The 1,065,327-nt window shown below is 40.2% G+C and overlaps 5 protein-coding genes, 1 long non-coding RNA gene, 4 other non-coding genes and 3 pseudogenes across 22 annotated transcripts; 9 read left to right on the top strand and 4 right to left on the bottom strand.

Moving 5' to 3' along the window:
• Window positions 1-4,315: 4,315 nt before the first annotated feature.
• On the bottom strand, window positions 4,316-19,397 carry LOC105723338 (uncharacterized). The gene is made up of 5 exons (XR_001108805.2): window positions 15,649-19,397; window positions 14,022-14,171; window positions 9,384-10,286; window positions 8,177-8,263; window positions 4,316-6,288 (listed from the first exon to the last, which is right to left on the bottom strand). It is a non-coding gene; the product is annotated as an uncharacterized LOC105723338 (long non-coding RNA).
• Window positions 19,398-90,337: 70,940 nt separating this feature from the next.
• Window positions 90,338-90,930, top strand: LOC135276501 (nucleophosmin-like; annotated as a pseudogene).
• Window positions 90,931-122,698: 31,768 nt separating this feature from the next.
• ELMO1 (engulfment and cell motility 1) lies at window positions 122,699-693,766 on the bottom strand. Of its 6 annotated transcripts, none has more exons than XM_021669357.2 (23): window positions 693,304-693,481; window positions 583,367-583,517; window positions 557,321-557,361; window positions 556,199-556,271; window positions 517,202-517,252; window positions 505,028-505,197; window positions 491,063-491,098; window positions 480,031-480,130; window positions 471,834-471,985; window positions 468,944-469,022; window positions 464,122-464,166; window positions 462,765-462,815; window positions 459,498-459,620; window positions 457,601-457,732; window positions 396,547-396,651; window positions 367,833-367,941; window positions 285,568-285,704; window positions 162,882-163,045; window positions 155,431-155,543; window positions 145,916-146,023; window positions 138,391-138,473; window positions 129,993-130,070; window positions 122,699-124,067 (listed from the first exon to the last, which is right to left on the bottom strand). In XM_021669357.2, the coding sequence occupies exons 2-23, from the start codon at window positions 583,442-583,444 to the stop codon at window positions 123,867-123,869; spliced, it is 2,229 nt and encodes a 742-aa protein (XP_021525032.1). In that variant the 5' UTR covers window positions 583,445-583,517; window positions 693,304-693,481; the 3' UTR covers window positions 122,699-123,866. The 6 variants fall into 6 exon arrangements, with proteins under 6 accessions (XP_021525032.1, XP_064236518.1, XP_021525033.1 ...); XM_064380448.1 differs by lacking the exon at window positions 693,304-693,481 and adding an exon at window positions 693,120-693,213; XM_021669358.2 differs by lacking the exon at window positions 464,122-464,166 and having other exon boundaries at window positions 693,304-693,766.
• Window positions 419,021-419,121, bottom strand: LOC135276538 (small nucleolar RNA U13). The gene has a single exon (XR_010344105.1). It is a non-coding gene; the product is annotated as a small nucleolar RNA U13 (small nucleolar RNA).
• Window positions 517,467-517,923, top strand: LOC110567968 (cytochrome c oxidase subunit 7C, mitochondrial-like; annotated as a pseudogene).
• Window positions 592,014-592,116, top strand: LOC135276575 (U6 spliceosomal RNA). The gene has a single exon (XR_010344135.1). It is a non-coding gene; the product is annotated as a U6 spliceosomal RNA (small nuclear RNA).
• LOC135276508 (small ribosomal subunit protein eS10-like) lies at window positions 616,337-616,887 on the top strand (annotated as a pseudogene).
• On the top strand, window positions 652,489-652,619 carry LOC135276583 (small nucleolar RNA SNORA70). Its single transcript, XR_010344141.1, has one exon. It is a non-coding gene; the product is annotated as a small nucleolar RNA SNORA70 (small nucleolar RNA).
• Window positions 665,836-665,973, top strand: LOC135276586 (small nucleolar RNA SNORA51). Its single transcript, XR_010344144.1, has one exon. It is a non-coding gene; the product is annotated as a small nucleolar RNA SNORA51 (small nucleolar RNA).
• Window positions 693,767-858,136: 164,370 nt separating the features above from the next.
• On the top strand, window positions 858,137-908,511 carry GPR141 (G protein-coupled receptor 141). 8 transcript variants are annotated; one of them, XM_064380445.1, is made up of 5 exons: window positions 858,137-858,251; window positions 859,747-859,848; window positions 896,525-896,617; window positions 906,002-906,126; window positions 906,793-908,511. In XM_064380445.1, the coding sequence occupies exon 5, from the start codon at window positions 906,807-906,809 to the stop codon at window positions 907,722-907,724; it is 918 nt and encodes a 305-aa protein (XP_064236515.1). In that variant the 5' UTR covers window positions 858,137-858,251; window positions 859,747-859,848; window positions 896,525-896,617; window positions 906,002-906,126; window positions 906,793-906,806; the 3' UTR covers window positions 907,725-908,511. The 8 variants fall into 8 exon arrangements, with proteins under 8 accessions (XP_064236515.1, XP_064236516.1, XP_064236513.1 ...); XM_064380446.1 differs by lacking the exon at window positions 906,002-906,126 and adding an exon at window positions 900,753-900,956; XM_064380443.1 differs by lacking the exon at window positions 906,002-906,126.
• A 56,339-nt stretch (window positions 908,512-964,850) lies between these two features.
• NME8 (NME/NM23 family member 8) lies at window positions 964,851-1,012,805 on the top strand. Its single transcript, XM_012461264.2, has 18 exons — window positions 964,851-965,438; window positions 965,533-965,764; window positions 966,694-966,733; window positions 966,811-966,868; window positions 967,068-967,174; window positions 972,172-972,243; window positions 976,445-976,561; window positions 977,568-977,634; window positions 978,534-978,607; window positions 979,733-979,825; window positions 981,898-982,094; window positions 990,800-990,975; window positions 998,350-998,494; window positions 999,182-999,289; window positions 999,594-999,745; window positions 1,005,928-1,006,072; window positions 1,008,308-1,008,560; window positions 1,012,647-1,012,805. Exons 3-17 carry the CDS (start codon window positions 966,701-966,703, stop codon window positions 1,008,543-1,008,545), a joined length of 1,782 nt encoding a protein of 593 aa, XP_012316687.2. The 5' UTR covers window positions 964,851-965,438; window positions 965,533-965,764; window positions 966,694-966,700; the 3' UTR covers window positions 1,008,546-1,008,560; window positions 1,012,647-1,012,805.
• A 7,601-nt stretch (window positions 1,012,806-1,020,406) lies between these two features.
• Window positions 1,020,407-1,030,302, bottom strand: SFRP4 (secreted frizzled related protein 4). Its single transcript, XM_012461263.2, has 6 exons — window positions 1,029,577-1,030,302; window positions 1,028,184-1,028,264; window positions 1,028,021-1,028,086; window positions 1,025,695-1,025,893; window positions 1,023,221-1,023,284; window positions 1,020,407-1,021,280 (listed from the first exon to the last, which is right to left on the bottom strand). The coding sequence occupies exons 1-6, from the start codon at window positions 1,030,019-1,030,021 to the stop codon at window positions 1,021,095-1,021,097; spliced, it is 1,041 nt and encodes a 346-aa protein (XP_012316686.1). The 5' UTR covers window positions 1,030,022-1,030,302; the 3' UTR covers window positions 1,020,407-1,021,094.
• Window positions 1,030,303-1,033,545: 3,243 nt separating this feature from the next.
• On the top strand, window positions 1,033,546-1,064,095 carry EPDR1 (ependymin related 1). Its single transcript, XM_012461261.2, is given in 5 exon segments — window positions 1,033,546-1,033,875; window positions 1,033,877-1,034,113; window positions 1,034,115-1,034,399; window positions 1,061,125-1,061,333; window positions 1,062,483-1,064,095. Coding segments are annotated over 5 exon segments (1,005 nt in total). The 5' UTR covers window positions 1,033,546-1,033,798; the 3' UTR covers window positions 1,062,680-1,064,095.
• The last annotated feature ends 1,232 nt before the right edge of the window (window positions 1,064,096-1,065,327 follow it).

Genomic DNA, 1,065,327 nt, shown 5'->3' with positions numbered 1-1,065,327 from the left:
GAACACTGTCTTTCTGAGGGGAAAAAAAAATTGGAACCAGATAATAGGTAAAAGACACATAACCTAAATGCTTCGCTCTAAAATAGGATACAACAAAGTCATATGCCATTCTCAGACAAGATAAGAGGACAGGGCCAAAGTACCACAGTCTAGATAAGTGTGGGAGGTCACGTGATTCTGTTTCTCTCTGCTTCGGCTCTGAGGGAGCTTATTTACAAATTTTGAAACATTATGGAAGATATCTAAATTGTTAGCAATTAAAAAAAATAGCATTTGGAGTAGCAGGTAAAGTTTTAGAGTAGCATCCTTTCCAGGATGTAGGAAATACCAATTTTTATGGTTTGAAGATTTCTTGTGCAGGCATTAGTCTTACAAGTACTGATGGGGATCCAATTCTCAGACCTGCAGCAGAGATAGCACAAGTCACAGTGTTTCCCCAGTTACGCCCCTAGCCCGATACTGAGGATATCGTTGGGTATCTTGGGTCACCCATCAATCTGTGACTTCTTCTGAGTCTAAAGTGCTGCTGCCTCAGTCCCTCAGGTCACTAGGATCACCTGAGGGGTGTGGCCTAGAGAAGTTCCAGAGACATCCAAGGGAGGCTAACTAAAGGACTGCTTAGGAACCCAGATTGTGAAGACTGAAAGGCTCTTGTTTACATCACATATCTACTGTTTATTTCTGAGTAATGTATTATTAGACCAATGATGTAACTTTCCCCCCTTCAGTGTCTTTTTTTTTTTTTTTTTTGAGACACGGTCTCGCTTTTTCATCCAGGCTGGAGTGCAGTGATGTGATCAAAGCTCACTGCAGTGTCGACCTCCTGGGTTCAAGTGATCTTCCCACCTCAGCCTCCCAAGTAGCTCCTTTCTATTGGGGTAATGGTGATATCTACTCCACAGCACTGCTAGAAGCACTCAAATAGAGGGCGTATCCAAACTACAAAGCAGCATGGCTGGTGAGAAGTAAGTGCTTAGTGCATCTGGCTATGACCCTAGTGGGAGTGCAATGAAATCTGCACCCCAGGCCAGCTTCAAGAGAATTCCAAGACACCTATGGTAGTTATAGGCCAACATGTCATACATGGGAAATGGCAAGGATAGGAAAAAGGCAGCATTTATTAAATACCTTCCAGGTATGCTTGAGCACTCCAGGAGTGCGTGGTCTAGTCTGTCTAATCCATAGATGTGTGAGGACTCTTCGGGGGCTTCTGGAAGAGCATGCGACACAGGCTTTGGGCCTCTTGAGGCTCTCCTGGTCTCCCTGTATACCTGTGAGCAGGTCTGGAAACACTCAGAGGGAGAGAAATTTCTTGGCATGCCGAAGTACAAGTTTTATGCCCTTCTTTGCATGTATGTGGGCCAGGCAGTGCCATTCACAACCATCCCAGGGATATGGAGCCCTGAAACTCTGTTATGCTCAGGCTTTGGGGCTGGTCACAGTGGGCATCACTGACTTACCTGTGCAGTATTGGAGCAAGTCCCAACCTGTTTCCAGAGGTGAGAGTTCTCAGCTGGAAAAGAGAGTGAGACTATCTACTTTGTAGGGGTATGCCATAGTAGTACCTGGCACATAGGTTTTCAGTAAATGGAAGAAATTTTCATGCTTGGAGGGCGAGTTCTTACTGTGCAAGATCAAAGGAAGAATGCAGAAACCAGAAAGTGATTTTGCCAACAGAAGCTGCAACAAAGTACATGCATGCACAGACCACCAAACAGAACATCCCTTTCCATCACCAGGATGGGGTGGACCCTCCCATTTGCACAGGTGTCCTTCACACTGGCTGATATCATTGCCTCTGACAGGGCTGCCTTTGCTCATCAAGTACTGAGTGCAAATGACTCGGGATCTTTGCACAGCTTCCCCAAAAGCCCTGGACCTACCTGTGGTTTACAACAACTAGTCAGGCCCTGGAGAATGTTCCCCTGTAGGCCCCCACTGTCAGATATTCCAATTTTGAATCATCACAAAATCTGCTCTTGAAAATGAGATTTCTCCTGAGAAGCACTTTGTTACTGATTTCGCTCAATGAGCTCCTATTCAAACCACTGCTCTCCCCTGTGCCACAGGAGGCTGTTTTGTGATCCCCAAGTGCTGCATCTGCGGTCTAGCTTGTTCAGTGTTTTTTTGACCTGCATTGGCCTCAACCGTCTCATCTACAGCAAGTTCCTTAATCAGAAAAAAAAAAAAAAAAGAGGTGGGTGATGGGAGATCCTGTAAAAGCTGGCGCTGTCACCAACACACCTCTTGTCTTGGGCTTTATCCTTTCTCTAAGGCCCAGGTCCACACTGCCCTGTTACTCCTGGCTGCCCAGGACTGTGTATAGTAGTCCTCAGTTCCCATCTACCAAACTCAGGCTCTCTGCTGCTCCTCTCCTCCTGGGTCAGAGCTTATTAATACTAGCCCCATTCTACTCTGCTTCTGCTCTCTGCTAAGGATAGGGTAAATTAACCCATGCTGAGGATGCATGGGGGCTCATTAAAAGAGTTCTGGGCTCAGTATAGGGGTCCTATATAGTGGCTTCCCCTCCTAGTAGCTGTGTGCCCTGGGCAAGCTGCTCCACCTTTCAGAACACCAATTCTTTAACTGTAAAATAGGGCATATAATGCCAATATTAAAGAAAACTGTGAGAATTAGAGAGACAAGATGAATTTAAAAACACAATATTAACGGTTAGATGAATGTGAAGCAGACAATGAATTCACATTATTCTTTTCAGGCAGCATTGAAATTTTGGGGGAATGTCTTTAAATCAATATTTTAAAAATTGCTACATAATAACTGTACATATTTCTGGTGTACATGTGACGTTTCGATATGTGCATCCGACGTGTAATAATCAAATTATGGTAATTAGGATATCCGTCATCTCAAAGACGTATCATTTCTTTGTGTTGGAAATATTTAAAATTCTAGCTATTTGGAAATATATCCTAAATTGTTGTTAACTGGAGTCATCCTACTGTGCTATTCAAAACCAGAACTTATTCCATCTAACTGTATTTTTGTACCCATTAACCAATGTCTCTTTATTCACCCTTTTCCACCCTTCCAAGTCTCTGGTATCTATCACTCTATTCTCTACCTCCATGAAATCAACTTCTTTAGCTCCCACAAATTGGTGAGAACATGCAAAGTTTGTCTTCCTGTGCCTGGCATATTTCACTTAACATAATAACCTCCAGTTTCATCCATGTTGATGCAATTGACAGGGGTTTCTTCTTTTTAGTGGCCAGATAGTATTCCATTGTTTATATGTAACACATTTTCTTTATCCATTCATCTGTTGATGGACACTTAAGTTGACTTCATATCTTGACTACTGTGACTAGTGCTTCAATAAACATGAGTTTATGCTACAAAGTATGTCAATATACCTTTCCAATATACTGATTTTCTTTCTTTTGAATACATATCCAGTAGTATGTATTCAAAAGAAAGATTATATGTTAGATCTATTTTTAGTTGTTTGAGGAAACTCCATACTGTTTCCTATAGTGGGCTGTACCATTTCTAATCCCACTAACGGTGTTTTAGTGGTGCCCTTTCAAAGCATCCTTACCACCATCAGTTATTTTTGTCTTTTTGATGATAGCCATTTTAGAGATATATTCACACCCATTAAGAAAGGGGTTTTTGTGACACTTTCATTCAATATTTAGAAACATTACATATATTGGGAAAAGTATGCCATATATAATCACAATTTTCTTCTAAAGACAATGAATTATATTAAATGGAAGTTCTTTTGCCTGTTGGGCACCTGGTAGAAAGTTTGGGGAAAGGAGCCATGGCGAGTGAATTGCTTTTTTATGTAATGTGGAAGAATTTGGACACATGGAGGCGATAAGAGTAGAGAATGGATAGAGAGAAGGGAGAAGCAGAAACTGATGAGATACCAGATTCTTCTTGGCTAAAGAGCCACGAGAGAAGTGTTGGGAGGTGGAGTGGGGGCAACAAGACCAGAGCTAATAGGAAGGTCTTATATAAATTTGTAAGTTTGCTGTGCTATGCATGGGAGAAATGATGCTTTGCCCAGAATGTGAATGGCTTTTTGTGGAAACCAATGAGGAAGCTGAGATGTTTGAATCAGAGGAAGACAGAGCTAAGGAGACACAAGTAGAAACAAGTGCAAAGGTGGAACGGCCATGCAAACATATACCTCAGGCATTAGCAAGTATAATATCTTGGGGAGGGCTTTAGATGTACATATGCTACAAATTGGGGGCAGGGTGGGATTAAGCTACCTTTACCTAACCCTCCAAAGCATAGAGTTAATTTTCAATGCACATAACAGAATAAAACAAAATAAATATAGCATAAACAAGCTTGACGTTTATTTATTCATTCATTTACGTCCAGAGGTGGGCAATTCAGAGCTGGTATGGCAATCCCATGATGTCTTCAGTGATCTAAACTCCTAATTTCTTGTCCCACTCTTTTAGGGCTGACTTGGATCCTTAAGACGAGCTAAAGGTCTAAAAGGACTGCTAGAGCTCTAGTCATCATGTCTGTGTTCCAGGAGCTTACACCTTCACTTATAGGAGCTTCTCCCAAAAGTCTCCCCTGACACTTTGCTAACATCTCATTGGCCATGCCTAGTTGCAAGGGATGCTGAGAAATAGCACCATATGGCCACTCTTAATTCCAAGGGAAGATGTTGGCAAAGTGTTTAGCAAAAAATAAAAAAGAAACATAGGATGCTGGGAATTAACTGTCCACCATGTACATCATATATAAAATATGTAAATGTTTTGTCTAAATTAGATATGTTTGATTACTGTGTATTATGAGTTTTTGGAAGGTGAGAGGAAGCACACGGTCCTACCTGTTTTCCCCAGTGGGGTTTTCTTTGAATGCTGGGCAGATAGATGTTCCCACTTTTACCTCCAATCTTCGTCCTTGGGAGCTCATGAAAATAAGAGCTGACAAAAATCTTCATGAAAATCTCGCCTGAGACTCAGATGAGTCAGGCTAACCTGTGATTGGAGGGCTATTGTGAATAATACATAGGCTCCTGCCTTAATGGCGGTTTGACACTACCTTAAAAAAATATATTAGTTAAATCTCTGGGGATAGGTTCATGGATGAAGCCCAAGTAAAATCCAGTAAGCTTCAAATTAAACATGAACAAAGTGTTAAAAATAGCTTTATGGTTCAGATGTAGAATGCAGAACACTGCACTTGTATGGAATTCTTAAATGATATGGCCAAAGTAGGCTAGTTGTGGTTGAATGATCTGAGAGGTGAAGTGGCTAAACAAATGGCAATGCTGAGAACTGACCTGCACTGCAGTGAACAGTGACTATTTTACTGCATGGGCAGGAGGGATCAACCCCTCAGCTGCCCCAAATGCACAGTGTAAGCTCAGACCAGTTTATTGCTGGCTTCTTTGAAGTTCCTGCAGGAGGGCTAAAGGTCTCTCTTTCTGATATTTCCAAGTCATTGTACCAGGACTTAGGGAACAAATAGGATGAGAGGAAAGGAGAGAAGATCATTAAATTGCTTTACATGGTGCTTAGCCCAGAGCAAGAGCTCAAAATGTTGAATTCACATCCAAACACCTGCCAAGTGCTTTAATGGAAGAGTTGGGTGATGGGAGGAAATCGCAGTGGGGATGAATATCCTTTTATAGATTTTGGAAAATAGGCACTATAAATATATCCCTAAATGACCTTTTGTTAAGATAATGTAGGCTTTTAGAGAAAAAGAAAGATGCAGGAGCACAATTAAAATATAAAATTAAAGAAAAGCGCTATTCTGAATCTAAAACACAATAGGTCATGTCACCCTATTGCTGGTGATATCATATATTGCTGGTCATATCACCCTATTGCTGTCAGAGCTCCCCCTTGCCCTCCAGATAGAGAGCAAATACCTCAGAAGGATTCACAGAACTCTTCAACATCTGGAACCCGCTCGTCTCTCTGGGCACATTCCTAATTATTCACACGTGCCCTGTGTACGGTCACACGGAGTTACCTAGGATGCTCCAAAACACTCCCAGCTCTTCATGCCTCAGTGCCTTTGCATGAGCTTTCACCTGCCTGGACCTCCTTCTCCTTATCTCCCAGGACAACGCCTCCTTTTCCTTCAAGTCTTCTTCTTAGAAACCTTCCCTATCCCTTGCCAAGCACAAGTGTTTGCCTTGTCAGTGCCACGCCCAGGCACTTGATCATTAAGGTGCTTATCTGATTATTCTATTGGCTTTGCGTTCCTGGAGAGCAGGTTATTGAGCATCATCACCGTAGACTATGTAGCTGACTCGTGGCAGATACTCAAATGTTCCTGGGGGGAAACGTGAGCAAAACAGAGAAAATGAGGCAATGTTAGATATTATACCAATACAGTAAAATAGATGGGGATTTTAAAAAAGTGTTCTCAGGAGCATTATGTAAAGGAAGTGCATTAAAGACAGCAAATTTGTGTCTCAGAACTAAACCCTGATGCGAATGTTGAGGAATCAGATCAGCAAAGGATACAGTGAGGGCAGAGCATCAAGTTAGTATTTGAGAGGTGTCCCGAGACCGGGCAGAGAGAAAACAGGAAGTGAGAGTGTTCTGTTGTCAGGCTGTAAAGTCTGAAGTAGTGCAATTTCCTCCTCTTCTGCTACAATTTTTGTAAAAAGATGACAAAGTTCATTTCCCTAAAGACTTCAGGCTTGACCCTGGCCGGAGGAATGGAGAAGCGCAGCACTAGTGTTACCTAACTGAGCTCAGACTCTCAAGCAGAGCTGCTCTGAGGAGCGGGGGGGAAGGGGGCAGCCAGACGGATGTTCACCTGCCAGAGAGAGAAGACACAGAGGGTCCTTGACCTCTGCACCTGCCGCACCAGGTCCTCTTTCAGCAGCTCAGAGATACCCAAACTGCTTTTAGCTGGGACGAATTACTTTTTAACAGTCTTGAGATTCCTTTCAGGTGGGAGGAGAACGCTGCCCTAAGTGGAGATTGCAGAGTTGGCCAAGTGAAGTGAGACCATAGGACGGGGACCTGGTACCTGATGTCTTAAGGGACTGAAGCCTGGAGGGTCAGTTTGAATTGGCCTGCAGTTTTCCTTTCCACCCAAACCCCAAAGAGTGCTTTTAAAAGTGACTCTACTGCTGGGCGCGGCGGCTCACGCCTGTAATCCCAGCACTTTGGGAGGCCGGGGCGGGTGGATCACGAGGTCAAGAAATCGAGACCATCCCGGTCAACATGGTGAAACCCCGTCTCTACTAAAAATACAAAAAATTAGCTGGGCACGGTGGCGCGTGCCTGTAATCCCAGCTACTCAGGAGGCTGAGGCAGGAGAATTGCCTGAACCCAGGAGGTGGAAGTTGCGGTGATCCGAGGTCGCGCCATTGCACTCCAGCCTGGGTAACAAGAGAGAAACTCCGTCTCAAAAAAAAAAAAAAAAAAAAAAAAAGGGACTCTACCATGGCACACATTTAACTATGTAACAAACTTGCACGTCCTGCACTTGCATCCTGGAACCTATTAAATAAAATAAAATAAATTTTTAATAAAAGAAATTAGAAAATATCACTATTTTAAAGAGATGTTACTGGTCCAAATAATAGAAATATAAATATGAAGTCAATTGCTAATTACGCAGATGCAAACTTGTTTTCTTTTCTTTTTTGAGACAGAGTTTCACTCTTGTCACCCAGGCTGGAGTCCAGTGGCACGAGGTCAGCTCACTGCAACCTCTACCTCCCAGGTTCAAGCGATTCTCCTGCCTCAGCCTCCCAAGTATCTGGGATTACAGGGGCCTGCCACCATGCCTGGCTAAGTTTTGTATTTTCAGTACAGATGGGGTTTCATCATATTGACCAGGCTGGTCTCAAACTCCTGACCGCAGGTGATCCGCCTGCATCGCCCTCCCAAAGTGCTGGGATTACAGACGTGAGCCACCACATACGGTCCCAAACTTGTTTTCATTATTTGTCCATAGGCTCTGAGAAAGACTTGAAGTAAGGCAGTTTTCCATGGAAGTTGTTTAAGTGTGTCACCAATCGATATTTCTAAAATGCATCGTTTTTTCAAGTAATTACATTAGTGAATTTCATGGGACCAAAAGTTCTATCTTGTTCGTAACATTCAAGAGAAGAAATGAACTCCATATCTTAAATGGAAGCAAAAATAAATCTGTTCCCTTAATAAAAGGAAATAAAAGTGACTCTATCATTTTGCATTACCTTTTATTATATAAAGTTTCAAGTATTTTTTTGTGTCCACGTCTCCCAGTTGACACGACTTGAAGCAGAAGAATCGCCCAGTTGAGCCTGTCAATAAAAAAGAGAATAAAATGGTCGTTGTTGTAAGCCGCTAAATGTTGGGGTCATTTGTACGTAAAAGTAGATCATCAGAACAGGGTATGAGATTGGAGGTTGGAGTCAGCCAGTCGGTCTCATGCAGATTGTTAAGGGCATTGGCAGACCTGCGTTATTTCTTAGGTGCTTCTGCTTTGGGGAGCGTTAGAGTTCTTCAATCTGGATCAAATCATTCCAAAAGCACTGGACTTTTCTAGTGATCAGAGTAATTGCTGCATGTCCCAAAAGAACATTAACCCAGAATCAGAAAAGAAGAACAGGAAACCTTCAATGACAAGGATCTTCACATTGGGGCAAAGGTTACATTTTTTGGCTCACACTTTTCAAGTCTCCTAATAATACGGACATTGCTTGTTTTGGGCTGTGTGTTGTTACTGTGATGGGGCAGGGGAAGGAAAGTGAGGCAGGGAGGTGAAGTTATCGATCTGGGGCTTGTTGAACATGTCACAACAGGAGTGGGGACTGAGGTTGTAGAATTCTTTGTCAACATTTCCTCCCTGGAGCAGGGTTTGGGATGACCTATTATCCACCCTCAACCATAAGGTTGATAGAGTCTCCCCAGAGCTGGCAAGGGAGACATCTGTCTTGTTTTCACTCATACCCCCAGAAGTCAAGGAAGGGGCCAGGACTCCTGAATCAGGTTAGAAGCAGGTAACACAGGCAGAACAGTACAGAAAACGAGGACCAAGGACTTGAGATGACGTGGCCAGGCCATAATGAAAGCCTGGTTACTAATTTCAAAACCAGAAGCCTTTCTGTTGTTTCTTTCCACATTCCTTCAAATGCCTTGATTTCCCATATCCCACTTTCAAGGAACCATTACGATATTAGTCATTCACATTTTAATTGAATAAATGTTTTGGAGGAGGGTAAATTTTTCAAAAAAGATTGTTGTTTAATAGGATGCACAGGTCAAAATACAATCCAGATAAAATAACTTTGCTCTAGTGTATCTACATAATTATTTAATTCCATAGTAAAAATCATTTATGTTATATGTTTGTCTAAAACAATGTCTACTCTCTTCTACTTCCATATATGCAGGCAGCAACTCATAGGGCAAGGATGTTACCACGAGGCAAAGATCCAGGTGAAGTTGGTTTCAGCTTCCACATTCCTTAGATAGGTCTGGATTTGGCTGAGACTTTTAGGCCAACTCAGACATTCCCAGGTGTGTTGCTCCAGGTTGATGAGAATGTGAGCTCCCTTTAAGTATATTAAATCTTGTATTCCAGGGCTTCTCCCAGAAAATGCGGTCCTCCCAGGTCCTCATCTAATTTATCCCAGAGAAAGAAAATATGTCAGCTATCCACAGCTAGAGGTCTGAAATTAGGGACTAGTCCATCTCAGGGCTTTGTGCTTGGGATGAGCCGTGGTGTCACGGGCCCTCTGTGCTGCCTGCTGGCTCAGTGTCTAGGCCTGACCCTCAGCCCCCTGCCAATCTCTCCTGGTCCTCGCCTGATCTGATTCCCACCCAATACTCTTACACACCAGGCCCCTGCATCCAGCGAGCTCTTGCCCCTTCCTAAGGAGCTAGAATGGCCTCAGTCCCCCATCCCACAGATGGTAGTGGAAATCTCACTGAGGGGGTGTCACTAATTTCTCAAACCATATCCCATTGTGCATCTGACTTTGCATGTTACCTGCTGCCTGCATCTCAGGTATGCCCTGCCAGCTGGACTGGACCTTCAGGGTTATTGTTATCTGCCTGAAACAAATCCTCACTCTCTCTACCCTTTAGACTCTGAATACTGGACCAAATATTCTCCCCGACAGGGGCCAGTCTTAGTAGCAGGCTTGAGGCCATTTCAACATTGTCCATCTTGGTCTTGCAAGCATTATCATCCTCACTGGTCTGCAACTGGAGTCCAGTTGGTTCTGCAGCTGAGGCCCTCTGAGTTAGAATGTCTTCAGCTTGAAGTCACTCTAGGGCAGAACCAGAGTTTTGAATCATTCCGATGCCTCTTCCCGACTCCTGGAAAAAAATGCAAATGCTCATGATGTCTGTATTAATGCCTAAAAAATTAGCTGGTGTCTTGGGTATGACCTAGAGTCACTAGCACCTGTTCCACCTGCCCAGTTTGCTCTGATCCAGAGCGACTCTGTCTTCAGATCTCATCCCTCGATCTTCTCCTGGAACCAGACTCTTGCAGGACATTGGCTAGACCATCCATTCCCCTGGCATTCACTGCTTTGCTGGAATACACTCAGGAGTGGTGTAGCTCCTCCAGAACCACCACCTCCTCACTGCCCTGTCCAGTGCCTCTTCTTTCCCAGAGTTCAAGCCACAAGACAATGGGATCATCTAACCAGGTGTTTCCTGTCACAAGGCTCATATGAAGTTGTCTCTCTGCAAACCTAGCAGGTAAAGCAACCAGCCAGCACCTTGCTTCAAAAACCCTGATAAGAGTTCTCTTCTGGAGGGGTCAGAAAACCTCATGGCTACAGGTCATGATATAAGAAATCTTAATTTCAGATTTAGAAGCTTTCCTTCTGCTCTTTGATTGAGAAATTGCTCAGACTTTAAAACAGACCTATTTAAAGGCTATTTTTGGTGGGCTGCCTCAAGGTGCGCATGCAGAAGTGACTCACGCAGGTTTATAACGGTCACAACAAGGACAAGTAGGTAAGTGCATGGCATCCACAAATAATGTGCTTATGTTATGGAGAGAAATAGTTCATTCTCAATCAACAAAAACAGAAACCTTTCATGCTGTCACTGCTAGCCTAAAACTTAGGTCTTTTATGTTCATGGAGTCATAGATCTTAAATTATATGATATGGATGGAAATAATCAGGTAGTAGCCTTTCCTCTCCGTTTTCTTTCAGATGTGAATTTTTAATACAAATATAAGGAAATAGTGCATTGATGAAAGTCAGAATGTTTCAGTGACCAATTACGACAATTACAAATGAAATTGTTAGAATTTTCTGTTCAATGCCAACATGTGGCTTTTGCAGAAAATCATACATATTTCTTTCTTTTTTCTTTTTTCTAAGACAGAGTCTTGCCTGTCGCCTAGGCTGGAGTGCAGTGGCACAATCTTGGCTCACTGCAACCTCCACCTCCCAGGTTCAAACAATTCTCCTGCCTCAGCCTCCCTAGTAGCTGGGACTATGGGCACACACCACCATGCCTGGCTATTTTTTGTATTTTTAGTAGACATGGGGTTTTGCCATGTTGGCCACACTGGTAAGCATCCACCTGTTCTTCTCCGAATGGCCAAGATGTGGTAGTCAGCAGATTTTGCAAAAGACAAAAAGAGGAACGCAAACTTAAACAAAAGAGCATATTGGAACATGTAAAGTGAATGTACAAAGGAACTTTGGTTTTATTCCCACAAACTGGAAAGAAGAAATGAAAGCCAGTACATGGTATCTGGCTTGAAGAAGGAAACCAGGCCTGGGCTGGGGTTTCCCACATATCTCGTGCCAACAGCACAGCCCAGGGACTGAGGTTCACTCCAGTGACCTTGCTCAGGAGGAAGAGCTTGTATAATGATGCTAATACAAAAACAGGTGTCCCCAAGGTTTTCACGCAATATCTCAATCTAAGTGGCTAAAATTAAAGAGGAAAACTTTGTTTTGCAGAAATTGCACATATATGGAATTCAGAATTAGAGCTTGAGAAAAGTAAGAGCTTCCGGCCAGAGGTTCTTGGCCTGGGATCCATGAAAATAAACAAGTTAATTTCAGGGGTCTATGATTTTTTAAATTCATGTGTATATTTCAGTGTGCTTGTATTAGGTGCTTTTTTTCTGGAAAGGGGATCCATAGCTTTCATCAGATTCTCAAAGGGGTCTGTGACACCGTAAAACATAAGATTTTTTGTTTTTGGATTAGTTTTGAGACAGGGTCTCACTGTCACCTAGGCTGGAGTACAATGGTGTTATTATGGCTCCTGGAGCCTTGACCTCTCAGGCTCAAGCCATCCTTCCACTTCAGCCTCCTGAGTAGCTGAGACTTACAGGCACATGCCACCATACCTGGCTAATTTTAACATTTTTTGCAGTGATGTGTCTCCCTATGTTGCCCAGACTGATTTCAAACTGCTGGGCTCAAGCGATCCTCCCACCTCTGCCTCCCAGTGTTGGGATGACAGGCATGAGCCACTGCACCCAGCCTAAGATTCTTTACATAAGGTGATCAATTAGGAACAGATAAAAAGGCCTCATGTCATTAATTTCCTGATACAAGAAGTTGTAGTGGGGGCAGCTGGTGTGGTCAGGTGAACACTAGTGGCCCAGCCCCGCAGACTCACGAGCCCTACTCGTGCTGGGGGTGCTTTCCGAGGTATTTCACCTCTTGAGAGGGAATATTCCGCAAGCCCAGCACAAGCTGCCAGGTCTGAGCTACTTGAAGGGGGCCATCTAGGTCTCCAACACGTGGATTTTGCCTCCATTTTCAGCTCCCTTTTTTCTCCTATTTTCTCTCTGGCTTTCTTCAGCCATGACTCAAAATTAAAAACACTGGAGATTGGTGGAGGCCCCTCTCCAAGCAGGGAGTCTCCAAGCAGGGAGCCTAGGATGGGCAGGGAGTGATGGCCAGTGACTCCAAAGAGTAGAGTGGTGACATTAGCTATGAAATTCTTTGTTTATGGAATTCATTTGCTAATGTGGTAGCCTGTTTAATCACCCCCAAGAGATGTTTATGTTCTAATCCTGGAATCTGTGAATATACTATTTTCCATAGCAAAAGAGATTGTGCAGGTGTTTAGAATGGTACAGATATTGAAGTAGGGAGATTATCCTGGACTGTCTGGATAGGTACTGTATAATCATAAGCATCTATATAATTATAAGGCAGAAAGCTTGAAGTAAGAATGGGAGGCCTGATCATGAAAACAGGGGTTGGAGCAATGAGAGGAAGCGATTATGTGCCAGGAATGAAGGCAGCCTCTGAAAGCTGGAAAGGCAAGGAGATGGATTCGCTCACAGAGCCTCCAAAAGGAGTACAGCTCTGCCCATGCTTTGATTTTAGCCTGTAAGTCCCATTTTGTGTTTCTCGCCTCCAGAACTATAAGATAATAAATTTGTGTTACTTGAAAATATTAAGTTTATTGTAATTTATTACAGCAGCAACTGGAAACTGATACAGTTATTAACCATTTGATTCAAAAAGAACAAAGGGTTAAAGTAGAAGCAAGATCAGACTTCCCAGTCTACTTTGCTCTGTCCTCTGCAATATCTACAAGGGAAGACAGGCTGGAGTTCATTTAGGTCTGAGTGGTTGTTTCTCCTCACTGACTGGCTCTAGATTGTTACGCTTTCTTAGCTCTGGTGCACGTTTTTTATGTTCTGCCTGTCTCCTCCCTCACTATCTTCTTGTAGATAACATGCATGCCTCCCTGCTCCCATTTGCTTTCTTTAATCTGCTATAGGCTAAAAACCAAACAAATTATAATTGGCTTTAAAAAAAGAGAAAATAGGCTTTGAATGAAAGCTCAAGGGAATCTTCTATCAAGGAACCACATAACCTCTCAGGGTTTTACTGTGGCATCTATTTTAACCCTAAAGACACTCGATTTATTTCTTTTCACCTACATTCCCTTTCTCATCTGTGTTCAGCATAGCTGGGCATCTGGGTAAGCATTACCCACATAAACGGGGTTGTCACTGTGTTATTAGACCTAAATCTTACAAGTTTTTTGGTATCAGTCAGTGCCATGTCATACGTAGGTGGAAAGAGATGCAATTAGAAGACTGCTTACCAGTCATATTGCTGTGTGCCTCTTGATGCGTTCTGGGCCTCAGTTTCTTCCACTGTAAAATGAGCTTCATAACATCTGCCCTCTCCTCTCCCTCACTTGATCCTTACAATGGCCAGATGAGATATTACACAAAAGTGCTTCAATTGTTAGCTGCAAAGCATAATAGAATAAAACATTACTTAAAAATCACAGTGAAATTTTTATTTATCTCTCCCGTCCTTTGGATATACCAAGATGTCTTTGGGTTTGTGGTGGAAATTCCTTCACTCATTCTTTTGTCATCTGATTGATCAGTTAACAGGAGGAGAGCATGTTCCATATGGCAACTAGGGCTGGATGAAGGTACCAGACGCCCAGAAGACGGTGTGCTGTGATGAAGAAAGCTTGGGAATTATACATATCTAAGTCTGAATCCTGCCTCCACACACTTGCAATTTAACCTATCTGGTCATTTCCTTATCTACGAAATGATGCTAACGATACCTGCTAGGTAAGCCAGCTATAAAATGTAACATATAAAATATATAATATGATGCAAAATATAATATTCATTAACTAAAATGTATATAAAACTCCAGAGACGTACTAGGCATTCAATATAGGTTTAATAGGTATAATATTTGGGGACTGTGAAATCAACATATTTTTACTTTTGGTCCCCCCTTTTTCTTCTTTTGACAGAGTTTTTCTCTTGTTGCCCAGGCTGGAGTGCAGTGGCACAATCTCACTGCAACCTCTGCCTCCTGGGTACAAGAGATTCTCCTGTCTCAGCCTCCTGAGCAGCTGGCATTACAAGTGCGCACCACCATACCCGGCTAATTTTTGTATTTTCAGTAGAGATGGGGTTTTACTATGTTGGCCAGGCTGTCCTCGAACTCCTGACCTCAGGTGATCTGCCTGCCTTGGCCTCCAAAAGTGCTGAGATTACAGGCATAAGCCACTCACTGTGCCTGGCCGATCCCTACTCTTAATTGTTCTGCAGCTTTCATATTGATTGAAACTGGAGGATTCAGCATGTAACTCCTTCCGTAGACGCTTTGCCTTGGGCACCTAGGCCTGGAGATGCACTGGCCTAGGTAAGGGAAATAAAATTACCTAAGAGGGTTTCAGGTCAGACAAAATGGGGGGTGAGGAGAAGCATGTCCCTTTTGGAGGCAGCAAAGTGGAAGAAGAGGGTCAGAGACAGGTGAGCACAAAGTCAGAGATATATGACTCCTCCTCTCAGACCAAAACCAAGGTTCCCAGGTATTAGAAGGACTGAGAGGATAGCCAGGAGCAGAGGGGTTTCCTGTTTGGGATCCTAAGAGTGGTGGCTGTAGCAGAGTGGAAAGTGTGGTGTTTGGGACCCTGGGCATGGTGCCTGCAGTGAGTGGACAGTGTGGTGCAGCAGATGTGGCAGGGAGCCTGGGTCAGCATTCACAAGGCTTACATACAGCCTGTAGAAGAAGCAGAAGTTATTGCGGATGTGGCTGGTGAGGTCTGCTATTCCAGGGGCAAAGAGATCCTGTACCTATGGGGGCAGGGCAGAGTACCCAGGTCAGGGCGGCAGCAAGGACCAGGTTGAGGCCAAAGCTGTGTGGAGGGCTATGGGGTTGAGATGGAGCCCAGAGATCAACTGCAAACTCACCAGCTACAGATTTCAGTCCCAGAGGTCAGCATGGTGTAGGGGCCATCCACGTGTGGTCCTTTTCAGGATGCCGAAGGACTACAGGAACCAAATAAGTAGAGTCAGGGTCCATTCCTCCTCACTGCCCTGAACTCCCCAGTTTCCCCAAACCCAGAGGTCATCTTGAAAAGGAAGGGGTGGGAAGATCTGGACGATCAAGCATTGATGCACAAGCAGCCTGGCCACCCCAAAAAGAAGACACCAAACCACAGAGAGAGAGATATTACTAACTGGCAAGTTTAAAGTGTAACCGCCTTGCATATTATGCACGGGATGAACGGAAAATTCCTAACATTAGTAGAAAATAAGGAAGCAACCTCTTGTTAACCTAAGCAAGCTGGCAGCGTGTGCACCCCAGTACATGTGGCAACAATGATGAGGAAGGAGGGGCCTGGAGTGGGATGATCCAGCCCTTACCTGCCAGTGGGATCTCTTAGAAAGGCTTGCGAGGGATCTCAGGCTGAAGGGCTAAGGGCCATGGCAGAAGCCTGACAGGAGAGGGAGGGAGCTCAGAGCCAAGAAAGGCTGGTTAGATCAGGGAGCAGGGATGGCTTCCCAAGGCGGTTGGTGCAGTTACTGAGGCCAGGGAACATGCTCACCTTTTATAGGGAGTGAAGCTCTCCTGGGCTATGAAACTGAGCTTTAGAAGCTAGGCACTTTTCTCAGGCTTTTCTGGTTGTAAGTTACAGAAAGCCACAGGAACTGACTTGAGCAAATGCAATGGAAGGGCACTGCAGAGGCTCATAGATTCCGAGAACACAGACTGCAGGATCCAGGGAAGGCACAGGGCTGGACTGGGGACACAGTAAAGAGCCCAGGAAGAGTGTCCTTTCTATTTTCCTCTGAGCCTCTACTTCATTCTTCCCTTTGGCTTTGGACTGTCCTTGCCCTGATTTTTGTTGGGAAAGCCACTAACAGCTCCTGAGCTTACATGTTTCAGGGCCAAGTTCCTCTCTGTCTCAGTTGAAATTTGCCATGGAGGGACTGGTTTACCTCCTCCATACCCATCAATTCCGCCAGGAGCAAGGAAGGATAAGGGAACAAAACTGTGTTCAAAACAACATTGTGGATGAGAGAGAAGCAGGGAGGTACGAATAAGGGGTCTAGGCTCTACCCCAGGCAGCCAGGAAGGATCAGTCACTCTCCCCAGTAAATTAAGCCAAGTCCAGAAAGAAGGGAGAGTGATTTGGGGAAGGAGTAGGAGTGAGCAGAAGGGGTACCCACCTCCCCTTGGACTTGGGAAAACAGAGCTGGCAGTTTCCTGGCCAGGAGTCAGAAAGTGGAGCTGAAGAGGGTGGCTGCAGGACCATAGGGTACATTTTCTTTTCACTCTTTCATTATGTCACTTTAAAGAGATTAAGTGAAACTGCCAGTAAAGAAAAAAGAAAGCTAATGGTGGGGATATTGCTCGAAGGCAGAAAATTAGTTAAACATTACACTGGGATTCCACAACAGGTTGTTGTACTGATTTTCTCACAGCTCCTTAATGAGTCTTGGGAAAAAAAGATATAATTTTAATGTGGTCTTGATTGCTTTATTCCCAGGTCAGCCTGAGAATTTTCTTATGATGTTAATTATTCATTTTTGTAAGAAGCCTCCATAAATAAAAGTATAAGTACCAGGTATCCAGTGTGGCATTTCAGGAGCTTGGAGGAAGACAATGGAGAAAGTAAGAGCTGGGGAGGGGAAATCGAGAGGTGGCCAGAAAGAGAGGCTTTGATCATTTCCAGAGCCATAGAGTTGCAGAGAACTTGCTTTAGGCATTGTGTGTAATTTAATGCTCTTCAATGTCCTATAGCCTAAGACCACCTGGGACACATCTGTAGACAACAAAGTTAGGCAGATAGCAAGAGAAACTGCACACTGTGGGGAAATTTGAGGCATCTCAAAAGGGAGGATTAAAGGAAGGGCACCCAATAAAGCTTAGGGGGCTGGAGTTAGTCACAGGATGGTGTTGGCAGGATTTCATCATATTCTGTAAACTGGGGAGTTTCTAGGAAAGTAGGTGGTCTTACTTATCTTTGGGATGCATAAGTCTGTGGGGAGTTACTGACAGGTCAATTTCTCTATGGTCTTATCTGAGAACAAAATGGGCCTACAAGAGCTGGTGTTTCAAAGTTTGAACTTAGTCTGTCTGTGACGCCCACCATGGTGTGGTCGGGAGAAACTGGCCTGCTTTGTAAGTGAGGCTTATGTTTTGGAAATTGTGGTTTCTGTTTTATTTCAGCCCCTGTCATCTCCCCACCAACATGAACCCCAGTCTGCCAGTCTGCCTTTTTCATTTACTCCCTATTTTTCTATCCTGTCATTATAGTTATTCTACTGTCATGCTACATATAACATAAAGAGCCCTACAGCTGCATAACCTCCTGAGAGAGGACTTCTCTAGTTTGCAATGGAGAATTGGAGATGGTGCTCATTCACAGAAATCTAACACTTGGTAAGTCATCATCTTTTTGATCACTCCCTTCTCACAGGTCTGTATCTTAACTGTGCACATCAAATATTATATATCTTAGATTTATAAACAATTTGGCTCAACAAATGGACAGTATCAGGTAGCTATTATGAGTGCTAAGAACTATTGTCCTCCTGCTATGTTCAGTCTCTTTCTCGAGGTCCAGCCAAGACTTTAGCATGGCAGGCTGCTTCCTGGGGCTGGGTAGTCAAGAAGGGCAGATACTGGGTGACCTAGTCAAGAAGCTCAGCAGAATGACAGTGAAATGCCACCTCACACTTACTAGGATGGCTACTATTAAGAAAACACACACACAGAAAATAACAGATGTGGGCAAGCAAGCGGAGAGATTGGAACCATTGTGCACTGTTGATGGGAATGTAAAATGGTGCAGCTATTATGGAAAACAATATGGTAGAACTTCTAAAAATTAAAAATAGAATTACCATATGATCCAGTAACTCTACTCTGGGATATACCAGAATTGAAAGAATTGAAAATAAGATCTTGAAGAGATATGTGTATACTGATATTCATAGCAGCATTATTTGCTTTAGCCAAAAGGTACAAGCAAATCAAGTTTTCACTGATGCATGAATGAAAAAGCAAAATGTGGCATATCCATATGTTGGAAACGGGTTTATAATGTTGGGAAGAATCCACACTGAGACCATGGATCCCTCAGCAAGCCTAGTTTACTTCCTGCAGGAAGGGTGCAACTTGCCGTCAGTCTTGCCACAAGGGGACCCCTGAACAAAGGAACAGGGACATTGATAACTTTCATAACCTGACTCAATCACCCTATGCTGTGTCCAGTTTCCACTGGCCAAAACGGAACCTCACATTCTATGCTTGACCCAATTGGCTAAAAACTTGGAAATTTTCTGAATAGAAAAGGGGGAAAGAAGACAAGGAAGAAGAGGAAGCTACTCAGAAGAAGGCCAGGAAGCTTTCCAAATGAGGAATGGCATGTACCAGGGTTTGGAGCTTGCCCAGTTCCATTCAGACATGCTGAGTGAGTCAAGATATCTCATTTAAGAGTAGCTGATTTAGAGAATATATGTATGTATATATATATGGATGTATGTTTATGCTAATAGCAAATAATGGCCATAGAGCAATAGATTGTAACTCCTTATAATGTAGTTAAGATATAAACTTTGAAGAAGAGCTTTCTCATCTCTCACACATACAATGGAATGTAATTCAGCTTTAAGAAGGAATGAAATGCTGACATCTGTTATAACATGGCTGGACCTTGACGACATTATGCCAGGTGAAAGTAGCCGGACATAAAAGGCTACATCGTGTATGATTCCACTAGCATGAAGTACTTAGAGCATTCAAATTCATAGAGACACAAAGTAGAATGGTGGTTTCCAGGTGCTTGGGGGCAAAGGGGAACAGAGAGTTACTGTTTAATGGTTACGCAGAGTTTTGGGAAGACGAAAATGTTTTAGAGCTATGTTGGTGATGGTTGCACAACAATGTGAGTGTACTTAATGCTACTAAACTCTACACTTAAAATGTTATATTTTCTGTTGTGTGTATTTTATCACAATTAGAAAAATGTTTTTAAAGCTAAAAAAAAAGTCTGCAGGGGAAGAACCCACAAGTAGCACAAACCCAAGTCCTTGGAGGATGCTAGACACTGTGACTGAGAAAGTCACATTCACATACCAGGTCAGGGAGCATGGGACGGGGCCCAGTGCTGAGGTCAGGATAGAACAGATGATTCAAGGGATGAGCTAAAGGACACTCTTTGTTCACTGACTTTAGTGTAGTGCAGGGGTGGGTCAGACTCGAGGATACTAAATCAGAGCAGATAAGGGTTTCCCTTCTTTTTCTCCTTCTCTTCAAGAATATTCAGTGGAGATTTTAAACAGCCTAGAATTCTCCAGTAAAGTGGTCTAGGAAATAGGGCTATAGATTCCACCCTCTAAGCCCATTGAATTCATCCCCATCATAAGCAGAGCCAGATACAAGTGAGCATATAACTCCTCATGTTAGAGAGAAACTATTGCTGATGGCTGGGACATTTGGCAAAACCAGCATTTCTCGCTCTGTAATACCAGTGTTGGGAGCTTTCAAAACTAGAAGACCCAGCTGTTGTATATAGACATCAGAAGAGGTGGGATTAAGGCAGGAGCCCCAGTAGCAAGTAAAAGTTATACATCTAAGCAGGAAGTCAGAGTCGGGGATGTTCCCAGGAGCATTATTAGATCTCCAGCAAGGAGCCACAGATCATGGGTCCAAGGAAGAGCCAAAGGGAGTGGTGTTTTAAAGAAGCCTGACTTTAGGTGCCAGTGTGTTTCATGCTCTGTATCTTTTCTCTCCTGTACCTTACCTTGGTTCTTTGAAGGCCTTCTGGGTTTATGGGAATGTCTCAGTTTGAAGAAATGCTGTCCCCACTTTTCACACTCATTCTTGGGAGAGAAGAAAGAGAAGCAACCCAATAAAGAGAGAATGACCTAAGAAATATCTCAAAAAACCAGGGACCAAAAGAGGAGATTCCTCATAAAAACATTCTGAGAAAGCAGAAATATTCAACACCTCTGCCCTTCCATGGAAAGTTCCACTCTCTGAACATGTTGGTCACTGGTTTGCTTTCTTCTCAGGGGTGACACAAGGTGTGCAGAAATCCTTGAGGTCTCCTGGAGGGCGAAATGAACCATCAACAACAGGTAGTCAGAGCCCAGGCTTATGGTCTGGAATTATGCATCTAGAAAGATGAGGATGACAGCGGGAGGGAAAGAACAGATAGGACCTCACTTACAGAGTACCTATAAAAACATGGAGAAATGGAAGCAAGCCAAGGACTGGGGCACGAGGGAAGACAGGTTAGAGGCCCATTTGCTAGAACCAATTTATCACATTAATATGGATCAGCCAAGACGTTGATAATGCTGTGTCCTTTCAGAGCAATTAAAGAAATTCCTGACTGACTAACTCAGAAGCATCTAAAAATGGCCTGGGAAGGGCATTATTAACAACTAAAAAATATCTACCATAGATTGAATGCCATTCATGGGCTAGGCAGTTTTCATTTACTATCCTACTTACTCTGCACAGTAAGGAAGGTGTGACTAGTCTCATCTTACAGATGAGGAAAGTGAGTTTCAGAGAAATAAAATCACTTATTAGCAAACAGTGGAAGCAGAGTGCAGGGAATTGCATCATGATTGTCCATGCTTTCCCTTATGCTTGTAAATGTTTATGTTCTGAACCTTATTGCCTCAAGTTAGGTCCTCTTCATCAACACCAGCTATCCATGGGAAAAGTTAAAATCCTACATTGCACAGGTGCTTTGGGAGCCATATAAATGTGTCCAGGTTCTTATTGCAGCTGCCTTTCCCTCCTCTTCTCTGTGAGACTGTGGAGGTGTTTATGAATGACAGATGCCACGCTCTGAACTGTCAAGTTGACTACGGATGTCTTTTGATTCTCCTCTCTGGAAGAAAAAAAAAGGTTGTTTCCTAATACAGCAACCACTTATCACTTGGAACCTTTGAGAAACAAAATTGTGGTCTTCAGTTGGATCTACAAGTTCCATTCACTCCCAAAGGACCTGTAAACGTAGATGTCACAAGATTATAGTCAAAAATGTATCTTTCTGACAAAATTAGTGAGAAAAGTCTTTTGTAAGAATGACAACTAAACAATTGAGTTTAAAAGTCTGATTCTTGTGTCTTAATACTGGGTGTGAGAGGCATACACTTTCCTAAATTTGTTGAGACAGTATTTGACAAAGGTTTACAATAATATTCAAGTAGTGACCTTCACGGGCAGGAAAAGGGGCTGGAAGTATCCTCTCTAGAAATAGTCATGAGTGGGCTGGACAATCATTGGATGGAGACTGGGAGAGGTGGGCTGGACCTGGTGTCAACACCTACCTGCACACAACAATTGCCTGTGATAATTCACAAACTGAGACCCTCAGAGTGAAGCCCAAGGATCTCTATTTTTAAATAAGCACCTCAAGTTATATTCATGTTGCTATGCAAGCTCCAGTTCTCTGAGAATCACTGCCCTAGATCATTGTACTCCAAACTTCCCTGAAAATAATAATCATCTGGTAGCGCTTGTTAAATGTACACTACACCAGGCCTCTCTCATGGACTTTGTGATGACTTGTGCAGGGTCCACGAATCCGCAGAGTTTCGGAATAACTGAACTAAAAGATTAGCAGAATCCTTTATATCACTAAGACTTTGTAGCTTAGATGAAAGTTTCCATTTAATTTTAGTTCTGCTCATATACCCTGAGAGTAAAAACAGATAACTTTGAAACACTATGGATGTCGTAGTCTGTTTTCTGCTGCTATAGCAGAATACATCAGACTGGGTAATGTATAAAGAAAAGAGATTATTTGTCTCACTGTTCTGGAGGATAGGAAGTGCAAAAGCACAGTGCTGGCAACCAGTGAGGATCTCTGTGTGTTATCCCATGCTGGAAGGGTGAAAGGACAAGCAAGCATAAGATACAGAGAAGAAAAAGGGGCAGAACTCCTGATAACTCACCCACTTCTACAATAATGACATTAGGCATTAATCAATTCACAAGGGAGGAGCCTTATGACCTAATCACCTTTTTAAAAAAAAATTTTTGTTTTTATTTTTATTTTTTTGAGACAGTCTCACTCTGTTGCCCAGGCTTGAGTGCAGTGATGCGATGTTAGCTCGCTGCAACCACGGCATCCCAGGTTCAAGTGATTCTCCTGCCTCAGCCTCTGGAGTAGCTGAGATTACAGGCATGCACCACCACACCTGGCTAATTTTTGTATTTTTAGTAGAGACAGGGTTTCACTATGTTGGCCAGGCACGTCTTGAACTTCTGACCTCAGGTGATCTGCCTAACTTGGACTCCTAAAGTACTGAGATTACAGGTGTGAGCCACTGTGCCTGGCCCCTAATCACCTCTTAAAGGTCCCATTTTTTACTACTGTCACAATGGCAATTAAATTTCAACATGAGCTTTGGAGGGAACATTCAAACCATAACAATGAGGAATTCTATGAAGCATGGTAAGAATCCTATGCTGTTTCTTTGCGTGTCCTCAACTCATTTATTTTTCTCTGTAGTACTTCACAAAATCAAAGTTCCTGCCTAGATTCAACCTTCTCAGCAGCTGCTTTCTTCTTTCTCTCTCATTATATAGTCCCATGCCAGCACAACTTAGGGGCAGAAAATGCATCGAGAGGTGTTTGTACACCGAATGTCTGGCTCACCTTCATGTGTTTTTTCTTTTCTGTAGGATCTTCCCTTTCTCTTTGAAACTCCAGTTTCTCAGAGAAATTTGGCTTCCTTGGTACCTTGCTGATGGGTTCAAGTGGTTGTGCTTATTCTTGTTTTGTTTTTATATCCAGCTTTTATAGTTACTTTCAGTGGAAGGTCTGTCTGATACCAACTACTCCATAATGGTCAGAAGTGTAAGTCTGCCTGTTTTTGTTTTTTAATTGATTCAGTATAGTAGCCTTAGAGATTCCCATTAGAAATTTAAGATAAAACGTAAGAATTTTAAATGTTTTTGTCTGCCTTCACATTTTTGAGATATGATTACACACAGCAAAATGCACAGATCTTAAATGTGCAGTTAGATGAGTTTTGACAGATGTGTATATGCCTGTAACTGTGTCATTTTATTTTTAATTGTATTTTATTTATATTACCTAACAATCAACACCAAAATAGCTCTGGCATAATAGTCAAAATTCATAAATCAAGCCATGTTTTCATAAATTGAAATTCCACAGGATTTACTTAAGCAACCATGTGAATTACCATTTAAGTACAGCTTATCTCAGCACACAACCATGCCTGGCTCTTAGAAAGTGAATGAATATCTTCTGGCTTAAACGGTTGGCTTTATTTTAAAAATTAAGTTGCCCAAGTCTTTGCATTGAATAATAGCTCTAAGATTGGCAATTTTGTTTGAGTCACTTTTTTAAACCAATTTTTATTATAAACATAAATCATTTTATTGTTCAAAGATAGAAAAATGTAGATAGGATTCCCCAAAATTTCCTTATGGGTAAGTTTGTTCTAGATATAACCATTACTTACAGTTTGATATATACTCTTCCTGACATTTTATGGATATAAAAATTGTTTTAATAAAATATTGTACATAAATTTGTATAAACTGTTTTCTCTTAAAACTTACCACTAATCACCTGTCTCATGTCAGTAATCATGCTTCCACATTCCCCTTTTAAATAGCTGTAGAGTTTATTGTATAAAATTTACTTTAAATACTCTATGTTGGAACTTTGACGTCTCCAAGTTGAAAAATTTTCCCAATTCACCACTTGTTTTCTTAGGATAAGTTTATATCAGTGGAACTACTTCGACAATGTTATGGAGATTTTCTAAAGACTTTTCTTTTCATACAGCAAGGTTTCTCATGAGAAATTACTTGCCAATTTGTACTTCATAGCTTACAGGTGATCTCTTAATTCCTCCCTTATTTCACTAACACAAGCAGAAAATGTCATGCCCTTGTTTTGATTTGTATTTCTTTTGTTACTATTGAAGTTGAGCATTTTTTCTTTTTCTTTTGTTTCTTTTTTCTTTTTGAACCGCAGTTTTGCTCTTGTTGCCCAGACTGGAGTACAATGGCACGATCTTGGCTCATTGCAACCTCTATGTCTTGGGTCCAAGCGATTCTCCTGCTTCAGCCTCCCTAGTAGCTGGGATTACAGGCGCCTGCCACCACACCCAGCTATTTTTTTTCTATTTTTAGTATAGACAGGGTTTCACTATGTTGGCCAGGCTGGTATCGAACTCCCAACCTCAGGCAATCCACCTGCCTCAGCCTTCCAAAGTGCTGGGATTATAGGGATGAGTCACCACACCTGGCTTGCCTTTTTTCTTATATTATTTATTTGCTTCCTATGTCTTATATTTATTTGCCTCCTATGTCTTATATTTTTCTTTTTTAAATGCCTATTTATAGCTTTCATCCTTTTTGAACTGCTTATATTTTATTGATCTGTAGTAGCTTGTTATATATTAACTGTTGAAATTTCATATGTGCTCCAGATACTGTCCCCAGCTTGTCATTTGCCTCCTGGTTATGCTTGCTGATCCAGTGCAGAACCCCAAGCATGGGGTGCAGAGTAGGAGGGCATGAGGGAGTCAAGGCTGGAGACTTAGGCCCAGGCTAGGTCACCTAAGGGATGGCTGCTCATGCAAAGGAGCGAGGAGGTGCTACTGATGAGGGCAGGACTTAAAAATATCTAGGGGGTGAAGTCTTCAGGTTTTGCTGACTGGATAAGGGATATGGGATCCCAGAAGGTGACAGTGAGGTGGACAGTAGCGTCTTTAATTATTAGTAAATGGTCATCAGGTAGAAGCATGTTTTGGAAGGAAAATGATGAGCATTAGAGTTACGGTCTTCGTAGTTCCTGCAACTAGTATTTAGCTGAAGCCTCACAGCTGAGTACAGTTCCTGGCACAGTGGCTTGCCTAGTAAAATAATTGAAATGAATTCATTGTCAGTGTCCATCAAGGAAGATGATGATCTTCTCTTTGGTGCCTTTTTGACCTCCATGCCTAGTACTGGCAGCCTCACAATTATTTTATTTTATTTATTTATTTTTTTGAAATGGAGTCTTACTCTGCCGCCCAGGCTGGAGTGCAATGGTTTGATCTCAGCTCACTGAAACCTCCACCTCTAGGGTTCAAGTGATTCTTCTGCCTCAGCCTCCTCGAGTAGCTGGGACTACAGGCACCCACCACCATGCCTGGCTAATTTTTGTATTTTTAGTAGAGACAGGTTTTGCCATGTTGGCCAGGCTGGTCTTGAACTCCTGACTTCAGGCGATCCATCTGCCTCAGCCTCCCAAAGTGCTGGGATTACAGGCATGAGCCATGGTGCCCGGCCCACAGTTAATTTTAATAATCTCACTTCTGCTTTCTAGGAACCCGAAGACAGTAAAGGTCACAAATGATGTACTTTTTATATCTGGCAGAGGGCCAGAACATTTCTGGGGTTTGTTATTTCTTTTTCTTCTCTCCTCTGAGGTTTATACGGCATCCCTAAGGTAAGTGTTTCTATAGTTCTCATGGACTTCCTGGTAGAATCCAACAAGTTGCTTTTACCCCTTTTCGATCTTCAGCATCTTCTTTGTGGCTGGGCTGAAGAAGCTCACTGTGGACTCTGGTTCAGCCTTGGGTGCATTGGCCAACCTCTGGGAAAGGCATTGCTCTGATGAACAAGGGAATGAACTGCCACTGCCACACAGGCGGGTTGGGAAGCTGCAGGCCATCCTGTTCGGTGCTGGTGTTCTAGCTCTGGGGGGTAAACAAAGGCAAAGAGGTTCTCAGGTGGGGGTGGTGGGTGGATAGAGGGGGAGTGTGAAAGAGAGAGATCTAAACAGAAAAGCTTGCTGGAAATTCAGAACAAAAACGACCTCTTACTCCTGTAGTTCCCAATGGTCACAGCTGTTATAAAGCTCACATTTGGGCTAATTCCACAAGTTATTAATCATCCACCGCTTGCTGTATTGGACTTGTGGATCACATTAGCGCTCCACAGCAATTAAAAATCCTCCCTTGCACGTGGAATGGCCTAACTAGAAATCTCAGGAGGGTCAGCCCAGTTCTCCACCTGAGACACCTGGAACTCATGCTGACCTCTACTCATCCATCCCACGAACAGGTCAAAGGATTCTGCAACATGCTGAACAAGCTTTGTCCTGGGTGCTCGGGAGGGGCTGGAAGTGGGGTGAAGCAGTAAGATGGATGATCTCCTCCGTAAGCAAAGCTTTGCACTAATATTTTATACTATCTCTTCTCTTTCATTCACACTTAAAATACCATGGGGAACCTACTTCGTGCCCTGCCATGCCAGGCATGGATGATTCTGAGATAAATAAAACACAGTCCTTGCCCTGGGGAAGCCAATGGGCAGGCATAAGAAATAGGCATGTCAAAGCTTACAATTTAGTGTCATCATTGCTGTACAGATGCAGGCACCAAATCCTGCATGGTTATGAAAAAGGATGCAAGTAACTTTGTGTGTTGGGCCATAAGAAAAGGCTTTGTAGAGAGAAGGTCTGTGCAACTCAGGCTTTTACCAGTACAAGGGATTTCAGCAGGAGAAAAGTCTGAAGGGAGAAACTATGAAGCAGAGGGAACCACAGTGCACACAGAGGCATGGAAGATTCCAGAAGATGGTGGCTGCAGCAGAGGGTGTCTGGCAAGAGAGGATGGAGTTAAAGCTGGAAAGCTGCAGCTTAGAAAGAGGTTGCCGCCATGTGTGGGTATTTTCTGCAGAAGAAAAGACAAGCACTGCTCCTGGAGTCCTATCTGGTTGTATGTAGAGAAAACTCAGGGACACCATGCAGAAGTGGGATGTGGGATAGAAAACTTAGGCTGGAGAACTTCTGCTATTAACTGTAAATTCCATTTCATTATCAGCATCAAATATTTATGCAGCCTCCGGAGGGAAGAGAGTCCCACAAACGGTGACGAGTGAAAGATACAGAAGTCAATCAAAAGGCACAATCCTTGAGTCCCTGTGTTTGCAATTTAAGAGGCACACACTGGGATGAAACACGAGAGAATGAATTGCGAGACAGTCATAACACTTTTGATATACAACTCTTGTCTACAAAGCTTTGCTGTGCTTTTGTATTTTGCTGGCATCTTAGCACATTGGCTTTCAAATGTTTTTGACCATGACCAAAAGTAAGAAATATATTTTCATGCTATGATTTAGCACCAATACAAACATTTCACTAAGTACTACTGAGATACACTCTGATATTTTATAGGCTTTTACAGTTTCCTTTTTTTTTTTTTAATGCTGCTGTCTGACCCTCTAAATTGATTCTGTGACCCAGTGTTGGGTTATAACTGGTGGCTTGAAAATTTCTGTCTTCCCATGTCTTGGAGGGGGAAGTGTTGGGGAAATGGAATAGATGGGGGAGTGAATGAGTGAGTGTGCCTGCAGTGAGGGAAGGGTCTGCATGACCAACTGCCACATCAAATTCCCATGACCAAAGAGGGCACTAAATGAACGGGGGTCAGCTTGGGCTGCATAGTGAGACTCCACCTCTACAAAAAACAAAAGTTAGCTGGGTATGGTGGTATATACCTGTAGTCCCAGCTATTTGGGAGGCTGAGGCAGGAGGATCCCTCAGTCCCAGGCTTTTGAGGCTGCAGTAAGCCATGATGGTGCCAATGCACTCCAACCTGGGTGACAGAGTGAGCCAAGGGGCTTCACTAAGAAGGAGGATTTATTGGGGCCGGGCGCGGTGGCTCACGCCTGTAATCCCAGCACTTTGGGAGGCCGAGGCGGGTGGATCACGAGGTCAAGAGATCGAGACCATCCTGGTCAACATGGTGAAACCCAGTCTCTACTAAAAATACAAAAAATTAGCTGGGCACGGTGGCGTGTGCTGTAATCCCAGCTACTCAGGAGGCTGAGGCAGGAGAATTGCCTGAACCCAGGAGGCGGAGGTTGCGGTTAGCCGAGATCGTGCCATTGCACTCCAGCCTGGGTAACAAGAGAGAAACTCCGTCTCAAAAAAAGAGAAAAAAAAAAAAAAAAGAAGGAAGATTTATTTTCCTCACATTAGGAGACAATTTCCTGATAGATATCTGGTAAAGCTCTAGAATAGCATTGATAAACTGTGTTGCACGGCAGATTTGGAGATAATAATAAGTATTTCTTTAAAAATTGTTGAGTGGTAAAATAAGTTTGGCAGATGCCAAAATGTGTACCCCCGATGTGGATGGTCACAGTGCATAAACAGCTGGAAACATCTGCAGTAATAAAATCATTTTACCCTTAAAAAAACCCCAAAAACCCAGGACTTAATTTATTTGACTATAGAGACTTTTCTGTTCTCTTTTCTAACCGCACGTCTTGGAGCACAGGTTGGGAAATGCAGATGTAGATGGCATCATTGTAGAAGGTGAGCTGAGGGTGAGGCTTACTGGCAGAGAGTTAGTGTCCCTGGGGACTCCCCCCAGCAAATCCCCACGGGGTTTAACCAGTCCAACTTTTTTCTACAAGGGGCCAGATAGTAAATGTTTTAGGCTTTTCTGTTGCAGCAGCTCAACTCTGCCATTGTAGTGTGTAAGCAGCTACAGACAATACATAAGGGAGTGAGCAGGCTGGGTTCCAATTTGAGTTTATATAGGGACACTGGAATTTGAATTTCATATGATTTTCCTCTGTCAAAAAATCTTATTCTTCTTTTGATTTTTTTTCAGCAGTATAAAAATGTAAAAACCATTCTTAGTCCTAGGCTGTACAAAAACAGGCAGTGGGCTGGATGTGGCCCGTGGGCCATAGTTTGCCAACTGCTGGTCTAAATATTGAGATACTTGCCTCTTTGAAACACAAAGGAGAGTGCAAGATAGGTAGAATGTCCCTCTTCCCTCCACAGCTACGAGACACTTTGGAAATAGCCTTGATCCTGGGGGGAAAATTCCCACAGGTCTTCTTTATGCCCTAAGATTTCTGCTGTCCATTTAAAACTTGTCTCTCCTTCTCATACTGGTAAGGGACCACTTGGCTTAGCCTAGGAACCCTTTGGAAGCCTTCCTTGGCCCCACAGCTGGCTGAGGGCTCATGTGTCCCCCTTCCACATCCTGTGTCTCTGGCTGCCCTTGCCCCGTACCCCTTATCTGACAGCTGTTCTGACCAGCCACTACTCAGGGGTCTTCCTGCTCAAAAATTTCCACTAGAGCCAGAGAAAATCATTTGAAGTCTCAAATTTTATCTTAAGAGAAATAAGTTTTAATTCTGCATTCTACTCTATGATACTTACTCTAATATAAAAATTAATATGTTTTCCTCAGAAAAGTATCATAGTAAAATCAATGCTCCATGAAGAGCTATGCTTACTTGGTTCAAATATCAACCACTGGCACAATGCCACTGAGCCTATTTCTAGAAGCACAGGCCTATGTGATAAATTTGAAAATCCTGGCACTTAACGCCCAACAAATCCAGTCCCAGCTTATCTTTCCAGACTTTCTTCCCACCATTTTTCTCCTGCCTACAAATACCAGGTCAGGTGGCCCCCCTCCTGAAAGCTTCCATGATCTTTTAAGCTGATGTGATCTTTGTTGCCCATGGGATCATAACATTTCCTTCCTTCCTTCCTTCCTTCCTTCCTTCCTTCCTTGCTTCCCTCCCTCCCTCCTTTTTCTTTCTCTTTCTTTCCCTTCTTTCTTTCTTTCTTTCTTTCTTTCTTTCTTTCTTTCTTTCTTTCTTTCTTTCTTTCTTTCTTTCTTTCTTTCTTCTTTCTTTGTCTCTCTCTCTCTCTCTCTCTCTCTCTCTCTCTCTCTCTCTCTTTCTTCTTGACAGGTTCTCACTGTGTAGCCCAGGCTGGAGTGCAGTGGTAGCAGCCTCGACCTCCTGGGTTTAGGTGATCCTCCCACCTCAGCCTCTCAAGTAGCTGGGGCTACAGATGCATGCCACCACACCCAACTAATTTTTGTACTTTTTGTAGAGATGGGATTTTGCCATGTTGCCTAGCATTATCCATGATCTGTGACTCCTGCTGTATACTCCTTGATGTAATCCCTTTCCCTCAAGTGTGGATAAGACCTGGGACTTCCTTCTGTCCCACAGAAAATGGCAAAGGTGGATATGTCACTTCTAAGATTAAGACATCCTCACACTGTTAAACCCATCCTAGAGGCACTCCTGGCCAGCTCAATGAAGTAAGCAGCCACACTGGGGGGCCCATGTGGCAAAGACTGTGGGTGGCCCCTAGTTGCTAAGGGCAGCCTGTAGCTGACAGCACAAAGCCCAGAACTCAGTCCCGCATCTTCCCAGCGATGAACTCTGTGGATAACCTGAGTGAACCTGGAAGGGGATCTCCTCCAGAGCCTGAGGAATGCAGCCCAGCTGACACCTCCATCACAGCCTTGTGAGACCTGAGGCAGGAAATCCTGCTAAGAGGTGCTTGGATTCCAGACTTGTGGAAACTGTGAGACAATAAATGTGAGTTGTAAGCTGCTACATTTCTGGTAATTTGTTATGTTGTAGTAGAAAACTAAGGCCCTCCCTTCCCCCAGTGGACTGTGCCCTGACAACTGTGCTGTGTGTGAAGGGCATGCTCATTAAAACTCATCCCAGGAATTCTTCATGAATTTGCTTATAACTCTCCACACCACATCACATACAATTCACGATAAAGTTGGAGAACTTCAGCATGAGCAAAGTATCTGTGGTTTATTTTGTTTCTTTTCCTGCCTCTCCATCCTCATCTCCAGGGAAATATAAACAATATGGTTACAGAAATAAAAATAGGAAAGCGAAATAGAAGAAAAATACAACATCTGTTTGCTAACCCCCGCTAGCCTAGTTGATTAACCAAGTGACTTAAACCTGAGCTTCCCGGCAGCCTGGTGAGGAAGGAGAAACTTGATGAATTCCATGGTTCCTGACTGTGGGATTAAGAAGTCCAGAGCGGGTCTTTAGGAGACACAATTATTTTGCACTGGATCTGATTTTTTCTTTTTTTTTTTTTTTTTTTTTTTTTGGCTACTGCCCTTTGGGGCTTAGAACATGGTCTATAAAAGTGAGCTTTCTCTAGGCAGAGCTGACTTATGCCTGTGGAATGAGAATCTCTGGAAGTTGATTGCAAAAGATTATGTATATATTGAGAACTGCAGACTCTTGTCACACGACTCAGTACAAACCTCTGCACTAAGAGATGACCCAACTTTAGCCTGGCTTCTAGCATGCCTGTCCATAGGATGACCCCAGCTCCTACTTAAATGCCTGCCTGAGGAAGCTAAAAGCTGCCAGGAGAATTTACTATTTGCTCAAGCCGACACCTGATGTTAGGTTCTTGACCCTCTTCCCTTAGAGCATTTACAAGAAAGGACTTAGACTCGCTCATTCTACACGTGCAACATGAAAAATATAGTTAATAACTGTGTATTATATTCAGAATTTTTGCTGAATGATAGATTATAACTGCTCTGGGGTGGGCACTGACGAGCAACTGGTGAGGTGATCAAATGTTATTTCTTTTCACTGTAGTAACCATGTTACCATAAAGGATCTCATAACATCATGTTGTATACCTTAAATATACACAATAACATTTATTTAAAAATCAAAACAAAAAGAGCTTGCATTGTGAATGTGCCTCTCCTGTGACTCTGAACTATCCTTCTCAAGGACCCGAAAGCCATTTCTGTGAAATGTCATCATCAGGAAGGCTGGGGCCCCTGTCCCCCATCTCAGTGAACGGGTAGAATCCTAACTTACATAATTGTCAGCTCACAAACACAGCTGGCCTAAAGGCATAGACACTGGCCAACCTTCACAGTTTTTCACTTGTCTGACTCTGCTGAGTCCCTGCATACTCTCTCCCTACTCCCTCACTCTCTTTGGAATCGCAGTCACCTCTGTACAAATCATAACGGAGTTCAGCTCTTTCTCCTCCCGTCAGTAATTACTGAATAAAATCTGTTTTCACTGCTTTAATTAACATCCTGCTGGGTCTGTCTTTGACAGTGTGTATATGTCTGAGCATTTGTATGTGAGATACACATGTGATTTTAAAGGAGACCCAAGAAAGAGCCCCCAAACCCACCTGAGGGCTGGGAAGGGCGTTCTGAGGGTCCTAAGCCAAGTTAAGGTTTGTTACCAGATGATCCAGGAGAAAAAAACCTGTAAATGCTGCCAGTCAAATTCCTTAAGGAAATAAACCCAGCTTTTTGTTTGTGTATTGGTTTTGTTTTTGTTTTGTTAAGCGGATCACCTTATGGGACAATGTGGCATATCTAGGCAGGATCAACCAGAGGGAATTCCAGGAGAAAATAAATTGTTGCAAATAGAATAAGAAATATTTTGCATTTCCAAAGCAGTGCAAGAGAGAATGACAAATGGAGGTGGGAACAGGCCCAGTCCAAGAAGAGATGAGAAGAGCTGGGGTGGACAGAGAATCCGAAGAGGGCAGGAGGCAGTGTGTATCCTGTACACCAATGCCGCAGCTTCTAGCTATGATTTTGTCCTACACCAGGCCTGAAGCATGACTCAGCACTTAATTACATTCCCAGAGGAAAATCCACCTCACAAGCATCACTGGCAATTTCAGTGGAAGAGTCAGAAGAAGCTTTTACATCTCGGACAGTCCTCATTAGTCCCTTCCTGATCTGTCCTTTTATCCCAGACCTCACTCAGAGGCTCTGCCTGCTGGAGAGAGGAGTGGGAGGGAAGTGTCCTTCACGGCCAGATTCACAGGCCCATGGCCTGTGAGGTTCCACAGGGCCCCAGGCTCAAATAGCCCCACGTAAGATTTAATGCTACACTCGCCCTCTTAAAATTATTACTGAGCTCTGTTGCGTAAGTGATGTCCATGGGGCAGCAGCGCATGTGCAGGAGCACGGAGGAGGCGTGATATGCATGTCGGCTTCTCCTTGCTGCCCATTCCCATAGAGCATTTGCAATGCCCCGGCAGCATAGGATGCTCCTGGATCCACGGAGTATGGAGGTTCAGCAAGACTCAAAGTGAGTATGTCACTGACAAACCGAGTTCTTTCCCCAGTTGATGTTAGTCTCAGAGAAAGAATATCCAATTGGAAAAGGCAGTCAGCTTTTATTCACTGGCCAGAGAATAAAGAAGGCGAGCTCTGGCTCTAAATGCACCTTCTCGCCGAACAATAGAAGGTGTTTTTGAAGGACTGGGGACACGGAGGGAGAGGCATGTTAGCATGTGGAGGGTGGGACTCCAGACACACAAGCTCAATCCATAAACATAAGTCTTCTTACATCACATGGACACAAAATGGTGGAGATTTTCTTTTAGGGGAGAGAATTTTGACATTATTATGATATGTTAATGACCTCAAGGCAGCTAAGGGTCATCTATTCCTGTTTGTGCCAGTTTGGGGGCGTTAGCTCCCTCTGGTATCTGGTCGGGGTCCAGAGGCTCTGGAGCCATCTCAGGCCATTCACTTCCTTTAAGCAGCTGTGCTTGTAAATAAAGGGACTAAGGAAAAACCGAATGAAAAAAAAAACTTTCCCAGTTATTTCATCAGGGCTGCCCTGGTAACAACGACAAAGAGAACATATCGGGTCTACCAGTGAAAAGCAAGGCACTGACAGCCCCAAGAAGTCGCACTTTCTATTCAAACCAGGACTTGCTTCCAACACAGAAAAAAGGCAATGTTGTTCTCAGAACGACCAGGATTCCTATCATATCCCTTCTAACTTATGTGATATCAGAGCAAGATGAGACTAGGACAAGTGTCTTTCAGAAACCCCAGGGGGGTGGGCCGGGTGCAGTGGCTCATGCCTGTAATCCCAGCACTTTGGGAAGCTGAGATGGGTGAATCACGTGGTCAGGAGTTTGAGACAAGCCTGACCAACATGGTGAAACCTTGTTTCTACCAAAAATGCAAAAATTAGCCGGGTGTGGTGGCTCGTGACTGTAATTCTAGCTACTCAGGAGGCTGAGGCAGGAGAATCACTTGAATCCAGGAGGTGGAGGTTGCAGTGAGCAGAGATCACACCACTGTACTCCAGCCTGGGCGACGAAAGAAAGAGGAGAGAGAGAGAGAGAGAGAGAAAGAAAGAAAGAAAGAAGGAAAGAAGGAAAGAAAGAAAGAAAGAAGCCTCAGGGGATGTTAGTGGGGTTGAAGGTGGGGGAGAAGGAGAGCTCTGAAAGGTCCCCTGAGTATAAGAGAATTTCAGCCTTTAAAATTAAATATCAAGGAACAGGGAGCCCCCAGCTGGCTAGAGGACTCTGAGTAGTAAACACATGGGTTACCATTGTGTCATGATCCTTAGAAAGAGGGGAAATAGTATCAAAAGTCAGTCCTGTTAGTTATGGGAACACTGGCTGCTAAAACAGATAACTCCTACACATAATAAAAGTTTATTTTTCACTGGGTAGAGTCCCAAATAGGTGGTTCTGATCATCGGCAGGTGTTGCTCTTCCAAGTGGTGATTAAAAAACCTGGACCTCGGCCTTCCTATGGCCCCACCACCCTTATTCCATGGCTCTCTGAATTGCTGTGGTCCTCTGCTGTAGTCTGTAGAAGGTGAAGAGCCTGGAAGAGTTGTGTGGGAAGTTCTTATAGGTCAGGCCTGGAAGTGGCCTGGTTCACCTCTGCTCACATCCTATGGGCTAGAACTCAGTCACGTGGCTACACCAATAGCAACTGAGGCTGAGAAATGTAGTCTTTCCTGTGTAGCCCAGAAGAAGAGGAAATGGGGTCCATGAACAGCACCCAGTGAAGAAGTAGGGAAGGCATCCCGGCAGAGGGAACAGCATCCATAAAGGGATGAAGGAAGAATGCTATGGTGTCAGCAGGGAATTAAAATACTTTAGGGTTGTCAGAATGTTCCCAAAACAGAGAAGTTACCAATGGAATGACTTTAGTCTGGCACTCGGGCCATCTCCCTTGCATAGGACGAGCCACGGTTGGAGCATTTTTATGTGAAGAGTGCAATGAATATTTGTATGCTGGCCAGGGGAGTGGTGGGGGGCAACTGTCTTTCCTCTTCCCTTCCCTGCCTTCAAAGTATTAAGATAAGGTAATAGGGTGGGTGCAGGGAAGAAGAGGCATGGAGTAGGGTGATCAGGCTGTAGCAGGTTAAGTTCTTAAGCTGCAGTGCTTGGTATCATCTTGTGCTTCGGACAGCTTGCCATCGCAGTCAATCAGACAGAAACTTGGAGCTGACACTCCAGGTATCAAGAATTAGCATTTGGTTGGCGAGTTCTTTGTCTTCCTTTCCCCCAGGAGCTTCATGTGCATTGGTGGTGACTGGACACAGAAAATGGAGGCAGGACTGGTTTTAACATGACTACCAGCAGGCACGTTACTAACCTCACTGTTCTCCCAGGTACACCCACCTCCTGCTAATGGCTTCCTCAGGCTCTTGCTGTGCTGTTTTATTTCTTCTTTCAAAATGCCTAAAGAAAGAGCCTAGAGCCTTCCAGGAAAATAGTGCCATCCTCCTGGGAACATGATCCATGGCCAGTGTGAGGTGTATTAAAAGGTAAAGGAACCAGCCATCTGCATTAACTAAGTCTAGCCAAGGAAATTGTTTCTGTCTGCCTGTGCTTGACAAATCAATTGATCTATTACACTGTTCCCTGGGTTTTCTAAGAGCAAGCTCTCAGCTTTTCTGCACAAATATATCCCAGAATTGAACTCAAGTAATAGACAGAAGGTTACCAGTGGTCATAAGAGAAAAGAGCCTTTCTATAACATCACTTCTCAGCTCGAAATTGCTCTTATCCAAGCAGTTTAAAGGGAGGAACCTGCCTCTTTACACAAAGCATCCCTTGTTTAGGGAATGCCGTCTCTGCTGTTCCCTCCAGGCTGCATAAAGTACGCTGCTAAAGAACACTAGCTTCCACCACCACCTTTCTTCCAGACTGGTTTTTATTTCCCTGTGTTTCACTTCATGATGTTCATGCAAGTCCATCTCAGTGTCCACTTCTGCCCTTGTCATACTGCAGCCAAAATGTCCCAAAGCCACATGAAGTGATGCTTCATGCACTTGTGAGAAGGGCTGGCTCCATAATTTGCAGGGCTTAGTGCCAGATGAAAATGTGGGAGCCCTTGTTTAAGTAACAGGAAAAAATGCCACCCAGTATACTAACTAAAATACAGAGCTCATTTCCCTTTCTTCTGCAGTTTCTCTCTTGCCTTATCATGGTGTTTGTTATCTGTTTAATACTATTCTAAGAAAAGAAAAATTAAACTCTTAAAATATTAGTTTGAATATTCTCAGTCATATTAGTATTGTGCAATATAACTTAAAATGCAATTATAAAGTTTAAATGCAAATATAAGAGCACCTAACTCTTATATGGAATCAACAAAGCCACAGAATTCCTATTTCATATTTCATACATTCATATATATTTATTCTCTCCAAAAGAGTGAGAATGTCGCACAAAAACAAAAACAAAACCCTCACTGTTTTATTTCACTTCTTTACGTGCACACCTTCTACCAATACTCTCTGCCTTTGACTTACTGATGAGGAAGGAAGGGCTGAAAGGAAAGAGAACAATGAAATGGCCTATCTGTCCCTTTTCTTCTATGTCACCATTTTCAGGACATGGTTGGCGACTACAGGGAGCTAACGAGTAAGAAAGGGTATCGCAGGATTCCTTGGTCATTCATATTTTTCAGGATACCACTGCCTCCTTTCTGCATGTAAAGAAGGCTCCGGGTGAAACAGAAAGCACAGCTTTCATGATTGCTCACACCCCCCACTCGCTCAGTTGTACACATAACACACTTACCTTGAACTCCCTTTGAGTCCTGCTGAACTCCAATGCATGTAGGCCAACCAATGCTATACTCATGGTGCAACTTAAAGGCAATGGAGCTGTCAGGACCAGGGCCATGCACATGACGCAGGTCTCTTGTGCTCATTGCCCAGGCTCTATTGCCTCATTGGACTTCACCTACAAAACACAAGTAAAAGAAACAAAAAAGAGAGACCACATCCTTAGGGTCTCTTCCTTTTCCTACACGGACACTCATCGTGTTGGATTAGGGGTCCAGCCTTATGCCCTCATTTTACCCTAACTACTTCGTTAAAGGCTCTATCTCCAAATACAGTCACATTGAGGATTAGGGTGTCAACATATAAATTGTATGTATGATACAGTGCATAACATCCCCCAGGTAAAGTGTAGTGTTTGTTACCGAATTAAGGAGAAAGGCCTGCCAGGCAGGCAAGAGCAGCAGGAATTTCACGATGGCTATAGCAGAGCACTAGACAAAGTGTGGGGCCCTTCTGAGGCTGGCCCTGGGTGACTGCATAGGTCACTTGCCTGTGAAGTCAGCCCCAACGATAGACCACTCCGAGACAGAAAGGAACTACATTTGGATAGCCAATCCTGTGGGTCTGATGTTCTCCACCAGAATTTTGACACCAGTAGTCAGATAGGGTGCACACAGATCTTACATTATCTGTGTGGATTTTGAATTATTGGATCATAACCAGGAATGAAAATCATAACCAGTTACGACACTGCTAACTTAGATGCCATTGTATTCAGCATTCCCTAAGACCACCCATGGGGTGTTGACAATAATCTATCAAAGAACTAGTGAAAGCTTCAGTCTGTATTACCTGGAATATGATCTTGTCTGTCCCAAACTATAGTTTGGTTTCTAAAGCCCTACCCCGTCTTGTTCCACAGCAGTTACTGGCAGCTTAACCAGAAGGTTAATTCAGATCAATGTGTTTCCCTCCTCTATTCCTTTTTCCATATTGGCTCATCTTCCAAGATCCATCACTCAAACAATGCTCTATCTATGGAAACTGAGTTTGAATGAAAGCATAAAATGGAATTAATTCCTGGAGAGAAGTTAGATTCTGGCAGGAATGCTTTTCCATTTTTAGGTTGCTTGAGAATCACGTGTAAATTATTATTGGTATCTAAATGACTGTGATTCACTTTAACAAAGGAAGAAAGAAAGCATTGCCACATGAGTCAGGTAGTTCACTGAATTGGAGGAAAAGCTACCAACCAGACTTTTTAAAGTGCAGGAGCAGAACAGCTCCTGTGGATTTAAGAGGAAGAACTTGAGGATGGTCAGTTTTGACTGTGCCATTGCAATGCCTGCTATACCATCTCTCCTGGAATTAAAATTCCCTGGACAGAGAGAGAGAGAGAATTGGTCTAGCTGGGTAGAGTGGTGGGCTTGGCTTGGAGATATCTCAGCTGGAGAGTGGTATATTTGATTTTCTCATGCTATGACTAATGGGGAAAGTTTAATCTCCACTGCTGGACTGCTATCACAAAATACACTGACAGCACATAGTCTAGGTGGCTTAAACAACAGACATTTGTTTTATTGATAGGTATGTATTTTCTCAATAGGCATATATTTTCTCAACAGACATTTGCTTTCTCATAGCTTTAGAGGCGGAAAGTCCAAGAACAAAGTGTTGGGAGGTTGGATTTCTCTTGAGGCCTCTCTTTTTGATTTGCAGACAACCGCCTTCTTGCTGGCCTCACATGGTCTTTCCTTGCTGTGTGCACATCCTTAGGGTCTCTTCCTTTTCCTACATGGACACTCATCATGTCGGATTAGGAATCTAGCCTTATGACCTCATTTTATCCTAATTGCTGCTTTAAAGGCTCTATCTCCAAATACAGTCACATTGAGGATTAGGGCTTCAACATATAAATTGTATGTATGATTCAGTGCATAACACTCCCCAGGTAAAGTGTAGTGTTGTCACTGAATCGAGGAGAAAGGCCTGCCAGGCAGGCAAGAGTAGCAGGTGCTCTTGACCTTGCTCCAAGCTGCTCAACCCACCTGTGCTATTTTTTTTAACTGATGTTATTTTTTTAATGGCATAAATATCTTAGGGTAGGGAAAGGAGATCTAGGAAGATAAAGAAGTGAAAGTTCTTTCCAGTTAACCTGAGATCCATTCATTTCCCCATGCTTCCCCTGCAATACTATGAGCTGAGTGAAGGAGAAGGGGATGCTGAGCAAAGTGAGTAGGGAAAGGATGTGGGGGTGAGGGTGTTCAGGACAGCTTGACTAGACTGGGCCACTTCAAGTGTTGGTCAGATTTCCTTAGAGAATCCTTAGGTTAAATAATACATTAATACTCCTTTGAGATTCACTAGATATAAAAACCAGACAAAAACCAAAACAAAACATTGTCTTTCTCTCCTTTGCTGACATAAATTAAATCCCTCCTGATGCCTCCCTCTTCCTCTACTCCTTCTATATCTGGACTTTGTTTTAACTCTTAAGGCATCTAGAAAATTTGAGATTTGTCACTAGCATATCAGCAATTAGGTTTGCATTATTCTCTATGTCTCTCTTGTTATCCACAATTCATTATTTTCATCTATCAATGTATATTTACTGAACACCTCCTTTGTATCAGGCACTGTTTTGGGTAATTTGGATGTGTCTGAAAACAAAACAAGTGAAGATGCCTGTACCAGGAGGGTTTACTCTCTAGCAGAGAGAGAATATATCATAACATAAATATAGGTAAATTACATATGGCGGGTGATGAGCACCATGGCAGAAAAGTAGAACAGGGTGAGGAGTATGGGGATCTCTGGGGCCTGGAAACATGTTATATTAGAATGCTCAGGGTGGGTGGATCTCCTGGTGAAGATGATGGACTGGATCACCTCCACTAGCCCCTCCAGGTCCATTCTCCTGGAAGGATGGTCTATACCGGCTGCACCATGAGCCTTCTTGTTCTGGGCCTCTGGCTTCCCATTGGGCCAATGGATGACATTGGTAGAAGTTTTAGTAGCACATTGAGGTCAGAGTATTAATTCTAGCAAAAGAGAGCTTCTGCCATCAAGCTCCTTTCTTGTTAGGCCACAGGTTAGCAGTGGTTATAATCCTCACTGAAGGTTACAGCTCTTTCTGGGTTCCAATACTGTTCGCTCCCCTTGGGTTCAAATTAATACTCCCCACTATTGCTAATACCATGTGCTTCCCTGCCTCTTCTTGGTTTCCAGTAAGTCTTTCCATACCTTTGTAAAAAGGCCCTTTATTGCACTCTCTAATTATCTCATTTGGATATACTATCTGTTTCTTTCTGGAATCTCAACTTACATAGTAATTAATACAGAAAGGAGTGGCCCCAGGGTACAGCCTCTCAAAATGAGATTCTGTGACTGGGTTGCCCATATTTAAGAAGTGCACAGATAACCTTGGGAGGAGAGGGAAAGGAATAAGACACTGGTAATCCATTGCATGCAGAAGTGTCTCTTTTTACCTAGTTCTTATTCTCTGTTTTTTTTTCTCCCCCAAACTATAGTGAGAACCAACATACTCAACTGGCAGACTCACATTAGCTCCCTACCCTGTAGAATGAGGATTATATCGATAGGAAGAGCCAAGTGGAAACTCCAAAATAATAAACCCAAAGCAAGATGCCACCATGAGAGACTTGGGAGATGCAGAGGTGATTATTCCTATCACATCTCCATTTAACTAGTCTCTTTGGCAGTACAAAAGCCAGATGGGTCTTAGAGAATAATTATGGATTGTCCTAGACTTAATCAGGTGGTTATGGCAATCACAGCTGAGGTTCGGGATTTGGTATCTTTATGGGAGCTAATTCATAACCACTCTTGGCACCTGGTTCTCAGCTACTGATTGGTAAAACTTCTCAATAAACAGGTGGGAAAGGCGGATGTCAGCCAGCCTCCTTCCTTGGCTACACTGGTGCTTGTCCAATAAGCCAACATACAGAGTGGCCACAGAGACAAATCAGTAGACTGATTCAGCTATGGCCACTGACTGCCCAGTGTTCTAACAGCAGAGGCCAACTTTGAGTCCCTAATAAAGCCCCATTCCATGAAATGGGCAGTGATTCATCCTCACAGGAATAGATGCATATCCTAGATACACATTTGCCTTTCTTTCTCAGAATTCTTCTGCCAGCATTCTCATTTGTGGACCTACAAATTCTTTGTCCACTGATATTGTATCTCACAAAATGTTACCACCATCTAAGGTTCTTATTTGCTGGCAAAGATGTGGTAATGGGCTCTTGCCTTTGACATTCACTACTCTCTCTGGTCACCCAGAAGCAGATGGGTGATTGGTAGATCAATGGAATGGCCTGATGACAATCCCTTACAAGCATGTGTCTTAAACCAGCAGCCAACGTTTGGTGCCATCTTCTCTGTAACCAGAATGCATGGGCCTAAAAACCAAGGAAAATGAGAGTGGATTTGGTAATGTTTGATGTTATCCCAAAAATCTCAAGATTTCTGAACTAGGAAGGAATGTTCTACCAGTAAACAAAGTCAGTATTGAATTAAACTGGGAGCTGAGCCTACTTCCAGGTCATTTTGGGGCTCTTCTTGGCATCAAACTAATAAAGAACAGGATGGTGGTTACTCTACTGGCTGGGGTAACTGATACAGTGAACTTGTCAAACCAACTTTTAAAAATACTGTAATAAGTTCATAACTAAATAAATGTTCAAACAAACTGAAGCCATCAATGTAACATAAAGGAGATAATTAAATGTAAATTTACCATCAAGGATTTTTTCTCCTTCTTCAGAGAAGCAGAGGACGAAAGTCTCAATAGTTAGTAGGTAATTATCCTATTCCTGCTCTTCCAAGAGAAGCATCAGCCAAGATGTTCTCCCATCATGGCACATTTCTTTTGGAATCAAGGCTTTTATAGCTTTTATCTGTAATTTGTTCTTTATTTCTATATAATTTTTATTCATAGCCACATCAGGGTTTGATGATTGGCCCATAAAATAAACACCATGCCAAGAACCTACAGGCTTTAGCCAAGACAAAACAGTTGCCAAAAAATCTTGTTTGGGAAGAAGGTAATTTTTTCCCTCTATTTGTAACAATATTTTACTGCTCTCTATTGTGGGATGTTTTAAGCACCGTGATTCTGCACTGACTTGACATTAGCAGAAATGATCACCAAATCCCCTGGCCTATTCAATGTGCCAGACATGTGCCTGCCAGACATAGCGTGATTAGCTTCAATAGTGTCAAGGTCATGGGGTCAGAAGTGATGAAACAGTATCAGCTAAGCAACAGGAGGGTTTGGTAGCGGAGCTGTTGTTCATCATTGGAGGCAAACAGCCTGCAAGGCAAAGACACGGCTGTCCTTTTTCTGAGGGTACAGAATGGCATCCAGGAATTCTGCAAAGCTGCATTAGGAACCAAGGGCAAGGAAAACTTGTGATCATACCAGCTAGGATAGACCTATGACCTAGGTGACCTAGTCACCTGAGGGCTACTGTTAACCTTTAAGCTGCAGCTACCTGTTCGGCTCTGCCTTGCTTGGTTAGATTCTGTGAATTTAAATGGTCTTCACTGATTGTGTTCTTACTGCCCATGTCTTCTGACAAAAGCAATGTAGCCATTTGGTTGGAGCTTGCGTTAAGTGTATACATCCTAACTTTGGCATCTACTGGCTGTGGAACCTAAGGCAAGTTAGATAGTCTTTCCACAGTTCTGTTTTCTCATAGGAAAAATGGGAATCATACTGTCTACTTCATAAGGATGTTACAAGGATTAAAGGAGACAATGTTTGTAAAGCACCTTAAATAGTATGTAGTGCCTATCAAGGATCAATAAATGGTGATGATGATGATGATGCTGATGACGATGAAGGCAGTTTCTCCTGGGTACAGAGGAACAGAAGATTCAAACAGCCTTGGGACTTGTATCAATTTTGATGCATTTTTAGTAAATGGGCTGGGAAAGAGCTACACTAAGAGACTCTAAGATGGTAAAAATGAAAAGTATAGACTAGGAGGATTGCAAAGCATTTGTATGAGAGGAGAAAGAGATATAATACACAGCAAGAATACTCTTAGGGAAATAACCAAAATTAAAGAAACAGAAGAAGAAGCATAAAAGAAGAGAGAGACAGAGAGGGAGGGAGGGAGGAGTGGCTAGGAAGATAGTCTAAAGGGTACTTCCAGTTCCAAGGGAAAGGTGCTATGAAGAGAAGATGTTACTAGAGAGGTCATGCAAAATGAAGACTGAGAATATTGTTGGATTGGCAGGAAGGCCTCAGTCTCATCAAGTGAACAGTTTCCATGAAGTCTCAGCATGAATTGTTCAGGATTCGATCAAAGAAGCAAATCTAATAGGGTATGTATTTTGCTTATACATATTCATTATAAACATTAAATTGGCTTGCACATTGTAGGAATGGGTTTGGCAAGCCCAAAGTCCATAGGGCAGGTAGACAGGAAGGATTGACCAGGGACAGGCTGGAATACCATAGGCATAGAGTGGAACTGCTATCCCCAGGCAGTCAGTCAAGATGGAAGATCCAAGGGGAATGGAGGGCACCTGCAGGGCCAGAAGCTGGGTGCAGCCTCCAGCCCAGGAAAGCCCTAAGCCCTCTTTAAAGGGTTTCCAATTGATTGAGACAGGCCTGCTTTGGATAATCTCCTTTCTGATCAACTTAAAGTCAACTGATTAGGTACTTTCCATCTGTAAAATCCCTTTACAGTAGCATCTAGATTAGTGTTTGATGCGGAACTGGGAGAATATGCAGAAACTACTGCTTCCTTTCTTCTCTCTTCCTAGTCCATGAAAGAATATGCCTTGTAGCTTGCCCTGACTGAAAATGTACTAGAAAGGGAATTCTGGGGCTGTAGTACAGCCCAGCCAAGTTAATACATCACAAAGGTATCATGCAGGGGCAGGGTGGGGAGGGGGCATGAAGAAAGTGTTTCTAAGAACTCTGGGAATAAAGTGAGAGATAGCTGCAGCTATAAAGAGAAACAGCTATAAGAAATCTGTGTAAGGATGGTTCCAGTAAGGAGCGAAGGAATGAAATTGTAGTTGAAGAGGACAAGAAGGCATCAAGACCTCAGTGTTGCCAAAGGAAGGACGTGGTGCTGGAAGAGGCAATCACCATGGCCAAGCCTCCCTATGCACTCCTACTGGGCATGCTAATAATGCAAGGGCCTGGCCACTGTTTACCTGGGCCACTTCTCAGAGTTGTGCTTACAGCAGGAAACCTTGAGAAATGAGATAGCATCTGCTATAGTTTGGATGTTTACCCCTTCAAACGTCATGTTGAAATTTGATTCCCAATACTGGAGGTGGGGCCTAGTGGGAGGTAGAGGGGGCATGGGGGCAGATATTCTCATAGTAATGAGTGTAGTCTTGCTCTGGTTCCTGTAAAATTTCCCCCAAAAGCTAGTTGTTAAAAAGAGCATGGTACCCCCCTCCCCACTTGCTTCCTCTCTGGCCATGTGATCTCTGTACAAGCTGCCTCCCCTTCACCTTCTGCTATGAATGGAAGCTTCCTGAGGCCCTCCCCAGAAGCAGATGCTGCTGCAGCCTTCTTGTACAGTCTGCAGAACTGTAAGCCAGGTAAACCTATTTTTCAAAATAAATTACCCAACCTCAGGTATTTCTTTATAGCAATACAAATGGACTAAGACAACATCTTACCCCAGACAAAGAACAGGCTGGCTTCCGCTTGCTATAAAAGCAGTGAATCCTCTAATTTCAGTGTTCCCCTACTGCAATGCAACCCATGGCATATTCAGGCACCCCCAAGGGCTCTCTCTGTCACTCTCAAGGGACTTTGGGGAGTGGATATGGGGAACCAACAGATACAAACCAACATGAAACTGTGGCTACTTCTTTTGCCATGAGTAATAAGTCCTTTGTCTCTGATTGACTTGTCTTATGTCTTCTGCTAACATTGGTAAAATAGTAACAGTCTAACTTATTAGCTTCCAAGTAGGGTAAATTCCTAGACCCTTCACAATTCTTGACACTGAGGTAAAGAGAAACACATTTTTAGGGATTATTAAAAGCACTAGACTTTTAATCCAGCAGAAAACCATTCATAACCAAATTTTTTTAATCTAAATAAACTCTAGCCTTCTTTAAAATATCGATTGATTGGCTCTTATAATCTGGAAAGCAAACTAAGCATATATCCATCTAACCCCTAAACTCTAATTTCAAATGTATTATCTGGGCATTAGTATAGTCTAGTGATTCGGTTATAGAATCATAAGACCTGAGCTTGAATGTAAGCTCTGAGACTTCTTTTCCTCAAACGTAAGATAAGGATAGTAATGCCTGACTCTTGTAGTGCTGCTTCATGGATGAAGTGAGATAGTATACGTGATACCTGGGGCCTCAGATATAGCAGACACCTTGCAAATGTTGGTTTCCCTCTCTTCTCTCTTCCCATTCCTATCACATACACAGCCTTAGAATTGTTTTCTAGTTTTTCCTTGTTTTATTTTGCATGTATTTTTCACTCAAGTCAGTGACATTCAGCAGAAAGTCTGCCCTTTAGATACTTTAAAGATCTAATCATCAACTAATTTCCATATTCCTCTCTCAAGATTTCAGCTACTTAAATCCTACCTTTTCATTTCTAGTCTGTGTTTCCATCACAGTCTTTTAAAATGTGCTGATTTCTGTGTAATAAGTGCCAACTGTGGGCACTTAACATTCTTAATACAAAGAGTGCTCACATTTACTATCCTAGGTGAGCCTCCCACAGCTCCCGGTGTTTGGTATGACAGCAGGAGTACAGTCTTCCCTTCTGAAGACCATCAAACTGAAATGCTGCAGCATCCCTCATGGTCCTGCTGTTGGTAAGGGCAGAGCTGGAACATTAACCCTGGGGTCCTGACTCTGAGCCTCATTCCCTTCCCACTGTATCTCACTGCCTGCTCTGTCCACTCTTCCCTCTTCCTGTGCCTGTTTTTCTCACCTCCGGACTTGTTTTTCCCAAGGTCTCCTTTTGACAATGTTTGCAATGACCCTGTGTATTAGCCAGGGCTCTTTCCATTTCAAGTGACAGAAATCCCACTCAAAAAAGATTTATCAGCTCATGTGCAGAGCAGGATGAGGCAGTGAGTGACGCCAGGTGAAGCTGGGATTGAGGGCTCAAAGGTGTCATTAGGGTTTTTTTTCTCCTCTCCATTTCTCAGCCCTGCTTCCTTCTGGTTTTTGGCCTCCTTCACTTCCTGCAGATGCATTTCCTTTTTGTGGTAGCAAGCGTGGCAGGCAACAGGTTCTACATACATCTCTTGCTATTTAAGAGGAGAGAAAGTCATATCCTTCATTTGCTCCATTTGGATTGTGTGCCATTCATAGGACCAATCGCTGGCCGAACTCAGCATCGCATGCTTGTTTCTTCCATGGGAAGGTGGGGTTCTGATTCAAATGGAGAAAGCATGCCTCAGAGGAAAAGAGTTGAAGAAGGAGCCACCTGACCAGAGAAATGCAAAGCAAAGCAAAGTAGAAACCCACAGTTGCATCAATCAAATCTTGCATTCCAGATCATAGCAAGTAATTCAAATTTAAATATTATAAAAACTGATATATTAATCCCAGCATTTTGGGAGTCTGAGGAGGGCGGATTGCCAGAGCTCAGGTGTTCACGATCAGCCTGGGCAACACGGTGAAACTCTGTCTCTACTAAAATACAAAAAATGAGCTGGGCGTGGCTGCATGCCCCTGTAGTCCCAGCTACTTGGGAGGTGGAGGCTGAGGCAGGAGAATTGCTTGAACCTGGAAGGGGTAGGTTGCATTGAGCCAAGATTGCACCACTGCATTCCAGTCTGGGCAACAGAGCAAGACATCATCTCAAAATAAAATAAAATAAAATAAAAATTGATATATATATTTTTCTGAATTTTTGCATGAGTTTTATTCTTCACAGTAAAGCTTATTCACTAAATTTCATGTGATTTAATTTAATGTCTGTGACAGACTTTCCATAAAAACAAATTAAAATACAGGAGAAAAAATGTTTGTCAGACCACACATCCTCATTTGGAGCTCAGAAAATGTAGTCCTCATAGGTAAAGACAGCAGAGTCTACCCACAGGTGTGGTGTCTGTCGTGCCTCACCTGCCCACCTCCAGGGCTCCATTTCTTGGCGAGGAAGCCAGCCTGCTTGAGAGCTCATTGAATATATATTTAATGGTGCGACATTTATGCAGTGCCAAGGAGACTTTGAAATGACTAAATTTAAAATAGATCTTTCTACCTAAACCAAGAGAGAGAAAGCAAAAGGAAATGAAAGACACTCTGTGAGTTGAGAAGACACATTGCAAAAGAGCTAAAACCAAATATGCCTGCAGGTTTCCAAAGCAGATTTTATTATTTTTCTTTCTATCTCTTTTTCTCTCTCTCTTTCTCCTCTCTACCCCAGATATACCAGGCAAGTTAGTGAACAATAATAGTAATGATTATTGTTGATGATTCTAATGATGATATTATTATTAAGGATAACAACCTTTTATGGAGCACTCATTACGTGTCACTTTGCCAACCTTTTTATATCAATGATCTAATTTAATCCTCACCACCAGGGAGTTAATTTTATTTGTATATTACAAGAAGAGACTGAGGTTTAGGGACATTCACTAACTTATCCAAGTTTATTCAATTGATAATACTTCTAGTGGCTTCCTATTGCTGCTGCACTAAATTATCATGAATCTCATGGCTTAAAAAACACACATTTATTATCTTATGTTCAGAGGTCAGAAGTCCAAAATGGGTTTCACTGGGCTAACATTAAGAGGTTGGCTATGTCCATTTCTGGAGGTGCTGGGAAGCATTCAGTTCCTTACGTTTTCTGGCTTCAAGAAGATGCCTACATTTCTTGGCTTGTGGCCTCCTTTCACTCTTTCCAGCATCAAAACCAGCAATGTCAGGCTGAGTCCTTTTCACACTGCCTTCTCTCTGTTTCTCCGTTTTCTGTCTCCATCTTCTGCCCGAGCTTATTTCTCTACCTTCTGCTTCTATCACAGTGCAATTCTTGTGATTCCATTGGATCTATTGGGATAACCCAGCATAATCTCTTTATTTTAAGGTCAGCTGATTAGCAACCTTAATTCCATCTGCACCACTGATGTTCTTTGCCTTGTAGCCTAATGTATTCGAAGGTTCCCAGGATTAGGACATGGACATTTGTACTAGGCTATTATTCTGCCTACCACAAGACTGTCCAGGTTACCCTAACCCTGCCCTTTCTAGTTTCTGCCTAGTTCCTGATCCTTGGACTTTGCATTCAAACCCCTAACCCCAGCTTAGCCACTTAGCACTCTATAAAGATTCTGGCTACACATGCAGCTTTGGCTCTTTAGGCTCCTGGTGCTTCAGTTAAGAGGGCTCAACCCCAGACACTCATACATATATTCACAGATACACACAGACTTCCTCTAGGGAAACTTGGAACATCATGAGCTTCTCTGAGTCTTCACTTGTTAGACATTTCTTGAGCCCCAACTGTATGCCACAGATTTAACGGATAGTCCCTGCCATCAAGATGCTCATAAAGAGAAGACACATAGGTAAACCAGTGATCACAGGACTTTGTGAGGATGCTGTGGGAGCAAAGAGGAGTGTATGTGTAAGTTGTTGGTGAAGGGGTATGTTAGAGAAGGATTCAAATAGAAGTTGATGCCTCAGCAGAGTCCTAAGGCATGAATAGGAGTTATTCAGGCAGAGAAAAGTGGGAACACACTCTAGGCAGAGGGAACAGCACATGCATAACATGAAGGGCGAGAGGGTGCATGGCATTTGGAGAATGCAAAGCATTTGGAGAATGCAACTTGCTTGATATGGATGGGACATAGGATCCAAATAGAGAAGAGAACAACAAAGGCATAATGAAAAAACAGGTTTACTATTTAGGGCACAGGCTGGAGCAGAGTAATAAAAGACCCCAAAATACAGTGGCCCAAATAAGATAGCTTTTTATTTCCCTCTCATACAACCATCCAGCAGGTCTAGGTTGGCAGGTAGCTTTGCTGTATGACGATGTTTGAGAGCCATCTTGTTCCTCTACCTTTGCAGGTAGGGATGGGCCATGACCATTTGTGTTCCAGCTTAAGGGCATAGAAAGTGAAGAAGTCTGGGGCAAGCAATTTTCTTCTAAGCAAGTAAGGTGCAGACTTCATCATGTAAGGCCACACTTTACCTTACGGGAAACGCAGTTGTTAGCTGGACAATGCCAACAGAGAATCAAGAGTGGACTAGATATGGGGGCTAACAGTCTGCCCAGCGTGAGAGGAAGGCAGGGCTGGATCAGGAGGACAATCAATGGCCATGTGGCAGAATCTAAACTTTTTCCTGAATCTGTCTCTTAATGGGACATTATTATTAAGTGGTGACAGACTTAATTTCAAACATACACATTCTAGCGAGGACAGTATACTGGACAAAGGGCAAGACTAAGAATCAGGAAATCCACTTAAGCATTTTGCAGTCATTCAGGCTCTGGAAAAAGTGATAGAAAGGAGTAGATAAGATTGAGAACTATTTGGGGAATCTACAGGACTTGATGATTTGCTTACTGTGGGGATTAGGGTAGACAGAAGAAATATGGGTGATTCTAAAACTTCTGACCAAAAGAGTGAATGGAGGTGGCATTCACCAAGATATCAAATATAAGAGGAGAAATAAGTTTGGGCAGAGGAGAAATATAATGAGGCAATTAGATTTATTCTTTGGAGCTCAAGAGAATCGTCTGCCCTGAGGATATAGATGTGACAGTGCCCAGCATGTGAGTGGTCATTGGAAAGATAAGAGCAAATGAGATTTCCTGAGGAGAGAGGACCAAGTGAGCAAAGGCCCAGAGATGGAACTCTGTGGAACAGACATATGGAAGGCAGCAATGTAGAGGGAAAGTACTTCATGCAAAAAAACTAGGAATATGCTTTAGTGCAAGAGGAGGAAAACCAGGAGATAGCAGCTTGTGGAAGCAAGTGTAAGAGAGTGTTTTAAAAAGGAGGATATGCTCAATTGTTAAATGCTGAAGTCAAGCAAAATAAGAACCAAAAACCCATCCATCACTTGGCAATAGGAGCTCATTGGTTGGCTTGGCATGAGGAGTGTTGGGCAGAATGGAGAGAACTGAAGATTAGAATGGGAGAAGTGTGGAGGGAAGGGTTGAAGAAAAAGGAGAGCAGGGAGTAATTACTGAAGAAAAGTACTCTGGAAGAGAGAGAGAATAAGAGTCTAAGCCCAAGGGAGGAAATCAATTCAATGACAGGACACAGATCAAGAGCCATAAACAGAGCACTCTGCCTTTAGTTGAGAGACTTAGAGAAAATGCCAAGAAGGGGTCAAACACCAGCATAAAGGTGGAAGACAGTAAAGCAAAGGTAGCAATGCCCATTGATGATCTTAGGGTTTACTTTCCTTGGAGAAGTCAGGACTAGATGCAGGTCATAAAGCAAACCTAAAGGGTTAGCATATTTTCTGGGATTAACAAATTTAACTCCAAGTGAAGATTACAATATGAGTTGAGTCGGAGTATTAATCAATGTAATGAATTCCCTGCAGGTACGGCCAGAATTAACAGCCAGAAAAAGATACATTGGAATGATGCCAATTTGCTTCCTTTCATTCCTCCTTTTTTCCCCCCAAGTGTTTTCCCCCAAAGTAGATTCTGCACTAAATCATCTTAATGATGGGCCCTCTCTGACTTGCATTTGTTCCTCTGCTGGTGGCCTTCTTAGCTGATTTTTTAACTCACTGAGTTCCATGTAGTAGTTTATAGCATTTCCCTGGAGAGCCTGTAAGCATCTACATTCTGATTTCATTTTAGCAACTTCACTGTGTCTTTTGTATTACATCAATAGCCTGTTCATTTCAGGCTTTGTCTTTTGATATTAAGTTGGTTAACATGATTTTGAAAATGAAAATACCCTTACCTTCAATAAAGAGCATCAGTGTTGAAAGAAGAAAGAAGAAGGTTATGTTTGCCTAAAGGCTACAGAACAAAGCAATATACCAGGCAGTGAATCTGACTTAGTTCCTGAACAAATCAGACTTGTTTGCTGCATGCTCAAATGATGTACATACAGTATGAGAATTTCCGAGTGCAGTGCTTGCTTCATCACAGATACTCAAATGCTGATTTTCTCTCTTCCTTCACATCCCCTTACAGAGTTCACTATCAAGTAAGGGAGACTTGGATAATTAAATATGTATACAAGAAAAGGGGACTTTAGAGATAATGGAACTTCATTTGTGGAGGAAGAGAGACATGAAAAAGCAAGATAGCATGTGAGAGAGAATGAATAGAAACAAGTTCACACTAAAATATTCTTCAAGATCTTAGTAATAACTACATTGAGATTTTGGTAAATCACTTTTACAAAAGTTGCTTTGTCTTGAGACAGAACTGAGGCTGACAAATTTCACAACGTGGGCTATATTTTTCTGCACACTGGTTCTAACCTTCGTACCGATCATTTGACTGTTAATTCTTCCAGTGAAGTTTTTATTTCAGACATCATATTTTTCAGTTCTAGAATTTTTATTTGATTCTTTTGACCTTTTCTATTTCTCTGCCTAGACTTTCTATCTTGTCATTCATTGCTAACATACTTTGTTTTACCACTGAGCATAATTATAAATAGCTGCTTCAAAACATTTGTCTGCTAATTACAATATATGAATAATTTCAGGGTTGGTCTCAGTGAATATTTCTTCTCCTCTGAGAATGTGTTTCATCTTTTTGTTCACTTGTAACTTGGATAATTTTGCATTGTATCCTGGACATTATGAATATAATTATGGAGATTATACATTCCATTATTTAGCTTCAATTAGGAAAAAAATTAACTGCAAACTCTGTTTATTTTGGGTGGTTGCTTTTGACTCTACTAAGGTCTTTTGTTATCATTTGAGCTTTTAGTCTACACTCTGCATGTGTGGATGTGTAGCTTAGGGGTCAGCCAGAGCTGAGAGCAGACAGAAGTTGGGAATCCTCCCTTGGACTCTTTCCCTTCCTGCATTCTCTTTCTCTTCCCGGCAGCCATGGTGACCCTGGATTCAGCTTTCCCTTCCACGGGCCAGAGAGATTGTGATTTTTTTTTCCACCAATGCCCTGCCACCCTGCAGGCCACTCTGACTACACTTGGGCGTAAATGAAAAGCTGTCCCTATAACGACTCTCCTCTGAGCATGGACCATCCCACTCCCAAGTCTGCCTCCTCTTTTCACTCTCAAATGTCTTCAAGAAGCTGCTTGTATTATGCCCAAAGCTTACAATTGGTATGTCCAGGAGGCTCAGTCTGGTAGGATCTTACTCTGTCCTTACCAGAAGCAGAAGTAATCTGTCTTTGTTGCTCAAAGATGGATTTGAGCTCTGGATCTAAACCAAGAAATACACGGTGACCTATGAATTTTTTCTACAGGAACATTGAAGATGGCATGAGGCATCCAGTAGAGACACACATCCATATGCATATGTATTTTTATATATTTTTATGAAATGCATTACATGTCTTAAAAAGCCATTTATGTAGTGTGTAGGTGTGAGTATATGAAAGAATTAGAAAATAATGTATGCCTCCTTTCTTTCTGTTGTTTAGTATTCCTTAGGAAGAAGCAATATTGAATAAAATGTTAACTAATTATCTAAGATCATCAGGCTGATATTGCAGTATGTGGGGACAGGGTTTGGGTAGAAGGAGAACTTGGGTTCCAGCAGGGCCTCTGGATTGAATATGCAGGCCCTATTCCTTAAGACTCAGTAGATACTATGACCACTGTATTTTTCTATAATCACAGCCATACCCTCAGAGGTAAGCAGAATGAGCAAAGCTCTTTGTCAATGTGCTTAAAAAAACCCAGGTAATTACAATAACCCTGCCATTGAAAAAGCAAGCAATTATAAAGACATCTTTTACTGCATCATTTAAATTGCAGAATATTGGACAGAATCTAAATTTCCAACGATGCAACAATAGGAAATTGGTTAATAAATGATAACGAAGTCATACAATAAAATATGTTTTAGTAATAAAGATGATACTATAGAAGGGCAGGCAATAACCTGCAGAGAGATTAAAGCATATTGTTAAGTGAAACAGCAAGTTATAAAAGATGCACACTTGGTTAAGTTCCTGCTGGGAAAACCACTTATCATCTCTTCGCCTAGCCTGCCACTAATCGTTTGCCTATTGAAGGACAGACACCAAACTGCCAGGACTGGTTATCACATATGGGAAGCTTATGGGTTGTTTTAGGTTTTGGTTTTCTTTTGCTTATTTTTAACTCTGTAGTATTTTTCTATGTTGGATATTTCTTACTTTTAACATAAGAAAGATGTTACGTATTATCATGAGGGAAAGCGAGGGTAAAAACTAGCATGTGCTGGCATGCTAGGGAGAGTGTGTCTGTGAGACGGCAGAGAGAGCATTCATTCAGCGCTGGGCTAGTGGCTCAGGTCTCTGTCACCCAAATTCTGGTGAGAACTCTAGTTTTCAACACTCTTCTAAACTCCAGTAATTCAAGTCTTGGTTCCTGATTGAGGACTGGTTCTTTTGATTATGAGGTGTCTCCAAATGGCTTTTACCTGTAACTTGAAAGCAGAACATACCTATGTTGACCCCCACCTTGGGCTCCACCTTCCTAAAACTGCATATAGTGTAAAAAGATTTTTGCCTTTTGGCCAGGCACAGTGGCTTATGCTTGTAATCCCAGCACTTTGGGAGGCTAAGGTGGGTGGATCATGAGGTCAGGAGTTCAAGACCAGCCTGGTCGATATGGTGACACCCTATCTCTACTAAAAATACAAAAATTAGCTGGGTGTGGTGGCACACACCTGCAGTCCCAGCTACTCAGGAGGCTGAGGCACAAGAATCTCTTAAACCCAAGAGGCAGAGGTTGCATGAGCTGATATCACACCAATGCACTCCAGCCTGGGCAACAGAGTGAGACTCCATCTCGAAAAATTTTTTTTTTGCTTTTTGTGAGAAGTTGGACCCCAGATGATATACCAGGCAGTATCTATCACTTTTATGATTGATCAAGACTGTTTTGCAAAATATATACACACAGGCATGCAGCAAACTTCTACTCTAGAATGCAGACACAAGCTAATTGCCAGACATCATCATGTATTAGTGTGCATAGTAGTGTTTTTTTTTCTTGACACTTAGAACAATTTTCCAAATTACATTACCTGCCTCTGGCCCCTGGTATATATAAGATAAAAATAAATGTATACTTTTGCATACGATAACTTTTATTTAGGTAAAACTAATAATTGAGATTTTATTATTTTGAGAAATAATTTTTATGTTTATGGCTTTATTCCTTAATGTTAAAAACAATATATTCAAAATTACTCTAAGTCGATTTTCAAGTCTTTTCATTTATATGTCTATTTCATTTATTCACTATATCAGTCAGGACACTGGCAAAAACCAAAATTTAACTAATCTAGTTCAATGAAAGAGTTTAATGAATGATGATTTATTCAGATGCAGGTGGGGTTGAAGAAACCAAAAGGATGTGAAGACATCCGGGAACAAGCAACGTAGGAAGCTTGTTACCAGGCTTACACCTTGTAGTGGGGGCATACATGGCTTTCCTCTACCTTCCTAGGTTCTTTGGCTAGGCTATGAATTAAATTGATATAAGGCTGATTAACAGGAGGAACAAAACCATTTTAATTACATATATATGCCTGAAGTTTCACAAAATATGAGACTGAAGGATGGGTCAGGTGATTGAAGTTTGTGTAGCATCCTGAGCTCTAGAAGGAATAGGGACATGGGGCTTCTGGGGCTTGGCAGCACACAGGGCAGGGGAGTGCGGGGAAGGAAATGTATGGTGCATAGAGGCTGTCTTGTTCTGCAAATGAATCCTCTCTCAGGTAATAACAGCTGTCTCTGAGCAGCCCTCAGAAGAAGCGATGACACTGTCTGGGCATGGTGTCCACCTCAAGTCTCTCCTGTGTTCCACAGGGAGGGAGGTCATGACAACTGGACTCCTTTTGAGGGAAGTTCAGAGAAATCCCTTTCCTGCACTTGCTGTCCCCCAAGTGCCCCCAGTTAGAACAACCAGCATACAAAGCAGCACATATCAGGGTGATATTTCCTGAACTCCTTCAACTTAAAGGAAAAAGAGGAAGAAATAATATTCCTGGAATTCAGTGAGAGGTAGGGCCATGGAAGTGGGGCCACCTATGGAAGCTGTAGCTATGGAGGGCACAGCCATGTCAGAGCCACACACAGGAGAGGAAATGGGAAGAGAAACCTCATGCATCTCTCCTTCCACCTTCCAACCTCCAATGGCCTGTAGCCAGTGGGAAGCCACCAGCAGGAGAGCTGGATGAGGAACCCCAAGGGTTGGGACAGAAGCGGGCAGAGGAAGGTGGAGAGCAAAGAATGAATGGTGAGAGGAATAATGAAAATAATAGGCTTACTCACTCAACAAATATTTTAAAAAGGATTGCTATGTTCCAGACACTGGGCTAAGTATACTTGACTCCACAGGCTTTTTTTGGGGTTTGTAAGTAGATATGCTGGGCACAGCCCTGGAGGCAAATGTTTTCTCCTTGAATATTATTTCTATTTACAGCATTTCAATAGGAATAGCTCTGTGCAGATTAGACTGCCAGTGAGGTTCACTACCTTTGGCTTCTGCTTACTGTTCTACATAATGGCACATTTTGAAAAGCCGTAAGTACAGAGCAGGCACGACTTCTCATGATTAAGCCTACGGGTAAAAACACAGTTGAATTTGCAATTTTGTATAAGGGAGTTTTCTAGGCTTTTTGTTGGCTTTAAAGAAAAAGCACAAATAAGGAGGCAAAATACAGGAGAGGAGACAGGAGTCAGGAACAAAAGCAAATAACTTAATGAGCTATTCAAAGGCAAATTCACAAACTGTGCTTCTCAAAGCCTTAATAAGAAGGATGGAGGCCTTCAAATCAGGTGAAGAGTTCATATTACCGAGAATGTGCTGTCTGGAGAAAGGCAATGGAGTATCATTAAGGAAGCAGCATTCTGGTAAAAATAAATAAATTCTAGATCAGAAACACACTTCTTAGTTCAGAGCTTCATCACCCAGTCTGTGGTGTGGACAATGAGTGTGTAGTTCCCCGTTCTACCCTCTGGAATCTTGGAAGGTCATTCCTTTTCTTTTTAGGTGCAGTCCCATCCTCTCCCTTCACAGAAACCAAGCAGAAGAATTTTAGACAGTACAAGTGTATCTTATCTCACACAGTAGATTGGTTCCTTTGCTACTTTATATAACCTATATTTCTTAGTGAATAGATAAGGCTTGAGAATTGGAATATCTGCCTCTGCTTGAGGTCCTGCTACTGTGTAAACTGTGGACAAGTCACTTAACTCCTCATTTCTCTTGACTCATTCAGTCACTCAATTACCTCTTCTGAGAAGTGAGAGTAGTGGGTAGGGATCAACTGGAATGCAGAGGGGGCTTTAGGAAGCCACAAATCACATGAACTTACGTAGAAAATGGTCTGTGTAGGCCAAGCGCTGTGGCTCACGCCTGTAATCCTAGCACTTTGGGAGGCTGAGGCAGGTGGATCACCTGAGGTCAGGAGTTCAAGACCAGCCTGGCCAACATGGTGAAACCATGTCTCTACTAAAAATACAAAAATTAGTCAGGTGTGGTGGCGGGCACCTGTAATCCCAGCTACTCGGGAGACTGAGACAGGAGAATTGCTTGAAACTGGTGGGCAGTTTGCAGTGAGCTAAGATTGTGCCACTTCACTTCAGCCTGGGTGACAGAGTGAAACTCCGTCTTTTAAAAAAAAAGAAAATGGTCTCTGTGTGTATAGCTGTACGTTGATGTGGATCAGCACGTTTCACTAGATTCTCCAAGATTTCTGTGGCCCCTAAAAAGAATTATACAACTCAAAACCAAAATAGATTAGGCAAATGCTATTTTAAACTAAAAATTTCTACAACTTTTGGTTTAGATTATAATTTTAGAACTGCTTCCCTCAAGTCCTTTTCTTGAACATCAATTGATAGTGCCTTTGCCAGCTCTAGGTTTCAGTTCCCATCCTCTTCCCAGCTTTAATGATCTATCAACAGATAAAGCACTGTCTTAATAAGGAGATGTCATCAACTATATTCAAAGCATTCTAATTTAGAAGACCATTTTTATGGTGTAATAAACATGCCATATTTTATCATAGTTGAATATTTGGTTTTTAATAACATGCAGGGAATTACACACAGCTTGAGATAGTTAATACAGTTTCAGAGCCGGAGAAGATCTTGCAGTAACATTGGCCAAAAGACCTTTCTGAGATGATGGAAATGTTCTATGACTTTCTGCTGTCCAATTTGGTAGCCATCAGCCATAGCTGGCCATTGGGCACTTAAAATGTGGCTAGTGCAACTGAGGAATTACATTTCTAAATTTATTTAATTTTAATTCACTTAAAATTAAATAGTCACAGGTGGCAAGTGACTATCACAATGGACAACACAGCCTTAGAGAATGTCCCAGGAAATCCCGTAACACCTTCTAAAGCAGGCTTTCTCAACAGTGATGCTATTGACATTTTAGGCCAGACAATTCTTTGTTGAGGGGGGAGGACTGTCCTGTGCATTGTAGGCTATTTGGGGCCATGCAAACCTTTACCTACTAGATGTCAGTAGCACCTTGGCCCCCTATGCGCACCCCACCAGTTGTGACAATGTTTGCAGACATTTCTAAATGTCTCCTGCGGGCCATAGGTGTCCCAAGTTGAGAGTAAGTTGTCCTTGAGCTTTTTCTTGAAATTACTCAAGGACTAGACATCCTGCCAGATAGGCCAATTTTATGTCAGGTGCTTGAAATTATTAGGAGGTTATTTCATATATCTTGCTGCTCATAATTTCTTCTCCTTGCTAGTCTTTACACTTGGCAATTCTGGTAAGCTGCTGAGGAGGAAGGTGAAAATAAATAAGCTAGTTGAAATGTGTCAGTAGCAACAGGAAACACACACATAGTAGTTGAGAGTGTGAGCTCTGAAACTACAGAGAATGGGTTCAGTTTCTGGATCTGCCAAAAATTAGCTGTGTGATCATTTGCAAGTTAATTCAGTTCTCTGTTTCTGTTTTCCTATCTGTAAAATAGAAATGGCATAACCAGAGTTGTTTTAGGATTAAATGCAATAATGCCTATAAAATGCTTGGCTCTTATTATTAGCAACAATAATAACAACAGCACCCTACTTTCTTGTTGACCTAATTGTTGTTAAATATAGTATGTCATGTGACCTTCACAATGATTTTTTGTTTTGTTTTTATTTTTTTGAGACAGGGTCTCACCTTGTTCCTGGGGCTGGAGTGCAGTGGCTTGATCACAACTCACTGCAGTCTTGACCTCCCGGGCTCAGGTGATCTTCCCACCTCAGCCTCCCGAGTAGTTGGGACTACAAGTGCATGTCTCCATGCCCGGCTAATTTTTTGTACTCTTTATTGTAGAGATAGGATTTCACCATGTTGCCCAGGCCAATTTCAAGCTTCTGGGCTTGAGTGATCCGCCTGCCTTGATGTCCCAAATTGCTGGGATTTACAGGAGTGAATCACTGTTTCCAGCCCCATAATAGATACTGTTATTCTCATCTGACGAATGAAAAATGTTGATATTCATACTGCTTAAGTGATATGGTCAAGGGCCAGCTTGGTGAGTGAGAACGTCAGTTCACCCAGTTCCAATTTGAGGGTTCTTTTTGCCAGACAGAAAGACCTCTACACTATCTCATGATCTTACCTTCTGTGTCTGTGAGATCCAGTCTGAGTGGTTCAGGTAGGGGGAGTTTAACATCATAATCAGAGGGTTATGTAACCATAGGAAGAGCCCACGGTGCAAAGGGCTGAGAAGCTGCCTACCAAGATCTCAGCCAGAAACCCTAAAGCAAGGGATTCTCAAGAGCCTGTGGAAAGCTGCTGCAAAGCCCATCTGTGCAGGGGGCTGGATAAACCCACCAATGCAGGATAAAGGCCTCTGCCAGCTGCCTCACTGGGGCTGGCACGTGGGTCCTCCTGGAAATGGCATTCTGGGAAATGTAGTTCCTGCTTTGCTTCTGAGGTGTAGAGGAGACCTAGACAGGGCTGGTAGTGATGCTGAGTCTGCCCCTGAAAACCCAGCACACATCTAAGAGAGTCATTCCGTCACAAGCAGATTAGAGGAGGCAGAGTGGTGTGTGGGAAAGGCCCTGGGTCCAAGTACCTCCTGTGGTACCTACATGCTCATTGGGCAAGTCACTTCACCCTTCAGGCACTTTGCCTGTCAGGATCAAATAAAATAAGACGCTGACTGATTCTCACAGCATCTGTAACACAGCGAGCACTCAGTTAAGGTTGTTCTTGCACCTCCAGACAAGTGTATTCTAAGGGCTATTTGTCCTGAGAGCTCTTGAATATTTTGATTCTGATGCTCTTTGAGCAGAGATTGCCAGTTGCCCCCATCCCACTCTTCGTTCCTCCATAGCAATAGAGGCCCCATGGTGGTTCAGAGAAAGATCACATTCTGGCCTCTTTTGAGGCTTGGTGCAGCCACATCCTCACCTGTGTTTGTAGCCAGAGGTGAGGCATGCAATGTCCAGGCTTGCCTTTGAAAGGATATGAATCTGTGCTGCCTCCCGTCTCCCTCTTTCTGCTGGCTGGTATGGGCTGTACTGATGAAAGCAGGGCAGCCAAGCATCAAGACAGAAGAAATGGAACTCCTTGTCCCTCTGGGATTGCCGTGTCAGCCAGGACAGCATGAGTTCAGACTACCAGGTAAATGGAAAACAGACTTATCTTGTCACAGCCCCTGAGGTATCTTTGTGATAACAGCTTGGCCTGTATTCTAACCATGTATCATTGGATTCAAAAACTCCTACATAATTTCTCAATTATGATACTAAGGCAGCTTTCTGTAGAGGTATGAAAGCTTGCTTGAGACAGATTTCAAGCCAGAATGGCCAATATCTCACTTAGCCAGCTAATTTTATTTTGAAAGACAGAGCCTGAAAATACTGGGTGAGCAAAACCAGTGTCAAAGGTAGGGAGAAGCATAAACGTCAGTCATGGACTCTGAAGGAAGCTGAGATACCCCTCGGGGGGAAGCAGGCAGCCCTCTAAAGCTGCAAGGTATGCTGCTCACGGTGACAGGAGGGGTGATGAGAAATGCTTCTGATGTTTAAGTGACATCTGAAGCCAGTGACATTTCCTGGCTTCCATGAGCACTGATACTATTAAAAACAAACACATCTGACGGATGGAGCAATGCTTCCCGCAGCTGATGCCTGGGCGATCGTCTGTATTTATCAGAGCTGCACACATGCTTCTACAAATAATCATAATTTAAAGATTCAAAGTGATAAAAGCATCACAGTGAAATATCTGCCTGCCTTCACTGCAAGGCTGGCTTCACAGACACAAAGAAATGGAAGGTATCGCCACAGTTGTGGGGATCTCGGTATACGCGTTTATGGTGGCATTTACTACGTCGTAACCTCTCAGCAGTATTGATGTCCTTTCTCTAGACTGAGTCCTCTGTGAATTACTTCCCTTTGCATCTTCTGCTCCTAGAATAATCAATCAATATCTAAATGAATGAGTCTAGTTCAGCCTTCTCACTTTGCAGTGACTTGTTCAAAGTCAAAATTAATTAATAGAGAAAAAATCTGACACTTTTTTTCTGGTAAGCTGAGAATGACATTTTTCCCCAGGCCTAGATGACTTGGGCAAATCGCTTATTAGGATTCCTATAACCCAGATCCACATAAACACACAGATGCAGAAAACCATATACCTATATACAAGCAAACACCCAAGCACATGAGCAAAAACAAAATCATACAGGCTTTTACACAAAACACACACACATAATCACATGGGTTATACATGTGAATTTCAGATAAAAAATGAGTAATTTTTGTAGTATAAATAAGCCCCTAAAGGTGCATGTATAAATATACACAGACATACTTACACTAAAAGAATGATTTGCTGAAATAATTTACCTGAAATTCATATTAAATGGTGTATTTTTATTTGCCAAATCTGGCAACTGTAACACAAACACACATCTAGATTCACATGCACAGACCCATGTGAAAACACACAAGCACATACACCCAACTATACACACAAACACATATGCACCCAAGACTTAGTTATTTCTAACAGGTCCTGCTAAGACCAAACTGCCCATTCGAATAGTAGTTGTAGCTTTCCCCTGGAGAGCTGGGGAGATGCCAAGGAGGGAGGGAGTGATGAAGGGAATGATGTGGCTTGGGAAGGAGGCAGGAGGATGAATCTCTGCTCACAGTAGTCCTGTGTGGTAGGGCAAAGGGGAGCCCTGTTCTGCAGGCAGGGATGTGAGAATCTGCTTTAGAGAAAGGACACCTCCCTCAAGACACACACACACACACACACACACACACACACACACACACAATCTTAACTTCAGCATTTGCAATCACATCAGTTGCTGTACACAATTTCTTCTGCATAATTTTGTAAATAGGTTCAAGCTCCAGAGAGAAGCTTTTCCCTCTAGAAATCTGTGATGCTGAGTTTACAAGTATCCTTGGCAATGAACGATGGTGTGGGCTTGGATGAAATTCTGCCTTAGTTTAGGGAGCTACCATATAGCCCTGACTTAGAGAGCCAGTTGGGAATTCCTAACTCTACTTCCCTTGCTGCCCCTTACCCCATGACTTTTTCCATGACACACCCAGAAATGTTGACTGAGTTCACCTCAAAATAGTCTCAATCTGCATTTTGCTCTTCATTCCCATGGTCATGACTCTCCTTAGACCCCTGTGATCTTTCACCTGGATGTTGACCTCAGCCCCTTCCTCCTTGCTTCCAACTTGCTGACAAACTCATCTTCTGAGGTGTTACCAGAATGAGGTGTCCAGTGTACAGGTTTGACCATGGTCCTCTCTTTCTTAAATCCTTTGATGGAGGTCAGTTTTCTCCACAGTGAACATGAGCATAACCTACAAGAGCCTTCACTATCAGAACCCATTCCAACCTCAGTTCCCATCTTTTCACCTCAGACATTCCTCTGGGCCCAACAAAATGAATTCATTTTCCCACAAACATCCAGCCAATTCCATGGCTTAGCCTCTCTCAGTGTTCTCTATGCATGGAGCATCCTTCACCTCCTCCCCTGCCTAGTGAATTAATTATCCTTCAGATCTACTTCAAATATCCTCTCCAACCCCATCCCACACTGCCTCCCCATCCTGTGGAATTAATCACTCCCTGCTCTGTGCACCCACAGTGTTTGCATATACTTCTTTCTCACCTACCATTATAGTTATTTGTTGACATTTGCAAGCCTCTCTTCCCCACAAGCTTGTGAGCCCGTCTGGGGCTGTGGTTAATTCTCAATCATATATGAACCACCAGTGTCCAAGATCGTGCCTGCCACAGAAGAGGGTCTTAGGAGGGGATTTTATTGGTAGAATTTTACTGATAGTAGTATGCATTGGAGTTAATGGAAGAGGCTTTGGAATCAAAGAGATCAAGATTCAAATTCAGCAAACTCCATTTATTAGCTCCAAATTACATATTATCTATATAGCAAGGCAAATAGTGCCCTGCCCCATCAAAGATGTCCATGTTCTAATTCTTGGAACCTATGAATATGTTGCATACATATCAGAGAGAAATTTTGATTGCAGATCAAATTAAGGTTGCTAATTGGCTGACCTTAAGGTAGGGAGAGTATCCCAGGTTATCTAGGTGGGCTCAAAGTCATCATAAGTTTCCTTATTAGTGAGAGATGGAAACAGAAGAGAGGATTAGAATGATGTGATGTGAGCACTCAACCCACCATTTCTGGTTTGAAAATGGAAGGGGTTACAAGCCAAGCAATGTGGGCCGCCTATAGAAAGCTGGAAGTAATACAGAGTTTCCCCATAGAGCCTCCAGAAAGGGATGCAGCCCTGTCAACACCTTGATTTTAGTCTGGTGAGTTCCATTGCAGACTTTTGACCTCCAGAATTATAAATGAATGAATTTGTGTCTTAAGACATTACATCAGAGGTGATTTGTTATAACAGTGATAGGAAATGTATACAAGCATTAAACCTGTCCCTTCTTTGGCAAAGGAAGCCAATAATGGTCCCAGTTACCCAGGGTGGTGGTGAGAACCAGGTAAGCTAAGCATGTGGTGCCTTGGCACAGTGCTTTGCACAGGATAAAGACAGTCATTAAAGCAGCAGCTGCAGTAGTAGTAGTTCTAGGAATAATAATATTATTGCCCTTCAAGGTAGTCAGGGAGGTCAGTTGGGAGTTCAAAGAAATACCCGAGAAGAAGCAATCTGATTGAGTCTTGCAGGAGAGGGCAGTGGGTCTCAGGGAAGGCACAAAGGTGACCATACCGAAAAAGAGGATTCAGGAAAAGGAAGTGGGCATCAACCGATGAAGACTCCCACCTCTGTCACAGAGAAGCTGCACAAGCTCAGCTGAGTTGGGGAGCTTGGTCCCATCCCTGTCCTCCCCTTTAAAACTTCCTGGCCAATCCTGTACTGTTTGATAATGTTGGCTGAGACAAGTGGCCAGGGACAGAATGGAGATAGTTCAGCATTCTGAGGGTCCTGAGGACAAAGCCTCTATGCCCTTTTCCTTCCATTCTGGATGTCTTCCAGATATTCCGGAGAAGCCCATCTTTACCAGTGCAGCTGAGACGTTTGGCTAAGCAAGAACTGGTTTTGAGGTTGGGAACCTGGGTTTAGACCAGGTGAGGCTCTTTACTAGCAGACGCCCCTGGACAAGGCAGCTACTCACAGCCTGGAAGACGATGGGACCAGATCTATCATTTTCAATCTATGTTTCTCTGGGGATTCCTCAGGGGCTGTCACTGGGGGGCCAGGCCCAAATAGAGCCCTCTGGCTTCTGCTGGCCAATGTCACCCCAGCACCTCTGCTTTTGCATTTTGTGGAGATCAGAATTTCACACAGGCTTTGGTTTGGCCATTGGGGGACATTTAAAACCATCAGAGAGATCATCATTTCCGGCTTAAAGTTCAACAGTATTTGGCCCAATGAATATAGGTTATATGACAGGAGAGTCAGGAAGAATCTTTTGAGGGGTTGATAACACTGCATCATGTCAGAGAACAGAGGGTCTACAATCAGGAGAAAATGGGCTTTCTTTTCAACTGGCTTCTGCTGGAGGTCCCGCCATCTGGTGGAGAATCCTCCCTAGAGTGTGGACAGCTGTGTGTAGACCCACCTGCTGTGGGAGTAACGATAGCTCAGTCCAGTCCTCCTTCCCCACATGGGGAGAGCTAGCAGGTCACCGACACCTGTCCTCCTGCATCCCACGTCTCCAGGCCTGGATCCTGCCCAGGTGTGTTCCCCATTTAGAAAGTGAGATCTGGAGCCCTGATTCTCAGCCCTGACCGTACATTTGATCACCCAGAGAATTTAAAAAGCTCTGATGCTGAGGTGTTCAGGCTTCAGACCTATAAAATCATTATCTCTGGGGGTGGGACAGTAGGGCAGGCCCAACCAGCAAGAGACCGCTGACTCCCTGAGGGGCCAACCTGCAGCCCTGGAGATGCCCTGAGACCCTCTCTGCAATGGCAAAACATGAACTATATCACCACTCCCCTTCTCACTCCAAATTCTAGAATGACTTTGGCTGTGATTTTGCAGGGTGTGATCAGCTATGCAACTCATCATAGCAGCCTGCAGCTCATCAGGTGAAAAGTCTCTCTTCGTTTCTCAATGATTTTTCTCCTATGATCATTTTACTGGAGAAATTGTTCAGCTTGGTCTTTTGAGGTAGCTCAGGATCTAGCATATGATATGTTTCAGGGTTGTCATAAAGGTGAATGCCCTTGAAACCTGCCTTTATTTGAGTGAGAGGTGCTGGGTACGTTGAATAACAATAAACCACATTACATATTGTTATTATTGCTCAGAAGGAAAAGAACTATCTGGGAAATAAGCCAAGTTTCATCAGCCAGCTCACCTATCATGCATTTGAAATCAACCTAGTGTGTACTGTTCTTAATATGACATCTGAGACTAGAAGTTGGTGTCAAAGTCAAACACCAGGAGAAAATAAAGACAAACACAGCTCTCTGGAAGGCTCCATTCTCATTAGTTCACCCAAACATTTAGATGACTTGATTATTTTTTAGCTTGTGGCTCTACAGACGTGCTAACTTTTAACTAGACAAAAGCACATCATGTGTCAACCTTTGAATGTGATTCTACAGATGGGCAGGGGTGTTTATGTACAGGTATCTCTGCAGACACTCCTTAGCTGAGTTTTTAGTAGGCTGTTCAGCACCCAGTGTCACAGTACTTTAGTCTTCTTAGCCGCAGACAGCTTTGTTAATTTTGACTTACTGTCTTTTCCCATCTTCTGTTTTGGCTTATTTGGAGGAGCTAATGAACAATAGGGTGGATGAAAAGAGCAAGAAAAGGAGGCAGTGAGGGAGGTGGAGGTGGGGGTTAGAAAGAAAGAACAATTGACAAGCCCCTGCCGTAGTTCACATTCATGCTTTGCAGATGTTAACCCCATTTGACATCTCATAACGGCCCTGCAAGGTAGTCCCATTCTCATAAGCGGGATCTCGCTAAACCCTAAGCTCCAGGATCAAATCCAGTTTTGCTCATCAGTGTACAAGGGGTCCTCAGATAAAATTGTTTTGTTCAATGTTATTTTGTTGTAACATTGATGAGAACAAAATTTGATTCTTGGCCAGAGCCACTGTCTATGTGGAGTTTGCACATTCTCCCCATGCCTGCACGGATTTTTCTCCAGGTCCTTAGGTTTCCTCCCACATCCTAAAGATGTGCATGTCAGCTACTTTGACGTGTCTAGGTTGCCCCAGTCTGATTGAGTGTGGGTATGTGTGAGTGCACCCTGCAATGGGATGGTGCCCTGTCTAGGGCGGTTCCTGTCTGATGCCCTGAGCTGCCAGGAGAGGCTTCAGCCACATGACACCCTGAACTGGAATATGTGGGTAAATAATTATCTTAACTTGTTTTTACGAATCTTTCTTAGATGTACATATCATTCACATTCATTTCAATGTTCAATACTGGAAGCATTTTGAGTCCTTAACAAGAAGTTTGGGGATATTTTTGTGACCAGAAATATGCTATAAGAACTTAACTCCTGTTTATATCACTTAGGCTGTACTAAAATTGGTTTCGTTACATGTTGTTTCACTTAAAATCACAGTTTTCAAGAACCCATTGATGATATTAAATGAGGACCTAGTTTATCTCTAGGCTTTGGCACATGCATACCTGTCGGGGAGGTCGAATTACTTGCTGAGGGCAGCAGAGCCAGCGATGGAGCCAAGCCTATAATTTGCCGGTGATGCTCAAAGCCTGTCTGATGCTCAAAGCACTTTGCACATTGGTCCACAGTGACTGTGATCTGAACATCTGTGCCTCCCAGCCAGGACTTTGCACAAGACAGTCATGAGCACCTGTTTTGAGTTGTGGGGAATTAGGGCACAGGTGCCCCTTCCGAGCAGCAAGCCTTCACTCAGCTGAGCGTATCTGTGTGCATCTTCAAGAGCCTGTCTTATTGTGGGTGAGAATGGAAATAAGGGCAGTGGAATCCCCTCCTTCTGCTTGCCTTGCCCCTTCACCAAATACGCTTCTGTACTATAGTGATATTTCCTTCATTGTAAGAGCATATGACATCTCAATACAAGTTGAATTGAGTCTTGACTCCCAGTTTTTTGAGGCATTCCCAGCTGCTACCAAGTGGTGCAAGATGAAGGTGAGGCAGGCTCCGCAGATGGGAAGATACTGCCAGAGAGGCTACCCTATTGCTTAGCCCATGTTTGTATGTTTCATTACCTTTATTATCTCACAGGTAATCAGTGCAGATCAAGGCAAAGTTAGGCAATATAACTGAATTCAGAAACCATAAACAGACAATTATGTAATACATAGCCAAAGAAAGATTAAAAATGCAGCGAAGAAAGTCAATGCCTGCTCTTTACCTGGAGCTCTAGGCTACATTGAGTTAATTTTTAATGAAAAAAGGAAATACAGAATAATTTAATAATTCTCAGCTTTTTCCTCCATGATGTATGTATCTTTTTTTCATTAGTAAACTAAGATCCTGCCCTGAAACCCTAAAATAAAAACATAGTGAAGAATTTTTAAAAATAAATAGATACATTGCCATTGCCAACGTCACAATTTAGAGCAATCACACTTGAGATTTAGAGGAATATAATTTCAGGTGTATGTGTATCTACTCTTACAAGCATGGCATAAAAGGACATATAAATATGTTTTTAATTTAAATATTACTTTGTTGGATAAATACAATTATGCAATATTTACAAGTTTCCCTCTTTAAGAACATAACATGGGCAGCCTTGCAATTTATTTTTCTTCTTTTATGCCTCTCAAGAAAGAAATTAGTTTCTTCAGAAAGGTCTAACACATTTCTGATTAAATTTAATCTTCACAATTCTGTTTGTGTGGTTATTGTGTAGCTTTTCCATTATATTGTCTAACAGGTTAATGATGGTGTAGTTGATTTGTTGGGAGGCTATATATCTTTTTCATTTTTTATAACTATCTTACTGAACTCTTTTATGAGTTCTAATATTTTTTCAGGTGATTTTCATATGTTTTCCAGAGAGGAAATTATATTTTCTGAAAATAGTGGTAAATTTGCCTCTAATATACTTCTTATTTAATTTTCTATTCAATTGCATTTCTTAGCACTCTCAGAACAAGATTGCCTGATAGATGGAGGGCACGTGATGGTGGGCACGTGTGTTTCACGCCTAACTGATTACTTGTCTTTACTGTTTCAGTGTTAAGCATAATGCCAAGTATTTGATCTAGGTATTTGTTTATTGTATTAAGAAATAAATCTCCATGATCTTTGAAAAGACTTTTTTATTTTAAAACTCAAGAATGAAAGCTGAATTTTATCAAATGCCTTTGGGTATCTAATAGGGTGATTTTATGATTTTACCTCCTTCTTTATTCTGTTAATGTGATAATTACATTAATGTTTCCTGATGAGAACATATTTTTAAGATAAATTCCAGAATGATAAGGGGGATGAGTATGTTGGAAGGAATCAGAGGAAAAGTGGGAGCTGGAATCAGGACTACATTTTCCAGATGAAGGAAGGGTCATCTCTGGAGAGTATGGGCCATAGAAGGTGATGAAGTTGGAGGAAGACTATCACCATGGTGTCAGAAAACTCTCAATAAGATTTCTCATTTGTGATATGTTTATATTTTTACTAAGGTAACCATGTAAAATAAATTTCAGCACATCATTCAAAAAATAAATAAGGAAACTGAATTTCTTGTGGAAAATAGAAAAGAGGAAAAGACTTACAGTTTGTTATGTGACTGACCCTAGATGGCTGGTGAGAGGCAGTGAGGAGGCAGAAGCCCAGAGAAATAAGGCCTGGAATTTACAAGAACTGCTTTATATTGCTCCATAACTCAGGACTGGAGTCCAGATTCTTGAGAAACAGGGAAGCTCTAATTGACGGCGGGTTACAGAGAGATTTTCTAATGTTGAACCATCCTTGCATTTCACAGCTCATGTGTAAAATTCTATTATGACCCTTCTGGGTTCATCTGCTAATATTGTATTAATAATATTTATGCCTATAATCCTAAGATTGATCTTAAGTTTTTATTTTTTGGTATTACTTTTCTCAGGTTTTGGTATAGAGATTATATATTCCTTATAAAAAGAATTAAGAGAGTTTAATTCTTTCTATTTTTCAAAATGATTTAAATAAAATTGGACTATCTATATTTTGAAGATTTGACAGAAAATTCCTATAAAATTATCTGGACTTTGGGATAAGTGTAGTTCAATGATTTTTTGTATTTTTTTTCAGTTTCTCTTTTGGTTACTGTTCAATGCAAGTTTTCTATCTTTTCTTGGAATCTATATTTTTCTAGAAAACCTATTTAATTCATATTTCAATATTTACTGGCATATCACTTCAAATTCTTCTGCCATGTTTTTAAGCACATGTCATGTCTGCAGTTAATGGTTTGTTTCTCATTTCTAATGTATTTGTTTATTTCTTTTTTGAGGGAATGGAGATAGGAGGTAAAATTTCTAGATTTGTCCCCTTTAGAATCAGGGTATGGGAAGGGGAGGGATTAAGAAAAATGAGTTGTGGTTTTATTCATACAGTAGAAGCTCTCTTAACCCGATATCCACTGATTCACTGCATTTATCAAATCTTTTCACTCACTGTAAAATGTACCACTTGACTTGATGTATCTAGAATGTTCACAATCATGACTTAAGTTTTTCATAGGTACCTCTCCCTCTCTCCCCAGCTGAGTGGTGGATTATCTGAAATCTGTTTATACCAGTTGTGAATGTTATTGCAACTACATCATCTACTTACATATTATAGTAACCAATGAATATGAATGTAAAAAAAAGTTTTTTCCTAGAAAACCAGGTTGAATATTTTGGAAAGTATTCATTTTTTAAAAATTGCTTAAATATTGCTGTTGAGTTAGATGCAGAAGGGATAATGGTCAAAATCTGGAAAGTAGTCAGGTGCATGCCTGTAATCCCAGCTATTCATGAGGCTAAGGCTGGAAGATCACTTGAGCCCAGGAGCTTGAGACCAGACTGGGCAATATAGTGAGAACCCATCTCAAAATAAATAAATGAATAAATGAGTAAAATCTGGGGAAAAACTTCAAAACACTAGGATTCAGTTTTCATATTACTTCTCAAGGGGTTTTTTATTTTTCTTCCCACTTTAAAGAAATTGAAAATAACAATTATAGAAGATGCATTATGGGAATGGTTTATGTGAAAAAGATAATGGCACATTCCAATCAGTGGGCCCCACACAAAAAAGACTCTGCCACAAAAGACTGAGGAATGACTACATGTTTATGTTTTTGGTTCAAATAAAGTTATGTTTTATTTCTGGCTTTCTTCGAATTTTTCAGTTAACTGCTCCTGGTTTTGGTAGGAAGAGTTTCTACTGGACATTAACTATGTTCATTTGTTAATTCTTGGTGTTTACCGTCCTGTGGTTTAATTCATCGTGCTTTTCTAGTGCCTGGAATTGAATGATTAGTGCCATGGACATTTCTAATTTTTTTCTGCCTAGCGTCCTCTTCTTTAGGAAACTGTTCTTTCCTCCACCACCTGTGATTCCACTGGGCCCCCCATAATGGGATCCTGCCTCACCTTGGATAGATCACCTAAGATAACTCAATCAGACATTCTCTCCTGGGAAGCTGAATCTGGTGTGGAGACATTCAGGAATGGATGGCAATTGTAACTGAGTCATCCTGATTTCAGCATCTTGAAGGAAAGGTCCATGAGTTCTTAATGTTTAGCTCTGACTTCCCTTTCTTCCTTTGATTCTGTAACATATTCCAATAGAAAAATTTGAGTCTCCCAATGGACAACTCATGGAGGACTGGAGAATCCTTTTAATACACTCCAGGATCATCTTTTTAGTTTTTTTTTTTTTTTTTTTTTTTTTTTTGAGACGGAGTTTCGCTCTTGATACCCAGGCTGGAGTGCAATGGCGCGATCTCGGCTCACCGCAACCTCCGCCTCCTGGGTTCAGGCAATTCTCCTGCCTCAGCCTCCTGAGTAGCTGGGATTACAGACACGCGCCACCATGCCCAGCTAATTTTTTGTATTAGTAGAGACGGGGTTTCACCATGTCGACCAGGATTTAGTTTTTGTTTGTTTGTTTTTCAGCTAAAGAAACTTAACAAAAGCACTATATTTATTTTAAATCTTGCTTCTTTAATAATATAAGTATTAAATGCTATGAATTTCCCCCAAGCACAATTTTCACTAGAATGTAGTATAATTATCATTAATATTGTCTAAGTAGCTTATAACTGCACTTTTGATTTAATCTTTGATTCCAGAGTTATTTAGGGAGAAATAGTTTTGTTTTTTTTTTTTTTTTTTTTTTTTTTAAAGAGAGAGAGAGAATAGGAAGGAGAAAAAAGGAAGAGAAAGAGAGAGAGAGAGAATGGGGAGGAGGGAGAAGGAAAAGAAAGAGGGAGAGAGAATGGGAGTATTGCTTTCTTGCCCAGGCTAGAATGCAATTTAGTAATGGGTATTGAAAACCTCTTTTATACTGATAATTATACTTAATGATGTAGTCAGGAAGGAGTAAGGGAAGAAGATAACAAACAAACAGCCAACCAATATTTAATTTAAACCTATGAAATGCTATGCGATTACTGAGGAGTGATTTACTTCCAATTATATAGTCACCTTTGGAATAGGTGTGAGGTGGTAATGTATGTTTTGTGTATTTGAAGTGGAGAGTACTATAAATATTTATTAAGTTTACTTGTTCCGGGTCTGTGTTCAAGTTTTGAATATCCTTGTTAATTTTCTATCTCGTTGATCTATAGAATCATTAGCTCTTCTTGTTGCATTGATCCTTTTGCCATTATGTAATGTCATTCCTCGCCTCTTTTGATCTTTGTTGCTTTAAAGTCTACTTTATCAGAGGTGAGAATTGCATCTCCTGCTTTTTGTTTATTAGTTTATTTTTACTCTCTGTTCAATTGGTAAATCTTCCTCCTTCTCTCTGAGTCTTTGTGTATTGTTTCATGTAAGATGGGCCCGGATGCAGCATACCGATGGGTTTTGGCTTTTTATCCAATTAAAATATATATAAGTTTAATACCAGCATTTGATGCTAGCTGGCTGTTTTGCCCATTAGTTGATGTGAATTTTTTATTGTGTTAAAGTTCTTTGCTTTTTGATATATTTTTGGAAAGGCTAATATTGGTTGTTCCTTTATATGTATAGTGCTTCTTTCAGAAGCTCTTGTAAAGCAGGCCTGGTGGTGGTGAACTCTCTAAGTACTTGTTTGTTCGCAAAAGATTTAATTTTTCCTTCGCACATAAAGCTTAGTTTGGCTGGATAGGAAATTCTGGGTTGAAAGTTCTTTTCTTTAAGGATGTTAAATATTGGTCCCCACTCTTTTCTGGCTTGTAGGGTTTCTGCTGAGAGATCTGCTGTAAGTCTGATAGGTTTCCCTTTATGGGTAACCTGAACTTTCTCTCTAGCTGCCCTTAGTATTTTCTCCTTCATTTCAACCCTAATAAATCTGGCAATTATGTGCCTTGGGGTTGGTCTTCTTGAAGAATATCTTTGTGGTGTTCTCTGTATTACCTGGAGTTGAATATTACCCTGCCTTGCCAGGTTGGGAAAATTTTCCTGAATGATATCCTGAAGAGTATTTTCCAACTTGGATTCATTCTCTTCATCACATTCAGGTACACCTATCAAACGTAAATTAGGTCTTTTCACATAGTCCCATATTTCCTGGAGACTTTGCTCATTCCTTTTCATCCTTTTTTCTGCATTCTTGTCTTCTCGTTTCATTTCACTGAGCTGGTCCTCGACTTCTGATATCCTTCCTTCTGCTTGATCAATTCGACTGTTTAAACTTGTGCATGCTTCGCGAAGTTCTCGTGTTGTGTTTTTCAGCTCCATCAATTCACTTATATTCTTCTCTAAATTGTCCATTCTCATTAACATTTCGTCAAACCTTTTTTCAAGGTTCTTAGTTTCTTTGCATTGGGTTAGAATAAGTTCTTTTAATTCACAGAAGTTTCTTATCACCCACGTTTGGAAACCTGCTTCTGTTATTGGAACACCCGTGTAATCTATTAAGCCTTGTTCCGTTACTGATGAGGAATTGCAATCCCCTGTAGAGGGAGAGGCATTCTGATTTTGAGTATTCTCTACCTTTTTACGCTGGTTTCTTCCCTTCATTATATATTTGTCCGTCTGTCGTCTTTATAATTACCGACTTTCTAACTGGGTCTCTGACGTCCAACTTGTTGATTCCCTGCGCCGAAATCTGAGCAATCCACTGAGCCGGCCAAAACAGCGGTGTTAAGATTGATGGTGCTTTTCTGCCCGGGAATCTCCGGACTCTGCACCAAGAACTGGCGTGCTAAGGCACCAGCAAAACCGCCACGCCGGCCACAAGAGTCGCCCTGGCGACCCGTGGAGCTCCTCCACTGGGAATCTCGTGGTCCGTGAGCAACTAATATTCGTCTGAAAGTGTGGCGTCCTCTCGTTCTTTGCGCTTTCACTGGGAGGTACGTGCCCGAGCTGCTAATCATCAGCCATCTTGGATCTCCAGGGAGAAATAGTTTTTGAATTCCCCCCAAACTCAAAAACATAAGGTTTGTTTTCTATTTTCTATAATTTTTTTTAAAATTTTAAAATATTCTGACTGTATCATCAGCACCTAGCATATTGCTTGGCAAATGACAGGCTCTCATTAAATATTGAAGGAAGAAGTGAAGGAAGGAAGGAAGGAAGGCTGTAATGAATGAATCAGAGGATGAGAGCTATAGAATTTCTACTCTTGAATTTGTTTATGTCTTTTTTAGTCAATTTTGACAAAGTTTTATAAGTATCTCAGGGATAATTTTTTTTTAATGTATTTTTTTTTTGGTAGGGTAAACAGCTCTATCTATTTATTAAAGCATCTTAAGTATATGTTTCAGAGCCTCTAAATTTTTATGTTTGTTTGAATTCTTGATTCATAAGAAAACTACATGAACCTTCCATCAGGTTTTAAACATTGCCAAAAGTAGAGATGATTATTTCTCTGAGCTAGACTTTGAATCTTTTAAAAGTCATGAGATAGAGCCTTGATGGCCTGAAAAAACATAGCCCAACCAACACAAAACAAGATAAACCACCTTTAGATGTTATCCAAATTGCTTTCATTCCTCTGCTAGAGAAGAAAAATAATATTTTTTCCTGCACCTGTGCAATCTCAAACTCCCATGTCAGTCTAGTTTCCTTGAATAAAAGGGAAACACAAGAAGTTTGCCTTATCACAGGAGTCAAGGTTGATGGGCTCTACTGGGTGGCTGGCCCCCCGTGGGTTGTGTTACCTCCTCTCTTATTACTTCCGCTGGAGTGTAATTAGAGTGCCCAAGGATTATATCAAATCACAATGCTATTAGATTTGAAATTCGAAGGGACCATCTTTATTTGTTTGTTTTTCTTTTTCCCTAATAGAAACATTAAACAGCAAGCAAGCATCATTTCCAGACACAGAGAAAGTCCTCAAAGGAATCTTGCAAACATTACATGGTCTCTCTGGTAAGGAAAATGGAGCTTGGAAAAACTGCTAGTTTATTAATTCCATTTGTTTCCAATGAGAATGATGGCGTTTCACATGGCAATACCAAAGAGCCCCAGACCATTAAAAGAGGTTTTCCAGGGGTTTTTCTACCGCATATCACCACTGTGGTCTTTGCTTTTCTTGTTTTTCTGTTTTTATTTCTGAGCTAAGGCTGGAAGATCACTTGAACCCAGGGGTATGTTATTTGACATGTAAAGGTGTATGACTACTGTATTTTCACTGTGAATCACATTCCAAGCCACCAAAAATAAGCTTCTTTGTTCTTTTTAGTGCTCTTGCCTTAAATTCTACCTTGTCAGACAATATTGCCACCCTAAACTTTTTGTGTATTTATGTTCACTTGTAGACTTCTGCCTTCCTCTTTCATTTAGAACTTTCTGATTGTTTGCTATTAGATGTATCTCTTGTTTAAAAAAAACTTCTTTTATTTGAGGTCCTTTTTCTTATAATACAAGAATGTAGCCTACTTATATTCATTTTTTTGTTGGTGTTTGAGACGGAATCTTGCTCTGTTGCCAGGCTGGAGTGCAGTGGCGTGATCTCGGCTCACTGCAACCTCCTCCTCTCGGGTTCAAGTGATTATCCTGCCTCAGCCTCCTAAGTAGCTGGGACTACAGTGCACACCACCACACCCAATTTTTTTTGTGTGTATATATATATATTTTGTTTGTTTGTTCATTTGTTTGTTTGTTTGTTTTAGTAGAGACAGGATTTCACCATGTTGGCCAGGATGGTCTTGATCTCTTGACCTCGTGATCCACCTGCCGCAGCCTCCCAAAGTGCTGGGATTACAGGTGGGAGCCACTGCGCCCAGCCTTATATTCATTTTTATTTCATTTGTGTCCTCCTTAATAATGTAATATTTTTCCTTTTCTACAGTAACATACGCTTTGCTACTCTTAATGTTGTATATTTGTGTTCTATCTCCTTTGTTTTATTAGTTAATTTTGTCAAAATTAAATCTCCTTATTTTGGCTATTAACTGTTCTGTTTCGAATTTATGAATACTGTATACACTTACTCATTTTCTTAGGTCAATCAATATTGGTAAAAGCATGGGTCATGTGTTTTCATTCTTTTTTTAAAAAATATATTTTTATTGCATTTTAGGTTTTGGGGTACATGTGAAGAACATGCAGGATTGTTGCATAGGTATACACATGGCAGTGTGGTTTGCTGCCTTCCTCCCCATCACTTATATCTGGCATTTCTCCCCATGTTATCCCTCCCCACCTCCCCACCCCCCACTGTCCCTCCCCTAGTTACCCCCCACAGACCCCAGTGTGTGATGCTCCCCTCCCTGTGTCCATGTGTTCTCATTGTCTGAGTTTTGGTAGACATAATATCATCTTCTTATCGACTCACATAAGTGTATCTGTAGTATCCCATCTGCTGAATGTTGCTTTCATTGCATGTTTAAAAAGAAAAAAAAAATTGACTTACTTTGAAAAACATAAATAACAGATTAATTCATCTTTTTGATAAAAGTCAAAGCAATTCAAATACAATGAAAGCTGCCCTTAACATCTTCCCAACTAATTCCCTTTCCCAAAGTAAAAAGATATATGTATCTTCATTTTTTTTCTGTGTATTTATACCCATACAGAAATGCATGCTTTTGTGGATTCCTTTTTTTTTTTCCCCCCATTATTTATGTGGAAACGTTTTATTCATACTGGTTTGCAACCTGCTTTTTTCATTCAACAGTAGGTAGTTGAGATTTTTCCACACTAGCTTAGGTTAGGGTTTCCTGGGAAACAGAAGCTGAGATAGAGATTTGTGTGTAGGACGTTCATTGGTCACTGCTGTAAAGAGTAACGCCCCTGGGGGGAGTAATGGGAGCAGGCTTGATTAGAAGGACAAGTTCAACGGCAAAGCAACCACAACAAAGGGCTCAGCCATCTTATGGGAGCCTTTGGAGCCCTTCAGTGCTGTTCCATATTGAGGCAAAGCGGCCTTTATTTCTATATAGATATGAAAATGGATGTGAACTGCCCCTGGGGAGAGGCAGCTCCCCTTGGCCAAGAACAGTTCCTTGGAAGGGGTTCAGCTTTGAGACATCAGTAGGTAACCCTCTGGGCTGGTAGGAAAATAGTTTCTCCATCCTGAAGAGGGGATACAGACAGAGCATCCCGGCATTCACTACATGCACTAATGCCTGTAGATCTAAAGGTGCAAAGTTGGTGTGTGATGATTTTTAGACTAAGTGGAAGATTCAGAAAAAGGAAATTCTGTTCCAATAGCTGCCTGTCATGAGTAATGAATTAGATAAACATGATGCCCATTTGACTGTCACTTATGTAATTTTAAAAAAAATGAACATTTTCAAAAACATCAAAAGATAGAAGAGTACAATAAGCCCCTGAAGTGAATTCCCATAAATTGATGTTGCCTCAGCATCCATTTGTGAAAAGAAGTTGGACTTTATTATACCAGAAGCAGGGCTTAGTCACCCTCGACACAGAGCCCAGTTCTGCTCCTCTTCCTAGTTTTTCAATGTGATTGATCTAGATATCTGCCTTATACAACTGCCTCCTGGTGACCACTTCCCTGCAGGACATATAGATGCCTGCTTGACTCACCCCAATGACTCCCACACCCCACAGAGACTGCACAGATATGCCACAGTGACACTCTAAGTCACAGCATGCCTCCACAGAGCTGGGGCCGGCTAGCTCTAACCCCACCAATTAGGACTTCCTGCAGGAAACCCACCTTGGTAAGGCGTGTTACCAGCTCTTCGTTGGCCCTGTGAGGAGGGCTGCCCTTTTTTCTGGGATCTGTAAGTAATGCACTGCTTCTGTTACTTCCTGTGGTTTGTTGAGTGGCATTCCCTGTGTCTCATGTCTCCCCTGACTGACATACCTGAACGTAACTTCTTTCCCCATCAATGCTTTCTTAGAGAATGGATTATCTTGGAAGGAATAAGCCAGACAGAGGTCAGACAAGAGCCACAAAAGTATCTGCCAGTATAAACAAGTTTCCCATGAGTCATGGGTTGGACACTGAGTCATTAGGCCATCCACGGGTAACCCACCAGAGGCACACTGTAAGCACTCACAACTCTCAGGGCAGGGCTAGTGCTTACAGCCATCTTCAGAGGGAGACCTCAAGACCAGATGAAGAAAACTGTAACACTTCCATATCACCAGCAGCCAGACTCAGCAATAATCAAGATTTTGCAACATTTTCTTTATGTATTTCCTTTTTTCTCTTTTGTGAAGATATTTTAAAACAATACCAGACATTATGCCGTGTGTGTGTGTGTGTGTGTGTGTGTGTGTGTGTGTGTGTGTTTTGAGATGTGGTCTCACTCTGTCACCCAGGCTAGAGTGCAGTGGTGCAATCTCTGCCCACTGCAACCTCTACCTCCTGGCTCAAGTGATCCTCCCACTTTGGCCTCCTAAGTAGCTGGGACTATAGGCACGTGCCACCACACCTGACTTTTTTATTTTTGTAGAGATGGGGTCTCACTATATGTCCCAGGCTGGTGTCAAGCTCCTGGAATCAAGTGATCCTCCCACCTCAGCCTCCCAAAGTGCTGGTATTACAGGCATGAGCCACCATGCCTGGCCCACATTATGCATTTTATCCCTGGACTTTGATGTATGCATGTCTAAAATTAGATGGACATTTTCTTGAATACACTATCACACCTAATAAAATTGACAAAAATTCCTTGGTATCACACAGAATTCAATTGTGTAATCAAGATTCTCTGAACATTTCTAAAAATGTCATTTTGCCTTGGTTTGTTTGAACCAGGCTTTAAACAAGTTCTTCACTTCCCATTTGGTAATCTTTTCTCTTAAGTCCCTTCTAATCTAGGGCAGTCCCTTTCCCTCCTTGCTTTTTGTTTCATGCTAGTCAGTTGTCTAATAAAATGTCCTGTACCCAGTATTTGCATCCTAGTGGTGTCAATTGACTGGTCCTTCCTTCTCTCTTCACCTAGGTTTTCTATAAATGGTTAGCTTTAAAGACTTGACTAGATTCTGTTTCACCTGTTTTGGCAAGGCTCAATCAGAGGCGGACCATGGGGTTCCTGATGCATCACACCTGGAGACAGGCAATGCCTGGATGAACTGCCTTAAAGCCACTTTCCTGATGCTAAGATCATCACCACTAAAATAGTAATCACTTCAGTCTGAGCTCTCCCTTTACAAAGTACTGGGATGCCTTTGACCATCATTGTCTGAATCAGCTCATGCATTTAGTAATCCATGAAACTCATGCCTGTAATCCCAGCACTTTGGGAGGCCAAGGCAGGTGAATTCTGAGGTCAGGAGTTCAAGAACAGCCTGGCCAAGATTGTGACATCCCATCTCTACTAAAAACACACAAAAAATAGCTAGGTGTGGTGGTGGGCGCCTGTAATACCAGCTACTTAGGAGACTGAGGCAGGAAAATTGCTTGAACCTGGGATGTGGAAGTTGCAGTGAGCCGAGATAGAGCCACTGCACTCCAACCTGGCTGACAGGGTGAGACTCCATCTCAAAAAAAACCCCAAAAAAAAAAAAACAAAAATAATTCACGAACCACGGTTTTCATATTCAAGTCATGTTTTCTTTCATCATTTTGATTGCCTTTCAAAGGTATAACGTTTTCTCTCAAATTCTGTTAAGATGTGGAAAACATATTTTTCAGAAATATTGTTTGCATTTGGTTGTTAGTCTGTTGTGTAGGGAGATGTTTTCTTTGATTTCTCATATAAAGTTCTGTCTTTTGAAGTACTGAATCTTGTAAATGTCTAGCCATTTTCCTTCATTTGCTTCCTCTTAGAGAGAGAAGTCTTTCTTTCTCAAGTACGAATAGTAATAGTGATTTCAGTCCAACATAAGGGCCATGCATTCCAAAGGCAGCAGGGGTTACAGAACTGAACTGGGGTCTGCCTGCCTGGCCCAGCAAAGCCAAACACTGACATCAGGATTGCAGCTTGAGAAAGTGAGGCGTTAATTGCAGGGCAGCTCATGCTCAAGACCCAACCTCTTCAATGGCTGACAAAGAAGGGTTTTTAAAGGCAGGGAGACAGAGGTTGCAGGCAAAGCCATAAATCAATATATAGAGGCTATGTGTTGGTTTGAACTGAAAAAGCAGGACGTCTTGTGGTGGGTAGGGGTACAGGTTATAGGTGGATTCACAGATTTCCTGATTTGGTTTAGGAGTTGAAGTTTTGTCTGAGAATTTGGGATCAGCAGAAAAGAATATCAGCTTTGACTTGTGGGCGTGACCTCCTCCAGGCCCCTCAGGAAGAAATTTCAAAGGGCAAACAGCAAACAGAGTTCAGTCCCAGTTACTCCTTATCAGAGGTCTATGTGCCAGCAAATTCATTTGGTGGGGGGTCTGGGTTTCTGAAAAACAACTCAGAGACAGATGTTGAGATCCTAGCCTTAGTTTTTATAGGGAGCAAAACATCTCCTGAGTCTAACTTCTTTGGCTATTGTTTTTTATCGTTTGTTTGTTTGTTTGAGAGAGAGTTTCGCCCTATCACCTAGGCTCTGTGCAGTGGTGAGATCTCGGCTCACTGCAACACTGAACCCAGGTTCAGGCAATTCTCCTGCCTCAGCCTCCCAAGTAGCTGGGATTATAGGTGTGAGCCACCACACCTGACTAATTTTTCTATTTTTAGTAAAGACAGGATTTCACCATGTTGGCCAGGCTGGTCTTAAACTCCTGACCTCAAGTGATCCACCCACCTGAGCCTCCCAAAGTGCTTGGGATTACAGATATGAGCCACTGTGCCCAGCCCCTAGGCTATTGTTTAAAACTATTATTACCTTCTTGCTTATCAAGTTGTTCATTTACATCTCAGGATTAGGTAGGTGCCTAGAATTTCCCTTGAAGGAACTCAAGATTTTTCTTTATTTTCATGCTTGGCAGTGCCCACAGGCCCCCAAGAAGGGTTCCTGCTCCAATTGACAGGGATGAGAGCTACAGTTGGGGGGTGAATGAACTGCACTCTTTATACTTCCAAATGTTCGTAGGCTGAAAGTTGCCTCTTTCTCTGTGCCCCAGTGACTGCTCTCACTTTTGGCTCTTCTGAGCTAAGATAGTGGATGCAGGGAGCTAGGGAATGGGGTGTAGCTGGGCTTGTCCTCTCCACCTTCTGGACTGTTTCTTAATTTTTTAAATTTTTTTTCTTGGAAATTAGAGAGGGAAAGGAGTTAAATACTGAACAACATTGCCTAGGATAGGCCACAGGAGGCCTCAACTACGTATCTGCTCCAATTCCCACACCATAGTAGTTCTTAAACTTTTTCATATGCAAATCATGTGTTGAAGCCTGCCTTTCTACTGTGAAATTGACTTTTTAAATATTATAACTATCTTTGTGAGCATTTAATGTGTCAAATTCTGTTTTAAGCACTTTACCAGCATTACTAACTACATCGTGACAACCCTATGAGGTTGGTTATTATCCCTGTGGAAATAAACTAAGACAGTTCAAAGGAGAGCAAATGGAGGCTCTTTGGGGCTTACTACAGAAGGGAGTCAGCCCCCACCCTTGTGTTTGGCGGTGACTCAAAGGCAGGCAGGGAAGAGGGAAAGCTTTAGAAAGAGAGGCTTCAAATATGCTCTGTTGGCATGGCAAAGCAGAGGTTGCTAACTGGAAGTGGGGCTGGGATTTGTTGAGGGAGCATATGTGGCTCTGGCTTTTTCTGGTTGGTCCTGGGTTGGAAGGAAGGGCAAAAAACTAGGGAAGCTGGCAATTGCTGCAGAGATTGAGGATTGCAGTTCCATTGTCTTATATGGTCTGGCTATTGTCCATTTGTATAACATCCCTAAATTATAACTAGGAAGTTGAGGCACAAAGAGTTTAAGTGACTCACCCAAGGCATTGTAGCCAGCAAGGGCAGAGTTGGCAGAGTTTGGAGTCAGGCTCCGAACTGCCAGGCAACATCATAGCTTCTCCTGTCTGATCTGGTCCACTCCCAGTGCCTCCCCTGGCCAGATGTGGTCTCTATTTCTTCATCACGAAGAAGGTCATTAGACACACACACACACACACACACACACACACACACAAGCCAACTCCCTCACTGGGTTTTTATGAGAATTCAATAAGATTACAGCTGTAAAGTGTCTGGCATAGACTAGACCCCCTGAATATGTGATATTGCTTTTGAGAGAATAGGATTGTCCTTTGTAAATACAGATTGCTTTTGAAAGTCCAATCGATAATGGTTTACATCCCCAAATCCTTTGTTTGTTTGTTTGCTTTTGATAAGGAGACAGGGACATTTTATTGGAAACATATCTTAGGCAGCTTTTCTCCAATAAGAATAAGGTGTTATGGCTATACACACCTCCTACTAATTATAATAAGATGTTTAAAAACTTATACATCATTTCTTCAAGTCCTTTTCATTAAACTTGTTACAGCTTGAAGCCATTTCTGCTATTTTCCTTATTTGGGCAGCCTTCACGGTGGCATCTGCTTTCTATTTACAGAGCCAAACCCACAGACTCTGCACTGGTCTGATTAATTAGAAATCACCATAGCAGGATGGACTCTCTTCCTACCCTCCCCAAACAGTGAATCTTTTTTTATTTAGCTCATGTTCCAAAATTAAAGCATTTGGCCCTTACAGTCAGCTTATTTTAGGCCCAATCAGAGGCTGATATTTTGCCTGACCATATTTCTGGTTACTAGAGGGTCTGCCTGAGCTACTTTGGGGAGTGAGGGGGCCCAAACAAAATATAGCACAACCACAGGCCAGTGGGAGAGCTGAAATGCAGGTAACCTTGATTGACATTTACAAGGAGCTAGCACTGAGCTCGTAGAGAGAGAAAGCATAGGAGAATGAAGGTTGGATGTGGCCTAGGGAGGTATCTGAGCAGAGACCTAGTTCTGACTCTGCACACACCTGCTGTGCAACCTGTGGGTGAGTCACACCTCATAGAAACCAGTACCCACCTTCCAGGGTTGCTATGAGGTTTAAATGGAATAACAGATATAAGGTGCCTTGATAAGCTCCACCCACCCCAAGAACGGCATGCTATTTTCCCAACGACCATCTTAGCAAATGGTACAAAGATTCTACAGTTGTAATTCACCAGTATAGAACACAGGCAAAGGCATACATTTAGCTAAAGTTATTATCAAAGGACTGATTTTATAAAAAAAAAAAAAAAAGGAAAATGAGATCAGGTTTGATGTTCAACTGCTTTCCACCAAGCCTAATCATCTCCATCACTGAGCTGGACAGGCCAGATCCCAATGGAAGCAGGGAAGAGGATAAGATGAGGGGACCTTGTGACTGACTACATTCCTGACTTTAGACCACTTTCTGACACTGTCTCACTTAATACAGAGAGTTTTAAGTGAGCCCAATGAGTTTTAAAACCTATACATTACAGAAGAACAAACAGAGATTTGTAAAGGTCGAGTGAATTGCATTAAGTTTCAACTTCAACTCACAGCTAATTCCTCAAGCCCACGGGCTATGACATACTGGCTTAGAGGGAAATGGTCTGACTGACTAGCCCAAGCATCAGGGTTGATAAGAGCAATCTTTTATGTTATATCATCTGTGTTCCCAGGCTCTTCTGTACCTTTTCTCTAATCCTCACCAAACCCTACAAGAAAAGTGGTATTCATTCTGGTTTTACAGGAGCAAGAACTTTAGCCAGGAGGGGTTAATTGACTTTCCCAATATCATGCAGCAATTAAATGCAAGAGACGGAATTTGGAGCCAGTTCTGTGTGCTTCCAAAGTAACTGCGTCTTTTTTCTACATCACATGAAACAAGAATGTCTGGAAAGTGATATTCACTCTGTTCAAAGCCAAAGGAATTGAACTCTTGGCTATAGCAGCTCTGTGTCCTAAGGAGAGGTGCGGGTAAAGGAGAGGGGCTGGGAGAAAGTTTTGTCTATACACCTTCATTTGGCCCTTGGATATATTACCATGTGCCATTTCTGCTTTGTCATTCTTTCTTGTTACTAATGTGTCACATATCATTGCCCCTGGTGAACCTGTGAACATTTGAGCCCATGAATGTTCTTTTACTTCCTTATAAACCCTAAATTCATGACAAAGTGTCTGCCCATTAAAAGGTCTTGGGATAGCAATTCAGACAGCGATGAAGAGGGCTACTCCTGGAGGAGGTCGGGAAGGCTGTCTCCTGGCAGGGGGAATATCAAGGAGTGGGGGCTTTTTTCCAGCTCTCAGCATTAAGGACCCAGAAACTTGATCTAATCAACGCAGACAATGAGTGTGGCTTCATTTCTCAGAAGCTGAGTCTCATTAACCGTATTAATATTTTGGATCAATAATGTATTGATCCAACAACATCAATTTATGGACTTAAATGAGAACTCACTGCTAAAGGTACAAGAATACTTGATGCTTACTAAGAGTCTCTGTTCCCCAGATACAACCAACATTAACTGGAGAAGTCCTTTCTACACTTCCTCGTCAACTCATTCTCATCCAAGTAGACTTAGTCTTACCTTAGATCTGTTGTACATTCTGCCAAGTTATTATCAAACCTTGCTGACCAGGGAGTCATTTTTTTTCTTATATCTTAGCTTTGTATATCTTAACTTTGTCTATCTCCCATGAATCAATTAGGTGTTGATTTTATAGCTTAAATCTAAGACTGATATCCTTTACATTTACAAGTCATAGGAAAGAAGGGCATCAAACTGTAGGTTTTAGATACTGATAGCACTAAGTATTTGTCACGTGAATAAATGAATTAGGTTCTGTATAGGTGTTCACCTCCACCATTCCAATGCAACCCTTCTTGTAAGACAGCCAGGGACCACCATACTGCTACAACTGTTGGTTAGCTATGAGTCCTAATCTTACTTAACAGCATTTGACAGGTGATTCTTTTTTCTTGTCCTTAATATAGTTTCTTTGTTTTGTTTCTATTTCAATTGTTAGGCCTCCTTGGCTTTTCTGCTGGTTCCTCCTCTTTTTTTCAAACGACTTAACACTGATTACCCCATAGTTAAGTCTTTGGTTATGTTTTCCTCTCCATCTGGTAGGACCTCATAGTCTCATGGCTTTTAATCTACATGCAGATGCTTCCAGATTTGTATCTCCAGCCAGAGCCTTTTCGCTAAATACTAGGCTTATATTTCCATCTGATTATTTGTTATTTCTACTTGGGTGTCTAACGGACCTCTCAAACCTACCATATTCACAACTAAACTCTTTATCTTGCTTTGCCCCAATCTATTCCTTTCACATTTTTAATACTCTCAACTGATGACAACTCTCTTCTGCTTGTGTCGCCCACAAATTTTGGAGCCATCTTTGACTACTATCTTCTCTCACACTTCTCATTCAATCCATCAGAAATTTTCCTGGCTGTACCTACAAAATACATCCAGATTCTGCTGGTACCACCTTGGTCTAAGCCACTATCATCTCTCACCTAGATTATTCCCAAAGCCTCCTAACTCTTCTCTTACTTCTGACCTTCCCATCTATTCTTATTATTCTACTTGTAACATTGCAAAAATGTCACTTAAAAGCAATAGCCAAATGCTGTTATCCCCCTGGTCAAGACCCCAGTGTATCTCCCAGTGAAAAAGACAAAGTTCTAACAATGGTCCTATGTAACCTGCCCACAACCCCTATCCCTTTACCTCTTTGGAGTATTTCCTACTACCCTCCTCTCACCCTGCTCCAAACACATTGGTTTCCTTGCTTGACCCTAAACATGCCAGGCACAACTTACCAAAAAGATTTTGCTGTGTTCATTCCCTCAACCTGGAATACTCTTCCTCCACAGATCTGCATGTCTAACTGTTTTACTTCCTTCAAGTTTTTGCTTAAAGGTCACCTTCTCAAAGAGGTCTCCCATGACCCCACTATTCTAAATTGCACCTCTTCTACACTACACTCTTGATTGCTCATAGATTGCTCTATTTTTTCTGCAGTTCATATCACCTTGTAATGTACAAAGTAAATATGTATTTATTATGTTTGTAGTTCATTATATCTCTGTTTCATTAACTAGAAACCCAGAAAGGTGTGATCTTGTTCTCTTTGTTTGGTTTTGCATTCCAAGTACTTGGAACAATGACTGGCACATAGTGGATACGCAAAGAATGTTGAATCAATTAAATGAATAAATGAAGGAGTGAGTACTTTGCCTGCAGGATTCCTCTCAAGTGATAACATCTCTATTCTAACATAACATACAAATCAATAGATATGAGACAATAGATAAGGTGAGATCATGTTCATGTATATATAGAGGGTGAGTAATTTAAAAACGTGAAAGGCAATGCATGAATTTAGTTCAGTGTTTAAAATGAATCATTTTATTTCAAAAAGCATAGAAAATGTATCCTTTGGAGCCAATATGAAATGATGGAAAGAATAAGACTTTGAATCAAGCCTGGATTTGCAGTCCAGCAGTGCCGTTTACTAGCTGCATGTTATGATGCCAGTTTCTAAACCTCAGTTGCTCCATGTCTCTATCTTGGCAGTTACCAAACTGTGTTCAATGAACACTGTACTTTGATAGGCATTCCCTGGAAAATAGGGTCCACAGATACCCATATTTAGGAAAAGTTGGATGAAATGAAAAATTAAACAGGTTTCTTTTCTGCAGGATTTCTCAGAGCCTTTCATATGTTAATATACATCATAAATATTAAATTTAGTAATAGTGTGCAGTATTTCTAATACTTATATAACCATTACATATTTCTTTTCATGGAATATCTTTTAACATTTCTTGGGGCAGCATTTGAAAGACCCTTATCTCACAAGATTGTTACAAAAATTAAATGTGTTAATATGTGTGCAGTTAAGCATTGACTTAGTTGACGCAGGTTGTTTGCATCCTGCACATTCCAAAGGTCTTCAGGACTGGTGTTTGACCAGCTGTTGGAAGATAATTTCTCAGCCCTTGGAATATACTGCCCGATAAGAGTCTTTGCATATCTAGGGCCTTGAACCATGTTGTATCAGTTTATCTCTGGAAGGGCCAAAGACTGAGAAGTTAGTTAGGGTCAGCTACATGGGTACTGCTTGCCTATGTGACTGACTTCCAACTAAAAACATTTGACACCAAGGCTCAGGTAAATTTTGATGGCAGCCCACACTTTATATTCAGCAAATTTATCCTTTAGAAATAGGAAACATTCAGACATTTCTACATAAACAAAAATTGAGAGAGTTTGTTGCCAGAAGACCTTCCTTACAAGAAATGCAGAATGTAGTCCTTCAGGTTGAAATGAAAGAACTCTAGGTAGAACAGTAAACAATAACTGGAATCATATGAAGAAATAATAAACACTGGTAAGATAGCTGCATAGGTAAATATATAAGTCAGTATTCATATATTTTTTATTTCTTAGTGCCTTTTTCCTATTTCATTTAAAACACAATAATTATGAATCTATATTTACTAGAGTACCTGTTTTTCTTCCTCCAAAATTTGTATGTTAAAGTCCTAATCTCCAAAATGATGGTGATTGAAAGTGGGGCCTTTGGGAGGTAATTGGGTTTTGATGATGTCAGGAGTGTAAGCCTCAGGATAGCATTAGTGTTCTCATAAGAAGAGCTCTCTTTTCTACCATGTGAGGATACAGGAATAAGGCAACTGTCCGCAAACAAGGAAGAGGCCCTCACCAGGAACCAAATCTGCTGGCAAGTTGATCTGGGCCTCCCAAACTCCAGAAGAGTGAGAAATGAATTTTTGTTGTTTAAGGCACTCAGTCTATGCCATTTTATTATAGCAGCCTTAATTGACTGAGACACTATATTTATGGGCACTCAACCGATGAGGATATAATTTGTGACAGCAAAAACACAAAGAGAGAGGAGCTATATAGAAGTAAACTTACCAACTTAACAAAATAGATTATTATAAATTAAGATATTAATTATAATCACTAGGGCAACCATTAAGAAAATAACTAAAACATATATAGTAAAATAAATAACAAAAGAATTAAAACAGTACACTAAAAATGTCTATTCAACACACAATGAAGGTAATGGAAGCAGTAATGGAGGAATTAAGAAATGGAAAGACATAAGATACCTAGGTAACAAATAGCAAAATGGCAGATGTAAGTCCTTTCTTATCAGTAACTACATTAAATGTAAATGAGTTCAACTTTTCAACCAAAACACAGAGATTAGGAGAATTGATTAAAAAAAAACCAACATGACCCAACTATATATTAGGTCTAGAAGAGACTCACTTTAGATTCAAAGATACAAAGTATGTTTTTAAAAGTAAAAAGATGAAAAAAAGATATTCCATGCAAACAGTACCTCAAAATGAACTGAAGTGGCTAATATACTACCAGACTCGATGAATTGTTATGAAAGACAAACAGGGACATTATGTAATAATGAAAGACCAACCCATCAAGAAGATAGAACAATTACAAATGTGTATACACCTAACAATAGAGCTTCAAAATGTATGAAACAAAACTGACAGAATTGAAGGAAGAAATAGTTCAAAAATAATTGTTGGAAAACTTAACACCCCACTTTCGATAGTGTATAGAACAACTAGATAGATGATCAGCAAGAAAATAGAAAACTTAAACAACACTGTAAACCAGCTAGACCTAACACACATTACAGAAAACTACAAAAAACAACAGCAAAGTAGGCACTCTTCTCAAGTGCATATGGAGTATTTTCCAGAATAGACCATATGTTAGGCCACAAAGCAAGATTCAATAAATTTTAAAAGATTGAGGTATGTTCTCTGACCACAATAAAGTGACATTAGAAATTAGTAACAAAAGAAAATTTGAAAAACACACAAGGATGTAGAAAATGCAAAAGCACACACTTGAATAAACAATAGGTCAAAAAAGAACTTACAATAGAACTTAGAAAATACTCTGAGATGGAAAACAAAATAAAACAAATCATAACTTACAAGATGCAGTAAAACAGTGCTCAGATGGAAATCCTATGAACAACTTTCTTAAGAAAGATCTCAAACCAATAACCTAACTTTATTCTCCTTAAAGAGGAGAAAAAGGAAAGCAAGCAGAAGGAAGAAAATAATAAAGATTTGAGTGCAAATTAATGAAATCAGCAATAGAAAAGAATAGAGAAAAACAATGAAACAAAAAAATTGGTTCTTTGGAAAGAGTAAGAAAATCAACTAACTTTTATCTAGATTTACCAAGAAAAAGGAGAGAAAACTGTAATTACTAAAATCAGGAAAGAAAGTAGGGACAGTACTACCAACCTACAACAATAAAAAAGATTTCAAGAGAATACTCTAAACAATTGTATGCCAACAAATTAGACAACATAGATGAAACTGACAAATACTTAGAAGGACACAAACTACCAAAGCTGACTCGAGAATAAATATAAAATCTGAACAGACTTATAACGAGGAAGCAATTGAATCAGCAATTAAAAAAAAAAAAGAAAAATTCCAACAAAAATGTTCAAGATTAGATGGCCTCACTGGTGAATTCTACCAAATGTTTAAAGAATAATTAACACCAAAAAATAGAAGAGAAAGGAACATTTCCTTGTTCATTATAAGGGGCCAGTATTACAATACCAAAAAACAAAGGCATTGCAAGAAAAAGTAAAATTACAGACCAATATTCTTTATGAATATAAGTGCAAAAATTCCTAACAAAATACTAGAAACAAAATCTGGAAGTGTATATAAAGGATCATAAACCATGACAGTGGGAATTGTCCCAGATATTCAAGGGTGGTTGCGCATAGGAAAATCAATCAATGTAGTACACTATATTAACAGAATGAAGGGAAAAAACCGCACATGATCATTCCAATACATGCAGAAAAAGCATCCGACAAAACCCTTGCATAATAAAAATACTCAACATACCAAAAAATAGAAAACTACTCAACCTGATAAAGGTCATCTATGAAGAACCCACAGGTAAGATTATTCAGCATGATGCAAAAGTGAAAGCTTTCCTCCAAGATCAGAAACAAGACAAGGATGTCCACTTTTGCCACCTTTATTCAATTTTATGTTAGAAGTTCTAGACAGGGCAATTAGCAAGTAAAAGAAATAAAAGGCAACTAGACTGGAAAGAAAGAAGTAAAATTATTTCTGTTCACAGATGACGTGGTCTTATATATAAAAAAAAAAAACCCAAAGAATTCATTAAATCCCACAACATTGGTGCTAACAAAGAGTTCATCAAGGCTACAGGATACGGCCAGGCATGGTGGCTCATGCCTGAAATCCCAGCACTTTGGAAGGCCGAGGCACTAATATCACCTGAGGTCAGGAGTTCACGACCACCCTGGCCAACATAGTGAAACTCCGTCTTTACAAAAAATAGAAAAATTACAAAAATTATCCAGACGTGGTGGCAGGCGCCTGTAATCCCAGCTACTCAGGAGGCTGAGGGAGAAGAATCGCTTGAACCCAGGAGGCAGAGGCTGCAGTGAGCTGAGATCTCACCATTGCACTCCAGCCTGGGCAACAAGAGCAAAACTCTATCTCAAAAAAAAAAGAAAAAGGTTTACAGGATACAAGATCAACATAGAAAAATCAATTGTATTTCTATTATACTGTAGCAATGAACAATCTAAAGATGACATTAAGAAAACAATTCTGTGTACAATATCATCAGAAAGAATACCTGGGAACAAATTTAACCAAAGAAATACAAGACTTGTACACTAAAACTGCAAAGCATTGTTGAAAGAAATGAAAAAAAAAAAAGCCTAAATATACTGGAAAAACATCCATATTTATGGATTGGAAGACTCAATATTGTTAAAAGGGCAATATCCCAAGCAATTTACAAATTCATGCATCCTGACTTCAAAACTTCATCCTGACTTCAAAATGGTCAGTTTAGGGTCTGGTACAAAGCATGAATTACACATTGTTGAAGCAGAGGCAATGAATTACGAAGGCAGTCCAAATAGATTAACACTGGCAACTTTGAAGATGACTGTACAGCTAATGGTTTCCCTTGGGGGCTCTGAAATAACACCACCAGTGGCCTTACAGTTGAAGTGTGGTTCAGGGTCAGTGTATATTAATGGACAGCACTTAGTAGCTGTGCAGGAAGATGCAGTCAGAAGATGAAGAGGAGGAGGATGTGAAACTCTTAAGTGTAACTGGAAAGCTATCTGCCCCTGGAGGTGATAGCAAGTTTCCACAGAAAAAAGCAAAACTTGCTGCTGCTGAAGAAGAAGAAGATGATGATGATTTTGATGAGGAAACTGAAGAAAAAGTGCCTATGAATAAATCTATATGAGATATTCCAGCCAAAAATGCACAACAGTCAAATCAGAATGGAAGACTCAAAACCATCAACACCAAAATCAAAAGGACAAGACTCCTTCAAAAAACAGGAAAAAAACTCCTAAACAACAAAAGGACCTAGTTCTATAGAAGACATTAAAGCAAAAATGCAAACAAGTATAGAAAAAGAGCATTGAAAAGTCCTGGACACTACTGGTAAATTAAGCCCAAAGATGGGGAGAAAGGAAAAGGAGAGACAAATATAGCCCACACTGAGTGTCATCAACAATCCAGACTGAAGTTTTCTAATTTAATCTCAATCCCCTTTTCTGATTTGCCACCCATGCCTCTTCAGGCTGGAAATAATCTCACTCTTGGTTCCCTAAAGCACTTTCTTCTGCCTGCTGTGATTCAATGAACCTTGCCCTTTGCTTCCTATTACTTGTGCATTTGCCTCACCTCTGACCATGTTTTAAATCACCTTTGTATCTCCTTAGCTGCTCGATAAACATTTGAATGAAAAAAAATTAACTTTAAATTGATCGAAGCCTTAATGTAAGAGCTAAAACTATACAACTCTTAGAAGAAAATGTAGGTACAATTCTTTGTGATCTTGGATAGGTAACTGTTTCCTTAAATCTAAGATCAAAAGCACAAAAAAATTAAAAAATAGGTAAATTGAACTTCATCAAAATTTTAAAAATTGCATCACCAAAGAATACTATCAATAATGTTAACAGACAATTCATAGATTAGAAAAAATATTTGCAAGTCATATACTTGACAAAGGGTCTAATAATAGACTATGTAAATAAGTTTTGCAACTCAAAAACAAAAGACAGCAACTCACTTAAAAATGGGTGAAGAACTTGAACAGATTTTCTCCAAAGAAGATATACAAATGGCACACGAGCACACGAAAAGATGCCCAGCATCATTAATCATTAGGGAAATGAAAATCAAAATTATAATGAGTTACCACTTCACTTTCACTAGGATGGCTATAATAAAGACAAAACAAGAAAAATAAATTTTTGTGAGGATGTATACATTGAACCTTTGTGTATTGCTAGTAGAAATGCAAAATGCTGCAGCTGCTGTGGAAAAGTCTGGCAGTTCCTCAAAAGGGTAAATGTAGAGTTACCATATGACCTAGCAATTCAATTCCACTCCTAGGTATCAAAAGATGTACACTAATGCTACCTTTATTGTAGGATTACTCATCATAGCCAAAAGTAGAAACAACCCAATGCCCATCAACTGATGAATGGATTAAAAAAAAGTTAGTACATTCATACAATGGAATATGAGTCAGTCATAAAAAGAATAAAGCAATGTACATGTTACAACAGGCCTGAAGCTTGAAAGTATTATGTTAAAAAAGCCAGTCATAAAGGACATATATCATATAACTCCATTTATATGAAATATCCTAAATAGGCAAATCCATAGAAACGGAAAGTAAGTAGTGATTGCCCAAGGCTGGAGAAAGAGTGGAATGTAGAGTGATTGCTTAATTGGTAAGGAGTTTCTTTGTGGGGGTGACGAAACATTCTGGAATTAGATGGTGGTGTTGGTTGCACAGCATTGTGAATATACTAAAAATCACTTGTACACTTTAAAATTGTTAAAGTGGTGAGTTTTATGTTTTGTGATCTTTATCTCAAGAAAAAAAATGAGGATAAAAACCAAGAAGGCAGAAGTCATGGGATCCAAGAAACAAGAGCTACATTGGAAACAGGATGATAGTGAAGGAGGTTCCTAGGTGCCCACTGTGCGTGGAAGACAAAGAGCAATCAGTTCAGTGGGTTCTGGGAGAATATCTGCGAGAAGATGAAATTGATATTGCTCCTGATGTGTTCAAAACTATTGAGATTCCCAATTTTAAAGATTGGGAAGAATCTGAGCAAATATAAAGGAAACTAAGTATATTCATTTGGGTGTTCCAGAAAAACGGAACCAATAAGAGAGATGATAGATAGAAAAATAGTCAAACAGATGATTGATAGATGATAGATAGATAGATAGATAGATAGATAGATAGATAAGAGAGGAAAGAAGGAAAGAAGGAAGGAGGAAAAGAGGAAGGAAAGGAAAAAGGAAGGGAAAAAAGGAGAAAAGGAGAAAGAGATGAAAAGATAAAGAGATTTATTATAAGGAATTGGCTCACACAGTTACAAAGGCTAAGAAGTCTCAAAATCTGCATTCATCAAGAGACCCAGGAGAGCTGGGTCCAGACTGAGTCCAGAGGTCTGAGAAGCAGTAGAGCTGATGACGTAAGTTGCAGTCCAAGCTCAAGCCTGAAAGGAAGAGAAGACCAGTGTTCCAGCTCCAAGATAGGCAGAAATTTTCCCTTTCTCAGCCTCTTTGTTTTATTCACTTCCTCAGTGTATTGGATGAGACCCACCCCCATCAGCAAGGGCATTCTGCTTTACTCAGTCTACAAATTCAAATGTTAATCTCATTCAGAAAACTCACAGATATGCCTAGAATAATGTTTAACCACATAACTGGGCACCCTATGGCCTAGTCAACATGATACATAAAATCAACCATTAAACTAAGTCAATTTAAGAAAATAGTCCAGTTATTAATTTCACAGAAAACAAATAGTTGTGCATATCCATGTGGCTCAACTGAGAATAGCATTTATATTTGTATAGTTATTATATCAATATTAAATATTGAATTAATAAAAAATTTGACATAAGTATAACTGGAGTTTAAGGGGAAGAGAAATTGTGTGTGAGAGCGAGAGAGCAAGAGAGGGAGAGAGAGAGAGAGAGAGAGAGAGAGGAGAGATGATAATGGTGGGACAAAGAGTGAAAAAGAGATAAATCCTTATCTTCCATAGTGGGAAGTCATTTTATGCTGCCTAATGCTGAGAATCACAAGTAGTGCTAAAAGTCATATGTGATTTATTGATATGCAGGTGAAAAATAAGAGCAATAGTTAAAAAAGCTGCAATGGTGGCCTCTTAGGAATGGAAATGAGATTGTAGGTGGGGAGCAGGGCATTGTTTTGGCTCAGCTTGATTTTGGTAATAATTCTGGTAAAACGATTTGACTCTATAAGTATGCATGTATAACTTTGATTAAAATAAAAACTAAATTTAAAAAATGTATGATATCTGGAGTTCGAGAAAACCAAATAACAATAGCCTACTTTTCTCTGCTAATTTATTGTTCTGTATGGAGTCCAAGTGTGATTAGAGGAGACAAATTCTTTCTGCATGTGATTACATAAGCATGTCATGTGTGTCTGAGTACATGTGTCTGCACATGTGCATGTGTTGATGGGCATATTTAGATATGCTTATTCTTATGTGTACCAAAATGAAGAGAGATATATTCATACATATTGATGTAGACTGATTTATGAGCAGCAAGAGAGTAAATAATGTGATGCTTACAAGCAAAGAGACAACTGAAAGTAATAGAATTCATTAAGGAAACCATAAGCAGACATTAAGTTTTAAAAAGTCGAACTAAACGCTCTTCTTTAGAATGTGAAGGCATTGCTAGATGAAATAATTGAGGATATGGAAATAACTCCTTTTTTTTGCTTTGCAGTCATTTTCTATAAATAGAGAAATACGATAATTATCATTGCCAAAAACAATGTATTATTCATTATGAAACTTATAAACACAACAACAAGTTCTTGTCAGTTTCTGGAACAAATCAATGAAAGAAACACTGCAGGAAATAAATATTTAAATGCCATCTGATATTTTTAAAAAGAAAATTTGTATTTAAAATATATAAATTTAGTTGATTAAAAATTAACAACTGTTTTAGAAGGATTTGTGTGGTAGCATAGCGTTGGAGATTGTTGCATCTTCCCAGAAAGAAGTGAGATTTGTTGAGACAGAGTTCTGGAAGGGAAAGTATACAGCTGATTTTAACCCTGGAATCTTAACTCTCCCTTTCTACTAAGAACCACCTGGCACAATTCTCAGAGGAATAATTTGGTTCAGACTGGATAGAGATGACCAAAGGACTCACTGAGAAAATCTAGACCCAAATGATTAATGAAAATATATATGTATACATTTATACAATAAATGAGAAAGAAACAGATCATAAACTCTGCTGTTAATCCCTGGCTTATTCTCTCTGAGAGTGTATTACAGCAGCAGTCCCTGACCTTTTTGGCACAAGGGACCCCTTTTGTGAAAGACATTGTTTTCCACGGATGTAGGGTGGGGGCATAAAACTGTTCCACCTTAGATCATCAGGCATTAGTTAGATTCTCATAAGGAGCACGCAACCTAGATCCCTTGCATGCGCAGTTCACAATAGGGTTGGTGCTCCTAAGAGAATCTAGCTAATGTCTCTGCTGATCTGAAAGGAGGCAGAGTTCAGGTTTTCACGCTCGCTCTCCCACCACTCACCTCCTGCTGTGTGGCCAGGGTCCTAACAGGCCATGAACCAGTACCAGTCCATGGCCCAGGGGTTGGGGACTCCTGTATTTATAGCCATCCTTGGCCTGTTCTTTTCCTGGGTGTTAAACATTTCTCTTGACTTATAAAGGAGACGACCAATTGTTCACCCTTGTTAAAACTTTGTTAAAAAGTCTTAGTACTTGATTGTGTTTTCTACAAATACCGTGTTTATTCTGAGTGTTTACCACTGATTTCTAGAATAGGCATTGTTTGCCTCTACTGTCCCTGGCCAGCACTGGCTGTGGGTGTAGGTTCTGTGAGTCTCTGTTTTGGCTGTTCTGCCATGTACTCTCAGCTCTGATGACTGTGTGCTTAGCATACTGTAGGCAAATTTAAAATTCTTTTTGGAGGGAAAAATCATTTCTGACTTAGCTAGAGCTAAAATCATCCATCACTGTACTCAAACACAGGCACCAAGATGTTTTCTCTGCAGCACCATTAGACATCCCTCCAGGAGCAGGAACTAGGTGTGACACTGTTCAATATTTTTAAATGTGGCATCATCTTCCTCTCAGAAGAAACTTGAAGAGGTAGTTTAACCTGTTGTCTTTTCCTCTTTCTAAGCTGGACTACATTACTAAAAGCCACAAACTGAACAGATACATGAATACATGCCAGCAGTTGGCAATTTCTCCACGGTGGCATGCTCAGGTGTCCATCTGCATTTGTTTATCCTGTTCTCTCTTCCCATTTCTTCTGGTAACAAAACTCCCTTTATAGTTGAAGAATCCATTCCGTGAGATTTGGAAGGGCCGGATTTTCCCATTTCCCTACCCACTGAGAAAGAGAAAACATGTACATTAAGAGTTTGGGGGCTAAAAAAGTGGGGAAAGCCAGTATGGTCGGGGAATTCATTCTGAGGACTTTGCCCAAGCAAGTTACAGAAATAGACAGAATCTCATTTGCTTTCAGGACATGTGTTAGCACATATGAAATGTTGATATGTCTTTATTTTAATGCCTCTTTCCTGCTTCCTATGTTTATGTTAGCCTACCCTAAGTGTTTCCAAACTTCTCTGATCATCAAAATCACCAAAGGAGCTTGAAAGTGAAGATTGACAAAACGAACCCAAATATTTTGTAATCATGTCAGGAAATGGGCTTTTTTTCAGAAGCTGCCCAGGGAGTTCTTCAGATAAACCAACCTTGAAATTTACTGTTCTGCATACAATGTGGTGTCCGTCCATGAAATCATTAGTTAAATAATTATATCTCTGGCTGCTGCAGAAAGGCAGACGTTTAACTGGCTACATGTGATATTTCACAGCACCACATGTTTCTGCTGAAAGGCCTGCCACTTTCAGCCCAGACCAAAGAGGACAGAAGGAACTCCACTCCCCACTCCACAGGGCAGGCTGAACCCAGGACCAACACTGAGGTTACAGAATAAAGAGGCTCCAATTAGAGCGTAGACGCAACATGCTGCCAAAAATAATTAATTTAATAAAACCCACTTGAGTATAAAAGTAATCAGTGGCCAATGTTTTGCAGGCTATATTTGAGGGAAGTAAAATCTCTGTATCACTGAAAATGTGTATAATTAAATTGAACAGTGAGTTCATTCATAAACAGAGAATGAGGGACCCTGCTTCAAAACAGACATCTCAAGGCAGATGAACCTGGAGCAAGAATAGAACAGGATGTACCCTAATGAGCAGCAGATCTTAGACTAGTCAGAGAGATGAGGGAATCAGACTAGACCAGAATGGAGAGCCCTCGCTTGGCCACATGGGGTGGCCAGCCTCCCAGATGGTACCCAATGATCTTCCCCCTATAATATGCACCCTGGTATAGCCCCCTTCAATGTTGTACCTGGTGCTTTGTGTGACCAATAGCAGATGGCCTAAATAATGACATGTCACTTCTGAGACTAGGTTGTAGAAGGCTGCAGCCTCTGTCTGGGGGTACTTTCTCATTTGCCTGTGTTCTCTCTGTCTCGGACCACCTGGCTCAGGGGAAGCCATACTGTGAACCGTCCTATGGAGAGGCCAGCTTGGGGAGGAACTGATGTCTTCCATCAGGAGCCATGAGAGTGAGCTTAGAGGTGGATCCTGCACCCTCAGTGAATTCTTCAGAGACTGTGGCTCCAAGTAACAACTTGACTGCAATGTCATCTGAGACCCTAAGCAGGAGCCACCTTGCTTGTCAGTCCTGGATCCCTGAACCCTCAGAAACTGTAAGATAATAAATAATTATCATTTTCACCTGCTAAGTTTTAGTGTCATTTACCACGAAGCAATAGATAACTAATACACCACGCCAACTTTACCATGAGAAAGTCTATATATTTATTATCAGAAATGACTCTCTATCTTCAGAACTTATAATATATTGATGCTTTAGCCAATTTAAAGTGTGTCATTTATATTCCGGGATGTTGGTCAGTAATTCTCAACCCATTTTTTGTCATCATCAATCTTTTATTCCTCAAACATTTGATCATCTGCAGTATCAACTCCAGCTTTAGGCTCCATAAATATATCAGTGAGCAAAAGTGGCAAAGTTCCTACTTCATGCAAGCTTCATAAAAAGTAAACGAATACTTTAAAAGGCAATTGCATGTTATGATAACACGCACAGAAAAAATAAACAGGTGACCTGAATGAGGGTAACTAGCTACAGGGCTGAGTGAGAGATAATTTCTCTTGATAGGGTGGTTGGGAAGGTTTTCTGCATTTGCTGAGACTGAAGGGTGAAAACAGCAGGCCATGGGAAGGGGCTAGGAAGGGAAGCCCAGGCAGAAAAAATCAAGAACAAGACCCTAAGCATGCAAAGGGGACCAGAGAGGACCTCCTTCCTTAAAAAGCCCATCCGAACTCTGTGGCTCCCAAGATGTTGGTGCCCAGATAAGTGCCCTTCCCTTCAGCAGGTAGCTAATTTTAGTTTCCTCTTCCCCCCAACACCCCTGGCCCTTTCTGGAGAGCAATAGGAAACACTCTCATAGATTATGTTATTGAAATATGGTTGTATGAGCTAGAAAAGAAATATGATTACTACTGGATAGTATTTGGGAATCCTTGACTTTCACACCTGGCAGTTTTTAACAAGCAACTCTTACACTCTTAGCTTTTTCTTTACAGGTTTCTCTCAAACCTTGAGAGAATTGGATATTTTAGAGACAAGATCAAATGTATTTTGTCATATTTCCTCAATCCACACTCTTGCCCAGCCTCTGAGGAAGCAATCCCACAGTCTTCAGTCCTAGTCAATATCCCACATCTGCTGTGTGAATGAATTAAAGAATTCACCAGGGTGGATACATGCCATTTTGGCTGTCTTTCATTCCCTTGCTGTTCTAATTCTCCTAGAAGCCCCATTTTGTGAGTCTTGTTATGCTTCTTAAGGAAACTCACTTAAACAGAGTCTCCCATCCCTATGAGATGCAGGTGCTAAGATCTGAAGGGCATGAGACACCCCTGATGCACTGGCTAGCTGTTCTGAGCACCCAGTGAATCATTCCTTCTTACACAATCTGATTGTGTGACTCTGCTCATGTTTAGTAGTGATTAATTTGGAGGAAGATAATGTTTTGCATTTTTCAGTGTGACACTGTGTCAGAATCAATCATCACTGTTAGCTTGACACCAATATTGTGCATATTGAGTGAGCTGGGGAAGGCACTGTGACCCTTCAAGAAGAGCTGGCCTGTGTACAGTCCTTCTGTTTCATGTGACAGTGCAATGTCATTGAAAATCTGGTTAATTTCTCTCCCTGCCCCCTAGACTCTCTCCAACATAAATTATAATGATGCTCAAAGTGTCACCAGATTGGTAATTGAAAGAACACTTGGCATCTTCAAGAAGGGTTCAGATGGGGAGATAAATCTATCTGAACATTGCTGAGCAGATCTTACCAGGAAGTTCCTTATTCCTGTCTGGACCAGTTACAAACTGACCTAATAGAGTCATGAAGTATGGTTTACACTCAGATGAAAAGACAGATATTAATGAGTCAAACTAATTGCTGCTACAAATGAGGATGATATACAAGTTGGAAGAGAAACGGCAAGGAACACCAGTTGGGATAACCCTGGATTGGATTCCTTTAAAGGCTAACAGAGGACTGCAGTTTTCTGCTAGGCGTTGGTAAATTGTATGCTATGATTTGTTCCTTTCTTCTTATTTCCATTCAGAACATCTCTAATACATTGAGCATCCCTCTTGATGAGGCCATAACAGAAATGCATTTACCATTTAGTAAGAATCTGAGAAGTAATAAGCATTTCAATATCAAAACACAATCTCAAGAGCTGGGGAAGAAAAAAGGTTTTTTAAACACAATATATTTTTTAAAATTAGCCAAGCATGGTGGCAAGTGACTGTAATCCCAGCACTTTGGGAGGCTGAGGCTGGAGGTTCACTTGAGCCTAGGCATTTAAGTACAGCCTGGGCAACATAGCAAGACCCTACCTCTTAAAAAATTCACTAGCCCTAAAGGAAAACTGGACTACATTAACATTAAGAACTATTTCATAAGACATCATCAAGAGAAGAAAAGGCAGGTCACAGAATAGAACATATTTATAAAACCTATATCAAATAAAATATTCAAATTCAGCATATAAAGAATTTCTATGAGTTATTTAGAAACAGGTAGATAATCCAATAAAAATATGGGGGAAGCATTGAATGAGCCCTCAACAAACTTCCAAATGGTCACTAGCTATATTAAAAGGTTCTGAAATTCAATAGTCAGCAGAGAAATAATTTCAAACTGCAATGGTGATACCAGTATACATTCACCAGAATGGTGAAAATGACAAAGACAGACAATTCTCTGTGTTGGCAAGGACATGAAGCAATTGGAACACATATTACTGGTGAGGGTGTAACCTGATATAATTATTTTGGAAAACTATTCTGCAGTACCTGTTAACACTGAATATTGGCACACACTAGGAGCCAGCAATTCCACTCCTAGATATATAGTCAACAGAAATGTGTACCTATATTCACCAAGAAAATGTGCAAGAATTCAGAGCAGCACTATTAGCAATAACCAAAAATAAAAACCCAAATATCCATTAATAGTAGGATGGATGATTAAATTGTGGTATGTGTTCACACAATGGAAACCCATCCAGCACTGAGAAAGTATCAACTACAACCATATGCAGCAACATGAATAAATCTCAAAAATATAAAGTTGAGTGAAAGAAACCAAAGACAAAAGAACACATACTACATGATTTCATTTGTAAAAATTTCAAAAATGCACAAAATTAACCTAAGGAGTTAGAACAGGCAAGACTAATTTATAGAGTTAAAAGGTTATGCTTGGAGGGTGATTAGGGACTGAAAAAGGACCCGAAGGGCTCTTGGGGTGCTGGTAATGCTTGGTTTCTGGATCTGGGTAGTGATTACTCACTTGGTGAGAATTTGTCAAGTGTATCTTTTCTCCATGAATTTTATGCCTAAAAGTTTACATTGAAAGCTCTCCACTGATGAATGAATGGCTACAATGTGGCATATCTATACAATTAAATGTTACTTCATGTTAAAAAGGAGTGAAGTACTGAAATCTATTACCACATGAATGAACCTTAAATACACTGTGCTAAGTGAAAGAAGCCAGTCACAAAAGGCCACATATTGTGTGGTTCCATTTATATGAAATGCCCAGAATAGGCAAAACAATTCAGAAAGCAGACATGGTTGCCAGGGGCTGGAGGGAGGGAGAAATGGGAAGTGACCACTATGAATATAGGGTTTCTGTTTGGAGTGATGAAAATATTCTAGAATTAGATAGTGGTGTTGGTTGGACAAGACTATGAATATGCTAAAATCCACTGAAATGTACTTTCAAAGGATGAATCTTACAGTGGGGGAATTATAGTTCAATTAAAAAAAAACTTTCCTTAGTGTTAGTTTATTGTATGCAAAGGCCTACATTTCCACAATCATCAAGATGCATTGACTTTTTAAATTTATTTGTCAGCTGACCCAGGCTTCCTGGATCATCTGAACTACACATTCCACATTGGTTTGGGTATCCTGGATCAGGAATCCTCAAATTTTATATACAGCATGACATTCTCCTTGAAAGCCTTGGGGACTACCAGTGAGCAAACAATTATAAATATTTCAACCAATATCGGTGGACTGGAGGAAGTAAAATTTCATGTACATTAATGAGTTTAAAGCCCTGCTATTTCTAATAATTTATTATTCATGTGCCCATAAATACATGTCTGTTACAGAACACTTGCTTACATAGGCCATCAATGGAGAAAAAGCTAACACTTCCCTAATGAATGGGCAAGAATCAAGGTCTCAAAATCATTCATACTCTTTGATTTAGTATTTCAACTTCTAGGATTCTATCCTAAAGAGATAATTAGCGATGCCATCCAGATTAATTTAAAAGGGTGTTGACCACAGCGTTCTCCTAGTGAAGCAAAAATGCCCAAACGATAAACACAAAGAGAGCTGGAGGCAGAGGCTTGAAGAACACAAGAGTGATTCTAGGCACAGAGGCCCCGCCCCTATCCGTACTTTTGGAAGAACTGAGATGTGTCCCTAATGGATATTAGAATACCAAGCCAGATAGGCCCAAGGTCCTAATCCAAGTGCTCCACCAGATATGTGAGTTGCAGATTTCCTCTGTCTCATTCCTTTCCTCCTCTCCCCTTCATTCTTCTCTCTATATTTACCCCAATTCCTCAGGGCCTGACCTTGACTAAAATCCCTGGAGAGAAGACTGATTAGCTTTTAGTCTTGACCAATTAAAATCAGCTGGGGAGCTTTGATCTGGAAGCCTCTCTAGAAGGGGCATGGGGCTGAGTAATAAATATTAAAAAGTAGGACAATGAAAATAGTTGGAGTGTTAAAACAAGGACATCCTCATTCACTCGCACCAATGAACTCTGCCAAAATGTTTATCTCTGCCAAAATGTTTGATATCTATCCTGTAGATGTGCATAGAAGCTAAGTGAGAGGCGGGGAAGGGAAGAGAAACTGGGCCACCTTGCCTCTCCTTGATTAGCTTCCAATTTGTTGAAGAGGAACACAGCAGTGCTAAAACAGGTGAGCTTCCTTTAGTGGTACTCCATGGAATTCTAACTTCTGTCTTAATGTAGCAGGAGATAGTCTCAGTATTTAGAGGCTATGTTTTTGTAACTTGTTTTACTTTCTATCTTAAAGTCAAATAGACTCAAACATCACAAGAAAATAATCCAAAGGGATTGTGTAATAACATTTTTTAAATCACTTAATTAAATCCCAGCACTTTGGGAGGCCGAGACAGGTGGGTCACGAGGTCAAGAGATCGAGACCATCCTGGTCAACATGGTGAAACCCCGTCTCTACTAAAAATACAAAAAATTAGCTGGGCATGGTGGCATGTGCCTGTAATCCCAGCTACTCAGGAGGCTGAGGCAGGAGAATTGCCTGAACCCAGGAGGCGGAGGTTGCGGTGAGCCGAGATCGCGCCATTGCACTCCAGCCTGGGTAATGAGAACGAAACTCCATCTTAAAAAAAAAAAAAAAAAAAAAGTAGCACATACTTATTATTTTTAAAGTGATATTTGCCCCAACACTTTAACTCACTCTCCAAAACAAACAGTCATAACTTCAGTGTTTTTGTTGTATGTGAAAGTATATATGTAGATATGTCTAAGCACAATAAAGCAATTGTTCTCAAACTTTAGGGTAGATCATGCAGTCATCCAAGAGCCTTGTTAAAAATGCAGATGGGGCCCAGGAACTTAAGTTTTTAACAAAGATAACGATGCAGGTGGTCTGCGCCAAGATGAGCCCCAATAATCACCACCACCTAGGATTCATTCCCTGTGCTTCTCTTCCTGTATCAAATAGGACTGACTTTAATAACCAACAGAATTCTGCAGACACAATGAAGTATTACTTCTGCAGCTAGATCATCAACATTGTTCAAGCTTTCACCTTGGGTGCTCTTGGATCACCACCTCTGGCGGAAGCCAGCTGCCGTGTCCTGAGGACACTTAAAGAGCCCTACAGAGAGGTCATCATGGCAAGGAACTGAGGCCTCCCACCAAGAACCAGTGTCAGCATGTCAGCCATGTGATGAGCCACACAGGAAGCAGGTTCTCCATCCCCAGTCCAGCCTTCAGATGACTGTAGCCCCAGCTGACACCCTGAATGAGATCTCATGAGGGATCCTCATACTGAACTACCTAGCTCAGCCTCTCCTGAATTCTTTGCTCACTCATAGAAACTGTGTGAAATGATAAATGTTTATTATTTTAGGCCACTAATTTTGTGGTAATTTGTGGCTGAACAATAGGTAACTAATCAGGAACAATGCTGCAAAGTATAGTATTGATTCCATTAACTATATTTAAAAATAGTTACATATTTTACATCATATATTTTATGTCATAGGTGAGGTTTGGTGACAAGTTAATGCCTAACATTATCAAAGGCTAACATTTCTATAGATGTAACTTACTTCAATTCCAAATGTCAACAGTACTAAAGAGTAACACCTTAAGAAGGGACTCTTCCCTTTTTTTATTTAATAATACTGTAGTCCTCTGGCTGAAATTAGACATAAATCTCCTCATAACCCCTAAGAAAAACCCTAAGAGGTTTTTCTCTTTTTTTTTTTTTCTTTTTTAAGTATCAGTGACAGGGCCAAGTACATACATATATATAAATAATTCAGTATTTATTGCCAACCACCATGCTACAAAGTTTACTTATCTACAATCTTTACTGTTCCATCACTAGATAAGAATTATCATTCCCATCTTATAGACGAGAGGACTGAGGTTCAGGAAGAAGGATTAAACTTCTGCACACCTTTCACCTGGCAAGAGGAGGAGCCAGAGCTTATTATTTCCAAAATGTCAGACCAAGTTTTAGTTATTGGCATTGGATTTGCTACTGGGGCCACAGGCCTGAGTGGGAGTTGGGGTAGGTTATCCTGCTTTGGAATGTTCCTTACACAGACACCAATCAGAGAATCAACAACTAATTGTGAGTGCTCCCTGTGTGCCAGACACTATGCCATGTTCTAAGAAGTTAGTGGTTAAAAAAAAAATGAACATGAGTTCTACCTCTACACAGTATATAAACTGGTAGGCTGTTCACCCTGCATTTCTTCTTATTTTTTGGTAGAAGTCACTGAGGTTAAGAAGCCATTCAATAGCAGATGTCTAATACTTCCAAATAATGAATGTGATAAAGTGATATAAAGTGTTTTTTAATAGCACCAATGGTACTCAGATCACATCTAGTCCAACTGTTTCATTTTACAGAAGAATCGGAAGTTCAGAAAGGGTAAATGACTAATGAAAAGGGAGTTGAATTTAAACCTGTGTGTAAGACCAAGTCCAGAGCTCCTCACATGCTAATCCAATAGCTTCCCTAATTTAAGGGGCTATGAGATAAAACCACCCAACTATCTGACTCATTATGAACTGGAGCCTGGCTGACTTCTCAACTCCATCAGCTTCCATGCAGTGCTTCTCAATCCTGGCTACACATTTGAATCATCTGAGAAGCTTTAGAAAACTCCAAAGCCCTGGTTGCACTGCCACCAATCAAATCAGAATCTCTAGAGGTGGGCCCAGGCAGCAGGATTGGTTAAAACAGTCCAGCCGATTCCATAATGCAGCCACATTTGAGCACTCTAGGTCGAGATTCTGGTGACAGAGTCTTTCAGGCTCTTCCAGGTTTTGATACTTTGCTTTTTACCTTGCACTGGGTTGGCTAGTACTCCCCAAAATTCATGTTCTTCCTGAAACTCAGAATGTGACTTTATCTGGAAATAAGGTTGTTGTCAATGTAATTTGTTAATTTAAGAGAAGGTAATAATGGAGTAGGGTATAGCGCTAATCTGACTAGTGTCCTTATAAAAAGAGGAGAAGAGACACAGAGAGATGCAGCGGAGAGGTGAATGCCACGGGAAGACACAGAAGGGAGGGTAGCCATGTGATGATGGAGGCAGAGATGGAGTCATGCAGCTGCAAGCTGCGAAACACCAAGGAATACCTGTCATGACCAAGAGCTGGGAAGTAGACCATGGCCGTGCTGACACCTTGAGTTTGGACTTCCAAGGTCCACAACTGTGAGAGAATATTGAGTTGAGCCATACAGTTTGTGGCAGTTTGTTACTACAGCCCGAGGAAACTGCACACCTCTCCACCAGCCTGGGGCTTCCCTGTGTACCACCTCCCACTTGAATGGGAATGCTTTTACACTGTTTGTGGAAATGTAAAATAGTTCAACCATTGTGGAAGATAGTGTAGCAGTTCCTCAAGGATCTAGAACCAGAAATACCATTTGACCCAGTAGAATGATTATAAATCATTCTACTATAAAGACAGATACACATATGTTTATTGCGGCGCTATTTACAATAACAAAGACTTGGCACCAACCCAGATGCCCATTAATGATAGACTGGATAAAGAAAATGTGGCACATATACACCATGGAATACTGTGCAGCCATTAAAAAGAATGAGTTTATGTCCTTTGTGGGGACATGGATGAAGCTGGAAGCCATCATTCTCAGCAAACTAACACAGGAACAGAAAACCAAGCACCGCATGTTCTCACTCATAAGCAGGAGTTGAACAATGAGAACACATGGTCACAGGGAGGGGAACATTATACACCAGGGCCTGTGGAGGGTGGGAGGCAAGAGGAGGGAAAGCATTAGGACAAATACCTAATGCATGTGGGGCTTAAAACCTAGATGAGGGTTGATGGGTGCAGCAAACCACTATGGCACATGTATACCTATGTAACAAATCTGCACGTTCTGCACATGTATCCCAGAACTTAAAGTAAAAAAAAAAGTTCTTTTAAATGAATCAGTAAAATGATTACAATAAAAGTTCAAATAGATAAAAGATTTAAAGATAAAAACTTAAACAATTAAAAATAAAACCTGAACCTCAAACGCTAAAATGAAACAAAAACAAACCTAAATTTATACACTATGACACAAGATAGAATGTTAAAGATGAAGGCATAAAAATAATAAAAAAGGAAGCCCTGGCTCTAAACCCCAAAAGGCTGACGTTTGAATGGGCAAGCAGTTAAATAGTCTCTAAAGTTTCTAGGCACTTTAGAAAGGGGAAAAAATATTGCAAGAAATGAAAATCAAAAAGGAGGAGGAGGAACACTAAAATGACCTAACAAAGAGGCATGTTGAAGTTGAGATATTGTCTTAGTCTGTTTGTGATGCTATAACAAGATGCTTCAGACTGAGCAATTTATAAAGACCAGAAATTTATTGCTTATAGTTCTGAAGACCGGGAAGTCCAAGGCAAGATCAAGGCACCAGCATTAGGTGTAAGCACCTTCTTGCTGCTTCCTCGTGTGGCCAAATGTTTGCTGAAGCCTCTTTTATAAAAAGGCCTTAATCCCACTCATGAAGGAGGAGTCTTCATGGCCTCATCACCTCCTAAAGACCCCATCTCTTAATAGTATTACATTGGAGATTAAGTTTCAACATGAATTTTGGAGGGACACAAACGTTCAAACCATAGTGGTCATTAAAAATAATAATATCAACAAAGAAAAGCACATGAAAATAATTAAGTTGCTGTTTGTGGAGCAATGGATACTTCTATACCCAGGGGTCCTTCAGGGTTAAGAACTGAGGTTCTTGTAACTGAGCTTGGAGGTCAAAGTTGCAGCCTAGCCGCTCATCCAGAATTTGAAGGGTTGGTCTCAAATGCAAAGAAAAATCCAGTAACTTCTTTCTTATCCCTCCATTTCCCAGCCCCATAAAAATCTTATTGTAAGACCCTGCCTTGCTATTTCCCTACAGGTCCCCATTTCACTTAGAAGTCTCAGTAGATAAGGGAGCAGGGACCTGGTGGGTTCAAGTGAATGGGGAGAATGAAATGTCAGTGTGGGTTGTGGCAGAGAAAGCTCGCCTTCTCCCATGGCATATTTCCTGGAATGTCCCACAGGTGCTCAAACTCCCATGTCCTAAATGAAAGTAACCATCTTCCTCCAGATCTGTTTCTTCCACCCGATCCCTGCCCACCCCGTGCTCATTCAGCCATTTAATGTCTCCACCATCAACTTTCAATCAAGCAGGCAACCTCAGAGTCACTTGGGACTGTTGAGTCAGAAAAAAGATGGTTATTACTGGGTCCAGGTCGATGTCCAGAGGTAATTCTAGAATTAATTCCATAGCACTGGGCCTGCTCCATGCTGCCTCAGCTGGCATGACTCAGCAGACTTTTCTGGGCATGGTGTCATTTTAAGCAATGAAAGTGGACTGGCTGGCTCCTCCATTGGTTGAAGAAAGTCTGGAGAGATCAGCTTTTACAGTTCTTGTCTTGCTTAGTATATGCCTTCTTTCTTTCTTTCCTTTCTTTCTTCTTTCTTTCCGTTTCCTTCTTTCTTTCTCTCCCTCCCTCCCTCCCTCCCCTCCCCTCCTTTCCTTTCTTTACTTTCTCTCTTTCGAGATGGAGTCTTACTCTGTTGCCCAGGCTGGAATGCAGTTGCATGATCTCAACTCACTGCAACCTCCACCTCCCAGGTTCAAGTGATTCAGCCTCCTGAGTAGCTGGGACTACAGGTGCACACCACCAAGCCTGGCTAAATTTTTTTTGCATTTTAATAGAGATGGGGTTTCACCATGTTGGCCAGGCTGGTCTTGAACTCCTGGCCTCAAGTGATCTGCCCGTCTTGGCCTCCCAAAGTGCTGGGATTTGAGGTGTGAGCTACTGGGCCTGGCACATATGTTTTATTCAAAGGAAGACCAGAAGAGATCTGAGAGACCATGGAAGAGTTTGGGCCCAAGAGGCTTTTTAATAATCTGTGTCAATCTCTCTCTGCCTTTATCCCTCCACAATGAAGCAGGGGCTGCACAAGGCACCTATGACTGCTCTTAATACAAGAGAATTCAAGTCAAGGGACTGCAGGCCATGGCCCAAAATCCTTTCCTCTCACTAATCTGATTAGACACTCAATCTTCTATTCCTATGTGATTCAGACCAACGCTTAGATACATGGCATGTCTGCGCTCTTGAGAGATGCACTGGGGTTCTCCCTGTATGAAGACACTTTGAGCTTAACATGCTGTGAACAGACAGTGTCTGGAGAGGGTGACAGGAGTGGGAGAGGAAGATGCGGCTGCAGAGACTTCTGGAAACGAACTCTGACACTGACATCCCTGGGCAAATTGCTGCCACTTGTTTGAAAAACAGCTTCAAGTGGATGTCATGCTGACGTTAATAAGATTTAAAATTAGTCTTAACGTGCCTTCATCAAAGGAGGCTTAATTGCAGGGTCCAATCAGTACACAAAATACTCTATCGACAGTTTTGCTGACAGAGTAATTCTAAACAAACCAGAGGATTTAGAAATGGGTAAAATCTTTGTGGAATTACTCAGTTTTTGGTGTCACTAAAGTCTGCCTCCATTCAAGCCATCTCCTCATGCTCTAGGTTTTCTGATTTAGAATGTATACATTTAGAATTTCTAAGATTTCCTTGCCTGAGATCCAGGAAATATTATTTTTCTGGCCAGATACACTATTGCAGAGGAAAGAGCTCTGCTGTTTAGAAGTCTGAGTAGATAAGGGAGCAGGGACCCGGCGGGGTTCAAGTGAATGGGGAGAATGAAATGTCAGTGTGGGGTTGTGGCAGAGTGTGTAGCTGTGTGATCTTGGGAAAGTTAGTTATCTTCTCTGAGACTCAGTTTTCTCACCTGCAAAATGAGGGCAATAATGCCTACTTTGAAAGTTTGTTGAGAGGATTTAAATAAATGAGCTACGTGGATCCATTTCTATGGTGTTTCTCCCCACAAGCCCAGAAAGCTATGATGCTCTCAGCCCTAGTGACCCTAGGGATGCCGTTACCAAATGTTTTGTGTGTGTTGCAAATAGGATTATTGCATATCTGGTTCAATGGTTCTTAACTCGGGATGATTTTGCCCCCAAGGGACATTTGGCAATGTCTAGAGCCATTTTTGGTTGTCACAACTAGGGGGAGACGGAGAGGCTCTACTGGTATCTAGTCAGGAAAGGCCAGGGTTGCTGCTAAACATCTCACAACACACAGGACAGCCCCACAAGCAAAGACTTATTTGGCCCTAAATGGCACTGATGCCCTGGCCCTAGAGGATGATATATATTAGCATTCATGGGTTCCTGGAAGGTAAGGAGTACGACTTGTATATCTCCCTTTTATGTAGAGGTTTTAACGAGGGCTGAGGGAAAGTACTCCAGTGGAATCGCAGTGAGCTCCAACTACTGAGCATAAGGGAAGCAGATCTAAATCCAGCCTGACTTGGCCAGCATTTCTCTGCTCTTTGTTCTTCAAGTGGAGGTCTGTGAACAGTCTGCTGGCATCCTGCATCTTCTCATTTTCTTCTGATTCAAAGTATTTCCTGCAACTTTCCTCCAGGCGATATATGGAATTTACTTAATTTTGCTGTCCTTCTCACTCATGAATGCTGAACATTGCCAAACATACTTACAGAGATATCTTGGGTAGCAGGAGGCTGCCGGGAGGCTTTTCCAGAGGTCACAGGAAATGGTCACAGGAGACAAGATGCTGAGCTTCAGAAGAAGATGGATGGGATCACTGGAGGAGACCCTAAGGAAACCTGGTTACTTTGAGGGCAGGTGTATGATAGATTCATTCTCCCCAGCTGATTCCATTCAACTGGCGATACAAATACATATAAATACATGGTATATTCTCAGTTTTATTTGCCCTGAAGGGAAATATATTAAATATTAATGATAGTTATTTTCTTGATAGATATATTTTTCCCAGTACAGCTGTTTTCGAACTTTCTAAATTTTCTCTGAGTATTTTATATGTTAAAAAACAATGCATATCTTTAAAGAAGAATTAAAGAGTTGTTTCTGATATGTCTGCCTGAACTTTATATTCTGAGGATTTCTTCTCCTCTGTATATTGCAGGTTAGATGTTGGAAAGCTGCTGCTAAGAGATAAATTGCTCTCCCACAACCCCAGCTGAGAGTCATGTCTGGGTAACAGCTGCTTCGATAATGACTTTATTTGGTGATGGATGAATTCTTGCTTTACAGATGCTAAGATGACTTGAGCCAAACGAAATTGCATGTATGACTGTTCATTTCTCCTCACTCCACTCACAGTAGGTGCCAGAGACAGAGGGCCTCCAGCCAGGGCAGGAGGATGTGACATTGCCTTTCTCTTCATAGAGGCCATGTCACCCTTGGGCACTTGCTCCTAGAGAGCTGCATGCAGCTGGCAACTGCACCAGCTCATCCAATGTTGCCCACAGCAGGCTCCACCGAGGCCAAGCCCCACACCGCCCAGGCTCCTACTCTCCCTTCTGCTTTGCATTTTGTGATGATGGCATATCACTCTTTTCCAAATGAAAACACAAAAATTCAAGATCCAGTCTTGAGAAGGAATGTTCTCACTTCTCCAACAGCTACTGGTCTATAATGTGGGAAAGCTGGAAAGCTGTTTATTAGAACTGTGGATGTTTCTTGTCGCAAAGGTGTGACCCGATGGCAGCTGAAAGGCATATATTTCAGAATCAGCATTTCTGGTATATATTTTGGAATGTAACCCTCTCAAAGAACTACCTTGCAGCTTTCAGGGACCACAGTGATCTCAGAGAGATGTTAACTAAGAGCAAATATAGAAGAGAGAGAAAGACCAGGAAGAGGCAAGTTGGGTGAACCCAGGATAAATCCAAGTTTGGGGGGTTATATTGAGAACAGTGAGGAAGTTCTCTTACAACTTAGGACCAGGAAATCCACTAGCAAAACATAGCGGCCTGTTTCCTCCATGCAAGAGAGAAACGGAAAGCCCCAAACTTGGTATCAAAAAAGTGAGTAACATAATTGTCAAAGGGTAAAGGTCTAACACAAACTATCCTTTTGAGGACAGCAGAGCCCATGGAGTCAGAAAAAGCCTAACAGCCCCTGACTTAACCCCTTTCTTACTGTGTGATCTTGGGGAGTGACCTAAATGCTCTGGGCTTTTGACTTTTTATACGTAAAGTAGATAATAATACCAACCTCCTGGGAGTATTCAGAGAGAGAAATGATATAATGCAAGGATAATATTTAGCACAATGCCTTGCACCAGGTTGTTAGTCAATAGTAGCTAACTCAGTATCCATGGCAGCCAAAACCACACGAGCACCACATACCTGATGTCCAATAAAGGCACGTTGCAGGGATTTTGCCATTATTTCTAGTGCCATACAGAATGCCCCTTAGCTCCTGACCCTGGTACCATTTTCTGCTGTTTCTGTCTGACTCCTGCATGTTGACTCAGTTTCCATTTTTAGCTCTACTCCTGCAGGCTGGATCACAGATGTTGGTTTTCTAGGTAATATCTATCAGAAATGGGGCCTATTTAACACCTAGCACTACTACACAGGAAGGTGAGGGTGAGATTTGAAAAATAAGACACTGTCAATTAGAGAAAGAAATACGAGGGTTTTAGTTAATTGTCAAATCCACATGGTCAGCAACAAATTTGGGAGGAGGGGTGAGTATAAACTGATTCCCAAACTCAAAGGGGGGCCTCCAAGTGGCCATGTGCTTGATTCTGGGCAGTAGAAAGGTCTGGCAATAAGTATTTACTAGGTACTGCTTATCGAGTATTCACTATATACTAGACAGTATTCACTGAAATTTATAAAGATGAGTTAATGAAATCATTCAACAATTGTTAGAAAAGATTGTACAGAGTTTTACAAACCAGGAAATAACTTACCTGAAGTCACACAGCAAGCAAGTGTTGAATCTGGAATTTGACACAGGCCTTCGAAGCTAATATGTATTATTTTTTAATAACCGAGTAACTCTAACACTGTCCCCAAATTAGGCCTTTCCTCAACAATTAGTAATTATCACACAGACAAACTTTGTCTCTCCCTCCCTTTCAAACACACAGGACAGTTAGCTAGAAAAGCACTCATTGATGATTAATTTTTAGTGTCTCATTTCGTGCCTCTCTTCTGAAAAACTACATTTGGTATCAACAGAGCTTGCTCAATGTCTTAGAGTTTTGAGGCAATATTGTTACCTGATTCCAAAAACAAAATAAAATGGAATAAAATTAAAAGTGATTGTGTTCTTCAGCTTTAAATGTGCCAATCCACTCTGCAAGTTAAGTAAAGCCTTTTGCTTGCTGGATTGTCAAAACATATTTAGAAAACTGATGGGTTTCAAGTGATCTATTTTAACAGGCACATCATCAAACTAAAATTTATCTGTTGAAGCTGAGTTGCAAACCATGTCATATGGGAAGGGTCGAAAAGGAATAGGAAAACAGAAGACTAAAAGGGGCGTAATGGTTGTTTTCAAATATTGAAAGGTTGTGAAGAAGTCACATGTGGTCTTAAGGAGTGCCTAGGGGACTGTTAGATGGACGTCACTAAATGTAATGACTGTTCTTATATTTTTGTGTATATTCAGATTATTCTGTGTTCAAAGGGGGCATTTTGGCAGCTAGTTGGTTCTTTGGCCCTACAGTTTTCCAGCAGAGGCTGGCTTGAGGATGGACTTCTTGTACTTGGAGAGTGGGTCAGATTAGTGACTACTAAGAGTCTATGATTTTACCCATTAAATTGCATAATCCAAATAGGCAGGTGTACTCATTGCTGTTGGGAGTTTTTGCAAGAATCTGGGACAGACAGACTAGAAGTGAGGATGGGGGTGCCCATGAGACTATAGGAGGGCCTGGTGAGAGAAGGAGTGAGATGAGAGAAGAAATGGGAGAGCTGAGGTCAGAGGTCAAGGGAAGTGAATTGAGAGTCAACGACAGGTGGTAGATAAATAGAAGCATGGTGCATTGGTAGAGGCTGGAACGAAGCAGGAAGTGAGAGTGCAGTGGGCAAAAAGGCAATGTGGGAATCTAGTGGATAAAGTTACTCCAGGTCCTTAATCTACTGACACTGGATTTTAAAATGCAAAATAATTTTTTCTTATTTCAAGTGCAAGACATGCTTATTATAAAAATCTGAAATATAGACTTTTATTACACCAACAGGAAAATTTAAATTCCCAGAGTTCCATTCAATCAGAGAAAACTATTAAAAACAAACACTTTGGTAGGGCCAAGTGCAATGGTTGATGCCTGTAATCCCATTACTTTGAGAGGCCGAGACAGGAAGATCATCTGAGGTCAGGAGTTCGAGACCAGCCTGGCAAAAATGGTGAAACCCCATCTCTACTAAAAATACAAAAATTAGCTGGGCATGGTGGTGGGTGCCTGTAATCCCAGCTACTCAGAAGCCTGGCAGAAGAATCACTTAAACCCTGGAGGCAGAGGCAGAGGTTGCAGTGAGCTGAGATTGCCCCACTCCACTCCAGCCTGGGTGACACAGCGAGACTCTGTCTCAAACAAACAAACAAACAAACAAAATCACGTTGTTGTATATCCTTCCGAATGCTTTTCTAGGCATATATACAACACACACACTGACATTCTAAAATAAAATCCATGTGCATTTTCATACAGTTCTATGAGCTATTTTTTTCAGTTAACATCTTATTAACATCTTTTCTTTTAATGGGCCACTTCACATGGTTGTGAATGTTAGTCATGTATGTCATAGTATAAATGGATGTCTCATAGTTTATTTTAGCCTGAGGTTTTTCAATTTTATTTTAAACACTGGAATCCTTTCATGAAACAAAATCATACATAGGAGCGTAGCATATAAACAGATAAAACAAACAGCAGCTCCATTTGATGAGTAAAATTGCAAGGTCAAGAGTCAGTCCTATTTTGAAAACTTTGGCTATATATTAGCAAATTTTTTTTCCAGAGAGACTGTGAAAGCCTGTTTTGTTACCCTTTTGCCATCACTGAATATTTAAAAAATTTTCTCAAATTTTGTCTTGTGATGTTAATCTGCCTTTTAATATTATTTTTGACCTTAAACATTTTGTTTGTTGATTTCTTTGCTTATTCGTAGAGAATTCACTTACTATTTTAAATCCACATTTATTTTAGATTATACTGTGCTGAATTATTTTTTTGTTGTTGATTTTTAAATACCATTTATACATTAAAAGAAATAATCTTTAATCAAAAGACTTAAACATAAGACGTAACACCATAAAAACACTAGAAGGAAACCTAGGCAAAACCATTCAGGACATAGGCGTAGGCAAGGACTTTATGACCAAAACACCAAAAGCATTGGCAACAAAAGCCAAAATAGACAAATGGGACCTAATCAAACTCCACAGCTTTTGCACGGCAAAAGAAACAGTCAATAGAGTGAATCGGCAACCAACACAATGGGAAAAAATCTTTGCAGCCTACCCGTCTGACAAAGGGCTGATATCCAGAATTTACAATGAACTAAAAAAGATTTACAAGAAAAAAACAAACAAGCCCATTCAAAAATGGGCGAAGGATATGAACAGATACTTTACAAAAGAAGACATACATGAGGCCAACAAACATATGAAAAAATGCTCATCATCACTGGTCATTAGAGAAATGCAAATCAAAACTACATTGAGATACCATCTCACGCCAGTTAGAATGGCGATCATTAAAAAATCTGGAGAAAACAGATGCTGGAGAGGATGTGGAGAAATAGGAACACTTTTACACTGTTGGTGGGAGTGTAAATTAGTTCAACCACTGTGGAAAACAGTGTGGCGATTCCTCAAGGACCTAGAAATAGAAATTCCATTTGACCCAGCAATCCCATTACTGGGCATATATCCAAAGGATTATAAATCGTTCTACTATAAGGACACATGCACACGAATGTTCATTGCAGCACAGTTTACAATAGCAAAGACCTGGAACCAGCCCAAATGCCCATCGATGATGGACTGGACAGGAAAAATGTGGCACATATACACCATGGAATATTATGCACCCATTAAAAACGAGGAGTTCACATCCTTCGTAGGGACATGGATGAACCTGGAAAACATCATTCTCAGCAAACTGACACAAGAACACAAAATCAAACACCACATGTTCTCACTCATAGGTGGGTGTTGAACAATGAGAACACATGGACACAGGGAGGGGAGCACTATACACGGGGGTCTGTTGGGGGGAGGGGGGAATAGCGGGGGGGTGGGGAGTTGGGGAGGGATAGCATGGGGAGAAATGCCAGATGTAGGTGAAGGGGAGGGAGGCAGCAAATCATACTGCCACGTGTGCACCTATGCAACAACCTTGCATGTTTTTCACATGTACCCCAAAACCTAAAATGCAATAAAAATAAATAAATAAATAAATAAATGAAATAATCTTTAATCATACAAAAATTTTTGAAGTTGATAAGCCAAAACTGTGTGTCATTTAAATGTACATTTCTTCAAGTTTTTTTATGGGATTTTTAAAATTATTCCCTAATCATTTATACTTATATTTTGTTAATTGCCTGTTTATTTCCTTTTCACATTTTTCATCGGAGCATTCTTTTTTTATTCTTTATGAATTTATTATTGAATTAATTTAATTTTGTTTATCTTTTTCCCCTTCCATTGATAGGCAAGTCACACATTTTGTTTCTTATATTTTCAGTAGTTATTCCCCAATTTTTAACATGTAGAGTTGATTTAAAGTCTAAAGATTATCAGTATCTTTAAGCTTCTGAAAAATAAAGGAGGTTAAAGTACTTTTCTACTTAAAATTATACAATTTTGGTAAAAAATTATACAATTCTACTTAAAATTATCTTCTCTCAATGCTATGAAAACATATCATCAGACCTCTATTCTAGAGCCTCTCCATGGGTGCCGCAGTGCATATCTCTGTCCTCATTGCAGTGCAGTGCGGACTGCTGACTGGTATGCAGAAGAATTGATGGCCTTGTTGTCAAGGTGTTAGGGCAGGGCTTGGGCTGTGTCTCCCCCTGGCGAGCAGCCTCATCTGCTCACCCTAGTGTGTTGTACAGGCATCATAACTTTCAATGTACACTGTGACATAAAAATACTTAGAGCCCTCCTCCATTGTTGCTACTGAAGTAGCACCTGTTAAGTCTAACTGTTCCTGTGAAGGTGATTCTCTTTCTCTCTAGCTATTTCACATTTTCTCTGTCTTTGGTGTTTTTTGGTGTCACGGTAATTTTTATCGATGCATATTTACTTATCTTGCTTGGGACTTTTTGTATTTCCAAATCTAAGAATTTATGTTTTACTGGAAAATTTTCAGCCATAATTTCTTGAAATATTGCATTTCCATCATTTGCTTTGCTCTTCTTTCCTTTTGGAACTTCTGTTAGAGTTTTCACTTTCAAGCTGCTTAACAGTCAGATTTTTTCCCCTCATTTCTCTGTACTGTCTTTTGGATAATTTTCTTCAGATCTATCTTTCAGCTTATTAATTCTCTCTTCAGTGTGTCTAACCTATATTTAACATGACACTGAGTTCATTTTTCCAATGACTATATTTTTCATGTTTTATTGCTTTTGACATCTCTTCGTTGTTCTGGGGATTTCAATTCAATTTAAAATACGTTTACTTTAGGCTGGGTGCAGTGGCTCCCGCCTGTAATCCTAGCACTTTGGGAGGCCAAGGAGGGCACTTTATTTTATTTTCATGTTTTTATTCTACTATGTCAAGTTTTGGGGTATCTAATTGTACTCATTATAGATTATTTCCATGTGTTGTGTTATTTTTAGTTGTAAGCACAATTTTTAAATGATGCTTGGATTTTCTGTGGAAATCCCTTGTAGTTTGACTTCTGGGGTTTATAGTTAGAATAGTTTTTAACTTACTTCAACCAGGAGTTCCAGTTCTGTGCAGCCAGGGTCATGTTTTATGTTAGGTTTTTAAGTGGGCATTCTACAACATAGGGGAGTGGCATAAATTTGAACTCTAAAACCACATGAATCACAGGGTTAAACGTTCAAACATCTAAGTGAGTCTTTTTCTCCCACAGCCTAGTCAGAGAAGATTTCATGTTAGCTTCCTGCGTCAATGGTTAGGTTTTTCTCCTCCACATCTAACTCGCAACTGAGAGTTAAAATTTTTTTATTGTTTTAATTTTTTTGCCACATTTGAAATAATTTTTGGGGGGAGGATGCTTTAGGTATTGCCGTGAAATCAGAAGTTCTTTATACTTACTTTCTGTCTTGTGGTGTAAAGATTTTCTTTGTGTCTAGCTGACTATATGAGGAACATTTTCCGAAGATATATTATGTATATTTTTTGAAGATTATGTATATCCAAACATCTTTATTTTTGATTTTTTCTCATTTTTTTTTAAACACAAGGTCTCACTCTGTTGCCCAGGCTGGAGTGCAGTCACTTGATCATGGTTCACTGAAGCTTTGAACTGCTGGGCTCAAGCAATTCCCCGCCTCAGCTAAGTAGCTAAGAGTAGCTAAGACCACAGGCATGCACCACTATATCTGACTAATTTTTAAATTTTTGGTAGAGGATCCAAAAAATCATTGGAATTCAGTTAATCATATTAGTTAAAACCAATATGCCATTATTTGAAGTCTCTACCTAAGGAATGGTGTCATCACTTCTCTTTTTATATAATAGTTTTGGTTTACATATTTCAGGGCAATTTTATTTAGCTCATAGATATTCTTGATAAAATATTCTATTTTATTTAGCACACAGACAGCAACACGAAAAAAATATATCAACATAAAAGGGTACAGACAGTCTGTGACTTACAATGCGGTTCAGCTAGGTTTTTTGACTTTGTGATAGTGTGAAACTGTTGCAATTTTGATGTACTTGAGATTTTGAATTTTGATCTTTTCCTGGGCTAGCTATATGCAGTATATGAGATATTCAACACTTTCTTATAAAATAGGCTTTGTGTTAGCTTATTTTGCCCACTAGTAGATCAATGTAAGTGTTTTCAGCACATTTAAGGTAGGCTAGGCTAAGCTCTGATATTCAGTAGGTAGGTGTATTAAATGCATTTTCCACTTAAGATATTTTCCACTTACAAAAGGTTTATTGGGATGTAACTTGGTTGTGAGTTGAGGACCATCCGTATTATAAAATAACTTTATCATATCTTTGTATTTTCAATTTTACTTTGCCTGATGTTTATTTGCTCCTTCCTCGCCACCTCCTCTCCTCACCCATTGCACTGGGACTTCGCATTTGCTGATTATCTCTTGCTCAACTCTGTATTTGCAATTATTCTGTGTCATTTTGTCTTAGGCACATACCTTATAACCAGTATTTGTCCAGATTTTGCTTTTTCAGCCAGTCTGAGAAAGATTTGGCCTTATTTCTATTTTTGTATTTATATATTGAACTTTGAAAATACGGTTGACCCTTGAACAACACAGATTTGAACTGTGCAAGTCCATTTTTACATGGATATTTTTCCGCCTCTATCAACCGTGAGACCGCAAAACCAACCCCTCCTCTTCAGCCTACTTAATGTGAAGATGATGAGGATGAAGACCTTATTAATGATGCACTTCAACTTAATAAATAGCAAATATATTTTCTCTTATGATTTTAATAGCATTTTTCTTTTCTCTAGCTTACTTTAAGAATACAGTATATGATACATATAATATACAAAATATGTATTAATTGACTGTTTATATTATCGGTAAAGCTTCCAATCAAAGGTAGGCTATTAGTAGTTAAGGTTTTGGGGAGTCAAAAGCTATACTTGCATTCTTTGACTGTGTAGGCGGTTGATACCCCTAACCCTCATGTTGTTCAAGGGCTAACTGTATAGACTTTTATTTTGCTGTCTTTTGCAATGCTGGTCAAGTTTCATCTCTTCTACAGTACTCTGTATATAATGTCTGTCGGATTCCATTTGCTTCCAGTAATTTGATTGCTTGAATGATTGATACATTCAGCCTTCTTTTAAAGTGAAGTGCCTTTAACACATATGCAGCCTCCAATCCCACCCTTCCCCAACTCCTCTTTTGTGCTGCTGCCAGTGTGACAGTCATGGTCTTAAAAATGCAAATCTGGTCATGCCATTTGCTCAGGTAAAATATGTCAGTGGCTCTTGGTCACATAAAGAATATATTTCCAACTTCTTGGCAAGACAGTCAAGATTGTTTACCTTTATTTCCCATCTTATCTTCTACCATTCTCTCTCCTATATTCCTCTGTTTTCCAGCCACGAAAGTTTCCTCTTTCTAATGCCTCAAGTGGTTAGGGTATAATTATATCTTTATATGGGATTATAGCATACACACTTCACTCCCCACCAGAATTTATTTTAAATTGTGGTTTTATTGCATTACCTCCAATCCTTAATTCAAGAAGTATACCGAAATTCTTAAATTTTCCACTCTTCCTTTCTCTTTCTTATTTTTCTTTACCATAAAACAGACTGAATTGGTTGGAAAACATTCAGTCTTTCATATATACAGATTCTGCAGCCTCAGATTTAACCAAATGAGACTGAAAATATTTGGAGAAATAAAAGATAAAAACATAATGCAAATGATGAATTTTGAAAATGATAGAATCTAAGCTATTTGCATAGCATTGACATTGTATTAGGTATTATAAACAACCTACAGATGATATAAGATATGCAGGAGGATGTGCATAGTTTATATGCACATACAATGCCATTTTATATAAGGGACTTGATCATCCTAGATTTTGGTATCCATAAGCTTCTGGAACCAATCCCCCATGGATCTTGAGGGATTGATTGCATATCATTTAGTTAAGCTGTGCTAAAAATCCCACCCTCAAACCACCATGGATAACAGAGGAAGGGAAGGAAAGTGAAGGGATAGGGAAGGGGATTTCCTTTTTGAGCATTGACAGTTTTCAGCCATCTCATGTATCCTCACAAGTAGTAACATTTCCATTATATAAATGAGCAACAAGCACACAGTGGTTAAATGACTTGCCTCAAATTATCTTTGTTTGGAGAAGTCCACCAAATGCACATTATCTCATTGTTTCATCTCATTATCATTTCGTAAACTCTTCTGTTCCTCCTCTCTTCCTGATTTTTGCTCACAGCCCTCTTACCTATTCCAGGAGCTCAGGAGTCCTCTGCTTTCTCTCTCTCTCTCACCCCCATGCTAATGAGGTCTCTGCTTCCAGCTCATTCTGCCTCTTTAATAACTTTACCCTCCTCCCCATTTCTATTGCTACTACCAAAGTCTGGGCTCAAATAATGCTGGCTTGGGAATATTTCAAAAATCTCCTTTCTAGTATTTCTCCTTCCAATTTTCTCCCACTTCAAGCTTGCCCCCACATGGCTGTTTTGTATCTGTGATATTTCTGAATGGCAAATCTGACAACCTCACACACTTCATGCACTCTCTTTTGCCCTCAAGTAAGCATCCTTGCCAACTCTGTCAGGATTTTCATTATTTGTGATTTTCTTCCTCTGCTGTGTTATCACCCTTTGCTCTCCCATAAGCAACCTGCACAGCAGCCACACGGAATGACCTACAGATACTTGAGCTGTCCCAGATCAGCCTGCCTCCATGCTTTGTTCACACTCACTGCTCTACTTAGAAGGTTTCTCTCTTACATGGTGAGCATCCCTCTTTCAAGATCTTACTGAAATTTCTACTCCTCTCTTCTTTTCCTTACACGATTTTTGAAAGTGTGGTCACAGCCTCCTTTCTACTATTCTACCTTGTACATATTTATATAATGCTACTCACCACACTGTGCTGCAACTTTTCAGTTTTTTATTTGACTAAGTTTGCTTGTCATTCCCCTGATTTGATGAATTTTGTTCTCATTTTTACAAATGTTAACTTTACATATTTTGTTCTTGTTGGGTTCCTAGGGTTTATCTCTAAGCACACTTTTGATTATTAAATGAATATTTCATTTATCCTTAAAATGAAAGGTTAGTGTTAACTGTATTTTCATAACTAAAACAAAATGGATGAAAGGTATACATGTCACTGGGGACACCCATTGCTTTGCTCATTGTAAAAGTAGGTGGACAGGACATGCTGTAGTTGATAACTGAAGGATGGCTTAAATAGACTTGCAAATATACTCAAGAAACATTCAGCCTTGCACTTTTTCTTTTGCAATTACTATTAGCTTTCCCTGCCCTTAAATGTTGTCACAGAGGTTTGAGAGACCAATTAATTCTCCTTCCTCCTATGTGTTCTGAACAAGATAGAAATTTAAATATCAGCAGATTCAAATAAAGTAATCCGTTTTATTTTGAGTAAGGTGAATGGGAGAATGCAACTTGGACTTCATGACAACATCAGAGTCTTCCTACTTTACTTCTGCCTTGCATTTGGCTGAGTTGCCCAGGCTTAGGAAACTGCAGGCAACAGGAGATGAGTTGGAGGCGGTAGGCTCGGTGCATGGGAACAAAGCCTTGGGAAGCCTAGAGAGAACGTGAGGTGGCCAAATATGGGCAACAATCCTTCCCCACATGGTCACAAATGAAGGGAAACAGATGGTATGCTCTACAGATCTCACAGGTTCAAGGAAGGAGGATCTAGGGAGGAGCAGAAGAATGCTCTCTTTCATAGTACTGAAACGGTTTTTTGTTTTTTTTCTATTAAATGCACTAGAGCAGGAGTGCCAGAAGAGGAGAGTTGCTGATCTTCCCAGCCAAGGTCACAGGACAGATACATTTCTTAAACCCAGAGACTCAGGACCTCAGAGATCCTGGTCCAGAAAGTTCTCTTTTTCATGGATTGGATCTTGCAACCCATAAGTAAAATATAATATGACTTTGTTTGCTTTCTTTGACCTAACTCTTACGGTTTTATGATGATGATGGGTAGATTAATAACTGCTCCTGACAGCAAGTACATGTTAATAACATCAAAGCTTAATGATAAAGGAATTGACAGCCTGACATGCATGTGTGAGCACTGTGATGGGAAGCAGGAGCCCCTGTGAATGGCTTTGGATTGCAAAGGACTTTTTTCCTGAAATGCATGCAGTGCTCTGGACCATGCCATCTCAACCCAGGTCAATCTGTAATTGCGTATCCTGATGACAGTAAAGAGCAATGACCTGGATGCTTCCACAGCTTATGCTGTGAGACCAGAGTGACTTGTGCTGCACCACGCTTAATACTGCATGCTTGGACTCTTCTGATATCACTCCCAGTGCTGGGAGTTCACAATCCTGATAATGCCTCCAGTGGAAATGACCTAAGAAACGTCCTTTGCTGGGCTCTGACCCATAATTTATTAATTCAAAGTTGGATTTATTTAGTTCTGGCTTAATTTATTTCAGATCTGTGAGTCTGCATTCTTTTCATTGCTAAATGTGCTCCCTCAAAGTTGTGATGTGTTTACTTTGACTCGTTCTATAAAGTATATTATGGTAAGAAAGAAAAAAGAAAAGAGAAAGTCACGGTCAAGAGGCAACAATGTAAAAGGAATAGCTATTTTCATATAGTGGATCTGATTTTCTCAGTGAGTCAAGATGGTCTTCTTAGAAGTAACATTCTCCACTGATGTTCAGAGCCTATGGTGACCTAGCAATGGTGGAGGGTTTCCAAAAGCAGTGTTTTTCAAACCAATGTATACATACATCACCCAATTTAGCAGATCTGGGGTGGAGCTGAAGAGCTGGCAGCTCCAACAAGCTCCCAGGTGACGCTGATGACTGATTACCAATAACCTAAGTTACTAAATCAAAACACCAGCTCCCCAAATCATCACAATCCATTTTATTCCACAGCATGTTTAAGGGAATGTTATTTTCAGGAAGATGTTTGGGATTAAAATAATTAAAAAAAACTGGAAATACACACATTTATGTATCTCTTCTTTTCATTAAATATATATCTGCTTGGCAAAAAATGTTAGACTCTTTTGTACAAAAACAAAGCAAAAAAAAAAAAAAAAAGAACCCAAAATTCTTGCAAATTGTAAATACTGATAATAATTACAATGATGTAAACTTGGATGTCTGATAGCTTGACCATCCTGTGGAACTCATTTTGCAGCAGGACCTCCCAGGAGAAGGTAACACCAAAATCCTTGGATAGCAACAGCCCGTCCTAGAGGCATTTAGGTTTAGTCTATTAGAGATGGAGCGAGACTACTGATTTCACCATTTGTGCTTTCAGCTAAGAGGCTGGGAGCATGAGTGGAAATGAAGAAGGCAGTTCTGGCCTGGGGTAGGGAGAGGAAACCCCAGACTAGCTGGTGAGGAGGGAAGATCTGTTACGGTCACAGTGCAGACGCAAAGTGGGCATGGGACCTGTGAACTGTTTGGGAAACTGATGCTAGGGAGGATCACGAGGAGGCTGCAGCTGAGGCTCTTCAGACCAAAGAGGAACAGAGCAAGGCAAAAGCAGGGAGGGAGGTGGGAGGAGATTTGAGTGCAGATCTCCATTCAAGTGGAACTGGTGGTGTGAGATGATTCTAGAGAAGGGAAAGGAGGATGTGGGGTTTGGTCTTCTCATCAAGTAGCTAGGCCATTGGGGCACTCCCCTTGATCTGGTGGGCAAGTTTTGGGGCAGTCTGGGGCTGCTAGCTTTACTGTCCCGAGGAAGGAAGGGCATGCCTGCGGGGGGCTAGGATGGAAGGGCCCTTTGGCCTTCTTACTAGCAGTGGGCTTTGCTCTTGTCCCACCAGTGGACTGCAGCCATAGGAAGTGACCTGAAGCAGTGGAGCCGAGGAACAGAATCAGGGCGGTGAGCAGGATGCCAGCTAGGGGCTGAAAGTTGCTGGGGCTAGAGGTGAGGCTCAAGGGAGTGTGGACCCACAGCTTCCCTTTACCAATGGAGGGTTCCAAGGCGTGGGCGTGTTTTCATTCCTCTCTCCTGTTAGCTAGGTGTTCCAGTTTTGGAAGGGGCACGTCTGGGCCCAGCCACTTCAGTTACAGTCATAGACGAAGTCATAGTTGCTGGGCTCCTTGGGAATCGGTGGAGGCGCGTCAGGGATCTGGATGTTTTCCAGGTCCAGGAGGCGGAGCTTGATTTCCATGCTGAGCAGGGTGTCCAGGTCATTCCGTGTCAGGTCGCTCATCATGTCCTTCCCGAGTAGCGCGTTCAGTCCATCTGTCCAGATACAGTACTGGCAGGAAGGGAGGCAACAGCCATCATTACTGGTGACAATTACAGAAGTACTAATAGTAAAAACAGCTAACAGTGAATACTCATCACACAGTAGGCTCTGTGCTAAGTGCTTTGCCTACTTCGTCATTTCATATTCACAACATCACAATGTAAAGTCGATATGTCTGTTATCATCTCTGTTTTACAGGTGAAGGAATTGAAGTACAGAGAAGTTAAGTGACTTGGTCTTATGGAGACTGGGTGGGATGTGAATCCAAGCAATCTGACTCCAGTGCCTGTGCTCTTCTCTGTGAAGAATGCCTCTCTGTAATGGCTGAGGATTGGAGTTCTCCATGACTTGCAATGTAACGTCTCTAACATCCCACCTATGTGGGAGTCTATGACTTTGAGTTATTGGTGGAATCTACCCAACAGCCCTGGACTCAACATCAGGTGAAGCTTCCTTGCTGAATCCAGTCATAGTTCCGAGTCTAGTAGCTCATCTCTGCCTGTCCTGACTGATTCCTAGCATGCACAATGACAGCCCTGTCCCACCCTGGGGCCAATGGTAGTCCCTCCTTAGTATTTCTCAGCTAAAGAGCTAGGAAATAGCTTTCTGCTGCCTAATGTCAGGCAGCCAAAATGGTTAAAATTATTGGGCAATCTCAATGGAAGGAGGGTTGGCTGCCTGTCTGGGGACCCTTTTAGCCTTATCTCCAGTTCCTAAGGTTTCTTTCCACCAGATCACTGAGGCCTGATCCCTGGGGACATTATCTGTTTTGGAAAGCCCTTCAGAGTACCCCATTGAGTCTGATTCTTCTCCTCTCACAGCCTTTTGTCTCCCCAGGAGACTATGATCTCTATGGGGGAGGGAGGAGAAGGAGGAACTGTGGCTTGTTTGTCTGAGGATCTGCTTTGCTCTTGTTCCCTCCCAGAGGCTGGAGTTCTGTACTGACGTGGAAAGAGAACCGTGACACCTGGTGAAAGAGGCACCCCAGCTGCCAGCATCTCAGAAAACTGCTTATGTTCTGGATGCTGGGCTCCATGCATCCACTGGAGTTAGGTTTCTAATAGTCCTATATGGGATTCTATAACAGCAATTGTCCTCCTTTTGTTGAACCGGTCTTCCTTCTACCATGTACTCTAGATTCCCTCCTCTTTTGTCTCACTAGGTCCAGTGGCAATTCCAGACACTCCTTAACCTACTTTGGCACTGTGGTTTTCTGGGCTGTATTCCATAGTAGCAGATCTCAAGATAAAAGTACCCAAAGTATACTGCAAGCACTACATAAATGTGATGAAAATCTTCCATGATACACATCAGTGGTACCACTTTTTGAAGAGGTGAATGATGGGTTCATGTGAGATCTGTGTTTGAGGAGGGCAGCACTGAATTGGAGGACTTTGGTCTTACCTTGGCTATGTGATCTCAGCCAAAGCATTTAACTCATCGAAATATCAATTTAGCGCTAAAGGATTTCTGGAAGAATTAGTGTCCTCATGATCTGATTCAGAACATGTCTAACCATCCATTTCCTCATAAATAACATTGACAGAAGTGGACACCTAGCTCCGGCCTTGGAGATCCTGATCATGTAGATCTGGGGTGAGAAGACTTTGCTTCCTAGAAAACTGATGAGCATGCAGGTATGCGTGCCACTGAACTCTCCATTCTCAAGGGCCCCTTCCAGCTTTCATGCTGTTTCATGGTAAATCCAACAGTCCTGGGGATTAGTGCTCTTGTACACAGCCTTCTCAGGCCTGGCTAGCTTCCTAGTACAGATTAAACCTCAGGAACATTTTTGCAGTGCTTTTCTTTTGAGAAACAACAGGCACAGAAAACTTTATTTGAAAGTACATCAACCAATAAATAAAAGTACTGATACTGTAGTACTGATATTGAATTGGAGTTGAAACTATCAGTATCAATTCATTATGTATTATATCTTAAAAAAAAAAAACAAAAACTCCTAGCTGCTCCCCAAAAAGGCCTAAAAAATAATGACCAACCAAGTTCTGTTGCAGCATGGTGTGCAATGACCATCAGCATACCTTATGCTAGATTCTGGTCACTACATATTATTTCCCACTACAAGTAATCAAGGCTCCACAAAGAAAAGGCAGGAAACATAAAGATAAACCTGGAGCACCCCACCATACCAGAATGCCAGAAAGCTGTCGAAGACATAAGGGGTCTTTTCAATAGGACTCAGATGCCAACCCAGTGGTGTTCCCACTTGTTCCAGACAGGATAACCTAGACACTAATAATGACAATAACTGCAACATATTGAGACGCAATTATGTTTAAATGCATGACTTCCTAATGATACTCAACCTCCCAAATACCTCAGTGTTCTTCTTTGAAAGATGCTTACTATTTTGAAAACTGGTAAAGAGAATCTAGTATTTATTCTGCCTACCATATGTACATTGTATAACTTTGGGTAACCAAATAGTTGATGAGACCAGCTTCTTTTTATATATCCCGTTAATAAATAAAGAAGGAATATTAGAATTAAGATACCAACCATTTGTAACCTCGAATGGATCCAAGGATCCAGGCAATGATTATCAGTGGCTGCTAATATCCAAGAAAGAGGAGCAAGAAGTCACTATGAAAGTACAAACACACTGCTGCTGCTTAGAAAGGGAGCCTGAATTTGATTAATCCTTTAACTACAGTTTATAGGACATACAGGGAACAGATGAATATATGAAATTATATTGTAGGTTGTGGTGGGCAAAATAATACCCATCTTCCAAAGATATCCACATCTTACTCTCTGGATCCTGTAAATACATCAGGTTCCATGGAAGAGGGACTTAAGATTGCTATCAGCTGACCTTCAAATAGAGAAGTTATCTTGGATTATCCAGGCAGGCCCAATGTAAAAGTGAGAGAAGGAAGCAGAAGAAGAGTCAGAGTCAGAGAAGTGAGAGATAGAGGGAGATCCGACTACGAAAGAGGAGGCTGGAGTGATGCGATGAAAAGGCTCAACCAGCCATTGCTATGGATGGATGGAGGCCAAGGAGAGCAGGTGGACTCTTGAGTGAAAAAGTCAAGGGAAAATTCTTCCCTAGTGCCTCCAGAAAGGAACACAGACAGCCCTGCTGACACCTTGATTTTAGCCCAGGATATTTGCATTTGACTTTCGAAGTCCAGAATTGGAAGAAAATAAATTTGTGCTATTTAAAACTAAGTTCATGGCAGTTTGTTACAGTAGCAACAGTAAGCTAATACATAGAGTTATAATCAGCACAATCTAGACTATCAACAACACTATAGGTCTAATGGCCTGTTTTTCCCAAAAAATAAACTTCAAGGAAAAAAGTTACACAATTTACAATCACATGCTCATGATTGTGTGAGACAGAGAAAGACAGAAACCTATAGATTCAGAGAAACCTAAGAAGCATGTCAATCAATTGCAATGCATGGATCTTATTTGCATTCTGACTTGAACAAAGTATAAAAGAAAACAACACACAAATGAGACAGAGAAATCTGAAAACTGACTGCACATGGTTTAATAAATAAATACAACATTATTAATTTATTTAAGTGTGATCAGGGTATTGCAGTTATGTTTTTCTAAATTGAGTATTATTGGGAGATGCATACAGGAATATTTATAAATAAAATGATACCCAGATTTGCTTCATAATAATCAAGGGTGGCAGCTGGGTGATTGGTGGAAGAGTGAATGGGAACACAGGTGAACCAGATTGGCCATGAGTTGGTGATTGCAGAAGCTAAGCGATGAGCCTGCCAGGAATGTGTGAGCTCAGTGCCTTCTTGTTCTCCACCTAACTCTACAGTGCAGGGGTTAAGTGAGGGGCTTCTGGAGCAAGAATTCCAGTGTTTAAATCCCAGCTCCGTCTCTTACTACATGTGTGACCTTGGACACGTTTCTCAGCCTCTCCTGCCTCATTTCCCTCTTTTATTAAATAGGGATAATATGAGTTTGTTTTTTTTAGAGTTATATGAGGGTTAACTGGGGTGAAATATACATATAAAGCATTAATGGTGCCTGGCAGAGAGTAAGCCAGGGTCGTTATACTTATAGTTGACCCTTGAACAACATGGGTTTTAACTGTGTGGGTCACTTATACATGGAATTGTTTTCAATAAAACTTATACCAAGTGTGCCTGTCTCTCCTGCTTGCCCTTTCACCTCTTCCACCTCTCTAGCCTCTGCCACGCCTGACACCTCAAGACCAACCCCTCCTCTTCCTTCTCTTCCTCATCCTACTCACTGTGAAGACAATGAGGATGAAGACCTTTATGATGATGCTCCTCCACTTAATGAACAGTAAACATATTTTCTCTTCCTTAGGATTTTCTTAACATCTCTTTTCCCTATCTTACTTTATTGTAAGAATACAGTATATAATACACATAAAAAGCAAAGTGTGTGTGAATCAACTGCTATGCTATTGGTAAGGCTTCTTTCTGGTCAACAGTAGGTTATTGACAGTTAAGTTTTTGGGGAGTCAAAAGTTACAGGCAGATTTTCAACTGTGTGGGGGGTCAGTCCCCATAACCCCCAGGCTGTTTAAGGGCCAACTGTATTAACCTTTTTATTGTTGATGTATTCAGTTTGGAGAGGTCGCTCCCTGCTCATTTGATAAATGACAATGTCTGTAATGGAACTTTTTATTGTATGGAGTAATTATGGAAATAAAATGAGGTAATAGAGAGGAAAATAGTCTGAAGTAATTAAAAGTGTTCACAAGCATATGGCATTTTTCTCTTCATTGTATCTACAAGAAGTGGTAGATATGAATAAAAATCTGGCAGTCCCAGAGCATTTATCCTGATCTGGAATTAATGTACACTGGGGAAAACAGCGTCCCATAGATTTAAATAACATCCAAAGTTCTACTATTTTAAGTAGTTTCCTATACAGCTCTATACATCTTGAATATGGTGGCCTATGTAGAACCACAATTTTATTTAAAAACAGAAACAATAGGACACAGTATCTATTTTCAGAAAGATGAAGACAAAGTCTTACCCTTCAGCAAACTAAATGTCAAGTGACACAGAATTATATTTAAGCACCATTCTAAATGCAGGATTTGTGTCTAATCTTTCCTCTCTCTTTGGGATATACAATTTTATTCAGAAGCTTCAAACCAGTGAAAACCAGATACTGAATAACTTCTAAATGAGCTAAATGTCCTAGGGGAAATGGGGAACAAAAGTCAGATTCTATTAAAATGTTCTCTTCCTTTCTAAAAGCTGTTTATGCAACCACACGCAAAACAAAAATTTGAATGGTATCATCTAAAAATAAAAGTTTCAAGCATGATGTTGGGTTCCAGTTTATAAAAGAAAGTTAAATCAGCCATAACTGCTACTTTATCTTACAAATGCATTTTCCTAGATTTATGCTAAATATTTTAAATATAGCTGACAGCGTGCTGCAAGAAGAGAAACAAATTATACATATAACAAGATGTCAGAAAGGAATAAAAGCATCTTGAAAATAAAATCCCAACAGCAGAGACAGCCCTAAACCTCTTAAAATAGCTTAAAGAAATTTGGTAGAAAACCTACTTCCTCAGATGTTTTAAAGAAGAGAGACCAGTTTATCTTGGGAAAATCCAGACCAAAAATGAAAAATTCAATGAAAACCAAAGCTGTAACCAGGGCGCTTCTTTCTCTGGATTAACAACTGTGCCTTTGCTGCATTTGAGGCCTTTGTACATCCTTTTTCTTTACCATAAACTATCAATCAGGCTACTAAGAAGCTGAATCTGTTGTAACGGGCAGTATTTCAAGAGGTTTCTATTCTACTCCAAGTCAGCAAGATGCCCCTTGGTTCATCATTTTTTCAGGCAGGTCTATTTTTCTTAAGTGAAATTTCTTTCTTTCTAATATTTTTCTTGAGGAAAGGTTACATTCTCTCATAAATTATCCCCCCAGAGATCCTTACCTCATGCTTGTCAGGAGCAATGAAGTTCAGTTGGCAGTTCGAGTCATACAAGATGGAGAAAGCGAGTTCAAGCACCTCCTACAAGAGATGAGAGAAAACAGCACATTAAGGAAAATTGGCACCTTTCATTTTGCAGTTGCAAATGGCTGCACGTGGACCATGCGATAGGGCCAGCTTGTCTGGGCAAGTGTAGCTGTAATGAGGCTGATGGAAGGAGGAACCATGCTCTTCAAGGTTCCTTCTCTATTCAGGGTGGTCTGTGAACTATCTCATTTAATTTGCATGTAGCAAATGTTTTCATCCTTTTTATGGGGCAGGGCTTAGAGAGGTTCAGTGAGTGTCCAAGGTGACAGCCCCCTCCAAAACTGTGTTATTCTCCTTCCTTCAGCATTTCCCTTCCAGAGTGGCCACAAAAAACAGTAAACTCCCAATCAACAGCATTAATAGCTGCCCTTCCTTCTATCATCCTAAGATGGACAGAAACCAAAGAGGTACGATCAAAGAAAGGCCACGGAGGTATGATTTCCCTAAAATGTAGACGCTACACCAGCTGTAAGGAGGCTTCTAGGTGAATCCATAATCTTTACATCTGTCCTTTGATCTTTGAGCTACTGTACACCAAAGGCTACAGAAAGCATAGGTTTTATCCAGCAGAGACTGTAAGGTATAAATGAGAAGCATAGGCTCACTCATTGGTGATAACCTGCAGAATGCATGCAACAAGCCAGGCCCTAAGGTCCAGTGACCAAGTGACATTTTTATTTAATTGCAGGTGAATGACCAATGGCCAAGGCACTCAGTGTCATGTCTAATATGCACATTAAACTGCACTTCTCAAACTGTACATGCTGTACCAGTAGTGGGTAGGACAATCATTCTAGTGGTCTGAGCAGTCAGCAGAAGATGAGAGTCATCAGCTCATCTCAGCATCCTGAGGACTCCTAGTCTGGAGGGGAAGGGCCAAGTGTATCCAAACCAATGCTCTGTACTCTTCCAGTACGGAGGTTCTAGTGTGCCTTCCTTCTCTGTGCTTATAGTAGGCACCAGTGATGACCATCTCTCTCCCCTGCTGTGATCTGCAAGCCACACTGCTCAGTAATTGCCCACAAAACATTCTTTCTTAGGGAGCCAGATCTCTTCACATTATTCTCTACCTTAATATCTGTTAGAGGATTTGTCTTTGGCCTGTGACTCACAGCAAAAATGCCCCAGAAAGAAGATAAAAGGCAAAAAGATGAGGTCAATGCCTACAGATTTCAGAATTTCAGACGGATTAAAGAATTATTCCAAAGTGGCTGCATGCCCCTCCCGACATAGTCCATCACCCAGCTATTTCTGACTTTTGTGGAGTTCTCTGTGTCTTATTCACCTCCAGCTGTCCCTCATTGAGAGGGGGCAGGTCTTGTTCTGAGGATAGACCTACCAGCATCTCACATTCAAAAGGTCTCTTCACCTTGACAGAAATAGAAACAAGCAAAGGAAAAAATGCTGAGTCGTGGAATGGGAGCTATTCTGCAAAAATACTCTCCTCATTTTTCTATTCTTCTTCTTCTTTAGGCCCTGACTCAGGCCTACCCAGTAAAGACAATAATGTAAAAAGGAAGTTTGCCAAAACAAGCAAACAAACAAAAACAAATTGTCATGAAGTATAGCACCTGTTTCCATAACCATCTCTCTTGGGTCTTTTAATTTATAATTAAAACAGTCACAGCCTTACTATTAGTACTATAAATTCATATCGTCCTTTTTAAAAAAAAATCAATATGAAAATACATATCAAGAACCAGAGATGCTATGCCTGAAATAATTCCAAAAGAAAAATTAAAAACAAAGCAAAAGCTAAATATTATTATCTGAAAGAATATTACAAGAAACTAACCTCTCCCTCTTTTGGGTAATAAAGAAATCATAAATTAGCCACCAAGAGAAATATATTTGGCCAATCATTCAGTGAGATAATGATGGATATCTGAAATTAAGTGGAGAAAAGCAGGAGACATGAACACCATGTATACACCGATCACAATTAAACAATGCCTACCTGTGGACAGAGACTGGAATGAAGTATGTGAAATGAAAATAATTGTGGTAAAGTGTTAGGTCATAATAGGTCATTATTCCTTCTTAAAACTTTTTTTCAACAAAATGCTATGCTATAATTTCAGAAATTCATAAAAGTTATTCTCAGATTAGGCACATTCATCAAAACGACAATTTCTTCACTAATCTTAGAGTCATTTATTAGGAAAACTCTCTGACTCATACTTGAGCGACTGGTGAGAAAGGAGGGAGTAAGCTTTGCTTTTGAACAACCAGTCAAGATATTACAGTGGCGTGAGGGGCCTCAGAGGTAAACAGGAAAAGGAAAAATTCATCCAGGCCACTTTGGGCTGACTCTGGGTGGCAAGTGCCCGACTGCTCAGGGAAATCACATGGCTGATCACTCCTTGCTGACAAGAGCTGGTGTGAACAGCACTGCAGCCCAGATGTGCTCCCGACAGGGTGCTGAAGTGACTTGAGACCAGAGTGTCAACATGGTTATTGCTGTGATACTTTCTCCTCTGCAGGGGGATGGAGAAGAAGGAAAAGGAGAGAGCATGCAAACTTTGGGCTTTGCCCTTCTATGGCATATACTGCTCACGACGTGAATGATCGGAACTGTCATGACCTAGATTCCTGATGAACACAGGCAGGAAATGGGAAATTCGTGAGAATGTCAATTCCCACTTTAATTTCACCAAAGCTGCCTGGGAGGGGGTGGGAGGAATTAATTCTCTAAGCTGCATGTCTGTGTTAAAGGGTGCTATCGCTTATAATGGGTTTTATTGATGTCTCTGGCTTGCTATTGTTGAGTCATTGGTGAAGGTCAGCTCTTCAGCACTTGAAGTAGGAGACTGCAGAGCCAGGAGCGATGGCACCTCTCGGGCTAACACTCCAGAAGCTGCCACCTGTCCACACTGTCCATGAGGGATAAGGCGCCAGGTGGTGGTAGAGTAGACTGTCACTGATCTGTGTCCCCCTCGGGGCCTTCTTGCCTCCACACACCACAACACTCACTTAGACATTGGAAGCTCCAGGGCTTTCTTGCTCATGACTGAAGCTCTTTTATTCCTCTGGATTTAATGCAGTGAAAAATGACATCCAGAAGCAGCTTCTCTCTGTTCTCTGCTGCGCTGATGCCTCCTTATCCCCTTGTCATGTGGAGGAAGCCTGATTTCTAGGGAGAGTGGAGGCAGAGGACACTGAGCATCCTTCCATGCCCTGAGGCTCCTGACCCTGTACTCAACACTCTGGCCCTGGGATAGAAGACAAGGCATGCTGAATCAGTGGATGCCCAGAAAAATGGTTTCTGGGTTTGGGGACTGCCATCTTCCATGGGTCAAATGAGGAACTGACTGATCACAAGAATCGAGTTTTATGCAACATGATTTCAGCGTACAGTGTTGGCTGCCAATCCTTACGTTGTTTGAGGGTAACTCACCACATTTGGCCATTTTGCTAGCATTCACTTAACTATATTGGTTCTCTATCTATCCAGGTCATCACAAGAGCTAAGCATTTTGATAAAAGACACAGGATATAGCTTGGCATGTGTGTGGGTGTTAAATATGGTCATAGACATAGCAGTAGATTTGAGAACTATAGCGCATTGCTGCTCAGATATCTACGAATTTGGGTTTCCATTTTAGAAGGCAAAAACCACTCATTCATGTAGTACATAACAGAGGAGATTACATCTTTAGGCAGCTATAACTCTCTGGCCCCAATCTATCTTAGCAGCAAAATTGGCCAATAGTTCTCCAATCCATACTCTTCTCCCCATTCCCATCCATCCTATAGTCTAAATTCAATGTTTCCCAATCAAAGGATGCTTTTCACATGAGCAAAGGCCCCTGTCCCTTTTCAGATCATTTCCTCCTCTTGGAAAGTCTTCTCCTCACTTCTCTGCCAGGCCAATTCCTTTTCAAAAGCTAGATCAGATGCCATTTCCTGCATCGGCCTTTCTCAGCTCTCTCAGGCTCCCTCTGTGTTTAATTTTTTTGAGCAGAGACATATATAAATCTTATCTATTGGATACCTAGGGCCAGGGGCCAGGTCGTATTTATCTTTGGATTCCTGGCACCTAGCATAAAGGAGATGTGCAATACATTGCCGAATGAATGAATGAATGAATGAATGATGAATAAAGTAAATGTGAATAAAGGGCTTTTTGGCTAAGACCAGCATTTTCAAACTGATGCTAGGACATCAGCTTCAGTAGAATATGCTTCTTATTTCAGGTTTAAGCATCACAATGGAAAAACAAATGCTTAATTCTGGCAAACAGGAAGATAGAAACTTCTTTTAAACCAAATATACACTTATCTGAATCAATGGATCTGGTGAGACCTTCACTCTGGTGATTTCATGTTGACTATTGAACTAAAAGCCCGAAATCCAGTGGGACAAGTACCGAGAATGCCCACCTTAAAGCACACAGCCATAACCAGCTTATTTTTATACATTATAGAGTTTGAATTTAGAATCCTTAATCCTTGTAAATCAAAACCTTCCAACTGAATTTCCATCTACTCATGACAATTCTTTTCAAGTCTCAATCAGACATTTTCTGGTACCTCTGTGAAGAACCCAGCATTTCTTGTCTCCATAAAAATGTGCCTGCTGCACTGACCTCTGTTAAACATAGTAGACTCTAAGCTCCAGAAAGGCCCCCCACTACCCCATTTACATCCTATGCTCAGAGCTCATCCTATTTTAGGCACTCCCATGCTGACTGAGTAGATGACTGACTATGTGAACAAATGCCTCTGCAGTAGACACTTCAAGGGAAAAGACCAATTTTCTTCTTTAGGTTCCCAGGGCCCTGCTGGGAACATCAGCAGAGATTGAGTGGGTGAGAGAATGATCAGTTACTAACACTCTACCATTAACAAAGTATCTCCTTTATGGATGCCAATGGCTCAGTTTGCCTTTCTCAATGATTAAGTTAACCATGGGTCTCCTGGCACAAAATGTCAAAACTGCTCCACAGCTGGAAAAACTGTCCAAAGAGCCAGTAATTTGCCTTGGTTGTTGCCCACCCACTGTGCACTGACAGACCTCTAATGAACACATTTTGATCGATTCTCCTTTTAGGCAGTAGGTCCCCCCTTTCCTAACCAGAAGTCCCAGAGGTAGAGAGGAGGGCACCTCTGGAGTACTGGGAAAAGGGGTGTGTTTTGGGGGGTTGAGCAGGTGAAACTGTGGCTTTCCTTCTCCCTTTTGATGCTTTGCTTGATAACATGGTATATATGAACACTATTAACATTGCAAGACAAGTAAATTCCATGTATATGCTAATTAAAGGGCCAGGCTGCTTGAATTCTGCTACTCTCATCCCTCATGGCAGACTGGAAGAGCCCAGAGTAGCTAGAACATATGGGCCAGAGAGTCTCAGGAAGCAGCCTCTATTTGCAGTCTTATTTATATCTGTTTACAGCAATGTACCCTATCCATCCATCATCCTTCAGCTGTCCATCCATCATCCATCTATCCATCATCATCCATCCTATATTTATGAGTGTTATGACAATATGTGAAAAATAAAGGAAGGCCAAATATACTACCTTATACGTTCAAATGAAATCAACTCCACACCTGATACACTGGTGACTCTCATTTTTTTCTTGGTTAGCCAGGCTAGAAGTTTATCAATTTTATTCATCTTTTCAAAGTACCAGCTTTTGGTTCTGTTGATTTTCTAATGTTTTCAGTATTATTGTTTTCTACTCTAAATTTTGTTATTTCTTTTCTTCTGCTTGCTTTAAGCTTACATTGCTCTCCTTTCTTAGTGTCCTAAGGTGGAAACTTCATTGATTTTAGTTCTTTCTTCTTTTCTAATGTAGTCATTCAAAGCTATAAATTTCCCTCTAAGCACTGCCTTCACTGCATCCCACACATTTTGGTAAGCTGGATTTTCATTTTATTTAGTTTGAAACATTTTGTAATTTCTCTTGAGAATTCTTCCTGGAACTGTGAGTTATTTAGAAGTGTATTGTTAAACTTCCAAATACTTGGGGAATTTTCCAGCTATCTTTCTGCTATTGATTTCTAGTTTAATTCCACTGTGATCTGAGAATATACTTTGTATAACTGCTATTCTTTAAATTTTTTAAGACATGTTTTATGGTCCAAAATGTGGTCTCCTTTGAACTTACGAAGGATGTGTATCCTGCTGCTGCTGAGTGGATTATTCTATTAATGTTAATGAGATCAAGGTGATTTATGGTGCTGTTCAGGTCATCAATATTCTTCTTGATTTTCTGCCTGCTTGATCTATGGATTACTGACCAAGGGATGTTGAAGTCTCCAATATATGAATAATAATGAACTTGTCTATTTCTCCTTTCTGTTCTATCAGTTTCATAACTCATGTATTTTGATATCTTCATGTTAAGTTTAGACATGTTAAGATGATTATTTACGTATTTTGATATCTGTATGTAAAGTTTATACATGTTAAGGATTATTATGTCTTCTTGGATATCTGACTTTCCACATTCCATGGTGATGGTTTGCTTGCAACCTCAGTTCTAGGATAGGTCCAAGAAAAGTTGTTGATATCCACTTTGCTCCCCTTCTTCTTATTCTAAAGATGGGAGCACAACTCTCAAGCTCTTTACATATGGGGGCTGAAACAGGAAGTCTCTCCATACCTATTTTACATAATTCCCCTTGTCTTTATTCAGCACACTTGAATTCTGGCAGTTGCTATTTTTCCAGGTGCACCCTTTCTGGTCTTCTCTGGGTTGCAGACCCCTGTTACTGCCAATTTCTCCACACTGTTTCCAGCTCAGCCCCAAGTGTTATGTAACTGTGGGGATCTCTTTAGCTGAAGCTGAGCAGAACCAGTGCTCTCCGAGATTGTGGAGAGAATACCTGACATGTGAAGCATATGGTAATCCCGGCTGGTGTTGAAGAAAGTCTGCCCCACAAGAGGCAAACCATGAAAACTGGAGATTCGCTGCTATAGCTAAGAATGCTTCTCTGATGTGCTGAGCTGTAGAATCTCTGTCTCCCCACAGCATGGAGAAGCGATAAATGGGAACCCCCGTTGGTGCTGTGTAACAGATAGCCCACAGACCCTGGCCTCTTGGCCATGCCCTGCCATCAGTATTCTTGCCAATCAAATGCATCACATGACAGTGCTGTGATGGGCTTAACAAAGTGGGCATTACCATGGACTTGAGGTGAGTTATACTTATAGAACTTAAGAAGGAAAGGTCTTGCAATCAGCCTCTTCAGCTGCATCCCCTGCCCTCTGCCTTTCTGAACAGGATTTTCATAGTACTTTTATTTTTCTTAACCATAGATAGAACCATCCTCCAAAGAACTGGATTCCCTTTTGTCTTATAAGATTAGAAATTACAGAGTGGAAACTATTGATTTTAACCCTGATTGGTAATTAGGTTGTGTATCATTTTGGTGTCCCTCTTAGATACTAACACTGGAAATAAAGATGCAACCTATTGATCTATGTGACATTTCTTGGTACCAGATTATCTGTGTGCCCCAGATAATCTGGATACTTTTGTTCAGGAATGGTATAAATCACAAGATTCCAAGAGGCATGAACAAAGAACTGGCTTCCTGATGGCCTCTCCAAGGACAAATACTTCCAGCGGGCAAAAGAAACTCATTTATCTTTTCAAATAATGCCCCCTCGGGTGCCCTCTGTAATGAAATGATAATGGAATGGTTGGTAAACCAGGAGGAGTTGGTGAAAGGAGTATTGCAGTGTGAAGTGGGCTTAAGTAATATACACCTCTGGGGAAATTTTGTCCTTTAATCTGAGTTGGAGATATTTCACAGCCTACTCTCCACGATGCTGAAGGGCATCATGGCTTTAAAGCTTTCTAAGATTCTTTGTCAGCTGCTCTCTGCCTGTCCCAGGCTTCACTGAGATCCCAGAGAGGATATTAAGGGCATGATTACAGCAGGAGAAAATGAAAGATATTGGGGTGGAAATTGGAGAAGAGAGAAATAAACATAAATGGTGGAGGTTAGGAGAGGCCCAGGGAATGGATGGATGAACAAAGGAGGCTTAAGAGAGGACAAGGTGGCAATAGTGAGGGCAATTCTTAGGGCTGGAAGTAGACAGGAAGTGAGAGACTGGAAGAGATGGTAGGCATCAGAAAAGGGGTCAGAAAGAGAAAGAATAAGCGTAAGAGATGTAAAAGTAATCAGGACAGGAAACAGGAGAGCTGAATAAGAGATGTGTGACTGAACACACACACACACACACACACACACACACACACACACACACACCCCACTGCTATAAAGGAGGGCTGGGCTGGCTGCAGTTGCTGACTGCATCAGGCAAATAGAGCTATTTGCAATAATTTGGAAATCATACCTTGTTTTGTTTAAGGGCACCTTTCTCTTTCATATGAGGGCAGTCCTTTCCCGTCACCACGGCTTTGATATCTGCCACCGGCACTGCAATTCATAAAAGAAAATGCAAGTAACTACACCATGTGAAAGCTTCAATGTCAATAAAGAAGCAAGGTTAAGCCCTGGGTCCGCTACTGTGGTTGCCATTCCCAGGAAAAGAGAAAAGAAGAGTGTTGAAAAGAGGAAGAGAAGCCAGGTAGTGTCCCAGGACTAGAAACTAAAATATATCTTATATTTGGGTAAAAAGCATCCCTGGGGAGAAAGAGCGTGCTTGTAAGCAGAATTTGGTTCATTGAAACAAAAACCTAAAAAAAGCACGCATCACAGTACCATTTGAAGTGATGGCATTAGAAACAGCAGTAGAAATAACAGTGGCTGTAGTAACAACAGTGATACTAACACTGATATTAACGAGGGCTTCTGCGTGACAAGAGCAATGCCAAGTGCTTTACATACATCAGTGTCTCTTGCTACAACATTGCATCTATTTAGTTTCTGAGTTTTTGGATAATGAGAGAAAGCAGCCTTATCTCAAAAAGTTTACCCAATATAAACAGTACTGAACTTTCCCTCTCCAAAATCTCTTTCTCTGCCATCTCATTAATTCAGTAAAACAGGTTTATTATCCTTATCCTTGTTATTATCCTTTTGTTGTCTGTTTTACAGACAACAAAACTAAACTCAATTAAATAAAGGGAGAATTCCTTTCTGATACAGGATTCTGGAAATAATGCAGATAGACAAAATGATGTTATTTCATGTCTTACTCTGGAGTTAGAGGAAGGTAAGAAAAGATATGGAAGGGTTTGTACACTTAAAACTTTTGTTAAGATCAGCTGAAACAGGCTGGGAACAGCGAGTGGCTCGTTCCTGTAATCCTAGCATTTCGAGAGGCTGAGGCAGGAGGGCTGCTTCAGCCAGAACTTTCGGAAGAGCCTGGGCAACATAGGGAGACCCTGTCTCTATAAAAAATAACATGAAAATAAAAAAAAAATAGATCAACTGAAAGAAAGAAGGTAGCAGGATGGTTTGGAACCTCAATTTAAAATAATGCAAAGTCACCTGTCCCTCTTCAATCCCTAATTCTCCAGCCCCATATGGGTTTATGAATCAGGGTATGCATACTGACTAGTGTGGCTTTACCAAGAATTTGGGATGTGCAGGAATGCCAAGTAATCAATTCCTTAGACTATCTTAATGATGAAGATGATGAGAGATTTCAGAGTAAAAGCTCACATCCTTTTATTGGGAAACTGGGTTTTGAAAGTGAGAGAAAAGGATAAAATTACAGAATACCTAGAATATTAAAACAATAACAAGAAGAACTCAAATGCTAACATTTTCCAGGTACCCTCAAATTACTAAGAACTTGGTCCATATCTGTTGACACTCCTAGTCCTCTCTGTAACCCTAAGAAGAGTGGGGTTGGGATGAGTCCTCCAGGAATCTCTGTAGGTTCCCCTGCCATATCTCACCACATCTTGCAACCTGATTCTGGACCCTTTTGGTTGACATACTCATGTTTATGAATAGCTGTCTCTCCTTTCCTTCTGGCCACATAAAAAACTACATTTCCCAGCAACCTTTGCAGTTGGGTTATGTGACTAATTTCAGCCAATGAAATGTGAAAGGAAATCCTTCTTTTCTAGGTTGAGGCCCTCCATTCTGCCTTCCCCAGCTGCAGAAACTGAAGGAGCAACCTGTTCCATCCAGATGGCACAGAAGAGGCCCAGGGAATGGATGGATGAGCAGAGGAGTCTCAAGGGAGGACAAGGTGACGATAGTCACAGGGTAATTCCTAGGGTTGGAAATAGGAAGTGAGAGAATGGAAGACATGGTGGGCACCGATCTGTGTTCCTGAGTGACTGTATGGAGCAGTCCTTTGCCAACCTGTGTATGTTGTGTAATGTGAGTGAGAAATAAGCTTTTGTTGTGCAAGCCATGGAGATTTTGGGGTTGTTCTTGCAGCATAAGGTAGCAATACAGCCCCTTCTGACTGACCTCAGACCTCTTTTCTGCCTCTTTGCCTGACCCCGTTAGGACTGGCATCTTCCTGTGGGTGGTCCCTATGATTCCTGAACTTACCTTTGATCATGAACACTGACTTCAATTCTTTTCAAATCCATTTTTATAACCAAGAACTGGCCTTGTTTCCCTCAGTAGCTGATCTGACTGCCTAATCCCTACCCTAGGAAGGGACATTTGGATACTCTGGGAAGTTGGTTAACTTTTCAATGGAAAACCCACCATTGAAGTGAATGTGATATAGTCAGCAAACTCATTCTAAAACACATTCTCAAGATTCAAATAGAGTTTGAGTCACAAGTGCCTTGTAGAAAGGTTTTTTTGTTACAATAAACAACATGGTCTGTGAACTAGAGAGAATGTCTACAATCTACAATTGGTAAATTACCCTTAGCTTTGAAAACCCATTGTATGGAATGGGACAAGAGTAATACCATCGCCTGTCCTGGGGCCGGTCTTCAGAATCTCTAACAGAAATGTTTCCAAGGAGAAGAGGCACTTTTTCACTAGGTTTTGTGGAAGCACATTTTTAAAAATATATATGCGTTGTCCCTTGTCCTAGAGACCAGCTGCTGTATCATTCATAGGATTATGACTAAAAAGAAAACACAGAGTTCTAAAAATACAGTGTAGCTTTTAAAGGTTGCTTTTTGCATAGTTTGTCTCTAGATGTACCAGAAGATTAGGCATTGGAAAGTCTCAAATACTGACCTCTCTATTCTCATGAACAGAAAAAGAGGGATTAGACTCCTATCTCCTGAATCTATACTCTAAGGAGGCCACAGGGGACTCCTGATGACTTCAAAGCCAGGCTAGCATTTTGATGAGGCCTTTTGTGTGGAAGCAAGATAAAGAAGTGGGGCCCAGATATACGAGAATTAGGAGGGTCACCAGTAAAGAATGCACCCTCCTGCCACACTTACCCCCTGGGCATGGCCTATTTCTTTCAATGCTTTTTAAAGTTTGAGCTAGGTTGAGATCATCTTGATTCAACAGTCCTATTTTACAGCTGGGAAGACTAAGCCTAAAGTGAGGAAATCAACTGTGCAATGACACACAGCTATGCTAGTAGGAAAAAAGAGCTAGGTTTAGTTCTCTTTCTTCCATCCCATGCTCCCTTGTTAGGCCCATGATATCTCCCTATGTTTGTAAGGTGCCAGTCCCCCAAATCATGCTGAGCACAGCCCCAAACATGATTATCACTTCAGACATTTAGGAAGCTCTTTGATTGCTAATACCTGTGGAAGGAAGTTTAATTGTGATTTAAAACAAAAATATGACTGAAAAAGTAAATGTGGCCACCCATGATGAAAATAGTTTCAGCTTTCATCACTGGGATCCAAGTTCAGGCAGAAACCATTCAGAGGAAGTAGCTAGTAAGCCTTGAGCACTTGCTGTGTGGACAGCTCCACAGTAGAAGCTCCTGTGGGTAGAGATATGGAGGAGGTACAGGCTGATCTCAGGATAGTTGCATGAAGAATCTGATCTCTTTGGCCTAGCTGATCAGCCACATGGCATGGAATGGTGAGGAGAGATGTGCCTTTGAAATCAGAGTGCCAGAGTTTGAATTCTACATCCACCAACTGCCTCTACTACTTTGGTCTTAAATTCTCAGAGCCTCAGCTTCCTTGTCTGCAATGTGTAACTCTAACATTATCTATCCCATATGGTTGCTCTGAGAGTTAAATCCTGTTGCTGGAGCTGAGATCATTGTTGGCTTTTAATCTAGGCAGTACACAGTAGTGGGTGAAAATCTGGGCCATGCAGTTAGATGGTTACATTCAGATCTTTGCTCTACTATTTACTAATCTTATGACTTTGGACAAGTTACTTAATCTTTCTGTATCTAAGTTTCCTTTCTGTAAAATAAGGACAATATTATCTACCGCTTTAGGTTGTTGAGAATAATTTATGTAAAGCCCTTAGCACAGGGCCTGTAATATAGTAAGCACTCAATAAATGCCACTTGCCATTATTCCTATTATCAATAATCAGAGTGATTTCTTTCTGTAGATGGAGGGACCTAAATTATTTGCTGTGCTTTGGTGACCCAAATTGCCCGTGATGCCTCCCTGTGTGGCTGCTCTCCTCATGCACTGGATCAGGCTTAATCTCAGCATGGGAAGGGGTGAGCCAGTGCTTTCTTCCCTGCCCCCTCTGATGTGGAAGTGAGGAATGCTGGCCTAGATTCTTTCAAAGGGAAGCAGTGAGGAAACCAGGGCATGGCTGGAAAGCAATGGAGTCCTGTGTTTTTTGGGGGCAATGACAACCTGTAAGTCAGCTTGGGAGGGATATGGGGAGAGAGGGGATGTAGGGAGATAAAGATTTTCAAAGGTCAAATTTCCTGGCAAAGTAAAAGAATACAAGAAGAAAGATTTCCTAAAGCTTTGGAGAAGAAGATAACCAAGAAGAGGCCCTCAATCCTCAAATGCACTATTTGTATTAAGAAAACTCCATTGTACTATTTGATTTATCAAGAGCTCAGTATTCAGCACTGATTAACTCAAGGGGCACAAGACCACTCTGCCTTGGTCTCAAGAGAGGGCAATGGTATGTGGCAAGAGCAATGACACTGAACATTAATTAAAGGCACATCTCATTTTTCCAATGGAATGAGGTTTCTGACTTTTAAGGGTTCCAAAAGGGTGACTATTTTGCTCCAGGCAGAATGCAGAATTGGAATTAAATGCAAACCAACGTGGCAGGCCTGCAGCAGCAAACTTCAGCTTCCTAGGCTGGGCTTTTTTGTCTCAGGCACATTATTGCTTCATTTCAATTCATTAAATTAGTATGAATTGAAATTCATTTCAATTCATTAAATTAGTATTTCTCTAGCATGTATGTGCAGAAGGATACAATCTTACCGATACACACACACACACATTCTCTCTCTCACACACACACACACACACCCCTTCCACAAGGTGTGAATAAATACTTGTACGGATAAATAGATCCGCAAAAGATGCATTCTTAGTTCATCTTGCAATGGATAAACTGTTTTTGGAGCAGCTCTTTGGAACTCCATTTCAGAGGAAAGGGGTTGCTAAGAGTTTTGGAGGCATGGTCAGGAGGGGCTGTCATAACCCCCTCAAGAATCAGCCTCGCTCAGTGGTCACTGCGAAAAGCTGTATGGAGATTTGCAGCTCTGGCCTTGTTCTCCTGCACTCACCCTGGCAAGCCATCTCTCCCTGGCATCAGCACCTCTGGTTCAAAGTTAGTTATTTTCACCCTGGAGTCTTCGGGGTGAGGGTCTTAGCAGAGCTGGGGGGCATCAGCCCAGTAACTGCCCCTATACCAGGCTCTGCTGCTGTGGCTGCCAATTTCCTAGGTAGCTGGCCAGTTAACATGGGGTGCTGTGCTAACAACTGGCAAACCTGTCAGTCAAGTGCTTATCTTTGGATTGAGAAGTGATTATATCCCTATAAACATGGGGCTAAACACTATGTCCAGTTAGTGGGAGAGCAGATTCACTGGACCATATGGGGAATCAAGCTGTGTTTGCTCTGTCCTGACCACTTTTCCCCTTGTGACATGTTAAGAATGGGGCTGTGGGGAACCTCCTAGGGAGCTGCTGTTTACTTCAACTAATAATAATCTCTAACTTTCTGTTTAACCACTGCAGAGCAGTGATGTGGACATTGCTGACCTCTGATCAGTTCCTAGCTCTCAAGGGAGTTTATACCAGTGAGCTAATAGCAAATGCAGAAAAATGAGGACACTGGTGTGAGTTTTTCAGAGAGCTAATCAGTTTAGCAGAAGGGACTGTCTTTTTTCCAAGATTAGGTCCTTCTTACTTTTTTTTTTTTATAATCAAGGGTCCTTTCTTTTATGAAAGGGTTGTGACATTAAACTTTAGTTAGATTTTATTTTTTAATATTCTTTTTTTTTGGCCCAAGTTAAAAGTTAGCAACACACTATTAATTTACTTAAACTTTTTTTTTTTTTAATTATTAGTGAAAGGCACGTTTGGGGAATCACAGTTCTCAAACTTGTGCATGTCAGAACTGCCTGGAACATCTGTTAAAAGAGGGATGGCCAGTCCCCACCCCCTGAGTTTCTGATTCAGCAGGACTGGGAGTGGGGTCAGAATGTGCATTGTTAAGAAGTTCCTAGGTGATACTGCTGCTGATGTTCTGGGGACCACGTTTAGAGAATCACTGGTCTAGCTTGCCCAAGGTGGGGTGGGGAAGGCTTGAACTGTGAAGGGAGGGTCCACATTTACAAGTGGAAGCCCAGGACATCCCTAACTCCTGCCCCAGGGTAAGGAGGCACAGACAGTGTCCCAGACTCTCTGAAGCAGTGGATTTCAGATTTCTTTCTCTAACTCCTGACTAAGGGAGCCAATAATGTAGGCTGGGAAGAAAGTTCTCCTATGAAAGAAAACAAGATTGCTTTCTGAACTAAATGACACTACAAAGACCACACTCTCCCATTTTTAAGCTGGAGAAAGAGAATGTTCCAGGCTGTCTGCCTGAGATGTCAGCACAGAGTCTGAATGTGTCAGGAAATTTCCCACTCATGGGTTATTTTCGCCTTCAATGGCCATGAGCTGTAAGGAAGGCAATCCAGATTTGACTTTCATGGGCCCGAGGGTGACAGGACAGAAGGTGTGAGACTCTGGGTAAGGAGTCTGTCAGGGACACGCTTATCTGCAAGGTCAGGGTGACTTTTAAAGGTCATTTAAAAGTGCTCTGAATGTTTTCTCCCTCTTGGATTTTTCTACATGGGATATCCTCTGAGGCTACATTCATTTTATCTCATTTCTCCTCTAAATTAATTTATTACCTTTGTGTATTTCAATGTTTCTATAATACTTGTTTAATTTGTATGGTGAACACTGTTAAAATAACCAGCACCTGGTTCCGTGTGGGGCTAAAAGAATCCTGCACATTACTGTCTCTTCAAAAGCAGACATGTTAAAACAGACAACATGCAGAAAAAGCCAAGAAACATACAAAAGAAATACTTAGCAAACAGTAGAGGTAACTGATCATCAATTTTCAAAGTGTCCAAGTTACTTCTTGGGGGTAAACTAGCTATATTCAGATCTGCTATTAACTCTGTGTCATAACTATGGGATACACTAAATCGTAATGAATAAATGTTATAGGGGTCAGGCATATAAGTGATTAAAATAAGAAATTATTTTGGGTTTTCAGAAAAGGACAACTGACAGAGTCAGGTTTGTACTGTTTTTGCTCCTTGACACAGCACCTGGATAAATAATGTAAAAAGTGGATGTTTGAACCCCAAGTTTACATCTTTCAGTTAAGATACCTTTGCATCCATTTCACATGCTCCCCTGTTCAGTTCCAAATCCCAAGTCCATCCAGGTCTTGTACTTGATGAGATGTGTTCAAAGGGCTTACTTAGGCTGATGGTTTTGCTGCATGGTATACTGCGACTAGGAAACAACCAACTGACTGAAACTCAGGCCTCTGCCAAGGGGAGCTACTTACGTTTGTCCTGCAAGGAATCGTGGGGCACTTCTCCCTGAGGACTCTCTTCTAAATCTCCGTAATGCAGGACTTTGTGGTTTGGCGAAAGCCGACAATACCAAAACTTGTCTGAGAGAAAAAACACAAGTTTACAAGGTAAGTGATTCTGGTTTCTAAAAATACTAGCCTGGTTATTTCTTAATACTCTTCCCTGGAAGAACAAGCAGTTCGTTTGATTTTAAGTCTTGAGGAAGAATAAATTCTAGGGCCCTGGGCAGTAAGTTCCCTTCTGATTTCGATAGTTATCACCAGTCCTGCTTGGTATGCATTTGGTAACCATTAGTAAAGTCATCCAACCCTTCAAGCTCAACAGCAATAGATTTTATGAGGTGGCAGTTTCCAGAGGGTATTTTATCACTAATGATAACCACCGTAGGAACTGCTCCATATTCATTCAGACCTGACAGAAGAGGGAGGGGGATATAGACAAAACCAGATTTCTCAGAATGTTTCTGCTTCCACTTTCCTCTCTGAAAATTTTAGACTGTTGAGATAGTTGTAGCCAAGGCCATATTTTAGTTGATACAACAAAACCCTACCCTAGGCTACCATACACACATTAACCATGAACAAATCGTTAGGATATTGGTGATACACATGGTGGGTGTGATTCATGAGGAAATCATCTAAATAATTCAGGGATTTAGCCAAAGAATGGGGACATGCACAATCATTCTCCTCTCTAATTCCCAGAATTTACTTCTCTGAATAGGCATGACCAGGGGATGAGGGTCACTGTCACGAACAACTTCCTCAGCTTTACCGCCTCAGTCTCTCAAAAGTAAGAAGAAATTTTGAGTAAGTCTAGGAGGCAGGAAGAAAGAGGCAAAGAGCACTTTTTATAGATTAGGGACTTGAACTGTGACAGCAATGCTTGCACATCTCTCAAAGCTCTGTTTAGATGCTGTCACCTCCAGGAAGCCCTCTTTGATCCCTGCAGCCAAAGGGCCTCTCCCCATCCTCTGAGCTTCTCTAAAATCTTTGTACCACCCATTTGGCTTGGACTGGCACTATTGGAGCCTACATGTTAACACCTTAGTATTTCCCTTTATCTGTCACAGACCCTAGGTAAGCAACTTGCCCTTGAGGGTGTATTGTGAACAATTAATACTGACAGGAGAAGGAGACTCCAGCCCCAACAGTGTGGAAGAGTGACAGTCTCTCTGATGACAGTCAACTGTCTTCATAATTGCAATGGCCCAATCTCTTAGCACAGCGCCTGACACATAAAAGTTGCACAGTTGGCATCAGCTAAGCTGATAAATGAAGACCCAAGGGGACCTGATCAAAATGCCTAAGGCATGAAGTATGTATTACCTACAAGCCCCTTTGCGCCACTGTGTGCTTGATACCCTCTGTGGTCTTGGTCGAGTTACCTCATTACTTACTGTGCCTGAAATATAATTTGTTTTGAAGCCACATTGACTAAAAAGCTCTTCATTATATTTTAAGAAAAGTGGTTTTCTATCTAAAATTGCTGTTAGTGCAAACCCATGCTTTAATTATGATTCTTTTAATAGAAAGTGAAGTTTTAAGAATGGAAGTAAAAGCCACACAATGAACAAAGAAAATGCCAAAATTTGATCCACAAAAGGAGAGTGTCTCTGTGATTCTTATCTTCCTCGTCTTTATTAAATAGACTTCGAGAATTCTGAAGTGTAGTCAGAATATGGCAATCCAAGATTTAAAGAAATCTGAACTCTGGTGGAAAAAATTGAGTGGGAAAAAGGCCACTTAATAACTAGGAAAACATCTGAAATTGCTAAATTTCAAAATTATGCTATGTATATACCAAACATGGGTCATTGTTCTGGGAGAGCATTTCAAAAGGAGAAAACAGTTATACTCTGAGTAATTCACAGACATTTAAATTAGGCAAATGTGTACTTATGCATTTTTCATGAGGAGAACAATTTTGGGAATTTGACTTGTAACTCACAATAGGAATTGTGAATTGCAGAGTAGGAGGCAATGCTTTCAGAACATCAACAGTGCTCTTGGGGGCCTGTGGGGGCTGCCTCTCTCCACGGGTCCTTTCCTTTGCCCTACGTGGTTGTGATGACCAGAAAGCCAGCTGGAAAAATCTGCTGTAAAGCTCTCCTTTCCCTGCTGCATCTAGGTTATATGTTTGGCTAAGTGAGCTACTAAAGGGTGACAGAGGCTGGGAAGGAAGACAGTCAGAAGTGGCACTTGGACATGCTGGGCTTATTGTGAGTTAGGTCTTAGCCTGTGCTTTATAGGAATCCCTTGCTTCTCAAGCTGGGACAAGTAAACTCTAGGGCTCAGCAGTGGGTCTTGAAGCCAAGCCAATGTGTCACAATCAAACAAGATCAAAGATACGCAATTGATTTTGAGGGGAGGAATTAAGAAATCTAACTGGTGCACAGTATAATACAAACATATATTATCGTAGAGTAAATTACACAACTTAATATTCATGTGTAAGATATATTGGTTTGTAAGACTTCAAAAATTTTGCTGCTTCTACTTTCAGCATAAATTTGTTTATCCAACGAATACTTGCTGAGTGGTTGAGTGTCTACAATGCACACAGCATTCTACTAGGTGTAGCAAAACATCATTAGAATGGAAGGCAGACATGAAAGACAAAGGCAAGGAGCTCAAGGAAAAGGAGCTCCCTCAGTTCTTCATGGCAGCCACAGAAAGATGTTGTTTCCCAGGTCTGGGAAGTAGGAACCGGGACAAATCAGCAAGTCTGGCTATACTATAGGGAAAAACAGGAATGCAGAAATCTCTTGTGCAACATATTCTTACATTCAGAAGCGATTAGAGAACAGTGGCTATTTATCAGAGTTCCGAGAGGCAAAACAGTCATCTTCCTTGCAAAGTTACAGTCGATGTTTGTTTAAAGAAAACCCAAGGGTCTGCAGCAGACAGATTTTCCTCCTTTCCAAAGCTTACATTCCCTTGACTTGCATGACACCATTTTGCCCTGGTTTTCCTCCTACCTCTGGCTAATTATCTTATCCTATACATGTTCATCTTCCTCTGTCTACTACTAAAACGATAAAAAGCAAAAGATTGGTACATCACAGATATAAGTGATGTGTTCCACTCCCCCTCATCAATTAGAAAGTCTTGAATGGATGACAAAATATTGCAAAAAGGGCTTCAAAAGGCTGAGAAACTTGTCTTGTCTCATAATCACATGGGAGGCTACTCAGCCAGTATCTTCCTCAGGGTAAAACTGGAGTCCTTAGCTTTGGAAAGCTTAGACATTGCATACTTCTGTCTTGAAAGGAGAGCTGCTATAAGGACAGGACCAGCACAGTGAGTCAACATGTTGGGTGAGACAAGTTTCAGTGTCAGCCACCAGCGGCAGCTTGATTTGCAGCTTCTATTATGGCAAGAAAAATGTGTATTTTCCTTTCAAAACCCAGCATGATGTTACTTGTTCCTCTATCCCTCTGGGCGATGAAAGAGTGAATTGCGTCACTAAAAGCAATTAGCAGGAAGCAGTGAGAACATTATCAAAGATTGTTTACTAGCATTTAAGGAGAAAATAAGAGTTAATATGGAGGTCTTCCAGTCAATTACTAATGAGAATACATTAACAGCCACTGCTTCATCTCCAAACCCAAAACAAAATATGGGGACAATTTCGTATTTCAATCTTTTTTTTTGAGTGTGTGCACGTATGTGTGTGTGTGTGTGTGTGTGTGTGTGAAGGATAAGAGGTAAAAGCTGGTTTCAGAGCTCACAAGCCTGGTAAGAAGGGCTGATTAAAGCTATTCCCAATATCACATAGATTATTATGGAGCTAATAACCACTGTCAACAGTAATTTTTGCAATGCCATCCAACAGAACTTCCTGCAATGATGGAAATTCTCTATATTTGTTTTATCCAATACTAAGAAAAACAATTTAAATTTTCATTAATTTTAAATAGCTTAAACAGCCACAGATAGTTCTGTCAGACAGTGTGGCCCACTGTCTGTCTTCATCATCCAGGCTGAAGATAAGCTTGGGGCTGGTCCCCAGGTGGAGAGCCCAGCAAGCAAGCAATAGCTACCACTGGTGAGTGTGAAATGCCGGCCAATTCAGTGAGACACAGGGTAGAGCAAGAACCAGCCCTGAGACTCAACCGTGGATTCAGGACACATCTTTGTCTTGAGCATACAGCCCGCCGTCAGCAGCTGGGGGCTGACCCGGGGAGCCCAGAGAGTCCTGTGTTAGGGAGGACAGACTTTTCTAAAAGATGTCTTTAGAACACTTCCATTAGGATTCTGAATTTTCCTAAGGATAACCTAAAATGTGCCAAGTCAGATTAAGGTCGGCTTTCTGCCTAAGGTCCAACCTTTCCAAGTCATATAACAAGAGGGACCCAGCAATGTGTTTAAAGGGAAATGCCATCTTTCAGGTGATGAGATCCAAGTTTTTTTTGTTGGTTCAGAAAAGGGAAACAACTATCGATACAGACGAAGGGCATTCTGCTTTTCAAATCTTCCTCACTTAACTGAGCTTACTTTAAAAGGACAGATTGGTGTTTTGATTCTGAATTCTGCCTCCCTGGACACGGCTACAAACAGCAAATGACACAGGAGTCCCCAGACAGTTTCCAGGATGATTTGGTCTAACAGGTGTCTTGAAGTCACACACACCTGGGTTACACACCTGGCCCTATGGGGCCTTGGCCTAATTATAAAAACCTCAGCAATCCCTGTTCTTCATATGTCTAATATGGTCAGAATTATATGAGGAAAACACACATAAAGTATGCATCCTACATCTTCCAGAATCGCTTCTCAATACAGATTTGTCCTTTCCTGCTCTTCCAGTCAATGGTAGTCCCTCTCATCCACACTACTGCCCCTCCATCTTTTGGGAATAATGATTATGTATTATTCTAATCTATTGAGAAGTGTCTTTTTTTTCTGAAAATGAACTGGCTTTTCTTCATTTGAAAATACATATTTATTTATACCTGCCTTTTTGTAACAAACTATTAAAATAAAATTTCAACCAGGGATAGAAGAAGGAATGACCCGCTCCCCAAAACAGGCAAAATGGTTACCATGCCTGAACACACCACTTGGCCCTAGATCTTCTGACAGGGACTCCAGAGCAATGTAAGATATACCAGCCTTGCTGGCAGGAGTGGTAGGCACACATTTTGCCCAGCAACGAGTTCCAAGACAAGCCTGTCATGTCAGCACTTAAGGAATGCTGGTCAATGAAACAGACACTGTCCTCCACAAGAGGTTTCATGTTATCACTTCTTCAAATGATTTCCAGTGTTAGCCCTGGGCTCTTACCAAGGCCGTTCAATGCAAGTGATTCTGAAAGACCTTCATCTATGAAATACAAGAGAAGTAGGGGGCAGTTCTTAAGCCTATAGATTCTCATGAAGCAAACAGTGGCTGATGTCATTTGGATCTGTGTCCTCACCAAATCTCATGTGGAATTGTAGTCCTCAGTGTTGGAAGTGGGTCCTGGTGGGAAGTGACTGGATCATGGGCAGAGTGCTCATGAATGGTTTAGCACCATCCTCCCCTTGGTACTGTGTAGTGATAAGAGTCCTCATGAGATCTGGTTGTTTAAAAGTGTGTGGCACCTCCCCTCTCCCTCTCTTCCTCCTACTGTGGCCATGTGAAGCTCCTCGCTCTCCCTTTGCCTTCTACCATGATTGGAAGTTTTCTGAGGCCTCCCCAGAAGCAGAAGCTGTGATGCTTCCTGTACAGCCTGCAGAACTGTGAACCAATTAAACCTCTTTTCTTTATAAATTAGCCAGTCTTAGGTATTTCTTTATAGCAATGCAAGAATGGACTAATACAGTGTCCCTAATACAGACAGCTTCTGGGGTTTTATCTGAAATTTCTCCTATAGAAGTACAGGCAACACAGAAGCTAGGTAATTTCCATGCCAAGGATTCTGTGACCAGAGCTTATACTTCGTGGTCGATAAGTATAAGCTCAGGGAGAGAGTGGAGTGATGCAGGTGTGTGGCCTCCAATGCCATTCTACCTCCTGTGTTTAGAAATACATATTCTGGCCAGGCGCGGTGGCTCACGTCTTTAATACCAGCACTTTGGGAGGCGAGGCAGGTGGATCACCTGAGGTCAGGAGTTCGAGACCACCCTGGCCAACATGGTGAAACCCCGTCTCTACTAAAAACACAAAAAATTAGCCAGGCAGGGTGGCAGGTGCCTGTAATCTCAGCTACTTGGGAGGCTGAGGCAGGAGAATTGCTGGAATCTGGGAGGCAGAGGCTGCAGGGAGCTGAGATCATGCCATTGCACTCCAGCCTGGGCAACAGTGAGACTCTGTCTCAAAAAAATAACCCCCAACATCTATATTCTGAGGCATTGCAATCTAAAATTCATAGATTTTAGATCTATTAATCTAAAATCACAACATCATTAATGAATGTTGATAATCTGCCAAGCATCAAAGTGCTATAGATGTATAATTTTATTTAACCCTTACGGCTGTTTGATAGAGGAACTAACATCATCCCCATTTGAAAGAAGAAGAAAGAGAAACACAAAGACATTGAGCAGATTGCCCAAGGCTACCCAGCTACGCAGTAGGGAACAGGGACTTCAACTCAGCTTATTATGTCTTTGGAGATATTTTACCTCCCAATTCTAATGTGGTTAGAAGTCTCAGAAACCCAGAACTGTGAATGTCTACATCTGACTATTCCAGTAGCAGCAGAGTTGCACATGAGACAGGTAGAAGGATCGGCAAGCATCAACTCGGGGACCTTCTAGCCAAATGCGGCACAGTTGAGCGCTCTCTATTTGTTCCTTCACTTTTCAGTTCTGTGGAACTGTAAGTTCTTTCATATTTTCCCTTAAAAAGTTAACTACTTAAATTCACATTCACTCATCTGTGTCCTCCTCATTGTCAGACAAGTTTAAAGTGAGTATGGCCCTGGCTCCTGCGTTGGGAGTGCCTGCTCCTTAACCTACGATGGCATCAGGCAGGCGGTTGTCCAGCCCAGTCTGAGATCTCACGTAGAAGCACATCTTTCTCGAAGGGATTAAAACTGTCATGTTCTCATTAATCTGTGTAAATCTAAATGGAATGCTTTGATGGGGTGATAGGAAACCAATTTCAGCACAGTCTGCTTTGAATCCCTATTTTTAAGCACAGAGCCACTCACCAGATTTCAAATCCATTTACCAAATACCAAAAAGCCTTCCTTTCTGCACTCGGAAGGATGATTTTGTATTAAACACAGATGGTCATGCTCCCTAGGGATCTCAACTCATAAATGTATAATCTAGATGCTAATAATTTTTTATTCAGGAGGTGGTTCATTTTCAGAAAATTGGAAAAATTTACAGATACGGGACTAACATTTTTTAAACAACAATAAATAGCCTGTAATTATTCCATCTAGAAACAGGATTATTCTGATAGAACCTACCCATTTCAACCCAGTCAGGGAAGTCTCATAACGCAGTAGAGCAGAGGTTAAATTGGTGCTAGGAGCTAGGTTGTGAAGGCTTCTAGCAGGGCAGCAGTAGAGACACTGGGTATCTATCTGCCATTTCCCATCCCCAAACTTCTGTGCCCTTTGCCCAATGTCAAGTAAGTAAAAATCTTATAAATCATCTTTATGGGGACAATATATCCCGAACACTGATTTTTCCAAAGGCAATAAAGACATCAGGGCATACAATCGACTCTGACTAAATGAGCTCCTGGATCCCCTAATCCTGTCCTCCCACTTTACAGATGAGAACCTGGGGCCTTGAGAGGTCACATGTCCTTCCTAAAGACACCTAGGTGGTGAATTAAAGAATAGAGAAGTCTGGCACCAAGTCCACTCACTCTGGCTCACTGCTTTTTTCCTGCACAATCTTGCAGAATAGTAGCTCCCTTTGTTTGTTGTTTCTTGTTGCTACATTCATAATTGTCTCTCTTCCTCATGATAACCTTAGGAGACAGGCATTGCTATTCCCATTTAGAAGGGGAAGGTGCCCAAGGTCACACCGCTGGTAGGTGTAGAGGCAAGATCACACCTTCATTGTCCGGCTCCAGGGCTCTGTCCTTGCCACTGAGCCCTGCGGTCTTCTTGGAACACCGTTTACTCTGACATGATGCCTGATGCAAGGAATGCGATGAGAGGAGGACATAAACTCATCCTTCAGTGGCTGAATGGGAGGGAGGAGTTCCCTCTTCCACTGCCCTCACTAATAGGAGGCTTTCTCTGTAACTCAGCCCTTATTATTCTGCCCATTGTCCTCTCCCAAGGCTCAGCTTGAAATTCGCTCTAAAAGCTTCTCATCCTCTGCGAAGAACCTACATTTTCATTCCTCCCGGAAGTTCCGTCTTTGGAAGTTCCTCAGTGTGATATTTAATGGTGACATGTGAAATACTTTCAATTTACTGAATATTCAGCACAGGGCAGTTAAAGTAAATGGCTGGGGGATGCGTTCAACTGACAAACACAAATGATTTTTGTCATTAGTGGATGAGCTCTGTGGCTGAGCGGGGCATCCAGCAGGTTTCAAAATATCTGCCAAAGTTTCTCCTGGGCCATAACTCGTGTCCTTAGTATAGTTGCTAATGCCTGTAGCTTGCTCCTGCCTCTTATTCAATCTCCTTGCCTCTTCCCAATCTTATTTTTCAGTTTTATGTTCTGGCTGTTTGCTTCTAGGAGAGTGTGGTATGAAGACTGGCTGTGCAATCAGCAGCATGTCAAGAGAGCAAGCAAACAGTCAAGGATGCTTTACTTGTCCAGGAAAGAAACAGCTAGACATGTTTCCCACCTGTTAGGTCTAATCTTTTGACATCCACTTGGATTTGACATTTTGAAGTTAGAATTTATAGAGACAATTCAGAAATCTGCCTTGAGAAATTATGTAAGTGATTCTACCCTATCTTAGTTCACTGTTACCTATATCCCCATATAAAATAATTCTGTCCTAGAAGAGAAGCAGTGTGGGGGATTTGACCATAAGGGTCATCCAAGTTGAAAACTCAAACCCAACAGTGAGTGCCAGCTCTCCTGCAGCAAGGAGAGTCATTAAAAGGAAGAGCCCTGGAGCTGTGGGGTTTGAATCCTTGTTCTTCTGTGACTTTGGGCCAGTTTCTCAGCCCTTCAGTCCTTCCATCTCCTAATCTGTAAACTGGGCATAATCCTAGTAGCTACTTCCTAAGGTTATGGTGAGGATAAAATGCATTATAAAGTAATGTTTTTGAGAAGCACCTGGCACATGGTAGGCTCATATACATGTCCACCCTTGTTGATACCACCACTAGCAGATTTGTGGCACTAAATGGCAAAGAATGGCTCTCCATTTCTGTGGCTCTTCTGGTAATTGTAGACTTTGATTCTCTCTGGGTGTGCATGAAAACCAGAAACAACCTCAACTGCTATTCCTGTCCTGAGTACAATGCTGCATGGCCTACCCTTAAACCAACACCATGCCCTTGTGATTCTCCAGGGAGCAGGCCACTGTTTACCCCACCCACCTTTGGAGTGTCCCCAGCAACAATACCTTGCCTCCGCCGGGCGTTGAGTTTCCTAAAGCAGGTCCCTTCCACAAGGCGGTTCAGGCGTTGCTGTTTGATCAGCTCTAAGATTTCTGGCTGAATCTTCTCCTTTAGTTCTCTGTGAGAGGAAAAACACATATATTCCATAGCATGCCTTGAGAAGCAGAGCTTGGCTTGGTGAGCATCATGGGAAGATGGGTAGGGGAGAACAAGTGCATCTTTTCATGAGCTTCCAATACCTCCAACTTGGCGCTTTAGAGGTGTTTAAGAGTCGGTGGCCAGGGACATATGTACAACACAATAGATTCTGTGACACTTACAGAATGCCACAAAAGCACCAGCCACTTCAGTGATGTTTTTCCAGAAGAAAGTGTTCTGAAAATTTTCTTCTTTTATTTTACAAAGCCACAGATACAAATTTATGCAAAAATCCACTCAGTGCTACTAAGGCAATAAACACTTGGCTAATTCTTCTTCCCCCTACACCAGGTAAACTCTGAGTGTATTTGTGTTCTGATTAATAAACAGGGCTATTAGGCAACCATATGATTACTATTCCACATCAAACACTGTATAGTGAGCAAACCACAGGACCACCTTTGCTTCCAATTCCATCATTCACAAATGGGGACAACAGTGTCCCAGATTCTAGCCCACAGAGACTGAGATAATGATGGGATAAATGAAAGATTATTTGCATCTTGTCTCTGGCTAATGTGATATAATTTAGTTTGAGATGCACTATGCTGCAAAGATATCATGATAGAGTGGAATGGTTTTCAAATCTGTTTTTTTAGAGCAGAGCTTTTCATCATAGGAAATTTTATGTAGTGCCCTAGCATTTGAGTCTAGTAAAGCCAGAACTGTTTTAGTTGAAGCTGGACAGGGAGACCCAGAGCCCATTCCTTATAACAGTGTAACAGGTATTGGCCAGAACATAGATCTAGAAGTCAGAAGACTAGAGTTTCAGTCTAGGCTCTGCCCATGACTAGTATTTCATGTAGCTCATCTAAGTATCAGTTTCTTCATTTATAGAATGAGAATAAGAATCTTTCCTGCTGTGACTCCCACATGAGACAGAGAACAAGTCTCTATTAAGCACTGAGCACGAATATAAGGCACGACTGAATTTGCTTTGGTGACATTCTCTCCTTTCCTCAAGCCAAACAGTCCACAGGCCCATATTACCCTGTAGTCAAGCCTCACACACTCATCAGCTGCCACCTGAACTCTGGACTTGCGCTGACACTGAACTGCAGGCAGCTTGTTCTCACACGGTGCTCCACTCTGAGGAGAGAAAGGTACTCCTGCTTGGTAAGCACTTGCTATGAGCTGGGTAGTACAATATGCAATTTTAATTCATTTAATTTTCCTTCCCTCCTTGCTCAAAATAACAGCTTTGGGGGTAGGTATTAATATCATCATTCCTATCTTACAGAAGGGGAAACAACTCATGGAGGTTACATGTAGAATATGGGCAATGACTCAGGCCTTCCTTGCGCAAGCTGCTTTGATTTACTCATGAGAAAAAAGAAAAGAGTTACGTAAAAGGATCAGGTCCTTCAACTAACAGGTTATTCTAGTACTCCATTAATACATTTTTTTTTTCGAGGCTTAAGTGCCCTCAAACATTCTATCATTTGATACTGTTCCAACTGAACATCTATAAAGCATAATATGGAAATTCAGCCCTAACATTAATTTGGGACATTTGTGAAGCCTTCCCTGTGCAGGTCTCTTAGGGTCTCATCTCAGGCTTTCAGATCACTAAAACTATCTATTATCAGCTCTCACTCTTCTAAAATGGACTCAGTAAATTGCAGCTTTGATGAAACCTGCATTGAGTGAAAAAGAAAGTGGGTAACTGCTAGGGAGTTGCACACAGCAATAAATCACTGCTCCCACCTTCCAAGTCCAGGTAACCAGGCAGAGACAAAGGCATGGTACCAGAGGATGGAGAAAATTCTTAGGATACATACACACACACACACACACACACACACACACACACACACAATAGTTTTTCTAGGCCAGGGTTGAGTTATTAAAATGGAGAGATGGAGAGGAGGATGCAGTGATGAAGACCAAGAGAAGGAAACAATTGAAGGAATTCCGAGTAATCTTAATTGATGCTTTATGACTTTCTCGTATAAGACCCAGAGGTGCCTGCCACAACACATTTCATCATGGAACCATATTCTGAGGGTGTACTATCAGAATAAGAGAATTTGCTGCTATAAGCATTACCTCCTTTTTTTCTTATAAGCCCGAAGGACTCCAAAACGTGTTTAGGCAATGAGGGAAACAAGATGAAGCAATTGCCCTCTGAGGTAAGCCAGGTAATAACCCCATGGGCTATAACTGGGTTTTGAAATTCTGAGCTTGGGGTCAATCAGGCCAGGGTCATGGGTTTAGTAGCTTTGCTTTGATAAATATCTTTCTCATTCTATCCAAAGGCCTTGCCAATAAATAAAAGGAAGAAGATTAAAGGAGAGAGGATTTAAAGAGTGTGTGAAGAGCAATTCAAAGTCTAGCACTGTTTCTGGAAAACAATTTCAAGATCAGGACCAGTGAGGCCACTGCCATACACAGAAGGCAGACAGCACCGTTACACTGGTGAGATTCCTTCTTTGATTTGGGGTCTGCTCTACTGAGCAACTACCTACTGTCCATCTCTCTGCCAAACTCCAGGCTCATCTGTCTGTCTAGTTGGATGTCTTGTAGCTTCACATATCCAAAGCCAAACTCCCGATCCCCTGCTCTACTCGCTCTGTCCTTTAGTTGTTAAGGCCCAAAACCTTAAGTTCATCCTTGACTTTTCCCTTTCTCTTACACCCCTAGGTATTTTCTAATCAATCAGGAAATACCATTGTCCTTTCTTCAAAATGGATGTCATTTTCAGTGCACTATAATCATTTCTCATCACCTCTTACTTGGGTTATTGAAATAGCTTTCCCATTCATTTCCCTGCTTCCAAAAACTTGCTTTCTTAGAGACTATTTCTAATACAGCATCCAGAGGGATTATTTAAACACCTAAATTACATCACATTAGTCTTTTGCTCAAAACCCTCCAATGACTCCCCAACAAGGCCGTGTGAAATGAGGCTCCCTGCATCTTTCTGGTCTAACCTCCTATTGCTCTCTCCCACTTGGTTATTCTGCTCCAGCCATATTGGCCTCTTGTACATTCAGTAAACACCCAGACCTGCTCCAACCTCAGGGTCTTTGCACTGGTGGTTCTCTCTGCCTGGAATACCCTTCTCCAAAATACCCACATGGTCTGCTCCCTTAGTCCCATACAAGTCTGTATCAAATGGCACCATCCTAATTAAAGAGAGCAACTCTAACCAACCTATTTAGAACTGCACTCTATTTCCCTTATCGTGATTTGTGACTTCACTGCATGCATCCCCTCTTAACAAGCTATCATCTTGTTCACCATATGTATTGCCTCTCTTCTCCTTACTAAAATATAATCACTGTGGGGGAGAGAAATATTTCTGTTCTCTTCACTGCTGAATTACCAATGCATAGAATAGTGTCTGGCATGTGGCAGGCACTCATTAGATATTTGCCAGCTGTCTGAACACTGAACATTGTATAACTGACCAGACTGTCCTCCTTGCATTGGTTATGAGAAAGCTTTGAGTGAAGCATGTGTCTGATCTTTAGCAAAGATGCAGATTTGCAGGGTAGGTGTCCCTGCTTTATCCCTGGCTCTGTTTGATTTTGCTTTTCTTTCTCACTGATTGTACTTTCTAAGACAAGGGAGAGACATATATTAATACAAATACATGCACAGTGTCAGTTTTATCATTTACATATCAACAGTATCAAACTTGTTAAATTCTGGTTACAGGCTAATGAGAGAGAACATTTCTTCAAGTGGATATTAGTCCCAGGCATATGCTAAGTGCTTTTCATGCATCACTTTGTCAAATCCTTGTGACAATCCAATGATGCAGACATGTTTGATATCTTCATTTTTAGAGAAGAGAAAAAGCAGGCTTAGAATGGATTACATAACTTGCTTACAGAGCCACATTTGTAAATGACCCCAGGTTAGTCTGATAGCCAATTGGGTCCAAGTTTTACACATTTTGCTTCTCTGCTTCACTGATGTTTGTACTTGTATCTCCCCGTCTTCTACAACATAGTGTTAGATGACTGATTTTTGGACTATTCGAGCTGTTTATATCCATTAACTCTGATTAATTGTGTGGATGGACTTACCTTCCCTGGTAAGTTACACTAGGACATAAAAAATACCTCCTCTTTGAAATAATTAGTCAAGGGATAAGAAATTAAAGAGAGCTTCTTCAACCCACTGAATATATATTTCCCCAAAATATTTATTCACATGGAGTTTACATTTTTCTTCTCAGGAAACATAATCATTTTATAACAACAGGGTGTGTGGCTCAAGGGGTCTTCATGGAGCTGAGGTTTGCCACCATGCTGTGTGTGGCATACACAGAGGCAGGAGGGTGGCCTGATGGCTAGTGGGATTCCCCACTGGTGGTCAGGTCCCAGCCAAGTTGCTGTCCCTGTCTGAAAAATTAAAGCTTAAACTAGATGGCCTTAATGGTGATTTCTCAGCTTCAAATATCCTAACCCTCCAGCTTGGGTTAGATTCATCTCCTCTGTGCTCTTTCTTCCCGTAACCAAGCACTGAGCCCAGTCTATGGTAAATACCCCACCCTAATCCCAGCCTATAACAGAGGGACACTGCATATCTCTGGGTCTTTGCTTTCCCCCAGCACCTTGGGCAGAAACTCGCATGTAGAAGTTTTTCAGTATATGTTTGTAAAATGAACAAATGAACGAAAACAAGCATACATGGTCAAATGAATGAAAATAGGCATACAGGGTGCACTCCTTTCTCTTAGGTGACTTGGGTTTACTGTGTGAGTCATTTTGGCAGAAGTTAGACTTCAGGTAACCCCATAACGAATTCCTGTCTAGTAGTACATCACTGTAATAGGCAAAACATATCGCAGCTACCCTCTGCTGGTTTCAGAAGCTGGAGTAATTATCAAACTGGTTCCTGGCCCTTCTGCTTAAAGGCTATGGCTCCTAACCACTCTGTGACTTTGCTGCAGCTACAGATATAAAGAACTCCCATGGGCCATGGTACTTCTTGGTCCACGGCCAAGGGATGATGCAAAATCTCTTACATCCATGCAGGAGATTTCCTTTATATTTGCATTGTTTCTCCTTGCTTAGAAAATGCACAGATAAGAGCTTCTTATAATAAAGGGGAAAGAAACTTCAGAACATCACAGGCAAAGCCTTAGGAAGTAAAGATACAAAGCCAAAGCAGGAGTAAAATGTTCATACTTGCTATGAGGTTAACATTCTTACTTGGAACAAAGTCAAGGTCAAATATTAATTCCGAGTCACTTGGCTTTAACGGAAATGATTCCTCAAGTATCCCTTTAGGTTGTAAGACTTATTATCAAAAGCATAATAAAGTGTCCTATGTTTACATCTGCTGAAACATGTTATTAAATTCAGTGTACTGTAGGCCCTGGGATGCGGCAAGAAGCCATCATCCTTCTTTGCAGGTGAGAAACTGCATCTCTGAGGAGCCAGTCACTTATCCAGAGTGCATCCTGCTTGGTGTTTCTGGCTGTTACCGTCTTCTGGCTGAGGACCAATGCAAAACCCCAGCAGTGCCTCTTGTCAAGGCTTGCTGGTGCTCATGCAGGTATGACTTAGGTTTTGCAATGATGAAGCCAAAGCACCTTGGAAGCATTTTCCCTCCCCTGCTGACTAACTTCATGCCAACTAGTCTACAGGGTTCTACTCCACAGTTTCTAACAGTGCTTCTTGAGATTGGAAAACAAGTGCACAGTAGATGTTACAGCTTGGCTATTGCCCTTTTAGACTTGTGCACTTTTTTTGTTGTTGTTGTTTTGGAGATGAAGTTTCACTCCCGTTGCCCAGGATGGAGTGCAATGGCACTATCTTGGCTCACTGCAACTTCTGCCTCCCGGGTTCAAGTGATTCTCCTGTTTCAGTCTCCTGAGTAGCTGGGATTACAGGCATGTGCCACCACACCCAGCTAATTTTGTATTTTTAGTAGAGACAGGGTTTCTCCATGTTGGTCAGGTTGGTCTTGAACTCCTGACCTCAGGTGATTGCCTACTTCAGCCTTCCAAAGTTCTGGGATTACTGGCATGAGCCACTGCACCCAGCCCTGTGCAGTTTTTTAACCTCATTTCAGTCTCTCACATGCCAAAGGAGCTCAGGCAGGGCAAACAACTATTAGCTGAGGGTTACTAGACTTGAGGCTAGTCCAGGCTCCTCCACTTGTCAGCAAGGTCCTCACCCCTCCAGACTAGCCTTTGCATAGGAATAAGCCCTGCCTATCCTAGCCTTTGCATGGGAATGAGACCTGCCCATCTCATAGGGATGTGAAGAAATAAAATATCATGAAGGGTGCTTTACAAATTGCCAAGCATTATAAGTGTCAAATACTGAAGAACCATAAACAAAAAGAGAAAGAATCAGAAACAGAGAGAGTACTTGTGTGTGTGGTGGGGGAGCTTATTAAGGATAGACTTCAGAATTACAACTATGTTGCAAGTTGGCTTCATGCAAAAGCTCAGAAGAAGCTGCATCCAGTCTTCTGAGGACAAAATGAGAATAAATATCTAACACCTATGCCTTTCCCTATTTTTTTCTCTTTAAAATATAAGGGTAATGAAATTGACCTAGCTCTTAGAAATGGACAAGGGAAAAGAAACAGGGCAGTTCTAAGAAAAGATGAAGCAAGCAAAATACCCCTCATGTGTGAGTTCAGAACATTTTAAAGATGGGAATACATGAAATTTTGCAATGGTTGCAAGTGGCATTTCTTGCAAAGCCCTGTAAAGGGGGGCCTGCTGCCTCCCCATGGTAGGCCTGTAGGTTCATAGTCATGAGGCCATATAGCATGCTCCGATGCCAACTCGTGCCAACAGGGCAAGAGGAGGTAAATCACTCTCTTCCTCTCAAGCTCTCACTCCAACTCATTTGGACTCATGTCACTTCCACTTTCATATTGCTTTAATTATGGATGGACCTCACTCTGGCTGGCTCAGAAGGTCTTACTATTCAAAGAGGACCCACATGAAATATAGTTTTATGGGCCAAAAGGAAAAAAAAAATGTTCCAAGTGTTGGAAAAGATCCAAACTTTGTAGTTACAAATCCCTGGAGGACTTGTCACTAACTGGGTCAACTCCTGGTTTAGATCCATTCTTGCAGCCCCTCACCCTCTCCACTCAGCCCAGCCCTTCCTCAAGGAGCTGCTGAGACTCCCCTAACTAAATGGAGATCCCTTGGAATGTCTTCTGCTGACCTTTCCTAAGGAGCTCACAACACAGCCCAGCTTTGTGATAGGTGATCATTCTAGAAATAGTAGGTTAGAGTCTTTTGGGAGATAGAGGTCAATACTGGGTAACTTACAAAATTGGGCGGGACTGGAAGTCTTCCTGGTTCATCCTCTCAGACTGGCGGATTTTCAGGATCTCGGTGTAGCTCAGGTTCTGCAGTTTGCTCTTGAACTGGTCCAGGGAGCTAGGCTTGGTTGTAAGTGCTCTCATAACCTGCTCCTTCACCACCTGCATTACCTGCGATGAAAGGAAGACCATCATTTTCCTGGGGGCTGACCTTTCCCATTCAGAAAAGTCTCCAAGTTAAGGGCTCCCTGTTTCCCTGTTCCCCTCTGCATGCACGCTCAGCATGAACCTCGAGCGTGCTTTTCCAAAGGGTAAACTTCCATTATGCCCATCTTCCATTTTCTCTTGTAATGCTGGAACACAAGGAAGGAAATGGATTGACTAATGGGGAACTGGTGGGGTGGGAAAGCTCTGGGTGGGAGGTGCACTCCACTCGCTTGACATATTATGTGACTGCTGCTGACTCAACACTGTAAACAATGCCAACTCAAGAGTCAGGAATGAACGAAGGCCAAGCAGCAGCTACAGCCCTGCATAGTAATTATTTTTTTCCAGGAGAAAATCGCTGAGATACAATTAACTGTGGAAGTTTGGTTGGCGCTGGTTCAAATGAATGTGAACAGATACTCATATCCTCCTCTCCCAGACTGCCTTCCCCATGTAGTTAGGGCCTGAGTGTTCATACTAATTATGCATTTGGAAATGTACATGTGGTATTGCCTCTTTGAGCCAGGCACTAAAAAAAGAGGTTTATTAAATTAGAACAGACATATCCCACTGGAATCCTCAAGAAAAAAGAAGAATATGGTAATTTTATGCCTCAGGACAGGGCTAGCCCACGAGAATGCAATTAACCACTGCCTCTATTAATGTGGGTTCATCTTCATCAGGATGCATAAAGCAGGACAAGACCAGAAAATACACAGAAGCATCCCAGAGACTTGGGATCTTGCTGGTTCTTTTTTCACCCTCCATCACTGATGATAGCAACAAGTGTTACCATTTATAGGTATCTGTGTGTCAGATGCTATGGTAGGTGCTTTATCTATGTTTTCTTTCTTTATCCACTCAAACCTATGAGGTTACTATTACTATCATCTCTACTTTACATATGAAGAAACTGAGGCTTTGAAACTTTAAGAAACTTCAAAATCGTACAATTGGTTGTTAAGTGGCTGAGTTGGGATTGGATATCAGGATTGTAAACACTGTACTATGCTGCCACCCATGCCACCATTCTTGGTGTCATTTGGGAACTTAAAATAAGACAAATCACAGATGCACCCCTGCTATATGCTGAATTCTGTACTAGGCAGTTTGCTGTTTACCACCTTATTTAATCCTCCCTACAACACAGTGGAGGAGGTGCTATCGCCACTATTTAAAAGATTAGAAAACAGACTGAGAAAGGATTGATGACTTGGCCAAAATCACACATATGTAGTTGAATCCTAGGATCCCAAGCAACCCAGGAGGATGGATTTGGCATAGACTTGATGTTGAACAAACACGCATATATTTCTTGCTTTCTGTGAACTAGTGGTCTCATAAGAAAGGTGAACATGGCCAAGGGTCATTACACTAGAAGTACAGAAATGATAGACATGACACACTGATGGACTTTGTTGGCAGGTAGACAGGCTTTTCATTGAAGACATTTCATGGGGACGGAAACAGATGAATAACCTGGAACACCACTGCATATCAATCACTTTGAATCTGGGTTGCATCTGAATTGGAACCAATTGCATAAGCATTATTTCCTACCCCCAGCATAATATCATACAGGCAAATTTCCAGTTGACCTTTCACCAGATCTGCTTTTTTTTTTTTTAACTCAGGCGAAATGCCAAATTTGGGATGCTTGAAAATTTTTGAAATCGTGACCATCTTACATCATGTGGAATAAATGATGATTAAATTTGGTCCAGGTTGAACTGGTCATATAAGGGGTCCCGTAGAGAGTGCTCCTTTGCCCACTTAGAGACCCTCAGAGGTGAGCCCAGGAGATCATTACTGTTTTTCAATGATACCTGGCTTTCTAGTGGGAGGCTGGACGTGAGGAGAGACAAAGATACAGTGATAAGGGTACCAAAAATGAAGATATGATTTTTAAATAGGATCAGGTCAAAGCTAAGAGTTTTAGAGCGATCTCCACTCCCCTCATTTTACAGATGAAGAAGATGATTCCCTCATGTCATGTGTTTCTTAAGGGGCTATCACAGAGATGACAGTATTTATACCACATCTGCCTAGACACAGGGATGGGTCTGATAAGTGGGCAGGTGACCTCAACTGACCAATCAGCATCCTTTCCCAAACTTTTCTGATGTGTCTTGAGGCAGACCTGAAGCATGCTCTCTCTCCCTCAAGTTGAGAATTGTAACACTATGTCCCTTCATATATAGGAAAGGGCAAGATACCAATGCCAGTAGAAGCAAACAGAAGAAACCAGAAATGTGTGTGTGTGAGAGTGTTAATGGTCAAGCCTTGTTCAACTGTAAAGGTGATTCAAGCCCTGCATTTGGTAGTTTGGTTACATGAAACTTTTTTTTTTTCTGTAAGATGGTTTGGATGATGGTTTGACTGGTTCTTGTCACTTGCAACCAAAGAGTCCCAACAAATACATATGGTGAAGTCCAAAAGGAGGACCACCTGTGGGGCTGAGGTCATCCAGGGAGTGGGAGGAGTAGGAGAGGGAAGCTGGATGGAAATAGCAAAGTTAATTCAATAAATGACTTTGAAAAATCACTTGCATTTACAGGCTCATGGGTGCACCTCAGCATGGAAATCATGATGATCCCTTATGGAACATGGGGAACTCTTTAACTCCTACTTATAGATTATGCTTAAAATCCACTCTTAGTGCCCTATTCCTCTAGCCTAAGACTTTGATCCCTGCTAGATGCAAGAACGCATAAGTAGAACAATCCTTTAAATTATCCCCAAATCACTTATACTTCAGTTTGAAGAAAGTATAGAATTTTTTCCTAAGACTAGGTTGATAGGAAGAAGGAAAAAGCAGGCACCTGGCCCCAGAGGAAGGGATATAAGCAGTGGGTATAAAGCACAGGACAGAGGTTGGTGGAGTGAAACACCAGCTTCACCTACTTCACAGTTTTGTTGGCACCAGCCTTGAGAAGTTCTGTGGTCACTCTGCATGTCAAGGAAAATAACCTCAGTCAAAGGTATCATTAATTGTTTTAAGAAAACAAAATAGTTGTATGAGTCAAGCATTCCTCTGTACCTTTGCAATTTAGCTACAAGGTTTACAACTAATAGCTTTAGGTCTCTGTTAATGTTTCACATGTGCAATTTAAATCAAGATATTCACAACCACCATCCTTAACTCTGTCTTCTTTAGAAAACATCACACCTTTTACCATTTGTTTGAAAAACCCACAGACGGTGTTGCAGAGGCATCGGAAAATCAATGGAATTAAACTTTTTAGTTACAGTACGTGCTTTGCCACAGACATCAAAGAAAGCATGCTCTTAGAATCTGCCTTTGTGGTTGGTGTTGCCCCATCATCCAAGTGTCAGTGTTGTGTTTCTGGAGTCTTCTTAGTCCCTGTTCTCTGTAATAATGTTACACATTACAAAAAAGTGAGAGTCCTATAAGACATTTGTACTTCAAATGGAGAAATCAGTTTGGCTCCTTGGAAGACCAGGTTAAAGGTGTGAGCACAGGGGGTTCCTAAATGGAATCAAGCATTCTGGCAAAGTTCACCTATGCCCCTGCTCCCATTGTTGGTCATGTAAATGCACTCCTGTATTTTATTGCAAGATCTACTAAGCCTCCATGTGCTCCTAGTCTAATCACTTCTCTCATCCTGCCTTTAATCCACAACCTTCATCCATCATCATTTATTCATTTCTTTAATAAATGTTTCGTGAGTACCCACTCAGTGCAAAGCATGGAGAGACACTGGAGGCCTTGTGCCGGATGAGCTCTCAGCCTGGGATAGTGGAGACACATACTTGCCTCAGTCAAGGGAAGACATGATGGCACAGGGGAGCAAGGGGTCAGGTGTTCACTCCACAAACGCTTATGGAGGCCCTCCCAAAGGGCTGAGGGCACAGCACCAGGACTTCAGCTGGGGCTGGTAGAGAGGCCACATGCAGATAGGCTGAGGTGCAGGGGAGGGGCCATTCTTGGTGACAGCAGCAGCCTGAGTGAAGGCTTGGAGGGAGAAGGAGAACACAGCCATGTGCAGCAGTCTTGTTTAGTTAGAGAAATGAGGGGGAAGCATGTGCAGCTGTCTTGTTTAGTTGGAGAAATGAGGTGGAGCTGCAAGGTGTGGTTGAAAGGCAAGTTGGGTCAGATAGGGGATGGCTTTGATGGCTAAATGAAAAATTTGGATTTTTTTTTTTTTGTTTCTGTAACTAAGGATATGTTGCCAGAGGACTTTGGGGTCTGTGAAGAAATTTGATAATATAAAGTTTGTTGGAACACTTATAAAGTAGTCATTATTCCTGCACTAGTTGGTATAAGGAGGGGATGTTACAGTAGTCTGCATGGCTGAGACAATATTTTTGCTGAGACTTGGAAGATGAATGGGAGTTACTCAGGTAAAGAAGAGGAGAAGGGGATTCTAGTCAGAAGGACCAGCATGAGCAAAGGCAAAGAGGTAGAAAGTACATGCTTCAAGCACGAAAGAAAATATGCTTTTGGAGTCTATGCTAGTAGCTTTTGGCAAACGGACAGGTACTAGCTGCAGTATGGCTTCTTAGCCTTTAGAACTCAACATGGGATTTTGAATCCAGGCTGCATGTTTCTTGGGGCTGTGACCTTCCTCAAGATACTCAATCTCTCCGAGACTCATTTTTACCATCTTTACTCATTTTTACCACTCCTAAACTAGGAGTGCTAATCATTCAGAATTCAAAAAAGTTGTAAATTGGATAATGCCCGATAATGCCTGACATCCTTTATAGTACACAGTGGATATCTAGCAAACGTAAGTTCCTCTTCCTAAACCTTAGTTTGCTCATTGTAGAGTGCTAGTAATAATATGAAATTCACAGGGTTGTGAAATCTAAACAAGATATAATAGCCAAAGTACCTAATATACTGAATAGAACATATGAGACACCCAACAAATGTCAGTTCCCTTACTCTCCCAGAAGAAAATTACATATGCAAGAAGCTTCTCCTATAAAAATATTTTGCATAGGGTATTCTTGGGCCACACGTGAATCAGATGGCAACTTGAAAGAAATGCAAATTCTTGGGCCCATCCCAGATCTACTGAATCAGAAATGCTAAGAGTGGCACCCAGCAATCTGTGTTAACAGCTCTCTAGGTGATTCTAATGCATGCTCAAGTGTGAGAACTACCAATTTCAGCAAACATCCAGCACCCCTGCTGAGTCTTCCATATAGCATCTACTTTTCCAGTGAGTCTTGTTGTATCACCAGCAAGCAGTGAAGCTAGTTATTGATTATAAGTCCCTGGAGGGCAGGAACTATTTCTTACTTGTACAACAGCCCATAGTACATAATCCAATATATCCCAGAGTATAATATGGTTGGCATGAACTATGTCAAAGGCTTTTAGGCTCTCACCTTTTTTCTGTAGATAGAAACAACAAGTAAGTCCTTAACAGGCTGCCGACAAGGTTTATAAAGCACATTTTCACAAGGCCAAAGTACAAAGCCTGTGACTGTGGGATGGTGTCTTGGGGCTCCAGAGGTCATTTAGGGTTTCCTTCCAAGGCAGAGCTGGAAGGGGACAGATGTACAGCCAAGAGGGGGGTTTCTGGAAAAGGTATAATGGTGTATGCTACTGGGCACTGCCACTAACGGGTCATCAGTACTTACAAAAAAAAGTACAATTTACCCCCAACCGGTGGTGTCCATTAAATTGATTTGTCTTCACAGCGACAAGAAAAGCCTGTCTTAGGAAAAACAGATGCCAACACAGTCTAGCTAAAAATGACTCATGTGGGGAAGACTTCATTGCTGGACTATTTTTCTTCCCAGAAATGTTCCTTACACAAAACAAAAGGACTGAAGGCTCACAACAACCTAAGCTTTGGAAAGATTCCGCCTGCAGAGGGGTCTGGGGGAAGGAAAACTCTAAGTGCTTATGTGTGGGAAGAGTAATTTTCTCAGAGGCCAGGGATAGCTTTGGGGCTACACTCTAAAGGTACAATGTGGAGAAATGGTCTTGCCCAGAAAAAGTGTGAAAGTGAGAGTAAAAACTGATGCTTACCTGGCAGGGACAATTATTGATCCCTCCCTGTCCTATCTCCCTACAGAGGTCTTTAAAATTGGGTAAGCTTCAGGAAACTCATGATAGTTTTACTTTATGTTTTTGCCAGATCAGGTGGTGGAGTACCTAGGCCAGGACATCCACGTAGGACATTGTGCTGAGTGGTGTCATGCATACTAAAATGAAGGACAGAGAAAATAAAGGTGCTCTCTGGGCTCAAGGAGGAGCAGTTGAGTTTTCAGAATTTATTTTAGGACAGTAAGCCTTAGACAGGTCTTGGCAAACTTCTGTTAAAAGCAGATAGTAGATATTTTAGCCTTTGGGAGCCATATAGCGTCTGCTGCAATTATTCAACCCTGCCATGGCAACTTATATAATGACAGACAATATATAAGTGAATGGGCCTGGCTGTGTTCTAATAAAACTTTATTTACAAAAAACAGGTGGTAGGCTGGATTTGGCCTGCAGCAGTAGCTTGCCAATGCCTAGTGTGGAAGAAAAACAACACTGGGCTTTATATATAGTTAGGCAGAAGTCATTTCAAAATCTGGTTCTGTCACTTACAAGCTGGGTAAATCACTCAACTTCTCTGAACCTTGGTTTTCTTATCTATAAAGTAGGGGTAATAATCTTTAATTAGGATTAAGAGATGTAGAGCATTGCACCAAATATGTTATGAGGTTCCTTCTGAATCACAGTCCTGGACATCTTAGCCAAAAAAAAATAATAATAATAATCTCCTTGCAGCCTGCAAACAACTATACATATCCTCGGAAGATGATTCTGGGTGTTTTATAATACATGCAGGGTGGTTCAAGATTATATTCAGGACAAATTAAACAGAATTGGTTCCAACAGATTAAAGAGAGGTGTTTTCATCAAACAGTATTCTCAACTCTCGCCTGAATGGTTTCAGTGCTTGGAAGATGCTCTTGCCTGTCTTTGCTCTTTTCTGCCTCACCTCTCACTGTGGTTCGACCACTGCAGTCCCCTGGTGAAGGGGCTGCTGGTCCAGGAACTGTGGGGTCAGCCTTAACGTAAACGAAGAGAAACTGCTTTGAAATCACAGCTCAGCTGGTGTGCAACCTCTGGCTCCTCTCAATTTCATCATGTGTCCTCAATTATACCAGATGAATTCGAAACACTTTGTTCATTAATAAATGCAGAAAAGCTCCTCTGCATTTCACAAACGATGTGTGGTCTAATCTTGGCATCCAGTAGTAAGAGAACTCAGCAAGTCATTAACTTCTCCTGCCTCTGTTTCTTCATTGTGTCCCTAACGGCCCTCTGAGCTTTCTAAGCTCCTGTGAGCATCTGTCTGAAGGGGTGATAAGACCTAATTTAGAGCCAAAGCCAGTGTTGTGCTTGATGTGGGCAGTGAGGTCCTTGTAAGTCCTCCTTTGTAGGACGGCATTTCACAATGCAACCAATAAGAGCTTACTATGCACCACATCAAAAGTGAAGTTAAGTGCCATGAACTGTGAAAAATAATGGTACACTGCAGACTGAAACTTTCTCCACTGATTTTACTCCTCCTGAGTTATTCTTGAATGCAAACCACTGACAACCCAAGGCTTGTTCTCTGGGTGCCATATATCTGGATTTGTGACCATAGGTAACTCTGAGGGTGTCTTTGGTAAGTGATGGCAAATGATGTAGCAATGATCAAAATAATGGAACTTCCTGAGCTTGGGAACCCGCACGTTCATGAAAGTCAGGAATTTTGTTCTGAGGATCAGAGTTTTCAGGCACGGAGGGATGTTGATTTCGCCTCTTGAATATCTGTTCTTTCTGTCTACTTCATGTTATTCTCACTGACCTCTCCCTAGGTCAAGTGATTCTCCTGCCTCAGCCTCCCAAATAGCTGGGACTACAGGCACCCGGCCCTATGCCTGGCTAATTTTTTGTATTTTTTTTTTTAGTAGAGATGGGGTTTCACTATGTTGGCCAGGCTAGTCTTGAATGCCTAACCTCATGATCCACCTGACTAACCCTAACCCAAAGTGCTGGGATTACAGGCATGAGCCACCATCTTTTATTACTATTTTATCTCCAGAGCCTGCACAGTTCAGTCACAGAGTAATGACTGAGAAAGTATCTGTTTAATTTATAAATAATGGGCTCACCAAATGACTATCAGAAAGAAATATCCTCTAAAATCAGTAGTTCTCAACAATCACAGTATAACAAAATCTACAAGATGTCTCTGCCTGGCCTCATTTCTTCAGATTCCGACTCTGGAATGGGTTCTGGACATGGGTCATGTTTTGCAAAGCTCTCTAGGGGAGGTGCATGTGCAGCTAGGGTTGAGAAACACTGGTCTGAATTAGGCGGCACAAGAAGGTAGGAAGGAGGAATGACTGCAGTTTCAGGGAAAAGGGAGAAAGGGCCTGCACCCTTCCCTCCAGGCTGCCCAACGTGACTTACAGATGACACCCAAGGAGCCCAGTCCTCAGCCTGTTACTGCCCACAGTTCTCCTAAAGCTTGGTCTTCAAGTCCTCCCGACAGCATGGATAGGATTGGTACTCTCACTCGGGACAGTCAGATTGGTGATCAGGGGACTGTACCTGCTCTCAGCCTGCTTGGGTGGGTCCCTCAGACACCACCTGCTACTCGAGGCCAGACCACTCTCCCTGGGCTGCCTCAGTGAGAAGCACATGGAGGGCATCAGGCTACCTGGATCAGGCACTGTGTAGGGACCTGCTTTAGCGAGGGCAGCCAACATCTTCCAAAGCAGCCCATACCTCCTTGGGCAGCAGTGATGATCAGTGTTCCCAGATGCTCCATCAGAACTGGGCAGCAGTGTGTGCCCATCCTGAGTAGGCAGGCTTGTGGCTGGCAGTGTCCAGGCAGTGCCCAGGGAACCTGAGGACAAGCTGTGATGAAAGTAGAAAAGGTGACTTTTCAAATGTGCCTCGAGAGCCAAACAGATGGCACTGAGCAGTTGGGAAGGGAGCTGCTCCCAGCACTGCCACTGCCTTGCTTAGGTTTGTAGCTTCTAATGAAACAGAAATGGTTGGCAGGGGGATAGCGGTGCTCAGGCCACTTCACACATCCTGAGAATCTGATCATAATTCAAAATGGGAGTGTTGAGGGCCTTGGTGTTAGCCCCTAAATAACTGCTTATGCAATGCCTTATCCTGTAGTTCAGCACAGGTGCTCACTGTGCAATGTCCCATTCCCAAGACTCAGACACAGGCCACAAATAAAGGCCCTGCACCTCATGAGAAATCACTTTAATTTAAGGCTCAAGGCATCTTTATAGCTGGTAAAAAGAAGTAAACCCATTAACCAGCAATTCATCTTAAACTCAATTAGTGCTCAGTTGAAGAGCAATGTTTATGCACGCAACATCCTTCTCACTTTCTTTATCATCTGCAGGGAGCTGATCCCAAAGAGGAGACAGAAGAGGTAAGGTTTGGGTCACCCTTTCTCTTTGCAGCCAGCTCTTGAGATGAGAGAGATCAAGAGGAAAACAGCCGTGTGACAAAGCTCCTTTTCCCCAATGAAATAGAGAGTCAAACTGAAATACAGCAATTGGGTTAAATTTGCTGGTTAGCTAATCGAAGGACCTGGTTGGACAACAGGAAGCTATTTTCACCAGTGTCTGATGGAGCCTGCCTCAGGCAAAGTCCAAGCAAATCACATTAGTGGGTGCCATTTAATCCACAGTTTTAAATAAACAACATGTCAAGCAAGTCAGTTCAAAACGTGTGACCTTGAAGAGACAGGGTGGGGGAAAAGCAGAAATAAATAGAGTTGGTTTCTTGTAAAGAAGGCTGGAAAACTCTTTCACCAATAGGATTGGGAGAAAATGGCTATAAATTTTTAATAATCATCCTACTGTTGGTTTTTCAAATGACTGCTCAAATTTATCCATACTTTGCCAAGTATGGGGCAAAAACAAAGCCTTTTACAAATCCTTCTGAAGTTACAAGGAATGACCCTCCCATATGGAAGGTCTCCTAAACTACATGGAGTAACTCCTGGGGTGCTGCTCTCTTGCACCTAAGTTCTGCCTGACCTTGATGGGGAAAGAGGTGGTGGATTCACTTTGCTGGGAGCTCCCCAAAATCAGGAGAGGAACTCCATTGAAGAAGTAACTGAGACTGGATGGATTTTTATTTTCCAAGTTACACAATCATGACACCAAAACACAAGATGCTACGAATGGTTAGCAAATCCTAATTGTCTTTGTTAATGAATAAATGATATCCAAAGGCATCCCTTTCAATATTCGGGGTGTTTACCAATAAGTCTGATCCTCAATCACTGCCCCTTCTTCACTCAACTCATGGGTAAGGCCTGAAAAAAAAAGAGTCAGTGGTCACTGTGGTGATCTCTCCTTAATGTCTATGAATATTGGGTTTTACCCAATTCACCTCTGTTTCTGGTATTTCATAACAATTTTATAAACATCTGTGGAATGAATGAATGAATGAATGAGCTAAAAGGAAGATGGAGAAGAGGAATATAAGTGAATGCGGATAACTTAGCCTTGAACTCCTCCAAGATTAGTAACTACAAAGAAATAAATGAGAAGCCCATTGTCCCATATCAAGGGTAGAATCCAAAGCCTCACATATTTAGATCTGCCAGCACGTTTTGCATAAGCTGTTAAATAGTGACAAATGAAATGGGACAACTGCCCCTCTGGAAAAGAGATTTGATAAACTTTTCTTAAGCCGACTGCTCAGGCAAGACCACAGGGGAAATGAGGTAGGAAAAGCAAGGTCTGGTTCCCATAAAACAGCTCTGCCATCAGGCAAGGCTGCTGAACTCAGAGGAAATCGTAGACCACTCCAGCAAGTCACCTGGGAGGAGAGCACAACCAACCAAAATGAAACTGCTCATGCACTTGCCTCAGCAGACAGACCGGGCAGTGGAGGTGGCTACAAAGTTGAACTTAAGACCCTACTCGTCAAGACTCTGTGATATATACAAGAAAATATTATGCTTTTGCCCTTTTAGCACAGATCAAAATAACAGTGCTATATTTTAAGTGGTCCATTCTTGTTGAGAAATTGAAAATACACTATCGCTTCTTGGCCTTTTGGCTAAGATCAAGTGTGAGAAATTGAAAACACTATGGCATGCATTTTAGTTTTCAAATAAATTCAGCTGAATTATTAATGAAATATTGTAATAATAAATATGTTTTGACTGCCTACATTTTATCTAATAAGTTGTTGATGCCTGGTATTGTGTTAGAAGCATTAGAAGTATACTCAGGACTATATTCGCTCAGCTAACATTTACCAAGATTAATATGTGCTAATTGCTGGGTGAGCAGGTGCTGGCAGCAGAGAAGAACCAGACCAGTGCCCACCCCTGAGAAACTCAAAAGCACTTAGGTGAGGCCGGGTGCAGTGACAAATGCCTGTAGTCCTCACTACTCAGGAGGCTGTGGTAGGAGGATTGCTTGAATCCATGAGTTGGAGGCTGCAATGAACTATGATGGTATAATGGTACCAGTGCACTCCAGCCTGGGTGACAGTGCAAGACCTCAAAAAAAAAAAAAAAAGGCACTTAGGAGAAAGTTGGCATGCAAACAAATGATAAGAGTAGACCTTAGTAAATGCTATTATCAATACAATTTAGGGACAGGAAAACAAAGTGATTATTATGTACACTACTGTTTTTTGCTCTTAGAAATATATGTCCATTCTTACCCTATTGCTTTAACAACCACACTTCTCAGAGTGCAGTGAAATTATTTATTCACTACTCATCTTCCCAGTAGGACCTTGAGCCCTTTAAAGGAAGTGACCATACTTCATTTGTCTTTTTATGACTACTGAATTTTAAAATCCCTCATATCTGGAAAATCTCCCCTTCAGCCTAGAAAACTGAAGGTCAACTCGACTGTATTTCTAGAGTTATGTGCAAAAAAAAAAAAAAAAAATTCCGGCAAGTCTTCATGAAGGCCAGAGACATATCCTTGTGATAGTTTTAAGCAGAGGGAAAGAGGGTTGAGAGAGGAGCAATGATAGACTAACTCTGGTTAACACACTGCTGTACCAATGTCCTACTGTATTTTTTTCCCAGATGGTTGAAAACTGGGATACCCTCATAAATCCCGAGGCCTTTTCTCTTCTATGGCCAGTTATTACAGTGTCCCATGGCAGAAGAATGCTTTCCAAAGTAAAGTAATTGTGATCCATTCATTATCTTTAAAGGGGAGCCTGTCACCCACCACAGCTACAAACTCAGACAACTAAAACAGCCCAGAGTGCCCTGACTGCAAAACCTGGACAGTTCCTCAGTTTTGTGAAGTCAATGAGCCCAAGCGAGATCTGAAAAGGTACTTGGGTTTCTCTACTCTATCTCTATTCCCTTCTGCTCCTCTGTTTTACCTCTCACAGCTGTGAAACCAGCTATTGCTATGGATTTCCAGAAATCTGCTGGGTCTGCCATACTTTCACCTGAATGCAGTCCTTTTCCTTACTGGCGAGTCCTTCGGAGGACACAGCATAGATGACAATTATGTGGCACATATCCCACCACTGCTCTTTCCCATGCCAGTGGCAGACATCAACAATATATCACGGGACTTCTTTTTTGGCTGAACCAGGGCTCTGTCTGCAAGTAGTCACCACTAATCCACTGAGTTTGGCATTCACAATGGCACCATCCTCCATCTCTTACGTTGGTGGGCACTAGTTAATCTTACCTAACACATAGGATTGGTCAATAACTTTGGATGAGGTGTTCTTAAAAGTCCCAATAAGCACTAACTAGAATTTCCTTGAGAACTAATCTAAGTTTTTTTTCAGGGCCTGAACTTGTGTTCAGTTTTATGTTCCTGTGAAAGTTATTTGATCCAGTAGCTAAACAGTATTTCTATGTCACTTCCTATCTTGGCCGCTGAAGTCAATACTAATACCTCTGAAAATAATGGGCTGGTTGTGGTAAGGACATAGTTATGGGTCCTAGAACAGTGCCAAACACTCAGCTTAGAAGGAGTTTGTTGAATGTTTGTTGAATAACTGAAATAGTGAACAAATTCTAGACCTAATGATGTTGAGCACAACCACTTCTTTCCTTCTTTTCAAATTTCAGTGATTTTGGAACTAGAAAAAGATTTCTGACTATAATCAATGTCTAAGGAACTTTCTTAGAATTATAATTTGTATGAAATTACTGAGGATTTTTTAGAAGTAATGTTTATTTATAAATAAAAAATGTTCTTGCTACTTGTTTATTAAAAACAAACAAAATGATTTCCAAAAGGATATAATTTGTATCAGAGTTTTGTTATATAGCAGAGCCAATGCCATGTTAACTTTTGTCATTTTTTTTAAAAGATAGTGTGAAAGAAGGGAAAAAACGTCATGCATCATGTAAAGTGACAATCAAAACAAGCTTCAAAAATAAATAAATTTTAAATTACATAGTGTAATGGCAGTTTTCAACTTCTTATTTCAGAAGAGCATATATCTTATGTTGGACCTCACCATGCATTCTAATTCTTGAATTAGAAAATTCAAGAATGAGATGTTTAAAAACTGAAAACAAATTCAATACCCATCCTCTCTTCCACCTAATTAGGCTGAGTATCAAGTGAGTTGGGTGCATATAAAGCACCTCCTATCTGCCAGAGGCAACAGAATGCTGACTATTAGCATTTCCTGGGTGTTTACTAAGCATGGGCACAGTGCTCTAAGCTTGGAATCTTTAAACTCATTATATCGTCACAAGAATCCTACCAAATAGGGAGTATCCCTTTCTTTCAGTTGCAGAAACCAAGTCTCGGGGCATTTATACTGGTAAATGACAAAAGAGGGACTTAAATCCAAGTTCTGTAATTAGAAAGCATATGCTTTAAACTATTACAATGGAAACATGGTGCTGAAGTTGACTTCAGAATGTGAGAGTTGAATGAAAAATGTTTTTGACTTTAACCTATGATTAATGAATGCTACTGCACTAAGTTGGGGAAAAGATGAGTGAGTAATGCATAGCTCCTCGTGAGAAGTAAGCACTCAAGTAGTAAGTAAACAAGAAAGGTGTTTATTATAAATGAAATCCATCCACCATGAGAATTTTACTTCTGTTATAATTGTGATAAAGTAATCTTGGAATTAGCATGAACACCTGACAGGTGAAAACTGGGAGCCAGGGAATTTGCTGGGGGTAGAAGGGACAAAGATGATTTCTGCTTTGCAAAATGATGTCTGCTGATGGGGTAGGCAGAACTGCCATCTCCTACAATGAATGCCTGAGGACCTGGAGAAGCCAAAGAGTGATCAAAGATTTTAGGAGCAAAAGAGGACATGTACCATTGAACATGGCATGAACTTGATTATTTAAATGAATTGGTTCTTTTTTCGTATGTGCGGGTTGGTAACTATGGGCTTGAATATACAGGTACACAAGGATTGATTAAATGCTGGAAAAACTGTAATGCTGAAAATGTTACAAAGTGTTTATGGGTTATTTGCCTAAGTTTTGTTTTCTGAGATCTCACATTGTAAGAGTGAGTTTTCCTTATCTGCTTTAGTTATATTAAGAAAATGGAAAGTCCTTTTCTCCAAGGATTTAATTCCAAACCAATGACTATATTGTCCCAAAGTACCGGTGAGGCCTCCAGAAGATCTCAGAAAGAATCTTGGGAAGTAACAGAAAAGTTAAATGCCAGCAATAAATAAATGAATAAATGAGCAAATGAATAAACAAACAAACAAATGGGAGTGAGTTATAACTGAAGACCAAAAAGTGTCTCTCATCAATACTCCATTGCCCCTTCTGAATAAGTCACTGCATTGACAGCAGGAAACGAGGGGTGAGGTGGGCGTAGATAGCAGGAAAGTAGGGGTGAGGGAGGCACAGATTGGTACAGGACTCAACTCACACTCACTATATTGTTAGTAATAATATAGTATCTTTAGAATCCTGGAATTTTTTGGCTAAGCTGGACTTTAGAGGTCAGGTTGATGCATCTGCCAAGATAGAATTAAGTGGCTTATTCAAAATCACACCCCAGATAGTGGCAGAGCAGGGATTTTAACCTAAAGCTCCCTACTTCTACCTGCTCCAGGCTGTCTGCTTTGCAGGCACTAGTGCCAAATGAACAGGCTCTAGTGCCATGTGATTCAAAGAAGGAAAGACCACTTCCGTTTCAGGGTGGTTGGGAAACACTAAATGAACAAAGCAGGCTCTGATGGGTCCTGCAGGATGGGTATAACCTCAGTCTAAAAAGTAGAGTAAGGGGAGTGGTTAGAACTTTGCAGGTCAATGGAAAGGCAACTGCTGAAGATCAGTTTGGCTTTAGTGAAAGGTGGAAGGAAAGCAGCGGGCACTGGAATCAGGCAGAACTGATTCCAAATTCTTGGCTTGCTCACTTGCCATCTGTGTGTCCTTGGGCAAGTTCCTAAACCTCTCTAAGTCTCAGATTCCCAGTAAATGTAGTATACAGTGCAGACCTCACAGAGTGGGGCAAGAATTAAAAGTGAGAATGTTGGTCAAGGAGGTTTGATGGGAACAGACATAAATGATGGCTGGAAATGCAAGATCTTGGAGCAGAGGAACAAAGTGATACAGACAAAGATGAATAGATAAGGAGGACACCAGGCGCCTCCCTAGCTTTGTGCCTTTCTTTTCCTACTGCTCCTGTGTAACCTTCAGTACATCCTTTTACTTCTGTTTTCCCCCAAAATGGGTTTGGATATCCTTAGAACTTCTGGCTTGAGTATTCTGAATAAGCTTGTGAGAAAATGCCCTTTAAAAGAGGGGTTATTTATCTTTAGGAAATCTATGTTGCTACTGTCTCTGGTCAGGAGTTGCCAAAGGAACTTACAGTCTGAGAGAGAAAGGTGTTTTCTTCCAGGAACAACCACCCACATGGTGCTGGGTTGACAAAGACATCTATTCTGGAAAGGCCAATAAAAAATATTTTATGCTTGGTTTTGCCATGCCACTGAAAGGATAGCACCCCAAGCAGGGCTGAGACATTATCTCTACTACTTCAAGATCAGTGTGTCCTTTCCTCATTTCCCCACCTAAAGAAGACAGTACAAAGGATACAATTTGAGAAAAGAAGTGTATGCCAAACCAACATAACACAATAGGTGAACGAAATGAGAAAGAAAAACGGACATAGGAAGGACATAAGGCAAAATAAATACTATATGGGGCCATATTAAAACCTTTTCCAGTGTAAAATCCACTTGCTAATAAAAAGCAAGACTGTAAATGCTTGCTTTTTTGGCATAAGATCTTCCAAACGAACATCTCATGATACTTTACTGGTATAAGTGCATTTTGTCTATAAGAGGGTTTATAAATGGTGAAACTCTAAGCACAGAGAAACAATGCTGCTATGTGAATACATGAGTAACATGCCTTAGACCTGATCCTGTGAAAGGGGTGCCTACCAAGAAGCCAGACCAAAAGCATCATCTATTGCAGAATCTGTCCCTCCCCTAGTTAGGATCACCAAAAGCCATGCTGATATCTCTCAAAATGACTCTTCTTTCTCAAGAGCCCACCTCCCTCGCTCCCACCAGCCAACTCTCAGCTATTTGTCTTTAGCTAACTGGGTTTCTAAGGTGGCTCTGCAAACTGCCTGCTCCCCACACATCATTAATCAGTGCCAAACTAAGCAAGCTCCAGGCCCAGCTGAGAATACAGCAGCTCAGCTCGTCACCCCAACACCTCATGAGCAAACATGAGTGATGACTATTGGGTAAACACCATGCAGAGAGCGTACATCAGCTAAATGAGTATTGCTTTATATGTTACAGTGAGGAAGGCTGCATGACAAATATTGATATCCAAGTTGTTTCAGACATATAGTAACTTTCCAATGCGGTGAAGCTTGCTGGCATTTATTTAAAATGTTAAATTGTGAGAAAGATGAAATCTGGGTCATTTAGTGAGTACATCCAGCAACCTCTGAGATGCTGAATAGATGTACTAGAGCTGTAATAATTCCCACCTAAGAAAGGACACGATAGAGGGTTTGTCAGTGGTTGTGTTAAAAAGGATATGGAGGCTCTGATTACAAGAAAAGGTGCTGCCACACCCAAGTCTCCTTAAGGAATGCCCATGCTTAGGATGGCATACCTATGGAAAGTCAGCCTAGGAAGGCATCACGGTTAATTATCTCCAACACGAGCACTAACAGAGACTGTATAAATCACCAGAGAAAGACAGGAGGGAGTTGCTGGGCTGCATCCAAATGGATTTATTTTTGAAATTACCAGAATATCCATAATAGTTAAAGCTGCTAAGGGCCAACCACTTAGTATGTTCCAGGTATCTACTTACCTATAGTGGGCAGGAGGAAAGAGATCAATGAAGCTGAGAAAGAAGTGAAACTAAGTGGGTCATATTCTTTCTCACTTTGTTATTTTGATATCTTTTGTAAGGCATTTTAGCGATAGAGAGTGAAAATAGCATGAGTATTAGGAACAAAGATTTCTTCAGCAGGTTATTTATCACCTCTGAGCCTTAATTTTCTTCTCTGAAAATTGAAGATAATACCTGCCTCAAGCACAGTTAGGAATATTAAATTAGATAATGTAAGTGAAAGTGCTGAAAATAGTTTTTGGTGCACAGTATGTGCTCAATAAGCATTAGTTTTCTCTTTGTTTTTCTGTATACGTATGGCATGTATCGCTTCTACCTCCCGCTATAAAGCTTATTCTGTGTATCTTTGTGAAGCTGTGAAAGTATCTCAAGGTCAAGATTTATCTGAGGATCCATCTCCAAGGCACTTAGTATACCGCTCAGGAGGGGTAGTGCCCTGAGAAGGGAGTGACTCACCCCTTCAGATAAGGAACGGCGGAGCACGCACAACATGACATTCTGGGTCTGTTGCTATGTTAATTATACTATGTGTAATTTATAAACTCACATTTGCCACATTCATTAGACTGGATTCCTTGAGGGAAACCTAGTACGCAGCAAGTACCCAATACATATTAAATGACAGAAAAGTTTAATATAGTTCTGTATCTGTTTGGGGACCCTGTTGATCTGAAAGCCTATTGTATTAGGGGAGACGAATGTCAACAAGCTTAGATGAGGGAATCGAATGTATTTAATAAGTTTGTTTCATGGGAAATTCCTTGTAGAAAGAGTCAAAATTTAAAGGTGAAAATTATAGAACTTATATTTTTATGTTATAGCAAAAGTGAGTTGAATTCTGCATACAAAGTTTGACCCACTGAAGCCGAGGATACAGTGGGATCAAGTGTGTGTTCCCCATTGTTACTGTCCTTATGGTAGAATCTTTGCCTTATGTATTGAATTGAGACAAGAAAGGCCACATATAAGTCAATAAATAGTAACAGAGCCTGAACATGTGTTCTACTAGCCGCATCTTGGAGGAAAGTTTGGAGAGGAGTTTCTGAAAGAGGCAAAGCAGAAGGTCATGAGGAAAAGGTTTTGAGTGATGTATCCAAGAGTTAAAATGGGTCCCTATGCTATAGTTTCTGGGTACTGCAATTGTTTGCTAATCTTCTGACTTGTGCTGATAACAAAGCATGTGGTCCTAGCTAGAATCTTCCAATCATACAGCACTGGGATAGGATCCTTGACAGTCTCTCAGTATAGGACTTGGCAGCACAGAGATTTGTTTGGAGTTTTAAAACTCCATGTCCCATTTAAAGCAAGGATTATTACTTGGAAGTTCTACAAACAAACTGAAATTGTGCCATACTTTGTGAACATGCACACGTGTGTTTTTCTACCTCTGGAAAGTTTCTAGGGCTTTGACTGAAACTGGCCAGTGAGAGCTAGTTATATGAAATTGTCTTGAAAGGAAAGGGTAAGGAAAACAGTTCACAATAAGAGCCCAAGCTTCATGTGGATAATATGAAGCTCTGCTTAATTCCATGAATCTAAACCTCCTTGATGTTGAGCTGAGTGCCAGCTGAATGACAATTCACATAAATCAACTGTCCCAAAGTATAATATTATTTCTTCATCAACTTAGTATTGTTTGTGGCTAAAGAAATACATTACTTGTATGTGTTAGGCGTAGGCGACTGCAAAATGTCCTTTGTTTTTTAAACTGGTGCCATATCAGAAAGTTTAAGGCTTTTTGCATCTTAGTTTGTGTGTATGAAATAGAGATGATAAAATTTCCCCTATAGAGTAATTAAGGTAAAACAGATCATGCATATGGAAGCACTTTGCAAAATGTAAGGTACTATATGAAATGAATGTACATTCTTAACTTTCTATTGGTTTAGAATGATCAGACACTTATGAGGAAACTGCCTTCTGGTATAAAATGCAAGATTCCAGAAATTCAGAGATTCATATTGTGAAATCCATACAGCTTTCATTTAGCAAGGCAGTTTTTTGTTTGTTTGTTTGTTTGAAGAGATGGAGTCTCCCTCTGTTGCCCAGACTGGAGTGCAGTGGTACAATCATAGCTGACTACAGCCTTGAACTCCTGGGCTCAAGCAATCCAGGTGTGCACAACCACATCCTGCTAATTAAAAAAATAAAAATAAAAAATTAAGAGATGGGGGGGTGGTCTTGCTATGCTGCCCAGGCTGGTCTTGAACTCGTGGCTTCAAGAGAGCCAATCTTTCTGCCCAGCCCCCTGAGTAGCTCAGATTACAGGCTCAAGCCACTGTGCCTGGTGCTAACAAAGTGGTTTCTTAAACAATTGGCCCTATTAGTAAAAGGCTAAACTTACATGCATTTATTTTTAGTAACTTTTCTGTCTTGCTCAGAACACTACTCATAATATATGCATGTTTGAAACAAAATTTCTCAGCCACGTTATTCTATATGTTTATTCTTTTATCTAAGATAGGAGGGGGAAAAAGTGATTTCATACTATAAAGGATTCTAGTCGGAAGACAGAAAGCAAAGATCCTCAAAACTGCGATCACATTCAGCCCCCATCCAGGCCTCAGAGATGGATCTACCACAAAGAGCTTTCCAGCCATACACATCTCTTCAGCTTGAAGTACAGAAAGAATTCATGAATGAATGGAGAAAGCCAAGAAGAATCAACAACTTGGTAAACCAGAAGGCTGGACTGCTGTCTTCCAATCTTCCTTTCTGAGGCAAAGTAAGAATAGCATGGGTTTATGTCGGCAATCCAAGATACCAAAGCAGGAGAGATGCTAACAGCTGAGTCACAGCGAGTGACCTGATCACACAGGATGAATGCAAGAAGCCAGAGATGATGTGGCTTGACCCCCAAGCAGGAAGTCAGCATTGAAAAAGATGCAGACATCAACATGATGCCCAATGTAAGACAGAAGTACTTATAAAGAACTTCCTTCCCCAAACAGCCACTGCCTAAATAAGGCTCTAGGCAGCCAACTGATGTGGTGTTTATTTGGGGTCATCCTCTTGAGTGGAAAGAATACACAGTGGTTTGGGAGCTGGCGAGCTCAGGGAGCAAATCTAAGCTTTTCCCTTTACTTTTATGAGGTTCAGTTTTGTCACCTTTAAAATGGATTCAGCAATACCTCCCTCCCAGGGTTGCTGTAAGGATTCAGTAGAAGGAGGCCCCTGGATGACTATCCCAGAACACGTGTTCAATAAACATGGGACATCCATCCTCCCTACCTCCCACAGGCAGGAGGCTTAGTTTAGTTCATTCTTTTGGTGTTGCTTTTCTTTCTTGTCATTTCCAGTCATAACATCTTTGCATGAGCAGGGAGATTAGGGACCATCTAGGTCCAGCTTCTACCCAAGCCAGTGATAATCCCTGCCACACTCCCGAGATGCAGCCCTTTGGCCACCTACTGGGACAGTCTGTGATATGAAGCTTTAATTGTGAGGAACTGTGCCATAGTGGTATAGATATGCCTATCTTATCAGGTTTTATAAACTCAAATAATGTAACAGTGTTTTTCCAAATATAAAGCACTATACAAATGTAACATGAGCAGAGAGATGAAAATACATTAGTTTATATTAAGTAGTCTAGTTTTTTAAGACAGTGCTTCTAAACTCTTCTCCTGCTCCCAACATTCCCTTTAGCAGTAGAATCCCTTTTCTAATATATTTTACTTACATAGTGCCTGAAGTATAAAACCAATAAGGCAACACTTGTGTGTGTTAAATTGAGGAGGGGGCCTGTGCCCAGCCTTCCCTCTGGTTCCTCAGTTTCCACCCTCATTCTTCTTACACTGCCTATCAGACACCTGAGCTGCATCCCAGCACCTCAGAGAAACAGCTGGAAACCTCCTGCTCTAAGGAGATAGAAAATTCTGACATCAGCTTCATACTTTCCTAGGCAAGGCAGAGACATCACAGAGGAAGGACTGGTTTACAGTGTTATTGGAGCAAAATGGCTCAATTTGGGTAGAAGTGGTAATTAGCTTAATGAAGGCCAAAGCTGTAATTTCAACCAGCCTGGTTGTAATGCAATTTGAGACACTTTGCAAGAATTTAGGGATAGAAAGGAAAATTCAGTGGAATCTGACTGATAGAAGCTGCATTTATTGTCTGTATTTATTCAAAGATTTCCTGAGTTTTACTCAGGAATCTCAATTTTTCTGAGATCTCTGAGTAAAAGGAAATCTTTTTAGTGGAAATAATATTTGATTGCTTTTAAAGTGAGAATAACCTGCTTTAATTTATTAACAGGTAATTATTAGTAGTTTCAAATCCTGCTGCTAAGTAATAGTGTGACCTTGGGCAATAGTACTGAATAAGAAATAACTTCCTTATTCACAAAAACCGGAATAATATCCTTCTGGGTTGAAAATTATTTCATAAAAAAGATACTTAAATCACTAACCATAGACAAAAATTGTTGGATTTATCTACATTAAATTGTAAGGATTTTTGTTAAAAAAGAAATTATTAATAAATTATCAAATTATAGATGCAGTGAATTATTTTAACATCTGAAGCTGACAAGGGCTTAACACCTAGAATATGAGAAAAATAGAGAATTGGATAAAGGATCTAAAAATGCAATTTGCAGAAGGAAAAATCCAAATGGGTAGAAATTATGTGAAAAGATGCTCAAACTCACTAGTAATCCAAGGTATAAGAATTAAAACAATTAAATGTCACTCTCAGCCATCAGAATGATGAACATTCAAAAGGTGGTTCATACCAAATGGGGATGTAAAGAGATGGGAACTCTCATTTGTTTCTCTTAGCAAAATCTTAAATTAAAGAGGCGTATATCATATCTGGACCCCAGGATCCAACTCCTGGACACATATCCCAGATGTAACTCTCACACAGGTCCCCAAGGGTCACAAATGAGGCTGTTAGCTGCAGAATTCTCTGTGGCAGCAGGGAGCTGAATGTCTATCACCTGGGGAAGATATGAACAAAATGGAATAAATGCAGACAATGGAATGCTATGCAAATGTGGGAAGTTTATACAACAACATAGATATATCTGGAAACATGTTGAGTGAAAAAATAAGAAGCATTCCTACTTTCTATATAGTCTATTTATATTATAGACATTTATCATGTATGTCAATTAAAACAAACACACAAAAAATAATATGTATTTTGTAAAGACACACATTCATTTTAGTTCTAGCATATTAGGTAGTTCTCTGTGGAGGGAAGGAAATGGGTGTGGGGAATAGGGGGTGAAGAGAAAAGATAACAAAATAAGAGGAGGGTCTTGCCAGGCCTTAGGATGACAATAAGCTATGAACTAAGCAGTATGCATAACTCAACTCCATATCTGAGGGCCAATTAATTGTTTAAACATTCTTGAGTTCTTGTACAGATTAAACTAGATCTATAAGTTAAACTTCTGGCAATATAGGAGGTGCTCAACACCTCTTTGCTCCCCCTATGGCTCTTAGGAAATGTAAAAAGGATGGGGTTTCCTTTTCTTTGTTTCTCTAATAATTTTACAAGTGAAAATATGAGTCTCAAGAGAATGAGATATTAAGAGTAGCACTGAGATATGAGTGTAGAAGGTTGATTCACCATCCTGGATGCATATCACAGTCATCCAGGGGATTTACAAAGCATCCAATAATCAGGCTCAATCCACTCCCTCCCTCTCCCAGTGACAATGTATATCATCATCTCTAGAGGCAGGAGGAATAGGGCCCAGGGCCAGGGTCCCCGGCACATTTTAAAAAGCATTAGCCTTGTGCCGGAGGGTCTGTCTGTCTACTGTGCTCTCAGCCACTCATGTTCTTTGGATTGTTGCTTTTGAAACTTTCAAGGGCTTTTGCTAAATAAAGCATCACCAAATTGCTCAAAAAGAAATACATTTCAAAATATATGATTAGTGTATACAGTATGGTACCCCATCTGCTCTTCCAAAATACTTGAGATTTAGAAAATAATGTGTAGACAGGTCTATAAATTGCTACCTCCCACAAAACAAAGTAGACTCACTTTAAGGGGTAAGAAAAAATATTTTTTTCTTTGAGTTTACCCGCAGCAAAAGAGCTCATCTATAAGAGCAAGCAAGCATGCCTTCATTCATTCACTCAGTCAGTCAGTTGGCACCTGGGCTAAAATAAAGTACTTTATTCTAGGGATGGTTGAGGTAATTTATAGGAATTTAGCATCCATAATAAAAACAACTTGCACAAACGTAGCAACTTTTCTTCTCACAGTTCAATATTCAAGCAAGTAAATATGCACCTTGGGTTGGAAGATCCTAGAAGGCAGAGAATGTAACTCTGTTGAATGTCACTATGTGCTCCATGTTATCCAGCATTTGGTTAATAGTGCCTAGGACAATCATTCAATCATTCATGTCTATTACATTTAGCATCATGTGAGTCTCAGCCTTTTCCATCTGAGCTGCTCAGATACTTGCTGAAGACTTTGAGACTTCAGGCTATCCCTGACAAATTCCTGAATCAATCTCTCTGGCAAGTGATTGAGGCTCAGACTGGTTCAGGAGAAGTAGCATAGTAAACTAGGAAGAATGTGGGCTTTGGGGTCAGATAACTCTGGGTTTGAAACCTGGTTCTCTCACTGGCTAAGTCTCTTCATCTGTAAAATGGGATAATGGCATCAACCTTGCTGGGTTGCTATGATAATTCGATAATGTACATTCAGTGCCTAGAACAGAGTGGGCCTGACAACTATGGAAGGGAGGTTGCTGCCAATCTAAGTGTGTTGCTGCAAACCCAGTATCAAGTATCCTATTAAGAAGCTCTGATTCCCCATTGCTCATGAAACTCCAGTTCATATTTCCAAGCTCTGTGATGGATGCCGGGCTCAGGGGGAAGAGTTTCTGCAATCCAAAGCTCCCATCAGAATGGGAGCCATTCCTGAACCCCGTTGCTAATGTGACTGCAACTGAAACAACCTGTCTAATCATTTCCATCTCCCTCCCCCGATTCATTTAGAATTAATCAATGCCTTAATTATGTGGATCATTCAGAGCGACTGGGAACTCCCTGTGAGATGCCAAAAGCCCCACCCCTTCTGACATCAACAGTGGCCTGGATCAGGGATGCTTTGGTACTTTCCTTTGGGCATTCTAGTCTAGACTGATGTCCAATCACTTTCTTCTGTAATGGCCAACCTTATACTTCATCCCTTCAGCCTGGCCACCAAGACTCAGCTCTTGCCTCTTCTACTCTGGCTAACATGCCTCTTAGCCAGGCCAACCCACAGCCAACTACAGGGCTTAGGAACTACTCAAAAAATATTTGTTGAATAAAAGAGTCAATGAGTCTGTGAAAATGAATGAATAAGTGAATGAAATGAGTCGCTTCTCATCTCTGAATGAGATTTGGATTAATTGTTTCGTTGGACTGCTGCCCTGTACAAGCAACCATCATCCGGCATTGCCGCTGGAGGAAGAGGCTGACCTCGTACAGCTCTAAATAGGAAGTACAAACATATAGTTTATGCTTCCTAATTCAGCTGATTTGTAGATATTAAAAACAACTGCCACAATGTCCAAAACTAGATTGTTCTTTAAAGTTAATCATAACATGCTTTTTTGCTTATATTCTAAAACATAATCCCTCACCCAATACATTAATTTACATATCCACATAATGAAATTCATGCATATATATGTGCACATATTTTAAAGAATCTAAATAGATCACTATAGTTTTATGCATGAAAGTCTTTTAAAAAAATCTGGCATAAAACATAGCCATATTAAATCACTCTCCAACACAGTAATTTAAAAACAGAATTTTCCATGTTGTTTTCTACTGTGGATTTCATTTTCTACTGTTAGACTGACCACCTTCTGTCTCCTGAAATGTCATCTTGCTTGAGAACTCCTTCTTGACTCTTCCACGAGTCACTCTCTTCTCTATGCACCCCAAATCCTTTTTATAGGTCTTCGTGAGCAGTGTCAAGGTCTTCATCTACTATGGTCTGAATGTTTGTGTCTCCCTCCAAATTCATATGCTGAAATATAATCCCCAATACAATAAAATATTAAGAGGTGGAGCCCTTGAAGTAAGAGGATTAGGTCATGAGGGTTCTGCTGTCATGAATAGGATTACTGAAGTTATAAAAGAGGTCCAAGGGAGCTTATTAGTCCCTTCCACCATGGGAGGATGCAAGAAGGCATCATCTATGGAGCAGGAAGTGAGTCTCTGCCAGATACCGCATTTGCTGGTGCCTTGATTTTGGACTTCCCAGCATCCAGAATTGTAAGCAACAAATTTTTGTTGTTTATAAATTACCCAGTCTAGGGTATGCTGAGACAGTAGCCTGAATGGACCAACACAATGTCCTTGAGAAGCAGTGTGGTCTTGTGGTCAAGAGGAGGCAGGCCACTAGACCAAATCTTCTGCCTTTGAACTTGGCTCTGCCACTTACTGGCAAGCTAGTATAGGCAAGTTCCTAAACCTCTTTTTGCCTCAGTTGCTTTAACTGTAAGATGGGGACAAAAACAGTATCTAAAGACTTGTGAAAATTATAATATGACACCCAGGACATTTATATCCTGGCACCAGAAACACAGCAAGCAGCAAGTATGATGACAACTATTATTGTTGTTGATGTTATTATATTGTTATTATTATGACTACTACTTCTTTCTCACCTAGTTTGTGATTTCCTTGACAGCTGGAAGAGGTTCTCTTTCTTGCACCTGGCTCCAGACTCAACTAAAATTGTTGTTATACTTGTAGGCATTCAATAACTATAATGCATTCTCTAGAACTCCTCATTTTCCACAGAGAAAAGCTCCCAAAATACTTGTCAGTGAAGAAAGTGCTAGGATAGGATTCATTATAGACACCTCTCAATTATGGCAGTCTTTTATTTTTCAAGGCTGTGTATCTCCTGCAACAGTTATCTAGGGAAGGATCTCATCTGGGGCATTTGCTGGACCTCAGAAATTGGACAGTGCCCAGGTAAAGTCAAATAATACCTAAGAGTGGAAAGACCCCTCTGCATATGCCTGCGTGGCATTCTCCAGATCTCTTTTCTTTTCTTCTGAAACTTTCCCATTTCCCATCAAACTCTTGAAATTATAAATATTTGCTCCTTGCAAATTTTGTTTTTTCTAGTCCCTTATGGAAATGAGGCAAATCTGGGGGAAATGAAGTATGGTACCTGTTTACAGTAAACCAGTTCAGGTTCTAATAAAATTAATAGGTGGTCAGGTATCTAGTTGTGCAACTGAAGCAATTTAACATCGAGGAGAGGAAGTGGATTGAACGATGCTATTTTTGAAAGCAAGTCCCACAGATTCATTAGATTTTTACTAAGACTATATTTTCTCTCAAACCTCCAAATTCACAAAAGCTCATGAAATTCTATTTTATTTTATACCCTTAAATATTTTATCACTTTTTCCCCTTTTAAAGTCAGATATTACAGACTTAAAAAAAAAAAAAAACCCAACAGATAATTGAGTTCTTTTATCAGCCTCCTCCACCAGGCACTTTAAAAGACATTTTATTTATTCTTGGCTTTGGGAAAATTTCAGCCCACAGATTGTCATTTTGTTTTCATTTTGGCCAATATGTCATTATAATTAATTTTATTCTTGGATTGCAGGATTTTTTTTTTTCTGAAAATTAAGAAACCTTCCCAAAGATGACTTGACAGAGAAAGGAAAGGAAGGAAAACAAGACAAAGAAAAAAAATGACAAGCTCCGTCTTATAAATGAATACGACTTAATAATTAACTTGCTGCTGCCAGGAGGGCATCACAGGGGCATGGTGGCTGAGTTCCAGGCAATAGTAAGTGTTTCCATGTGGATGCTACACTCTGCTGCCAGCACCAATCAAGGCCTAAGAACCTCCCTTTCTATCTGTCTTTCACAATAGTTTTTCAAATAATGGCTGAGTGTTAGCCTAAAACTTCATTCTAATGGCATGTTTCACATGGAAAGTGCAAGGCTACAGTCATCAAAACAGCATAGTACTGTACCAACACAGAGATATAGACCAGTGGAACAGAACAGAGGCCTTGGAAGTAACCCCGCACATCTACAACCATCCGATCTTCGACAAACCTGACAAAAACAAGCAATGGGGAAAGGATTCCCTGTTTAATAAATGGTGTTGGAAAAACTGGCTAGCCATATGCAGGAAGCTGAAACTGGACCCCTTCCTTACACCTTATACAAAAATTAACTCCAGATGGATTAAAGATTTAAACATAAGACCTAACACCATAAAAACCCTGGAAGAAAACCTAGACAATACCATTCAGGACATAGGCATAGGCAAGGACTTCATGACTAAACACCAAAAGCAATGGCAGCAAAAGCCAAAATAGACCAATATGGGATATAATTAAACTTAAGACCTTCCGTACAGCAAAAGAAACAATCATTAGTGTGAACCGGCAACCAACAGAATGGGAAAAAATTTTTGCAAGCTACCCATCTAACAAAAGGTTAATATCCAGAATCTAAAAATAACTAAAACAAACATACAAGAAAAAAACAAACAACCCCATCGAAAAGTGGGTGAAAGATACGAACACTTTTCAAAAGAAGACATTTATGTGGCCAAGAAACATATGAAAAAATGCTCATCACTGGTAAGTAGAGAAATGCAAATCAAAACCTCTTCAAGATACCAACTCACACCAGTTAGAATGGCGATCATTAAAAAACCTGCAGACAACAGATGCTGAGGTTGTGGAGAAATAGGAACGCTTTTACACTGTTGGTGGGAGTGTAAATTAGTTCAACCATTGTAGAAGACAGTGTGGCAATTCCTCAAGGATCTAGAAATAGAAATACCATTTGACCCAGCAATCTCATTACTGGGTATATACCCAAAGGATTAGAAATTGTTCTATTATAAAGACACATGCACATGTATGTCCATTGTGACACTCTTTACTATAGCAAAGACCTGGAACCAACCCAAATGCCCATCAATGATAGACTGGACAAGGAAAATGTGGCACATATACACCACAGAATACTATGCAGTCCTAAAAAAGGATGAGTTCATGTCCTTTGCAGGGACATGGATGAATCTGGAAACCATAATTCTCAGCAAACTGACACAAGAACAGAAAACCAAACACTGCATGTTCTCACTCCTAAGTGGGTGTTGAACAATGAGAACACATGGACACAGGGAGAGGAACATCACACACTGGGGTCTGTTGGGGAGTAGGGGACTAGGGGAGGGATAGCAGGGGGTGGAGAGATTGGGGAGGTATAACATTAGGAGAAATACCTAATGTAGGTGACGGGGGGATGGAGGCAGCAAACCACCATGGCATATACCTATGTAACAATCCTGCAAGATCTGCACGTGTACCCCAGAACTTAAAGTAAAATTTTAAAAAAAGAAAGTGCTCACAGAGTCTCTCATTGTACTTCCTGTCTTTCTTAAAGGTGATGATGAGTAGAAATTACCACCAGCAAAGTGGTCATGGAAGATGGGCATACCACTGGTCTCTAGGGACCTCACTGTCACAGCCCAGTCCCTCGTCTGGGAGGCTGTGTCTAGACTTTCCCATAAGCTGTCACTCCCTCCAATAGGCTCTCTCTCAAGACTCAGCGCCTGTCTCCATGGAAGCCCCTTCTGTAGGTGGTGGAACTATTAGATGGGTGAGCTATCTCACTGGACTGTGAGGTCCTTGGTAGTGGAACTCTATTTTTTCTTTTCTAGCATCCCTCAGATACCAATTAATTAATTAAAGAAAAGGAAGAATAAGACCAGTCAAATTCATAGAATACAACAGAACAATGAGTAAAATTTTTTCTGAAAGTGGACTCACATCTTGCAGTCAGTGTGTGTCAATGTTATATCTTCAGGTAGGAGAGTAAAGGTCAAAAGGAAATTCAACTTCAGTTTAAGTAAACAGTTCCAAGGAAGCTAAGACCATTGAAAACCTACAAGGAGGAAAATCATGATAAAAAAAACCCTTGTATTGGTTGGATCCACAGGATCAGAGGGCCTGGTGTGTGGGCTTAAGATTGGCTAAGCCTTCCCCAGAGGAAGAGGCTGGGTGAGGACTGTATAATTTTCTAGGCACTTTCTGGAATTTAGAACTTCAGTAAATGTTCATAAGCTCTAAACTTTTTAATCTTGAGGCTCAGACTGGTTCAGGAGAAGTAGCATAGTAAACTAGGAAGAATGTGGGCTTTGGGGTCAGATAACTCTGGGTTTGAAACCTGGTTCTCTCACTGGCTAAGTCTCTTCATCTGTAAAATGGGATAATGGCATCAACCTTGCTGGGTTGCTATGATAATTCGATAATGTACATTCAGTGCCTAGAACAGAGTGGGCCTGACAACTATGGAAGGGAGGTTGCTGCCAATCTAAGTGTGTTGCTGCAAACCCAGTATCAAGTATCCTATTAAGAAGCTCTGATTCCCCATTGCTCATGAAACTCCAGTTCATATTTCCAAGCTCTGTGATGGATGATTTTTAAAAAATCTTCTCAAGAAGGGCACATCCTAAATTATCTCTATGGGATAAGGATCATGCCTTAATCCATTCAATTATATTCAGAGAATTTCTGTTTTGTGCCATGTATTGGAAATTCAGAAAGGAACATAAATAATTCCATTATATCATAAGAACTATAATATACTATAGGTATTAGGCAGAAAAGTAGCACCAAAGAGATGTTTGTGTTAGGTCACAAATAATGAGTAGGAATTTTCCAGGCAGAAGGGATGAAGGGAGGAATATTCCAGGCAAAGCGGTGGAATAGCCTGGCACATCAAGAAAACTGGAAGTAGTTCTGCATGTGTGGAGCACAGACAGTGAAGAAGCTTGGCTGGAGAAAGATTGGTGATGAGGCAATTATGGGCAATTATAGGAGACTTGCACTCCAGGCCAAGGAGGCCAAACTCATTCTGCAGGAGCCACTAAAGGGTTGTGAACAAGGAGCGTTGAGGTCATAAGAATTGTGTATTAGAACAACTGCTCTTCTAAATACTACTTGTGTCAGCCACACTCCACTTCCAAAGTCTAAATTTAGATCTTATAAAACATGTAGCTCTCAGATTGTTGCCCAATAGCGTTGGGCAAGTAATTTATGCTTTAGCTCACCTTTCCTCGGAGAAACACCTCTAGTTCTTCCTTGGTGGTGCACTGAAACTGGGTGCAGGAGGCTTGCAAGTCCATGGGTGGGAGGCTTTGCCCCCTCTATGCATCACCACCAGTCTACATGATATGTAGCTGCTTCCCAGCAAAGGCCCGCCTACTGGCAGAGCATGTCTCCTTGCTCTGATTCTGGAGCCCCATATATTGGAACGATATAAAGAAAACCAATGCTGTACAAAAACACAGAACCCCAGAGACCTCAGGATGAGTACGTCCTCTTGGTGCTGCCTTTAAAAGAGACACATAAACAAAGCCAAATGGAAACACTGAGTAAAAATGTGTTTTCTTCTGCTGAAGTAGCATATTTGGCAAACTTTTACTTAAAGGAAATATATTTGGGAAATATAATGCAAATATTTCATGACAAGAACAGTGTGCACTAAATATGTTATGGGGAGGGGGGAGAGGAGTGTACAATCACTTCATCTGATGGAAGCCATCAGAGAACGGAGGGAACAGCACCCCATGGTTGTGGTACCAGCCAACTGGAAGGCAGGTGGTCACAATGGAGCTTGGTGGTCTGGGGTATTAACTGAAAACTGAAGAAAAACAATGTAACAGCTGTAGAAAAGGTTGTATCTTCTGCCCTCACTTTGCATTCTATGGAGGAAAAAAAGCTGATGACTTTAAGGACAGAGAAGTGATTTCAACTTGGAACAGTTTTGCCTCCTTTAGGGACATATGGCAATGTCTGATCACCTCCAGTGGAGGTGGGGGTGCCACCGATATCTAGTGGGCAGAGGCCAGGGATGCTGCTACATGTACAATGCGCAGGACAGACCCTGCAGCCAGGGATTATCCAGCCCAGAATGCCCACAGTGCTGTGGCTGAGAAACCTTTTGACTCCTTCTGCCTGCACCCACCCTTGGCTGCACCCACCCTTGCCTGCACCATTCCACTTGCCATGGCGGCATCTGAAGACAACTGCCAGTAGATTTTTAAAAACACTATAATGTCTAAAAATAAAACCATTTTTATACTTCAAGGAACAAACAGAGCGATCATTTTTTCGTGACTCTCTGAGTGCTTGAACGCTTCCAGAGTCTGGGGAGAGCAGCCCAGCAATCTATACATAGCTCCCAGCCCCTTAGATCCTCCCTGTGCCGTGTCTGGCCTTGGCCTTTCTGGGCTGGCTGCTGCACAAAAGATAAGACCTTAATTTATGAAACGATGCTATTCTTGGTAGGTAATGACCAGACACTTCCAGGAAAGCCTCCCTTCCTTATGAGCAGAGCCTTTCCTTGGGTCCCTTTATTCCCTGGGTCCCTATATTGCCCCCCTACCCATTTCCATTTTCCTGGGCCCCAGTGTGGAGTCTGAAAGCCCAGCAACTGTTTGCTCCTTTTCTTTTCACTTTGCCCCGACCCCTCTAATTTTGATTGCAAAGACAGGCTGGAAAATGAATTTTTTAACAAGCAATTTTTAAAAAGGCAAAAGGTCCAAATGCCATTAAGGATCCGGAGCCCAGCCTGGCTATTACCTCTGACAAATCACCTACTCGTAATTTTCTTCCAACAAATGTCTGTAAGGGCTGCCAGGCTGCAGCAGAAATTTGTTTAATGACAATCTCTGGAAGTTTAAACACTCTGAGCAATGGTGATGGATGTTTCTACCCCCCAGAACCACCCCCTCGGCCTCTTTTCCAGTCGCAGACCCAGCAGCAACACCGAGGACTGACTGTAGATGAATGCCCAGGGCCAGAGGAATCAATCCCGATTTTACATGTGCTCTGTTCCTTCCCATTTGCCTCCAAGTCCTTTTCATCTTCATTCTTCCATCCCCAGAACCCAGTGCGGTACCAGCTTGGCTGCAACTGCGGGGTAATATTTTTACCTTCCTGCCCTCCTTTTCCTGAATGTGTTACATAAGGAAGATCCCAGCTGCCCAAGGCAAAGAGGTGGAGAAAGGGAAGAACTCCAAGTTCCAGACTGAGAGTCCATCCTCATCTCTACTCTGCTTTGTAGGTCTCAGGACAATTGCAGACAGTCCCTTTGTTTTACAGGTGAAGAACCAGGCTTGGGCCTGAAGTGACTCACTCAAGGTCACACATATAGTTAGTGACAAGGTTAGGACCCAGGCCTCACTAAACTCCCATCCCTCTGAAGAATTTGGCTTTGAATTTTTAAACCTGTTGGGCATTTTTTTCTTTGTTCTTCTGTATGTCAACTTTAGGGCATATTAGTTCTTTGTGTGACCCCCCCAGAGTCCCGGGGAGAGTGGACCCCTCCAACGGAGGTTGGAGTCTCAGGTTTTACTTTTTCCAGCTTTAGGATCCACTCAGAATTGTACTTAAACCTCACATAACTAAACCTTCCCCTCTCCTCCTTTTCCCCTTAGTGTGAGGAGGAACAGGATAGACAGAAAATCTAGCTACTTAGTGTCTTACAGCAGCCCTAAGGGAGAATGCACTCACCTGTGCTCTTAATGTATGGAGTTGCAAATAACAAGATCTGATACCCTGGTGTTTCTGTTCAGCCACTCGTTGTTGAAGCTCAGAGGCCTCTTTCAATGTTCTCAGACTGTTACGGTCAAATTCCTATTTGATACCCATGATTTATATTTTTCTGTATTTCTAATGCGACACAATCCCATAATTTAGTACGTGTTCTGCTTTTAGCATTAATTTTTTTCCTAATTCCATACATGTTAGAGACAAATTAAAACCTCCATAACTTATTTTTAAAGCATACAATAATTAGCCCAATAAGATTGGTTCCTATGGGAATTGTCTCTTGGTGATTAACACCATTTAAAAAGATACCCAGCCTTTTGGTTTCAAAAAGTATAACAACAAGACTGACACTTCTAGAGAACTTACCAAGTATTAGGAACATTTTTAAATGTATTAATTGAATTGTCTCAACAACCCTAGGAGTAGATACTATTATTCCCATTTTATAAATGAGAAAACTGAGGCAACGTGCCTGGGGCCACACCAAGAACCTAGACTGTCTGGCTCCAGATTCCTTAATCATTATGCTATCCTTGCCTCAAGAGATACTCCTTAGCAAATGGGTTTAATAAACAAGGAAGAACACAAAAGACATATAGTACTGGAGATTTAGAAATAACTAGTGAAATCAAGATGGTTTCTTTGACCTAATGCTTCTCAAACTTTTTGGGTGACAGAACACTTTTATGTGTTATGCCTATTAACAATACCTTGTACACTTATTTCATGGGATATAATTTACAATCTGCTGATCAGCAGCAAGCCCACATATAGAAATCCTTGTTTAAACTAGTGCTAGTACGGTTCTAGAGTTTACCTAGGCTGATTTTCACACTAACACCAAGGAATAAGCTACAACCTTCCCTTGAGAAGAGTCAGAGTAGCAGAATTGAAGGCTTACAGTATACAAGGAAGTCCAGAACTGGGAACCACACAGTGGTTCCACATCCAGCCCGACTTCTGGAAGACAGTCCCAAACAATTTTGTTTTCGGCAAAACACATACCCCTCTTTGTCATACATTTAACATCACTTTAGGGCTCAAACTTGAAGGAACTAGTTCATACCAGAGTATGAATGACTGACAGGGACCCAAGTGTTATTTATGTATTTAAATACATTGGTTACGTCCAAAGACTGTCATTTTAACTACAATAATGGGCTCAAGGGGAAGAGATTTGGGGGTTCAAATATCAGTAAATAGGTGATTGATCTCTCAACAGTTCTGGGAAGCTAGGCTTTGATTTAATCTTCATAACTCATGCCAGTCAACCTCTGTTTGTTCAGAAATCCACAATTTATCACTTTGTGTTTTATCATTGTCTTTGGGTGATAGTAAAAATCTGAAAATCCTAAAAGGCAAATGAGAGAAAGAAGATTTAAAAGCATTATTTATGTATTTATTTTTTGCCACTTGTTAATCAGGGAAGTGAGGCTTCAGGATTAACTCCAGGATTTCTAAGTGCGTCTTCCCTCTGCATGAGAAAACGGAAAGCTGGCTCTCTTGCCACCTGCACTTCGATCCTAGAATAGGATTATTTTAAGACATTCTAAATCTCCTTCTACCTCCTTTCCTGCCTACTCAACAGGGCCTTGACAGCAATGCTTACCCTTCCCCATCCAATCAATAAGACTTTAAGCAAATCATTTAGTGTGACCAGTCAAAAAGAACCATCTGTAAATCAGGTGCAGAAGGCAATTACAACAGCCTCAGTGGCACACAAACGGCATTCTGTATTTGAAAAGTGAAGTCTCTGATAAGAACAGTATATTACACCATCGTATTTTTTCCTTCTATCCAAGAAGCACTGACAAGAGATGCATCAGGGGCAGTGACACCCTGCAACAGAAAGATAACACCGACCTCTATTTCAGGCCCTGTTTGGTTCCCACTGCCTGGTTAATAATGCTTGCTTTGAAGGAGCAGGCCAAGTAGACTCTCAGCCCCATTCCAGGCCAGACTGTAACTATTACCTATGGTCTAAAGTGCAGTCAGTTATCCCACCCACCAGGGCTGTTGGAGGGGCCCCAGGGAATTAGACAGTTCTGCTAAGGAGCGAGGGGTCTTCTTCCACTAGATTAAGTGTGAAAGGGAGCTTTTCTGAATGGCAAGAATGTACTAAAGTGTGACATGTGACACACAAAGAGCTGCACAGCACGTGGACCATGATGAGGGACCAGAAGGACAGGAGGGACTGGTAGCAGCATGACCTCACTTCTTATGGGTAACCATCACCTATGGAAGTTTACTCTGGCCAGTCACTGAGCTATGTGCTGCACCTGCCCTAACAGTGGAGATTACTAAGAAAGAGCAATTGAGAGAGGTTAAGAGTTTTACCCGGGGCCAAGCATGGTGACTCATGCCATTAGCCCAGCACTTTGGGAGACTGAGTAGGGCAGATTATGAGGTCAAGAGATCAAGACCATCCTGGTCGACACAGTGAAAACTTATCTCTACTAAAAATACAAAAATTAGCTGGACGTGGTGATGTGCTCCTGTAGTCCCAGCTACTTGGGAGGCTGAGGCAGGAGAATCGCTTGAATCTGGGAGGCAGAGGTTGCAGTGAAGCTGAGATCATGCCACTGCACTCCAGCCTGGTGACAGAGTAAGACGCAGTCTCAAAAAAATAAAGTTTTACTCGGGCATCTGGCTAGCAAGTAGCAGACTCTTCTAGAACCAAAGTCCATACTCTCTAGTATTGTCTCTAACGGGATAACCTTGGTCTAGGCAGCTACAGATTGGGGTATGGACCCCTGCAAGGCTTACTTCCTGATAGCCAGAGGCTGGCTGCACTACCAGCACGGCACTGACTCTTTCATCCACATATAAGTGGGGTCAAGTTCCACACGAAAGTGCAAGTGCTGCCACCTCCTCTTAGTTCTGTAGGGTCAATCCGTCCCCCGTTAAGTCTCCTGCCTCTCAAATCTGAGTTTTCTGATGGAGTGCACGTCAAGGCATAGGTAAATAAATACACATCAAAGCATTAGATGTGATGGGATGCACATCAAGGCACAGGTAAACACACATCAAGGCATCAGATTGAAAATTTCTCTATTTAACTTGAGATTAAAGTGATCATATAAATATTTCTTAATGGGACAATATGCCACCCTCCAAACCTTTATTAAGCACGCTTTATTGTCCTCCATCTCTGTGTTTAGTGTGGCCCAGCTCAAAATGGTCAGCACTCCGAAAATACTTGTTGAAAAAATAAACAACGAATGGGTCAAGCAGCTGATGACTTTTATAGAGGGTATGTCTTAGAGTCGCTGTAATAGAACAATGTGAAAGTAGCTGGTGATGTATACTGAAATACTACATATTCAAGTCTGTGATGGTCAAATCTATTGTATTGGCTTTCAAATGCACTTGAAAACCATCACTCCCAAGTGAGTCCCCTGGAAACAAGCCAGAGTTTGTCCAGTCAATGAGTTACTCCCAAAGTATAAGTAAGGAGGTTCATCAGCTTTGCATATCCCTTTGGGAGCAATTGAGAAAATGAATAGTCTGCTGCTCCATGAGATCCAAGTGGCCTAATGAAATAATGCATCTCCACAAGGCCCTACATTATGTTGAGAGATTACGTCGCTCATTAGGTAGCATCCCTACTGTGAGGAGCACTGGTTGACCCAAATTAAAGAGAGTTGGGAAACACATCCAGTCACTGAGCAGTCCCAAGCTCATTGCCTATATAAAATGCAACTGAACTGGCTACGTGGTATGTGGGTCTCCCCACCCCACAGGAAAGCTGTTATTGGCCTGGGAATACTTACGCCCTCTGGACGTGTCTAGAAATGCTTAGATGGCTTTTTAGGTCCAATGTAGTTATGTTAATAAAATCAATAGGAAGCCAATGTTAGGCTAACTCAAAAGCTATATCTTGCTTCCAAATGGCAGATTCTGTGAATTTTATTCCATGTTCATCTATTGTAATATTTTTGGATGTGCCTTTTTAAGATAAAAAGAGTAGAAAGTCTAGCTCCATGCAATTCCCTCAAATGAAAACTACAATTTCCTAACCTTTGAAGGTTCATTTCTCTTAGGCTGTCATTAAAATTACTTATGCCTTTAATTTGCTGAGTTGCATTTAGTGGAAAGCCTCCCAAGCCACATGCTGTGCTCTGTTACTCACTCCTGTATTCCAGGGGCATTGCTCCTCACAAGAGTAGTCATAATTAAAATAACCCCTAAGATAGGATAAAATCATTTTCTACAGAGCATGCTCAGGCACATCATTTTTTAATGCTGTGTTTTTAGAAATATCTCACTGATTTTTAAAAAATAAACTTGACTCTGCTTTCCTCCCTTAGTGAGAAAGTCTATCATGCCAACCATGTCATATTCACAATTTCAGCTGTTTTCCAATAAGGCAAGTGCCAAAAAGGTCAAACCATATTTTCTAGGGTGAGAAAGACATTCTGCACAAAGGGGGCATGCAGAAAAATTCAGAGGGACCTTTTCAGACTCACCTTTGAAGTGAGAATATGAGCACCTTCACTCTCTTTCTATCTCTTCCTCCTTCAGTTCTCAAAAGAGCTCAAAATGGATAACAGTTTCTGCCTTTTCTATTGCACTTCATCCATTTTTGTCAATTTGATAGTTAAGAAATGTAGTCTAAAATAATGCAGAATTTAATAAGATGAAAACTTTGGTCACTATCATGCTTATAGGCACCATGCTATAATGAAAAGGATGGACACAAATGTGGAATGAAAAGTGCTTCCTTTAGAACATTTAAGGCAGCTTTTCAGGATTTATCTTAGAGAGTCAATCTCCCAGGACCAGTACTAGCTGCTGAAGCTGTAATGGATGCTACTGGAATAGGGTCGTGTTGTGTAAGAACTTGTGGCCTTAATAAAACTCTTCTTAAGACCTCAGTTTTAGGCTAGGCATGGTGGCTCATGCCTGTAATCCCAGCACTTTGGGAGGCTGAGGCAGGTAGATCACCTGAGGTCAGGAGTTCAAGACCAGTCTGGCCAACATGGTGAAACTCCATCTCTACTAAAAATATAAAAATTAGCTGAGTGTGATGATGGGCGCCTATAATCCCAGCTACTCAGGAGTCCGAGGTAGGAGAATCGCTTGAACCTGGGAGGCGGAGGTTGTAGTGAGCCCAGATTGCACCACTGCACTCCAGCCTGGGTGACAGAGTGAGACTCCATTTAAAAAAAAAAAGACCTCAGTTTCATCATCTCCCCAATCACTACACTAATATAGACTCTGCAGAGTTGTTGTAGGGTTAAATTATAAGCACATGGACAACTCCCAGTGGCACACCCAGCACATGGTGGGTCTTCAATACATGCAACCTGAACACAAATTCAATGCCTGAGCTGTGTTACCCTTGGGCATACATGGAGTTACTTCCATGAAAAGCAGAATGGTATTCCCTAGCTACAGACTTCTCTTAATAATCATCTATGTGTATTAAACGCTAATTGGGCAAATTTTATGTGTTAGGAACTTTTGTGTATGTCTTTCTCTCTTTAAGGATATGTAAGAAAATCATAAAGCTCTGCATAATATATTGTTTCAGGTACCCAAATACTATACACAAGACTTTAAATATTCAAGGTACTAAAACACATGCTGAGATGTAAGCTGCTCTGTGGAGGGTAAACCTCATTCATTCCCATACTTATTGTAGCTGTGGGAAGAGGCGCCCAGGGCACTACTAGACACCGTTGAGTAAGACATGGCTCCTGTCCACACACAGAGAAGGGTTCCCGCACAGTACCTGGCTCAGTTTCCTTCATAAGAAGTATTAGTTTTCTCTTTTTTCTCTCTCAAGGAGTTCCCTGATTAACTGGGAGACAAATGAAAATCAATTCAGGATTGGGTGATAAGTGATACAAGAAAGCAATGTGCTAAATACCCTTCTGTCACTTCCAGTTTCATGAATGGAGAAAAAAAGTGTGTTAGATTCAGGAGTCTATCTACTTCTAATTAAGAATCTTGAAATGCATGAATTAAAAAAAAAAAAAGTACTGAATTCAGACCCTGCTAAATGAAAGTCTTTGTACTTCAGAAAAGGGCTGACAGTGGCTTACTTTTGTGGGGGCAGGGTCAGCAGGGGAATACAGTGAAACAAACTAGGTGAACTAAGTGAAACAAAGCTGGAAGGTTTTATGGAGCCTTATGCTTCTGTAACTGAAAAAAAAAGCAGACCGAGATCAGAAAGGAGACTGACACAGAGCAAAGAGGAGATCTGATTTCATTCTTCTCTTTGTGCTTCTAAAATCCATTAGACTCTTGGATGTTTCCAAGATGTGGGCTCCCTGTACCTCTTCAGTCTGCTCTGTAAGGCTGGCAGCACCCTCTGTGTGCTCCACTCATCACTGAGTGCCAAAGCTTGGTGCCCAGGACAACAAGAGCTCCCTAGATGTTTGTTCAAGCAACAGATGAGTGGGAAATGCTTGCTCTCCATGTCTGAGACCCTCTGGGGTGCTGCAGAGACAGTGGGTGGAAGTCCTCCCAGGGTTGGTGTTCCAGCCAGGGCTCAGAGATTGTGTAGAGACTGGCTTTGAAAAGATGTGATGTTATCACTTCTGTCCCATTCTCAATCACAATCCCGCACTGCCATGACAGAGGGACAATGAAGTGTCCTTTTGGCCCAGTTAACTTCTGCTCCAAGCAACTCAGAGCCTGTGGGGCTAGACAGTACCTTTATGCCACTCACCCGTGCTTTGAGAAGACTATGAGACTCCGGGCTGCAGGCGAGGAATCACTGTACCCCAAGCTTGCTCAGATAGGACTCCTCACAATGTCACTGACTTCTACAGCTAAAATGATACAGGAACAGGATGTACAATGGCATTTTTAAGGATACTAATCCATCTGGTCCAAGATGCCTCAGGTAGGAAGAACTAGTCACTGTCTCTAAAAAGTCCAGGTCATTTTCTAGTTGAAGATACACGAGGGCTTACATCTCCACTCTTATCTTGGAACTTGGTGTGGGAAGATGAATCATAGTTCCTGCTAAGCCTCTAAGGTGAGAAGTGAGCTGTGAAATCACAATTGCATGAGAAGCACTTTAAATGCTCTGTGTGAAATACTCTCTGCACTTGGATGCCCTAGAGTCAGAGGTGTGGGGAGCTGGGAAGACAGAAGTCTAGGACCAGGGCAATAGGATGTGCACAACACTCTCCTGCTAAGAGGCTCCATCTCTGTGGAATGAAGGGCAACCCAGTGGGATTCTGCCAGACACATGACAACTCAGGGAGGGAATCTGGCAGAGCAGGCAGAAGTTGGAAAGGAGAATGCAGAGGCAGGTAGCAGTGAGGCACCTGCCAGACCGGCAGCTGTGGTTTCATGGCTACAGGCTTGTGACTTCAGGTCTGTGATCTTCAGTGTTCAAAAAAGGCAGGGCTCACCTCGGAATGCCGAGGGGCATGACTTCAAGTTGCCCACCCCATCTGAATGCCAACAGCTCTGCTGTACAGCAATTATTTACTTTGTTTCCTCTAAGCCTTCTTTGTTTTGTTTTGTTTTGAAGAAAGGGTTTGATATGGAAAGGTCTGAACTATGCTGATATAGGCTCTCCCAGCAGGATCGCAGCAGCTTTGGGTGGCTTCTGAGGTTGGAGGGAATTCTGAGGGAATGTAGCCAAGAGGGCTAGGTTGAGGGCAAGTCACAGTTTTAGAGGAAATTTGAGAGGGAGAATAAGTTCTTGCAGAGTTTGGGTCATCATGGCAAGAAGCAGACTGTGGAGAACTAGAGCAACGCAGATGACAAGTCACATGCCTGGCCAATTTTACACAGCCATTCCCCCAACCAAGACAGCAAGAGAGGCTGCTGCAACACTTTCCTAAAAGGCTCAGGAAAGAGAGTGGTCTGGGGAGTGGCTCCAGGAAAGTGAGGCAAGCATCTGCTTTTGCTCTGGCAGCTCTGCAGGGAGGGAAGGGCTCTTGGCTTAGCAGCATCCACACTCTAGTCCCCTCTCCCTGCACACACCTAGGAGACCAAACCTGCTAGAGTGCCTTCCCAGGGAAACGGGAACCCTCAGGAGCACTAGGTAGGGCTCACAGCTGTGTACTTTTGGGCATTATAAAAGTTAATGACATTGGGATTACTTCTGCTTTGGATGCAAATAATTGAAATGATTGAAATGGAAATGAAAACATGCGCTTTTGATGATTAGGAGATGAAAAAAGAAACAATTAGCATGAAGGTTAATAATGGGCAAAATAGTTTTTTTTCTCCTTGAGAAGAAGTCAGATGCTCACCAAAGAAAATGTCCTTGAAAAACTCATGAATTTTGTAATCCTCCTCTGGTGACACTAGAGAAAGCTTTAAATAGCCAAGGGCCAGAGAAATTCTAAAGACAAATGCACAGAAGGAGTTCAACTCCAGGTTAGAGCCAAAGACCCAGGTTGTCCCCAAGGCCTAAGCTGAGGAAGCTTGGTCTTCATTTCTTGTCGCTTGAGAGAGATGCCAGGCACACAGGAAAATTTTTTTCCATCTGGGAGATTTGACGTTACTGTGCAACAATATTATCAGACCACCATGGTCTCTACCACTGCAAGTTTTTCCTGAGAGGCTCTTTGGGTATTGCCTTTGATATGGTTTGGCTGTGTCCTCACTCAAATTCCATCTCAAATTGTAGCTCCCATAATTCCCTTGTGTTGTGGGAGGTACCCAGTGAGAGATAACTGAATCATGGGGGTGGTTCACCTTATACTGTTCTCATGGTAGTGAATAAGTCTCACGAGATCTGACGGTTTTATAAGGGGAAACTTCTTTTGCTTGACTCTTACTCTTCTCGTCTGCTGCTACGTGAGATGTGCCTTACACCTTCTGCCATGATGGTGAGGCCTCCCCAGCTGCGTGGAACTGTGAGTCCATTAAACCTCTTCCTTTTGTATATTGCCCTGTCTTGCGTATGTCTTTATCGGCCGCATGAAAAGGACTAATACAGACTTGTCCCTTCTGAAAAAGTACTAGTACTCTACTGGTCTAATTGCAAAGTTGAGGAGAGTGGATCTGTTTTTTGTTGACATCCTTATCTGATGACATAACCTATCTGATATGTTGACCAAATTGTATTAAGGCACAAAAGGAGGCAAACAATTTAGTGAGTGGTTCTAGTGAGGCTGTTGATTCAGGTGGGTCATTCTCCTGGCACAGGCACCTCCAGAACTCTCTCTCAACACTCAATGACACCACAACAGCATTTTTCATTTAAAGGGGCACATACATTTTGTGAGTCTTGATGCTGAGGGTTTTGAAGACCATTTCTAATAAGCTAAGACTACACTACTACTCCAAAAATCCTAGGAAAATGGCTGGCCCCTCCAGTAAGAGAATAGGTGGTGGTGTGCTAGACAAGAAAAAGTCAAAGCCATTTGGTCTTGAATGTTCATCTAACACTTACAAGCTGTGTGATTTTGGAAAGAAGTGAGCAACTCTCTAAATCTGAGTGATTTCATTTGTACCCTGGGCTTGCTGCAGTGGATACTGCTGGTTGCTTAATGATTGCCCCTCCTCTTTCCTAAGAGGACCCTGTTTTATTCAGGTGTCCACCCACCCTCCATGCAGCCCTAACACCTGAGTGAATGGTGACTGCCCCACCCACCTCCAGAGGTAGCCCTCATTGGTCTGACTGCAATCCCTTTTACTGTTTCAGTATTTGGTTCAGAAATAGGAGTGAGCACAAATTCAAGCCAGGGACCACCAAGCAGAGGGTGGACTCAGTGTTTCTACAAGAATTTTCCTCCTTTTGGGATCACATCCTGAAGAGAGCCCTGTCTCTTCCATGGGATGAGATGTGGTGTGCAAATGTCCCTCACTGCTGCCATCCCCTTACTAGCCACTGAGCAACAAAGCTGCCATACAGAGGAGGGAAGAGTCCAGGGAATCATGGGGAAATGGGCGGCAGCCCCTGGATTAGGCTGGCCCTGAATTCTACCATCATCTGTCTTCTAGTTAAAGAGTCAATACATTTTCTTCTCTTATTTTTTTTTTTTTTTAATTTTTAGAGATGGGGCTCTTGCTCTGTCGCCCAGAATGGAGTGCCATGATGCAATCATGGCTCATTGCAGCCTGCACCTTCTAGACTGAAGTGATCCTCCTGCCTCAGCCTTCCAAGTAGCTGTGACTACAGATGTGTACCATCATGACTGGCTAATTTCTGTATTTTTTGTGGAGATGGAGTCTGTGATACCTGAGGTGGTCTCACACTCCTGGCCTCAAGCCATTTTCCCTTCTTGGCCTCCAAAAGTGCTGGGATTACATGTGTGAGCCACTGTGCCTGGCCCATTTTCTTCTTAAAGATCATTAATGTTTGGTTTTCTGTTGCTTACAAATGAAAGCATATGAAATGCTAAAGATATCTGTTAGGATTTTGGGGAAGATACATTAAAAACAGAATGTGTTTAACACAGAATTAAGTATAGAGTAAGTACTGAAAATATGGTAGCTCCTTTTATTGTGGTTTCTTTTTTGGGCCACACTGCCTCACCTCAGTTAGGGGGTTCTCCCAGGGATCTACTTCAATTTTATTTGGGCACAGGGACATCACTGGCATTTTAAATGTTGGGAGGTTTTGTTTTATTTTTGGCAGTTTCTAGGGGAAGGAAAAAGAACTATGTTCAAAAAATCTTTATTAGCAGTTATGGATTTAATTTTGTTCCACCAAAAAGATATACTGAAATCCCAAACCAGGACCTCAGAGTGTGACATTATTTGTAAATAGTGCCATTGCAGATGTAGTTAGTTAAGATGCAGTCACAATGGAGCAGAGCTGGCCCCTTTTCCAGTATAACTGGTATCCTTATAAGAAGATGACAATATGAAGACAGTCACACAGAGAGAAGGCCATGTGACAACAAAGGCAGAGACTGAAGTGATGCAGCTGCAAGCGAGGGCATGCCAAGGAGGGCCAGAAATTCACCAGAAACCGTGAGAGGCAGGGAAAGATTCCCCTGCAGGTTTCAGACAGAGCATGGCCCTGTGAGCCATGCTGCAAAACTAGGAGACCATAACTTTCTCATAGCCTCCAAAACTATGAGACCATAACTTCATGTTGTCTGAAGGCTCCTCGTTGGTAGTACTTGGCTACAGCAGCCCTAGGCAATGAACACAGTGCCTATTCAGAAATGCTTAATGGAAGAAAATTAAGTTTAAGCCAGACATTTAAAATCACTTGTCTCTTTAAAAGATTTCAGACTGTCATCAGATGTCCTCTATTGATAATAGCGTATGCCACTGCTAAAAGTCTAAGATTTCCTTTCTAAAAGCACCAAAATATCCATTGTTTAAAGATAATGATGGTTTTCTCAGTCTTTTTATTTTAATAAAATTAAATGCAGCAGTGAGAGGTATATAAAAAAAAGTGGAGCTCCTACAGCTGAAGCAAGCTGGGGAAATTTGGACTTGCTACCAACTCTCTCTAGTGGCCTCTGAGGCTGCCCATGGAACTGCCAGGTGCCATAAAACTCAGGCTAAGAAAAACTGTTCTAGGAGCTGCAGATAATGTCTGCTTATGGTCACATCCACAAGTACAGTAGGAGTTCTCTTAAAAGATGGCTACAGGCTGGGCGCGGTGGCTCAAGCCTGTAATCCTAGCACTTTGGGAGGCCGAGGCGGGTGGATCACGTTGTCAAGAGATCGAGACCATCCTGGTCAACATGGTGAAACCCCGTCTCTACTAAAAATACAAAAAATTAGCTGGGCATGGTGGCGCGTGCCTGTAATCCCAGCTACTTAGGAGGCTGAGGCAGGAGAATTGCCTGAATCCGGGAGGCGGAGGTTGCGGTGAGCCGAGATCGCGCCATTGCACTCCAGCCTGGGTAACGAGCGAAACTCTGTCTCAAAAAAAAAAAAAAAAAAAAAAAAAAAAAAAAGATGGCTACAATACCAGACTTGCCAGATTAAGAAACATCCTCCATCATTTCTGTAAAATATACTGACTAGTGCCCAAGCTGACAGTCCAAGCTCACGTCAAGATGCTGGAATGCCCCTGGGTTTCTGCTCCCACCAGCTGAGATGTGAGAATTAGGGCTCTTTGTCTCCAAATGTGTTTCTTCCAGTTATACTTGTCATTGTAATTAGATAATTTGATTGCATATTATGTACACTGATGAAATATGAGTAGAAAAAGCTCCTAGTTGAATGCTTGGAAAGACTGGATAAAAACAAGTTGCTGAAATCAAGCCAAACCTGCTGTCGAACCACATGTGGGCGGGTCAACCACAAAAAACTGGAAAATACAGTACTTAGATTATTTTGAAAGTGTCTTCAGAGCTCGTTCCACTTTAAGAAAACTGAAACTGGAAATCACAGATGATGTCTTTTTGGCATGGTTTATCTAAGAATGGTAATTAGAAACTCCAATCTGCAAATGTAAGAAAAAGCTTTGGTCTCACATTAAAAAGTTGGTGATTTAACATGCATTTGTATGTTTTAAGTTAAAATAAAATATTTAAGGTGTGCATATATCATATTATGATTAACCACAACCATTGTCAACAACTTTTTAACTAATCAGCTGCCACCTCCTGACACATGAGCTACGAGAGCCTTTACTGCAGTTTCTTCATTTTAGATATTGTGTTCTTGGATGGGAAAATCCTATTTCTCTATTTTAGTTGTCATCAATAGCTACCTAGAATGTAAGTTCCATGAGAGAGATTTTTTGTCTATTTTGCTCAGTGACGCCAATTTAAAAAAAAATTCATTGATTCAAACATCAAAGATTAGCTGGGCATGGTGATGTATGCCTTGCAGTCCTAAGTACTTGGGAGGCTTAGGTGGGAGGATTGCTTGAGCCAAGGAGCTCCAGGCTGCAGTGAGCTATGATCATACAACTACACTCTAGCTTGGGTGACAGAGCAAGACTCTTCACTTAAAAAGAAAGTTATTCTCAGCAAACTGACACAAGAACAGAAAACCAAACACTGCATGTTCTCACTCATAAGTGGGTGTTGAACAATGGGAACACATGGAGACAGGGAGGGGAACATCACACACTGGGGCCTGTTGTGGAGTAGGGGGACTAGGGGAGGGATAGCAGGGGATGAGAGGATTGGGGAGGGATAACATTAGGAGAAATACCTAATGTAGATGATGGGGCGATGGATGTAGCAAACCACCAAGGCATTAGTATACCTATGTAACAATCCTGCACCATCTGCACAAGTACCCCAAACTTAAAGTATAATAAAAATAAATAAATAAATGAAAGAAAAAAAAAGTTATACACATTGCTAATCTTAAAAAATATGAACATTTATCTGTATAATTGTTTAAGCTATTAAAAATGGAGAATGACCCATAAAGTACTTTCTTATGGACATTACTCTATTTTGACACATCTAAGAAAGAGTTTTTTTGATCTTCTAGCCACAGCATACAAAGGCCAAAGACTTGGCCACTTACTGAAGATGAAGTCCAAGATTTGCTCCAAGACTTAGTCAGGCTGGGGGCTCAAGGACTGATAGAACAACTCTTCCTGCAGGCTCCGCATGTTTTACTTTCTGCAAGAAAAAGTCTACAGAGTAGATCCTATTCCAACTGGGATATCTGTTTTGCTTCAGCTTACTTAACCAAGAACTGCATTTTTTTTTGTCTTTTTGTTTTTTTCCTTTTTGTGGAGAACAGGGTCTCACTCCTGGGCTCAAGCTATCCTCCTGCCTCCGCCTCCCTAAGAGCTGGGGTTAGAGGTGTGAGCCACAGCGCCCGGCAGAACTGCATTTTTAAAATATTCTCAGAGAGGAAGCGGTGAACAGAACGCATGAGAAGCATTGCTGTGGCTCTGGACCATGCCACACATAGACAATGGTCACCACGTCCAGACTGCAGATTAACCCTTTCTCTGGGGAAGGGGGTCTCCACTCTCAGAAAGCCACTGAGAAGGAGAGAGCAAGAAGTTCAAAAGCCCCCTCCTGCTTTTATTGCAGAGGGATCTGGGAGGCAGAGGGGCCAAGTGGCTGGCCTGAGGCATACATGAAGTGGCATCTGACTTACGATGAGAAAACAAATCTCCTGTTGTATTCTTCACCACACTGCATGTTCCTAGCAAAAGCAAACCAGTATGAATGAATTCATAAAACCCACCCTATCCTTACATGTGGCGTGTGCCCACTAAATACTGGTTGATTTTACTGCCTGACTCCACAGGTGGCAATCGACAGGATTTTGGGTGTGGAAATGATCAAGACTTTGTAAATGACAAGAATGTGGAGTGACATGTTGTTGGCACCCTTCTAACCCCATTAGCTTCTGGGTGAGTGAAGAGTAAATAGACATCCATCTCCTAGTTTTGAGGCTGCTTTCCCTGAAGGGTCTTTCTAAATGAGAACATTGCCTAAATTGGCAATTAACCCAAGCTTAACAAGGGCTTACAGTCACACTGGGACAAATCTGGTGAGAGCAACCTTTGATAGAATAGGCCAAGGAGAGCCTTTCATACTCACACTGTATGTGAGAAAGCAATTGCCGAGTAGCTTTCAAGTTTTTCATTTCTAGGGGTGATTATCTCCACAGTGGGACTAAAGGAGAATAGAGAACTATAAAGTCTCCTCTGAGGCTGCCCTTTTGGGTTGTAGGTATTTGTATATTCTTTAGCCCTTAAGAGGGTAATTTAGTGATTTAAAGCACGGGCTTGGGCAAGATATAACTGTAGTTTAGAATATTAGTTCCGATACTGGGTAAGATATTTGTAAGTTCTTAAAGCCTCAGTTTCTTTTTGGGCAGGGGAATATATCTACTTCAGAGTTTTGTTGTGAATATTAAGTATAGTAATCAATGCAAATTGCCTAGCACATAGATGCTCAAAAATTATTAGTTAATTGACAACTAATTATTAGCAACAATAATAATGACAAATTAATAATCTTAGGGAAATACAAGAAATTCTCACCAAGTCAAACATTTGAGTGTCTAGTATGTGCAGGTTCTCTGCTAGGCATCGTGGGACTCTACAACAAGAGTTTTTAATCAGCAAGGGAGACAAGCCATGAACACAATTAGCTCTTGCATTAAGAGTGACAGTTATAAAGGAAGATTTATATAGTTAGGAAAGTTATGAATGCACAAGAGAGGCACAGATAAAGTGTGATAAGTGGTTCGGAGAATGAAAAGATAACTTCTAGCTGGGAAATCTAGAGAAGCTTCATGGAGGAGATGGTATTGGCTCTCAGCTCTGCATTTTATGAAATACGCCTAAAAAATGTAAACAAAATTCCAAGTTGGTTTCCAATTATGTAGTACATTCTTTGGATAAATTCCATTACTTCTTATCCATATTGGCTCTAAAAGAATAAATTAATGACTGAAATTTCAGCTAAATAAAAAACATGTAGAATAGAAGCCTAGTGCTCCAATCAATCACCTTCACTTACTATAAGGTATATTCAGAAGTCACATATTTGGTTTTTATATAGTGTTTGGTATTTGGCATTGTCTATAACAGTGTGCCTTTCTGCTAGCACAGATGTAAAGAGCTGAGAACACTCACTTTGGAATTCCTTAGATCAGTGTTTTTCAGAGTAAGCTCCAGGTTACACAGGTTCCATGATATGTTGGGTGAGGTGGCAGAAAGAAACTCCATGTCTTATACCATCTTTCTGGGGGATTACTACACACATATAAACATCTACTAGTTGAATCTGCTCAACTTCTTAAACCTAGCTTATCACAAACATATTTGGTCATGTGAGGCCTTTTAGCTCCTAGCCTAACTCCTGAGAAATTAATATTTCTCAGTTCCCTTTAGAAAGTGTTGCTTTGAGCAATTGTCATGGCATTGCCAAAGGGCCGTTAGAATAGAATGCCAAACCTAACCATCTTGATCTCTAGGAGGAAGTTCCATGGCTTTGGTCTTGTGACTAGTCCTGGGTAAATGGCCAAACATGTACTTCCAAAAGATTAAACTCATCTTCTCCATTTAGAAGACACTGCATTCACTCTATAAAACATCCCAGTGGGTGGGGGGAGCTCATTCCTCTCATTTCACAGATAAGCACGCTGATGCTCACAGATGTAAATCAACTTGCCTCAGATCACACAGCTGGGAAGTGGCAGGACTTGAATTCTGTTTCCTAAGCCTTGCTGCTCACTCCACCCCAGGTGCCTTGGATTTGCAATAGTGTTAAGGAAGCTAGCATTGCCTTAGCTTAGTGCTGGATAATTTCCAGGGAACAAGAGTTTTAGAGGTAGAGGTTAACATTAATTTGTAATTTACATAAAACCAATGGACTATATAGTTGTCATTTCACCAATGGCTATACACAGACAATTTTCTTTTTAAGGTGCAATAGTCCAAAGCACTCCCCTTTCAGCCTAGACCTCCAGGTAGCTGGTTCACAACCTGGTGGACATGGATCAAAGAATAGTAAAGGTCACTGAGCGGCACCCGACCCTGACTCACTAAGGAGCATCCCCCTCTCTGCCATATCTAGCACATCTTTCCTCTTCTACCAGGAAGTGAGGCTGCACATTGCTTACTTCTAAGACCCCTCAGCTATATCTAGAGAAACAAAATGATTTACCAGAGCATGTCAACAATGCTTAAAATAGAAATATAAAGTAATTACAAGTGACAACCTTAAAATCGTAGTGAGGCTTAAAAGCAACGTTTTCTTTGTCTCAGAAGACAGGTGAGTGCTGCCACCCTCTGAGGAGGCTTATGACATGGATGGGGATTTCAGGAGGGAAATGAAGAGGATGTTTTCTTTGGTGTAGACAACAGATTAGTCACATAAAAACCATAGATTTGCATGGTGAGGGAATACATCTGGACAAATGGCATGGTTTGCTTCTCTTTCAGAAAGTACTTGCTTTGATGGTGAGTTCACTGTGTTTTGGCTTGAAGGAATGATAGCATGAGATCATACGCAGCTTTGCATACTAATTAGATTTAGTGTCCCAGCCAGGAAAATTTTTAGGTTCTGTGAAAAAAATCTACACTTATAATGAACACTTCCCAAGAAAAGGAATACACGGTACAGGAAGGTCTTTTTCAGAAAGATGCTCCCAGGAAAGAGAAGAAAAGATGTCCACATATCTGGAAGGAAAAAGGCAGTCCTGATAACATGCCACTGAGAACTTCCAGAATTCTCACGCAGCAAAAATCACCATGACCAGCCACCTTCAGATCTTGGTTGTGGTAGGGTGGCATGGGGAACAGTGCAGTGTGACACAGACTATCTGTGGAACCTGGATCCTACCTCAGAGGTGCTTATGGTGAGGGCTACTGCCTCATCCCCTTTGAGCTCCAGTTCCTGCATCTGTACACTGGGGACAACACTGACCACTGCACTGAGTTGAGGCAGATGAGCATGCAAATGAGCAGGTGACACATTCATTAAAGTCCTTCCACTGCGAATGTTCAGTATCACTCATCTACTCCAGTTACACAGTTCCATGGCTGTCAACAGTACCTTTTCTTTTATGCTTAAAAAAGTTCAGAGTAACATGGTGTTTCTATAAATCCAGTCTTCCTTCTGCCCCATCTTCTGTAAGCTCTGCCTCAGCTAAGGTGCTACACTCGTCCTAACACAAGAGCCACCAGCCTCCCCTTGTCTCTGTGCTCTCTGTTGGCATTTTAGATCTTCAGTCATGAGTGGATCTTTGTTCAACGGCTTGTATCACCAATTTCATTCATAGACAATTTGATTGGAGTTTTGGGGGATAAGGACAGTCCTGTTCCTATTTCTATCCCCAGAATCTGGCATAGAACCATGTAAACTGCTACATAAGAAACTCTGAATGAATGAATAACTGGAATATTTATCTAATGCCTCAAATAAGTAAAGTCTATTATATGTCTCCAAATAGCTCATTCACTCCTTACTCAAGAAACATGTACATTACTTTTAGTTTTCAGAACACTTTATACTTGTTTTTTTCAATTGCAGAACATATTTCAATAACAAGAAAAAAGAAATGAAACTTAATCCCAGTTCTGAGTAACAACACTCATCCTTTTCCTCAAGAGCTCCCTTCCTGGCTTTGCATGAAAGTTGTGCCAACTTCTGCTCTTAGGGGGGCATATATGCTAGACAGGGTCTGCACAATCCTTTAGGAAAATCACAACCATGGGGCTGGTTTCACATTTAAAAATGATCAAGAAACATAAAAATGATCAAGAAAAGTATACAGAGAGTAAGAGAGTGAGACAGAGGTGGGCAGTACCACGGGGAGGGGCATCTCTGCTCAGTGCCACCTGGTGTTGTCACAAGCACACATGCAGCTCTTATGTGCTTCACAGTGATCTTAGAACATTACACAGATTAACTATTCCTTATGGCAACTTTCCTTATTTTAAACATAAGGACATGAACATAGAAAGGCTAAGTAGTTTGCTCCAGATGATGCAGCTAGTAAATGTCGGAGGAGCAGGAATCTGAACTCCTCAATGTGGCTCCAGAATCCCGGCTTGCCACCTGACATTAGGTTGCTTCCTGTACATGACAATCCTGAGAGTCCAATTATTATCATCTGTATTTTTAAAATGGAGAAGCTGAGATTCAAAGAGACTCAAACTTGACCAAAGTCCACAGGCTCTCAAGAAGGGGTGCATGATTCAAACTAAAGTCTGCTTGGTTTCAAAGCCCACATGATTTTCACTCTACTCCTGGGACCTCCCATATAATATTTTATATCCTTCTCACAGGCTTAGCAAAAGATGATTCATTATTTTCTCTGCTGAGCATCTTGCTCAGCTCTACTAGTGAGTATCAAGCTGTAATTTTACTCATAAAACATGTCTCTGGTCTCTTCCCCAATATGGAGATCAGATTCTCTGATGACCAGAGCTCCTTGAAGTCAACAGGACTTCACAAACATTGATTTGTTACCTTCCAGATGTCAGGTAGTGTAGAAAGTACTTGGGAGGCATGATGGACTGGATATAGCCCAGCCTGGGAAGTGTTCACAGCCCTTACTGAAAACATAGGCCCTCAAACATGGAGACAAGATTTGCGAGAAAAGGCCCAAAGCCCTGAAACACTAGTACACCTTCTTAGAGTAGAATTAGAGCTAGAAGGGTCTGCCCTACCAGAAAAGCAAAGGAGCCTATACTAGCAGTGGCTGGTTGTCTTGAAGTGGGAATAAAAGGTCCTGAATTCACTCTGTGAACACAAAGCAACAGGAGTGTATTTGCTGTCCTTTCCAGCACCTGCTGACTCACGGCAGCTTTGCTCTCCTCTCTGGGATTAAGGCTAAAGAAAACAGCACAACCACTCTGCTCTGGGTGTGGTGACATCGTGATTTAATTATTCACATGTTATTTCCTATTTCAGTTCTCAACACTTTTTTCTTCCTAATTTTCAATTATGATGATTTAATTGCACAAGGTCCATTATTATCATAGGTTTTCTCAAAGCTTTTGTAGGATACAAACTAATTTTTTAAGTTACTATTGCCTGTCTTAGGTACCATCTAGAATCCTCTGACTCATTTTTACATGGTTTATTCCTTTTCTACTTCCAAAAGGGTTTTGAAGGGGCTTACAATACAAATGCACTAAATCAACGAGCCCAAAGCAAGAAATTGGAGAAGAAAAAGAACATTAGGGAGGGAAGGAGGGAGGTACAGTCATACCCCAAGCGAGCCCAGCCTCAGAGATGGGCATTTAACTTAGCACAAAGCTTTCTGGGCATCCCTAGAATGATCATTTAGAATGTCATCGCTTCAATCAGCTTTATTAGAGTTATGGGCTCTTAGTCACATAGGCGAAAAATAAGAATGCCTCTGTTTTTCCAATGGTGGCTCACTATGTTTCCCTTAGCTCCCTGGATGGGGTTAAATCAAGCAGATTTCCCCAGCAAGATGACTCGCTGAAGCTCCATACCCCTCACATTATCCTTAGGTCAGAGTCCACGCCTGCTAACATAGTAGCCTGACATGCTGCCCAGAGCTCTTGAAGGTACTATTTTTAGCAACATGGCCATGTGGCACAGTCTTGAATGACTGCATCTCACTCCATCCAACTTTCTTTCCAACTGGACCAACTTTAATTAAAAGGGGCAAACACATCCCCAGATCAGACAAATTCCCACTTTGGACTGTAGAACCCGAGAAGTGACATTTTTAAGAAACCCCTTAGGAATCCTGGAATGAAAGGCATCAGAGGTAGGTTATTGAAATGACTGATCTCCACCTGTCCCTCCCTCTCCCTGCCAAAGGAGGATGGGATGTGGACAGTCAGCAGGCACAGCAGAGGTAGCCTGAGCTGGGAACAGGAACAGCAAAGCTGACAGCTGTGCTTTTCTGCACTGAGCATCCTGGGAAAAATCAACACTTGGGCAGCCCTGCTGCCATCTGTGGAGTTTCTACAGCAGATGGGTTATTTATAGAAACTTGTTTGTGCAAAGCCAATATTTACCTGTCGGGGCTGTCAAAATTTACAATTCATCTGTGCCATTAGCCTGCTTTTTCTCTGTCAATAATGGAAATTTCCATCAGTAAGAAGGGAGACTGGGGGCAGCTATGAGGACTACAGTCCCCTCCCAGTAAATAAGAGAATGAGTGGTATTCATGGTTACAGGGTAAGTGAATCTGTCGCCCAAGTGGCCGCTGGACTCTCCTGCTATGCTATGAAGACAAAAAGTTGTCAGGGTCCAAAACTGGAATTCTCTCAACTGCTTCTTTGTAATTTAATCTTTAAAGCCACCCCTGGTTAAAATGAGAATGGCATTTTTCTGCAACCACCTCTGTGTCTGTGTTGCTCCGTGCCTTCCAAAAGAAGACTGCTATCTATGGCAGGGATGAGGGGTTGTGTGGTTCTCCCTAAAAACCCACTTTCTTCTAAAACCATCAAGACCCTCCAATTTTCATTGGAAATAGTCATCTCTTTTACTTCTTTTCTTCAGTCTTTTGTGAGTTCATCTTCTCCTGCTTGTCCCTTAAATGCAGGTGCACATTCCTGGTCCCTTCTCCTCTCACTCCCCACCTTCTTTCTTGGTGAGATCATCTATTCAAATAACTTAAAAATTTTATCTAATTCTTATGACTCCAATTTCTCCAGCCCATCTCATTCACCTTTTCTCTCTAGTCTCTATAGCAATATTTAAAAACAATCACCATGCATTTATTTAATTTTTAATTGTTAATTTATTTTTTAAAAATTATTTTAGATTTGGGGGTACATGTGCAGGTTTGCTACATGGATATACTGTGCAATGCTGAGGTTTGGGCTTCTATTGAACCTGTAACCCAAATAGTGAGCATAGTAACCAACAGGTAGTTTTTCAAACCTTGTCCCGCTCCCTCCCCAGTATCTACTGTTTCCTCCCATGTCTCTGTGTATACAATGTTTAGCTCCCCCTTATAAGTGATAACATGCCGCATATGATTTTGTTTCTGTATTAATTCACTTTCTAGCTTTGAGCAGGACAGTATCTCCATTCGCATGTGCCCAAAGCACTTCACATCTAGTTTATCCACTGAGCTCCTCTCTCCCCCAATCCTGGCGTGCTCTTACTCTCATATTCTCTATCCCAATTGGAGATACTATTACCTACCAAGAAATCATCCCCAGTTTCTCAATCCCCAACTCACTCTCCATCACATCCTATCAACTACCCAAACCTGCCGATCCCACATCTTAAACATCTATTGACCACATTCCCAATCTGGGCCACGACATTGAGCAGGTGTTTATCTCCTGCTTGGATCAGATGATAGCCTCCTAATCTTTTCAATCCAAAGAGTTTTCTTTCCAAAACACAGATCTGATCATGTCTTTCCTTAGCCTAAGATATTTCTGTAGTCTTCAATAACCTTGGGTCAAAGCCTGACCTCCATAGCAATTCACCCAAGGCCCTTCCTAAGCTGACCTGGCTCACCTCACCCACTGCATTTCTTGCTCCTTTCCTCCTCACACTATGACCAGTGACCTGGAAGGATCCTTCTCTCCTCTGGCCTTTACCTGAGAGGCCACTCCCTCTGCCTGGAATGTCCCATCATATCCCCCCAACCACCTAGGCTCTGGGGATTCTTTTCCTGGCTGACTCTCCATCTTCTTTCAGGATGTAGCCCAGGTTTATTTAATTAAATAATATGGCAAAATTAATGAAGGTCGAGTTCAAGTGACATAAGCTAGGGAAACACTTGTCTATCACAGACACAGTCAAGTAAGCTATTATACATTCTTTGACTTATCACCCCCAAATTTTCTGTCAGTTCCTAGCATGCAGTAGTTGCTCAATAAATATAGTTTGAATAGGTAAGTGGTAAAAAACATAACTAGGATCAGGAGGTACTTGATTTTATATAAAATATTTGTCATAGAGAAGCTTATAAATACTTTAGAGGACAAACACTTGGTTCCTAGAATCATTTAGAGGGGTAGACAATGGGTGGGGTGGGGAAGGCCACTGCATCCTGCACTGGTGGGTTGGATGAAGGACACTAAGGCAATGTGTGGGGCCCAAGTTCACATCATTGTGTGTAGAAGAAGCCAGACTCCTTCAACTAAAGTCTGGAGTAATAAGAAGATTTCACATTGGATTAGAATGTCATCTATGCACCAGGTCCTTTTATCCTTACAAAGGTTCTACAGAGTACATCATTTTGTCTCTCTTTTACAGATAAGGGAACTGAGGTTCAGAAAAATTAAACCAACTGTATAAAATCACACAGCTACAACCCCTTCACAGAGCAATAACTTCCTCCATACCACAACAGTTTCTACCATTTATTTAACTCTCAACTATGTGCCTGGTGCTATTTGAACGATTTTAGATTATCTCATTTTTGTCTTCACTATAACCTACAATTATTTCCTTCCTGTGAGGAAGGAATGAGAGCTAGGATACAAACCCAGTTCTCACCATTCCTAAATCCATGCTCTAACCACCATGCTATATATATCAAGATGCAAAAGGGCTTCAAAAATGTTCCCACTGTATGGCAGAGCCTCTAGGATATGCTCCCTATAGAAAGTACTGCTCATTCACTCTTTTTGTTTTTTGAAATAGAGTTTAGCTCTGTCACTCAGGCTGGAGTGCAATGGTACCATCTTGGCTCACTGCAAACTTCATCTCCCAGGTTCAAGTGATTCTCCTGTCTCAGCCTCCTGAGTAGCTGGGATTATAGGCACCTGTCACTATACACAGCTAATTTTTGTATTTTTAGTAGATATGGGGTTTCATCATGTTGGTCAGGCTGATCTCAAACTCCTGACTTCAAGTGATGCACCTGCCTCGGCCTCCCAAAGTGCTGGGGTTACAGGCATGAGCCACCACTCCTGGCCTGCTCACTTACTCTTCAAAGCTATCATAACACGTTTTCACCCTGTGGTAGAGGTACTTACTTCATTCTGCCTTGAGTGATGGGAGACCCTATCATTGAACTGGAAACTCCACAGGGTGGACACCACTTCTTATTCCACTGTGTTTCCCCTGCATCCCCTTGCCTTGTGCCTTGACCACAAATGGAGGATATAAGTATCTGTTGATTTTGAGGGAGACTCACACAAGAGCTGAAAAGACAGGTGAGACTTCACAGAATTCTATCATTTGGTTCCTCTGATGATGGACCAGCTGAAGAGCCCCTTTCTCAATGTGCACGGCCACACCCTCTTTCGGTGGCAGGCATCAGACCAGGTTCTCTTGCTCTGTCTTCACTCAGTCTAGCCTGGGGTTCTTCAACCTTGGCACTACTGACATTTGGGCCAGGTAATGCTATGATGTGGGAGCCTGTCCTGTGCACTGTAGAATGTTTAGCAGCATCTCTGACCTCTACTTACTAGGTGTCAGTGGTCCCCCCACCCCCACCCAGCTGTGACAAACAAAACTATCTCCAGACATTGTCAAATCCCCTCATCCCCTGGCATATCCCTCCTGTTCATTGTAGAATGTTTAGCAGTATCTCTGGCCTCTACTCACTAGATATCAGTGCCCCTGTCCCACCCCACCCAGATGTGACAAACAAAACTATCTCCAGACATTGCCCAATCCCCTTATCCCCATGGAAAATCCCTCCTCCCATTTGAGAACTACTGTGTGGCCTCATGCCAATCACAGAGACAATGCAAACATCCTTCCAAAGCAAATTCCCAAAGTCCCATGGCTAAGCTGGTTCTGCAGGATTAGCTTCTCAGATTTAGGTTATGGCTCTTTTGGTTGAAGTTCCCTCATTCTATGTTTGTGCCATGCTCCTATACATCTCATTTCTATTCTCCCCATCTATCTCACCACTTTTTTTAAGCATTTAAATCTAGAATATACAGCCACCTGTAAATCTTAAACAGACATAGTAAACAAGAAACAATGTACTATGCAAGATCCACCATCACCAAAGTGCCATGGACAGCTGGAGATGAGCAACTCCTGACTTGCTGGATTGATTAGCATGCTCATTATTAGCATCTATGAGAGAAAGAGGTGATGTTTCCTTCAGCCTGTGAGCAAGACTCAGGAACTGAGCAGCCCACAGTAGCTTTTTATGTAACCAGCCCACCTTCTCTGCAGGAGATGAGCAGAGTTAAAAGATCTGTTTTCCTTCCTATTCCCTCCTGCAGTTCACTCTTCACAGTGGGTGACTGGGCAAAGGGTCACTCACCACCAAGCCACAGCTTTCTTCTATTTTCTCCTGGGCTCCTAGCCACTCCTATCTTCTGCTTCTGTCTTTAGTTCAACACATTGGGCTGTCTGATGCCTCCAGGCAATGTATCTCTTTTCTGCTTTTCTCTTTCCTAAGGTGAAGGTAACGATTATAGATCTTTAACCAAAGATGGGGACTGACTCAATATTTTTTCTGATAGGAATACTGCTCTTCTTGCAGACAGAGTCATTTAGGTATTTCTCAAATGCTCACTGCACATAAGACATTGTCTTAGAGAGATAGAAGCCCTTGTGGAAATCAAAGCAATGGCTCCTTAACCTTTGTAAAGGCTGAGGGGTCTGGGCTGAACTGAGGACTGGCCCATGAACAGAAGCTGAGGGTGGACTCCATGAAGCTGTTTACAGTGGGATCCCAGACCAAGCATGTTATGGAGTGTCTGAGAGGAAGGCCAAGAGGGCATGTCTGCTTCTTGCCTGTCTGGAGCAGCAAATGACCCATCCATCTATCCAGTTACTAAAGTCAGATGCCAGGAAGTCTGTAGGAGATCAGTGAGAATGGTGGGAAAAATTATAGAAAAGATGCAAACCTTCTTGGAAGGCTGGAAGGCTTTGCAAAACTTTGGGAAAGGGTTATGACTGAAGGCAGCCTAACCCTCTTACCTTGAGCTAATAGCAAAAAGCAGATAACAAGGGAATGTAGAGGAGTTTATCTAAATAGCTTGTTTACTCATGTTGTCCTAAAACTGGCCTTTGATCATTCACGTGCAGGACTGTTCTCTACTTAGGGTGTCAGCAATGTTAATTACCTACAAATGGTGTTTGCTCAAGACCTTTGTCATTAAATCTGTTCTAAAATAAATATGAGTATCTCCGGCATATTGGGGCTGCATGGCCAGACTCCTCTTCTGGGTCTGCAAGCCATGGATTCCCCTAGCCATGCTCTCACAGGCAAAACACCTGTTTCTGCGAACTCCTTTCATCTGTTGCTTGGTCAGAGTCTTCAGGTCAGACTCGGCAGAAGTCAGTCATGATTCCTCATCTCCACCACTACCCCTGCTCTTACCTAATCAGCCAACAAGCCTTTTTGAGCTTATTTCTAAAACATATCTCAGAAGTACCTTCTTACCTTATTCCTACTGTTGCCACCTTGCTCCAGGCCACCTCCATCTACTGCTTGGACCTGTGTATCGGCCTCCTTCATGGTCTCCCACTTCCATTCTTAAGCCACTCCAATCTATTCTGGACTCAGCAATAGAGATCATCTTAAAAGGAAGTCCAGAGCAGTGCAAGGCATTGCTTAAGATGCTTCAAGGGCTTCTTATCTTAACTAGATTAAAATCCTATCCTCTCACTTTGGTCTGAAAGAGCCTGCCTGATATAACCCTTGCCCACATCACCAACACTTGGCTCTGGCCGAAATGGTCTTGGTGTCAGTTCCTCAAAAAAGCCAAGCTCTTTCCTGTCTTTGCTCATCTACACCCTCAGCCTGGAATGTGCTTTTCTACACATTTCACGTACCTAACCTCCTTCCCCTCATGTAGGCACAGCCTAAATCAGTGGTTCTCAATCTAGGGTGGCCTCTGGAACCACCTGGAGGGCTCATTAAACACAGACTGCTGGGGGAGCCTCTGATGAATCAGACTGAAGTGGGTCTGGGATAGGGTCTGAGACTCTGCATTTCTAGCAGGTTCCAAGGCAGTGCTGATGGTGTTGGCCCAAGGACCAAAGTCTTCTCTGGCCACACTATTCAAAATATTGTGCTCACTCCTAGGAGGTTCTGTCTTTATCTCTGTCTCTTTTTGTTGACTTCACAGCACTTCTTACACTTGAGACCACATTGCTTTGTTTACTCTTCTGTTTGGCTTTTACATGTCTTCTCTGCTAGAAATTTCCATGAGGTCAGATCCACGTTTCTCCGACTCAGAATTATGTCCCCAGAGACTGCTGCAGAGCCTGGCATACAATAGGCACTCAATGGATGTTTATTGAAGAATGGTTAAATGAAGGGGGGTTTAAAGGCCAAAGCAAGGGACTCTGAACTCAAAGAACTCTTTGGGGAAGTGAGGAAGTGGATTAGAGAAGGATCTGGCGGGAAAGCAGGGAGGAAGGTCTGGGCACCAGCAGGATGTCCCCACATGGAGGGGCCACGACAGATGAACGGGTGCATCCCATGGAAAACCCAGCCAGAGAGATGCTCAGCATCTCTGAGGCCTGCATCCACTCCTGAGGGCAACCATTGGGCTCAGTGTGGAACATGCATCCTAAGAAGAAGCTTCCAAAAGATCCAGGCAAATTTGAAAGGAAATCAGTCAAAGAAGCCATCAGAGGCGCTTTAATTTAATGTTCTGCTTGGTAACCTCTTAGTGATCTTTCTCTGTACCCAGGGGCCAAACACAGCACGTGGCCACAGGAGGTGGGAGAGAGATGGAGCTGGTGATGGAAGCAATGGTGGCATTTTAATGAATGCCTCCGAGAGCAAGCAGGGCGGGGAGACGAGCACAGTGAAAGACGACACTAATGAATCTTATCCAGCTGTGCAGGTTTAAGTGATTAATGCTCAGCACAGAGCAAACCTTTGATTAATAAGGCAGCACCTCCGTATCTTCATTCTAACCTTCTGAGGCTCCCAGGTAAAAGGGGCTCTTGTGAAAGGGACAGGATACAGTTAAGTTTAAGGAAAAAAGAAATCATTCTAGACTTGGTTATGAAAATGAATGGATGGGAAGCAGGAATTGTAGTAATGTTTTTTCAAAAAAGGGGAAAAAACTGAATACATTCTTTTCCATCACAGAGAGTCTCAAGAGAGGTCCACTTACATAAAAGAAATTCTACTGATGTGTGAATAGCTGGGAAGGAAAAAAATACACAGCGAGCAGTGGAGGACGAGGGAAGTGTCCGCTCTTGGAGGAGACAGACCTCTTTGTTACTCCCAAAGCATTTCTTAGGTGACCCACTAGAGAGTAAAAGACTCTCAAGACATATCAATATAATGAGATCAAAGTGCCAAATAAGGGAAGATAATACTCTCTTGACATAAAGATGGACATCACACAAGAGCCCCTAATTAGCTGTGCAAATAATCTTAGGTCTGCAGCTGAAGTCTAAAAGCCCCAATTATTGCAATCTGTCAGACATATGTGTTTATTACACCATTATGTTAAATTCAAAGTAATTAAACTAGATGGAATAGATAAGCAATATTTTAAAAGGTGACTAATCCTATCATTTACAGAAAATGACTGTCAAAACTTTTGGTGCATATCTGTTAAAAAGTTTTTCTAAGCATGGTTGTAATATAATATTGTATATATTGTTTCTTAATCTTTTAATGTAACAATATTTTTATATGTAAATAATGATGCTTATATACCATCATCTTTAAGGACAACACAGTTTTTTTATTTATTTAACTATTCCCTTACTGTTAAACATGTAACAATTTTAGCCATATAAAACGAACCCACTGAGATTCTGGCAACTTAAAGCTGTGTGTGTTTTGTATGTTGCTGAATGAATGACTAGATTTCACTCTTCCCTGCTTCAGCCCTGGTACAGTATATGGCGTCTGTGTGTGTGTGTGTGTGTGAGTGTGTGTGTGTGCATGCGCACGCGTGCACATGCCCATGTGTGTTAGTCATTTCAGTAGGAACTTTAGAAGAAGGGGAATTAAATGTTTCAATACAAAATTACTATCTTTATTCAGAAGCTAACCATCTTTTAGTAAAAATTAAAAAGCTGTTTTTTACTTTCAACTCCATGCCTACAACTCGGGCCCTTGTTCTGATTCCTAGGCAGGATTTCCAAATTCATTTTTGCTTCTTAGAAGAACCTCTACATACAGGTTCCTGGGATGCAAGAGCTCCTAGTGACCTGGACAGCACACCCCACAGAGCAGCATCCCACAGAGCCTCAAGCACTGTCTTCATCTTCACAGCACTACTGCAACCCAGGTGCGCCTTCCTCATTCACAGGTGAGGAATGGAAGACTTGGAAAGTAAAGGAATTAATCAGGGTCACAGAACCAGAAGTATCAGAATTAAGGTTCTGGCCAAATGTTTGGGTCACCTTCCAATGCATCACAGAAGTCCCTTGAGGCAGGGGTGTGGGGAAAGCAGGGACAAGAGAGGAGGTTGTGGAAGGGAGTCAGCCTGATTCCCATCCCGGCACACTGCTGACAAACGATTGGTCAATGTGATGGGAGTGTGCAGTGGGTTTGAGTTTCTGCTAGCAGCAAGCAGGGTAACCTGTTCTTGGATCCTCCACCCCAAACATACAATAGGAATTCAAAAATGCTCCTTTATTTGGTGCAAGAGAACAAGGCCAATCTCAGCTGGGGTGCCTGTCAAAAGAACCTTTGGAAGCCTAACAAGGGGTGCCTGCATTTTCTCTTAGAAGGTGAGTCCAAGGTTTTATTAATAGTCTGGGCAGCTTCTGGCCTGATTCTACTGGATCTTTCAGGACAGTTTCTGTAAGAAAAAGATCTCCTTGGACCACCTTCTTCACAACTTATGGGATGTCTGCTCAAACTGCAGATTCTTAAACTCTGTCCTAAATCCTAATAAATGAGAAATTTTGGAGATGGTTCCCAAATTTGATGTTTTTACAAGCATACCAGGTGAGAGATGTTTCTGCATCCCAAAAGCTTGAGAAGCATTCAATGAGCCATTCATCCCACAACCTGTGACCCTGAAGCTGTAACAAAGCTAAATTCTCAATGTATACCAAGAGATCAGGAGGACTACCAGCTCCAATTTCTACAGTGCTTTATGGCACACAAACGGGCTCTCTCATGCCTCACCCGTGCTGTCTTATGAGCCTCAGAATAGCTCATCAGCTCCCTCTACACGGCCGGCGGAAGGCATGAGACTCCAGGAAGTCAAGGGACTTTAGTCTAAGGTCAAATAGCTCCTAACTGGTCACACTAGGAAATAAACCCTCCTCTCAGCTCAAGTCTTCTTTTTCTACACTATCTGTCTCTACACTACATTTTTTCTACAGCTGCTTCTTTTTCTACACTATCTCATCTCCCTTGAAACTCACCTCTATACCCCTTGGCTCCCGCTTGCCAAAAGATAGAGAATCCATTTTCAAGCACAAATCCTGAAGGAAAGGTATTTGGAAAAGCCACACACTGAACAGGTGTAAAATCTTCCTTTATGAAAACACTCACCAGATAAATGATTTAGACTTGTCATAGAAAAGTGGTCCAATTCTCTATTGTTTCAGTATAATAATCTGATTTCTGAATATCTTGGAGTACATAAGTATCAAATAAATATGAGTGTTTTCTGTAACATCTTGGTTACACATATACATCTTTTTAAAAATCTGTCAAAGGTAGGGTGCCAGGAAACTCACAGAGTCTTTTCCATATGAAAGGATCCAAATCACTTCTTTCTGCCCTTGCTACTTTCCCAGGGTCCCAAAGTCTACTCTGTTCATATCCTTACTCCTTTACTCAGGCTGTTGCTTCACCTTTAAATTCCTTCCTTGATGCCCTCTGGCCCATTCCTATCCAAAATGGGTGGTAAATTCTTGCTATCTTTCAAAGTCCAGTTCTGATATCTCCATTCTTGTTCTTTGTAGGATCCCAGCCTACTCCCCCAAGAGCTCTCATGCCTCTATTTCAATCTAATGCTAACTCAACAGGGCTACTGGTTTCCATGTCTCTCTCCTCTGCTATACCATTCCATGCTTTAGAAGATCTTTTTTTCATGTTTAGATCTCTATCTCTTAGCACAGTGTGTGATGCAAAATAGGTGCCCAGCTCAAATTTGGGTATCTCAATATCTGTTCCCTTTCTGAAAGTCTTTTCTTGTCTAGGGTGTCCTGAAGGCTATACATATTTCTTGGGGGCTGAATAGGTACACTTCTTGCTTCTGATTTCTGCTTCCAGACCACTATCCTTTCTACTCCCTAACCTCTTGCCCAGTTCCTATGAGGTGTCTGCCATGGGACTACATCCTTCCTTATGTTATTTATTCTCCCTTTGGTCATGTCACGGTCCAGTGACAATTTTCTTATCCTTCTCCTGGTCAGGGCAGAATCTGTAATTCCCTTCAAATTCTACATTTGTCTTCTTTTTAGAAATAAAATAATTAAGTCAGAAGCTTTCCAAACAAAGTCTTGTTCTCTTCTGCATCCAAGAAGTAATTTCAGACCCAAATGCCATCCGATCAATCACCATGTTACAGGTTTGTAAAAGACAATTCCGAAATAGGCTAGACTGCATATAGAGAAAAAGGTCACTTTAGTCAACAAGTTTTATTTTATGGCTCAAAAATGCACCCAGGCATACAAGAAAACTAATTAGACTTTAAGACTACCAAGTGATGCCATCTTTTGACAGCTTATAGTGACAAAGCTTTTTAGCAGTCGTGAGAAAGACTTTCATCAAAAATATGTTGTTCCTATATAAAAATCATCAATTGGGCAATATTTTAAATAACTACTTTGAAACAGGAAGAGTGAGAATGTGGAACTTAGTAAATAATCTAAGTTTGATTACAATGCAGGGAAAAAATGGGAAGAAATCACGAGCTGAGGCAAGCACACGTTAATTGCCCTTTCCCAATAACTACTTTTCTGGTAGCCTGTTTTCCAAGTCCAAAATGCTCAGTGGCGAGCAAAGGAAAATATCATTTCCAAGTTATGTTCCATGGTAATGCTGTCGATTTCCCACAAACTGTGATCTTCCCAAGAGATAGCCAAAGCTATTTAAGGGCTGTCAGCCTTGTTTCTGTGAAGAGGATGGCACCAGCTCTTTCCAACGTAAATATGAAGTGCTCTCCATGAAAACAGTATTTGTGGAAGCATTCAACCAAGTTAGTAATCCTGAAATACATTCAGGGAAAGACCCTAGTCATTGAGTGGTGATTTTCTAATCTAGAAGGTAATGGAAAATGAAGGAGTGCGGCTCCTGGAAAACCTGAGTTTGCCTTTGACAGGACTGAGGCAAAGCCCCTACAGCTCTGCAGCCCCTACTGGACAATCTCTCCCCACCTCCACATAGTCCTCATGGTACCCTAGGCTTCTGGTGCAATTTTCACTTTCCCTTCTCCAATCTTGCCCAGCTCATCATGAGAACCACTCTAAATACCAGTCCTAACAAGTGGCTACATTTAGTGCTGAGTATCCCCCTCCCCTCTGCAAGCAGCCCTGTCACACCTCTCATTCCTGGGTACCTCAGTCAGGAGCAGGAGCCCAAGACTCCATCCAGCTTATCCACATAACACCCAGGCTCTCACAGATCCACAGTATCAAAGGCTCTGCTTACTCTCTAATTTAAACTCCTATCTTCCCTCTTCCCCACCATCATCAAACCTTTCCAGGGTGCCTTTTGGACCTCAGGGTTAGGAAACCTAGTGACTCTCTAGACAGCTGCTATTCTCTTACAGCCTCCTAAGTTTTTTGTCCCACACCCTTGGTACTGCTGTATTGGAGGTCAGATAGGTGTGCTTCTTGCTCCTCCTTTCTGCTTCCAGACCACCATCCTTTTTACTCCCTAACCCCCTGCCCAGTTCCTTTGAGGTGCCCGACATTAAACTATACTACCCACTATCCCTCCTTATGATATTTACTCTCCGCCTGGCCATACCGCAATTCATTGACGATTTTCTTACCCTTCCTTCTCTTTAACATCATTCTTAGTAACTTCAATATCCTCACAGATGATCTATCCAACATTTAGATTCTCAGTTCCACAACCTCCTCAACCCAAAGATCTTGTCCTTTATAATCTCCTGAAACAGGCTTTGCTGCCATTGTATCCTAAGCCTTGCCATTGACAATACAGAAAATACAGAACCATTGCTGAAGTCTTAAGTTTACAAAGCACCATCTCATGTCTTTCCAATTCACTCTTTCTAGTATACCCATTCTGTGGAGTCCTGATAAGATAAGTAAACTACAAGGAAGATGCCCCACGTGCGGGGGAACAATTGTTTTGAGAGAAGGCTAACCACAAACAATCTGCTGATACAACATCCTGTTCCCAAATACCTCGCTTTGCATGTAGCCCCAGCAGCACAAACTTATCTGTAGGTAGCCCCTCCAGCACCACCCATAAAACTTCCCTCCAGATCTTGTTTCTTTGCAGACAGCTCCTTCTCTGCTGTGCTACCCATTGCTTTCTTTAACTCACTACTGTCTTTGTAAATTTTTTTACCACCCACAATGCTGGCTCCAATCAGATGCAACTTGCAACACATTCCAAAAGTTCTTTGATCCTACTGTGACTTTTAACATTGCCACCTTTTTCTTGTCCATCATCCCATTCATGGCTTCACTTTCCTCATTACCTAACTCCTATTCCATTATAATTATAATCTCTCCTTTTATATTCATGAATACATCCCCAGCACCTCTTCTCTCTATCATATTTGCCTAGCAAAACCAACCTTGCTCAATTCCTATTCTCTGCCTCCTCCACCCACCTGAACAGCTGAACAGGCTGGAGAAAAGCATACAATGGTGCTGTCTGGTCTCATTTTAAATTTATAACCTTAGCTAACAAGAGAGTTCTTAGTTCTGTTTGGAAATCTGACTGTATTTTTCTAGCTGATTCACTCTTCAGACAACTGTGTACAGCTTCCCTCTATTCACAAACCTCCAGAGTCCTTCCATCCCTCCTCATTTTTCATCAGATAACTTAGATCCTCATTTCACCAAGAAACTAAAGCAATCATGAGAGAACTTCTGTCATCAGGCAGTGAATCAGAGCTGAAACTGCTCTCATTGAGGGCACCAGTGACCTCCATGAGGCCAAATCTGATCACATGCCATCTTCATTTCACAGTAGTTTGAAACAGCGGATAATGGCCTCTTCCTAAAGAGCCTTTCTTTTCTTGGCATCTAAAACATCACACCTGTTGTTGTTTGCCTACTTCTTGACTCCTAGCATCACCTCCTCAATCTCCCTTGCTACGTTTTTCTCATCTTCCTGACTCTTTTGGAATGCCCCGAGTTTGGCCCTTGGACCCCTTCCCTGTCTTCATTCACTCCCTAGGTGATCTGATCTAGTATCATCTATGTGTGAACAACTACGAATTATATCTCTAGTCCTAACCTCTGCCTTGAATTCAGATGCATCTATTCCACTGCTTTCTCTAGATCTGCACTTGGGTGTCTATCCAGGCATCTCACAGCCAACAGGTCCAAGTTCAACTCTTTCTTCCACTTTCCTTACCTGAATCTATGTTCCCTATCTCTATTAGTGGTGCCATCAAAACCTAAAGTCATATTTGACTTCATCCAGTCTCTCCCACCACACTGACTGTCATATCCAGTCAGTGCATCCTGTCAGCTCTACCTTTAAAATAAATTCAGAATGTGCCCCCTCTTTGTCATCTCCAACCCCTCCACCTTCGTTTAGGCCACATCTGCCCCTTGCCTGATCTGCAGTGGGGGCCTCCTCATCTGCCTCATTCCCCTCTTTCCCCTGCAGTCTCAGTGGTTTTTTAAAATCTGGCAGATCATATCACTCGGGTGTTCAAAACTCTACAGTGGTTCTCTGCCTCACTCAAAATAAAAGCCAAAGTCTTGACCATGGCTTTCAAGGTCCTGAAAAATCTGGCCCCTGGCTAATGCTGAAGCTCATAAAATAATACGCCAAAGTATGGCTCTTTGACATCTTTGTACTTTGAACTAAAGAAGCAGCCTCAGGAACAAGGTCTCTTTCACCCTCTTGTGTCACCATTTCATCCCTCTGCCTCTTCTTAAGCAAAGCAATGGGCTTTTGCTGAAGTTCCCTTGCCTAACTGAGGGAATTTCCTCTAGAAGCAATTGAGCCCCCTCTCTATAATCTCTTTTAAAACTTTTCCCTAATTTTTTATTTTTTGAGACAGAGTCTCACTAACTCTCTCATCCAGGCTGGAGTGCAGTGGCGGAATCTCAGCTCACTGCAACCTCTGCCTCCTGGGTTGAAGTGATTCTCCTGCCTCAGCCTCCCTAGTAGCTGGGGTTACAGGCACGTGTGACCACACCTAGCTAATTTTTGTATTTTTGTAGAGGCAGGGTTTCACCATTTTGGCCAGGCTGGTCTTGAACTCTTGACTTCATATGATCTGTCTGCCTCAGCCTCCCAAAGCATATAATCTCATCAAACAGGGAAGATTAACTCCCAGGAAAGACCTATCCACGCCAGGCCTACAGGAACTTTGTCTCAGTCTATTTTCTGTTTCTCCTGCCCATTCATCTCCCCTAAAAACCATTTACTCTTTTTCTAAATGTGCCTACAGCCCCCAGTTCCCTCTCCCAAATGAAGAGGGGACATGCATTTCTAAATCTCATTGAGTTATTGCGTACTCACTTTCCTGTGATGCCCCCACACAGGTAATACATTTATTTGCCTTTTCTCCAGTTAATTGGTCTACTGTCAGTTGATTTCAGCAGACTCAATTATGGCAACTTCAGAGGGCAGAGAGGAAATTCCCTTTGCTCTAACACTAGCTCTCTGACTGAGTCCACTAACATGCTTCTCCTTGTTCACGACTGACTGGCTTCTTAAAATTTTCTTTTATTTTAATTTTTGCCTTGCATTTTAAAAGAAACACACCAAGCTTGCTGCCCACCTCAAGCCCTTTAAAGCCTGTTCTCTCTTTCTGAAATGCTCTTTCCCCAGCTGTAGTTCTGTAGCTCTCTCTTCACAGCTCAAGGGGTACTTTCTTGGAGAAACGGCCTTCAGCAAGCATGACTGAAAAAGCAGCCCCCAGCCTGGTCTCTCACCCCTTAACTTTCTTTATTTTTTTTCCATGACACTGTTATGAACAGACAATATTATCCATTCATCTATCTATACTGTTAATACTTATGTCTTATATTTTAAGAAATAACCATTCAACAAACTGAAAGTAGTACTGTAAAAAGGCACCTTGGAGATCCCTTGAAATAGATGAAACTTCCATGAAGATCAGTGTGGTTGTACATTAGTGCTAATCCATGAACTGTTTGAGACCCATCCACAACATGAAAAAGAGCTTGCATGAGAATGCGAGTCAGTTCTCTGCTTCCTTCATTGAGAAAGTCTATGCAGGAAAAAGACATGAATTGAACTCAACAGTGTGCTTAATGACATAGCTGCTTTACATTCTGCTGCAACATCCTGTTATAGGCCAGTTACAAAGAGCTCAATGACCACCATTTTGAATAAAATTGATGTAATCATCTAGCTCAGTCTTTCCGGCAATTCTTTATCTATGGTTTTGAAAACTATTTTTTAAATTTAGATACCTGGAGACAACTGTGAAGAAGTGTGCTTTCCTGCTCCCACAACCCACATATACATATGACATACGCACTATTGAAAGCTTTGGAATGTATGTGTTGATAGGTATTAAGGGTGATGAGAAAGAATAGATCTGTATATTATGCAATGTACATAGTAATACAGGAATTATTAAGAAATAATTTTTAGGCAGATAGGGAAAAAGGAATTCTTGGTAAGAATTTTTCTTTTAATAAAAGCGCCCCCCAAACCATTTCTTTTCTAACAGAAAAACAACTTGAAGGACCAAGCTGGCAAGCTTTGATATGCAAATACAGGCCATTAGAAATGGTTCCCCCAATATGGTGGTTCTTGCCTTCTTGTCATCATGTGTGCCATGTGTCATGGCTGCCTCCAGATAACACCGTGTATCAGAACATCATGGCAACCCACGTTTACATATTAAAGCACTAAGGTGGGAGGGCCAAGTTTTTCCGCAGGCTACGTATACGACACACCTGGTCAAACCAATCCAGTGGGCCCTATGCAAACCAGACACCGCCTCCTTCAGCATCCCAATATAAGCAACCACTTTTCTGTCGCACCCGAGGTTTCTCTTTGTTCAAATTCCCTCCTCCTTCTGTCTGTACAGGGGAGCTCTTTTCTTTTTCCTTCCTTCTTTCTTGCCTAACAGACTCTTGGCTCCTTAAAACCACTCCACATGTGTCTGTGTAGTTTTATCTAAACTGGTGCAAGACCATGGACCCTGGTGTTCCTTCAGTCATTGAAGCCATATCAATAGCACAATACTTTGAAAACTCATATAGGCTAGGAAAAAGTATTTTCCACTATTATAAGCTTCTCCTAGGTCAAGGATCAAATTTCTTCTTCCCATATACCTTCTCAGAAGAACATGCTACACGAAACTTCATTCTTCATTATGCAAGCATACCCTCAGAAGATATCTACCCTGGGTCTGCCATCACAACAAGATAGAGACAGTCTTTGTGGAAATTACATACTAGTGGAAAAAAGAGAAAGAAAAGCAACCAAAGTTGCTTTAAAAGCTAATCTCGGTGTGGTGGCGGGCACCTGTAGTCCCAGCTACTTAAGAGGCTGAGGCAGGAGAATCGCTTGAACCTGGGGAGGCTGCAGTGAGCTGAGATTGTGCCATTGCACTCCAGTCTGGGTGACAAGAGTGAGATTTCACCTCAAAAAAAAAAAAAAAAAAGAAAAGCTAATCTCTCTATTTTTCAGAAGTGATAGTAACAACATTAGTAACCATACTAAGAGTTCACATTACATGGTATAAAAATTAAAGCGTCCTAATCCATCAAACTACTCTAAGATTAGTGAAAGACAAAATAGAAAATAAAATGCTATTGTTGCAATATTCTTTTCAGTTTCACAAAAGTACTTTTTCTGAAAACTGTACTATTAAATCAATAGAAACATAACTGCTCAAAAATCTTTTTCTTAGTAGTTTGATATTTATAAATACCTTTCTTATAAGAAACCCAAATAATTAAACGGCTTTGAAGCTTTTTTTCATAAAGAATCTAAAATTTAAATATTCTACTTGAAAAAAAAAAAACGGTTTAACATAGTGCTCTAATAAGATTTAAACAAAATATCCTCTTGCCCCTCTATCCCACAGAACAGTACTTTCTACCCTGAACTTTAACATGGCCAGGCATGTAAACAGTATTGCCCCAGAGCAAGTCTTTAATTTCAACTACCTGCTTTGCATTAGCATAAAAGCAAAAATTCCTCACTCAGCAAGAAAAGCCTTCATACCTCAAAAATTGTGTTACTTAATTACATTAGGCTTCCTAAATGGGAATGATCTTTTAATCTATACTTGCAAACATGCTGCTCTTTGGTGAAATGCTTTTTAAATTATTCCTAAAATAACTGCACCGTGCTAGAAAATTTTTGGCTGTAGCTTAGGGAAGTTTTCCAGCTGTAACTGGCCTCCTGACCTAGTGTTGGTTTCAAGCAGACCAATGCTTCCACAAGTGTCCATTTTGGAGACCCCTGAAGAGCTAAGCTGCTTGAACTGAAATCACAGGAGAAGTTTAAAGAATACAGATTCTTAGGCTTCAGCCTCGGTTACTTGATCCAGAAATGAAGGCTGCATGTCCGGCTGAGGAGTTTGAAGTGTATTTAGAAAACAATTTGGAGCCATTAAAAACTTTGAGGCAGGGCATTGCATCATGAGATTGACATGAAAATGACGTACGAAAGATGGATTAGCATGGGAGCCAAACCCAAGAAGCCGAGAGCACTGAAGAAGTTCTCTAGTGACCCCGGGTCAATACAGAAAAATATCACGGAAAGATGAGTGATGTGGGAAGAAGGTAAGCTGAGATTCAGAGCAGTTTTTAGGAGGCAGAATGTAAAGAGTTTGGTGACTAACTGATGTGGTAGGTGTTGAATAAACAGAAGGAGCTGAAAGCCCTTCCATGCTCTGGCTTGAGTTACGCATGTAAAGTAATTAATGGGGGTGCCGCGGGGTGGAAAGAAAAGCACAACACAGGCGAATCTAAAATTCGTGAGTTCCTTAGGTGCTTTGAAGTCCTCCTTCCTTCTTCAAAAAGAATAGCTTAGCATTGTCTGCAGTTAGCATCGATAAACAAAGATCTTAAAAGCTTTGGGTATGTGTGTGACTCAGTAAGATGTAGAATCACAAAACACTGTTCTCTCTACTACTAGAAAAGTATTACAGAAAATTGGAAAAGAGAAAATTGAAAAAGTGAAAAAAGACATATTTTAAAGAATGTTCATGTAGTTTTGTTTCTAATAGTGTACAATTGAGAACAACCTATGTGTCAACTATAGAATACTGGTTAAATAAATCCTGATACAGTTATATAGTTCAGTGCCATGTAGAAATTAATAATGGCATCTGTGGACTGGGCATGGTGGCTCACGACTGTAATCCAAAGCATTTCGGGAGGCCAAGGCAGGCGGATCACAAGGTCATCGAGACCATCCTAACCGACACAGTAAAACTCTGTCTCTGCTAAAAATACAAAAATTAGCTGGACATGGTGGCACACACCTGTAGTCCCAGGTACTTGGGAGGCTGAGGCAGGAGAATCACTTGAACCCAAGAGGCAGAGTTTGCAATGAGCCCAGATCTCGCCACTGCATTCTAGCCTCGCAACAGAGTGAGACTCCGTCTCCAAAAAAAAAGGCATCTTTCAACTGCATGTCTTGATGTGAAAAGAGGTGAGAAAAGGGGACCACAAAACAATTGAGATAGTGTGATACTCCCCTCACACATACACAGAAAAATGTCTAAAAGATAAATACCAAAATACTGCAGTGTTTCTTTGGATGGGTAGATTATAGGCATTTTTCCTTTTAGGATGCCTACTTTTTCAAATTTCCACCTGTAAGCTTGAATTCATTCTATATAAAACATATGTCCTAAGAGGAACAAAAAGTACCATTCAAATTTCATAACAATGTTGATTTGTCATCTATATGTCTATATCCAATGTGTCTTCAATTAGTTATGTAGAGCACCTACGTCTCAGGCTCCTGACAGAGTCAACTTTGAAGGACATCTTCCTGCCCTTCTGCCCTGCTCCTGGGTACTGTATGTTAAGTCCTTGATTAACAGAAAAGCTATAAACCCAACTGGTTATTTTAACTCTTTCCCCTCACCCTGAACTGTCCCAGAGTTATGGTTTAATGTGACATCTGAAATTGACAGAAAGCAATTAGAAAACCTGCCTTTAGATCCTATGAAAACTAATATTCGTATCTGCTGTCTTGTAGTATAGTTATTTGTTTAGGTTCTTTATATTATATTATATTACATCATATTATATTGTAATATTTTATTACATTATATTATATTGTATTATATTTTATTACTTTATATTATATTATATTACACTGCAAGCTTCAGGAAGGCAGAATTTATGTCTGATTAAGGCTTGCATTCCCTAGTTTTTGTGTACTTGGCATTTAATATTCATAAAGAGAATTACTGATGAATTATTATATAAAATTCAGTGAAATACAAATATTCCTTGACTTACAATGAAATATGTCCCAATACACCCATTATAAGTGGAAAATATTGTAAGCTGAAAATACATGTAATTCTGAATATCACAGCTTAGCCTGGCCGATCTTAAAGATGCTCTGAACACCCACATTAGCCTACAGGTAGGCAGAATCATCTAATGTAAACTGTATTTTATAATAACGGGTTAAATATTTCATGTAATCTATTAAATACTGCACTGAAAGTAAAACCCAGAATGGTTGTATGGGTATTCCAAGTATGGCTTTGACTGAATGTGCATCACTCTCACACCACCATAAAGTTGAAAATCTTAAGTCAAACCATCGTAAGCTGGAAACTTGGTCTGCACATTAGGTTTAGAATTTAGTAGTAGATGTTTCTTTTTGTAAGAATTAAGAGCATTCCTTTTTTTACTAATTAGAATTCTGTAATCCATTCTTTTCTTTTTTTGTTTTTTCTACTCCAGCTTTGAGAAAACACAGAACTACATTTTTAATTCTCTATCCCACTTGGCATGGGGATCTACATGTATCTACAATACCCTACAGTTAATTACTTCCTTCTCCCTCCACATGGTCTTGAGCTTTTTATAAACTGAATGAACCTGTGCATACACAACACATACATGAGTTACCGCACCATTTTGGAAGTCGACGGAATAAAAATATAAACAGCTTAGTCATAAGAAGTTTAATAATAAACAATAAAACCAAGGTTTAAAGCAAATTTAAAGTGAAAAATACTGAGTTTCCATCACGGCCTTCTACATGTCCTCCAACCTGCTTTGCTTCCCTCTGACCTCTTGGCCGCCATAAACCCAGCATCCCACATCCAGGATGGGCTCTGGCCATCTTCCTATTCCTTGAATACCTCTGTCTCTGGGCTTTCAGGAGCTTTCCTGGCCTGACACACTTTTTCCCAAGCTCTTGATGAGGCTACTCTTCCTCAGCATCCCAGTTTCTTCCACGGGCCTTACCTAACCATCCTTTCCCCATGAGTCCCCTTCCTAAGGTCTGTTTCTCTCCAATCTTAATTTCTTCATGGCATCATGGCTAGGGGGGGCCTGGCTGCCCCCACCACTGCCTCCCTGAGGACAGGCCCCTTGTCGTTCCTCCCCACTGCTGCAACCCAGTGCCTAGAAGAGGCAGAGCTTGGCTTATCATAGGCACCGAACAAATATTTGCTCCATCAGAGAATGAATGAATAATTAAAGGCACTTTCCCCCTAGGTTATACAGAAGAGACCTTGTTCTTTCTCCCAGAAGATTGTTTCAGACACAGCTGTGGGAGAAGTGAGGGAGGCACTGGAGAAAATGGCTCAGTAAGAGGAATTGCCGAAATGCCCAACCTGGTTTCCATCAGAGTTGCCCTTTCGTGAGTTTTACATGCAGGGTTCTACTCTGTTTATCATAAGGGTTCGACAGCTACAATAAAATGTGAAAAGCAATGATCAACATTACTGATATGCCTGCGAAAGAATCCGGTCTCTAGTCAATACTGAAAATTGAAATCAAGTTTCTATAAAAAACCTAATCCCAATCATTACATGTCGCAGTCCATAAAGATGACAGTGGAAAGGTAAAAATGGGGAAAAAAATCCCATTGCAAACACATCATTTCCTCTGCATTGCCTAGCAGATCATTAACACTGCTTGGAAGCATCACATCTGCCTGTATGATGTGACCTTAATTGGATCCAAGCATACCTCCCCACGTAAGGATATACATGTTGGGTATAATGCTTACATTTTGATGTCTTGATCCCCCATCCTGCCTGTATTAGTATTTCATTTCTTTCCCCTTACCAAATGCTTTCAAAGCAAAACTCTGAAGCAAAAGTGAATACACCTCATTTATTTTTAAACTGCCAAATCATCTCAGACAAGCAATGGAAAGGAAAAGAGGAAAATGCTTGGTGTAATAGAGTCATATTTTTACTGCAGCTCCTCCATTTAATTCTCGGGACCTCTGGCTGCCTTTCTTTCAGAATGCAGCCCCATTCAAATCTTACGTTATCTTGCCTGCTTCCAGCCATTTATTATAGTAGAAGTCACGCCACAGTGGCATTTTGCCAATATGAGTTTAATGTCACTTTTATACAACCTAACTGTATACCTTGGAAACCATTTGTGAAATGGGAATCAGACTTGAATCTATGGGTCAGCTTGAAGGTTATTTATATTTGGAATCCTTTGTGTAACTTAAGACCACGGGTTTTTAAGTGAGACTCCTAAAAACTTGCCCTATATCTGCTGCTCCCCAAATAATGCTGTTTCACATGACAAGGACCCTCCTCAAAGTGGAAGCAGCAATGAAGAGAAAACACTAGTCTGTGGTTCCACAACAAAGGGCCCTTTCCTTTCTCAATCAATAATTCTGACAAATCTGTTCTGTAAAACTTTACATGTAAGTGATAAATGATTTGAGGAATGTGTTGATATTAATATGAACTGTCTTCTTTTTCCTCCATGTATGATTAACATCAATGAATTGAATTAATGTGCCACTTGACAGTTTTGAACAAACAAGTGGTAAAATGACATCACCAAAGCCTACCGAGAAATAATGAAAAAGAAACTTTGACCATAAGACAAATTATTCTACAGAAAAGGACCAGAATAGAAACACTAGTTCAAATTCGGGCCAGTTTTATTTAAGAGATGCATTAACCATCTGGAAAACATGACAAGCAGCATGTCGATTAAATCAGCAGGCTGCTCCAAAGAGGCTGGCCGGCCACTGGAGAACAAATCTCAGGTATGGGGATGTTTAGAAATAGAAATGGAGAACAAGAAAGCAACAGTGCCCAGGTATAATGTGCTTGGTTGGAATTTATACTCTGATATGGCTGCAGGTGGAATAAAATAGCAGCTAGTGTTTTCACAAGTGTTCACTGGAGAACATCAATAACAAACACCCCTGGTCTCTATTCTTTTTAGAAATTTATACTAAGTTTACAAACGCTTCTCTCTTATCATATTGCCTCTCTTCTCGAAAACATATAGAAATATGTGATTTAGGCCAATCGATTTGAAGCTTGAATTTTTTTTATTACATTCAGCACTAAAAATTGGAATCAAGTTTCTATAAAAAACTGAATCACAGTATATTGCATTCCATAAAAATGACAATGGAAAGGTACAACTGAGCCAAAAACCCAAGCTTGAGATGCTTGTTAAAAAATACCAATTTCTGGGCCACACTCCTGAGGTAGGGCCCAATGATATGTCTTTAATTAACAAGTGCCCCAGTTAACCCAATGTGGCATCAGTACTTGGCCTTGGCTTTTGGGTTGGTCATTTTAGGAGTTTGTTAAATTGCCACTAGGGGGAGTGTTGGCCAAACTTAGCACTTCTGGCAAAGGGAGGGTGCTGCTGACCACTTCCAGAAAGATGCTCGGATTCAAGGAAAGAACGGAGACAAAAAGAAGAAAAGAAGTTTCTGTCCCTGGATAGGTAATAGCAAGAGGAATTACTGGTAGGGATTCAGGCACCTGGCGATGAACAGCTGACATCTTAGAGATTAATGATAAAAGACCCAATGATGGAAACATGAAATAAAAAATAACTCAGGTTTTGGAAAGAGAACACATCCTAGCTAATATCTTCTCCCTCCACCTCTCATTCATGCCCCTTTTAGGGAAACGGAAAGTAAACAAACTAAGTGGAGAATATTAGGATTTTGTGGTATCCTCAGTCTCAATATGCATGCATGATTTTTATATGTGCTTTGCTTGTTATAACCCTTCCATTATTTTTATATTAAATTGTTTTAGTAATTTTATTATCTAATTACAGAAATATTCTATTCTAATTGAATAATATTAGGAAGAAATATAAAAATAAAAGAAAGAAGTTAAAAATCACTGGTAATTCCTACACTCCAATAATGAGTATTAACATTGTGATGTAGAGTCTTCCAGAATTATTTTTAAGTTTATAATTTCATTTTTTCTAGATGAAATCATTCTATTTGTTTTATTTCTCCCCACAATCATTAAAGTCATCAGCACACTCCCATGACAGGAGTCTTCCTAAAGTCTCTCTTAAAATATCAAAGAATATTTATTCTGCATTTCTGATTCTCTTAGGATACACTCTTTGACTTGGAATAGCAGGATCAAACATTGTGAAAAATTTTAAGTTCTTGATACATATTGCTATTTTCAGAAAGACCGTACGGATCTATACTTCAACTAGCAAAGTATGATACTTCGCTTTATTAGCAATGTATATATTTTATCCCAAATATATTATTCACGGGTAGCTTGTGGTTATTTCGTTTGTGCATGCTTGTCTCTGTGTACTAATTGAGCTTTATAAAGCACACTGGTATATTGCTACCCAATAAATTCATTAATAATATTTTAATCAGCTCTATGTCTCTATGTCATTCTCAATTAAATTTTGTTAATTCTTATGTTTTCTCTACATTTATCTGATCAATTGTCAATCATCAATTATTTCTATTAAATAATTGACTTAATAGAAATAGTTCTTGGATTCGCTTATTGATTTCATTATTTCCTTTATTTTCTAGTTTATTGTCTTTCATTGTCTTTCCTTTTGTATCTTTGGGTGTTTTCCTTGTTATTTTCTCAGATGAGTTATATCCTGAGTTCATTTATTTTCATTGTTTCCATATAAATAATCTAAAAATAATAATTTTGGGGCAATAAATATACTATTTGAGGGCTGCTTTGGCTATATCCCATAAGTTTTGGAATGTGATGTTCTCACTGTCATCATTTTTCTAATCTTTAGTAGTTTAGATTTCTTCTTTGGTTCAGTGGTTATTTAAAAACCTTTGTTTTAATAATTTATTAAGGATCTTTGGCCACGTAAGTGGTGCATTTTTGAAAAAGTTGCATGGATACTGAAAAAGAAGGCATACTCTCAGTGGAGGGTATCAATTCAATATGTACCCATCTATTAGTTGACACACTAACTATATTATTAAAGTATTCTACATATTGTATTTTAACAATAATATAGTAATAATGTAATGACATGCCATCGTAGGTATATTTAAAGGTATCAATTCAATATGTGTGTATTAGTTGACACATTATTATTCTATATATCATATTTTAACATAATAGAGTAATAGTGTAATCAATGTCATTCTAGCTATACTTTTGTCCATTTCTTCTTGCATTTCTAGCTTTTTCTCATATTTTGGTGATACTGATACATGGCCAATTCAAGATTCATAACACTGTATATTGTTTTTCAATGCAATTTAAGACCTGTGCCATTTCACAGGAAGTTTAACTCAGTATGTTTACAGCCACAATGCATTGCTTCCCCCGACTTTCATCACTTTCCTAGTTTTATGCCTTAAGTTGGTACACATCAGAATTGACTGAGGAAGCTGCTGGTGGTATATGTGTGTATTATGGGGTGTGTGTGTGTATGTGTATGTGTTGTCTAAAAACACACTTGCTCAAGCCTCACTTGAAATACTAGCTTGGAAAGTCTGGGATGATCCTGGGACTGGGTCTCAATTTTTAAAAGACTCAACAGCTGACTATATCCAGCAAAGAATGGAAATCACTGCTTTAAATATTTCCAAAACAAATTCTCAATAAATCATATTTCTTTAATAATTAAAGTCAAAAGTAAAACATTCCCTTTATGAACCCCTTCATCAACTTCCCTATGGTTCATATTACTGCAAGGGGTTTTCTTTTTATTCATATTTTAACAAGATTTATATTTTTCAAGAATTCACTTTGATGGTTAAGTAAAATTATTATAAAAGTCAAAACATACCAATAGTAAAAATATGTACAGAAGAATACTATACTAAAAATAAAACTCTACTTCTAGATTCCCCAGTCTCATTCTCCAGCATTACCCACTCTTGAGAGCATTGTATTCATTTTTCAGACTTACCTTATACAGGCAAACACACACACACACACACACACACACACACACAAATACATTCATATACTTAATACACACACAGACACACGCACCCTAGGGATCATATGCTGTACACTGTCCTACTACCCTCTTTGTTCCGTGAAGTATTTCTTGGTAATCTTTTTCTGTCAAATACACACAGATGCACTGCATTCTATACAATAAAATCATATTACACAATGTATCCAGATACAGTTGGGCAGCAGACAAGATGACCTGGCTGGGAAGCCCATGCCAGTGTGGACGGTGCTGCTTCCAAATGCTGTAGCCACAAAACAGTGGCCTATAACTTAGTCCACTTGAGGCTTCCCACTCTCTGGTTAACTAGCTAATGTTGCTTACAACCTTATAAGCTTTTCACTGTTTTCTAAGATCCCTGAGAGCAAACGCTGGATCGTTTTCTCTTTGAATTCCTTCCATGTCCCTGGCATATTACTAGGCACGCAGCATTCACTTGATAAAGGTTTTGTTGAATCACTGAATACTGGTGACAGGTGGCAAAATGAGCACATTTTTACCACTCTTGTGAAATAAGAGCACAATAGTTTCCTGTCTTCTCTTTTCCTGAATGCAAGAACAAAAAACAAAACCTCAGTCACTTAGGTATGTGGCTGGGCAACATCAGAGCTGGCCACTCAATCTGAAACTCCTGCTTCTCCAGAACTCTGCACTGTGGGATCAAGAAGAAACATGACATTCAGAAGAACATGGATGCACAGCATAAGGCTGCTCAAGTGAGGGGGACATCAGGGGAGAGGGCAAGAGCCTTGCCATTCCAGCTACCTGGTGCCCGACAGAACTGGACATCAGGATGGACACACCATCCCCACTGGCATTGTCAAGGTGATGGGCCCACCCTTGGGAAATGTTCTCCCTGCAACTGTGGAACCCTGCTATGGAGGCCTCACTGGTGAAGCTGTGTGTATGAATCATTTCAACTGGAAGGGAGCTTGGAAAGGACTACCTGGAGAAGTCTTCTTGAGCAAAGAACGAAAGGTCTAGAAATGCTGAATTCTACCAAACATTAAGAGGATGGTAATTATCTAAAGTACTTAACAGGCCTTACCACCAAGGTGAGGCATGAATCGTTCAAGGTGCTTTGTGGAGGTGAGAGAAAGTTTTGGCAGGTGGTGATAATTAAATTAAATTGAGAAAAATTACATTTCAGCTGGGCATCCAGGGAAGCCTCCTCTTGAGAGAGGTCTATTAAACAACTGTCCCAAAGGATACACTTAAGCCATTTAAAGTCAAACTGAGCTTGTTATTTGAAGACATAAGAAAAGAAGTAATTTTAAATGGGGGAACAGGAGGAGTTAAGGGAGGAAGTAGCTGACTTAATTAGTTATATTTTTTTTCTGTTGCTTTGAAGGGTTGTAAACATTATACTTCCATCTCTCCCTGGAAAGAAAGATCATTCAGATTCCAGTGATTCAGAAAAGCAGTATTACCAAGAGATCCAAGCCTGGTGTTATTTACCCACTAAATTTACTCTTTGAAATGTGTTTGGTCAGCTGTGCTTGGCCTCTGTGACTAGCGGTATTTGTCCAGAGGCTAATTAGCTCGAAGGGTAAAAAGATCAGTGAGTTAATCCATAATCTCGAGTGACTGATGAAACCTAACTGCCAACTGGTGTCAGAGAGGAGTCTTTTTTGAAAAAAGGATTAACAGGACATGCTAGCTATTCTCAAATATTAACTTTTCCAAGAATAAGACAGGGTAAACCAAAAGAAAAGACAAGCAGAGATTTTTTTAAACCTCTCCAACATTTGTAAGGTAATTTCACAAATAAAACTTCTAGAATTCCAGAGGAGCATGCAGGCTTGCTTTCTTGCTGTGTGACTCATGGGTCTGGGGTACTCTTAGGGAATGGTTGCTTTCTGGCCCCCCAACAATGGCAATGAAGGTTTCATTGTCAAGCACTTACTATGTGCCAAGCACCAAGCGTTTTACATGTTATTAATTCACTTGGTCCTCCAAATAATCTAAGAAGCAGGTGTTATTATTCTGTTTTACAAGAGAGATCATTTGGGCCAGAGGTCACACAGCTAATAGGATTTAAACCCAAGAACTCTGGCTCTAGTCTTTGACCTTAACTGCTCTTAGGGGATGGAGATGACAATTTGCATCCTGATGGCCCATGCCATGTGGCAATTTCGAAACACCGCTAGAAGAAACAGAAGTCCCTGGGCTTTGGAAAGTTCATTAAAAGAATCTGTGCTTTTGAGTGTACCATATCAGTTTGCTAGGGCTGCCATGATGAAGTATGGCACACGGGGTAATTTAAACAACAGAAATTCATTGTCTCACAGTTCTGGAGGCTGGAAGTCTGAAATCAAGGGGTCATCAGCAGGGTCATTTCCTCTTGAGGGCTGTGAGGGCCTCTGTTCTAGGCCTTTCTCCTTCTCTTGTAGAGGGCCATTTTCTCCCTGTATCTCTTTACATCATCTTCCCTCATGCATGCCTGTCTCTGCATCCAATATTCTACCCCCTTATTTTTTTGAGACTGAGTCTTGCACTGTTGCCCAGGCTGGAGTGCAGTGCAGTGGCACAACCTCAGCTCACTACAACCTCCGCCTCCCGGGATCAAATGATCCTCCTGCCTCAGCCTCCCAAATAGCTGGGATTACAGGCACCTGCCACCATGCCTAGCTAATTTCTTGTATTTTTAGTAAAGACGAGATTTCACTATATTGACCAGGCTGGTCTCAAACTCCTGATCTCAGGTGATCCTCCCACCTCAGCCTCCCAAAGTGCTGGGATTATAGGCGTAAACCACTCACGCCTGGCTAGGACTCCAGTACATATTTTTGAGGAGGATATATTTCAATCTATAGCATGCATCAAGGTTTCTAAGCAGGTTTAAATGTCCACTTGATTGGTACAACCCAATCAGTGAAGCCAGAGCATGGTGCAGGCTCTCATCCATCCTACAGGTACATCCCAATAAAGGCCAGCTCTCTGCCTCCTGGAGGGAGACTGCTGTTACTTTTCTCCCCTAGCTGGCTAATTAGAAGTACCAGTGCAGGGAAGAATTTTTCTGATCTGTATAACTGAGGCCAGACATTTAGGAGACTGTGCTTTGACAGCGTCCCGTTAAAGCCCCACGTCTTTATCAGCTACCTTCTAAGTTGCAGAACAATAGCCTGAGTGAGGGCTGAGATACCCACATAGGCCTCAATTTACTCCATGAAAGGAAACAAGCTCTGGCCCATCATTAGGATGGTCTTGAACTATGGAAGCCACATTTGTGATTCTGTCTTCTAGGACAGTGATCTCCCTACTCCCTATTTTAAAAACTACGTGTATCACTCAGACATTTTTTAAGTCAGCAGTTGAAATTTTTCATCAGGCCATTTGTGGTGGTTTACACCTGTAATCCCAGCACTTTGGGAGGCCAAGGTGGGTGGATCATTTGTTGTCAGGAGTTAAAGACTAGCCTGGGCGACATGGTGAAACCCCATCTCTACTAAAAAAAATACAAAAATTAGCCAGGTGTGGTGGCACATGCCAGTAATCCCAGCTACTTGGGTGGCTGAGGCAGGAGAATTGCTTAAACCTGGGAGGCAGAGGTTGTAGTGAGCTAAGATTGCACCAGGCACTGCAGCCTGGGTGACAGAGCGAGACTCTATTAAAAAAAAAAAAAAACAAAAAAACAAAAACAAAAACCCAGAAAATTTTCATCAAAGTTGAAATAGTTTCAAAGAATATAATTTTCGGTGTACTACAATATTGACATTTAAAAGATAAAACTGGCCGGGTGCAGTGGCTCACACCTGTTAATTCCAGCACTTTGGGAGGCCAAGGCAGACCCGAGGTCAGGAGTTGAAGACCAGCCTGACCAACATGGTGAAACCCTGTCTGTACTAAAAATCCAAAAATTAGCCAGTCATGGTAGTACATGCCATAATCCCAGCTACTTGGGAGGCAGAGGCAGGAGAATCGCTTGAACCTGGGAGGTGGTGGTGGCAGTGAGCTGAGATTGTACCACTGCACTCCAGCCTGGGCAATAGAGTGAGACTCATCTCAAAACAAAACAAAACAAACAAAAAGAAAAACCGATAAAACTGTAAGCTTTTTAATGTATAGTTGAATATACATACAATAGTAATTTGAGATCCATATGACTCACTTAAAAAAACACAAATAATCTCTTCTCGAATAGTTGGAAATTTTAATCATTATTTTCCTCCTTGAAAAGTGGTCAATAGACTTCATGTAAAAGCACAAATACTAAATATTTTAGGCTTTCTAGGCAGTCTCTATCACAGCTATTTAACTGTGCCACTACAATATCAAAGCAGCTACCGACAGACAATACACAAACAAATAGGCACAGATGTGTCCCAATAAAATGTATTTATAAGTCCAGGTAGTGGGCCATATTTGGCCTACAGGCCATTATCTGCTAATGCCTGCCCTAGAACCCAAATTCCCATTTTACTTCCCATTTTTGCCACTCTACCTCAATTCTACTCATGCAGAATTTTATCATAATGGAATTTTATGCTTAAAAGTCTTTTATTAATCATCGTATCATACTTCTCTGAAACAAAAACACAAACATACTAAAATCTAACTTAAAAAACACTTCCTGTGAACAGAAGGCTCTAATAAAAATTTTCTTCTTGGCTGGGCAGGGTGGCTCATCCTGTAATCCGGGCACTCTGGGAGGTGAGGCAGGCAGATCACGAGGTCAAAAGATTGAGACCATCCAGGCCAACATGGTGAAAACCCATCTCTACAAAAAATAAAAAAATTAGCCGGGTGTGGTGGCACATACCTGTCAGCCCAGCTACTCAGGAGGCTGAGGCAGGAGAATTGCTTAAACCTGGGAGGTGGAAGTTGCAGTGAGCCAAGACTGTGCCCCTGCACTCCAGACTGGGCGATACAGCAAGACTCAGTCTCAAAAAAAAAAAATCTTGATTGAACTTAACAGCATAATTATTATTAATATAAATTAATTAAAACATGACTTTATTACAAATTTTGATACATAATTTCTAAACCCAAGAGAAGTATCCCATTGGGAATGCCTCTCTTAACATGACAGGGACCCATCTAGGTCACAAGTCCTTTTGTTTGGCTCTCAGAGAAGTTCATATATTTTGGGCAACACACCATAGTAAGATCTGATGGAGGTGAGAGGGAGCCTTTCTTTTATCAAGAGGGAGAAGAGTGGTTGGGAAAAGTTGGTGTGAAAGCCACAGGTGCTATTGCAAGATGATCAGTTTTAATGTACGTGTGAAAGCTGAGAATCTGAAAATGGATTACTGTAAAGCTAATTATCCATGCCTTTCTTTCCCTTAAAAATCTTCACGCCCTTCAGGAGAATGAGCATCCAGCTTGAAGATTATTTTTCCAGTGTATTAGCTGTAGATCTATGTACAGACGGCATTGAAATGGAGGCACCTGATCTCAGTAAAAATGTGGGCTTGGGAATCAGACACACTTGAATTTGAACTTCATTCTGCCACTTACTAACCGGATAATAAGCTAACTCTCTGTGCGTCTGTTTCCTTATCTATAAAAGGGGATACAATGCCTTTTAACACTGCTTTTAATGCTCCACTGAAACTGTTAGGAAAAGGACAGAGACTGAGAATTGGAGTCTCCCTGAGTCTGGCCCTGTATCCTTTGAGCATAGGAAGATGTACTCTTCAATAAAAATTGTTGCTTGACAGAGCATGCTATGTGGTAATTTTAAAATAATCACTACACTGAAAATTTTAAGAAAAGTTTAAGAAATCCCACTAAAGGAATATGCAACATGCCTGGCACAAAGAGAGTACTTACTAGCTCTTAAAACCATCAGTGCAAGTGTTTCTGACATTGGGCTGGCCTTGAAGCAAGTAATGGGGAGTAAGTTTACAAAGGACAATTATACCAGGAGTGGTAGACAGAGACAGATCACCACACCCAGGGGGTAAGATTATTGTATATTTACCTACAGCGCTCAAATATGGGGATAATAGATTTTCATATCTATTGCCATTTATACTTCTACCCACGTCACACGGAATTGCAACAGTTCTAGATCACCATAGCTGCAAATTCTTTCTCCCTCAACAGTTTCAACAGTTCAGAAACTTTCTACTCTATCCCAGAGTAGAAAAAATTTGGTCCACCCAGTTTCTACTCGTAGGTTGCTTTGTGAAACTAGGATAGTGTATAGCTCTTGAATTCATTTTTATAGTTCAGTTTCTCTTAGATGTTTAGAGGGGAAGGAGCGCGGAAGGCAAAGACAGCTGTTGTCTAATTTGTTTTCACCGATTACTTTCAAATTGTTTTGAAACAACTCTTACAAAGGCCCAATTTTTGAAAGTGGATGAACTTTCTTTATGTAAACAGGCATGGAAATGAATGCATAGGTGAATGCACAGATGACTTAGTGAATACATAAATAAATGTGGTTTGTTGAAACTTTTTCTTATTGTAGTTTCCATATTCTGGGGAGTTCCAACTTTGAGGCTAATGACTGCCTGAAAAAGAAATCTCCATACAGATTAATCTATATATACTCACAACTGGGAATCCCAAGACCTAGAACAGTACCTGATACAGAGTCGGCATTCAGCAAACATTGGTTGTCGAATAAATTGAGCAAGAAAATGTGAACTTTGTCCTTTGTTAACAGTGGATATTAACAAGTCAATGAATGTCTCTGAACCTCTAACTGTATGCTGTTACCCTACCCGCACTCCCTGTTGGCTCATGGAACCCAGATGTAGAGCCCCAGACAGCCACGGCCAGTGGACCTAAGTTGTCACCAGATGAAATCTATTTGACATCACAGAACTCAGGTTACTTCAAGACCTAGGATGCTATGGGTTTATAGTAAATAGATGTCCAGACATAACAGAGAAAGAAATCACCCCTTCTCCTCTCTTGACAGAATATATCAGGGGTATAAAGTGGGTGGCTGGTGGGAGTGGAGGGTGGGTGGAGAAGAAAGTCATCAAGAAGTGGCTGGGAAACTTGCAATATGAAAGAGCCAAAAATGTACATGTTTCTCAAAGCTTTCATTACGCCTTCAAGAAGAAGAAAGAGTTGGGATAGAATGGCTAAAGCTCAGCTAATCAGAAAGATTTATGGGCCATGTGTGGAGACCAAGAACATCTTGACTTAGAAATGTAAAAGCCACCAATTATTTATGGCAGGTCACAGACTTCTTGAATGCTGCCAGGCATCTCCCTAGAGGCACAATATCATTTGATGTTGACTGGCTTCCAAAACCAGGAAACTACACATCACCATCCTGGAGTTTCTACTACCTTAGAAATAGGTTCCAATTATTCCTTCTCAATAAACAAGGCTGAGTCATTAGAAGACACTAGATTTGAAACATAATCGATAAGACCTTATTTTAAAATCCACAGAGTACACGGGATATATTAATACATGCACTCTAAACATTTCTATGTAGAGTAGATGTGATCTATATTTTATCCAGTAGAAAAAATACTAAAGATTGGAGAGGCAACGTGGTGAAACCTAAACCTTACTTGGTGGCTATACTGAAACTTGACCCAGGCCCTGGCTTTTAAGTGTAGTACCTTTCTCTCTGGGTGGCATGCGCTGCTAGCAGGGTTGGGGTAGTGTCTGAGGATTATTTAGGAGAATAATCTGAAAGTAGAGAACCTTCCATGACAAAAGAGCAGAACTAGATATTGTGTGAGATGAAAAATAAATGGCTTCTATCCAAGGGATAGAATCAGACAATTTTCTCCTCACATACATATTATAGTTTACTAATCACTCACACAGACATCATTTTTATTTTCATTTGTTAGCAGCCCCATGGGAAATGTACCTACTTCCCTTTCTACAGATGAGGAAACGAAGGTTCAGAGAGATTAAGGAGTCCCTCTACCCAGTTCTTGGAAAATTTTAGAGAGGACAGAAGCATGGCTCATAAGGTGGTCTTTGCAAAGCTTCTTATGCCTACTTTGTCCAGATATTTAAGCCTGGCTCAGGGAATCTAGGATGCGGCTTTTACCCCTAGTCCCCCCCACCCATCATTCTCTAAAGCTAAAATATATGGCCCTGCTACTACTCTGATAGTACTAAAAAGAGTGCCCTGGAACCCTTAGAATTAAGTAGTCTAGGTCTAGGGACAGTACCAGCGTTGATGGTTTTCAAACCAGTTCCTGCTTTGATATCCCTCTTGGTGTACAATAAAGCTTCTGAAATGCAGACTTCAAATTATTGGCTCATCAGGCAAGGAGGGGGATCCATCTCATCTGCTGGCCTGGTTGACTCTAGTTAGAACTGAGTTGCCCAGAGTGGCCCTGACTTGGGTTTCCAGTGTGAAGGCCTGAGTTCCATTAGCTAATGGGTGTTTCTTTCCCACCAGGCATGTGTATGTCAGAACTTCCCCAGATGCTATCTTAAATGTTCAGCTGCAAGAATTCCAACCAAGTTGGAATGAAACTTTATTTCATTATACTTCCAGGTCTGGGAATGATGCCAGTGAACAGCTCTCCTTGACAGGTCTCTCATCACTTAGAGCTCAAAGGAAAAGAGAAGTGAGCTCCCAAAGTGCCAGGCTGCAGCCCTCCTTCTCAGATGGCAACACCTCCATGGAACGGCTGAGCAAGAGGATGAGTAAAGAGCTGTCTGCCTTATCACCGAAACCATGCATACTGATGACAATTCCCTGTATGCTTCTTTTCAAAGTCTTGCACAAGGCACTGAGCTGAGGCAAGGACAAAGCAGAGGGATGAAAAATCAGTTTCAGCTGTAAGACAATTCTGATATCTCACTAGTGGTTGACTTAGTGCTGTGTTAAGAAGGATTCTGAAGTTCGGTCTGGATATACTGGGAAAGCTTGTTATGCTCAATGGAACATGGGCCCCAGAAGACAGATAGCTAGATATTTCAGAAGTTTGACACAGAGATGATGACATAGGAAGTCACCAAGTCTGCACTTCAGTTTACCCATGTAAAGTTGCTGAAAAGCACAAAGTTTAAATAACTTGCAAAACTTAGTTGCTAAACTAGAAACAACATTCTAAAGCCTTAGACTCTAGATTACTGCTCTGTCATCATGTGAATGCTTTTCTAGTCCTGTAGTTCTAGAATATCACAGATTGCTCGAAATGAGCTAGCAAATTAGTAGACTTCCAAATCCTGTGGTAATCCAAAGATACTTACTGTAATGATAATTTTACTTAAGTGATGTGCAGCTACTTCCCAGCATCTCTGCACTCACTGAAATCCCAAATCACTAATTTTGATTCATGACTGAGAGTATTAGGCCTCGGCTTGGCTGAATATCAGCAGATATGCAAAGCAACTCAGCTTGCTCTGAGATTCAACCCTGCCTATGGTTTAATCTCTTTGTTCCACCAGTGTTGCTTCACTACAAAAACTTAAGTAATATTATCAAAAGAAAGAAGTTGTAAAGGACTCACACAATTTACTCTAAGCAACATTTGCTGTCTGTTTAAGTGCACAAGGGGAATTCTGTCCAACATGCAGGAAATGGGGACCATTGGGCCAGAAGGCATTCCTGATAAGAAAGATGGTATTCAACTACATGGTTTTTTTTTCTTAATGTTTTGTGGAATTCTTAATAGATCTATTTATTAAAGGAAAGTTTAATAGGACTGCTCTTAGAGTGAGCTTTGGCCTCCATTTGCCAGAGCTCACTCTAAGCTCAGTCCTCTTAAACTTTCTCAAAGCTCACTCATTTCACCTATTTGATTTAGATGACATCATCAAGAGGGACATCTTTAGGAGATTGAGACTAGATGCCGCTAAGAAGGCTTTGCAGCATGGTTCTGATCTAGTTATGGAAGAGATTGATTACTTTTTCATGGTGAGTTTTACATTAAAATAAATCTTTGGGGAGTACAGATATAGGATAATATCTGGTATTGAAGGCATGACTTTCAAGGCCCAATTAACTGAAAGAATATTTAGTCAATATTTTCTCACCAAACAAAATTTGCAGAATTGAGTAAGATTAGTAATTAAATCACTCCTTATCCTGAATTTATACTTGTCTTCATGAAGAATTATCTGCTTGTAACAAGAGTTACCTTCTCAGTCATGGTTTGTTTATGATTAAAATTAAACCCACGCTCCATACTGAGTTGAAAGAGGGGGCCACAAAGCACAGTAAGTAGCAGGGCCAAGGTATGTAAGGAATAAGAAAGACATGCCACAGATGGACGAGTGCTGACTCTCTGCAAGAGGAGACAGCATGCTATTTTAATTCCCCTTGCCAAACAGTGTAACAGAGAAACGAAGATTTAGCTGTCCACCTTGAGTTCACTGTGAGCAACGGTGAAAGCAAAAGTTAACATGTTTATGAATACTAACATGCTGTTTCTCTGTTACCAGAGCAGGAAGTCCAGGTACCTTGCGGAGGTAAAAGAGATAAAGGTGCCGCGGCATGATGATGGAGTGAGGGAAGTTACTGGCCTAGTGTGTGAGGAAAGTTCTGAGATCCTAGTGCCACACTGCCCAGTAGAGTAGCCACCAAACACGTGGCTAGGAAAGCCTTGAAGCGTGTGCTCAGTGTGACTGTGCAGCTGAATTGTAAATTTTATTTAATTTTAGCAAATTTAAATTTAAAAACCAATACTCAATTCAGTTATTGGAAAACTTTGATGTATGTTTGGAACAACTTGTGCACATGAATCTACTTTTTAAACTATGAATTTTATGAGATCTAAATACAGATTTCCTGTGAAAATCCAGTATCCAAATTGAGTTGTGTTGTAAGTGTAAAACACATGTCATATTTCAAAGACTTAGCATGAAAAATTCAATGTAAATATTTTGTTAATAGTTTTGTAGATACACATTGAAATGATAATAATTTGGACACAGTGGGTAAAATAACATATATCATTAAAATTAACTGATCTGTTTCTTTTTACTTTTTTTCAGGTGCACTGCTAGAAAAATTAAAATTACATACATAACTTGCATCATATTTCCATTGGACGGCATCGGTGTAAAATGAGATCTGCTATATTGTCCCTGTAGTACATTTTTTGTACACTTGTTAAAATGTCTTCTACATATTTATATACCTAGTATAATACTAGAAAGTGCATAATAATAGGCAAGCATAACCAAGAACTCATTTTTTAAAAACCTGTTACCATGACCCCTGTAGATTCCTTTCCACTTAGCATTACAATCTTGCTTATTTTTTTATGTAATATAAGACACACTGATAAGATGAATAGCTTTTCTTCTTCCCTCTAGCAGCCTAACCCCTTCCTTCTCATTTTTTATTGTTACATCTTCATTGTGAATCCATTTAGAAAACAGAAGGGGAGATGCAGTGGCTGAAGTGGGTGTGGAGGATTCACACACCCATCCAGCTCCACATTGCCCTAGGAGCCATCAATTCTCCCTCAAATTCTGAGGAACACAGTTTGTATTTCTGAGCTGGGCCAATCTCCCCTACTCATAGGTCTTGAGAAAGCATGGTAGCCCTGGTGATTCCTGCAGCCATTGCAGGTCATGGGCACCCACCCACATTGGCTTCCTGGTGGTTCCTGGTTCTTCATCACCCTCACCATTGCTTTGGCCACTGTAAGTCATTCCTGGTAAATGCAAGCAAAGGGCAGCTGTGGGACACTGGAGACCTGTCACCTCTCCCAGATGGCCCAGGAGGAACTGGTCTCCTAGGTAAACTGACCCAAATCATACCAGGCAAATAAATGCTACAGGAATGAGATGGCTGCATCCCACAGTAACACAGAAGGGCAACCAATGGGGCATTTTGTAATTAGCTTTCTCTTAGCTCACACTTCTTAAATGGTATTATTAATAATTCACCCAACCACCCCAAAATGCCTTTTCAATTTGACTTTAATTATTGTGATGATTGTTTAATTCAACTACCTATGGCCTGACTCCACTTGACAGGCTGACAAGCCGATGAAACCATGCTCCCCTATCTGCTCACTTTCCTTCCATATACGAACACAGCAACAAGTATATCAACATACGGGAAACACAAAGCACTTGTCAGTTTCTAGCAAGGTAAACGCAGGCAAGGTCCTTAATATTTTGGCAAGTAAATTTCCTCATCTAAAACAGGCACACACACACAAAATTTGTCCTGTTAGGGCTGTTGGAAGATTTAGTGAGTTATTATATCCACATATAAAATGTATTGAGCAGTGCCTGGCACACAGTAAATGCTGAAGGCAGATTGAGATGGGGCTGCAGCATTTAGTGGACCCATCTGAAAAGAAGGAGATGATGAATTTCAGGGTATGATACATTCTCGGTTATTCCCCCAGGACAGGGATCTTGCTTTACATTAAAATTCCTGATTATCAAAGTGTTATGTGTTTGTGCATGAATGTATTTTTAGCAGGGGCAGAGAGGAGGTTCATAGCTTTCACATTCTTAAAGAGCTCCATAATCCAATAATAGCTTAAGAACTACTGTTTCAGATTTTTTTATAAACATTTTTTACTGCTTCCATAAAAGGCTGGTTTCTTCTCTCATTCTTACCAACAGGTGCCAGCACTTTGCTCATGTAAAGTGACACTACTGGGGGAGAGAAGGGGCCAAGGTGAGATGGACATTGACTATAAGGAGCTCACTGTCACTTAATGCACATCCTCTGGAAACCAGACTTCCTTAAAATCGAGCATCGAGGTGTACTGAGGAGTGCGCTGCAGCAGGCAGAGTAAACGTGCACACAGGCGCTTCCAGTCAGGCAGAATTGTCAATGTATCCAGCCATCTGGAGCCTCATGGGATCAGAGACCAGTCTACAGCTCCAGAAAGGCCTTCAGCTAACAAACAGGTCACTGACCCTGTCAAGTGATCAGGTGTCCCTGATGCACTACCACCCACAGTTAGGGAATTCTCCCTCTCCTGCATCATCAGCCCTACTTCTTTAACAGACACAGAGTAGGAGATCTCTCTCTGACACCCAGTCGCCCTCACCCTGCCTTGAGTCTTCTATAGGTGAAAGCTTCCTAGCTCTTTTGTTTCTTTAACCATTCATCACAGATCCTATTTAGGATAAAGTAAATTCTAATCTAGAGCCACGTGAAGACCCACACCATTCTCCTTTGCAAAAGGACATGTTTTAAAAAGGATAAACCAGTAAGATTTCTCTTGACTATTTCATGTGCATTTCTTCATAAACCATAGGATAATGCCTTATTCTCTTTTCCTCGCTCCATTATTTGAAGTCAAGTGGACTGTAAATAGAAGACATCAAGTGTGCAATGACACTTTCAGGCACATATCAGGCACATAAGACAGGAAATCACATTTTTAAAAAAGCAACATTGAAAAGTCCTCAAAATCAGGAGACGAACACAGGAAAAGATCTGAGGCAGAGACAGGAGCCCCAAGTTCAGCCCCCACTCTCTGCACCCAAGCCAATGACAATACCTTTCCTCTACCCGTTCAGAAAAATTATAGCTCCTCTGGAATCCTGCTCTCTGCTTAGGTTATGTCTTGCCATATACATTTTTAAGTTTGCAGCTAAAAGGGTCCCTACAGGCTAAGAGTTTCTCTCTCCTCACGCTGCCCCTCCATTGCCTGTTTATAGTACTGCTTTCTTGTTCTGCCTGTTTCTACCCAATGAAATTGAAAATTTCATCACCAGTGTCAGAAAATTAAACCCCAGGGAGCAGAGCAATAGCTCAGAGCATCCCTTTCCTAGCAGAGAGCCAATCCTTGAATATAACTTTGCAAACCCTCTCTGGTTTTTCAGAGGTTTAAAAGGATGCAAAATCGAGTCATTCTGAAGCATGCTTTTTGACTGCTGAAATCTTTCCAACTGCACCTCAATTTATCTTTGCAATTAATTAAAAAACATATTTCAATTTGGAGATGGGTTTCACAAAAGAAGTAAAGGACATGACCTAGCTCAGTTACACATTTCCCAAGCAGAGAACAGTGGTACATGGAGAAGAGATGCTTCGTTCCATGGCTAGGGGTCTGAAGAAGTGTTTGACAGGCCATTGTACTAACATCTCTCTTCACAATGCAAACACCAGCAACACAATCAAGCAGCTCCGGGCTCCGTGCCTGCACCTTTTTCTCTCTTTCTAGCAATACACAGCGTTGACTCTTGTTATTAATGTAGCTTTAGAAGCATTTTCTTTTAAAATGCATCGACAGGGAAATAAAGCAGAACTCTGCTCCTTACACTAATCCTAACTAGACAACCAACGTCCAAGTATAATGTATAGTCAACTACAAATCAGATCAGACCCAAGCAAAGCATGCAGTCTTTTGAATCCAGTCTCCTACATCATGGGAACCCTTGAACGCCCGCTCTTCCATGTGCTTGTTCCAATTTGGTTTTCTTGGCAGACAATAGGACAAAGCTACATTTAGCTCCGGCTGCTAATACCAGTGGACAGATGTGTGAGACTGAGGTTTACTCACCAAGCTCCCGTAAGTCCATCTTTCCCAACCACAAATACTGCTTCTAAGCTGCTGCCACCACAAAGCGACTTAGAGTCGTCCCCCAGAAGAACAATGTGCCGGAATACCACCAGATGGTTCCCGAGTAAGCTTGTTCATGAAACAGGTTTCCAGTTGAGCCATGTGAACAGAGACCCGCCGCACACCTTTGAATGGTATACACTCCAAGTCCAGAGGAATAAGCATGTAGCTTTGCTTATGTTTATGGAGCTGGAGCCCAGGGATGCTCCGATTGGCAGGAGTCGAGGAAAGATCAGCCAATCAAAGGGCGCCTCCATTTCAGGGAAACTCCTGCTCATTTATTTAGCATCTTCAGAGATCATCGGCTTTTCTAGGAAGAGCTTTTCTCTTAGAGTATCACAGGAGAAAAATAATAACTTCATTTCTATTTTAGTGCCCTATGCTCTTTTTTCAATAAACACATAGCTCCCCTTCTTAGTACTTCTCAATATCCCTCACATTTTCTTATAAAGAACCAAAAAACAAATAAGGACAAGAAGAGAAAGAAAAAGCTGGTGATGGGCTGGAGATAGTTCATATTCATCAGCCTCCACCTTGTTGGGAGAAAGGGGGGAGTGCCTGGGCTCAATAATTACTGATTCTGTTGCCATAGAAACAGACTGGCTGCAGCGAGTTGGATTCGTGTAGAACATCTGCTGCCAGACCCATAATCAACTGCAATTTCATCTCTTCCCCTCTCTCTACTTTTATTTGATTGTGAGTTTGCTTTCTCCTACCTTCTTTTCACATACAGTTTTTGTCCAGAAATGTCATGGAACCACCTAGCGATGTACACACAATGCATGCACACCAGGGGTGCTCACATACCCGGGACTGCAAGCATTCCGGAGTGCATCCCAGCAGGGGTCCCACTGGGAGGATCCACACTCTAATTCTTACGCAGGATGTAAACAAACATAAACAGCCTCTCCCCTAATTAAAATTACTGCAACTTTTAACCTAAAGAATTAGGGGAGTATCTTTAAAAATATTTGTTGCCTTACAGCCCTGAGAGCTCTGAAAATAAAAGTTAAAGTTTGCAATCGTATTTCTCCGAGGGGCACTGCGGTGGTTCCTAGCAAATCTTTGGAATGAAGCGATTACATGGGAGCCCTGTGGAAGATTTTGCAAGCACGGAGTGTTCAGGCCCAGCTCTTTTCTGCATTAGCACCTCACCAAGGCGCTCTGAACACTGGGGATCTCCCTGGATTTTCTCAGCCCATTTTCATACCCTCAGACTCCTCCCCTGCTTGCTCCAAATTCCCCGGTTGCATGACTAGAATTAATGTCACCAACTATGAATGTACTGCTATCTCTCTCCTTAGCAGCAGGGGCCGCCACTGAGCAGTAAATGGCTACACATCCTGGTCAGACTCAGGAGGGGGATCAGAAGTTGGCAATCTCACCCAGGGGTCTGCGGAAGCCCTCAGTTCCACAGAGATTGATGGAAAATGGTAAGTGTCACAGAAGGCTCCAATTTGGGCTTATGTTAGAGAGAAAGGAATTATCCTGTGCCCTATTGTCATCTGCCTTAGCATCACAACAACCTCAAGGAGAACCTTTTCTTCCTTAAAGGTCTCTGCAAGCCTGGTACCCTCAGCCCATAATGACCCAGATGAGGCTTCTGAGGAGGCTGGGGCCTGCTCTTTGCATTTCTGGTTCTTGAAGCCAAGCTGAAACTATCTATCTACCACCACACATGCACTGTCCAAACAGCAACAGTAGCCCTAGGCCTCCTTTCTTCCTGAACAAAGCTCAGTCTAAACTCCATATCCATCCAATCCAAATGCGCAGCTGTAGCCCATTGTTTTTGTTTTGTTTTGTTTTGAGACAGAGTCTTGTTGGAGTGTAATGGTACTATCTTGGTTCACTGCAATCTCTGACTCCCCGGTTCAAGCAATTCTCCTGCCTCAGCCTCCTGAGTAGCTCGGATTACAGGCACGTGCCACCATGCCCAGTTAAGTTTTGTATTTTTAGTAGAGACGAGGTTTCACCATGTTGGCCTGGCTGGTCTCAAACTCCTGGCCTCAGATGATCCGTCCACCTTAGCCTCCCAGGGATTACAAGTGGGAGCCACCACACCTGGCCGTCCATTAGTCTTGATGTTGGATTTGTACCTTCAAGAATCTGAATCCTGGTTTTCCATTTTGTCTCCTTATGCCACTAAGTGTAGGAAGAAAGTATCACCCAGGTGCAGCATCCAGTGCCAACACTGGCAATTTTTCTCAGCTCTGCCCAGACAACCTCCACCCTCAGTGTGGTCGATGGTTCAGGTTTTCTCTACCACCTTTCTGGAACGTCTCCTCTAAGCCATCCTGCTTAATCTCCTCTGCCATGGGGACACCCACCCTTTGCCTTCCCATCCTCTTGAAGGCTGTCTAAATTCTCACTGTTTATGCAGAAACCATTGTTCCATCCAAGTCTTCCCTCAAACAAAATTTAGTAAATATTTCAACAAATACTTATCCAGTGTCTCTATGCCAGGCACTTGAGTTAGTGATACAACAAACTGACATGTTTCTGCCTTACAACCTGCAGACCCTAGTAGAGGAGGCAAAAATATTAAGCATAACTGTGATACAGGGTATAAAAACAAAGCTATGAACTCTGTGTTCTATTAGCACAAATAATCACTTAGTGAGATCAGGAAAAGCATTTTGGAGAAAGTGACATCAAGCCACGACCTAAAGGAAGAGTAAAAGTTAATATATTGAGAGTGAAGGGAAGAGCGACCCAAACACATGCGTGCTAGGAGGCAATATGGCAGCTTTGAAATTCTGAAAGAAGCCAAATGTGAAAGGATCACAGTGAGAATGACTGGGAGGACGATGTGAGACCAGACCAGCAGGCACTTAGACACCAGGTTAAGGAGTTTGGTTTTTAACCTACAAGCAATGACAACTTATTGCAGTGCGCCATTAAATGACCCCTTGCCCCTCCTAACATACCAGCATGACCCAATATATTCCTCAGTTGATCTGAATGACAGATGAGGAGAATACCAATCTGATTGAAACAATCTATATCAAGACATCCGTGATTTGTTGGGTTGATCCAGCCAACATTTACTGAGCAATTAATAATCCGGGAATTAATCCAGTAATTAATAATAATCCAGTGCATTCTAAGCACTTTATCTAGATTAACCAATACTCCCAAAGACCTGTGAGATGTTATTACATTATTTATACAAATGAGGAAATTGAGGCATGAGAAGTTTAAGCAACTTTACTGAAATAACAACCACAAAAATGTAGCAGAGCTGGGATTTGAATCAAGGGATTCAAGGTCTAGCTTCTCAAAGTATGATCCACAAGGATCACCTACATCAGAAATTCTCATTAAATGCAGATTACTGGGGTTCAAGTGCATCTCTCCCCAACAAGAATCTCAGAGGAGTAGAATCAGGAACATTTTCTCAAGCACTCCAGGAATTCTTATACACACCACAGTCTAGGAATCACTGCTAAGAGATATTTTCATAAAGGAGGAGAAGACTACCCCAAAATTAATCTTCCATGTATGTATACAATGGAAAAAGGCATTTTTTTTTTTTTTTTTTTTTGGAGAATGGGACAGAGGGTCTCACTATTTCAAGCCATTACAAAAGACCATCTACATGAGAATAAGACCATCTTTCTTTTGAATGACTGTGAATTCTGGTTCTATCACAGAATCCAAAGTTAAAGTAGAGAGTAGGTAGAGAGCACAGTCTGGCACGTGGTAGTTATCCTAGTTAGGAGGTTTATGAAGCAAGACATGCACATTCCTAAAGACCACATTCTCTAGGTAATACAGATGCTATTAGATCTGTCAGCAATAAGGTGGGAAGACTATGTATTATTATTGTTGACACTATGTAAAATGTCATAAATTTCTTTAAGGGTAATTTTTATCCCAGAAAAGTCTTTTTTTTTTGAGAAATGTCGCCAGGTTGGAGTGCAGTGGTGCAATCTTGGCTCACTGTAACCTCCACCTCCAGGGTTCAAGTGATCCTTCTGCCTTAGCCTCTCGGGTAGCTGGGATTACAGGCATGTGCCACCATGCCTGGCTAATCTTTGTATTTTTAGTAGAGACAGGGTTTCACCATATTGGCCAGGTTGGTCTGGAACTCCTGACCTCGTGATCTGCCCGCCTCGGCCTCCCAAAGTGCTGGGATTACAGGTGTGAGCCACTGTGCCTGGCCCAGAAAACTCATTTTTAAGACAAAATTGCAAGGTAAACAGACAATTTTATTTTAGCCTTCAATCCTCCTCCCCCTCATCTATTTGAAAGCTAACAAGATAGCTCTTTCATTCACCTAGCTAGTCATGGTTTTACGTCTAGAAAATAAGCAGCTTCATTGATATTTTTAGAGGGGCCATGTCACGAAAACATAGCTGTAGCATCTTTGAGGAAACTTCCAAAGAATTTTTCCATGGGAACTTGTCCAGTGGTTTTGTTATGGAGATCACAGACTGGGTGCTCTATTTAGTTAACCTGGCCTTTCTGGCGATTTTTTTTTCCCATTCTAGACTTTAATGAAAAGAGTATATACCAGCTTATAGGGCTGCTGGTGAACCTCAAAAAGAGGAAAGCTCAGATTTTGTTGGCATGGTATTTGGATGATTGCTTGTCAAGCTCCCCAGAACTGGCATGAAGCTGTTCTGCATACACCTAACGGACTTGTACTCCACGGGCTAACGTGGATGATAGGTAGCCTATCATCCAGCTTCTGAACATACTCATATTTATTATGTGCTGTCCACAGATAGGACAAGGGAATCACAGTATCAAATACTTAGAAAATCTAGGGGATGGGGTGGGAGTCATCCTTGAGCATCTGAATAAGAGTCAGAAGAAATCTCTTTCTATTTCACTCACACGTTACAACCTGTACTCCTTGTTCTGCTTGGAGCAGGCACTGTCAGTACACCATTTATCTCATATTGTCTTGGGGCAGATTCGATCTCATGAAATTTTATTCCTTTCCATAAATATGATTTATTAAATGTATTGTTACTAAATCTGATCTAATTCTTATACATTTGTAATACTTTTTAAATAAATCCACAAATCAAAAAAGAATGTTAGGTGATATGCATGTATTTTTGAATAAAAAATATAGTGACTGTTATAGAATGATTTCTAAACTGGCTGTCCAAATTCTCCTTAGTTCACCTATAGGCCTTAACTGAAATGAGCACCTTTTATATTAACATTTAAAAGGCAAATGAAGGGATTTATCGGGCCTTAAGAGAGGTGGCACTTATAACTATTCCTTTCATTTTCCAACTCCTGGTACCAAACTGGATGCTTCCACTGGATATCCATTTCATCAGGATGCATGTTCCTTGCTGGCAAGGAAGGTGATGGTAATGGTCTCTACAGTTTATGACATGGCTATGCGGCAACCCATTTTTGTTTGATTAATTCATTCTTATGAGGGAGATCATCAGGGTCAAACTGAGCCTCAAGAAAATTCCAAACAAGTAGGGTGTATACGCATTAGGCTCTTCTCCAACTACAACACAGCCCTCTTATGGAATGCCGTCATACACACACATGCACATGCCTGTGCCCACACACACAAAACACACTGGTATCACTTCCAAAACAGCAACAGGCCCAGTACAGACTCAATCAGACAATATCTTCCAAGGGCATGAGGTCAGAAGTGAGGACTGTTCCCCAATGGGTCATAGGTGTAGCCACTACTGCCTCAGTAAAACTACCTTATTTCATTCAAGAGACCTTGGACAGATATTTCTTTAGTATTTGGGCTGACCAGTATATAGTTATCTCTGATCATTTTACATGGTGCATTTTTACAACCAAAACATATGCAAAACCTCAGCTGAACACAGTCAGAGGAATCCTTACAACTCTTTTTACCTGAAAGGGAGATATCAATAATAATCAATAGAAATATTCCCATACATAGGCACCTGCATCTGTTTTCCTCACTTTCATGGAGAGATGATCCTGAGGAGAACGTGCAAAGCCTGCCACACTGTCACTTTATCTTTTGGTCCCAGGATGCTGAGCTCTCTGTGATAAGCCTGGACATCTGTGGAAGCTTAGGAGAGTAACAGAAAATGCAGATATAGTGCTTACCATGGGCCTGTGCTATAAAAGGCCCCATTTCCAAACGGAGAAATGAAGGCCCAAGATATTCAGAGAACACGTCTCCAGTTGCCATCTTGTAAGTGGGGCACTCAGGAGTCAAACTCAGGTGTCCATCTGCGGAGCACCCTGAGCAGCACACCCCACTGTGACCTCAGCTGGAGTAGGTGGGATTGTTCCCAAGCATCCTAAGGCTGAGTTATAAAATATGAGTTATTAATATGAAGTTTATTTCCCTGGACTTTGCTATTTTTATTACCCACAAAATGACTGACATATAAGTGATACCTACAAACACTATGAAATAAAACCAAGATCCACAAAATACATACCCATCCTATAAACAGATCTCCAACCCATGCACTTGTTCCTGCGTCTTCCAGAGTACCAGCCTCAGACAGGTGACCATGATTTGCATTCACAGGATTGGAAAGTCAAGGTCTGGAAGTTCCTGGGGTGTCACAGACCTAATAAATGAGGGGGCTGACTCAGAAGAACATGGGCCTGAGGAACAAGGGCCAAAATGATGCATCTCTGATTATTCTGAGTGCCTTCAAAGGGATAGTTGGTGAAATTCTGAGTTTATCACTTGCCAATTTGAATTTTCCAAATATACCATGGAAATGAATTACAGAATTGCAGGCTGATGAAAAATCAAGCCAGAAGGAAAAATGAAAATGCCAAAATTCTCAGCTCAGTCTTGCCAAGCACATCCACTGGCAATATGGTGATAAAAAGCAACTGGGCCAATGGTAAGATATCCTTTAGATGGTGCAAAGTGGGAAACAGCTTCTTTACCATAGGAAAAGGGAAGCTTCTGGGCTTTCATCACATCCTCCTTGGTTTTCAGATCTAATGAATGAGTAAACCTCTTCCGATTCCAAAACACATCCATTTTACATTCAAATAATTCTACGTTTCCAGAAAAAATTTGTTTCTGACATTCTCATTAGAGGACTAATTTCATTTCAGTTTGTAGATATTAAAACCATGGCTCACCATGTTTTATCAAATGGTTAAACATTTGATGCCCTTACTTTTTCTGGTCATTCTTCTCTTCATAGGTATTTTATCAAACCAAAAGGCTCACAGATAACCTATGCAGTCTGGTTTCCTGTGACAGCAAAGATTATATTACAACAGAAAAGGGTGCACCAGGGATGTGGGGAAGAATATAGGGTCTGAAGAGCCAGACAGAAACCAACAAGGTCAAGAAGACAAGCAGACTCAGTTTACCCAGGCAAGCAAGGAAGAAGAAGAAACTAGAGAGAGATGAAGGCAGTCAATTCCAGGGAGGTCATGCTCTGAGACGTGGAAGGGGGTGGACAAAGCAGAGTGGCTTAAAGGAAGATCCAAGAGGTCTTCTCAGGGCCAGATATGGAACCACAAGGGGAGGGCACCCATAGGCCCAATGAGTCACTATGTGAAATTCTAGGGTGAGTCCTGTTTAAACCCAATTGTCTTAACTTTGGATCTTGGTAGTAAGTTGGCTTTATCAGAAGCCAGTCAACACAATTATGTGTCCAGAGTTTCAATGAATGTCAGCAACAACCTAAAACCTCTATAAACAAACCAACTAAGAGTGTGCCTGGTCTTAGCAAACCAGCACTGCCATCACAAAAACAGGATTGCTGTTCTCAAACCCAATCTTTCAATTGCAACAGCTTGTAAGAGCCAGATCACTTCAAACTGTTTTCTATCTATTAATACTTCCAATCAAAGGAAGCTTTGAAATGTGAAGCATGACCCCTAGTCAAATGATATTTGACAGGTTATTCTCAATTTTCACCAAGAATAAGCTCTATAACCTAACTGATGTAGAAATTAAATTTAGGAAAAAAAAAACATTTTATTTTGTTGCCCAATACTTGCCTGCGACTTTAAGCTACTAATTGTGGAGAGAAGTTAATTTGATATAAATAAAAATTGGTCCTGAAGGGCAATAATCAATCCATGCATATACAATGTAAAAATGTACCGCTGCCCCCACCAACTCATCTCAAGCTAAATATAGAACATGGTTTCCAAAATGCATTGCCTACAATTCTCTCCAGACAATCACAAGCATGAGAAAAATGAAGCAAATCTTTCAAATAATCACATACATCGAACCTTAAATAAACTCTCTTGCTTATGTTTTGTGAGAATCTATTGTGTTAGACCTCTCAGCTGTTCTGAACAACATACATTGAGAAAACATATTTCACATTAAAAAGTCCCAGTTGGGAAGTGAAGAGTTGGTACATTTATTCAAGTAATGTTTAGGAAGTGCCTGAGACAATGCATTCTAACATGCTGCCCTCTGTTTCTTTCAAGAACCAAAAGTATAGCCTTAATATCTTGAAAATAACAAAGTTCCATTTATTATATTTTTTGCTCATGAATTTCATTATATTTAATATCTTTTCCAAGCAGACTATATTCTGCTCACCTGGAGAGCTTCTATTCATATGATACTCTCTTAAATAAAGTCCTTCCTCTATGTAATTTTTCCTTGCATTGTTTCCATACAATATATGTGCTATGGCTCTTGCATAGTTATCTCTTTTCACAGCTCTCCCCAATACTGGGAACCCTTTAAGGCTGGATTTACTAATTCAACACCAGGAATACCATCTCTAGATGTCTCTGATACCTTAGCCAAGAAGACAAAATCCTACTGCAAACCTTACACTTAGAAAGGTTATACAAGCCTTCTGAGTACTTTTGTCATTCTACCCACCTTCATAGGAAGGTAGAATGACAGCAGTACTCAGAAGGTATCCTTCATCAGGTAGCTTTCATGGGATGAGGATATCTGAAAATAACTCAATGGCTCATTCCTGTTGTCTCCCATTTCTTCTCCCACTCCTGCAATCCCAGTCTGAGAGGGAAGAGGGTGCTCTGTGAAGCACTCCTGAACACTACCCCTTTCAGAAATCCATTTTACAAGCAGTCCAGGTGCTGGGTCCAGCTCTGTCTGCAATGTGGCTTACTTTTTTAAGGGTGTCACATCCGCTTAGAATGTCCTTCCAGTTAATGTGTCTTTCTTGAATCAAGCCTGAGAGGGCTTTTGATCTCAGTACCAATCAATTTCAGGCTAAGATGCTGGGCACTAGCTGGGCTGGCACAGCTGGCCCAAACCCATGCTTTATTTCAAGGAAGAATAAACAAACTTAGCCTGAATTTATAACATGGAATGTCAAGATAAAGAAATTCCCCCTAGCCTGACTGATCAGATCACACCTGGAGCTTGGTACCAGTTCTACACCCACATAATTTAAAGTGTTTTTTTTTTTTTTTAAATAATTGTAAGATCATACATGTTAGGTAGCAAAGATGGGGAACATTAAAAACATAATAAAAATCACACTATGCAGAAGAAACCATTTTTCTTTCAAATCCCAACCAAATATCATAGAAGTCATTGTTAAAATCATTCAACCCTTTTTAGCTTGTAGTTTTACACAGCTGAGATATAATTTTGCATGCTGCTCTACTCACATTTAACATAGTACAAACTGTAATTTCTGATATTTAGATACTATTCACAAATATCATTCTGAATGAGTAAAGAATTCTAACATATAAATAAACATATCCATAAATTAATTTATCATATCCCTACTATTGAATAATTGGGCTAGTTTCAATTTCTCACTCATAAATAACAATGAAGTGGACATCTATATGCGTATCTTTGTTTCTATGATTCTAAATAGCTGTATGATATGGAATGGCTCTACAAACGAGATAATCAATGTTGGTGAATTTCCCAAAGGAACCTTGCCTCAACCAGTTTCTTAAAATTCTAGTGAAATGTCAAGGTTTCTGCCAGCAAGTGGTCGCAGGGCATCCTTTTGTGTCATCATGAATGCCAGTTCTTCCTTTCTGTTTTGTAGGAGGAGGTGCAGGTCTTCTCCCCATGCAGAGGGGTGTAACAGACCTCACAAACAGCTGGAAGCCAGGACTCTCCAGCCTCAGCCCAGCGTGGTTTGAGAAGGGAAGTCTTTACCATCATCTCAGCCCTGTCTCTGTGGGGGAGCACATGCCAGCATGAAAAATCGATTGGCTTTTGTCAGGCAATAAATATCACCAAAAGAAAATCCAAAGATGTTTTTAAGACAAAAAAAATTCCTTTTCCTTCTCTTTTGGAAATAGCTTAATTTTTTCTTCTGGTCTTAAAAGAAATCGCCACTCAAAGAATGACTCTTTCTCCTGTCATAGCCACACAATGCCCTTCGATGCCAAATAGAGTCCATAAGACTCAATTTGTTCTGTAGATTGCAAAGTTTGTTTCAGAGTGTGCTTTTTCCTTTTAAGACATTATCAGATGATTTTAAAATAAATATTAATATTAATATTGATAAATATTTTTATCAATGATAGGATAAAAAGTCAATTCAATTAACATTTGTTAAGTCCACATAATTTCTTTCTTTTTGGTAGGCACTCTGGGGTAGAAAGGTGAGTAAGAATTAGTCCTGGTTCTTAGGAGTAGAATCAAGAAAGAGAGAAAGTAGGCCAGGCACAGTGCATGCCTGTAATCCCAGCACTTTGGATGGCTGAGGCAGGTGGATCATGAGGTCAAGAGATCAAGACCATCCTGGCCAACATGATGAAACTCCGTCTCTACAAAAAACACAAAAATTAGCTGGGCATGGTGGCGCCTGCCTTAGTCTCAGCTACTCGGGAGGCTGAGGCGGGAGAATATCTTGAACCCAGGAAGCAGAGGTTGCAATAAGCTGAGATCACACCACTGCGCTCCAGCCTGGTGACAAAGTGAGACTCTGTCTCAAAAAAAAAAAAAAAAAGAGAGAGAGTATGTAGATAATGCCCACAATCTAAGATCATGATTTTCAGGCCTTTGGAATTCTGCAGCATTGCCTCAAGGTAGCCATGAGGTGGGACAGAGAATGAATGGGAACCCATTTAAAGCAAAGTTAATTGGCTAAAATAAGTTTCCAAACTCAATGTATGGCTGAGTAAGTTAAATGCTATAAGAGAGGGAAAGAAAAGTGAACATAAGAGAGAGAATTACTCCTGTCCCTGTGGAGGTGCTCTGCAGGGCCCATGCATTGGGCCTTGACAGACAGGCAGATTTTCAGCAGAAAGAGTAAAGGTTCCTCCTTGCTGAGGGAATCCAGGCAAGGACAGAGGCTGGGAAGTGCAAAGCATGCTGCAGCACTCAATATGACTAATGATGGGTTAGTAGGACATGTGCTGCTAGACGTAATAGGTACGCTGCTTGGAAGAGTGGTTTAGGACAGAATCTACAGCTTTGCTATCCTGCTGGAAGAAGAGAGAGTCGAAAGTTTTTGAAGACAGATGTCTTATGAGAAGAGCTGTGTCCTAGAAAGGTGTTTCTGGCAGCTAGGGGAAAGAGAACTTAGGCTTGGATCAAGTCCAGATTTAGGAAGATCAATTAAAAGACAAACAAGAGATGATGGCGGCAGGAAGGCAGGGCACAGAACAAATTGAATCCATAAGTGAAAGGCACTGGGTGGCTAAGCTATGACAGGATAAAGTGATTCTTGAGAGGAGTGATTTCTTTTAAGACCAGAAGAAAAAAATTAAGCTATTTCCAGGAGAGAAGGAAAATGATTTTTTTCTGCCTTAACAACACCTTTAGATTTTCTTTTGGTGGTATTTACAGCCTGAAAAAAGCCAATTGATTTTTCATGCTAGCATGTGTTCCTGCACAGAGACCAGGGCTGAGATAATGATGCAGGAAAGTAGAGTCACAACATTGAAAGGCAGGTGACCCTTCTCATACAATGGTGGATCAGTAGGACTTGGGGACCTACTAGGGAGAAAAAGGTAGGAAAGTCAGAGATCTCTCCTGGATTTCAAGTCTGAGATATGAGGTGGATTGTAATGTCACTCCTGGAGTTAGAGCCCACAGAAGCAGCAGCGGGAAGGGAACCATCAGAATGAAGAGTTTAGTTCTGGACATCCCAAGTTTGAGGAGTCTGCAGATCATCCACAAGAATGGAGCTCAGGAGATGGGGAGGTGGACTTCTGTCTGTCTCAGGTGATGGTTGAAGGTGGGAAGGAGGTGGTGGTAGGAGAGGAAAAGAAGAGGGCCTCCAGGAATGCCATGCTAAAGGGGTCAGTGGCATAGGAATCCAGGAATGGAGAGGATCCCAGGAAGCACAGGAGGAAACACAAGTCAGTGCCTCAGGGCCAGGGAAGAGGATGAACAAGAACAATCAGAATGTGACCTTGAGCTAAATGAAGTGATTGCAGCAGGTGGGTGTGGGTGAACATCAAACCACATCAAGGGGAGGAGGTGGGAAAGTGGAGATGGCATTCTCTCCTGGAAAATTTGGCAGTGCAGAGATGGACAGAGATTGGATAAGAACCTGAAAGAGGAACAGGGTTGGAAAATATTAAGGACAGGAATAATTTCAGTGTATTTTTAGGCTGAAGAGAAGAGATGGGGGTGGGGAAGGATGTGAATAGCATAAAGGTGTAAGGGATAAAAGATGTATTTTTATAAATTTTTTGATGTCTATCTTCTTCATCAGAGCGGGATTCATAACAATATGACTTCTTTCCAGTCTTAAATTTAGAACAACTCAACGACTCCGCTCAATTCCCATTTTCCTCTTAAAATCATGTCTTTTGTAACTACAGAGGTTTTCAAGTATTCAAAATATATATTAATGCACTTTAGAGTTATATTTCTTTTCTTGAGCTCAGTTACATTTTTAGTTACCCTTTAATTTTTTTCCTAAAAATAACGCTGGTAACTGGAACAATAATAATTTTACTTCTTCCATATATATTCAATGTGTCATCTGTATATATATCTTATGTGCACTGTATACATATATCTGTGTCTGTATCTGTATCTGTATATCTATATCTATCTTGCATGTATGTTCATTTCCAAAGCCATAGTAAAAAAAAGAATTAAGAAGAGAGTGGCTCACAGGGTCAAGGGCTGCAGAGGTGACAAACAAGATTGATATTTGAAACTGTCCATCGGAGGTCATTTTTTGTCAAAATCAGTAGCTTTTGTGGCTATGGAGGTTTTCAAGGACTGACAATATATTTTAGTGCTTTTTAGAGTCCTACTTCTCTTCTTTTGCTCAGTTATATTCCTGGTGCGGGTAGAAGGCAGGCTGCAGTGGATTAATAAGTGAAGAGGTGAGCTAGGAAACGGAGGCAACTATTTCAGAAACCAAACTGGAGGGGCACAGGTGAATAGGGGGTTGAGAAAATCATTTATTTATTCTTAAAAATAAGGGAGATTTGTGTGTATTTATATTCTGGTGAGAAGACAGCATGTAAGAGGAAGAGACTGAAGATATAAAGATTAGAAGTGATAATGGACAGAGCCCCAGAGCAGGTGAGAGGGGATAGAATCCAAAGCACAGAAGGAGGCCATTCCCCGGGGCCACAGCCTTGTCTAGGAGGGAGTAGTGAGTGCAGGAGCAGGAGAAAAGACCCGGGTCATGCAGGAGGTCACAGGCAGAGCTGGACTAGAATCCATGCCTTTTCATGCCTCATCTGGAGCACTGTGTGTTCTGTGTGATCCTTCTTGTCATTTCCATCACGGGAATGGCCCCAAATGCTTTTCACTTATTAAGATGAGCAGAACAGAACTACAAATTTTGCAATTTCGAAATGGTCCAATATTGGCCATTTCATGTGGTTCCACCTAATCTTGGTTCACTTAACCCTCAAAACAACTCTATAATGATCCATGTTTTACAGATGAAGAGAATGAGATACACGGTAATTAACCTGCTCAAGTTCATCCAGCAAGGAAACGAAGGAGCTAGGGTGTGAACCCCATTCTTTGGGTCCAGGGCTGATGCTTCTGACTGTTAGACTTTACTACAACTTATTGTGGTGAGTTACATGATCACGGAATAACATGAAAGAGAAACAGGCACTGTGAATAACACAGAAGAAGAGTGTATCAGAAATCAACAGTAAATGTTTGTGGGTAAGTACTGCTGATTCCATGTAACGTACAACAATTTTTTGTTGAGCCATTTGAAATTACTGCATTTGTCAGACAAAAACAGTCAAATACTGGCAATTGCATATGGCTCCATGTAATCTTTGTGTGTGTGTGTGTGTGTGTGTGTGTGTGTGTGTGTGTGTGTGTGTGAATCTGCAAAGCCCTCTCTTGATTTTTCAGCCATGCAGAGGTGCAAAGGCTGAGGCTGCATCTGTGACAGCTTCAGGTCTCCGTTACCAGCCACCTCTGTCCTAAAGCCTTTTATAACTTGAAAATTTAATGAATACAAAATTCTGGTAAACTTCATCCATAAAACATTGACATTGTTTACTCACAGCCTTTTTTTTTTTCTGGTACACACACAAGCAAATTTTTATCCATCTGAATCCCTGACCAACCAGCATCTGCTTAGTTGAGGCTTGGGAGCAAATGTCCAGGCTTGCTCAGTGCCAAAACCATGATAAAACAAGCCAAGCGACTTTTTTGAACACACACTGGGGCAAAAGTATGTCCATTTTATACATAATTTTTGTGGCAACAAGTACATTTTAATAGGAAAAGCGTCTCTGTGTGATGCATGGGTCTTACCCTTTTCTATTTCTGCTTTTAAAATGCATAGTGGCCAGGGAGATTTCGAACAGAATCCCATGCTCTGTGATTCACAAAATGGAAATCTGGCATTATATGCCAATGAATTTATTTCTGTGGCAGCTCAAGCGGCAAAAAGCCATATGCCATACACCTCGGATCCAGCCAAGCCACGCAAACAAATATGAAAAAGAGAAATAAGGAGAAGAGGACCAGAAGAGTTCTTGGGAGTTGACTGCCTCCAGCACTTAAAACACCCACTGTGGCAAGAACTGGTCTTCCCAGTCTTATGACAGTCTAAGAAGAATGTATTTTTTTTTTCCAATTTAAAAGAAGTTCAGGAGGTAAAGGAAAAATACAAAAGATAATTTTTGTGAACGGCATGATGCGCTCACACGTGTGAGTCAATATTCCTACTGCATAAGCACGTGTTTCTTGGACACCAGTCCCCTACATGGGATGGAAGGTTGACAGTCGCATTTGTCTTTTGCACTGGAAGGTCTCTTGCAGCCATCCTGGGAAAGAATAAGCACCGTTACTTATGTTATTTTTCCCACTGGCCTGGAAACAAGGCTAGTGGGAAAAAGAGTGCTCTCTGAATGGCCAGGGTATGTGAATTAAGCAGGCCTAAGAGCGATATAATAAATGAGTGAAGGTAAAAATGAAACAGAGGGAGATTTTATATATATATATACATGCACACACACACATGTATACACCCATACATATGTATGTGTCTGTATAGTCACACACAGACACACCCACACACGTATGTTTTTTAACAGGGAGTTCCAACCAATCTTTCTGGAAAAGGAGCAATTCAGTTTCTTTTGCAAAAGTTCAATGTCTTTGAGGCTTTCTATTCACCTTATATAAAGCTACATGGGTAGAAAAATAATGACAACTGCCATTTGTACTAAGAAACAGATGGCAAAATCATTTCATAAATTTCTCAGACTATTGGCATCTGAAGAGATTCTGATGGAGGGGTCTGGAAGTGTTTCTCAATAAGGCCTATTGGCATTTGGGGCAAGAAAATTCTTTGTTGTGTGGAATTGCAAAATACGCCTGGCCTTCAGGAGCTGAACAACAGTGGCCATCCCATATTAAGATCGTTTAAATGAATTCAGCTTATTGGTCAGGTGGACCATTTTTAATGATCATTGAATTAAACATTTCTGGCCATTCATTAATTCAACACTGAACACAAAGTACTGAGCAGATACTACTTAAAAACACCTGGAGGATATTAAGATGTAAAATCTAGCTCTTGCTTCCGATGATATATTGACTTAATTTGGAAAGATAGATTTAAAAACAAACAACTAATATAGAACTAGAAGATATTTTCAAAAAAAAATTGAATTCCATGCTGTGGGAGCAGACATACAAAATTTTATTCTGAATAAAAGGGAGATGGTAACTATCTTGCTAAGGTGACACTTGCAAAATCCTAAAGGATAAGTAAAATTTCACCAGGCAGATGGGGGAAGATGTTTCTGGTAGAGGGAAATGAGATATGAAAGTGTAATTGCATGTACAAGAAATGATGGGCAGTTCAAGTAGAACCTAGGGTAGGTGCAGGGTGAAGATATGGGGATAAAGCAGAAAAAGTATTTCAGGTGAATTAAAGAGAAATCTGAACATCTTGCTAAGGCCACAAAATTTAATGAGTCAGGCAATGGACAGCCACAGAAGTTTTAAAAGCAAGAATGATATGGTCAGATTTGTGTTGGAGGACATAAGTTGGTATAACAATTGCTGTCTTAGTCAGCTATTGTCACAGTAATGCTGTGTAACAAATCACCTCAACAGGTAAGAAGTTATTCTTGGCTGGGCGCAGTGGCTCATGCCTGTAATCCCAGCACTTTGGGAGGCCAAGGTGGGCAGATCACGAGGTCAGGAGTTCAAGACCATCCTGGCTAACACAGTGAAACCCCATTTCTACTAAAAGTAAAAAAATATTAGCTGGGCGTGGTGGCACGCCCCTGTAATCCCAACTACTCGGGAGGCTGAGGCAGGAGAATCGCTTGAACCTGGGAGGTAGAAGTTGCAGTGAGCCAAGATTGTGCCATTGCACTCCAGTCTGGGCGACAAAGTGAGGCTTCATCTCAAAAAAAAAAAAAAAAGAAGAAGATGAAGAAGAAGGTATTCTCGCATTCACAGATCCACATGTCAGCTGAGGTGGTTGTTTCAAACTGTAATTCCGTGGGCCGACTTGAATAACTGTGCTCCATATATCTCATTCTGGGACCTATACTGAAGGGGCAGTGGCTACCAAGGGTATATAGTTCTCATGATGATGGCAGAAGTGCAAAAATCACTCGAGCAACAGTCAAGCTTCTGCTCATTTCACATCCACACACATCTCACTGGCCCAGGCAAGTCAGTTGGCCAAGTAAAAAGTCAAAGGGTGGAGGAAATACACTTCACGCATCATGAGGTCATGGCAAGGAGTGGAAGTATGCTACTACCATGAAGCAGTGAAGAACTGGTGACCAGCCATTCAGTCTATCACACTGGGGTGAGAGAAGATGAAGAAGACAGAAAATGAGGCAATGATGAAAAGGTAAAGAACCATGTGGTGATTGTACTGACTTTGGCCACTAATCAGTTTCACAAAGAGGGACTAGCCCATAAATTTCTTAGAAACTTATTAGACTATGACAGCAGGAACCATCCTACCTTGCTCACCTCTGTATTCCCATTGTCTACCACAAGCACTGTGTTGTTGAAAGAACATAAACATTTGAAGAGTAAGCTGGATAGTGACCCTATTAACCAAGATGTGGGATGCTGATGTGGCTGTGCTGCATGTATGATGGCTGTGAGATAGTGAGTTTAAGTACCTTCTAGATCCCAGGCATGGTGCTAGATACTGAGAATAAAGAAAGAGCAAGCCTCTGCTCTTAGGAAGCCTGATAGTTAAGACAATTGCAGTTCACTGAGATAAGTTCTAGGGTACGGGTATTCCTAGGGACAGAGCAAGAGGGACATCTCAGAGGCATGTGAGTGAGTTGTTGCCCAAAGTGGTAGCTGCAGGCTTGAGCTATTTCCTAAGGAAGGTGTTGACCCAATTAATGCCTCAGCTGATTAACTGCCTAAATGACTTCCTCCTAACTAGTTGAACTGAGCATCTATTATTTTTAATTTTAACAGAATAGCAAGAAAACACATAGAAACCAGAAAATAAAGGGAAGAAGGAGGCAAGGAGAAGAAGAAACTGGATTTGGAATTCTCATCTCTCAAATTCAAATTTTAGTTGTCATTTTTCTCCCTGTAATAATTGCCAAAAAAGGGTTGGAATGTTGAGAGTGGTGGCTCACACCTTTAATCCCAGGTACTCGGGAGGCTCAGGTGTGAGGATGGTGCGAGGCCAGGAGTGAGATGAGCATGGGCAACATGATGAGACACTGTCTCAAATATAAGAAAGAAAAGAGAAAAGAAGGAAGGAACCACTAACTAATTTAGCCTTACTTTGATAGCCTCTTCTGGCCTCTCAACCTCTGTCCTTGCTTTGGACCTGCCTGACTCAATCAGTTGGTTCTATGACTGGTGACAGAGAAGGAGGGCCAGTGTGTAGGTTGAACAAGGCAGATCAGTGTTTAGCTCCTACTTGGAAAATGAAGGCAAATGATCTTGATCCATAAGTCACTGTTGCTCAGAAATAAGAGTACAATTCTGAAAAATTTGCACAGACATATAAGCAATGTAAATTAGAGGTTGAATATGCATATTTAGTGATTTAGTCATTAAATACACATTTTAACTACAAGCACCTAGATCTGGTATTTCTGCAGAAGATATTTGGAAATCTCACTTGGGATCTTCTAACTTCTTCTGGCTCTTGTTTTGGAGTCTTTGCAAATACCTTCCAATCCCACTCTCTCATTCTGACTGCTTGATTCATCTTATCTAGGGCCCCTTGTTGCCCTCAATCCTCCACTCATCACAACATCTGGTACCCTCAGTTGGCAATAAGGGACACCTATATGACAGCACCTATGTGCTTTTCTGTTCTGCCTTAGGGGACTCATCTCTTTTTAGACATGTGTTCTCAACCTCCCATGTAACATCATTTACTTGGCAATTACAAGACTAATATTTTCTTTTAAATCAATGAGGACTTGTATTTCACGAGAGTCCCACCTAATGGTACCCTTCTTAGCTATCCAACTCTGGTTCCTATCTGTCCTTTAATTTAAAATGCCTAAATCTCATCATGCCTTACTTAAAATATAGGTAATTTCCTTTTAATTGGACATATACTAATAAAATGGTTTCTGTGCCATTATCAAACCCCTCATATAATCCACAATGGAATCTGGAATTCAGGTCATAGAAACCAATTAGCAACTCCTACAAAGCCCCAATGTTTAGTTAATAAAAAGGAAAGAAGTTTCAGAAGTCACTGAACAGAGTTAGGGAAAGCAGTTAACTTAAAGTCATCATTAGTCGCATGTTCAAGGATAGTCAGAAATTGAACCAAGGGACTGACATATCTCACTACTGTGCAGCAGAAGAACCAATCAATTATTTTCTCCTCCTAATTGGCAAATCTCAAGTTAGCACATGCTATACATGCAAAGAAAGATAGACTGGCTCTAGAAAGACTTCAGAAATGAGAAGAACTCTATGCAAAATCTTGAACACAAAGGAACACCCAATAAGTATATTTACTACTGTCAGGCTTATTCAAAATTGTAAGAGTCACTCTTGGTCAATACCTATTTTATAAACTCTCCAGTTACAGAAAATGTCCAGAAAGCAAAACATATTAGCAATGTCTTCAGCTAAAGATAGCAGTCAACCTTTAAACAGGTTTTAAATAATTTAACCATTTTTTTGAAAATTACATTAACAGAGTCAACAAAATCCAATTCTTCCTGGATGACTCACAGTCCTTGCATGCTCCTCCTTTATAAAGAGATGCTGCTATGGCTGTAAATTTGGGAGGTGGAAGGTTGGGAGATGCAGGGCACAGTACACAACCACAGGGCAATCCCTGAAAATGGATCACCCTTTGAGGTCTTTTCTATGTTCTTCATAAAAGCTGCCATGGACCCTAGGCAGCTGAGACCATTACAGCAGGACACTCAGAAGTTAAGTCACTACTGGCCGGGCACGGTGGCTCACACCCATAATCCCAGCACTTCGGGTGGGTGGCCAAGGCAGGCAAATCATCTGAGGTCAGGAGTTCAAGACCAGCCTGGCCAACAGGGTGAACCCCTGTCCCTACTAAAATTATAAAAATTAGCCATACGTGGTGGCAGGCACCTGTAATTCCAGCTACTTGGGAGGTTGAGGAAGGAGAATAACTTGAACTTGGGATGCAGAGGTTGGGGTGAGCCGAGACCATGCCATTGCACTCCAGCTTGGGCAACAAGAGTGAAACTCCATCTCAAAAAAAAAAAAAATTAAGTCACTACTATGTTAATTACTAAACTTGAAGAAGCAGCTTGTCTACCTTTCTCGAAGATGTTTGCTATCAGTGTTGCTATGAGCACCCTTTTCCTTTTCAGAGGCATTTGGAATTCCATGTCACCTGGTCTTCTCTCAGCTCTCTGTTACTGTGGACTGGTGCTGGCTCCAGGCCAGCACTGAGCCTGGCATGTTATCTGCCTGATACAATCAGCGTGCACAGCAATCTTAGCTGTGGGTAATTTCCTATTCCCATTTCACAGATGAGGAATCTGAAGCTGACAGGTCCAAGTCTCTTGCACAGGGTTACCGAGCTGGAAGGGAGGCCCTTGACATTTTAATCATGACTGGCCCCAGCCCCCTGCATCATCTACAGTACATTTGTTTGTGAGAGGGCTGGAGAGGAGTGGCCACAGTGGTCAAAATCCCCTCTGTGGCCAAACTAAAGTTCAATGCACCCCCATCTAGAGGCATGAAACAATCTGTGTTTGTGAATATTTGATCAAACTATCTGGGGAAATTAAGGCAGCTCAATTACACTGCACGACCAACTGCAAATTACTGCCACTTTAGGTTTTGCCTGTTGAGATTAGCACCTCCTATTTGTATAGGGCAATTTGCAAAGCAAACCTCATGAGAGCCTAATCCTCACAGTGACTCTGGGAAGTATTATTTATTACTATTGCCACTACTAGTTTACAGGTGAGAAGGGACTTGGTGGTTAAAGGACAAGCTTAAGGTCACACTGCTGGTGAGGGGCTAACTGGGACTGCCACAAGATCCTCCTGCTAATTCAGCCTTTGTTCTTGCCTTTGCACCATGCATTCTTGGTGAGGGAGTGGGGACATCATCCTTGGGGAGGGGGAGGCACAAAAATAGTTCTTGGAGGAGTAAATCTTACTCTTTTTACATATAAGGCACAGGTATACATACATAAAGAGATACATAATATATCTGTAATTACAATTTCGGGGGAGGGTGACTGGGGAAAAATACCTATAAAAACTCACTAGGGGGGTGATAATGCAAAAGAGAATGACAAATACTGCTCTATAACAAATGCTTCCCTGACTTAGCCAGGGTCATGTTAACTGTTATTAATACATATCTGTTTATGTTGACACTGGGGTCTATTTGAACATACACTTATTGAAAAAGATAAGTTACCAAAGTCACTTTCCCGGTCTTTCTGCTGCCTCTGGATAGTATAATTGACACTGACGAGGACTGGAGAGGAAATAGCTTGATTGCTGTCCAACAATAAGTGACAAACTCCATGGAAAAAGGTAACATTATTTTATGTGAAGAGATTAAAAGCAGACACACATATGAAACGCTTTGCTACCTGTCCAACAAGAAATATCAAAGAAGTAATTCAATCTATTCATATAACGCATTTGCTTCTAGAGGAGGTTCCACTGCCTGTGTGGCAAGCGTAAGACCTTTGTGAAACATCAGAAGCCATTTGAAAAAAATGCTTATTAATGGCCTAGACAGTTGAAAAATGGAAAACCTCATTGTATGACATTAGGGCTCTTTAAAAGACTTCTCCTCCACTCAAATATTCATGTTTCAATTAAAATGTACACCTACTTTATTAGCCACACCAGGCCCAGTTCAGATCAATAATGGCAGCACTAGATAGAATTCTAATGAAGATAAACAACACTGAGTCCTCCCAGCTTTCCCTGGGCATGGATGCACAAAGCTTCCTTTCACAGCTTGCTCCAAGATATTTTACAGTCACCTGCCTCATGCAAATGAGGAGACTCATGTTTATTCATGATGAGAGTTACAGACCACCTTTCATTCCCTAGGCCAGCCCAGCTAACCAACAGAGCGCCGTCTGCACCACTATGAAGTTGAACTGTCCTAGTAAGAGGACTCCTGAATATATAATTGTCCCCTGAAAAGCATGCACAGAAAGTCAGTAAGCTGTAAACAGTTTGAGAAGCAAACACATTTCCCTTTTTTATTCATGTGTTAGCTGTCTTTAAGGTTTTAAACACAATCCCTTTCCTATCCCACACTATAATCCGCTAGATGTGACTAGTTGGTGGCTATTTCCTATGAATAATCTTCCAGGGGATTTCTCAGGATGTTTTCTTCTGTCCTGCATTCCCATTCTTCCTAATTGAGATTTTCTCCATTGACTTGGATGAAGCTCACAGCCTGGCCAGGGGCAGCTGCAGCTTTGTTTAATAGGCCTGGGTTCTCCCTATGCACAGTCTCTGCTATTTTAAGGGATGGTTTTTCATCTGCAAGCGTGAGATTCTAAGCTCTATTGTGTGCGCTTAGTTTATTATGCTGCTGGATAAAGTTTCAAAATAGTGCTTTTACTCTTGAGTGACTTCATTTTTCAAATTAGTTTCTTCCATTTTGGTAATCTGAAAGCATGGCACAATCACCTGATCTTGGCTTATAATGTCGATTTTAATAGTGTCTAAAGTAACACCAATGCTAGGAACAAATATTTTGATGTTATCTAAAAGGGCTCAGTCATCAGTGAAGAGATCTGGGCAACTAGTAATTGTTGGGGAGGACTTAATTCTCACAGCCACTAAATATGTGAAAATCATGGGCCCTGCTGATTTTTAGGCTGCTACTCTGTGTTGCACATGGGAAACTAAGGTACCGAATAAACTTGTTCGGAAGAAGACACTTCCAAAATCCATGAAAATTTCAGCTTAAAGTCTATTTTTGTCGAAGTTAAAGGGGTTAATAATTCAGTTCAGAACTTTGTGTGGAATTCAAGGCTTCACTTGTTTTTTTTTAACATAGCCAAAAAAATGTCTGCTTGTGAAAAGGACAATTTGCTCATTTTTCACAGACAGGCTTTATCTTATTCATACAAAAGAACACTCCACAACTACATATGCCAGTTATACTCCCTCAAAGCATTTTTACCCTAATTGCTTCAATTTATTATCACCCCACCAAAAAAGAGGGTTATATATCCTTTTAAAAACTATTATTATTTTTTAAATTATCAAACATACAGCTCTTAAATAACAGACCCAGGATGAAAACCTGGGTCTTAGAGGTCAATGAGCATCCTACTCCATCAATGCACAAAATTTTTTTTTCTTTTTTTTTTTTTTGAAAGAAAAAAAAATGAAGAAGAGGAAGAAAAAGGAAGAGAAAGAGAGAGAGAGAATGGGAGTATTGCTTTTTTGCCCAGGCTAGAATGCAGTTTAGTAATGGGTATTGAAAACCTCTTTTATATCATTAATTATACTTGATGCAGACAGGAAGGAATAAGGGAAGAAAATAACAAACAAGCAGCCAACCAATATTTCATTTAAACCTATGAAATGCTATGCGATTACTGAGGAGTGATTTACTTCCAATCATGTAGTCACTTCTGGAATAGGTGTGAGGTGGTAATGTATGTTCTGTGTATTTGAAGTGGAGAGTTCTGCAAATGTTCATTGAGCTTACTTGTTCCGGGTCTGAGTTCGAGTCCTGAATGTCCTTGTTAATTTTCTGTCTCGTTGATCTATAAAATCGTTAGCTCTTCTTGTTACATTGATCCTTTTGCCATTATATAATGTCCTTCTTTGCCTCTTTTGCTCTTTGTTGCTTTAAAGTCTACTTTATCAGAGGCGAGAATTGCATCTCCTGCTTTTTGTTTATTTGTTTATTTTTACTCTCTGGTTGATAAATCTTCCTCCTTCTCTTTGTTTTGAGTCTTTGTGTATCGTTGCATGTGAGATGGGTCTGGATGCAGCATACCGATGGGTTTTGGCTTTTTATCCAATTAGAATATATATATATAGGTTTAATACTGGCATTTGATGCTAGCTGGCTGTTTTGCCATTAGTTAGTGCAAATTTTTCGTTGTGTTAATGCTCTTTGCTTTTTGATATATTTTTGGAAAGGCTGATATTGGTTGTTCCTTTATATGTATAGTGCTTCTTTCAGAAGCTCTTGTAAAGCAGGCCTGGTGGTGGTGAAGTCTCTAAGTACTTGTTTGTTCGCAAAAGATTTAATTTTTCCTTCGATTATAAAGCTTAGTTTGGCTGGATATGAAATTCTGGGTTGAAAGTTCTTTTCTTTAAGGATGTTAAATATTGGTCCCCACTCTTTTCTGGCTTGTAGGGTTTCTGCTGAGAGAGATCTGCTGTAAGTCTGATAGGTTTCCCTTTATGGGTAACCTGACCTTTCTCTCTGGCTGCCCTTAGTATTTTCTCCTTCATTTCAACCCTAATAAATCTGGCAATTATGTGCCTTGGGGTTGGTCTTCTTGAAGAATATCTTTGTGATGTTCTCTGTATTACCTGGAGTTGAATATTACCCTGCCTTGCCAGGTTGGGAAAGTTTTCCTGAATGATATCCTGAAGAGTATTTTCCAACATGGATTCATTCTCTTCGTCACATTCAGGTACACCTATCAAACATAAATTAGGTCTTTTCACATAGTCCCATATTTCCTGGAGACTTTGCTCATTCCTTTTCATCCTTTTTTCTCCATTCTTGTCTTCTCATTTCATTTCACTGAGCTGGTCCTCGACTTCTGATATCCTTTCTTCTGCTTGATCAATTTGACTGTTTAAACTTGTGCATGCTTCGCCAAGTTCTCGTGTTGTGTTTTTCAGCTCCATCAATTCACTTACATTCTTCTCTAAATTGTCCAGTCTCATTAACATTTCGTCAAACCTTTTTTCAAGGTTCTTAGTTTCTTTGCATTGGGTTAGAACAAGTTCTATTAATTCACAGAAGTTTCTTATCACCCACGTTTTGAAACCTGCTTCTGTTATTGGAACACACTCGTAATCTATTAAGCCTTGTTCCGTTGCTGATGAGGAATTGCGATTCCCTGTAGAGGGAGAGGCATTCTGATTTTGAGTATTCTCTGCCTTTTTACGCTGGTTTCTTCACTTCATTATATATTTATCCGTCTGTCATCTTTGTAATTACCGACTTTCTAACTGGGTCTTTGAGCTGACATCCAACTTGTTGATTCCCAGTGCCAAAATCTGAGCAATCCACTGCGCTGGCCAAAATAGCGGTGTTAAGACTGATCGTGCTTTTCTGCCCGGGAATCTCCAGACTCTGCACCAAGAACTGGCGCGCTAAGGCGCCAGCAAAACCGCCACGCCGGCCACAAGAGTCGCCCTGGCGACCCGTGGGGCTCCTCTGCTGGGAATCTCCTGGTCCGTAAGCAACAAATATTTGTCTGAAAGTGTGGCGTCCTCTCGTTCTCTGCGCTTTCACTGGGAGCTACAGGCCTGAGCTGCTAGTGATCAGCCATCTTGGATCTCTCTCCCCCAATGCACAAAATTTACAGTGGCTCATGATAAGTGTCACTTGTGTCAACTGATGGCGATTCCATTGACATAAATCCCCTTTAATGATCAAATCTACCTTAATGAAAATGCTTATTCATAGCTTTCCCCCTCCAATGATTTAATTAATCTGTGGTGCAGTTGGCCAGTGGGAAAACAGGGTGTTCAAAAGCCCCCAGGTGATTCTAATGTACAGTTGATGTTGAGAAACACTGCTACACACAGACATATATTTTAAAGGGTATATTCTCATTAGATTTTTTTTTTTTTTTTACAGTGGAGTAGTAAGGCACACATGCTTTAAATGAGATTCCCATACCTAAAATATCCAAATTACTGTGTCCCCTTTCTTACCCCGCTCAAAAATGAAGATTTCAATGAAATGATTATGGGGCTACTTGTGTGCTGAGATATCCAGCGGCAGTTTAGCTCTTCCCTAATGCCTATAAAAATGAATAATGCATGCTCTAAAATATTGGTAATAAAAGACAAAAACATAGAACACAAACTCAATGGCCTGAATCAATGGATTATTCTGCAGAGTGCTATATTGAGAAACTGAAAGAAAGTACTTTTCAAAGCATAAATATTTTAATCACTCTCCAATTCTACTTCTCTTATATAAATAAAAAACATTCCATCTGCTGCTTCCCAAGCCCGGAAGAGCAGATGACAGCTGCTTTTCCAAACACGCTCTTCCAGCAGTGGCATTAACTACCAAGCACTAGATATCTGTAAACTGGTGTCCCAAGCAAGGCGGGCTGCAGAAGCTATTCCTGCCTCTAATAGAATCCAGAGTAGTTTGTTGGGCAAATCAGTATTTCAAATTGAGGGGCACTGCTCCTCCAGTGAGGAGCTAAAGACAGCAGACAGCTAAGCCCTGCTTACAGAGCCCTGGTTCTCAGGGTTGACAAGTAAATCCACCTTCCATGTTCTGTTTATAGTGGCAAGAGCCTGAGATGGTGTCCATGAAAGCTGAAAAGAAATTATGTTTCATATTGGGCTTTTTAAAGATATTTCTGAATTTGAATTTGGACAGTCAGGGAATAAGAGAAAAACATTAAATCTACCAGTAACTTCACAACCCACATTTGTTCCTAAATTCAATCTCCTCTGCTACCAAATTAATAACAAGAAGAAAAGTGAACTGATTTAACTTTCAGCTTTTCTCTCTTCTCCAATTTATTATCAGGTAAAGCAGAACAGTGGCTGATAGACGGGCAGCAGGAAAAATCAGAAAGGGAGTCTTCAAAATGAACTAGAGGCTGTCACACAGGGGCCTTCTTTTATAAAAAGGCTAGTAGAGGCAGAACAGGAGCATAAAAGAAAAGGGACATAATTACATCCGTATCTGAGCTGCCACTAGCAAAACTCTGTAACAGGTATTATGTCTACCAGCAAAAAGAAAAACAAACGAAAGGCTCGTTTGTCCATGTTTCATTAATTTAAACTGATCTACACATCTAAAAATGTAATATAGCTGCAAATCAAATACACACTGGAATAGGCAGAATAACAGCTTCCCCACGGTGCCTAAGTCTCCAATCCTCAGAACCTGCAAATACATTGCCTTCTACAGCACAGGGGAATTGAGGTTGCAGGTAGAATTAAGGTTATTATAAGCCAACTTTAAGACAAGAAGATGATGCCGGATTATCCAGGTGGCCCAATGTAATCACAAGGTCCTTAAAGTGGAAGACCAAGGCAGAAGAGGGATCAGGGTGATGGGGTGACATGAGAAGGACTCAAGCTGTCCCTGCTGGCTTTGAAGATGGACAACAAGGACATAAGCCAAGGAATGCAGGTGGCCACCAGAGAGTGAAAAAAGGCCAGGAAGCGAATTCTCTCCTAGAGTCTCTGGTAAGAAACACAGCTCTGCTGCCGCCTTGGTTTTAGCCCAGTGAAATCCACTGTTGGCTTCTGAACTATGAAACTGTAAGATAAATTTGCATTGTCTAAGCTACTAAATTTGTGGTAATTTGTTAGCTCAGCAACAGAAAATCGATACACACATGATAAAAATGTAAATACCTGAAAATTTTTTTGGTTACGTAAGTGAGGCATGTATAGTACTGAAAAAAAAAAAAAAAGCAAACACAACAAAAGTATCTAATGTAGAAAATTAAAATTCCTAGTACTTTTCATCCCTGATTTTCCTCTGATATCCTGATGGCTATCTGTATGTGAGGCAGGACCCTCTGCCTCCCAGGCCCGGAGCTGCCTGTCCTCAGCCATAAGCTGCCATCCCTACTTGGCAGTAGAGGTGTGACCCAGCATTAGTCTATGATCTGTAAACAACACAGAAAGATGGCACTAGGGCTACAGTAAGAAACTGCACCCAAAACCTGGTTCTTAGGTCTTACTGAAGAGTTTTTGCAGCCTTCTAGGCTAATTATGATAAAAGTTTCAGGGTGATACTCTGGGGGGCTTGCTGTCACCTGGCAGGCCCTCACCCTGAATAGGCAGGATGTCTGCCACCAATCTGAGCACACAGCCATAAGCCACAGGGACCCTAGAACTATGGTCACTGCCTCCACCAGCTGTGCCCACCTCCTCCAGCCTGAGGCCTCTGGCTTCCTTTGCCAACAAGGAATTCTTGGTGCTTCATGTTACAAACCATAACTTCTATAGGATTTAAGTGTCTGAATGTTCATCCCCAAAGTCAGCCCTCTGCAGAACTTTCATAATATTTTCTACACAGCTTATCTGTGCCTAGATCAACAATAATACTATCTGTAACGTTATCAATTGCAGATTTTATTCTGCAAAAAATGTGGAATTTATAATTCAGGGAAAGCAGGATAAATGAAATCTCTCAGAAAGCAGACACCTGATGCCCAAATCCATAATAGCTGATGAAGTCTCCTTCTCCTGGAGGAACAGGTGTCCCCAGCTCACAAAGCTGAGGACTAGATGACTTTCACAAAGCAGCACATGAAAGAGCTGAAATGATCCAGGGCAAAGTGGTCTTAGCCCCTTAGGTTAGGACCTGACTGAAGCTTGGGTCCTTTTTCTGATTTTCTTTCTTTTCAATTGGCGTTAGTTCAAGATGCCACAAACCAGAAGTACAGTGGGAAACAAGGATGAGACGTATATTCAAGGTAACAGGGAGGCAATGACCAACAAGCATACTAAGTACAAGTGAAATTCAGATATTGTTATGCACTAAGCACATGCCCATGGAAGCCCCACAGCATGACTGAGGGCCAGACCCTTTGACTCTCATAGTCACAGCCCTTAGTGCTGAGTGAGTAGGCATGGGTGATGGGCCCGACCACCTTCAGAGCCGTACATAGCCACAAATTAAAAGTACCTAAATGCTGCAATATGCTATTAGTTATTAATGCTAATCAGGCTTTTATCTCAGGACAAAGATTTTGCTTCTCTATGAAAGCATGGATAGTGCTTCTGCTCTCTTTAATTTGGCCAATGCCCTTCCCTCTACTCCTCACTCACACACAAATGAAAACGTGAAAGTCCCACTCTTGTGAGACATTATGATACGGAAAACCAAAGGACATCTCAGTTCAAAGGATCAAATCCTTACTGTAAACCAAGAAATGCTGCATATAACTTTAATTACTCAGTTCTTTGAAAGAGATCTTCCATTTTCATAAAAATTCTTTTTGACACAGGACAGGGCAGATTATCACAGCACATCCATAATCCACAAATAAACCATCTAGGCAGAGCAATCTCCCTGATCTCATTTGCTCTGTACAAGTCTCCTGGACAGGTGGAGGGAAGGCCCCTTCCCTGGTAGATCCTGAACTCTTGACAAGGCATCTCAAACTAATGCTATGAAAGGAAACATTCACCTTGACAGTGTTTCTCCAGAAAGAGTCTCTGCTGGTGGCTCCGACTTACACAAAAGGAGCAAAGCTGCTCCAAGCTTACCCCCAGAGGGATGAGGTCATCCCCAGCACACAGATTCATGTCTACAGAGGCATGTTTGTCTTTCTTCATTTTTGAAGCAAATGTAATTGCAGTCTTCCTCATTTCCCCACCTTGCCAACTGCCTTCTGCACACAGCAGAGGGACCACGCAGCAGGCCTCTTTGACGTCATGGGAATCCCCTGCCTCTACCCGAGATCAACGTTACCTTGTTGAAGTCTTCAGAAGTTGCCCTCATTTCCTTCCATGTCTTGTTCAGGAGCTGGATACAGATGCAGAAAAACTCCTCAAAGGATCTGTCGTGGGTGAAGAACATTGGGTGGAAGTCATTGCAGGTCTCACTAGCTGGAGGAAAGAGATGGAAAATAAGGGAAGAAATTTTAAAACAGTGAAATATGAGGACATAACCACAGGTAAGTGCCCCAAAGAGAGACAAGCGAAGGTATCTTTGGTTCAGGCAATAATAATGAAAAAGCTTTTTTGAAAAAGAAACCAAAGGATGGTCCTGACCCTCATACAACTTAGAAGTTTAAGTTCAGACCTAGCCTTAGGCACATATTTTGACTGACAAAAGTCAGTCCCTAACCCATGCCAGGATACGACCTCCCGGCTTTGTTCCAAAACAGCTATGTTGATTATGAGCCTATATCTGCCTTCTTGACCTTATATAGATTATTCAAACTGCCCTCCCAGGCACAGCTCCTCCGTCACCCTCAATTTCCTCTTTCTTATCAGAATAACTGGCAGAAGATGGGTTTTCCTGAATATACGATTAATTGCAACTTTGAAAATAACGTCCATGATTATTTCTCCAGGGGGCTCTTCTCTCTTATGGCAGTAAGCAGGAGACATGTGAGATCATTAACCATCTGATGCCATTAACCATTTGTTTTACATTTGCAGGCACAGATGGCTGGAGGTCAAAGCAACCCGAATGACTCTGAAGGCTGCAACTGGTCCAGTCCTGGGTAAACCATAAAGTCAGCCAAAATTGCCTTCAAGTCCCCATTGTAGAGCTTCCTTAGGTCAGACCTAGTGCTCTGAGATTTAGGTCTAGCCCCTACTCTCCTCCTCCTCCTCAGACCAGCACCCCAACCCCTCCCTTCATCCCATCTGCCAAGCTTACATTTTTATAGCCCTTTTGTACATTACACCTCATTTGAACTTTAAAAGTCCTCTTACTACTCATGTCTTACAGGTGAGGATATGGTGGAGCCCAAGGAACTAAGGTTTTTGACCCCCAAAACCAATACCCTAAGGTTTTTTAAAAATAAAATCTAAGCTGTTACATACAGTGAAAGTCTTTCTATTTTATTTGGAATCTCTTTTTTTTTTTTTAATTTTACTTTAAGTTCTGGGATACAAGTGCAGAACGTGCAGGTTTGTTACATAGGTATACATGTGCCATGGTGGTTTGCATGAGGACTGGATGGCTTTCACACAGCAGCACATTAACCCATCATCTAGGTTTTAAGCCCCACATGCATTAGTTATTTGTCCTAATGCTCTCCCTCCCTTTGACCCCCTACAACTGGCCCTGGTGTATGTTGTTCCCCTCCTTGTGTCCATGTGTTCACATTGTTCAACTTCCACTTATGAGTGAGAACATGCGGTGTTTCGTTTGCTATTGGAATCCCTTTTAAAGTCAATTCATCCTCAAGGCTCAGAATGGTGGGGTTTCAAGCCCTGGAAGTCCAGGAGAGGATGGAGGGAGGGGTGGGAGCAGGCTTACAGGGGAGACCTTCTGTTCTCGGGGAGAGCCCTGGTGCCTGCCATGTGGATGAGCAGCAAATCCACTTAGAATCCTATAGAGCAGGCCACCAGTGAACAAACCCTCATCAAGCCTCAAGAAAACACACTCAAGGGTATATGGCCATGAAGTTATTACACATCAATCTCTTACCTCTTCAACTTTCATAAATACAGTGAATTTCAGACTTCTGAACAGTTTAAAACAACAGCAAAGTGGTGTATATTTGTATAGCTCGCCACTTCTAAAGGGCACAACCCTATTTGAAGATATGGTAATGCTCTTTCCTTCTGGATAAAGTAAAGGCATGGGCCAGGAGCAATGCACAGTCCTGTAGGAAGAGTCCAGGAGTCAGGGGACAGAAGATTTGGGTTTGAGTGCAGCCCAGGCCAATCAGGAGCAAGTCAGTTCACCTTTCTGAGCCTCAATATTCTTAACTAAAAAATAGAGGGCTGGGCACAGTGGCTCACACCTGTAATCCCAGTACTTTAGGAGGCCAAGGTGGGCGGATCACCTGAGGTCAGGAGTTTGAGAGACCAGCCTGGCCAACATGATGAAATCCTGTCTCTACTAAAAATACAAAAATTAACCAAGTGTGGTGGCATGCATCTGTAATCCCAGCTACTCAGGAGGTTGAGACAGGAGAATCACTTGAACCCGGAAGGTGGAGGTTGCAGTGAACTGAGACCATACCACTGCACTCCAGCCTGGGTGACAAGAGTGAATCTCCATCTAAAAAAAAAAAAAAAAAGGAAATTAAATCGCCTTTGCCTTCTCCCTAGGCTTCAGAGCAGAACAAATGAGCCAATTGAGGGGAAAGTGCTTTGGACAGGATGAAAGTTAACGCCAATATGGAGGGAAGTTGTGGTGATGACAATAAATATTGTAGTTGCCTACTATTTCCAGGAACTTGAGTTTTTCTGTGATTTCCGTCTCCCCAATTCCTAGTCCAGCCTATTCGCATTTCAGCAGTTAGAAGCAAGAACATATAAGTCATCCCACACCAGCCTGTGTTATTAGCAGAGAAATGGCAAATGTGAAGTTCTGACTTGCAATAGAAAGCTATTTAGGAAATTCAGAAGATCAACACTGGCAGACTGTGCAGTTTGCTGCCCTGGGCAATGAGCGGTCAGTCTCACTTTCATGAGCACCGAAGCCAGTGAAACTTACAAGTCTTCAGCTGTACCTTAAAACACTATTGTCATCCAAGAACTCGTTATTAATCACATTATCACAGTATCATTTTTGGATCTAGTGCAATTAGATGTGTACTTTATGCCCTAAAGTTTTTATGTGATGAGTAGAGCTAAGATACCCAGACAAAACTGAGACTTGCAAGCCCTGCTCTTGTTTGGGTGAAGAGGAAGGGAAGTGACATCATTAACAATTACTAATAATTAACTTTTTGGGTGCATATGACATGCCAAGGGCTCTACAGGCACTATTCTTGCAACGGAAGGTAGGCCTTATGGACATCCTCATTTTATATATGAGAAAGGTAAAACTTAGATAAATAACACCTTTCATCATGAGGTTTTTTAAGTTGGCCCCAAATGAGCACCTAAAACCCACAGTTTAGCTGACTCAGCAGTAGACTTTCTGCCTTAGTTGACATCAAGAGCTCATTGCATTTATTTGCGGCTGCTGCTTTGAAAATTAATTCCTCCACCCACTCTCTTAGGTCTCCCATACTGCTCCTTCAATATAAATCCAGATCATGACCTGCAGTCCAATGTGGATCACAGCAAGTGCGTAACCAATGCCTGCTGATGGAGAAGACCTGGCCATGAGATAGCAGTACCAAGGCCAGCAACGCCACTGCCTGCAGCCACGCACCGGGCCCTGGATGATGGGCTTTATCTTCACTTATTGTGTCAAGCACAAAAGGAAGATATTACTAACTTCTTTTTAAGACTATAAATAGGAGATTTAGAAAGGCTAGGTGACTTGTCCAAGGTCACATGGTTTGAGAGTGGTGGTACTAGGATTGAAGGTCGAGTTGGCTCCAAAGCCCATCATTGTTCTGCTGCACTCTCTTTCGTCATTCTGTTTCCCAATTAACCCTGCCTCCAATGCACCTCCGCCAACACAAATCTGAAACAATTGTTTTTCTATCCACAGAAAATATTTACGAAGTAAAATTTACAAGAGGTGCAGCTTTACCTATTAATGCTTACGTATATTTACTGCCTAAGATTCCTCTGCCTCCCTCCTACTACTTGTGACTCATGTAGAGTTAGGTTGGAATCATCAGAGTTATGCTCCCCTTCTGGACCTTACTAGTTACTATTTTTAATCAAGCATATGGCATAGGCTTAGTAAATGGAGGCTATTAGTTACTTTTTTTTTTTTTTGAGATGAAGTCTTGCTCTATTGCCCAGGCTGGGGTGCAGAGGTGCAATCTCAGCTCACTGCAACCTCCACCTCCTGGGTTCAAGCAATTCTCCTACCTCAGCCTCCCAAGTAGCTGGGACTACAGGTGTACATCACCATGTCCGGCTAATTTTTGTGTTTTTAGTAGAGACAGGGTTTCACCATGTTGGCCAGGCTGGTCTCTAACTCTTGACCTTGAAAAGTGCTGGGATTATAGGCGTGAGCCACCATGCACAGCTAGTTACTATTTTTGATCAAGTACATGGGATAGACTTAGTAAATAGTGGCTATTAGTTACTATTTTTAATCATCATTCTCAACACACTATATGGCTTCATAAAGACTCCCAACAATTCTACCAGATGAGCAAGGAAAGAGGAATCTGGTGAATGACCTTTAGGGGCCCATAGATAAGGAGGGGTAGAGTCAACCAATCATTCCTGATGATGATGTCAAAAACCTACTGAAGTATTCAGACTCCAAAGCTGAAATTTCACATGAGGAGATAGCTATGTGCAGGGTACTCTACTAAGAGCTTTTCCTGTCTGAACTCTCTGAATGTGTAATACAACAAAGGTACTATTATTATCACCCCTGTTTCACAGATGAGAAAACTGAGGAACTGTGAAGGTAAGTAACTAGCAGTGACAGTGCCAGAAATCAAACCCAGCATTTTATCTCCAGCACTGGTGTTTCTGACCTCCACGTGAAGGAGTTGGCCTGCCATCATTTTAAGATTCTCGAAGACTCCTCCTTTGCAAGGAGATATGGGCAAATAACAAAGTAAGAACAACTTGGTCCTTGACAGGTAACACAAGAAACAGCTTTGTGTATTTGTATACAAACTTCATCAGCTCGCTGTGAGGATCAAATGGGAACAGTGACTAAGACAGCAAGCTCAATGCAAGTGTGGGCCAACAGGGTGGCCATGTTCACCATTCACCAAGTGGAGCCTCTCCCAGGCTACACATTTATACATGTGAGCTTGTCACTCTGCAGAGATAGCCTAATTCCAAAAATATGTTTCTTAGGTTTAATTAAACAAATAAAACCAGGAAGGGTGAGGTTTATTATTGTTTTTAAAGGAAAACAACACTTATTGAGAAAAAAAAGAATTGAATTAGCAGACAATATATTATAAATCTAGAGAGAAACTTTCAATGAGACAAAAATAGTAAGACATTTTAAAAATGAAATTATTTTTAATCACACTATTTTTAACACAACGAGATTTCACTTTATTAAAAAAAAAACAATGGCTTTTTAAGTCTAGAATATTAACATATTTTCAGGACTGAGGGTACAACAGATTCTATTAATTTGCTGATACCTCATTCACTTATAAGCAGGGCAGCTTTGAAAGCAGCTATAACCTGAACATATAAGTTTTTAAAAATAAAAATAAGAATGCTGTACGCTTATGTAGCATTTTGCCTGTCAAAGTAGATGTGTTCCTATTTGGCACTGGGTAATGTATGGTGAGGCAGGTATTGTCAGTGGCTCTCAGAAAACAAAGGTTACGGCTCTGTAGTAAACAAGCAATGAAAGATGAGTGCAGGGAATGGTTCTAGAGCTGACCATAACCTTGCAAAGGTCATTGTAGCTTCCTAGGCTCCAGATTTCTTACCTGTAAATGAGTTGGGCTAATTGATTTGTAAGGCTACTGCCAAGTCCAAAATTCCAGCAGTCTCCATACACATACACATCAGATAATGTATCTTCAACTCCCCAAAGCCCACCCAAAATTATAAAATTTAGAGAGTCTGCCTGCACTGAACTTTAGTTCCTAAACTACTATTTCTTTTATTGACAGGATGACTACACATTTAGAGTGTGAAGACATGAGAGTGGTATTTGATAGGTTTAGCAAATGTTTGATGAGCAAGTATTTATTCTTTCTTTCATAAGAAAATTGTCAGTTGTTTTTATATTCTATCAACTTATTAATCCCACCTAATGTAGACCATTTCATAAGGAAATTACTTAATCAATGATAGAATGACAAGATGACTGGAAAATGCATACCATTTTTGCTCTCACAGGAATTTTCTAAAGACAAATACAAATTCTGAGATGCTGAAAAGCTCTGTTCCATCCTTTCTGTGACCTTGGTGATGTTAAGACAGACTTTGGAACCATTCACAAATGACAGAGATTTGGGAAGCACTGGGCAAATATGAATATTTTTTACTGTGACTCTATGAGCTATTCCAACAGCCTTTGGAAATGGTGCACTTTGAAAAAGACACACACACTGGCCTAACAAAATGGACATTTTGTTGTAAAGTTATGAATTACAGGAAAAAGGGAATAAATCATACACACACAAAAGCATTTAACATAGAAATTAAAGTCTGCCTGGTGATCTACAGCACAGAAACTTACATTAGAACTATTTGTGGTTCTAGGGTCAGTCTGGATAATATATTTATAAATTCTCTGATGCAGATGTATATTTATACCTTTGTATAAAAATAATCTTACCCTACCTAGAAAACTTTGAGTTTTCTATTTTTAAACCTGGTATTCCTGAACGGTTTGATTTTGGAAGGTGGTACTGTGTGGGAAGATGCTAAAAGTTCAGAACCTTTTGTAGGTGGGAGAGGTGAAAAGAGGAGAGTGGGGTCAAGAACTTGAAGTTCCTTCACTGCCAATGAGTTCAGCCTAGATAGAAGCTACCACCCCTGCTATTTTAGGACAGGGGATCAGAGGCTTTAAACCTTTGCAGCTCTTCCCAGCTCCTGAAGTCTGGTTTAATAGAACTCTGGATAGTCTTTTGTATCCTCAGCCATCCTAAAAATAGTATGAAATTTATACTGAAAAATGGTATGAAATTTATCCAATGCTTCATTGTTCACCTTCCCTTGGGCCTTTTTTGAGGACATGGAGAGAAGAAAAAAAAGGACTGACTAGTGTTAAGGCTGAAAATCAGACCCATAGCACCAAAAGACTGGCCCATTCAGCAAAAGTAATAGGAGGCCACGTCCCAGGCACACAGTGAGTGTTAATAAAAGAGAAGAGCTTCTGCAGCCAAGTTGGCCTGCATGCAAATGTTGACGTCACTACTTAATAGCAATGTGACCTTCATCATCTTAAAATTCCTCCAGACCTCTATATCCTCATTAAAAAAAACAAACAAACAATGCTTTATATCTTATCAGGTTGCTGTTAAGATTAAATGTAGAATGATTTATATATTAACTGAGATAAAATAAGCACTCCGTACATGTTAGTTGTTACTAGTTGTAACAACTAATTATTATTGTACCTAGCCAAAATGACAAATTTGGAGAACTTTTGGGACCAAATACAAAGACTTATAAAATGACAGCAATGAAGACAGTGTGGTATTGGTGCATGAATGGAAAAAAAGAAAAATGGAATAGGATAGGGAGTCCAGAGACCCATATATACAGTCACTGGATTTATGACAAAAATGACACAGCAGTGGAAAGGAATTTCAATTGGGCCAATTATATTTGCATCTGGCAGAAAGCAATTATGACTCCCTACCTCACACCATCTGCAAAGATCAATGATGTATGGATTACAGATCTCAGTGTGAAAGGAAAAACGATGAAGTTGTTTTCATATAATGTAAGAATATATTCATGACTTTAAGGAGGGCAGAAGTTTCTTAAGCAAAACAGAAACATCATTAAATCATAAGAAAAATGTTTGATTTAATATTTTATTAAACTCAAAAACTTGTTTGTCAAAATATACAACAAAAATGGGAACCCTAGAATAGAGAAAAAACTTCAACATTATCTAATAAAGAACTTATATTTATGATATATAACCACTCCCATAAGTCACTAAGTAAAAGACAGACAACCCAGTAGAAAATGGGCAAAATGTAAATAGGCACTTCACAAAACAGGACATCTAATTGGCCAATGACACATGAAAAGGGGCTAAGCTTTTTAAGTCACACACAAAAATATGCAGCTTTAAACAATGAGCTACTTTCAAACATCCACCAGAAGGGCTAAAATAAAAGATGGAAAACACTAAGTGTTGATAAGAATGTGGAACAAATGGAATAATCATCCACTGTTGACGGAAGTATAAAATTGTTCAACCGCTTTGTAAAACAGTTTAGCAGTATTTACTAAAGCTAAAATATTCTTACTTTATAATATAGCAATTCTAGCCAAAGATATAAACCCAACAGAAATGCATACATATGCATTCCAAGAGAAATGTATATGAATGTTCACAGCAGTGCTATTTGTTACAGCCAAAACTTGAAACAATCTAAATGTCCATCCAACAGATTGGAAAAATAAATTATGGTTTATTCATACAGCAGCATACTTACCACAAAGGAATTATTTTTAAAAATGCTGCACATAATATGGATGTATTCAAATAACACTCATGATAACATGAATGAATGGAAACAAACATAATGTGGAGCAAAAAGAGCCCCAGACAAAAGAGACCATAGGATATAATCCTGTTTATTTAAAGCTCAGAACAGGCAACATTCATTGATGATAATGGAAATAGGTATTGTTCTTTCGGGAGGGAGAAGAAACTGAGAGTGACAAGATGGCCCAAGACGGTCTCTAAGGGTTGTTTAATACCCTTTCTTAAGCTAGGTAGTAGTTACACAGGCGGTTGGTGGTTTGAAAATTCACTGAGCTGTGTGTGCTCTTAGGACTTGCACACCTCTATGTAAGTTACACTTTTTATGAAAATTTAACTTAAAAAGGTAGAATATGAGCTTTCCAGGAGCAATGGCACTGTAGACAGGATGACACTATAACATGTCATACATATGATTTCAGTGGGCTTTTCAGAACAAGTGTTGTGTATGCCCTCCCATCACCTCTAGGAATAGGGATTGACATTTTATGTAATTAGGTTCACTAGCTGGATAAAAAAGTACCTAACTGGTTTATGTAGGCATCTTAGTCCAATCACCTAACTGTTATCAGCTTCTAAAGTTGGGCAGAGGGTAGCTCTCCATACATGTATGTTAGTTTAATTTAATCTGTTGGATAGATAAAAGAATATATACATGCATTTTCTTTTCTGTTTTTTTTTTTTTTTTTTTTTTTTTTTTTTCAGATGAAGTTTTGCTCTGTTGCCCAGGCTGGAGTGCAGTGGCACTATCTTGGCTTACTGCAACCTCTGCATCCGGGGTTCAAGCTCTGGGATTACAGGTGCATGCCACCATGTCTTGCTAACTTTTGTATTTTTTTTTTAGTAGAGACAGGGTTTCACCAGGTTGGCCAGGCTGTTCTTGAACTCCTGACCTCAAGTGATCTACCCGCCTCAGCCTCCCAAAGTTCTGAGATTACAGGCATGAGCACCAGCCTATGCATGCGTTTTCTTTCATGACTGGGGATCCCAGTCTTACTGAAGGGTACTGCAGATGTCAATGTAAAAACTATAATAGACTTGACTAGTTGTGTATGAACTCTGAGATGTGTTTCGGGTTTCTTTAAATCATCTCCCTCTCTTTTTTATTCTCTCCCTTCCTTCATCCATTTATGGGTGCTTCCTTTCTCCCTCCCTCCCTCCCTCCCTCCTTTTTTCCCTTCCTTCTGTCCATCCATTCATGTGCACATTAGACCATCTGTTGGTCCATCCATGCATCTAACTAGCAAGGTGGTTATGAGCATGGCCCTGGAGACAGTCTGTCTGAGTTTGGATCCTGGCTCTGCCACTTATCTGTATGACCTTAAGCTCATGAGCAAGGGAATATGGGTAAAAGGCAAGGCTAAAGAAACCAGCAGGCATCAGGTCACACAATGCTTTGTAGACCACATTAGGGAGGTGAACTTATTCCACCTGCAATGGGAAGCCATTAAAGGGGTTCAAACAGGAGTATGATAAAGTGACAACTTTCCATCTCTTTTCTTATTCTTACTTTTGGTCTCTGTTTAATAAAATTAAAATTTAGGTGATTTGAGGGTTCTTGTTTTTCTGGAATCCAGTGAACTGATATTTCAGTGTATTAAGGAGGAGTGATGACCCAGGTAAATGTCTTAGTACAAAGTGGTTAGGAGTGTCATTCTGGAGTTAGGACTGTGGCTAGAATTCTCCCTCTGCCACTTGATTGTGTGATCCCAACCAAGTCTGTTCATGTCTCTGAGCCTCTTTTACTATGATGAGAATAACAAAAACTCATATTTTGTAGAATTGACTGAAGATATAGTGGAAAGATTCCCATAAAATGCTTAGTTGAGCACCTGACATTTGGTAAGCACTCCATAAATATTAGTCACAAAATGTTATGCAAAATATAGATATGATTTTTTTTCCAAAAGGTCATTGATTTAAGGTTTAACTTGTAGTGAAATCTTACAAGCTTTGCATTAGGAAGATACCCTAATCTCCTAGAAAGTTATAGAGCAGCAAGGTTATCTTGTGAGATGTTGAACTGAAAGGCAAATATGCAGAAAAACAAGTAAATTAAGATTTCTGGTAAATCGATGCTAAGTAACCCCTGGGAATTTGCTTATATTTAAAAAATGATCTTGCTGATATGCTCTGTGTTTGCTCTTTTCCTTTGTCCTCCAGTTGAAAACAATCAAGACATGCACAGAAACAGAACCTGGATCATTTACACTTCATCTATTGGCAAAATAATCATTTCTGGAGCTGCTTTTAGATCTAAAAAATGCTCTTTCTTGGCCCAAAGAGAAAAAAGAACAGTAAAAAACAACAACAACAACAGATTTTTGGAGAGGAGTATCAAGTTTGTGGTGTGAATAAGCAATGCAAAACTAAGTATGAAACACACTTATTTTGCTAAATATATTTTACTTATCTTCTGGGAGTAGTGTCCCTGGAACATCAGGAGATGTAGCTAATTCTATGCATCAACTTGACTGGGCCAAAGGGTGCCCAGATTAAACATTATTTCTAAGTGTGTTTGTGAGAGTATTTCCAGTCGAGATAAATATCTGAATCAGTGGACTCATGAAGTAGATAGCTCTCCCCAGTATGGGTGGGTAACACCTAATCCCTTGAGGGCCTGAATAGAACAAAGGGGTGGAGGAAAGAGGAACTTAGCCCTTTTTCTTGCCTCACTGCTTGAGATGGGACATCTCCTCTCACTTTCTCCTGCCTGTGGACTGAGAGTTACACCATCAGTTTCCCTGGTTCTCAAATTTTTGGATTTGGACTGAATTACACACCAGCTCTTCTGGGTCTCTAGCTTGCAGATGGCAGATTATAGGACTTCTCAGCCTCCATAATTACATGAGATTATTCCTCATAATAAATCTCATATATATATACACATATATACATATATATATAGTATATATTCTACATATACATGAGATTTATAAGGAATTCTCTACCTTTCCAAATATATATATGTGTGTGTGTGTGTGTGTGTGTGTGTGTGTGTGTGTGTGTATATATATATATATATCTTCTAGTGGTTCTTTTTCTCTGGAGAACCCTATTACAAGAAGGAAGAGCAGAAGATGAAGAGGAAAATTGTAGTTATATGGTATACAGTTCAAGGCAGGGCAAAGGAGAATATATTCAAGCAGTGATTTCTGCATACCCTTGTTAAAACTTTCTTTACGAGGAAAATTATTCGGAGGAGTAACACATTAAGAGACTTTCATATGGCAAATTTATTGTGGATATAAGTAATTGCCTGTCCAACCATGTGAAATAGGCACTCGCGGGTTATGTTGGGATAGAGGTAGATTAATGAGCAGCTGGGATGTCCCTTACTGAAGACCCAATAAGAACAGTGTCTGTCTTGCAGAGACATGGTGTGACTTTAGATTACACCTTAACCTGGGGCACAGAGCATTAGCCAGGTCTAGGGAGCTGGCAAGATGGGCTAAAAATAAGCAATTCTGTTTAGATAAATATGAATTTAATGAAATATGACATGCCCAGGTTTCCTCATTGCACAGGTTCTTTCTTGTCTTTAGTGCTCAGTAACTGACTCCCTTTCAAAAGTCATTACCTTATAGTGATCACCTGTAGCTGTTAATGCAAATGCTTTAACAAGGCATTCAACCCTCTTCTAAACTTGAGCCCACTTCACTACTTCTTAATCTATGAATGCACCTTACATTCAACCATAATTTACACCTCTGTGTCAAACAAACCACCTGTGATTGCATTTCCACATGCTAAGCTCATGGTTTTCCTTTTACTTGGAGCCCACTGAATCAACCTCCAAAGCCAAGATCTCTGTTAATGGCACATCACTTCTAAAGCTCTTTCCCACTTCTTTATGCTTCCATAGGTCTTTCATTTCTTCCTTCCATTTGGATTCCCACTCCTGATTAGGAGCCTAGGAAAAGTGGAGAGGTTGACTTCATCATGTCTGCATCCTTCATGGCTCTCACATAGCCAGTCTTCCATAAACACACGACTGCACTCCCTTCCTGGTTTCCTGCCTCCTCATGCATCCAGCTACATGCTTTTCTTGTATGTGACTTTATGTTTCACTTCATGCACAGATCGTGAAGTATCCCCCAATGTTTTTACAACATATATCACAGCCCTCCTGCAGTGGGGCCAGCACAGACACACAGCACTCTGGAAGGCTTCCCACATGCTTCACCCACTGCCTTAAAATAGTCCACATCCTTCAAAATGACCGATTCTTCCTCCCTCTCTCCCCCAACTTTCTGAAATTGAGTGTAGGTGTTCTCTTAGAAGAGAATAATGAGTAACATCACAAAGAAGCAAATTCATTGCACAAATTCAACAGAAAACAAAAGCAAATCTGATTATGTTTTTAAAATACAGAGACATAGCCCTCCTCTGTACAATTGCCAACACCTAGTCCCCAGCAAAGTGATTCCCTTTACCATGCACCACCTGCCCCATTTATAGGCAGCTGCTTTGAGCAGGAGCACTGGGCTTAGTGCTCATCCCAGCCTCCATCATGATGAACATTATCGCCTCAAGGACTGCATAACACTGTCAACTATGTGTTAATCCTGAACAAAGGGAGATGTGGGGGATATTAAGGGAATGATCCATTGACAATCATGCTTTTGCCAATGTGAGATTAGAAAGGATAGAGATGTATACTAGTAAACAAAATAAGAGTTAAATCTTTTAATATTTTTGCCTATATACTATTTGGTTCAGTCCCTTAAACAAATGAGTATGGGAAGGACCATAGCTCTTTGCCACCCAAGTGCCTATGGGAAAGGTTGTGAGTGGGACACAGAGATGCGCTCTTAGCACATGAACACAACCCCAGACCTCAAGAAAAATATCCTCAAGCACTGTGATAACAATTTGGGAAAAGGTCAAGCTTCACGCAGGTACTTAACTGAGATTTACCAAAAAAAAGGGAATGCTAAAGGATAAGGCATTAAATATCAAACCAGTAACAGCTGGCTGGAAAACTTGAAAAGGACATAATCTGACTAACATGACACTTGGGGGATCTGCTTCAGCAAATTAGGAGAGCAGCTTAGAAAGATGAGTTGTTTATCTTAGAATATTGCAATGACCACATACCAGGAACTGTTTTTTTTTAAAACAAGTATTTTCTCATTTAATCTTCATAACATTCCACAAAGTTGGTGCAGCTATTATCATCCCCATTGGACAGATGAGAAAACACAGGCACAAAGGAGTGAAGGAGTTTGCCCAGACTCACAGAACAGGAAAGAGAGCCAGGGTTTAACCCCAGTTTAGGTACAGAATTCCTGGTATTTTGCTGCTCACTGGAGAAGGATTTCCTTTCATGGAAAATTTTTAAAGCAGAAAGTTAATATTTTCTAGAAAGTTTATTTGCCGTGATTTAAAAAAAAAAAAAAACAGTTGATTCCGCTTCTTTTTTTTCTCTGACCTACAATTTTTATGGAGGCTTGATCTTGTCAATTATCATAATTTTTGGACATGCATTCCTTATAGTTAATAAAAGCACAGAATTTTCCAATTTATCCATGGCAGACATGTATTCCCATAGAGATGTTACTGTTTTAATATTACTGGGGGAAAAAGTAGACAATTCACAGACTTTTCATTTCAAGACTATATATTTCTTCATTAGTTTTATAAATCCTGCTCTTTTTAAAAAAAATTCTTTTTTTTTTTTTTTTAAGAGAGTCTTGTGGTCTTGCTGGGACAGAATGCAGTGGCATGATCACAGCTCAAAGCATCCTTCAACTCCTGGGCTCAAGCGACCCTCCCACCTCAGCCTCTCAAGTACCTAGGACTATAAGCATGTGCCCCCATGCCTAGCCAATTCTTTATTTTTTGTAGAGAAAAGGTCTTGCTCTGTTGCCCAGGCTGTAAGTTCTGATTTTAGTAAAGAAGATACCAAATGCATCTCCTTTAATACAGAGCTAATATCCCGAAAGATTAAGAAAATCAAGCTAATCAGACCAATGTATTTCTTGCCATGCATTTATATAGTGCTAAATATATAACAGCCACTGTTCTCAGTGTTTTACAATTATTAAATTATTTAGTTCTCCTATGACCCCCATAAGATAGGTTTGGGTCTTATTTCTATTACACAGGTGAGAAAAATGAGGCACAGAGAGGCTAAGTGACTTGTCTGAGTCACACAGCCAGAGAGAGGCACAGCCAGAGAGAGGCACAGCCAGATGTATGTGCAGATGGCAAGCATCTTTCAGAGGCTGTGTTCTTTATTTGTGCAGTGGCTCGATCTCGGCTCACTGCAACCTCCACCTCCTGGGTTCAAGCGATTCTCCTGCCTCAATCTCCCGAGTAACTGAGATTACAGGCGCCCACCACCACACCTGGCTAATTTTTGTATTTGTAGTAGCGATGGGGTTTCACCACGTTGGTCAAGCTGGTCTCAAACTCCTGACCTCATGATCCTCCCTCTTTGGCCTCCCAAAGTGCTGGGATCACAGGCGTGAATCACCGTGCCTGGCTGAGGTTGTGCTCTTAACCAGATCTGTCTATAACCAGTGTACTCAGAGATCTCCTCGGCCCAGAAGCTAAATAAATACATAATTACTGCCATTACGCAGTAGGAGATGTGAATTTGCCCACAGTTCACATGATAATGCCACAGGCCTCTTTGATCCTGACTGATCACATACATATCAAAGATTACCCCAGGTGTCTTAGATTTTGGAATCTCTCATCAATAAGTAGCCAAATTATATCAGTTTGACTCACTACAAACAATTCCACGTACACTGATTTCTTAAAAGAGAAACACGGAGATTACGTAAGGACTGGATTTTTTTATTTCACAGAAAGAGCCTCAAAACTAAACCAAAACAACACAACACAACAGATGTTAGTGTTTTGGTGGTATTTTGGGAAATACATTTGAATATAACACAGCACACTCACTAGGGTGTGCTCTTAGAATGTATCGCACTGTCTTGAACGTACAGACATCCTGGAAAGGAATCTGGTTTTGCAGTTAATAAAAATTATTTGCACTATAAAAAAGCTCTAATAAAATTAGGTTTAAACTCTTGTTATTGGTATAAGGAGTCTACTTTTTCATTCTACACAGCATTGTAGGCTAATTGGTATTCCTACAAATAAAACACTGTTTTTCTATTCCTGGGCCACTGGGATAGAGGTGTATATAGATTCTGCCTTATAAATGTGTGTTTGTGAAGAATTAGAGTCTTAAATTAATGGGTAAAGATCATTTTTTAAAACCTTAGTTTCCCCCTAAGTTGTTCTTCATACTAGATGTCTGCTACTTTTTTTCTTCATCTTACTGACTTATAATGATAATTAACCCTTCGAAGGTTCTGTAAGATCCCTGCAAGTCTTTTCAGGTGGCTTTTATCCAATCACAGACATTGACTCCAGGAGAATTTACCCCAAACTAAATTCAGTGAGGGATACTTTCCTCTCCAGCTTCTTGGCTGCCATCTTTCTGTCTCTCTCTCTTTTAAAATCTTCACTAAGTAGAGACCATTTTAGATAAGAACACAACTTAATGAAAACCTAAGGATGAGACTAAACATAAGATCCTTTTAAAGGAAGAAAAACACTGATGAAATTGTTCAGAACTTTCTCCTGTGTGAAATAAAAGTTGATACTCTCAAGATGTTTTCATTCCTATTCCTTGCAGATATTTTATTTCTTAGTCAATTTCGTTACTAATATTTGAAACTGTTTTTTTCTCTCTCCCGACAAATGCGTTCTGAAACTTTCATTTTATAAACACTTTCCAATTCTCTAAAACCAGAGAGCAGTTTTACTATTACTTATGTTCTCCAACACATAGAAGTGACCCAGGAAGTCTTATATGGTTAATATAATGTACAATAAGATACCCAATATGACAACATGGTTCTTAGTAAAAAAGACATTCTACCAAGTGTGTACATATTCATGTCTATTCCTTATGAATGTTTCCAAAATTATTTGATAGTAATTAAGACCTCACAGGGGGAAACAAGTATCAGCTCACTAATATTGGAGAAGAGATACTGGGATAATTGTTCTTCTTCCCAATCTCATTGTTCTTTCTTGTCTCTTTCATAGATTTGTTATTTTTTTTTTCTGCCTAAAAAGCTCTTTTTCACCATTCTTTTCTTCTCACTCTTCACTCTTGCCCTAGGAGGAGTAATCTGATCCTGTGGCTTCTATGCTCGTAGATGCTAAATCTCTATTTTGAACCCAGATAGTTTCCTGAGCTCCAGACAACTCCTTACTGGACACGTCCATCTTAGCCACGTCTCTTAGCCACTTCAAAGTCAAAATTGACATAACAGAACTCCTAATCTTTATGACTTACCCAAAGTTACTAGGTTTTCCATTTCAGCTATTTCTGCTCAGTTGGCCAGGGTAGCCTTGACTCCCCTCTAAATCACCAGCTTATAAATATATTATATTTACTCCTTTTCTTTCCCACTGCCACTGACTTTTGTTCAGGTGCTCATCACTGCTCTTCTGGTTTAAGACAAAAGGTTACAATGGTCTCCTGGTCTCAGAACAGATCAATTTCCCTCACTGTCTTCCATGAGAAGCTTGTCCAAACCTAACTACAGCCACATTTATAGCCTCTGCTAAAAATCCTTCAGAAAAAGGAATGCCTCTTCACGACGTGGACCCTGACTCATGCTGAATGAGATGGTTTCTGGGCCAGCTTGAAAAAATGTTTCCAGAATGCATTTGCCTGGGGAAAAGAAGAAAACAACTGCAAAATTTTCAGAAAATAAGAGAATAACCAAAAACATAAAATGAACTGTTTGCAAGACTTATAGACTTAACACATGCTTTTCCTTCTGCCTCAATCACCCTTCCTCATCTCAGTCCACTGCTCAGTGATAACTCCTGCAGGTCTTTCAGAATCCAGAGCAGTTGTTTCCATTTCCGAGGGATCCTTTTATACCCATTCTCTGTAGGCTGAACCTTCTAAGTGTCTCCATCTCATCCTTTGCCAATTTTCCAATGCTCTGTTTGCTTTTTTGTCTCCCCATGGAAATTCTAAGACCCTTGAGGCTTAGGACTATGCCTTCTCTGTCTTTATATATTCAGTACTTAGGGCCTCAAAAAATGTTTGTGGAATGCATGCCTACATGCGAAGCAGGCATTAACCAACGAAGCCAAGTTCTTGAAGTCACAACATTCAAAAATTCTTCATCTCCTCACATTGAAATATTACACTGAAACATTATATTCTTGATAGTGACAGTTAATCATTAAACATCCTTCCCCATTGGCAAAACAAAACATGACCCACAGGAGAAGGCTCCGTGGAGACCATGCCCACACATTTCAGTGCCCGGGCTAAAATAAGCAGGTAAGTGTGTAGGACTGATCATCATATTGCACCAGGAAGCGTGCCCTTCCAGATTTAAATATATACTTGTTTGGCTTGATTCAGGCTGCTCTTCATTCCAGGCCTTCGTGACTCACTGGAGAAATATCCTATTAGAGTGCGCCCCTACTGATTGGCTTCCTTTGTATGTTCACAGTGACTCAGAAGAGATGACTCACAGTTCACGCTTATGACAAAAAGAACTTGCTCTCCCTTCCTTTTCATTACCCATGTTTTGCAGGCTTTATTGGCACCTCTGAAAAACATCTAAGGGAGCAAGGGAAAGGAAAACACAGGGGGCAGACTGAGAATTGGCTTTACTTATTTTTAACAAGCAACCCTACTTAAAGCACCTTTTACCAGAGCAGCACAGATATACTTCGGAGGCCTAATACATCCAATGCTCACATTATTCCTGGAAGGTCAGTAACTTGATGCTATTGCTCTGCCCTGTCAGTGGATGGTAAGGAGGGATGCTCGAAGGATGTAAAGATACTTCACAATGTCCCTCTGCAAGTCTGGCACCCAACACTGGGCTCTCAGAGCCACTGTTGATAAAATGGCTGGTTAGATTATGCTCTCTTGGTTATAATACCCAAAGCCTTGGTCAAGGAAAGAGACATTCTCCAGAATAATCAGTGGTCAAGTCGTGAGCATGAAGCAAAGTGAGAGGACAATCAAATCATGACAATCTTCTGGATGTCTCAAGACACTCATGACCTCCCACTGGAAGAAACTGCTGAGTTCTATGCCAGTTAGAAGGAATGCAGGTTAGTTCCTTTCATCCCACTCTAGAAAACATTTCTGAGCACTTATCCACCGAGATGGATCAGGCACAGACTCTGACCAGGAGAGCAGCAAGATAAAGTGCAGTGAGTTATACACCACAAAGGAAGAACAGGCCAAGTGTCTGGAGAGTCCAGGGGAAGGCTTGGCTTTATTCTTTAGAGAAACTGGCGTTTGAATTGCACCTAAGGATGGGTGGAATCTAAATCATACTCCTACACTTCATCTTCGCTAAAAGGCCAAGCAGCGATAAAATCATATTTCTGAATGTGGTTTTCTTTCAGAATAATTTACTAGTCAGGCTTATCTCAAATTCCATTTACATTCAGACTCCATTTTCCATAATTGCTGTCTGCTAAAAGTCATCGAAATGCATGCATATACGTCCGCCTGCAAAGGAGACACTTCTGCGTGCAGTTCTGTCAGGGGTGGGTTTATGGTGCCCAAATAATCGGAGCAGGAGCAGCACAGACAGGCTAAGTCCAAATCGTTCCCCTTTCCAGGGGATCCTTGTGCAGTGAGTTCTGCCTCTGCTTTAATATAAGGGGATAAAAATACTTGCCACCTACTTGCCTCAGAGGCACATTGCAAGGCAGGATCGTGTTCACAGCAGTGTGAATTTTTTAGGAGATAAGTGCTCTATGAAAACAAAGCTGTATTATCATAAATGTTGAGTGAAAATGAAGCAAAACCAAAGTCTAGGCCATGTGTTTAGTGTAAGAAACACTAACACTAATATGAAACAGACATTGGATTAGAACTTTCCAACAAGCTGGCATTCCAGTGTCAAGGCCTGAATGTCCCTTCCCAGTGAGCAGGGCTACAAGGGTCCGGGTACACTGAATAACTGATGAAATGAGGCAAATGCAGTATTTCAATGACAGATGTTTCTGATAAGAATACAGAATTTGGAAAAGAAATTGCAAGGCAAATCTGTCCCATGATGTGACATCAGGAACATGAATATTGGAGACCAAGATCATCAGAATTGATTCCTAAAGAACTGAGAAGAGGACATGTGGAGGACACTAAGAGAAAGACTATTCATTGTCCAAAGCAGAAAGGAATAAGTGGTTCAGAATCTTCAAGGGTACCAAATAAAGACAACAGAAGATAAAGGGAAGAAGGGAATGCTTAGCTAGTAACTCTCTGAATTAGGTTTACAATAAGAGAGACAAGTAGACTGAGCATTGGAGGACATAAATTGTAGTCCCATGTACAAATTAGATATATGTTCAGGAGATGAATTATGTCTAAGTTCTCACAACCTCACACCATTGAGAGATCAGAGGAAACATGTGTAATAACATGAGTTAAATTCTGTCCCCGACCCCCAAATTCCTATGTTGAAGTCCTAACCCCACTACCTCAGAATGTGACTGCATCTGGAGAAAAAGTCTTTAAAGAGTTAAGTGGAAATGACAATAGGGTGGACTCTAATCCAATAGGATTGGTGTCCTTATAAGAAGAAGAAATTAGGATACAGACATGAACAGAGGGAGGCCCATTTGAAAACACATGAGAAAATGGTCATCTCCAAGCCAAGGAGACAGGCCCTAGGAAGAAACCAATGCCTTGATCTCAGAATTCTAGCCTTGAGAATCATGATTTTTAAAAAAATGTTGTTTAAATCACTCAGTTTGTGATACAGTTGACCTCTGAACAACATGAGAGTTAGGGGAACTAACCCTTTGCACAGTCAAAAATCTATGTATAACTTTTGATTCCCCCAAAAGTTTACTAATATCCTACTATTGGCTAGATGCCTATCAGATAGCAAAAATGGTTGATTAATACATATTTGCATGTATGTTTTATGAATTGTATTCTTACAATAAAGTAAGCCAGATTAAAAAATACAATCGTTAAGAGAGAAAATATATTTACTAGTCATTAAGTGGAAGTGGATCGTCATATAGGTCTTCATTCTTACCATCTCCAGGTTGAATAGGATGAAGAGGAGAAGAAGGGGAGGTTGGTCTTGCTATCTCAGGTATGGCAGAGGCAGAGGAGGTGAAGGAGGTGGAAGGGGAGGCAGAAAAAGCAAGCACATCTATGGTAACTTTACGGAAATACATCTAATTTGTCTGACTTTTTTTTCTTTTTCACTTATCTAAAAAAAAAATGTATATAATACTAATCTTTCCTCTACCATTTGCTTTAGTTTCAGCAAAGCAGTGCCCATCTCATTGAAGGACCCATGCCATCAAACAAGTCAGAAACTTGATTAACTGGAACTCTTCTGCCAAATTGTCTAACATCAGTCTGTTTTCTGGCACTGCTTCTTCTTGGTCTTGTTCCTCATCATTTGGCACTGGCTTGAAAGCACTTGTCTCCATCAATTTGTCTTCTGTTAATTCTTGTGGTGTGGTGTCTGTCAGCTCTTGAATTTCTTCGAGATCAATATCTTGAAACTCTTGGCCTCCCACTTTTTTGCCATATCCATAATCTCTTGCATGATTTCCTTGATTGGCTCTGTTGTAAATCCTGTGAAGTCATGCACAACGTCTAGATATTGTTTTCTCCAGCAGAAATTTATTTTGGGGGGCTTGATGGCTTTCACAGCTTTTTCTATAAGAATGATGGCATCTGCGATGGTGTAAGCCTTCCAGGCTTCCATGATAGTCTCTCTGTTGGGGTCTTCCACAGCACTGACATCCTTTCCATAGAGTACTGTGTGTAATGAGCCTTACTGGTCCTTATGACTCCCTGATTTAGAGGCTGAATTAGGGATGCTGTTTGGGGGCAAGTGGACCACTTCAGTTTCTTTGATTTTGAACTTATGGGGTTCTGGGTGACAGGGGTACTGTGCAATATAAAAGAACTTTAAAAAGCAGTCCCTTACTGGCAAGGTACTTCCTGACTTCAGGGACAAATATCCATCAAACCAATTCAGAAAAGGGGTTCTTTTGTCCAGAGCATCTTCTTGTACAACCAGAAGACTGGAAGCTGTTGTTTATCTCCATCCTTTAGGGGTTGGAAGTAAGCAGCTTTATAGATAAAAGCAGCTTTATAGATAAAGGCAGCCCTGATCATAAACCCAACTACATTTGCCCCAGACCAGTAGAGTTAACCTATTCCTTCCTGCCTTAAATCCCAGTGCTTGCTTCTCTTCCTTACCAATAAATGTTCTTGGCAGCATTTTTTGTTCCCCTAAGATAGTGCACTTTTGTCTTCATTAAAAACCTGTTCAGGCATTTCTCTTCCATGATTTTCTTAATGGCAGTTTAGAACTCATCTGCTTCCTCTTGTTGGCAGAAGGTATTTCTCCTATTATCTTGACACTTCTAAAGATAAACCTGTCTCTAAAATTATCAAACCATCCTTTGCTGGCATTAAATTCTCCAAATTTTTATCTTTCATCTTCCTTTTGCTTTAAGTTGTCACAGAATGACTTCCTTTGTGGTTGGATCATATTTGAGTCTATAGCTATGCCTTTCTAATGGCAATCCTGCCGCCACATAACAGCTGCATTTTCAGTATGAGATTAAAACATATTTCATAAAAAGTGAAAGATTTTTGTATCTGCTGGCATACCTGTAGTAACAGCTTCATGAACTTCCTTTTCTTTTTTATAATGGTCCTTATGCTGGATTCATCTATCTTGAAATGTCAGGCAACTGCAGTTGCAGACCTCAATATTTGGTGAATAACAAGCAATTCAACTTTTTCTTTTAATATCATGACTTTGCTTCTTGAAAGCACCTCCAGCATCGTTAGCAGCACTTCTTATGGGTCCATGATGTTATTCAATATTGAAGGGTTGCACTAAACTTGAAGAGAACTACAAGAGAACTACAAGAGATCATTTTTCACTGTAATATGCAATTTATTGGAGAGACAAATTGTTTATCTGGAGATGATTAGCATCATATGGTGTTTTAAGCAGATACTTGCAACATTTGAGCTCCCTGCAACAGCAACAGGAGATGGCTATGAAATCATTAGTCATACAGTACATACTACAGTTAATTTTATGCAGTTATGATTTAACACTGCAGCTTTGCATTTGTTGACATTTCTCTTGACTGTGAATAATGCCATGTATGGTCTGTAAATGTTTGTGTAAGTTTTGATACATTTAAATTTTTTGTAATGAATTTATGTATATTGTATGGTAGTAAAGGATAAAATAGAGTACTATCTACATATATTTTATGCATCAGGGCATATCTAATTTTTGGGATATTTCTAGGCTATGCAGTTTGTTGGAGTCTTTCCAAATTGTTGCAAATCTCCATAAAATTTTCCTTCCTATTTATTGAAAAAACATCTATGTAAGTGTCCCCATGCAATTCAAACCCATGTTGCTCAAGGGTCAACTGGACTTTGTCATGGCAGCCCTAGCAAATTCAAATGTATAAAAAGTACCTTTGAAGATGCTTAATATCATACAAATGTCAGGACTATTATTAATTAATGCAGTTATTTTAAGACAGGGTCTCACTCTGTCACCCAGGTTGGAGTGTAATAGTGCAATCTTGGCTTACTGCAGGCTTGAACTCCTGGGCTTAAGCAATCCTCCCACCTCTGGCTACTGAGTAGTTGGGATTGCAGGTAGGTGCCTGCCAGCATGCCTAGCTAATTTTGTACATTTTTTATATTTGCAGAAATGGGGTCTCACTATGTTGCCCAGGGTGGTCTCAAACTCCTAGCCTCAAGCAATCTTCCCACCTCAGCTTCCCAAAGTGCTGGGATTACAGGCATGAGCCACCATGCCTGGCCTGGGATTGTTATAGGAACTTGGTTCCAGGAAATGACAGGAAATCAGGAGGAAGTCTGCCAATGGGGGCCACACATGTGGGTACCAGGATTTCATCTTTTTTTAAAAAATGGATGCAAGACATTGGAGTTGGAGGAAAGCTATGTTAAGGATCTAGTGATCCAAAAGTGATAGCACCAGGATTTGGCTCCCAAAGCAAGGAAATATTCAAAAGAGATTCTCAGCAAATTTTATGTGGAAGAGGAGATAAAAGAAATAAAGGTCACTCTGAGGCTTGAGTTCATAGAAATCATAGGAGAATGAAGGGGTCAGTATAAATGAGGAGCCAAGCATAGGAAAGAAGTGGAGAAACAATGAGAAGGAAAGAGAAATACCATAGGGTTATTGCAGAATAAAAGATATTCTTCTAATGAAATAATACATGAGGAATTGAAAGTTAATTTGTGGAGTTTTCCACATCCACTAGTTAAACTCACAGCAAATCAAATGGTGAATTTCCTATATAATAGAGTAGAATATGCCCTTTAATGTTTTAAGGAAAAAAATTCTGAGATGAAGAAGCTTCTCAGGGGAATATGTTCAAAGCAACAGTTTTTGTGCATTATGTGGAAGAGCCACACCTGTTGTTCTGTTATTGAAAATAACCTTTTGTTTATTCCAGGTTGACAATGATGCTCGAATTTCCTTCCCCAAGTCAAACCAAAAAGTGATCCTCCATTCTTTCACTGCGTTCCAGCCAACTCTGTCCACTAACCCCTATAACAGAGGAGATTGGAAAATAATTGAGCTGCTACCTAGGAAGCAGTGCCAGGAATTGGGCCATCGGAAGGCCTGAGCACACTGGGCACAGGTTTTCTGCCCCTGGCAAGGGACTGGCAACAAAGACAAGTGAGGCAAACTCTGTTCTAAAGAAAATTCAGAGTAGGAGAGGAAGGGGCTAGTGGGAGGTGAGCTGGGGTCAACAGAAGTTTTGTATCAGAATTCACAGAACTGCTCACTAGCTCAGCTCCCTCACCGACACAAAATGTTAAGCTTTGTGTTTTGTTTCAAGAAGTTACCTCATTTTGACTGAATGAATGATACTGATGCACACAGATACATGAATGTATATGGCTTCAAGATATGGTTAATTTCTGTGGCTGACACCTTTAAAATTTTAATTCTGAATAAAAGAACTTTGGAAATTATGGAAAAGGCAGCCCATTGGAAAGACAACTTGGAGACTGCAATCAAGAGTGAAACCAATGTTTTCAGGGATCATGATGCAAATTTAACACAGATACCATGTTTGAGTGGACCCACCTGCCTTGCCCATCATCCTCTATATCTTAAAAAGATATATTCCTTAGCTGTCCTCCATGTCTCTGTGCTTGTCAATCGGAAAATCACGTACAGATCCTGTCACTGAAAGCTAAACAAAACAAGCACTGGTCCTGATCCCCTTGGCAACAACTTCCCAGAGCCTCCACCTCCTTGCAGCTTCATCCTCACTCTCCCCATTCCCATTGGCTCCCATGTCTCCCTCGCTCAAGGTGTTCTTGACTTTCCTCCTGCCCACTTGACTCCAACCTAAAGGGACACATCCTGCACTCAGCCCCACCTTCATCCTGCCCTTTAATGCTTTAGGTTGCTGGCCTGCCCGTGCAGGCTCATGACCCCTGGAGCTTCACCCAGGAGGCACCCCAGTTTCCCAGACATATTTTAATAGAAGCCTTGTGGAAGCAAGAAATTAACTCCATATCAGTGACTCGAAGGATGTTCACAGTATTTTGGGACAGACTTTCTGATCTTCCTTAATTCTTACCCTAAAAGTCATGGCTTTTTTTGAATTTTTTTTTTTTTTTTTTTTTTTTTTTTGAGACAGAGTCTTGCCAGGTCACCCAGGCTGGAGTGCAATGGTGCCATCTCAGCTCACTACAACCTCCGCCTCCTGGGTTCAAGTGATTATCCTGCCTCAGTCTCCTGAGTAGCTGGGATTACAGGCATACACCACCATGCCTGGATAATTTTTTGTATCTTTAGCAGAGATGGGGTTTCCCCATGTTGGCCAGGCTTGTCTCGAACTCCTGACCTCATGATCCACCTGCCTAGGTCTCCCCAAGTGCTGGGATTACAGGCGTGAGCCACTGTACCAGGCCTTTTTTTGAATTTTCTAAGCATCTCACCTACACCTTGGATTCTCAGTAGCAGAGCCTGGAAATGAAAAGGTATGACAAGCTTCCTCCTTCCTTAGAGATTTTTTCTTCTAATATTACTCTTCCTAACTTAGTGTATTCATTTGTTCAGGCTTCAATAACACAATACCATAGACTAGCTGACTTAAAAACCAGGAATTTCTTTCTTTTTTTTTTTTTTTTTTTTACAGTTTTGGAGGCCAAAAGTTCTTATCAGGGTGCCAGCATGGCTGGGTTCTGGTGACAGCCTATTTCCTGGCTTGCAGATGAAGCCTTCTTGGTGTTTCCTCACGTGGTAGAAAGAGAGAGACAGCAAGCTCTCTGGTGTCTCTTCTGATGAGGGCACCAATCCCATTATGAGGACCCCACCTTTGTGAACTCATCTAAACCTAATTACCTCCTAATGGCCCCATTTCCAAATACCTTCACATTGGCAGTTAGAACTTCAACATACACATTTGGAGGGAGGATACACTTAAGTTAGTAGCACTTGGGAAACTCTGAGATTCATGCTTTTTCTTGAAATAATTAGAAAAAGTTTTATGACATTTAGAAAACGAGTCACTGCTGCAATTCAAAAAAAATTATTTAGTTTGCAAGGACAACCACACAGATGCAAACAGGTTCACAAAATGAATGACTTTTTACATTATATACTTATCAAGGGGCAGAACATACAGATTATGGCATACCATGGTTTGAGGTCAACTGGTTTTCTTTGTTTCAAGATGCTGATGTTCCTTCCTTAATAAGAACCACTTTGCCTCCTAGAAGCCTCCTGGGCACTTTGACTGTAGGCCATGGGGAGGTGGAGATACAAGGGCAGGTTCTCTTCTAGCAGGCTCCTGCTCATGGGCAGGGGACACAGCAAACTGTGTCTTTGTTCCTTTCCCCACACAACTGGAGAACAGATCTATCATCCCAGTTTGTCTTAATACTGACTCAACAATGAGGAGAACTGAAATGCTGAGAGGGCAGTTTGGACTTTTCCAGTTACAGCATCACGAGGAAGCACTATATGAGCACACAAACCCTTCAACATCTCCTTATGGAAACAGAGAAGCAGAAGATGTCACAATCTGCACCTTCTCCTTCTGGAAAAATTCCCCCTTTTAGCCTCAGGCCAGTTGACGCTATTTCAGCCTGCGTCTAATTCCTCTTCCTATCTATCGACAATCAATAATTACAATTCACATGGTTTATTTAGATAAATAAAACTGTTGGTTTTACTTACATGTTGACAAGAATTAATCTCTCTCTACATGAGCAACATCATGTTAATTTAAGATAAATTACAGGTGCTGATCCAGAATAATTAAAAAGTGCAAAGACATAAACTTCTTAAATTTTACTCAGATTTTAAAAATTCTATCGCAGAAAGTTATACTGGACAGTACTGTAATGTAACACTACATTAGATTATAGTATATTACAATGTTGTCTAGTAGACTCTCTTGTGATAATGTAAAGGTGTGTGTGTGTGTGTGTGTGTGTGTGTGTGTGTGTGATGAACACTTGAAATGGGGCTAGTGTGACTAAGGAATTAAACTCAATTTTAAATCTTTACTTATTTCTACTTAATTCAAATGTAGATAGCTACCTGTGGCTAGTAGCTAGTATACTGGACAATAGTTTTAGAGAGGTTGATGTTCAACTTAGACACCTACCACCAGACAAAATCATCCTCAAAGCACAAAACTAAATAAAGCCAAACAGAAATAGTTTAGAATCATTTTCCTTGTCATTACCCCCAGGGGTAATGGTAATATGGTGACTCTGTTAAGGACAAAAGTAGCTGTGATATTGTACAAACAGTTCTTGCATAATAGGTCTTCCAACGCAAGACCAACAGAAGAGAACTCCCACGTAAAGGACTTAGCATCATTATGACAAAAACATTAACTGACACAGGAATGGCAAAAATGTAAACATAGGAGCACCCAGCTGCTATCAGCATGTACCTGATGTGACATGCAGAACTCTGTGGATGCCAAATCCCCACTCCTCCTCAGCATACGGCTTTGTTTATGGTGGAACAAAAACAGCCAGTCACAAACCTAAAGTAGTGTATGTTTCACACACAATGTACTGCCTGTTAGTGTATTTCTCCATCAGTGAAGGAGGAGCAGGGAATTAGGTAGCTGCCTCATCAGCTATATCCTGGTGCGTATAAGCAGCAGATGTGCCTCCCTTATTACTGTATCATTAGCATTCTGGCACTCTAAAAGTTATACGGAGCCAGGTATGGTGGCTCACTCCTGTAATCCCAGCACATTGGGAGGCCGAGGTGGGCTGATCACCTGAGGTCAGGAGTTTGAGACCAGCCTAGCCAACATGGCAAGACCCCATCTCTACTAAAAATACAAAAAAATTAGCTGGGCATGGTGCACATGCTTCTAATTCCAGCTACTCGGGAGGCAGAGGCAGGAGAATTGCTTGAACCCAGAAGGCGGAAGTTGCAGTGAATGGAGACCATGCTACTGCACTCCACCCTGGGCAACAGAGTGAGATTCCATCTCAAATAAATAAATAAATACATACATACATAAAAGCTATATGGGAGTAGGAAGTTGAGATCAGAGAAAAGACTGGCATATATAATAAGTAATGCCAATACTCAGTGGGAAAGGAAAGTGGGAAAAATGATTCTCCCATTACATTGTTGCACTGACCTTGGCTGTCCCTATAATGTCCTTAGGGGAAAATAGTAACACAAAGATTAATGTGATCATTTGTCATTTAATAGCCATAACCTGAACAACATAAAGCCTTATTCATCATGGACAGACTAGAGGACCCTGAAATATACAAGGTCTATTTCAAACTGGAAGGCCTTGGCCCACCTGGCTGACCTCCTGTGGGCCCCTGAGTTGGGACTGCAGCAGTGGTCTGTGTGTGCCAAAGGAAAGACACACACGTTTATCAGGTGTGAGTGTTTTTGCACTTATTTTCACTTGTCCAAAATCTCCCAGAAATTCTCAGAGTGAGGAAGTGGGGAGCAAGGAAGCGGGGAGACATTGTTTGAAAAGTATCACCAGAGACAAAATGGATGAGTTTGTCACATATGCGTAAAATAAATGCATACATTTAAATTGAAGTCACAGCCCCTGAAATACTGGCAGAATAAAGGAGAATGAAAATTTGAGGATCAAGCTGTGCTTGGTGGTGACCTTGCCAACAAGAACGCGTGAGTTAACATGGCAGAAAAGCAACCCCCCACCCCAGGAACCCCGGCTGCAAGCCCTGCAATGGCACTTTGTCATTCACTGAGTTACACCAAAGTGGACACGGGTTTCTTTATTTTATTTTCTACATTGATGAAACACGTCGCTAATTATATTTTCAAAAATAAAGAGATTCATCATGTATGTTTCACAATATACATAATTGTAAACATGTATTCTTGACAGCCCTATTTTTTTAAAGAGAGTTACATGGCCGGGCATGGTGGCTCAAGCCTATAATCCCAGCACTTTGGGCGGCTGAGGCAAGTAGATTGCTTGAGCTCAGAAGTTTGAGACCGGCCTGGGCAACATGGAGAAATCCCTTCTCTATGAAAATATACAAAAACCATCCCACCACTGCACTCCAGCCTTGGCTGTTTGTGTGAGACTCTGTCTTTAAAAAAAGAGAAAGAGTGAGTGTTACACATTCAGTGGGAATTTTGAGTTTCATATTTTTACATTTCACTGTAAAGGAATATTCAGAGCCAAGCTTTTTTTTAAAACCCAGTTTGTATGGGGCACATTGTAGTCATGAATTAAATATTTTCATATTAACCCTATTGCTGCTGATAGGCACAGATTTCTCTTAGGCTAATTCTGATTTCCTCCTTCCTTGTGTCTGCAGGAGCCCATCATCCCAAAGCAGAGCTGCTCAACTGCCCTGTGAGTGATGTCACAGTTACAGCTGAATGTCTTTGGGTCTGGTCAGCTGGAATTCCAGGTAGGGGCTGGAAATATGTATGCAAAAGATGCAGGCTCTATCGGGAGAAGACAGTAGAAATGGGTCATTAGTGACCAGACATTTACTTCCAAAATCTGAGACATCCTGGAGTCTGCTGTTTCTCTCATGCCCCACACCCAATCACAGACAAGCCCAAAGGAGCTGCATGAAAACATCTGTCTCTGAAAATCAACCTGAATTGGCCCACTGCTTTCTCTCCCCAGGCAACTGGTGGCTGATACAGGCCCCTCTCCTCTTACTTGGCCTAGATCAGTGACCTCACCAGCCTCTTCACTAGTCTTTCAGATACCACTCACCCCATTCTTGCCCTACTCCATCCCTTACAACCCATTCTCCACACAGCACCCAAATTAATATTTTAAAACATCGCAGAATATGTTACCTTCCTGCTTCAAATCACATGCCTATCATATTTAGAATGAAATCTACTTAGATGTGATTCTACACAGTCCCAACAGAGATGTGACCCCTGCCTGCCTCCCCCACCTCATCTCTACCACTCTCCCCTTCCCCCTAAATCCAGGCACACTAGCCTTCTTTATGTCCTAATGCCCATGAGTCTCATTTCCAACTGTAAGGCCTTTGCACTGGCTGCTCCCTTGGCCTGGAATATTCATTAACTCCTCATGGCTGCTTTCTTTATAATATTCAAGTTTCAGCTTAAATGTGACCTCTTCAGAGAATCTCTCCTGGGCTACTCAATCTAAAGTAGCCCCCACATTCTCTCTAGAATTTCACTTGGATTCAGTTCTGCACACCACATTTTCTAATACATATTTTCTTCTTTGCATATGTGTTTATTTGTTCCTTGCCTATCTCCACGCACTTGAAGCAAGCCCCATTTGAGCTGTATATGTAGTTCATCATTGTGTCTACATTGCTGGGAACAGTGCCAGGTACCTAAACATGGCTGCATACATATCTGGTGCCCTCACAGTGTTCACCGTGGCAGGTTCAGGAGGCCTGCTTTCCCCAGACAATGCCTGGGGCCTCCTCTCACTCCAATCACTTCTTCCTTCCAATTACCACTAAACAAAGAAACAACAGCAGCAAGAGTGGGCAACAAAACTGCCTTGTCTCAGCTAAAAGCCGTAAGAAAGCATAAGTCTGAGATCATCTGATGGATGATCCTGTACTGTGTTAACTGAGCACAGCAATTCTCCTCCCTGTGCCCCAAGCGTCTTATTAAAGGCTGCCAGGCAGCTGTACTCAGTTGCATATTAAAATCACCTGCCTTTAAGAATTAGTGGTGTCCCAGAAAGCAGAGGAGTGGCTGCCAGGGCCAGGTGCTGGGGGAAAGGATGGCAAAGTGGGCACACTGGAGGTTTTGGAGTGATGCAAATGGTCAGATCTTGACTGTGGAGTCAGCTGTATGGCCTATGTGCATGTCAAAACCCAGAGGACTGCACTCAAAAGGGGAAAGTCTACTATATGTAAATTATCTCAATAAACTTAATTACAACGACTACTGTGTGGACCTACCCCAGATAAATTATATCAGAAAATCAGAGTGTGAGCCAGAACACAAACATTACCTGAAAGATCCCCAGTGAATCTAATGTGCAGGCAGAATGGAGACCAGTGTGAGTTTGGACCTTGTGGCAGCAGGACAGTCACATAGAGCAGGGAGCCCAGCACACAAGGAGCTGGGGCCAAAGGCCAGCTTTGCTGCCTGCTGTAGATCAACAACTCAGTGGTCCTCAGGTTTATGAGCCGCGTTCCTCTGTCTCTTTATAGTGGTGATGCCATCTCCATTCCCCAAGACTTGGAATAATGAAGTAGTCTTTTTTACACACATCAGACAGACTCGAGGATGGGGAGGGTGACACATGAGATGTTTATTTGTAAGGGAAATGCTCTCCAACCCACTCATTTTAAAAAAAACAATGACAACAAATGGGTTTTAGTTTTTGTACAAAACAAAATATGGCAAAAAGGCTATGCTCAGGCCAGGTGTGAAAATGCTCAATGAGGCATGGATTGACAACTCTGTCCCAGCCAGAGGATGAGGGTCCTTACTAGTCAGCAGGGACAATGATTGTAATGGCCACTCCTCTCTTTCAGATCACCTGGAAGACTCAAGAGTAGCCAACCTACATGAAAGTAATCTGTAAACTGTATCCCATTAAAATAGTTAGTGTGAATGTACACTTCCTGCACTGAGTACTTCACATGTGTTACATTCTAATCCTCACAACATTCTAAGTCTGCACTATTATTGTCTTCAGTTAAAAATGAGGCAGTTGTGGCTTTCCCACCATCTCCACATTACCAAATCCAGTGGTGCCTGGTAAGTCACCATCTCAGTCAGCCCACCACTGGTGTTTGAGGTGGTGATCACCCCTCCCCGTGTGAGGGAGGGGCGCCTCTCCTCTCTTGGCTCTCCCTATGATGGGTGCCTGCTTCACTGTCTCCCCCTCCTATTCTTAATGTCTAAACCTGGAGCTCAATCTGCTTCTCTTTGCTTCAACACCTGTTCTCACTTTCTGGGTGAATGGACTCTTATCCAGTCTCCTGGCTCCTCCCTCTTTCTGCAGCGAGATGCATGGTTCTAACTATCTTCATTTTCGTGTCACAGACATCTCAAATGTAACATCCACGCCTGGATGTTTGTTTGGCTTTCATCCTCAAGTCCTCCCCTTCCCCTAGTCTTCCCTTCTTTAATAAAGTATGAATTAGAGAAGTAATGCTGGCAGCCACATGCTGTCATTTGCTGTGGCTGCTCTGGGCTACTCATTTTAAATTTCCATGCTAGGTTTTGCCTGTGTTTTGCTTAAAGTGGCTGTACAGCTAAGCTCTAGGATAGAGGTAGTATTACCACTCTGGTATGAGGCTATGAATGCTTTACTAGCATGATCAATAGAGACCTTTAGAAAAAGTAACTAGTTTTATGCACAAACACACACTACCAGTGAAGGCTGACTCCAGACCACCTACAGTAGAAATCAATGACCAAATGCAATGTGGTATTAAAGGTGGAATCCTGGAACACAAAAAGGACATTAGATTAAAACTAAGGATATCTGAATAACGTATGGACTCTAGCTACTATTACTAATGATAACAAATATAATATCATGCTGTAAGATGTTAATAACAGGAGAAACAGTGCAGGGGACATGGGAACTTGCTGGGACAAGTCCTAACATGTGTGATGGATTATACTGTTTGCTGAGAACGACGGCAAGGAAAACCAAGCCAGCCCCCCAAGTGGAAAACTGCTCAGGGTGTTCTAAAATAGTAAACAGTATATGTGTATCATACACCAGTTGAACTAGCTCTTAAAACACGAGGGGATATGTGACCCTGCCCCCACTGCTCCCTCGTGGAGAATGCTGCCTAGTTTGTCTTTGATCAGTTAAGCAGGCACCAGCTGCCTGCCTAGTTTATCTTTGTTCTATGAGAAAACATAGAACACCTGCTTGTTAATAATAATCACCTGTTCAGAGAGAATAACTACGTGGGTCAGCGTCTGCCTGAGGCTCTCAGCTCAGAAGGCTGTTAGCCCCCATCCTACTTTGCTGTTCGATCTTTGTGTTTGTTTCTTAATTCCTCCAGGAATGGGTTGGGGTCTCCACAGCCAAGCTGGTCTCGGTAGGAACTCAGTGTGCTCTCTTTGCATGTTTCTTGAAGTGGACTAAAAAACTTACACTAAAAAACTTTTAGTGGTATAAGAATCTGAGTATTTGCATTATCTGTTTGCTGTCCCAAACTTATATGGCATGTTATTTAAATAAAGCTTCTCTTTTTTTCCTAAATTGCAATAGTTTAAAAATTTTCTAAAAATGCCTTTTCTTTGCTCACTTCTTTTGCTCAGCAGCAAACTTCTCTTTCCTCTTTTCTCTACTAAATTTTAAATAGAGAGGAAGTAAAAATACCACTTATTTGAACTTGGAGAAAGAAGAGGTTTTCTTTAAAAAAAAAATAATATATATATATATATATATATATATATATATATATATTTATGCAGTGCCTCATTCCAAAAAGGAATTAAGAGAAAAGCAAGATAGTTAAATACATATTTTCCTAGATTCCCTAAAATAGTGTAGGATTATGAAACAGTCTATGTTTCTATGATGGAAAGTATCTTTTATGCAATACTTCAGAGTTAACAAAGCATTTCCTCACAGCTTACCACACATTATCTAGATAACAACCACTGTGAGGTTTAGAATTATCCTTATCTCACAGGCTCTGAGAGGCAAGGGAGAGCCTTCCTAGGTATGCAGAGCTGTCTGCTTCCTGCAAATCCATGACTTCTCCTTCACCCAGCTGGCCCTTGAGCCCACACCATCTCAAGGGAGGCAGGCTTAAATGGATTAAGCCCACAGAAGCAACTTACCAAAATCTAAATCAATTCTAAGTTTATAATCACCATGTCCAGCTCTACCTACGCACAGTCTTTCTGAATATAAATAAGCCAAGAAAGAGTCTGTTGACCTTTCAATGTTGCCTATAACATATATATTTTTTCTTGACTCTTTTTAAAATTGTAGAGAATATGTATAACTGCCCAGTAATTATTATCACAATTGTAATAGACTAACACAGGGTTGGCCTCTGAAAGAGAGAAACTGTTTTTCTACACATGTAAATAAGCCAGAATGTCTCAGATGGCACTGCCAGAAACATCAAGCATCATTTTATCTCATAAGGAATCCCAAGATACTCGTCCTCAGTAATGAGAACTAAAAGCCCAGTGTGGAACGACAGTGTGGAACTGACCCACTTACAGCTACCTTTCAGGCTTTGAGTTGGCCAAAGAAAGAACCCCAGTATGCTTGCTTTCTTTAGACCAGCAGTTTACATTTTATGTTTTGATATTCTGCAATCACTGGTGAATCAAACAGGGGAATGAGAATGATGAAAACAAAACAAAACAAAAAGAAATCAAAGTGAGACAAATCAAAGAATGAAGCAAATGTCTGCCATTAACCTTAATTCTCAGAAACTCATGGAGGGATCAAGGGGAAGGCCACAATGTGTATCTTGCATCAGATTTTCTTAGGTCAAGAAGGGGCATCTTTGAAAGATCAAGGGAGTTTCTGGAGCAAAATAATAGCTAACACAAATTCACTTTCTGATTTTTTTTTAAGGGAACTGGGGAATGCTAAGTGATTCCAGTTCAAAGAACAAAGAGGTTTTCAAATCCTTTTCAGGCTCGTGGAAGGTACTGGGAGATGCTGGAACAACTCACTACGTGCTTGCTAATGAAACAGAAATTTTCCTTCTATGATTGCAAGCCAGATTCACCAATAAGAAAATTATGACTTAGGATCATAATTTTCCCAAATATTATACTTTTTAGAAAGATGGCATAGTTGGTCTTAGGTAGTCTACCACTGTTGTTGCTTATTTAACTTGCAAAGGAGAAAGAGAGCTGATACAAGATAAATGTTTAGAGGCACAAAGCTGTCTATGGCTGACTCACCTTTCTGTCCCCACCCTATAGTGCTTTGTCTGTAATACATGTTTGTTGAATACAAATGACCTGGCATTTCATTTTATAGGCCAATTTAACAGAATAGCTTGTTAAATGTATAAATAGCTCATTAATCAGTGTTCCCTCCTGTTTCAGCCTTTCCTTCTCTCTCTATAGCTGGTGTTTGCTATTGTGTGTGAGCTTTAAAACACTCAAGCAAGATAGCTGGGCTGACCACAAAAGTGGGTTCAGGTTCAAAACTGGGCAGACGTGACAGACATGACAGCTTGGCCCCCGTTAAGGCTGAGCTCATTTTGGCTTACAAGCATGTGAGAGATGTAAGGGAGGACTAATGCCCAGAGGGGCAGGTACAGCTACCCCAGAGTCACCTGTTTCCCATAGATTCAATACATTAACATTCCAGATCTTCCTCAGTAAGGAAATTCTGGCTGCAACACAGTTGCCACCTCTTTTTCTGACTGGGTCATTGGGCTTATTCTAGTTACATCACATAAAACGTCACCATGGCTTGTCACTACAAACGTGTCTGAATTGTGGCTAAACAGACTGTGTATGCATTGGAAAGGCTTTTCCCTAAATAAAATAGATAAGTTTTAGTACATAAATGAAGTTATCTCTTTCTCAGCAAGAGATCTTTGTGCATTCAGTTGAGCCTATCAGATAAGTATCTACAGGAAAAGATTCATGTAGTACAGACTAGTTTTCTCTTTCCAAATCTTCCTAGTAAAAGATTGTGATTTTTTTTTTTGAAAAAAAGATATCTTAAAAAAAAAACCTTTCTTTCTTTGATTAGAATGTCAGTATCTTAAATATTTACAATCACAGTTTATGTGAAAAATCATTCCACTCATCATAAATCATTGGTTTGCCTTGTAGAACTAAATCTTCACATCTTGAAATTTATAACAAAACAGTATAGATTTAAGCTAAGGTTTCTCAGCATCAGTACTATTAATGTCTGGGGCTGGTTAATTCTTTGTTGAGAGGGAGGCTGTCCTGTGCATTGAAGGGTGTTTAGCAGCATCTCTGGCCCCTACCCACTGAATGCCAGTAGCACCCCCACAGGTTGTGACAACCAAAAATGTCTCCAGACATTGCCAAATGTGCCCCGGGGTACAAAACCAACACTTACTGAGAGTCACTAATTTACACAGTAAAATCTAGTATAAAAATCAACTTTATCAATTACATACTTATAAAATAAAGTTCCTTAAATTATAAAAATAAAACAATCAGTTGCATTATAGAACTAATTCCAATTCTTTCATAAGACAGCAAATGAAAGAAGATTCCTGTGTATTTGCATAATCATTGTAACAATTCTGTGACTTGAAATGCTGAAAACTACTCTGATTCCTTGGTACTAGAGAGTGGAAGCCTCTGTTTTGAGATCTGTTCCCCATGTAGCCCACATGCAACTCTAAAGCTAAAACATGGATGAGAAATCATTGTTTATTTTATTCATGGGAAATAGACCAGACAAGTAAACAATGTCTATTTGAGTGTTCTCATGGAAAGACTTAGCCTGAACACTTGTTTAAACATGTTTCATAAGGCAATCTTCAGAGTGATTCCTTTAACATTTTCAGCGTATTTTTCTATGTATTACCTCAGTTTGAAATCATGTAGCCGCTGTCCTTTGAAAGTCTTAAAAACAGGGCCTAGGTATCTGCAATAACCTTTTTGGACAGTTAAAGTTCAGTTGACTCAGAATATCCTGTATTTGCTGAAAGGGCTCAAATTTCAATTCTTGATGTGGGCAGCTTTTTATCTCTTTCACAGACATGAAAATGGGATGAAAATGGCTATTCCCAATGAGTTTAGGGGAAGTGACGTGGTCAGGCTTGAGAAAGCAAGCCCTTGCTTTTTTTTTTTTTTGATTCATAACTTGGCAGAATTTATAATTATTTAATTTCTTTTTAACTTGTTTTCTCTGTCTTCCCACTGGAATGGGAAGACCACCATGGTACGTTTGTCTTCTTAAGGGATAAACATTAAGTGCCTAATGTACCACCTTGATTCAGGACACAGCTGGCTCTGAGTCGGGTGTGGGGAGAGGGTCACTTCCTGCAGCCCAAGCAGAAACAGTGCCACTTTGGGACTCCCCAGACCCTCTCCCCAAAGGACCCCCAATTTAGCTCTTGGGCAAGGATTCTTCTCTGACCACATTAGCTCCCATGGAAAGACTATTCTGCTGCAAAAAGGATTCTGCTTGGTGACCCTTTTAAACAAATTAAAACTATGTGATGTGCCCAGTACTCTTCTCCTTTTGCATTTCAGCTTTTCCCTTCCAAAGCAAACCATGGGCAAAAATGTGAAAGGTACAGAGCTGCTCTGCCCCAAATGTGGCTTCTTCTTGGGAGCCTGCAGTATCTTTCTCTCTTGGACAACTCAGATCAGAAGCCATTTTTGTCACTAGTCTTTTGGTCACTCACTTTCCCTGAAAAGCTCACAAATTTTGTCTGATTTTCAGCCATACCCTTGCATAAGTGAATTTGCTGATTTTTGTCTCCAGGTCAGCCCAAGGAAAGGGTAAAGAGAGGCTCATTGAGGGAACACGATACAATCAAGTGTTTCCTTTAATATGGCTTTGGGGGAATAAATACATCCTGAAATAGGATGGTCAGATTTTCTCTCACAAGAGCTTCTTACAGCCTCTAAACTTTCATTCTAAACATTTACTTCTACTGCTATCAGTACCTCCCCACCCTAGTTTCTCCCCACCCCAGTAGCTAGCATTATGGAGGGTTTTCTCTCAGTTAAGCATTCCAATAGATGTTTGACATAATTATTCCAACTCTCCGCACAACAACCGTACAAGGTGGCCAACTTACCTCCACTTGAGAGGTGAGCAAAAGGAGACACAGAGATAACCATTTGCTACCCAACTATTAACTACAAAGCTATGAGGATTTGAACCTAAATCATCTTGTCTTCAATATTTGTGCCCTTGGAAAATAGCACCTTTTCACCCCTTTCACAAATGATCAGCTTTATAAAGATATAATTTATATACCATAAAATTCACCCAGTGAAGTATGCAAGTCAATGGTTGTCAGTGTACCTAAACGGCTGTGTAACTAACATCATAATCTAATTTTAGAACATTTTCATCATCAAAAAATAAAACCTCTTTTCCATTAGCAGTCACTTCCCATTTTCTTGGTTTTAAATGTTAAAGATTCCCACCTTCTGTCACTTTAGCCATAGGAAAATATTTTATTTTCCTCAATAAATGCTAAATTTAGTAGCCCATCAATCTATCTGTGTTTGCCTCCCTAAATGTGGCTTCTTTTTGGGAACCTGCTGTGTCTTTCTCTCTAACACAACTAGATAAACTAGGGGCTTAGGTCAGAAGCCTTTTTTTTTTTTTTTTTTTTTTTATATCATATTCGGTCATGGGATTCAAAGAAAGCTACCCTATGCAGGCTTTCTTCAGGAGGAGAGGGGTCCATTACAGATTTTCTGTGAAGGTAGACTTCCAGAGGCAAATGATCTCCAGGTGTTTGAGAGCTTTGAAACTCATTGGCAGAAATAAAAATTTACTTCCCAGTTTTTTTGTTGTTGTTGTTTGTTTTTTTAAGACAGAGTCTTGCTCTGTTGCCCAGGTTAGAGTGCAGTGGCACAATCTTGGCTTACCACAAACTCTGCCTCCCGGGCTCAAGCAATTCTGGTGCCTCAGCCTCCCATGTAGTTGGGACACCATGCCATCACTTCCAGCTAACTTTTTGTATTTCTAGTAGAGTCAGGGTTTTGCCATGTTTCCCAGGCTAGTCTTGAACTCCTGAGCTCAGGTGAACCGCCCATTCAACCTCCCAAAGTGCTGGATTACAGGCGTGAGTCACCACACCCAGTCCCCAGTTCTATTTTTTAATAGTGCAAATAATAGCCTTGAAAGAAAACCAAGAATTAACCGTTCCTCTGCTATGGTGCACAAGCCTTACAACAACTCTACAAGGGAGTGCACCAAGTCTGGGGACCTGAAAAACAGCATAGGGAATACTGTCAATAATATTGTATTGTATGCCAGAAATTTGCTAAGAGAGTAGATTTTAGGTGCTCTTACCACACACATACAGACAGACACACACACACACACAAGATAACTATGTGAAATAAGCCAAACTGGCTTGACTGTAGAGATCGTTTCACTATATATATGTATTTCAAAAAATCATGCAGTACACTTTAAATATATACAATTACTAAAAAAGGAAAAACTGATAGATGTAGAAGACAAGTTCAAATATGTATTTTTTTAAATCACAACTTTATCTGCACTTCAGTGGAAGACAAGTGAAACATCTGTTGCTAATATTTAGTCTGCTCCAACCAAGGTTAATTACCATTCAAGGAGACAATTTAACCACAGAAGATAACACATAGGGAAGGTCTGGTTTACTCTAAGGGCTTCAGGCAGGATGCCCTGCCGTAAATGTATTTCCCATAAAAATTCTTTCTTTGACAAATTCGGCTTCCTTCCTCTTTTGGTAAATGTGTAGTAACTGATCCGAGCCACTCTGTGAAACAAAGGACTGGACTATATCTTTCAGAACAGATATAAGTAGCATTAAAACTTTGGAAAGAACTGCAGTGCTAAAAGAAATGGGAAGTGATAAAAAATGAACCGCATCTACTTGGCTTCTTATGCAGCTGGGTGAGATATAATAAGAGCTTTGCAAATGGACATTAGGTCACTTTGGCTCTGAAGAATATTTTACTCAGGAAGAAAAAGGTCTTAAACTATTCAATAAATGGGCTGCTTCTTCAGTGACTCTTCCAAATTTGGATAATTTTTGTAAGACTAATAAATCTGACCTTGAGTTTGACCAATATTAAAAGGCTGGCTTAAATTATGAGACAGTATGAATTCTTTCACCTCCAAGTTCTTTCTATGAAATATTAACCACAGAATCTCACTTGATGAATTCTGAGGATTAAATGTTTCACTTGCTATATTTCCTGAAACCTTGTTGTTATTTACCTTTATACTTAAAGGGAATATTCTTTTCTCTTCCTAACAAACTCACGTGAACCATGGAAAGCATTTACTAACTGCATAATTGGGTGTAACACTGTTCTACAAATTACAACTACTGAACTACTTTAAATGAATCCTTTCCTCAAGGAATTTTGCTATTAAAATCTGGTTATATAATTTATGAACCTTAAATGGTTTGTCTTCTATGCAGGTTTTTATAAAAGCTAACTGTCATTAAACAGCAGAGGTTCTCAGACTTTTCATTCTCTTATGACCCATGTTCTTCTTTTCCTTTAGCATTTCCTTTTAATTCTGAGATCTCCAAGATCCTTTCATTTGTGTTCAATCTGAGTTGCCTGGGGTCTTGGGGAGCAATGCCAACATCAATGAGTCTGTTGAGACCCCACATAAGGGCAGAAGCACTTTTCCCTGCTAGCCCAGCAGTGTTCTCCTCTCATCAGCAGAATATGACTGCCTACTCCAGACAGGCCAAGTTCATCAGATCTCTGCTTTTGTTGTCAAGTTATCCTGTCAAAGTAGTTCTTCCTGTTATCATTTGGTGACATTTACTCAAAGCTATTTCATATCATGCAAAGCCATGCTAGTTTAAAGAATTGCTATCTCCAGCCAACAAGAACACTGCTTTGTATGAGAGAAATCAAAAGCATAAAAAATTCCAATTTTTATATCTATTTTATCAGAGCTCTCATCAAACCCTTAAGGCCCTCTTTCTCAGGCTGCAATCCACCATATCTAATATTTGTCTTCATATCTAAGTCTACTAAGAGTCAATGAATCCATACCATGAGACAACTTTGGAAGTTATAGGAAATATAATTGTTTAATAAGTCAATATAGACCTATGAGTGTGATGTTTCACCTGATAACACAGCTCCTTACCCAAATCTCAAACCTGTTGCATAACTCATTTTTCTGGAGACAGAGGTCACTGAATGGGAAATCAAAGTAGTCATAGTACCAGCTGGACTTAGCAAAGGCAGGCGGAATTATCAGATCAACAGGCAAGAGGTGCAACCTGAATTATTGCAAGGCAGGGATAAGTTTAAGGCCAACCTTAGCCTGGGAGGAAGCCCAAAGGCCCAGCCTTAGTTCAGCACCAAGGAGAGCACCAACCCCAGGCCCTGTTTGTCTGAGGCTCCCTAATGATGCAATCTGTCTCTTCCATAAAGAAAGCCTGAGAGCAGTGTCTGTGATTTACAGAATATTCAGCAGATGTCTTGGGGTTGGGTAAGTGTCAGGCAGAAAGAATCCAGCTCTTTGCTTTTATATCCTTGAAAGAACTTTTGTCAAAATATGCTTCTAAGAATCTGCACTGATTTCCAGACATGGACAAAAAATCATTAAAAAAAAAAAAAAAAGTCTTTAGGTTATTTATTTTGTGAGAAGATAGCACATATGCACATGGCCAAAAATCAAAAGACAAAAAGGAAACTCTAACTTGAATCTTAGCAACATCCATGAAAGACTGCCATGTAAACTTCATCACACCAAGAGCAGTGCCCCACAACTTTGCAGGACATTTTCATGTTAACACACACACACACACACACACACACACACACACAGAAAACAACAACTAACAACTATTGTCTAGTTTCCTAAAAATTGCAAACATTGGTCCTGATTTATCTTCTAGAGTTATATGCAGTAAGTCAAATATCTTTTCACTTGATGATTACTGAAATACTTGAAGAGAGTTCACCTGTTTCCTCTTAAACTTTCCTACTCAAGGCTAATCCTACTCCATTTCATCGACTGTTGCTTCCAGACATCATTACCTTCTGGATGTGCTCTTGTGCCCCAGAATGATTCTTAATATTCCAGGTATATTTTGAGCCAAGTATATTGATCATGGGACTATTAACTCCCTTCTTGTATTTGGAAACTATATTTTTGTGAGTGTAGCTGGATACTGCACTGGTTTTACTTAGCAGTCATTTACTGTGGCTTAGATTAACAGGATTGTCAACAAAAATGCTTAAGCTTTCACCTCGGGTTATTGATCAAAAGCTCCTCAGTTCTACATGTATGCAATGTGCAATTGATTGTTTAAGTCTAAGTACAGAATGATATCAAGTTAAACAGATTTTGATATTTGTCCCATGGTTTCAGTCTACTAGAACATTAAAAAAAATCTTTAGTTATGAAATAAACACTCCTCTTTGTTTGGGGTATCTTGAAAAGTCTGATGAGTATAGTTTGCATTCCTTTATTCGGATTATGGATTCAAATCCTTAAAAAATACACAGCTAAGGATAGACTCATGCTCCCTCCAAGAAAATCATTCTCAGAAATCTGTAAACATCTCCTCAAGCTAAAACCTAGATACACTATATATAGGATACCTGCCTAATTTAATATTTATGATATAAAAGTTATTTTTTGCTAGAAATTAAATTTAGTAAACGTAAAATGGCTCAAAGTATTGGTTACTTTCTCTTTTAATTATCAAAACCTAGTCTTTTCCAATAATCCATTTAAAAATGTCAGTGACAACAGTTTCAGAATCTAGTTTTAAAGACTGTGATAATAATGACATTCATCCTAGCCCCTTAGCATACACTAACAGCCTACCAAAAAGATACATAAGACATGGCCTCTATTTTCAAAGATCTTGGAAGAATGGTAGATTGGTTATGAGGATAAGAACAGCACTTCAAGGAAGAAGGTGATGTGTGTTATCATAAAGAAATTACAAAGTTTCAAGGGGCCATTTTGCTTTGGGGTTAGTAATAATGGGTGAAATGTACTAATGTTTTATTAAATATTGTAAGGAAATCATGAGAAAAAATGTAAACTTTTTTAGCATTTTGTATAATTGCAATTCAAGGTAAATTTGAGAACTTGTGTTTATTCATACTACATTCAATGCATATGAGAGATCTGTAAAATTCATGTAGTATTTTAGAGAATCTGGGTTTCAATGTTGGCAGACATTTTATCCAACCCCTTGTAGATAGCATGCATGCCTACAGTAATTCAGAGGAAGGCACTACTATGTAGCAATCCCCAGTTTCTGGCACCTCTCCCAATTTCATTGAAAACCTGCTATAAAAATTTCATTTTCCATTGGCTATAAATGTGAAACAGACAAGCTTCTTTGATTCAAACATCTTTCCAACCATTCATGTGCATATTAGCATATGTATTGCATTTCTTGTCCTAGCAGGAATCCTACTGCTCAAAAACAATAGCACTGAGCATATTCCATCACCCAGGGAACAGATTTCTAAGAAGCTTATCACTTAGCTTTCCCACGACACCCACATCTCCCTGTCAGCCATGTCAAAAAGCGGGTGTGACTCATCCTGCAACATAAACACTGGACATTGAAATGAATGTGTGCACATGGCTTCTGCGACCAGTGGATGCAGATACAGAAATGATAACAAGAAACAAAGGGCTGAGACATCAATAGAAAAAATACTGTCCAAACTAGAAGCAACAGAATATACTGTAAAGAACATAAGCGTTAAAGATTTGGGTGAACGCCATCTCTACAATTTAGGAGTGCTGTGGGTTTGGGGAGGCTGAGTTCCCTTTGTAAACCTCAATTTCTTCATCTTTCGGCAATTGATACTACAGCAGGAGACAAAGACTCCCGGGTCCATAATTATGCACATTTCAGACTTTCAAGTATAGGTATAAATCTAGAATCAAAGTTGCAGCAGTCAAGATACCTAACCCCTTCCAGACCCACCTGCCCAAATATCCTCTCAAGGACCAACAAAATGTGGTCACTTTTTGCAGGATCTGCCCCATCCAGCTTATGAGTCAATGTTCAAGAAGATATTAGTTTCAGCTCTCCTGCAGGTGGAGATCTCTCATTGGTTCTGTCTCCCTGAATTCCGAGGGTAAAAGCCTTCTAGGCAACGTACACGCTCACCACATCTGTGTTAAGTCTTGGGTCCTGCAGTACCCACAACTGGACCACTGCATCCAGTTGAGTGGTGCCAATTCTAGGGGGCACCATCATCCTCACTGCCCATGTCAGTCTTGCACCCTGGAGTTGGGCCATCCAGGTACAGTAGGCAGCCACAGTCTAAGGGAGATATCCTACCCATAGTCTCAGCTGAAAGGGCAGCCCTAAATTTTCATGTTTTATTCCATATAATTCATTAAGATTTAGCATTCAACTTAACCTTAATTAGAAATCAACTAATCACAAGATATTTAGAAACATGGGTGCTTTAGAAGGAATAAGATAAATGTAAAGGCAGAATCCTACCCAGGAATAATTTACGATTTACAATAGTCTGGCTTTCCTCAATAATATTTCAAGAAGATTTTAGTTCTAGTAAAATTTGTTGAGTCATTCTCACACTTTGGGGGAAAGGTGATTTATAAACACAAGCTATTTTTATTGACTAGAGATCCCTAGCCAGTTCTTTACAAGGTCATGTATCCATGAGGGAAGAAATGCAGTGATTAAAAAGCAACAACAGTTGCAGTTTCTTTTAAGTGACTTTCTTGACAGGGGCACCAGGCAGGGTCAGCTTTTCACATGTCAGTTCACCATGAGATAAATAATTCTTGGAGAGCCATCCTTTAGAATTCCTACTGCAACCTCCTGGCTTAGATGAAGCAGAGCTCCTAGGAATAAGCTTAAACCAGATCATGCTCCATTAGAATGCAGTGTTAGCGACTGTCAGAAAAGAGAACAGAATATCCCTACCACAAACTGAGTTTATTTAATCCATCTGTTTTTGAAGAGGAAAAGGATGACATGGGAAATTAAAGAAGCATACTCTTCCCCTAGTTCTTTACAAGCAAACAGATTTGACTTGGAAAGCAGGTTGAAAGGCACCAAGGGCAGGATCCCTTTGGAGGCTAAGAGAAAAGGTGCTCTGGCACCATCAGATGGAAACGTCTATCATCCAAACAGCCTATTTCATCCTTGTGTGAGTGTGCATGTGATGGTGGGAGGGCAGGAGGAGAAATACAACAATATAGTCAAGGCAAGAACATAGAGCCCAGTCAGGGGGCTTGGGAGTCAGAGTCCTGAGTTCCAGCTCTTAGTTGGTCCCCTTTCAGCTGGGGCATCTTGTGCCAGTCACTGTACCTCTGAATAGGTTCTCTCACCTGTCAAATGGACATGAAGGTAGTATCTGTTTCATAGGATGGCTTAAGTATTAAATAATTAATGCAAAAATTCTTAGCGAAAATGTCCAACACCTAAGTACTCAAAAATATTTTATTATCGTTTTAGTAGGTTATGTATAATACAGAAAAGACGAGAAAGAGGGTGCTTAACACATGATTGGTAAATAAATGAAAACAAACATGTAACAAGACAGACATAAGTTCTAATCATTTTGTGGAAATTATATTACCAATGGCAGGTTTTACATTATTTTTTCCTTTAATATTTGTGGTGGGCTTTACACCCTGACTCTGATATAAGATGTTAAAATCTATGATATCGTGGTACACAGTTGTCACGTGTTTTTAAAAAAACAAAGAACCATTTAGGCAAATGTCTAAGTTTATAGGATTAAAGAGAATGAAGTGTTAGAAGACTGACTCCCTTAGTGATCTCCAGAAGGCACAGCCTACCCTTTGTGGGGTAGATGTGTCCTGAGACCTGTCACTCTAGGTAGAAAATGGGAAAACGATTTCAAAGTGACATCAAGTTCTCCTGAAGCTATGAGTTTCTTATGAAATAATTTACACAAGAAATTCTTTCATGAACTTTGTTCTTTACAAGTCCTTCATTATTCCTTCATTCAGATGTCCCCAAAATACAGAAGTTTTATCAAGCTCAGTAACACCACCTTAGCCCAGCAAATTCAGAGCACCATTGGTAGAGGAGAAGCTAGTCTGTCCTTTCAATGTGCATGTCTGCATGTGCACACATTCACAAGCACATGGCCACAATGAGTTGAGTTCTGGGTTGATTACCGAGAACACTTCTCTTCATATCTCCAAGCTTCATCTAAAAACTGAGTTTAGAGGGGAGTGAGTACTAGCAGCTAAGTTAGTTAATGATCTCCATTTTCAGACCAGAAAACATTTTCTTTTACATTTGTGTATTGACATAATGTTACCAACTTCCTATTGTGTCAATTAACACCATTTGAAAATTATTATATAATTACCATCATTTAATAAAGAGCAAGGTGTTATTAACCCTAAAGAATTTGGTGTTACCTCGTTATAGAAAAAGGTTATTCCTTCAGTGCCACAAAAGACAAGACAAAGGGCAACTCAACACAGGCACACACATGTGTGCACAGAGGTAAGTGCATGCCTGTACACTCATACACAGCATGTATCATATTGAATGATTCTGGTTACTGAATAGTGAAACCTCCACTGCAGGCTAGCAAGGTCTTCAGTCTAGAGGTTCCTTGGACTCTATCAATCCTAAGTTCCCTTCTCCTCACTGTTTTTGATTCTGTGGGCTGGTTTCATATAAATGTTAAGTCATCTTCTCTGGGATGTTTCACTCAAGTCACAGCAACAGAGGTGCAAAATTTTTAAAATCCCACTCTTGAAGGAGAGTTTTTTTAAGCTAGCTTATCATATTTTCATTGTAGATTTTTTAATTCACTTAAGGTCGGGCATGGTGGCTCACACCTGTAATCCCAGCACTTTGGGAGGCCAAGGTAGGAGGATCAACTGAGGTCAGGAGTTGAAGACCTGCCTGATCAACATGGAGAAACCCCGTCTCTACTAAAAATACAAAGATAGCCGGGCGAGGTGGCACATGCCTGTAATCCCAGCAACTCCAGAGGCTGAGGCAGAAGAATCACCTGAACCTAGGAGGCAGAAGTTGCGGTGAGCCAAGACTGTACCATTGCACTCCAGCTTGGGCAACAAGAGCGAAACTCCATCTCAAAAAAAAATAAAATAAAAATAAATTCACTTAAAAAATTTAAAAGGTAAAGGGTCATGCACCAAATTCTCTCTCTCCTGCCCTCAAGGGTACACCTACGCTGTCCCTTCACTTTCCCACTGCACTGGAGGGTGGGAGACAAGCCAAACAGAAGTGGTCAGAGAAGAGAGTGAGGAAAAAGGGGGTATCTGTATAGGCTTTAATCAGACTGACTGGAGGTGCTGATGGGAAATGATTTTGTGCATGCATGAGAGTAAATGCATACCTTCTGAAGGTTCCATGAAGGCTCCATTTCTTCTATGGGAGTGTGATGTGACCTTTCCTCCAGAGAATTCCAATGCAGGAAGCCCTGGGGATACCCCAGGACCAGGGAAGCCTAGAAGACACTTCTAGGAAACCAACTGGCCCTGATTCCACGTGGACCATATCCTCATCTGAGAGTACTTGGTTGAATGATTCCTCAAAGATTGTGAAATGTTTCGAAAATCTACAGTTAGCAGTCTGATTTCATCCGCACCCAAAAAGGATTTCTTGGAGATTTCTGGACCCCATAGTGGGTTTCTTCCTTTTGTGGGGACACCCAAGAAATGACCAAGAAGGATGCTAGGGAAGGGCCTATAACCATTAGGCACAGTATCACTACACATGAGGGATCCCATTGGCTCAGGATGTCCCACTCAGGCCACCTGAAGCAAGGAAAGGTCTCCCTGTGGTTAGAGTCTCAGATAAGCAGTTCATGCTGGAGTATTTTCCAATGCCCAGTGAACTATTCTGAGATGGCTCCTTTATATTCGCTCTGATATACTCCCATATTGATGAATATTTTAAATAAACCCAAGAGGGCCAATTTTGATCCACCAGGGAAAATATCACTCCAGCGGGGGCTTTTACAGACAGATGCTCTGTGGTACAGTGTTCCAGCAAGTCACAACCCTTGGCAGTGCTTGTCAAGAGTGGAAGATGAAAATTATTTCAAGGCAGGAATGCAAGCTTAGGGCCAATATATCAGCTTTTTATGGGAACAACATAAAAATCAGGTAACTTATCCTTGCTGAAAACTAATATTATGTGTGTCAGTCTTCTAGTATAGTATAGTAGAAACTATTTTATGGCCTATTGTTGTATTTTCCTCTTTCATTGTGTGACAGAAGCCATTCCTGTGTTTCACTGCTTTTCAGTATGAACTGCCATTAATAATACCTCACAGAGCCAAAAATGATTCACTATTATGTTAATCATTTCAAATTATTTTTAGCTGGCAAGGAGATTCAGACTTTAATGGCCACTTAAGGAAATGTGGCTTTGAAGTCATGTGCAGGAGGCCCCAGACAGCACAGCTGAATGGGAGGTTTCTCTTTTTTTATTATCATCTTCTTCTCTCAAACGTTCTCACCAGAGACCTCATGGCACCAGAGCAATAATGATAACAATGGCTTTCATTTTCTCATTAGATCCCAATGGCTCCAAATTATCACTCAGAGCTAGAAATGTGAAAAGGGAAAGGAATGATAAATAAATGACTTGCCCAAGGGCAGGTACAGAACTACACATGGGCCACCTGTTGGCATTTAGTTTTGACAATATTACTTCTAAAGGTTTCTGTGATACCACCACAGGAAGAGGATGGAAGCAAGATACCTACAAGGAAATATGTGGATTGAGCACCTATTATGGATTAGGCCCTTTGTTAGGGACTTTCCTATCTGTGATCACATTGACCTTTACAACAGTCCCATGAGGTAAGCATTATTACCTACACTTTCATAAACAGAACTTAAATTAAGTCACTTGTCAAATGTCACAGAACCAGCAAGAGACAAAGTGAAAGTTTAACCATGTAATTCCAGCTTTGGCACTGAGAAAGTGAAGAATTGTCTTTTAATGAGGCGTAGTTCTTTTCTTTCCAGTTGGAAATGGGTGTAAAGAATTCTAAACAATTGACCAAACATATACACCATGGAATACTACACAGCCATATAAAAGAATGAAATCATGTCCTCTGCAGCAACATGAATGCAGCTGGAGGCTAGTATCCTGAGTGAATTAGCCCAGGAATAGAAAACCAAATACTGCATGTTCTCACTCATAGGGGGAGGCTAAACATTGGGTACACAAGGACACAATGATAAGAATAACAGACACTGAGAACTACTCAGAGGGAAGAAAGAGAGGGTGGCAAGGGCTGAAAATCTAATACGGGATACTATGCCCACTACCTGGGTGACATTGGTACACTAAGTCCCAGTGACATGCAATTTACCCATGTAACAAATCTGTACATGTACCCCCTGAACCTAAAATAAAAGTCAATAAATAAATAAAATAATAAACAACAAAAATCCCAAGTGGCCAAAACATAAAAACTTTAGTCAATAATCCCTCTGAGCTTTACTGCCCATAAAATATTAAATCATTGGCTTTTATTTTCTTATTTGATTTACACTATAACTAAACTGAGTAAATAAATTAATTTGTCAAAAATTGGGGGCAATGTCCCAAGTCACCTGACTCTGGCCCAATTTGGTGATGGGCTGGGGAGGAGGGAGGCACAGAGGGAAAGGGGAGGAATCAGATACAGAAGATTCCTGTCTACAGAGGCTCCTAGATTAAGATTCCCATTTCCAAGTACACATCTGAATGATTGTTTCTGTCAATGACTACTCTTGATTTCTCAAATTTGGTTATCATTTATATTTTGCTTTTACAAAGATGATACCTGCCATAACTTTAAGTTTGCTTTGGCATAAACGGTTTTATCTTCATTTTTCACTGACAGAACAGAGTACTCAAGAGAACTAGAAACAGATTACTGGGGATGCGGGAAGGGTCACTTTACATGGAAATCTAGCAGGAAAGAATAGGCAGTTTTGTTTTGCCTATTGCAGCTATAAGGGATTTGAAAGGAAAAGACTTAACTGGTCCTAAAGACCAGCTGGTCTATCACCTACTGTATTAAACCAAGGGTTTCTACATAGAAGTAGGCTTCCTTCAAAGCACTGGATACAGCCATAAAGTAGAGATCTTCTTAATGCAAAAAGACATGTTCTCAAGAGAAGCTTTATTAAAACAAAGAATACAGCAGGCCTAACAAATAGTGGAACAAAGTGACTAGGGTTGCCCAGAATTCAATCCCATGGTGGTAGCACTTATTGACCCAACCTCCTTCCTCTCTCCCTCTGGCCCATCCTTTTTTCCTTCCTTTCACAATGCTTTCTTGGCCACCATATACAAAATAGACATTGAGGTAGACTAGTGGGGAAGAGTGATGAATCAACCAGTGGTCTTTAAGGAGGGTACATGTAAGCAGACAATAAAAGAATCAAGTCGTTAGCAATGGAGTACCTTAAGGAGACTATGTGATGTTGGCTGCCTTTTATAACAAGTCCAGATTATTTAAAATTAAAAAAAAGAACAATAAGCAAATTATTTTAAAATAAATACACTAAATGGTATCAATATTCATGGGGTTTTCTCTATGACTCGGACATGTAGGTTAATTACCAACCTAAAAGGTTTCCACATTTTAATATTTTTCATTCTGAATTTTATCCTTTTCATTCCTAATATTCTGTGACCCCAAATGTGATTCATCTAACAAAAGTGGAGGGTCACAGTGAAAGGCAACTCATGACTTTGGGCAGAAATAAACCCTGGCCAGGTTATATTTCATTCGATGAGAAGTGTTCAGCATTCAACCTGCAGCATCCTAGTTGACACAGCAGCATCCTGTAATTACCCCTAAAGCCCATTTGATTTGATAATATATTCACCACCATGTATAATTTACATAATGTTTTACAATTATCCATTAATATGCAAATGTTAGGCTAAAGATTATGTGGCCTAGAAATGCAATACAAGTATTTCTCTGACAATCACGCTCTGTGTGTATATCGATATCTAACCTGATAGGCCTTTCAATTTTAGTGAAGGAATGACTCATGGTGATTAAGAAGAAATGAGAATGAGCCCAGCATTCTAAATTTGCAATTCACTTGCCACAGTACATAAAGCCTTGTTAAGTTCAACAAATGGTATGAGGATGAACATTTTTCTCTCTAAATTTCTTACATGGATCTCTGTGATGTCAGAAAGCCTGTCAGAACCAGCATCAAAGGTGGGAAGTAGTTTAGACACGTGCATCCTTTAGACATGTAACTACCATGAAAATAACTCACCAAGTGTATATTATTACACATTAATCAGATAAACTGGGCTGTGAAATTAAATCCCCTTTCTGCTTTCCCCAACAATAATCCATCTACAAAGGGAAAAGGAAATGAAAGTGGGGAAAGGGAGAAATACTTATGTCACTTTAGCATCACTGTTGATGTGTTAAATGCACAAAAGCCAGGAAATTCAGTTACCGTTCCCATAGCAACTGCAGCTTGCCTCCTGGACCTGGTAAATTAAGTTATGAAAATTAATCTCACTTAGAACATGAGAAAACACTGCCCCTAAGCAAGGGAAAACCGCAGTTAGGTCGAGCTTTATATTAACTGAGTAGCAAACTCTCCTCAAGATGTGGTCCAGAGGAAAAGACACTTGCATGAGCAGCTCACTGCAAGCTACTTTTAGGGAAAAGAAATGTTTCCTTCAACTGGTATGACCTGACCAGCTGACAGCCCAGTGAGTGAGAGCTTAGACATTCCAGAGACATCAGAGAGAGAATAACAAACACATCGCCCTTACACATGGAGGCCCAGGATGTGAATTTGTTTAATCTTCCCTTTAAGAAAAGAAGCCACCATACATACGGTGTAGCTTACTACCTCTTGTGAATGCCAATTCTCTTAGGATTCAATGAAGGACCATGAGAGAAAAGGGAACAGAAATCTGGAACTTATGTGAAAATCAAAACTTCAAGTCTTATATATTGTCATTCAAATGGATGCTCACACATGCACCAAGTCTGATTGTATTGCCTGATGAAGGCTGTAGGTTGTATTTTAAATCAATAAGCAGCTTTTGGTGAATAGCTAAATCCTGGTGAAAATTCACCCAATGAAGATTTACTTATTATGCTGGTACTTATTTTCAGGTTCAATAAGGAATCTAAATATTCAAAATAAAAATGAATAAAAAGTCCTACGTCAGTACTAAACAAAGTTTAAAAAATTGTAAGACAGGCATATGCTTTCCTTTCATAATGAATACACAAATTAGTTTTGGAACTAAACGGCAAACATTGTCTATAGTACAGGAACAGACACAGAAGTCAAATGACATATTATATTATTTAATAGTAAGTGTTTTAGAGCCATGATCACAGTCTTTCTCTTCATCACAGCTTCTACCATCATCCTGGGTTGCTTTTAAATCCACTTGTATAACCCTTGGCCTCATCTCCAATGACCCTTCTTCCAATTCATCTCAGCTGTCTCCCTCCACAGTCACTCTTGAGCTGAGAGTATTGAGGAAATGCACAATCACCAGAATCAGCACATTCCAACACTCAAATTTTTGAAGACAGCCTCCTCTCCTACCTCCTTAAGTAGTAAGTACCACTGCTGTAGTTCTTTAACCTGGTAAAAATCACAAGTCCAACCAGCCCCCTCCTGCCACCACAACCTCTTTCTCCCATGGTTCATTATTACAATCATGCTCTTTCTGCCAGATTCCCTAAATTCCTAAATGCTTTCACCCTTGGATCTTCCACCGCATCCACTTGTCACAGTCCTAACCATAGAGGAGCCCCACAGGCTCTTTTCTCTTTGCCTGCACGGAGCGGCGGAGGCGTCTGTGAGAACAGAATCCCACCAGATAGCCTCTCTGCAGTCACGATCCGAACCATCACCTGGGCCCTTGACGCTGCCTGGGCATCTTCTCGTATTCCTCTAGTCAGCCTGCTCTCACATGCTACACAACATCAGTTCATACATTTTCTACTGTCTTTAATTAAACCTTGTTCATTAATTCCCCTCATGCTAAGAGGGTGATGCTGCATCCTTCACAGAGAAAATGGAACCATTGGTGGGGAGCTCATGTCACATCCTGCCCTGAGATCTGCACATTCTCTGTGATGCAGTAGAAACTGTAGCGACTATGTATGAGGGCTGGAGCATCAGATCATCAGTTCCAATCCTGCCTCCATGGTTTGACAGCCCGTGGGCCTTGGGCAAACCACTTCACCGCTCTGTGCCTCGGATTCCTCATCTATGAAGACACAAGATTCTACCTGCCTCAATGGTGTAGCTGTTACAGGAAATAATCCAGGCAAAGCCTGCAGAACAGTGTTTGGCACACAATACGCACTCAGAAATGTTAGCTTTGATAGTTATCACTGTTATTACGAATCTTGGCTCTCTCTTCTCTCATCCTTCTTGCTTTCCCTCCTATTAAAATCCTTCCTGCTTTTAAAAGCCAATCTCCCCATAAGTACTCAGATCCTAACTCCTTCCTCATCTGCAGACACTAGGCTCCATCAGTGTCTCCTCTCTCTCCTGTATATCTCTCCTGCCTCCAGTGGAGCCTGTCTACCTTATTCAGATATGCTCAGCAGTATGCAGTACCTGTTTAACAGCTAGCTTTTGGAGGGGATGGTGGGGTCTTTGCTGTATTTGCCAGTTTCTGTGGGGTAAATATTCCCCATAGCCAATTCTAAGCTGCCCACTGTTTAATGACTGGGTATCAAACTTGCTGAAAATAATTGGCTCTAGTCCCTCAGCATTACATGCTGGAGTGTCTCTCATCTTTAAACAAACAAAACTCTAAAACCCCACCATGAACAAAAACAAACCAAAAACCCAGCCAGGATTCTAACACACACACCTCTACCTTTCACCCCAAACAGCTTGCCCTATCTCTTCATTCCCCTTTATGGATATTTTTATGAGGTGGAATCTTTCTATGTTGCTCAGGTTGGCCTTGAACTTCTTGGCTCAAGGAATCCTCCCACCTCAGGCTTCTAAGTAGCTGGGATTATAGGCATGTGCCCACCTGTGGCTAGCATCTTGAAAAGAGGTGTCTCCATCATCCCAGGCCTGACATCTACTCTGCCTTCCATCTCCTTCTATCCCTCCATGATAACTGTGCTAGCTAAGGACACCAATGTCTTCCAGGAAACAATTCAGTCCTCTTCTAACCTGACTCTTAGCAGCATTCAGTGGTGCCTCTGTGTCTTCTGGTTCTGCCCTTCCCCCTCAAGTCACTCTTTCAAGTGGTCATCCTCTTCGTCCTCTAAAAGATCTTAAATGAAGGTTTTCCAGGAGTTTGCATGCTGGACCTCTGTTCTTCCCACTCCAAATACTCCTGAGACAATCTTATCTCATAACTTTAACACCAACCGACATGGCAAAAAGTGCCAATTTATTTTCTCTGCATAGGTTTTTTTTCTGGGTTCTCCGATCTGAATGTATCTATTTTGAAAATGAAAACACTCATGCTAGCGGACTGGAGGAACGAAACAAGCATAGAGACACCACCTGCCCTAACAACATTCAGGCAATCTGGGAAAAAGAAACAATCTTAAAAGTTATGTCTACAACTCATTGATATGGTTTGGCTATGTCCCCACCTAAATCCCACCCTGAACCTTAACAATCCTCACATGTCACAGCAGGGCCAGGTGGAGATAATCGAATCATGGAGACAGATTCCCCCATACTGTTCTTATGGTAGTGAATAAGTCTCATGAGATCTGATGGTTTTATAAATGGGAGTTCCCCTGTACAAGCTCTCTTGCCTGCTGCCATGTAAGACCTGACTTTATTCCTTATTCACCTTCAGCCATGATTGTGAGGCCTCCCCAACCATGTGGAACTGTGGGTCAATTAAACCTCTTTCCTTTATAAATTACCCAGTCTCAGGTATGTCTTGATTAGCAGCATCAGAACAGACTAATACACTTGCCAGCCATGTAAGTCACAACCACGTGAGGAAGAGGTGGAATCAAAACTGTAGGGCACTGAGTGTGGCATGTCCATTAATGCAAGCACCTATGCCTGGGTGTATGGCCTTACTTCTCTGAATATAGTATTTAGCCATTTGAGGCCAATGGCGAGAATGAGGCAAAACCAAATCTCCCTCAGCACGAAGTGACTCTCCAAGCACAGATGCAGGCCCCTTCTTGGCTGTGGACACTGGTTTGTCCCTTGGTACACAGTATCCAGGCTTTCTGTGGTCATTCTCCAAAGGTGGCACTGTGGCTACAGGCCAGTAGGCCGCCATGACTCAAAGAGCCTCAAAGAGTTCCAGTGTCCTATAACACTGTAGGATGACTATATTTCACAATAATATATTACATAGTTTCAAATAGCTGGAAGAAGGAAGGTATCAAATGTTCCCAACACAAATAAATGATAAATGGCTATGATGGATATGCTAATTAACCTGATTTGACCACTATAACTAATATGTATCAAAACATCACTGTGTTTCCCACGAATATGTACAATTATTATTTGCCAATTAAAAAATGAAAGAGCTATTGATACAGAGAACATTGGACTCAAGAGCTCATATCAGTTTTAGGGTAGAGCAAAATTAATTTTAGAAATGCAGAAACTGAGGGTACTACATTTTTTGATCTGCTCTTTCACTTGGAAATCCACTTGCATTACCCAGCTAAGAAAAACTAATGGGTCACAATAATCTACAAGAAGATTTTTCACTGATTGGACAGTGATACCTATCAAAAAAACTTAAGAGTAAATTCTCTATCTGGGCAACTTTTGGGGCAGGATATATTTTTTGCAGGCTGAATTTATGAGACAAACTTTGTCAGAATTAAAGATCTCATACAAATCAGGATCCATGTATTCTCCAGAAACTCGTCCATTCATTTTTAGGTAAAGGTCTTAAATTTACAGAAGCCACTGATTACTCAGAGTGGCAAGCAGCCCAAGCATTCATCTACAGATGTGATGCTCTGAGAGTAAACATTCTGATCACATGGTGCTAAGGTGCTCCATCAATTGCAAAGAAAGTGAGAAATCAACATGAAAAAAAGGCATCCAGTCCACACATACGTGCTGAGCATCTCACTACTTTTCAGGTCTGTTTATTACTAAGGTACAGCGATGAACAAAATATCTAAACATATGTGCAACAAACAGCAACAGAAATGCAATGTATTTTCTTCTTACACTTCATTTTCTAACTATTATATTATACATAGGTATATTTTTTCTCATACTTCATTTTCTAATTATTATATTATGTTTAGTTATCTGTTTCATCATTAAGAAAAGAAGCAAAGCCTTGCTTAAGGAAAAGATGTCCAAAGAGAGATAATTTCAGAAATGGCTTCAGATGTTTAAAACATTAAAACATACTTTGCTTCTCTTGAAGTTATCTCTATTAACTTTAGAATTATAAAATTAACAAACTAGAAATAGAAACTTTCAGTCTGAAACAGCCTGAAACTCACATAAATTTTTTTTTGAAAAGACAGAATTTTCCTGTTATAACACCATAAAGGTTAAAAAGCTTCTTGGCAATGAAGTCATGTGGCTAATAAGTATGTTATTGCAGGCTCTCCTTGGACTGGTGTCACTCACAAATCTCAGAACGATGAGTTCAAATACAAATCCTAGGTGGGTTGTTCTCACTCATAAATAAAACACTTTGAACTCTGCTTGGGGTTTGAGAATCCAAAATTCAGTATTATGGAGGTACTCAGAACATTTGCATTTGAACATTAGAGACCAAATACTGGGCTAAGAAAATGGAGAAGACCAACAGGTAATAGCAGACACAGATGGCCTGGCACAGGTCTACTGCTATTGAGTGGAACTGACTGGGTCACCTGTTCCACTTTGACAGATTGGTAAGTTCACATGCCTCATCCATTCCCCAGGAAGGCCCTAAATGAAGGGCCTGAGATGACATGAGATGGGTTGAGCAGTTAAGCAGTTTCCAGCTGTCTGGGTGAAACTCTATCCCATTCTCCCTATCTCAGGAAGGTACAGTATGTTAGCAAGTGAGAGTGATGTTAAAGAGACATTCTTGAACTTGCTCTAGGAAAACACCTGTAACCTTTGGCACTTTACCTATTCTTAGTAATAGAATATTTGTGAACACTAAGATGTAATAATGTCATAGTTGAGAGTGGCCAATGTATATGACACTTATTATCAAATTAATTCCTAGGACATACCCCCATCTCTTCCTATTGCAGTTGCTAGTATACCTAAGAGGCCCACTCTGTTAAGGCAGATGAATTTCAGCATATGCCTCAGTAAAACACAAATAAGAAAATCAATTTCACAGAAGAACAAAACATTTAAGAGACAGGTAACTCAGAAATTAACACACAATGTTTTAGACTTATATAACCGAGAGAGTAGAGAACTATTGTTGGTTCATTACCCAATATAATGATGTAAAGAAACTAAGGAGCATTCATGCTGGTTTACAAAAGGGGAGATAGTGGTGCTCACTAAAGCACGGATAGCTTGAGGAATTCCTACAGAAATCCCCTTTAGGAGGTCTGGGCCCTATAAGCAAACATTACATAGTAATGAGCCTGACTCCTAGGTCATGAGATGGTCCCCCAAATTACTGAAGGCCATAGATCTTAAATAAAGGGGGCTAATACAAACTAATTATAAAATAGCAGTGTGAATTTAAGTAACAATTTTACATGTGAAATATAAAAGTGTTAACGACCTCATTTTGAAATGATTGGTCACATGTCCCCAAATGCCTCTTCTCTCCATGTAAGAGTCAGGATTATATCCTGACAGTCCCACAGTAACATCCCAGGCAGCCTCAGACAATGGGACACTCCTTCATTCCTCTAAGATTGCAGCTGCTGCTCTCTGGGGAACAGAATGGGAGTGGAGTGGTGGAAACAACTCTACTCCCATTCTAAACCACTAGGAGCTGCAATAATTGGTTAACATTTACTCCCAGGGATGACCAGTGAGCCCCTCCCCACTTCCCCAGTAAGTCTAACTAAAGATGAAAGGCGTACATTAAAAAAATGTGCTTTATCCACACCTTGAAAGTCTGGTCCTAAGATCTCTCTAAACAGATATAAATGATCTTTAGAAGGAAAAGAATCTGTTTCTTGATGGAAACCACTTGAATTAGTAAATTAATTCTTAGTCTGATAGTCAAAAGAAATTCCACTCCATCACCTTCTCAACCCCTTCATCTATGAGGCAGGAGAAAAATCTAGAATCAGAGTTACTAAAAGCAGAAAAGTTCTAGCAGCTGCAAACATGAAATTCAAGAGATTCCCTAGAAGAGAAATTCTCAAATTGTGCCTCACTATAGAAAAGAAAAGTGAATGACTAATAGGTGCTAAAATTTCTAAAGTCTCACATCTCATAACATGCCCCAAATTTATAATTTATTTCATAACAAGCACTTTTAGCTCAATCTTTGGAAGAAATGTTTCAAATGGAACTGATCTCCAATTTTATACTAAAAGTCAATGAGAAAATGGGTCTCAGAATTAGTAATCAACTTTGCTAGAATGTTCCTACTGACTTAAAAATTAAGAAATGAAAGAATTTTAGAACTAAAATATTGTTATATTCTATTTTGATCCATCTTCCCAGCATAAATTGAATTTTTTCTTATGTGAAGTTACTCCAATTTCACCCTTTTTAACTTTGAGAAGATGAGTTAATTTGTGTGCTCTCTCTGCATATTTATATCTAAATCCTAGATTTGCTTGAAAATGTGAATTTTATCAGTTGTCAGAGGCAACTCAACATAGGATGGTGATGGGGGGAGAAAATAAAATTACATTCATATGAAACTTAAGCTGGCTCCCATCTGGCTAAACTTTAAGCTTAAAATAAATACAATTTTCTTTTCTTCACCTCATCCAATCAGACATAGAAGATATTCCTTTAGGGGGTAAGGAGATAGCAATCAAAGAAGGCTAAAGAGAGAAAACTGCCACTGCATCCTTTTACATCCTTGTCACCCTACCTTCCTGGAACTGTTAGATGGCAGAGGAGCCCATGCTGCTTAAATCTCTTCATTCTGTGGCTCTTCGCAAGCCTTCCATATTTTGGGGGAGTGTGATAAACAGATGTGAAGAGGATATGAGAGGCTGGGGAAAATTCATATGAAGATGCAGTCCTCTTGTATTCTTTATTTCTTTTTCATCTATAGTAGAGGGCTAAGACCATATAAAGTGCTTCTTTATCAACTTAGTTTACTAAAAATATCACACCCTTTCTTGATTTCCATTGAAATTTGTGAACTGTGTGGTGTCTGTGTGTGTGTTATACTTAGAACATGTATTTAAGTATCGGGCTGGAATAATAGCTGTGAATTAGAAACCATGATCAGCAAATACATGGGTTTACAGCCTCCTGTTCTCATTGGTGGTCCCGTGTGTTCTTGAGCTAGGCTTTCTTGTTTGGTCTGGCCATTCCTGGCTTCTAGTGAAAGATGACCTGATGGATTTCGGAATGACGGGCACCAGCTTTACTCTGTTGTCAGGGAGGGGACCTGGCCCACCCTGTGGAACTAACCATACCTGGATTAATGAACTAAGTAGGGTAATCCAGTTACAGGGAGCATCGTAATCTATTTTCTCTTCTGGGACATTCTTTAATATACAATTTACAAGGGGGAGGCACACTCTCATCAAGGAATCAATGCATCATCCTAACAGTTAACTCAATGAGATTAGTGGAGATTTATGTCAATGAGCTTAGATTTACCTTCACCACATTCCCCCACTGATTATCCTCTACTAACTGAGAGCTACTAGTCAAAGAGGCAAAACTCATTGTCCAGAGAAAACTTTTAGGATAATTGAAAGTAACCTCTATCCTGATTTTGATGGTGGTTACATGACTGTATACATTTACCAAAACTAAAGAACTATACACACAAAAAAGGGTAAATTTTACTGCATAAATTATCCCTCAGTAACTCTGACTTAAAAGGAGAACAAAAAAATGAAGCAAACTAAATCTCGCCTGGCATTAAACCAGTATGTAATAGCCTGAATGACTCTCAAACACAATATATTGAGTGGAAGAAGAGGGACACAAAAAGCTACATATTGGACGATTCCATTTACATGAACAGTAGGTAGAAAAGAAAGAAAATGAATTATTCATCCCCTCCACCTCCATCCCTACTCATACAAACCTCATACTCTTCACCATGCCCACAATCCTAGGGAAAAAAAATTGATTTTTCCCAAAGCTGGCCTTATGCTCTCAAAAAGAAACTGGCAAGAGATTTCATAACTGTGTTTCAGACTCTTGAGTGGGACTATTGTTTAAGAACAGAATCAATTTTTGGATGTTTTGATTCAAATCTCCTAAAGAGAATTCAATTCCAGAGAGAACTCCATGGTGGTGCACATGCAGCCTCTACCTTCCCTACTCCCCAGATTTAATTAAGCTAAAAAATTTAAGTACATTCAACCAGTAAGGAAGACAATACAATCTGATAATAACTCCCTTTATTTGGTGTACCTTGAAAAAAACCAAAACTCATGCTACCATATTTTCTCTACTAACGTTAGCTAAAAAGATCATCTCCCAGGCTCTTTAATCTTGCTAGTAGATTAAAATAAATTCCATGCAGGCAAAACTAACTTTGTTAATGCTCACATTTCAAACATTATCTTAGGTCAGACATTACTCTGGAATATTATCCAGACTTTAAATAGACACACACACACATGATGTATTGATGTATTCAATGAAAAAGGTTCAGGAGAGCCCTTCAGCTGGAAACTGAGGCTCGAGAGTAAAATTCTTCTTGAGAATGAGAAGGAGCATTCTTTATATTAAATCTAAAAATATTAACTAAAAAAGAATCTAAAACTTACAAAAATTAGATATTAACCCAACTACCCTATAGGCTTTTGGCAACTCAAAAAATGGAGAGCGTTAAAGTGCACGAAGCACCAAGAAAGGGGCTTTAAAAAACAAGGTCTCCTCTGAAAATAGGGCTTGGGCCCTGATATGGTTTGGCTGTGTTCCCACCCAGATCTCATCTTGGTTTGTAACTTTCACAATTCCCATGTGTCATGGGAGGAACCTGGTGGGAGGTAATTGAATCATGGGGGTGGGTCTTTCCTGTGCTGTTCTCATTATAGTAAGTAAGTCTCATGAGATCTGCTGGTTTTAAAAATGGGAGTTCCCTGAACAAGCTTTCTTTGCGTGTTGCCATCCATGTAAGATGTGACTGTCACGTGGAACTGCAAGCTCATTAAACCTCTTTTTTTTGTAAATTGCCCAGTCTTGGGGGTGTCTTTATCAGCAGCATGAGAACAGACAACTACGGGCCCCTCAATACTTCTTATAAACTTGGAATGCAAATCAATATAGCTCCTCTATTTTAATATTTTTAAAGCAGTAAGATATATAAGTAAAACCACCACTCCATATGCATATGATTTCCAAATGAGGAATCATCCACTCTTATTTGAAAACATCAACCTTCCTAGTTCCTATGTCAATAACATGTGTCACCATTAACTAGGAGGAGCCTACAGTGATGGGGGTGCCACTGGTTTCTCTTCTTCATAAAACAAGGTGGGTACCACTCACATGCAGATACAACAGAACCAACCATTTCGACACACAAAATATACATGGACAATACATATGTCAAAAAATGTTTTACCTTTCTCATAAAATTGCCAAGAATAAGACAATACCTTGAACTCTCAAGTTGACAAAGAGGTTTCTTAGTTTTGTTTTGTTGTTGCTATTCTTTTTATCATATCCCACTAAAGGGCCAGAAATATCTAAGGAAACTTTCCAGAGGGCAGTTTGGCAATATCTATCTAATAACATAAGGATGTACATGCCCACTGACTAGCAATTTCACTTCTAGGAGTTCGTTCCAAGTAAAGGATTAAAAAATAAATCCTTTGCATTAATTCTGGAGGTAGATATAGCCAGAGGTGTTTTTTACAGTAAAAATTTGGAAACAGCCTCAATATATAGAAATAGACATCTTTTGAACATAAATTATGAGATTAAATATATATATACACACACACACACACACACAATGGAATGCTGTCTAGTCATTAAAGAATATGCTTTTGAAGGATATTTTAAGATATAGAAAAAAGTTATTGATGATAATTTTGAGGGAAAGAAAAAAGAACCCAGGATTCTGAATTCCAGAGGCAGTATGATCCCACTGGGATCATACTTTTATATATACATGTATATGCAAACATATGTATTTATGCAGATAATGTGAGGATACAAATATAGACACAGTAGATGCTAAAAGGGAACACATCCCCATGCCCATGCTGTTATCTCAGGGCAGTAGAATAGGGAGTGGCTTTAATTTTCTCCTTTAAATATCATTCCCATTTTCTATATGGACAAGCATTTAGTTTTTATTGTTGTTGTGTGTATGTGTGCATGCGTTTCTTTTTCCTTAGAGACAAGGTCTTGCTCTGTCTCCCAGGCTAGAGTATAGCGGCACTGTATCCTTCATGAATATCATAGTTTACTGTAACCCTTGCATTCCTGGGTCTGTGCTAAGACTACAGGTGCATACCACCATGTCTAGCTAATTTTATTTTATTTTTTGTAGAGACAGGGTTTTACTGTGTTGCCCAGACTTGCCTTCTGGCCTCAAGAGATCCTCCTGCTTTGGCCTCCCAAAGTATTAAGATTACAGGAAAGAGCCACTGTGGCTGGTCACTAAAATTTTTAATGTATGATTTTATACTATTAAAATATATTTCTATATATGTTATGCAATCCAGATTTTGTGTGACTTTTTAGGAGGAAATAGTAGAAAAAAATTCAAGAACAACTATGTGACTATTTATTTTACAAAATAAAAATACTGATCCCCTCAAAACTTATAATTAAATACATATAGTATAAACATATATAGTATGCAAAAATATATATTTAAGTATATAAACATATTTATCAATATATCAACATAATACTCCCTATTTATGCATATTTTATGTGAATACATTTATTCATATACATTTGTATATTTTATATATGCATAAATTCATATATAGAGTATAAATATAAAGTATATAGAAAATATTTGTAAATAAAATCTATGCTATGTCACTTGTCTTAACAGTGGTATAGAAAGGATTACTGTGGGTAAAACAGCTTTATTAATATTCTATATTGTTTCTATAGAACTCCCCTTTGCTCAGTAGCTTAAAACGATGTTGGAATATAAACAAATAAGGAACAATTCATGATTCACTTTTCAGTTATCTTCACCAGATCAATAAACTGCCAGTGCCTAGAATGAGATCTGGGACATAGCTGATGTCCAGTAGGCATCTGCCTAATAACTCTGTGGCCTGGGTTCTCGGGAGGGTGAGGGGATGGAGACAAGAATCCTGTTGTCTTTGCTGTCCTATCTGAACATCGTTCTTGCAATATGGTAGGTGCTCCACAGAAGTGCACTGAATTACACTTAGCCTGAATCCAGGGCCCCCAGAGTTTTGTGTGGTAGTGGCAATAACCTGGCTGTGAATGTGGCGTTAATATTAGACCAGAAGCAGCTGGAGAGAGAAAGTACCAAGGAGCAGAGGCAGAAGTGAGATGGTTTAGCTTGTTTAGGGAGTTGCAAATGGGCAAAATGCAAGCTGATTTTGGTCATTAATTTGGTGTTCTTTTGAGTCTGCATTAGAAAGTCAGGGCAGAAAAGCAGGCAGAAGCCAGATTACAGAAATTTTCAAGGCCCAAAGCAGTATGGGTTTTTCCACAGACCTTGGCTTGAATGGGAGTGAATGACTATTCAATCATTTTCTTATTAGTCAGGACCTTGAAATTGCTTTCTCATGCCCTACTTATTCCCATTCCCTGGATTGTGTGTAAGGATGTCCAGGAGCGATGAAAGGCGAATATCATTTAGCCAGCCATTTCTGCCCGGGTTTTAGACACAGGGCTTTTACATAGATCATAGTTGATGGCTTTTATTTGGAAATGTTTCAAATGGAATATTATCTTTCTGATAAAACACTGGCAAAACACTGAGACAAATGAGAAACACAAGCTGTTTTGAGGCCTAGCTCCAGGAGGATGAGACCAAGATTCTATCTGGCAGCTAAAAGGATGGACACTGTCCTTTTATTTAAAGATATGTCTTGTGGCTCCCTCTTATGTGTATGTAGGAAATGCCACACGTTCTTATTTTCTAATCTACCAAGAAACCCTTTTAAGAGGGGGAGAAGCCTAGAGATGTGGCCAGAAGAGCCAGAAGTGGCACCAATAGATAGGCTGTGAGTAGGAATCCAATGGTAACAGATGATGACCAGTCTTCCTTGTATTACTGCATGCCAGGCTACTCATCCCTTAAGATAAACCGTGACGGAAAATAATGCATTTGAATAAAAAAATGTGTAAAGCATACATTAATGTGAAAACAGATAATGCTGTACTGAGTAAGTAATTTCAAGGTGAACTGCCTTATAATGGGGCAGGGGTGAGGAGAACTTTTTAAACTCTTTCAGCTGTGGCCTACAGTATGCAACACATTTTGTACTGCATCCCAGTACACATGCAGATGAATGTAAGACTGATTTAATGAAACACTTCCCTTTGCTACTTGTGAAGCACTCTAAAAATTATTTTATTCCATTTTGAAACCACCATCCAAAATTCACTGAAGTGATTTCGTTACCCCCTGATGAGTCACTATTTGCAATTACTTCAAGAGAGTAATCCATTTGACTGTCTCCTTCCAGTTACTTTTTTCCTATTTCTTGAGATTAAAAAGCCTCTACAACCACATCTCATGAATTACTCAAAGCTAGAAATCAAAGAACTCAAGGTCATGACTAAAGAGGAATATTCAAAAATGACAGAAATTATAGTATTATCTTAAGCATAAATACAGACAACCACATGGCATGGGATCCGATGAAATAAGAATCAAGGTTTGGGAAATGGTCTCTTGTGCCCATCTCACCAGCCATGATAACCAGTGCTGTAAGAGGAAAACAACATGATCAACAGCCGGAAGGTTAGATTGATCTTGTTTGGCTGTTAAAATTTGTTTCCTTGTCATCTGAAAATCCAAACCTCTAGCCAGCCAATAATAGTTCAGTAAGTGTTATTGGCTATGATTATAACTTTTCCTCAAGGCCAGGAGCAGCAAAGAAACTTGGGCTGCATCTCACATAAAGAGAACAAAGATCTTGAGTTCCATTTTTGAGAATCTGGCAGCGGTAGGACCCATCTGCTGGTTTCTCATCTCCTTCCGAATGCCAGTGATGGTATCACCGTGAGGGTGCACCACCATCCTGCAGACAGCCCCCAGAGGGCAAACTCCTGGCTGGCCAGCCAGGTTCCCAATGCTGCCCATATTGGGATGATGGTGAAAGGCAATATCTGCTGAGCACAGGCTGTGTGTCTGGCACTACAGCTAAGACCATTCCCATTGCTTTCTACCATCTCATGTGACTGCTTATCCTGAATGGGAGAGTTTATAGATTATTTACTGTCCCAGTTATGCCCCCAGGAACAAGGAATTTAACTTTCTAACAAAACTGTCTTCCATCCAGTTCAGTATGGCAGCCACTATCTGCCCTGCTCCAATCCATGCAGCCTCTGCCAGCTTTACATACATGTTGGATTAAAGGACAATCTTATACTAGAATTGGGATTGAACTGATATTAAAGATGGAGTTGGAGAGAGAAAAGCTGCAAAGAAAGATAAGCAAAGATGCAATTCAATACAGTTTGAGATGTGCTTCGAAAGGGGAAAGGGCAGGATCAAGCTGAGGTCTTAGAGAGTGGTGCCCTCAGGGAGAGAGGCTGAGAAGTGGGTCTGAGTTGCATAAGAACAAGGATGGAAGAAGGACATTCTGGAATGAGGATCCAGTGTGGGCTATGGCCCAGGGTGAAGAGGAAGTACATCACACTGGGATTTTTGGGGTGTGGGGGTCTTGCAAAGAAGTTTGGGCTTCATCCTAATGAGGGGTTTTAGACATGTCTGATGATGTCCTAGGAAAAAATGCACAGTTGCCAGATGAAGCAGGGACAGATTGGAGGAGGCAAGTACGCAGCCCACACAATGATGATCTGAATTAGGGTGATGGGAGTGGATATGCAAAGTAATCAGGAGATTTAAGAAATATGGGTACTGAATTAACAGGACATGGCCACTGGCTGGCTGTGGACATGAAGCAGTGACTGAAGATGGCAACAAGTTTCAGGAGCCGACAGTGGGGTAAATAGTGACTCCAGGGGTCAGGAGGAGCCACAAAGTGGCGAGAGGAGCTAGTGCGTTTTCACTTTTTCTTGACTGTAGGAGCCAGGCCTTCCAGTCTAGCCCACTGTCAGGAGGAAATGAGCTGGAGCATACAAGCAAAGGGGAATGCACCACCTGCCTTCAAGAGTAAAGAAAAAGAAACCTACATAGGAAGCATGAATATTTATACATTTAATTTGATATTTTCCTCTTTTATTTTTTATGTCATAAGTAAAGTCTATTCATTATCAAAAATATAAAAAGTACAGAGAAGCAGAATCAGGACTGACCTAGTCAGGAGGCCCAGCAGGCACAAAGCTGCAGGCCCACGATGCTTTCAGAGGTCCTTGAAAATATTTTCATTTCAATTTAAGTCAGAAGGAAAACATAAATAGAATAATAATGAATATATAATCATGAATCCAGCCAGGATTATATACATCTTTATAATAATGCAGTCATAAAATGTAAGTTTTAATATTATTTTATGAAGGAAGAGACCCACAAAGACAAAAGTACCTAGGGCACACGAAAGTAATAATATGGCTATAGCGTAGATAAAGACAGAGCATCTATAAATCCCTATCTATAAATCTCTATCATAAATATGTATAAATCTACCCTGCCTACTTCTGTAAGTCTCTGTCATGTCTGTATCTATTAATTATCCATCTATCCTAATATCTCCCTATATATGATCATCTCAAATCCCACCATCTCAGTCAGGTTTCTTCCTCCACCCCCAATTTTTTAATTAGTTCAGAACTGCCTTTTATCTAAATCTGCATGACTGCTCAGTGAAGTACAAATGCTTCAGCCTTTCTAGGGGTAAATTTGATAAATAAATAAAAAGCTTTAAGATTTCAGACTATTTGACACAGAACTTCTTCTAAGAATTAATTTACAGGAAATAATCACATGGAGTTACAAGGATGTTCATCACAATGCTATTTCTCATAAAAAATGAAAATGTTCTTAAATATCCTGCAATAAGAGTTTAGTCAAATTAATTATAGTGGATACACACAATGAAACACTGAGCGGCCATTAAATAATGATACAATTATATTTTTGTTATTGTGGATAGTTATATTAAAGAATAGAAAATTTAAAAATTATATAGTTTAATCCTGTTTTAGTGCCCAAAAAGTGTGGAAAGGTACATATGAATCTATCATGGGTGGTAGGATAATAGATAATTATTGGTTCTGCTTCTCTGCACATTTAAATTTTTTAGCGTTGAGCATATATTACCTGAGAATTAAAAAATACTTAAAGTATGCAGTATCTATTTCAGAATCTGTTGGTAGACACTTGGTTAAGGAAATTATTAAGATGTATGTAAAGATGTAGCCACAGAGATACAGGTCTCCTTCATCAAATTTTCCCTCTCTACCAAATCTTTCCCAGGAGCATATAAACATGCTGTTATTTCTCCCACCAATAAAAAAAAATCCCACTTGACTGTAACTTCCCTTCCAGCTTCCACCTTATTTTCTGTACCACTCTGAAGCAAAGCCCCTTTAAATGGTCATCTATATCAGTACCTCTCAAACTATCTGTAGTAAAAATCAATTTGTTTTCCATTTCTAACTTGTTGATTAGAAACAGACATCCTTGAAAAGTATAATAAAAATTAACCACTAGAAAAATGATCATGGGCTTTGAAGGCTGTGGTGACGTCAACCGGTGTAAAAGTTTCTAAAAGCCTCATCTTCACTATCTCCTCCCAGCCATCATTGGCCCACACTGAGTAGCATGCACCTCTACTAACTGTCCTATTGCTCTGCCCCTACTTGCTCTTAACTCATCTAGTTGGGCTCTCTTCTCCCTGACTCCAGTGAAATCACTCTTGTTCAGGTCACCCTGACCTCCACATTATAAAAATCAATGGTCAGTTCTCAGTCTTCATTTACCCCCACCATCTACAGCATGATACTGCAATCTCTTCTTCACCTTGAAGTGAACTTTCTCTTGAGTTTCTTCCTATACCCCTGGAACTCCACTCAATTCCTTCCCTATCCTTCTCTTCTCTCCAACCTCTAAATCTTGGGGTGCTCTAGGGATCAATTCTAGGGCATCATTGGTGCTTTCGTCCAATCTCATAGCTTTATTATCTACATGCTAGTGGTGCCCAAAGTTAAATCTCCAATTCAGAACCATCTCCTAAACTCCAGACACTTATATACAACTATGAAATCAATAGCTCCATTTAGATGTCTAAACAGCATCTCAAAATTAACACAAACAAAACAGAACTCCTAATCTTCTATGCCCCTCCATCAATTTCAGTGATAACTCTATGCTTCTAGTCATCCATCCTTCCCTCCTCTTATTTCCCACTCCACATCCAATCATCCAGGAAAATCCTGTTGGCTCTACCTTTAACATAAATCCTGAATCCAATCTTTATAGTACCGCCACTGCTTACACTCTGGTTCAAGATACCATCATATCTCAACTTGCTTATTATAGTGGGATGTATTAACTTGCCTTCCCACAGTCTAATCTCAATAGATCAGCCACACAATTTTTTGAAATCATAAATCACATAACATCCCATGCATGCTCAATCTGCCCAATGGCTTCTCTTTCTACATTGAGTAAAAGCCAAATTGGTTACAAGGGCCTACAAGGGTCTGAAGAATCTCTCACCTGCTACCCTACTCTTATCTCATACTGCCTTCCCCTGGTTCTCTCTGCTTTAGCCCCACTGGCCTCCTTGTTCTTACTTTCTCATGGCAAAAACTCCTGCCTCAGGGTCTTCACGTTGGCTATTCCCTCTTTCTGGAAAACTCTTGTTCAGACGCTATCTTGGCCCACTTCTTCACTTCATTCATAATTTTGATCAATGTCACCTTGTCAGTGAGGGAATCTCATGCACCCTACCTTTTCAGCTGGATTTTTCTCCATTGCATTTTTCACCATATGACATTTCTTTATCTGTCTATTATCCTTCTCCAACTGAAATATATGTTCTTTAACGGAAGGTATGGTAGTCAGATTATTTCACTGCTATAGCCCCAGTGCTAACATGTTAAATGTATTTACTGAGCAAATGTTCATCCTGGTGCTCTTTATAAGAACAAAACTTTGCAAACAATGTAAATATCTGTCAATGGGAGACATACTTTCATAAAATGAAATACTGTTTATATCCATATCTACAAAATGAGCCCATCTAGAAAATGGAATACTATGCAATTATTAAAAGTTTAAATGAACTACAAATGAATATATTTTCTGAAGGGAAAGATGTTTCTAACACATTAAGTGAAAAGAATCAGGATATAAAGTAATATGCATGATATTAGTTCATTTTTATAATAAAATCACATAGGAGAATTTGGTAAAATCTCATCTTGAATTTTTAGCTTCCATAATTCCCATGTGTTGTGGGAAGGACTCTGAGGGAGACAATTGAATCATGGGAGTGATTTCCCCCATACTGTTTTTGTGGTAGTGAATATTCAAGTCTCACAAGATCTGCTGGATTTATAAGGGGAAACCCCTTTTGCTTGGTTCTCATTCCCTCTTTGCCTGCTGCCATGTGAGACGTGCCTTTTGCCTTCTGCCATGATTGTGAGGTCTCCCCAGGCACGTGGAACTGTGAGTCCATTAGACATCTTTTTCTTTATAAATTACTCAATCTAAGGTACATCTTTATCAGCAGTGTGAAATGGACTAATACAATATGCATTAAGGTAAACTCTTTATCTAAAACAAAAACAAAAAATGATTAAAATAATGAACCCTATGAGGCCTTAAATTTGAGGTCTCTTCTGATGAAGTAATGACACAGAAAAGCAGCAGGATGAGTTCTCACTTGGTCAAGTTGGCTGGGAAAATAAGTCAGTGCATTTTGGTAGGAGTCTTATGGGCTCTGATAAAAAGCAATTTCTCAAACAATTAAACTGCCAATAAAAGACAAAGAAGCATGAGAGCTATGCTTCTCAGGGATAGGTATGACTTGCAGAAATGTTAATAGCATTTGCATTTAGGTTCATTTCTTCCTGGAAGTGTCAGTTTTATTTAAACACTGCTGTTTCCACATAAAAATGGGCCAAGCACCTGCTACAGCTCCCGAAAGCTGCACTGGCATTATAGAGTGGCCACCAAACCCAGCCCAGAGGATGCTTACATGGGACAACAGAGGGGGAGAAATCAGTTGGGCAGAAAATAATGAAAAGAGAAGGATAATTTTTTACCACTTCCTATATTTTTTCTGGCAAAGTTCATGTTTAATTCCTCTAAAAAGATTCTCATGGTTGATATTTCAAAGGAGAAAAACATGCAGAATGAGAAAAGCATTTTTCATGGCTGGGCATAGTGGCTCATGTCTGTGATCCCAGCACTTTGGGAGGCCAAGGCAATCGGATTGCCTGAGTCCAGGAGTTTGAGACCAGTCTGGGTAATATAGTGAAACCTTGTATCTACCAAAAAAATACAAAAATCAGCTGGGTATGGTGGTGTGTGTCTGTGGTTCCAGCTACTTAGAAAGGCTGAGGTGGGAGGATCACTTGAACCTGGGAAGTGGAGGTTGCAGTGAGCTGTGACTGTGCTACTGCACTCCAGCCTGGGTGACACAGTGAGACCCTGTCACAAACAAACAAAACAAACAGAAAAGCCCATTTTGCTTAACTCTCTGTCCAAAGCTGAGAGTAGTCATATCTGCATGGGAGAGGTAAGTCCTTTGGTGCATGCTTTGAGGTTGCTTATTCCCCAGGAGCCCTTTATAACAAGGCCTGTGGGCATTTCCATAATTCTCTTGTACAGAATGGAGTAGCCAATCCAGGTTATACACATGTCACTCAAGAACAGGCAATAGCAAAGTTGAAGTATAAACAATGTAGTGCTTAGAGTCAGCATATTGGTTACATAACAAGGAATACCACAGTAGCTTTGGAGCTGGTGGCCACCTGGACAATCACAGCATTTCCCCACCTAGGAACATGAGGACCATACAGGTGAGGCTTGTCTAGAGCTGCTTGGCAATGGAGCCAGAACTAGAATCCAGGTCTTCTAATGCTCAATCTCTTTTGGGGACTGTGGATGGCTCTTGCTACCCCACAGTAATATCCACTTAGCCATGATCTGAATTCCCAGGGAAGGGTAGGTCCCAACTTGGGGGGGCAGTCGGGCTGCCTAGAAATCAACTGCGGAGTCTATTAAACTTGCTGATTTCTGGATTCCCCTGCAGGAATTTGCATTTCACAGAAGCTCCCCAAAGTGAATCTGATACACAGCCAAGTGCAGGAATCACCGGACTAAGTTATGCAAGATAGAAAAGCAAAGAAACCAGCAGATTTCCATTTTTAAAAAATGCAAGTCATTCTCCTTACTCACTATAAAAAACAACATGGAAACATGCCGTTATAAAGCTCAAAATAGCTTCTTCAGGGAAAAAAATGTGATTCACACTTCTAAAGATGCTCAGGCCACAGCTGCAATCTGTTCTTGTGGTCAAAACCCTTAGGAAGCCAAATTAAGGGAAGCCACATTGGGCTTGTTTGCTGGGATCTAGAACTGTGTCCTGCTCCCTGCAGATGAGTGAGAACGGCCTCTCTGGGAGGAAGAGAGTGAGCTCACTCCAGAGAGACAGGCAGCCAGATGACCTGCTAGCTGGAGCTGCCCCTGAGAGCCTGGCTGCCATCAAGTACTGGTGGACAGGCGCACCTGCCGAGGGAGGAGGCATCTTTGGAGAAGTGCTGTTTACTGGCCTCTCTGAATCCTCAATGGAGTCCTGTCTAGAACAGAGATTGAACTCTGTGCCGGTTAAAGTTGAACCCACGTCCCATAGAGCGGGAGTGGGTAGAAAAAAAGCAGCAAACTGAGAGCTGTCTGGAGGCAGTTAGGGATATAATAAATTAGGAAGTCACACAGCTGTGTGTTCTGAAACACAAGATTGAAAATAGATCATTTTTTTTTCTCTTGGGAGAACATACTGTAGTGTTGATATTTTCTAATTCAAATTTGGACTCAGTGGGCCTTCTCAACCAAATTACCCTGAGGAGGAGGGGGAGGGAGATGGATGAAGAGCAGCCCTTCTGTGTAACACATTCTCACTTATTTTAGAAGAAAAAAAGAATGCTGTTTGAGAGGTTTCAGGGTAAAATGCAAAGTTTATTAAAAATTGAGCAATGTCTGAAGAATATTTTTGGAAAGGACCCTGAGGCAAATAGAAAGCTACTCCATTCAGGCAACAAATGCTTATTAAATGCAGACTATATGTAAAACACTGGGATAGAGTTTAGGATGGAAGATGAATTCACTATGAGTCTAGTCCTCAAAGGGCTTACAGTCTATAAGGAAGACAGGATATTTACAAAAAAAGTGAAAGCAGTGGGTGATAGTGTTGCACCTTTAAGGGCAAACAGCACAGGAGGATCCTGCAATAATTTACTGCATGTACTGTCTGCATTAATATCTACTTAACCTCTCCCTTCATCTCAGTTTCCTCATTAGTAAATGGAGGTGTTGCAGGGGTTAACAGAGGTAAGGTGCTTATTATTGACTCTCGGAATTGTCTGTTACATAGAAAGCATCCAATAAATGGCAGTGGTCTCCCTCTTTTTTAAAAAGCAAATTCTTTCTACTAATCTTTCTTTCTTTCTGTTTTTTGTTTGTTTGTTTGTTTGAGATGGAATCTCACTCTGTTTCCCAGGCTGGACTACAGTGGCACGATCTTGGCTCCCTGCAACCTCTGCCTCCTGAGTTCAAGTGATTCTCCAGCCTTGGCCTCCTGAGTAGCTGAGATTACGAGCTCCCACCAGCATGCTCGACTAATTTTTGTATTTTAGTAGAGATGAGGGTTTCACTATGTTAGCTAGGCTGTTCTTGAACTCCTGACCTCAGATGATCTGCCCATTGTGGCCTCCCAAAGTGCTCAGATTACAGGCATGAGCCACTGCACCCAGCCAAAATCAGCAAGTGGTTTTTGATTGAACCTGATTGGCATCTACCTCCTAATCTATTCCAACCCCCAGGTAAATCTTCACAACGAAAGTCCTCAGGTTAAGAATGAGAAATAAAAGCATTCTCAAGTTTTCTGTCCTCAGCTGCTCCCCCAACCACTGGAGAGTCCCTGAGGGAAAAACTGACACTGTGGGAAGCCAGTGTCTGTGAAAATGTGCCTGTGAAAAGACTTTAGCTGTGGGTATCCTTCTGTTCTGTTTTGTTTTGTTTTTCCATTTGTTTGTTTCACTCATGTATATTTTGTTTTTGAAAACTATACAGTTAGCATTTCATCACCTCTTCAGTGCAGTTTCACATCCTGATTTCTGTTGTTTTACTTTCTTTCAGTGAGGTTAGTTCATTTTACTATCTATTAGAATCTTCTAGCATTCTGCTTATACTTTCCCTCCAATTTCATGCTGCCTTCCATATTAATATTCTACTTTTACAACTTATGAAGACTTTGGAGGGTATGAACTGGTCCAAAATGATCATATAATAAATGCTGATGACAGTGATTACTGCTCTGGAAAAAAAAAATAACCCATGGGTCCAAGCTTGAGATTTAGAAGAGATTGACATCTTTGGAACTAGGGAAAGATGGTTTTTGCACTTTACACCTTGGGAATGAGACTAGTCACTTTGATACTCATTTTACTGATGAAATAATGATGCCATCCTGTTAACGGCCTCCATCGTTGATTGAAATCCTGTTACATTTATGATTTTTTTAAATGATGTCTCTCCTGCTATAAGATGCTTATATCCTGAATTTAAAATTCCTCATGTATATAACCACTGGATTTTAGGAAAACCCCATCCACTAGCAATGGAAAAGACCAGAAGGGAAGATGGATGTAAGTTTCATCCAAGGAAGGTCCCTGACAGCAACACTGCTGACCTACTTTGGGGGAAATTTGGTGGCAGTGAGTCTCTCTCAGATCTCTAAGGGAGCCAGAGGTGCTGAGACAGGCTCCTGACACCACCTTCAGATGGAGCCTCGCTCTGTGGCAGCAGAGTCCCTTCCTCCTCCACAGCCCTCCCGGACAAGCCTCCTGCCAGGCAGGGCTCCAGCACCTTTTCCTCTTTCAGAGACAAGAGGCCAGAATTAGACCTGATTTTAAATAATTTCTATTTTGAATTTTTCTTCAAATTATATTTTTAAAAGCAATTTTTTTTTTGGCTAAAAGAAACATACTTTTGTAATAATACGTGACTCTGTGTGTGTGTGGTGTGTGTGTGTTTAGAGAGGGAGAGAGAAAGAGAGTGAATGATAAAACATGTGGCAAAATGTTAACGTAACTGTAGGTGAACCTGGGTGAAAGGTATGTGAGAATGAGTTCTTTGGGCCGGATGCAGTGGCTCATGCCTGTAATCCCAGCATTTTGGGAGGCTGAGGTGGGTGCATCACTTGAGGTCAAAAGTTCGAGAACAACCTGGCCAGCATGGCAAAAACCCATCTCTACTAAAAATACAAAAATAGCCCAGTGAAGTGGTGCATTCCTGTAATTCCAGGTACTTGGGAGGCTGAGGCAGGAGAATCACTTGAACCCAGGAGGCGGAGGTTGCAGTGTGAGCTGAGATTGCACCACCGCACTCTAGCTTGGGTGACAGAGTAAGATCCTGTCTCAAAAAAAGAAAAGAAAAGAAAAAAGAAAAAATTCTTTGAACTTTCTTGCCAAAAAAAAAAAGTTGTAAAAATATTATTTTTACTTACATTCTTTTTCTGTTGCTATTCTTTATCAATTCTTCCTTACTAGTTCTCATACCCTTATTCTTTCAAATGAAGCCTAGAATCTTTCTGTGAAGTTTCCACCCTAATTCTTAGTGGTACTTTTGAATGCGATATGAGCCTGTCTACTAACGCAGAGGAACTTGCATCTTTTTCACATTGTCTTTTCACAAGGAAGAAAACATTTTGCTTCTCTATTTATTTGAAACATCTATTGTATATTTTGCAAAGTCTTTAGTTTTCTTCACCTAAGTTTCCAAGATGTTTTCCCCGGGATTATTATGAAGTAGTTTACATTTTCATTGCTACTGTTAAATAATCTTTTTTTTCCATTTTATAATTCATTACTGCTGACATATGGAACATCTACTAAGTTTTGTCTATTCACTATCTAGCTACTCTTCTAAACCACATTGGCTTATCCTCGGCTTCTTCAGCAATAGAAAGTCTTATTACCTATAGTTTAAAATATTTGTTTCTATCAGTGAACTCTACTGTATAGCAGAAATAATCATGGTGAATATCAGCATCATATAGCATCCCAGTTTAGTTCCAGTTTTTGATGAGAAAGCTGTTTCAGTATCATTTTAAGAAAGATGCTGGCTTGTCACTTTGTGGTAGATTTTTTTTAAATTGATAATGATGTGTCCTAGTCTCATCATCTTTGCATATTAAATATTATTAAATACTATTTTAACACAATTGGGTTAAATTGAAATTAGCACCTGGGTTTTCACATTGAGCTTATTCATGTGAGATGGAGCACTGACCTGTTTCTCATTTCCGAGCTCTTCTTGCTTCCCTGAGACAAATGAATATTTGAGCCTGAAAATTCAGTGTCCACTGCCAGCAAATTCAAAGGCTTTTGTAATATGTACTTTGCTAACATTTGTCATCTATTTCTTCATTTTACTTTTTATTTGCCCTGGGTTTTACCATTTATCGTTATTTTTTATTATCTTCAAGCTTTCCTATAAGACACCCCAATTTTTAGGGGAAATGAGGCCAGCAATGAAAGAAAAGAGTAAGTACCGATAATCAGTAGAAGGCATAGCAAAGAGACACAGATAAAGTGCTACAGGAGTTCTGAGGGGCTGTAATGCCCTCCCACAGTGAGGGTGAGGGGAGGAATCAGAAACAGTCACCTGAACCGGATGCTTGAGATGAACTAGAAGTGTTTTTTAAGGCTTAAGAAGACAAGGGGAGCCTGTGCCTTTCAACAGGTCTGTCTCTTTCATTACCAGCTTGGACAAATCTACCAGGCTCACCTCTTAACCATGACCTCTAAGAGACAACAGGAATGGATGCTGATTGGGTCCAGCTATGTATCTTTTCAGAAATAATGTAAAAAGGAGTAAGTCCTTAAAAAGCCTAGGATAAATATTATTTTCATCCATTTCTTTCCTTTCTTTTCTTTTTTTTTTTTCTTTTGAGACGGAGTCTCACTCTGTCGCCCAAGCTGGAGTGCTGTGACACGATCTCGGCTCACTGCAACCTCCACCTCCCTCAGCCTCCTAAGTAGCTGAGATTACAGGCATGTACCATCATGCCCAGCTAATTTTTGTATTTTTAGTAGAGACGGGGTTTCACCATGTTGGCCAGGATGGTCTCCATCTCTTGACCTCATGATCCGCCTGCCTCGGCCTCCCTAAGTGCTGGGATTACAGACGTGAGCCACTGCACCTGGCCTATTTTCAGCCATTTATAATTGAGATGTGCTCGATATAGTCTCCTTTTAAACTGCCAAGTTTAGTTGCTCTTTGTAACCACTTCCTATGGAGATGAACATTTTACTGCAATTTCAGAAGAATCTCCAAGTCCTTCCTTCTGAAACACAAGCAAAGCACCACAGAAATTCAGATTCTTAGGATAGCCATAAAATGCATAGAAAGAGTTGGCTTTGCTGCAAGATGCGTCTTGGTATATCTAAGTTTATGCATATTCAAGTTAATTTATTTCTTCCACAAATAGGTCATTTTACAGTCAACAAAGCACTTTAACTTACATTGCCTCACCTGATTCTCAGATAAGAATGATGATGATGATGATTGATGATGATGATGATATCTCCATGTTACAGACGGGGATACGAAGGGGCAAGATGAAAGTTAACCATCATAGTAAAAGCCCTCATATCAACTATGCCTATCACAAAGCCTTCCGATTCTGAATGCAAGAATCTTCCATGAAGTTCTCCTGCCTTGGAGAATGCTACTATAAATCCCACTATTAGCTTCATAATTATTTAAAACAATTGCCTTCAAATGACTTTTACGCTCTCTCCTATGATGATTTTAATTTGGACCAAAAGTGGCTGTACCTTCCCAATGTCAAAGTTAGGCTTTAGAACATTTGTTTTGTTTTATTTAAACTTAAGGTTGAAATAGAGTATAAAAGTAGTATATGAAAATTCAGGGCAGAATCAAGATCTGAGAGCATTCCACTTTGCATAGAGTAAGAGTACAAGCTCGTATTAGGAGAAAAAGGTCCTTAAGAGGTTTTATTGTCAAAAGCTAATTTTCTTGAGTTTTCTTTAGCCAGAATGTTTTGCCCAAGAATGAAAGTGATGGATAGTACTTCTCAAGATACGAAAACACCAATGTCCCAGAGTTAAGTGTCTATTCTAATTGCTGCTGCACTCCAAAGAGTCCTTCAGATTGCTCATCTGTGTTATTTTTACTTGCTAAAGCAGAGGTGTCTGGGTGATGAATTATACAAGGGGCTCCACTCAGCACCACTGCTGTGTTATAATAAATATTGTCATGGAAAGACAAAGTAAGGAAATGGTGAATATTTTCATAGTGTGTGATGTAGGTTTCTTTCTTAAAAAAAAAAAAAACAGAAGTAGTTATTACATTGTAATCTAATTATTTAGGTATTAATTATAGAGGTAACATTTGCTTCTTGCAATGTCAATCATTGGGAAGAAGAAAAATGGTCAAACAGGTGAAGTTAGAAAAACTGTTTCAAGGCTTCAGTCACAAATATATGTCTATCCTGCCCTTCAAAATACACCTGAGAATAACTCCCACACAAAAGCATAACTGAGGAAGCAGAAATATCCATTTGCTAAAAGGCCAGTAATGTAGTGGAGCCCTACCATCTTAGTGATGAAAGAAGAAATGCATTATAATCAAAGCTCAATTTCCATCTTTCTGCAACCTTTGATATTGCTACATTAAAAAAGATACTAGTGCATTTCCCCAATTCTCAATAAAGACAAAATGACAGAGGGCTGTAATCTGGCTTCAATTTGTTATAGTTTTCTGTATCAGTAAGGAAATTGAAGAAAAGACTGCAATGAGACAGAATTATGGGTTTCAAGTAATTATTTCTCCCATCTTGACAGAACTCCAGTTTTCTTTAGCCATCTAACATCCTGTGGTCATATAACATACTCAGTAGAGGTATGTTATACTAATGGATAATGGGTAATGACTAATCCAACCTCTGGACAGTCGCATTCCCTGTCCACGGCTGAGCTAGGCACAGTCACAGGCCACAGTGTCAGCCCCATAATTCAATTATCTCCCACTGGGTCCCTCCTATAACACATGGGAATTATGGGAGCTGCAATTCAAGATGAGATTTGGGTGGGGACACAGCCAAACCATATCATCCCTCAATCTTTAATCTTGTTCTTCTGCCTGGGGCTGCCAATTATTCAACCCAGGCTATGGGGATATGTGACCACATCCAGGTCCCTAAGTATTCCTCTTTGAAATTTTTGAGACTGAAACTAAGAGAAAATATGTGTCTTGCTCACAAAAGAGCCTCATGAAAACAAGCAGATTATAAAGAAAACTTTTAACCAATATACAGAAGGTAAAGAAACAAGGGACATTGTTTCAGGTCCTAGATCTGGCTGTCACTTACACCAGAGCACCCTTCTTGCCTCGCCTCACTTCACTTTCAGTTTGTTCATGGAAAGTAAGGTTCTATCACTCATCAAAAAATTACCCATCTTCTAACTAGGACAACATCCATTATCTCATTTAAGCCTCCCACCAACTATGCACAGCATGTATTATCTTTATTTTATAAATAAGAAACCAGAGGCTCAGAACAGAAAAGAAACATGCCCAAAGCATACAACTAGTGACTGAGGTGTGATTCCAAGATGGGTCCTTCAGATGCCCAAATGTAACCACTGTACTTTCTTGCATCTTTCTACTCTGTCTTTTTTTGAGTTTCGTAAATTCCAGTGTGAGCTCCATAAACTCAGACAATCTGCAATAGGTGCAAGTCTTCCCTTCACTAATAAACACAAATGCTGTTGCTCTTGATTACCTCCTAAGAGTGTTACAGACTCCAACTGAATAACCTTGACAAAGTGCTCTGAGAATATTAAGAGACATTATTTTAGGCCATACTATTAGAGGTAACATTTGCTTCTTGCAATGTCAATAATTGGGAAGAAGAAAAATAGTTTTTTTTTTTAAAGCAACCTTAGAAAACTGTACATAAATATTTGCTTCCAGTAATTAATTGAACATTAATATGTTTGCTTTAGACACCAAAATATAATTGGTATTTCAGAAGTGGGTTTCCTCAAGAGACTGAAAATTAAAATCAAAAGAGAAACTCTTTCTAGAAGATTGGATCTTTCTACTTTTGTAAACATCCCTTTTTCTCTCCACCAGATAGATTTTTAATTGAGTACTTCTTTGGTCTTAGCACTTGTTTATAGAACTAAAGTGGCCACGGTCTTCAAGATTAATTATTAACACAAATCTGAGAAGTGCTCAGAACCATGAACTTAGGAATGGAGAAAAACAGACATATACAAACCAAGTGAAGATAGATTTGTGTGTAAATCTAATTTTCTTCAGAAGAAAAATAGACATTTCTTCAACATAAGGATGTATTCAGATTTGCTCTGCATATTAGTAACTTATTCAATATGGCAGTGGGCAAAAAGCAATCCATTAAAAGGCAATTTTGCTCTTACCACAGGGTGTTTTATCATTTGATGTCTAGCATTCAGTCAGAATGTAACAATCCTTTAATATTTTATGAACAGAAAACAACTCATTTGGGCATGTAGGCTTCAGAAACATGAATGTTTTTTGTAAGCCTTGACAAATTTCCAGAATAGGTTTTGCAGATAATAGCAAACAACAAGTCAAACTAAAAACTTAAAACTACCACAACATTGGGGAAATTATGCTTAGGGACAGATGATGGGTATGTGATAAAAAACATAATGACAAAACTCACAGAAAAAGTGTCAGTCCCAGCTCATTCTCCCACTTTCTGAAGTGTATAGGAAGCTTTCTGAACTTCTGCAGGGACAAGGACCATAACTGGTTCCTTTGTACCTACAGTGTCCCTTATAGTCCGTGGCATGTACTGGATAGATTTTAATTGAACACATTAATAAATGTGTTTGTCATATTAGGTGAAGAGAGACTGCTCTGAAAACGTCAGGCCTCAGCTTTCCAAGCCCAATCTAATTGCAGAAACTGGGCCTGAGTGAGTTGTGGCAGAAAGTTGGGAGTCTTCTCTTCACCAGAAGGTGGGAGACGGAATAGTCTTCAGTGCAAGAAAAGCATCTGCGGAACCTCCAGGGACCCTTGAGATGTTTGCCTTCATCTCCACTCTGTTCTTTCAGCCCAGAAATGGGGTTCTGTCCTGATTCCTGGATTGACTACCAGATCCTTGAAAGGCCAGGAGTGCCACTCTACACCTGCCAGAGATCAAGCCCTATCCCCTATTCTGTCTCCACCCCATCCCCAAGTACAAAGTGAACACACCTAAGGAGGACTACCTGCCCTGACTCTTGTCAGCTGTGGTCCCCTCTGCCCACTGCATGGGGACCCACTGACCTAGAGGCCAGCCCACGTCAGGGTCTTGTTTACCCTGTCTGCACGTGCTCTGGAATTCAGTCATCTCTTCCAAGCTATTCCTCGCAGGTTGGATACAAGCTGTTCCCAAAGAGCTCTTCGCACTGAGATCACTGCAATTTCAGCCAGAAAATGAACACAACTACTCAAATCACCCAAAATACTACCAATCCATTTCTAGATATTCTGCTCTGGAGAGAACCTGGAAGTGTGGAGCACAGTATAGATTGTGAGTAATTCACTTAGGGACACAAGGCCCTAAGTAGCAGAGTTGAACTCAGCTCCCCTCTATTCCCAGCAATCTCCCCCTCCAATACCAGATCACTCTTCTGTGTTAACTTTTAGCAGGATAGACATATGTCCCTTGGGCAAAGGAGGAGAGCAGATAGCTAGGCATGGCACATCATAGAACATGAGTGAAGGTACAAATAGACAGTGTGCCTTCTGCTGCCATCAACACGAGCATGAATAGCCAAAGGGTATCATCAGAAAGGAGGGGACAAGGAAAGGCAGTGCAGAGCATTACCGTGGACACAGACACTCCTGCCTAGTAGAACACTACTACTCACTCCAGTTCTCGAAAACTAACTCCTAGATGATCCAGATGTGCTTTTCAGCCAGTAACTTTCACCAATTTCCTCCATGAAATTGAGATAAACATGAAACAGTCACAGTTATCAGATGGAGGAATTTAGCAGGATTTGTTTGATTTAGGACTTACATCCTTAAGCTGAGTAAACAGTACATAATACTACAGACTGAAATCTCAGTGAGTTAGTCTAATTAGGGAGTAAGAAAAATAACTCAAGTCAAGGATCCATGTAAACAGAAATCCTCACATTTGGTGAACTGTAAACCAGAGGTGATGAATGCACAGATCTCTCAGGTTAGGTTGCTACTGTTCCAATGCAAAAATGCTCATGTTCCATGTAAATATCGGCTGCTTCCTCCCGTGAGCCCTCACTGGAAGATGATAAAGTTTCCTACTTGGTCAATTTCTTAGTATTTTTCCTTACTAAGTACCAAATTTTTTAGTTTATTTCAGCAGCACCTGTAGTCAGTTCTACACTGTAAATAAAATACAACTCCCTTTCCAATGTAATCATCAGATTCCTCCCATTAATCATTTCAGACCCTTATTTTAAGCTCTCAAGCAGGCAATTGAATATTTATGTTTTCATAGTAATACCAACAAACACACCAACATTTTTCTGGTATAAACAGTCTTTTTCTGGTGCTCATGTTATTAAGCCTGTGAGGAAAGATTTATATGTGTGCTGGCTTCGAGATGTTGGACAAAATGGAAGTAAACCACTTTGAGAAGGCTCATCATCGACAATGATAATGGGAACAGGTTAAATCATATCCACCTTCATAGGTTAAAGTCAAATTATGCCAATGAGCAAAAGACAGGAAAATTATCATCCTTTCCTTTTCTGTATGCACTCTAATAAGTTTTGTGATATAAGCAAGAAAAAGAGCAATGAAAATATTTCTGACCACATTTTTCATTTTCAGCTACCCATTTTCTTTAATAATTTCTTTTTTCTTAGAGAAAGTGTTCCGAACAACGGAAACACTGGGAGCAAGAGAATTTCATTAAGGCATTCAATTTTTCTTTATAGAGAAAAATTGTTTTGGAAGAAAGAAAAGAAAATGATCTACTGGTAGGTTATAAACTGGAATTTTAAAAAAGAAATCCATAGATTTTTTTTTCCTGAACAGAAGAAAGCCTGTTTTAATATATACTCATTTTCATGATTATTTGAAACTCAGCCACAATATCTGAAAATTTCTCCATTTCCAGAGGTTTTAATAACATTTATTTCCAGGGCAGATACGCAGAAGTATGTATGCTGTAAACTTGGGCCAAAAAATAATCAACCTATCCACAGTGATGACCATAAGAAGCTGTTGGTGTCTTGGGATTTCTTCATATAGGTAAGGGCACAACCCTTGAAGCTGGGACTCTGCCAGGCTTCACACCCACGTGGGAAATAAGTATACTTACGCAACTCGCCCACTTTCAAGATCTCACACAGCATCTTGGTCAGCTCTATACTACTGCGGCCAAAGGGACATTCATGCTTGTCTTCTCGGCTACTGTTCTCAAGCACAATCTGTAATGGGAAACGGAATAGATCAGAAAGGGAATTCAATTGCTGAAAACATCAAGAATATCAGCTTCATTCCAACAGAGGAATACGCAGGTGCACTTCAGATCCCCAAACTGGGGCCAGGACAAAATAGTACTCAAAGTACATAGGACCTAAAAGTCTCATTTTTCTCCCCCAAATCTCTGGCAACCCTCTTCAGGGCTGTAAGAGGATATTTTGCTTGTTGGTTTCCATTTACACAGAGAATCCTGTGGAGAGCATTTTGGAACAGTACAATAAAGACATTTTTACTTCAGTGACCAAATGACTCTCTTGTCCTCCCATTTCTGTCCTCTTTTCTTGGGAAAAGTAACTGCTTCTGTGACTTCAATCTCAAATTTCAATAGTATATTTTTCAAGGAAGTCCATATTCTTACAAGATCTCACCCTCTGGCATCAGATGACTACATCATGCCTGGAAAACATGACATGATGGACCAATCAGAGTCTTTCCCTGAGACTTCATACTAAAGGGAGCCGGGTATGGTGGTTCATGCCTGTAATCTCAGCACTTTGGGAGGCTGAGGCAGGTAGAATTGGAGGTCAGGAGTTGGAGACCAGCCTGGCTAACATGGTGAAACCCTGTCTCTACTAAAAATAAAAACAAAATTAACTGGGTGTGGTGTTGGACGCCTGTAATCCCAGCTAGGGGGCAGGCTGAGGCAGAGAATCGCTTGAACTTAGGAAGCAGAGGTTGCACTGATCCAAGATAGTGCCACTGCAGAATGTGGACTTAGGAGTGACCTGGATGGTGGCCCTTAGAAAAAAGAAAAAAAAAAAAGGCAAAGTAAAACAGAGACGAGAGGCAGCAAGAGACCTAGAAGTGTTTGAGACTGGTTCCAGCTGTTCCTACTGGTCCCCCTGTTCCTATAGCCCAACTACTTCCTTGTCTTTCTCCTTTGGCTACTCAATCTCTCCTCTGAAAATCCTTTTGTCCATCTAATAAATTATCCTCTTTTCTTAAACTAATCTGAGATGTTCATATCACTCTCAACTATGGGGATTACTCTACAAAGAGATTAAAAAAAGCAAAACAAAATAACAAAACTCTAAAGTTACAGAACTTTATCCATGTTTAAAGCTACCTCTCCAAAATTCATCCTCAGTAAGAGTTGTCTGGGACGTCCTTAATAGCTGCACCACTTTGAATGATCATCTCTCAGTAGCATCTACAATTACGCTGTGCAGTGACTCATTGTTTTGTTACCTCCACAGACTATGAACCCTTCTGTGGCAGGGACAGGTGTTTTATTCACTTATTTAACAGTATTAATTGAGCACCATGGCTGAGCCCCATAAAATGGAGAATGAGATAAGACAAGGGTCCTGACCTCACTGAGTATTCATTCTAACTGAAGGACACAAAAACAACAGAGGTAGTTACAGTTTATCAAAAGTGCCATGAAAATAAAAAATACTTGTTGAATGACAGAGAGTAACAGGGAATGCTTGAGGAGGGGAGTTTAGATAACCAGGTGATCAAGGAAGGTTCTCAGACTACTGAGAATCAAGTGATGAGAAAGATCTTGCTATGTCAAGGTATGTGAGAAAGAACAATCCAGATAGAAAGATTAAGGTCAGAGCCCCTTGAGGTGAGCTGGGCAGTGGGCTGGCCTCCCCAAAACATACACAAACGCAGTCTGCCCATGCACAGAGAAGCTCATTTCACTTAGCCTGAATAACCCTTTTCCTTTTCAGGGAACCCATTCTGGTTCTAACCAGAAATTCCCATTCCGGAAAGCAGGAGGGGAGAATAACTAAGTTCCATTAATCAGTGAATCTTATTTCCCTGTAAATATTTTGTATCTGAGACAGTCAGATCAGAGAGAAAATCTGAAGCTCCAGAAATGAACTGAAAAAAGGAAACAGAGCCAGAAGACAGAACATAAAGAAAAGACAGAAGACAGGTAGTTTTCATCGGCTCCCAGCTCCCAGAGAGCACATTCCCTTGTATTTCACATTAACATTCTATTAACATTTCATGAGCACATTAATATTTAATGAGGCTGTGATCTGCATACACTGTAGGTAGAATTACTGCAGCCAATAACTGCTTGGGAAACATTTCCAAGGCACAGTTTATTAGCAGGCACTAAATTAAGTAGTAATTTAAGTAATCAATATGCAAATCAGCTTGGAGAAGTCCTGCTCTTTATTTTTTAATGCACCATCCATCTTATCATATTTACCCACCTAAAGAAAAATAAACCCGCTGCCTTCTTGACTGATTTCTGTTGTCAAGGCAGACACAAATATTTAAAGCTATTTGTGTGACTTTTAAGATTCACCTTCTTACAAAAATATTGTAGAAAAGATTATGATTATGAATGCCATTAGTTAGATATTACTATAGTGAGAGATAATTCTTAAGCTGGACAATAGGTTTTATTTAACACATTGATACATCTACATTCAATTTTGACATTCTGATATTAACCATGTCCATCAGAGACATTTTGAAAAGCTCCATTTGGAAATATCAAAGCATATTTTTCATATTTATTTTCCCCTTTACTCTACAGTTTTAAGAGCATATATGCTAGGACAGAAATCACAATGAAATACTAAAAGCTGCTATTACCACTCATCTTAGAATACATCACATACCGAAATAAGTTCTTTCTGCATGTTTTATTAAAAAAAAATAACACTGGATATCTGTGCAATGTGAAGTTATATTTTACAAAATTCTTCATAGTTTACAAAGTACATTTATATATTCTCTATCAATTGATTTCCAACATGTCCATCCATTGATAAAGTAGGTAATATAAGTCTCTTAAGAATGCTGAAACCAAAGGTAGAGGTGACTTTCTAGCATCCCAGAGCTAGCCTGTGTTAGTCCTGGAGTTCAGATTTTTTTTTTTAAGATGGGGCTTCATTCTTGTCACCTAGGCTAGAGTGCAGTGGCACAATCTTGGCTTGCTGCAACCTCTGCCTCATAGGTTCAAGCAATTCTCCTACCTCAGCCTCCTGCATAGCTGGGATTATAGGCACCCACCACCATGCCCAGCTAATTTTTGTATTTTTAGTAAAGACAGGGTTTCACCATATTGGCCAGGTTGGTCTCAAACTCCTGACCTCAGGTGATCCACCTACCTTGGCCTCCCGAAGTGTTGGGATTACAGGCATGAGCCATCGTGCCCAGCCCTAGAGTTAAATTTTTAAGGTCTCCAATGACCAAACCTCTTCCTGTCTCCTTAGAGTTTACAAATTGGCTACACATACATATTACCATGAAACTCAGTAGATTTCATGTATAAAGAATCTAAGGGGACTTTGATCAATTTCTTCTATTTCCTTGAAGTGGTCTGTAAGCCCTGCTCCTCCTAGATGAAGTTGTAAGGGTCTATGTCATCTCATTTATCCCCTGAAGATGACATTTCCTCATGGTGAGTGACCAAAGCTGCTGCAGTATCTCCACAGACTTTATTTCCATAAATTCCAGACTCTCCTCCGAATGGTCTGTGTTTCTTGTCACTCTTCACCAATCGTGTAGATCAGGAACCTATTTGGCTTGAGCATGACCATGAAGCGTCTAGTTCAAGGCCAGCCTCACTCAAGTACATATCCCTTCTCTGGCTCTCTTGCCCTCCTTGCCTCAGCACTACATGGCTGATTTACATTCACCTGCTTCCACTTTCTGTTGAAGCTCTCTCTTTTCAGGGAGAGCCCAATTCATTCTGTGCCTCCTGGAGCCAGGGCAAGCCTTGAGGGCTTCTTCCATGCCCTGACATCTGTGGAGGCTTCCCTTCCACTCTCAACCTTTCCCACGTCACTTTGATGCTAACCTAGTGTCAGGTGAGGCATAGTGGCCTCTCCACAGGCCACACCAAGGACAGTGTGTGTGAAGTCGTACTGTCTACAAAGAGAGTAGATACCAAGCAGCTATGAGAAGCACTGATAATGTAGAGACCTTGGACAAAGGTGCCACGAAGTAGGATGGACCTGCATGTGGCACTGCATCTCTTCATGAGATACAAAGACGTTAAATAAACTCCACTTCATGGGACTGTTGTGCATATTGAGTCACACAACAAAGGCAGAGTGCCTAAAACTGACTTAAGAGAGTTTGTGCTTTTATCTCTTTATTGTGCTCTCTCTTCCTGTTCCTGCATGGCCCTTGGCCAACATTTCCCACAACACTTTTGCCAGCAGCTAAACCAAAATCGTGACTGCAGTGAGACTGACTCTCTGATGATGGGCTTCTAGGGACTCATGAAAGTAAGCCAGAGGACTTCTGGTTGTTTTAGCATGAGAGGCAGAGAGAGAGACAAAAGCAGTGTCCTCTCCTGCTTACACCAAAAACGCAAGCTAAAGAGTCCCATGTGCTGGTGTTCAAGCAGGAATCTCCCACAGGAATGCAGGGTGATAAGAGTGGAAAGAATGAACAAGGACCCTAGGAAACAAATTAATGCCATGACATGGTGTGTCTGGCAATAAAGTCCTCAAACTAAACTGTTCCAGCCACCACAGGACAATTGTCCTCGGAATCCTTGTCAACCTCACAAATCTGTTTCCTGACCCACTGGATATCTTCTCCCTTGCTAAACAAACAAATAAATAAGAAGTTTTGTCAGTATCAATGAGACATCCCCACACTCCAACACAGGGTCAGTGTCACCCTAGGAAAGTATCTGGCAACTCCCCAGAATGAAGCATTAGTCCTTAGATCATATCCTAAGACCCAGACCTATTCCAGGGTCAAAGAATAAGCCCAGTTTTGATTCCCCTTATGGAGACATAGGAGTCACAGGGGAGTCACTTCTATACTCTCCCTTGATGCCAATGCTAATGATGACTGGTCCCAAGAAAACTGAAGACCAGCATGAGAAAGAACACTGGTCTGCACATGAGGTTAATTGTGATTATGAATTTTGATCAAGTTCACAGAATTAAACAAACATGTCCAAGCCCTAATAGGATGGTTTTAAATGAGCAGAGAAAGAGGAACACTAAAATTATAAAAAGTGTGCCAAGCAGACAAACAAAATGGAACGGATCAGAACCACAGGCTGCTAGTTTACCAGATCTGCCTAGAAAGGAAGCGAGGCCTGGAAGTAAAATAAACCCCAAAGAAAAAAGCTTCAGGGATGCAGGCAAGATGGCAGCAAAAGGTAACTAACAGCTAACATTTATAGAGAGCATTTCTCTCCCAGACCTTCAAAGGGCATTGTACAGATTGTCTCATTCCACACACATGTACCAGCACATGACAAAATACTATGCCATCTCGCTTTACAGATGAGGAAACAGAGGCAAAGAGACGCATCACTGGTCCAAGGTCACACAGTACATAAATAAATAGACCCAGCCTGGAAGCTTAGGTGGCCTAACCCCAAAGCATATATTCTTGGTTACTGATTCCTACAGAAAATGGAAAGGGGCCAGGTGTGGTGGCTCATGCCTGTAATCCCAACACTTTGAGAGGCCGAGGCGCGCGGATCACAAGGTCAGGAGATTGAGACCATCCTGGCTAACATGGTGAAACCCCGTCTCTACTAAAAATACAAAAAATTACCTGGGCATAGTAGCACGCGCCTGTAGTCCCAGCTACTCAGGAGGTTGAGGCAGGAGAATGGCTTGAACCCCGGAGGCGGAGGTTGCAGTGAGCTGAGATGGCACCACTGCACTCCAGCCTAGGTGACAAAGTAAGACTTCATCTCAAAAAAAAAAAAAAAAAAGAAAAGAAAAGAAAATGGAAAGGGTGAAATATTACAGTAATAAAGCTTTGAGCAGGAAAGGCCTTCAAATAGTAACAAAGGAGTGATCAGTATTGTGGCTGTAGAGAGAAACAAACCTCCTGGATCTATTTCTAACAGACAAAGTCTACTTCTTGGTGACTTTGTACATATCCCTTAACCTCAGTTTTCTCCATAAAAATGAGGGCAGGAATACCTACCCATAAGGGATTGTAAAGATTAAATGGAAAAGCAAAATGGAAGTAAAGATTTCCTTAGTGTGTGAAACACCTCAAACACTTGATGATGGAGACAACTGATACTACTATCACCATAATAATTACATATACTCTTGTTCCGAGGTATTACTATTTGCATTTCTGAAATAGTCTTATAGTTCTTGGGAAAAGCTGTCGAAAAAACACAATAGAAAACAAAACACAGTTGCTATAGCAATTACTAATATTGCTTTTTTGATAAAGTAAGGAGTTGGGTGAAATAAATATTATTTTTGACTTAGATGGGTTTCCTGAAGTTCTTTTAGCATCTCTTTAGAAAAGTGGTTCTAACGCTAATGTGTGTCAGAATCACCTGGAGAACACATTGAACGCAGGCTGCTGGGAGGCTCTCTAAGGTTTGATTGAATAGGTCGGAGTTGGAACCCACAAAAATGAGTCAGTCAGTAAGTCAAATCCTGAGTTTTTCTGAGACAATGAGGGGATTGAGGGAGGGAGAGTTAGAAAAGCATTTAAGAGAATATTTAAAAGTTATTTTTAGCAACATGCTCTTAAAAAAATAACTCCATCCCCTCACCTTCCCTGAGCCTTAAATTGGTCATCTAGAGAGAGGCAGCCATTCATGGTATGTCCGTGCTGCAGAGGCCTCAGGCCTTTAGACAGAGTCAGTGCTGCCAGGCAGTTGAGATGGGCTTTCAGAAGGTTGGAAATGACCGAGTTAAGAATGTGAGTGTACCTGACCACCAAGAAAAAGAATAGCCAGGGAAGAATTTGCAAAAACTTAAAGATATATTCCCAAGAGGCAAATAACAATGCAACCCAGGAAAAGGAGAAAAAAATGTATTAATGGGTCAGACTGGTGAAAAAATCAAAAGTAGAAAATACACACAGGGAACCAAGATAAATAACAATTGGGACAAATGAGAGGAATGGTATAAACCCCAGCTAATGAGGTGAAATGCCTCCAGAATAAAATTAGGCAATTGCACATACAAAGGCATAACAAAGGCCATAAATATAAAATGGCAAAGAATTGACTGGGTAATGGTATAGTAATTAAAGCCTGGAGGTTCATAATAGATCTCAAATTGAACATTAATCAACCAAAAAGAAATGCTCCCTGCACTTTGATACAGTGCAACAAAAGCAGGACGTGTGAAACACACAGAGCAATCACAGCCCCGTTTTGCTGAAAGGCCTTCCCTTTGGGCATCACGTTGGGTAGCACAAAGAGGGCAAAGGATTAAATAACAGCAGGATGACTTGTATTTGTGCCTGCACAGTAACCACAACATTACTGAGGGAAGCCGAGCTCTGTTGACTATTCTAAGGCCAGAAGGCATCAGGGACAATTCCCCAGCTGACTCCCCCCGCCAAAGAAGCTAGGCTAAGAAGATCTTCCTTTTTATGCCAGTACGTGTGTTCCTGAGACCCAAAATGGGTACAGGTGTAGTAGGCACCTGTAGGCTTCACTCTAGGTTTGTCTATTTAAAGCAAAAGTTCTCTAACTTGAGCTTCTATTAGAATCCTCTAAAAGCTTATTAAAATGCAGCTTGCTGGACTCCACCCCCAGAATTCTGATTAGACATTCTGGGGTGGACTCAAGAATCTGCCTTTCTAAGTTTTCCTTTTGTTTTTAAAGACACACAAAGCAATAAGAAGTGAGAATGGGGAGCCACTGCTTAGTGGGTATGGGGTTTATTTTTGGGGTGATGATGTCTTTGGATCTTCATAGAGGTAGTGACTACACAACACTGTGAATGTACTAAATGCCATTGAATTTACTTTTAAAATAGTTAATTTTATGGCATATCCATTTCATCTCAATTGCCCTCTGTCACTTCCACCATGAAAGGACATCATGTTTCTCTCTTCCGGAGGATGCAGTACCAAGGCATCATCTTGGAAGCAGACAGCACAGCACTTACCAGACACCAACCCTGCTGACGCCTTAATCTTGGACTTCCCAGTCCCCAGAACCATAAGAAATACATTTCTATTGTTTATAACTTACCCAGCCTATGGTATTTTGTTACAGCAGCAAAAACATACTAAGACACTATAGGTGTTGATTCAGAAATGGCCCAGGATGACAGTCCTACAGGACATCCAGGGACAGGGCATTGGGTGTATGAGGGAGCAAAGTGTGGCACTCGTACAAAGTTCTATGGTATCAAGGCAGAACTCCACTACTGCATACTGCTTTATTGCAAACCACACACACTTCACTGTAATATTTTTTTAAGTTCACATTTTAAATGATTCTGTGGACATGTACAATCCCACCACTTCTCAAACTTTAAGGTACTCACAATCACCTGGAAATCTTGTTAAAATGCAGATTCTGATTCAGCAGGTGTGGGCTGGGACCTGAGGTCCCACATTTCTAAGCTCCTTAATGATGCTGACACTGCAAGTCCAAGGTTCATATTTTGAAAATCAAGGCACCGCTTTCCCAAACTATCAGCTGAATTCTAACCCTAGTTCTTCCCAATATCCCTACAAGGTATTACCCTGTGACTGATTCATTCATTCTATGAATTTTTTAAGCATTCATTGTTACTAAGCAACTTGCTAGATATTAATAATACATGTATGAACAAAATCCCATTTTGAGGGTCTTGCAATCTATTTGGAAGATACAAGGACATGGGATTTGTAGGATGGGCCAACTTTCACTTTCCTTTATGTACTTCTATATTGCTTGCATTTTTCACAAAGAACTATCACTTTGTGCAGTGAAGGTGCATATGAGATGCAATGGGCAGACAGGGGGTTTCATGGAGAGGGTGAGCCTTGAGTTCAACCTTGAAGAAGAAGAAACTGATGTCAAAGTCTCTGCTAAGGCATCTTTTTAACATTCCACACCAGAAGTGAGCTGTGGAATGCAAGAAAGACTAATTACAATGGGAAAATGGATCTTGAATAAAGGCATAGAAGCCCCTATGCATCTTGGGCAGTATTAGCAATAAATCTCAAGATCACAGGGCAGAGTTTTGACTCACTCAGCATTACATTACTGAATACAAATGCCTCACACATCTTCTTCACCCGGCTGCAAAGATACCAAGATGTTTGGCTTTTGTCTGACAGTCACTGTTGGATGAAAAATTAAGCTAGACATTTCTCAAGCCTGACTTCTTACTGAGAAATTGTCACCACTGTCTGAACAGTTACCGCAGTCTTAAAGCAAAGTTACCCTCCACATATATTGTCTGAAACATATTTGAATATAATTCACTTTACAAAGCAAACACATTCCAGGAGAGCTAGCGGTAAGATGAATCTTTCTAAGTTAGCTCCCATTTCACTTTCTCATTTACACATTGATTTAGAAATTCACTCTGGTTTGGGAGAATGGACTTGAGAAGATGGAAAGGTAAGGAAAGATAACTATTTCTTATTACCCTTTTCTAGATAAATAATAAATTGGCCATTTCAGGAATGTATTTTCAAAGAGAAAATGTGCACATGGCAAGTTAGCTACAATGAAAAAAATATTGACTGAAACCTAATTAAGAAATGAGGCCTTAAGTTGTTTTACTTGAAGTTAAAAAAGCATGTGAAAAAGAAATCTTTTCTTCCTATTACATCTAGCTTTTTAAATGGAGTTCATCTCATTACATCTCATTCTGTGTATGAATTGTAAATCTCAGCTACTCCTGCTACTGGAAGGATCTCCCTCTGGTACAGTTCTCCTACCAGGCTAAGCCAAGATGTGGCTCCCTCCTAGGGAAACTGCCTCCCCGACGCCGCTCCCCGACACTGCCCCTCCTATACCTGTCCCAGTTTTCTCTCTCCTTCAGACCCAATGCAGGTGTCACTTTCTCCATAAAACCTTATGTACAATTTTCCTAAATAAGCCTTTTAAGGGTGGGCTTTGGCCCAGGGAGATTTGCTTCTGAGTTTCTTCATTCCCAAGACCACATGGTCCCTGGGGGCATTAAAACCTTATGTACGATTTTCCTAAATAAGCCTTTTAAGGGTGGGCTTTGGCCCCGGGAGATTTGCTTCTGAGTTTCTTAATTCCCAAGACCACATGGTCCCTGGGGGCACACCAGCCACATGATTCAATGCAGAGAGTTTCCAAGTAAGTCTTCTCCCAAGTGAGATAACATTTTATCTGTATCTTTCTTACAACAATTCTCATTTTATCCTCCCACATTACGGTAAAGAATATGTGTCTTAGCTTCCTGATAGAGTCAAGCCCTTGAGGTTGGGAACCACTTCCTCACTTGTGAATCTCTGACATTGCAGCAGAGTTGCACATACAGTAGGCACTCATTCATGAAGCAGTTACTGAACAAGTGCATGGACAGTATGGGACACGACTCTGGCCTCTGCTGAGGATGGCAGTGCCCACAGGGGTTTAGTCAGCTTCTCCATCCCTTATGTGAATACCAACTTGCCTGGCTTTAGCATGAGTGTTTCCATAACTTATTACATCTATATGTTCAAATGCATCTTAAGTGAGTCACAATCATCTTCTTAGTCCCTGTTCTCCATATTCCCTATTCTGTGTCACTTGTGGATTTAATCAGAAGCAAAAGCTCATGTGATACACTGAGAACCACTAACCTCTCTCTTCATCAGGAGGAGGCTCAGCACCCAAAGGCCACTCAGCAGTCAGGGCAGGTATTCCCACACAGAATCCAAGCTGGGGAGAAAACTCAATTGGAAACTCTCTGCATTGAAGCACATGCCTGGTGTGCCCCTAGGGATGATATGGCCACATGAATGAAAAAATTCAGAAGCAAATCTCCCTGGGCCAAAGCCCACACTTCAAAGGCTTGTTTAGGAAAACTGTACACTCAACCTTCTTTGTGTATTGTCAATATAAACATTTACAGAACATTGGAATGTGTGAAAAATGTCCTTCGTTGTGTGTTTATGGAAAACAGTTGGCAAGTATTTGCTATAAATGCTTCCTGAAAATGCTGTGAGTGAGAACCAGCAGGAAAATGTATGAGATGAGAGGGAGCCAACTCCCACAGCAAAGGAATGTCCCTTTTTCTTCCACACACCCTACACACTGCTCCATTCCACACCCTTCCATACCCCCAAATGAGGCCCCAGGGGTCCAGGAGTATGAGGGTGGGGAACAGAGAAGGGGCAATCTATGAAGGTGCCTCCAGGCTCGGCATCCCATGTTGGAGCGCAGAAAAGGAAACTGACTCTTGTTTCCTAGGTGATGATGGCCCCTAATAGTAGGATTTCCTTCCCCTTCATGCGTATTGGTTAACAGTTCTGATTCCAAGTCCCCCCTTCCAGCTGGAAACATGGCCTCGACACCCACCCTGAAGACTGGTCTGCCTCCCAGTTAACGCTTGAATACGTTCAGGTGAAACGTAAAAAGTGGAAAACAAGAGACTCAAATATATTTCTTTAGAACAAGATGAACGGGACATTGCTCTTTGAGGAATTCCTCAACAATAGACAAAGACCTCTGATGAGGCCACAGCAATGAATGCTTGTGGTTTTGCCAGGAAGTAACCTTGACCGCCTCCAGATTGCCCTCTGGGATGAACCAGGTCCTCCCCTGCCACATGAGGTATGTAGTGGGTACCGCGGAGAGGCTGGCTGTTCTTGGTTCCCAGGCAGTCTCTGTGATAAACAGCCTCAGTGTGGAAATATCAGGGAGATCAATTATCTAGCAGATATTACATGCCAAAAAGACTACTTTTTTTCTTCATTTCAGAATTCTTTACTTTTTTAAAAAAATAAAAAGACACAGATCCAATGTGCTTAAGCCTGCCAAGGCGAAGAAGCCCAGCTGCCTGGCTGTATTTATATCTGCACAGGTGCCCAGGGGAACTCCAGCCTCACTCTCCATCTTGTCTCCAGGTCCCCTACCTCTGCCCAAAGGTCCTCACATCTGCACCTGACTGAAGCTAATGACAAACATCTTTACACAGCAACTTTTATGCTGATTTGCAAGATGATTTCTTTTAAGTACATGTCTAAAAACATAAATGTTAAGTCAAAAGAGCTCAGCATTTTTGCCAATTAGGTATACCTATGTAATAAACCTGCACATGCTGCACATGTGTCCCAGAAATAAAAGTATAATAAAATAAAAAGAAAAACAAAGCATAATAAAAAAACAGAAAAAATATATGTATTGATAAACCATCATCTAAAAATGATGTCATTTCTTACTTCTCAAAGCAATGGGAGAGTTCCATTTAAAAATCATTTCACTGGCTTATCTAGACTTACCATGGGAAAGAAAAATCCACAGTCTCCTCTGATGGAAAAAGAAAGTAGCTATGGAGCCCCAGACTCTCCCAACCAGCCCCATGCTGTGACTCTCCCAACCAGCCCCATGCTGTGGCTCTCCCTAGCCATGGACCAGGACAGCCACTCCCTAATCCTGAAAGAATCCAGGATTTCCTCTCCTCCAAGCAGCTGCACCCTTATATGGCCAGGGGTGGTGGTGAGCATCGGGGATTTTTTAGCAAGCTATTTGGGGAAGAATTCTTACAACAAATATATATTTATGAATTCAAAGAATTAGGAGAATTCTGAATTCAGAAAAAACTGTCAGTTACTTCATTCTCCTATCCTCTTTACCACCACTATCCACCAGCATCACCTGCCCATGACCATGTGGGCCTCTCTCTTCCTGTCCAGATCCTCTTTTGTTTGTTGTTCAGCCCTTGTGACAGTAGGTTCCTTGGGGCTCTTGGTCCAGCTCAGTGTTCTCTGCAGGCTCCTGCCCTGAGAGTCAGTAAGAGAGTGTCTCTCACCTCAGGCCATGACTTGGCGCTATGAACTGGACACATGATTCACCCATTGAAAAGATCAGCACATGTAAGTTAACCTCACCCATTCCACAGTTCCTCATGTTGCTAAGAAGAGCAAATGGGATAATGCATGAGAAGGCAAAAGCATTACTGAGATCTAGTGGCTGGTGCTAGAGCAGTCTAATCAGCTGCTGTTACCACTTTCAAAAGGCTTGCAGCCCATAGACTGTTGGGAGCTTTAAATCAGCCACAGCAGGAGTATTGATACCACGGAAACCAGCAAATGCTGCACAATACTAATGAGATTTTTTTTAGAAAAACGTATGTACTAGCACAATAATACCAAATTCAATGTATGGTATTAAAGTCACCACCATAACTGTCTGGGTCCAAGGTCCACATTTGCAATTTACTATGTATTGAAACAATGGGCAAGTTACTTGACCTCTCTGAGCCTCAGTGTTCTCTTCTGCAAAATGGGTACAATGATAATGAGAATTCAATAAGGTAATTCATATAAAATGTTCATAACCATAGCCTGGAAACATTCATTACTCAGTATAGTTTAGCTTTCTTTTTGTTCCTACCAGATGTAGACTAGAGCCCCAAGCTGCCAAGCTATCAGCAGAACTGACTCTTCTGTTGAAAAAACTAAATGTTGGTCCTTTTAGTCATTTGCTTATAGAGAACTCATGTCTGCTCATGTAACATACATACATCCTCATGGCTTTCATAACTGAGACTTGTAAGGCTTTATCCTGTGTAGCTCAAACTCTGCCCAATTTGATAGTCCCACCAGCTCATGGAAAGACAGATTCCTTCCAAGTTAAGCTTCAGTTTTGATCTTCTGACACATATCACTTACAGCCATAAAGGACTTCAGAGGGGGAGACAGGAGAGACAACCCTGCTCAGGGATTCAACACATCCTATCTGTTATCATTCATTTACCAAATAATTTAGATGGTCCAGTGACAAAAAGTAAGGGCATAGGGCAAAAGAGATGGTTCTTGCTCAAAAATTTCATGTTTGAGAGAGATAATGATCAAATAATAAAACATATGATTATATAATTCCAAACTAAGTGTGATAAAGGGAGAAACAGGGAAAGAGGAGCCTGAAGGGTGAGGTCCTGTAGGATGAATGTGGGTATAAGGAAGCAAGGGAGGAGGGCATGGAGAAAGCAGGAGCTGAGTCAGCTGAAAAAGCACGTACAAGGGCCCTGTGGCATAGGAGCATCACCAGTCAGGTACTGAAATACTGGCTAGGCTGGCCTTCTTGATCTTGGCAAATGCAAGCTTATAGACAGGTGTGAATGATATTTACCAGGGTCTTAGATTCTAAAAGTCTCCAGGTATCAGGACCAGTGTTACAGAGCAGCATTTGATAAACCAGCCAAGGAGACGTTAGTTGTTAGGGCTGTTATATCTGTTATTAAAATTGTTTTAGTTGCTTTATAAAATACAAGAAAAATATTGTCTATTATTTATGATGTATGCCAAATTTTGGAACTTTGGGTTTTACCAGTGCAGGGGAAAAAGTTGATAAAATTAAGGTCAATGTAAAAATAAAAGTATCTGACAATGTCAAACACTGCTGGTTGCACCAGGTGTACAGCATAGTTCCTAAGGGGGAAGCTATTTTTAACTAATACAAAGGGACATTTGGGAACATTACCACCTAAATTTTATTATACCAACACAAAATGCCTTCTGATTTGGTAGGCAGGTTGCTAATACTGGCTGGGCTCTGGTCACATGAATTCTGTTCAAAAAGGGAAGTCAGCAGTGACTCACCCAAGCCCAAGAATCAGCATATCTAGGGAAAGCCCATTTTGGGGCATACCAATATAGTTTCTAATTTGGTTTTCATTCCAGGATGGACAAAGGCCAGAAGGGCACTTGTATCCAGAGAGGTTAGAGCGTGTTCCAGATCTAGATCTACTTCTGTGGTTTCCATCCATCGGGTGAATCCTGCCAAAAGGTGGAACACCAGAACTCTCTGGGCAGAGTCCTGCCACTCACTCGATCCGGGCACTCATTTAACAAATATGTGCTGAGTGTCTCTGTGTGCCTGGCACTCCTCCGGGCACTGGGGTACCACAGTGACATCATGGATACTCTGTACTTTTATGAGGTTTGCTGGCTAGTGTGGGTGAACAGAAAATAAACAAAACAGTGAATATAGAGCGTGTAAAATATGCTAAATTTTGAGAGACATAAAGGAGGTAAAGTAGACAGGGAGCAAGAGGGTGAAATCAGTACTTTATATCTGGAGGTGACAGAAAGCTGCTCAGAGACTGAAGGAAGTGAGGCAATGAGCCACATAGCTGCCCTGGAACAGATTCCTAGGAGAGAAAGTAAAAAGTAAAAGGCCCAGAGGCCAGAGGTACCTGGTATGTTCGAGGCCAACAAGGGTGCTATGGCAGAATTGTGCCCTTCAAAACTCACATGTTGAAGCCCTAATCCCCTGTACAGGAGGCAATTAAAATTAAATGAGGCCATTAGGGTAGGGTCCAAATCCAATATGACTGGTGTTCTTGTAAGAAGCAGTGACAATAGGGTGTGAGTGCACAGAAGGATGGCCATGTGGAGAGGCAGCAAGAGGGCAGCCACTTACAAGCCAAGAAGGCAGGCCCCAGAGACACACCAACCCTGCCAGTAGCTTGATCTTAGACTTCCAGCCTTCAGAGCTATGAGATAAAGTTCTGTTGTTTATGCCACCCAGTCTGAGGTATTTTGTTATGGTGGCTATAGCTGACTCATTAAAAAGGGGTCTCTGAGGTTGGAGTTGAGGGAGGGAGGAGTAGGATAGAAGGACATAATGATAGAGAGCCAGAACACTGCAGAGCCTTGAGGGTCATGGAAAAGGTGCTGAATGTTTACTCTGAGTTAGGTGGGAGTCACTGAAGGTTGTAGGCAGAGGAGTGATGTGATCTGACCAATACTGGAAGAATCACTATGGCATCTTAATGTTCTGGCTACTGTGTTGAAAATAGAAAAGATGAGCAAGGATGGGAGCAGGCAGTACCAATCAGGAGGCTATTACACTATTACAGGAGAGAGATTTGATGTACTAGATTACTGTAATGGTGGTAGAAGTGAGGAAAGTAGGTAGGTTTCTGGAAAGCAGAGTCAACAGGATTCTAAAAGTCAACAGAAGGTCTACAGAGAATCAATAGAAAGTAGAGTCAATAGAAAGGAGACTCAATATAAAGGAGAGTCAATAGAATTGAAAGTAAATAGAATTTGCTGGCGGTAGTTTGCTGGTAACTGGGTCTTAATGGAATAAGGAATAACTCACTGAGCCAGAGATTTCAGTCACTGGGTTGGCCTATCAAGGCAACCCATATTCAGTGCTAAGAAACATTTAAATGGCAAAGTCCTGAGTAGGTTTAGCCAAGCTTAACCCCTGTGGAAGGTAGAGGAGTTGCTAGAAGGATATTTGTGTAGCAAAATATCAATTGAATGAGGAATTCAAGCAATGGAGAAAAATACACAAAATCAAGCATCTAAGCTTCCATTTTAGAAAACTAGAAAAAGAAGAACAAGTTAAATCCAAAGCAAGCTGAGGAAAAGTAAAAATAATAATAATAATAATGAAGTAGAAATCAGTGAAATTGAAAACTGGAAAATAATAGAGAAAAAGCAACAAAATCAAAAGCTGGTTCTTTAAAAAGATCAATAAAAACAAATCTCTAGCCAGACTCAACAAGACAAAAAGAAAAATGACAAATTATTAGCATCAAAAATGAAGGAAGAGTCAACATTATGGATCCCATGGATATAATAAAGGGATATGATGAACAACTCTATGCTCAAAAATTTGATAACGTAGATGAAATAGACCAATTCCTTGAAAGACACGATCTACCAGAACCCAGACAAGAAGAAACAAACAGTCTGAATAGACCTATATCTATTAAAGGAAATGAATAAATAATTAATGACTTTCCAAAATGGAAAGTATCAGGCCTGGGTGGTTTCATTGGTGAATTCTATCAAATATTTAAACAAGAAAATGACATCAATTCTCTACAATATGTTCCAGAAGATAGAAGCAGAAGGAGTATTTCTTAACTAATTCCATAAAACCAGTATTATCCTAATACCCAAACAAAAGGCATAAGAAAGAAAAAATATACAGACCTATATAGTGCTCATGAACATAAATGCAAATATCCTTCACAAAATTAACAAATAGAATCCAACAATCTATAAATAGAATAATGCACCTGGTTATAGGATTTGTTTCAGGTATGCAAGGCTCATTCAACATTCAAAAATCAGTTAATGTAATCCACTGTATCAACAGGCTAAAGAAGAAAAGTTGTATAATGGTATCAATAGATTCAGAAAAAGCATTTGACAAAATCTAATACTTATTCATGATTAAAAAAAAAAACTTGGCAAACTAAGAATAGAGCAGTTGTTCAGCTCTATAAAGAACATCTACAGAAAACTCATGGCTAACATCATACTTCATGGCAAGAAACTTGACTCTGCCCTAGGATTGGGATCAAGGCTAAGATGGTCACTCTTACCACCCCTATGTATCTTACTGGTAGTCCTAACTAATGTAATAAGACAAGAAAAAGTAAATAAAAACGTATACAGATTGGGAAGGGAGAAACAAAACTGTGTTTGTTCATAGGGGATGTGACTGTCTATGTAGAAAATTCCAAAGAATTAATATATAAAATCCTGGAACTAATAAACAATTACAGCAAGATTGCAAGATATTGGTTCAGCAATCATAACAAATGAGCCATTCTAATGCAAGACATTAATAACAGAGAAAACTGTGTGTGGGAAAAATGAGAGGTGGGATATACAGGAACCCTCTGTACTTTTGCTCAACTTTTCTATAAACCTGAAATTGTTCTAAAACACAATGTCTATTAATTTAAAAATTAAAAAGGCAGAGCAGTCTGCATTCTCTTAACTTGAGAAAAACAGAAGAGAGAGGATTCCCAGAAACCTTTCCCCTTCAAAAAAATAAGAAATGAGCTTCAGCTCTTTGAACTCTTGCATTACAACAATTAAAGCAGAAAAGGGAGAAGAAATAGCAATCCCCCAGCACAGCAGCTGCTGAGCCCTGCACAGTTAAGATAGAAAATGCACATTTAAAGGTGGAAGCTTGATCAATTACAGAAGAAAGAAAGAGGGCTTGTCACAGAGCAGGTACTGTACTCAACAAACTATCTAAACAAGACATAACAATGAACAGTGTGGACTGAATCTGGAGAACTGGGTTGGAGAAATAATGGAAAGATGTTAACTGGATCTAAGACAGAGAATCCACAACAGTTACTGTGAGCTACATCTTGGCTGGTACCTCAGTGAGGGAGTCTGGCACATGTGAGACTTCTGTAGTTTTTAACCTTTCAATTCACACTGGACTTGGGTTTACAATATATAAACTACATATAGTTCACTATATAGCTTAGTTTCATTTTTTTCCTCAACAAATCAGTCACTGTTCTAAAGTCCCACAGTGTTTTAAAATTAGAAAAACATAAAAAACAACAAAACCTTTGGATAATGCTAGGCAAAAATATCTGAAACCTCTTTCACCAAGGACTCTCCAAGGTGGGCCACTTTTGCATCAAAACCATGAAAAGGCAGCCTGGGTCATCTTAGAAAAGTGCCTGGGCAATGACTTCCACAGGAAGAAGTGTTTGAGCAAGGAGATCATCATTATCCCTGGCAAGAAGCTTTGCAACAAGAGGGCAGGCTACATCCCACATCTGATGGAACAGATTGGGAGGGGCCCAGTAAAAGGCATCTCCATTAAGTTGCAGGCTGAAGAGAGAAAAGAAAGGAGAGATAATTATGTTCCTGAGGTCTCAGTCCTGGACCTGGAATCACTAAAGTAGGTCCTGACACTAAGGAAATGCTGTTTTGGACTTTCACAGTCTGTCCAACCTGCAGGTCACTCAGCCTACAGTTGGGATAAATTTCAAAATAATGCTGTAATATTTTCAGTAAACCTGGGACAATAGCAAACAAACAAACAAACAAACATTCTGAACCTAATGCTCAGCTTGGAGTGGTACCAAGAGAGACAAACAGATAACTACCAGCTTTTAGTTCTGCTTCAGATTTCAGACACCTCATCCAGCACCACAAGAACACAGGTGAGCATCCCAGGTGGTGTGAGCACACCGCACAGACGCTGCTACAGTTGGCTAATAGGGCTTTGTGGAATCTGCCCTCCCTGCCTGGAACAAGGGGTCTTCTGAGATAAAACCAAGCCCACATTTAACAATGATCTCATCCTCATGTTTAAAGCATTCCATTCAAGTCACTGGCTTTGGAAGGCAGAAATTCTTCCTTCCAGCTCAATTAGTAAATCTAATCACATATTCACACTCTCAAGGGGTCTCGATTGTTTGGCAGTAACAGCTTGGTTATTCACAATCAATGAAATTAATGCCACTATTTTTAAAACATGAAAAAATCCTGTATATACAAACAAGTCTCCAAGCTGTGGACCTTGGTCAAAGAAAGAACAAAAATAAAAAAGCCAAGAAAAAAAGTATTTAAATGAATTATGAGACAAAGAATCATTTCAACCTCGAAAGTCCCAGCAATGCTGTGCCTTTGGGGTCCTTGTTATTCTAAACTGAATCGTTTCTCCACATCACCTAGAAGAAAAACGTCACTCAAATAAAAAAGATTCCTTTACATGGAATTGTGTGTTTAACCGGCAACATATAATTTTATCAAAAAAAAAAAAAAAAAAAAAAAAAAAGAGGAGCAATTGCTGTTGAAGCCATTTCAGGGACAAGAGGAGGGGAGCTCTGTCAGCACAATGGGAACAAAAAAAATGATGTGCACTAAGTTATTCAAATCATTTGCTTCATAGTTAAGTTTAATTACACATTACACTCTGTCCTGTAATTATGTCGCTTGGGTAACTGCCAATGTTAAAAGCCCCTTAGTTCATTTTAAAGACTTGGCATCGCCTCCACCAGCACCCCACCCTAATGCACAGGAGCTACTTGGTTCCTGTTCCCTTCAATGCAGACTGGTATCCTGCAAGGGATCCACTCTGTGGTCTGACTCCTGGTACAGAGGGCTGATGATGCTCAGAGCTCCGAGAACCTTGGCTCAGTGCAGTCTACTTATAACATAATCTTGTGACATTTTTTTCTTCAAAATTCACAACCGGAGAAACTGGGAAACATGCCTCTTCCTTTCCCTCAGTCTCAGAAGGTTAGAATTAAAGTCCGTCATTCTCAACCAGGGAATAAACACCCCACCAAAGATGAAATGCCTGCTTTCCAGGAGTTTACAAGGATGAAAAGATAAACACTGAGCAAATACATATAACCCCACCACAGAAGACTGTACATCAATCAAGTACTACTTAAAGAAGTGGGAATGGAAACCATCAACTCAAATGGTTGAAGCACCTTCTATGTGCTGGCGGTGTGCTTAGAACTTCACAAATGTCACTGCAGACTATCAGCATCAACGGGCACTAACTCGAGTGCCTTCAAGTACCAGGCAGATAACTAGAATGCAAGAAGCAGTCAGCCATAATACAAGAAGGTGTCTGCGGCTCTGAGTTAATCAGGGAATGTAAACCCTGACAAAAGGCTCTCACACTTTAAAACACTGGGTCAGTGGAGCAAAACACATCTGTAGGACTCTTTTGAACTGTGACTACCACCTCCATATGAATCTATAAGCCCCTAAAAGCAAATGGTATGAACAATGAACACACACTATCTGGATTTAAAATTCAGCCCTGGTACTTCCCTAGCTGTGTGACTTTGGGCAAGCCACTTAACCTCTCTGTGTGTCAGCTTCCTCGTCTGTAAAATGGAAACAGTAAGAGTGGCAACCTCATAGGGATGCTGCAAGAAATAAATGAAAATGCTCGGCTTAGTTGTTATAGTGAGCTCCAAACATGTGATTGCTGCTATTGTTGATGTTTATGCTCCCTGACAAGAGAAGTTGAAAAGAGATTCCACAAAATGACTTTGACCTTGAGGTGGGCTTTGAGGAGAAGAACAGAGAGATCTACAGATTGGAAGGAAAGGGCACAAGGTTTCTTTATCTTCCCACGTCTGGGAGCAATGAAGGGAAATTATAAATAATGTATATTAAGTGCTCAGAATATCGTAAAGGCTCAAAAGACAGCAGCTATTCTCATGCTAGGTTCATAGCATTATCTTGAGGTTTCTGGCTTAAAAAATCCAGGCCTCCTTGTCCTATCCATGAGTTAGGATCTAAATCATTATTTTTACCAACTATTGTTTAAAAGTATGATTTACTATGTATGCATCATGAGGAAGAAAAACCCACTTAAAGGTTTTAAAATAGTGTAAACATATTTTAAATTCTTCATCTGTTAACAAAAACGGCTATAAAGAAACAATCTTGACAAAACAATTCTTCAGTAGAAATATCCATCTTTACCCATAGTCTTATTTACTCGACATATAAATATTTCTCTTCTGATTTGGTATAATAGAAGAAACATATGTATGCTCCGTCTCACAATTGCATGAAAGTATTGTACTTAATCTTATTTTTTAAGGCATTTCTATTTTCCCCCCTCTCAGGAAATTCATTATCTTCTATAACAGTCAGCCACTATGCAACAATTTTCCAACTAGGTGAAATGTTAATCAGAAATTATGAGGAACACTGAAGCAAGAGTTGCAAGGTGCTGTCACCAGATTGTATACATTAATTATGTGATTTTTTTTGGTATAGTAATTATATCTCAATAAAACTAGAAAACAAAAAAGAAATGCTGGATATGTAAAAAACAAACAGTTTCCAGGATTTAATTTTTAATTTTTCCCTGGAAACCTCACGATTTTATAAATTCTGTTGGGTAACAGCTTTGTTGGGTAGGATTTTATCAATTGGCTAGGTAGCAGTTTAATTAAGGAAACATTATATTTATGACATAGCACCATGCCAAATCAAAACAGAAAAAAGAGTCAGGCTTGTTCTATTACACACTGATTGCCCACCAGAATACTTCTCTAAGAAGCAGTACCATTGTTTAAAATTAGGTCACTGGGAAGGGGGGCAAGCCCTAAGTGATTCTGATATAAATAGTATAATAACTTGTAAAATAATGAAATATTTACCTGCTCAGTACATTGTGAAAAACTGCAAAGAAGTATCAACCAACATTTTTAGAACTTGATAGCTGTGCCCAGTATAAGTCACATCTAAAAATCCCAAAGGAAACAAGGAACCTCTCAAGTAAAAAGCAAATAAACAACTACTCCCTTCACTTGCTAGCTTTTCTATTTCTGGTATCTCAGAATCAGATCCTGCCTTTCTTCACCACCCCAGCCACTGTGCATGGATCCACGTGGGCACATGGTAAGTGTTTGATAATATTTCATAAAAAAGTAAATGGATGAATAAATATGAACGTTAAATGGATTTTTCTTCCTTTAGTTGGATATTTTTTAGCATCTAAGAAGACGGACTGTTTCTATTTTCTATGTGTTTTTTTCTTCTGAAAAAGATATAAGTAATAATAGAAATATCTCATGTGCATGCATTTGGCTTTTGTTGCTGCACATTAAATGTTTATCTAACTGTTTTAGAGCCTGGGATTAATGCACAGTTTGCTTCTGTCTGACTGTAATGCCAAGAGGGGTCAGATGACTGACAATAGGTTCTGAACATCTGAATACTTCTGCACGATGCTTCTCTTGTCACTGCTACTCTGAAACTAAAGACTATCTCTGAAACACGGAAAGCTTTGCAACAATGCCTTCATTGGGCTCTCTTATTTTAAAATAACATCTTTTGTTTGTCAATCAAACATTTTTAGAAATGGCTTCCTGACTGTGCAAGATTTCAGAAGATTTTTGAATATGACCGACTTGTTTGATAGTCCTTCGGACTTTCCATTTTTCTAATCATTCTCTCTTTGAATCTGTCTCCTTTCTCTCCATTCCAAGAAGGACAACACTGTTGCCCTCATCAGACTCCAAGCACAGAGGCAGGAGTCTACAGAACTGGAAGGAGCCTGAGATTTGGAGGCCAAATATGTAAGTTCAAATTCCACTTGTCTACTGGCTGTTAGACAGAGAAGAACTCTCTGCACCTCTCCAAGTCCCAGCTCCTGAATTTATAAAATGGTGATAACAACACTTGTTCCTAGGGATTACTTGAAGATTGAGCTCATCTATGCAGCCTGTCTTACATGCTATCAAACCCACACTAGGTATTCATTTTCTCTGGTGAAATGGGAAGATGAATACTACCATGAAGAATTACTTCATCCTGAAACCACCCTTTCAAGATGGTAGCCTTTTTCTTAAGTATTTCTTATTACTTAAGTTCCACCTTTGAGAGAGCCCTAGGTTTCCTTCCCGTTGCTTCCTGCTTTGTGGCTGAATCTTGGCTCCCACATTGGCCAGCACAGGTCTCGAGCCAAACTAAAACCAAGTAATTTCGGTTTCTCAGTAGTTCCCAATGAATAATTAAATACATCAAGAACATAAATTTGGCTGGGTGTGGTAGCTTAACCCTGTAATTCCAGCGCTTTGGGAGGCCAAGGTGGGTGGATTATTTGAGGTCAGTTCAAGATCATCCTGGACAACATGGCAAAACCCCATCTCTACTAAAAATATAATAGCTGGCCGTGGTGGCGCATGCCTGTACCCCCAGCTACTTGGGAGGCTGAAACACGAGAATCACTTGAACCTGGGAGGTGGAGGTTGTGGGGAGCTGAAACTGCACCGCTGTACTCCACACTGGGTGACAGAGCAAGACTCTGTCTCAAAAAAAAGAAAAGGATGGAAGGAAGGAAGGAAGGAAAGGAGGGAGGGAGGGAAAGAGAAGAAAGAAAGAAGGAAGGAAGGAAAATAAAAGAAGGAGGGAGGGAGAAAAGAAAGAAAGAAAGGAAGGAAGGAAGGAAGGAAGGAAGGAAAAGAAAGAAAGAAAGAGAGAAGGAACAAACATAAATTCTAAGTCCAAAGGTTTTGTTTCCAATGGAGTCACTAAGCTTCATTCTTCCCAAACAGTGAGAATTGTTAATCCAAGGAGTAAAAGAAAAGCAAAACAAAACATTTACAACACACTCAATTCTGTACCGTTATCCTGTCTCTGAAAATAATGACAAAGATCATGGGCATGAGCCAAAAACCCTCCCTCCACCTGTCTCCTTATTGAGACAGCTTCATACCATTCTCTTGGCGGGGAGAGCCGAGGAGTGAAGCATCTCTAAAAAAGTAAAAGCGATTATACCAAGAGTAAGTAAGACTCAAAAGTCTGAAATCATGCTATGCCTCCAGATTTTACTCCACGCACAATAGGATACTCAGATTTGCAATTCCTCCTCATGTTCTGTGCCTGTCCAAGTGTGGGGTAATTCAGTTATATCCACTGCTTTTGTCAGTACACAGTTACATAATTTTATTCAAATATAGCATGAGAAACCAGGCTGCCCATCACAAAATTCACATTGCAAAAACATATCTTTATAACTGTTAGGAGGAACAAAGGCTATGATTCTCCAATGGTTAAAAGAGAATTTATCATTGTCAAGAGACCATTTAAACCAGAACTAAAAAAAAACTCTTTACTCATGTAAATTACAAGAAATGATTAAAAGCCACTATGTGCTAGGCTCTGTGCCAGGGGCTAGAATATAAATGAACCTTGGTGGCTGCTCACAAGACGTTTACAATCAATGAGGGGAAATGAAAAGTAAATACATTTAAAGTTGTACAATATTCTAGGATTTAAATTATGTGTCCACAGTGCAAAGAGAGTGGATAGAATCATCCAGATAGAGGGTCAGGAAGTCTTCTTCAGATAGAAGATGGCCTTTGCCATGAGGGCCATCCAACAGGTAGATGGTGTGGGACAGGCACTCAGGCAGAAGCAAGAATGGGGGCAAAGACACAGTGGCAGAGATTTGCCTGGCTAGCTGTTGCCTACCATCATTTATACGGACAAAGGCTATTGTGGCAGTGGGGGATGGAAAGAGGGAAAGGGGAGTTGGCAGCAAGAGATAAAACCACAGAGATAGGCTGTGGACCAGGTGTGGTCACTGAAGCACTCTGAACTCTGTTTAGAAAGATCATCCTAGCAACTGGCATAGAAGATGGGTCTGAAGGTTCCTGACATTAGCAAGCAGGCCATTAAGATTATATTGTGACAGTATAGAGGAAATGAATTGGAGGGAATAAGAATGCTTAAGAAGTTGGAATACAGAACGTGATGTCTACATGAGTCTGAGCTTAGCCACCCAGATCTCACTGCCTACTGCATAAGTCCTCCTAGACAGACATCCCACATGCATATAAGAATCTGGATGGTCCAAATGCCTGCCCCTCGCAGACCTGCACTATCTAATGACACCACTGTCTACCTCTCACTCAAGCCAGGAACCTCCCTCTTCCTTAGAGAAGGTCAAGTTGATTTTAGTTCCAAAGTAACTCATTCAAACTGCTCCACTCCATTGTCACTCCCACTTCCCTAGTTCAAGATACCTTCATTTCTCTATAATTTCTCACATTCTATTTTTGCCTCTAGTCTTGATTCTCACATTGGTTTTCTAGTGGGACAGTGATTTGTCTAAACTTAATTCTTATCTTTATTTAAAACACTTCAGAAATTCTTCACTGCCTTTAAGTCCAACAGAGCTCTTCATATGGCTTAAGACATCCCTACTGAACTAGCACACTTACCTCACAAGCCACGCCCCATTTGCCAGTCCTGCCTTGGCCATCCTATACTATGTGGCTCCCTAAACAAAGCACACACCTTATACCTTTGTCCTCATGGTTCCCTCCACATGAGGGAGTACTCTCCATCTCTTCCCTTCACCTGATTATTACTATTCAACAGCTCTGAGTCTAGATACCACTTCCTCCAGGAGCTTTCCTGAAATGACCCCCACATCTGTGTTAGTGACCTCCCTCTGTGTTCCAAGCATCATCTTCCTCAATCAAGACACATGCCAAGTGACTTGGAAACTGCCTGGTATTTGTCTGTTCATCCTCCACCCCACCACCACCCTTACTTTCCATCTCTAGACAGTGTACTCCTCAATGTCAGCACCAATGCACAACTTGTTTTTTTTTTAGGAATCCCCACCCTTTAGTTCATGGCTGGACATTTGATGGTTACTCAGGAAATGTGCAGCCTGAGGGACTGATATAAGCAAAGGTCCACAGACAGAGTCCTGGGGGTCCTGTGCATTTGATGGGCAGGCAGAGGAGAAACCTGCCAGAGAGACTAAGAGCAATGGTCAACAATAGAGCCAAGACGGATCACTGGCTGCTGGGTAAGAGAAGACTGGTCACTGGAGAGTGTCAGGTGTCAAGGGCAAGGCCAATGAGATGAAGGATGAGGAGAGTGCTCTGCATTTGGCAAGACAGTTTCCAGAAAGCCATGCAGAGAAGTCTTGGTGCAGGATGCTGAAAAGTGGTGGCAGGCAAGTTGGACACAGGACAAAAAAACAATTCAGGAACATATGGCTAGAAAGTGGGTGAGGGACCAGGATACCTGGGAGTGACAAGGGCAAAGAGCGAATATTTGTGCATACATGCGTGTGCATGTGTGTGTGTGTTACAATTTTTTAAAATTTCAATTATAAATCTGACTTGCAAAGACAGTTAATAGTGAGGCTATATTCAGGTACAGAATAAGCATTTATCAAATGAAAGATATAAATAATAAATGAAAAACTACATTCATAGAGAAGATATATATCCTCAAAAAAGCAAGTTTTTATCAAAATGTAAACTGAAAAGATTGAGCCCATCCTTATAATTCAGAAAAGACCATTGAGCTCATGAATCAAAATTTAATTAGCTGTCCAGATCACCTTTTTCACTACCTACAGCACGATTGCACTATCATAGAGATATCTATTTTCAAAGTCACCCTAAAATTTCCTTGCAGAGATCTTCAGACTTTATATATGCTCCACTAACCCCACACATTCACATAAATAGCCTTAGCTTTCTATCTAGTAAATGCCCCAAAGTCAAATGGGACACAGAAAAAATTAGGGAAAGGACACTTTTGAGAAACCAATAAAGTCATGTGAGATACAGGAAAGTCTAGCCAATAAAGAAAAGTGCATGTGGACCAAAAAGCCACACTTTTCTTTACAAATAGGTTTTTTCTTTTAAGTCCTTATCAAATATAAAGTTCTGTCAGGCTGCCATGGTATTAATTTCACTTACAATGTTTAAAGAACACATTGAGGAAAACAGGCTTAAAACATTAAATTACTCTTCATGAGACATATGCTTCTTATGCAATTAACAATACATTCAGCATCAATAAGCTCTAATTTTAGAAACACTCATCCATGAACATTAATCAGTTAATGATAAATTAAATTTCTACTTAGCTTCTACTTTTCACGCTCAACTCTCCAAGGTTATACTACATGACATCTCAAAAATATTAATTTACTTACTACAAAAGCAGATAATATTCTTAGAAACCATCTGTGCAACAAATACACTCAGATATAAGTCAAATCAATGTTTTATGGAAAAACAATTTTCTTATGTAGGACTGTATTTCTGATCAAGCACCTGATCCCAAACCTTTTAGAGAAATGACCATAAAATCCTCTATATAATCAGATTACAAATAATATTTTAGAATAGGTCAAAGCTTCCCAAACTGCATATATATAGAACAATACGCGAATTTCAAATATATTGCCTACAGAGAACTCAGTGATCTGGCATGGTCTTAGTCAAGGAGGTCGCCGCTGGGTGGTACAGTTTTTCACCGTGCAGACTGTCCCATGGATTATAGATTTTGGCCAGTAGCACTTCACTAGGCATGGACAATCGAAGAAACATGCCCACACATTTCCAAATGCTATCTAGGGGAATAAATACTGTCCCAACTAAGAACTGTCATCTCTCTAGTTTACAGAGGAAACCTCAGCTCAGACCAAAGGAACTGCCCACATTGACATCGCTAGATATTGATAGTGCCAGGTCTCTAGGGAGCCAGTGCCACAGAGAATCCAAGAGAGAATGTGAGATGAATGAACAAGTTCTTACCATATTTTAAGTTCAGATTTACTCTTCCTGCTTTAGGTGACTTGTTCATCAAATACTCTCTAAGCTTACATCTAGTCATCATTTTAACCACTCAACAATTCCCCTGCCTCATTTATTTATATCCTTCCCTGATCTTAATCTTAGATTTACTTCATCCCAACTGAGTCTGGGTTCTTCTCCCTGAGGACAGGGGAGAGGTGTCAGTACAAATCCAGGACTCCAACCGAGCAGTCCTGATAGATAAACCTTCTCCGCCACTGCCACATTAGGCTCCCGTTCATTAAAACTCTGCCTCCTACATGCCAGCACTGCCCAGTCAGCAGGTGTCATCTTCCATTTCACAGAGAAAATAGAGTCCCCCATGTCCTTCTCCTCGACCCACAAATTAATCTACCTTTGTGACTAGAATTTGACTAGTCTGATGTGAAATGTGAGAAGGCATTTAACTGCCTTCCCTATCTCTCCTATTTTTCTCTGTGTTTCTGTTTATCTTATTGTACCTTCAGCATCTGACCGAACAGCCATTGAATTTGGAGTCATGCAGGTTTTTGGTAGGTAGTTCATTTCTGTTCCTTGTTATTTAAGAGTTTTTGTCATAATTCAATATTGGACTATATGAAATGTCTTCCAAGTATCTATTGTATTTTTAAGGTCATCACATAGAAAAAAAAAAAATTGGAAGTTAAAATCCCCATTTCAGTCCCCTGATTGATTTCACTTAATTCTGATTTTTTTTTTTTTTTTTAGTTTGCTAAGAAAGTCAAAAAATACAGGGGTCACTCATCTAAAGGTAATCCCTCCATATTTGTGAGTTTGAAATTAACACAGACTAGGAAACACACAATATCTGAAAAGGGCCTTCATGCTTACCCGGATGTAGGCATCTTGGTGGTGCTTGGCAAAGTACAGCATATTGTCCAGAGCCAACATCCCAGGTGGAGTCTGCGTGAAGTCCATGGCAGGGTTGACATGATTCTGTGAGTAAAACAAAATGCATGATATGGTGAATTCTTCAGCAGATTTTATCAACCACCAGAGATCGGATTTCCCTCTTCAAAAGTGAAGTACTACAAGGCAAGCTCCAAATAATCAAACATGATGACATTTTCTCTCTCCATGTAAACCTATTGAGGTGGATTGCAGGGACTTCTTTCTAGAGCTCCTCAGAACAGCAAAACCAGATTTTATACCTGGGCTTAGGAAACTCAGCTGAAGATCCAAATATAGGACATTGTGAGGAAAAGAAAATGATGCAAAAAGTATTTCTGGTGGCTGTACTAAAATGAAACCAACAGTATTTGGGTAGAAAGAGCTGGGATAAAGCCACACCTCTGGTATTTAATTGGGAAGCTGACTGCAAGGAAACCATGACTCACCTACACCTTGACTCTGCATCCTCATGTGGGAGGTTAAATACAGCCATATGCATTGATGGGCTTTGTGAACTGTCCAGGATTACACAATCCACAGACCTCTGAGCACAGATACCGGATTCTGGCATCTGCCTCCTCTCAGGAAGTCTGAGAATCTTCTTGTCTGGTCTTTAGGGTTGCTACACACAGCACACAGAACCCCAAAGATGAAATACTAGTTACAGACATGCAGAACTCAAACACCTCAGCAACACAAAAAACAATCCAATTTAAAAGTGGGAAAAGGACATGAGTAGATGTTTTTCAAAAGAAGACATACAAATGGCCAACAAGCATATGGAAGAATGCTCAACATCAGTAATCATCAGAGAAATGCAAATTAAAACTACAATGAGATACCATCTCACACCAGTCAGAATGGTTATTAGTAAAAAGACAAAGAATAACAGATGGCAAGAAAGGGGAAAAAAAGAGAATGCTTATACACCGTTGGAGGGAATGTAAATTAGTACAACCTCTATGGAAAACACTATGGAAATTTCTCAAGAACTAAAAATAGAACTACCATTCAATCCAGCAATTCCATTACTAGGTATCTATCCAAAGGAAAAGAAATCATTATACCAAAAAGTCACCTGCACTCTTATGTTTATTGCAGTACTATTTACAATAGCAAAGATATAGAATCTACCTATGTGTCCACCAATGGATGACTGGATAAAGAAAACGTTGTACATATACATAATGGAATATTATTCAGTCATAAAAAGAATAAAATCATGTCTTTTGCAGCAACATGGATGGAACTGAAAGCCATTATTTTCAGTGAAATAACTCAGAAACGGAAAGTCAAATGCCACATATTTTCGCATCAAAGTGGGAGCTAAATAATGTGCACACATGGGCATAGAGTGTGGAATGAGAGACAATGCAGACTCAGAAGGCTGGGAGTTGGTGGGATGATGAGAAATTGCTTAATGGGCACAATGCACTAATTAGGTGACGGATACACTAAAAGCCCTGACCTCACCACCGTGCAGTATATCCATGTAACAAAATTACACTTGTACCCCATAAATCTGCCCAAATAAAAACTATTTATAAATATGCTTAAGAGGAGAAGGCCTGGCTGATCTGAACTCTCCATATACTTGAGATCACCCAGCAAAAACACCACAAGACTCTTACTGATATTAGCAATCTACTCACCATTAATCACTGAAAACAATGACCAAGAACTATCCTGAAAATTCAGATCTGTCAATTTTTCCAAGATGGCAGATAGGAGGCAGGACTAGTTGTAGCTCCTGCTTGAAAGGATACAGCAGCATGTGGAGACTTACATCATGAACTTCTGCTCCAAGAACTACCACAGGAACGTATCAGGATATCTGAGATAATCCACAGACCCTTTGAAGGAACTATTTCACCACTGCAGGCTACCTGGGATGCAACCAGCACACTAAACAAAAACACAACCAAGGACCCTCACAGAGTCCACTTCACACCCCCACTAACTCCCACCAAAGCAAGTGCTGGTATCCATGGCTACAAGACCTGAGACAGATCACATCACAGGACTCTTTGCAGACACTCGTCAGTGCCAGCATGGAGCTGGATAGTTCCGCTGGGTGGCTAGACCCAGAAGAGCAAAAACAATCACTACAGTTTGGCTCTTAGGAAGCCACATTCCTAGGAGAAGGGGGAGAATACCACATCAAGGGAGCACCCTGTAAGACAAAAGAATCTGAATAGCAGCCCTTGAGTCCCAGATTTTTCCTCTGACATAGTCTACCCCAATGAGAGGGAACCAGAAAAACAATTCTGGTAATATGACAAAACAAGGTTCTTTAACACCCCAAAAGATCATACCAGCTCACCAGCAATAGATCCATATGTCTCAGAGGAGAAGGCCTGGCTGATTTGAACTCTCCATATACTTGAGATCACCCAGCGAAATTCACCAACCAAGTTTCTCTGCCTTCAAGAGACTCACCTAACACGTAAGGACTCACATAAATTTAAGGTCAAGGGGTAGAAAAAGATATTCCATGCAAATGAACACCAAAAGCAAATAGGAGTAGCTATTCTTCTATCAGAGAAAACAAACTTTAAATCAATAGCTGTTAAAAAAGACAAAGAGGGACATTATATAATGGTAAAAGGACTAGTCTAACAGGAAAATATCACAATACTAAATATATATGCAACTAACACTGGATCTCCCAAATTTATAAAACAATTACTGCTAGACCTAAGAAATGAGATAGACAGCAATACAATAATAGTGGGGGACTTTAATACTCCACTGACAGCACCAGAAAGGTCATCAAGACAGAAAGTCAACAAAGAAACAATGGACTTACACTATACCCTACAACAAATGGACTTAACAGACATTTACAGAACATTTTACCCAACAACTGCAGAATATACATTCTATTCATCAGCACATGGAACATTCTTTGAGACAGATCATATGATAGGCCACAAATAGGCAACAAAACAAGTCTCACTAAATTTAAGAAAACTGAAAGTATATCAAGTACTCTTTCAGACTAAAGTGGAATGAAATTGGAAATCAACTCCAACAGGAACCCACAAAACCATACTAATACATGGAAATTAAATCACCTGCTCCTGACTGATCATTTGATCAACAATGAAATCAAGATGGAAATTAAAATATTATTTGAACTGAACAATAATAGTGGCATAACCTGTCAAAATCTCTGGGATACAGCAAAAACGGTGCTAAAAGGAAAGTTCTTAGGATTCAATGCCTACATCAAAAGTCTGAAAGAGCACAAATAGACAATCTAAGTTCACACTTCATGGACCTGGAGAAATGAGAAAAATCTAAACCCAAATCCAGGAGAAGAAAAGAAATAATGAAGATCACAGAAGAACTAAATGAAATTGAAACAAACAACAACAACAAAAAAATACAAAAGATAAATGAAACAAAAAGCTGGTTTTTTTGAAAAGAATTTAAATAATTATTTGAAAAGCTGGTTCTTTGAAAAGTATTCAAGGCTACTATAAACACCTTGATGCATATAAACTAGAAAACCTAGAAAAGATGGACAAATTCCTGGAAATGGGCAACCCTTCTAGATTAAATCAGGGAGATAATCTCTGAACAGACCAATAACAGGCAATAACATTGAAATGGTAATAAAGAAAATTTCCAACAAGAAAAAGTCCAGGACCAGATGGATTCACAGCTGAATTCTATCAGACATTCAAAGAAGAATTGGTACCAATCTATTGGCACTATTTCAAAAGATAAAAAAGAGAGAATCCTCCCTTATTCATTCTATGAAGCCAGTATCACGTTAATAACAAAAAACAGGGAAAGACATTATAAAAAATGAAAACTACAGAACAATATCCCTGATGAACACTGATGCAAAAATCCTCAATAAAATACTAGCAAACCAAATCCAACAGCATATCAAAAAGATAATCCACCATGATCAAGTGGGTTTCAAACCAGGGATGATGGGATGGTTTAATACACGTAAGTCAATAAATGTAATACACTATATAAACAGAATGAAAAACAAAAATCATACGATCATTTCAATAGATGCAGAAAAAGCATTTAACAGAATCCATCGCTTTATGATTAAAACCCTCAGCAAAATCTACACATAGCAGGAATATACCTTAAGGTAATAAAAGCCATTTATGACAAACTTACAATCAGCATTATACCAAATGGGGAAAAGATGAAAGCATTCCCCCTGAGAAGTAGAACAAGACAAGAATGCCCACTTTCACCACTATTCAGCATAGTACTGGATGCCCTAGCCAGAGCAATCAGACAAGAGAAAGAAATAATGGGCATCCAATCAGTAAAGAGGAAGTCAAACTGTCACTGTTTGCTGATGATATGATTGTATACCTACAAAACCCTAAAGACTCATCCAAAAAGCTCCTAGAACTGGTAAATGAATTCAGTAAAGTTTCAAGATACAAAATTAATGTATACAAATCAGTCACTGTGCTATATAGCAACAGCGACCAAGCTGAGAATCAAATCACTCAACCGCTTTCACAATAGAGGCAAAAAAAAAAAAAAAAAAAAAAAAAAATACTTAAAAATATACCTAATCAAGGAGGGGAAAGAATTCTACAAGGAAAACTACAAAACACTGCTGAAAGAAATCATAGACAACACAAACGAATGGAAACACATCCCATGCTGATGGACGGGCAGAATCAATATTATGAAAATGACCATACTGCCAAAAACAACCTATAAATTCAATGCAATTCCCATCAAAATACCACCATTGCTCTCACAGAACTAGAAAAATAATCCTAAAATTCATATGGAAGCAAAAAAGAGCCCACATAGCCAAAGCAAGACTAAGCAAAAAGAACAAATCTGGAGGTATCACATTAACCGACTTCCAATTATACTATAAGGTGACAGTAACCAAAACAGCATGGTAATGGTATGAAAATAGGCACATAGACCAATAGAACCCAGAAATAAACCCAAATACTTACAGCTAACTGATCTTTGACAAAGCAAACAAAAAAATAAAGTGGGAAAAGGACATCCTATTCAACAAATGGTGCTGGGATAATTGGCAAGCCCCATGTAGAAGAATAAAACTGGATCCTCATCTCTCAACTGACACAAAAATCAACTCAAGATGGATCAAATACTTAAATCTAAGATCTGAAACCATAAAGATTCTCAAAGATGACACTGGAAAAACCCTCTAGACATTGGCTTAGGCAAAGACTTCATGACCAAGAACTCAAAAGCAAAGGCAACAAAAACAAAGATAAATAGATGGGGCTTAATTAAACTAAAAAGTTTCTGCACAGAAAAAGAAATAATCAGAAAAGTTAACAGACAACCCACAGAGTGGGAGAAAATCTTCACAATGTATACATCTGACAAAGGTAAAGGTATTCAGAACCAACAAAGAACACAAACAAATCAGCAAGAAAATAACAAACAATCCAACCAAAAAGTAGGCTAAGGATATTAATATACAATTCTCAGAACATATACAGATGGACAACAAGCATATGAAAAAGTGCTCAACATCACTAAGGATCAGGAAAATGCAAATCAAAACCACAATGCAATACCACCTCACTCCCATAAGAATGGCTATAATGAAGAAATAAAAAATAATAGATGTTGGCATAGATATAGTGAAAAGGGAACACTTTTACACTATTGGTGGAAGGTAAACTAGTACAACCACTATGGAAAACGGTGTGGAGTTTCCTTAAAGAACTGAAAGTAGATCCACTGTTTGATCCAGCAATACCACTATTAGGTATCTACCCAGAGGAAAAGAAGTCATTATATGAAAAAGATAATTGCACATGTATGTATATGGCAGTACAATTTGCAATGGCAAAAACATGGAACCAGCCCAAATGCACAACAATCAATGAGTGGATAAAGAAAATGTGAAATATACAAATACACACACACACACACACACATGCACACACACGCCATGAAATATTACTCAGCCATAAAAAAAAATGAAATAATGGCATTCACAGCAACCTGGATAGAATTGGAGACTAAGTAAAGTAATCTAAGTGAAGTAACTCAGGAATGGAAAACCAAACATCATATGTTTTCACTTATGTGGAAGCTAAGGCATAAGAATGACACACTGGACTTTGGGGACTTGAGAGAAAGAATGGGGATTGGTAAGGGATAAAAGACTACACATTGGGTACGGTGTATACTGTTCGGGTGATAGGTACATCAAAATCTCAGAAATAACCACTAAAGAATTTACCCATGTAACCAAACACCACCTCTTTTCCAAAAACCTAATAATAAAAAAAAAAAAACTAAAAATTAAAAAATTCAGATCTAAACGGTGATTTATTTAAGGGAAGACAAGTTTTTTTTTTTTTTCAGGTTAAACAGATGAAAAAGAAAAGTTAAAGAGGCATGAAAGAAAACCGATTTTATCTTATGATCCAGATAGTCTGAATGAAATGACATACTTTCATTTTGCCCCTGGATAAACAGCTTGAATCTCTGTTTTTCCAGGACAATTTTGGCTAAAGCCAATTTTTTTCTAATTTTGGTGCTGGAATGCCTTTCTGTTCACTTGTTCAAGGATCAAACAACACACACTTTTCTACATTATTCAAGAGTACATCTAAACTGTCCTACCCAGGCTGATCTGAAATTTTGTTTATAAGCTAATAAGCAACATCTGAAACCATGAGAGAGTAGTGCTGCCTACTGGCCACAGTTCCACAGTTTCAACAGCATCGCTGTCCCCAACTACAGGTTGTATAAGTGCAATGATTTGAATATTTTATTTTAGCATTTTATCCTGATTCATTTATTCCAATGTTGGAAAGTTTTTAAAATACCAGAGTACTGCTACTAATAATAAGGATACATATCAAAATAAATATGACTGTAACAAAAATAAAAACCATTCTGCATGTCAAATACGGTGTGGCCCAATCTTAATTGGAAATAAATGACCCGAGATTAAGTCTAAAAAGCAACTCGCCATTAAAGATTTTGTAATGCTTTTAGTTACTTAGCAAAGAATAGTAAGACTTCCTCCCCATTACACACAAATTGATTATTTTCACTTTGATACATTGGATTTTCATGAACACAAGTAACACTGAAGAAGTTAACATTTACTGAGTACATTCTGGGTGTTAGCACTATTTTGCACTTTATAGGTATTAAATCTCACACGTGGTAGGTGCTATTCTTATCCCAGTTCTACTGATGAGGAAACTGCTGCTCAGATGAGTTCAGAAGCTTGCCCCAGACTTCACACCTGGCTGTGGCATCATCACAGGCAATGATTTCACTGGACAATACGTCTCAACCATCTTTTGTTCCCACTTTTTCCCTTACCACCAGGTTGGAAGTTGAATGCATTTATGTTGGTACTGCTAGCATTTAGGCTTTACATAGACTGAGAAAAGTGTATTTAAGAAAAATGTAGGCTAATCAATATTAGCCACTGTGCAGCATGGACCAGCCAACACAGAAGGGGAGCCAAATGTAAATGAGAAACACGTAACATTTAGTTCAGACCTATTTCTAGTGTTGCTCTATGAGTTTCAAAAATAAATACATAAAAAAGGGAAATCTAGTGGAAAAAAATTAATTTCTCTGAATCTAATTCCAACAATTCCCCAAAGCTATATGTGAGTGAAGTTGATGGGGGAGAAGATGCTGTGGCTCAAGAGTTATCATTCTTCTTTAAATTTTGCACCCAATATGCCCTTGAAGCCTCCTTTTATCAATCACACCCCTCCGCAGGCATTCATTTGCTGTTTTCAAAAACTCCTTACAGTTAAAAAACAATGTAATTGATTTTTAGGGCTCCTTTAAAGAACTGTGTGACTAATTAGCAAATAGTCTCAATAAAAGAATGCTTACTATACACCAGGCATTGCGCAAAGTGTCTTGCATATGGAGCTCTTAATCCTCACAAAACTCCCACCAGGTAGATAATATCATTATTCCCCTGAAGGAAACCAAAGCACTGACAATTGGATAGCTTGCCCAAAGTTTCAGAGCCAGTTATATAGCAAAGCCAGACTGTGAACTCACAGCACGGGCTTTTAACCAGGTTGATCAACAACCCAACATTGCTGGGAATTTCACAAAGATGTCCAATGCAGGTTCTCCTCAATCAACATTATTCCCTCTGGCAGAGTGGGCCTGTGATCCATCTTTTTATTTATTTATTTTAATTTTAATTTAATATAATTTAATTTTTTTTTTTGTGATGGAGTCTCTCTGTCACCCAGGCTGAAGCGCAGTGGTGGGATCTCAGCTCACTGCAACCTCTGCCTCCCAGGTTCAAGCGATTCTCCTGCCTCAGCCTCCTAAGTATCTGGGATTACAGGTGCCTGCCACCACGCCTGGCTAATTTTTATATTTTTAGTAGAAACAGGATTTCACTATGTTGGCCAGGCTGATTTCAAACTCCTGACCTGAGGTGATCCATTAGCCTCCACCTCACAAAGTTCTAGGATTACAGGCGTGAGCCACTGCGCCCGATCTAGCTCTCTTTTTAATGAAAGTTATAGTTTCTCCACCCCTCCCAAACATTATAATAGACCCAAGTCTCTCTCATGTTCAATAAACCATGTCCTAATTGTCTGTAGCAAATAGGCTCTTACTGAACAAAAGCCAACTAGAAAATTATCTTTGATTTTCAATGACTTGTCCTAAATTATGGAATATCACTACATTTTAGATACAAATAAAAAATATTTTGTGGTGGAGAGTGAACTATGTTCTTATTCTCTCTTTCTCTCTCACTCCAGGTGTCATTTTCCCAGCTTTCTTTTTTTGGTTTTAATAGCCAGTTAAATAATTTTACAACCACAAATTTTAATAACAGGAAAAGGAAAAGAATTTCACGCCAAAACGTTTAAAAGCTTTCTGTACTGTGACAAAAATACTCTGAGAGCTCAGCAAGGCCAGCAACTTCCCCACTCCTTTCTTATTTATGAGATGCTCTGGATACAGATTTATTTTCTTTTCTTGTTCCATGTTATTTTTTTCCCACCTGTCTTGAAATGGAAGCTGCAGGAGCTTTGATAAATGGCTTGAAATTTTCCCTTGTTTTACTGCAAAGCCTGTGTACCTCTGTACATCCTTCTGAAATGCCATTTGTTAGTTCCTGTTGAAATGCTGCTCTGTGAATCACAGCAGACAGCTCTCAGCCCCTAGAGAAAGGGGGGATGGCTGCTTCCCTTTCCAAAACACCAGAGTTTTTTTACTTCGGGAAAGTAGTACCAACCAGCTGAAGATATTATGAGTTACTTTGCAGCAAGAACACGATGTGCAGTTTGGGTATCTAGTCTAAGTATCTAGTTCCCAGAAATCAGTTTCTTTTGTTACCCACCTGTCAATTTTTCAGCTGAATTATTTCAATCACAAGGGAAGGTATAAGCTCTAAGACAGAAAATCTCTAAACCTATTCTGTGCCCATACACCACAGGCTTTGACAGCTAGAGTAAACCTTAAATATAATCTAGGCTGGTCTTCTTATTTTATAGACAAAAAAACTGAGGCCCTGGTGGAGAATAATAGCAATGCTCAAACTTGAGGAGGCATGTGCATTTCTTGGAGGGCTTGTTAAAGCACTGATTGCTGCGCCCACCCCCAGAGTCTGATCCAGTAGGCATGGGATAAGGCCCAAGAATCTTCATCTCTAATAAATCACAGGTGATACAGATGTTGCTAGTTGAGGACTCTCTGAGTCCCACTGGTAGAGAGGATGGCTCATCTCAAATGACACAGGTAATATCAAAAGATCTTGAATCCAGATCCACAGTTCCTCAAATCCCCATGCAGCTTCTATACCACATCACACTTCAATCCACCGGTTCCCAGGTGCACATGCATTTTAAATATGCTTGCTCTTCATTATCTCCATGGTCAGGACTCTCATCAATAAAACAAACCCCTTTATTCAGAAACGGAAATTATAATTTAGAAACTTTTCACTCCAATGGCTCAAATTTCTGACTAAAATAATACATATTAGCACCTCCGCAGGGAAGTAGCAAACTGTAATCAGTCAATATTTCTACTCTTGAATGCCTCCTAGTTGGGAAAACAGTACTGGCACTAGCCTGAATGATTTTTAAATGATCTGTGTTTTTCAATTACCAGTGCCATCCTAGTCCTTTACTAGCATGGATAATAAAGAGATGATGATAATAATGCCTGCCAGATGGCATATTGTGGGGAAAGCTTTTGAGAATTTAGGAGTTAATATTTGTGTTATATGAGTGCCTACACTTGCTGAACAAATATAGCATTAAAAGCAACCTTTAAAACAAATCATACTGAGTGAATATTCATTTAATCTGTGAAAAGCCCTATTCAAGGCTATTTCTTGAGGCTAGTGGTTCAAGGTCATGTTCTCTAAGGAGAAGAGAGGTCATCTAGGAACACTGTCAAATGATATATGCCTCTCTCTCCTCACCTCTTCACCCCAGATAAATGAGTATGTGGGTGTTTCAATAAGCTCCTGAGAACAGCAGTTTTCTGTCTTAGATGCGCCTGAAAATCCCCTGGGGAGCTTTAAAAAAATCCTGGTGTCCAGGTTCCAGTACAAATCAGTTCAATGAGAAGCTCTGTGCTTGGGAACCAGGCAGTTGGATTTTTAAAGCTCCCGGGGACATTGATTCCAATGTCCTTCCGAGGTTGAGAACCACTTTCCAAATCATTCTCAAGAGCTTCAGACTCTCCTAGAGGGTCTGTTAAACTCCAGGTTGCTGGGCCACACCCCAGGAGTTTCTGATTCAGTAGGTCTGGAGTGGAGCCAAGAATTTGAATTCATACAAGTTCCTAGATGCTGACGATGGCTTCTGGACAATACTATAAGAACCACTGCTCCAAAGCCACATTAGCCAAATGCAAAAGCATGTTAGGGAGCTATTTCTAGCAGCCCATGGAGCTGGAATCCTTGACTCCCGCTGTACCAAGTGTTGGGTTAGGCAGTGACTCTCGGTGAAATGACTGCTTTAGGTAGGACATACATTCTCTGAGTTGACACGGGCCCCACCACTCTCTCCTCACCTGGCTGCTTACACATTTGTATAATGAGGCTGTTGAAGGCCTCTGACTTTGTAACTCCCAACATGGACCAGTGTCCCAAAGATCCTTACAAGTAGCCTCTAGGAATCTTTAGATTCTGCTGTTGGTCCCTCTCCATATGTAATAAGAATCAATAGATTGGATGAAAACAGAGAAGACAGTCTATCAAACCTGACCTAAGACAGAAACATGTTTTAATACCCTGAGAGCAGAAAAATAAGTATGACAAGATGTTGGCAGTGGTACTGATGGGCTTCACATCAGGCACTCTAAATGCAAAATTCCAATTATCTTCCCAACCACCCAATGAAACAAGTGACAAGATACCCGTTGTGGTTCTCATCCTATGGAACTTGCAACTTCGGCAAGACCATGTCTAGTAAGTGGCAGAGTCACCACTTCAATTCTGTAGCTTTTTTCCTCTTTAGGCTCAAAAAGTCTTTGGTGACTAGGAATATGGGGTCCATTAGCAAGAAGAAATTTAATCAGAGAAATGTAAAGCCCCATAAAAAAGATTTTTAGAAATTCAAGCACATGTCTACAGATTAAGGGAAATCTGGCTCATAAATAATTCAAGAGATCCCAGCTCCTTATCATTAAAATCTGATTCTTTAACGTAAGGCACAAAGTTGCTTCATGAAAGAAACACCCAGGAAGGAAGATGCTAGGGATCTAGACCAATAGATTCTAAGCCTCCCCCCACTCCCCCAGATTCCCCAGTGCACCTCCCTCTCTGATGCAAATCCTCTTCTCTTTGCCTGGCCTCCTTAACACTTCTGCTCATCTCTTTCATTCCATTCACCCACTTGCTACTTCCTGGCCCCAACCTTGACTTTGTTTCTTTGGGCTGGGCAACTCCACAACTGTACCTCTCGGTTGATACCCAAGCTCTAAGGCCACCTGCAAGCATCACTAAGGGAATCTCCTCCCTGAGAATGTTCTAAAACCAAGCAGAGTCCACAACCATTCAAATTATCAACTAGGAGTTAGAGTTGGCCATAAGTCCAAGAGGAGTCAAGTTCATGTGGCAGCCAGAAGGCGCTGCCATGTTTGGTTTTACTAATAGGAGTACAACAAGAACAGAAGAGGTTCCGCTGGACTGGGCCCTGCCCAGGTCACATCTGGACACAATGCACAGTCTGGAGGCCGCAATGCAACCCGCTTCCTGACACACAAGAAATTGTGCACATGAGAGTGGCCAGAAAGCAGCAGCAATGTCAGAACAGAGAGGCATGTCAGAAAAGCTGGGAAAAAACCTAGCTATTTAGCCCAAGAAAAAAAAGGAAAGGTGTGTGAGGTGTGTTGATAAACTGAGATGGAAGCTATAGGTTAGACTAACACTGTCTTCAGGCATCTGGAAGGGTATTGGCAGTATTCTGTACACACTATAGAAACAGGAGTAGTAGAGAAGTTTTCATCCTGAGCAATATCTTAGTAAGGGCTGGATGTACAGCAGGGACACTGTCTAGGGAAGGACAAGGCAAATGACCACTAGATGCCTTGCAACCCCTAGCTCCTTCTTCTCATCACACAATTTTGGATGTCTATTACTATCCAAGGCACTGTGCAAGACAGAAATGATACATTTCATCCAAAGCTGAATTTAAAACAAAAATAGTTTACCTGTCTTCAAAGAACTTCTGTTTCAGAACTGAGTTATTAAAAGCCTTAACAATACAGCAAGACACACACAATCATAAATTACACAGGCACACATAATGAAAGATCATAAACCAAAGATTCTGGATTTAAGGCAAACACTCCCAGTTAAACAAATAATACTTATTAAAATTTACTCTTAGAAAAGGCTATGTACCGCCATGTACATAATTCATGAAAATCTGAGTTGACTCTCACTTCATTATTTAGAAGAAGCAGAATTGAGACTTCCTGAATAAACACTTAAGCATATTTTATTTGGTATGTTGATCCAATAGTCAATACAAAGAATTACTATAAAAACTCAATTAAAAAATGTGTTGGGAATAAATTTCCTTTAAAAATGAAGCTGGTTACAGTTTTTTAAAAAGTCTTTATGAATAACCAAATAGTGCTGTCAAGGTTTATAAAGATATCAGCAAATTTTCTACTCAGCTGAGTGCATGCAGGATTTGGAACAATCCAGGTATCACAGCTCATTCTAGCAACAATGTCCTATTCTTTCTTCCCTACCTCCCAGCTCCTCCTTGTACCATTCCTTTTATGACCCGCTTTCTCCCACCTCTTGTCACTTTAAAACAAGGGATAAATATATCTTATGTACAATGGGCATCTTTGTCTCCCTTTTTCATCCATCCCCAGGGAGAGCACAGGCTACGATGTCCAGCAAAGAACACAGCACATGTGCAAACATCACTCTAAGGTGGCTCTTGATAATCCATCATGAAACTCATTCTCCTGGAGCCCAGCACAGCTCTCCAGGCAGCCTCTGGTGAGGAATCATCATCAATATGGGAGGAAAAACCTCTCTGCCATGGTGAAGCTAGAAGCTGATCAAGTTGCAGCTGCTACATGTGGACTCCCAGGAAGTCAAAGAGATGCAAAGATTTCTTCAGAACCTAGCACTGTCTGTTCCTATCATAGTGCTGCAGTACAGTTAGTAACTGCAAAAGCAGGGGAGGGACAAAAAGCTTTCTCCCTGAAGACATTCTTCAGTGCTTTATTTATAATAGTAGAAGGATGTAAACAGTGATGATGGCGATAACAACAGCTGTAATTGTGGCAGCAGGAGCTAACACATACATAGAAATCACTGCTGCCAAGTACTGCTCTCAGCCAGGGGTTAGCCAACTACAGCCCAGGGGCCAAATGGTTTTTGTTCAGTTGTGAGTCTAAAATATCTTTTCTTTTACATTTTTAAATCGTTTTTTTAATCAAAAGGAAAAAAAAATCTGTGATGTGAAAATTACATGAAATTCAAATTTCAGCATCTATAACAAAAGTCATATTGGAGCTCAGTCATACTTACTGATTTGCATATTGTCTGTGGCTGCTTTCATACAGGGGAGCAGAATCCAAAAGGTGTGACAGAGCCTTGCACATGGCTCACAAAACTTAAAACATTTACTACCTGGCCCTTTATAGGAAACATTTGCAGACTTTTGTTCTAAGTGTTTGATCACCCATGAATTAATCAGAAAACCGGCCCTTGTCCAAAGTTAAAAACTCCTTCATCAAAAGTTCAAAATGTTAACAAAGAAATGCTAATATTTTGCTCCCTGAACAACACGGCAGCCCCTTTGTAAATGTTTAATGTTTTGCTCCCATGGATAAATATTGTAATGATGTTAGAGACTCCCAAATGTTTCACTTGACGAATTCTGTGTCCTGCAAATGTTATGTTGAAAGGAATGTCTTCAGTAACCTTAGCTCATGGCTAGAAGGTCCCAATTCCCCTGCCAGCTAGCATCACAGTGACTCAGTATCCAACATTTGTGTTTTAGGGCCCCTTCTCTTTTGTTTAAAGGCAAACCTCAGATGGAGTCTTTGATATTTTCAGTCATAAAAGATGACGTCTAATTTTAACATGCTAGGGATCTGAGCAGTGGCTGGTAAACACAGCTTACCTCCCTTCAGTGTAGTTCTTATAAATGGCAACATCTGAAGACTTTGGTCTCTTTTCTATAACAGGCTATGTATACTTCTTTTTTTTTCTTTTAACATGTGACATATAACTCTTACACCTATTTTAAAGATTAACAGAGACACAGAGAGATTAGGTATCTTGCTCATATTCACACCATCAGTGTGTTGGAATTTGAATCCAACTATCCGGAGTCCACGTACTTAATTGCTATACTAAAAGGATAATTTGTTAACTACATGATGGAAAATCAACTCCAGGGAACACTACACAACATTTTAAAATTATGTTCACAGAGTATTTACTTATGATGAATGAAAAGGGTAGGAATATAAAATACATGCTAGTTGTATTTTGTATAAAATCTCTATAGTAGTATATAGTCATTGTCAATGTACATTTTATAGAGAATATTTTTATATATTCTTATTACATAAAGTATACATGGATTAGTGATATCAAGACAAAGACTTAGCATAATTATGGAATTTGTTTTTTTGAGACTAAGTCTCACTCTGTTGCCAGACTGAAGTGCAGTGGCATGATTTTGGCCCACTGCAAACTCTGCCTCTTAGGTTCAAACAATTCTTCTGCCTCAGCCTCCCAAGTAGCTGGGACTACAGGCACGTGCCACCACACCCAAGTAATTTTTATATTTTTAGTAAAGACAGGGTTTCACTATGTTGGCCAGGATGGTCTTGTTCTCCTGACCTCGTGATCTGCCCACCTCGGCCTCCCAAAGTGCTGAGATTACAGGCATGAGCCACCGCACCCGGCCATATTTTTTAAATGTATTAAAATCTGGAAGGAAATCTGGAAGTAATAATGATTTATAGTGGTGGGAAGATGGGTAATTTTTTTAATCTGTCCATATCTTTCTAACTTTTTCTAATAAGGATGCATCGATTTTTACTTATATTTAACTAGAGGTGTGCCCATTGTTCTCTAACAAGGAAATAAATTCATTTTGCAGGAGAACATGAGAAACAGTTTGGCTTCTCATTCTGGACCCTGCTCAAGTACTCGCTGAAGCACTGTCCTGCAGGTCAGTGTCCAGCTGTGCCAGAGGGACTCATGCTGGGCAGAAAGGTTCATGCCCACCTACCAAATGGCCTGCATTCTGCCTGCAGCATTTCAGATGGTGTGGGGAGACTAGGGTGTGGATAGAAGAGGCCAGAAAGGATCCATCTGATTTGAATCCTCGGAGTCAGGGGCAATCTCAGGTCCTGAGGTCTCTTGGGCTTGAGCCTCTCCGCCTCTCCAGGATGTTTGCCCAATTTGCCTTTCCTGCCAGGGAATAGCCTTCTGGGCTTTAAAGGATCCCCATCCTTTAAGGAAATCCTTGAAGCTTGTACCTCCTGGAGCCTGACAGTTCATACCACAGTTCACAGTTCCTTGGGGATCTGTATGGCCCGGGCTTCAGCACAGGTGAATCAATTCATCACCAACTGATGAATTAGGCCGGCCCCAGGTGATCCCCTGTAAAGAACTGGGTGATAGAATCCTGATGGGGCCTTCTAGCTCCTAGGCCTTCTGATCTGTAAATTTTCAGGGTAAACATATTGGGTTGAACCACTGAACTGACAATATCTGGCCATTTTTGACCTATAAAAATGTAATGTCATATGATTCAACCTAATAGCAGCATAGATAAATAGACACAATCACCCACTGTGATCCTGAAAGTTTCTCAAAGGAGATGGTTTTCTGGAGGACATATTGGAAGCAATTCCAGTGGGAATCAGCTGGAGCTGAGGATAAACAGACAAGAGAGGTAGACATAGTTCTGGTTTGAAAATCAGTGTTGAAATTAAAATTTTAAATTAACTTTTCTCAAATGCATCTTGTGACACCCCACTATAAAGCCAGCAAATACCAATGAGAAATTATCCACTCTCTTTCTCTATCAAGGGTCAGGAGCAGCAGAAATACAGTGACTTCTGCTTTACTTTTGTCTTAGCCCACGGAAATCTGCCCACCTGCCAACAGAGCAACTGTGCCTTTCCCAGTCCTGAGAACTTTTAAGAATAAGGATTTGAGTCTGTTACCAACCAGAGAAGTAATAACCTTGATGGAGGATGGGATTATTGTAAATGTTAGGTAAATAGCATGCGAATGCCACACTGCCCCTAACCTTAGCAAACAGATTAGACAAAATAAAAAACTACTATGTTAAAAAATAAAAAATGAAGCTTTGGTGTCCTTGTGAACCTCAGCCAGTCATGGTTCCAGGTAAAGTCCAGCGTGACCTTGAGCATCAGAGGAAGCTGTACCTGAAATCTGGATGGCAGGAGGTGGCCGTCCTCCTCCAAACCCACAGCAGAGGCAGGGAAGGCCTGGCCCATGAATGTTGCCCTGAGCTGGCAGGGCTGTGTGGGAGTGATCTTCATTTGAAGCTAGGGTACAGGGAAAGTGGCTTTGTCTGAGAAAAAAAATCTCAACAGTAATAGCCACTTAGTATATGGAATGTGACAAGTACGATCCCATTTTTGTACAGAAATGATCAAATATACCTATGTGTACACGTGTGTGAATGGGTGTGTGCGTGTGTGTGCACATGTATACACACGATTGTAAGAGCTTTAGAAAAGGCAGGAAGCATACACTCAGCTAACACAGCACTGGAAAGAGGGAAGGCTGTGAAAGAGGGACAGCTTCATTTAGTGAAGCTAAGGAGGAAAGGTTATGGTTTAAAAAAGAAAATGAAAGGAACAGAATTTGTGGTACAAACTTCCATGTAAATGTATTAGAAAGCACCAGATTTTCAGTCCATTTAGATGTGAGCATGTCCATGATGAACTGAGAAATAAAAAAGCAAGTTTCTGTATAATGTGTATAAGCTGGTTGTGTTGGGGCAAAACCCAAACAAATGGTAGCCCTCTGCGTGGTGTTTGCCAGCACGGACACATGTAAGTGACACCCGTGGGGAAGGATCCACCAGGCTGCTCAGAGAAGCAGTGAGGGGCAGGAGAAGCTGGAACCAATTTCTTAGAGTCTATTTTTCGGTGGTAATTATACTAACCTCAACCTCCTCCAACAAGTGGGCACTTCAAGAATTATACCTCACAGGAAAACAGATTTCTGGCTCTAAATTGATAATGTTACTTCAAAATACAGGTGTGAAGAAAATTTCACTTAGTATTTCCACAACCATGTTGTCAAAGAATAAAAACGTTCAGGGTGCTGGGTGTAGTGGCTCACGCCTGTAATCCCAGCACTTTGGGAGGCCAAGGTGGGTGGATTACCTGAGGTCAGGAGTTCAAGACTAGCCTGGCTAACATGGCAAAACTCCATCTCTACTAAAATACAAAAATTAGCTGGGTGTGATGGCGTGCACCTGTAGTCCCAGCTACTCGGGTGGCTGAGGCAAGAGAATCACTTGAACCTGGGAGGCAGAGGTTGCTGTAAGCCGAGATCGCACCACTGCACTCCAGCCTGTGTGACAGAGCAAACAAACAAACAAACAAACAAAAAACAGAGGAGTAATATGCATCAGCTTTCTTCTCTTCCTCCCTTTCCTCCCAGAAAAGGGAGGAAGAGAGAATGTGAAGGGGGTTATACAACAACTATATCTGTAATGTGCTATTTTATTAATAGTTACAACATAAAATCACATTTGAAGAAATACAGCAAAAATGTTAGTATTTGTAAAATCTAAGTGGTAGGTACATCCATGAATACCATTTAATGGTGTTTTTCCCTTATAGTCAAAATATTTCATAATGAAAATTTTAGTTTAGAAAATCTACATTTTATTAATTTAAAGCACAATGAAACTAGTATCTGACTGTCGCAAACTCAAGTAGGTTTGTTAATTTCAGGACTTTGTGCTTTAAATATTATGGAATAATACAAAGTAAAATCAAAAGTGGTTGTTTGCCAAAAATGCAAATGCATGCTTGCATTTGATAATACTTTCACAGTGATTATGCTATCTTCTCCCTCTGCTGTATGCTGGTATGTAAAAGAGAGCTGAAATATATTTTCAACAATGAAGAAGGAAGTAAAATATTAAAGGTGACCCTTGGAGATCAGTTTTCATATTACATTTTGTGAAATTCAATAGATGCCTCTGTTTCTCTTAGATAAGGAATATTAATAGGAACATTTCAAGCCTCCACAAATGAATCTTTCCTGAACAGACCTAGAGCATATATGCACAGTCTTTGTAAAACCATTCTGAACATATTGGTATGAAATCCTCCCCTGTCTACAAAATAGCATGCTTTTCCTTCCTATTCCCCCTTTTCCCTTCTATTTCCTCACTGGCATTCTAATGCAAAGAAGCTTTTGCCGGCTTCTCACACTGTCAGACAGAACAGCAGAGGAGCAGGGCAGTTTGAAGCTGCCGTAGGTACCGCATCTCTCAGTGGCCCTGTGTGTTGGAGGTTGGAAGGAATAAGTTAAAGAACAGCTCAAAGGAATCATCAGTAGCCCCCAAATATCCCCAGAATAGCCCACCCTTTAGAGAGTGGGTGCCTGGGAGTCCTGTGCCCACCAGTCATATGGCTTCTGCATATCCAGATGTCCCACCCCAATCAGGCTTTCGGCAGGAGTGAAAGAGCTTGGTCCTTCAGGCCTGACGCTCTTCATCAGGTGAGAGGCTGGCTACTTGAAACAGGTGGGAAGGGCAGACATAGGGGGCAGCACAGCATCATGATTGGCAGCACAGAGGCAGAGAGAGACCAACCTGGGTTCCATTGCAATCTTCAATATCAGTTGATACTCTTAGAATGAAAGTTCACCTTTCTAAAGCCACTTCTGTCGTGACGCAGCAGAGGTACTACTCTCTCACTGGCCTGGTGTGAAGGTTAAATGGCATGATGCCCAGAAAGGGCTCTGAACAGAACTCAGAACCAGGTGGGCTCTGGCAAGGTGGCAGCTGTCAACCACGAGCTTTCAGTCTGGAGTGGCTTCAGCGTTCTCCACTACATTCTGCTGAAGCTCCCTCTTGAAGAAATCCTGGTTCTTAAGCCACGCCTGGTTCCCCTCAGGATATCAACTGACCTTGAGCTCTTACTAGACTTCAGATGTCATTCGCGTGAAGTTTGGCTTTCTCACTGGCTCCAGGGTTCTAATTCCCAACACCATTCTGAGCCCACACTTATCGTGAATCCCATAAACATTGTACTAAAGGGGCCTCCTTCCTGACACTGTTGAACTGTACATACCTTCATCCCCAGGGTTTTACCAACATGATCAGACTACTAATTAAAGAAGCAAAAGTGGCCGGGCGCAGTGGCTCACACCTGTAATCCTAGTACTTTGGGAGGCTGAGGCAGGTGGATCATGAGGTCAGGAAATCAAGACCATCCTGGCCAACATGGTGAAACTCCATCTCTACTAAAAATACAAAAATTAGGGAGGCCGAGGCGGGTGGATCACAAGGTCAAGAGATTGAGACCATCCTGGTCAACACAGTGAAACCCCGTCTCTACTAAAAATACAAAAAATTAGCTGGGCACGGTGGCACGTGCCTGTAATCCCAGCTACTCGGGAGGCTCAGGCAGGAGAATCGCCTGAACCCAGGAGGCGGAGGTTGTGGTGAGCCGAGATCGCGCCATTGCACTCCAGCCTGGGTAACAAGAGCGAAACTCCGTCTCAAAAAAAAAAAAAAAAAAACAAAAATTAGGCAGGCACAGTGGTGCGCACCTGTGGTTCCATCAGCTTGGAAGGCTGCGGGAGAAGAATCTCTTGAACCTGGAAGACGGAAGTTGCAGTGAGCCGAGATAGTTCCACTGCACCCCAGCCTGGGGACACAGCGAAACTCCATCTCCTAAATTAATTAATTAATTAATTAAATAAGAAGCAAAAGTCCCCAAAATATTGTGAGGATATTCTACCTTCTCCATCTCAGTGAGTTCAGGACATTTTTATTCTCCCACCCAGATGGTCACTTGTTCTATTCATGAGGATTTCTCTGGCAAAGAATTTAATAATCTTTCCTGTTTTCCACTCATTTATACTTTCGGCAACATCTTACCTGACTTTTGGGTGCCAACCTACACAATCTACATAAGAAAATATATCACAGTACTTTGAGTATTCTGTCAATTCAAAATTTATGACCCTAAACCACTTCAAGTATGAAATACTTTGATTACTACCTTAAGAAAATGGCTAGGTACACTAGGTAAGATGATCAATGCAACATTCAAATACACAGGAAATTTCCACTCCCTGATGTGTCTGTGCTTCATTGATTAGCGTTTACTGTAAATGCTTTCACTAAAGCATTATAGAAAGCCTTCAGGTAATCAAATAAATATGTATCTCAGTTAAGCATGATGTCATCTTCCACACCATCTCAAGTGAGGCAGAGTTTGTAAATAGAGAGGTCAATAGAAAAAAGGGGTGGAGAGAAGGGAAGGAGGGAGAAAAATGGGATTAATGGAAGAGGGAGGAAGATAAGAAAAAGTTCAGGGTGAGGGTAAACTAGAATTAAATAAATTTCATGTCTGATACACTCAATTCCTTCCTAAGAGATCATTCTGAAGACCCAGTCATGTTTCTAAAGCCTTTGAAAACAGAAGAATCTTCTCAAATCCCCTGAAGAACAAGGATGGGAACCCCAGGAAACCAACACACACATGACTGAGAGCTTAGAAAACCCCACACCAGGTGCTGGAGGAGCAAAGATAAACAGTTGCTTCCGTGGGGCACCCCTGCACCCCCAGGCTGTTCTGAAATGTTCTGGCTAGCTTCCTTGCACAAGCCCAGCTCTGGTGCCTGAAACTCTTCCATCCACACAAGGAGAATAATTTGCTAATCACATTGAAGTCACTTGATGAAGTCTAACTCATGCACAGGCTCAGCAATCTACTTTTAAACCTCGTAAACATGCGTTTTCATCTCTGCAGGTCACCATGAACTGCTACCAAGAGCACTTGTCTACCTATAAATACATAACATAATAACAAGTAGCAACTGTTTCACTTGAGAGGTTTAAATCTTGACAAAGTGACATTTTTTAAAAGCTGAAAACAGTACTCATAAAAATATAGAATAAATATATGTCAAGATTTACTCAACTCAATAACGAAGAAACCAGCAAGATGATAAGGCTGAGCCAAAGAGAGCTGATGGAGGTGTTTCTAGCCTTTGAAAATTTTAGTATAAAATTGCTAGATTACCTGCAGAGCTGGTTAATGTCCTAAAATCTGTAACATGTAGGGTTCTTTTTTCCACTAGACAGATACTGCCAAAAATCTATACATTAACACACAACTTCCCAGTGTCTAGACTCCAATGAAGGGTAAAAAAACAAAAATTAAACATAAGGAAGTTCTCCTGAATAATAATCCTTGGTCAGGTTTATTTATTCAATAAAACGTTCCAATATGACATTGAAAGGATATACTGCTCTACTTTTTTGCCTTATTTCCAATGTTTAAATAATTTTTCTTAACCCATTGGCTATAATTCTACACATTTCAAAGAAAGGAGAATACAGCTATGATTCGAGCCACTTTCAGTTACAAATACAGATATTTTTCCATTGCTTTTCCTCTTTTCACTTAGAAGGTCATCCTTAAATCAGATTTCTAAATTTCTTAGAGTAAAACAAATATTTGAATTATTCAGGGAAAAAGTTTTTTTAACCTACCACTTAAATGTTCAAATTGAGTCACTTTAGATGTCTTGAAAAAAAAGGGTATTGTTAACACCTGTGAGCATTCTAAGGCAGGGAAGAAGCACACTGAGAAACTAAGACATTTCAAAACCTCACGCTTTTGCTCTTTTTTTTTTTTTTTTTTTTTTACTTTTTCACTTTTCTTCCCACGTCAGATGGGTCATGTGCCGACATCATCACAGATTTGAGGGAGGCACATGTCACACATGAGTGTGAGAACCCAATCATCACGCTTAGAAACCAACAGGAACAGCTTTTGCTTTTGACTTAGCATTTTGGTTTATGAGCACAGTAAAAGTCCACGATTCTCATCTGAAATATTAGAAATTCTAGAAATTCTATATTTAATCATTATCTTTCATTGACTCTAAGATACACATTTCTTCCCCCGCCCCCACCTTTTTTTTTTTTTTTTTTTTGAGACAGAGTCTTGCTTTTGTCACCCAGGCTGGAGTGCAGTGGCACAATCTTGCTCACTGTAACTTTCGCCTCCCAAGTTCAAGCAGTTCTCTTGCCTCAGCCTCTGGAGTAGCTGGGATTACAGGTGCATGCCACCACATCTGACTAATTTTTTTTATTTTTTAGTAGAAACAGGATTTTATCATGTTGGCCAGGTTGGTCTCAAACTCCTGACCTCAGGTGATCTGCCCACCTCAGCCTCCAAAGCACTGGGATTACAGGTGTGAGCCACCACACCCAGCCCAGATGCACAGTTCAAAGCACTGGGATTACAGGTGTGAGCCACCACACCCAGCCCAGATGCACAGTCCAAAGCACTGGGATTACAGGTGTGAGCCACCACAGCCCAGATGCATAGTCCAAAGCACTGAGATTACAGGTGTGAGCCACCACACCTAGCCCAGATGCACAGTCCAAAGCACTGGGATTACAGGTGTGAGCCACCCAGCCGAGATGCACAGTTATTTCCATCTATTACCAATCCTAAACTTGGGGAGAATTTCACAGTAAATGGCATCTTTCAATTGCAGTCAGATGGGCAGCAGTTGCAAAGCAATTTTCATGTGTGAATATTCAAAAATTCAGCATTGAATTGAATTTGCAGAATGGGTCTCAGCCTCTGTAATGAAAACCCTGAGATATATCAGAACAGTTCCTCCTATGTATCAAATGGTTGTTGGAAATGCTGGGCTCTGTTCCTCTACATTCCCAGCCCAGCAACATCAGAAAAGTGTGTTAATATGACAAAATTGCAGTGGAAAACAGCTTAAGAACTCAGCACCAGTGAATTTTCTTTCTCCCCTCCCCTCCCCTCCTCTCCTCTCTCCTTCCCTTCCCTTCCCCTCCCCTCCTCTCCCCTTCCCTTCTTTCTTTCTTTCTCTTTCATTCTTTCATTCTTTCTTTCTGTTTCTCTCTCTCTTCTTTCTTTTTCTTTCCTTCCTTCCTTTCTTTTCTCTCTCTCTTTTTGTCTCCCTCCCTCCCTCCTTCCCTCCTTCCTTCCTTCCTCCTTCCTTCCCTTTTTTTGAGACAGAGTCTCGCTCTGTGACCAAGGTTGGAGTACAGTGGCACTGTCTCAGCTCACTGCCTCTGCCTTCCAGGTTCCAGTGATTCCTGTGCCTCAGCCTCCCAAAAAGTTGGGATTACAGGTGTGTGCCACCTCACTGGGCTAATTTTTGTATATTTAGTAGTCACAGGGCTTTGCCACGTTGGACAGGCTAGTCTCAAACTCCTGGCCTCAAGTGATCTACCCGCCTCGGTCTCCCAAAGTTCTGGGATTACAGGTGTGAGCCACGACGCCTGGCAGAATTTTCATTAAAAAAACAAAACAAAACTATTTTTTCCAGAAACTTTGTAGAAGGTGTTAAAGCAAAATAAACAAAAATACAAATTATTTTAAAACTATTGACTGGGCATGGTGGCTGACGTCTATAATCCCAGCACTTTGGGAGGCTGAGGTGGGAGGATCACGAGGTCAAGAGATTGAGACCATCCTGGCAAACAGGGTGAAACCCCATTTCTACCAAAAATACAAAAATTAGCCAGGATTGATGGCACACGCCTGTAGTCGTAGCTGCTTGGGAGGCCGAGGCAGGAGAATAGCTTGAACCCGGGAGGTGGAGGTTGCAGTGAGCCGAGATCACACCACTGCACTCCAGCCTGATGACAGAGTGAGACTCTGTCTCAAATAAAACAAAACAAAACAAAACAATTTCACCAATATTCTTTATAGCACAAAGGACAAACTGTGTGGCAAAATATAGACACTAAAGAGTTGAGGTGAAAGTGATTCAGAAGAAAACTTTCTTGTGTAGAAGTTTCAGGAGTAAAACTTACCTGATGTGTTTTTCTTGTATTTTTTATATGTTCATAAGATTGTTAAATGATAAATATCTATATATCATTAAGTTCAGAAGAGTTCTTTCAATAAACATATTTTTAAAATATATTAGATACACTCAATTCTTTCCTAAGAGATCATCTAAATAATGAAAGGAGCTGGGAAATAGTTTAACCAGCTAAGGTTTCTTTTTCTCAGCTGTACATAAAATGTGTATCTAACAATCAGGAGCATCATGGGCAATAAAATATGGGCATAAAAATATAGATACAGCAGCAATAAGATTTAAATAGGTGATTTCTAGGTAAACTTCTTATTAGCTAAAAATAATCCATTAGTTTATTTTTTGTGACCAGGACTTACTTTCTCTTCTAATACATTTTAGACTGATGGGAAGCAATAAAGAATATCTATCTTAGAGAACTGGTTATATCCCATCAACTTCTAGACACAATCAGATCCAATCCAAAGACTAAAAATCAACACAATTCACCATGTTGGGTTTTTGAATTTTGTACTATTATCTGTTCAATATATAAGTAAAGTTAATAAAAATATTTTTAAAATAAAAACTTATCATTTGGAAGAACATATCTTGACATTTAAAAGAGACAAGCTGGGCAATAATAAAACCTAGGAGTCGTCAGAGCTTCCAATGACTATCCTATAAGAAAACATTCAAAGACAGAGCTGAGTTTCTATGACTTAAAGTGAGTACACTCTCTAGAGGAAAAGAAAAAGCAATTCCATATGGAGAGTTTTAATTTTAGATGGCTTCTCTTGTCAGTTTCATTTCTGTTCCTCCCCTTCTTTGAAATTCACTGTTCTCAGAAATTCTGTAAAGGGTTGAGGGTAGAGAGAGAATTGTCTGTGCTTACATTTAAAAAAAAAAAAAGTCATCTCAAACTGAAGTCCTCTTCCGAGGCACTTAAGATATTTCAAGAAAAGGAATTTACTCTCAATATTTCTCTAAACATAAGAAAGTCTAAGTGAGACATTTCAAGGCATCTCTCATTTCATTTCCTCCCTCATTCCTGTCCAAAAGGCCAAAACACCAAAACCAGCTTATTATATTATTCTTGCTATTCTTTCACAGACTTCATCAGCTGAATGCAGAAAAGGTAAGATTTGATGCAATAATTTGTAAATAGAGGAGTTAAGCTGTTATCAGAAGGTACTAGCAGCCTAGAATAGGATATTAGAGTCTATAACTAGTAGTCAAAGGGCTTGTCTTAGGTGAATATATTGCCAACCACACCAGAAACAGAACTCAAGCCAACTACCTGATTACCAAGTAGTGCATTTATGTTATGCTGAGAAGGAAAACTGCCATCTTCATTACAACATTGAAGCTAAAAAAAATTGGTTCCGCGTATGCATGTGAGTATTGCATGCTTGATACAGCAAACAGAGGTTTCCATTGACTATTTTCGTTGAGTCCAAATTTCCCATCACTGGCAGACGGCTCTTACTCATCTCAGCAAGCTCCTAGCAGACTGACTCTCTACTATGCAAGGAGTAGAAGGGAGCAGGGAACTCGGATCCAGAAACAATGAGAAAATTGAGTTGAAATGGTTATGTAAGAACCTTCTGTTACAGTAAACAACTTTTACAAGACCTGACTTTTCTCTTCAATGAAATATGAAATAGCATTTCCTGTATCTTAACTTCATCTGCCTAATAAAATGTTTATAAAATGATTCCATCATCTGCAACCATACAGAATTTAAGGCAAACTCATTTAACTCTAGAGATGCACTCTTTGAAATTGGATTTAGAGACTATGTGATATCCCAGTATTCTCTGTCCTGACCAGTATGGGCCAGAACTTGGGATGACTGCAGGCCACTTCTTCTTATTCATGCTACACCAACTTCCGGCCCTGAGTTACCATGTGAGGGTCCAACAGAAAAGACCATTGAGGGAGTACAAGCCAAGTCACAGAGATCACCATCGATGGAAGGAAGTGATGGAGTGGATGGCCAAAAACTCCTATTAATTTGCCTTTGAATGTTATTTCAAATCTGCCTTGGATTATACACTGGACCAATTATAAAGGAATTTATTTAAAATTAAGGAGTGAAGCTACATTGCAAAAGCATAGATAGCCCCTAGCCCATGCTGCGGTTTTTGAGTGAATAACTAAATAAGTGAGCCTGAAGGGGGTTCCGCACAGCCCAAGTTTTCCTTCTCTCTGACCTTCTCCTCCAGCCTCATGGCAGCATCTTGTGCAGGTGTAACTCAAAACATAAATCCAAAGTGAAATCCTTCTTGATCAAAGCTTGTTAAACTCAAAACTTACGTAGAGAAAAGAAATATTTTTCATTTTAAAAGGCCTCTCTTTCCCCTCCAGGCTCCACTGAGAACCACCACCCCAAACCTGAAAGCCCAAAACAGACAGTGCCTGCTCGGTCAGTTTTAGTGAGGTTAGACAAAGACAAACCACATGGTAGTGGCTCCCCCAAGCCCCAGCAATTCCAGGAATTACTACTGAATCCATGGCCACATCAGCCCATCTTCTGGTGAAGCTAACGTCATCTGGCTTGTGTCCTGAATAATACCTTAGTAATTATCAGAAGATCACTGATACTCAGCCCTGCTCTCTGTGCCCTCAATCTGTCTAAACCACCTCATCAAATTCCTTAACGTAGTAAATGAAACCATGATTGAGGGGTTTAAATCCTTAGTCTTGTACCCCTCCCCATTCTACGCCAGCTTATTTTATACATTTCAAGCAAATGAGAGTATCCATTCTAAGCTTAATACCCTCCCCATCGCCTTTTTCCTATAAAGGTGCCCAGCAGTCAACTCACGTTTTTGTTAATCACTGCACAACACCGAAGTCATGAAAAGACAGAATTCACTGCAACACTTATTCAAGGAGGCCAACCTACTTCACTATGAATCTCTGTTCACTGTGTTTGGGGTTTAGAGAACTCTATTTAGGAGTCTAGTTTAATCACCAAAAATGGAGCCCCCTAAGATTCAGCTGAAAAATATATTAAAATGTTTTCTGATGATTTCTAAACAGCCGACACAGGCACTATGGCTCAAGAGGAAAGGGTCAGTTTGCCCCTGGGCTCCTGGACATTTTAGCGTAAAGCTTCAGAACTCATCAGCCATCTGTATCGAGTGGCTATCTGAAGATGAATGTCAGAGCTTTTATAATCCAGCATCCAGCAATTGAGCTTAAATGTCACTCCTGACTAGATATCCAGGCATGCCCCGTGCCCACTAGGCCCCATGGGTACAACAAACTCCAGGCACGAGTACATGATGTTATTCATTGAACGGCACTCACTTTATGATCTGTGGCTGGCACACGGTTAATTACATGGCAAGGAGAGGTCAATATCAGGCTAAAATAGAACCCAGCTGTCCCACAATATAATCATGTCCACCTGAGACACTGAGCCATCACCCTTAAATCATTTGTAAGCACTAGCTCCCATAGCCTCTCTTCCATCAAGAAGCCACAAATGCAGTCCCTGAATCCTGCAGTTTTTCAGCATAAAGTGACATTTTCTTAGCACACTCTAAATTTAAAACCTATTTTCCTCAATAAAAGAGGAAAGGGGTTAAGAATGGCAAAAAAAAAAAAAAAAAAAAAAAAAATCAACAAGGAAGTGGGATCTAAGATGAAGTGAAGGGAGCAGACAGAAAGGTGATATAGAAAAAAAGGAGTGGGAGGGAAACGAGAAAGGAAGGAAAAGAAAAGAGAAACAGCATTTGAAACACTGCGAAGAGACAAAGACCAGGGAATAATAAGAAGACAAAGAGAAAGAGTGAAAGAAAAATAGGCTGGGTAGTTGGTGAGATGAGCATATTCATAGTGTTTGTTCCTTCCCAATTTTGAATACGGGCTTCAGAGCAAGCTGTTCACTACTTTCAACACCTTGTGCAATGCAATTTAGTCACTACCAAATCTCTTTACATTTGTCTGCAAACTTTCAACGTCCAATTGGAACGGCATGACAATAGTAACGCATCACAGAAGGTATTGTCAGGCCACAGTCAGTCCTCCCCTTAGAACTGTGGAAACCACATAGTAGTTGAGACTGGCGGCCCGCCATGGAGTTATACCCAGGGTCACCTTCCAATAGGTTTCTTAACCCTCTGGGGACACTTCACTTTCATTCTTCCCCATGCCCAACTCAAAACCCAACAGGTCAAGCACAGTGGCTCACTCCTGTAATCCTAGCACTCTGGGAGGTGGGCGGATTGCGTGAGCTCAGGAGACCAGCCTGGGAAACATGGTGAAATCTCATCTTTACTAAAAATACAAAACATTAGCAGGGTGTGGTGATGCATGCCTGTAATCTCAGCTACTTGGGAGGCTGAGGCACCCAAATCACTTGAACCCGGGAGGTGGAGGTTGCAGTGAGCCAATATATCAAACCACTGCACTCCAGCCTGAGAGACAGAGTGAGACTCTGCCTCAAAGAAAGAAAGAAAGAAAAAAAAACCAACAAATGACTCATGATTGATTTAGAATGGACAATCTCTGTTCTCAGTGTAGAACAGTTACTTTTAGTTCCAAGTTGGACTACAATGCTTGAAAATGATTTTCACAGCAGCATAAGATTCAGATTAGACATAAGAAAGAACCTTCAAGTGATGTTTGGAATGACATACAGGAGATCATGGCTGGTTCTACAACAGTCTTTGGATATAGCTGAGAATATATTGTCATTTACTGGAGTTAATAATTTCAGTATAGACTACAGTGGGCTAGACAAATTAAATTCAGAATGGCCTTTAACATCTCAACAATTTCCCAAGCTCCCCAAAGACTCATCCACTGTTATACTCTCACTGTTCACTGTCATTTCCTAGAAGAGCTTCCTCAGAATCTTAATACTTTCACAGAAAAGAACTGCTTTCTTATCATCACCTCCTCCCTATGCATTGACAAAGCACTTTGTTATAAATGACAGTATGCTAAAAACAGTCACAAATAAAACAAAACAAAACAAAAAGCAACATGCAGCCTAAGAACCATGAAAACCTTCAAATACTTTGGTCTATCCCAGTGAGATAACTGAAAAGGAAAGAGAAAACTGTAAGAATAAAAATATACAATGCAATACTGTTTAGAGAAATACTGGAACATTGAATGTCCGGTAATTAAAAATATCAAAATATATACAATGCATCAACTCAATGGAATAAACAGCCATAAAAGTAATCGTGGCTTAACAATACGAAAAAGTGCTTGTGAGATAATGCTTCAAGTAAAACACAGAATAATCTCTTCTCTCCTATTACAATTATTTGACCATTTACAAAATGACCAAAAACTGGAAGGAATCAAAAGGCAAAAATATCAGATGCACTGTAATGGAAACACAGAACTTATTTTCTTTTATTTCTGTATTACTTTCATGCTGATGTTGGTCCAGTAGACAAAAGTTAGAAGAAAAAGTAAAGAAAAGGAAAACACAGTTATAACTTTTAGAAGAATATCCAATCCATGTCAGACGACACTGACATAGATCAATATAGAAGTCACAGTTCAACGAAAAAGTATGGATATGGTGTAGCATTTAAAAATGCTTAGGACGGACTGTAGATGTGTCTTCCAGTGGGAACAGTGACCTATGCAGAAATGGACGTTGTATGTTACAAACTTGGTAAAAGGTGGGAGGAAGAGTTCCCAGTGGAACTAAAATTAAGAGCTTCAAGGAATCGAAAGAGACCGCCTTTCCATTAGACACTCTCAGAATCGGACCTCTAAACACAGCGTGTTCTAGCAGAAGATTGTCAAATACAGCAAATCTGATATTTTATTTTCTCTGCCCTGTCACAAAAACGTTCTGTACATAGTAGCTTATAAAACTCATGATATTCCACTCTGTGTCAATGGTTGCCAAACACATTCACACATAAAGCAAAAAATACTAGCAATTAAAAACATCATAAGCACAAAGTACAAAGAAGTAGCATGGGAACAGTGCTTCTTTCAGTGGTTCTCAAACTTCAGAGCTAATTAAATTTCTTTGTTTTCCCCATTTGGAGGATAGGTAATTAGTGATATTCAAGTTGCAGCACAATCACTTAAAATGTATTCTGAGAATAATTTGAATTAAATCTTAGGAAATAAACAAAAGTGACCTTCCTTCTGAAGAATTGACTTTATTTTTAAAACTATTTGTATTTGTTTTCCTTTGTTATGTGTTGGATTTCATTCCTGTCACTCTGTATTTAAAAGGAAACTACTTAAAGCTGTCTAACTTAGTGTCTAACTAACGAGAGAAAGCTAGAGAGTGACTGCTCCAGCTGCTAGGTGGTCATGGATTGATTTTTTAAGATTTGTGGATTACTCTGGCCCTTCTTTTCCTTGACTCATTGTCTGCTATGTGGTATATACTGGAACCTAGAGAGCTCATAAGTGAAAGGAAATTATATAAAATCTATATATATGTACTCCTGTATTTGAAGGGGAGGTTTAAATTATGGATTGAAATCACCTTTCTAAAATATTCACAAATCAATGACCCTCCCCAAAACTCAAGACAGCCAATGCATGATTCAGGGGGGAGTTAAGCACTGGGGTACTCCCTGTGATCGTTAATTTTACATGTCAACTTGCCCAAGCCAAGGAACACCCAGATAGCTGGTGAAGCATTACCTTGGTGTGTCTGTGAGTGTGTTCCTGGGACAGATTAGTAGTATATTAGTCTGTTTTCACGCTGCTGATAAAGACATACCCAAGACTGGATAATTTATAAAGAAAAAGAGGTTTAATGGACTCACAGTTCCACATGGCTGAGGAGGCCTCACAATCATGACGGAAGGTGAAAGGCATGTCATACATGGCAACAGGCAAGGAGAGAATGAGAACTAAGTAAGAAGGGAAACCTCTTATAAAACCATGAGGTCTCATGAGACTTATTCACTATCACGAGAACAGTATGGGGGAAACCATCCCACGATTCAATTATCTCCCACCAGGTTGTGGAGCACATGGTGAATTATGGGAGATTCCCATAATTCCTAGCTACTCAGGAGTTTGAGACAGAAGAATCACTTGAAACCAGAAGGCAGAGGTTGCAGTGAGCTGAGATCGCATCACTGCACTCCAGCCTAGGCAACAAGAGTGAAACACCATTTAGAAAAGAAAAAAAAAGGGAAAAAATAAAATAAATAAAGGCAATAGATAATTTTTTCTTAGAGGGAACAGACAGGGGAGGTGAATTTTGTTCATGTGGCTTAAAAGTAATCCAAATTTAATCTGAATATGTTTACTTAGAGCTCTTTCAACTTTAAAAACAAAACGCAAAATATTTTAGGAAAAGCTGAATTACCAAATACATATGAATGGGGAAAGGAGAAACAAAGAGTTGGGAAAAGCTGGCTACAGGGATGACAGAAAACAGTAGAAAGACAGAATCACTGCCTTGGATCTGCTGCTAAAATTAGCTGTAAAATGATAATATAAGAACACAAAAGAAATCAGCAACATATCAAAATTGAGATTGTCAATTTATTCTCAAGGTAGCAAGATGCTTTTGCTTGGCAGAGGGAAGTTACATGGCGAGGTAAAGGAAAGGCTTCATCCTTCCAGGCAAGGTGTGCGGGAGCGCAGTAGGCAGCCTGGGGAATTTTTCACCATGCTATAGAAGACTAACTTTCTTATCTCAACAATTTACATCGTAAACTGTCATTTTTCTTACTCAGCATTTGACAAGTGAATGAACACAGAAAATTCCATTTGGCCACACAATATTGAAGAATGATTTTAACGCAAAGGGCTGCACAATGTGCTTCTGCATCCCCATCTCCTGGTCTTGAAGCCATAAACCTCCCATTCAATGACTCCCGAAACTAAAGGAATAGGGGCAGATTTTCCATGGCCTTCAGGAAACTGACCCTTATATCACTACAGCCCATAGAACTGGGACAGCTTTACAATGTAAGGCTAAAAAATGCCATCTCCACGCAATCACTCCTAAATTTAGCATGTGGAAATCAGGACCCATTTTTCCTTAGAAGGGAGATGATATATAAGAACTTGAATCTAATCACGAAAAGCATTCGACAAATCCAAATTGAGAGACAATGCACAAAACCATGGTTTGTACTCTCCCAGAAATGTCAAGGTCAAAGAACACACAGAAAGGCAGAAGTGCCATTCCAGATCAAAGGAGAGCACAAAGAATGACAACTAATTCCACACAGGAGGGAGGACTGGATCTCGGTCCAGGAAAGAAAATGTATAAAGAAAATGTGATGAATTTTGAGTAATGACTGTGGATTAGGCAATAGGATTGTATTAATGTTAAATTTTCAGGTTTTTATCATTGTACTACAGGGCCATATTTGGAAATACATACCTATTAAAGTATTTAGTGTTAAAGGGGTATGATGTCTCCACCACGCTCTGAAGCATTGAGGGGGGCGGAAATGTGTGTATACACATACACAGCGCCACACACACACACACACACACACAGAAACAGAGAAAGCGAACATCAGGGAGAAAATGAGGCAAAATGTCAACAGTGAATATATCTGGCTGAAGGTTATGGAGGAGTTCCTTGTACTATTCTTGTAATTTTTTCCTAGTTTAAAATCATATCAAAATAGAAACTAAAGAAAAATGATGATTTTTGGAACTAGATAGAGGGTGATTGTGCAATATTGTAAATGTACTAAACGAAGTAATTTAAAAATGTTTAACTTTATTTGTTAGGTGAATTACACCTCAGTAAGAATAAAAATAATAAAGAGAGTCCCAAGAGACTCTCCATAATTCCAGGGGCCACAGTTGCCTTAGCTCAAAATGAGAACAAGTGACAGGCATAAACTGTTAGATGGCAAGCCATCAGCATGCCCAGTGGCCACAAGACAGTCTCCCGAAAACAAGGGTCAACTTCTTGTTCTGAGAACCATCTCTGAACCTACTCCAAGCCTCTATCCATCCCAGATCCAGGCTAAGTCACTTAGAAGGGGGATGTCCACCTCACCCCTGCGGGTGGGTGTTCACCACACCTGCCCTCCCTGTGAGCTACTCTTCACATTTTAATTAAATCATCTGGCATTACCTGAGGCAGCTCTGTCTGGTGTTTTCTGATTGGATTGCTTTTGAGTCTCACTGTATGAGCCAGGACTTTTGAAAGAAATGCAATCTTAGTTACAGAAACAAGGTGTCAATTCATATAAAATTTAACTGAAAGATATATATAAAGACCATTATACCCAGGACATAATACCACGTTCCACACATAAATTCTCAATAAATATTTGTCGAAAAAAGAAAGCAGAAATGTATTGCAGCCCTCATATCACAGATGAGTATGTGATGCTCAGAGAGGTTAAGTAATTTGCCCAAGGTCACACAGCTAGTAAGTGCCTAAATTGAGGTTTGATTGCAGGTCAGCTGACTCTAAAGTCAGTACTTTGAACAGTGGCCTGGGAGGCCCTGGTTAGTGCTACCCACAAACCATGGCCTCCGGTTACTACCATCTTTCTTGAGAAAATATGGTGTAACTTACAGTTGAAACAGACATTGCTGAGCACTGCATCCTCAGCAAAGGAAATAGTTATTTTCTCAGTAGAGAAAAGAACACAAAATACACATAAAACATCTGCTTATGAAGTACCAAATATTTCAAATGTGTATGCCAACATAGAAGATGTATTTCCTCACTCTGTCCCCCTCTCAAATAAGAAAAAAAAAAATTAAAACACATTTGCATCCATTTGGCCGAAACTTGGATGATCAGGCTTGGAAGGTAAGAGGTGACCAGCTAAGGGATGGGGTTTGGTGGGAGCTTCCCACAGCCCCAAGGCTCTTAAGTCCAAAGCCATGGGAAGGTGCTGCCCCCTGGTGACGACGTGAGGTAATCAGCTCAGCACAGTGAAGACTAGAGCTTCACACCGTCTCAGAGTTTGACAACATTGGCAGACTTTTATACACTGGCAGATACGGTAGGGCAGGTTCTAAGCAATCACTATAACAATCACAATCCCACCCCATTCACTTGCACTTAAATGCACTCTTGAGGCAGAGAGAGAAAATGACAGCGGAACAGCTCTCAGCACATTTAAGGTGGGAAAAGGCTAAGAATGACAACGTAGGAAGGTAAATAGACGGTGAGTGCTCTTGTGCTCTCTCTCTCTCTCCCTCTTTCTCTCTCTTTTCTTTCTCTTTCTCTCTCCCTCCCCCTCCTCTCTCTTCCTCTCTCTCTCTTTCTCTCTTTCTCTCTCACAGCACTTTTTCATTTGCATTCCTGAGTTCTCTTAACCTTTTACTTAGCAGTATGGTTTAGAGTAAATAAATTTTAAAAGCCCAGAGGCTTAGGAATGACATAATAATTGCTGAATTTTGGTGTCCCTTCTTACCCTCTCTGTGACTCTGAGCAGGTTCCCTAACCTCCGTATAGTATTTTTGAGATATAAAACAAGGGAAAGAACATCTATTTCACCAGTTAGCTGTGAGAAGAATATGTCAAACGCGGTGGAGGGCCCTCACACGTGGTAAGTAAACAATGTCTAGCTCCTCTTTCCTCCTAGGCTGGCACTCCATAAGGATGGCTCATATCTTTGCTATGACAAATAAAGGCATTAGGCCTTTAAAAAAAGAGCTACGCTTGCTCTTTCTTTTATTTTCCTGCAGAAACCCTATAAAAATGTCAAAAAAGGACTCACACACTGAAGCTAGGTTTAAAATGCAAAGACCGACCTGCAAGTAGTCAAAGTGACTGGTGTGTTAACACACTATTATGGATCAATTTTCAACGGAAACAGTTTAGGAGAAGACATCCTAAAAACTGCCCAGAAGGCCTGATGAAGAAAGGGAAGCTGCTGAAGAGGAAGATGATCTGGCGAAGAAGGAGGTGGAAGGGGGAGAAAGAACAGGTCTATCAAGAGTGAGCCACACGTTCATTTCCACAGCAACTAGATACATCAAACAAAAATAAAACCCACTGTAAAGAAAAATAGTAAACATTCTGCCAGTGTTCTTCATAAATAGTATTGTTTCAATAATTAATGTCATTTTTTTAATATACTGCCCCTAAAGCATTTACAATAAGGACGTGACATTGAGGAGGAAGAGGCAGGTAGAGAACGGAAGGGACCCAGAGCCCAAAGCTTTATTTGTCCATGCACTAAACATGCATTCAACTCTTATCAGGCAAAGAGACAAGAAAGGCCTAGAAGCTGACCTCCTGTTACTCAGGACCCAGCAAAGGAGAGAGAGAAATAGGACGATAAATTGGAATTTTCTCTGTAAAGTACAACAATGCAGATGTGCTCACATCCGTACAGAAGTGGCAGGAAAGAGGGAAGGGTAATAGTCTATGCCCCCAACGCCCTCAACTTTCTCATTTCACACAGTACATTCCAGACTTATTTTCTTTTTCTCAAGGCCAAAGAGAATAAGGTTTAGAAGATGTAAAGGTGGACAGAATTATCCTATCTGCTTCCATTTCATTGGTAAAAGTGTAATAAAATAAAGGCAAAATATCTTATCTTTATCCTTCTATTATAATAATAGCTTACATTTATAAAAGATCTATTAAATATTATTAGGTACAACTTCAGAAATTATGTTTTGTTTCTAGAATTTCCATTTGGTTGCTTCCTACTGTTTCCATTTCTCTACTGAGACCTCTAATTTCTCTGCTAAGATTCTCATTCATTGAAAACATGGTTTGTTTTTATCATTGGGGTAGTTATTATAGTCATTTTCAACCTTTTGTCTGTTAGTTTCAACATCTGGTTCATCTGGGAGCCGAAGCTGATTGCTTTTCTTTTATCCTCATTCTCCATGATCTGGGAATTTGGGGTTCTTTTCCAGATATTATGAATGTTAGGTGGTGAAAATTCTGGATTCTGTTTTTTCTCCAATTAGTGTTGCTTCTTTTGTTTTACAGATAGTTTTTTCTTGTCTGTGCACAAACTCCAAACTGTTTATGGGGTTACAACTCTGGTCTTAGTAAGATCTTCTGTCCATAGCTAGGCTGCTTTGAGTAGGTTCCATGCATGTGTGGTTCAGAGTCAGAGATGTGGGGAGACATGGTTTTGGGGTGCCCTTTCTGGCTACCTTTGTGGTCTGGCTCCAGGCACTAGTGCAACAACTGCAGATAACCTAAAGAAATCAATGGGCATCTCGTGTTCATGAGTTAGAAGGCTTTATATTGTTAAGATGGGATAGCAATACTCCTTCCAAATTGATCTACAGACTCGATACAATCCCCATCAGTAACTCAGCTGACTTCTGTGTAGAAATTAACAATATGGGCTCTTATGAATTGCTCTGCACGGTCAAGGCAAAAAAATTAATATGTTGCCTGGGAAGCCATACTTTCCAGAGGATAAAATTATTGCAAGTCAAGGCTTAAAAGATCCATCTAAATCAACCTGCTTTGGTGGAAAACTTTTAATATGTTTAAGAAGTCCATCACAGTATGGTGGTTCCCACCTATAATCCTAGCACTTCGGAAGGCTGAGGTGGGCAGATCGCTTAACCCTGTGAGTTTGAGAATAGCCAGGGTAATATAGCAAAACCCCATCTCTATCCCCTCAAAAAGACAAAGTTAGCCCAAGTGTGGTGGCATGCTACTCAGGAGGCTGAGGTGGGAGGATCACTTGACCCCAGGAGGGCGAGGCTAAAGTAAGCCATGATTATGCCACTGCATGCCAGCCTGGGCAAAAGAATGAGACCCTGTCTCAAAAGAAAAAAAAAGTCCATCACAAATTACTTCATCCTTTTTCCTCTTGTTCTACATATTTGACTAATCTTCATATCTATTAAATAGGAAGTCAAAATTTATAACAATTCTCTCTATTATAACTAGATGGACAAATTAGAGTACAGGCTAATGTGAAACATTTTGCATTTCCATTCCCATCATGTCATTAAAAACTGTCTTAAACAGCAGAGTTACTTTGAATCAAATATGATAGCCTAAAGGCAAAGAATCTACAGATTATGTTAAGTTTGTGGTCAATCTTTATTCGTAGCAGAGCAGCAGCTAGCTAGAGTTTTAAAATAGAAACCATTTCTATCCTTTTAAAAGATACTACAATAGAATTTGATAGTGAGCCCAGAATACTTAATAGGGAGGTCTAACTAGTATCATTTATGGAGATGAAAGCTTTAATATTACTCATTCTTCCCATTTACTACTTGTTAAAGTAACACTGTACTTTAATTTTCATGAAGTAAATGAACAGTCCTGAAAAAATAATAAGTATGTGATATCTGAGTTTCAAGTAAAGGTCCATTTTTTGGGCAGGGGGTTGTAGTGGGCATGCTAAAGGACCACATAACCCTGAACATGCCTGATTGTGCCAAGGTGGTTACGTGGCTCAAGCCAGACAAGATTTTCCATCCAGAAAATTTGAAGTACACTTCTTAGGGATCATTTCTATAGGTCTATTTATAATAGCACACAAAAAGATGAAATAGGAATAAATGTGCTGGGCACAGTGGCTCACGCCTGTCATCCCAGCACTCTGGGAGGCGGAGGTGGGTGGATAACAAGGTCAGTTGATTGAGACCAGCCTGACCAACATGATGAAACCTCGTCTCTACTAAAATACAAAAAATTAGCCAGGCATTATGGTGCACACATGTAGACCCAGCTACTAGGGATGCTGAGGCAGGGGAATCGCTTAAACCAAGAGGTGACTATTGCAGCAAGCCAAGATTGTGCCACTGCACTTTAGTCTGGTGACAGAGCAAGACTCTGCCAAAAAAAAAAAAAGTAATAAATGTAAAAGATAAAGTACAAAATTTATACTCTGAAAACTGCTACACAACACTGTAGAAATAAATTAAAGATGACCTAAAGAAATCAATGGGCATCCCATGTTCATGAATTAGAAGGCTTTACATTGTTAAGATGGGATGGCAATAGTTCTCCCAAATTGATTTACAGATTGAATACAATCCCTATCAGTAACTCAGCTGACTTCTGCGTGGAAAATAACTAGAAGATCCTAAAATTCATGTGGAAATTCAAGAGACCTTCCATAGCCAAAATAATCTTGAAAAATAACAAATTTGGAGAACACACACTTTCTGATTTCAAAACTTACTACAAAGTTTCCATAATCAAGATAGTGTGGACTTGACATAAGAATAAACATATACCAATGGAATCCAGAAATAAGCTTTCACATTTATAGTCAATTGATTTTTGACAAGGGTGCCAAGGAAATTCAATGAAGAGAGAATAGTTTTTAGCAAATGATACTGGGAAAACTAGATATCCACATGCAAAAATGAAGTTGGACTCATTCCTTATGCCATATACAGCTAACTCAAAATGCATCACAGAACTAAATGTAAGGGCAAAAATTATAAAACTACCAGAAGAAACTGTAGCTATACATCTTTATGACCTTGAATTGAACAATGATTTCTTAGTTATGACACCAAAAGCACAAGCAATAAAATAAAAAATAAACTAGATATATATCAAAATAAAAATCATTAAAAAACTTTAATGCTTCAAAAGACACTCTCAAGAAGTAAGAAGACAATCCACAGAATGTGAGAAAGTTTTTGCAAGTCATATCTGATAAGGACTTGTATCTAGAACACACAGAATACCACAACTCAATAATTAACAGCCCAATTGACAAGCAAGCAAAGAATCTGAACAGACATTTCCTCAAAGAAGTTACAAAAATGACCAATGAGCACAAGAAAAGTTGCTCAAATGTTATTGGCCATCTGGTAAATGTAAATCAAGCCACAATGAGATAACACTTTCCTCCCATCAGGATGGCTATCAGCGAAAAGTCAGATAGCAACAAGTGTTGATGAGGACCTGAAAAAGTTGCAATCTTCATAAGCTACTGGTGAGCATATAAACTGGTGCAAGCACTTTGGAAAAGTCTAGCATTCCCTCAAATGGTTAAACATAGAGTCAGCATACGATACAATCATTGTGCGTTTAAGTATAGAACCAAAAGAAATGCAAGCATACACCCACACAAAAGCTTGTACACAAGTGTTCATAGCAGCTTTAGTCACAATAACTAAAACTAGAAACAACTCAAATGCTCATCAACTGATAAACAGATAAATAAAATGTGGGATATGTGTCTGTAGGAGAGAATAAAAACTGACAATAAGAAGAAACAAAGAACTAATGCATGATACAACATAGATGAACCTCAAAGACATCATACTAAGTGAAAGAAGCCAGTAACAAAAGACTACATATTGTATGATTTCATTTATATGAAACATCCAGAATAGACAAATCTATAGAGATAGCAGACTAATGGTTGCCTGGGCTGGAGAGAATGAGCAGATTGGGGTGACAGCTAAGGGGTCTTATTGGGATAATAAAAATGCTCTAAAATTGACTTTGGCGATGCTGTACAACTCTGTAAATACACTAAAAGCACTGAACTGTACATTTTAAATGCGTAAATTATATGGTCTATAAATTAAACATCAAAAAACTTAAAATATGAGTTGTGTTCTCAGTTTTACACATTTTATAAAAGTGATTAAATAAAATTTCCCAATTCAACTCCATTCCTCTAATAACATTTTATGCTTTTAATGCACTGCATTTAATAACTTTGTTTACTATAGATATTACTATAACCAGCTTTTTATTATCAGTCATCTACTCCAAATGAATTCTGATAGTTAAAAAAAAAAATGACAGTGCAGGTAAACTTTATTACTGTATATATAAGGCCGTAGGTGCACTGAAATGCAATAATTTGGCCATTTCAATGAAAGAATGCCTTAGCTAATTTTTGTGTAGACTAAAAACTATTAGGCACTTGAATTCACAGTGATGAGACAGCACAGTTAAAAAAAAAAAACAACACAAGATCAGTCCTTAAGGGAACCCACTGAATATTCATTGTCTAGAAATTTCTATCCCAGCCCAAACTGGGGCATCTGAAGGACTCTGGTTAGTCAATGCCAGTAGGTCTTCTCTGTCTAATTTCTATCACCTTGTGACAAAAATCTCTATTCACAAAGTTAAAAAAAAAGCATCAAAATCTTGTCTTTGCAATCAAAATCACTTTTACCATGCTTTAGAAATTACAAACTGCATATACTATGTCTTCTTGATCTCTAATATTTTAAAGTGAGGGTGTTTAAAAGCATTAACACCATTTTGTAAATCAATTAGCTGAGGTTCAAAAACTAATGATTTGACCAAGCGAATCAGGAAGAGCTGCAGAAGACAGAGCCCCAATCCTTAGGTTCCAAATGACACTCACTGATGAGATGTACTTATAGAACTGGATTATTCCACTATCCTCTGTTTAATGAAGTTGTACCTTACAGTCATTTATTCAAAGTGGGGAAGTGCTTAACATACAGACTGTGGTTCTTGTTAAAACAAAACAAAAAAAAACACATTCACAGGCTACTGGAGGAAGATAAAAATAACAATAATAAAAAATAATAACTATGACCGAGAGAATACTATAACAGGGAGAGAGGAAATGTGGCTGTGGGGATTTAGAGAAAAGGCATCTTAAGAGTTTTTTTTTTAACTGTAAAATTAATAAACAAAAAAGAAAATCTTTAGCGTTATTGAGGGTTCAGTCAAATAGCCACTTTCTAAGACTAAATAGCCACTTTCTAAGACTAATGGTAAGGATTTAAATTGTCACCAGCTCTGGAAAATTTTACAATATGCATGAAAATCTTGAAAAAGACAACCCAAGGACCACTAAATCTTGGTGGGGATTTTAGAGTATGAAATACCTGGATGTGTCCCCCACAGTCAACGCCATGACTGAGCCTTCCATGAGAAGCTTCTATTGGATAAAAATGTAGATGAAGAAAAGTTTCATCATTGGTGCAGCTTAGCTCGTGTTTCTGAGATTTTCATTAACTGTCTGATACTAACTAATTGTTTTAGTCCTTCTCCTACTGAATTATATTTATGTTATAAAATATGCCCACCCCTTGACCAAGGAACTGCACTTACAGAGATTAAGCTGTATGTATGTTTGCTGTGGCACTATATATAATAATTTTTAAACTGGTAACAACATACACATTCAAAAATAAGAAATTGTTTAAAAGAATTTGGCAATTGTGTATGGAAGACCATACTTTTAATCATGATGTTTGAATGTTTATATACATGAAAGAGATTCAAAATGAATTGCCATGGGACGAAAAGAATTTAAAAAACTATGTATGATGGACAGACAGTGCAGGCATAACATATATCCTTAGAAGAATCAGACTTTCAGCCTCCATCAACAGATGGAGATTCTAATGTGAACATAAGCAGGGAAGAAAAGAATCCTTTTGAGAAACAACCATTTCTGCAAGGCATTCCAAAGGAGATCCAAGTGACTTATGCAAAGAAGACACTTGGTTGAACTCTGAAGCTAATGAAAAATGAGTGTATATAACATATGCTATATACTCAAGAAAGACACAGAGGAGTTCATGGGAACCCAAGGACAGACATAATGAATGCTGAGAACTCTGGGAAGGAGAGAAGGCTGCTCTCTTGGGGCTACATGGGTATGTAACTGTGATTATTCAAAGATATGAGCTCTAAACTCTCTCTGTGTAATCATATGGTTACCTAGCTTAAGCAATGAACTTCCAAAAGAATGAGAGACACAGTTCCAGGAAGGAATTCAGAGAATCTTACATAATAAATTATTGCTAAAACTTGAAAAACAAAAAAATAAAATAAATGGCAGCAGATTTTTGTGGAACAAATCAAGTACATATTGAGCATGTCATGCAATAATTTATAACGCCTATGTCAGTCCCTAGTTACAATGCTGAATAAAATATTATCATCCTACATTTTTATCTAAAAACTGACATGATCAGTTTGGTTTTTATGGAGGCACCAGAATGTAAACCTCTAGAAAATCCTGAAGAATCTGCGTGGTTAAACAATCCTGGACTACAAATCTCTCTACAGACCACGTGAAATCATCAGATTTCTGGAGACACTTTACTGTTTTGTCCCTATCAAAAAAAAAAAAAAAAAAAAAAGAGAAGAAAAGAAATGATACTTAGCAGAAATTCTATATGGAATGAAAGAGCAGCAGCAAAGGCTCTTTATCAATAGGTCAATATTTATAAATCACAATGCAAGTGATAAAATTTTATGAAGACATAAAATGAATATTATGCTAATGATAGGCTACTGATCATTTAAAAATTATTTTGCATCAGGGCCACATATTTCATTTGTTTGCAGGTTGCATGTGTGTTCATCTCCATGGATATTAGTAATAATCATCATCATTTAATAATCTTAAACTAATGTGAAGAGAAGTCTCAACATGCTTTCTACAGGGATATGTTTTTTAATCAAAGTTTTATACCTAAAATATGAAAAAAGAAAATCCTTCATTACAGTACATCAGATGAAGCTAAGCGTATAATAAGATAGTATTATAAACTATCCTATTCTAGGTTTTCACATAGAAATTTTATTATTTATTTAGAGACTGAGTCTCACTCTGTCACCCAGGCTGGAGTGCAGTGGCATAATCTCGACTCACTGTAACCTCCGCCTCCAGGGTTAAAGTAATTCTCCTGCCTTAGCCTCTGGAGTAACTGGGATTACAGGTGCCTGCCAATCATGCCTGGCTAATTTTTGTATTTTTAGTAAAGACAGGGTGTCACCATGTTGGCCAGGCTGGTCTCCAAGTCCTGACATCAGGTGATCCACCCACCTTGGCCTCCCAAAGTGCTGGGATTACAGGTGTGAGCCACTGAGCCCGGTCCAAAATTTTATTTAAAAAATTCATTTTGAGAAAAATTTCAAAAAGCTATATGATAGTATTTTCATGAAAGCATACTTTCTTATACAAGCATAGAAAATATCTGGAAAGATATATATCGAACTATAACAATGTTTTATTTACATATGTAGAAATATGGCTGAATTTTATCTAAATGATTTTGGTTACCTACATTTCTGAATTCTCTGTGGTAAGCCCATTCTGTTTCAGAATTAGAACAGTTAGGTGTTTTTTTTTTTTAGTTTTTTAAAAAAACTAAATCAAAGAAGTTAGAAAAATATGAAAAAAAATCTATCTTGTGGAAAGAAGGAAGAAGTATTTAAAAATAGAAGGTACAAATAAATATAAAAAAGCATCGTTTCAAAAATGTTCTTACATTCTGACCCAAGAGTCTAACAATCTAAGGAAATAATCCTCAATGTGGACAAACAGTTATTCACATAAGTTCATGGAACCCCTTCTTGTAATGTAAAAAAACCTAAATATATAGGAGAATGTTTAGATAAATTTTGGTTCAACCACTCAATAAAATGTTATCTGGCCACTGCACGTAATGTTTATCAAGGTGTACTAAGAACATATGGAAATGTTAGGAAATCAAACACAGGTCAGTCTCCACTGTGTAAAGGACAGGGTTCACAGAAGAAGGAAAGATGCTAACAGTGGCAGTGCTTGCCTGTGGAAGGGGGGATTATGAGTGTTTTCCTGTGTGTGTGTTTTTCACAATTTCCTCTCCCAAGTTTTCACCATAGGGATGTGTCACATTGATTAGCAGAAAGAAATATTGGTAAAAAGTGGGCCAGGTGCAGTGATTCATGCATATAATCCAGCACTTTGGGAGGCCAAGGTGAGCAACTCACTTAAGGTCAGGAGTTCAAGACCAGCCTGAGCAATATGACAAAGCCCCGTCTCTAGAAAAACTACAGAATTTAGCCCGGCATGGTGGTGCATTCTTGTAATCCCAGCTACTCGGGAGGCTAAGGTGGGAGGATCACTTGAGCCTGGGCGGCAGAGACTGCAGTGAACTGAGATTGCACCGTTGTACTCCAGCCTGGGCTTCAGGATAAGACTCTGTCTCAAAAAATACATACACATATACACACACATATACATACACATATACATATACATACACATTCACATATACATACACATACACATATACATACACATACATATATATATACACACACATATACATGTATATGTATTTTTTAAAGAGTGGAAAGAAGAAGGTCATGAAATCAAAATACAAAACACTGCAGATATGTGCTCGGACATAAAAATGGAATTTTTGTAAGGGATTTGAAGAATTCAACCTGAAAATTACCCCTTTGCTGGGTTTGCATTATCTTGTAAAAAGTGCTGAGGACATTGTGAGTGCTCTGACCACTTCCCACCCCCTGCCCCAGGATTCTTGGTGAGAGAGGAGGCTCAGGGAGGCCAAGCAGACTCAAAACCCCTGTACTGGGTGGGGCTACACGGCCCAGCCCGCACAGCGATTGTATACAACCAAGACCTCTGGCTCTCTATGGTCTGCCTGATAGTTTCACAGAAATCTCCTTTAAGATGGAGGTAGTTTTTTCTAACATGTAAACTGAATAAGAATAAAAAGCCATTATATAAGCAGTGATGGAGGGCAGGCAGCACAGAGCAGTCACCCCTCGGGTTAAAGATGTGCTCTGCCAGGGGTTATCAGAGAGTGACATGGAGACTGGAGTCGCCGCTGGGGGGCTCCTTGCAGGAGCTTAGAGGCGCAGCCTCCTTGGTAACTGGCAGCCTTCCGCAGCACACTCATACTCAGCACTAAAAATAAGGCAGCACTATCTATACAGTGTGAGTCACTAAGAAACGGTGAAAACAGGACTGCGTCAATGGCCTGCTACGGGAAGAGTATCAATTGTGTTTCCCAGCTCTTACAAACAAATCAGAGCCCCTGCGTGATGGGCCATCTGCTTTCCAGCTTTCTCTATCACCATTTTCTCTCCTGCTGGCAGATGAGCACACACATGCACACACTTGTGCACACACACGTACATACATGTACATACACATCAACATGCGACTCTAGTACATGCTTAGAAGAAGCCACTCTAGGCTTCACCAAACGATCTCACCTGGTGCTGCCTCAGCAACTTGCCCCCTAAATACATCTCATTGGCACTTCTCATCCAGAATGCCCTGGAAAGCCCTGACTCTCCTGGGGAAATTCTCCAGAACAAGCACGGAACTTGACGCGTGAAGACAGGAGTCCTAGGTGTCACATACTGGATGTATGTCCCGGCCAGTTTATTCTCTGTTCTATAGTTTCTCAGCTCCCCTTTCATTAAAATAGGCTAACGAAACACTTGCCAGGTTACTGTAAGTGTCAAGCAAATGTTAACTTGTGCTCGGTATTTTTATTTCCAATGGTTTTCTGGCTATCTCCAACTGAAAGTCCAAACAGTAATTCAAATATCTGTTATCCTAAATGGAACAAGCCAGCCCTTTCCCAAAGCTGTGTCTCCTATCTGCAGAAAGAGCAACCCAGCTTCCTGGCCACACAAGCTGTGCAACACTCCCCATATCCAATCTGGTACCAAGCCCTGTGCTCCACACCTTTTCTTTCACATTTATTTTTTCCCTTTCTATTCCCCTGCTATTTCTAGTTTCGGCCAATATCACCTCCAGCCTCTTCTAACTTTCTGCCATCTTTTTACTACCACCAAAGTGAAATTATCAGCTTTAACTGTATTATTTCCTAAATTACAAATTATCAAATATCATCCAAACACCACAGCAATAATCTTTTATGGCCCAGGCTCAAAGGAGCAGAAATCAAAGGAAATTTCACATTCTTCTACTTTCCACATCTTGTTGGTCACCCACGCTCCTCCTCCTCCAAACGCTACCTGTCCTTTAAGGTTCATCTTCAGTGTCTTCTCCACTGTAAAATCTCAATGAGTCCTCAAACAAATTCTCCTTATCCCTGTTTGCAATTTCAGAAGTACTTTAGTCTATTTGTATGTTTCTCATAGTATATACCAACTTCGACCTATAAGTAAACAAGTCTCTCTTTCTGACTGGTAGAATCCTTAATCGATCTACTCATTCATTCATTCAGCACACACTTACCATATGCTATCCAGTGGCAAGAACTGTGCTATGTGCAAGGGATGCAAAGGTGTGCTAAGTAGACAAGGTCCTATCCCTCTGAGGGGCACATGAGGTTTGTGAGCAAGTACAAACTATGTGCTGAAACAGGGGTAGGACCTGGACTGGGAGAGCTCCCAGCAGACTCCCCATGTCCAGTCTAAGAATGCAACTCTCAGGTCTGAACTGAGAATTGTAGAGGAGAGGGCATGGGAGTGCAGGAGAGAGACCAGCACACGTGAGGTCCAGAGCAACAGGGAGTTCACTCAACAATAAATTCCATGAAGGCCTTGGCTTCTCCCTGATTCATCTTTGTGATTAAAGGCCTGTCCATACATTACCTTAAATATCATAAATGCTCCTAAATGTTGGTTGCATGAAAAAAATGAATATATTAGTCTCTTATTTTTAGTCTAGATTAAACTCCAACATGACCCTGTTCCATGGCATGATCCGTTATTATCACGGTGCTCTACAGATGGGAGGCCATCTTTCAGTGAGCCACTCAGATCAGATGGAGGAAATCCACAGGCCCCCGTCCCATGCCTTGGATGCCTGTTTGGATGCCCAGCCGGCTGGAGGTGGGGCTCCCTGCAGTGAGCAGCAGGTGCAGGAATCTGCGATGCTTCCTGAAGTGAGGAAGAAATGTGCCTCCTCCCACAGCTTTCCTCTCTGCAAAAGCTGGCGTGGCTCTTCTCCTAACAGACCTGGTCCCAGACGTACGCACCATCTCTGGTAGATGCCCCTGAACTTTAAAAGCCATAGTGCAGAGGCCTCACTCTTCTTGGTCCCCATTGTCCAGTCCTTTCCTTTTGTCCTAATGCTCATAAGTGACAAGGAACAGCTGCAATGGGAATGTGGGAGAACCCTTCGAGAAACCTAACAAGGAACAGCTGCAATGGGAATGTGGGAGAACCCTTCGAGAAACCTAACAAGGAAAAGCTTTAGTATATGACATCATAGATAAATATAAAAAAGGGCTGGGGGCACTGAGAGAACCAAATTCAAAACTGCTAACTTCAGGCTCCATCTATCAACAATAGGAGGCAAAAAATGAAGGCCGACTTCTGGATTATCACGAAGCAGGAGGACGAGGATTCAGGACCTCAGTCAGGATAACACTTAATTTCTTACTGCTTTGCTCTAGCTACGCAGCAAGGTCATCAACAAATGAACAACATTGAGAAAGCAGGCAGAGGCTCAATAAGGAGAGAATGGAGACAAGGTCTCCTGGATTTACCTGAATTGAATGTAAAGAGAGACTGAGACCTTTCAGCCAGCATGTTTCCTTTTCCTTAAATAGCAAGACAGCACCACCTCGAGGCTGAGGTTGGGGAGGACTGGCATCAGGGTGAATGGGGCCAAATGCTGGCCCTGCCACTTGCTTGCTGTGAGCATTAGGGAAGGATTTACAGCACCTCGGGAAAACCAGAAGCAACGCTGCTTTCAGCAATAGGCAAGCACAATTTTGCTTTCTACCCCCAGATAGAAACGTGGGCTTGCTCCTGCTGGGTTTAGCTCGAGATCCAGGAAGGACAAAATCATGTGCATGTTCCTTTAAGAAGTAGCAAGTAGGTGGTTGGTATGTGGTCTTCATTAATGGGAATACCATCCTGAGTCTGGAAAGGCCACAGTGAGACAAGCATTTGGTGGCTTTCCCAAAGACTCCAAGGGAGTGGAGGGTGTCCTTGGTATGGAAGGCTAGAAATAAAGCTTCACTGAGATCTGCTACTTTCATCCATTTCACTGCCTTGCTCCCATGAGTGTCTGCACCTGTGACTAAACAACTTGAGAACAAAAATTAAGTCTGCATATGTCTTCTCGTCCTGCCGAAACACTACAGCCTTTATAGGCAGGTTTCAAATCTTCAGAAGCTGTAAGCCTCCTTTTCTTCATCTCTAAAAGAGACATAATAGTCCTTGTGTCTTGTGTCTTGTGGAGACAGAATGAGATACTGCATATGGGAACTTGCTGGCCCAGGTCCCATAAAGTCCCCTGGATGCTACTGCTGCTGGGGGTGGCCGCTGCAGCTATTTTCTTACTGGGATAAGACCAGTGAAAACCCTAGCAGGACACCTAAAAATGATAGATACTCAGCCGTCTAGCCAGTTTGGTAATGTACACATTTAAAGAGGAGGGACAGGAATAACAAGAAAGCAAAGGGTTAATAAATACCCTTACCCTTTTAACCATGTTGTCCCGAGCACCATCTCGGGAGTGTGTGCCACTTCTCATTGGAAAGTCTGTAGGTTTGCAGAGTTCACGGAAGATTCTTCCTGCTCCTCTTTCTCTCGTCTTTAAAATGAACAAGTACAGGAAGTATGCAGAGATGCCTGCACAGGGCCAGTTCTTATGTAACCATGTGATTCTCAAATTGGTTCTTGTCCCTTCCCATTGGAAAGGTTCTGACAGTCTTCCTACACATACAAAATGCCATCCCCAGAATTAGAATCCCACGCCATGAAGCCAGCTCCTGGCATAAAAATTACTGCCTGGCAGACGTGAAACAGACATGTCCGAGTCTGGACGTCGTGCTCACACCTCCTCTCCCGAGGTCACATCACACTGAATCCAGAGGTAGGAAGGGCACTGGGACAAATAGTCACCACTTGGAAAAATAGAAAACAAAATGAAAAGTGGTGCAACAGCACACTGTCTCAGGGGAAAGAATAAAGATAGAAGGCATGCTAGCTTAGCGTGGAGCTATTTGATGGCCGTGAAAAGCAGGGTCAATGGGAAGCAGGTAACTGGATCACGGGACTCTTAACTGGTCATTCCTTTCCTCTCTTGCCTGCAACCCAGAATAGCCAGCGCTGTTCTCGGGGTGCTTTGATATGATCCTACTAGAGGCAAAATCAAGAGTCCAGGCACCTACAGAAAATCATCAGAGGAAGAGGTGCTGGATGCCTGTAACTACCCAACCCAGGTACCAGGACCTCATCACCACTCACCCCTGCCAGACTCTGGTGGTCCTCTGTCCAAACACTGCCCAGTCTAGGTCCAAGGCATTCTCCAAAAGGTATTGTCATCCAATTGAAAAGTGCTAGCTGTTGTGGACAGCAACACTGATTTAATATACATTGTGATTTTAAGCCATACGCACTTTTGAAAATCCGCACAAGAGCAGGCACCAATAGGACGTCCTCAGCCATGTGCCTACATGCTAATCCTGGAGTAGCAATAATGCAGAGCAAAAAATCCACCTCTTCCTTCACCAAAGAGGCTCTTTGGGGGGTCCAAAAGTCCTGCACTGCTAAGCACTATCAGGAAAATTCTCTAGAATTCAAGGACTTTGGGATATGCCACTCCTCAGGATTAGCTGTTTCTGAAGCCACATATTTCTACTCTCAGACCTGGCTGGTTATAGTCAAATGAAGACTGTCCACAGTCATCCAGGGTGTAAATGCATTCTGCAGACTCATTTCGACCATCAGATCCAAATGACAATCATCAATTGTAAAAAAAACTTACTAAAATTGGCTCCATGCCAAGGTTTGTCAAAACGTAACATTGATTAACTCATTAATGTCCATAACAAGCCTGGGTGGTAGATACTACTATGTTCAACTTACTAATGAGATAAGGAAAGGTTAGGCAAATTGTCCAAGGTCACCCAGCTAATGAGCAATGAAGCTGGGATGCAAAACCAGGCAGTCTGGCACCAAAGGCTGCACTCATAAAAGCTATGCTACATTAGCCTCAAACAGAATTGACTTGCTTATACATCACAAGACCCTGACGTTTCCTTGCCCTTGGTTCCCTGTGCGTCACCCTTGCACCTGCTGGATGGTGCCCTTTTGCTCCAAAGCCCCATGTGCAAAGAAAGGACGCCAAGGAAGTTTGCATGATACACTCAGAGATGAAGGACTGACACCGTTTAATACGCTGCCTCTCCTGCCACAGCCAAGGGACGGAGTTATTGGAGATTTTGAGCTAAAAGGGGGAAGGAGGAAGATTCTGGCTGTAAAAGCATTCTTCTGAAGCTTCCAAACTTACCCCACTTAGAAGAGTCCCCACTAAGTCCTCCACCTCCTGAACACATCACAGTTGCTCTTTCTGGAAGCGCCATCAGCCTGCAGCGTTTCTCACGCACATGCCTTTGACAGGCGCGCCCCCTAGTGACCAGAGAACAGATTCAACCCTAACAGCCCACAAATGTCCCTCCGAAGGCACAGCAACGCATAGCAAATAGGAGAGGAGTCTGGAAAAACAGGAGTGGAAGAAACCTGTCTCTTCGCCTGGTGTTCAATAACCATCCTGAGAAATTGTGTCTGGAGTTAAAGTTAATTACAGCAAAAAGCAAGAGAGAAGAACGAAGGTCAAGTTTATCATGGCAATGAATCATAGGTCATTTGTTTTTGAAAGTTTTCCCTTAAAATAATTGCTTTAAAAATATGAAAATGGGCTGAACATGGGGTCTCACATGTGGAATTCTAGCATTTTGAGAGAATGAAGTGGGAGGATCACTTGAGCCCTGGAAGTCACTGAAGGTTGCAGTGAGCAGTGATGACACCACTGCACTCCAGCCTGGGAGACAGAACAAGACCTTGTCTCAAAAACAAAACAAAACAAAAACAAAGTTTTGAAAATACAATTATTCATGCATCCCCTTTTCAGATGGAGTCCACAGGTCATGGGTGCTTCTGAAATGAGATTATTCCCAGCAATCACTACTTCTCCCTGCTCCTCCCATGCCAGGGTAGGAAGAAGGGGGTAACAAATCACATATGAAAGTCATCAAACAGATGGAAATGGTGGCAACAGCACACACCCCGCAGCAAGTGCAAAACATGGGCCGGCTCTTCACCTGCGACAGTGACAGAGAGCTTGTGTTAGCACTGCCCCAGGGGCCCCACTGCACCAGTTTCGGATGACCTTTGTCAGTGCAGCTGACAGCAAAGGTGGGTCACAGAAGAAAGATCTGCAAGTATTCTAAGTGGACCTTTCAATCTCCCTGCACCCCTGGGAAGTATGATGATGCTACACTGAAGTGGACATGGCCCCACGAGGCCTCAAGTTACCTGTGAAGAGCCCAGTGTGCAGAAGCCCTGCCTGTGACTCAGTGTACTTGTTTTACTTGGTTCAATGACAGGAAATAAATCTGAACTTCTTGGTTTTTTCAAGAGGGCTTTCCAAAGCTAACTTTTTCTTTTCTACGTGTGTAACTACAACTTTTCTTTTTTCCAAAGAGAAACAGGGTCTCACTTTATTGCCTAGGCTGGAATTCAGTGATGCAATCATAACTTGCTGCAGCCTCGACCTTCTGGGTTCAAGGGATCCTCTCACCTCAGCCTCCCAAACAGCTGGGACCACAGTGGTGTGCCACCATGCTCAGCTAATTAAAAAACATATATATATATATAAACATAAAACATATATGTTTTTAACATATATATGTGTGTGTGTGTGTGTTTTTTAATTAGCTGAGCATGGTGGCACACCACTGTAGTCCCAGTGTGTATGCCACCATTTATTTATTTATTTATTTTGCTAGTGACAGAGTCTCACTTTATTGCCCAGGCTGGTCTTGAACTCCTGGCCTCAGTTGATCCTCCCTCCTCTGCTTCCCAAACTGTCACTGCGCCCAACTAGCAGCTATAACTTTAAGACAACTATGGTCTCTGCGTATAAAATCAAACATGAAGACAGTGCATGTCATGCTCTGTGTCATTTGACCAAAAGCATCCAAGAAAGACAGCACAAAGGCAACACTGAACATGTACAGGCAGGGCACTGGCAGTCTTCTCTTCACCCGTGATGAGTGAGCCACCTGAAAAGGACGCCCAGCTGCCAGTCAATGAAGTGTGCAACGAAACTCCCAGACAGCTTTTGCTTGACCCATCAGCAGCCTCATGGGCTGCCCTGCTGTGACTTCTCTTCCTTTTTAAAATTCCCCTCTATAGCCAGGCATTGTGGCTCACACCTGTAATCCCAGCACATTAGGAGGCCAAGGCGGGTGGGTCACTTGAGCTCAAGAGTTTGAGACCAGACTGGGCAACATGGTGAAATACTGTCTCTACTAAAAGTACAAAAAAATAGCTGGGCATGGTGGTGCATGCCTGTGGTCCCAGCTACTCAGGTGGGAGGATAGCTGGAGCCTGGGAGGCAGAGGTTGCAGTGAGTCGAGATCACCCCACTGTAGTCCAGCCTGGATGACAAAGTGAGACCCTGTCTCAATTAAAAAAAAAAATACAAAAAAAAAATCCCCTTAATATTTGTAAGATTGAAGAAGGAAAAGTTAGAGATGAAAAGAATGTTCAAGAGGCTCGAATGCTCCCGACCATTAAAGCAGAACTCTCAACAGCACTTCTGAACATACAGTTCCAGAGGTGGCTACTTTTTTTAAAAAGCTGAAAAATGATGCTAAAAGATTCTACTTACCTGAGAACCACACGTCAAGAGTCAGATCAAACTTCCCCAAACAGCTCTGCACAACTCCCCACCAAGGCTGGTTCACTTCGACTCCCTTTACCACCCTGCTTTCTTCACGTTCTTACTGTCACATATTTAATTATGTATACTTTCAACCCCCAAATACATTATTGTGGTTTTTACAGTCAATATTCATATAGATTTTCCATTTCCAATGCATACTTCCCTGTATTTCCATGCTAAGACAGAAAGAAAAAATTACTTGTATAGGTTGCTTGCCCTACTTAAAATACTTTCATGACAGCGCAAGGAAAAATAACTGGGAATGAGAGTTGGGAGATGCAGGTACTGGGAAAAAGCTCATCTGCCATGAATATCAGGCAAATCCCATTTAACAGGGAGGCCAGTTGCACATTCAAGAATGCTTCTAATTCCTGCCAGGCCCTGATGAAAGCTTTAGAGCTCTCTAAGGAGACCCCAAGAACCCCTGTCTTGGCCTTTAAACAACTTCAAAGGCTTCAAGCTTACAAGCAGGGCTGCGATGTACAGAATGTCCCAGCAGCTGGTCAGCCAGAATTGAGGGGGCTGGCTGAGAGCCAATGGCTGTGGTTTTGCGCCACCTGGTGGCTATTTCCGCTCTGGTTCACTAAGCAATCTCCTGGCTTATTCAGAGCAGCTTGCCTCAAAGCAGCAAGACTACACCTGGATCTGCAGCATTTCAGATAGGGAAAGAGAGTGTCAGATCCGATCAAAGTGTCAAGGAGGCAGAGTGTATAAGATCTGGTTCCTGAGGAACAGGCACATCTCTGTGAGTTCACACAGCCTGAATCATCCCAGGTTATCCCTTTACCCAGGGACCTCCTGCATTCTATGTAGCCATAACCATACAGGATTTCCATAAATGTGTGTTTTTAAAAATATTGTCCTTTTTGCCCCATTGTTTATGGGATATATCTAAAATTTATTTGAAAGCCAAGTGCTTGGTTCAGAATACTATCCCAGTTATTAATATGGGATATAGGGGAAAAACCTGCTTTATCTTATGCCAGAGATGCCCTGTTGCAAAAGGAGAATGCCACAAAAATCAACTAAATGTCAAAATTTAATTTATTCAATTCCTGCCAATGTATTCTAGATTCTTACTAACACTGGTCCTTGTAGTCCAAGACACTGAACCACATTCTTAGTGATGAAAGCCTATGATAAAATCACATTGGGATTGGTGCTGAAATATAAGTCCACTATAGACAGGGTTCTCTTCAGCTAGAATGTTTCTGAGAATTCATCAGGTTTCAGGGATGAGGTATTTTGGTATAGTGGCCATTCCAAGGCAGTTTCTGGATTTAAAATAAATGAATTGAATCATAGTAAATTATAATACTTTCCCTATGAATTCCTACATGGTACTGAGCAGTACTAAATGATTTGCAGAAATTATTTAACTTTTCCTTCTTACCATTTAAGAGCAGACTTTATCTTCCCCACTTACCACAGACAGGACCCTCTGGATTCTCCTCTCCATAGTCTACCTTTGCCCAAAAGCTCCCCAGGGACTTCGAATATAGTAGATTATTCTTATTTGCAATAGTTACATCCTAGGAAGTTGCTGCAAACCTTCAGTTAACAATTACTGAACCATAGCTCCTAGGAACAATATAGAATTGTTTCTGCAAGCCTTTGACCATAACATTTTCGCCAACTAGTGAATATATAACCTTGGTTTATGTGTGTTTCTGTTTAAAGACACCCTATTTAGTATACACTGTTGATTCATTAACAGTGAATGCTCAGCCAACGGTGCTACAACTACTGCCTTAACAAAGCTTAACAAACACATATATTTTTGTATTTTTTCTGCGTGGCACATCACAGCCTTTTTTCACTTCGAAACACTAAAACAATACTTCAGCTCTACATTTAGGAGCCATTTGAAACTGTGAAATTACATCAGAAAGCAGAAGCACAAAAACGAGAAAAACATGGCCTACACAGACGGGGAAAGGGACACTTGCTTGAAGCATGAGAGTTGAAACAGGAAGGCAGGGCGGTGGCTCGGTGACTTGTTCGACTTCAGCTGGAATATCTAAGTTGGGTAACTCAATTTTTTTGCCACTATGCATTTGTCCAAGAATGACTTTAAAAAAGCACCTCGAATATTGATTTGGGTGTTACAAATAAATTTTAGCAAATAGGCAAATTTGCAAATATGGAATCCATGAATAATGAGGACTGACTATATATTGCAAAGCCCTTTGAATTTAAAATTCTTCTATCACCTTTCCCTCACTCCTAAAGCCAACTCTACCTCCCTCTCTGTTTGCACCATAAACACTGGCCATGATAAATGACCTGCAGTTTCTCAAGCACCCACTATTCTTTCACCTTTAACTGTTACTTGAACTGTTACCACTCATTTTCACACTACCCTCTGGACAACCTACAATTCTCACTCTCACGTTCCCCCAACCCAATCTGTCACAGTGTCACAGAGCTCGTGGTGCCATTCCAATAATATTGATGGCAATAACAACATCATAATAATAACATCTAGATTCACAGACTATGTAGCAAGCACTGCTCTGAACAACTTACAGTATCTACTTAACACACATATTGATAGAGAAAATTATTATCCCTCATTTTAAAGATTAAAAAAACAGAGACATGTAAGTGTCAAGTACCTTGCCCAAGTCACTCAGCCTGTGAATGCAAGTCAGAAATTGATAGCAGCAACCCAAATCTACAGCCCAAGCTTAATCACAATGTTATCTCACAATGACTGTTGAAGCCTGGTAGCATTTAGACAAAGATGCTTCTTTCCGTAGTATTAGGATGGGGACAGAGATAGAGAAAGAAAAATATAAATATGCAGTTCATTTCATTCCCTGCCATCTCTATTTGGTGAAAAAATATATTAAGATAACACCAAGCACTGCATATGTAATTATGTGTAATTATACTTGTGTAACTAAAGATAATTATCTTCTATCACCCAAGAAGGTAGAAAATCCTCTTAAAATTTTGAACACGAATATTATTTCTGAAATAATGTTTTTTCCTGTTACCCAATACTTCTTCCACCTTCACAGTTTAGTCATTTTTCCCTCCAGGATGATCCTGAAATATTATGAAAAATTTTTATAAAACATTTCACGTTCAAGCAAATTATATTGTTTAGAAACAGCTTCTTTAAAAAAAAAAAAAAAAAGAGCTTATTTTCTCCCCAGTCAAGAAAAAAGAAAGGAAAACAAAGCAACTAGGAAAAAAAAAAAAAAAAACTTTTTCTGATTTTAATATCCGCTTTGGTTCAGAAGGGATCAGAAAGATGAACTACAGACATTTCCTTTTTCATGCTCGTCCAGTAGACTGAGTAAGGTAAAATTCACAAATAGAGAAGGTACAAACTGGAAATCAAAGCAGAGACATTCTGAAGGTGGCTCTAGCCAGGAATGCAACGCTCTGCAGAGTGTGAAAGCCCTGGTGCACAGGTCTTGGTGGCTACATTCAAGTTTGTATACAGCATTTTTCCTGTTCTCAAACTAAAGTCATGCTAGAGTTGACAGTCTGATTTCCATCACTCTCGGGAATCCATGTGCCCTTCCTTAGAAGTTCCAGTAAGAATAGCATTACCAGCCAGGCATGGTGGCTCATACCTGTAATCCCAGCACTTTGGGAGGCCAAGGCAGGCAGATCACCTGAGGTTAGAAGTTCGAGAGCAGCCTGGCCAACATGGCAAAACCCCATCTCTACTAAAAATACAAAAATTAGCCAGGTGTGGTGGCACAGTCCTGTAATCCCACCTACTCAGGAGGCTGAGGTAGGAGAATTGCTTGAACCTGGGAGATGGAGGTTGCGGTAAGCCAAGATTGCACCACTGCACTCCAGCCTGGGCAACAGACCAAGACTCTGTCTCCCACCAGGGTACCTATGAAGGCCTGTAAATTTTGAAACCAAAGAATCAGTAAAAGAGATATTAGAAGATGGCCAGGTACAGTGGCTCATGCCTGTAGTTCAAGACCAGCCTGGCCAACATGGTAAAACACTGTCTCTACTAAAAACACAAAAATTACCAGGTGCAGTGGCAGGTACCTGTAATCCCAGCTACTTGAAAGGCTGAGGCAGGAGAATTGCTTGAATCCAGGAGGCAGAGGTTGCAGTGAGCCAAGACAGGGCCATTGCACTCCAGCCTGGCCACCAAGAGTGAAACTCCACCTCAAAAAGAGATCTCAGAAGATGAAGCAGCTTTGCTTTAAAAGCAGGTGCTTTTCTGTGTTATGACTCACTTTACAAGCAACTCAGTCACCTAGATTATGACTTTAGAATTATTTTAACAGAAAAATCTGTTCCATTGGGATGTTGTGCTGAGAAGGAATGTAGCACCCACCTGACTCCCCAGAGGTGCTGTGGTTTATTGTCCTTTAATACGCTGTTCTTCTTGCCTTGTTGGAGCAATCGCCCCTTTTACCTTGGAAAACTTAAAAAGCTGCAGACGATTTCTGTGATGTGCTCTCTCCGAAAGGAAGAAAAGGAAGTGGCACGGGCTGACTGCACCTCGTTCCAGCCGCTGTGCTAGTCGCTAACAGACGGCCCTGTGGGGCCTTCCCATAACCTCGACATAGAAAAGATGCTGCCCAATTTCACAGCTGAGGAAACCCATGCACAAAGAGATTAAATGACTGAACCGCTGGCCCATGGCTCAAAAGTAGAAAAGTTAAAATTAAATCTAGACCCAGTGAACTCCAAAGCCTTGTCATGTGATGCTTCCTGGCCATTGCCTACTTGGGAGCAAAAAAATGAGAAATAGCAGTCTTGATTTTATGAACTGAACTTTTCTTCTAAGTGATCCGAAGGATGACCCAGATCTCAAATTAATCCTTAAAGTTCAGTAAGGAGTTTAACAGGCAAGATGATTCCTCTTTGGAAAGTACAGAGAGAATTCTGCACGGGACTGCTTACAGCATCGAGAGATTTTGCAGCCAGACCCTGATATCATCAGCCAGCTTTCAGCAGTTTTGCAAGACCGCCTCTAGGTGGTGCAATGACAATGAGATTCTGTTTACTGAGGCCTGTCTATTTCTGGCTGGCTGGGTATTTAAGAGTGAAAATATCTGCTTGTCAAAATTGTTGGATCATTTTCAGCATTCAAAATCATTACTAAATAGTCTTTCCAACTTCTCAACTCTCTGATGCAAGACTGTGGCCTGCGAGAAGTTTCAGGAGAAGAACTAAAATCAAAAATAAAAAAAGAACCATGGAAAAATAAAGAAAACCCACACTCTCTTATGATTCTTCTCTGTTCAGGGTCTTTGCTCTTTGTAGGATGAGTTTGCAAGTCCTCATAAGTGCTAAAGGCCTTAAAACCACCTCCAATTAACTTTCAATTTAAAAAACAAAAACCTATCATTCTATATTCATGAAGCAGAACACTGATCAGACAGGGAAAACTAAGACAGAAATACACCCAAGACTAAACTGTTCATCAAGGAATTAACAAGAATGTTAAGACCAATGGAGCTACATTGAGAAAATTTACTCAGATTTGGCTCATGGAATACACTGGTCATTTCACATAAGAACAGGGCCTGAAAATTAGGAGATGCTTCATAGCACACACCCCCATTCCAGATGCCCTCACAGAGACCCAGATTCTATACTAATCCTATTTCCACCATGTGGTCATCCCCCAATCTCCCTCTCTCCTCAGTCCCTCCATACTGTGCATTCTGGGAGCCAACTGCCCCCAAGGAAAACCACTACTGGGACAGAGACACATGCATCCTGGAGGCAGCACATGGAAAGAATTCAGGTTTTCGATTTTCTACATAGCTCAGAAGAAATCCAGACACTGGCAGGAGGTGGAAGATGAAATTGCAGTCACAGGAGCACCCTAGAACCAGGCTCTCCCTCAGGACAGGAATCAATTAAGAGTATTTTCAAAATATACATCCCCTGATTCTTCCTTGGTAATTTTGATATGACTTGAGGGTAAAAGAGATTGGGTGATTTTGCAAAACTTCCCAAGTGACCTGGATAGATCTTGCTTACCACATAAAAGTAAAATTTGGAAGGAATTGAGGGTGAGGTAGAAAGGGAGTCCCATCCACCTTCCTGGACCATCGCTCTGGCAAAGGGGCCCTGCCAGCAAGGCCACTGCCACCCTGGAGCTTCCGTCATCAACACCCAAGTACAAGAAACTCACCTGCTCCACCAGCCATGACGCTTTTTGCTAAAATTTTTAAAAACTGATTCAACCAAAAGATAAAATGGAATTCCAAGGTCAAAATATAAAATACTATATAAAAATAATTTCAGAATACCTCTGTAAGGCAAACTGCAAAGCTGAATATTCAACAGGTATTCTTATTTAAAATGTCATATTAAAACGAACATGATAACTGGATAAAGAAAATGTGGCACATGTACATCACGGAACACTATGCAGCCATAAAAAAGGATGAGTTCATGTCCTTTGCAGGAACATGGATAAAGCTGGAAACCATCATTCTCAGCAAACTGACACAAGAACAGAAAAGCAAACACCGCATGTTCTCACTCATAAGTGGGTGTTGAGCAATGAGAACACAGGAACATCATATACCGGGCCTGTTTGGGGGTGGGGGGCTAGGGGAGGTACAGCAGGAGGTAGGGAGATAGGGGAGGGATAGCATTAGGAAAAATATCTAATGTAGCTGACAGGGTGATGGATGCAGCAAACCACCAAGGCACGTGTATACCTATGTAACAAATCTGCAAGTTCTGCACATGTGTCTCATTACTTAAAGTATAATTATAATAATTGTTTCAAAAACTAACACTATAAAAGCAACAACTTATCAGATTATTCGTTTTTCAGGTTTTTAGGGTTTTTTTAGCTTAGGAAACACTACTGGAGAGGATTAAAAAAATGATCAGTCTGACCCACTGATGGTTAAAATGGTCATTACTTTGTGTGGAAAGCAATTTGACAGTATCAAAAGCCTTGAAAATATGTCTCATACAAAGTGTAGTTCCACAAATTTACCCCAATAATGTGATCATGGGTGTGCATACGTTCTGGGCTGCAAGATATTAATTATAAATGTATGGATAATTTCAGAGCAGTGAATCATTTAGCAAAAGGGCTCAGTTAAATAAACTGTATTACATCCAAATAATGAAAAACAAATCAGTAATGAAACAGTACATGTTAAGTAATATGAAAACATTTTCAAAGAATATTCCCATGAAAGATAAGGTTTCTCAAATAACACATAAAGCATGATACCATTTGTCAAAATATGTATAAATATTAATATTAGTAGAGATATAAACATATATACATTATGTATATATATATTTGGGTGTATCTGTGTGTATATGTATACACACAAATATATATATACACACATACACACACATACATACACACACATATATATGGCATTTTTTTTTTCAAGGGAAGAGTATTTGAAATTATAAAATAATGCCTGGTGATTTCTAATCACCGAAGGCAAGATCTCAGACATGCCATTTATGATGGAGATTAAAATGGAAATCCAAATTTATACCTGCAGAATTTGATATTAGCTGAAGGTCACGCAGAGACTTCATGGGGGTAAAATCAAGAATATAATCCAAGCAGAAATAAAAACAATGGCTTATATTCAGAACAAGCTGTGTTGTAATTTGCAAACTGAAAAAAAAAAATCTAGGAGACAACCTATTAGCATTCATAGCAAGAGAGATCATTTAAGAAAACATAAATTGTGTTAATCTCATCATGATTAAATTTCAGGAAACTTTCAATTTGACTTCGATATAAAATTGATATTTGTAAGTAATCCACTCACTAAAACAATAATAAGATCCATCCCACAGCTGCCATCATTCATTTAAGTCAAACACAAATCTCAAGCATCTTGTGAAGTAGATTTCATGAAGCCGAGATGCATTCTGGGCTAACTACTCTTGGTTACACTTAATCAGAACTGAATAAACAAACTCAGTATTAGTCACACTTGTGCAAGTTCTTCCATTTCACTGAAGCCAGAAGAGATTTTCATGTGATCCTGTTTAAACCAACTAAACATCTGGAAATGTGGAAACTATTCTGTAAAGCGCAAGAGGACCACACGCTCAGAAGAGACATCAGTTATGTGGCTGAGGTCAGGTCTGGGGAGGCTGGAGGGAGAGCATATACTAGAGATGGCTTACTTACAATGAAGCCAAGTTTCTTATAATCTCGCGTGTACATGGACTTTCGTTTCTCCATGCTGCCACTGCTGTTATTAGGTTCTGACTCGGCATCAAAAGCAATTCTTCGAAGTTCAAATATGATGTCTCTCTGAGCCTGAAAAAATCAGGGAGTAAAAAGAAAAGGGAGGGGAAAAAGCTGCTTTCATTGTGTGACATTACATATACTCCCTCTTTCCCTGGGGTCTAAATGAATCACTGCATTCAGGCAAAAGAAAACAGATAAAAGAGAACCAATGTTCTAAGTTAGGGCTTTGCAGACCGCTCTTCCCCCGTCAGTCTCCCTGCTGGTCAGGCCTGGCTGTATTCCACAGGGGTCCTCTTAGTCAAGTAGTCATCTGGAGCATGAATATTGATAGTCCAGTGCAGTCTTAACTGAGAGGCCTATATATGATGGAAGGGTCATGACTGGAGAAAGCTAAGCTAGGGAAACAGGGAATGCCTCACCCCACTAAGTAAATTCGTGGAAACAAACATAGGACAAAAATGAAAGAAAGGATCAAAGGTGTAAACCACCCAAGTGTCCATCCAACAGTAAATGGATGAACAAAATATGGTGTGGGCATACAATGGCATATTATTCAGCCTTTGAAAAACGGCAATCCCAACAGATGCTACAACGTAGATGAGCTTTGAAGATACTATGCTGAGTGAAATAAACCAGACACAGAAATATATATATTGTCTGATTCCAATTATATGAGGTCCCTGGAGTAGTCAAATTCATAGACAGAAAGTAGAATGGTGGTTACCAGGGGCTAGGAGGACGGAATGGGGAGTTAGTGTTTAACAGGTACAGAGTTTCGGTTCTCCAAGATGAAAATAGTTCTGGAGATGGACGGTGATGAGTTTCATAACAATGTGAATGTACTTAATGTCACTAAACTGTACACTTAAGAATGGTTAAAATAGTAAACTTTATATTATATATATTCCACCACAATAAAATAAATATATAAATAAAATTTTAAAAGGGTTTCCAAACAAAGAGGGTCATTCAATATTAAGATGCATTGTTCTCTGTCACTAGAAGTAGTAAGATGACAGTCTCTTCTCTCTGGGATAAATATACCTTGCCAAAAACATGGGGCACATTCACAGCCTCTCAAGGCCTCTCCATCATTCTTAACCACATGGCCTTGCTCCATGAATGAAGTGCTGCGGCAGCTACACACTTCACATATGCAGTTCACATCTGCAACAGATCAGGCCCTCACGTGCCAATAATGAGTGTTTTCCTTTCCAAAGCTGCAGCGCTGTTTAAGTTGAAAATGTGCTACGGCAGGATTCCCAGCTGTTTCCTCTCACTCTACCCTCACACAGCAAAGGTCCCCAAAGCCTTCTGAATGGAGACATAACCTTTCATGCGCAACAAGAGACCTAGCAGAGAGTTACAGCCAACAGCCAACCGACAGAAAGCTGGCCCAGAAATCAGGTTTAATCTGGGACCCTACTCTTGACACTGATCTCTGGTGAATGAAAATTTCTGCCTCAACCCTGCAGAATCAATGCCACATAGAGTCACCAAGAGGCCCTAGTTGTCTGGGAACTTGACTCCTAAGCTACTACCATTAAAGGTATTTGGAGTCAAGGGCTAAGGTCTGTGGTCATGTGACATCAAACTTTCTTATTCAATAAAGGCAGAACATGCATGTTTGGAGCCTAATGGAAGAATCCATTTGGTATATTTTCTGATCCTAGATTCACCTAATTTTGAAGCCATGCCCCTAAGTTCTGAGATGATAATACAATGACATCATCTCAAATTCAGAAACTCCCTAGTTCAGGGTACCTCAAGAAAAGACCTTTAATGACACTCTCTCTCCTTCCTGTGCTTTGACCGCTGTCCAGTGCACACTCACTTGGTCCTGGGGATCCATTTTGGTCATCATCCTATCTTCCAGCAGGTTGAAGGTTAGCACTTGCAGAACATACAGCTGGTGCGCCATCTCATTGTTGATGGCCCGCTGGGCTCGGATGACATGCTAGAGAAATGGTTCATAAATAAAATGTTTAATAAAAGAAAGAAAAGGAAACAAGAGTTAACCCTCAAGCTGACTCTCACAGTCTTCTTGGGAGGTACAAGGAATGGAGAAGATAGGTGAGGCTACAGGGAATTTCAGAGCTTTCCTTTACATTCCAGAGCCCAGTAAGGTTCCTGATCTTCAGGTCACACTCTAGGAAAAAAATTACTGTGGGCAGGAGGGAGTAGACGGGGAAAAGTGCTGGAAAAGGACTAGTGATGGCAGCCATAGAAGTCAAGAGAAGATATACTTGAAATGAGGGTGTCTGCAAGACAACTGTGGATTTCTGCAACAGAAGCATCTGTCACATGCAGCAGAAAGACCAATGGTGCATACCTATAGTAAGCAATCTTGCCATTATCTTACCCTGGGACTGTCTCTGACAGGTGAGCCCACTTCAAACTGGGGAAAAGTTTTAGAAGGAACATACAAAAGCAAAATACCCATCAAATCTTAATCTACCGTGGGAGCTATACAAGGACGTCTACCATCAAAGGCAGTGAGCAAATGCTTGTGAATTACTTTACTCACTGTTAACAATTAAATGAAAGATAAAATAACTCTTTCCCATAGAAACAGAACTGAAAACAGAACAAACGTACAAGAAGTGGCAAGACAGGAAGACTGGATAGGTCCACTCTCAACCCCCTCACTCCTGCCCAGGAATGGGACAGCTGCCACCAACTCAAGATACAGCATTTGGGACTAACATACAGCCTTTTCAACAGAGATTCCAGCTGTACATTAAAAATGCCAAACAATGGATCAATGTGGTGAAATACCCTTCCAATCAGTTATTTTGAGTGTGCTAGCCCCAGTCACGCCTTGCTATATGAAAGACCATTTCTCTTGGCAATCCGTAGTTGCTCCTGGGTAGACTGTTGTAAACCAGCTTCTAAGTGGCCATTCAGTAAATGACAGAGCTGTCCAGTATAGCAAAAAATGATCTTCTTCCAGGACTGGAGGAAGTCTAGTTCCTTAGAGTGCTGCCTGGGTGCCTTCCAACCTGGCATGCACCTGCAATCCACACCCTGGCTGTAAGCACCATGCTGAAATAGCCAATTAAAGGAGGGGTGGGAAAAGACTGAGGAATAGAAGAACGAGGACAGGAAGGAATAAGTGAATACAAAGTCACTGAACCAAAATTATGAAAAGCAGGGAAGCTAGACAATGGGATGGTTAGGAGTGAATCAAACCCTGTATCTTTCAGTCTTCAAAACAGCATGTTAACTCATAGCACACACTTAGTATCCAAAATGTATGGGTATCTATTTTCTTAGTAACTCAAAAGTACTAAACTCCAATTTCTTGCAGGAGAGTACCAACCTCGAATTTCAGCCATCAACATCTCATAAAAGAAGTCCCACTTAGACAAGCTGATTTTTGAGACAGGGTGGCTACAGTCATCAATGCTACTCATTTCTCAGGGCATTCTAACCCTGACCGCCACATCAAGGTAACATGAAGACACTGAGCTACACACTGATACTGTAGCTTCTACATTTATTGAGAGCCAATATAAAGGACAGTATTATGAATACTTCTGCACTTCCAAAACCATCATTGGACCTAGAATCTACTAAGACACTCCCCCAAGTTTCATTTCAGATCTCAGTTCCAGAGGGAAAAGCTTTATCTTTCCCAAAGAACTGGGGGACCTCTTTTTACCAAACAATGAAAATCAAACTCATATGTTTCTTGTCATCCTTGACAGCCAGAAAGTTTAAAATTGAACTAACTTCATCACAAATTGCAGTCATTACCACTGACTTTGGGTTCTAGAATATTTACTCTCATCATTAACTTTTGATGACTTACTTGCATTAGTCAGGGAGGGAGGAGGAATAGTGTGTGTGTGTGTGTGTGTGTGTGTGTGTGTGTGTGTGTGTGTCTGCTGTTTGTTTCCAGTGTTTTGACATCTGGGACTCTGCTGACCCCGGAGAGACTGCCCCTCCAAGGTCTAGCCAATTCCTAGAGATAATAAATGACTCTTTTCATATGCAAATGAGCCAGTCCAGAGCCTTGGCACCCACTCCCCACTCCTCTACAAGCTCTGGCTCGTACTCTTGGGACCACTATTCTCCTGTCCTAACCACCCAGGGCCAACTACCAGACAACTAGAGACAGCCCATACGAGCCCACTGAAATTATTCAAACTAGCCAATCCTAAACCTGCTCAGCCAGCTTACCTGGCCTCATCCACCCTTTCCCTCAAAAGCCACAATAAGGGTTCTCGCCCCGTTCTCCTTGGGCTTCCTCTGCATGCGCAAACCGTCCTTTGGGGAACTATAATGAACAAACTTTTCTTTTAATGCCAGCCATCTCCTGATCCGTTGGCCTCATCATACCTGAATGATAATAAAACATGCATTTGAAAACCAAGTGTTTTTAATTGTATGCTGACCTGCTCTTTGGAATCACACAAATAGAAATTTTTCTTTTTCTTTCTTTTCTTCTTTTCCTTTTTTTTTCTTTTTTGTAATCCGGGCAATCAATCAACCTGCTTCTTTCAAGTAGCTGGCAAGTCAAATATCTGGTAAGGCCTCAGGAAATCTTGTTATTTGGTTTATTTCTAAACATTTGCAAGGTGACACTTAGGGCTTTTTTTCCACCAAGGTTTAAGGGCATTTTGCATTGAAGTGAATGAGTGGCTCCCATCTATACTTTCCTTCCTCTGTCTTGCAAGGGGCCCCCCAAAACTGATGATCAACATTGTAAGACTTCTCTTGGTACCTGATATGTTTACAGCTAGTTTCCTCATTAAAAGAGCAAAAGCTCATCAGGGTGAATTTTTTAAGCCCTGATTTCCCTAACCTGCCCCACTGAGAGAGCTATCCAACCCTTCCTGCCAGAATGCATTCCCCCTTCCTCTCTCTCCAGAGCTGTTCCAGAAACTCCTCCCTCCAACCCAATGAGGCAATTCCTGTGGGAAAGCCTTATTTATTCCAATTCCAAAAACTCACTTTTTCCTTCTTTAGAGTTCCTACTGCTTCACCACAGAAGCAAGTCACAGAACAAACCACAGATTGAAGCCAAAAGAAGAAATTAATAAATGTACCAGGCCACTCCTCCCGCTCAAAGAGGTCACAGTGCATAGGTACTCACTGTTAAAATGATGGAACGCAGTTGCTTCTGAGCCAAAATATTCGCCATCTCCTGTGGAAGAAAAACACACCCACACAAAGGCTTAGGTTAGAAAGATACATTTCAACATGGCCAAAAATGACTTTATCCTGGGGTGTGCTTCGTAACTGTATATCAGCAGTATTTCTTATGAAATAATGAATTCAAACAAGGAGTAGTATTCAAATTATTTTCTTGACTGTTCCACTTGAAATGTAAAAGCCATGTCCAAAAGCAAAGGAAAGAAATCTGGCAACTGCAAATTTCTTTTCTTTAGGAATCTCTTCCTTCCAGAAAAAGGTGGATGCTAAAAAAAAAAATCAGGCACTCCAAATAAAGCAACAGTTCTCTAGTAGAAAGCCTCATCATCTTTTATGAGACTATATATGTGCAGAAAGCTTTTTTTTTTTTTCAGATGGAGTCTCACTCTGTTGCCCAGGCTGGAGTCCAGTGGTACAATCTTGGCTCACTGCAACCTCCGCCTCCCGAGTTTAAGAGATTCTCCTGCCTCAGCCTCCCGAGTAGCTGGGACGACAGGCGCGCACCACCACACCCGGCTAATTTTTTGTATTTTTAGTAGAGATGGGGTTTCACCGTGTTAACCAGGATGGTCTCGATCTCCTGACCTTGTGATCCCCCTGCCTCAGCCTCCCAAAGTGCTGGGATTACAGGCGTGAGCCACATGTCCGGCCTAGAAAGCTTTTATTAGGCAACACACACCTGTAGCAAGGAGACTCTAGTATCTTCTAAAAGTCATTTCATCTAAATCTGTACAAAACCAAAGAGTAAGTAATACATATACATGCTCCACAAGTGATCTGAGTGGAGTTTAAGTGAAGGGCAAATATCTGGGTGATGCAAAGCTCTAGAGTCTACACTCACTGAGCTCTGCAAGGCCTCTGTGCTTTGTGCTTTGGCATCTCCTGATTGGCATGGAGAATTCAAGGGTGATTTTATTAAAAGAAATGATGTACAGACTCCCTTTTTAAATATTAACAAGTGGAGACTAAGGGAAAATAATATATCAAAGACAGTCTTGGTGCACGCATTGTAAAGTAAAAATACTGCTCATATTCAGGAAGAAACTTGAATGTTGTTTTGTGGGAGGGGGTGTTTTTGGTGTTGCTACTCTTACTGAGTAGAGAAGAAACTAAGCTACGGTTTAAAAACAGAACCATGATTTCTACCAAGGTTAAAACAAACTTGCAGAAAGGAAAGAGAACCAAGAACATGGGGGTGGGGGAGAATTCTGAGGTGGGCATACAAGCAGGGGTGGATGGGAGCAGCACAGGAGAGCGGGGCCCACTTTATGCTGACAAAGAGAACATGGGTGACTTACAGTCAGAGGACAATCAAGGATGTCAACATTGCTCTCTACATCAACCTAACGGCGTCATCGCCACCACAGAAAGGAAAGCAAGCAGGAGAGAAGAAGGGATGGAAATTCAGAGGACTCTGTTAGAGGTTGACCACTTTATTCGAACGCCCCTGCTGACCCACTGCATTGAAACGTGCTTAAATACTGTAAGGTGACTCAAAAAAGGCTAGATGGCACTCAAGTCAAAATCCAATACTAGGTTTTCTTCCACACTCTTGAAAACAAGAAAGCAGGAGCAATGACGCATTGAGAAACAAGTTCAATGGTAACCCAGAAGGAACCTTCCCTTCCACTAGGCATCGAAAGCCGTGCTTTCTTCCTGATCTTAATAGAAAGGCCCGCTGGTGATGGTTTTGTGTTTCTCCTAGACCAGATGACAAATAAAAGCCTCAAAGGATCCTATAGCTGTTTTAATTTCTTTCGTTTAAAAACATGAAATGATTGCACATAAATAAAAACAGAAAAAAATATTATCTGTTCCTATGTTTTCCTGCCAGTTTATAAGATTTAAAGTTAAAAGGGACAATGTATGTCCAACTTCTACTCCAGCAATCACTTTAATTATCTGTTTGTAATATTTATTGTCTGCATAAGACTGTGGGTCCCTCATAAGCAGAAACTGTCTTATTCTTTTTTTGTATTCCAAGCCCAAAGTACAATGTCTGACACAGAGAAGACAATAAATGTTTGATAAAATAACAAATAAATATTTTATACTAGCCTCCTAAGGAACAGTAGCTTGGTCAAAGAGAAAACAGAAATATCTATGCCCACATTTTTTGGTCTAATACTAAGGAATTGTTGGAGTAAATGTGAGCATCTATGGGGAATATTTTATAGTATTAAAATTATGTAAAAGGATAGATAGATATAAATAAGAATCTAGATAGACTGACATAGAAAGATGTCCACAAAATATTTAGTTTTAAAAGTAGTTTTAAAAACTACAATGCATATAGTATGCTCACATTTGGTGAGAAAAAAAAAAAGATTTTTTTTTAGGAGAATATTTGCACAGAACAGACGGGTAAGTGGCATTATGAAACTCACAAGAGTTATAAATAATTGCAGTGGTTCTGTCTCTGGGAATATAATTACAGGAATCTTTCAAACTTCTTTCTTTTCAATCTGTATTTTCTGATTTTTCTACCAAATCTTTTAACTAACAAGTTTTTTAAGTATCCGTAGAGAAATTTGGAAGGGACCTCACCAACATATTTGCCATTGAAATAGTGAACTGAATAATGGCAAAAGTTATAAGAAAAAGGATCCACTTGCCTACCTAACAGCAGCACCCTCCCCAACAAAACTAGCATGGCTCTTCCCTTCATTTGTGCGGGAAACAGGAATCTCCTGCATCCCAGAGGCATTGGAAAGCAGAGCCTCCATCCCTAGGAGGGAACTCCCTTCCCCAGCAGAGGAAGTTTTACCTTAGGCCCCAATACAGGCCTTTCTCAGTAAGGCCTACTTCACGGATGCAAAGGAAAAAATAGCACAGGTCCTTCTGACCGTGGTGGCATGTTTTTCAGTAACAGCAGAAATAAGATATAAGTGTTTAAAAGCATTCCAAATTCAAAGAAAACCCAGATAATGGAGTCATATGAATGTGTCGACTCCAAGTCAAAAAAAGATGAAATTTTACGAAAGTATTTGACTGAAGTGGAATCTACCCAATGTCCTAAGGCTTTAAACAGATTAAAAAAAAAAAAAAAAAGTGTTCCCTGCAAATCCAGTAAATAAATGTTTAGATTATATTTCAACCTAATTGGAGTGAGAAAATGGGCTTGGTATTATCCAGGCTTCAGGGAGTTGTTCGCTTGGCAAACACAGGAGAATTCTGTGAATGACATCTCTTTGACAGGCGTTGGATGGGATACTTTGCAGGTAAAAGCAGGGATAAGGTTGGGACTCTGACTCTGATTCTTACTCGTCAGTGACCTGGTCAAGTTCTTTACTCCCTTTGAGTCTCAATTTCCTCACTCATAAAACAGAAATAATATGGCTTTCTCTGAATATGACAATAAAATGAAATAATGTAATATAAAATACTGAACACTGTCTGACACATGCCAGACTCTCAATAATATTATCATTGATGGCTGACTTTGGTCAATTTTCCTATTTGCCAAAAATTCAGAACTTTTAATTTTTCAGAACATATGCAATAACAATGCCACCATCAAATTCAGACCACCTGAAATTAGAACACAGAGCCCAGACTAAGGCACATGCTCAGCTGTTAATATAATCCAGAGCAACCCACATGATATCACCAGTTAGCTTAATCTTCTGCTTTACAGGCCTCTACTGACCTTCAGAAAATAATATCCACCAAACTTTTCTTCATTATGAACCTGAAATCCCTTTTTAGAGCTATCTCTTCTTTTAAATTTTTTAAATCTAAAAATCATGATACTCCCTTTATTTTGATAAACAACACTCTTAATTTCAAGGATTTGTAGTTTATGAAGTCCACATCACTTTTCCATGGGCAAGTATATTAAATACCTTGTAGCTATTTTTAGAGCTTGATTGAATGAGTCGCATTAATACTTTATAAATTTCTGCTGACTTATACACAGTTTTTCTTAGTTGGAATCTTTTCTTAAATGGTTTAAAGTTATGAGACTACTCTTTGTCATGGTTTATTACTCTTTGTGGTGGTTTATTAGAAGAATATATAGTAAAACTACTTCCTGTCAGTCTTATATTGCATAGTTTTCAAAAAAAAGACTTAGTTCTCAGAATCCAAACCTAATCTTATATCGATATTCTATTATATTACCCTTATTATCAATGTCCTGAAGTCAGTACAGATTGACATTTGATTCCCTATTTTTCCATGGTCATGAAAATCCAATTTAATAAATTAACAATAGCGCTTGGTATAAAACAAGATGCGCACTTATGCATTTTACTCATGTCTAGATTCAGAAATCCAAGTGCAATGGTCTTTTGAGTAGGCATGAACTTTCACCTCCTCTAAACCATCCTCTTCTTTCACAGATGGAGAAAGGAAACATACAAGAGTTGAGATCGGAATGCAGCCTGCCTGACCCCACATGCTACACTCAGCTATCATGTGGCTGGGCCGGAGGTCCCCGATCTGGCCACCAGAAGGACCCAGTTTCTCCAATGCCCACATCAGGCTTGTGAATGTATACAGTAAGAGCTTCCAGACAACTTCCAGGCTGCTTGGGAGTTATCATGAGCTTGAGTAGATTAAAACATCTCAGAAGCAACCCTATCCATGATTTCACCTCAGATTTGCAAAGCCAGTCTTAAAAATCCAGCCAGGGTAAGAGTGCCCCAAGCTCAGGCTTGCAAAGGGCAGGCACCTCCACCTGGCTCCAGCAAACACCGTATCAAATATCCAGGAAACTATAAAGTGACACCACTCCTTGTGCAAACAAAGCCTCCCGGGAATGAACAAGAAATTCTAAATGGAAAACAAACCAGAACCCCTCACATTTAGTCACTGAGGTTTAAAATCCTTGGCAACAAAAAAGTAAAATAAAATAAAAAAATTCTTGTCATAGCATTCAGTAGCAGGTTTGCTTTCTAATTCCTAAACCAGCTCATTGGCAACTACCATACTTTCTAAGTGGGCGAAAGAGCTCATATTTCCACTCATTTTTTTAAGGAAGGAAATTGTGGCCAGGGTAACATACTATAAGACATGTTGACAGAAAAGTCTGAACGAATTTTGAGGTGTGAGCTAAATTCCAAGACAAAGCAAAATTCCACTTCTTCAGATCCTTTCTGTAATGAACCTTTCCTTCGTGAAAAAAGGAATGAGGGATATACAGGCAAAGGAGACCATCAAAGGACAGGTTCCATGTATGTACATTAAGAGGATCCTTCCTTTTTTTTTTTTTTTTTTAAGACAGAGTCTTGCTCTGTTGCCCAGGCTGGAGTGCAGTAGTGCGATCTAGGCTCACTGTAACCTCTGTCTCCAGGTTCAAGTGATTCTCCTGCCCCAGCCTCCTGAGTTGCTGGGATTACAGGTGTGCACTACCACACCCAGCTAATTTTTGTATATTTAGTAGAGACGGAGTTTTGTCATGTTGGCAAAGCTAGTCTCAAACTCCTGACCTCAAGTGATCTTCCCACCTAGGTGTCCCAAAGGGCTGGGATTACAGAAATGAGCCACCATGCCTGGCTCTTTTTATACAAAGGAGAGGAAACGGATGGCTCCATTTTCCCAGCCACAACCACAAACAGACATGGTAAACTCGACAAGCAAGGAGCCCCTCTGACATATGAATGCAGTTATCTCCACCAGGAGCAGCCATCTGCATATTTTTCCTCCTATCCTCTCACCTTCCATCGCCTCCCACCCAGGGAAAAACATGGCACCTCTTAGGAGCTCAGTTTCCTGATCTAGAAAATGAGGACAATTGTCCTAGTGAGCATCCCATGAAATGACAGAAGGTCGCGGGGGCTCCTAACTCTGCTTCCACCACAGCAGCAACATTTTCATCTTTTTACATCTGGGCTTCCATGTTGCATTTCATTTCATGAAAGGGCTCTACTGCTAGAACACTCCTAGTATCCCTCATCAGCCAAGGGCTTACCCATCTCTATGCACTTGCCCCTGGAATTGTGAAGGATCCCAGCAGGCCAGCCATGCAACAGAATATAGCTGCTCTGCAGAGACCATCTGCAGCCAGGGCAGCAGAGTGGCTCAAGAAGTGGCCCCCACCAGATGGAAGGAGAGGGTCTTCTCTACACACAAAGTTCCTATCCCTGACACAGTCATAAGACAAGAAATGCAACTCACCTGCCTCCTCTCATCAGGGGCCTTCAGAAAAAGTGCATTAATCACTGCAATAGTATAGGTTTGGATTTCTTGATCTGACCTGTAAAAAGACACAGAACAATCCACAAAATCAGAACAGAAAGTTACAAGAGGCTAGCCCTGGGTCAAACCATGAGAAGGCTCAAAGTCATCCCCCCTCCCCAAAAAAGTGAGAGAGAAAGGCAGGGCCTAAAAAATGCATTTAGCACTGAGAATGCATTTCCACCATCACAAGGCTGGAAACATAGTAAATATACAACTACTATTACTAGCTGAACAGTACACTGCTCAGTGCTGAACACCCAGAAATATAGGCAGCCTTCTCTCTTATTCGGATTAAAAGCATAAACCTAGGGGATGTTGTAATTGATGTACCACTACTAGTAGTATGTATATATGTATGTATATATGTATGTGTAATTTTCTGTCTGACACATGAAGTGTATCAGGGAGTAGTTTGGGATGTCTCCACATTCTTGGGCTAATTTAAAGGAAATTACTTTGTGGCTATTTTACATATTTACATATGTAATATATCACATATTTTACATAATGGATCTATTACATATTCTAAAAATCTATTTCCAAATATAAATATTTTAATAACAAAAAGAACAAGTTTATAAATCTAATTTTCACTGGAAAGAAATCAGAAATAATAAATGAAACAAAGATCTAATGTAAGGCATGTGGTAAACAGTAAATAAGGAGAACTCAAGGTATAAACAAAGAGTGACTTATGAGCTACATTTAGGAATAATTTATCAGGCCAATGAGAGAGAGGCGGAGCTTAGAACTAGGCTAGGATAGGGTACAAAGCCCGGTTCATCACAGGCTGGCTGTGACCTTGGACAAGTTCATGGGTATCCCTAAGGCACAGTTTCCTCATCCACAGCATCGGTTAGGGACACTTATTTCATGGGATTGCTGTGAAGATAAAACGAGATTATGCATATAAAATCCTTAGCACAGTGCTTGGAGAATAATAAACTCTCCACTTTGGTAATGTGCTTTGTGATGAAGATGTGTGCCTTTGAGATGCCCAGAAAAGACACAACATATAAAGTTAATATGTTTCACATTCAAAGGAAATGTGAAACTGGTCTTATTTCTAGAGAAGCTACCTATATTATCATCATTTTGAAGAATTATGATTCTGAGACCACAATCACTGAGGCCACCGCAATCTGTAACTTCTGTGACTTAAATTTTAACTGCTGGTCATCCTCTCACCTCCAAATGAAAAAAATATAATCTACTTCGGTAGTTTATATTATAATCACAAGTTAACATTTCAGAAAACCATTTCCACCCTGCACCACCAACCTAAATTGGGCCAATCAGATTTCCTCTTGAGAATTTGTAATTGTGACCTAATGAACCAGGGGTAAGAGCTAGTGGGAGTTGAGTCATTGTAGTACCAACCAAAATGCTAGAGAAAAAGACAGCTGCTGAGGACTCCAAGGAAGCTATGGTTTCTCTCCAATTTTTTTTTTTTCTTAAGATGGGGTCTTGCTCTGTCACCAGGCTGGAGTGCAGTGGTGCAATCTCAACTCACTGAAACCTCCGCCTCCCAGGTTCAAGTGATTCTCCCACCTCAGCCTCCCGAGTAGCTGCAACTACAGGCGTGTATCACCACACCTGGCTAATTTTGTATTTTTAGTAGAGATGGGGTTTCACCACATTGGCCAGGATGGTCTTAATCTCTTGACCTCGTAATCCACCTGCCTTGGCCTCCCAAAATGCTGGGATTACAGGCATGAGCCACCACACCTGGCTGGTTTCTCTCCTTCTTAAGGCTTAGCTACTAATGTCATTTCTGGATTCTGTCAGTACCCCAGTATTGTTTCAATAACCTCCTTTCCTGTGTAAGAAAGCTCACATTATTATCACTGCAACCCAAAATACTTTAATTTCTAAAGTAGCACTGTACAACAGAGTCCTTCTCAGGCTGAAGTTACCTAAGGGAAGGAAGATGGGGAAAAAAGCCCCAAAGACTGCAGGCTGCAGGGGCAGCTATCTTACTTCCATTTTATAGCTCGAGCCACTAGAAAAAAAAAAAAAACCTATATTTTATTATAAAATACACAAGAAGGTCACTAGAATCACCTTAAGCATAACTAAGAACAAAACCTGCCTTTAAAAATTCCTAGTAAAAATGTGTAACATTACATTTCTAATTAACTATGAAAATACTCACTATATCACAGAAAACATTAATTTACATGGTTTAGGAAAGAGAACATGAGAGAACAAATCATCCTGTTTTATCTTATTAAAAGTAAAACTCTACCAGTATCTACCAATATGCATTAAAATGGAGAGCTTACCATGGACCAGGCATTGGGACAGGCAGTGCCAAGAACCAGCTTGGAGCTCAATGAGGGGTAGGGGCTAAGGGAAAGTAACCATGCCATTCTAGTGTGACACATGGTTTGGTTATATGCCAAAATGAGATTCTCTTTTTTTTCTTTTTAAGATGGACTCTTGCTCTGTTGCCCAGGCTGGAGTGTAGCAACACGATCTCGGCTCACTGTAACCTCCACCTCTCAGGTTCAAGCAATTCTCTGCCTCGGCCTCTTGAGCAGCTGCGATTACAGGCACCCGCCACCATACCTGGCTAATTTTTGTATTTTTAGTGGAGACAGGGTTTCACCATCTTGGCCAGGCTGGTCTTGAACTTCTGACCTTGTGATCCACCCACCTCAGCCTCCCAAATTACTGCGACTACAGGCATAAACCACTGTGCCCAGCCGAGATTCTTTTTCTGTACATTTAACCAAACTATAATAACACAAAATGTTTCCCAGTGCATTACTGTGGCCAACTTCCTGGAGCATTTCTCCTCCTCAGAGCATCTTGGCTTGCTTACCCTTGCAGATGTGGAATGAGCTGGCCGATGGTGATCTCCTGTGCCACTTTCTGGTACAGGTCATGGCTGTTGAGCACCATCGACTCCAAAATGGCCAAGGACCGCTGCAGGATCGAGATGTCTATGGCTGACTTGTTCACAAAACTTGCTATCTGAAAATCCAAGTGGGACACAATTGACTGCTTGTGGTAAGTAGAGCAGAGACATAGAGAAGGGAACAAATGAAGCAAATCGGGAACTCATTTAAGAAATACCAGGCACTGAGGATTACCTGGAATTACAGCAAAATAGCAAGAAATCCATTGAACCAGGGATTGTTCATGATCACTACCAAGCATTATTTATCTTATCTCTGTAATTCACTGATAAGCAAATTTTTTGAAAAAGGCACAGCCCCAAAGATTATTCTTGGCTTTTCCCAGGACAATTCACCTGAGTTTCATCTTTTAGGGGCAGACAGTTTCAACACATACATTGTAAGGATTCCTACGTTTCTCTGGGATGGCAATTTCAATGTATGCTAATTGCCATTCTTCTTACATTCCCAGGCTACTCCTTCATCCACAGGATCCATGGCTTTTATGTGCTTATTATGTTCTTGTTGCATTCTTAAGGGACTCACACAAATCTCGCTTGTCAACACAATTCAACTGGCAATTTTTCAGTCACTGGCCACTCTCTTTGCTATTCCTAAAAACTCATTACCCCTTTCATCCAATTTCTGATGGTTAAAATAAATTCTTTTCATCTCTCCCAAATTCAGCAAACAGAAAATCATTTAAATTAGTACTAAAAGTTAAAATACTAGTTTGAGCTCCAAAATATATTCTCTAAGGAATTAATCACTAAATCCCCAAACATAATAAATCACAGTGTAAGAGAAAAATAAAATAGGGGTTAGAATAACGGATTGCAATAATCCAAACACATGGGTACCATAAAGGTTTTCTTTTAGAGCCCTCATTAAAAGTTATTACTGTCTGTTGATAACTCACAATAAAAAGCCATTATTATATCAGCATAATGACTGCTTTCTTAAAAGCTAAATAACTTGGTTCCTGACAAGTAAACACTTGCTGCTTCCCCCTGTCAGCACTAACATCTCCATTTTTTGCTGCACCATAGATCACTCGCCTCAGTTCCTCCCCATCCTCGCACATGATAAATGCACAGTGCACCACGGCAGATCCCAGTTACCATCCGAATTCTCCCTAGTCCGCTGATTTCCTGGTGAAAGGAGAGGTGGGAGATGCGGATACCAACACTCTGCCTGCCCCAGCTACATCTGGATCTCAGGGGTGGGAAATAAACAATGGGAAGAAGTACGGTGACATTATGATTTTACATTCTGAAAAGCTATTATTTTAAAATACAAACTTCAGGAAGAGTATGAAAATTTTAAGGTTCTCAAAAGACTCCTTCAGCTCTTCTTACAGCTAATAAACTTCTCCAACATGTTTACTATCCTTGGCAAGTCCTTGACTTACTCTTTACAGTCTGCAGTCCACCCAATCTACCATGCTAAGGCCACCCTTCTTTCTCTAGGGCCATCTTCCTCTGACAAAAATCCAATTACTGTCACATTGTGTCCAGGGTTTAATACTTAACTTAGGGCTCTTCTAAACAGAGGATAAATTATCTGACTCCTCCCCCGCCCCACCAAACCATTTTTCATGCTCTCAGCATAATTCTTGGCACTGTATTAGGAAACTGAAGAACTCATAAAGAAACTCATTGACAATACTTCAGAATCTCTCGCAACTAATTTTCTCCTCATTCCAGGCTCCCCTGCTTGTCTCTATTTATTAAACTTGGATGTGCCTTAAGGCTGCATGGAGTCTTGTACCTGAGAAGCTGTTGCTGATATTGTCAAGTGCCCTCTACCTCCATCTTCATCCACTCTTTTGATTCAGTCAATATTTACTCATCCATCAATTGATACATTCCACTAACATCCATTGCTTGTGTGCTATACAACAGGCTTGCCCTGTCCTACAGAGCTGGAAATACAAAGATGAAAATAGCAAGGACCTTACAGTCTAGCATGGACAGATAAAAGGACCTTACAGTCTAGCACAGACAGATAAAAAGGCATTTACCATAAAGTACGCTGCGTGCCTATTCTTGGCATGCAAAATGATGCTGCCATTTGGATATTCCAAAAAAGCTAAAAAATAAATTGGGGGAATATCAATCTCATTGTCTTCTTATGCCTCTGTTCCCAATTATCACTGTTTTCTAAGACTCCATAATCATTAGCAATTCATATTTCCAGCTCCCTATTTTATATCCCTGTGATATATCTGAGATATCTCCCTTTTGATAGAGTATATATACATAACACTAGCCCAGTACTCCAATTCATTGCTGCATTACTAAAACATAATCTTCTGCAGTTTCTTCTGTGTTCAAGTTTTCCATCAAGTGGAAATTTGCCCCCTGAATTAGTCCCCTACTTTTATAAATATCATTTTTACAATATTTCCTTTCCTAAAATATTCAATCAGAACTTTTTTTTTTTTTGAAATGAAGTCTTGCTTGTTGCCCAGGCTGGAGTGCCATGGCACAATCTCAGCTCACTGCAACCTCCACCTCCTGGGTCCAAGCAATTCTCCTGCCTCAGCCTCTTGAGTAGCTGAGATTACAGGCTTGCACCACCATACCCAGCTAATTTCTGTATTTTTAGTAGAGACAGTGTTTCACCAGGTTGGCCAGGCTGGTCTTGAACTCCTGACCTCAAGTGATCTGCCTGCCTTGGCCTCCCAAAGTGCTGGGATTACAGGCATGAGCCATGGCTCCTAGCCTACTCTCAGTGTTTTCTGATATGAAATATACCTTCTCATAATAGGTCTTAAAGTTCTCTATAAATCATTAACTCTTCCTTGCTCCCAGTGGACTTGCTCAATGATGGTAAAAATAATATGCAGTCTTTGCTTTAATTCAGGCATATTTATATCCCACATACATATTCCATTTCCATTCGTTATTTCTATATATTTTTCGCCTAAGAAATGAATCCCTTGCTTTCATGAAAGTATTCTCTAAAATTTATTTTTCTATTAATTCATCTCTTCCTTGACATAAAGAACCCAGTTGTTTCAGCAATCCTAAAGCATGTTACATAATAAGCATTTTGTGTAACACACCTGGGGTACTTGGTGCATTAGAGTCCTACGCACAAGTTTGAAGCAGACTTCTTTCGTCTTATTTGTCACTGGTTTTAGCCAGATATTCAAAAGACCCAATACTTTCACTTAATGAATATTAATAACCAAGGTATCCAAGTGAATGCAATAATTGTCGTCCTCCAGGGAACTTGAGACCAACTCCTTATAACTGAATGTACAAAATAGTTAATGGACAAATGTCTCTATGTCCAGTTTGAAAACTACAGATCTTCGTATAGCTACAGAAGGTTATTCATGCCTATTCATATTTTCATTTCCTTTATCCCACCAAAGAGTAATAATGATTCCCCTGCCTCTCAATTTATCCTAGGTCCATTCCTACACTTTTGGCTGACACAAGTGAACCAATCCAAGCCAGCCACAGTACAGCTTCTCAAAAGTGGGCATGTATCATAAGGAAGAAGTAAGAGGGGTTAGCAGTAACTATATACATTAGCTCCTTGTACTGTTCATTCATTTAAAAATCTTAGCTAAATAAGACAGAGAAATATTTTATGTAACTTTTATTATTTTGAGACAGAGTTTCACTCTGTTGCCCAGGCTGGAGTGTAATGATACTATCTCTGCTCACTGCAACCTCTGCCTCCCGGATTCAAGTGATTCTCCTGCCTCAGCTTCCTGAGTAGCTAGGATTACAGGTGTGTACCACCACGCCCAGCTAATTTTTTGTATTTTTAGTAGAGACAAGGTTTCACCATGTTGGCCAGGCTGGTCTTGAACTCCTGACCTCAGGTAATCTGCCTGCCTCAGCCTCCCAAAGTGCTGGGATTAAAGGCGTGAGCCACCACACCCAGCCTATTTATGTAACTTTTAAGAAGCTAAGAGGCATTACAGTGCATGAATCAATGACTCAATAAATACTTCTTAGAATCACTTAGAATGAGATCTTAAAATTCTCCTATGTTATCAAAACCTAAGAGAGCCATGGAGAACATGAACCTCCACTCCTGTATTTAAAATTATCTAGGTAGAGGCCTATAAATTTCTCAAATTTTTAAGAGGCAAAAATTACCAGGTCTCTAAACCAAAATGGTGGGATGTTTGTCCAGGCGCTGAAAACATTTGCAGGGTAAGTCAGGTTCTCCTGCATAGCTAAGGTTTCAAGAACATTTACATGAAACTTTCCTTCCAAAAGAAGGCACTGATGTTATACTTGGCAAGGAAAAAACCAACTCATAACATTGAAAGTTTCTTTTTTTCTTTTCTTTCTACTCCATATTTTCTTACCCTGTCCCTAAGTAGCCAAGTCTTTAAAAAGCAACATTATATATTGGCATCAAGGGATTCCAAGTTTCAGAGCTGTTTATGAAATGATGCTATTTATTGCAGCCAAAATTTGTAAACTAGAATTTAGATTCACACATAACAAAACAGATAAAGTAATAGAGAAGGAGACAGAGGCTGGCAGGGAAAAATATTTCTCCAAAGTGGTATGAATTTGGCATTAATAGGAAGCCAACTCCAGACCACAGAGATAGGCATCTTTTGTCAGCCCATTTCCTAGTCGATTTTTGTTGAGAGAAAGCTCCATTTAAAAGACAGTTGCCTGCATACAATTCCTGGGTTGTCAAAGTGCTGAATTTGGTCCAGCTAATGAATAAAAAAGTTAACCTTACAGAAAAGTAAGTAATTTTCTGATGACTATTTTTCAAATTCATGTAAGAGATCTCTAAGTAGCAATGCAAAGAAAATATGACTGGGAATGAGGACATGAACTAGATTAAATGTGTTGCTTTTGAAAAAATACTTAATTTTTTATTTAAACCACCAAGATTGTCAGTCTTTGTTTTCTTACATTTAATATGATTTTTGAATTAATTTCTATGAATGAAACATTTTCTTAAGTTGTTAAAAAATTAAATGACTGTCATTTTCTCTGGCCACTACTCACATTTAAAGAAACACAGCTTTCTCAATCCTTTCCACTTATAACCAAAATTTTACTTAAAATATATTTAAATACAGTACCACTTTTTTCTGTCTCTTCTTCAAATTCTATGGGTATTTTTAATGCTTCCAAGCAAAGTGTATTCATTCATTTCACAGAAATATATTAAGACCTTACTCTGTGCCAGGCCCTGAGGATAAAGTCATGAAGAAAGTCATGTTTCTGCCTTCCCGAGCTAATGGTCTATTGGGAAAGACAGTCAAATGAACAAAAAATTCCCCGAAATGTGACAAGTGCTGGAACAGGGGCATTCACAAGAGCCCAGGGGAACAGAAAGCAGAAGAAATCACTTAACTCTAGCAGTAAGGTCAGGGAGGAATATGTAAGAGACAGGCTGGTGAAGCGAGGCTCCGGGAACTATGCCTTCCACCGCTAGGAAAGCACCAGGTGCATGATGATGGGGAGAAGCGCCTTGACCATGTGACCAAGGACGCCCACTCACTATGTGACCTCATTCAACCTCCGCAAGCCACTGCATCCCTGCCTCCTAACCAGAAATAACAGGACTATCTGTTCTGTTCTGGAAAGGATTGCTGTTGGGAATCAAAAGGGCTAATGTTGGTGAAAGCAGAACATAATTTCAAGGAATTCACATTCAGTACAACATTGTTGTTACATTCTATAGCAAAAGAGGCTCTCATAACAGACAAACCAGGCACTCTGGAGGTAGAAAAGAAAGCCTACTGTAAATTCAAAAAGTTAAAATGTTTGTTAAGTATTAAAAAAATCAATGATAGTATCTTCAGATTTGGAATTGCTTCTCTAGAACTGATCTCAGAGAGGCAAAATACAGCAATTTATTTTCTCCTCTCATAATCTAAAGCTTACAATGCCTGCCACCACCGAAGGTGGGGGGAAGGTATTTTATAACATACAAGGGTTTCTTTGGCTTCTTTAGCTATTAGGTTGGTGCAAAAGTAATTGCGGTTTTCACCATTACTCTTAATGGCAATTATAACAGTTTCTTTCCTTTACAGCAAGCAATTCACACCACTGACAAATACAGGCAAAAAGGGCCTCCTCCTTTTCTGTGTGTTTTCTACAGGGTTCCTTTTGCTCATCTCCTTTGGCTTTATGGATTTACATAAGAGGGTTGATTCTGAGGTGTGCTGAGAAGGCCCTGCGTTTCCAATCAGCTTTTGTCTTAAATGAACATGGAACACAGTGCGAGCATGACACCTGTGGGGCCTCTGATCCTATCTCCCTCATTCAACAGATTAGGGCCATCCCATGCCCTTCAATTCAAGGCAGCATCTCCCCTAAGATACTGATTAATTCCCTGCCACCCCACAAAAAAGCAGCACCTTTACAGTGGGGAGACCCAAGAGATGCCACCAAACCATGTAATCCAGGGTAACGTCACCAGTCAGAGGACAGTGACATCAAGTACCCATGAAAGGAGGCACTGAGAAGAATGCGCCATAACTTTTGTAGTATTCTTGCCAAAAATGCATGACCTTCTTCAATTTAACCATGAGGGAAATATCAGACAAATTCAAATTGAAGATCATTCTACAAAATAACTGACTGGTACCTTTCAAAAGTGTCAAAGTCATAAATGACAAATGAAAAAGCTGAGGGGCTGTCACAGACTGGGGGACGCTAAGGAGACACAACAACCAAATTCAATGTGGAATCCTGGATCAGATCCTTAACCAGAGAAAGGCATTCATAGAAAAACAGGTGAAATCAATGCTGGCATTGCACCATGGCTTATTTATTAGTTTTGATAACCATACTTTCACTATGCAAAATGTTAACATTAGGGGAGGCTGGATGAAGGGTATATAGGAACATTCTGTACTGTGTACTAATTTTTTTTTTTTTTTTTGAGACAGGGTCTCACTTTGTCCCCCAGACTGGAGTGCAGTGGCACAATTTAGGCTCTCTGCAACCTCTGCTTTCCAGGCTCAAGTGATTATCCTACCTCAGGCTCCTGAGTAGCTGGGATTACAGGCACATGCCACCACATCTGGCTAATTTTTGTAGTTTTAGTAGAGCAAGATTTCACCATGTTGGCCAGGTTCGTCTCAAACTCTTGACCTCAAATGATCCACCTGCCTTGGCCTCCCAAAGACCAATGTTTTGCAGCTTTTCTTTAAGTCTACCATTATTTTAAAATAAAAGGCTTAAAAACTTTAAGTGACTCTTACTGGATTTCTCTCTGATTTTCTGGCTTGCACAGATTCACTGAAATTCTCTATTTTAGATAACCCTTCCCAATAATAGATACTTATGAAATAAAGTTATGAATTCTGAGCATCTCTTTATTCCTAATACAGTAGTGGGGGGAGAAATACCAATGAATTTATAAACCATTTTGCAAATACAAAGAAAGGAAAAAATAATAAATGATAATTGTGCACAATTTAATCTACATTTGAGAGCCACAAGATCAAGACTGTTTATTTTTAGTCAGAAGGATGGAAACAGAGTTGCAAATTTGTTACAACTCAATTGCAAGGAATGGTGGGAGCTCTTCTGTCCCCTTTCCCTGCACCAGGTCCATCTTTATTTGCTTTCTCCCAAAAGAACAATCAGTAGAACTGGGTGATGTCTGAGAGATTCCTCGTACCATGATTACAAATAAGTAGGCTCACTCTGCCTAAGACACAGACCCAGGCACCCCTCCTTCTAATATATCCCTGCTTCAAACCTAGCTGTGCAGGTAATCAGTACACTTTGCCTCTTTCCTTGTACCTGGACACCAGGTTGAAGATTAAAGGTTCAAGAAAGATGACAGTAGGAACTCTGTTTAGGTCTTGAAACCAACAGAGTCATGCACAGGGAATGAACAGACACTTGTGCAGTTAACAGTGTGACCCACTGATTTGGCCTGAGCTATGGTTGCGCACATGCAATCCCTTATCATCTCTTACAATCAATTTCATATAGAATGTGGGTTTCCTGATCCCCATATATATAATATTACAAAAAAACTCACCCATCTTTCAATATAAAGAACTAAAGGAAAGACAATTATGAAATATACTCAAAGCAGAGAAAAACAACTCTGAAAGAAGGCAGTAAGGAAAGCCTAAAGAGGCACATTCTGCATTACCTTCTTAATGAATGCCACCGAAAATGTATCCCAGGACACTATGCCATGGTCCATCAGCTCAACGAAGGCAGTCAGGGTGAAGGACAGCATGTCTCCAAAGCTGAAAAACACAGGGAGGCATAACAGTCAAGAGCCCCAAAGCCGAGCTAAGACACAGAAGCAAGAAAGTTCTAGGAAAGTGAATACATGTGGAATTTTTAAAGATTAAGAGATAAACAGCAGGGCCACGGGTGACTTCCTCACTAACATGAGTGACAAGAAGGGGCAGGACGGCCTTGCTGAGGTCACCCAGGTCTTCAGCATCCAACAGACCTGGGCTCACACCAACTCTTGCTTTGGTGAGCTGTGTTGTTCTGGGCAATTCGCTGACCTTGTCTGAGCCTGTTTTTTCAGCTGAAAAACTGGGTAGTGATATCTATTTAGCCATGGAGCTACTTACAGGGCACTTAATAAAATGTGTAGCATATAAACACTCAGTAAATGATGGCTTAAAGAAGAGCTTCATAGCTAATGAAATTTGGAGTCGCTTAGGGAGGGCAATGTGCTTCCTTTATTACCCTTACACATCAAAAGAGAAAATAAAAAATACTTCTATTAGGAGGATTAACACTTATTAAAAAGTGGTCTATATATCCCTCTGGGTGGAAATACAGATACAATATATATGCAAGTAAACATATTCATTTTGATGTCAGCCAGCATTTTGTCTTTAGTTAATAACTTTTCTGGCGTATCAATGGAGATAATCACTCCACATAATGGGTTTGCTGACCAAAAGACTTGCTGAGATTCAGCAGGCTGTACAAAGGCTCTAATATGTGGTTTGAAAATCCAAACAGAGATCAGGCTCAGGCAAATGCAGTTCTACCTAGGACCCTTATCAGATAATATCCTGGTTCCTAGAGCTTTCAAAACAACACTTTAGCAGAGACTTAGATTCACAGAGTCTTTTACAGATATTCACCTTTATTGTAAATTATCATCATCATAAATATGAACACCTTTATAATAAATACTCTTTGAGTACACTGAATTATGCCAATCAGGATCTGTCCACTATATTATGCAACAACACTGATTCCTAGGCTAAATGTTTTAAAAATAAAGTTGACTATATAGGTTTTTCCTTCGTAGGGTCATGCATACTATTATTGATATCCTACAAACAAAGTCTCCTAACATATTTAGATTGAGCCTTCCCACTTATTTTCAACTAGTAGAACAGAACACAGGTCACATTTCTTTTGAAACACCTTCTCAATTTCCCTTCTTCCTACTGTTGTATTCAGCCTAGCCTCAAAAACAACTTTTGAAATTCTGCACTACCGCAGAAGATGTAATGCTAAATGGAACCTATAAAACGGGAAGTGGTTCTCAGGGAAAAACAAAGATCTAAAACTGCTGGAGACCAGAGGGGATATGACCAGCTCAACAAAAATGTCTAAGTAGGTAGTTTCTTGAGTCAGACAGCAGGGGTTCTCCCTTCAGCCCTAAGTGGGCAAGTTATGCCACCATCCTATGCTTCTGTTTCCTCATTTAGTAAAAATGGGGATAATGATAATGACGTTGGTGGCAGTCACCCAGCTCAGAGATTTTTGGAGAAATGAAAACGAGCAAACATGCTTAAAGTCCTCCAAATGCTGTGCAGTGAATGGTGAGTAGTGTGTGAGTGTTGCTGTATTATCACTATGCAAAAGTGAGATTTTTAAATGGTGAATGAAGGCCAAGATTTTCAAATGCTTTACCTTCATTGTGTTAAGGATTCTCTTTTCTTAGAACTAGGAAACAAAAACAAAAACAGCAATGCAAGGAAAGCCATACCATTCAGACCAGATCAAAAAGCAGCTTTTCAGACTGCACAGGGCAACCTCGATCCTACAGGTGCCCCCTAGGTGGCATCAAAGGATCACGCCTCAAAAAGAAATTCCAAACCAGAAAATGCAAACTTACTTGAAGGAAGGAACAGAGCACTAGAAAGACAAGTGGAATAATGAGTTGAAGAGAGTATTGAGAAAGGTCAGATAAAAATTCCAGAATGACTCTTTCTGATTGCAAAATAACAGATTGCAAAAGGAAAAAAAAAAACAAAAACGGAAAAGGAAGTAAAAAGATTGTCTTAGAAAAATAAAAGTCAGAAAATAAAAGCAATTAGTAAGATTTATTAATAGACTGGGTAGGCATTAGTATTACTGTGAAAACATTATTACATCATAACATACAGCATTAGCAGTAAGCAATATTAGCTCATTTATTTTATTCACTTAAAAAAAGGAAAAACAAGAACCAAATGATAACTAATAGTGGACAATTGCTCGTACCCTGCATACTAAAACACCTTAAATGTTAAAAAAATATTCCCATACACACGACATGGGAGGACAGCATTCATAGCATCTGTACAGGGCAAAAAGCCTGCCTTAGTGACATCAACAGCAGCACAGGCCATGGAACGGGCAGTGGCAGAGAAACACACATACTATTGAATCAAACTCTTGGCCAGGTGCAGTGGCTCCCCACACCTGTAATCCCAGCACTCTGGGAGGCTGAGGTGGGTGGATCATCTGAAGTTAGGAGTTCGAGAGCAGCCTGGCCAACATGGTGAAACCTCATCTCTACTAAAAATACAAAAATTGGCCGGTCATGGTGGTGGGCGCCTGTAGTCCCAGCTACTCTACTCGGAAGGCTGAACCTGGGAGGTAGAGGCTGCAGTGAGCCAAGATTGTGCCACTGCACTCCAGCCTGGGTGACAGAGTGAGACTGTCTCGAGGAAATAACAAAAACAAAACTCTTCTCTTCATTCCCATTAGCTAGACAGCATTCAGATAAGACCAGAAATTCAGATGACATTAGTCTTCAGTAGCTGCTTTAAAAGCAAAAGATAAAGTATATTTATATTCTATAATATATGAAGGTAAAATGACTCTGTTCCCCTAGCTACCTGCTCAGTAGAACCCTAATCCAAATGTCTTAGTAAAATCTGGTACAGTCAGTCTTCCCAAAAATACACCCCAGAACTCTGTCTACAGACTTCTCAGACAGAACAGGCTGCAAGGACTTTGGGAAGAAGAAAAACACTGGAGAGGAGGAGAAAGAGTATCATTTGGTTTCCAAATCCCCACATTTGTTTGGGAGTCAAGATTTCAGTCTCCATGGATGTTAAGGAGGTGGAGCACCATTTCTGAGATTGCAGACAGAGCTATCTGTGCTTCTCAAGTATATATTAGTGGAATGATTGGTTAGTGAAAGTAAAGCTTCTTCACAGCATAAAACCAGTCAAGGTACTCTGAGGAAGGATAGCTCTCTTGATCTACCTAATGACAAGATAAATAAACAGGGAGAGGCAGATAAAAAGGAATATGTAATAGGATCTATTTTATATATTACTAGTACATAATATTTATATAAAACACACATACACATATAATATATACATATTAAATAATATACTATATTACATACATGTTTTGTATATAACATATATAATTCATTAGGACTGTTTGCTGGGTGACATAGTAAGTTCCCATATGGAAGAACTTTTTCCAAATTCAACTTCAAACTCTCAGCCGCAAAGAAAGAATGGCCATGGTAAAATTTTATTACATTCCAAATCAAGGGATTCAATCACCTCTTTCAAGTGAGGTGGCTATAAAAGCTCTTATCGAACCTTGACATAGGTGTTTATTTCCACTGCTAGAGGAATGATTCAGGCTCCAAACAGGGAAAGCAAAACAAGTTCCACCTCCAAAATCAGTCCTGGGTTCAGAGATTCAAGGCTAAAAGAATTACAAATATAAAGCAAACACATGGCACATCCGGGAACATTTTTATTTGTTTGGATTATTTGTTTTTTGTAAAGTGTTAGGCTAAAGATTTTGCAGTACTGACAGCCACAAATTAAGCCAACTGCAAACTTTACATGCTGGTGGAAAGCCACTGTCACAGCCAACACACCATGTGTGCTGGAATGATTCAAATAAATGTTTCTCATCAACTTAGTAGACATCATCTTCATTCCAACAAAATTCAGCCAATCTCAAAACAAGCATGTAAATTTATGCTACTAATTTCATAAAAGAATAGTGTTTCCAAATGTTTCCATGGGGCAAGCCCAATACAGATTTCTTTCTTTCTTTCTTTTTCTTTCTTTTCTTTCTTTTTTCTTTCCCTCCTCTTTCTTTCTTTCTTCTTTCCTTCCTTCCTTCTCTCTCTCTCTTTCTCTCTTTCTTTCTTTTCTTTCAATAGAGTCTTGCTCTGTCGCCAGGCACCAGGCTGGAGTGCAGTGGCGCGATCTCGGCTCACTGCAACCTCCAGTTCCCAGGTTGAAGTGATTCTCCTGTCTCAGCCTCCTGAGTAACTGGGATTACAGGCACATGCCACCATGCCCAGCTAATTTTTGTATTTTCTGCAGAGATGGGGTTTCGCCATGTTGACCAGGCTGGTCTTGAACTCCTGATCTCAGGTGATCCACCCACCTTTGCCTCCCAAACTGCTGAGATTATAGGCCTGAGCCACCGTGCCCAGCCCCAATACAGAATTTGAAAAAAAAAAATGAAAATAAAGGCCACTTTTAAAGCTATAATAAATTGTGCTCAATAGATCCTTAATTGTCAAGGTTAACGGCTGTAGTTCTGCTCTGCCCTTTTGAGTTTTTCCATGTGTTTTCCTCTTTGAGGGAGTAAAATGTACATACATTGAATGGTGTGGATTTATAAGTTATCTTTTAGACATACCTCTTACCTTCAGAAAGCATGACTTAAGTCAGCAAACATTCTTCTAGTTCCTTTGTTAAAAATTTCAGTGCAGGTTGTTTCTGGACTCTATTCTACTACATTGATCTGTTTATCTACCCCCTTATACCAATATCAGACCGTCTTGATAACTAACTTTATAAGAAGTATTGAAATCAGTCAACGAAACTCTTCTACTATGTTGTTGATTATTGTGGCTATTCTAGGTCCTACACATTACCATTAGATTTTAGGATTGATTTGTAATTTTTTAAAAAATAATTGATATTGCACTGAACCTATAGTTTGAAGATGATATAGTCTGGCTCTGTGTCCCTGCCAAAGGATATCAGAAGAGAACTGCTATCTAATAATATTGTGTCTTTCAACCCATGAAATGGTCTATTGCTCCACTTGTTTGGGTCTTCTTCATTTTCTCTCATTTATTTATTTTTAGCAAATAAATAGATATTGCATGTTTATCAATGAATTTATTCCTAAAAATAAATTTTTATTTCCACAAAGAAATTATGATTTTGATACTTTTATAAGTGAAAAATTTTAAATGTCATTTCCCAATGGTTGCTATTAACATATAAACATATATTCATTTTTATATATTGACATTGACATTTTTATATATTAACATTATATCTTGAGGCCTTCAATTATATCTAGCAGTATCTTTGTAGATTTTTAAAGATTTTCTAAATAATCATGTTTTCTATAAACAGAAATGGTTTTACATCTCCCTTTCTTATATTATGATTTTAGAGTTTCTTTATTGACTTATTGCAATAGCTAAGAACTCCTGTACAATATTGAATAGAACTGCAGAAAGCAAACATATTTGCCTTATTCTCAGTCTTTAGGGTAGAAAACATTCAGTCTTTCAACATTAAGTATGACAAGGTTTTTGTAGATTACTTTATCGAGTTGAGGAAGTTCGCTCTATTCCTAGCTCACTGAGAACTTTTATTATGAATGGACATTGAATTTTATCAAGTGCTTTTTCTCCATTAAGATGATTTTTCTCTTTAGGTTTTCTCCTTTATTTCATAAAACACTGAGCTGCTTGATCGATTTTTAAATGTTAAACCATTTCTGAGATAAGTCCCTTATTGGTCACAAAGTATTATCCCTTTAATATATTGCTTGATGCTATTTATTAATGTGCCTCTGGGGATTCTTGCGTCTGGTCTATAATTTTTATTTTCTATATTGTCTTTGCCAGGTTTTGGTATCAGAGTGATACTGGTATCATAAAATAATGAGAACTGGTCCCTCTCCTCTATTTTCCAAAAGCATATATTTAGATTTCGTATTTCTTCTATAATATATAATATAATTCACCAGTGTAACCAGTTATTGTTGTATGAAAGTTTTGAGAAATGAATTCAATTTTTTAATAGCTATAGGTGTCCACATTTTCTATTTCATCATGAGTCAGTTTTGATATGTCAGTTTTAGTCCTCTGAGCAGCAGATGCTGAGATGGAGTTATGTGAGCAGAGATTGAGTGGGAGGTTGGGCAATGCCTGTGGAAGATAAAGCAGGCAGAGAGCAGGATTGGATATGGAAAGCCTTGAGACCATGAAGCAGATATGATGAGTGGGAAAGGAAAGGGGAAGAGGAAGGAAATGCAGATATGAAAGAGTCTCAGCCAACTTAGTGGGATGCTCCAGAATAAACGCTGCCTCCTAAGAGTCCTATAATGGGTAGAAATGACCAGGCTCTGGTATCCCTGCTATGTTCAATAACTAAAGGCTGCATTGGGAGAGTATTGAAACCTGACATGAATCTAGAATGTGTGATAGGTGAAAACTATCAGTTACTATACTCTTCTTGGCTGACTAACAAGTTCTTTCCTGAAAGGAGACCAAAGCCATGTATTTCCATGGCTAACACATTTGGTAAATCTGTTTTCCACGGCATTTGTCCATTTCATCTTAAATTTTCTTTCTTTCCTTTTTTTTTTAAAAAAACAAAGTCTCGCTCTATTGCCCAGGCTGAAGTGCAGTGGCATAATCTTGGCTCACTGCAACCTCTGCCTCCCTGGCTCAAGTGATCCCCTATCCCAGCATACCCAGTAGCTAGGACTACAGGCACAAGCTGCCACACTCAGCTAATTTTTTAATTTTGTTGTAGAATAGGTTTTTGCCGTTTCCCAGGCTGGTCTTGAACTGCTGGGCTCAAGTGATCCACAAGCCTTGGCCTCCCTAAGTGCTAGAATGTTAAATTTATTGACATAAAATTATTTGCAATATTTCTTTATTTCCTTTTTAATCTCAGTATAATGTATAGTGATAGTCCCATTTTTATTCCTGGTATTGATATTTGGATTTCTCTTTTCTTTTTTTTCCTAAAAAATGTTTGGCTTTTTTCTATTTTTTGTCTCTTTTCTATTTCATTGATTGGTATTATTCTTATTCTTTTTTTCTACTTACTTAATTCACATTTTTTTAAAGCTTCTTAAGTAGAAACTTAGACCACTGGTTTTTTTAAAAAATCCTTTCTTTCCAACATAGATATTTAAGACTACAAGTTTCCCTCTAAGCACAGCTTTGACTGCATTCACAAATTTTGGTATGTTGATTTTCATTACTATTCAGTTAAAAATATTTCATAATTTCAACTGGGTTATTCCTTGACTGTTGGATAATACGAAAGTGTGTTTTCTAATTTTCAAACATCTGAGGCTTTTCAGCTATTTTATTGTTAATGATTTCTACTTTAATTTCCTTGTGATCAAAGAACATAATCTGTGTAATTTTAATCATTTGGAAATTTTTGAGTCTTACTATGGGCTATCTTGATAAACAGTTCATGTGTATTTGAAAATAATACATATTCTGCTGTTGTTGAGTCTGATACTTTATAAATCTTTGATAGTGTTAATCAAATCGTCTATAACCTTCTTATTTTGCCTAGTTTTCATACCAGTTAGGAAACATTGGTTTTAAGATCTCCAACTATGCTGATGGGTTTGCCTTTTTTTCTCTTTAATAGTCAGTTTTTGCTTCATATATTTTAAAACCTTATTATACACATGAATAATAATTTTAAATGTGCATGCACATTTAAAATTTTGAGGTGTATACATATTTAAAATACAAAGGAGGACTAAATCTTCTTAATGAGTTGACCATTTTTATTAGTAATTATTTAACTCTGATAATATATTGCTTTCAAGTCTTATCTTTCCCGATATTCATAAAACCATTCAGTTTTATTATTCTTAGCATTTGCATGGTATATGTTTTTCCATCCTTTTATTTTCAACCTACATGTGCCCTTGTCTTTATAGTATATCTCTTATAAACAGCATAGAGCTGAGCCATGCTTTTTAAAAAATTTTGTCTGACAATCTAAACCTTTTCATTGAACTGCTCAGTCTATTTATATTTAATGTATGATATGATTAGATTTAAGTCAACCAACTTATTTGTTTTCTATTTGTCTCAACCATATTTTATTCTACTTCTCTTTTGTTACCTTCTTTTGAATTAATCAAATATTTTTTAGTAGCCTGATTTAATTCCTCCTTTGTATTTTGGCCTATGCTTCCTTGCACTGTTTTTAGTTGTGACTGTATAGATTACAATGTGCACCATTAATATCTACTTAAAGGCAAGATTATACACTAGGAAGCTTACTGTAGTGTAGTTTCTCTTATACCTCCATCCTTTGTGCTCTCATTGTCATACATATTACATCTACATATGTCATAAACCCTACCAAACAGTATTATAATTTTTGCTTTACATAGTTATAGCTTTTTAAGGTAATTTAAAGGAAAGTAAAAAGATAAAATATTTTATCTTTTCATATTATGCACATGTTTATAATTTCTGGTGTTCTTCATATTTTCCTACAGATCTGAATATCTATCTAGTACCATGTCTCTCCAGTCTGAAGAACTTGCTTCATAAGTCTCCATCATCATTTTCTTCTGTAATTATTTCCTCGAATATTTGTCTTTCCCATTCTTTTTCCTCTCCTTTTGGGATTCCAATTAAATGTATTTCAGATCACTTATTATCTCACAGGTCAAGTACTCATTATTCATTTCAGACTGGGTAACTTATACTGATATATCTTCAAAACTACTTTCTCTTCTTCTCACATCTTCAACCTCATACAGTAAAACTGTCACTTTAACTGTTGTGCTTTTCAATTTTATAACTGACATCTGGTTATTTTTATGGTTTCAATTTCTCTTTTAAGGCTCCCCATCTGTGCATTCATTATACTCATACTTTTCTTTAGTTTTTAACATATTTATGAAAGTTTTTTAAAAACCTTCATCTGCTAATTCCAACATCTGGATCATCTCAGGGTCAGTTTTTACTACCTACATTTTTTTCTTAACCATAGGTCACATTTTCCTATTTCCTTACATACCTAGTAATTTTTTATTATATATTGGACATTGTAAACAAAACACTGTCAATATTCACAATTCCATTTTGTTCCTCTGAAGAACGATGATTTTTATTCTAGCAGGAAATTAATCAAACTCCAAATTCTGCAGTGAGTGACAGCTGACATCTTTGCTCAAATCTCTTAGTTTCCAGGTGCTGTTTTGACCATTAAAAGAGTGCATTTGCACTACAATGATCAGCAGTGGACTGGGACAGGGTTTATAGGCGTAGATGTGGAGTCTGCTACTCTCTGGGCTTCTCTTCTTTCATGGATTCCCTCTAATTAGCTAGCTGCTCTGAAGTCCCAAACTACATCTTCTTAGTAACTTACTAAGACTGAAGCTTTCTGCCACTCCATGCTGCCTGGATGAGTAGGTGTTCTCAGGCAAGAAGCTTCAAACACACAAATCCCATCAATACCATCTGGTCTCTCAAGGGTTAACTTCCCTGTACCTTCTGCCTGTTTTTGGCTGCCATCCAGTGCCTTCATATAGTTGGTTTTAGATGTTTTGTTTATAATATTTTGTCCAGATTTCATAATTGTTATCTGTGTTAGTCTGACTGTGCTACTCTGTCATTACCAGAACCATGGCCTTGACTATTGATTTTTGTCTATGATTAATAAATAAAAACCATGAACTACAAACTGTTCAGCATATCTACATATCAAAAGATTAAAACTACTGGCTAACAAATTTTAAAGAAATGATTTTGGCTTCAGGGCCCCAAATTCCTCTATATTCGCAAATTCTATTAAGCTGATGGGGAGAAAATAAGTTTGAATCCCAGCTCCTCCATCTGATTTTAACTTCTGCACCAAGGAAATACTGAACTTGTATGGTGAATACATGTGTGGATTAGGAGTAATGAGTGTAAACATTGAGGCAGTGCCCAGGATAAAGTCTCATAAAAAGTGGCTTCTACTGCCATTACCATTAAGTGCTCCTACTGTATTAAATATATCAAAATGAAATTTAAGAAGCTTTACCCTAGAAGTTCAATATTGGTTTCTACTTTATTAGAACTGAATAAACAGAAGATTTCCTGCAACTCATACTTTTTCTGTGTGTGAAGGATGGGAGAAGATGAATGATTTGAGACTAGCATAATACTATAATATATTGAAGGTGATGAGGATTTTCTCTGAGGGCTTACAAAATAAAGTTCACACTTTGAGATGCTTTTAAAGTTCACACTTTGAGATGCTGGTCAGTGTTCCTTCTCAAACTGAAATTATCTGCTTAATGGCTTGGCACCATGAAAACTGGTTTACCCTACTTCAAAGAGTTTATTAGACTGTATTTGGACTCACTCCGTTTAATGGTTAAGAAAGAAACTTAGAAGGGAAAACTCTAAGAAAGAAGTTCTCTATCTTCAGACACAATTATATAATTCACTTCATAGATAAGTGATCAAGCACTTTCTCAGACTAAAAGTAAATAATTTTCATTGCATCCTTCAATCCTGGATACTTTTAAAAGTGTGAATCCTTTTTCTTTCTGAGCCATTGAAGAAAATCAAAGACTTTTGACTTTGAACATCACACAGGCCACAAAAAATGAAAGTTTTGTTTAAAGTAATACATAAAATTATGCCTAGCACTGCTCCAGGAATAGGGTAGCAATCTTTCTATGGTTATAGCATCTCTTAGTGGTTATATACATAAAATACTCTTTCTACTGCAAAGCAAAAAAAAGGGGGGGAATGCATTTTTAAAGAAGCTGTTTATAAAAGAACATCAAACAGAAAGCAAACACAACAAAAAATCACTTATTCAAAATACTAGATGCATAGTTATACAATCAGTCAGAGGACAGGGTTCAATTATGCAGGGAAGTAGGAAGGGTTAAATCATCAATATCAATTGATAGCATATTCTTACCAAGGCTTCATGATCTTCTGCAATTTCTGGTATCTCCTGTAAAATTTAAAAACAACGATGTGAGGAGCATACTTAAAAGCAACAATTTTTACATAAAGAACATATTTTGAAGAAAACTCAGGGTTAGGTTTAGGACAGATTTAACTGCTATGAAGTAAAAGAACTTTATCCATTTCAAGACATCATTCAAAGTAATAAACTGCTGTTCTTTAATTATCAGAAACAATCAAAAGATTAGCATTAAACCACTGTCATCAACCAGCTGCATTTGCTTATGAGTAAAGACAACCAGAATAGTCCATTTAGATCAGAATGGTTCTGTGTTCAATGGAGCAGGGGAACCCTAGAAATAAGAATAGATAAATTTTCAATGAAAACAAGTTGAGCTAAAAAGCACTTGACTATAAAGAAATATTTTATTATCTTTCTTTGGTAGACTGTCCACCAATTTTACTTTCTCTGTTTTTTCTCAGATGGCTTCTTCTGCAGGAAGATGCTGCAATCAATGTCTTTGCAATGAGACATTGCACTAGTGTGAAACAACAAAACTGAAACTCTGGGCTGGTGGCTCAGAACTGGCAAATCTGGCTATAAGAAAGGATCATTATGCTTTTTTTAAAAAAAACTAGACTCAATAATATGGAGAAACAAGTGTTTCTAAACTGGCCAAACCATATCCCATTCCTCAAGTCTGCCAAATCTCTCTGGCTTTAAGTATGATCTTCCCTCTGTATGAAACACCTGCCCCCTCTTTGCCCAACTGGCAAAGTCCTACCCCCAAACTCATCTCATTCTAGGCTCCTCTGGGAAGTCTCTTTGACTTTTGATTTCTCTTCCTCACACAGCATAGGTGGTGCCTGCATCTGCAGTCCACAGGCCCTGAGGACACATCGGCTATAAGTCTCAGCACATCTCACTGTCCTTCTAGCTCTTTGAGGGCGGGGGCTCTGCATTGTGACACTAGTGTAATGTGAGGCCCATCCAGAGTAGGATTCAATACACAGTTGACAAATGATTTTGTTTTTCAGAAATTTTCACACTCTCAATCACATAAAACGTAACCACTACAGAAACCCAAATGACCAGGCGAAGACTAGATTTAGTCTCTGGTAAAATATGCGGGAGGGGGATTAAAAATGTATATAAAGAGTCTTTTTCTTCCTCTTCCTCTTCCCCTCCCCCTCCTTTACCTGTCTTTCTTTTTAAAATACTTATTATTTCCCCTCCTTCCTTCATCAAAAAGGCATTTTGGGCAGGGTGAAAGGGTGAAAGGATGAGGGGGGAGGCAGGACTGAGCAGAAGCTGGCAGCACGCAATGACCAGAGGCTACAGGAACCGGGGCTACCTTTGGGAAGTGGCTCATGCCAGGGGTGGGGCAAGAAGATCTAGATAATTCTGGAACATCTTGTTCAGCCAGAAAGTAAAGAAATGCTCAAAACATAATGAGATACAGGCCAAAAGGACACAGAAGTCAGCTTGAAGGAGCTCCCACATAACAAATCTGGGACATGTTGAGCATCAAAATCAATAATAATAGTGATAGATTAAGTCTACTGAATAAAACAGGAATGAATGAGTCCACAGTGTTATAGAGTGATGTACTGATGTTGAAACACCAGATCTCTGGGGGAAAACACACATATCTGCTTGGTATTATTTTCCAATTTCCACAGTGTAACTACTCTCACCATGGCCAACTTAAAGAACCAACATGAAATCAATGAACACAGAGCAGAACAGAGTTGTACAAAAGTGGCTTTCATGAAGTGGTACGAGCTCCCCACTGGAGATAAACATGTAGGTGAACAAATACACAGGAAGAAAACAGAGTTCTTACTACCAAAGAAAACCAACTAATACATGTAGAAAAAAATGATAGTATTAGAAAATTCCCCTTTAAAAATCATCAAAACAATAATTAATTCAGACAAGAAATGTCAATGTCAAAACTGACGGGTGAAACTGGGGTGAGGAGTTGGGCTTTACAGTTTCACTGTGTCTTCCTACATACTTTTCATGAATTAACTGCTAAGGTAGGGAGAAAGTATTACAGTGGAGACATCTGGAAGATGCTATCTGAATGAAGTGGTCAAAGTTAACACCAGTAATAAGACAGATACCATGTGCCATCAACAGGACGAAACGGAAAAAAAAAGTCACAACTATCTGTTATATTCCAGCTAAAGACACATACAACATGGGTCTCCATAAGAAGAAGAGAAATTTTTATTGTGATGGTTGTTGTAATGAGAGAACACTGGATAAATCTGTAGAAAACAAAATATTGTGTTTCAATAGAAAACTAAGCAGTGCCCACAACATATCCTTTTGGGCTATCAAATTCTAGTCCTGTTGGCTTTTTTTTTTTTTTTGAGACGGAGTCTCGCTCTTGTTACCCAGGCTGGAGTGCAATGGCGCGATCTCGGCTCACCGCAACCTCCGCCTCCTGGGTTCAGGCAATTCTCCTGCCTCAGCCTCCTGAGTAGCTGGGATTACAGGCACGCGCCACCGTGCCCAGCTAATTTTTTTGTATTAGTAGAGACGGGGTTTCACAATGTTGACCAGGATGGTCTCGATCTCTTGACCTCGTGATCCACCCGCCTCGGCCTCCCAAAGTGCTGGGATTACAGGCTTGAGCCACCGCGCCCGGCCCCTGTTGGCTTTGAGTTATTTTATAACTCTCTGTAAGCTGTAGGTAACTGATGGAAATACATATACATACATCCTGTCTGGCAGTGATTTAACTGACTTCCTTTCCACTGGTAGAAAGCCAGTTTTGTCTCCATTTGCAATTCATCTCAACATCCCTTTGCTCCATATAAATTTGTGATATTTTAACTTTTCCTTTAAAGTTATAACATCTGACAGGTTTCATCATATCATATGAATAAAATAAATTGTTTTAACACATGTTTATTTGTATATCTGAAGTCAACATGCAATATAGAGGGAAACCTCTAAATTAAACATTTTATTGGAGAACCACAGAATTGCAATTCGAAGCATACACATAGACTGGTAGTCTTTGGTTATGTCTGAGGAACAAAGAGAAGGTTGGGAGTTTTATTAGAAATAAGAATGTTACCTATGGTTTTGAAATAAAGCTTATAGGCATTAAAGTGTCTGAGAGATGCTAAGCTCTGATTGGTGAGTGACAGTGATAGGTAAAACCAGTCCTAGAGTCACAGCAGGTCATTTCAGCAACTACTAGATAAAACTGGTCTTAGGGTTACATCAGGCCACCTTAGCAGCTGGACTTGCAGACAATTCAATTATTGGAGTAGGTACCATGTGCCCATGTGGTTTTTGCCTCAGCTCCTCAACTATGACTTAGTTGGGTGTGATAAGAATTACCCAATTTGTATAATTAATTTTCACATCTGTAGGAGAATTATGATTTTACTTTTCCCTGAAAATTACGTTTAACAAATTACCCTTTAACAAACCCAAATTAGAGGGTATTCTACAAAATGGCTGGTCTATAATTTAAAAACACCAAAGTCATTAAAGAAAAGGAATGAGTGAAGAACAATTCCAGATTGGAGAGACCAGGAGAGACAGGCCAACTGGATGCAAGGTGCTACCTGGAGTTAGATTCTCTCCATTAAAGGACAGAGCTAAGACGATGGGTGAAACTTAAATGGGGTTTCTGGGCAAAGAGCAAGTTAAAATTTTCTGTTCTGTCCTTGCATGTTTTCTGTAAGTTTAAAATGGTTTTGAAATAAAGAGTGTGTGTGTGTGTGTGTAATATATAAAGCAGTGGCTGTAAAGTTTCAAAATAACTTTCTGGCCTGGGGCCTGCGCATGCTTATGGTTTTTATATGAGTTCCGCCTCCTCCAACATCCCTGACCTTGGAGAGCTCTCTCTGACCAGAGCACAGACATAACTCGATGCTGAGTCACAGTGCTTCTTACTCCTCAAATTTGCATCCTCACTTTGGCTTCAGATTACGCGTAAGGAGAAGAGAAATTTTTGTTGCAACATTTGTCTATTGCTCTCAATTGAATAGAGAGAGTGTGTGTGTGTGTGTGTGTGTGTGTGTGTGTGTCAATATACCCATTTTGTTAGAGAAACGTGACCAGAAGAGAAATTACTCTGCAAAGGCTGATGTCTCACAGTGGCCAGAAACCTCTCACCTCAGCCCAAGAAATGGCATTTTTTTTTTCACCAGCAGAAGATAATCTCTTCTTCAAATGGGCTGTGTGATCCTTCTCATTTCCATTACCAGAGTGAAGGACAAAGATACAAAGAGAAAGTGAAAGGGGTGAGGAGGGGGCAGATCCTGTTTAGGGAATTTTCTGTCACACAATCTCTGACAAAGTCCAAGAAGGTTGGCATCTTTGGCCTTTGTGATGCAAATTTCTGGCAGAGCCCTCAAGAGCTGTTCCAGTTGGAGCTCCCTTCGTAATGCAGAGTGCACTGCAGGCTCCAAGAAAACAGCAGAAGGCATTGGGAAGATGCCGCAGCCTTCACAGCTGGGGCTGACTGCAGAGACCACAGGAGCAGCTTCTTTCTGGCTGGGTCTGTGGCCTCTGAGGAGGTAAAGTGCAAAACGTGCATGGTGTCAGCTGGCCTTGGCTGCAAAAGAGTGAGTAGATGAATCCTTTTGGCCTGGCCTGGACCTCCCAGAACAGCCAAGGCTTCTAAGAGACACCAAGTTCTCAGAGGCAATGGCATAAGTTAGAGCTGATCATCTGTGTCCTTGGAGGTTAACAAAGTTACTTTCAAAAAAGAAATTCATTTTTTGTGTAAAGACAAAATTCCAGAAAAGGTCACACACAAGGAAAAAGTGTCATATACATCTTTGTGTTATCCTCCATGTACGTCCTCTTACCCCTCACATGCCTATCCCAGTGTCAGGAGTATGGTTCAGCACTCCATAATGGGCACTTTGCTAAATGAATAAAACAAACAAATCCATCTCAAGTGCGGGTGCTAGGAAATATCAAAGCAAAGACATCATTCAAGGTGTATAATTCAAGTCATACCTCAATTTTCACAACACCCAGAAAATGAAAACAGCTCTGGTTCAGGCAAGGAGGAAACAATTTGAACAACAAAAGGTTAATATGAAATGGAGGGAACCGGTTTCAAGACTGTTCTTATGTTAATGCAACAATGATGACAATTTTTATATATATGTAATATACATATACACAGCTCTAGACTTTCCATCTGTGTCATATGTATGACAGAGTGGGGAGGGGACTAATAATTCATGCAATTAATGCTTCTTTTTAAGACAATTACCAAAGAGTTTTACATGTCACTAAAATAACTATGGGATTCCATCCAGCATTCCTAATACAGCCAGATTTTAGAGAAATGACCTCAACGAAACACATAAAACATCACTTATAAATTCCCCAGATTAGTGAGAACTCCCCAGATACCACTGCTATTTTTCTGAGGAAAACTAGAAAACCAGTTCAGTGTTGACCAAGGTACGGAAAATAGACACACTCTCACAAGAATGGTAAAGTATAAATTAGAACAATAGCAAGCTATTTGGATATTCCTATTTTAAAACTTTAAAAAAACTTTTTAATTTAAAAAGCTTTAAAATGTATATATTCTCTGAGTCAGGAATTATATTCCAATAAAATAAATTAAATATTCAAAAAGGTTTTGCTAAAAGAAAAGCTGATTTTAAAATTTTCAGAAAGCCAGGCCCGGTAGTTCACACCAATAATCCCAGTACTTTGGGAGGCCAAGGCAGGAGTATCACTTGAGACCAGGAGTTCAACACCAGCCTGGGCCACAGATAAAGACCTTGTCTCTACAAAAAATACTTAAAAATTAGCCAGGCGTGGCAGCACCTGTAGTCCCTAGCTACTCAGGAGGCTGAGGCAGGAGGACTGCTTAAGCCCTGGAGGTCAAGCCTGCAGTGAGCTATGATTGTGCCACTGCATTCCAGCCTGGGCAACAGAGCAAGACTCTGACTCATAAAAAAGAATAAAAGTTCAGAAGAAAACCCTGAAAACAATATAAATGTCCTATAATAGGGAAATGGTTCACCATACTATGCACATTCATCAAATTATTATATTGTATATCAATTGCACATAATAAGCTGTAAAGCTGCAAAAATGAAATAGTATACAGGCAACAAAAATAACAGGGAAGAATAATATTTAATCACATGGAAATATTTTTAAGTATAAAAAGCAGGTTATAAAAACACAAGTATTATAATTCTACTTTGATAAAGCCTGTGCATATGTGTATCTAAAAGAATATATAAAAAAGGATATTCCTCAAGATATTAAACATGGTTGTCTGTGGAAAGGCAGACTACAAATGATTCTTATTTTTTTCTTCTGCTTATTTATATACTTTTCAAACGACAGATATAATTTTTCATAATAAAAGAAAGTTAATTTAAAAAACCTTTCTAAGTCTGTCATAAACACATGAATATAACTCTCTTTGGCTGTTGACTTTTCTGCCCGGGGTGGTGTTACAGCTTACTCACACACCAGCGGCGTAATTTTCCTGTCACATTGCCAAGTGGGAAGGAAACTAGAAGTACCCTACCCTTTCATTCTTGGAAATGTTTCCCTTGTTTTTCTGCCCCTAGTGAAGACTGACTAACAGTGGAAGGACACAGAAGTAGGTTGTCTCATTGTCTATGCACAGAGGCATAGACAAAGAACATGGTGTTTTATTAAAACTCAAAGAAGAGTAATTTTTTTTTATGACATTGGACTTGGAGTTACGGACACAATTTTTCTTCTTTCAAATGAAATAAAGTATATCATTTCTGAGAAATGTTTTGATATCCATCTTTTTGATATTTGTTTCTGGAAACACTGTCCCTTCCTCCTCAATATTCCTTATGTTGCTCAGGCTGGGACAACATGTTTCCCCACAATTGTATTTGCTTCCACACCTACGTTTCAAGCAGAAATTAGGAATGAAATTTCAAAATTCCATTAAGGATAAAACAGTTTAAACTCAGATTTTAAAGACTGTGCTCATGCTCTGTCAAAATGACACTTCTTGTTGTTCCTCTGTTGCTGACTTAGCCCGATGACCCCACCCAGTACCAGCTGGAGAGAGACCTTTTAAAAGCCCAGCCTTGTGGTGACAAAATCTCTCAGCATTTGCTTGTCTGTAAAGGATTTTATTTCTCCTTTGCCTATAACGATCTCAAAATAATAAGAGCTTTTTATGACAAACCCACAGCCAGTATCATACTGAATGGGCAAAAGCTGGAAGCATTCCCTTTGAAATCCAGCACAAGACAAGGATGCCCTCTCTCACCACTCGTATTCAACATAGCATTCGAAGTTCTGGTCAGGGCAATCAGGCAAGAGAAAGAAATAGGGTATTCAAATAGGAAGAAGGGAAGTCAAATTGTCTCTGTTTGCAGACAACATAATTGCTATTTAGAAAACCCCATTGTCTCAGCCCAAAGTCTCCTTAAGCTGATAAGCAAGCTCAGCAAAGTTTCACGATACAAAATCAATATGCAAAAATCACTAGCATTTCTAGACATCAATAATAGACAAAAGATAGCCAAATAATGAGTGAACTCCCATTCACAATTGCTACAAAGAGAATAAAATACCTAGGAATATAACTAACAAGGGACGTGAAGGACCTCTTTGAGGAGAACAACAAACCACTGCTCAAGGAAATAAGAGAGGGCACAAACAGACGGCCAAATATTCCATGCTCACAGATAGGAAGAATCAATATCGTGAAAATGACCATACTGCCCAAAGTAATTTATAAATTCAGTGCTATCCTTATCAAGCTACCATTGACTTTCTTCAAAGAATTAGAAAAAACTACTTTAAATTTCATATGGAACCAAAAAATAGCCCATATAGCCAAGACAATCAATCCAAAGCAAAAAGAACAAAGCTGGAAGCATCACACTACCTGACTTCAAACTATAAGGGTACAGTAACCAAAACAGCATGGTGGTACCAAAACAGACATATAGACCAATGGAACAGAACATAGATCTCTGAAATAATGCCACACATCTACAACAATCTAATCTTTGACAAACTTGACAAAAATAAGCAATGGGGAAAGGATTCTCTATTAAGAAATGGTGTTGGGAAAACTGGCTAGCCATATGCAGAAAGCTGAAACAGGGTGCTTTCCTTATACCTTATACAAAAATTAACTCAAGATGGATTAAAGATGTAAACGTAAGACCTAAAACCATAAAAACCCTAGAAGAAAACTAGGAATACCATTCAGGTCATAGGCATGGGCAAAGACTTCATGACTAAAGCACTAAAAGCAATGACAACAAAAGCCAAAATTGACAAATGAGATCTAATTAAACTAAAGAGCTTCTGCACAGCAAAAGAAACTATCATCAGAGTAAACAGGCAACTTACAGAATGGGAGAAAATTTTTGCAGTCTATCCATCTGACAAAGGGCTCATATCCAGAATCTATGGAGAACTTAAACAAATTTGCAAGAAAAAAAACAACTCCATCATAAAGTGGGTAAAGGATATGAACAGACATTTTTCAAAATAAGACATTTATGCAGCCAACAAACATATGAAAAAAAGCTCATCATCACTGGTTATTACAGAAATGAAAATCAAAATCACAATGAGATACCATCTCACGCCAGTTAGAATGGTGATCATTAAAAAGTCAGGAAACAACAAATGCTGGAGAGGCTGTGGAAAAATAAGAATGCTTTTACACTATTGGTGGGAGCGTAAATTAATTCAACCATTGTGGAAGACAGTGTGGCGATCCCTCAAGGATCTAGAACCAGAAATACCATTTGACCCAGTAATCTCATTACTGGGTATATACTCAAAGAATTATAAATCATTCTACTATAAAGACACATGCACACTTATGTTTACTGTGGCACTATTCACAATAGCAAAGACTTGGAACCAACCCAAATGCCCATCAGTGAAAGACTGGATAAAGAAAATGTGGCACATATACATCATGGAGTACTATGCAGCCATAAAGAAGGATGGGTTCATGTCCTTTGCAGGGACAGGGATGAAGCTGAAAACCATCATTCTAAGCAAACTAACACAGGAACAGAAAACCAAACACTGCATGTTCTCACTTATAAGTGGGAGTTGAACAATGAGAACACATGGACACAGGGAGAGGAACATCACACACCAGGGCCTGTTGCGGGGTGGAGACCTAGGGGAGGGATAGCATTAGAAGAAATACCTAATGTAGATGACAGGTTGATGGATGCAGCAAACACCATGGCACGTGTATACCTATGTAACAAACTCGCACATTCTGCACATGTATCCCAGAACTTACATAGTATAATAAAAAATAAAAATAAAAATTTTAAAGCCCAGCCTTGGGTAATGAGGATCAGGCAAGTCATCTCTGAATCTCATTATTTTTAAAGTAAGGAGAAAAATTCCGGCAACATTCTTCAATGTTTACAAAACGTTTCCACAGGTCCTGCTTAGGAAACTGCCACCTTCTCCAACTGGAACCCTGCTCAGGACTCATAACTATATGCCTTCCAAATTGTAGGATCTATTTAATTTGTGTGGTTTCTATCCCAAAGGTTTCTTGTTAATTAATTAAAGTCTTGCTCTAAGTTTAACAGAGAAGCCAGGATTTCTTATAAGAAAAATGGCTTTCTCTTTTCTTTTCAATCTTGACAAAATATCTGAAAAATTTGCTGTGGATTAAATATGCCACCTCTGAGTGTGCGATGCAGACCAGCAGAAGGAAGACAGGAGGCTTTGCAACTCCAGTCCCTCCTTCCTCCATCCACAAAAGTAGTGTGACTTTGAACTTACATAAAACAGGAAGGGAGACACTAAAGGTGACCCAGAGAGACATCATTCCTTCCCACAAATATAGTGTGATAGGAAAGTGTAAGAGATTAATGCAAATGAGAATTCACCCAACATCTGACCTTAAGCTCTGTTTATCTGTCTGAAACCTGGCTGTATATATCAAACTGGGATGGCTTACTGATTATTATAAATACAGTCATGTGTTGCGCATCATTAGGTGATTTTGTTGTGTGACCATCACAGAGTGTACGTACACACACACGGCATAGCACACCTAAGCTATGTGCCACAGCTTATCGCTTCTAGGCTACAAACCTGTACAGCATGTTATTTTGCTGAGTACTGTAGGCAATGGTAACACAATGGCAAATATTTGTGTACCTAAAGATATCTAAACAGAGAAAAGGTATAGTAAAATTATGGTATAAAATATAAAAAAGGCACACCTGTAGAGAGCAGCTCCATTTTAATCTTATGAGACCATCATTATATTTCTGATCTATCATTGATTGAAATGTTGTTAAAATATTCGTAAGCATGATACCCCCTTTTTTTAAGAAAGGCATTCAGTTGCTTTAGTTCACATAAAGTACATTCAGTATTGATATTCTTTCACATTGTATAATACATGTGCAACATGGAGATATAATTCAGACCTGCTGTGCCCCATCCTGGTTCTGAGGGACGGTGAATCTTTTGGGCTGTTCCAGAGGTAGAGATGTGTCATAAAGTAAGGCCACAGCACTGAGAAAACGCAAGAATGTTGACAAGGCACATACATAGCGTCAGTTCTTACTCTTTTTCTTTTAAAGCAAAACTGGTTGTGTCCCCTTCATAAGCATTACAAGCTGAAGTGTGACTCCTCAAAATTCATATGTTTAAGCTTTAAACGCCAGTACCTCAGAATGGGACAGTATTTGGGGATAAGCCCTCTCAAAGGGTGATTACTTTAAAATAAGGCCACTAGGTTTCCCTAATCCAATCTGATTTTTGTCCTTTTAAGAGGAGGAGGTTTCAACACAAAAAGAAAAACCAGGATGAGGACAGGGAGAGAAGGCAGCCATCCACAATCCAGTGACCTCAGCAAAAACCAGCCCTGCCAACACCTTGATCGTGGACTTCCAGCTTCCAGAACTCTGAGGAAAAATAAAGTTTCTGTTGTTTAAGCCACTCAGTCTGTGGTATTTTGTGATGGCAGCTCTAGTAAACTAAAGCAATGAGAACCTGGAAAACAAAAGCTCCCAGTAGGCAGTTCCATCATCAAAATCCATAACTGCCAGCCTCTGGATGTGAGGGGCTCTGCCATAGCCCCCCGTTCAGGATGCAGATCCCACGGGCCCTTGCTTTGGTGTCTTTACCATGGTAACCGTAATACAATTGCAAGTCTAATCATTTCAGTAGTATTTGCACGATATGATTCTGAATGTGCCAGAGCTCAAGCCCTGTATACCTAAGTATCTGTGGCAGAACCAACTCATCAGCAGGTAACATTACACCTGGCTCTGATGCATTGCCCTCGACATATCAATGGCTGGAACTTAGCTTAATCAATAAACAGGGGTAAGATTTTTACATTTTTATCTAACATGTTAGTGTTGCCAAGGCAGCCTCCCCCAGGCCCCACTCTCCCACCAGAAGCAGTGGTGGGCCCATAGTTTAAGCTACCATGTCTGGCAGGTACATGAAGTCATCCAGTTATGACTGAAGGTGTTTATAGTCACAACTTGTCCTCTTCCTCTGCTCCCTAGAAATAGGGAATAGGGGCCTGACATGTTCCAGGCTAGCTTCCAGCCTGGAGCTTCCCTCACAGATAGGACCCTCTGTATCCATTTCCTTTGTCAAGCTCCTTGGATCCCTAAACTTATTCAACTTCCCTCTTGCTGATTCAAGCTCCAGCTCCAGCTCCAGCTTACAGTAACCACATTGGATTCTGACAACATCCAGGGTTTACGTTTCCCTGTCCCACTCCAAGTTGAGGTATGCCTAAACTTTCATGAGCAGAGGTTTCATCATCCTTGAAAAAATAAATGATGCCTGTCTACAGCTGACCCTTTTCCAATCAACCAGGCCTGTTTGTCAGTCTTCTCTGACTTAATGTTCTTCCCATTGTTTGGTTCTAGAAATTTTCTCTACTTGTCTGTGAGTTAAGATCCCCAACTCCAAACTCTAAAGAATATCCTGTCTTTGAATGAGAAAAAAATGTTTTTCACTAGTACCAACTGCAGAGGCCAGATGATGCCAAATGTAGGAGGGAGGGAGGGAGGATGGAAGTGGGGAGAAGGAAGGAAGGAAGCAAGAAAGGAAGGAAGGAAAAGGAAGGGAGGGAGGGAGGGAGGGAGGGGAAAGGGAGAGAGAAGAAGGAAAGGGAAAGGAGAGGAAGGAAAGGGAAAGGAGAGGAAGGGGAGGGAAGAAGGGAGGAGGAAGAGAAGGGAAGAAAGGGAAAGGAAGGGAAGGGAAGGGGAGGGGAGGGAAGGGAGGATGAAGGGAAGGAAGGAAGAAGGGAAAGGAGGAGGAAGGGAAGGGAGAAGGAAGGGAAGGCAAGGGAAGGGAAAGGAAGAGGAAGGGGAAGGAAGGGAGGAAGAAGGGAGGGAGGGAGGGAGGGAAGGAGGGAAAAGAGAGGAAGAGGAGAGGAGGGGAGGGGAGGGGAGGGAAGGGAGGAGCCTAGAAAAATCTTCAACATGGAGAATTATCAATTCATTCTTTGTATCACTAGGTACTGTTTAAACCTGGTTTTAAGTCTCCATTCTCAATGATATTTACTCTTTCATAATAAATGGCTGTCCTGACACTGTACATTATTAACTTAGCATATTAATATGCAATTAACTGATTCAGCAATTTAACATGCTTTAAATTATATGCTCTACTGGTCTATGTCAATAGCACCTGACCACATGGTAGGGGGCAGCCTCCTGCTTATCCTACCAGGCATTCAGCATTTAGTGGTTAAAGGAGTTGTCCCTCCACCAACATAAGAGCTAGCCCTGCCTGGTTCCTGATGCTCCACAGTCACACCAGAGAATCCAAGTCTTGGCTGAGAAGGGGAGCTCCCCAGGAGAAGTGACATTCCTTCCTCCCTCATGATGGAACTCAAGCTCCCTCCAGGACAGTTCACAGTCACCTCCTCTGTGAGGCTCCTTGAGCTATAATGGGTCCCAGCTGGGCACGATGGCTTATACCTGTAATCCCAGCACTTTGGGAGGCAGAGGCAGGCAGATCACTTGAGGTCAGGAGTTCAAGACCAGCCTGGCCAACATGGTGATACCCCGTCTCTACTAAAAATACAAAAATTAGCCAGGTGTGGTGGCACATGCCTGAAATCCAAGCTACTCAGGAGGCTGAGGCAGGAGGATCACTTGAACCCAGGAAGCAGAGGTTGCAGTGAATGGAGATTGCACCACCATATTCCAGTCTGGGCGGCAAGGATTCCATCTCCAATTAAAAAAACATTTAAAAAAAAAAAAAGAGAGAGAGAGAGAGCTATGGGTCTGCCCTCTAGACTCCTGGCTCTCAGGAGGAATTATACATAATGGAATTCTGCCTATATAATACTCTCCATCAATTTTCGGAAGGCAAGGCTCACAAGAAAAAATTTTCCCATGTTCAACTCTTTTGTACACAGTAGGTAGTAAATACCTGTTAACTACATTTAATTTCAAGTAATTAATGACAGGTATTTAACCATTCAAGCGTTAATTTTTAAAATTACTTCAGAGATGATATCTTGATCTGGTTTTATACTTTGAAACACAACTTGAACGAGCTTGAGCTGTCAATATAAAAAGAAACATAAATAGGTAATCTAATTTTTTAATGGATTAAGAGAGGAAAAATTTTTCTTAGGGATAGGCAAGAAGGTGTGGGATTAATGTTTTGTCGACATAATTTCAGTGTTGGCAAGACCCTCTGAGATAACGACATGATTTTTTTCCACATAAATCTGAAATTTATAGCATTTGATGGATTTATATTTTGTCTCAGACACTAGATAGTTGGTGGGCAAAGGATGGAGAAGTCCTGAAATTACAAACCCACTGCCTCGTCACTATCTTAAAACTATTTTTTCCTGAGTCTAACCAACACTTTGGTCTTTAAAACAGAGTTTGCAAGTGTAAGGAATGTGATGATATTCAAAACATTGAGACAAATAAGACAGCTGTGAAAGTTAGGAAAAAAGACGCTTACTCAGTGCCACTCTCCACCATCTGCGTGAGGAGAGAGATGCCGTCCAGGTTTATAAACTCCTGGGCAAACGTGACATCCCGGGAGAGGCTGGCCAAGTCCTTCAGGGCTTCCAGCTTGGCGTCCATACTCGAGGACTGGATTCGTTCATGCAGCTGCTGGGCGTTCTGAGCCTTACGGGGCAAAAGCAAAGGGAAGACTGTTAACAAAGGAAACCACAACAGCAAAACAGATTCATGTTTCAATGAGAAACAGAGATACAATGGCCAAAAGTACAAGACTATCTGCATATTACACAGTGGGCATTTCAAGAACAGGCTTCAAGCCTTCCAACCCAAACACTCCACCTTCAGAGCGAGGTCCATTCATGTCACGACGGGAAGCAGTTGCATTCTTCTCACAGGGGTTTGGTTTCCATTTCAAGGAAAAGCAAGAGCAAGAGCACAAGAATATTAAAGCCCTAGACACTGAACAGGATGTGGCAGAAAGGAGGGAGAAAATGGGAAGTATTTATTCTTTAAGTAAAATTATTATGTAAAAGCAACTGAAAGCTATTTGCTTAGTTAAGCAATTACACAAATTTATACAGCGTGCTCACCCATTCAGTCAATACTCTGAGTAATAGCTGCCTACACATGTTCAGAAGCTTCATTAGCCACCCAAATGAGCTTTCTAGGTTACTGCAAATCTTCCAGCACTCCACAACGATGCTTGTAAATTTCAATTTTCAACAACATGTGTTTCACATGCATTGGCTACTTGTGTGAATTTAAAACTAAATATAATTAGGAAACTAAATTAACAGCTATGCCTAGAATGACTTTTAAGGCATTTGCACTTGGCTTCTACACGCAGGACAAAGAGAAATAGAAATATATGAGAGAAGCTTAACTTACAGATAATAATTTGTAGTCCAGATGTCTTACTCACCCAGTCAAGGTTTACATATCCACCTTTCAGTTGAGGCAGGCAGTAAGAAAAATAAAGGACTAAAATGTTCTGCCTGTGTTTTTGCTTAATAGCGATAACTGAATATCTGTTGTGGTTTTATTTAACTCAAAATCACTGTGGTTCAAGCACTCTGCCATAATCATATTCTCCTTCTCAGGTACTTGCTTTCTGTCTCTTTTTCTTTTCCTTTTTTTCTTTTCTTTTTTTTTTTTTGAGACAGAGTCTCACTCTGTCGCCCAAGCAGGAGTGCAGTGGTGCGATCTTGGCTCATTGCAATCTCCACCTCCGGAGTACAAGCAATTCTTCTGTCTCCGCCTCATGAGTAGCTAGAATTACAGGTATGTGCCACCATGCCTGGCTAATTTTTTTTTTTTTTTAGTAGAAACAGGTTTCACGATGTTGGCCAGGCTGGTCTCAAACTCCTGACCTCAGATGATCCACCTGCCTCGGCCTCCCAAAGTGCTGGGATTACAAGTGTGAGCTACTGCACCAGGCCCTTGCTTTCTCTTTTGAAACTGTGTTATATTTTAGAGAGAGAGAAGATGAGACGTTGACCCCACTAATGAGGTATCTCTCTCCTCTTTGAGGAACCCCTGTGAACTATCACAAGGTTAAGGTTGCAGAGTGGAGGCAGTAGAACCACATAAGTATTGAAGGCAAAACCTATGCCAGCTACAGACTCCGCCTGGAATGTAGGAGGGACTCACACAGGTCCTGAGAGCAGAAGGACTCGAGCCCAGCGGGTCCACAGCCACAGAGCCTGCCCTCCCTGCCAAGTTCCCCTTCACTGTCACCTGGAAGCAGCCCTCAAGAACAGAAAAGGATTCAGGAGGGAACTGATGCAATTCTTTAAGACCCGAGACAGGGATAGAACACGTGCCCCCATCACTTGGTCAGAGGTGTGCTCAGCTCTCCCATTTAATTAAAACCAAAAACAGATGCTTTGCATCAGAAATTAGAAAAGGAGAAGAGTGGGGAGGAAAACGAGAGGCCTCCCTACTTGTCTACTCACTGATCTACAGATAACCAACGCATCACTCAAATACTAAAAGGGAGAGTGAAGATCTGGGTGAGAATTATTTATCTCTTAAAATTGTTCAAGGATATACTACTTTCCAAAATTTTCAAATGGATATACAACATTTACATGAACATGTAATGGTTAACCCAAGCAAATCATTTCAAATTGCTTAAAAAGTGTATTTTTCTTCCAAGAAGGATGTCTGCATTTACTATATAGATTATGATAATAATGAGTACCCAAAAACTATTTCATTGTCATATTAATGCTAATTAATAGTGTTTGGTACCGTTGATACCAATATAAAAAATAGCCAATATAAAAACCTAGCACTTTTTATGAGCCACTGTTCTAAATACCTTCATAAAGTAATTCATTAAATCTGCACAATAGTCCCGGACCAGGTAGGTCCTATCACAATTTTCATTTGACAATGGAAATTGAAGTTCAGGGAAGTTAAGTAACTTGCCCAAGGTCACACAGCTTATCAGTGCTGAAGCTGAAATGGAACCTGGGCAGCTGGACTCCAGAAAATACACTGTTAACAGTGGATCTCAAATTATTGTCTGCATAAGAATCAACTGGATGGCTTCTTAAAACACAGACCATGGGTGACCCCCCAGAGTTTCTGGTTCTAAAGGCCTTGGGTGGGGTCCCAAAAGTTGTGTGTTGAACAAGTCCCCAGGTGCTGCTACTGGCCCGGGAATCACACGCTGAGGACCACCACTCTAAATCACTCAGGATGCTGCATCTCTCTGTGATGATGGAATGAGCAGCTCTGGTTGTGGTTTTCTTTTTCTTTTTGAGATGGAGTCTTGCTCTGTCACCCAGGCTGGAGTGTAGTGGTGCAATCTTGGCTCACTGCAACCTCTGCCTCCCAGGTTCAAGCGATTCTCCTGTCTCAGCCTACTGAGTAGCTGGGATTACAGGCACCTGCCACCATGCCTAGCTAATTTTTGTATTTTTAGGAGAGACAGGGTTCACTATGTTGGCCAGGCTCATCTTGAACTACTGACCTCAGGTGATCTGCCTGCCTCAGCCTCCCAAAGTGCTGGGATTACAGGAATGAGCTACCGCACCTGGCCAATGGTGTTTTTCAATTACTGCCTCATCTTCCCCAGCTGCAACACAAGGAGGCCCTCCTGGTTTACAGTACCTAAGGAAAATTTGCTTGCCGTTTTAAAAGCTGAGCAATTTTCAGGAAAACCCTTTGCTAAGAAAACCAAGAAAAAGTCAATAACATCTGTAATCCCAGCACTGTGGGAGGCCGAGGTGGGTGGATCACGAGGTCAAGAGATCGAGACCATCCTGGTCAACATGGTGAAAGCCCGTCTCTACTAAAAAAAAAAAATACAAAAAATTAGCTGGGTATGGTGGTGTGTGCCTGATCCCAGCTACTCAGGAGGCTGAGGCAGGAGAATTGCCTGAACCCAGGAGGCAGAGGCTGCAGTGAGCCGAGATCACTCCAGTGCACTCCAGCCTGGGTAACAAGAGCGAAACTCCGTCTCAAAAAAAAAAAAAAAGAAAAATTCAATAATGTAGAAGCTAAGTAGATGGAATTTATTATACCTACTCTTATTAATATATAATTTATTATGCCTGTTCTTCCTACTTCATTTGTATGCATTCATACTTACCTACCTAAAAGTAAATAAATAAATCAAATTAAAAATAAGTGAGGAGAGACAACAACAGAAACCTGAAAAGGACAAGTGTCCCAAGCAGAGGAATTAAGACTGTGGAGTCCTCCCAAATCCCACAACTGCTCATGGGTTGCTGCTATAGAAATTGAAAATATTTTACCAAGATGGTCACACATAAGAATAGCAAAGCAATATCCTAACTTGCTGGGATCGTAGCCAAGGAGTCACTCCCAGTAACAGCAGTAAAGCCCTCTCCAAATTGTCAAACTGCAACAAAGTTCATAGACTCAATGGCCTGGAAAGTTCCTATAGAACTATTCACCCCTCTACTGCACTCACCCCAGCACCTGAGAATGATGTGTTCTATTGTCCCGGGGCTGTTCTTACCTCTCCTCTCCCCGCAGGCCTTGCTCCTTCCCTTGGTACCCATATCTAAGGAGACAACTTTTCTTAACAATGTGCAGTTCCTACAGTGTTGGCTTTGGGGTAAATTTCCCTCTTCATTCCAGGACATAGGTGAACCACTGCAGGAGACACATCACTGAAGAGGAGGGGAGGACTGTGGCAAGCCAGGTGGCGAGGGGACTGTGATGGAAAGCCCCATAAAGCAGGAGTCAGAGGCAGGGCCACTTCCAGCTCTGTCACTGGCTAGCTCTGGGGCTGCAGTGAACTTCTCTCTTCACCTCTCTTGGCCTCATTTTCCCCATCGGTAGGTACACCAAGGAACTGTGGTGAGACTGTGCTTAAGGTTCCCTTCCACCCACAGTGTGACAGACTGCTTCTCAGCTGGGCAGTAACCCTCATCAGAGTCCACCAGGAAAAGGTGCTCCACAGAGGTGAGTCCCAGAAGTGACCTCCAATCAAAATATTATGTCAAACTGGTGGGACCCTTTTAATGCAATATTTTCCCAATTGGATTCAGAATAGGCAGGGATACACATTTTTTTATCTTCTCTAATTTCTAAACAAGCTGGAAATAAAACTTTATACAAAAAAAAATGAGAATAAAAGTTTTTATTCTTAAAGTATTGGGGTTTTGTAAGAAAATTTTGTTTTTGGATATCAGTTATTGCAGGTCACTCTGTATATACTTTTCTCTGCCTCTTCTCAGACAAGTCTTTCCAGTTATCCATTGGAAAGGAATGTCCCTTCAAAATCCTCAGGATCCTCATTCACTGATTCAACAAATATTTCTTAAAAGCTTGGCATTGTTCTGCACATTTGGGATACAGCAACAAACAAGACAGCCACGGTTCTCACCCTCCTGAGGCTCACCCACCTTGGTGTGGCAGGTGCACAATTTTTTTTTTTTTTTTTTTTTTTTTTTTTGAGATAGAGTCTTGCTCTGTCGCCCAGGCTGGAGTCCAGTGGTATGATCTCAGCTCACTGCAACCTCCACCTCCCGGGTTTGAGCAATTCTCCTGCCTTAGCCTCCCAAGTAGCTGGGATTACAGGCAGCTAATTTTTGTATTTTTAGTAGAGATGGGGTTTCACCATGTTGGCCAGGCTGGTCTTGAACTCCTGACCTCGTGATCGACCCGCCTCAGCCTCCCAAAGTGTTGGGATTACAGGCATGAGCCACCATGCCCAACCTACAATTTAAAAAATTAGCAATAAAAAATCAAATATTGATGTTTTATAGCAAAACCTAAAATGGAGAGTTTGTGTTAGAGAGTGACTGATGTCTTCTTTAGATGCGGTGGTTTTCAGGGACAAGCAACCTAAGGAAGTGACATTCACAGAAAGAACTGACTGGCAAGGAGGACTCTACCACATTGGGGAGTAGAATATTCTGGGCAGCATAAATGGTTAGTACTGAAGCCCTGATTCAGGTGGAACAAGCCTGGCCTGTGTGGAGGGATAGAAAGGAGAGGACTGGTGTGTTTGGGATCTGCAAGCAAAGGAGTGTGGAGGGAACTGAGGATGCTGAAGCGGCGGACCAGACAGCCTAGGGTGCTCATGAGCATGCAGAACTGGAGGAATCCCTGGCAGTGAGGTGCTTCCCTGAAGGGATGCATCTGAATACCTGAGACAGATGTGTGGTACAGTTGAAGCCCTTAAACCAGCATTCATAGGCAAACATTGAGCAGCCATCCCGTTTACCAATAGGACAATGGTGAAATAGTCATGATATAGTCATAGGACAAAATATATGGAACTATATAGGGAACTTTTCGAGAATGTAAAATAGTGTGGGAACATCCAAATAGTGTGGGAACATCCTCATGATACAATATTAATGGAAATAGCCAGGATAAAAACATATTTTATTGTTTGTGGGAGGTGGGAATATATGCAGGAGTGTGTATCTGCTAAAATGTAATGTCACCCAGCACCTAGAAGAGTGCCTGGCAATTACCATGAGTTCAAAACACATTGCACTAAATGAACATACAAATGAATATATATAGTCATGATTTCAAAACACATTTCACTAAATGAATGTACAAATGAATATATATAGTATGCACACATATGTATACACACATTTAAATACAAATGGCCAAAAAAGGCAAATAGATGTGACTTGTGGTTATTTATAAACTGTAATATTCAAAATAATTTTCTTTGCAGAAAGCCTCATTTTTTGAATTTTCTGTAATGAATCTGTACCATCTTTAGATTTGGGAGGAAAAAGTCAACATTATTAAAAAATAAGATAGCCTTAGTTCTGATTTTTCAAGCAACCACCATACATGAAGAGAATCTAGTAGTCATGTAGATCTCTGTATCAGAGAGCAAGTTATATTTTCTGGTATTGTCCTAAGGATAGATTTACTTTGGGCCATTGAAACATCTGGATGTGGCTGTCTCATGTCCCAGATAGGAAAGGGTTCTGGACCCAGACTTCAGACTGCAAGGGAGGAAATAGCTCATAAAGGCTCAGCCCTGGTCACAGGAAAAGATACTGGTAGTGTGTGCATGTCAAGCATTTACCATCTCTCTCTTGAAGATACAAGTTAAAATCATCCCCAAGAAACTTCCAGCATAACTCTGGGTCCATGATGCCAATTAAAAAGTAGTCTAAAAAAATCCTCAGTTTCAACAGTTTAACAGATATCTTCAAATGTACACTCAATGTTGCCCAGCAATGCAACATTCTCCTGGAATGTTTGCTGTGTCCCTTTAAAATTACTCCTCCACATCTTTTCTTCTCTCCTTAAACACCCTCTATGTTTTTCTACTGCCTCTCTTCCACTGGTGATCATTTTATTGAGGAAGTCAAAGCAATCAGCCAGGAGTTCCTTCATCTTCCTACTTCTAACGGCACCAGCTGCTGGCATCTCTACCCTCAAGCTCTATTTCCTCCTGATAGATACTGTGTGCCAAAGGCCCTGTTTCCTATCAGAAGTCAGCTCTTCCCCTCAGCTCTGGATCCCCTCTTCCCTGGTTTTCTCAAGTATTCTACTTCAAATGTATCTCCGCTTCTTCTGAATCATCAGTTCTCTCTCTGTAGTGGATCATTTCCAGCTGCAGAAGTCTCTAATATCTCCCATCTTAAAAAAAAATTAATAGAAAGGTAAAAGCATCCATTGACCCAATTTCCCTATAGCTACTTTCTCATTTTTCTGCTTGTATTTTCAGCAAACGCTTTGGAAGAGAAAGTAGCTCTAAAGTGTTGCCTCCATTCTACCTCCTATTCTTCCCACTCTCATGAGGCATCCCTGTCCAGCCCTGCCTGGAGAGTGTCTCCACAATGCTATTAACACCTCTAGATGGCAGCCCAGGGATCACCACCTCATCTCATCTTCCTTATTTTCTGGGCCAACACACCTAAGTATCCCCTCTTCCTTGAAATACTTTGCTCACCTGGATTCTCCTCTAAACCTTAGAATGTCCCCAGGGGTCTGTGCTGAGCCCTCTCCTCTCCTCTCCCCATGGTGCCCTCTTCCAGCCCACAGCTTTAAATGCCATTTCCATGGGTGTGGCTGGTACACTTGCATTTCTCCAGGCTTCCTACTTGATGACATGTCCTCATGGACACATAATAAGCATCTCAAACTCTTCATCCCCCCCCCACCCTCCCATTCCAGTAAACAGCAGGCAGTTAATTTTCCCAGAGCACCGGGAGAAACAGGACATCCTTCCTCAAGGAGCATCACATCCTGGAGCTCTGGGGCTCGCCCTCCACAGCACCCCTTCCAACTCTCCAATTCCCTACAAGGCAGGTAGTCCAAGCCCTCTGCATCTCCTGAACCTGCAAGAGACTCTGACCCTGTGCCCCGGTTGCCACTGCAAACTGTCCTTGGGCAGCAGCCTGAGGATCCTGTGACTCCTCTGCCTGCCAGCCTCCACTGGTTTCTTCTCCCTTAAACTAGGCCTCTGACAGCAATGGCAAGAAATAGAATTTAAGGCATTTTACAACCCTTTATTAGTTTCTCAAACCAGGAGAGAAAAACCGAAAACCTGAATTGAATTGAAAAATGGAATAAAAAAATGTTAATAGTCTTATTGTTAAGAATCTCTGATAACCTGAATCCACACAGTGCCTGAGATAATACCATTTTTCTTTTTGCCACAAGGAATGAGACCCAAAAATCATTATGACAGGCCCTCTGACCTAGATAATGCTGATACCAGCTCACTAAACCAGAAAGAGCAGAAAGCGAGGATTATGCTTACAGCTGACAAAGCAACAGTAGGAAATTGATGAGCAGTTCTGCTTTCTAAAATATATCCACACAGGCCAAAAGAAGGCATAATGGGCAATAATTCAGTTCACATGTAATAGGGTTCACAAAAAAAAATCTCATAGTTTGCAAAACTGACATATTTTTAGCATGGGACGTTATGATTCACCTCTTTTGTACTGTAATGGCTTTATAATATGTATTTGTATATTTCTTTCTTTTTTTTTTTTTTTTTTTTGAGATGGAGTTTCACTCTTGTTACCCAGGCTGGAGTGCAATGGTGTGATCTTAGCTCCCCGCAACCTCTGCCTCCTGGGTTCAGGCAATTCTCCTGCCTCAGCCTCCTGAGTAGCTGGAATTACAGGCACACGCCACCATACCCAGCTAATTTTTAGTAGAGACAGGGTTTCACCATGTTGACCAGGATGGTCTCGATCTCTTGACCTCGTGATCCACCTGCCCTGGCCTCCCAAAGTGCTGGGATTACAGGTGTGAGCCACCGCGCCCAGCCCTTTGTGTATTTCTTTAATTAAAAATAATACCAGCAAGATAGGTAGAAATATATGAGTATGGTCAGGCATGGTTGGTCATACCTGTAATCCCAGCACTTTGGGAGGCCAAGGCAGGCATATCACGAGGTTAGGAATTCAAGATCAGTCTTGCTAACATGGGGAAACCCCATCTCTACTAAAAATTCAAAAATCAGTCAGGCATGGTGGTGCATACCTGTAGTCCCAGCTACTCAGGAAGCTGAGGCAGGAGAATCACTTGAACCCAGGAGATCGACGTTTCAGTGAGCCAAGATCGCACCACTGCACTCCAGCCTGGGCAACAAAGCAAGACCCCATCTCAAATATATATACATATTTTAATTTTATAACTTCCAGTAGTAATCATATATATTTGATATATATATATATAATATTTAATTTTATAACTTCCAGTAGTAAGTAACTACCGGAAGTTACAAAATTAAAAAATAAAGTTAGCCCAAAGTTAACAGTTTCTTGTGGGTATCCCTTGAGAAACGCTGTATCCTCTTATCTGCATATATATATATATATATATATAATATATATATATACACACCTCCTTTCCACATCTATAACAAGCATCCTTCTATATAGGATGTTCTGCAACCTGCTTTTGTGCTTAATGACACACTTCAGAGATGCCTCCTCGGCAGCACATACGACATTCTTACTAACAACTACGCAGTATTCTACAACATGGACATTACCTACAGCACTGACCTAGTCCCACTGATAAACATCTAACAGGTTCCCAGGTTTTGATCCCTAAAAACAATGATGCATATAGCCGTGTGTGTGTGTGTGTGTGTGTGTGTGTGTGTGTGTTCGTCCTGCATTGCTTTTGTGAGTCTCTTTATTATACAAATTCCCAGGAGCAGTACTGTTAAGACAAAGGTATATATGTTTTGAACTTAGGTGAATACCACTAAACTGCCCTCCAAAGAGGGCACACCAATAGATTCTACTTCAAATTTTCAAAATCCTGACTCCACAGCATCTTTTCTTCACACTTTGATTATATAGGACTGTAGGTTTTCATCTCTAACAGAGAGATTGAAGTTCTTCTCAGATAGGTAGGTAGACAGACAGACAGACAGAGAGATGATTGATTGATAGAGAGAGAGAGAGAGAGAGAGAGTGTGTGTGTGTGTGTGTGTGTGTGTGTGTATACCCATATGGCTGTTGAGAAGTCCTTATCTGGCTTCACGGAGAGTTCAGCTGAGGCAGATGAAGGAACTTCAAAAGCTAGTATAACACCATCTGCTGGCTTTTTTTTATGGTACTCTGATAGGTGGGTTTTTTTAAACATATTTTTATTATGTATAGAAAAATGAAAGAGCATGTGCAAGCTATGTTTTTCAGCTAAGTGCAAAATTATTATTAAAAAATAACCTATTAGCAACAAATAAAGTTCACAGATCCCAAATTTCTTGCTTATAGAGTAATTTCCCAATTCTAGAACCTGTGGCTACATCCAAACCACAAGATGATTGCTTATGCAGATTCCTGGGGCCTATTTCCAAATATTGTAATCCAGCCTCTCTATTAAGGCCCCAGACATCAGCATTTTCAAAGTTCCACAGCTGATCCAGGTTTGGGAACCACTGCTTTCTGGAAAATGTAAGCCAGTCTCTTGTAGGTGGGCTCCCATCTTTTCATAGTGCCTCTTATACTGGCTTTCACATCTTTCCATTCATTGAGCTGGGAATGTGAGGATCATTATCTCAGGAACACAAATTCCATTCTCCCTGATGACAAGTCATGCAAAGTTTCTTTTGGGATGCTGAAAAACTTCATCCTGTCTAACACCTAGCCTTCTTTCAAGGAGTGACTTAGATTGCGGAAATTTTGTTCATGAATCCACAGCAATAAAAAATGAAACTCTTTCTTTGACTTAGAGAAGGCTTCGATTAAAAAACTGTCTTTTAGAATCTAAAATGAAATAAAAGGCAAGGTATACTTTTTCTGCCCAGCAAGTAGATGATGACTTTTAGCAGGATAAATAGAAACTACAAAAAACAGAAGAAAACAATGGTCTAAAGGTCAAATTAACATTCATTCATGCTGATTTGAGTAAGAAGACCAATGCAAAGTCAGACAAAAATGCCTCAGCTTATCATGCAGCCACTGAAAAATGAGTAAAGATTATAATTTCCATTAAGTAGCAAAGCAGGCATCAAAGACAGTTCAGCAAACTGTAGCAACTCACTCCATTGAGCTCATCACTGGTTTTGGTTCAAGATGTTATTGGGCAAAATGTTTAGGAGTTTCTAAGCCGCTCTAATGTAATTTTCAACAATAAGAATTTATGGTAGTTACAGTACCCACAGCTTAATTTTAGCCAGATGCTTTTCCCAATTTTTAAATTTATTTTTAGCCTACCACATGGCTTCAGTGGAAACTGAAAATGATACTTAGACACAGTTTTCATCATATATGCAGAGTGAAAATAGTAACACTTGGTATATTTTAGGTGGATTATCTTTTAGGAAAGCAATGAAATGCACTGTGAAATAATATCATTAAATATGCTAATGTTGCTACCTAAAGTATCTACAAGCAAGTAGGAAAGATCAAGAAAAGAGACATCATCAGCTACAATAGTCTAAATATACTGTAACATCTTGTTCAGTGGTTTTAATTCAGAAGACTCTAAAGTTCTCTATGTAGAATCAGCTGTTAGTGGAACAGTGAAGTGTTCAATATTTGTAAATTAGTTTTATGAATTGTCATAATAACAGACTAAGCTACAAAATACTTAAACTCTCTCTCTCTTTCACACACATATACACACCCCGACTTTAAAGGGAAGTAACAGACTTTGGTTTTGATTGCTTTGTTGTCTGAATTTGCTCAGATGGCATTAGGTGGGTGTGTGAGCAGATGGGTAAAACCAACTAGTACAGGTGAGTGATCCCATCTGTAACACAGAATTTGTTAAGATGACTTCCAAACTCAAACCTTAAAGCAGAGGTGTCCAGTGTTTTGGTTTCCCTAGGCCACAGGAAGAAGAAGAATGTCTTGGGCCACACATAAAATACACTAACACTAAAGATAGCTGATGAACTAAATAAAATAACAAAAATACTCACTATGTTTTAGGAAAGTTTACAGATTTGTGAATTCAAAGCTATCCTGGGCTACAGGTTAGACAAGTTTGCCTGAAAGGTTTCATGATCAACTTACTAGCTCTTCTCTTGAAATAAGGTCTTCCTCCTCTGCAGTGGGAAATCTATAAAGGGGCATTCCTGCTAATCCAGAATCTGCATGTGAGGACATTCTGGAAGCCTTTGGTTTTGCACTAAAGTCATCCTCAAAAATTAATATCCCATAATCACATATAGCAGAAATGCAGAGCAAAGAGTTTACTGGGAAGTTCGAAGCTGAGATAGACTTACCGGAGACGTGGTTAATCGAAGGATAGTGCCATTTTTTATCTCATTGCGGTTCTGGAAAAGAAATAAAATGTCTTTGTAAATCTTCAAGTAGAAGCTTGTTAAGGAAGAGAACAAAGGCAAATATAATCTAACAGATATAACAAGCATTCAGTTTATTCTCACTTGAATAATTTTTAATTATTTCTACACAGGCTGTTAAGTTTCTATCAAGTCACTGACAATATTCAGCATAAAGGAAGTGAATATAAACCCAAAGTAAAGGAATATGGGTCCCAAGTATAGCAAACAAAAAAAGGAATTTTAAAAGTTTATTAAGAGCATATGACCTGACAATTCCGCTCCTACATGTTTACTCAATAGAACTGAAAATATATGTCAATACAAACATTCATGCAATAATGTTCACATAAACATTATCTATTATAGCCAAAAAGAAGAAACAACACACATGGGTGAATAAAAGGTCTTGGTGGGTGCCGCCATTTCTTCCATCCTTGGTCTCTGTGCCTTTCTCAGAGATTCCAGCAGCGCTATATTGGGCCAGAGCATCCAGAGGTTCACAACCTCTGCAGTCCTCGGTGCACTATGAGGAGGGCCCTGGGAAGAATTTGCCATTTTCAGTGGAAAACAAGTGTCAGTTACTAGCCATGATGTGTTTGTACTTTGGATCTGGATTTGATGAGCCCATCTTTACAGTAAGACACCAACTGCTTAAAAAATAAGGATGTTTCAGTTCATCCATTTAACAGATATGAAAAGCATTCTAAGAGGTGCAGTCTCTGGAAAATGGATCAAACTTGAACTCATATGACATATTAGATATGTGTGTAAATAAACTTAAGACATGAAAAAAAGAAACAACACATGTTCGTTACTTGATAAATGGATAAGCAAAATGTGGTCTATCCACAGAAAATTAGCAATTCATAAAGAGAAATGAAGGGCTGGGTGCGGTGGCTTATACCTATAATTCCATCACTTTGGGATGCTGAGGCAGGTGGATCACCTGAGGTCAGGAGTTGGAGACCAGCCTGGCCAACATGACAAAACCCCGTCTCTACTAACGTACAAAAAAAAAAAAAATTAGCCAAGCATGGTGGCAGGCGCCTGTAGTCCCACCTACTCAGGTGACTGAGGCAGGAGAATCACTTGAACCCAGGAGTCAGAGGTTACAGTGAACTGAGATCACACCACTGTACTCTAGCCTGGGCAACAAGAGTGAAATTCCATCTTAAAAGGAATGAAGTACCAATACATGCCAAAACATATATGAACCTTGAAAACATTACACTAAGTGAAAGATGCCACACACAAAGGCTACATGTTACATAATTTCATTTGTATGAAATGTCCAGGATAGGCAAATCAATAGAATCAGGCATTAGGATAAATGGTTGCCTAAGGCTGGGTGAGGGAGGGAATGAGAATGACTCCATGGGTCCAGTGTTTTCTTTTGGGGTGATGCAAATGTTTTGGAACTAGATAGGTAATGGCTGTACAACATTGTGAATGCACGAAATACTCCCAAATTGGACACCTTTAAAAGGTGAATCATTGTGACATATGTCTCAATAAAGCTGTTTTTTTTAAAGGGTTATTAAGGAGTTTGGCTTCTTAACATTTGCTGGTTCCTTTTGTATGTTGCCTTGAAGTTAAGAACAAATAGCATCAATAAGCAGCTCTCCAATCAGTCTGCCTCTGTTTGGCAAGTATATTTGAGGTGAGTGTTATGAAGCTGTCACTTAGCATCTGATGTGGGTTGGGTTTGTGTCCCCACCAAAATCTCATCTTCACTTGTAATCCCCAGGTGTTGAGGGAGGGGCCTGGGGGAAGCCAATTGGATCTTAAGGGCAGTTTCCCCCATGCTGTTCTCATGTGACTGAGTGAGTTCTCAGGAGACGTGATGTTTTTATAAGCGGCTATTTCCCCTTTGCTTCTGTCATATGCTCTCTCGCCTGCTGCTATGTAAGACATGCCTGCTTACCTGTCTACCATGATCATAAGTTTCCTGAGGCCTTCCTAGCCATGTGGAACTGTGAGTCAATTAAACCTCTTTTCTTTATAAGTTACCCAGTCTTGGGTAGTTCTTTATAGTAGTGTGAGAACAGACTAATACAGCATCTTTGGCATTGAAGATAGAATTTCATTGGTGGTTTTATTTTCTTCCACCAGTGTATGCACCATACCCAATTTCCAGGAGGAAACCTTCCAGGATTCACCGTGGTTGCATGCCCTACCTTGTATGCTGAGGTCAGGGGTTAATAAATGTGCCTTCAGGATCACTACCCTGCATAGTTTACAACAAGCCATAAGCTGGAGTTTGCTCAGGACTCAGCAGACACACTGAGGAGGTTGGAAATTTCTTGATGAGATGCCAAAGACACATAAGATTGACTGCTTCCTCAGCCAATTCTGATGACTTTTTGGACAATTAATTTTCTAAAAGAACCACCCAAAAAGGGGAAGCCTTCAGGCCGGTACTCCCTCCCAAAGAAAACCAGATCTGAACATTTCACACCAAGTACAAGCAAGCCTGAAAACCCAACAGCACCAGATCCAAGCCCTATGTGTGCAATTCAGCCCAGTGTAGAGCATCCCCTGATGCACTAAGGCCATCTCTGGAGAGAGCCAGTTCCTCATTACCGGAAGCATGCAAGCATGGTCCTGAATGCCTCTTGGCAGGCAGGCTGAGATAAAAGATGGGGAAATGAATTCAAGCTGTTTTTAAAATCTCTTTTCAACTCTAAAATTCTATAACTCTGTGAGAAATGAAAAGGAAGATGGCAAACACTAACAGTAGAGTTCTAAGGAAGCCAAATACATAACATACCCCTTTGCTCAAGTTCTAAACAACTTGAGAAAATAAGATGGAGAACTAAAAATCCTTTATATTAGTGATTATGGAGAACAAGGCTCAGAGTGAGTCATCAGATGCACTTACTGAACCCTTGGGTCAGGCATACCTGTTCATGTAAGACTTAAGGGAGGTCCCTTCCCAAGAGGAAAGAGGTCTAGTTTATTCTTCCCAAATTTTCTAAGTAGGAAGGGAAGAAGGCCCTAAGTGTATAAAGGGACCAGGAGGGTTTAGAAATAATCTTTCTAATAATCATGGAGATTTGGAGTTGTGATGAGGCATTCTAACAAAAACAATAAACTAACATTTATTGAAAGAAACTGGGCTGGGAGTTTTTGTTTCTCATGCTTATGTAACCAACATCATAACTCTATGCCCATGTTAAAGGTGAGAAAGCAAAGCTGCTGAGAGGATAAGTTATTTGCCCAACATTATGGAGGAGGATGAGAGGATTCACACCCAGGTAATCTGACAACAAAGACTGTGCTCTGTCTGCCTGACAAAGGTAAGACCCAGACCTTGCATTTACCTTTAGAGGGGAGAGTTCATCAGTCACTCAACATACATGAGAGCAAAGAACCAAGACAGGTGCTAAGGAATGCTCCCCACAGTCCCAGGGCTTCCTCGCCACACCCAAGATGACATACTGGGTGCTGAGTGGGAGGAGGGCTGGGGGAAATTCCACAGTTGGCCTCTAGGCTCCCTCAGGCACTCCTTCAAGGTTCACTTATTCCTTTTTGGAACTCAAGCAAGATTGCTTTCAAGAAAGGGTCTTGAGGATTGTTTGTTTGAAAGCAAAGCATTATTAAATCCTCTGATAAGGCTGGGCTCAATTCCTCCTCTGCTTCCCACCAGCTGAGTGGTCTCAGTACAAACTACTTAACTCCTCTGACCTAAGTTCTGTTCCCCAAAGTGGGAAGAACAGTGCACAGTTAGAGGTGAATGAGAACAAGAGGAAACAGACACCAGCGCTGCAACTAGACTCGAACTGGCTCAAGAATGGGAGCGATTCCTGATGTCTCAGAGACAGCAGCACCTTCTGCCTGTGACTTCTCAGTCAACAGTTTTGTTTATCTTCTCTGCCTTCCTTCCCCCATGTTTTTAAATCAGTGTCTTGTACGTTAGAAGAAAAGGAGATATGTAGAAGAACTACTAAAATATGCATTAAACATTTTAAGGTCCTGACAGAAAGGTAGATCAAACTCAGAAACAAAGGCAACAGTAGACCACTGTTTCTGAGACTGTATTCTATCCAGAAAGTCAAGTGGATTACAGCTTTTTCACCATGTGCTGATGACAACTTTGGCTCTGTAAGAAAGGCCTAACTTAGGATGTAAACTTTGTTAACAAAGAAAGAGGCTTGTCGTTGTTCTGATTTCATAAATCCCATGCAAGAGGCATAGTGCATAGTTTAGAAGTGACAGGACCACCCAGATGGGACACACATTTCACTTTCGAGCTGGAAAACCTGGTGCAAGTGGCATAGTTGTCCTCATGTCCCCAGCTTTCTCATGTCCCTGGCTTCGTCCCATGGAAAATGAGGGTATTCCCTATTTTCTAAGGTTGTTCTGAGGACTAAGTGACATAATACGTTTAAAGTGCTTAGAACGGTGCCTGGTACATTGCAAATGCTAAAGAAATGGTGAGGGGGAGGTAGAGAGAGAGAGATCACTGTTTATTATTAAGCACAAAAATAACATCCAAAAAGCACATTGCCATACCCTTATTTGTTTTTAGCTATACCCTATATGTAAACAATAAATAAAACTAATAGCACAATCTATGCTACCCCAAGGACAGAAACATCTACCTAGCAGGGTAACAAACACTAGTAAATTCATACCTCTTCTGTAAGTCGACCAGCATGGCTAAGGAGGAATTCTGTCTCACAAGCATGCTTTGTATTAGAGGCTGGGAATATCTCATTTGATTTTCTTATCCTGTTCAGTCCTCAGTTGGTTTCAGAGGGAGCAGCTCTCTGAGCATCAATAAGTGCTGTGTATATGCTTTTACTTATTCATCTTTTTTGTTCATTGGCTGTCTCCTTGCCCCCCAGGATGTCACCTCCACAACAGCAGATAGTTTATTACGTCTATATCACTCCCATCCAGAACAGTGGACACCTATGGCCTGGCACATGCTGGAACTCAAAAACTATCTGTTGAATAAATGGTTGAACTACTGTATGCCAGCTACAGATGAGGCACCAAGGCAGATACAAAGTTAAATAGGACTAATTCCTGTCTGCTGGGAATTGGTCAAAGTGAGAGAAACTGGCATGTAATAACTGTATCTGTACCATGGCACAGTCCTAGGGGTGACCAGCCCCACATCAACACACAGGTGTGATGTGGGGAGAGGGGAAGAAGAACAGGGTGTGCAGCAAAAGCTTTTAGAGGAGGTGACATTCAAGAGGGCCCTCTGGGCATAGGCAGTATTTCCCAGGAGAGAGGAGGAAACATCACATCTCAAAGCTCTGAGGCATGAAAGGACAAGACATCCTCATGGAATAGAGAAAAGTCCTGTGTGGTCGCTTAGAGCCGGAGATGCACAAAGAATAGGAAAATGGGACACTTGAAAGGTAAACTGATCTTCCACCATTTAAGAAGCAGGAGGAGCAGGAGTAAGGGGTGGCACTGCGGCTCTGATTTGCTGCTAGTGTATGTGTCATCCCTCTCTTGAGGAGGCAGCTGGGCAATATGGCAGGCATGTCTGTGCACAGTAAGAAGGGGAATTTCAAGGCTCAGACTTTGGGAATAAGAGTCGTGTGTCCTGCTTCCTGAGAAAGGAATCCAGAGCCTCTGGGCTGAGAACAGAAACCATCCACCTCACACCCACACTCAGCTGGTCACTGAGAATGCAAACCTGCCAGTGTCAGCAATAACAGCACTTTGTACGCTTCCTCTGTCTTCATTGGCATAACTTTATTCTTCCAGAAGTCTCCTTGCCTAGGCAGATGGTATGACTGCTCATTACAAGAATTTTCTGAAATACCCAGAAACTCAAATGAAATACATCAACCGTTTGTACCCTAAGATTCTTTGAATCCCCTTCCTCGAAACCTGTAGTTTCCATCAATCCAAACTGTTGTATCATAACCCATAAATTCTTTGAAAGACCCACCTAAACCAAACTGCCAATGCTCAATAAATTCTGACTTTACTTTCTTTGACAGTCTTTCTTCTTTCTCCGTTTTTTTGTTTTTGTTTTTTTGAGGGGGTGGGATGGGGGAAGTGCCGGATGGCCTTTTTTTGATGTGTCAACTTGACTAGACTACAGTTCCCAGTTATCCGAACACTAATTCAGATGTTGCTGTAAGGTATTTTGTAGATATGATGAAAGTCTATAATCACTTGGCTCTAAGTAAGAGAGATTATCCTAGATAATCTCAGTGGGCCTGCTTCAATAAACTGAAAGGCCTTAAAAACAGCATTGTTTAGCAGGGCATAGTGGCTTATGCCTGTGGTCCCAGCTACTTGGAAGGCTGAGGTGGGATGATTGCTTGAGCCCAGAACGTCAAGGCTGTAGTGAGCTATGATCCCAATACCGCACCCCAGCCTAGGCAACAGAGTAAGACCCTGTCTCTTTAAACCAAAACAAAAAACTAACAATAAAACAGAGTTGAGGGTTCCTTGAAGGAACAAATTCTACCCATTGACAGCAGACAGCAGATTCAGCCTGTATCTCAGAGTTCCAGGCTGCCCTGTGGATTTCGGGTTTTCCTAACCAGCCCCCATAATCACGAGGCAATTTCTTGCACAGTTCCTATACATCTCCTATTGGTGCTGCATCTGTAGTGGAGCCCTGACAAATTCATCTCTGCCTGAGACACTGACAAAGTGTTGCATGCTGATGTTCTCCCTCAACACGGTGAGCACAAGGTCATCTCTGTCATATCAGGAAGTGGTATGGGTGACACTTGGGAGCCACCTTTTGACAGGGTCAATCAAGCAGCATTCAACTGAGAGAGGGTCACTTTTCTCAGGCTAGAGAAGGAACTACATCAAATGACATATAAAAGTGTGTGAGGGCTACTACCTCACTGAGACACTGCAACTGAATGGGGAGACTTGGCTCTAAGGCGTGAAAGTGGCAAATGGGAAGGGGATCATCATGGCGGAGAGGAGGCAGGACTAATTGCAACTCCAGACAGAGCAGCTTGCGAAGCTCACATTGTGAATTTTAGCTCCAGATCGACTGCAAGAACAAACCAGTAATCCCAAGAGGACCCACAGACCCTCTGAAGGAAGCAGACTGCTCCTGCAGGACCTGGGAGACACCCCAAATACTGTGAGTGCCCCACTGTGGAAGTAGGAAAGGGAGACCCTCCTCCCAAAAACACACCCCCACTGGAGAAGCCAAAGGTTTGTTTGCAGGAGAAGTTTCCAACCTTACTGGAGCCGAGCCAATTTAGAGAGGTGAGAGAAATACAGGGTAGAGGAAGCAACAGAAAGGCCCTGGGAGCTTGCTGCATCCCCTAGCAGGCCATTACCACCTGGTACCACAGGGATCCAATGGGAAGGTGGCCAGAGGAGCAGGAGGTATAACTCCACAGGGAGAAGGAAATCACTAGCCAAACTGTATGGTGGGAGTGAGATTGGCCCTTCAGTTTGTGTGGGAGCTGGGTGAAGCCTGTGACTACTGGCTTTCCCCCACTTTCCTGACAACCTGCATGACTCAGCAGAGGCAGACATAATCCTGGAGGCATCATACTACCTGATTTCAAACTATACTATAACACCATAGTCACCAAAAAAGCACGGCAGTGGTTTAAAAACAGGCACATAGACCAATGGAACAGAACAGAGAACACAGAAATAAACCCACATACTTAACAGCCAACTGATCTTCAACAAAGCAAACAGAAACATAAAGTGAGGAAAGGACACCCTTTTCAACAAACGGTGCTGGGATAATTGGCTAGCCACATGTAGGAGAATTAAATTGGATCCTCATCTCTCACCTTATACAAAAATCAACTCAAGATGTATTAAGGACTTAAACCTAAGTCCTGAAATTATAAAAATTCTTGAAGATAACATTGGAAAAACCCTTCTAGACATTGGCCTAGGCAAGGATTTCATGACCAAGAACCCAAAAGCAAATGCAATAAAAGCAAAGATAAATAGCTGAGACCTAATTAAAGAGCTTTTGCACGGCAAAAGGAACAGTCAGCAGAGTAAACAGACAACCCACAATGTAGGGGAGTATCTTCACAATCTATATATCTGACAAAGAACTGATATCCAGAATCTACAACAAACTCAAATCAGTAAGAAAAAAACAATCATCAGAAAGTGGGCTAAGGACATGAATAGACAATTCTCAAAAGAAGATATACAAATGGCCAACAAACATGAAAAAATGCTCAACATCACTAATGATCAGGGAAGTGCAAATTAAAACCACAATGCAATACCACCTTACTCCTGCAAGAATGGCCATAATCAAAAAATCACGTTGGCATGGATGCCATGAACAGGGAACACTTCTACACTGCTGGTGGGAATGTAAACTGGTACAGCCACTATAGAAAACAATGTGGAGATTGCTTAAAGAACTAAAGTAGAACTGCCATGTGATCCACCAATCCCACTACTGGGTATCTACCCAGAGGAAAAAAGAAGTCATTATTCAAAAAAGACACTTGTACATGCACGTTTATAGAGGCACAATTCACAATGGCAAAATTGTGGAACCAATCCAAATTCCTATCAATCAACAAGTGGGTAAAGAAACTGTGGTGTATATATATACGATGGAATACTAAACAGGCATAAAAAAATGAATTAACAGCATTTTCAGTGACCTAGATGAGACTGTAGACTATTATTCTCGGTGAAGTAACTTAAGAATGGAAAGCTAAACATCACATGTTCTCACTGATTTGTGGGAGCTAAGCTATGAGGATGCAAAGGCATAAGAATGGTACAACGAACTTTGGGGACTTCGGGGGAAGAGCCGGAGGAGGGTGAGGGATAAAAGACTACAAATATGGTGCAATGTATACTACTCGGGTGATGGGTGCACCAAAATCTCACAAATTACCACTAAAGAACTTACTCATGTAACAAAATACCACCTGTACCCCAATAATTTATGGGAAATAAAGTATGTGAGGAAGAAAGAAACAATACCCCCCAACAAATAGAGAAAGGTATTCCATGAAAGCAAAGAACGTATCCATCAACTCACAGTGCCAAGAAATGGCCACATGCCCTCTCTGGGAAATGAGTCTTTAATCTTCCATTTCTCCTATGATCTTCAGACCATCTGCTTTAGAATCACCATGGGTGAGTATCAGAATGCAGATTTCTGGGGATACCCCTCCGCCCATGAATCTGGGTCCTGGTTTGCTGCATTTTTACTATAAACCCAAGTAATTCTGATGCAAAACGAAGTTCAGAATCATCATAGTCTAAACTTTTGTAAGACTACACATCACATGTAAAATAAATATTCTGAATTTCAAGGTAATAAATAAAGTTTGAAGCAAACAAAACTCATGCCAGATTCCCAAAAAATGATGAGAAAAGCAGCAGAAAGAACATTTCTGCAGGGAAATGTCCTGACTGCACACGATGTACGAGGAGAATGACAAGTGGCCAAGTGAAAGCCAGCCAAAGCCCTGCTGTCATATTTACTCATACCCAGCAGTTGCAGACTGTACTAGCCCCTGCCATTCACAGGCATCTCGATAGGATGCCTCTGTGTTTCTTTACAGAACTAGCTCATTGACTCAGCCTCTGTGTGGATTGGGTAATAAGACGGCACAGAAAAATGTCATTGTTTTCATGTTTCCCTCTGAAATCTGTTTTTCTCAGTATGCCAACTTTCTACTTAGTCAGATAAATTAAGAATTATGCCTGCTCAAAAATTCCAATTCTATTCTCCTTCCTGTTTTTTAGCAAGGACAATAAGAGGTCCAAAGGAAGGAAGGCTCCCTATCCTGTGTGTTCAGGCCCCATGGAGAGCAGGCAGCTCCAGCATCTTCCCTGGCTCTGTCTCTCCTCACTCCCTCTCCAACCTTGTCTGTGTCTGTCTCTCTCCCCAGATGTGAGGCGGTCTTTCCTCAGGATATGCTACTATAAAATAATGCTGTTCTTCAGGACCATTTCTTAATCATCACAAAGACTGTTTTTGCATGCAAGCCTGATCGTTTTTGTCCACTGTGTGTCCATTTTTTTGATGTTCACATCTTCAGGCTAATGAAACAACTGAGGGCAATATATGATATGCTGGTTGCTAAGCTACCGAGCAATGTCTTCAGACAGGACTATAGATCTGACCGTTAAGGAGGCATGTTAGAAATACCCTAAAATAAAATCCAGATACCACCCAAAAAAACAGAGGAAAAAAGCCAAAGAGGTGGAGACGAGGAAGAAGGACAAGGAAGAAAAGGTAGTCAGCGACTATAAACGCCCATTTACTGATGCTCTGGCCTTCCAGGGGCTTCTCACCGTCAGAAACAGCATCCCCGCCACCCTATTAGAGTGGTGGCACTTCGTTCCCACCCATTAATTTGAAGAATTTGTGGTCTGACTTCTTTTCTACTCTTTTTTCATGCTCCTAAGTGAGGCTTCCATTCTCAGTTGTTGTCTTTTTCTCGAATCATTTCACTTTCCACAGACCCAGATATCCTGTACCCAATTCCCAAAGCCAAAAAAAGAAAGAACAAGACAAATATTAAGAGATACCTATTAACTACCTATTTGTGGTCTGTAAACACAGAACACGGAGGTGAAGGGCCTGTTCTGCAATAAATGGTTTGCGCTCTCTGTATCTGCAGTAAGATCTGGGTCAGAAGGAGCAGACAGAGGCGGGTAGACAGCTCCCAGGAGCCCAGAGAATCTGCCAGGACATGGTAAGCCTGAGGGAAAGGACAGAAGGAGACTGCCTGTCCCCTTCAGTGTTTTAATCAAGGACTTGTGGGAGATAGAGAGAAAGAATAACATGCTTTTCTGGAGACAACAAACTTGCCTTAAAGGAACATGCACTACCAGATGTCCACAATTGCTACAAAAAAAGCAGCCCACTGTTCAAAGACAGGAAGTTGCTTGCTTCCTTAGCCAATTTAACGTGGTAGGAGCCCGCACATACATACCTATTTTTGCATGGTGTCCAGGCTGAGGACCAAAAGCTCAGGGTAGAGCCCAGTTCATGTCCACATCTCCAGTACTGTAGGATAAGAATTACTGACTCTAATCTGTTAAACAGTAATGGAATGTAATGATGTAGATGTGACTCTTGGACTAGGCCTTGCAGCTAGGTGTAGGCAGTCCCCTTGAGCACAGCAGCTGAGGGGGACTATCTTGGCATTTCAGACAGTGGGGCAGCCCCAGCAAGGGCATAGTGTGAGCACTAGGGTAGTGGATACGTATTAATAAAACCTCTCGGGGGGCAGGCGCTGTGCTGAGAGGACAATGAGGAGTTAGGGTGATAAAGCAACAGTGCTCTGGTATCTGGGAGAAGCAGAGGTCTGGAAGGAAGGAAGCCATGGTTGGGCCTGGCCAACTCACTTCCCACGTGACCTTGGGCAGGTCAATTTGCTTCAGTCCCTCATCAACAGAATGGAGGCCGGAGGCCCAGGGCCACAGGTCAGTTCTCTCCTCTTCTCTTTCATCAGCACTGCCATAAGCAAAGACGAAACATTTAAAGCTTCTGAGTAAGATTACTGATAGGATGAAGAGGAGGTTTTAGGGACATGAATTTGTTGAAGCAGTGAAGGAGATGGGAGGGGAATGTGTTCAGGAGACTGAGCAAGGTAAGGGAGGACTTTAGCAAAGCACTGCTGCATCCCACCACGGCAGAGCTTGGCCCTCATTACATCAGACTGCAGGCTCCAAGCCTGGCACGGCTGGCTCTGAGCATCTCCCAGCCTCAGAGTTAACAACCCAGCAGACAAAGCCACGATTAGAAAGGTTAAGGAGTAATAAGTTCTATAACAAGGCTATATGCCTTTGCTCCCATACACAGCATATAGGATATAGGAGAGTCAATAGGAAGGATGATTTTGTAACATAAGACTAAGGCCTTTAAAATGTTCAAATTCGATGAATTTATCCTACAAATGCATCAGAGATGCAGACAACATTTTATGAAAGATGTTTACTGCAACACTGTTTACAGAAGAAAAAAAGCTAAAAGCAAACCCAAATATTCCAGTTATTCCTTTATTGTCTCTCAACTCAAATCCATTCTTGGCCCTGGTTTCTGACAGGTTACCAGCTGCAGCAATGTAATGCTTCACCAATAGAGGGCACTGGAGTGATTCCGCCTGGGGAAAGGACGTTCCCTTTGGGATCCACCATTACAATTCCATGGGGAAGGCCTCAGGCCTCCTGCACCTGGGCTCTGCTCTCCCTACTAGGGACTGCTTCAAAGCAGCTCTGCCTACTCAAGCCTCCAGCAACAGAGACACATCTATAGTGCTGCACAGCCAGCTGCCCAGATGCTTTCCTCTGACAAGTTTCTGCACCACCCATGGGTGGTAATGTCCCAGTGGTGCCCATGTCCTCTTTGAAGAACACTGGGGGACGAGCAGTGCCTGCTCTTGGTCTTTAGCTCCTCAATTGCCCACTCTTCCTCAAACTGGAGGCCATAGATTCTTTTCTGCAACTGCTTCTTCTGGACCCATAAGAGTTTTCTTTTACTCACAATTAACCAGCTTCTATTAGTTGTCAATTATTTACATTGGAATAGACCCTGCTTAAATAACAGTATGGTTTCTGTATCCTGATTAGATGCTGGCTGATATATAAAGTCTTGCAAATGTCCCCTAACACAAAGGAAAATTTAAGTACATTATGGTAAAGCAGGCCAATGACACACCATGTAGCCATCAAAGTGCTGCTATGCAATAAGGTTCAGTAATATGGGACCCAGGGACACTGTATTGTGAAGTGACAAAAGCAGGATGCAAAATAGCATTGGATTATAAGTCCAAACATATAGAATGTAATGTGTGTTCAAGCGCTGAGAAAGTACTGGTGACCAGTCGGATAATCTCACGTACATTGCCATCACTTGCAACATGGAAAAGAAGGGAAAAAAAAAACAGGGAAAATGCTTAATGTTGTGGGTATTTGCCCAGCCCAGTCAGTGAGGAGTGCCTGTGTTTCCAAGGCAGAAGCAGTCTCCCTGGTTTTGGACAGAAATGACCTGTACAAGTTGAGTGAGCTATATTGAACAGCCTCATTTTTTCCATCCACTTGAGATAAGAGAACTGATTTCCAGCCCCTTCCACTGCGAGCAGTTTTAACTTACCCCTCAATCAAATGACATGTGCAAATATTTAAACCTAGGTTGTAATGAACAAGTTAGAGCCTGTGGTCTCAGAAAGTCACAAAGTCCTATAGAGACAAGAACTGCACTTATAAGAACAAAACTTGTGCTGGAAAAAAAATTAAATTAAAGGGCCATTCCAGTGGCATGAGTACTACAGCTGGGAAAATAGTGACTCCATGGCCTGTTCTAGGCAAAACAATGCAAACAGTGCTCTGTGGAGAGAGGATGAGATATAAACCTTTACGGCTCACAGCCAAGGCACAAGGTGGCTGGAAACACCAGAGACAGAGGAGTGGCCAAGCTTGAGGCAGCAGGGTGTCACGTGTCATCCTGAATATAACCTGCTGTGGCATGAGCCACCCAGACACTAGTGTCAGATGGGCCTGACTTCACCAGTAATAGCTCCACCAGTAACAGCTTTGTCACCTGGGCATTTGGCACAGCCCCTGACACACAGTAGGTGCTCAGTGAATACAGGGTAAATGAGTAATGAGAAAGACGTCTTGGGGCCTCCCTTTCTGCAGTGGCACGTGAAGACAGTTAGACCCACACCACACAGTGTTACTATGGGAATTACATTGGACAGTGCTAATAACCTTCTGCTTGGCAGGACATGGTGGCTCATGCCTGTATCCCAGCATTTTGTGAGGCCAAGGCACTTGAAGTTGAGAGTTTGAGACCAGCCTGGTCAACATGGTGAAACCCTGTCTCTACTAAAAATACAAAAATTAGCTGGGCATGGTGGTGCACACCTGTAATCCAAGCTACTCAGGAGGCTGAGGCAGCGAGGCAGAGGTTGAACCCAGGAGGCAGAGGTTGCAGTGAGCCGAGATTGCCATTGCACTCCAGCCTGGGCAACAGAATGAGAGTCTGTCTCAAAAGAAAACAAGAAGCCTCTGCTTGGCTCACTCAGCAAATGTGTAGGACCCAATATATTATTCATGAAAAGGAGGCAGCTTCAGTACCAGACTCCAAAAGAAATGGAAAATCTGCCAAAGAAGGAGGGAGAGAATCTCAGGCAGAGGAAATAAATACAACCCCACCCATTTGAATCTCCAGCCTAAGATAATGAAATACAGGGATTCTTTTACTTTCTGTTTTTTTTCCTAGTCATGAATGTCTTGGAGAAGTCTGGTGAAGCCTATGGATCTTCTTTTCAGAATAATGTTTTTAAATGCATAACATAAAATAAATAAGCTTGCAAAGAAACCAGTTATTCAAATATTTTTAAAACTGTATCATATTAATATATAGGCTACTTTATCAATGCAGGTGTCAGCAACCATTTTCCAGCCAGACAGTAGGCATTTTAAGCATTGCAGGCTAGAATATCTCTGTTGCAACTTCGATATGTAAATAAATAGGTATGGCTGTGTTCCAATAAGTTTTATGTACAAAAACAGGTGGTAGCTTGGACGTGGTCCACAGGCTACAGTTGCTAACACCTGTATTAAAGCATAAAATAACAAGATCTATTGTAAGGTCTAATAACTACCATAATTTCTAATTAGGCATAAAATCATAAATGATATTTTGAGATAACTGTGATAACAGTAATAAATGGGCATATCTTTAATTTCTATTGGTAATAAAGGCACAGATACTGCTTATCCTATCATGGCTTATTGCTGACATTTGTGATTCAAGCAATGAAAAGTTTACATTTTTAAATGATTATAACTTTCCTCCTACACAAGTTCATGAACCCCAAGCTAAAATAGTAGCTTTTCATTGTACTTAGAAGGAGATTCGAATTCCCACTATAGTTTAGAAGACACTGTGATGCAGCCCTCACCAACATCTACAATTTATCTGGTGCCTCCTCTCACTCGCAACTCACTATCCTGTTCCCTTTTGTTCTCTAACACACGAAGTTCTTTCATGCTTCAGGACTTAAGGAGCCGCTGCTCCTTTTCCCACAATGCTAGGGTCTGGCTCCCTGTTATCCTCCAGTCTTGGCTCAAATGTCACCTCTTTTGTTTGTTTGTTTGTTGGTTGGTTTTCTGAGACAGAGTCTCGCTCTGTCACCCAGGCTGGAATGCAGTGGCGTGATCTCAGCTTGCTGCAACCTCCGTCTTCCAGGTTCAAGCAATTCTCCTGCCTTGGCCTCCTGAGTAGCTGGGATTATAGGCATGCACCACCACACCAGACTAATTTTTGTATTTTTAGTAGAGACAGGGTTTAACCATGTTGGCCCATGTTGGCCAGGCTGGTCTCAAACTCCTAGAGACCTCAGGTGATCTGCCAGCCTTGGCCTCCCAAAGTGTGTCACCTCTTTTTTTAAACAGAGTTTCACTCTTGTTGCCCAGGCTGGAGTGCAATGGTGCAATCTTGGCTCACTGCAACCTTCGCCTCCCGGGTTCAAGCGATTCTCATGCCTCAGCCTCCCCAGTAGCTGGGATTACAGGCATGTGCCACCACGCCCGGCTAATTTTTGTATTATTAGTAGAGGCGGGGTTTCTCCTTGTTGATCAGGCTGGTCTCGAACTCCCAACCTCAGGTGATCTGCCTGCCTTGGACTCCCAAAGTGCTGGGATTACAGGCATGAGCCACTGTGCCTGGCCAAGTGTCACCTCTTTAAAGAAACCTTCCCTGATGCCAGCCTTAAAGCAATCTTGGCCAAGGCCTAAAGATGGACAACCAGGGCCTTGCAGACAGAGCAGATTGGCTCAAGCTGGCACAACCACAATGTGAAGATGGAGAACTCAGACATTAATCTTGGTTAGCATAAGTCTTGGTAGCAGAATGACTGCCTTAGTGTATAAGTTTGTTTCTTGAGACTCATATGGTTGAAGGATGAAGGGCCTCAAGCCCTCAATTCTGGAAACCATATCCACCCACCTGTAGTCTTGTTTTTGAAATCTGATTGTTTATAAACTTGAACCTGGCAAGTCATATTTCTGGGTCATTTTTGAACCCTTATTCTATGGCCAAGCTAGCAGACTAGACCAAAGCAGCAACCCACCAAACTCTGTCCCCATGTCTTTTTGGGGGGCTCTCCTACTCCATTTTCCTCATAGCACTTACCTCAATCTAAAATTTATCACCTCGTTTGATTTCTAAACTTTTCCTGTCAGTTTCTACACCCAAAAGAATAAATGCCCAAGAAGAATGGGCATCTCCATGTTTTGTTCATTACCAGTGCCTAGAATGGTGGCTGGTATATCAAATGTGTTCAATAAATGCTTTTCAAATCAATGGAATGAATATTATAATCATCACAGTCTGGAACAATAGTGAAAATACCTATAAACTAAAGCTCACTGGTAATAATCCCTTCTCTCCTCTCACGAGGCAAATATATTTCAAACCATATTTCCTTTCCTTCCCTATTCTACATCCTTCAGTCAACCAGTGGATATTTATTTCATACCTACTATGAGCACACTTATTATTAAGCATTTTTTATAAGAGAGAATTGAAATATATTTGCTTAGGTTCCACTACCAATCCACGCAGCTGCAACATGTCCCACCCAGAAATGAACCATCTGCCATCAGCTGTTCCCTGAAGCCACAGCACCAGCCAGCCTCAACACTGAAGCAAAGTTACAAACAGCCCCAGGCATCTATAACTACTGTGCTTTGAGGCTCAAAAAGCTGTCCAGAACCATTCCCAGAAATGCACCTGCTCCAGCCCTAAGAGGAAGGGCCTACCGTGAGAGGACGTCAGAAAGAAACCTTAGACAAATGATATCAGGACTGAGAGCTGGAAGCAAACAAGGCAGCAGCACACACCAGAGAAAGAATGGGCTTGCACTTGCGTCGCATTCGAGGCTTTTTCCCTCTATCTTCTCTCTTTTCACTTTTTTTTTTTTTTTTTTTTTTTTTTTTGGCCAGGAGTGAAATTATAATCTGAAGCTTTTCTGGAGGAGGTAGTAGGGATACTAGATATCAAAGGAGAAGTTAAACAGTTCAAAGATTAAAAGCATTAAAAAACTTATCTTCATCTTAGCTTACCGAATTAACTTTTCTCCTTTGGCCCTGGACCACCCACACCACACTCTAGGCCTTGCCTCCAGAGCTGTTCATCTTTGGAAGGGACTAATATGACACAGGCCTAAGCATAAGTAAGACAGTGAGCAATTAGAAAAGCTACACTAATTCAATTAGGATGGGTGTTTTCCTGAAGAGCTGATCCCAAGGTAATGACCAGAAAAAGCATTTATTTTAGAGACTTACTATCTGCTATGAATGTGGCTATCCAGATGAATTAAATAACTGGTATCAAAAGATGTATACTAGGTGAATTAAATGCCTTTTTCACATACTGGCTCTGTAATGAGATTTTGGTTTTTTATTATTAAAAAAGTCCTGCTAAACAAGATGACATACATCAGAGAAACATTAGCTGATTTAAAAGGAAAAGCTCTTAGCAAAAGGCAAAGATTTAGATAAAACTAAGTTCAAATCCAGGCTGTACACTAGTCATATACAATCATATTCAAATTATATAATCTCTGATACTTAATTTTGTTAATGTTTAAAGATGATAAATATATCTCAGTGTATTTGCAAAAATTAATTAAGCTCAACAGAATTTCCTACATACAGAAACCACTCAATAAGAGGTACATAAATAGCTATAAACAATGAAAGTCTTAAGACCAGGTACAATTTCTGATGGATATAAAATTCTGAGGTACCTAGGCATGTATCTTACTAAATATACATATAAAAACTTTAAGGGGAAAAATAGTTAAGTTCTGTTGAAAATGTTAAAGAATATTCTAAAAGATAGAAAGACATTGTTTTCATAGATGGGATAGTCAATATCTTTAACAAAGCAAATCCCCCCAAAATTAGTCCAGAAATTAATTTTAATCAAAATTCTAATGGGATTTGACAAGCACATGCTAAAATTCATATGGAGGAGTAAATGGCAGAAGAAGGGTGATTTTGATGATGATGATGATGATAATGATGGAGAAGAGGAGGAAGAAGAAAAGAAGAAGATGATGATGAAGCTGAAGAAGAGAGAGAAAGAAAAAGGCACAGGGATTCATTCTACTAGAAATCTAGTGTTGTTATTCAGTTGGAAGCAATCAAAGCCGTATGGTAATGGAACAAAATAGAGAGAGCCACACAGACCCCTATATTCACAAAACCTTGACATGTGACAGAAGTGACAGTGCAAATCATGGCAATGGGAGATAGGTAATGAATAAGGCAATAAACAGTGCTAAGACAACTGGCTGTCTCCATGAAAAGACAAAATTAATCTCCATCTAATACTCCCCTACACATAACTTTCAAAATAGATTGATGACCTATATGAAAATCAAAACTTTCTAACTTTTGAAAGAAAACACAAGAGAATCTCTTTAAAATATATGGATAGAGAAAGTGCTTTTTAAAAAAAATGCAAAAAGCCCAGGTAACAAAGGAAAAAAAGGACAAATCTGATTGATTAAAATGGTTTTATAAGCCTCTGTTTGACAGAAGACACAACAGAAAAGTTAAAACGGCTATGAACTTGGTGGAAATTTAGAAAAAAGAATTTGTTACCACATTGTATACACAACTCCTATAAATTTATGACAATAAAATACTCCAACCCCACTATTGGACAAAGAATGCATAGCCAGTTTATAGCAGGGGAAAACTGACCAGATAATAAACACAGAAAAATATGCTCAGCCTCAGCAGTTGGAGAAATGCACATTAAAGACACATAGGCCAGGCATGGTGGCTCACGCCCGTAATCCCAACACTTTGGGAGGCCAAGGTAGGCAGATTAACTGAGGTCAGGAGTTTGAGACCAGCCTGGCCAACATGGTGAAACCCCAATTCTACTAAAAATACAAACATTAGCAGGCATTGTGGTGTGTGCCTGTAGTCCCAGCTACTCAGGAGGCTGAGGCAGAAGAATCACTTGAACCAGGAAGTGGGAGGTTGCAGTGAGCCAAGATTGCACCACTGCACTCCAGCCTGGGCTACGGGAGTCAAACCCTATCACACACACACACACACACAAAAAAAAAAAAAACTGTTAAATTTAAAAACCTTTTTCTATGATAATTTCATTCCTTGGTTTCATAATATAACTTTACGTTTTCCACTAAGATTTTAATTAAATAACTTTAGTAGTCTGTATCTTCTTTTTATATATAAAATTGAGATTTCCTTTTGGTATCATTAAGTAAATTTTGAACAGTTATTTTAACTAAGAGTTATCAGGTGCTACTGCCTGACTTTTTGACACCATAAAATTTACACTCTTGAGTTTGTTATTTGATATTCTCTCTCATTTAGAAGGCATATACCTTTTAAAATAAAGGTAAAAGATTAATACATTTTCAGAATCAATACAAATCTGGAACTACGTTTATGTTGACTTCCCACTACAAGAACATCTTTCTGAGGTCTGCCTGATGTTTAATTCTTTGCACAAAATCCACTTTTCTACTCATTGGCTTGGGTTTTCTCTTTCACTGGGCCTGTAATCCCGCTACTCAGGAGGCTGAGGCAGGAGAATCCCTTGAAAGTAGGAGGCAGAGGTTGCAGTGAGCTGAGATTCTGCCACTGCACTCCAACCTGGGCAACAGAGTGAGACTCCGTCTCAAAAAAATAAGAAGTCCTGTGGTACCCTAGCCAGTTGGCTAACATTAGCCAGGCTATGAAAACAAGCAGTGATTGGGGTTAGGGAAATAGAAAAGCTGATAACTTGTGGGTGGGACCGCAAACTAGTAGAACTACTTTGAAAAGCAGTAAAGTTGAGAATGATGTTCCCTCTAATCCAAAAGCTTTCTACATTCTATTCTAGAGAAACTTTTAAATAGTCCCACACAAATACATGCATAGTACAGTATTCTTTGTGACACCAAAATTGAGGAAACAACTGATTCTCGATTAAAAAAATGGATAAACCAACTGTGTTTCATTTATGTCATGGGATATCATAAATTCATCTAAAAAATATTACATACATAATTCATCTCAAATATATTACTAAGTGAAAAAATTAAATGTAAAAGTTACCTACAGTAGGATATCAATGCTTTAAATTTTAAAGCATAAAACAATTCTTGATATTATTCATAAACACATGTAGAAAACCTATAAAACATTCATGAGAATGATTTCAGGCTAGTAATTATGTCTGGGGAGAGAGGAATAGAAGGAGAGACAGAAAGAATGATAGGGTAAGGCTTTAGTTATATTTGTAAGTTTTTGTTAAAGGTGATACAAAACAATAGGCAAAATGTTAACATCTATCAGCATCGAGATGGTGGGCTATAAAAGTGTCTGTTCCATCATTTTTCATACTTTTTTGATATATCTGAAATATTATATGATTTATAAGTTTTTAAATTACTACTTAAATGAATTCTGATTTTTAAAAAACAATGTCACTAGCATAAAACTTATCTGTCTGAAATGAAAGTCATGGCTGGATTTCTTACATCTATGCATTACTTTGTAATGAGAGAACAATAAAGATAAGCATACACTTTGAAACAATGTACTGACTATAAATTAGCCTTGCACAGTCTTGCTCTTCCTTTCCCTGCCAACAATTAGATTCTTAAAACAACCAAAATGCAGCCTTTTTAAAAAGTGCCTATTAGTCAAGACAGTGGTTTCCAAATAATGGAACCCTTTTGTTCTAGAAGGAGGAAACAAAAGCTCAGATACCTCAGAGCCCAAATAGACAAAGAGGTATTGTATCAATATTAATATGTTTTATGAGCTTAGGTTTGTCAATGTATATTTTATTAAGGTTAATAGGCAGGAATAATGAGGCTTGTTATTAACATATAAAAACTCAATCTCTGATATTATAGATGATCATTATAATAATAGAGCAAGCTTCCACAGTCAATGTGGTTTTGTGTGTTGTCGTCTTACTTATTGTGGAGGAAATGTGAATACATTCCCATGGGATATTTACCAGTTTTCCATTGCTGTATATTACCATAAACATAGGAGTTTAAAACAGCACAAATATATTTATCTTCACAGTTTCTGTGAATCAGGAGTCTAGCACCTCGTAGCTGGGTTCAGGGTCTCGAGGGCTGAAATCACGGTGTCAGTCAGCTGGGTTTTCATTTGAAATTCAGAGCCCTCCTCTATATTCACTCAGGTTGTGGTAGAATTCATTTCTTGTGATTACACAACTAAGATCACTCTTCCCTCTATTTCCCACTAGCTGTTGGCCAGGGACCACTCAGCTCTGAGAGGTTGATCTAAGGGCCTTTCTCTGTACCTCTCTCCACAACATGGCAATTCAGTATTTCTCAGGGCCAAGAGGAAAACATCTCGTTAGTGCTTCACCTTCTTTTAAAAGCCTATCTGATTAGGTCAGGTCCACCAAGATAATCTCCCTTTTGATTAATCTCAAATCAACTGATTAAAGATTTTAATGACACCCATAAAATTATTTTTTTTTCTATTTACAGTATGCTTAACTGAGTATTTTATTTTTTAATCAATTAATTTTTTTGTTATACTTTAAGTTCTGGGATACATGTGTAGAATATGGAGGTGTGTTACATAGGTATACACATGCCATGGTGGTTTGCTGCATCCGTCACCCCGTCATCTACATTTCTCCTAATGCTATCCTTCCCCTAGACCCCAATCCCCTGCTATCCCTCCCCTAGCCCCCCCACCCCCCACAGGCCCCAGTGTGTGATGTTCCCCTCCTGCGTCTATGTGTTCTCATTGTTCAATACCCACTTGTGAGTGAGAACATGCAGTGTTTGGTTTTCTGTTCTTGTATGATACCTACAAATTCTTTTTGGCATACCACTGTGACACAATCCCACGAGTGATAGCCCCTCTTATTCATAGGCCCAGGTCACATTCAAGAGGCAGGGATTAGATGGGTATATAACACTAGGGGCATGGGAATCTTGGGGCCATCTCAGAATTCTACCTACCATACACAGGGTGTTAGTTATCAACACAGAGCATTAGCTGGAAATTGCTTTTAAGAGCTTACCTTGAAATCTCAAAAATCTTTCCAGATACTTGGACATTTATTTTATCATGCAAATTTGTGTAAATCACATCTAATCTCGACTCTTGTACTCTTGTTTCTTATAATAAATACTGGAAATCAGGGAAAAAAGTACTCAAAACTTACAAAAAAGAGGAAAATTCGGTTTTCATCTTTATTACACACCTGACATGCTCCCAAGCCAATATGCCTGAACTATCCCTGACCTTCCATGGGCCAAGGACACAGGTACAGCAGCAGCAAACTTACTGAGATGATTTTTCTTGAGTTGGTGGATTCATGCCTGATTTAAGATAAAAGCAGTACAATCTTCCCAGTCAATGACACATTTTACAAGAAGTGTAAATGTATGCACAGCGGGAGGAGGAAATGAAATGCTTTATATTGAGGCCCTCTCAAAATCAACTTAGCCTGGCAGCTTAAGCTATAATAATAGTAATGAAGCTTGCCTTCACTGTGCTTCTATCCATTATCAGAATTTATGTTGATTGTTTTATTCATGTTTAAATCATTCAAAACAATATTTTTAAGTTTGTATAAATCAACTCCTTCTGCAATTCCTGAAGTACCTCTGAAAAGTCACTGAAATGGAACTTTCTTCACTATAATAGAAAAGATCTTATTTCAGTTCCAATTCTGGCATTCAGAAGCTATGTAACCTAAAACTCCCAAATGTCTAAGACTACTGTGAATCCTAAAAGCTTAAATGAAATAACCCATGAAAGTGCCTGGCACCTAGGGGGTCCTCCATAAATGATGGTCACATATACCTAGATGACACAATTTCTTTGACTCATCATTCAACTTCTATCAATATTTTATAAGGATATACACATAGACTTATTTTAAAGAATGGACCCTTTAGCACTGTTTAAAAAAAGAGAGACAGGAGAGATCCAAGATGGCCAATTACTAGCAGCTCAGGATTGTAGCTCCCAGTGAAAGCACAGAGAACAAGAGGACACCACACTTTCAGACGAATTTTTGTTGCTCACGGACCAGGAGATTCCCAGCGGAGGAGCGCCAGGGGTCGCCAGTGTGACTCTTGTGGCTGGCGTGGTGGTTCTTGGTGCAGAGTAAACGGGACTGGGTCTCCTTTTGGTCAACGTTTGGAGCTCCGGGAAGGCAGATTCACCTATTCAGCTTATTGAAAAAGGGACTCAAGAAGGAAGCCAGACCAGAGATTCCCAGGCAGAAAACCACCATCAATCTTAACACTGCTGTTTTAGCCGGCGCAGTGGGTTGCTCAGATTCCGGCGCTGGGAATCAACAAGTTGGATGTCCACTCAGAGACCTAATTTGAAAGTCAGTAATTACAAAGACAACAGGTGGATAAATTTACAATGATGGGACGAAACCAGCGTAAAAAGGCTGAGAATACCCAAAATCAGAATGCCTCTCCCTCTACAGGGGATCACAGTTCCTCATCAACAAGGGAACAAGTCCTGATGGAGAACGAGTGTGTTCCATTAACAAAATTAGGCTTCAGAAGGTGGATAATGAGAAACTTCTGTGAGTTAAAAGAACATGTTCTAGCCCAATGTAAGGAAACTAAGAACCTAGAAAAAAGGTTTGACAAAATCCTAACGAGAATAGACAATTTAGAGAGGAATATAAGTGAATTAATGGAACTGAAGAAAACAATACGAGAACTCCGTGAAGTATGCACAGGTTTCAACAGTCGAATTTATCAAGCAGAAGAAAGGATATCAGAGGTCGAAGACCAACTTAATGAAATGAAACGAGAAGACAAGATTAGAGAAGAAAGAGTAAAAAGGAATGAGCAAAGTCTCCAAGAAATATGGGACTATGTGAAAAGACCTAATTTACATTTGATAGGTGTACCTGAATGTCATGAAGAGAATGAATTCAAGCTGGAAAATATTCTTCAGGATAATATTCAGGAAAACTTTCCTAACCTAGTAAGGCAGGACAATAATCAACTCCAGGTAATACAGAGAACACCACGAAGATATTCCTCAAGTAGAGCAACCCCAAGACACATAATCGTTAGATTCACCAGGGTTGAAATAAAGGAGAAAATTCTAAGGGCAGCTAGAGAGAAAGGTCAGGTTACCCATAAAGGGAAGCCTATCAGACACAGCAGATCTCTCAGCAGAAACCCTACAAACTAGAAGAGAGTGGGGGTCAATATTCAATATCCTCAAAGAAAAGAATTTTCAACCCAGAATCTCATATCCAGCCAAACTAAGCTTCATAAATGAAGGAAAAATAAAATTTTTTGCAAACAAGCAAGCACTCAGAGATTTCATCACCACTAGGCCTGCTTTACAAGAGCTTCTGAAAGAAGCACTATACACAAAAAGGAACAACCAGTATCAGTCATCCCAAAAACTTAGCAAAAGGTAAAGAGTATCTCCATAACGAAGAATCTATATCAACTAATGGGCAAAATAGCAAGCTAGCATTAAACAACAATATTAAACTCACAAATATCAATATTAATCCTAAATTTAAATGGATTAAATGCCCCAATCAAAGACACAGACAGGCAAATTGAATAAAAAGTCAAAGCCCATCGGTACGCTATATCCAGATTCATCTCATAAGCAAGGATACACAAAGACTCAAAACAAAAGGTTGGTGGAAGACTTACCAATCAAATGGAGAAAAAAAAACCAACAAAAAAAACAGGAGTTGTAACTTTCGTCTCTGACAAAATAGACTTTAATAGTAACAAAGACTAAAAGAAACAGAAGGACATTACATAATGGTAAAAGGATCAATGCAACAACAAGAGTCAATGATCATAAATATATATGCACCCAATATAGGAACACCCAGATACATAAGACAAGTTATTAATGACTTATAAAGAGACTTGGACTACCACACAATAATAGCAGGAGACTCTGACACCATATTGTTAATATTCGACAGATCAACGAGATAGAAAATTAACAGGGACATCTATGATTTGAACTCAGACCTGGAACAAGTAAACTCAGTGAATACTTACAGAATTCTTCACCCCAGGTCCACAGAACATACATTTTTCTCAGTATCACATTACACCTATTTTGAAAGTGACCACATAATTGGAAGTAAATCACTCTTCAGCATTTGCATAGCATTTTACAGACTTAAATGAAATATTGGTTGGCTGTTTGTTATTTTCTTCCCTAATTCCTTCCTGTCTCCGCTGTTAAGCACAATTATCGGCATAAAAGAAGTTTTTAATACCTATTTTTAGATTGCATTCCAGCCTGGGCAATAGAGCAAGACTCCTGTTCTCTCTCCCCCTTTCTCTTTCTTTCCTTCTAAAAAATAAAAATAAAAAATAAAATAAAAAAAGAGAGACAGCCAGAGGAAGATAAACAATTTGAAAGTCTGAATACAAAGAATACACAATTTAAGACTTCAAGAATTGAGTTGAATTCTTTTCGGTCATTAAGAAAGTTTGACAAATAGGAAGTATGACTCACTGAGGAATGACTATGGGCTAAGTGCCTTGCAAACTGTGTTGCTGGCATTACCTTGTTTAATCCTCATTATATAATGAAGTAGGCTGAGTATATTAACTAATATACTGTTATGATATTATATAGTGTTATGATGGCTGCTATATATTAAGTTAAAGTCTAGAGCTGTAAAACAATGTGTATAATATTTTACACATTTGTAAAATACAAATATACTTCTAGACTTAAGTATGTTTGAAGTAGAAAGAGTAGAATGTCATTGGTTTTTTCTAAGTAATAGGATTCTGATAACTTTTTTAATTTATCTTTTTTCTTCTAATATGTCTCAATATGCCTAATCTGTGTAAATATTTTTTAAAGATACTTGAGATTTTGTACCTGTTTGCTTCAGAGCAACAGACACTGAAAAAAGAATGCTTTATACTAATTGCATTAAATCACTAACGGGGCACCTCATTTTTTAATATCTAAAAATCTAAACCTAACTACAATGCTGACACGTCTAAAGTTGCAAGAGAGGGGACATTTGAACATCAAAAAGGTGGAATAAAAGTAGGTGGACAGAGACTAGGAAGTTTTTTAAAAGATGGCTGATAACCCAATAAAGGAGATGCTAGTGAGAAAGAGATGGAGCAAAATAAGAATGAAGTCACAGAGAGAAGGAAAGGAAGGAAAAATAATCAGAAGGAAAAGGGCCAGGAGAGAGAGAAAAATAAGCATTAGGGAGCAGAGAAAGAATGAGAAACAAGAACAAATGTATCAGAAAAAACTACTGGAAGAGGAAGTTATCCTCTCCTACTTATCTCTTAATGAAATAAAAAATCTCAAATAAGATTACAATGAGTCACTTTTAAAGTTCGTGTTTGTAGTATTTCTCCCCTATAGGAGTTCAAAGCAAAAGAAGATTGTGCTTGATGACCGAGGTTGCCTTGACTTACACCATTCCCAGAGACAAGAAAGGGCTACAATGCACCCACCCACCCCTCTACAGCCCTTTCGTTCAGTCAGAGCACCAAGTACAGGGCTGCCTTGGAAAAATAAAGAATAGTTGCTGCTTTACAAGTGCAGTTGATGGCAACAAAGCAGACACTTTTATTTTTTGACTTTAATCTTCAGACATGGTAAAGGTGGTGAATCCCAATTTCTCCCAAAAGAAGAATATGTAAATATCAAAGTGCCAAGTAAATTCCCTCTAAATTTCTTGGTTTATACAATTATTGCTCCCCCTCCCGATGCTTAAAAGAAACAATAGATCTGTATCTTTTATGAATGAAGAAAATTGCCTCAGTGTTACTACTCTGTGTTTGTATAATGCACACTTTCTTCTATTTTCATTACTTTATCTTTTTGTTCTTCCTCTTAGTTTAAAAAGTTGAATAATTACAAAAGCAAAAGACACAGTTTAATCTTTGGATAACTTCTGGAAAATAGTATATCTATCTGACAACTTTTTTCTGAAAGAGAAATGTAAAGAAACGATGGATGGTTTTATTAAAAAGCCTCCAGATTCTTTGCCACTCCTTCCATGGAAAGGAGGGGTCTATGTCCCACTTCCACTCCCCCTTTTTTTTTTAAGAGGAGTATATTTTGCTATATTGCCCAGGCTGTAAGTGCAGTGGCTATTCACAAGTACAATTATAGTTCACCACAGCCTCCAGACACCTCAGTCCCCATAGCTAGGACAACAGGCACACACCACTGCACCAAGCTATGTCTCATCCCCTCTAATCAGGGCAGGCTTGTGACTACTTGGAATGACAGAGTACAGCAGAAGCAATCCTGTAAAATCTCTAAGGCTAGGTCATAATGAGCCATGAAGCTTCTGTTTGATTCTCTTCAAACACTTACTCTCTGGAAGTGCCCTCTTGTTGGAACTCCTTCTCACAACATTGCCACCATGCTGTAGGGAAGCCCAAGTCACATGGAAAGAACACATGTAGGGTATTCCAGTTCACCATCCCAACCGAGCCCAGTCTTTGAGGCACCCAAGCCCAGAAGCCAGACATGCATGAAGAAGAGGCTTCCAAGTGATTCTAGCCTCCAGCTATTCATGTCTTCCCAGCTGTGACTCCAGACATCAAGAAGAGACAAGCCATTATAGGGATGGAAGATTTCATGTCCAAATCCTGGCCTGGAGAATCAGTGAGTGTAACTAATCATCTCTACTAAGAATGAATTTTTGCTTTGTGTTACTAAATTTGGGGTGTTTTTTAATGCACCAATAGATAATCAGAACGATGTGGATCAGAAAGAAACAATCAGACAATAAATTATTGTTAACTTGATTCGAATCACAGTGGAAAGAATGGGAACCTTGGGCCCTAATGTCACTGAGGGTCACCTACAGGAAAGAGTTGCAGGCACACTACCTTTCCTGGGTGGAAATAAGTTCACCTGTCTCTTCTCTCTCCCCACTCTCCCCAGACTTTCTGCCCAACCTTCTATCTTTCTTCTATTTCTCCTTTTTTTTTTTTTTTTTTTGGTCTTTATCATGGCTGTCCCCTATTCCTGCCCTCAGGTCACCAGTTTATTTTCATAGTAGATGTTCATCATTCCACTAAACAAATATTTATAGAGCACTGTGCTAGACACTGGGATAATCAAAGTGAGGAAATCTAGCTTTGTTTCTGACCTTGTAGAGCAAAGTATATAATGCAGTGTTTTTCCAACTGTGGAACACAACCATCAGTGGTCATAAAATCATCCTGATGGGTTCTAGAAAATACTTTAAAAATAGGAAACAGACTAAAAACAACAACAAAAAGGTATTACAAGTAGTGAAGTCACTATTTTTTCGTGGATATTTTATTTACCCTTGACACACAAACACAAAACAATATACACGATGTATATTTCAAAACTTTGAGAAACATAATCTGATTGCCATTCAAAAATAAATCTCATTTTAGAAGTATAAAAAACATGAGTAGGAGTGTGCCTAGAAGATCCGCGATTAAGTTTCTGGCCTTGAAACAAATTATAAGAATCACAGAGCCATTCTTGGAACTAATCTTCTCTACTAATAATGGTTTTTGCTTTTCACCATAGTTTTGTTTGGAAAAAGTGCTCTGGTGTTTTTAGAGTCATTTTTGGAGGAAACACATGTGTCACTCATTCTGCATCTGAGCATTACACAGTTAAATGTTTCAGTACTTGAGTCAATCTATTCATTAGTTTAATAGCTGAGCTGGAGAACATGGAATTATCATGACCTCTGGCATTTGTCTTTGCCTGCAATTCTAGAAGCAGTCACATTTACCAAGCATAAGCTAGGGAGCCTAAGCTACAAAGTTAGCTGCCTGTGTAATCATCTTGTTATAGCCTCTATCCAACAGTCAGTGGTAAACATTAAATAACATGTCATAAAACCCATCAACATCTGAGTAATGCTGGTGGCAGTCACTACTCTGCTCTTCCGAGCTCCCTCTCATTTAGGTGACTCAACCTAGGCTGTTTTTTTTTCTTAATCCTGAAATAAGTATATATGATTCCAAGTCCTCTCTAGAGGAAACATACCAAATTATTTAAAATGATAGCTACCATCCAGTTCCCAAACTCTAATTAGAAAAGTCTAAAACTACCCAAAAATCTTTTTAGAGACAACTTCAGAAAGTCTACTGCCAATTTAGTTTGAGTCACTATAAGCAAAGACACCAGGGCAGAAGAGGGGTGACGTTGATGGAAAAAGAAGAATGGCTGGGTGAAGCCCAATGCCAGGGCTGGATAGCTCCTAGGGGAAGTCAGGACAATCAGAAGGGTGTGTGTGTGTGTGTGTGCGCGCGCGCGCACGCGCGCATGCATTTCACTGTTCACAAGTTGTGCTTGATGGATTGAGGAAGGGCAGAAGGAGGCTGGGAGTGGTGGCTCATGCCTGTAATCCCAGCACTTTGGGAGTCTGAGGGGGGCGGATCACTAGAGGTCAGGAGTTCAAGACCATCCTGGCCGATATGGCGAAACCCTGTCTCTACTAAATATATATAAATTAGCCAAGCGTGGTACTGCATGCCTGTAATCCCAGCTACTTGGGAGGCTGAGGCAGACAATCTCTTGAACCCAGGAGGTGGAGGTTGCAGTGAGCCAAGATCATACAACTGCACTCCAGCCTTGGCAACAGACAGACACTCCATCTCAAAAAAAAAAAAATGGGGCAAAGGCAGTCTAAGAGTAGTACATACCATTCCCTCCCTCTCCTAATCAATATCCCAGAAATCAAATACCCAGACATGTCCCATGGCCATCACCCTGTCCTTGGCTCAACCTTACTGTATCTACTGAATTGGAAAATATCTAATTTGTTCTTAAAGTAAGTGTTAATACTATTAATAATCCTTTGGCCTCCTGACTTGGAAAAACCTAAAATGTCGTGGGGTGGGGACAGGGAGAAAGTAAAATGCTCTTGGTTCACAGTTTCCATGTTGCAAGCAAACTAGAAAATGGCATATTTCAGTTTTTTTCCTGTTTGCCAAAATTGTTGCTCCAACTTTTGTTTTAAGCGGCTTGTTTTCGCCATATGTACACAGAATTCTGACTGCAAACAGTTGCATTCAATTGTTCCTTGGTTATTGGAAAATGTGTCACCACAGTAGAGTGTGACTGTGCAAAGCGTTTCCTTCATTTAATGAAAAAGTGTGTCGGGGGTGGGGGAGAGAATATCAGCAAGGTTTCTAAGTCAGTGCCCATGTTTTCCTTCACGGAAACTCTAAAGTTTTGTGTGTATGTAAGCTAACAATTCTCTCTACTCTTCTGTGACGCTGCTCCCACAGAGCTGACCGCCTGAGATAAAGAACTGAAGATGGGTGAGCCTCGTGAATATTAATGGATCCTAGCCTGGGGTGAAATAAAGTAAAACTCACTTTCTCAAAATTGAACAATAACATAATTTTGAGTAGATTATCTCACAAACACCATTTGGTTCTTAGAGGATGTTATTTGCTATAATGAGAACAAAAGTGATAATACTTTGAAATTGTATTACTGCTTGATCATCTGCATAGTAATGGTTTATTTGTATATTATAAGGGACCAGAGGGTCTCTGTTACTTATTTTCCTCCCTGTCACTATTGCTGTAAACTGGAGATAAATTCCTACAGCTGACCAAGTTCTCTGAAATAGATCATTCATTCTAAATAGGGGATTCTAAATAAATAGCTCATTTATTCTAAATCATGGGTTTTTAAATTTTTTTTGGGGGGGGAGGAGATACAAGTAAATCTATGGGCTCTCCACCATTTGTTATTCGTGATAGACAAAAAACAAGAGATTTTTGTAAATTTATGTCCTGCTGAGTATCATTTTGTGAAATCTCATGAATCTTTTAAGAATTCTGGTCAATATCCAGCACAGTACAGATATTATATGTGTATGTGTGTGTGTGTATGCGTGTGTGAATGTACATATTTCTTTGAAAAAGGTAATTAATCAGTTGTTGTGGACTGAAAGCCAAACTAAAGTTTTTAACACCATTTTAAGACTCTAAGAGGAACATTAAGATTCATTTATTCTCTCTACAATTTCTCCACTGGGAATAATCTGAACATGTATGTGTATCTTCTGGTAATTGAATTAACCAACATCATACATAATTTATTAAGCAACTAAGTGTACTATTATCTTACAAAGAAAACTATGTAACCCAAAACCCATGATCTTCTAACACCTACATATTATATTCACAGAACCATGTGAAACACAGAGCTGGAACTTATAGTGTTTAATTATAAAGTACTTGGAATCTTGCTGAAAGTAAAACATAAATCAGCACAGAAATAGTTAAACAACAGTTCAAGGCAACAATAAAGAAATGTAGGCCCTGATCAGTGAACCCTGAGAGAGACTGAACTAGAAAGACAATAATACCTTTAGCAGCAGAGAGGAGGGGTAGAGATTTATAAGAGGACTGAATTAAGAAATGAATCTCCAAAACTGGGGCTACAGTTATGTTAGGCAAGAAGCAAGGGTTTCTTCCAGCTCAAGCAATTTAGGATTGGTAGGAAAAGAATGAACTGTTGTCCTGAAATGGCAATTATTTAAATGGCATTGCTTCTAGGTATATGTTTGCTTCTAAGATTCAGCTCTCGAAGCAAGGAGTATGTCATTTCATCTCTTTATCCTCAGCACCTAGTCTAGTACCTGAAATATAATAGGAGGGAGATAAAGACAACTGAATTCCAGGTTAGTAAAGCTACACAAAGGAGACACATCAAGGTATATATAGAGAACACTATAGCAGTTTGGCTAAAATTGAAGGAACAAGAGAAAGAATAAAATTGAAAATGCTGACTCGTGACACACCTTGACCTCTGGCTTAAGAAAGGAGGCTGGTCTCATTCTCTATTGGCAACAGTGGAAACGAATCAGAATGACACCCTCAGCGCAGGGAGTGCATGGGGAGCCTGTGCCTACAAGCCAATATGAATTCAAAACATGGTTTTTCATCTCATGCAGGAATAGAGGAAGATCCCGAGGCTGCTCACACTTCCAATGGAAAGTGTTTGAGCTTGGTACAAGGACCAGCTGTACTTGTTAAAGATCCCTGAACCTCAGCCTCAGGCTATTGAATCCGAATCTCTAAATTTGGAGCCAAAATCTACATTTAAGCCTGAGAGCTACTGCTTTGGAAGATGAAAATACTGTAGGTGGAAATACCACAGCTTTGATATCGAAAAAATAAAGCACTACAGAACTCTATGAATATACTAAAAACCATTGTACTGTACACTTTACACGGGTAAATTCTAGGGTGTATAAATCTTACCTCAATTATAATGTAAAAAAAAAAGTAGAAGAGTTCATATCCTAGTCAAAATATTTTTTTTTTTGAGACGGAGTCTTGCTCTGTCACCCAAGTGCTGTGCAGTGGCGAGATCTCGGCTCACTGCAACCTCCCTGTCCCAGTTCAATTGATTCTCCTGCCTCAGCCTCCCAAGTAGCTGGGACTACAAGTGCATGCTGCCATGTCCAGCTAATTTTTTGTACTTTTAATAGAGGCAGGGTTTCACCCTGTTGCCCAGGCTGGTCTCGAACTCCAGAGCTCAGGCAATACGCCCGCCTCAGCCTCCCAAAGTGCTAAGATTATAGGTGTGAACCACCGTACCTGGCCCCTAGTCAAAAGATTTTTTAAGGTGCACAGAATCATATGGTCAAATTATAAACCACGAGAACAGTATGGGGAAACCACCCCATCATTCAGTTATCTCCCACCAGGTCCCTCCCACAACACATGGGAATTATGAAAGCTACAATTTAAGATGAGATTTGAGTGGGGACACAGCCAAATCATACCAGGTAGGAACATTTTTCTCCACCCATTCTTGCCTATGGACTTGCCCAAGAAGAACTAGCCCAGGGATGCTGGTGCATCTTGCTGTGGCAGCCACAGTGACTCCTGTTGATCAGATCCAAAGTCCTTCACCAAAGGCAGCAGGAAAGGGAATGTTGCACAGGGTATTTGGCTGGTTCAGGAAATTGACAGCTTTCCCGGGCTTGAGTTCACTCAAATTAAAATGCCTGCCCTAGAGAAAGCTCTTTGATTGAGAGTAACAAAGACAAGCATAAAGTGATTTATGCAAAGGGGCAGGGACTGAAAAGCCACAGCAGGTCTCTCACAAAGATGCAAAGCCAGGAAACACAGAAACCAGAGCTGGGAATGAGGACTGAAGGCTTCTCCCTGTCCATCCCTCCCAGGCCTTCATCCCTACTTATATCTAGGTCTCAATCCTTTCTGGAGACTGGGATTACTCTGCTTACTTACAGCTGGATATACCAAAGCATGACAGTTGACCTGAATTCTGCAAAATAGTGGAGTCATCTCCTGATCAGAATGAAATGCACAAGTCCAAGGGAGTGCACAACCCTGGCTTCCAGGGATTCTGGGAGGCTCAGGGGCTGTCTGAAAACCCAGAGCACTTAGGAGGCGGGAAGGACAAAGAAGGGGGTACCCCCAAAACAACCCCACTTCCTTACCAAAAGTTGCTGGGGTCAGCTTTGCAGAGAAGGCCTGGATGAGGCTTAGCTTAGTTCTGTGATTACAAGATAAGGAATTTATCTAAATAAGATATTAGTGATATATTACTATACTTCATACATGCTAGAGTAGGTCTCAGTAGGAAGGGAGTATCATCCTGCAATCAAAATAAAACCTCAATTACCCACAAGCACACAACCAACATTATCATGGCTTTCTCCACCGTGCCCTATGCTTTCTGGAGAAGCACCTCCATGCACGCTTAGGGTTAGGGATGACAAGGCAGTTTTCCTGTTTGCCTAAAAAGAATGGTATTCGTGCAATCACACTGCCCTAGGCAGTTATACAATCCATATCAAAGGCAAATATAAATGCACTTTGTGAAGCCCTAGTGAGTGGAAGGTTACCTGTTACAACTTCCTCCAAGTTACCCTCAGAAGGAATAAGGAAGCCACAGACTGAAGCTGGTAACCGGTGTTCACAGTCTGTAACTTCCTGTATTTATTGTTTTTGAGGCAGTTACCATCAGGATCACTGGTTTGATAACAGGGATGCCCAAAGAAAGAGCATCATAAACAAATTGGGGCTGAGGCAGTGGTACAAAGGGTTTCCCAGAGATGGCATAGAGAGCTCTGAGGTCAGACCCACATGGGTCCAAGTCTCGGTTTGGCCACTTCTGATCTTTACAACCCACACAAGTTACTGAGTAACCTCTCTGTCTCACTTTCCTCGTAAAATGAAGATACCAATACCTGCATCATTGGATTGTGATGAGGGTCATAAACTAACAACGCTTAGTGCTGTCTCAATATAATTCTTTATTTTATTTTTATTTATTCATTTATTTATTTTTTGAGATGGAGTCTCGCTCTGTCGTCCAGGCTGGAGTGCAGTGGCATGATCTTGGCTCACTGCAACCTCTGCCTCCCAGGTTCAAGCAGTTCTCTGCCTCAGCCTCCCAAAGTGCTGGGATTACAGGCATGAGCCACCCCACCTAACCAGAATTCGTATTCAAAAGACAAATTCCATTTAAACATACTTTCATTTCTCATTTTTTATTCTTTCTCTCTTTTTTTCCTGGACATCACCATGAAATAGTTAAGTTTCTGGAGCAGCATTAGAACTTGTGAATCACTGAATCTTAACTTTCTCTGCAGAGAAAGCAATGCTTCAGCTGAATGCTACTTAACATGACCCTACTGCAAAGAAAACCCTCAGTTAATGGCCTAATAAGCAAAGAAAGAATATTTCCAAAAAAAAAAAAAAAATGGGCTTGGAGAACATGAGAAAAGCAAGGAAAGTGCCTTACAGAGGATCTTAGAAGAGAATCACAAGCATCTATCAATTATTTCTATTGGATTGTTTGGCCAGGCTAGAGAATTTTTTTTTTTCTGAAATTACAGGTGATTTTTATCTTCAGCAAAAAGATAGAGATCCTCTCACATATAAGGGAAAATCAGTAACTAACAGCAATGCACAAGTTTCAAAATGAGTCACCGGTTACCATGGTGATGCAAATATTACCTAACGACTCACTGGGCTGTAAGTAACCAAGATGATGCTAAATACATTATTTTTAAAATGGGGGAAAAAGTCTCAATTTTTAGGAATACTTGTAGGGAACTAGATGGACCTAAGCAGCAGACTGAAGGCAACCCAGGATCGACCCTGCGGAGCCAGGAGTCACCGTCATCTCCTGCTCTGTGCGTGCCGAGCTCTGTGACACATGCACACCCACAGCTGCGCCCAGTGACAGCTGCAGGAGGAAGAGCAATGACACTGTATTTACAAACAAAGAACTATGATAGGGAAGATGAGTTTTCTCACTCCCTAAACTCTTCATAAAAGAATAATCTCTGCTACAGCCCACTGAAGATGAAAAACTCCATGACAGACTTTGGTGGCCAGTCCTTTATAAACTCAACCTCAAGAATGTCCTCAGGTAAAACAAGATTCCCAGAAAATAACTAAAATGCATCATAAAATAATTTCCCCCATTCTCAATAGTTTGAATGTTCTGAGTATATATGAATTTTAATTAGGAAAAAAGCATAACCATTATATGATGTTAATAATTTTTAAATCTTGCCAAGAAATGGCAGCACACAAACACATTTCTATATACTTTGTTTTTTGTTGTTTTTTTGTTTGTTCTTGAGATGGAATCATGCTCTGTCACTTAGGTTGGAGTGCAGTGGTGCAATCCTGGCTCACCACAATCTCCACTACCCAGGTTCAAGTGATTCTCCTGCCTCAGCCTCCTGAGTGGGACTACAGGTGCACGCCACCACACCCAGCTAATTTTTGTATTTTTAGTAGAGATACATTTTTGGCCTATTGGCCAGGCTGGTCTTAAACTCGTGACCTCAGGTGATCCACCCACCTCAGCCTCCCAAAGTGCTGTGATTACAGGTATGAACCACCACACCCAGCCCACATTCCTAAATCGAACTTTGTGCACAACTTCTGGAGAGAGGGCGTAATGTCCTGTACACGTGGGTTCCAGCTCTTTAGAAAACAGGCCCCAGGGTTGTTTCTCCCAGTGGTTCCGGGTATCCAGCATCAGACTGCCCAGACGGTGCCTTAAAAATAAAAACTCTCAGACCATATCCAAGGCCCACTCACTCTGAGTCTCTGGGGTTGGGATCTAAAGCCTTACATTTTTTAAAGATTCTCTATGCAATGCTTATGTTCTCTATGAAGTCTGAGAACCCCATCTTTAGTAAACTCTACTACACTAAAGTCTCCAGAAAATGGTGACAAAAGACAGGACAGCCACTGGGGGACATCTACCAGCACAGATTATTCAGAGCCAGGTCTATTCATAACTCAGCAGCTTTTTGACCACAACCCAAAGTAAATCACCAGTGTAATCTACATGTATTATATATGTGGCTAGGTGGAACAAATATTTCACAAGTAACACAGAATATATACTCTGACCTAATCTACTCTACTGTGTTCTAGTGTTTAATGCTCTGGCAACTAACTGAACTGATTTCGCTACCCACTAACTGTAATGAATGAAACCATGGTGATACCTTTAACTGCTAACATTTAACATGGATTTCTATATTACCTCTTCAATCTCACAAATAACAGCATGCAAATTATATAGATGTAGTATAAAATAAATGAAAAATATTAAGAAACTGAAGCAAAGGGAAAATAAAGACAGGAAACTAAACGTTTATGGAATAAGTCAAAGGAATCAAAGGTAAACTTAATAAATATAAGGCGTGCCAGGAAATCGAGTTCACTTGTTAACTCCCAGTTTTTTTTTTTTTTTTTGAGATAGAGTCTCACTCTGTTGCCCAGGCTGGAGTGCAGTGGCACGATCTCAGCTCAATGCAACCTCTGCCTCCCAGGTTCAAGTGATTCTCCCACCTCAGCTTCCCGAATAGCTGGGATTAGAGGCACTCACCACCATACCTGGCTAATTTTTAAGTAGAGATGGGGTTTCACCATGTTGGCCAGGCTAGTCTCAAACTCCTGACCTCAAGTGATCTGCTCCCCCTCGGCCTCTCTAAGAGCTGGGATTACAGTCATGAGCCATCACACCTGGCCCAATTCCCAGCTTTCTAGCAATCAATGTGAAGAAAGAAACAGCATGAGTTACAAAATCCCCAGTGTTCATCTGGGAAGAACAAAGCAATTTCTGAGAAGCATTCAGGCCTCTCCAGTCCCTCTCCTGCTGAATGTCCTCCCTCCCTCTTTGGGGTAGGGCAAGGGAGTCTTAAGTTGAAGTAGGACCCTTGTTATTGCCTCCACCTTCTACCACTGCCTAATTTGTGTATACAAGTCCAGTCACTCTAGGGACTACTGACTGGGACAAACAAAGCCTGCAGTGAGGGAATGTGTTCTCTTTCCGGGTCCACAAGGGGGCGTAGTTTTAAGGGCAAGAACTTCCTAGCGCCATGCCCCCCTCCCATCTCTCTCCATCCGGGAAATTTAATGGTTTGTGTTTAAATTTCACGGGGCATGGGAAGAAACTAAGAGTCAATCACTCCAGCGGAAGTTCTAAGGAACTCCTTTCATTGGCCTGTGGTCTTAGAGAAGGTGGGGGTTCCTCCCAAGCTAAAAGTCCCCTTCTTCCACACCCCTTCGGACTCTGTTTGGGTCCCCTTCAACAAACACTCCCTTTGTGGAAACCGTCTTTCTCTCTCCTGGATTTTCCCTCTGGAGTCCCCTTCCACACTCTCTCATGGAAGCTGGTCTTCCCCTCCTGGATTCCATCTTTCTGGATTCTCTCACTCAGTGTGAGAGTTAGCTGTTTCTTTCTCTCTCCTTCTCCTGTTTCTCTCTCTTTAAATAAATCACTTTCTACAAACACTTTTGAGTCCAGCATTTACTGCACACTGTGCTGTAGTCCACTTTCTCATTCTTGAGAGGGCAGGAGACCAAGAACCTGGAGAAACGTCCTCTCAGGGGAGCTGAGGGCACCCTGAACCCCAATATTACAGCAGGATGCTGAAGCCTGAGGCCACCTGATTCTCCCTCCTTCAAGAGCAATTCGTATTCATTTCTGTTACATCACTGGCCACCTTGTTATAGTGACAGCTGTTCATGGAGCTGTTCCTTCGCTCCCTGCTGACCCCACAAGATGATTAGTTTCACGAAGACAAAACTGGTTCAAATGCATTTCAGTGAACTCTCCCTAAAGTGGTGTTGGATGAAAAACTATTGTGGAAATTTCCAAAAGTCAAAAATCATAGAAGCACAAAAATCTAAACTTGCTTCTTGTAGAATCAAGCATGAAGCATTAGTCTAACCACTTGTCCTCAATGATTCAGTTTCAAACCTGTTAACCAAAGCCAGTATTTTTATATCCCAGGTTAGTCTTAAAGAAGAAATCTGCAAACAGATGTAATGTGCATAGCTCAGTTCCTGGCACACAGTATAAACTCAACAAATTCCTCTATCAGGGATCTTGTACATATTAATTTTACTTGCTCCCAGGGCCATTGCTGTCTTCACAAATCCCTCCTTCTCCTTTAATCTTGCTAAAAAGAGTGAAAATCACCCAAGAAGAGAGCTGGGTTTCCACGATTCATAGAACACTCTTAGTGCCTACATACATAATGCCACATTTGAAAAGGTTTCTTCTCATTATTTCAAGTACTTTAAGCAAGGGTTAGAGGCTACTTTGGAAAAAAAAACTGAGAAAGGAAAGCCCAACTCAGTTATTAAGTATCAAATAAATTCTTTAACCAAGCAGTAAGAAACAGAGATAACATATTCACTGTTAGAAGGCAACTGCAGTTGCTAAAGAAGACAAAAAACATATTTGCTCTTTACTCTTGAGCTGCTAAATATCATCTTGTGGATACTAAAGTAGCAGTTATTTGCTTTACAGACCCTATTTTCATGGATAGTAGAGACCTAAAATTTAGACCAGCATGTCTAGTCCTGAACAGAGGAAACATCAGTCATGATTTATTTTCCTTCAATATGAGTCCCAGATGAAATAATGTGGATGACCTACCTTTTCTGTGATATAGAAGTTGGAGCTATCGGCATGCTGCAGTGCAAAATATTCATGGTTGGCAAGAGACCACCTTAAAAATACAAGCATATACTGATTAGAAAAACAACAGTGGCCATTTTCATTTTTGTCATTGTTTAGTGTTAGATGAACTAATTATCCTGTGATTGGAATTGGACCAATCCCAACATATACCACAATGCAGTCCTGAAGCAAAATGACTTTAGCCTACCCTTCATTATGCTGAGACCAATCATTTCACGTGTGGGCTGTCTAGATCTTATGCTAAGCCTACTGCTCACCTTTAAGCATTTCATCTTCAAGGCTTGGTGTGGGAGATTTAAATACAGATATTTACAGTTCTACTTATTTTGAGGGATTGAAGTAAAGAAAAAAAAAAGAAATGCAATTTAAGTTTTTGATAATTGGCACATTTGAATTGTCTCTGTATTCTACAATCCCTTGCCAGTATAGCTGATGCAGATGGAAACACTCCAATTAAGTATTTTAGGTCTTATATATAAATTCCAGTTAACACGACTGTTTTCACAGTTATGGTTTAAAAGCAAAAGAAAAACAACAACAACAAAACAAAACAACAATGTGAACCAAAAAAAGAAAAAAAACAAAAAGACTCATTCAGCTACCATATATACATTTCCTTTGTATTATTTAGAGCAGCCAAAAGAAGTAGGAAAGTCACATCAGTGTGAGATCCCATGGGGCAGCACAATTACCCACTGCCTTGTCTGTTCAAAATCTTTCATCCTCTATGGGGACCTGAGTGGTCCTCTCAGTTTAAACCAGATCAAGTGTGTACTGTGCCCTCAGAAGTCTTTAGAGTACTCCCTGCTGGGTAGGACAAAAGAAACACAACTTCCTAAAATAAATAAAGCCAACCCCCCCACCCCGTGCACATAACAGCCATTTCACTTTCTGCTCTTTGAGGACTAATGGTAAATTGTGGTGGAAAAGGGTGTGATATTCCTACACAGTAATTCTTAGTAACTTTGAGCAGGTCAATGGGTGACTTACTAATAATATTTTACTATCCTACTGGAAATATTTTATTTGCTTGTCATTTATTTAGAATGCCTTAGATAAATCCTGAGTAACACTTACCCATCACAGACTTCCTTTATTATTGCAGACAGTGGTTTTTTCTGCAAAATGACAAAAAAGGAAATACTTTCTGTTAGTTTCATTTCATCATTTTAAATTTAAAAAAAGAAGAAGCTTCATAAAAAGATAACTAAGCAAAGAGAATTTACATTTGCTATTCTTAGTTGTTATCTATGAGTCTCTTTTCTCAAGGTAACAATCTACCAGCTGTCACCACCAAATTTATTAATGATTTATTACCCCTGTGGTCCTTTTTTCCATACTTAGCATTATTAGTTGAACAAAATATGCATCATATTTAATTTAGCCACACTGAAATCAAGGTGAAATATAGTTTTGTTCAAAGATCTCACAGACCACAGAAGCCCATGAGGCCAAGTCAAAACCAGAATCCCTCAGGAGCAGTACATGAATCAGGCAAGCTGAAGTATGGCTTTATGTAAAAAGCTTGGATTCATGATATTTTTATGAGAACATGTGGCAAATGGAATAGGAGGTGTTACAAAATGGTTTCTACAAAGTGCATAGAATTCTCCTCCCGACGATGGCCCTGATAAATGCCGATCATGCAGCAGCTTGAGCCAGACACACTCCAGTAATGCAACCATGACACCATGTGCCCTGGTGTCAACTGGCGACTGACTACAGCTGTGCTCTTGCGCCTAACAACCACACTTGTGCTCCGCCTGCCCTCAAGATAGAAGGAATGCAGCAGACAGACACATCAGCTCTTCCAGAGATGTCGAAACTCTTCCTGTTTTGGATGCAAACAAGATCCTGTCTGTCTCTAGGATGGGGAGTATCATGTCAACTCAAAGAACAAATCACAGACAAGAAATGAATGGGGAAGAGAGGAAGAGAATATGAGAAATCAGAGAAGTATAATACATGGTCCTGAATTTTCAAGTACAACCATAAAAAAGCTGTCTACATATAAGCAGGTTTTACTTCTGTCTATCTGAAAGGCACTGTGGTATCTGGAAAGAGATTCTGAATCCAATAGATCAGTTCGAATCCAAGGTCTGTCAACTTGTTTGCAGTGTAAGTTACCTACAATTTTCTTCATTTGCTGAACCCCAGTTAGTTTATCTGTAAAATGGAAATAGGATCTATTCACCCCTCAGGCTATTAAAAAAATTAAATTACATTAATTATATTAAATTAATACAAAGGACAAAAGACTTCAAAAAAGGATTAGGACTTCTGCAAGGGCTCCAATTCCTCCTTGTATCCTCACCCTTGGACTTGATGCTATACCTGCCCTATTGGTGAATTTTGAATACCATTTGCATAGTCTTCTCCAAGGGCCTCCCTAACCCCTGCTAAAGGCCCAATTCAGTGTACAGTGTCCCTCCAATGAACTCCCTCCCACCGGAGCTCCATCCTCTATGAGCACATTCACTACCATGTGTGCAAAAGAATACCTGCCTTTGCCTACAACTATAAACACAGTTGGAGGTGTTTCTTGCAGCAATATTCACAATAGCCAAGATTTGAAAGCAATCTAAGAGTCCATCAACAGATGAATGGATAAAGAAAATGCGGTACATATACATTGAAGTATTCAGCCATAAAAAAGAATGAGATCCTGTCATTTGCAATGACATGGATAGAACTGGAAACCATTATTTTAAGTGAAATAAGCCAGGCACAGAAAGACAAACATCACATGTTCTCATTTATTTGTGGGATCTAAAAAGCAAAACCATTGAACTCATGGATAAAGAGAAGAAGAATGGTTACCAGAGGCTGGGAAGGGTAGTGGCAAGGGTTGTGAGAGAGGTGAGGATGGTTAATGAGCACAAAAAAACATAATAAAGAATGATAAGACCTGGTATTCGATAGTACAACAGGGTGACTATAGTCAATAATTTATTTGTACATTTAAAAACAACTAAAAGAGTATAAGTGGATTGTTTATAACACAAAGGATAAATGCTTGAGGATATACACACCCCATTTTCCACAATATGATTATTATACATTGCAGGCCTGTATTAACACATTTAATGTACCCCACAGAAACATATACCTACTATATACCCACAAAAATTAAAAAATAAATAATCACAGTTGGAGAAAAAGGGAAACCTAGAATTACTGAGGAGCAGAAAGACAGTGGGAGTATTTCTTATATCCTAAATCTGTCCTCTAGAACAAGATGACAAATGGCAATTGGGTTCTAATCTACTTACACATTACACAAGTTCTAGGCCTTTGCAAGAACCTGCCCACTGTTTATGGCTCTAGCTGTGAGCTGAGAAGCAAACGCATTCTTTCAACCAAATGACAAAGGAACTTCAGAAACAAAACTGTTTTCCATAGACAAGATTTTGCCCTTCCAGCTGCCAGAGATCCTTCTAGGCTATCGATTTGCGATGACTTATCAGAGAATCTCCCCAAATCTCACTTTGTGAACCCTCAAAACTGAAACATAAATAAGAGAGCCAGGTTTTAGTCTTAAATTACACTGAAACAAAAGGTCAGGTCAAGACGGTATTGTTGAGGTAGGAAAAGGCATCAAAAGCAACTGTTACCAGATTTAGACTTAGAGACCGAAGTTTCTTCGAGGAATTACTTGGATTTTAATTCAGATCTGATTCATAGATTGAGAATCAAGTTTAAAAAGACAGAGGTCTCTAGGGCACTATTATACCTAGAAGATAATGAAGTTGGATATATGAAAGGAATAAAGACCACAGATGCACAAAGCTTAGAGACTTAATAGAAAAAGAAAAACTGTAAACCACAGAGGAAAAGGAATTATAGTTGACTGAACACCCATAGGGTAGCCTAGTCAATTTAAATGAGTGTTACGTAATAGTGGGTCTCTTCATTCTTCCATCTACTGCAATCAAAGTTAGCCCCAACCACCCAAAAAATAATTCAATAACCTTTTCACTGTTCTTACCTTCCTTTTCCTGTCTGCCTTACTGACACTGTTACTGCTTCCTCCTTTTTGAAACCCCCTTTCCAGAGCTTCTATGATATAGCACAATACTTTCTTCATTTTCCTACACTTATAACTAATCCTTCAATAAAGTCCAAGAAATCCTTCATAGTTGCTCTTTTACCTTTAGCTCTCTAACTCCAGAGTTCTTTTCTTATCTTTTCTGCTTTTATTTAATCAGTCAGTTCCTCATGGACCTCATGCTCTTCAACTGTCCTAAGTCTATAGTTGTAGCCCCAAACACTCTCTTGCAAATCTCTGACAGTCTGTTAGAACATTTTAACTCTCCTGCAGGTACCTTATTAAAAGTGGAAACAAAAATCATCACTTTCACATTTCCTATCCCTCAATCTACCCAACTGTAGCACATGCCCCCTCAGATCCCACACCCAACCCTGCCGCAACTTCTCTGTTCTCGTTATGGCACCACTACTGCCCAGAAGTCTCATTAACATTTATGTCTTCACTTTTCAGATATAAGGTGCTAAAAGGTTATGTAGACATTTCCTCTGTGATGTCCATAGCATTGCTTCTCACTGCCTAACTCTTCTGAACTCCTGACTCTCCTCATTCCAACTCCTACCATCAAATAGATAACTTTAAGTGTATACCCCAATCTCATCACCCTTAATTCTGCTTCCTCTGACCCAGAACTTTTCCTGAGGACAAGACCATCATTAATAAATATTTGCCATGAATTTCTAATAAAATGCTTCCCTAGCGAATCAACCCAAAATCTCATCTTCCATTAGTTTCTACAGTCGACTTGCCTACTTTCAGCAGTTCTTTGACGCACATTTCTAGCAAACTTGTCCTTGTCTTCTCTTTCTTCTTTACTACGTTCTGTGGCATACACATCTGCAAGACACTAAGTCTCATCATTACTTCTTCCACAACCTCTCTCCCTTTCATCTTTCCAGACCTTTCCTACCACCTTTGTTCTAAAGATCCCATCACCAGGTTCCTGCAGATAAGTCTCCACATCTCTAATTTCTTTTTCTCCAATCCCCATGTCAAATATAAATACATAAAATTAGACTTTCCCCACAAACTTTGCTCACATCACTCTTTTGCTCCCAACAAAAGTGTCAGTCCCTTAGCTCTTCGCCAAAGCCTTCCATAATCTGGTCTCAGTAATTCTACTATTCTGTACACATTGCCCATGCTTCTGGATCTTGTTGGTGAGTCACCAAAACAAACAAACAAACAAACAAAATCTCATCTCCACACTTTTTGCTCCTGCCATTTGCTTTGTTGAAATGTCCCTCTCCTTCTTTCTGTTCCAACTCTTTAACAAGAACTCTTACCTATCATTTCTTATCCATGTCAAAGCCACCTCCTCTAACCTGATGCCCCCTTATCTCCCTGAATAGACATAATTACTCCCTCTGTACACTTAGCACATTAAATGAATCACTTCTGAGGACTCTGTATATCTGTTTTATCTCCCCATCCCTTGAGAACAAGGCATCTTAATTTATCTGTAGCCTTCCCCACCCCTCAGTACTAGTTACCACAATATGTAGGTGTTAACAGGATCTAATAGAAGACTCAATATACCTCTGCTAAATGAAAAAAATTATACATTCAAAAACCTTCCTTTTAGAAAAATAGCAAACTATTTTTAATGACAGCCTGGATTTCCCACTTCCTACCACTGCTGGGTGGCTGTGAGCAGCCACTGGTCATAAGCTGTTAAACACATGAAAGCTGTCACTACTTCCTATGCAGAATTATTCTTATAGGAATCAGGCAATTCATAGGTTGGAAGAGCACTGAGCACCAGCTGATAAAGAATGTAATTCAACAGACGATAAAACAGATACCAACCAAACAAGTGTTACCGTCAGTAAGCATGACCAAAGAGGTGAGCCTTATACTCTCATAAGCAGACAAAACTGACCAAGATACCCCGGGTACCTTGAAAACTCTAGCCTGGTATCACTGTTTTTCTCACTTCCTATAGAATGCCCTCTTTTTGACATGAGCTCATTGCCTGACCAGTAAATTCCAAGCCAAACACCAGCTCTGCCTTGTGGACTTTTTAGTTAACATTTGACCAAAAGGTTACATAAGGCATGTCTGTCTATCTATCCAATTCACCAAGACCTGAGAGTAGACTGATATAAATAATACATTAATAGCTTTCTGTAGACCCACTGAATAATCTGCTTTTCATTTCATTGAAAGGAAAGACTCAAGAGAAAAATTAATTTAGTTCAAAATGATGACGCTGCTTGATTCTCCTCTCTATAGCTCCATAAACCCTAAATGAACTAAAAATTAACTTCTATACTCTATTTGTAAATATTTAGGCTGGTGTGGTGGCTCACGTCTGTTATCCCAGCACTTTGGAAGGCCAAGGCAGGTGGATGGCTTGAGCTTCAAAGTTTGAGACCAGCCTGGACAACATGGCAAAACCCCATCTCTACAAAAAGTATAAAAATTAAAGGCCAGATGCGGTGCCTCACACCTGTAATCCTAGCACTTTGGGAGGCTGAGGAAGGCAGATCATCTGAGGTCAGGAGTTTAAGATCAGCCTCGCCAACATGGCAAAATCCCAAATCTACTAAAAATACAAAAAATTAGCCAGGCATGGTGGCGGGTACCTAGAATCCCAGCTACCTGGGAAGCTGAGGCAGGAGAATTGCTTGAACCTGGGAAGCAGAGGTTGCAGTAAGCTGAGATCGCACCATTGCACTCCAGCCTAGGCAACAAGAGTGAAACTCTGTCTCAAAAAAAAAAAAAAAAAAAAAAATTAGCCAAGCATGGTGATGTGCACCTATAGTAACAGCTACTTGGGAGGCTGAGGTGGGAGAATTGCTTGAGCCCAGGAGGTAGAGGTTGCAGTGAGTTGAGATGGCACCACTGCACTCCAGCCTGGGTGACAGAGCCAGACTGTCTCGAAAAACAAAATTTGGATTTAGAATATTGAGGCCAAATTATTTTAACTGTTCAGTATGTTTCCATAATTTATACAAATCATCATTAAATTCCTGAAGCTTTTTGTTTGGATGATCAAAACTGCCTTCTTGGACTCAACAGTGAGCTGAAAAAGATGAGCAGGAATTTTTCCAGAATAACCTGGAGGGTTAGGCAGTTACCTCATTTCTATGTGCAGGGATCAAGGCCCATAGGCACGGAGGTCCCTACCCCATGCTCTTTTCCCCATTCTCCTTCCCAACAGTGAGGTCATCTTGCAGCATATGAAAGTCTTTCTTCACCTTATAGTATATTCTGAAGAAATTTTAATGTTTGCATAAGGAGCATTATTTGTTAAATGAAGTATGCATTTCCATATGAATCTGAAGGGCAAAGTGCCATGTGTCAATAGCTACACTCAGGGAGTAGTTTTTCTTATTAAAGGATGTATTCCTCTCTTTTTATCTTAATTCTTTTTCTCAAAAGTTCCTTTGTTAATTTACTAAAAACAGTAAGTCCACAAAGCAAATTTCCTACACAAGAAGATTTATTGCCAATTTTTGTAAATGAGCTAAATTTAAGGCCGGACACAGTGACACATGCCTGTAATCCTAGCACTTTGGGAGGCTGAGGCAGATGGATCACTTGAGGTCAAGAGTTTGAGACTAGACTGAGCAACATGGTGAAACTCCTCCATCTCTACTAAAATACAAAATATACCTGGGCATGGTGGGTGCCTGTAATCCCAGCTACTAGGGAGTCTGAGGCAGGAGAATTGCTTGGACTCAGGAGGTGGAGGTTGTAGTGAGTCACTGCACTCCAGCCTGGGCAACAGAGTGAGATTCCATCTCAAAAAAATAATAATAATTATTGAAAATGGCCAAATTCTCTAGCAGCTGATTTTCAATTTACATCTTTTCTCTCTCTATTCCTTAAAGTGAGTATTGGTCTTTTGCTTTCCCTTCTGTGTTCTTTTTCCTTTCCCTTTAATACAATGCTGGTACCACTAATTCCTAAATCCACGTCTCCCCTGAGCCATCTTCCAGGTTTAGTCCTGCATAACCCGTTACGCAGATCCATGGATCACAAGGATGTCCTGCCACCCCTTTAAATTTAACGCTTCTTTCTTTCTTACTAAACAATTCTCCTTTTGCCTCTTCTTGATCTCTTAAAAAAATATGATCACTCTCTCACTCAGACTACATGTTCCTTTAAGGCATCGGAGATCCAGCAGCCCGGGGAGTCCTTGGCTGTTTATTTATGAGGTGGCCAGTCCAGCCTTTCTGGAGGCACCTTCCCAGGAGACCCCCCAGCTGTCAGCTCTCATCAGAGCCCCTCCCTGTCCCACCTCTGATGAGCACTGGCAGTCCCTGGCTGCGCAGCCACCTGTTCCTGTTTGTTCGCCAAGGCACCTGGCTTGGGGACTTTATACAACCCAAATGCTCACCTTGGAGAGCTCAAGTCTGTTGCTGCCCACATTTCTGCCTTGACGCTGGCCTGCTGAGGCTGGCAGCACCCCCAGCCAATGTGTCCAGACACCTGTTAGGCACTATGGAGCATAGGCTGCCGTTCTTAGCTCTGACATCCACTTCTCCGGCCTCTGCCTGCCTCAAAATGGGCATTACCCAGAAAAGAAAGGCTGTTTCCATCAAGTTTATTCATTTCAAATGATATGGGAAAGATGTTCATGAGATGGTGTCCAGTGAATATACAGTGGACATTTTAGAATGATGAATTTTTATTGACTACTTCTTATTCTCTATCTTCCCCCCAACTATGAGCTCTTGGATGACTTCATTATCTATTTATTTGAAACATGGTCTCACTCTGTCACCAGGGTGGAGTGCATTGGTATGATCTTGGTTCACTGTAGTCTCAATCTCCTGGGCCCAAGGGATTTTCCTGTCTCAGCCTCCTGAGTAGCTGAGACTACAGATGTGCACCAACACGCCTGGCTGGTTTATTTTTTGCAGAGACAAGGTCTCACTATATTATGCAGGCTGGTCTTGAACTCCAAGCCTCAAGCAATTCTCCCACCTTCACCTTCCAAACTGCTGGGATTCAGACATGAGCACCACACCTGGCCTTCAATGACTTTAGGAGACTTCCTGGGATTGAATCCCAGCTTCTGCAGTCCCTGGCTTTGGAACTTGGGCTTCTTACTTCTCTCAACGCTTCTGTTTTCTCTTCCTGTTATGAAGATTAATTGAGATAATGGTGTAAAATCCTTGAAACAGCACCTGGTACATTGTAGGGCATTACATAATGTCTACGATAGGTTCTTTTATTTACTTATATCCCTTGTTTGGACACTTCACACATACTTTTAAAAAATGCTGGTTTAAGAAATTGAGTAAATAAATGAATGAAAATCCAATTCCTCCTTCTTCTTTAAAATGACTCCAGCCCCCAATGCCTTTGGCACTTGCCGCATCCTGCTATTTATTCTCAAATTCGTCTTCTTGAGTTTTGCCACCTGCATGGCACTTGCTTTGGCGGCAGAGACTGTCTCTGGGACACTGTCCCCTCCCAGGCACATGGCTGCTGGGCCTGGAAAGGCATGCAGTTAATGAACATTGATTAAAAACACATCTTCCTTTCCCAGACTTTTAGCTACTTTTCCTTTTTTTTTCTGGTCTCTTCCTGACTGCCATGGAGGCTCAGGGGAACAGCTAAAGACGGATCGCAACAAGCAGAGGACAGACACAGTCCTCGGTCTCCAGCACTCCTCCACCCTTCCGTTCAGTGATCGCCTCACAGCCCTCTAACTGCTTTTCCACAAAGACTTAAAGTTTTTGGTCCTAGACTATTAAAAAGCATTTCTCCAGTACTTTAAAAAAAAAAAAAACCTGACAGATGCTTTATTCTAACACTTTGAGGTGGTATAGCACAGCATTTGGGATTTTACTTTGCTTTTATAGATGGAAATTCATTGAACATATTCTGCTCAGCAGTTATTAGCAATGTTGGCCCAGAAAGAATAGAAATCCAGCTTCCAAATGTCAGGACACCGCTGAGAGAGGATAGTATGTTGACTACGATGCATACAATGTGACTTGGACAAACTTTAATGAACAGTAAGTCATCGAGTTCCCAGAGGCACCTCGTGACATCGTGTCAATGACACCAGTCACTTTACAACAGTTTTATTCTTCCTCCAATGATCTTATGACCGCTCTCCATGCTTCTGAGCCACCTACTTTTGCATGGAGGAATTGGATGTGTTCTGAAAAGCCTGTGTCCATACCCTATCTTCCTAGTAACAGACTGATGAATCTGTAAGATAACAACAAAGCCACACTTTCCTGAGGCAAATTCAGCTGGTTTTTGAAAAGCTAGTATCCTGACAATAGTTGCAGTGTGAATAACAGACACAAAATTCGAGCAATTATCAAAAATGACAAAGGGGCTCACAGCAACCTCTCCACAGCAGTAAAATCATGGATCACATTAATTTTAAATACTGAAAAATGACAGGCTCTGCCACCTTTTTCTTGACAAACAATGATTCATTTCAAAAAATCATTTACCAGCAGTGACTTATTTCAAGCTTCATGAAACAAATGAGGTATCAGATTTTACCTAAATTGTATCATAAAAATCACTAAACAATGACAGTAAGCAAAGATAGAAATAATTATGTTGAATGTATTGATGGGCTAAAGATAAGCAGACCTACCGTCTCCTTTAGATATTCTTACATGCTTCTGCTCAGCAGACACTGTATTTCCCTTCAATTGGAAGGGAAACTGTAACTTGAGAAAATGTCAGAAATATAGAGATAAACAATGAAAAAATAAAGCACTACTTATATCAGTTATAATCTTTTGTGATTCTCCTCCTAGTTCCTGATTATTTTACTGAATATTGTTACATATCAATGTTGCTATGGATATCAAGAACAACATTTTTCCCCAATTTCCTTATCTCTGAGAGCAGCAACAACCACTTTCCTAATTCCTATACTGTCTTCAAACTTCCTTAATATCAGTCTTTTCCAAGTGCTTCCAGATGACTCTAGACCCACAGAAGGCCACTGCACTCCACCATACCTTTGCAATCAAATATTCCCTTTTATGTGGAAATGAATGATTCACATGGAGAATCAATTCAGGCCTTATGGTCTGCGTACCTTCACTCATGTGAAATAATTTATTTGTGTGTGTCAAGTTCACCTTTGGAAAGTTAACTGTATTTATGTGCATAGCTTAAAAATAAAATTCAGACAGATTCAGTAAGATCAACAGAAATGACTGTCAGCTCTAATGGATAGGATGTTATCAGGCTAGGAGAGTACATATGAGAAAGCCAATAAGCCCTGAAGGCAAAGTAGGGTTCAGGCTCAATTTCCACACAGGATTACGAAGGTTTATCAATGGCAAAGAACCTGAGATTGAAAGTAACTCAGCAGTCAAAAGAACACTGAAAGGAACAAGTGACAAAAACAAGTATGAAATGAGTTCATGTTTCTCATTTAGTTTTATTTTTTTCTTGTCCTTCTGGTCTCTCTTTGCTACTAGTTGGTCTGTGTGTTTGTGAGTGGATGTACCAATGCCAATTAATTCTCCTTTCTTGAGTGGCAATGGACATGAGGCAGTGGAGGGACCTGGCTTCTGAGCCTCAAACAAAAGTCCCATTAAGGTAATGGTGGCAACCTGAGACAGAACATATAGCCTTGAATAATAATAACACAGGCTTTTCAGGAAGGGTCTAAACTCTGCAAAGAATGACCACAATCTCACACTGTCTCTCCACCCCTAACTTCAACATATCATCAACATAGACTTTACTATCTTCTTTTACTATCATCACTTGACCAGCCCTTCTAATCATGATACAGTATAGCAACAGCTACTGTTTTTTGAGCGACTACCATATATCCCCTACAAGAGGATATTACTAAGTGTATTTCACTAATGAGCAAACCATATGAGGGATGTTAAAATGTTAAGTAATCTGGCCAGGCACAGTGACTTACACCTGTAATTCCAACACTTTCTGAGGCCTAGGAGTGCAGATCACTTGAGCTCAAAAGTTCAAGACCAGGCCGGGCCACATGGCAAAACCCCATCTCTATGAAAAATAGGATAATTAGCCAGGCATAGTGGTGCATGCCTGTCATCCCAGTTACTTGGGAGGCTGAACTGGGAGGATCGCTTGAATCCAGGAGGTCAAGGCTGCAGTAAGCCAGGATCATGCCACTGCTCTCCAGCTCTGGGCAAAAGAGGGAAACTCTGCCTCAAAACAAAACAAAAAAAAGATGCTGCATAACTTGCTCAAAGTCTTATAGCACATGTGACAGAGTCAGAATTTGAACCCAGACCTGTATAATTCCAGACCCCTTACCCTTTAACTCCATCCCAAATCTACCAAGTCCTCAAAACCGTGAACAACAAATCCAAGTGCTTAGAGCTAATACCTACGGGGTAGGTGCTGGAGCTGCGTGCCTGGAATCCTGGCACATAGTTCAAGATAAATGTTACTTGAAGCACAATGTTTTAGCCATATGAATAGTAGATGTACTTTCTTCGTGCATAAATTATAAAATCCTAAATTAACACTGGAACATTTGATACCCACTAGAAGAGCCTCTCTGCTCAAGCTCACTCTAGATGCCCAAATCACCGTCTCCAATCCCAACTTCTCTGTAGTCCCTTCTGTCTCAGACCATTTCAGCTTGAATTTATACCCTTTCATAACCTCAAACTCAAATCTTACCCCAAACTCTCTTTCCTAGTTTTCAACCTGCATTCGTCTTCTTCTAGTTTGTCAGAATATAAACTTGGAATCAACACTACATCTTCCCTATCTCCTTCATACTGTTGTTTGTCTCCTGTCCTGCCAGTGCAATCTGGGGTGACTCTCAAAGCTGTTCTGCTTATTGTGCCTGTGGGTACAGGGATGCAAGTACAAGTCAGTGCTATCTGGATTGCCTGAGGTATTTTGGGTTCAAGATACAGCAAATGCAAAGGCAGAGTGAAATGGATGTCCTCTTTGCATACGGAGGAGTTGACAATGTCACACAAGTGAAAGATGAGACAGTGGCTCAACAGGCAAGCTAGAGGCAAAAAATACCTAATTCCTACAGACAACTCTTTATTTTTAATTTTATTTTAGTTATAATTGACAAATAATAGCTATGCATATTTATGGGGTATAAAGTGATATTTTGATACATGTGTACATTGTGGAATGATCAAGTCAGAGTAATTAGCATACCCATCATCTCAAATATTTATCATTTCTTTGTGCTGAGAGTATTTAAAATTCTCTCTTTTAGCAATTCTGAATATGACAAGTCTTAAAGGTTTGGACTCATGTGGGTTTTTACATAGGGAAGTAGCATAATTAGATGTGCATTCTCAAATGATAGGGGATTGCACTACGGATTGAGAGATAAGTTAAACAGGAAAACTGGCTGGTATATCAAAACCCAAAGGAAATATGAAAGGAGATATGCTGACACCTGAACAATTTCTTGTACCTCTTTGTAAGGTGTCCATGAAGAATGCAAGTCCACCTGAACAGTCCTCCACAGATGTTTTCTATCTTGACAGATGTCACCAATATCCTTCTAGCTAGCTGTTCATACCAGAAATCTCAGAACTGCCCTTAACATTTCACTCTGCCTTACCCCACATACATAATCAATCATCAATTTTCTGTCAAATTAGTCTTCCCGAATGTCATAATGGGACACATACCTATCTTCTTTCTATCTCCCTACCACCATCCCAGTTCATGGCATAATTTTTTCTTGATTGGGCTACTGCAAGAACAGTCTAACTAGCCTCTCATTTTCTGTTTTGGACTCAAAAAACAATTCTCAAGTTGGCACCTTCTGAAAGTACAACTCACCGTGTCACTCCCATGCTTAGAAACTTTCCATTTTCTACTCATTTGGACAGGGTATTAAGTCCACATGGCTTCTGATGGGAGAGCCTCATGGACCACAGACCCAAGTGGCCAAATCCAGAGCCCCTGTTCTTTCTCGCTGTCAGATTTCCCTTTAATTCCAGAGAAGCATGATATTAGCTAGGATCTCTTTAAATATTTTGTCTCCATTATTCATTTCCTCTATTAGTGGAAATGCCAATTAGACATAGATTATAGCTTCTTAATGTATCTTTCAACACAGCTTAGCATTGGTATTAATATTTTTCATTCCTTTCTCTCTTGGGCCACATTCTGGATGAATTCCTCATCTTCAACCTTCAATTTACCAATTCTCTCTCTAGCTGAATCCACTCTAAAGTTATTCTTGTGTTTTATTGTTTTATCTTTCTGCTGTTGGTTTTTTTTTTATTTTATTAACATATACAGTTGCCCCCCCCCTTATCTGAGGGGCATATGTTCCAAGACCTCTATCAAATGCCTGAAACCTCAGATAGTACTGAACCCAACTGCCATCAATCAGAACATGTTTCTCTTCATCTCTCCCACCCCTAAATTTTATGCCTCTTTGATCTTAACTAAGCATTTATCATACACTGTGGCCATAACTTTTGCAATTTAAGGTCTGACAGCAAAACTAGCATGAATTCTTTTTCTTCCTCACAATTTCACAGACAGAAGATTCATTCTTACCATAGATCTTAGCAACTGATTTTTTTTTCTTTCTCTAGCAAATCTAGAACTTTCACCTTTTCACTTAGAGGAAGTTTCTCTTGGGCATATCTGAAATGCTAGCATCAATAGTCTTACATTTTGAAGCCATTATTAGGTAAAATAAGGGCCACCTGGACACAAGTGCTGTCATACCATGACAGTCGATCTGATAACTGAAATGTCTACTAAATGACTAACAAATGGGAAGTGTCCACAGCATGCATATGCTGGACAAAGGGGTGCTTCAAGTCCTGGAGGGACAAGGCAGGATAGCACAAGATTTTATCACAGTACTCTGAACAGTGCACAACTTAAAACTTATGATTTGTTTACTGTTGGAATTTTTCATTTAACATTTTCAGACTGGTTGGTTGGAGAAAGCAAAACCACAGATAAGGGAAGGACTACTGCATTTTTCACTTACAAGGTTTCTAATTGGTTCTTTCTCACTTACACCTGTTCTCAATTTATACCCACTTGCTTTGTGCTCATAATCTCCTGTTTGTGTAGATATTATGCTCTCTCTTTTGAGGCGCTTTGAGGATACTCAACACACACTGATGTTTAAGCTCTCTCCTGCTGTCTGTACTCCTCCACGCTGACCAGAAGGAAGAGGTCCACAGAGGGTGGCAGCAGCAGATGTGACTAAGACCAGATGCAGACAAGTTTTCTGTGATGACTGATTGGATAAAAAGGATGAAGGAGAAAAAAGAGTCTAAAAGACACGTGGTGTCAGCTTGAGCAAACTGGGCACAGTTCACATCTGTCACCAAGAAAAGGAAAATATGAAGAAAAGCAAAATTGCAAGGGTTTGAGGCAGGGAGAATCAATGAGAACCGTTTTAAATATGCTGAGTTTGAGGTACAAGGGCCATACTGATGAGCAAGGCAGACAGACAGATGGATGGTTGTTTATATGGGTGAGGAGGTCAAGGAAGAAGTGACAGCTAGAAATTATGAGCATCTCATCATGATGAGGCTGATCAATCCAAACAGATTGCTACAAACTAGTCCCAGAGTAAGGATTCATCCATCATCATTTTGAGACAGTTTGTCTCAAAGTCACTGATTGTCTTTCAACTACAGATAGCTTTGATGGAAAGACACACATAGATATTCTTAAAGTCAATTCATAAAATGTAATAATGTATTTAGAATACATGATGCAAACAAGGCAAGGAATGTCTTCACCGTGACCACTCTTGTTCATGTATTATTGTCTGTGTCAATAGACAATTTCACTTCCTTCCTCCACTGAACAAACACTCCTTATGAGTTTAGCACGTGCAGGCCTGTGCGGTGCTGGGGACACACTTGGCCCATGCAGAGAGCATCACGCAGTGATTACAGTGTTGACAAGTGGAGCCCTGTGGGATGTTACAAGTGCACACAGCAAGCACCCGCATCTAGTCTGAAGAGTCAGAAAAGGCCTTAGAGAAAGGTCTAAGGAACTTAACCTTCATCTGGGATGGAAGAATAAATAGGTGCTAGACATGCAGAGAAGTGAGGAGGGTAATTTCTAGTTAAGAGAAAAAATCACATTTTTTACAACTCAGAAGTGGGAAAAAAAATTGTGTTTGTGAAAGGAGAAAATGTTTGCATATGATAAGAACTCAGATGGTGGCATTGGAGGACTCTACAGAGGCACTAAGCAAGGCAGTGCACTGGCAAGAGCTGGGAGCAGGGGGCCCTCCCAACCACACCAAGGACATCTGGATTCCATTCTAGGTGCAATACAAGCCAGTGCAGAATGTTAGGGCTGGGTGAATGGATGGGAAGGGGAGGAAGAGGTGTGGCCTAGAAGCCAGCTGTGATGCTACTGAAGCCACCTAGGGGAGGTAAGCTAAACCAGTGGCAGCTAGGACAGATAAAAGGTGAATGGACTCAAGCCCATTTAGGAGGCTGACTCCACAGGACTTGCTATTTGAGGAGCTGTGGATACTGTAGGGGTGGGGATCAAGCATGATGGTGATTCCATTGGCCCATAAATGCATTTGATGGAAAGCTAGGAACAAGAAACTAGAAACACACATATTTTATTTGCCAGAGGTTGCTCTCACTTCCTTGGAGTTCTGGACACACTGCACATTGGTCTATGTACTCCTAAAATACAAGCTGTTTGTTCCTGGGAACCCAGAGTTCCTTCCAATACTGAAATCCACGTATTTAGATATGCTGCCACAAATAACCAGTTGACCTAACAGGAAAATTAGCACAAAGTATAACATTCACAAAAGGTTCTAGAAATGTCAGAGGTCTTAGTCACCAAGTCTTAAGAAAACATAGTTAATAGAAGAGTGCCCTGAGTTACCAGACTTCTCAGAGTGACAGTGTTGTGGAAGGAAGTAGAACAGCAGAGAACACCACCAGCACCCACCTCTAGAGCAAACTAAATCTGCATTTCATTTGCAGAAGGAAAAGGAGAATGCCAGAGTTCATTCTGGCTCAATTAAACAGCTCTCAGTTAAAAGGAGAGATATGCTTGCTGTGTTTTTCTTCAAAAGACATGGCGAATTTTAAGATTGTTATGAGGTTATATAGACTCTCTCACACAATAAAAGAGAGCTAAAACCCGAAAAGGAAGTACCCCAGTCACTTTATTTTAAAGGAAGTTTAAGAAATAACTGTTAACATTACCAAATCCAAAAGTTGCAAAAATCAGATGAAGGATGACTATTCCTCTACCAGTATCATTTCAACTATTATGACAGCATGAAAGCAATGGTGCAGTATCACACAGTCTTTATTACACCTTTCTTAATTGGAGCAAAATGAACTCTTAAAGTTTGCTACATTTGTACTCTCTGTAAAGTAAGAATTTTTAGCCTCATGGAGGAATTGAGGCACTACCTGTAAAAGACTCACTAAAAGTTACTGTGGGAGCCAAAGGTAGCTACTGCAGGTTGAGTGAGAAATTTTGAGGGGGCTTCACAGCAATGTTTTCAAATGTAGGTCCAAGAGCGTATCACCAGGGGAGCTTCATAACAAGGATCTCTGGACCTTGGATCACTACAAAATGATCCTCTGTGTATTTTCAATATGTTTCATGAGTGATTGTGATATAACCAAGGTCAGGAGCCCCTGATTTAATCCATTCTCAATAGGAGGAGACTTTGTCCACCACCCAAGGGACATTTGGCAAAGTCTAATATTTCTCTTTTTAAAAATTTGAAACAGGGTCTCACTCTGTTGCCTAGGCTGGAGTGCAGTGGTGCGATCACAGCTCACTGCAGCCCCCAACCTGCTGGTCTGAGACACTTTCACTTGTCACATGTGGGAGGTGGTATTACTGGCATCTAGTGAGTAAAGGCCAGGATGCTGCTAAAATGCTACAATGCACAGGTAGCATAAAATGCACAGGTCAGCCCTCCTAATCAAGAATTATCTGGCCCCAAATGTCTATAGTGCCAAGGTTGAGAAATCCCAATCTAATCTAACCACCCAAGAAAAAACAGGCAAGGAAAATTACATGACTTTTAATTTCTGCAATGCAAAATTAGAACCTGGTTTTCTAGAAATGCAGTCCCATTTTCCTTATTTTATGTGATCGTTAAAAAAAAAAAAAAAAATCTGGATTTCCAAGCCTCTTTATTTGGAGCTCAACTGTCTTTCAACTTTCACCAGGCAGCCAATATTTAATTGTTTTGGAAATTATGGTTTTTCAGGCTAAAGAGCTTGCTTTAATGCATTTAAGGGAAAGTTTATATTACATTATTCCAGACTTACCTGCAACATGAGAAGCTTATTCTATTCTATGTATCAGACAGAAGAATCATAATTGGCTCCTATTGGTTACCATTATTAAATTACCATTTAATTAAAATACCATTATTAAATTACCATTTAATAATGGTTACCAATAGGAGCCAATTATGATTAACTGAGTGATTGTCTCACATAATCCCATAACACTAGAAAAGGTTAATGCATATTGCCAGTTCTTCCTTACAAAGCAGTAAACTCATCCCGGGTCACAGAGCAGGTAAGCGGCAGAGCCAATTCTGAGCCCATATGAGCCCGCCCTAAAGTCCATGCTTATAAGCACCATGCCTCCCCAAGTGTCTCAGCCCCAATAAACTAGCCTTTCAAGGCTCTTTCCTGCTTCAGATGGGTTCTTTCTGTAATAAGCCAGACCACTTGCCTTATTTCCCTTTGCTTTCTTAACACAATGTGTCTTTTGCTTTCTTGACACAATGTGTCCCTGGAAGTCACATGGTTAGTAGCAGGAGCAAGCCAGCCTGCAAGGTGTGTGTGTTTGCTTGAACCAGGCTGGTGTTACTGGTGGGAACCATTAAGCAGGGGCATAACAGATAGAGAGATGAAAACAGAACTACCCAGCAGAAAGACAGAATGATTTAGTAAAAACTGCCTGGGCTGGGCACGGTGGCTCACACCTGCAATCCCAGCACTTTGGGAGGCCAAGGCAGATGGATCATCTGAGGTCAGGAGTTCGAGACCAGCCTGGCCGACATGATGAAATCCCATCTCTACTAAAAATACAAAAATTAGCCGGGTGTGGTGGCAGGCACTTGTAATCCCAGCTACCTGGGAGGCTGAGGCAGGAGAATTGCTTGAATCCAGGAGACAGAGGTTGCAGTGAGCCAGGATCACACCACTGCACTCCAGCCCAGGCAACAAGAGCAAAACTCCCATCTCAAAAACAAACAAACAAAAACTGCCTGGGTTTTAGTGTCAAACAGTGCTGGATTCAAATCAGTACCTTCCTAGCTGAGTAATCTTGGGCAAGATGAACCTTTGAATAACTGTGAAGTAGGAAGCATAAGCCAACCTTGAAGGGCTGTAGTAAGGTGAAGAAATCCTACATGCAAGTCACTTCTGCTGCCTGCCACACAGTATGTGGCAGTTGCTATTATTATTATTACTACTACTAATGAGCAAAACTCCATGTCAAGTACAAAAACTCAAATGGGCTTTGCTCAGCAAGATTTTCAAACGTCTCGTGTAAATCAAATTTATGCATATGGAATTATATATTAAATATGCTATAGAAATATGGTAGTTGAAAAACTGCAGGCAATCACACTTACCTAAAACACATGCATCTGTGTTTCTTTTAGGGAATTAACCCCCTCCCAATATACTGGGGTAGGGTGCTATTATAATTTTTCTATTTGAAGAATGAAGACTACCAGTATTTTATCCTTATCTTCACTGTTCAGAATTGAAACCTCTTGTAGACACACAGAAATGGAGATCAATGTGATGAACCACAGGATACAAATGTATGTAAGCCACAGGCTGACCTCCAAGAGCTTATAATCTATTTCAACAGATGTGAGCACAAAAAATATATTTCACATTATGTGTGAAATATATTAACTGCAAATAAAAGCTACAGGCAAAGAAAATGGTATTAGAAAGCTGGAGAAAAGACTGCATTATAATGTCATCAGAAAAGATTTGAGTATAAAGGAGGCTCTCTGCAGTGCTTAGTGAAGCCAGGATTTAAAGCAGCAGAGAGCTGGGAAAAGACAGGGGGAATTCAAGGTGGTGTACTTTTAGAAGGAAACGGCAAGAGATGATAAAAGACCATGAATGTGCAGGAACAAGCGTCTAAAGGAGCAGCTTCTACAAAATGGAAGGGTACTTAGGAATCACATACAGAACCTGCAGATACTACCTTGGTCCAGGGGTAATGCTTGCAAAAAATAAGGAAGGATGCAAAGCCACCCTAAAGAATCTGACTAAAGTCTCAGGAACAATAGAAAGCTCATGAATCATCCATGACTATTTGTTTAAACTGTGATAAGCATTTTTCAAACAAAATCTTTCCCCAAATCATCCGCAAATGAAAATGGAACAATACAAAGTTGCTGCAGCGGGAGTGAGCGAGGAGTGCCTGGAAGCCCACAGCAGCCACCCCTCTGCCCCAAGCCATTTGAGAAGCAGAGCTAAGGTTAAAAACCATGTATCTCTTCCCATCTCCCTTTTTGGGACTGAATATGCTCACAACAGCTTCTCTAAGCATTTGTCTGATGCACACTTACTGGCTTTTCTTGACCGGAGGTGAAATCTCTCTACTAGTACAGATAGGATGGAGTTCCTACACTTAGGCCATAAAGAACACATCTAGGCAGGGTGTGGTGGCTCATGACTGTAATCCCAGCACTTTGGGAAGCTGAGGCAGGAGGATCACTTAAGTCCAGGAGTTCAAGACCAGCCTGGGGAACATGGCAAAATCCTGTCACTACTGAAAATACAAAGATTAGCTAGTCACGGTGGTGCACACCTATAATCCCAGCTACTCAAGAGGCTGAGGCAGGAGGATCTCTTGAGCCCAGAATTAGATGTTGCAGTGAGCTGTGATTATGCCATTGCACTCCAGCCTGGGTGACACAGTGAGACCCTGTGTTAAGGAAATTAAAAAAATAACATATCTAATGGTCCCTCTTCTACATGGAATAACCTCAAGAAGTTGGTAATACCTGTGAGACCCCTTTCTTCAAGTTAACATACGGGAAGTTTCACTAACCATTTGTCTGTCTTCTACAGACAACTTAAGTTAGAGAGGGGAATCATATATCCACCCAACAGAGAAATGAAACTAGTGGTTAGCTGGCAGGCCACGCTGGTGATGGGAACTGCTGTTATGTATGTAGGCAGAGGTGAAACTTTAATGTCATGAGTGAACATAGACTCTAAGACAAAGAGTGTCGACAGTGAACACACAGACCAGAGGGCTTAGCATTGACATTGGAACTGATCTAGAAAGAAGAGGAACCAAGAAGGAAACATTCTCAGGTAAATCAAACAAGGAAGAGGAATCTCAGATACTGAAGCTAGAGGAAGGGAGGGAGAGTTTCTGGAAGTTGAGAATGAGCAATTTTGCCAAGTGTAACCAAGAGGGTGAGGACAACCAAGGCAGAGGTGCCATGAAAGAGGGGAGCCCTGTAGAGAGGTAAACTGTTGTTCATCCAAAGATTAAAATAAGCATGGAATGCTGGGCGCAGTGGCTCATGCCTGTAATCCCAGCACTTTGGGAGGCCAAGGCAGGTGGATGACAAGGTCAAGAGATTGAGACCATCCTGGCCAACATGGTGAAACCCTGTCTCTACTAAAACTATTTAAAAAATTAGCCAGATGTGGTAGCATGTGCCTGTAGTCTTAGCTACCCGGGAGGCTGAGGCAGGAGAATCGCTTGAACTGGGGAGGCAGAGGTTGCAGTGAGCCGAGATTGCACCACTGCACTCTAGCCTGGGCAACAGAGCAAAACTCTGTCTCAAAAAAAAAAAAAAAGCAAAAAAGCCTGGAACAACATAGATGGCACATACTGGTAACATTTAAATAAGCTTGGAATGGAAAAACATAGAATAAAATACTACAAAAAGAGAGTTACTAGATCAAGGGGTGGGGGAGAGGATTTTCCAAGGTAAGAACAGAAGTTCACTGTTGAAGACAGAGAAGAAGAAAAGAATAAGAGCAGAGGGCATGAATGGGAGAAAGCTCCAGGCAAGGTGGAAAGGATGGACTAAAACCTATGTGGAGCACTGGGGGCAGGGATAAGCTGAAAGCACTGGAAAGAAATTGGGACCACTTCTTCCGTCCTCTGCTAGCAGTAGAAAGAAACAAAATAAAACAGGAAGGCAGGAGACAAAGGCATCAGGTAGTCTGTGTGCCATTCAAAAAAGAAGGCAGAGAAATTCTAAGGCAAAGACAGAAATTGTAGCTTTCTGGTCTGTATCTTCCTTCAAAAGCAAGGTCTGAGTGGGCAGGACAGGAGCAGGAGGTAGTGGAGACTTAAAGAGTTTGTGCAGGGAACAGAAAAGCTGCTGCTGAGAAATGGTGAGTGGCCAAGATGGAAAAAATATCACAGAGTTCTAGGGAGCCAGTGAATAGTCCATACCACACATTGGCTATGTGTCCAGTTAGGACACCTCTTTATTACCAGAGGATGCCTCCCACTTACCTTTTAATTTTGTCTCCTTCTTAAACATTTAAAAAGGCAGAGAAAGAATGAGAACAGAAGGCAACTGTTCACGATGGAAGTGCAGGTGAAAAAGAAAACCAGGGTACCTGATTTTCTAATCTAATGGAATTTGCTTAAACTAACAGCAATAATAGCTGCCTTTATTGAGGAATCATTCTGAGCTAGGCAACGTGCTACATTCTTTTCACATGTTTTCATTAATCTTCACAAGTACCATAAAAGTAGCAAATTAATATCCCAAAGAGACTGAGGCTCAACAAGGCTAACTGAGCCTTTTACAGAAAGCAGGGCTCCAGGACTGCTATGGTCTGAATGTTTGTGTCCCCCCAAAATTCATCTGCTTGAAGCCTGGCCCCATGGTGGTGGCATAAAAACATGTTTGACAGAGTCTGTTTGCCCCTTTTGGCCTGTGGGGACACATACAAGTCACCATCTGTGAGGAACAAGCCCTCATCACACACCACATCCACTGGTGCCTGGATCTTGAACTTCCCAGCATCCAGAACTGTGAGCAATAAATTTCTGTTGTTTGTAAATTGCCCAGCTTAAGGTACTTTGTTATAGCAGCTGAAGGAACTAAAACAAGGGCTCACATCCAGGTTTAAATGTCCTTGGAGCCTATACTTGCCCCTTCTGCCACACTGCCTCTTATTAGATGCTACTTATCAAAGTGTTTGGGATTCCAGACTCTTGACTGATAAATAAATACATTGTTCAGAGCATAGTAAGTTAACAAGAGCAGTGGATGTAGGAGCCTTGATGTATCCAGACAACAAACATCCTCAGCCTCAAGCCGCTCCCCGAGCTCAAAACTCAACAACAGATCTCGAAGGCCAGAGTAGGAGCCAGGAACCAGTGAGCTCATAACTCTTTTGAGAGCTTCCCTGATATAGCAAAGTAAAAAGCTCCTGGGGGTTTTTCCTGCTGAGTGGAAACAGAGATTTTTCTCCTAAATATTTAGAAAGAAGATAAGTCCATCGTGGGCAGACATCCCTCTGAAAACTCCAGACACTGTTAGAGGGTGGCTGAGCAGAATTGAGGACCTGATAAGATAATCACTACTCAGGAAGCACCTCCTTCCAGTTATTCATTCATGAAATATCTTTTCATCTTAAGGACCGTTCACTAGGCAAGAAGAAACAACATTCTGAGACAGGCAGTTCCCAGTCTAATGACTGCTTCTCCAACTGTGGAAGCCCTTGGATCAGATTCATCCGGTGCTTATCACAGGTGCAGATGAAAGGCCCTGCCACTGGCCAACAGAATCACAATCTCTGCAGCTGGGCATGCATTTTGCACAAGCTGGTATGTGCACTTTGTACAAGCTCCCTGGATACTTCTTGTTCACACTCAAGGTTGAGGACCACTGGGTTCAGTTGATAGACAAGGACAACACAATACTGTCACCCAAAATTTTGGGAGATGATAGAGCAGCAGTGCTTAACCCAACTTTTGGAAACAGCTTTTAGAGAAATAGTAGCTATCCAGGCTAAAAAATAATGCAAAGAGCTTTCTAAATGAAGCTAACACACTATGGGAGAGAGGCAGGTTATGTGATCTTTTACTGAACAAGGTAGAAGATTAGGAGAAAACCCAAGTAATAATCATTTCTTCTATTCTTCATTGTATATGCAAACATACTTCTAATTCTCATGCCAACTTCTGACTCAATCAAGAAACAGCATCTGACACCAACACTTCATAAGTCTCACTGTAATTTCAACAACTGCAGGGCAACAAGAGTCTGGGTTTCTAACTGTCTATCTAGGTTTCCATATATGATTAATAGGAGGTCTAAAATTTAACTAATGTCCATACTTGTCATCTATAAAACCAGAATAATCACCAAGAATGAGAGACAGTGCAACACCATGTACCTCCTGATATGATGGGTCATAAAAGACACATCATTTCTCTACATTTCTACCAAAAATACAAAACTCAAATCTGATCAGTAGGATACGTGAGAGAACCCCAAACTGAAGACTTTTTCTAAAATAGCTGCCCCTGTACTCTACAAAAATGTCAAGGTCACAAAAGATAAAGACTGATAAATTTCTGCAGATCTATGGAGACCAAAGAGACCTGACAATAAACATGGTACATGATCCTGGAAAGGATATTACACCATAGAGAAAATAGCTGTAGAGGACCCTATTGGGACAACTGATGGAATTTGAATATGGAGTACAAACTGTGAATTTGACAATAGCATTATACCAGTATTCAATTTACTTTTGGTTTTTATAAATGTACTGTGATTATGTAAGAGAATGACTATATTCTTAGGACATGCACACTGAGTGTTCAGGATTGAAGGGGTATGGTGCTTCCAAGACTCCATCAAATGATTCAGAAAAAGTAGGTACAGAGTGCTTTGTACTATCCTTGCAATTTTTGTGTGTTTAAAATTATATCAACATAACATTACTTATCAAAGCTATCAGGCCGTGAAAAACAAGGAAAGACTGAGAAATTATCCAAATGGAAGTATACTGAGGAAACATGACAGTTGGTATCCCTGGATTAGACCCTGGAACAGAATAAGGGCATTGGTGGAAAATCTGGTGAAATCCAAATAAAGTTGGTTGTTTTGTTAATGTAATGTACCAATGTCAATTTCTTAGTTTTGACTAATGTACAAGGATTAAGATATTAACATGAGAGGAAACTGGAAAAAGGGTATAAATGTAAGCCTATACAATCTTCGTAATTTTCTGTAAATATAAATTATTCCAAAATAAACAGATAATTTTTAAAAATATATTAAAACACATACATAGCAAAGGCCATCTCCAAAGGCAGAGAACACTACACTAACCTCACAGGTATGGAGAACTATTTATCAAGAGCTACTGTCTTAAAGCAAAGGTAACCAAACTGCACTGACCACCACAGAATCAAAATCAAATAGTTTACCAGAACCACTAAATTAGAGTCTCTTGGGATGGGATCACTGAAAACAGTTATTTGAATAAGTGCCTGGGTAGTTCTGATGAGCACCTGGGGTTGGACACTAGGTATCCAGCTCAGCACGTCTCAGATTGAACTAGGCACAGGGATGCCCTGGGGATTTTGTTAAAATGCAGACTCGGGTCAGGAGGTCTGGAGTAAGACCAGAGATTCTGCATTTCTAACATGCTTTTAGGTGATGCCCAAGCATCTGGTTCAAAGCTCCACAGATTGGGAAGGGCAATGCAATGAGACAGAGGGCCCGAGTGCATGCCACTGCGGGGCATTAGGACCTCAACGTATACGTGAGACCAACTTCTATCTCATTGAAGTATTGCTTTCTTAGGCTGTGGCCAAACCTAATCCTAACTACATTTAGTCTGCACCAAGTATCTCCAAACGTTTTCTTAAGGTAAATTTTAACTAGCATCTCAAACCACACATGAAAATAGATAAGCATCTCTTGCCTGACTCAAATGTATCTGAAACTATCAGGCATCTCTACTTTTCTCTATTTGTATAGATTGCTTCTTGAGTCAGTAGAAACCACCTCAGAAAGCAGTTAAAATGACAATGATGTGTGGTGTGATGACAGCTTTTTTGACAAAAATCTCAAAAATTTACCCTTTCTTACATTTAAGTTTAAGTTCAATTAATTCTGATCTGACCTGTAGAATTCATTTTAGTGATTCCTTTGGATTCACAGAATTCCATATAACTCTTGCATTGATCCTGCCAGCAGATAATAAAATCTGACCAGGAAAAAAACTGTAAATCTTAATCATAAAATAGTATAGAGAACATAAAGATTGGAGTTGCCACGGTATTATAATTTTGAAAATGTAGAAAGCCATCTAGAACCCTATATTATAGACATTATAAAACCTGTAAGTACATATTAGGGCTCAACCTTTTATCCCTTAAATCACTTGCTCTAGAATGACTACAGTAAAATGAGGACAAAAGTAACCATTCTGAGATAACCTATCATCAAATAGTACATGAGAATCACACCATACAATTCTCAAGATTCAAGTTAAAGTGCCTTTATGGGTACAACCACTTTTATAAGTCTTCTTGATATTTTTTAATTCAATAAACATTTGCTGAGTATTTACTACATGGCAGACAATATGCTAGACACTTAGTGAATTTTAGACTAAAAAATAAAAATTACAGTTGGCTGAGATCCAAGACTGAACCACTCTATACTAATTTCATCATAAAGCTATTATTAATGTAACAAAATACCAATGCATTTGGCTGCTCCTGCAGAAACTGAAGAGAAAAACGATTTTAAAAGTTTTGTCTTGCCTGTGTTACAACAATCTGCACATATTCATGTGTCATGGCAAGGCAGGGATGGGGCAGCCTCCACTGTGTCAATTGCCCACGGCCTGATCCACTGTCGCTCCCACCTCCTTCCCAGCTTCAGACACAAATCCTGCATTGACACAATCCAAGTGGATGTTGGAAGAGTATAAAAACCCCATCCATCACTATTACATGTGGTACAGAAATCAAGCTAACATTGCAACAATTATTGCACAGATTTTTCAACACAGCTAGAGAGAGAAAGGGGGAAGAAAGAGCTATCCAAAGTCTATGAAAATTCCGGTATGGAAAGGAAAGTGAAAATAAACTCCCAACGCTGTCACATTACTAACCTGATCAATTTCCATGAGTTTGGGATAGGCGCCCGGCCATTCTATGGCCACCTTGACGATGTCCGCGGGTGGCGGCATGGTAAGCCCCCAAAACGTTCAAAGCCAGTGGGACTGGGGATCCTATAGCGTAAACAGCCGCACGTGTCTACACCTAGTGAGGAATGACAAAAAAGAAAGAGAAGTCACTCAGTGCAGATGCAGGGTGAATTGTGCTTCATCACTTCCTGTTTTCACCGGTGGTTTGGTATGAAAAACGGCTCCCCTTGGTGCCTGGGTGCTGAAGGCGCAGCGACACAGCCAACGGCACGATGGGCTCCTGAGGAAAGAAGAAAGATGGAGGTACCCGTGCCAACGCTCTTGCGTCAAAGCCGCCAGGAGATGCTGCCCGCCCTGCCGGGCATGGCTTGAGCGAATCTTCAGTGGAAAGAAAGCTGTTCCTTACCACTGAGTTCTGCTCCGAATGGTGCCCAGGGTCTGAATGAGCCAGGCTCACTCTGTCCAGACATGTATGTAAATGTCTGGCGCTCAATAGTCTCCGGAAGGACAGACTGCCCAGGAAGTCATGGTCAGGAAGCAATGTTTCTTTAAATTGTTTTCTGTGTGTCACAAATAGATCTCCGCACTATAGCAACCAGGATATCATGAAGGAGAAATGCCCAGAGAGTTCACACATAGGCACACCCATACTCTCTCCCAAGGCCTAGTCACACAATGCACCTTCTTCGATGGGGGGTGGGATGGGGCAGAAAATGTACAGATGTGGATTGGACGGCATTCAAAACAGACCTTGACTTCTCGCTTGAATGAACAGTGCTTCTTACACAAAGGAAGTAACCATTATCCTCCTCCCAGGCTAGCCTATTTCTTTTTCTTTTTCTTTTTTTTTTTCCTTTTGAGACAGTCTCACTCTGTTGCCCAGTGGTGCAATTTTGGCTCACTGTGACCGCCTCCTCCTGAGTTCAAGCCATTCTCCTGCCTCAGCCTCCCAAACAGCTGGGATTACAGGTGCCCACCACCATGCCCAGCTAATTTTTGTACTTTTAGTAGAGACAGGGTTTCGCCATGTTGGCCAGGCTGGTCTCGAACTCTGGGTGACCCGCCCACCTCAGCCTCCCAAAGTGCTGGGATTACAGGCACGAGCTACCTCACCTGGCCCCATTTCATCTTAAAATTAATTTTTTGTTAACAATCATGTGATACAAACGTGTGTGTGTCTGTGTGTGTGTACAAAGATGTACAGTGTAGAGTATCTTCTCCCAATGTCACCCACCCACCCAATATCTGCTTTCACTTCCTATCCCTCCAGTTATCCAAAGTCATTAAGTATCCCTCCAAAATTTCTTCAAGTATTTCTTCAAATACAAAAATATATTATTACATTTTCCACTTTCTTTATATAAAAGGCAGCATCCTTTTTTTTTTCCCCCTTCTTTTGAGATGGACTCTCCCTCTGTTGCCCAGGCTGGAGTGGGCAACCTCCACCTCCTGGATTCAAGCAGTTCTCCAGCCTCAGCCTCCCGAGTAGCTGGCGTGCACCACCATGCCCAGCTAAATTTTGTATTTTTAGTAGAGACAGGGTTTCACCATGTTGGCCAGGCTGGTCTCGAACTACTGACCTCAGGTGATCTGCCCACCTCAGCCTCCCAAAGTGTTGGGATTACAGGCGTTAGCCACTGCACCCAGCCAAAAGGCAGCATTCTTTTTGTTTCCTTTAGTATATTTTCTAATTCCTTCTATGTTAATACAAAGAGAACATCCTGATTCTTTTTACAGCTATATAGTAGTTCATTGTGTGGATGTGTCCTATTTGATGAACCAGTCCCCTGCTGTGGGCCATTCCTTAAGTTTATCTCTCATAAACCAAACTATGATCCATAAACATATATAACTAATTTTGCATATATGCAGATTTACATGAATCTGCTTACAACAGATTCACAGAAGTGAAATTTCTGGGTCAAGGCATATATGCAGTTAATGTTGATAGCCATTTCCAAATATCTCTCCATTGGACTTGTATGAGGTTGCCTATTTACACCCAGCCTCACCGACAGATTGAATTTTTGCAAGCCTGACAGGTCGAAAAATAAAATCTTAATGTATTTTTAAATGATCTTATTGTGAGTGAGGTTGAACATAAAGAGGAAAAGACACATGCTCCCTGCTGTCCAAACCTTTGCCCCTTTTCTATTAGGTTCTCTGTCTTTTTTGATAAATTGATATCTGAAATGAAGATCTTAAACATGTGCATTTGATCCTTTATCAGACCAGAGTAAGCCTTGTGAGTTACTATCCCAGATCTCAGCAGAAGCTGGACATTACTGAGACAATAGAGATAGCTGAGTTAATAATGGAAGCCTCAACACCACCAGCAGTTATATAAATAACTTCGGCACAGCTGACAAGTAAAGGAAATGAACCAAAACAAAACCGCTACTCCTTTGGCCAAAGATGATGAGGGAAGCCCGCTGAGAAGCTAATCAGTGGTAACCAGCAATTGCAAATCTACAAAGTGGTTTAGTCACTCATTCAACAAATAATTATTGAGCCTCTGCTCAGTGCCAAGCCTATTCCCCATGCTGGGGATATACAGCTGCAAATCTGGGAGTTAGCAACAAAGGATATGGAGAAAAAGCAAGCAGGGAAGGAAACAAGCCTGTGTCTCTACCTGTATGGGAGGGGCAGGAATACAATTTTAAATAGGAAAATCAGGGAAAGCTTTACTGAGATGGCAGCATTTGAGTAAAGACATCTGTGGCTGGATGTGGTGGCTCATGCCTGTAATCTCAGCAGTTTGGGAGGCCGAGGAGGGTGGATCACTTGAGGTCAGGTGTTCAAGACCAGCTTGCCCAACATGGTGAAAACTTGTCTCTACTAAAAAATACAAAAATTAGCTGTGTGTGGTAGTGCTTGTAATCCCAGCTACTCTGGAGGCTGCAGGAGCAGAATTGTTTGAACCTGGGAGGCGGAAGTTGCAGTGAGACTGTGGCAGGAGCGGCCAAGGGAAATGGATCTCTCGAACACCGAATAAAAGAGGGAGGAGTTTATTCCACCGGGAGACCAGGCAGTAATGTGTCAAAAACCCAGCTCATCTAACAAAGGAAGGTTCTGCCTTTATATAAGCTTATACTTTAGATGTTACACGTGGAAGAATCTTAGGTTCATAGTTTTAGGACTCACATGTGAAAAGGTTTTGGCTTACAGTTTTAGGACTCACATGTGAAACGGTTTTGGTTTACAGTTTCAGGAATCACATATGAAAGGGTTCCGGTTTACAGTTTTAGGACTCGCATGTGAAAAGGTTTCTAGTTTGATTTTGTTTTAAGTAAAAATAGTGTCTTCTGGAGAGTTTCCCCAAGGCCTAGCCTGTCACCTACAGGAAGGTAAAACTGGAGGCGCCAGTCGGTCAACCTTTTCTTCTATTGAAATGCAGCATGATAGTCAAAGGGGAGTTGATCTGAGAAGCCTGAGTCTCCCTCTTCAAGACAAGATTGTGCCACTGGCTGGATGCGGTGGCTCATGCCTGTAATCTCAGCAGTTTGGGAGGCCAAGGAGGGTGGATCACTTGAGGTCAGGCGTTCAAGACCAGCTTGCCCAACATGGTGAAAACTTGTCTCTACTAAAAAATACAAAAATTAGCTGGGCGTGGTAGTGCTTGTAATCCCAGCTACTCTGGAGGATGCAGCAGCAGAATCGTTTGAACCTGGGAGGCGGAGGTTGCAGTGAGCCAAGATTGCGCCACTGTGCTCCAGCCTGGGTGACAGAGCGAAACTCTGCCTCCAAGAAAAAAAAAACGCATCTGAGAGGTGAGGATGGGAGCCTTGTGGACATCTGGAGAAATAAGGTCCTAGGCCAAAAAAGCAGCAAGTGCAAAGGCCCCGAGGCAGGAGCATGCCTGTTATGTTCCTGACAGGTGACTTGCTGACGCCAAGAAAGGGTAAGAATAGTAAGAGAATGCATTCAGAGAACAGTGGGGTTATCCTTGGTAGGTTCAGTTTACCATACTCCTGACCCCCTAGACACGTCTACCACACCTCTTGGTTTGTGACTTCTAAAGAAAAAAGCTGTGTATCCATGCACACCTATTCAGAGTGTAAATCAGCACAACTTTCCAGAGGGCCTTTGGCAAACTATACTAAAAGCCTTAAAATTCCGCATCCTCTTTGAGTAATTTTAATTTTCTAGGATGTTATCCTCAAGAAATATTAACCATAGCAATGCCAATTTCTGCTTTGTTTACAATTCTCGAAACCTGAAAACAATTGAATATCCAACAATAGAGATTTGTTAATTATAGTGTTTCCTATGTGCAAATGCAAGCAAACAATCTGTACCCTGCACCTCCTCTTCATAATCCGTATGCTTTTTGAGTACTTGAGAGTTCTAAGAACAACGCATTATATCTGTGCCACATCACTTCAATTTGAGATCCAAGTTCAATTACATACCCTTAGAATAAGAATTAAGAAAGCAGCCTCTAATGTGCAGTGACTGTGTGTGAATTTTAGGTAACACAATTCAAAAGAAAGCATACACAATCTTGGGGGTTAAGACAGTAAATAATAAAAAAAAAATGCATGTTAGGCACCTTGCCCTTACCTCTACATAAAATTGTCTAGAATTACAGCAAAAGAGGTCATCTAATCTTCTAGGACTCAAAGGCCAAGCTTGTTTTTCTACCCCTTTAACTGGTATTTATTTCTCAAAGACCGTTTCAGGGAAAACCTGTTGAACAGGTGAGAATACAATAACGTGGCTCCAGGGGAGAGTCAGAGGGGAGCTGTACACAAAGCAATCATTGAGAAAGCAAAGATGCAAGGAGGCTTCCCCTTGGGAATTCACTTAACCAAGCCCAATTAGACCTCATTGGTTTCCCCCAACATTAATAAACCACAAGGGAAAGGGAGGGGGGCATAGCAAGGCTCCCCTGGGGTAAAGCCAGGCGCACAATTGCAGAATGCATAATCTAGTTCACATTTTATCCTCGAAAGACCACACTTTATCCTCTTAAATTTATATTTCCATGAGGAAACAGCACCTAAGGCTTCTGTATATAATCACTGTTAATACTGATGAAATTTATGGGAGAAAGGTTCTAGCCTGGGTTTTCTTATTCCTGGCACAATTACCAGCTGGAGCCATACTTCTTTGCTGTAGGAGCTGTCCTGAGCATTGCAGGATAGCTGGCAGCATCCCTGGCCTCTGCCCTCTAGAGGTCAGCAGCCCCTCCCTCTCAGTCTCTACAAATAACCACATGTTGTAGGAGGGACCCAGTGGGAGATAACTGAATCATAGGGGAGGTTTCCCCCATACTGTTCTTGTGGTAGCAAATAAGTCTCATGAGATCTGATGGTTTTATAAGGGGAAATCCCTCTCGCTTGGTTCTCATTCTCTCTTGTCTGCCACCATGTAAGACATGCCTTCGCCTTCTGCCATGATTGTGAGGCTTCCCCATCCACATGAAACTGTGAGTCCATTAAACCCCTTTTTTCTTTATAAATTACCCAGTCTCAGGTATGTCTTTATTAGGAGCATGGAAACAGACTACTACAGGTGGCAAGCTAGCAAATCCTCTAGGCAGATTACCAATGATCAGGACAACCCATCCCATTCTTGAAGTGAACACAAGGCACATGGTCTCATCAGACTCTCCAGGAAAGATCAGTGCACAAGCCCCACTATTGGTGAGGCATAACTGAGAAGGAAATATATTCTAAAATTTTCAGCCAACAAAGTCAACCTCCTGGTTCCCTATGCTTCTCCCAGGACAACAATGGGGGTACTGGACTTTCTTTGTCAACTTCTCCCCACTTCATCTGGAGTAGTCTAAGGACAAGGCCCACGTCACATTCACAGTTACAGACTCAGGGCTATAGTAGGCAGACATTTTAATACATGGCAGTTGGATGAATGCATCCCTCCTCAACAAACATCTCATTAGAGCTACCAGAAGTACAACTGAGCCTAGTGTTGTCAAAATTACCAAAGTAGATAACCTAGCATTACTTAAATTGCCCAGTAAATACAAGCTACAAGCAGTTGTGTAGCTAGCTGGGTATAAAAACTCTTATACAAACTGAAATTTAAGAACCACTACAGGGAGAAACAAAAGAGAGGCCTAGGCAGGTGGCTAGACATTCTAACCATTATGCCTTCTAAAGTCACTACCAGATCCCTTGAGGTGGTTAAAGAATGGGTGGAGAATGCACATCACATTATATAGCTACTGGTCCTGCTTGCCTGCTAGCTTGACTTTATTCCATTCCAAAAATGTTGGAATTGTTCCATGTTTAATATCAAGATTCCATCACCTGGATATGCATGTTAAATGGTGTGTTTATAGTTGAGTGAATTAAATGAGAAAGAGGAATCAGTTCTCATTCTAGAATTAGGTACCACTGAAGTCTGCATAGAAGTAACCTCTGACTCTATAACCCATGAGCAAACCCACTCTTCTACTAAATGTCTCCCTAGCTTTGGGTGGCATTTTGAAGACAACAGAGAGAAATCGCTCTTGACTTCCACCTAGAAACTCATCTCTCTACACATTGCTCTATGCCCCAAGTTCAACACATCTTTTGCTGTAATCTGTTAAAGATCTGTTACGTCTCTACAGGTTTTTTCCATACAGCTTAATTCATTCTTTGGGTTCCAAAAAGCTCCCAAATACCTGATCTTTTTTTGTTATTGTTGATTCTGAATTTCCCATATAGTTTTAGTTTTGGGTGCCTGCAACAGCTTTGACCTTTTTAATGCTCTTTCTAGTCTTTCTGTTGCACAGTGAACCCTACTGAGAAAATAATTAAGCCAGTAAGGCTGTTCCTGTAGAAACTGTGTGCTGGGAAAATGAACGCACTCACCCTGGTGAACCTTGTGTCCCCTCCCCCACTGCACTCACAAGACTGACAGATGGGCTAGTAGAGGCCAGGGCAGATCAATGGGAGAGAAACACCAAACAGCTGGAGAAACGATCTGCTTCCACTCCTCAGCCCCTTCCTTCCTCCCCAGGAAAGCTGTCCTCTGCCCCACTAACAGTCATTAACTACTGATGATGGATTATGGGTTTATAATGATGATGGGGACGGGGGGAGGGAGCTGTTTGTCTCACATTTTTAATGCTGAGTTGTCTCTGATAGAAAAAGATATGGACCACATTTTCCCTTGCCTTAGGTTAGGCAGAAAGGGAAAGGGCTTCAGGAGGAGCACCAACCGAAAGCAGCCTTCCCTCTTGGCCCTGCTGTCTTCCTGGAACCTCTAGTCTTTGCTTTTGAGAACTCTGCCCTGCATGGTACACTGAACCTCAGGAGGGGCCACTGAAACAGGCTTGGGTAAAAGTTTTGCTTCTCTCTTCTTTGTGCTACCATCCTTCTTATGACAAACAGACTGAAATTGTCTCAATACCTTTAGTGTCTAAGTCCAAGAATACATGAAGTGGGTGGTACTGTCAGCTGACATTATTCAGGATGAGTGTCCAGGTTTGCTAAAGCCAGTCTTTGTTTCCCATGGGAGCAGCAATGGTGGGTATGTGTCCCCCCCACCTTCCGTATACTGGAGGGTCCGAATGGATCAAGGGGTGTCATTTCAGGTCCCCGTATCAGGGACCTGATGGCCATTCTGACGACAGCCCAGGGCCAAAGAGGAAGCTTACGGTTTCAGAAATGAGGGAACATGGTGTGTTCAGAACAGAACATACAAGAACTCAGCAGAAAGGGAGTAAAGAGAGAATGGAATCCAATGTGGAGGCTCAATGTTTCATTTTCTGTATACGCTGTTGACAAAAGCAACATATCCTACTCTTAGCAACAATTCAGCCCATTTACTTGACAGGTGGGGAAATGTGCTATTAGCTATGGTCGACTTGCAATATAATGGAAACTTTCAGAGAAAAGTCTTTGCTTTCACAGTGTCTGGCACTGACATCATGAAGGCTAGGGGACAGTTGTGAGAAGGAGCGGCAGGCAGGAGCCCAGAGCAGGCATGGGGCTGGGCACTGTGGACACGTACTTCACTCACTCTTCACAGCCCTCAGTGACAGGTGTGATTATTTGCAGTAAATTAATGAAGACACTAAATCTTAGCTAGTTATTACTTTCCTCAAATACTTAAATCTTCTCAGGGTGATAGAGGCCTCTATAGGATGAGAACTGTTCTAGGTGAATTGTGTACCCCCTCAAAATTCATATGTTCAAATCCTAACCCTCCAGTGCCTCAGAATGTGGCTGTATGTGGAGATAGGACCTTGAAAGTGGTAATTAAGTTAAAATTAGGTCTTCAGGGCAGGCCCTAATATAGTATGTCTGTCTGGTATCCTTATAAAAGGAGGAAATTGGAACACAGAAGGTAGAGAGGGAAGACCATCTGAGGATACAGGGAAAAGATGTCCATTTGTAAGCCAAAGAGAAAGCCCTCAGAAAGAACCAACACTGATGATACCTTGATCTCTGACTTCCAGCCTCCATAACAGTGAGAAAAATCATTTCTGTTAGTTAAACCCGCCAGTCTGTGGTACTCTTTTATGGCAGGCCTAGCAAACTAATAAAACACCAAAGATGGAAAGCATCAAAGAAGAGCCTGATGATTTGATACAAAGAAACTTAAAAACTTCTGAATTTCAAAAACCTTCATAAAAATTTAGACAGCTAAATAAATGCTTCGGCAGCATATACACTAAAACTGGAACAATACACAGAAGATTAGCATGATCCTTACACAGGGAATATAAAAATTCCCTATGTAATTTTTATATATTAGTTTAAAATATATATAGTAAAAATTTAAAGATGAAAAACAATCTGAAAAAATACATTTGCAATAAACATGATCCAACTTGGTATAAGTATCCTTAATAAGGATCTCATGAATTTATTTGTTAGCTAGGCACAGTAGCTCAGCACCTGTAATCCTAGCACTTTTAGGGAATGAGGCAGGCAGATCACTTGAGGCCAGGAGTTCTTGCTTTCTGATGGGGATGAAGCTGAAGCTGTCTGCAGCCTTGCTCCCTCCATGTGGAAAGCCTCATAAGAAAGAATGAGACAAGGAAAAGCCAAGACAAGTCAAGAGGAAAACATTCCAAAGGGAACAAGGACAGGAGGCCTAGCTATGTTGTTTCTGTTGAGTTTCCTAACACTTTTCCTTCCTTCCTTCTGAGCTATCCTAATATTCTTCCTAGACAGACAAATGAATAAATTCCTCATTATGCTATGTGAGCTTGAGTTCAGTTTCTGTCACTTGTAATTGAAAAACTCCTAATTTATCAACCTAACCATATCCGTTTACTGACCTAAGTTCCAAACTGGTCATTAAATGACTGGAAGGCAAGACAGGCTGAAGCTACACACTCTAACCTTGCAGTCAAGAGGAAAGGATCTTTTGCTCCCCAATTCTAGAGCTTCATATGGCTGCAAGTCTACATCTGTGATGTAGCGCTCAGCACCTAGGGGCTGGCTTTCCTCTGCGAGACTGCTATCAAAACTCACACATGGATTGCAGGAGTTGGTCTCACTCCAGCATTTCCCACATAGCACCGCTTCTCTGAGTTATTTACAAATGCAATGCGAAAAGAGTCAGGATTCTTGGGAAACAATGAATGGAGTAATATCTGCTAATAACTAACTAGTTCATGTTCTATATGCTTCTCAAGACAATTTGAATTAGGTACCATTATTAGCCTATTTTATGGACAAGGAAACCAAGATGCAAAGACATTAGTATCTTGCCCAAAGTCTCACATTCACATATGGAACCCAGCCAGAATGCAATCTACATCTGTCAGATTTGATAGCCCACGTTTGTAACCACTATGCCATTTTTTTAAAATAGAGACAAGGTCTCACTATGTTACCTTGTCTCGAACTCCTGAGCTCAAGCAATACTCCTGCTGCAGCCTCTCAAAATACTGGGATTGCAGGCATGAGTCACTGTGCTGGGCTCTATGCCTTTCTTTCAAAATAGTTTCCTTTACTGCAGGACTTCTGAGGGACTTTAATGTAACACATGTGTCCTGTGAAATCTCCATATTCAATCTACAGTATTTCCCAAATGTATCTGTCCAGAAAACTTTTATTTTTAAATAAAACATCTTGTGGCACAGGTTTCTCATAGGACATACTTTGAGACTATTTGCCTCCTCGGTTTCTTAAAAGGAAAGAATCACCAAATAGTCTCAACCAGAAATGTAATGGAAAGTGGCAGAGAAAACTTTCCTTTAGTACCATATTGAATTATCATCACCTGCATCTGTGGGCTTGTCTCCAGGAAAGTAGCCCAATTCTTTTGAGTAACTCTTTCCAATTTACAGAGAACGGTAAAAATTCTATTAACTGCAGCTTCTACTGTGCAAAGCAACAGAGGATACATAGTACAAGAAACAGAATACCTGTATTTGTGATCATTTGAACATCTCACTTCTTGCTTTAAATCTGTGGATGGTGACCTGGGACCTCTAGGATATAAACCTTTCACAGCCTGCATCCAACTACCACCAGTGCTTCCTCCCTGACCCAGTGAGTCCCTGCTCCCCAAACCCCATACACACGCAATGGCTTTATAAGTCGGACATGGAAAACGGGTTCTGCCTTAAGACTGTCAACAGTCCATTTGCGGCAGCTGCTGGTGGCTCTGCTTAAAGCAGGAACCCCTAGACTAAGTCAGGGTCATCCTCCAGCTAGCTATGGTGTGGGTGAAGGATTAGAGGACTTGAGACAAACGTTTGTATCTCTTCCTTCTTCATAAATGGCTTGCCGTTTCCTGAGCCTGCCAAGGTCCTCACTCCGCGTCTTTGTTCATAATGTTCTCTCCACCTCCAATGTCCTTCCCGTTTCTTGGGTCTGCTTAAAAAATTCCCACCTAGATTTCAAAGCCAATCTCATGTGCCAGCTCCTCTGAAAGATTTCCCTGACCTCACAGCCTCTCATGCTACAAGTCACTGCCCTGAATCTGTCTTCTTAGGCACTGACAATGACCTACCAGAGATCTTTTCCACACCTTATCCTATTCCTTTATATGAGCTCTCTGTGGGTAGGACTCATATCTTATTCATCTCTGTTGTTCCAGACCTCATCAGATAGCATGGTAAAGAGCAGCTCAATATTTTTCAGTCAAGTGAATGAATAAATGAACCACTCTTTCCCTAAAAACAAATTCAGAGATTAAAATTACAAATGTGAAGGATCACTCGAGCTAGTGATGTGTTTTTAAAATCTAGAATTCCTTGCACAGAAAACCTTCAGACATTCTTCAAGCAGCAGCTATTCATTTGTTTCCACTGGACAGAAATAGAAAGGGAGCTGCTCAGAGGTGAGACCAGGGCCTATTCCAGATTCCTTTTCCTCCTGGAAAAATTCTTTCAAAAACAGGATGAGACCTGAGCTGAGCCACTCGCTCCCTTCCCTTCACTCCAAGCTCTCTTGCACTTGGGGAATCAGCGTTTCAACTGGAAAGTTCATCATTTTGCAAACTAATGCACAAACTTCCTCCCTTGTTCTGGTTTTCTGAATATTTGCTTTCCAAATTCCTTTTCAGCTGTTGTAATGCCAGTGTCTGCTCCCTTCCTCCCAGCAAGCCCTGTCACTTGGTGATATGTGCAGACAGTCCCCAATGGAGGAGGCAAGGCTCGCGCCCAGTTCCCTATCGCACAACCCAGACTCAAGGCCACAGGAAGTGCTGGAGCGTTTCCACCATCCTGCGAGCCAAACATTCAAACTTTCCAAACCTGCTGATCAAAAAACAATATGTGAAACTTCTTTCTCGGCCTCTCTCCAGCAGCAGCAGAGCTCTAACTGCCACCCCTAGGAAATTTGATTGCATCAGATTACCACTGAAGGCCCCTGCAGAACTCTGGGCTGTGCCTCCACTGGGTTTCACCTGACAACCCTGGCACACAGAATTAGTCATTCTGATGCATAATGCTATGCTGCACGGCCGCCTCACGCGTAATGCCATTCGGCTCTGCCTTTTTCTCCCGGTCTGGGGTCTTTATTCCCTAGAAAAGCACAGGCTTGTATGAGGGCTCTGGGGTCAGATATTGGCCTGGGTGTTAATCCTGGTTCACCCGCATTGAAAACGCTGTGACTTGGCCGGGTGCAGTGGCTCACACCTTTAATGCCAGCATTTGGGAGGCCAAGGTGGGTGGATCATACGGTCAGGAGTTCCGAGACCATCCTGGCCAACATGGTGAAACCCTGTCTCTACTAAAAATACAAAAATTAGCCGGGTGTGGTGGTGTGTGCCTGTGAAATTCTCTTTCCGGGTCCACAAGGGGGCGTAGTTTTAAGGGCAAGAACTTCCTAGCGCCATGCCCCCTCCCATCTCTCTCCATCCGGGAGATTTAACAGTTTGTGTTTGAATTTCGCGGGCGCGGGAAGAAACTAAGAGTCAATCACTCCAGCGGAAGTTCTAAGGAACTCCTTTCATTGGCCTGGGGACTTAGAGAAGGTGGGGGTTCCTCCCAGGCTAAAAGTCCCCTTCTTCCACACCCCTTCAGACTCCATGTTTGGATCCACTTCCACCAACACTCTCTTGCTCGTGGAAGCTGCTTTTCTCTCTCCTGGATTTCCCCTCTGGAGTCCCCTTTCACACTCTCGTGGAAGCCTGTCTTCCCCTCCTAAACTCCATCTCTCTCTGTTCCCTTCCACTCAGGGTGGAAGCTGGTCTTCCCCTCCTGGATTCCATCTTTCTGGATTGTCTCACTCAGTGTGAGAGTTAGCTGTTTCTTTCTCTCTCCTCCTTTTTCTCTCTCTAAATAAATCACTTTCTACAAACACTTTTGAGTCCGGCATTAACTGCGCACTGCACCGTGGTCCCCTCTCATTCTCGACAGGGCAGGAGGCCAAGAACCTGGAGAAACGTCCTCTCGGGAGCTGAGAGCACCCTGAACCCCAATATTACATTTTGGTGAGCCAGCCAGGAGAGGGGTACACCAGAAAAGGGGTACAACCAGAAGAGGGGTACAACCAGGGAAGAAGACCTCAAAACCATGAGTAAAACAGGCCCCATTCTGTCCTGTCTCTTTAAGAACACCTGAAGCGGCCGCAGCCAGGCAGAGTTGTGGGGAACCGGAGCGGTGGCGTGGCCCAACCCGTCTTAAGTGGCGCGGAGCAGCCGGAATTAAAAGCGCAGTTTTTTTTACCTCCAAGCTCTCTCTCTGCTTTCCCTCTCCTTCTCTATCCTTCGGATATTATCTCTGGGACCAAAACCCGCAGGAGCCTGTGGGGTGGAAAGGATCAGCCCCTTGCTGTCCGGGAACAGCCCAGCCCTGAGGCGGAACCCAGCGCGCAGAGGTCCAGAGAAAAACAGCAGGGAGGGGCGAGGTACAGCCCGAGCCTGCAGGGGACCGGGAGCGGAGCCGCCTAGCGCAGGGTTCTGGCAGGCCTCCCGGCATTCTCCAGTCCCAGGCAGCAGTGTGAAATCGCCTTCCTCAGGGCATTCGCCTGCAGGCCGCCGGGTCCCTGTGTGGGCAGCGGCTCAGGGAGTGGCCCAACCGCTCACGGGGTTCTGGCGGGGTCAACATGGAGATCGAAAGCCGCGGGGGAACTCACAGCCCGCCCAGCCGCGGCTGCAAATGCGGCTTTTAAAGTGACAGCGCCAAGCGGCTTTTTTCCTTTGCTGGACTCTCGCTCATGAGAGTTAGCTGTTTCTTTCTCTCTCCTTCTCCTGTTTCTCTCTCTAAATAAATCACTTCCTACAAACACTTTTGAGTCCAGCATTTACTGCACACTGCACCGTGGTCCCCTCTCTCATTCTTGAGAGGGCAGGAGGCCAAGAACCTGGAGCTGAGGGCACCCCGAACCCCAATACTACACCTGTAGTCCCAGCTACTCAGAAGGCTAAAGCAGGAGAATCTCTTGAACCCAGGAGGTGGAGGTTGCAAGGAGCCGAGACCACGCCACTGCACTCCAGCCTGGGTGACAGAGCAAGACTCTGTCTCAGAAAAAAAAAAAAAGAAAATGCTGTGACTTTAGACAAGTTACACAACATGCTGACCCTCAGTGTCCTCATCTGACCCAGGAATGACAGTGATACCTTTCTCATGGGATTACTATGAAAATAAAATACCTGTAAAGCAATTAGAGTAGTGCCTGACCTGGTATTATTATTTACTAGACATGGGGTAGCTGGATAAATGAAATTGGGGAAACACATCTGTAGTCCAGTCTCATGAAACACACAGAAGCCACACTGCATGGGAATTCTGTTTGCTCTAAGCATCATACTATGACGCTAGCTATGGCACTAGAAAGGAAATAACTTTGCTTTAAGTCCAGGGAGTTTTTTAGATTTGAAGTTTTCAGGGCATACAAAAGATTCTAGGTGAATGACTGTGTTGACAGAAATCAGAGGCGGAAAGTTAGGGTAAGATTTTGAGAGGATTGACCTACGTTGCAAAGGCAAGAAGTCACAGAGAATTGCCTGAGCAGATGCCCTAATGGAAAATAAGAGACCTATTTTCTCTCCTGACCAGAGGTCTCGTCTTCAAGGAAACTTCTCTGAGTACATGAAAGTGACCGGGACTCAACTTGCTCTAAATCCTTTCTCCCCAGGGAGAAGCAGATATCATCTTGAGTTATGAGGCAGCTGAGTGCTTAAAGAGGGCCCACAGGGGGGCCGCTGCACAGAGGGGGATCTGCCCCACTATTACTGGGCAACTTCCCCAACTGTGTGTTCTTCCAGCCTTGCAGAGTGACATCTGTTCTGTTCTTTTCTGTCTGATCCTCCCAGCAAGTAGACAGAGGGTAGTGTTGGGGCTTAGAAAATAATACCCCAAAGTATAGAGCTTCGGCATGCTGAGTACTCTGAACTAAAAAAGATTAGAAGGTCTCAGAAGCAAGGTCTCTATGACCTCTCCTGCTTCCAGTCTCCCATCTCTTTCACGCCTGAAGCAAGTCATAAAAACCAAACTTCCATGGTGTCTTAGTGCCACATTTTCTTTATCCAGTCTATCACTGATGGGCGTTTGTGTTGGTTCCAAGTCTTTGCTATCATGAATAGTGCTGCAGTAAACATACATGTGCATGTGTCTTTACAGCAGAATGATTTATAATCCTTTGGGTATATACCCAGTAATGGGATTGCTGTGTCAAATGGTATTTCTAGTTCTAGATCCTTGAGGAATCACCACACTGTCTTCCACAGTGGTTGAACTAATTTACACTCCCACCAGCAGTGTAAAAGCATTCCTATTTCTCCAAAGGATGAGTTCATGTCCTTTGAAGGGAGATGGATGAAGCTGGAAACCATCATTCTTGGCAAACCTAATGCAGGAACAGAAAACCTAACACCACATGTTCTCACTCATAAGTGGATATTAAATAATGAGAACACATGGACACAGGGAGAGGAACATCACACACCGGGACCTGTTGGTGGGGGGAGACTAGAGGAGGGACAGCATTAGGAGAAATACCTAATGTAGATGACAGGTTGATGGGTGCAGCAAACCACCATGGCACATGTATACCTATGTAACAAACCTGCATGTTCTGCACGTGTCCCAGAACTTAAAGTACAATTTTTTAAAAAAATGATCAAGGGTTAGGAAGACAAATTCACAAAATTCCTTTAAGCATTAACTTACCTTAATAAAAGAATAATAAATATTAAAAAAATTCCTCTTCAGCAAGGTGAATCATAGAAACTAGAACCTCTCTCCCAAAGTAAACCATGAAACCTAGGAAGGTCACTCTCTTCCTTCTTCCTTCTCCCCAAAGACCCTCATTTCAGAGGGTTCCTGCCCTATACCCAGGAGGAAGAAATGCTAAACAGAGAGGCCAGTAAGAATCTGAACCAACTGACCTTGCTGAGGTTCCTCTGTGGCCTACTGCCATTAGGTCAAACCCTTTGTCCAATCATAGTTCTTCGTGGCTGTCCATTCTTCATCAAGCCTAAGCATAATGATAGTTACAGGGTTTGGGTCTTCATTTCTGGGGCTTTGGGTCTTCATTTCTGAAGGCTCCCATGTCAGATAAAACTTTGATTAAATAAATGTGTTATACTTTTCTCTTGCTAACCTGTCTTTGGTTTCAGGAGTGTCGACAGTGACCCATATGACGGGTGAACACAGGTATCACACCTTTCCCCACTGAAGTAGGCATGACCCACTTGGGGTCTAATGAACTTTGCTGACTAGACCTCAGCCCAGCTGCCCCCCAGAAGCTGTGGTTTTAGTGGAGACACAGTGATTACTTAGCTCCATGCCTAGGGTTGTCTTATCGTAGCTCTAAACAGCAGAACCTCAAAATGTTTCTCAGGAAAGATACAGTTAAAACAAATTTCCCCCATTTTCAGCGTTGTAGATATTTTATCTCTCTAGTTATTAGCCACAAGATTGTTTGTCATACTCACTAGTAAGACAAACAAACCTATAGATTTTTTTCTTTCTCATCTCTTTCACCTTAGGAGGCTCTGCCAAAACTCCCTGGATTTTATGATTCAAATCTCTTTCCTCTAGCTGTTATCTGAGCTCCCTCACAAGTTTGCGGCAGTTTGGTTTAAGATAAAACACAGTCAGGACACATGCTATCAGCATGGCTATAGAGCCACACTGTGAGAGCTTTTCACACAAACATCGAGATGATAGTCTCAGTGGTCCATGCTTAAGAACAAAAGACTTATTCCTGCTCACACGCACAGATAAATATGACCTGAGGTGCTCAATGGCAGTCCATGGTACATATTTGGGGGAAAGTGGTCTGTGGTTCTATTCTGAATGCCAGTATCATTGATTACAGCCTAGGGTTACTGATCTGCTCACTGGCATCCCAAGGATAACATTCTGAATGAATTGTTTTTTTTAATGCTCATTTTCCCCTCAAGTTAGCCCTGGGAAGACAGCTTCCCCACAGCCTGTCTGCACTCCCTGGGAAATGATCAGATAAAAGCTGATAAGAGGAAAACAGAGAAACTTCCAACTCTGTGTTGGCAATTTTCTAATTTAATACTTTAGAAAATTCACTTTGGTTTCTCCTCTAGCCTCCATTAACAGGGTGTTGATAATTTCAAATGCTTTGCATCTGCATTCAGTTCTAGCAAACCTAGAACTCAACCTGTTAATATCTGCTTTGACAAGGACTCTGTCATGTCAAAAACCAAACTAATGACAATAAAAACAAGATACATAAACCCCTAGCTAGGCTGATGAAGGCAATTGTGAAAAAAAATTTAGAAAAGGCCATCATGCATCTTATAATTATCTGAGGTGTGAATTTGATGAGTGAGGTCAAAGAAAACCAGATTCCACTGGACTCCTAAGAATCCTACTTTTCTTGGCCTTTCAAATCAAGGTCAACTCCTGAAAACTTTATAGATGAAAAATGGCTTTGGAGGCAGACAGACCTGTATTGGAATGTAAAAACGGGTGTTAAGCCCGGGCACAAGATGACCAGATTTGCATTTTACCTTTGCCTACATGAAGAACAGATTGGAACGGGGCAAGGATGACAGGGGCAGGTTGGTAAGAAAGTGACTGATGGCAGTGATTTGGGCTAGGGTGGCCATGGAGACAGAAAAGGTGATGGATTTATAAACTAGTTAAAAAATCAAAACAATCGATTATAGACCAAGAGGGAGAATCTGGAATCAATGACGATCCAGGATTATGGCTTCTGTAACAGAATAGATGGTGATGTCGTTTACTGGGACAGGACTACTCCAAATAGAAGATGGACTCTCAGCCAATTTGTTGACCAGTATCAAGGCAATGGGTGTAGAGACTCACCTGGAGGAACTAGTGGTAAAGTCCAAGCTGTCAGTGCCAAATACAGCCTTCCTACTCACTTCTGCCTTGCAGGGCTATCTTTACTGCAGATTACATGTAAAAATGCACAACCATTTCCTCCTAATAAGTGAGAAGGCAGCACAGTACAGCAGTTACAGCCACTGATTGGACTCCAACTGCCTGTATTCTAATCCTAGTTTCATGACCTCCTAGCCTTGTGGCTTTGGGAAAGTTGCTTTCTATGCCTGTTTACTCAACTGTAAAATGGAGAAAACCACAGTACCTATGTCAACAGTTTCTTAGAATGAGTACTAAAATGACAGCAATAGCCAACGCACCTATATAACTTTCTCCGTGCCAGGTACCCTATCAAACAGTTTATATAGATTAGCCCATTCAGTCCTCACAACAGTCCTATGATATGACAAAGGCGCAATCAAAATCCCCATCCTAAACATGGGTAGATGGAGTCACCGAGGAAACCGGTCACTCATTTGGCTGTTCAGCCATCTAGCCCATCCGAAAGCAGTGTTCTGAACCATCACCCTAAATTTCCTTGGACCTTAATACACACAATGCTTAGAACAGTGCCTGGCACCGAGTAAGAGCCAGCCAACATTATCCCTGACTATGAAAGCCAAATCAAGCCTGGTTCACCAGGAAGAAAGGGGCTTTACGCACTTTTCCATTATGGATCACGGTCACACCTTCCCACCTTGTACTTGTGTAATACTGACTGCAACACGGTGAACTTGCTTCTGACGTTGACTCTGTGGACAGGAGGCAGTTATGGCCTGAGGTTTTCAGGCTCCACAAAGACTCCATTCTCAATGCTGTGATAGAACCTGCAACTCGATACCACCTCTGAGAGTCAGCTCTGCTGGAAAAATACCCTCTGGCTCGGATCATAATTTCCGGTCTAGTAAAACGGGGATCCCTTCGTGACTTCTATCCTTTTACCTTTTCACTTTATGAATGGACAAACTGCGTGAGTTGAATATACTTGTCCTCCCCTTAGAGAAAGAACAGAGAGATTCTTTTATAAGAAGATAACGTGATTTTATTTCCACTAACAAGGAATAATCTTAATTGACATCTTGCTCTGTCAGAGTACAGCCTCAGAACAAGTACTCAAAACTGACATAATCACTTTTTGGTAACAGGCCCCAGCCTTTAATAAGCTTATTATGGAAAAGAACCTAAATAGCAAATCAATTCACTCCAGCACAAGAGAGTTTACTGGGAAGTTACATAGCTTAAAGTGAAAGTTTCTGAAACTTAACTGAGATTTAAAAAAATAATAATAATAAAAAAACAAGGTTGACCTTTCAAACATCTACATCAAGTTTTTCCAGGTAAAATTTAGTTCAGCCATACAGTTAAGAGCCAAAACTCTAGGGGTCCAACAGATATGTAACTTTTTGAACAAAAATCCAGAATCTGCCTGTGGGTAGTCCTTGGTACACCCAGGAGAAGCTAAGGTGGCTGCCTATTCAGATGTGGGATTAAATTAGGCTCTGCACATTTCAAAGATTTCAACCCAATACTCAGTCCAGCTGAGTAGTTAGGCCTGTGTGGTTTTCAGTAACTGCAAAATGTAAAGAGAAATTGCACTCTGCCCACTTATCAGTAAGTCTAACACTGAATTCACTGCCATCTACAAAGGTGATGTCTACTTTATTCTCGGGAAAATTTTATAAACAATCTTAAGGTTAAAGAACAGAAAATAGTTTAATAATGTATGGCAAAACTGTGAGATAGAATAAGAGTCATTTTTAAAAATCACATTAAAATATGAGGGACACTGGACAATATTCACAACATATTTTCATTGATTCATTTATATCCATTGGCATTTGAATAAGTAGAGGACAAGTCATTCAACACCAAACACAAAGTTTCTGCTCAGATGGTGTAGCTATAATATGACGAGGCCTCCCACTGTCCCCCAGTGGACATCTGGCATGGGTAAGCCTGTGATAAGCCGCTAACTTTGAGATTGCTTGGACCCACAGCAGAGTGTAGCCTAGACTTACTAATACAGGGTTCATTTCTGAGTCCTTGTCTTTCTCCAGAAACCATCTCTAGGCAGTCTCATCCAGTCCCATAGATACACTTTAAATGTATATCCTGAACCCAAGCCAGTTTTCCTTCCTTCCTTCCTTCCTTCCTTTTATTCTTCCTTCCTTCCTTCCCTTCCTCCCTCCATCCTTCCTTCCTTCCTCAAATATCCAACTACCTACTTGTCATAGCTACTTAGGTATCTCACAAGCATCTCAAATCTAACACATTGAAAACAGAACTCTTTCCTCCAGAAGCTATTTTTCCTTCAGACTCCTCACATTAGAAAATGGCTTTGTGGTACACCTTTACACCAGATTTCCCACTTCCCCTCTTCTGAGCACGCTTAGGGTACTGTACTTCTAGCCCCCTTGCAGGGTAAGCCACAGCCATATACATGTCTCCTGCAGCTAAAGATATGTGAGTGGAAGAGACAGAGGCACTGGAGAGCCAGGTTCTCTCTCCCCTTGCCAAAGTGAATTTGGTAAAACCCATATTGATATGGAAGGCAGACTAGACCACTTAGTTTGAGGACAGATGCCCTGGAGGGTCACTTGGACTTATAGCAGATTTTGCAAGAGTGCAAACTCTGTTGCAGTGGCCTGAAATGTTGAAGCTGCTGTTACTGCAGCATGAACTAGTCTCCCCTGACTACTTCAGGGCCCTCAGGTGCTTGTGCCAGAACCAAGGAGTCCGTCTCCACACTCCTTCTCCCTCCCCTCCATGTCCAGGTCACCACCAATCCAACTCAACCCTCACAAATGTTCTCTAGGCCAAATCAACATTTCTCATCTGGACTCTTGCGAGAGCCCTCAGATCTATTCTCCACATAGCCTCCAAAGTCGAAACCACAAAGACTTTCAAACACCTCCTCTGTTTAAATCCCTTCAATGGCTCCCCACCGCTCTCAAGCTTAAATCCAAAGTCTTTAACATGGCCCACAAAGGCCTGTGTGATCTAGCCAGGGCCCACCTGCCCCAGACCTCATCCCAAGCATCCATCCATCTATCTCTCCCTCACCTCATTCCTCCCTTCTATCCCCATCCCACTTCAGCAGCTCCAGCCCTCTCTCATTGCCCAAATATGCCAAGCTCCTAGCATGAAATGTAGTCTCTCCTCCTCTCCATTTTTCCTTTCTACCCCCAGCTGCTTGAAATCACTCTAAAACACACCAACCTCCTTTCACTTCTCCCTTTTCATTTTATGCTAGAAAGGGAAAAATAACTCTTGAATATGTTTGCCTTTGATTCAGAAGACAAAAGGATAAACTATGAACTTAAATTCTCAGAAATCACCTGACTATAGGATCTAAACATTGGTAGAAGTTGAAAGAGAAGGAAGACAACTCCAGGGCTTAGGAATCAGGGGAGAAAAATTAAACCAAGTGACTAGGAAACCAAAGAAGCCAGGGAAGGGTTCAGGAGAAAATCACACCCTAGGCCAAGAAGGAATCCAGCCCCCCATAGCCACCACCACCAACTCTCACCCATACTTCTTCATTTGACTCATGCAAATCCCTCGGGAATCCCTCTCTCAATTCAATACTAACACTCTGCCAGGGCCATAGGCTTCTCTGACATAAGGGAGTCCTCTCCCCTCAAAAGTCAGATACCCCCATAACATACCCCATCCCTGGGCCAATATAGGGGCAAAGGCTGATAAGCTCTCAGTAGGCTAGACTTCAATCTTCCATCAGGGTTTCTCTCAGAACCAAGTCCAAGCTGTTTTCATCTATGCCTTCATTAATATAAAACAAGACTCCAGAGACCCAAGGGACCCTCCCATGGTTGAGTGTATTCTTCCAAATATGTATTCTGACAAATATTATATTAAATCTATGATTAAAAGTGCTCAGGCTGGAGTGCAAAGGCATGATCTTGGCTCATTGTAACCTCTGCCTCCCGGGTTCAAGCAATTCTCCCGCCTCAGCCCCCCAAGCAGCTGGGATTACAAGCACCTGCCACTATACCCAGCTGATTTTTGTATTTTTTTTTTTGGTTTTTTTTTTCAGTAGAGATGGGGTTTCATCATGTTAGTCAGGCTGGTCTTGAACACCTGACCTCAGGTTATCCACCTGCCTTGGACACCCAAAGTGCTAGGACTACAGGCGTGAGCCACTGCACCCGGCTGAAACATATTTATTCTTAAACTAGAGATCTCCTGAAGAGTTTTATTCACACTCGATCATTTTTGTTTTCACCTAAATATCTAAATGTTCATCCAATGGAAGAAATCGACTTCTTTGTTTTCAAAACCTTTAACAGAAAGGAAAATAACTTATAGGTTCTAGAAAGCATATTTTAATGCTTTAATTATGGCTTAACTTTTTTCGGAATACTTACCTTCTGTAATTAAGATAGGAAAAATTAAACTCAAAACCAAATTTCTTCTTCTCATTTCACCATCTTAAAATTTGGCAAGTTTTGCTTGAGGAAGGAGAGCAAACTCAAGTGCTTTTGTGGACTCAGGTGCCAGACAGCTAAGGATATTGGCTTTTCTATCACCATTGATAGAAAGATAACACAAAAAGTGAATCCTATTGAAGGTGGGTCAGAAGCGTCTTCTTAACAAAGCTCAGAATGTTTTTACAAACTCTTTGTGTCAAGGCACTTGGAACCTTTTAACGATTCCTGGATGATGTCCAAAACACCATTATACTTGACAGTGGTGAATGACTGTCATAACTTGAAAGGTGACAAACAGGAGCGGGCTTTTTAGCTTTTGTCAAACAGAAAGCTTCTCACCCCCACACGTTTCCATCTGAGCCTGCCGAGAATTGGAACGCAACAGCAGTTTTCCTGTCCATTCCCATCAACTAGAAAACACAGCCATCCCCTCTTACGGAAATAAATAACTTCTAACACCGGGCCACGTCGACACTTTGTGTTTTAAATTCTATGATGCGGTCCTACATTCTTGCAGTAATCAAAGGCTGTGAAACTTCAGAGTAAAGGGTCTTTCAAAAGGACAACCGAAAATGAAAGAGGTTGTTTTGGTGAACACTTATTAATTCCCAAGCTGGCTGCAGGGGATCCTGCTGAAGGATGGCCAAGATAAGAGCAGACCCAGGAGCTTCCGAGCTCCACAGAGTCAACTTTGTACCCAAGCTCCCTCTGGTTGGTGTGGGCCAACACCAAAGTCACCACAGGACAGAACGGGCAGCAGGACACCTGCTCAACAGTGGACCTGAAAAGCTCTCCTGCTGGACAAAGCAGAAGAGAAGCCTTCTGCAACCCAGCATGGCCAAAGCACGAGCTCTCAAACACCAACTACTCATCTCAGTCATTCTTTCTTATGACCAAAACTTTGATCTTAGCCATCATAGAAGTTCAAACCCAGGGTGAAGACAACACAGGAAAAAATGTGGCTTCTGAGGTGAAGTGGAGAGCTAAAGAACTAACCAATGTTAGTTATAACTAACTAATCAGTGCAGATGATCTGAAAAGTCTTCTTTTCCTGAATAGTAGACTCCTTTCTCTCAGTCACTTAAACAATTATCCCAACTCACTACTTACCCTTTCAAGCAGAGACATAGTAAAGTATCGTAAGCACCATTCTCTCTCCTGTATTGTCATAATATCAATGTGTGCAGTGCTTTTAAGCTTCACAAGTATGAAAATGTAAAATGGCTAATATGTATTGTACAACCTACTGAGGATTACAACAACTACATTGATAAATAAATATCTGATAGATGAATGTCCAAGATAAGATTTCACTTCCAATCACCACTTACAGGGACCTCTCCCCAAGGAGGTTCCCAAGTTTATTAAAATTAAAATGTCCTAGAAGTTGTTTCTAAATTCTAAGTTGTTTCTAAAATCACATCATATTCAAAGGGAATGTGATGAGACAGGAAAGTCAGAAAGAATGCCCTGATTTTCGTCCCTTGATTTCTATAGCATGTATTCTTCTACAAGACAAAGGAAGAGACTATAGCCATATCCTTTTGGCAATCTCAAAAGAATATCCAGCATTTTTTTTTCTTCAGAGTTAAATTATGGTACATACAATAAAAATAAAAAGTATTAGTCATAATCATTTTATATCAGACTTTAGCATTAACTATTTCTCAGATGTTAATAAAACAACCCACCCTTTCAACATCCATATCACTTCATCACACATGGGATCTCTGTGAGGAAGGCCAGCAAATATTGCTCTATAATCTCATTTTACTAACAGGGGATTGAAGCAAAGGAGTTAAGATTCAGTTCAAAATGAGATCCATTCCAATCTCCCAACACCTAGCATTTAGAACAGGAGCACAAGCAAGACAAAGTTACAGAGTCACACATGAATCATTATTAGTAGAGATGGGGTTTCTCCATGTTATTCATCAATCATGGATAAACATAACTCCTTTCTGCTGTTGCTAAACAGGATATCAGAATCACCAACACGTGAGTCAATCATAATTTATCATATTTATCATAATTAATCATATTACCCCCGGTTAAGTAGATGTTTCTATTTGGAGAAGGAAGTCAGACTGAGAATCTCCTATCCCCACACAATGAGCCTCTACCACAGAGGAAACTCAACGCTGGCTTATTCCTCTGTAATCTCCCCCGGTAACATCATCTCCCAACATGGTGCAGATAGCCAGGCCAAGTTCAGCAACAGCGTTCTCCAAACTCCTCTAAGGGAGAAAGAGAGATTCTTCATTCATTTCAAAAATATTAACAAAAGGCCTCTTCCCTTCAATCACTGAGTTTGGAGATTCTGAGACAAGAGTGGGATAAACCCAGGACACATTCTTATTCTCAGAAATCAGATAACGGACTGAACAATTCGTTGAGAACATGAACAAAAATATTACATGCTAATAAAATATACATAGTTTCATCACATCAATAAAAGCAAAAATCTCTCTAATGAGGATCTTGGAAGCTCAGTTTTTCCTGGCCTCTGCCTCTTTCTCTGTCCCCTACCAGTTCCTCCTGGCTCGCTCTCTTGTGCCCACACCTGACTTCAAGTTCCCCAGACACACCACACTGTCATTCCTCTGCTGTTCCTGAACTTCCTGCAGCTGACTTGCTCACTGTATTCGGGACTCAGACCAAATGTCATCTCCTCGGGGAAGCCTTTCCTAGATAATCTAATGCCAGTAAAATTGGCACACACACATTCCCAGTCATCTCTCACTCTTTCTCTCCCACTCACTCCTTCACTCAACGCATCACTACCTTGCAATGCTACACACCAGCCTATGTGTTTATTGTCCCGGGTCCACTCTGGAGTGTAAACTCTATGAAGCCATGGATGTTTTCTTCACCATTTTATCTGTGGTCACATATTACACTATCAATGAATTTCTGGTGAGTGAATAAGTGAATGAAGGAAGAAAAGGATCAGATTGGGAGGGCACCACTGATTTCTTAGATGCTTTAAGAAAATTCTTCAAGAGTACAGTGAAAAATAACAGGCTACAGGTGCAACTCAGTGTGTGACATGGAAGACTATAGAAGACTACAGAAGAAAGAATAGGTTAATTAAGCATAGTGCAAATTAAGTATCACCAGAATGCAGTAGGAAAAATGGGTGGGCATAAGACCAGCCACAGTTACGGAATCAGAATGCTCTAAGCCCCTACCAGAAATAAACAAACAAACAAACAAAAAACAAATCCCTGGGAATAATAACCCAAATGAGGTAATTCATATGAAATTATTTTATAGTATATAAAGCAATCAGAAAATAAATATATATCAAGCATATATTACCTCCTCCTATCTTTCTCTCCCCACTAATATCCTCTGCAGACATCAAAAACAATCATGGATAATAAATGTAACTCCTTTCTGCTATCGCCAAACAGGACATCAGAATCACCAATACGCAAGTCAATTATAATTTTTTAAAGCATCTTAGCAAAGCAGGCAAATTAGGAATGGCAGAAAACTTCCCTCCTAAAGGATGTCTACAAAAAGTCTACAGCAATCATCATGCTCAAAGCTTGACGGTGAGCCATCAAGCTTTTTCTTTAAAATCAAAACAAGGCGAGGAAGTCAAATATCACTACCTCTATTCAATACCATACTGGAGATCTCATTCTAAACATTATAAGAATGGCAAATTTTTCATTATTCAGATGATATTATTGTCTATCAGAAACTATTAGGATTAATAAGACTTTATCAAGGTCTCTGAGTATAAATCAGTATATTAAAGTGATTAGCATTTCTATACACCAGGAACAAAGCATCAGAAAGAACCATCTCTTAAATATACATTTTATGATAATAATAAAACAAGAAGATACTGTTGGAGTGCAGAAAATGATTCTTCACAACATAGAGCTTTAGCATGCTAAGTGCTTTGAAAATTGAAAAGCCTCAGAAATAAGCCTCAGAACCAAGGTTTCTCTCTGACCTGCTCTCACCTCCCTGTCACTGATCTTCTTGCCTAAAGCATCAGAAGGGATTCTCTTTGGAATTTCTTAAGACCCCACTCCTTAGGAATCTCATCAAATAACCCAAAAAGATCAACCACCTGGGAGAAGAAGAACAGAGACTGTAAGTCATCACCACATCCATATAGACTTTTCATCTGTTCTCCTAAGGGCAGCTCTCATAAATTACCTGGGAGGCTTTATCTGCATAAGATGACATTTGTTCACAGTGAAGTTCTATCCCTCACCTTCCTGACACCTCCCTCAGAGCTCCGGAGAACTTTGTTATTTACTTCCACACTCTCTATCTCCTCTCTCCCCTATATAGAAGGGTATATAAGCATCTGGACTCCACTGAGTTATTGGCAAATCATTCTCATGTGATTCCCTCCACTGTGAGCATTAAATACATTCGTAAGCCCTTCTCTCCTTTTCATTACCCTTTTGTCAGTATATTTTCAGTAAATCTTCAGGGGATGAAGAGGGAAGCTTCCCCTCTTGGCCCCTGCAATACTTAGGAATATATGAAACAAAATTTTACAAGATATTTCTGTATAAAGTAATAAAAGTTATTGAAAAATATTAACGAACACCAAAATAAATGGATAAACATACAAAGTTTAAGAATGAGAGAGCAAATGTTATAAAGATGTCAACAAGGTTATGTAACAATTATAGTCTGGAGAAGGACTTCCACCCATATGGAAGCTTGATATGTGCCAGAAGTGACAGCACAGACCAGTGGCTGCCGGAGGCAGGAGGGATGAATATCCCTTATCTGAAATACCTGGGACCAGAAGTGTTTCAGATTTCAGATTCTTTCAGGTATTGTAGTATCCGCATTATATCTACTGGCTGAACATCCCTAATTCAAAAATCTGAAATCCAAAATGCTTCCATGAGCATTTCCTTTGAGTGTCATGTCAGCACTCAAAAAACTCTGCATCTTGAAGTATTTCGGATTTTGGATTTTCAGCTTAGGGATGCTCAACCTGTATTTAGTAAGTGGCATTGGGACAATGTAGGGGGCAAAGTGAAATCAGCCTCTACTTTACAATCTACATTAAACAAAACAATTCCAGAGATCGACTATTTGAATGAAAAAGAAAAGACAGACATCTCAGAAAATCTTAGGATATAAGAATATCCTAATAACCAAAGGGTAAGAAGAATTTCTTAGGCAAGCTATACGTAGCCCAAACCATAAAAAAGAGACTGACCAACTCATCTACAATATAACTAAGAAGTTCTGTTTATAAAAAGGTTTGATAAGAAAAAAATTTTAATAAGAAAAAAATAGAAGCCATATATCGAGAAGATATCTTTAATGTTGGGGCCAGAAAATGCCCTGAAATATGGTGCTTTGACATGCTGAACTAAAGAAGCAGCCTCAAGTTCTCCCTCTGACCTCCCTGCCAATGACCGGTCTCTCCGACCCTCCTTACTGTTCAAAGCACAAGGACTGGCTCTCTCTGTAAGTTCCCTTGTTCCTTTCCTGACTGAGAAAACTTCTAAAAGAAATGCAATTGCCTTAAAACCCTTTCCCTAGGAATCTCATTAAATAATCAGGAAAGATTAACCAACAGAGAAGAGAGTAGAAACCTCTATGCACAGGACACCATGCCCAGTCAGCCCCTGCCTCTGCTCTCTGGAAAGCAAAGGAAAGACCTGGAAGACTGTTATCTGCATAATAAGACCTTTGTTCACAGTGGGGATCTGTCCTTACCTTCCTGTAACTTGTCTGCAGCTACTATTTGTCCTTAGGTCCCATTCAGAGTCCAAAGAGAATCATTTACAAACCACTGGGGTGCTTTTTGAGCCCATTCATTTATGGCTCTCCACCTCCTTCTCCCTAATGAAAAGGATATTTAAGCATCAACCATCTGCTCCTTTCTTGAGTTTTCACATGTTTTGTGTGGCTCTCGTGTTTAAGCACATTAATGAATTTGTTATGTTTTTCTCTTGTTGATCTATATTTTGTTATAAAGGTGTGGGCTGTGACTCTTATGATGGGGAGAAAAGGATCACCCCCTTTCTGCCTCTACAGTAACATCTATAATGAACAAAGATTTAGTAAACAAAATATATAAAGAACTCCAATGAATCAATATAAAAAGGACATGCAACCCAAAAGGCATATCCAGGCATTTCATGAAAAAAACAAGAAGGTCAATAAACCTATAAAAAGATGGCTAACCTCACTAGTAATGAGAGGAAGGCAGAGATCCCCAAGCTAATACCATTTTACACCCAAAAGACTAAAAAATGTATACAATCTGACAACCCCCCAAGTGTTGACAAGTATGTGGAGCAACAGGAAGTTGTTTTTTTTTTTTTTTTTTTTGAGACAGAGTTTCACTCTTGTTGCCCAGTCTGGAGTGCAATGGCACCATCTCATTTTGTATTTTTAGTAGAGATGGGGTTTCTCCATGTTGGTCAGGCTGGTCTTGAACTCCTGACTTCAGGTGTTAGGCCCACCTCGGCCTCCCAAAGTGCTGGGATTACAGGCGTGAGCCACCATGCCGGGCCAACAACAGGAACTTTCACATATTCCTGGTGAGGGTTAAAATTGATACAACTACTTTGGAAACAAATTAGCATTGCCCAGTAAAATTATAGGCGTGTGTAGCCTTCAAAACAGCATCTCCTTTCCTGGATATACAACCTGGAAAAACTCTTGCTCATCTACGCTAAGATAGATGGACAAAAATATTCACAACATCCTCCCAATAGCAAGAAAATGGAAGCAACTCAAACAAATGTCTCTCTCTCCTGAGAAAAATTAACTGTCCCATATTCATAAAATGAAATATACTCTGAAGAGTAACAGTGAACTACAGGTACATGGATGAACTACATTCTCATAGGTAAATCTCAGAAACATAATGTTAATGTTGAACAAGCCACTGAAAAATTCAGAGAGAATCATTCCATTTTTATAAAGTTGCAAAAACTGCTATTTACATTTGTGTAACCCTAAAATAAAAGAAATTAGTAATAAAATATTGAGGACAATCCTTACTTGAGTTAGGGAGGAGAATGGGATCAGGCTTGAAAAGTACTGGTAGCGTTCTATTTCTTAGGCTGCATGATGGGTACATGGACATTCATCTTATAATTCTTATCTAAACGGTACACAGACGTTCTAATGCCTCATCTGCTTATATGGCATAGTTAATAAAAGTTTAACATTTCATTATAATCCATTATGAAATATTTAGTTTTAGCTTTCATTTACTTAGAAAACTTACTTATGTGCAACACCAAACTTAAGCACAGTAACAAAATGGGGGGGGGGGTTCCTTCAGTAATAAATATGAAAGTACATATATATATGTACTTTCAATCAGCTATGTCTTAGGAAACTCCAAGCAATGTAGAGGAATCTATGATCTGCTAATGAACACTTCTTTTCTTTCCTAAGGAAGCCAAGTGCACATTTTCTACTAAGGTAGAGTTTAATAACTTCCAGATTGAATAGCACAGGATAACTGCACTCTCTCCTGGTTCTCTTAATTAGTGGCCTGTTTCTTATTTGTGGCCTGAAATTCCCTCTTCTCACTCATCCCCTGCATTTAGTCATCACTACCTTGATGAGTTGCAAAGAGCTGCCAATTTCCTTTGCTAACGGTGTGATTATTTAGCAGCTCCAAGGAGATGATGGGGTTGGGGGGAGATTGGTTCAGAGAGAAATCAGGAAGCAACTGAGATGTAGACTCAAAAATACCTTCTCTCCATGTCCCTGTTACTAAAACTAATAACTAATAACTGTCAAAGATAAAATCCTGAAATGACTTAAATTGCTACAAATACTGCTGGTAATTACCATTTAGTCATTCTTTTGACCTTTTGCAGTGAATATCTGATGAACATTGCCTCTGCTCAGTTTCAGTTAAAAAGAAAATAGCACAGTTCCAAAACTAATTTATTATAAAGAATCTAGTCTTGCCCCATATTTTAAAAATAAGGAAACTAACCTAAAAAAGTTAAGTGACTGAGGCATTTAAAATATGAAGTATGAAAACCATAACCGGCCGGGCGCGGTGGCTCAAGCCTGTAATCCCAGCACTTTGGGAGGCCGAGGCGGGTGGATCACGAGGTCAAGAGATCGAGACCATCCTGGTCAACATGGTGAAACCCCGTCTCTACTAATACAAAAAATTAGCTGGGCACGGTGGCGCGTGCCTGTAATCCCAGCTACTCAGGAGGCTGAGGCAGGAGAATTGCCTGAACCCAGGAGGCGGAGATTGCGGTGAGCCGAGATCGCGCCATTGCGCTCCAGCCTGGGTAACAAGAGCGAAACTCCGTCTCAAAAAAAAAAAAAAAAAAAAAAAAAAAAAAGAAAACCATAACCTCTGAGGTCAGACAGCCTGGGCTGGAACCCTGGATCTATCACTAGCCAGGTGACTCTGGGCAAATCACTTAACCTTGCCAAGCCTCAGTTTCCCCATCTGTAAAATGGGAGTTATACCACTATACCTCACAGGGTTGCTGAGATGATTAAATGATTGCAGTGAGTCCCTGGTACATAATAAATGTTCAATAAAGGATCATTATTAGTTTCTAAGTTCGGAAAGCCAGGCAGATCAAAATAAAATTTTCCAGGCATTTATCTTTTTATCTTTCCTAACTTACACGTCTCATTTTTAAAGTTATAGCAATTTAATAATGAGTGCTTTTTATAACTTGGAATTATGCTAATAAAATTTTCTCTCCTCCCCAAGGCTAACGGAAACATATGCAAGTGTATTTCAAACTAGTAAAAATGCAATAATTTCATAAACAACCGTCACCCTACTTTCTGCCAGTCCCTTCAGTCTAGTTTACATATTTAAAGAGAATTTTCCACTATATTTCCAGATTAATCCCTCACTCCTTAGGGGACCTGTCAGTTGGTACTTCTCAGAACACTTTTTCATCATTATCTATCTTTCCAGCCTGGCATGGAGCAGAAGGGAACAATTATCATGAGATAACATCTCTTCCAGTCAGACAGGCTCTTAATGATGGTAAATGAAACTAGAACCAACCCTGTATCCTGAGGCTTCTAAGAGGAAGAGCCAGACTCCCAGGGCTGGTGCAGAAGTGGCACCTGTGCTGTGTCATCTACAGGGAAACATCACCCAGGCAGGTAAATGGTTCCTCCTGAAATCCTGTCCCACTGTCTGCCTTGAGAGTCAGCATTTAATGGTACAGCAGGAGATGGAATCAGGTGTAACACTGAAGATGGCGCTAGCGGAGATCTGTTCTGGGAAAGGCACACTTACCCTAAAGTGAAAAGCAAATTATTTCTCCAATCCAATATGCAAAAGTGGTAGTTTAATCAATTTACACTTTTGTAGTAAATCCCTCTCTGTTGAGTATTTTGCTTTATTTTTCCATTAAAAGAATTCCAAGGCAGCCAGGTGTGGTGGCTCACACCCGTAACACCAGAACTTTGGGAGGCTGAGGTGGGTAGATCACCTGAGGTCGGGAGTTTAAGACCAGCCTGGCCAACATGTTGAAACCCTGTCTCTACTAAAAATAAAAAAAAATTTAGCTGGGTATCAGGGTGCATGCCTGTAATCCCAGCTATTTGGGAGGCTGAGGCAGGAGAATAGCTTGAACTCAGGAGGTGGACGCTGCAGTGAGCCGAGATCATGCCACTGCACTCCAGCCTGGATGACAGAGCGAGACTCCATCTCCAGAAAAAAAAAGAAAAAGAAAAGAATTCCAAGGCTTATTTGTTTGTGGTGCTATTTTAATTTTAGCAGTGCTTTCTTCTAAACAACTCAATACGTTATCATAAACGCTTAATGGCTGTGCAAACAATTTGCACTCACTTTAAGCCAACACAACTACTATAGGAGTTCAAAATGTAAATAGAACCAATTCATAATTCTCAATTCTCTCCTTTCCCTGCTGCCTCATGAGGCCTACTCTGAGCTCAACAAAGGCTCATGTTTAAGGCACCAGCAAAGCAGGAACACCCAATCAATGAGAAAATAAAACATAATTTGTTACTTAATATTTCTAAAATACACTGAAGTCATCATTATGGGGAAAATGTACAGTGTTGGACTTCCTTACTTATTTTATTATTGCTTCTCATTTTAACTAGAGATAGGATGTGGGCACCATGCATCAAGTTCCCAAAATGCTAACGTGGCCATAGCCCAGCTTCAGTCTGCTTTTCCCAAGATCTCTAGTTTATCACACCCTGAGAGCATATTTAAAATATTTTACAACAATACAGCATGCACAATGATCTATGGGAATGGATGCTGGCTCTAACAGACCAGTATGCCAGTAAGTCCTGGCTGAATATCATCTCAGGGTCACCCAAGCATCCACACGGAAGGAAGGAGAGGGGAGGCTGAGGTTTTTCTGTTGTTATGCAACCAACCTGTCTAACTGTATCAGCATCCAGTTCTCATTTCTTCATGTTGTCTAAGAATTAATAATTTTTTTGAAATCTTGCTAAAAGCTATATATACTATATCCAATGCATCATTACTGCTTGCCAGATTAAAAAATAACATAGTTGTTTAAATAAATCTCTTAATTCCACAAAGTAATTTTTTGCTCTTTGTTCCCATCTTCCTGATTCCTCTAATATTTCCTCTCCCTAGAAGCAACACAGTGCTCAAGAGAAGGCATAATCAATCGTATTGTAGCAGATTACATTTCCATTGCTAAACACTTGCTAACTGAAAAAAGAAAAAGAAAATACTTCTGTTTTTATAATCTAGTAAACAAATATTAAATGGTTCCTAACCAAAAACCACTGATTCGAGCCCCAGCCCCTGATCCTACAGCTGCCAAGATGTTGATGCCTAAGAAGAATGGGATTGCCATTTATGAACTCCTTTTTAAGGAAGGAGTCATCGTAGAAAAAGAAGGATGTCCGCATGCCGAAGCACCTGGAGCTGGCAGACAAGAATGTGCCCAACCTTCATGTCATGAAGGTCAATGCAGTCTCTCAAGTCCTGAGGCTATGTGAAGGAACAGTTTGCCTGGATATGTTTCTACTGGTACCTTACCAATGAGGGCATCCACTATCTCCGTGATTACCTTCATCTGCCCCCTGAGATTATGCCTGCCACCCTACACCACAGCTGTCCAGAGATTGGCAGACCTTGGCCTAAAGATATGGAGGGTGAGTGACCTGCAAGACTCACAAGAGGGGACGCCAACAGAGATACCTAGAGACGGAGTGCTGTACTCCCTGGTGCTAACAATAAAGCTGAGGCTGGGGCTGGGTCAGCAACCGAATTCTAGTTTAGAGACGGGTTTGGTGTGGATGTGGTCAGCCACCTCAGTAAAATTGAAGAGGATCATTTTGCACTGAATAAACTTACAGCTAAAAAAACTTAACAACAACAACAAAACACTGATTTTTACAGCCCTTGAAGGAAGAGATGAACCAATTCAGTTAGTAAAGTTTAGAATTACACCTTTGGTCACAGACTTGACCTCGTGGCCACTGTTTTTAAACATTTTTCTAAACTGCTTTTGCAAAACTATGACAGTGAAAGAAATCTGACATACTCAACTCCATCTTGCTTCAAACCTCACAAGCTAACTGCCCTGCTCAGTCCTGGGCATAGACAAAGCTAACTGTGGGAGGGGCCTGAATTCTGCTAAGACCTGCATAGGTAAGTAATAACCAGCTATTGTTCCCTAGCTTGCTTACTGCTCAGGAGTCATGAGTTAAGAGATTTATGACTTCTCTAAATTGTTTGTATAGATAACATCACAATTCTAAAATCAAAGATTGGTCTTTGAGATATTTTTCAGATTTTTGCATTCTGGTGAACCAACTGCCACCTCAGGGACCTGACTCATCCCAAGAAACTGACTCAATCAGTTCTGTAACCCCCACCCAGAAACTGACTCAGCGCATGAAGACACTTTTCAACACTCCTATGAGTTCATCCACAACCAATCAGCACCACTCATTCCCTAGGCCCCTGACCACTAAATTATCCTTTAAAAACCCAACCCTCCAAGCTCTCAGAGAGGCAGATTTGAGAAATATCTCCTGTCCTTCTGCTCAACTGCCTTGTGATAACTAAACTCATTCTCTATTTTAACATCACTGTCTCAGTGTATTGGCTTTATCTGTGTAGTGGGCAAAAAGAATCCATTAGAGTGTAACATTTTCGTTTATCCAAGATTAAAGTGTTGCAAGAAATCTGTGAACTGGTAACTCACAGCATCCCTTAATTATCCATTACCAATGCTCCTTGACTTTCGATGGAGTTATGTTCTGTTAAGTTGAAAAGATCACAAATGAAAAATACATTTAATATACTTAACCTACAGGACATTCATTATAGCTTAGCCTAGTCTACCTTCAAGGTGCTCAGAGCACTTACATTAGCCTACAGTTGGGCAAAATCATTGTGATCTCATGACTGACTGTGAGTTTTGGAGAGTATTACACCACATATTGCTAGCTTAGAAAACCACCAAAATTCAAAATTTAAAGTACAGTTTCTACTGAATGCTTATTGCTTTTGCACCATCGAACCCCCAAAAGTCTTAAGTTGAAGTCAGGGACCACCTGTAGTTAAAAATCTCTATATCCACAGGATGTGGTATGTCTTACAAGTTTTAGGAAAGTGAAGCTGCCGGGTCATGTGTCTCGAGGTAGCCAAAGTGAAAAGTCACTTGAGGCAGTTTCTGGGTTCAGTCAATACAGTGGCCTCACATAGTTATACAAATGGAATGCACCAGTGCCACTGACAAGGGGAGAATGGGGAATACCACGTTTTTTGTGACCGCAGGAGGGTCACCCCTCTCAATGCTCTTTGGTAGACAGAGCAAATCACTGGGGAGAAGGTAGATACATTTGCCTGTGGATAGAAGGCACTTCCAGGAGCCCTTTTCTCCTGGCATTCAATTTAGACTCTCTGATGGGCCAATATTCTTCTGATAGGAAAGGAAATTTAGGGTCTGAAGGGATTCACAGCTCACCAAAGTAGTATTCTGAATTTAAGCAGAACCTCTGGGAAATCCAACCACCACTGAACCCCCTCCAAGGGTGTTTCCTATGTGGGAGAAGACTGCCGCTTGGCACCAAGAAATACAAAATCCGTTGCCATAAGCATCAAAAAGCACAACAGGGCCTACTATACTTCCCCACTGAAGCTACGCACTACTCTTTTTGTTAAATTGGTATATAAATTTACCTCTGTCTGTGCAGCACTCATCAAAGAGTACTCAGCATATGGAACTCAACTTTGTCTTTTCTCCTCCTTTCAGTCTGTCTGTTGACAGTTAACGCACAGCCCACATTCCTCAGACCATGCAACCCTAAGACGAAAAGTTTTCTTCCCAATGCAATTCCCAAAGATAGAAGGAGGAGTCAGAAGCAGAACCTAAGTTCAGAAACACAATCTGGAGGTCCCTGTGGGTGGGGTGGTTCAGCTGGTGGCATGGCTGCTACTGAAGGTTCTACAGTTCCAGCCATGCTGGCATAAGGATAATGCCCTGGGACAGTGGCTGAGCTTGGGAGTGAACTGAAGAGCTGTAGCCTCGAAAGGCCAATGCTGGGGCACTGTGTGGCCTGTACAAGAATCTAGACCAGATGAAGCTCCCCGTTCTATCTCTTCCTGGCATCCTGAAGCAGATCTGAAACCTGCACCAGGTAAACCACAGAAGTTTGTGAAGAGAGGCAGAACTGAGGAGATGAGTATTAACTGACTTTCCACTTAATGCATGCAAAAGAATGTCCAGAAAACTGATATGAAAATAGAAAGAGGGGTTAACAAATTTGGACTCTGATGAACACAAATCTACAAATATCCTTCCAGAAAAAATAGGGAGATAAAAGGAACAAATATCATTTTAAAAATTCCTACCGCCAGTGTATAAATAAATATATATATGTGTGTGTGTATATATATATATTTACAGATGGTCTTCTATGTAAATGCACTTTAGTTTGCTATACTCATGACTCTGCCCCATGATCTATTTCTCCTTCGACATTTCCCCTTTCAGAAAATGGCACCTCTATTCAAACAATCTGAAAGTCATTCCCAATCTTTTTTTTAAATCTTAAACATTTATATTCAAACCAACAGATCTGACTTTGTAAGTATCTCTTCCAAACCTATCTTTTCCTTTCACCTCTACAGCCACCGTCACTTTTGCACGGACCCCTGCAGTAGCATCCTAATTGGTCCCTTGCATTCATTTGCTCTTCCTTCCACTTCCAATTCCATACACTACAGAGAACTGTAAAACATCTTATTAGTTCCCTGCTCAGAATCCTTCAGTGGATTCCCATTGCTCCTAGAATTTTTTTTTTTTTTGAGACGGAGCCTCGCATTGTCACACGGGCTGTAGTGCAGTGGCATGATCTCAGCTCACCACAACCTCCACCTCCTAGGTTTAAGCAATTCTCCTGCCCCAGCCTCCCAAGTAGCTGGGATTACAGGCGTGCGCCACCATGCCCAGCTAATTTTTTTGTATTTTTAGTAGAGATGGGGGTTTCACCATGTTGGCCAGGATGGTCTCGACCTCCTGACCTCGTGATCCATCCACCTTGGCCTCCCAAAGTGCTGGGATTACAGACATGAGCCACCACACCTGGCCCACTCCTAGGATTCTTAACAAGACCTTATCTTGCATCACATTCTTCTTGTTCATTACTTTTCAGCCACTAGGGTCTTCCTTGAAGGGCTCAGGCTCTAGATTACCTCATTCTCCACCTGGAATGCTCTTTTCCTGGTAAAATGAAGCTCATCTACTGAACTTGCTTTAAATTTCATCTTTTCGAAGAGGCCTTCCATGCTTCACCATTCCAACTTCCCAATTTGATACTTATTCTTACCAATAACACCTTATTCTTTCCCATCATAGAACTGGTCCTAATACTTGTGATCTGAGAGATCAAAATAGAGTACCCACCCTTTTTTTTGAGACAGAGTCTCACTCTGTCTCGAGGCTGTAGTGCAGTAGTGCAATCTCATCTCACTGCAACTTCTGCCTCCCAAGTTCAAAGGATTCTCCTGCCTCAGCCCCCAGAGTAGCTGGGACTACAGGCCTACAGGCACGCACCATCACATCCAGCTAATTTTTGTATTTTTAGTAAAGACGGGGTTTGACCATGTTGGCCAGGATGGTCTTGATCTCTTGACCTCTTGATCCACCGGCCTCAGCTTCCCAAAGTGCTGGGATTAGAGGCATGAGCCACCGTGCCTGGCCCCCATATACACCCCTTTATCAACTAAGATGGACTCTGAGGTTAAGAAAAGAAAGTTATTATGTGTTGGGGTGTCAGGATCCAGCTGGCATGGCAAATTTCTAAATTCCTATGGCTCTAAACTTCCTAACAATAGGAGATATCAGACTCCTCCTAAATCTGATTTTACAACCCAGGCCACTACAACTCTGATTGGACAGAGGGCGGGCCTCACAAACATTCTTTTCTGATAAGGTACTGCAGACCTCAGACCAGTTTCAGCAGCTTATAGTGGATGCACACAAACTGTCTTTGTGTCCTATAGTTCACCTTTGGATGTAAAGAGCCTTTCCAACTAATTTTAATGCTAGAACTATGCCCCAAAGTGAACGTGGGATGTATGTTGCATATGTGTTTACCCATCATGCATGCACTTGGATCCTCTCATAAATATGCACAGCTTTTCCCCCAAACCTGCTGAATATGTATGACTCTTGCATAGTATGAATCCTGTGAGGCATAAAATCCAAGCTAACCTTCCCCTCTTCCAAGAGAGAGCACCTTCAGTCCATGCACAAACTTTCTCTTCCTGGCTTGCAAACCCATATCACTAATAAAGCTCTCCTTTCTACTATTTAGCCATCCTGGTGGCTCTTTGAATGACAGACAATATGCTTATTTGTATGCTTATTCATTTTGTGTCTTCCTTTTCCAATACACTATAAACACCATGCAGAAAGAGGACATGTTGGTTTTGTTTATCACTGGTACTCATTTCCCAATATAGTACCTGGCTCCATAGGGGATGGCCAATTATTTGCTGAATGCTGCTGAAAGAATGTATTTTAATCTCCATTTTACCCAGGATAGATGACCCTATGACCCAGTTTGCTTGACACAGTCCTTGTTTACATGTGTCGCCCTGGCATAATGACTGATAACGTGTCGATGTTACTTTCCAAAGCTGAGATTCAAAAAGACTGAATACAATCTATTCTCACTATTAGAAGTAGTTAGGTTCTATACAGTCACCACAAACACTGAATTTGCCAACACTCGATTGCTCCTGAGGGAAAATACAGAGTTAGGTCCCTCCGAGAGTAATGTCACAATATTGTCGTCAACAAATCAATGTGTAACTTTATGTGTGTTTCTGTTTAAAGACACTTTCTTTGACACATATTATTGATTCATTAACATTAAACTCATGGACAGCAGCACTTAACTCATGCCTGAACAAAGCTCATCTAACACTTGTATTTCCTCCATAAGGCACATACAGACTTCTTGCGCTTAGGAAAATTAGATAGCAGGCCATTACCATCCTTGGGTCCATTTTAAACAGCTAAATGACCAACAAAAAGCACAAAAATGTGAAAAACGTGGCATTAAATAGACCACAAAAAGAGTACTCGCTTACCATATGAGAAATGAAACAAAAAGACAAGGTTAGAAGCATGCCCATCAGGAGACTCAAATTTTTCATTGCTCTGCACATCCACAAATGACCACAAAAGTGCCATAAGCACTGATGTAGGGGTTACAAACAGATATCAGCAAGTAACTGGATTCTCAAATACAGAATCTGCTAGCAGCAAAGATAGCTTGTCTAAGGTTACCCAGCTGCTGTAGAGTGAGAACAGATTCCCAGATGATTTCCAACTTCACAGCCCGGGTCATTCATTAGACAATTATTACTAAGAAAAGAACCAACCCTTCTCAGAGTACCATTTCTCTCATCGGGGTTACCATAATTATTTAAACCCACTAGATTACTGGTTTACTAAATTCCAGTACCAACGGCAGAGTTTGAGAAGCAGAACTCCATGAAGTGGACAATTCTGTAATTGTAATTTTGTAATTCTGTAAATTTGTAATTCTGTACAAAAGTAGTCAGTAATCTACAACCCTGCACTACTGAAGAGTGAACCCACTGGGAACTGGCTACTACCTCTTAAGTGACAATTCACAAGGCAATCCCAGAGTACTTACAATAACAATGGATGGTTTCACGATGGGACGTAGACCATAAGATTAACATAAATGTAAATTTATGGAAAAATAAAATGTTTAAGAGTTAAAGCTGGAATCATCCACAAACCACTGTCCAGGGGAATTTATCTCTAGAACACGAGAAATCCAGTGTCCACACCTCTTCCCAGTCTATAGGGATGGAGAAAGTCTTCAACAGGTTCCAGGACTGATCGCTCTCATCATTCCGAATGTCCCCTCTATGGTGATTTTCTCACTTCTTAGTAAAATTTCCTTTCCTCTTCTAAAACACATTCAATAACAAGGGTTGGGATCCCTCTGCAAATTCATGAACAGTGGGAATAAAATATTTTAAATTATACATTTTCAAGTTGACTCCTAAGGAGCCAAAAAGAAAAAGAAAAAAAAAATTATATGTTAGCTTTAAGAATTCAGCAGTCCATACATGAGAAAAATGCTTCCTACTGGTCCATTTCATTCTAACTTGCTCTTCTGGTATGTCAAAACTCTATGCATAAAAGATAATTTTGAAATATTTTTAGCCATTTTATATACATTTAAGGCAATCTCAGAAACACTTGCCTTACCTTTACAAAAGAAAAGTTTCCTTCCTACTACTTAGAAACCACTAGGATAGAGGGTGTTCTGCAATTTTGGAGAAAATAAAACGTTCTCTCCTAAGCCCAATTTAGAGCTGACAATTCAAAGTAATTTCAGACTTACATAAAAGTTCCAAGATGAATGTGAAGTATACCCTTCACCCAGATTTCCCAAATAGTAGCATTTTATCACAGTAAAATATCTCGCTTTTTCTTGTATTATTATTTTTTTCTGAACTATGAAGGCGTTCAGAGGGTGCCATTCCAAAATATGCCATTTTGGCGTAAGACTTACTTTGAGCTGAAGGCAATTTTTTTAAAAGCAGAAACAGAATTGCTCTTGGCCTCCTCACTATCTGCCTGAAAACAGAAGATAAATTCTCCTCTTAAAGGTGTCCCCACCTTCCCATTCCAGGAAGGGGATAACAACCTTATCACCTGAGATGAGATTGCATCAAGATGGACCTGCACAAACAAACCTTTCTGAATTAACTCTCATCTGCCATTAGTATGCCCCATGTATTTACCTTCCCACAGTCTGCCTCCCAGGGAAGCCTAAAACCCTTTTCCTTTGTCTTATCAATTCTCTGCAAATGTATTGTTCTTTGTTAAGATGTTAGATGAGCCCAAGTTCTATTTACCCCATAGAGATATCACTACTGAGTTTCTCCCAGTTATATGCATGCTACATGCATTAATAAACTTCTGCTTGCTATCTCTTATTAATCTGTCTATTGTCAGTCTAATTTGCAGGGCCCTAGACCCAGAACCTAGGAGAGTAGAGACAACAGAAAAGTTTTCCTTCCCCTTCAACTGTATTATGAGTAAGTTGCAGATGTGATAGCACTTTTCCCCTCAATACTTCAATGTATGTCTCTAAGAAACAAGAACATACTCTTAAGATAATCACAGCACAATTATCAAAATCAGGAAATTAACATTGATATACACTATTATATAATTTGCAGGTATTCTTTAAATTTTACTAATTATCCCAATAATATCCTTTATTATAAAAGAAAAATGAATTTGTTTCCCTGGTCTAAAAGCCAATCCAAGATTGCTTAGGGGCATTGAGTTTTCTGTGTCTTTAATTTCCTTAGTCTGGGATAGTTCTTCATTCTTTCTTTCCCTTTTGTGACCTTGACGTTTTTGAAGAATACAGGTAAAGTCTACAAAAGTTGATTTTTAGAATGCCTTTCTGTTCGGGTTTATCTAACATCTCTCTTCATGATGAGATTCAGGCTAAGCATTTTTGGCACACCTATCACAGGAGTGATGTTATATCAGAAGGCATATATAGTTGGTTTGTCCCATTAATAGAGATGTTAACTTGGTTAAGATTGTTATCTTCCTGGTGACTTCATGATACTTGTCATTTACGTTACACGGCATTTGAGACAAAAATTTCAAAACATTTCATAAATGAATCCACTTATGTAAGTGTCTACTGCTATATATTTTGTTCCATTTTTGGAAATTTTATTTGGGGATTCATCTTTAATTTCTGCCCATTTAATTATTCCTTTTATAATTGAGTATAACATTTCTAGCACATTTCCTTTTTATAACTGTTATGGGAAGAGTCTAATCATAGAGTATTTTAGGCAACATTTAAAAGGATACAAGTTTTAGGTAAATTTTGAAATATACAGGTTTTGATGACTTCTATATTTTATTTATAGTATAGAATATGTTGCTTAGACAGTCTACTGAATGCTATTTTGGTAATATCTACTTTGATAACACAGATTATTACCTCTTTTGGGAACACAGACTAGATGACAATATGCACATGTAATTACCTGGACTCAAGATTAATGAGGTGATATAGATACCAATAAAAAGTACAAGCCATTAGAAAAGGCACAGCATTTATAAACAAGGGTGGGCAAAATAATTAGACTGAAGAAAAATTACAAGTTTCCAGTTTGTTTATTTGTCAAGAAAACAGTAAATTCTAGATCTACTTGAGAGGCTGCCTCAGAAATCTGACCCCAACAAATTACTTCTTTCACTCTAATCTGTAATAAAACCAGCAAGGGCTGCACACACAAAAAAGACATCGATAACAATGCACACAAATTTGTTTGAGCTTGTGATCTCCTTCAGATAACACTGTATATATCACATTTGAAAATATGCAGAATTATTTGACAATATGCAAAAAGCATACATTCCATACTTTGCTTTGAAGTTCTAAGAATAGTAAACACTGCCTAGGAATCACTTCAAAGTCTTGCTATAACAGTTTACCTGCTGCATATGCATAAACCTCTCCTAGCTGCTCCCTGGGCAGTACCTAAAAGTCCACCTCTAGCTGATCTCTCTGACTCTACTCTTGCCCACAATAATTGATGCTCTAGAATGATTCATTTGAAACCTAAGTCAGGTCATGTGGCTGCCCTACTCAAAACCTTCAGAGGTACCCCATCATATTTAGGAAAACATTTGAAGCCCCAGCTACGCCCCATCTATCTCTATGGTCTGGCCTCTGGCCCCTTTGCTATTCCTCATTCCATGCCCCCGCCTCCTCCAGACACACTGGCCCTGCTATTCCCAGCAGGCTAAGCACAGGGCTGTTCATCTGCCCAAAACATTTCCCGAACTGCTTACTCTCTCTCTTTTTTTTTTTTTTGAGACAGAGTCTTGCTCTGTCTTCCAGGATGGAGTGCAGTGGCGCGGTCTCAGCTCACTGCAACCTCCACCTCCTGGGTTCAAGGGATTCTCCTGCCTCAGCCTCCTGAGTAGCTTGGATTACAGATGTGCACCACCACACCCAGCTATTTTTGTTTTGTTTTGTTTTTGTAGAGATGGGGTTTCACCATGTTGGTCAGGCTGGTCTCAAACTCCTGACTTCAAGATCTGCCCGCCTCGGCCTCCCAAAGTGCTGGGATTACAGGCATGAGCCACCCCACCCAGCCTGTGTATATATATATATATATATATATATATATATATATATATGCTCACTCTCTTTCTTCACTCCAGTTTCCATTCAAATGTCACCTCCTTGGAGAAACGTAACTTGACTCCTAACTAAAATGGTGCTCCCTGTCCTTCCCATTCCACTCCCCTGTTTTATCTTCTTGATGGCACTTCTCAGAGTCTGAAATCGTCTATCAGACATTTGTCTACTTGTTTATTTTCCAGATCCCTGACTAGAAAAGAAGCTTCGTGCAAGCATGCGTGTTTGGTTTCCTTCTGTATCCCATGTCTAGAAGAGAGTCTGGTAGATGTTGCTGCCTAACAAGCGTTTGTTGAGTGAACAGCTGAGCGAGCGCCTAGCTTCCCACATGGGCAAAATGCATGCAAGCACACAAAATACAAAAGGGTGGCCAATCTGCCTTCATAGAAGCAGAACCGTCTCTAGAGCTTTTGAGGAACTGCTTGGGAGCTTTGGAAACCACCAGTGCCAGGCCCAGCTTCTGGAGATGCGATTCCCCAGGCTGTTCTAGTGTTATGTGCTCCACAGCTGACTGTGGTCCGGCAGGAGCCAGAAACTTCACCAAGATCTAGGCCCCTCCTCCACTGGAGAGCTCCTGGGCAGTCTTTCAGAGGCTGTGTGTTAGCTGCCGGCCCTTCACCCAGAATGACTTCACCTTTAAGGAAGTGCCTGCAGCCCACACTGGTGAAAGCCACAGTGATTTCATACCCAGCCCTGGAGCCGCTTCCTTGAGGAATCAGCATACTTCCTCAACAACTGTGTGTTCTTTGTGAAGAAATGGTGTGCAGATCCAAAGTCACCCTGGATTTGGAAGCCTATTGGATGTTGCAATTGTTTTGAGCAGGTAGCTGGGGAGGGAGGGCAGGAAGGAGGAATCAAGAGCTAGATTTGGAAAATGGGCAGAAGGTAACAGAGGTAGAGGCTTCCTGCCTAGAGAGACTCACTCAGAAAAGGGGGCGGGGGCTGGAGAGGGAAGCTCAGGTCTCCAGTTTGTCTCCCAGTAATGCATACAGTCCTGGACTCACTGCCTTGGTACAGAGCCTCCCACAGACCCTCACCACAGCCTTCCTAGATAGTCATTATTGTCCCAAAAGGATAAATGAGGATGCCCTGGGAGACAGCAGCTAAACTTGCACATGGTCACGGCAGGTAAGTAGAGATCCAGAGTCCACACTCAGGTCAGTGAGGTGTGCAGCCCTAGTGTTCTTGGTTTCAACGAAGAGCCTTCCATCCCCTGCTGAATTCTGGTTGGAGCCTCCTCCCCCAGCCCTTCCCTGCACATGGCCTAGTCCCTGCCTCCTTCGGTGGTTATTAGCCTCGCATGCACCTTGTAATCAACTGGTGAGTTTTTAATAAAATACTTGATCTTCACTCCCAGAGAGTCTCAATTAATTGGCTTGGGGTGGAGCCGACCAGGCAGTTTGTTTATTTGTTTCCTGCTCCCCAGATGACTCCAATATACAGCAAGAGTAAGAGACCACTGTTCCAGGGCAATGGGAAGAGAGGGTGGGCCCCAGTGAAAACACCACAAATAGCAGATAAAGAATAAACCCACAGAAAAGAAAGGGTGTACAGCTTCTAACACAAAGGATATGGCTGGCCCATCCTGAAAAGAAGTCTGAAGTGCTGAACTCAACCCTAGAGTGGCAATGGATTCGTTCCGAGTGCTGCCTTAACAAAGTATCGCAAATTGTCTCACGGTCTTGGAGGCTACAAGTCCAAGGCCAAGATGTCAACAGGGCCTTGCTCCCTCTGAAAGCACTAGGGAAGCGTCTGGTCCAGCCTCCCTCCTAGCTCCTGTAGTTCCTTGGTTTATGGCACCATCACTCCAATCTTCACGTGGTGTTCTTCTTGTGTGTGCTTCTCTCTCTAAATTTCCCCTTTTTATTTTCATTATTATTATTATTATTCTTTTTTTGAGACGGAGTTTCACTCTTGTTGTCCAGGCTGGATTGCAATGGCGCGATCTCGGCTCACTGCAACCTCTGCCTCCTGAGTTCAAGCAATTATTCTGCCTTAGCCTCCCGAGTAGCTGGAATTACAGACGTGTACCACCACACCCAGCTAATTTTGCATTTTTTGTAGAGATGGGATTTCTCCATGTTGGTCAGGCTGGGGTTTCTCCATGTTGGTCAGGCTGGTCCTGAACTCTCGACTTCAAGTGATTCACCTGCCTCAGTCTCCCAAAGTGCTGGGATTACAGGTGTGAGCCACCATGCCCGGCCAAATTTCCCCTTTTTATAAGGACCTGTCATATTGGATTACAGACCCACCCTATTCCAGGATAACCTCATCTTAGCTAATTGCATCTAAAACAACCCTATTTCCAAATAAGGTAACATTCTAAGGGGGTTAGGACTCGAATATATCTTTTTTGTAGGGGACACAGTTCATTCCAGAACAGGCATGTGGAGCCAAACTTTGAAGCAGTATTTCCCAAGCAGGCACTGAGGAGCATACTCCTGTGGGAAACCAGGTAACTGTTCCACTCTCTGTCCTGGAAAGTGATGGTATACTTTTGTACAGAAAAGGCTCAGAAAAGTCCTTCAGGAAATCAATCTGTTTGGCTTTGTTTATCTCAGTGTCTCTCAAATTTATTCAACCATGGGACCCTTTATTTTATTTTGAGACAGGCTCTTACTCTGTCACCCAGGTTGAAGTGCAATGGCACAATCACAGCTCACTGTAGCCTTCACCCCCTAAGCTCAAGAGTTCCTCCCACCTCATCCTCCCAAGTAGCTGGGACTACAGGTGCATGCCACTAGGCCTGGCTAACTTTTGTATTTTTTTTTATAAAGATGAGATCTCCCTATGTTGCCAAAGATGTTCTCTAACTCCTGGCCCTAAGCAATCCTCTAGCCTCGGCCTCCCAAAGTGCAAGGAACCCTTTAAACATCACCATTTAGTAACAATCTGTAGAATACACTGTGAGAAACAGTGCCTTAAAAGTCAGAGTGTGAGATGAGCCATTATTATGCAGACAGATGAATGAAAGCCTCCTATGAGTGTGAAAGTGTCCACCACCACAGGAGCAGACAACTCGATATGGAGACAACAGATCTCCCCTCCAGTTAACACACACAGATACTAAGAACAAAACAAGACTTACCATGACCAGAATACTGAATTTTTTGTACAATAAGTCATCCTGACTTTTATTACACAATTTATGGAGCTGATTTTTTTGGTAATATTGTAATCACGTGCCACCATATTTCAAAGAATGACATTTCAGCTTTCTGGGAAGTTGTAATTGGGGAAAAGGAGTATTATAATTTGGAGCAGGGCACAGCATGGCTGGGAAAACCAAATGTCCTCCTGGCTCCCCATAACATCAAGCTAGTGCCCAGCACTCAGTTGAAGTTGGAGAAAGACGCTGCACTCACTTTGTGATGCCAGGGCACATCGTGTGCAAAAGAAATCACACAAAACACTGTTGCTGGGCAGGGCACAGTGGCTCATGGCTGTAATCCCAGCACTTTGGGAGGCTAAGGCAGGCAAATCACTTGAGGTCAGGAGTTCGAGACCAGCTTGACCAACGTGGTGAAACCTCATCTCTACTAAAAATATAACAAATAAGCTGAGTGTGGTGGCACATGCCTGTAATCCCAGCTACTTGGGAGGCTGATGCAGGAGAATTGCTTGAAGCTGGGAGGCAGAAGTTGCAGTGAGCTGAGATCACACCACTGCACTCCAGCCTGGGTGGAGCAAGATTCAGACAGAGCAAGATTCAGTCTCAAAAAAGAAAACAAAAACAAAACAAAACACTGCCGCCAGCTGGGCATAGCTCATGCTGATATTCCCAGTGCTTTAGGAGGCTGAAGTAGGAGGATCTCTGGCACCCAGGAGATAGAGGTTACAGCGATCTATGATTGTGCCGCTTCCCTCCAGCCTGGGCAATAGAGAGAGACCCTGTCTCTAAAAAAGTTTTTAAAATAAAAACACCGCCGTCACCTGACCCACACAAAAGACGCTCTGCATGTCAACAAGAGCTTTGAAAGGGATACCTTCAAGTAGCACATAAAATAATCCAAAACGCATTTGAGAAGTGCGGCTTCTAAAAATAAAACCCCATAATTTACATGTTTTTGAAGCAGGACTTCCTCAAACAATTCCCTGAACACAGGGAACCATGGGCTGTTTCAATACTGAAGGGCTTACATTTTTCTGGTTTTCTCTTTTGAGCAAACTAGCTTTCTTTTTTAAACTTTAATTCAAGGAAATAAATTACAATGCAACACCAAAGCACTACTTTCCACAGCAGCAAATTAGAGAGGGCTAATTTGTGGGCACGGCTGTGCCCTGTTATCTGTACCTTGTCACTTTAATTCAGCACAACCCAAACCCGGCAATTCCTTTCATTTTTACTTTTCCACAGAGCAGAATGTTAGCCTTCACACTGGGTTTCAAAGAGTCCAAAATAAAACCAGCACACATTAAGCAAAACAGCTACATAAAACCTTTCCTTTATGTATGGAGAAAAAGACTTTCAAAGTTCAAAAGGATTTTTTTAAGGCACTAAACAGTCTCAGTAATGTCTTTAAGAGTCTATTTTTAAATGTTGAGCGTTTTCCCCTCCATTGTGTCTATGTGCATATAGACCAACATGTCTATTTCCTCTAGCGGAAGCGATGAAGTTGTAACCTGAAATCTGCACATTTCAGTCCACTGCTAAAACATCTCAGGTATGCGAGAGTCTCCAAGAGTCAGGAACTGTCCAGGTGGAAAACGAACCTTCCATCCTGCCACCTTGTGGAGCATTAAAAAGCAGGAATAATAACTCGGGCACAGGTCGTAGGGAGACATAGGAGTCTCCAGACCCTGATTCCAGCTTTTGCTGGGAAATTCAGTTCTCCTTGAACCACAGGAAATAGGCTGTCAAGAGCGTAGGAGAACCAAATGCTTTCACCTCCACCTAGGAGTATGTGTAAAAAATGAAGCACAGGCATCCCTGGGAGTCTTACTAATTCTCCAGCATATGCAACCCTCATTAGGGAGAGCTACTCTCTGAAACAAAAATTAATCACTGTAGGCAGAAATGCATGCTTCCCACAGTCTCTCCCATGTTGTCCAACTTCCAAAATCTCATAGCCTTCCCTATCCCGCCTGCCTTTCTCACCTCTTGAAATTCAGATTCCCTAGTGCTTTCATCCCCCAAGAAGTCACCCATACTCTCATTCCAGAAGTCATTTGGTTAAATATCAAAATAACAAGAGATGGCTTTGTATAGGCTATTGAAGTAGCAAGTTGTAAAACTGCACCATAAAAGTAAAAATGTAGACTTTTTAAAAACACAAATGGTAACTGGAATTTACAGCTAGTGCTTCCACCCTAAATCTGTATTTTGCAGCTGTCACTATGAGCATAATGCCAGCTCCTTGACTGAGCAGAAAGCCAAGGAACATTCCTTTACAGCTGTCAGCCTTGTGCCACTCTCATGGAGTGCGAACAGCTTCACATGAAACCCACACTCACTGTGCAAGAGAAAGCCTCGCAGAGTGGAGGGTGGCAGAACTCCTCCCATCAAGTAGGGAATCTGACTGACAAAGATACAGGTTAGTAGGGTGCCCCAAGGAGCATATTTCTTGTTGCACCCTTCCTTTTCTTTTCTGACTCCCAGATGCACAGAGGCCCAGGAATAGAAAAAAAGTAAAAGCTACAGGTTTCTAAGCAGAACTCAGGTCCTGTTTTGTTTTGAATAACATGTGCTTCCAGGGATTCTACTTCTTTCTTTCTTTCTTTCTTTCTTTTTCTTTCTTTCTTTCTTTCTTTCTTTTCTTTCTTTTTTTTTTTTGAGACAGAGTTTTGCTCTTGTGGTCCAGGCTGGAGTGCAATGGCGCAATCTCGGTTCACTGCAACCTCTGCCTCCCGGGTTCAAGCAATTCTCCTACCTCAGCCTCCTGTAGCTGGGATTACAGGCACCAGCCACCACTCTCGGTTAATTTTTGTATTTTGTTAGTAGAGATGGGGTTTTGCCATGTAGGCCACGCTTGTCTCAAACTCCTGACCTCAGGTGACCTGCCTGCCTCTGCCTCCCAGAGTGCTAGGGTTACAGGAGTGAGCCACCACTCCCGGCCCAGTGATTCTATTTCTAATCCTTTTCATGGTCCTCATAGTTTAGGACTCATCACAATTCCTAACCCAGTAGAAAAGTCAAACAGATGTCAAAGACTAGTGCCAGACTTCATATGGGGCTTATGGGTTTGTTTGCAAATGGAAACCAAGTCTCTGCTCTTTGAGACTTATGGGTACTTACCACTACCCCTCCACGCTATTGCTTCTATCCACCAGGTGCTGAGAGCCATGAGCTTATCGAGAGTTTGCACTTTTAGATGAGAGGACAATCTGGTTGTAGACATCTGCCAGGGCACACAGGTGGCCAGGACAGGGTACCAAATTGACCTGGTGACACTGTAGACACTGTTTCCCATCCCCAAATGAATATGTGCTAGAGGGAAGTGGTTCAATGTTCACATTAAGCCCAAATCAGGCATATTCTGGAAAAGATGTTCCTCCCTTCCTTCCTCCCTCCCTCCCTTCCTCCTTCCTTCCTTCCCTCCTTCCCTCTTTCCTCTTTCTCTGTTTCTTTCCTTCTTTCTTTCTTTTTTATTTTTGAGATGGAGTCTTGCTCTATCGCCCAGGCTTGAGTGCCATGGCTCAATCTCAGCTTATTGCAACCTCCATCTCCCTGGCTCAAGCGATTCTCCTGCCTCAGCCTCCTGAGTAGCTGGGATTACAGGTGCCCGCCATCATGTCCAGCTAATTTTTGTATTTTTACTAGAGATAGGGTTTCACCATGTTGCCAGGCTGGTCTTGAACTCCTGACCTCAAGGGATCTGCCACCTCGGCCTCCCAGAAGTGCTGGGATTACAGGCATCAGCCATTGCACCCAGCCCGGAAGTCGTTATTTATAAAGGCATTTGTGTGCAAGGCCTTATAATATTATGACAAAAGATAAAGCAAAATATAAAATTACACTAAGGTGATGATTCTTATGTTGGACCAGTGTAAGCTGGTCTGTATACGTACTTCCTCTCTAAAAATTCTTTGAAGAAAACAGGGTTTATGCTAGGAGATGCCCAGGGCCTTTGTTACTCCTGGAAGGACCCACACCTTCATGGTGGGCCTCTAGCCACTGAGCCATCCAGAGCCCCCAGCCGGGGGCTGACTTGCATGTGCCATGTTTCTGATTTCAGAAACCTCTTCAGAAACAGGCTCTGCTTTTCAAGAGCCTCAAGATGTGGGCAACCCCCCATGTAACACTCACCAGGTAAGAGATGGCTTTTATACAAGGAACCATTTGGGACCACAGGTTCCAGGGCTAAGTACCCAGAAGGACTACAGGAGGAGAAGTGGCCACCGGTGTAAGAAAGAGCAGCAAAGTCTGTGGGGGAAGTGTGTGTCCCACCCTAAGACAGCATTCAGTTGTAGAAAGAGAACTGCAATCTTCACACACATGAGATGGCCCTGCATGGACTTTGCCCCCAGAAACTGAAGAACTTCGGTTTCCAGCAGAGAAAAACACTGTTCTCAAATGAGAAAGATAGATATTCTGGCTGAATTTCAAAAGGAAGTCTGCACCAGGGAAGTTAAAAAACCCTAGAGATAATAAAATATTTCAGGATGATAAACATTTTTTTTAAAGTCTCTCCTTCCTTTGATATGTCTCCAGACTTCAAAACAAAACAAAACAGAAAGAGGGAAGTTGCTACTCTAGAGGTCAGCATCTCTCTAACCCAGTTCCCACATGGCCAGTGGTCTTGAGGAGGTACAGGGTGGCAAGGAGGAGCTCTAAGGAACCTGAATAAAGTGGCACATGCCTCTGACAGCTAACGTATAAAACCAACCCAGAAAGAATTAACAGAAGATCCCAGATTTGCAAAGCCATTTGAGAGTCCGTGGGGCTTTGCAGTTGGCAGAACACGGTAACAACCTGGCTGAGGCCACTAAGGCAAGAGCACATCAGTCAGAAGCAGAGGTGGCCAACCAGGAAAGCTGATGCCAGTTGGAGCTGCCAGGCTACCCCAGCTCTATCCAAAAAAGGGCGGCCCCACTCTAGCCTCTCTCCTCCACGTCTGCTGCCAGGTGTGAGGCCTCCTGCAGAATGGAGGGATGGAGCTGTCATGGCTTTGGACTTTCTGATCACGCTGGCTAGCTCTTCTCACTGTGATTCTATGTTTACCAAGCAGTCTCCTGATTACAACTCCTTCCCTTGACATCTGCCTACAGGGAGGAAGTCTGCTAGTCTGAATACCAGTGGTCTTGATGACATTTCCTACAGTAAACCATCAAATTGGCTTCTTGCTCCCCAGTCACTAGAAACCTGCTAATTACACCTGCCCTGGGAGGTAACTGTTCCCCTAGAGCCTGCTGTCTTCTGAGCCTGTTTGCACGTAAGGCCACCTGCTGAGTGTTGCTGAGAAAGGATGCAGGTTTCTCTTGGTTGTGCCCTCTTGACCTCACCACCCCACCACCCCCAACTCATTCCAAAGTCTACCAATACCACTTCTGTGCACATTTCCATCAGGACATAATACAAAACATCTTTCCTAGGCAACTTGTCCATTAATTTTTTTTTCTTTTTAAAAAATTTTTATTTTGAAGCAATCTCCAACTCACAAAAATTGCAGCTATAATGTAAGTAAATTTCTTTCTTCCTAAACCACTTGAGAGTAACTTGCCAACCCAATGGCTCACCATACACTAATACCTTAGTGTAGATTTCCTACAAGCAATGACATTCTCCTCCATAACCACCACCAACCATTCAAATCAGAAAATTAACATTTAATATATGTTCTATTTGCTCCTGTGACCCCATTAAAATTTCACCAAATGTCTCAATGATGTATTTTATAGTAAAAAAATAATTCAGTTCAGAACCACACATTGCTTTAAGCTGTTGTGTCTCTTCCGTCTCTTCATTCTAAAGCGCTTCCCTAAGTTTTCCCTTGATTTTTCTGACCTTGACCCTTTTGAAGACTATGGGCTGGTTACTATGTTCCTCAATTTGGGTTTGTCTGATGCTCTTCTGATTAGATTCAGGTTATGCATTTTTGGTGGGAATATCACAGAAAGGTGAAGCTGCAGCCTTTCCCTTGCCTGCTATCAAGTGGTGCCTGATTTTGGTTTATCCAAAAACAAAAATTACTGTTCATTTGCTCCCCAGCCTGCTTTTTCATGCTCAGATCCCCACAAGTCCATACAGATTGGCCTATCTACTCCAAGGAGAGGCTGAACTAGAAGGGCCTTGGGCACTTGGGCATACCTTGATCTGTATCTTCTCTGCCTTCTATGGCATAAGTGCTTCCTGCCCTACCTGTTAGGTGGGATAAAGTGGTGGAAAGGAAAGAAGAGAAGATATGCTTTATGGACAAATAGCAGAATACCTTAAGTCCTACTCACACAATTTTTCCATAGCTAAATACAGGTAAGTAAGCTAGCTGCCTTAACTTTTTGATGCAAGAAATATCTCTTTTTACTCATTCATTCATTCATTCATTCATGCCACTTATATTTATGGGAGCCTCTCCCTGTTAGGCCCAAGGACACTAATATACGTTGGACAATGCCCTGCCCCAAAGGAAAGAATGGTCTCTTACAGGATACTATTACTAGACAGCTACAGGACAGCAGTGGCAGTGACAAGGAGATGCTTGACCAGATAGAGGGGAAAGCAGTTCAGCATCAAGGAGCAGCTCAACATGGTCTGGCATGTTCAAAAACCTGAAAGAAGATGTAAATAGGGCCTCAATCAGACTGTGAGCTAAGTTGAGTGACAGGTGGGAGGAGACTGGAGAACCAGGAGATAGGAGCTAGGTCAGACAGGCCTCAGATGATCATCAAGAGCCTACACCTCATCTCATAAGAAACAGGAATCTCTGAAGCGTTAGAAGCCAAGTGGCAAGATCATACAGACATTCTTACAACCTAAGGAACCCATCTGCAGAAGGAGAATAATTGGGGAACAGAAAGGAAGTGAGGTGCATAAGAATATATATGAGGAGGCAACGGAAGTGTCTTCCAGAGCAGAGAGGCTAATGAGGGTTCATCTAGGGAAGGAACAGTGTGGAGGAAACAGGGACCAGATTCCATAAAAACACCAGATCTGCAGAATTTTGCAGGAATGTGAGAAGTGAAGGGCTGGGAGGTATCAGGAGGGCCTGGTGGGTTTCTGGGCTAAGTGCATGGCAGTGGAGGTGTCTTCGACCAGGACATAGGTGAGAAGAGTAGGTGTTGGTGACTCAGTATGTCCAGACACAAGATCAATTTCCCAATATCTTAAACTTGAGATCTCAGCGAATTTTCACTCATCCTGGCTACTGGAATGTTTCAAGGACAAAGTTTACAGTCGTAGATGAATATAATGGCAGGCTGAGTTTCGGCGGCAGTATTTTAATTACATTTGAGTTCTCAGTGTTACCTCCTGCAGTAATTATCATGGGCTTAGCTGGGAGTAGTTTTATGGTACAAGAAAGAGAGAGAGACAGCTGTGTTTTAAGAGCTGCTCATCCTGCCTCTCTCACTGCCACCTACCATGTATGCTTCCCTAATCATTTCCAGTAATTCTGGAGTGGAGCAGCCCATTGTTGACTTAATTTCATAGAACACACTTCATATATTTACTTTTAAGGAAAGTAAGTTACAACCAATTTTTTTTTTCAGAATTTGATGAGATCCTTGAGAAAAAGTGAAAACACCCTGGAGTGATAAAAAGCTGAACTTAGAAGCTGTGCATTTACATGTTGAAAGATGAAAACCCAGTGTTTGGCTAGAGTCTAGAAGCAATTATGGCTCTTCTTCTCTCTCAACATCTTGTTTGTTTTGCTTTGTTAATGTAAAGCAAGCACCTCTGTTACTTCTTGTTGTAAACCACTTCTCTATATGCACACCATAAGCAAATATTCAGGTCTGAGGTAGGGGATTGGGACTTTCCAAGTAAAATCTGTGTCATGCTACAATGAATAAAAACAAGTACACAGACATTTCGGACACTTTATTTTTGATCAATGGTGAGAAAAAAACACAATAGTATCATAGTTTTTTGTAGGCAGCCTCAGCCTTTTTGCCTTTACTTATTTCTTCCTTTTATTAATCTACATTCTTTTGTGCACCGTATTGAGTCACCCTCAGCTGCACTTCACCATTGCAGTCCTTGGTGAGCATAATGTGGCTTTTCATGGTAACATCATAAAGTGTAATCGACAGTGAACCTTGATTCAGATAAACCTTTGCTCCCTTGGTGGCTCCAAATTACTAGCCATCCATCCTGTATCAAGCCACTTGAACACCTTTGAGCCTCCTTTCTTCCTAAGCACAGTAGACATAATGATAAGCTCACCTAAGAGGATTTACATGAAGACTGAATTGCATAAAGCAGCCTAGCACAGTGGCTTATGCTTGTAATCCCACTACTCTGGGAGGCCAAGACGGGAGGATTGCTTGAGTCCAGGAGTTCAAGATCCCTGATCAACACAGCGAGACTCCTTCTCCATAAAACAAAACAAAAAAGGTAAAAAGAAAAATGCATAATGCATGTCAGAGCCACTAATATAGTCCCTAAAAGAAAAAAATGATGAAATGAGATTGCTGAACTAGATTAAAAAAAAAACCTAGGTGATGCTTTATAGGGCATTAAAATGGTACTTTGGGAGCTATCTTTTGTAATGGACAGGAATCATCCACACTGCTATCACACAGGAATCCTTTGCATCCCTGTCCATTTTTTCTTTTCTTTTTCTTTTTCTTTTTTTTTGAGACGGAGTCTCACTCTGTCTCAAAAGGCTGGAGTACAGTGGAGTGCAGGCTCCAGGCTGGAGTGCAGTGGCGTGATCTCAACTCACTATAACCTCTGCCTCCTGGGTTCAAGCAATTCTCTTGCCTCAGTCTCCCAAGTAGCTGGGATCACAGGTGCCCACCACCATGCCTGGCTAATTTTTGTATCTTTAGTAGAGGTGGGGTTTCACTGTGTTGGCCAGGCTGGTCTCAAATCTCAGGTGATCAGCCCACCTCGGGCTTCCAAAGTGCTGGGATTACAGGCATGAGTCACCACACCCGGCACACTGTCCATTTTCTATAGGTATTCGTTTACCCTTACAGACTTGTAAAATATCGTAACCAACAGTAAATAGTAAATTAAAGAGTAGCAGAGAATGGTACATAACCCTAGAGAACTGGATAATCTTGAGTGGGGACAATAATTCAGTATGACATTGAAGGGACATGCAGTTATACCTTTGCCTATTTGCCTATTTCCAAGTGTTAGATGCATATATTATTCCTTTACACTATGATATCACAGGTGTTCAATAAATGTTAGCCAGAAATTAGTGATTCTGAAATTAGTATACATGAAATTCCATAGGACTTTGGCAAAGGAGTAATAAGAGGACAATTTGTAGCATCAAGTGCTTCCATTGAGTAAGAAAAAGAAGAACATTAAATATGACTATACTATGTTATAAAAGACTGTCTACCTGATAGCTGAATCCCAAGAAAGACTGAGGTAGACTGAAGGTAGGAATTTTCCTCAGAAAAAAACAAACTGGCTGGAATATAGACAGCCACAGTCAAAAACTGTAATGAACAGGTTAGAATATCTGCAAAAGATATAGTCAACTGAGCCTTATTTAATTTACTTATAAGTCAAGGCAAGGAACAACATAAGACCCCCAAAAACCTTAAAATACTTTTTTCATGACCTCTCATATTAGACTTTGTTAATTTTATTTGTCATTTCTCTGTCTTCTCTTGAATAACAACACTCAAAATATCTCATGCTCAAAAGAGAAAGATTTAGTTCTCAAAGTTTTGACAGAAAATTGATAGAAGGCTCAAGCCCATCTTTGGACCAGCGCTATGAGGCATACACAGGGTAAAGGTATGGGTCATAAAAGGTATCTGTAAGACAGCCCCATCAGGCAGCATCCATGAAGTAAAGGCATTATGGACAGCATGCCTGTGAAGATGCAGCTGGACCCCTCACATCTATTTGTCAGTGATTTCTCTTTGGGCAGCATCATCTCTGACACCTCAGTTTCCACATCAAGGTGGCCAATACAATTCTTCAAAGATCTAGAACCAGAAATACCATTTGACCCAGCAATCCCGTTACTGGGTATTTACCCAAAGGAACATAAATCATTCTATTACAAAAATACTTGCACGCACATGTTCACTACAGCACTACTCACAACAGCAGAGACACGGGACCAACCCAAATTCCCATCAACGATAGACTGGATAAAGAAAATGTAGTACATATACACCATGGAATACTATGCAGCCATAAAAAGGAATGAGATCATGTCTTTTGCAGGAACATGGCTGGAACTGGAAGCCATTATCCTCAGCAAACTAACACAGGAACAGAAAACCAAACACTGCATATTCTCACTTATAAATGGGAGCCGAGCAATGAGAACACATGGACACAGGAAGGGGAACAACACACCCAACAACACGTGTCAGCAAGTGGAATGTGGGGAAGGAGAGCATTAGGAAAAATAGCTACTGCATGCTGGGCTCAATACCTAGGAGATGGGTTGATAGGTGCAGCAAAGCACCATGGCACATGTTTACCTATGTAACAAACCTGCACATCCTGCACATGTATCCCAGAACTTAAAAATTAAAATAGTTTTAAAAAGATGGCCAATAATACACATTTGATTAGGACTGCTGTGAGAATTAAATGAGCTCACAGAGCTCTAGCACAGATCCTCCCTGACACATAATAGATGATACTAAAGATGTACTACCTTTTTCTGCTCCCAGGGTTATTATTTTTTTATTGTATAAATGCATGAAAAAGCAGCAAAGGGCTTTTGAACTATACTCTTCTCACCTAGAAAGAAAGGAGGTTACTATTTTTGGTTTTTATTTTCCCTTTCTATTTTCCAGGACATCAAAGTTCCTTTCAAACAAATATTCATATATTCATGGAAATATAAACATTCCATTTATCATTGCATTGTCTTTCTTCTGAAGCCTTCTTCACTGCTTCATTCACGAAACAAGACAAGGCAACTCAGGGAGGAACCAGAAACTGATGGATTCCCCAACCTTGTTTATCTTTCTGCTTTGTTTCCATGATTGTATTTACCTCTTGATGTTAGATTCCTGGACACTTGAAACCAAAGTCAACCTTTCTATGCAAGGAAACTAAAGGGCTGAAGTTTCCTTCCCTAAGGAAATGACAACAAAGACTGCGGGATGGGAGGACACCCCTTGCTAGCGTGTACTGCTGCTATCATCTCAACCAAGTTTTCTGCTGCACCAACACCCATTAATTCCTCTCGGAAAACGAAGAGAAGGACAACTTCAGCTGCGGCACTTCAAAGCTTCTCCTAGACTCAGCCCCCTGCTAGACTCATGAACCAGGTCTGCATCTACAATGTGAGGCCCTTTTTCACCCTCAAGAAGCACAGGAAGGCTTCCTTCAAGGTTCCCTGTTCCTACAGGCCAAACCCAGCTCCGTGAACATTACAGCTTAGTGGGTCATCGAGCAGTATCCCACGTGTACTCTTGTGTACCTGTACCAACCCAACGAGTCAATGCCTGCCTGGTACTTGTCACTGAGGCCTCTGGTTGGATTCCACATCCTGCCTCTTGGGCAAATGCTGATCCTCACCCTCCTGCTGAGTCTCTGCCCTTCCATCCAGGAGCCACCTGGATCCAGAGACACAGGGGTTCCAGGTTCTGGCTCCTCCTTGATCTGCCCCCTGCCATGATGTCATAGGCTGCCCAGGCTCTGCCAGGAAATACCCATGAGGGCTGGGACCACATCCTTTATTCAACAAACTCTTGCAAAAGGGAGACAGAGATGGGAGCAAATCTCTCCCAGGACTAAAGTGGAGGCAGTGGGTTCCTGGGCAATTTTGTTGCAGATCAATCTAAGTTTTAAGTTTTGTGTAAGGATTTTCTGCCAGTGAGTTCTTGCTGGAGGGACCACTAATTTTTCATTCCACCAGGGCCAGAGTGTAAACCCACTCTCAGGAAGCCCTGAGCATAGCCACCTTGCATAGGCACATGCTATTCCTCTACCTCAGCCCAACACGAGTCCAGCACATGCAGGGCGAGGAAGCCAAGTACCTGCCCATTAACTGCTGTCAAGTACATGGAGAAGGAGGAAAATTAGAACCTTTCATCTTATTCTTCTGGTAGATAAACATTCATCATAATTTTAGATAACACATGACATCGGCCTCCTGTATTCAGAATATGCTGAGTGACTCTGTTTTGGTGAGAATTTTACAAATCTGTAAAGAGGCCAGAAGTTCCACCAACTAAAGTCACCTGCAACATCATTACTGCTACATCTTTAGGAGAGATTACATGCTCTTCAAGGGCGATTTCCTCTACAATTTCAATCCTCAATTTCCTGTGACCTGAAGTGGGAGTAATACTGTAGTCCCCGCTCCACACACGGCACAAACCCCCTTCCTCCAGGGTTGTTGTGAGGATTAAACATCTTGAAATGTGCAAATCATCTGGCACAAAAATGCATCCCCAAATTTACTAGTTCCCTTCCCCTGCATTTATGTGAAGAATGCCAATTAATTTTAGTGAGGCAGAGCTATTGATTTAGTGACAAATGCATAAGCTTCTGGGAGACTTTAGCTCCAGCTCTGACACTTCCTAGCTATTTAATATGGTACAAGTTTGATGTGTCACTGCCTTCCACAGCAGAATGGGATAACACTTTGGAGGGAGCTGTGCGTTGTAAATGAGATGACACATGTAAATATAGAACATCTGATAGCATATGCTCAGTTAGTACAGAGGCCCTGTGTCTCGCACACAGCAGGGCTTGTTTATTTAAATACTGCACCAAGAAGCCTGGAAAGCCAGTATGCCTTCTGGGATCAGGCAGGCAGAATCCACATCAGTACACTGTCCATAGATCACAATGTGCTATGTGGACCATGAAGCCACTGGAGTTATTTAGAAATAGAAAAAAAAAAAAAAAAGTCAGCTTCACCCAATGGCAAATTCAGCATAGATCTACTTTCTGTTTTTGTTTTCATGTATTTTTCTATTCCATAAAATTGCTTCAGGGCATATATGCAAATTACTAAGCATTTTAACTAAGATATACTTTAAAAGCCCAGGACATTTTCCAACCCAAATTAAATACTGCATCATATATTAAATGCCCATGTGAAAAGTCCACAAATTTCATATAAACATGTGAGAGATTTAGGAAAGGGTGGACAAGACTACAGCTCACCCCTTTCAGTTACTCCAGCATCTTTGATAAATTCCATTTAGAGATACCAGGAAAGATCAAACCTTCCAGTTTTTAGGCATAACACTTAGACTAATGGCCACCTTCTTATCTCCCCTCTCCAGACCATCCACTTGACAGGAAAGAGCTAAGATTTAAACCACTTTTTAAATGGCAAAGAAATTCCTTTTTCTTTAGGACAGAAGACAAAACAATTTTCTTGTAACCTGTGCACAATATGGGTATTGGTAACGTTTTCAAGGCAAAAAATCCCAGGGATTTTGTAAAAGACTTCTTAGGACAAGACTAATAGCCTTGTCTCATCTTGGTCCAAAATTTGACTCTTAGAATCGAAAGAGACATCCACCTAACTGAATGCTTTCACCTTAATTTTAGCTGCAGAAGCTTAATTCAAAGGAAATCCCCTAGGAGACCTACTCTGGGAGGAAGCTTAAATAAGTGAAGGAAGAAGTAGAAAGATGGAGCCCTGCCCTCTCAAATCCCTTCACTCTCCTTGCAGAGAACCCTACACTCAAGTCAGAAATGTGGGGCTCCATAAAACACAATTTGAAAGTGATGGAATAATTTAGCCCTCATGCACAGATAAAATAAGGACATTGAAATTATGGGTTCAGGACCTGCTACCCCAAAATATGGCACCTTGGTATTTGAAAAAACAGCAGAAGCAGAAAGGTCACTCTTATCTTCCCCTCACACATTTTCTCCTAAAGCAGGTCATGAAATCTAGGAAGGATTTTCTGAGCTTTCTTTGAAGCAGGTCATAAGAGCCTCATTAGAGAATGTATCAGTCTGTTCTCATGCTGCTATAATGATATACCCGAGACTGGGTAACTTATAAAGGAAAGAAGTTTAACTGACTCATAGTTGAGCATGGCTAGGGAGGCCTCAGGAAACTTACAGTCATGGCGGAGGTGAAAGCAAACATGTCCTTCTTTACAGGGTGGCATGAAGGAGAAGAATTCGAGCAAAAGCAGGGGAAAAGCCCTTATAAAACCATCAGATCTTATGAGAATACATTCACTATCACGAGAACAGCATGAGGGTAACCGCCCCCATGATTCAATTACCTCCTACCAGGTAGCTCCCACGACATGTGGGGATTATGGGAGCTACAATTCAAGATGAGATTTGGGTGGAGACACAGCCAAACCATATGAGAGAGACTCCCTCTCTATACCCAAAGGAAAGGAGCCGAAGACATAGAAGTGACAAGAATCCGATCAAACAGGCCTTGCCAAGTTTCCCACAGTTCATTACAATTAGATCATAGATAGCCCCTTTGTCCAATCTTCATCTCTAAGACTGTCTACTCTTCACCAAACCTAACCCTAAAAATACACAGGTTTACCTGCTTCTTCAGGTTTTTCTTTCCCTATGAAGGCTCCTGTGGCACATAAAAGTTACATCAAATACATGTGTATCTTTTTCTATTGCCAAGCTGTCTTTTGTTACCGGAGCCTCAGTCATGAACATGATGATGAGTGGGAAGAAGCTATTTCCCCTCCCCTACAGCCAAAAAAGTTACAAGTGGCTCCAGAAATATTCAGCTTGATAGATGGATGAGGCCAGGTTGTGAGTGAGACTATTGTAACAGGAAGAAACATGAGCAGAAATTAGAGAGACTCCAAGTTACTGTTTCCTGGCCTCTATGCAGCTAGAGTGACTACAGAACCCATTTGGGGTCTGTAATACATCAAAGAAAATCTTCTAGGTTTTTTGGGGGCAGAGGGTTCAATTTTCTGATGAAAGGGACAAAATGGAAGGACAGCTCTTGGTGTTTCCCCTTTCTCTTTCTTCCTAAGTGTTTGGGGACATGATGCTTGGTGCTACAGCCACCATCTTGAGACCATAAAGTATGAGCAGAAGACAGAAGGCCAACATACTTAGGGAAGAGTAGAGGGAGAGAGAGTCTGGATCCTTGAGGACAGCCTTGAGCTATTTAATGAATCTGAAGCCATCTGATCCCTGCCTTCTGGGTAAGTAAACAATTAATATCCCTAAAGGACACTGTTAGTCTGATCTTCATGATTGTATCTCACCTAGTACGACACACTTCTCTGCATATTTCTGAATCAGGTTATTACATCTTAAGTAGTACCTGCATTTTTCCACATATTATCTCCCATTTCTGTTCCCAAACTAAAGTCACATGGACAATTAAAAAGCAAAGGGAAATGGTGTAGACACCTTTGAAGACAGTTTGGTACCTTCTTACAGAGTGAAACATAATCTTGCCATACAATCCAGCAATAATGCTTCTAGGTATTTACTCAAACGAGTTGAACATGTATGTCCACACAAAAACCTGTACTCAAATGTTTACAGCACTCTTCTTCCTATTTGCCAAAACTTGAAAGCAACCATGATGTCCTTCAGTAGATAAATGAATAAATAAACTGTAGTATAGATACACAATAGAATATTACTCAGCAATTTTTTAAACGAGGTGTTAGGCCACAAAAAGACATGGGTAAGTTTTAAATGCATGTTTCTAAGTGAAGAAAGCCAGTCTGAAAAGGCTACGTACTGTATGATTCCAATTATATAATGTTCTAGAAAAGGCAAAACTAGAGAGACAGTGAAAAGTTCAGTGGTTGGCCTGGCACAGTGGCTCACACCTGTAATCCCCACTTTGGGAGACTGAGGTAGGAGGATTACTTAAAGCCAAGGGTTTGAGACCAGCCTGGGCAACATAGTGAAATGCCCCCATCTCTGAAAAAAAAAGTCACTGGTTGCCAGGGGTTTGGAGGACAGGAGGATGGTAGTGGGGATGCATAGGTAAAGCACTGTGGACTTTTAAGGCAGTGAAATTATTCTGTATGACATTGTAATGGTGGAAACATGACATCATGCAACTGCCTTGTTTTTTTGTTTGTTTGTTTTTTTCAGACAGAGTCTTGCTCTTTCACCACGCTGGAGGGCAGTGGCACGATCTCGGCTCACTGCAACCCTCATCTCCTGGATTCAAGCGATTCTCCTGCCTTAGCCTCCTGAGTAGCTCAACTACAGGCACATGCCACCACACCCAGCTAATTTTTTGTATTTTAGTAAAGACTGGGTTTCAACATGGCCAGGATGGTCTCGATCTCCTGACTTCATGATCCACCTGCCTCAGCCTCCCAAAGTGCTGGGATTACAGGTGTCAGCCACCGTGCCCAGCCTGTTTTTTGTTGTTGTTGTTGTTGTTGTTAAGACAAGGTCTCACTCTGTCACCTGGGCTGGAATGTGGTGACATGATCACAGCTCACTGCAGCCTTGGCCTCCTGGCCTCAAGCAATCCTCCCACCTCAACCTCCAGAGTAGCTCAGATTACAGGCACACATCACCACACCCAACTATTTTTTTATTTTTTGTAGAGACAGGGTCTCACTATGTTTCCCAGACTGGTCTTGAACTCCTGGCTTCAAGTGATCCTCTCACCTCAGCCTCCCGAAGTGCTGGGATTACAAGCATAAGCCATCATGCCCAGCCCATTATGCAATTGTCAACATCCATAGAATATACAACACAAAGAGTGAACCTTAATGAACTATGGTTGTTCATTCATAATAATGGATTCTAGTTTAATTATAACAAATGTACGACGTTAATGCAAGATGTTGATAATAGGGAAAACTGTGTGGATAGCAGGTATATATTGGAACTCTCTGTGCTATCTAGTCAATTTTTCAGTAAATCTAAAACTTCTAAAAAATAAAATGTATTAAGGGGGGGAAACAGCAAGAGAAAATGAGGGATGGGAAAGAGAATCCCTAAAATTATAATCATTATTTCTCTCAAATCAGTCCAAAAAGTAACTCATTTTAAGCCATGCATGGGAAGGTTTGGGCCAACATTTTCCATCCTCACTGGTCCACAGAAGCCCTCTCCCATCCCACCAAAACCCATCTTTGAATGTCTAGGTGGCTCCCCCTTCCATCTTCACTCCATGTGGCAGGCCTCTCCCATGCACAGTGCATGCCACCCAATACAGGTGACTGTGCATCATGATTTCCATGGGTATCCCATGCTCTTTCTCTTCTGGTCCTATCACAACCACTCCCCACCACTGGCACAGCTTGCTGGTGCATTCCTAGGTCCCTCACTATTTTTACCTTTGATAGTGAGATATCTGGCAAATAATGTATGTTAATGGAAGTAACAACCTGGTAAATAATAAATTCCCTGGGCCCTAGAGGTTGTTCCAGTAAAGGTTCTCATATAACCAAGACACTGTTCAAACACTGCCCATCTGCGAGGCCCAGATGCTAATCGGTGTTGAAATGTACCTCCTTCACGCGGCAATGCAGCAAGGTTTGCAAAGTTAGCATAAGAAGGAGATACTACACCCCAGTACCAAAAGTTTCCTGGACCTTTTTTCCCATAGTTTTCTTTGGGGCTTGGAAGGCTGGCTTAAATTTTTAGTTCTAAATAGACTGTGGTTGCAACTAGGTAATTGTTACTTGATAAAAACCAAAATATCTACTTTTTAAAAAACATTCAGCTATTGCTTACCTCACATCCCTTCCCTTCTTTTCTCACCCATTTTTTAAAATTTTTCTGAATAAAATGCAAATAGCACATGATCAGGAGTCCTCATTGAAACTATGGGCTCTGAAATTTGCCAGAATAAGGCATTTGGTGAGCAAACATTTTCTGGAGAGAAGTCACTGTGGCCAGACCAATGAAGCACTGGTAATGTGGGCCACCAGCACTGGGGGACTGAAATGGTTGTGTGAGAAAGCATAACTAAGTGACAATGGGATTTTATCTGAATGAATCTTTCCCAAGAATAAGGGATGGGTGCTTTTTATATTTCAAGACCAAAATATGACAATGGGAAAAAATAACTAAGAATTCCTCCCAAAAGGTGAGGCTTTGTTACAGGTCCCAGCACTTGCACACATTGTTCCCTCCTCCTGGAATGCCCAATGTTCCCGACCATCTTCCCATGCCCCAGCCTCCACCTTGTGTCACCTCTGCCCCCACGTCTGTCACACCCAGAGCTTACTTATCTGCAGTTCTTCTTCCAAATCACAGAGAAACACAAAATCAAGATAGGTCTTTTAAGTACAGCAAACACACTTCCATGTTGCTTTGACTGACGCAAATATGTGCAATGAAATGAAATGAACAGAATCGCAAATGCTATCCTTATAGACAATGTGTTCCTTCATTTCACATTTTAGGCAATCACAAAGCAATTAAACTTGTGTGTGCATGGGGCACTGAAGTCATGTGTGGCATGCTTCCTGGGACTCAGGTGACTGGCCTGTTAACAGGAGAAAAGGAGTCAGGAAGATAGGCTTATTCATTCCCTAGCAGTAAAAACACAGACTGGCTGAATCACAGCTCAGCCAATCCTCCTCCGATACTACAAAGGCTTTACAGGGGAAACCAGAGTGTCTTGAAGTTGTTAGCCTCAGAGGACAGCACACGTGCTGCCCGGCCCCAGAGGTCAACTCCGCTGGTCCCGACAGCTAGCCTCTGGGAAGCTGGCCTCAAGAGAGCTGATCACGAGAGCATGGGTCAGAATTCAATGGGGAACTCATCCTAATATGGAAAATGTCAACACTTGCTTCCTTTATCAGTAATTCCCAGTCCACCACAGCTACAGGCAGAATCAGAAGTCAAGCTCAAGCTGCAAAGCGGAGATGCCACTTGGATCCAAGGGTATTTTCAAGCTGCTAAGAGGACTTCATCTTTCACTCCTTGCATCTTAGGGTTCACCCCATCATTCATGGGAACACTTGAGTACCCACGCTGGTTCAGGCCCTGTGTCAAATATAATTACTTTGGGAAACAGACATCTTATTAGTGAAAATAGAGATGGTGCAAGGGAGAAATCTGTGGTATCACTCTTTCATTTTTTTCTCTCTTTGTGCATATTCCACCCTCATTGCAAAGGAGAAAGATTTCCATTGGATGAGACACTGAATTCAGTAGCCACAACAATAAGGGATATAAGGCAATGAGCTAAAAACATATTCTTAGGAAAGAAAAATGAAAGTAGTAAGGAAGTAGGAAAACATTCTTAGTCTCGCATCATTAAAACATGGCATTAACTAGAAGATCTCAAAGGTCCTTCCAAGACTAAAATGGGATGACTCACTAATAATCAGGAAATATAAATTAAAATAACAGTAAGATAGATACCCACATTCACTCTTCAGAAGGTCAAAGATGAAAGAATTCATCAGTATTAACTGTCAGTAAGAATTTGTAGTAAACAGAATCACATACACTGCTGAATGGGGGTGTAAATTAATATAGCCTGTGTGGAGAACAATTTGGTAATTTATAATAGACTTGAATACATTCTATGGGGTTTTTATTCAATCTAAAATAATCACACACACGCTCAGCATGACAGACAAAAATATTCACTGAGGAATGACTTTTTATGGCAAAACTGGAAACAGTTTACATGTCTTACAATAGATAAATAAAACATGGTATGGTCTTAAGATGACCCAACATACAGCAAATATTTATAAGCAGTTTATATCTTTATAAATATGGCTGAATCTCAAAGACATTATGGTGAATGGATAAAGTGTAGAACAGTATCTCAGAACCAGACAATTTATGTGAATTAGAAAATAATACTATGCATTGTTCATGGATATGGTGTGTGTGAATATGTATATGTATATGTGTGTATATATATAATATATAAATACACACACACCCCTATATATGTGTGTGTATGTGATATATAAAATCAGTGGTTCTCAAACAAGGGTGATCCCCCTCTCCTCCTGTGGCACATTTTGCAACGTCTAGAGACATTTTCGTCACAACTTGGGCAGAAGTGCTGGTGGAAACCAGCAGGTATTGACCAGGGATGTGAATAGTCATCCTACCGTGCAGAGAGCAATCTCCAGCCAACAAAGATGTATCTGCCCTAAAATGTCTGTAGCACTGAGGTTGAGAAAACATGCTCCTAGAATTCCAGAATAAAGTTTTCCCATGTTAATTATATAGTTATTTAATTATTTAATTAATCTCCTGGCTCAAACTTAACTTGATATACCACATTTTTTTTTTTTTGAGATGAAGTCTCACTCTGTCACCCAGGCTGGAGTGCAGTGGCCCGATCTCAGTTCACTGCAACCTCCACCTCCCAGGTTCAAGCAATTCTCCTGCCTCAGTCCCCTGAATAGCTGGAATTACAGGCATGCACCACCACACCCAGCTAATTTTCTGTATTTTTAGTAGAGATGGAGTTTCACTATGTTGGCCAGGCTGGTCTCAAATTCCTGACCTCAGTTGATCCACCTGGCTTGGCGTCCCAAAGTGCTGGGATTACAGGCGTGAGCCACTGTGCCCGGCCCTGATATACCTCTTAAGCAGTCACAGGCTGGCATTTGGGTGCTCCAAACCCCAAGATACCACATGCCATGTTCCTTCTTCCTTTAAAAAAAATTGTCACTAGAGGCTACTGATATACACTTTTCTCCTCTCTGAAACCTGAGAGATAAAAGTGTTCCCAGCATCTGAAATAACATCCTTTTTGTGCTGTAGTGGTATTGTCAGACCACCTTCTCCACACCTGAAACTCAAAATAACTCCTTCACATTCCCAGTGGTGCCTCAGTTTGACTCTCTCTCGTCATTCTCCCAGTCTCTAATCATGGTATCTTTACTGGCTAGCGAATACAATTAGTATTTTTTCTAAAAAATTATTTCTACATTATATTTTGGTAAATTGAATCATGTTTTAAATAAACAAAAGTAGGTCACTTCTTAAAGGAACGTACTAAGGAAACTTGTGATGTTTGCTATCACACAATAGCATCAGCCTGATTTATCTGCTACATTAAACAGTAATGACTACACATCAGGTTTTATAGAAGGCACAGATATATTAAAATTTCTTTATATGCAACATCGAAGAAGAAAAGATTTCTTTTGTAACCTTTTCTTGAAAACTACTTATGTCTCTACCAAAACATGCACACATCTACAGATAAATGTCCTCATTATAGCTAACCTAAAACTAGACCCATAAATGTCCAAAGCCACAAAGAAAACAAGAAACCTCTCAAACCATACTAATGCAGAGACAAAAGTGTATTAATAACTGTAGAGATTTATTTATTTATTTATTTCAGATGGAGTCTCTGTCTCCCAGGCTAGAGTGCAGTGGCGTGATCTCAGCTTACTGCAACCTCTGCCTCCCGGGTTCAATCGATTCTCCTGCCTCAGCTTCCCGAGTGGCTGAGATTACAGGCATGCACCACCCACACCTAGCTAATTTTTGTATTTTTAGTAGAGACAGGGTTTCACCATGTTGGTCAGGCTGGTCTCGAACTCCTGACCTCATGATCTGCCCGTCCCACCCTCCCAAAGTGCTGGTATTACTGGCATGAGCCACCGTGCCTGGCCCCTAGAGATACTTTTTAACATATTTCAGACCGATGGTCACCAGGGATTAGGGATGGGGCAAGGGTTGAGGGAGGCATGTGACTATATAGGGGTAGCCCAGGGAGTATCTCTCTGGTGTTGGAACAGTTCTGTATCTTGATTGCAGTTGAAGAATCTATACAAGCAATAAAATTTCATAGGACTATAAATGCACAGAAAAATAGAGTGAGTATATATAAAAACTGGTGAAATCCCAGCACAGTCTATACTCGGTTTCACTGCATTGTGAAAATGAAAATGTCAATTTCCTGATTTTGATTATGTTCTAATTCACCACTGGAGGAAGCTGGGTTTAGGGACCTCACTATACACTTGTTTGTGTGTGTGTATGTGTTTTCAACTTCTTGTAGGCCTATGATTAGATTTTAAAATTCAAAATTTTCAAAACTTTAAATAAAAATGGTAAAAACATGTCTCATATGAAAAACTGTTCAACATCTTAAGTCATGAAGGCACTGCAAATGAAAATAACAATGAGATTCTACTACATGCCTATTAGAATCTCTACCTAAAAAACACTGACAGCACCAAAGGCTGGTGAGGACGTGGAGCAGCAGAAACTCTCACTCATTACTGACAGGAAGATAAAATGGCACCAACACTTGGGAAAATAGGTTGGCAGTTTCTTACACACTAAATACATTCTTGCCATGAAATCTAACAATCACATTCCTTGATATTTACCCAAATGAGTTGAAAAAGCTTATGTCTATACAAAAAACTGCACACACATGTTTACAGTAGCCTAACTTATCCTTGACAAAACTCAGAAGCAACCAAGATGTCCTTCAATAGGTGAGTGAATAAACAATGGTACATCCACACAGTGATAGAGTATTGGGAGATAAAAAGAAAAGAAATGAATTATCATGCCATGAGGAACATGAATGAATCTGTGTGTGTGTGTGTGTGTGTGTGTGCATGGTGTGTGTGTGTGATGCAGTCTCATTCCCATCATGTAGGCTGGAGTGCAGTGGCGTGATGTCGGCTCTCTGCAACTCCATCTCCCAGGTTCAAGTGATTCTCCTTCCTCAGCCTCCCAAGTAGCTGAGATTACAGGTGTATGCCACCATGCCTAGCTAATTTTTATTTTTGGTAGAGATGGGGTTTTGCCATGTTGGCCAGGCTGGTCTTGAACTCCTGACCTCGTAATCCACCCATCTCAGCCTCCCAAAGTGCTGGGATTATAGGCGTGAGACACTGCATCCAGCCCAGGTGAATTTTAAATGCATATTTCTAAGTGAAGGAAGCCAGTCTAAAAAGGCCATAGACTGTTGTCTATGATTATAATTATGTGTCATTCTGAAAAAGGCAAAACTATGGAGACAATAAAAAACATCGGTAGTTTCCAGCAATATGCAGTGAGAGAGGGATAAATTAGTGAACTGCAGGGGATTTTTTTAGGATAGTAAAATTCTTCTGTATGATAGGATAATGGTGGATAATGATATTATGCATTTCATCAATCTCAAAGAACTGTAAAAAACAAAAAGTAAACCCTAAGGTAAATGATGAACATCAATGAATAATAATGTATCAATATTGGCTCATTGCTGGTAACAAATATTAATAAGAAGGAAACCCTTCTGCAGCCAATTTAGCCGACTGGGGCCCTCATGAGGGCCCAGCATGCAATGGCTGCAAACTGCAGCTTCCTTGGTAGTGTAATGCAGCCTATTTCTTGTATGGGTTGCACTAAGGGACCTTGGAGACAAGCCTTTCAGATGTTTGTTCATGTCTCTGACCTTGCACTACCCCTATGTAGGCTCCAAACAGGCAGGCGAGGTGCCTTTGGAAAGCCCCAGGGCACAGTGGCCGGGGTTCACACTGGCCAAGTGATCATGTCCATCCACACCAAGCTGCAGAACAAGGAGCATGTGATGGAGGCCTTGTACAGGGCCAAGTTCAAGTTCCTTGGCCATCAGAAGAGCCACATCTCAAAGAAGTGGGGCTTCAACAACTTCAATGCTGATGAATTTGAAGACATGGCGACTGAGAAGCGGCTCATCCCAGATGGCTGTGGGGTCAAGTACATCCCCAATCATGGCCCTCTGGACAAGTGGCAGGCCCTGCATTCATGAGGGCTTCCACTGTGCTGCCCCCTCTTAATATTAACCAATAAATTATACTTCCTGTCCATCTAAAAAAGAGGGAAGCCCCGCATGGGAAAGAGGATATGGAAACTCTGTACCTTGTGCAGAATGTTTCTGTAAACCTAAAAGTTCTCTTAGAAAAAATTGATTATATTTATTAATTTTTAAAAATATGAATTTGAAAAAATTGTGTCGAGTCTATTTATAAGTGAATTTCAAATTGTAAAGAACATGGACTATCACAACAAATATATACAGTAGCACTGGAGTTTATATCCACAGCATATTTGTACCCTTGTGTTCCCCATACTAAAGAAATAGCTATCGGACCAGGCGTGGTGTCTCATGTCTGTAATCCCAGCACTTTGGGAGGCCGAGGCGGGTGGATCACTTGAGATCAGGAATTCAAGACCAGCCTGGCCAACATGGTGAAAACCCGTCTACACTAAAAATACAAAAATTACCTGGGCATGGTGGTGGGTGACTGTAATCCCAGCTACTCAGGAGGCTGAGGCAGGAGATCGCTTGAACCCAGGAGGCGAGGGTTGCAGTGAGCAGAGATCACGCCACTGCACTCCAGCCTGGGCAGTACAGCCCAAGGGAGACTCAATCTCAAAAAAAAGAAAGAAAGAAAGAAAGAAAGAAATAGCTACCATGCAGCAAGTGTTCAATAAAATAATGCTTGTAAAACTGCTGTGAAAGCAATGGAAAGCCCTGCAGAGGTTTAATTCTAATTACATCTGGGTTACACAATAGATACACATAATGAAGTTAAAACCCCCAGGAAGATTCTGGGCAGTCAGGCTACCTGATTATGCATCACTCTCTAAGATACATTGGAAAAAAGATGGCAAAGAACTCAGATAAGCCCCTACTCTCTGTCTTTCCAATGCATTTCAACAAGATTCTGCTATTGGTGGGAAGTGGAAAATAAAACAGCAGAGCGACATTTGCACTACCATGTACACTGCAGCATTAGTCACAATAGCCAAGAGGGAGAAGCAGCCTAAATATTCATTAATAGATGAAGGGATAAAGAAATGGTAGGAATATACATACAAGGGAATATTATTCAGCCTAAAGCAGAAAGAGATCTTGTCATGTGCTACAACTCAGATGAACTTTGAGGACATGATACTAAGTGAGATAAGCCAGCCACAAAAAGACATGCTGCATGATTATACTTATAGGGATTATTGAAAGCAGTCAATCTCTTAGAAACAAAGTACAATGGTAGTTGCCAGGGGCTGGGGAGGAGGCAAAGGGGAAGTTGCTGTTCGATGGGCAGTTTCTATCACAATTAAAAAGCTCTAGATATCTGTTGCATAAGAATGCACATATAGTTAATGCTATTATATGGTACACTTAAAATGATAAAACTGTAAATTTTGTGTTTTTTTTTTAACCACACACAGTTTTTTTGTTTTTGTTTTTGTTTTTTAAATAAAATAACAGCCCTGAGCCTGACTTTCACAAGTAATCTGGAAGTTTAAACATTGTTTACACATCAGGCCATGACACAGAAAGCCTAAGCGAAACTCTGAAACAAGAGAACACAGAGTTCAGAACAAACTCAGCATAATACCAGCAGAAAGGTGATCCGGAAGCTGACACACAGCAGGGTTTTGCAAGTGAAAAAATAGTGAACAAAATTAGTTTCCTAAAACCTACTGAATGCCAAAAGTTCATGGGTAGCTTTTTAGGTTGTGACCTCACTTTGAACTAATGCTGACATCTATGAAATAACTTCTCTTAACTAGTGATAATAATGAAGAGAGCTATCATTAGGGGGTCACTAATTTTATGCCGATTTTATGTATCATTTCATTGACTCCTCTTAGCAACTTTAGATGGCAAGTGTCCTGGTTGTGTACTGATGTATAACAAACCATCTCCAGACTTACTGGACTCATATATCAAAAATCATTTTATTTTTCTCATGAAACTACAATTTGGGCAGGGTTGGGTAGGTATGGTTTATCTATGCTCCATGCAGAGTCAGCCAGGGCAATTCAACTGGGGCTTGCTGGGGGATTCACTTGGAAGATGGTCACTCATATGCCTGGAAAGTGGAGGCTAACTATTGGCTGGGAACTCAGCTGGGCCCATGGGCCAGAAGCCTCAATTCTCCCCACTTGGTCCTCTCCATGGGCTGCTTGGGCTTCCTCACAACATAGTGGCTGGGTTCCAAGAGCTACACTGCAGAGCAAGATGGAGGTGAATAACCTTTTTATGATGTAACCTTGCAAGCCATATAGTACCACTTCTGCTATGCTCTATTGGTCAAAGCTGTCGCAGCATTCCACTCAAGATCAAATGGAAGGGACATAAGCCCTGTTGCTAGACGGCAGGAGTTTTATGGGGCTATTGTAAGATCAAGTATGATAAAATATACTGGTATGACCATTTCGGAAAATAAAATCTACCACAGTAAATATTATCAATATAATTCCCATTTTGCAAGTAGGAAAACTATTGGATACAATGAGTTCTAAATTTCTCTTCAAAGAATCACTATGTCATTATGTTCATAAAGTTTAACTTCCTTGTTGTTCAGTAAACAACCTTCTCCAGTTCTAATCAGTAGTTTACATCTGTTCTGCCTGGCCCCCAGCTCTGTCCTGACTCATCCTGGTCACCTGCTTTGGTCACCTGCTTCAGTCACCTGCTCCAGTCACCTGCTCTGGTCACCTTCTTTGACCTAGGTCACCCCTGGCTACCTGCTCAGACCCGCCTATAACCGTTCTTCCTGCCAAACCACCCACCCTGCCACTCCAGCTTGGATCCCTACTCTCTATAAAAGAGCCAATCAGGATTAGTCCAGCTTGTGTGGTCTAACCCTAGCCAATAGGGGAATGACACAGCAGTAGGGGTGACTCCTGTCAGGCATAAGTACCCCTTTTCCTCACTTGTCCAAATGTGCAGTCACCATTGCTCCATCTGTGAGCCACACCCTTCTATAGAAGTAAACTACCTTGCTGAGAGGATTTATCTTCGAGTGCTATTTCTTTTGTGGCATCAAAATTTTACTTATAACAAACTGAATCTTGAAAAGATAATTATCTCCCTTCTTCCCCCAAAGTCACACAGCTATTAAGTAATGGAGCCAGGATTCAAAACCAGATATATCTGACTCCCAAGTCAGAAGCCTTAACTACTATGACTATTTTATTTCCAACTTCCTCTACAATTCCTGCTGTAATTACTCTAGCTCAGATAGTCTCTACTTTCCTTGCATAGGAAGGATTATTTTATGTAATTGACATAAAAATAAATGAACTCCCCAGTACTACTGCAGTCTGGTGACTGACACATAGAAAGCTCCCTAAAGTTCTGTTAAATTAGATGTATCTTCTCTCCTCTACTAAAGTATGATCTCCTTGAAAGAAAAAAAGAAGTTTAGTAAAACCTGGTATCCACATAAAATTTGATTCAGTTCCTTGATCACAGCAAGGGTTCAGTAAATGCTTATTTGAAATGTATCTACTTGTCTTCGTGTCTTTCTCTCCATCCCTCCCCACAACCCCAGACTGTGAGTCACTAACAAGCAGGGACAAAGGCCAGGTGCAGTGGCTCATGCCTGTAATCCCAGCACTTTGGGAGGCTGAGGGGGGCAGATCACAAGGTCAGGAGTTAGAGACCAGCCTGGACAATATAGTGAAACCCGTTTCTACTAAAAATACAGAAATGAGCCAGGCATGCTGGCATGTGCCTGTAGTCTCAGTTACTTAGGCTGAGGCAGAAGAATCGCTTGAACCCAGGAGGTGGAGGTTGCAGTAAGCCAAGATTGCGCCACTGCACTCCAGCCTGGTGACAGAGCGAGACTCCATCTCAAAAAAAAAGCAAGGACAGAGGGCTGGATGCCTGGGTTCCAGTAACCTTACTGCTCCAGTCCCTCCCACCCCTCAACACACACACAACCCTATACAGTGGGGCTTCTACAAATGTTACAGTGAACAAATGAATAAGTGCATGACATATATGGATGAAAATGAAATGAACAGTGATCCAGGTTTATAATCACTTTCTTCATTCAAACAAGGAAAAATTAATACAATTAAAAAAACTAAGTTCCATCATTGAGCCTGCTGGCCTACCCCTAAAGGAAGGCAACATGACACCTTTCAGTAGAGAAACAAAAAACAATGGGTTTCCTGTTGGAGAAAAAAAATTACAAAGGTAAGAAGACATGAGTGGAAAGAGTTTTTAGCTAACTAATGAAAAAGATGCAATTCATGAGCTATCTGCTGTGACACTTTTTGTCACCCTATCTCTGTGGATCCTGGGGTCAGTGCAGAAGGCATAGGAAAGAGGAGAAGGAAGAGAATTAATGTTTACTGCATGCCAGGCACTCTGCTAAGTAAGAGCTTGGCTTTTACTCCCACTTACATATTTTCATAATAAAACCTGAAACAGCTAGAACAGGAAGTAGGAACAAGAAGTAGTATAACATTTTCCTGGCTCTCAGAAAGCCATTTTAAGAAATAATTATGGAAATGTAGCAACTAATTCTACCTTACTAATATTCTAAATGGGAAGTCCCACAGATACTAATACTGGATTGTTAGTGGACAAATTCAAGGAGCAATATTATTCCCTGTCCACATCTTGCAAATAAATAAAGTTCCCTTCCTTTCATTTACCACTAGCCATTGGTTTCTTCTGGTTTTTCAACATCCTACGACACTTTATTTTAAAAAGAAATCACTGTAGCAAGCTATTATGCTCTTTCTTTTCCAGGAACAAGTGGGTATAATAAATTGTAGTAGTGATGAAAGTGGAAAGTGACAGTGGAGAAAAATTAATATCTTTGTGCTTTTCATCCTCAAAATTCTTTAAATAAAATTTAATTTTCTGGCTGTTGCCCTTTAAGCACATTAAGTTAGAGAGAGAAAATGTATTCAGCTTTTCCAATTTCTCTGTTGTATTAGAGGGTCTCTTTTCATTCATACAGTCTACAGAAATGGCATTTCTTGGTGTGTGGGGCCAAGGAAGAAGGGGGAACCTCAGAAGTATATTGGCATGTTGAGAAACTAATATTCATATGACTAATGAGCATATTTTTCCTAATCTGGTTCATAAACTTTTTCCGTTATTCTGGTAATTATCAAAGAGACTTAATTCAAAAGCACTCACATTCTCCACTTCTCAGAACTCTGCCTTCCACTCCAACAGGAATGCCAAGATGGTGTGAGATCACATGGTCACAGAGGTCTTCAGTTTTGATACTGCTGAGAATAGTGGCTCATGTCTTTCACTGCTTTAAACACAGAGTTATGGTTCACTCCAAGTACGTATTTAACTAATATGCTCCACAGAGGAGACAATTCTGTTCAAATTGAAGTCCCTTCCTCATCCTCAACTACTTCCCACCTCTGCCCACAAACATATACACACAGAAAATGTTTTGGAAGAAATGATACTAAACATTATTTAGTGCTATACACATCAACTATGTGTTTATAACACAGAAAATTCTTATGATTAGAATGTATTTTGCAAAACAATGTGAAATTCCTTTGTTCCTTCTTCAAAGGAACAACTGAATTTCAAAAGAAAAATCATAAGAAGGAATGGATGGGTTCATGAAATGGTTCCAGAGAGTTCTATTCTCGGGAGCCAGGGTGTTCGTGAGGTCCTCCCGGACACTGAGGAAAGGCTGTGCCAGCCCCCTTCACCACCAGCACTTCAGCCTGAGCCCCTGACTTCTACTTTACCTGTCTTCTACAGGAGCCTTCTGTAGTAAGATGTCTCTTGGATAAATTGCCAATTTCTACTTTAAATTACTAGTTTCACAGATGAAGACATTATATATACCATAGTTTACCAATCAAAAAACTAAAAAACTACAGTGCGCCAACTAATATGAGTAAACACTGTGAGATACAACAACTAAATAAAAACCAATGGAACCATTGTTTTTGCTTGACATTTTTTTTCAAGAATGGTTTTGGTTTTAAAACATTTGTGCATATCCTTGGATGTTCCTCCCTTTAAAAAGTGAGATCCTCTCCCCTTAGACCCACCTTAGTGACTCTTCTCTAATACACAGAGTGTGTGGGAAGCTATGCTACGTGATTTCAAAGGCTAGGTCAGAGAAAAGGGATGCCACGTGACTGTCTTTGTCTCAAACTTTCACTCTAGGGGAGCCCAGATGCCATGTTAGAAGGACACTCAAGCATTCCTAAGAGACATCCACAGCCATCAGCAGCTTGCCAATCACAGGAGCACACTATCTTGGAGCAAGTCCTCCAGCCCCTGTCCAGTCTTCAAATGACTGCAGCCCCAGCTGACATCTGACCACCACTTCACGAGGGACCCTTAGCCAGAACCACCTGTCTAAGCTGCTCCAGGGTTCCTCGCCCACTAAAATTATGAAAGAATAAATGATTCTTGTTGGGTCAAGCCACTAAGTTTTGTGGTGATTTGTTAAACAATAATAAGTCACTAATATTATATATATATATATATATATATATATATATATATATATATACACACACACACACATTTGTATTTTAACTGCTTCACAATATTTAGGCTCGAGATTCTTAACACTTGCTCTGTCTTAAACCCCCCTCTTCTCCCTTCCCCTTGTACACAAGACTTTACTCATCTCTCCAGGAATCTTTCCTTCCCTCCTCCAAGCCCCACAACGCTTTTTCTGAGCCTAGCTTTCCCCTTGGTCCTTTGTATTGTGATTATTTGTGTGCCTGTCTCATCTCCCTGACCGGACTGAAAGACCAGGAAGGCTGCATTTCTAAAAGGAAGTCTTGTTCAACTTCGAAACCACACAAAATACCTTGCACACAGAGGGCATTTGGTTGATTTACTGACCCAAAGAAGAAAATATCAGTTGGTGCAACCCGGCAAGCAGGACAATCACCAAGTGAACCAAGTTGTCTGAAGATATTTTTCACTTCTGAGAAGAAATCCCCTTAGCCAGAAATGAGCATCCATGTAACATGCGAAGTATGCCCTTAGCTTTCTTTTTCTTGCTGTCTAAAGTTCCAGGCTGTCATTCAAGAAAACATCCTTCGGCACCTTTTTTTTTGGTGGGGGAGGAGACAGGGTCCCACTCTGTCACCCAGGCTGGAGTGCAGTGACATGATCTTGGCCCACTGCAATATCTGCCTCCTGGGTTCAAGCGATTCTTGTGCCTCAGCCTCCCGAGTAGGGAGTATTACAGTCACGCGCCACCATGTCTGGCTAATTTTTATATTTTTAGTAGAGACAGGGTTTCGCCATGTTGACTAGTCTGGTCTGGAACTCCAGGTCTCAAGTGATCTGCCCTCCTCAGCCTCCCAGAGTGTTAGGATTACAGATGTGAGCCACCACACCAGGCCCCTTCAGTATGCCGAGAACTGAGGAAAACTGTGAAGTAGCAAAGTGAAAAAGTATATGACAGAAGTCCATTTACCTCCACTTTAATATCAAAATAATGATATTTAAATATCATTTAATATCAAAATAATATTAAGTGTAAATAAGAACCATATAGCAATGAATCATTACAGAATTCATTTGAATGATTCATTCCATTCATTTTCCACTAAGAAAATGAGAAAACATTCTTTGATGTTAGCAGCCAACATCAGTATCTTATCAGGTCTATGAAATTGGTAATGGGAAACTGAAATATGCTAAACAGTGCCTCTTAGTATCCTGCTGGAAAGTCTTTCCATGCTTAGGGACAACTACAGAAATATTCACCAAAAATATCTGAGGGGGGAAACTTTTACACATTACATGTAGACTATTAACACCTACAAGGGGGAGAAGAGAGAGGATGGATAAATTCATTAATTTAAATTACACATATCCAGGTCACTGGCTATGGTGGCTATTTGTTGGGGCACACATATACCAAGTCGCTCTTCTTAAAAATTACCTAATATTTGTTCTGGCATTCTCTGATTGCCACCCTGCTGGGGTGTTGGGGGAATCTGCCCTGTGGCCAGCTCCAAAGTTCAATCTTGTTTGGCAGAGACAGGAAAAAAAAGGAAAACCTAAATGACCTAGAGAGTGACTAAATCAGTCTAATTCTGTAGCTCACCATACATCTAATCTTTTCAATTATGTAAGCTTTTATCATTTAAACCGGTCGGCATTCAATTTTCTGTTCCTTACCATCCAAGTCATCCTACCTGCTGCATTGGAAAAATCTACCACACATCCCTGGGTGCATTACAATGAACCTTTCCCTGTGGGAATAAAACAAGAGCAAATAAACAAGTAAACCGTGGTTGGGAACATTGCAAAAACACTAATACTCCGTTCTTGTTTCTCCCGTAAACTACAATGCTTATAGCATATATTTAAAAACTTGAGAACTATCTGAAGCCAAACAAGCTATTTAACTTTTAAACCAGTTATCTAAGTTGATTTGACCTTGGTATTACTAATTACACAAAACCAAGTAATATCCTACCTTCTGACATACATGCTTTGGGGCCACAGTATTCATCTTCAGAGTAAGTAAGTTGATTCTTGGTTATCTGCATACAAAGCCTGTTAATTTATTTAATTTAATTAATTTATTTATTTTGAGATGAAGTCTCCCTCTGTCACACAGGCTGGAGGGCAGTGGCACGATCTCAGCTCACCACAACCCAGGTTCAAGCAATTCTCCTGCCTCAGCCTCCTGAGTAGCTGTGATTACAGGCATGTGCCACCATGCCTGGCTAATTTTTGTATTTTTAATAGAGACGGGGTTTCACCATGTTGGTCAGGCTGGTCTCAAACTCCTGATCTTGTGATCTGCCCGCTTCAGCCTCCCAAAGTGCTGGGATTACAAGCGTGAGCCACTGTGCCCAGACTCAAAGCCTGTTAATTTTTAAATCCACACTAATTTCTCTTGCAATATGGAGCCCTGTTGGGATATCTCCCACTGCTTTTAGCTACTGCCTGAGCAAATTAGCATGCATGTACTCCTGAATAAAAGAGATTGCGCAAAGCAAATCTGTGGCCCCAAAAGTTATGTTACGTGAAAATACAGAAGTCTTTGGAATCACTGAGAAGTTCTGGGCTATATGTGCTTTTCTGTCCTCAAATGCAAAGGTGTTCCTATATATTCAATATCAAGAATGTAGGGTTTCAGAGCACAGTTCCAGAGTCAGAGACTATGTGAGTTCAGCTCTTGGCTCCCCAACTTTTAAATGTGTCCACTTGGCAACTTTATTTCCCCAGTCTCAGGTCCTGATTATAAAATGTGAGCTATGATAGATGGGATGCAAAGTCTAGTGTGGATATAAAAATTAAATGATCGTAATAATAATTCGTCTAACGCAGGCAGCACAGGGCCTGGCACATAATAAATGTACAAAAGATGTTCCTTGTTGTGATTGTAATATCTGCAATTGATACTGAAAAGGAAAATAATGCATGAAAAAGTGGATCTTCCCAAAGATACATCAAGGCTTCAGGGAAAATAAACATGAATTAAAGTAATAATAACTTTCAGTATAAAGTGAGTGGATCCAACTTAAAGTTAAACATTAATTCTTGATTATTTGCTTTGGGAAGAGGAAAGAAGAGAGTACATTAAAAATAAATAATACCCCAACAACTCATAAACCCAATAACTACAGCACAGCTTCAACATGTCTTAAAACAAAATTCCCAAAACATCAAGAGACCTATATACAAATTAAGTTAAAAAAAGATTCCATAATGAAATCTACAGTTCTCATAACCAACATTTCAGATTATTGGTATCATTAAATGAGCATACAAATTCAAAACTGTGTTTTCAGATTTGTAGCTGACCTGTAACAGAAATACATGAACTAACTAGAGATAATTCCTTTATTGGGCTTCCATCAAAGCTAAGCTTTACTTAGGCTTTCAAATTGTTGCACTTACTTCCAAAATCAGATATGCCACTAAAACTGTCCGCTTTTGTCAACTGCCAGGAAAACTGACAATACGAAGTTCACAAAGATAAAGCAGGGAAGAAAATAGCAGTTTGACTTGAAGTCCACTCTCATGTTTTAATTTTATGGAAAATATTATATACACATGTATTTTCCAAAGTTATAGAATATGGTTTAGAATCTCAGGAATCCTATTCTCATTGAATAATTAAACTAGGAGGATAAGAAGTTTCACACCATGACGATGCCACTGTCAGAACTTAACTGAACCCCAGAAAGGACCCATGGCTACCTCACCCAAAGGAGTGGCTTGTCCACGCACATGCACAGATGAATGGTGTCCCTGGAACTAGGCAGTGCATAATCTACATTTCTTAGACTTCCACCCTAAAAGGAGGGCCGTATTTGCTTAGAACCGCCCAAGGCCTACATTCTCTGGAATTTTCCCAGGAGAGTTACTTTGCATTTGCTTACAATTTGAAAGCCTAAGTAAAGCTTACCTCTAGATAGAAGCCCAATGAAGAAAGTATCTCTAGTTAGTTCATTTATTTCTGTTATAGGTCAGCTGCAAAGAGTAGCTTAAGAGAATTTAATCAAGCAAATACTTGGAGCAAAATTAGTGCTGACAACAACCTTGTAAGCAAAACTTGTGTGCAGGTGAGTCAGGATGTGTTTTGTGGCACTGAAAGGGTTAACCACCTGTCCTATCAACAGTGTTTACTTTTGTGTGTGGCTCATTCACTTCCTCAATTTCTCCAAGAACTAGCTTATGAAATCAAATGACTGCAAGCGAGGAGCCATAAAAGCTAAACCCCTACGGAGCACTTTCTATGAGCAGGATACTCTGCCAAGCATGATTTCATTCAATTCTCTCAATGATCCTAGAAGAGGGCACCATTTTACAGCCAGGAAAACAGGCACAGAAGTTTTGCTGGTGGTCACACCACTGAAGAGGGCATAGAAAGACTGGACCAGAGGCAGCTGTTATGCACTGAAAGATATCCTCAGAGAAAGACATGCTGAAGTCCTGTCCTGCTATCTGTGAATGTGACCTTATTTGGAAATAGGGTCTCTGGAGATATAATTAAATTAAAACGAGGTCATTTGGGCAGGTGCTAACCCACTAGGACTGGTGTCTTTATAAAAAGAGGAAGATGTCATGCAAAGACAGACACACAAGGAGAAGGCGGCCATCTGAAGGTGGAGGCACAGCTTGGAGTGGCGCTGTACAAGCCAAGGACTGCCTGGGGCCACCAGCAGCCGGAATAGGCAAGGAAAGATCCTCCCCTGAAAACTTCAAGCCAACTCCTTGATTTTGGACTGCTAACTTCCAGAACTGTGAGAGAACAAATCTGCATGGTTTTAAGCCACCCAGTTCATCCCGAGATGTTAAAGCAACCCCAGGAAAACTCAGCATTGCAGGCTCGCCCCAGCTACTCTTTCCTGCCTCTGTTTTCTTTCCACTTAACTTGACCTATCTGCTAAGAGACAGAAACTAAAACTTTCATTCCAATTTCCTTTTCTGGACTTGAGATTGCTTACAGGTAGAAAGTACAGCACATTTTGAACTGTCTTTAACAGTGGGTTTTTTAAATTGATTTTCACATTAGAGCATTCTACCCCTAAGCATTTTCTAGATTAGTTCAGGCATCTCTGCTCCCCACACCTCCAGCTGACAGCAGCCTGCAGCACCACAGTACTCCAAGCAGTTAGCAACTTCAAAACAGATCGTCTTTTCAAAGTGCAGTATCTGGTGGCCTGACCCAGTACATTGCAATAAGGTAGGGCCCGTAGGGATATTCCAGGAATTGGATCTGCCCAGGCCCTAAGGGTCAGCAAGGCCTCCGGCAAGGAGAGAGAGCTTCAAGAGCTGCAAGAAAGTGTGCTGCACCAATGGAACTCTGTACCTAGTGAATAGCAACACCATGCATACATCAGAGTCAGCTCAGGTAACCTGGCCAGCGTCTGCCAGTCAGATGCCAACCTGCAGAAGTCTCAGGCAGGGCCGAGCGTGGAGATGAAAAATCCAGAAGCACACAGGTACAGGCAGGCAGAATCAAAGAAGTCATCATGAAGGTACTATAAGGGGGTGTCAGTCACCAGGTTAAGTGTGGGAGGGAAACTGTAGCTTCTCCAGTAAAGGAGCAGTGAAGCAGGAGGCAGATGGTAAGAGTCAAGTGCCCAGCTCTCAGGGTGCTGCAGAAGCTAGGACTGGGTACTTGCAACAAGACTAAGCAGGTACAGAACACGAGTTGAGGGAAGAAGAGCACCCAGCGTGACTGTGATCTCTCCAGTGTTGAGTCCCAGGGTCCTAGAGACTCCTCCAACAACACCACCCCTACCCCTCTTGGCTGAGCCTGCAGAGGAGGATGTGGGCAGGGAGAACAGAGACAGCTGCTCAGGAAGCAGGTGGGCTCTGACCCAAGGTGGACTTCTAAATGCCTTAGCTGAAATGCAGGAAGCATTTTCTGGTAGAACAATGCTAGGTTTCCAAGCTCGGAGAAAACCCAAAATAATAATCTTCGTATTTGTAATCAAAAATATTTGTATTTAAATTTGTAATTTGTAATTAAAAACCTAAACAGAAAACTATGCTAATTGAGAAGAGATTAGTATGTTTTACCTTTGCTAGAGTACTTAGTGAACAGCAGGATTAATTAGGGGAACAGGAGGAAGAAGATGGAGATGCTCTCTGGAAATGTCAGTATATTCATGGGTTGTTTGTAGTTGGATGTTTTTTTTTTTTTTAATCTGCTTTCCATTAAAAATGTATGTTTTTTTTTTCTTTGTTGTTCTCTCAGGGTTGTGGTAAAATTAGATATGATAATGTGTGATAGCACTTTGGAAATAGTAAAATGTGAGGGCAAAAGAAAGCTGCAATATTGTCATTTACATGGAGGGGTCAGAACTATCATTATTTAAATAATTGTATACAATTTGCTAGATGCAGCAAACTATACGATGAGGCCTCCTGGTGCTTACCAAGGCTGTCTTCTTATACTGACTGAAGTAGAAAAAGAGGAAGCAGAGTAAACCTATACCGTGTGCATCTTAACCCAGGTCCTGTGTGTGCCTGGTCTCTATTGTAAATGCAGGGAAATGAAGTTGAAGACGAAAGTACTATAAAGATGAATAAAGTCTGGTCATATGTGTATCATCCAGAGACATATGTGTTATCATCCAGTGGTAACATTTTCATATCACTTATTTCAGTATATTTTAGTTTACTTATTTTTACATAACTGAGTTCACACTATTTCACATCATGCTGTTTTCACTTATATGCATTTTTCCTTGCACAAAACATCTTATCATCATTTGTAATTGCTGTAATATTCCATTGCATGGAAATAGAATTCAACCATTCACCTGTCAATGGAGAATGAGAATGTTTTCATGATTTATAGATACCTAATTCAAATCACTGGGGGCTCTCAGAGGCTGAGAGGTAAGACCCCCTCAGTCAATGCACAGGACGAGTCTTGTGCTCTCAGCACGGAGAGCCAAACTGCCTCCCAGCAAGGCTGCAGCACTGTTTCCTCCAAGGGCGATGTGAAAATAGCTGCTCTGGCACACTTCAGCAGCACAAAGTGCTCCATGGGGGCACCTAGCAAAGATGGTTTTATTAGGTTGTAAGAAAGGGAAAAACACATTTTATATTTGGACATTAGGAACAGAGATATATTACCATGAAGCTAAGAGACCTTAATCTTTAGAGACTTTCACTTGACTGAGCTCTGCCCATTCTCATTCTAAATAAACCATTCACTTTTGTACTTAATTTTGTGTGATTTTCATAAAGTAGGCCCTGCCTATCCTGGATCCATCACTGTCTAGGAAGAACATACGAGGCTGTGTTCTATAAACCATTGACACTTTCCACAAGCACAGGGCTAAAATACATTGCCTGGCCTTCCCTGCATATGCCACAGCTGGGATTAGGTTCTGGCTAAAGGAAAGTGGCATGCTGGCTAGATGGTGATGCCCTGGGTAACTCCACTGACCATTTTGTTAGAGTACTTGGTGACAGCAGAATTAATTAGGGCAATTAGGACAATGAACTTTGAAGTGATCAAAAACTACACTCTTATTGCATTGCCACTGATATTTGGGGGTCATTTATAACACCTTTTAGCATTAACTGCAGTGACTAAAGCAAAGCCTTCCAAAACTTAGCCATATATGACCTGTCCATCCTGCTGGCTGTCTTCAGATGCCTGTATCACAACTGCCTTACTAATTTGGCATCTTTCATTCCTACTTCCAACCCAAGGAAGGAGACTGATTTATACCAAGTATGCACATTTGGATCTGATGGCCTCAGACTTCATTGCTGGAAACCTGCTTCTGCCATGCAGTATGTAAAAGTGAAGCCCAGAACCCTAAGCCACATCTTCCTCTTAAAAGCACACTCTGAGCAGCACAGGCTGAGCTCTTCCTAATGAGGAGATGGAGCAAGTGGCAGAGTTAAACAGTTTCCACCAAACACTTTAGAATCCTGAGTTTCTGCAAAGGAGCACAGATGTTCATATCTCTGACAACAGCCAGAAGCCTCTGCCAGCACATCAGCCCATTTCAAGAGAAAAACAGACAAAAATACTAAGTATATGCCAAGTTTCCTCTCAAATAGCTTTGCCCCGTTTTCTTATTTCATCCAGCTTGACATTCTTTCAACCTTGCCCACCACATATTTTCTGATCTCCTAGTGCTCACCCATTTTGCAATGATCAGACAGAAGGGCTCAAAATTGCTTGCACCCTTCAGAAATACGTTCTGCTCTATTTCCAACAACTTCTTCAAGCACCTTATCAAAATATCACGAGTTCCTTTGGGCCACAATTAATGCTCTCACCCCAGATGCTATAAATCTTTCCCTGTGAGGATAGTCCTCATGATATCAAAGCTAAGAACAGTCAAGCCTGGAGATTCTCGACTATAATCAAAACTTCTAAATGCCAGGCTGTTTTGAAGCCAGCACATCAATTCATTCCTGGATTCTTAGGGGCTGAATACGCAGCAAAAGGATGAAGCTGCAAAAGGCAGGGGCGGAAAATTAAAGGCTTTATCAAAACAAAATTGCAATGGATTTCTGAATATTCTTCCAACAGACAGGGATAAAAATAGCCATGCATTATACACTTCGGCCGAAGAGGGCTGGCCAGAAGGGTTAACCATTTTCATTAGCCAAAACTAGCCTCTCTGCTTGGAGTTTACAATGCAGTGGGACGTAACTATAAGGAACTGGAGCCAAAAGTGATGGGCAGTGGTGTTTCTGACCTGAGTAGGACCAGGAAGCCAACCTATCCTCCCAAAATGTAGACAAGGGTTGCCTCTGTCCCCTTACAAAAGATGACCTTTGTAAGAATGCAGTTCCCAAGCCAATGGCATTGTGCAACTGAGATATTTGTGGTCTCGTCTGACTGGTTAGCTCTAATGCTTAGAACATCTGGCTAACAAGATTAAAGCCTATCCCAGGATAAGAAAATTAGCTTTCCTCTATTTTAACACCACAGACTCATCCTTATCCAAATTTGAAACAGCTACACAAAGCAGGCAAACAATATTTATTGATTACCCATTATATGCATAGCATCAAGGAATAAATTCAATGGGGAAATGAGCCTGCATTATTCATCAAAGTCTTTTCCAGCCCTGGAAGGGTCTTATTTCTGTAATAAGTTTAGAGAAAGAATTTACATTTCTCTGGCCAAGAGGTTGGAGTTATTGGCTTAATTCATCAGCTTTTTTTTTCCCCCAAAAAAATCTGTGCTTTGCTTTGGCCTAAGGGACCTGGTACAAGTCACAACACGTCAGCAACATTAATAGAGAAGCTTGTGTGGTTTTCCTGCTTCTCTTAGAGGATTCAGCTGTTCGCAGGAACATACAAGACTTTAAGGGAATTTTGTTTAGTCATGAAGCAAACGGCTTTCGTAATTTTAAATGTTTCGATGGATGGATTTTAAAACACTTAAACAGGTCTACAAGTAGACAGGTGAAAGAAGCAACACCTGCCTTCCTATTTAGAAAAAAAAAAGTTTTAAAATTCATTTACTGACTGTGTAAACTCCAAAATGTTTTCTAGTAATGATGCACTACAAGGCTTATTTGGAAGTTTAAAACTCAGACAAGCATGATGCCACACTAAATGAAGTCTGAAGATACCTCTAAAGGGCATTTCAGACTCTCTGGGCTTGGTGGAAACCATTTAGATATTTTTCTACCTATAGTTCATAATAAAAGCTACCATTTCTTGGCCACATCCCATGAGCCAAGCCTGTTAAGTCTGCACAGCAAAGTCTAGAGGTCTGTATTGTTACCCCCATTTTACAGATGGGGAATTGAGATTTAAAAGCATTACATAACTTGTTTACATTTTAATATCTGGTAAACCAAGAAAATGGGATTCAGGCCCCATGCCTTCAGGCTCCAGAAGCCATGTTCTTAGTGAGGCACCAATGTCTTCTGTGTTACAGGTTATCTCCCCAAAATATATAAGGAAAAACACGGCACCATTTCCCTTCAGTAACATATGTCATAATTTCATCAGACACTCCTCTTACAACCTAAAGAAAACTACACATATGATTAAGCCTGTGTCTCTTTACCTAATGTCTAAAGGTACTTCTGACGCTAAATAAAACTCACAGTTGGCCGGGCGCAGTGGCTCACATGCATAATCCCAGCACTTTGGGAGGCCGAGGCGGGCGGATCACCTGAGGTCAGGAGTTTGAGACCAGCCTGGCCAACATGGTAAAACCTCGTCTCTACTAAAAATACGAAAATTAGCTGGGTGCAGTGGCAGATGCCATAATCCCAGCTACTCAGGGAGCTGAGGCCAGAGAATCACTTGAACCCGGGAGGCGGACGTTGCAGCGAACCCAGATCCTGCCACCGCACTCCAGCCTGGATGACAGAGACAGACCCCATCTCAAAAAATAAATAAATAAATAAATAAACCTCACAGTTTTCTACTGTGAGTTTCATTTTTGAAACATCGATTCCTATTTTTTTAATATATGTATTTGTTTGTCCCTTTTCTACCAATTGTTTATTTCACTCTACATGGCTTTATGGATCACACCAAAATCAATTTCTTTTCAGGAAAATACTGTCTTGGGAAAACTTAGGTTTCCACAAGAAACCTAGCAAAGAATTTGACAGATAGTGTCCGATTCATTACTCTTACTCTTTTTAAAAAAAATAATTCCCATCTACCAGAGAAGCTGCATTTCTAATCACTAAAATACCCACCTCTGAAAATGATGATACCCTTCCCTTAAACTTAATGATCTGCTCTGGATGAAGAGTGTGTGAGTACTGGCTGGGGGCTACGTTGGATAGGCATACTTGGACCTCATGGGTAGGGGTCTCCTCTAAAGCAGGGAGTCCCCTGTGGAATGTAGATCAAAGTCCAGTGGGGCACTTGCCCACTTCCCAGGACAACAAAGCAAACTAAGAGGCCAGGAGCACGCCACCAACAGATCATCATTTCCTCCAGAGCAAAATGGCCTTCGTCAGCCACAAATTCTTTCAAGAAAAAGAGAAGCAAGTGGAAAAGCCATGTGCTTTGATCTTCTTCACCTTTCCTGCCAGTGCTGACCACCTGGGCAGCTCCAAACCTCCAGTCCAGTGGACTTAAAAACCTCTCATACTGTACTAACATTAGCCAGTTTTCCTATGCTAGAATCATAGGGATTCAGTATCCCACAGTAGGCTACCTAGTTCAGAAAACTGCTAAATGGATAGATTGCCCCATACCCACAGGCCGTTCCCCCTGATTCAAGCCATGAAGGACTATCCGATAAGATTCTGAGTCCTATTCCTTTTGTATCTGAATAAACCATATATACTCCTCAAGAATGTGTCAGTATTAGCAATTTGGCTAGGCCTTAGAGATTCTAGCACATTAGCAAAATGACCAAAAGCCTGGGAATCAAAATATGGTTGTGACCTGAAAATTCCAGCCAACAACGCAATTTAGCAATGCCGAAAAATCTACAGAGATGATTTTCAAATGTTACTCATTTCCCAAATAATATCTCCTGTAATGAGTGTCCAAGGTCAATGCTGTTTGGAACTGGGTTTCTTAGCAATGGTGACCAATATATTTACTTCAATCTGGGGACCTCTTGGAACATTTTGTTTCAAACTTCCCAAAGAGTAACACACACCAAAACTAATAATTATTATATTATTTTTATAATCATTATTATGTTATTACATATATTTATATTAAATATTATAATCATTATTATTTTTAACAATAATAATAATGAACCATTTTGTTATAGAATGGGAAAGATTCCAATCCATCAACAGCTTGTTCAATGAATGTTTACTTAAGCTGTGTTATCGCTGCCCCATACTAGAAACTGGGAAAACAAAGATGAAAGATGAAAAAGGCAAGCCCTCTGCCTTAAGAAGATCCAGGAAATACTAGGGTTTCCAGTCTTCATAGATTTATGGTTTCCTTAGTCAATTCAGGATGCTCTAACAAAGCACCATAGACTGTGTGGCTTATCAACAACAGAAATTTACTTCTCATGGTTCTAGAGGCTGAAATATGAGATCAGGGTACCAGCAGGGTCATGTTCTGGTGAGGACACTCTTCTGGGCTTTAGACTGCCAACTTCCCATTTGTCTCACATGGCAGAAAGAGCAGCAGAGAGCTTTCTGGGGTCCTTTTTATAAGGGCACTAATGCCAGAGGGCTCCACCCTCAGGACCTTAGACCCTCCCAAAGACGCCATTTTCTAATACCATCATATTGGGGGTGAGGATTTCAACATAAGAATTTGGAGGGGTGGGGGTGTGGGCACAAACATTCAGTCCATTGTGATTGTTATCTAAAATTGTTTACATGTCTCCTTATATCTGTGTCTTGTCCACTGGTTCAATGCTGTACCCCCAATTCCCAGCATGTTTGGCACATGGGAGGCACTGGATATCTATCTGTTGAATGAATAAATTAATTAATGATATAAGCTCTGCCAACAGCTAGTTTGGGCTTTGGCCAAGTAATCACATACCTCAGATTTCCCATGTGTAAAATGAGTTAAAAACGTTAGGTTAGGCCCCACAGAGGTCCTCCACAGAGTACTGGTTCTGCAAAATATAATGGATTTTATTTGGAGGAAAAAGGGAACCTGTGGCTAAGTGAGTTTGAAAACCATCAATATTACCGAAGGAAGCTGATTTCTACCTGAGGCTTCTCAATCTTCAACACACTGATACACTGAGAACTTCCCAGGGGATGTCCTAGGCAGAGTTCCCCCATTCCAATGAGGCTATAAAAATCGTCATTGGCAAGTCTCTGGAACAAGGCTCTGGACCCTCATGCCTAGCAGTTTAGCACCAACAAAAGGATCCATTCTTCACCATCTTCTTTGATGTGAACTTTTCTCAGGGAGCTAAGATGAACAGAGGTGTGGTCCCTCCTTCCCCTCAGCTCTTTCTGGCTCTATGGCCCTGGGCAAGTTACTCAACCTCTCTAAACTTAGAGTTGTCTTCTCTCTCTCTCTCTCTCTTTCTCTCCTGTTTTTTTGTTGTTCTTGTTGTTTTTATTTTACTGAGATAGCGTCTTGCTCTGTCGCCCAGGCTGGAGTGCAGTGGCACAATCTCGGCTCACTGCAACCTCCACCTCCTGGGCTTAAGCAATTCTCTCACCTCAGCCTCCGAAGTAGCTGGTATTACAGGTGCTCACCACCACATCCGGCTAATTTTTGTGTTTTTAACAGAGATGGGTTTTCACCATGTTGGCCAGGCTTGTCTCAAACTCCTGACCTGAAGTGATCCGCCCTCTTCAGCCTCCCAAAGTGCTGGGTTACAGGAGTGAGCCACCACACCCAGCCTGTATTTGTTATAAAATAAAACACGAGTAGTAATTAATTCAAAAAAGGCCTTAGTGAGAACCAACTGAGATAACATATATAAATCACTTGGTAACATTCACAGAAGATGCTCTGTAAAGGTCAGCTATTCTTGTTATTACTCACAAACATACCAACATTTTGTTTGTATTCCAGTCTCAAGGTCACCAACAGGTAAACTTTGGCAGGTCAGTCCCTGTCTAGCCTCAGAAGCGGCACAGGCAAAATCCAGGTTTTGGCTTACATCAGTGTTTCTCAAACTCTAGGTCTTCAAAGGCCATTTCCCATCCCTATTTTACTCAATATTTCTCTTACTATTATTGCATGTTAGTCTCATCCTAAACAAGGAAATCTAGGAAACCACAGGTTTGATGTCCTTGTTATTCTTTTTCAAATACATATAAAAATTAATTTAAAACTTATTTAAAGACTTCTTATAAGCCAGCATTATACCTAACTCATTTTCAATGCCATACACTGAGAAACATTTACTCAAGATTTGTATCTAAGATCCTTTTACCAAAAAGATTCTTTTCTCCTGAAAAAAAAAAAAAACATAAACTAACCTTTGCAAACACTAACCTGAACCCCCTAAGGCAATACAGTAGTTCGGACCACAAGGGGGTGTTCTTTAGAAACTAGATTCAAATCTAGTTTCTAAACTGAGCATCAGAGATCACAGTAGGTGCGGGGATAACTCTATGGCTTTCTAAAGGAGAAATGACATCAACTTACAGAATACAGTGACATCGCTATGATGTGCACAATATTAGCTGAGATATGAGGAGGCATTTTTAAAGATACATTTTCAGGCTAAGACTTTTTCAAATTATAAAACTGAAATTCACAAAAAGCCATTGCTCTCCCCGCAGGAAAAACACCTGCTGTAGAACTTTTGCAGCTCTGGATGGGAGAACCCTATCACCTCAACCTAGGTCAGCAGTGACCAACACTGAAAAGTGTCACAGATCACTCCAATAGGAATAGCACCCTCCTTCAGAGGCCAGCAAGACCAACAACACTATAGGATGGCTAACAAACTATAAAAAATATTTTAGATTAGTCATCAATAAAATGACTCAGGATGATATTCTGCAAACATTTTATGGAGTCCCAACATTAAGCCCTTTCAAAAGTAAAAGTGAGCATAAGTGGCAGTGGATAATACAGTTATTTTTGCTTTTAACTGCAATTATTCCTAAGCCCTTTTAATAGCTGTCACTTATTCGTTTCCAGGCTGTAGCAAATTATAGCAAGAGGAGAAGGGAGCTGACAGCTCATTTCTTCTGTGAATGCCACACTCTTCCATTTGTGCAAGGCCTGTGGGCCCTACTTTATGGCACATCCACTAACCCTAGGAAAATCCTGCTAAAAGAAGCAATAAAGACAATAGTGCTCAAGTCTGCCAGCTTGGAGGCTTTGGGTACTCCAACAGAGTTTCCCAGGCCTCCATGCATTCTGATCAATAGGGGAGAAAAATAAGTTATCCCCATAGATACTCCAAAGGCATTTTCTCTTTTTATCTACATGAAGGATGTTTGCTTGGCGTATGTGTGTGCATGTGCGTATGTTGAAAGGGAACAGAGACAGCTGGTTTCATTTGAAAGGAATTAATATTGTAGGTATTATTAATATCATAAACCTCATCCTCTTAGGACACATATCCCAGAGAAAAGAAAATTAGGTCAAAGGCACAAAACAGTCCATAAAAAATAAAATATTTTTGAAGCTAAAATAGCACCAAATTAAAAAAAAACTGATCACTTTTGGCACCTAGAAAATGGTGTAGCTTGTCCCTGAATATTAAAGTAGTATGAATACAAAAATAACTTTGAAGAGGAGCTTTCAGAACTCAAGCTAATGAATCCAGTTATGTTGCTGCTTAGTGGTCTTGACTGAACAGAACATTCGACTCCAGATGGGGACTGGGCAGAACCAGCTAAACAATGTGTATATGCCCGGAGCCAATCTCATCTGTGTCACTGGAGCGACAATCAGGATCCAGAACCTTGGGATGACATTTCTTTTTGTAACGCTGGTTCTTTTTTAAGTCAACATGTAGCCTAAAGATCAAAACAATAAAATGAAAATGTGTTTTAGAAAGACCCCTAGGAAATATTTTCCACCACGTTTTCAGAAATGCAAAGACCCAGCAGATGAAAGAAGAGCAATACTGAAATTAATTGCTGCTCAGAAGATCATCCTTTTACTTTTTAATTAACATTCTGTCCTTAATCCAAGAGCCAGAAGAAAAACATACGATATATAGTGCTTACGCACCTCTTATGGGTAAGTGTTCACCTTTCTTCCTCAGCCTTTCTCTATTTTCATCCAAATGTGTTTAAATTTAAGATGCAGTCTTGGCAGCATGTGTAGCTCAGTGATGCAAATAGTGTGGGATGGTGCCACCCAGAACTCCGCGTGTGGGAGAATAACTAGGAAATCAACTTTCCTATTCTCTGTGCAATTCTATTTCATCCAGAGGAAGATGTGGGCACACGTACTCAGGTTTTTTTTTTTTTTTTTTTTTTTTTTTTTTTTTCAACTAGGCAAGGGAGAAGGTATACAGAGGAAAAGCCAAGTAATATTTTGGAAGGATTTGCAAAACACCTGGGTTTAAACTGTCAGGATCCAACTTGCCTTCTTGCCCACTCACCTCCTTCAGTGATTCCACATCCATTCTGGGGTGCTGCAGACTAATGGATGGAATAGTTGCCTCTGTAACCATCATAGATATGGTAGGAAGAGGCTGGCACAGATCAGGCATCACAATGAGCAATCCCAAGTACGTTGGCGTGATGTGTTTGAAACATCTCTTAAATCTTTACTAGAGGTGCTAACAGGCAGGGAAAAGGGTTGATCTTCAGTTTCAGCACTCTCCCATCTGGTCAGCTCTGAACATCGCCTGTTGGGCATATTCTACATGCCAGGTAGTGGGCAGAGCACAGAGGATGCACAGATGCCTGACTACGGTATCATCACTATGTTCAGGTGCTCTCAGGCCAGCAGGGGAGATGGGAGAGTGAACGAACTGATGCATTTTGTTTTTGTTTTTCTTTCTTGCACAGAGGCATGAACTAATCCTCTATGGAGGGCTGCTCAGTTAGAGGCCAAGAAGTCTTTCTGAAAGAGACATTTAAAGTGGCATTAGGATGTGAAGGATGAGGAATGGAACCAGAGGGAAGAGGAACCTAGAAGGCAATCAGGGGATCCCTAAAGGGGCTTCAGACTACAATTACCTGGTGCAGGGAGTCTTGTATAGAGATTTTAGGAATTTAATCCAGAATCAGAATTTCTGGTGATGAGATCCCAGACTCTAGTTTTCGCAAACTGCTGAGATGATTCTGGATGCAGCTGACTGACCTACAGATTTGTGTTTGGGATCCATTGGTCACATCTAGCACCCTCTCTCCACATTTATAGCTGAGAAAAATGAGGCACTGAAGGAGAGCACAGATGATAGTCAGGGTCAGCCCCAAGAATAGGTCCCTGGCCTCTTGATTCCCAATTCAATGTCTGGACCACCAGTCCGTGAAGAGTGCTACCAGGAGCATCACCATGCCTTTGGCCAACAGGACACATGCCTCTTCTGCCATCGCCACCTGGGTTTCTGCCTGCATGAGAGTATCAGCCATGCATTACAGCTGTGCCCATCACCACTTCATTCTCCCCTGCAGAGGCAAGGCAGGGGAGGATGGCAAAGGCAAAGGCACTACACATGTATCATCATTTCCTGGCCTCAAGTGCTCGAAGAATGAGTTAATGAATGAAGTCCACAAATAGGGCTCACAAAAGGCATTCCTCAGAGGCTATGGGATGTACAAAAAAGGTCACCTCTCCCAGACAGAACTTATTTTCTCTGGCCAAAAAAAAAAAAAAAAAAAAAACTCATAAATCAAACTGTGGTACTGAAAAACACAGCAAACTTGAAATTTAAGTCTTAATGCAAAGGACAGAAAATGTTGTGAAATTTTTTTGCAGACATAACCTGTTCAAATGAAATGACTTTTTTTTCTACAAAAGTTGAAATCAAGCATGTGTTTCAGATTGTCAGCAAACTTGAAGGGTACAGGAAGCCAGACAGGAGCAGTATGCTCTGTGAGCTCACTGGTGACTCCTAATTCCATCCCTTTCAACCAGTGATGGCCTCTGGCCACAGAATTTTGAAGGAGAGGTTCAAAACTCATATATCCTTTCACATCTATTGCATGCCGGCTGAGGCCAAAGAACTCTGCTGTTCGTTGATTATATTTTTTCATTTTATCTTGGCAACCACACACTGGCATCGTTTCCATCTATACAAGAGGAAACAGAAGCTATGAGAACTCAATAAATTTCCTTTAAGTCACATAGCAAGTGAGTGGTGAGTAATTTCAACCTGGATCTATGCGGGTCTGGATCCCACAAGGCAGCTCAGGGAAGTGTCTAAGGGAACAAATGGGACCAGGCCTCGCAACAGGCACAAAGCCTGATTGAGCACTTTCTAGTGTGGCATAATTACCATTTTAATGGATAGCAAAGTCAACACAGCAATCAGAATAGTCTAACTTGGCCAGGCGCAGTGACTCATGCCAGTAATCCCAGTGCTTTGGGAGGCCAAAGCAGGAGGCTTTGGGGCCAGGAGTTTGAGACCAGCCTTGGCAACATAGCAAGACCCTATCTCTACAGAAAATAAAAATATTAGTCTGGCATGCTGGTGCATGGCTATAGTCCTAGTTACTCAGGAGGCTGAGGTGAGAGGATGGCCTGAGTCCAGGAGTTCAAGGCTGTAGTGAGTTATGATTATGCCATTGCACTCCAGCTTGGGTGACAGAGCAAGATCCTGTCTCTCTAAAACAAAATTTAATTATAAAAAGAATAGGCTAACTTGCACAGGACTATACTGTTGACTGGTTGATCACAGTGTTTCTAAATGTGGGAATAGATGAGAAGCCTACTAAATTTCTACTTGATTTGTGTGAATGGAAAAGTTCTAGGCCAAGTGAGCAAAAGTCTAACCTGAATCATAAAAACAGAGCCATGGTCCCTTAACCAATACTCAGACTTGAGAACCAGTGAGTGAGTGTACACTGGCTCAACTGGAATGAAAGAAAGGCCGGGTCCCTTTGAAGAAGGACCCTAGCACACTGCCAAAAGTGTATTCTGTTCATCTTTTTCCCAGCCTTCCCCAAGAAGACCTATGTACAATCTTTTACCAGGGTAACTGTGCACTGGGGGAAAAAAATAATCAGACGTTTTGGGAACTAACGGACAGTGGCTCTGAACTAACACTAACTCCAGGATACTCAAAACATCACTGCGGCCTCAGTCAGCAGGGACTGATGAAGGCCGGGTGATGTACGAAGTTTTAGTTCAGGTCCACTTCAAGAGGGTCCCAGTGGGTCCCAAACTCCATCCTATGGCCATTTCTTAAGTTCTGGAATGCATAATTGGAATAGGTATGCTCAGCAACTGCCAGGTTCTCCACACTGGGTAAGTAAAGAGTTGTTTGCTTATTGTACTGAAGGAGAAAGGGGATGTGAAAAGGTCTGAGAATGTGGTTCTAAAGGCCTCAATATGCTCCGTTTCCAGAGTTAACTCAGAACACTTGAGTTGGGGGTTTACCATGTGTGTGCTACTTGGCTTATAAGAAATGGCTCAGCTTTGCATTTGAATGTCAGGATAAATTGTTCCAGCAATGAAGAGCCAAGACACTATCAAGTTTCAATTGCTAGCTGAAACCCCTGATAGCTGCTAGAAAAATAATATGCAATTATAGCCAAAAACATAAATTATCAAGGCCATGGTGCTCTCAGAATGTAATAAATGAAAAGTGGGTAACCACACATGTGGTAAAAATCCCAGCCCCCAGTGTGTATCACGGATGCCTGGTCACCCACAGGCGCTGAGGAGGAAGGAAGAAGAAACAGATTCTTCAAATTCAGCACTGGCTGAACTATGGATGAAGGGACGAAAAGCCAAGAAATGTTTTCTCTGTTCTTTCCAGTTATGATCTTCTAATGTCTATGCCCTGTAGGCTCTTAGATGACTAGGAGAGAATTATAAGTAGACAAGCAAGGAAGGAATACTTCTGCAAAGAGTTAGGCAATGACAAAATGTTGGTTTCTTCTTCTGTAATGTTTATTATATCTAGAGTGGATTTGGGCACAAAGGAATGACGCTAAGGCAGTAACTATTGCCTCCTAGGGTTAGGGCATTGCACAGCCACATGCCTCCCCTACACCCAGAGGCTCCTCAATCAGTGACCTTGGGTCTTCAGCAAAATTGGTGACAGCGAGAGTTACATGCCAGGCATCCCTGAATAGAGTGTCCCCGGGGTCCTTACTCAAAGATGAAGAAACCATTTTAAAGGACTGTGAAAAGGACACAATGCTCACATACATGGAAAATAGTGCTTCTGTCTACAGACATTTACTGAGTATTTCTTATGGACTCAGCCTGGGAACACCCACTATGAGCCCTCCAGGCTACTCAGGGAAAAGGACATGAAATAGTGTGAAACAGCACGATCAATGCCAGCACAGGGAAGCACTTCATGTGTCCAAGGAGCAAATGCCAGCAAGTCACGGAAGGTTCCCAGAGAAAGTGACCATCCACACATATCATGTAGTCCAGGAGAAGATGTTGGTCCAGGCACTTCACTCACAAAGGAAGCCAAAGGCCTCTCTTTCCCAGCCCACCAAACTGCTGGACACCTCTCGCGTGACTTCTCTTTTGCTTGGTGTTTCCCCTTAACATTCATTTCAACCTGATTTCACCTGACTAGAAATTCTGGGCTCTTACACTCACTTGCTAGGGAAGAACCATGAACCCACCTTATCTCTCACTGCTGGCCTCTGAGCAGTATTTGAAGATGGGTACCAGGGAGCAGGGTGCCTCAAGGAAAGCCCCCCCAAAATGAATTCTCTGGATGTCCCTGAATCTTTATGACTCTGCAAACAATTCCCTATTTTGGCAGTCATGAACTAGTCTCTCCGCTATACAACCCTGCCTCCTGCTGCAGGGGGCAAAATAAGCAAAATCCACAGAGGGGTTTCTCATCTCCCCTCCTCATCAGGCCAGGCTAACCCACCCCTTCAGAACCCCTGCCTGGCCCTGAACCTCATCTGGGACTTATGGAACAAGATTTTTATTAAACAGCGACAAAGATGAAAGTAAAATGTCAGAGACACACAGAGTGAGCCATAGAGCTGAGAAAACAGCTGCATGTGAAAGGATTAGAAATAAATGAAAAAAAACTCAAGGGATTTCGAATCCATTTTGGCTGCACTGGAAGAAAATCCCCCAGTATTGGAAGAACAGGTCCAGGTTCAAACATGGGTGATAAGGAGGTTCTGGCCTTTTCTGGCTGCCTGATTAGGTGGTACCTTGAGGTTTATAATTTCTTTTTACTTACCACTTTCTAGGACTATGCTTCTTGAAAGAAGAGAAAAGTGATGTCTGGGACCACATGCACTTGCATCACCTGAGAGGCTGCTAAAAATGCCATTTCCTGGGTCCCCAGTGATTCTTAAGCATTCTGAAGTCTGAGAACCACAGAACTAGGTACTTCATCATTCCTAAGTGGTTGAATTACCCATGCTAAATCACTCGTTTAAATTGCTGTTTAAAATTTAAAGAAGACACTAGTGGCTAAATTGATCTTTTAGAAAAGGTTACATTCTAACAGGAGTGATTGTACAATCACATTGTGACAAATTTTAAATGATGTAAAATTTACACATTGAAGCCAGGAGGATATTTTCAAAGCATAAATCTGATCACGTCACCCCCTTGGGTAAAACACTTCGGTGACTTCCCTTTGTCCTTTTGATAAAAGCTCAGACCTATGATCCCAGTCAGTCCTCCTCTCCAGTCTAATCCACGGCTGCAGTGCTCCCTGTCTCAGGCACTCTGCTCCTCAGTTCCTGCAACCTCCAAGGTCAGCCTTTTACACAGCCTCCACCTGCTAGTTGTCTGTACCCAGTAAAATTCTTTCACCCTTCTCCCAGACCTCCCTGACTACATTTATCTGCCTGTTGTAGGTCCCTCAGCGTCAGTAACTTCCCCCCGCAACAGCCCTTAGCATAGTTGAAACATCACACTCGTTTGTGTGATCCTTTGATCGTGTACATTTCTTCCACTAGTGTATAAGCAGCCCAGCCCATGAAAGCAACAACAGGTCTATTTTTTTCTCGCAAGGAGGTTCACCATTGTTTACGTATCACCAGGTACGCCACATGGTACACAGCAGGTGCTCAATAAATATTTGTGAATGAACAAATGAATATTTCCAGTTGGAACAAATGCTGAGGTGTTTACAACTAATTGATCATAACCAGTTACAGATTTCTTTGTTTCTTCTCTACTCGCACTGCTTCACTTGACCAGCCTTGAAAAAGAAAAAGAAAAATAAAGACTATGTCCAAATCCAATGCTGGAACAAATTCAGACACACAGTAGCAATTAAGAATTTAAAAAGCACTCTGATCCCTTTCCTGAAAGTTAAAGGCAGCAGTCTCTCCCCAGCCAAGGACTAAAGTCCCATGATGGTTTCCCTTCCCCTGCATATGATCTGATACTCTTTTGTACTTATCACTTACAATGGATGGGCCAAACTATTCCTAATACAACTTCTGGATTTTGAAACAATGAAATTCAACATGAAAACTATTATCATGCCATTTCTCTGGGTCTTGCTTTGATCTAGTCATGAAAAATTGTCTTAAAGATATGCGTTGAGATAAAAACAAATCTGAGAATTTTCACAACTTCTTGTATTTTCAGACACCGTCATATGCCTGTCTTACCATTCCGAGGTCCAGACGCCGAGTCTCAGACTGTTTCATTGCATACTTGCACATGCTAGAATTGTTAGCAACACATTTGAAAAGATTCAACATGGCCCTAAACAGGTTGACAATAATTATATGACAACACTTACAACTGTGAAAGGATGTCTCACTAGGTACAAAAAGGAATCTTTATTACACGCTGTTCTCTCTACCACCCTCAGGCATGGGCCACAGCTGGGGTAATGGTTTGCCACCCCAATGGCACTCTTTACCTGCTCCTGAGCCATCTTTCATCAAGTAGCTCAACTCAACACAGTGATCCAGTGTAACAGGTTCAACTGAGGCAAAAGTGACACAAACTTGGCAACAGGGGTGTGTACCATATGGCATCCTGCAGAAAACGGTGTGATTTTGAGTCTATGTGAGTTGCGCAGCCAGCTTCCCTGAGAGCTGAATTTCCTCACCTGTAAAATGGGTACAAAGCTAAATGGGTACATGTTTGAAATCATTTTTAAGCTGCTAGATATTTTGGTATGAGCATAACACTCCAGTGATTTACTGTAGATCTGTATTTCACTACCTAAGTCTTCTTATGGGCCTTTAAACATATATTTACCATTGGATTCTATTTGAAGGTACACACCAATACCGATCTACAGAAAAGAGGCATGGCTACACAGTGGACACTCTAGCTGTTGAATAACCCATGTTTCCCACTCTCCTAGGTAAGAGAAAGTGACCAGAAATTTTTCACACTGAAGACTGTATATCTGTCAGACCCGATGAAGATTTGCATAAAGCCATTTGATAAGTGATTTTCATAACTATAGTAATGGAAGTCGAGGTGGAAATGAAGCGATATCACTTTCAAAGCACTAATTTAGAGAAGTAGTTTCTGTTTGGCACATGGCTCTCTCACACCCATACTTCTATCCAGGGCATTTTAGTGTCTAGATTAAAGTTTTTCTCTTTTCAACCCACTTCTTAAAAGCCGTTACTAAGTACTGTTTAATGGGTACACGAGCTACTGCTTAATGAGCTGGTGTGCCTGCAAGCTACTTGCTTACATGAGTGGAAATGGAAGCAGGTGGCTTCTACTTAGATGGCCACATAAAATAAACTGTCCAACCCAGGGCACTTTGAAAGTGAAAGCTGGTATCATTAAATGTGCTAGGACAATGGAGCCACACTGGGTCTGTACACTTGGGACTATAGATATCCTTCTTTTATTTTTCTATTGTTATCCTCAGGATAATTTCTAATCTGGTAGATAGCCTGATCATCTTGGCTCAGATTAGAGAAGAAAATTTAACACTTTACAACCACCTGCCAATGAACATTTCAACAATCCCCTACTTGGTGGAAGGCTCCAAATGATTCAAAAAGCATTATTAAACCCACTGAGCCTCTTTTACGAGCTACATAATCATATGAAACACCATTCAACTGAATGAAATTCCTGCCAATTGCTCCTCCACTGTTACTCCAATGACATGGGGTTTCTCACAGGGCCCCTCGGCACACTTGGACAAATGCAAACAGCCCCAAAAGCTGGAATCAAGAAAAGGGAAAGAGCCCCACTGGAACTACTTCCATTCTCTCACCACAAAGTAAAATAAACGATACAATAAAACAGTAAAATCCCAGGTTAGTTCAAATTGAACTGGGGATATATATCTATTTAGAAGAGCTTTCATCAGAGGACCCTAAATTGCTAACTTGATTCATTATGTCAATTATTTTAATTCACAGTCAATCATAACTCCTCCCAGTCTGTATTTTAACAGTTGGTACTTCTCCTGTATTGGTTTAAGTTTCCTTTTTAATTGACAAAGAGTAATCATTGATATATACAAGGTATGACTGGATGTATTGATACATGTATACCTATGGAATGATCAAATCAGGCTAATTAACATATCCATCACTTACAGTATTTAGCATTCCTTTGTGGTGGGAACATTTAAAATCCCCTTCTTTCGCTATTTTGAAATATGCAATATGTAAGTGTGAACTATTGCCACCATGCTGTGTAATAACATTACCAGAACTTATTCTTCCTCTCTGACTGAAACTTTCTATCGGGCCTTCGACCAACATCTCCTCTTTCCCTGCCAACCCCACCTGTTCTCTTGTTTTCTTGAAGAAAAGATATATAAAGTAAATTAATTCTAGTCAAGAGTTTAGGAGGAGTAACCTAGGTCACTTGAAGAAACTTAAATACAAAATGCATGTCTTTATATTATTTTAGCAAGATATTTTGATAAAGAACCTGAATAGAAACTACTGAATCAGTGACAGTAACATCAATAATAATAGCAAATCCAACCCAGTGCTTTCAGGGTACTCTAGTTTACAATCATGATTGCATTTAATGATCTCTGTGACTCCAAGAGGTAGGGACTTATATTACCTCCATTTAAAAGATGTGAAAACTGAGCCCAAGGAAGATCACTAACTTACCTGAAGTCACCCTGCTGGTGTACTCAACAGGAGATCTAAACTCTCAATTAACAAGTATGTACTTAACAAGCATGTACTTTAAACCTCTAAAGACTCCTTCTCCTTTTTCCCAAATCCAATCAGTTAGCAAATCATTTAATTTTGTCATCAATATCTACAGGCAAACACGGTGAGTACAGGCCTCTCCTCCTTTCTCTCTGCTCAGACTCCGGCTGGCACCTGCTGGGAGGCTCAGGCTAGCGGGTGGGGGATGGGCAACCTGTCTCCAAGTTGTACTGGCACAGCAAGCACACTGCTTTGTTTATTTATTCATCTGACCAAGGCCATTGTTTATTTGGGCAGGCCTAGCAGGAGCTCCCATCTTTCCTCAGTCCCTCCCTCCAGCTAGACCATCTAATCTATCCTCCAGGTTGCTCTTACTGAAATCCCACTGTGGCTTTTCCTTGCCTAAAAGCCTTTGGCTTTCCTTTCTGCTCAATCCAAATACCCAGCTTCTGGGATTGCTGGCATAAAGCCCTTTCCAGACTTTCCTCCACCATTATGATTGCTTTGTTCTCTAGATGCATCGTATTCTTTCAATACACAGCCCTCCAGATCTTTCTGAAAAGTTACTTCATTTGTGAACACCTACCTCTGTGATCTGCAATCAGGGTAAACATACCTTTAGCATACTGTTATGACTGTCTCCTAACAGATCTGCCTCTGTTACAGCCCCTCTCTACCCTTTCTCCACATATGGAGTGCCCAGGCTACAGCATACCAAAGGCAAGCAAAGCCTTGGTGCAGTGGCGCACACCTGTAATCCCAGCACTTTGGGAGGCTGAGGCAGGCAGATCACCAGGTCAAGAGATGGAGACCATCCTGGTCAACATGGTAAAACCCCAACTCTGGTAAAAATACAAAAATTGGTAGAGTGTAATGGCTTGCGCCTGTAGTCTCAGCTACCTGGGAGGCTGAGGCAGGAGAATCGCTTGAATCTGGGAGGCAGAGGTTGCAGTGAGCCAAGATCACGCCACTGCACTCCTGCCTGGTAACAGAGGGAGACTCCATCTCAAAAAAAAACAACAAAAAAAATTGAAAAAAAAAAACGCAAGCAAAATGGTTTTGATTGACTGAATGACTGAATGAAGCAGCATGATCGGTACTATAAGCCCAGCAATAGTTTAATTTGAAAATATTTATATACATTTTAAGGATAAGCCTATCATTTGTTTTTAAAATATACTACAATTAATAAATAAAGCTTTACTATGCTCCTCTCATATAAACCCAAGCAAATGTTTCTCAAAATCCTTCAGTTGGAGAATGGACAATAATTGAGAAAGCAGTTTTAATGAGTCAAAGTCACTTCCTGGCAGTGGAGTAGACCTAGAGATGATGGAAACATATTCATTCCTTGACAAAATTTTTGATTTCATGTGATTTGTGCTGACTTACTATAAAAGTGACAGTACTGGAGAAAACGAGATTTAGCAGCTTCTAAAGACTTTTCATTACTAGGAGAGCTACATGGATGTGTGTGTGTGTGTGTGTGTGTGTGTCTCACACACACATATGTACAGAACACTTATTATTTAATATAGCAAAGATTCAGTCTCATTCCCCCAAATCAAAATTCTTGAGTAGCGGTCACTTCCAGAGTGGCCCACAATTGGAATAACTGAGGTACAGGTCCACTATAAAAAAAATCTAGGAAACTGTGGGGTGGGGCGGGTTGAGGGTATGGACAGGAGTCAAGTAAAAACCAGCCTTACTGAGTGTTATTGGAATTCACTCCTCACTCCACCAAAAATGTGCAATCTGACCAAACTCCTTAACTAGCTCTACCTCCTAAGCCACATGCTTTCAGGGCCAAGGGTAAAGCCAACTGTGGTTATGCATTTGGGTTAAAGAGGCCAAAACAGAAAAAAAAATTATTTTAAAATGCATTACTCTTCAAAATTAAGGGTAATTGTGTGTAGCAGCCTGGAAAATACAGCTCATCCAGCTCTGCCACTGGAACCCCACAGCACAAAACTCTGGTGCTCTAAATGAAATTCTGAACTGAAAAAAAAAAAAAAAAAGCACAAAGGGCGGAAGGAAGGGTGGAGGGTTGCTATAGGGCTGGTGACTTGTGAGAAGGCGGCTGCCTTGGGGGGACATAGCTAGTCTACAACCCAGCAATATTTCTACAGCACTTGAGCCACTCGATGGTGCTCTGGACTATGACAGCAGCCAAGCGGAGAAGGTAAATAAAAGGCTGACAGATAATTGCATAAGAAAATTAGTGTGGCAAGATTAGAATAAAAACCTAATGGACAAAGAGGGAAAGGACGTCGCATAAAGCAGTACCTTGAAGGCTTCTCCCTGACCTCTACAATGTCCTGGTCACACTAATGGAGTATCAATATCCATTACTATCCAACTGGTCAAGGTGGATTTGACAAGCAAAGGAGGAGGCACTGAACTCACTTAACTTGTTGCCACGCAGACATCTCCCTTATCTTGTGACAAAGGCCTCTGAAAGAGCCAAGCTAAGCTTTGCTACCCACTTTCCTCATTTCATTTATCTTATTCCCATTACGTAAAGGCTACAGTTAAGGCAGTAACCAGTGGTCAGAATGCAAAACCTTGTTAGGAAACTGAGATAAAAACTCACTAGTTACAATGTTTTTCAGCCACAGGTACGAGGAAGAAACATACATGCAAAGGAAACTTGAAAAACATTTGGATTAGGGAGACAACTGCAATATAGGAGAGAAGAGAGCTAGAAAGGAAACTTGGAGAGCTGGAGCAAAGAAGTGAACATAAAGGGTGAGCCTGCTCATCCGTTAATACACCAACTTAGACTCTAAGGAATAACAAGTAAATAGAAAACTAGGGCACTTATAACCGCTGTTGAGTCTGCACTACCTGATAACACACAACTGGTCTCACTTAGGAAGACAAAGCAGCAGTTCTCAGCTGGGGAGAAGAGAGCTGACAGGACAATCTGCAATACTTGGAGACATCTGGGGCTGTCACCAACGAGTGATGCTACTGGCATTAGTGAACAGAGGCTAGAGAAGGCGGGAAACATTCGACAGTACACAGGACAGCCCCTACAACAAAGGATTATCCAGCCCGAAATGTCAATAGCACTGAGGCTGACACTGCCTGAAATCAGTAAAATGGTCAACAGCCTGCAAGTAGACAAAGAACTGCACAAGCAGCCTCAGCATTGCCCAAGGGAGAAACCATCCTGGCCAAAGGACTCCAGCCTCTGGTTCCTTAGTTGGTATAAATCTATCAACAAGAGATTTAGCAAAAGTTATGATGAGCTGGAAAACACTGTCGAGTATATTGCCCTTCCAGTTGGTTCCCTCCCAGTTGGTTCATTCTTTTGCCCTCACCATGACTCATCCACAGAGGAAAAATGTTGGCTAAAGAATAGATGCCCATTCTTCTTGGCAAACATTGTTCTCATTTTTGATTAATAAATTGCATTCTGGCTCATTATGTTTCAATATCATGAGGTTGGTTGATGGGCATAGTGTCCCTGAGAGAAGAATCCATTGATGATCAAAACTAAGGTCAACTTTAGAATGAGATATACAAAGGGAGGGATTGACTCTGAAGTACCAGGACTCAGTGGCAGCAGAGACATCCCTAGATACCATGGCAACCCAGAGCACATCCATCTGCAGGACAAACAGGAGTGAAGAGCCTCCCTGGACGCCACTGCAGCATAGCTCCATGTGGGATCCCGGCCTCAGAGGCTGGCAAGTCCAGGGAACCAGCAAAAGAAGGAACTAACTAGCACAGACATCATAGTGCAGGAGAAAGAAACACCATGGTAAAATGAGTCAGAAAAGCTGGGTTTAAGGCTCAGATGTACTCTCTAGGTATCCTTGTGACATTTCATTCCTCCAAGCCACATCTATAAAATGGGATAATACTACTATTCTGATTGTTCCCTGTCATTTCCAAAACAGCATCCCCAGAGGAAGGGTGAGTCAGGCCATAGAGGAAAATGTTACATTGATCCTATGACTCCAGCTCCTTTGAGAGAATTCTTTATAGGGCTTACCTGATTATAATTCCCTCAAACTACTATTCCTTACCAAAGTACAACCCACTGAACACATCACAGTCCTGTAGTCTAGCAAGTTGTGCCTTTCCAGTGTTTTCTACTGAGGAAAGTTTTGTTTCCTACCTTAACTGTTAGAACTAAAACAGTCAAAACTGTAGCCTCGATTCCTAAAATTGAAGTTCCAATAATAATTCTGTTCAGATTCTGGAAATCAGTGTTTGTGGGGGCCCGGAACATTGAGAATCATCTCCTTCTATTTATACATGTGACTAATTTCTCGACTCAGCACTATGCCAGTTTGTTACTGTAGTTAATTCTGTTTGATGAGCTAGCATTCCTTCTCCCACACGTATTCCTATCTGATACTTAGGACAGTGACAAAATTCTGCTCATACTGTACCTGCACTTATATTGTAAAAGGTTAGAAAACATAGTGCTAAGACACGAGTAGTTAATGTAATCAGGAATCATGATATGGCTCTGCAGGCTTTAGTTCTGGCTAATATAGATAAGTTCTGATTGTTAACAATCAGATAACCCAGATTATCCAGGGAACTGAGCATCACAACCAGTGTGTGCATTGTACATGCAGGCTGGCTTTGCTGAACCTAAAAACGCTGTGCTGGCATACTGGAAGGCTTTCATGGGCCACACACATGGTCCTGGGAGCCACACCTGTGGAATAACTGGCCTTCATGATCATTCTATTATGGGCAGTGCAGAAATTCTCAAGGACTTTTTTTAAGAGATGGAGTCTCTCTGTCACCCAACCTGGAGCGCAGTGGTGCGATCACAGCTCGCTGCAGCCTCAGACTCCTGGACTCAAGTCATTTCCTTGACTCAGCCTACCAAGTAGCTGGGACTACAGGTGCATGCTATCATACCCAGCTAATTTTTTAGCTTTTGGAGAGATATGGTCTCTCTCTGTGAGCCTTTGACTTTCTTCTTTGGGTAGCCAAATCCAAGCCCAGGTCAGGTAAAATGCTTCATCTAATCATGCATCCCAGCAGTGTGGCTGCCACCAGAAGAGATTACAACTGTCTTTGTAATTAGAATCATTCATATGGGGAACACTAGTTGTAAAATATGAAAGGAGAAGTTAAGCAAAGTAAAATTCCAAAGACCACAAAAGTTCTAATCTAAAACTTGGTAAGAAAAGGGGATATCCTGTCGATTTTATTCTAAGTAAGGTTAAAGACCTATTGCAAAGGGATCCGCTGCCTCTCTGCATCACTGAAGTGAAAAGCATGTCACTTGAGTTTCTGGTTCCTCCAAGGTGGTAGCATCAGGGCTTAGCACCCTGGCAAGTTCCAAAACCATAGCATTTTTTAAAGTCAAGTCAATAGCTGACAGCACTGCATCTGGCTCAACATTTGGAAAGAGCATCTCTTGCAGGGGATTAAACCAACAGCATTTTGTTAAAAGAAGATAGCTAAGTATTCCATAAAAGTATATCCTTCTAGAACACCTTCATCAGAATCCCTGGCAAGTTGATTAAAAATGTAGTTTCCCCCCAGAATTACTAAAGCAGACTTTTAAAAATCGTTACCCACATTGAGCAATACTTTGACATTAAGACTGGGTGTCTGCTTTGGGAAATACTGTTTTCCACACCACTCTTCTCTTTCATGTTTTAAACAGCTGGTCTTGACCTACTAAAATGATACCATGATCCTCTCATGGGTTACAATCCTAAGTTTAAAAAACACTTCTCTGGTTGACTAGAAGGAACCAGAACTAGAGTTGCACAATTAGTAGCAAACACTTCAGGCTTTGTGATGCAGAGAGGGTTTATTAATCCACCACATTTTTCAAATTCAACAGAATGTCTTATAAACCAAACTATCTACTTGGATGTTTTCAGGCACTAAAAAGTGGTTACAAGCTTGAGTTACAAACCTTAATGGTGTCTACTGTCTTAGATCTGGAAGGGAAATGTTACCTCCTTAAGAACAATCACCTTTAACCCTTGAGCATTAGGTAAGATGAAGAAGTAAGCAAAGTGTGTGATCAGGAGAGCTCCTTGCTTCGCCCCAGGCCACATCCTCTGGCAAAGGCTTCAAAGCCCTCCCTTTCCCCACCCTCCCCACCCACTCACACCAAACACCCAAAGGGGGTAAATTACTTTGAAACACTCAAGTACTGTTTTCTTTTCAATATAGTAATTTAGTAAATGTTCAAGACTTAGCTGCACTTGCAGAAAACCTTCCTCTGTTTTCTCACTTTCATTTTCCTTCTCCTAGGCATTTCTCATCTCCCCTCCCTTACAGCCTCCTGTCTTAGCTTCCATATTGTAGGAGAGCAGAATGGGTTACAGCAGACGCCTCTGACTTCACTCCCCTTATAATAATGCCCTTCCTACTAGGCTAAAGCAACACAGACTTCTTTAAAAGACCTTATCCAAGGAGAGTGATGAAACATCAGATCTGGAATGGTTGTGTTACTAAGTATACTGGTTGTCTAATCTCCCAAGGAATCACCTCTCTGTTCCTTTCTTCAGGCTGAAATTCCAAAGGAGGAGTCTACTCAAGGCAGAACAGGGTCTAAATGAACAGTGGCCTGGTGTAGGGGAGAGGCCGGGGGAAAAAAACAAAAGCCCATTACTTGGGCTTCTCATTTGCACTAATGCTGCAACATTTTCCTGGTATAATTTCCTGGTGGACCTCTCCCAGTATAGCCACCTCTCAGTCAGTCTACAAACCCTTATTGAGCACCGATGTCATGCTAAGAATCCATCTAGGTTCTGGAGCTGTAAACAAGACAAGGCAGTCACTACCCTCATGGAACTTCTGCTCTAACAGGGAGAGAGACAATACTCAAATACACAAATGACTGTATAACGTCAGGGAGTAAAACGTACTAAGACAAAAAACAGTAACGTAAGAGGCCCAGGGAGTGTCTGGTTGCTATTTAAATATAGGGTAGCCAGGGAAGGCCCCCTATAAGCTGACAACTGGGCTGAGACCTGAAGGAAGCATGGGAAGTAAGCCATCTAGACACACAGGAGAAAAGCTCCTGTAATATCATGTGCAAAGGCCCTGGGGACAGAACTCAGTGAAAAAGAAGAATGTAAGGCAGTGAGGGTGGCTGCAGTTACCAAGGACAGTAAACATGGCCATCATTAGGACTGCCCATCTTCTTGCCCAATGACTGCTCCAGGCCCCGAGTTCCCCCAGATTCCAATCCAGGTCTGCCTCCCATCCCGCCCCTCCCTGATACCTACCATACTTCTTGTTCCCCAGTTCACTACCCTCCTGACATAACCCCTCCCCAAGAGTCCCAGCAGTCCAGGTCATTCCCTCACAATTTACCAATCTAATTAAAAACAAACGAACAAAACAGAGTAGAAAAAAAGGCAGCACGCTCATTTAATCACAGCCTTAGGGACAGGGAATGTACAATGGTAAAGAGTAAAGGTTAAAAAACTCAGTTATAAGAAAAATTAAAATTCTGCTGCATGCCTGCAGGGCATCTGGCCTCCTAACTTACCATTATTTTCCCCCAGATCTGTAAATTGGGGGACAATAATCTTTGAAACAACCTTGGAAAAGTAGGCATGGAGGTGAGATAATATGAGAACCCTGGCCAGAGGCGGTCCCAATAACAGCTGTTGCCAGTCTGCAATCTCAAAGTGACCCTGAGAAGGATTAGATCTCTCCATGTCCCAAAGTTGCTCGCAGGGTTTTGGTATTTAAATACAGGTCATTAATTACTTTTATAGAAGCAAAAGAGAAAGACTCAGATATTCTTTCACAGCCTCACCCCTAAGTCACTGGCAGCGCCCAACAGGGAGCCTCCGCCTCTGGGGGCCTCAACCCCTGTCTTAGGTTATCTGAAAGCTTAACCTTAATGAATTAGGCCCGAATCATTCATGGGCATAGGTGTTGAGGCTCATGGTTCAGCGGGAGGGATATTCCAAATATGTTCAGTGAATCTCCGGAGCCATACAGGGTTCTCAGAGCTGGGTCACTATCTGGGACCAAGCCTGAGGCTGGCTGGTCCTTTAAGTTAAGGTAGGTCCCGCCCCGCCTCCAACTTCAAATGGCCCCCCAGGCTGGAGAGGGTCACTGGGCGGGGAGTTCCTGGCTGTGCGGTCACACACACACACACACACACACACACCCCGAGACACACACACGCCGACACATACACACACACACACGCCGCCTCGCGCGCGCTTGCGGCACAGCACCGACTTCCCAACCCCAAACACACGCGCGCACCCCCCACCCCGCCCCGAGACAGCTGAGTTCTGTATTTCCTCTTCCTCAAAGCGACTCAGGCGATCGCGGTCGCCACTCTCCGCTTGGATTCCCGGGCCCCCGGCTTGCCGCCGCCCCCTTCTCTGAAGGCGCGCCCGGTGCGTCCCCTCTCCGAGAGCCGAGATTTCCACGAAGCTCCTCAAAGCCCCTCGCCGCCTCTCCCGGTCTTGGCGGGGACCCCGGCGTGTCCCCGGGAGGAGAGTATTTACTAACCAGAGCCCCCGGGTCTCCGGGCTGCCCAGACCGCCCTCTCCGGCCTCCTGGCCCCCCTCCCTCCGGCCCATCACCGCCCCCTCCCGCGAGCGCGCTCGCTGGGGGATTCCCTTCCATCCCCGAGTGCTGAAGACGCCGAGTCCGAGCCGGCAGCCGCTTCACTGGCTCTATAGGAATCTTGACTCCAAGATCCCAGCCACACACATCCCCGTCCCCAACACCCCCGCGCCAGCGTCGCAACCCTCCGGCGCCCCCCTCCCGCAGATCCCGGTCGAAACGTCTCTCGGGCTCCCGGGCCCGGGCCCTGCGCTTCATCGCCGGGCGCCGCACCTCCAGCGCCCCCTCCCTCCGCTCCCACTCCCACTCCCGCCGCCCCCCGAGCTCAGACTTCCCCAACTGCAGAGCGCCCCGACGCGCCCGCAGCCCTCACCCTGCCGAGCGCTGCGGCCACCCCCGCCCGAGCCGCGGCGCCCCCAGGGAGGAAACAAAAGTGTCTCCGCGGAGCCTGGAGTCCCCCGGAGCAGGACGCCTCCTCCCGGCCCCCGGCCCGGTCCCCTCCCCGGCTGCGCTGAGGTCAGCCAGTCGGGGCGCGGCGCCAGCCCAGGAAACTTTACGAACCTGCTGGGGTCGCAGGACAGCGGCGGCAAGGGTTCCCGGCGATCAGAGCTCCGGCGACCTGCGACCACTGGAGGGGAACTGGAGGCTCTGTCGCCCAGCGTGGGGCCGCGGCGGCGTGGGTGGCTCTGCCTCTACCCTGTGCCCATCCTCGCCCGCTCCCGCTCGCCCCAGCACACGCACTTACACTCCGGGTCGGCCGGCTGCTGCACCGCCGGCTGCCGCTGCTCTCACTTCCTCTTCCTTCCTCCTGCTGGCCAGAGACACATTTTGCATCTGCAAGGGATCCGGAGATAGCCGCGAACTCTCCTCCCGAGCGGACGCTGCGGAGTTGCAGCCGCCGCCCCCGGCACCTGCGCCAGGACACTCGTGGTCTGCGCGTTCGCCTTGCGCCCGCACTCTGGTCCCTGCTCACTGCACTTTGCCGGGGAGGATGCCCACGACTTTTTGAAGTCCCCTTACTTAAAAAGACAGAAATGTCAAACACCATGCATGCCTCAGATCTGCTATAAATAATATGTGTGCAGAGCATGACTTCGATGAGCTCACACGCGGCGTTTGGAGGCACTAATTAACTCCGTCACCCTCATAGCGCCACCTCCGGGAGGCCAAAAGCCAGTAGCATCTCTTTACATCTTTTTTTCATTTTTGGCAACCGGTTCCGGATATTAAGGGGAAACTTCGGTGGGCTGTTTGAATGCTACTTTAAGATGTGTTTGTTTTGACGCTGTGCCTCTACCCTTGGACAGAGTGGCAAAAATAACAAAACGTTTCCTCCGTCTCCGTCGACATCTATGTATTTACTAACCCTGCGATTTAAACTACAAGATGTATTTCTAACCAATTAAGCCAGGGACTTCCTAATTTGCATAACTTTGCATAAGGCAGGACGTTCTACCCCCAATTTGGTATTTAGAATAAATTACTTAATTCGTGCAACCTACTTACATCATTTTCAAAGCAGAAATCAAACACGTTAACTCCCAACCTAGCTGGCAGGAGGGAAGAGGATTGCAGGAGAAACACCTGTCCTCACCTAATTCAGAAATACCTACATTGGCAAAGGAGATAAGTTGGGGGCAGGGAGGCATCAGAATCAAGGTGGAATGCTAAGCTGCTTTCTAAGATCCTCCCCCTCAAGAGCCACTGGCAACTGTTGAGCACTGAAATGTGGCTAGCCTTGAGATATTCTGTAAGTGTAAAACAGACATACAGTTTAGTATTTTTAAAAATGAATGTAAACTAACTTGTTAATTATGTTTGTATTGATTACATTATTGCAATACATGAGGTAGTTTGATGTAATAAGTCAGTTGGGTTCATCATGTATTGGGTTTAGATATAAGCATATGTAAGATCAATTTCATCAGTTTCTTTTTCCGTTCTCTGATGTGGCTACCAGAAAATGTAAGTTTACACATAAACTCTCATTAGTGGCTCATATTATGTTTCTAATGAACTAACTAACTCCTTATTATATGCATGACTCTGGGAGGCAGTATTAGTATCAAGAGCGCCTGGGTCTAGATGGTTATAAGCCAGTAACTAAAGCAGGGTGATTGCAGGAAAGTAACTTCTATATTTCCTCATCTATAAAATAGTAATGATGTAATAACAAAAGTCAACAGCACAACTATTAAATGAGGTAATTTAATAAGCAGTCAGTAAATGGAGCCTTTACTAATGATGCTCTCAGTCGCTTTAGTGGTAAGTATGAATTTGATCTACAACCTTGTAGCTAAGGCATGTAAAGACCTTAACTTCAGTGCATGTGTGGTGAGCACTCAGTAAACATTAGCTGTCATAATTGTTCCCTCCTTGCACAGCAATTATGCAAAGCCACTTCCCTGTAACCTTTGGTCCCTGGTCTGCACATCTTCACTTCATGAAGTAGTCTTTCAGATCTTTGAAGATAGCCTTCAAATTCTACTTAAACACTCTCTTTTGAGGATTAGTCATTCTCAATTACTCTGATTCTTCTTCATGTGATATGGCTTCAAGTCTCTGTCATCTGAGCCATCTTATTCTGGAAGAGTACCATCTCTGCCCTTAAAAAAAAAAGTAATTGTCTTAAAGATTAATTACCTAATTAACCATTAGCAAACACAATACAGTCTGAGATCTTTCTCTCTCTCTCTCTCTCTCTCTCTTTTTCTCAAATACATCTCAATGTTGATAGAAGTGGAAGAGGAAGACTGGAAATTCTTTATGGTGTTACAGTTAGGCCATGTCTGTGAAAATGGAGTTGATCTTTGGAACCAAACTCCCTTGTCCACTTTCTCTAAATCCCTTAGGATTTGACTCAGGCATCCACTATCTCCCCATATCCACAGATTACATAAAAATACAAAGATGCCAGATGACATCCCGCTAAGGAGCTCCCTCTGCTAAGCTGGGAGAATAGCATTCTTTGGTTCACTGGTTATTAATAACCCACTTAACAGTGCAATTGGCAAACTTCAATTTTCTGTTCTATTCATAAAGACATCTTAGAAGTATTGTCAAGTGTTTTAAAGGAACCCACCTTCCCCCTGGGCTCTGCTGGTGGTCAGCAGTGGATGCAATAGAGTGGAATATATGGTGGTGTCATGTGTGTGGACTCCATCTTTGGACCTGGTTGTTGAGTACAATCCCAGCATTACCATCTACTGGCTGCATTACCCTTAACTCCTGAGACTGAAACCATACCTACCAGATACGATTGAATGAAGATTAAATGAATTAATTCATGAAAAATTCTTAGAACGGGGCCTGACACATAAGTAGAAACATTCATTAAATGTTAGCTGTTATTATTTACAACAAGTCTTCAATGGACAAGTCATATTAACAGATTCAAAAAATAGAGGAGCAACATCCACTCCCTCTTTTAATATATCCGTCTCCGCCCATAATGGAGAGAAAGAGTGGTTACCACTGTCCCTTCTCAGCTCCTGGTCACAGCTTGGGCCATTCAATCACTAGGTCATGCTTTAGCAGAAGAGTGCCATTTTATAACAAGGAACAGAATCCAAGTGCAGTCCCTTGACTTGCACTTCCGGTAAGCCAACCTGGGCAACCCTCTTTGTGCAGATGGGCCAGCCTTGTCCACGTCTCGAGTGGTTAGGGAGATGGATTCAGGATCCCCTCTGTAGAACCATCCATCTTAGTTTCAGGCTAAGTGGAGGAAAAGAGAACAGGGTAGGGACAGATTGCTGGAAAATCAAAATCACTTAAGCCTCAAGCTTCATTCCCCCACAGTGTTTTTATAAGAAAGCTTTGCATTGTTAATGGATAGAGAGGTATTTGGGGCAGTTTCTCAGATTTAAATACTTTGATCTTGTGTTTCTTCTATCTTTATCTTTCCTCGTGTGTACAAAACTCCAAAATAGGAGGATTGAGACTCTATCAAAGTGTCACCATGCAAAGTGCCACCGTGAAACCCCCAACTGCAATAATAGCCTATTGTATTTTTAATCAATGATGACTCATGTTGATCACCTCCTTCCTAAGTGCTCATAATTATTAATTTATAATTTTTTAAAAAATTTATTGGATTCTAAATGGGCCCTGTGACTTTAATAATACATTTAGTAATTTGCTTCAAATTTCTGCTCCTAATCAGCACCAAATTCCTTGATCTATAGTTTGACAAATCGATTCCCTTTTCTTGTGTTAGAATCAGGCTCATGCTGGTTTGCCTCCAGTCTTCAAACAGCTCTGGGGACATAGAGAGTTGCCTCAGCTCCAGGAAGCCACCGTACCAGGGATAATGAGATCTGGGCAGCAGGCAGACACCTGCAATTTAAAGCCACCAGGGTCAGCCCTGGAACAAGCAGAATGACACGGAGGGCTGCTGTGAGAGGGCATTCCTTCACATGATCATTCACTAATTCAACGTGCACTGAACACCTTAAATGTGAGTTTAAAAGGGAGAAAGGGAGAGTACAATGAAGAACAAGAGAAACATGGCTTGCCCCCTTTTGGCACTTCCATTCTAGCTCAGAAGACAGATTTTAAATGGCCATAAAAACAAGTGAGGAGTATAATATTGGGAGGACAGAAGATTGAAGGACTATATGGAGACAGCGATGCTAACATCATCTATAAGTCAGGAAAAGCCTCCTGGGGAAGTTCTGTTGATTTGAGACCTGAAGCATGAGTGAGGAGGTGTTATCCAGGACAGGAAAAAGAAATGAAGTGGGTTGGTAATGAGGAAGGATTCTAAGCAGAAACAGTTAACATATGAAGGTCCACAGCAAGCTTGTCCAACCCATGACCCACAGGCCGCATGTGGCCCAGGATGGCTTTGAATACAGTCCAACACAAAATTGTGAACTTTCTTAAAATATTATGAGCACAGACAATTCTTTTTCTTCCAGTGTGGCCCAGGCAATTGGACAACCCTAGAGAAATTATAGTGTGGGAGGAAACTTAAAAAGTCTACTTGGCTGAAGTCTGAGAGTATCAAAATTAAATCTATGAGCAGTGGGCAAAAGCCAAAATTTGGAAGCCCTTGAGAGTCATATCATAGAATCTGGATATATTAAGAATAATGGAAAGGCCTAGTAAGCTTTGGATTTGCTTTGTTTTCCATTGAAATGTTTCAAGCAACTGATTGTTGTGGTCAGTTGTGTTAAAGGTCATCCTACTAAATACTGAATGAATTAATGCAGAGACAAAAATGCATGCGGGAAGAATAGTGCCTTAGTCTGCTCATTCTGCCATAACAGAATTCCATGAACTGGATGGCTTAAACAACAGAAATTTATTTTCTAACACTTCTGAAGGCTGGAAGTCTGAGGTCAGAGTGCTGGTATGGTCAACTTCTGGTGAGGGCTCACTTCCTGGCCTGCAGACTGCTACCTGCTTACTATGTCCTTACATGGCATAAAGAGAAAGAGAGAGCTTTCAGGTATCTCTTCTTATAATGGCACTAATCCCAGTAGGAGGTCACCACCCTCAAGGCCTCATTTCAACCTACTTACTTCTCAAAGCCCCATCTGCATATACCATCACCATGGGAGTGAGGGCTTCAACATGTGCATTTTGGGGGAGAACAAGCATTCAGTTCATAACCAACAGATAGGGAATTATTGTATTGAGGTCAGAGATGAAGGGAGCCTAAGTCATGCATTGACTGAGAGGCTGAGGAGAACTAGAGAAATTCAAGTATTAGTTATGTGTGCAGTAGAGGGCACATAGAACCAATGTTCAGCCTAGTGGGGGAAGCTCTCAAACTAGCAATTTGCTTTTGTCTTCCTGCTCAACCAAACACTAAACTTGCTTGGCTTTCTTGTAGCCTAGTGTCCAACACAGTATCACCTACAACAGTTACCCCCAGGTCAAGGACGGACTCAAGATCTAAAAGGTATGATTCCCCCCTTGTTTGACTTTCTGTGACACTATTACCTTACATTCATCTCCAATGTGTCCCCATTTCTTAATCATTATATTACTGTCCATTGGTGAAGAACATCCACCCACAAATGCACAATTTATTCTCTGCACCAGTATCCCTTTGCTTCAGCCGTTCCACCTTACTTATAAACAAAAATATATCTCCATGGACTTCTAAGTCACCTATTAACCAGATGTGTCCTCCTGGTTAGAGTTTTTCTGGGTAGATTTATCAAGACTTTTTAGATCTATATCCATTGTCTACCACCCAGTGCCTAAAGATCAACAGCCAAAGAAATAGTATTAATCAGTATCTCAAGGAATCCCTCCAATATTACAATAAATCCTGACAAGAAGATTGACTCAACAGTCTCATGAGAGCAAAATTTACAGAACATTTAAATGCCCATGCTTTGAAGTCTACAGATGTGAAAATCCTAGCTTTACTTCTTAATAGCCAGGTGACTTTGGACAAATTATTGTATTTTTCTCTGAGCCTACAAAACAGGGATGTTTGGATAATGATACTTCTCTCAGACAGGGCCTAGCACGACTGAATGCTCAATAAATGGAGCCAACATGAATGCTAACCACTATGCACTTGTAATGGTTATTAATCAATTGCTTGACAGGTCAAAGTATCAATATTCTTTACTTTGTCTTCAAAATGTTTTAAATAAAAATATGTCCACTTACTATGATTAATAATTAGTATTAGTAAATGTTTACTAATTTATAGCTACATAATAAATAGATACATTCACAGTCTTAGTTAGTCCCTAGAGGTCAACACACTCAGTTTCTTCTTTTTTGAATTTTTTGGTAATTCATGCCATGCTTCTAACTGTTGATACTATTTTGTTTGATCAACTTCAGACAGTACCTATTAACTCCCTCCTCTGAAAGGTTTTTATAACTTTTGTTTATGTAACTCTCTTTCCTAATTCTTCTATTATTTCTTGGATTGTATAGTAGTATTCTGTTTTTTACTGATAAATTTTTTTATCTCCTGAGACTTCTGATATTCTCATTCATGTCATTTAACTTTACTCTCATTGTTTCTATTCCTATGAGTCTTTGTACTGCCCTCTGGGAAAATCTTCTGGCTCTGTCTTCCAATTCATTAATTCAGTCTTTAGCCTCATCCATTATTTCTATTTATATAGTTTAGTGGTTTTAAAATTTTTGATAATTATAATTTAAATTTCTCAATTTTCTCATTGGCACCTTTTTCTAATTACCTCTAGTGGGTGCTGTGTGCATACCCCCACATTTCCCCCTCTAGGACCAAGGTGCTCCAGTTGTCCAATCACACAACTGATGGCTGATGCCTGAATACAGCTCCAGAGCTCTCCATGAAGTTGGCTGAGAACTCTGTTTAGACTACATTGCATCATCTCAACTTCTTCCTCTGCTCAGTCCTGCTTACCTCAGTCCTTCTCAAGTATGGATCTCAAGCATACTTCAAAGTCACCCTCCAGTATGCAAACCTCAGTCTCAAAGTATGTGTCCTGGACGACCTGACCTAAGACATCAGTTGCTTTTGTTTTATGGATATAATAGCCTCTCTGATTGCTGTGAGGATATTAATATTTCTTTCAAATTCTTTTCTAAAATTTACTCTATTATCTCTACTTCCCTAGGTTATAGTTACTCAGTTTAAGTTGGATGTCACCTCGGTTGCATGCTGAACTTTGCTAATGTGATTCTCTGTTCACCTGCCAGCTGTTTCTATTTTCTGCAGCTTGCAACTGGTGATCCTGGAGAAAAAGAAATGGGCTGCCAGGTGGAGATGCTGGTAGTGTGTGGTAGCACCCTCCTTCCAGGAGATGAGAGGATACCTGGAGCCCCTCCTTTTCCCCTCCAGGAGGTGAGAGGATACCTGGAGCCCCTCCTTTTCAGCCCAGTTGCTCACATTCACTGCCCTATGGGGAAGGAAGGATAAGGCTGTGAGCTCCTCAACAAAAAGTGGTGGTCGGGGCAGAGAAGAGAGAGTAGTCCCACAATTAATCAGTGCACTCAGACACTCTCCTGTCTTTGTGTGTGTTTATGCCAGACTCAGAGCACCCTTGAACAAAATGGCTTCTACTTTTGTGGTAGTAATTTTCAGCTTAGATTTGGGGTTGTGGTTTCCTTCCATTTTAATCTCCTCAGTCTCTGATCTAGCGCTACAGCATTAATCCTGTCACCTTTCAGGAAGAATGTATCAAGAGTCAAGATGAGATTCTCTCTTTGACATTCTCTCAGTTGCCCCAAATTTTGGTATATTTCAATATACTTTATGGAGATACCATGTCTTTCTTTGTGTTTTTCTCTCCTTGGAGTTTTAAATTGCTGAAACACATTGAAGTCTTTTATGTTGCTAAAAATGAAATCCACTATCTGCTGGGTGCAGTGGCTCACACCTGTAATCCCAGCACTTTGGGAGGCCGAGGAAGGTGGATCACTTGAGGTCAGGAGTTCAAGACCAGCCTGGCCAACATGATGAAACCCTGTCTCTACTAAAAATACAAAAAATCAGCTGGGCGTGGTGGTGGGCGCCTGTAATCCCAGCTACTCGGGAGGCTGAGGCAGGAGAATTGCTTGAACCAGGGAGGCGGAGATTGCAGTGAGCTGGGATTGTGCCATTGCACTCCAGCCTAGGAGACAAAAGCTAAACTCTGCCTCAGGAAAAAAAAAAAAAATCCACTTTCCTCTTGAAATTATCTTCTATTTGTAAGGATTATACCCCTTCTCCTGAGGTCCAGCCATGCCCTTTGGCTCTGCTATGAATAATGTTGCATAATTACAATGCTATAATCTCTGTTTTTCAGTTTTTGGAATAAACCTATAAACTTTAATTATAGAGTCAAGACAGAAGGTTGAAGAATGTAAATGTAGTAAACATCCACTATGTAAAAGTAATATTAAGTTTGGAAATCTAGCGTTCTCATGATGCATATTGTCCCTTCCTCTAGCCCCAAGCCCCTCAAAAGAAAAGATATAAAAAGAAGACTCCATAGCCATACTAGAAAAAGGAAGAAAGGGAAAAAAAGGAAAGGGAAAAAAATGAAGAAAGGGAGGAAGGAAGAAAGACACCAGAAGTTTTGGAAAACAGATTTTCTGCCCCAGTTTGGCCCTTTTGCTGCTGTTTGCCAAGAGTTTCTTCTCATTTTTCTCTGGTCACTTCTGCTGTTTCTTGAATACCTTGTCTGCTGCTTTCAAAGTCTTCTTTCTCCTCTGAAGTACATAAGCATCTTATAATTGTTTTCCAGAAAGTATAAGTGGAAGATAAACTTTCTGAGAAGCTGCATGTTAGAAAACATCTTTGTTTTGCATTTACATTTGATTGATAGTTTATTTAATTATTGGGTCATATATATCAAAATGTTTTTCATCGGAATTACTAAAAAACATTGTTCCTATCTTCTAACCGATAAGAAATCTGAGACCAAGGTGATCTTCTTTTGTGGAATGCCGTGTGTGTGTGTGTGTGTGTGCGCGCGTGTGTGTGTATGTGTGTGCGTGTGCCTGTTATATGTTCTCATTTCTAGAAGCATTTAGAAACTTGTTTTTATTCTTGCCATTCTGAACTGTTATCAGGATGGAGATTGGTATGGATATTTTATCATTTTTCCCAGTTGACACTACTTAGGCAGTTTCAATCTAAATACTTATCTCTCTTCAGCCTGAGGAATATTTTCCTCATTTTTTTAAAAAAAATTTCCACCCTATTTTCTGTAATCTCCTTCCTAGAAGTTCTATTTAAGTCAGTATTAGACCTTCTCTATCAACTGTTTTTATCTCCTACCTTTTTTTTTTTTTTTTTTTTTTTTTTTGCAGTACTGTTTTGGAAGCTGCCTTTGACTTTATCCTCTGACCCTTGTATTGAATTCTTTTAGTATCAGTCATCATGTGTTTTAGTGCTTCTAATTATTCCTTTTTTTATGGCAATGCATTTCTCTTTTAAGGACACAATATTTTCTTAAATCTCTTAAGACATTTTGATTAAAAGTTATTGGGTTTTCTTTTTAAAATTCTCTGTTTCCTGAATTGTCTGTTAAGCTGGGATCCATTTTTTTTCTGTTTGTTAGCCTTGATTCTTATCTCAGGCACTGATGGTTTTTTCTGATAGTTTAGGAATCATTAGTTTATGTTTGCTAATATTTGTATCTGTGAACACAGATGATGTATGTGTGGCTGTTTTCAGCTGTTACGAAATTTCATTTTCCCAGCAGGTCTCTCCCCAGACTGTGGGGACCGCCTTTGAGCCCTGTAGGCAGAGGATACGGGCAGTTCTGTCTTTAGGGTGTCCATACACAGAACTGGCAGGTGTGCTCTCATCCCCTCAGTTCACTGCTCCCAGTCTTGGAGATGTCAGTTACAAACTTGCAGCCCCAGACTTTTTTAGGCAAATCTTCCACCTCTGCAGACAGCAGCTCTCCATTTGTTACTCAGTGGTAAACAGTATGGCTGCTGGTCACGTTCTAAATATAGATGGAATCCACTGGCCCAGCTTTTCCATACCCTGTTCCTGTCACTGTAGTCCTTGATGATTGCTCCACAGTCCATTCTTGTTCCCAATGCTTACAGGCTCTGAACTTGAAGCTGGCATGGGGTCTCCTGGACAGATTTGCTGCTACGCCTTTACAGCAGCCTTCTGTGTTTCTTCCAAGTAACAGCTCCCTCCACTAGGGTTGACACTCACTAAAATCCCATCTGCTCTCTAAACTACACACATTCCTCAGAGCTGTAGACTGTGGTCCTCCCTTTCTGTTCTCCCTGGGTTTCCTATTGATCCCCTCTGTCTGTTTTGTTATTTCAATGGGATTTCTGGAAGCAAATGGGAAAACACAGATGCTCAGGCCCCCATCTTCAACCCAAACCTTCCTTAATTTTCTTTTTTCTTTTTTTTCTTTTTTTTTTTTGAGACGGAGTTTCGCTCTTGTTACCCAGGCTGGAGTGCAATGGCGCGATCGCGGCTCACCACAACCTCCGTCTCCTGGGTTCAAGCAATTCTCCTGCCTCAGCCTCCCGAGTAGCTGGGACTACTGGATTTAGTTGGTCTCTAAATCCAGGCTGATCTCAAACTCCTGGGTTTAAGCAATCCTCCCGCCTCAGCCTCCCAAAGTGCTGGGATTACAGGTGTGAGCCCCATTGCCTGACTGAGGCACTGGTCTTAATCTCCGTTTTTTTTTCCTCATTAAGCAATTGGTCTAAGAGTCTGTCTGGAGTTTCTTCTTTAGTTATCCAGATTCTAACTTGTTCATTAACTCTTTATATGTTCTACAGCATTAAGAGGTAAAACACTCCCTTCTTTTGATCTACCAATGGATTACCATCACTATTACTAATATTTTGTAAGGTCCAGGTGTATCCTCTTACAGAGTATCTTACACTGTGGATTTGTCTGGGTTTTTCCTATAGTGCCATTGTATTTACTCTGCTGTCCTTTGCATTTCCATAAAAACTAGGTCTGATGAGACTTAGGCTGAACATTTTTGGCAAGAACACTTCATGGGTGATATGAATACTTCACATTGTATCATATCAGTATCAGATACATCACATCCTTGTCAATCTGTCCCACCATGATAGTGCTAACTTTAAACGCTTGGTAACGTTGTTACCACTTATGAGAACTTTCCAGTGAAAAGGTACATTTTTCACTTACAAATAGTAAACAATTTATGGAGAGATACTGTACACTGTGCCAATTATCCTATTCTGGAACCACATTTTACCTAGTAATTTTAGCATCTACTGATAATTCTCCCCAGTTGCACTTTTCTTCCAGCTTTCTTCCCAGTTATTTTAGTTTATTTCCCCAGTTCTGACTTCCAGGAACCATATCTCACTTCACAGCTACCTCCAGGTTCCCTGGAATTGGTGTTCAGTCCTACTCCCAGCTAGCTTTGGGCTTATCTTCTTTTGTTCTCTTTCAGACTCAACTCATGTTTCCAGTCCTATTGTCTTTCATTGTTTTTGCTCCAGTTTCTCCCTATATATGACTCAGGTTAGTACTGTCTCCTTAGGCGTGACAGGGATTTGGGCGTACATATTGTGCTAAAAGAGCTTATTTCTACCGGGGCATGCCATTTACTATATCAACACTAATACGTTCTAAGGTATAGAGAGGGCTCCAAGCAGTGGAAAACACAGTGGAAAATGTCACACTGTATTTTTTCATAGAAGTGTCCAAAGAAAAACAAGAAAGTTGTTCCTTATTTGTTTTCTGCTAGTAGGAGTAATTTTGTGTCTTGCCAATTTGTGGAACCAGATAGAGAAATTTCCTGTCGAAGACCTCTCCTGCCACCTCAGTGCTCTTTCCTTCTGTGTTTACTGGGCTAAGTTCTCCTGCAAGCTCAAAGAGGAACATTGCACATGGCTGTGTAAAGATGACAAACCAGAAAGGAGGGATTCACATATTACATACTTGACATCAAATAGGTCACGACCCTGGTGTTATATCGCTCCAATCAGCTTTCTGCTCTTTGAAGCTTTCATTGGTTTCTTCTAAGTTGCCTCTATTTTCACTTTTGGGCTTCATTAGTCTTCCATCCCTTGGTTCCTTAAGCCTCTATAACTCCTACTTTAAATTTTTTCTATCCTCTATAAACAATTTTTATTCCACCAGTTCCTTGTTTTCTGAGATAGTAAGGCCCTTCTGTTCTAAGCAACAGAATTTCCTCACATTTAGAGTTCAAAAATGTTTTCTTTCTTTCTTTCCTTTTCTTTTTCTTTCTTTCTTTCTTGCTTGCTTGCTTTCTCTTTCTTTTTCTTTCTTGCTTTCTTTCCTCTCTCTCTTTCCTTTTTTTTTCTTTCTTTCTTTCGCAGGGTCTCACTCTGTTGTCCAGGCTGGAGTACAATGGCGCCATTTCAGCTCACTGCAACCACTGCCTCCTGGGTTCAAGTGATTCTCATGCCTCAGCCTCCCGAGTAGTTGGGATTACAGGGCTTACCACCATGCCTGGCTAATTTTTGTAATGTAAATACAGACAGAGTTTTGCCATTTTGGCCAGGCTGATCTCGAACTTCTGACTTTGGCCTTATAAAAAGTGCTGGGATTACAGGCATAAGCCACCACACCCAGCCCAAAAATGTTTTCTTATGCTACAAAAAAATCTTGTGTCCCTTTGCATCCCTGACTCTCATCTCACCCAGCCCCAGGCAATCACTGACGTACTTTCTAACACCTTAGGTCTGACCTTTTCCAGAAATCCATGTGAATGGAAGCACAGAGCATATGTTCTTTTCTGTCTTGCTTTTTTTCACTAAGTGTGATGTCGTTGAGATTCATTCTTGTTGTGTGTATCAGAAAGCCATTGCTTTTTACTGTTGGTAGTATTGTATCATGTAGATATATCATAATTTATTTGTTTATATATTTAACTGTGGTTGGATATTTGGATTGTTTCTGATTTTTAGGTATTAGGAATTAAACTGCTACAAGTGCCTGTGTCATTTGTATGTGGAAATACACTTTCATTTATCTCGGGTAAGTGTCCTTTTCATTGATTGTGGTGATGATTCCATGGGTGTCTCAATTTGTCAAAACCCATAAAAACACCTAACCTTAAAATTTATACATTTTGTCTTTCAGTGGGTGACTGCTTAAGTAAACTGTGGTGCATTCCTACCATGAAAAACTACTCAGCAATAAAAAAGAATGAACTGTTGCTACCACAGCTTAGATTAATTTTCAGGGAATTATGCTAAATGAAAAGCTCTACCCTAAAATATCACATAGTATATGATTCCATTTAAAAAGCATTCTTGAAATGAAAAATCTATGGAAATGGAGAACAGATTTGTGGTTGGCAGGTGTCAGACATAGTGAGAGTGAGGAAGTGGGGAGAGGAAGGGGGTGTGTGTCTATATAGAGGCTACATGAGGGATTCTTGTGTTGATAGAACTGTTCTTTATCTTGACTGTGAATATGTCAATGTCATGGTTGTGACATTGCAATATTGTACTATTTTACCATTGGGAGAAATTGGGTAAATGGTACATAGAATCTTTCTGTTTTATTTCTTACAACTTCATGTGAATATACAATTATCTCAAAAAAAGTTTAATTTTTTCAAAAGGTGCATTGTATTATACGTAAATTATGCCACCTTAAACTTGTTTTTTTTTTTAACAAAAAAAGTCTTCTCTTAGTCCATAGAACACTCATTCAGTTGCACCCTCCAGAGACCACTTGGAAGTTTTTTTGAGACACTGTTACCTCTTTTTCCAGGCATGTGGCACAATCTTCAGGCACTGTGAGCCATTTTGCTCTTCCAGCTTTTTGCTTATTCATTACCTCTCCAAGAATTGCAGCCACATTTCCAGCCGCCCCTCCTGGGTCACCACATACACTCAAGGAGTCAGCACAACTGAGCTCATCCATCAGCTTGACCCTCTCTGAAGACATATACACCTAGAAAAATTTAGCTCGTCTGTAATTCTATGTACACTGTTTTTTAGATATAGGTCTCAGATTGATGAAAGGTTATTTTCAACTCTCAAAGATTCACCATGGCACCAATTTTATCTTAAGATCCATGTTCCAATTTTTGCAATTTATTGTCAACACCTTATGCTGTTTGCCCCAAAACATGACTTTATCTGTTCTTTTTTTTTTAATCTTCAAAGGAAAATAAGTGAGAGAGAGAGAGAATTAAATGTGAAAGGAAAAGAGAGTGTATAATAATTTTCCTGTTGCCAGTTTTGAGCCTTCAGGCTTGAAATGGTCCTTAAGTCTTATAGAAAAAAAAAAAGAAAAAGTTTTGTTACACATTTGGATCAAATTTGGAGGAATAACATTAAATCTCATGTTAATAAAACAGCATTTATGACCAAGCACAGTAGTTACTTGCTTCCAAGCATGTGAATTTGTTCCCCTAATGAGTCTAATATTTAGGGCATGAATGAGGACAGAAAAAGGGCAAATAGGATTCCCTATTTCTTTGCCTGAAGGCAAAAATGTTAAATAGGATTTTGTTTCCGTGAGCAAAATGTTTTAGATGAATCTAAAGAAGTTAGGCCTTCTTTTTTGGAAAATACACTATGGATTTGAATGTAAGATCAAGGTAGGTCACATGAATAACATAATTATGTTATCTTAAGTACTCATAATTGAGGTGAGATCCTTTTAATTTGCATATGTACTTATGAAAATTGGAAAGCTTTATAATACTGGAGAAAAATGATTCTGTGGTTTATCCAAGGAGACTAATTGTAAAGTAAAAACATTTTAGCATCTTAAGCAGTAGATTGGGTGTATGTTACTACTTCATTAAGGTAAAAATATCTATTTTATGTACTGATATTCCTTATCTGATATTCCTAATCCGGTGAGGCAAAAATTAAGTAAAGAAAGGCTTTTTATTTTTGTTCAGTTCCACAATAACCAAAGAAAAGATCTCATTATTTCCATTTTACAGATGAAACAAAGTTAAAGAGGTTAAGTGGTGTATTAGTCTGTTTACACTCTGCTGATAAAGACATTCCCAAGACAGGGCAATTTACGAAAGAAAGAGGTTTACAGGACTTACAGTTCCACATGGCTGGGGAGACCTCACAGTCAGGGAGGAAGGTGAAAGTTATGTCTCACATGGTGGCAGACAAGAGAAGAGATTGAGCTTATGAGGAGAGACTACCATTTTTAAAACCATTAGATCTCGTGAGACTTACTCACAATCACTATCACTAGAACAGCACGGGAAAGACCTGCCCCCATGATTCAATTACCTCCCACCGGGTCCCTCCCACAACACTTGGGAAGTCAAGATGAGATTTGTGTGGGGACACAGCCAAACCATATCAAGTGGCTTGCCAAATTCACACACTTATCCAGAGCTCACAATTGTTCTGCTATGACAAAAATCCATACTATGCTCTACACTTGATTTTATGGGGACTGTTGAGAACTTAAATTCAAAGACTATCAGATGACTAATTGGATTTGGGGAAAATGCCTTTGCAGTCCTAGAAGTGAATGAATTATTGTTGGATGTTTGATTTTAAAATATTTTCTCTATTTTAAATAACTGTCAATGAACATCCTTGCACATACATCTTTAAACACAATTCCTAAGAGTGAAGAAGTTGGGTCAAAAAATGGATGTGTTATGCATGTTGGTATATATCACTGAATTGTCCTCTGGAAATCTACCAAAGCAATAAACTCATAAATGTCTTCTGCTTTTATTCTCTTTCTCTTTTCAATCTGTGTTGAATGTTACCAGGCTAATATTCCCAATAAGCTATTTATTCATAACCAAAACTAAAGGTTATTACCCATTGTCTGCAAATGACTCCAAACTCTGTGTAACATTGAATACCTTCCACTCTTAGAACAGCCTCTGTCTCTCAGAGTTTTCTCTCTCTGATTTTTCATATGACTTCTAGGCTTAGCCAAATATAGCCACCAAATAGGCATATATTTGCAAAGAAGGGACTGTATTTCTTTAATTTCAGCCCCACAATCTCTTTGAATTTATTAATATATTCACTCATCTTTAGCTATTGTTTCCTTTGACAAAGATATGCCCACTCTACTTCATGCCATATTTTTGTTTTAAATACAAATATTAAAAGTTAAGCTTAAAAAACTTAAAACCTTTAAGTCAATTCCAGGGTATAATGGGGAGGTTCTTTCTTTAGTCCGAGAGTAGAGTTGGAAGGGCTTCTCATCTCTAAATACATTCTCCTCCCTACCATTAAATCTCTAAGATATAGATATGATTGTATCAATTCCTTTCTTTTTAAGCCTCCAATAGTTCACCTCTGAATCCTAAAATAAATTCATGAATCCTAACAAAAATTCAAAGTGTAAACTATTGCTATGGTTTGAATGTCTTCTTCAAAATGCAAGTTGAAATTTAATTGTCATTCTAACAGTGTGGTACCGCTTAAAAGGTGGGACCTTTAAGAGATCATTAGATTATGAGGGCTCTATCTTCATAAAGGTATTAATGCCACTATCTCAGGAGTTAGTTAGTTATTTCAGAAGTAGTAAAGGATAAGTTCTCCTGATAAAAGTATAAATGTGACCTGAATTTTCTCTGTCTCACACATGCATTTCCTCTCCATGTAATGCCTTCTGCCATGTTATAACATAGCAAGAAAGCCCTCACCAGAGCCAGCACCATGGTCTTGGACTTCCCAGCCTCCCAAGTCATGAACCAAATAAATTTCTGTTTATTATAAATTACCCAGTCTGAGGTATTCTGTTACAGCAGCAAAAAATAGACTAAGACAACCATGCACAACTCCTAACAGTCCATTTTTCCAGCCTCATTACACAAGTGTCTAGCAACTTCACACCCACCCAAACCTTCCTTCCCCTGAAGGCATCATATGCTTTAATGCATCCCTGTCCTTGCTTCTATCCATCCTTTTGCAAAAGGCAGAGGTACAATTGAAAGTCAGGCCACTAATTAGGGTGATATTTAGAAATATTTGCTACAGATATAATAATGGGTTACTATTCTTTATATACAGTGAACTCAAACACGTTATTAAAACATGGAAACTCCAAAGTATCAAATGAGCAAGGAATAGTAACAGGTAATTCAAAAAAGGGGAAATGTGGGTGGCTTATAGAACATTAAAAGAATTCAAATAAAGAACTCACAGAATTCAGATAACAATGTGATACTGTTTTACTCATCACATATAATAAATATACTTTTTTTAAGTTACGATTATGCTAGTTCAGAATTTAGTAAGACAGATCCACCTATATATTCCTTGAAGAAGTAGAAATTGCTGCAGTTTTTCTGGAAAGGGATTTAACCTAAGCCCTAAAAATGTTCATGTCCTGGCCAGGTGTGGTGGCTAACACCTGTAATCCCAGCACTTTGGGAGGCAGACACAGCCTGATTATGAGGTCAAGAGATCGAGACCATCCTGGCCAACATAGTGAAATCTCTTCTCTACTAAAGACACAAAAATTAGCTGGCCTAGGTGGTATGCGCCTGTCATTCCAGCTATTCTGGAGGCTGAGGCAGGAGAATTGCTTGAACCCAGGAGGCAGAGGTTGCAGTGAGCCAAGATCATGCCACTGCCCTTCAGCCGGGCGACAGAGTGAGACTCCATCTCAAAAAAAAAAAAGTTTGTGTCCTTTGACCCGGTAGTTTTACTCATTCCTGGCAATGTGTGCTTATAGAAATAATAAGAGATGAAAACAAAAGCAGTTTGTACAAATGTGTTTATCTCAACTTATTTTAATAGCTACAACAATCAAACGATCCATAGAATCCACATGGCCAAAAATAGGGGAATGCTTAAATAAGTTACATTTTATTCATATAACAGAACGTTAAATAATTATTAACATGGCATGTAGAGGTAGAATATAACTTCTGGCAGGTATCACTTTTTGATACCAAAATGGTAAAGAAAAACTAAAGGCTTATGTGAATCTTGGTGGTGGGCTCTCCATGAATGTAGCATATGGAAGGTAATTTTTATACTGCATTCTTATGGATTATTTTGTAATGTGTGATCCTGTCTGCTGAGAAGGAGGAAGGGGCTGCAGTGAAAACTACCTGTCTTCAGCTATCTAGATCCCAGGCTGAGCAGCACCCCTGATGGGAGGCAGAGGCCATGATCTGGAGGCTGGCGCCACACCCTGTGCCATTCAGAAGCTGGACACGTCAAGCACCTAGAGTCTCTCTGCATCTCAGACGTTCGTCTGCAACCTCTTGTTAAGACTGTAGCCAGAAAGTAGGGTGAGGATGGAAGAAAGTTATTCCTGGGGAAAAAATAAAATAAGATTAAAAAGTCATTGTAATTAACTTTTTTTATTTTTAAAAGTTACTGTATAGAAAAAAATGGTCTATATATATAAGAAGAATTTTTAATAATGTTAGAAATTACATAATGTGGTATAAAACATAACATATCATTGAATAAAAAAGAGATAGAAGTTTGTCTGTATATTACATCCCAACTGTATATATGTAAACCCGGGAATACCAGTGCTCTCGGAATGAATTATTTATTTATTTTCTTTGTAATTTAAACAATGGGGACATACCTGCCTTAAAATTTCAAAGATAAAAACCATTTATGCTATGGTGTTGACATGAAGTCTTGCATATTATGTCACTTCTCTCTCTTGGGTTCCCTCATCATCCTGTTTTAGTGTCTATCACTCTTACGGCACTTGGCAAATCAGCCAAGGAAACCATTTCCCTGTGAAGTCTGTAAACTCAAGAGCTTGGACTGCTTCTTTTGCAATGCTGTGAGCTTTGCAAAAGCTTGAAATCACTTTCAAGATGACTAAATGCGTAGATGAGTGAATGGCTGAGTGCCTGAATAGAGTTGAGTTTTGTCTCTTTGCTCTCAGAATGGACAGAGCAGCTATTAGTACAGAAAGCCAAGTGTGTTCTGTCTTGTTGGTTCCTCTATCCAGTGAGACTCATGTTCCATGTTTCTTTGTCTTTTCCTGATATGTACACATTTAATGATCTCTCAGGCAAAGGACAACCCTCAGTTTTTCTCCTAGGACCTTGCCTTCAACACCGATGAAATGCAGGGCTCCAATTAGTGGAATGTTTAGAGAATCTACTTTTGTAAAAAACATGCCTAGAAACTATTGCCATAAGCACATAGTCATAAATTCAGTAAACCTGAATAGACTACTTCCACTGAGACACATCCCTTATGAATGTCTTGGGCATATTTAGACACTCATATTTAGTTTTGTCTTAAATATTCCAGATTTAGTGGGAGGTGGATGGCATTTCCTAAGTCCCTTACCCACTCACATGAAGAAAAAAAAGAATCACACCTACAGCCTCCATTCATTTGTTCTCAACTACCAGCAGAATTATTTGTTACTGCTCAAGATTATTCCACAAGGACATTCATCTTGTTACCAAAATTATTAATGAATTGAAAAAGACCACTTTCCTTTGATGGAGATGGCAAACATTCTAGTGTTTATCGTATGTCATTCATGCTTTCTTTCTTGTCTCCAACTCTTACCTCTTGGAGGTTAGGAATGGCAGACTCTGAAGTCAGAACTTGAGTCCCTATGCTGCCGTAACAAGCGGAACTTTCTCTATTATCTGGTACAGTCTCTTAACTCTCCAAGACTTGGATCCTTGTATATAAAATGGGATAGTCAGAGTACCTGCATCACAGGTAGTTTTGAGTATGGAATTAAAATAGTATATTTTGATTGGCAAATTTTAACTGCTCACAAAATGTCAGCTATAATTAATTTAGCTATGTAGGAGGGTACAAAAACTAACAAAAAAACTGTAATTAACAGAAAGTTTCTCCTACACTTAAACCATTTATTGTAAGTATTGCTATTCAGTCAGTTGATTCTTCATAAATTTTAAGTGGGCTTGAAAAAAAAATACTACAGTGTATTCAAAACCTATGTTTTGGCCAGGGGTAGTGGCTCACACCTGTAATCCCAGCACTTTGGGAGGCCAAGGGAGTGGATCATCTGAAGTTTGGAGTTCAAGACCAACCTGGCCAACATGGTGAAACCCCGTCTCTACTAAAATATAAAAATTAGACAGGTGTTATGGCGCATGCCTGTAATCCCAGCTACTCAGGAGGTTGAGGCATGAGAATCACTTGAACCTGGGAGGCGGAAGTTGCAGTGAGCCCAGATTGTGCCACTGAACTCCAGCCTGGGTGACAGAGTGACACTCCATCTCAAAAAAAAAAAAAAATCTATGTTTTGTATTCCTTGTGGATGTAAGAAGAAAATTATTTCTCCACCCTCCTGAGCAGCAAAATTTCTCTCCAGGGTCAACTCCTTCTTCTTTCCTTCCTCACCTCCAGCCCCATCTGCAATCCATTCACTCTAACTTCTGTTTCCACCAATCCATTGAAACTGCTTGACAAGGCCACCAACAACCTCCCATTGACCAGCTAGAAGAATCCCTTTCACTCTCATTTGCTCACCTTCCCAGCAAAATTCCACTCAGTGAGTTGTTTGCTCTTTCTGAAATACTCTACTTTTGTTGTCTTCCAAGTCACATTTCCTCACCTTCTGGGCCCTCCTTCTTGGGCTTGTTTGCCTATTTTCCCTCCTCCCTCAGACATACAAATGTTTGAGTGCCCCAGGAAGTGGCCTGGGTCCTATTCCATACTTTTTGAAATGATCTGTTTCTATCCCATAACCTTAAACACATATATATGCAAATATTGCCCAAAATTAAATCTCTGAGCCAGACATTTCCCATGTACTATAAGCTCACTTATCCACCTGCCTACTTGAGACTTCCATTTCAAACATATGGTGCCCCAAACTCAGCCACCTCCAAAGCCCATTGATACAGTTTGGCTCTGTCCCCACCCAAATCTCATCTTGAATTGTGGCTCCCATAATCTCTATGTGTCATGGAAGGGACCTGGTAAGAGGTAATTGAATCATAGGAGAGGGTTTTTCCCATGCTGTTCTCGTGATAGTGAATAAGTCTCATTAGATCTGATGGTTTTATAAAGGACGGTTCCACTACACACGTTTTCTTGCCTGCTGCCACGTTTCCTTTGTCTGAAGGAGCAAAGGCATGTCTTATGCCTTTGCTCCTTCACCTTCTGCCATGATTGTGAGGTCTCCCCAGCCATGTGGAACTGTGAGTCCATTAAACCTCTTGTTCTTTGTAAATTACCCAGTCTTGGGTATGTCTTTATTAGCATCATGAGAACAGACTAATACACCCATGCTCCTTCTTCTCCATTTTAGTAAACGGTATCACTGTTCAGGGAAAATATGTCTCATGCCAATCCACTTTTACAGTGATCTTTTAAAAGTGGAAATGGGGTCCTGTCACTTTCCTACTTAAAAACCTTAAATCGGAACCTATGGCTAACGGATTCCCTGACTACTACAAAACTCCCCACTGACTGTGGGGCCGGCATTTTCTGGGTTCCCTGCATAACTGACTAGGTCTTGCTACTCTTCTCCCTTGTTAAGGACTCTCACCCTCTGGTCCAGTTGCACTGGCTCTGTTTATTGTCCTTGAACAGAGAAAGCCCATGCCATCCTTGGGGACTTTGCATACACTCTTCTCTCTGTCTAGGATGTAAACTTACCTAGCTTTCCGCATGGCTGGTTCCTTCTTGTATTTCAGATCTTGGCCCAGCTTCTCCTCAAGTAGCCCTACCTTGACCAACCTACCTAAAGTAGACCCTTTCACACCTCATGGATACCACTCCATTTATTTTGGCCACTGCTCTGTCAAAACTCTTACCTCAATGCTGGGTGCAGAGGTCATGTCTGTAATCCCAGCACTCCTGGAGGCCAAGGCAGGAGGATTGCTTAAAACAAGGAGTTTGTGACCAGTTTGGGCAACAAGGTGAGATCCTGTCTCCACAAAAAATAAAACAATTCACACGGCATGGTGGTGCATGCCTGCAGTCACCCCAGCTACTCTGAGAGCTGAGGTTGGAGGATTGCTTGAGCCTGGGAGTTCAAGGCTGCAGTTATTTGTGATCGTGCCAACTGCACTCCAGCCTAGATGACAGAACGAGACCCCACCTCAAAAACATTAAAAAACAAAACACTGTGTGACATAGCAAATGTTTATATTTAAAAACACAACTGCTACCTTATTTCTTAGGTAAGCTTGGGAGCTCCATAAGGATAGTTCCATGTTTACCTGCTCACTGCTATATCCTGGAGGTCTGGCAGAGGGCCACAGTCAGCTCTGGGTAAATACTGGTTTCCTGAATGCATGTGGGTCGTAGTGTTCTAAGCAAGGGGACTGGGATGAAGGAGACACAGGTCCTGGCCTACCTGATAAGCGTTGTCATAATGACTGTGCAACGTGCAATGGAAAGCCATAGGTGAAGGAGAAGCTTCACTGAGGAGGTGGCAGCTGCGTTCAGATGAGTACACACATGCTGGGGAATGGATGCTTGGGCCAAGTGAACAGCAGGAGCAAAGATCTGAAAGTGTGGGAAAAGCATGCCATGTTTAAACTGTTTGCTTAAACAAGTTTTCCAAAGAAATTTAAATTAATGTAGATCCATAGAACTTGAGGGGAATAGTCAGAACCTAAATAAACGCAGATGATGGAGAAAGAATTTTAAATTTGAGCAGAAAATACAGCTTCACAACTATGGCTCATTTAAGCTATGGGTAATTAAAAGCATATATAGTAACAAACACCACCTGGGTTTTGCAGGTGTGAATAAACTCAAAAAAATTTGGAGGGAAGAATTGTTTAAAATGGCTCAAGAGGCAACTAAAGAAATGAGAGGCTGTGATGTTGATGCTTTTTGACCAATAATGGGAATGAGTATGCTGATGGCAACAGCCATCTGGCAAAATAATCTTATTTATAGCAGTTCATTTCACTTCAATTCAACAAACATATACCCAGGCTCTGGGCTAGGTGGTAGAAATTAAAAAATAATAATCTTGAGCCTCTAAGAGCCCATACGTAATAAAAACATGGGTACAGGAGTAATTGCCATTCTAGAATTCAAAAAGAAGAGCCCTCTATATAACTTCAGTAAACGTGTAAATAGTTGTTTAAGGCAACTCAGATTACATTATTCAAAAACTCCAACTGGAAGTTTACACAAAGCCATTTTCTCATGGGTTGTTTGAGCCTGCACAGGACAGTTCTGATGGTGAGTTTCAGATAGCAGACAAATGTCAGTCACTGGGAATTGATTCGAAAATGCCAAAGCAATTTTTTTCCATTTATGCATGAGCAGCATCTCTTATTTTTTTGTACTTAAAATTAATATGTCTATTTTAGAAAACATTGAAAATAAAAAAATATATTTCACATGTTACACATAGAATTTTAACAGGCATTTTAAAAACAAAAAGCAGGATTGTATCATGATGTGTTTACATTTATCTTCACTGCTTTGAAGGTCATATATAGTGTATTGTATTATCTTTAATTTTTTTAAATAAAAAATTGTTATTGTCTTACATCAAAATCAAGAATGAGAGCAATTGTTTGAGTCTACCTTATTATAAGAACTGTGGGGCCAGACCAGCCTGACCAACATGGTGAAACCCCATCTCTACAAAAAATACAAAAATTACCTGGGTGTGGTGGTGTGTGCCTGTAGTCCCAGCTACTTGGGAGGCTGAGGCAGGAGAATTGCTTGAACCTGGGAGATGGAGGTTGTAGTGAGCTGAGATTGCACCATTGCACGCCAGCCTGGGCTACAAAAGTAAAACTCTGTCTTAAAAGAAAAAAAAAGAACTGTGAAATTTAAAAACCTTTTTTCTGTTATAATCAATTTCATTCCTGGGTTTCATAATAGAGATTTAAGTTTTCCACTAAGATTTTAATTAAATCACCATTGTAGTTTGTATCTTCTTTTTTAAATATAAAATTCAGATTCGCTTTCGTTGTCATAAGAAAATTTTAAATAGTTATTTGAACTAAGAAGTATCAGTTGTTACTGCCTGACATTTTGACAACATAAAACTTACACTCTTGAGATTTTTATTTAACTTTCTCTCTCGTTTAGATGGCATATACCTTTTAAAATAGAGGCAAAGGATTGTTTTCAGAATCAGTACAAATCTGGAACAATGTTTGTGTTGACTTCACACTGCAAGAAGAGCTTCTTGCATGTGACAAAATTCTTATGTTGCAATTTCCCCCCCCAGATATCTGCCAATATTTTGTCTTTACTATTTAGTGTCACAGAGAAAAGACTAGGTCTGTCTGATTTTTTATTCTTTGCACATAACCCACTTTTCTACTCATAGGCTTGGGTTTTCTGTTTCTTTGCAGTTCTTGTAAATTAAGCATTTGTCAGAATGTAATCTAATTTTTCTAGGAAAGTGATGTAACTTACTGAGTTGGATTCCTCAGTATTTTTTTGGTCCAGAAAAACATTCTACATTTATGTCTGATTCTTGTTCTTGATCCATTCTTCCATTTTCTTCCTTAGGAGCACCTAATAATTACTCAGCGGACTCTCTTATCTCTGTCCTAAACACTCACCATCTTATTTCTTGTTTTTCATTTCTTCATTCTCTGTGTGTTCCTAAGAGTTTCTTAATGTTGTCCTTCTGATGACAGATTTGATTTTCTAAATTTTTCATTTTTTCTCCTAATTGTTGTGATTTTGAGTTCTGCTATTAGATTTTTAGTTTCCTTAAATGCTTTCTCATCTCATTCATCTTTCTCTCATCTTAGAATCTTTTATTCGCCGTTTTTCCTGCTTCTTTCATCCTGTTGAGGTTGACAGTTTGTAACAATTTGCTTTCTGAAAGAAATTCATTTTGGAGACTTGTTTTTCCTGTGTTTTCAGCATCATGTTTGGCATTCTTCACCCTCTGGTAATAGTTTTTTTCATGGGCATACCTTGTTTCTGTTTTCGTTTTGCTTACCTATTCATCCCAGAGGAAAATAAAGTTATATAACCCCAGATGTGGGGTTTTGGCAATCAGGCATAAACGAATCAGGAAGAAGGAAAGCTCTTCTCATTTTGTAGCAAACCAGTACCCCCAGATAAGACACAGATTGCATTTTCCAATCCAATCCCATCAACTTTAGAGTTAGAGAATTTCCAAACTCCAATAACAGGGTGGTAGAAAATCTTAGTTTTTGATGTGGTAGAATATCCCCCGTTCTCACATTTTCATTTGTATTTTATTGTTGGAAGTCAGGAAAAGCCATTTTGGGGGACAATAACCTGCTGTGATTTTTTTCTCCTCCATGAAAATGATGTTCAGAAAATTTATTTTTCCAAAGCTCTAAACTTGCATTGTGGTATAACAGCTTCTACCATGACATGGTAGGATTGTGGATTTGGTAGGGTTGGATTTTCACCATAGGATAGATAACTTTCCTGCTGTAATCAGCAGTCTGAGGTCACTCTTTTATATCACAATGTGACCAGTTAATGCTCAACAATAAAGCTGAATGCTTCCATCTCCACCAGTAATTTTGTTAGCATTCAGAGAGGGCAAACCCCCAAGACCAGGATGAGGATGGTTCCCAGGCCACAGTAGCTGTTTCCTCACATTCACAGGAGACCTCTTTTCCGGGTTTTGAATTTGTGGGTATCCTAGCCTTCTGGCAACTGGAGATCTGTGCTGGGACGGAAGTCACTGCATGAAATGACTGGTTTACTAATTCGGCAAGCTGAATGGAAGTCACTGCATGAAATGATTGGTTTAGTAATTTGGCAAGCTGGACCTACGCGTGTACCTTTAAGTAGGGGAATTAAACATATTTTGGGCTGCTTCTTTATGGTTGTCTTTCAGAGCTGAGAGAATGAAGTAATAAAGCAATTTAGATATAAGAATCATGGGAGTTGGGTTCAGGGAGAAGAGAGAAAGAAAGGTCCCCAGAGCTACCTCTAACTCCATGTGCACTTACTATTTTTTATTTTTTTATAGAGACAGGGTCTTGCTCTGTCACCCAGGCTAGAGTGCAGTGGCACAATCATAGCTCACTGCAGCCTTAACCTTCTGGGCTCAAGTGATCCTCCTGTCTCAGCCTCCCAAGTATCTGGGACTACAGGTGTGCACCACCATGCTTGGCTAATTTTTAAATTAAAAAAAAAAAATTTAGACTCGGGGGTCTTGCTTTGTTGCCCAGGCTGGTCTCTAACTCCTGGCCTCAAGATACCCTCCCTCCTTGGCCTCCCAAAGCACTGGGATTACAGTCATGAAGCAGGATGCTAGGACTCCATGTACATTTAAACCTCCAACCACCTTCCTAAAACAAGTAAGTTACTTCCTTTAGAATTAGCACCAGAAGGTAGTGAGCATTCTCCACCTTTTCTGGATAGAGGAAAACAGGTGGTAGTAGGTGTGTGAAGTGCAATAGCCCCTTTCCCGGGTAGAGAACCCAGCATATGCTGGCTACATGGCACTGTGCAGTTGGCCTTTTTCTAGGTTTTAACTCACTGTCTTTCCACACACTGTTCTGTTTACCGTATCTTCATCTCTATGCTTTCTATCCTGATCTTAAACACTATTTTAGGGGGTGTATTAGCCAGGGTTCTCTACAGGGACAGAACTAATAGGATATATATAAAGGGGAGTTTATTACGTATTAACTCACATGATCACAAGGTCTCACAATAGGCTGTCTACAAGCTGCTGAGCAAGGAGAGCCAGTCTGAGTCCCAAAACTGAAGAACTTGGAGTCCAATGTTCAAGGACAGGAAGCATCCAGCACAGGAGAAATGTAGTCTGGGAGACTGGGCCAATCTAGTCTTTTCACGGTTTTCTGCCTGCTTTATATTCTAGCCACACTGGCAGCTGATTAGATGGTGCCCACCCAGATAGAGGGTGGGTATTCCTTTCCCAGTCCACTGACTCAAATGTTAATCTCCTTTGGCAACATTCTCACAGACACACCCAGGATCAATACTTTACATCCTTCAATCTAATCAAGTTAACACTCAGTATTAACCATCATGGGGGGCGGTTCTCATTTCATTTTTTATTTTTTACAAATTGAATTTTCCCAAATGCTTAAATTAATGCATGGCTCCAAGAAGTAATTATTTTTTCTTCCTCCAGTGTCAGCAGCATTGACAGTGTGCAGCTCTGCCCTGGCAAATGAGCAGGCTTGTTAGTTCTTGCTTGTGTGAGGGGGCAGAGAACTGGGGAATTAATCCTGAAGGTTACCAACCAACAAAAGCTATTTTTATTTCTTTCTTATTAAATGCACTGTTCCTTCTCCCAACAAATGCTTGCTTTTATTATTCTAAGTTTTTGAATTTCATAACAAAATTTTTAATGAAATTATTTATATGGCAATTATTAAAGAATTCTGTGCCTAAATTTCCTTCAAAAATTAAGGTGCAAGTATGACCAGAAGCCAACTGTAACCCTCTTGATTTTTAAAAACTAATTACATGCAAATATTCAACAATGAATATTAATTGTCTACTATGAGCCAGGCACTATTCTAGGTAGTGGGCAGGCATCAGTGAACAAAATGGAATTCCTTCTATTATGATTACATTTAAGATAATTTTCACCATAATATTGGCCAAAAGCATATAGAAGCCATATGGCCAAACATACAAATATAGAATTACAAATCTAAATATTTAATTTTTTCTACCTTGGTCTCATCTGAAAAGGCTGGTTTATTGCAACATTTTGCTGCCCAGAATGGACAAGGCAGAGGAATACCTGTTCAAGTTGTGGCTGGAAGAGGCTTAGGTCCATGAGGCAGGGTAGGAGGGATGCAGCTTTATCAATCACAAAATGTTGCATTGATACCACCAAATCCAGTTTCAGATCCACAACTATTGAACTTCTCTCATGAGTTAGTGCAACTGCTGTACATGCTCTGGCATTAGATGGGCTGTCTGTCTGAGGGTTCATTGTTTTTTGAGTCTCCAGGGGTGTTTAAGAGAAAGTTGGCCAAGACCAAGTCATAAACTAGTTAGATGCCATATGAAACCAGCAATGGCTCATTTTGAAAGCTAGCTTTTTAAAACTTGTTTCTTCTGCAAACAGGTGAAGTGCCATTAATCTTTGAAATCCATAATCTAATGCTACACGATGAAAAAAATCTAACTTTACCTCAGACCTAAGGCAATACAGATTTTTTTTTCCACAAGAGCCAAAAAATCTGTTATGCGTTTACATTGGAAAAATTAGGGAGAATCATGTTTCCTCTAGTAAAGGGGCAAAGGCATTCTTTTAAACAATCATTGGTCACAAGTGACTGGAAAGATGCCCTCCACCTCATGCTTGGAGGTGGAGATTTTGCTGACAAAACAGTGAAGGTCGAGGGTGAGAACGAAGCTGGACATCCTTACCAGAAGCCCAGCTAATATTTGCATTGTGCCACTCAGAGTCTATACTTGATGAATGAATCAATCGTGACTTATCCTTGAGCTTATGCAAAACACCTCCAGGAAACTTCCAGAAATATTGGGGTGGGGAGTTCTTTATAGGAGGCAGGTCTTCTGTGAGCTGGTGATGTCTCCTCTGTGGATGAAATTTGGCCTTTATTGCAACCCATTAAAAAAAATTTTTTTTTTGCAGAAATTCTTGTGAGATTGGAACAACTCAGGATGCTCTGCAAAATAAAATGGTCTAGTTATACAGGTTTCAACATTTTGTTTTAAGCTACGGAATTTCTTCTGTAAGCAGAAACTTTTCATTTAAACCAAGTAGAAGTGGAGCTTCTCTGGTTGGAGCAGAGGGGAGGACCTGGAGCACGTTCTGCCGGGCTCTCACTCCTGACAGGAGCCCACAGGACAGTCCAAAAACAACTGGTTTAGGATTCATTCTGGGCTAATTTTCTAAACACTGTGAATATGTTAAAGTATATCTAGTCTTTGTCCTTGCTTTGCCTGATTCCAATGTTAAAATTTGGTCATTTGATCTCATTCTCAAGATCTGCTGATTGCCTAATTAAATATTGGAAGGTCACTCCACCTGTATTCTTGGCTTCGTGCAGGAGAGAAAATATTGTCAATTTAAGCTCTGAAGAGATTGGTTACTGTGACAATGACAAATGATATTCCTTAGTTTGCCATTTGCCATTGACTTTACTGGAAGCCTTCTGGTTTTCAAAGCAAAGTTATGGAGGATCACATTTCTATCTGAGACGAGTAAGTCTTAAAGAGCTACTGTACAACATATCACTTTAGTTAACAATATTGTGGTATTTAAAATTGGCTAAGAAGGTAGATCTTACATTGTGTTCTTATCACAATCAATCAATCAAAAATAAATAAATGGGGCAGGAGGAAACTTTTGAAGGTGATGGATATGTTTATGGCATTAATTGTGGCAATGGTTTCTTAGGTTTATACCTGTCTTCAAACTTATCAAGGTGTACATATTAAATATGAACAGCTTTTTGTGTATCAATAAAAAAGAAATGTCTGAAAAAGAAAATCTCACTTACGTAAAACCCACCATTAAAATGTCACATCATGGTGAATGAGACTTTGGGAATGGAAGCAGGGATGGTCAATCTTTTGGCTTCCCTGAGCCACGTTGGAAGAATTGTCTTGGGCCACACATAAAATACACTAATACTAAGGATAGCTGATAAGCTTTAAAAAATGCAGAAAATTCTCCTAATGTTTTAAGAAAGTATTAATTTGTGTGGCCCATGAGCTGTGGATTGAAAAAGCATGGATTTGAGGTTGACATAGGGGTTTCATTTGATAATTTTGTATTTATTCTTTCACAGCATTCATTTCATTGATGATTTCATTGATAGAATTTCGATTGATAAATAGTTTGTGTTTTCTAACACAGTCCAAGAGCCTGGAGTTTGCTTTTTTCTTTTTTCTTCTCTCCTCATTTCCTTCTTCATTTGCAACAGGCTCATTGAGATATAATGCACATAACACAATTCGCCCATTTAAAGTATAAAATTCAATAACTTTTGGTGTGTTCGCAGAATTGTGCAACCACCACAGTCAATTTTAGAACATTTTTCATCACCTCAAAGGAAAATCTCATGTGCTTTAGCTATGACAGTCTTATAACCTCCACAACCGTACACAACCACTATTCTACTTTCTATCTCTACAGATTTGCCTATTCTGGACACTTCACATGAAAGGAATCATATGATGTGTGGTCTTTGGTGACTGGCTTCTTTCACTTGGCAGAATGTTTTTAAGATGTACACATGTTGTAGCATGTGTCAGTATTTCATTCTTTTTTTAATGTATTATAATATTCCATTGTATGGATAGAACATATTTTGTTTATCCATTCATCAGTTGGTGAATATTTGGTTTCTACCTTTTAGCTATTATAAATAATGCTACTATGAATACTTGTGTATAAGTTTTTGTGTGGTCATATGTTTTCACTTCTCTTGGGCATGTACCTAGGAGTGGAATGGCTGAGTAAAATATTAATTCTAACTATCTGCGGAACTGTTGGACTGTTTTCCAAATGGCTGTACATTCCCACCAGTAGTGCTGGAAGATTTCAATCTCTATATATCCTCACCAACACTTGTTATTAACTGACTTTTTGATTACAGTTATTTTTGTGGGTATGAAGTAGTTTTGTGGGTATCTCATTGTAATTTTGATTTGCATTTCTGTGATGACTGGTAATACTGAACATCTTTTCATGTGTTCACTGACCATTGGTATATATTTTTTTGGAAATGTCTATATAGGTCCTTAATGAATTTTTAAACTGGGTTATTTGTCTCTTTTTATTACTGAGTTTTAAGGTTTCTTTATATATTCTAGATGCAAGGCCCTTATCAGATAAATTATTTGCAAAATTTCTCCCATTCTCTGGGTTTTCATTTTCATGATAGTGTCCTTTGAAGCACAAAAGTTTTTAATTTTGATTAAGTCCAACTTATCTATATTTTTCTAATGTTGCTTATGCTTTTGGTGTCATTGATTATGAATCCATTGCCAAACCCAAGGTCACAAAAATGTACCCTTATGTTTTCTTGTAAGAGATTCATAGTGTTATCTTTTACATTTAGGTCTTCGATTCACTTAAAGTTAATTTTTGTATATTGTTTTTATTTTTGTTATTCTCCTTTCACTCTTAGGTCTTGAGAGACTGAAAGAGTCAAATTTGTTTAAGACAAATTGGCTAGATAGCATATGAAAATATTAGTAAACTGGTGTGTTTAATATTAGTATTGGTGTGCTGAAGAAGGGAAAATGTAGGCAGTAGGGCTAATTTTGTGTTTGTGCGATATATTACGTGGTCTACGTATCTAATATCTCCATATAATATTGTGGTCAAACAATATTCAAAATCCTATCTCTACTTCCTCCTTGCAAATGAACACTTCTTTCCTGTTAGTTATGAATATTCATACCTTGTTTCCATTCTTGCTATAAATGCTGCTTCAAACAGTGTTGCTTACATAACCCAGCTTTTGTTCCCTATTAAAAAAAAAATCTGCTTTCTCCACGGGCACACAGCATTCACACACACATACACACACAGTGTGGCCTCTCCCCACATGCTCATGTGTTGGCTGGCACGGATGTCTCTGCAATTCACCTCTTCTCATCATTCGCCTTTCAAATTATTTTTACAGGCACATTTCAGCAGAGGTTAATCTGGATAATAAGAAAAAAATTATAACAGAGAGGGAGGGCAAGATAACACACTGGAGTATTTAGCCATTTCTTTGTATTTTAGAATAAAAATGTAAGATTCAGCTACAGAGTAAACATAATGCCTAATTATCACATTGGGATGCTAAACACAGACACTGCATTCACTCCGAGCATAGGGTGAGATCTGGTTCATGGAAAAATGCAGGTTTTGCATTTTTCCAGCAAAATAAGTGAGTGGGGGTGGAAGGAAACTGGCATTCTGATGGTTTTTTTCAGAATACTAATGCCTCCATAGGCGGTGGCAGTGTTGGGTTGGCCGGTCTCTTCTGTATTATGCCCACAGAAAAGGGAGGCTCCCCTCCCGCTTTAGGCATCTTTTATGGCAGCAGTCCAACAGGAAATCTGACTAACCAACAAGTAATTCTTTTGCACCTCTATGGAAGAAAATATTCTCTGAGTGTTCAGGGAGAATCCAGACAGGAAAAGCAAAGCTGTCCTTCTGTAGGCATTGGGGAACAATTCAGTGTCAGGTTATGTGATTTCGAATATGAAGGCTGAAGGGGGACAGAGAAGGGAGGTTAGTGAGCATTTCTGGTGGGGGTGGAGGGCGTTGGGAAGCCTCCATGGAGAATGTGGGTTGGGATTGGGTTGTGGAAAATGAAAACAATTTTTAAAGTAAAAGAGGAAAAGAGGGAGAACACATTAAGTGAGGAAGGAAGGATGCAGAGTGAGCCTAATGTAGCAGTTACGAAGGACCCGGCATCGGGCAGAGGCCTTGTTATGATTACCTTTGAATATTTAAACAACTCTGAAGGGCGGGTGTCATTAGCCCTTGGTGGAGTGTAGTGACTTGCTCATGGTCACTCAGCTTCTAGCAGTGACACAGTGTTTGGTTTAAAAGGTCTTTGCCCCAGCAATATGCCTTGTTGATGCCATCCTGCAGGCACAGAGACTAGAGTTATTATCAATTCTCTACACGTTAGCTCTAATTCCATTCTATTGTTCCCTCTCTGAATCTACCAGGTAACACAGAGATTGAGGTTCACTGTTTCAGATCAGTGGGCTCCAAACTTGTTGATGCTTAGGCTTATCTCAGGGGTTAGAAAAAGAAATGACCTGTTTCTACATCCCATTCCAGGCCAAATGAAACTGCATGTCCAGAAATGAGATTTCTGATTGTTCTCCAGAACCTCACTTACTATAAAGTAGGTATCAATAAATATCTGTCAATTGAACAATTAATGTCCTATCTAAATCATTTTTTAGTCTACTGATTTGATGATTGTAAGTTCTTCGTTGCCTTGGTTTATTCCTTCTGTTTTATACCACGGCCATCCCTCTGTGGAAATGTCTGTTTCTGAGTGATGAAAATAAGGACTGACGGGCTTTTCGCAGCCAAGAGTCCACTGTAAAACCAAGGAGCATTTGACTAGGACTTGCAGGAGGGAAATGCATGTCTCCTAGCACTGAGGAGGATGCACACACCAACTTTTCTGTCCTGGCAAACCTGGCTCTCATTTATTCCTAATCCAAACCATTGTGTTAAGACAGGCCTTAAGCCTTAGCCATTTCTCTTTTCCCAAAGCTAAACACCAGTGCTTCTTACCCTCTCTACATTTGTTGTCTTACGGAACAGAAGGGTGATTGACAGGCTCTTGCTGGTTGTTATCTGAAACTGGCCTAAATTAATTTTGGTTGCTGAGTGGACAGGGTTGGAAGATGAAGGTAGGCAAGTAAACGGATTTGATCTTTATTAATTCCATTGGTAATCTGATTTAATGTCAAGTTGTAGGTTGTTTGGGGTTGGGTTGTGTTCATCAGAATGATTTAACACATTGCTTGATTTGGTTCCAAATTGAAGTGCTTGATAAAGTGGTCCTGTGATTTTTCCACTGCTTTCTTTCTGCATCTATCCACATTAGCATGCTACCAAGGCATCGTCTGGATCTCATATAGATAAGTGAATGGAGATATGTGACGTTGTGACTAGAAATACGGGAGTCCTCCGAGTTTAAGAGTGCTTCAGTCATAGATATAATCATTAGTGTAATAAAGACAGGAAAAATCTAGCTGAGATTCCCCTCCCTTTAGTATCCAAGGGATTCAAGATGATATTTCAGCCTTGGTTCATTTTTCCCTTCTGCATTTATTATTTCATTATTATAAAATGTTACTTTGCCTATAAAATATTTTGCCTTGCTGTCAAATTTTATTTGGTTCAGTTTTTAAGTCAGGAGCATTTGTGGCTGAACACTCCCGTCTGTGCCAAAGGAATGTTCCAAGCTAGTGTTTCTGTTAGTTTCATAAATACTCACATTGTTTTTAAGGTGGAGAGCAAACATTTACTAAAAACAAAAACCATCGTATGCAGAAGACACACATTCAGAATTTAATTCAAGTCTTATGGGAACATCGTTTACTGTATAAACTAAAATTTTTTTTTTTTTCTTTGAGACGGAGTTTCGCTCTTGTTACCCAGGCTGGAGTGCAATGGCGCGATCTCGGCTCACCGCAAACTCTGCCTCCTGGGTTCAGGCAATTCTCCTGCCTCAGCCTCCTGAGTAGCTGGGATTACAGGCACGCGCCACCATGCCCAGCTAATTTTTTGTATTTTTAGTAGAGACGGGGTTTCACCATGTTGACCAGGATGGTCTCGATCTCTTGACCTCGTGATCCACCCGCCTCGGCCTCCCAAAGTGCTGGGATTACAGGCTTGAGCCACCGCGCCCGGCCATAAACTAAAATTTTTTAATTGCCATTAGAATTGATTGGGATAGAAGAAAAAGAAGGCAAATCATCTATGCTTTCATAGAACAGTTAGTCACCAGAGAGAATAGCAAACTGTTTGATACAAAAAGAAAAAAGTTTCTTCAAAGCTTTGATACACATGAGATGATTCAGTTTTGCTACATTACCCTGGCCTGCTCCACACTCCCACCCACCATTTCAATTTTGCTGGCCTTTTCTTTATCATCCATCTTTCAAAACTGTTATCCAGATTTCCAGCTGCTTCTCTAGCACGTAAAACACCAACCGGCCTGGTGGAAGCTCCAATTGTTGTCCTGTCCTCTTACAGCTTCTTTCTAAATAGAAACTCTCCATTAAATCAATTATCTCATACAGTTTGATGAGCAGCAGTCAGTTGCCAGGAGGGTATCTTTCCTCTCAGTCTTTAAAAGGGGAACATAATAAAATACTGACTCTATTAAGATAAGAAGTGGTTTTGTAGGAAGAATCCAGTAGGATGCATTCAGAGTTCATGCTTACCAAAGATTTGTACCACGAGACAACATTGGTCTTCTTTAATCTACCAGACTGCATTTGCCACAAAGTAAACCTTCTTCATTGCTGATATTTGCAGTGTATCTTCTCTATGCATAAAAATAGGCCATGGGATATTTTTGAAGAAAGGCAAAGATTCTTACAGAAATGCAATTTTCAAGTGTTTTGTCAATAAGATAATTTACATTGCCTCCAAGGACACAACACTTCTGATAAAAGTGTAATATGTTAACAGATTTTATTTATTTTCAGGGAAGGGGCTTTACTTTGATGAGATTGTGTCTTTGCAAAGCTCATTGTGGATGGAATTCCTACCTTTATCGCAGTTCTGGGCATACTGCTTAGACTACCCTTTAGAATGGCTCACAACGCCCATTGTCAGCTCTCGTAAAGACAACAGATGAGGGCCAGTGATTTATGGCAAGTGCCAAACTGATGTGTGTGTAGTTAATGGGCTGCATCCCTTTCAGATTTCCTGGTTGTCAACCAGCTTGCTCCATGTGGCATTAGAAATTGTTCTTTATGTTTCTTCTGTATTTTAAGTTGCAACATCAATGTATGAATGAAGTCTAATGCAAAGAATGGGAACACTGGAGAAAAAAATACAAATCAGAGGTTTCTACAGTTTTGGTTAATTTACAATAAAATTGGAGGCCTTTGGATACAACATCAGTCAACTTCTCACTGAAAAGCACTAAGATGTGAGAATTTGAGCTCACAAAGCATTTCACGTGGCTATTGCCAATGCCTGGAGCCCAACCTTTGTTTTCTAGAGTGGGGACTGACAGATATCAGAAGAAAAAGTCAAGAAACGTGGTGACAGCTGGAGGAAGGGAGAGAAGTCGAAAGGACTTTAATGTCACACAGACAAAAATGGGTCATGAGCAAAATAATAGACCGTGGGCCACTGTTCAATGAACCCGCACCTATACTTACATCATTCCCTAATACATGAGACCTTTGGGGCAAGAAGCAAAGGGGAGGAGAGGAGATTACATCTTTTTCAGGTATTAAAAGCCAGAACAAAATATGGCAACTGTAGCTTTGAGTTCAAATGCCAAGAGGCAGCAGAAGTCCCTAGTTCAGTCACATAGATAGCCCCTTTAATGGCAATTTGCAAAGGTGGTTTTTGTACTGGGTCCAATTGTCTTGCTAAATAGTGGAACTGCTGAAAACCTCCTGGCAAAGAACTTGCAGGAATTGAATAGCTCCCCGCTGGCTGCCATCCGGGAATATAGTTCCAGATGCCCGCTTGGCAGGGCCACTGGCTGCTCACCCCTGCTCTCAGAACTAGAGGCTGCACTCTCACTTTGAAGGAGTCTGATTTCTCCATTTTACAAGAACAATTGCATTCAACCTTCAGTGTGCCTGGGAATCCATGAGCTGGCTCACAGCAGTTCTCCCATGCATAGAATAGACCGTGATTTAATGTGGATTTTCATTTCTGTCTCAACAGAATGGGTTTCCTGCATGAATCACCTTGATTGTGGTGGTTTTTTCCTGGGCCACTTAGCCATGTTATAAACGATCTTTAGCAGCATGAGATAAATCTTCTGCCTTTTGACTCACCATTTTACAAAAGAATAAAACAGGTTTGGCCGGGTGCGGTGGCTCACGCTTGTAATCTCAGCACTTTGGGAGGCTGAGGTGGGCGGATCACGAGGTCAAGAGATCGAGACCATCCTGGCCAACATGGTGAAACCCCGTCTCTACTAAAAAAAAATACAAAAAATAGCCAGGCATGGTGGCATGTGCCTGTGATCCCAGCCACTTGGGAGACTGAGGCAGAAGAATCGCTTGAACCCAGGAGTCAGAGGTTGCAGTGAGCCGAGATTGAGCCACTGCACTCCAGCCTGGCGACAGAGCAAGACTCAGTCTCAAAAACGAAAACAAAAACAAAACAACTTAGGCTTATGTAGCTATCTATTTCCAGAGTGGCCAACAGGGATTTGGGTTGGTTGATGGCATAAGACGAATGGGCATTTATGGGGCAGTCTGTGCAATGGCTTGTGGGAGAGTCCTTGTGTTTCTGCCTTGTCAGTTTTTCTTCCCAAATTCTGTTGTAGATCTTCCACCTCCAAATTCATGCTATGCGCATGGCTCTATCTTTTCGAAGTTTCAACCTTTCTCCTAATATGAACTTTAACAGGTTCCTCTGAATACTAACTGGAAACAAACATTGGCACAGCATTTCTGGTCTGTATGGACTGGAGTGAGTTCCAAGAACTTCCACAATCAGCCTCATTAACTAGGCAAACCTATTGAGTCCTTTGAGTTTCTCTCTGATCCCGCTGGAGGGGAAACAAAAAGCAAAGATTGCATTTCATATAGGTGACTTCTGAATAAATCATTAATATTTTCCCTTTTTACCTTTCCCAGTGTTTTCAATCAGTGTCTTATTTCAGGAACTTTTCCCAGCTGCTCAAGGTGGAGATTTCCTGGAGGATTGTGTCTGAAGACAAGGCACCAGTGTGCTCTAGGGGCCGTGCTCTGGGCGGGCCTTGCTCATCCACACAAGGTTGCTTTGCTTTTCTCTCTATTGCTGCTCCCTTCCTGGAACCCAGCATTGCTGTCATCTGTCCCTGTCAGGATTTGGCGCTGATACACATAGCATCAGTAACTATGCAGAGCCAGCGGGGTGATGAGGCGCACAGCTAAGTCCTTCCCGCTTGCTGAAGGTCTCATCCTGTCACCTGGTGAGTTCCTCTTGTTCAGGGGGATTGGCTCCTCCAGATGCACGTGGGATTCTTCTTCAACAGGCTGACTTTGATTTCTAATGAGGATTTCAGAGGCACCCTGGACTTCAGAGAGACACCTGGAAGAAAGCAAGTGGTTGGCCCTCTGATGCAAGTCACAAATTTATGGATGTTCTTTGTTTCTTGGACAATAACAAATAGTGCCATCTCACACATGAACGCTTTCTTTTTTTTAACTTTTATTTTAAGTTCGGGGTACATATGCAGGTTTGTTACACAGGACAGTGTCTATCTTATATATGAGTGCTTCTTTTTTTAACTTTTAAGTTCAGGTGTGCATGTGTAGGTTTGTTACACAGGTAAACCTATGTGTCATGGGGGTTTTTTGTACAGATTATTTCGTCACCCAGGTATTAAGTGTAGCACCCGTGAGTTATTTTTCCTGATCCTCTCCCTCCTCCCGGCCCCCACCCTCCAATAGGCGCCATCATGTGGGGTTCTCCTCTATGTGTCCATGTGTTCTCATCATTTGTTTCCCTCTTGTAAGTGAGAATAGGCAGCATTTGGTTTTCTGTTCCTGCATTAGTTTGCTGGGGATAATGGCTTCCAGCTCCCTCAAGGGACATGATCTCATTCCTTTTTATGGCCTCATAGTATTTTGCGGTGTATATGTAGCACATTTTCTTTATCCAGTCTATCACTGATGGGCATTTAGTTTGATTCCATGTCTTTGCTAATGTGAATAGTGTTGCAATGAACATGCACACGCGTGTGTCTTTATAACAGAATGATTTATTTCCTTTGGATATATGCCCAGTAAAGGGTTTACTGGGTCAAATGATATTTCTGTCTTTAGGCCTTTGAGGAATCACCATTCTTCTTCTTTTTTTTTTTTCGAGATCTCACTCTGTTGTCGAGGCTGGAGTGCAGTGGTGCCAACATGACTCACTGCAGGCTCACTGCAGCCTCAGCCTCTCAGGATTAAGTGATCCTCCCATCTCAGCCTTCTGAGTAGCTGGAACAACAGCTGCGTGCCACTATGTCCAGCTAATTTAATTTTTTTAATTTTTTATTTTTTGTAGAGATGGGATTTCACCATGTTGCTCAGGCTGGTCTCAAACTCCTGGCTCAAGTGATCCTCTTGACTCAGCCTCCCAAAGTATTGCAATTACAGGTATGAGCAACCCACCATGTCCAGCTCCTATGTGCTTTTTCAAATTGATGACAAATAACCCAAGAAGAACCTTCATTGGTTGTAATTTACCAACTGCAAAAATCAGAAGTTCATTTCCCTGGCAAAATGAAATTTGATGGTAGTTTAAAACTTTTATTTTGAAATGGTTGTAGTCTCATGAGAAATTTCAAAAATAGTACAGAGAGGTTCCATGTTTCCATCACTCAGTGTTCCCCAATGGTAACATCTTACATAACATGGTACATTAACACAATCAGGGCATTGGCAACATTTTTATGGCCAGAGAGAATAGGTACAAGAAAGCCAGATGTACACCTAGTATTTGGAGTTCTGGTCCACTATTTGCTTAAAGAATGATTTTAAATGAGTCACACATGGACCTTCAGGCTTCACTCACACAGAAACACACACACACACACACACACACACACACACACTGACACTCCCAGTTAAAGCCATTCCAGACCATCCTCGACTCCATTCCTACTGTGCAAAAGGTGGCGAGTTATTCAGAAAGAGAAGCTTGCAAAAATAAGAGACCTTCAAAAGATCTTAGTAACCTAAAATAGGTGTTCTTGGTTCATCTGGTCACTCCTGGCATCTTCTTGTAAGATACAGTTCTTCAGGTATTTTGAATACTATGTTGGCTGAATGAACCTTAGGATGAAGGGAGAGCCAGCTTTATTAAAAGTTGTGTACCTAGGTTTGTTAAAAAAGTGTGGTCAACGTTTATTATCACATAAGGGTTAAGAGCTTGCATTGTGAATTCAGACAGGTTGGGTTTCATCCCTAGCCTCGTCCCTGACCAGAATGTTGACCACAGTTACTTTACAGTTCTAAGGCTCAATTTTATTATCCATAATATAAGGACAACTATAGTACCTGAGAAATAAATGTTAATTGATAAGGAACTTTAACTCGTGTCGTAAGCATTTGTAAATTTTCACTGTTGTTACGCATAATCACCTCTGATCAGAGTATTCTGTCAAGTAATTATTATTCCATTTGGTTTCTTGGGTGTATTTTCAATCCTGGTAAAGGTAATTTCAAAAACATCTTTTATCCTTGTGGCATGAAAAGTAGCTAGTGACTACTCATTATATTTGGAGAACCATTTTTATTGTTATTACAGTTATTATTTTTAAATAGTAATTGCTCAGTATCCTACAGTATATTATAAATTATATAACTTGCAGATTATTACCTGTTAGGTGTTAAGTTACTTGTATCATAAGAGTCTAAAATTGGATCAAAAACAAGTGTAAGATTTTAAGGTCTAAAATGAATATAGTTTAGGCTCATATAACTAGACTAAAGTTAATGTACCTTGATCCACAGTTACCTGGACATTAATTTCTTCAAAAATCTGACAGAGGCTATTGGAACTGCTCGTAACAATCAAACATATACTACATGTGAAAGAACATTAATTGTTTTTGAAAAATTTTTATTTGTTATAAAAGGTGGATCTGTTACCAGGGCTGCTTGTGTCTTGTTTATAATTGCAGGTTTTCTTTTTCTCGCAGTTGAAGAGTAGTTTAGTAACGAGCAGCAAAAAAACATTTCAAATGTCATCCCTACTTTAGTTGATGATTAATAAATCACTGAAAATTGCATGTAAATAACTTTAGGCTTAGATTTTGGAGTGGATAGAGGTTTGTGCTGTTTTCCTAAAACATGTTTATACTTCTTTCTAAGCAGAATATTACATTCTCAATTATGATGGTGCAAATTAGAAGTTTTAAAAAGTGGTTTATCACAAAGATTTTACATGGAGAGTTAACAGCAAATAGCCTTGATAAAATGAAAAGAGCTCTAATTATGCCAGTTGGAAGTCTTCTGGCCAGATAATAAGTTAATGTGGAGCTTTGTAAACAGACTATTCTGCTGTAATCTAGCATGGAAGGCAGATATCTCTGACTGGCAACATTTCCTGTTAGGGTTAAATTTCAAAGGTAACACTTCAAGATTAACTCTTTTTAGATTCTTAATACTGAGAACCAACCCAACGAATGACAGTGATGGAAAGAAAGGACTTGTATTCCTGACACCAGATCAGATGCTCAGGACCAAAACCCAGTCCTCTGGCTCCAACTGTCATGAGCAATGCATAACTATGCTTTCTTTGTTTTCCCTTTTCACTGGTAGCTGTGGGGAGGACAAAGTTGCTTTTTTGAAATTTCTATGAATTGTGTTTTTAGAGTACCAGAAATATTAGAAACTATTTATTTCCACTTTGATAACAATGCAGTCTAAGACAAATTGAAGAAATCTACAGCTGTCAGCAAGACTTTCTGGGTAAAGCAGATTAATCAACACAGGGAAAGACAGTGTTTAGCAGAAAATTTAATATTGATCTGATCTCTAGATGTGGGTTGACTTTCAGAGCATAAAAACACTCAAAGAGAAACATCAATATATTTGCATAGAAATGAAGAGAGTTCATGTGTTCAAAACATAAACACAATTAAATGCCAAACAAGAACAATATTTAGCTACCGATAGGCACAAAGGATAAAAATTTTTAATATTTGACAAGTTTATATAATAAGAGTTACTAAATGGCAAATGATGGAAACAGATGATTCACATTAGAAGACACACAACTGGCTAATAACTGTATCAAGGAAGCACATAAAGGGGCTGATATTAAAATAATGAAATTAAAAATGAGAGTCATTTTTTTCTATTACATTTGCAAAAAATTAAAATACTGGATATATACTGAACCTTTCAATGATGAGAAAGATTCCTTCAGTACAGTGAGGACCAGGTCTCTGGAGTTAAATCATGTGTCTACAACTTGGTTGTATGACCTTGGGAGAAAATTACATAAGCTGTCCTTGCCTCAGTTTCTCATCTGTATAACGAATATAAAGAATATCTGTTTTATATTGTTATGAATAAAGTTAAATGAGATAACACAAATAAAACATTTAGCATGATGCCTGGCCATAAAACATCAAAAAAAAAAAAAAAGAAAAGAAAGATAGCTGCTCTCTGTTACTGTTACAGTTATCGTACAATGCTGGTAGACCTTAATCCACAAACTGTGGCAACACTAGAAGGCGACATGACAACACTTAATCAAAAGCCTTAAAAATATTCAAGTCTATTTCTAGAAAGCTGTTCCAAGAAAGTCACTAACATGATATGCTTAAACATTACATGTAAAGGTAGTCCTAAAGATAAAATATTTCAAATGATATAAATGTTCAACAATAGATAAATTGATTATTGGGCATATCTATAGTGGAACACATCATGGCTATTAAAATTATGTTTGTTTGGTTTTTTTTTTGAGGCAGAGTTTCACTCTTGCCACCCAGGCTGGAGTGGAACTGCGCGATCTTGGCTCACTGCAACCTCCAACTCCCAGGTTCATGTGATTCTCCTGCCTCAGCCTTCCAAGTAGCTAGAAGTTGCATGCCACCACGCCCAGCCCAGTTAGTAGAGATGGGGTTTCACCATGTTGGCCAAGTGGTCTTGAACTCCTGACCTCAAGTGATCTGCCCGCCTCAACCTCCCAAAGTGCTGGGATGACAGGAGTGATCCACTGCGTTGGGCCTAAAATTATGGGTTTTCTTAAAGAACTTTTAATTGACATGGTGTATGCTTAAGAAATAACATTACATTTAAAAAGCAAAATACGAAATTATATGTATACCATTTCAATATGTGAGCATATATGTAATTTAAAGCCAAAAATGTAGAAAACAATGGAAAGAAACAACATTTTAGTAGCTGTTATTTCTGGGCAGTGAGATTATGAAAAGTTTTAAAAATATACTTCCTTGTGCTTATTCTTTTTTTCTACAGTGAACCTGTCTTACTTTTTCTACATTTAAGATGCTGAATTTAGAAAAGAGGATTTGAGAAGGCATAATGTAACTTGTCATCTGTTCCTCATACAATTTGAGGTGTTTTCCAAGATGCAGGAGAGAAAACAAGAGTAAAGGTATCTGTAGAGACACAAATAAAAACACATTTATATCATGATGTGACTTATCCTTGTATGTGCTAAACTCAGTCTCTACCCACAAGTGAGTTTCTACTTGTAACTCTGGCTAATCTGTCCATTGGGAATATTTACTGTGGTCCTACCAAGTACCAGGCACCAGGCCATGCCATGAAGACCTGCATAGAGTTTACAGCTGGTGAGTATTTTGTAATTCCAGATCAAAGTCTTGAGAAATGAACACAGGTCTTTCTGGGCCTAACATTTGTAATCTACTGTAGCCACTCTTCAATTAAAAATATTAAATGCTATTTTTGTTCATTAGAAGGAATGTTTTTTAAAACCAAAAGGAAAAAGCAAGACTTTCCAAAGCGCATGAGATGTTGGCGTGGTTAGACATGGCTGGAGGAAATACGTAGCATAGGTCCTAAATGTTTGAGAACACAGGGTTGCCAGCCGTGCTGCAGGTCACAGAGAATGCCATTGTTTGTTCTTGGAAACTGTTGCTTTTGTTCACCAACTCCCCCAACCTTGCCCAAGAGGGAACAGACAAGCAGCTACAGTCCTCCTGTGCTGTTCCTTTGTAAAGTACCACTAGCCCTCTTTTGTTAGCATTTTTTTCCATTTAACGACCTTGATAAAGAAAATTAAATGATAAAAATAACTCAAGGAAAACAAAGCCAAATAAAGCCTTTTCCCAAAGGAAAAGAATGAGTGCCCGTTCGTCACAGAGCCCCACAATAAGCACACACTCACATGTATGTATGTTTATATGTGTGTGTTTATATGTATCCATGTATACACGCATGTAATAATGCAGGTATGCTTTTTGGTAAATGAAAGCGCTGAAGCACATTTAGATATTTTTGTTGAGAAAGAAAATACACTATGCTATTAACACATGAAAAATAAAATACATAAGAAGATTTATATAACTTGAGGGGCCCCCACAAAGCAATGCATTTCTTTAAACTCCAGAGATCAATGTAATTACTTCAAAAGACAGATCAATGTGATTCAACTTTTGAATATCTAATATGAATAGCACCTATTCCTCCAAGAAGAGATTCATTTTCATTACATTCTGTAAAATACATTTTTCCCCCTTCTGCAAAGCTGAAAGTACTTTCCAAATATCCTATTACATAGAGTTGAATCTGCCACTCTGAATTTTCTTGGAGCGATAGTAACCTAGCAAAATTTTATCTGGAGATTTTACAGTGAAACCTATAATCTCTGACCTTCAAGATACAAGCTATGTAGGGAGCAGGAAGAAAAGTTTCAGAACATCACAAACTTATGAACCGACTGTGGTTTCTGACTACTAGGAAGATTGAGAGCAATCTAAATTTAGTTCTCAGAATTTTGCATAACAGTCAAGCCAAGTGCATGCTGGAAAAACAAATTGAGGTCCCCACTTCATCCCCACCACTCTGATGCAGTAACACTGGAGGAAGGTGGCCTTGCCTAATTTTAATTGTCATTCTTGGTGGTAGGTGACTTATTCTTTGAGAGACCCTGGCTATTTGAGCAGGACTTTCCTTGTCTCTCTTAATGGCTCTGTCTGCTTTTTTTATCAAACACATTGGAATTCAGATATAAGATAGTTACCTCTTCAAGTTTAAAATTTATCCATTCAATTGGAGATTATTATTCTAAGTGAAGTAACTCAGTAAACATCATATATTCTCACTTATAAGTGGGAGCTAAGCTATGAGGACTCAAAGGCATAAGAATGATACAATGGACTTTGGGGACTTGGGGGAAAGGGTGGGAGAGGAGGTGAGGGGTGAGGGCTAAGACTACACATTGGGTACAATGAACACTGCTTGGGCGATGGGTGAACCAAAATCTCATAAATCACCACTAAAGAATTTATGTAACTGAACACCACCTGTTCCCCTAAAACCTATTGAAATAAAAAATAAATTAAAAAAAGAATATTACATTAAAAAATTATCCTTTTTTTTTTTTTTTTTGACCTGGTTGAAAAAGAACATATTCATCCCTTTGATTGCTTTCTTGGCCTTGAGTATACCACCTAGCGGGAAAAGGGATAATTGCAGGTTCTTTTGAAAACAAAAATGCTTTGAATGTTTCTATGACTCTAGAGAGATTTGGCAATCAGAGTTTTTTGTCCAACATTTCCAGGAGATGTGAATGAGCTATAATTTCCACAAGGTATCATTAAATCCTAAGCACTTAGCAAAAATATATTTAATCACATACTTGAAATTATTTATTATTGCTGGAACAAGTATTTTGTTTAGGGTAAACTTAAAAAGATTTAGACTGGCATTTCATCAGTTTTTGATATGATACATGTATATTTTGTAGTACATTGAGCACTCTTGTAAAGTTACTATGTTGAACACATACATGGTCTGTTTCTTTTATTATTATTATTATTTTTTTTGAGAGGGAGTCTTGCTCTGTTGCCCAGGCTGGAGTGCAGTGGCATGATCTCAGCTCATTGCAACCTCTGCTCCTGGGTTCAAGCGATTCTCCCGCCTCAGCCTCCTGAGTAGCTGAGATTACAGGTGCCCACCACCATGTCTGGCTAATTTTTTTTTTGTATTTTAGTAAAGATGAGTCTTCACCATGTTGGTCAGGCTGGTCTTGAAATCTTGACCTCAAATGATCCGCCCACCTCAGCTTTCCAAAGTGTTGGGATTACAGGCGTGAGCCACTGCGCCCAGCCTGTTTGTTTCTTTTGAGACAGAGTGTAATTCTCGTTCTGTTGCCCAGGCTGGAGTGCAGTGGTACGATCACAGCTCACTGCAGCCTTGACCTCCTGACCTCAAATGATCCTCCTACTTCAGCCTCCCAAGTAGCTTTGATTACAGGCACACACCACCACTCCTAGCTAATTTTTTTTTTTGTATTTTTGGTAGAGACTGGGTTTCAGCAGCCCAGGCTGGTCTGGAACTCCTAGCCTCAAGTGATCCACCTGCTTCAGCCTTCCAAAGTGCTGGGATTACAAGTGTGACCTACCTTGCCCAGCCACATCTACAGTTTTGTATATAATTCAGTTGTGCCTATTTTGTGGGATTTAGGGCAGAGTGTTAATCTTCTAAATTATTACCAGAGTTTACAGTTAAGTCTCTGCTTTTGTAAAAAGATGTTCGTTAGAGAGAAGGTTTGTTCTGAAATTGGTCAGCTTTCTAACTCTCAACTTTCACATCATTCCTTCTCCTTAGATACTACTTGCTGGGTGATGTCCCACACCTGTTGGGCGATGTCAGTGGCTTTAAAGATGGGCTGTCAGGCCAGGCAAGGTGGCTCATGCCTGTAATCCTAGCACTTTGGGAGGCAGAGGCAGGTGGATCTTCTGAGATCAGGAGTTCGAGATCAACCTAGCCAACATGGTGAGACCCCATCTCTACTACGAATACAAAAATTAGCTGGAAGTGGTGGTGCACGGCTATAATCCCTGCTGCCCAGGAGGCTAAGGAAGAAGAATCGCTGGAACCCGGGAGGTGGAGGCCGCAGTGAGCCAAGACTGCGCCACTGCACTCCAGCCTAGGCAACAGAGAGAAACTCTGTCTAAAAAATAAATAAATAAATAAAATAAAACAAAATAAAGATGGGCTGCCTGCATAAGGAACTCAGGGAAATCACTGTTTTAAAAACTTTCTTGACAAATGACGCCAGAAAAAATTTAATTTTATGCTGAATGTGAAGCCAGAAACATAAATGGACAGTGCAGGGTTTCCTGTGCTAAGATTTTAGGAATAAAATAGGAGAAGCAAGTTATGTCCTTGTCCCATGCAACATTATAAATTGGGAGTGCATTTTGATACATACTCCCAAAACTATGCCTTAGTTTTAGAAAATGGAATACAAGCAATAAATGATACTATAAATAAATACATACAATAAATATATTACAAATACGATTCTATAAAAAAGACAGTCCCCTTTTCTTCCCTTCTTATTTGTAAGACATCATCATCTTCCAAGTTGTCTTAATTAACTGCCACCCATAAGCATGACTGTTGTCACAGATGGGTGCTATTCAAAACGGTTAGCATTCATTTACACACGCCCCCAAAGAAGAAAACACTATTCATTCAGTTGAAAGAACTGCCTGTGAAAGCAAAGTGGAATTCTTAGTGGTGGAAAAGATAAAATAGATTGTCCCAAGATAGATTGCCACTTGGAAAATGTCTTTTGCTTCTGGTGGTGGTAAGAGCATAGTAAAAGCATGGCCCACTCCAATGGAAATTGTTCCTCACCATGCCATGACCACTAAGTGTGACGACTCTGTCACTTCAGAAAAAGAACTGGTTAAGTACGTTATGCAGCATTTCTAAAAATGTCATCCACAGAACTCTACTTTCTCTGAATGCTCACAAATGTATTTGAAATAGTGTTGTGGTCAAATAACACCAGCAGAGATGCTCTTAGTGTAGGCTCTCTTAGAGTGTTTCATTTCATTATCAGTGAAATCCTTTTTGCTCACTGAGGAGCTTCTGACACTAGTGTTTCTAGAAACCGCCTTTAGGAAACATTAGCTTCAGGGATTATATTAACTCAGAAGTATTCCCATGCACATGCACAAATATCTGCATGCATATATTAAACATGAATTTGGAAAATCTGGGCCAGTGCTCTCTGCACCCTGTAATTTACTACATAGTTTACTGTGAATTTGAGAGTTATACTTATATAATTGTAATTATATATATATAAATACACACACACTATATATATATACTTAGGTATTTATCATAAAATTGAACTATTCATTTCACGGTGAAATCTTTAGTTAAGAATCACTACATAGCACGTGGTCTCTGCCCTCAAGAGCTCAGTTGCGTGGGAGCAAAAACAGAAATTGGAAGAAACAGTTTCAATGTATGTGGAGAAGATCTTTTAGAGCTACTGCTACAGAATGTTCTGGCAGACCAAAAGGAGGAAGTTTACTTCCTTTTCAGACAGATTAAGTATTTCATTTGTTGGACATACTTCATTTGATAACAGTGGATCTCGGAGGAGACAATGCTTAAACTGAGAACTGAAGAATAAATAGGGGTTAGTAATTGAAAGAATGAAGTTAGACGGGGCTTGCATTCCAGGCAAAGACACATCCTGAGGCATAGGAGAGCATGTCAAGTAATAGGTGGGAAGCTCTATTAGGAAGGAAGAGGGGAAGATGAAACTGCAAGACAGGGAGAGACCAGGTCATGGAAAGAGCATAGGCACTCTGGTTCACAAACATCATGGCACATTAGAATCAACCAGAACTTGTGATTCAGTAGGGCCAAATGATTAGTAGGGTGATCTGTATTTTGGGTAAGTTCTTTAAGTGACTTTATGTGTCCAGCCAGCGTGAAGGCCTTTGGGAACCACTGCTATAGGATCACTAAAGGGTTTTCAGTCATTGAATGGGTCACTTTGCATCTTAAAAAGAAAACCTCATTAATTCAAAATATTGTGAAGACTAATGCATGCTCATTACAGACAAATGCACAAACAAAATAAAAAGCAGACAGAGCCCTGTCTTTTATCCCTCAGATCTACTCCCCAAAAGCAAGCAGTCTTAATAGTTTAATTTAAACAATTATATATATAGTCTATACACAGGCATGCAAACAGAGCTAAACCAAAATAAGTAACACCATGCACCTTGCATTGTTCTAATTATACTACATATATTAATTCCTTTAATTTTTTTTTTTTTTTTTTTTTTTTTGAGACAGAGTCTCCCTCTGTCACTCAGGCTGGAGTGCAGTGGCATGATCTCGGCTCACTGCAACCTCTGCCTCCCAGGTTCAAGCAATTCTCCTGTCTCAGCCTCCTGAGTAGCTGGGACTACAGGCACACGTCACCATACCTAGGTAATTTTTTGTATTTTAGTAGAGATGGGGTTTCACCGTGTTGCCTATACTGGTCACAAACTCCCGAGCTCAGGCAATCCACCCGCCTTGGCCTCCCAAAGTGCTAGGATTACAGGCGTAAACCACTGCACCTGGCCAATTCCCTTAATTATTATAACAACCTGGTGGGGTAGGGGTTAGTATTACTGCCGATTGACAGATGGGGAAATGAGGACGTAAGTTTTCTAAGGCGACACAACTAGTGAGAGATGAATCCAGGATTCAAACCCTTGCTAACTGGCTCCATTACTCTCTATCAGCTCTCATATTATTATGCAATTATTTCCTTTACTTAAAAATATACTTTGCATCCTTAATAGGTTAAACATAGAATTTCCATGCGACCCAGCAATTCCATTCCTATGTATATACCCCAAATAATTGAAAACAGTTACTCAAACAAAACACGCACATGCATGGTCATAGAAGCTCTATTCACAATAGCCAAGAGGTAGAAACAACACAGATGCCCATGGACAGATGAAGTGATTAACGAAATGTGTGTTTCCGTATGAGGAAATATAGCTCTAAGAAAGAATAAAATACGGACACATGCTACCACATGGATGAATCTGAAGAAAATGATAGTAAATTTAAAAAGTCAAGCATGAAGGCCATGTGTTGTATGATTCAATTTACATGAAATGTCCAAAATAGGGAAACAGGGACAAAAAGCAGATTAGCCGTTACCAGAAGCTGAGGGAAACAGTAACGAGAAATGATGCTTAAAACAGGGTTACCTTTTGGGGCACCAAAACTATTCTGGAACAAGACAGCGGTGAAGATTACACAACAGTGTGAATGTGTTCCATGTCACCGAGTCTGTATTTTAAAATGATTTCAGTGGTGAATTTCATGTTATGTTTATTTTACCACTATCACTATTTTTAAGTAAAGAATCCAGTGGCATTTAGTATATTCATAATATTGTACAATCAAAGCTTAGAACATAGATGCTTAATAAAGATAAATATATTTTTTATGATTTTAATAGAATTATGTGCTGTTTAAAAAGATTCAGATAATACAAAAAGTTTTAGTTATAATAACGATGTAAGTACAATAGCTAACACATTCATTGTTATTTATTTATTTTTGAGATGGGGTTTCACGCTGTTGCCCAGGCTGGAGAGCAGTGGCATAATCTCGGCTGAGTGTCCCCTCTAACTCCTGGGCTCAAGTGATCATTCCATCTTGGCTTCCCAAGTAGCTAGGACTACAAGCATATACCACAACACTCAGCTGCTTTGTTTTTTATAGAGACGGAGTCTTACTATGTTGCCCAGGCTGGTTTCAAACTCTTGGGCTCAAGCAGTCCACCTGCCTTGGCCTCCCAAAATGTTGAGATTACAGATGTGAGCCACCATGCCCAGCCTCATTCGTTGTTTACAACTTCTAGATACTGCTAAGGTTCTATGAATATTAACATGTTTTATCCTCATAACAGCTCCATGAAATGGGTTATTCTCATCCCTCACTTATAGATGATACAACAGAGGTCCAGAAAGATTAGGTAACTTAACTAATATCACACAGCTCATATGTGGGGACGGGTGAAGATTGCCTTTTATGCACCCCTGGGTCCTCCACTTGAGCCCTGCTCCTCCAGGGTATCTATTCCATAGCACAGTGGGTGAACTTTCACTGAATCTCCCTTTCTGGCCTGGAATGCACTGGTGCTATGGCTCTCACTTCACAGGTTTCTAATGGCAGACTGATGGGTTGTGTTGGAACTGGGGGTGGTGACCTGACACAAAGTTGGTTAAAGGGTGAGAGGAAGCTGGGTGCAGTGGCTCATGCCTGTAATCCCAGCACTTTGGGAGGCCGAGGTGGGCGGATCACGAGGTCAGGAGATCGAGATCATCCTGGCCAACATGATGAAACCCCGTCTCTACTAAAAAAAATACAAAAATTAACTGGGCATGGTGGCGCGTGCCTGTAATCTCAGCTACTTGGGAGGCAGAGGCAGGAGAATTGCTTGAACCCGGGAGGCAGAGGTTGCAGTGAGCCAAGATCACGCCACTGCACTCCAGCTTGGCGCCTGGCAACAGAGCGAGACTCTGGCTCCAAAAAAAGAAAACAAAGGTCAGAGGAATTAAAAGGAATTGCAACGTTATGAGGGAAAGAATTGAAAACTTTGCCTTTAGTGTGAATTTCCCGAGTCCATGACATGAACACTGCTATAGGCCTCTTGTAGACACCCTGAGTTCCTCACTTCCACATCCACAGGGCTCTGCTCTTGCCTGAGAATACCTTCTTTTTGCACTGTCCTTTAAGGAGATTCTGTCTTGATGACAAGGTTTATTCTCCCCCAGCCACATCCATTCCTCTCCCACAGTAATATTTTTCTCTCATTCTGACCCCGGATCTCCCTCTGGTCAAGCTGGTGTGTCCCCTTGTGGAGTATTTTGAAGGTAGTTTTTCTTCCACTTATAGTTCATTACTCTACTACTAAATACTCCACTAACAAATATTCCATATGCTATGAATGTATTTGGTGCATATCATTTCAAGTTTTGTCTTTGTATTCTTAAACATGAAACCACATTAAAGTAAATAAATGCAGTACAGCATGTTTAATAACTTACTTTTAAGGTTAACTGTATCTCACGGACATTTATTAATGTCAAACAGAGACTTCATAATTCTTTTTTGCTTTTTTAAGTTAGATATTTTATTGTTATTATTTTTTTATTTTTTACCTTGAGTTCCTGTCCCGAGGACCTTTGGAATTCTTAATGGTTGTGTAAAACTTCATTGTGTGGCTGAACCACCATATGTGTTGAATTCCAGCTTGATGAATAAAGAGGTTATTACTCATTGCTGTCTATGGCACACACTTCCCTGAATACACATTTTTTTCATGTATATTTGCCACATGATAGATTTTCCTAAGATTTGATAGTTTAGAAATAATATAATTTATTTAATTAATCCACTCACAATAACTGCCTTTTTTAAACCTTTTAAACCACAGAAAAATGAATAAGTAGAAATGTGAAAACAAACACACGTATGTATGTATATTTATGTGTGGGTGTGTGTATATATATAATAGATGTGTGTGTATATATGTGTGTCTGCATATATGTATATGATACATTAAGCATTTCAAATTGGGATGGGGATGAAGAGAATGCATTAGTTAATTCAATGGAGTTGAAAAATTGATGGATATTTGTCACAAAGTGGCACATACTTATTTAGAAATAAATTTCAGATGAAATGTAAAAGGTAAAGGACGTTATATATCAAAAACGTTAAAACTTTTGTGCTTTTAAAGAACTATAAACAAAGAAGTAAAAGACAGATGATAAACTCAGAAAAAATGTTTTTAGTCTCTATTAAAAAGAAATGCTGAATTTAATATGTTAGAATGGTTATTAAAGAAAAAGAACAAAACCCAGTGGAAAAATGGGTTAAGGATATGGAGAGGCATTTCATGAAAGAGAAAGTACAGTCAGTGGGCATGTACTGATTAAAGAGACGATGTAGACTAAAACGAGATTCTACTTTTGTCTATAAAACTTACATATATTAAGTTTTAAAGTTTTATATGTATTTAAGTTTTACTGACAAAAGTAGAACCCCATTGTTTAAGTACATTATGTTAAGTAAGCATGTAAGTAAGTAAATTACATTAATTAAGTACATTATGTTAAGTACATTACTTACTCTGTGAGGGTGTTGAGTTGTTGAAAAGCAGACTCACTCATTATTAGTAGCAATAGAAATTGAAATTACTATTTCTATATCTGTTACTAAACTGGAGAGCAGTTTAGTAATTCATTCATTATCTGTTAACTCAGGTATATTTTTTAGCATAGGAATGTATATAAAGCTGGGTATCTAGTTATCCACCCATGCCACTGGGACCATTGCCACCATCATCATCCCACCACTCCTGTTACTACCACTACTACCCTCTTCCCTTTTCTAACCATTATATGTAGTAAACATTTCAATATATGATACCATGTAATTCTTTTTTTTTTTATAAGATGGAGTTTCGCTCTTGTTGCCCAGGCTGGAGTGCAATGCTGCTATCTCTGCTCACTGCAACCTCTGCCTCCCAGGTTCAAGCGATTCTCCTGCCTTAGCCTCCTAAGTAGCTGGGATTATAGGAGTGCACCACCACAGCTGTCTAATTTTGTATTTTTAGTAGAGACAGAGTTTCGCCATGTTGGTCAGGCTGGTCTCAAACTTCTGAGCTCAAATGATCCACCTGCCTTGGCCTCCCAAAGTGCTGGGATTACAGGTATGAGCCATAGCGCCTGGCTGATACCATGTAATTCTTAATATAACCTTGTAAGAGAAGATATTTTTATCTGCTTTTTTTAACTTGTAGAAAAAATGAAGATCTGTATGATTAAGTAATTTGCTTAAGGTCATACAGCAAGAAAGATTTGAACCCAGGTATTCTAGCATTCTAGTGATGATGGCAGAGTAGTCAAAATGATTTTTATTAGTTTCTGCAGTAAATCATTTCAGATATTTTTTACTTCTTCAAGTATTCAAGATATTTCGTTTCCCTATGTGGATTATTTTTTTCATAAGCTACCCCAAATCTATTTTTCTACTTAATCTTGAAATAAAAATTGGGCTGGGTGTGGTAGCTTATACCTGTAATCCCAGCACTTTGGGAGGCCAAGGTGGGAGGATTGCTTGAGCCCAGGAGTTGGAGAGCAACCTGGGCAACATAGTGAGACCTCATCTGTACAAATAATAAAAATATTAGCTGGTTGTGGTGGCAAGTGTCAGTAGTCCCAGCTTCTTGGGAGGCTGAAATGGGAGGATCACTTGAGTCCAGGAGGGGAGTGAGCTGAGATCATTTCACTGCACTCCAACCTCCTGGGCAACAGAGTAAGACCCTGTCTCTAAATAAATAAATAAATAAATAAATAAATAAATAAATAAATAGCCTGGTGGCTGTTAACACAGTGTATGTAGAATGCCTGCGGCCCTATTTTGTATCTGTATGGGTTCTTCCTCACATTTCATGCAGTTTTATGGCAGACTTCTTAGGCTTTAGTGGGCTTTCATCTAGGGCATTTCTGCTGGCTTGAGATTCCTGATACTCTGTGCAAATGGAGAAAATTAAAATCGTGCAATCCCTTAGCTGTCCTGTTACCTATGTGGGTCCTCTGTCCTTTGGTGAATGATGACTCTCAGGATGCAATAAACCCCATTGTTCTAGATGTTGCAGTTTCTGACTAGATGGAGAAAGGAGAGGCACCCTGGGAAAAGACTAACAGTACACCGCTTGTCTTAAAAACCTCTACCCAAGCCTTAGAAAAATGGCTGAATGGAAGAGTCTGAATCAGAAGGTTAAAGCTGGGAAAAGAGGAGGCACATCTGCTCCTATTTTAGAATGGAAGCCTCTATTGTTTTCAGAGGAAAGCACCAATTAGTCATCTATTGTTTTTGTCAATAGGTTGACTTGGGAGTTAGAGTCACAAAAAATTTCTCCCAGATTTTGGCAAGCGGCCTTTTTTTTTTTTTTTAACCAATTGTATTATGATTGTCATTTTGAAAAAAACTTTATGTGTATTTTAATGGGAAATAAGGGGATGTGTCAGGGGCTGCTAACCAGATGGGATTTTTAACCAATTCTTTAGAAAATTTGTAACATAACGAAATCCTGTCGCTATTTATCTCTTCAGAAATGAGCATAGCTAGTTCTTTGACAATTTCTACATGAAAAGTTTAATTTTTAGAAGCATATTATAAAAGAATCTCTGTGCATAGAAAATTTTATTCTGCTGTTTATATTCACTTGGCCCTTATTACAACAGTTTTGAAGTTAGTAGCTGCATTGATGGATTGCTTACCTTCTCCCCTCCCCCCGCACCCCCCACCCTGCCAAGGCTGTAAGGTTGGGGAAAACTCTTCATAAAAAGGTTGTCTTTTATGTGTGTGCATGTGCAACAGTGGGGAAGGGAACTTTCTTAGGAAATCTTGGTTAAGGTAGCAGATAAATGTCATGTCCAACTGAAGATTACCTGACCAAAAATGAACCCAGTGTCAGCTAATTTCTGTCCACAAATACATCAAAAACTCTAGGATAAATTGGCATTTCTGGCTTCAGCTATCAAAATAAGAAGGCCAAAATATTGAGAGCATAATGTTCTCTAATAACAACTGCATATTGCAAGGTCACCATGCTCAAGGACATCCTTAAGTAGCTGTTGTTTTATTTTGGTAAGGTCTCTGGCTCTTACTTGATTCCAGTTTTTAAAAACAGGTTTGTCTCTAAAACAACAGCATTGACGTAAGCTGTAGCCACTAGAGTGACCAAGGGTGCATGTCAGCTTGGCCCTCAAGATGAGTACATGTATATGCCTCTCAAGTTTTCAAGTTTAATCACCAATACTTTTCTCTTGAATTAAATGAATACAAAGTCACCTTATTAATACGATCACACTGTTTTAAAATGACTTAATCTAACATAAATGAGCCTTTATAAACCAAACGATTTTTCAACCTACATGGATCTTATTCAGTTCTTTGTAAGAAATCTGTGAGTTAGGCATTATTACCATCCTCATTTTACAGGTGAGAAAACTGAGGACCACTAGATCCCAGTCCCTTGGGTGGTGGAACACAGCAGCCGAACGCTGCTCCCATGATGTGACCAGAGGTCTTGGGGCTATGAGTCCAGGGCTGTTTCCATCATCACAACAGTCTCTGAATCTAGACGATGCTAGAATGTTTTCCTCTTGGGCTAAACTGTCTTTCTTTTGCCTCAGTTTACACAGTAGCAGCTTAGAAAATATAACTTTATTTAAAAACTTTATCTGCCTAACAATATTACAGCAAAATTGTTTACTCTATAGGGAAAAAAATGTTTTAATGCTATTACCCCAATCAGATTCTTCTTTTTCATTGTGGGAAGAAACACATAACATAAATTAGATTCTTTTCATTTTTGTATGTCTGAATCCAGACTCTTTTGTGGACATACTCCCTGGTGACTGTAATATGTCTGTATCTTTTTCGTAGATACTTATTCTATTTGCTATAATTTATTGATCACTATCTGGTTTCAGTAACTGGGATAAGTTGTTTCATATTTTCTCACTCAGTTTTCTACACTCATATTTTCTTCACTCAATTTTCTCAACTCTTTAAAGTCGATGTCAGTATTTTGCATTTTGCAAATGAAAAACTTGAAATTCAGAATGGTTAGCTAGCTTGCCAAATTTAATACAGTGAATTAGCAAAGAGAGGATGTGAGCTTTGCTTTTACCAAAATTACCAGCATAATGACAATATAGGATTCAATCAAGGGCCCTTCTAAAGTATAGCTACAAAGTATTGTACCATTAGTTTACTTCCAGGTTTTTGCTGTAATAAGTAACAGAACTGGGAAGGGAAGCATTTCCCACTATTTAGGTTACTTTCTTAGGATGGATTCTCGGAATGTAGTTCTTAAAGTCAATTGTTACGGATAGTTTTACTGTCCTTGATATATATTTCCAAATTGCTTTGCGAAGTGGCTCTTCAATTGGTACTGCAGCCACTGTTGAATCTAAGTTACGCTTTGCTTATGTTCTGCCTTTCTCCTAAAGCCTTTCAGAGAGTTATGGCTATAAAATGAAGTGTAAATATTCATGGGGAAGTTTAAAAAACCACTTTACAGATAGCTCCCTAATGGCGTAGGAGCTGTGAATCATGGAGTGCACTGTTGGTACTCAGGGGAGGCAACCATGCACCTGTGCATATTTAAAGACAGATAGGATGCCCAAAGACATGCAACAATACATGCAATTCTCCTGTTTTATTTCTCTCCAATCAGGATCGTGCTGGGCTTTCCATGTCTGGGCAAAAATGGAAAAATGGTTCAGAAGAGAGCTGCCACTAAATAATCAGAAAGCAAAGCTCATAAGTAAAGATTTGATGAGGTGAAATGATTTGGCTGGGAAAAGCCTTTGAAGTCTTCCGTGACATGAGAAAGAGGACCAGCTCTTCTGGATGTAAGATGCTGTGAAAAGGTTTTGAATAAGCGAAATCTGGCTGTGAACTTCACTCTTTTACCTACTCTCTATGTGATCTTGGGCAAATATTGATCTCCCTGATTTTCTAATCTATAATATGGGCATAATATCCATTTCAAAGAGTTGTCAGAAGGACTAAATGAGATGACATGGTAAAGCATCCACAGCAGATGATACACACCAAATTCAGGATGGTAGCTTCTCTGCAGGAAGAAGGAAGGAGAATGGGGCAGAGACGCATAGCAAAGGGAGCTTTAATTTTAACTGAGATATTTTGTGTCTTTTATTCGAATTCTAAGAGATCTGAAGCGAGCATAAAGAAAGTTGACGTGTGGAGACAGGGCTTGTTATATAATTTTCTGCACTTTGTTTTTGTTTTTAATTAACAGAGGTAGTGCCAGGCACATAGAGAACACTCCACACAGATATAGATTCTTTTCCATACCCCTCATCAGAAGCTGAAGGGCATAGTCTCCATTATGAGGAGTTTAAGCGGGACCCACGGAAACAAATCCTGTGGAAAGCCTGAGCCAAGTGGAATTTGCCTCTGGGGAGCTGCACCCACCTTTCATAATGGAGTTCCACATGATCAAGTTCTATCTCCTTCTCCTCGAGGTGGACTGGATAAACACAACATCCCTGCACTGCCTTACTCAGCTCTATTGCTCAGTCCAGAGACACGTTGTTGTTATGAGATCTATAATCAACAGCCGGATTCGATTTTCTGTATAGGATTTCCTATCAAGGAAGGTTGTTTATGTCTTAATCTACTGCAGCATGCAACTCCTGCCAACGTATGTATCACTATGATTTCCATATTGAAGACTTTCCTTCCCCACAGTGATGTTTATTTAGTCTGTACAGTTTGTTTAGATTCTCCTCATGGAAATTCTGGATTTAGGGTTATGAAAGTAACTCTTACAGAGCTCCTAAATGTGGTGAGCTCCACAAGAAAGCTGGCTTTCTTGAAGCTTATTATCAATGGATCACCATGCATGGAAGGGTAATGGAGCTTAGAGAGGGCATCCACCCATCTTGCAACAGATAGTCGCATAAGGCACAACACGGGGTTCAACAACTCAGAGGATTTCCAGGCACTGAAACAACACAGCGCTGTTTTGCTGATAGCTGTTCTTTTTTGACCTCCTATCTTTCTATCTCTATTTAACCCCACTCTCCTCACCTGGCCTCTTAGGAAGGAAAAAACTGTGATTCTGGAGACAGAAATTAAATGAATCAAGCCTATCCTAGCGTGCATTGCTATGAACTCCTCCATCATTCCTATAGGAAAGACTCATTGTTCACACATGCTGGGCTTAGAGAGCAGTATTCTTCCACTGCCCAGGAAAGAGAAAAATAGTGTCCCTCTCTCCCTTATTTTTGTAGTGTTGATGTAGGGGGCGCGTGCTATCAACTCACTTGGGGCTATGCACAGAGGAATTTCAGAATGTTTTAGATGTCATAAAATTGCAAGTTAACAGGAGACAGGGGTATTTGAGGAAATTAGACAGTCTTTCAAATAATTTATCAGCGTGCTTACAATTCCCATTTCAAGGCAGGTGAAGTAATAATGGATGGTTGGGACTTGAATCGGATTCAATGCATGAAGGAGAAAGGCCATCTGCATTCAAATTATTGGAGTAAATGGAAGAATCAGAACTGTCTGGGCAGATATTGCTGCTGCTGCTGTCGCCGTCTGAACTCAATGCAGAGTGGCAGCCCTGGGAGAAGGCAAAGAAGGCTAATGCTCATTGCCTTAAACAAAGCCTTCCACGCGTGAATCCACATGCTATCCTTGTGCCTCCCAGGCTATTTGAACCAGAAGTCAAAAAAACAATCAGTGAAGAATCTGGTTTCCTTTGAGAGAGAAGCCCAGCATTAAAATGCTGGTCTCTTCCTTGAATATGACTCCCCTGGTGTTCTAAAATACTAAAACGGCAATATCCTTTTAAGCCGAAAAGCAATCTCCTCAAAATAATTATAGTGCATCAAGGATAACTTGCCAATATACTCTAGGAAATCAAGGTAAATAGCAAATCAAGGGAAAAATAGATATGTCATCAGTTAAGGTTGATGCGAATGGCAGCACTTTTATAGCATTTGGTCATGGCAACATTGCTCAGCTGGGAGGAAGAACACCTAAAACCTGAATCCCATTAATTTTACAATAGTGTTTCCATAGGGTTTCCACTGAGTGTTAGTGGGGTTTTTAGTGTGCTTTTGTGGGAACATCAATACGATTATTTGTGGAGTACTTTGAAAAATAATCTGGGTCAATAATATACAGCCAGAATAAAGTGAAAACGCTTATTACCAACAAATCCAGCTCCACTGAGCAATTATTTTTATGTGATAATTTAAATTATGCAATAATTTAACCAACATGCTCAGTGAGAGAGTCATTTATCCTCTGTTCTCTAACGTGGCTGTCTTGGAAAGACTTACACTTTTAAGGAGGACATTAAACTAAGCAAGTAAGGAGGAAGATGGAATGATCACAAAAACAAAATTCTGGGGAAAATGCCACCTTGACTCCCTTCTGCCATCTGCTGGGTATTGTATATATTCTCCTGGTACAAAATGAAGTATGGTCTTCCACCTCAATTCTTTCCTAAAGGACAGTGTTGAGGTGATCTGGGTGTGACAAATACTTCTATTCCAGTGAATCTTGTAGGTAAACATGATGAAAGTGAGTCAAGAGTTTGCTTTGTAAGTTTTTTATTTTTTAAAACTGGGACAAGATAGACATAATATAAAATTCATCATTTTAGCCATTTTGAAGTATACAGTTCAGTGACATTAAGTATATTCACCTTATTGGGAAACCATCATCACCAACCATCTTCAGAATGCTTTTTCATCTTGCAGAAGTGAAACTCTGTGCATTAAACACGAACTCCCCCTTCCCACCCTTTCCCTAGACAGTTTGCTTTCTGTCTCTACAAATTTGAGTGCTCTCAGTATCTCACATAAGAGGAATCATACTATTTGTCATCTTCTGATCAAATGTATATTTTTATAACATAATGTATATTTTTAGAACATAAATATCAAAATGTATATTTTTAGAACATAATGAAATGTCAAAAGAATATATAGGTAACAACAAGAGGCGATGAACTTAAGGAATATGTAAGAGTTTGGGGACAAGCACACAAAGGAGAGAGGGAGTTAGCAGGAATAAAGAGACAGAACGGGAGAGCAGCAGTGCAGCAAATCCTGGCAATGTGCTTCCCTGTTAAAATGCTGTGACTCAGCCGGGCGTGGTGTCTCATACCTGTAATCCCAGCACTTTGGGAGGCCGAGGTGGGCGGATCACTTGAGGCCAGGAGTTCAAGAACAACTTGGCCAACATGGTGAAACCCCATCTCTACTGAAAATACAAAAAAGTTAGCTAAGCGTGGTGGCGCATGCCTGTAATCCCAGCTACCTGGGAAGCTGAAGCAGGAGAATTGCTTGAACTCAGGAAGTGGAGGTTGCAGTAGGCCAAGATTGAGCCACTGCACTCCAGCCTGGGAGACAGAGCGTGACTTTGTCTCAAAAAACAAGAACAAAAAAACCTACTGTGACTCAAAATAAGCACCAAAGAAGTAAATTGCACAAGGACCTACAACTAGCATATGGCGGAGTCCAGTTTGACTTCATCCTTTTGGGCTCCACAGGTTCATTGCATCCATGTCCTTATCTTGCAAACCAGTTTCTTCCAGTGCAGTTTCTCATCTTTTACAACATTAAGACATTTTCCAGGGATTAAGAATACAGCCCTTGTTCACTATTCATCTCATGCGTGCAGTGGTCGTGTATCAGTTAACTTTAGTACGCCTGAACCCGGAGACCTTGAGCCCCAGGTATCTGCCATCATCCCATCCTTTGCCTGAAACCTTGTAACGTAAAGGCAGCTGTTTACCCCTTGTGGCCCTGGGGTTAGGACAGTGATTGTCCCTCAGGTCTACTCCATTTAGGTAAGCTTCTTGAAAGGTGTCTCAGGGGCTTCTAAGCTGTGATTTGTAAGATCAGCAAAAGGATTAGTTGAGACTAACCGAAACCCCGCTGCGTTCCTTCTACTAAGCACGGGTATAGCCAACAACCAAGCAACAAAAAGAAAGCCAGTTAACGTAGGTGTACTGCCAGGACGGGCGAGCAGCTAACTCCTTGCCAGCCCAGTGGAGCGGTGGGAGATGCTCGTGGAACCTGCCGCCGCTACCAGGTTCAGCTCTAGGTCCCACTCACAACAGGGCCCTCCGTGAGGTCTCCTGGCACCTGGACTGATGTACTTTAGTTGCCCTCCCTGAGGGGGCTTTCCGCTCACACTTAAAATCACAGAGTCCTTATTATCTGCTGTGTTTCTAACGCTCTACCTGCCGATGTTCCTGTTTGCTCTTGGCAAGTCTGTGCAATCGCTGGGAGATGTTCTCATTCTGTAAATCTACTAGCTGTTTAAATACGACAGCAAACAGAGTGACCTTCTCACTGTCGGTTCTGGCAGTGCTGGGGGAGTTTTATAGTTTTACTAGACTTTGGCGGGAAGAGATAAAGTTCTTGTCTGGAAGAGTCACTTCCCTGTCTTGGTCTCCGAAGGACCCTGACTGGGGTTGCTTACCACGCTAGACTGTCAGCCCACCCCTCCCACACAGCAACTAGGCTTCAGAGAGTCCTTCTGCTGCTTCTACAGGATTTTATTTTGCTGTTTATTTAACAGTTTTATACCCATTTAATATTATGTTTTCTTATTATGACATTTACGATTCAGTTGTAATGACTTAATAAATGCTTAGTGGCTGAATAAACCATTAGAGAGAAAAACTAGTGTTAAAATATTCAAGGGGCTATTTCTCAGAATATGGTCAACTCTTATCCATTTATATGACAATAAACTGGCTCATAGGAATCAAAGTCAAGATGTAGAGAACGGTTTTATTTAAAATTAGATTTATAGGCATGACTCTTATATTTCCACTCTGGTTTACTAACACCAGATAATTTATATAATTATAGTGAGAACTAACTCATTATATAAGCCAAGAAAGAAGTGTCTTTACTTGGTGTTGGTCAGATGTCTACCTGGAGGGGTCTTTTGAGGATGGAAGTCTGTCTGCATGGGTCCTTATAAAGCTGGCAAAGTGATGCCCACTTATTTATGCTCTGCTAGTGAGCAGCCCACGTCCAGGCCAGAGCCTGTATCCTTTGCTCGCTTAGCCTGATTCTGAGCTCCCAATCTTGGCTCCATTAGCATGGCCTCTAAATGGATGCAAACAACTTTCTATCTCAGACTTCTGAAACACACAGCAAGTGGCTCAGGGCTCAAGATTTGGCCTCCTGCAGAACAATCCTTAGGACCCAGTTTGTCCTCTCACTGGCCTCTAGCAAGTTCCTCCCCTCAGGGGTGTTGGAAGCCTCCAAGGAGGAGACGCCCTAAAGACTGAACTCAGTTCCCCACAGCAGATGCTCACATCACACACAGTGGCTCTCGTTATAGTGTCAAAGTGGGTCTGGACTTATATGTTGGAGCTCTGGCTTTTAGTTCCATCCCTAATTCTTATTTTTACTTTTATTTTTAAGGCAGTGCTTGTTGTAGGTGGGGACCTGTCACTATGTCCCTTCATAATCCAATTCTAGGCTGAACAATGACTTGACTTTCTGGAGATATATTCATCGATGACCATATTTTCAGCTGAAAATTTCCTAGATGCTTAGGCTTTCTCAGAATACAATGATCTTTCAAAAATCACTGAAATAGTTTCTAAAGCAGCAGTATTCCACTGCTTGGGTTCCCACCCCAGCTCTGTCTTTCAGCATCTGCTTACCAAAGTCTCTTCCAGGCATTTTAGTTTTCTCATCTGAAAGGTGGGCATAATAAGAGTGTTTCACGGGTACGTGTGGGGATTTGACAACCAAATCCATGTAAATTACCTGGCTCAGTAATTGAATGCTACTGTTATTGTTGATGTATTTTCTTAATATGAATTTCCAGTATCGGATTGACTTGTGACAAGATACACGGGGGATGCAGAATGGAGTGAGGACAGAGAACAGGGAAAGAGTAGAAACGTGTTAGGTCCCGCAGAGGGACCAAGCAGAGGCTGATGCATCAGGGGTGACTTGAGATGCTTTTGCCTTGGAGCCCCCAGCCCAGGCCTGATACCCTCAGAAATCACAGCCTGGTTCTCTTTCCCTCCAGAACCTGAGTTGACTGTCAATGACTTTTCAGAGTAACCTCTTTAGAAAGTTTTCATGCTCCTGATGATGAGGGGATTTTAGGTGTTTTATGACTGTTTGATGACTCAAGCGTCTAGGAACTTAGTCAAAGGGCCCCTATTAAACATTTGATGGCTTTCCAAAGGGCACCCTCCTTACTCTTATTCTTCTAACTCATTGAAGGACATAGTTAAATCAAGAAAGAGTTACTTGACACAGCATTCCAGATACCCGACTCTAGCAAGCAATAATCCTGACCGTGACATTCCCTTCATCTTAAGCCGCTTATTTAAAGACAAAATCCCTAACATCCTCTTCTGTCAAATGGAGATAATAATACCTGCTCCACAGGGTTGTTTAAATGAGGTAGCGTTAGATTCGAGAGTGCTAGGCATAGAGACTGGCACAACATAAAGAGTTCAGCAAACATTTCATGCTGCTTCTGCTGCTGCTGGGAATGATAATAGTTCTAACTGAGGCCCACACCCAGCGAGGATGCTGAAACAGCAACACAGATGTCCTTGACCGGGGCTTCACCCAACAATGGCTCATGGTGCTTTTCCAGTGACTTAGAGTTTACAAAGCACTTTCACACTGCTTATCTTATTGGAGCCTCACAAAGGCAAAATGAGGAAGATACGGGATAGAGTAATGTTCAACTAGCCCTCTGTGTGAGCTGGGAAAGTGTAAGGAAGTGTGAGGGGTGAAAATTGTCTTTCTTAATTTTTTGTCTTTTCTTAATTGCTCCTTAATTCTTCTGCCAGCTTACACAAGTCACAAGGAGTCATGGTTGAAAGATCATTAGACGTGAAGGTTTGGAGGGGTGGGACCCAGTCTCTTAGTTCTTGGACACACCCCTTCCACTGCTGCACTGCATGTTCCTTCTAGTGACTGAGGCTTACACGACAGGTGCTCAGCACACACTGCTGTGCTGATCACCCTGGTTTTGCCAAGGAACAAGTTCAATGGAGGGGATGTCCTATGGTCATTTTTGAAAAAGCAACAGAGAGATTTATTCCTTTCTGGGACTCAAGAAAGGTCAAAGACTTCCTCTTTGACAGGCCATGAGAAATCAATTCAGAAGGACTCAGGCACTTCCCTATTTTAGTTACGTGGCCTTGAGCAACCTCTCTGAAGTTTATTTCCTCATCTGAACATGATAATAGTATTAACTCTCTTGTTCTTACAAAGATTAGTGAAAACGTCTTGGCATATATCAGGGGTGCAACAGATGGTAGTTATTATAATTGCAACTGCACCTTCAAAGCAGAAGGATGAAGGGATAGAGAAAAAGGGAAAACAAACTTTGTTGCAAAAATATCATAGGCTAAGGAATGTTTACAATTACATAGGGCCTATCTGCTTGCTGAAAACCATCGCCTATCTTACAACTAAATCTAGGTTACAAAAGAAAAATAAAACAAAATAAAAATAAAACATCCCAGCAACACACACCTTCCCCAGGCCTAGCATTAAAGCATGTGTGTATTTATTGTTCAAGCAGGCTCAGCTTGCTCTGTTAAATGACTGTGTTCCAGGGACACCACCACACCTCTGCAACACAGATCATGCCCTAGAAACCTGGCAGAAATCTACAGGCTTCACAGTGCTTGGGCCCTCTCCATTTATAGCTGACCTAATTTTTTATCTTCTTTTATTTTTTTCTTCTAATTATTTTTGAGACAGAGTTTCACTCTGTTGCCCAGACTGGAGTGCAGTGGTGCCATCTCAGTTCACTGGAATCTCCACCTCCCAGGTTCAAGCGATTCTCTTTCCTCAGCCTCCCGAGTAGCTGGGATTACAAGTGCCCACCACCATGCCTGGCTAATTTTTGTATTTTTAGTAGAGACAGGGTTTCACCATGTTGGCCAGGCTGGTCTTGAATTCCTGAACTCAGGTAATCTGTCTGCCTTGGCCTCCAAAGTGCTGGGATTACAGGCGTGAGCCACATGCCCAGCTACCTAATTTTTTCTTTAGAAGACATGTACACACAGTTGTGCAGGTCTGTGTGCAAGCAGATCCTGAAGGTTGAGAGTTGATGCTCTTCCTGTTCAAGTCCTGTGGCCTCAGTGCTCTTACCTACGTACCTGTCCAGGCAGGAGTCGTGAGATAGAAAACATTTTATTCTCTTAGCAGTTGTTCTAGAATCCTTCTTAGGGAGATCTACCTTTAAAGACTTTTACTTAAGGCAAAAATAGTTTCCAGGGTCAGAGAAAGGAAGGGTATGGAGGTATGTAATGGAAGGAGAACTATCATGGTGGCGGGGGGGGAAGAGGATGAGGAAGAGAGAAAGAGAAGGAGAGAGGAGGAGAAGACATGGGGGAGAGGGCAGAGTGCTGTGGGCTGGATACCATTCCTCTTTCCACACGTACTTCCCAATCTTAATAAACATGATAACGTATGATAACTATACACTGCTATTTGTGGTTAGTTCTTTGTAGAAAGCTATGAGAGGTGAATTCTTGGTTATCACCAGGTGACACCAATGCAGCAAAGGACAAAGAGGCAGGACACAGGGAATGCTAGATCCACAAGAATTGGCACAATCTGGGGAGAGCTTTAAATTTTTCCAGGCTTGGATGCTATTGGGTTTAAAAAAAAAAAGTCTTCATTCAAAGGACAGGAATGGTCATCATCTGTCACAGCTCTCCCCCCACTTACCCCGTGCCCGGATGCCAGCCTGCTTTGCTGCTCCCAAGAGCCTTGCATGAGAAGCCTTTGTCTTGGCTATTCCCTCTGCCGAAATGCTTTGCCCTTCACACCTGTCACTCTTGGAACGTGACCTTCCTGAGAAGCCTTCCCTACTGCCAAATCTAAGATGACCCCACGCTGCTTTCTACCAATGCAGCCCTGTTGTAATATTTTTATAGCTCTTATTACTCTCAGACATCTATACTACATAAGTGTTTATCACCAGTTTTCCCCAACCTGTACACATGCTCTCTGGGGCAGGGCCTTTGCCTTTTGTGTTTACTTCCCTGTCTCCAGTACAAGTGCACTCAATAAATACTGAGCAGTGACAGGCGGGTGGCACAGTACCGAACCCACACCCCTCCTCAGGACAGCTCAGGTCCAGCCTGTGTACAGCTGCACCAAGCACATTCCTTAAGGGCTGCTGCTGACCTTGACGATGTGTGGTTATTTTATCTCTTCTTTCATTCTCTATCCTCCTCAACCTATTTTCTGCTGTTTGCACCTTTGGAAATCTGCTAACCCTTCCCTCGCATCGTCTCTCATTCCCGTCCTTGCAGTGCACAAAGCCCACTTCGTTGCTCATCCTCACATCACAGACCCCATGCCGCCCAAAGTTAGCTTCTGTGGGCATGTACCTGCTTCAGGAGCCTCCTGCCGCCTGGCCAAGGGTTCGGGGTTTGGAAGTGATCTGGTCTGTATTTGAATTCTGGCTCTTGGCTGGTTGGCTGCCAGATCATGGAAAGTGACTTAGCCTTAGGAGCCTGTTTCCAACCTTGTGAGAATGGAGATGGTTTCACCAGCCTGGAAGGAGGAGTGAGATCAGCCCAGTGTTCCTCTCTGCATGCAGCCCAGGTGCTCCTCTGTAGGAGACAGTCATTGTTGTCATTCAGCCCCTGGAGTGCCCACACCTCATGGCCCCCGGGAATTTCCTGTGCACAAAAATGAAGCTGGGTGGCATTTTAGGTCTATCCACTTTTAACATTTCATCATATCATACATAGTCATTGGCCAGGTGTCACTGGGGCTGACCCTGCATGTTTCCTCAGCGTTCTTACATGGTTGATCTCTTGGACACTGTCACTCACCTGATTCATGGCTTCTTTCCAGCAAAATGCACTCTGGGATCTGGCCCCAGGAAGGTGAGTTTCCAGCACAATTAGAAATACAAAGAGAAATAAGGATGTCTTAATTTCTTTCAGGTCACCCAGAGGCAGTACCTGAGGCACAAACTTGGGTGCTGGTGGCTTAGTGGGAGGTGACTCAGGCAGCACAAGCAGGGAGTGGAGAAATGAGACAGAAAAGGAGAGATGCCAGCAACAGGTGCATGGTTGTGGGGGTACTGTGAGCTGTCCCTCTAGCAGCTCCCTGAGAAGCTGTGTGGAATATGTGTCAGAACTGCCCCACCCAAGCACAAAGAGGCTGGGGTGCTTATCCACAAACTCCCATCCTCCCTGGGTCATACCTACCCACAACCAGAACTGCTGAGAAAGTCCCAGGGAGAGAAGCCAAGAGCAGCAGGTGCTGGAGATTGGAAGTCATCAGCATGCTACAGACTGTCTACTGCAGCTGTAATGGAATTCAGTGGGGGGGCTGAGGAACTGTGGGGTGGGGCATTGCCACAGGATGGAAGCAGACTCTAAGATGGAGCTTTGTAGGCAGGAAGTATTTTAGTAATTGTTCTTGGGATCAACACCTGTAGGGGGAAGGGAAGGAGGCAGGAGTGGGGGAAGGGAAAGAGTGGGCAGAAGAATTTTATTTGATAGCAATGCGGTCTCAAGGAAGGCCCTAGATTACCCCACAGGGATATTTGAAGCAGAGATGGCTCTTCAGAGGGGTCCTCAGTTGAAATCGAGGGGAAAGGTCCTTATTTCTCCATGTCAGTGTGAATTTATTTTGGTGCAAAAAATTTTGAAATCCATGCATAGTTTTTTCATAATACATTTTTCCAATGAACTTTTGAAGACCCCTTATACATCATAGTGTCTGCTATAGACATCAACGGCATCCACATACCACAGTTTTGAAGAGAGGAGTGGAGGTGGAGAAGGTTGCAAGGACACAAAGCCAGGTCTTTAACCACAGCTAAATGTTATTAATCTGGGCCAGAGCCTAGCACCTGCTCTTACTTAGGATGAGAAAATGACCAAAGCCTCACTCTCCTTCTGACTTTAAAATATGACATATTCACCTTTCTAGGCCTCTCAAAACAATTTGGGTCCCTCATTTGGTGTGATAACAGATCTGGTTTTTCCTAATCCATTGTCTATGATGACAGTAGTGACAATGGCAATAAAGATTTATAAACTCATGACAGCCATTGGCAGAAGCCAGGCTCCCTAAATCTATTACAAGCTGCCTAGTTTTGGGGAAGCTTCTAATAAACATACCTCTGGTGACTGTAAGGGAAGGCACTAAATGAAGACATACAGTAGACAATGGGCATAACTGGCTAGGAGGTTCTGATGAGACTGAAGACCCAGGCTGGAGAGCATAACACCTACTTTGTGGCACGGTGGAAAAGGATCTTAAAGTGACTAGCATGTTCATCAGTTGTGTAGAGATTTTTAAAAAAACCCACATGTCCCTGAAATTCTTTCCCGGCTCCCCCTAAATCGAGACTGAATTAATATAAATTCGAGCTCATCTTTGAACATTTTTTTGTTGGCAAATGAAAAACTAATTTTGTAAATACAAACAGTTGCAATGATAATACAAATATTTTTGAGGCCTTAGCCTCTAAGAATGCCCAGATGCCTATAAACCATGTTAATAGTGTTAGATATCTGCCTTGCCCTCTCTCTGCCCAAGCACATTTGCAGTTTTATGTCACATTAATGAGTTTCTTGGCTACTTTTTCTTGAGCTCTATGTTGCAAAAGTTGCCATGATTCTTGAGCCTGAAAAAGCAGTTGACAAATTCACTAAGGTAAGGTACCACCCACACTGAAGACTATTTGTGAAACTCACAGCTTCTGATTCAGTCAATGATTCTTTGACCAAAATGCCATGTCATAGGTGAGTAGGGGATACAATGGGAAATAGGGGCAGGGAACATGCTCTGTTTGACAATTACGTGTTCGGGGAGGTAGGAGTAGGGGCATCCTAGTTGAAAATTTAACTGTGTATTAGTCTCAGCAGCTCAGGGTGGGCTTTGTAAAGTGATGTTTTGGAACCCATTGAGTGCAAAGTTTGCTCAGCTTTTTCAGTGAGAATTGTGTAAGCTGAACCAACTGAGATGTTTATGGTGTTGGTTGTTGTTTCTGCTGTTGACCACTGGTTCTCTTCAATCATGGCATGAACAAGGTTAATTTTTTCCTTGAAATTGATGTGGATGGTCTGCTGTTGGAAGCTTCATTTTAACATTGTCTTGTCCCTTCTTAAAATAAGTTATTCATTTGTAAACTTCTGATTTTGTTGGGGCATTGCCATCACAAACTTTTCAGAAGTCATCAGTGATTTCACTTTTCTTCCACCCAATGTTCATCATAAACTTGATGTTTTTTTCTTACTTCAATTTTAGCAGAATGCATGTTGTTCTCACGGGACCCTTTTCAAACTTATGTCTTGCTCTTAGCGCCTCACACTAGATCCTGTTCAAATGAGAATTCAGTGGCTTTGATTAAGGCCTTGGGGTGCTATGATTAAAATTCTTAGTTGTAAAGTGAAGGCAAAGATCAAACCAACACCCTAGGAGAGAGGAGGAAAGAGGAGTGCATGATTCTATTACACTGGTGCTTTCAGTCTGGGGCCAAGCATGTTAGGGTATCTAATCACAGTTTCTGTCTTGGCTACTGTGTCCTCAGAGATATGAAAGTCAAGTTTATTTTTATTTCAGTGGGAGCTTGGGTTCATTCTGGAAGTATAGGTTTGGGGTAGGCAAGGATGAATGTTTGGCATATAATAGATATAAACAAAGAGTTCATGCAAATATTCTCATCTTCCAGGCATTTGCAGGCTCATCTTCCAGGCATTTGCCCCACAGACACTGGCAAAGAGGCTTCAAGGGAATGTACACCCTAAAATCCCCATGAGAAGCCTTCTCTATGTCAACAGGGCAGCATAGGTAGTTCTGGAAGTGAAGAGGTAGGAATGGAAGATGACAGCCACGTGAAGCATTTTTTCTCCATCTTTATGATTTCTTACACTCTTTATTCTTTCAGAAAACTGTCACCTACCATGACGGTTAATTTTATTGTGTCAACTTGACTGGATCAAGGGGTCAACTTGACCGGATCACTGGGATGACCAGATGTTTGGCTAAATGTGATTTCTGGGTGTGTCTCTGTGTGTGTTTCTGGCTGAGATTAGCATTTGAATTGCTGGAATGAGTAAAGCAGATGGCCCATGTAGTGGGCATCATCCAATCTGTTGAGGGCCTGAATAGAAGTATCTAAGGAAGAGAGATTTTGCCTCTGCTGTCTGACCATTTGAGCTGGAACATCAGTCTTCTACTGTTCTCAGACTGAGACTTACACCATCAGCTCTCTTGATTCTCAGCCTTTACACTCATACTCAACTGCATTACTGGCTTTCTTGGGTCTTCAGCTTGCAGATGGCAGATGATAGGAATTTTCAGTCTTCACAACTGTGTGAGTCAATTCTTCATTCTATCTCTCTATCTCTCTCTCTCTCTCTCTCTCTAACTGTCTATCTTCATCATCATCTCCTATTCATTCCTTGACTAATACAGATTTAATGCTATTAACTGAGTATTTGTGTCCTCTCCCACAATTTGTATGTTGAAACCCTAATCCCAATGTGACAGTATTTGGAAATAGGATATTTTGGTAGGTAATTGGGTTATGAGGGTGGAGCTCTTGTGATGGGATTTGTGCCCTCATAAGAAAAGGCATAATAAGCTTGCTTCCTTTCTCTCCTCTCTCTCTCTCTGTATCTCTCTTCTCTTTGCCATATGAAGATACAGTAAGAAGGTAGTCATCTGCAAACCAGGAGGAAGACCCCTCACCAGACATTGGATTTGCTGGAAGCTTGAACTTAGATTTTCCAGTCTTCAGAACTGTGAGAAACAAATGTTTGTCACTGAAGTCACCCAGTCTATGATATTCTATTTTAGCTATCTGAAACAACTAAGATACCTATATTTAAGTATTTCAACACTACTGGCAGGGTAAGGGTGGTGGTATTCCCTGCTACAGACATGAAAACAGACATGGAAAATGATTCCAGCTACTTGCTTTGGGCAAAAAAGTTATAAATGTCAGAGCAGGGTATAGAACCAGTCTCAAATCCGAATGTGTTGTGTCTTCTGCCAAGCAGTAATGACTTTTTGTCTTATGTGTTTCAGCTCTGCTTTTTGTTTCTGCACACCCAGATCTCTTTCCTTCTCTCTCTCTCTCCTCCTCCATAAACTGTCTGTCATCTATCTATCTATCTATCTATCTATCTATCTATCTATCTATTCATCCATGTAGGAATGGCCCACCAGGCAAGTTTGTCTTTTAAACAAGGAATAAATGACTGCTGGACAATAGCCAAGTTGCTCGTACTGGTAAAATCTTTTTTTAATTTCAGCTACATGAATTCAGGATTTGTTGATAATTCACCCAGGGCATAATATGAACTATCTGTTGAGATGAAAATAATTAGTCAGAATTCAATAAAAAGAGAACATTTTAATTTATTAAGAAAGCGAATCATTTAAGAACTTTAGACTTTGATGAATTCACACAATTAATGTTTGTCACTGTGTATAAACAATTAGTGTACTAAATATCCTGTCCATTAAAGGCAGCTTAGCAGGGTCTTAATTTGGAAACACTTTGTTGGTTGTTTGAGTAACTCTATATTATACTTCAGTAGAGTATGATCTTAAGTGAAAATGAACTTGAGAATATAGGCTATTATTAGAAATGAGAATTAAAGCAGGCTAGAGCCTTTATTATCAGAAAGTAGAGAAAGATAGCCATAGGAGACCAGAAAATAACACCATTTAGCCTCCAGGGAAGAAGCACAGGGAGAATAATGCTTCTCTGCATTAACCTACCCCATTCAGGTCAGAGTAAGTCTAATGTGAATGGATCTGAGTACACAGATATTTAATGAGTCCAGACACTTGCAGGTGAAGAATTTTGAGAAAAAGGAAGGAGGCTTGGATTCTAGGTCAGAATGGAAAATTTTTCTTTTTGCTTTTCTCTCTCTGCAAATTTGCTTCCCTTTCCTCTAAAACATCTTTCCTAAAAGGGGTGAGAAGCTGCCTCCCCTGCAAGCTTTCTTTTTGCCCTCTTCCTACCTCCAGGGGCCTGTTGGTCAGAGCCAGATTCCCCATCTCTTCCTTGCTTTTCCTTGGTCTGTTTTTCTTCAGCATTATCTTGCTTGACCATTTGAAAGCCAGTAATTAGAAGGGGAGGGTATGAGTCTGAGTGTAAAGGAAATGTGTAAGTAAGTGCTTTGCTGACTTTGCCTCTAAATCCCGTAGCTACTGAGTTTAAGCAATAGTTATAGGGACTCCATTATGGGCTCCACACTGGTATCTGGGCCCAAAGCCCCAGTTAGTGATAAGATGGTATTTGCCTAGTCTTATGCTGTATGTGTTCTGTTGCATTAATTATCTATTGTTGCATAACGAATTACCCCAAAAACTTAGTGACTTAAAACAATACATATCTATTATTTTACACAGTTTTTGTATGTCAGAATCCAAGAGCAGCTTGGCTGGATGTTTCTGGCTTGGGTCACTCGTGAGGTTGCAGTCATGATGTTGACTGGGACTGTGGTCATCTGAAGGTTCGACCTGGGCTGGACGATACATGGTCAAACTAGTCTGCTTACATGGCTGTTAGCAGGCAGTCTGTCTCAGTTTTTTACTGACTATTGGCAGAGGTCTTAAATTCCACATCACACTCAACTTTTCTGCAGGGCTGTTTGAGTATGGTCATGGCACAGCAGCTGGCATTCCTTTAGTGTTTCAAGAAAGAAGAGAGAATGAGCAAGGAGGAAGCGGCAATACCTTTCATGACCTATTCTCGAAAGTCACACATCACTTCCACCATACTCTCTTCATTAGTACTGAGTCATGTTAGAATTTGAGCCCACAGTCAGGGGGAGGGGAATTAGATTCCACCAGAGATTCTGTGGACATATTTTAAAACTACCACACATCTCAAAGACTGCTAATGCTTACCAATCTGTATGTGTCTTGTTACTTTGAGCACAAAGCTAATTTTTATATCCTAAACCCTTTTCAGTTATGTAGGACCCTGTAACTGACATAGAGTTAATGGAATATGAGCAAAAGTCATGTAACCGCTTGGAGGCCTGGCTTACAGAAGCACACGTTGATATCTATTCTTCTTCCCTTTTCCATGGTAACTTGGAAGACATGTTGAAGATATCACCTCCAAATGCCTAGTATCACAAGATGGAAGAGGCCCTGGAGTAACAAGCAGACTTTCATTGGTGATAGCAATAGTCTGTGGTCTGAGGAAGTAATATATCTTTATCATTTTAGGATGCTCTCTAAGTGCATCTAGATTTATTTATTCTCAGAGAATACATGCAACAAGGACTTCAAGTGATGTAGGGTATGTGTATGAATGTATGGTAGCTATGTAATTTTTTATGTATTAGCATGCAAAATTATTTCCAATATGTAGATTATAATGTCAGCAGTGATAATTTGGGGATACTTTTCTACATCGTTTTCATATTTGTTATAGAGTATTTTCCAAATTTTCTAATGTTTGTCATAGCATATATATATTTTACTTTTTAAACAAGCAAAATGAATAGTTTATAAGGAAAATGAATCCTTGCCTTTATTCTTATTTTTACTGTCTTTGTTATTTTTTGTTTTCTTTTCTCTTACTTTGATGGCTTATTTTCTTCAGCTTTTTGTCATCCAATCACTAAGATCCAACAGGTTACCTGCCTAATAAAGCTGATTACACACTCTTCTTTTCTGCCCACTCCCTCAGCTGAGATTCTTCTAGACTGTAGGGATTGGAAATTGTAGGTGTCATACTAGGGAGAACTAAGTCAGGAGACCTGGTAGGATGCCTGTAGCAGAGATGGGGTAGGAAGAAGCAGCCAGGACCTGATGTGCTGGGTGGAAAGTGTGTCTGGATGATGAGAAATCACTTTTTATGGCCCTAATTCAGTCTTGGTTTTGCTCTTGCATTTTGTAATTCTTTACCTTTTTTTTAGTTCCAGAAGTTCCAATTAAATCTCTTCCTTTATCTTGACCTCTTCTGTTTTTATGGTTCTCTGGTCCTGTTTTTTTAAGGTCATATCTTCCATGTCATTTTGGAGACACCAAGTCAATATATGCTATTTTTTTTCTTCCTTCCTTTTCCTCTTCCTTTCTTCCACCTTCCCCCCTTTTCATTCTCCCTCCCTCCCTCCTTTCCTGCCTTCCTTCCTCCCTCCTTCCCTCTTGTTTCATTTTCCTCCCTCCCTCCTTCTCTTCCTTCCTTTTTTCCCTTTTCTTCCTCCCTTTCTTCCTCTTTTGTTGTTGAAACCCATTTTTGGAAATATGATCTTCTGAGTTTTCAGAAAGCATTACCTTTTCTATAAGCATCAGGATATTTTATGAATCACCTCATGTTTTTCATCTGTCTATTTCTCCATATTTTAATAAAAAATATCTTTCTAGACCAACAGATGATATATTGGCTTAGAGGGTATCAAAGAGATTCAAAGAGAAATAAGAAAAGTACCCACCTCCTGAGCCTACCATCTCAACAGGTATCCCAGCATTCTAAAAACTCATCACAATACCAAATACCAACCTCGTGACAGACGAATGCACAGAATATTCTGGGGTGTAGACAAGGGAGAAAGGAATGCTGCCTAGAGATATGAAGCACTGAGAAGAATAAATTTGGCAAGGATCTTGGAGAATGGCTCATAAATTCACTCAGTAGAGTAAAAGAAAAACCGGCGTGTGTAAGACTGAGGGATGAAGAAAGCCTGAGAGTGAGTGGTGGAATAGGGAGAAGATGGATGATGCCTGAGGACAGAGGGGAGGCAGCATGCAGTCATGGAGGGACTGGCCATGCTGACGATTTTAGATTGTACTTCGAGGACAAGAAAGGAGCTGCTGTTAGGTTTAAGTAAGGGGAGAATGTGAAGAGTTCTGCATTTTGAACAGCTCCTCTTGGCAAGGTGGCAGCTTAAAGGACATAACCAAAGAGTGGCACTGGTCCTGGGGTAATTTCACCTGCTCCCTGAAGGACCCCTGGAGACTGGTGTGTCCATGGGCAAGATGCTACTACCTACTGTGAAAATTTGCTTTCTCAGTCCTTCATTCAAAAGACTCCAATGAACCATTTTCCTTCCTCCTATTTAAAAATAAATATTTCCATTATATGAAGCATTTAATATATCCTTGGATTGTTCTTTGCAGTTAAAAACATGTTTTATATAATTGCACCTTGTTTATAAGTCTGCCTTTGCTTTTAAATAATCTGAAAATCTACTCAGTGGCTGAAGTAGTGACAAATGTTTTGCTTCACTCTGAAACTCTTCCATATTAATTTCTCCTTCTGTGTCTCCTATGTTCTGTTCTCTGAACTTTGGAGACATTAACATGCAGCTCAGTTTGTGTCTGTTGCCTTCTTTCTGCCTGCTGGGACGTGGGGAGGCGTGTCAACTTGCCAGTCCTCTTTCCAGGGCCTTGTACTCTGGGCCTGCCATGACATCTGCCAAGCTGTGTTTGTTCACAGGGCCTTTTGGCAGCTCTAGTTGCTTGTGAAAATAAGATAATATGTGTAAGACAAACAACTGCTGCCAAGTGTTAGGATTTGGGCTGTGTCAGGTGGCGGCAGGTGCTGTGCATTGAGCAGTAGCCATTGGGAAGTCATTTACAATGATGTTACAGCAATTTTGTTAGGTGGGGTAAATCCTCTCTCCATCAGCCTTTCTTTGCATAGGAGCAGAGACATCAAGAAAATACAGTTCTCTGCCTATGTTCCTTAGCCCCCTTGGGGAGGCTTTCTGTGGCTGATGTTATTGTCTCTCCTGTTGACAATTGTCATTCTATAGGATGCTCAAAGGCAGCTGGAAGAGAAGCTTCTCCTGGAAATATAGAAGCCAATGGAATGAGGAACAACCAATAGGGCAAAAGGTGTCCCAGAAATACATTTCTGTAAGGAAGCTTATGGGGAATTTTGCTGCATTAAGATTTCTTTTAATTGTCTAGTGTATCTGCTTGGATGTTTATGGCCTTAGTCAATTCAGCCTGTCCTAACAGGCAGCCATGAAGACTAAGAGTTGGAATTTGAGCTTGAGCTTGAACATAAAGACTAATTGAACCCATGGGTGGTCTGCTGCAGCAAACCCAAGGGCAGATTCTCTGCCACTTCTTCACAAGGGTTTGCCCAGGATAGGATATGCTTAAGTCCTTGGCAGAGCCAAAAGGAAGCATGGCTGAGGACAGAGGTGTGTCTTGGAAGACCATGGGTAAAAAGGCCAGACTAGAGGTTACAGATTTTGAAAACTGAGGCCACCCTGGATGAAACCCATCACCCTTACAGTTTAATGCAGCCCTCTTCACATCTCTTGCTTCCTGTTCTGGGTCTGTAACCTTTCTCATGAACTCCAAGCGGCCTCTGGGAACCCAATGGTTCACTTATACACATCTCATTCTTTCCTTTCCTTATGGACTGAAGAAGTGATTTTGCATTTTGTTACACAATAACGTTTTCAAGAAAACTGTTGAAACACGTTAAATGCCTGAGAGAATTATTCCCAACTCTTGTTTAGATATCCTATTTCTGCTTTTGTTTTGAAAGCAAATGAGGTTTGTTTTTCTTCTACAGTAATACCTATACATTGGGTTGAGGGCAAGGTTTTTCAAATGTATTTTGTGAAATTCCATCCTACAAAATGCTTTTGGAAAAAGAATATTGTGGAAAAATAGTTAAGGAAATAGAGAATGCTATTTCTTTTTCATAGAAATTCAAATTGCTTAAGAGCAAAAATTTAAGGAATATTTCAGAAATGAAACACACAAAAAACAAAACCTGTTTAATTTTGTTCAACTGAGAATTTCCTAAAGTTATGAGTTCAAATAAACTACTTCTCATTTAAGAACAGAACCTTCTTGGGAAAATGTGTCTCTAGATTCATTTCGGACTCACTGAGAATTGTAGATGACACACACATACACACAAAACCCAAATCACAAGATTCTGGGGGAGCACAAGTGCTCATATAATTTATTTCCTCTATGGAAGTCCTTAAGCAATTCCAGAGAGATGAAAATCTATCCTCCGTTTAAACATTGTCTGAAACTTCCCTTAGTACCTCATTCCATTGTGCATCCTAGCCTTCTTCCACATATTGACTCTAAGGCCTCAGGAATACAGTGTTTGAAAGCATTTCTTTACAATTTGTCCTAAACTTAGAAAATGAATATCTGGTCTCAATCAAGCTATTGGGTAAGAGACTTTTGTGTAATTGAAATTGAGAACCATGATTTGAGTGGCTACTTGGGTTTGGATTCAGTCCTTTCTTTAGTAATTATGCTTTGTTTTGTTTTGTTTTTCCTGTATTTCCTAATGCCTGTCCATGTTTCTTTGTCTACAAATTGGGGGCAGTTAGTGATATCAGCCTTGCCTATCTCCACAGCTGGTGACAAATATTAATAAGATAAAGTACAAGGAGGCACTATTTACTTGGAAGAGAACTGTAAAAGTGCAAGGTGGTGCTATTACCTTAAGCAATTTATAGGGCACACCGAAAACCAGGAGGCTTCACAGTGAAATGCAAACCTTGAGTCTGGTTTCTGAAGCTCTGGGAGGACAGTGTGTTCTGAAAAAGGTGGGGTCCTGGAGGATGGGGTTCAAGGTCCATAGTGGGCACTGGTCAGCTGCCCGCTTGTTGGGTCCTTAGGTAGAAACAAAGGAACTGGTTTTGCTACACCTTAAGGATACAGGGGCAATCTAAAATGACTTTGGAGTTTAGCATCCTATGGGAACTGTAAAAGAAGACAGGCATTTTCTTGCTTTTTAGATGGACTATCAGATGGTAAATTGGGGAAAATATAGCACTGCCCCACCAGTGACAGCTGAGGTGGCCTTAGCAAGCCTTATACAAGGTGCCCAGAACACAGTTGAAGAGAAGATCAATGACACATGTTTGCTGCCAGCACAGTCTTATATCCATGACATCCCAAGAGATTCCATAAAATTAACAGACTTGAGGAGGCTTGGCAGGGAGTCGCAAGTCCTACAGCAGTTAAGTGGGAAGGGAAAAAGAGCCAGTGCAAGAATAATTATTTCTGTTCATTTGACCCTGCTTTATCCTTTACTCTGGTGTAACATAGATTATAAATTTGAAACTGACTCTATCTCTATCTAGAGATAGATATACAGTCTATATCCATCTATATCTATCCATCTATATACCTATCAGTGTATATATGTATGTTTGTATATATCATGCTCCTATGAGAATAACCTCAAAAAGAGATTGGAATAATCATGAAATAACCATGAGTTATGATTTGTGGCAATTACTCATCACTTTTCTCAATGCTTTGAACTAGTATACCATATCAGTACTTATTTTCATAGTAATATTGACATCTGTGAAAGTAAGTTAACATCCCCCACATTTGCACAATGTTCAAGAGCATTTGCTCTGGAGTTAGTCAGCCTAGGTTCAAATCCTGGTTCTTTTACTTACTAGCTGTGTGAGTTTGGGCAAATTACTTAATCTCTCCAATCCTTAGTTTCATTAGCTATAAAATGGATAAATAACAATGCAAAGACAAAAATAGAGCAGTGTTCTAAGGAAATGCAGAGAAGGGGTAATTGACTATGAAGGGGCATCTGGAAAGTGTTCATGGACTGCTCTGTTTTCAGGAGGTAGTGAAGGGCAGCAGAAATACGACTGGGGAGTAAGGCTGGGGCAAGATCGGAGTGGTCTTAGGATGCCATCCTAATGGGTTTGCATAAACTTCAAACAGCCGTAATATGTACACACTCCTCAGATATGGCGTTGAGGCTCTTCAATTCGAAGAACTTGTTTGTGTTTTCTGACTGTATGTGTACTTAGGAGGAAAGGGTTTGTTATTCACAATGTAATGGAGTAATGTACTGTTCACCTAGAAAGATGCAGTTCAAGTCATCCAACACGACTGTCTTTTAGAAAATAGCTGTCCCAGGTCTCAAAATCTTTACATAACAAAAGGGCCAGGGAGCTACTCTATGTTCATTCATCCACCCTTGCTCCCCCACACCTACCAATTCATGTATCCACCCATGCAACAAATAGTTACTATTGGCTCTTTGTAAGGCCCTGCCTGGGGTACTGAAAACATAGATATAAATGAAATATGATACCTGCCCCCAAGGAGTCACAGCATAGTTGGGAGATGCACATGCAAGACATATTATGATCCAGTGAGCCAAATACTTTGGGAGTGATCTGTTGGGCATTTTCCATAGCTATGCTACCAGCCTTGGTTTGAAGCACATATATATGTGCACATATATACATCAATTTATATAATTCTTAAGCTCACCTTGAGACGTAGGTGCAATTATGATCATTGTCATATATTATAGATGAGGAAACTGAGGAACAAATAGTTGGAATAACTTGTGCAGTGTCATTAGTGACACAGACAGAGCCAGGACTTGAACCCACGCAGTCTAGCTCCGTAACACATGATACAACCTGGATGGGGTCAGGGGAGCCCAAAGCAGATTTCATTGTGTCTGCCCTTCCCACTCTAGTCAATACTCATTTTACTAACACACGGAAAGTTGTAATTCACTTGAAATTAATTCAGAATAGGTACCAGGGGATGTTTAGAGGATAAAAATAAGAAACAGAAGTATAATCTGGGGGTTGTGCTAGGCAAAGTGTGTGTGCATTATTGTAATTGTGATTGTAGTGACTTCCTGTAGCAACAGGGCTGATGAGATTTATAGACATAAAAGTGTCTCAGGGCCAGGCATGGTGGTTCACGCCTCTAATCCCAGCAATCTGGGAGGCCAGAGCAGGCAGATTACTTGAGGCCAGAAATTCGGAACTAGCCTTGGCAACATAGTGAGACCCTCAACTCTATAAAAAAATTAAAAATTAGCTGGATGTGATGGTGTACAGCTGTAGTTGTAGCTGCTGGAGAGGCAGAGGTAGGAGGATCAGGTCAGCCCAGGAGTTCGAGGCTGCAGTGAGGTATGATCTCACCATTGTATGCTAAACTGGGTGGCACAGTGAGATCCCATGTATTAAAAAAAAGAAGAAAAAAACCTGTGTCTTGGACTGTTTTTTGTACTACCACTTTCTTTTTTCTCCACTGGGTTCCTTTCTCAATGTAAGTTCAGACTTACAGCAAGGGATAGGTATCCTAGCTCACCTTATACTAGGAATTATTCTGTACCAAAGAATGTCAATCCACATGCATTAGGTGTGTGGAGGGTCAAAGAGTCTGCATTTCTCAAAGTTTCTAGGTGATGCTGATGCTGCTGGCCCAAGGATCACACCTGGAGAAGCATGGACACTTTGTTGTAAACAGACCTACTGCTGATCAGAAGCTAGCAGCCATGAGGTATGGCTGATGTAAGGAAGGACACAGAAGCTGATGTAAAGAAGGGAATAGAAGAACAGACCAGCCAGAGTAGGTGAAAGCCAAGGGGTCCTGCCCATTTCCCTAACCCATGAGTTTCCAGAGCTACTGGGAAGCATGAGATAATAACTGATATTCTTAATGAGGTGACCTTCTTTTGCAAATATAGTCATTGTCTTCTGGATGATACATTGAATAAATTAGGAAAGTATGTAGTACGTGGTAAAAATATTTCCATCAAGCATTGTTAAATTAAAAACAGCGTGGGAGTTGCAGGTAGTGAACATCTGTTACAGAGAAAAAAAACACCTCTGCAGATTTCCCAACGGAATAGGTAAATAAAGCATTATCTAAATTTGTAAAGCCGTTTTCTAAGCTCTTGTGGTGCCATGAGTTCTGCTGTGGTGAGATAAAATTTCAAGGAAACAGCAGATGTTTCCTAACATGTTGCCTTGGCCTTCCTCTCATTGAGTTGCCCATTACTGTGGGAGATGGGGGGCTCAGAATTAGTCAGTCCAGTGTCTGAATAGAGTCCACTGTTATGAACACCTCTTGTAGTAGAGCCAGAGCCAAGATTTTTGACAGAGTATTTTGAGCTTTTAAAGAAGGAAGAAGAATTCAAGATGATGGGAGAGCTTGATTTGCCTATAGTGGTATATGAAATTAAATCTGATTTACTGGTAGAAGGATACTCAAGGACTCAAAACCTTACATCCCAGTGGATACTTGAGAAGGGAAGGGGTCTTCTTTATCACTCAGCTGAGCCCTCAGTCTGGGGAAGGGAACTCCAGATGAGTTGGGGACATGGCAGAGTATCTTTTTTCTAGATGTTTCCTGAAGAGGCAGCAGATCCATGGGCCAGTGTGGGTGAGGTACGGTGGAGATGGGATTGTGTGAGGGGCATTGCTAGAGTAGCTACATTTAGGGACTTTATTTTCCTCCTAAAAATATCATCAATCCCTTCTTTTAAAAATGTGCTATTTGTTTTGCCTATTTTTGAACTTTGCGTGTTTTCCTTAGTGACTTGCCTTTCTCCTTTGCCTAATATGAGCTTTTGAGATTCCTCCATGGTAACCTGTCCTTGTAGCTCACTGTTTCCCCTGCTGCATTCTACTCCATTGAATGAGCACACCACCATTTATCCATTCCATTGTAATTAATTCTAGGTGGTTTTTAGTGTATTTTGCTGTTACAGACAAGGCTTCCATAAATGTTCTTGCACATTTCATGAAGTTTCTTTTTAAGGCCATACTTCCTGACTCGTCATGACAGCCACAGAAAATGACAGCATTTGTTCAACACATCGGGTAAACTGGAGGGTGTTTGGAGGCATCTCCATGGGTCTTGGCAAAAAAAAAAAAAAAAAAAAAAATTTTTTTATATTACATAATTATATTAAGAAGATGAATTTGTATAAAATTTCCACATGGAATCTTTCAACATTTTTAAAAAGAGAAACTTAAGCTTTCTTCCTTGAACATAATTTTTTTTAAAGTCAGGCTTTATGCATGAAACGGTTATATGCAATTTCTGGTCAAGATTTAAAATGATGATCTCTTTAAATTCTTGATAGTCACCACTGATGAAAACCATTGCTCTCAAGGTAGGCAATAAAAATTTTAACATCATTTAATAACAATTCAAAAATGATAAAGAATCAAATAGCTCTTTCTTTTTTTCCACTGACAAGCATTACATTGAAAATACCTTGCTAAAGCAACTCAATTTAAATTTTAATGATATCAAAAATTTTTATATCATCTATTACAAAATAATGAGGATGCTCTGATTTGCTGAGTAGGCTTGCATGACTAGAGTAGTCACCCTGCTGCTAAATGGATGTTGTAAAACAGACCTACTACAAACTGTTGGAACATTCAGTTTAGACCTCTGACTAACCGTACATCTTCGAGTAGTCCTACCTGACCTCCCAGCCCCCAGCCCTAGAACACAAAAATGCGACTTCTCAGTTTGTACACTTAGAATAGGCTACCCCACTAGTATTTGGGAAAGAAAACCTGGCTGTGTGTTGGACTAAAGGGCTGCTGGAGGTCTTCCTGGTTCATGTGGCACAAGAGGTAAATATCTAGATATTTGTGCCACATGAACAAGAAAGTCCTCCAGCAGTCCTTTGGTCCTTTTTCTTACATGTAGGGTGTTGTGGATGGGAAGCATCAATGGGATTTTGTTCAATGGGCTCCCAGCCTACTGGGTGTCTTGCTAATTCTGGGTGTCCTCCACTTCAGCCAGTACTGAGGAGCTGTCAAAAGCCACAGCCCAAAGGGTGCTGCTGGCTAGAAAGCTTGGCTCACCTTGGAATCATCTGGATGTTTTAAACAATACTGATGTATGGGTCTTATGCTCATTATTAATTGTCTGGGTACAGCCTGAGGATCAGGATTTCTAAAAAACATACTGGGTGATTGTGATATACAGCAAAGTTTGAGATCCACTCTTAGAAATGGACTGTTTGGATTATAAGTTAGAGCATTTTTAATTCTACTCAGCAATACCTAATTGCTTTACAAAGTGGTTGCACCTGTGTACCTGTAGCATGCGTTCCCGATCATTGCTTTCTATCCTGCTGTGCTTGGTATTTCATCAAGTTGGTGGTTTTGAGATGGTATTTTGTTGTGATTTTAACTTGCATTACCTTGTCTAGTAATGACATTCAGCATACTTTCATATATTTGATGGCCTTTCCTGTCTCCTCTCCTATGAAATACCTATTCAAGTGTTTTGCTCATTTTTTTTAGGTTGTTTGCTTTTTTCTTATCAATTTATAGACATTCTTTTATTCTGGATATTAATCTTTTGTCAGTTAAATATTTTACAAATATATTCTCCCAGATTGTGCCTATCTTTTCAACTTTTTATGATGTCTTGGGAGCAGGTCTTAATTTTAATGTATGTGAATATATTATAGTTTTTAAACATAGTTTGCCCCTCACCCTGACTTCTTTTTTTCTTTGGAGACAGGGTCTCACTCTCACCCAGGCTGAAGTGCAGTGGTACAATTATGGATCACTGCAGCCTTGACCTCCCAGGCTCAGGGGATCTTCCCACTTCAGCCTTGCAGGTAGCAAGGACTACTGGCACATGTCACCACAACTGGCTAATTTTTTGTAGAGACAGGGTTTCACCATGTTGCCCAGACTGGTCTGAAACTCCTGGGCTTAAGCAATCTGCCAGCCTTGGCTTCCCGAAGTGTTGGGATTGCAGGTGTGAGCTGCTGTGCTTGATCTTATTTTATCTTTTTAAAGACACTCTTTCCTATCCTGAAGCCATAATGGTATTCTTTTGTTTTCTTCCAAAAGATCTGAAGTTTTATTCTTTGCATTTAAGTCTTTATTTCTGTCTACAATAGATTTTTGTGTATGTCTTGAGATAGGAATCTATTTTTTTTTTCTTTTCTCATAAGGACCACCAACCTATTCTAGCACCAGTATTAATTTATTCACCCTTCCCTCCCTAACCTGCAACAGCTAGTCTCTCATTCAGGTGATAGGCTATTGCATGCCATTCTCACAGAACACATGATTCAAATTTATGCCTCAGAAAAATGATAAATGCTATGAGCTATTAACTATATAGCACAGTTGTAGTCCTCATAACTCATGTGAGGAAGTAAAAGGTGTTTTTTAAAGGGCATTATTTATCAATCATTTAAAGGACAGCATTTATGAATGATGATCATGCCCATGTTACCAATGAAGAAACAGCCTCAGAGAGGTTAAGTCTTTGGTCCAAGGTCAAACAGCCAGTGTTCAAATGCATTCTAGCTCCAGAGTCTGCATGTTAACCACTGTGCTGTGCTGCCTCTCTAAATGAGTGCACATTCTAAACTTTATGGTTCCTTACTATTAATTATTAATCATTAATACCTCTACTATATTGATTAACTACATGGAAGTTTAAATATGCAAATTAAGAAGCATAAGATAGCCTAATGGTTTATAATGATGTCCTTAAAAAAAAAAAACCACTCTATTTTTAAGTATTCAAAAAAATCAGGAAATCCACAGAAAGACCTTCAATTCTGCAGAGTCTCCTAACGACTGTAAACAGTCACTCAAGCAAGCAGGTCACAGAATCTACAAATGTACTTCCGTCAGCCAAGTTCACCTTGACCGTTAGTGCTGCAGCTCCTGGTTATTTTCAAACACTGTCATTTATTTGTTTTAAATAAAGAAAAAAACTTAGAAGAGACTTGGTTCTCAGTAAGCACTGATTGGGTTCAAGAGGCTGGGAGTGGGGGAGGTCAGATCCCAGAGAGGTGGCAGCACTTTGCTTTGTAGGTGCCCATTGGGCTTAAGATCCTAAGGTCTCTATTGCCAGAGTGTCGGGCGGAGGCCGGTTAAAGTCAGAGCAAGAGGATCATCTGCTTGTTTCTTTTTCTAAAAGCAGCTGGAGTAAACCAATCTGAGACAAGAAGCTTTTGTTTGTGATAATTGGTTTCTCCTGCAAACAAGTGAGCATGCAACATTAGCTGTTTGCAATTCTAATGACCTTTTGGTTGAAGGCAGACAAATGACTCTAAAATAACTATGTATTCTGACCTCTTCATCAATTCTCTCCTGGGCAATATTTCCATAAGAAAATGGGAAGAATGGTGCTCATGCCTGGGAGACCTTTTTATTTCTCCAAGTTATTTGCCCCCACTGTACCTTGCAAAGGCAAGCCCGTTTTACTGACTTCAACTTCCTGTCTTCAACTTTCAGAGCAGATCTAAGGGAGACCTGGTTCACAGATGTTAAAATTTTAGCTCATTTTTCACTATCTTTTATTGACACCAGTTGCTGTCAGTGTTGTTGGAGGCCGGCAAGAGTTAACTATTTAATACCCTTTCTCTCTACTCTCACACTCACGAGAAAAAGAAAAAACAAAACAACAATCAAACATAAACAAGGCCATTCAGATGTTGAGCATGGAACCGAAAGGCAAAACTCCAGACCCTTTTGTGGAGCGCCCTTCTTGAAGATGAGTTGAGAACAACAAGCCTTTGCTCCAGGAGTGGAACATGTTTTTACATTGACATTTCAAAGACTAGGACAAGATGTGTTCTCTCTTTTGTTTATTTTTTCATGAGACTGAAGAGGAATGTCTTCCTTTATAGAGAGAGGAAAGGATTTTGAAAAAAAGAAATGGGGCTCATCTGTGGAAACAGCAGTAGAGATGGTTTGGGTCAGGGAGGATAGCATTCCTGTTGCTCACAAATCAGGGGGAAATGTGTGACCATATGCCCCATATGGATTTTCTTAGGTAGATGAATCTAATGCAGTGTTGTTCCTTTTTGAGTAAGGCAATTAAGAGGCTTCAGTAAGTGTGATATAATTTTTGTATTTTTTTAGATTATTTTACTTTTGAAACTTGCCAGGCTCTTGTGAGTCAAGTCACATGTTTTAGTTCTGAAAATGCTGTATCTATGTAGGACCCTTCTTTCCAGAAGCCCAAGGATGGGCCTGTCCAAGACCTGCTGCATAGTCAAGGTCAGGGTCAGTGCAAGGCAACCAATGTAGCCTTTGCTTCCCTGCTGGGGTTGGGGTGAACATACACTGTACAGCTGGGAGTAGCTGAGGTGTGTGAGGCCTTTGAGGATGAGAGAGCTGGCAAAACTGGTAAGAACAGCCCTACTTGCTCTACTGGGCATGTGAGGCCTCAGGACTATTTGGGAGACTCAGGAAAACCATGGATTTAGTGGAGAGGAGACGAGAAGACTTGTGACTGAGATCCTCATCACATGACCCATGCTTCTCTCTGTGAGAGAATTGCCAAGCAATTCCCAATGGTGTGTTGCCTTTGGCATTCTATCAATTTAGCAAAAATGTACAAAGCTGGCCGGGCGCGGTGGCTCACACCTGTAATCCCAGCACTTTGGGAGGCCGAGGCGGGTGGATCACGAGGTCAAGAGATCGAGACCATCCTGGCCAACATGGTGAAACCCTGTCTTACTAAAAATACAAAAAAATTAGCTGGGCATGGTGGTGTGTGCCTGTACTTGGGAGCTACTTGGGAGACTGAGGCAGGAGAATTGCTTGAACCCGGGAGGCGGAGGTTGCAGTGAGCTAAGGTCGCGCCACTGCACTCCAGCCTGGCGCCTAGTGACGGAGTGAGACTCTGTCTCAAAAAAAAAAAAAAAATGTACAAAGCCATTTACTATGGAGGAGTAGAAACCCTGAGAAGTTAAACAAATTATTCCAGGAAATATAACTGGTTGGTGGCGAAGCCGAGTCTCAGGACTGGTTCACGGTCAACACCACCACCACATTGCTGAGTATTTACTGCCTGCCTCGTGTTGCCTTTAGGTCATTTTGCTCTAGGAGCTTAGCTTTTATGTGAAGAGATGACAGGCCTATTTTGGTGGGCAGGGGAAGGGGAGGACAAAAGAACGTGCAGTAAAAGTAATATTTCTTGTGTCAGCCTTCAGAACTAGCTAGAGAGGACCAGATAATAAATAACATAAAGACTAAGGATCAAAGCAATAATCTAAAACTCATTTCTGTCGTCTTCTACACAAGGCTGGCCCCTGTAACTACACATGTAGCCGCCATCTGCACTGCCTTGCTTCCTCTGGGTAGTTTTGCTCTGTGATTCTTCCCACTGAAGGAAAAGTGCTAGTTACACAGTGCAGTGGCATTGAATGCAATTTTGAACGGTGAATTTGAAATAGTGAGACCTAAAAATATTAACAAAGTCTCAATTGGCTATGCACATTTGAAAAAAATCCAATAATTCTCCAAATTAAAAAAAGCGTAAATAATTTACACAGTTTCAAAGCAGGGCCCCCATCGGAATTGTCTGCTGTGTTCACGCACTTGCCGTATGACTGTGCTGCTTCAGCTAGTTAATGGAAACACGCGGCTTCCACTGTTGGTGGCTGTGGCTCACTCTCATGCTTACATGCACCAAATTTCTGCAAATGATTTTGGTTATTTTTGTACCGTTATTTTAATGTTCATTGCTACTTAAAAATTAAAACGTTTTGAATCATGTAATATCATCTAAGATGTCATTAAGCCACATTGCCTGAAAAATCAGTCACGTTGTGGTGGAAGGTTATGTAAATTTGAGTCTCCAAAGGGAAATTTTGGAGAAAACATTGAGAAAAAAAGAAATATTAAAAAGCAAACATGCTACATGTTTGTGGGTTAAATACATTTTGAGGCCAGGTGTGGTCGCTTATGCCTGTAATCTCAGCACTTTGGGAGGCTGAGGCTGGCTGATCACTTGAGGTCAGGAGTTCTGACCAGCCTGGGGAACATGGTGAAACCCCATCTCTACTAAAAATACAAAAATTTGCTGAAGGTGGTGGCAGGTGCCTATAGTCCTAGCTACTCAGGAGGCTGAGGCAGGAGAATCGCTTGAATGTAGTAGGCAGAGGTTGCAGTGAGACAAGATCATACCATTGCACTCCAACCTGGGCAACAGAGCAAGACTCTGTCTCAAAAAAAAATAATAATAAATAAATAAATAATTTAATTGATTAAATGTATTTTGAGATCATAGTCCCTCCACAATTGTTTTACCTTTAGAAAAATTAATTTTGCATTATGAAAATTTTAAGTTATATGGGGGTCTTGAGGAATGCATCCTTGACCCAAATAAGAATATGCTATACCCAAGTGTTAGGGGTGAATTCTGTCTCCCCAAACGATATTGGAGTCCTCCCCCCTGGGATCTGTGAATGGAACCTTTTTGGAAATAAGGTCTTTGCTGATGATTTAATTAGAATGAGGTCATTACAGTGGCCCTCATCCAATATAACTGATTTCCTTACATAAAAGAAAAATTTGGACACAGAGACAGACATGCACAGAAGGAGGCAATGTGAAGACAGGGAGAACATCATCTACAAGTCAAGGAATGCCTGGGACTACCAGAAACTCCGGGAGGGGCGTGGAACACATTGCCCCTCACAGCCCTCAGAAAGAATCCACCCTGCTGAGACCTTGATTGCAGACTTCTAGCTTCCAGGACGTGGGAGACGATACACTCCTGTTGGCTGAACCACCCAGTTTGTGATACTTTGTTATGGCAGCCCTAGCCAACAAATATACTAAATGGTTGACCTGAGTTAAAATAATTCATTTTTAGAAGGGTACAAAGGTTGCAGTCTCAATGTTTTTGCCAACAGCGGACCCCAAGGAATGGCCCTTAGAAAGAGGGAATGCCTACACCAGTTGCTACCAGTATCCAGGAAAACCTTGCTTTCTCATTAGCCATTTGTGTGCATGCGTGATTAGTTCAGAGGCATTTCTAAGAGATTGGCTGACTTCAAGGTGATCAGTGACGACTTTGACTGGAGTGATGAAATTGCAGGGAAGCTGGAAGCATTGCCCAGCTGATCAAGCACACTTCCCAGGATCTGGTTCCCACTACAATAGCATGAAGGGAAGTTGATGGACCAATCAGGAGGGTTGAAGTTTGTCTAAGGACGTCAGACACAAGATTAGCAACCTGCTATTTATTTATTTATTTATTTTGGGCTAGGTCCGTGCAGCCCAAAATAAATAAATAAATGTGGGCTAGGTCTGTACAAATAACAGAAGGGTAGGGCTGCATGGAGAGGTCGGGAGAAGAGTGGAGGGGGCTGAAGGGAGGAGCCAGGTGCTGAGATAAGAGGACAGAGCTGAGGGTTGAAGGGGGAACAGTGGGAGGCACCATGATTCGTTTAATGCACTGTGTGGAGCTAGGACCCTACATAGGACAAGGCTTGGCTTTCAGTGGACAAACATCAAGGCTGGAGAGAACAGAAATGGAAACCCTTCCTATGTGCTTGGCCAAAGAAACCTGGCAGCACCATCCCAGTTACAGGGGAGGGATCATGGCAGCATGAGCTGTCTCGACAGGGTCATTCTGTAGTCACATGCCCAGTTATTCACAAAGCAAGATGGTTTCTTGGGGTGATGCATATTTTATACATAGAATGGTAGTTTTGGAGACAAAATCAAGTGTCAGTTACGCTGCTGTGCTTTCTGAAGCAGAAATGTCTCATAATGACTCTGTGCACAGAATACAGAACAGAGTTAAGCAAAGTGGTTGATAGACAAATGCACCTTTTAGTCCTTGAATGTCTAAGGCCCTTTCTCTGATCCAGCAGGAACCAAGTTTCTGCTTGCATTTCTTCTATCATCTTGATCCCTCCTTTCGTCATTAGATGAACAAATGTGGAGGCAAGCAGGAATGGTGGAGGGCAGGTAGGAGACGTAGGAAAATGAACCATTACATATCTTTGGGGAGGGTGGTTATAATAGCAATACCAATGGCAGCAACAGAAATCCCAGTGGCTAATATTCACTGAGGACCTGCTAGTGTGAGCCCTAGACTTGCTATGCTGATTCCCACTCTAATTATGCAAGGAAGCTTGCATAATTATTCCTTTCTTATAACAAGAAACTGGCATCTTCCAGATTATAAGTATTGGTCTACATCACTACTCTCGACACACACGGTAAAGAGTAGACTCTAATAATATACAGTATTATATCATAATACCTAGAAAACAGAATCTTTGGCCTAGTTTTTTTTTTCCTCACATTTCTCATTGTAACACAAGAGCCAGATGACATCTTAGTCCTTTGCCATGTTCTGTGACAGTAAGGGAAGACATAGCTTACAAGACAGCTTGTTCTGTGTTTCCAGGTGAGGTCTCAATGTAAAGAAATGGCTGTGGATGAAATGAGAAGTAGAGGTGGAATGTACCAGTTTCAAGGTGGGGGTATGGTTTGCTATATGATGAATTTTAGATTTCCTTGGTGTGTGCAAGTAGTATACATCATTAGAACAAGATAGGGCAGGGGCGACAGCGTCCAAAGATGTGAGTGGTTTGGACCACTTGTTACTGTGAATGCTCTTCCTGTGGATTGAAATTCTGAGGTCATAAATGTCCTCTTTTGTGCATTATTTGTTGCAAGTTGGGAGAGGAAAGTTTCTTTTTTATAATATGCTTAGTTGACACCTAATAATTATACATACTTAGGGGGTGCAGAGTATTTCCATACATGCATATGATGTGTGGTGATCAAATCAGTAATTAGCATATCCATCACCTGTCGTTTCTTTGTGTCAGGAACATTCAAAATCCTCTCTTCTAGTTTTTAGACCATATACAATAAATGATTGTCAACCAGATTCCAAATCCACTCTGTGGTGTGGAGAGGAAAGATTCTTTGTCAGAAATTATTCCAGGGCACTCACTGGCTGGCATGCTCCTCCGTCTCCTGCTCCATTCCTCAGCTGCCAAGTGCTGGCAGGATTGTGTGTGCAGTTGTAAGTTGTCATTTGGGTAATAAAGGAGAGGGGGCATAGTTTGGCAGACTCTCCAACATGGCTATGTGCATCCTATGCAAACAGAATTATGATTAATGACTAGTTTGGCAGCTGAGTTGGACCAGAGAACTTGGTCGAGGTCAAGGTAGGCCCAAGGGGCAGCCTGGGTGAGGCTGTCTGAGGATGGAGATGGCGCAGATGAGGGGCAAGGCCTGGAGAAAGGCAGGCAGGGGCTGATTACTTGGGGATCCTGTGTAAGGAGGGGGTCTGCAGAGCAGAGGAGCTGGAAAGGGTGGTGGGATCTGAGCCCATGTCCTATGTGCAAGGACTGACTCCTCCTGTGGCCCAGCTTGAGCTGCTCTACTGCCTTTATAGGCTACTGTGTTAGTTTCCACCAGTAGCCATGAAAGCTACCTCCATCTTGGTGGCTTAAAACAGTTCTGAAGGACAGAGTTGAAAGATGAAATTGTTGGTGGGGTTGTATTATCTCCTAATGCTCCAGGGGAGAATCCTCCCTTGCCTCTGTCAGCTTCTGGTGAATGTCAGCGCGCCTCAGCTCCCCTGGCTGCATGGTTCCAGCATGCGTCAGTGGCCACAGTCCCTGCTCCTCCTGAGGTGTCTTCTCCTCTTCTGATTCTTATAAGAGTAATTGTCATTAAATTTAGTGCCCACCTGGGTAACCCAGAATGATCTGATCTCTTCATTACTTCTGCAAAGACTCTTTTCTGAAAGAAGGTCAAAGTCACAGGTTCCAGGGGTTAGGAAATGGACATAATGTTGGGAACCATCATTCAACTCACTGCAGTTGCTGAGAGAATTGTGAGGGCCTAAATATTATTGCTTATTAAAAATCATTTTTTGGTCTCAATTGAGACCACATATATTCAGTGGGCTGGAATTTGCATGTGGTGTTCCGTGGCAGGCAAGCTAGCTTTCAGGATGTCTATTATCCAAAGCTACGCTCCTGGGGAACCTCCAGGTGACTCTCAGGCTTCCCAGTCTGATCTTCTGCTTCTCCCCCTCCACATGTGCCCTTCATCTTGTGGTGGGCAAATCACACTCAATACCTATGGAGAAAGCAATCCTTTGGACGTCAGTGACCATCGAATTCACATGCATTACAAATGATTGGCACAACCCTAACCGACTCTACCCTAGACTCATAACAGATGTTAATTATCAACTGTGACACCAGTCCAGATAGAGCCTGTCTATGATGGTTAATTTTGTGTCAACTTGATGGGGCCACAGAATGCCCAGATGTCTGATGAGCATTGGAATTGGTGGGCTGGGGAAATCAGACTTCCCAGTGTGGGTGGGCCTCATCCAGTTCATTGAGGGCATGGATAGAACAAGAGGGGGAAGGAAGGTTGGATTCACCCTCTCTCTGTCTGACTGCTTGAGCTGGACATCAGTCTTCTGCCTGCTCCTAGTTCTCAGGCCTTCAGACTCAGACTGAAATCTACACTATCGGCTCTCCTGCTCTCAGGCCTTCAAAACACAGTGCTGGACTTCCTGGGTCTCTAGATTGCAATTGGCAGATCCTGGGACTTCTCACACTCTGTAATCAATACCTCATAAGAAATCTGTCTTCCACATACATGCACATGCACGCACACACACGCACACACACACACACGTTCTATTGGTTCTGTTTCACTGGAGAACCCTGACTGATATAGAGCTTCAGAGCCCTCAGGCCTGGTCTCACAGCAGCCACTGTCATGAGTTAGAGGTAGCATACAAAATGAAATCTCTGCCACATCTGACCCAAAATGAGCCTTATTTCCCAGATAAGGAAACTGGGACACAGGGAGGATGAAATAATTGAAAAGTGGTCGTGTATTCAAATGGTATTTGAACATTTCATTTCCCATGTCAAAAAAAAAAAAAAAAGATGAGCGGCCCCTAGATTTCCAAATTATGTTTTTTTAACTTTAAAACACCTAATATTTTTTAATAGCTTCCCAAGCCACACAGACACATGGAGCCTGTCACTCTACCAACGTGACTTTTAACATACAGTACAGCCGTTCTGTTCCACAGCTTTCAGGATCCATCTGTTATCTCATATGAAACAAAAGTTATATTAAATGGGATTTTAGAAATAACATCATGGCCTAAATTGAACATCATAAGATGGAAAACAAAACATATGTTGGCAATTTTGCTTTTGATTATTGGATTGGGGTGATTTGAGTTCCAAAGGGGAAAGAGCGAGCTCCTCTCCAGACCTTATTGTAACCCTGTCGGAGTATTGTTCCTAACACCTCCATTTATGTTTTCAAGAATTGTTATAATTATTACTTTTATACATTATAAAAGAAATCTATATGTTTTAATATATAGATTAAAAATTCTTTTAATGATTTACTTTTTATTTTAATTATTATGGGCACATAATAGTTATATATGTTTAAGGGATACATGTGATGTTTTGATACACATACAATGTATAATGATCAAATCAGGGTAACTGAAATGTCTGTTACTTCAAGTTTTTATCATTTATTTGTGTTAGGAAGATCCAAGTCCACTGTATTAGTCTGTTCTCATGCTGCTAATAAAGACATACCTGAGACTGGGTAATTTATAAAGGAAAGAGGTTTAATTGACTCACAGTTCCACGTGGCTGGCAAGGCCTCACAGTCATGGCGGAAGGCAAAGGAAGAGCAAAGTTATGTCCTACATGGTGGCAGACAAGAGAGTGTGTGCAGGGGAACTGCCCTTTTATGAAACCATCAGATATTGTAAGACTTATTCACTATCACGAGAAGAGCACAGGACACATCTGCCCTCATGATTCAATTACTTCCTACCGGTTCCCTCCCATGAGACATGGGGATTATGGGAGCTATAATTCAAGATGAGATTTGGGTGGGGACACAGCCAAACCATATCATCCACTTTTTAGTTATTTTACAATATACAGTAAGTTACTGTTAACTATAGTTGCCCTATTGTACTACTGAATACTAGACCTTTTTCATTCTGCCTAACTGTATTTTTGTACCTGTGAACATTCCCCACCTTATCTCCCCCTCTCTGCTACTTTTCTCAGCCTCAGGTAACCATCATTCTACTCTTTATCTCCATGAGTTCAGCTTATGTTTTTCTCTTAGCTCCTGCCCGTGAGTGAGAACATGTGACATTTGTCTCTCTGTGCTTAGCTTATTTCCTTAACATCATGTTCAGCAGTTCCAACTAAGTTGTCATAAATGACAGGATCTCATTCTATTTTATATACCTACATTTATTGAGAGCAGTTCCCATCCAAGTCTCAGTTGCTAAAATGCTGACTTCCTTAGAAATTTGAAATTGTCCCATTTAGACCTATTGTTAAAAAAAAAAAAAACAGCTCAAAAACATCGTATTTGACACAGCTTTTCCAATAACAGTTCTTTGGGCTGCTATGATTTAGAGAAAAGTTGAGAAAATAGGAGTGAGCATTTCAAGTTTGAAAAAGAAAAAGAAGAAATAAGGCTGAAATTCATTGTTAGCTTGGTCTATTTACTCCTAAGGATAATGCCTATTTAATACAATGGAGCAAAGGGACATTGACTGGGGGATTTTGACACAGAAGAGGACACCAATTTATAATATTCAAGGAGCCATATACAATATTCTGTCAAAGCCTCTGCAATGACCCTCTGAGATAGCTGCTGTTGTTCCCACTTTACAGAGCAAAAAGCCAAGTATGAGAAACTTATTTGCCCAGCGTCAGCTAGTGACGTGCAAGTGAGGTAATGGATTTACTGTGGTGGTTTCTAATTAAGTAAGGTATCCCAGTAGAAATTCACGTAACTCCTGATGCTTTTTTTATTCTTGAATAGGATGTTTCTCTAGGGTAAAATGCTACAAGTAAATTAGGATCAATTGTTCATGAAAGGAGTAGAGAAAAACTATCATGGGATGCAAGATATAAAAAGGCAAATAACAGTGAAGGGGTTGGAGGATTATGTGATAAACTGTATTCCCTTCACTCCAACACTCCAGCTAATCTGATTTTGTAAACTTTACAGGCATTGTTAATTACATTTTGACTCTATTTTGAGTAATGATTAGAACTATCATACTAGGTGCTTGGTGATATCTAAGATTAAATGTCTCATTTTTAATTATCACCTTACCTTGGGGTGGAATGGGGTGTGTATTGCCATTTCATTTTACAGTTTAGGAAACAGATGCAAAATGCTACCCAATTTACCTCCAACCCTGGGGCCGAAGTAGGATTCACTGTCAAGGCTGTAACTCTGCATGCATTTTAGGCGACGTCCTGTGGTTTGAAACTCCTCTGAGTGGCTTCATATTTGGTTTCTCTTTCACCGGGGAAGATAAAGTCACCATTGGGTCCTTTCTGTGTTCTTTGCTGACTTTTCTCTTTAGCATCCACAGTCCGGACTTACTCCATTTTGGTCTGGATTTCAACTAGCTGAAACTTAATCCCTGATACTGTTAGCTGAGAGAGAGCATCAAATATTAATTCTCCAGGGAGAGCGTTTGTTAAAGGAGACACTGGAAGGGCAAAAGGTCTTTAAGACTCAGATGATTCCCCGATAATGAAAATTGAAGCATGGTGAGGGGGAGAGAGTTTTAAGAGGAGCGATTGTCTCAGAGTTTTAGAACCTGTAGACACGACTGGAACCAGCAGCATTGGCATTACCTGGGAGTTCCTTATAAATGCAGAATCCAGGGCCTTCCCCAGGCCTACCAGTGTGCATTTTAACAAGATCCCCAGGTAATTTGGGAGTACATTGCAATTTGAGAACCACTGGTGTAATCCATACTCTGTCTTTTTTTCGTCTGAGCTCCGGCAGTGGGCTGAGCTCAGCATTGGAACCTAAAGGTCAACTTAAACCTCCTTTTTCAAGTGAGCAGGTAAGAGGCAACTTAAGGAAAGAACAGCAGAAAATCAGTCCTGGGCATACGAGAGTTGGCAGTATGTCGGAAAACACAGTTGACTGAGTCAAAAAAGAATAAATAGGCCAGTCTCAATATGTGGTTGCTGAGTTAGCAAAAATCTACCAGGTCAAATCAAACTCAAAGTGTTTTAGCTTTAGATAAGCAATATCTAGTCTTTCTCTCATGAGAGTAAATGTAAAATAGTCTAAAATTTTTATTAGCAGTGGGAGAGTCGGCAAGATTCCGTTTTCTCTGGGAGGCAATGCAATCATTTCTCTCACAGCTCAGTTCATGAACTATTTTCCCTGGAACTGAAATTGTTAGTTTCCTTGAGCAAAAAGCAATTTCGTTTCTCTTGGATTTTTTTCTAAATGCAGGTTACCCTGAAGCTCGGCACTGCCCTGCTCTGCAGAGATGCACCAAATTGACCTGTTCTTCTCAACAATGTCATTTTGCAGATAAATCGGACCCTAAGAATCAGGCGGAAATGCAGCTCCAGAACTTGGCGTTTTCTCAGCTTATCACACTGAGGTTTTGGCAAATGTTTCAAACTTTAAGTGTTTCAATTTTTCCCTAATATAATTTACCTTGCAATCTCCTCCAGGGATGCTGAGTGAAGGTTAATGAGATGATACAGCTGCTTTGATTTCCTGGGGAGAAAAAGAAGGTTATAAATATATCAAAGCCAGTGACTAGTATGGACGATATTTTAAAAAGTAAAATGATACGTCATTAACACAATCACCTATCGGCATTAACGGTGCTGTTTCCATGCTGTTTTCTACTTATAAGCTTGAGCCTAAGAGTCATACTTAGTCATTTGCTAAGAGTGTGAGAGAAAGTGTGTGAGTGCTCTGTCAATCCACATCTGATCATTCCCATTCTCCTGCTGCAGATATTCTAATGTCTCCTCATTGTCTTTCGAATTGCATCTGAAAACTTCAGTTTCTGTGTTTTGATCTTTACTCACCACTCCTACCTCAATTGATCACTTCCTGTCTCTCCTTTGCCGAGGGGCCATTTTCTGTTTGCCAACACACCTGCCTCTCTCTCCCTTCAGGGCACTTTCTTCTGACATTTACTGGCTGTCCTAATTGCCCAGATCACTCTTCTTCTCCCATCTTCCCAACATCTTCACTTGGCCAGTCGGCCTGACCTGGGAGGTCCCAGCCGAGGCGTTCCTTCTATGGACTTCTGGGCCTCTCAGAACGTCCTGAGCCTGGGCTGTGAGGGCACCACATGATTTCATTGCATCAGGTGCTTAGACTCTTTCTGGTGATTCTCTGCTTTTTCATCTTCCTCTTCTAGACCAGTGACCTCAACCTGGGCTGCACATTAGACTAGTCTGTGGTCATTTAAAAACTCCAGTTATCCAGATCACATCCCAGATTAAAGAAATCACAGTCTCTGGGTGTGGGATCCAGGAATCAGTGTTTATAAAAGCTGTCTAGGTGATTCCAGGGCACAGGTCAATTCAAGAACCACTGTAGTAGGTGGTAAAATCCTGATAAGAGTGGTTACAGTTGCAAGCATTACCATAATGCTTTGTATAAATTGGCATGCAATAGAGCTTGTGGATTGAAGGAGTTGAATGAATGAGGCCTTGGCTTTGCAGATCCTGAACTTTGGTTAACAGTCTTGGAGGTATTAACCAAAAAGTGACTGCGGCAAGTCTCAGTAGATAGAGGTTTACTTAGCCAAGGTTAAGGATGTGCCTGGGAAAAAATACAAGTCATAGGAGCATCTGTGACCTGTGCTTTTTCCTGAGGGGGTTTTGGAAACTTCAGTTAAGAGGAAAGAGTAAGCAGGAAAGATAAAAAGGGAGAGGAGGCAGGTGGTTACATTCCTGGTACACTCTGATTAGCCTCAGTAAATCTACAGTTTACATGTGAAAAGAGGGGCTAGAGAAAAAGTCAATTATGCATCATCTTCCACTCAGTAAATCATACACTTTACACAACATAAAGCAAATGGCCAGCGCAGTGGCTCACACCTGTGATCTCAGCACTTTAGGAGGTCCAGGTGAGAGAATCACTTAAGCCCGGGAGTTTAAGAGCAGCCTGGGCAACAAAGCAAGACCCTGAGTGTTAAAAAATAAAATAAAATAAAAATTAGGCACAGTGGTACATGCCTGTAGTCTCAGCTACTTGGGAGGCTGAGGCAGGAGGATCCCTTGAACTCAGGAGGTCAAGGCTGTGGTGAACTATGATTGTGCCACTGCATTCCAGCCTGGGTGACAGAGCAGGACTTTGTCTCAAAAAAAAAAAAAAAAAAAAAACCCAAAAACAAGAACAAAGAAAAGCTAAAGCAAACTTATGAAAAGAGGGAGTAGAGAGAAAAGCCAGTTATATATTCATCTCAAGGTAGACAGACGGATGATTTCTGGTCTTATCCTTGTTCTTTGAAGATAAATCAATAATTGTCAGAAAGGTATTCAACAGAATTTGGTTTTAGGGTTAGTTTATAGGGTGATATATATACCAAAGCAGAAGTCCCCAACACCCAGTCCATAGACGGGTACCATTTGGTGGCCTGTTAGGAACCAGACCACACAGCAGGTGATGCATGGTGGGCCAGGGAGCATTACTGCCTGAGCTTCACCTCCTGGTGGATCGGCAGTGGCATTAGATTATCATAGCAGCGTGGACCCTATTGTGAACTGCACATGTGAGGGATCTAGGTTATACACTACTTAAGAGAATCTAACTAATGATTGATGATCTGAGGGGCAACATTTTCATCCTCAAACCATGCCTCTCCCTTGCCCCTATTCGTGGAAAAATTGTCTTTCATGAAACCAGGGGGTTGGGGACCATTGTTCTAAAAGATTTAGGGGCTCACAGGGAATTTCCTTGTGAGCAATTTCTGAAGGAGGTCATTGGGGAGATATATGGCCTTCTGTTGCCCAAACTCCTATTGCCCAACCTTTGTCATAGTGAGTTTAGGATCATGAGATTCTTTTTATTTCACGGAGCATCAGGCCTTTGGGTACCTGAGAACCTGATATTTCTCTTCAGCAGAAACCAATTCATTTGATTTTCAGGAAATGCAACCAAGTTACCCAGGTACTTTTATCACCCTTCCTCCTCCCCAGCTTCCCACCATCAGCTCATTGTTTTCATAGGCAAGAAGCCTATTTAGAAAGCCAAATTAAGATTAGATAAGAAAAGGAAGGAAGTTGAACATTGTTTTTTTCTGGCTATGACGCCCCAGAAAGCCTCAACTTTCTGCTATAAAGATGCCTGAAACTACACATTCATTATTGACATTCGAGATGATTTATCTGAAAGGGCTTTGAAAACCATAAAGTAGTGTTACTATTATTATTGCATTTCACTTATTCCCATAACAAGGCTTCATAGGGTCTTTACGATTGCCGTAGGTAATGGGAATTTAAGGGGCAAAAAGGGCAGCCACTGCCTCCTGGGAAAAGAGTGGGGTGGAGTGTCCCATGCACAACTCATTGGCATGCAAGGTGGGAAGTCCAGGAACTGGGAACTCAGGGAAAAGAGTGCTACCCTGTGCCTCTTTCCTCTGGATTCTGAATGCCTTAAGGGCAGGGGCTATCCTATTTACCCACATTTCCTAAAGATCTGACGTAATACCTGGAACACAGTAATTATTTAAATAATGAAGATAAATTATGGGTTATTTGTTAGAATTATTTGAGTTCCAGGTAATAGAAAACCAGCTTGAGTTCATTTAAGCATAAAAAGATTTATTGGAAGGATCAGGGTGGTTTAGAAAATCAAAACCACCATCAGAATAGAAAAATACAACGTAAAAGCAGAACCTGGAAAAGGCTGTACCCAGGGCTCTTCTGAGAACATCTGACGCTGAAGCCTCGGGCACCTGCAGGATCACTCACCTCTGCTGCTCTTGTTTGTGTTATGCTCATTCCCTCCTCCTGCAGGTGAACTGGGGATACGCAGTGGGCACAGGTGAGAGATAGGAGTTCGGCAGCACTGGTTTCCCAAGACACAGGACACAAGACCCTGCCGATAAAACGGGATGCAGTAGAGAAGCTGAGCAAAACCTGCCCAAACCATGAAGGCCACAGAAGTGGCCTCAGATTACTCTTGCTGCTCATTATATGCTAATTATAATACATTAGCATGCAGAAAGACACTCCCACCAGTGCCATGAAAGTTTACAAATGCCAGGGAAACCTGGCCCCCAACTGCTCCCCCCTCAGAAATTACTGGGAAAACTCATGAATAATCCATGCTTTGTTTAGTATATGATCAAGAAATAATCATAAAAATAGTCAACCAGTAGCCCTCAAGGCTGCCCCATCTATGGAGTAGCTGCCTTTTTATTGCATTACTTTCTTAATCAATGTGTATTCACTTTACTTTGTTGGCTCACTCTTGAATTCTTTCCTGCATATAGCTAAGAACCCACTTGGCTTCCTGGGCTGACCCCAGTTTGGGGGTTTGCCCTGTGACGCATGGGAAGCTGGTGGCTCTGAACTGAAAGTTTTCAAATCTTAATTCCAGAGAGGGAAGGACTGTTTCTTCTTAGCTCATTATAACACTGTGGGGGAAGGACTCTGGCCCAGGAAGAAGAGGTCACCAGTCACCGAGATAGTCTACAAGGGTGTACCTGTGAGAGCACGGTGTGTGTATGGGAGGGAAAGCTCCTCAAAGAAGGCAGATTTTCTTAGAACAGCACCTGCTGCCATGTAGTGGTTACAGGAGACCCCCTGACTCCAAGACAGTAGGTAGGATGAACTGGCTGTGACTCCTAGTTGCAGATTTTTTGGAAAAGTGCCATAAGGTCTAAATGTCCCTTGCAGATTGACTAAATTACAAAAGTGAAAGAGGGCTCTTGCAAATCCTAGGATAAAAGCCCTTTTTTTAATAAATCATGCTTACTTGCTTTTATGTTTCTACCAAAATTAGGATGACATTTGTTCCAGAGTGTCCCAAGTCTGATAAGACAAGACTATGACTGTAACTTTTGGCCTGAATGAAATAATAACAGTGCAGAGAGGGCCGCCCTGCCCTGGTATGAGTTGTTCTGGTGACTCACGGAATTTCTGTAGCTCTGATCCATGCTCTAGCAACTCTGGAGTCGGATGGCTCTGCAGCTGAACAAGCCTGAATCCAGGGGTGCAGGTGCTATTTAAATATTTCCTGGTACTTCCTTTAACAGGGCATAGGAGAGTGAGAACCTTGAATCAGTTTTTCTTACTATAGTTCTGAAGTTTCCACTTTATTACAAAAAAAGTCTCCAAGGTTGTCTTGCCCAGAACCAGGAGGCCTCTGGTTGGTCTTAGAGCAGTGATGTTTCCATGGTTCTTTCTGATGGTTCAAAGTTCCAGAAGCATGGCAGAGAGTGCACTAGCTTCCCTTAAAGTGGAGAATTGGAACTTGCCTCTCTGACAACAAACATCCGTGGGAGTTGGGATCGTGGCGGAATTGACTGGGAAATAATTTCTATTCCTGAAAGTTTTCACATTGGCTGTGCAAGTTTGGGGTGGCAAAGTGATACGAGGGACAGAGGTCATTGAGTCCTGTTCACAGGAGGCCAAACTTTGGGGACAATGCATGGAAAGCAGAGATTCCAGGAACAGGGTAGATCCAGAACAGGTCCTGGACCCTAAAGTAGGAATGAATAAAGAAAGGCCCCAAAGGGGATTTGAGATCTGGGTCCAAAGAGACTGAATAAAAGCCAAGGAGGCTGAAAAGAGCTGTCAGCGGGAGGGCTGAGTCAAGAATACAAATGATAGTTGGCTAGATAACCAGGATGGGAAAATGAGCTGGGGGTAGACTTCTTTACATTTTCTCAATTGTGGTCTCCTAGGCTAGTGACCCAGGAAAACACAAAGACAGTAGCATTCTTATAGCTCTTTTTAAATAGGGCTGCTTTCCTGAGGCAGGCTTTGCAGCCAAAGTTCCCATGCAAATTTCCACTGAGTGTTGCCACATTTTAAATTGGGTTCTTTGGTAAAGCCACAGTTCAGAGTAGCAAGAATTTTTTAAATTGCTATTTAAAACAAACACTTCATCAATGCTTCTGCCCTCTGCTAGCATAATTGCTCTTAGGGTCAAATTGTTTTCTGCTTAACCAAATGAATTAATAGATATGTGGCTCTGTAGGAGACGGCTCCCCTCCTACCGTAAAAGCAGCCACATCATTTGGAAGCAGAGGGCACAATATAGAGAGAACTGAATGGCTCTGCATAAGAAATCAAGCTGAATTCAGTTTTTGTGGTCAGAGGAGTGAGGGGGTAAAGGAGGAAAGGCAATGAGATAGTAACATGACAGAGCTGGGTCTTGAGAAGAGATGACCCATAAAAATACCTGAATCTGGCCCTCCTGGTGGTAAGTCTGGCCAGGGGACTTCTAAAAACAGTAAGCTGCCCTTCAGTTTTTCACTTCATTAGAAATAATACAAGTATAAGATAGTAAAGTATGTAATTCATTTTAAACTGTAAAGGCAAACTGAGTTAAATTTTGATTTCAAAATATTCCATTTTGTCTGTCTGTTGATGTTCTGTAATAGAAGCCCTGCCCCCAATCATTGCCTCCAAATCCATAGTAAAGGTGATTGGTCACAACCTCTGTGGGAGTGGGGTTTGTGAGAATCCAAAACGAAAGGTTGTATTCCACCTTTGGGTCAATGTGGAGTGGAGAGAAGGGAACACCAGCAAATGTGAGAGTAAAACAACGTGGCAGACTCAACAGGAGGATGAAAGTGATGCAGAAGGTTCTACATAAACCATGTCTGGGAGAAATAGGAGTTGGCCCTGGATTTTCCATCATGCCTGGGAAAGAAGTTGTATTAGTGCCTGTTTTCACACTGCTGATAGACATACCCAAGGCTGGACAATTTACAAAAGAAAGAGGTTTAATTGGACTTACAGTTCCACGTGGCTGGGGAAACCTCACAATCATTGTGGAAGGCAAGGAGGAGCAAGTCACATCTTACGTGGATGGCAGCAGGCAAAGGGAGAGAGTTTGTGCAGAGAAACTCCCGTTTTTAAAACTATCAGATCTCGTGAGACCCATTCACTATTAGGAAAATAGCATGGGAAAGACCTGTTCCCATGATTCAGTCATCTCTCATCGGGTCCCTGCCACAACACGTGGGAATTATGAAAGCTACAAGATGAGATTTAGGTGGGGACACAGAGCCAAAACATAGCAAAGCTGGACAAACATTATTTTCTTCTTATTTTTAAAACAATTACAATGTCTAATAAATGAAAAGTTAAACATCCTGAAATGTTAGAAGAGCCCTCTGACATCCTACAAACCCATAACATAGAGTCAAGAATTACAATTTGCCATATTTATTTTTTCTCTATATATGTTTTAATTTTTTATTTATATATTTATTTATTGAGTCATTTGCATATGAGTTGCAGAATATCATGACACTCAAGTACTGTAGACTCAAGCATATGTAAGCCACCATCACTTAAATATTAATAAAGGTCAGCTCTAAAGGCTGGAGGACTCAAAAATCTCCGGATAGCTGTCACCAGAGTTACAAAGGTGAGCAGAGGAAGGTTCCCACTTTTCCTACTGGGAAGTCTGAGCCCCATGCAAGTGAAGCCCTGTACCTATCCCCACTCCCTCCAGTTGACTGTGGAGGAGATAGCCCCTGTGTTCATCTGTTCTTACACTGCTACAAAGAACTACAAGAGACTGGGTAATTTATGAAGAAAAGAGGTTTGACTCACAGTTCCACAGGCTTAAGAGGAAGCATGACCAGGAGGCCTCAGGAAACTTAAATCATAATGAAAGGAGAAGGGGAAGCAAGGAGCTTCTTCATATAATGGCAGAACAAAGGCGGTGAGGGGAGTGCTAAACAGTTTTAAACCATCGTATCTTGTGAGAAAGTCACTCATCATCACAAGCACAGCAAAGGGGAAATCTGCTCCCCATGATCCAATCACCTTCCATCAGGTCCCTCCCCCAACATTGAGAATTACAATTCGACATGAGATTTGGGTGAAGACACAGAGCCAAGCCATATTATTTGACATCCAGCTCTTCCAAAATCTCATGTCCTTCTTATGTTTCAAAACACAATCATACTTTCCTAACATTCCCCCAAAGTCTTAATTCATTCCAGCACTATCCCAAAAGTCCAAGTCCAAAGTCTCATTTGAGACAAGGCAAGTCTTTTCCACCTGTGAGCCTGTAAAATCAAAAACAAGTTAGTTGCCTCCAAGATACAATGGAGGTAGAGACATTGGGTAAATGCTCCCATTCCAAATGGCAGAAATTGGCCCCTTGCAAGTCCAAAGCCCAGGAGAGTGGTCATTAAATCTTAAAGCTTCAAAATAATATTTTTGACTCCATGTCTCACATCCAGGGAATTCTGATGTAAAGGGTAGGCTCCCATGGCTTTGGGCAGCTCTGCCACTGTGGCTCTACAGGGTACAGCCCCCACAGCTAATTTCAGGGGTTGGTGTTAAGTGCCTGTGGCTTTTCCAGGTGCACAGTGCAAGTTGTCAGTGGATCTACTGTTCTGGCATCTGAAGAATGGTGGCCCTCTTCTCCTTGCTCTACTAGGTAGTGCCCCAGTGGGGACTCTGTATGGGGGCTCCAACCCCACATTTCTCCTCCATACTGCCCTAATAGAGGTTCTACATGAGGGCTCTGCTCCTGCAGCAGACTTCTGCCTGGAAATCCAGGAGTTTCCGTACATCCTGTAAAATCTAGGTAGGTGCTCCCAAGCTTTAGCTCTTGCCTTTTGTGCACCCACAGGCCCGACACCACATGGAAGCTGCCAAGGCTTGTACCCTTTGAAGCCATGGCCCCAGCTGTACCTTTGTCCCCTTTAGCCATAGCTGGAGCTGGAGTGGCTGGAATTCAGGGTGTTATGTCCTGAGGCTGCACAGAGCAGCAGGGCCCTGGGCCTGGCTCATGAAACCACTTTTCCCTCCTAGGCCTCCAGGCCTGTGATGGGTGGGGCTGCTGTGAAATTTTCTGAAGCCTGGAGACATTTTCTTTATTGTCTTGGCTATTAACATTCAGCTTCTTTTTACTCATGCAAATTTCTGCAGCAGGCATGAATTTCTTCTCAGAAAATGGGTTTTTCTTTTCTATCACATGGCTGGGCTGCAAATTTTCCAAACTTTTATGCTCTGCTTCCATTTTAAATATAAGTTCCAGTTTCAGATAATCTCTTTGTTCATGCATATGAGTGTACACTTTTAGAAACAGCCAGGTCACATCTTGAATGCTTTGCTGCTTAGAAATGTCTCCTGTCAGATACCCTAAATCATCTCTTTCAATTTCAAAGTTCCACAGATCTCTAGGGCAGGGGTAAAATGCTATGAGTCACTTTGCTAAAGCATAGCAAGAGTGACCTTTACTCCAGTTCTCATTAAGTTCCTCATCTCCATCTGAGACCACCTCATCTTGAATTTCATTGTCCATGTAACTATCAGCATTTTGGTCAAAAGTATTCAACAAGTCTCTAGGAAGTTCCAAACTTTCCCACATCTTCCTCTCTTCTTCTGAACCCTCCAAACTGTCTCAACCTTTGCCCATTACCCAGTTCCAAAGTAGCTTCCACATTTTCAGTTGTTTTTATAGCAGTGCTCCACTCTGGGTGCTAATTCTGGTACCAATTTTCTATATTACTTCATTCTCACACTGTTATAAAGAATTATCTGAGACTTGGTAATTTATGAAGAAGGAGGTTTGATTGATGCACACTTCCACAGGCTTAACAAGAAGCATGACTGGAAGGCCTCAGGAAACTTACAATCATGGCAGAAAGCAAAAGGAAAGCAAGGACCTTCTTCACATGACAGCAGGAGAGAGAGAGCAAGCATGTGTCACACACTTTTAAGTCATCAGATCTTGTAAGAACTCCTTCACTATCATGAGAACAGCAAGGGAGAAATCCACCCCAAGATCCAATTACCTCCCACCAGGTCCCTCCCCCAACATTGAGAATTACAATTCAATGTGAGATTTGGGTGGGGACACAGAGCCAGACCATATCAGCCCATCTTGTCACGGCATCATCTCATCTCCTCTTTCTCACTCCCTTTTCTTCTTCCCATGTTTTCTTTCCTTGAGTCTGTTTCCTACTCTGTCTGTCTGTGAAGTGTCTCCCTGTAGCTGCCATCCCAGGCTGGGTTTTTCTGGATACCCCAAGCCTTAGAGGATTGATGTGTTTTAGGGGAGGACAGAGTGGAGGAAGTGTGGCAGGGCAGCAGAGGGGGTAGTGTTTTGGGGAAAATGGTTTTGGATGCCTTTTAGCCCAGAGTGGCCCTGAAAGCAGCTTGGGTGAAGGCTGTCTTGGACCACCTTTGGTGGTCTGTCTGTCTGTCCATCAGCTTGCTCTGTCAGGCTCTGTGTATCTGTCTACTCATCATTCTGTCTCTGTTTTTGCCTGGGACTTTATTTCCTTCTTTTTCTGCCTATTTCTTTCTCTTTCTTTCTTTCTGGCTCACTCTGTCTCTCTTTACCTCTGTCTGTCTCTCTAATACACCTCCTCTCTTTACCATTTTTTCCTCCCTCATATTTAAATCGTGCCAACTTGAAGAAGCCAGCTGAAGCAGGGGCAGGATATGCTGCTCAGCAGGGTCTGCCCTTCTGTTAATGATGTTTGTGTCCAGACACCATCTGAGAGGGCCCTTTTAAAGGGGGAAGTATGTGACTCTGAAGGATAATATTGACAAAGGCAAATCAGAAAAAGGGTGTAAACCATTTTGAAATGTTATGTTTATTTCCATTTGGGTGTAAGTTCTCATGGAATAAATGGGCAACGTTTCAATTTTAGGACACTTTGTTCACCACACTGCTTTTCTGTCTCCATGTGGCCTTCTCAAGAGGATGGAATCTCTGTGCCAATTAGGGCATTAAAACAGAGGCAGGCATTGCATTCCTGGAGATCAGAAGATCAGATCTGCTACTGGATGACACAAGGGCTGCCCAGACAGCCTCCTGGTGTCTGCTGGAGTTGTGGTTCCTGCTGCTGCAATGAGAACCCGGGCCAAGAAGTTAGACACCCCAATGGTATCTTGGCATGCACATCTCCCAGAGCACCTAAGAAGTCCCCTGAAATGTGCCCAACCAAGCCCATGACTCACCTCAAAAACTCGGGGCTCTGGTTATTGTTACACTAGAGCTGGCTGGCACATAGGCACGGATGTGAGTGTAGGTGAATGATACGAGATCAATGGGACTTTTTGTCTGTTGGGCACCATTTCATCCTCCTAACTGGATCTAAGAGAAATGCATATCTGGTTGAGCAGGCAACTTCTAAATCAGACACCAGCTGTCACAGGAGCAACCTGTAAGACAGCCATGCTGGGTTTGCTGCATCTGAATTCTGAGTTAGAATAGATCACTGCAATGTGATTTTCCCTGTCTTCCTAGAGAAACCTCTAAAGGGAACACTTTGTTAAGCCAAATTATTTAGGTGCACTGCAAATATTGTTACAGACACATTTTTAAATTCAATGCAATCTATATTTATTGGGAACCAATTAGGTCCCCTTACTGTGCTAAGTCTGTAAAAGATTGCATAGGGGGCTTAAGATGACCTAGATAAAGACATACAGAGTGAGGAGATTGGGAAGGGATTTGCAAACCTCTCCTGATGTAGGAGAGGGTTGGGATAATGCAAGAAGGAACTTGAGGAATGCAAGACTTAGGTAGGTGAAGAAGGGAGACAACAGGGATGTCCAGAGGGAGACAGCCTACAGCGAGAAATGCTGCAGACTAGAGCTGCTCCTGGAAGTAGAAAATAAGGTTAAACCAATAGCCTGGAGCTGTTTGGTGGGAGGCTTGGAAAGTCCTTCTGGGCATTTGAGTGTTTTCACTACGTCATGGGAAACATTCAAGCTTCCTCTGCTTTCTGCATTCAGCCTGGACTGAGTTCATACAGTGGGCTGACATTTATAAATGGGGATTTTGTTGTATGCCTATACTTTAGTAGAAAATGCAGGGTTTTGTCACTTGGTTTCAATTCTGGAGCTCTGCACATCCAGAGAGAATTCTGCACATCCAAAAACAACCTTGTGCTGCTTGCTTCCTTCCTCCTCTCCTCCTTCTCTTCTTTTTTTCCTTCATCTTCTCTTTTTGTTTCTTCTTCTCTTTCCCACCGCTTCTAAGACATCAGAATCTTTGTTCTAAGCACAGTGAATGATATGCCCAACTGGGAGGCCTTGCCTGTGTCAGCTGTCCCATCTCCCTCGGCTCCTGCAGCCATCTTTGCCCAGCACCAACCCAGATACACAGCTCAGCACTTGGCCAATTGTCTGCTAAGAATCCATTAACGGAAAAGCACTGGGGAACAATGCAGTTTTTACTGAAGAGTCCTTTAGGGGCAGAAGAGGGTGTTTTCATCAGACATTCACAGACAATCACTTAAAAATCTTCAAGTGGTCATTTCTGTTCTTTAAAAGTCACTTCTTGGCAGTATGGTCTCTAGACACCAGCTTTGTTTTTCTTTCCCCACAGAATCCACTGGCTCCTTTCTCTTCACTTTGCATTAAAATAAATTCCTCTCCTATTAGGCAGAGCACTCCAACTTTCTAGCTGCAGTCTGCGTACCCAGCTTGTGTACCTGTCTTGGCGGTCATCTGTTGGCATCTTTGTTACTTGAGCACCCAGTGAAAGGTACAATACAACACCTGCATGGGTGCTTTAGTTTAGGATCTTATGAAGACGATAGGTTTGTATTAGGTTGGTGCAAATGTAATTGCACTTTTTGCTGCTACTTTAATGGCAAAAACTGCAATTACATTTGCACCAACCCATATAGTCAGCCCTTACTCTTCTATTATCAGTAGAAGAAGAACCATGTACACTTTGATGAAATAACTCTGGCCATATTTGATGAGCTCTAAAGGATATGCAAGAGGCTTTTGCTATTAATGTCCCAACTCTGATCTAGTCCTGGTGGGCTCTGACTCCACATCTTTCTGCAGCTTGATGTTCTTGTCCCTTACACTATGAAGCAATATCTCCACCCTGCCTTTTCGTCCCTCTCACCATCTTTAGCTGCTGCTGGGTAGCCTCAGGAGTGGCTTGTAATGCCACAACCCCTGGCATCACCTCCCACTGTCTGCCATTTGTGGTTGTTCAGGTGGCTCTGTTCGCCTGCAGGATCAGCGTTCTGCACCCTCTGGTGATAGCAGTGAGAAGATTAACTTCAAATCCAGAATTTATTCCCTAATTGTGTCATTTTGTGACACTGCTAAGGAATGTCATTAAATACCACCTTTCCCCCATTGTAGCAGATTTAGATATTACAGTGCAGTAACTTCATGCCAAATACCCTGTGGGTTACATGCACTTATGACCTTGATTTTAAGTCTCTGTTTATCTCTTATGTAAAATGGTGTGAATAGTATAGACTTGCAGTGTTGTGGTGAGAGTGAATGCTTTCTCTATATTATGCAAGTATCTTGGAAACTAGTGACTATTTACATGTTTCTTTCCCACAAATTCCCATGAATTTCCCTTCACAAATACTGAGTTGATGTTATACTTTTATTGATCACAATAAACATCTAGGAAACAGAAGAATCAAGATAATAAACTAATATTTGTTAAACATGCAGCTCATATTATTATAGAAATTAGGGTAAAAACTAGACAAGGGATGGGAGAACAAAGGAAAAGATAGAGAAAAATCATGAAAGTGTCACCCTTCCATTTGGATTCTAAAAGATTATCAACTGGAGAACTGAATAAAATATTACATAGGCCTTATTTGTTTTTACCCTGAAAATAAATGGTTCTCTCCAAAGAAGGATAACTTGCCCTGATAGATCTTGATGCCTATGCTATGACCAAAGCATAGAGCCTTTCCTTCCAGATTTCTAGTCATCATGAGTCTAGATTTTTTATTGTTTTTAATTTCAACATTTTCTCACCAAGTAAGGATATGAAATGAGCTCTGAATGAGTGAGTTTGAATTTAGACTCTGCCACTTAGAAGCCAGCTGACCTTGGACAAGTTCTGCGTTATGTTTTTCTGTAATTCTGTAAGATGGTACTTACCCCATGTGAACGATGTGAAATCATCAAGCACCAAATGCAAACTCACAGAACCTTGAGTCCAGTCAACCATTCCCAAAAGGCCTGCCTTGATCATGTGCATTTGCCAAAAGGCCAATTCTTCCTTTTACTCATTCAGTTCCTTTTCTGGCTTTTAGGTTTTCTAGATGAACTCAAGCACTTTGCTTTGTCATTTGTTTCCTAAAATTTCTAACCAAGGGTACACATCCTACATGAAATCTCTCTCTCGCTCTCTCTCTCTCTCTCTCTGTGTATGTGTTGGGGATGCAAAGGAAATTTATTTGTGAACAATGATGAAACAGGACAGAGTCGTCCAGGGAGCGCCTGTTCATTGCTGCTGAAACCCCTGGGTCCACAGGAGCCCACAGTCTGCATTGCCCAGCCATTGTCCCACACTTGCCGCTGGCTGTGGATAGCCCAAAACTTTGAACTACACATTTTAAATGAAGTAGTAGGTGGGCAGCTTTGGCCAACTGTAGAAGCAGAAGACTTTCTAACTGGACAGGACACTGAATTTCAAAATTCAGGCCAGGTCAGGTCTGATGAGTTTTTCAGCTCAAGTATTTAGTAGGGAAAATGTTTCTGTGTGACAGGGTAGGAATCCAACAGAATTGTCAGATACTGCAGTTTAAAGGTTTAAAGGAGCATGTGCCTAATTGCAGGGAGAGAACCTCAGGGTGGAGGTGCAGAGGGCAAAGCCATGTTACCTCTTTCATCCTGAGGTCTCAGCCGGCTGGCCCAGCCTGGAGAAGCTTCTGGGACTAGCTTCATTTCTTTAGGGCATTCATCTCAGTGCTCTAAAGAAATGACATGCTCATTAGTGTGATTTCATTGTCTATATCCTAGACCACAAGCCACAAGATCCATGTAAATTGAGACTGCATCTAGCACGGTGCCTGGCTCGCAGAAGGCTTTGCATTGTAGAAAGAAAGAAAATGGGCATGCATTTATGAGTATGCATTTACAAGTTATGCCAACTGAATACTAAATAGAAAATAAATCATTACCAAATGTAGCCGAGGAAGAACATTAATTATGGGTAATTTGGATTCATAAATTTTGTATCAAATCCTAATTAACGTTTCTTATCTAATTGGTATTCTAAATAAAATCCCTTTATTTGGATTTTGAGTTTGTTTGTCCTGGTACTCCAATAACAGCCCTGCATGCAATTGGAATTTGCATGTATAATGAGAGAACAGGGCTGTGGATTTTAATATTTTTCAAGACATTAAGTACAGGCAGCCCTTTAAAAAAAACAAATATCTAATTATTTGCAAACATATCTATTTTTTCAATGTAGCACAATTAAGGAGTATTATTTTTTATAGAAAAAGATAAAATAAATGGAATATGAAGATAAGCATGGATTAACCAGAAATCACTTGGAAATCAAAGAAAACTGAAAATAGGGGAACAAGGGACATAATTGGGGAAAGAAAAATATCTCGATCCATTGAATCCATGCTGAATGAGAAATCGAATAATGATACGAATAAAACCTCTTTGACAAAACACGAGAGCTATTGCAATAGATGGAAAAGGCAAGGCATGAAATCAAATACAATTCACTTGTGCAAAAAAACAACCTTGAGTGACAATGTTTCCTGGAACGATTAATATAAAATAAGCCATTATTCGAAAAGGAAAAAGAAAGCTTGCCTTATTACATCACATCAATAATGCATTTTTGAGGAGCTCATCACAGCTCATTCTATAAAGGCCAAGTAACACAGAGGAATCATCTTTTAAGTCTGCTTTTGCTTTCCTGCCTAGAAGAGTTCACTTCATTATTCTGCTTTGGTTCAACCTATAAAAATTCTCAGAGGGTTTCAATGCAGATGAATTCAGTCACTCTATGTAGCTATCCAAAAGGATTCAGGATAAAAAAGAAAAAGTAAAGTAAACATCCTGTTTCTGTTTCCACTCCCCATCTCATCTTCCTTGCAAGGTGCTTTTTGTTTTAATCACATAAATAATTAGCTTGGTTCTTCATTTAATTTTGCCTTTAGAGAAATGGCCACAGACTACACATGCCCTTTAATTCTATAATTATTAGCACTGGCTATGCGTTAGGGGCTGCTGAGGGTGACCCAGATCCTTAGCTCTTTGGATCTTGGTCTCCTTACCTGGGAAAGCGGGGTAATAATACCTACTTCATGATATCTTAGTTGGGATGAGGTAAAGTAAATGAGATCCAAGGCACAGGGGAGACTGGTCCCATTCTTGCTCTTTCTCATTTGTTACCTCCATTGACAGCAATACCTGTTGACTACCTACTAGGTGCTGTCGTGCAGGAATTTAGAGTTGAGAAAGGCAAGCAAACAGAAAATGGAATAGGCTGGGATTCACACAATGATGGAGGTATTCCCGGGGTACCTGGTTGACCTAGCTCTGTGGTGCAGGGTGAGGGGGTTTTCCAGCAGGAGGTGTTGTGAGAAATCAGGGATGGGCGTGTGGGCAGGAGCTGGCACCCAGGAGGAAAGGTGGGCTTTGCTATTTTTGGAGACCTGAGAGTGGTTCATTCCAGTCTTAGACTATAGTAGAGAAGGTGTAGTGAGCAAAGGCCAGATAATGAATAAGCCTACATACATTTGAATAAACTTTAGACCCTATTATGAGGGCAACAGAGAGCATCTTAGTGCTGTTTTTAAAAAATGATATTTTAAAATTCCCATTACAAAAGTTTTACTTGTTCATGAAGGCAAACACAGAAAAGCCTAAAAAAGTAAATGAAAACCCCATAGTCCTTTTACCCAGAGGTAAGTGTTGTTATTTTGGTGTAATTTTATTCATGATTAGGATCATACATTTTGTTGCCTTTGTTGTTATTACAAACATTGCATATTCACTGTATAAAGGTAAAGAAAATACAGATAATTTAAAACTCAAATGAAACACACCAAAATTTTCTTCACATGGCTACATTTTTCTTTTTTTAATTTTACTTTAAGTTCCAGGATACAAGCACAGAATGTGCAGGTTTGTTACATAGGTATACACGTACTGTGGTGGTTTGCTGCACTTATCAAACTGTCATCTAGGTTTTAAGCCCCACATGCATTAGTTATTTGTCCTAATGCTTTTCCTCCCCTCGCCCTTCATTCCTTGATTGATAGGCTCCGGTGTATGCTGTTCCCCTCCTTGTGTTCATATCTACATTTATAAATGCTTATATACCCTTCTGAATGTATATCCTTCTCAGTCTTCTCTGTGTGTTTCTCTCTTATCTTATTCTTATTCTCATTCTGCTCATCAATCACTTTTTAATATTAGTTTGTTGTTGTTGTTGTTGTTTTGAGACAGAGTCTCTCTTTGCCGCCAGGCTGGAGTGCAGTGGCGTGATCTCGGCTCACTGCAACCTTCGCCTCCCGGGTTCAAGCAATTCTCCTGCCTCAGCCTCCTGAGTAGCTTGGACCTCAGGTGCCTGCCACCATGTCCTGCTAATTTTTTGTATTTTAATAGAGACAGGGTTTCACCATGTTGGCCAGGATGATCTTGATCTCCTGACCTTATGATCTGCCCGCCTCAGCCTCCCAAAGTGCTGGGATTACAGGTATAAACCACCACATCTGATGCACTTTTTAATGTTTTTTAACCTATTTGTTTCATTAAATATACCAGGACAAAATTTCTATAACAATAAAATTTTGGCATAGTCTAATTAATAATGACCAAATAAAGCTTTATTGTATAACAAAATTTATTTAACCAGTCTCCTATGGTGAACATTTATGCTTCCCCAGATTTTTCACTCCAGATACAACATGGTCATAAAAGTTTCATAGCTAAACTTTTCACAGACCTCTAAAGATTTTCATAGAATAAAATATTAGCAGTGGCATTTAAGGTATTTTAAGATTTTGATACATCTACTGTTATATTGCCCACTGACAAGCACTTCTACCATTTCTCCTGGTCTGTGTCCTGACCACCTCGACCGCTGAGTCTCATCAGAGTTTTATAGGTACAACATGGTAGTTCGTTGCTGCCAATTTGCATTCCTTTGCTAAACAATAAAATCAAACACATTTTAATGTATCCATTGTTTAATTTTCTATTCTCTTGCAAACTGTGTTGGTGATCTTTGCTAGTTATTATATGAATTTTCTTCTTACCAAATCTTGTATTAAGGATATTTTCCTTTTCATATATAATTAATATATTTTTGTTAGTAAATAGTTTGTTGTTAGAGTGTGTTTGTTCATGGCATTTTATTGCAAATAAAAATAAAATAAAATAAAATAAAATAAAAAAGTTATTGCTAAAAAGTTTTCAATTTTTTTAAAATTTAATTTTTTTTTATTTCAACAGTTTTTGGGGTACAAGTGGTTTTTGGTTACATAGATGAATTATATAGTGGTGAATTCTGAGATTTTAGTGCTCCTGTCACCCAAGTAGTGTACATTGTACCTAACATGTAGTTTTTTACTTGCACCTCTTCCACCATCTCTCTTCTGAGTCTCCAAAGTCCACTATACCACCCTGTATGCCTTTGCATATTCATAGCTGAGCTTTTACTTGTAAGTGAGAACATATAGTGTTTGGCTTTCCATTCTCGAGTTACTTTACTTAGAATAGTGGTCTTCAGCTCCATCTAAGTTGCTGCAAAAAAACATTATCTTGTTCCTTTTTATGGCTGAGTAGTATTCCACGGTATATACCTACCACATTTTCTTCAGCCACTCATTGGTCTTCATCTACTTATTGGTCGAAGGGCACTTAGGTTGGTTCCATGTCTTTGCAACTGTGAACTGCGCTGTGATAAACATACACGTGCATGTGTCTTTTTCCTAGAATGACTTCTTTTCCTTGGGGTAGATACCCAGTGAGATTGCTGGATCAAATAGTACATCCACTTTTAGTTCTTTAAGGAATCCACTGGATCATTTTTTAAAAAAATTGTACTTTAGGTTCTGGGGTACACGTGCTGATCATGCAGGATTTTTGCATAGGTATATACATTTTCATAATGGAATCTATTGATCTTTCCTTTCATGAATTCTGCTCGTAGCATTAGTCATAGAAAGGCATCACCTGCTATATGATCATGTGGCTATTAACCTGTGATTTATCCTGGTAATTGTACCGTTTCTGTTTTTAGCTGTTATATTTTTTGATCCACATGGAATTTATATTCATGTAATACATGAAGTAGAGTTCTAACAGTCTTCTCTCCCCCAAATAGCCAAGTATCCCAACTCTCCGTGTTAAAGAATGCAGCCTTCATCTTTAACTTGGAATGAATTTATGGCTGGTTCTGTAATACTATCCAGTAACCATTTCCCAATCTTTTTTACTCATGGAACCTAATTGTTGGGAGCAATAAGCCCATATTCCTTGCAGCTGGCCGCACATCTCAGAAAGCAGGACTATCAAAGCTAATAGTTTCTGAACTGGTGGATGCACTGCAAAGTATTATTTTCTTTTTTAACTTCTTTGTTCCTGGAATATGAGGTGGCTCTTGTAGGTTAGGAAACAATCTTTCCACCAGAAGGGCAAACCCACCTGCTAAAAATGGTGGGGCAGGTGGCTAGAGAGGTCTGACCGTAGGTAGCTTTCTGGAGTGGCCACTGCAGAGCATGGCAACATGAATGAAACTGAAGGTCATGATGCTAGTAAAATAAGCCAGACACAGAAAGACAAATATTACATGTTCCCACTTATTTGTGGGATCTAAAAATCAAAACAATTGGAGATAGAGAGCATTAGCTTATTTGTGAGAAACATAAACTCCTATTTGGTACATTTCTCATCATTTGATTTATTTTTCATCCTGCCAAATTTACCTTAAGAGATAAATCACTGTTTTCTCTTTAAATTTTTTTTTCTAATTTTAATTTTTGTGGGTACATAGTAGGTATATGTATTTATGGGATATATGAGATGTTTTGACACAGGCATGCAATGCATAATAATCACATCACATAAAATGGCATATCCATCCCATCCAGCATTTATGCTTTGTGCTGCCCCCTTACTTGGATGAAGCCATCACCATTCAGGGCAGGGCATCCTGTAAGGTGGGCTTCTCCTAGAGTCCCTGGCAGGAAGTGAGGCTTCCCTCTGCCCTAACCCACTCTAGGACTTTAGACCAGAGAGAGAAGGTCAGGATCTGCATGTTGCACTGCTTTCCTTTCTTTCCTTCACTTTCTTGCTTCTATTCCAGAGACCAGAGTGTATATATATTTTTTTCATTTTACTGAGACTTCCTTACATCAGGCCCCTCCCTTCTCAAACCAAGCCTTTTGTATTGGCCAAGATATGGGAATCAAAATGATTCACAGGTAGGAAAAACAAATCAGGAAATACGTAAAAACCACTGTACTTATTGACACAGAAACATAGAGTACCATTTCTTTGAAAAACACTCATCACTTTTTAAATTCAGAGAGATCATCAATTGTGAAATATATCACCAGCTTTCTTTCAGCTTCTTAGGGAAAAAACTCTATTTCATTATCTGAATAACTGATGAACTAATTAACAATGACCTAGTACAATTATAAACTGCTTTTATTTCTCAATCAAAGTTTTAGTCTATGATTTTAAAATTCTCATTAATAGCCCAAAGTTTCTTTGGAAAAATTTTGGCCATGGAAATTAATTAAGTATACCATAAATATAATTTTTTTTTACAATCCAGTTTCTTGAACTCAAAAAATTTAACACATTTCGGCTTACCAGTAAAATGTAAGTTGTATCAAATAATATTAGGGTTACCATCTGTATTTTTTCTATGATTAAAAGGTTTGTTTTGCTTTATTTACTAAAGTGAAAGATCTCTAAAGGTTAATAGTTTCTACTGAAAATCAAGAAATAACTTTTGACAAATCAAAGTTCATTTCCTAAGTGATTGACCTCCATGTGTGATTAGGTGACTCTAACACTTGGAGGCATTGAAATGTGTCTGCTATATTTGGAAATACCCAGCGATGACCAAAATAAAGATAAAAGCAGGAACTGACCAGCTACTAGAAAGGATGTGGTGAGAGGATCGCTTGAGCTTGAGAGGTCGAGACCACAGTGAGCCGAGATAGCACCTCTGCACTTAAGCCTGGACAACAGAGTGAGACACTGTCTCAAAAAAAAAAAAAATGTCATAATTCCAAAAGGTAGTTTTTGAAAACTGCTAATTATAAGTATTTTGTAAGACCGATAAGACAACAAGAAAGAAAGCACAGTTTACTGACATTGGGAAGGAAAGAGGAACATTAACACAGGAGCCAAAGGGATCAAAAATGGTGATAAGAAAACAATGAAATCCCAGCACTTTGGAAGGCCTAAGTGGGCGGATCACCTGAGGTAACAGTTTGAGACCAGCCTGGCCAACATGGCGAAACCTTGTCTCTACTAAAAACACAAAAATTAGCTGGGAGTGGTGGCACATGCCTATAATCCCAGCTACTTGGGAGGCTGAGGCAAGAGAATCACTTGAACCTGGGAGGCAGAGGTTGCAGTGAGCAGAGATCGTGCCACTACACTCCAGCCTGGGCAACAGAGCAAGATTCCGTCTCAAAAAAAAAAAAAAAAGAAAAGAAAGAAAGAAAGAAAAAAATGAAAAGACAGCAAAATTACAGACCATAGATGGAAAAATTCAAAAAAAAAGTTACAAAATCAAATCCAGAAATACAGAAAAAGGATAGTTCATTATAAGCAAGTGAGTTTTATCCCAGGAATGCGAAGTTGCTTTAACATTTGAAAATCAATCAGTATAATTCATTTTCTTAACAGAATAATGGAGAAAAACCATATGACCATCTCAATATATACAAAAGAAGCATTAAACATCTATTTTTGACAATACCTCTCAACTAATTAGAACTAGAAGGAAGCTTTTTCAATCTGATTAAGGGAATCTACAAAAAATGACAGCTAACATAATGGTGCAAGAATGAATTTTCTTTTCCTAAATTCAGAAACAAGGTAAAGTCACCCATTCTTACTACTTCTCTTTAATATGGTACTGGAAGTCAATATTAAGGGTGCAAGATTGAATGTTTTTTTCCCTAAATTCAGAAAGAAGGCAAAGTAACCCACTCTCACTACTTCCATTTCATATGGTACTGGAAGTCTTAGCTAGTACAATAAGGCATACAGATAAAACAAAAGTCATACAGAAGAAAGAAATAGTTAAAACGAGTTTTATTCTTAGATGACATGATTGTCTATGTTAGCAATCTAAGTGAATCTACAAGAACTCTGGAAGCTCACAGGATACAATGTCAATCTACAGAATTAATTTCTTTCTGCATACTGGCAACCAACAATTTGAAAATCAAATGTAAAAACCAATACCATTTATAATAAAATAAACAATTTAATATACTTACAAATAACATGTAAAACCTCCCGACTAAAAACAACAAAATATTGCAGAGAGAAAGCAAAGAAGACCTGTCCCATGAATCTTTCTATCCTTATGCCATAGCATAGTCTATTATTATAATGCTACAATAAAATTTAAAATCAGATAGCCGAAGTCCTCTTCCTTCTTATTCAAAATTGTTTTGGCTATTCTAGGTTTTTGTATTTCCTTTAAATCTTGAAATCAATTTGTTAATTTCTACCAAACTGCTGGAATTTTGAACAGGATAACATCGGTTCTATTAATCACTTTGGGAAGGATTCAAATCTTAACAATATTGAGTTTTTCAATATATTAGCATTATATGTTTTTAAAATAATTTAAGACTTCTTTAATTTCTATCTGCAACATTTTATTGTTTTCAGTGTAGACGGTCCATTTTTGTGTTCTTTTGTTCTAGATTGTAATTCCTTCTCGAAAAAATCCTTTATATATTTACCCATTTGATCAATTTCTCTGGATATAACCAATCTCCCAGCACGGTTGCCACACCTGCTCCATGATATGGATAGCTTCATTATGCCATTTGGGCTCTGACGGGTTTTCTCCCATGTGGATATCCTCTTTTCCTTGCTTGGGGTCTGACTCTGTACTCTAGGCCTACCTTCTGCATAGATGCCCCTCACTGTGCTTTGGCCCTTCATTTCATGCCTGGGTTTGCAAACATGTGAATGTCTACCTCCCGTGTTGGGTTCTGACTCCTAACTCTGGGAAGTCTTCAGGCAACACACACACACACACACACACACACACACACACACACACACACACACGCCAGATCCTACCTGGACTCTGAGGACACTCCACTAAATGGGTTTAAGGGGGAATTGTTTTTAAAATGGAAAGGAAGATAGGAGGAAGATGATGAAGAGGACTAGCAAGATGGACTTAATTTTTTTTAGGGCTGGGCATGGTAGCTCACACCTGTAATCCCAGCAATTTAGGAGGCTGAGGCAAGCAGATCACGTGAACTCAGGAGTTTGAGACCAGCCTGGGTAACATGACAAGACCCCAACTCTGCCAAAAATACAAAAAATTAGCTAGGCATGGTGGCATACACCTGTGTTCCCAGCTACTCAGGAGGCTGAGGTGGGAGGATCCCTGGAGCCCAGCAGGCAGAGGTTGCAGAGAGCTGAGATCACACCACTGTACTCCAGCCTGGGCGAGGAAGTAAGACTGCCCCCATCTCAAAAAAAAAAAAAAAAAAAAAAAAGAATCTTTTTTAATATTACTGAAATTTTATTATTGTTATTTTTTTCTGTTTTTTAGCAAATACTTTTTTATTTTTTAATTTTTGTGGGAGATGGACTTTTTAAAAAAATGATGTTAGGATGACTAGGTAGCTATTTGGAAAGAGAAAAAAACTGATCTCTCTGCCTACTGTGTACTAGCATTAAGTTCCAAATGAATTAGTAATTTAAATTGGAAAAATAAAATTATATAAATGCTAGAAGAAAATGTGGATGAATTCCTTTATACACCAAGAATGTGGAATAATTTCCTACTTATTACTCAAAATCCAAAAGCGCTTTTACGTGGCAAGTAAACTAAAAAGACAAATGACCAATGGGAAAAAACTTACATCACTTCATCTATAAAGCGCTTCTAAAAATAGAAATAAAAAATTTCAACAAACTTTTAGAAGAAAAAGGAAAAAGTGCAGATAGCCCATAGATATGAGAAAAGATCATTAACCTCGCTTAGAGTAAGAGACATACAGGTTAAAATTTCACCAAGATATTATTTCTCACATATAGGATTGGCAAAAATGCAGAAGTTTGACGATATATATTGTTGGCCAGGCTGAGAGAAAGCAACATTCTCCTTCAGTACGGGTTGTATCTAGCAAAATTACACATTGTTTTATTTTTAACTCTGCTGTCCCACTTTTAGTAATCATTTAAAAAAAACTAGTAAAAATATGAAAAATATACATGCATTAGATTCTTTATTGCAACATTATTTGTAATAGCAAAAGATTAAGCCGGCCACATGTCTAATAGTAGAAGAATAAGCCCGAGAAGAGCCGCCTGACGGAGGACTATGCGGCATGAAGAGGATACCCAAGATCATCATAGGCACTAGAAAACGTGGCTAGGATAGTTTACTAGCTAGAAAAGGCATACCGGAGAAACGTGTGTAAACTATGCTGCCTTCTACCTGACAAAGGGGAAAGTGCAAATACGTTCATTCACATTTGTTTATATTTAAAAACCAATGGAAAAGGCCAGGTGCGGTGACTCACACCTTTAATTCCAGCACTTTGGGAGGCTGTGGTAGGTGGATCACTTGAGCCCAGGAGTTTGAGACCAGCCTGGGCAACATGGAGAAACCCCGTCTCTACAAAAAATAGAAAAATTAGCCAGGTTTGGCAGCAAATGCCTGTAGTTTCAGCTATCACGGAGATTGAGGTGGGAGGATCACCTGAGCCCGAGGGATTAAGGCTGCAGTGAGCTGTGATCACTCCACTGCACTCCAGTCTTGGTGACAGAGGAGACTCTGTCTCAAAATAAGAAAACAAAACAAAACAAAACAAAAATGCATAAGAGAAAATGCATCTGGTATTTACAAAATTTACACTATTTACCATTCAAACATAAGACAACAGGTTTTTATGTAATGTCTTTGCTTTTATATTTGCATCTCTTCCCTCTTACACTAAAAATGTTGAGTCCTAACAGCATTAATATAATACACACCTACTTACCCACCTTGGCTTAGAATAACAATTTTAACATTATAAACACTATGATTACTGAACACTGCTTAAGATTACTTTGTTCTTTCCGTCCTTAGGATATACTCTGGAAGGAGTAGACTATCAAATAATAGTGTTTTAAAATCACTTGAAATAATTATTCTCTCTTTGGTAAAACAACCAACTCTCACATACACAAGATTAAAAAAAGTCTAACAGCCCTGTAAGGTCACCATTATCATTGCTATTAATTTTTTAAATCATCATCATATTTATCAAAAGGTGAGGAGTTCACGTTACCCAGTTAAGTTTGTGTTCTTTTTACTAAAGCAGATAGGAGCAGGGATTATGTAAACATCCTCAGCTGTTCTGTCCTCCTCATTCATATTGGCCATTACAGAGTTCACAATACAGGAGACCGGCCTTGCTTTGTCCCCCAAGACAGCCCACGTTACCCACTGTCACGGTTAACAAGAATGAATCATGGTTCTCCTCTGCCAAGGCCAGTCAGGGAGCAGGTCTTTGTGTTCTCACAGCATATATAGGTTTAGAAGGAAGCTGAATTTTCTCTAGATTTTGCTTTGCAAAGCACTTCTGTTTTTTCCTTGTGGCCTCACATGTATGTGTAGCACAAACTCTGCTTATGTAAGTCTTTTATAATGGATTTTTATTAGATTTCCCCATCTTCGGAGAGTCTTTTATATTAGAAGCTGAAAAACAAGTTTATTTTTAAACTGAAGTGAGACAGCACATTATCTCCCCCAAAGTGTATTTTATAAACACACACACACACACACACACACACACACACACACCCCAGAGAAAAAACACAAACTGCCAACAGACCCATCATGATCTTATGATATATTACAACAGAGGCACTATTTCTACCAAGCAACAGCCTCCTGGTCTCCCTGAAGACCACCAGAGGGGAAAAACCAGGCTTAAGTCACAGAGGCTTGGTGGGCAGTAGAATAACAAAGGCTGTTAGCTTCTTCAGGTAATGAGCCTTCCAGAGAAACAGTGTGACTCAGACCCAGGAGCTATAATTTTGGTTTTACCCGTGACTGTCTACAGACCTTGCATGTCACTGAATTATTTGTAATTTAGTTGCCTCATCTAAAGTTTAAAAACAGAAAAAGATATTTCTCTGTTTTTCCTATGCATTGATTATTATAATTCTATGAGTAAAGACATTCTTTTTCAAATGACTGCATTTGGAAGATCAATAAAAGACCTCAAGGATTTGGTGGTCATAAAACTATTTAGTATTTGACCTTTCTAGGTCTTACGTGTAAAATAATACCTAGCTCAAATGAGATCATGTATTTGAAACATGTAACATGTAATCAAAGAGTAAGCACATTGACATTCAGTAAACATTTCCTTTATAATTGTTAATATTATAAGAAATAGCATGATGTAATAATTTTTGAACAACACATGATTTAGAGACAGACAAGCCTGGGTTGAAATGCTGCCCACATTTGACCTGGGTACAATAATAAACCTCATTATTTAAACATTTTAAAAATGAGGAATATAGTTCTATTGTGATGAGTAAATTATGCATAACCCCAGATACAATGTCTGATGCATAGAAAGTTCTCAAGAAACAGTGACTTCTATCTACATAAATAAATATCCATTCGCCTATGCATCCTGAATTTATATCTTATATTGTAGCTTACCTGTTTTGTAATACTTGCTGCTCTGAGACCAAATAACAGAAAATATTGACCCACTGAGTTCAGGGAACTTCAGCCAATGTTTTTTTTTTAGTTGTACTTTAGGTTCTGGGATACATGTGCAGATCATGGAGGATTGTTGCATAGGTACATACATGGCAATGTGGTTTGTTGCCTCCATCCCCCCATCACCTATATCTGGCATTTCTCCTCATGTTATCCCTCCCCACCTCTCCACTGTCCCTCCCCTGGCCCCCTCAACAGACCCCAGTGTATGATGCTCCCCTCCCTGTGTCCATGTGTTCTCATTGTTCAATACCCACCTATGAGTGAGAACATGCGGTGTTTGATTTTCTGTTCTTGTGTCAGTTTGCTAAGAATGATGGTTTCTAGATTCATCCATATCCCTACAAAGGACATGAACTCATCATTTTTTATGGCTGCATAGTATTCCATGGTGTATATGTGCCACATTTTCCTTGTCCAGTCTACCATCGATGGGCATTTGGGTTGGTTCCAGGTCTTTGCTATTGTAAACAGTGCCACAATGGACATACGTGTGCATGTGTCTTTATAATAGAATGACTTATAATCCTTTGGGTATATACTCAGTAATGGGATTGCTGGGTCCAATGTTTCTTTTCCAAAAAAACTTTGTTATTTCCTTTTTCCAATGAAACTTTGGTAGAGTGCTTGATATTAGTAATATTTGTGGGTAATTATTAACATTTTCATCTTTGCCTCTTTGCACTACTGTCCCAGCTTTTTGCTATATAACTGTATGTTTTAATTTTTCTTGTGGTAATAATTTGGCTTGGCATATTTAGAGTTAATTGTGTTGCTATTACTATTACTGATACTGCCATTGAGAAAAAACACGTTGGAGTTTTTGGTGTTCTGTCTGAAATCAGTTTATAAAGCTAGGATCAAGCCCTATCGTAAGCACAAAGTAACTGTTACTGTTCTCTTTCCCCTCTAACTTAATTTGGTTGTTAAAAAAAGATATGCAGTGTGATTTAAATCTAAGGGTTATTGTCAGAATATAGGAGGAGTCTTACTTCAGTGTAACAGCCTGTCACAGTAGCTTGGTTGTATTTGAAGTCTACTTAAATGGGTATACACTGCTATACGGCATAATGTGCTTGATTTAAGAACATTTCCATAGAAGGCTTTCTGTATGGACTTACTCTTTTCTTTCCTTAACTTCGTTAATCAACTCTTTCCCTGATTTTCCTTAGCTAGAATTTCATTTACTCTGCTATATTATATTTTTGTAAGCAATATTAAATTCTAGTTGGAACAAAAAAAGCTATCTGTCCTAAAGATATCTGATTTTCGAGTCCTGAAATTTCTATAAACACTTTGCAGAGCTTATCACATTAAAAAAACTCTTACATCCTAATGCTGTGGCATCAATGATAAATATAATAATACATTAATTTTGATATTAGTATGGAATTCAGCTCCTATTTAGCTGAGTTGTGAATACAAAACAAAACAAAGCACTGCCCGACAATAACAAGACAATTAGAACATGGGCTTTGACTCCAGTGAATATGAAATACAGGACAACCACAGTCAACTAAATATTTTAATAATTCATATCAACTGCATCTGATATCACCTTTTAAAAAAAATAATGTTTTTGTTGTTGGCTCAGCACAGCATTTTCCCTCTGGGCTATCAAATTCTGAATATTCACACTAAATAGGATGTTAAATTGACATTTGCTAAAATAAGTTTCAAATTAGGTAATCTCAGGAACAGAGATGAAGTTAATACATTGTGTAAAGAAATCAATAATTAAAAGGAAGGTAATAAATTTGAAAAGATGAATTTTACTGATGGAACTAAAGCTGATACCCGAAGTATAAAATATGAGGCTAAAGGTAAAATATGGCATTACTTAGTTAAGTGAATCCCTTTGATTTAGCAACCTGAGAAAGCATTCATATTTATAAGACAATGATGACTTATCCACTTTGTTTCTTTCTTACTAACTACTGTAAACCCTGAAGATGCGAATTAAAAAAAAAAAAAATGCCTAAAAATGCCGGGCACAGTGGCTCACGCCTGTAATCTCAGCACTTTGGGAGGCAGAGGCGGGTGGATGAACTGAGGCGGGAGTTCGAGACCAGCCTGACCAACATGGAGAAACCCCCGACTCTATTAAAAATGCAAAATTATCCGGGCCTGGTGAAGCAGGCCTGTAATCTCAGCTACTCGGGAGGCTGAGGCAGGAGAATCCCTTGAACCTGGAAGGCGGAGCTTGCAGTGAGCCGAGATTGCGCCATTGCACTCCAGCCTGGGCAACAAGAGCGAAACTCCGTCTCAAAAAAAAAAAAAAAAAAAAAGACCTCCATTTATTGAATCCTTTAAGTTAACAATGTAATAGCTTTAAACATCTATTTAGAAATAAATGACTTTCTAATTTTTTATTAAGAATCCTGAGTACCTGTGCTGTTCTTCCCCGCTAAGTGATGCCAAAAACTTTAATTTGGGGAAGGAGATGTTAGTAGATACAGCAAGATTTCCAGCTTTACAATAAAACAATTAAATGAGAATTTCTGGAAAGTTGTCAAGCTCAATCAAGGAAGTTGTCTTTTATGCAGAACACTCGCTGAAGAATAAATTTGCATTTTCATCAAGGCGCAGATTCTCATTATTTATTTAGATTTATTTGGCAGTTATTCTCTGAAGAGCTCATTAGAGTAAATTATTCCAATACCATGTTAATTTCTGACTCATATTATTTATCCTCATGTTTCTTTTCACACTTCTGCATATTTCTCTCACCACCTATCTCTTGTATCTAGTCACATCTGTCCACCTCCACTGCAAGCCCAGTCTTTCACTCACATGAGTGGGATTGCCTGGAAACTGGGCTCAGCACCTCCACTCTGGCAGCCTGCATCTGTTCTTCTCAACACAGTCCCCATAGTGCTTTTGGGTTTAACAGCTTTACTGAGATGTAATTCATATACCATATAATTCAATAGTTTTTAGTATATTTACAGAGTAAGGCAGCTATCACTACAAGGTAATTTTAAAACGTTTATATTATATCCCAAAGTAAATTTTTGATGGACTCAAATGTATCTATTTTCTTTGTCTCTTGTGACTTTGGTGTTATATCTAAAAAAGCTTTCCCTAACTCAAGCTTCTGAAGAATTAAAAAAATTCTTTTTCACTAAATGTGATATTCATGATTTTAGATTTTTACAAGTGAATTTTAGTGTATTCACAATATTGTGCAGCTATTATCCTTATCTAATTCCAGAATATTTCCATCACTCCAAAAAGAAGTCCCATATCTGTTCACAGTCAGTCCTAATTACCCCTCCTTTCAATCACCAGCAACCACTAATCCACCAGGATTTTGTTTATACTGGACATTTCATGTAAATGGAATCATACAATATATGTGACTTTTGTGTCTAGTTCTTTTCATTTACTATCATGTTTAGAAGTCTTATCCATGTTGTAGAGTGTATCAGTACTTCACTCCTTTTTATGGCTATTGTATGGATAGATCACATTTTATTTAATCCATTTATCAGTTGATGGATATGTGGGTTATTTCCAGTTTTTTGCTATTATGAATAATGTTGCTATATACATTCATGTATACTTATTTGTGTGAAATATGGTTTTTAGTTCTCTTGGATATAAACCTAGAAGTGGCATTTCTGGATTGTATGGACACTTGACGCTTAAATTTTCAGGAGCTGCTAAAAAGTTTTCCATAGCAGTTGCAACATTTTACATTCTCATCAGCAACGTATGAAGGTTTGAATTTCTCCACATCTTCCTTAGTACTTATTTCCTTCCTTCCTTCTTTTTATCTTCTTTTATTTTTTGATTATGGCCAATCTAATGGGTGTAAGTATCTCATTGCGATTTTGATGTGTATTTCTTTAATTAGTAATATAGAACATCTTTTCATGTGCTATTAGCCATTTTCTTTGGAGAAATTCTATTCAAATTCTTTGCCCATTTTTAATTGGGCTATTTATTATTGAGTCATAATAACTCTTTATGTATTTTGGATAGCAAGCCCTTAACAGATGTATAATTTTCTCCCATTCTGTGGGTTGTCTTTTCACGTTCTTGATAATGTCTTTTGACACACACAAGTTTTTGATTTTGATAAAGTCCAATATATCCTTTTTATTCTTTTTTTGTGTGTGTTTTGGTGCCATGTTTAAGAAACTGTTGTCTAATCCAAGGCACAAAGATGTGTCCTTATGCTTCCTTCTACAAGTTTATAGTTTTAGCTCTTACATTTTGGTCTTTGTTCCATTCTGAGTTGATTTTTTTTTGCATATGGTATGAGGTAGGGGTCCAAATTCCTTCTGTTGTATGTGAATATCTAATTGTCTCAATAACATATTTTGCAAAACTATTATATTCCCACTGAATGGTCATCACACACTTAAAAAAATCAACTGACCATAAGTGTAAGAGTTTAATTCTAGATTCTCAATTCTGAATTCATTGGTCTATATATCTATTCTTATGCCAGTATCAGATTGTCTAGCTTTGCAGTAAGTTTTAAAATTAGAAAAACTGAGTCCTGCAACTTTTTCTTTTTCAAGACAGTTTTGACTATTCTGGGTCACTTGCATTTCCATATAAATTTTAGAATGAGCTTTTCAATTTCTATAAAAAAGACAGAATTTTGATAAAGGTTTTATTGAATTCATAGGTCAATTTGTGAGTATTGGTATCTTAAGCATTAAATGTTTTTCCATTTATTTAAGTTTTTCTACATTATTTCAATGATGTTTTATACTTTTGTAATTTTGTAATTTTGAGTGATGTTTTATACTGCAAAAAAACTTGCAGTACAAGTTTTGCATTTCTTTTGTTGAATTTATTGTTAAATATTTTATTCTTTTTGATACTACTGTAAGTGGAATTGTTTTCTTAATTTTATTTTCAGATTGCTCATACTGCTGGGTAGAATACAATAGGTTTTGTAAGTTAATCTTGTATCTTGCAACAATAACTCATTTATGAGTAGATTCCTCAGGTTGGCCGTATAAAAGGTCATGGCATTTGAAACTAGAGATACCTTTACTTCTTTCTTTATAACCAGGATATCTTTTATTTATTTTTCTAATCTAATTACATGGCTAGAACCTGCACCACAAAGTTGAATGGAAGTGGTGAGATTGGTCATTGTTGTCTTGTTCCTGACTTTAGGGATAAAAGTTTCAGCTTTTCATCATTATGTATATTAGCTGTGGGATTTTTGTAGATCTCCTTTATCAGATAGAGAAAATTCTCTCCTATTTCTAGCTTGTTGAGTATTTATTTCTCATAAAAGTGTGTTGAACTGCTCCCGATGGGAGCATAACAAAAGCCCTCCAGGGACCTACTGCTTTATCAAATAAGCTAGCTAAAAATTCTGGCATCAATAACCCTATTTCAGATTGGCTCAAAATGTGGTTTGGTCAATGGAAAGAAACCATAATCTCAATTCTTGCCTTTCTAGCAACTGTGATAAGTATACTTCTTCTCATTAGATGTTCTGTCATACCATGCATCTGCTGACTCATGCAGTGGCTAGTAGACACAATTCTTACTAAAATACCCCAACCCCTCCTCCACCATATTCAGATAGGTTACTTCTTTTAGTAGAACAAACAGAACAACTGAGTCAAGACATGTTAAATAAGTTTGAAGAGGAATTATAAATAGAAAAAAGGAGTAATTGTAAGAAATAAGAATAAATAAAAGGTTCCTCTTCAAAGCTTTCCTCTTAGTTCATTACAAATAAATAATAGTTTCTTCAAAGGTTAATTTACTTTAAAGTTTTTGCTAATAATCTTAAAGTAGCTGTTACTCATAATAAAGAAATAAGTGCATCTCGTATACTTAGTTCTTACACTTTAATCTAGATATTTGCCCTGACATTCCTGGACAAGCCCAGGCAAGTCTTAGGTCATAGCTTATTCCCCTTTCTTATTTGGAAATGTTATTGCTTCTCTAAGCATTCCTCAAGTTATTCCTCTTTTCCTTTGTTCTCCTCTGCTTTTACTTCTTTAGAAAATTTCCAAGGTTTTAGCTAATCAGGTCAAGCATAGAATGTGAGATCGCATTCTGGCCAATGGAAACTGGACACAGCAGTAGGGTGATTGCATCACGTTATGAAAGTTATAAATGTCCCTGTCTCCCTTGTTCAGGTGTGCTCTCATGGCAAGATTGCTGGCAAGTTGCATCCCTTCCTAGAGGAAGTAAAACTAGCCTTGATAAGTTTAAAAAAAAAAAGTGTGTTGAATATTGTGAAATATATTTTAACTGTATGTATGGAGGTGATCATGTTGTTTTTGTTTTTCTTCCTCTCTGTTCTTCAGATTACATAACTTTTTTTATTTATATATTTTTTGAGATGAAGTTTCACTCTTGTTGCCCAGGCTGGAGTGCATTGGTGCTATCTCAGTTCACTGCAACCTCCACTTCCGGGGTTCAAGCGATTTCCCTGCCTCAGCTTCCCAAGTAGCTGGGATTACAGGCATGTGCCACCATGCCCAGCTAATTTTGTATTTGTTTTAGTAGACTTGGGGTTTCTCCATGTTGGTTAGGCTGGTCTAGAACTCCAGGCCTCAGGTGAGCCATCCACCTTGGCTTCCCAAAGTGCTGGGATTACAGGCATGAACCACCCCGCCCAGCCCAGATTGTTGTTTAAATCCACTAAGTTTTAGGAAGCTTGTTATGCAGTAAAGGCTGACTGATACATCTTTTTACAAAGATGGTGCCAGTAACCAGAAATACATAGCAAAGCAAGGAGGAAAGGAGGACATTAAGAAACATTCATATTTCACTGCTAGACATAGATAGTTCCACTTTTTGAACTTTCACTCTGGCTACATAAATATTTTCAGGAAAAAATACTGTTAAATAGTATAGATATTATTTATAAACTCTGTAAACTGTACATCCTTTCAGCTTTCCTGTTTGCTGAGAGACCCTGCTGTTGCTTGCTGTACATTGGGGTCTTGCTGGAGTTCTGTCCCCAGCCAATGCTATGTACCTGGTGGACTGGGAAGGCAGGAAGGTGTTTAGCGTACCTCGGGAAGCCAAGAATATAAACAGATAAATCCATTCCAGAGGCAGTTGCTAACAGAATTCACACTGGGTTTTGTCATCCATGGATAATCGTGCCACTGGTGGAGGTTATTATAAAAATCCTCTTTATTTAAAGATTATGATGTTGACTTGGGGCCTCTGGATGTGCATGGGGAACCCAGGAACTGAATCAGGAGGTGACTCCTGTGCAGGCTAGGGAACAACACAGAAAGGAACAAGTTCTCTCTGAGAACCACGAAGAGTAAAACCACGACCACACATTTTGCCATTAGACCAGCCACTGAATGGTCCAGTCTCCTCTTCCCAGAACACTGCTCTCTGCCTAATATAAGCAAATGACAGCAGATACTGGTTTGCCAGAGCTTTTGCTGACAGTGTTAAAATGGTCACCTATAGTGTTCTGGATGCTGTCATAGATGTCACCCAGAGATGAAATACATTATTTCACTAAGTATAAACATGGAGAGTTACATTTTACTGCCATGTAACTGAAACATCCAGATACGGGGCAACATTTTAAATGTTTTCTCCAGTCACTGCCTACCAAGGGATGGACCAGTGAAGTGTTTGGTCATCTGTGAATATGCATATTTAAAAATTGCCATAATTGATAATATAGCATCTGTTTCATGCTTGTTTTTACTCCATGAATGGTATTTATCATCCCTTCTCTACATGCATGTGGATGGTCCATATTTTGTTTTTGTAAATAAAGTTTTATTGGGACATTGCTGCAGTCATGTGTTTATGCGTGATTGATGAATGCTTTCATCCTGCAGTGTCAGAGTTGAGTAGTGCGACAGAGACTAGCTGGCCCTGCGAAGCCTGAACTACTTACTGTCTCATTCCTAACAGAAAAAGTTTATGACCCCTGCTATATGTCCATCATGAGCCCAGCCCCACACCACATGCCATTATCAGCCCAATATCACCCTCTTTACCACCCTGCCCCAAGGCTTGAACTCTGTTTTCTCTCTCCCCTGCCCTCTGTCACCTCTAATTTTTCCCTTTGGAAGAGGGAAAGCAGAATGCTTATAAAACCCTTATTTTTAGAAAACAAAATTCTATTTTTTACAAAGCAAGTCATGTTTTTTCTTCAAAATATTTAGTTCTGACATACTTATATCAGGATAATCTTTTACTTCCTCGGAGCCAATGTACTGGGCATTTTTGCTGAGAAGAATGTTGCCTGGTGATTTAAGTTTCATCTGCTCCAGCTGATATCTCTGAGTATGTTTCCTCAAGATATAAAACAGAAAGTTTCATTCTGATAAGAGTCTCATAAATATTCCCCCCCCCCCCTTAAGGGTGTTGCTTAGTTGTGCTCAACTGTTTTGCAAATACACACCAAGTCCCTGTTGTCAGGGGTAGAAGCTTTGCGCTTCCTATTGCAACTGTTTTGCAAATACACACCAAGTCCCTGTTGTCAGGGGTAGAAGCTTTGCGCTTCCTATTGCATTCTAATGGCCCTTGTTCTTGTCATACAGCAACCTCTATACCTGCTTCACCTTGTTCAGAAGCAGTTCTGTATTTTTTTTTATATGGTTGATTTATGCTGGGTTAGGTAAAAGCCAATTGATGGATCTCTCAGTTCAAAAAAAAGGTGTAGTCTCTTTTTCTGGTTTACTCTGGTTTGAAACATAGAGCTTTGTTGAAGTACAGACTCATTGTATCTTTTCTTAAAAGTTTTTCTTTTTAGACGCTCAGAGTATTTAAGGCTGTTTTAATGCTCATATCCATATGATACAGGTAATGGTGGTGACCACGTTTTCCTTAGCAGGTATATTCTTCAGTTTTTTGCTAAACACAGCTTCTCTGGACCCTTCATCAGTGACTGGTCAGAGGTTGGAAGCAAAGGTGGGCTAAGCTTTGGGATCAAAAAACTTTCCTCTTGCCCATAGACACCTTGTGGTTTTAGGAGGACTTTAGTATTACCCAAATCTTTGGTCATTCCTGCATTTTTTTCAAAATCTGAAACCAGTGTGCTATCTAGGGGATGTTTCTCTTTAGGGTACTAAGGGCAGTCTCAAGGATTGCAAAAATTAGATCATCAAATACACCTGAGAACATGCTTTTTCTCTGTCAGGATATTTGCAGAAGTAATTCCAAACATTTTGGGCTTCCTATGGTGTAGCAAGACATGATCGCTGCCACATGGATTCAGGAAGACATGGTAGCAGTGCCCTGTGGGAATGTACTTATAAAATCTTTTCCAAGAGAAGACATTCATGGCCCTCCAGGGAGGCATAAGCAAGTGTGCAGCCTGTGTTCATGCATCTGTGTTTAGGTCTACTGCAGTGGGTTGAATTGTGGCCACCAAAAGATATGCTCGCCCAAAACCTCAGAATCTGATCGTATTTGAAATAAGAATCTTTTGCAGATGTAACTAAGGTAAAGATCTTGAGAAGAGATCATCCTAGATTGGGTTGACTCTTCAATTCAGGGACGGTGTCCTTAGACAGAAGAAGATACATAGAGAAGCTCATTAAAAATAAGATTAGAGCTATGGATTATTCTATTATTATGAAGATTAGGATTAGATTTATGCTGTCACAAACCAAGGAACTCCTGGAACAACCAAAAGCTGGAAGAGACGAGGAAGGATTCTCCCTTAGAGGCAACGGAAGTCCTCTTGGCACCTTGATTTCAGACTCCAGGCTCCTTTGAGCCATCCACTTCATGGTAATTTACTATGACAGCCTCAGGAATGAATAAATTCAGCACAGGTACCCTTGGAAACTATGGCAGCATCATGCAAGATTAGAGAAAAAAAAAGTGCTTGGTTCATGGACATCTGAGGGGCCGGTGTTTCCTGTAATTAGTCCCAAGCATTTTGAAACAGAACCATGACTTTTTCTTAGGATGGCACAGTTTCCTTTAGCCTGCAAAATACATTTTGAACCATGTTAAAGAGGCTGAGATTCAGAGATGTCATACTTGGTGGGATTTTTTTTTAAATTTATTGTTGCCATGGGCTCTGTTGCTTTGAACATTCACAGTTACAGTGCACACACTCACACAGGCAGCTCCATCCCTCCCAACTTAGAGGGTTTGTCCAGTTTTTTGTAAAGGGCTGTTGTCACAGACTATTGAGATCTCAGCAGTAAGAAACTGCCTTAAAGCCATCAAACTATGTTTAATTGTAGACAGCTCGCTGATGTTTTTTCACATGGTCTGTCTCAATTGGTGAAATAATGGACGGCTCTTTTAAAAAGGTCTTTATATTTACCTGCCTTTTTGAGGAAGTAAGCAAGCATGAGTTCCTTAAGACATTGACACTGATTTTGGTACTGTTCTAGTTTTCTGTGTAATGCTTCTGAGCCTGAGCAGAACATTAGCCCTGATAGAGCGACGTCCCCAGAGGTAGTCTCTGCAATGTACACCCAAGGAACAAATACCCTACTCAATTCAGCCAGCTTATCACCTCCAGGATGGTCCCAGTCTCTGTTCTGTGCTGCTAAAAATAAAGGAATTCTTTGCTACTGATTAAACATATTAATTTAAACAATTAAGCAGATTATACTTCCTTGTGAACGAATGCTGAATTAAAGTAGGCAATGACAGTTTTAGCTCTCTTCTCTATTAGGCAGGTGATTCTAAAAAAAATCACTCTTCCACCATATCAAGAGGTATAGTCATTTATGAATTGTCACCAGGACATAATATAAGAACGAGAAAACAGGAAGTGTTCAAGCTCTACATGTATCTTCACTAATGTAGTGTTGGAAAGATTTAACTGTTGGGCAAACTTATAACTCCGTGAGATAAAAAATGGCTTGGCAATCTGCCTCCAATGTGCTTCTTTTACATCTGCTGGGGATTCAAGCAAATCCCCTACAGGGTGATAATCCTTGGGACATTTATGTTTTCTGGCGTAGAGTCTCATACATCTGGGAAAGCTGGAAGCCTCTTGTTTAAGGCTTAGGTGTGGTCACGAAGATCATTAAAGAGTTCCATGGAAGTTTCTTTTAAATGCCAAACTTGATAAATCTCAGCACCACATTCACTTCCACTCTGTGTCAGGTTCCTGCTGAGCAGTACTCCTTATTCGTGATCAGGACTTTCTGTTTGCCCTTGATCTGCTGGGGAGTCTTGGTATAGATTCAGTAAAGTAGAAGGCTCTCCACTGGCCCTGGAGTGCAGTATGGGAAAATTATAGCCTGGGTCAAATTTCACCTTCAGCACCCCCAAGTAGGATGTCTGAAAATCTTTGAAATTATCAGGATTTATTTGTATGTGCCTTTCAAGTATTTCTTGAACTTATTTACAAAAAGATACAGGTTTGAGAATTCATAATGTCTCTTTTAAAACATGCTGTAGACAGATATTGTTTATGTGACTCCCAGAGAGACCCCAAAAGTGAGCTCTAGAAGCAAAAGTTAGTCTTTCCACATAGAACCAACTGGAAGCTCTGAGAATAGTGTTTTTGAAGTTGATAGGATGACAACCTTAAACATTATATCCATGAAACTTAAAAAGTACCGTAATCATTATCAAAATACTGCCTGATGGACTGTGTGCACCCGGAAGCATGGCATGTGGCTATGCCAATGCTTCATACAGATGCTGTGTGTCAATATTCCTTTTGGTGCTGATGGTAATTTTCAGAAATGAAAAGCACCAAGGCATCTGGCTAACTGCCTGTACATAGCTGTGCAGAATGGATGGTGGCCTCACATACTGAGAGTGTCCCCGTGCTCTATGGAAAAGGCAGCAATGCCCTGATGTGCATGTTTTGAACTTAGCATGAGGCCATTAGGGTCAGATCTTCAAGGCCTCCTTCCAATCTCATCATCCACTTTAGAGTAAATGCTACTCTTTCCACTGCTTATTTTTTGTACCACTTCAGAAGCCTTCTCTCTTCATGATATAATATGCTGAGTTGTGTTAGAATCAACATAGGGGTCACATAATTTTGACTCTGAACCATGTTTTAAAAATGAGGAAAATATCTTCCTAGAAATTTCATGTCTTGTGAAAGCTTACTTAGCTTCAAAGGTAGAAATACAAATAATTGTATGAAATATAAAGAGTGATATTTAATTTTCTGATGTCTCTGAACATAACTTCTCATGTTTGTCATAAGATTTGGGAGAATTTAATCAAATTATTCTACACTTGTTGCTAAATAATAGGTGATAAATATATGCCCCAGAAAATCAGCAGTCATAGATTTCTTTATAAACAACCAAGCATAACATATAAGTTAAAATTCCCACTCTTACTTTCTCTTAAACAGGTGTGTAGTATATATAGAATTTGGGTATTTATCTCAGTTTGTTACATACCGTTGAAATCACATAGACTCTAATCCTTGAAGAGTTTAAAATTTCCAAACCCATAGCTCCAGAAAATAGATGTTTATCAATTTTAAAGCAAACTCTTTAGGGATGCCATAATAAAAGGCTTCACTTTCATTTTCCTGGGTAGAGAAATCCCTGAAGCACTCTCCAAACAATATGTTTTCTTTATGTCTCATTTCCCCATCAGCAGCCTTCACTTTCTGCCATTTTTAAGCAAAGTTTGGAGCAGCAGATGGCCTCAGACTGGGGGTATCCATATGGGTTCTGCACCCCTCTCCACAGCACTGATTGATCACAATCCTTGGGTTTGCATCCAAGAGCACTGTGACGCTGGTCGCAGATGGAGTCATCACCAGAAGATCCTACATGCACCAGCATAAAATCGTCCTTGTGTCTAGCACAAAAACTGTTTGCATCACCACAAGCTGGGGACTGCAAGTAACAACATGGTTGCTCTCACCTGTGCCTTTTATAAGATATCATAATAGCAAAGGCCAGGTACCCCTTACACACAGACAGCACTCAGGTGGATTATTTTCTAGATAAAAAATCTCAATGTCTTTTGAAACCTTTCTGTTTGGGACATCAACTTTGACTGTGGTCTATCCTTGAAAAGGGCTGCTGTGAAACCACTAAATTCCAGATAATCAATACTGGATACTAGTGATTTAGGTAAAATGAACTACTGACTTCCAGGTAATTCCAGTTCTTAGCATGGCACTGGTTCTGCAGATGAAACTTTTTGCTCTCACTTCCTGCAAAGCTCTTAATGTTGTTATTGTTAACAATTACAACTCAGCACAAATAAACTCTGTATTGTTCTGTACCGCATTAGCAAAATTAGTTAGAAATTCCAAAGCATTTAGCTCACCGTTCCTCGGCCTGTACAAGAGGAGGATTATTTAAAACCTTAATGACATAGCTTTCTAAAATCTTTCCTATGAAACTCTTAAATGAATCTCTGCAAGTCCCAGTTAATCACTTCCATGGCTTCTTCGTATCTTGGATAAGTTTATTTAAAAAACTCAATATTGTAATATTCAAAATTTTGAAAATGTCTACCATAATTTGATATTCATTGAAGGCCCACCTTCCTAGTGCCTGTTGTCATTTTAATCATCCTTTCCTTCTCTCAGTAACTTCTTTTTTATTTTCTGAGGATCCTGAGGGACTGTGTGTTGGGATTGTGCAGAGTGCGTCCCTTAAAAGATGTGCTCAGGCTGTATTGTGGCTCTGGAATTTACTTGCAACTACAGGCTCTCCCAACCCTGTTCCGGGGCTTCAGCGTTTAGAGGTGGTAAAGAGGTGGCCACAAGCTCTTAAATCCCACAATTGCCGCAGATCAAGTGTTGTATGAGGCTGACCACATTGTGGAGAAGGCTTGATATGTTGACTTCTGAATCTATGCTAACACTTTGTCATTAATATGACTTACTATATACTGATTAATATCATATTCTCATTTCCAATTTGAGTCTGTAAGTCTGCAATTATTTTCTTTAAAGTCTAGAGAAATCTGCAGTGTTATCGTACTTTTTTTTCTTTTTTGGTTTTCTGTATCACCCTACTTAGATTGCAATGTAATACATTTATATCTATATATTAAAGCTAGCAAAATGCAAACAACAACGATATACATTTTTATGACATTAGCACTTTTATTAAACCTTCTTGTAGTGGTGGCCAGTTCTGGTGCTGCTTTTTCATTGTAGCTTTTCCCATATTCACATAATAGACAACTGGGACCATGACATTGTGAATGAGGCCATGTGAATGTAAAGGAATAATGTTATTGCTACTATTTATTTAAATAATACATTGAATCACAGAGCACTCACATTAAGCCACATACACACATTTTCCATATAGTTCAACCCCACCCTTGAAATAAAAGTAATGATAATGAAAATAATACAATGTGATATAAAACAGCCATCACACTTGCTTGGCAGTGTGCATGTATCCCTTTGGCTCAGGGATCATTTCCACACGTGGATTTAGTAGAGCACAAAGAACCTCAGAGAAGTTGGGTTATAATGCTTAAACTGGTTGATGGGTACAGGGTATTATTATTTTTTTCTTTAAACTCTACTTATATGGTATATACGATTTGCCCTTTAACAAAATGGGGTTGAACTGCATAGGGCCACTTATATGCAGATTTTTTCAATCAATATATTGGAAGACAATTTGGAGATTTGCAACAATTTGAAAAAGACTTTCATATAAACATTGTAATCTAGAAATAAAAAAATTAAAAAAACGTAAAGTATTTTATGAACATATAAAATATGGCTGGGCGCGGTGGCACATGCCTGTAATCCTAGCAGTTTGGGACGCTGAGGTGGGTGGATCACCTGAGGTCGGGAGTTTGAGACCAGCCTGACCAACATGTAAGAAACCCTATCTCTACTAAAAATACAAAAAATTTAGCAAGGCTTGGTGGCTCATGCCTGTAATCCCGGCTACTTGGGAGGCTGAGTCAGGAGAATCACTTGAACTTGGGAGACAGGTTGTGGTAAGCCAAGTTCATGCCATTGCACTTCAGCCTGGGCAGCAAGAGTGAAACTCCGTCTCTCTCTCTCTCTCTGTATGTGTGTGTGTGTATATATATGTGTGTGTGTGTGTGTGTATGTATATACTACCCCCTCTCTCTGTATGTGTGTGTGTGTGTATATATATATGTATGTATATACTAGTCTTGTTTACCATTTACTACCATAAAATATACACAAATCTAAGAAGTTTAAATTTATCAAAACAAACACACACAAGCACAGATCATGCATGGTGCACAGAAGTTGTGAGAAATGTAAAGATGCAGTATTAAATTTCAACTGCATAAATTAACTGCATGGCATACCGTACTTCTATTATAGCTTTTAAAATTTTATTTATTTTTTATTTTTTAATTTTTTTTGAGATGGAGTCTCGCTCTGTCACCCAGGCTGGAGTGCAATGGCATGCTCTCAGCTCACCACAACCTCCGCCTCCCAGGTTCAAGCAATTCTCCTGCCTCAGTCTCCCAAGTCACTGGGATTACAGGTGCCTGCCACCATGACTGGCTAATTTTTGTGTTTTTAAGTAGACACCAGGTTTCACCATGTTGGTCAGGCTGGTCTTGAACCCCTGACCTTGTGATCCACCCACCTCAGCCTCCCAAAGTACTATGATTACAGATGTGAGCCACTGCACATGGCTTCCATTATAATTTTTTAGCCACTTCCTGTTGCTGTTGTGGTGAGCTCCAGGGTTGTGAGTATCTGCTTGCTGTGTGACAATAATCATCTCCAAGTGAGTAGTTTCTCTCTCAAGTAAATTGTGTATCACAGTAAAACGTGATTTCTTACTTCTTTTGCCTAAAATGTGATCCTTGATTAGGAGACAGGTATCATTATGATGAATGGGTTCGTTAAGTCCATGGATGGTATTGCTAGAGGAATTGCAGGAAACAGAGTATATATAATGAAAATAGGTTTCTATTTGAATGTGATATATCAGTGCCCATTACATAATGAAAGGGATCCAATTCTATTGATCTGACACCAGGTGCAATCTGGTCCCCCTGGACTATGGAGCTATATTTGGGAGTTAGTGTTGGTCTCTGCTGCTGGCTGACTTGGAGGTAGGCCAGACTTGGTGAGGGGAAGTACATGTTGTGAAACTCACATGGAATCTCCTTCTCTGCCACCTGTGGTCATCTCATTATCCCATTGCGATTAATAGTGTATCTGGAGAAAGAGGCTGGCTGACATTCACAGAGCATGTCTTCTTGCCCACTTTCTTATCTAGAATAGCTTTTATAGACACCTCCTGAGGAGTGTTCTCTAGGATGAAAATATACTCACACTCTTCTAGCATTCTGAGAGGCACCTACACAAACCTCTTCTCCAAACCTTATTGTTACTAATCTTCAAATCTTGTTCCTTCTGAATCTTTGACTGTTTAGCAAATCACCAGCATCAACACAGGCTTAAAGCGATATACTGCTTGGAGGTCTGAGCACTTAGAGGATTCCTGAGCCATTAGGGATAGCCCTGAGAGGAGAGTAATTCTTCAGTAGTTCACTGGGGCCATCACATAGTGCAGTGCTTCATTTATTTTGGCCTTAGTAAAGGAGTTGCAGGATGATCCCTATGGGGCTGTAGATATGCAAGAAGGGTAAAAAGGACATGTGCAGGAGTAGGCACATTGGGAGTGCTTACCACCTGCTCAAGCAAACTACTTGTGCTTTCGGGAGCTCCTCAAGTTCAGCTCATACAGACCACTTCCTCTTGAGGGTAGAATGCTGCTGGGCACACCCAGCCTAATGCTGTGAGAATTTAAATAAATTAGACAGTCACTTGCTGTCCACGATCAGAAGTTCAGTCTACCAGGGCTACCAACCATGTCTTAACCCCAAAATACAAAAATGGAGTCCTATTATTTAACCTTCCAGTGTCGTTAGATGCAGCCAGCCCACTCCATGATCCTTCTATACCTAGTGCCACATCAAAGTCGCCTATCACAGCTGCCACTTACTCTCCCAAAGATGATCCTTTACATAACTATTTTACCACTTTGTGTTATGGAATATGATGTCGCATCCATTAATGATAACCCTTTAACCCAAACTGAGTCAGAGAGCTGATTCTAAATTCCAGTTGCCTTGAAGATCTGTTACTGGCAAACTTTTTTTTAGTTCTAAGGAAACAGAATATCAGGTAGATTAATCATAAAGATTTTTTTGCAGAATTTCTACAAGAATCAGGGAAACTATTTAGGTTACTTCACAGGCAGGATTGATGCAGATTGATCCACTGTTTAGTGGAGACCTTGAAGCTGCCACCTCCTCCTCAGTATATATGATAGTGGCACCTCTGCTGCAGATGCCCATGAAAATTCCATCTCCCTGAGTCTAGATGTTGCCTCACACAGTTCACATCTGCCTTCTAAGTCTTGCATGGACATTTCTGCTTGGTGGAAGGACTTCCAGCTTTACCTCCTCTGTGGTGCAGGAGGATGTGTGAGAAGTGGTGGGAGTAGGTGTCAAATTGCAGTAACTGCCACACCAAGAAATAAATGTGTGCCTTTATTATAAATACCTATATGAAGAAAATGCAAATGCTCAGCAGTGAAATAAAAGAAGATGCAAACATAGGAAAAGATACACTGTGAACTTGGATAGGAATAGTCACTATCGTAAAGATGTAAATTATCTTTAAATTAATTTATACATGTAAGAGATCACAGTAAATACTTTAAAAAATATTTTAGCTAGAGAAGATGATCCTGAAGTTCAAATGGAAAAAAATAAACAAGCAGGTACTGAAGGAAATTTATCCTTACCAAACACTAAAACATATACTAGTGCATAACAGCTAACTGATTAATTAAAATAGTCTGGTAACGTCAACGTGGATAGAACCAAGTAAATGTCTAGGAACAGGAATATATATGATGGAAGTGGGCAAACAAATCCATAAAGAAAGGGTAAATTATTCAGAAGTAATGTAAAGATGAATGAATAGTCTTCTATAAATAATATGATTGGATCAATACTTCCTTTGTAAACCAAAATACAGATGTATCAAATATTTAAAATTAAACAGACATTTAAGTTCTAGAAGAAATTATGTGAAAAGTAGAAATGGTCCTTTCATTTAGGACATAAAACACAGAAACCATGAAATAAAAGATTAATAAATGTAGTACCTAAAAATCAGCATTTCTCCATAGCATAAATATCATAAGCAAAGTCCATAGTCATACAGCAAACTGGGAAAATTACTTGCAACTTATTGAAACAAACAAAGAGCAAATTTTCTTAAAATAGAAAACATATACTAAACCAATAAGAAAAAAGCTGCCAGTAATTCAATAGAAGAGAGGGTGAAGAATTGAACTGACAGCTTACAGGGGGCAAACATGAAAGGCTTTTAAACACATTCAAGATATTCAGCATCATTCGTGGTAATAAAATGTAAACTAACACTTCACTGAAGTAGTCTTTTTCTCCTATCATATTGGCAAAACCAAAAGAGTTTGGCAGCACACATTATTGACAGATGTGGGGAAACATCCCTCTGATACGGGTGTAAGGAAGACAGATAGGAATGAATTCTCTAGAGTACAAAATGGCAATAATTTTTCAAAATAACTGCTCTTGAGTCAGGGGAGGAAGAGAAGCAGAAAAGATAACTACTGGGTACTGGGCTTAACACCTGGGTGATGAAATAATGTGTACAACGAACCCCTATGACACATGTTTACCTATGTAACAAACCTTCACATGTACCCCGAACCTAAAATAAACATTAAAAGAAACCAAAATAACCACTCCTCCATTTGTAAGAATTTATCTCATATATAAATCTACACATATGCTAAATGATCAAAGAACAAGGTTGTCTACTGAAGAATTTTAATAAGAATTTGCAATGACATAAGGTTGGAGACATAGCTGTCTGTTAATAGCCTACTTCAATAATTTGTAGTATATTTGCACAATGGAAAACAATGCAACTGTAAAAAAAGAGGGCAGGACTACTTTGTGTCCTAATATTGAATAATTTCCAAGATAGATTATTAAGTAAAAAGTAACATGCATGACATTGTATGTAGTATGTTTCTATGCTTCCATGTATGGAAAGAAAGCAAGGGAAGTAGAGAAATAGAAAGAAAAGAGTATTTGAATGAGAAACAAGAAACTGATAACATTATTGTCCTCTAAGGAAGAAGATGGAGAGGTGAGAGACTGTCACTCTAATGTATGTTTTGAGTTTTGAACCGTGTAACTACATTATCTATTAAATTCACCTTAAAACTATAAAAATATAGTTTTCTATATTTGTAAAAAGTATACAGTTTATATATTTGTGTGTATGTGTGTGTGTATGTGTATGTTTATTCTTTCTCAAATTACCCATTTTTGAAAGTGACAACTGGAAATTTAGAAATACGAGGGTTCTTAAAATAAGATAGTCAGATGATACTTAACCTTTAAAAATGTCTCAATATTTCAAAAAGGAAAAATGTTAGATGTGTCAAAAATATAAGAACATTGCAAAATCAAAACAAAAGAATCTGTCTAAACCAAGACACTATTTTTCACACCATTTTTGAGAATCACTTCAGACAGGTTGGTGTATGGCAAGATGAACTGAGATGCAAAACCTCAACTATGCCAAGTACAGCATATCAGTCCACTTCATTTCAGAGTACACCTCCTCTGTACTTATAAATGACTGCTTTTGACATGCTCCTTTTGTATGACATCAGTACTACAACTTCTTACTGTATTCTTTCACCTTTTACATTCTATTTCAAATACATTCAATGTTTTTTTTTTTTAATTTTTCATTGTTCAGAAACTTACATGCAGTTGGATACAACTAAGGGTATGAAACTGTTACCAGAAAGCACTCCCTTTCCAGATCCCAAGAGAGGGTTCTTGGATCTTCATCAAGACAGAATTCGAGGCAAGTCCATAGAGTAAAGTGAAAGTAAGTTTATTGAGAAAGTATAGGCATGAAAGAATGGCTACTTCAGAGGCAGAGAAGCCCTAGGGTTGCTGGTTGCCCATTTTTATGGTTATTTCTTGATTATATGCTAAAGAAGCAGTGAATTATTCATTAGTTTTCCAGAAAAGAGGTGGACAGTTCCCCAGAATTGAGGGTTTCTCGGGCTTATAGGCCATACAGGGTAACTTCCTGACATTGCCATGACATTTGTAAACTTTCCTGTCGCTGGTGTGAGTGTCTTTTAGCATGCTAATGTATTATAATTAGCACATAATGAGCCATGAGACCAACCAGAGGTCACTCTTGTGGCCATCTTGGTTTTGGTGGTTTGGGCCGGCTTCTTTACTCAACCTGTTTTATCAGCGAGGTCTTTATGACCTGTATCTTGTGTCGATCTCCTATCTCATCCTGTGACATAAAATGTCTAACCTCCTGGGAATGCAGCCCAGTAGGTTTTAGCCTCATTTTACCCAGCCCCTATTCAAGATAGAATTGCTCTGGTTCAAATGCCTCTGACAGAGGGATTCAGTCCTTTTCTGATGTAGAAATAAAATTTTTTCAAACTGTCAAGTAGAATCTATCCTACCTTGTTATGAATATAAAATCTGAATTTCTGAGAAAAAATATGGACTTATACGCAAAGAAATCATATACTGTATATAGAAATCATATATATATATATATATATTTTTTTTTTTGAGATGGAGTCTCACTCTGTTCCCCAGGCTGGAGTGCAGTGGCACGATCTCGGCAAACTGCAACCTCCACCTCCTGGGTTCAAGCGATTCGCTTGCCTTACCCTCCTGAGTAGCTGGGACTACAGGCGTGCACCACTATACCTGGCTATTTTTTCATATTTTTAGTAGAGATGGGGTTTCATTGTATTGGCCAGGGTGGTCTCAAACTTCTGACCTCATGATCCACCCACCTCAGCTTCCCAAAGTGCTGGGATTACAGGCGTGAGCCACTGCTCCCAGCAGAAATCATATATATTTTAAGCAACTAGTATGTAGTTATCATTTTAGCATTCTCAATAACTATCTTATAACAGAAGCATTGTTCTGTGAATATATTCACTCACTCACTCACTCTACAAATACTTAATGAGCCCTTACTCTGTGCTAAGGCCACCTGCTGAGCCCGGGGTAGTTTCAAGTTTCAGCAAAACCTCCATGGCTACTTATTCATTTTATAATTGCTGAAAGAAGCTCATAACTCTATGCTAAGTATTTTATAATAAAGAAAAGAATACTGTTATTATTTCAAGAAATTCCAAAAAACCAGCTAAACAGCATCACAAAGGAATGATTTCGCATACAAGTCAGATGGAGACTAAATTAGTTAGACTAAATTTCTTTGAAAGCCAGCCATGTCATTTTATAAGAATACATAATATTTTCAAAAATTTCAATTCAACTAAACTATTTTTTTTACTGAGGATGTTCTATAAAAGTAGACTTTGTTCTTTCACTGTTGTACTGTAAGAGCCTAGAATAGTGCCTGGAATATGGTGAGTCATGTTAAAAGAAAATCTTCAGCCGAATTAAATTTATAGCAGTTTAACTGGGCAATGAATGATTCTCAAATTGAGCAGTCCTTAGAATCACAGCAGATTCAGAAAGACTCCAGTGCAGCCACGTGGTAGAAGAAGATTTACAGGCAGCAAAAGGAAAGTGATGTACAGAAAACAGAAGTGAGGTACAGAAACAACTGGATTGGTTTCGGCTCTGTGACTTATTTGAACACAATTTGAACAGTTGCCTACATTTGATTGGCTGAAACTCAGTGATTGGTGCAGGTGTGGGCTATGGTTGGTTTACACCTCCACTCTTTGTAGTTCACAATGTACAGAAAAACCTTTAGGCCGAACTTAAATATGTAAGGAGGCAGCTTTAGTCTAAACTTGATTTAACAGTAGTGAATTTTTTAAGTAAATGAGTGAAGGAATAGACATTTGTTCCATTTGTGCTAGGTCTGGGGATTCAAATAGAAATAGGACACGGTTCCTTCTCTGAAAGATATCAGTGTTACATACCAGTGTGCTACAGTGTGGTAATTGCTATAGGAATAAGCTTGAAGAAACAATTAACTTTACTCAAAAGGAAGGTGATGTTACAAAGAATGAGATATTTGAACTGAGTCATGAGAAACGAATAAAATTCTTCTCATTGGACAGGCAGGGAAGCATACATTTTGAAAATCTGAGTAAACTCATCAAGATATAAAAGTTTGTAGTTCAAGTGGAAAATAGTAAATAGTAAGTCTGGCAAGTAGGAAAGTTGTGATCAGAACTGTGGAGTGACTGGAGACAAACAGATTTAGGATATACAAAGAGACGCAGGGTCTTAGTGTTCACCTGAGAGGCCCTGGAATTTATTTTGTAGGCCAAAGAGTTAGGAGAAGGTACACAAAATTATATATAACAGTTTCTGTCAGATCTTATACTTAATGTGAAGGAAACTTTTTGTGTTGTTGTTGTTTAATTTATTCAGCTCTTTTAAATATACTTACCCTAAAATGATTGTGCTAACCCAATGACTGGAACTGGTAATCAGTATGAATGAGAACCTCGTTTGTCTGAACTGAAAAGCCTAAAGAGACAACACCTGGTTCTGACAAGATGGAGCGATCTTAAAACGAATTGTTTCACAGTGTGATTGCCTCCTACACCGATTCTATTTGTTCTTATTAGTGAAACATGATCAGGACATTTATTGTCAAATACTTCACCAGTGTGTAAATAGGTCCACCTCACACACACTGGTGAACCTCTCCAAATTGCTCCTGGGGATAACATCACTATTGTAAAACCTAAAATCAGTGCTTGAGCTATTTTGCAGATTCTGCATTAGGTGTGCCAGCTGACACAACCCAGACCAGTAATCTGGCTCAACCAGTTCTGCAATCTCACCCAAGAAAAAAAGCAAGAAAAACTCACTTTGACCCCCTACGATTCATCTCCATCTTGAGCGATCAACACTCCCCACTTCCTGAGCCCCTACCTGCCAAATTATCCTTAAAAACTCTGATCCCTGAATGCTAGGGGAGACTGGTTTGAGTAATAATAAAACTCAGGTCTCCCACAGAGCTGGCTCTGTGTGAATTACTTTTTCTTCATTGTAATTCCCCTTTCTTAATAAATTGACTCTGTCTAGGCACTGGGCAAGGTGAACCCTTTGGGTGATTACAGGAGTAATATGGTTTGTATGGTTTGGCTCTGTGTCCTCACCCAAATCTCATCTTGAATCGTTATCCAAATTGTAATTCTTAGGTGTTGAGGGAGGGACTTGGTGGGAGTCGATTGGACCATGGGGGCCGTTTCCCCTATGCTGTTCTCAGAATAGTAAGTTCTTATAAGATCTGATGGTTTCATACATGGCAATTTCTCTCTCTCTCTCTCTCTCTCTCTCTCTCTCTCTCTTTCTCTTCCCCTCCCTCCCCCTCCCCCCTCCTCCTTCCCTCTCTCTATTTCTCTCTCTCATCTGCCACCATGTAAGACATGCTTGCTTCTCCTTTGCCTTCTGCCACGATTGTAAGTTTCCTGAGGCCTTCAAGCCATGCTCCCTGTTAAGCCTTTCAAGGAGTAAGACCAAACAGAAATTGTGATAATATCTGTCATGAGTAAAGTTACCTACCGAAAACAGACTCTCAAACTAAAACAAATGTTAAAACAGGGAACTCAGAATGAACTTAAAAGTAAAATTTAGGTATTAGGAAGCCATGAACAGACTCAAGGAAGACAATAGAAATATTAAAAGCATATTCAAAGCAAAAGTTTAAAAATTAAACAGGACAATTTAATATTACTCTATATTAGCAAAAGGAACATTCCATAGTAGAGATAACCTCATAAAATATTGGGCTCCAAGTTTTTGAGTATTGAAATATATAATGCCTAAATAGAAATTTGGCTACAACATTTCTTACAGCTGAGGAAACTCAAACTCTTAATTTCCAACTCAGCTAACCTGCCACATAAAATTATTGAAAACTTCCATATTGTGTGCATATTAATACCTCATCTGTGTTTATTTCAGGGTTGTGGCATTGTATACTATTATTTTCTTCACTATAGTATTATGAATTTCCCAAAGTGTCCAAAATAAATATGAACTTGTAGCCACAAAGCAGGTTAGTTGCTCTCTGCATGTAGAGTCCAACTAACAAGAGCGAGGTCTTGGGAAGTCAGCATGAATTGGCATTAGATTTCCTGCACTGAGACCTTGGTGTTTTCTCTTTGAGGAAGTTAGCACAAATTGGCCTTAAGTTTCCTGTCCCCAGACTCTATTCTCCTGCCTCATTGGTACAAGAAAAGGAATTTATTTCTGAAGCTAGCTTGGGGGAAGTTCACCCTGCCTTGAAAGTGCCACTTTGCCTTTGGAACAAAAAGTGAACACTTTTTATTAGGTAAAGGATGAAGTGAGCGGTCAGTTGTTGAAGTGGCCAAGTGGGCACGCCTAAAGCATGCTCCTGGAGGTGGGAGCTCCATGGGGATATGCTTTTGTCTGCAAATAGACTGTCAACTCTAGAGGAGAGATCCAGAGCACAGAGATGAACTTGCCTTGTAGGGAATGTCTGGTGAGGGAGAGGTGAGAGGTGAGAGGTTATTTTGTATTTCAGAAAGAGCTAAGTGGGAAATAGGTGCAAGGGGAAAGGAAAAAAGAAGAGAAAAAAAACCAATTAAACTATCTCTTAGAAAAATAGGGGTACTCTATTACATTCTGTTTTTTGAAAAACACAATTATTATTTTAAAATTCTACATTTAATTCAATCCTTTCTTGTGGCAAATATGTGGTTAACACTAAGATGTGAGACAGAGGGGCGGGGAAAGAAAAGAGGAGGGTGTTTGTGGTTAGGATGGTGGATGGCTGGTTAGTGTTTTATGTTTTTTTTCTACTGATCTATTCCCCTTTTTGTTCCCCATGTTGAAACAAGTACAGAAGTTTTTCACAATATTAAAATATATATATGTGGTTTTTGTCTGTACATTGGTCCTCAGGAAGATGATCTGCTGATAGAGAAGTGGCTTGATGAGAATTAGAGAAGGACTCAGGGTCTGCCCAGGCTGGAGGCAGTGCAGGAGCAGGGTTTATTGCTTGTGAGGAAAGAGGGATCCTGCACTGTCCTGGTGGTAGACAACCACAGGGGCAGCCGAATACAAGAGAAAGGCTGCCTGGTGTTCCCTGTGTTTTCCATCAGCTGCAGTGACAGAGATCTTAATGTCCTCTTAAAGCCACCTGGTAGGGCAATGGCAGACAAGCAACGAAGGACCTGATGCCTGCTTCCTTCTGCCCTGCTGGGCCTTGGCAGCATTGGAGACTCTACTGCTCAGGGCAGAGAAGGAATCTCCAGAAAAAACTGGGTTAAGTTTTTCTCAATAGCCTGTGGGAATGGGGGCATGAAGTCAGAAAATCAAGTGAATAGAATACAAACAGGACATTTCTTATGCCCTAGTTTGTGGGCTGAGAGTCATACTCATTAGTTTGACTTTCTTCTTTCCTGTGTTGAGAAGAGCAAAGATCACCCGGTGGCCATCAAGCAGACCATCCAGAGGCAAACTTCTCATCTGGGGAATTCAGAAGTAATTAGACCTCCCTATTATCTAAAGCCAGCACCTGGTTTCAGGCTTCTTTCTGCAAAATTTATAACTAGAATTTCTATACATCTCCGGAATGCGTGCATGCCAAAACTCATTGTGTAACCCTTCTTGACATCAAAGCACCAATTTCCTAGAAAGGTAATCATTTGTCATGACCTACGTGGCTGATGTGATCCATTTTACTCTTAAGCTCCTGCTTTAAGGCCCATAAATACCCCTAAGGAAAAATTCACCACCGTGTGCTCAGTTCTCTCTTGCTGAGGCACCCTGCTGCACTCTTCGGCAGTGCTCTTTCTAACAAAACTTTCCTCTTCAAACTTATACTGTTGTTGGTAAATTCTTCTTACTACCTATGAGCCAATCACTTTCTGTTGCTGAGGCTTTGACACCTTGCCTGGCGTGAGTCTTCTTTCTTAGCAATTGCTTCAGAAAGGACCTCACATATTGTTCAATGATTTGCCAACCCTATGAGGCATTACCTATTTGTACAGCATGAGTGGTCCTGTCTTGAGCCATCACTGTTGGCCAACATTTATTATAATTTTGAAACCAAACTAGAGCCAGACAGGACGAAGGCATCCTTAGCAGATTCGAGCAAAAAGAGCAGGAAACTCCTAACTTACCGTGTGGACCTCCTTTCTGAGGCAGTGAGGATTCTCTCCCCTCTCCCTCTCCTCAACTCCTTCTTCTCCTTCCTCTTCTCTCCTCACCTTCCTTCTCTCCTCCCGCCTCATCACTATGTCTCTACTCCCATTCACTTAGAGAAAGAGGCAACAACACAAACTCAAGGCTCATGAAAGCATGTGGAGGAGGAACCTAGGGGGTTCTAAGCACAAGAATCCTAACAGTTGCCTTCTTCTGATGATCATTCGCAAGAAAAAACAACGCCTTCGAGAGCATCTACTCTGTGTTCTCAAGAACAAACAAGAAAACATGGAGGCTGAAATGAGATGAAAGGTGACAAAACAGGATAAGAGTATGAGATGTAAGCCAAGAGAAGACAGAAACTGGCCAACGTGCAGGTTGTGGGAGGAGGAGGAGAGGCTGAGTGCCCATTTCTTTGCATGAAGTCCACGTGACTAGAAATAGAAGACAAAGGATCCAGAGAGACCAACTAAGGATTATCATGCATGTAAAGTGATAATGAATGCTGTGGTTTTGGTGTGAGAGCTAAATGGGCTTACCAACTTCATGACACAGGGAATGAGAGCTAAATGGGCTTACCAACTTTATGACACAGGGAATGGCTTTCAGGGAGGAAACTGAGGAGCTGACTTCCAACTTTCATAGGTCCCAGGTAGAAGAAGAGAAAAAAGAAAAAGATAATCTCTTCCATGTGGAGGGCTTTTGATAAATTGGCTCCACCCAATATGGAAGTGTGGAGACCAACTGCTATTGCTCATTTATATAATTATTGTTCTCACCTCTCTGGGGAGGATTAAGAGGTAGGCAAGAGAACATAAGGAAAAGCCTCCTCTTCTGGAAGCCATCTAACGTTTTCTCAGCTGCTGCTTCTCCTAATTCAGTGGGGTTAACCATCAAGCTTATGCTAATCAAGGAGTGTGTGTTTACCCCTTTGGTAATTCTATCAGCACAATTCTTCTCCTCTAATAACAACTCTTTCTTTTAGGGTCCTCCTATGACTTTATTTATTTATTTATTTTTTCACTGAAGACTCTGAAAATGGTCAAGACAAAATATTAAATAAAATTAACCCTGTAGCCACTCTGTTCCCAAAGCTAAAATTTTTATTGGCTATATTATTTTTCATCCCATATTCTATCCAGCTACATTATTCAATATAGGCTTCTGCATTAAGACCAGATAATAACATGAAGATGCTGAATTAGAAGAGATACTCCAAGGCCAGGCAAGTTGGCTCACACCTGTAATCTCAGACTTGGGAGGGAAAGGTGTGCAGATCACCTGAAGTCAGGAGTTCAAGACCAGCCTGGCCAACATGGTGAAATCCCATCTCTACTAAAAGTACAAAAATTAGATGGGCATGGTGGTGCATGCCTGTAATCCCAGCTACTAGGGAGGCTGAGACAGGAGAATTGCTTGAACCTGGGAGGTGGAGGTTGCATGAGCCGAGATAGCACCACTGCACTCTAGCCTGGGTGACAAAGCAAGACTCCTTCTAAAAAAAAAAAAAAAACAAAAAAAAAAGAAAGAAAGAAAGAAAGAAAAAAAAGAAAAAGAGACACCCCAATCTGGAATCTAAGTGACTTCCATCATGATATCCCAAGGGAGAGAATTTAGTTCAAAAAATAAAATTTCTTGCAAGTTAAGATCCAAACACATTAATGACCAAAAGAAGTAAAGTCTGACATCCAATTTACTTGGCTCTGAAAGTTAAAATGGAAAGAAACCAAGCTTCCAGATTTAGCTTACTCAATTCTTAATGTATTCTGTCAACCTGATGGGATTTTGATACAAGGTAGCATTGCAGCCTTGGACTTGGAAGAATACAGTTCTTCTGAAGTTATTAATCCAATGCAAAGTCATTGAGTGTCTCATATTTTTAAAGTTTATCACAGTAGTCCTAGCTTCTAAAACTTATTCCAGGCAAAATATGTTTTTAGAAAGTGTACTTATTTTTGCCAAAAGCCATAGCAGAAACACAATGGGAGTGCAAGCTAAGAAGGCTGACTGAGAAAATATTCTTGATTTTAGGCTCACCAGGATGTCTGCCAGTCAAGACTTGCAGTCATGAGTCCAAGGCTGGTAAACATATGCTCAGCAGGGGGAGTGCCCCTGCCAAGAAGTTCACGTTGGCATTATGCATTTTATGTATTTTATCATATCTGGGGAAGAAGGAATACACATACATATCTGGTCTTCTCGCCTCAAAGGGTGGTATCTGAGTCATCAGTGTTTTCTTTGTGACAGGTACTTTGTTTTTTCCAGCAATCTGTGTATCCCTTCAATGGCTACAAGGTAGAAGATATTAATTGCTCCTTTTTCAGATGAGAGAGCTAGATAGGAAAATATTTCTTGTGGGAGAACATGTCTAAAATCAGACCAAAACTGGAGAAGAATGGGAAAATTTGGTATGCAAAGTTGCAGGGCATGTGCAGCCACAGTATGGGTGTGTCTGGTGCTCACCTGTATTGGATACCGGACAAGCTTATTGGTGTCCCTTTAGAGGAATACTATTGGGGTGAATTTGTAATCTTGGTCCAATGTTCCCCAGATGAGTTCTTGCAACTTTATTTTCTAGAAAAAAAATGCTGAAAGAATGATTAAAAAAAAACAGGAAGTCAGGTGCTGTGGCCTATAATCCCAGCACTTTGGGAGGCTGAGGCAGGAGGATCACTTGAGCCCAAGAGTTCAAGACCTGCCTGGGAAACATAGGGAGACCTTATCTCTACAAAAAATCAGCTGGGTGTGATGGTACATACCTGTTGTCCCAGCTACTCAGGAGGCTGAGGAGGGAGGATTGCTTGAACCTGGAAGGTCAAGGCTGCAGTAAGCCATGATCATGATACTGCGCTCCAGCCTGGGTGACAGAGCAAGACCCCATCTCAAACAAACACACAAAACACAGGGAAATTTCACTGATATCTACCTTTACTTGCCTGTTGGCTTATTTTACAGCTTTTCAGTAGAACTTGCTGGATGGTGGAAGCTGTGAAAATTGTGTGTGTGTGTGTGTTTTGTTTTGTTTGTTTGTTTTTGCAGTGGTAGGATACTGTCTATGAATTAGGACAGGAAAGGTTGAAACAGCAAGTGGCATCAATGGAAAAGGTACAGTGGGTATTAATGAAAAAAGCTCTACAGAGAGGCTCCTGGAGATATGGAAAGGGAGGATTTTCCTGCCTTTCCTATAGCCTTTGTCGTAAAAAAATCAGTTAAATGCAAAAAGAACAATCAATTACTCAGCAGTACTTCATCACCTACTGAGATAATTCTAAGGAAATCACTGAAACTTGTATTTATCAGTTACGTGACACTAGTTATATATCAGGTATGTGACATGCACATTTTCTTTTTGCAGTAATCAGGTGAGGGAAGTATTGTATTCCTGTTTATTTATTTATTTTTTTTCCGTTAAGAAACTGTGGCTTGTCAACTTGCCCAAGTTGACAGAGGGAGGCGACACATGTTAGCTCTGGCTTCTGGCAGCACTGTTAAATTGTCTCTTAAGGATGCAAATGCTCCCTTTTTCTCTTTAGTTGCAATTAGTAACACACATTAAGTTAGGGATTTTCTTTTTGCACTTAAAGAAATGGAAAGCTTAACTAAATGTGAAAAAAGTTTCAGATATTAAATTATCTCATATTGGAAGAAATTTTTGGGAACGCATGGAGGAACAGGGCTTTTGTGCAGTGCCTGGACTTATGTCAAAGACCCAGCTCTTTAATCATCCAATATGCCAACCTCAGCATGTTGGCTGCTTGTTCTTAGATGTATGCCTGTGTGGGTACAGCCATAGAAGCTTGTTCTCACTCAACTCAGTTTCAAAAAGAAAGGACAGGTCTCTTTGTTATCTCCCCACTAACCCCCTAAAAAATGGGAGAGCAAAGTGTTTCTCAGGAATCTCCAGTGGCTGTGCCTGCATGATAGTCCCATCTTTAGACCAATCAGCAGCAAAGAGGATGTGCATCACCAAGCCTGGCTAAAAATTTATTGGCTAAGAATAGATCCACCAGAGGTGGCACTTTGCCAACCAAACAACATTGACATCCCATTTGAAAGGAAATGGGAAAATCCCTGAGTGAGCAATAGCTGTGTTTTTCAAAAATGTGAATTTACAGGAAATTTTATCCTTGTGTCAACTTTGGGTTCCTGGTGTTTGGTACTTACTTCAGTTTCTGTAGATGAATAATAGGAAATTGAAGACTAGGAAAGATTCAATACCTGAAAACAATTGGTAGATATATTGACTTGGTGGTAGACTACATTTAAATGAAGAATGATGAAGTTAGATGAACCTGATTCATAGTTGAGTTTTCCTACCATAAAACATACCACGGTTTAATTACCTATTTAACTGATACAATGTGTAAGAAAAAACAAATACATATATTTAATAATATCAAAGGATGTCAAAACCTGTGGTTCTATCCTGGTCCCTATCACTAATGGAAGATGAAGTTTCAAATTGATTTAGTGATGACAATTTAGTGATCCCAATGACTTTCTGGCAATGGGAACTGGAGGAGCAACTAACTGTAGATGTAAACTGATTTTATTTGCTTTAGGTAATGCTGTTTCCAAAAAAGCAGAAGTTTTTTTGTATGCTCCATTTCCTGGGTTGACCATGGAGACAGAAGCATGAGTAAGTGAAAAGATTGCATTTAACAGCTCTCATTCAGATTGTCCTGCCCGTAGAGAAAACATACAATGAATGCAATAATTGTACTATCTGACAGTGTTGCCTGAGGACTCTGTAAGATAATGGGAAAAAAAAATACTTGTTGAAAGCATAAATATTCAGTAAATGCTAGCAATAGGATTATAAATATTGTACATGCGAATCTGACTAACACAATGCCAAGTAATTAATAGTATTTGTTAATAATGGCCTTGAGCAAATTACCATAGTATTTCAAGTTTGCTTCCCTATCTATAAAACAAAACTGATGATTCCTAAAATTGTTGTGGGGATAATACTAAAAAATTATGAAATTCTTGCTGTCCGCCTGGCACAAAGTAAGCATCTATCCATCCACCCACCACGCAAACATTTGAGCACATACAGTGTGTTTGGTGCTACTGTGCTAAGTGTTGGTGAAACAGTAATAGATGAATCATAGTTCCTAATTGTACAGATGCCCCTTTCAGTTGAACTGTATATAAAATATATTGATATTGAATCTAAGTAATTGAGTTTATTGTGGTAGATAATTTAAGGTTTCGATGTGTGAGTTGAAATGGTAGTGAAAGCAAAAGTGTGTGAGGCAGACTGGTGCATAAAGGTGAAAGAATTCAAAGGCGAAGAGACTCTGTCTAGCAGAGTGCTGGCAAATGTAAGGAGGCTGCCGAGTGACATTGCACAAGCAGATGACACGTTCCCTAGCAAAGGCAGAATCAAACTAACAGGCAGGTTTGTACCTATGCTGTTAAGTACAATGCCTGGTGTAATAAGCATTTTTGAATGAATTGATAAAGTTATCCTTGGAGGAAATACACTCAAGAGATTCAGGGACCAAAATAAAGGATTAAGAGAAGGTTGTTAAGTAAACAGTAAGCCATGGACTTTTTTTTAGAGTAAAACTTTTAAAGCCACTAAGGTAAAGACACAGTGTAACTGTTTCCTATCTTTCTCTGGCAAGAGCCTGTCATTCTCTTTGAACCTCTCAAGGAACGGGTGAGTGTTAAGTAACCAAGGAAACTCTCATTGATCATAAGTTCTAAGCCAGGGCTCGATCAAGTAGAGAGTGATTGCCTGGAACTGAAGAAGCCAAATCTACCTTCAAGTCCAAGGTGCAGCACAGGGCCACTAAAGGGAGATAAGGCTAAACTGTCAAGAGCTGAGTGAATGTAGAATCGGCAGTGCGATGGTTAATATTGAGAGTTGACTTGATTGGACTGAAGGATGCAAACAATTGTTTCTGGGTGTATCTGTGAGGGTGTTGCCAAAGGAGATTAATATTTGAATCAGTGGACTGGGAGAAGCAGACCCACCCTCAGTCTGCATGGGCACTATCTAATCAGCTGCCAGCATGGCCAGAATAAAAGCAGGTAAAAGAACATGGAAAGACCAGACTGGCTGAGTCTTCCAGCCTCCGTCTTTCTCCTATGCTAGGTGTTTCCTGCCCTCGAACATTGAACTCCAAGTTCTTCAGCTTTGGGATTCTTGGAGTTTTGACCACAGGCTGAAGGCTGCATTGTTGGGTTCTCTACTTTTGAGGTTTTGGGACCTGGACTGGCTTCCTTACTCCTCAGCTTGCAGAAAGCCTATTGTGGGACCTCACCTTGTGATTGTGTGAGTCAGTGCTCCTTAATGAATGCCCCTTTATATATACATCTATCTTATTAGTTCTGTCCCTCTAGGGAACACTGACTAATGTAGGCAGTGAGGTAAGAAGTTAAGGTTACAGTCAAAAGAAAAAGTCGGAGACTATTCCATTAAACATGGCTGGGATGCCTGAAGCTCCTAACTGGGGGCTGATCAGGCTTAGCCTTGAATAAAAGCTCTTGTTTGGTGATTCAGTTACTAGATCTATTTGATATGTGTACATGTGTGTGTTTGAAACTTATTGATGAGTAAATACATTAAAAATTGGAATTCTGCCCTGATGTTCTAAGCCTTCCTGCCTAAGACAAAATGCCATTAGATTTCTTCACTATTTATAGGAGTGTAGTCTCCCATAGAGCAGTGCCTGCTGCTCTGCTTCTGGAAAAACATGTTCTGCTTTAAAAATGGCACTATGTAACTGTTTCCTGAGAATTACACAGGCCTCGAATCTCATCCTTTGCTGAGAGGAAACACAGATTTGAGGTACATTCATGTTCCCCATAAAATATGTTTGTCACCCTAGCAACTGCCCTAAGATACCTTATAATATCCTGACATGAGTATAAATACAATTTCTCATACTCTGAGAAGCCAAGCAAGTGACATAAGTTATTCCAACAGCAGAAGCCTTCCAGGTGTAGACCTCAGAGTGGAAGCCAGAATATCATTATCATCATCATCATCATCATCATCATCAATCACCATTTCTTGTCACAATATTTATTTACAGGTGTTAAAGGTTTTTATAAGTAAATATAGTATCTGAATGCATTAAATGGTAAGAACCTATGCCTCTGCACTGGGGATGTTTGATGGCCTCTGTTTCAGATCATTCTGAAGTGTGGAGTTTGAAATTTGTTGAACAATTTAAAGAGAAAATACTGCTTTAAACAAAGGTCACACAACTCGTAAAACAAACAAATTTTTAAAAAATCTACAAAAGAGTTATTGGCAATCACCCCACTGTCGTAATTAGTAAAATGAGGCTCCGAAAGCCTGTATGGTCTTTCTACATACACCCAGTTTACTAGATGAAGGGGAGGAACTTGAGTGCAGGTGAGCTTCCGAATCTCTTCGTATTACTGTGAGTGTAGCATCTACACCCTAATTCACATGGCTGGAAAGCTCAGTTGCAACAGGGATATTTTGGACAGGTTATCAGAATGCAGATGGACAATATTCATTAGTCACAGGTATGTGGTTTTCAGAGAGGCATTTGTCAAGACTGCTGTTGGCCATGTTGACCTTACGGAAACACAGGCTGTATGATATTTGGAGAATATTTCCAGACAAAGGACACTCATGGATGAACTGGTGCCCAACTGGAGGCTATCAGGCAGCTGGTGGAGGACTTGTACCTCAGGTCTGTTGTTTTGGACAATTTTTCACATCTTGAATGAGGCCAGTGGTCAGACAGGATCTACAAAGTCCTGAAGAAGGCAGGAACAAACCAAGTTTAATAATTATTGATAAAAGGGCCTTCTACTGGGTCCAAAATGACAGGATGGCGGAAGTTGTGCTTGAAGGCAGTTCTTAAAGCACCACATAAGAGGAGAGAAATTTTATTTCACAGATCAGAGCACACTGAAGGCATTTGATGCAGTTCTGGATGAATACTTTAAGAAAAAGGAACTTACGGAAACTGATGGATGTTGTGAACAAAGTGCCTAGGAGAATGGAGGAACTCAAAACCACATCACGTGAGTACTGCTTTAAAAGATTACAGACATGGAGAAGGGAAGACTCAGACTGGGCAAGACAAATATCATTCAGTACCTGCAGGGCTGTCATGTAGAAAAAGGATTAAACTTTTTTTCCTTGGCTATAAGATGGGAATTAAAAATGTGGGTCGTTAGTATAAGGAAATATTTCTGTTTGTAAGTAATAAATAACTTTAAATGCCAGAGCTGTCAGAAGATGAGCAAGTAGAGATGGTACTTGGAGGTGTGTCTCCAGTATCAATGAGTAGTTCCAAACACTGAGATTCTGTGCTTCACAGATCCTTCCTTTGCTCTTTAAATATTTGGCATGTTATCACCACCCTCATTTTTACGTGGAGTCCTAATATTGGAAATTATTCTTTTTATGTGATTAAGATAATTTTGAAGATCTACAGCAGAGTTCAACCAGAGTTTACTTTGCATGTTGATTTAATAGGTGAGAGCTGGAAGCTCACAAATGCCATATGCAAATTTGTTCTAAATGAACTCTAAATATGGATCTGGAACTAATTGTTCTGGCATTTATTTCAGTGAGATAAAGCATTGGACAAATATATTTTAAAGGTGAGGAAGAGGATGTTTTAGCATCATTCCCAGGAAAATGAGCTGTAGCATGCAAGTAATTCAGAAAAGGAGGACATTTAATGTGAAGCTTCACATGAGAAAACAATGTTGGCTCAATCATTATTTAGAAATAATGAAACTGTGAAAATAATTGGTGTTAAATCACCTGTACCACTAAATTTTTAGTGTGGGACATTTAAAAATGAACTTTTATTATTTAAGGATATTCTTTAGACAGAAAAATGCACAAATCACAAGGGTGCAACCAGATGAATTATCAGGAAGTAAGCACATGTGAGTGCTTACCACCTAGATCTAGAGATAGCACAGAAGTACCCTTTCTTCCCCGAATTGCTCCCACTGCCCCCACATCTCCAGTGGTAACCACCAGCAGGACTTGCAACATCATAGATCAGTTTTGCCTGTACTTAAACTTCATATAAATGAAGCCACACAGTGAATTCTTTGTTTTTGGCTTCTTTTTCTCAATACTATGTTTGTGAAATGCATCTATATTTCTGCATGTAACATTATTTCATTCATTTTAATTCTTAAAGAACAACTATACATCTATATATATATTTTTTTAAAAATACATTTTATTGTCCCACCAGAGCAAGGATATTTCCAGATTTTGATTAATGTGCATATTTATTATGAACATTCTCATATTTTTGGTACATATATGTATACATTTTATATTGGGTACATATCTAAGAATGAAATTGCTGGATCATGAGACAAAGGTATGTTGAGCTAGATAAGTCAAGCTTTAGCTGTACCACTAGCAGTGAATGCAAATTCTATTTGCTCCACATCCTCCCCAATACTCGGTATCGTGAGTCTTTTTAATTTAAGCCATTTGATACATATTTAGTGGTGTTCCATGGCCAATTTTGATTATCATTTACCAAATGACTAATTTAGATGAGTACATCACCCGTACTTTCTTTTGCAAATTGCTTATCCATGTATTTTGTATGTAGGAATTTTTATGTATTATCTATCTTTTTTCTCATTTATGCATATTTGATATGAGTCTTTGGTGAGTTACATGAACTACAAATATCTGCTTTCATTCCATGGTTTGTCTTTTTACTGTCTTGATGATATCTTTCATGAGTGTAAAATCTTATTTTAAAATAGTTTGACTCAGTCTCCTTTTTAGTGATTAGTGAGTTTTGTATCCTTAAAAAATTTTTCCTATACTTCAAGGTCAAGAAGATAATCTTTGTTATCTTCTAGAAGCCTTATTTCTTACTTTTCACATTTTGGTCAATGATCTGTCTGGAACTGATTTTTTTGCAAATAATGTGAGGCAGAAACTCAAGATTTATTTTTTTTCCTGATTTGAATGTATAATTGACCCAATGCCATTTATTGAAAAGACTTCTTTCCTTCCTTCCTCTCTCCATCCCTCCCTTCCTGCCTCCCTGCTTTCCTTCCTGCCTTCCCTCCTTCCTTCCTCCTTCCTTCCCTTTTTTCCTCTCTTCCTTTCTTTCTTCTTTCTTTCTCTTTCTTCTTTCTCTTTTCTTCTTCCCCTTTTCTTCTTCCCCACTGCTTTACATGGCCACCGTTTTTGTAAATAAGTGTTCATATGTGCATGTGGATCATTTGCTGGACTCTATACTATACTTCTTTATGAGTGTGTCAATACCATGCTGTTTTAATAATTTTAGCTTTAAAATAAGTCTTGGTATCTGGTAATTTAGTCTTTCAAATATTTTTATTTTTTTCCACTGTCTTGGACATTTAAGGCTCATTACATTGCCATATAAATTTTTGTATTAACTTGTTAATTATCACAAAATCATTTATTCAGATTTTTATTAGGAATGTATTGATTATAGGTGGTTTTGGGGAAGCACTGATAGCTTCAAAATATTGAATCTTTTTACCGGAAAGGAATGCATAATCTTCTACCCATTGACATATTTGTTAATTTCTCTCATGATTTTATATTATTCTACATTGAAGACTTGCTTATCTACTGTTAAATTTATTCCTAGGTATTTAATTTGTTTCATTTTGATGCTAATTTAAATGGTATTATTTTAAAAATTGTATTCCTTGCTTCTTTGTTGCAAGTGTGGAGTGCATTTAAATTTTGAAAATTAGCATATAACTTTTGGCTTTGCAATAGTTAACAAATTAATTCTATAAGTCTATCTGTGGAGTCTTTGTATTTGGTATGTATAAAACAATGTCCCTTGCAAATACTGTGTTATTTCTTTCTTTCCAATAGTTATACCTTTTATTAATTCTTTTGCCTCACTGCATTCTGTTAGGATTCAATAAAACATCTTTAGTAAGAATGGCAACAGATGGCATCCTTGACTTATACTTGCTATCAAAAGGAAAGCATTCAATATTTTCCCATTAAAGCAGGTTGTTTGCTGTAGGATTTTGTATGTATCCATCTAGTCTTCACTTGTAGTGCCTTTTAAAAAATCATGGATGGATGTTGAATTTTATTGTGATTTTTCTGCCTTGATTTGAGACGATCCTATGATTTTTCTCCTCTATTTTGTCTATGTGGTGAATTGCAGTCACTGATTTTTACATGTCTTGTCTTTTTGGAATAATTCTCACCTGACCATAATGCCATGCCATTGTGTGTGTGTGTGTTTGTGTGTGTGTGTGTAATTTTTTTCTTTTTTGAAGCAGGTCTCATTCTGTTGCTCAGGCTGCAGTGAGTGCTGTGATCATAGCTCACTGCAGTGTTGAACTCCTGGGCTCAAGAAATCTTCTTGCTTTGGCATCCCAAAGTGCTGGCATTACAGACTTGCACCACGATCCCAGCTATAATTTATATTGGATATATCACTAGATTTTATTTGCTAATGTTTTGTGTAGGAGTTTTGTGTCTATATAAATCGGAGGCGACTTTGCTTAGGTCCTTTATTGTAATTTCCTCACTGGATTTTGCTATCAAAGTTACGATAACCTCAAAAGATGAGTTAGAAAATCTTTCTTTTTCTGTGTTCTGGAATAATATATCTAAAGTTAATGTTATTTCTAAATGTTTAGAAGAATTCACATAAAATCATTAGGCCTGGAAATTTCTCTTCAAAGGATTGTAGTTACAGCTTTCAATTCTTTCTCTAGATATTAACTATTTGTATTACATATTTCTTCATGTGACAGTTTAGTATATAAATTATGGCTTTTAAAGTTATTTCACCATTTTATTGAAATCGTTGCTCTAAAACTGTTATGATATCTTTTTGTTAGCATTTTATTACCTGAAGGATGTGTATGTAGTTAAGCCCCTTCTTTAAAAAAAGAAAATCTTGATATTTGTATTGTGTGCACTCTTTCTTTTTTCTCTATCCTTCCAGAGATTTATTAAATTTATTAGTCTTTAAAAGAACCAACTTGTAGATTTATTTTCTCTATTATATATTTGCTTTATCTTCTGCTTGATTTTTCCTACTTCTTTCTTGCTGCTTGTCCCGAGTTTCATTCATTTCACCTTTCCACCTCTGCTACATGCATTTAAATGTGGCTTTAATTGTAACACTAAAGTTTTGAGAAATTGAATTTTCATTATCATTCAAACAGCAGTATTTCCTAATTTTCATTTGTACGCACTTTTTAGCTTGTGATTTATTTAGAAGTATGTTGAGTACTTTTCAACATGTAAAGGTTTTAACATTATCTTTTTGTTACTCATTTCTAGCCTAATTGTCCCTTTTGTCAGAAAACATACTCTGTGTAGTTTCACTCTTACTATTTTTGTTATATTTGCTTTATATCTACCATTGGGTCAATTTAGGTTGTTTATGTGATGTGAATTTCTGCATTTGCTGGGTATAAGGTGCATGAATTAAGTCAAGTTTATTGATAGCATTGTTCAAATGTATTATATTCAGATTGAATTTTTGTCTGCTTGCTGTATCAGAGAAGTTTGTTAAAATCTTCTATTATGATAACGAATTTGTCCATTTTCCCTTTAGTTGTATCATTATTTTGCTTTACATATTTGAGACTAAGAGTGCAACAAATTCAGAACTGTAATGTTTTAGAAAGATTGACACTTTTATTATGAAATTACCTCTCTTTGTTGCCAATAATGTTTCTTGCCTTAAAGTCTAATCTGATAACTGCTCACTGCATTTACATATTATTATCATCAAATTTGGGGGTTTAAATTTGATTTCTGACTCTTTGCTTTCTACTTATCTATCCATTCTATGTGTCTCTTCTCTACTTTTTGGCATTTTTGGATTCATATTTTTTCCTTCATTTTTCTGGTTTTATTTTGCTAATTTTATTGCTATTTTTAGTGACTATTTGAAGTATTATGGTGAGCATTCTTGACTGATTAAAGTCCAAAATTAATTAGTACTGTTACCACCTTCAAGAAGATGCAAAACTTTTAGAACACTTTAATTCAATGTGTATCTCTTCCATGCTTTATCCTATTATTGTCATGAATTTTGACTCTGCCTATATTTTAAATTCTGTTAGATGATTACTATTGTTATTATGTATCTTCAGTATGCACTTAAGTTTACCCACACATTTGCTCTTACTATTGCTCTTGGTTTCTTTGAGCAGTTCTGGCTCCCACCTGGGATTGCCTTTGCACCTTTGGAACCACTCCTGTTAGCACTTTCCCTAGTTCATGTCGGCAGGCTACAAATCATCATAGTTTTAATTTGTCTGAAAATATTATTTTGTCATCAAGATAATGGATATTTTTATTGCATAAAGAACTCTAAATTAGCAGTTATTTTCTTTTATAATTTTGAAGATATTGTCCCATTTCTTTTGGATTCTATTGCTGTTGTTAAAAAGTATATTTTCAATCTTATTGTTGCTCATTTAAAAGTTTTTTTCCTCCAAATTGATTTTAAGTTTTCTTTCTTTCTTTTTTTTTTTTTTTTTTTTTTAGAAATAGAGGTCTCACTATGTTGCTTAGGCTGTTCTCAAAATCCTGGCTGAAAGCAATCCTCTCACCTCAGCTTCTCCTGTAGCATAATTTTAAGATTTATTTCTTCATTTTTTATTTATATAATGGAACTTGCTGGAGTTTTTGTTGTTGTTTCTATTCTCTTTGGGATTCATAGTGCTTCTTGAATCTACATCTTTTATTAATCGTAATTTTTAAAAAGTGTGTTGTCCTTTAAAATATTGTTTCTTCCAAATTCTTCCTCTTGTTTCTTTCCAGAGCAACATTATAGGCATTTAAAAACTTTGCCCTGTGTCTTTCATGTCTTTTGTGTGATTTAATTTAATTTTTTTTTTTTTTATTGCCATTCTTCAATCTGGTCTTTTCTTTTCTTTCTTTTTTTTTTTCCTTTTTTTTTGAGACTGAATTTCACTCTTGTCACCCATGCTGGAGTGCAGTGGTGCAATCTTGGCTCATTGCAACCTCCACTACCAGGTTTCAGTGATTATCCTGCCTTAGCCTCCTGAGTAGTGGATTACAGGCATCTGCCACCACTCCCAACTAATTTTTGTATTTTTAGTTGAGATGGGGTTTCACTGTGTTGGCCAGGCTGGTCTCCAACTCCTGACCTCAGGTGATTCACCTGCCTTTGCTTCCCAAAGTGAGGGGAATACAGGTGTGAGCCCCCATGCTTAGCTCAATCTGGTATTTCCTTTTTTTTTTTTTTGAGACAGAGTTTCGCTCTTGTTACCCAGGCTGGAGTGCAATGGCGCTATCTCGGCTCACCGCAACCTCCGCCTCCTGGGTTCAGGCAATTCTCCTGCCTCAGCCTCCTGAGTAGCTGGGATTACAGGCACGCGCCACCGTGCCCAGCTAATTTTTTGTATTAGTAGAGACGGGGTTTCACCATGTTGACCAGGATGGTCTCGATCTCTTGACCTAGTGATCCACCCGCCTCGGCCTCCCAAAGTGCTGGGATTACAGGCGTGAGCCACCGCACCCGGCCCCTCAATCTGGTATTTTCTACTGACCTATATTTCAATCCCATCATCCTCTGCGTCTAATCTATTAGTCCTCAACAGTTGAGCAATTTTAGTATTTTATTTTTTAGTTTCAGAATTTCTATTTGATTAAAAAATATTTTCTAGTGTAAATTTTCTATATTTCATGTACTCTCTTCAAACAATTAATTACAGCTGTTTTAAAGCCAATCGATTCTGAATGTCCTTCTTCCTTTATTTCTATTTTCTGTTTATTTTCATGGTCTGTTTTTCTAGACTTATCTTCAGATATGCCTTTAATAGTTACTGAAATTTAGACATTGTGTTTAAAAAGTTCGAGAGCCAATTTGTTGATCTGGTTAGTGTTATCGTCCTCCAGAGAGTATTTACTTTTGCTTGGTGTGTGTGTGAGGAGGTCGTTCTGATGGTGGCAAATCTCCTAATCTATTCAGTGACTGTCTACCTACCTAAGTCATTTAGTTGATTTGAAATTGGGTTCCAACTTTGCGATGGTACAATATTTCTAGTGCATGCATCCTCCTAAGGTGTAGTCCTTCAGGGGTCTTGACTGAAAATTTGAGGTAATTATAAGGGCACCGCCTCCTTAGTGGTCTCTGGACTTTAATTTTGCTGCTTAAGCCAGATTTGTTTTACTTCTGAGCATCTTAGCCACCCATTTCACCTGCTTCTTCACCTCTCAGTGTCTAGTTTCAAATCAGCTGTGCCTTGAGTAAAAAGTACTCAAGACTTGAAAATCAGGTTCACTTTTTTGTACTTCCTTTCTTCTGGGGATTTTATTTCTTCATGTTCTCATTGCCTGGGCAGCTTTCTAAAGCCTTCAAACTTACAGGTTTTGCATTCTGTTTATTTTTTAAGCTGCTCTCAGCAGGAGGGTTTGTCAGCAACAATCTTCTCCATAATTAATAAAGCTTGAAGTATCTCTAGCACCAGTTATTTTGAAGCAGATAAGATTTTAACTCATATAACAGAAAGAATGCACATCTGCTGAAATTGAAGAGTTTCCTGATACAGAACCGTTCCCTTCAAATTAAGAAACAAAGTTGGAAGCACTTATAACATTAGTTTGGAGTAAGAAATGTGAACATTGATGAAAACAGAACTACACAAAGTTTGCCTAAAATATGAGTGTTTTAGCATTGAAAAGAAGACCAGGAATCACCCCAAATTACAAAAGTTATCATTCTACTTAGGGACCTTAAAGTAGAAAGAACCCAGGGCCAGTATTATTTTGGTGCCTTTTAAAATTTCTTTTTGAAACAGTGAAAGGTCAAAATGTAGTTTAAAAATGAGGGAATGTGTAAAATGTTGAGATTGAATAAATTAGTACTTTTTAACTCACAAATTTTTATATAATATTATCATGATATTTACATAGGGGTTCTCTGGGCTACAGACCATTAGCGGTTCGTGACTTGTTAAGAACCAGGCTGTACAGCAGGAGGTGAGCAGTGGGCAAGTGAACCAGAGAAGCTTCGTCTGTGTTTACAGCTGCTCCCTATCACTTGCGTTCCTTCCTGAGTTCCACCTCCTGTTAGAACAACAGCGGCATTAGATTCTCATGGAAGTTACTGTTGAACTGTGCGCTAGTGATCTAGGTTGCAGTGTTCCTCATGAGAATCTAATGTCTGATGATCTCTCACTGTCACTGTCTTCCATCACCCCCAAATGGGACCATCTAGCAGCAGAAAAACAAGCTCAGGGCTCCCACTGATTCTACATTATGATGAGTTGTATATCTATTTCATTAGATATTATTATGTAATAATAATTGAAATAAAGTGCACAATAAATGTAGTGTACTTGAATCATCCTGAAAACATCCCCCACCCCTTTCTGTGGAAAATTATCTTCCATGAAACTTGTCCCTGTTCCCAAAAAGATTGGGGACCACTGATTTATATGATAATCAGAACATTTATAAAATCCCAATTTATAGAGTGGTCATAAAATGGTAGGCAAGTTAAAGCAGTTGGAGGAACTGATTTTTTTTTTCAGTGCTTAAGAGTATATCGCTACGACTGTGTGGGCAGCTTCTTTGGGAGATAATGTTGACAGTCTAAAAAGTGAAGCTGTGACAAATTTGCTCCCCTCCCCTGCCCCTATAGCACACTCTGATATTAAATATTTTCTCTCTTAATTCTAATTAAATGGCATAATTATAGTGCCATATCCCAGTCAATGTCATTTATCAGTAACAGCTAATTAACACAATTATAAGAGTCGGAGCCCTAAGTTACCAGTGAGGTATAGAGCAACTCTGGAAATTTTCTCCTTGCTGAAAAAAAATATTACACATATTCCTTCACCACAAGCACAATACACAGCTCATCTTCCCTTTTCATTTTTGATAATATAGTGTTGTTCCCCATTCTCTCTAAAATTTAGTTCAAATAATATTTTCAAAACTTGATTCATAGTAGTCATAAATCCTTCAAAAATATTTCTTGACAGTTGGCCTCTCTGTAGTTTTGCAACTTGAACAATTTGTCTTTAAGAACTTGGTTTTTCAAGACTGTTGTGTTTGAAATGGTTTTGAGGTTTTATGGTCTGTTGACACTCTGAGGAACTTAGAACACATTCACTTCCTTTTGCTTGGTGAGCTGTCCAGAGCCTTTGCAAATGCATGCAGACCATGGAAGTGCCCCAGCAGCCCTGCTGTTCACACAGAATCCTATTTGGAAGGCAGACATGTGGCCCATTTCCATAGCCATTCCTGAGAAATCTGGCTTTTCAAGGTAAGTGCAGAAGACTTCGGTTTGAGGAGACATGAATGAAGGTACCATAGAAATAAAGCACACTGAATTTGTTGGCATAATCCTAATTCAGAATCTTCAAACAGTTCTGCTATAAAAAGAAAGCTTATTCACTCTGACCACAACTCCTCTTTTATAGAAAGAATTGTGCTATTCTTACTGTTCAGGACATGTTTTCTGAAGGTAAAACCTAATTTTAATTGATAAATATGAACAAAAATGATTTCAGAATCTCTCAAAAAACTGACTAAACACATCATAGAATTTTTAAGGGCACTTGGCACTATTGAATTTACGTGTGATTATTCAAATGCTTATCTTTTAAGTGACATCTTAATTTTCTTTCATTATGAAAATCCTTTAACTCTATTACTTCATTATTTTCAGATAGAGTTTGAAACTATTCAGGCAGCCCTAGTCAATGGAAGAAAACAATCTGTAAGCAATCAGGTACTTAGAAATTTCTAAAAGAAGTATATTTAAAATATCATGTGAAATAATGGTAATTATAATTCTTTCCATCCTGTTTTAAAAGTATTACATAACAGGAATGATTCTGAAATAACTTCTTAAATAAGATAAATAAGAGGAACATGTGTTCTAATAATTTTACTTTAAGTAAAATACCTTCTATCCAGTATTTTCTACTTCCAAGAAGTAGTATTTTTCAAATATGTGGAATGAAATATAATGCAAAGTTTTTTAAAAAATAAGCCAGTAATGCTTAACCTGAATATAAGCATTTAATTTTATTTCTTTCACAAATTTGTTATGTGGCTTTTGATACATCACTTAATTCTCTGGACTTTGGTGTTCTACATAACTGCACAGTTACTTATCTGAGAAATTACTTATTAAGTACTCGAGAATTACATGTCTTTGTTTTCTGTTCTATTGAGTTTAAATAAATTAATCAGTCAGGATTTTAATCAGCCAGTAGGAGTAATAGGAAGACCAATGGATGAGGAATCAGGTGGCGGGAACTCTAGTCCTCTGTTTTCTGGCAATTGGCTGCATAATTTGGGGGAATATTATCTAAGCATTCCTGGCCAGGGCTTGTAAAACTTTTTCTACAAAACGCTAGAAAATGAAAATCCTTTAGTTCTATTACTGCATTATTTTTAGATAGAGTTTGAAACTATTCAGGCAGCCCTAGTCAATAGAAGAAAACAATCTGTAAGCAATCAGTCTTTAGAGTGATACACCAATCCTCTGAAATTGCAGGCAAAAGTGTAAGTGTGCGTTCCTCTTTCTTTCTTTCCTTTTTTCCTCCCTTCTTTCCTTCTTTCTTTCCTTCCTTCCTTCCCTCCTCCTTTCCTTCCTTCCTCCCTTCCTTCTTCCTCCCTCCCTCTCTTTCTCTTCCTTCCTCCCTCTCTTTTTCTTTCTTTCTTTTCTTCTTTCTTTCACTTTCTTTCTTTCTCTCTCTCTTTCCTTCCTTCCTTCTCTCTCTCTCTCTCTCTTTCTTTCTCCTGCCCAGGCTGGAGTTTGGTGACCCACCTATGGCCCAATGACTGCAGCTTCGACCTCCAGGGCTCAAGTGATCCTTTCATCTCAGCCTCCACACTAGCTGACACTACAGGTACATGCCACCACATCTGGCTAATTTTCTTTTTTTTTTTTTTGGTAGAGACAGGGCCTTGCTCATGTTGCCCAGGTTGATCTCAAACTCCTGGGCTCAAATGATTCTCTTGCCTTGGGCTTTCAAAGTGTTGGGATTACAGGTGTGAGCCATTGTGCCTGGTAGTGCTTTTTTTTTTTTTTAGTAAGAAAAACACAGATTTCATCAAATTTTCAAAATGGTCAAAAATCCAATTAAAGTTAAAGACCATAGGTCTAGCTAATTTCTAAAAGTGTTTTCCAAATTTAAAAGCAGTGAATCTGTGAAATGTTTACTGGTGTCTACTGTGTATAAGCCATTGTGCTAGCACTATAAGAGACGTAGCACATTGTGACTATAATAATATGTTAAATATGTTGTTAAATAATATGTTAAAAAATATATTTTTGGGACAGGGCCTCGCTCGGTCCCCAGGAAGGAATGCAGTAGCACAATTAACGCTTACCAAAGGGGTCAAGTGATCCTCTCACTTCAGCCTTCTGAGTAGCTGGGACTACTGATGTGAGCCACAATGCCTGCCTATTTTATTTTCTTCAGAGATGAGGGTCTCACTATGTTGCCAAGGCTGGTCTCAAATCCCTAGGCTCAAGCAGTCTTCCTGACTCAGACTCAGACTAAAAATATTTTAAAGAAGGTTAGAATATGTGCAAATCAGTGCTATCCATCAAAGTAATAACACTGAGAAAAATTTTCAATCCATCAAAGATTTCTAAGACATTGCTTTGCAACGTGTTTTCAAAGCTAGTTCATGAGTTATACCAAAGTATTTTCCAAATTTTGTTAATGTCCCATCTTATTTTGAATGACAATGTTATTATTCATGACAATCATAATCAAACTTAATCTAAGCATTCTGTTTCCTAAAAACATATTTTGGTTAAGGGCAGGAACTATGTCTTTGCTATCTTTATACTTTAGAATGGTGTTTGACCCATAATCAGTACCCAGTATCTTTGGAATGGTTATATGAATGAATAAATGAATGAAATGATGAAGGTATTATCATGGAGATTATGTACCATAGCTACTGAAGGCTTGGAGCTCCAGATGGTCTAAAAGCAGCAGTTGCTAAGTCCAAAGATGGCTTCTTTTTTAAAATTTGGTTGTAACTGTGATTTCAAAATAATTGGCCAAGTCAGTATTGCAGTTCCTGATGATTAAGTCACTTTTTAAAGAGAGTGAAGTTTGTGGAATTTAATTGACAGAAGAGAGAGAAATATTTCTTACAAGGTTGCTAGTAACCTGTTCTCTAGGATGGCATGAGTGGAGGGTGAAATTTTGTTAATGGAAAGCGTTGCCATCAGCATCTGAGCCCTTCGTTTCCTGAGACTGGGTGGAAGATAGTATAAGCCAGAACATCATGCATAAATGGTAACTTTTCTGGGAAATCCAAAATCCAAAAGTCAAGTTTCATAGAATTTAGGGTGCCACTCTGCCCCCTGATAAAGAAGTTCAGACTGAGCTCCATTGCCTGCCCAATTGATGATGTCAGTCCAAGTACTGTTTCCTGGGAATTTCCCATAGCTACCTGGGGCAATGGAATAACTTGTGATCAATCAAATTGTAGCTCTGTTCTCACTGCAGGAACAATTGCACTAAAAGAAATCCAATCTATAATATCTAGTATATGATTCATTCACTTCTCAGGGAAACTTAAGATTTAAAATTTTAAGAAATTGTAATGAAAAACCTGAGTAGCTTTGTATATATTTGGTGTCATGCCTGAGACATTCTTATTCAAGAAAGTGCCTCTTACCTCTACTCTTGTCATCCCCTCATCTCAGAAGATGTTAGGATATAGCAATGTACTATTTGCTGTGGGATACAATTATACTGTGAGCCTGTGCAATATCACTCTATATTAAACAGCGCTATTTTCTTCACACATTTAGCAGTTCTACGAGGACATATTCCTGGATCTCCTTAAGGATTGAGATCAGTCCCAGATATAATCCAAAGACCAAAATCTTCATTAATGGGAGCTCAAATATGTCATATGATCCAAGGTCTCACTTGGTTATGGCAGGAAGCTTAGTCCCCTCTGCGAGGATTTCTGAGACTCCCTGGGCAGTGCTTGCATGTTCTACAAATTCAAGACTGGTAGCACCCATCCCCTCACTTCAACTGCTGCCCCAATCTCTATTTTCTGATGACCTCTGCACTTCTCTAGAAGGCTTTACTCCAAGAGGTGGTCAAGACCGCTTCCATTCCCTCTCAAACACAAGTAAACTTAAATCTGTGACAAACCTATTTTGGGGGCAAACTTTTTCTTAAAGGACCAGATAGTAAATATTTTAGGTTTTGTGAGCCAAACAATCACTGTTGCAATGATTCAACTTATAGTGTGAATGCAGCCAGACAATGCATGCACAAATCAGCATGACTGTGATCAGATAAAAACTGCATTTACAAAAACTAGTGGCCAGCCCATAAGCTGTAGTTTGCTGGTCCATGAACTATATTGAATGCTTGGTGTCAACTTTTAAAAATCCCAGCACTTTGGGAGGCTGAGTCAGGTGGATCATAAGGTCAGGAATTCAAGACCAGACTGGCCAACATGGTGAAACCCCATCTCTACAAAAAAATACAAAAATTAGCTGGACATGGTGGCTCATGCCTGTAATCTTAGCTACTTGGGAGGCTGAGGTAGGAGAATTGCTTGAACCAGGACCCTGGAGGCAGAGGTCGCAGTGAGCCGAGATCGCACCACTGCACTCCAGCCTGGGCTACAGAGTGAGACTCTATCTCAAAAAAAAAAAAAAAAAAAAAAAAAACACTGTAGTAAAAAGATACATAAAACTCACAGTTAGAAGTTAGAGAATGCCTTCCAGAGGTATCAGCACTTCCCTTCCTGGAGGTACCCATTACTCATTTTAGCGCTGGCCTGAGGCCATTCAACTGAGACCCAGTCAACCTTCCTGGTCAAAAGTCCTCTCTCCTCCTTGCCTTTACTTCCACAAGGTCAGATTCTTCCCCCCATATGTTAAGCCCTAGCTAGGGATGCGAAAAACAAGCTCGTGTTATAATCATCTGACAGAAGCTCTTTAGTTTAATTAGATCCCATTTGTCTATTTTGGCTTCTGTTGCCATTGATTTTGGTGTTTTAGTCATGAAGTCTTTGCCCGTGACTATATCCTGAATGGTATTGCCTAGGTTTTCTTCTAGGGTTTTTATGGTTTTAGGTCTTATGTTTAAGTCTTTAATCCATCTTGAGTTAATTTTTGTGTAAGGCATAAGGAAGGGGTCCACTTTCTGATTTCCACATATGGCTGGCCAGTTTTCCCAACATCATTTATTAAATAGGGAATCCTTTCCCCATTGCTTGTTTCTGTCAGGTTTGTCAAAGATCAGACGGTTGTAGATATGTGGCATTATTTCTGAGGCCTCTGTTCTGTTCCGTTGGTCTCTGTATCTGTTTTGGTGCCAGTACCATGCTGTTTATGGTTACTGTAGCCTTGTAATACAGTTTGAAGTGAGGTAGCGTGATGCCTCCAGCTTTGTTCTTTTTGCTTAGGATTGTCTTGGCTCTATGGGATTGAGGAGTTAAGTATGGCTGTAATTCTGTAAACTGAGCCAATAGGCCTCAGTGGCAACTTGAGACACACGGGATGAAGCACCTTGTAGTGGTGAGTCTAGGCCCTGGGATGGTAGGGCTTAGCAGTATCCCAGACTCTGTGAGGGCAAGTACAGTGGCAGCAAGTACCCCAGAATGGTGGGTCACAGCTGTTAGGGCCCTGGAGGAGCACAAAGCAGCACAACAATGACTCTACTCTCTCGGGAGAGAGGTATCTCAGCAGTTCAGACTCTAGGGGGCTAGTGCAACTCCAGGAAAGCAGAATACTAGAGTTGTCTGGCCTGTAGGGTGGGGTGTCTCAGCTCAGCGTCTGTCATTTCCCTTGGATGTAGGCTATCATGTCAATTTAGCCTGAGACGTGCAGCTTCTTAGCTTGAAGTCTGTGAAGACACAGACTTCCCAATGGGCAATGTGTCACTTCAGCCAGGTCTGGGCACATGGCTAGTCTGGATAGCCCAGGCACCATTTCCTTGAGCTGTAGGGCACTGCTTCAGCTTAGGTGCTACAGCGTATGACCACTTCAGACAGTCAAGGCACCATTTCCTGGGAGGCAGGTTGTTTTTTCAACTTAGACATTGGTGAGGTAAGACTGCTCTGGGCAGCCAAGGCACTGTTTCCCTGGGATGTCTGGCATTGCTTCAGCTCTGATACCTGGGTCAGGTCATAATAGTAACTGGAAGGGATGGGAGGCAGTGTGCAACTTCAGTATTGGTCCTGTGGGACAGGTGCAACAGTGACTGGGAGGGGCTTTTGGAGCAGCTCTGCCAGGGAACTCTTTCTTTGGGAGGCAATGGACAGCCTTGGCTTGGGCCCCTCAGGGCAGAGTACAGCAGTAACTGGGAGAATTAGATGAAGCAACTCCAGCAAGGCGCCATTTCCCCAGGAGAGATTGTGAAACTTGAGCTCAGGTCCCAAGGGGCAGACGCAGCAGCAACTAGAGAGGTCGATGCAGCTGTTCTGCCGAGGAACGGTTTTCCTAGCAGGGACTGTGCAGCTGCAGCTCAGGCCTCGTCTTAGATTGTTTGTTTTGCTATGAAGGAATATTGAGGCTGGGTGGTTTATAAAGAAGATTGGTTTATCTAACTCATGGTTCTGCAGCCTGTACAAGAAACATGGCAGGTGTGCAGATCACATGGCAAGAGACGAAACAAGAGAGATGGGGAAGATGCCAGGCTCTTTTTAACAACCAACTCTCAGGGAAATTCTCATTGGAATTAATAGAGCAAGAACTCACTTATTACCATGAGGAGAGCACCAAGCCATTCATGAGGGCTCCACCCTCATAACCTGAGCACTTCTCATTTGCCCTGGATTCCAACATTGGGGATCAAATTTCAACATTAGGCTTGGAGGGTCAAATATCCGAACTACAGCTCTACCTTAGGGGTAGAGCTCAGTGACTGGGAAGGGTAGATAAAAGAATTCCACTAGGGCACCGTTTTCCCAGCAGGCAGTGTGCAGCGTCAGATTAGGGCCCTGAAGGCAGGGCACAGCCACTACTGGCAGGCATATATGGAGCTGTTCTGCCAAAGCAAGGTTTCCCCAGGAAGGAATGCACAGCTCCAGCTTTAGCTCCAGACAAGGGGCAGAAGGAGGAGGTAGAGCAGTTCCACTGCTGCTTGGCCTCCAGGGAAGGGTGTAACAGCTGCTCACAGCTCAGCTTGGGGATTTTAGGCCACAGAATGGGGATGGTTCCATGGCAGTTTAACTTCAGGGATGAAGGGGCACCCATAGCTACATGCCCCTGGAGCAAGACACACTCCAGCATAGTTCCAGTTCCAAAATAGCCTAACACGGTAGCCATGCAAGCCACTGGGGATGGGGCACTATGTCAGCTCCTTCTCTGCTAGGAGCACAGCTATGTGGGCTCCAGCAGCTCCCTCATGTCGACTTAATGCCTGTGAGGACTGCAGAGACACACTAGCAAGGTCTGCAGAGGTCCAAAGTGTGGATGAGTTTGGCTCGGGTCCTCTTGCTCACCTTTCTGACATAGGGAGAAATTCCTCCTGGCTCCCAGCTGATCCTGGCTGGGGGATGGAATGTGGGAGTCCCTGTGTTTCTTTCTGTTCTCATGTGGGTATCCTAAGTTTCTGTGTTCACTCAGGTTTCTGTTACTTCTTTAAGGAACTCTGCCATTCTGCTTTAGTTATTTTTATTAAAATGTAGTTGTTTATTTGTTGTTTTGTCTTTGTTTGTGGTAAGGACTTGTGCTAGGGGCTTCTAGGTAGCCACCTTGCTGTCACTTAGCTATCCTTTCTCTTTAAACACTTAGGTAGTGTTTGAATTCTAAAAAGTATATTGGCAAGGCAACATGTCACGCTGTCACTGTCTGGTGGTGGAGGTTATCTCCTGGTCATCTCTAGTCTACTTTCAGTCTCTCTGAATTTGACTATTTTAGATCCCTTGTATAAACGAAATTATATAATATTTGTTCTTTTGCTTAAAGATAAATTCATGCATCTATTCTTGGAATCACATGAAAAGAAAAATTACCCATATACCTTGGCCTCCAGTCACCTCTGGTTTGGAAGTACAGACAATCCCCCATTTAAACAATGATTGACTTATATGTTTTCATCTTTATAATAGTGTGAATGCTTTCAGTAAAAACCAATACTCAGTAAAAACCAGGCTTTGAATCTTGAATTTTGCTTAAAAATTATTTATAATAATGTTATTATAAAATAGTTCTATGTTAGATGAGTTTGCCTAACCATAGGCTAATGTCAGTGTTCTAAGCATGTTTAAAGTAGTTGAGGCTAAGCTATGACGTTTGGTAGGTTAGGTGTATTAAAAACACTTTCAACTTCATGATATTTTCAACTTACAATGGGCTTAAAGGAACATAACCCCATTGGAAATTGAGGAGCAACTGTATTGGAATCTTGTCTAAGAATACCCTGCTATGTGTTTTTCATGCATTACCTCCCACTACCTTCCACCTGTTGCTCCTGCAAACATATATTGTCCGTTCTCTCCTTTGGAATGTTGTAATCTATGCCTGGTATTCAACCACCTCATTTTCCTCTGTGCAACTTGTTATCTGACCAAGCACAACGACCACTGATGTGCACATATGAAACTGTTCTCACCTCTCTGTGTCATCTAGTATCATGGCACTCATATAACACATCATATGCTGCCTTACAAAGGTAACGTTAGTTTAGGTTTTATCTTATCATTTGGTTGTATTCTCCTTGTAGAACAGGATCCAGTCTTTATGCTATGTGATGGTCTTGCTTAGAGATTTAGACATGAGATGCAATAATTTTTTTAAAAAAGTTAAGCAATTGTCACATTAATTTGATGCTTACTCTGTCTTTCTCTTCTCTCCCCAGTCACCCTTTGTACTCATTTCAATGCAGCAAAGTTGACACAAACACATATAGGTTTTCTTAATTGAGTTTCTGGAATAATTTTAACAGTAAAATGGAATTATTATACCTAATTCACTATATATATATATATATATATATATATATAGAGAGAGAGAGAGAGAGAGAGATTCAATGATATTTCTATAAGTCATGCATTCCAGGAGACTATAATTAGTTAGAAGGAAAAAATTTATATATGTAAAACTAATGGCAAAATCAGAAGACTTTATGAAAATCTATACTTGTCAAATGCTTTATGATTTATAAAGAGGAGGTAGAAGTAATAATTCTTATTTTGCTGTTTTTCCCCAGATATTTAATTTAGAGAAATTACAAGTTAAGTGTCAAGTTATCTTCACGGGGAACAGATCTAAAACAGGCTAATTCAGAGATATTTGCAGAGAAACAGAGTGATTAGATAATCTTTGTTAGCATAAATGGTTTGAGTAAACAGCATTAACTAAATAACTGAGTGGGTAGCTAGTTTTGTAGCTAGTTTTCTAGAATATGTCGTAATACCATTAAAGTTTATTTAAAAAACTTTAAAGCCTTATAATGCAAATGGCGAAATCAAGGCTCAAGGTCACCTAGCCAGTCAGAGAGTGAATTCTGACTTCAAGCTCTGAATGAGTCTCAGCAGCCTCCATGCTCAGGCATGAGTTAGAGATGGGGACCCTAAACGCTGTGGTAGTTTCGGGAGGAGGGAGGCCAATGAAGGTGGAGAGATCAGAAGATTGACTCTTCACTGAGCCTTGATGTACAGACGGCATTTGGATAAACAAGAAGGAAGTTGGCACTCAGGCACATTAAGGCAGTGATTCTCAAAGGGGATTGGTGTTGTAATCACCTGAACCACATATCAGCACCAGTTTCAATGTCTCCCCACAAATTCTAATCCAGTGGTCTGAGATGAAGCTCTGGGAACCAGGGATTTGATCAATCTCTTTAGTGATTATGAAGGCTAGTGGTTAGGAGCCTGGTTCTCTCTCATCTTGTACCCTAATCTTGTATAGTAAGTGCCAGTACCAAGGGCATAACTAACAGCTGCTCTGAGGGCTTAAAAAGAGAAGGAGGAATAGATAAATTTCTAAGATATTCAGAGACAACCTGTGTATCCTGGCCCCAGTGCCCGGCAGCATGGGATACATACAGTGAGCATATGTCACAGGGGGAAATATAGGCTAGTAATTGTGTTCCTTATTGCCTAGACTTTCTTTATAAAAACAGTGATGATTCTCTCTGCTATTGAGTACTTTAAAGAAATAAGCACATCTGCCATATTCCAGATGCATGGCCTTGGTCTGCTTCATCAAGGCTCAGCTTCTTGTGTAAGTAAAAGGAAGAGAGTGATATCTAACTGAAATGAAAATTGTGAGGATCAAAAGTAATAATGTGTGAAAAGTGCCTAGGACAGAGTATTATTCAAAATTACTACCTTTCTTCCCTTCTACCACCATTGTGCAGTTTTTAGTTTTTGTAACATCTATAAATAAAAACAAACTATCCTCTCACTATTCCATCAGCCAATGACTTTCAGCCCAAGGCCACTGGAACGTGTGTAGGGCTTATGACTCATTGTAGGGAGGGAAAACACATGCCACGGGGAATCTTGGGGCCACTCACTAAGAGGGTGTTAGAAACAATCTGTGGAAGGATTTGGGTCTTGGTTGGATGACTAGGAAGTATGGGGATTTGCTATGTATTAGATGCTGTCAGAAAGCAGGGACAACTTTATGATTAGGTAAAGAAATGTCAGTCACTAATTTTAACCAGGAAAGGGGGTATCTGGTGTTTTATGGGTGGCCAATGACCTTGTTTTTGTCTGTGCTTAGACAAAATTGCGCAATAGACTTGTTTTGTACCACTTTATCATGGCCTTAGAGTGATCTTACTTGAGCTGCTCTCCTTTTTTTTCTTTCTCATGTCTGAAATAAAACAAAATAAAGGAGCAAAGCTGATATATATTTGAATTTTGAAAGGTGGAGAAGTGTTGAGACATTGAACATTTGTTGAGCCTTTTCTGTGTCCTATGTCGAGATAAACTTTGATCCTTCTGAGAATCTCACAAGTATATTATCTACATAAGGTGGGATTTGAAGCCAGATCTAGCTGACTTTTAACCACGGAAACTCCCAGTCTAGTGTGTTGTCACCTTATTGAGCTGTGCTTTGGGCACCATTGGAGCATGAGAATGAATTCCTGCCCATCTGTTGAAATGGACTGCCTTTGACTTTACTTACAATAGAAAATATACTTTGATTTAGAATCAGGTATTGGCATTTTTTTTTCTATGAAGAATCAAATAGTAAATATTTTTGGTTCTGTGGGCCATAAAGTTTCTGTTAGGACTACTCAACTGGCAATGTAGTGAAAGAGTGGCCGTAGATCATATGTAAACAAATGGGTGTAATTATGGTTCAATAAAACTTTATTTATAAAATCAGGTGGCCTGTGGAATTGGGCCCTTTGGCTACAGTTTGCAAACTTTTTATCTAGATAAGTAAGCAAAGATTCCAAATGAACTTGGATTTTTAAAAATGTATTGAACACATTTAAAATTGCTTTGAATCAGTAAATATGTGTAAAGAGTAAATATGTGCAATAAATGTAAGATAAACATGAGCAATATAAATGTTGTGAGGTTTTGTTTTTTTCAGGTGTTTATTAATTAATCTATTTTTAAAAACCACTTATTTCTAAACATGACAGAGAATCAGTATGGTGCCTAGCACCATTTGCTTTTTCTATCTGTATAGTGACAACTGGATTGGATCTCGTGAGGCCAAAGTGCTTATTTAATAGTTTTTCTGTGCTTCAGTCGTTCGGGCACCATGGTTGGCCCTTCCTTTTATTATTCCTTAAAGGACAACTCTTGTTTGCTAAAGTGAAGCTCAGAGAGACTGAACAACTGGTCTTCACTCATCCAGATATTGTGGTAGAGCTGGTGCTGAAACCCACACTTTTTCCACTATACCCTATCCCTCAATTTTTACCAATTATTCAGTTGATGCTCTGGGGCATAAGAAGGTGTTTAGATCATCTTCCAAATCATCAAACTAAAATGATGTGATCAGATTGAATTTAGTGCAGAGTGTGTTTTGTTACATTTTAATTTTGTGAAAAATTGGGATTAGAGACTAAATGTGGAAATTAGAATTCAGTACCATAATGTGGAGGGCATTGCATATATTGAGCCTCAGTGTACAAATTCCCTTTTTATAGATTCCTCTTTCAGTAAAGCATAACATAATAACCCCACCCGAAAACCAAGATCCTCTACCACCACCACGTCAGGTTGTCTCCACTGCAGCTTGATGGTAGAAAGATGAGGTAAGGCATATCATGAGGTCACTCTGAACCTCTCCTACCACATGCTATGCCACTGATCTCAGTCAAAAGGAATTTTTAACTACAATCTCCTATTCTCTAAATGTGGAAACACATAGAAAAATGTATAGGTAACTGGTACAGGTACATTTTAATTTTATGTTTATAGTCAAACATCACACAATGATATTTTCCATGCAAATTAATTAAAACAACCTCCTAGTTACATAACGTATACATTAATTTATACCATATACCCAGCTCCTACATATTTCTATGGCTAAATGTGGACGATATTCCAAAATATCACAAGTATATTATGTATGTAAGATGGAATTTAAAGCCAGATCTTCAAATCTTCAAAACTTTAATATTTCCACTACACAATATTCTCTTTTGGATGAGTCCAAGCTATATTTTTCTCCTACCGCCAGCTTAGTAAACTCACTCGCCCCAGGATATTGTGTCTGATTAATCTGAGTGTGGATGCTTTATTCTTCCAATCTAGACAGGATTTGCACCCTTAGCTCATGCTGAAAAGCGAACGTATACCCCATTGTGTATGGAACTATGCTTTTGTGGCAGGACATTATTATAGTGAATATACTACTAGGAGTTCCATTTGCAAACTTGGGAACAATAAATCTTATGATTCATTGTGATTTGGCAAAGAAAAACAAGTCTTCCAAGTGCTTCAAATGGAATATAGAAGAAAATGTATTAATATTTTTCCTGTGTCTTTCTCCAGTGCCTTATTGTTTATTCATTTATGACAATAGTAATAACATTATTAATAGGAAAAATAAATCATAATAGGAAAATGGTCATCCATGTATTTCTCACTTTAATGTTTGAGTGGGTTGTTGGGAGAGGAATGGAGGGAGACTTGCTTCATGACCCAAGGAAAGACTTTTGAAATGCGCCACTAGAGCTCAGCTCAGTTCTGTTCCCCGTTCTATTTCTCTTCCTGTGCAGACTTGCCAGATACAGAAAATGAAAACATAGGACTCCCAGTAAAATTTGAATTTTAGATAAATGGTAAATCATTTTTTGGTATAACTATGTTCTAAATATTTCATGGGATACTTATACAAAATCATCATTTGTTGTTTGCCTGAATTTCAAATTTAACTGAGTATCCTGCATTTTATCTGTGAACCCTACACAAAAATTCTTAAGGCTATGAGTTTTCATGTGGAGAGTTTTCTCGTTCAGCAGAATTGGATTCAATTTTTTTGCACAACCACACATAAGCCTTTAGAAAACTTGCTTAACCGGGAGCTAATCATTCATATTGTAGAGTTGTCATAAGGATTAAATGGAGAGAATGCAAATAAATCTCCTAGGTTCAGGCCAGGATTTAGCAGCTGCTCAAGAAACATTAGGCAAAAGTTTATTTTCTTTTTTCCTCTCAAACTTCTTTCAATTCTTTCCTAACTTTTCCAGGAAAAATAAGGGGTGTCTCCCTTTTTCCTTTCAATAGGCTGTACTTATTTCTGCTACAGAAACATACATGGGTTAAGGCTTGTTTTGTAATAATGATATACAGACATATCAATTTCTTTCTTTTTGGGTTCACGTTTGTCAGACATAATGTTTTAATTTTTTTCTTTCAAAACTTTGTAGGTCATCTTATTTGAAACATGTCTAAATAATGGTCTTCTAATCAATTTTTAGACTTAAAGTCTGATTTTAAAAATCTTTTTTTTAACTGTAGAGTTTGGTACATAAATTATCTATTGATAAAATGTGCATCTATTTCTGCCTTTTAATTTTTGTTTACTATTTGTCTATATTTTTCTAGGTTTTGGTTTTTCTCCTTTTCTTTCTCCCTTTTCCCTCTCTTTCTCCCTTCCTCCCTTCTCTCCTTTTTTCCTTCCTTCCTCTTCTCCTTCCTTCATTTCTTTTTTCATAATTAAGCTTGTTTCTTTTTCACTTCATTTTTTACCTTTACTAGCTCAGAAGTTATACACTCTATTTTCACTCTTTTAGTTGTGTCAAATACAAATTTTCACATTTATTTAAGAAAACTGAAGGTAAATAATATCTTACTTTCTTCCCAAACAGTACACGTATCTCAGAACACACAGACAAAAGATCCCCCCAGTCATATAATGTTGTTGCCTAGTATTTTAGTATTGTCTTACATTTTAAACCAATCAATTAGAATTTTTGATTCATACAAAATGTTTACCCATATATTTACAGTATTTTTGAGCAACATTTCTTCCTTTAGTACTTGATTTTCGTTCTTGTATAACTTTCATTCTTTGTCAAATGTATCCTTCCTATATACCTTTATTAAGGGTAAACTGGTAGTATTATCTTTCAATTTTCATTTGTATTAAAGGTCTTTATTTTGCTCACATTCTTAAAAGAATAGTCTTCTGTCTTCCTGCTTCCACTGCCACTTTTTTTTCTTTTTTTTTTTTTTGAGACGGAGTTTTGCTCTTGTTGCCCAGGCTAAAGTGCAATGGTCTGATCTTGGCTCACTGCAACCTACACCGCTCGGGTTTAAGTGATTCTCTTGCCCCAGCCTCCTGAGTAGCTGGAATTACAGGCACCCACCACCACATCCAGCTAATTTTTGTATTTTTAGTAGGGACGGGGTTTCGCCATGTTAGCCAGGCTGGTGTCGAACTCCTGACCTCAGGCAATCCACCTGTCTCAGCCTCCCAAAGTGCTGGGATTACAGGCATCAGTCACTGTGTCTGGCCCCACTGCTACTTTTAAGAAGCCACTTGTCTGTGTTGAGGTTTTTTTTTAAAGTGTTCTCTCTTCTCTAATTGGCTGCCTTTAATATTAGCTTCTTTTTCCTTAGTATTCTGTGGTTTCAGTATTCTGTGTCTAGGTATGATTTCTTTTTATTAACCTGGCTTAAGAACTTTTGACCTTACTGAATCTGATGATTGATGTTTTTCATCAATTCTGAAAATTTCTCAGCTATTATCTCTCAAAAAAATTGCCTTTACTTTGCTCACTTTATCGTCTACTCTGGAACAAATGTAACCTCCATGTGACTCCCTTTTGGTAACTTTCATTTTTCTTACAGGAACATAGCGTAGTTGCTAAGAAACAGAACTGAATCCAAACTCTCTGGATTGAAATGATGCCTTTAACTCTTAGTAGGTATATAAATTTGAGCAAGTTTCTTAACTTTCTATGCCTCAGTTTCCTCAGTTTTCAAATGGAGGAAGAAACAGTATCTACTTCATGGGATTGTTGTGAGGATTGCAAGATGAGATGTGTGTAATGTGCTAAGAAGCTCGTACAGTGTGTTTGTGCTTGTTTGCTCTTATTTTCTTTATGTATTGCATTCTCAGCAATTTTTTCATCTCTATTATATGGCTTAACAGTTTTTATTTTCTCTTTCTGGTTCTAATAGTATATTTTTCACTTTTAAAACACAATTTTCCAAAAGTAATTTTTATGCCTATTCATTTTTTTAAAATCAATTATTTTTAATATATTATGTTATTTTATATGTGTACGTTGGCATGGGCATTTGCTTTTGCCAGTTACCTTCTACCAGATACCAATAAACCTTGGGCCATTTCAAACTAAATTTTCAACATGGGATTTTTCGAGGCCCACTGATAGTATAGATTTCTTTGTCCAAACTCTGACAAGGCTGTCTTATGGTTACAAATTTTTGTGAGGAGAATATATTTTTGCTTTTCCACCCAAAGCTAAAACTAGGACAAGTAAGTAGACTGTGTCTTTCCCTGGAGTGGATTTTTTTTCCAAGTGCTTCCTTTTCTTAGGTTGTGGCTTTGTGTATTAGTCTGTTCTCATGCTACTATGAAGAAATACCTGAGTGGTTAATTTATAAAGGAAAGAGATTTGCCTCACTGTTCTGCATGGCTGGGGAGGCCTCAGGAGACTTACAATCATGGCAGAAGGCACCTCTTCATAGGGTGGCAGAAGAGAGACTGAGACACAGTAGGGGAAATACCAAATGCTTATAAAACCATCAGATCTTGTGAGAACTCATTCACTATCATGAGAACAGCATGGGGGAAACCATCCCCATGATTCAATTACCTCCCACTAGGTCCCACCCATGACATGTGGGGATTATAGAGATTACAGTTCAAGATGAGATTTGAATGGGGACACAGTCAAACCATTATCAGTGTGGTTGAGTCCAATTTGATTTTATACCTTCTATGGGGCCCTGGCTTTGTCCCCAGTGTCCTGTGCATATGGGTCTGTTAACAAGAAAGATCTAAGTCTCCAGCATTGACAAATAACTTCAAAGCTGCCTCTGCTTTTAGTACTCACTTACTAACTTACCTTTCTTGATTTATGTATTATAAAATTATTCTTTTCTACTAAAACTTTCTACTTATTTTTAACTCATCCATGAATTTTTAAAAGATGTTTAAAAAATGATTTTTGGCATTTTAAGTTACCTCCCACTGTGAACCGAGGTCAACATTTACTGTACTCTGCCGCAAATTCCACATCAGAGTTATTGCTATATTCTCAGTGACAAGCCCAATACTTGTCACTGAGCCACTTTAATAATATTTATTAAATGAATAAGTATATGTATAGTTGAATGTAACCCTGATATTACTTAGATATTTATCTAAAAACCCAAGGAAAGCTTACTTTGACATTGAAGACAATTAAAATTTGTTAAATTTAAAACATTCTACTAAAGTTCTGAACAGAATACAGGCCTCAGTCTGAAATTTTAGGAATTTTTACTGACTTCAGATGGCCAGTCCACAATTCAGGTGTTTGCTCTTTTGGAAAATATTTTTCCATAGAAAATAATATTCTAAATGTTGGTTTAATCACCAGACTAAACAGTAAAGCCTATATCACTGATAAATTATTTATATCATAGCATAAATACATCTAGAGAATGTATTCTCCATTTATAATATTATTTCTATGACCTCAGTAGAGAAAATAAATTCTGGGGACTGTGATATATCAGTTGGATTCTGGCTTAGGCTACTTGTCTGAAGGAAAGTACATCTACAAATCTAGGGTTTTTACATTGGAAATTGCTTGCCAGACTCTTCTCAATATGTTGAGAAAACATACTGAAGGCAAGAAATAAAGTGAGTTCTCTGACTTGGTAAATCTGATTTGAAGTGACAACGAGATGGAGTCTGAAGGAAAAGATCAAAGTCTGAGGTTGAAAATTCAAATTTGCAACTAAGAAATTGGTCTTCATCCTGGGAGGCCCATTGAAAATATTTGGAGAGTAATAAAAAATATAGACCCCTATACCCTATTCCAAGAAGTGAGAACTATGTGTCACTATTTTGCAAAAACTTCCCAGGCAATTCTATAGTGCAGCCAGCGTTGATGCATCAATCCAGATCTCATAAGAAAACTGAAACCACTTCAGGTGTTTCAAACAGGAAGGGATTTAATGTAGGGAATCAAAGGCTGCGATGGCACTGAAAGGGTTGAGAGAGCAAAGATCAGAAAAAGCTGCTGCTCCTGCTCCAGAAATCAGGAAACATGGGAATCTTTGGAAACTACCACTAAAGAGGACAGTTGCTTTGCTCCAATGAGGGTGGTTTAGAAAAAGCCTGAGACCGACTGGCGAACTACAAATCTCCTTTCTCCAGAAGCTCTCCGGCCTGCATGCTGTTTACACACACATGAAAATAATGGCTTCTCTTCAGTCCTACCTGCTGGTGTCACAGTGTCCGCTCTTATTATTCATGGCATCTAACACTAACCTTGTGGCCATGGACTCTACAGATGCATAGAAGGGACAAGATGGTGCAAATCTGTCAATAAATTGAGAAATACTTGGAGAGCATTTAAAAAACAGATTGAGAACCACTGCTTTGGGATGGATGAACTTCCAGAATTCAAAGCACTGATGTACTTTGTTGTATTAGTGAATTTTAAACAGCAAAATACTTGTAAAAACAATTTATTCAGATTCAAGAAGAAAGCTTGAGGTTTAAAACTCCCAGTGAAGAGAACTTTTTTCAACCTTCCAGATTTCTGTGAATACCAGGAGGAAGTGGGAATATCTCCCCTGACCCCCTACCATAGTCCTTTCCACTCTTCTGGCAGCGATAAAGAATTCACAAATCAATGACAAAAAAATTTTTTTAAGAGGATTCTAGCCAAACAAAGGCCACACTTGGTAGAGGCTCAGCTGAACCTAGTATTCAGATGGAGAGGTTTAATGATGGGTGTCATGAAAATGTGACTATACAAAAGGAAAATGTGTTGATACCAAAGTTCACATCCTTTGTTCTCCACACCATTGCCTCTCTATATGCAAGTGACAGTGTGAATTTTGTAGGACATTGTTTCACATGCATTTTCTTTTCATATAAATCATAACGATTGACTACAGACCCTTGCAAAGAGCCTGGATGTGGACAAAGGAAAATAAGAGTTGCCCCTTCTTATGTCGGTGGCTTTCCCTCTTCTCCCTCCTGGGAGCAACCACTCACTCACCTGTACGTTTTCTTTTCTTTCACTCTCACTACCTCTTCCTCTTTCCCTTTCCCTCCAGTGCTTCCCTGACTCTCTTCTCCTTCCCTTTACCTCCTTCTTATCAAAAAGTGTCTGGTGGTGGAGCCAGACAGAGCTGTGTTCAGAGCCTTGTGGGATTCCTCAGGGGCAGGGTAACCTCAGGTACTGTGCCCATGAGAAAAATGTCACCCTAGGGGCAGCCAGCTGTATCCTGAACCTTCCAGAACTTCTACATAATAATAGAATGTTTACTGCTTGCCAAGACAATTCTAAGTGTTTTTAAATGTAGTGCTGAGAACGGTGATTTGCACATAGTTTGTACCTTACTGGGTAGATACCGTTATTATCATTATCCCATTTTATCGATGTAGGCTTAGACAGGTCAAATAACTTGCTCGATTTCAGATAACTAATATTCAAATTAAGTGGTATATATCCCACTGTACTCCGAATTTCCCTGATTATAACATTTTTATGACTCTAGTTGTAGCATTATAATTTATGGAGATGATTGATGAGCTACAGTGTCCAAATATTCTGGTCCTCTGAGGAAGGTACTGAAAACCATACTATTTTTTATCACTCTCATCAACGATAAGCATTTATCAAATGTAATCTCTATGCCAAGTCTTATGATGTGTTTTATATAGATTTTCACATGCTTGTAAAACACTTAGCACAAAAAATTTATGAAACAGGTAACATTATAATCATCCCAATATACAGACAAGGAAAACTAAATTATGGAGGAGATATTAAGTAAATTGCCCAAGATGGCCCAGCTAGTAAATAATAAAGGCAAGATTTAAGAACCAGCGCTTATAGCCATGTATGTCACTGGAAACCTTAGTTACTTGCCTGAATAGAAAGGATGACAGGACACAGAAAAAGATGGAGGTTGGGAGAAAAGAGAGAACATAGGAATATTCAGTTCACAAGGAAATACCAGCTAGAGAGGAAAAACAATTACATTGCAATGCTACAACAGGGTTTGTCTAGGGAGGCAGATTTCTCCACAGTATAATCAAGGACTTTCCAGCAATTATTTTTAACAACACCACAGACTGCCTCTCAAAACAGAGTGTGAAAATTTTGGCCTTGGAAATTTTCAGATGCTAAATAAATTTCCTAAATTGAAGAGAACGTTGGAGTGTATATAATCTCTAAGCTGATGTGCGACCTCTTAGATGTTTTGGATGTAGAAGTTAGCTTGTTGAAATCATCACAGCGGCCCAACAGGTGTATGTAATGGTAAAATTTTATAAGTGGCCATACTGAAGCATGATGAGGTCAAGTGGTTGAACCCAGGTAAATGACTAATCATCTAGTCATTGAACTGAGCTCTGAATCTAGTCTCTGTTTTTGCCAGCATTTGTTTCAAAGTGTCTTCTAACAAATTGCTGGCCGAAAGAAAAGCTGGCCAAAAGCAGCCTGCATTTGAATTAAGCAGAGAGTTGTTCTTTAATTCATTTTTTATACTAGGAAGACACATTTCTTCCTCCATGCTTTAGTAGAAATACTGGAATGGTGGTGGCCAAATATGGTGCCATGTTCAGAGAGTGGTGAAAGCTCAAGCTGACTTTATAAGACCTGGAGAAATTGAATACTTATCCTGTCTGAGAGTAATAATATCACACTATGCATACAGCAAAGTCAGAGGTTCCCTCTGGGAAGAGGCAGATAACTCCAGGAAACTCAAGAGGGAAATCAGTGTGGCATTTGTAGGGTACTGACCTCATACAGACAGGGTCCTTCTCTTGCAGAACTATTAGCTTCATTGTGTAAAAGTCACCTAGAGTGTAGAAGAGCAATAAGGTATCAAAACTTAAATGTTTTCCTTAAGGTACCCATTTAAATAAGTTATCATAGTGGCTACCATTTTTACATTTCATAGATTACAATGCATGTTCAGGTTTGACATCTCACTCAAGCCTTCTCAACATTTTAGATTCAAAGGAAACTGAATAGAGAGGTTTGTGAAGGTTTTTTTATATGTAATATTTCATTTATGTTCTAAATAACCCTGAGATGGAGGTATTATTAAACTATATATTTAATGAAGTCAAGGAAAATTACATATAGATCCAGAAGCTACAGCACCTATTTTGAGTACATCTAAAACTGTTGTTTTGTTTCTGTCATTAGACAACTAAGAAATATAGGACAATTTTGCATGGTGAAGATATATTAGAAGAACATATGAAAATAATGTTCTTATTATTGCAGAAAAATGGGAAATTGTTGCATACAGAAAGAAAAAAAATTATTCATCATCCACCTGCCCAAAGCAACTATACTTAAATATTTGGTACAGTTACTTTCAATAAATAAGTATATTTAGATTATATAGTAAAGATTATAGTGTGTATACAGGGTTTTCTCCTTTATCACAGACATTTTCTGTGTTATTTGATATTCTTAATAAGCATCATGTTAATGGCATAGTAGATCATATGAATGGAGCATAATTTACTTATTGTTAACAAATCTCTTGCATATAGTATATGTATTTTGTACCTATTGCTGGTATTGCTCTTCATAATTCCTAGAAGAGGGATTACTACTCTGAAGAGCATAATTGCTATTAGTGGTCTTGCCACACATGGCCAAACTGAAGATTGTCACAATATTTTAATTCACTAATTTTATAGATTGAAAAATATTGTTTTAATTTTCACTTTGCATGGTCGCTTTACCTTGTCCACACAACCTATTAAAGACAAGGATAAAAGAAATCTCTGTAAAAGACAGCTTAACTGGATGTTTCCCTCCAGGGGCAAAGTAACTCCCAATGGGCCAAGATAAGTATTCAAGGGTGAGGGAGGCTTGGGTATTGCATGCAAGAGCTGGGAGCGCAGCAGCAGGAACTAAAGGATGTCTGTTGTTTGTCAACTTGCCTCTCTTTCTTCCACTTGAGTATTTTTCATTACATGAACAGTTGCTGAATGTCTGCCATGTTCCCTGCATGCCTGCACTAAGCCTTCTCTTACAGCATGGATTCTGTGTTCATGAAGCTCTCTCTGCAAAGAACAAAACAAGAGTGGATTCCAAGCAGAGAAACTGACAGTGCATGGTGACCTGGAGGATGCCCCACAGGCAACATTTCCTTTTGAGGCATTGAGTTTAGTCATACTTTACTCTTCATAATAGAAAATGAAAGTATAACTATCTTTCATTATTGTTTGGATTTTTTTTTATTTTTTCCTGCCCTTATTCTTTTGTTCTTAGATTACTAATTTAAAAATTTTATTATAGAAAATTTGAAATCTGTAGCATAGTAGAGAGCAATAAACCCATGTACCCATTACTCAGCTACACTCAGCTACATAGACTCCATGCAGGGTTGCTCTGAGTGATTTATTCCATCTCCCCTCCACCCTGCAGCTAGATCATTTTGAAGAAAATCCCAGAAATCCCAGATATAGTATCATTTTTCCTTAAATTATTTTGGTATGTATCTCTAAAAGATGATTTTTTGAAAAACCCATTATCTTGCCCCAAATAATTCTTTAAATTGCCAAATAGCCAATCATTCTTCAAATTTTCCTGATTGCCTCATATTTTTTCAGTTGATTTATTGAATTGGGGTCCACACAAGATCTGTATCTTGCATTTGTTAATTTGTTCTCATATTTACTTTAATAAGTACAAATAAATGATACTTTTAGTGGGAAAAGGTATTCAAATAAATGCTCACAGTCTGGAACACTTATTGCTACTCTGATGGGTATTATTTCTGGACTGAGCTAGAAAGTAATAGGAGGGTATTTTTGTTTTACATACAGAATTTTAATTGCTATTTACTTATTTATATAACAGAATGTTTTTCTCTCCTGAGTATCAGAGTTCTATATGTGCTTAGTTAAATACTCAGTTTGACTATTGTAACTAATAATGTTTTAAGTTATTCTGAATGGGAATGGGGATGGCTTACCATGTGACCTGGCTTTTAAAATCTTCCAGTCTTCCTTTATACTCTGCAACGTCAATGAATCAGAAAGAAAATAAAACAAAACAAGGGGAGAGACTGACATTACTTAAAGCAAAATCACAGACTAACAGAGCAACAGGAGTCTACTGAAAACATTCTAGTTGATCTCTTCATTTTGTAGATAGATGCACTAAGGCTGGAAATGTGACTTGCTCAAGGAGATCTAAATCAATGGTTCTCAACATTTAATATGGCCAGAAATCACCTGGAAGACTTCTTAAAACCCAGTTGCTGAGCCTCACCCCAGAGACTCTGATTCAATAGGTCTGGGTGGGGCCCTGGTGATGCTGATGCTGCCAATCAGATCCCCACCTGTGATTTAGTGGCACTAATCCATTTACATGTTGCCTAATAAACAGCCAGTGGGAGCATCTTCTTGGCTACAGCCCTGCTAAAGTACAGATGAACTCACTTTGAGCTACATGGGGTAAGTGCTGGAAAAATCAAGTCCTGGGGCAGGAGCAGGTGAATTATGGGTTGACCAGCTGGCTCCCTACCTGATGTGACAGATAGAGAAGACTCAAATGCCTCACCAAATCTACTGGGGGTCATCAATTTTTTATCATAGGTTCATTCCTTTGGGATAACTCCTCATTTTAAAACTCAAGTCCTTAAGAAAGATTCTGCCTCTCCAGACAAATATAAGCCATTGATCTCAACGTAAGCCTGTTGCAAACACCGCCAGACATCTTTATGTGAGTCCCCTAACTGGAGGCAACCTTTCTCTGAAATCCCACAGTCTCTGCCTGTATCCCTCTCTTGTCCCTGAGCACTTCCTACTGGATCTGTTTAGACATTCTTGAACAGGCAGTGATCTAGCTACCTAGGTTATCCCAGAGATGCAAGTGTTAAACTCCAGACAAAAGAGTACACTTGAAAAGAGAAGAGAAGCTCGAATAATGGCTTCCAGGTTTAATTTGTTGCAGCCAGAAGTGTCAAAGGTTTAGAAAACTCAGTCTTCTCTTTATGGTAAAAATAGATGACAGACACCTCAAAGTCAGGGGAGACACATTCTTTCATAACAATTCAGGAATCTAAGTCCAAGAAGTACCTTTAGGATTTTAAAGTTGCTAGAAGCTTTGTAACTTTCCCAGGAGATCTGAGTTTCTCATCTCTTTCTTAACAGGAAAATCTGAAAATCCAAAAGGCAGATCCCAAGGAGACAGAACCTCCCCTAGAGAGAAGTCCCAACGGGGAGAGTGAGTGGGGGTATCACCGGGGTACTGAGGAACTGGCTGGCCTTTGGTACACAGCAAGAGAGCAGCAATCAGATTCCCACCTGTGATCCCCTTAATAACAGTGATGTAGTCACCTCCATATCTCCTGGGCTCACCTGAGTCAGTGGTTTATGTATATTGGGAGAAGGATCCAAGGATTAAGGGACTCAGAGTGTGTATGTCTGAGGGCTGGGCGGGTCAAGTAGTAAAGAGGATGAAAGAAACAAAGACAAGGAGGCTAATAAAGTGATCAATTTTGCCTACTTAATATTGCTTGTGTTTGGACCATTGATGCTAGACTGCTATTTACTCCTTACACCACCTGCCTCTGTTTCTCCAGGTAATACCTCAGGTCAGGAGCACCAGGTCATGAATCAAAGGCCTTTTGTTTTTAAGCAAACCTGATACCTGAAAGATGGAAGAGTGTTTGCACCTCTGGTGGCTATGCATGAGCAGATGGGGACAATAATTTTAAAAACAAGATAAGATGCCTCTGAAGAACATTGTATTTAGTTAGCTACTGCCAACAAAATGCCACCTAATGAGTTTATCCCAAGACTCAATAGCACAAAAGAGCCATCATTTATCCTTATGGACCTGTGATTGACCAAGGGTCAGCTAGTTGGTCTAGGCTGCGTTCGTTGGCTCTGCAGAGCTCAGTTGGGCCTGCTTCCATGTTTGGTGTCTGTTGACTCTAGTTGGGTTGTCCTGGCTGGTTTCACTTTGCTTCATGTGTCTTCATCTTCCTCCTAAAACCAGGGACTAGCCCAGCATGTTTTTCTCATGGTAATGATAGAGGCACGGGCAATGTACAGAAACACTGTCTCTTAAGGCCAGAACCTGAAACTAGCACATTGTGACTTCTACTTTGGTCTATGGGCCAAAGCAAGTCACCTGGCCAAACACAGGATCAAGGGGGCCAGAAATACATTCTGCTCCTACAGTGGGAGAAACTGCAAAGTTATATGTCAGGGAATGTGCATGTAGGCAGTTCATGAAGAATTGGGCAAATGGTGTCCCTAACACAAATATATACCATGTGTTATCAGTTAAGTTAAATACATATAAGAAAATTTAGATAAAATACCATTAGGTCCTGATGCTTATTTTTTATTGTTATTTTTTATTTTCTTAGAGATGGAGATATCACTATGTTACCCAGTCTGGTCTCAGTCACCTGGGCTCAAGCAATCCTTCTACCTTAGCCTCTCAAAGTGCTGCAATTATAGATGTGAGCCACTGTGCCTGACCTGATGTTAATTTATAATGCTTTCCTATAAATAAATTGTTAAAATACTTTAGTCAATGTATCCAAATCTGATTGATAGGTGTTGTTCAGAATTCTTTTGCTCTTCTGCTGTATAGATTCTTTTAATTCTTTTCTGTGTTCCTCATGCTTCCAAAGCTGTACTTGCCTGCCCTGAATGCTATTACTCAATTAAAATTCTCAGACTCTATATCTGCAATTGTTCTGTCACTTTAAATATACTGTCTTTAAAGTTGCTGTGAAAGAACCTCCAGTTCATTCTGCAAAATACGCATCAGTTGTATGTTTATGTGATTGAGACATTATTTCTTTCCTCGAATATTCTGTGTAATTTTAGTTGCCACATATTGAGAACCCTCTAATGGAAGAATCAACACTAAATCCTTTACATCTCTTTGGCATCTCCTTTAACCCTTACAACAATACTACAGAATTGATCGTGTAATCCCTATTATATAAACAAAACTGAACTCAGGAAGATTAAACATATTTCTTAAGAATAAAATGGCAATAACATCAGAATTTATACAGCTTGGTTTGGGTATGAAGCCAATGGTTTTTCTACTATTTTCAACTTATCTTTTTTTTTTTTTTCATCTCTCCTCTTTGTACCATGTACTTGAGATTTTAGATTTTTCTTTGAGATGTAGTGAAGAATGTTTGGCTGGCAAGTGTTAGTACAATCTCTTTTTATTCTCTTGAGAGTCTGAGTGTGGCAAAGCATGTGTTACTATTATCCTGTATAAGACTGCAGGGACTAGTACTTTGAAGTAGAGAGATTTACAGGGACTGGGCTGCAGATTCAATATATTTTTCTCCTCTGTTATTTAAATTACTATGTTTAATCATGGTAATTGAAGGTGTGGTAGTCTACAATTTTGCTACCGGAACTAGCCACTAAACTTGAACTCCAAAGGATTATATTTCTTTATACAGTTTTGGAAGAGTTTGGGAATAATAATAGCATGGGTGTTCTTCACATTGCAATAGCATAAAAATAAGGTGGCAGCGGATAGTTACTATTCAGTCATACATCCCACTAGGTTCTAGAGAGTTAGGTTTGCAAAAGGATTTTTGAATAACTTGGGACTCTTGTTACTAGTGGTTGGCTACCTAACTTCTTGGACAATTTAAGTTAAAGAATAGCCCATAAAGAAGTCAAACTAATTTCAATTTCTCTAAATAACTTGAAGAAAGCAAATTGAAATTTCTTCCCTTCTGTTGACCCCACTTTCCAATGAAAATGTTTTACCATAGATATGGTCCAAAAAATTATGTTTATTTTTCTTCATGCTGTTTTCATATGCCCTTTGTGTAGCAAGCACTGTTACGCCATGGCGATTACTCTGAGGTGTGGAAACAGGATGTAAGCTGTTGTGTTCTTTGCAATGGCTTCCCATTCATCTGTGTCTCAAGCATTAGGAGTTTCACAGAACCCAGTGAGTCCTGATTTGGGTTAGTTTTATCTTCATGAAAAGTTAGAAAATGGCATTTCTTTTCTGGGTATTATTTGTCTTTATCCTTAATTCTGCAAAACATGTCACAACAAGAATTGTTGGCTACTGATATATGTTAGTGGTTTTAAAGTTTTTTGTTTATTATTTATCTTATTTTATTGTTTTTTGGAGACACGATCTCACTCTATTGCCAGGCTGGAGTGCAGTGGCATGATCATAGCACATTGCCTTGAGCTCCTTAGGCTCAAGCACTTCTCCTGCCTCAGCCTCCTGAGTATCTGGGACTAAAGATGTGAGCCACCACACATGTCTAATTCTTGTTTAAATTTATTTCTGTAGAGACAGGATCTCACTATGGTGCCCAGGCCAGTCCGGAACTTCTGGCCTTTGGCAATCCTTCCACCTCAGCCTCCCAAAGTGCTGGGATTACAGATGTGAGCCACTGTGCCCAGTCTATTTTAGTGCTTTTTTTTTCTCCTTTAAGAAAAGTTCCCCTTAGACAGACGAGGAAGAAAAGTAAAGGAAATAATTGATATTTGTGGAGTGGTTATCCAGCGTCCAGTCTTATGCTGGGTGCTTACATAGTTTATTGCAATGTTAATCCCATATTAGAGATGAAGAAACAATCACATTTTGATGACGCAAACTGCATAGATTTCTAATTTAGCTTTTTTGTTGTCAGGCTTTGATGGGTTCAAAATTTGATAGGGCATTTTGTTTGTTTCCTTTCATATTAAAACGCAATTCTTCTACCAGATCCCTAAAAGTCTGTGGCCAGCAGGTATTAGCGTGGAGATGAGTATTAGTTTAAATATTGATTTCTGTTATGTTAATAAAATAGTGGAAGCATTTGTAGGCCTTCGATGCACACATTTCATTACCTAAAACAAGAGAATTTGCCTCTGGCCACCCTTCCTGGAACGAGTCCTGTAATTCATTCTGATTAAACCATCTTCTGTCTTATGTGCCCCCTGAACTAGTAATTGTGATTAGGGGTGATGCAGCGGTGAAATGTACTGCTCTGTTTAAACATAGCCCAAGTCAAGAATCCCATCCTTGGAGTTGAGACAGAGTCAACTTTTCAAAACGACATGGATCTTGAAATGGAAGTGGCAGGCTTTGAGGAAGGTAGGTAGATACGGGAGTCTGGGAGCCAGGCAAACCCAGTTGTCCACAATATCATTCATTCTTTCAAAGATGCATCTAGAGAGCACTCTTGCTAGGAATGGCTGGGGAAACTGACAAGAATTAGACATAGTTCCCATCCTGGCTGCCTATAACTTGTTATGCAGAAGGCGGAGGCTAAATTAATAACTATAATCGAAACTTGAAATGCTGTGACATAAAGGTGGCAACTACCTATTAGAATGAGAAGGAGAGTTACTTTTTGGTAGAAATAACGGAAAATTTTTGAAGGAGTTGAAAGATTTCTTAGAGCTAGAAGGAGTACTTAGGAATTTTTTTGGCTGTGTGTGATATGATGCTGAGAGAAACTGGGCCACAGGGAGAGTAAGACTTGTTAGCACACAGGATAGACAGAAGGATGAGAAGAAGAGGTAATGTGCAGGGCTTTAGTAGAAAATATAGTGCTCCAAAGAACAAAAATTACCCAATTTCACTGTTTTATTTGGGATCAGTTTTTCCAATAAGGGTGGTCAAAAAATCTGAAGTATGTGGACAAATATATCATTTCTTGTTGGCTAAAATGATAACTTCTATATTCTTTGGTGAGTTAGCTGTTTGTTCAGAAAACCAGTATATTGCAAAGTATATTTTCTGTCAGTTTATGTGATTCCTTCTTAAGAATTTCTATCTCTGAATAAAGTGTCAACTATACTTGTTTACTTATATCTCTTTTGCTCTCAAAGAAGATACAAAGTACCTGAGCTTTCAGCTAAGTTTTCAACTCAAGTTCTTTGTTTCTAAATATTAAGGGCAGGGTTTTTCTTTACAGAATGGAGCTGGATAAAGTGCCTGCCATGGGGCTGAGGGTGTTGTGAGCATTTAAAAGGGTTCAGCTCTATGCAACTTTCCGAGGAAGATAGGTGAGAGGTTCTCTATCTAAGAGCCTCAAATTTCCATGATGGATATGATCAAAAGAGGGTAAAGCCATGTCCAAACCATGGGTGCATCTGAGGATGGATAGGCCTTGCTAATTATGTGTGTCTTCTACTAAGCTGAAAATTTGCTTCACATCCTAAACACATAATAGACACTATGAGGGAATGTGGTTCAGAAAACATTCATGAAGCCTTGCGAGAAGTTAACGAAAAGCTGTTTTCAAATCTACAAGAAGGAAAGCTAAGCTTCTTTCTTCTACATTTAAAGTAGGTAATCCAAAGCTGAACCAATAAAAGAGGATTGGAAGTATATTTCTTACTGAAATAATATCCCTTCCCCGCAAAGGTTAAGAGGATTGAGGACATCTCTGAAAAAGAAGGACTAGACAGTCAAAATCTATGTGAAGGTTGTGTATTTGCTGATTGATGTGTTTCAGGCCATCATGGACAAGACTACTGTATTCATTAACAAACATTTCAACATGAATGCCTGCCTTTTGTGGCTCATGCTGCTCCATCTCTCACATTTTCTGCCCCCTCTTTCTTTCCCTCACCCCCTCTCTGCATGCCAAATCCTTTCTACTTTTAAGTGTCACTTTAAAAGTAGCTTCCTGCATGAAGCCTTTCCAGATTCCTTCTTCTCCCAGTTTGGCTCCTTCTCTCACCACAATGCCCTGATGCACTATCTTATTTTACCTTCATGAATTTCTACAACATGGATCTGTCTCCTTCACTAAATTGTAAGCTACTTGAGAGAAGGACCACTCTTCCTTTACTTTGTGTCCCTCCTTGATTACTGAACAATCTCTATACATCACTTGGGCAAACACATGTATCTTAAATATGATTGTTTATATTTCTCATAAATATAATTGTTAAGTAGAATTGTGTGATAAATGTACCAGGAAATGGATTCCCAGATCTCATAGCCTTGCAAAGTATTCCTTCTTCTCTCTGGGCTGAAATAAGTCAATTATATTGAAAGTTAGAATTGTTAAAAAGTTTATAACTAGTAAGGGTGATTAGAAGCCCTAAATCCAGCAAATGTCCAGCAAAGCATTTAGTGTTTACTAGGTACCTAGTATCATGCTAGTGATGAACTGAATAGTCCCTCTCACCACCCTCATGGAGACTATAGTCTAGTGAGGAAAATGGTCAATTCACATGCAAATTGACAAGTAGATTTACAGTTAGACGTTGCATAAGTGCTATAAATCCCAGTGCTTTGGGAGGATGATGTGAGAGGATCACTTGAGGCCAGGCATTCAAGGCCACCCGGGCAACATAGCAAAACCCCATTTGTACAAAAAATACAAAAATTAGCAGGCATGGTAGCATGTGCCTGTAGTCCTAGCTACTCTTGGTACTTGAGAGCCTACGACAGGAGGATTGCTTGATCCCAGGAGTTTGAGGCTGCATTGAGCTATGACTGAACCACTCCATTCCAGCCTGGGCAACAAAATGAGACTGTCTCAAAGGAAGGAAGGAAGGAAGGAAGGAAAGAAGGAAAGATTCATTCAAGAAAAAAAGTTTAGAGAAAATGTGGGTTAGAAAGTCATTTCTGCTGACTTTCACAGAAGTTCCTTTCTGTGAAAAAAGAAAAAATCATTGATAGGCATTTGGGTTCTTTCCAAGTCTTTGCTATTGTGAACCGTGCCACAATAAATATATGTGTGCATGTGTGTTTATAATAGAATGATTTATAATCCTTTGGTTATATACCTAGCAATGCAATTGCTGGGTCAAATGGTATTTCTATTTCTAGATCTTGAGGAATGGCCACACTGTCTTCCACAGTGGTTGTACTAATTTACACTCCCACCAACAGTGTAAAAGTGTTCCTATTTCTCCACATCCTCTCCAGCATCTGTTGTCTCCTGATTTTTTGTTGATCACCATTCTATGCAGCCATTAAAAAGGATGAGTTTATGTCCTTTGCAGGGACATGGATTATCCTAGAGTTATTTATAACATCAATAGGTTAGAAACATAACATCATTGAAAATCTGGTCAAATCACTTTGGGGGCATCTACTTGATAAGAGTGCACGGAAATGGGTCGGGCACAGGGGCTGGCATCTGCAATCCCAGCTACTCAGGAGGTTGCAGCAGGAAGATGACTTGAGGCCAGGAGATTGAGACCAGCCTCAACACTATAGTGAGGTTCCCTCTCTTAAAAAAAAAAAATAGCCAGGTGCAGTGGCTCATGCCTGTAATCTCAGCACTTTGGGAGGCCAAGGCAGACGGATCACTTGAGGTCAGGAATTCAAGACCAGCCTGGCCAACATGGTAAAACCCCATCTCTACTAAAAATACAAAAATTAGTCAGGCATGGTGGCAGGTGCCTGTAATCCCAGCTACTTGGGAAGCCGAGGCAGAAGAATTGCTTGAACCTGGGAGGCAGAGGTTGCAGTGAGCCAAGACTGTGCCACTGCACTCCAGCCTGGCGCCTGGTGACAGAACAAGACTCTGTCTAAAAAAAAAAAAAAAAAAAAAAAAAAAAATTCCAGGAACACAGTCCCCCAGATTTGACATTTTCTGAGAATAAAGCACAGTCCCTGGCCAATGAAAGAGTTCTTTGAAGCAAAATTTCCTGCAAGGAGATGGACATTCACAAAGATAAGAATTCACAGCACATTTTACTATCTGCAGACCTATGGATCTGTGCAAAGCTCTCTCTGGGAATGGAAAGAACTCACTGACAGTTCTTTATTTTGGAGAATGCGGGTGGCAGCAGGGGCGCCCTGGGTGCCTTGCAGAGCAATGTGGCTCATTCTATACAGACACAAAGCCTCTAAGCTTCAGCTCCCACTTCCCTTGTAGGTAACCAGAACTTGCATCCTCACCTGCTAGAGAGTCAGCAGCAATGGTGAACTCCTCAAGTGAGGAGAGAAGAGATAGCTCAAATCCAAAAGCCTGCTCTTTGGTTGAAACTGATGTCTCTGATGAGTGAGGTTGCAGATTTAAATTTACTTGAAACTGTCTAAAAAATATGTTTTGTTATTTTTTTACTATTAAAAAACCATAGAAAACCAGAGGGATGCCTTTCAAACTTCAGAAATAGGATGTACAGAGGAAGAGGACTCTGCGAGTTTGAATATGAACAAAGCAGGGGGCAATTTTTCTATGTTTCTTAGGCATATAATACTCTCCAATGGATTTCTTTAGAGTTGATATTTTTTTTTGTTGTTTCTCACGCTGCTTCAGATATTTTCAGGCAGACTCTTTTTTTTTTGTTTTTAGATATACTGAGTTGGTCCTTAATATGGGAGCTGCCATCCCAGAGTCTTTTCTCAGTATATTTTGAATGAACTGCTGCTTGAGTTTCCCTGAGTGAGTAATTAAAGAGACTGTTCCTATTTGTTTTCTGCAAACACAACAAACTATAATTCCTTCTAAGGAGAGCTCAAAGGCAGGGAAACCATTTGTCTGCTGACAACCTTTTCTCAGAACAACCTGTGCTGCCTGTTCTAGCTGGGGCTGGACATCCATCCTGGCTCCCAACTGGTACCCTTGAGGTGAGGCCTGTGGGGCTGGACTTAAAGCATAGTTCTGTTGATTAGAAGCTGCCTTCTGTCTCTCTGGGCCTGTGGAGTCCGCCTGTAGCAGTGCTGTGTCATAGGAATAGTCCTGGACTAAGACACAGGACCTGGAATTTAGCCAGTGATGAGCCCTGCTAGCTTTCAAAGGTCCCTGTGTGGGCCTTGGTGTCTTCCTCAGTTTAATGAGTGCACTGGATGCTGTAATCTCTAGGTTTCATTCTGACACTAAGAATTTGTGATTTTGTCTTCCGATTACTGGTCCAAGGGTTCCTCCTGTCCTGGAGATGGAGATACCATGGCAACTCTCATGGATCTTTCCTTCTTTGAAGCAGGGTTGAATAAAGAGAATGACAAAGAAAAAGTAAGACCGCAGTGATCAGTGCTATGAAGAACATGGCTTGGGTAGGGCTGGTTCCTTGCACTGAGTGGTCAAGAAGATGAATCTGCCATTCCATCTGTTCAAAGTACAGCAGAAAGAAGGGAAGCCAGGAATGGAGTGGGGAGCAAGGAGGAATGAGTGACCACATCAGAGGGACCAGGCCTGTGATCTTGAGCAGAGTGAGGCACCCAGGGCTCCTGGTTCCTGGCACAACATCCACAGACCCCTCTAATCAGGGGAGCTTCCTGCTCTGCCCCTGACATGAATGAATGAAGGTAGTCATCAGCAGCATTGATTCTCTGTCAAGATTTCTCCCGCTCCTCCCTCATCACCAAGACTCAGTTCAGACACAATTTCTTTCTCTCATTTTTTTGCACAATGGCTTTACTGAGATAAATTCACCAACCATAAAAGTCATTTTTTTTTCAAAGGATGGCTTTATGGTTGCTGAACCACAATTCAGTGGTGTTAAGTATAGTCACAGAGTGATAGGCAAAATTTCTCCTTTTTGTAGGAGGAAGAAGGAACAAATTATAAATTGTGTGATTTCAGATATCTGCACTTTTCATTCTTTTATTTTAAAATGTGGCTATTAACCATGTTTGCTTGTTTGTTTTCTGGCTTTTTTTCCTTCCTGCCTCTGATTGTTACTGTTATTATTGTGTTCCATTTTTCCTTCTCATAATTTTGGAACTTTTGTTCACTAATTGATTGCTCTTAAATTTTCATCAGTAATTTATACTCATTTTCTTTTGTTTCTCTACATTAAAAAGTACCTTGAACCTCCTCACCACCAGAAAAAAAAAAAGAAAAAAAAACTAAAATCTTCACATACAATTTCTCTCTTTTATTTTCCTCACTCCCACCATGTGGAAACCAATGGGCATTTTAATTTTCTGTTTTCATTAGCATATTAGATTTAAAATGTGTTTTACTGCATTTTGGCTTGCTACTATATTCTTGGTGTTCCGTATTTTACTCTTAGGCTCCTTTTTCATTTTGGTAGAATGTACATTAATAATTCAGAGATGGTCAGAGAGGGGTCAAGTTTCTGAGTGTTTGTGTCTGAGAAAATGCCTTTCTTCTTCTCTCTCTTGAATGCTAGTTTGGTTGGAAGCAGAACTGTAAATACAAAATAATCTTTCAAAATCATTCAGATGTTTTTAGAGCATTCAAGATGTCAAAAGTCTGATGTCAATTTGTTTGTAATTCCTTTAGAGATCATCTGGTGCCTTTTTTCCCTGTATGATAACTTTTAGGACGTCTGGTTTCATTCATTCAACAATTATTCAATGAGAAGTTATTATTTCCAGGACTCTATTCCAGATGCTGGAGGTAAAAATGTAAGACAGAATTCCTATTACCTCCAGTTGCTTGCCTTGTAGTGGAGGGAACAAGAAGGTAAATAAACAAGCACAGCACATGGTCTGTCATGGACATAGGGTATGCAGAACCATGGCGTTGGCAATGGGGAGTGGCTGAGAGTCAACGTTTTCGAAAGGAAGACAGGAAAGGAATCACTGAAGTGACCTGTGGCCAGAGACATGAAGGGGATGTGGGAACAAGTGGTGCAGATATCAGAGGAAAGAATTTCATGTGCAAAGGCCCTAAGATGGGGACATGGCAGAGATGTTTGAGGAAAAGCAAGGAGTCAAGATGTTTAGTTGGCAAATATCAATGAGGGGGAAAACTGTAGGAGGTAAGATCAAAACACAGAGTGGGGAGGAGGGCTTACAACCCATAAGGCCTTCCAGACCATTTCCAAATCTTGATTTGACTCTGAGGAGAGTGAGAAGCCATTGGAGGATTGGGATAAGAAGAGTGACATCTTGTAGTGTACATTCTGAAAGATTACTCTGGTTGCCGAGTTGGGAATAGGGAGATAGGAATAAAAGACAGGAGAATTCCCGGGCCTGTTGTAATAATCTCACTGAGAGATAATGTGGCTGAATTCCAGGTGTAGCAATGTAGGCAATGAAGAGTCGACCAACTCTATGTTTATTTTACGTAAATTTTATAATTTTTAAATTTAGAAATACTTTTACACAAAACACTTACAATGGTATAAGAGTGATATAAAGTGCTCCAATATAATCTTCACCCAGATTCCCAGACTGTAATCTTTTCCACGTTGGCTTTTCCCTTTTTGTAGATACATACTGTAATTTTTTGGGATCTATTTGAGAACAAATTGAAAGCATGCTATCTTTAGCCATATAGTATGCAGTGTATATTTTATAAGAACACATAACAACCACATACAATGGTCAAAATCAACCACATACAATGGGTAAGATCAGGAAAATAACAAGGATGCAATTCTATTATTAAATCTGCAGACTGTGTTAATATTTGGTCAATTGCACCAGTAATATCCTTTATTTAAAAAAAGGCTTTATAGAATAAATCTGGTCCAGGGACTGTATGTGGACTAATATGAGAGACAGGATAGAATTTGTTGAAGGAATGGAGGTGAATTAGGGGAGAAAAAGGAATTAGGATAACTGTAAGGTTTTTCACTTAGCAAGTAGAAAATAGAGTTAGTATTACTAGTGAAACTGCGAGGACTTTTCAAGGAAGAAGTTTATGTGTATATCTGGGGCACAGGAGTTCAGCCTATGATATACTAAGTTTGAGATGTTTATTAGACATAGCAGTGGATATGCGAATTTGTTCTTTGTGATTTGAAATTCCATCTTTATGTGTTTAAATGTGAGTCTTTTCTAGAAGTTTGACTCAGCACTGGGTGGGACCTTTCAGCATAAAGATTATATCTTTTGTATGTGTAGAAAATGTCCTTTAATTATTTATCTGAGCATTTCATTTTATTTTGCTGTCTCCAGATGATGTTGGAATTTCTATTAATAGTTTTGTTCTAGGTTTTTCTTAGCTTTTCTTTTAAATTTTCCATCTCTTGGCCTTTTTTGGTTCTATCTGTGGGAGTCTTCTCAATCTTCTTACAAGCTCACTGATTGTGTGGTTTGGTATATTTTAATTAAAATAACAACTCTGAGTCTTATTTCACACCATTCTCTTCTCTCTGAGCACATAGAAATTCCATTTTTTCCACTTTGCCCTCTTAGCAAACCAATGCATCTGTTAGTTCTTTTGTCTGGGAAATTTGATATCCATCTAATGTGGCATTAGCTTTCCTAAAATGTCCAGTGACTATTCCTTGTCTTTTTACCGTTGAATGTGATATGAAGATGTCGCCTGTTGTGGATGGAGGTACCTGAAGCATGTACTTTCCTTTTCCAAGCCCAGACTCTTCAATTTCTGTTCAATTTGGGGACATACTCTCCTAGGTGGGTGCCAACTTGCTCCAACTCTTATAACATTTAGACTCGAATAATCCTTCTCCAACTCTTTATTCTGTTGCCAAAACAAGCTTTCAAAACTGAAATATTGAGATGTCATTTAGTATTCTAAAGTTCTCTGCATCCCTCATAATTTTCAGAATAAAATGGAAAATCCTTAGCGTGGCAACATGCCATACGTATGGCAAGCCTCATCTACAGATTCTCACCCACGTTCTCCTCATGTGTCAACTGTTTGAAGCACAGCAAACTATTAGTAATTCTCCAAATGCACATCCAAGCCTTTGCCCAGAATCTTCTCTTTCCCTGAAGTGCTTTATTTCCTCCTCTCTACATCCAGAACTTCAATGCATCCTTCAAGATACTGTAATTGCTACATATCTGTACTCAAGCATCTTTTATTTTATTTTGATGCCATCATCCTCCAGTACATCTTAAATAACTACTGCTCTTTGTGAATTCTTGCAGCATTTTTCACTTACCTGTAGGTGTTTCTGTAAATAATTGATGTGCCTCTTTCTCTCCTTCCAAACAGAAGATTTAAATGTGGGAATGCGTTTTATTCATTTCAGAATCTTAGCTACCTATTGGAAAATAGACACTTAGAGTGATATCATTTGTTTAATAAATGAAGTAAGACATCCCAAAGTAGGTTACACTTGTTTGTCTGTTTTAAAATGATGAGGGGAGGGGCTCTGGTCACTAAGGTCTACACGCTAATGAGCATTTGGATTATTTAACGTTATTTTGTAGGGTTCTACAAATTGTGTAGGACTCTGACTTTGTAGGCTGGTCTCTGATGTTGGCTTTACCATAGGATACTTATAAAACAGCCACAGAAACCACTTCCATATCACACTTCTGACATTGACGTCATCCTTAGGCCACGGACAATAACCACCGAGGCCTGAGCAAGGCTGTGAGCAAGGTTTTGGGAAAGGAATTGGTAAAATACAAGGGAATAGCCACTAGGCAACCTTCAGGCAGATCTGAGGAGCTCTCCTGTGTGTGAGATGAGATCAGACTATAATCATGAGAGAATCATGCAGGCAGGATGGGAGAATCCTGGTGCACCAGGATAGGGGAGAGGCTTGTTTAGAGCTACAAAGACCAGCAAGACCTGGTCTGGTATGTCAGGCCAGCTAATATGTCAGTGTCCACAGCTCCCATCGACAATGCGAGGCCAGGGAAAGTTTTTTAAAAGAGAATTGAAATCAGTGATGATGCCATTTGGACTGTAGTCTAGTTGTTTAGCTGTACGTTTGGGGCCTAGAGAAATAAGAAACAAGCTGGTGGTATAATAGAGAACATTCCAGAAATGGCAGGTAAGTCTGAGTCATAGGATGAGGCTGAAGGAAGTGGGTTAGAGAGGAGGTGTGCCTTGAAATAGAAGCTGAGGCCAGCTTGCAAAGGGCTCACATGTCATGGTAGGCACTTAGAGTTTATTCTTTTCTCTAGCAGGAACCAAAGAAGGATTTCAAGCATAGACAGGATAGGAGAGCAGGGGAAAATCAGAGTTTGAGGCAAGGCTTCATGATGACCTTCCAAGGTCAATTGCCGAGGTAAAGAGGGGATCCCCATGTGGGCAAGGAGATCCACAGCCAGCCAGAGAGGCAGCCTTGGCCCCTTGAGAGGGCTGGCTCTGAGTCTGCAGTTTATTTCTGGGATTCTGACACCAGCTGTCGGTCTAGATCCAAATGTGGCTGTATCCAAAAAACGTCTAATCCAGTCAAGGCACCTTTTCACCATTATTTCACCCATTCAGTTAACAACTCATGCCCACTATTAAAAAAATTATGCTAGTTTGCAAGAAGTTCAAAGTTAAAAACAAGTCCACAAACAACTAAAATAAAGAATTAAAACAGAGAAATTAATAAGACAATGAAGGAAGGAATGAGAGGCACCTGTAAAGCATTTTGAGAAAGAACTGAGAATGTCCTGGTGGGGTTGAAGGGCCCGAAAGAAAATTCAGTCTGAGCTTACACCTTAAAGATGTGCAAGACAGTTTACAATAGCAAAGACCTGGAACCAGCCCAAATGCCCATCGATGATAGACTGGACAGGAAAAATGTGGCACATATACACCATGGAATATTATGCAGCCATTAAAAAGGAGGAGTTCACATCCTTCGTAGGGACATGGATGAACCTGGAAAACATCATTCTCAGCAAACTGACACAAGAACACAAAATCAAACACCACATGTTCTCACTCATAGGCGGGTGTTGAACAAGGAGAACACATGGACACAGGGAGGGGAGCACTATACAGGGGGGTCTGTTGCGGGGGAGGGGGGATAGTGGGGGGGGGTGGGGAGTTGGGGAGGGATAGCATGGGGAGAAATGCCAGATATAGGTGAAGGGGAGGGAGGCAGCAAATACTGCCATGTGTGCACCTGTGCAACAACCTTGCATGTTATTCACATGTACCCCAAAACCTAAAATGCAATTAAAAAAAAAAAAAAAAAAAGATGTGCAAGAGTGTGTGAATGGGGGAATATTTTGGGAAGAGAAAGCGCAACAAAGATACATAGGTGAAATATCTAAATAGCATCAACAAATAACTTGTTAATGTTGTTTTTAAAAAATTCCCTGGCTTCTTGTATTTGGAATGGATTGTCTCCATGGAAGCAGGAACTACCTCTCTCTTACCTTCTTTCAGGCTTTCCTGGGATCAGCTGCATTCCTCGGCAAAAGTATATTGGACAATCAGCTGGGAGAATAACTGAGACATTTGAATCAGGAAAATATTGCGGTCAGTTCAATGCCTGATTATGACACCAGCATCACTGGCTGGGACCCTCAGAGCCTACTCTCCTATTTTCCCTTCATCTTCTTCTGTTCTTTCTTTTTCTTATTCCTTTTCTTTGTTTTTCTCCACCTTTCTCCTCTCTCTTTTTCTCCCCCATTTTCTTGATGTCCCTCTCTCTTTCTTCCTTTCATGAATATACTGAATCATTACAGAATTACTTGACACCTACTGTGTCCCAAATTCTGAGCTAGGGTATATGTTATATCTTTCTGTAAAATTAAGTGTGAGGTGGATCTTCACACTTAATAATAATAACGAGTGTGTCTCGGTCTGTCCCGGGCACTTTGTAAGCTTCAGTTGTTTTCTCTTTAAAGTGTCTGTGTCCCAAAGCTCAGGATAAATTTCAAAACCTGAACCTGAATATTAAGAAATCAAAACATACATCATCTAAAGTTGGCATCCAGGAAAACAGAGCTTTTCATTGATCAGAGCCTGCATATTTCTTACCTGCAAGTGTTTGTTTTAACCACACATGGCAGGTTCTATATATAACAAACGTCAAAGCCATCAGTTACACTTGCTGTTGTGACTGTGGGTGCTGGCTGCCTTGTTCCATGGCCCCAGGGCACAGCCATGGCCATGGTGTTTGCCTCTCAGCCTTGTCTGTCTCATACCTGGCAGGCTTACTGCTCCACAGCTCACTGTGTCTCTCAGACATTCTCTTGGCTTTCCCAGTCTCAGGGACAGTTCAAAATAGCAAGCTAGTATTCTGAAGTGAGGCATTGGAAGTATTTCTGAGCAGCATTTAACATTTTTGTATGTGCTCAATTTTTTAGCAATGAAGACATTTCCTTTCAAGGTTGTTAAGCTTTGAACTTTCCATTTTGTGAAAAGGCTCGAAATTTCCTTCATTCTTTGTGGGCATCCAACTCTAACAGACACATAAATTAATAGACTAGGAAATATTTAACAGTCTAAGTTCAAACAAATATGTTTACTTTGGTTGAATTGATGTTGCTATTAATTGCCATTGAAATAAACCACTGTACAAAGAAATATTCCCTGGAGGATAAATATGACAGTGCTAAAATTAAAATTTGAATGAGAATTACCTGCAGATTTATTTATTTATTTATTTATTTTTATTGTATTTGGGCTCTGGGGTACATGTGCACGTCCTGCATCCTGCAGGATTGTTGCATAAGTACATACATGCCATGGCGGTTTGCTGTCTCCATCCCTCCCACCATTGCCTACATCAGGCATTTCTCCCGGTGTTATCCCTCCCCCTCCTCCCTGTCCTCCACCACTGTCTACCCCCTCCCCTCCCCTCCACTCCCCCAGCTAGTCCTGTGAGTGTTGTTCCCTTTCCTGTGCCCAAGTGTTCTCATTGTTCATCACCCGCCTATGAGTGAAAACATTCGGTGTTTAGTTTTCTGTTCTTGTGTCAGTTTGCTGAGAATGATGGTTTCTAGGCTCATCCATGTCTCTACAAAGCACACGAACTCACCGTTTTTTATGGCTGCATAGTATTCAATGGTGTATATGTGCCACATTTTTTTGTCCAGTCTATTATCTTAAATTTGGAGAATACAGTTCTTTAATATAATATTGATAAAATCACGATATTGATCCTGCATACCCATCTCTTCTCAGGGATTAGAGAAAGGCTGTTATGAATATGCAGCAATCCCCCTTGTACCTGCATAGGTGGGGAGGTGATTGTCCAGCTCTGCTGGTTAGGCACTGGATATAGTCATGGCTCCAAGCAAGTCATGCACATGAGAGAGCGAAGTGTCTCTCTGAAAGAAAAGGAGAGAGAAAATTTAGGTCAAATGATTAAAAATTCCCATCAATCCCTAGAATAGTATCCTATACACAAAGGAATATTTCTTATACAAAATATATAACCTTTTTGTCTCACTAGGAAAAAATTGTGCCCCAATCCCTTTCTGGCCTTATATATTATCTGTGAATCTTGAAAGCCTTTATTTCTTCATTGTCTTCCTCCTTTTGGCTCCATCCTAGCTCTGGCTTGGCTTTTAGATGCTGGGGAGCCATCTTGGGAGTAGGGTGCTCATTACATGAGATGAAGTGTTCTTCAAGGGAACAGTAAAAGAGCAAGTGCCTTGTAGAGAGAAGCAAACTAAAGAGGAAGATAGTTTTGTTTTAAAAGATGCAAACTCGAGGAAGAAAGAACTTTCTAACCTCTTCTTTCTTTTCTCTCTCTTTTTTTGAAATGGTGTCTCACTCTGTCGCCCAGGCTGGAGTGCAGTGGTACGATCTCGACTCATTGCAACATTTTTCTCTTTTTGTTATTAGGTTCAAAGTAATGGCAAAAACGGCAATTACTTTTGCAACAATCTATTACCTAGGTTAAAGTCAGAGCCCTTCCCCTTGAGAGTGATGAGTTGCGAGAGTGTGCCCCCAGCAGGCAGATTGAGAGAGTTCATGGTTTAGCAGAAGGATTATTTCAGGTATAGTCCGTGGGGCAGAATGGAGAAGTTGCAGTTTGAGGCAGGTCATCTGAAAGTCTTGCACAGTATCCTGATTAAGTGTGGCAGAGCACAATAAAAAAGAAATTTGGAAGTTGGCAACATGCTGGGTTCAGGCTGACATGAAAGGCAGCATCTGGAAAACCTATCAGGACTCAGTCTCAGGACAAGTGATCAGAGGCAGGTGGGATCATGGAACTTGACCCTCAAGGTTACAATATAGGGACAATAAATAGGTTATGAAGATAATGAGCAGGTAAACAGCACCACCAAGGAGTCTCAGTAATAGAGTTGTAACAAAGGAGCAGAGCAGAACTCTTTACAAGAGCTAGATGGGCATAAGGAGAGGGTTGGCACAGCAATGGTTCATGCAGAATCTCCTGAGATGTGGATAAACCCTTCCTGATTGGGAGAAGGTTATTCCAAAACCTGAGGTTGAGATGTAGTCACAGGAAAGGAGCAAGAATAAATGGGGGAGCTGAAACATGAAGGGGCATTTCCTAGAAGGGAAAATCAGGCTTTAAACTCAGGCAGACGGGTTTGCCTGAGAAACAATCAAGAGAGCTGAGTCTGATCCAGAGAGCTGGTGGGAAGTAAGCCAGTGTGTCAGGTAAGGCAGAGAACCAAAACCAGATATCAGGTGGCAAGTCAAGAACAAGTAACATAGAGTACTTGGATGGGTCGGGGCAGGGCTGGGAAGACACGGACTTGGCTCTATGTGCTTTGGTGCTTTTCTATAGCTACAGGTGCTTTTATTCTCATACAGCCTGGCAAGGAATGTTACTATAAATAGCTTGGGTCCTAGGTTTTGGTACAGGAAGAAGCCTCAGACCCTGGGAATAACTGTGATGTCACCATAATACATGGTGACTTGTCCCAGCAAATGGAGCAGGGACATGGATGAGGAAAGTCACAGAAAAGAATTGTAGGATTAGAATCCCTGATAGTTACCATTCCAGTTATTGCCAACTTGCTAGTCCTCTCAGAAAAGCAGACATTTGCAGAAATCTTGCAGCCAAAAGATGATGTTTAAAATATTCCTAGAAGATATTTTCTACTTCATACGTTGGGCATTTATCTCATGAATTAATCAATATTGGCTGAGTATGGTGGCCCATGTCTGTAATTCCAACATTTTGGGGGGTCAAGGCAGGTGGATTGCCTGAGTCTAGGAGTTTGAGACCAGCCTATGCAACATGGTGAAACCCTCTCTCTATAAAAACATCCAAAAATTAGGCCAGCGTGATGGTGCACACCTATAGTCCTAGCTACTGGGAAGGCTAGGTGGGAAGATCACTTGAGCATAGGAGATCGAGACTGCAGTGAGCCATGATCATGCCACTGCACTCCAGCCTGGGCAACAAAGCAAGCCTCTGCTTCAACTAATTAATCAATCAATCAATATTAATTATTATGTTGCATATTGTTTTAATTTGGCATAAACCATCTAGTTTGTCTTATAACTATATGAGGTAGGTAGAGCTTATCCACATTTTAGATGACAGAAATAAGCCTCAGAGAGGTTAAGTAGTTTGTTCACGGTAACACTGCAAATAGTAGCAGAAGCAAGAATTGAAGTAATGCACTGTTCTCTTAGCTACATGTTATGAATATTTAATTACTCTTCCACTTTGTATTTGCAGACTATCTTCTATGTTTTGGCTTTTGCTATGGATACAAGAGTGGAAAAGAATAAAACTGTGCACAGTCCTTGTCCTCGTGGAGCTTATAACCTGGGGGAAGAGGGACAATGCCAGCAGCCAGCACCGATTTACCCAAGTGATTATTCAATTGCCCTCATAGAGGTGATTCTTTTCTCTTAAGAAGAGAAGAAAAGAGAAGGCCAGGTAGATCTCATGTAGTGTAGGAATTCTCTGACTTATCTTCTGAAAGAGAAGGCCAAGTAGATCTTATCTATTGTGGAAGTCAGAGAAAATTCCCTAAAGTACTGACAATAGACTTGAGGCCTGAAGGATTAGTAGGTGAGTGGGGAGGGGAGAGAAGAGGTGTTGGTGCTAAGGCAAAAAAGAGTTTGAGGCGTTGCGTGAAGGCTGCTGTAAGCAGGGATTAGAGGATGCACTTTAAAATGTACAAATAACACTACTACAACATATTTACATCATAAAAGAAATTTATAAAAGTTGGGGAACTAATCTTTGTATGTTGAGGAGGAAGTTACCTTTCTCTTGCTCATTCAATAAATTTCAAGACTGTAAGAATTTATTGCACTACTGAAACATTTAAAATTGCATTAGCTTCTGCATCTTCATGGGATGAAAGGTTGATCAACTGATCAGAGTTCCCACCAGGAATAATTCAAGAAATCAAATAAAGTAAAATACAGAAGTTACTTACTTGACGACAGTGGAGCACAGCTGAGGCAATTAGTGAAGAGGTCCTGACTCCGGAGGAGAGAAAAGCTCAAACCAACTTCTTTTACCATGGTAGCTTTTTTAATTCAGAGCTGAGAATTCAAATTCTTCACCAATGAATAAAGATATTTCGATGAATTCTGGGGCTCTGGGGGATGGGAGGCTAAAATCCTAAGCCTTAAAACATCTGAAAAATATAGCAAAGATGTCAGCAGCTTTATAAGACCAGGATTTGAAGTCAGGCCAGATTCATCAGAAAAAGAGGTCAAAGATAAGACTATTGACTAGAGTTGAAAGTACAGAGGGGGCTAAGGAGACTCAGAAGTACACTAAGCCTTGCAAACAAGGCTTGACTCAAAATAATATTAGTATAGTGGCAGATAGGATGGCCCTGCTCAAGGAAAAGAACATTACTTGGAACCACTACCTTTTGTAAGAAAAATATTCAGAACTTACCAGTAAATTACTAGATATATCAAAGGATAAGATCACATAATGGAAAACCAAGAGAAAACAAAACATATAATAGAAATACATCTACAAATATATAATAGAAAAATATCTACAAATGTTCTACAAAAGCCTTTTGAAGTAACTATGATTAAAGTATTTAATAAATCTAAGGAAAAATGAAGAAAATGAAATAGACGAGAAAATTTCCCAAAGTAGAATGAATAAGACTTACACATCCTAGAATTAAAAGTATTTCATGTCTGGTATTAAGAACTCTAGTTGGTTTAACAGTAGAATAGAAACAGCCAGAGATAAAAGTACTGATCAAGAATACATCCAGGATGACGGGTGGCTCAAGCCTGTATTCCTAGCACTTTGGGAGGCTGAGGTGGGCAGATCACCTGAGGTCAGGAGTTTGAGACCAGACTGACCAACATGGTGAAACCCCATCTCTACTAAAAATACAAAAGTTAGCTGGGCATTGTGGTGGATATGTATAATCCTGGCTACTCAGAAGGTTGAGGCAGGAAAATCACTTGAACCTGGGAGGCAGAGGTGCAGTGAACTGAGATCATGCCACTGCACTCCAGCCTGGGTAACAGAGCAAGACTCTGTTTCCAAATATATCCAAGTGAAAGAAGGGCAGACAAGATGGATGAAATGTATATAAAATTCATAAAAAAAGTAGAGACAGAAGGGAAACAGTTAAAATGTCTAGCATAACTATAATTGAAGTTTAAGAAGAGATAATAGATTAGGACAAAGCAATATTTGCAGGAGTAAAACCAATTAGTTCCCAAAAGTGGCAAAAGACATTAACCTATAAATTTAAGAACCCCCAAACTGTATAAACAGAGGGAAAAAAAAAAAACAGGCAAAAAATCTTAAAAAAAAAAAAAGACGTGCAACCTTAATAAAAGCAATGGCAATATTGACAACTGAAGTCTCAATGATGAAAAGCAGGAGACAATGTAATAACATCTTTAAAGTACTGAAAGGAAATGCCAACCTTGGTTTTTATGCCTTGCAAATATATCCTAAAAATAACGATGAAATGGCAACATTTCCAGATACACACATACGAAAGCTTAGAGAATTTATCCCTAAGAAATTTGTACTAAAAGAAATTTAAAATGGAGTTCTTCAGTAGAAGGAAAGTTATATCCAAGGGAAACACAGAAATTGAAGAAGATATAAAAATCAGTGAATAAGAAAACTAAATGGACAAAAATAAATGACTAGGGATTGAATGTTAATGATACAATACAATAATATTGTATGGGGTTTAATAGATATGTAGAAATAAAATGTGTGAAAACTATAAGAAGAAGGGAGTGAGTAAATGGAATTAAAATGCTGTAAATTTATAGCATTTTAAGGAAGAGGCAAAATTTCTATTCACAAAAGGCACAATTTACATGTAATAATCATAAAGGTTGCAAGAAAAAGGGAAGAAGATATAGGTATACACACTAAAGAAAAAAGCTTGAGTGTGTCAAGAAATTGATCCAAGGAAAAATCATTATGTGAAATAAAGAGGAAATATCATAATGAATATATCACTTTCCTATATTTCCTATATTACTTTCATATATTTAAAATGTCTTTTGTAAACACCATGTAGCTGGATCCTGTTTCTTTAATTCAGTATAACAATCTTTATCTTTTAATTGGACTGTTTAGTGTAAAATGTTATTGAAATTATGTGTAATATATCATGTTAGTATTTGAAATTCAGGATTATATTACAGCAGTCCCAGAGGAAGCAGATAATCCTACTACTGTCTTGCCAAATGGTCTAATCCAAGGTTATCCAACTTGTCCCCATAGGCCACATGCGGCCCAGGACGACTCTGAATGTAGCCCAACACAAATTTGTAAACTCTCTTAAAACATTCTGTGTTTTTTTTAAAAAAAACTTTTCCTTCTTTCTTTTCTCTTTCTTTCTTTCTTTCTTTTTTTCTTTCCCTCCCTTCCTTCCTTCCTTCCTTCCTTCCTTCCTTCCTTCCTTCCTTCCTTCCTTTCTTTCTTTCTTTCTTTCTCTCTCTCTCTTTCTTTCTTTCTTTCTTTGCTCATTAGATATCATTAGTGTCAGTGTATTTCCTATATGGCCCAAGAAAATTATTTTCTTTCAATGTGGCCCAGGGAAACCAAAAGATTAGACATCTCTGGTCTAATCTCTGCACGTTGACATCCCTCATTTGGCTCACTTTTGCCTCCAAGTTTTGCAATAGTGCAACAGACTAGCAGAAACTAAGGTACATACAAGCACTCTAGATGCAAAAATCTGTATAGAAAAGCAGTCTAGAAAGGGTTCGGATGAATATTGAGTGAACTAACCTATGGGACTGACTATAAACCAAGTGAAGGGAGTGGGAAAATAGGCTATCCAAAAGGAGAGAAAAGCACCTTACAAGATATATTGGCTTACAGCCCTGGGAGTAGAACCAGATTGCATGGCTTCCTTTCCTTTTTACATTAGGGTTTAGAAACTTGGACTTAGGATATTCACAATGCTTCTCCATAATGTATAATAAAGAGTTTTGGGGAGTGTGTATTTTGGACACCTTGGTCAAATGACTTATTCTGCTAGGGCTCAGTTTTGTCATCTAAAATTCAGTATAATAATACATTACACAATTCCCAGAACTGTTGTAAGCATTAAATTAAATAAGACAAGTATAGGCAAGGATGTAGTGTAGACTTGAAACATAGAAAATGTTTAACATGTGTTTCTGATATCTGGCAATGATCATGGCAGTTTATAATAAGAACGAGGACTTGGGACAAGTGATATGCTACTTACTTTACTCTCTTCAATTAGGAGTCAATCCTACTAGGCCAATAGCCAAAGGAAATGGTGAGAAGAACTTATGGTGGCACATTCATTCTTGACTCACATGTGAACTCAATATAATTTCATGTCTCCTTGATAAAACTACTATTCTACAGGGAAAAGAGAAAAGGCAAGTAGAGAGATTGCTCAGTATAACATGAGACAGCCATTGCAGAGCCAACAAAAAAATGTCAAGTTAACTGAGTCACAATTCCTTGAAATTGTATTCCATGCCCACAAATGCGGAAGGCTCCCCGAGGTTGGGTTATTTTTATCTTTTAAAAAAAGTTTCATTGAGGTATAAGTTATATGCAATAAAATAACCAACTTTAAGCATACAATTCAATAAATTTTTATGAATGACTACAATAGTAACCAACATGATATAAAACGGAAACCAATCCTTTTTCCCACAACCCTGACCTTAGGCTAACTGATTTGCTTTTTGTCCATTAGTTTTGCTTTTTCTAGAAAAAGAAATCGTACAATATATAGTCTTTGTGGCTGGTATCTTTCATTTAGTAAGGTTTCTCAACTTTCTGTGTTTGTTACAGTCCCTCTAATTAATCTTTTCCCTAATTGTCTCTCTCCCCTTTATGAAATGTTGATACCACGGATATATCTATATGTCTATGTACTGTATATTCAACTGTGCTTTATACAGAGTAAGATTTTTTTTCACACCTCAAAATGTTTTGCCCCTTATGAGGCACTATTGCTCCATTGAGAATACATGATTTAGTGCAATGTTTTTGAGATTCGTCAGTATCGTGTGTATTAGGAGTTGGTTCATTTTGTTGCTGGGTAATATTCCATTGTCAGTAGAGACATTCAATAAATGAGTAAGAATAATTGCGTATGTGTTACAAAGATCAGGGAGTGAGTGCATAATTCAATTACTATTCTTTCTCAAATCTTAGTCTCCCTGATGTCAGTAAACATACCTCTAATAACACGATTGTTCAAGTCAGAAATCTGAGAGTATCAAGACAATTCTTTTTTCCTCGTTTCCCCATATCAAATCCATTAAAACCTGCCAATTTGATCTCTTGATTATTGCTTGAATCTTGTATCAAGGGATTAGATTTTGCCACTGTAACCCAGAACATTCCAGACATATAAGGCTATGAATCTTTATCTTAGAAGAGATGGGAAGCCATTGAGGAGATTTAGATAGAAAACCTGCCATGACCTTCTTTGTGAAATTAAAAGATTATGAAATCTTTTATAGCACGTAATGAATAAGAATGTGGTGAATGAATTAGAAAGGACTGAGAGTATTTGTGGAGAGGATCTCCCAGGAGTCCAGAGGAGAAATGACAATGGCTCTGCCATGAATTTGCAAGACCTTTGAGGGTAAGAGATGAGAGGGTTGGGAGACATGCTACATTTCCAGTGGGGCCCATGGGAAGGCTTAGCAAGGCCTCACTGCTGGATGATAACATAACTGTAATGAGAAATTCAGATAAACCTTCCTATTGCTTGCTGCTGCCTTGACTTAGATGATTTTTTTTTTTTTTGGTTAAATTAATCAGTATTCTAAATGAATTAAGTATGGATATTCTTGGGTCGTTTGCTAATAAGTATGAAACAATTAGAGAATTACAATCATGCCCATAAGAAAAAAAAGATTATATGCTTAATGCATCCACTGATCTTTCTACCCATCTTACAACTTTTTAAAGGGTTACCATAGTACTAGTATCCATGTATCAGCTCCAGATGGTCTGCAATCCTCCTGAAGTTTTATGTAAATTGTCTTATCTGCATGCGTGTCTCTGGGGGGCAACTTGAAGATTAAGATTCGATTTTTATTCATTAAAGATTAAGAATCAATGGCTTACTGTGTTTTGGGTCTAGGGTATGCAAACATTCATAGGGCATCTTCTTCATTCTTAAAGCATGTAAAGTTTATATCATGTAAGCAGATAAATGACAAAGCCACATTGTCAGTGCTATAAAGAAGACAGTTACAAAGCTCTGAAAGCTTGTCAGTTTACTCTGGTGCTTTGCCTCCTCCAGGTGACTTCCCAAGTATGGCTGGCCACAATACCTCGAGGAATTCCTCTTGTGATCCTATACTGACACCCCACTTAATCAGCCTCTACTTCGTAGTGCTCATTGGAGGGCTGGTGGGTGTCATCTCCATTCTGTTCCTGTTGGTGAAAATGAACACCCGGTCAGTGACCACCATGGCGGTCATTAACTTGGTGGTGATCCATAGCGTTTTTCTGCTGACGGTGCCATTTCGCTTGACCTACCTCATCAAGGAGACTTGGATGTTTGGGCTGCCCTTCTGCAAATTTGTGAGTGCTATGCTACACATCCACATGTACCTCACGTTCCTGTTCTATGTGGTGATCCTGGTCACCAGGTACCTCATCTTCTTCAAGCGCAGAGACAAAGTGGAATTCTACAGAAAACTGCATGCTGTGGCTGCCAGTGTTGGCATGTGGGCCCTGGTGATTGTCATTGTGGTACCCGTGGTTGTCTCTCGGTATGGAAGTCATGAGGAATACAATGAGAAGTACTGTTTTAAATTTCACAAAGAGCTTGCTCACGTGCATGTGAAAGTCATCAACTATATGATAGTCACTTTTGTCATAGCCATTGCTGTGATTCTCTTGGTCTTCCAGATCGTCATCATTATATTTATGGTGCAGAAGCTACGCCACTCCTTACTATCCCACCAGGAGTTCTGGGCTCAACTGAAAAACCTATTTTTTATAGGGATCATCCTTGTTTGTTTCCTTCCCTACCAGTTCTTTAGGATCTATTACTTGAATGTTGTGACACACTCCAATGCCTGTAACAGCAATGTTGCATTTTATAATGAAATCTTCTTGAGTGTAACAGCAATTAGTTGCTATGATTTGCTTCTCTTTGTCTTTGGGGGAAGCCATTGGTTTAAGCAAAAGATAATTGACTTATGGAATTGTGTTTTGTGCCGTTAGCCACAAACTACGTTATTCGTATTTGCTTCCTTTATAAAAATGGGTACAGAGGAGTTAAGAATGGTATTTCGTTACTTGATCAAAACCATACCTTGATCTACCCAAAACAAAAGGACTAGAAAATATCAGAGCCCTTATGTAGTCATTATGAGTGATGCCCATACAAAGAACAGTGATGTTGAATCTACCTGGAGTTGGAATATTACATTATTTTCCAATACAGAATGTCTGTGTGGCCCATCCATCCCAGGTGACGTAGATCTTAAGAGTTTTAGAGTTTCATTAGTTCATTCTAATTCCCTCTGTTTGAAGCATGTTTTTTTCTTAGATTTCAGACTGGATTCAGCCCTTTAGTTCTTTTCATCCCACTTCACCTTAGGTAAGTAAATTCTGGCCACGACCCAGGTCCAAAGACACAAACGCTCCTTGGCTAACCAGATTCGATATCCCATTCATCTCACATCCTGATAAAAACTGATAAGGGGGGAAAACGCTCAAAAAAATATTTGTAGGGTATCATAACTCTGGTGGGAAGTCATCTATTTAGAAATTAAGAGAAAAAGAACTCACAGCCTTCTGTTATAACAAGGTTTTTTATATTTGTCCTGTAAAAGATCAACTCCCTCAATATCACCAATTGCACTGTTGCTCCAAAAATCATTTGAAAACTTACTGGACATATCTACATAATGGTGAAAATGTAATTTAAAGAATATTCCTGAACAATGTGCTGGCATGCATTAAAATGAGTTCCCAAGGGAAGTGATTAAAATTTTTTTTCTTCTGTTTTTTGAGAGAATTTCTAGATGTCCTGGGCCACAGTTAATTAAGATTTTTAGTGGGGACAGAAAGTTATACTGAAATCTTTAGAGCTTCCTTCCACCCTTAAAATTATGTTTTAAATAAAATGAAAACTGTGTTTTTAAAAGAGAACTTTTGAGAAGTATATAGAAAACCATTACTTTAGACTCTGTGAGATTAGGCTGCATGAAGAAGATTTTCTGAATATTTGAAGAATGGATAAATAAAATGTACTTGAAAGTAATAAAATTATAATCCTTTAAAATATAGGGAAAATGACAAATGGGTACTAGGCTTAAAACTTGGGTGATGAAATAATCTGTACAACAAACTCCCATGACACTTGTTTACCTATCTAACAAACCTGCACAGGTACCCCTGAACTTAAAATAAAAGTTTAAAATCATCGCAATAAAATAATTTGGATTTTTTTCCCAAATTCTGAGTTACTTTATGTAAAATTTTATTAATAACTTGTGACATGTGGCATGTTAAACTGATTTCATTTCAAGGACCTCTGTGACGGTTGATACACAGGCTTGTGGGTTTTTGCTTTTTTGGGTTTTTTCCCTCCTGTCCATACTTCTATTGCTTTCAATGTTTTATCCTCTAAAAATTTTCCCAGTATCTGATCCAGTTTCATATTTAATGCTTCAGAAAACCTGAAGTAATTAGTAACACGAATAGAATAACTGAATGAATTAAGGGAATTTTTTTTCATCTAGGTATATCTTTAGAATTTAAAAGTTTTTCTTAATTTATTATCTCTCTGTAGATTCACAAATTTCTCAGATGAATAAGAAATATCCCTGTGAATTTCTGTGGTCACTAAAATTACTGAACCATATAAATTAATTCTGAGGAAGCAAAGGTAGCAATATAGTTCAAACATGACTTGTTTCCGTATATTTTCTGTTTTACATATTCTTTCATCTGTCCTTTTTTTGTCTTTTTACTCATTTATTTTCTACATTTTTTCTTTCTCATTTTGAACTACAAAATTTACAAGACAATTACTAAGACCTCTGATGGTTTTTTCAAGAAAATTTATAATACCTATAAATATGCTTAAAACAGAAATTAAAAGTATTTGTGAGAATTTCATTATCTTGTAGATTATATCATACTCTCTTCCAGATTTTAGATATCTTGAGGTCAGGCAATTCAAAAGAATTAACCTCTGTATTAATCTGTTATAATATTAATATAACACTGGGTTATTTTCACACATCATAATAAAGGGCTTATTAGAAATGTTACTCAAAATATAGAAATGCAATATTCCATAATAATAAAATGTCTTTTTCATCAGTATTTATGGAGTTAATAGAAAAATTTCAGTTTTCCCGTTCTTTGTCTTTAATCAATACAGAAATGAATCTCATTTGGGACTGGAGGTGACACTGGCCTCTAGGGCCATTTTTGGATATCACCATTATAGGAGAGCACTAGGATTAGTATTTAGTGGTGGGAGCCAAGAAATAGACATCTTGCCTTGCACATAATTGTCTATACAATAAAGAACTATCAGGTCTTGCTCTGTATTTGAATGCTCTATTAAATATTAATGAAGTGAAATACATGATCATACTAGAGCAGTTGTTAGGTTTTATCCAGTTTTCATAAACACACAGTATTTTTTTGGTAAAGCTTTAATTCTCTGAATTTTCTGGAAATGCAATGATCATGGATTGAAGAAAGATTTTATTTTGGTTTCTTCTGAACTTTACCAGGGATCATTCAGTCCTTTGGAAACGACTTGATAAGTAGCAATACCATTTATGACATTAACATAAGACACAACACACCTGTAAGCAATATTTGCAGCTATTGCATTCAAGAGATATTACATACAGGTGTATGTAATCAGACTGACTCATTTTGTCTCTTTATGTGATTATGCCTGAGCATTTACACACTGAATTACATACTTTATTATTGATAAATTTTCTTTTCATTACTCATTTATATTACAGTGAAAACATTATGCATAAAAATAATGTGTATGTTTAAATTATTAGTGTAGAAAGCATATACATTTCATTTTGAGATGGTAAAATTATCTGTAAGTTTTATTTTTTTTAGAATGGTAGAAGCATTACCAAATATTTGTGATAAAAAGCAAGGTATTGGGTCTGAGAAAGTTGAGAACCACTGAACTACCATGAAGGGACAATATGAGGGAAATTTATAAATTTTAACATTATAAATAGGAAAAGTATTTCTGCTTTTGAAATATCTCATCTTCATTCAATTCTAAATTATTTCCTTCTACAGTAATTAAATGCAACTTTTAGAAAAATGTGAAGAAAATACACATATGTATTTTCTTTTTTAATAAGAAAAATGCATTTTTTCTGAGGCACACCAGTCTCAGATTGGCTCTTGGCCAATATCTACCAGATTTTTAACTCAGGCATAATAATTTTTGAGGCCCAGTTAGAAAGATCTCTTCAGATACCCATTAAAAGGGACATTACTTGGCTTTGTTTATTTCTTAATTTTCCCGTGAAAGGATCATTGAGTCCCCTGTCTTCCTCTTCAACTTCATATAAATTAGGTAGAAAAAGATTATTTCACTTGTAGGTGAAGTGAACTTTGTATAAAGTGATTCAAGAGGTGCGAATAAATGCCTCCTACTTCCCCAAATCATCCTCAGTGAAGCTGACATTAAAACTCCATTTCTGGGTTGAGATTCAGTTTTTCTGAAGGAGGGTATTGGGCCAATCCATTCTCAGTCACTGGCTTTTGGTGTGATGTTAGAATTTGTGACACTGTCATAGCTTTGATTGGATAGACTTTGCCCACTTCCCTCTATGAGACATAGGCCAAAGACTCTCACAACTATTGGGACTGGTAGGAACAAGGAAGCTCTTCTTGTTATAGGGGCCACTACAGCATTTTGCAAATAGTTGGTACTGAGAGCTCCTTGGTAAAGGGGCACAGGGATGGCAGAACTGCTGGGATAATGCCCAGGGATTCCAACATGCCAAGGGATACCCATGGGTATTGGAAACCAGGGGGTTCTGAAGACCCAGCAGAAGCTGTTGGGGAAATGAGACCCGGGTAAGAGAATCACCAGCTGAAAGCAGGAGCTTGAGTGAGCCTTGCTCTGGAGTCCTAAGCTAACACGACTGCTCTTGGAAGACAGGACAATTGAGGCAGAAAACAAAGAAGACAGTTTTGAACAGGAGGTAAGAAGGTGCTAGAAAGTATGGCTTGTTTTATTTGCAGTTTGTCCTGCTAGTTTATGTCATTAGCAACAAATGATTCCTGCCCTTTGTTGCTGATCTGGGCCTCCGATCTCATGGAGAACAAGGTGTGGTTACAAAGATATAACCACTGGCAACCTGATCAAAGAGTCTGGATAAATATCTCCAGCTTATTGTTAAGTCAAATAAGAAAAGAATCCCTTGGAATTTAGAAAAAAGTCAGAAGAGTTTCCCTTTTGTTTTCAGGAAAGCATCATCTTACATGTCAGGAGTAGACACTTGCCGAAGTCCACACCTGCCTTCTGGCACTCTTAGGAGGGTCTGGAAAGGCCTCCTCTCCAATGATGTTCAATTCTATATAACACAGCACACTTCTTACCACAGCCCAGTGAGTACCCCATTCTCTGAGCTGTCCTTTGCCTCTCAGAATTCCATTATTTTCATAGCATTGTGCTTAACAATAGGACACAGTATTGACCTGTACACTTAAGAATGGCTAAGATGGTTGATTTCATGTCATGCGTATTTACCACAATAAATGATTTTTTAAATTAGAAGATATAAAATTATATATATATATATATATATATATATATATATATATATATATATATATAATGTTGGAAACTTTAACAGGCAAGAACTGAGCTGATGGAGAACGTTAAAATATTAGAAAGAAAAAAGCTAGTCTGAGACATAGACTTCAGTCCTCGTATCAAGGATACCTCCTGGGTATAGGGAAAGCAAATGGAAAACACTTAACATCTGGACATATCCTTGGAGAATGCTTTGAATTTTAAGAACAAAGAATTTGTACAACAAAAGCCAGCAAGAGAAATGTTTACCTCTAATAGAAAGAAAAACAATTTGAAAGGTATTAAGTATTTTCCTTCACAGCCTAAATATCAGAAAATGGGAGGCAATGCCTATTGGATTTTGGTTTAAAATATCATGGCTAAGAACTCTATATTACTGTGTATGCCCCTGGGTAGACAAAGAGACTTGAGATGAATTTTCTTCTTCATCTCGAGGTTTATCATCCCAAAGCCATTGCTTCTCCAACTCCAGGGTCTTCCCTAGATAGGAGAGGAACGCTACTTGATTACTTTGAGGTCAAATTATCTTTTAAGGAGGCGAGTTGCTGGTGAATCCTACATTTTCTTTTAGAATATAATCCATTCAACACTGAATCTAGAAAAACATTTCTTCCATGATTCTTACAATAGGAAGATGGCCTCTTCTTCTAGGTTCAGTCCCAACTTACAGCCACTCCCATGTCACTATTTCCTTAGTTAGACTGGAAAGAAAGCCAAATATCTGTTCTGAAATAATTGTCTCTCTCCTCCTGTCACAACCATCTTTAAAATTTTGCTTGGCAATTAAGTTTTTATTGCATATTTAGTTTTACAACCTTATTTCCTAAACTTTCCTAAAATTAAATTTCTGCCTCATCTCCATTTTTATCATAACTCGTTAACATAGATCACATTTAACCTCTAGTTCTACAGAAAACACGTATTTTGCATTTTATGAGTGGTTTAATATTGACCAGTACTGTCTACAATGTCTTTCTATCTTATTCAGAAAATTCTTTTCAAACGTGCTCTTTCTACCATCTGAGTAGTTCAGGTTATTGGCCATATGTAGTTTTTTCCCCTTATTCCTGTATTCCTAAATGATTACAGATTGCCAAGCCTTAATTTTCCCTATCAACTGTGTCAGTGGCTTCTTCTCAGCATCTCCTTATTATGAGGTGCTCTTAGAGGCTTTCACTTAAATGTAAAAATTGGAGATTGATTACCAGTTCCTGGTGTTAAGTGCCCAAGGGCAGGAGAGAGGGTGTAAGGATTATGGAAAGCTCTATTAGAGCTGCAGTTTCTTTTGTGTAGTTATTAATTCCCTGTGTAAAGTGGTCAGCCCTGTGTACCCAGAAGGATTCTGGAGTGAAGAAACTGCCCTTTCTTTGTGTACAAAACTCTCCCACCCAATGTCTGTAGACCTCCAAGTAAGCTGCAATCCACAAACAAGAGGTGCTGGTCCATAATAAAATTTAGTTTTTCCAGGGAAATAAGAAATGCAATGATGATGCACTGAGTTTTTCTTAAAGTAAAACATATTTAATGATATATTCAGAGATAATATTTTTATAACTCACTTTATTTCCATTATATCATAATGTACTAGAAATTATAAACACTATTTATAAGAGTATAATTATGTAACCTGCAAGATGGTAGTTGTGCTAAGAACCACACAGACAATTTTCTTGATAATATTGGTTAGTTTCCAGTATTTGGCCTTAGATGCCCTTTGGTCGGTCTTGGTATACCATGGACAAAAAGCAAGTACTGTATCTGCTGTTGTTATCAGTAAACAACAGACGACACATTGCTCCAGAAAGATCTGTCAAAGTTTTTTAAAAAATAAATTTTTATTAGAGATTGAAATTAGTTATAAACAATCAATAAGCAAACACACATTGAATTTCTCTCAAAGTCCTGACTTTTGATATATTTGATGATTAAAATTAATTCTGCCTTTTATGGATATTAAAAGATCAAGAATGTTAAACATGTCAAAGTGAAGTTTGTTCCAGTTGGTTGGTGTGTTTGAATGTTCTTTTTCTTTTTTTGAGATGGAGTCTTACTCTGTCACCCAGGCTAGAGTGCAATGGCACGATCTTGGCTCACTGCAAACTCTGCCTCCTAGATTCAAGCGATTCTCATGCCTCAGCCTCCCAAGTAGCTGGGATTATAGGCGCGTGCCACCATGTCCAGTTAATTTTTCTGTTTTTAGTAAAGGCGAGGTTTCACCATGTTGGCCAAGCTGGTCTTAAACTCCTGACCTCAGGTGATCCACCCGTCTCGGTCTCTCAAAGTGCTAGGATTACAGGTGTGAGCCACCGCACTTGGCCTTGAATGGTTTTAAAAAGATCTGACAGAGTAAAAATGTGTATGCTATGAATTGTGTTGTGAACACATTCACAGAAGGGCATGATGAGAATAACATCCAGCCTGCCAAGGAGAGTCATGCAGAATTACTAGAAAATATGAGCGTTCACATTTTCACTTCAGATTTATTGAGCTAAATGAAAATGATGAAAGCAACTCTAGTGCATGATATTAAAAAGTTTTGTATGCTGTGATGCTTTAAAGCCACAAAACCCTTAAAGACATTTAAATATAAGACACTACCCTAAAAGATCAATGCAAATAATTTTTTTGAAATAAAAATGCTCCAAAATTATGAAACAACCAAATCTTGAGTGTTGGTGTATAAATATCTACTTATTCCACAAACTTCATCCTCTCTTGTCCACTCAGGACTTTGCCTCTGCTACTGTGGCCTCAGACTCCTACACTATCATTTTCTCTCTTTCTGCTGAACCATCCACATCTGCATAAATGATACTGTAGTAATGAAACAAAACCACTCCCATCATCTCCAGTAAATGCCATGCTATTGCTTTGCCTTCCTGGATAAGTTTTCTACAAGAAAACTTCTTAAAAGTAACACCTGCATTTTTTTTTTTTTTTTGAGACAGAGTTTTGCTCTTGTTGCCTAAGCTGTACAATGACAGGATCTCGGCTCACTGCAACTTCCACCTCCTGGGTTCAAGCAATTCTCCTGCCTCAGTCTCCTGAGTAGCTGGCATTACATGCGCCCACCACCACACCTGGCTAATTTTTGTATTTTTAGTAGAGAAGGGGTTTCACTGAGTTGGCCAGGCTGGTCTCGAACTCCTGACCTTAGGTGATTTGCCCAAAGCTGCATTCTGTTTCTAGTTTCTCACCTTCCATTATTCCCTTGGCCCAGTTCCATAGTTTCCTTTATGCCTGACTCCACCATACCAATTTTGTCAAGGTCATAAATGGTATCAATTATAAAATTCAACAGTTAAGTTTGAGTCTTCAGCTTATTCAATCTCAAAGTAAGGTAGGATGCAGTTGAGCAATCTCTTTTTATGGAAAATTCCTCATTTAATTACTATAATGTCTCCTGCTCTTGGGTTTTCTCTTACCTCATTAAGTATTCCATTTCCACGTATTCGCTATTCATCCTCTTCTCCCCGGTTTCTAATGGCTGGAGTGCACAGGGCTTCCTCCTCAGCAACCTTCCTGCCTTTCTCTTTACACTTCCCTTAAAAATCCCAGCCAGTTTTGTGGCTTTGAAAGTGATCTGTATGCTAACCTTCACCAATTTGTATCTCTCACTCTGTCCTCCCTCCTAGATTCCAGCTACATATATAAAACTGCCCACTTAAAACCTCTACTTATAATAAGCAACTTCAATTTAACTTTACCAGAGCAGAATACTGGATTTCCTTCCCTCAGAAAATGGCATCACTTTTTACCCATTTCCTCGGACCAAATACCAAGAAGTTATTCTCAATGCTCTTTGTGTCCATCAGGTTCCAATTATGAGACAGAAATTGCTTGGTGATTTAAACAGGAAAAGTTTAATTATTAACTATAACAGGAGATTGAAGTGTTGAGAGATTAGCTACTAAAAGGTAAAGAGAGATGTCTAAAGAATACAGGAATAGGATATATAGCGAGCAGACATTATATTTGAATCAGAGGCAAAACATGCAAAGAAAAAACAAACCTGGGTAAGGAATCCTTCCTGTCACTCCCACCAGTCCACCTCACATACATACACACCCAGCACTGAAATGCAGACCTGGGGAAAGGGTGCGGTGGGGTACCCTGCATGATGGAGAAGTTCACAGAGGTTCTGTGCTGATGGAACTTGCCGAAAAGCCACTCATAGGGGTATTAGGAAAAGCTGTCCAAGGAAAGAAACTGGATCTCAGGCCATGCTGGGAATCTGCCCAAGGAACTGAATACCATTGGAAGCTACCCTCTGAGGGGCAGGGGTGGCTGTCCACGATGAGGTCTCATGCATTGCGTGTATCAGACAGGAGCCTGCTACGAGAGAGCTGGTACCAGAGCCAGGGAGAAAAGCCTGTTCCTCCCCAAGTGCTGCTTCAGCGCCTTGTAATAATGAAGCCTGGTTTAGCATCCTGCCCATCAGTAAGGGAGAAACGTGCTAGTTTCATAGCAGGACAATAGAGGGATTTGGAGCTAAAGACAATATATGGATGAACAGCCTCTGTTTTCTTCACACCCACATACTCTGTATCTTCTAATACCAGTGACTATGCTTTAAAGCACATCCCTCATCTGACCATTTATCATCATTTCTACTGCTACTACTTTCTTGGGCTAGCACAACATCCTCCCTCTCCCTGTTTTCACTACTGCTGCACTGTGGTCAATTCTCCACATATTAGCCATATATCACATAAAATTATAAATTCAACGTTATACTAATTTATAGTACTGATGTCAAATCATGATAGTCTCCACTGAAAATTTTCCTGTGGCTTTCGATCCCACTCAGATGAAAATGTAAACTTCATGATCAGACCCCTGCCTGCCTTTCATTCAACTTCTTTCTGTTCTTTTTTTTTTGCCTCATAAGCTTTGAATTTTCTGTTACCTCTGATGGGAACGTTTCCTCAAATGGCTGGTTCCTCCTTATCATTTATGCTTGCTTCATTGTCATCTCCGCAAAGACAGTCTTGATTTCTCTAAAATTTTAGCTCTTCATTCCCTACCTTTTATACTATTTTATGTCTTTTTTTTTCTTTTGAGATGGAGTCTTGGCTGCAGTATAGTGGCAGGATCTTGGCTCACTGCAACTTCTGCCTCCCAGCTTCAAGTGATTCTCCTGCCTCAGCCTCCCGAGTAGCTGGGATTACAAGGGTGCACCACCACGCCTGGCTAATGTTTGTATTTTTAGAGGAGATGGGGTTTCACCATGTTGGCCAAGTTGGTCTTGAACTCCTGACCTCAAGTGATTTACCCCTCCTTGGCGTCCCAAAGTGCTGGGATTACATGCATGAGCCACCACACCCGGCTACTTTCTTTATGGCATTTATCATTACCAAAAATTATGTTATGTATTCTTAATTAACAATAATTAATTAAATTATTGCCCACTAGAATTTAAGTGTCATAAAGAAGGATATTATTTTTGCCTTGCTATTATAAGTTAAGGTTTAATGGTATTCAATAAATATATGTTGAAAGAACGAATGAATGGGTAAAGGAGTGAATTCCTGCTTTTCCACAGACTGATTTGAACCCATGACCTGCCAATTTTTAGCATATAAAATTTGAGTCAGATTCTCAATTTATAAAAACCTCAAATTCTTCTTCTGTAAGACGATAGTTCAAAACCTTTGGCTCTCTGGAGGTTACTGTGAAAATTCACCGGGTTGGATGATAACTCCTCTAAAAACCATCAGAAAGACTTCTTGATCAAGCAGAGCCAGCTCTGATGGTGTCTAAGTAGTTTCTTAAAAACAGCAATTAGAGCAGAATATTTATAGTGCCACAGCCCAGCCTGGGAGATTTTAAAGAGAGTCTTTTAAGGTTCAGATTGGACAGAGTTTATGAAATAACTGTGCTTTGATGGACACGTTAGGGTGATGGTGTTAAAGTGAATTAAGTAAGCAAGCTGTTAGACCCAATGAATACATGATTGGGTTGATTCAGTCTTCTATTCCACGAGCAAGTGTTTCAAGGAGCCAGCGTTGCTATTTACTCAGGGTGGTGGCAAAATATTACAGAAAGTATTTAGGGAAAGTTATAGATTATAGTCTCAAACCTTTTGGAAGGCCAAAAGGTTTTATTGGGGCGGGCTGACAGTGACTGGCTGGTCCATTAAGTTAGAAAGAGATAGAGACCAATCAAAGGGCTTACCCCACACTCATTTATCTCTACTCTATTTACTCATGTTAACTTTGTGCTGGATGGCTCTCTCAGAGGGAGATCAAAGAGGAATTACCTGTTAATAGTGTTTACTCTGGGCCCTAAAGCTTTTATCATCCGTAAAACCACTCTTTTAACCATGTTAATTATCCACAAGTGTGTTAACTTAGAACCTCTGTTGTAAAATCTTGTTGGAATAAATATTCCGTCAAGATGGACAGAGGGTCTTGGTCAATTGGTTGCATTTGGCCCTCCGAAAGCAGCCAACAGCTATCCCTACTGCACTTGAAACACTGTAATGGCATGAGAGTGCATTCATTTATCCGCCGTTATGTCAGGGTCTGCAGGTCAGACTTCCGCAGCTGGTGACCGACGCCTCAGGTGGTGATCCCAACATGATCGAGGCCACAAGCAAGTGGCTAAATTCGTTTTGCTTCTTCTCAATATTGATTAATAAAGAAACAGGGAGAATATTTTCTTTCAGAGTTGGCTGCACTGGGGCAGGAAGGTATGTTCTATGGTGTTGTTTATATGGGACAGAGGTATTTTGGTTCCAGATCTCAAGTGAGATGGTATTTGTGAGGCGTGGAAACAGTGCCAGCCCTTATGCACAATGCCATGCAGTAGAGTAGATATCTAAGTGAATTGCCCTTCACCGAGCAACTTAGCATGTACAGCATGTATTCAGATAAAAGCATCATGTTTTGGTTTCTTTGAAAAGTTCTTTTCATTAATAAAATGGTTTTTGTCTCTTTTGATTTAAAAGTGTTCCTTTCAGAGATGATGAATTATGTGCTTGGGGAAATTCTGTAATTCCGATGGGTTTGCAATAGCTGTTTTTGACTTTGTGAGTTGATACAGTAGAGCATAAACCTCAGGAATGCCTTAGGACTTAATTAGGCAATGTTCTTGTTTTAAAAATTTTGACAAAATTGTTGTGGGAATTAAAATTAGAGTCTGTCAGTGAATTTTATTAATTTTAAAAATTAATAACATCTCTACATAAACAAAAGATACTAGGGTGGCGCAAAAGTAATTGCAGGTTTGTTATTAAAAGTAATTACCACATTTACTTTTTCAACAATCTACATGTAATAAGGAAGAGAGGCGAGCATATCCCTGAGCAGGCGTGCATTTATGGGAAGGAGCTGATGCTTATCCTGTATTGTGAGGCTTTGTGATTGAATCAGCTGCTCAGGATATCAAAGAATCTTCATCCTGAGGACCAATTACACCAGAATGGTATTGTCTGCCTGGACCCCTCTGTTGAGAAGAATTGTAATTTTGCATTTTCCTGGTGATTAGTGATGTTGAGCTTCTTTTTATATACTTGTTGGTCATTTGTATGTCTTCTTTCAAAACATGTCTATTCAAGTCCTTTGCCCATTTTTAAACCAGTTGGGTTGTTTGTTAGTGAGCTGTGTGCATTTACTATATATTTGTGATATTAACCCCTAATCAGATATATGGCTCAGAAATATATTCCCCCAATCTTTAGGTAGAAATAAATGGAAATATATCCTGTGTCTATGGTTTAGAAGAATTAATATTATTAAAATGTTCATCCTGGCCGGGCGCGGTGGCTCAAGCCTGTAATCCCAGCACTTTGGGAGGCCGAGGCGGGTGGATCACGAGGTCAAGAGATCAAGACCATCCTGGTCAACATGGTGAAACCCCGTCTCTACTAATACAAAAAATTAGCTGGGCATGGTGGCGCGTGCCTGTAATCCCAGCTACTCAGGAGGCTGAGGCAGGAGAATTGCCTGAACCCAGGAGGCGGAGGTTGCGGTGAGCCGAGATCGCGCCATTGTACTCCAGCCTGGGTAACAAGAGCGAAACTCCGTCTCAAAACAAACAAACAAAAAAAAAGTTCATCCTACCCAAAGCAATATGTAGATTCAATGCATTCCTATTCAAAATTGCAATGACATTTTTAACAATTCTAAAATTCAAGTGGAACACAAAAGACCCCAAATAGGCAAAGCAATCTTGTGCAAGAAGAACAAAGTTGGAGGCATCCCACTTCTGGTTTTCAAATTATACTGCAAAGTTATAGTCATCAAAAGAGTATGGTGCTGGTGTAAAAACAAACACATAGACCAATGGAACAAAATAGTGAGTTTAAAAATAAGTCCAAACATATAAGGACTTCTAACTTTCAGTAAGGGAACCAATGATACTCAACAAAGAAAGGATAGTCTCTTTAATAAATGCCGTTGGGAGAACTGGATATCTACATGCAAAAAAAAGGAAATTGAACTCTTATCTTACATCACACACAAATATCAACTCAAACTGGATTAGAGACTTAGTGTAAGACTTACTGTAAAATTCCTGGACAAAAAGATAGAGGATGAGCTCCTTCACGTGGGCTTTGGCAGTGATTTTTGGGTTACGACACCAAAAGTTCAGGCAACAAAAACAAAAATAAACAAGCAGGTCTACATCAAACTAAAAAACCTTACTTATTTTTCTAGAAAGAAAGTCAACACTGTGACTTTCTTATGTGTGATTCAGCATTACGAAATTTCTTTAAAACTCCCAAGCACATCACATGTTTTCTTGCCTCAGGGACTTTGCACACGCCATTGTCTTGTCTTCTCTGCTGCCAACAGTGCTCTCTGTTGTTCACTCAGCGAATTGCTGACTGTCCTTTAAAACCCAGAACAGAATTAATTCCTTCAAGAAGAGCTGATCATTCCTCCATATGTGCAAACCTACATATTATCCATAGGTGTTTTATTTTATTATGTAATCCTAAAAATAGTACTGCTGAACTTTTCTTTCCATCAGAAAATGTTCTTTATGTATTATTAAGGGAACTAAGCAAAAACAGTGTGTGTATCTTTGCATGTAGAGTTATTGAGAAAAATGTAAATTGAGATTTTACTGTACTCATATAATATTTTAAGGTTTAAGAGAGTCATCTATTCACTCTTGGAAAAGGTGAATTTAATGGTGCAATGGCCACCTTTGGTGAACAATTAAAAGCAGAGTTGAAAGAATGTTGATCATGAGGTAATCTCATTCAATCTGCCAACGGGTACTTTGCTGTGAGGGCTGAGTATCTAATGACAGTAAGCCATAGTCACAGATGAGGAGAGAAGATGGTTTTCAGTTGGAAGGAGGTGGTGTCACATGACTACTCTCTGTTGGAATGCGGAAAGAGAACCAAGCCTCACAGGAAAGCTGAGTTATAAAGTGGAACTAGATTCAAGACAATTTATTCATTCTTGCATTTTTTTTCTTTTCAATGAAATATTTCCTAGATGCTTAAGTGAGTATTTTCAGAAAAAGAACAAATCACCAAAGTTTTAAAATTAGGATATTAAGATAAAAATGAGGTGAAAGAATATCAACTACGCCCCTTGTGGAAAAGTCCCCTGGCAATTGCCATACATAATGGGGGCACTTTGGGGGAAGTCCCACAACCAGAGCCTCGTCTTCTCTGGCCATGCACTAGTGCAGCATTTGACCTGATTTTTAACCAGTGCTGTCAGAGGCGGCTGATTAGCTGTCACCACAGTGATGTCATCACTTTCGTCAAAACCAAAAGACAGTTGGTAGGGACTGCAGTACTTCCAGTGTGTTAGTAGCACACAAACCTGGCTGGCTGCATCCTCCCTAGGCTCTGCGGTTCTAGTCATCACTCCCTAACGTGCACTTGTTGGCAGGTACTTGATATACTCTGCTCTTTTGTATCTGCTTATATGGCTACTGGATCCTTGAAGGCAGGAACTGTCGCTGCCAGGGACTGTTGAGCTCCTTGAAGGCAGGGACTGTTGCTGAAACAAACTTTATTTCAAGATCTGCCATGTGGTCACAGCAGTTAAATATTTAAATTAATAATTTAATTTAATTTAGTGGTGCCATAAACCAGATATCAGCTAGTGTCAGCATTCCTTGATTAAAACTAAAGTTTTGGAAGAAATCGAATTTGTGTAACTCTCTGTCTGGATGATTTGCTTTTCTCCAAGGTAATGAGATTCTTATTGTATGTCTGTAAGTACGGCCTGGAGAGTGGGGAGCCCTCAGATTCTCATTCTTTTCCTTTTGCGTTCTTTTGGATTTTTGGGAAGAGCAGCACTTAGCCAGGTCAGACATTTTTCTTTCAGTGTGAAGAAACTAATCCTCGCTGGAGACTGACTTTGACAGGAAATCAGTACGAGTGCCTGGAACCTGGGTTCTGAGTAGGAATCCATGAGGGCTAGTTTTGGAGGAAGAAACAGTGGAGAGAGGCAGGTGTCAGGATTGGGAGGGCAAAGGTTGAGATGGGCCTGCTTTCCTAGTTCAACTGCAGTCTAGCGATGTCCGAGAACATTTGGATAGTCATCTCAGACAGGAGCCCAGTTATATTCTCTGAATTAGATTAAATTTGGAGACAACAAAATATTTGGCAAACTACCTGTTAGAGATATTTTCTGTGCCCTTGTATGCAAGGGGGACACGTGCAGCATGAAGTGAATGAACAGAGAGGTGCGTGTAGTTCTGCACAGCCATTCTCAACTATTCTTCCCACTCCTTGTCATGGGATGGCTAATGTTCACACACGGTACAGTATCTATCCCAGGAGAGCTCACAGAGGCTGCAGGCTGGTGGATATTCCCCCCGGAAGAGGTGTAATTCTACATTGTCCTCTCCTCTTCAAGGGAATATGTCAGAACACATGGAAAAGATGTCATAACAGAGAGAACTTAAATGCATGCTGAAAAGCTCATATTTCCTTTGATAGCAGTTTTCTCCTTAGGGCTGGAGAGAACCAGACTTCATATTTTTATATGAAGTTTTGTACCTACTGAAATAGACCCTTTGTTCTCAATGGTCCCTCTTAGTGATGTTGCTGTAGATCAAGTATCCACTCACTGTTCTGAAAGAAGAATGTGTCATCCACGTACAGCCTCATATAAAATTTCTGGGACACAGAAATCTTGTGGTGTAAAGTTAGGCAAAGTGCACCTCTTATGTATCAATTTGATTCTGCTTTAGTTTTTTTTTCTGGAAGTGAAGGATCTTTCTGGAAGAAAGGGAAATAGAACACAAATTTCATCTCTGAAGTTTAAAATAATTAACTAGAACATGTTTGATAGATTAGAAGAGTGGCAAATAAAACCAGCTACCAAGAAAAGTAGAGTACCCTAAGAAGTAACTCTCCATTAGGGAGGGATCTAAATGAGTGATTTGGGTGTAACCCCAGGGTATAGATATTCTCAGAAAAAGGTTGGATCAAGACACAATTTGTGGCTGTACTGTACCCTTTTCTGATGCAGTTCCCATTGTTTTACTTCTACTGGGAAGATGGCTGCACGTGTTCACACTCAAAGAGGTGGTATCTCAGAGCGCAGAGCGGTTGGGTGTTGCCTTCTGTGGCTGTAGCTGTGGGACATCCCCGATCGAGTGTTCTATTAGAGAGTCAAACACTTTCATCCACTGCAGGGAAACACGGAAGGATCGGAGGCTGTAAACAGCATATTACACAGGATTGCTGCAGTGCCAGCTGTGCAAGGATGGCTGGGCCTGGTTACCATGGTGATTCCTTGAGCAAGCAGAGCCCAGATCCAGGGCTGTGGGATCACACTGGCTTACTGCTCGGTGGGTCCCAGCAGAGCACGAGGCCTGCACCACCTGCCCAGAAGTGAGCAGATTTGAGATCAGCTGTCATGGGCACAGCTGGTTCTGTGCTGCCCAGACAGATGGCAGCAACAGGGAAACACCAAGGAGAGCTGATTATACAGGAGTATAAACTACACTAGAGATTCTTAGCATGACCTGGATAGAATTCCAGAATAAAACTCACTTTCCAACTGTGTGCTTGGGGATGTTGTCGTCACAGTTTGAATACTGAAGGAAATATGACTGTGTTTTCATTAATGAACTAATTAGTTGATTTATTTTTTTATTGTGTATATGCACAGTGCACAACATGATGTGTTCATACAAATAGTGAGATTATTATTACAGGTCAGTAAAGTACAGATACTTTACTTGCTTTGGGGTACCTTTACTTTTATACCATGGAATACTACACATTCTTTAAAAAGAATAAAATCATGTCCTTTGCAGGAACATGAGTGTAGCTGGAGGCCATTATCCAAAGTAAATTAATGTAGAAACAGAAAACCAAATACTGCATGTTCTCACTTATAAGTGGGATCTAAACATTGGGCACTTATGGGAAAAAAGATGGGAACAATAGACACTGGGGGTTACTAGAAACGGGAAGGGAGGGCAGGAAGGACTGAAAAGCTCCTATTGGGTACTATAGTCACTAACTGGGTGATGGGACCATTCATACTCCTAACCTTGGCATCATACTATATACCCATGTAACAAACCTGCACATGTACCCCCAAAGCTAAAATAAAAGTTGAAGTTATTTAAGAAGTGTTGAATAAAAGGGTGAGAGAGATATATCATTAATTGCATGTATAGATAAGTTATACTTAGAATAATTTGTCCAATATCACACAGCAAAAACTAAACACTGTCTTTCCAATTATATTTAAGTATAGTATATATTATCTAGAAAAATACCTCTTTCAAATAGGTAATGTATTACATGTTATAATTTATGTAGAATTATGTATTACTTTCATGTGACAACTTTTTTCAGTTAAGACAAATCTAGTAAACATAAAACTAAATGTGATTTAATGATATGTAAGCATTTTCATTTTAAATGCTTAATATAAATTTCACCCCTTACCAAATTTTCAATATACAATACAATATTAACTAGTCTCCCTGCTGTGCATTAGACCTCTAGACTTGTCCAGCATACATCATAGCATTTATACTCTTTGACCTACATCTCCCCATTTCTTCTCCCTTCCAGTCCCTGATAACCACCATTGTAACTCTCTTTTTCTATGTATATGACTTTTATTTAGATTCTACATATAAGTGAGATCATGCAGTAGTTTTCTTTCTGTAATCTGGTTTATTTCACTTAGCAGTGTCCCTCGGGTTCATCCATGTGGTAGCGAGTAAAAGTGTCTCCTCCTTTTTTTAAGCCCAGTTAATATTCCACTGTAGATGTACACCACAATGTCTTTATCTATTCATCCATTGATGGACACTTAGGTTGTTTCCATAGCTTGGCTGTTGTGGATGATGCTACAATGAATGTGAGAGTGCAGATATCTCTACTTCATTTCCTTTGTGGCAAAACAAGACTCATATAAAACTTCAAGCTCAGAATAGTTCTACATTGAGATAGAAACAGAATGAGAAAGGCAACTTACATAGCCAATTAATTCCTGGCCAGGAAAGACTTCAGGGAGCCGGCTAAGTTCACTCACAGAGGAACAAGGAAAATATTACTTTCAGCTTCTAGGGAAACAGTGTCTTCTGTATTATTTCAGCTCTTAATTTAGTTGATTTTTGAATATCTCTTCTCTGGCTCTGATACTTAGGGTTTGTTAGGTCAGAGGACAAGTTGCAGAAGAAACACTTTTGTTCTCCAACTTGTGTGTGTGTGTGTGTGTGTGTGTGTGTGTATGTGTGATCTTACAATTAAGATGATCAAAGGGAAGAAAGTTGTAGGTTCTTTAAAAGCACAGGGAGGGCAAAAATTACATAGTTTTGAAGACCATATGACCATATGATGGGGATAACTGGAAAAATGAGAAGGAAATAAGAAACTAACTTTTACTGAGAGCCTGCTGTGTTTGAAACTATACATGTTATTTTCAAAAAATTCATATGACAAGAAATCATCATTTCTTTGAGGACAGTGACCATGTCTTGTTCAATGCACTCTGTGCTGTGTGAGGTACATGGTAGGTACTCAATAAATATTTGTGATTATACACTATAATTTGAGATTATACACTTGTGGAAGAAATGTAAATTGGTTTAGCCACTGTGGAAAGCAGTTTGGAGATTTCTCAAAGAGATAAAAACCAAACTATCATTCTACCCAGCAATCCCATTACCGGGTATATATCCAAGGAATACAAATCATTCTACAAACAAGACACATGCAGTCACGTTCATTGCAGCACTATTCACAATAACAAAGACATGGAATCAGCACAGGTACCTATCAACAGTGAATTGGCTGAAGAAAATATGGTACATATGCCATGGAATACTACACGTTCTTTAAAAAGAATAAAATTATGTCTTTTGCAGGAACATGAATGTAGCTGGAGGCCATCACCCTAAGTGAATTAACACAGAAACAGAAAACCAAATACTGCATGTTCTCACTTATAAGTGAGAGCTAAATATTGGGAATTCATGGGCATAGAGACAGAAACAATAGCCACTGGGGACTACTAGAGAGGGAAAGGGAGGGAAGGACTGGAAAGCTACCTATTGGGTACCATACTCACTATCTGGGTGAGAAGATCATTCATACTCCTAACTTTGGCATCATGCTATATACCATGTAACCAACCTGCCCGCATACCCCCGAATCTAAAATAAAAGTTGAAATTATTTTGAAAGAGTTGAATAAAAGAATGAGAGGGAGATATTATTAATTTCATGTATAGATGAGATAATGGATACTCAGAATAATTTGCCTAATATCACACAGCAAAAGCTAAACACCAAGTCTTTCTGATTATATTTTCAAAATATAGTACATTATCATTATCATTCAAATAGGCAATGCATTAAATGTTTTAATTCAGAATTGCGTGTTAGTTTTTTGTGACAATTTTTTCAATTAAGACAACCTAGTAAACATAAAAGTAAGTGTGATTTAATTATATGTAAGTATTTTCATGTAAAAAGCTCTACAACTCAGAAAATAAATTGGTCCAATCATGTATTTTTATTTGATTTAGAAAATAATATGATTGGGGAGCAGGGCCAAGGTGGCCGACTAGAATCAGTGTCAACTGGAGGCACCTATGGAAAAGAACCAAATCCTCTACCAGCAACCGAGATCTCCAGATTCTGTCATCAGGTCTAACTAGGAGGCTGGCACAACCCTTGGAGAGGAAGGAAGAGCAGTGTGATGGGCGGCCCACCTGAGAGCCATATGGGGCAGGGGAGCCCCCAGGAGCCAGCCAAGGGAGCTGGTGAGTGAGCTGCTACCCAGCCTGGGAAACTGGCTATTTCCACAGAACTGAGCAACCCACAGATCGGAAGATCCCACTTGTGAGACCAAGTCCACCGGGGCCTAGGGTCCCAACCATGGAGCCCTGCAGATTCTCAACAGCCACTCAGCTAGAATCTGCCTAAGCTTGCCCAGTTCCAGGGGGGAGGGGCAGCCATCACCACAGCAGCAGCTGCCTGCTGTCTAAGCCCTCTGGGACTGCTAGCTGCCTAACACACTAAGCTCCCAGGGCAGGGGAAGGGCAGCAGCCATCTCTATAGCTCTAGGCCATGCTTTTCCCCTGTGGGAGCCAAGGACGTTGGATGGCTTGGTTCCAAGAGGTACTCCCCAAAGCCCAACACACTAGCTGTGGCAGACTATGGCCAGAGTGCCTCTTCAGGCCTGACCTTGACCATGGGATGGCTCACTGGGTGTGGCCTCCCTTCAGGAACTCCAACAACTTCAGCCAGGGGCTCATGGACAGAACTCTGATCTCCTTGGGCCTAAGCCCCTAGGAGGGGTGGCCATCCTCTTTGTGGACCAGCAGACTTAGTCTTTCCTTCAGCTAGTTCTGAGGAATCTGGTCAGCCCAGTAGGTTTCCTTGTAGCTAGGCACACCCACTCCACCAAGGGACAGCCAAAGTGCTTCGTTAAATGGGTCCTGCATCTCATGCCACCAACTGGGTTGTCAGGCACCCTATATGGGAGCATTTCTACTGGCATCAGATTGGCGCCCCTCGAGGTCAGAGATCCCAGAGGAAGGAACAGGCATCCATCTTTGCTTTTCTCTTGCCTCCTCGAGTGAAATCTCCAGGCACAAGAGTGAACCAGATGAATAGGGCCTGAAGTGAACCACCAGCAAACCACGGCAGCCCTATAGAAGGGGGAGCTCACTATTGAAAACCAAACAAACAGAAAGCAATAACAACAGCATCAACAAAAAACATCCCCACAAATCCTCATCCAAGGAGCAGCAGCCTCAAAGATCAAAACTAGACAAACGCATGAAGATGAGAAAGAATCAACAAAAAAACGCTGAAAATCCAAAAGGCCAGAGTGCCTCTTCTCCTTCAAATGACCGCAATACCTCTCCAGCAAGGGCACAGAACTGGACGAAGGATGAGATGGATGAACTGACGGAAAAAACAACAGATGCTGGTGAGGCTGTGGAGACATGAGAACGCTTTTACACTGTTGGTGGGAGTGTAAATTAGTTCAACCATTGTGGAAGACAGTGTGGCAATTCTTCAAGGATCTAGAACCAGAAATACCATTTGACCCAGCAATCCCATTACTGGGTATATACCCAAAGGAATATAAGTTATTCCACTATAAAGATACATGCACATGTATGTTTATTGCAGCACTCCCTACAATAGCAAAGACATGGAACCAACCAAAATGCCCATCAATGATAGACTGGATAAAGAAAATATGGTACATATACATTATGGAATATTATGCAGCCATAAAAAGGAATGAGATAATGTTCTTTGCAGGGACATGGATGAAGCCGAAGGCCATCTTCTTCAGCAAACTAACACAAGAACAGAAAACCAGACACTGCATATTCTCACTCATATGTGGGAGTTGAACAATGAGAACACAGGAACACAGGGAGGTGAACATCAAACACCAAGGCCTATAAGGGGAAGAGGGGAGAGAGAGCATTAGGACACATAGCCAATGCCTGTGGGGCTTAAAGCCTAGATGATGGGTTGATAGTTGCAGCAAACCACTATAGCACATGTATACCAATGTAACAAACCTGCACATTCTGCACATGTATCCAGGAACTTAAAGTAAATAAAAATTAAAAAAATAATAATATGATTGTAAAGATAGATCATGTATAAAGAGAGCAGATGGCTGTGGTGTACTGGTAATTTTCGAACAACTGGTTCCCATCTCCCCCCAAAAAACTGTGTGTGTGTATGTGTGTATGTATGTATATAAATAATGTATACACACAATATTCTTTATTATAAATTTCATAGTCAGTTAGTTCCCACAGAATGTTATTGTTACCAAACTCTTATCTACAGTCAACCTGTGTTTGCAACTGATGAACAATTTAGTTGACACATTTGTTTATCTTATGTAAGACAAAAGTGAAACAATGAAGAGCCACATCTCAGAACTTCACCTGTTTTGTTCATCGTGTGAACAACTTCTCTGTTGAATTGTACAATAGTGGTGGAATACTAGAAAACTATATTCTCCATTTCTGTGCTGGTCAGCGTAATAGCGATAGTCACACAACACATCTGTAAGTTTAATCTGCTTTATCAACATTTTCTCTACCACTTTTGTAAGTCTAGACAGTCAACAAAAAGTAAGTTGAGCCCTGATTTGTAGCATTTGCCCATTTTTGAAATATATGTACTCCCACCCAGCCAATTTCAAGTTATCTGAGCGATGTCACCAGACACAGATTTGGGAAGAGATGTGCAGTGACATAATATTAGGTAGAACTCCCAACTTGCAACTAAGACATAAGTAATTTCAAAATCATAAATAAATAAAATACAGTCATTGATGAGTTCTAGTGAGTGATGAGTTCTACACATTATTACTTGAATTTTTAATAATGGCTAGTTGGTAGAGAAAGTACATCAGTTTAGTTTCTACAGCAGTGACATCAGATTCCAATGAAGGGGTGAAAAAAGAAAGTGAAAAAAAAAGTAGAAAGGGGAGAGAAATATTTGAGCATGTGATACAGGCTTGGCACTTTCTTTATATTAGCTCCTTTAGAGTCCTTTTCTCCAACTTACAAATGAACAAAATGAGTCCCAGCAAAGCACCTCCTCCTTCGACCACAGAATGCTGCCTCAGGAGGACAGCCACCAGTTTCTGTTGCTCCTGGCTGCTTTTCTTTGCTTTCTGTATCCTGTATTTAACTTAAATTACTCAGAAGTAGTCTGCTTATGTTTTAGTCATAAGCCTCTGATGGAAAGCTGGGCCAGCTGCCCACTCGTGAAGAAAAGTGGCCAGACCCTCTCTCTTCATCTCTCTGGCAGCTAGTACTTAGAAGGTGACCCAGCAAGGTCTAACCAGACATATGTGTCCAGCACTTGGACGTGGGAGCCAGGAATGGTGGATAATTCATTCCGACTAGTGTGACCAACTGTTCTGCTTTGCTGAGGACAGAGGGTGTTCTCCCGAGGCCAGACTGTCAGTTTTAAAACCAGCAGAGAGTTTTGAGCACACCAGCTCAAGTGGGTCACCTGCTGCTGGGGTGTGGGGGTGGCAGTTTCAGCCTCAGTGTCCAGGGTCAGCAGTGGCTGCAGGGGAAGCTGCTTCATCTGCAATGCAGCATTGATCACACTAAGACCAAGTTCTGAGTCTTGATTTGGGCTGTGGTTCTGGCTGCCTTGTGTTCATGCCTATTTTCAGACGCTAGTTCTGAATCTTCCCAATTATTCTGTGAACAAACTAATAACCTTGCGAAATCTCCTTTTCTGTTTAATGTCAGCCAAAGCGAAGTTTCTGCTGCTTGCAGGGAACAGCTCTGGACTGACACCATGCTTCCCTCAGCTTCCTTACTGTTGTTCCACCTCCCAGCAATGGCTGGCTCTGGAGTTCATTCTTCCGTGCTCTGCGTCTCCAGGGGAAAGTGCTTCTTTCTAAGGCACTGTCAGACTTACGGAAAAGATTTATTTAATATGTAAATCAACGCTGATGACTTCTAACTAGTTAAAGCTGATTGTTTTTTCCAGTCGGGTTTTCTGGTAAAACCATATACCTCTATCCATAGTGTTAGTCCCTCATTGCCAGGCATGGGCTGTAGAGTTTAAGTGGGACGAGAGGCCAACATTCACAGCATAAACAATACAAATAGGAAATATATCTCAAATTTCCTGGCTAGTGATTGATTCATAAACCTATTTTATAATGATTCAAAGGATTAAGCCACAAATAAAGTCATTAAAATAGTGTACTTAAAAGTTGCACTATTGCAAAACGGACATATCATCCAGGTACTCGTATGCTATTTTCGTACTGCTGGTCCTGTACCAGAAACATTTTCTTTTGTTGTTACTTGCTTTTTAAACTTTGCTTAGCCACTTAAAGAAAATCTGCTTATGGCACAATCTGTCTCAAATCCATTCCAATTGTATATTTGTTTTCCAATAAAAAATTACAATTTATCCCCCTTCCCCCAAAAAACTCCTTAAATAATAGTGAGACAAAACTCCCATGAGGCCAGACTCTACTCTTTTCATCCAATAGGGGTAGTATACAGGACCAAAAAAGCTAACCATCTCAGTTAAAATACAATAGAAATATAATGCCAACCATATGAGAAAATCAAAATTCCCTACTAACCATATTTTTTGAAAAGCAAAAAGAAATAAGTGAAATTTATATATTATTTGTTTAACCCAATATATTAAAAATATGATTGCTTCAACTTGTAATCAATATAAGGATATTAACAATATATCTTACATTTCTTTTCTTTAATAGTAAGACTTCAAAACTCAGTGTGTAGTTTACCTTCAAGCACATCTCAGCTAGGAAGACCACATTTCACGGGTTCAGCCTCATTTGACTTGGGGCTGCTGCCATAAGCAGTGCAGGTCCAAGCTATAAGCCCAAGCAAGTCAAGGGTTGTCTCTGCATGTGAGATGTGGCAAGGCTTGAATCCTCTCTGTCTCTGATACCTTATAGTAAGATTAGGGGCTGTGTTAGAGTTTCAGTGTTTCATTTGAACACTGATGATTTTATGATCTTATGCTCTCTCTCAGCAACTAGTCTTCTGGATTTTTTTCATGTATTATCCAGCTGTCAGGACTTTTACCTAAATTCTAGATACAATGGCTAATTATTCTGCAATATTATTTTCTTATTCCTAAAAAAAGCTTGTTTTGAATATTGAAACATAAGTTGTTTGATATTGAGATTTTTAAAATATACCTTTGCCAAAGAAAAGGGAATGAAGGAAACAAGCCAACTAAGATACTCTTACTGCTGGTATTTATTCTCTTGACACAGCTTTAAAAATGCAAACCAGATAATAAATTATGAAACATTAGTGGAACCAAGCAGGAAGTCTATTTGTTTGTTTGTTTCCTTTTCTTTTCTTTTTTTTTGTGTGTGTATTTTTAGTAGAGATTGGGTTTTTGCCATGTTGGCCTGGCTGGTCTCGAACTCCTGGCCTCCAGTGATCCACGCTCCTTGGCCTCCCAAAGTGCTGGGGTTACAGACATGAGCCACTGTGCCTGGCCTATATGTTTCTAAGTTACATTATTTACAGAAATCGTTAGGCATGAATGTCCTTGTGGGCATATAGAAAAACATGATTTCATGTCATTTCAAAAACAGAACCCAGACTACTTTTGTATGGCATTTCCTAAGACACTTTCCCTTGAAGAAGGAAATATGTCAGAGGTGCAACATCTTAAGATGAACCTTGGTAAAAATAAAATGGAAAGAAGTTAAAAGGTGGAATCTATGGGTTTTTATTCAAAGTGAGGAAACATCCGAGTTATGAAATATTGCTAAGAAGTGCATCACAACAAGGGTTGCAATGACACGGAGAAGATCCGCACAGTCCTGCACAGGAGGCTGTGCGCTGGGAGCGTACACTGTTTTACTGTTTTTCAGAGGAGGACGAATAGAAGGAGGACTTACAGGCTTCTCAGTTGTAATTGGAGCTTAGTTCTGTGACAATTGTGGTCACAGAACTAAGGGTCATTACTGCCACAATTTGAAAATGGACAGACCATAAGGAATTCATGCAGTAAACTCTGCACGGATGTGACGGATGTGTTCTTGGCATTTAGAATTTCTTAAGTTCCTGAGTCAGAGGGTAAAGGCACTATGTGTTGTCTCTGAAGAGATATGCCCACTCCTTCCTTGCTCACTGCACCACAATACTTTTCTGTACTGAGAGGAGTAGGCTCAGGGAAGAGAGGCTCTTCTCTAGCCAGAGGGTGTGAACCATGATGGTTCTAAGATGGATTGAGGAATCAACAAATATTCATTCTGTCAAGTGAGATGTAAAGGCAGGTCTACACAGGGGCTTCAGGAAATGTTTTCCTCTCTAATAAAAAGAGACACCAGGAAGATATAGTTTCTTTGTCTTCCTCTCCAGAAAGTTGTGTGATGGCCTGAAAATTGAAGCAACAGTCATCGTTTTGTAGTCATGAAAAGAAAGCCATGAGACTCACAGGGAAACCACACCAGAGTTCTGCCATCAGTGAATGCTCAACAATAACCTAGCCTGGAGCCATCCACCCTGAATCTCTTGTAAAGTGGGATACAAAATTTCTCATTTTATCCAAGACACTCGTTTTAGAATTCTGTAACTTGACCACTGAGCCTACTCTAGATGTGATGTATCCCTACCTTCTAGGCTTCTCTATGATTGGATCTGCCTCTAAGCCCTGCCTCTAGGATTCTATTTCACAGACCATAGTCATGCAGGAAGTGTGGTAGGGTTTTGGCCAACATGCATGAGGTGAACATATCTGGCTAGTCCCTGAGTTAAACATTTTCTGCTCATCAGCCTGTTGTCTGGTCCATGAAACTATGACTCTGCTTCCATTTCTTCTCTAGAACACTAACTTCCTTTTTAGGTGACCCTGAGGTAAATTCTGGTCCTGTTGTGTGCTACCTTGACACCTGGAATGACAAGGCCTGATTTCCGTTGCTTTAGAAGTGGTCATCTGATCAATTGCGTTAGGATAAACTAGTAGCTTCCAGAAGTGCGGTTGCCTGGTCTTCCCCAGTACCCCACAGTCCATCAGGAAATGTAAGGTCCGCAAGCCTCCCAGATGACTCTGAAGTGGTTAAAGCTGAAAGCTCCGCCTGAACCTCTGACTGTTCTGTCACCAGGCCGATGAGTGAAGGAACACAATACCAGGTTCATTGCCTCTACCTGCCTGGGTTTAGATTACGTCCACCACCTGGATCTCCTCTTGCTTCCTTGTCCTCACCAGGCCTAACCTGCCTGAGTCTGTCATTTCATCTGAGCCTGCCCTTGGATGGCCCAGCTGCCCCAATGGGACAAGTCCCTTGGTGGTGTCCATTTCTCCAGTCCAGTCTGTCCTGTTTTAATCTTTCTCCGAGTGTCTGTAATTAAGCTAAACTTAATTCTGCCTTCTCCTAGGTGTCCACTGATACTGTGTCCCCACGAATGACCTCTGTTAGTTAATCATAGGAAATTCAGATTTTTAAAAAATTGATTAAAATAAAAGTCTTAGCCATCAGCTAATACTTGGTGCATGAGCTGGGTGAGCACTGCTCAACTACCTGAAGAAATCAAGATGCCTTTGATGTCCCTGTTTATTTTGTTTTTTGTTCTTCTAAAAAAAAAAAATCTCTTAAGAGGGAAAAAATTACATGTCGCCTGTTTGCAAAGTCAAAGAATTAAAATATTCTGTGGTTTGCCTGAAGTCACACAGTACCCATTTGAGCCAAATTTCCATGTCCCACTTGTCCTAAGAGTCCTTTCAAGTAACATTGTCAATTGTCCTTTGCCAGCACGTAATGCAATGATGCAATACTCTGATAGCAATTTGAAACAATCCAGGAAGCAGTATTCTCCGTGTCCAAAGTGTGGCACTGCCCCAGGGAAATTAAACCTTGTCTACCCCAGTCCATGATGCATGCCCTTCTCCTTGAGTGGGCTTTTCTGCTGCTGCAGCGGGAAAATGCAATCGGCTTTGCCCATCACCAAGTTCTATAGTCTTTTGTGTTCTTTTTTTACTTACTAATAAAAGTAAATTTTAAGAAGTTTTCCTTTAAAAAGAGGCTGGCCTGTGCTCCTAATTAAAACTGCTTTTCATGTTCTGAACAAGATGTCAAATTTCGACTGGCAAAATCCCATAGGACTTGGCCTCTCCTAGCAAAGAGGGTTTATTTTTAAGGGTCTGGTGAGATTTTGAGTAAAAAGTGATTCGTGAAATTGCTCCTCATCCTAACTAGAGCCTGCAAAAGAGCGAAGAGTTCTGTAGTCACTGGTGTATTCGTGACAAAGTATTTATTTTTCTACTTAGCCAGAAGGAAATGGAAGCTTACTTTGAAGGCTTGAGATTTGCTTCTTAGAATGGGAGACTGAAATCTTTAATAGCTAATGGTATTTGTTTGAGTTCTTTGAACTGTCAGAGCATAAGCTAGGTCACCACAGAGTCCATTTTGACTTCAGCATTCAAAACCAATATATCCCCATGGCCATTTTGAGAGTTACCATGTAAGGAAGTAAAAATCTTCCATCTTCACAAACCCTTGTTTGATGCTATAGTCCACCAACTCCTGCCCCCTTACGATGTCCTTCTTTTCAAGGTCAATGAACCATTTTCAAGCCTTAGCTTCTTTTTCCTCCAAGCAGCATTTAACCCTGTTGACCTCACCTTTCTTGAAATCCCCTTGTTCTTTTGATTCCTTAACAATTATTCTCCCTGGTTCTCTTCAGCCCCATTGCCCCCAGCTTCAAACCCAAGTGCTTATACAGCCAATTTTTGCTCTTCTCCAAATATAAGCTGTCAGCCTATAGCTAGAAAAGAGATGAGGTGAGATCACAAGAATTAGGAGTTGTTTGATAAAATTGTGTTTTCTTTAGTAAATCTATTCAATAGAACTCTCTCTCTGATTCTCCTCACATTCAAGCCTGATCCCAGACAACTTTTGAAAATGAAATTAAGAATGATAAAATAGCTATCCACAAAAGGACTATTCCACAACTACTCTCAGAAAATCATGCATAGTAATACCATCATTGAAAATATTGAGTTAATTGAACAAATATGTGCAAGGCATCATTCTGGGCACTGGGAAATAACAATAAACAATACAGTTAGGGCCATGTGGTATATCGTTAGAAAAGTGTTAGCTAAATCAGTAATTGCTAATTCTCAAAACTATTTAACCTCCCTGTTTATACTGATCAAGACTATAAAATGCCAGGTGTGGGTATCCTGTTTGATTTTAAAGCCCAGTGGCTAAGTGCCTGGAGAAACTGGAGGCAGAATATCTCAGCAGAAGGCAGACAAGCAACCCATGCCATGTAATAGGGCAATAAAAACATCTGGTGCAAAGTCATACGCAAAGAATTCAAACAGAACAACGTGATAGTGCTTGAGCAGTTTCCTAACACTGGCATTCAAAACAGGCTTCCCCAAGTAGGTGCCATTAATACTGAGAATGGAATGACAAGGGAAAGCCCCACATGTGGAAGTGAGAAAAGCACTCCAGGCAGAGAAACCCAGAGGTACAAAGAACACAATGCACAAAGAGCTGGGTGGGCTCCAGGAACAAAACAAAATCCAAGGGATTGAGCATGGTGTGGTATGAATTATGGTCAAGCATGTAAAAGGAGGATGTCGTAGGCCAGCATAAATCTCTCTCCGTATTCATTAGAGACCCCTTCTTAGTGTCTAATCTCAAGCTCTCTTGCTGCACTTAAAATCATTTATCAGTTTGTTAGATATAGAGAGCACTCTTATAGGTCAGGGTATGCATTTATAAATATCTGAAGACTAATATCCACAGCTTTCCACCATCCAAGACTTTTGTGTGCCAACTATGATTTCATTATTTGAGACTATATCTAGACTAGAAAATAAATGCCAGATAATGTTTTTTTAAGTATGCTTATTTTCTTGGTCCTGTGGATACTCAGAAATGCTGCCTTGGATCACCTTCCTTTGCAGGGAGGAGTGAGAGAGACAGAATGGCCTTTGTGGGCCTCCATCTCTCATCTGCAAAGTGGAAGAGAGGGATGAGATAACCTATCTGGACTCTTCGCATTTGGAATCTCATTTCTCAATGGAAGAAAGGTCTGTTGTACCATTGCTGGGCAATCTCTGTTCTGTGATTTCTCCTCAGGCTACCTCTTTGGGTTCTGTTTCTTTACTGTAAAATGCTTTAGCACCAGAACCCAGAGAGGTGGCCTGAGTCGAAAGCACTGAAATGCCCTGGCTCTGAGATTCTCAGTTCATCCTCCTTTCTTAACCAGCACTGCAACCCAAAGTGACCATCTCAAATCCAGTACAGCTGGGGGTTTCTCCAAGTTCCAAAGATGGTCTTTTTAGGGCACTGTATGTCTTAACACTTTGGAAGCATCCCAGAGTGTGCATAAATTCAATCAAGAGAGACTGAGACAGAGTGAAATATGCACATACACAGAGAAATGCAGACGAATAAAGACACTTTAGGAATGCAGGTGGCTAGAATGCAAGTGCCAGTGTGAAGAGCCTACACACTACTCACAATTTCTAGGCTGGCTTAGCCTCTGTTTTTTTTTTAGATCAAATAGGGCACCAAGCCTGGCATCTCAGGTTTTTGGCTAATGACTTTTGAGTGTAAACAGGGTTGGAAATGAGCAGTTGCAGATTTTGTCACCACTTCCCTAAGGACACTTCACAGTAGCAATTTAAAGACTCTAGAGAGACAAGTGACCTCCACCCATTCTTTCAGGAGCAGAGATTGCCCAGCAAAGGCCATCTCAAATGGCACTGCCATGGAAAAGGAGAAGTGGGCAAGTTGGTGGCATCTCCGGCAGCATTTGTTTTGAACCTGCCTCAGCCGAGGACAGATTGACTTTGTCTCCTGAAAATGAAATTAGGTTAATCATTAATGTTAGTGTCTTAATTTAACAGTTCAGTGTGAAAAAATAATTAATTATATTTAAAGAATTTTAATTCTCTAGGATTTAAAAATATACTTCTATTTAAAGGTTAAGTTCCAACTCAAAAATAACATTCCAGATAGAAAAAAAAAAAAAAAAAGAAGGTAGAAAATGAAGCCATTGACTATTAATGTGTCTACCAGAGACTATCTCAAATTTCTTGCCATGGTGCAGTGGAAATAAAGACTTGGAACACAAGCTCTGGTTTTCATCTTTATTCTCTCCCTAAGTAGCCCTGTGGCCTTGTGGTAAATTCCTAAACTCCTAATTGGGTGGCTTCATCTGTTAAGTAAGAGAATTGTACTATTTTGTAGTAAGTTGTTTCTAAGCTATTGCATTAAGGATTCCTTAGTTTTCTTTAAAGTCTTGGCACAACCCAAGAAAAAAGAACTGAATGCTGAGTATAGTAAGAAAACATATGAAACATCTGCATTCTTCCAGCTGTGCTGCAAATGCAATATGTACAGATTTTAATACTTTGAAATCCTAATATCATCAATGTGAACAATTAAAGTAAATGTTGGTCATATTTCCAAATTGTAGCTGATTCTTATTTTTATACTCCACTGTTGGTCAAATCTAACTTATTTCTTAGTTTGTCCTTTGTTAACCAAGCAACCCCTAAATATAGCACAGTTTCTATGGGAACATACATTCTCCTGCAGATTCCAGAAACACATTTTATCTGGAAAATAAGAAACTGTCAGATAATATGTCTGCATTCAGAACTATAACCCAGATTTTATATTTTTGAATTAATTTCATTTAAGTAGATTTGTATAAAATTAGTTGAAATTGGTTTCATGTTACATTTTCCAGCTGAGTTGATTGGTCCATACTTGATTTTGACAATAAGAATTAAAATCTTATCTTTTATTGAGAGGTTTTCTGGGGAAACTATTAAGCATATGGCTCCATAACATTTGGATTCTGTTGTTTTACATCTCTGTGGCCACAAGCACTGTTGGATGATTGTGGAGCAGATGGCACAGGTGGGAATGATGCTTACTCTTTTCCAAAGCAAATGAGAACTTTATCAGTTGTTACCTAAATGTTACCTAAATGCACTTGCATTATGCATTTGTGTCCTTTTGAATTCCTATAGGTGAGCAGTAATACGATTTGGGGCATTTTATTTTTTTTTATTTTTTATTTTTTTATGGAGACAAGGTCTCACTATGTTGCCCAGGCTGCTCTTGCACTCCTGAACTCATGCAATCTTCCTGCCTTGGCCTCCAAAAGTGCTGTGATTACAGGTGTGAGCCACCACACCCAAATCATCCATTTACTTTTAACTTATATGTATCATTATATTTAAAGTGGGTTTCTTCTAGACAACACGTAGTTGTGCCATTTTTTCATCCACTCTGACAATCTCTGTCTTTCCGTTGGTTATTTTATACCATTGACATTTAAAGTTATTACTGATATAGTTGAATTAATATTTATACCATATTTGTTAGTGTTTTCTATTTGTTGTTCTTGTTCTTTGTTCTTATTTTTTCTTTCACTCTTTCTCTGCCTTTTGTGGTTTTAATTGAGCATTTTATATATTTTCATATTCTTTCCTCTCTTAGCATATCAGTTATGCCTTTTTTCACTTATTTTAGTGGTTGCCTTAGAGTTTGCAGTATGCATTTATAACTACTTCAAAGCAACTTCCAAAAACACTATACTATTTCACAGCTAGTGCAGGTACCTTATAACAACAAAATAATTAAAACTCCTCCCTTTTAGCTCTTGTATCATTGCTATCATTCATTTTACTTATATGTAACCATACACAAGCACAGATAGACATATATGCATGAGACATACACATAAGTATACTAATTGAATGCATTGTTGATATTATTATTTTAAACAAACTGGGCTGTGGAGTGAACAAAGATACTGATTGTTTTGCTTGTACCTCCAGCACACTGAAGCCCCCATATGCAAAGGTGTCCAGTCTGTCTTCCTGGTGAGCCCCTGACCTCTCTGCTCTTCATCCCCTGGCTTGGACCTGAAGCACAGCCATTCCACACCCACTGAATGTTCTCATTGGCAGCAGCTCCATGTCTTTCTGGGGTGGAGTTTCCCAAGGCAACGTTACTGCCACTGGAGTGGATACCCACCCTTACTGCCACCAGACTTTGAAGGAACAAAGAGTCCAAGTGCTTTACTCACACCTCCATGCCACAGCTGCCCTGTGGAGAAGAGGCCAGACTGTTTTTACTGCAAGCCTCCAATCCCCCCAGCCCGTCACCAGGAAGTGTCCTCTGACTTGAGGGCTCACAATGCAGCTGTCCCACCCCTAGTTGATCATTCTGATTGGTAGCAGCTCTGTGCTTCTCTGGGGTGGATCCCTCAAAGACAAGTGAAAGGCCCCCTGCCATTGCCACTATCAAGGTTCCCACCCCTGCTGTCCCCAAGCTGTGGAGAGAGCAAAAACCCTGAGCTCATGAAAGGGCTATGGTGCACTACCTGGGAGTGTCAAGCTGAGATATATGGCCAGCATTTGAGTAGGAGAGGGGTGCACATGCTCAGAGCACTGAGAGAGAACATGGCTGCAATTGAGGAAATACAGAGGAACCATGTGGCTGGGTAAGAGCCTACCTACCAGCTGTTATGGTTAAGCACCATCTACTGGATGGCAGCCCAAACAAATAATCGCTCACATACCTCCTCATGAAATCAAGGATAAGAATTCAGCCACAAATAAAGACCCTGCACAAAGCTTCAACCCTCTGAAAATATCCAGAAATGAAACCAACTGACTGTACTCAAATTACACCACAGTTAAAGGAACATCAGCCCACACAGATGAGAAAAAACCATGCAAAAACTCTGGCAACTCTAAAAGCCAGAGTGTCTTCTTACTCCCAAATGACCATACTAGCTACCCAACGATATGGGAGTTAAAAAGAAATCATTTAGGCAGATGATGAGGGTAAGAAAGTCCTTGGTAAGGTTTTCCTTTTAATGAAAAGCAGCCCCCAAATCATTTTCTTTTCTAACAAAAGCAGCCTATAAAATAAAGCTGCAGACATTGAAAGGCAAGCTAGAAGCTTGTATGGATGAGTGCTGGCAGCTATCCCAGTAGGAAAGGGGCTATCTGGGGACTAGGCATGCTCAAAATGTCAGCTCCATCTTTCCTTTTCTTTGCCAAACCATGTATACAGTAAGGAGAAGACAATATGGCGCTGATGGAGCAAATACCTCATTTGCATAATAAGATTAGGATGGGTTATGTTATGTAAATATCAACCTAGTCTAACCAATCTTTGGGCCCTATGTAAATCAGACACCACCTCCTCAAGCTTGCTTGTAAAATTCTGAGCACTCCACTGTGGGCCAGAAGTCCCATTCAGGCACCACTCTCTATGGAAGAAGAGAGAGCTATTTCCTTTTTGTTTCTTTTGCCTATTAAACCTCTGCTCTTAAAACTACTTGCATACACATACTTTAGTTCCTTGATATGAGATGATGAACCTTGGGTATTTACCCCAGACAATGATGTCACTTCACCAATGATGGTTCTCAATCAGAATGAAATGGCTAAAATGACAGATATAGAGTTAAAAATCTGGATAGCAATGAAGATCACTGAGATTCAGGAGAAAACTGAAACTCAATTCAAGGAATCTAAGAAATCTAGTAAAGTGATTCATGAGGTGAAAGGCAAAATAGCCACTTTAAGAAAGAACAAAACTGATCTGATAGAGCTGAAAAACTCACTAAAAGAATTTCATGACACAATCTAAAGTATTAACCATGGAAAAGACCAAGCTGAGAAAAGAATTTCAGAGCTCAAAGAACAGTTCTTCAAATTAATTCAGTCAGACAAAAATTTTAAAAAAAAACAAAGACTTTTAAAGTGAGCAAAACCTCTGAGAAATGTGGGACTGTGTATAGAGACCAAACCTACAACACACTGGTGCCCTTGAAAGACAGTGAGAAAGACCAAGCAACTTGGAAAACAAATTTGAGGGTATTATCCACAAAACTGTCTCCAACCTCACTAGAAAAGTCAACATTCAAATTCAGGAAATTCAGAGAACCCCTGTGAGATACTGTATAAGACAAACATCCCCAAGACACATTGTCATCAGATTCTTCAAGGTCAATGCAAAATAAATAATATTAAGGCAGCTAGAAAGAAGGCACAGGTTACCTATAAAGGTAATCCCATGAGGTTAACAGTAGACCTTTCAGCAGAAACCCTACAAGTCAGAAGAGATTGGGGGCCTATATTCAGCACTCTTAAAGAAAAGAAATTCCAACCAATAATTTCATATCCAGCCAAACTAAGCTTCATAAGTGAATGAGAAACAAAATCTTTTTCAGATAAGCAAATGCTAATGAAATTTGTTACCACTAAACCTGCCTTACAAGAGTTGCTTAAGGGAGTGTGAAATATGGAAGTGAAAGACCACTAATGGCCACCACGAAAACATACTTAAGTACTAAGCTATTTACACTATAAAGTAACTACACAATCAAGTCTACCTAACAATCAAGAACATGATGACAGGATCAAATTAGCACACATCAATATCAACCTTGAATGTAAATAGGCTAAACACCTCACTTAAAAGGAGGACTGGCAAGTTGAGTAAAGAAGCAGGACTCAACTGTAAGCTGACTTCAAGAATCCCATCTCACAAGCAAGGACACACATAAGCTCAAAGTAAATGGATGGAGAAAGGTGTTTCAAGAAAATGGGGGGAAAAAAAAGCAGGGGTAGCTATATTTATCTCTAACGAAACAGTCTTTAATCCAGCAATGATCGAAAAGGCCAAAGGAGGGCATTACCTAATGATAAAGGGTTTCATTAAACAAGAAGACTTAACTATCCAAAATACGTGTGCACCCAACATGGTAGCACCCAGATTCATGAAACAAGTTCTTAAAGGACTAACAAAGAGGCTTAGATAACCAGACAATAATAGTGGGAAACTTGAACACTCCATGACTGTATTCAACAGATCATCAAGGCAGAATATTAAAAAAAAGGCATTTGAGACCTAAACTTGACACTTGATTAAATGGACCTAACAACCTCTTACAGAACACTTCACCTGACAATAGAATATACATTCCTCTACTATGCACATGGCACATACTCCAAAGTTGATCACACACTTGGCCATAAGTAATTATCAATAAACTAAAAAACAACTCATACCAAGCACACACTCAAACCACAACACAATATAAACAAAAATCAACACCAAGAAGATCTCTCAAAACCATATAATTACATGGAAAGTAAACAATTGGCTCTTGAGTAACTTTGGGTAAATAATGAAATTATAGCAGAAATCAATAAATTCTTTGAAATGAATGAAAACAAAGATACAACATACCAATCTCTGGGAACAGCAAAATCAGGGTTAAGAGAAAAGTCTGCAGCACTAAACGGTCACATCAAATTAGAAAGACTTTAAATTAACAACCTAACATCATCCCTATAGGAACTAGAAAAATAAGAGCAACCAAACCCCAAAGCTAGCAGAAGAAAAGAAATAGCCAGCATCAAAGCTGAACTGAATGAAATAAAGGCAAGAAAAATCATACAGAAGATCAATAAAACCAAAAATTGTTTTTTTTTTAATAAATGAGATTTGTAGACCACTAGCCAGACTACTATAAAAAAAGATGAGAGAAGATCCAAATAAACACAACAAGAAATGACAAAGGGTACATAACCACTGAGTCCACAGAAATATTAAAAACCCTCAGGGACTATTATAAATACCTCTATGCACACAAGCTTGAAAACAGAGAACAAATGGATAGATTCCTGGAAACAACCTCTCAAGATTGAACCAGGATGAAATTGAAACTCTGAGCAGATCAATAATGAGTTCAGAAATTGAATCAGTAATAAAAAGCCTACTGAGCAGAAAAAGGCTGGACCAGACAGTTTCACAGCTAAATTCTACCAGACATGTAAAGAAGATCTGGTACCACTCCTACTGAAACTATTCCACAAAATTGAGGAGAAGGGACTCCTCCCTTACTCATTCTATGAGGCCAGGATCATTCGGATGTCAAAATCCTGCAGAGACACAACAGAAAAAGAAAATTTCAGGGCAATATCTTTGATAAACATAGACACACAAATCCTCAGAAAATACTAGCAAACTAAATCCAGCAGCACATCAAAAAGCTAATCCACCATGATCAAGTAGGCTTTATTCCTAGGAGTCAAGGATGCTTCAACATATGCAAATCAATAAACATGATTTATTACATAAGCAGAACCAAAAACAAAAACCACAAGATAATATCATTAGATGCAGAAAAGGCTTTTGGTAAAATTCAACATCACTTCGTGTTAAAACCCTCAATAAATTAGGCATCAAAGGAAAATACCTCAAAATAGTAAGCACTATCTATGACAAACCCACAGCCAACAGCATACTGAATGGACAAAAGCTGGAAGCATTCCCCTTGAGAACTGGAACAAGACGAAGATGCCCACTCTCACCACTCCTATCCAACACAGTACTGGAACTTGTAGCCAGAGCAATCAGGCAAGAGAAAGACATAAAAGGCAGTCAAATAGGAAGTCAAACTATCTCTCTTCACAGATTATATGATTCTATACCTAGAAAATCCCATAGTCTGCCCAAAGGCTCTTAGTTCTATAAATAACTTCAGCAAAATTTTAGGATATGAAATAAATGTACAAAAAATCAGTCACATTTCTATATATTAATAATATCCCAAGCTGAGAGCCAAATTAAGAACACAATTCCATTCACAATAGCCACAAAAAGAATAAAATACCTAGGAATACAACAAACTAGGGAAGTCAAAGATTTCTACGATAATAATGACACAACACTGCTGAAAGATATCAGAGATCATATGGACAAATGAAAGAATATTCCATGCTTATGGATAGGAAGAATCAATATTGTTAAAATGGCCATAATGCCCAAAGCAATTTATAGGTTCAATGCTATTCCTATTAAACTACCAACAACAGTCTTCACAAAATTTAAAAAATGCTATTCTAAAATTCACTTGAAACCAAAAAAGAGTCAGAATAAGCATAGCAATCCTAAGCAAAAATAATAAAGCTGAAGGCATCACACTACCTGACTTCAAACTATACTATACTACAAGGCTGCATGCAGTCACTAAAGCAGCATGCTGTTGGTATAAACACAGACACAGTATTTTTAGTAGAAACAGGTTTCACCATGTTGGCCAGGCTAGTCTTAAACTCCTGGCCTCAAGTGATCCACCTGCCTCAGCCTTCCAAAGTCCTGGGATCACTCAAGTGATCTACCTGCCTCAGCCTTCCAAAGTCCTGGGGTTACAGGTATGAGCCACTGCACCTAGCCAGATGTGCTTGCCTTCTTTACCTAGATCCATGTTTCTGAGCCATGTCACTTTCCTTCTCTCTAAAGAACTTTTAATGTTTTTTGCAAGGCAGGTATAGTAGCAACACATTCTCTGAGTTTTTGTTTGTCTGAGAAAAATCTTTATTTCGTCTTCGTTTTCAAAGGGTAACTGCAGATTACAGAATTTTATGTTGGTGCATATTTTGGACATTAATTTGGGAAAATTCTCAGTTATTCTTATTTCAAATATTTCTTTTATTCTTTTCTCTCTTCTGGTATTCTCCCTCTTCATATGTTACTACTTTTGTAGTTGTCCTACAGTACTTGGATATTCTGTTACATTTTTATAAATATTTTTCTATTGGCTTTGCAATTTTGGAGATTTCTATGAAGACAGTCTCAAGCTCAGAGATTGTTTCCTCAGCTATGTCCAGTCTACCAATAAGCCCATCAAAGACATTCTTCATTTCTGTCACAGTGTTTTTGGGGACTTTCTTAAGATTTCCATCTGTCTGCTTACATTGCCCATCTGTTCTTGCATGCTGTCTACTTTCTCCATTAGAGCTCTTAGCATATGAATCACAGTTGTTTAAATGCTGAGTCTGATCATTTCAACATCCTTGCCTTATCCAGGTCTGGTTGGGATGCTTGCTCTGCCTCTTCAAACTTTGTATTTTGCCATTTAGTATGTCTTGTAATTTTTCTTGCTGTCTAGATAGACATAACGTGCTGGGTAAAAGAAACTGCCATAAATAGGCCTTTGGTACTGTAGTGGTTAAGGTGTTAGGGGAGGAGATGCATTCTTAGTCTTATGATTAGGTCTCAGTCTTGTAGTGAGCCTGTCCCTCTGGACTGTGAACTTTACACATGATTCTCAGGTTTTATTTTTTCTTTCCTTTGCTGAGACATAATGAAGATAACTTATGAACTTTCTCTAGCTAGAATAAGCTGGAGTTGGGTATTTCCATTTCCTCAGGTTAATTAGGCTTGATACCATTCCAGCAGGTTAGGCTCTTTAGTTTCCCCTGAGAACAGATTTTGTTAAGAACAGAATGCTGTGGTATATTTAAAAATGGCCCCTTTACCCTCTTCCTGCTAAAAATGTGAGGTTTTTCTCTGAAATTTACTGTTGGAACCCAAAAAAATTTTTTCTCTCATATTTGCTGTGGAAATCTCCTGTGGAGATTTCTATGAATTTCTGATAAGTGTTCAAACTCTGTTCAAATAAGGCAAACACCAATCTGTAACCAGTCCAGCTGTTTCTGTACCTCACTTCCGATTTCTGTACATCACTCCCCTTTTTTGTCTATAAAATTGTTCTAATCATGAGGCATCCCTGGAATCTCTCTGAAACTGCTGTAATTCTGAAGGTTGCCCAATTTGTGAATCATTCATTGCTCAATTAAACTCCTTTAAATTGAATTTGGCTGAAGTTTTTCTTTTAACACTTACCTTTCTACAAGAGGTTCTTGAAAGAGACGTACGACAAACACAGAGACAGGTAGGCGCCTTCAGTGCTTTCGAATAGTGCTGGTGTTGGTGGGCAAAGCTGCAGAGAATAGCTCAAAGGCTGGCAGAAAGTACCCAGCCACACTCTGAACTCTTAATGTCCATCAAAGTCCTGGGTTTATATGTGTTTTGGAGTAGTTGAGGCCAAAAACTCTCATATGTGGTCTGATAAGGTGTGTTATAACATTGTTGTGGGGGAGAGGGATTACACTCCATGTTCTTACCACAGCAAAACATGTCACACACATAGAAAATTGTATGTTTGGAATTATTTTACAGTAGCCTAACACTTAGGTTGCTGGTGTTTTGGGTGATTGAATACAATAAAGTGGAATAGAGAGACAACATGAGACACAGAATGAGAATTCTGCTGACTTTTAGAGATTAGAGCGTAAAGTGTCCAGGAAATTATAAATTTTGGAGAATTTTTGGAAATATTTGAGAAGTCACTGAATCACCACAGGTTGTACAGTTTTCTACAATCGTTTGAATCATTTTATTTGGTTGTGAAATAAGAGTGACCTCAGAATGCTAGAGCACTTGCACATCACCAGGTTTCACACTAAACACATGATGATGACAATGATAACAACAGTGATGGCAGTACTCAAGGAGGAAAAAATACTGGCTTGGTATAGTGTAAAAACGTACTCAGTAGCTTTCCATCTCCATCTTAGCTGGAATGCATTGCATGGATTCAGTTCCCTGCATCTGGGCCTCACTGCACCGTCTTCGAGATTTTCCTTCATAGTTTGTTTTTGTCAAAGGCTCTCTTACTGCTTTCTCTTTCATGCCCCTTACTCTCCCTATTCAGGCTCCAGCTTATTAAGTGCTGGCACTTTATGAGCTACATTTAAAGCCCGGATTCAGGACAACAACTACCGAAAAGGTATCCTGAGACAAAGGATGTGGGTACACACAGAACAAGCTTCTCCAGGTTCTCAAGACCAAAGTATAGTTGGCACTTCATACCGGTAACTTATCAGAACAGTTCAGAATGGGTAAAAAACGGAAATTATTTCAGACCTTGGATAATTATTTGTTGTTAGCTCTTGTGCATATGCAGGCTTCCTTAGCTCAGTTAATCCTTCCCTCTTTTCCCAGGGCCTCTATCATCACTCTCCTACATTATCTGGGGCTCCATCCCGTTTTTGCATTAACTCCTTTGATATTTCCCGTTTAATTATTTTCATCTCAAGCCTTTAGCAAACAATAACGTTAAAAACAAAATAACCACCAAGATACAGTAGGAAAATTACCATCAGATACTTGGCAAACGTATTTATAGAGACATCTATCATTGCCCCTGTTATATAATAATTTGTCTATATGGAATTCTCTTTCAAATATGCCACTGTCCATTTCACCAGACATTTTAGAGCAAAAAATTAGTCTCATCTGATTGTGTATGTTTAACTCTACCCATAAATCAAACCATTCTTTAAGCAAAGAATGAGAGCTTGAATCTGTGAAATCTAATATTCTGACCTTAAGTATCATTTATTTGTTTATGAGCCTCTGCCTAGGATGGAAGCTGCTCACATAATACAGAATAGCCAATGATATCACAACCTGGGCAGATGGGGGCTTGTGCAAATACCTCTCAATCTAGATAATCATAAACATTGATACTTCAGAGTGAACGTTATCAAATTAGGGAGAAGAATAGATCTCAGACATCATCCAGATCAAATCCTTTGATTCACTGATATACTGTTCTCTGATATTATTTTCCTCCACCAGGTATTTTGTCACTTTATAGCAAATAAATCTTTAATAAAATTCTGTGCATAAAAGGTCACTATCAGATGCTCTATTTACAAGGAACTACAAGGAGGATAATCTCATTACCTACTTTATTAACACTAAATCTATAATCTCCGGGCTTAGAAAGGGGATGCTAGCTGGATCAAGCACTCCCAGCTTTTATGAGTCAAGGGCCCGTCAGGAAACAGATGATCTTCACAAATCAAAATAATTCAAGGATAAGAGGCTAGTTACAAAAGTGTGGGGAAAATGTAGAGAAACCACAAAGAATAGTGAAGTACAGCAGTGCTATCAATATTCCTAGGCCTGGATGGCAAAGGGAGTGAATGTTTATCAAAGTTGGAAAGAGGGAATAATATGGAGGGAGCTGCTTTGAAAGACGCTCTGATCTTAGGTTTAGAAACACAATCATCCCAAGGCAACACCACATAGCATCAACCAGTGGAATACACACCACAGTCTTATTCTTCTCCAGCCCGCCAATCTTTTGTTGTTGTGGCAGAATTCACCAGAAGCCAGAAGGCAAGGGAGCCTGTTGATGTAGTTCACACAGATCAGCTTCTTTGGGTGGAGCAGGGTAGACAACTAGAGAAAAGTGTTGACAAAACCCCATGTTAAAAACAAACAAAAAACTAAAGCTCCTTATTAAAACAACTGCCTCCAAAAGCAGAGGTAAAACCTGTCAGACATAATAAGGAAACAAAAGGCAATACAATATAAGCTGGCACATCTCAAATAATAAATGAAACAAATTTAGAAATCAAGGCCATGTTGAAAACTTCATAGTACAGAATTGAAATTACTGAAAACATAGCAAAGGACTTGGAAATCAGGATTGACAAAAGCAAAAATAATGATATGAAAAATTTTAAAAGTAAAACAAATTAACAAGAAAATTATACTTGCTTAACACAGAAAAATAGATTCAACATATGTATTGGTATCTTCTAAGAAGTTATTATTTCAGGTACAACATGAGGACTATAGTTAGTAAAATCGTATTAGAGATTTTTGTTCAGTAAGTAAATTTTGGCTGTTCTTTTCATCAGAAAGTAACTATGTGAGATGAAATAAATACATGTTACTCTTCTGCAGTGTAGTAATAATTGTAGTATCTGTATGTATTCTATAACATCATGTTGTAAACCTCAAACTTTAAAATTTATTTTATAAAATAAGGTACTAGGGATATCCCTCCTCACTATTCTGCAGGAGGACAGCTCCCCTGGCACCCTGATACCATGGCAGGTAAAGGAAGAGAAGAGTAAGTGTTTTTCACTAAGTGAAAATGTTCGTGAACTAAAGGAAGGAGCCATTCTTTGGAACAGGACAACTTTTGAAAACTGGAGGACAAGCATGGGAGCAAGGCCAGGATAATGATGAGGACAATCAGCACGTTCCCTCAGCCCCAGCAATGCAGTCACCCAGGGCCTGGTGGATCTGTGTTCTCTCAGAGCTTTCAGATCCCTTCTTTCCCAGGGATACTGAGGAAGGGCTTATTTTATTAGACTCCTCCTCAACTACCAAACTGGGACTAAGAAATTTATTGGGGGGAAAAAAAAGAATTTTAAAAACATTTTTTAAAAAGAATATTTTTTAAAAAGATTCTTTGTTTAGCTTTTCGAGGGACTGCCAAACTGATTTTCACAGAGGCTGCGCCATTTTACATGCTCACCAGCAACGTATGAGAGTTCCGAGTTCTCCCTATCCTCGTCAGCACTTGTGACTTTCTATGTCAGGGTTTTGTTTGTCTGTTTCTTAGCCATTCTTGTAAGTGTGAAATGGCATCTCATTCTGGTTTTCATTTACATTTCCCCAGTGATTAGTCATGTTAAACATCTTTTTATGAACTTATTGGCCATTTGTGTATCTTTGGAAAAATATCTGTTTATGTCTTTTGTCCATTTTTATATTGAGTTATCTTTTTGTTTAGTTTTAGTTGTCTATTATTTATTTTGAATATTAAACTCTTATTAGATGTATGATTTGTGAGATTTTTCCCATTCTATAGATTGCCTTTTACTATCTTAATAATGTCCTTTGGTGCACAACAGTTTTTAACGCTTATAAAGTCCAATTTATCTTTTTTTTTTTTTTTTTTTTTTTGCTGCTCATGCTTTTGTTGTCATATTTAAGAATCTATCTCCAAATCCACGGTTATAAAGATTGACCACTATGTTTTTGTCTAGACTGTATGGTTTTAGGTCTTGCCTTTAGGTAATTAATCTCTTTTGTGTCTTTTTTATACCTGGTGTGAGGTAGGTCCAATTTCATTCTTTTGGGTGTGAAAATACAATTGTATCAGCATAGTTTTTTGAAAAAATGGTTCTTTCTTCTATTGAATGAACTTGGCACTTTTGTCAAAAATCAATTACTAATAGATGTATGGGATTATTTATAGACTTCCAATTCTTTGTATTGATCTACACATCTTTCCTCGTGGCAGTACTGCATTGTTTTGATTACTGTAGCTCTGCAGTAAGTATTAAAATTAGAAGGTATGAGTTCTCCAATTTCGTTCTTCTTTTTCAAGACCAATTTATCTGTTTGAAGCTCCTTGCAATTCATGTAAATGTGAGGATAGAGTTTTAACTTTGGCAGAAAGGCTATTGGAAATTCCACAGGGATTCTGATGAATCTGTAGATTGCTTTGGGCAATAGTGACATCTTGATAATATTAGTCTTCCTACCTATGAATATGTTATGTCTTTTTGCTTACTTAGGTTTTCTTTAATTTCTAGCCACAATATTTTTTCAGTGTACATTTTTCACCTTCTTAGTTAAATTTATTCTCAAATTTATTGATTTATTAAGAATGTTTTTAATACTACTGTGAATGAAATTGCCTTTTAAATTTCATCTTCAGATTGTTCATTGCATGTGTACAGAAACAATTTATTTTTGTACAATTGTCTTATAACGTGCAACTTTGCTGAATTCATTTATTAGCTCAAGTAACATTCTTTTCAATTCTTTGTAATTCTATATATAAGATCAATCATATTATCTGCAAATGGCAATAGTTTTAACTTCTTCCTTTCTAATTTGGATGCCTTTGTTTCTCTTCCTTGATTAATTGCTCTGGCTAGAACTTCCAGTACAATGTTCAATTGCAGTGGTGAAAGGGGGCATACTTGTCTTCTTCCTGATCTTAGAAACTCTTGAGAAATTTTTTATTTCACTGTGGATTATTTTAAGAAATTTATGTGTTTTGGAGGATTTGAGCATTTAATCTAGGTTACGCAATTTATTGGCAAACCATTGCTTATAGTATTCCCTCATAACCTTTTGTATCTCTGTAAAGTCAGTAGAGATTGCTCCACTTTTATCTGATCTTAGTTATTTATGTCATTGACGTGTTACTTTTATTGGGGATCGTTTACATGAGCATACACTGGATGCTTTAATCTTTTGTTTTTCCTTGCGTTTCATAGACATTTTTAAATAGTTGTGATTACAGATTTAATGGATACATAGCCTATGGATATGGATTTTTTAAATGGTAATATTTTGGGACCACAGAGATCCTCAAAGATGTTTATAATAGAAATAATTTGCATAAAGATGCTAGAAAAGTCATTGAAAATATAAGCTATTTAAATACATAAAATAGAGAAAAATAAGATACGGAAAAGCTGTATTTTTTCTTTCAGTCATGCTGGAGGAAGCGTCCCTCCTCTCATCTGGGATATCCTCTTCACCTGCACCTCCATCTTCTATTTCTTCAGCTTCCAGTCTCCTGACTGTTAAAAATCAGCATTTAAATACAGTATTACAGTCAAACTTCTTCCACCTTGTTTAAAAAAGAAAAACAAGCCCTCCAGCACTCACATTTCTTGGGCAACTGTCTCTTCTCTGTTTCAGTTTATTCACCCTTATGCTTCTAGAAAGAGTTGCTGATTCTGTCTCCATCTCCTGTCTTTAGAGTCTCTCAAGGGACTTTCCCAGACCACTCTGCAGAAGACACTCTCATGATCACTACTGGCATCTTTGTTGCTCAGTCCACGTGAGTGACATTTTATTTGGCCAGAGCTTGTTTTTTTTGGCCACTGTGTCGCATTTGGCAATATTGAGTATTGCTGCTTCAACAATGCCTCATTCTTTGATTTCTATGACATCATTTCTTGGTTCTTCTCCTGCCTTTTTAGCTATTCCTTCTCATTTCTCTTCATTAGCTTTACTTTCATGACCTGTCTCTAAAAGTTGATGTTCCTAGCTTATCCTCCTGGACCCTCACTTTCTCAAACTACACAATTTCCTTGGCTATCTCCTATGCTTCTATTCCTCTAATGTGCTGATTATCAGCAAATCTATATCTCCAGCCCAGATATTTCCTGAGTATCTTTCATATCCAGTGGTCTCCAATGTATTATTTATACCTTCCCTGGGTGTGCAAAATAAATCTATAAGGCTACGCAAAGAAAAAGATATTTATATTTTTAGTTTCTTATCTGAAATATGAAAAAGAGACTCTGGTAATTTATTAATGTTTATCATATGAATCATCAGTAATGTCTTCAATGGCCTATTCGTCCTCCTGTTTCTGGTTTGCACAGGGAACGCTTTGTCTCTGGCTCTTCAACCACCACACACATGCAAAGGTATCAGGAAGCTCAAGGTGTATTGAGTGTCTCTTACAAGGAGCTGATCACATGGGAACATCCCAGCTATTGGTCACCCTTGACCATTAAACCCCCCTCCCACCTCATCCCTGGGCTCCAGCAAAACCAGGTGGCACGAGTCTAAATCCAGTTATTATTCTTGAGCAATGCTGATAAACTGGTATGTGCACGCCAAAGCAACTCACAAAACAATGGTTACAGAATATTACTTATTGGTTATCTCACGATGAAGTTTATTTTTATTTTGTTAAAAAAAGTTTTAAATTTGAGGACATGTGGTTGTCTAAATTTTGCTAAGAGGTATATTTGAAAAAATCATCATCATTATTTATTCCCTCAAGACTAGAGTGATGTTTTGAAACAGTGAGAAAATTACTGCCTTTTGAAATAAGTCATGATGAGGAGGTGGAACCACATGAAAACTAATATTTGAAATGTTTCCATAATTAACATGGTTTAATAGTGAAAATGGACATTACTTATAAAACCCTCTCACAATTACACATTTAAAATACCTTAGCATCACAAATTTTCTGTTGTGTTTAAAAATTTTCCAAAAGGTTACATTTTTAAGTCATTTGTCAAATGCAAACTCTTCTGATTTATTTGGTAGAAGTAGCAATTGAGATTTTACTAGGATGTTGAAAAGTTACAGAGTAATTGTAACAAAAGTCTTTTCATAATTTCTGCAAGATACTAAAAGATAAGTATCCATCTTTAGTTTTAAATGGCATTTCTCGTGAGAAAGTATTTTCAGCATTGAAATAGATTCAAAACTTAGAAGTAAGCATTTGAGCCACTCTATCACACAATATTAAATCAAGATTTCAAAAAACAATGAAAACATATTCAATTACATATCTCACTAAATATTAATAACAATATTTGTTTAAGCATTTAACTATTAATAACATTAATATTTGGAAAAAGGTTAACGTTTCCAAATATTATTAAGTACTAGTTCAGAACTTCACTACTTAATAAATAAATACTTAACTAGTACTTAATAAATAAGATACAAGTAAAGAATAGCATATACTTAATCAGGCCATAATCTGAATTAATGTTATGGTTGTTTTTTAAGTTTTCTTTCTTTCTTGCTTGCTTTCTTGCTTTCTTGCTTTCTTTGTTTTTAAGAGACAGAGTCTCACTATGTTTACCAGGCTGGTCTTGAACTCCTGGCTCCTGGGCTTAAGTGATCCACCCACCTCGGCTCCCCCAAAATGCTGGGATTACAAGCGTGAGCTACTACTACACTCAATGCAGTTCGGTTTTGTTTAAGCATTATAACATGCAGAATTGATGAGTAATAGGAAAAATAATCTATTAAGACACAATGATATCTAATTTGATGTGCAGGTTTAAATAATTTTACTGTTGCAAATGTGTTATCAAATACCTCCTAATCCTCTTGTGGATTCCTATACTTTCTTCTGCTTTTTCTTCAGTCTTCCAGCAGACCACCCATCTCACTTGGATTCCCCCAGTTTTTCTCTTTTTCCATCCTCTTCCGTCTCCTACAACCCATTCGCCAGTCCCAGCCATAGTAGGGTTTCTGAAATGTAAAAATGAGCAGTGACTTTGTTCAGTAGAAGGTTGCAGTGGTTTCGCTTGCCCTCAGAGTGCACGAACAGTTCTTCATACCCTTCCCAGGCTCCCCCACATCTGCCTCCTGCTCACCTTGTACCCTGCTGCAGCGACACCGAGCTCCTTACAGCTTCCTAAAGTGGGCTGGTCCCTCTCACGACAGGGTCATTGCACAGGATCCCTCTGTGGGGGGACACAACTGGAGTCATTTAAACACCACTTTCTTCAGGAAGTTTCTTCTGATTCTTGGTTCTCCACGCAGTTGTCGTCAGTGCCTACCCCAGGACTTACCATGCCATGCTGATTTAATTTTCCTGGATACTTAATCATAGGTAAAGTCACTGAGACCACACAGCCCTGGGGAGAAATTGCTGTTGAGCAGGCAGGATTTTGATGATATTTTGTGGATGACACACAATTCTCAAACTGCCTACATTCACACTTCTTTTCACCCTGAGAAAATTAAACCACTATGCTTTTAAGCCTTTCTTATTTGGGTTTCGTGTAATATGCAGCAAAATGGAATTATTACAGATACAATTGGTTCTGATTTGTAAGGACACACTTAGAGAAAAACGTGTGTGAGGATATACTGAACAGCAAGATACTGATTTTTTTCTTATTTCTATTTTTATCCAATGAACACACATTTCTCTCTATAAATGCATTAGAGGGGATGAATGAGAATATGTTGAGGAACAAATAAATTTCCACATCCCAGTGGCATAGCACACCGAAGGTTGATTCGTCCCTCACACAAATCTAAATACACTAGTTTTATTTAGAAACCTTTAGTTTCTAGCGGGGGGTATCTAGATTTTGGTCTGCCACCAGATTAACTAGGGATGACCTCCAGCCAATGACTTAAAGATCCAGGCTCCTTCTGTCCTGTGCTTATTAAGGGGAGAAAAGAAAAGAGAATGCGGAGGTGGCAGACCAACATCTAGATACCCCCTGCTAGAAACTAAAGGCGCCATTTCTAGAGTCACATACCATTGGCTAGAATACATCACATGATCTTGTCTGTCAGGAGCTAGCGTTGCAGACTTCCCAGCATGACCGAGAAGGAAATGAGAGCAGACGTGGGGAAGCACACATTGTCTCTACCAAAATGAATATGTGTTCGGCAGTTCCTGCCTACAGGAGTTCACACTCTACTTAAGGAAGGCAAGGCACATGCAATTGAAACAACTAGAGAAAAAAAAAAATTCTAAATGAGCTAGTGTTGTATACCAATACGATTAAGTGCTAAAGTGTGCAGTTCAATTAGATAATATAAGAATTAGAAAATAAGATGATAAAGTATTCCCCTAGACAAAATGGGCTCCCTGTGGCTAACTGAGGAACTCAAAACAGAACTAGGTGTCCATAGCTGAGTGACAGAATGATCACATGTTCTGTGCTCTCAGAAGGATGTTGTAAAAGTATGAAAGGACCTCCCTTTGTACAATCAAGCTGAACCGGCTCCTGTTCTGTTGTTGAGCTACAAGATAAACCGCTGCTAAAAGCACAGCACCTCTTCACACCCCCCAATGCCGCAAGCCCCAGACCTCACCGGCCATTTGAAAGAAACATCTGATAGGAACTTCTGCTCTGGGGCTTGGAAAGCAACCAGAGATCTGCCGTAACCAATTAAAGCCCAACTGTATAGACCAATCAGATCTCAGCTGTGTCAGTCAGTCAAAACCAAACAAGACTCAACCCTTTGTTTGCATAAATGGACCTGTTTGGGAACCTGAGGGGGGACTTTTTCTATAAAACCCCAGGCATGCCATCCCTTCATTATCTGGAATGGACCTTCATTTTACACAGAAACCTGCATGAATCCCTGATTTGCAAACAGTTCACTGGAATAAAGTCTCTTTCCTCCAGATTCTTTTTTAGAGAAGTTTTGTTCACAAAGGGGACAAAAAGATTAAGCTAAGATAAAAATCAGAAAAAAAAATAGAATCACTATAATAATAAGGCTCACTATTTCCAAGATTCTTATGTGTCCTGGTCTAAGTATGTCTGTTCTTAAACCATAGAAACTGAAAATAATGGGAGGTGGAATTGTGGGTTTTTGATCCTTTTAAAATACCAGTATTACAAAGTTTTCTAGTGAAGTTAAATGGATGTCTGCATGTAATTCTTTTACAGAACCCCAGTTGAGAAAAGCTACAATAATTAAGAGCATTTTGAAAATAAAGCAGAGTAAGAAAAAAAATTGCAACATTGGATGCTTAAAAAAAACCAAGCTCAGTAGGATATCATATTAAAGATTTATATATTAAAGATTAAGAATCTAGAAATTATTTCTGTGTATGGGACACTGCCTACTGCTTCTTATTTTTCCACTGGATAATTGTCAGCATTACTCACTGTGAAGAACAGTATGTTTAATATTCACGGGAACATAGTACAGAAGAACAAATATTCTTCTATGTAATATTAAATTCACAACAAATAGAATATTTCCTGAGTCACATGGGAAAAAATTTACTAATTTTTCGTAAAATTGCTGAGCCTCCCCAGATAGATTCTATCACCAGGACAGCTCTTTAAGTTCCCAGATGCATATGCCTTGCCTACCTTAAGCAGTGTGAACTCCTGTAGGCAGGAATTGCTGTGGATCTTGCTGAGCCTCCCCAGATAGATTCTATCACCAGGACAACTCTTTAAGTTCCCAGATGCAGGTGCCTCCCTTCCTTGGCAGAATGTCTGGTGGACTCAGAAGCTCCCTTCTCAGCCCTTATCACAGCTGAGACTCCCTAGGGAGTCAAGGTCCTCCTCTTCCACCCACTGTGGGCCTGGGTGCCACATTCACCCTATGGCTTCTCTTGGTAGCTTTGATGCTGCCTCTGCAGTGATCCTGGCTTCATCTGGCCCCTAGACATACTTCCTGGCACTGCCATCATCATCACCTGCACCTCTGCCCCAAGACAAGGTTAAGGACCTGTTTCCTCAGTTGGGGACGTTTATCCTAGGTCTAGGTGCCATTCTAGAATCGGGAATATAATCAAATCAAAGATCTTCACTTGAAGAAAGCATAATGTTGATGGCCATGAACCAGCAATTTTTCTTCCTTTCCCTCATCTTCCTACTCCTTTTAGGGCTATACTGCTGGCCTCATTTCCCTGTCCTGGATGGCAGATCCATCTCATAGAAATAACTTTCAAGATGGAACTGTAATCCAGGTCTTCTGGGAGTTACATTTTGGGATCCAGGCTTATATCAAATCCTACATTTGCTTCTGAGGAAAGTTAAAATTTTGATATACAAGAGAATTAAAAACAAAATACTGTGCCATCAGAGATAAACATGCTAGTGGAAAGTAATTCAAGAGAGAAGAAAAATTGATTATGCTAACGAAAATAATATCAAATTTGCTTGAACATGCAAAATACAGTTTGAATGCTCAGGGGCCATAGTAGAGAGTGGGGCAGAATTAATGAGGGAAGAGGTCGGGGGGCGGTCCCTGCTTTGTGCAGAGTCTAGTCTTGAGGGGCTATTCTTGCTGTTCGTGGTTGATATGTGATGACACCTCCATACTCGGGTTGGAATCCTAGGAGTTTCTGGGAATCGCCCCCCACTTCTAAAGACAGGGACTCTCTATGTAGGAGCTTTGGGGGGTTCTGCTGAGAAAGGGAGAAGCTGAGTAGCAAGAACTATCACGATTGATTAGTAATGTCTGCTACAGAAGTGAGAGGGTGGGGGACGGCTCATATGGCACATATATATCATCTTGCCCCATGACATGCTTTCTGGCTTATTGTCAGGCTGCTAGGAAGTCCTTTCCACTCGGAACTGCGACCTAAACCTGGACAACTAGGCTGCAGGACCACCTGGGTAGGTGTGAATTCCAGAGGTTCCTGCGTTTCCAAACAGGGGTGTCGTTTTAGAACTGGGGCATAAGATGACGGGCAACAGGAAAGAAAACGCCGAGCTCCGGGATATGAGCTCAGAGCTCTTTACATCTTTAGTGCTCTAAATGGTTTAGGGCAGGGGCGCTTCAGAGTCTTGGCAGCGGAACGTGGTCGCGTAGACGTTTCTGTGATTTTCCTGGTGCGCTGCTGCTCAACCGCCACCACAAAAGTGCACACTGCCACCTTACGGACGTCTTGAGAAGTTACACTTAAACGTTATTTATTATATTACATAAAATTCAAATGGATAGACAAATAATGTTATGGTTAGCTTTATAAATATTTGCAATGAAAATTCACAGGAAGACTTCAGACAGAATATAGTCAAATGAAGAGTTGATTTCGATTTCACTGAAGAAATTAAATAACAGGAGCAAGATAAAATTTTCAGCTACGTTAGAATTTTAGGATTTTTCTGCTACTGCGTTGTAGGAGTTCCTTATATGTTTTGGCTTATCATAAATATGGTTGACAAATATTTTATCTGATTTTACAGTTTTTTTTCACTCTGCTGATTATTTCCTTTGTTGTACGGAAACTTCTTAATTTTATGTAGTCTCACTTGTCTATTTTTACTTTTGTTGCCTGTGCTTTTGGTATCGTATTCAAGAAATCACTGCCAAGATCATTGCCATGAAGCTTCCTCCCTATGATTTCTTCTAGAGGTTTTACAGTTGGGGTATCACATTTATTTATTTCTTTATTTAAAAACAAGATATTGTTCTGTCACTCAGCTGTAGTACAGTGGCACGATCAAGGCTCACTGCAGCCTCAACTTCCTGGGTTCAAGTGATCCTCCCATCTCAGCCTCCCAAGTAACTGCAGGTAGCTACAAGTGTGCACTACCACACCAGGATTTTTTTTTTGAGACAGGATTTCCTGCACATAGTTGTTGATTGAATGCACTTTGAAACCTAGATCTAATGAAATGGCAGACATCTGGTGCTGCTCTTGTCAGAAGTCAGATCATCTCTTCCCTATGTTTGCTTCTCTAATATTCTAATGCACTTATCCTACATCTCTACTCCTGCTTTTCCTATCTCTGTCCCTATGTAAGAAATCATTTAAAATTATTATTGGCCAGGTACAGCGGCTCACGCCTGTAATCCCAGCACTTTGGGAGGCCAAGGTAAGTGGATCATGAGATTAGGAAAGCAAGACCATCCTGGCCAACATGACGAAACCCTGTCTCTACTAAAAATACAAAAATTAGCTGGGTGCGGTGGTGTGCGCCTGTAATCACAGCTACTCAGGAGGCTGAGGCAGGAGAATTGCTTTAACACAGGAGGCAGAGGTTGCAGTGAGCTGAGATCACGCCATTGCACTCCAGCCTGGGCAACAGAGCGAGACTCTGTTTCAAAAACAAAATTATTATCCGGCGGGATCTTGGAACCAGCTTATACTAGTTAATGAGAACAAATTATTAGGTTTCAGGAATTATATGAGATGATTGTTAATCACAGCTGTTATGAAAATTATATAAAGTAACAAATTATTTATATTTAAAAAGTAACTAATAAATTTCTCAAACTTATCCTTATCACTTTATCACATTTTATTATTTTCTATGCGCTTAAAATTACTTACATATATTGTATCTCTAGGTAAAAATACCAACCATATAATGAAGTGCTAGTGCATATCTTTAGCGTCCCATGACATCATGCTGGTAACTTTGCTGGTAACTTGAAACTGAACACGGTGGGAATATTTACAACATGGAAATCTGCAAATGCTACAAATTAACCCTTTATTGATTTGTTGATTGTTAATGCAGGTTAAAAGTATGTTGCTTCTGAAAAAAGAAAAGGGAAAAAAATATGTTGCTTATGTAGTTGTTACATTCTAAATAGCACCCAATATTTGAGAAATAATCTTCTAGCATTTGCAAGCTATTACCATATTCAGCAAGAAGTCATTTATGTCATTGATGAATGGATAAAATTCTAACTTAACATCTTTATTGTTTCACTTCGTCAAACTCATTAATGTATATTAAAATGTTGACTAACATTCTTACTGGAACTACACACATTCATTGATGACATGAGTAATTTTTTTGCTGAACCAGATAGCAAACAAGCATTTATTCATCTTCTGAATAAACTGCAACCATAAATTGGCTATAGAAACAAGAGTTTGGCAAAAATTGAAGAAAACATTTTTGTAAAAATCAATTGACTATATGGAATTTGCAATAAAGAATGCTGTATATTTCATAATATATATTAAAAATGTAAAACATTATTTTAATAATTAAATTTATAATACTTTTTTATATACATTTTTTCCCAAGAGAACTGGTTATTAACATTTACCAGCATATCACTGATTATGACTCTCAGGATGCCACAAGTTAATTCTTCCATTTTCTCACACTTACCTTTCTTATTTAGAAGGAATTGTGATCTTCCATAAATACAGCAAAAATAGATAGTAAAAGGTAGAAAATAGTACATAAGTTGCATTACGAATCAGTGCCTGACCTGCAGAGGGATGTCTGCTGCTTTGGTTTATTCCAACTCTTTGAGTCTCTGACACAGAAGGCAGACAGGGAGGTCCAAAGCCTCTTCCTGATTAGTGTCAGGCCAGCAGATTTGCTCGGATATAGAAACTGCACAATTTTTTTATCTCAATCCAAACCCATCAATCTTGCAGTTCCCAATAGGTTGCAGTAGTAATAGGTTCACTCATTGTGTTTTATTATTATGAGTTTTCATTATTCTCAGTGTCTTAATTTCATATACAATGGGAAAAGAGAATACCTACTTTAGTAGTATTATGCAGGCGACTTTTAAAATTGGAATTCAGAATCTGCCATTTTGATCTAGTGGAGATAAGCGAAAATTTTTAAAAAGTTATATAAAATTCTCCTGGAGAGATGACTAGCTTACTTCTATCTCTAGCTGAAGTGATAAAATTAAAGTAAGTCCCTCATACATTTATTTTCTTTATAGTCTATTTAATTACTTGGACCATATTTCTTTTTTTAAGCATTCTGTCTTTATTTTATTAAACTTTTTAAAAAAATCAACATTTATTTTAGAAATGAAGGGTACATGTGCAGATTTATTGCATGGGAATATTGCATGATGCTGAGGTTTGGGGTATAAATCCCATCACTCAGGTAATGAGCATAGAACCTGATAAGTAGTTTTTCAACCTGTCTCCCTCCTTGTCTCTCATTTATGGTAATCTGCAGTGTCTATTGTTCCAATATTGATATCCATGTGTGCTCAGTGTTTAGCTTCCACTTACAAGTGAGAACACGCAGTATGTGGTTTTCTGTTCCCATATTAATTCATTTAGGATTATAACCTCCAATTGCATCCCTGTTGCTGCAAAGGACATGATTTCATTGTGTTTAATGGCTGTGTAGTATTCCACTGTGTATATGTTCACATACACATTTTCTTTATCCAGTCTATCATTGATGAGCACCTGGATTGAGTCCATGTCTTTGCTATTGCGAACAGCTCAGTGATGAACATATGAATGTGTTGTCTTTTTGGTAGAATAATTTATTTTCCTTTGGGTATATACCCAATAAGATTGCTGACTCAAACTGTAGCTCTGTTTTAAGTTCTTTGAGACATCATCAGATGATTTTCTGAATTCAAAAATTAAGAATTTTGTTTATGCTCATTAAAGAGTTCATAAATGTGTCAAGAATATCTCCTATTTCTAAATGCACTAGCTTGCTACCTAATTTTAAAGTGTTTATGTACAAATGGTGATGCTAGGTTCCAGAGAGGATTTCAAGAGGAAGAGAGCGAAGTGAAAACAATTCTGCAATCCAATTCTTCTCTTCTGGGTCTTTATACATATTTAAAAGTCATGAGTTTTAAATATATGTAAAACACAAATGAAATAATTAGGCACTAATAAACTTGTGCCTCAAGGAAAGCAAACTGAGCACTATACATAGTGCTGTGTGAGGGTAAGAGAAGGCAGGACGATGTAGGAGGGTACACTCAATGAATATTGAAAGATAAATATATGCAAGGAGCAAAACAAACCATTAGGTCTCTTCAGGAGTAGCATCTCTTATGGGCTTTTTGGCATTTATAGCTTATACTCTCCTATAATAAAATATAAATACATTCTCTTGTAACCAACATGTTCAGAGCACTTGCCCTCAAAGTCAATTCTGGGCAGACCCAAGTCAAAGGCTCTTCAGGTTTATGCTTCAAAGCCTCAACATTCAAAGTTCTTGCAATTAGTTGTAATGATGTAAAAACAAACAAACAAACAAACAAAAAACATAATTATACCTTCTTTTCATGTACTGGCCACTGGGAAATTTTGTTCTAATTTTAGAATACATTGAAACATCTTGTATCAAAGTGTTATATGAAGAATTTGCCTGAAATATTTGCATGAATACGTCTTCATGTGAACTATTGTTCACAAAGAAGAATCAAAAGTCAATTTACTAACAATCTGACTCTGGTGATATAGCAATTATAGGAAATACATAACACTTCTTTGAAAATGGCAGATGGTTCTGATCCTTGAGAAATCGCCACACTGTCTTCCACAATGGTTGAATTAATTTACACTTCCACCAACCATGTAAAAGTGTTCCCAATTCTCCACATCCTCTCCATTATCTGTTGTCTCCTGATTTTTTAATGATCGTCATTCTAACTGGCATGAGATGGTATCTCAGTGTAGTTTCGATTTGCATTTCTCTAATGACCAGTGGATGATGAGCTTTTTTTATTATTGTACTTTAAGTTCTGGGGTACATGTGCAGAACATGCAGGTTTGTTACATAGGTATACACGTGCCATGGTGGTTTGCTGCATCCATCACCCTGTCATTTACATTAGGATGAGCTTTTTTTCATGTTTGTGGTCCTCATAAATGTCTTCTTTGCAAAGTGGCTGTTCATACCCTTTGCCCACTTTCTGATGGGGTTGTTTTTTTCTTATAAATTTGTTTAAATTCCTTGTAGATTCTGAATATTAGCCCTTTGTCAGACAGATAGATTGCAAAAATGTTCTCCCATTCTGTAGGTTGCCTGTTCACTCTGATGAACAGTTTCTTTTGCTGTGCAGAAGCTCTTTAGTTAAATTAGATCCCATTTGCCAATTTTGGCTTTTATTATCATTTGACCCAGCAATCCCATTACTGGGTATATACCCAAAGGAATATAAATCATTCTACTATAAAGACACATGCACATGTATGTTTATTGCAGCACTATTTACAATAGCAAAGACTTGGAACCAACCCAAATACCCACAATGATAGACTGGATAAAGAAAATGTGGCACATATACACCATGGACTACTATGCAGCCATAAAAAATGATAAGTTCACGTTCTTTGCAGGGATGAATGAAGCTGGAAACCATCATTCCCAGCAAACTAACACAGGAACAGAAACTGAAACACTGCATGTTCTCACTCATAAATGGGTATTGAACAATGAGAACACATGGACACAGGGAGGGGAACATCACACATTGGGGCCTGTTGGGGGGTGGGGGTTAAGGAAGGGATAGCATTAAGAGAAATACCTAATGTAGATGATGGGTTGAGGAGTGCAGCAAACTACCATGGCATGTGTATACCTATGTAACAATCCTGCATGTTCTGGACATGTATCCCAGAGCTTAAAGTATAATAGAAAGAAGAAAATAGCAGATGGTGAAGTGAAGGAGTACTGCTTGTCCTGTCTTGACAGGATATGGTCCTAGTCAAAAATTCTTCTGTAGGTAATCCTGCTCATTCATTTGGTCTACTCCAGAGATGAGGATCCCTACAAAGGTTCATTGTGTCCCTTTACTCTATGGTTGCTTTCTGTATCTCAGCCTGTGGATTAATCAGAAACTATTGTTAAAAATTATTTTCAGATGCTGCGCATGGGCAGGAGAAAGGAAAGAGAAAGAAAGAGAGGGACAAAGAAAGAGAAAGAAGAAAGAAACAAAGAGAAAGAAGAAAGAAAGAAGAAAAGAAGAAAGAGAAAGAAGAAAGAAAGAGAAAGAAGAAAGAGAAGAAAAGAAAGAAGAAAAAGAAAGAGAGAAAGGAAGGAAGAAAGGAAGGAAGGAGAAGAAGGAGGAGGAGGGGGAGGAGGAGGAGAAGAAGAAGGAAGAAGGAGGAGGAGGAGGAAAAAGAGGAAGGAGGAGGAGGAGAAGAAAATGAACCAGGGTAGATGAAGACAAAGTTGAAGAGAAAGAAAAGGCTGGGCTGGCAGAGAGGCTTCTGCTCCGATTTGAGGAGTATGCATTATATGCTGTAAAGCGTGGCCAGTCACGGGAGGATTCAAAGCCAAAGAGAGATAGGATCAAATCTGCACGTGGGAAAGCCCACCCTGGTGCGCACCTGGGGATAGAGTGATGGGGGGATGGGAGGATGGAAGATGGGAGTTTGGGGATGAGGCAGCTGAACAAGAGTCTTGTGACGGTGGAACCAGGACTTCATTGTTCCTTCATTGTGGGGCAGAAGAGGTGGAGGATTTTAGCGCTGCCTTGCCTTGTCCGCGCTGCCCAGGTATAGCTGCTGGCTCGGGCAGGGGCCTCGAGACGCCGCTCAAGCCTCGCGGGTGGATGAGTTGGACAAAACGTTGCTCCCTTCTTCTCCCCAGACAGGCAGGTAATCCCTCTTCTTCCTTTCGCTGAATCAGCTGGAGAAGAAAGCCCAGCAGGGGCTGGCCAGCCTCAGCCACGGGACCTACCAAGGCCCCAGGTACTGGAATGGAACTTCGCCGAGGTCGCCGCGCAAACGGCCACAGCGAAGGAGCGGATTTACATCCTCTGGGCCTGTTCCTCACTTTCCTTTAAACGTCCCAGTCTCGCTTAGAGGAGGACCTGTTTTGTGCAAGGCTTGCCGGAGCAACCAGCACCTTTTCTGGGATACAGTCTTGCTAGTGGCCTTTCCTTGGTTGAACGCTCGTATCCACTATCACCCACAGGCTGAAGGACCCCTGCTCTACACCGCCCCCGATTCCACTGAATAGGGAGTTTGGGAAGCTTATACTGTGCCCCAGAAAACACTAGTGACCTTGTTCTCAAAATTAAATATACTTAGAGCAGTCAGATCAGAAGAGGGACCTCAGAAAGATCCATGGGCGTGTTGATAAACAGTATGTTTGCAATTGATAACATAGGAAATATTTTCTAATATTTCAGGAAAACAAAACTTAAAAAAAAAACAAAACAGATGACGTGTAACTCCTAACATTCTTGCCTTGCTTCAGGACCGTTGGGAGAGTGAGACAGCCTGGTAGCTATAAGAATTTAACATAGAGCACAGCATACAGTAGTTCTTCCAAGACGATAGCTTCTCTTTCCCCAACAAAGGTGAGGCTGCATAATCCAATATTTAGTGGGGAAAATTTTCACTAGTACATTAAGATGTTATTTGCAGTTAGAAACAGTGAATAAGACCTAATAGTTGCTAGCACAACAGGGTGACTCCAGTCAAAAAAAACCCCTAAATTGTACATTTTAAAATAACTCAAAGAGTATAATTGGATTGTTTTTAACACAAAGGATAAATGCTTGAGGTGATGGATACCTCATTTACCCTGATGTGATTACTATGCATTGCATGCCTGTATCAAAATATCTCAGAGGTTTAAATACACAAATATTTAAGTATATAAATACAGAGATACATAAGTATATACACCTACTATGTACCCACAAAAATTTAAAATTGTTTTAAAAGATGTTATTTGCATGCATAAAGAAGATATTATTTAAATTTCCTACTTAAAAAGTTTTCTTTCTTTTTCCTATGATAGTAGATAAATGGCAAGCAAAAAACGAGAAGTCCAGTTACAGGTGGGTCTGACGTATCAGCGATTCTTCATCTGGTGCACTGGTGCTTGATACCTTTTACAGTGCCTTCCTCTTTGCAGGCAGTCATCAATAATCAAAGCCTGTGGGATGAGATGCTGCAGAACAAAGGCTTAACAGGTATAAGGGTTCCCGGTTGTCTGGCCACCTGGGGTTTGGCCTAGGGTACCTCCCTGCACCCTGTCCCTCTAGAGTGCCACTCCCCACTTTGACCAAGAAATCCTGCAGTGCCTTTGCCCTGGCCCTGGCTCCAGATTGGGATAAATTGCTATCCTAGATTCGTAGACTCAGTTATTTCATAAATATCATCATCTTCTAGTGATTGATGTTTACCAAGCCTGGTGTGAACCTTGCAAAGCAATGCAACCCTTATTCAGAAAATTGAAAAATGAACTGAATGAAGATGAAATTCTGCACTTTGCTGTCGTAAGGATTTTGTTTTCATTAAACTGTTGTTTTCACGTCATATTAGGTGTTTAAGTATCCTCTAATACTTTAAGTATTGTCTTAATTTAAACAACCTGTCAGTTCTTCAAAATAGATAGTCTTTACTTGGTGGTTTTACTATATATTTCTATATATTTAATTCTACTAGATCTGAGAATGAACATGATTTTTATCCCATCCTTATAATGTCAAGGCTATTTACCATGACTGAAAGTTAGAAAAGTGTAATAATGGATGCATCTATTGTTCTGTTTCCTTTCACCTGACCACTTGTTCAGTGTGTGTCCCTTAGAATAAGGGTTGCAAAAGCTGTTTACTGGGCGCTGGGCAGTGCCCTGGCATTAACCCAGTTACCATATTTTCCAGTGGCAATGATTTTTTTCCTCATTTATTTGCTACCTAGTTGTGACAAGGGATTAAAATGTTATAGCTAAACACGTTTTACATAATTGTACTGTTTATTCAATCCAGTCACATGAAATTATCAACTAATTAGAATTTTGTTGTCCAACACGGTAGCTACTAGGCATAAGTGACTAAGGAGTTCTTGAAATGTAGCTGGTCCAACTCAGGAACTGAATTTTTAATTTTAATGAATTTAAAACGGAATTTTAAAACTGATACTCAGTTGGGTTATTGTAAAATTTTTAAAATCTGTGACAACTTGAGTATGTGAATCTACGATTTAACTGTACATTTTATTAAAGCTAATTAAGGATTAATTATTTCTGATTAACAGCATACAATTAAGATGTACTCTTAAGTGTAAGAGACACGACATGTTAAATTTTAAAGGTTTAATATGGAAAAAGAAAGTGAAATATGCCACTAATGATTTTATACATTGATCACATGTTGAAATGAGAATATTTTGGCTATATCAGGTTAAGTAAAATTTATTATCACATTATTTTCACCTTTTTTTGTTTCTAAATGTGGTTACTGGAGAATTTATATGTGTGGCTTTCATAATATATTTATATTATACAGAAAAACACCCAAACCCACTAGACTTAAGATACAAGAGCAGATAACAGATGAGCACATCTTTACCCCTTATCTCTGAAACACATAGTCCCTAAAGCAGACCTGCAGCCACAAACCACTCAAGCTCTCCCAGTCACCGGGCTTTCACGGCTCCTTTCAATCCAAACATCGGAATGAGTTTGCCTACTGACCTTGTATTTCACTATCCATCCCCTTCTTTAGACACATTTTCTATAGGACTTATTTTCCTTAGTTCAAGATGATGAATAAGTAGTCTAAAGCCTAGACACTCACCTCTTATTATTTTTCTATTCAAGAGGGTAAGTGGCTGTCTACAGCAGTTAAATCCGGTTGTCCTGAGTGAAGGAATTGACGTTTATCTTCTGAAATAAGGACTTTGTAGGGTTTTCATTCTTTTAACTTTTTTTAAAAAAGTCTTTACGTAGATGTTATTTTTAGAGCACTTTTAGGTTTGAAGCAAAATTTAGCAGGAAGTACGGGTTCTCATATATCCCCCGTCCCCACACTTTCATAGCCTTTTCCACTACCAAAATCCCAAATCGGAGTGGTACATTGTTACAACGGATGAGCCTACACTAGCATATCATTATTTACCAAAATGCACAGTTTACATTAAGGTTCATTATTGGTGTTGCACATTTTAGAGACCTTAACAAATGTATAATGACATGTATTTATTATATTATGGCATCATATAGTACTGTTTCACTCCTTGCAAAATCCTCTGTAATCTGTTCATCTCTCCCTACCCCATTACCCCCGGCAACCACTGATCTTTTGACTATCTCCATAGTTTTGCCTTTTCCAGAATGTCATGAAGTTAGAATCACATATTGCAAAGCCTTTTCAGATTGGCTTCTTTTACTTAGTGATATGCTTTCTGTCTTTTAATGATTTGATAGCTCATTCTGTTTTAGTGTCAAATAATACTCCATTATCTGGATGTACCATGGTTTATGTACACGTTCACTTAGTGAATGAAGAACATCTTGGTTGCTTCCAACTTTTAGCAGTTAGGAACAAGGCTGCTATAAACATCCATTCATAGATTTTTGTATGAACATAAATTTTCAACTCATTTGGGTGAATACGAAGGAGCATGATTGCTGGATCATGTGGTAAGGATATGTTTTATTTTGTAAGAAACCAAGTCATCTTCTTCAGTGGCTGTACCATTTTGCATTCTCACCAACAATGAATGAGAGTTTCTGTTGCTCCACATCCTCACCAGCATCAGTTGTCTGGATTTTGGTCATCCTAATAGGTGTGCAGTGGCATCACATTGCAGTTTGAATTTGTGTTTCCTGAGATTATGTGATGTGAAGCACCTTTGTTATACTTATTTGCCGTCTGTATCTTCTTTGAGGAGAACCTTCTGCTAAGTTTTTTGGCATTTTTTAAAAATTGGGTTGTTTGTTTTTCTTATTGTTGAGTTTTAAGCATTCTGTGTATTTTGGATAGCAGTCCTTTATGAGGGATTGCTTTTGCAAATACTTTATCCCAGTCTGTGGCTTGTTTTTTTTTTTTTTTTTTTTCATTATCCTGACATTGTAGTTTTTTTAAAAGACAAGATTCTGTAACAACCTGTTTCACTCTGAAGAGTCAGAACCACCAGAAAGGAACTAGGAGGTTATTCCAGACTTGATTCTTTGCAGGGAAGAAAAATCAAGTTTGAAGAGCAGAGAATAGGGCCTAAAGGAGATTGCCACATGCAGTTGAAAAGGGGTTGATAAAAGTAAAAAGACAGTATCACAAGTGTCTAATGGCTGACAGATAGATCACAGGGAATTGAAGATCAGGAAATTCTTGTGAATCCTGGCAGTTGGCATTAGGAAAATTTGTGCAAAAGTGGAAGGAGTAGATGTTCACATAGACTAGGAGTTCCGGATTCTGGTGACCTGCCCATAAAGGTGAAAGAAAATTCTCTCCAAACCTCCATTGTGAACAGTAATGGAGGAATGCCCTCTGCTGGACACATTGTTTTCTGCTGTTAATCAAGGCAAAGAGACACTTGGAACTTGAACATGTAGGTCCAAAATTAAAAGATATGAGGTTGATTTCCTATTAAAATTGCCCTGAGCTGATGGTCAGTATCAAACTTTTTTTCTGCTATGTGCCTTTTTAAAAGATGAACATTAAATTATACGTGTGTGTGTGTATATATATATATATAGGCATGATACATATACATATAAACATTTAGTAAATGGTATTTATTATATTTACTATGATACTATTTCTAAATACAGTTGACCATTGAACAATGCTGGGGGTAGGGACGCTAACCACCCTATGCAGTAAAAAAATTATTTATGACTTTTGACTCCACCAAAACTTAATTACTAATAACCTACTGTTGACTGGAAACCTTAAGGAGAACATAAATAGTCAATTAACATATTCTATATATTATGCATGTTATATACTGTATTCTTGAAATAAAGTAAGCTAGGGAAAATAAAATAGTGTTAAGAAAATCATAAGGAAAACAAAATATATTTACTATGCATGAAGTGGAAGTGGATGACTATAAAAGTCTTCATCCTCGTCGTCTTAACATTGAGTAGGTTGAGGAGGAGAAGAAGAGGAGTTAGTCTTGACGTCTCAGGGGTGGTAGAAGCAGAAAAGGTGGAGGAAGTGGAAAGGGAGGCAGAAAAAGCAGGCATAGTGGATGTAATTTTATGAAAATACATGGTAATTTCTGTCTGAATTTTTTGCTTTTTCATTTCTATAAAAATGTTTCTATATGGTGCCAATCCTTCTTCCACCATTTGCTTTAGTTTCAGTGCCCATATCATAGAAGGGTCCATGTTGTAAATGAAGTCAAAAGCAGTCTTGGATAACTGGAACCCTTCTGCCAGATGTTCTAATGTCAGTTTGTTTTCTGGCACTGCTCTTCTACATCTTCTCCCTCATAGGCTGGCACTGGTTCAGATGCACTCATCTCTATCAATTTGACTTCCGTTAATTCCTCTGGTGTGCTGTCTGTCAGCTCTTGGATTTCTTCAACATCCATATCTTGAAACCTTTCACACCCTACTTTTTTGCCATATACATAATCTCTTTTATGACTTCTTTAACTGGCTCTGTCATAAATCCCATGAAGTCATGCACAACATCTGGACACAGTTTTCTCCAGCAGGGATTTATTAATTTGTGCTTGATAGATTTTGTAGCTTTTTCTATAAGAATGATGGCATCTTCAATGGTGTAATTCTTCCAGACTTTAATGATGTTCTATCAGGGTTCTCTTCTATAGCACTGACATCCTTTCCATAGAGTACCATGTGTAATGAGCCTTCCAGGTCCTTATGACCCCCTGATCTAGAAGCTGAATTATAGATGTTTTGTCTGGGGACAAGTAGGTCATTTTGGCACCATTGGTGTTGACCTCATAGGATTATCAGTGACCAGGGGCATTGTCCAATATCAAAGAATTTTAAGAACAGTCTCTTACTGGCAAGGTACTTCTGACACCAGGGACAAAGCATTGATGGAACCAATCCAGAAAAAAAGGTTCTCATTGTCCAGGATTTCTACACACACGTGCCTGTAGTAGAATACTGAAAGGGACATAGGTGCCCTGGGAGACGAACAGTAACGTATTGTGCAGAACAAGAGGTGATTTACAGCAAAAAGAAGTGAGACAGAGTTGGAGGAAGGATAGCTGAACCAGGACAATAAAGGAAGGGCAGGACCAGGCACTGAGGGAGGAAAAGATGAGTAAATAAGTTTGGCTAAAGGTTGGGTAATGTAAAGGGAAACAGTGGGGAAAGGTTGAGGCCAAATGATGTAGGACTCCAATCTCCAGTATGTGTAGTTTGATCCCTAAACCCACTATGGCATACCCAGACCATGTTGCAGTAAACGTAAAAATTATATGTTATCTCTGCATTGTTGCAACATGTGTATCAAATGACTTGAATATAGTTTTGTTTATCATTATATGAAATATTTACTTTTTCCAGGCAGAAGCTGACAACATTGTGACTTTGCAGCCACTTAGAGATAAATGTGAACCCGTTTTTCTCTTTAGTGTTGTAAGTATAATATTTGCTTTCTCAATTGTATTATCATATTCCAATTTGCAGTTAAGAACAAGTAACATCATAAAATTACCATGGCATTGTTTGCCGATGACAGTAATTATACGATGTTTGCCTTATCTTTTCTTGGCTATTTATAAATTTCATAATTTGACCCCTAGGAGCTTATAATGGATTGAAGAGATTAGATTATTACACATTGGGTTGATCGTGGACAGAAAAAGTAAGATGGTGTTTACCTTTACTAAGGAAATGATCACAGATTTATACAATAAATTATTCACAGGAGTAAAAACTTGGAAATTTCTTAGATACCTAGCAAGAGAGAATTGGTTATAAACGTTCATGCTTACCCATATCAGGAAGCATCTGTACGATCAGTCTTTTGTAATACATTACTCTTATCCCTGTATTTACAAATGCACGGAAAGAAGACAGTAAGTGGATTCACCAAAATGTTACAGTAGTTTTCTGTGTGTGAGGAACAGATGACTAATTTAAGTTCTATTAGTCATACTATTCTGTATTTTCCACAGGTTCTGTGATGAACACACAACTTTATTAATCAGACAGAGGCCAGGGATGGTGGCTCATGCCTGTAATCCGAGCACTTTGGGAGGCTGAGGTGGGAGGATTGCTTGAGGCCAGAAATTCAAGATAAACTTGGCCAACATAGTGAGAGACCACATTTCTATTTTCAAAAATAAGTAGTAATAAAATAAGTATAAAACATAAATGAATAATTAGAAAGACATAAAAAGTGCTATTTTCTAAAAGCAGAGTGCTCACTTAGTGCTAAATGAGGAGGCTCTAGCTGCAGGTGGCAGGTAGGAGCGTGGGACTGAGGAGAAAAGATTGGGCAAGTGGGTCACACTGTAGAATCTGGAGCTCTGGGATAGTTGATAATAGAGTTTGAATATCTGTTTCCTCCAACTCTCATGCGCACGTGTGACCTCCAATGTTGGAGGTGGGGCCTAGTGGGAGGTGTTTGGGTCGTTGGGGCGGATCCCACATGAATGGCTTGGTGCCCTCCCTACAGTAATGAGTGAGTTCTCCCTCTATTAGTTCATGCGAGCTGGTCATTTAAAGAGCTTGGCACCACCGCGCCTTTCTCTCGCTCCCTCTCTCCGTGTAACCTGCCGTCTCCCTTTCCCTTCCTCCATGAGAACAAGCTTCCTGAGGCCTTGCCAGAAGCAGATGCCGGTGCTGTGTTTGTATAGTCTGCAAAATTTTGAGCCAAATAAGCTTCTTTTCTAGTTCCCAGCCTCATGTACGCCTTGATGACAATACGAAACAGACTAATAGAGCCATCACCTGGACAGCTAGTCCAGTCAGACCAGTAGACCCAGGCCCACTCTCCTTAAGTGGACCATGCAGTCCATGTTCTCTAATCGCTGGAATCGGTGCTCAGAGTTTAAGTCCACCCCTCCTCGTAGCCATGATTCATCCATCCTTCTAACGCTTATTCCTGGCGAGACCCAGCTCTCCAATTCTTCTCCTGTCTCCCAAACCTTTCCACTCCATGACATCTGGAATTAAAATGACTTCTCAAGATTTTTGACCATGGCTCTGAGCTTTTGCCTCACTTCCTTGGCTTACCTTAATTTTAGCTTCTTCCTTTGGACACTGTCTCCACAGCCCAGAGGTGATAACTGTTTATTTCAGAATGTGGAATAGTGTTGGTGTTTCTTTTACTTCCTAGTTCTTCAATAACTTTCTTTTCTCTGCTATAGAGGTCTGTTTCACATGGCTGAATTTCCTGTTCCTCCATTTCACTTCTGTCATTTACTGACCTTCAAATCAGGTCTATTGATAACTGAAAGCTTTGGCATGTGGTTCAAAGTCTTACTCTAAAATCTGAATCCTGCCATCACCTTGAGGACTTTAGTATCTACATTGGCAACCCACCCAACATCCTGGCCTTTCAATTATTGACCTCCTTGCTGCTAATAAACTTTTCTTGCAATAAATTTCATCCAATCACCCCTGTAATCATGCCTCAGACTTTACTTCCCATGGCTCCATATCCATAATTATTAATTTAAGAATAGAATTCTGTGATCACAAAACACCATCAAGCCCATCGCTCATTTATTCAGATATTCCCTCAATGTCTCTTTGTATGGGTCAGCATTTTTAGCTGACAACAGATTCATTTGAGATAGTCTCAGCAGGAAGCCTTCCTCAAGGGTTATTAGATAGCTCACAGAATTGTTGAAAGATACTTTTTTTGGTGGGAAATCGTGATTAGAGTTTCAGGTTTCATTTAAAGCTTACTCAACTGCATCCTTCTCATTGGCTTTTGAATATGATTGAGTTTTTTCAAATTAAAAAATACATAATACTTCTTTCTGATACCATATCTCTCTCTAGCCACCCATTTCTCATCTTCACCCCATAGCTAAATCTGTCGAAAGAGTTTCCATATTTAATTTTACTTCTTTTCTTTCCATCCCATTAACTCCTCAATCCATTCAGTCTGACTTCTGTCTGATTATTCCACCACAATTGCTGTTGCTAATGTATCCAAGTATCAGTCTGTGCTAAGTATAACAGACATTTTTTAGGTATTCATCATTGGTACCTCTTAAATGGATTGAATATGGTGACCATGCCCTCCTTTTTAAGATATTTGCTTCTTTTGGCTTATGTGACTTGGTTTTCCTTTCACCTTCCTGGATGCCACTTCTCTCTGTCCTTTTTGCAAATTCACCCTTCTTTATTCAACGATTAAATATTGACTTTACCAGGCTCTACACTCTCCTTAGAAAATTTTCTCTACACACAGTTTCAGTCCTCACCACCTGTATATCAATAAATCACGTTTACATCTTCAACTGAATCCTATGCTTTCCGCCCGCATTTCCAGCTGGTGTCTTGGCACCTCCTCTTGGCTTTCTCAAAACCATCTCACAGCAAACTCATTCAACAACAGATCTTCCTCCCCACAAAACACAGTCCTCTTCTACTGTCTCTGAATTTGGCATGTAACATAATAATTTATCCAGTTTTCAAGTGAGAAACAGAGCATGGCCTTGGTGACATCTCTTTACATCACACTCTATCCATATCATACCTTGGACATGTCAGTTTTACTGACCAAGTCTCTGTCACATTCATCTACCTCTTTCCACCCTCCACTGTTTCCATCTCCACCACCACTGCCATAGACTGAGTGTCCATCATCTCTCCACCTCCACCTCTAGCGTAGCTCCTGACTTGTCCAGAAATATTTTATTTTGCTTCCCCCAGCCTTTTTTCCACAAGGTAAGTGAAATAGTTTTGACAAACAATTTTAATCGTGGCCATAGCCTCTGTCTAAACACTCTGACTGCACTTAGGATGAAGGCTGCATCCCTGACCCACCAGGCTGTGCACAGTGTGGCTTCCCCTGGGTGTTGGGCTTCAACTCACACCAGGCTCCCCCTCACTTTGTCACCTGGCCTCCTCACTTGCCCTCTTCCCTTCCAGCTTTAGAACTCTTCTGTTACTCCTTTTGCCTAGAATGCTCTTCCTTCTCCTTTTTGCCCAATTAGCTCTTACCAATCCTTCATATTTTACACCAAGAGTCACTTCCTGATATTGAGAAGTACCTTCCCTGATCTCCTTGACCAAAACCCATTCTTGTAGGTGTTCCAAGGGCTTTGCAGTGCTTTCGGTGGAACCTATTACAGTTGCTGTTTCACTTGTTTGTGTTTATGTAGGTCTTTTTTTTTTTTAAATGTAAATAGATCAGGTACCAGATCTATTATTTTATACCATCATGACTGGTACGACACCAGTAAACAGATACTTAGTAAACAGGTGTTGAAAGATGAGCAAAAGGTACATGGTGTTAGAAATAGCTAGGGAGGATGTTGTTGAGAGGTCTATCCAGAATCGTTTGACATTAAAACTGGGATACCTCGGGAGAGATTGCATCAGATGACAGCTTCTGCAGGAAGATGACTTTGCTGCAAGGTGCTGGAGGATATGAAAATTGGAGGTAGAACTCAAAGAGCTGAGCTCACCAAGTCAAGAAGAACTTTCATATTATTAATACTTTACTGTAAAATCATTAATTACCATCACTAAAAGAGGATTGCTGAGCATGAGGGTAGGGTAGAAAGGAGGGATGACTTAGTCCAGTTTAAGTGTCAATTCTTGATGTATTCTGCAAATGCAAGTTCCCCTCCTGTTTTCATTTCCCTTATAGAATGGCAAAATTATCGCAAAGATTCAGGGTGCAAATGCACCGCTTGTTAGTAAAAAAGTTGTTAACTTGATCGATGAGGAGAGAAAAATTGCAGCAGGTGAAATGGCTCGACCTCAGGTAATACTTTGGACTAACAACTATTTTAATTTTTAAAAAGTATGTTACCTTTTATTTAATATTTTTCTAAGTTATTTAACCTAATTTTATAACTATCTAGGTGTATAAACAGTGCAACCTTTCTGGGAAGCATTTTGGCAATGCGTGTGTATATATATTTATATACATAAAAATGAAATCTTTCGGATAGTTCCCAGAATCACAAAATAATATTCATGGCTTCCCTGAAAGTTAGGAACATTTGTCCTTCTGGTATTTTGCTCTTTAATGGGATACTGATTACTGGTTTCAGAAAGATTTCTTTTAAGTTAAGAAAATATCCTCTTTTTCCATATTTACTGAGAGTAATGGTCAAGAATAGATTTTCACACTTATCAAATGCCCTTTTGATCATTAACATGACAATTACGTGTTTATGGCTTTCTTATTTACAAATTTCTGCTTTGTTGATATTTACCTCTCATGCTCTTATTAAATTTTAAGGTTTGGCTGGGCATAGTAGCTCTCACCTGTAATCCCAGCACTTTGGGAGGCCGAGGCGGGACAACATGGTGAAATGCTGTCTCTACTAAAAATACGAAAATTAGCTGGGCATGGTGGTGAATGCCTGTAATCCCAACTACTCAGGAGGCTGAGGCAGAAAAATCACTTGAACCTAGGAGGTGGGGATTGTAGTGAGCCAAGATAGCACCACTGCACTCTAGCTGGGAAACAGAGCAAGACAACTACGCAAAAAATAATAATAATAATAAATAAAAATAAAAGTTTGTTACCCTTTTTATACTGCACATATGCATTATTTCTGCCCCCTCCATTTTAAAACATCCCTTATTTTATTTTAGTGGAAAGCTGGAGACAGTCCTGTCATGTTAGATAAGTTCAGGCTCTCTTCCACTTTACTTTCTATTTCTTAGGTTATTTACTAGGCATAAAATTTCTAAAACCCCACTCACTATCATATTAAAACATAATTCTGTTTGCCTTGCATTGCATTTCTTTTTTATAGTATCCTGAAATTCCATTAGTAGACTCAGATTCAGAAGTTGATGAGGAAGCACTATATGAAAGTGATCGTAAGTAAATTTACTTCAAAGTAATCCAAGGGTGTTCTGTACGTAGGTGGTCATCACGACATCACTTGTTACAGCAAAACACTGGTAACAAAATCCATGTTTATTAACAAGGAATTGTTCAGATAACTGATGATTTGTGCCTTGCAAGACTCAGCTATTAAAAAGCACACTCTTTTCCTCACTTGTCTTACCTTTGGTTCTGGGCCTGGAGCCTTTCCTAGGTTACCCAGGACAATGGACTCCCGTCTCCTGTGACTAATCAGGACAGCAGCTTCCTATTTCATCCTTTATCATCTTCCAAAAATTTATGAAGATAATTTCTTCCTTGCTGACCCATACTCTTTGTTTACATTGCAGTTGACAATTTCATGCCTTCACTCGATTATCTGCGTTGGGGTAGTGGGGTGTATGTGTTCATACTCTGGAGGGAGCAGAGGCAAACAGCCACACCCAAATGAGTTATCTTACACTAAAAGTTCATTGTAAGAATGCCGATACATTCATAGATGGTGAATCTGTTGGTAATGTTTACTTGCATGATTCACTGCAAGTAAACATTAAAACTGTACTCACTGGTGATACTGTGCTGGATGGATCCTGTGTGTGATTCTTACGCATGGGAATTGCATTCAAACCATCATGGCCTACCTACTCAATTTTTGTTGCCTCTTGATTAAAAACTTTTATGAATGTTTCCCCTCCATGCAAATATCAGAACTGCCATTTGATTGTAAGTAGAAACTCTTTGGGAGTTTAAATGCCGTAATAAGATGTACAGCTACCAATGGGCAACAATGGACTGATCGTTAGGAATTTACATTGTTAATTGCCAGATCCTTCATTATCCAGATTTTGTGCCAAGAAAATGAAATTCTGTCTTTTTCTAATTTTTTTTCTAGAGGAATTATATAGTATTGCTATAATCAAACCTGATGCTGTGATTAGTAGAAAAGGTATAGAAATTAAAAGAAAAGTAAGTAATATTTTCCAACTATGGTTAAATTAATTGCAAAATATCAACCTCTTAATCGTTAGTTTGAAGACAAGCTTATCATTTAGAGTGAAATAGAACAAAATATGCTGCTGATGCTAGGTAGCACTAAAGGCTTTGAATACCTCTAAAGGCTAGGTACCTCTAAAGGCTATTATGCCTTTACAAAGGCTCAATCTATTCATGCATCCTTATGTAAATAATCCTACTCTACCAGCATCTATGTAAATTTTAAAAATTATAGTTCTTATACTACATTGTATATCAGTCTGTTTTCATGCTGCTGATAAATACATACCTGACATTGGGCAATTTACAAAAGAAAGAGGTTTATTGGACTTACAGTTCCATGTGGCTGAGGAGGCGTCACAATCATGGTGGAAGGCAAGGAGGAGCAAGTCAATCTTATGTGGATGGCAGTGGCAAAGAGAACTCGTGCAAGAAATCTTCCATTTTTAAAACCATCAGATCTCATGAGACTCATTCACTATCACAAGAACAGTGCAGGAAACACCTGCCCCCATCATTCAGTCACCCCCCACCAGGTTCCTCCCACAACACATGGAAATTGTGGGAGTTAAGATTCAAGATGAGATTTGGGTGGGGACATAGCCAAACCATATCATTCTGCTCCTGGCCCCTCTCAAATGTTATGTCCTCACATTTTGAAACGAATCATGCCTTCCTAATGGTCCCCCAAAATCTTAACCCATTTCAGCATTAACTCAAAAGTTTATAGTTCCAGGTCTCATCTGAGATAAGGCAAATCCCCTCTGTCTGTAAGTCAGTAAAATCTAAAGCAAGTTAATTACTTCCTAGAAACAATAAGGGTAAAGGTATTGGGTAAATACAGCCATTCCAAATGGGAGAAATTGACCAAAATGAAGGAGTTACAGACCCCATACAAGTCTGAAATCCAGCAGAGAAGTCAAATTTTAAAGTCTGTATATTTTTGAGCCACTTCAAACCTAGTGCCCCATAGATTTTGCTGAGGTTCTTATAGAAAATGCATTGAAAGCTAGTGACTTGTTAAGCCCAGAAAAAAAAATTATTTGTTTTACATGTGATCCCACGACACCTGGATTTGACCTTACTCTCTAATTGAAGATTACCAAAGCAGGAGTTATCATAGAAGCAGAAGATAAGATAGTGCTCACTGAAGAACAAGTTGTCAACTTCTATAGTAGAATAGTGGACCAGGTATGAAAGTTAAAAATAAAAAAGCCACTGTGTGTTTAAAAACAGTGGCCTTCTATAGTCTTTATATCTTTATTACAGAAAAGCAAATGAGTAAGTCTGACAAACTAAACACGTTCTTGGTGTTCCTGTTGGTGTCCATATCATGGAGATGCCAATGATAGTGGCTCTGAAGAAATCTTCAGTAGAAATAGTGTCTGCTAAGTAAAACTGGATGGTCTGTCCAATTGTGTTATGTTGACATGAAGACCCCTTTACGTCATGTCCTCCAAGATCCCCTGCCTCAGTCCTCTGGAAGTGAATATCCAGTTCCTTCCTATAGATTTCTACTCTGGGTTGAAGGCTCTGTCATCAGCTTCACAAGAATGATTTAATACTTTCTTTATCTAAGGGTCTTTCTCTCAGGCTGCCCCCACCCTAACTGCCCCAGTCCTGCCACCTCCCTGCTCCACCAACTCTCTTTTGTCTGGAGGAATATAATAAAGGCAGTGCTGTGTATTAGAAAGTGTACTGGCTTGGGAGTCAGGAGACTTCACTTCCAGAAATGCACTGTCCAATATGGTAGCTACTAGATATATGTGACCGTTTGAATTGAAATTCATTATGATTAAATTATATTGAAAATGTGAATTCTCAGTTGCATTAGCCACATTTTAAGTGTTCAATACCCACCGGTGGCTACCATGCTGGAAAGGGCAGAAGAGCATGTACATCATCACAGACTGTTCTACTGGACCTCACTTTGTGGGACTGGCTGCACCACTCACACCATCTCTGTTGGCCCCAGCTTCCACATGTGTAAAAGGAAATGATTACGGCAACTGCATCCCCATTAACTGTAAACTTTTGAGAAGATCCAGTTCCAGAGCCCCATCCCAGACTTACTAAATCAGAAACTCCAGGATTGGGCTCCAGAAATATATGTTTTAACAAGCCCTTTAGGCGACTTGGAAACATCCTAAAATTTGAGAATGTTGTTAGATTATCATTAAGATCAATTCATGCTAGCTTTGAACTTCTACCACTCAAAAATGTAGGAGACTAGAAACTATAAAGGGATAGGGAGAGCTTTGTTAAAGGTGTGAACCAAAAGTATCTGATACAGGTTGTAATCAATTTAGAAAGTTTATTTTGCCAAGGTTAAGGACACACCCATGACAGCCTCAAGAGGTCCTGATGGCATGTGCCCAGCGTGGTTGGGGCACAGCTTGTTTTTATACATTTTAGGGATACATGAGACATCAATCAATGTGTGCAATATGTACACTGGTTTTTCCTGAAGAGGTGAGACAACTTGGAGTGGATTAAGGGGTGCGGTGCTTCCAGGTCATAGGGAAAAAAGAGACAAACAGTTGCATTCTTCTGAGTCTCTGATTAGCCTTTCACTGAATACACGATTTACATGTGAGATGCCATAGAGGAATAGTCACTTATGCCTTAGTCTGCTTGGTGAATCTGTATCTTTACATAAACACCTGGGCAGAAGAAACCATCAGATATGCATTTATCTCAGGTGAGCAGAGGGATGACTTTCGGTTCTGTCTGTCCTCTGTCCCCTACCTGTGAAGTTAAGCTATCAATGATCAATGTACATTGCCAAGGTGACATCCATAGGGTAAAGATCAGGAAGCCCACAAGGAATTTCCTTGTGGACAAGTTACAAGGGAGGTATGTAGCTTTTTAATCTTTGTAGCAATCCTATTTAGGAATAAAATGAGAGGCAGGTTTGCCCCAATGGAGTTCCCAGCTTGACTTTTCCCTTTGTCTTAGTGATTTTGCTGTCCAAGAGATTTATTTTTCTAAGGATACAAAATTAACCTGCTCTGGTTATTGCACATTTTCTTTATTGAGACATCACTATGTCCCCCATGAATATATGCAATTACTTTTCAATAAAAACAAAAACAAAACCCTCCCAAAAATAAACATATTGTTAAAAGGAGATTTTTAAAAGTGACATTCCCTTGCCCAGGGATCATGGAGGGTAAGATTTCATTTTACTTGGGTAGTGACCATCATTTTAGTCCATCCATTTCAGAAGCCTGAAGGAAACACTTTATCATTTTATTTTGTAGCCTGACTTTGAAGAGTTTGTCTCTTTTATGACAAGTGGCCTAAGCTATGTTCTAGTTCTATCTCAAAGAAGTAAACACCATCCTCCCTCTGAAGAAACTGAACCACAGCCTGACACTGAACCTCACAAACCATCTGAGGATCAGTCTGAAGTCAAAGCCAAGGTCACAGCTGGAGTGACAAAGAAGAAAAGAGACAGGTATAGCTCAAGACCAGGAATTTTGTCACTTGCAATGTGTTATTGGATAATGAAGTGTAATATAGGTACCTCAGCACCTAAGGACAAATGTTTTTATGTTAAAGGCAAAAATATTTCTTCCAGTCAACCTAACATACTGTAGATTCAGAAAAGCTGTGTGCTGGGTGAAGTGTCAGATACCTGGCACTGGAAACAGTAGTTAACTCATGGGCCGTAGGGTAGTAAGAATTTATAGATGACAGTGTAGTTTTGAAAGGAAAGTTTTATTGGATAGAAAGAACACTACAGAAGAATACAGCAAGGCTCCTTAGTAAGAGAGGACTGAGCTTGCCATGGTGGATTTTTCCTTAAGGATATTTATGGACCTTAAAGCTGGTGCTTAATGATAATTTGGACCTTATTAACCACATAGGTCATGATAAGTAATTGCATTTGTAGACATTTTAGTGCCTTGATGTCAGCAAGGATTGCGCGATGAGTTTGGACATGCATGCATTCCAGAGATGTATAGAAATTCTAGTTACTTATAATTTTTTTTAAAGCCTGGTACCAGATGTCGACTATAGGGAAGTCTAGTTATTTCTATATTCCTCAGATGAGGAGTTTTGCCTCTGGTTGGTCGGCTTGATGACCCTCAGGTGATCTTTCCTCCCTTCACTGTGACTGCCCTGAAAGTTTATGTCAAGAGCGCTAGAAAGGGAAGCCTTTTCCCCCTTTGTCTTCCTAAAGCTGGGGACACCAGTATGGCCACATGGGCTGGAGCTCGAAGGGTGTATTGGAACCATGCACAATCCCTCCCAATTCAGCCTCCTCTCCTATCTCTCCACCTTCTCCTTCCACCTTCTCAGTGCCTTAAAAACAGGAAATACATACTTGTACTTTAGACAGTTTGTAGTTTTAAATTACTGAGAAAAAAATGGTTATATATTTTTATTGATGTATTTTAAAATATTCAAAAATGAATATAAATAAGTTGTAGAATGTTCGTTTTATGTGCTGCTGTTTATGCCTGTTACCCCTCTGAAGACTCAGAGAATGGAGGGTGTAACACAACAGTTATCACGCTGCACCAGAAAGAATTAGGTGAGCAGGAACATACTTAGAGTATCTGAGCCTTGAGTCTTCCTGGATTGTGTCTTCCGTGCTTGGCAGCCCATCTTTTTTGCATTTTCTGGCTGAGAATATCCAGAACATTCCTTGTTGTTCCTTCTTGTCTTATTAATGAATTGCGGTGGCTTTTCTTGGGTGCCTACCTCTGTTGGCTCCTAGTGATGCCATATTTTTAGGAAGTGGGAGATCCTAATATCATTAGTTCCAAGTTGTACGCAGGATAAAGGAACTCATAAGGTAAATCCGGCTGACAAGGAGCTTTGTAAACAGTAGCAGTTACTTTCAGGGTTTTAAGGGAAAATAATAATGAGCAGGCTAAGTGAAGGTTTGTTGGGTAGGGTGTGTTAAGTTTCAAAAGACACCAGATTTTATCCTAGAATTTTTGAGTCATTTAAAAAAAAAGTATCCTATGAAGCACTCATTAATGTAATGAGTAAAGTCATCATTCCATGGGGCTATCGTTTAGGTAATAAGCCTCCATTACATCCAACTTTGAGAAGCTCCAATTGTTCAATACTCACATGACACCGTGAACAATTTAGGCATATTAATTGGCATGTCAGATGGAAGTGCCAACAGCTCTCCCTCCAGAACAGGAGCAAGCATGGTAGATGCCAAGGTCAGAGTGAAATGGAATGTGTACACCTTGCTCTGACACAGTCTGCAGGACTTTTTTTCTAAATGTAGAGTCCCCATTGACCTTTGTTTATCCCAAACTGGCCAGAGCAGACAGCACGGGACAGTGTGGAGCATGCTTATTTGGTGTGTTGGGGCTCAGAAACTGATATCCAAAACATGGCGCTTTGACATGCGGAACTGAAAAAGCCTCAAGACCTCTCTGACTTGCCCCAGCACTCCTGGCCAGCTGTCTCTCTCAAAACACACCATAAAGCTGAAGTTCTTTTATCTGCCTAATATCCACAGATCCACCAAGGAGAACAATTGTTTTTCTTCCCTCCCTATAAGACCAAGAATGTAACCACACCTGAAAAGAGATAGTGAACAAGGTCATTTCTGTGCCCTGGTCCATTCATTCTCCCTAGTCATCCTTTATTGCCCCTCAACAAAATTCTTCTCGCTCTGTTACTTGTTTTGCCAGATGGTCTATAATAGGAGTGTCCAATCTTTTGGCTTCCCTGGGCCACACTGGAAGAAGAAGAATTGTCTTGGGCCACACATAAAATACTGTAACACTAACGATAGCTGATGAACTTAAAAAAAAATCTCATGACGTTTTAAAAAGTTTACCAATTTGTGTTGGGCCACATTCAAAGCCTTCCTGGGCCTCATGCAGCCAGCAGGCTGCAGTTTGGGCAAGCTTGGTCTATAAGCTTCTGAACCTCCTTGGGGGGCGGGTACTCACTCTGTGGTTCTCCCTGTGTACATGTTAATCAAATTTGTCTACTTTTTCTCCAACTAATCTACTTTTTGTCTATTGATGTCTGTTGATTTTTCAGTGAAACTTGAGAGGGCAGAGGGGAAGCTTTCCCCTAGCCTCTGTAGTGCTTGTTCTTGTTTTCACAGATCTTGTTCTGGAGGGAGGGCCTGAAAGGCACTGTCACTTCCATCTGACATCTTTCAAGTAGGCCCAGAATCTAAAGAAATAAGGACAAAAAAATTCACGAGTAATTATTCAGTTGTTCACTTTCACTCTTTATTGCCCCCTCTCCCCTATCTCCCAGCCGGCTCACCCTCCTCTTTGAGTGGTGGGGGTGAAGAGGGTGAGATGGGAGAGAAATTAAAAGCAGAGCATTTGAACTAGGAGTGATTGGTGACCCCTTCCATGAACATGGCCTCTCTGTGTACAGAGCAGCAGAGCCCCAGGGCTGTGTTGGGCTGGTTATTCCTACAGAGACAAACACTCCCAGCTGATGAAGTCACACGGTGTGGGGAAACTTTCTCCATGCCACCCATGACCTCCCTGCTCCAGTGGCTGCAGAAGGAAGGGGAAAGAGTCAGGGAAACAGGGCAGAGGTATCCACGTTTGTCATTCACATTCCAGTTTCCTTCATGATAGGTTTTTGTCACTTGATTTACATGTCTGTCATTTAATCAGCCTGTTTTAAGAAATCAAAGGATAGTGTCGTTTAGCTTTGCTTTCCAGTCTTTCTACAGATCAGGAAGGTTTGGTTCTGTTAACTACGATGCCCGGAGTCAAACAAATAGTAACTGGCAGTCTTCTCATTCTTTCACTTATTCTATTGTGTGTTGATTCATTCATCTGATATTTATTAAAGTCCTACTATATGCCAAATCCTGGAGATACAAAGATGGGGAAGAATTAGATGACAACCTCTGAGGTCACTTTCAGTTTTAAGTCTTTACGACAGAGTGAAGGTGACATTTCCAACCTCCTCTACTATATTGTATTCCTCTGTCCATAGAAAGTATTTATTCTTTTTTCAGTTACCTCTCTATTTGTCTTTATAAATGTCACAGCTATAGGGAGCTTAATTTTTTCTTTTATGATATTCTCATTTAAATTAAACATAATAGATACAATTCCTAAAATAATCCTTAAAGGTATTTCTGAGATCAGAGTAGTCTGAATTCTATACCCTGACTCTATTCCCATCTGCAAAGCTTTCTTTCCTCTCTGGAGTCAAAGGGAAGCTGTACTGATAAGCAGCTGGCTATCCGTGAGGTCTGGAGCTCTGTTTAGGTCTTCATGCAGGAGAAGGTAAGGGTGGTGTTGTGTTTTCTCCACTGAGAGTTTGGGGAGCTCCTGAGCTCCCTGGAAGGCAACGACCTGGAGCCATTACAGACCTTGAGAGTAACAGACTTGTGGACTTCACTGAGTTTTTCTGATTCCTAAGGGCCAAGATGGAACTGAGTAGAATTATTGAATTCCTTGCCCTAGCTAGCTCTCTGGGGGCTTTTCCTGATTGCCCCTGCAGAGGAATAATGACCCACTACCTTCTACACTGCAAGCTTTTAACCTAGAGGTCATCTTGCCTCCAAACTACAGGGTTTCCAACACTTATATGAAAAACCAGACGTAAGCCCCAGTGAGCCAACAAGGAGAAATGACTACCTGCCTGAGGGAGACTGGTAGACAGAGAAAGGAAGATACAAAAATCACAACACAAGTCTGGTGAAAAAGAACTGCATAGAGACAGAAAAATCCTTAAATAAAATAACAATAAAAATAAGACTTGAGATTCAAGTGCTACGTATACATTTAAAAAGCCTTTCAAATTTGAATTATACAAATTTTTTTTTTTTACAATTGGTTGAGTTTGTCTAAAGACCTGGGCTAGATAGAAAGGGAATGTTCAGGTAAAGATAAAGAGGTAGAGACCAAAGTTCTTTTGATGTCTTACAGTGGCTGCCCTTAGAGACAATAGGTGACAAATATTTCCTATTCAGATCTTTTTTTTTTTAATTATAATTTGAATTTATTTTTTTATTTTTTTATTTATTTTTATTTATTTATATTTATTTATTTTTTTAATTGCATTTTAGGTTTTGGGGTACATGTGAAAAACATGCAAGGTTGTTGCATAGGTGCATACGTGGCAGTGTGATTTGAATTATACAAATTTTGATTTGAATTATGAGTTCAGGGGAGAAGTAGTGAGTATGATCATCCTTTGAGACTCAAATTAATGACATGAAAAGTCAGGTGCAAGAAATAGCTGAAAGTACACACACACACAAATTAGACAGACATTATGAAAGCCGAAGTCAGTAATCTCGATAATATACTGATGGGACCAGTGTGCTTGCTAAAGAGAAACTCCACACAGAGGGGAAAGAACAGATGGACAAGCTATAATTCAACAAATAATGGGGAAACTTTTTTCCCAGAATAAACACATTTGTCTGCTAACTGCAAGGGCTTACAAACAATGGTCCACCCTCAACTGATGCCACTCCACCCAACTCCATACACAAATACAGGAGCATCCCGGGAAGAAACACTGCACACTGTTTCCAGACAGACAGAATAAGCAGTTGTATACCTAATAGGTTTTAACCCAGAGCAGATCATCTTCTTAACATCCTCTTCCTCTGTATAACAAAATTTATACAAAATTTATTTGTACTTATATTAGTACTTATATTTAAGTACTAATTACTGAATGAAGCAAAAGATTATGCTAGAATAAACATGTAGACAGTGAAAATAGTCTTTTATGAGCCAGATACTATGGCTCAAGCCTGCAATTCCAGCACTTTGGGAGGCTGGGCAGGGTGGATCACTTGAGGTCAGGAGTTCGAGATCAGCCTGGCCAACATGGTGAAACACTGTCCCTACTAAAAATATAAAAATTAGCCATGTGTGGTAGCCCATGCCTGTAGTCTCAGCTACTTGGGAGACTGAGGCTGGAGAATCGCTTGAATCTGGGAGGCAGAAGTTGCAGTGAGTCAAGACTGCGCCACTGCACTCCAGCCTGGATGACTAAGTGAGACTCCTGTCAAAAGAGAGAGAGAGAGAGAGAAAGAAAGAAAAAAAGAAAAAGAAAGAAAAGAAAGAGAAAGAAAGAAAAAGAAAAGAAAAGAATATTTTATGGACTTTTGAATATATAAATATATGAGTATAAAATAAAAATAAATGTTACAGTGCCCCAAATGAAAAAAGTGATAGATGAATAGTTTAGTATTTTATCAGTAAAACATATGTATGCCTGTACATATTAATCTATCACAGAAATGAAGTACAGTTTTTGCTTTTTGAAAGCCTTAATATTTGAAGATTTGTCTTTGATGTTCTCAAAATTGATGTCCACTCCATTTAATAGAAAAATATAAGTGAAATTCCCATTTTACAGTACATTGTGTAAATTTCAATACTGCCAATAGCTTTGTTGTTTGGGGATTGATTCTATGTAGAGCACCACGAGCAGTACACTGCTTGTGAAAGGATAAGTGATGAATATGTGCAAACTCCAAGTGTACCTAGAACATTATCACTAATGTTTAGGAGTGCTGCCACATGGTGCTGACAAAAAACCACCAGCCTCTTACTTGGTTTTGTTACTGGCTTAAAATCGTCCTTGCACTTTAGGTGGATCCCTTCCACCAACTGCGTACTTGGCAGCAATTGAAAATAAGTTACTTACAAGGGAAAGACACTTGACTGCCATTGGGCTCATTTTAGGACTACTGGAAGAAAAAGACTGCAATCTCTGCATTCTTACAAAGCCAAGAATTTACCTGAAAAAGCAAATGAATATCTTCAAGGACATACTTAGCAAGTGTATCACCTATTCCTTTTGTGGAAAACATGTGAGAATATACTCAATCAAATAAAAAATGTGGGAGGGAAAAAAAGAAAAACAGTTCTTATCAGTGAATGTTTGAATCTCTGACCACACACATGGACACATATGGTCCATATTTCTGGGTTTTATAATATAATAGCTGATGAAGAACTCTAGAAATAGAAGAAAATTCTTATAGATTCTAAATTATCTCAAGAAAACCTAGACTTTTCTGGGTGTATGTGGCAAAATGGTTCAAAGATCAAGAAGGCAGTATTTGGACAGTTGGATTTTGAAGTTCTTATTTGAGTATGTAGAAAGGGGATAAATGGAGTATGAAAATAGGGAGAGAGTGTGTCAGAATGCAAGAAATATTTGGGACATATGCATCTGGCAACAGAAGCAGGAAAAAGACAGTCGACATTAGTGCAGTGGATAAGCATAGCAGAACTTCCACATTAACAAGGGAAAACACGGAATGAATAGCAGCTTGCTCAGATCAGCAAAATAAGGGGGAAAAAGAAGAAACCTCAATTTAAAATAAGTAGTCTAGATAATGTAAGATAAAAAAATAAAGTCAAGACTATGGCGACTAGGCTAACTATGAAAAGGTCAATTTTCCTATCACATATAGAGATTACGCGGTAAAGGTTAAAAAAATAGACTAAATTAAAAACCATCATAGTAATGATGCACACAAGAATCATCAATGGGTTTAAAACTATTGTGTGAAAAATATACACACAGTTTCATATAATGTCCTCAGAGATGACTTGTTAATTATAAAGGGAAAATTGTAGCTTTTCAGTAGAGAAAACTGGGGGATATCACCTTAACTACATTAATATCACCAATAATTGGAAAAAACTGACATCATATACCTCTTATATGATGGAGCAAGTGATGAACCAAGAAGAACACAGGCTCACGAAGGTAGTTTTCTTGCCAAAGATTCATAACCAGAATGTATTAGGAAACTACTGGGCCATCCAATAGTTGGAAACCATTCAAAATGAAGGGAAGTCTACAAACAAATGGCCTGGACCCTTCAACAAATCAATATCATGAAAGACAAAAGAGGTTGAGTCACTGTTGGAGATGAAAGCAAACTAAGGAGACAGGACAACTCCATAATCCTGGATTAGGAAAGAATTACTATAGAAAAGATGGTATTGGAAAATTAGTGAAAATTGAATATGGACTGCTTATGAGACAATATTTTTGTATCAATGTAATATTCCCTGAAGTATTTAGAAGTGAATGGCTAAAATATCTGAAGCTTACTTGCAAATGGATCTGCCACAACACACATACACGCACCCATGCAGAGCCCCCAAGCCCCCCACACACATGGGGGGATGAAAGCAGCAGATGGAGGGAACAAATATGGCACAATGTTAGCAGCTGGTGAACCTAGATGAAGGATATAAATGGGAGTTCATTGTCCTAGTCTTGCAACTTTTCCATTAATTTAATTCTTTTCAAAATAAAAATTGTAAACAACTTTACTATATTCTGTTTAAAAAAAAAAACGACAAAATAAATGAAAATAAAGGGATGGCCAAAAAATAGCCAGGAAAAATAAAGTATTAACATTGATCGTTAAAACTGCTAAACTTGATAAAGAAAAACATGATGTAGAAGGAAACATTTATGCAATGTAGCAACCAAAATAAGAAAAAAATTGTGCCTCTACCAACATAACATCTAACTACATAAGGAAAAAATAATTGGAAAAATAAGGAGAACTGAAAAAAATATCTGCTAGCAGACAAGAACAAGCAAGGATGTAGAGGAGTGGAAAACACATATTCCATAAATAATATATAATAAATCATCTATAATATATGAAACATAAATATATATACAACCTTACATATCACAAATAATTTTTTCTTTTTCACAAAAAATACTTCAGCAAATCTTTAATAAAAATTTTACTACACGTATTTTCTGGTTATAATCCAATAAAATTGCAAATAAACAATAAAAAGGTAATCAAAAATGTTTATTTGAAAATATGAAATGCATGTTTAGATAATCCTTAGTTTAAAGACGAGATTCAAAGGAAAATTTAAAACTATCTGGAAAGTTCTACATAGGGAAAATAAAAATTTTTCCTTAAAAACACAAAATTTTATTTTAGTCTTTGTTTATTCTCTCCTAAAGTCAAACATAGATGATATCATGTAAGTGATTTTTGGAGTGGGCTCAATAAAAAGTTAAGTATCATATTCTTTGAATAGAGAGATATAACTTATCTTTACATGAGATTTAATTTTTATTAAACTTCTAGTAATTTCTCAACATATTATCAGTTTCAATTTGTTGGCATGGTTATAAACTTCAGTTTATAATAATCTTAAATTATGTTTTGGATTTTGACAGTTTACAAGAATATCTGGAAAGACAACATGTATCTCAGTTTTGTGACATCGAAGAGGATGCAACTAATATGGCTAAGTTCCTTGATATCTTCTTTCCTGATTTTAAAAAAATTAAAAGAATGAAATTAGAAAAGATATTCACATTACTTCGACCAAATCTCTTTCATGAAAGGAAAGGTAGGGAATCGAGCATAAATTGTTTACGCATTTTATAGAGGAGATTTGAATAAACCCTAGTATAAATATATTTAAAAGCATAGTTTTACATTTTAACATTGAAGAAAAAGCACCTAGAGTAAGAAATTTAGTATATCAACTTACTAATTTCTTAATAATAATGAATAAAACATTTTTGTAGCTGAAGACTTTACAAGGCATTTTCCAGCCTGTGAATTTGTTAGAGTAGATTTTAACATTGCAGGAATTGTTGCATAATATAGAATAAAAGCTTTTATGTCTGAAATACGTCAATTCAAACATAACTGATAGTGTGGGTCTACCATAATTGATAGTGTGACTTGAACAAGCTATTTTACCAAGTTTAATTCTTCACATGTAAAATTCAGAACATTAAAATGAGAAAACATAAATAAAGTGCTTGGCACATAAAGAGTTCTTTTTAATCTCACCCCATATTCTCATAGCAGAGTGAATATGGCAGAACAAGAACACAAGTCGTAAATTAACACTTCATTCTTTTTTATACCTAATGTATGAAACATAATTAACATCAATATTTATATATTGACCTTTTATTCTCTGACTTGTCGAACTCCCTAGGAGCTTCCTAGGAGCTTTGATATAGTTTCCTTGGCATTTCTACGTAGACCAGGATTTCTCAACCTCAGCCCTGCTTACATTTTGGGCTAGACGATTCTTCGTCCAGGGTGGAGGGTTGGTTGTTTCACGTGCATCGTAAAATGTATAGCAGCAACCTTGGCCTCTACTCACTAAAAGCCACTATCAATACCCCCACTCTCAAGTTGTGACAACCAAAAACGTCTCTGGAGGTTGCCAAATGCCCCGTGTAGGGCAAAATCTCTCCAGCTGAGAATCATTGAGGTACACGGTAATATAGTTTGCAAAGTGAGATACTTGTACCTCTTCATTTCCATCTGTGTGTCTTTTATTTCGTTTTCTTTCCTCATTGAGCTAGCTAGAACTTCCTGTATGATGCTGAACTGGAGTGATGAGAGGAGACATCCTTGCCTTGTACCTGATCTTATAGCAAAAACATTTGGTCTTTTACATTAAGTATGTTAACTGTGTATGACCTTTATCACATTAAGAAAATTGCCACCTTTTCCTAGTTTGGAGAGAATTTTAATCATGAATGGATGTTGTATTTTTCTCAATGTTTTTTCCATATATATTGATGTGATTGTGTTTTTTTCCTTCATTTTGATAATATGGTGGATTATTTTGATTTTTTTTATTTTATTTTTATTTTTGAGACAGAGTCTTGCTCTGTCACCCAGGCTGGAGTGCAGTGGCACGATCTTGGCTCACTGCAGCCTCCGTCTAGCAGGTTCAAGCAATTCTCCTGCCTCAGCTTCCCAAGTAACACTACAGGCGCCCACCACCACATGTGGTTAATTTTTGTATTTTTATTAGAGATGGGGTTTCACCATGTTGGCTAGGATGGTCTGGATCTCCTGACCTCATGATCCACCTGCCTTGGCCTCCCAAAGTGTTGGGATTACAAGCGTGAGCCACGATGCCCAGCTGATTATTTTGATTTTTAATGTTGAAACAGCCTTGCATTCTCCAGAAAAATCCCACTTGGCTGTCATATATTGTCCTTTTTACACACTGCTGGATTTGATTTGCTAATATTTTATTGAGAATTTTTGTGTCTATATTCAGGAAGGGTATGTGTTAATTTCTTGTAATGTTTTTATCTGATTTTGGCATCAGAGTAATGCACGTTCACAAAGTGAGATGAGAAGTAGTCACTCCTGTTTTATAGAAGAGATAGTGTAGAATTGGAGTTATATCTTAAATGTTTACTGAAATTTATGAGTAAAATTATTTAGACATGGGGTTCTTTTTTTCGGAAGATTTTATTTTTGTCTTTTAGCCATTTTGAATGTATTTTAATATTTAAGAGATAATATTTTCAAATACATGTAATTTTTAAATGAATAGACTTTATAGAACAGTTTCAGGTTTACAGAAAAATCAAGCCAAAAAATTAAACAGTTGTAGATTTGCAGAAAAATTCAGAAAAATAGTACAGAGTTCCCATACACCTGCTCCCTCCTATGTCATTAAGAGAAACAAACAAATATATACATTTATTTGTTTTTTTTTTTTTTTTTTTTTTTTTTGAGATGGAGTCTCACTCTGTCACTCAGGCTGGAGTGCAGTGGTGTGATCTTGGCTCACTGCAACCTCTGCCTCCCGGGTTCAAGAGATTCTCCTGCCTCAGTCTCCAGAGTAGCTGGGATTACAGGCGTGCCACCACGCTGGACTAATTTTTGTATCTTTGGTAGAGACAGAGTTTCACTATGTTGGCCAGGGTAGTCTAGAACTCCTGACCTCAAGTGATCTACCCGCCTCGGCCTCCCAAAGTGCTGGGATTACGGGCATGAGCCACCGCACCCGGCCAGTAGATAGCCTTTTCAGATTGACTTCTTTGATTTGACAATGTGCAGTTTAGTGTTCCTCCACGTCTTTTGGTGGTTTGATTGTTCATTTCTTTTTATCACTGAACAATATCCCATTGTATGTGTGCAATTACGTTTATTTATGTAGTTACCTATTGAAGGACATCTTGGTTGCTTCCAGTTTTCAGCCATTATGAATAAAATTGCTGTAGTTGTTCATATGCAGGTTTTTGTGTGGATGTAAGTTTTCAATTTAATTGAGTAACTATCTAGGAGCGTGAGTATAGAATCATGTTGTAAAACTATGTGTAGTTTGTAAGAAATTGCGAAAAGGTCTTCCAAAGCAGCTGTATCATTTTCCATTTTTGCCAGAAATGAATCAGAGTTTCTGTTGCTCTACAACCTCGCCATAATTTGGTATTGTCAGTTTTGGGGAGTTTAGTTACATTAATAGGTGAATAATATTATCTTATTTTTATCTCTATTTGCAATTCCTTAATGACATATTATACAGAGCTTCTTTTCATATGCTTACTAGTCATCTTTATATCTTCTTTGGTAATGTGTTGTCTAGATTTTCACCCAATTCTTAATTTAGTTGTTCGTTTTCTCATTGTTGAGTTTAAATTTTTTTTGTGTATTTTGAACACAAGTCTTTATCACCTATGTGGTTTGCAAATATTTTCTTCATGTTTTTGACTCTATGGTTTCTTAAAAGTGTCTTTTACAGAAAAGTTTTTATTTTTAATATAGTCCAGCTTATTAGTTACTTCTTTTTGGATGTGATTTTAGTGTTGTATGTAAAAACTCATTGCCAACCACAAGGTCAGCTAGATTTTCTTCTGTGTTATCCTGTAGAAAGTTTATAGTTTTGTGTTTTACATTTAGGCCTGTCATCCATTTTGAGCTATTTTTATGAATAGTATAAGGTCTGTGTCTAGATTCATTTTTTTTTTGAGAGGGTATTTCTCATTATTTCAGCACGATTTGTTGACAAGACTGTCTTTCCTCCATTTTATTGCCTTTGCAATGTTATCACAAACCAATTGACTATATTTGTGTGGGTCTTTTTCTGGGCTCTCTACTCTGTTCTATTAATCGATGTGGCTAGGTCAGATAGCATCAGTTCTCTAACTTTGTTCCTCTTCAATACTGAGTCACATCTTTGGCCTTTTCATATAAACTTGAGAATCAGTTTGTCAATATCCATGTCCACAAAAATAACTTGCTGAGCTTTTGATTGGGATTGTGTTTAATCTACAGATCAAGTTAAGAGAAACTGACATCTTAATTTAAGTCTTGTTATTTATGAATATGGAATATCTCTCCATTTATTTAGATCTTTCATTTCTTTCATCAGAGTTTTGTAGTTTTCTTCATTTAGATTATTTACATATTTTGATATATTTTTACCTATGTATTTCCTTTTCTTGGTGCTAGTATAAATTGTTTTGTTTTAAATTTCAAGTTCCTGTTGTTTATTTCTGGTTATAGAAAAAAATTGACTTTTGTATATTAATTATAACCTGAAACTTTGCTATAATATGCTCTTATTAGTTCCAGGAATTTTGTGTTATTGTTGTTGATGAGGATGATCATCATCATCATCATTTGGGATTTTCTACATAGACAGGCATGCGCTCTGTGAACAACAACTGTTTCGTTTCCTCATTCCTCTTTTATTTCCTTTCCTTGTGTTATTTCTCTAGCTAAGATTTCTGGTATGAATTTGAAGAGGAGTAGTGAGAGGGAGTAGCTTTGCTTTTTTTTCCTGAACTTACAGGCAAAGCATCTAGTTGCTTTTCAGTAAGGACAATGTTAACTGTAGGATTTTTGAAGACGTTCTCCAGTAAGTTGAGAAAGTTTCCCTTTATTCCACCTCTGGTGAGAATTTTTATCATGAATTAGTGTTAAATTTGATGTGATTTTTCTGCATCTACTAATATAATCATATGACTTTTCTTCTTTAGCCTATTAGTGGAAATTATGTTAATTGATTTCCAAATGTTGAACCACCCTGGCATAGTTGGAATAAATCCTGCTTGGTCATGGTTTGTAACTTTTTTATATAGTGTTAAATTTGAATGGTTAATATTTTGTTAAGAATTTTTGCTCCAATGTTCATGAGAGCTATTGGTCTGTAGTTTTTCTTCTTGTAAAATCTTTTCGAATGTTATGGTAAGGCTGGCCTCATGGAATGAGATAGAAAGTATTCCCTCTGCTTCTATTTTCTGGAAAAAATAATTGTTTCCAGAGAATTGCTGTCAATTATTCCTTAAACGTTTTGTAGAATTCACTAGTGAAATAATGTGGTCCTAGTGCTTTATTTTTCAGAATGTTGTTAAGGATTAATTCAATTTATCTAATAGCTGTAGAGCTAATCATATTACCTAGTTCTCATTGTGTGAGTTTTGGTATTTAGTGTATTTCCAAAAATGTGTTAATTTATCTATATTAGCAAATTTGTAAGCACAAAATTGTATTGCAGAGAAAAAGTCTGCTGTCAGCTGGGTTTTGTTCTTTTGTAGGTAATTCAGTTTTTGTTGTTGGTGGTTGTGGCTTGTTTTATTTAGGTACTTGCAAAATATTTTCCCTTTACATTTGCTTGTTTTTCAAGATTGTGCAGACATCTAAGAATGAACTGATGTTTATATATTTATTTAACTACTAAGCACCTTGCTTAGAAATTTGCCTTTAATTGATGAGAAGTAAGATGTCAAGGTGTGGGCCAGGCGTGGTGGTTTGTGCCTGTAGTACCAGCACCATTTGAGGCCAGGTGGCCGGATTACTTGAGCCCAGGAGATCAAGACCAGCCTGGGCAACATGGCAAAACCTCGTCTCTACTAAAAATAGAAAAAGTAGCCGAGTGTGGTGGCCCACACCTGTAGTCTCACCTACTGGGGAGGCTGTGGCAGGAGAATCACTTGAACCTGGGAGGTGGAGGTTGCAGTAAGCTGAGATGGTACCACTGCACTCTAGCCTGGGTGACAGAATGAGACCCTGTCAACAACAAAAAAAAAACGAAAGAAAGAAAGAAAAAGGAAAGAAGGAAGGAAGGGAAGGAAGGAAAAAGAAAGAAAGAGGAAAGAAAGAGAGAAAGAAAGAAAGAAAGAGAGAAAGAAAAAAGAAAGAGAAAGAGAAAGAAAGAGAAAAGGAAGGAAGGAAGAGGAAGGAAGGGAAAGAGAAAGAGAGAGAGGGAGGGAGGAAGGAAGGAAGAGAGGGAAGGAAGGAAGGATAAGGTGTTCTGGGCTTTGAAGTGTGATTTTTTTATGCATCAGGTTATTCCATGAAACATCTATGCAATTGCTACATGCCTTTATCTAGAACCAGGAATTCGGTGTGTCTCCATACCTGTTACCAAATACAGCATCAGATAGTGTCACTCACTGGAATGCTTGAAAGGATGTTTGAAAATTCTCATGGACATAGTGCAAACAAAATAAAATATGTGTTATTATATTCATCATGGAATTTAGAGTGAAACAATCCTTTAGTGGTGAGTTCAAAGAAACTCAATGCCGTCTTGCAAATAAGGGTCACTCACCAATGTTTTTTCAATTTATCCATCGGACAGTGAGGACCCTCTCTACATCAGGTTTATAATTCGTTTGTGATCAGCTAACTGAGAGAGTGCAAATTAGGGAGGGCAATCTCCAGGATTATCGAGAGTCGTCAGTCTACCTACTCTCCCATTAATTCTACTTTTTTTTTAGCTTTATGCAGATTTACCTTCCCTGAATATTTTTCCTCAGCTTTTATCATGAGTCATTTCAAGAAGCTATTAATGAAGCTATTAATATTATATGGCAATTGCTTAGGGATTGGTTGTCACTTTCTAAACTGTGGTCATCAGGTATCCTCATTTGAGAAATCTTTTCACAAAATTAATAATTTTAAAAAACTTCAATATCCTCTAAGAATTAATGATTCTACCTTTTCAAATTTCAAGAACTACATATCCTGTGTTCTCCTTTTTTTTCCTGTGAGATAGTTCTGAAGCCAATTATTGCTTAAACTGTATTCACACGCATGATACTTTGTTTTACTCTTTCCTTACCATTGTAAAGATGGCTTAGTTCTAGTTTTTCCACTTTATTTCCTATGCAGCAGAGGAGAAGTAATGTCTCAGTCAAGATGCTGGGTTTTTTTTTTTTTTTTTTTTTTTTGGCCTTGTTCAGGATCTGAGTCAATATTTGTGCTTTTAACTTATCCCTCTTTGTCACAAGATGACCTGCATAGCTCCAAACATCATTTCCCTCAAACATTCAAAAGCAGGAAGCAGAAGGTGATGTAGGACAGAAGTTCTCCCTGGGTGCCTGTCTCAGATGAGTCCCCCGTGTATTTCCTATAAGTATCATTGACCATAGCTGTATCACACTGCCACACTATCTGTAAGGAAGGATGGAGGGTGAGTATTGGATTTCCTAGGCATCTGTAGTGGGAAGCAGGCAAGAGAGAAGATTGAGAAATACTTTCAGATATCCAATCAACTTGTTTCTCCCCAAATGGGACAAATAAAATTGTGGTTATTAAATATAAAAATTATTTATAATAAGTTTCATAATTGTATTGGTTGATTAGGTTAGTATCTACACACACACACACACACACACACACACACACTCTCTCTCACATTCACATGCATACATCCAAGAAAAAGATTTAATGAAATACCTGTGTGTGTGTGTGTGTGTGTGTGTGTTGTATATGTGCATGTATGCGTGATGATTCCTACATGATGAAAAATTGGAAATAGCATTATAATGAGATGTTAAGAGATATTGTTCACCTTAAATTAAAATCTAAGAAGTTATTTTTGCAAACTTTTAAAATTTCATGAGAATAAACTACATTGTATGCCCTCAGGATATTATATAATGTATTGTGTACATAGCCAGTAACCTACCAGTTTAAAACTGCTTGTGTGACTATTTTTATTTAGATGATGTTTTGCATATTATTAAAGATGAAGACTTCAAAATACTGGAGCAAAGACAGCTAGTATTATCAGAAGAAGAAGCACAAGCACTGTGCAAGGAATATGAAAATGAAGATTATTTTAAGAAACTTATAGAAAACATGACCAGGTAGAAGTCAGATTTAGAAAACTCAGTCTGATTTATTTCTGAATCATGTAAACTTTCTCTTAAGTCTGCTTTCTATTAAGTTGCCAAGTTCCTCAAGTCTGTAAACATGTTATGAGTCTACTTCTCTACCAGTCCTGCTCCCATCTCAATTCTCTGCTCACCTGCCTGTCTTCTCTAGTCTTCCTGAAATGTTATTTGAACAATAGGAAGGTCTCAGAGGAAGTTACTGGAGTCCCATTGAGTTGAACACTAGAACTCCAGGGTGTACAATACTATCAAGTTTAAGCAGAGAACTGACTCTCAAGAGCTTTTGGAATCTCATAGTTAACTCGTTCTAGGAAAGAATGAGTTGCTAGAAATCTGATGGGTTTCTTTCTAGAAGAATAACTGAAATAGAAATTGAGGCAGAAATCCTACAAGGGCATATAAACCAGCAGGATCATGGGAACAATGAAAGAAACATCTACAAGAATCATGACCCTCCTCTTCCCCTCCTTTCTCTGCTTCTGTTCTTTTATAGATATACTCCTGAAAGCATATAAATGGAAACTAACTTTAGACCTTTGTTAAAAAGGTTATTTTATATGTTACGTGTTTTAAATCTATTTAACAACATGAAACATTGCCTATATGTAATTAGCTACTGAGCCATACTTTTTATTCCCTCTTTGTTTTCTTTGCTAATAGTGGTCCATCTCTAGCCCTTGTTTTATTGAGAGACAATGGCTTGGAATACTGGAAACAGTTACTGGGACCAAGAACAGTTGAAGAAGCCATTGAGTATTTTCCAGAGAGGTAGGATTCGTATTGTGGGTCCCTATCTGTTTTCATGGGCCCCATTTAAAATATCTTTTTAGATGTAGGGTATTGGAACCACAGCTCTAGTCCCAGGGAGCTTCTCAGGAAAGTTTTCTAATGACCATTACCTCCTTGAAAAGAAGTAGCATGCCCTAAGCCACTATGTACTTACTTACTTTTGCACAGTGTCAAGATCTGGAATGATTTGCTGTTACTCATAACTTTGGAACAACTTATATGAATTGTGTTATATTATTTTGTGCTGTTCTAATAGCTTTTAAACTTGACTTCTTTTTCAAAGTTTATGCGTACGATTTGCGACGGACAGTTTGCCGGTCAACCAGTTATATGGCAGTGATTCGTTAGAAACTGCTGAAAGGGAAATAAAGCATTTCTTTCCTCTTCAAAGCACCTTAGCCTTGATTAAACCTCATGCAACACGTGTACAAAGAGGTAAATATTTAAGAATAAAAGCCACAATATACATGTTCTCCAAATTTTGTGAACATTTAAAAAATTTACAAGCAGAAAATCAAAACAGGAAACAAACAGAAAATTCAAAAAACAAAAGTTGCATTGAGTATGCATATACTCCATTTAGATTCAACAATTAACTTTGTCATATTTTCTCTCACTATCTCTCTCACCACTCCCTCCCTCACCCTTCTCTTTGTCTTTCACTTAATCAGAAATTGTATTGAATTTTGCTGAAGTCCTTTATAGAATTTATAAAAATGATGAGTTATTTTTTTCATGGATATATTAGTACAAAATATTATGTTAATGATATTTCAAATATTGAACTATCCTTCCATTTCTATATAAATGTTGCTTAGTTATGATGCATTTTAAGGAATGCTTTGGGGTACTATTTGTTTCTATTTTACTTTTTTTTTTTTGTATTGAGACTTAAAAGTGAGATTGATCTCTACTTTCCATTTTTTGGTTTGATATCTATCGGGTTTAGAAATCAATGGAATATTTCATAAGGAATGTGAACATCTTTTTCAGTGCTCCAAAAGGTGTAAGCAGCACTGAGATTGGTATTTGAGATTTGGTAAAATTTTCCTGTGAAAACACCTGGGCCTGCTGCTTTTTTATGGGATAATTATTTGATTGCTTTCTCTGTTTCTTTTATGAAAATTGCTTTATTTAAACCTTCTATCACCCTTTGAGAAAATATCATTAAATTATGTTTTCCTAGGAAGTTATCTGTTCATCTATGTGATTTGTAATTTCGTAACATTATTAAATTTCCTCTGTTTCAATGATTATTTCTAACTTACCCTTTATTATTTTGTTCCCTTTCAAACAATAAAAATTTAATTCATTCATGAGTTCTATGTTTTTCCCTTTTCTAACTATTATTTTTGGTTTTATCTTCATGATTTTCTTCCTTCCATTTTCTAGTAGTTTTCTTTTTATGTTCTTCTTCTAGCTTTTTGAGTTGGGTATTTATTTATTTTCAACTTTTAATTTTTATTGATATGAATTTTAAGGTTATACATTTTCCTTTGATTACGCTTTAATTATAGCTCACAGGTTCTAATGTGTAGTGCTTTCATTATTATTGATTATTGATAATTATTAAAATTTTGTAATTTTGGTTTGTGTTTTCCCTTGGGCCTTACAGTTATTCAACAAGTAAATTACTTTTTAAAGAGACTTTTTAAAATTCTGGTAGAAGAAAACGCTTGCATTTTTTGAAATTATTATGGTTTTGTTGAAGTAGCATATGGTGAACTTTTGTGAAGACTCTGTGTGTATGAGGAGAAAAGATATTATCACTAGTATTATGGTGAAAATTTTGAGTATAAGATAAAACCCACCTTATAGTTTGATGCATCTTGCTTTATGTTTTTCCCAACTTGATCTGTCTTGGATTTGGGGGATCTGTCAGAAACTAGAGATGCAAGTTACCTGTTTTCAGTATATTTCTGACTATATTTCCTATATTTTCTGGTTTATAAAGGCTGTGGCCGTGTTATTTGATACATAGATATTTTAAAGTATTCATGGTGAATTTTGTTTTTAGCTTTAAAAAGGTTCTTATTTGTCTCATTTAAGGTTCTTATTTGTCTCATTTAAGGCTTTAGGACCTGAATTCTGTATGTTTGCTATCAAAACCACACACCCTGCTTTCTTATTATTTGCATTTGCCTTGTACATTTTTGCCTATTTATTTTTAGCCTTTTTGAATCACTTTTTTTAAGGCTTGTCTCACACATAAAACCCATACAAGCAGATTTGTATTTATGACCTTCTCTCAAAATGTTTGTTAAACAGCCAAATTCACTATAATAAAACAGTGCGCAACTCAACTATTTTTAATTTTTTAAATTGAAACAATTGTACATATTTATGAGGTACAGTATGATGTTCTGATACATGTACACATTATGTAATAATCAAATCAAGGTATACAGCATATCCGTTACCTCATAACTTAATCATTTCTTTGTGGTGAGAACATTCAAAATCTCCTCTTCTACCTGTTTTGAAATATACAATGCAATATTATTAACTACAGTTACCCTGCTATGCAGTAGAACACCAGAACTTGTACCCGTTGACTTTCTCTCTCCCTATTTCTCCCTCCTCCATACCCTCCCCACCTCTTGCAACCAGCCTTCTGCTCTCTGCTTCTAAGAGATCAACTTCTTTAGGTTCCACAAAGGAGTGAGATCATGCAGCACTTGTCTTTTCTGTGCTTGGCATATTTCACTTAAGATCATGTCTTCTAGGTTCTTCTATGTTGCCACAAATGACAGGATTTAATTACTTTTTGTAGCTCAATAATATTCTATTATATATATATATATATATATATACACACATCACATTTTCATTATCCATTTATCCATCAGTGAACAACTAGGTTGATTCCATATCTTGGCTATTGTGGATAATGCTGCAATAAACATGTGAGTACAGATATTTCTTCAATGTACTGATTTTATTTCCTTTGATATATACCCATACTGAGATTGCTGGATCATATATGGTAGTGCTATTTTTAATTTTTTAAGAGATGTTGAGCCTTTTTTCATATATCTGTTGGTCATTGTGCATCGTTTTTTGAGAAACGTCCATTCAAGTTTTTACCCGTTTTTAAACCAGAATCCCTTTTTGTGTTTTTGTTTGTTTCCTACTGAGTTCCTTATATATTCTGTATATTAACCCTTTGTCAGTTGCATAGCTTAAAAATGTTTTCTTGAATTCTGTAGGTTGTCTCTTCATTCTGTTGATTTTTTCTTCACTGTGTAGAATTTAGTCTGATACAATCCCATTTGTCTATTTTTGCTTTTGTTGCCTCTGTTTTTGAGGTCTTATCAAAAAAAATTACTGCTGAGACCAACGCTATGAAGTATTTCACCTATATTTTCTTGTAGTAGTTTTATTGTTTTAGGTCTTACAGGAAAAAAATTTAGTAGGTGAGATAAACTCACATAATATGTTTATTTTATGTTAATGTGTTTAATTTCAAATGTCTTATTATTTTAAGTTATATTTACATGTTACTTTTCTTTTACTGTTGTTCTTTTTCTTTTACATTTTCTTTGTGTTTGAGAAATTTATTTGTTCTGGAAGTTATTTTTATTGGGATATCTATCGGGGTGTCCAAGGGAGAGAATACTGTCATGGGTTCTTAGTTTCTGTTTCTGGTGAAACAGAGCCCCTTCCTCATCCTTCTTTTCTGGTTATCACTAGAGACAAACTAAAAACCATTCTTCAGGCTGCTAAAAGCCAAAACAAAACACGACAAAGCCTAAAACAAAACACAACAACAAAATAAGGTGAGCTGGATACGCTTGAAAGTTCTCTTTTCTTGAATGAGTGCCTATTACTTGTTTTCTCTGATTTAAATGATGTCCTATTACCTTTGTGACAGTTAGTGTGCTTAATCTACTTTCTCTTTTCTAGAGCTATTCTATTTTTTGAAGTTGTGTGAAATATAATTTGTTAGAAAATGTATTTACATAAATGCTGGATAAAAAAATCCTAGGCTCATATTTTTTCTTGGAGTTTCTTGACAGTGTATCTCTATTCTTGTTTCCTGTATTTCTTTCAAGAAGCCTGGTGCCATATTGACTTTTGTTTCATTGTAAGTAATATGGTGTGTTGCCAAAAGAAAAGGTTAATTTTTGTTTGCTTCTCAAGTCTAGTAGTTTTACTAAAGTACGTCTGAGATTTGACCACTCTTGGCTTATTTTTCCAGTTACATGCTAGATTTTTCTCTTATTTCAAGATTGTTTCCCTACCTCACAGTTTTAAATATTAGCTCTGTTCCACTGTTCTTTTATTATTATTATTATTATTATTATTATTATTTTTGTATTTTAGGTTCTGGGGTACATGTGCAGATCATGCAGGATTGTTGCATAGGAATACACATGGCAATGTGGTTTGCTGCCTCCGTCCCCCCGTCACCTACATCTGGCATTTCTCCCCATGTTATCCCTCTCCGACCTCCCCACCCGCCCACTGTCCCTCCCTTGCCCTGCTCCCTGTTCTTTTTTGTTTTCCTTAGGGACTTCAGTAACTGAACTAACCGGGAATTCTTTTGAAGTTTCTGCGTGTTTAGATTGATTTACTCAATTTGTTGTTTAAAAAATATCTTTTTTGATATGCTGAAGTCAAATTTCTAAAATAAATACAGTAATATATAATATTATATATAATATTTTATTATGTATATACACGGATATGTACACACACACACCCCTACATAAATACATACATGTGTAGACATGCTTGTCTTTGCCTAACTTCTGTATCTATCACTTCCCCTATTGACTTCTCTTTCTTTAACTTGGCTATTTTTACTTCTGTTCTCTATATCCTTCTCTATATTTTAAGTTACATTAGACACCTAGTTTATTTCTGTTATTCTATCTTTGTCTTTCTTGAGTGCAGCTTTTATTTCACATCTACTCATTGCTTGGACACTTCTAATTTTGAGTTTGAAGTTCTGATTTATGATTTTTTTATGTTCAAACTGCTTAATTCACATTAGAGTGTCGTGTTACAGTTTTGGGGGTATTTTTCATCCTTCTGCTGGCTTTCTTTCTTCCTCTCTATCTTCCTTCCTCCTTCCCGTTTATTTATTTATTTAATGGGGAAGAAATTTTTAATTAGCATAGTAACTTTATCTTTTATAATGGTTTAGTAAAGATTAATAAGTGTTTGGGTTAGCTCATTCCATTTCTCAGCTCAGATGTTTTCTTGGTTTTGTATTAATATAATTAAGTAGTTTCTTAATAGGTAGGGCCTTTGCAGGGGGGGAGTCTGTCTCTTTGCCTATGACACTCTATCTTCATCTTGAACGTTAACCTGAGCCACTTGCTGCCTTTACCTAAGAACAGCGAGGGACTTTTCTTTTCCAAGGTGCCTCCTTTTCCCAAGAAGTATTGCCTTCCAAAAACTGCATTAGTCTTCAAATACCTTTCTTGCAATGCCACAATCACCCACTCCTACTCTAATTCACCTTCATGGTGCAAAGAAAATTAACATTTTAGAGCGCAGATCTGAATATGTTCTTTCTTAGGATGTCTCAAATGTTCCTTGTTATTTTTAGAGTAAAGTCTAGATTTCTTCACAGGGCATAGCTCTTGATAATCCTTCTTCTTCTTACTTGGCCAACTTCATCTCTAATATATTTTCACCCAGTCAGTTCTTCCTGCCCTCTGCAATTGGCATACATTGCTCACTCTGCCTGCAATGTCCTTTCCCTACTGGTCCACTTGGTGATCACACCTTATTTTTCCCATGCTTCACACAAAGGTCCATGTCTTTGAGAGGTCATCCCTGACCTCTCCGGAGAAAGTTAATTGTTTTCTCACCTGTGGTTCTGGGTACCTTATATATTACTCTATAATAATGATCACCTTCTCATTATATCTTATAGGTCTGGCTCTCTGTTGAGACAATTAATATCCAAGGAAAGGTTTATGTTTTATTCCCATTCATTTCTGCAGTGCCAGGTTAGGGCAGATCCTGGCCATCTCCCTTCTAGCAGGAGAGGTCCAGCGTTCTCCAGGCTATCTGTTGGTTATAATCAGACTGCCATTAGCTCCCAGCCTACTCTATGTGCTCTTGATCTGGAGCAAGGAAGAGGCTGTTTTACCAGAAAGATCCCAGTTTCTCAGTTGGTTCACCTTTGTCTCTAGAATGAAGCCCTCAAAACTTAAGCTGTTGGTGAGATTTTGAAAACATTTGCTTTATTTAATTTCCTCGATGGTACTCTGATTCTTCAGGGAGAAGAGTTCAGATTGGCATTATCCTTCAATCCATATGTAGCAAGAAATGCCTTGGCATTTGTAGCATAAAGGTGAAAACATATCTGTATTCTTAGCATAGGAGCAGGTCCCTTTCCCTTCCACTCTTGTGGTCTACTAGGTGTTTCAGGTGGTTTCTGAAAAGGTGAACCTCAGAGACTGAAAATCTACATTAACATACTAAAGTTCTGAATGTCAATTTGGTGCTTTTGAAGTTGAGTTGAGTTTAGCAGAGTTGTGCCATATTAAACCAGAGGGGGCAAGATAAACTATCATTTTCCTTAGTTATTTCGATCTACTTGAATGTGGAGGAAAGTGAAGTAATCTGCAATATTATCAAATATCTGTTTTTCCTAGAGAAGATCCTGAAGATTATTAAGGAGGCTGGATTTGATCTGACACAGGTGAAGCAAATGCTCCTAACTCCTGATCAAGCAGAGAAAGTGTATTCAAAAATAACAGGAAAAGACTTTTATAAAGATTTATTGGAAATGTTATCTGAGTAAGTCTCTGATACATAATTCTTTGCATTATATACGTGGCAAATGTTCATTATAGAAACTCTGAAAAATACAAAACCTAATTAAAACATTTATCTAGTCTCATTCATGAAAAGACATTCTGCTAACATTTGAGGTTCATCTTTTTTTTATTACCTTCCCTCCTTTCTCTTTCTTTCTCTCCCTCCTTCTGTCTTCCTTTGCTTCCTTTCTTTTTTGCCTGCTTTCCTTCTTCCTTCCTTCCTACTTTCCTTCCTTCTTTCCTGTTTCTCTAGGTCATCACATTGTATATAGAGCCTGCCTCAGTTCAAACCCCTGCTTGGCCAACATACTTAATTATTGCCTGAGTTTCCTTATCTGTAGAATGGGGATAGTAATAGTATCTACCTAATAGGCTTGTTGTGAGGACTATGTAATTGATGTGTTGGAAGTACTTGGAACAGTGCATGACAGATATCAAACATTTGATAAATGTTAGTTATGATTATTCACATATTTTTGTACATGTGTTGATAGCTTGTCAAACTATGTATACACAATAACATAAATATTATGATAAAAAATACACTCTTTTAAAACTTCCTTCTACATGATGGATCTGTTACTGACAACACATACCTTTGTAACCACTCCATAGGAATTAAAGGTGAATATTTATTGTTTCCTTAGTTCCAGGCCTTATAATGAACTGTCCACACTTTATTTCATTTGACTTTTCTAATAACAACTCTATGAAGTAGTTTTACTAGAACTTCCACTTTGATTTTGAGAGAACAGAGGCCCAGGGCTAGAAGTTGTCTATAGTCACAAAATTAATGTTTGACTGGGTCCTGAACCCAGTCAAACTGCCTTTAACTGCTGCTTTCCAAAACTCTCTTTTACACAGAGTTCATAATTATGTGAACATCCTTATAGATTTACTATGAGTTAAATACGTTTTTTTCTATTATCTATATTAAATATCAAAAACTTATATATACAGTCATGCTTTGCAGCACAATATTTCAGTCAATAATGAATTACATGTATAGCAGTTGTCCTAGAAGATTGTAAAGGGGCTGAAAAATTCCTATTGCCTTAGTGACATCATGATCATTGTAATGTCATAACTCAATGCATTACCGTTTCTGTTCATTTATGTTTAGATACACAAATACTGTATTACAGTTGCCTGTAACTGTGTTACAGTTGCCTACAGTATTCCATATAATAACATCCTATACAGGTTTACAGCCCAGGAGCCATAGGCTATACTAGATAGCCTAGGTGTATAAGAGGTTACTCTATCTAGGGGTCTGTAAGAATATTCTATGATGTTTGCACAACAATGAGATAACCTAATGTCACCTTTCTCAGAATGTATCTCCATTGTTAAAAGACACATAACTCTATACACACACACACATACACACACACACGTATAAGTTACGTATAAGAAGCCTCTTTAAATCCACATCTTTTCTTTTTTCAATTCCTGATCATTTGTCAATGAGTTTAGGATGGCAAAATTTATAAAGTTAACAAAATTTAATAGCATATAAGTGCTATTTAGATATAAATAATAAGCAGAAGACTCGGACTGCACCATGACAGCTTAGAAAACTAACTTTCATAACTGTTGCAAGTTGCAATTTCTGGGGAGTGGGAAGAATTCCTTGTTCAGGCTATTGATTAAGGATGCCAGGAGGAAGAGAGGTCAAAGAAACAGGATGGGGATGAAGGAGAGTCAAGATGCAGAGCAGGCCAGAAAACAGCCTCTGTTGACCACAGCTAGATTGGTCTATCAGAGTTGTCCAGTATTGGCTGAGATGGCCAGGCTGTTGTATCCTCACATCAGTCAGTCACCTGAAGGTAGGCCAACCTGGCAATGAGGGTGGCCTGAGCAAGGTGGCTGTCTGAACTGGAGGCAATCCCTGAAGAGGTAAGAGGATGCAGGCCAACCATAAAGCAACAAGTCTTGAGTGTATGGCAATGTGTCTATTTACAGACTTCAAAGTAGCAAAATAATCAGACTTCATGGACAAATACTCTCTAGAATTAAATTATAGCACTTACCTAGCATATAAACCTGTTAGAAGAGGGAGAAATGAAGAAAAGAAAGTACGTGATTGCACTGATCAGGACAAAGAATAAAGAGGAGCTCCCTGGCTCAGGCTGCGGTGTTCTGTCCTTAGACTTGTTTGCGGTGTCAATAGTTTTCAGTAGGCTGGGTCTTCTGAAATCATCGTTCTTTGCAGGGGTCCATCTATGGTCATGGTTCTGACTAAGTGGAATGCTGTTGCAAAATGGAGACTATTAATGGGCCCAACAGACCCAGAAGAAGCAAAAGTACTTTCCCCTGACTCCATCCGAGCCCAGTTTGGAATAAGTAAGTTGAAAAACATTGTCCATGGAGCATCTACTATCTATGAAGCGAAAGAGGTTATTAACAGACTCTTTGAAGATTTTTCTTCTGAAAATCCTGAAGAAAATTAAAGTACATACTGTGAAGTACGTACCTGTTTAATTATTATTTTATTTTATTTGCTTGTTGTAGTGGCTGAGGCTAGGACAAGCCTGTCCTTAAAAAAGCGGAACTTTTCCTAAATTCCTGAATCAAACTTTATTTCCTGCTGGACACACCATGCTGTTGCATAGTAGCCCCTCAGCCTCAAAGCTGAGCTTTGTAGATGCTAATAACCTTAGGGATTCAGGTTGCTTGTAACCAGGCTGAGGATGCTGCATCCAGGCTGCAGAGATGGAGGCAACAGGGCAAGCAATGCACCCATTGGTTTGCACGCCTTGGTCTTGAGCTGTGGTGTCATTTATGTGGTGACATAAAAAGCCTCATGAAGTCCCTTTCCTCAACTCCTTTCCACTTCTCCAGTTTGAATGGTCAAAGTTCCTTTTTTTTTAATTTATTCTAAAAAAAATGGGTGGGGGATACATGTGCAGAACATGCGAGTTCATCACATAGGTGTATGTGTACCGTGGTGGTTTGCTGCACCCATTGACCTGTCCTCTAAGTTCCCTCCCCTCAGCCCCCATCTCCCAACAGGCCCTGGTATATGTTGTTCCCTTCTCTGTGTCCATGCGTTCTCAGTGTTCAACTCCCATTTATGAGTGAGAACATGTAGTGTTTGGTTTTCTGTTCTTGCGTTACTTTGCTAAGGATGGTTGCTTCCAGCTTCATCCATGTCCCTGCAAAGAACATGATCTCGTTTCTTTTTATGGCTGCATAGTATCCCATGGTGTATGTGTACCACATTTTCTTTATCCAGTCTATCATTGATGGGCATTTGAGTTGGTTCCATGTTTTTGCTATTGTAAATATTGCTGCTATAAACATACGTGTGCATGTGTCTTTATGGAAGAGTGATTTATATTCCTTTGGGTATATACACAGTAGTGAGATTGTTGGGTTATATGGTATCTCTGGTTGTAGATCCTTAAGGAATCGCCATACTGTCTTCCACAATGGCTGAACTAATTTACATTCCCACCAACAGTGTAAAAACATTCCTATTTCTCCACAGCCTCACCAGCATCTGTTGTTTCCTGACTTTTTAACAATCATCTGAATGGCCAAAGTTTCATCCAGCAACCTGTATTCTGTTCTCTAATTATTTGGAAATTTAGAACCTACTAACTACCTTTTCATGATATATGATAATGTAATAGAAGAATAGAAATCATAAAGCAAAAGGAAATTGTTTCTATGCCTTGGCAAATAAGTACTTATTGGATAGAGGTCTGCAGAATAAGTAAGTTCATTGAATCTCCTTGTTTACTAAACAGTGTAGGAGATGAAGGGCAAGATGGGTCACTTTGCTCATCAAACTTGCTTTCTTTATTTTCAAAGAGCAGGCTCACCAATGTCCACCACATGGCTCTGGCTGCTGACTTGAATATGACTGCACAGTCTCTTTGTGTGTGGAGTGGTATCTCCTCTTGGATGAGCCAAACTTAGAGTCAATTTCTAGAGCATAAAGAAAAAGCACTGTGAAACTGAGAAACCTCTGCATGCCCAACAAGGTTCTTTAGGGAGAGAAGAGTCAATTACTTTCTTAGTATTGTCATTTAGGATATAATTTTCCTAGTGAGTCGACACATTAGGTGTATAAAATAAAAGTTACTTCTAGCATAACACAGTTTATTTCAAAAGTCTGACTCAATAGCAGACCAAGGCGTGATTCCACAACCCATGAAAATTTATGTTGGGAAAATATGTATTGTATGTCTACTTGAACTGTGGGTTCTTGATTAATACAAAAGTAGTTGATGAAGGTTGCTACCTTCAGGGAAATGCAAATCTAATGGAGTGATGAAACTCACAGACACAGTATTTAATCATGACCACCATCAGGCAGTACATTATTAAGCATGTCAGTGATGAACGGCTGGCAGGGTGGGGCTGTCATTGAAGCTACACTCTGTTTATAGCTTCTGTTGCTTCTCCTGTCTCTCTCCTAACATCTACATATCCCTCCCCTTGGTGATGGGGGAAGCAATAGGACTGATATAGGGGATTTCCAATTAGTGGAATTCAGTGCTGAATTGGCAGCTATATATTCCATCATTAGGAGCTGGAGAAAGTAAGAAATGAAATAGACCTTGAAGAATGGGTAGCGTTTTCAAAATCAGAGATAAGGAAGCAAGAAAGAGCATTCACGTTTGAAAGTTTTTAAGCAACTGTAGATCTATGTGTATATATATACTGATACGCATGGACATTTTGCTGGTTTCTGTCTTACTATGTATACTACACCGTGTCAAATCACTCTGAGGGCTGGTATTGTGGGTCTGTTTCAGACATTCAGGAATCATTTGTTCAGTTCATTTTATATGCTGGAAACTGTTGCAGGGATGAATATATGCAGTCCTTGTTCCTTGGCCTAAAGGAACTAATGACTCTAAGAGAAAGGGATAGAAAATGAACATGTGTCTTAGGGTAACTAGAGGTAAGCATGAGTTCTTTGGGCAGATGCATACAGGAAGTGGAGAGAGGGGGAATGAAATGCAAAACTATCCAGGCAGGGGCATTGCAATAATGAAAATGAACTATGATGAAGCCTGGGCAAATGTGGAAAAAAATAAGCTTTTTCATAAGTGGAATGATCAGATAAGTCTTAGAAGTCTGCATTGCATCCACAGTTCTGATTGACTAACACTCTACAGAATAAGTGGGAAAAGAGAAAGCTTCTTGTCTTGAGTACCTGAGAAAAGGATCTAACCATTCCTAGACAGGGGGCCCAGAAGAGAGAAGCAAGTTAAAGGGAAATGCTATGAGTTGTGTCTTCCTCATGTTAGGTGGAGAACATTTTAATGGAGTGTAAGTCAAACTCGCAGAGCAGGGACATCAAGAATGATCCATTGAAGTGGTGTCAGCAAGATGGTGAGGAAGACAGCTCTAAGCTGCCATCCTTCTATAGGAATGTTGAATAAACAACCAGACACTGTCAGAACCAAATTTGTCAGAACCTGAAAAATAATTAAAGGTGCACAGCAAGCAAAAGAATGCTGGATCAACACAAAGGCAACTTAAGAATGTTATGAAAGCTGTGTGGCATTTTTGCTTGTCCCACAGCTCCAGCTTGAAGATTGCAGCCTGTATTCCCAGGCTGGGACCCTATCTCTGGTTCCAGAGAGAAGAGAGCAGATCTGATTCACAAATGATAGTATTTGTCTGGTTTAACCTTTCTGGAGCATGCCTGAACAAGGTATTCATCTCTGTTTTACCTGACTGGAAAACCATTCAAGGTGGGAAAAGAGTGAGCATTGCTTGAAAACAGTATACAGTGATAGAAAAACCCACCATCACTTTGGGCTGGTGGGAATGTAAAATGGTGCATCTTCTGGATACTTGTGTGGCAGTTTCTTAAAAGGTTAAAATAGAATCATTATTTGACTCATCAATTCTACTCCTAGGTATATTCCCAAGAGAACTGAAAACAGGGACTCAAACATACACTTGTACACTAATGTTCATAGAAAAATTATTCACAATAGCCAAAAGGCGGAAACCACCCAAGTGTCCATTAACAGAACAATGAACAAACAAAGTGTGGTATAAACATACAATGAATATTATTTAGCCATTAATAAATAAATACTATTTAGCCAAAAAATAAAGTATTGATACACACTGCAACATGGATGAATCTCAAAAACATTTTGCTAAATGCAATGTCAGACACTGCATGTTCTCACTTATAAGTGGGAGCTGAACAATGAGAACACATGGATACATGGTGGGGAACAACCCACACTGGAGCCTGTCGGTGGGAGCTGGGGGAGAGAGAGCATCAGGAAGAAAAGCTAACGGATGCTGGGCTTAATAACTAGGTGTTGGGATGATCTGTGCAGCAAACCACCATGACATACGTTTACCTGTGTAACAAACCTGCACATCCTGTACACGTACCCATGAACTTAAAATAAAGTTGAAGAAAAAGAAGTAACCTTTTAATAAAGTTCTTAAAGAGATAGTACATAAAGGAAATTTTGTTTCAAACAAGATATAGCAATAACAATGACAACAATCTCCCTAAACTCTTTCTTCATTCATCTTATTAAGTGCATTCTTTCTTTTCCTAGGACTTTGAGAAGATAATATATAAGTTCACATCAACATATAATCATTCGGCACAGCTTCCTGGGAGGAATAATAAGAAAAATATGCTTTGAAGGAAAACTCACCTCAAGATACAAAAATGCATGGCTATGCATAATAACAATAAAAAAGTTATCCCCAAACAAATCTTAATGTTTATTTTTACCCAATCTTCCAGAAAAGATTTAAGGTATATAAATGCACACAATACACAACAAGATAATTGAGGGAAGAATATGGAATGTAGGGAAGAAGAGAGTAGGAGAGATCAAATAAAGCCAAGAGTGGAGGTAAATACAAATGCATGCTGCCTAATGTATACTTAAAATTGGTCAAAATTTTGACTCTAAACTTCCTTGCAGAAAATGCAGAAAAGATGACATATAGACTTATATAATTTGCAAACCATAATACAGTGCAGACAGTATACCTAACTCTCTGATTGTAAGATAGTGCAAGAAGGTAATAAGCCAATTTTCTTTTTCTTTTTGTTTATTTTCCACTCTCACGATGTACTCTGAATGATGTTTTCTGCAGTGGTATGCTCTTAAGCCCATAGCCAGAGTAATATGTGGTTCCCGTCATGTTAGCTGTGACACCCTCCTTTTCATTCCACTCAGGAGAAATATTAGATTGCAAACGAGTGAGAATAATGTTGTGGAATGATGAAGTTTCCAATCTAATTTCTTAACTCTAATATTAATAAAATTAAGACACAAGCTTTGATCCTTCCACATGAGTAACAGATTACTCACTGCAATACTTTCATATTCCAACATAATGTTTGAGAAGCATGCCTGTGAACAGTGTTAAATTATACAAAATCTAGTTATGTACATGGGAGTTATCAGTAAGGATATTTCTCAATCTTTCTCCAGAATGCATTACAAAAATAAGATAAATCAATTATTGGCTTCCTTTAGATTGTACAGAGAAATAAGTACAGAAAATATTTTCACTTTCCTCACTTCCTTCACCTTCCCTGCTCCCACATGTTGAATATTATTGTCTGCTGCTTTACATGGCCTAATAGTATTTGGATTTTCATAATACGATGCGCTAAGTGGCACACTCCTATTGCCTCAAGAATGGTCCAGACCACAGTGGTTGAATTAATTTACACTCCCACCAACAGTGTAAAAGCATTCCTATTTCTCCACATCCTCTCCAGCATTTGTTGTCTCCTGATTTTTTAATGATCGCCATTCTGACTGGCATGAGATGGTATCTCAGTGTGGTTTTCATTTGCATTTCTCTAATGACCACTGATGATGAGCTTTTTTTCATATGTTTGTTGGTTGCATAAAAGTCCTCTTTTGAAAAATGTCTGTTAATATCTTTCGCGCACTTGATGGATGCAGCAAACCACAACGACACGTGTATACCTATGTAACAAACCTGCAAGATCTGCACATGTAACCCGTAACTTAAAATATATATATATTTTTAAAAAATGGTCCAGACCTTTGAATGCGATGGGAAAAAGACTCTCTTAAAAGTGATACCGTATTTCACCAGAAGATGGCAAGCTACACTCAGTTGTGTGTATATGTGACTAATGCTGTGCAAAGATTTCACACACAAGACATATAGAAAGGCCATTTCTTTCGAGTTGAAGTAGCCAGAAATCTAATAATCAATGTGTAAAGAGATCTATCCAATCAAGCTTTAATTCGAGATCATCTTGGTCTCGAGGTGATTGTATTTAGTGGGTGGAACACAGCAGCAAGAGGCAGGCATGTAAGGACTGGGGATAGCAGTACTTGGAAATATCTTCCTACCCTGGGGGAGAAAGATTTTAAAGGGCTAGAAAGTCACCAGGACTTCTACTAAATAGTCTGGCCTTGAATTTCGGCTGGACTTTAGGTAGTAAAAGCATGGCCTGGGCCATTGTGGCTGAGGAAAATAAGGCCTGAAAAATCAGTAGGAAAATTTGGAGCTCGGGGCTGAGAACTGTCAGCAGATGAGATACTTATGAAGGTGGGGCTGTGAGTCCCATTCCTTTCTGCACAGTTGTCCCATTGCCTACTTACTGAGCCCATCCCTGGATTTGAGTCCATCAGGGATGCGCTCAGTAAGTAGGCAATGGGACAACTACAGAAAGCACCTCTATCCCAACAGCAAACACATGAGGATGACTTTGCTGGGATGAGGTCAGTGTCTACATGAATTCCCCCAGACAGAACAGGCCCCATTCTTTAGTACTGACTCAGTCATGCACCTTGACCCTAAAACCAGAGTCTCTTTGATGGCTGCACTCAGTCCATTCTGCCCAGTTCCATGACAGGACACTCAAAAAATTCTTGATTTGAGCTTAATGCTCTCCAGCACTTTCTTTGGATGACTTATGGAAAATGAATAGATTTTGTAAAATATGCATCCTCTATTTGTAGCCCTCCAGCTGGACAGTCTTGGTGCCCTTTCTGGATACTGAAAGGGATTCCTGACACCGATGCCTATCTGAACTGTGTCTGAACCTGCTCATCCATTGGAAGCTACTTTGGATGACCTCCAAAGCCAGATATTTTATGCTTTCCAAAAAGGGAGAAACATGACTCGGCAATTGTCTACTGATTTTCAGCTGCTGAAATACTTCAATGACATAATAAATATTTTGAACTATTAGAATTATCACTAAAATGTTAGTGAATTTTTAAAATCCATCAGTTTGAATCAACAGTGTTATTTTAGATTTCTTTTGGTACCATGGTGAAATTTTATTCATAATCCATTTTTTGGCTTAACTTCAGTTCTTTGCACCTTGTTATATTATTCAAGTTCTTATAATTTTATGAGATTTGGGAATAGTCCTTGATTATAAGCTCTCCCTGTTAGCTGAATTTAATTGTTAATAAACAATTTAATTGTTTTCCCTTTTTATAACATGTCATTAAAGTGAGCCATACTAGTCATTAAAAAGTTGTTCTTACTGAGATACTGCAGCTGCATGTTTCAGTTCTAAAATTGTTCTCATACAAATTTCACAACTAAATTTATTAGAATTATGCTGTAAAGGTGAAATTACACACCATGGCTTTGTTCTTGCCATGAATTACCTCTTTAAAAATATTTTCTTACATTCCAGTAGAAAGAGATTTCTCTTAGGTAGCAGAGCAAATAAATACTGTAAGATCTGTAGTGGTGATCAACATATTCTTTGTTCAATAAGTTTGAAAAGAAAAAGACATGAAAAAGCATGAAGATAAAAGTTTCAAGCCTGAGGGATTAAATAGTGTATGGTTTCCAGTTACAGAAATTGACAGATACATTCCGTTGCTTGACACTACCTTATAGATTGTGCTGGAAAAATTAGGTGGCCAAATTTTAGTATTTTCATGATTGTCATAGTGTGATGACCTTAAGAATGTAAATCACAGCATCCAATTGTAGGGGCCATATTGACAAGGATTCTAGCTCTGCACCCTGAAATTTATTGCCACCTTTGCAGCAAGACCACACTATCTATGGATCACTCCCACTCAGTGACAGAGCACAACAGGATACTTAGAGCTGTCCCTGGGAGAAGAGGGACTCCTTTGACAGATGACCAGCTCAAAACTCCCAAGTAGCCTTGCCACACCTTCCTTAGACATTGCAGCAGTCTGGAATGCTTCTACCCAAGCTTTCTTCTCTCTTTCCTCTCCCCTTCACTCAGGGTAGGCACCCATTGTGTTCTGACAGCTCTCCCAGCCCTACTCAGATCCCTCACCATTCTCTCTCACAGGCATTTTGCACATTTAATTCTGTTTTGGCAGTTGCTTCTCTGAGGACCCAGAGGAAAACACATATAATCAAGGGAATAGTTTTCAAATTAGCATGTCTAAATGTCTTTAAACCAAACTACATTCTATATATATCCATCTCTGATAATATTTTTGAAGTTTCTGATCATTATAAAAGTAACACATGTTCATTAGACAAAATACAGAAAACATTTATGCCTTGCACTCTTTTATTACAAGATTTTTTATGGTCTTGAGTATTCAATAATGAAGAAAAGTATTTGTGTCACAAACACCTATCCTACCCTGGCATGACATGAGAACCACATTTAAAAGTCCATTTTCACTGTGCATAAGCTCTTTAGTTTAACTAGTTCCCATTTGTCTATTTTGGCTTCTGTTGCCAGTGCTTTTGGTGTTTTAGTCATGAAGTCCTTGCCCATGCCTATGTCCTGAATGGTATTGCCTTGGTTTTCTTCTAGGGTTTTTATGGTGTTAGGTCTTATGTTTAAGTCTTTAACCCATCTGGAGTTAATTTTTGTATAAGGTGTAAGGAAGGGATCCAGTTTAAGCTTTTTGCATATGGTTAGTCAGTTTTCCCAACACCATTTATTAAATAGGGAATCCTTTCCCCGCTGCTTGTTTTTGTCAGGTTTGTCAAAGATCAGATGGTTGTAGATGTGAGGCATTACTTCTGAGGCCTCTGTTCTGTTCCATTGGTCTATATCTCTGTCTTGGTACTAGTACCATGCTGTTTTGATTACTGTAGCCTTGTAGTATAGTTTGAAGTCAGGTAGCATGATGCCTCCAGCTTTTTTTTTTTTTTTTTGCAATCTACCCATCTGACAAAGTGCTAATATCCAGAATCAAAAAGAATTTAAACAAATTTACAAGAAAAAAACAAACGACCCCATCAAAAAATGGGCAAAGGATATGAACAGACACTTCTCAAAAGAAGACATTTATGCAATCAACAAACATATGAAAAGAAGCTCATCATCACTGGTCATTAGAGAAATGCAAATCAAAACCACATTGAGATAATTGTGATCATTAAAAAAATCAGGAGACAACAGATGCTGGAGAGAATGTGGAGAAATAGGAACACTTTTACACTGTTGGTGGGAGTGTAAATTAGTTCAAATTGTGGAAGACAGTGTGGTGATTCCTCAAGGATCTAGAAACAGAAATACCATTTGACCCAGCAATCCCATTACTGGGAATATACCCACAGGATTATTAATCATTCTATTATAAAGACACATGCACATATATATTTATTGTGGCATGGTTCACAATAGCAAGGACTTGGAACCAACCCAAATGCCTATCAGTGATAGACTGGAAAAAGAAAATGTGGTACATATACACTATGGAATACTATGCAGCCATAAAAAAAGGGTGAGTTCATGTCCTTTGCAGGGACATGGATGAAGCTGGAATGCATCATTCTCAGCAAACTGACATAAGAACAGAAAACCAAACACGGCATGTTTTCACTCATAAGTGGGTGTTGAGCAATGAGAACACATGTACACAGAGAAGGGAACATTACATACTGGGGCCTGTCAGGGGGTGAGTGGCCAGGGGAGGGATAGCATTAGGAGAAATACCTAATGTAGATGATGGGGTGATGGATGCAACAAACCACCATGGCACATGTATACCTATGTAACAAACCTGCATGTTCTGCACATGTACCCTAGAACTTAAAGTATAATTTAAAAAATCAATTTTCACAAATTATTGGTAAAATAAACTCTGATATATCCAAATTATGCAACTGTGCAATATAAACCTACTGTTGCATTCTTTACATGCAGCAATTTTCATACTACCTTGTTAAGTTCATACACAGAAAGAAAGCCCAGAAGAATTCACATCAATATGCTAATTTTGACATTTTGAGAAGCTACTTTGACATTTTGGGTGTTTTTGTTTTATCTTATTTTTTGCTTATCTCTGTTGTCTGAACAATAAGGGGGGATATTCCATTGATATCCTAGAGTTCAGCCTCTTCTTTGGGGTACTTTAAATTAAAGTAGATACTCTATCTTGGGTAGTTCATTTATCTGGAGAACATGGCATGCTTCCTTATCAGTTAAATCACACAATTGACAATTAACTGATATTATGGTTAATCATCTTTCCATGGTGATAAATGAGTAGTCCCTCTAGCAGTCCAGATTTATGTTACCAAATAATCACTGCACTTTGGACCAGTAAATTAAAATTCAGGAAATTTGAGGGCCCAGATCTGTCTCTAACTATGTGCAAGAAATCAGACAAACTTACACAGCCTTTCTCCAACAAGCAAGATGATGACTTCTGAGGTCTCATTCAACCTTTTCATTCCATGATTCCAAATAACCATTTTTGCTTTTTGAATTGGTGATAGCAGCAGGTACAAACTTGCGGTAAAAATGGGCCCTTCTTTTTTATTCAGGGACTGATTCCCCCCAGCCAGAAACACCCTTAAGCTAGTAAGGGGTTTTGTTGTAAGAATGTGATAGACAATCTTATGGGTATACAAGGAGAGAAACCAAAAGTGTGGTCAGACTGCATTGGTTTAGAACTGGAAAGTAAGAACTAAGGCTATTTATGTAATTTCTCATATATCTTAAAAGGAGGCTAGGCAGAGAGCATCTATTGGCAGCTCTGCTATACTCTAATTCTTCAGTGCCTGTAGTTAACCAGTTATGTTATTAAGTTTGATTCACTAAAAAATGGAGGTTACATAGGCTTTTCTGGCAGTTAAGAAATCTGTCTATCTATCTATCTACCTATCTATCTATCCATCCATCCATCCATATATCTATCATCTGTCTATTCATTCATCCATCTATTTATATACTTTGAGGTGCTCAAAGCACTATTTCCCAGCTGCTAAGAATGTGGTCAGCTGATGGCTCACAGATGAAGGGAGGAGGTTTGCCCAAAGTGGCCACAAGTTCCAACTTTAAATTTATAACAAATATGGGGAAGGAGAAACAATCTTAGTGAGGGGTTGGAAAGTCAGCATTTCCATATACCGATGGTCAAAGCATTCTGGGGCATAATTGACAACATAATCAAGAATTTTCCTTGCTGAGCACACTCTTTGGCGCAACAATGCTTTTTAAACAAACGTATCCCAAGGTACTAATGAAGGATGTGCACAGATGTTTGGCTATTGAGATGTTTACTCAGTATGATCAGTTAGGAAACATCCTAAGTACCCAATGGCTCATGGGTGTGTTGAGTAGTGCATACTATGGAATATAGCACAGCTCTTAGAAATGAGGTGGTATCCACTTTCTTGACATGAAAACTTATCTCAATAAAGGGCCAAGCAAAGGAGGCAGGTTATAAAACACGTGTATAGTGGGTTCCTAGTTTTATCTGTTCAAATCATTTTATAAGTGCATAAGAAACACCTGGAGAATAATATGCCAAAATACTAATAGTAATTACCTCTGGGTAGTAGAGAGTAGGATTAGATAGGATTTTATTTCCTTTTGACATTTTGCATTTATCGAATGCCTTATAAAGAATACATGCTTACTGTGTTACCAAAAGGCCAATAAAATTGTTTTTTAAATAAATGCCTCCAATTATCCACAAGCATGAAATTTGTTGATAAAATACTACCAGATAAGTTCTTTTTTTCTGATTAAAGTATCCCAACTGTCAAGTAATTCTCATTTCAGAGATGAAAGCTCAACTTTCCTCTCTGTATATTTGTATTTAACTCCTCTCACACGTATTTAGGCAAAGAAAATGTTTAAATGAAGAAAACAAATTTTTGGCATTCACATGAAGGCCATTTTTACACTTGTCAAATTATTCTCAGTGTGGATGTCCTGGGAAGTGAAATGAGTGACATACCTCTCTTGTTGTGGGTATAAAATACTTGAGTGTTAGCCAACTAATTAGTACCTAACTCCTAATTGTACAGACAAACTGACTCTTTCTAGGGCTACTTAAGAGCGTGTTTACAAGAAGCATCATGATCGTGAAATCAGGCAACCAGAAAACAGGAATCAGACATTGTCTGCCTCTCTTTTTTATTTATTTTTCTTTATTAGTATTTTAGTTTTTAGAGTTTCTAGCTAAAAACAGAGCAGAAGTCACTGTAAAAAAGACACGTCATTATTTTCCATATGCTACTTCTCTAGATTTTTCAAAAAATCCCCTTTCATCACAAAAGTCCTCTGCAGACCATAAACACATAAAGATCTTTTAGACATTCATTCTACTACCTTTCCTTCTTAGAAGCACTATATTTTTTATTACATTTTAAAACATCATTAACATTGTAACAACAGAAGTCAAACAGAAATAAGACACATTGTAAAAAAAATACGTGTTTTGTTTGAAATATGGCATTTATTTTACAATGCACATATTAGGTCAAATTGTAAAAAGCATTATTTTCCCCACACAGAGATCTAGAGTATGCACACAGGTTACTCTGAATGCAATAAGCCTTTTCCTCCAGCTTTAACTCATCTTCTATACCAAAGGGCAAACCTACCACTATGGCTTGTGATGGCTTACAAAGAAAAACTGAAGCATAGCATTAAGAAAAATGCTGCAAGATGTGTCTATGAAGAGCACTGCAGTGAGTTGTTAGGGCAAGGGGTGCATGGCCTTACGTAGGCTGTCCCAAGCAATGCCCAGCCTTATCCTGTAAGGAAGTCAGAAGTCTCGTTTTGGAAACTAGTTAGCTCACACTCTTTTCAGATTTGTTTTCTTCTGGGCATTCCTAGTTTTAATGTTCTTCTTGGGGCTGGCTGGTTTGGGAGCAGGAGGCTTTCCCTTTGGTTTCGGGGGATTACTACGACTGGTGCGTCCAGCTGTTTTCTTCTTGTCCTGAATTGTTCTCCGCTGTTCCCGCAGCCTCTCCTCCCACTGCTGGAAGGCAATTTGTAAACATGACTATCAAATCATCTCACCCCTTTATGCTGTTCAGCCAGTATTAGAATTAAGGCAAGTTTTTCACTATAATATCCTAATGATGGCAACTCTACATCAAGCACTTATCATACCAGGTGACTTAGAAAGTGCTCAGTGTATGATGAAGTTTTCACATACGTTCATTTCATTGAAACAACAGTCCTTCTAAATAGGCATCACTGGCAAGGGCAGGAAACAAGCACAAAGAGGTTATTTGCAGGCCACAGAGCTGGTAAATGTCAGAGCCAGAATTCATATTCACCCACTCCGACTCCAGAGCCCGAGGCCCTCATGCATGCACTTTTGACCACTAGCACCATAATGCGACATTCCTACAGTGCAAAGCCTTGAAAAGGGCTCTTATTTCATGGTTACTAGCATTAGTTTACCCCATGTCACTGGGAAGTCAGGGGTTTGTTCACTTCATTCTTCCACATCCAAAGGAAGACAGAGGCCCCTTCTACACCTAGTCATCCACTAACGTGCTAGCTATCCAGAACCACTGGGAAACGAGTCATTCTGAAAAATCAAGTTTCTCTGGTAGCAAAAAAATTATTCTTTAAATGGCTCAGGTAAGGAACAATAAAAAAGTGAGTCCACCTGAATTGACACTGCTTTATATTAACACAGATGTCCTTGCTTGGTTAGATTATATTTCATTCATCTAAATGATTGAGCGCAGTCATTAGCTGGGTATTATTCTAGGCACTAGGAAGGCAATGAAAAGAAAAACATCGTCCCCACTGTGCTACGACACAATTTTAGTCTATTCTAAAATAATAAACTCATTACTGTATGTTGCTATCATGTGGTGATATTTTCAAATTCTTACTGAAGTATATTGGAAAATGTGCTGCAAAAGTAAATGGTCCCCACAGCTATAATTACTGAAAGCTTTCCTCTTGGCAAGCCCAGGTTCTCAAGGTCTGCTTGCCTTCTGTATTGATGCTTCTAATCTACTATAGTCATGGAAACCAGATAACCAATCCTGCTAGAATTTTCTCTCTAATAGAGCTAAGCATGCTCCTGATAAGCTCATGAGTTTTTAGCTCTGATTTAGCACAATAGTGTTTGGTTCTCTTATTCAGAAGTACACTGACTAGGGGAGGCTGTGTTCTAACTACATTCTCCATAACTCAGTCATTAATACATACTTTTCTCTTGCCTGGGACTTTTTATTGGTGCAAACTAAGAGAGCATAGACAATAGCAATATGTTTTGTGAACCTGTAAACACAAATTCTTCTGAATATATATATGAAAATATTTTGCAGAGAAGGGATGCTTTAAAAATTTCACACCAATTACCTGATGTCTTTAGATTGGTATAATTTCACATCTCTGGGCAAAAAAATTATTCTAACTCCTCTAATTGAATTACCAATATTTCTATGATGTTACCACAAAAATCATAGATTTGACAGCAAAACGATTACTTTTTGCATACAATTTTTGACAAAAGTCTTAAATTATTATAAACACAGGAAAAGATTCTGCTATGTATAGTGATAGGGTAAGTTTTAGAACTAGGCATTCCCACCCCTTCAAATATATGTCAGTTTTAATCTCAATGGATATTAAGTTTGCTTAAGTATTTCATGGTTCGCTAAAACAATTAAATGTAATTAAAAAGCAAAAAGTTCATTTAATTTGGAAATAACCAGCACATTAGTATTGAACACAACTAAATCACCTTTGAAGTAGAATGATAGTTTCCCAGTAAAAATTCTGAGTGAGAATAGCTACACTCTTAACTGCCTATTCAAAAGACAAATCCTGTTGCTATTGCTGGCTCTTGTGAGAGCTTGGAGTTGAGAGAATGGGAAGAATTCCCAAATTCTAAAAAAATCCTTTACACGCATTTACATCCTTCTTCACAGTGTTGCTCACGATACTTACTATGGATCTTTTACTAAGCTGATCTCTCCATTTTTCAACTAAGCAATTTTCAAGAAGCATCATCCTGAAAAAAAATTATCTTAATAAGCAGCTTTTTATTACAAAAGTAAAAAGCTAAAAATACAGAAATTGTAAAAAAAAATTATTCAATAATCCTTTACCTCATAATCCACATATCCACCGTTTATATTTTATTGTTGTTTTCTTTCATTCCTCCTTGTAACAATATTTATTTGTAGATCACATTATGTATTTAGATCATCTGCAAATTTCCTTTTGTCATTATATTATATACATTTTCTGATGTAATTAGAATAATTCAAAAATATAACAATAATATGAATATGGATAGCCATACTATATCTAGCCATGTCTTTATTGCTAAACTCCTTTTTTGCTTAGCTATGATTACCAGTGTTGCATTGAATAACTCTATATACAGTAGTGTGCACAAGTTTATTATTTCCTTAAGACAGATTTTTAAAATAGAATAACTGAGTCAAAGGGCCTCTATTTTTAAAAAAGGTTTTAAATGAATAGTGCCAAGTTGTTTTCAAAATGGTTGCGCTTTCATCCAGTTCACTAACATTAAGAATTAGGTGAAAATGAAATCTTGTTTTTATTTGGATTTTGAATTAAGGAGATAATTTTTTAAATGTTTACCTACTATTTGTATTCTGGAACTTCTCTATATAAATTTATATACATATATTTCTATATCATGGTCTCAATGTTTAAATATTAATTTTATGAACTCTATAGAGTATGATTATTATTTTTTCATATCTGTTGCAAGTATTTTTCTCAATTTTTATTTGCCTTTGTATCATTATTTGTGATTTTTATGTGTACAATATTATGTGGTCAAATGTGTGTATTGATATGTTTCCTTGTAATTTCTTACATTACTTTTATGTTTACCGATTACTTTGCTTTTCAGATATAACGTGCTCACCAAATTTTATCCTTTTTAAAAGTTCTTAGAATATTTATCTTTTTAATCCATTTGAAATTTATTTTATAGTATAGTATAAAGTTAAAAATTTTATTTTTACAAATAAGAATATTTTCAACATTTTTCAAGTAATATATTCATTTTCTATTGATTTGTCATATTTCCTTCATAACGAAAAGCTATATTTTATACATTAAAATCTGTTTCTAGAGTTTTTCCTGTTTCACTTATCTTTACATCTACTATTGTATCACATGGCTTTAACACGTGTAGCTTTATACCAGTTTTGCAGTTCTCATGAGGCAGATTTCCTCTCTTATTTTCACAATCATTTTTCTATATCCTTACCAATTTATTAGGATCACTTGTGAGGACATAAATACCAATCATCCAAAAATATTTTTGCTGGGATGGGTTATAGTTCATGCATCTCTCCAGATAGAATGTAATGACTAGCAACCTGACATCCCCAACTTCCATCTCTAGCACTGCAGCAGATGCAAACACCTTGGTAGAGATGAGTCCAGAATCACTGATTGCTTCTTTAGGGAGACAAGACATAAGCAGAGTCTGGCTTTAAAGCCAAGAACACAAGGTGATATACATGGTGTAAGGAGGGTACCCAAGTACTGAGAGGATACAGAAAAGTGAGGTTAGTTCCCAAAGATGTTTGTGGTTTCTTTTTAGAGGAATAGAGTCTTGGGCTATATCTAGGAGAAAGAGATGAGCATTAACAACAGAGAATGAGAGGGATGCCTTGTTAAGTAAAAATGAGTGATTTTGCTGGAGAAGTATACTGCGTCAACTTACGGGACCCAACATGGAGGCTGGGCTCAAGAGTTTGACTTTATAGTACAAAGAATGTACCAATACCTAAAATAATGAGAAGGAAAGAGAGGCCAGGGAGACAAACACACCCTGCTAGAATTTGTGTGTATCTATATGAGTGTGTGTGAAGCATATATTTATTTGTTTATACTTTGCCTTATGATTTGAATTAAGAATCACATATTCGATTCAGAAATCACCTTAAAGTTTGTGTGTATGCGTGTGTGTGTGTTTGTGCAATACTTTATCAAACAAATATTATGATGTGTTATATGGAAAACATGGGGAACTATACTCTCAAATGCCTATTTACTTGATCTGTATGCTATTAAAGAGGCCTTAAAAATTCAGTATTTGCCACTCTAAAATTGTCTGAAAGATTGGAAAAGAATTGTTCTTCCTTAAAATAATTGACTTGCCTATGAAATTTGAAATCACTTAATAAATTTTAAAATTGATTTTTAAAGACTCTATTCAAATACGCACAGTTTGATTTTTCCTTTGTTCTATGAGGAATTAATTGATATTTAGAATACATGCTATTCAAACAGAGGCATCTGGTAAACTATTTTAAAAAGAGAGAGAGAGCCACTGGCATATTTTTGTTACATATTTAAACCATGGCTGCTAATTGAGATTGAGGTTTTTCTAAGCAGCATGCAGACAGTTCCTTCTGCCTCTTTGTGCCTACCTTGAGCGCCACTCATAACACATGATGAGCACATCTTGATGGGGCAGGATATGTGGACACTGACAAGAAGAATTCGTAATGAGTGGCACTTGGGTTCGAGGGATGGGTGATGAGGACTTGAAGATCTCTTTTACATCCACCACCGTCGTGACTTCATTGCAGCCACTCCTCTGCACAGCTTTTATTTTGGCATGAATAACTGCAATTTAAAAATAGATAAAAGTGTTATTGAAGGTTTTGGGGAAAAACTAGGGATGGTGTATTCATGCCAACTTCTGAGCCTCTCTTAAAGAATCCATCCTGTAATTATGGTTATGTCCAAGTGGCCTGAGTGTAGGCAAAAAGCCCACAGTCATATGCTAAATGGATGGCGTCCTATATTGTCAAGATTGTCTTAAATGTTCTGGAGTATACTGCGAGATGGGAAAGCAAGCTGAAAAGTAGGTTTTAGTCTGGCTCTGCCTTTAGGTCAGTAAAAAATTCACAGAAACATTTATTTGTTTGTATTCTTCCTTGTGGTAATTTGAAGTGAGGATTATATATTTTCAGATTTAGAAGTCATCTTACAGTTTGCATCTCTTCAATCATCCATCTGATGCTTGAGCTTCTTCTGTTTTATAGAGATAGTTATTAGTCATAACATTTTTGAACTGGAGGGAGTCTCTGGGGACTACCGTTCTCAATCTTTCAATTTCACAGACTGACAAAGTAGACCCATTATGAGCAGAGACGGAACTCTTATAGATGCCTCTGTCTCTGACCAAGTTTTAAATGCTGGTTTCGGTGGTCTCTTGCAATTACTGACTCCCATAGAGTTGTAATCAGCCTAACATGAGTCTGTCATGAATTCCATTTCAGGAAACCAGTTTATGAATACACCAAAGGACTTGAATGCAAAATGATTTCATCATCAAAGTTGTTCCAAGACCATAACACTGCAGAGAGCGACGTGACGTGAAACTCAGATTAGTATTTGAGCCTGGATCTTGGCAGATGAGGGACTAAGTAAATCAGATTAGGATGGTATCTACATAGATCAGGCTTTAAGAAAAAAAGCTACTGGAAAAGATAAATTACTTTTTGTAGTTGAACAATCCACGTTGACTACATATGATTCTTAAATCTAATAGCTTTGTAAGAGCTTATTTTTTCAGGTATTTATATTGCTGTGATCCTCCTACTTTCATGTCTGATATATATCCAAAGTTTCTTACTGATATAAAATTTCAATCTGCAATATGAAAGCTAAGTCAGCAAACAAAATAAGCATTTTCCCCAAAACCACTTTATGTTATTTCAGCAGAAATAATTTAAGAAATGCAATGAAATATAAAGTAGCCAGCCCAAACAGACATTAAAAAAAAAACAAATTTAAAAAGAAAATATTTTATTCAATTTACTTTCAGATGACAATAGTGAAATTAAAATTACTTAAAACATTTCAGGCCGTGCATGGTGGTTCATGCCTGTAATCCCAGCACTTTGGGAGGCCGAGGCAGGCGGATCACCAGAGGTCAGGGGTTCAAGACCATCCTGGCCAACATGGTGAAACCCCATCTCTACCAAGAATACAAAAATTAGCTGGACATAGTGGTGATGCCTGTAATCCCAGCTACTCAGGAGGTTGAGGCAGGAGAATGGCTTGAGCCTGGGAGGCAGAGGTTGCAGTGAGCCGGGATTGCACCGCTGCATACAGCAGAGCAAGACTCTGTCTCAAAAAAAAAAATTCATGATTGATTGACATATTCTTGGAAGACAAAATCGAATGGTTCTTTCAAGTACGAGAGAGGAGGGCATTTAAACTATTTCAATAGTTTAGCCAAAGGATTTTGTGATTAACATTTTTTCTCCAACTTTCTTTGAAATGTTAAATATTTGTAGCTGTTCACAAGTAAAAGGATATGCAGGCAAATCTTAATTCTCTGGGCCTATGGGCCTTAATTCCCTGACCCTCAGATAATCAGATCCATGGATCATTCTCCCATTCTTCCCGCAGGAAGAGGGCAGGTGGGGTGTGCCATCTGGGCTGAGCAGCACTTTTTATCAAGGCAAGGAGGATCAAGATGTCAGACTTTTAATCTGATGCATGTAATTATTATCACCTGGGTCATTTCCTTTGTTTTCACTTGATTTGTCCAGAAAAGCAAGATATTTTGTAGTTGTTATTGTGCCATGTATTAATAGAATCCCCATAATTAACTGGAAAAATAGTCGACTTTTTGTTTTCTTTACTCTATGAGTAGCTTTAGTGAGAACAACCTTATTGAGATTCCAGCTTTGTGATGAACCGAGTCTCAAAAGTAAATGGCTTTAACAGACGACTTACCATAGCTGTAGTTTTTACTGAGATATGTTGCCAAAGTTGGCTTCACCTTTTTACACTTGCATCGATCTAAAAAAAGGCAAAAGAGAGGCAGAAAGTTGGAAAGAGTACAGAAATCACTCTAGGGAGGAGAAGTAGAGGGAAACTCTATGAAGAAAGAACTCACCGGGGCTTAGGCGTTTACAGTCAACGTCAAGAGGCCTTTCCTGTACCATCATGTCTGGCGTGATGTCTATCCACTTAACATCTGAAACACAAACAGGGCCATATGGGCGTGGCTGGTTATTTGGTCTGTTCACCCAGCTGGAATAAGGAGCCCTCTGAAGATATCAACTAACAGTATCACAAAAGAATAGTACTTAATAGTAAAAATGGCATGTGATTGTTGACTTCTGCTTTCATAATGAATCCAGGGCTTAGGAAAGAAGTCCTTTGGGCGAATATTTGCCTATCCAAGCACAACCTGATGTGAATGTACATCCATTTAACCTCACTGGTATATACAGCCAAAGTGAATAAATCACATCACTCTCTCCTATAGTCACATGAAAATGTTGATTTTCAAAGTTGACAGTTTATGTTAATCAAAATAACCAGTGTATTTCCAAATGCTCACCTCATGTCTTGCAGTGCAGAAACAGTTCAGAGGTATTAACCAAAACCAAGCATAACCCTCTATTAGTTATAAAATTTAAACAACAAATATATTCTTTTCTAAAACTCTGAATTAGAGAGGAGTTTCAATTTACTCCATTCACTTAACCACTCCTCCTTCATGTGTAGGGCCATGCTCTGAGGTATAACTTCAGAGATTCCAGCACAACAATATCATAGTCTCTTTAAATGTAGGGTAACCTGGGTCAGAGGATGCATGGATAAAAGAATGCAAAAATATTCCTACGTTTCATTTTAAGAAGTGAATTTAAACCTCTTCTTCCTTGAAAAGCAGTCAAATGACCAAAGAGAAAGGAAGGAAGTGGAAGCAGAGATCGGGTTAACTAAAATGCCACAGTAGTTGGCTCCAGGTCAATGACCATGAAACAGACCTCACAATTTTCCAGGGCAACTGCAATTACAAATCTCACTCCTGGTGGGAAGCAATGACTACTGCTGCTTTTTCAGAAAAAAACAATAACAACAAAAACCTTTTCAGAAGTAGCACTAAATGGAGCAAGTATCGGCACCTGCCTGGTGAGATTACTTTGGGCATTAAATGAGTTAATAACGTGTAATGTATTTAACACTTTTTCAGACACATAGCAACACCTGTTCACGGCTATGATCATTTCTGTTATTGCTATAAATGCAAACATTGTCGACGGCTCCGTTTGTAAGCAAAATCTTTTTTTTTTTTCTTTATGGGGTGCAGTGCTCTTTGCTAGCTCCTAAAAGTCCTATGGAGAAACAAGACTTTTTCTGAAGGAAATGTTTCCCCCACTCCTTCCCACCTCCTACAAGCCTCAGAAGCCCCTGACAGCCTTAGGTGTGGCCATCCAGTCAAGTGGCAGCCCCGGCCCCGGGAGCCTCCTTGCCTCCCTCCATCCTTCCTCAGTCCTCACCCTCCGGGAGGTCCGTGACGATGGCTTCAGGCGAGATGCACACGCCACGGTCATAGACAGGCAGCTCATCGCAGGCCAGGCTCTCGGGCCAGCTGTGGTTGTACATCTTCATGAGGGGCTCGCAGTCGTCGCGCGCGCGTTGGCACACCGACTTGCACGGCTTGATGGGGTCGTGCAGGAACTCCAGGGTGCAGATGGGCGCGTACATGGCACAGAGGAAGAAGCGCAGCACGGCGCTGCAGTTCACGTCCACCAGCTCCTCGTACTGCTCGATGGCCAGGATGGCGTTCTCCTGCGTGCTGTGGTGCAGGTGGTTGGGCATCCGCGTGATGTTCCAGGGCATGTGCCGGCACATGGGGATGCGCACCGCCTCGCAAGGCGCGCCGCGCACGCCCAGCGCCAGGCGCAGCCACAGGCACAGCGCCACCAGGATGGAGAGGAACATGGCACTGCCCTCCCGCGCTACGACCCCGGCAGACAGAAAGCGCCCTTCTCTTCCTGCCACCCTCGTCTCTCTCTGTCCCTTCCCCGAGGAGGAAGTTCTCCGGGGCGCAAGAGAGTTTCTTCCCCCAAACTCTAGTGGGTAGCAAAGCGGGGCCGCGGGGTCCGGCTGTGGATCTCGGCCGTCCGGCACACAAGGCACGAGCAGGGCCAGCTCTCAGCCTTCGGGGCGCTAACCCGCCCGGGCAGCTCCAGTCCCGGACTCCGCACTTTCGGAGTGCAGCCAGCCACGGCCATTGCGGGACCCTATTTATCCCGACACCACCCCTGACGTGGGCTCAGAACGCTCCCTTGGCAGCTGCAGGCGCGGCGCGGGCTCCCCCTCGGCCGCCCCACCCCTAGGCCCCTCGATGCAGAAGCGGTGACATCATCCCCTCCGGGCTGCAGCCCAGGGCTGGAAGCCTGCTTTCCCCCGAAAGTTCCTCCTTTTTCGTCTGGCCAGTCTTTTTTCTTCGGACCAAGAAAAAGAACCTCTGGCAGTTGTTTTCGACACCGGATACGAGAGGGTGCAGGAGAGAATTTCAAGAGAGAAAGACAGTCTTTGGAATGAAAACTGAGCTTTGCTCCCTCTGCCTTAGAGTTTTCCCAAGTATAGAGCTGGGGGGAAATGGGAACTTCTGCTGCCCTCTAATTCTGAAACATATTTGCTTTCTCCAGTAGGTGGCAGGAGGAGTGCTGAGGACAATTGGGACACTGTCCTGCGGGGCAGGGAGAGTGCAGTGGATGTCGGAACAGGAGGGACACGTCGTATAAGTCACCCCCACTCCGCCCTTCGTTGTGTGGAGTGTGGTTTGTTGTTGCTAGTAGACACTTTGGGCTGACATTTTTCCAGTATAGCACTTGGTTTGTTTCTGCTCCAGAAACTTAACAGAGCTGGAGTAAGGTGTGCTAGCATCTTCCAGCTTGAGAAATGTCTTCGGACATTCCCTCTTCCTTCTAACTCCCTGTTCCCTTCTTCGGCATTATTGGAAACCCGGAGAAAACACCTGGCACTACAGTCTGAAAGGTCTCCCCTGCTCTAACCCTTCATACCAAAGGATTTCCACCTTAGCAGCCTAAAATCTTGGTTTTTGATGTGCTCAGAGACTGTTGCTTGAGTTGAATAAGAAGCTGTGTACTATGGAATGCAAGTATGTATGCTTTGCTCTTTTATCTTATTTGCATTAAGAAGAGGTAGTAATTCCAATTTCTGGCTCAGCTATCCACAGAAAAGGGAGGTTTTATTGTTTTAAGTGTATATCAATCTTCAGGTGGTAAGACTTCTGCTGTATGCTAATTTCTAGGGCATCAGCAATATGGAAACATGTTCTTTGAATGTTAATCTTTAAAAATACAGTTTAACTTGAATTTAACACGCACTTCAAATTTCTGCAGCCAGCTTGAACATGCTGCATCTGTTTAACTATGTAAGTGCCAAGTCACAGAGTCTCATGGGCTTCTCTGATGTTTTCTGAGGCATTCCCTTTAAGAAAAGGTAAGAGGACACTGGGCACGGTGGCTCATGCCTGTAATCCCAGCACTTTGGGAGGCCGAGGTGGGTGGATCACGAGGTCAGGAGATCGAGACCATCCTGGTCAACATGGTGAAACCCCAACTCTACTAAAAGTACAAAAATTAGCTGGGTGTGGTGGCAACACTTGTAATCCCAGCTACTGGGGAGGCTGAGGCAGGAGAATCGCTTGAACCTGGGATGTGGAGGTTGCAGTGAGCCAAGATCACACCACTGCACTCCAGCCTGGCAACAGAGTGAGACTCCATCTCAAAAAAAAAAGAAAGAAAAAGAAAAGGTAATAGGAAATGAAAAGCCCTTCTTCCAAAAGCTCTGTGCCTGCCCCATTTGGCCCATTGGTAGTGTCTCTAGTGCTTCTACAGAGAGAGGGCAGCAGGGAAGGATGCATCAGGAGAATCTGTCAACTATTCCTCCTCTTCATGCCCTCCAGGGAGGCTGTGATTCTAGAACACTCTACTTCAGCATTCAGTCCATTCTCTCTGTGCCTTAGATTTATTTAACAAGGCTCAGAAAGTTGCCTCGTTTGGTGGCTTCTCTCCAGTGACTCCTTTTGGTCTCCTCAAGTGCCTGTTCTCTGCCCATCCTTTAAATGTCTGGAGCTCTCTAGGGCTCCATCCTAATCCTTCTTCTCACGCTCAGCACTCCCCTGAACTCCAGGCTTTCTCAACCCCAGCACTTTTGACATTTGGGGCAGATAATTCTTCATTTGGATGGGGAAAGGTGGCTGTACTGTGCATTAGAGGAAGTTTAGTAGCATCCTTAGCCTCCGCCTACAAAATGCCAGCAGCAGCCTCCTCCCTATCTGCATTGTGACCATCAAAAATGTCTCCAGATATTGCCAGACGTTTCTTTGCTGGGTGGAGTGGGGGAGTGAGGAACTGCTACAGAAATCACTGTTCTGCTCTTTAGCTTCAGTTACCACCTATGTATCCATGGCTTCCTAATCCAAAAGCTCTGCCGGTTTCTGGAAGTATTTATCCAGCTGTCTTTTGAATATTTCCAGCTGAATATTCCACAGCCAGCCCAAAATCAACCAATCCTAAAATGAACTGATTGTCTCTCCTCACTCAGGACTGGACTCCCAGTGGTCCAAACCAGAAACCTCTCCCTCTGAGTTGAAATGCTCCTCTACAGCTCCCAACTGTCTTCCACCCTCTCCATGCCCACTCCCACTGCCTTAGCTGAGTGAGAATCATCTCTTTCCAGGATTATAACAGTAGCTTCTTCCTCTCCCTGCCTTCCCTTTGACCTTATCCCTTCTGTTGCCTAAGTGGGCTTTCCAAGGCTTATGCCCAATGATGCCCCTCCCTAGCTTTACATTGATTGACAGTTCCCAAGGTCCTCAGTATTAATGACAAAATCCTTAAAATGAGTTCTATGGCTTCAGAGTACTCCTCTGCCTTGTCTGTGAACCCCAGCATTATTCCCATTTTGTCTTGTCTTCATGTCCTTCATTCAGGAATGTTATCTCCCACTTTCACCTGGCTCAATCTTAATCATCCTTGAAATGCAGTTTAAATGGAAAGACGCCATACATTTTTTTAGTTGCTTTCTTTTTTCTCGATTTCATATTTTATTATTATATTTTTGGAGACAGGGTCTCACTGTGTCATCCAGGCTGAATGGAGTGTAGTGGCATAATCACAGTTCACTGCAACCCGTAACTACCAAGCCTATCCTCCCACTTCAGCCTCCTGAGTAGCTGGGAATACAGATGTGTGAGCCCCACTCATTCCATATTGTAAGTCCTAACATTACATAAATGTAAGCCCAATTAACCTTGTTCTTGAAGAAGCTAAACTCCCCAGACACCCAAACCACTCGACTGGTGGTATTGCCAGGCGATGGGAGGAGCAGTCTCACTGCAACGTGACCTTGAGGCAACGCCCATGAGTCCTAGGCCCAATGCAAGGGGCTGTCCACTAGTCTCCTAGACTCTTCACTGGGAATGGGGTGAGAGAAGCAGCCATCATGAATAGCTAGTATCATTTCTTCAGGAAAAGACCCATCTTTCTACTTTTAATTTAGTGGAAGAAGTTTGCAGTTTTGTCCAGGGGCAGTGTACGTGAGGGCACAGTAAATGCAGCAGCTCTGCTTTTCCGATCTTGACTTTGAAATTGCCCCTCAGTGTGTGATTACCTGTTGAACGCTGAACTTAGTGGAGAAACACACTTCTTAGCACAGTCTCCCCCATCCCCCTCTTAAAACAGGATGCCTCCTAGGATGCTAGTGGCACCACTGCCACTGCATTTCCTGTTGGCAGCAGTGAGCAGTGAAAACCGAAGCGGCAGCAGGCAGTGGCCCAGGCAGAAATAGCTCCCGCGCGATTCACTGGAGGCTTCCCAGGGCCCTGGTCCCGACTCCCGGGACTCGCGCGTCCTGATCTCAACAGCGGCAGAGGCCACCGCGGTGGCCGGAAGCACTTTGGTCCAGACCGCACTCCCGGCACAGTGCGGAGGGAGCTGGCGGGAGCCACTCTGCGCCCGGACGCCTCAGCGCCCCCTTGGGCTCCGGCTCGCTCTCTGGGGGGAAGGTCGACCGCGATGCCAGGACGCGCTTCCCTCCGCACCGTTCGGGGCGCCCTGGGCGCCTGGCTGCTGGGCTGCCTCTGGGCCTGGACCCTGAGCGGCCTGGGGGCGGTGGGTTCCCCGGGAGCCCCGCGCCCTTGCCAGGCGCCGCAGCAGTGGGAGGGGCGCCAGGTTGTGTACCAGCAAAGCAGCGGGCGCAACAGCCGCGCCCTGCTCTCCTACGACGGGCTCAACCAGCGCGTGCGAGTGCTGGACGAGAGGAAGGCGCTGATCCCCTGCAAGAGGTACTGAGCACCGGCCCGCAAGGGCGGGGGTGGGGGGCCGCGCGGGACCAGGAAGGGCGAAGTCGCAGGGGCCTGCGTCCTGGAACTCTCTTTCCGGCCCCTTGCGGCTCCTCCCTTCTCCCGGAGGGATTCTTCGCCAGGAGGGTCGCTTGGGGACAGCATGGTCGGGGGCTGGGAGGGGCGCTGCGCCCACCGAGGGTGGTCTGCTGGCGGGGGCTCAGTAACGCCCAGCGAGGCGGTGGCAGGGAAAGAAGGGACCCATCCGGGGCGGGATCGAGCTGCAGGGCGCCCCGTGCCCAGGTTCGCCCCTTTTCGCACGCTGCTGAGTCAGGCTCTGGGCTCATGGAGCCCCCTGCAGTCTAGGGCGTGTCTTCTGCACTATCTCATTTCTTTCTGGAGCCATCTGCGAGAGAGGCACGCAGATTATCTATTTTCTAAGAAATATTTTTTACATTTTAAAAGAATATGGCAAGACTACAAACGGTGTGGGAAATTGATAAAAGAAATTTCACCCACAAACTTATCCACGTGTTACAGCTATTAAAATTTTGGTCTACTCCCTTTAGATTTTTTCTTTATTTTAAAGTAAATTTTACATACTATGATCAAAAGCCTTATATTATCTGAATATATTTAAACTCAACATCGTCTCTTACATGTTCTTATTTGCCATTTTATTAGCTGGTCTCCTATTTTTAATGACTGCACCGTATTCCTTACAGGGGCAAAGCTGTAAGTTTCTTTTAAGCACTAGTCTGACTATTCACCTTTTCACATCTATTGTAACAAAGGACACCCTTTTTTTGAAACCTCATCTTGCTTGTGGTCCCTTTAAGACCTGATTTCTAATTTGAGATCACCACCTGTCTCCCTTCCAGAGCCCTGCCATTCCTCCTAAGCGTGTTCCTTTCACTGGCCTCTCTTTATGGTATTTGCATCATTAGGAGTTGCAAAATGAATTTCCCTGGTTTAAAGCTCCAGGGGACTGTAAGATCTATAGCAAAAAGGCACCATTAGTTTATAGAACAAAACTGAACTTGATAATATCATTTCATCTAAAAACATTTGTTAAAGTATTAGGTGACCTGAAGAAAGTATTGAAAAGGCAGACCCTTTCAAACAATATATTCAAGGGTGCAAAATAATACATTATGAAATGTAGCATGGAGCAGCACAGTCATCATGGTGGACTGGGAACTGATGCAAAGTCTTTCAAGAATGTGAATGTTTTCAGTTGAGTCTTGAAGGGCACAGCAATAATAATAACAACCATCAGTTGAATACTTATTATATATGAGGCATGACACCTAGGATTTCACCCATATTATGTGATTTAGTTTAAAGCGTGCAATAACTTGAAAGTATAGATTTTATGATCTCCATTTTACAGACAGTGACTCTGAGGACTAGGGAGATTAAGCAACTTACTTAAGATCACATAGCTGATACTTGAAGCTGGGTGGATTCTGATGCCTATGGTATACCAGATTCACATTCATTCATTTGCTTAACAAGTATTTGTTCATGTTAGGCACTGTGTAAAAATAAAGTGGGTCCTGGCTTTCAGGTAGGTCAGAGTCTGAAGTGAAGTCACATAAATAATAATTAAAAAATCCCATACAGTGGTATGAGGGGTGAGATGGGGGTGTGATGAGAAGACCTCAGTTGGGCACCTAACCCAGGATTCTTAGAGGAGCTAAAATGAGAGTGAGTTCTAAAACACCTGTACAGGCTGCCCAGGGAGACGTGGAGAGAATGCTGGTCTAGGGTGATGTAGGTGTATCTGTGCTGGGTGTGTGTGTGCCATCCTAGAGTGTATAGAGCTGAGTAAATCCCAAAATCCGCAGACCACTCACTAAGAGGGCTGAAGCACAGGATATGGCGAGGGGTCATACTGAAGGAGTTTTAAACTGTGGAATTCATGATTAGATTACACAAAGATCCCTGAATGTGTCCTTAAGGATGCATTCCCAAGATGTGGACACAAAATGGAGCAACGTGGAGCAAGAGTAGAAGCATAAACACAACCTTGGAGATTTTCGTAGTGGTCCAGGTGAGAGATGGGTAGTAGCAATGAGAATGGTGAGCACGGGGCAAGTGAATGCATCAGGGAAGTTTTGAAGAGATTCAATTGAGGAACATGTAAATGATTGGATGGGTTGTGGCAGGCATGGTGAGGGAGAGGAAAAAGTTAAAGAGGTCCCTGTTTTTGGCTCCTGAAGCTAATGGTACTGATGGCATAGGGTAGATTGGTGTTGCTGTTCCTTGCAACAGGGCTTGACTTTGTGCCCTTCTAATTAAGGGTGCATTGGTACCCTATGTAACTTTATGTGAAGACTTGTACAGTAGTGGTGCTTTGATGAATAGTCATATTGAAGGTGGACTGGGGTGGCCCAGAGCACACTGCTGAAGCAGAGGAGTGTGGCAAAGAGAAAGATAAGGGTTTATCTCTCCAAAGGTAGTATTTTTTTACAATTAAAAAAATTAGGCTTTAGAGTCAGATAAATCTGGATCTGAATCCAGACTCTGAATATGGGTCTTTGGGTAAGTTACTAAAGCTTTCTGAGTCTCAGTATCCTCGTTTACAAAATGGGAATACTTATAGTGCCTAATTTATTGGATCATTGTGGGGATTAAATGAGTTCAAGTATATAAAGCGTATAGTACAATGTCTGATAGTACACACAGGATGCTCTACTCATGGCCAAGGTTGGCCCCATCACTACTACTGTCATCATCATCCTGGTAAAGTTACCATAGCCCAGAGACCTGCTGCAAGCCCTTTGGGCTCAGAAACTTGATCAAGCAGTACATACACACAAGGCCCCTTTCTTTGGGAGCAACCTGAGAGTAAGGAAACTCAATTGCTAAACTGTTTCAATGAGTTTTATCGCTGGCATGAAGACCAGAATTCTCAAATCCACAAGACTAGGTCATACTCTCCCTGTAGTCAGAACTATGTGGGGAGCCAAATTATCATCAGGAATTTGTGAGCAAAGAGTTGGAGCAAATTCATTGAGCAAACATCTAATGACTGCCTGCCCTAGGTTGGGATGTATGCTCAATGTGGAGTTTTCCATCATGAATAAGGCAGGCCAGCCCAGGGCAAGGTTTAATGGTAATCAGTCAAAGGCAAAGTGATGCATTCATTTTCACAATAGAAATGACTTGGTGTTGGTTCTGTGCTACCCCAGCTGTGCTGCTCCTGACCCCTTCCACTCGGAATGGAGCCTTGGTGAGTACTGCTCAAGTCTGTGTGAATAACCCTTCTTCCATGACTCCATGAATGATTAATATCGCCTTTAGATGTGTGTTTTATACTTTTAGTGGAGTCACATCCAAATATTGCTGGCCTAGCAACTTTTTCTCCCTTTGTGGTGATTTCTCATTCCTATGCCCTAATCCAATAGGTGCTGGTTTCACAGTTTAACTTCTAAAAGACAATTTTATTCCCTTTCTTTCTGAGTTCTTGGCAAGGTTCCTTCTCACAGTCACATCACTGGCCCTAAGTCAGATGTGGAAAAGAATGTTTAACACATAAGCACATTTTTAAGCTCTTTAAGTGTAGATTTGTTGGAACAAACTCAGAAACTGTTTCAGGTATTAACAGTCTGGCCAAGCAACCAGATGTTATTTGAAGAAAATATGGATGAGTTGTCTCTTCATATTTATGATTAAGTTGAGAAGTAAATTTTAGAATTGGATCAACTTCTTAAGATTTTCATTTTGCATCCAGATAGTTATGGAAAATCCCATTGATAGTTACTGTGGAATGATTAGGACTTTCCAGGCTCTCTTTTCCCTGAGATGATGGAAAAGATTAAACAACTTTACAAGCTTCAGATAAGACAAGTCTGATCAGAGAATGGGAAATATTAGTAATTGATACCATTTTGTTTTCTGATTCCAACTGTCTTTTCCGACTCCTTGATTAAATTCACAAGTATTTATCTGGAAGACTGAAGGAAATCAAGATTATTTTCATATTTCAGGCAACATGTTGAACTTTATAGGGGAAGCAACGCTGATGCAGAATGAACCCTCTCAGGCCACCAGTAACTTATGGCTCTTGCTTACAAAATGGTGGCTTGGGTGTTGGAATCAATGAAGGTCTTAACGCAGAGTGAGCAGAGAGGCAGTAAAACAATATACATAGGGATGGTGTCTTGGAAGACTATTTTATTACCAATCCTACATGTTCTATTAAGGATTTTTATTTGTAAAAGATGAAAAATATTTCACAGATGGAACACCAAGTGGATTCCTATTCAAATTCTGATTAATTCATGTCTGCCTCTCAGTTTTCACAGAGCATATTATTTCTTGGAGAAGAGCATAGCATTTACCTTTTCTTTTTTTTTTTTTTTTTTTTTTAACAGAAAATCAGTCCCCCGTAGTGGAGAGAGCAAGGGCATTCATGTTAGACCATGATGGAATGCCAACCATGGCTTCTAATCCTGACTTCACTCCAATAAGGTCTTCAACAATGCAGAACCTCTGTTTTTTTCATCTTTTAATTTAATTTAAATGATGCCTACAATGTTGATACTGAATCATTTTTAGGATTTCTTTTCTTGAATGCTAGGTACAGGTAGGATTAAATGATACCCTGAAGGTACCAATTGTACTTTTATTTTATCAGGCTGATTTACCATAATGCAATGAACTTGACACAGGTTTTAAAATTTTTCTCAACCTGTCCCATTGTATAGATACATTAAGTCGAAGTTCTTTTTCTTCCTTCTCTTTTTCACCTAAGCCTGTGCTTATGAGTAGAGACCAAGAAGAGGCTACTTTGAAATGCCTCCGGTCCAAACTCAGAAGGCTCTGTACTCAACTGAGCCTCCCTTCCTACTAAGAATGGAATAGTCTTGCTTATAGGAGTGTTGGTCCGAGTAGCCACTGTGGATATCAATTCCCAGGGCTGTTATCACCTAAGGTAACTCCAGTAATCATATGTGTTTGGAAAAGAGGATGAGGATTATTTTTCAAACACATAATTTTGTTTTATTTTGAAACAATCTCACACCTACAGAAAAGTTGCAATTATAATACAAAGAGCTTTCCTCCACCTGTACTGTTCGATAGTAAGTTGCCGATCTGATATACCTATGATCCCCAGATACTTCAGTGTATTTCTTCCCAGTAAGGACATTCTCCTGCATAACCACAATACAGCCATAAAAATCAGGAAATTAACACCACTTCATTTCGATCATCTGAAATTCAGATGTCATTCCCGTTTTGCCAATTGTTCTTTGTATGTTCTTCATAGCCAAAAAAAAAAAAAAAATGATTTAAATGCAAGGATTACATTTAAGTGTGGTGCCTCTGTGGTCTCTTTCTGTCTGGAACAGTTCCTAGGTCTTCCTTGTATTTTAGTACTTTTAAAGATTGCAGGCCAGTTATTTTGCAGAATGTTCCTTGATTTGGGTTTGTCTGATGTTTCCTCATAATTAGATTCAAGTTACTTACCTTTGGCAGGAATATCAGAGATAATACTCTGTCCTAATTGCATCCTGATGCTCACTTTGATCACTTGATTGACTATTGTCTGCCAGGTTTCTTCACTGTGAAATGATACATTTTTCCTTTGTAATTAATAAGATCTGGTAGGGAAATATTTTAAAAGCCATGTACATATCCGATTCTTCATGAATCTTCTGATTTATACATTTATTTGTATCAGTATGAATTCAAGCCTTCTCATTTTTTTCTATTTGCTCTCATTGTTTGCTTTGCTGTTCATATTGTCCTAGATTTGGCCAGTGGAAGCCTCTTCAAATTGGTTTCTATGTTCTCTTGACATCTTCGAGCACTTCCTTGCTTTCTGGCCCAGCAAGATATTCCAAGATCATCTATACTTTTCCTGCCCCAGTCCTAGAATAAACCATTTTTTCAAGAAGCCCTGGTTACTTTCCCTGGAGAATAACATGTGGAAGTCAGGATCTGTGCTCTAGTCATGCTCAGTGTGCTGTCAGGTGGCACTGCTCCCAGGTCCTCTCGATGGACAAAGCAAGGGGTATTGAGTTTAAATACACCTCCCCACACTCATACATAGATACACATTTGCATCTGTATTTATATCTGAACCTCCAGTTCTAATCCATAGAGGTGTTTAAACTGATGCCTTCTATTCTAATCCAACACTACATGGTTCATTCTAGTTTTTTTTTCCCCCTTTCATTTTTGCTATTCCCTTCTCAGACAGTGAGAAAACTACCTCCTAATACTTAATTGCAGTAGATAACCAGTCATGTGTCACTATGCTGTCCCCTTTACACATGGGCTCTGAACCTCAGGCCAGCCCATGTAGAAGCCCATATTCCCTTGGTCCTACCTAATGGCTTTAGTCTAAGTTGTTCAAGAGAAAGGAGAAGGTCAAATTATGTTTTTGACATATGTTTGTATTCCTTCGGATTTCTCAGCATGTCATCATTACAAATCCTCAGAGGGTCTCTCTGTGTGGCTGGGGGAGGCAGACTAATACAAAGTGCTCAATAAATTTATTTGATGATGAGTCCTGTTTTGCATGAACTGGATTTTCATTTTAAGAAATCAGGAGCTCGTATTAGGAGAATACTTCTCCTTTAACCTTTCTCCATCCTTTTGGTCTCAGATGGCTGGAGCTAGCATTTTCTTTTATGAGCTCTAGAAGTCTTGACTGCTTGTGTGTGGCCTCTTGATCCTCAAAGAATAAACCATGCTGATTTGCAATACTTGAGTTTTGCAATATTTGAGTTTTTCTTCAAGAAACAGATTTTATTGGAAGCACACAAAGTTTGATTTAAGGAACTTAATTCAGTAGGTCTATAGACCCTGGATTTCAGAGGATTAATGCTGAGATGGGGAGGGAGAAGCAGGCACTGGGGAGAAAAAGATGCCAATGAAGATAAGCCCAGGAGAGTAAGGAGGCTGATGGAATGTAAGACTCATTGACAAATAGAAGCCAGAGGTGGTCACCATACTGCTTTGAAAACATCTCTACTTTCTCCAATAACCTTGAGCTGTTTCTTCCTGATTCTGACCTTAAGGATGGTGGTCAGGGGCAAAATGCCCAAAGATCTGAAAATATTCCACCAATTAGTGGTTTGTTTTTCCTGGAATAAATATGATAGTCTTAGATTTCACCAATTCCAGTAAAAATTTTCTATTTTCCCCCTTTACAATTCCTTTTATTTTACCCATCTTTAAAGAAAAAAATCTTCTCTTGATCTTACCAGCTGAAACTCACTCTCCTATTTAAAGCAAATCTCATGCTAACTACAAGTTTTGTACTCCTATGCTCTCTTGAACACCCTTCAATCACTTTTATCACCACTCTATTGAAAATACTCTGGGCAAAAGCAAGAAGCTCTACATTACTAATCAACTAATCCTTGATCAGTTCTCATCTTATTGTGGATTAATTCCCCAATTTGATGCACTTTCTTCACTTGGTCTTTAACACATTTGTCTTCTGGTTTTCCTTTTTCCACCTTATTTCCTCTTCTTCTTAGGCTTTGTGACTCTTCCTGCTCTTCCCTGGACTGCTAATAGTGGATTGTCCCAGGGCTCAGGCTCTCATCTCTTCATGTTCCTACCTATACTCTAATTTTGATATATACTGAATCTGACTATACCTCTACTGTTATTCTGGTTCAAACCTTTATTATGTCTTGGCTGGATGTTTATCATAGCCTCCTAACAGGTCTTTCCGCTTCTGACCTTGTCCCCTTTGGTCTGTTCTCCACATAGTAACCCCAGGGGTTCTCTTAAAAATATGTCTTATCACTCTTTGACTCAAGACTCTCTAGAGCCCCTCCAGCTCTCTCAGGGTCGATGCCCTTACTCGGAGAGGAAACATCCTTACCAGGGCCTGAAGACCCTGTGGAATCTCCTCCCCAGCCTCTTCTCTACCTTATCTCTGTCGCCAGCTTACTCCTTGCAGCCCTGACCTGTCAGCACTCTGACCCTCTGCCTGAAAATACTTTTCCCTAAGAAGCTGCGTGGCTTACTCCCAGATTAAACCATTTCTCCGCTCAACATTCTCAGTGCTACCTTACTGCTTGTATTTATATATCTAAGGCACTTATGACCATCTGGCAGAGTGTTTCATATGAAAGTTTGTTCCTTCATCTCCCCCACCTTCCCTCATGCACAGTAAGGCTCCATAAGGTCAGGGGTTTTGTGTGGTTGTTGCTGTATCTCTAAGCTCCTCAGAACACTTTACAATCTTTTCAACATACTATGTGGGACCTAACTGAATACGTGTCCTGTACAAAAGGACTGTGTTCTGATGTCAGAGAAGGTGATTCCCAAGCTCCATTTTCTAGCTAAGAGCAGGGCCTGATTTTTTTTGAATCGGTGAATGAGAGAAACGAATACCCGATAATATATATTCATTGTACAAGGGTATCTAAATAATAGAGATATATTCTTTTCTTTTTTCCTTATAATTAAATTTCTCAGACAATAAAATGATAGATTTATGTAGTGATTTCATGGTTTATTATTCATTTACATGTTATGTTATACCTTTTCTATGTTAAGAATGATTTTTGACATTGAATTACACTGCTGTGTTTTGAAAAGTTTTCCAGCAGGGTTGAAGTGGAACTTCCCTAGGAGGGCACACCACCACCTCCAGAGAGCAGATGCCCCAGACTCCCTTCACCCATGAGCCATTCCTCAACTGCTCTCTCATCAAACACTGTCTTCAGTGTCTCTCTAGTGCCTCAATTTCAACTTTGGGAAATTTCACCCCATGTGGGCATTGGAGGTGTCTTTCTGAGGCACTCACCATTTCTCAGGAGCAGTGCCTCTCTGAGTTGGGAGGTCATCTGAAGAGGAATCAGACCCTTAGCAGGGTGCCTAAGTTATTCTCAGGCTCCCCCAAAGAAAGGAGAAACTCTTGGGATGATGGCTCCCCTAAAGAAGGCAAATTCTCCGGGATGAAAAGTGTACGATGCCTTGGATGACTCCTGCCCCCTCACAGAAGGCTGCTTTTGCTGTGGCTTAAAGTTAGATCTGGTAGAGTTCCAGAATGTGAGCCCTGCCAATAGTGACAGTCAAAAGCTCACCCCAGAAGAAGTACAGAGTCACCTCCCCAGCTCTCCCAGGGAAGACCCTGCTCCAGAGCATCTCAGAAGACGCCAGGGGACATGCTGGCAGATGGGAAGCCGGTGGTGCAGGCCGAGGGCACAGCAGTTGCTCTGCCTGACACAGCATTGTCAGCAAAGGTGACATATAACTTATGAGGAGTATCTGTGGTACCATGAACCCCAAGGCTCATTGCCATGGCATCTGGGAGCAGGCATGGTGGACGCAAGCCCTTCAAGTTTGCTTGAAAATACTTGCAGGGGAGACTGGCGAGCCAGGCCATCCACATCCACCCCAAGTCTTCTAAAATATTTTCCTCAGGGCCCTTACTGAGACATCTCTTAGATCTTCCAGAATGTAAGGCTACTACCAAGATGCTGATGATCAGGATGTCCAGGCTGATAAAGACAGAAGAGGCCCATGCCACCCCAGAGCCTCTGAGCTGGCTGAAGTCAAGGACAGCAGCATCTGCTTCTCCAGGGCAACTCTTGGCGGAGGGACCCTACTTGAAATGGGAGGCAGAGGCAGAGAACATAGGGAAAGCATGAGAGGATGGAAGCTCCCATTTCAGAAGAAACAGGGCTGTGGACCAGTGGAAGATTCTACCAGCCAGCACTCCTGAGAGTGAGGATGGAGGAAGAGAATCTGCCCCAGACTTCATGTCCACTAGAAATGCCACATCAGGTGCTGTGTCTTGCTATGGATTGTGTTTCCTGTGGGTGTGGGAGTTCTTCGTCTCACAGTCTCCACCTGTCCCTTGTCACATACTCTGTCCTTCTGAACAGAGATTCTCATTCTAGCCCAGCTTTAGATATGGCCTGGCTTACCCTTGGACCCCAGAGATCTCACTCTACGGGGACCTCAACTCTCCTTAAGAAGTTAGGAAATGAAGCTTGGGAATCCCACTTCTTGGACATCAGAACACTGTTCCTTTTGCACAAGACAAGCATTTATTTAGGTTCCTATTAGTATATCGAAAAGAATTTGAAGTGTTTCAGTGTTTTGTGGTCCTCTTTCATCATGCTGAATCAAGCCTCAAAAAGGTCAATTTCTGTACTTGTTAAAACACAAGAATTTTTATAGTGTGTGTGTTTGTAAAAGTTTCTAAGGAGCTTTGTCACAAGGTTTCTGTTTAAAAAAAAAGCCATTTTACTCCTTTTATTGTTCACTGCAATGTGTTTTATACCAATTTTCTTATTTACCTGAATCCTTTATTTTAATTCATGTTTCAGTCAGCTAGGGAACTTACTCAACTATTGTTTTTTTTGGAGAGGATGCTAAGGTATACTTTCAGAGATTTTCAATGTCTGAGAACATCTCCTTATTGCCACTTAAATAATGATTTTTTGGTGTATACAATTTGGGTGAAAATAGTCTTTTTGCTTAAATATGTGTATGGAATTTACAGCTTTCAAAGAGAAGTCTGATAATTTTGATTTTGTTTTAATAATTTGTTTTCTGCCCACATTTTTATAGGTTGTTTCTCTTTTCCTTGAATTTTATTAACATCTTCAGGCAAGGTGTAGTGTTGGGGGAAACTTTCATCTAATATTTCTGGAGTTTTAATGCTCTGTCTTTTCTCTTGGGTCCTTACAGAATCTCTTTCTGCTTATCTGTTCTGGTTCTCTCACATCTGTCTTCCAAATGTCTTCTTTGCTTTTTATCACTTCATATGTTTTTCCCCCTCTGAGTACTACATGAATACCTTCTAAGTCCCTGTCTGTGAGTTTTTTGTTTGTTTGTTTTTTGCCACAGTCAATCTATCTGCTTTACACTGCCATAACTGAATTTTAAACCAAAAAAAAATATATTTACTTATTTAGAGATGACATCTCACTATGTTGCCCAGGCTGGCCTCAAACTCCTGGGCTCCAGTGGTCTGCTTACCTCAGCCTCCCAAGTGTCTGGGACTACAGGCTGTTGCCACCGCACCCGCTTGCCTTTTTTATTTTGATAATGATGTTTTTCATCAGAAAACTATCCTTGTGGTCACACATTATCCCTTTTCAATTGTAAACACAGTCTATCCCAAATCCCAGTGAAAATAAGAATAGGATTTATATTTCAGAGTTTCGTTAAATATTAGCTGGAAGGGTGTGCATGAGTTTATATTTCAACATGGTGGGAATTGATCTGTTTCTGCTAAATGGCATCATGCTGCCTCTGCACTGTCCTTTCCATCCTCCTTAGAGTACCCCCTGCTATGTTGTTCTAGAAGCCACTGAGCACCATGGCAACCTGGATATCTCAGTACTAATCATGCTGTTTCTTTTCGTAGTGGTGAAACAAAAATCAGCCTGCACTTCTGTCTCATGAGAAATTTTTTATTGTCTTTCATCAGATGAAAGAGTCCTTGCCTACGCATTGCCAATATTCACCCAGATGTATTTTGAAAAAAAAAAGCTCTTCAATTTCTCAAGCACTTTTTTCATCTTTTGAACTAGAATCCAAGTTATGGAAGCCCATCACCTTACAGCTTCTTAAATGGCAAACATAATTATTCTTTGATTTTGCTTTTCCTCGGGCTGCATTCTTAATTTAATTTTCCTTTTGTTATAAGTGATTGGCAACAATGTGCACAACGAATTTGTGTCTAACACAACTTTGAAATAGTGTTTTTCTTTTTTATGTCTCATAATCATTGTAGGGTGTAACTCAAACTTAGTATACGCCAGCATAGCAAGTGGCCACAGCTCAATTCTTCCTTCTGAGAGTCAGATGGCCGGCATGCATTACTAATCTATTATAGTGAGTATTAAACAAATCCAAAGTTTGTTCAATTTTTTCCATAAAAGCCAAAGTCCTTTTGTAATCACAATATAATATTTGTCTACTCCCTTTTCTGTAATTTAATACATCTTGGATGGCCAAGCAGTTCTACATGGATGGGAAGAATCATTCCTTCTCCTTGTTGAGAGTGAGAAGGAACATGGTGTTTAAGACTTAGAATGAGTCTGGTTGACCCTATACTTGACTACAAAGTTATGCTCTGAGCCTCATTTTCTAATCTGTTAAAAAAACAAAAATGCTAATAACATGATCAACCAGTTGAATTTGCTAGTCTGTAACCTCTGCTTTGGATGTGTTCTTTTTTTTTTCCTGCCTATTCCAAATTGTGACAGAAAAACACTTCTCTCTTGACTGTTAAGGAAGCAGCCGGTCAGGTTCATCTACACCCAGGTCAGCCTCTGGTATTTCAGGTTCTAGGATTAGTCAAATCATTAGGCCCTGCTCATTCTGAGAGAGAAGGCTCTCAAAGAGTTGTTGTAAGGAATTGAGTAGATGTTATTTGTAAAGGAGTGATTTTTATTCATTTCATTAAGGATATTTAGAGCTGTAAGTGTCAGAAAATCTGACTAGCAAATGCTAAAATGTAGGAATGTTTGTTGTTTACTCCAGAATTCTTGGGATACATGTTGCTAGGTCTGATTCAACAGTTTCATCAAGGCCCCAGGCTTATCTGCATCCACTTACTCTGCCATTCTTAGCATGATGGTTCATAGTTGCCAGATTGCATGTTGACTTGTTGCCTTGTGGTTTCAAGAAGGCTGCCTCTGCTCCAAGCATTATGTCCTCTCCCAACTACAATCAAAGACAGGAAGTAAGGAGACTAGCTTCCCTAGAATAGGGACACTCCTCTGTTTTTTTTCTTTTTCCTTTGAGAGAGGAGAAGTCTCCAAAGGATTCTGTCTCATTACTGAATTTTCTTTGGATCTTCAAAACCAGAACCAGATACTTTAGCTCTAAGGGAGACTAAGAAAGTGAGTACAGTCAGCCCTCCGTATCCATAGATTCCACCAACTGCAGATGGAAAATATTCTTTTAAAAAGTTAAAAATGGCCAAGTATGGTGACTCATGCCTATAATACCAACACTTTGTGGGGCTGATGTGAGAGGATTGCTTGAGGCCAGGAGTTTAAGACCAGCTTGGGCAATATGGCAAAACTCCTTCTCTACAAAAAATACAACAAATGACCAGGTGTGGTGGCATGTGCCTGTGGTCCCAGCTACTTGGAAGGCTAAGGCCGGAAGATCGCTTGAGCCTGAGAGGCAGTAGTTGCAGTGAGCCAAAATCATGCCATTGCACTCCAGCCTGGGTGACAGAGTGAGAATCTGTCTTTAAAAAAAAAAGTTAAATATGACAATAAGAAATAATAAAAATAATAAACAGAGTATAATCACTATTAATATAGCATTTACATTGCACAGTCTAGAAATAATTTACAGTATACAGGAGAATATGCATAGGTTATATGCAAATACAAAGCCATTTTATCTAAGGAACTTGAGCACCTGTAGATTTTGGTATGGCACAGGTTATATGCAAATATTAAACCATTTTATCTAAAGGACTTGAGCATTGTAGATTTTGGAGGTCCAATCCTCCAATGGAGGTTGAGGGACTACTCAATATAATTTTCTCAACTCCATATTGAGAGACACACTAGGGAGAAGGGGTGCAAATGCCTGCTGGATCTTTCAGGAAGGGGTTCACCATAGTACTCAGAATGTTCTGTCCTTCATCCCTCTATCCTACCTGGATGAATTAGCTCTTCTTTGTTACACAGTGTAGCAATTCATATGTGTACATGTGAAATTATTTGTTTCCCTGTTAAATGTTAACTGATGACAATAAACACAAATATGAGATTTTCCTGTCATGTTTATGATGCCTTGCATTTATATAACAATTTTATATCTATTATCTCAAATTATCTTCATAAGAATGTCATAAGTTTCTAATTTTTGTCTCCCTTTCCATATGAGAATGAAAGAGATGACATTTGTGACGATACAGCTCATCAGTAGTAAACTGGGAACCTTGATTCTTTGACCCAACCTTTTTAACCTCTTACATTGTCTGTAAACCTTATGCTGAAATAAGAAAACTAGAAAGGTTTTTTCCTGCTCCTAGTAGGATAAACTTTTAGTATCTTTTCTAATGCAGAGAAATTAATGAAGCTCCACATCTAGTTAAAAATTCCAGTGTTTTTATTGGGCAGAGGTGGGGAAGTGGAACAGTTAGTAGTATCTCATAATATGAAATGGAAATTTCCTTTGATCCAGTGATCCCATTCTATAAATTGTTCATGGGGTTATAAACACAGAAAGGCAAAAGGTTTTATCTCCAATTCATGTTCAGCATCATTAATATTAACAAAACTGTAGAAATAATCTAAGTGGACATGAGTTGGGAACTAGCAAATCATGCCATATATACAAGGGAAATGTGAATCTGTTAAAACTATTGTAAGGCAATCTCACTTATGAATATTGATATAATAAGTGATGAAAAATTCCTTAATAGCAGACTATGTCCAACAGCACATTTAAAAAAGTAATACATTGTACTCAAGGGAGGTTTATTCCAGGAATACAAAGATGGGTCAGTTTTAGAAAATCCATAAACAACTACAAAAATAATCATGTGATTATAGCCTTAGTCTGGCAGAAAAGCAGTTGATAAAATTCAACAAACATTCTTGATACAATGGATTCAGTAGGAACTGATGGATGCTTCTTTAACATAGTATAATCTGTGTAGTTCTTAATTTACTTGAAACCATAGCCTTTTTTACAATAAACTCAGGAAGAAGGTAAGGATGCTCATTACCTCCATTATATTTAGTATTGTTTTGAATTTACTGACCAGTATAATCAGAGAAGACAATGTAATTAGTGGTAAGAAAAAGAAGAAATGGAAAATCATCTCTATTAATGATATGGATATAGTATACCTGGAAGACACAAAAGACCTGAACATAAAACTAATTCAGACAATAAAACTAAGGTGGCTATATATAAAATTAACATGAAAAATTAATAGCCTTCATATATACAAACAATAACCTCGCTAGAATGATGGTGTAAGATAAAGTGTCATTTAAAGCAGTGACAGTGACAACAAAAGATCAACTACTTAGAAACAAAGTTCAAGGAAATTTTCAAAACTTGTATAGGAAAAAATTTAAATGCTTCTTTTTTGGAATGATAGGATGACTCAACATCATAAAGATATCAATTGCCATGTTAATACACAGATTTAACTCAATTACAACAAATGCAAAAAAGCGGGAGTTTTTTTCAGCTAAGTTGATTCTAAATTTCTTATGGAAAAATTAAAAAGCCCGAACATAAGAAAACCTTGGAAAAGAAGGACACAATAGGAAGACCAGTAAATCTGACCAAATGTTGAAACACACTAGTAAGTCTCTGTATTTAAAAAGTGTGACAATGGTGTGTAAATAGGCAGTTCAGTGGAATAAAATAGAGTCCTGAAATAAATCCACATACATCTGGAAAGTAGGTATACAATAAGGGTGGCGTCTCAAATCACTGGGGAAAAGATGGACTTATTAATCAATGGTGTTGAAACAACTGAGAAAAGATAAAATGAATCCATATCTCACACCATACATAAAAATAAACTGCAAACAAATTAAAAATCTAACAAACAAAATAAAATGACACAGTTATAATAGAAAACATGATGCATTCCTTTATAATCTGAGAGTAGGAAACTTTCTAAATACAACAAATCCAGAAACTATAAAAGGAATTTGCCTTTTAAAAATGAAAAATCCTTTTCATTGTAGAAAAAATTTAAATAAAACCAACAAATGGCAGGGGAAAATACAGGCAATTTATATCAAGTACAAAAGGCTAATTAATTAATGATCTATAGAAAATAGAGAAGAGAAAAATAAAAAACTGATGTGCAGAGAAATGAACAGTCAGTTTATGGAAAAATAAAATCATATGATGTTTAACATATGAACACTCCACCAACTATAATGAAAGGAAGTGAATTAAAATTACACTGTTCTTTTAAAGGGGAGTGACTGACGGAGGCACATCAGAGGATTCTGAGGTGACTTATCTTTGATCTGGGCTGGAGATACCCAGATTGTTAATTTAAAAAGTTTATCAAGCTCCACATCTTAAATTCATGCAATCTATTGTACAAGGGGACTTTTACAAGTTCATAGGAAAATAGAATTTAAAGATAAAAATAAAAAATACAAATTTATTTCTTGACATAAGCTCCATCAAGTTCAATATACATTTGTAAGTGACGATACCAGCCATTTAGTCCATCCTTAACAAAGTGAGGTCCTAGAAATTTAACCAAGTCAATGCAGTCTTTTTTACACTATTAACTGAAGAAAAATTGGTACCCTATAAATATTTTTAAAGATTAGGAAACAAGAAGAAGTCAGAAGGAGCTAAATCATGACTATCAAGTGGATGATTAATGATTTCCCATCAAAAAATCTCATGGAATTGCCCTTGTTTGATGAGGGGAATGAGCAGAAACATTGTTATAGTGGAGAAAGATCTCTGGTGAAGCTTTCCTGAACATTTTTCTGCTAAAGCTTTGGCTAACGTTCTTAGAATAATCTCATAATAAGAAGATGTTATCATTCTTTGGCTTTTCAGAAAGTCAACATGCAAAATGCCTTGAGCACCCAAAAAAACTTACCATAACTTTTACTCTTGTCCAGTCTACTTTTGCTTTGACTGGGCCACTTCTACCACTTGGTAACCATTGCTTTGATTGTGCTTTGTCTTCAGAATTGTACTGGTAAAGCCATGTTTCAGCACATTTTACAATTCATAGAAGAAAAGCTTCAGGATATTGACCACTTGTATAAAATTTCCATTGAAGGGTCTGTTCTTGTCTGCAGCTGATTGGGCCACACGGTTTTAGCACCCTTGGGAGTGAAAAGCTTGCTCAACTTTAATTTTTCATTCAGAATTGTATAAGGGGAACTAATTGAGGTGTCTGTCTGTGGCGCTGGCTACTGTTTCTGCTGTTAATTGTCAGTCTTGTACAACTAGGGCACGACCAAGTTTTTTTTTCTCACAAATTGATGTGGATAAACTGCCACTGTGGGCTTAATCTTAAATATTGACTCCTACCTTTTAAAAATGAGTTATTTATTTGTAACTGCTGACTTCTTTGGAGCATTGTCCCATGAACTTTTTGCAAAACATCAGTGATTTCACCATTCTGCCACTTGAGCCTCATGAGAAATTGAGTATTTGTTCTTGCTTCAGTTTTAGCAGAATCCAGTTTTGCTCTGATAGGAGCTCTTTTCAAACTGATGTCTTATTCTTCTTAGTGCCTCAAACTAGTTCCTGTTTAGGCATGTTATAACAAGTTTTGTGAGTTTGTTTTGGTGAAAAAAAGTTGGAATCCATGCATAGTTTTTTCATAATACACATTTTCCATAAACTTTTTAAAGACCTCTCATATGGATGGTATACTTACTGAAAATGTTCTTAACAAAAACCTAATAGTCAGATACCATTTCTTACTCCTCAGATTAGCACAAATTTATGTTTGACAACTTGCTCTGTTGGCAAGAGTATAAAGAAAAAAGGCACTGTCATATAATGCTGATAGGCATGCAAAATAGTACAACCCTGTGGAGAGAAATCTGGTAATATTTAACAAAACCACAAATGCTTTCACCTTTTGACTTGGTAATTCCACATCTAGTAATTTACCCTAACCATACAACTCCAAAACAGCACAACACAGGTCATTATTTCTGTTAATATCAAAGGAATAGAAACAACTCAATGTTTATTGGTAGGAGACTGGCTAAATAAATGATGATATTTGTACATAGTAAATTTATATGGCCATAAAAAATAAGGATAGTCTCTAGGCATTAGTGGAGAATGGAGAAAACAAGATGCAGAAAGGTCTATATAGCATGCTACGTTTTCTGTAATGAAGAGTAGGAAATAAGAATTCACATATGAATTTGCTTATTTTTTGACAGACATGCAGGAAAAATAAAATGGAAGCAGTTTAAAAGTGTTATCTATAAAAAGCATGAGGAATGGTGAAGAGGAGACAGGAATGGAAGGGGAACTTGCCTCAGTATACCTTTTTATGTCATTTTGAGTTTAGAAATATGAAAATTTTTACATATTTAAATAATAAAATTAAATCAAAGAGAAAAAGTGTAAATTCCCTGAATTGAGAACAAGCTAACACAAATAAATCTAATAGTATGTCAATTTGGAAACATAACTACACAGAGAATAGACTTATTCTAAATAAATTTTTGACACAACACTGACTCTCGTTCCTAGGGAATTATATTCTAAGGATAAGAAGAATTACCATGAAATCTTAAACTTCACTTGGCAATTTTATTATTTATAATAGTTTTGAAGTTATTATTATTTCAAAATTATAGAATAAGCAAATAAATTGATATTTTTGTTAATGTTTTTAGGAAGCATGATTTTCATTTTAAGAGAAAAGATATATACAAAAAAAGGAAAAAGAAACCTGTAATGTTAATTTAAACGAAAAATATCCATATGAATTCATGAGTTTTTTTTTTTAATTGGAAACTCTGACCACTGAAAAGCATTCAAAGCAATGACATCTCAATGGCAATGAGCACATCTATTGCCCTGATGTCAGTTTCTAAATTGTTTCCCCACTAAGGGTAACTGGAGTTTTTAGAGAAAGGACTGGTTTCAGATCTGGGGCAGAGAAAGTCCAAGGTTAGCCTGTGCCACCTTGTGTCATAGAAAGTCAGGAAGCATGCAGAAGACACATACACCAACTTGAAGGAGCTCCCTCTGACCAACTTGGGCAAATTTTAGCATCAAAAGGAATAATGACTTTAATTGTTTGTCATATGTTGAATAAAAAAACTATGAGTCCAGAGTGGTACTCAATAGATTAAGATAGATGGATGTCATTTACTATAACATTGGTTCTATGATACCAACTGCCAGTGAAATAATTGATTCAGGAAATTGTTTTACCTAAAACCATTAGGTGACAGTTATTGGGTAACAGGATACTTACTAAGTATCACTCATCAATTACTTGCCAGTTGCAAAAGGAAACACCTTTATACCAGATATCTGCAGTCACCATATAACTTGGTGATGAAAGTTAGCAGCATTAGTAGTGGGAAGGTACATCACCTGTCTTCAGATATGATAAAGTCCAAAGTCTACAGCCTCACCAATGATGTGTTGTTTACAAATATCTCAGAACTCAAATTGAAAAAAGCTTTTAGACTCCATATCCAGTTCATAATGACAAAAGCTAGAGGAGCAATTTAATGACACCATAAGGAAACTGCCAAAGAAATCCACAATGTGGAATATCTGCAAACCTGCACTCTTCAAAGAGTCACTGTCATGTTGGAAAATAAAAAGATAGGAGTACTTCTCCAGATTTTTAATAGATTCATAACCAAATATCATGCTTGAACTTTAATTAGGCTCTGATTCGAAAAACCAGCTTTAACATGTGTTTGGTGGTCCAGTTGAATATGGAGCAGATATCAGGGGATGAATTTTTATTTCTAAGATATAATGCTATTGTGACCATATGGCAAAAGCTCTTGTTTTAAGAAAATGCTTAGAAAAATAGAAAAAAATACAGTAAAATATAGTGAATTGTTGAGCCTAGGAGGCAGACCTAACAGTGGTTTTGTACTAGTTCTTCAACTGTTCTGCTTACGTATAATAAAAATTAGGAAAAATTATTTCATAGATATATCTTTTTACTTAGAAGATTATCAAGGACAAATTGTTGAATTCAAAATGCATGGTTGGAAAATAAATACATAATATGCACTCATTTGCATAAAATGTATATAGCACATATTGAAAAATCGATGCAATATTTATACACCTATATTTTTAGCAGCATTTTTCACAATAGCCAAAAGTTAGGAAACACACAGAAATCCATCAGTGGATGGGTGGATAACTGAAATATGGTATATACATACAGTGGATGTTATTCAACCTTAAAAAGAAAGGAAATGCCAACACATGCTACAGACAGATAAATCTGAAGATATTATATTAACTGAAAAGAACAAATATTGTGTGATTCCACTTAATGAGGTAGGTAGAGTAGCCAAACTCATAGAGGTTGGCAGTAGAACAGTGGTTGCCAGAAGTTGGGGAGAGGGAAGAATGGGTTATTATTGTTTAATGGGTATAGAGTTTCAATTTTGCAACAGTTCTGGAGACTGATATACCACAATATGAATATATTTAGCATTATTGAACTGTATTTAAAAATGGCTAAGAGGTACATTTTTGTCATGTGTATCTTGCCACAATTAAAAAATAAAAAATTTAAATATAAAAATTAGTATGTACATAAAGATATATTTAGAAGAATATACATCCAGATACATGTACAGAGCTATTATTTCTGTAAGTTAGAGTTTCTGGGCAATTTTTGCTTCCCTTTCCATTTCTAGATTGTTTTAATTTTTTTATGCTGATCATGAATTCGTTTTACTAAAAAAAAAAAAAACTATTTTCAGAAGAAAAACTTCCCTAGATTTTCGGTGTTTCAGAAAATATGGTGATTAGAGAGAGAGCCTACTTTTTAGGGAAATGGATTTGGAGGAGACAATGGAAATTGTCAATGTAGCCTGAGAATTTTAGTAAAAGCAACAAAAATCCTTTGTCCCATATGGTGAGAAGCAAAACAGGCCGCTGGCCCGTCCTGTGTGTTGTGGTTGCCTTGGAGAGCTTGGCCTTCTGACCCCTTGGTGGGGCCTAGCCAACCTGACTTTGCTCACAGCTGAGGCTCAGCGGCAGCAGAGTCTCTGTGGGAACTCGCCTGCCCCTCCCAGGGAACTGTGCTTTGCTTGGTGCCTGGCCAGCAAGAAGGGCGAAGTTTGCCTGCTGTTGTTGACATGGACTGGTCTGCCTCCCTGTCCTGCACACCAATTCCAGCATTTCACCTTGCTTTACTGTGCCCCGGGGGGCCGTTGGTGCCTCTCATCTCACATTGCCTCCATGGCAGAGCCAGGCTTTGATCTCACCTCCCGGAATCCGGTTCCTCTCAAAGTCTATTAATCCCTTGGGTTCTTGGGTTATTCCCGTACAGCATCCCCACTCTGATTACTCATCTAAATCATGGCTGGTCTCTGTATTTTGACCTTTGGTCCCTGTCAGGCTGCAGGCCCTGAATTCTATTTGTGATGGAGAGACTTAACGTCCTAAATAGTAATATGTTAAGATAAACAGACACACCACTACAGTATCATTAAAATCTTCTTTTCTAAAATTTGTCATAGAGCAGTACTAGCATTTATATCCACATGGGATTTTGAAAACAAATGAATTGCATAGTTCTATTTTGTTTTTCATTAAATTATTATTTTCAGTTTTACTTAAGGTACAGTCAGCATAACCTCAATATCAGATGAAACCTACTTCTTTAAAAAATAAATATTTTGAAAACATAGAAAAGTGCAGAGAATACCAAAACAAACACCTGTGTTCAGACCACCCAGATTTAACAAATGTTAACATTTTGTAGTGATTGTTCTGGGTCTAGAATTCTCATTTTAACATTAAATTTTACTTCTGTATGTGGGCAGATCTGGCCTCAGGGAAACAGTGAAGCTGTGAGGGTTCCCTCCCTGCTGTCCTCTGCCCTTCTGTTGCATGTGACTAAACAGGCATCTGTGGCCCTTGATCCCACACGGGGCCATGCCGGGCCTTTCCCGGCACAGCTGTGCTGGTAGCTGCTTCCCAGGGCTCTCCACGGAGTGCCAGAGTCCTCAATTCTATCATTTCTGATAGAGTTCTCAATATCAGAAATGATAGAATTGAGTAGCATAAAAAGCTGCAAGCCAAAAAAGTAAGGTTTATTAGAACAAAGGAAGCTTATTGTAACTCTGTAAGTGGGGAATGCTCCAAGCATCTCAGGAAAAAGTGCATCCAGGAAATGAACAGCTGTTGGAATCCCAGTTTGCTAGTGCTTTTCTCTGCTTCATTCTTTAATCCTGTTTGCATGTTGGAAAATAGCCTCCTTCAGCTTCTAAATCTACATATATTATGTCCAGCCCACGTAAGAGGCTGACTGTTAGAGCTTGGTTGCAATGGCTCAGGTCCAGAGAAAATAATCTCATTGTCTCATCTCTGGTCTAGTAAGCTCTGGTATGGGAAGCAACTATGAGGCTAGAATGGCATGTATGACAAATATGAGGCTAGGATGACCGTATTAGTCTGTTCTTACGCTGCTAATAAAGACATACTTGAGACTGGGTAATTTATAGAGGAGAGGTTTAATGGACTCACAGTTCAGCATGGCTGGGGAGGCCTCACAATCATGGCGGAAGATGAAAGAAGAGCAGAGGGACTTCTTACATTGTGGCAGGCAAGAGAGAGGTCATGCAGGGGAATTGCCATTTATAAAACCATCAGATCTTATGAGACTTCTTTACTACCAGGAGAAAAGCATGGAAAGACCTGCCCCCATGATTCAATTCCCTCCCCCAGGTCCCTCCCATGACATGGGAATTATGAGAGCTACAATTTAAGATGAGATTTGGGTGGGGACACAGCCAAACTATATTAATGACACTTCTGTGATCCTGTGGATTTGGGGGATGAGGGAAATAGCCTCCAGAAGGAAACCCCCTCTCCCGCACATGGCTGCATATTCTCCAGGGAACAATCATTGCAGTCTGAGAAGCATGCAACTGGGGTATCAGCAAAAGCTAAGATTGCCTTTGTAGGCCAGATGCCTAGCACTAGGGTGGGCACAAGATGTTGCTAGTGGTGAGGAGAACAATGAAGACAACTTGTTTTTTGGGGTGGCCCACTTGTCATTAAAAGTATCATAGAACAGGATTTGTGTATGGACCACAATTCCCATATTTACAAATGAACAATGCTCTAAGAGTTGGGTTAATGGTTCCTGTGTTGCTTCAGTCAGTGCTTAGGCTCTGTTGTGCCAGTGACTTAGCTGGTCATGAGAAAACAGTGGCAATCCAACCCCAAACTTTTTCAAAGGGCTAACAGTTCTATGTTGACCCTGCATGCATATTAGAAAAAAATTAGCTCTATTTTTGAGCAATATCTCATAAAATGCACACTTACATTTCTTTCTATATTCATTCTCACTTCTAAAGGTATATATCTGGGTTATCTTTTAACCCTCGTAAGCCTTTTCAAATCTTTTCTGAAATAAGCAAGTTACATATAAATGTGTAAAATGAGGTCATGTTTATATTTCCATACTATCTCATAGAAACCTGAAGGATATGACTGTTAATAATACAATGATATGCTTCATAATGACATTTCACTCAATGAAGAATCACATATACAATGGTCGTCCCATGAGATTACAGTGGAGCTGAAAACTTTCTATTGCCTAGTGACCTGATAGCCATAGTATGTGGTAACACAATGCATTACTCACATGTTTGGAGTGATGGTGAGGTAAACAAACCTACTGTGCTGCCAGTTGTATACAATTCTAGCATATAAGTAATTACTATATTATACTTTTTTTTCTTCAAATTTTATTTTAAGTCAGAGGTACATGTGCAGGATGTGCAAATTTGTTACACAGGTGAACGTGTGCCATAGTGTTTTGCTGCACACATCATACCATCACCAAGGTATGAAGCCCAACATCCATTAGCTATTCTTCCTGATGCTCTCCCTCCCCACAAGCTCCACTGACAGGCCCCAGTGTGTTGTTCCCCCTATACGTCCATTTGTTCTTATCATTCAGCTCCCACTTATAAGAAAGAACATGTGGTATTTGCTTTTCTGTTTCTGCATGAGTTTGCTGATAATAGTGGCTTCCAACTCTATCCATGTCCCTGCAAAGGACATGATATTGTTCCTTTTTATGGCTGCATAGCATTCCATGGTGTATATGTACCACATTTTCTTTATCCACATTTTCAGTCTATCATTGGTGGACATTTAGGTTGATTCCATGTCTTCGCTATTGTGAATAGTGCTGCAATGAACATAGGCATGAATGTTTATTTAGAATAGAATGATTTATATTCCTTGGGATATATATACACTGTAATGGGATTGCTGGGTCAATGGTATTTCTGGTTCTAGGTCTTTAAGGAATTGCCACACTGTCTTCTACAATGGTTGAACTAATTTACCAACAGTGTAAAAGTGTTCCTTTTTCTTCACAATCTCGCCAGCATCTGTTGTTTTTTGACCTTTTAATTATAGCCATTCTGACTGGGATGAGATGGTATCTCTTTGTGATTTTGATGTGCATTTCGCTAATGATCAGTGATGTTGAGCTTTCTTTCATATGTTTGTTGGCCACATGTATGTAAATACTGTAATTTTATCATTATTTTAGAGTGTGCTCCCACTTACATAAAAGGTAACTGTGAAACTGCCTCAGGGAGATCCTTCAGGAGGTATCCGGAAGAAAACGTTATTATCATAGGAGATGACAGCTCCATGCATGTTACTGGCCCTGAAGGCCTTCCAATGGGACAAGATGTGGAAGTGAGAGAGGGTGACACTGATGATCCTAACCCTGTGTAGGCCTAGCTTAACTGTGCTGGTGTCTTAGTTTTTAACACAAAAGTTTTTTAAAAATAAAATAAATTCTAAAATAGAAAAAAAGCTTATTGAATAAGGACATAAAGCAAGAAAATCTTTTGTATAGCTGTGCACTGTGTGTTTTAAGCTGTGTTACTACAGAAGAGTCAAAAAGTTAAAAAAATCGAAATGTATATAAAGTTAAAAAGTTACAGGAAGTTAAAATTATGTATTATTGAAGAAAGGAAAATATTTTTAATGACTCTAGTGCAGCCTAAGTTACAATGTTTATAAAATCTACAGTAGTGTATAGTGATGTCCCGGGCCTGCACATTCTCTTGCCACTCGCCCACTCACTCATCTATCTGGAGCAACTTCCAGTCCTGCAAACTCCTTTGCAAGTACCCTAGACATGCGTACCATTTTTTATCTTTTATCCCATATTTTTACGGCACCTTTTCTATGTTTAGATAGACAAAAGCTTACCATTGTCTTACAGTTGCCTCCAGTATTAAGCGCAGTCACATGTGGTACAGCAGGAGCAGTAGACCATACCATATAGCCCTGGTGCATAGTAGGCTGCACCATCCTGGTTTACGTAAGTGCACTCTATGATGTTCGTGCAACAATGAAACGGCCTAACGATGCATTTCTCAGAACACAACCCTATCGTGAAGTGATGCACAACTGTGTTTTGACTATAAAGACAGTAACCACTTATAACATTTTTTTTCTGAAAGAAATACTTTTTAAGCTCGGACTTGGGATGGAGAGCACACGTCCTTCCTGGAGGCTCCTCTAGTGCATTAGGTCTCACAAACCACAGATAAGTTGTTGGCTGTTTTTATTCGCTGATGAAAAGCCACCTCTCTAGGCTCTTCAGCCCTCAAATGTTGCAGATATCACTTTCTGAAGTCAGAGCTGCAAGACCCACTTTGCTTAACCAGCAGCTGTGGCCTGAGTTTTGGATTGACAGTGAAATGCGTAGAAACATAGCAGGCTTCCCCCAACGCCAAGATGTCTCAGCTTTAAGGAAGATATGGGACTGATGCCCACACTGCATGGTTGGTGATCCCTGGGCTCAGCCTTGGAACATCTCCATCACTCCCCAGGAAGGGTGAGCAGATGGTCACGAGAGGAGGCAGAGAGCATGGAGACAAACTCAGCTGAGGGAGCCATTTGCTCTGGGGTCGCCTCAGCTTTTGTCCTGGCTCATCTCCACCCCTGCAGGGTATATGGGCTGCACCCTTACTGGATCAGCTATGTGCATCAAAGCCCCTTACTCATAAGGGCTCGGCAGTGAAGGCAGTGAAGCACAGGCACTTGGTCCGTCCAGTCCTCAGTGCGTTCTTGCCCTATATTCAGTATACCCCCATAATTCCTTGACTGAGTGCTGCAAGAAAAACTACAGCAAACAAAAGTCCCCCTATGTCCCTGTGGCTAAACAATGAGAACACATGGACACAGGGAGAGGAACATCACACACCAGGGACTGTCGGGAGGTGGAGGGCTAGGGAGGGATAGCATTAGGAGAAATATCTAATGTAGATGACAGAGTGATGCATGCAGCCCACCACCATGGCATGTGTATAGCTATGTAACAAACCTGCATGTTCTGAACATGTACGCCAGAACTTAAAGTACAGTAAAATAAATAAATAAAAATTCAAAAGAAAAAAAAGTCACAAACCAGCTGTTCAGCCAGGGCCACGTCTTCCCCATGTTTGCATCCTAAGCACAAGGTCTGACATACACTAGGTCCTCAGTCAAAATCTGTCCAGTGAATATACACTTTTGACCTTTTTTTTTTTTTTTTTTTTTTTTGGTGGGGGACAGGGTATCATCCAGGCTGTATGTAGTACAGTGGCATGATCATGGCTCACTGCAGTTTTGACCTCCCAGGCTCAAGTGATTCTTTTACCTCAGCCTCCCGAGTAGCTGGGACTACAGTTGTGCACCGCCATGTCCGGCTAATTTTTTAAATTTTTTTCTAGAGACTGGGGTCTCACTATGTTGCCCAGGCTGGTCTCAAACTTCTGGGCTCAAATCATACTCCCTCCTCAGCCTCCCAAAGTGCTGGGATTACAGGCACGGGCCATCAAGCTCAGCTTGGCCTCTGAATTTTAATTATTTCATATTCAGTTTGTCTCATGTGTCTGGTGTTCATAAATGTTAAGTGATTGCCTAGCAAGTAATTTCTTTCTACTTTAAAAGTAATATCTATCAGGGTCTTTGTGCTGTTAAAAGGCACGATGATTGCAACATGAAGTCCTAAACTATTTTCTTTCAATCTGTGTTTCAGATTATTTGAATATATTTTGCTGTATAAGGATGGAGTGATGTTTCAGATTGAGCAAGCCACCAAGCAGTGCTCGAAGATGACTCTGACAGAGCCCTGGGATCCTCTTGACATTCCTCAGAACTCCACCTTTGAAGACCAGTACTCCATCGGGGGACCCCAGGAGCAGATCACAGTCCAGGAGTGATCAGACAGAAAGTCAGCTAGATCCTGTAAGGGCTCAAAGGATCTAAGCATTGTATTCAGGATGCATGATGGGTGAAAAGGTTTAAGTCCTTTAAGGAAGGTAGTCTTTAGGGAAATATCAGCTCAATCAAAATTTTTTTAAAGCCCCCAGTTAGGTCTGCATGTTACTTTGTTCATTACATGGCAATGGGATCTAAGCTTCATATTTGAAATACCTCAGCCTTCTAGTGCCACCTGCACCTCTCCGCCACTTTGGCTCCTGTGGACTTAGCCTGATTTTGACATTTTATGGTCACCCCCAGGTCTGTGACATGGAAGGCATTTGTCTAAGGCACACATTTGAATCAAGCGCCTCCTTTTTTTTCCCCGGCTTCCTAAAGTGGCAGAGGTCAAATCTACTCCCATCATTATGAGTGGGCAAACCAGCCTGCTTCTATGTGAAACCATTCTCTGTCCTGCTGCTGATATATGCCTATCCCAAGACAGTTTTAACCACACAGGCATGCATGCTGTGGAACACAGTATGGCAGTTTCTCAAAAAATTAAAGATAAAACTGCCATATGACCCAGCAACTCCACTTCTGTATATATACCCCAAAGAATTGAATGCAGGGACTCAAACAAGATATCTGTACACCCATGTTTACAGCAGCATTATTCACAATCACTGAAACGTGGAAACCCAAATGTTCATCAGCAGATAAATGGATAAACAAAATGTGGTATATTCAAACAATGGAATATTATTCAGCCTTAAAAAGGAAGGAAACACCAGTACATGTTACAACCTGACTAAACCTTGAGGACATTATGTTAAGAGAAACAATGCAGGCAGAAAACAACAAATGCTGTATGTATGATTCCACTTATATAAGTTATATAGAGTCTTCAAATTCATACAGACGAAAATCGAATGGTGGTTTCCGGGAGCTGGGAGAGGAGGAATGGGAAGTTAGTGTTTAATGGAGACAGAGTTTCAGTTTGTGAAGATGAAAAAAATTCTGGAGATGGATGATGCTGATGGTTGTTCAACAAATGTGAATGTGCTCAAGGCCACCAAACACTTATAAATGGTAAAATAGTAAAGTTTATGTTATGTACATTTACCACCGTAAGAAAAATATGAACTTTTTGCCTGTTTCTTTATTAAAAAGTCAACTATTTTCCTCTTATAGATGAAACCTGGATTGGCATCTATACAGTCAAGGATTGCTATCCTGTCCAGGAAACCTTTACCAAAAACTACAGTGTGATATTGTCTACGCGGTTTTTTGACATCCAGCTGGGTATTAAAGACCCCTCAGTGTTTACCCCTCCAAGCACATGCCAGATGGCCCAACTGGAGAAGATGAGTGAAGACTGCTCCTGGTGAGCCTGCACGTAGGGAAGGGGCAGCGTCGGATGTCAGCCGCCTGTGGCCCCAGCTGGAGATGGATATGAGACTAGTCAAGATGAGAATCCTAACTGGAGAGAAATGTAATTTTAGGAAGATGCACATTGATATGAGGTTTTTGATATGTCTGATTTTGACTACTTAAGCTATGTTTACAGAAGAAAATTGAATGGCGAGGGTTTGGCTGAATGAGCTGACCAGATGGCTAATATGGACACTAGGTATTTCTATTGCCTGTTTGGGGCTGGCTTTCTGTGTGTACAGGTATATACACATGGAGGGGTCAGTAAGAGCAGTTTGCCTTAGCAGAGAGTATTTATTATTGACATTGTTCAGACTTGGTGGTGATAATAAAAAGCAGAGTTATTTTGGTCAATTTTGTTATTAATTCTTAAATTCCCTGCAGAGAATGCCCACCAAGGTGGGCACTGCTCCCACTGACCCCCACCCTACCCTGCCCCTGCACTTCCTTGGCTGCCAAAAAAATGATACCTTAAATCCCTTCCAGACTTAAGAATTTTATGGCATGACCTAATTGATATAAACGTTTGGAAGGAAATGACAGGCTGAAATAGGAAATAATTATTTCTCTAAAGAAACATTTTAAGCAAGATGGTTTAGAGAATCCTAATGTCTACACTGGTAAAACGCAAGCCATGTATGCTTTTTTTTTTTTCTATGCAAGAGTATTGATGTATGTGCTGAATCTTCACAGACTTGTCAGTATACAGGCAGTATTCTAAAATAGCACTGAATTGGGCCTTAGGAGACTATTGTCTCCTAAACCCAGGACTAGAATTCCCTTGTGCTCTCACTCCTTTGGTCATTAAATGCACTGGGCTTGCCCTCACTTTGGCCTTTCTAGGACACTGCTTCACAACCTCTGTGTGTTTCTGACTTTGGCATCTCCTTCCAGGTCAGCTCATTCACAAGAGCGGCTCCCAAGCCTGGATGAGTTGCACCTTGCATCTTGAGCATGCATTTCTCACAATAATTATTAAGCTGTGTGATCGTTTCTGCTTCCAGGACACTGTCATCCATTATCCTGGCTGTGAGCTCCTTGGGTATGAGTACCTTGTACTGTTTACTTTTATATCCCTAGCACCAAGCAAGTGCCTGGCACATGATCAGTGCCCTAAGTATTTGTAGAGTAAAGAATGTCAGCCTCTCTGGTCCCTAGTTTCCTTATGTGTTAAATGAGGTTGGGTTTGTCAATAGCTAGGGAGAGACTTTCAGTAATAAAATTTACTCTTCTAGATTATTCTACTGTTATGTTTTATCTCCCCATTTATCTTTTACAGTTACCAGGAGAAATGTGTGACACCTATATTACAACAAAAACAATCTTACTACTCACAGTTTATCTATAATAAACAAATTTAATTGCATTTTAAAGCATTTTTTGATATTATTGCTTTTGTAATAAATATGGATAATCTTGGTTATAAGGGAGTTAAAACCATGCTCTAATAAATAAATAAAGTGCTTCATGTGACAAAACCAAACTTGTTATCTTCTCTCAAAAGCCTGCCCTCCCCCTTTCCTTCCCTAAACTCCAGTTTCCAGTTGCCAAGGCTGGTAGCTTCCAAGTCATTCTTGACCCATTCCTCACTGGCAGTCAGTATCTCGAGTCCCATCAAAATAGCTCTTAAAGCTCCTGTCTCACCCCCTCAGCCACTACCCAGCTCTGGGCTCTTAACATTGTTGGCTGTTGCAGAATCTTCACACCCTGTCCTTGCCCTGATCTTTTTTTTTCTAGAAGCCATCCTGTGTTCATTCATTCACTCATTCACTCAGTCAGCCAATCACAAGCCAGTACTAAGTACCTGCTCCCTCCAGTATCCATGCAGGTTCCCAGGGGATTGTGAAGCCCCAGCCATGCAGACAGGGAAGAGTTTCACAGCTGCATTCCAGGTGGCGTAGCCTGGTAACTAACGCCTTTGTGACTGTGTTTGCCCCACTTCCTGTCTCTCCAACCACAGAAAGATCCTCTCCTCTCCTCTCCAAGCTGCACATCCCACGCTTAGCCCTGGGACTTTGTCTTTGCCCATTGCAGGCCACAACCCTACTCCGAGAGAGAAGGAAACTCCTTTTATTTTATGCAAGCCCATGCAAAGTTGGTAGCCTTTTGTTTTTCAGTTGGCCTGTTTGAGTTGTTAAGCCACTGCACAGAAAGGAGTAAAAAGTCCAGAAGGATTTGACATCTGGTGAGGACCGCTACATGGATCTGATGGTGCCCTGACTCTGTGGTTCTTCACTACTTACAAGTAAAGTGGAGACCCCATAGCATGGTGGACAGACCCCTTTTCCTCAGGCTCCTGACTTTCCAGCCTCACTCCTTGGTACAGTTTCTTCTTTCCCTAAATGCCCAAAGGGCTTGAGAAGTAATGACTGGGTCACCTCTCGGTTCTTACTCTGCAGTCTTAGGTAAAAACTTCCTAGTAGCCACCAGAGTCACAACGAAGAAGGTTATTAAACAAGGTATGGACTTATTACCCATTAATGAAGTGCTGCATCCCAGTGCCTCACTTGTCCGCAGAGGTGGTATCACTGATGGTGGACTGAGCCAGTGTTGGGTACCACTTTCTGGATATCCTGCCTCATATGTCTCTGAGCCTTTATGCTGC

The sequence above is a fragment of the Aotus nancymaae genome, unplaced genomic scaffold (assembly GCF_030222135.1).
Source record: "Aotus nancymaae isolate 86718 unplaced genomic scaffold, 86718_ANA_hifiasm-v0.15.2.pri h1tg000025l, whole genome shotgun sequence".
Lineage (NCBI taxonomy): Eukaryota > Metazoa > Chordata > Mammalia > Primates > Aotidae > Aotus > Aotus nancymaae.
The sequence above is the reverse complement of the archived record's forward strand: the minus strand, read 5'-3'. Positions and strand labels throughout refer to the sequence as shown.

Bases quoted from the DNA above. Each gene is read 5' to 3' on its own strand.
- ELMO1 (XM_021669357.2), bottom strand. From the start codon at position 583,444: ATGCCGCCACCCGCGGACATCGTCAAGGTGGCCATAGAATGGCCGGGC. The intron at 146,024-155,430 runs GTATTGTTGCTG...TTTTTCTCTCAG, and splicing joins CAACGCCCGGCGGAGGCAAG to ACAAGTTTTGGTATTGTCGG. The intron at 124,068-129,992 runs GTAAGGATCTCT...CCTTCCTGCCAG, and splicing joins TTGCTCCTGACAAGCATGAG to TACTGTATCTGGACAGATGG.
- GPR141 (XM_012461266.2), top strand. From the start codon at position 906,807: ATGGCTGGCCACAATACCTCGAGGAATTCCTCTTGTGATCCTATACTG.
- NME8 (XM_012461264.2), top strand. From the start codon at position 966,701: ATGGCAAGCAAAAAACGAGAAGTCCAGTTACAG. The intron at 978,608-979,732 runs GTAAGTAATATT...CTCTAATTGAAG, and splicing joins GTATAGAAATTAAAAGAAAA to ATTACCAAAGCAGGAGTTAT. The intron at 982,095-990,799 runs GTATAGCTCAAG...GGATTTTGACAG, and splicing joins ACAAAGAAGAAAAGAGACAG to TTTACAAGAATATCTGGAAA.
- SFRP4 (XM_012461263.2), bottom strand. From the start codon at position 1,030,021: ATGTTCCTCTCCATCCTGGTGGCGCTGTGCCTGTGGCTGCGCCTGGCG. The intron at 1,028,265-1,029,576 runs GTGAGGACTGAG...TTTGTGTTTCAG, and splicing joins CGTCACGGACCTCCCGGAGG to ATGTTAAGTGGATAGACATC. The intron at 1,028,087-1,028,183 runs GTGAGTTCTTTC...GCCTTTTTTTAG, and splicing joins CTGTAAACGCCTAAGCCCCG to ATCGATGCAAGTGTAAAAAG.